Source organism: Cetorhinus maximus, chromosome 4, assembly GCF_964194155.1.
Source record: "Cetorhinus maximus chromosome 4, sCetMax3.hap1.1, whole genome shotgun sequence".
Classification (NCBI taxonomy): domain Eukaryota; kingdom Metazoa; phylum Chordata; class Chondrichthyes; order Lamniformes; family Cetorhinidae; genus Cetorhinus; species Cetorhinus maximus.
This window is the reverse complement of record NC_135882.1, coordinates 46,177,112-47,330,544: the sequence shown is the minus strand read 5'-3', so window position 1 is coordinate 47,330,544 and position 1,153,433 is coordinate 46,177,112. Positions and strand designations below refer to the sequence as shown.

The following is a 1,153,433-nucleotide window of genomic DNA, read 5'->3' as shown; positions in this document are numbered from 1 at the left end:
AGGCAGGGCCTTGGGAATGCTACCACAACCTGGTCTCAGCATTCCTGGGCCAGGGAAGGGAAAAAATGGTTTCCCGTCTTGATTGCTATCCAATGGCCCCACTGGAACAAGCACATGGTTAGGTCATAGGTCCAAACAGGATCAAGCTCAGGTGTGATTCTTTTTGCAGTCAAATAGCTTGCTGGCCCTCCATGGCTGCTGAGCATTTCCTGCCTTTTGGTTTGTTTTATTTTCAGGTTTGGTTCCTCTAAAACTGTCAAGCTAAATAAGGAACAATTTTGTACGTATTATATATTTAACACCATTCACACATTTTTTATGCAGTAGCATGGCCTGTTACAGTAATGTGATTTAAAACCAAATTATGGAGTCAGCAGAGTACCTTGAATGAACCCTGATACGTTGACAGCTGAGTATGCAACTAAAATTTTAATGTCTGTCTCTTAGCATAAGCTTCTTCTGTTCCATCGGGCCACGTGAGGTCACTGTCCATGAAAAATTTAAACCGGGACTTACATAAAAGATGATTGGATCAAGCAAAACTGTTAGCTACCTCTTAACTTAATAACTGCTCTTTCCCTCTCACTAATGGATATGTGTCTTTTTGTTAATGCAACTTCCTCTTGTAACATCAGAGGAAGTAAACCAGTTTCCAAACTGAGCATACCAAACCTGGGATAAAATGTGTTACAGGTGCCAGTAGAGGCCAAACCTGCAGTGTCAAGACATCTGTCAGAATACAAGAAATATAATTCGGGCCAAAGCAGAATGAGTCTAAGTAAATTTGCTGCTCATTATATCATTTAAAGGAAAATTTGGGAGAGTTATAAATCAAGACTGCGGAACTCCACACCAATCAACTGAGCAGCCCTCCCATCAAGCAAGGTTCTATGAGGGCACTCCAAGTATTAAATATTCTCCCGTTTTATTTCTGTTGAAAGCCTTAATTCAATAAAAAAAAATTAGCTGAATGGGATGGAGTGAATTCAGGGAATTTTATGATTTAATGCTCATGGGAAGCACATATTGAAACAGCAGGCCCCGGTTCTTGGCCTACACGATTTTCCATTATTCACAACAAGTAACCAGAAAATAATGTGTCGCACATCAGATGAGATGACTTCAGATGCAAAAAGTGAGTGTGTTTTCTGCTCCTGATTCTGAGGCACGGATTATCGCTACGCTGCAATGCTCTCCGTCGTGGCAAAAATCCCGGAAACGGCCGGAATTTCTAAGTCCCACCCCCAAACATGGCACTTCCTATTTTCGCCAGGGCAAGATTGGAGTTAGGCCGGGGTTCTCACATGCATGATTTATGGAGGCAACTGACCATTTAAATCTCCAGCCGCCTCTACAGAAGTAGGGTTTTCATAGGCCAATAGCGTGCAACCCAGAGTGTGCAGATTAGACCAGGTACGAGCATGTCTGAACTTGGCGGATTAATTTGGATAGCTAGGATACTCCTTTGGAAAGGTAAGGCATGGTCCCTGGACACCTTTTGGAGAGCTAAGGCACCCTTTAGGATTGTTAAAAGTAAATATAGTTGCGCATAAAAAGTGCATAAACTAATTCGGCAGAATTTTCTGCCCACTGGGCGGGCGGGCCCGACCCAATCTCCGGCAGGTGGGGAGCCGATCCCCACTGGAGAAGCAGGCCCCGCCGCCAATTTAAGTGGGCGGGCCTATTGGCCCGCCCAGCGTGACGTCCGGCGGGAAGCGCTATGAGCTCCCTGTGCGGGTGGGGGGGATTCCCCAAATGCGAGAGTGCGCTCTTTCACACATGCGCACGAAAGAGCGCACATCTCCCTGAGGCTAAGTGCTGCCTCAGGGAGATCGCTGAAAGTTGTTCAAACATTAAAAATAGAAAAATAAAAAAACCCTTAACATGTCCCCTTCATGTGACAATGTCACACGAGATGGGACATGTTAATAAATTTCACTAAAACTTTATTAAAATTTTTTAAACCCTACATGAAACCTCACCCCGCCGGTGGATGAGGTTTCATGTTTTCTCAGAAGCCCGCCGGGGCTCCTGGCCTGCCCGCCAGCCTTAAGGTTGGACGGGCAGGTCCTTTAATTGTTTTAATATTCCTGTCAATGGCCTCAATTGGCCATTGACAGGTCGGCAGGCGCACAGCTGATTTTGCTGTGCCCCCGCCTTCCTGAAAATTTAAATGGGGCGGGATGACGTTGGGGGTTCCCCCAACATCATCCCACATCATTCTGCACATCGATAAGCGTGCCCCGCCACCTGTTCGCCGACGGCAAAATTCAGCCCATTGGAACTGTTGAAGCTGTCAAGGAACTGTGAAAGAACTGTCAATCTGTCAGAGAACTGTCAAGCTGTCAAGGAATTGTCAAAGCTGCCAAAGAACTATCAAAGGATACTCACCTATCCCAGGTGAGTTGGCATAGAGCAGGTAAGGGAAAAAGGTGGCAGCATGGGCTGGCTTGAGTTGGCACTAGGTTGGCATTGGGTCTATAAAGGGCCATGAGGATGTTAGGGCAGAAGGGGTATCAGGGCATGGGTTGGCATAGGGGGTATGAGGGGCCATGGAGGGTGGCTAGAAGGGCATAGGTTGGCATAGGGGGTGTGAGGGGCCATGAGGTGGCATAGGCTGGCATGGATGGGATATGAGGAGAGTCTGGTGGGTGAGGGAGTGAGGGTCGGAAGGTTATTTTCTGTTTTAATTTTTATTAAATTAACTTAAACAAAGTGCTGGAACACAGAGACAGGCATTCTGTCCAGCCCGCCTCCGCACCCAGCAGCTTCCGCAGTCATTCTGGGGGCAGCGAGCCCAACTTCCGATCCAGCCCAGCCTCCCGGAATGAAAATCCCAACTCTGGTCAACCATTTTTATAGGTCAGGCTCACAGAGCCAGAAATCCTCCCATCTCTGCCCACCCAACCTGGGAGTGAAAATTTAGGCCTGAGTGTTACTATCCCTATTTTCCAGATTTATCACTGCCTCTGCTGTTCCATGTGAAACCCCACATGATTTTCTCTGACAGAAATCTTTCATCACATTTGGGGTTCAAAAGTACATGGGGGCGGGGTTCAACCGATTAGAAGCAAGATTGTTACAGTCAGTCTAGAGGAGAGATATTGCCTGGGATTTTCCCTGCCCGCCGCTGTCGGGCATGTTCGGTAGCGTGAGCGGACAATCTGGCGTGATCGGTTTCACGACAGCCTGAAACCAGTCTGCGATTGTCTGCTCAGCCCGCCGATGTGGAGGGGGGCGGGGTGGGGGGGGCACGTTTCCCACCATCGGACTTTGGGACCCTCATTGTAATACATCAGCATATCATTAGAAGACCAGCCCGCCAGACTCATCCCCACCCACCCCCACCCTGCCGCTGGATCGTCCGCCCACATCGGCGGGAAAACAGGCCGACGTGTTTCACAACCTCACATAAGCGACGTGCACCTGGTGGGCTACACTTCACTCGGGACTTCAAGGTTTGTTTGTCTACCTCGCTTCAGTCAGCACTCGCAGTCATCAGCGCCAGGCTTCGCAGACAGCACCACATCACTTTTAGGGGGGCTCATGGGTAGGTCTCTACCTACCAGACCAGCCATATGTGGGTGGCTTTTCAATGGCTACAGGGCTAGAGCTTGCTTGGGAAAGGGGGAGAAGTGGCCTCAGGCAAGGGAAGAGGCTGCAGGGTGAGGGCTGTAATGGGGAAGGGGGGTATCCCAGGGTGTGTGTGGGGGCTCATGTTGATCTGTGCAAGTGGCCTCAAGATGGTGAGAGCTGAGGAGGCAGTCTCCAGAGGAGATGACGCCAGAAGGAGATGTGAGGGTGTGTGTGAGAGAGTGAGTGGTGATGTCCCTTGAGCTGTCAGTGAGTGAGATGCCAGTGAATATGTGATAGGCTTGAGACTGTGGGTTTAGAGTGATGAGATAGTTGCCATACCCTGGCGGCACAGAAGAGATCATTCATCCTTTATCCGTATTGGATGGCCAACCTCTTCTGTGCAACATTGGCACTGATCACCACTGCCGTTGCCTGCCATGCTGGGTTGGCGATGCCACTGCCCGTCCTTCAGCCAGGACAGAGGTAGAGGAAATCACGGCGGGCCTCCAGGGCATCCAAATGGCATTCCAGTCACACATCATTAAACCTGGGGGCTGCAGTCTTTTTGCCTTTCATGGACATCTTCCCTGCAGTAGTCATGCGGTGGAAGCACTGAGATGTGGGCGCGCGGCTGGACTTTAAATATGGTGCCCGGCGTGATCAAACAGTGAGATGATGGCGCAGCCGGAGAATGAGAGCCTGCCCGCCATGGAAGTAACGTGTTTCCCAGGAACGCATAAGTAATGCGGTGGGTTTGGGGCAATACAACGTGTAAACCCGCCATCACAGCCAGCGGGTAAAACTGCCCGGTACCAGACTTTGTACAAATCTGGGATGATTCTGGCCATTGTTACAGGTGGCTAAACCTGGGTTCCAGTAAACCAATGCAATTTTCAAGGAAATATGCTCAACCTTTTGTTTGGCAAGACAGCACATGGATCGCTGTTTGGATCTCATACCGGTAACGGTTCTGTGTGACCATAAAACGTAAGGAAAAGGCAGGAGTCTGGCCTGGAAGTGTGCGGTTCACCAGCTCCCATCCCCTTGCCTTTTAAATATGCTGAATAAAGTGTCTCGCAGCCAATTAATGGCCGGCCAGCAGGAAGCCAACCACCTCGGTAAGGGAAGAGTGAGCAGTATGCCTAATCGGGGCTCCAGGGCAGGACGTCCGAGGGTAGAGGGATCAGGCCGCAGCCACCCATTTAAATGCACCCTGGCAAGGGTTGGTGATAGCTACACAGCAGTTAGTGATCTGGAGGCAGAAGTTTGGACCAAGAAGTCTTGTAAATCCATTGAACTATTGAAACAGCAGCAAGTAAGAGCTTGTTTTTAAATTTTGGTGACTATTGTGAGGAAAGAACATTTGAGTACACCTGTCTCACTCCCCTTATGAATAACGAGTGTTTAGAAAAAGACTCAAATTCTATCCTTTAACTCTCTTTGTCTTTCCTCAGAGGCTGTAGGGTCACCAAATGGTGCAGAGAATGAGATGCCCAGTCCAAGGGCAGCCCCATGGTTTGGTGATGACCCCCATGAGTCCTCCTCCAGGCACTGAGTGATCGGCAGGGGACATCCTCATGCTGACGGACGGGAAGAGGAGACCTCCCAGCCAGACCAAAGCAGCTAGAACAGAGGTCACAGAGGTAGTGAGCAGCCGTGGGTCGTCTACAGGACATGACTTAAAAGGTGCTGTTAAAGGTTCAATTACCTCTTATAAACTGCCAGGGTGAGTGTGCAGCCATTTTGCAGATAGCCCTATATGGAAGGGTGTGAGGGTGTAACGTGGGTCAGTGTGGGATTGTCTAGTGTCTTGGTCAAGTGCACAAGGTGACATGAAGCAGACATGCCACTCTGCATGGCAATGGGGGATTCTGGGGGGAGGGGAGCTTATGAACTGCAAGACCTGTTAGCAAGGATCATTGAGAATGGTTGGCTGCTGACAAAGGACATGTTGGGTACACAATTGAAAGCATGCTTTTTCCACAGCCGAGTCAGTACAATGTCTCTTTCTATTTGCAAAAGAAAATTACACATAATGCTCAAGAGAGGACCAGGATCTGAGGTGGTCAACCCAACTTGCAATTTTCACCCTTCTAGAGGAGGAAGTGCTGGAGCTGGCAGTGAACCAGTGGAGTTGCACCACTGGGCGAGGTGAGGTTGGAGGACGACCCTGGCGTGGTGAGATTGCATAGCTCTCTCCTGCAAAGATAGTGCTGAAGGGAGTGGGTGTGGGGGTGGGGGTGGGTGTGGGGTTGGAAACTGGGGAAGGTGGGGAGGTAGCATTGGTGGGTATTGACTTTGAAGCCTTGCAGAATTTGGAAAAGAATCTGTGTCTCAATGTTGAAGGGGCTGAGGTTCAAGCTCTGTTTACCATATCCCAGTGGTGCCAGTGCGTGTTTTTGGAAAGGGTGTCTCTGTGAAGTCATCTCAAATGATGATGGTGCCCCTTATATTCCTTGTTTCCCCACGGATGAAACATCAGCAGCTGCAGCCACCTGCCCTGAAGGGCCAATGTTAACCTCTGAGGAAGCCTCAGACAGTGCAGCATCACATCCTTCCTCCGCACCCAGCACCAGCGCAGATACACACACCATGGTGGGAATGCCTGAGTCAGCTTTAAGGGAATTACACACTTGTCACAGTAACAAGATCAGCTGTCAGAAACTGAGATAGTGCCGGCTTCTGACAATCAGAGGAGTGTTGGAGGTGACCTAGACGCTGAGCCCCAGGCTGATGATGAGCCTCTGCAGTGGTCTGTCAGGTAGCAGATGCTGAATCTAGAATGTGAGGTAAGTGGAGATGCGGCAAAGATTCAGAGAAGTTGCATGTACTGGCACGGACAGTGCAGGGGTCCATCCAGACCATGAGCGCTGTGATTACCCTCTCTTCAGATCGCCTGGCTACCTCCATCGAGAGACTGGCGACTGTCATGGAGGGCCAAAGCCAGCAGTTCCCTGATGCGATACTGGGCATGCCTCCTGACGTGCATTCCATCACCTTGTATCTGAGCTCCGGTTCCCAAAGCGAAGGCGAGATGGCGGTGAGGAGCCAGGAGTCACAGCCAGGTCCTCTCAGGAAAGCAGAGAGGGCCAAAAAGACCTCAAGGCAGTGAATGAGCAGGTGCTGTCGCAATTGGGGGAACCTCTCAGGGCACTTCTGATGGGGACAGCCTCTCCTCCACCTCACTACCTTTGACACAAATGCCTAAGAGTGCTGCGGCAACAGATGAGTCTCCCACCACTGTGCAGGAGACCCACACCACACCAGGGCTCTCACAGCCTCAGGCAAACAAAGGACGCCTGCCAAGATCATCCCAGGTAAAGGGGTATAAGGGTGAGCAGCAGCTAGTTAATTCTTCACATTATTAGTGAATCTCACAACTCACTGGCATCCAGTGCAGATGGCTGGTGTGGTTTGTACTCCTCATTATCAGACTCAGCCTCAGACTCCTCATCAGAGAATGGGGCTCACTCCAATAGATCTTCCTCTGCCAGAGCTTGCCCTCTCTGGAGCACCTGCTTGTGAAAAGCACAGCACAGCGTGACTATAAGTGAGACTGGAGCAGGAGAATATTGAAGAGCTCCACCTGACCGGTCCAAACATCAAAATGCCTCAGTGTACCTCCTCTCCGGAGTAGTGCGCGGATTTCGGACTGGGGTCATGAGCCATCTCTTCAGGAGGTATCCTTTGTCACTCAGAAGCCAGCCATCTAGGAGTTCCGGTCCACAGAACATCTCAGGCACCTGGAAGTGGCTATGTATGTAGGCATCATGACAGCGGTAGTATAGTGTGCACACACCTACATTATCATTTACATCCAAGCTGCACATTGATGGGATTGCAGCCTTTTCTATTAACAAATGCCCCTGGCTGTCCCGATGGCACTTCAGTTGCCACATGTGTAAAATCTATTCCATCCTTGCACTTTTAGAAATCCTGGAATGTTACTAGAGCCTCTGGCTCTGTCTGCCTGACCGGCATTGTCATCACAAAATGAAGTTAACTCACAGGCACGCCTGAACATTGCACCTGTAAAAACCTTAATGCAATGATGGGCCACTGGTGGCGATATCTCACACTGATCTCCAGACGATGCCTGGAAGGACCCTGAGGCAAAAACATTCAGGGCTCCTGTGTCCTTCAATGCCACAGGCATAGGGTGTGGACCAACACAATTTGAGGCTTCTTCCTTAAACAGAGACCCGAACAATCCCCATCCACCACTACTCTCCTCCGTCTGGCTGAACTTGTTCTCTCACTGAACAATTTCTCCTTAAACTCATCTCAGTTCCTCCAAATAAAAGGTGTGGCTATGGGTACCTGCATGGACCCCAGTTATGCCTGTCTCTTTATGGGGTATGTGGAACATTCCTTGTTCCAGTCCTACTCTGGCCCCCTCCCACAACTCTTTCTCCGGTACATCGATGACTGCTTCGGTGCTGCCTCATGCTCTCGTCTGGACCTGGAAAAATTTATTAATTTTGCTTCCAATTTCCACCCCTCCATCACTTTCACATGGTCCATCACTGACACTTCCCTTCCCTTCCTTGACCTCTCTGTCTCAATTTCTGGTGATAGACTGTCCACCAATATTCATTACAAGCCTACCGACTCCCACAGCTACCTCGACTACAGCTTCTCACACCCTGCTTCCTGTAAGCACTCCATCCCATTCTCTCAGTTCCTTCGCCTCCGTCACATCTGTTCCAATGATGCCACTTTTCCAAAACAGTTCTTCTGACATGTCTTCCTTAACCGAAGTTTTCCACCCACAGTGGTTGACAGGGCCCTCAAACGTGTCCGGCCCATCTCTCGCGCATCCGCCCTCACACCCTCCTCTCCTTCCCAGAACCATGATAAGGTCCCCATTGTCCTCACTTATCACCCAACCAGCCTCCGCGTTCAAAGGATCATCCTCCACCATTTCCACCAACTCCAGCATGATGCCACCACCAAACGCATCTTCCCTTCACCCCCCTGTCGGCATTCCATAGGGACCGCTCCCTCTGGGATACCCTGGTACACTCCTTCATCATCCCCTACATCTCCACCCCCTCCCACGGCACCTTCCCATGCAACCGCAGAAGTTGCAACACGTGCCCCTTTACTTACCCCCTCCTCACCGTCCAAAGGCTCAAACATTCCTTTCAAGTGAAGAAGCACTTCACTTGCACTTCCCTCAATTTAGTCACCTGCATTCGCTGCTCCCAATGCGGTCGCCTCTACATTGGAGAGACCAAACGCAGACTGGGTGACCGCTTTGCGGAACACCTTCAGTCTGTCCGAAAGCATGAACCAGACCTTCCTGTCACTTGCCATTTCAACACTTCACCCTGCTCGCATGCCCACACGTCTATCTTTGGCCTGCTGCAATGAGACAGTGAAGCTCAACGCAAACTGGAGGAACAGCACTTCATCTTCCGATTAGGCACTTTACAGCCTTCCGGACTTAACATTGAGTTCAACAACTTCAGATCATGAACTCTCTCCTCCATCTTCACCCCCTTTTTGATCCCCTTTTTTCTAATAATTATTATATTATATATATTTTTATATATACATTTTTCTTTTCCCACCTATTTCTATTATTATTTTTGAATTTATTTCCATCCATTGTTTTATCTCTACCTTTTAGCCTATTTCGATCCCTTCCTCCCACCCCATCCCCACTAGGGCCATCTGTCACTTGCTCATCCTGCTTTCTACCCTTAATGTCACCATTAGCACATCCTTTAGCTAATATCACCACTTTCAACACCCCTTTGACCTTTTGTTTATGACATCTTTGGCAATTTCTCCTTTGCCCCCACCTATCACTGGCCCTCTATCCAGCTCTACCTGTCCCACCCCCCTTAAACAGCTTGTATTTCACCTCATTTCTATTTCTCTGTAGTGCTGATGAAGAGTCATATGGACTCGAAACGTTAACTCTGTCTTCCTCTCCACAGATGCTGTCAGACCTGCTGAGTTTTTCCAGCAATTTTTGTTTTTGTTTCAGATTTCCAGCATCCGGAGTAATTTGCTTTTAAAGATTTGAGGCAATCTCCCCCAGCTAACATGTCACATAGTGACGTGATTGACTCCCTGGAGAGATGCAGTCTGCTCAGGCACTGGGGCTCTGACATTTGGAGATATGTCATCCTTTGCCCTTATACTTTGTTGGCAGGATAGTGCCTTCACCTACCTCTGCCTGCCTGCTGCTGTTGTCTCTCCTCCCCAGGCCCTTGCTCAGCAGCAGATTCCAAAACCTCATGGACCACAGGGCGCACCTGTCCATGGCCAGCTTCCCTCCCCCTTCTCCTCCTCTCCTCCTCAATGGAATAGAAGCCTCCTCCAGAATGTACAATGCCCATTGGGCCTCCAGTCTCAGGGTCCAATATTGGGGTGCGGGAAATTCACTTCACACCAACCTGACAAACATCTCCCAGTGAAGTCACTGAAGATAAATAAAGTAACTTGCAACACTAGCAAACTCTCCCACTTCCTCCAGCAGACTCTTCTGCTAAAGTCAGCTACAGTCTCGCTTGCAGCCTTTTTATCCACCTTTGCAATGTCTCTTCATACCTGGCATGACTCCCTCCGAATGCTTTTCCATGCACCCACTGAAAAATGGCATGGCCAACATACAATATGAGGCAAAAAAAATGCAAAATACTGCAGATGCTGGAAATCTGAAATAAAAACATAAAGTGCTGGAAAAACTCAGTAGGTCTGACAGCATCTGTGGAGAGAAATACAGAGTTAACATTTCGAGTCTGTCTGACCCTTCCTCAGATACAATATGCTCGTTAACCAGTTGAATTGGCCTTTAATTGGTGTTTAAAGAATGGCACATGGCTGCCGATTTCGGCACCTACCTGACTTCCATATTACTGGGACCGGCCGGGTTAGTGACCTGGGGTCATCACTCCAGATTTTACCTAACTGTGGGGAGACAGTGATCCTGATTTCTAACCACAAAATTCACCCCAACGTTTCGGGGTTTACCTGATGAAACGTCGTCGGCCTGATCTGGGCCGAATTTTCGGACCCTGCCATGGCCGGGATCGGAGGTGGGTGAGACCGAAAATTAGCCCTGTCAGTTGGCATGCCATTCTCCGGCTTCGCCCCACCTCCCTGCCATTTTTGCGGTCGGATTGGGGGCCAGCAATGCACACAGCAGATATAGCCAATCAAGCTCACTAAGGGTCTAATTGAGGCAAATCAGGGGAGGCCTACTTGAATTTTCCAGTCAGCCTCTAGGTTCCCACACGGGTGGGGGCGAGTTCAGCTGTCTGCAGTGAAGGCAACCCATGGCAGACCAGGGGTCCCAGTTCTCTAAGCAGGCCTAGAGGCCTTTCCTGCCTGCCTGGGTGCAAGAACAGCCACAAGCGGCCTTGTACAGGGACTTCACCCCTAATGGTGGGGGCCCGGTTTCTGAATCTATTTTTTAATCAAAGACTTGAAAAAGTTGCAGATTGGCAACTCTGTCATGAAGCACTCTCTTACTTACCCTCCATTACGGCCTGCTGCTCCTCTCAAGCCGGATGGCCCCCGATTGGCCCTCCGGCTTTGAGAGTCTGCCTGCCATCCGTAATTAGACAGGGGAACTTTCTCCAGATAAATTAAATGAAAACCCCAACGAGTGGCTGTTTGCCCCTATGGGCGGCTTCAGGACCTGGAAACAGTCCCAACATCTGTTTCCCACACGGGCAGGAAACATCCAGCCTTCTGTCTCTCCCTGCAGATGCTGCCAGAGCTAATGAGTATTTCCAGCATTTTCTGTTTTTATACCACAAAACTGTCTAACTGATCAGTTATATCATTGCTGTTTGTTGGGCCATGCTGTGAGCAAAACTGTGTGTTATCGTCTTAGAGTCATAGAGGTCTACAGCACAGAAAAAGGCCCTTTGGCCCATCGAGTCTGCGCCGGTCAAACAAGTACCTAATTATTCTAATCCCATTTTCCAGCACTAGGCCCATAGCTTGTGTGCCATGGCATCACAAGTGCACAACCAAATACTTCTTAAATGTTATGAGGGTTTCTGCCTCTACCACCCTTTCAGGCAGTGAGTTCCAGATTCCCACCACCCTCTGGATGAAAAAATTCTTCCTCACATCCCCTCTAAACCTCCTGCCCCTTACCTTAAATCTATGTCCCCTGGTTATTGATCCCTCCACCAAGGGGAAAAGTTCCTTCCTGTCTACCCTATCTATGCCCCTCATAATTTTATACACCTCAATCATGTCCCCCCTCAATCTCATCTGTTCCAGGAAAAATAACCCCAGTCTATCCAATCTCTCCTCATAACTAAAACTCTCCAGCCCAGGCAACATCCTGGTAAATCTCCTCTGCACTCTCTCTAATACAATCAAATCCTTCCTATAATTCCAGAACTGCACGCAATACTCTAGCTGTGGCCTAACCAGCTTCTTACACAGTTCCAGCATAACCTCCCTGCTCTTATATTCTATGCCTCGGCTAATAAAGGCAAGTATCCCATATGCCTTCTTAACCACCTTATCTACCTGTCCTGCTATCTTAAGGGACCAGTGGACATGCACACCAATGTCCCTCTGATCCTCGGTACTTCCCAGGGTCCTACCATTCATCGTGTATTCCCATGCCTTGTTTGTCCTGCTCAAGCGCATCACCTCACACTTATCTGGATTAAATTCCATTTGCCACGATTTACCTCACTCCTGAGGCCAGTTCGAACTGGTTGCAGTTGTTAATCAGTCTGCCCACCAACAGCGGATCTGAGCAGAAGACGGTGACATCGTCCATGTACAGGGAGGCTTTGACCTGAGTGCCTCCACTGCCTGGGATCATCACTCCTCTTATGCCCGGATCCTTCCTGATGGACTCAGCATAGGGCCCTATGCAACACACAAACAGGACAGGGGAGAGAGGGCAGCCCTGCCTGACTCCAGATTTAATTGGAAAACTTTCTGATTCCCACCCATTGATTGAAACTACGCCACTGATGTTTGTGTAGAGCAGTTGGATCCGTCCCCAAACCCCATTTTGGAGAGCACATGCACCATGTAGGTGTGCGATATTCGGTCAAAGGCCTTCTCCTGATCCAGGTTGATGAGACAGGTGTCCACACCCATGTCCTGTACATCATATCATATCCCTGAGTAGCGCAAGACTGTCAGAGATCTTCCTGCTGGACACAGCGCAGGTCTGGTCAGGGTGGATCACCAACTCCAGAACAGACTTGACCCGATTGGCAATTACCTTGGACAGAATCTTATAGTCCACATTCAACAGTGAAATGGGTCGCCAATTTCTAATTTCTCTCTTCCCAGACTGCTTCACTGCAAAGCTGACTGCAGGACACTCTTCCCAGACTGTGGTGTTTGCCTACATTACAATAGTAACTAGACTTCAAAAAGTATTTAAATAGTTGTGAAGCAATTTGGATGTGATAGGTGCTAAATAAATATAAATGTTGTTCCATTGTGAAGGACTTCTTTGCAATCCATGCTGAAATTTTTGTTTCTGCCCAGCAGAGGGCAATCTAGTACCATCAACAATGCTGGGATTTTTTTTAAAAAGAACAAACAGAATTTTCTGCCTGTCGGGCGGGTGGGCCCAACCCAATCTCCGGCGGGCGGGGAGCCAATCCCCACCGGAGAAGCGGGCCCCGCCGCCATTTTACATGGGCGGACCAATTAAGGCCCGCCCAGCGTGACGTTCGTTGGGAAGCGCTATGGACTTCCTGTGTGGGTGGGAGGGGATTCCCCAAAAGTGAGAGTGCGCTCTTTCACACATGCGCACGAAACAGCGCACATCTCCCTGAGGCTAAGTGCTGCCTCAGGGAGATCGCTGACACTTTTAAAAAGATTAAAAATAGAAAAAAAAATTCCCTTACATGTCCCCCTCATGTGACAATGTCACATGAGATGGGACATGTTCATAATTAACATAATAACTTAATTAAAAATCTTAAAACCCTACATGAAACCTCATCCTGCCGGTGGATGAGGTTTCATGTTTTTTCTATTGCCCGCCGGGGCTCCTGGCCTGCCCACCAACCTTAAGGTTGGACGGCAGGTCCTTTAATTGTATAAATGATCATGTCAATGGCCTCAATTGGCCATTGACAGGTCGGGCCTGCAGCTGATTTTTCTGCGCCCCCGCTTTCCTGAAAATTTAAATGGGGCGGGACGACATCGGGGCTTCCATCCAACGTCATCCCATGTCATTTTATGCATCGGCGAGTGGGCCCCAGCCCCTGCTCACTGACGGCAAAATTCTGCCCATAGGCTGGGATTGTCCAGGCGCCTTGGAGACAGAGAGCTGAGGGAGGCAGGGGACTGCATAGTATAACACGGGAAAGACATTGAAATTTCGTCATCATGCCAATTGCTGATTTTATGAGGGGCAGATGGCATGGCAAGGCGAAATTAGGGAAAATGGATCTGAAATGAAGATTTTACGGGCTTGTCTCAATTTTACACAAAGTGCATGGGGGCCCAGGTGTCAGAGCCCCCGGCAGATACTTGAGCAACAAAGGTTACCCATTAAAGAGATGAGGGACCCTGGGACAGAAGCAGAGGAGAACTACAATGACCAACCACACCACAATCCGAGCCACCATCAAACAGAGCACAGGCGTCCTGAAGAAGAGATTCAGGTGCTTGGATTTTTCTGGTGGGGCACTTCAATATGCTCCAGTGAGGGTCACCCAGATCGTGGTGGTCTGCTGTGCGCTGTACAGTCTGGCCCTTGCGGAGGGCCAATGAGGATTTGGTGGAGTGCAAGGTCTTCTCAGGTGAGGAGGATGATGAAGAAGCTAATGATCAGTCGTAACATTCAGAAAGACATGAGAGGTCGCATGAGTGGCGTAATGACACAAGTGCTAGGGAAGCTCAGAAGGCGCTTATACATGTTTCCGATGAGCCTTCCCACTTTATCCTTCCAATCAAATAAAGGTCCACCTTCAACCTCCAAGATTGCCGTTTAGCTCAGTAAAAGGCCCAAGCTCCTGCACCCACTGACACAAGGTGCTTCTGCACAGTCAGTTTGATGACCATACAAACAATGGTCCCTCGCAAACAGCCATTGAGGCAAGCCCAGGTACTGCTGTAATGGAAGGATATGTCACCATAATGCATAACTACTTTATTACAAACATAAGTAGACACAAGCAGTAACTCCATTTCAATCTATTCACCTGTGAAGCCTTAGTGCATCTAGTAGGTTTTTCTTAATTCTCTTAGCTGTACCCCTACGTGGTTCTCCCCCTTTGCTGCCAGATGCAGCGGAGACAGCTGTTGACCTTGCTGCCATGTCACCTGGGATGACCTTGGCAGCCGTCCTCTGGCTGCCTGAGTCCCAGAGGGCCCAGCATGCTGAGGTCCTCCTGCACAGGTGCCATAGTCTCCTTTGTCATCCTGGCTGCTACCACAAGTAGAGGGGCTGAGGAGCTGCTGCCTATATTCGGTGCGCCGTGAGAAAGAAGCTGCCAGATGTAGAAGGCAGCCTCTTCCTTTTCTTGAAAGCCATGCCATTACTGCAGAAGGCTCACAAACAAGGCAATGGCATACAGGCCTGCATGCATCTCCGGCATCCACAGGCTGGCCTACTGGATCAGGTCCTCCATGAGAGTCACCAATCGCTTGATGGAAGAGCCCACACATACTAACAGAAGTAAAATGGGACCATTCGTGGCCTGGATGGAGTCCTCCACTATCCAAGCCAAGATGCTCATGCCTTCTGGAAGAACCACCAGATCTTCATGCTCTTGATGCAGTATATCCAGCATTTACCACCTTACTGAAGACTCCAGATGCTCATCATCTGCCTGGAGCTCAGCATCAGCCTGGCCTCCCACACTCTTCCAGTATCAGGGGCCTTGGCAGTCACAGTCAATCATGGGCATTTGTGGTACTCTCACCAGGTAGTGACCCCCAAATCAAAACATGAGGTTACCCATCAATCTGAGAGCTGGTGGAGGGTACAGGGTAACGTCTGATTAGACATTGCACCCTCTGAGGTCCACTCGCCCTCTTCAGAGATGGACGATTATCCCCTGGAGATGGTAATTCTCTGTTCTTGTGGCTGATCTACATGAAAGACCAGATAAATCAAAGGGTTTTGCCCTTCCAAGCACATGCCTCCAGATTCGGCTGCTGTGCAGATTGATATGTGTGCAGTGGGGGACACTGGAGCACCCTCTCTCATGCTCAGCCAAGGTTCCTTTATTCCCAATCATGAGGCTACTCACTCTCTTACACCCACACTCCTGCCTCACCATCCACGATGGAGCAGCCGCAATGCTGAAGTTCCACAGCCTCCTCTTCCATGGTTGTGGTGATGGTGAAAAATGGTATCCCACCCCCAGTCTGGGTCCTTTCTTTTACATTGTGGGCTCTCTACACCTGCAGGAATAAAGGAGAATGGTGTTGATTGCCCGACAATAACAGGTACAACTAAGCAGGCGCAGTGGGTACCTGTCCGCCAGCAGCCCATGCAGTGAAAGTTGCTGGGCTGCTCCCCTTGCTCCCTGCAGGCTGAAAAATAGTGGTGGAGGTGGGATGAGGCCCTTATGTGGCAGTTAATTTTCCACTTAAGGGCCTTACTAGGCCAAAGGGTAGGCTGCCTGATGCCTTACCCGCCCCCAACCCTCCATAACAGGGGGGACAGGTCAGGGTGGGTAGCAAAGTGGTAGGCTGGCAACCCGCTTTATTCTACTTGCCCTCCTACCTTCAAATACACCAGCGGGACATGGGGGGAGTGTAAAATTCACCCCAGACTTAATGCTTCGGGTTAGGCTTAAGATCCACAATTTTAATATTTCCACCCCATGCTGACAGACCATGACCCTCTCCCACATGTCGTTTAGGCAGGGGTGGGGGGAGTGGGGTGTGCAGTCTGGGCTGCTTAATATTGAGGCTGACCCAAGTGGCTAGATCAAAATGCAGGTGCCTTATGTTGGTCGTGTGATTGGTGTCTTATGGGCTACTACAGGCCATACACAAGTTGATCTTTGCCACCTAGTGGAACTTGCTATACATCTGGTGGACTGTAAGGTTTCTCTCAGTAGCACCTTCCTGTGCTGTATCTCTTCCATAGCCATTCCCAGTAAGTGGTAGGAGTTTTCTAGCAGTAGGTACAGCTATCTTCACCCTCCAGTGAAACGCAGCAGTGCAGAGGTCCACAACAACCTGATGTCCCCCTTTTAAGAGCACCAGTCTTTTAAGAAATGCAACATCCCACCAGCACCACCCCCACCCCTGTCCCCACCCCACCTCCCCAGTTCACCCCACCTGGCATGCCCTCTGCAACTGCAGATAATGCACAAGAAGCAACTTATATTTATGTGACAGACCTAACCCCCCGGGATCCAGCGGAGTTGGCAGGTCACTCAAAGTACATAGAAGTACACAGTTCATTTAATTGGGGTGGTTGGAGGTAACATAAGAAATCGGAGCAGGCTAAGACCATACGACCTGTCGAGTCTGCTCCTCCATTCAGTATGATCATGGCTGATCTTTTGCCTCAGTTCCACCTCCCCACCCATTCCCTATACCTCTTGATTCCCTGAGAGACCAAACTAATATAAACTGGTTTTGTATCACATTAAATTCTTTTTTTAATATCTCCCACTGATCTTCTGTCATTTTATCAATTAATAGATTTGCCTAGTTTACTGTGGATAGTCTCTGATTCATCCCATTGAAGTTAGCCTTAGCTAAATCTAGAATCTTAGTAGCTGTTTCATGTTTCTCCCTTTCAAATACTACATCGAACTCGAACATATTATGACCACCATTAGATAAATGTTGGTGCACCATTAAGCTGTTAACTAAATCTGGTTTATCACTCATTATGAAATCTAATATTGCATATCCCCTTGTTTGATCAAAGATAACTTCCTGCAGAAAACAATCCCACACTCAAGAACAACACAGCATTTCTGACTTCTGCTTATCCCAATCTGTATGGAAATTAAAATCTCCCATTAATCAACTCTGCCTTTGCTACAGTCTTATTTAATCTCTGCATTTATACAATCTACCACTTCATAGTTGCTGCTACCAGGCAGCCTGTACACAGCACTCATTAATGTTAAATCCTATTCTATTTCTTTCTTCTACCAAGTCTCCACTGCCTGCTTACTTCTCATTAAATACTTACATACCATTGAAGTGATTTCATCCTTAATTACGAAGGCTGCTCCTCCCCCTCATTTTTCCTATCTTTCCTGTTCACTTCATAATCTAATATATTTAGTTCCCAATCCCAGTTGTCTTGCAGCCATGTCTCAATAATGGCTGCCATGTCAAACACTCCAAGTTGAATTTGAAACTGCATTTCATTCATTTTACACCACGGCCAGAATTTTCCGCTCCTGTTGGCGGTGGGCATGTTTGGCGGCATGAGCAGACAATATGGCGAGAAGGCTAAGAATTGGTTTTACACGTCATGAAACCAGCTTGCGATCGTCCGCTCCACCTATTAATGGCGGGCCGTGTTTCCCATTGTCCAACATTGGGAAGTTAATTTTAATGGATTTGCATCTCATCATTGTGCCCACACACCGGAATCATCCCCCCCATGTCAAATTTACCTCCCACGTCGGCGTGACTTCAGAATGGCTTGATTTGCAATGGCCCTTAAAAGGTGTGCACCTGGCAAGTTGAACTTTGAGGGGGACTTGGAGATGAGTGCACACAATCTTCGCAGTGCTTGCAAGGAAGAGGCACTGCGCATTCGGTTGGTGGGGGGGAGGGGCCAGGCAAATCGCTTTTTCCCAGCTGGCTTTCAGTGCGGTGCTGAGGCAAGGGCTCCAGTATGGGTGGAGCAGGGAGGGTGGGGGTCAGTGTCTAGGCAGCACAGACTGATAAGCACACAAGCACATGCCGGGGGTGGGGCAGGGGTGGTGGGGTGGGGGGGTTGCTGGCGGAGGTAAGCACTTGGAAAAGCTGGTCAAAAGTGAACATTCTTCTGCAGCTGAGACCGTTCAGCAGCAGCTCCATTGACATGCTTGAAATCAGGCCTATCAAGCTTTTCTGCCCATTCAAGCAACATGAAAGTATAAAAGTGCAATCAAATGCTCCAGATCCTTTCACCCCTCAGGCACAGACTGCAAATTAATGTGCATTTTAGGGGGCTGCAGAACAATTGGATGACTAGGCAAGTTGTAGAATCCCCTTGCCAAAGGCGGCCACGGTGTAGTCACTGGTGGAGGTGCTCTGGTTTGGACCAGTCTCCCTATGGTTCAAGCTAACAGTGCAGCCTTGCAGTGTGGGTTAGGAGAATGCCTGAGCCTGAGCTGAGGGCACAGCATGCAGCCCAATGGAGTGGGGCAGAGGTGAGTGGGGTTTCAAACAGCCATAAACTGCGCCACACACTGGCCATCCAAGTGGTGGCCAGCACCCTCCGGCATGTGTGTAGGGGCCTTGAGACACAGCCAGAGCTGCAGACGTAACCAACGCAGGTCCTTAGGACACATATGCTAACCCACACGTCTCTTTCTTTGATCCTGCAGGAGGATGGAGCCTGGTGATTTAGCAGTGTGCCTCATGGATACAGTGAGCAAAGGAGGAGGAGAAGAGTGTGATGGAGGCTCCTGGCTCACCAGTGGGAGGAGCACTACCCTCAACATGAAGGAGTGGCAGGGCTTCCTGCGCACAGTGCTGAAGATCCACAGCGAATCATCGCTTGGAGGTGCCTCACTAGACCCAGGGTCTATAAACGGCGCTTGTCATTCTGCAGATGACTGAGAACCAGTGTCACAGGAGACTGCGCATGTCTAGGAAACTAGATGGTCACATATGCCGCCTGCTGCAGGATTTGGCACCACGGGGACATGGAGGGCCAATGGCCGTGAAAGTGACCACAGCGCTCAATTTTTACACCAGTGGCTCCTTCCAGGGGTCCACAGGTGACCTGTGTAGGATATCACAAGCCTCTATCCACAAATGCATCCAGGAGATCACAGATGCCATCTTCACGAAGGCACAGAACTTTGTGCGTTTTGACTGGGATCAGGCAAGCCAGGAGGCAAGAGCGCTGGGATTTGCCACAGAGATCTAAACGCCATCAACTGCACTCATGTGACACTTAAATTTCTGTGGCAACTAGCAGTCAACTATGTCAACAGCAAGGGCTTCCGCTTGCTGAATGTTCAGCTGGTCTGTGACCATCACAAACACATCCTGCAAGTCTGCGCACGATTCCCACAGGATGTGCACGCCCCCTACATCCTCAGCAGGTCTCAGTTCCCTGACATCTTCCAGGGTTCACAGAGGCTTCTAGGTTGGCTCCTCAGGGACAAGGGGAGATGACTGATAACAAATCCTGACACAGAGGACATAACTGATAACGCCCATGCGGCGGCCTCAGACTGCAGCAGAGAGACGGTATAACAAGGCTCATGCTGCAACATGGACTTTGATGGAGAAAAACATTGGGCATTTTGGAAATGAGGTTCCAGTGCCTGGATAGGTCCAGTGGAGCAATACAGTCCACCAAGGGTGTCGCACACCATCATAGCTTGCTGCACACTACACAACCTGGCGCTGCAATGGGAGGAGGGCCCGGCTGAAGAGGAGATGGAAGAGCTGCATGTCTCCTCCGATGAGGAGGATGTTGAAGGCGATGAGGGTGATGAGGTCCTCAAAGGCAAGGATGCCGGCGATGAGGCCATCATCAATGGTCAGACAAGAAAGGCACACTTGGGAGGCCCTAATAGCTGCAAGATTTGTGGAGGATGATGATGAGATGCAGTGAGGACAGTCCTGACATCCTCACCTTGCATCTGTGAATGTTTGACTCCTGTATGGCTGATGGCAGCGCACATACCCTCAGTGCTCAGGCTCATGTATACAGTATTCTAGGCTTCATTAATAGGGGCATAAAGTACAAGAGCAGGGAGATGATGATGAACTTATATAAGACACTGTTTAGACCTCAGCTGGAGTATTGTGTACAGTTCTGGGTGCCACACTATAGGAAGGGTGTGAACGTATTGGAGAGAGTGCAGAAGAGGTTTACAAGAAAAGTTCCAGGGATGAGACACTTCAGTTATAAGGAAAGATTGGAGAAGTTGGGACTGTTTAGAGAGGAGAAGGCTAAGAGGAATCTTGATAGAAGTTTTAAAAATCATGAGGGGTCAGGACAGAGTAGATAGGGAGAGACTGTTCCCGCTCATAAACAGATTGAGAACCAGAGTGCACAGTTTTAAAGTGTTTTGCAAAAGAAGCAAATGCAAGGTGAGAAAACATTATTTCACACAGCGAGCAGTTAGGGCTTGGAATGCACTGCCTGGAAGTGTGGTGGAGGCAGATTCATTGAGGCAGTCAGGAAGGCAATAGATGATTATTTAAATAGAAACAAAGTGCAGGGTTACAGAAAAATGGCAGGAGATTGGGACTAGGTTAAAATGCTCAGAGAGCCAGTGCAGACACAATGGGTTGAATGGCCTCCTTCTACAGCGTAACAATTCTGTGATTCTGTGATATGTACGGAGATGCAGTGGAGGCCCTAATAATCACAAGATTCCAGGAGGATGATGACAACATGCAGCGAGGACACTCCATAGATCTTCACATAACCTCTGTGAACGTCTGACTCCTGTCTGGATGAGGGCAGCTTGCTTGCACTCGGTGATCAGGGTCATATCATGGAGATGCAGCCGTGAAGTTTTAAATGCACCTGATCCTTTCTTTGGCAGCCTTCATCACCTGCAGTCTTCAGGACCACACCGCCACTGGACACAGATGCTGAAGAGATGGGGGGGCCAGCCCCAACTCAAAGGTGCTGAGAGATCACAGAGAGAATAATAGAACCCTGTGGCACCTGCCCACGACCTGGCAGCAATGACCAGCACCATCGAGGTGCAGTTATCAGTAATGTGTCCAGTGAGTGTGAGGCCCGGCCATCACTTTGGTCTGAAGGTTACACACTGCACAGGGAAGAGGCCCTGGACTGAGACAGCTGCCTTTGTCTTGTGCAGGAACCAAGGTTTCACATCTGAGTGACACAAACACTGTTCATCATAACAAGGAGCCATAGGCAGGGAGACATTCTTGGGAATTTATTTACAACAGTGAATATTATGTACCTGATTAACACCTGTGCCCACACGATGCAACTACATCTTCTTAACTTTCCTAACCCTGCCGTTAAGTCTTGGTGCTCCCCGGACATCTACGGTGAAGGTGGAGGTGGAGGCAGTCTGCTGACAGCTGTGCCTTGTCTGTGACAACCTTGGTGGGAGTCCTGTAGAGGACCTAGACCTGGAAGGCCCCAGCCTGCTTTGGGTGTCCTGCTGTGGGCCAGGTGCGCCCTCCTCAGCCTGTGGAGTTGGAGATGATGGGGTCACAGGAAAAAGGGGTTTAGATCAGCACAACGTTCCCATAGTCACCTGGGTGTACAACCCCAGGGTGTCAAGCTACTGGTTCTTCTCCCTATGGGTGCCAGACAGCCCCAGGCTGACTACTTGAGGTGAAAGGGAAGCTGGTGTGAGATCGAGCTGCCCTGCACCCCTCTCACATTGACACTGTTGGTGGCCAACTATGGCGTCAACGATGGACTTCAGCCCATGCAGCTGTGCCGGACCGATGTCCTGAACCAAGGTCTCCATGGCAGCCACCATCTGCCAGTCTTGACCTTGGTGCATTGGCATGCTGGCACTTTCAGCTCAGATGGAAGGAGGACAGACTTCTCCATTATCCTTTGCAATCTGAGGAGTGCACCAGACATCCCTTCCTGATGTTCCCGTGATTGTCTTTGCAGCTCCACCAACTGACTGAGGACCGAGTCCAGAGACTTATCGTCTGACTCAGCCTCAGCAGATTCCTTTGCCTCCAGCAGTCCCACCAAAGTGTGTGTCTTTCCACTGGTAGAGGGTGTGGGTAAGCACTGTGACAAGTCTTCGAGGCTACTTATTTCCAGCTCTTCAATGGAGGAAGTGTCCTCTTGGCTAGAGATGAGGACCTGGATGGAGTTGAGGGACTGACTGGCTGATGGTGTCAGTCGCTTGGCAGAGCTCCCTGTGATCCAGAGTGGCGGTAATTAGTGCATGGCAGCAGAGTCAAAAGCAGGAGAGAGAGCACTCACAGTTGTGTTGAGAGAGGGATGATGTGGTGTAGGATCCTCACGAGGATGTTCGCCACCGACCTCACCATCGCTGCAGGCACAGTCCACGTCCTCACCAGTCAATGCGATGGCACACTCCTCAAAGTGAATGACAGGCCTAATGTGGCCCATCCACACCGCCCTCCTCCCAGTCTGGGACCTCTCCCTGCTGTTGTGAGCCAGCTTCTCCTGCATGAACACAGATGAGAGAGTGTGAGCAGGATGCATGGCTCTGTGTGGAAGGTTTGTGTGGTGAGCGGAGCCATGGACGGGATGAGGACGCGAGCTCCAGAGGATATGAGCCTGATGGAGATGTGAGGGTGTGTGTGATAGTCAGTGGTGTTGCCCCTTGAGGTGTGAAATCCCTGTGGATGTGTGATGGGTTTGTGAGTGTGAGTTGAGAGTGATGAGAAGAGTGAGTTACTCTGGCGGAACAGATGAGACCATTTATCCTGTAGTAGCACTGGGTGGCTGTCCTCTTTTGCAGGACACTGGCACAGACCACCACTGCCACTGCCTCCCATGTTGGATTGGTGATGCCCCTGCCCCTCCTATGGCCAGAACGGGGCTAGAGGACATCACAGCAGGTCTCCACGGTTTCCAAAAGGTACTCAAGGGATGTGTCACTAAAGCAGAAGGCTGCAGTCTTTTTGCCTTTCAGGGCCACCCTGTCTTCTGTGCAGCAGTCCTGGGCTGGGAGCATTGAGAGGTGTGCTCGCGACTACACTTTAAATGTGGCGCCCAGTGTGATGAAGCAGCAAGGTGATGGAGTGGCGGGCGAATGAGACCCTCCCTGCCATCGAAATGGTGTGTTTCCCGGGAATACATAATTAATGTGGCGGGTTTGGGACGATACAGCGTGAGAAGCCACCACCACAGCCAACGGGGGTTCCCCGCCCACTACCGCACTTAGTACAAATCTGGGACAATTCCGCCCAGGGTTTATCAAAAAAAAATGAACACCTACCTATATTCACAGGTTTTTTTTGCAGCAGCAGCAGCAGCAATCAGGCTTCAGAGAGCCGTCCATTAGGCCATGCCCACCACCAAATAAAACACAAATATTTAAATTGCCTCACAGCTGACAGGAGTCAATCCAAGCTCCATGGCAGCCATTGCTGCCTCTGCGGTCACGACCCCAAAATCTTAACTCGCGACCCACTGGGGGGTCATGCCCACAGTTTGGGAAACCCTGGAATAGACTAACCAAAGATTGGGAACCAGCAGCCATTCTGGAATTGACAATTATTTTTGCTAATGTGGAAACCACAGGTAGTCTCAGCTCTCATGTCAAAATAGGTAGAAAATGCAATTATCAATCGTACATAATCATAAATCCATTCTAAATCAATTACTTTTTAAAATTTATATAACATTTCAATGTAAATGCGTCATTTCTAACGTTCCTGCTAATGGTATGGAATCTAGAGTATATATCCTATAGTGTTGGGCCGGCTTCCTGCTTGTTCTGCTCGGTTCCTCCACTAACAGCCAGAACCTACATGCATTGGACCCCAGCCTTAGTTCAGAATTCCCATTCAGCTTGTAAGGGTTGGAGCAGAGGAGACAGGTGCAGGTCCAGGAATGAAGACTCCCTACTTTGTTAACCGATGCAGAACCTTATGTATCACTGGACACATCCAGAGCACAATTGCTGAACTAGTAATGTAGAGGCACAGACTAATAAGCTGAAGAGCATAAATTCAAATCCCACCATGCTAGTTTGAGAATTTGAATTCAAGGAATTTTTAAAAAGCCAGTAGCAAGAAACTATTGGATTATTGTAGAAAACCACCTGGTTCACTAAATCTGCCCAGTCTGGCCTACATATGATTCCAGGCCCACAACTATGTGCTTGATTCTTAACTACCCTCTGAAGTGGGGCCTCACAGACCACTAATTTGTATCAAAACTGCTACAAAGAATTACCACCCTACACTCAGAACAACTAGGGTAGGGCAATAAATGCCACTCTTGGCAGTAACAACCTAAACAAGGGCCTGAACTTCCACGGAGTTGCAATCCGAGTCGGATTGCCACTCTGCTCTTACATTTTACCTTAAAATCTTTCTGACCCTTTCTTGCCCAACCTTCCAACCGGCCGGGCGAGAACAGCACACTCCAGAGCCCTACTGTCGAGGGCTTCAGAGCCGCACACAAGGAGGCCACGCCCACATTTTTATGGCACCGGCTGCTGTCAATCAGGCAGGTAGATTTAAAGGCCCAATCATTTTCACGCCAAGGAGAAGGTAGGTTTGTCAGGTGAATGGTTAGAATTTGGTGGGGGTCAGGGCGGGCAGCAGGGTCAGGCACTCGTGGAGGTGGGGGGGGGGGTGCTCGGGCACCTAGAGAGGCCACCAGTTGTGGGGGGGGGGTGGTCAGATAGTCAGGGAAGGCAGGGAATGGGGAGGGTCATACAGTCAGTTGGAGGGTGCAACACTTGGGGAGGGGGCCAGACAGTTGGGGCAGGGGGGGTCAGCCAGTTGGTGGGGGTCATTGGCAGTCAGTGGGTTAGGGGGTGTCGGTCAGTCTGGCTGGGAGGGTTGGACAGTCAGCGGAGGAGGGGGGGCATCAGACAGTCAGGTGGGAGTTGGACGGTCAGGGGAGGGAACGGACAATTGGGGGAGGGGTCAGATGGTTGGGTGGGGATTGGACAGTGGAGGGAGGGAACAGACAATCGGGGGGGTGGGTGGGACAGTCGGAGGGGTTGGGTAGTCAGGGAGGGGAGGGTCAGACAATCGGGGGAGGGGGGTTGAACAGTCGTGGGGGTTCGGACATCGGTGGGGGTGGTCAGATAGTCAGCGGGGCAGGTTCGAACAGTCAGCTGGGTAGGGTCGAGCAGTTGACTGGAGGGGTGGGACAGTCAGGGTGGGGGGTCAGGCAGTTGGAGGGGGGTGGCAGAGGTCAGGTCAGGCCGGGTCAGGTCTAGGGGCTAGTCGGGGCTGGGGGAGTCCTGTTGGGGATGGGTAGTCATGGGGAGTAGCCTGTGGGTGCAGGGTGGGGTGCGGGGTTGTCCATTCGACAGGGGGGTTGGGGGGCAGGGCAGTCCCGTGGGGGTGGGTGGTGTCAGGAGTGGGGGTGGGGGAGTTCCATGTGGGGGTAGTTGGTGGGGGTGGGAGTGGGAGGAGTCCCCTGGGGGTTCAGGAGTGTGGGGGAGACTCGTGGGGGGTCGATCTGGGCCTGTACAATAGTTACCCAGAAGCTAGAAGTGGTTTTAATTCTTCTAACTTTTTCTGGGTAATTATTGCTGTGAGACAGCCGGAACCATCTGAAATTTGCGATTTAAATTACATTTTCGGATGGTTCCCAGTTCAGGGCAATTGCCCATCAGAGGTTTGCTCTTCCTGGGTATTTGGCCTGCAAACTTTAGCTCAGAGCTACCAGGGGGAGTTCCCCAGCGAACTTTGGGGTACCCCTATTTACACTGCGCTGGAACTCGCTAGTTATGGCCCCAGGGAGATGAGTCCCAAAAAGTGAAATTTGGACCCTCTGAGACGCTCAGGCCAGGGAAGCAGCCATGAAGTTCAAGATGAAGGGCTGAGTTTTTGGGGCCCCTGAAGTTAGAAAAGAAGCGGGCGGGTGGGGGGAGGGTGACGAAAGTCTCAGTGTCAGGCGGCATGTCAGTTTTAAGACACCAACCCTGGAACTGGCAATATTCCCCAATATGGGAGGACAGTCGGTGGGGAGGTGGTCAGACAGTCAGTGGAGTAGAGTCGAGTAGTCGGCGGGATTGGGGGTTGGACAGTCGGGGGGGCGGGTTGGACAATCAGGGTAGAGGGTCAGACAGTCAGCAGAGGGTGGAGGGGAAGGCCAGGGCAGGAATCCCGTTCCCCTCCCAACTGAGGTCGGTCAAAACTGGTTAAAATCTCGTTAAGCGCTTGTCAAGACTGGAACTTCAAATTTTTAAATGATGGACAGGCTACCTGAGCCTTCAGAAACTGACCAGCTAAAAGGACGCGTGTAAAGAATAAGGAGTCAGCCATGCCCGCCCCAGGACATCACCCTGACCACATTAGAATGGCACTTGGTAAGGAGGTGCCCTTGGCACTGCACAGGTGGCAGGGAGAGCGGGCATCCAGCATTCTGAATTTGAGCAGGGTCAGCAGCACCCCCCCCAACCTGACATCATGGAGGCAGAAGTGCTGGAGGTGAATCGAGAACACTTGGACACTTGGGCAGTCACCTGCCCAAAAGGAAGGCTCCATCTGGCAACAGGGCCTCAGCTGTCATATTTTGGGCCCAGTGGCAATGAGGGGCAACACCCACTGCAGGAAGGGCAGAACCCCAAGCAGCAGGAGGGCCCAGGAGAGGGAGCTGTTCCACTGGGATGAGTTTCATCTAAATTGGACTAGGACCAGTGTCCTAGTGAATCGAATAACTAGGGCAGTAGATAGGGTTTTAAAGTAATGAAGGAGGTGGTGGGTAGGAGAGCTCAAGAAAGGGTAAGTTCAAGAGCAGTAAGAGAAATGTCAAGGCTATAAAGCAGAGTTGTAGTTTGGGTAAAAATAAGCAGGGTAGGTCAGGAAGTGACACGGTTAACAAATGTAATAGGACATTAGTGATTAAGTTGACATCAGAGGAAAATAGAGAAATGTTAAAGCTAAAGGCTCTACACCTTAATGCATGAATTATTCACAACAAAATAGATGAATAAATAGTATAGATAGAAATTAATGAGTTTCATCTAATAACCATTACAGAGATATGGGGCAGAATTTTACGACCCTGTTTCGGTGGGGACGGGGCCGTAAAATGCAGCGAGACATTCTAAACCCCATTGACTTCAGCGGGAACGTAAAATCCCACTGTGCAAAACTTCGCCCTTGGTTGCAGAGTGACCAATGTTGTGTAAAGGACTCTTGACTTTAAGAAGAGACACAGCAAATTGGAAAGGAGAACTGGTAGCCCTGATGCTAAAGAATGGGATAAAGATAATAGAGAGAAAGAATCTTAGTTCAGAAAATCAAGAAGTGGCATCAGTGTGAGTGGAGCTAATAAAGAACAAGGGGCAAAAAACACAAGCGGGAATAGTTTAAATACCCCTTAACAGTAGTTGTAATGTCAGGTAGAGTACAAATCAGGGAATTAGAGTTGCATGTAACAAGGGTAATAAAGTAATCATGAGGCCTTTAATCTTCATATCAACTAGGCAAACCAAATTTGCAATAACAGAATAGGGGACAAGTTCATGGACTGTATACAAGATAGTTTTCTAGGTCGGTGAGACAGGCTCCTTTAGATCTAACATTGTGTAATGAGGGGCTGATTAGCTCAGTTGACTAGATGGCTAACATGTGTTTCAGAATAATACCAACAGTGTGGGTTTGATTCCCATTCCAGCTGAGGTAGACTTGGGACCTGCCTCCTTGCCCTGCCCCAGAGTGGAAGGCAATAACAAACCACTGCTGACAAAAATTGCCAAGAAAATGGCTCAGGGTGAAACATCAGCAGACAATGAGCCAAGGACTCATTTTCAGATTGGCAGGCTGTAACTAGCAGGGTACTGGAAGCATCAGTTCTTGGCTCTCAGCTATTTACAATCTATGTTACTGACTTAGGTGAGGGAACGGGGTGCAATATACCTAATTTGCTGATGATACAAAGTTAAATAGGAAAGTAAGCTGTGAGGAGGATCAAATCGGCTGCAAAAGAATTTAACAGGCTAAATGCTGAGGAAAGAACATGGCAGGTGGAATATAATGTGAAGGCATGTTCGGTTACCTGTTATTGTAGGAAAACCAGAAAAGCAGAATATGTTTTAAAGTGGGGAGAAACTGAGAAATGTTGGTATTAGAGGGGCCTGGGTGTCCTTGTACACAAATCACAGGAAGTTAGCATGCATATACAACAAACATTTTGGAAAGCAAATGGTGTGTCAGCCTTTATTACAAAGGGATAGGGGTATAATAATAAATAAATATTCATGCAATTATATGAGTCTTTGGGGAAACCACGCCTAAAATACTGAATAAAGTTTTGGTCTCCTTACCTAAGGAAAGAAGTGCATTGAAGATTCACTAGACTAATTCCTGGGACGATGGCATAGACCTATAAGGATAGATTGAGTAGACTAGGTCTATATCCCTAGCGTAAAGAAGAATGAGCGGTGATCTCACTGAAACATGTAAAATCTAAGGGGCTTGACAGGGTAGATGCTGAGAGGATGTTTTCACTGGCTGGAGGGGTGTAGAAAAGGGGTCACAGTCTCAAAATAAGGGATTGGCAATTTAGGACTGAGATGAGGAGAAATTTCCTCACGCAAAGTGTTATGAATCTTCGGAATTCTGTAGCCCAAAAGGCTGAGGATGCTCAGCCGTTGAGTATATTCAAGACAGAGCTTGATACATTTCTGAATGCTAAGGAAATTAATGGAAATGGAGATAGTACATGAAAGTGGAGTTGAGGTAAAAGATCAGCCTTGATCTTATTGAATGGTGGAGCAGGTTCAAAGGGCCAAAATGGCCTATTCCTGCTCCTATTTCTCATGTTCTTATGTTCATTGTATCTCCAAACAGAGAGAAGAAGAGAGAACATGCCTGTGCCTTTGCCTGAAATATAGGTTTCCCTGTTGTGCAGGGTGCCATCAATTGCACACATACGGCTTTGGGGGGGCTTGCAGGGGGAGCTGAGATGCATCTCAACTGCAAAGGTTACCACTCACTGAATGAAAAGGATATATTCCTACAGAAAACTATTTTGGACGCACTCAAAAACACGCTACATTTCTGACACATGCTAGTCTGTTTATCTCAATCTGTATGAAAGTTAAAATCCCCATTAAACTACCCTGTCTTTCCTACATACTTGTCTAATCTCTGCATTCATATAATTTACCACTTCACAGCAGCTACCAGGAGGCCTATACACAACTCCCACTATTCTTAAATCATAAGGTATTTCTTAATCCTGTCCATAAGGTCTTCTTTGCCTGCTTGCCTCTCACAATATCCTTTTTTATCATTGAAGTGATTTCATCCTTAATCAGAAAGTTACTTCTTTCCCCTCCCACCAGTCATTTTCCCTATCTTTTCTTTGGACTGTTACAAATATCTAATTGTACGATTCATACGTTTTAGGAGCACAACTTCTAGTTTTGGGAATTGAATATTTAAATCTAAGTTATTTGAAAACAAACCTGGATTTGAGAAATTGGTAAACACCCCTAAGATAATTACCCTTCAAAGGATGGTCCATGTTTACTTAAAAGAGGTTATAGTTAGAGGTATAAAAATGCTAATCAATAGGTGGTCCTCACTTAGCTTTGCAACGGAGCCAGAGAGTTTGGTAGGATCCCCATTAGAGATATAAATTATTCACGTGGATCCAGAATAAAAGGGATATTTTGAAGGTAAAGCTATTCAGTTTAAATCTCTAACTGGGACATCCCAGGTATGCCATGTTGTCATGGGGAAATATTGCAGGGAGGATTTTTTGGGGGTTTGGGTTTTATCTGGGTGATTTCTCACAGAAACAGGCAGCTGGCTTTGGGGAATAGACAGAGAAAGCTGCTAGTAGTTGCAGTTGAAGGGTGGGTCAGGAGCTGTAAAGCAGCTGGAACCAGTAGTAAAGGGCTTTCAGAAACCAGGGGTGTTTTTGTTTTGGAGTCACTAAACAAGAATGCAGTGAGGCTCATGCTTGAGCTGGGGAATGCACAATCATGGGGTGTTGAAGGAGAGAAGTGGAGGATCGCAGAGCCGGTTGCTAGTGGAAGGACCCCAAGAAATCTCATACCTTGGGGAATAGCGGAAACACTGAGGAGAATTAAAGTGAATCCCTGAGAGCTATGGCACACCTTGGTTCAGTCCCAGGAGAAATGAGGGAACCCACAACACCCAATAAAGTTTAGGATGACCCTTGGGTGGAAATAAATGTAGAATGGGAAGCGGTCTGTTGAGTTTTTTGGGTTTAAAATACAAGTGTTTATGAAATATAGAGTTTAGTTAGTAGTGCATGTTTTGTTTAACCCTTGCACAGTAAGGGTTTTTGTTTAAAACATCAAATCTTGTGGCATAGTTATTTCAATTAATAACTGGGAGTTCCAATTTTTTTTTTAAAAGTTACTCCACCAAGATTGTAACAAGACCTTATAACCTACTATATTTAGATCCCAGTCTTGAGAAACTTACAGCTACATCTCAGTAATGGCTACCATGTCATATCATCCAAGTTGAATTTGGACCTGCAACCCACTCAATTTGTTGCTTATACTCCACATGTCATCTAAAGCTTTGGTGTCGCAATAAATTATAGCCCAATTTATCTCTCTGAGTTCAGCCCGCCTCCCATACTGAACCGCTTGCTCAATTACAATACTCCGTGGCAGACTAAAATATGTGTTGAATGCTTTGAAAATGGTGTTGAAGTTTGCAGAGCACTCTTCCACCCCCTGTCTCAAGAGGACAATGTTGGCTATCTACGGCATAAAGGAATAAACTAACTTGATGCTGCTACTCTTTAGTGTGTAATCCCAATGCTGCTCAGTACCTGAGGAAGTTTTTCTTCCAAGACTCCCAACTCTGGCCTCGCTGTGGGCCCTGGAAGTTCTTGAACTGCTGCGGAAAGGGCAGGGACTGCTCACCGGGTACAGGCATCATGAGCTCTATCCAGTTTGCTTTCTTCTTTGGTAGGCTTGTAGATTCTTCCTTCTAACAGGTTTTCTGCACTTTTTTGCCATGGTTCTGTTGATGGCGCCGAAGCTGCTTTAGGTTAGTGTCACTACCACTGGTACCATGTCTCATATATTCTTGGCATGGTTGCTGGCTTCTGGTATACTTGACCTATCTGAGATAGATGTAGTCTTACTCTGGTACAAGCTTTAAGCTGGTTTATTAACACTGTATATAAGATATGTTACAGAGTAGGTATGTCTCTCCTGAGTACAGTGTGTTCCATCCTCTCAAGGTAGAGTCTAGCACATGACTGCCTGATGTCAGTGATACATCATGGTCTACATCACTTATTAGCAAATCTAATCTATTAACCCATTACACTGCAACATCCAGGTTACAGGCACTCAGGTTCTTGCAAACAGGAATTAGCACATATTCAGGCAATCACTTAACAGTTTATTGACAGTAAACTGCTGCTGACAGTCAGTTTCTGTTAACTAGTTTGCAGCTTCTTTTAACATTTCTAAAAATCCAATTTAAATTAAAATGTTAAACTAAATTTCAGTTTGAGATATACTTACCAATACTTAACAGAGAATTCTCACTCTCACCAAATCCCAACTTTTACATTCTATTTACAATGCATTCCTGGCAACTGCCCCACAGGCTGAATACCAGTGGCGATGGGCTGAGGCCCTTAAGTGGGCATTAATTGCCCAGTTAAGGGCTTCAATTAGTGTCAGGGCAGGAAGGCCAACCCCGTGCCCTCCTGCGTGGATTTAATCGGGGCAGAGACGGGAAGGCGACGGGAGCCCTACCACACATCCTTCCACCCAATTAAATGTCCCCCATGCCTCCAAACTCACCGCAAGAGAGGGCATGGAATTATGCCCGCTGTATATGCCTTGTGCCTTTTTTTTATTCATTCACGGAATGTGGGCTTCACTGGCTGGGCCATCATTTATTGCTCGTCTCTAGTTGCCCTTGAGGAGGTGGTGGTGAGCTGCCTTCTTAAACCACTGCAGTCCATGTGGTGTAGGTACACCCACAGTGCTGTTGGGAGGGAGTTTCAGGATTTTGACTCAGCGACAGTGAAGGAATAAGGAATATTTCCAAGTCAGAATGGTGAGTGACTTGGCGGGGAATTTCCAGGTGGTGATGTTCCCATCTATCTGCTGCCTTTGTCCTTCTAGATGGTAATGGTCGTGGGTTTGGAAGGTGCTGTCGAAGGAGCCTTGGTGAATTCCTGCAGTGCGTCTTGTAGATGGTACACACTGCTGCTACTGTGCGTCAGAAGTGGAGGGAGTGAATGTTTGTGGATGTGGTGCCAATCAAGTGGGCTGCTTTGTCCTGGATGGTGTCAAGCTGCACTCACCCAGGTAAGAGGGGAGTATTTCACCACATTCCTGACTTGTGCCTTGTAGATGACAGACAGGCTTTGGGGAGTCAGGAGGTGAGTTACTCGTAGCATGATTGCCTCTGACCTGCTCTTGTAGCCACAGTATTTATATGGCTAGTCCTGTTCAATTTCCGGTCAATGGTAACCCCTAGGATGTTGATAGTTGGGAATTCAGTGATGGTAAGGCCATTGAATATTAAGGGGTAATGGTTGGATTCTCTCTTGTTGAAGATGGTCATTGCCTAACACTTGTGTGGTGTGAATGTTACTTGCCACATGTCAGTCCAAGCCTGGATATTGTCGTGGTCTTGCTGCATTTGGACATGGACTGCTTCAGTACCTGAGGAGTCGCGAATGGTGCTGAATGTTGTGCAATCATCAGTGAACATCCCCACTTCTGATCTTATGATGGATGGAAGGAAGGTCACTGATGAAGCAGCTGAAGATGGTTGGGCCGAGGACACTGGCCTGAGGAACTCCTGCAGTGATGTCCTGGAGCTGAGATGACTGACCTCCAACAACCACAATCATTTTCCTTTGTGCTAGGTATGACCCCAACCAGCAGAGAGTTTCCCCCCTGATTCCCATTGACTCCAGTTTTGCTAGGGCTCCTTGGTGACACAGTCGATCAACTGCTGCTTTTATGTCAGGAGCAGTCATTCTCACCTCACCTCGGGAGTTCAGTTCTTTTGTCCATGTTTGAACCAAGACTGTAATGAGGTCAGGAGCTGAGCGGCACTGGCAGAACCCAAACTGCATGTCAGTGAACAAGTTATTGCTAAGCAAGTGCCACTTGACAGCACTGTTGATGACCCCTCCTTTTACTTTACTGATGATCGAGAGCAGACTGATGGGGCGGTAATTGGCCAGCTTGGATTTGTCCTGCTTTTTGTGTACAGGGCATACCTGGGCAATTTTCCACACAGCTGGATCAACCAGGTAGATGCCAGTATTGTAGCTGTACTGGAATAACTTGGCTAGGGGTGCATTAAGTTCTGGAGCACAAGCCTTCAGTACTATTGCCGGAATATTGACAGGGCCCATTGTCTTTGCGCTATCCAGTGCCTTCAGCCGTTTTTGATATCATGTGGAGTGAATTGAATTAGCTGAAGACTGACATCTGTGATGCTGGGGGAGGAGGCTGAGATGGATCATCCACTCGGCACTTCTGGCTGAAGATTGTTGCCAATGCTTCAGCCTTATCTTTTGCACTGATTTTCTGGACTCACCCATGATTGAGGATGAGGATATTTGTGGAGCCTCCTCCTTCACTGAGTTGTTTAACTGTCCACTAACATTCATGGCTGTTGGATGTGGCAGGACTGCAGAGCTTAGATCTGATCTGTTGGTTGTGGGATCGCTTAGCCCTGTCTATCATGTGCTGCTTATGCTGTTTGGCATGCAAGTAGTCTTGTGTTATAGCTTCACCAGGTTGGCACCTCATTTTTAGGTGTGCCTGGTGCTGCTCCTGGCATGACCTGTGATTGTTATTACTTTAAGCCAAATGTTGATGCCCTTAGATTGCTATGGTTTCCATTGTGAAGTAACATGACATAGCCACCTCAGTGGTCATGCAGGGTTTTTATTTATTTATTCTTTCATGGGATGTGGGTAGTACTGGCTAAGCCAATATTTACTACCCCTGAGAAGCGGTGATGCTGGGGCCTCCGATGGAAGCCTGGGGCGGGTCTGGAAGCTGTTTAAGGTAAGGGGAGGTTAGCCTTAGACTTAAAATGAAAATAAATTGGTCAACCAAAGATCGGGATCATCTGCCCCATTCTCCCTCCCATATCCCATCCTCGCACCATTTTTCAAGCAGCCTTACTGTAGCGTGCAGTTGCTTGATGCTAAGGTGGCCAGCACAATATTGCAGAACTTTAATGCAAACATTAAAAGATATAGAAAATGCAATTCTAAGCTATTTATTTCCACTGAAATCAAAAATAAAAGCGATGTTCAGATGAGTCAAAAACTTAATTTAAATTTATTGTTTACGGAAATATGTGACTTCGAATAAAATTCAATGTACGTAGCAAGGAACACAGAAGTGTTCAATCCTGAATGCCTAGCTCTGATTTAAGGTTATGTGTCCTTGTTCTGGACCAACAGAGAAAATAATTGCACAAAGAAGGGTTTTTAACTCTTTTAATCATTCTAAAAACTTCAATTACTTCACCTTCTATACTCAAGGGAATGCAAACCTAGTCTATACACCCTGTCCTCATAATTTAACCCTTTTAGCGCTGTATCATTTTGATGAATCTGTGCTGCACCCCCTCCAATTTTCTTAAGACTCTTGAGATGTGATGCACAGAACAGAACACAGTACTCAGTAGAATATAGGAAACAGACTTTATTCATACAGCATACAGGTTTTTAATCTAAATCTAGAAAGGAATCATTTTCAGTTTCTCTATCTTTCAAGTTCTTTGGCTAATTCTGGAAAACCATTCTCCTTTACACCTCAGTTTGCCTATTACAAAGGTATATCCCACAGATAAGACCTCATAATTTATTTGTTTATGAATCCTTTTAAGGATAGTCTATTTAAATAAACAATCTTAATTGTTTATTCAAAGATACTTCCCACAAGCAAGACTTCATGATCTATCTGTTCTTAGATCATTAGGAGACCAGTTATTGACAGCTCAATTACCTACATATCCACCCAATGCTATGGTTAATTGATCCCACTGTCAATGTTTATCACACTCGCCACTAAAGTTACACTGTAATGACACATGGTTGATTTGTCCTAATCATTTATTTCAAATAAATACTTTCATCTACACTTTCCTGACTTTCACTACAATGTAGACTGATACCAGGTTGAAATATTTTGGTGAATCATGCCCACTAGATGATTTATGTTACTTATAGATCCACACACACACATATTTTCCTAATCCTTGTTCAGGTTCCTGAGAATAATCCATAATTTTGTAGAGGGATGGCTGTTAAAAATCCCATTTGATGGTGTAATTTCCTGGTTTCTAGCTTATATTATCACTCACTTCCTCTCACGCATTCCATTGCGCCACTATTTCATGAGCCCTCGAGGAACTTTATTGCCCAATACAAAACCTGAAGCAGTAGCACAGGCAGACCTCACGGAATTGGGAGTGCCGGTAAAGAGATAAATTGAGGCCCAAGATCAGGGCCTAGCACCAGGGTGACAAACTCTTGGGGAAAATTAAGGGATACTTTGGCGTAAGGGACCATATGAGCTGGCAAGAGGTACTGGAGAACCTGTGAGAGCAGAGTGAGGGGGTGTTGGGGCTGACAAACCTGTGAGAGTGGGGGAGATGTGGAACGGATGCTGGGGAGGTGATGGCAAACCTGTGAGAGCAGCAGGGGTGAGAGGTGGTTCAAGGAACCTATGAGAGCAGGGATAGTGGGTGGAAGGGCAACTCATGGCATAGGGGGCATGAAGGGACTTAGGGGTGGGTGGAAAGGCAGAGACTAGTATAAGGGGCATGAAGGGACATAGGAGTGGGTCGTGTAGTATAAGGGTCTGGCGCATACAGGGTTAATGTGGGACTGAGTACAGTACTGCCCACACAGTGATATAAGAAGGCACATGACCCAGGCCCAGAGGTCAATGTGGTGTTCAGCAGAGTTGGGTTAAGATCTAAACATAGAGATAGCTACTAACCTGTTCCTCTTGTCTGTACATGTGTAAATAGTTCTAAGACCATAGGACATAGGAGCAGAAATTAGGCCATTCGGCTCATCGAGTCTGCTCCACCATTCAATCATGGCTGATAAGTTTCTCAACCTCATTCTTCCGTCTTCTTCCCGTAACCTTTGATCCCCTTACCAATCAAGAACCTATCTATCTCCGTCTTAAATACACTCAATGACCTGGCTCCACAGCCTTCTGTGGCAATGAATTCCATAGATTCACCACTCCCTGGTTAAAGAAGTTTCTCCTCATCTCTGTTCCAAAAGGTCTTCCCTTTACTCTGAGGCTGTGCCCTCAGGTCCTAGTCCCTCCTACTAATGGAAACATCTTCCCCACGTCCACTCTATCCAGGCCTTTCAGTATTCTGTAAGTTTCAATCAGATCCCCCCTCATCCTTCTAAACTCCAACGAGTATAGACCCAGAGTCCTCAAACGTTCCTCATATGTTAAGCCTTTCATTCCTGGGATCATTCTCGTGAACCTCCTCTGGACCCTCTCCATGGCCAGCACATCCTTCCTGAGATACGGGGCCCAAAATTGCTCACAATATTCTAAATGTGGTCTGACCAGAGCCTTATAAAGTCTCAGCAGCACATCCCTGCTTTTATATTCTAGTCCTCTTGAAATAAATGCCAACATTGCATTTGCCTTCCTAACTACCGATTCAACCTGCAAGTTAACCTTAAGAGAATCCTGGACTAGGATTCCCAAGTCCCTTTGCGCTCCAGACTTCTGAATTCTCTCCCCATTTAGAAAATAGTCTATGCCTCTATTCCTCCTAACAAAGTGCATGACCTCACACTGCCCCATGTTGTATTCCATCTGCCACTTCTTTGCCCATTCTCCTAACCTGTCCAAATCCTTCTGCAGCCTCCCCGCCTCCTCAATACTACCTGTCCCTCCACCTATCTTTGTATCATCTGCAAACTTAGCCAGGATGCCCTCAGTTCCTTCATCTAGATCATTAATGTATAAAGTGAAAAGTTGTGGTCCCAACACTGACCCCTGCGGAACTCCACTAGTCACCTGCCGCCAACCTGAGAAGGACCCGCTTATCCCCACTCTCTGCCTCCTGCCAGACAGCCAATCTTCTATCCATGCTAGTACCTTGCCTCTAACACCATGGGCTCTTATCTTACTGAGCAGCCTCATGTGCTGCACCTTGTCAAAGGCCTTCTGGAAGTCCAAGTAGATAACATCCATTGGCTCTCCTTTGTCTAACCTACTCATTACCTCCTCAAAGAATTCTAACAGATTTGTCAGGCATGACCTCCCCTTGATGAAACCATGCTGACTTTGCTCGATTTTACCATGCACTTCCAAGTATTCTGAAATCTCATCCTTAATAATGGACTCTAAAATCTTACCAACGACCGAGGTCAGGCTAATCAGCCTGTAATTTCCTGTCTTTTGCCTCACTCCCTTCTTAAACAGGGAGGTTACATTAGCGATTTTCCAGTCCTCTGGGACCCTCCCTGACTCCAGTGATTCCTGAAAGATCGCCACTAATGCCTCCACTATCTCTTCAGCTATCTCTTTCAGAACCCTGGGGTGTAATCCATCTGGTCCAGGTGATTTATCCACCTTCAGATCTTTCAGTTTTCCTAGCACCTTCTCCTTGGTAATTTCCACCATACTCACCTCTGCCCCCCCGACTCTTGATCTTTGGGGATGTCACTCGTGTCTTCCACTGTGAAGACTGACGCAAAATACCTATTCAGTTCCTCCGCCATTTCTTTGTTCCCCACTACTACTTCTCCAGCGTCATTTTCCAGCGGCCCAATGTCCACTTTTGCCTCTCTCTTACCCTTTATATATCTAAAAAAACTCTTGCAATCTTCTTTTATATTACTGGCTAGTTTACCCTCATATTTAATCTTCTCCCTCCTTATTTCTTTTTTAGTTGTCCTCTGTTGGTCTTTGTAGGCTTCCCAATCCCCTGGTTTCCCACTGCTCTTCGCCGCATTGTATGCTTTCTCTTTAGCTTTTATGCTGTCCCTGACTTCCCTTGTCAGCCATGGTTGCCTTGTCCTCCCTTTAGTGTGCTTCTTCTTCCTAGGGATGAATTTTTGCTGTGTCTCCCAAATTACTCCCAGAAACTCCTGCCATTGCTGTTCCACTGTCTTTCCTGCTAGGCTCATCTCCCAGTCAATTCTGGCCAGCTCCTCCCTCATGCCTCTGTAGTTGCCTTTATTCAACTGTAATACCGTTACATCTGATTCCAGCTTTTTCCTCTCAAATTGTTAATGAAGACTTACAGTTACCCAACTGAAGACTACAAATACTTCTTTCAGAGAAACCATTCTGTAAACAACACTCTCCCAACTGGTGGAAGGGCAGACAGTGACATAGGGGTCATGAGGGGACATATGGTGGGTGCGGGTTGTAACTTGACATGGGGGCATGAGGGGGATCTTTTGAACGTAGCATATAAAAGCTCCCCTCATGCACACTAGGGTTCACGACTCCACTAAGAAGCCGTGAAGCACAAGTTTTTAAAAACCTGGCCCAACTCCATGGAAATTGTGGAGGAGTGGGAGATATCTATCTCCACACTGGAGCAGGCCAGGTCGGGAGAGTCAGATGCGAGCCTCTGACAGAAAGCTGCCCACACCCTTTAAAGGTACTCCTGGAAATTGCACAGCTTGGGAATGGAGTTGGGAATCCCAGAATCGGGACCTGCCCACCATTTTTAAAGGGCTCCCAAGTCAACCCAATTTGATGAAAATCCAGGGTTAAGCCTAAAACCAAAAGTTGACACTAGGCACAAGTTAGGGAGCCCTCTGATCTCCCTCTCCCCAACTCAATTTATTCCTCACATGCCTAAATGGGCCCTTTCATCATCATAAGGGCTCAAGGTTCATTTCTGCACCTGGGACAGTGCCAGCCCATGCGACAGACCTGGACAAACAACAGTTCGCAGCTCAAAACCTAGATAGAATTTGACTTCAAAGTCTCATTAAATATTCAGGCTTGTGCCCCTGTGGCAAGAATCACTGTTTGGTCAGCAACCAGGAGTGAGAATTTGGGCAACCTCCTGGAACCAGCAAGATTGATAGTTGGCAGTCATGTAAGTGGCAAGAGGGGCATTTAGGACACAATTGAAATCGGTGGAAGGGGAAGCCAAGAGCAAGGGAGGCCCATGGCTCTTTACCTCTCCTGGCCCACAGGGAAACTAAAAATATGTTTTAAACTAACTGTTCCTCTTGTGACTGTCGACCAGCTCCCAGCAGAATTGGCCCAGTGGTGAAGCCGTACTGTTCCCCCACTCAGGCCTCAGGCTGAAATCACACATTGGATCCCAATGACATCATTAGAGGCCCACCTACATGTTTAAAGAGGTCCCCGCCAACCTGAGGTGGTTGCCCTTGCTACCAATTTCAAATTGCTATTGATCAGGTCGGGGCAGTAGAAAAGTCCACCCTCCTCTGCCTTTCCCACATTAACTAGCCCAACCCTTTCCCAACCTGGTTTCTGCCAGATAGAGAGGGAGTTAAAATTAAGGCCGACTTGATGACAGCAATGGTGACAGATTGTAGCAGTGAAACATCAGCACAACTGCACATTTGGAAAGTCATTAATACCTGGTAGAGGTCTGGGCATCATTGCTCTATGCGGTTACAGCAAATTGACATTGCCTTGTAACACTGTGCAAAATGTGAAAATAATTATCTTGGTAGCCTGGCATGTCCAAACAAATTTCTGCCTCAAATAAGGCTAGATTCAGGCCACCAGTAAGACAGCATTAACTCTATCCTTCTCTATCCAGACTTCCCTGGCAGTACACATGACTGGTGGGTTCCATTCCACTCCTAAAAGATTCAACCTTCCCTGCAGAACCTCTGGCAGAAGCAGTTCCCTAGCAGCCTAATTCAGAATGACTCTTGGTAGCACAGCCAACCTGCATTCGTTGTCACTAGACATGTCCATTCCACTGTTAAAGAAAGATTTCCATTTGTATACAGTCACCTCCCACCATTCACGCCCCCTCCATCGCAATTTCATTTACACATGCAAATCTGTTTGTCTATCCAATCGCAGTTCGTGCCCTCGAAACTTCGCTCATCTACGATTAAAAATATAACAATCCGGGTAATATCAATTCAAAAAGTCAAACCAAAAAACAAAAAGATACTTGAGGGACACAAACTTGCCTCTTTTTGCAGATCTTTGAGCTGTTGACAAACCTGCTGCTTCAGTGCTCCAAGCTCACGCAGCTTGTCAAACCAGCAGAAAGCCATAAATTCACAGTGACATTTAAACAGCACACATGCACATGGTCCCAAAAGGTTAGTAAAGAACTTACTGTACCTTATAAAATTCTTCAGAAACCATAAAAAAACACTGTCCTCTTGTCCTCAAAGAAAGCATGCAATGCAAAAGTCCCCCCACTGCGCATATGCAGCCTCCATGTGCACGTGGGTTGCTGTGATTTACAAGGTTATACAGTGGTGCAGCATTTTGCAGCACAGTTACAAGACGGGACTAAAAATGTGTGGGTCACAGCCAAACAGAAAACGTCCCAGGAAGGCGATGACACTTGAACAAAAAGTCACAATCCTAGATAGACTGTGAAATGGTGCAAGTGCTTCCATGCTGGCCAGGGAATACTCTGTGAATGGATTAACAATCAGATACATTAGGCAGTCCGAAGAAAAGGTAAAGGCCAGTGTTCGTGTTTCTGGTAGTCATACTACCAGGTTAACTTTTGTGAGCAGGAGAGATCCACACTTAGAGGAAATGGAGAAGTTACTCAACATGTGGATAAAGCACTAGCACCAAAGGAGGACCCCAGTAAATGGTCCAACCATTCAAAACAAAGCTCTTGATTGGACAGAAAAGGGTAATGCTGCTGTGATGAAGGTGGTGCAGAAGGTGCCTCTCCTTCTTTTCCAAAGAATCCTCAGCCAGCACCAGAATGATTCGATTGCTTTAAAAAGTGTTTCGGGCTGTATAATGTGAAGGTGGCAGGGGAAGCTGCTTCAGCTGACCATGGAGCTGCAGGATAGTTTCCCCAAGGTGCTGCAGGAATACATTGAGGAGAGAGGCTACCAGACAGAGCAGGTCTTCAATGCAGACGAAACTGGCCTGTTCTGGAAGAAGATGCCAAGTATGACCTACATTTCAAAAGAAGAAGACAGCTCCTGGGTTTAAAGCAGCAAAGGACAGGATGACGCTTCAGCCATGTGCCAATGCAGCTAGCTTATATGTAAACCAATGCTGGTTTATAGGTCAGAAAACCTTTGAGCTTTCAAGAAGAAAAATAATTGTCATTTGCCAGTCTTTTGGAAGGCTAACAGCAATGCCTGGATTCCAGCAGCAGTCTTTGAAGACTGGTTTGCCAATTGCTTTCTGCTAGAAATCCGCATTTATCTGAGGAAAAAGAACCTGTCTTTCAAGGTCCTAATAATCTTCAATAATGTACCTTGGGCATCCACATACTCTCGTGGAGAACCATCCTTTTATGTTTTTGGTTATCAGGTTCACTTTGTCCAGTGAACACTAGCTGCCCCCTTGATATTAACATATTTGTTAATGCTTGAAACAATATAGGCAGGGAGACCGATTAACTTAACAAACACTGATGGTTTATTGGAACTAAGAACAGAGCACTAACACCAAGTGTGCTTCTTCAATCACCTCCAGTTCTAGACTTACAGTTACCCAAGAAGCCCGCAATACAATTACATGGTCAACTAACTACATTCTCTTAAAGGTACATAGCACTCCATTTTACCACACATACAGATGTTGAAATTTTGTTTTTACCCTCAAATACGATTTCACTTATCCAGCCAATGGACCAGGGGGTCATTGCCTCATTCAAGGCTTAATACAGCTGACGAAGTTTCAGCTACATCCTTCATCTTCTGGAAGCAGACCCTTCAACCACAGTCTGAGTGCTGGAAGCAATTCAACATCCTCATAACAGTAGACATAATTAAGGGCTCATGGGATGAAGTTAGAGCTTCAACCATAAATGCCTGCTGGAAAAAGAGTTTGACCTGAGGCTGTGTATGACTTCGCAGGGTTCCCCAATGTGGATATTGAAGTGGCCAGGATAGTTGACTTGACAAAACAAAATGGAGGGGAGGGATTTGAAGACATGGCCACAGCTGAAGTGGATGAGTTGCTTCAATCTCATCAAGAGGAACTCTCTACAGAAGAATTGGTTGAACTGATGAGATTAAATGAACCTAAACAGAAGCAGAAGCGAGAAGAAGAGCCTAAAAAGGCTCAGTTCACAACCAAGATGATGGCAGATCTCATAAGGTCAGACGAAGATTTGAAAGACAGGCAACAAACCATGATACAAGCATAGAAAGAAGCATCGCCTTTTGTAGAGCGATTGACACAGCTACTGCTCTTCACAGAGAGCTTTACAAAATTCAAAAACAAAAGGCAACAATAACATCATTCTTCTCATCCACAATATCCACATCAATGCCTGCATCAGTCACGTTCCCCACTCAACCTACATCCATTCTCAATTAAAGTATGGCACCCGTACTGTACAGTAATGTGCAGTACTGTGATTTACAAATTGTACTTCAGGTACCTACTGTACTGTGTTCTGTAATTGATAAGTTTTAAATTGCCCCTGTTTTCTTGTGTTGACAAACAATTTCTTCAGTAAAATTGTCTTCAATGTGCTGCAATGTACTGTGATTTGTAAATTGTACTACTGTATTCTGTAATTGAAAAGTTTTAAATTGTTTTTGTTTTCTTCAGTTGACAATTTCTTCAGTAAAATTGTCTCCAATTTAATTTTTAAAATAGTTTCTATTGTCCCCATTAATGCAGCAATGTGAAATATGGAGATGGCTGGAACATATCTCTCCAGTTCTATTATAAACTGTGTTCGCCGTTCGCGATTTCACCCTTTGTGGGATCTTGCGGGAACGAGAGCCCCGCAAATGGCAGGAGTTGACTCTAGTGCCTTTCATGATCTTATGGCGCCCCAAAGCACTTTACAGCCAATGAAGGACTTGTGAAGTGGAAACACAGTTGTAACATAGGAAGCACGGCAGTCTGCACAGCAAGCTCCCACAAACAACAATGTGATAATCATCAGATAATCTGTTATTGTGATGTTGATTGAGGGATAAATATTGGCCAAGACACTGGAGAGAACTCCCTTACTCTTCTTCAAACTAGAGTTTTGGGATCTTTTACATCCACCTGTCAGGGAAGATGGTGCTTGATTTAATGTCTCATCCAAAAGGCAGCAGGTCTGACAGTGCAGCACTCCCCCAGTACTGTATTAGAATGTCAGTGTAGATTTTTATGCTCAAGCCCTGGAGTGAAGCTTGAACCCAAACCTTTTGACTCAGAGGTGAGGGTACTACCAACTAAGTTGCTCTTCATGGTTGTTCTGAATATAAATCTCATTTTTAATAACTTCAATATTATTGTCAGTTTTTTAATTAACAAGTTTATTCCTTAATCTGCTCAACCTGAAGTTAAATGTTTTCTCTGTGCCCAAATGATCACTGATTTTTGTGAATTTGAAGGGGTTCTTATCTCCTCATGTCTTCCCGCAAGAACAAAAGCAGTGTTTTATATACAGCTTTCACACTGATGTCAAATAGTCTTCTTTTTGTGTTGCTATGGCTTCTTTATGAAGTCATGTGACATAATCTCCTCAGCTGTGATGTGAAGGTGTGGTGTGGGGTCTGCGTCATGGCAGAACTGCAAGCTGTTGAAGGAAGGATGGGCTAAGATACAGAATATATTAACCAAAGATTGGAGACCCCCAGTGGCCATATTGGAGTCTGCAGCTCCCTATTGCAAATGTGGACAACACAGTGCCACTCAGATTGTCTCAGGACTCCGATCATTCTATTGGTTTCCTGCCATTTGGCTGCTGGAACCTACATGCCTTAGATCCCAGTTATAGTTCAGAATTCCCATTCTGTTTTTAAGGGTTGGCACCTTTGCACACCTCCTACAAGACCCTGACCGTGCAGGTGGCAGCTCCAGAAGAGAGACTCCCTGTTTCCTTAGCTCTTAAAGAACCTGATGCATTACAAGAGGTATCTGGGGTACGGTGTGGTGTAATGTTATGTTACTGAACTAGTAATCTAGAGGCATGGACTAATCATCTAAAAAGTGTGAGTTCAAATCCCACTATTTGAGAATTTGAATGCAGGGGTTTTTTTTAAAAGCTGATAACATGAAGCACCGTGATTATCATATAAAACCAACTGGCTTACTAATAGGAACATAAGAACAGGAGTAGGTCATTCAGCCCATCAAGCTTGCTCCGCCATTCACTTAGATCATGGCTGATCATCTACCTCAATACCACTTTCCCACGCTATCTCCATATCCTTTGAAGCCATTAGTGTTTTGAAATTGCTGAGCTTCCACAGCCCTCTGGATTGAGAATTCCAAAGATTCACCACCCTCTGGGTGAAGAAATTCCTCATCTCTGTCTTAATTGTCCTACTCCTTATTGTGGTTTTAGACTCACCAGCCATTTACATCCATCCTGTCGCGCCCTGTAAGAACTTTGTAAGTTTCAATGAGGTCATCCCTCATTTTTCAAAACTCTAGGGAATACAGACCCAGTCTCCTCAATCTCTCCTCATAAGACAATCCCACCACCCCAGGGATTAATTTGGTTAACCTCCATTGCACTCCCTCTATGGCAAGTGCATCCCTCCTTAGATAAGGGGGCCAAAATTATACACAATACTCCAGGCGAGGTCTCATCAAGGCTCTATATAACTGCAGCAAGATATCTTTACTCCTGTACTCAAAGCCCCTTGTGATGAAGGCCAAATTTGCCTTCCTAATTGCTTGCTGCACCTGCAGGCTAACTTTCAGTGAATCATGGACAGGAACCCAGGTCCCTTTGGACACCCCCATTTCCCAACCTCTCACCATTTAAGAAATATTCTGCCTTTCTGTTTTTTTCTACCAAAGTGAATAACTTCACACTTATTCACATTATATTTCACCTGCCATGTTCTAGTCCATCCACTTGGCCTGTCCAAGTCCTCTTGAGCCTTCTTGCATCCCCTTCACAACTTATGTTCCCACAAGGTTTAATGTCATCAGCAAGTTTGTAAATGTTACAATTGGTCCTCACATCCAAATCATTTATATAGATTGTGAACAGCTTTGCACCTCACACTGATCCTTGTGGTACCCCATTAGAGACAACCTGCTATCCAGAGAATGATCAGTATATTGCTACTCTCTGCTTTCTGTTAACCAATTCTCAGTCCATACTAGTATATTTCCCCAAATCCCATGTGTTCTAAATTTATTTACTAACCTCCTCTGTGGGACTTTATCAAAAGCCTTCTGAAAATCCAAATAAACCACATTCACTGGTTCTCCTTTTAAAATGCTACAAGTAATATCCTCAAAAAACTCCAACACATTTGTCAAACATGATTTCCCTTTCATAAATCCATGCCAAATTTTACCATTCTTTTCTAAATATCCAGTTATCATATCCTTAATAATAGGTTCTAACATTTTTCCCTACTACTGACGTCAAAATAACAGGTCAGTAGTGCTCCATTCTCCCTCTTCCTCCCTTCTTAAATAATGGGGTTACATTTCCCACTTTCCAGTCTGCAGGAACCTTTCCAGAATCTATGGATTTTTGAAAGATAACGACCAATGCATCCACCATCTCAGTAGCCACCTCCTTCAATGCTCTGGGATGAAGCTCATCTGGTCCAGGGCATTTATCAACCTTCAATCCAGTTAATTTTTCAAGTGCTAACTCTTTATTAATACTAATTTCTTTTAGTTCCTCAGTTTCACAAGTCCCTTGGTCGCCTAGTATTTCTGGGAGATTTTCTAATATCTTCTTCTGTGAAGACAGACACAAAGTAACTGTTTAGTTTCTCCACCATTTCCTTGTTTCCACTATAAATTCTTCTGTCCCCACCTGTAATGGGCCCACATTTGTCCTTGATAATCTTTTCCTTTTCACAGACATAAAGAAGCTTTTGCTGTCCGCCTTTATGTTCCTCTCTAGTTTGCTATCATATTATCCTTTCCCTTTCTTAGTCAGTTTCTTGGTCCTCCTTTGCTGGATTCTAAATTGCTCCCAAACCTCAGGCTTACCACTTTTTCTGGCAACCTTATAAGCCACTACCTTTGATCTAATGAAATCTTTAACTTTTTTTAACCACGGTTTATTTATCTCTCCCTTTAAGTGTTTGTGCGTTGAAGGAATGTATACCTGTTGTAGACCGTGTAGTATTTCTTTAAATACTAGCCGTTGCCTGTCTACCGTCAAATCTTTTAGTGTATTTTCCCAATCCACCACAGTCAACTTGCCCCTCACACCTTCTTAATTTCCCTTCTTCAGAATTAAGACCTTAGTTTCAAAATGAACTATATCACATTCAAACTTAATGCAAAATTCTATCATATATGGTCATTATTTCCCAAAGCTCCTTTACAGCAAGGTTATTAATTAGCCCTCTCTCGTTACACAACATTAAATCCAAAATAGCCCAATACCTAGTTGGCTCCTCAACATACTGTTCCAGAAACCCATCTTGTACACACTCCAGGAATTCCTCCTCCAGAGCATTAGTGCATATTTGTTTAACCCCATCTATGTGTAAACTGAAGTTGCCCATTTTACTGTATTAACCATGTTACATGCATCTCTAATTTCCTTATTTATGCCATTCCCAACATCACCACATCAGTTTGGTGACCTATAAACAACTCCCACCAATGCTTGTTGCCCCTTACTGTTTCTTAGCTCCATCCAAACTGATTCTACATCTTGATCCTTTGATCTAAGATCCTCTCTTGCTAATGTACTGATCTCGCCCCTATTAAGAGTGCTACCCCACCTCCTTTTCCTTTTTGCCTATCCCCCCTAAATGCTGAATATCCTTCAATATTCAGGTCCCAAACATGGTCACCCGTAGCCATGTCTCTGTAATGGCATTTAAATCATATCCATTTACCTCAATTTGTGCATTCAAATCATCAACCTTTTTGCGAATTCTACATGCATTCAGATAGAGTGCCTTTAAATCTGCTTTTTTAACATTATCCTCTATTCAGATCCTATTTGATGCTTGCCTATGCTTCATCTGTCTTCTATTTTTGCTTTCTACTTTTCTGCTTCCTCTTACCAGTTTTGCTTCCCTTGAATCTGAGCCCCCTCTCAGATTCCCCTCTCAGGTTCTCTGCCAATCTAGTTTTAACCCTCCCCAGCAGAACGAGTGAATCTCCCTGCAAAGATGTTAGTCCCGATCCTGTTAAGATGCAGCCCATCCATCTTGCAATGCTCTTTAGGGAAGTAAATCTGCCAGACCAGTTCAGTATGTGACTCCAGCACTACACCAGTATGGTTGACTCTTAAATGCCCTTTGAATTAGCCAAGTTTTGATACTCATTGCATTAATTGTACTAATATAAACCATTACTCTTGAGTTAGCCAGGGGGGACCAATAAGAGAGAGCAGGCGTTTAGAACATGCTGTGGTTGCGCTATGAAGATGGCAAGGAGCTTAGAGGTGTCTGAGCTTTAGCAGTAGTATTGACTGGGATTATGAGGTGCATTATGAGGTTTTGGTGCACTGTGAGGCTGAGAAGAAATTGAAATACTCAAGGGACCGTCTGGTGACTGTGCCTCGGGATGTCCCAAAGCATATAACAGACAATGAAGTACTTTTGATGCTCAGTCATTGTTGTGTATAAAAAATACAGCAGCCAATTTCTACACAGCAACATACTGCAAACTGCAATGATAACCAAATAATCTATTTTAGTGATGTTGGTTAAGGGATAAATATTGGCCAGGATACCAAGGAAAATTTCCCTGCTGTTCTTCAAAACAGCAACATTGGACCTTCTACTTCCACTTGAGGGAAGATGGGATCTCTATTTAGCATTTCGTCCAAAAGGCAGCACCTCCAACAACATAGCATTCCTTCAGTACTGCACTGGCGTGTCAGCCTGGGTTTTGTACTGATGTCTATAAGTTGAATTTAAACTCACAACTTTCTGATCCAGGCTAACCTACCTACCTCTAGGAAAATGATACTGTAATCTGTACATAGGCAAATATGACAGTGTGTGTGCTGGGCATAGTTACATATATTTTTTTAATTCTTGCATGAGATGTGAGCATCACTAGCAGGGCCAGTATTTGTTGCCAATCCATTAATGCCCTTGAGAAGGTGGTGAGCTGCTTTCTTGAACTGCTGCAGTCCATATGTTGTAGGTACACCCACAGTTCTGTTAGGAAGTGAGTTCCAGGATCTTGACCCAGTGACAGTGAAGGAACGGTGATATAATTCCAAGTCAGGATGGTGTGTGGTTTGAAGGAGAACTTGCAGGTGATGATGTTCCCATGCATCTGCTGCCTATGTTCTCTAGGTGGTAGAGGTCACAGGTTTGGAAGGTGCTGTCGAAGGAAGCTTGGTGAGTTGCAGTAGTGAACTTGTAGATGGTACACACTGTGTGCTGGTGGTGGAGGGATTGAATGTTTAAGATGGTGGATGGGATGTCAGTCAAATGGGCGACTTTGACTTGGATGGTGTCAAGCTTCTTGAGTGTTTTTGGTGCTGCACTTACCCAGGCAAGTGGAGAGTATTGCATCACACTCCTGACTTGAGCCTTATAGAAGGTGGACAGGTTTTGGGGAGTCAGGAGGTGAGTTACTTGGTGCAAAGTTCTCAACCTATGACCTGCTTTTGCAGCTACAGTATTTATATGGATGGTTCAGTTAAGTTTCTGGTCAATGCTAATCTCCGGTATGTTGATGGTGGGGGATTTGCTGATGGTAATGCTGTTGAATGCCAAGGGGAGATGGTTAGATTCTTTCTTGTTGGAGAAGTCGTTGCCTGGCACTTGTGTGGCATGAACGTTACTTGCCATTTATTGGCCTAAGCCTGAATATTGTCCAGGTCTTGCAAATGATACTGAACACTGTATAATCATTAGTGAACTGACCTTCTGACCTTATGTTGAAGACATGGTCATTGATGAAGCAGCTGATGATGATTGGGCCTAGGACAAGGTCCTGAGGAACTCCTGCAAGGATATCCTGAGGCTCAGATGATTGGCCTCCATCAAACAAACCATCTACTTTGTGCTAGGTACGACTTCAGCCAGTGGAGAGCTTTCCCCCAACCCCCACTGGCTTCAATTTTGTTCTGACTCCTTGATAGCACACTTGGTCAAATGTTGCCTTAATGTCATGGGCAGTCACTCTCAACTCACTTAAATTTAGCTCTTTTGTCCATGTTTGGATCAAGGCTGTAATGAGATCTGAAGCTGAGTGCCCCTGGCAGAACCCAAACTGAACATCGATGAGCAGGTTATTTCTGAGTAACTTCACTTTGATAGCACTGCCAACAAGACCTTCCATCGTTTTACAGATGATTGAGAGTCTTGATTTTAAAATTGTCATCCTTCTTTTCAAATTGATCCATGGCTTCACCCCCTCTCTACCTCTGTAATCTCCTCCAGCCTCACAACCCTCTGAGATATCTGCACTCCTCTATTTCTAGTCTCTTGTGCATTCCCGAATTTAATCACTCCACCAGTGGTGACCTTCAGTTGCCTAGGCCCTAAACTCTGGAATGCCCTCCCTAAACCTCTGCACCTCTCTACCCCATTTCCTTCTTTAAGATGTTCTGTGACAAAGCTTTTGGTCATCTGATCTAATATCTCCTTTTGAGGCTCTGTCATAAAGTGCCCCTGTGAAGTATCTTGGTGTAATATAATGGTTTAATAGGATAGTTATGGTAATAAGTGATGTAGATCATGAGTCAGTAATAAGATATCAGCAGTCATGTGCTAGAGACCCTGTAGGGCAGATGGAATAGTCTGCACTCAATAGAGAAGTGCCTACCTAGTAGTCAATCGTGTACATAGTGTAAATAATTCAGTTTGAACTAACTACCTGAGTCAGACTACAGTGTCTTTGGATAAGACAGGCCATGCAACCAGCATACTAAACATGGTAGCAATGGTGGTGACACCAATCTAAGTGTGGGTGACATCGATGGAACACCCACAGCGCGAAACAGGCACAAAACCTGATCGAAGTGACGCTCTGCAAATGTACCTAAACAGGAAGCAAGCACAAAAGCAATAGTGATGGCAACACCGGCCAAGCAGTCAATGCCCCTACCTTGCCCGTTTGAAAGTCCTGAGGGCTTGCACAGAGGCCAACATTGGAAGTCGTGGCAAGAGAACTTCCTAAGGACTCGAGCGGCCTTTGGTCTCCTTACCAAAGCGCAGAACCACCAAGTTAGTTCATTTCTCCATGCTGTAGGGCCTATTACTGATGAGGTCCTCCTGAGACAGCAGGGAGAAGTGACCTCTGCAGACTTCGAATCTGTTCTAAAAGATTTTGATGCGTATTTTACTCCAAAAAAGAACCTCATTATTGAGCAGGCACAATTCAATCAGAGATCACAAAGTCCGGGGAAACCCGGTGAATCATTTCTTACTGACCTGTACAGGTTGTGTGTGTAAGGGACATTGAAATACGCGACCATATTGTCATCGGAGTCCTCGATGAAGAGCCGACAGACTTCTCCTAACCGAAAAACAACCTCACATTTGATTGAGCAAAAGGCCTAACATAGGAAGTCAGCCTCTCACCTACCAACACACTGAGGCACTGGAGACATCCACTAATAGCTTTGGTCCAAATTGCTTTGGCCCTGCGCACTCAAAACAACCAAAAGGAGGGAAACCCTACTGCGGTCATTTGATGTGCTTATGCTGCAGTACAAAGAAGCAGCGCATATGCAAAGATTGCCCAGCAGGGGGTGCAGAGTGTTTCCAATGTGGAAAGACAGGACATTTTAAGATGTTCTGTAAATTTAAACTCCACTAAGGGAAGAAAGCAACAAAACAAATATGACACGCAGATCACCCCAAAAATTGAGTATACGCAAACAAATATCATCAAAGATTTCCTGGGCGAAGTAAAGGACCATGAATGAGATTTCCAGCCTGTTACTTTGGAAGTTAAATTTTTTAAAACTGACTTTAAGTTTGAGACTAGAGCTGGTGTTTCAATACTGGCTGATGATTTGGTGTGGATCAAAACAATTCCTATCCAGCCATCAAATATCAGGGCCCAGGTGGAACGAACCTGTTGGTGAAACGTCAGATCACTGCCACTCTTCACCACAAAGGCAACAGATCACAGACACCATCTATATCTTGCGCAATCAAAGCATTTCTTTACTCAGCAGAAATGCGTTCATACTACTCGGCGTTCTACAATAACTGGAGGAAGTCCTACAACTGGACAGCAAAACTGAATTCTACCAAGAATTCCCACAGCTCTTCCAGAGACTTGGCAAGTTCAAACATGAATACCATATGAAAACCAATACTGTTTCCAGATACCATGCCGGTATGCCTATTTACCTCCAGGAGGGTACCACATCCACTGTTGCCCAAAGTCAAAGAGGAACTCGACAGGATGCTACACAGAGAAGTCATATCACTTGTCACGGAAACAACTCAGTGGTGATCGGGGCTGGTAATGGTCCTCAAGACGAATGGTCAACTCAGGCTTTGCATTGACCTCAAGCAATTAAACAAAGCAGTCCAGGGAGAGATCCATCCTATGACATCCCTGGATGAGAGCTTGGTAAAACTTGCCAACAGCATCCTCTTCACGAAACTTGACACCAACAGTGGGTTTTGGCAATTATCCCTCAATCAGCAATCCAACCTGTTAACCACATTTATCATGCCGTTTGAACACTTTCGTTTTAATGTCCTTCCCTTTCGAATATCATCAGCCCCAGAGATATTCCAGCGAACCATGTCGCATGGATGATGTCCTTATCCATGGGGCCACAAGACAGGAGCATGATCACAGGGTTCGGAAGGTTCTCAAAGCCTTACAAGAGGCAGGTCTCACCTTAATTTTTTTCTTTATTCTTTCACAGAACATGGGCATCGCTGGCTAAGCCAGCATTTTTATTGCCCACCCCTAATTGCCCTTGAGAAAGTGCTGGTGAGCTACCTTCTTGAAGTGCTGTAGCCCATGTAGTGTAGGTACACTCACAGTGCTGTTAGGGAGGGAGTTCCAGGATTTTGACCCAGTGACAATGAAAGAACAGCAATATAGTTCCAAGTCAGGATGGTGTGTGGCTTGGATGGGAACTTGCAGGTGATGGTGTTCCCATGCATCTGTTGCCCTTGTCCTTCTAGGTGGTAGAGGTCGTGGGTTTGGAAAGTCGAAGGAACGTTGGTGAGTTGCTGCAGTGCACCTTGTAGATGGTGCACACTGCTACCACTGTGCATCAGTGGTGGAGGGAGTAGATGTTGAGGTGCCAATCAAGCGGGTTGCTTTGTCCTGGGTGGTGTTGAGCTGCGCTCAAACAGGCAAGTGGAGAGTATTCCGTCACACTCCCGACTTGTGCCTTGTAGATGTTGGAAAGGCTTTGAGGAGTCAGAAGGTGAGTTACTCTCTGCAGAATTCAAAGCCTCTGGCCTACTCTTTTAGCACAGCATTTATGTGGCTAGTCCAGTTCAGTTTCTGGTCCATGGTAACCTCCAGGATGTTGATAGTGGGGGATTCAGCAATGGTAATGCCATTGAATGTCAAGGGGAGATGGTTCTATTCTCTTTTTTTGGAGATGGTCATTGCATTAGACTTATGTGGCAATTACCACACCATTTGGGATTAAGGTATCAAGGATACATCAAGCAGCTTGCAGAATGCTGTCCCACCTGATGACGCTGGTTAGGACCACCCAGCATGCTCAGAGTTTACAACAAGGCAATGAGGGAGGAATGTAAAGGCACCACAAAGACTTAACCTGTGACCAGTGGACTTTAGACATAGGAGGTGGTAGAGCAAATACAATGCAAATAGATTAAATGTAAATAGTTTTAAAGTTTAACATTGTTATTAAAGAAACTGATAGTATACTTGGGGGGAGGTGTAATATTAATAGAATAGTTATGGTAATGAGTGATATAGGTCATGATGTAACAGAGACATCAGCAGGCATGTGTTAGAGACTGTAGGGCAAATGAAATAGTCTGCACTCAGGAGAGATGTGCCTAACTCATAGCTCAACATGTATATGGTGTACATAGTGTAAATAAATCAGTTTGAAGTAACTACCCGAGTCAGACTACAGTCTGTCCTGTTATGACCATAGCAGATGTTAATTGCTAAGCAAACCAGAAGGAAACTTGACTTACCCTTTTTTTTTGTATTCTGAAAACCGGAAGAAAACGTACTGATCTCAGCACCAAGAAGTCCAGTAACACCTGGGGTTTTAAAAATAAAAAGTAAAAGTCTTATTAAATAAGTAGAAAAGAAAACTTAAGCACACAAGATTATATTGCATAGTTAAAATTAGTCTTACAAAATATTCCCCCAAAAAACTCCCTACTTAGTCAGACTCACAAGTAAACACCTTACAGGCAATACCCCCTTATAGATGTTTAACTATAAAAATCCAGTAATATTACCCAAGGAAAACTGCTGTAGCTTTAATAAAAGCATACCAAGCAACCTCTTAAACTCTCTTACACTCTGCAGTGGAAACCCAAGACTTCAGAACAAGACTGCTTTTTCAAGCCCAAGACGTTTCTGGCTTGACTGGATGGCTGATTCAAACCGTATCTTTTTTCCAGCCTAGAGCTGTTTCCATGAGATCTTCATCATGCAGTCGATAGCCCACATCTACAGCTAACAGCTCACAACTCACAGCCAACAGACAACACCCAAGCTCTCCACAGTAACGCTAAAATACCTTTCTCCCCCCTTTCATCTTAGGTTCCATTGTGCTCACCCCGCTTTGAAACACAGATCATTCCAAATATAAAATCTTGTATGTTTCTTTTTTGGCTCTGCTTTTGGGTCAATAAAACGTAATATACCCTCTTCTATTTACCCATGGAACTCCTGTAAGATGCAAAAATATTTCTTGTTACCTCTGACTTCCCCTTGATATTGAAACAAACTTTCAACTTATCTAAAAATGCAAATGTTACATCCAACCTATTTACTTGTACCTCAAACTCACCATAATATCTTATTACAAATGCAACCTAACGTTTCTATCTTTTCATGTCTTCACCTCCCAGGCTGTCTCTAGTAACCTTTCCCAGTTTAATTAAATCATTTACACACACACAAAGAGACACACAGCCTTCTTCACAGAATAACACAGTATTCCCTAAAAATATATATTTAAAAATAAGATCCATTAACAGCAAGTAATTAAGAAGGCTAATGGAATGCTATCCTTTATTACGAGAGGAATTGAACATAAAAGTAAGGATGTTATGCTTCGGTTAGTGAGACCGCACCTCAAATACCGTGCACAGTTTTGGTCTCCTTATTTAAAGAAGGATGTAAATGCATTGGAGGCAGTTCAAAGGAGGTTTACTAGATTGATACCAGGAATGAGTGCGTTGTCTTATGAGAGAAGGTTGGACAGACTGGGCTTGTTTCCTCTGGAGTTTAGAAGAGTGAGGGATGATTTGATTGAAGTATGCAAGATCCTGAATGGTCTTAAAAAGGTGGACATGGAAATGTTGTTTCCTCTTGTGGGTGAGTTCAGAACTAGGGGGCATTGTTTTAAAATTAGGGGTCTCCCTTTTAGGCCAGAGATGAGGAGAATTTTTTTTCTTTCAGAGGGTTGTGCGATTTTGGGACTCTACCTCAGAAGATGGTGGAGGCAGGGTCATTGGATATTTTTAAGGCAGAGGCAGATAAATTCTTCTTAGGCAAGGGAATCAAAGGTTATCGGGGGTAGATGGAAATATGAAGCTTGAAACACAAGCAGATCAGCCATGATCTTATTGAATGGCAGAGCAGGCTCAAGGGGTTGAATGACCTACTCCTGTCCCTATTTCTTATGTTCTCACACTCTGGATGAGGCAGGCCATGCAAACAGCATACTAAACATTTGGGATGTTTTTGTTACCTTATATTTATATAAATATAAATAGTAGTTGTTGTCTGAAACAATGTGAGATACTTACAGTTTCTGGGGGGCCCAATCAGCCAATCAGCAAGTGTTATGACGTGGCAGGTGTTGTGTGCCAGATGGACCAAATCCACAAGGGAAACTTGACCACGCTTTCATAATGGTTTCGCAATTTGTATTTATTACCAGCAGATTTGTGCACTGAATTTAAAAGTAATGAGTCCACTAACACCTTTAAATATTTAAAAAACTAAATTAAAACATTTATTAACAAAAGAAAAGATTTCAAGCACATACATAAGATTACAGTCACTTAATGATATAACAAATCCCAAAATCCCTAATTAATCTGAATCCCAACTACACACTCCCTTTAAGGCAATAGTCCCAAAATAGATTTTGAATTTAAATAGGCAAGCCAGCAAGTTTACCACAGCACCCACTCAACAGTGGAATTCCAAAGGCTTTCTTCCACCTTTGGTTACTTGACACAGCAGACTTCTGCAAAAGTGGCTGGAGGCTTCCCCAAGGCTATTTTACCCTGCCCTTTCTGATCTTACATGGAAGCCCAACATAATCTTCCATTCTTCTTTATATATGTTTCTCTGTCTTTAATCTGTAAATTCCATTGTTCTATATGTCTTTGGAAATTTACTTTTCCCATAATATTAAAAACTTTCATGTTGCCAATATGTTCAGTGCCTTTGGGAAAAATAAACATACCACTTGGCCTTGCTTTATCTTGTTAGTTGTAAACATCCTATCATCCCTTTGAAACCCAAACAACCCTTTCACTTATCTAAAAATGCAAATTTCCTTCACAGCCTACGTGCTAAGCCCTCATCCATGTTTACTCATTAGCATTTTAAATGCTTTTTACCCCTAACTTCTTTTGGTAATTTCAAGCTTGCAGGCTATCTGACTCTAATTCAATTAAATCACACAGACAGAACCATCTGCACTCACAACCATAAACCACTTTACAATAAACCACAATGATATAAGGAACAAAATATATTATTTTCATGATACCTCCAGCCTTATGGAATAATGAACCATCATAATTTTAAAAGATGGCTTCATTATCTCAACCCATCTTACATTACTTACTACACTTATCTATATACATGAACTATTACATTACTGGGTGCATGCATTAACATAATATATGCAAATCATTTGAATCAGCAGAGGTCATTTCAGTCCAGTGTCCAGGTTTTAAATGTCAAATTTCCTTTGAGCATTAAACTATGAACAATGCATCTGCAATTAGATTTTCTTATCCAGCCACAAGTATAACCTGTAAATTAATTGATTGCAGTAATAAAATCAATCTAAATAGTCTTGCATTTCAGTCTCAAAATTTGTCCAAAAATTTAAAAGGATTGTCATCTGTATAAACAATTGTTTCTTACAAATTTCTTGCAACATGAACCTCAAGATGCTGCAATGTTAACACAAGGCCCAGCATCTCCTTTTCAATGGTTGAATATCTTCTCTGATGTACATTCAGCTTTCATTAAAAAAAATGGTTTCTCAGTTCCAGTTTCAGCTTCTTTTAACAATACAGCACCAATACCTACATCACTTGCGTCAACTGCCAATTTAAACTGCTTTTATAATTAGGGAATGCCAAAATTGGTGTCGTAGCCAATGCAGTTTTTAAACTGTCAAATGCATTCTGACACTCCTGTGTCCATTGAAACTTCTTGTTCTTTTTTAATAGTTCAGTCAATGGAGCAACCACACTGCTAAAATTTGGTGCAAACCTCCAGTAAAATCCACTCAAGCCCAGAAATCTTAAAAACTTCTCTTTTCATTGTAGGCACAGGGAAATTCACGATGGCTCTTACTTTCACATCTCTCGGAGCCACCTTACCATGTCCAATGATATGGCCTGGATATGTAACTTGCGTTTTTGCAAAATCACTCTTAGCCAAGTTCACCACCGAATTAGCTTCTTGCAGTTGATCAGATGTTGTAAATGCTTCTCCCACGTTTGACTGAAAACTATCAGGTCTTCAATATAAACAGCACAATTGCACAGCCCTGCAATTACTTTGTTTGTCAGTCTTTGAAACGTTGCTGGTGCATGTTTCATACCAAATGGCATAACTTTAAACTGATATCGTCTATCTGGCTTCTCAGTAAGAGGCGCACAATCAGCGAGGGGAGACTTCGGCCTGAGTGAGACAGAGTCCAACCTTCAGGAAGCAGAGAAGAAGCTAGTTATTTGGTGAGTATCTGGTAAGTGACGAAGGTTTATTCTATTCCTAAGGTTCAAAGTTGTCTAGCAACCGATGTTAATAAAATAGGTTAATAAAATATATAAAAACAAGAGTAAAATATATAATTGAATTAAATAATTAAATAGTTCATTAGAATACATTAAGATTGTCAGGACAAGTGATGTGTCACAGCTGCAGCATGTGGGTACTCCTGGATGCCAGTTTGATCCAGAGCAAACATGTCTGAAGGAAGTATTTGAAGTTTGAGCAGCTACGGCTCAAGGTTTATGAGCTGGAGGCTGAACTGCAGACACTGCGATGCATCAGGGAGGGGGAAGGTTACCTGAATTCTTCGTATCAGGAGGCAGTGACAGCTCTTAGGACAGGATCTTCTGATTTGGTGAGTGATCAGGGACAGGAGTGTGTGACTGCGAGTGAGGCAGGTAAGGGGACTCAGAGGGCAGGAGTGCAGGAGCCTCAGCCTTTACAATTGTCCAACAGGTTTGAGGTTTTTTCAGCTTGTTTGGATGAGAGTGGGGGCTGCAGGGTGGATGAACTAACTGCCCATGGCACCATGGCACAGGAAGCCAATCAAGTGGGGGGAGCAAAATGGAATGTAGCGGTAGTATGGGACAGTATAGTCAAAGGGATTGACACCATTCTCTGCAGCAATGAGCGTGAGTCCAGACAGCTGTGTTGCCTGCCCGGTGCCAGGGTGGAAGACATCTGCTCGGAGCTAGAGAGAAAATTGCAGTGGGAGCAGGAGGACCCAGTCATCGTGGTCCATGTAGGTAGCAACGACATAGGCAGGACAAAGAAGGACGTTCTGAATAGTCAGTATGAGGATCTTGGCGTCAAGTTAAGAAACAGAACCTCAAAGGTCATAATCTCTGGATTATTACCTGAACCACATACAAATTGGCATAGGAAAAACCAGATTATGGAGATGAATGTGTGGCCCAAAGACTGGTGTGGGAGGTGGGTCCTGGTTCATGGGGCACTGGCACCAGGACTGGGGAAAGTGGGATCTGTGCCGTTGGGATGGTCTACATCCGAACAGTGCTGGGACCAGTGTTTAAATAAAATATGATAGCGATGGCTGCTGCAGCATGTGGGAAATGCTGGACACCAAGGTGATCCAGAGTGAACACATCTGTAGTAAGTGTTTGCAGCTCCAGGCACTTCAGATCCAAATTAAGGAGCTGGAGTCCAAGCTGCAGACATTGCGCCACATCAGGAAGGGGGGAAGCTGCCTGGAAACTTTGCTCCATGGGGACGGTCACACTCATCAGGTTAGGTAATTCAGATTTGGTCTGTGATCAGTGACAGGAGGGTGTGACTTCAGGTGAAGCAGGCATGGGGACCAAGGGGGTAGCGTTCGAGGATCCTCGGCCCCTGCAACTGTCCAAAGGCTATGAGGTTCTTGCAAGCTGTGTGGACAAGAGCGGGGACTACAGGGAGGAAGAGTGAAATGACTTTGGCACCATGGTACAGGGAGCCATTCAACTGGGTGGGTGAGGGGAGGGGGGGTGGTGGAATAGGAACGTAGTTGTGATAGGGGACAGTATAATTAGGGGGATAGATACTGTTCCATGCAGCCATGGGCATGAGTCCCGAAGGCTGTGTTGCCTGCCTGGTGCCAGGGTTAAGGACATCCCTTCAGGGCTGGAGAGGAGCTTGGAGTGGGAGGGGAGGGACCAAGTTGTCATTGTCCAAGTTGGTACCAAAAACATTGATAGGACTAAGAAAGAAGATTCTAATGAAAGAATTTGAACAGTTAGGAGCTAAATTAAAAAGCAGAACCTCCAAGGTAATAATTTTGGGATTGCTACCTAAGCGATGGGTGAACTGGTATAGGGTAAAAAAAGTCAAGCAGTTAAATGCATGGCACAAAGATTGGTGTGGGAGGAATAGGTTTCAACTCATGGCAGTGGCACCAGTACTGGAATAGAAGGGAGCTGTTCCAGTGGGACAGGCTTTACTTGAACCGTGCTAGGACCAGCGTCCTGACGAATCAAATAACTAAGGCTGTAGAGAAGGCTTTAAACTAAATAGTGGGGGGAGCATTCTGGAAAGGAGTTATGTAGCCTAGCAAAGTAAAAGAATATGACAGCACTGCAGGGCGGCTATTTAAGTATTGATACCCAGAGTGTGAAAGGAAGGGATAGAGTGTACAGACATAAAAAAACAGCAGCAAATAGGGTCAAAGGGGGAAAAAATGGTAAAAAGGCAAACTTAATGTCTCAACTTAAATGCACATAGTATTCAGAACAAAATAAATGAATTAACAGTACAAATAGAGGTTAATGGGTATGATCTTGTAGCTATTACAGAGACTTGGTTACAAGGAGATCAAAGCTGGGAGCTAAACATTCAGGGGTATGTAACTTTTCGATGGACAGGCAGGAAGGAAAGGGTGGTGGGGTAGCTTTGTTACTATGAGATGGAATAAGTACAATAGCAAGAAATGATCTTGGATCGGAAGATGTAGTATGGGTGGAGGTAAGGAATAACAAGGGGAAGAAGACACTGGTGAGAGTAGTCTATAGGCCCCCTAACAGTAGCTATACTGTAGGACAGAGAACAAATCAGGAGATAATGAGGGCATGTAAAAAAGGTAGTACATTAATCATGGCTGATTTTAATCTTCATGTAGATTAGGAAAATCAAATTGGCAGAGGTAGCCACGAACAAGAATTTATAGAGTGTATTCGCAACAGTTTTCTAGAACAATATGTTGCGGATCCTACCAGGGATCAGGCTATTTTGGCTCCGGTAATGTGTAATGATGCAGATATAATAAATGATCTCTAGTAAAAGATCCCCTAGGAAACAGTGACCATAATATGGTGGAATTTAGCATTCAGTTTGAGAGTGAGAAACTTGGGTCGAAAACTACTGTGCTAAACTTAAATAAGGGTAATTACAAAGGAATGAGAGGAGAGTTAGCTGGAGTGGACTGGGAAAGGAGTTTAGCAGAAAGGACGGCTGATGAGCAATGGCAGACATTTAAGAAAATAGTTCATGACTCACAATAAAGATATATCCCAGTGAGAAAGAAGGATTCTAGGAAGGGGATAAACCAACTATGGTTAACCAAGGAAATTAAGGGTAGTATCAAATTGGAAGAAAAAACATACACTGTGGCAAAGATTATTGGTAACCCAGGGGATTGGGAAAGTTTTAAAAACCAAGAAAAGATGACCAAAAAAATTAGTAAACAGGGAGAAAATAAACTTTGAGGGTAAACTAGCAAGTAATATAAAATGGACAGTAAGAGCTTCTTTAAATATATAGAAAGGAAGAGAGAGGCCAAAGTGAACACAGATCCCATAGAGAATGAGGCTGGATAAATAATAATGGGGAACCAGGAAATGGCAGAGGAGTTGAATAAATGCTTTGCATCAGTCTTCATGGTAGCGGACACTAATAGCATTCCAAAAATACTAAATAATCAAGGGGCAAAAGGGGTGGAGGAAGTAAATAGAATAACTATCACTAGAGAAAAAGTACTAGGGAAACTAATGGAGCTAAAGACCGAAATGTCCCCTGGGCTTGATGTGTTGCATCCTGGGATATTAAAGGAAGTAGCTACATAAATAGTGGATGCACTGGTGGTAATCTTCCAAGAATCCTTAGATGGGAAAAGTCCCAGAAGATTGGATAACAGCCAATATAACACCTTATTCAAAAAGGGAGGGAGATAAAAAAAAACAGGTAACTATAGGCCACTTAGCCTATATTGTGGAAATTGTGAAAATGTTAGAGTGTATTTTAAAGGATGTATATTAGAAATGCATAATATAATCAAGCAGAGTCAGCTTGGCTACATGAAGGGGAAATCATGCCTGACAAATTTATTCAAATTCTTTGAGGAAGTAACAAGCAGGATAGATAAAGGGGAGCCAAGGGAGCCATATTGATATAATATATTCAAATTTCTAAAAGGCATTTTAAAAGGTACTGCAGATATGGCTACTTAATAAGATGAGCTCATGGTGTTGGGGGTAGTATATTAGCATAGAAAGAGGATTGGCTAACTAATAGAAGACAGAGTTGGGATAAGGGGGTCATTTTCAAGATGGCAACCTGTAGCTAGTGGAGTGCCACAGGGATCAGTGCTGAGATCACAATTATTTACAATATATATTGATGACTTAGATGAAGGAAGTGAATATACTGTCACCAAGTTTATGGAAGACACAAAAATAGATTGGAAGGCAAGTGGTGAGGATGACACAAACAGTCTACGAAGGGATATAGTCAGGTTAAGTGAGTGGGAAAAAAACTTGGCAGATGGACTATAATGTGGGAAAATGTAAGGTTATGCACGTTGGCAGGAAGAATAGAGGAGCTGAATATTATTTAAATGGAGAAAGACTGCAAAAAGCTACAGGAGTCCTCGTGCACGAATTCCAAAAAGCTAACATACAAGTTCAGCAGGTAATAGGGAAGGGAAATGTTGGCCTTTAATTCAAAGGGAGTGGAGTATAAAAATAGGGAAGTCTTGCTAAAACTATACAAGGCACTACTAGAATATTTTGAACGGTTTTGGTCCCTTATCTAAAGAAAGATATACTGGCATCGGAGGCAGTCCAGAGAAGGTTCACTAGGTTGATCTCAGGTATGGAGCGATTTTCTCATGAGGAGAGATTGAGGATGTTGGGTCTGTACTCATTGGAGTTTAGAAGAATGAGAGACAACCTTATTGGAACATATAAGATTCTTAGGGAGCTTGATAGGGTGGATGCTGAGAGGTTGTTTCCCCTTGTGGGAGAGTCTAGGACCAGAGGGCATAATCTCAGAGTAAGGGGTCACCCATTTAAGACAGAGATGATGAGGAACTTCTTTTCTCAGGGGGTAGTGAATTTGTGGAATTCTTTACCACAGAGGGCTGTAGAGGCTGGGTCGTTAAGGATACTTAAGGCTGAGATAGACAGATTTTTAATCAGTAAGGGAATCAAGGGTTATGGGGAAAAGGCAGGAAAGTGGAGTTGACAATTATCAGATCAGCCATGATCTCATTGAGTGGCAGAGCAGACTTGATGGGTCGTATGGCCTACTTCTGCTCCTACACCATATGGTCTTATGGCAGATGAATTAAACAGATATGTTGCATCAGTTTTCACTATTGAGGATACAAGTAACATCCCAGAAGCAGCTATAAACCAGGAAATGGAAGTGGGAATGAAGTCAGGAAAATTACAGTCACCAGAGAAGTGGTACTGAGTAAATCTTTAAAGCTGTGGGCTGACAAGAGCCTGGGTCCTGATGGACTTCATTCTAGAGTCTTAAAAGAAGTGTCTAGTGAGATAGTTGATGCATTGGTTTTAATTTTCAAAAACTCTCTAGATTCGGGGAAGGTCCCATTAGATTGGAAGATAGTAAATGTAACTTCATTATTCAAAAAGGGAGGGAGTCAGAAAGCAGGAAACTACAGGCCAATTAGCTTAACATCTGTCATAGGGAGACTGTTAAAATCTATCATTAAAGAAGTTATAGCAGGGTACTTGGATTAGATCAAGGTCATCGGGCAGAGTCAACATGGTTTTGTGCAAGGGAAATCATATTTAACCAACTTATTGGAGTTCTTTGAGGAACTTTGAACATGTTCTGTGGATAAAGGGGAACCAATGGATGTACTGTACTTGGATTTCCAGGGGACATTTGGTAAAGTGCCACATCAAAGGTTATTGCAGAAACTAAAAGCTCATGGTATAGGGGGTATCTTATTGGCATGAATAGAAGATTGGCTGTCTAACAGGAAGCAGAGAGTAGGCATAAATGGGTCTTTTTAATGCTGGCAAGATGTTAACGAGTGGTGTGCCACAGGGATCAGTGCTGGGACCTCAACTGTTTACAATTTATATGAATGACTTGGATGAAAGGATTTAAGGGATGCTTGCCAAATTTGCTGATGACACAAAGATAGGTAGGAAAGTAAGTTGTGAAGAGGACACAAGGAGGCAACAAAAAGATATAGGTAAGTTAAGTGAGTGGGCAAAGATCTGGCAAATGGAGTATAATGTGGGATAATGTGAAATTGTCCATTTTGGCAGGAAGAATAAAAGAGAAGCATATTATCTAAATGGCGAAAGGTTGCAGAGCTCTGAGGTGCAGAGAGATCTGGGTGTCCTCGTGCATGAATCACAAAAGGCTGGTATGCAAGTACAGCAAGTAATTAGGAAAGTTAATAGAATGTTATCATTTATTGCGAGGGGAGTTGAATACAAAAGTAGGAATGTTATGCTTGAGTTGTACAGGGCACTAGTGAGGCCACATTTGGAGTACTGTTTACAGTATTGGTCACCTTATTTAAGGAAGGATGTAAATGCATTGGATGTAAAAGCAGTTCAGGGAAGGTTTACCAGACTAATACCTGGAATAGGTGAGTTGTCTTGTAAGGAAGGGTTGGACAGACTAGGTTTGTATCCACTGGAGTTTAGAAGAGTAAGAGGTGACTTGATTGAAACATATAAGATCCCGAGGGGTCATGACAGGGTGGATATGGAAAGGATGTTTCCTCTTGTGGAAGAATCTAGAACTAGGGTCACTGTTTAAAAATAAGGGGCACCCATTTAAAACAGAGATGAGGTGACATTTTTTCACGCAGAGGGTCATGAGACATTGGAACTCTCTTCCTGAAAAAGTGGTGGAAGCAGAGTCTTTGAATATTTTTAAGGCAGAGGTGGATAGATTCTTGGTAAGCAAGGGGTAATAGGTTATCGGGGGTAGGTGGGATTCAGATTTCAGGTTACTATCATATCAGCCATGATCTTATTGAATGGCGGAGCAAGCTCGAGGGGCTGAATGGCCTATTCCTTGCTCCTTGTTCCTTTGTTCGTATCTCCTTTGCTCTCTCCAAAATGGTACTTGCCAATATCTTCACAGCAAGTTAATCTTTGTGATAAACTTTGATTGTCCCACTTTCTCAATGCAATCTTCCAACTGTGAAATAGGATATGAATCTACTTTTGTCACTGCATTCACTTTTCGATAATCCACACACAGTTTTCCATCACAATAGGCGAACTCCAGTTACCACATCTAGACTCAATGATGTCATTTTGAAGCATGAATTCGATTTCTTTCTGTATTTGTGATAATTTTGCTGGATTTAATCTATAAGGATGTTGCCTTATAGAAACCAAATCACCCACATTTACATCATGTGTAGCTAAATTTGTCTTCCCTAGCTTATTCCCACAAATAGTTTTGTGTGACTGCAGTAGCTTCACCAAATCACTTTGACATTTGTCTGGAAGGTAATTCAATATTACATTTAAACTTTTTAAGTACCCCCTCATTATCCAATTTGATTAGAGGAAAATCAATTTCAGAATCCTTCATTTCTACCTCTTTCTCTTTATCTACCATGACTAATACCTCCTTTTGGTCATCTTCCCTGTCAAAGCGTATTTACATGACACATCCTCTGCTTTTTTCTTCTATCTAGAATATTTATTAAATGATTTACTTCACTCAACTTCTTTTCAATCCTGTAAGGCCCACTAAACCTTGCCTTTAACGGTTCACCCAATACTGGTAATTAAACTAAAACATTTCCTCAACAACAAAACTGCGAGCTGTGGCTCTCATATCTGCCTTCATCTTCATCACCTGCTGTGATATCTTTAAATGGTTCTTAGCTAATTCATATGCTCTGTTCAATCTTTCCCTGAAGTTTGTCACACAATCCAGGAGAGTAGTTTCTGAATTTTGATCCACTAATTTCTCCTGAATCAACTTCAGTGGTCCCCTTACTTCATGACCATAGACTAATTGAAAAGGACTAATTCCTGTCAATTCATTAGGAGCATCCCTAATAGCAAATAACAAGAATGGATCGCGTCTATCCCAATCGCGTGGATAGTCTTGACTATAAGCCCTCATCATGGTTTTCAAAGTTTGATGCCATCTTTCTAAAGCACCTTGTGATTCAGGCTGATAAGCTGTTGACTTAAATTGTTTTATCCCCAAGCTGTTCATTACTTCCTTAAAAAGCTGTGCTGTGAAACTTGAACCCTGATCCAACTGTATTTCTTTTAGCAAACCATGTCTGGTAAAGAATTAAGTCAACTCTTCCACAATTCTCTTTGCTGTAATATCTCGCAAAGGTATTGCTTCTGGAAACCTTGTAGACACATCCATTATTGTCAGAAAGTATTGGTTTCCACTTTCAGTCTTAGGGAGGGGCCCTACACAACTAAACAGGACCCTGTCAATGGTTCCCCAAATGCTTGAATCAGAACTAAAGGTGCTGGTTGAATCACTGCTTGAGGTTTTCCTGTCACCCGATAAGTGTGACATGTTCTACAGAATTTGACTAGATCTTTATGTAATCCAGGACAATAGAAATGTTTTTTGTATTTTCGCCCAAGTCTTCCTAATTCCTAAATGTCCCTCTATTGGAATTTCATGAGCATTCTCAATATCTCATTTCTGTATCCAGATGGTAAAATTATCTGATGCACTACCATCCACTTTTCATCTGATGAAACATGAGATGGCCTCCACTTCCACATTAACACATTACCTTTAAGGTAATGACATTCTAGAATACATTCTGCCTCTGTTTCTGAGTAATCTTGTCTGATATAACTGCTTTATTCGTGGATCCTTCTGCTGTAACTCTGCCAATTTAATGGAACTAAACACTTCAGTTTTATTCTCCTCCATTCTCTCTCCCTGAAAAATCTTATCAAAGATAGCATCAGCTAATTGGATACCAGCATCTTTTCCCTGTCTTTCAATTCCTCCTCTTTCTGTTTTAACCTGTGAGTTTGTGAACTCATTACTGCACAATCTGGAAACAATCCAGGATGTTCTTTCTGCAACACCTCTGTTGAATGTACCTCCACAGGCTGCTCAGCTACAGTAGGTGTCACCAACATCTGTGACCCAGCTATATCATTACCTAAAATAAACTGAACCCCTGCATGGCAATTTTCTCACTACTCCAACAATCACCTCACCTGTTTTCCACTTACTCTTTAAATTCATTTTCCAGAATGGAATAGTTTTAGCATCTCCATTAATCCCACTTATTATCACTTTTTCCTGTAATACTCCTCTGAATAACAAATGGCACTATCCCATAACATTAAGGATTGTCTAGCCCGTGTCGCTTAAAATTTTAATATCTTTGCTTGCTCCACCCTGTACACATGGAAAGACTTCCCCTTCACAAACATTTAAACATTTCTGTAACCTGACTTTCAGAACTCCCTTGGGTAAATTGTGAACAAATTCCCACTTCTTTACCCATCACTGATTCTTCCTGCTTCACCTGTACACAAACCACCGGTTTTTCCTGTGTCTGGATCTCAGAACCCACAGTACATTTATTTCCAGAACTTTTCTGCATTCCAACTACTGCAACAGATTTTCCCTGGAACCGCCAACATATTGGCTTCATGTGCCCAACTTTATTATAATGGAAACATCTCAAATTTTGAGTGTCACTTCTACCCTCAGCACCTTCCTTTTGAGCCTGAGAAAAAACTTCCTGAGAATTTCCAACTACTCCTTCTCTTCCCTGATTACCTACCTTCCTTTCACCTTCCCACTTTCTATCCTTCTTGGATTTAAAAGGGTGATGAAGAAAAAGTACTCAATATAGCCTTTTTCACTGCATCATAATCCACCAATACTTCTTCTGGCAGTGAAGCATGAACCTCATGAGCTCTACCTACCAACCTAGACTGTAAAAGCAATGTCCAGATTTCTTGTGGCCATTTCATCTGCTTAGCTATCTTCACAAACGAAATAAAGAACACCACTACCTCCCTTTCCTCAAACTTCAGAAGTGCCTGCACAAATTTAAACATGTCCCCACTGGGCCTTAGATTGGAAGTGATCATTTCATCTTCAGAATCTCCCTCGGCCTCTGAGATCTCTTTTTTAACTTCCAGCTTTTTAAACTGATATTCTCTCTCCCTCGCCTTCTCTCTTTCCTCCATTGCTAATTTCTCCAGTGCCAATTCCCTTTCCTGTTTTTTTCTCTCTCCTGCCTTTCTGCGTGTTCCCTTTGAAACGTCCTTTCTTTTTCTTTTGCTTTCAATTCCAGTTTTTCATTTCCATTGCTTATTCATATTCAAACTTCTTCAATTGTAACTGAAGTCTCACTATCTCCAGCTGTGGCTCCGTTTCAGGTATCCCTTCCAATTTCAAATACTGTGCTGTTACTTCAATTATTTCTGCTTTCTTTGCCCCTACAGTTAGCCTCAATTGCAACTTATCCACCAATTCTGCTAACTTACACTTAGGTACTTTTTGTAAACCAATCAGCTATATTTTCTACTCCTAGAAAAGTCTTAGCTATGGATACACCCATTTTTTCAGTCTCACCACTTTAAAATCCCTCACACCAACTCCTGAGTTCAATATTCTCCTTGTACCTTAAGATTTACCAACTCGAAGCCAATCAAGGGATTTCAAAAATCCCGCAAAGAGCCCCCAATTTTGTTATGATGATGCAGGGGATGTGTGCCAGGCATACCAAATCCACAAGGAAAACGGCCACGTTATCACAACGGTTTTGCAATTTGTATTTATTAGGAGAAGATTTGGGCACTGAATTCAGAAGTAATGAGTCTACTAACACCTTTACAGATTTTGAAAACCAGATTAAAACATTTATTAACAAAAGAAAATATTTCAAGCACATACATAAGATTACAGTTACTTAATACTTAAAAGAGCATTTGCCTTAGCAGTGTTTTTTTTGCAAAAATATACTTTATTCATAAAATATCTTCAAGAACATTTCAAACCATTTCAAAATCACCATCACAAAAGTACAATCAGGTTCAACTTTTACAACATGTATCACGAGGTGCATCAATACAATCAATAAATATTACCATCATTTGCAGACATTCATTTTGAGCTGTACAGCCCGGGGGCTCTAAACAGTTCCCAGTCCCTCGGTCCTGGGAGAACCCCCCATTTTAAAGCATTTATTCTCTTACCAAAACTGTTGTCTCTGTGAGTCCCAGACCTTTGGTCTGCTCCTTCATACCCACAGTGTGCAGAAATTGCCTCACTTTGGATGGCCTGAGGAAACTGTCCTGAACCATTGGAGATGTTCCGCTCAGGTGGCATCTGGGGGTTCGTGCAGAGAACGGGATTTGAAATGTCCTTTGTTGGAGAAGTTCTCCAATCCTCTCCCCCTCTGGGGCGTTGCTGCTCCCGGCTTCCCGGAGCTTGGGTGCGCTGAGCGCCTCACTGCTCCCAGATTCCTGGGGCTGGGGTGCGCTGGCCTCTTCGGGTTGTGGGCAAAGTTGGGGTGCGCTGGTCTCCTCATTGTCTCCAATGTTCTGGAGCTCGGGTGTCTCATCCTCCAACTCCCTAGAGCTTTGCCGCTTCTTCTGTGGGTGCCGCCCTGGCACTTCTTCGTCCGAAGAGCAGCTGCCCTTGTCATCCGTGTCGGATGGGAGATGCCTCTTGCCACTTGTCTGAGAAGTGGCTTGGTCCCTTCTTAGCCCCTTCTTCCTTTTGGCTCTCTTCACCAGCTGCCACTCACCCTGCTGATTTTCTGCTGCTGCCTCCTCCTCCATTGATTCGCTCTCCTGAGGAGTGGGAGGTTCAGGGGCAGTGCTGTTGATTGGCTCTCTGCTGCCTCAATCTTTTCCTCCACCTTGTCTCTCTCCCTGTCCTCCTTTGTCCCACTGTTCTCACTGGGGGCCATGGTGGTTGGAATGTTGCAAGTGTCCTTGGTTGCAGTGACACGAAGCATTTCCTCTGCTTCTCCCTCGTTGGCTTTGGCTGCCTGTGCATAAGTGAGGCAGTGTTTGGGGCAGGGCCTGTAGAGGTGACCTGCCTCGCCACACAGGTTGTAGCACTTAGCCTGTTTGCAGTCCTTTGTCTGGTGCCCTTCCTGTTTGCAGTTCTTGCAGAGGGCGGCGCTGCAGTTGGCCGCCACATGACCAGACTTGCCGCATGAGCGACAAAGTTTGGGTTGCCCAGCGTAGACAAGGTAGCTACGGCTTCCCCCGATACCGAAGCTGGAAGGAGGGTGGAAGATGGCTCCCTTACCGTCGGTCTTGAGCGTGACCTTAACCTGGCATTTGCATGTCCAAATCCCAAAGGCGTCTCTAACCTCGGTGCAGCTCCCAACCTTGTCGACGTACCTGGCGAGGAAGGTGAGCACGTGGGCGACAGGGACGTAGGGGTCGTAGAGATGCACCGTCACCACACGGTCCCGTTGCGATGGCAGAGCAAAGAGCGGTTCCACTGTCAGGATCTTGATCTCCGGCAGGTCTCTCTTCTCCTCGAACACCTTCAGGAACTTGACGCAGGCAGCAACATTCCTGAAGGTCACGTCGAAATATCCAGCGCTGGGGAAGTCCTGCAGGGAGTAGATCGCTGCAGCTTCAAATCCACACGCCTTCAACAGGATCCGCTTGATGAAGAAGGCCCAATCCATGGGTGCTCCTCCTTCGCTGTCCTTCACTGTGACTCGGATGGTATTAGGTACCCCATGGTATGGGGCTCGACTGTTTATAGCCATTGCTTCACGACCTTGTCCTGGGAGAACCATTCCTGACTGGTAACGTTGGGACCAGTGAGACTGTCGCTTTCACTATTATATTTTAAAAGGATCATCTTTCCCTGTCACTCTTTCTTGTCCATCAAAAAAAGGGCAGCCTTTAACCGGAATTTGAAATGCCACCTAATGGCAAGTAGCATGGGTACATGTTGCAGGGTTCAACAAGAACTCAGCGACCTGAAACCAACAAGGGATGTAATCCCCGGCACGCTCTACAGCCGCGTCACGCGCTTGCAAATACGGCGCGTGCGCAGCCAGCGTGCACGTCACGTGCCTTATGAGACCCCGAGGGATTCCGGTGACGTCACTGGGCGTTTGTTCAGGGTCGGTGCGGGCTACTGCGCATGCTCGTAACGCGCGGGCGCAATGTGGCGGCTGAACGCAGGGCAGAGTGATGATGTGTTCGATGAGGAGGCGGATGAACTGCGGCTGCCGAGGAATGAGTGGAATATCAGCATGGGGCAGCGGCTCAAGGTACCCAGGGTAGGGTCGAGGGACCTGAGCTGTCAGTCAGCGGCCACTGGAAGTGGATCCTGTCTCTGTAAAGAAGGCCGGTCTCTGCCTGGGCCGCCCTTGTCAGTTTGTGCACGCGCCCGATGCTACAGACTCGCGCGTGCATTAACCCCGCCCTCTTTGGTTGCGGAGCAGCCGGACCTGCTGTAAAGTCGAGTTACAGAATTCAGATGTTGTTTAAACTATTGGAAATACTTATTGGATCGAGCAACAGTATCTGTGGAGACACAGCGTTATTAATCTTCCAGTCTCAGAATTACGACTGAAGATGCTCCCCGGGACCCCGTGGAAGTCCTGATGTGTGGTCCTACGTGGGAATTGCCTGGGAAGTTTAAACTTCCGATGAGCAATTCCCCGGGATCTTGCACGAATATCTCTGAATCTGAATTAGAGACAGAAACCTGGGACAGTGCCGCAATACTTACCTGGATAGTTACTCCGGAAAATGTTAGACAGATTAAAATCTGGTTTGACACCTGGCTGACTCTAAACCAATTTTCCGAAATCACACCCCCACCCCTTGCTCATCCTAATCCCAACCAACCGCCAAACTATCCTCCCTCCTCCAATTATCCTCCTCACCTGACCTGACCTGACCACGCTTCTTATCACCTGACTACCACTAGACCCTAATCCCCTGACCCAACTACCCTCCAACCTGACTTCTCTGAAGAAGAGTCATTCGGACTTGAAATGTTAACTCTGTCTTTTCTCTTCACAGATGCTGTCATGCCTGCTGAGGTTTTCCTCATTTTTGTTTTTGTTTCTGTTTCAGATTTCCAGCATCTGCAGTATTTTGCCTTTCCCTTCCTGACACCTGACTACCTACTCACGCACCTACTCATTCATTCACCTTTAAATTTGCCATATGGCAGCTAGTGCTGTTAAAAAAAAAAACAGGCATTTCTATCTCCCTGACTCTACACCACTCTGATGGTGTGCCCTTAAGGGATGCTGCGTGTTCCTGTGAAAGTCAGGGTCGGAAGGTCCCCAGAAGAAATGTGCAGCAGTGTCAAGTCGGGAATTTGAGCGCAGCAAACCAGCTATTATTGCTGCTGCTCGGAAGATCTTTTTTATTCATTCATGGGGTGTGGGCATTGCTGGCTAGGCCAGCATTTATTGCCCTTAAGACAGGTGGTGAGCTTCCTTCTTCAAACGCTGCAGTTCCTGTGGTGTAGGTATACCCACAGTGCTCTTAGGGAGGGAGTTCCAGGATTTTGACCCAGTGCCAGTAAAGGAACGGTGATATATTTCCAAGTCAAAGGATGGTGAGTGGCTTGGAGGGGAACTTCCAGATGTTGGTGTTCCTATGTGTCTGCTGCGCATGTCTTTCTAGATGGTAGTGGGTTTGGAAGGTGCTGTCTAAGGAGCCTTGGTGAGTTCCTGCAGTGCACCTTGTAGATGGTACACACTGCTGCTACAGTGCATGAGTAGTGGAGGGATTGAATGTTTGTGGATGGGGGTGCCAATCAAGCAGGCTGCTTTGTCCTGGATGGTGTTGAGCTTCTTGTGTTGTTGGAGCTGCACTCATCCAGGCAAATAGAGAGTATCACACTCTTGACTTGGGCCTTGTAGATGGTGGGCAGACTTTGAAGTCAAGAGGTGAGTTACTCACTGCAGGATTCCTAGCCTCTGACCTGTTCTTGTAGCCACAGTATTTATATGGCTAGTCCAGTTCAATTTCTGGTCAGTGGTAACCCCCAGGATGTTGATGGGATCCAACCTAATGTTTCAAATTAACAACTGGCCGTGAGAACTGAAAAAAGTTAAAAGATGTTTTAAGCATGTAGAGAGGCAGCATAAAGGAGTGTGGCTGAGTGGGGGCAGAAGAACATGGAGAAGATCTTTCCAGACACTGCTTTCGTTTCTTCACCTGTTCTATTACCATCTCTTGCCTTACACCGCCATCTTCTAATTATTGCTGCCTTCCACCCTTTCTCAGACCTTCCCTTTTGTTTTCTTCCCTCCCCCACCCATTTGTGGTATCTTTAAAACTTGTTCCACCTCTAACTTTTTCCAATGCTAACAGAAGTCCATTGACTTGAACTTTCTTTCTGCCGGATCTACAGAATTTTTCCAGCTTTTCCTGAATTTATTTCAGATTTTCACAATCCAGTGTTTTGTTTTTGTTTCAGTTCTTTACTCTATCTCTCCCACTATGCATTTGTATTGATGTATGATCACAGTGCAGTATACCTGGCACTGACAGCAAGCCATCTCTCTCCTACGTGGTGCCTGAAGGTGGTTTTACCTGAAATGGGAAAAAGTATAGGGGTCATTTCCCTTCAAAACACTCACCTGTCTCTGGGGGAGATATTAAACTATCAGCCTTAGCTTAGTAGTAGCACTGTTGCCTCTTGAGTTAAAAAAACTGTCAGTTCAAATCTCAATTCTGGATTGGATCACGTATTCCAATCTGATATTTCAGTGCAGTAATGATGGAATGCTGACTCTTGGAGGTGCTGTCCAATTGAATTAGTCTCTGGTCTCATCTGCCCTTTAAGATGGACTTAAAATATCCCTTTGGCACTATTTGAACAAGCGCATGGAAGTTCTGGCTAATATTTATCCTCCAGTCAACACCTCCAAATGCAGTTTGTCATTCAACTTATTGGGTGCCCTTGGGGTGTGCACGATGTAGTATAAGATGAAGTTTTTCCCCTAGTATTGTATCCGAACATTCCAGACTTGTGTTATTCTGTAAATTTGTTCCTTTTTTCCATGTTACTCATGAACATCCCCTTTCTCCTCCCAACTTCACTTCCTTCTGTCCCTGCCCCACAGAAAAACTTCTCCAAGTTACTTATAAGTGCTTTTTCAATTTCCCTACTGTCTAGCCCTTGGCCTTTCATTACCATGACAGTCCTAGTTACTGGTCTGCTCAACCACAATACCATCTCTACTGTTTGACCTTGTCCCCACTAAAACCATTACTTCCTCATTCCCTGGTTATTCTCTCCGGTACAGCCCTCGTCTTGGCTCCTTTCGGTTCATGGACTTGAACATTTATGGAGGACACTGGCTTAGACATTCATCGCCAGGATCATCCCGAAAAACAAAGTTGATACCCTGCCCCGACCCTGCTTCTTTACTTCACTGCAAACCATCATCCTCAACCTGCCTCCTCGACCCTCACTTTCAAGTGCAAAGTGCTCATGCCCTTCTTAGTCACTGAGATCAAGACCATCCGTTCAGCTGCATTTGCTGCTTTCCTTCCCGTAACCCACCAAGCCAAACCTCCTCTAAGGTCTTCCAGGCCCTAGCTCTGAACTGGTATCATTCTCTCATTTCTCTCCGGACTCCCCTCATGTGATCCACCTGCTGCTCCTGGATTTCATTCCCATCAAACTGCTAGCTACTCAACTTCCCTTTCTAGCCTCTATGTTAGCTAATGTTGTTAACTGTTCCCTCTCCTCACAACTGTTTCCTCTCCTGTACTGCCTCTCCCCTTCAAATCTGCTGTCGTCAATCCCTCTCAAAAACCCCACTCGACCTCTCTGTCCTTGCAAACTACTGCCTGATCTCGATCCTCCCTTTCAGCTCCAAAGTCCTTGAATGTCATTCCTGAACCCATGCCCATCTTTCCTACAGCCCCATGTTTGTAACCGTGCAATCAGGTTTCTGTCTGTCCCTCAGCACTAGAGTGGTCTTCATCAAAGTCGCAAGTGACATGCTATGTGATTGTGACCATGGTAAACTCTTCCTCTTCATCATTCTTGACCTGTTTGCAGCCTTCAATATGGTTGACCACACCATCTTCCTCCAATACCTTGCCTCTGTTGTTCAGCTGGGTGGGATTGCTCTCACCTTGTTCCATTCTTATGTCTAGTCATAGCCAGAGAATTAGTGGCTTCTGTTCCCACTCACACACCGTTACCTCTGAAGTTCCATTATTAGTTCCTTCACATATCTTACCTACATGCTGCATCTTGGCAACATCATCTGATAATTCTTCATATTCCACATATAATTTGATGACACCCAGCTTCATGTCACCAAGGTTGTGAATGGCCTGGTTTTGCCTCTGGCAGGGACCAGGGATAGGGATGGAGTTGGTGGCTAGAATTTGTGATGACACCAAAGACAATGGCTTCAGTCATACCAACATTTAGGTCATAGAATAGTTGCACCATAGGAGACCATTCAGCTCATCGTGTTCATGCGGACTCTGCAAGAGCAACTGCCACACCCCAGCCTTTTCCTCGTGGCCCTGCATGTTTTTCCATTTCAGAAATTGATCCAATTCCCTTTTGAAAGCCACAATTGAATCTGCCTCCACCACTCTCAACCTTTCCACTGTCTCTCTACCTTGATGCTGAATGAGCATAAATTTCCTTCCATTATGTATATTGATTGGAGAAGTTGGGACTGTTCTTGGAAAAGAGGAGATTTTATAGAGGTATTCAAAATCATGAAGGGTCTGGGCAGAGTAGATAAGGAGAAACTGTTCCCATTGGTGGTTGGATCACCAACCAGAGGACACAGATTTAAGGTAATTGACAAAAGAAGCAATTGTGATCAGAGGAAAACTTTTTTTTTTACATGGTGAGTGGTTGGGATCTGGAATGCACTGCCTGAGAGTGGTGGAGGCAGATTCAATCATGGCTTTCAAAAGGGAATTGGATCAATTTCTGAGAAGGAAAAATGTGCAGGGCTATGAGGAAAAGGCTGGGGAGTGGCACTAGATGAGTTGCTCTTGCAGAGTCAGCATGGACAGGATGGGCTGTATGGCCTCCTATGTTGTAAGCATTCTATGATGGTATGACCAAAACATTGTCTTTTGTCCCACCACAAACTCTAGCCACCAACCCCATCCCTGTACCTGGTTGCTGTCTGAGGCAAAGCCAGACCATTCGCAACCTGAGTGTTTTATTTGATCCTGAGGTGAGTTTCTGGTCACATCCACCTCCAAATGTTGTCTGTCTCTGCTTCTGTCTAAACTCATCTGATGAAATCATTATCCGTGCCTTTGTTACCTCTAGACCTGACTACTCCAATGTTCTCTTGGTTTGGCCACCATCTTCCACTCCATTAGCTTGAACTCATTCAGAACTTTGCCTGTGTCCTAACTGATGCTTAGCCCTGTTTGTCCATCGACCCTACACTTGCTGACTACTTTGGCTCCTAGTGCAGCAACACCTCAACTTTAAAATTCTGATGCTTGTTTTCAAATCCTTCTATGCCCTCTCCACTCTAGTTTTATAATATCCTCCAGCCATACAACCTTCAGACCTCTGCACTATTCCCATTCTGCCCTGTTGTGCATCTTCATTTTAACTGCTTCACTTTTGGTGACCATGCCTTCGGATGCCTGGGCCCTGAGCTCTGGAATTCCTGCCTTAAACCCCTCTACCTCAGGTTTTAAGGAACGTCTTAAAAACAACCTCTGAGAAAGCTTTTGCTCACTTGTCTTAATGTCTCCATATGCGATTTGTTGTCAAATTATGTTTGCTAACTCTCCTGTGAAGTGCCTTGGAACATTTTGCAAGTTTAAAGGCACTACATAAAACAAATTGTTATTGATAAGGCCATTCAGCCCCTTGAAAACAAGTCAAATTCTCAGACTTCTTGGTGGGATTTAAATTTTCATCCTCTGGATTATTTGTCCAGTCCTCTGGATAACTGGATTATTAGTCAGGTAGCATAGCTACTACATTTCTGTACCTTGCTATGAGCTGGAATAAAGTTCATAGTTTTTATTAGTGTGTCAGATATAGCCTTTGTGGGTTCATGATGCAGTGAAGATGGCTTGTCATTTTTAAAGTGTGATCAGCCAACTACTGGTCACTGATTAATTCACTGGTTTCCGATTGTTTATTTCTAGGAAGGCTATAGGGATGGGGTAAATGCTGGCCGAGAATCCACTTTACAGCGTGGCTTCAATGAAGGTTACCAAGAGGGTGTGAAGAAGATGTTGGTTCCTGGACAGATGAAAGGGCTTCTGAGGTGAGAATACAGCAGGGAAAACTGCATTACTCTGCTCATAAGTACCTGTGACCTAATTAATCACATGGTGCATGTCATGTACTTTTTTAAAAGCGCACGCACATGGAATTTATATCATAAACAGTCTAGCCGAACTGGTCTGTGCTCCACATGAGCCTCCTCCATCAAACACTATCAGCGTATCCTTCTATTTCTCCTCCTTGTACTTATCTAGCTTCCACTTAAATGCATCTACGTATTCATTCAACCACTACATGAGGTAATGCATTCCACATCCTTATCACTGGTTTCATTAGTGACTACAGTATCTTGTATTTATGATCCCTGATTTTGAATTCCACCACAAATAGAAATATCTTCCTCAGGTCTACCCTATTGATTCCCTTCATAATTTTAAAGACCTCTACTGCTTTCTCTCTTCTAAAAAGAACACCAGCCTGTTCTGTCTTTCCTGATAGTTGTATCCTCGCAGTTTCAGCATCCTTATCAAAACATTTTGCACTTTACCTAAAGCTTCAGTATTCCGTGTCCCATGCCTTCACAATTAATATTACAAAAACGTGATCGCCTCACTAACAATGCCCACATCCGTGAATGTATAACAAAAAGCTCTACATCCAAGAATATCCTAATACTGGGTTAGATACAGAGAGTGATCTGAAAAAGAAACATGGAAATCTGTGCTTTGAGAAACTCCAGTTAATGGGAGTGGGAAAAAGGAAAATAGGCAGGGTGAGCCATTAACTATGTTATAGATACAGTGTGTCTCTTTCAATTACGATGAGCATACCTTTGGGAGCTTGTATGGTTATTCACTAATTGCATCCATTCCACCCTGATTTAACCTGTCAATGGTGCAATTCTATCTCTGATTACAATCTAAATTAAGTTTATCGTGTTAGTTGACTCAACATCCCAAACCAAGCTGGAGAAATGAGATAAAACACGCAATTCTGCAAATATACAACTCTCCCATTGCCATATGAAAAGAAAAAAAGGCTGGTTAAGGTTTTAGTTTAGATTCCTGGTCTGAATTCTGAAATGTCAATGCCCAAAACACTAACCTGTTGTTTCTCTCTTTGGATATTGACAGACTTGCCATTCTTTATTTGTATTTTTAATTACCAGTGTCTGAAGAATCACTTTATAAAATGGTATTTCTCACTCTCTGTTACTAGTAGAAAATGGAGAAATTTCTAGTCTTGTATTGAAAATATAGAAACACTAATGTAATTAAATAGGCCTCCAATGTAAGACTTGGTGAAATGGACTTTTGATTAGAATTTGCCATCTAAACAATAATCTATCTTTTTTTTCCAGTTGCATTTTTCACAACTTTGCTTTTATTGTAGATTTTCAGCATTTAAGTTATCTTTTTAACCATTTAATTAGCAAATGATTGTTCCCACGAACCTTGGGAAACAATTTAAAGTTGTCCAAAGTACTGAGCAGCATAGAATGAAGTGGGTGGGGTGGGGTTGCGGGCAATGGAGTAGAGGAAGAGAGCGAATGGATAGGTCAGATATAATTTTATTTCACACAGGATGATGGATATTTCAAATAATCTGTTTAGGTATCAACTAAGGCTGATGACATCAGTAATTTTAAGAGGGAGTTGGACGAGCATTTGATGAAAATCAATTGGAGGGCATAGAGAGTGGTCTCTTCCACCACTCCACTGCCTGCAACCCCACCTTCCCCCACCCACTTCATTCTATGCTGCTTAGTACTTTGGACAATTGTAAATTGTTTCCCAAGGTTTGTGGGAACAATCATTTGCTTATTAAATGGTTAAAAAGGTAACTTGAATGCACAATAAAAGCAAAATATTGAAAAATGCAACTGGGGAAAAAAAAGATGAATTACTTGTTTAGATGGCAAATTCTGATAGATAAAGGCTAATGTTTCAGTGTAACCTTTCACGTGGTGATTATCTGACTTGTGCCGTTTTGAGGTAATAGATCTTCCAGCCATTGCTTACAATGCGTCAGAATAGAGTAGAGCAATAATACTAGCTAGCTGGAGCTTGCAACTGAAATGTTACCAGGAGCAATTTACATTAGTAATTTCATATTAAATATTGAATTTAAAAGTCTGCCCAAAAATCACAACAGGAAATTAAGCTTGTGGACTGGAAATGCAGACCTACACCATATTTTAATTATGAATACATTATTCTATAAATTATTTATAGTTCTTCATTAGCTCGTGAAGCTGGTCTTGTTTTGCTTTGCATTACTTATATTTTTACAGAAAGTTAGATGATGTAAGTATGAAATACCCTAAGCAAAACTTCGTACATTTTCTATATCTGCAGTGCCTTGCTATCGTGGTGTCACCTGAATGGGAGTGATCCTAATCTACTGGCCAAAGTAAACCAACTCCTTGGTGTTGCTGCCCAGCAAGAGGAGCTTATTTTTAGAAATCTGAGTGCACCTCCACAAGAAACCACTGTGAGTGATGTAACGGAGTGCATTGAGGGCATGGGCATGGACACTGCGCCAGAGAAGCAACCAGAGGCAGGTGGCTACAGTGGTGCTGAAAGTGAGAACTGCAACTCTGGCAGTGAGATTGGAAATCATGCCTCTGGAATCAATACTACCACTTTGTCACATCAGATTTGCTGTAGGACTGCACCAGGAATTGATGAAGCAGAAATGATTAGGCAGCTCTGTCGAGACTGTGCCCTCTTGTTGAAAGACTGTGAGCTACCATCAGATATAGCACTTCATTTCCAGCTGTAACCTTAACATTTTTTAGAAAAGGGCGTGTGCCCAATGTTTTCCAACATCTTTTGGGAGATTTTAATGTGGTTAATTGAATATTCACTACCTCTAGAGGCAATTTAAAAAATAAACTTAAACTGTAAGGATGATTGTACCTAATATCTGGTTATATATGTGTCTAGGATAAGAAGCGGCCATTACGCCCGTACATATTGTTCTACTTTTTCTGATCCCCTCCCCGTGTGTTAGACTCCTGTCCGCTCTTCCCATCATTTCATCCATACTTTAGGAAAGGGGAAAGATGAGACTTGTAGCCAATTCAGGAGTCTTCTGTCAAAACTTGCTCTGTGATCCTTCACACGTGATCATATAATCTCAGGAGGCCCCAAACCTGTTAGTTTATCTTCTAGAATATTTAGTCTTGCATTACAAATGATGTGATCACCTCGTTTTCCAAATTTCCAAGTGCTGCCTTCTTGAAGGACTTTATGGAATCTGTCTTCAAGTTGATCCCTTGTGAGAAAAGTAAAGCTTCCTGACATCCAGCCTCATTGACATTCTACTTCTCTAATTTAACCCTTCCAACAAATAGGATGCCAGAACATAATTTTATCTTCATAACTCAGTGAATTCAGGCTGGGGATCATACTTGTTGCCCTTCCCTGCATCTTCACTGGAGCTGTATTGTCCTCATGGTAGCAGGGGGGTGGAATTAACATTTTATTTTGGCTGTAGCCCCTGATAGCACTTGAACTTTTGGTCAATTTTTTGGAAATCCAAGTTGATGTCTGCTGGCTCTCAATGCACTTCCAAAACTGGGCCAGGTTTGCTAAACCAGGCCTTTTTTTTGAAGCTTTTGGGTATCCACTATACATGAATAGAAACTTATTTTGCTTTCTATTAACTTACAGCCCGGAAAGGTTAGACTGATTGATTGCAGTTCACACCAATTGATTTTAGTCCCTGTTTAAAAAGAAAACATTGCCAGCAATGACTTCCTCCAATTATCTGGCCCCATCCCAATTCTTGGCAACTTCTTAAAAGTATTCATCAGAGAGTCTCTCACAATCTCTGCTATTTGCCTTGTTACTGTAGGGTAAGTTATGGTGCTGCTATCAACAAGAGGGGATTCCACTCCTTGAACGTGCAGATAGTGTGTGATCACAAGCTGCAGATTCTGCAAGTCTGTGCAAGGTACCCAGGCAGCTCCCACGACGCCTACATCCCCAGAAGCTCCCAGGCTCTTCAGTGCTCCAGCACAGCTGGATGGATGGCTGCTGGGTGACAAGGGCTACCCCCTCAGAAGGTGGCTCATGATACCTCCCGCCATCCAAGAACAGGCTGAGCAGCGGTACAGTAGGAGCCACGCTTCCACAAGGGCTGTGGTGGAGAGAACCATCGGTCTTCTCAAGATGCGCTTCCGATGCCTGGACCATTCAAGGGGTGCACTCTAGTAACCCCCAGATCGTGTGTCACTGATAGTTGTTGCATGCTGCGCTCTCCACAATCTTGCACTGGAAAGGGGCGATGCTGTGGACGAAGGAGATGTAGATGCAGTTGCTGCAGCTGCACACGATAAGTCCAGCAGTGAGGATGAAGATGAGCATGCACAGGGAAATGCTGAGGGGGTAGATGCTGATCCAGGCATACTCCAGGGAGGCAGGGACACCAGAGAGGCTTTAATCCAATGAACCTTCAGCTAGAACATCACAGATGGACCTCCAACAAAAGCTTGTGCTGCAGGCTCCGTACTCTACCTGAGTGCTAAATCTACCGAGTTAGGAACATTAACTAAGGGCCTTGTCAATAAAGCTCATTGTGACACAACTCACTCATAACATCATGGGTTACCATCCACCTGCAGAGGAAAAGAGGCACCCTCAGCCACGGTCACATGTTTAAATTTAATGATATGACAAAATGAACTTAAGGAAACAAAATGACAAATGTGTTAAATACCACACCAACTAATCATGACCTCATTGCGGGGCAACACAAAAGCACCAGTAAGAAACCCGTGGTGTGCCTAAGGTGCCTTAAACTTATGTTTTCGGATGCTACGTGCAGGTGGTGTCCTGGCGCTGGCACTGGCATCTGAAACAGCTTGCTCACTCTGCTGTCCTGTTGGCCTCAATGGCCTTGGCGGCTGTCCTCTGGCCCGTGGAGCGTGTGCTGGCCCTGCCTGGGAGGGAGTGGGCCAGTTCCACGGCTGGCATCTCCCCAGTCACCACAGCCTCATTGGATGCAACGGTCAGGGGCAGAGGAGCTGCTGCCCTGAGAGGAGTCCGCAGAGACAGCAGGCAGCTGCTGCACTGACGTGAGGTCGCTTTGGATCTCCCTGCTCACCACAGATGGATGGGTACTGAGCTGGGAAACTTGGTGCCCAGATCATCTCCCACACTGGCACTGACCAGCTGAGGTCAATGCCAATGTGAGGGCTTGCTGGTCTGAGCGCATTCCCAGCAAGTCCTGATTGGTCTCCTGGAGGAGCCTCTTCACGAGAATCTCCACTCTCTCCATGAAGGAAGCATAGCGCTGGGCCATGAGGCTCATTGCGTTGGTCTGTGTGGACTCTTCCACCACGGAGACCAAACCAAGTGTAACCAAATCATGTATCTCCACCAAATCCTCCTGCACACCCTGCTGGACTTCCAGCGTTTGCTGCCTCATGGACGACTCCAGAGGCACATCATCAGCCACTGACTGAGCATATGCCTAGTCCCCTGCAGTCCTCCGACTGCTGGCGCCATGGGCAGTCTGGTTCCCCCAGCGACTGTGAAGTGCCCTCACCGCTGTGCCCCAGGACACCAGCCGATGATCTAATTCCCACTGAGATGCTAGTATCTGCACTGGTGCCTGCCTGGCAGAAATGGTGTGACACTGGTGGGTCAGAGGCTTCAGGACCCTCAGATGTGAGAGGGGGCCCATGTACCGCCTCCTCCCGGCCCTGCTCCGCTGATGCTGAAAGGAAGATCAAAGACATTTGATTAGTTAACGTGGCAACAATGTCAATGTGCATCCCTGCCCCCCGGATCATTATGCGCTCATCCTTCCATAAGCAATGGTCAAGCCATGTTGCAAACTTCAATCACTGAACAGTGCTATGGCTGCTGGGAGACTAATGGTGACCTCAGTGCCGGGCAAACATACCTGCCCATGGCACCCCAGCCTCACCGACATCAGTGGACCTGGGTGCATGGCGCCTCTCCAGGTCGAAGGCCTCCTGCTAATGATGGCCAACTGGGCCGGCCTTCCACCACCCTCAGCCGCTCGGCGGCATTATGAGCATTCTCCTGAAAAGGGAAAAAGAGCATTGATTCGTGCAACTTGTATCTGGAATCCCTTTGCTGCCGTCCCACCCCAACCAGACTGGAACATTGCAGGGATCCAGTGCTTCCTCACCCTGCAGCTGCCGCACACTCACAAAAATGCCAGGTCTGTTCTCCCTCGCCCCCTGCATTCCACCCCCCCCCTTGGCCAAATGCAGCCTACATCACATTTGGCACCATACGGTCCAACCTTGCAAAGCAAGGAGGCGCAAGCACATGGAGCACAGAGGGCAGCAGATCAATTGGTGTCCCACCACCTGGAAGTTTCCCTCCCAGCATGTCAGTACCTTGACTTTGACATGTCCTGGAGTTCCAGCACTGCGCCTAGGTGCAGATCCTCCAGGTTGCCCCCAAAACAGTAATGTGGGTGTTACTGTACCACATGCTGCGGGTGCAGAACTCATCTCATCACCAGCGTCTCAGGGTGACCTCGGCATGGGCAATATCTGCTGCCCCACCAAGCGAAGGGCACATGCCATCAATGATTCAGTGCAGTAACTGCACTCAGAGTTGAGGGGGCTGGCGGCCTTGGGGGAAAGTCTACCTGCTGGGTTAAGTGACCAATGCCAACATGGTACTCACCGTCCCAGAGTGCAAAAGGTCATTGAAACGCTGGCACTGGATCCAGATGCATCACACCACATCGCGGCAGCTCACTATCCCCACCACCTCCTCCCAGGCACGTTTGGTCATGTGGGTGGGCCTCCTCCTCCCATCCCTGGGAACGAGAACTTCCCGCCGCGCTGCCACCTCCTCAAGGAGGGCAGCAAGGCAACAGTCTGAGAAAAGGGCACAGTGCCCTCCTGCCTGGCCTGCACACCAGCAGAAGGGCTCCCCAGAGCGCTGCTGGCCATGCTTGAAAGCCTTTGCAAGGCTGCAGGAGCACTGCAGAACCAAGCAGTCATAGCAATCCTGCCGTCGCCCACCCCCTCAGGAGCCACGTTTCACGCTGGGCGGGCCTTAATTGACCCGTCCACGTAAAATGGCGGCATGGACCCAATCGCGGCCTGCGATCAGGTCCACACCTGCTCCCACCCGACAGGCAGAAAATTCTGCCCTAAGACTACTTTCTTGAATTCAAACCTGCTTAAACAAAGATAACTTAGCATCAAGCTTGAAATTGCAGACTACAAGTGCTTTTTTTCATAGGAGTCAAAAGGACTTTCACGCATGTCTGGACCTATCATAGATTTCAGAGACATTGCAAAGTGCTTTATATGCAATTAATTACTATGAAGTGCAACCACTGTTATTTGTCCAAATACAGCATATTTTACAGAACACCCCATAAACAACAAATAAATAACCAGTTGATTTTTTTTTACCTTGACCAAGGCACCAAATCAATTTCCTGCTTGTTGAATAGTGTTCTGGGATCTCTATTGTTCCTCCTAAATAGTGATATATCTCCATCAATGCAACACTCCTCATTACCACGCTGGAGAATCAGTCTGAGTTGATATGCTCAAGTTCCGTAGTGGAACTTGAAACCAAAGCATTTTGACTCTGGCAACATTGTGGCCAATCTCTTCAAGGTGATTCATAAAAATTCATCAGAGTGATCTAACACACCCCTGAATATCTGGATGCCAACCATGCAGGAAAAAAATGCTGACCCAAGGATTTTTACACATGCCTCTTTAAGAAAGGAGCACCTGTGGAATCAGACCATGCATTGGAGCCTTCATTGGACACAACTACTTCTATTTTTGTGTTTGCGCTAATTATCACTATGAAAAGCAAATGAGAACCGCCATCCATTATTTTACAAAGCATCATCTGGTCTGTGAAAACTGGATTTTTCAGTTAATTGTTACATGATCCTTTTATAATTACACAAGAGGAAAATGGCCATCAAACCAAGCCTCAGAATTTCCCTACCAGCTTTGTGTCTGACCATGTCTTCCACACAATATTTTGTCCTTTTGTTCTCCCATCTGTCCTGAAAGGATATAGAGAAAAAAATATTGTCATTAGAACAGTTCGCTCACATGGAGGATTGGGCTGAGGGGGTTTTTTTCTATGTTGTAAATTCTATGTATTTCTGTTTGTTCCTTTTTCCTTTTGCTCTAAAACTTTGTACCTAAGCTCTGCTTCTCACCAACATGGTAATATATTTGGGTCCCATTATTATCCACTTAATATGGATAATTCTTTCAGATATGTTGAATGTGAAGCATCTTCCACAAACTAACACGGTAAGTTACTAAACTGAGCTATACTCCTTAAAAGAAATAAAGCCTCAGCCATCAATTATTGATTTACTTCCTGCTTCATTTAAAAGGCACATTCCATCTATGTTTTGATGCTTTACTAGAGGAAAGCAGTGTTGAGACACAACAATTTTCAAAAGATACAGAATTAACTATGTGCAGCTTTCAGTCCAAAATAGGGACAGATCAAGAAGTTTTCAAATGACAAGTATTGCATCTATCATGATTACGCGATAACCTACATCAGGCAAAAGTAATCATACTATCATATCAGCATGACTAATTTATAAAATCTTTAAAACTGCACAAAAGCTTTAAAATGACTAAAGCCATGACTGGCCATAACTCTCTCTAAAGGAATTTCTGACTTTCAGAACAGCAGCAACCTCATTATCTCTAAAGAGGTGCTAATATCCCCTGTGACTGTGCAGATCAAATCCCAAGGAATTGTACAAAGGCCTTTTACAATTCTAAGGCCAGGCCCTGACCAATGGAGACGATCAGTCTGCAAAGACCAAAGGACCATGAAACCTCTGAACAAATTAATGGTTAAAACATCAGTTTTTTACGCAGAGGGTAGTGAGTGTCTGGAATTCGCTGCCAGAGGAGGTGGTGGAAGCAGGTACGATAGTGGTGTTTAAGAGGCAGTTTGACAAATACATGAATAGGATGGGAATAGAGAGATAAGGACCCCGGAAGTGCAAAATGTTTTAGTTGACGGGCAATATGATTGACGCAGGCTTGGAGGACCGAAGGGCCTGTTCCTGTGCTGTACTTTTCTTTGTTCTTTGTGCTTTGTTTGTATCTCATGAATCCAGATGAGGAACATGCATCCTTTGTCCAAACCAAGGTGGAGAAATGGGAGTCATGTCACACGACACCCCTTTCCCCCAAGCTGCTAGAACCAGTTATCCTGTGGAGCTGCAAGAGGCAGACTGCCATTTTGCCATCTAGCAGGCAGCAACTGCTCTGTTCCAGGTTTGAATGCCTGACCCCCCCCATCTATGTTGTTCCTACTGGAAATTCTGAACTTCTGCACCAGCGCCTGCAAGACTAAATCATCCCCATGTGCCTATCCCATTGTGGAAGTAATCTCTACTGGAAAAGTGGATTATTCAGCATCCATCTTCAGCCTGCTGACTCTGTGAAAGAATCTACAGTTGGACTTTGTTTCTGGACTCTAGATTCACGTGAAATAATTCCTATTTTGTCTGTGGTCTTTGCCTGTACCTTTTTCTATTCTCTATTCTGCCTTTATTGTACAAATAAAAAGGAGGCCACATTGTGACCTTCCTCTTGTGTTTCAGTGTCTACAAATAAATTAACCCTTTTAGTCCATCCTAGCTCGAGTTTGCTGCGGGTTATTAATAGAGAATTGGATCATACCAAAACTGAGGGATTAGGAAAAAACATCACCATTTATAAAGGGGGAAATCAAAAAACACCTTTCTGTTTATGGATGGGTGGTGAGAGGAGAAATCGGGGCTGTTTCAAATAAGACCCCTCCTGCCCATAACAATACCATAGTCAGTGTCAGCTTAGGCTGTTACTTAAAAGGTATTGTTCCTCGTACAAATCCAACACTCTGTGCTCTCAGTATCACTGAAAAACAAAAGTGTGCGGTGCATCAAGTACAATGTAACCCAATGTCTGAAGGAGATCTAGAATCTTATAGCACAGAAGGAGCTATCCACTCCCAGCCCTTGGCCCTGTAGTTTTTCCCTTTCCACGTATATATTTAGTTCACTGTTGTGGATTATTATTGAATTTGCTTGAACCATATTTTTAGGTATTGAATACCAGATCAAAATAATTTGTAGTGTAAAATTGCCCCATCATCCCTTGGTTCTATTGCTAATTGTCTTAAATCCGTATCCTCTTGTTATTGTTCTCCCCTCCCATTTGAAACAGTTTCTCCCTATCTAGTGTATCAAAACACTTAATTTTTATCACTCTATTTAACCTATGTTCTAAGGAGAATATTCACAGCTTCTCTAGTCTCTCCACATAATTGAATATGCAAGGCTAAGCAAGGTGAACTTTAACCTGTGCGGGTGATGAGTGATCTGGATGAAGCTTGCAAGTCATGACAGTTGGTTGAGAACTTCTAGAGGAAACAAGCAGTGAGTTCAGCACTGTTCATATCCCTCATTGAATGGAACAAAGAGACACTGGGAAACAGCACAGCATGCATCAAAACCCATTCATTAAACATGCCAATACAGCACAATACAAAAATGAACACAAAATGATGGTAAGCAAAGCACTTGGATTTTACAGGAAATTTCTAAATTAGTCTTATAACCTGGCCAGTTTTTATTGGTGCCAATGACTTTATTTGCCATCACTATTTAAAGTACCTGGCTGCAAATCACTTCATTATAATTAGCTTCCTTTCCATGACCATTTTATCTACAAATTAAATTACTTTATGATTTTTTTTTTCTTGATGATTCCAAATTTAGCCACTATTTTCAAAATCGATCTACATGCATTTTATTGGGCTTTGAAAATCTATTCTTGTTCCTCACATCCTCGATTGTAACTCATGGTAATAATCATGGTTTTTACTCATGGGGTCACTACACATCTCAACCAAACAGAACTAGGCACAGAGGGCAGGATTTTGGATTGCTGGAAAGGGTGGGCTCGGGGATGGACAGTCACTGAGACACACCCCTGAGTTGGCATATACTGGTTTCCCAGCAGGAGACCGGCACACTCAGATTTTGGAATGTGATGACGGAAGGTGGAAGAGGCAACTTGCCCAAACTTGTTAAATGGTGACAAAAGGCATTTAACGAGCTTGTTAGTAGCTCGTTCAGGGGACAGGATTTATTTCTTTTTCATGCTTCTCCTGTCAGAGGGGCCATGGGAGCAGATGATGCTAACGGTGTCCCTCGAGGAGTTCATCTGTCATCACCATCTGTAGTCAACTCAGCCCTTTCATGGCACCCTTGATCACTGGAGGGACCACCATCTGGGACAGAGCTGACATCCACTTCATACCTCTCTGTGCCAATGGTACCACTGACAGGTCAATGCTGCTGAGTCTGACATGCATCCTCTACATGTCAGTGCATTATTCCTGCATACACTCTGAGTGATGCCGCACATGGCTCTCCATGAGGTTTGCCACTGCCTCAAGGGAGGCGCTCATGTGCTCAAAGCACTTAGACATTGTGGAGTCTGAGATGAATGGACTCCTCCATTCTCATCCCATCCCACAGTGCCTCAGGTAACTCCAACGTGTGGGCATACATTGACACTGGTTCTCCAGGTAGAGGTGCCTGTTTCCTAACTCACGAGGCACTGCATCTCCACCCTGATGAGCAAGGCTGTGCCTGTATTCCATCTTCTGAGGGGAATTGGCCACAGCCAACTCTGCTTTCCCCAAATCCTCCAGCTCTGAGGTGACATGTGCTTCACCCTATGTCACCGTATTTGCTGATGCGCTTGGACCCAAGGTGAGTATCTGTGCTAGTGGAGGATGTGCTGGTAGGAGATGACGCAGCCTCCGAGGTGTTGTCCTCTTCTGAGTCCTTGAGAACTTGTTCCTATGTATGGACTCCTTGTCACGTGGGAGACATTAGAGGAGATAGTGATGAGAGATCAATACACTCAACAGATTTTCTGTTGCTTAGTATACTGAAGTGATAGCTTCTGCAATGATAGCTGGGTGCACAGGGAGCATTGGTATGCATCACCTGAACCTGCAGATGTTGAGATGCCTTGACCCTGTCTGCAGCAGACTCCTGGTTCTCCATCCCCAGTGCTCCTGAGGGTAGACATCTGGCCACATTAAGTGCCTGCTCCTCGAATCCCATCAGTATTGTAAGCTGTCCCAGCCCACCTTTCAGGTGTGCTCTCTCGTTCTTCAGATAATATTCTTTATTTTTAAAAAAACACACATATACAAAAAAGCTTTTATTCAAAAATATATATATACATATACAAATTACAAACAAGATAAGAAAATACTGTATTAAAAATCCATCATTGAAATCAATGTATATAAATTTTTTAAATTATAAGGGATAATTAGCTGAGACAACTGCATCTCTCCTAAAGTTTCTCCATTAGAATCAGAGCTCTACTTCCTAATCGCTTGCTTTCTCTTGATGGGTCCTTGCCAAAAGTCCACGGAGACGCTGTTGAAGGTGCCAGAGGAAAATGAGCATGTGCCTCCTGATTATCCCCCGAAGATATGCTAGTGAATTGGCACACTACTGGATAAAGCGATTCCTTCAAGTGTGTCTGGAGTTCAGTCCCTACTTGGTGCAGGCCGACAGCCCGTACTTCAAATTGCAAACAATGCCCAATTTACATAATTAGCTTTAATAATCCAATACCTCCACCTCTTCAATCATTATGGTGTTTTCATCTGTATCCTATCAATAACTGTAATATTTTTCCTGTTCTATGTATGGAACTGTGCGCAGCATTCAACAACATTAACATATTTATATAGCAATTATTTATAATTAATTAATTTATAATTAAACATCCCAAGGTGCTTCACAGGAACATTAGAAAACAAAGCATGACACCAAGCCACATAAGGGGGTATTAGGTCAGATGATCAAAATAGGTAAGCTTAAAGGAGTGTCTTAAAGGAAGATAGCAAGTTAGAGAGGTGGTGAGGTTTAGGGAGGGTATTCCAGAACTTGGGCCCTAAGCAACTGAAGGCACAGACAGCCACCAATGATGGAAATCAGCCAGGAGAGCATTGGAATAGTTGAGTCAGAAGAATGGATGAGGGTTTCAGCAGCAGATGGGCTGAGACTAGGGTGGAGGTAAGCAGCAATATTTAAGAATTCTGGATAAAGCATGTCATGCTGTTGCAAACAAGGAAAGCTTTTCTTGATTCATCCCATATACCCACATAAACTCTTTCTAAAAATTGTGATAACTTTTAATTTACATTAAAAGCTTAGGTTAATCTCCATTAAACAGGAGCAGAAAACTGTTAAACTATGTACATGGATAACTATAAAGCTGAGTATTCTCTTATTGACGGCTACAACAAACATCTGAGAAAAAGAGGCAAAATGAAAATAAATTGTGTGAAATAAAAAGAAGAAATAAAGGGAAAAAGAATCAAAGGAAGTTAAAGTGTAAACAGAAGAAATAAAAAGACCATACGACCATAAGACATAGGAGCAGAAATGAGGCCAATCAGCTCATCGAGTCTGCTCCGTCATTCAATCATGGCTGATAACTTTCTCAACCTCATTCTCCCGCCTTCTCCCCGTAACCTTTGATCCCCTTATCAATCAAGAACCTATCTATCTCGGTCTTAAATACACTCAATGACCTGGCCTCCACAGCCTTCTGCGGTAATGAATTCCATAGATTCACCACTCTCTGGCTAAAGAAGTTTCTCCTCATCTCTGTTCCAAAAGGTCTTCCCTTTACTCTGAGGCTGTGCCCTCGGGTCCTAGTCTCTCCTACTAATGGAAACATCTTCCTCACGTCCACTCTATCCAGGCCTTTCAGTATTCTGTAAGTTTCAATCAGATCCCCCCTCATCCTTCTAAACTCCATCAAGTATAGACCCAGAGTCCTTAAACGTTCCTCATATGTTAAGCCTTTCATTCCTGGGATCATTCTCGTGAACCTCCTCTGGACCCTCTCCAGGGCCAGCACATCCTTCCTGAGATATGGGGCCCAAAATTGCTCACAATATTCTAAATGTGGGCTGACTAGACCCTTTTAAAGCCTCAGCAGAACATCCCTGCTTTTATATTCTAGTCCTCTTGAAATAAATGCCAACATTGCATTTGCCTTCCTAACTACCGACTCAACCTGCAAGTCAACCTTAAGAGAATCCTGGACTAGGACTCCCAAGTCCCTTTGCACTCCAGATTTCTGAATTCTCTCCCCATTTAGAAAATAGTCCATGCCTCTGTTCTTCCTACCAAAGTGCATGACCTCACACTTTCCCACGTTGTATTCTATCTACCACTTCTTTGCCCTTTCTCCTAACCTGTCCAAATCCTTCTGCAGCCTCCCCGCCTCCTCAATACTACCTGTCCCTCCACCTATCTTTGTATCATCTGCAAACTTAGCCAGGATGCCCTCAGTTCCTTCATCTAGATCATTAATGTATAAAGTGAAAAGTTGTGGTCCCAACACTGACCCCTGCGGAACTCCAGGTAGAGAGAAAGAAAAAAATAGAACTAATTTCCGTACAGAGCTCTTAGTTCCGTCTGAACAATATACTCTAGTTCCACCAGTGGTGGAGTAATTATAATTGGGAATGCACAAGAGGCTAGGATCAGAGGAACACACATATTTTGGAGGCTGTGGGCTGCAGGAGATAGATAGGGAGTGGCGCAGCCATGGAAGGATTTGAAAAGGATGAGAATTTTAAACTCAACATTGCTTAACCGGTAGCCAATGTAGGTCAGCGAGCACAGGTTAATGGGTAAATGGGAACTGTTACAAGTTAAGACACAGGCAGCAGAGTTTTGGAAGACCTCAAGTTTACAGAGGATATAATATGGGAGACCAGCCAGGAGTCTGTTGGAATAGTCAAGCCTAGAGCTAAACAAAGACATGATGAGGGTTTCAGTAGCAGATGAGCTGAGAAGTGACAGAGTCAGGTGATGTTACAGAGAAAGAAATAGGCGGTCTTCGTGATGGCATGAGTATAAGGTCAGAAACTCAACCAGAATCAAAGGTTGCAAACAGACTGGCTTAATCTCAGATTGTTGCCACGGAGAAGGATGGTGTTAGTGGTTAGGGAAGGGACATTGGAGCGAGAACTGTAAACAATGGCTTCAGTCTTCCCAATATTTAATTGAAGGAAATTTCTTCTCATCCAGTACTGGAATAAACAAATAATTTAACAACAGTGGAGGAGTTGAGAGAGGTGGTGTTGAGGTGGAACTGAGTGTCAGCGTACATGCGAAAACTATTGCTGTGCCTTTGGATGATGTTACCATGTTTTTGATGTGTGATTGCAAATGTATTTATAAACTGACAGTATTACCTCACTATTTTGGCTCAATAGTGACCTTTTAGTACATCCCAATCTCTGATTGCTTCATTTACTGCTGTTGGGCATTGTTCCAATTATGTGTGCAGTACTAGTTTTGTTCTCAGTAGAACAGTATCCAATCTCTGAGTACATAGCCTTTATGAGAGTCATATACAGATGTTTAAATCATTCATATGAATTCACTGTTATATATTATTTTAACCTGCTTCAATTAAATGGCGCTCTTAAAACAACAAAGTAATACAAATGCATCATAACAGAGTGGTATAATTTTCAATAAGAAAAATATGACTCATTGCAATATATCTATTTTGTCATTGCATTCAAACTAATTCAGCACTACTTGTTTGTTTTCACAAATATAAATTATTCATAAAATTTGTAAAAGTATCTTACATAACACTTCAAATTTGGCAATACTTAAAGTGCAATACAGTTCCATTTCTGTCAGTACCATATGTGTCACTATGAGGTGCCTCACTACACTCACATTTACAGGTCTTATTTACAATATACATTTATATCTTATGTCAAACATTCTTTGGTGCACATCGGTTTTACATCGGTTCCAGGCCTCTGTGTTCTATGGCAGGAAGGCTTTAGGTTGGCCTGTGGCCTTGCAGCAGCTGCCCCAAGCTTTAGTGCATCTCTCAGGACATGGCATTGGGGAAGAGATCATTGCCCACCTCCTTCTGGAATATGTCCCTGCAAAGAAGATCTGGAAAGAGGTGCACTGGCGTTTTTCAAGGTTCATCCCAAGCAGCTCCGTAATGCAGTGATCTATGGCAGTTTCCAGGGATGTACACTAAGACAAAAATCAACTGCTGCTGACCATCAAATTGTTGAAAGATGGTCTTTGGTCTACCTGAAACTTGTTCCAGTACAAGGAGCTGTCCTCAACTGAGAGTTACAGGTTTATTCAGCACCACTGCTGCAAAGAGAGTAAGCTTCAGTTTATTTTAATTCATTCACTTGATGTGGGCATCACTCCAAGGCCAGCATTTATTGCCCATGAGAAGGTGATCAGCCTTCTTGAATACAACTGAGTGGCTTGCTGGGCCATTTCTGAGGGCAGTTAAGAGTCAACCATGTTGGCTGTGAGTCCGGAGTCAGGTCAGACCAGCAGATTTCCTTTCCTAGAGAACATGAATTGAACTGAACAGGTTTTTATGACATTACAATAGTTCATGGTCACTGTTACTGATACAGCGTTTTCTTATTGATTTATTTAATTGAATTAAAATTCCCCAGCTTCTCTGATGGGATTGAACTCATGTCTCTGGATGATTAGTCTAGGCTCCTGGATCACTCATCCAATAACATAACTAGGAAACCACGCCCCTTACTCAGTACTGCCACTCTCAGCTAGGAGGTGCATGAAGGACAGATAATACTGACTCTACCTCTGCAAGATTTTTTTGTTCTTGGCATATGGGTAATATCATATTTATTGTCCATCCCTGGTTATACATTTTACAACAATTGCAATTTTTTAAACAATTTTTGGATTGCTGGGTCCCTTTCAGGTGGGATTAAGAGTCACCCGTGTACAGTGAGTCTGGACTGTCAGTTTTGCTAAAATACTTTAACTAGCCCTTTTCTACAGATGATGGTGAATCTGTTGTTCATTTGCGGGTTACATTTTTCTCATCCATCCATCATAATATATCAAACTATCCCTCAGTTATTACTGAAGTACAGATTACATTGAATGTCCAAAACAGTCGGTCTCGTTTAAATTGGCAGATCATTTCTAAATGTGAAGAAGTGATCATTTTGGAGCAAATAAATTGGGTAAACTACAGACTGGACCACGAGTTTGTTAAGCCACAGATATTGTTCTAGGACAGTGGAGTTCAGCAGTATTAAAATAAAAGCAAAATACTGTGGGTGTTGGAAATCTGAAATAAAAGCAGAATGCACTGGAACAACTCAGCAGATCTTAGCATCTGTGGACAGAGAAACAGAGTCAATGTTTTGAGTCCAATATGACTCTCCTTTGGGACTGAAAATGTGAAAAACAAGATTCAGACCGGCACATGCAGGGTGACCAACCATCCTATATTTTAAGGGATAGTCCCATAATTTTCTGAATTGTCCTGTGATTTCCAGGATGCTCTTTATCCTGTATTTCTCTGGGCAGCGGCTGCGAGATTGCTGAGAGTCTTCTCTTGCCACTGCCCAAGTACCTTTGGTGTCTGCACATATGTACTGTGCTTCTCCGCATGCAGTGCTTACTGACCCAGCCATGAGGAGCAGGAGGACAGGCCAACTTGGTTGTTGATGATTCCGTTTTCAATTCCAAAGTTGCGGGGTTTGGAAGATGGGTGGCTGGTTGAAGGGGAGTCTCCAGTGGGGATCAGGCTGGATTTGGCAGGCCTGGAGAGGGAGCAGGAGACTGGCTTCTGGCAGGCCCAAGTTGGGAGGGGGTTTCCGGCAGCAGGCCCAAGTTGGGGCGGCGGGAGGTTGATCTGGTGACAGGCATTAATTGGGGGGTGTGGAGGGATCCAGTGGCAGGTCTGAGTAGGGGTGATCCTGTGGCAGGCCCAAATCGGGTGGGTGGGGATCCAGTGCAGGCCTGAATCAGGGTGGAGATCCAGTGCTAGGCCTGAGTTGTGGTAGCCTAGACAACTATAGGGAACCCATTTAGTGCTAAAAGGGTTAATGGGGAAATTGAATTATATGCCTAGGCCTAAGAGAAAAATACTGCAACCTTGAGAACAATACCATCTTGTCTGACCACAGTTGGAGGATGAGCACTGAGACATTCCATTTTGTTTTTTCTCAAGCCGAATGTAATCGGGATCGTGATAAGCATTTACGTAAGCGCAACATCTGTTATGCTGGGAATGAAAATTTACTAATATATGGATTGGTCAGTTAACGTATGCAAATAAGCGGATAGGTTTGTGCAAAATTTACTGATTGGCTGTAAAAATGCTTTTAACAGGTCTGTGTGTATTGTGTTACAAGACAGTACAATAGCTCTCTTTATATTGTTCTCCCTTGTGCACAAGTAATAAATGGAGTTTCTACATATTAATGATGCCTTTGTGTGATTAATCTCCAACAGAGACAGGGGTGGGTCATGCAGCAGGCTGGTCGGGGGTGGGTGGGGCACGGGGAGATCCAATGGCAGGTCCAAGTTAGAGCGGGGATCCAGCAGCAAGCCCAAGTCAGGGGGCGGTCCAGCCAGTAGGTCCACCCTGGTGGGGTGTTCCATCCTATTTGGGTAGCCATGCCCAATGGAGAGATCCACTGGTTGCAAGGGTTGCCCATGCGGGAAGACCTCACTCGCCCTTTAAACTGAAACCCCCTCCAACCCTTGCAGGGGCCTCCCTGACTGGCACCGCCAATCTTACCTTTCCTCTAGAGCACCAGTGACGATCTTCAGCCTGAGCCTACTGCTGCACCTGCAGTGGTCACTGTTTCCAGGGGCGCTGCAGGTACCATAGAATTGCCAGCCTCTGATTGGCCAGCAGCTCTCGGAGGCGGCTCACCCGGCCTGAAGATGCCGAGGACCCTGTCGCCAATCAGTTAAGTGCTTGATTGACAATAAATCGGGTCAGGGCACTGAACGGCTGTGACAAGGTTTCAACTGGCTTTCCAGCAGATGGTGGGGCCCACCATCTCGACCATTAAATTCCACCCATGATACCTAAAAGGATCTGTGTTTGAGTCTTAACTATTCAGTGTATGACAGTGCATTCATTAATGACTTAGATAATGGGATAGAAAGTCACATCTCTGAATTTGTTGAAGACATATTTTAAGCAGTGTATATGTAAGTGTAAAATTGTACAATGTCATCAACATGTACAGAAAATAATCAAAAAGGCTAATGTGATTCTGGCCTTTATATGTAGAGGAATAGAATACAAGGAAGTAGAAGTTATGCTTCAGTTATAAAAAGCCCCAGTTAAATCACACCTGAATTTAAACTACACAATGAGTAGTTTTGGCCACCAAACCTTTGGAAGGATATATTGGCCTTGGGAGGGAATGCAGATTTACTAGAATGATACCCGGACTCCTAGGGTAAAGCTACGAGGAGAGATGAAACAAACAACTGTTGTACTTCCTGGAATTTAGCAGGCTAAGGGATGATTCAATGGAAGTTTTCAAGATATTTCAGAAACAGATAGGGTAGATTGGAAGAAACTATTTTCGCCAGTTGTGAAATCTAGGGCTGGGATTTTCCAGCCCCACCATAGCGGGATCCGCCGCGGGCGATGTGGCAGCCCAGCTAAAAGTCCATTGACTTTAGGCGGGACTTGACAATCCCAGTGGCGAGTGGGGCCAGAAAATCCCACCCTAGGACTGGGGCATAGTCAAAAAGTTAGAGCCAGACCTTCCTATAGAAAATTAGGAAATAATTATTTTGCAAAGAGTGATAGATGTTTGAAACTCTCTTCTGTAAACTACAAGGCTGATGGCATAAAGCATGATTAGGCCCTGCTATCCTCTGTGAAAACTATTTACTATTCCAGGATGATCAAAGGGAACCTCTAATTCCTCTAGAGCAAACCGTCTTCTTGAACTGTTTTGCCTAGGCTCTTAGAAATAGAAATAGGGCTGGGCCTTTTAACCCCTCAAGCATGTTCCGCCATTCAGTGAAATCATGGCAGCCTTACTCCACATACTCAGGTTTGCCCAGTATCTCTTAATACCTTTGCCTGACAAAAATCTGTAAATCTCCATTTTTAAATGAGCAATTTATCTAGCATCAATTGTGGTTTATTGGCCAGGATAAGAATAATTCACTTGCGCTTCCTCAAAGACTGCCATGGGATCTTTTATGCCGATCGGAGAGGACAGACAGGGCCTCAGTTTAGCACCTCATCTAAAAGACAGCACCTCCAACACTGCAACATTCAGCTAACTGGGTTGCAGGAGAATACTGTTCAGGACATAATTCTGTAAGCAAGGAAAGGACTATGGAAAACTTTACCTTTGGTTCTCTGTTTTAGACAGAGGTTGAATTTTGAGGTACAGCTACAGCAGCTCGTGATCTCGCATAAACATGGACCTTATTGAATTGTGAGAAACTCCTGTGCTGCTGCTCCAGTTATAATCTAGTGTTAGACTGACAGCTCAGTCACAAATCACACACGCCACACAAGATGGATTTTGGTGTCGGGTTTGTCGCACCATTCTCATCAACTCCACTGGTCTGTCTAGTTTTAGACAGGTTTTCTCATGATCTCCTCTGGAGCTACAGTAAAGGGAAAAATAAATTCAGTCTCCCTTCTGTCCTGTACAGACGGAAGCTGATTGGTTGCCTTATTGTAGAAGCCTGCATAGCTCTACAATGGAAGCAGAGTTCTATGAATCTAATCTGTATTATATCGTTATTCATACAAAACTGTAGATCAATTGAAGTTGATTTTTTAAAAATGTAACTCTGCTAGCTCCATTCATTATCTGAGTAGAAGAAAATATACAGATATTTAAGCAACTATTAGTTTCAAGAAAAGATAGCCTGTTTTTTTGGTGGGGTTGTCTGATCATAAAATTATAAAGTATGCTTGGTTCTGACCACCGACCTTTGAAATTACATTATGTGTATGTTTCCAAATGCAGAAGATGGGACTGATTGGGGATGAGAGGAGTCTTAGACAGTAGTAGGAGTCTGAGGAAGGCAACACAGCAGATTGCTTTATGCCCTGCTTGATTTTCGTTTACATTCAAGTCAATACAGAAGAAAATGAGACAGGGGAAAAATCTGGCCACCTCTGGCCAAGATCAATTTCTTCCCTATTACCCATGCTTAAAACATAAAAGGTGTGTTATCTCCTAGACATTGTAGTCTTTAATGTTATCGGGGCAGTTTAAAGTATTGTGTAAATCAAGTATTGTTTACTTGCTACATTCTACTCCTGTATAATTATAATCCTTGTAAATAAATCCTATCACAAGTTTTAGCCCGAACATGGTCTTTCATTGTGGTACTTTCTGGGTGTTGAAGTGGACATCACACATAGGAATGCAAGTTTCAGATTAAAGATACACATATTTACAAAAACTACCTTTCAGCTATATGTGCAAAGATTGTTGGGAAATGGACTTTATTTTTGCAAAGTACACTGATTGTATTGGGTTCTTTAGAAATATGCTTACAATGTTGTTAAAAAAATATACATTGGAAATCGCCCACTGCTGATGTAGTGTAACAGGAACAATATTACAACTTAGCTGATGGACTTTTATATTCAAATCAGAAATACAGCATCATTATTGCACAGGGCTACTGGAAAAATCCTCCTGTTAGGAATTATTTGTGCTGTTAGGTTACTGTAAGTATTTACCACTGTCTCTTTCAGACCACCTGCAAGTCCCCTTTTTTCAGCTTATTTAATAACAAACCAGATGCATAGTATGTATTACAGATGAAAGAACAACAGGCGGTCTGTGAAAAAATTCAGAGTTGTGTATCTGTATAACCTAAGGCCTTGCAGCCTAACTCTCTCAGGGCAAAACATGACACCAAGCTTGGTCAGTAAAGTTTGGATGGAATGCATAAAATATAGTTGTTCCCATTTCAGCATATTACTCTCTGGAGTAGAGGTTTCAACTTCCAAAAGCAATGGTATCACATCTCTGGGCAACTCAGAAGAGACAGGAAAAGGTGGAGTAAAGGGGAGAGAGAGAAAAAAGGACATGAAGAGAGTAGAGCGAAGAGAGAGGGGACATGGGCTGGGGAGAAGGGCATTCTGGCTAATTCTAAGGGGGAGGTGGCGTCTGCTGGGAAGCTGGCTCATCATCAGAGTGGGGAGTTGTGATAAACTACCAGAAGCAAAACTACTTCACTGGTTGAAGCATTAATATTTGGCAGGTTGATGTCCACAGGCACCTCAGTTCCTTAAATGTCCACCACTCGGGATATGTCTCTTCCCTGCCTTTTTCCAGTCAACCAGTGGCAGGGTGAACAATTAGTTGGCACTTGTGTAGCATTATTGTTATTTGTCACTAACCAACCCAAACCTGGATGTTGTCCAATTCTTGCTGCATTTGGGCACAGGCTGCTTCAGTTCCTGAGATGTTGTAAATGGAATTGAACACTGTGCAATCATTAGCAAACAGCGCCACTTCTGACCTTATGATGGAGGCAAGGTAATTGATAATACAGCTAAATATAGTAGGAAGCTACCATAAGGAATTCCTGCAGCAAAGTCCTGGGGCTGAGTTGACTGACCTCCAACAATCACAATCATCTTTCTATGTGCTAGGCATGACTCCAGCCACAGAAATATTTTCACCTTAATCTCACTGACTTCAGATTTACTATGGCTCTTTGGTGTCACATTAGGTCGAATGCTGCCTTTCAGTCTACTCTCATGTCACTTCTGGAATTCAGCTCTTATATGTCCATAATAACATAAAAAACAGGAATAGGCCATATGGCCCCTCAAGCCTACTTTGCCATTCAATATCATGGGTGATCTGATTTTGGCCTCAACTCCATTTTCCTGCCTGTTCTTCAAAACCCTTGCTTCCCCTATACAATAAAGTCTCACCATTCGTGGGGTTACAGCCTTGAAAAGCCTCACAAACAGCAAATTTGCAAATGGAAAACATATTTTATAATGGAAGTTAATTTAGATAAGTTCTAGCCATCCAAAAATTTGATACATATAAAGAATAAAACACACTAAAAACAATGTTTTAATAAATATAAAGATGCCCTGCTGTTTAACAAAATAAAAAATAGATATTAGTCACACATACCCTTATTATAAGGCTCTTCAGGAGAATGTGATGGGCTTGGAGATGAAGTTGTGAAATTGTAGATTTGTTAACACTGTATTCCCTGGCCAACATGAAAGCACTAGTGTCATTTTTCAGCCTAATATCGTCACCTTTTCAGCAAGTGTCATTGCTTTTCTAGGACGTTTACTGCTTGGTTCAGATTCACTAATTTTTCAAAAATGGTGGCTTAAAGATTGCCAGGATATCATACTGTACTGTGGACACAAATGAAATTGTAACATCTATGAATACCCACATACACACACTCCAGTAAACATGGCAGACAACGCACACGCAGTGCACACCATCTATTCCAGGAAATACATCATGGACACCTTCCATATATATTATTTTAATATTCATTTAGGTGCTTTTTCTATTTTATGACATTTTCTCCAACTTTTCTTCAATTTTTTGTTTCTCTGAAAACCGTGGATAAACAAACATTGGACCCGCAATCAGCGAACCAGTGTCCATAATAACTTGTGAAACTGAGAACAAAAAGATGTTAGTAATAGTAAAGAGGTAGCACTTGAAAAGTTAATGGATTTGAGGCTGATAAAAACCCTGGACCAGGTGAGTTTCATCCCAGAGTGTTGAAGGAGGTGGCTACAGAGATAGTGGATGCATTAGTCGTTATCTTTCAAAACTCTACAGATTCTGGAAAGGTTCCTGTGGATTGGAAATTAGGAAATGTAACCCCACTATTTAAGAAGGGAGGAAGAGGGAGAATTGAGAACTACAGACCTGTTAGCTTGACGTCAGTAATAGGGCAAATTTTAGAATCTATTATAAAGGATGTCATAACTGGACAATTAGAAAAGAATAGTAAAATTGGGCAAAGTCAACATGGATTTATGAAAGGGAAATCAAATAGTCATTTGGCAGTACAGAACTTGAGAATTACTGAAAAAAATAAACATTTTTGTTGAAGCTTTTCATCTTGCACTCATCAGGACAGTTTGCAGGAAAATACCAATGTTGGGGAAACAACAAGTTTATACTGTATGAAAAGAGGTGCTGATTGGTTGGCAAGTAGACTCTGATTGGTAGAGACATTGTCATGGAGAATACACCAGTTGATGGTGACTGGCAGTTAAGTACCGAGCATTGTTTGAAATTTAAACCAGGCAGCTCGACCCTGATTGGTCAAGGAATTTCCCTGAGGAATGAGTCAGCGAATGGCTGTCACTTATTTTGTTTAGCTGAAACAGACACAATGTGTGTACATATTCTTTCTGTCTGCAAACTAAGATATGTAGCTTCTAGTGCGTGCATATGCACCACACTGCAAGCCTGACTGAATCTTAAATTGGTTGCCAGCATAATTCTTAGCATAGAGGATTATTTAGCAAATGATGTTCAATGGCAGAATCACTTCTAATGTTAGACACTGTGTTTTGAGTTTTGCAAGCATGGGCTGGCTGGGTACGGCCTGTACCTTGCCCGTTGCAAACACGGGACATGCTGTTTGATATGATCTGTAAGTCTTTGGGATGCATGGCTACATGCCTAGCATCACACTGGCACTGAAATTCATACACCACATTACTCATTTATGCGATAGGCAGAACATCTTTTTGGCTTGATGTCTCTTTTTTTCAGCAATACTAAAGGGAAATCGTGTTTGAAAACTTCGAACCACAGAAAAGTTACGGTGCAGAAAGAGGCCATTCAGCCCATCGTGTCTGCATTGGCCAAAAAAAAAACTAGCTACTCATTTTAATCCCACTTTCCAGCACCTGGTCCATAGCCTTGCAGGTTACAGCACTTCAGATGCAGATCCAGGTACTTTTTAAATGAGTTGAGCCTTTCAGCCTCAAACATGAAGTTAGGCAGTGAGTTCCAGATGCCTACTCACCCTCTGGGTGAAAAAGTCATTTCCTCATGTATCTTCTAATCCTTCTACCAATCATCTTAAATCCATGCTCCCTGATAACTGACCCCTCAGCTAGGAGAAACAGGTCTTTCCAGCCTATCCTATCTAGGCCCCTCATAATTTTGTACACCTTCATTCGGCCACCCCTTAGCCCCGTCTGTTCTAAGGAAAACAACCCTAGCCTATCCAATCTCTCCTAATAGCTGCAATTTTCAAGCCCTGGCAACATTCTTGTAAATCTCCTCTGCACTCTCTAAACAGCAATTATATCCTTCCTGTAATGTGGTGACCAGAACTGTACACACAATTCCAGCAGTGGCTTAACCAGTGTTTTATACAGTTCCATCATTACATCCCTGCTTTTGTATTCAATACTTCACCCGATAAAGCATTCCATATGCTTTCTTGGCCACCTCGTCCACTTGTCGTGCCACTTTCAAGGACCTGTGGGCACGCACTCCAAGGTCTCTCACTTCCTTAACCCCTCTCAATAACTTTCCGTTTATTGAGTATTCCTTTGCTTTGTTTGCCCTCCCCAAATGTATTACCTCACACTTTTCTGAATTGAATTTCATTTGCCACTTCTCTGCCCACTCAGCCAAACCATTGATATCATTCTGGAGTCAACAGCTATTCTCTTCGCTATCAACTACTCAGCCAATTTCTGTGTCATTTGCAAATTTCCCAATCATGCCTCTCACATTTAAGTCTAAATCATTAATACATACAACAAACAGCAAGGGCCCCAACATTGAGCCCTGTGGAACACCACTGGAAACTTGTTGGAGTTATTTTGAGGATACTATTTGCAGCATTGATAAAGGAGAACCAGTAGATGTGGTGTATTTGGATTTTCAGAAGGCTTTTGATAGGTCCCACACAGGAAATTAGGAAATAAAATGAGAGCACATGAGCTTGGGATATACTAGTATGGATTGGGAATTGGTTAATAGATAGAAAGCAGAGAGTTGCAATAAATGGATCATTCTCAGGGTAGCAGACATTCACTAGTGGAATACCACAAGGATCAGTCCTAGGTCCACAGCTGTTCACAATCTATACAAATGATTTGGATATTTCCAAATTTGCTGATGACACCAAACTAGGTGGGAACATAAATTGTGAGGAGGATCCAAGAAGGCTACAAGAGGACTTGGACAGGCCAAGTGAATGGGCTAGAACATGGCAGGTGGAATATAATGTGAATAAGTGTGAAGTTATTCACTTTGGTAGAAAAAACAGAAAGGCAGAATATTTCTTAAATGGTGAGAGGTTGGGAAGTGCAGGTGTCAAAAGGGACCTGGATGTCTTTGTTCATGAGACACTAAAAGTTAGCATACAGGTGCAGCAAGCAATTAGGAAGGCAAATGGTATGTTGGCCTTCATTGCAAGGGGATTTGAATACAGGAGTACAGATGTCTTGCTGCAGTTATATAGCACCTTGGTGAGACCTCATCTGGAGTATTGTGTACAGTTTTGGTCCCCTTATCTAAGGAAGGATATAGTTTCCATAGAGGGAATGCAACGGAGGTTCACCAGATTAATCCCTGGGATGGAGGGATTATCATTTGAGGAGACTGGGTCTGTATTCCCTAGAATTTTGAATGAGGGGTGGCCTCATTGAAACGTACAAAATTCTTCCAGGACATGACAGGGTGGATGTAGATGTTTCCCCTGGCTGGTGAGTCAAAAACTAGGGGACATAATCTCAGGATAAGGGGTAGGCCATTTAAGACTGAGGAGGAATTTCTTCACTCAGGGGGTGGTGAATCTTTGGAATTCCCTACCCCAGAGGGCTTGGGATCTCAATCATTGAGCATGTTCAAGACAGAAATCGATAGATTTCTGGAGACTAATGACATCAAGGGATATGGGGAGAGTGTGGGAAAGTCGCATTGAGGTAGATGATCAGCCATGATCTAATTGAATGGCAGAGCAAGCACGATGGACTGAATGGACTACTCCTGTTCGTAAGTTTTGTGTGGATAAGCAAATCCGTGAATGGCGAAGACTTTACCGTAGATCAAGAATCTGAGTATATTGAAGGCTGAGATACACAATGACCCACAGTTCCAAAGATTCGCAACCCTCAGAAAAAAATCCTTCTCATTTCCACTTTAAATAGCTGACCCTTTATTCTAAAAGTTCCCCTAGTTCTAGATTTCCCCATGAGAGAAAAACATCCTCTCAGCATCTACCCCATCAAATACTTTCAAAATCTGTTTCAATAAGATCACCTCTTATTGTTCTAAACTCCAATAAGTATAGGTCCAACCTGCTCAAACTTTCCTCATCGGACAACCCCTTCATCCCAGGAATCAACCTAGTGAACATTTTCTGAACTGCCTCTAACACAACCTTATCTCTCCAGAAATATGGAGACCAAAAATGTATGCAGGACTTACCAACACCCTACACAGTTGTAGCATACTGGAGTTCCATACTTTTATACTCCATTGCCCTTGCAATGAAGGATAACATTTCATTTGTCTTCCTAATCACTTGTCGTATCTGCATATTAACTTTTTGTGTTTCATGTATGAGTTCCAGATCCCTCTGTACCAGAGCATTCTGCACTCTCTCCATTTAAATATTTTGCTTTTCTTGTCTTCCTACCAAAGTAACTTGACATTCTCCCACATGATACTCCATCTGCCAAATTTTGGTCCACTCAATTAATTTATCTATATCCCTTTGCAGGTGCTTTGTGTCCTCACAATATGCATTGTATCGTTAGCAAATTTGGCTACAATAAGTCAGTCCGTTCATCCAAGTCATTATTATAGATTGTATATAGCTGAGGTCCCAGCACTGATTCCTGTGACACCCCACTAGTTAGTTTGCCAGCCTGAAAATAACCCATTTATCCCGACTCTGTTTCCTGTTCATTAAGCAATCGTCTATTCATGCTAATTTAATATCCCCAACAACATGGGCTCTTATCTTGTGCGGTAATTTTTCATATGGCACCTTATCAAATGCCTTTTGGAAATGCAAATATGCTACATTTACGGAGTTCCCCTATATCCACCCTGCTCATTACATCCTCAAAGAACCTAATAAATTTGTCAAACACGATTTCCCTTTCCTAAAACCATGTTGACTCTGCCTGATTGTACTATGATTTTCTCAATGTCCTTCTATCACTTCCTTAATGATGGATTCCAAAATTTTCCCAATGACAGATATTAGACTAACTGGCCTACAGTTTTATGCTTTCTGTCCCCCCTCCTTTCTTGAATAGTGGTGTTACATTTGCAGTTTTCCATTCTGCTGGGACCTTTCCAGAATTAAGACAATTTTGGAAGATTACAACCACTATTTCTGCAGCCACTTCTTTCAAGACCCTAGGATGCAGGCCATCAGGTTAAGGGGGCACATAGTTTACCCCAATAGTTTACCAATTACTTTTTCTCAACTTATAATGAATATTTTAAGTTCCTCCCTCCCTTTTGCCCCAATTTTCCAATATTGTTTTGATGCTTTTAGTGACTTCATGAAGACAGATATAATACATTAGATAATGTTCAAAGTCTTTATCAATTCCTTGTTTCCCATTAATTATTCAGTCTCATCCTTCAAGGGGCCAACATTTACTATAATTACTCTCTTCTTTTATTTACAGTTAGAAACTTTTTATATTTCTTGCAAATTTAGATTCATAATCTATTCACTCCCTCTTTTATTAAAGTCATCCTTTCTTAAATTCATTGATGGGATGTGGGCATCGCTGGTTAGGCCAGCATTTATTGCCTATTCCTAATTGCCCTTGAGAAGGTGGTGGTGAGCTGCCTTCTTGAACCTTGCTGGTTTCTAAAATGTTCCAGTCTTCTGGCCTACGACTCATCTTTGCAAAATTATATGCCTTTTCTTTCAATTGGATACCAACTTTGATTTCCTTCTCAGTCTTTCTTTCTCATTGGAATATACCTTTGTTGAGAAAAAGAAATAGCTCAACTTTGAACCACTGCTTATCTACCATTCCACCATATCGTCCCAGTCCACTTCATATCTTCATATATTTGCAATTGCCTTTTAAGTTTTTCACCTTCAAACTGAATGTGAAATTCTATCAAATTATGATCACTCTTCTTTGGATGATCCTTTAATATAAGATCAAAAATTAACCCTGTCTCGTTACACATTACCAGGCCAAAAATTCATTGTTCCCCAGTTGGTTCCACGTAGATTGTTCTAAGAAACTGTCCTGAATACAATTTATGAGCTCATTCTCAAGGCTACCTTTTCCAATTTGATTTGTGCAATCTATATACAGATTAAAATTTCCCACAACTATTGCAGTACCTTTCTTACAAGGCCTCATCATTTCTTCACTTATACTCTGTCCTACAGTGTAGCTACTGTTAAGAGGACTACAGGCTACATTCCCTTGCTATTTCTCATCTCCACTCAAACTGATTCTACATCTTGATATACTGAGCCATGATCTTTTCTTAATACTCACTGATCTCATCCTTTATTAACAGAGCTACCCCGCCCACTGTTTCTTTCTTCCTATCCTTTTGAAATGTCAGTACCCCTGACATTCAGTTCCCAGCCTTGGTAACCTTGCAACCACATCTCCGTGATGGCCAACAGATCATACTCATTTATTTCTATTTGTGCCATCAATTGATCTTTGTTACGAAAGCTGAATGCATTCAGATAAGCAGCCTTTAATTTTGCCTTTTTACAATTTCCACCCTACTCAACCCCATTTGCTGGTACACTCTTATGTTTGTACGGTCTGTTCCATTCCATCATCCTCTGATTATCACTACCCTGCACTATTGTCTTGCCTTATCTCCCTAATTTTCCAAAATTTCCCCTTACGTGAACCCTCCCCACCTCCTCCATGTTTGGCCCAAGTCTGCAATGAGTTCTAGGATCCAGTAGTCCTGGAAGAACTGCTTTAGCCTTCCAAAATGAAATATATTCACAAGAGAATCTACTCAACCAATAGATTAGGGACATTAGTACAGAACCACCCAATGGTCTGGAATTACAACTGCATTAGAACACAAACCAACAGTCCATTGTTGTAGCTATTATTATAAGAGGTAAGATTGTAAAAAGTAACATTTAAAATCCCCTATTATGGCACCACTTGGCTACATAATAGGTACTGAAGTATTGTATCCTGCCTTCCAATTTTAATATGTAATTAGTAGGCCTCCTTTGGTGTCTCTCAACAATTCGGGGCGTTCACACCATGTAAGAAATAATGTCAGAGCCCTGACTTGCATCTAAAAGTTAATGTATTCTAGGGCCAGAATCTTCGGTTTGGCGAGCTGGAGCGGGGCCCACTTGCCGACGCGTAAAATGATGCGCGGTGACATCAGTCATGTGTCCCAACGTCACCGTGCGTCGTTCTGATTTTCAGTTCGGCGGGCACGCACCGGAGTCGGCTGGTAGCTCTGTGCCTCGGAGATTTCTGCGCTCTTTCATGTGCATGCGCCAAGAGCACAGGCCCCAACTCAGCCTACTCCCCCCGGCAGCACAGAGAGCGCTCAGCGCTTCCGGGCGCGCGTCATGCTGGGCGGGCATTAATTGGCCCGCCCACGTAAAATGGCGGTGCGCAGTCGGTCGCGGGCGGGGATCGGCTGCACGCCCGCTCCCGCCCAACCCTCCCAACAGGGAGAAAATTCTCCCCTGGGTGTTTTACTGCTGCTTTGAGGAGAGTTTTGGAACGCAGACCATTATTGTGAAAATTGTAAATGAGCTCCCTTATGCTTTATATATGTTTCTTTGCCCATGTATTTGATATTTATCCTTTAGTCTTTTTACAGCTGAGAATACTGTAAACAGCAAGATACCATATCTATCTACCATTAGACTATAGCAGTAGTACTGAAGACTTGTGCTCCAGAACTTGCTGCGCCCCTAGCCAAGCTGTTCCAATACAGCTACAACACTGGCATCTACCCAGCAATGTGGAAAATTGCCCAGGTATGTCCCGTACACAAAAAGCAGGACAAATCCAACCCAGCCAATTACCACCCTATCAGTCTACTCTCGATCATCAGTAAAGTGATGGAGGGAGTCATCAACAGTGTTATCAAGTAGAACTTGTTTAGCAATGCCCTGCTCACTGACGCCCAGTTTGGGTTCCGCCAGGGCCACTGAGCACCTGACCTCATTACAGACTTGGTTCAAACATGGACAAAAGAGCTGAGGCGACAGTGACTGCCCTTGACATCAAGGCAGTATTTGACTGGGTAAGGAGCCCTAGGAAAACTGGAGTTGATGGGAATCAGGGGGAAAACTCTCTGCTGGTTGGAGTCATATCTAGCACAAAGGAAGATGGTTGTGGTCATTGGAGTTCAATCATCTCAGCTCCAGGACATCACTGCAGGAGTTCCTCAGGGTAGTGTCCTAGGCCCAACCATCTTCAGCTGCTTCATCAATGACCATCCTTCCATCATTAGGTCAGAAGTGGGGATGTTCACTGATGATTGCACAATGTTCAGCACCATTCACGACACCTCAGGTACTGAAGCGGTCCACGTGCAAATGCAGCAAGACCTGGAAGTTATCCAGGCTTGGGCTGACAAGTGGCAAGTAACAATCGTGCCACACAAGTGCCAGGCTATGACTATCTCCAACAAGAGAGAATCCAACCATTGCCCCTTTACATTCAATGGCTTTAACAGCGCCGAATCCCCCTCTATCACATCCCGGGGGGTTACCATTGACCAGAAACTGAACTGGACTAGCCATATAAATACTGTGGCTAAAAGAACAGGTCAGAGGCTAGGAATCCTGTGGCAAGTAACTCACTTCCTGACTCCCTAAAGCCTGTCCACCATCTACAAGGCACAAGTCAGGAGCGTGATGGAATACGCTCCACTTGCCTGGAAGAGTGCAGCTCCAATAACAAAAGAAGTTTGACACCATCCAGGACAAAGCAGCCCACTTGATTGGCACCACATCCACAAACATTCACTCCCTCCACCACCGGCACACAGTAGCAGCAGTGTGTACCATCTACAAGATACACAGCAGGAGCTCACCAAACCTCCTTAGACAGCAACTTCCAAACCCATGACCGCTACCATTTGGAAAAACAAGGGTAGTAGACACATGGGAACACCACCACCTGGAAGTTCCCCTCCAAGCCATTCACCATCCTGAATTGGAACTATATCACCGTTCTTTTACTGTGACTGGGTCAAAATCCTGGAACTCTCTCCCTAACAGCACTGTGGATGTACCTACACCACATGGACTGCAGTGGTTAAAGGCAGCTCACCACCACCTTCTCAAGGGCAATTAGGGACTGGCAATAAATGCTGGCCTAGCCAGTGACACCCACATCCCATGAACGAATAAAAAAATTTATGCAAGCCCAGGTTTTTGGGAGAGGCTAAAGCCTTCAAGTAAAAACTTATAATTAGAACATTTAAAGACAATTCAATGGATAAATTTAATCATGTCATTTAGAAAATATAATTTTAAAAATTTTGTCAAAATCCTGTTTTGGGCAGGGGAAATTTCAGTTACTTAGAACAAACATTATCTTTTTTGCATAAAGCGCCTTAAGGGATCTGTAACAACAAATTCCACTAATATGTGATTTAAAATAGCTGCTTTTGTATCCAGTATGATGGCTTTAACATTGAAAATACCACCACCTACAGGAGTAACAGGTACTGCAGACAGTCTTCCAAGAAATGTTTGCAAATTTAGCATATGATATGGATATGTAAATTGGAACACAAAGGCATAAAGTTTAAATAGCAAAATCTTTTTTGCCTTCTCTGCAATGAATTTAGGTCCCCTTGCAGTTCCATTTTCAAGCTGTCTCCCTATATCCTTCTTGACATACTTATTCAGTAGCTTATGAATGTTCCGTTCAATTTACTATTGATTACCGCTTGTTGCAATCTTCCAATAATCCCCTGAAGAAGTTTCTTCTAATCCCTCCTTTCAAATACCTGCCGTTCATCAAGGCCTTTGCCTTGAATTTACTTAGTTGAATATTTCTTTTAGCATTTTGAACATCTCCATCAAATCCTCCCTGGATCGTCTCAGTTTGACTTAATACAGTCCTAATTGCTCTTCATAATCCTGTAAAAAGACCACAGTTGTGCATAGTAGAATGCCCTGCAGAAGACCACAAGCTTAGATTTATCCAGTATTGATGCCAGCAGTATTTCATTTCAAGTACATTTGTCAGTGCCAATTAAAATACCGATAATCAGAAAATCCCTAATTTAGTTTCCACCCCCACCCCACCAACCAATAATATGTCACTCTAGGTAACCAGTTAGCCTTCTGGGGGAGTGAGCAGCTCCAGCTAAAAGGAAGCAGAAAATGCTGGAGACATTCATCAATTTAGTGCAAAGAACAGATGGGTTAATGGTCCAGGAGTAAAAATATTTGTTATTGTAAGGGATTGTAGGTGAACAGCATTCAAAAAGGAACAGAAGAAAGATGGGATGGCAGGGAATGAGGAAAAAAATGTGTAAAGTGCTTGAGTGAAAAAAGGTGAAGAAACTGACATGAACACAATTTAGTAGGAGGCACAATGAGAAGCTGTATATAGAAGAGACCAAGAACATGCAAGTAACCTCAGGAGGAAGTTAAGAAGGATAGCAATGGCTATATTTTGAGAGAGAGTTACTAACTGGAAAGCTGGATGAACTCCAGGACCGACTTGTAAGGAGCTTGATTTGGAATGTCGTTTTGCACCAATGTGAGACTTGGACCTTATTGAACAAGGATGGCCAACTTGCTAAATTGCTTTGAAATGTGGGTTTGTCAGTGAATGGAAAGGATCAGTTGGACAGAAAAAGTAACAAATAGAGGTTCTGAGGAGAGTGAATAAAGAAAGAAATTTGCTGAACGTAATTAGAAAAAGGCGCTGAGACTGGGCAAGGCACATCTTGAGAGGAAACAGACTCGTAAGAGATGTTATGGAGGGAAGATTTCAAGGAAAAAGAGCAAGAGTAAGGAAGCAACGTTAGATGGCTTGAAAGTTGAAGGAAGTTATTGGGAAATGAAAAGATTGACACAGGATAGAGAGACATGGGGAAGACTATGGGCGAAGGTCCTTGCCTTCAGGCAGAGAGTACACATGACAATGACCACAGAAAGCAGCCTGTTCCTCACAACCTCAGGATAAAATAAATCCAATAGAATTATGAAATAAATGAGATTCGCTTTCGAAAATACACCCAAGGGGAAAAAAAGTACGCAGCGCGTCTTCCCTATTACAAGCTACAAGTTTTAAACATACTCCCACTGTTAACAAGGGTTCCAGACCAAGTAACCTGCAATGTGATCCCGGAAGTGTTTATCCGCGATGACGTCACACACTGTACGCAATTTCCGAAGAGACTCTAATCCCGCCCCGCTCTTCTGACGTGACGCCGGCGCCGCTCCCTCTTCCGCCATATTAATAGTGATCGGGCGGGGCGGGGGAAGAGCGAGTTAGTGAGCTGCAGTTAGGAGCAGGAGTTTCCCTTCTCCTACGGCGCAGTGACCGGTGAGTTAGTATTTTAGACTCCTGCTGCGGTTGGAGCTCATGAAATGTTTCTTTGCCCACAGTTGGTCCCAAAGCGCGCGATCCTCTCTCTCCGCGGGGGCAGACAATGTGTGTTGGGTCAACCCCCCCCCCCACCTCCCATCTCTCCCGGGGGGCGACACTGCGTTCTTCTCTCTCTCTTCCCCCAGGGCAGATACAGTGTCGCCTCCCCTCCCTCTCCGCGAGGAGAAACTGTGTGTTGGTCTTTCTCATCTCTCTCTCTCTCCCCCGCCCCCATCTCTTCACCCCTCTCCCCCATCTCTTCTCCCCCATCCCTGTCACTTCCCCTCTCCCCCATCCCTGTCTCTTCTCCCCCATCTCCTCTCCCTCACCCCTATCTCTTCTCCCCCTCTCCTCTTCCCCCGGCCACCTTTTCCCCCTCCCACCCATCTGTCCCCCGCAGGAGACACTGTCTGCTGGTCTTCCCCCTCTCGCCCATCTCCCCTGGGTGGGGGTGGCACTGTGTGCTCCTGGGCCTGCAGCTCCCTATTTTGAGGGATTGGGGGGGGATGTGGAGTTTAGTGTGCCATGGCCTCCTTGTCCCTGCATTAACTGTGTGGTCCCTTTAGTTTCTGCTGGATATCTGCTTGAATAATACAGGATGTTTGAAGGTAGATGCAAGCAGCTGGCCTTCAACATCCCTTAATAGCTGCAGATTCCCCATTCAAACTCCATGATGTCAAGTTCACTGTTACCAATGCTGATTTTCAGCACTTTTTTGCCCAATTGGAGGCCATTTGGCCCATGGTACCTGTGCACAATTGATTTCAGCTTCTCTCTTCCTTTTTAATCCTTCATGAGAAGACCTTTCCTATAAAGTCTTATTACAGTAATGATTATTTCAAAAGTGCTTTACAGGAAGACTGCATAAATACAAACCTTTTCTCTTATCCTCTGGAAGTACCTTTTGAAGCATGTGTCATTAGACATTTTGGTACAGTAAGGTCCAATCAGCATCAATTAAAATGAATAACTTTTGTTTTGGGCTGAATGTTGGTCTTGACATTAGTAGAACCACTTTTTTTTTTAAAGCAGAGTGCCTTGGAATCATTTACATTCACCAGAAGGTACAGACTTTAATGTAATGTTTAATGTAACATTCACTCTGTCCTACACTAGACTGCTAGTCTAGACAATGTGGCATAATCCACAATATCCTGACTCCGAGGGAAAGTATTAGCAACTGTACTAAGGTCATCCAGTTTGGTATTTCCCTGTGCATTTACTTTCCTTTTAAAAAGGTGTGATTAACTCGGATTGAACAGTTGTTTGTGATGATACACTTCATATCCTCTAACTCTGAGTGAGAATTTTTTGATTTCTCCACCCCCTTTTATGCTTGTACTCACTCTGGTTTCTCCCCGAAAGGTAAATGAAACTTCAAATTTCAATTTTTGTTGATTTGCTCCAAATACATAAAAGCTTATTGAGGTACTTATTGTTCCAAGTACAAATTGCTGGTTAGACTTTAGTTACAGTATAATGTCCAATTCTGGACAGCATGCTTTAGGAGGGATGTCAAGGCCTCATCAGGGAGATTTACCAGAGCAAGTATGAGGAATTCCCGATGTGTTGAGATACTAGAATAGTTGGGTTGTTGTCCTTAGGGCAGGGAAGGTTATGGGCATATTTAATAGAGGTGGTCAAAATTGAGGTTTCTTTCATTCATTCATGTGATGTGAGCATGCTGACAAGGCTAGCATTTATTGTTCAACCGTCATTGCACCTGAGAAAGTGATATGAGCTGCTGCCACGAACTATTGAGTCCATCTGGTGTAGGTACACCCACAGTGTTAGGAAGGGAGTTCCAAGATTTTGACCCTGTGATACTGAAAGAGATATAGTTTCAAGTCAGGGTGTTGTGTGACCTGAAGGGGAACTTGCAGGTGCTGGTGTTCCCATGCAACTGCTGCCCTTGTCCTTCTAGATGGTAAGATGGTGAGTTTGGAAGGTGCCGTTGAAGGAGCCTTGTTGAGTTGCTGCAGTACATCTTGTATGTGGTGAACACTGCTGAATCTGTGCGCTGGTGGTGGAGGGAATGAATGTTTAAGTTGTTGGATAGGTTGCCAATCAAGTGGGCTGCTTTGACCTGCAAAGTTTCAAACTTGAGGGTTGTTGGAACTGCACTCATCCAGACCCATGGGGAGTATGCAAGATACTTCTGATTTGTGCCTTGTGGATGGAGGAGAGGTTTTGGTGAGCCAGGAGGTGTTACTCACTGCAGAATTCCTAGCCCCTGAGTTGCTTTTGTAACTGATCACAGTATGATTGGTCTAGTTAAGTTTCTGGTCAATGGTAACCCCTCTCCCCAAGGATGTTGATGGTGGGAGATTCAGCGATGGTAATACCGTAAAATGTCAAGGGAATGTAGTTAGACTCTCTTGTCATGGTCATTTCTGGGCATTTGTGTAGCTTGAATGTTACTTGTCACTTATCAGCCCAAGCCTGAATATCATCCAGGTCTTGGTGCATGTGGGCAGACAGATTCATTATCTGAGGAATTGTGAATGTGAACACTGCAATCATCAGCGAACATTCCCACTTCTGACCTTGTGATGGAGGGGAGGTCATTGAAGTAACTGAAAATATTTAGGTGCAGTATACTCTTGAGGAACTCCTGCAGCAATGTCCTGGGGTTGAGATAATTGGCTCCCAATAACCACAACCATCTTCCTTTGCAAACTGAGCATTGAGCAGATTATTGGCACGTTAGTGCCGTTTTATAGCCCTGTCACTGGGCTATAAAACCTCTACTATCATTTAGATAGAGAGCAGGCTGGTGGGCAGTAATTTGTCAGATTGGATTTGTCCTGCTTGTGGGCAGGACATACTTGATGTTGTCAGGTAGATGCCAGTGTCTAGCTATATTGGAACAACTTGGCTAGAAGTGTGGCTAGTTTTGGAGCACTGGTTTTCAGCAATAGTCAATATGTTGGGGTATCCATTGCCTTCAGCTGTTTCTTCTTGGAGTGAATTGAGTTGGCTGAAGACTGGCACCTGTGATGCTGGAGTCCTCAGCAGACCAAAATGGATCATCCACTCGACACTTCTGGCTGAAGATAGTTGCAAACACTTCAACCTTGTTTTTTGTACTTGCATGCTAGGCTCTGCCAGCCATTCAGAGTATGAAGCTGCTGCTTCCTCCTGTTGCTTAATTGTCCACCTCTAATCACTGGATGTGGCAGGACTGCAGAGCTTTAACCTGATCCATTGGTCGTGGAATTGCTTAGCTCTTTGTGGCATACTGCTTTTGCACTTTATCTTGCATGTGTTGCAGCTTCCCCAGAAGGGTTGGTCACCTAGGCTTGATAGCAATCGTGGAATGAGGGATATGCTGGGCCATGATGTTAGAATGTGGTTGAGTACAATTTTACAGCTGCTGGTGGCCTATAGCTTCTTGTGGATGGCCAGTTTTGAGCTTCTGGATTTGTTTTGAATCAATCCCATTTAGCATGGTTCCCCCATGCAACATGATCAAAAGTCTTCTCTGTGAAGATGAAACCTGGTCTCAGACCTGTGCAATAGTCACTTGTTATGGACAGAGGTGTGTGCATTTGTGGCAGATGGGTGAAAATGTGACCATGTCGGTCCTGGCACCATCTGCAAACCTGGGCTGGCAGGTATGTCCTTTGGGCCTCTTGTCAGGACTGCTGAGCCAGTCTTGGTGATGGACTGTGTCCTTGCATGAGACTTATGGGGTTTGGAATGCATGTTGAGGACTCCAAGACTCACTCCCTTCTGACTGCCACCTGTGGTGGGTCTGTTTTGTTGGTGGGACAGACCAGACCCAGGAATGGTGATGGAGGAGTTTGGGGCTCTGGTGCATTTCTGTAAGAGCGTCAGGTTTTTGCTTGACTAAATTTGGCACAAGTTCCTAGGTGTTAAAAGGGAGACTTTTGTAGGGCATGTCTTGTGTATGTGGTGTTTATTGCACTGTTTATTCACATGGATATTCGAATTTGGTTTGTCCGACATCTTTTGTACCATTATGTCTGTCGCTGACCCACTTTTTTAAAAAAAAACAGCAAATCATATCGCGTTCCTTGGCGTCTTGCGCTCTTGTACGTATCTCTGTACTTTTAAAAACAAAGCTATGGTTTTTAACTTCCCCTCCCCCTCTCGAATGTGATGCCGAGGGATTTGAAGTATTGCAGCCAGGAGAAGGGTGGGTTGGAAGGGCGTGTTTAACTTGGCTGTGCAACGAGGTTAAGACGTCGAGAGATGTGCTGATAGGCGATTTGAACCCGAACTGGTAAGGTTTCTGCGGATTTTAGAGACCCTAACTTAATTTTAACAGAAGTGTGGATGGGAGGTTTTCGTTACACGCTGCTTTATTTGTAAACATTGTTTCATAGACAAAAATATGAATGGAGGAGGCTTTCAACTTCAGGCTGCAAACATTCTTTCCTTGTACTGCGCTATTGTCTGTCAGCGATTTGCAGACGTCGGGTCTCGTTCACTCGCTCGTTACAATAGGAACCACACCCCAGGTTAAAGCAGGCGTCAGGTAGCTGCAAAATGAGTGTATCCTCGAGTCACTCGAATCGTTGGTTTGTGGAAAAATAGTGTTAATTGTCGGTAGGAATGGTCTCAGCACAATTTGAGAGCGTTCCTTGAACGTTGCATTCGTTTAGAGGAGACTGTCTAGATTCGGTGTGTAATGCAGCAAGAATGCTGTGCTCAGCTTGCTGATCCCAGGAATTGAACTCGGGCTGCAGACAGCGTTGGTCTTAATGGGGAAAGAAAAGTAATGTTTAATGGCAAGAAAAACTGGCGAGAAATGAGAACTTCTATGCAAAAATTGAGTTTATATAGAAATAAGTGCTACCATTTAAAATTTTTTGACATGCCGTGATTACATCACCCCCCACCCCCCACGCATTTTCTGTTTAACTCCACTATGCAGTGTCATTTCTGAGAGGCTTCATCCCAGGTGACTGCCCATCTTTTCCTTTGTGCCAGTTACCAGACAAGAGCCTTGGGGTGACTTGCCTGCAGTTTCCCCTGGGCTCAGGAAAACTGTCAAGACTTGGTTGTGTATTTGTAAATATATTCTCATGTTCAAATCTAAGACTCATTATGCTGCTGACTTTGATATGTTGAGGATAAGAAAATGTCTGGCACCTCAAAGCTTATCTGTAGTTCCTTATACCCTTATTACAGCTGCCTATTGTCATGGGTATCCCTAATATTTTTACTATTATCCAACCTAGTAAATTACTTTAATTTAAAGAGCAAAGAGGTTCATCACTTGGATTAATGTTGTGTCTTCAGATATGAAAATATTTTTGTGGCAAGAGGTGGTGATCTGGCAGGCATTGCCTGGGTGTGGTGGAGGCAGATTTGATTGAGGCTTTCAAAAGGGAATTGGATAACTATCTGTGGAGAAAAATCTGCAGGGCTTTGGGGAACAGTTAGAGCAGTGGGACTAGCTAAGTTGATGTCAGGGGGCGGGCATGGATACAATGGGCTGATTGGCCTGCGCTGTAACTATTCTATGATTCTATCCCAAATACTCCTTTATATTTACCTCTAATGTAAATTTCCATGAACCAAAAGTGGTATGCATGTAACTTGGTCTTTCCTATTCCTCCTCAATATGTTTATTCTCGTTGTGCTGAAGGATGAGGTCACTCATAGAATGGTTATAGCACAGGAGGAGGCCATTTGGCCCATTGTGTCTGTACTGGCCCCCTGAAGGAGCAATTCATCTCGTAGCACCCCCCCCCCCCCCCCCCCGCCTTTTCCGCATATCCCTGCAATTTTTTTCTTTTTCAGATAAAAATCCAATTTCCTTTTTGAAAGCCTCAAGTGACCCTGCCTCCACCACAATCTTGGGCAGTACCTTCCATATCCTAGCCACTTGCTGTGTGAAAAGGATTTCCCTCATGTCCCCATTGGTTTTTTTGCCAATTATCAGCTTCCACATGTACATTTGGTGACACTGACTCTGCTTTTCTGCTATCGCCCTCCACTCCACGACCATTACTGTGCTGTCCAACCCCTTATTCAACACCTTATGGATGTTTCAACTAATTATGGCAACACAAACCATGCTGTTCAGGTGCTGGCAGAAACTCCACACCTAGCTGCTGACTGTTCCCATCCTCTGCTCACTCACTGTTAATACATAATCTTGAGTTTCCAAACCCTCAATCCTATCCACCGAGTGCCTATCTCTAAAAGCAAAATACTGCAGATGCTGGAAATCTGAAATAAAAACACATACCTGCAGCCTTTGGAGATTTCTAAATTGCCTTGGTTTCATTCCAGTCCCGACTGATAGCTATAAATCTCCAGATTGAATAAAGTTTGAGCAGCCTTGACTTAGTTCTGGGTGGTTGTGCCCACTGTGCAGGGGTCCCTATTTTTGGTTAAATTGTCAAAGGGCAATGGGATGGTTAAAGTGGGAAATACAATAAATAAGTTGCTGTTTGGGCAAAGTCAAGGGAACTTGGAGAATGCATGTTAGTGTTTATAAGATTTGCAAAAGTTTTATTCCCTAGCACTAAAACTCTTCTGCCTGGAGGACCATCAGATTTGTCCCAAATTATTGTAAGGTTAAAAATCATTTATAGATGAAGAAATTTCTGTTCATCTCAGGATAAGGAGGCAGCCATTTCAGACTGTCCCTAGTTCAAAATCTCCTGCCAGGGAAAAACCTCAGCATCGATCCTGCTGAACCCCCTCAGAATCTTTTGTCTCGGTGAGATCTTCTCTCATTCTTCTAAGCTCCAGAAAGTATAGGCCCATTATACTCAACCTTGTAGGATTTTTGTTTCTCTGTTAATTCCTGCCGTCCGTCCTGAAGACACATCAGGGTGCATTTCTTGGTTCACAATGGCTCTGTAAGCATGGTAAAAATCCCCAGTTGGTTTACCATAGATATATAACAGCTGAGCCTTGTGTAATGGCTTACTAAAGAGCAATCTGGAAGGGAAAGCAGCCTTTTTTCTGGGTCTTCACTGGAATTTTTGTGTGAACCTCTTTAATTTGATACACTCTGTTTGATCATTATAGAGTCCAGTCTAATTCCACAGTGTTTGCTCAAGGTGTAGCAAGATGTTCTTCTGTCCAGCCTTTTCAATAGGGTTCATGGGTAGATTACCTAAGATTTCCTCAAAACATATGCATTCTAGTAAATCCTTGAACATAACAATAGCCAGCCAGATTTGATATCTGGCAATGGTATTCCCATGACACCTAAAATTTTACTTGGCATGTATGAAGATACTCAGTGTCAATACTTGGAATGATAAGCTTTGCCGCATAGTCTGTCCAATATAAGGTGATGGAAGAGGCTTCTCCATTTATAGGCTTCATAGAGTAGTTGAGGATTAGGAAAGTGTCAGTAGGAGAAAACCAAGCTTCTGGAAGTCAGTTTTAGCAATGATGATGTGAAAGGTCAATTGGAGTTCAGAGCAAATAGTGAAACTAAGAATATATGAAGGATTAAGTGGAGTCACAGGTGAGCATTGATGATAGGACTTGTAAGGGACACTTGCCACACTACAGCTTTAATTGTTGATGCTATTATATTTTCCTATAATTGTCCGGTATTATATTTTCCTATAATTGTAGAACAGTGGCCTGTAGCTTTCCTAAATTGTAAAATGTTCAGGTGTCCTCCATGGTGATTGTTTTGAATGTTCTTATTGAACTTGTAGTTTAAAAGATGCCTTTATCCTCAATTTTCTGTCTCCATCCATCAAAAACCTACATTTGAGAAAAATTAATATTTAGTGCATGTGTTCATGTTGATCCATGGGGATGAGTTAACTCTGATGTCGTCTTGGTATAACTGAGGAAAACCCCTGTAAGTTCATAAGTGACAATTTACTTTAGTTAAGTTGCATGCTCCCAAGTCCCCAAATTTATCATGCTTTAATGTTTCCAAACTATAACCACTATCTAGTTCTTATTGCAGAGATTAGCTTGCATGGTGAGGTGCACCTGTTAAAATGAACCTAAAAAAAAATTTTGATTTATGCAACCTGAAAGAGCATCACCTTGCCAAGTTTTTTTCCCTACACCGAAATTAACTTTTTATAAATACAGCTCAAGCTGTTGCCAGGTTTCTCACTTTTGAGCATCTCCAACTTTTCCCTGCCCTGCTTTCCCAACCCATGCACGTCAAATAAAGTTGGCCCTGGTGGTGAATGGGGACACAAACTTCAGTTCACAATCAAGCCAAAGACACTCAGCCTTTTTTAAAAAGTTGTTCCTGGATGTGAGATATGCTCGAAAGTTGCATTTATTATCCTTAGTTCTTCTGAGAAGATGCTAGGTTGCCACCTTGAACTGTTACGGCCTTTGTGATGGTGTTACATAGGTAAATCCAGAAATTTGACCCAATGACGATGGAATAAAGGTACGAAGTCCTAGACAGATAGTGTGTAACTAGTTGATGGTATTCCCATGCCATTGCTGTTCTACTGTTAATGGTCAGGGGGCTGTAAGTTGCTGTTAAACTAAGCTCTGAGTTGCTGTTATCCATTCTGTACACGTTACAAACACATTATTCTGGTGGAGGGGATGGATATTGAGTTACGGGTCACTATCAAGCAGATTTTGTCCTGGGTAGTGTAGAGATTCTTGATTATTGTGGGTGCACCCATCCAAACAACTCGCAAATGTTTTACAAACTTGAGTCTTGTAGATAGTGGCCTTGAGGGGTCAGATGAGCCACGTGATGCACATTACCAAGCCTTTGTCCTGCTGTTGTAAGGATGTTGCTATGGCTGGTTGAGCTGAGCTGCCGGCCAATGTTAACCCTCTAGGATGTCTATGGAATCATACTGTACAAAGGTGCTTTTGCAGGTCAGCAATTGTCAAAAATAAAGCAAGTGATTAAGACTGTCACTGACACATTTGCTTATTAATTGCCTTTTTAAAGATGGTGGCAATTTGAACTTGAGAGATGAAAATCAGCTGGAGTATGATTCAATCTTGGCCAGAGTACATTTCTGTCTCAGCTGACATAGTGCTTGGTGGAACATCTGCAATTCTGCCTGTAATATGCTTATTTACTGGCAGGAGCTAGCATGAGTAATTTTTTGTTTAATTAATTTCATTTTCCTTGAAATATGTACTGGACAGGCTCAGCTGCAGGATTGGCTGTTTACATCCAGTTGTCAAAGGCAAAATTTGAAGACAAAATATGGTAGAATTTACTGCAAAGTTTTAACATTTGGGAGAGGCAGTGGGGTAGCAGTATTGTCACTCGACTCTCGGGACCTGGGCTCAAATCCCACGGTGGCAAATGGTGGAATTTGAATTCAATAAAATATATGGAATTAAAAGTCAAATGATGACCATGAAACCATTGTAAAAACCCATCTGGTTCCCCGAGGGAAGGAAATCTGCTGTACTTACCTGGTCTGGTCTACATGTGACTCCAGACACACAGCAATGTGGTTGACTCTTACATGCCCTCTGAAATGCACTCGTTTTTTTTCGCAGTTTGATAAAACTAAGTCAATCGGGAATGAAACTGGCATCGACCTAGGCACTGAAAACGACAACAGCAAACTTAGCCCAGTCCTCCCTGCAAAGCCCTCCTTACTAACATGTGGGGCCTTGTGATAAAATTGGGAGAGGTGTCTCACAGACTAGTCAAGCAGCGGCTTGACAGTCATACTCATGGAATCCTACCTTATGGATAATGTCCCAGACATCAACATCCCTGGGAAAGTCTTGTCCCACTGGCAGGATAGACTCAGCAGAGGTGGCAGCACAGTGGTATACAATTGGGAGCCCAGGGAGTCCTCAACATAGACTCTGGACCCCATGAAGTCTCATGGCACGAGGTTAAACATGAAAAAGGAAACCTCCTGCTGATAACCACGTACTGCTCACCCCCCCCCAGGCTGAAGAATCAGTACTCCTCCATGTTAAATACCACTCGGAGGAAGCAGTGAGGGTGGCAAGGGTGCAGAATGTACTCTGGTGGAGGACTTCAATGTCCATCGCCAAGAGTGGCTCAGTAGCATCACTACAGCCCGAGCTGGCCAAGTCCTAAAGGACTTGCTGCTAGACTGGTTCTGCAGCAGGTGGTGAGGGAAACAGGAAGGAAAAACATACTTGACCTCGTCCTCAATAACCTGCCTGCAGCAGTTGCATCTGCCCATGACTGTCTCCACAAGGAGTGTGCAATGGTTACTCCTGCCGATACTAAGTTCCGTCTTCACATTGAGGATACCCTCTATCGTGTTGTGCGGCACTACCACTCTTCTAACTGGGATGGATTTTCGTATCTCTTCTGCCTTGTTATTATCTGCTCCTATCACTGCTTGCTTGTCCCTACAACCACCACACCCACACACACACACACACACACACCCCCGCCCCAAACCTTTAAACCAGCTTATATTTCACGTCAACTCTTTTCTTCTCCGCCGATGCTGCCAGACCTGCTGAGTTTTTCCAGGTAATTCTGTTTTTGTTTTAGATTTCGAACAGATCTGGCAACATGAGAATACCATGAGGTACTCTGGGCCAGCAGTAGCAGCAGAATTGTACTCAACCACAATCTCTAACCTCATGGCATATACCCGACTCTACCATTACCCCCAAGCCAGGGGATCAACTCTGGCTCAATGAAGAGTGCAGGAGGGTATGCCTGGTTCTGCACCAGGCATACCTAAAAATGATATCAACCTGGTGAAGCTACAACACAGGATTACTTGCATGCCAAACAGCATAAGCAGCATCTTTTTAAGAGCTAAGCGATTCCAACACCAATGGATCAGATTTAAGCTCTGCAGTCCAGTCACATCCAGTCGTGAATGGTAGTGGACAATTAAACAACTCACTGGAGAAGGAGGCTCCACAAATCCCCATCGTCAATGATAGGGGAGCCCAGCAATTCAGTGTGAAAGATGAGGCTGCAGCATTTGCAAAAATCTTCAGCCAGAAGTGTCGAAAGGATGATCTTTCTTGACCTCCGGAGATCCCCAGCATCACAAATGCCAGTCTTCAGCCAATTCGATTCACTCCACGTGATATCAAGAAACGGCTGAAGGCACTGTATACTGCAAAGGCTATGGGGCCTGACAATATTCCGGCAATAGTACTGAAGACTTGTGTTCCAGAACTGGCTGTGCCCCTAGCCAAGCTTATCAGTACAGCTACAACATTGGCATCTACCCGGCAATGTGGAAAATTGCCCAAGTATGTCGTGTACGCAGAAAGCAGGACAAATCCGATTTGGCCAGTTACTGCCCCATCAGCCTACTATCGATCATCAGTAAAGTGATGGAAAGGGTCATCAACAGTGCTATCAAGCAGCACTTGCTTATCAATAACCTGCTCACTGACGCTCAGTTTGGGTTCCAGCAGGGTCACTTAGCTCCTGACCTCATCACAACCTTGGTTCAAACTTTAACTAAAGAGCTGAACTTGAGGTGAGAGTGATTGCCCTTGACATCAAGACAGCATTTGACCGACTGTGACATCAAGGAGCCCGACCAAAACTGGAGTCAGTGGGAATCAAGACAAATGCACTCCAACCAGTGGATTCCCCTCCAACAACACTCAAAGCTTGACACCATCCAGGTCAAAGCAGCCCACTTGATTGGCACCCCATCCACAAACGTTCATTCCCTCCACCACTGAAACCCAGTGACAGCAGTATGCACCAGCTACAAGAAGCACTGCTGGAACTCACCAAGGCTCTTTAAACAGCACCTTCCAAACGCACAACTGCTACCATCTAGGTGGACAAGGGCAGCGGCTACATGGGAACACCACCACCTGGAAGTCGTCCCCCCTCTCCCTGCCTGCCAAGCCACTCATCATCCTGACTTGGAAATATATCGCCGTTCCTTCACTGTCACTGGGTCAAAATCTTGGAACTCTCTCCCTAACTGCACTATGGGTGTACCTATGTGCCCTGGACTGCAGTTGAAGAAGGCTACTACCTTCTCAAGGGCAATTAGAGATGGGCAATAAATGTTGGCCTAGCCAGCGATGCCCACATCACATGAACCACTAGCATTAGTGATTAACATTTGCATTTGAAGTTCTGTGTAGAAATAATATACTTTTGAGATGAATGCCAACAAAATGCATTAATGTAGTACCTTCAACATAATAAAACTTTCCAAGATGTTATACAGGAGCAGCAGTCAAAAATTGACACCAGAGCAAAGGAGATGTTCGGGCAGGTGACAAAGCTTTACCAGAGGTAGGCTTTAAGGGGGTCTTAGAAAAGGAAAAAAACAGGTGGCGAGGGTGGGGTGGGTGGGCGATGCAGTTCAAACTTTGGGGCTAAGATAACTGAAGGAATGGCTGTAAGATGCTAGAATTGGAGGAATGCAGAGTTCTGAGGGCCATGAGATTGGAGGAGATTTGTAGTAGGGAGAGAGTAGGCTGCGGGATGATTTGAGCACTGATGAGAATTTTAAAATGGAAGTGATTGTGGAGTGGGAGGCAGTGTAGGTCAGGTCAGTGAGCTCAGGAGTGTTGGGTGAATGGAATGGCATGTTAGGATATAGATAGTTTTGGGTGAGCTTAAATTTATGGAGAATGGAAGATAGAGGCTAGCCAAGAGTGCATTTGAATAGTCTAGTCTGAAGATAACAATAGCATGGATGATGGGCTGAGGTGGGGGTGGAAACAGGTGGTATTATGGAGGTGGGAATGGGCAGTCCTGGTGTTAGAAAATATAAAGTAAACATGTCAGCTTGGGATCAGATAGGATGCTGAGGTTGCAAACAGCCTGGTTCAGCCTTGAGACAGCTGTCAGGTGGAAATGGAATCGGTGGGTGGAAATGGAGCCACAAAGTGATTTGGTCTTCACCAATATTGGGGGAACCTTCATCTCTTTGAGGACTGATGTTGAACAAGCAGTCTGACATCATGGGCAGTCAAGTAGAGGGAGGTGGTGTTGAGGAAACTGTCATTAGCATATATGTGGAATCTGACATTGCATGATGTTGCCAAGGGGTAGCATGTAGATGAGAAAAAGGGGTCAAGGATAGATCAGTGAGGGACTCTAGCCCTCAGGTATGGTGGTGTGGTGTGAAGAGAAGCTATTGCGTGCGATTACCATTGTCTAATTGTCCATCATCACCATTTTGGGGTTCACAATTAACCAGTAACTTAACTGAACCAGCCACATAAACAGTGTAGAGTGCAGGATCAGGCCAGTGGCTAGGTATTTTGTGATGAGAAACTTAATCATCTGACTCCCAAATGCCTTTTCACCACCAACAAGGCACAAGTTGAGTGAGTGGAATGCCTGAATGAGCACAGCTTTAACAACACTGAAAGCTGAACACCATCCAGATTAAGGCAGTCTGCTTGGCATCCCATCTTCCACCTTAACATTTATTCCCTCCACCACCAGTCTAATGGGGCTGCTGTGTACCATATGCTAGATGCATTGCAGCAACTTACCAAGGCTGCTTTGACAATACTGCTACCTTTTCTACCTAGAAGAGCAAAGTTAGATGCATGGGAATGTTGCTACCTCTAAATCTGTCACTGTCCTGACTTGACAATGAAGGACCAGCAATATATTTCCACCAGGTCAAGATTCTGGACCTTAATTACGAACAGCACTGTGGGAACACCTTCAGCACATGGACTGTAGCAGTTCAGAAGGTAGCTCACGACCCAAAACATTTGGGGATGGACTACAAATACTAGCCTTGCTAGTGATTCCCACATCCCATGGGGAGAGACTATAGAATAGAGGGATCTAGGTGTCCTTGTACATGAATCTCAAAGTCAGCATTCAAGTACAGCAAGTAATTAGGAAAGCAATCAGATGTTGGCCTTTATTGCAAGGGGGATGGAGTACAAAAGTAGGGAAGTTTTGCTACAGCCGTACAGGGTATTGATGAGACCACATCTGGAGTACTGTGTACTGTTTTGGCCTCCTTATTTAAGTAGGGACATACTTGCATTGGAAACAGTTCAGAGAAGGTTCACTAGGCTGATTCCTTGGATGAGTCTTGAGGAAAGGTTGGGCAGGTTCAGAAAATTAAGAGGCAATCTTAATGAAACATAAGAATCTGAGAGGGCTTGACTAGGTAGATTCTGAAGATGTTTCACTGCAGGTGTGATCTAGATCTAGGAGGCGCAGTTTCAATATAAGGGGTGTCTCGCTTAAGACGGAGATGAGGAATTTCTTCTGAGGGTCATTAGTCTTTGGAATTATATTCCCTACCAATGGCTGGCCATTGAATATACTTGACTGATTTTTGACAAGGGGGCCAAGGGTTATAGACTTGGATATTAACAGCACAATGGGAGACCATTTGACCCATCGTATCCTCACCGATCAACAAAGATCCGACTACACTAATCCCATTTTCCAGCACTTGGCCTGTAGCCTTGGAGACTAATGCAATGCAAGTGAATATCTAAATACTTCCTAAATGTTAAGAGTTTCTGACTCAACCACCCTTTCAGGCAGAGTTCCAAACTCCCACCACCCTTCTGGGTGATAAAATTTCTCCTCAACCCTGCTCTTGGCCTTCTACCTCTTAGCTTAAATCTATGCCCCCTGGTTATTGACCCCTCTACTAATGGAAAAAGTGCCTTCCCATCCACCCTATCTATGCCCCACATAATCTCATACGCTTCTAACAGATACCCTCTCGACCTTCGCTGCTCCAGGGAAAGCACCCCCAGCCTATCCAATCTTTCCTTATCGCTCAGACCCTCCAGTCCAGGCAGGATCCTGGTAATCTCCTCTACGCCCTCTCCAGTGCAATCACATCCTTCCTATAATGTGGAGACCAGAATTGCACGCAGTACTCCAGTTGTGGCCTAACCAGCGTTTTGCACAGTTCCAGCATAACCTCCCTGCTCTTATATTCTATGCCTCAGCTAATAAAGGCAAGTATCCCATATGCCTTCTTAACCACCTTATCTACCTGCCCTGCTACTTTCATTGATCTGTGGATATGCACACCAAAATCCCTCTGACCTTCAGTACTTACCAGGGTCCTACCATTCTTAGTGTAATCCCTTGCCTTGTTAGCTCTCCAAGTACATTACCCCTCACTTTTTTCCTGGTTGAATTCCATTTGCCACTGCTCTGCCCACCTGACCAGTCCATTTGTATCATCCTGCAGTTACGGCTATCCTCACTATTTACCACCCTACCGATTTCCGTGTCATCTGCGAACCTCTTGGTCATACCCCCTACATTTAAGTCCAAATCATTTATGTACACCACAAACAGTTATGGGGGATTATGGTGGGCAGGCAAGAAAATGGAGTTGAGGCCACAATTAGATCAGCCATAATTGTCTTGAATGGTGGAACATTCAAGATGGCCTACTATTCACGTTATTCTCATTAATGAATAAATATTTCTCTGGTTATGACTGGAGGAGAGAGCTCTATAGCTTGAAGTATGTGGCTGGAATTCTGGAGTTTTGAGTTGATTTAGAATTGTGAAGTGTAAATGGAGCAGTTTGTTAGAATGATTTCCATTTCTATAGTGCCTTTTAACATCTCCAAAGTGGTTTGTAGGGAAGGGAAATGATGCAAAGCATTAATGAAGGTGATTAAAGGTGTGGTTAAGGCCTATTTTAGAGATTATAGAAGATGAGGGCTGTGGAAAAGTGGAGGAATTTCAGAGAAGCTGAAATTACTGAGGAGCTGTCCTGAAGAAATAGAGTAGACCAGACATGGGACATGTGTTGGCAGATTAGAGGAAGTTGCAGTTAGGGTAGGGAAAAGCTGTGCAGGGATATGTCAATAATGAGAACATTTCATTGTGTTGAAGATGGGGAAACCTGTAGAGCAAGGTTAAGCACAAGATGTTCTTAGCAGATGAAACACTGATCGCCCACAATAAGCTCAAATGGCAGGGCCTTGTTCACAAACCAATGTACATTCTGGAGGGAGATTTGCAGAGGAGCAGTGATGGCCAGTCCAAAGGGTCAGACCTAGAAAATGAGAAGCAAGAGTTTGATTGGATTAGCCCTGGTGGGTGTGCAGGATGGAAAGCAAGGGGAGAATGTAGGATGGGACAATTGGGGCTGCTCCTTTTTAAAAGATAATGATGCAAGGCCTTCGTGAGCCTTTCTGAGGATGCTAAGAGAGGCACGGAGGGAAGTTGTAGGATTATTTAAGAGGGTGCCGAGTCTGAGATCACAGCAGGAAAGCTGCTAAATGTTGAAGGTTTGGAATTTGAGGGTAGAGTATCTTAGGGTGGGGAAAAGTAAGAAGGTATGATGACTGGGAGAATTAGAAGAAAAAGGGCGAAATTGAAGTGATGGGCTCAGATCCAAACCAGCAGTCAAAATATGCATGCAGAGGTTGAGCAGGTTGGGCCTATACTCATTGGAGTTTGAAGCAAGATTCTGGGGAGGCTTGACAGGGTAGATTCTGAGGGTGTTTCCTTCTCTGGGGGTTTGGGGAAGGGGGGATCTAGAATTAGGGCCACAGGAAAGACTAGGCTACATATATGTGGCAGCATGCTAAATTAAACTAGCTATGTTTTGAAATGCACAGGGAGTAGGGAGGAGATGGCATGTGGGAGACAAAGCTAATTTTAAAGTCCGAGGAATGAAAGCTCTGGTTGAACAAAATCAGTGATGAACTGATGTCCAGGTGACGGGACAAATGAGATCAGAGTCAATGGGCACAACTTTGAGGTTTGAATTTCCATTAATTTAAATATTTCTTCCATTTAAAACGGTTGTTGCTGGTGGCTTGGCCTCCACATGGAGTCAAGTCCCCAAGGAATCACTGCTGATAAATCTTAAGTGGGGATAAGCACTATTTCTACAACTGTCAAATTGAGAATCTGGAATCATTTAAGTGCAACATGCTTGATAGTTTCCTATTAATTTTAGAGACCAGTAGGTTGTAATGTTGCATTAATTAATTTCTCAGCTGTCATTGCCAGTAGATCAAAGCTGCAGCAAGAAGTTGCCATTTCGGCTGCCAGCATAATCAGGTCTTTGGGTTGACTTGACAATGAGGCAGCCAGAGACTCTGGAGTTTGCCCTTCAGTGATGGACTCTATTGTTTGTCTTTCAAGAAATTTGAAATTGACTGGAAATGTGGTGTGAGTCGATGTTGATATCAGAATTGTTATTTAATCACAGTACCAGTTGAAGCTGATGTGATTAATTGTCTCTGGATGGATCTGGTCTTAGACAGTCTTCAGCAATCGGCCTTCTCTCCAGTGCTGAGATCACAGGCTCCCCTTTAAAACAAACCCCAATTTTGCGGAAGAGACCCAAGGTACAGTTTTAAAGCTGATATGTGAAGAGCTTGCCAATAAAATAAGGCTGGCTGCTGTTTAATCTCAATAATTCTGCATCTTAACTAAAATATGGAGACTAGAAATGAACATAATTCTCCATTCAACTTCATCTCTTAGGCAATGAACAAAGTTTCCATCCTGTAAACCATTTATATAGAAAAAAATGCAGTCCCAGCATCAGCACCTTACTCTGTAGAATGCCAGTCAAGCAGTTCTGTCTTGCCTACCAAGCTTTGCTGTTATCTACTTCGTTACAAACTAACTCAGGACTCAATCCCATTCTCTCAGTTCCTTCGCCTCCATCGCCTCTGTTCTGATGATGCCATTTTCAAAAACAGTTCCTCTGACATGTCTCCCTTCTTCCTTAACCAAGGTTTTCCACCAACGGTGGTTGACAGGGCCTTCAACCATGTCCGGCCCATCTCCCGCGCATCCGCCCTCACACCTTCCTCTCCCTCCCAGAACCATGTTAGCGTCCCCCTTGTCCTCACTTATCACCCCACCAGCCTCCGCATTCAAAGGATCATCCTCCGCCATTTCTGCCAACTCTAGCATGATGCCACCACCAAACACATCTTCCCTTCGCCCCCCCCGGCAGTGTTCCGCAGGGATCGTTTCCTCCGGGACACCCTAGTCTACTCCTCCATCACCCCCTACACCTCAACCCTCTCCCACGGCACCATCCCATGCAACTGCAAAAGGTGCAACACCTGCCCCTTTACTTCCCCCCCTCCTCATCACCCAAGGGCCCAAACACTCCTTTCAAGTGAAGCAGCTTTTCACTTGCACTTCCCTTAATTTGGTCTACTGCATTCGCTGTTCCCAATGCGGTTTCCTCTACATTGGAGAGACCAAACGCAGACTGGGTGACCGCTTTGCGGAACACCTTTGGTCTGTCCGCAAGCATGACCCAGATCTCCTTGTTGCATGCCATTTCAACACTCCACCCTGCTCTCATGCCCACATGTCCGTCCTTGGCCTACTGCAATGTTCCAGTGAAGCTCAACGCAAACTGGAGGAACAGCACCTCATCTTCTAACTAGGTACTTTACAGCCTTCCGGACTGAATATTGAGTTCAACAACTTTAGATCATGAACTCTCTCCACCATCCCCACCCCCTTTCCGGTCCCCCCCCTTTTTCCAATAATTTATATAGATTTTTCTTTTCCCACCTATTTCCATTATTTTTAAATGTATTTCCATGCATTGTTTTATCTCTACCTTTTAGCCTATTTCGATCCCTTCCCCCACCCCCACTAGGGCTATCTGTACCTTGCTCGTCCTGCTTTCTACCCTTAATGCCACCTATTAGCACATTTCTTTTCTTAGCATCTTAGCTAATATCACCACCGTCAGCACCTCTTTGTCCTTTTGTCCAAGGCATCTTTTGGCAATCTCCACTGGCCCTCTATCCAACTCTACCTGTCCTGTTCACCCCCCACCCCTCCCCCAACCAGCTTATATTTCACCTCTCTTCTATTTTTCCTTAGTTCTGTTGAAGAGTCATACGGATTCGAAACGTTAACTGTATTCCTCTCTGCAGATGCTGCCAGACCTGCTGAGTTTTTCCAGGTATTTTTATTTTTGTTTTTGTTTTGGATTTCCAGCATCTGCAGTTTTTTGCTTTTATCTCAGTATTTCCATTGTCTATCCCATGGCTATGGAGCTTGTGAACTGACCTGCCACATAGAGCTGTCAAATGTCTTCCTGAAATCCAGGTAGATAATATCTACTGCTTCACCCATATGATCTATGCTGAATCTCTAATTGGATCCTGCCCTTTCTGATCATTCCCCTATGATGTCCCTTAAAATCTCAAACGCTCCTGCATTTAAGGTAACAGCAACAATTATTTAATGTAAAACTTACAGATCTGCATATTGAGGGTTTAGCCCTTGCTGTTTTTAAATATAGTGCTATATATGCTCCTTCCTAAAGCACTAGGATGTTAACAATTCCGATAAGCTTTGTATGAGATTGGATGTATGGAAATTTGCATTCTTGTCAGCTCACTCCTTCAATGTTCTCTGAAAGAAATTCTGCCTGGAGGGCAAGAAGGGAGGAAGGGATAAACCAGGGGACTACAGGCCAGTCAGTCTAGCCTCAGTGGTTGGGAGCAATTATTGGAAGCAATTCTGAGGGACAGAATTAATCTACACTTGGAGAGGCAGGGATTAATCAAGGACAGTCAGCATGGTTTTTTTAAGGGGAGGTCATGTCTGACCAATTTGATTGAATTTTTCAAAGAGGTGACCAGGTGTGTAGATGAGGGCAATGCATTTGATGTAGTCTACTTGGACTTCAGCAAGGCTTTTGATAAGGTCCTGCATGGGAAACTAATAACTAGGGTAAGAGCCCATGGGACCCAAGGCAATTTGGCAAATTGGATCCAGAATTGGCTGAGTCGCAGGAAGCAGAGGGTAATGGTTGAGGGGTGTTTTTGTGACTGGATGCCTGTCCAGTGGGGTTCCACAGGGATCGGTGTTGGGTCCATTGCTGTTTGTGGTATGTATAAACAATTTAGACTTGAATGTAGGAGGGTTGATCAGGAAGTTCGCGGATGGCACGAAAATTGTTGGCGTGGTAAATAGACTATTAGACCATAAGACATAGGAGCAGAAATTAGGCCAATCGGCCCATCGAGTCTGCTCTGCCATTCAATCATGGCTGATAAGTTTCTCAACCCCATTCTCCTGCCTTCTCCCTGTAACCTTTGATCCCCTTACCAATCAAGAACCTATCTATCTCAGTCTTAAATACACTCAATGACCTGGCCTCCACAGCCTTCTGTGGCAATGAATTCCATAGATTCACCACTCTCTGGCTAAAGAAGTTTCTCCTCATCTCTGTTCTAAAAGGTCTTCCCTTTACTCTGAGGCTGTGCCCTCGGGTCCTAGTCTCTCCTACTAATGGAAACATCTACCCCACGTCCACTCTATCCAGGCCTTTCAGTATTCTGTAAGTTTCAATCAGATCCCCCCTCATTCTTCTAAACTCCATCGAGTATAGACCCAGAGTCCTCAAACGTTCCTCATATGTTAAGCCTTTCATTCCTGGGCTCGTTCTTGTGAACCTCCTCTCAAGGGCTAGCACATCCTTCCTGAGATACGGGACCCAAAATTGCTCACGATATTCTAAATGTGGTCTGACCAGAGCCTTATAAAGCCTCAGCAGCACATCCCTGCTTTTATATTCTAGTCCTCTTGAAATAAATGCCAACATTGCATTTGCCTTCCTAACTACCGACTCAACCTGCAAGTTAACCTTAAGAGAATCCTGGACTAGGACTCCCAAGTCCCTTTGCACTCCAGATTTCTGAATTCTCTCCCCATTTAGAAAATAGTCCATGCCTCCTCTTCCTACCAAAGTGCATGACCTCACACTTCCCCACGTTGTATTCCATCTGCCACTTCCTTGCCCATTCTCCTAACCTGTCCAAATCCTTCTGCAGCCCCCCTGGCTCCTCAATACTACCTGTCCCTCCACCTATCTTTGTATCATCTGCAAACTTAGCCAGGATGCCCTCAGTTCCTTCATCTAGATCATTAATGTATAAAGTGAAAAGTTGTGGTCCCAACACTGACCGCTGCGGAACTCCACTCGTCCCTGGCCGCCATCCTGAGAAGAACCCTTATCCCCACTCTCTGCCTCCTGCCAGACAGCCAATCTTCTATCCACGCAAATACCTTGTCTCTAACACCATGGGCTCTTATCTTACTGAGCAGTCTCCTGTGCGGCACCTTGTCAAAGGCCTTCTGGAAGTCCAAATAGATAACATCCATTGGCTCTCCTTTGTCTAACCTACTTGTTACCTCCTCAAAGAATTCTAACAGATTTGTCAGGCATGACCTCCCCTTGATGAAACCATGCTGACTTTGCCTGATTTTACCATGCACTTCCAAGTATTCTGAAATCTCATCCTTAATAATGGACTCTAAAATTTTACCAACGACCGAGGTCAGGCTAATCGACCTGTAATTTCCTGTTTTTGCCTCACTCCCTTCTTAAACAGGGGGGTTACATTAGCGATTTTCCAGTCCTCTGGGACCCTCCCTGACTCCAGTGATTTTTGAAAGATCACCACGAACACCTCCACTATCTCTTCAGCTATCTCCTTCAGAACTCTGGGGTGTAATCCATCTGGTCCAGGTGATTTATCCACCTTCAGACCTTTCAGTTTTCCTAGCACCTTCTCCTTGGTAATGGCCACCATACTCACCTCTGCCCCCCGACTCTCTTGAACTTTGGGGATGTCACTCGTGTCTTCCACTGTGAAGACTGACGCAAAGTACCTCTTCAGTTCCTCTGCCACTTCTTTGTTCCCCACTACTACTTCTCCAGCGTCATTTTCCAGCGGCCCAATGTCCACTTTTGCCTCTCTCATACACTTTATATATCTAAAAAAAACTCTTGCAATCTTCTTTTATATTACTGGCTAGTTTACCCTCATATTTAATCTTCTCCCTCATTTTTTTTTTAGTTGTCCTCTGTTGGTCTTTGTAGGCTTCCCAATCCCCTGGTTTCCCACTGCTCTTCGCCGCATTGCATGCTTTCTCTTTAGCTTTTATGCTGTCCCTGACTTCCCTTGTCAGCCATGGTTGACTCGTCCTCCCTTTAGTATGCTTCTTCTTCCTAGGGATGAATTTTTACTGTGTCTCCCAAATTACTCCCAGAAACTCCTGCCATTGCTGTTCCGCTGTCTTTCCTGCTAGTCTCATCTCCCAGTCAATTCTGGCCAGCTCCTCCCTCATGCCTCTGTAGTTGCCTTTATTCAACTGTAATACCATTACATCTGATCCCAGCTTTTTCCCCTCAAATTGCAGGGTTATTGAGGAGGATAGCCTTAGATTACAGGAAGATATAGACGGGCTGGTCAGATGGGCTGATGAGTGGCAAATGGAATTTGATCTGGATAAGTGTGAGATGATGCGCTTAGGTAGGACAAGCCAGGCATGGGAATACACGAATAGTAGGACCCTGGGATGTACTGAGGATCAGAGGGACCTTGGTGTGCATGTCCACCGGTCCCTTAAGGTAGCGGGACAGGTAGATAAGGTAGTTAAGAAGGCATACTTGCCTTTATTAGCCGAGGCATAGAATATAAGAGCAGGGAGGTTATGCTGGAATTGTATAAGAAGCTGGTTAGGCCACAGCTAGAGTATTGTGAGTTCTGGAATCTACACTATAGGAAGGATGTGATTGCAGAGGAGATTTTACCAGGATGTTGCCTGGGCTGGAGAGTTTTAGTTATGAGGAGAGATTGGATATACTGGGGCTATTTTCCCTGTAGCAGAGGAGATTGAGGGGGAACATTATTGAGGTGTATAAAATTGAGGGGCATAGATAGGGTAGACAGGAAGGAACTTTTCCCCCTTTGTGGAGGGATCAATAACCAGGGGGCATAGATTTAAGGCAAGGGGCAGGAGGTTTAGAGGGGATGTGAGGAAGAATTTTTTCACCGAGGGTGTTGGGAACTTGGAAGTCACTGCCTGAAAGGGTGGTAGAGGCAGAAACTGTCATAACATTTAAGAAGTATTTGGATGTGCACTTGCGATGCCATGGCATACAAGCTATGGGCTTAGTGCTGGAAAATGGGATTAGAATAGTTAGGTACTTGTTTGACCAGCGCAGACTTGATGGGCTGAAGGGCCTTTTTCTGTGCTGTCGACCTCTATGGATCTGGGCTTTCTGATGTTGTCTAATAAGCCTTGCCTTAAATTTTGAGGGTTTTAAGACTGCACATTTGGATTTTCATTGAAATCAGTCACAAAATAATTTGGCAATTCTGAAGTTTAATGGCCCAGACCCCTCTGTACCCATCCCTTGCTCCTAATATACTTCATGCTCACTTCCTCTTCATTTGCACTTTCAGTTGCTTGGCATTTTCCCACTTTCAGAATTTTATTCCTTTCTCCCTGAAGCCTTCTATCAGCTATACTCTTGTTCAGACCTCAAGTAGCTTGGATAAACTATCCCAACATAAAAAAAAAATCTTTTTAAATGCTCCAATTTTTCCTATTCTTCCTATTTTATTCCTTTCTTGCATTTATCACTTAAATCTACTCTTAATTGAGATTTCCTCCTAGATTTGACATTTAAATTAATATCCTTATGATTACAAGGATGCTCCCTTAATTGAATTTGGCTTATTACTTCCTCATTGGAAGCAAATCCAATATTGCCTTCTCCCTTGTGGGTTTTATCACCTGCTTTAAAATTTTTGAAGTACTTAAATAAACTACCTCTCACAAGTATTGGCCTAGTGAGTGAGTCAGTCCCTGTCTGTTAGGGACATTAAAATTCCCCATGATTGCAACTTGGTGACCTCCAACAGTCTCTTCTATTTCTTTAGTGGTAGCCAGTACATTCCTACCACAGTTTTTTTTTCCTTTCTTTATCCTCCAGATCAGCCCAATTCCAGTTGTTTCCCCTCAGCTGTACATAGACTGTGTCCCGGGCACCATCCATCTCCCTAATTTCTTTCCCCCCTTCTAGAGACCTGCAGTTTGCTGCTACTCATTCTTTAGCCAGGTTTCAGCATCTCTTACAATATCTGTTGACTTCCTTCCTAGTTGGTATCACTTCTAATCCATCCATTTTATTTATTGTGCTCCCAGTATTCATGTAAATACATCTTGCTAAAGTTGATTTTTCCTAATAATTGATCTACACTGTTGCTTCTCTCCATTTCTGTTTTATTCCTTCCCAACTGTGTCTCAAGATTAATGTGCTGCCTCAGTTTAGGTGAAATCATCCAGGATGTACTACCCTTCCTTCCCTTAACCAGAAGTTGGCCCAATGCCAAGGTTTTGAAGTCCGCCCTCCTATGCCTTGTGTTGAGCTAAGCATTTAACATAATCTTCTGTACAGTAGGTCCAGTTGTAAAGCAGGATGTATCGCAATATTATTAACCCTGTAAACCCTCTTCTCCAATTCTTTTCCAAGTTTCTGAAATTCTTTGTAGCTCCTCCAATTTTATACCTTGATTCTCAGCCTTAATCTCTGGATTATTTTAGTTCATTTGATCAAATCCAGAATGCTGGCATTTAAGAAGCAGCTCGCCAATTGGTAATAGCAGTCTGCCATTAATTCTTGCTATGGAGTCCCCTATATCTACAGTGTAAATTAAAACCATGTGGCAATATCATGAATAATATGATTATAAATATGCTGTATTACCTAATGCTTTCCGTTTTAACTGCCCACTGGCTGTGACACTTGGGTCATCTCACCTCACCCTTCCTACTGGGCAGTATGATATTGCAATTATTAAAGTGTGGCACTAAAAACAAGCAATGGCAGCTGTGTTTCTGGTTACAGGGTTTTCAGATATGATGGGGGTGGGGAATTAAAAAAGATGGTTGCAATAGGAATGATATTCAAGAAGGAGCATCAAATGAGGTCATATGAGTTGAACTGAGAAACAAAAAAGGGCAATCATGCTACTCCCCAAACAGTGAGAGGGAGATAGAGAGCAAATATGTAGACGAACTGCTGAGAAGCACAAATAATAGGACATTTCAACCACCTTAATTTTACTGGAATAAAATAAGTCTAAAAGCTATAGAGGGCTCAGATTCTTAATGTATTCAGGAAAACATTTTAGCCATGTTTGGCATGATCAACAAGACAAGAGACTACCACTTTAGTGGTAGTAATCATAATCCAGTTAGATTTAGAGTACTTATGGAAAAAGGATAAAGTTGGAGTAAGTTTTAAATGGGGAAAAGGATAAAGGTGGTGTAAGAGTTTTAAATTGGGGAAAGGCTATGTTATTAAGCTGAGATGTAATTTGGCAAAATTGGACTGGAGGCTACTTAATGTAAGTCCATGTAGGAGCAGTGGGAGACATTCAAGGAAGAGATGGTCAGACTGCAGCTAGAACTGTGTGCAGTTCTGGTAGTCACATGCAAGAGGATGTGAATGAAGTGGAGAAGGTACAGAATGTTGCTAGGATTGTAAAAATTTAGATATGTAGGTAAGATTGAGTAGGCTGGGTTTGTTTTCTTTGGGACAGAGGAGGCTGAGGGGGGATTTTATTGAGGTGTAGAAAATTGAGGGAGCTACATAGTGTTAGTGGAGAGTTCAATAACCAGGGTGCATAGATATAAAGTAATTGGTAGAAGGAATCCAGGGGCATTGAGCAAAGTAATTATTTCACCTAGAAGGTGGTTGGGTCTGAAAAGATGGCGCAGGCAGAATCCTCATTGCATTTTTGAAAAAAAGACATAAATATGCACTTGAGGTGCATTGACCCATCAATTATACTGAATAGCTTTTATTTTGGCTGGCATGGACCTCAGGCCAAATGCCCATTTTCTGTGGTAAATTTTTCTACGCTGCTTAAATTCTGAAACACAAACTTCCATTAAACTCATCAAATTTGGGTGAAAGGCTTAAAGTTTATAGCTAAGTTGGAAAATCAAGAGGAGCCTACCAGCACTGTTTACTGGTTTGATATGGGGATTACACATACCATGCCATTTTTGCTAAATTACTGTAGAGTTTTCAGTGTTACTATTCTGCATGTTTTTAAGCTATCTGACTAGGTTAGCCAGTGAGAAGTGTCAACACTTAAATTGATTACTTATAATTTACTTCATAGTACTGTTTTTGTGATAGATCAATATGTCCACCTAGACTCTGATAGCCTCCTGATTGTGGTTATGGCTTTAATAGCCACTGGAGACTATGGTGCATAATCTGACACTTCCGAGGGTGCACTGCACTGTCAGAGGTGCTGGCTTTCATACGAGACATTAATGCAAAGCCCATCTACCTCCTCAGGTCGATGTAAAAGATCCTATGGTACTCTTCAAGGAAGAGGCGGGGATTTCTCCCAGTGTTCTGGCCAACATTTATATCTGATTCAGCATGTGAGAGAGTGATGACTACTTCAAAGAAGTGCTTAATTTATTGTGATGTAGCTTGTGATAACCTGGGGCTATGACAGGTTCTAAAAATGCAATATTTTGTTATTTTCCTTTGTTCTCCTTGAGTATGCATTTGCTGCCTATATCCTACTTGTGGTTCGTTCCCTGCAGTTACATCCTTTTCACCACCACTTGTGTTGGAAATCTTTGTTTGACATTGTTTACTCTGCTTCTGTAGACATTTTTTAAACATTCTCTCGGGTTATCAATCATGTTGCTGTTTGCTATATTGTGTCTCAGCTGATTGCTTTATCAAAAATTTTTCCATAAGTTTCCCTCCTTGTGTGAAGAGTTTCTGGCTGGCCCTCAAGTCTGGCAATTCATTTCTTGAGAGGTTCAGTTGGTGTACATGGGTGTACGCTGCCCTGGATGCATTTATCCGGAATAACTCATATCCTGTGTCAAACACACAATGACCTTGGTATCCACAGCAGTCATCTCCTTGTTACAGATGGTAGGGCCACATTACCCCCTGCCCCTCACTCCTTGGTTGTCCACAACAAGATGTGTAATTTAGAGAGAGTGTTTTTAAAAACCTTTTTAGCATTATGACTTTTAATAATAAACACAAGACAGGCTTTCTGGTAAGTTTAAATCAGGAAAAAAATAAACATTTATTCACACGCCCTGAAATGTAAATATAACAAAAATACACGCATGCACATGAAAAGATGAACTCGAGACGAATCATGCACTTAGGCTATTAACAGAATAAAAGAAGCAAAAATCACATGATTTAACCTTGTCTTTTTTTAAGCTACAGCATTCCCAGCCTGATGAGTGCTCTTTTGGTTACCAAGACTGCCTTGTCTCTGGCTTGTTCTTGGAGTAATGAGATTTATTACCTGAAATCAGTTTCGATCATGTTACCACATGATCAATACTTTTATTGTCCGCACACATGATTTGAAGTTAGCCATTGCTACACATTGGGGGATGAATGGTGGCTCTTCACACCTGATCGTGATTGACCTGATTTCTCTGCACCTCGCTTTGTTTTGAGATCGCAGACAATTGAATTTGAACTTTGCTAAATAACCAGACAAGGTATGAATTCGAGTGGCCTTGTATTTTTGAATGTCTTTTCAGGGAGGGTTTCATACCACAGGCACTTACATTTTAATGACTTTCCAGAAACATGTTCAGACATGAGTTAATCCTTGTCTGTCTAGAAACCACAAAAGGCCACCTGACCTTTGGGCATTTTTGCAGCGCATTGAAATTGTCACTTAAAGGAAAAGCCAAAAAGTCCACCTTAAATAAAGTTTCTATCTTAAGTTAGGAATAGGGTCTGTTTTTACTCCGCATGATAATTCATGTTTGATTTTAAAAGTAGAATGCATTTCCTATATACTAACATTCACCCTAGCTCTCAATTCCAAACTTTTAAATAAGCAATTTCTTTAGTTTTATTTTCTATAAGACTTCCACCCGTCCTGCCTTGGACGAATTTGAGTATTTGAGGTGTCTATGGTCTATGTGTACCCAATCCTTTTGATACTAAAGGCCTTATGTTCTAGGATCGGGGACTAAATTGATATAAATCAAAGCAGTGGCTCAGGAGCAGTTAACCCGTGGTCCAGAACATTACTGTTTTTCTTAGCCTGAAAGATAAAGGATTCATGTACGAAAGCTCTGAATGGTGGATTGAGTTTGTCTTACCATTTCATTATTACTGTTATCTCAGTAATGGGAATATGGAGCTTGACTGCAGGGAGTGCTTGAAGTGGATAGCATAGATGCAGTTAAGAAGAAGCTATCTAAGTACATGAGAGAGAAGGGAATAAAAGGATATGTTAAGTTGAGATTGACAGTAGGAGAAAGCTTGTGTGGAGTGTAAACAGTGGCAAAGACCTGTTTGGTCAAATGGTCTGTTTCTGTTATAAAATTCTACGTAATCATTTTTGTGCTGCTTTCATGACATACTGCCTGGTTGTTTACATTGGAGTTCAAGGAAATTTACCTGATGGCCTTGGTAGCAGTCAGGATTTTTTTTTTTGAAACTTCCTCGGATCCTCCGTTAGATGTGGGTAACAAACACTGGCCTGACGAGCAAAGCACTTGGATAAAAGCAAAATACTGCGGATGCTGGAAATCTGAAATAAAAACAGAAAATGCTGGAAAAAGTCTGCAGGTCTGACAGCATCTGTGGAGAGAGAAACAGAGTTAATGTTTTGAGTCCGTATGACCCTTCTTCAGAGCTAAAGAGAAGTACAAATGTGATGAAATTTATACTGTTTAAGGGGGCGTGGAGCAGATGAAGCTGGATAGAAGGCAAGTGATAGGTGGGGGCTAAGGATCCTTGGCTTGCTGCATTGTTCCAGTGATGCCCAACGCAAACTGGAGGAACAGCACCTCATCTTCCGACTAGGCACTTTACAGCCTTCCAGGCTGAATATTGAATTCAACAACTTTAGATCTTAAACTCCCTCCCCCATCCCCACCCCCATTTCCGTTTCTTCCCCCTCCCTTTTGTTTTTTCCAGTAATTTATATAGATTTTTCTTTTCCCACCTATTTCCATTATTTTTAAATCTATAACTATAATACCCTGTCAGTCTTTCCACCCCACCCCCACTAGAGCTGTACTTTGAGTGTCCTGCCATCCATTCTTAATTAGCACATTCTCTTAGATAATATCACCACCATTAACACCTCCCTGTTCCTTTCTCTGTAACTTCTTTTGATCATCTGTATCACTGCTTGTTTGTCCCTACAACCACACCCACCCCCCAACTTCTCCCCCCCCCACCCCCCAATCCGACCTTAAACCAGCTTATATTTCACCCCTCTCCTAACTTCACTCAGTTCTGCTGAAGGGTCATGAGGACTCGAAACGTCAACTCTTTTCTTCTCCGCCGATGCTGCCAGACCTGCTGAGTTTTTCCAGGAAATTTTGTTTTTGTTTTGGATTTCCAGCATCCGCAGTAGTTTTTTGTTTTTAACAAAGATGTCATGGACAAAAAGACAAAGGGAGTGTTAATGATAGTGGTATGGGCCAAAGAAGATGCTGATAGTGGCATAAAGGTAAGAAAGCAGAATGTGAGAATAGCAGAATAAGGGTCAGCACTCCCCTTTTTTATCTCTCCTTTTATTCCTTTTTCCATTTTTTCCCAACCACTGTCCCCCCCCCTCCCCCCGCCCCACCTTACCCCAAAAGAGCCACCTGTTACTTATTCTGTTCTTTCACAGCATTGGCCCTTGTTCTGCTATTAACACATTCTGCTTTCTTATCTTCATGCCACTATCAGCACCTTCTGTAGCCCTTACCACTATCATTAGCACTCCCTTTGTCTTTTTGTCCATTGACATCTTTGTCAATCTCTCCTTACCCCCCACCTATTGCTGGACTTCGATCCAGCTTCACCTGCTCCACCCCCTTTAAAAAGTATAAATTTCATCACATTTCTACTCTTTAGCTCTGAAGAAGGGTCACACAGACTTGAAATATTAACTCTGTTTCTCTCTACAGATGCTGCCAGACCTGAGTTTTTCCAGCGCTTTGTTTATATTATATCAGAGCAAAGCACTTAGTTTGTCCTGGATTTTATTCTGGCTCTTGCAGATGGCCTATGCCATAGGTTCCAAGGGTAGTGTGACACATAGCATCATGCATCATCTAGGACTGCTCGGAATTTGAGATGTTACTATTCGAGTGCATTTCTGCAAGTGTCCTTTACAGTCTATGACCATTTGTGGTTAGGAGTCATACTATTCATAAAGTAGGGCTGAGAGCTGGCCTTTTGGTAGCACCTGGTTACTGGATTTTGTCCTGATTTTTTTTCTTTTCAGGGGATGTGAGCATTGCTGGCTAGGCCAGCATTTGCTCATCCCTAATTGCTGTTGAAGGTAGTCGAGAGCTGCCTTCTTGAACTGTTGCAGTCCATTTGGTGAAGGTTCACCCACAATGCTGTTCGGAAGATAGTGGTATTGGAGAATTGCTTGTAATAGATTTAACATGTATAGTAAAAAAACATGGAATAGTGGGGACATGTTTCTGGTCTCAGCAGATGTTTGGTGATGTGAGGCTTTGGGTGGTGCTTGACTGTATTCTCTGGGTTTGAAGGTTGTTGCTGTTCTGAGCACCATTTTAGCTTTTCCCTCTTTCTGGATTGTTGGGAAGAAGCAAGGAGAGATGTGGGGCCTGGTTGTGCTCTTGGGCAACATTAACCCTGGTATTTAAGTAGTGGGGCAGCTTGATAGTTCTGTCTGAAGTTGTTTGGGTGCTGTGGGATCTTTGGAATAAATATGTTCTGAGTTAGCAGACTAGATCTGGGAGACTATACTGGATTGGAGTATGAGAGTTTAGTGAGCAGGTTGGCAGAGAAGGTAATTAAGCTCTTCCTGTCATGGCAAATTAACTAAAATTTTGAGATGAAAGTCAGACTCAGTTGATTAGTTGTCGCAAGGTCTTTAATTCTGCTAACCAGCATGAGAAATTCAATGTAAATACAGTGAACATTTAATGATTTGTGTCTTTGTTTTTCAGTTTTGTGAATAGTGCAGTATGAATATTTGGCTGTATTGTGTTTGGGAGGGAGTTGTGAGTGCTACAAATTTTCTAGGGTATGGTGACTGGGTATTTAATGGCTTTCTGGCCATTGCCTGGTAGATCATGAGTGGTCATTTTGGTCCTAATGTTCAGCCTATGAAACAGTCTCCAATATGAATGGAGGGAAAAGTACAAAGTGTTATGATATGGCAGATGGTAATTGCCAGGCTGACCAAATCCCAAAAGGAAACTTGGTCAAGCTATCACAACAATTTTGCAATTTGTATTTCTTACAAGCAGATATGTACACCTGAAGTCAGAAGTAGAGAGTCCACTACTACCTTTGGAGATTTTAAATATTAAATTAAAACGTTTATTACCAAAAGAAAAGTTAAACACACAAGATTACAGTTACACAGTTAAACTTAGTCTTATAGCAGTTCCCAAAAGAATTCTACTTAACTAGACTCCCAACTACGCACCCCTTTTAGGCAACAATCCAAATAGATTCTTAATCTATACAAAACATCCAGCAATATTACCACGTGCACCCACTGCTGCTATAAGGGAGGTATTTCACAGCTGCTTTCTTCCCCTCACTCAATAATGGAATTCCAAGGCTTTTAACACTCTCAGTACTTCTCTGGGGTGGCTGGAAGCTGCTTTTCACAGGTCTACTTCACACATTTCACCTCAAGATCTCTCTGGGCCACCCACCATAAAGCTTTCCATCTTTCTTTAAATATATATTCTCCCCCCCCCTTTTGATCTGTAAATATCGTTGTTTCACCCTTCCTTTTGAAGTTACTTTTCCCAGCATATAAAATCTTTCATGATGTTCTTATGGTCAGCACTTCTGGCCTTATTTATCTTGCCAGTTGTAAAAACATCTTATGCCCCTTTTGAAAATCAAATAACCTCTCAACTTATCTACAAATGCAAATCCATTTACACTAACTGCTGAGACTTCACCTTGGCTTACCCATCTCCATTTCAAAATGCCTGATTTTTACACTTAACCCCTTGTTGACTATACAGAGCTAGTAGATTAAGGGATTGACTGCAAATAATGAGGTTTGGGGGTAAAATGAAAGTACCTGCATTTATATAGGGCTTTATTGCGTTTACTGCTTGCCTTAAAAATGCTCCATATGCACTGACATTTTTTCTAAGTGAAGCTACTATTGTCAGAGTAAAGTCGGCAGCCACTTTGTCCCAAATGACCCCTTAATCTGTATGGTTGAGTGCACAGTGTGGAACTGTTTTACACCCATCTGAACAGGCTGGTGATTTGACATTTTGCCCAAAAGATCGCATCTCTAACAGTACAGGAGAGCCTTGTGCAAGAATGTTGGCCTAGGTACACTAAATTGTAACACATGTCTTGATGCAAGTCTTAGAAACAATAATTGGAAAATGTTTAGTTTTTTTGGAGGGGGGAGCAGCATAGATGTATAAGATGTCGCAGCAGAGTGAATTTTTTGAAGATGGCTTATTTGATTCTTTGCTTTTGTATTTCTAAATTGTGACTAAATACTTGCATTTGTCTTGCTGATATAATCTCAAAGCAATTCATGGACAATTTTAAAAATACTAATGCTGGGAATATTAAGAATTTTGGAGGTAAGGGGGATTTAAATCCTTTGACAACCAGGGAAGTGCTTGAGAAGGAAAGCATTCATTCTTCTCTTGCGTTGAAACATAGAAACATAGAAAATAGGAGTAAAAACAAAAAGCTAAAAGCTACTGCGGATGCTGGAAATCCAAAACAAAAACAGAATTACCTGGAAAAACTCAGCAGGTGCTGCATTGTTCCAGTGAAGCCCAACGCAAACTGGAGGAACAGCACCTCATCTTCCGACTAGGCACTTTACAGCCTTCCGGGCTGAATATTGAATTCAACAACTTTAGATCTTAAACTCCCCCTCCCCCCCATCCCCACCCTGTTTCTCCCCCCTCCCTTTTTTTTTCAATAATTTATATAGATTCTTCTTTTCCCACCTATTTCCATTATTTTTAAATCTAAAACTAAAACTTTGTTAGTCTTTCCACCCCACCCCCACTAGAGCTGTACCTTGAGTATCCTGCCTTCCATTCTTAATTAGCACTTTTCTGAGATAATATCACCACCTTCAACACCTCTTTGATCCTTTTGTCTGTGACATCTTTTGATTATCTGCTCCTATCACTGCTCGCTTATCCCCACAATCACCCCACCCTCAACTTCTCTCTCCCCCCCGCCCCCCCCACCTTAGACCAGCTTATATTTCACCCCTCTCCTAACTATACTCCGTTCTGCCAAAGGATCACGAGGACTCGAAACGTTAACTGATTTCTTCTCCACCGATGCTGCCAGACCTGCTGAGTTTTTCCAGGTAATTCTGTTTTTGTTTTGAAAATAGGAGTAGGCCATTCGGCCCTTTGAACCTGCTCCACCATTCATGATCATGGCTGATCATCCAACTCAATAGCCTGCTCCCGCTTTCTCCCCATTTCCTTTGATTCCCTTCGCCCCAAGAGCTATATCTAACTCCTTCTTGAAAACATACAATGTTTTAGCCTCAACTACTTTCCGTGGTAGCGAATTCCACAGGCTCACCACTCTCTGGGTGAAGAAATTTCTCCTCCTCTCAGTCCTAAATGGTTTACCCCGTATCCTCAGACTGTGACCCCTGGTTCTGGACTCCCCCACCATCGGGAACATTGTTCCTGCATCTATCCTGTCTAGTCCTGTTAGAATTTTATACATTTCTGAGATCCACCCCCCCCCCTCATTCTTCTGAACTCCAGCGAATATAATCCTAATCAACTCATATCTCTCCTCATATGTCAGTCCCAAAGGAGACCAAAACTGCACACACCATTCCAGGTGCGGTCTCACTTAAGGCCCTGTATAATTGCAGCAAGATATCCCTGCCCCTGTACTCGAATCCTCTCGCTACAAAGGCCAACTTTGCTTGCTTTTAAGTTTGCATTTTTGTAATAAAAGTACAGGATTGGTGACTTGGATTACAAGCAGCTCTCAGATTTTTCATTTCATGAATAAAAAACATACTGAAGGCGCTGATTTGGGGCCCAGAATGAGGTTGCCCTTCATGCCCCCATCCCTTTTCAATTGCTGTTAGTGATGACTTTAGACCTTAATTGCTGCTGTTGCAAGAGTTGGAATTTTCTGCGTTATTTGCTATGTCTGAAAGTAAATTCCACACCCCCTCAACTATCTGCATAAAGAAGTCTTTCTTGCTCTTTGTTCTAAATCTTTTGCATTTAGTTTTGTATCTACCCTCCTTGTTCTAGGCCATTCAAATATTAGACAAATGTTAACAACCACTTATTTCCTTTAATGTAACAAAACATCCCATTCACAGGAGCATTATAAAACAAAATATGGCATTAAGCCACATAAGGAAGTATTAGGTCAAGTGACCAAAACCACGGCCAAAGGTGTGGGTTTTGGGAGTGACTTGAAAGAGGAAAGTGAGGTGAAGAGGTGTAGGGATGAGACAACTGAAGGCATGGCCATCGATGGTGGAAGAGTTGAAATTGGCAATGCTCAAGGGGCTAGAATTAAAGGAGCATAGATGAGTTGTGTTGCTGGAGAGATTAGAGCCAGGGAGGGGGCAGCGTGCAGATTTGGAAACTAGGATAAGAATATTAAAATCAAGACTTTGCTTGACCAGGAGATGATGTGGATCAGAGAGCACGGGGATGATAGGTGAACAGGACTTGGTGTGAATCAAAACATAGGCAGCGGAGTTTTGAATGACTTCAAGTTTACGGAGGGTGCAGTGTGGGACACCAATCAAGAGTCCATTGGAATAGCCAAGTTCAAAGGTAACAAAGGCAGAAAGTGTTTCAGCAGCAGATGAGCTGAGATGAGTAAAGTCAGACGATGTTCTGGAGGTGGAAATAGGTGTTTTATTGATGGCACAAAGGAGGTCGGAACCTCATTGCGGGGTCAAATGCGAACAGACTAGTTTAATGTCAGACTGACCAGGGAGAGAGGTAGAGTTGGTAGCTGAAGAATGGAGTTGGTTCAGTGACCAAAAACAATGGCTTCATTCTTTCTAATATTTAGAGGAAATTGCTATTCATCCAGTACTGTATGTGGAATAAACAGTCTGATAACTTAGCAACAGCAGAAAAGTTGAGAGGTGGTGATGAGGTAGAGCTGGGCATTGTCGGTGTACATGTGAAAACAAATGCTTTTGGATGATGTCACTGTGGGACAACGTGTAGTTGAGAAATTGGGGGCCAAAGATGGATCCTAGGGGGACACCAGAAGTAACAATGTGGGAGCAGGAAGAGAAACCATTGCAAGTGATACTCTGGCTACAATTAGATAAAAATAAAACCAAGTGAGAACAGTCCCACCCAGCTGGGTGGCGATGGAGAGAGAATAGTGTGGCTAACTGTGTCACTTGGAATGTTGTTTTACTTGAATTTATTGACTTTTGGGTGTGAAACTGGATTGAAATTCTTCCCTTAACAATAACGCTTGTGATATATTTGTATAATTTTATAGATTGTAAAGTGCTTTTATCCCTGGAAGTAAAATAGGACCTATTTGCATTGAGCTTGTGAAGGCATCTTCTGGGGGCTGAGAAAATTACTACTCATTGTTTGCAACAGTATTGTAAAGTTTTGATTCTGAGATCAACCTCATCTTTTTAGTCAACTCGAAGGGAAGGCTTTCCAAGTAACAACTGGGCAATGTAGTTTATTTTTATTCTCTTCACTCTCGCACTGGTTCTTGGTAGGTTGGTGGGATTGTTGAATGTTAAACTCTTGACAATTCTAACCATAGGAGGATGTATTTACCTTGTACTATTTCTATCACTAGAAAAGCTATAACATTTTAACAGTAAGCTAGCTGGGACCTACTTAATGGTGCAACTGTGCCTTTAGAGAAGAGACTAGAGGGAAATGTATTAACTGTGGGAAATGTTCCCATCCCAGAGATAAAATAGGTTAGAACAATGATAATTAGAGGGCCAAAACAAAAACAAAAATACCTGGAAAAACTCAGCAGTGTTTAATTAGAGGGCCAACTTGAAATGAATATCTACCATATGCAGGGAAAAAGAGTTAACGCTGGATACAAAGTAATTTGAATTCAAATACTTATTTACTTAGTGGCCAGTGTGGTCCATTTCCTTGGCTAAAGTCAAGAGCCAAAATGAAGATTGTGCTTTGTCCTGTGCATCCAAACCATTGGAACTGCCAGTTTTCATGTTGAGTGTATTGAAAATATCTCCGATAGCTGCTGCTTTGAAATGTTCAACATTAATGTTGTACTGTCTAGGGTGCTGATGACACTGAATTTGAACAGAAATCGTGCACCTAACTTCCTAATTTTTCTTTTACATTGCCTGCTATATTGGATTGTGGGTAGAGCATGACTAGCAAACCAGAGTTCAAACATTTGATCAAAATGTTTATTTTTTTCAATGACGAATGGTAATAGTTTTTCACATCCAGCTTCCTGTGGCATTTACTGGGATTTCTCCTAACAGTTGAGAGCATTTGCAGCATGCAGAAGCTAATTGATTGGTTTACTGTAAGGCTGTTATGTAAAGGGCTAGCTTGATGAAAGTCATTGCTATGAACCCAAGGGATTTCCATCAACTCTTGTGCAAGCTGTTATTTGATCTATTGCTCAATCCAAATGAGTTCATGCCGACTATGGCTGACCTAAGTTACCCATGTTGAGGTTAAAATTCATGATACCTCTTGAAGTTTCCGCCTGTTTGAGTTCATAATCATAAACTTGCAGCACAGGACACCATTCAGCTCATTGTGCTTATGCTGACTCATTGAAAGAACAGTTGTGCTTAGACCTGTGCCTTTGCTTTTTGGCTGTAACCCTGTAAATTCTTTATCAATTTCACATCCAATCTCTTTTTAAAAAAATTATTTGAGATCAGCTCCCCACCGCCTCTTCAGGTAATGTTCTAGATCCTGACCCGTCTTGGTGATAAAATTTCTCATCTCCCCTCTAGATTTTTTTGCCAATGATTTTAAACCTGTGACCTCTAGTTATTCCACCCTCCAGATGGAATAGTTTTACTTTCTCAACAACAAAACCTCACCTTGGAAACATCTGAGGTCACCTCTTAACCTCCCCTATTCCAAGGAGAAATTATCAACCACAGAAATGCTAATTGTTGTAGTTGTCATAGTCAGTCCCTCAAAAGATGTCTTCTGCCAGGCTCCATGATTTGTCATCTCTGGTGACTCAGCATGCCAACACTAGAACCACAGGCCTTTGGGCAGAAAAGGCAAGAGTTGCCCTGAGGGAGGGGGTTTTTGAGCCCAGGGCTCTATCCCTTCTCCTTCTGCTTCAGTCACTTCTCTGCAGCAGAGTTTGTGTACAGTTTTATTTTAACTCTTTCATGGGAATGTGGGCCTTGCCGGCTAGGTCAGCATTTATTTCCCTTGAAAAGGTGGTGGTGAGCTGTCTCCTTGAACCGCTGCAGTCCATGTTGTGTAGTACACCTACAGGGCTGTGGGCAGGGAATTCCAGGATTTTGACCCAGCAACAGTGAAGGAATGGCCATATATTTCCATGTCAGGATGGTGAGTGGCTTGGAGGGAAGTTCCAGGTGGTGGTGGTGTTCCCATGTGTCTGCTGCCCTTGTCCTTCTAGATGATGGTGACCGTGGGTTTGGAAGGTGCTGCCTAAGGAGGCTTGGTGAGTTCCTGCAGTGTATCTAGTAGATGGTGTACACTGCTGCCACTGTGGGGGTGCCAATCAAGAGGGCTGCTTTGTCCTGGATGGTGTCAAGCTTCGAGTGTTGTTTGAGCTACACTCATCCAGGCAAGTGGAGAGTCTTGGTAATAGTGTAGTGGTAATGTCACTGAATTGGTGATCCGGAAGCCCAGGCTAAAGTTCTGGGGGTAAGGGCTCAAATCCCATCATGGAAGCTGGTAGAATTTGAATTCAATTAATAAATCTGGAATTGAAAAGCTAATCTCAGTATTGGTTACTATGAAACCATTGTCGATTGTCATAAAAAACCTATCTGGTCTACCATGTCCTTTGGGGAAGGAAACCTGCCACCCTTACCTGGTCCGGCCTACATGTGAATCTAGACCAACAGCAATGTGATTGACTCTTAACTGCCCTCTGAAGTGGCCTAGCAAGCCACTCCGTTCAAGAGCGATTAAGGATTGGCAACAAATGCTGGCCTTGTCAGCGACGCCCACATCCCATGAAAGAATAAAGATAGAAAACTCTTGACTTGTGCCTTGTAGATGGACAGGCTATGGGGATTCGGGAGGTGAGTTACTCGCCGCAGGATTCCTAGCCCCTGACCTGCTCTTGTAGCCACAGTGTTTATATGGCTAGTCCAGTTCAGTTACTGGCCAATGGTAACCCCCGGGATGTTGATAGTGGGGGATTCAGCGATGCTAATGCCTTTGAATGTCAAGGGGTGATGGTTAGACTCTCCTGTTGGGGATGGTTTCCAACTGCAGTTTGTTGGATGAGGCACTGCTGCGTGGCATGATTAATGGCACATTATTCCTATGCACTTTCCAATGACTCCTTCAAAGTGTACATAGAACATTTTCTCTGTACTCCTTGAGATCGGTGCTATCCTTTAGTTGTGAAAAGGTGACCTGCTTCAGAAACCAATTATTTGGCATGTGGATGCAGTATCCAGATCAACGTGGCTGATTTTGCATGATTGTGGTTGAGATGCTATAGGAATTGTCTCTGAGAATTCTGTAGTTTGTTCACCCTCCTTCCCTCTTGACTTTGAGTATCCTGTGGAGACACTGGAAATTGTCCACCACCTAGTGATGCCTTTGGCAGGTGGCCAAATTTCTCTACCATATAGAAGGATGGTGATGACAATGGTGCTGTAGATTAAAGCCTTTGTCATTTTATGGAGATCCCTGTCAAAGACCCAGTTGTGTAGTTTTTGGAAGGCTGCACTGGCACAGCTGATTCTGTGCTGGATCACCTCTTTGGTGACCTTTTGAGAAAAGTAGCTACTGAGATATGGGAAGTGTTCCAACAACTTCTACAATAACAATGGCTGGAGGTTTAGGTTCTTTTCTGGAGAGGGCTGGTGGAAAGTTTTGGGATTGCTGATGAGAGAGACCCCAACCTTTTTACGTGGAGTTGAAGAGATTGAGGCTGGTCTGATTGTCGCTTGCAGTGCAGGCCACAATTGTACAGTCAGCATAAATCGTGGATATATTGGAAAGTAACCTCAGGCTTGACTCTTAGCCTATTGAGGTTGTAAAGCTTCCTGTAGAGTCAAAACTCGATCATGACTCCTTGTGGAAGTTGGTCATGAATGAGCACCATGTGCAATCTCACTGCCTTGCTTGATGCCTGTCCAGATACAAAAGGGCTTAGTCTCAAATCCATTCATCCAACTGACCAAGAACAGTTGCACCGTTGTGCAGGAGTTGCAGGATCGTAACAAATTTTGCTGGATGCCAAGTCATGGGTGGACTTTCCAAAAGGCTTCATGGTTAATGAGTCAGAGGCCTTTGACAGATCAATAAAGGCCATGTAGAGCTCTTTGCGTTGTTCCAAACACCTTTTCTTGAGCCTACCGAGCATCAAAGATCATGTCTGGTCTCCCTGGATGGCTGGAAACCACACTGGGTCTCTAGAAGGACATCTTCGCTGAGGGTTAGGACACAGTTCAGGAGGATTTGAGAATCTTCCATGCAATGGACAGAAGGGATATGCCTCTATCATTCCCACAAATTGTTTCACTGTTCAGGAAGGGTGATAAATAAATGATGACATTGCAGAAGTTGGAAGGTAGTACCTCTTCCCAGATTTTTGTAAAAGTGCCTGAGTTTGTGCGAGAATTCATGACCACCAACTTTATAGATCTCTGTAGGAATGTTGTCTGGACCACATGCCTTGTTATTAATCTGTTGGATAGCATTTTTCGACTCGGCAAGTGTTGACAGCCTACCCAAATTTGACCTCTTCAGGCTGTTGAGGGATTGTTAGTGGCTTGATCTGATACTGTTGACTGCCGATTTGAGAAGGTTCTGGCTAGGGTTACTTTCAATCCTCTTGGATAGCTGTATCATTTTTGAGAAGAATATTACCGTCTTCAACTTGGAAAGGGAGAGACCATTAGTTTTTAGTCCATAGATGGTTTTGGTGGCCTGGAATAAGCTGCACATTTCATCTGTGTCTGTTTATTGTTGGATTTCATTGGCCTTCTCTCCCACCGCTTATTCTTGATGACACGTATCATTCCCTGAGCTTTGGATTTTAGTCAGTATCATTCCCATTTCTGCTGTGATGTTAGGTATTTTTTGTGCCGTGAAGACTTGGTGTTTCTTTTTGAGAATTTTGCATATTTCTTTACATCCTTGTCGAACCAGTCTTGGTGCCTGGGAGATTCAAACCTGATCACCAGAGTGCATGTCTCTTGGATTGCAGGCTTGATCTTGTCCCAAGGCCTTTCCAATGCTAGCATTGTTGGAGACTGAGAGTGCAAGAATGAAGAAAGTTGAATCTGGAATTGTGTTCTCATTTTTAATATCCTGGAGAACGTGGATGTTAAATCTTTTCCTGGATTTTGAGGATTTTTTTTCATGTTTGGGTGCCAGGTGTATGTTCATGGTGGAGCGTACAAGTCTGTGGTCTGTCCAGCAGTCAGTACACCCCATGTCTTGGGTGATGTCATGCACATCCTTCTTATCCTGCGCTCGACAATGAGTAGTCCAGGAGATGCCAGTGCTTGGATTAAGGATGTTCCTACATTGTCTTGTTTATCTTTCTGACAAAAGTGTGTGGTGGTGAGGAGACCATTAATATTTGATTTCCCCACTCCTTTCCTGATGGTGCCCTTTGAGGTGGAGTAGTTGTGCCCAACACTGGCATAAAATCTACCAGTAGAATCAATTAGTCTTGTTTTGGAATGGTTGCCAGTACAGAATCCAGGTCTGCATAAAAAAGCTCTTTTAATTTTGTTGGTAGAACCAAGAGTGGGAGTATAAGCACTGATAAATGTGGCCCATTGGTTGCCACTAAGCTGAGGACGTAGGGTCATGACCCTTTCAATAATGCCAATTGGAAGTTCTAGAAGTATATCTGCAATTCTGTATTTGGTGAATCTAACTCCCTGTCTTACTCTACTTCTCTGGTTTGCCCTTCCAGAAAAAAGTGTATCTGAGCTGGCCTTCTGCAGGGAGTCTGTTTCACTGAGAGCTGCAACATTGATGTTATATCTCGCAAGCTCCTGAGAAACTTTAGCAGTTCCCTTTTCAGGACTTGCACTGTTTTGATCATCCATAAGGGTGCACACATTCCAGGTACATAAATTCATGCATTTTATTTCTTGTGTGTGTTTCTGACCATTAGGGTGGTGGACCCATTGAGTCCAGTTTCCTGGTTGGGGCATTTTTGGACAGCCCAAGTTTGGGGCACCTTTTCTCAATCTTTCCTCAAATGACAGAAGCATAAGGGATTCAAGAGTACTGCTGCCAGGCAGCTACTTCTGTCCCAAATCCAAGAGCTCAGCAACCAGCAGGTGTCCACCACCTTTGTGCAAACTTGTGAGTAGAGATTTCCAGGTTCACGGACCCATTTCTGCTACTCATTCAGCACTCTGTGGCCTTTTGGTACCCTAGCAGAGGACTGAGTTTTATCTTTCGACGTGAGGAAGTAAATGCGCAGTCAACAATCTCACAATCTTGATGAGTTGGCAATCTTTACCCAATGGCTTAATCCACGATGACTGGAAAGTGTCAATCCCACTGCACCCTTCATTCACCTTCATGGCTGTTGATGTGCACGTGTGCCTCATTTATTCACGTTGTGCCGTTGAAAACTTGAACCATGTATGTTAGTAAAGGTTGACCCCTCTAAATGCGCCCAGTTCAGTGTAGCAGGCTCACCTCAAGCAGGTTTTAGCTGGGATGGTTTTGGTGGAAAGACGAGTTGAGAGAGCCACAACCAGACTGCTCTCCGGAGGAAGGTACTACTCAGCAGAGCCCTTGAACCCAATTATCTTAATATATTTCCTTTGTTATCCTGTTCATAGCTCCCTCCTTCACTTTTAGTGTAACCTTCACACCTGTTCTTTGTGCAGACTGCTTCAAAGTACACGTTCAATACTTTACCCATATCTTGTGCCTCCACATGAAGGCTTCCCTTTGGACTCTTAACAGGCCCAATCTTTTCCCTCATTGACCCTTACATTTATCCTTTAAAATGTTTACCAGTTTAATGGTGCTTGGTAATCTTTCCTCATAATTTGTGTCTCCCTCTTTTTCAATTCCATTTTACTGTTCATAATCCTGGTTATTAACTGAATCTTGTTCATAGCATTTGTCACAAGCCTCCTTTTTCTGTTACTTTTTAATTTCCTTTGTCATCCAGAGCTGCCAGGGAATTATGTTCCTTTGGTGATTTTTTTCAATCAACCTCATTTTCTAGATACTTCAGAACTCTATTCTACTTATCTATTTGAGAATGCTGGATGATTTCTGTCCATCACTTTTTTGCATTCAAGGTTGTCAGGAGTCTCTTGGGGCGGGTGCATACCTCTTTATTTTGCTTGTCCTTTCAATTCTCCACCTTGCTCCCACTCTGACCTTTCAGTCCTTGGCCAGCTGCAGTGTTCCAGTGAAGCTTTTCGCAGGCTCGAGGAACAGCACCTCACATTTTGACTGGGCACTCTACAGCCTTCTGGACTTAACACCGAGTTCAACTATTTTAGATCATAGCTTCTGCCTCCATTTTGCTTTGTGCATTTTTTTGCTGGCTGTGCTATTTTTTGATTCTTTCACTTTGCACTTGGACAGCTGCTATCCAGCCATTCACACCTTTATTGAGACACACTTTTGCATCTTTATTTTACGCATTACCACTCCCTTTGATTTTGTACCATGAAACCTTTTGTCACTTAAACACTCATTCTCATCTGCCCTCCGTTGCATGATAGATTATAATGTAAGAAAGCAAGCTAAGACCTCAGCCATTGATAAAAGCAAAAAACTGCGGATGCTGGAAATCGTCAGCCATTGAAGTTGTTTTTCTAGTACAGATGTGCAGAATTGTTAACCAAATGCACTAAGCAGATTTCAGTATTGATTGGTTTTTGGAAATTAATGAATATTCTCTCCTAGGAGAGCTCCTCATTTAAACCACCATTCTTCTGCAGCAAGAGATGATAAATGCCCAAGGTATTCTTGAATGAAGCTTGCTTTAGTTGCAAATGCTAAGTTTTATTGGTAAACTTTGAAACAAGGTTCCATAGATGCTCTTTACACATTTTGTTTTCGATTAGATTGGGTTGTCCCTGGAAGGTTTTTGGAATCAGTGAGTAAGTTTTGAAACAGGTATTGCAATTGAGAAAAGGTGAAATCCCATGTGATGGACAACAGCTAACAACTGGAATGGCTCAATCAGCAGCTATTCCAGGCTCATTCTTAGGTGCCAGAACACCAGGTTCCAAAAGACCAGGAACTAGGCCCTTCCTAGAAATTAGGATATTACAGTTATTTTTGGTTTAATGATCCTGACCCAGCTTGCCTACATTCCTTATTGGTGACCCAACTGTGTGGGGAGGGGTGAGGAGGTTGGAAAAATCTTTCAACTTTGTGGCTGGATGCCAGGTTCAGCTTCAGATGCTTGGATGGGGATAACTCTTTCAGCACAATCGCTTCATTCCACAAGATTCCAAATGAGAGCATTTTTTTTTACATGGATTTATTTATTTACTTTGGCATTTTATACACATGTAAAATACAGCAAGAATGATTGAAATTTATCATTCTTTCATTCTCCCCGAAATTTTTTCCTATTTCGGTACTTTTACAGCAATGCTTATAAACTAATTAGATAGGCTGGTCCTTTTACCATTTTTTAAATCTAGGGAAAATGATTTTCCACTCAAGTGGAATCCATTGTGTACAGTCAAGGTTGTCAGAGATGCACATTAATTTGGGTCTTTGCTGGAGACTTCTGCATTTAATTGATCCCTTGAGGCGGCTTTGTGCAATTCTTAATTATTGTTTCTTGGCAAGCTGAGCCTCAGCTTTTTATTAGAGGGAGATTATGCTGCAGATGGCTAGACAAAGTTCATTCTGCCTCGAGCCCTCCTTTGGTGACTAATTCCTTCATTAAATGATGCAGTCACATAGTAGCATTACCTTCTGTATGTATTGAATTTTTTTTGAGTCTCCTTTAGGCCAGATACAATATTTCCATTTGGTACTTGTGCTATGCTATTTAGCAGCTCATCCAATCTCAAAACCAACGATTAATCAGATCAAAACAATATGCTAGCCATGCTAGATTAAAATTTATTTTGCAGATTAATGCCTTTATTTGGCATCACGTGGCTCATGCAATTTACACTAATAAACGAGGATCAGATTCATATAAAATTCCAACTATTTGCAATGAAACAGAAATCAGTCAGGCATAAGCATTTTAGTTAAGTTAAAGACCAGACAAATCAACATGGTTCTCTTCATTTCGTGCCTCTCCAGTCCCAACCCCCACCCATGGCCCCACAAAATTAAAATGTGACGGACCTTCTCTCCACTGGCTGCTGCCCCTGTTCTCAATACAGGTGGGTCCTTTGGGCTTGCACCTGGCCACTCTGGGTTTCTGGTCGTCTCCATTCTTTTTTTTTTCTAGGCCTTGCCCCAGTCCCGGAGGATGTTGAAAGTTCAACTTGAACTAGTCATCGTGGTCCTGGAGAATGTGGAATGTTTGAGTTGAGCAGGTTGTCGTCCAAGGTAATTGCTTCAGCTCCTCCAATGATAGGTTACCACATCCCTGCCTTTGCTGCTCCTCCAATCATAGTTTTTGTTTCTGGAGGAGCAGCAAGAGTGGGAAAGAGTGAGCCTGTCATTGGAGGAGCTGCAGTAGCATGGTTGGGACAGAATCTATGATTAGAGAAGCAGCTCCTCGGATTCTGCCTTGCACACTCGCTAGCTGTTCCTCCATTTAAAGTGCATGTTTTCCCAAGTCCCTGCACTTATGGCTTCAATTCTTCATGCCCAGTCTGCAGGGAGCCATGGTGCATGGAACAGGGGTGAATTTTTGAGTTTGTCATCCACATCCCATTAAAGATTAAAGAAAAAAAAAGTAAGTTCTCTTTTTTGCAGGCCACTGGTGGCATTTCAGGGGTGAATTTGCCTGCTGCCCTCATTTATTTGTTAGACTGCTGGCTTGTCTTTTTGGGGGGAAAAAATGGAATGTATTTCAATGTAAAAATGGAACCTGAGATGGACAGGAAAAGCTGTAACGGGACAATGGGTGATACTTAAGGAAAAGATGCTTCAGGTATAGGCTAGTTACCTTCCAGCAAAATTAGCTGGCAGAGAATATGCATAAATGGGTCTTTTTCTGATTGGCAGGATGTGACAAGTGGAGTCCCACAGGGGTCTGTACTGGGGCCTCAACCTTTTATGATTTACACCAATGACTTAGATGAGGGGAGTGAAGTCATGGTAGCCAAATTTGCAGATGACACAAAGATAGGTAGGAAAGTATGTTGTGAAGAGGTCATGAGGAGGTTGCAGATGGATATAGATAGGTTGAGTGAGTGGGCAAAGATCTGCCAAATGGAGTTTAATGTGGGAAAATGTGAAGTTGTTCACTTTGGCAGGAAGAACAAAAAAGCAGAGTATTACTTAAATGGGGAACGGCTGCATAATTCTGAGGTGCAGAGGGATCTAGGTATTCTGGTACATGAATCACAAAAAGTTAGTATGTAGGCACAGCAAGTAATTAAGGAGGCTAATGGAATGCTATCCTTTATTATGAGAGGGATTGAACATAAAAGTAAGGATGTTATGCTTCAATTGTACAGGGCATTGGTGAGACCGCACCTCGAATACTGTGTGCAGTTTTGGTCTTATTTAAGGAAGGATGTAAATGTATTGGAGGTGGTTCAAAGGAGGTTTACTAGATTGATACCTGGAATGAGTGGGTTGTCTTATGAGGAAAGGTTGGACAGTCTGGGCTTGTTTCCACTGGAGTTTAGAAGAGTGAGGGGTGATTTGATTGAAGTATACAAGATCCTGAACGGCCTTGACAAAGGTGGATGTCAAAAGGATGTTTCCTCTTGTGGATGAGTCCAAAACTAGGGGGCACTGTTTTAAAATTAGGACAGAGATGAGGAGAATTTTTTTCTGAGGGTTGTGCAACTTTGGAACTCTCTGCCTCAGAAGGTGGTGGAGGTGGGGTTATTGAATATTTTTCAGGCAGAGGTAGATAGATTCTTGTTAGGCAAGGGAATCAAAGGTCATCGGGGTTCGGTGGGAATGTGGAAATCGAAACATAAGATCAGCCATGATCTTATTGAATGGTAGAGCAGGCTTGAGGGGCCGAATGGTCTACTCCTGTTCCTATTTCTTATGATCTTACGTTCTCATGAACTAGATTGCTACCTGAAAAGAGAGAATGTGCAAGGTTACAGGGATAAGGCAGGGGAGTGGGACCAGGTGGAATGCTCTTTCAGAGAGTCAGTGCATACTCAATGGGCCAAATGGCCTCCCTCTGCACTATAAAGTTACTACGATTATTCCTCTAACTGTACCATTTCTTTAGCGAGCCAGAGAAATAGATTGTCCTAGACTTCTGGATCCTAGCATGTTAACAGATTTGCAGCAGTCATAGGTAGGCTAGGGGTCAAATGTTCAAATGTGAAATTGGTCATTTCAGCTACAGGATTATCAGCCCTAACTGGATTGTTAAAGGCCTTCAGAGAACCACCTGCCACCCTGGTTTTCAAGTGACCTCAATGGCGAGCATTGCTCTTGATGTCCTTGGAAGGACAACAAATGCAACCTTGCCTGTTGCCTGCATCCCTCCTATTCTTCTGTTACCTCCCAAATCTGTTTCCATCTTTCCCAGAACTCCATGTTTGACTTAGAACCATAGAAAAGTTACAGCACAGAAGGAGGCCATTTGGCCCATCTTGTCCATGCCAGCCCGAGGACACTCAGGTGCCCTTTCTAAGCCCACCTTCCTGCACCTGGCCCATAGCCCTGCAGCACTGTACCTTACAGCACTTAAGGTGCAGATCCAGAGGTGCAGTTTAGAGTTCCTGACTCTACCACCAACTTGGGCAGTGATTTCCAGACACCCACTACCCTCTGCGTAAAAAGGTTCTTCTTCATGTCCCTCCCTACACCTTCTGCCACTTATCTTGAATCTTTGTCCCCTGGTTCTAGAATTTCCACCAAGGGAAACGATTTTATCCTGTCCACTCTATCTATTCCCCTCATAATTTTGTACACTTCAATCAAGTCCCCTCTCAGCCTTCTTTGTTCTAAGGAAAATAACCCCAACCTATCCAATCTCTCCTCGTAGCTACACTTTTCTAACTCTGGCAACTTCTTCCAATCAGGTTTCTGTCTCTGCTGCAGTCCTAATTTTATTTTTCTTTCACAGGGTATAGGTGTCACTGGCTAGGCCAACATTTATTGCCCATCCCTAATTGTCCTTGAAGGTGGTGGTGAGAGCTTTCTTGAACTGCTGTAGACCCTGTAGTGTAGGTACACCTACAGTGTTAGGGAGGGAGTTCCAGGTTTTTGACCCAACAACAGTGAAGGGATGGCAATGTAGTTCCAAGACAGGATGGCATGTGGCTTAGAGGGGAACTTGCAGGTTGTGGGCATCTGCTGACCTTGTCCTTTTGGATGGTGGAGGTCATGGGTTTGGAAGATGCTGTCGAAGAAGCCTTTTGTGAGTTGCTGTAGAGCACTTGCACAGTTGCAGTGTGTATCACCTACATCAGTTGTGAGGGGAGTGGATGTTGAAGTTGGTGGATGGGGTGCTAATCAAATAGGCTGCTTTGCCCTGGATGGTGTCAAGCTGCTTGTGTTGTTGGAACTGCACTCATCCAGGCGAGTGGAGAATTTTCCTTCTCACTTGTGCCATGTAGATGATGGACAGGCTTTGGGGATTCAGGAGGTGAGTTACTCTGCAGAATTCTCAGCCTCTGATCTGCCCTTGTAGCCACAGTATTTATGTAGCTGAACCAGCTCAGTTCCTGGTCCGTAGTAACCCCCCAGGTTGTTCGTGGGGGGATTCAGTGATGGTGATGCCATTGGAATGTCATGGGGAGATGATTAGATTCTGTCTTGTTGGAGATTGTTATTGCCCAGCACCTGTGTAGCGTGAATGTTACTTGCCACTTATCAGCCCAAGCTTGAATGTTATTCAGGTCTTGCTGCATATGAGCATGGACTGCTTCAGTATCTGAGGAGTCTCAAAATGCCAAACATTGATGAGAGCCATTTTTAATGATTGCACAAAGTCACAAATGAGCTCCTGTGCAACGGAGGCAAAAATAAGCCATCCCTCCTTGTCCTTCTCAACCTGTCTGTAGTCTTTGACAGTTGATTACACCATCCTGGTCCAACAACCCGCCACTGTCATTCAACTGGGTGGGGCTGCTTTCACCCAGTTCCATTCTTACCTATCTAATCGTAGCCAGAGAATCACATACTATGGCTTCTCCCAGTCCTGTACGGTTAGAGGCTTGGGAGACACCAGACCTATTCATGGACCCTTCTTCCTATTTCTTACCTTTATGCTGTCCTTTGGCAGTGTCTGAAATCAGAATGTATGTTTCCACATGTACACTGACAATACTCAACTCTACCTCACCACTTCACCCCTCAACCTCTCCACTGTTTCTAAATTCAGATTGTCTGATATCCAGTACTGGATCAACAGAAATTTCTTCCAATTGAATATTGGGAAAATCAAAGCCATTGTCTCAGTCCCTGCCAAAAACACCCCTCCCTAGTTACTGGCTCTATTCCTCTCCCTGGCAACCATTTGAGGCTGTTGACAGACTTGGTGTCATATTTGACCCTGAGTAAAGCTTCCAACCACACATTCATGCCATCGCCAAGACTACTTATTTCTACTTCTAACATTGCCAAACTTCACCCTGCTTCAGCTCATCTGCTGAAACCCTCCTCCATCCCTTGTTACTTCTAGAATTGACTATTCAAACACACTGCTGGCCAACCTCCCGCACTCTTTCTTTCGTTTGTTTCTGCTCTGCCCGAAGACCAGTTCTTGGCTCATTTTCTGCTGTTGTTTTATCCTGAGCCATTTTCTTGACCATTTTTTTGCAGTAGTGGTTTTCTGTTGCCTCCTTTCCAGTAGTAGGAGGAGGCAGGACCCAAGTCTACTTCAGCTGGAAAGGGAATCAAGATTGAACCTGTGCTGTTCCTCCTGCCTACCCCCTGATGACCTTTCACCACCTTATTAATCAAGACTCTAGCTAGCTCTGCCTTAATATTCAAAGACTCGTCTTCCACTGCCTTTTCAGAAAGAGTTCCAAAAAGTCACGACCCCCAGAGAGAGAATTTTTCATCTCTTAAATGAGCAAGCCCTTAGTTTTAAACAGTGACCCCTAGTTCTAGATCCTCCACAAGAGAAAACATCCTCTCCACATCCATCCTGTCAAGACCCCTCAGGATTTTAAGGTTTCAATCGCGTCACCTCTTACTCTTGTATCCCTTAGAGTTGGGTGGCAGAGGGGGGTGGTTGGGCGGCAGGTATCTGGTCATTAAAATGTCATGAACAGGTACAGAAAATAATCAAAGTTAATGGAATGCTGGCCTTTATCACTAGTGGAATAGAGTACAAGGAGTTGCACTTCGGCTTGGAGGGGGTTGTAGCAAAGATTTACTAGAATGATACCTGGACTCCAAATTAAACTACAAGGAGAAATTAGACACACTAGGGTTGCATTCCTTCAACTTCAGAAGTTTAAGGGATGATTTGATCGAAGTATTTAAGAGGATATTGAGGGGAACAAATAGGGTAGATTGAGATTTTGCTGGTTGGGGTATCTAGGACTGGAGGCCATAAAACTTAGAGCAAGACCTGTCAGGAGTGAAATCGGGGAACCCTTCATGCAGCGCACGGTAGAAGTTGGAACTCACTGTCGCAAACTGCATTTGATGCTAGATCAATTGTTACAGTTGAATAACACTCGGTTTTAAAACCAAGGGATCTGGGACAAAGGCTGGTATATGGAGTTAAGTCACAGATCAACCATAATCTCATAGTGACACAGCCTCCAGAGATATGACTAGCTCCTGCTACCAAACAGGAAAAGGAAATCAGGAAGTCAATTCCCATTTGGCCATCAGTGCATGCACAGTTTCTCCAAATGCTTATGTCGTCATTGTGCATCTTGAAACCTCTGCTCCTGCCCACTCCATTCACTGCTTCTAGCATTCCCCCCCCAACCGCTCCTTCCCTCCTTTTGCTTCTGCAGACCCCTCGCTTCTCCCTTCTCCCTGCCATCCATTCTGAAAACAAGCCAGTGGCAAGGGGTGACAGGGGGAAAATGCAAGGAAATGGTATATGGGGCCGTGACGGGATGTTGGTGGGGGAGGCTGGGGAAACCAGAACAGTGGGTTTTCTTTGCTGTCTTTATTCATTTTGATGTAGGCAGCTGCATCACTGTCAGTGACATCTCAGGCACTGATGCTGCATCCACATGTACAGGAAGTGCTCTCCCTAGTGCTGCTGTACAAATAGATGTAACAAATTGCATACTCCTTTTATGATGGCAAGACATCCCAAAGTGCTTTGCAGCTAAATAACTATTTGAAGTGCAGTCACTAATGTTGCAATTTGCATGAAACTTTTTTAACCTGTTACTTGCCATAATTAAAGTGGTCAATGTTATGTTAAATTTTAAACAAAAACTTAATTTTGGCGCAAATGCCTTCATGACATAACCAAAAATCAGTCTATTCAAATGTAGTTAGCCAAGTAATTTGATCTTTTTAGAACATAGCTTTTAATTTTAGTCTCAAAACTTCCATTTTCCCCCTTTTATACTCAGCTGCAGTTTTCACCTGAGTTTGTTTGAACATTCTATTGCCTTCTCTTTCTATCTCATCAGTGTTTCCAATTTCATTGGGTCCTTGAGCTTCCCTTTTGAAAATCTCAAGATTCCAAAACAATACTTTATGGAGCTGGAAGTATGTTGAGTCGCATACTCCCAGCACTTCGATATGGAATAGTTTGCATTAAGAATTCTCCATTTCCCTTCTGGTTGTTTTGCCAATTATCTTAGATCCTTTAATCAACATTTTCCAGTTACTTGATGCCTAATAGCATGGACTATGATGGTGAAACAGTAGTTTACTATCCACTTTAAAAACTTGAGGTTTTATTTTATTGATCGTAAAAATTGAAATGCTGAGTAGAGCAGTTGATGTAAAACATGAGACTTGTCAACTGACACAAATTGAACAAAATGTACTGCATCTGATGAAAGCATGACATTTGCAACAAATTGAAAAATGTTTTAATTGCTTATCCATAAAAAAAACTATAGTTGTGCAGTGTATAGTTTTTTATTCTTTCATGGGATATGGGCATTGCTGACTAGTCCAGCACTTTCATTGCCCATCCCTAATTGCTCTTGAGAAGTTGGTGGTAAGCTGCCGCCTTGATTACTGCAGTTCATGTGGTACGCCCACAGTGCTGTTAGGAAGGGAGTTCCAGAATTTTAACCTAGCACCAGTGAAGGAATGGTGAGAAAGTTCCAATCAGGATGGCATGTGGCTTGGGAAACTTGCAGGATGTGCTGTTCCCATGCATCTGCTGCCCTTGTCCTTCCAGGTGATAGAAGTCACAGGTTTGGGAGTTGCTGTTGAAGGAACCTTGGTGAGTTGCTGCAGTGCATCTTGTAGATAGTGACAGCGGTGTGTACTGTCAGTGGCGGAGGGAGTGAATGTTGAAGGCAGTGGATGGGGTGCCAATCAAGCAAGCTACTTTGCCCTGGATGGTGTCAAGCTTCTTGAGGGTTGTTGGAGCTGCACTCGTTCAGGCAAGTGGAAAGTGTTTCGTCACAGTCCTGCTTTGTGCCTTGTAGATGGTGGACAAGCTTTGGGGAGTCAGGAGGTGAGTTACTTGCTGCAGAATTCTCAGCCTCTGACTTCCCCTTGTAGCCACAGCATTTATATGGCTGGTCTAGTTCAGTTTCTGGTCAATGGTAACTCTTCAGGATGTTGATATTGTGGGGTTCAGCAATGGTAATGCCATGGGACGGTGATTGGATTTTCTCTTGTTGCAGATTGTCATTGCCTGGTACATGTGTTTCATGAATGTTATTTGCCAGTTATTAGCCTAAGACTGAATGTTGTCCAGGCCTTGCAGCACATAGGCATGGACTGCTTCAGTATGTGAGGAGTCTGAATGGTGCGGAACATCCCCACTTTGACCTTGTGAACATGAGTTACAATTCAGTCTAAACAAGTGGGTTTAAGATAAAAACAAAAAGCTAAAAGCTACTGCGGATGCTGGAAATCCAAAACAAAACAAAAACAGAATTACCTGGAAAAACTCAGCAAGTCTGGCAGCATCGGCGGAGAAGAAATCAGTTAACGTTTCGAGCCTTCATGGCCCTTCGGCAAAACTGCAGCTGCAGTTTTGCCGAAGGGCCATGAAGGCTCGAAACGTTAACTGATTTCTTCTCCGCCGATGCTGCCAGACTTGCTGAGTTTTTCCAGGTAATTCTGTTTTTGTTTTGAAGTGGGTTTAAGGTTGTTTTTGGTTTCAATATCGCATAGTTTAGTTGCATTACTCTGGTTTTCATTTATTTGAGTCTGTCAAAACTACCAATTAGGCAATCCCTTCAAGGATTGAATGGAATATTGGGTAGCAGAAGAATCATACTAATGCAATTTGTGTTGAACTGCTGGATTTAACCTGCACCGGGAATCCTCACTAAACTTCTGTTTGAGCAGATGCTGTCTTAAGTCCAGCTTGGGCCCTACTTAATTGCACAGCCCCACATTTTTTTTTTTGTTTGGAAGCTATTGCACTCAAAATAAGTGTTGAACAATGCAGATTTTCAAATATATACAAAGCATAAAAGATTACTTTGGGGTGAATTCTAACCCACATTGTTTCTTCACCTATATATAGGATTTCTCAATCTATTGTGCAACAGTTATTTCATTGCAGTTGCATCTAAACTTGAATCTGATTGTAATGCTGCTTCAGGTAGGAGGTAAAAGGACTATTTGTGTGATAATTTCCCTGCCTACACAATTCTTTTTTTTCTTTGTATTTTTACTTTGACTCTTTATGGCACTTGTGTCATGAACATGTAGTTGTGATATTATAAATTTTGGTTAAAGAAAAAATCTTCCTTTTAAATGGACACGAGCCTTAAAGATGGCTGCCAAAGTCACTTGATTCTTTTCCACTGCAATGTGGTCAAATTTAGAAGGCTCCAAGTGGACTGCAGGTAGACATATCCAGATATGTGAAGACATTTTGAAATTCAATTCTCGTTTCCACAAGGGTAAGCAGAAACTCATTGTGGCTTCCCTGGAGGCGTGAATAGCTCTTTCCCCATCTCCTGAAACCCAGGAGAATGGGAACCACTAAAGTTAATGGCCGAGACATTTAAAAGGTTAGTTACCTTGGCTAAAAAGACAATGGATGGGACTGACCAATAATTAATATGGAAGCATGATTTGACAGTTTGGAACAGCAGCCATTTTGAGTTTTGGAACTAGGTGAAGTCTGGCTGAGAATAGCCATTTTATGTGTAGAACCCCAAGAAAAACTGAGGTACAACTTCAGAGAGGGTTCTCGGCCAAGGGAGGACAAAGAAAGGTATTGAGAAATTGACTGCTGTTCTGCCGAGAGTCCAGACAATGTGCAAGTGTTGTAACCACAGAATTAGCAAGGAACAGAAATCCTTCCCTTTCTCTCAAACCTGCTGAGTCCTCTTGAAAAGGCAAACCTCCAGTAGTCAACTGCAGAAGTCATTGCAGTTGCTAAATCAAAGTTTCAAACCCTTCACTTTCAAACCTTTGGCTCCGGAAAGGAGGAGTTCAAGCAGTGGGTCCACAGCGATATCTATCAGACTGTTTGAAATTTCATCTTGATCTTTTTATTTTTATCAGCTTTTAATCTCTGTATCTCTTTTTTAGATAAAAATGATAACTTTTAAACTAACTCTCGGCAGTAGTTTTTGCAATTGACAACTTTATTTTAAGACTAAAGCTTGTCTGCTGGGTTATTTTTGAAGTGAACTCTTAAATTAAAAGGGGACCACACTCTCTCACTCCCACAAGTGCTTTCTCACTCTCGCTCGCAGACCACTTTAAGGAAACGCCTTTTACATGGTTGTGACAATGTTTTCGTGTTATTACATGTCCAGAATCAAGAGCCACTTCAGTTTTTTGTAGTATAGTCCCAGCATATACTGGAGGGATCTAGTGGAAGGTTGAGACGAATTGCAAATCATAGAGCAAAACAATTAATAAGGTGGGTGTGTGGAATGAATATTTGCCACAGATTTTCATGAAATGTTACCTGAATTTTAAGCTGCAATTTCATTCACCATCAAGGCTAGGTGCTTTTCAAATTATCCATAGTTGTGTTTGTACATGATCCTGTAGACTCCACCCAAGAATGTTGAAATGCATGTACAAAATTTTGTTTATAGGAAATGGTTTCCATGTTCTCAGGAATGGATTTGGTTATTTGTGCTTAGCCTTGACGTTCCTCTCCTGAGATGGCTTTGAATCTAGTATGCAGTCTCAAGATTGAAAAATAGATAAGGTCATTTGTCCATCCAGAAAGAGCATGCAGTTCTTGCGTGCCCCCACCCCTCCGGCCCCAGTTTCCAATTTAATGGTTCCATGGATTTTTTCATTTACCATTTCAATCATCTTGATTACACTTGAGTGCAAAATATTTTAATGTTGGGCATAAATTTTCCTTGCAGTAATTTCAAACCGTTTCCTTTGAAGCAGTATTCTGGCCTTTGTTATACTGTTTATTATTTTCTGATGAACAGTTGTCAACCTGAAAATATTAACCATGTCTTGCCCTCTACATATGTTGCCTGACTTATTGAGAATTTTATTTCACACTTCTAGCATCTACATTAATTTTTTGTTACTATATTCTGCCTGTTTCCCCCATTTGCTCTTCCTAGGCAATCCACCAAGAAAAATCCAACTCCACTGTGGCTGCCCTTGTTATCCTGACATTAGAAATCAATCTCATGCCTCAACGCTGCAGTGTCCTGAGTGTGCCTTAGGATAATTTTTCAGTATTTCTGAAGTTGCTGTAATTGTTCTGACAGACTTCCTGTTCAAAATATGCCCAGTTTGATCCAAGTTTGTTCTTGATTCTTGTTTTAGGTGGAAAATCGCTATCGAGCAAGTTTCAGACTTTGGTGATAACACCCCCATTCATAATGGCAGCAAACAAGACCAAAGGCCAGAATTCCTTAGCTCTTCACAAAGTGATTATGGTTGGGAGTGGTGGTGTGGGGAAATCTGCCTTAACGCTACAATTCATGTATGATGAGGTAAGAATATTTGTCGTGTATATTTTCTGTAATGATAACAGGCTGTGTTCAATTCTTAAATTGTACCTTAAGATTTTTGCAGGTTTCTCACCTGAGGACGTGTCCTGCAATTGTATGGGGCTATATGGAAACCAGGAAACATTTAAACTAACCCAGCTGTCAGAATAAAATTTAAACCTTCTTTACACAAGTTGTCATACACCCAATTGTCATTTTACAATCCTATTCCAAATTAGCACGACTGATATTTTTAATACGGGAAGCCCACAAAAGTGATGACACATTACAATGTATTTGCAAACTTCATATTGTGGAGCAATTGCATCACTCTGACTTACAAAATGTGGATTTAAGTATCTAAGTACTGTTCAGCCTCCTGTTCCAATCTACTATCTTATTCATTCCTGGGATAGGGGTGTTGCTGGCAAGACTAGATTTATTGCCGATGCCTGAGAAGGTGTTTGTGAGCCACCTTGTGCATTTCAAACTGTTACAAAGCATAAAAGGAATCACATTGGATGAAGCTGCTTCCAATGCTGTTTTTGTCCATAGTAATGGTTTAATGAACTGAGTGTCTTGCTAGGTCACTTAACAGAGTGGTTAAGAATCAACCACATTGATTTGGAAATGGAACAAACCAGGTAAGGTTGACAGATTCCTTTCCCCATAGGATATTTAGTGAACTAATTGGGTTTTTGTAGCAGTCCAATAGCTTCATGGTCACTTACTGATATCGGCTTTTTATTTCTAGTTTTTTGTAAACTGAATTCTAATTCTCAAACTGTCATGGAAGAATTTTGAACTTGATGTTTCCAGCCCCAGCTGTTCACTCCTCTCTAGCTATCATGGTGTTACAAGACACTGTCAAACTTGGCTTGGGTTCTTTGGTGTTTGCTTATGGCTTTCCTCTGTTCCAACCTCTAGCACCTACCACTCATACCATTTGCTTTATTCCCCATCTCTGGCATAACTGCTGTGCAGATGTAAACTATTCTGATTCATCTCTTCAATCTTTCCTACACTTCACCTGTCTCCTTTCCAAACATCATCCACACTCCCCAGCTCACTACCTCCAGTGAGATACCATTACTGGTCAACTGTCATTGCATTGCAAAATGTTCATTCCTTTGTCAATAAACAATACCTTGTCCTAGGCATACCTTTTCTATCTTGAGGCACATTGGTGACCTCTTGTCATTGGTGCGCTGCTGAAACTGCTAGTGATCAAGTCCTAATTTGACTTGTCCCCTCCTCCCACCCGTCCTCCATTCCTTCAAGTATCTTGTTCTTTGCTGTCCCGGCACCTTTGAGCTGTTCATTGCATGAGGCCCACACTGAAAATCTTGTCAAATCTTCCTATTTTCCTAGTTCAGTCTTTTACACTATATGTATCCTTTGTCATCTGAGGTTGCAAGTGACGAGTGCAGGTCATTTATAAGAAATAGAAGATATGGAATATCCAAGATAAGTCACTTATGGGGGTGGTTTATAGGCCCCCTAACAGCAACTACATTGTAGGACGGGGTATACAGGAAGAAATAATGGACTTGTGAGAAAGGCACAGCAATAATCGTGGGTGATTGTGGTCTTTTAATTTGTCTAATGGTAGCCTGGAAGATTAGTTCTTAGGGTGTACCTGGGATAATTTCTTTAGAGCAGCATGTCCTAGAGTCAACCAGAGAGCAGGCAATTCTAGACCTGGTAATGTACCATGAAACAGGATTAATTAATGACCTCATGCACAACATGTTGAATTTTGCATTGTATGAGGGAGGGAAGTGTGTCTGAGAATAGTGTTTTGAACTTATTAAAGGAAATGATAAGGGTATAAAGACAGACTTGGCTAAGATGAAATAGGGGAAATTAGGTTAAGGGGTAGGTCAGTAGAGATGCAGTGGCAGACGTTAAAGGAGATATTTCATAAATATCAACAAAGATACATTCCAGTCAAAAATACTGTAGAAGAATGCACCATTCATGGCTAACTAAGAAAGTTAAAGATAGTAACTTTTCTTTCAACTTGATACTATGAAGATTAATAGGTCAGAAGATTGGACAGAATTTAAAAACCAGTTAAATGTCAAAAAATTAGGGACCAATTAAGAATATGGGGAAGCAAACTAGAAATATAAAAATAGATAGTAAGAGTTTCTGCAAGTATTTTAAAAGAAAAGAGCATTGGTCCTTGAGAATGTGTCTGGGGACTTGATGGAAAATAAGGAAATGGCAGAAGCATTGAGCAATATTTTGTCTGTCTTCACTGTAGAAGACACAAATAACATCTCAGGAATACTTGTAAATTAAGAGGTGAAAGGAAGGATGGGGAAGACTTAAAACAATTACAATCACCAGGGCAAGGGTACTGAGAGAACCTTTAGAACTCAAGGCTGACAAGTCCCAAGGACCTGATGGACATCATCCTAGGGTCGTAAAATAATCCCTGCAGTGATGGTAGATGCATTGGTTGTAATTTTCCAAATATCCTTGGGTTCTGGAAAGATACCATCAGATTGGAAAATAGTGAATGTAACTCATATTTAAGAAAGGAGTAAGACAAAGAAGGAAACTACAGGCCAGTTAGCCTACCACCTGTCATAGGGTAAATGCTGAAATCCATTATTAAGGAGGTTGTAGCAGGATAGTTAGAAAACCATCATGGGATCAGGCAGAGGCAGCATGGTTTTGTGAAAGGAATATCATGTTTGATTAATTTTTTACAGTTCTTTGAGGAAGTAAAAAGCAATGTGGCTGAAGAGGAACCTGTAAATATGGTATACTTGGATTTCCAGGAGGAATTTAATAAAGTGCCAAATCAAAGGTTATGACACAATAAGAGCTAATGATGTAGGGGTAACATTAGGATGGATAGATGATTGGTTAGCTAATAGGAAGCAGAGTAGGGTTAAATGGGTCATTTTCAGGTTGGTAAGATGTAACTCTGTCATGGGGATCAGTTCTGGGACCTCAAATATTTTACAATTTTTATATCAATTACTTGGATGAAGAAACCAAATGTAAGGTTGCTAAATTTGCTGATCAAAGAAAGATAGAGTAAGTTGTGAAGATTTAACAAGTCTGCAAAGGGATATAGATTGAGTGGGCAAAAATTTGGCAAATGGAGCATAATATGGGAAAATGTGAACTTGTCCACTTTGGCAGGAAGAATTAGAAAATCAGTCTACTATTTAAAAGGTGAGTGATTGCAGAACTATGCAGTACAGAGGGATCTAGGTGTCCTGTTACACGAAACAAAGTAATATGCAAGTGATCAGGGAGGCAAATGGAATGTCGTTTATTGCAAGAGAACAGAATATAAATGTAGGGAAGTTTTTGCTACAGTTGTACAGGGCATTGATGAGACCACAACTGGTACCATGTATAGTTTTGGTTTCCTTACTTGAAGGACATAACTGTATTAGAAGTAGCTCAACGAAAGTTCATTTGACTGACTCAAATGAAGGGCCTCATGAGGAAAGGTTAGGTTGAGGCCACAAGTAGATCAGCCATGATCTTATCAAATAGGGGAGCAGGCCTGAGGAGCCAAACAGCCTACTCCTCCTAACCCATATATATGTACTTGCTAATCGGTTTTCTTTTTCCTTCCCACCCAACACCATCTCTTTTTTTGCCCCCCCACCTCTGGGCTCTCTGTATCCCTTTTCCCAACTACAAGTTACCAATCAAAACCCTCCTACCCTTTAAGAAATGCTAATGTTCTTTCCCTTCAAGTAAATTCTTGTTGTACGCTCAACCACTTGAAATTAATTGAATCTCGCTCAACTTATTGTGCACATAATCCATCCCAGTGACATCCCACGTAATGGAGATTGAGGGTCTTGGCTGTCTTGAAAATATTCAAGGCAATTTTAAACATTTCTCTTGGCATCCATGTTTCTTTTGCACTGTAATCCTTTTCAACATTTCTCTCTCCCTGGGATAAAAACTACCTCCTGGTGGCTTCTCTGGCACGCTTCCAAACTGTCTCATCTGGCCCACTATCTGCCAGTATGTCTGCCTCAGTCAATTTAAAACTCCCTTGTTTCTGATAATCTGCTCACGTGATTCCTATTGATCTGCTATTCTTCCTTGATTCCTACCCTTTTTTGTGTCCTCAACATTGGGCCACAGGCTTAAGTACATGCAGGATAGCCTGGTTGTCTGCTGCCAGATCTGGCTTGTCCATCTGAATATATACTGCCATTCTCGTTTACAGCCAAATTGACCTCTTACTCCTGGAAAGGAGTAGACATTTCAAACCCCCCACCCCCTCAGCTACCAACTAAACTGCCTTTTGAACACCCTACTCATTACCTTGCATCTTTCACTTGATACCAACGGCAAACTGAGGTGATCTGGTTGTCGGTCATGGCCTCGTTAACTCTTCCTAGATCACAATCACTTTCAACCCTGCAATACAATCCTTAAGCTTCTTCCTTATCTTCATGAGAATGCTCCTCCATAAGACTACTTTGATTCCTTAACTCCCTCCGGATTCTGTGCCTGACTACAGTACTCAACAAACTCGCCTCAGCCCAGTGCTCATTGACATGATATAAATTATAACCTTGCTGAGTACACATCAGACATGCTCTGTTTCTGTTGTTCAACCAATTTGCAGCTAATTCTGGCAGAGCCAGGTGAGCAGTCCAATCTGTTCATTAACTAAATGTATTTCTGTAAATACAAAGGGTCAGGCATATGACTTCTGGTTTTATATTTATAAACATTTTTATTTGTTTTGTAACTGTTAAAATGATACTTACACTTAATGTAGAACTATCTGGATGTATAATCCAAAACAAAGGTTTCAATATTGTCTGGGTTTTGTGATCTAATTGATATAGTTTGCGCTGCAGGCACCCAAGAGTACCACTGAGCAGCTTGCTTAGAAAAAGTTTGAGATCAAAATAAATAACTTGGGGATATTCTCTAGTTTATAGAAATGCATTTGGTAAGTTTTATATTGGTGATTAGTTCTACACATTCACAGTAACCTGACGGAATTTTTTCAGCTGATTGTTTTCATGCTGCAGAGCTGAGTGGCAGAGTTAAATCTGCATTCAATGCTTCAGTGGTTTCAAGTACTACCCTGCTTTTGCTGTGCGCTCAGCCAACAGTCTTGTGCTATCTCATGGAACCAAATCTAGATCGAGTAGCTGTCCTGTTCATGAAGGTTATCAAATATACAGTCAAAGATCTTTCTGGAAAAGGTACAATAATGCGTTTCATTGATCAGCAGACAATCACTTGTTTCTAGCTGTTTGCCAGCCATGAGCTGGTTGTCCTAACCACTCACTTGACTATCATCTGTAGTAGTTTTCCTCTGTGCAAGCTGAATTTGAGGTCCCTAAATTTAAAAATCTTTGTTAAACTCATTGCAGTGCATTGTAGTCTAAGTATGCAGTCCTGCAATCTAATTTTAAAGTCAATTTTTCTTGTGGGACTTGTTTCTTTTAAGCATGTTTCATTCCTTGAACTTCTGAGGTGTTTTTCCTTTTTATTACTTCTGCTTCAAAGATCCTTTTATTTGAAGCTAATGAGTCTTCACATGAGAATGAATATACAAGAACTGAAGTGTAAGGGAAGTCAAATTTGTTTTATTTTGTTATGCTCCAGTGTAAATTAGATTTTGTAGTGTATGTATGGTTGGTCTTAATCAATTATTCTAAAATGATGCTCTTAGTTTGAGGGATAATAAAAAAAAAAAAGCCTCTAATTTCATTCCTAACATTTAAGTGTTGAGGCCAGGAAGCCTGTTATTGAAATGATTGTTCTTATGGTTCACTTTCTAGTTTGTTGAGGATTACGAGCCTACAAAAGCAGACAGCTATCGAAAGAAAGTGGTGCTCGATGGTGAGGAAGTCCAGATAGACATCCTTGATACTGCAGGCCAAGAAGATTATGCTGCTATCAGGGATAACTATTTTCGTAGTGGAGAAGGCTTCCTCTGTGTTTTTTCCATCACTGAACAAGAATCTTTTGCAGCTACAGCTGACTTCAGGTGAATTTTACAAATCACTCTATTATATAATGTTCATTCTCTTTTTTTACTTTTCATATGGTAACAACAACCTGACAAGGGAATAACTTTAATACAAGGAAAACGAATTTCAGGTGGATTGCATGAGTTGGTTCTTCCAACACGTACAAAATAATTCCCATTTTCTAGTTGTTGCAAATGCAAGGTTTTATAAGACACAAAAACAGAAAATGCTGGAAAAACTCAGCAGGTCTAACAGCATCTGTGGAGAAAAAAAAAGTTAATGTTTCAAGTCTATGACTCTTCAGAGCTAAAGAGAAGTAAAAATGCAATGAAATTTATACTGTTTTAAGCGGGGTGGAGCAGGTGAAGCTGGATAGAAGGCCGGCGATAGGTGGAGGCAAAGGAGAGACTGCCAGAGATGTCAGGGACAAAAGGACAAAGGGGTGTTGATAGTGATACTGCGTAGTTGCATGTTGCTATGGAGATGGGCTTTGACAGGGGAATAGTCCAAAGGAAGCTTGGTAGGATCAGGTTTTCTTAAATCACTGAACCTCACAGGGTCAGTCTGCAAGAATTGGAGAGAGAGCAGAGAGATAAAGTCAGCAAGAATGCAGGTGGGAGCTCTCACTTGGATCGAAGAGACAAGAGTTCCTGAGGATTTAAATGAGACTGAAAGATTCGCATAGCTAGAATCTTAGCTAGAGGGAAGAATCTCCAATGCATACTTCACTGTAAAAGTTGGTTCTGGGATTAGGAGTTACCTGGCTGAGAAAGGAAAATAAAGGATGCAAACTCTTTGGAGCTAAGAATCACTTTGGGACAGTTCTGGGAGAAATGGATGCCTATTTAAGGGTCAAAATAAAGTATAACTATAAATGGGTATTTTTGGGTATTGTAAAAGTTAAATGGGTAATTTTTCTTTCAGTTTAGAATACAAGTTGCCTACTGAAAGTGTTTAGTCAATGTTGCTTTTCCCATTTGTTACAGTGAAAGCCTTAACTTAATCTTGTTGTGTCATTGTTTCAATCATTCAGTGGAAGTTCAAATTTCTCAATTGATTGGTCTCTGGGAATTGTAACAGTCTTTTTTTCCTCGGATGGGAGCTCATAACCATTTTTTTGAGAATGACATCTTGGATAAATATTAATATTGTATAATTTGTTAACAAATTGTAGTGCATGTAACTAATCTTGATGCTTGGATAGGGCTTTTTCCTCTAACCTTTAATAGCACCATGTAGCTTTTTTCAAAACTTGAAATTTGACACTCATTTTCTTATTTCTACTGCCCTCTTGCACCCAATCCCACACCACATTTCCTTGGGGCAGGGTAGAAGGGAGCTGTTCCGGTGGGATGGGCTTCACTTGAACCATGCTGGGACCAGTGCCCTGGCGAATTGAGCAACTAGGGCTTTAAATTAAATAGAGGGGGGAGGGTTCTGGAGAAGGGATAAGTAGGCTTACAAACCAAAAGGATATAGTGGCATTGCAGGGCATCTACTTAAGTAATACCCAGAATGTGACAGGAAGGGATAGAGTGTACAAACATAAAGCAGCAAAAGGTTCAAAGGGGGAAAAAATAGTAAAAAGACAAAATTAATGGCTCTTTACTGAAGTGCACATAGTGTTCGGAACAAAATAAATGAATTGATGGCACAAGTGGAGATTAATGTGTATGATTTTATAGCCATTACGGAGACATGGTTACAAGGAGATCAAAGTTGGGAACTAAATATTCAGGAGTATGTGACTTTTCAAAAGGACAGGCAGGAAGGAAAGGGTGGTGGGGTAGCTTTGTTAGTATGAGTTGGAATAAGTACAATAGCAAGAAATGATCTTGGATCGGAAGATGTGGAATTCATATGGGTGGAGGCAAGAAATAACATGGGGAAGAAGACACTGGTGGGAGTAGTCTATAGGCCCCCCCTCCCTCCCAACAGCAGCTATGCTGTCGGACAGAGTGTAAATCAGGAAATAATGAGGACATGTAAAAAAAAGGCAGTATATTAATCATGGGCGACTTTAATCTCCCTGTAGATTGGGAAAATTAAATTGGCACGAGCAAGAATTCATAGTGTATTCGGGACAGTTTACTGGAACAATATGTTGTGGATCCAACCAGGAATTAGGCTATTTTGGATCTATTGATGTGTAATGAGGCAGGTTTAATGATCTGAATAAAGGATCCCCTGGGAAACAGTGATCATAACATGGTGGAATTTAGCATTCAGTTTGAGAGTGAGAAACTTAGTTCGGAAACATCTGTACTAAACTTAAATAAGAGTAATTACAAAGTAATGAAGGCAGAGTTGGCTGGAGTGGACTGGGGAAGGAGTTTAGCAAAAAAGACAGCTGATGAACCATGGTAGACGTCTAAGAAACTAGTTCATGACTCAACAAATATATCCCAGTGAGGAAGAAGGATTGTAGGTAGGGGATAAACCAACCATGGTTAACCAGGGAAGTTAAGGATAATATCAAAGTGAAAGAAAAAACATACAATGTGGTAAAGATTAGTGGTAAGCCAGAGGATTGGGAAAGTTTTAAAAACCAACAGAAGGTGACCAAAAAAATAATAGAGGGGGGGAAAATAAACTTTGAGCGCAAACTAGCAAGTAATATAAAAATGGACAGTAAGCGCTTCTTTAAATATATAAAAAGGAAGAGAGAGGCCAAAGTCAATATAGGTCCCTTTAGAGAATGAGGCTAGGGAAGTAATAATGGGGAACCAGGGAATGGCGGAGCTGAATAAATACTTCGCATCAGTCTTCATGGTAGAAGACACTAATAGCATACCAAAAATACTAAATAATCATGGGGCAAAAGAGGGGGAGGAAAAAAATACAATAACTATCACTAGAGAAAAAGTACTGGGGAAACTCATGGGGCTAAAGGCCAATACGTCACCAGGACCTGGACCATACTAGGATATTAAAGGAAATAGCAGCAGAGATAGTGGATGCACTGGTAGTAAATCTTCCAAGAGTCTTTAGGTTCTGGAAAAGTCCCAGAGAATTGGAAAACTGCCAATGTAACACCCTTATTCAAAAAGGGAGGGACACAAAAAACAGGTAACTATAGGCTAGCTAGCTAGCTTAACATCTGTCATTGGGAAAATGTTAAGAGTCTATTATAAAGGATGTAATAGGGCATTTAGAAATGCATAATCTAATCAAGCAGAGTCAACATGGCTTCATGAAGGGGAAATCATGCCTGACAAACTTATTAGAATTCTTTGAGGAGGTAACAAGCAGGACAAATAAAAGGGAACCAGTAGATGTAATATATTTGGATTTCCAAAAGGCATTCAATAAGGTACCACACACAATACTACTTAAGATAAGAGCCCATGGTATTGGGGGTAGTATATTAGCATGGATGGAGAACTGGCTAGCTAATAGATGAGAGTTAGGATACAGAGCCCATTTTCAGGATGGCAACCTGTAACCAGTGGAGTGCCACAGGGATCAGTGCTGGGGCCATGTTATTTACAATATATATCAATGACTTAGATGAGGGAAATGAATGCACTATCGGCAAGTTTGTGGATGACACAAAAATAGGTGGGAAGGAAGTGGTGAGGATGACACCAAGAGCCAACAGAGGGATATAGACAGACAGGTTAAGTGAGTGGGCCAGAATGTGGCAGATGGAATATAATGTGGGAAAGTGAGATTATGCACTTTGGCAGGAAGAATAGAGGAGCTGAATATTATTTAAATTGAGAAAGATTGAAGAAAGCTGCAGCACAGAGGGATTTGGGGGTCCTCGTGCATAATCCCAAAAAGCTGGCATACAAGTTCAGATAATAGGGAAGGCAAATGGAAATGTTGGCCTTTATTTCATTGGGAATGGGGTATAAAAATAGGGAAGTCTTGCTAAAATTATGCAAGGCACTAGTTAGACCACACCTGTGAACAGTTTTGGTCCGCTTATCTAAGGAAAGATATACCTGTATTGGAGGCAATCTAGAGAAGGTTAACTAGGTTGATCCTGGGGATGGAGGGATTTTCTTATGAGGAGAGGTCGAGTCGCTTGGACTTGTACTCATTGGAGTTTAGAAAAATGAGAGGTGACCTTACCTAAACATAAGATTCTTGGGGGGCTTGACAGGGTAGATGCTGAGAGGTTGTTTTCCCTTGTGGGAGAGTCTAGGACCAGAGGGCATAATCTCATTTAAAACAGATGAGGAGGAATTTCTTCTGAGGATAGTCGATCTGTGGAATTCTTTACTGCAAAGGGCTGTAGAGGCTCGATTGTTAAGTATATTTAAGGCTGAGATAGACATTTTTAATCAGTAAGGGAATCAAGGGTTATGGGGAAAAGGCAAGAAAGTGAAGTTGAGGATTATCAGATCAGCTGTGATTTCATTGAATGACGGAGCAGACCCAATGGGCTGAATGGCTTACTTCTGCTCCTACGTCCTCTGGGTGGAGAGAAAGGAAGGAATGTGAAATAGTATGCAAATGACTGAGCAAAAGTACCTACCTTCTGAAAAATTGGCTCAACCAGCCTTCCATTCCAGAACTTGTTCCTTTTTATGTATTATCCTCACAGCCTTAATGAGCAGTCAATCTTAAAATTCTTAAATGTAGCTCTTTAAGGATCCTGTTTGTTAAAATCATACCCCTGTTGAAAAGTGGTCCCATGTATGATCTATTGTAATGCTAGTAAATGTTGCCTGTGTTTTTCTTGGAATTCACATTTGCCCTTAGTTTTGATTGCAGTTTATGTTGAATCTCTGCTTGAACACTCCCTCATGAAATAACGTCAATAATACCAGTAAACCGTGGAATAACAGGAGCGCACATTTTGTGAATTTGTTCCCTGCCAGCCTTATGCTGCATGTAAGGAAATCAACATTTTTATTCATACTATTATACTAGGCTCCTTCAGCACCCCACAACCTTGCACAACATATCTGGAGCTGCACCCCATCCCTTACTGCCAGGCTTTTGAATTCTGGGTATAGATCCTGTCTCCAGTAAGTTATAGCACCAGTAATGCTGGTCGCTGTCCATAGTATATGTGAATGTCTCCATGTGATCCAGTTACTCCCATTAAGGGACCTGGACAAAGTTTACTGAACCAGGCCTTTCCTGCTTGTAACTACAAATAGTTTTTGCCATTTCCAGATCCACAAGAGCTCTCAAGAGGAGAATAATCCTACAGCATCAGAGCTGAAATCCAGCAACGGGTGGGGTGGTGAGAGGTTGCAACTTGATGTTTCTAATCTTGTGTACCCCATAAGATAATGGTCCTTGGCCAGAATGGATTATTTAGAGGCTACCAAACCTAACCCTGGACATCCTGCACACTGGCCCTGGAGATGTCCAGAGTTCAAAAAAGATTCTTGTACAATAGGGTGACTGAGCTTTCATCTGTGTTCCAAGTAATGTGATTTTCTTTCAGCTGTGCCACCCACCTTCCCTCCACCCCCCACCAAACCACACATCCCTTCAGAATGCATCAGATGTTGCATAGGCTGAAGTGGATGCTTTGAATCATGGAGCATGTTCTGCTTTTGACATTGATTTATTGCCAGCATCATGTTTGTATTTCCTGTTTCCCTTTTAGATCTCAAAGCTAAGTAGAAGAATTATATGCAACAAAATCACAAGCTCCACTCAGTGGCTTAAAAATCAGTACAACAAGTTAATTGTAGTTATTTGTTTAAGAGTGAGTCTCAGCCCAGAAGTATCAGAATACACTGTCTAGAGGGCAACATAGGCCCTGCTTAATTTTTACTTGGTTCCACTTGGTGGAGTATTTTGAGGTAAGAGGCTTGGTGAGGGTAATGCGGTTGATGTGGTGTACATAGACTTCCGAAAGGCATTTGACAATGTGCTGCACAACAGACTTGGGAAAAGCTAGAGCTTATGGAATAAAAGGCACAGTAGCAACATGAATATGAAATTTGACTGAGTGACAGGAAACAGTAGTGGCGAATGGTTATTTTTGGACTGGAGGAAGGTTTACAGTGGAGTACCCTAGGGGTTAGTGTAAGGACCCCTGCTCTTCCTGATACATATATTAATGGATTAATCTTGGTGTACAGGGCACCATTTCAAAATTTGCAAATGATATGAAACTTGGAAGTATTGTGAACTGTGCAAAAGATAGTATAGAAAAAAGGACACGGACAGGTTGGTAGAATGGGTGCACAAGTGGCAAATGAAATTTAATGTCGAAGTGTGAAGTGATTCATTTCGTAGGAAAGGTGTGAAAAGATTTGAAATTGTGCAATTCTCAAGGGGGTGCAGGAGTAAAGGGACCTGGGTGTACATGTGCATAAATCATTGAAGGTGAAAGGACAGAGCAGTTAATAAAGCACCCTGCGCTTTAAAAATAGGGGCACAGAGTACAAAAGCAAGGAAGTTATGTTAAACTTCTATAAAACACTGGTTCAACCTCAGCTGGAGCATTGCATCCAGTTATGAGCACCACACTTTATGAACGATGTGAAGGCAATAGAGAGGATGCAGAAAAGATTCATGAGAATGGTCCCAGGATGAGGCACTTCAGTTATGTGGAAATATTGGAGAAGAGAAAGTTGAGAGGAGACTTAATGGAGGTATTCAAAATCAGAGGGAACTAGACAGAGTAGATAAGAGGAAATGTTCCCATGGGTGGAAAGATTGAGAACCGGAGAACGCAATTTAAGGTAATTGGTAAAAGAAGCAATGGAGACATGAGCCAAAACTTTTCCTGAGTGGTTAGAATCTGGAATACACTGCCTGACTCTGTGGTGGAGTTGGGTTCACTCAAGGCATTCATAAGGGAGTTGGATCATTATCTGAAAAGGAACAATGTACAATGCTATGGGGAAAAAGTGGAGTGGCTCTAGCCGAATTATTCCTTCAAAGGCCAGTACAGGCATAGGCTGAACGGTGGCTTCCTGTGCTGTAACCATTATATGGTTATCTGTCCTCACCTATGCTGCCTTGCTATGTGGAAAACCCATGTACAAGATACAGACTCAGACTATCAATTCCAGTTGAGCTTCTATGCCATATCTGGAATTTGAAAACTAATCTTGCAGCCCTGTGGCCCAGTAGGGAGAGCCAATCGCTCGTCTTTTCAATCCACATGGATGTGCTCAGTCTCTAGGTCAGGAAGCTGAAAAAACTAGTCCCTTTGCCATGTGATGCAGTTTACTCCCTTTTTAATGCATTTTACTTATCTTTTCTTGATCAAATCACATCTTCAAACCTTAAAGGATACTGTACAGTTAAAAAGTATCCAGTTGTGAATAATGAAAGTCATGTGTGGAGAGTGGGGATACCTTGCCTATAGTCATGTAGCCTTGATTCCTTTTATAGTAAAAATGCAAACATATGTTAAAGTTGGAATGGCCATATTTTTCTTTCTGCCTTTTCAATTCCTTTCCCTTTGCCAAGAATACCTAGGGCCATGTTTTAACTGCCCCTGCCAGGCAGTTAAATAATGGGTGTTTTGTTACCAGCAATGTTCCCTATATTAATATGCTCTCTTGAGCAGCAGGCCACCCAGGAAGAAAGTGTAGTCCTCTCTTAAACTGCACTTTGGGCTTGATGTCATCAGGACCTGAACAGCAGTATAAACCAGAGGCTTCAGTAGCAGAACAACATCTGCTCCCCCATCAGGCAAAAATCTGCCAAGAGCTGGATCCTGGGCCAGAAGAGGTCCGGAAAGTAAGTTTGAATTTCACTTTTATCGGGCCTGAAGGAGCACTCCTACCTCACAAGGAAGCATTGCCCCTTCCTTGAACTGGGTTCCCCCAACCTGGCCTCTGTCATGGCTTGTTCACTGACTACCAGGACCATTCCTACTGCTGCTTGCTTGCGTTCCCATTATAGGACAGGCTGCCCATCTTATATTTCACCTCTCTCCTAACTATACTTCAGTTCTGCCGAAGGGTCATGAGGACTCGAAACGTCAACTGTTTTCTTCTCCACCGATGCTGCCAGACCTGCTGAGTTTTTCCAGGTAATTCTGTTTTTGTTTTGGATTTCCAGCATCCGCAGTAGCTTTTAGCTTTTTGTTTTTATGCCCATCTGCCTGGCTGTTCAGCTGAATTTTATTTAAATGCGGCCCGGCAGGCCCTTGACATCCCTGGCATTATTGGGTTCTTCTCGGCTGATCCTGTCTCCCCAGAATTGAGAGAGCCAGAGGGTCTGTTGATGGGTGTGAATATAAATGGGTCCTAGTAAATCTGAAGTAGACTATAAGAGAGTAGTTCGAAGTGCAATGCAGTTTATTAGCAATGCTGAAGAACACAGGCGAGAATTAGATGGACTTGGGAGGGAAAAGTGCCACAGGGTTTATTGCTTTTTAAAATAACTTTCATAAAAATTAATTCTTAGGATATAGGAGTCACTGGCAAAGCCAGCAATTATTGCTGATCCCTTCTTGAATCACTGGTCCATTTTGTGAAGATACTCCCACAGTGCTGTTGGATAGGGAGTTCCAGGACTTTGACCTAGCAACAATGAAGGAATGGCAATAATGGTCAAATTGCAATTGACTTGGAGGGAACATGCAGATGGTGGGTGTTCCCATGCATCTACTGCCCTTGCCCTTCAAGGTGGTAGTTGGAAGGGTGCTATCCAAGAAAACTTGGTGCCTGTGGCAAATATATGATGCAGCAATACATGCAGGTGGTACACAGTGGATGTTTAAGTGATGGTGGAACCCAAACTAAGCTTCAATGAGCAGGTTATTGGTGAATAACAGGAAGATGGTGGCGTAGTGGTAATGTCACTAGACTAGTAATCCAAAGGATCAGGCTCTGGGGTGATGGGTTCATGTCTCGCCACAGCAGCTGGTGGAATTTGAATTCCACTAATAAATCTGGAATTATGAAGCTAGTGCCAGTAAAGGTGACCATGACAACTATCATCGATTTATGTAAAAACCCATCTGGTTCACTAATGTCCTTCAGGGAAGGAAGTCTGCAATCCATACCTGGTCTGGCCTACATGTGACTCCAGACACACAGCAATGTGGATGACTCTTAACTGCCCTCTGAAATGGCCTCTCAAGCCATTCAGATTGATCAGGGACAGGCAACAATGCCAGCAATGCCTGCATCCTTTGGAGATGGTGTTTTTTTTTAAAGAACCATTTCGTAGTACTGTTGATGACTCCTTCCTTCACTTTGACTGAGAGTAGCCTGACTTGGCAGTAATTGGCAGCCAAGATTTATTTTTTTCAGTAGACTCGACAAACCTGGCAATTTATCATTCAGGCAGATGTCATTGTTAAACCTGCACTGGATGATATAGCTGATTCTGGAGCACCGATCTAAACATTATAGCCAAGCTTTTGCTGTGTCTGTAAATTCTGAAGTAAATTCAATTAACTGAAGACCATCTATAATGGTGGGGACCTCAGAGACCAAGAAGAATCATCCACTCGACACTTCTAGCTGAAGGTGATTGCAAATGCACTTGCATGCTGGGCTCTGCCATTGTTGAGGATGGGGGCAGTTCATTGGGTAGTCATCTCCCATTATCTGCTTAATTGCCCACCATTCATGGCTGCATGTGGCAGAGCTTTGATCTGATCTATCGGTTACAAAATCCCTTGGCTCTGCCTATGGCTTGCTGCTGCTGCTTCTGTTTAGCATGCGTATAATCTTGTGTTGCTTCACCAGGTTGGCACCCCATTTTCCAGTATGTCTGGTGCTCTTAGCATGCTCTCCTACACTTCATTAATTCATGAAGTGGTAAAGAGTATGCAGAGTTAAGAGGTTACAGATTTGCAAGTATACAATTCTGCTACTGATGGCCCACAGGGACTCTGTGGTGGTCTTTCCTACCTCCATCTGTGATGTGTAGATTGGCGAGGATGAGGTCATGTAGGTTATTCCCTTGTGTTGGCTTTCTCTTCATCTGTCTTGATTCCAGTAGCATAACCACTAAGCCTTCATTTTGTAAAATGGAGTGGTTTACTCAGGTTTTCAGTTACCTTTTGTCTGAAATGTTATCCTGCAGCTTGCTTGAATATTGTGACTATCTTCCAGCAGTGATAACAGTGGACTGTTTCAGCTGCAGCATCCTGCTATCTTCCTGTTTCTGCCATTCTTCAGTTCAAGTACTGAAGTTGAACCGTAAACCTGTCAAGAGCAGGTTGTAGATGGATTTCGAAGGGCTTTTCCATTGTGTACTCAATGAATAATTGATTACCCTGATCATTAAGGCTTCAAATCTATATGTTGTATCCTCTGGCTGTGTTGGGAATAGTGTCATCTAATGTGTTTAATATAATAATTATTTCCACACTTTTTTCTGACTCAGTTACCTGCATGCATGTTATCCTTTTGCAGGAGGGTAGGACAGACCAGTTTATAGACCTGTAACCCAATGTCAGTACAGCTTTTAACGCAATGCATGGCTAGGTTTAAGTTAAAATTTTATTTAAAACTTCACTGATTCTACTGTCACTTCAATGAAATGGAAGATTTTATGATTATGCAATCTACCACAATGAAATGTACACTTTACTGCATTGATATGATTTGATTAGCTTGTAAAACATAAATAGGGCAGGAGTAGACCTTAGAACCCCTTGAGCCTGGTCTGCCGTTCAATATGATCACAGCTGATCACCTAATTATTTGCTATACCTGCATGCCAAGTATCCATTGCATGTACAAGTACACCCAAGTCTCTCTGAACATCAACATTTGAAAATTTGTCTTTTTAAAAAATGTTCTGCTTTTCTGTTCTTGCTTCCAAAGTGAATAACCTCACTCCCATATTAGACTCCATTTGTCACCTTGTCGCCCATTCATTTAACCTGTCTGTCTCTATCCTCCCCACAGCTTACATTCCCATCGTCAGAAACTTAGATGAAGCGACAAGACTATTGTATCTGTTATTAATATGGATTGGAAATAGCTGGGGCCCTAGCACTGACCTTTGCAGCACTCCACTAGTTAAAGAATATCTTCGATTACAATGGCTAGTACTTGTGCTAGCTTTGCAACTGGATCTACTCGATTCCCATTTTCTTTGTTCCTTACTGATCGGATGCTGTAGCTTGTGCTTAATGGCATTCTAATAGATGCATTTATGCAAATGGTGCTCGAGCCAGTCCGTGCTGAATTAATTGACTCTGCTTTCAGGTAACATGTCAGTTTTGCTTAGAGGCTTCAACTTCAGCTGTGTTTAATAATTTTTTAAAAATCATGTGAAAGCCTCTCCATCTGAAATGTACTGGTAGTTGTATTTTGTGATTCTATTACCAAAATATTCTATTCTGCTTTTGCAGGCCTTAAGTTAAAGCACAACTGAGATACTGATAAACAAATTGTCTATTGAATACAGTATTGTCTGAAAAGCAGACATGCCATACTTCATTTATCTCTCTTTCCCATGAATTATTTTGTCTAGCCTGTGCATATTCAAGTTGCAAGGGAAATGTACTTCTGATGATTAATTAGAGCAGAATTTTAAAGACTGAATTTGGGGCTCTTTCTCCAGGGAACAGATTCTCCGGGTGAAAGAGGACGAGAATGTTCCCTTCCTGCTTGTTGGCAATAAATCAGATTTGGAGGATAAACGACAAGTATCAGTGGACGAAGCAAAGAGCAGAGCTGACCAATGGAGTGTGAATTACGTAGAAACATCAGCAAAAACAAGAGCCAATGTTGATAAGGTATCCTCATTTTAGTTGAATGTTGTGTCTGGGTGGTGGTTGTACATGATGGCATGTTGGTTGTATACCACCCAATTTGGAATATACACCCCTTCAAATTTGGAGTCCTTAATATTATTACTGTGTAGTCTTTTCCTTTTTGAAAATATTTCAGTTCAGATCTTTTTACATATTTTCTGCATGGGTTAGTAGTGGTTTTTGTTTTGTGTAAGGTGTGATTGGTATTGTGATAAGTCTGGTCCAAAGTTGTATCAAATAAAAAAAAATGGTGTAGGATGGGGCCTTTCTAAATTGCATAGAACCAATATGCTATTCCCTATTGACTGAATTGTAGCTTATTCTTGTTTTGGATTTGAAGACTCCACTTGGGTTTTTTGGCTGAAGACAGAGAGAAAACAATCTTGACAGCTGCTGTTTGATAGAAATATAGGACACTGTCATTGAGACATCCCAGACACTTGGAGGTGGTCTGTACTGGCACTAATTGCTGGACAAGTTTAGACCAGTGCAGGAGTAAATAGGGTTTGGTTATGCAACATGAATGGAATGTTAGTGCCTTAAACCTTCAGTTCCTGGATGTAATTATGACCATTTTGTTGCCCACATTTAGTTTCATATAGTTCACCTGACTTTTGCAGTTCCTTTTTTTTTCCCCTGCTCCCACTCTCCCAAGGAAATGACCCGCTTCTACATCCCATTTGAAACGTGAAAAATGTTGCTTGCTAACAATGCTCCTTTAATGCAGAAATAGATTAATTAAATAAAGACGTGTACCTCATCTAGAGAACAGCAAGAGTTTTTTTATTCATTTAGTCGATGTAGGTGTCACTGGCAAGGCAGCATTCATTGCCCATCCCTATAAAAATGAAATGTTTGTAATTTTTTATTTTTTTAGTATTCCCTTCACATTAAAAACAGTATGCTGTTGACCTGTGCTAAGTTTCTACTGTGCCATTCTTTAGTCAGTTGCATAGACATGTGTGCATGTAGCTTGGGATTACGGAACGTAAAAGGAATAGAATAGGTACAGCCAGAAACGGGCCGTTCAGTCCATGCCCATGCCAGCTCTCTGCGAGAGCAACTTAGCTAGTCCCACTTCCCTGCCTTTTTCTATAGCTCTGCAATTTTTTCTCATAATTATGAAATTTTCTTTGAAAGCTCAGGCAATGCATTCCAGATCCTAGCTACTTTTTGCATAAGAAAGGATTTTCCCTATGTCTTACTTACTATTTTGAAGATGCAACACAAGCAAAATGATGATCCTCTTCACTCAGTAGACTAAAGTAATTTACTTGGGGATTGGGGTGGGATGGAAATAAAAATACAAATATTAGGGGTACTTATGACACCAGGCAACTATAATGGTAAGTGAGCTGCCAGACATTTTTTCTTAGCCTTGACTTTATTTACCAAAACCAGTATAATGTGAGTCTTGGATTTAAACATTTTTGGGAATATATCTACAAATGAACAACAGCCAAGTCTTGACATTTCTCCTGCATCCAGGGTGGGCAATTCACCTGAGGCTCTTGTCAATTCTGCTTTGCACCAGTTGCCAGACAGTGACCTAGATGAAACCTCAACAAAATGACACTCTATAGGGTGAGGAGGGTTAAACAGAAAATAAGTATGGGTAGAGATTGGGAAAAAGATGTAAATCAGGCATATGCTTACAATGTGACTGTGTCCAATCGTTCACCACCCTCGCCTGCCCCTCCCCACCCATCCTGTGACTGTCCATCCGATCGTAGCAACACAGTAGACCATTTAGCCCCTCGAGCCTGTTCTGCCATTTAATGAGATCATGGTTGATCTGTGACCAAACTTCACATGCCCACCTTTGCCCCATATCCCTTAATGCCTTGGTTAACAATCTATCTCAGTTTTACAGTCTTTCCAAATTTCACTCCTGAAAGATTTGATTTAATTTTCAGACATGCCTATTCTCCCAAACCGATAGAAATGGTTTCTACCTATCTGTTCCATTAATATCCTACAAGTTTGATTAAATCGCCCCTTGTATTTCCTGGAAGTTGGAAAGCTCTCTGTAGCTTGTTTAATCTGTACTTATATGTAACTCTTGGAGCCCAGGTGTCATTCTGGTAAATCTGTCCTGAACTCTAAGATCAGCATATCCTTCCTAGTGCAGTGCTCAGAACTGTTCAGTACTCCAGGTGCATTGTAAAGCTAAAGTATGATTTCTACCCTCATGTATTCTATTCCCCCAGTGATAAAAGCCAGCATTCCATTAGCTATTTTGATGATTTTCTGTACCTGTTTGCATTTTGATGACCTGTGTGCCTGGACCCCAAGTCTCTTTGGAGCTCCACAGATTCTAGCTTTATATCATTTAGAAAGTACCCTGTTCAATCCATATTAGATCCAAAGTGGATGACCTCATACTTGCCTATATTGAAATCCTTTTGCTACAATTTTCCCCATTCACATAACAGTATAAAGAGATTGTTTCCACCTACATTGATTAAATGCCACCTATTGTTTCATTATTGGCAAATTTGGATATATGGCTTTGTCTTATCATCTAAGTCAATAAATGTAGTGAATAGTTGAAGCCCCAATACACATCCTTGTGGGGCACCACTCATCATATTCTGCCCAATAGCTGCCACTTGGCCAATTTCCTAACCAGCTCAGTAATTTGCTTTCAATTCCTAGTTTGTGCATTTGTATAATGCCTTTAACGTTGAGATGTTTCAACTGCCAACTTTTCTTCCTCCTTGTGCCTAGCCTTTGTCCATTGCCTCTCCCAATGGCACTCCTGAAATCTGAACTTGCCACCTGAAGAATTATGAATGTGACTCTCCTGACACACAACCACTATGCTGTCCAGATATGTGCTTTAAATCTTAAGCAAGTGTGTTGTGGAAAATTCCATGCTGTGTTCTTCCTGGTATGTGTGCCATGTGGCGCAATGTCGAAGAATTTCTGCTTCAGTATTGCATGACTCCCTCAAATATTTCCCTCTTTACTGCAACTTCTATCCTTCCAAAAGTCATAACTTCAATGTTTTAGCATACTGTGTGACCCCTGTGTGCAATGTATATCCCTCTTATATTATTTCTTTCCTCGAAGGTTTTCTTTGACTTGATGAGGGAAATACGTGCAAGAAAAATGGAAGATAGTAAAGAGAAGAATGGGAAGAAGAAAAGGAAAAGCATAGCTAAAAGGATCCGGGAAAGATGTTGTATTTTATAAACTCTGCAGACTAAACCATTTTAGAAGTCTAAACATACTAAGTATCTCATTTCATTCACTGTTCCTTCAGAGTGATTGAAGGTACACTAATGTTTTACATTCGGGTTTCAGAAAGCATGAATTGGAGCCAACTTTAGGACACACAATTGATCAAGAGATTTAATTTCAATCCGAAGCGCTGAATTTTATGCGATGTCAATTGGTATCTGGACTTCAGGTTCATTTTTTTTTTTAACAGAATACCATTGGAAAGGTTTCTTTGCCTGGGTGGGTCTCGTGTGGGGGTGGTTAATCATTTCAGTCGTCATTTAAATTACAAAATGAAAAATGGTGACTCACTTCTCTCACAAGGCAAAGCACTTTGTTAAATCACCTTTTGAATCTGAACTATCAGCATTTGTAGATTCTATATGATAACTTTTTATTTCCCCTGGCAAAACTGAGGCTTAAATACTGCTATTTGGGAAATAAATTGTTTGTATTAAGCAGAACTTTACCTTGACGGATTTGCTGTTTTTTCTTAAAGAAAAAGCACTGTCCAATTGTAAGTTCAATTGGTAGCACTGGTTTTTCACCATTTGAATTTTCTAACCAAAAAACTTGCTGTTAATAACTGTACTCAAGAATTCACTTTTTGACCTGTTACAAGCTGAGACAAAACTTGCTGCATGATAGTTCAAAAATCTTCACTAAGTATTAAGAGGTGTAACCTGTGAAATACTAAAGTGTTTTTCTTCAAAATGAGCTTATTTGGGTTTTTGCTCCACTTAGTCATTTGGCATTTGTTTTTCCTTTTATGAATGCTAGTAGTCCATTGAGACTCATTTGCAGCTATGGGTTTCTAATGTTACAGGTTAGAAGACAAACTGTATTTCCATCAGTAGAATGCACAACTTGTTTATGTCCCAATATCTCTCTTTGACACTTAGCACATTGCAATTAATAGGGAAAATTTGCACATGCATGAGTTATCATTTATTTTCCTTTCTACAATATACTGCATTAATTTTAAACAAATTGCTAGTAGGAGTAAAAAGAAATGGGGCATTTAAATCATTGGGCCTAAACCTAATTCCTGAACAATAAGTGGGATATTACTCCTTTTCCTGTCAAAATTAACCTAACTGAATAACAGGAACCCATGCCATTTAAGTGAGATTTTGTTAGCAGGTTAATTGGAGCAAAACTGGCATTCTTGTGTCTTTGTTGAGAAATTTCATTTCTGACGCAATATTGGTTACTGGAGCAGTAATCGATGTTTTTGTTTTGCAGTTGGCAGATTGAGCACTTCTAGTTATTCAGCCACCTGGAATTTAATAAACCTGTTTTGGTCTTGAGAGAGAAGATTGGGAAGCTTGATGTTGCAATTGCCTGGGTTAAATTATGGTCTCCAATTTTTAAAATGCAAATAGATTTGTATGTTATATCTGCACTAGTGAATTGATTTAGTTTTCTCCTTTAGTCACCAATGGGATTTGATCATACTAAAGTTTAATTTCAATGAGCTCCCTGCTATATATATGGCCTCCTGAGAAGCTTGCACCTGCTGTGACAACGCATACATGGTTGACACTTGGAGCAATTTTCACCCAACCTGCCCGCTGGAAAATTGACTACAATATTGGCTTTACTCCTTCCCAATTGAATTCAATGGAGAGTAGTAGTGGGCAGGGCTCAAAACTAGCATTCTGTCTGATCCTATGGGTTTCCTGCATGGCACGTTATGTTAAAATGAATTCCTCGCAATACCAATGAGAACAGAAGGTGTGCTCTCTCAGCATGGGAATCCTGTCATTTATGATAAGTTGGGATGAACATGAGTTACTTAGATGTAACAAGTTTGATTATGTCTGTACTAAGCCTGAGACAAATTGGGACTCTTAGTTTTTTGTTATCTAACTTGCTAGACTTGCATGTATATGGATTTCACTGTACTTGTTATATCAAAGTAATTGTAAGTGGCATTTTGAGGCAGATTCTAGCTTTTCAAATGAAGCACTAATGCACAAAAGCAGATACACATGCATATAATCAAGCTGGGCTAAACTGTAGAAAAGCAGTGTAAAACTTGTAAATAGAAACTTATCTGAAAATGCCTTAATTTGAAATCTTTACAGGTTACATCCATCAGGAGTGTGGCAAATGAATTATGCAGACGATAACTGCTAAGAACTTCTTACTAATCCTGTAAAATGTGCCATATTTTGGGCCTGATAGCCCAAAACATAATTCAGTTGACTTGATATTTGGGGCTACCATCTTCAGAATTTAATTATGCATTTTGGTTCAAATAGCAGTTAAACATCTCATGTTTTTGTAAAAAAAAAATGTATGTATTGTCCTTCTTCATATTACAGTCCCCAGCCCTGCAGAGAGATTTAGTGTGAAAGTGGAAGAATGAAGATTGAACTGTTTGGTTCAGAAGCCCCCACCACCCAGCCAATCTACTCACTTTCTATTGGCTGAGATTTACTGACAAGGAATTGCAGTCAAGGCGAGACTTAAAGCTGCTTTTGAATTCTTTTAACAGTTTCAACAAGAACATCAGGATGATGCCACTAAATCTGGAGTGCTGGGAACCTAGAATGTATAGTATATAAGATATCATTTGTTCTGTCCTTTTTTTATTTAGATGCATTGTTTGCATTTTGTCATGTTTTAAACTTTTAATGTTGTGTGTTTCAAAGTAGGAGTTATTTGCACTGTATAGAATTGAGGGATACTATGAAGAGTTGCTGCAAAATATATAAACCTTGTTTGGGCATAAGCAGTTTAGACACTTTTTTTACATTTTGTGAGCAGTGCATAGCTGTGAAATTTGTATGGCAGTGTGAATTATAAAATGAAAATGATTCTAACCACTAACATTAGACTTGCAGTATATGTGAAGCTTGGGTATTATGGTGTTATGAAGCTGAAAAACACAAATGTTAAAGGCTGATGCCCTTGCCCACAAAACATTTTAATTGTATGTTGAACCATTAAAAAATAAAATAACATTTTTACAGCATTGTGTTTTAAGCTAAACTTCTATTTAGCATGCAGAAAACTTAACCACTACATATCGTCTTGTAAAAACTGACCATGGCAGGAATTTTAACTTTAAGGTACCAGAGCTCTCATCCCTGCACTAAAGAGCATGATGTTAAGATAGTTATTACAGTGAGAAGGCTGGAGGTGGTGTGAATTCAAATGATACAATTTGGAACAAGTTCAATAGTGTAGAGTACAATAGTAAGCCACATAGGGTTGGATGGTAAGTGGAGGAGGTCACTGATAAAGAGGAGTGGGAGAAGTCCAGAACCTCTGGATGAGCCATCACCTACCAAATAAAATGATTTGAGAGAGAATGGGATAAATGTCCACATGGCTCTGGCTGTATGATGGTATCCTATTTAAAAATACAGTGCAAGATCATATCCAAAGGATTTGAAGGTGCCTCAAAACCAGTGTGACAATTCTGAGTGGAATTCAAGGGGTGTTGAGGGCAGCAAATTCACCAGTAGAATGAACCATGCAGAAACCCATAGATGAGAATCATGGGCTCAGCCAGAGCACCTAGTGACCATTTCATTGAACAGCTTCTGTAACAAATTTGGGAATAACACTGCATTAGCAAGAGTAGAAGAACAGAATGGAGTCGCCGTTATCCTGGATCGTTGAGATTCTAGTTTGAGAAGAGAGTCAAAAGGGGTCATTCTGCACAGGAACTTATAACTATATAATAAAGGGTTTGAATTCCATGCTGAAAACCCAAAGTGTTTGAGCAAGTATAGAGCACTAAGTATAATTTGAATCCAATATGGCCAAAAAAAATTTGATACAATGCACTTAGTTTATTGGAACCCTGCAAACATGACTCTCTGACTCAGATTTTGCAGTTGTAATGACAGTGAAACACTGTTTGCCATAATCTATGAAACTGACAGCAACTTCTGGCATCAGCAGAAATTGCTGGTTAATGATTCCCAGCTCCTCCATAGGGTGTCATGTTGAAGTCCCCATAGGTGGTAATCTTTAGAAATCACTCAGCTGATGCCTCCCTTTTATGCCACAACATCACTGTTTTAAAAAATCCCTGGAAAAGTGCTGCCTTGTTAATAAGGTGTAATTGGGGTTTCAGCAGCATACTAAATCATAGCTACTAGTGGGGAGCCACTGCCCCTGAAAAAACTTAATTTTATTTGTGTATTTCAATTTTCCCATAGGTTTTAATATTGATTTTCCAGTTTGTGTATGTGCCATATGTATCTTGCTCTGCAATTTCCAAAAAGTGAAGGATAATAAGTTTGCTGTCTGAGAATTTAATGAAATTGGCCATTTTTAAAAATTCATTCATGGGATGTGGGCATTGCTGACAAGGCCAGCATTTATTGCCCATCCCCAATTGCCCTTGTTCAGAGGGCATTTAAAAGTCAACCACATTGATGTGGGTCTGGAGTCATATGTAGGCAGGGCAGGTAAGAATGGCAGATTTCCTTCCCTAAAGGACATCAGTGAACCAGATGGGTTTTTACAACAATCGGCAATGCTTTCATGGTCATCATCAGACTTTTAATTCCAGATTTTTTTTATTGAATTCACCATCTGCCATGGTGGGACCAGGGTCCTTGGCATTACCCTGGGCCTCTGGAATACTCATCTAGTAATAATGCCACTATGCCATCACCTCCCCTGAGATGTGTAACAGAATTGTACATTGCTCCAAATCTGCCATTTTTGTGCCTGGATTGAAAGCCCTAATCCTGCATGGTTAAGAGTAAATTCATAATTTGATAACTGAAGGTAACTAACATATTTGTGTGATGGTACTGGCCTTAAATTTTTAAAAACACTGCAGAAGCATCAATCGTGGCTGAATTGGTAGCACTCTTTCCTTTGAGTCAGGTTGTGAATTTGGTTCTCGATCTAGAAACTTGACCACATATTCTAGGCTGACACTTCAGTGGAGCGCTGCACCGTCAAAGGTGCCATTTTTTGGATGAGACATTAAACTGAGGTCCCATCTTCCCCCTTGGATGGACATAAAGGATCCCAAAGCACCATTTTCACAGAGCAGGGTTATTCTCCCCTGTGTCCTTCAACTCATTAACATCACTAAAACACTAAAAACACTAATCACTAAAATCTTGATGTGTGCAAGTTGTCGGCCATGTTTCCTACATTACGGCAGTGACAATACTCCCTTCACTGGCTGTAAAGCGCTTTGGGATGTTGTAAAAGGGACTATGAAAATTCATATTGTCCAGTTTCTGCATGTATCTTTTAAAACAATAGTGCAGTTGAAAGAGCATGTCCAGCCATTGCACTATTTTCAATTGAGCGAAAGCAGCTTAGGAAAACCCTTCCTGGTGCATTCCCCACAGCAACCTTTTCTCATGCAGTACAAATTGTTGTTCCATTTGAAATTTGATATTCTTGCGAGTCTGTTCTGATTAGTGCAAGATGAAAAGCTTCAGCAGCCTGTCTTTCTTCAGCAATAGTTCCGTATTACCAAGTGGCTATTGACATTTCCTGTACTGTTTTGAAATGCTAATTATTTACTGTATGAATTTTTTTCATGAAGTAGGTATCCTGAAATATTTAAAGTTTTCAATGCAAATTATATGTCTCATTTTAAATTCCTGCATGGTGACAATCTAATTTTTCAGCAAATGTAATTTAATGAAAATGCTGTAGTTGATTCAAATCTATACTAAACCAATTCACAGAGTTGAGTTTGTAAACATGGAGGCCAAAGCTGCAACAGATGATCTGGTTTTTGGCAGATTCATGGCAAAATTTTACACAACAAATGTGAAACATGGATCATGAAAAATGTATGTCAAGAAATATCCAATGAATGAATATGAATTGAGACCTGGAACTGATAAATGTATCCCTTTTCAAATGTTAAATGTGAAAATTAAATTCCGAGCAGATTTGAGGAACTTTACCTCAAGTCGACTAGGAGAGATAATAAGGACACAGCTGTAGGGTCATTTAAAATACATTGGGGATTCCCTATTCATATCCCCACCAGTTAATTTCTCTAGCTTGATAACGCCCCTTAACTTTGAGCTTAAACAACTCAAATCCTTCCTCATAAATGCCCAACCATTATTTTTGGAATCCGTTTTGTTGCCTTTTAAAGCAGTTGCCTTTTTGTGATTATAGTCAAAATTGAAAGCTGTACTGTAAGGCTACATTCTAATTATACTGAGTCTTTACAGTGTATCATAGCATTGCAAAATGTTGATAGAACTTGTGTAGATACGTATTCTATTTCAAATGTTCTAAGCCTGTAAAAATTTCTCCATGTCTGAACTCACCTGAAGATATGTGGCCTTAAAATCACTGCATTTCAACATACTGTAGCTGAAGAATGAGTACACTGAGGGTGATATATGGGCTTTATTTCTTTCTGGATATATTGGACAATAATGTAAAGAGAATGATTTGAACTGCCTGAAATAACAGCTCTCTAAATTGCTCAGGATAAAAGATTGCTACAATCATTTAGTTGTAAGCAAAAATGCTGAGATTTTAAGTTTTTTATTATTTTTCAAAACTTGATTATCAACCTCTTCAAAGAATTTCATTTTGAAATATTTTTAATCGTTATACATGTAAAAACATGCATGCAGTTAAGGCTGGAGTTTTATTTATAAAGGCACCTGTTATTGAGTATCAGTGAGAATCTTAATCTTGTATAGAGAAAATGTATTTAGAAGCAATGATGTAATTGAGGCCATAGCTTTTAAAATTAGCAAAATATTTTGTTTTGGAAAGTGATTCAATGAATCAGATGTGGGAACATCCTACATTCTATAAATGCAAATTGTTGTAACTTCTGAAATGGCCACCAGATGACACTTCACCAAAAATACACTTCCTGATTGTCACCTCTTCAAAAAAAAAAGTTGGCGTGGAAAAGAGATGGAGAATAAAAAATGGATTGAGAATCCGACAAAAACCACTAGTCCCTGGACACAGGAGCCCAAAATGGAAAGTGAGGTAGGTTCAATTTATTTCATTTGTAACATTTGGAGAACCCCTTGCAAGCAAATCCAATATCTTGCAACTAAGTTTAATAATACATATTGAATTTTCCCCCAGAATTCATCAATCTATAGATGTTGTGATAAGTCTAAGAACAGTTGAGGAAATAAGATCAGTTGAAGAAATTGTGATCTGACTTTATGGGATAAGCAGCAAGACTAGAAGGGAAGTGTCATGCTATCCAGTTTTAGTTTCACTTTTGGTTTTTCAGCAGAGTGCATGCACACAGCTCTGCAGCTGGTGTCTTCAACTCTTTCTGTCCATGTGTATATATAGTCTCATGTGCCTAGTCTTAATAAATTAACCCACAATGTGTTTACCCAATCCATAATCAGTGGTGCCTTTATACCATTATAAAAACATTACAAATTGCTGAGCATTTAGAGATGCATGAGATAGAGGACGGTCCGCGTATCATTAGTTGACAGACAAAAAGCAAGGATTAGAGCTACTAGATGTTGATTGGATTGGGGAAGAATTGGAAGCAGTGTACATCGGGTCATTGATGGATCCAATTTTATTATCTCTATAGTGTATGTGCACGAGTGTGTGTTTATATTATATCTGATTTGCCCAATAACTTATTTTAGGAAAAGGAAGTTTAAAGTAGAAAGATCTGGGGTAGATGGAGAAAAGTATTGAGAAATCTATTTTTTTTGTTTCCCTTGGATTTTTGTTTAAATGCTTCTGCAGCAGATGTCTGTCCAAGATTTTTTTGGCTCACATATTTTCTTTTTTTTAAAAAATGTTGTGTAGAAGAAGCTAGGAGTCCACTCAAATGAGAAGAGCCTGACCAGGCCTCGAGTTTGCTTTAATATCAGTCACTGGAGGAGGATGATGGGGTTGCAGGGGGTAGTTGGGTGAATGAAGGAAAACTGTTAAATTATTGTTGGATTCTCAACTGCTTGCTCAATAGTTTTTTTTTTAAAATCCTTTAATGGAGGCATAGTGAGTTTGTAAATTCCTGATTCAAGAGCAGTTTGGTTTCTAACTTAAACCTTTAGACGTAAGGAGCCCCCAAAAACCAAAAGGTAGCCCCTGGCAGGGGTGGGGGGGAGGGGCTGTGAATTTTGACCACTATGTAGCTCTGTTAGTAGAGAATGAGATCAGTAAAGTCATGAGAAATGATCCTGGTTCAGAAGATCAAGATGTAGAATCAGTTTTGGTGGAGATAAGAAATAGCAAGGGAAAGAAGTCACGGAGTAATTTTTAGGCCCTCTAACGGCCATTACACTATAGGACAGTATAAATCAAGAAATAGGGGCTTGTAAGAAAGGTACTGCAATAATCATGGATTTTAATTTTATAATTAGGCAAATCAAATTGGCAAAGGTAACAATGAGGGCAACTTCATAATGTATTCACTGTTTCATAAAATATTGTTATAAGAAACTATCAAAAGGAACAGGCTGTTTTACGCCTGATGTATAATGAGACAGGATTAATTAATTACCCCATAGTAAAAGATCACCTAGTGAAGAGTGATCAAAACATTTATTTCCATACAACTCTCATAATGCAAATAATCATATTTATGAAAATTTAGATATTCAAATACAAGGGTACTGAGGGAAGTGAGTGGAAATTGCAGAGGCACGAGTTATTTTTCAGTCTTTAGACACAGGAGGCGCCAGAGGACTGGAGAACTGTGAATGTTACATCCTTGTTCAAAAAGAGGTGCAAGGGTAAAGCTGGCAACTACAGGCCAGTCAGTTTGACCTCAGTGGTAGGGAAACTTCTGGAAACTATAATATGGGTTAAAATCAATAATCACTTAGTACAGGATAATTAAGGAAAGTCAATGTGGATTCATCAAGGAAAAATCATGTTTAACTTGCTGGAGTTTTTTGGGGAGGTAACAGAAGGTTGATGTGGTGTACATGGATTTTCAAAAGGTATTTGATATAGTGCCACAATTTTTGTGAGCAAAATTCTAGGTCATGAAATAAAAGGCACCTGGATAAGAAATTGGCTGAGTGCCAGGAAACTGAGCAGTGATTAATGGTAGTTTTCAGATTGGAGGGTGGCTTGTAGTGAAGTTCTTCAGGGGTCAGTGTTGGTACCCATGCTATTCCTGATATATTGATGACTTAGACTGTGGTGTGCAGAGCACGATTTCAAAATTTGCAGATGATACGAAGATTATAATTAACCCCATAACTTTGCACTCTCTCTTATTATAACATTGTCAAGGATAGGTTTGAACTTTTGAACTTCAAAAGGTCATAGACATGTTAGTGGATTGGGCAAACAAATGATAATGAAGTTCAATGCAGAGAAGTGAGAGGTGATTCATTTTGGCAGGAAAGATATGGTGAGACAGTATAAAATAAAGGCAGATTCTAAAGGAGGTGCAGGAACAGAGACCCTTGGGCTTTATTAATAGGGGCATTGAGTCCAAGAATGAGGTATTATTGAACTTGTATAAGACACTAGTTAGGCCTCATCTGGAGTACTATGTCCAGTTCTGGGTGACATACTTGATGGATGTGAAGGCATTGGAGAGAGTACAGAGGAGATTCTCAATGATTCCTGGGATAAAAAACTGTAGCTATGAGGATGGATTGGAAAAATTGAGACTGTTTTCCTAGAAGAAGGCTGAGAGGAAACTTGATAGAGGTCCTGATCCTGAGGGGTATGGACAGGGTAAATAGTGAGAAACTGTTCCCACTCGAGTAGATCAAGAACTATAGAGGGCACAGATTCAAAATAATTGGCAAAAGGAGTGAATGTGATGAGAGGAAAAACATTTTCACCCAGAGTGTGGTTGAGTCTGGAACAAACTTCCTGGAAGGGTGATTGAGGTATTGAAAAGAGAATTGGATTGCTACCTGAAAAGAGAGTGCAAAGTTATGGGGTTAAGGCAGGGGAGGTGGACTTGGTGGAATGTTTTCAGAGAGCCAGTGCAGATTTGATAGGCCGAATGGCCTCCTTCTGCACTGTAAAGATACTGTGAAGTATAGTAAGTAACTTAAGATGGGTACATATGAAATGTTTGTCTTTATGGGAGGGGGAAGGTCATAAGCATTTGCTTAAAGGTTGATTCACCTTGAGGGAGAGATACACAAGTCATGACTTTTCAATAAGAAAGCCAGAAAGTTGGACCCTCATGTTATACATGGATAATTAGTTGCCATGCATGAGTTTACTTACACCTTTACAATGGAAGAGTGCTGATTCAAAAAAGAGAACACGGATGAGTGTTAAGAGCAGTACTTAAGATTACCTGAGAGCATTTTTATTTTAACAAGTAAATAAGAGACCAATGGTCAGATATTTGATACTACATTATCAGAGTATCTATCAAGGAGAATTCTTTTCGCTTTAGACTTGAACAAAAGCTTGTTGAGCTGATTCAAAACATTTATTTCCATACAATTCACACAATGCAAATGATCAGAGCATTCATGAAAATTGAGATTCAAATACATCAGTACATATGAAATGTTTCTCATACATACATATGTTTGTATGTACATATTCATATGTCCAACGGTGTTGAATTCTACACATCTGGGCCAATGTTATATACTAAAGCAGCTTTTGGAGTGACCAGGTGTACCTTACAGGAATTTCTGGTGGAGACTTGTTAACGGCAGAATTTAATTGAAACATTTGGTCAAACTGAGATGGCAACCGATTGGAATGAAATCAAAATTTTGTAAAAATGTATATTTTCAATTTTCAAAGTGTTTGGGCAAATAAAGAATGGTCAGTGTCAAAATAGGCTGTGCGTAAAAAATTTGTGTAGCTTTATTTTGTTGTAGAAGAATAGGATAGAGTTTTGATTTTGGTATTCCCACACATTGTTACAGTAGTAGGTTACATGTGGCTACAAACATGCTACCCACATATAGGCTCCCATAGAATGGACTGCATTCAACTTGAGGATGCAAAACATGAGTCTGAAGCTAATGTCTTACCCTTGTAATTGCCTTTATTTAAGATTATGAAGATAGTTGGCTAAACTTGAGTGGGGTAAGACTGTAGAGAAGCAGTGGCAGACATTAAGATATTTCATAACTTCAAAGATATATTCTATTGAGCAAGAAGGATGAACCATACCGTAAGTATGGTATCAAATTGAGGTAAAGGCGTACAATGCTGCAAAGATTTGTGGCAGACCAGGAAATTGGGAAAATGTTAGAAACCAGCAAAGGATGACTTAAAGGAATTAGAATATGAAAGTAACTAACAAAATTAAAAACAGTAAAAGCTTCTGCAAGTAAATAGAAAGGAAGAGTGTGGTTAAAGTAAACATTGGTCCCTTAGAGGATGAGACTGGGGAAGCGAGGAAATAGCAGACTTTGAACAAATATTTTTGTCTGCCTGCATGATACAAGATACTGAAAGCATCCCAAGAATAGTAAAATAAAATTAAGTGGCAAAAGAGGGACAAACTTAGAATCACTATCACAAGAGGAAAAGGTCTTAGGACCTGATGGCCTACATCCTAGGGTCTTAAAGGAAGTGGATGCATTGGTTGTAATCTTCCCAAACTCCCTAGAATCTGGAAAGGTGCCAGCAAATTGGAAAAACTGCAAACATAGCACCCTAATCAAGCAAGGAGACAAACAGAAAACAGGAACGTATAGGTGACATCTGACATTAGAAAATAATGAATTCCATTATTAAGCAAATAGTTGCGGGACATTTAGAAAGTCATTATAAATCAAGCAGAGTCACTATGGTTTTGAAGTGTTTAACAAATTTATTAAAGTTCCTCGAGAATGTACAAGGCAGGGTATATAAAGAGGAACCAGTCGTAGTGTATTTGGATTTCCAAAAGGCATTCGATAAGGTTCCACATAAAGGGTTACTTACTTAAAGCCCATTTTGGTAATAGCATAGAGGATTGGCTAATCAATGAGAAAGTCAATATAGTAGGCCATTTTCAGTTTGGCAAATTGTAAACTCTGTGATGCCAGGCCATGAAGATCAGAGCTGGGACTTCAACTATTTACAATCTAAATTAAATTACCTGGGTGAAGAGGTGGGTGCATTGTTGGCAAATTTGCTGACTTCAAAAAATAGATGGGAAAGCAAGTTGTGAGGACATATCCCTGAAAAGGGATGTAGATAGGTTAAGAGAGTGGGCAAAAAATTTGGCAGATGGACATTCATGTGGGAAGATGAGGTTATCCACTTTGGTAAGAAGAATAGAAAAGCAGAATATTTAATGGGAGTGTCTACAGAATGCTGCAGTACAGAGGGATCAGAGTGTCCTTGTACATGAATCACGAGATGTTCATGGACTAAAACAAGTAATTAGGAAGGCAAATGAAATGTTGGTCTCTTGCGAGGGTATATAAGTAGGGAACTCTTGTTTGTACTATACAGGCATTGGTGAGACCACACTTCAAGTACTGCGTACAGTTTTGGCCTCCTTGTTTAAAGAGTGATATAATTATATTGGTGGCAGATCAGAAAAGGCTTGCCATGTTAATTCCTAGAATGAAGGGGCTGCCCTATGAGGAAAGATTAAGCAGGTTGGGCCTACATTCGTTGGAGCTCAGAAGAATGAGAGGTGATCCTATTGCAACATGGAAAATTGAGGGAATGTGACAGGCTGAATGCTGAGAGGATGCTTCACCTTGTGGGGAAACCTAGAACTACTGGGCACGGAATAAGAGGTCTCCCATTTAAGACAGATGAAGAATTTCTTGAGTCATCAATCTTTGGAATTCTCTATGCCAGAGAGCAGCGAAGGCTGAGTTACATATTTTTAATCCACAAGGGTGTCAAAAATATAGGGAACAGGCAGGAAAGAAGTTGAAGCCACAATCAGATCAACCATGATTTTATTGAATGGTAAAGCAGCCATGAGGGACTAAATGACCTCCACCTATTTCTTATATTCCTATATTCTTATTCTGGAGGAGCCAGTAATGGGGATTGTTGCTGGATACCTGAGTAATGGGTCATGTGATGGAGCATACCAAGACTAGAGCAGAAGGAGGCTATGGGCTCATCAGGAAAGCACTCGAGCTTGCGATGGTAGCAAGACAAAAGCATGGTTGAAGAGTAAATTCAGGTAGGGTGGGGACGGATGGGACCAGGTTGCTGAAAGGAGTAACATGAGGCAGAGAGTAAAGGCTGAGTCGGGCAGGTAGAAGATTGGTACAGAACTCTGCTTTGGGTAGCATGTGATGAATGCAGAAGTCTCAAATTAAATAGACTAGGCATTGCAAGAAAATTTAGTGTTGGCATGTTCAGATGTAAAATGTCCTTGGTATTATTAATCTTAAAGGAATTTTCTGTTTTCATTCCTCGCCTTCTCCTCGCTACCTCTTTTTAACGCTAACTGTTCTTCCCCTCGAATTGTGGTTATGATTCAGGCTGTTAACCTTGAGGCACGAGCTATCTTTTGAGTTGATTCCTGATGGCTCAAGTTGGGGATACAGAAGCACTTCCACTGCTGCCCCCATGTCCCTTCCTATAATCTACAAGTCTACGTTACACAAGTGACCCACCAATTTTCTGAACTTCACCTTTAAATATTGGGGATCATCAATGAGAGAAATCATTTTAGCATGAACACTTTAAAATGTGGCTGAAGCAGTGATTCGTATTGCTTTCTGACAAACCCTTTAGATGCATCTGATCAGGTGCCAATCCTGTTTAATACTGTACCTGTATAAGATGTCATATTAAAAATAATAAAGGAACTCTCCCCATTTAATCCATCTTGCAGTGGTGGTCTTTCACTTTCTGTATCATTCTTATTTATAACTGTACTTCCTCTCTCTAATACCTTATGAATGTTATCAATATGGACTTCCAAAAGCTATTCAAGGTTTTACCCAAGAGATTTTTAAAACAACAATAAAGGTACATGGACTTTTATTCATTCGTGGAATGTGGGTGCCCCTGGCTAAGCTGGCATTTTATTGCCCATTGCTAACTGCCCTTGAGAAGGGGGTGAGCTGCTGCCTTAAACTGCTGCAGTTCATGTGGTGTAGGTAAACCCACAGTGCTCTTGAGGGAGTTCCAGGATTTTTACTCGGCGACTAAAGGAGCAGCAATATATTCCCAAGTCCGGATGGTGAGTGACTTGAAGAGGAACTTCCAGGTGGTGATGTTCCCATGTCTGCTACCCTTGTCCTTCAAGATGGTAGCGGTCATGGGTTTGGAAGGTGCTGACTAAGGAGGCTTGGTGAGTTCCTGCAGTGCATTTGTAGATGGTGTACACTGCTGCCACTGTGTGTCAGTGGTGGAGGGAGTGAATGTGGAAGGGATGCCAATCAAGTGGGCTGCTTTGTCCTGGATGGTGTCAAGCTTCTTGTGTTATTGGAGCTGCACTCATCCAGGCAATTGGAGAGTATTCCATCACACTCCTGACCTGAGCCTTTAGATGGTGGACAGGCTTTGGGGAGTCAGGAGGTGAGTTACTCACCGCAGGATTCCTGGCCTCAGACCTCTTGTAGCCACAATATTTATATGGTTAGTCCAGTTCAGTTTCTGGTCAATGTTAACCCCCAGGATGTCGATAGTGGGAGATGCAGCGATGACAATGCAATTGAATGTCAAGGGGTGATGGTTCAATTCTCTCTTGTTGGAGATGGTCATTGCCTGGCACTTGTCTGATGCAAATGTTACTTTGAGATAAACGTGTAACATGGGTTAGGAGGTAGAAGACCGACTAGTTCCAAAGGGGTCTTCTCTGATGGATGTGACGTGTGTTCCCTGGAAGCTGTACTGGAGACTTAACTTTTCACCATAAAAGTCAATGACTTCGATGAAGGAATTGATCATGAATATCCAAGTTTGAAGAAATATTAAAAGATATGCTTAGTTGTGTAGATGTAATCAGGAAGTTACAAAGAGACACTGAACTCCATGCACCCCAGTTTTTTCCCCCCAGTGTGTGGAAGTGAAAGATCACTTTTGGATCCAAGAAAGACTAATCAAAATATTTAATGAGAAAAGGCTAGGAGCTGTCTTGGAATAAAGGGACTTGGACTTAGCTGTCCATATGCACAAATCATTGAAGCTAAAGGACAGATGTAAAAAGTGATCAAAAAGCTGAATAAAGATTGACCTTTATCTCAAGCGAGTTAGAATGAACTTCATTTGCACCTTGGCTGGATCCCACCTTCAGTGTTGTTCAGTTTTGGACACCACACCTGAGATATGATATATTGGCCTTGTAAGGAATTGCAGCATGGATTCATAAGAATGATGCAGGTGCTTAAAAGTGGAGGTCAGATTGCATAATCCTTGATTTGGGAAGTTGATGGCTGATATAATTGGGTTTAAAATTTTATAATAATGGATTTGATGGGGTAAATTCAGAAAATATTTTTGTTGGCAAAATCCAGAACACGTAGATATGGTCTTAAAATTATAGATTGGCCATTTAAGAGTAGAATCAGTAAATACTTTTTATACAGTTGAGTAGAAGTCTAGAATTTGTACCTCCAAAGGCTGTGGACACTGGATCAATTGAAATTTTCAGAACTGAAATCAATGGGTTTTTGTTTGATTTGGTTATCAAGGCATATGAATCAAAGCTGGGTAAATGTAGTTGAGGTACAAATGAACCATGATCTAGTAGATTGGCAGAACAATTTCAAGGGAATGAATGGTCCCTTACTGTTCCTATATTCATATGTTCCCCTGAGTATCTGTCTACCTCTGATTTTTTCATTTCACTTTATTTCAATAGGTTACTGTTATAGTACAGGGCACACAGCAAGATGCTGGTCAACATGGGTAAGGTTGGATTTAATACAGGGATTGGGCACAGGCTGGTGAAACATTTTCTTTAAAAGGTGTAGTATCGGTGCTGAGGCTGGTAGTGATAGCAAGAGTTGGGTTTCCTGTACCTAGTGGCATGATGTAACCCATTTATTCACTCCTGTCTTACCAGAACAATATATTAAACTCTTGAGTTAACCATACATCTAACAGATCATGGCTCCCCACAGTTGATTGTATTTGCACATCTTTAACTGACTCTTTTTGTTCCTCAGCTGTCTCAATGGAGAAAACATTTTTACATGGGCAGGCCTAACAACTCCAGCTAGAAGGACTAACCTTCAGTCAGATCAAAAGGCTGCAGCCAATCTGGCTTTGGCTCCAACAGGGGTTATACTTTCACCAGCAGATAATGCAAGCCTTGCCTTCATGCCAATGTGCTGTTCTTAGAATAGGGTAGCATGAGTTTGGAGTGGAATGGGCAGTCTGGGACTGGGGTGCATGGCACATGAGATAGGAGTGGCAGGATAGGGTTAAGGGAGGAGAGTAGATGGTTAAGGTTGGGGTCTGGGAGCAAAGTGGACAGACTAGGTCCTGACTGAACAGGTATGGTGGTTGCTTTAGATGTGTGATGGATGAAAATGCAGTTGCATGTATTTCCCAGCATCTTGTATAAGAAGCTTTGAAAGTTCTCATGAATGGCATTCCTGCAGGGGTAATAATCAGCTGCATGGTGAGTTTGTTTGAGTGGCTGAACCCTGATGGTTTAGTTGCTCATCCAGGGCACTGCAAGGTTTAGCCTCTACTCCGTTATTGATTCCTACTCTGATACCATTGCTCACCTTTGTCTGCTGAAGGACTTGAGGGCCTGGCACAGCTTGGTAGACAATCTTTGAAAGGTGTGAAAGGAAGATACTTAAAGCCTGTGAGAATGAATAAAAGCCCCGTGGTTGGAAGTGAAAAGGGTAGTCCTCATTTTGGGAGTTCCTAGGAAGGGGGCACTGGTGTTGAGATGAGGGTAGTTGTCAGCTGCAGGATTGTACAGTCAGTGTTATACTGTTTCCCATCTCATCCTATTGTACCCACACTACTTAGAAAATTAAATCATGAAACTGCATTTCAGTCCTACCAAAAGGAATGTGAGCGTGATTTTTCAATTCATTATAGCCTCTATTCAACCACTGGATCTGCCCGAGATGAAGTAGGCACATAAACGGCATGTATGTGTATAGTGCCTTCAATGTAGATAAATGTTCAGATATCTCACAGGGGCATAATCAATTAAAATGAATGCTGAGCCAAGTAAGCTATTGGAAGGGGTGACCAAAAGATTGGTCCAAGAGAAGAGTCTTAAAGTGAGAGTGAGATGGAAAGCAATTTTAAGAAGGTAATTCAAACATGGGGCCTAGATGGCTGATAATTGTGGAGTGAGCACTGAAGAGGTTGGCCAAGAGGAACTGAAAATTCAGGGAGGGTTGTAGGACTGCAGGAGATTACAGATATAAGGAACAGCAAGGCCATGAAGTGATGTTAAATGTAAGAATGAGAATTTTAAATTGGGCACTGGGGGCCCAGGAGCCATTGTTGGTCAGCAAGGATGGGCCTGTGGGGAGTTTGTGATAGGCTGCAGAAGTTTTTTGAGCTGAAGTTTATGGAGGACGGGGGAATGAGAGATCATCCAGGAAACCATTGGAAGAGTTGAGCTGAACTGTGATGTGACAAAGACATGAATGAAGGTTTAGGCAGCAGATGGGTTGAAGCAGTGCTTGGAGCAAGTAATGTTATGAAGGTGAAAGTAGGTGGTCATTCTGATGAGGATATGCGGTCAAATAGGGTGCTGAGCTTCCTAACAATCTGATTTAATCTGACTGGGCATTGGGATGGAATCAGGAGCAAGGATATGGAATTTGTGGTGGGAATGGCTTCAGTTTTTCCAATGTTTAATTGGAGAAAATTTTGACTTATCCAAGTTTGGATGTTGGACATACAGGTTGAGAGTGGGTGAAAGGAGGACCCGGAGGCAGTCACCAGTACTATACATACCTGGCAGGGGAGACAGCATAATCATGGTTGTCCCTGGATGAGTTTTGAGTCTTTTTTTTAATGTGTATTTCTGTTCTTTTGGGGGTTTCTGCGAAGGCTTTGGCCTTTTGTAATGGAAGCTCTTCTGTGGTTGTTTGCTCTCCTTGGCAGGACTTCAGTGCCTAATGTCGAGAACTTAAAGGTGATGACTGCAACCAGTAGAGCCCCAAACCTGTGGGTACGTAACACCTGCTATGGAGGCAGTGAAAGACAGTGAAGGAGGTACACCTATTGACTGTGCCTCCTTCATTAAGGCAATCCTTTTGGAATCCTGTGGTTTTGAAGCTGCAGATGGAGTTCCCCAGTGCTGGATACTGCGATGTGACCTTCACAAATGTTACTGCATGTATGAAATTCCTCAGGTGTTTGAGGAGAAAAGTAACCTGCCACAGCTGGGAATCCTCAAGGCAGAGCCACTGTTTACTTTGCCATCACAACGGGACCACATGCCGACTCTGCACCTCTACAACCTCCATGTTCCTGTCGTGGATGTGCTCACCTTCCTCGCCAGGCACGTCAACAAGGTTGGAAACTGCATTGAGGCTAAGGACGCCATCGGGATTTTGGATAAGGAAACAGCAGGTCAGGGTGACTCTGGAGTTACGGTAAGGGAGCAATCCTCCACCCTTCCTCCAGGTTCACTATCAGGAAAGGCACAGCTACCTTGTCTACGCTGGGCAGCCCAAAGTTTGTCATTCCGTGGCAAATCTGTCCATGTAGCAGCCAACTCCAGCACTGGCATTTGCAAGATCTGCAAGCAGGAAGGTAATCTGACAAAGGACTGCAAACAGACTAAGTGCCACAACCTGTGTGGTGGAGCAGGCCATCTCTCCAAGATGCTGCCTTGGCTTTCGCCGCCTATGCATAACTAAGGAGGGGCAAGCTGATGCAACGGCAAGTATGACTACCACCAAGGAGACTTTCAACCTTCCACCCATCAAGCAGTCCAGTGAGCAGAAAGGGCAAAAGAATGACTCGGAAAGAGATAAGAGGAAGGAAAAGAGTGAGGCAGCAGACTGCCAAACACCAGCACTGTCTCCCGAACCTCCTACTCCTCAGGAACCAAATCAATGGAGGAGCAACCAGAGGATTAACAGCTGGTGAAGAAGACCAAAAAGAAGAAACAGCCAAGAAGGGATCAAGCCACTCCCCAGAGGAGCAGTAAGAAGCGATTCCCATCTGACATGGATGACGGGAGTTGCTGCTCTTCAGGTGAAGGAGGACAAGGGTGGCACCTACAGCGGTGGCAAAGCTCCAGGGAGCTGGAGGAGGAGATACATCTAGCTCCAGAAACAGTGAAGAGGCCAGCGCACCCCAGCTCTGGGAGGCCATGAGCAGCATAGCGCCTGACAGGGAATGGATGAGTGACTTGAGAACGGTCCAAACATTGCTCCTTGTGTGAACCCCCTGCTGATTTCACCCGGGTGGAATAATTCCAACAGGATGAACCAGGACAGTTTCCTCAGCCCTTGACAAGTGCAACAATTTGTGAAGACTATGGGTATCCAGGAGTGAAACTGTCAAAGACAACGGGCCTGGTAAGCGACAAAATGCTTTAAAATGGGTATAAAGATTGTTTCCATTAACCTGTATAATATTAAATCAGCTATGCGATGTGTTACATCCTTGTATTAACTTGCCAAGGTCAAAGCTGACCTGTTTTCTGCAGGAGTGTGCAATACTGCACCTCAGCTCCTACAGGCAATGGTTACAATGGTGGTCCCATAGGCCATCAATCTTCTGGTCTGGGTATTCTGTGGGGAGGCAAGCCTAGGTGTTGGTGGGCAGGTGCCTCCTCGTAGCAGACGTACTGTACAATAACATCCCCTCTCTGGTGAATGTGTATGCCTGGCTCAAAACGGCAAGTGGCCATCCTTCAGCTCCCAATGCTACTGCTGACATCTAAGCTGGTCATTCTAGGTGGTGGCTTCAACCACATTATCAATGTGGTTGGATGATCTGGCAGGGCCAACAGCAAACTGGATGCCATGTCCAGACTCCTGATGGAAACAGTAAAAGATGCCAAACTGCATGATGTCTTCGACCCTGCAGACAGAGAACAGTGTAGGTACACCTGGTTGCAGCCAGACAAGTCCATCCCTTCCAGGAGAGACTTCCTGTTTGTGTTCCAAGCATTCACGGTCAGATCCACCAATGTCAAGCCAGTGTTCTTTTCTGTCCGCTGCCTCCTTCTGGCTGACTGTCACTTGCAGGAAGAGCAGAGGGTTGGCAGGGGGACATGGAAGCTAAACATGAAACTGTTGACCCCAAAAAACATTGAGGAACTCAAAAGGGATTACAAAGTTTGGAGAACTGTGAAACCCCTCACTGAGTCTACAATGTGCTGGTAGGAAGTGATCAAGGGGGTTTGGGGTTTCACCGATTTGAGGGGTTTGGGATGCATTGGTGGGAAGCCATCAAGATATTTCTCATCCTCAGTGTTCAAAAGGCTAGAAAGAAAGAGGGAATTGTCCTGACTCCAGAAAAGCATGCAGAATCAGCTGCAGCAGCAGTCAATGGGGGTTGATGTCAAGGAGCACCTCCCAAGAGGTGAAGAGCCAGCAAGCCTCCCTCTTTGCCTGGAGGATCCTAAAATCATCATCCGGTCCAGAGTCGGCCTTGTGGCGCAGGTGGAGATGTTTGCGTTTCTTCTTCCGAAATGTACACGAGGGAGCTCTGTGATCAGTAGCCTGAAGCAGCAGTAACGTCATTGTAGTCTAACACTGAGTTAATAAACCCTTTTATGCCAGATTGTGTAACATGAAGCCCACAGAAAGCAAGGCCTTCCAGTTCTTACTGTCATCTAAGAACTCAGTGATAGAGGACAGGATGTGGGAGAGTCTGGACAAACGGCTAAGTCTGGACGAGCTGATTAAGACCCTTTTGTCCTTCAAGAATTGTAAGACTCCCGGAAGTGACGGCTTACTGGCCAAGTCGTATTCGGCTCTGTGGGGCTGGATCAGTCCAGACCTGTTGGATGTGTACAAGAGTGTGCTTCTGGTCGGCAGCATGTCAGAATCCATGAGGAAAGGCATCATTACCTTCATTTACAAGCAGAAGGGGGAAATGGAGGAAATTAGAAATTGGTGCCCCATTTCACTGTTGAATGTGGACTCTGAAATTCTGTCCAAAGTCATTGCTAATCAGGTCAAGTCTGCTCTGGAGTTGGTGATCCACCCTGACCAGACCTGCGCTAGACCCAGCAGGAAGATCTCTGGTAGCCTCACGCTACTCAGGGATACAATTACCTATGTACAGAACAGGGGCGTGGACACCTGCCTTATCAGCCTGGACTCATCAGCCTGGACCAGGAGAAGGCCTTTAACAGAGTATCACACACCTACATGATGGATGTGCTCTCCAAATTAGAGTTTGGGGAGAGAATCCACAATTGGATGTAACTGCCCTGCACAAAGATCAGTAGTGCAGTTTCAATGTGTGGGGAATCGGAAAGCTTTCCAATCAAATCTGGATTTGGCTGGGGCTATCCCCTCTCCCCTGCCCTCTTCGTGTGTTGCATAGAACCTTTTGCTGAGTCCATCAGGAAGGATTCAGGCATAAGATGAGTGACAATTCCAGGCAGTGGAGGCACTCAGGTCAAAACCTCCCTGTACATGGATGATGTCTTCTGCTCTGATCTGTTGTTGGTGCACAGACTGAGCATCTGACACTAGTTTTAACTGGCATCGGGAGCCAAGGTAATTGACAGCAAGAGCAAGGCCATGTTCTTTGGGACCTGGGTTGACCGATCCTTCTATCCCCTTCACCGTCAGGTTAGGCTACCGGAAGGTGCTGGGGATATGGTTCAGACAGACTGGGACATGCGCTAGAAACTGGAAGGAGCGAGTAGCTATGGTTAAACAAAAACCAGGCAGGTGAGCACTTGGTCATCAGGTGTGAGGTGCTCTTGGTGCTGCTGGTCTGACCCATTCCTCACTATTGCACTGTGGCAATCATCTGAGCCATCTTCCATTTTACCTGGGGTCAAGAATGGACTGTGTTCACAGGGTGAGATTTACAAAACTCTGGATAAAGAGGGAAAAACATGTCCTACATTGCCCTTATCCTAATGGCCACCTTTGTGTGCTACATCAAGCTGTGTAGACCCTTGCTACTCAAACATCAATTCAACACATGCTGAGTTCTACCTGTCCCCAGTGTTGCGAAGGATGGGCCTGGCCACGTTGCCACGCAATGTTCTAAGCAGTTGGATCGTGCCATCCCACCTATCCCTTGTGGAAAAGTTTGTGCAGAAAACACCTTGGATCACAAGTAGATCAGGCAGTGGTCTGCACGTAATGTCCTAGAGGCACTGTGGGGGAAAAGGGGATCCTGTTAGATGGCTCCCTGAGCATACTGTCCAAGTCATTTGGCAGAATTCCTCAATACCAGAATTTTCAAACAAGCACCAAGACAAAGCTTGGTTGGTGGTGAGAAAGGCCCACCCTGTCAGATCCTTCCTACACACCTGGAGTCTCACCCCCTCCACACGTTGCCCTGAGTTGCTGTGGTAGGGAAGCGACCGTTGTTCACCTTCTGGAATGTGCCTTTTGCAAAAGTCTGGAAAGATGCAATGTATTTTTTTGTTGAGGTTCATCTCGAGCAGTTCTGTGACGCAGGACTCTGTGTTCTACAGGCTGTTCCCAGGGATGCACACAGAGATAAACATCAGCTTCAGTCGGAGTGAAAGATGCTCCTTATTCTGCTGGAAACTTGCTGGTCTTCCAGTGCAAAGAATTGTCCTCTACCAAGTGTTGCAGACTGGCATGTTCCAAAGTTCAGAACTACCTGCTGAGGGACACACTGAAGCTTGAGGCAGCTGTTGTAGAGGGGGACATGGTGGTGCAGTGGTGTTGTCACTGGACTAGTACTCTAGATACCCAGGGTAATGCTCTGGGGACCTGGGTTCGAATCCCACCAGGGCAGATGGTGAAATTTGAATCTGGAATTAAAAGTCGAATGTTGTAAAAACCCATCTGCTTCACTAATGTCCTTTAGGGAAGGATATCTGCTGTGCCGAACTGGTCTGGGCTACAGCAATGTGGTTAACTCTTAAATGCCCTCTGAAATGGCCTAGCAAGCCACTCAGTTCTCAAAAGCACCTAGGGTAATTAGGGATGGGCAATAAATGCTGGCCCAGTCAGCGACACCCATATCCCCTGAATGAATTAAAAAAAAGTGCAATGGCCTTTCAGCCATTGTACACTGAGGGGCTGAAAAATTTGTAGAATGTACTTCACAAATGCCGGAGTATTGAAATTGTATTGAGGCTATATGAAGGAAAGTTGAATTCTATTGCATTTTCTGTAATTTTATGAAATGTTTTGCCGCATGCCTGACATGGAATGTATATTGTAACATCAAGAGAATTACAATTGTGTAGTGGCGCCTAAGAGTGGAACATACTGTGTGGAGACAGGTCTAATTTTATGGCGCTTTCTGCAATTTTTAAGCTGAAATGTTTTGTAATGTGCTTTCACTTTTTGGGTGGGAGGGGATAAGAAGCACCTAGGAAATCATGTAAAAGGGGAACTTGGAGGCAGTCAGCGACACCTAGATGGGCAATCCAATCCAGTCCAGTCTGTGGCTACAGAGCAGAGCACTGTGTTCTGAGAGAAACCCAAAGCATGGCAATACAGGAAAACAGATAAGTGGATTGATTGGTGAATATTTTGCTTGTTTGTCTTCAATTTATTCATAATTGTAAGGTTGTTTTTGTAGTAAGTTTCACTAACAGTAGTAAGGGTTATTGAAAGTAGAAGTGTTTTATAAATTGAGAAAAATAAATTAACAAAGATGGCAGGGCAGGTGATATGTTGCAACTGCAGAATGTGGGAGCTCCTGGAGGCCGATGTGATCCAGGGCAGCGCATCTTTAGTAAGTGTCTATGGGTTGAGGACCTTCAGCTCAGTCATTGAGCCGGAGGCCAAGCTGCAGACATTGTGACACATCAGGGAGGGGGAAATTACCTGGACACTTTGTTCCAGGAGGCAGTCACACCCCTTAGGATAGTCTTCTGATTTGGTCAGGGACAGGAGGGTGTGACTGCGAGTGAGGCAGGCATGGGGATTCAGAAGGTAGAAGTGGAGGAGCCTCAGCTTTTGCAATTTTTCAACAGGTTTGAGGTGTTTGCAACCTGTATAGGTGAAAGTGGGGGCTGCAGGATGGATAAGCCATTCAAGCAGGAGTAAATAGGAATGTAATGGTAATCTGGGATGGTATTGACGGGGATGGACACAGTTCTCTGCCGCTGAGAGAGAGAGTCCCAAATGCTGTGCTTTCTGCCTGGTGTCAGGATTCGGGACATCTGCTCAGGGCTGGAGAGAAACTTGCATTGGGAGGTGGAAGATCCAATGGTCATGCCCATGTTGATACCAATGGCATAGGTAGGACTAGGAAAGAGGTTCTGCTTAAGGAGTATGAACAGATAGGGGCTAAATTTGAAAAAACAAACTCAAAGGTAATCTCTGGATTATTACCTGAGCCACAAGTAAATTGGTATAGGGTAGATAAGATGAATGAGTTAAATGTGTGGCTCAAAGATTGAGAGAGAAATGGGTTTTGATTCATGGGGCACTGGAAAGTGAGAGCTGTACTGTTGGGATGCTCTTCACTTGAATTATGCTGGGACCAGTGTTCTAGCAAGTCGTATAACTAGGGCAGTAGAGAGGGATTTAAACTAAATAGTCGGGGGCAAGGGATGAAGCTTGAGAAGATGTGATCAATTAGGCAAGGGAACAAAGTTGGAATAGAAGAAGTGACAATCGGAGCGTGGCAGGAAGGGACAACGTACAAACTTGTGTGTCAGCAGATAAGGCCAGGGATAGCAAAGATGGTCAAATGACAGTTAAAGGCTCTGTATCTTAATGCATGTAGCATTTGTAACAAAACTGATGAATTGCCAGCTGAAATAGAAATAAATATTATGATTCTATAGCCATTACAGGGACCTGGCTGCAAGATGACAAAGGCTCGGACCTGAATATTCAAGGGTACATGACATTTAGGAAGGACAGGAAGCTAGGAAAAGGTGGAATGGCAGCCTGCTAATTAGGGATGATAGTGCAATAGAGAGAGATGACCTTAGTTCTAAAGATCAAGATAAGGAATCAGTTTGGGTGAAGATAAGAAATAGTAAATGTAGGAAGTCACTTGTGGGAGTAGGTTATAGACCTCCGAACATTAACCACAATAGGCTGGAGTATACAGGAAGAAATAATGGGAGCTTGTGAGAAAGACATATGCTACAGTCAACCAGAGAGCAAGCTATTCTAGATCTGGAAATATGCAATTAGACAGGATTAATTTATAACCTCACAGTAATGATGCCCCTCGGTAGCAGTGATCATAACAATATTGAATTTCAGATTCCGTTTGAGGGAGAGAAGTGTGGGTCTAAGGCTAGTGTTTTGAGTTTAAATAAGGGCAATTATGAAGAGCTGGTTAAAGTGGACTGGGAAATTAAGTTGAGGGATAAGTCAGGAGAGATGTAATGACAGACATATTTAATGAGATATTTTGTAACAACCAGCAAAGATACATTCCAGTGAAAAAGAAAGAAATTCTAGGGGAAGGACATACCATCCGTTGTCAACTAAGGAAGTTAAAAATAGTAATTCTGCAAAGGTTAATGGCAGGTTAGAAGGTTGGACAGAATGTTTAAAAACAGCAAAGAATGGTTTTAAAAGAGAGAAATTAGAGTATGAGAGCTAGCTAGAAATATAAAGACAAGTTTCTACAGTTATTTTGAAAAGGAAAAACATAAAACGAACATTGGTCCTCTACAGAGTGAGTCTTGGGTATTAATAATGGAACATAAGGAAATGGTGGATGAATTAAATAGAGATTTTGTATCTATCTTCACTGTAGAGAATACAAATAACATCCCAGAAATAATTGTGAATCAGGAGGTGGAAGGGAGGGAGAAACTTGAAACAATTACATTCACTAGGGAAAGATTACTGAAAATTATTAGAACTCAAAGCTGACAAGTCCCCAGGTCCTGATGGACTTCATCCTAGGGTCTTAAAAGAGAAGGGTCATGAGGACTCGGGGCATCAACTGTGCTCTTCTCCACCGATGCTGCCAGACCTGCTGAGTTTTTCCAGGTATTTCTGTTTCTGTTTTTGTCTTAAAAGAAGTAGCTGTTCAGATGGTAGATGCATTGGTTTTAGTTTTCCAAAATTCTCTACATTCTGGAAAGGTCCCACCAGATTGGAAAATAGTGAATGTAACATCTCTGTTCAAAAAGGGAGGGAATCAGAAAGCGGGAAACTACAGGCCAGTTAGCTTAACAACTGTCATAGGGAAATTGCTGGAATCTATTATTAAGGAGGTTATAGTGGGAAACTTAGAAAATCTCAATGCAATCAAGCAGAGTCAACATGGTTTTATGAAAGGAAAATCATGTTTGACTAATTTATTAGGGGTCCATTGTGGAAGTAACCAGCAACTTGAATAAAGTTAAATCTGTGGTTGTGGTATACTTAGATTTCCAGAAGGCATTTGACAAGATGCCACAACAAAGGTTACTATGCAAAAGAGCTCATGGTGTAGGGGGTAACATATTAGCATGGATAAAGGATTGGTTAGCTAATAGAAAACAGTAGGCATGAATGGGTCATTTTTGGGTTGGTGGGATGTAACAAGTGGAGTGCCACAGGGATCATTACTGGGGCCTCAACTATTTACAATTTATGTAAATGACTTGGATAACAGGACTGAATGTATGATTGCTACATTTGCTGATGGCACAAAGAAAGGTAGGAAAGTAAGTTGTGAAGAGAACATAAGGAGCCTGTAAAGGGATCTAGATTGGTTAAGTAAGTGAGCAAATGGAGTATAATGTAGGAAACTGAACTTTAGCACGAGGAATAAAAAAGCAGCATATTATTTAAATGGGGAGAGCGGGGGAGGTGGTGGCAAAGTGCTTTGTCACTGGACTAGTAATCCAGAGACCCAGGATAATGCTTTGGGGACCTGAGTTCGAATCCCACCATGGCAGATGTGGAATTTGAATTCAATAAAAAATTAAAAGTCTAATGACCATTAAACCATTGTTGATTGTGGTAAAAACCCATCTGGTTCACTAATGTCCTTCAGGGGAATTTTGTGTACAGTTCTGGCTGCCACATTACAGGAAGGACATAATTGTCCTGGAGAGTGTACAGAGGAGATTTACAAGAATGTTGCCAGTGCTTCAAAATTGCAGCTATGAGGAGAGATTGGATAGGCTAGGGATTTTCTTTCTTGGAACTGAGGGGGCAGTGGAGTGACCTGATTGAGGGGCCTAGATAGAATAGATAGAGATGCCCTGTTTCCTGAAGCAGAGAGGTCAGTTACTAGGGGGCACAGATTTAAGGTGATTAGTAGAAGGATTAGAGGGGACAGGAGGAAAATCTTCATCCAGAGGGCAGTGGGTGTTTGGAGTTCACTGCCTGGTTTGGTGGTGGAGGCAGAAACCCTCAACTCATTTAAAATGTACTTGGATTTGCACCTAAACTGCTGTTACCTGAAAGCCTATGGACCAGGTGCTGGAAGGTGGGATTAAAATGGGCAGCTAGTTTTTTTTTAAAAACTACTTTTTGGCCAGTGCAGACACAATGGGTTGAATGGCCTCTTTCTGTGCTGCAACTTTTCTATGGTTCTATGGAAATCTGCCTACATGTGACCCCAGATCCACAGCAATATTGTTGACTCTTAAGTGCCCTCTGAAATGACCTAACAAGCCACTTAGTTGAACCAAACTGCAAAAATCCAGTCAATAAGGAATGAAACTGGACAGACCACCTTGCATCGACATAGGCACTGGAAACAACAACGGCAAACTCAGCCCTGTCGATCCTGCAAAGTTGTCCTTATTAATATATGGGGGCTTGTGCCAAATTTGGGAGAGTTGTCTCATGAACTACTCAAGCAACAGGCTGACATAGTCATACTCACGGAATCATACCTTACAGACAACGTCCCAGACTCCACCATCACCATCCTTCAGTATGTCCTGACCCACAGACAGGACAGATCCAGCACAGGTGGTGGCACGGTGGTATGGTATGCAGTCGGGAGGAAGTTGCCCTGGGAATCCTCAACATTGACTCTGGACCCCATGAAGTCTCATGGCACCAGGTCACACATGGGCAAGGAAACCTCCTGTTGATTACCATCTACTGTCCCACCTCAGCTGATGAATCGGTGCTGCTCCATGTTGAACATCACTTAGAGGAAGCACTGAAGGTGGCATGGGTGCAGAATGTACTCTGGGTGGGGGACTTCAATGTCCATTACCAAGAGTGGCTTGGTAGCACCACCATAGACCAAGCTGGCTGAGTCCTAAAGGACATGGCTGCTAGACTGAGTCTGCGGCAGGTGGTGAGGGAACCAACAAGAGGGAAAAACGCACCTGACCTCATCCTCACGAACTTGCCTGCCGCAGATGCATCTGACATGACAGTATCAGTAGGAGTGACCACTGCACAGTCCTTGTGGAGACGAAGTCCCGTCTTCACATTGAGGATACCCTCCACCTTGTGCGGCACTGCTACTGTGCTAAATGGGATAGATTGCGAACAGATCTAGCAACTCAAGACTGGGCAACCATAAAGAGACATGGGCCATCTGCAGCAGAATTGTGCACAACCACAATCTCATGGTCTGGTATATCCCCCACTCTACCATTACCACCAAGCCAAGGAATCAACCCTGGTTCAATAAAGAGTGCAGGAGCAGCGCCAGGCATACCTAAAAATGATGTGTCAACCTGGTGAAGCTATAACTCAGAACTACTTTTGTACTAAACAACATAGCAGCAAGCAAGAGTCAGAACTAAGTGATTCCACAACTAATGGATCAGATCTAAGCTCTGCAGTCCTGCCACATCCAGTCATGAATAGTGGTAGACAATCAAACAATTCACTGAAAGAGGAGACTGCACAAATATCCCCATCCTCAATGATGGAGGAGCCCAGCACAGCAATGCAAAAGATAAGGCTGAAGCATTTGCAACAATCATCAACCAGAAGTGCCTAGTGGGTGATTCATCTTGGCCTCCAGAGGTTCCCAGCATCACGCATGCCAGTCTTCCGCCAATTCAATTCACTCCACTTGATATCAAGAAACGGCTGAAGGCACCGGAAAGGCTATGGGCCCTGACAATATTCAGGCAATCGTGCTGAAGACTTGTGCTCCAGAACTTGCCACGCCCCTAGCCAAGCTGCCCCTGTACAGCTACAACACTAGCATATATCAAGTAATGTGGAAAATTGCCCAGGTATGTGCTGTACATAAAAAAAAAAAGGACAAATCCAACCTAGCCAATTACTGCCCCATCAGTCTACTCTCTCAATCGTCAGTAAAGTAATGGAAGGGGTCATCAACAGTTCTATCAAGTGGCCCTTGCTTAGCAATAACCTGCTCACTGACACTCAGTTTGCGTTCTGCCAGGATCACTCAGCTGCTGATCTGATTACAGCCTTGGTTCAAACATGGACAAAAGTGCTGAACTCCTGAGGTGAGTGACTGCTCTTGACATCGAGGATGCATTTGACCAAGTGTGGCATCAAGGAACCCCATCCAAACTGGAGTCAATGGCAATTGGTGGGGGAAAACTCTCCACTGGAGTCATATCTAGCACAAAAGAAGATGATTGTGCTTGTTGGAGGTCAATCATCTCAGTTCCAGGACTTTACTGCACAGGTTCCTCAGGTTACTGTCCTAGGCCCAACCATTTTCAGCTGCTTCGTCAATGACCTTCCTTCTATCATAAGGTCAGAAGTGGAGATGTTCGCAAATGTTCAGCACCGTTCATGGCTCATACTGAAGCAATCCATGCCCAAAAGCAGCAAGAACTGGACAATATCCAGACTTGGGCTGATAGGTGGTAAGTAACATTCACACCACACAGGCCAAGCAATGACCACCTCCAAGAAGAGAGAATCTAACCATCTCCCCTTGGCATTCAATAGCATTACCATTGCTGAATCCCCCACTATCAACATCCTGTGGGTTACCATTGACCAGAAACTGAACTGGACTAGCCATATACAACTGTAGCTACAAGAGCAGGTCAGAGGCTAGGAATCCTGTGGCAAGTAAGTCACAACCTGACTCTCCAAAGCCTGTCCAGCATCTACTAGGCACAAGTCAGGATTGTGATGGATGAGTGCAGCTCCAACAACCCAAGAAGCTTGACACTATCCAGGACAAAGCAGACCACTTGATTGACACCCCAACCACAAATATTCACTCCTTCCACCACCGATGCACAGTAGCAGCAGCGTGTATCATCTACAGGATGCCCTGCAGGAACTCACCAAGGCTCCTTAGACAGCACCTTAAAAACCCACGACTGCTACTATCTAGAAGGACAAGGGCAGCAGACACATAGGAACATCACCACCTGGAAGTTCCTTCCAAGCCACTCGTCATCCTAACTTAAAAATATATTGCTGTTCCTTCACACTCGCTGGGTCAAAATCCTACAACTCCCTCCCTAACAGCACTGTGGGTGTACCTACACCACATGGGCTGCAGCAGTTCAAGAAGGTAGCTCACCACCATACTCTTGAAGGCAATTGGGGATGGGCATTAAATGCTGGCCTACCCAGCAACCCCAAATCCCATCGATGAATAAAAAATTGCAGAACTCAAGTGGCACAGAGGGTTCTGGGTGTCCTGGTACATGAATTTCAAAAAGATAGTGTGCAGCTAAAGCAAGTGATTAGAAAGACATGGAATGTTTGATGTTTATTGCAAGGGTAATGGATAATAAAACTTAGGATGTTTTGCTGTTGTACAGGGTATTGGTGAGACCACATCTAGAGTACTGTGTACAATTTTTGTCTCCTTTATTTAAGAAAGGACATGACTGCATTGGTAGCAGTTCAGAGAAGGTTCACTCAGCTGATTCCTGAGCTGAGGGTGTTACCCTATGAGGAAAGGTTGGACATGTATCCATTGGAGTTCAGAAGAGGCAATCTTATGGAAACATATCTGATCTTGAGCAGACTTGATAGGATGAATGCCCCTTGTGGGAGAGACTAGAACTAGGAGACAGTTAAAAATAGTTTCCCATTTAAGATAGAAAATATTTCTCCTCATCTCCGAGGATAGAGGGTCTGTGGATCTCTGTTCCCCAGAGAGCAGTGGAGGCAGGGTCATTCAATATTTTTAAGGTTGAGTTAGATTGACTCCCTGTCGATCAAGAATCTAAGGGTATGTGGGGGTTAGGAAGGAAAGTGGAGTTGAGGCCACAATCGGATCAGCCATGGTTTTATTAAATGGCTGAGCAGGCTGGAGGGACCAAATGACCTACTCCTAATTCGTATGTTTGTATGTAGGTGAAGAGTACAAGGAGTCATCAATGTTCGTAAAAAGGCTGCTACCTTGTCAGCAGGTGATGTCACTAAGGGGTAGTGTGTAGATGAGAATGAGGTAGGGGTGGGGTAAATCCTTGGAGGAACTCTGAAGGTAATATTGTGGGGATAGGGAGTGAAGCCATTGCAATAAACGCTCGGACTAAATTCGGATAGGTAATTGTGGAACCAAGAGAATGGTTTTCCTGAACTTCACAGTGGAAGATGGGGTATTGAGGTGGGGGGTGTGTTATTGGTAACCATGTCAAATGCTGCAGAAAGGTTGCGGGGGTGGGGGGTTGGTGGGGGAGGCTGCAAGGAGGGATAATTTGAAACGACCACCGAAGTTGTAATTCGAGACATTAAGGGAACTGCATTTTGCTGCTGTGGTACATGCAGAATCCTTTATTGGGGTGATTCAAACATGAGGTTGCGGGAAAGATGGACATGGATTTTTGAGCTAACACCAGATTCTAAGAATGTTGGAGATTGTGCAGTTCTTTACAAGGACAACAGGTTTCGAGGGTGTTTCTTTCAAGGAGCATGACTATAGTTATAAAGGAGAAGTACCTGAGATGCGAGACACATTTGCAATGTCTACTCATGGGGATGCAGGAAGTGAACTGCATGGTCAGCAGTTTTATGCAAATAGGGTCAAGAGAGCAAGAGTTGGGCCTTACGTACAAAATTAGCTCGAACAGGACATGAATGGAGACATAGAAAATAAAGAAGGCAGATTTCATGCAATGGGAAGGAATGATGTTGGAAAATTGGGGAGATTTTAGTGATTGGAAATTTGGCAGCATGGATGTGCATCTGATTTAACAGTACTCATGCTGTCAGAAGCAGGAAATTGGGTAGGAATCCTTCATGCAATTTTCTTGCCCTTTAGTGCATATTTGAAGGACTTGCTGCACTATAGACATTGCCAAATGCTCTGGTCTGCAGTGGATTTTCACTATTTTCATTTTTCGGCACAGTCTAGATCTTTGCTGTTTCCAATTGGTAACTGAGGAAAAAAATCAAGCGATTCAAATGTTTTTGGGATCGTTCATTGTTCTGGAGAGCTAGTGTTTTCTATTTGTCCCATGGTTGGAAGTGGCCTTGATTGTGTTGCATTTACTGACTGGGATATTTGAATTGACCTACATGATTAGCCTACATAATTAACATGATTTTTTGAGACAAACTCATAGGAACTAGGAATGTATGGGCTAGGAGAAAAAAGTGACCATGATCCGTTTGGCTAGTTCCCGAACTCAATTGACAAATTGGAGCTGTAATATCTTTGAGATCTGATAGTTTGTTCATGCACACTAGATAAGGTTTGTTATGAGAATATTTTATTTTGTTCATTCATGGGATGAGGGTCACTGGCCCATCCCTAATTGTCCTTGAGAAAGTGATGAGCTGCCTTGAACTATTGCAGTCTGTGGTGAAGGTACTCCTACAGAACTGTTCAGTAGAGTTCCAGGATTTTGACCCAGCAACAATCAAGGAACAGTGATATATTTCCAAGGGTCAGGATGGTGTGTGAATTGAATGTATCGCTTGACATTGCTCATGGTAAGTTAAATACTATGTGTGCAATCTATTGCATTAAAATTGGTATGCCTATTGAGTTCCTAATGAAAATTCATATGTAACCCTTTGGTTTGAGAAAGATTTTGCCATTTTTAAGGCACTTAATACTCAAAGCTTTAGTTGTAGAGTCCTGTCACAGGGCAGTGCTATATTGTATTTCCCCTGTAAATTGTTAAAAGTGATTTCTGAAACTGTTTTCAATTCTTGTTTTTTTTTCCTTAGTAATTGAAATTTCTAAAGCCCAAACATTGCATAAAATGACTCAATGGAGAAATGTAATCATCTAGTATTTTACTGCTGTCCCAGCCTCTCCCAAAACCATGATCTTGGCTCTGTTTTGAGCAAAACTATTAAGGCTGAATTTGGATTACACAAACTGAGCACATATCCTGATCTGGAAGAAATACTATCTTGTGTCCAGGATCTGCATATCTTAAAGATCCCTTTGAGATCTATGTCCTGGTGATGTCATTGGAGAACTGGATGATTACTGGTTGTCAAGAGGACTTGACGTATTGAAAATCTACGTATGACGGGACCAGTTCTTTATTCCTTTTTTTGCAGACATTGGAAGCCTTTACTGTCAGGCCTCGCCTTCTTCCTTTCTTCTTTCCCCAAAACATACTCTCAACTTCTCCCCACCAAGTGTTTATTGTGACTCAGGTACACCTTTGGTGGCTCAAACTGCTGGCCCTGTTTTGGAGGCCTCTGCTTGAGTCTTTTGCAGATGACGAAAGTGTATGGAATACATGGTAGTGGGCTCACTTAAATAATTAATAATTGGGTCAAAGGCAGAAGTATACATCTATAACAAAGAGGAAGTGCAGGAAAAACTCAGCAGGCCTGGCAGCATCTGTGGAGAGAGAAACTAAGTTATTGTTTCGAGGCAAATGACTCTTCAGAACCAGTGTACCTCTACCATTGAATGTACTGGTTTTCCAGGAGTCAAGTGACAATGCTGGCCCTTAATGACCAGCCTTGTCCTGGATTACTTTATAGACAACCCATCTTAAGACAGGGCAAATGGGTGATCTGACCAAGATAAAGCCAGTCTGCTGATAAATGCAGTAGTAACAAGCAACACAAAGCATGGTCCTGAAATCTTGCCTTCCATGGGAGAGCAGGCTGCACTTTTTTGAGTTCAGTTGTCCGTAGAAAATTGCATAGCTGGGTTAGATAGCAGTGCCCAGAGTCTTGTGTGTGGTCACATGGCTGCAACTGATTGAAAGGTGAGAGCTTGGTATAAGCTCTGTCATTATGTTCCATTGTCAGCACCTCTTGATGTTCAGTTTGAAATGAGTTAGAAATTTGTCTCCTCAACATACTAAATGTGTTTTATTGCAAGTCTGAGTGGTATGCACCTTCATCTGGGTGCTACTCCTTGAACCTTGAGCTCCACCTAAAGTGAAAAAAATTAGATGATGTTCAATGCAGAGAAATGTGAAGTGATTCATTTTGGTAGGAAGAACATGGAGAGGCAACATGAAATAAAGCATATAACTCTAAAAGGGATGTAGGAGCCAGGTATTTTTATTTTTGTTTTGGATTTCCAGCATCCACAGTTTTTTGCTTTTATAGGAGCAGAGGGACCTGAGTGTAAATGTGCATAAGTCATTAAAAGCAGCAGGACAGGTTGAGAAAGTGGTTAATAAAGCATACAGTATCCTTAGTTTTATTAATAGGGGCATAGAGTACAAAAGCAAGGAGGTTATGTTGAACTTGTATAAGACACTAATTCAGCATCAGTCGGAGTATTACGTCCAGTTCTGAGCACCGCACTTTAAGATGTAAAGGCTTTGGGGAGTGTGCAGAAAACATTCAAGAGAATGGACCCAGGGATGAGGAACTTCAGTTATGAAGCTAGTCCCAACTTCTCCAATCTATGTTCCTTTGGAGAGGAGATTTGAAGGAGGTATTCAAAATCATGGATCTGGACAGGGTAGATAGGGAGAAACCTTTCCTACAGCGGTTCAGGAAGGCAGCTCACCACCACCTTCTCGAGGGCAATTAGGGATGGACAATAAATGCTGGCCTAGTCAGTGATGTCACATCCCGTGAATGAATTAAAAACAAAAACTCAGGATCGAGAACGAGAGGGCAGTGATTTAAAGTAATTGGGGAAAAAAGCAAAAGCGATATGAAAAATACTTTTTCATGCAGCGAGTGGTTAAGGTCTGGATCCCACTGCTGTAGTGTGGTGAAGGCAGGTTCAATCAAGGCATTCAATAGGGAATTAGACTGTTGTCTGAAAAGGAGGAATAGGGAGGAGCCAGAGGAATGGGATTAAGTGAGTTGCTCAGTTATAGAGCTGATGCAGATATGGGCTGAATGGCTGCCTCCTGTTGTGTAACAATTGTGATTCCTCTCAGACCTAGACTTTTTGCCTGCTGGAATGCAAATTCCTTGAGCTTTAAAAGGTCTGGGATTATGAATAGACTGTGTGGAATGATCAGAGATCAATGCTCACAGTTCTATTAGTGGCAAGTAGGGGAAATGGTGCAGCGGTAATGTCACTGGACTAGTAATCCCGAGGCCAGGCTAATATTCTGGGATATGGGTTCAAATTCCACCATGATGACTATCATCTGGTTCACTATCCAGTCTGGCCTACCTGTGACTCCAGACTCACAGTGTGATTGAGTCTTAACTTACCTATGAAACTTCCCATCCAGCAAGCCACTCGGTTCAAGGGCAATTGAAGTTGGGCAACAAATGCTGGCCACATCCCATGAACAAGGCATGGTAAAAGTAACTCTGGAGCCAGATTCAAACAGAAAATGCCTCTGATTGTTACCCATCTGTAGTGGAAATTGGGAGGTCCTGGACTTAGTTTCTAAAATCCTAGTTCATACTTTAGCAATATAGTGCTAAGCCCCAGAGTATTCAGATAGCAGAGCTTTATCTCCAGATAATCAGGCAGAATGATTTCATGGCTATCCATTTATTATTGATTGGAATGTACCAAGCCTGCAGCTTCAATGCACTACCAATCCTTCCTACAAGAGTTGCACCCAAGCCCCTTTTTGAGATTCATCAATTGTTGACAGAGGGTTCAGAACACACAGCAATCAGTCATATTTGTGAATAGTCTGGCATGTCCTTGGTTTTCCAATTTCTTTTTTTCAATGCAGTAAGTTCTTAGATGATGGGTAGGTACCCTTTTTTTGTCAAGAGCGAAACTCTTTGCTGCCTAGTTACAAAAGGTGGCTGTCAGATTGATGTGGCTAATGGCACCTCTGAGTACACCAAAATGCTCAGCCACAGGTAGGATATTGCTGATCACAAAGTCTGGAACTTGGTTTGTGTGTATGAGTGAACCTGACAGCAAAAATTTTGGCTGTAGCAATAATTCATTAACCGAAGTCAAAATTCAGCTGGAGTCTGCTAGCCACTGCTCCATTTAAGTAGAGTTCTTTTTAAGGTAACTACAGAAGGAATGATTATTTTTGGATGAAAACAAAGGTTCTTTTAAATGGTACTTGAAACCTCAAGAGCAGCTGCAAAGATGGATCATGCAGTACCACCTTGAGAGACCAGAGGCTTAGGGCTGAAACTGGATTGGAATTTGTATTTACCTGTAAACTGCACAATTACGCTGAAGTGAACCGAATAGATTTTAGCCAGCAGAAAAACAATTCCGTCATGGTTAAAGGCATTCCTCTGGGCTATAAAAATGACTATAAAAATCAAATTTTGTGTACTCCAATAAACTAGTGAGGGTATCCTGAGGATTTGAGAAAGATTCTATCTGTGGCTAATTGTGATTACTTCTATCTGCATTGAGGAAAAAATACTGAAGAAATGCCCTACGTAGTTAACACAGCCTTTTGAGTTATACTGCACACAAGTGTCAGGCAATGGCATCTATAGCAAGACAGAATCCATCCATCTTCCCTTGACATTCAACAGCGTTACCACTGTTGAATCCCCAACTATCAACAGCCAAAGGGTTACCATTAATCAGAAACTGAATTGGACTAGCCATATACATATTGTGGCTACATTAGGGGGGTCATAGGTTAGGAATTGTGCGGCGAGTAACTCACTTCCTAACTCCCCAAAGCCTGTCCACCATCTACAAGACACAAGTGAGGAGTGTGATGGAATATTATCCACTTGCCAGGGATGAGTGAGGCCCCAACAACACTTGAAGCTTGACACCTTCCAGGACAAAGCAGCCCACTTGATCGGCACCCTCTCCCCCACCTTAGATATCCACTCCTTCTACCACTACACAGTGGCAGCAGTGTGTGCCTTATACAAGAAGCACTGCAGCAACTCCCCAAGGCTCCTTTGACAGTACCTTCCAAACCCATGACCAAGGCACAACGGCAGGACATGCAATGCAAACAGAACCACCTGAGAGTTCCCCTCCAAGCCACACTATCCTGTCTTGGAACCATATCGGCATTCTTTCGCTTGTTGGGTCAAAATCCTGGAACTCCCTAACAACACTGGGTATTCCTTCACCACATGGATTGCAGTAATCCAAGAAGGCAGCTCACATCCACCTTGTCAAGGGCAATTAGTGATGCACAACAAAGACAAACCAGCGATTCTCGCATCTCATGGAAGGAAAAAGAAAACACCTAGCTAACTCTGGAACAGCAGCCTAGGTAGTATTCATGTCAAATTCCTGAAAACTACTGTAGGCAAGAGGTGTGGTTAGACAGAACTCAGATGTTGCAGCTATTGTTACCATTGCATCTGATTATTGGCATTGAAAGTAAATCAGTGCCAGATTTGGAGGTGGCTCAAGGAAGAGATAGTGAGGGTTCAGAGCAAGTATGTTTCCTTAAAGAAAAATGATGGAAATAACAAACCCAGAGCCCCCTGTATGTCAAGGAGCTTAAAGGAAAAGATAAAGTAAAAAGCTTATACAGATACTGAAGGCTCAATACTGCTGAAAATCTAGAGAAGAATAAAAAATGTAGGGGTGGAATTAAAAAGGAAACGAGGAAAGAACATGAAAAAAATATTGGCAAGTAAAATCAAAGAAAACCCAAATATTTTTATAAATCCATAAAGAGCAAGAAAGAATAAAGCCTAATAGGGACCACAAGGGTAACCTGTGTGTGGAGATGAAGAACGTGTGTATGTTTCTTAATGAATATTTTTCATCTGCTTTCATAAAAGAGAGGGACAATACAGACATTGCAACCAGGGAGGAGGAGTGTGAAGTATTAGATGAAATTAACAGTGAGAGACTAAGTATTAACGTCTTTGAAAGTGGATAATTCCACAGGCCTGACTGAAATATAAGCCAGGCTGTTGAGGAAAGCAAGGGAAGAAATAACGGAGGCTCTGACCATCATTTTCCAATCCTCTCTGGCTATAGGTATGATGCCAGAGCACTGGAGGGCATCTAACGTTGTACCATTGCTTAAAAAGGGAGAAAGGGTTAGATTGAGTAGCCAGCCTAACCTTAATGGCAGGAAAGATATGAGGTGAAAATTGGCAGCTTTAGTAATGATGGTTAAAGGTTCATCTCGGGGTCGAACATGACACCAATATTGCGAACAGTCAGGTTCAGCCTCAGTTGCTACAGAGTAGGTGGTGTGGATGCAGAGTCTGTGGCAGAGACCAAAGACAATGGCTTCAGTCTTCCAAATATTTTCATTCATGCCAGCTCTCCTAGAAGAATCCATTCAGTTCCATGCCCTTCTCTATGCCTGTAGCATTCAAGTTATTCCCCTCCAAGTGCCTATTCAATTTCCTTTTGAAATCATTTTCTCTGTTTCCACCACTCTCATCAGCAATGGATTCCAGGCCACTACCACTCCCTGCTTAACGTTCTTCTAAGAAAAGAATTTAAAACCTTAGTCCTCATACCATCAGCTCATGGGTAAAGCTTCTCTTTATCTACCTTATCTAAGCCTGTCATAATCTTGCACACATGTATCAAATCTCCTTGGCTCCAAGGAGAACAACCCCAGCTTCAACCTAGCCTTGTAGCTAAATTTTCTTATCCCTGGAACCATTCTGATAAATCTCCTTTTCACCCTGTTGAGGACACTCATATCCTGGTGACCAAAACTGGGCACAATACTCCAGTTGTGACCTAACCAGGGCTTAATAAAGGTTCAGCATAACTTCCTTGCATTTGTACTTCTATTTATGAAGCCCCGGATCCCCTATGCTTTGCCAACTGCTCTCTCAATATGTCCTACCATCTTCAAAGATCTATGGATGTGAACCCCCAAGCCTCTCAGTCCCTACATAATCTTTAGAACTGTGCTATTAAGTCTATATTGCCTCTCCCTATCCCTTCTTCCAAAATGCATCACCTTGCATTTCTCTATTAAATGCCATCTGCTACTTGTGTGCCTATTCTGCTAGCCTACTTATGTCCTGTTGCAATTGATTGGTATAATCCTCACTGTTTGCCACTCCTCCAAGTTTGGTATAGTTGGAAAATTGAGATTTTAGCCTGTCCACTATCCAAGTCATTTACATTTATCAAAGCAGTAGTAGACCTAGCACTGAAACTTGTGGACAGCACTGTCTACCAATCTCCAGTCTGAAAAATAGCCATTTACCATTACTTCTTCAAGTCACTGAGGAAGGAAATATGGCTGTGAAAGCAAGTTTTAGTAAACACCTTGTCAAACACCAGGAGAGAAATGGAAAGCAATGAAGGTGAACAGGGCAAAAGAGACAAGCGGAAATCCTGTTGGAGAGAAGAGCAGTACTTCTTCAATGAAGAGTCATACGGACTCAACGTTAACTGTATTCCTCTCCGCAGATGCTGTCAGACCTGCTGAGTTTTTCCAGCTATTTTTGTTTTTGTTTCATTTACCATTACTCACTGTTCTGTCCTTAAAACAATTTTTTAAATCAAGCTGACAATTACCCTCCTAATCCAGTGCTTTAAGTTTGTTATATGGCCTTTTATGTGGTAGTTTGTCAACTTAAAAAAAAATCCATATGGACAACATCCATCACATCCCCCTCTTCCACTGATCAAAAAATTCAATTTGATTAGTCAAGCTTGATCTGCCTTTTAGAAATTCTTGCTGGTTCTGCTTAATTCAAATCTTTCCAAGCATCTGATTTCGCGCTCCCCCCACCGCCCCCCTCCCTCTCAATTTATTGTTTCTAAAACCTTACTCGCTCCTGCTGTTTAAAACGACTGGCCTGTAGTTACTACGAATGTCCTGACACCCTTTTATGAATAAGGGTGTCATGTTTTCCACTTTCCAATCCTCTGGCACCTCTCTCTTATCTGGGGAACATAGGAAATGGGAGCAGGAGTAGGCCATTCGGCCCCAGATCCTCCTCTGCCATCCAACTAGATCATGGCTGATCTACCTCAATGCCATTTTCCTGCACTATCCCCATATCCCTTGATGTCTTTAATAGCTAGAAATCTATCAATCTGTCTTGAATGTACTCAATGACTAAGCCCTCTGGGGTAGAGAATTTCAAAGATTCATCACACTGAGTGAAGAAATTACTCCTCATCTGTCCTAAATGGGCTACTTCTTGTTCTGAGACTGTCCCCCTTGGTTCTAGACTCCCCAGAAACATCCTTTCTGCATCTACCCTTTGGAGCTCTGTGTAAGAATCTTGTAGGCTTCAATTAGATCATCTCTCCTTCTCCTAAACTCTAGAAAATATAGGTCAAGTCTCCTCAATCTCTCCTGATAGAACAATCCCGCCATCCCAGAGATTAGTCTTGTGAACCTGCGTTGCATTCCTGCTAAGGCAAGTATATCCTTCCTTGGGTAAGGCGACCAAAACTGTGTACACTACTCCAGGTATGATCTCACCAAAGCTCTATACAATTACAGCAAGAATTCTTTACTCTTATACTCAAATCCATTTGCAATAAAGGCCAACATACTATTTGCCTTCCTAATTGTTTGCTGCACCTGCATGCTAGCTTTCGGTGACTTATGAACAAGGACATCTGGGTCCCTTTGGACATCAACACTTCCCAATCTCTCACCACTTATGAAATACTCTGCATTTCTATTTCCTACCAAAGCAGATTACTTCACGTTTTTCAACATTATATTCCATCTGCCATGTTCTTGCCCACTCACTTAGCCTGTCTAAATCTCCTTGAAGCCTCTTTGCATCCTTCTCAAAACTCTCATTCCTGCCTAGGTTTATGTCATCAGAAAATTTGGTCCCCACACCCAAATCATTGATGTAGATTGTGAATAGCTAGGGCCTAAGCACTGATCCTTGTGGTATCCCACTATTCACAGCATCCCAACCTGAGAATGACCATTTATTCCTAATGTTTTCTGTCTTTTAACCAATTCTCAATCCATGCCATTATGTTACCCCTAATCCCATGTGCTCTAATTTTGCTTTCTAAACTCCTGTGTGGGACCTTATTGAAAGCCTTCCAAAAATCCAAATACACCACATCCATTGGTTTCCACCTTATCTATTCTGCTGATTACTTTCTCAGAAAAACTGTCAGGTTTGTTAAACATGATTTCCCTTTCATAAATCCATGGAAGATTATGGCACACCCACTTCCCTTTGAAACCTGAGGTGCATGTCATCTGGACCAGGTGACTTATCCACTGTAAGCATAACCAATTTATCCAGTAAAATCTGACTTTCAATTGTCAATCCATCCCTTAACTCTACCATCCCTTCTACCGATATTTTAATTGCACTAAATTTCTTCTTGTCCAGTACTGGATGTCAGATGAGCAGGAGGGGTCGAGAGAGAGGTTGCCGTCAGCTACATGCTAAAATGTGTTTCTGGATAATGTCATAACGGGAAAGCACATAAATTAAAAATAAAGGGAGCCAAGAATAGATCTTTGGGAGATACCAGAGGTTACTGCGCAAGTGAGATAATAAGCTATTGCAGGTGATTGTCTACTTACAATTAGATAAGACGGAACCAACTGAGTGCAGTTCCGTACAGATGGATGACTATTGGAAGGCATTATTAATGGGTGGTGTGATCAACAATGCTGAAGGACAGGGGATATTTACTTTTGTTGTAGTTGTATAGAATATCATTCGTGATGGAGAACACGGACAGTTTGTGGGAAATTGGGTCTCTTGCTCCTTTCAGCTGCTTTGTGAATCTTTTAACTCCTGAAGATTCCAGAACAATGCAAGAGAGTTGGCAGCTGTAATGGTGGAGAGCATTGGAGAATGCAGAGTCTAAAGCAGAAAAAAAATCCAACATGAGCATTGTTATTGGTTATAAACTATGATTCCTTGAACTGAGCCAATTTGTTGTGTATAACTAATTTCAATGAGCTAGTAGAAGTTCGCTCCAATTAAATGTAGGGGAAGACCAAAGCCATTGTCTTCAGTCCCTATGACAAATTCTTCTCCCGTACTCCTGATTTCATCACCCTCCCCTTCCAACTGAGTATGAACCAACTTGTTTGCAATGTTGATGTGGTACTTGAGAAATATGGTGGCCTGTTTTGAATGTAGAGCTCATGCCTACTAAGACTATGTCAGCTGACTAAAGAGGAAGCTGGATAAATACATAAGAAAGGAATATAAGGTTATATTGATAGAGTTAAATTGAAAAGGGGCAGGAGGGGCCTGCTGTAGAGGATACACAGCCATGGATCAGTAGTGCTGTATGCTCTGTGCCATGTGCTAAGAGCATTACATATAGGAGAGAAACATTAGTATAATGGTGCTGCCCAATTGTACCAAATAAAAGCAGGATCATTCTTCAGCTTTGTACAATCCATTTTCAAAAGTGGATCCAAAGCCAAACATCAATCTTCCCCCCACTAGACCCTAGTCCTCCCGCGGTCAGAGGCAGCCCGCATGCGTAGTTACCCCCGGAAGCGAATCTGTGAGGTCAACCGCAGTTGCCGAATGGCTCGAGCAGGCGGCCATTTTGTGAGTCGGCGCAGAAGCGGCGAGTGTTGCGCGCGCCACGGGGCCCGGATGAGTGGACGCTGTTAGTGCGAAAGGCGGCGGCAGCCCCGAGGTCGGCAGCAGTGGGATCAGCGAAGCGACAGCTCCAGGAGTCGGCCCGAGGCACAGGCCCAGCTCCAACCCCCGTTCACACCCACCAGCCTCCTTATCTCCTTCACCTCGACCCCCCCGGGCCTGAAGAGTGGGATGTGCGGCGGCTCCGAGCGGATGGAGTGAGCGGCACCGGGGAGTCGCGGAAGTCAATGCCGAGTTCGGATACGCGCGGCGGGAGCCGGGGTCGCAGCCCCAGCGGGAGGAGACGCCCGAGTGAGAGCGGCCCGGCTCAGACCCGGGAGAAAGGTCGCTGCGCAACGGCCGCCGCCGCTCCTCCTCCCTCGAGTTCGCGGCGCAAGAAACGCCGCAGTAAGCACTCGGCCGAGAGTCGGGCCCAGCGGAGGGACGGCAAATACCCGGTCACCGCCGCGGCCGCGGCTTGCTCGGCATCGGGGCCCTCTGCTATCCCGCTCTCGCTCCGCGGCCTGGTCGAGTACGACGACGTGAGCTCGCAGTCGGAGAATTTCGGCTTCAGCCCCGCGTCTTCCGCTGGGCGCCGACCCGAGCGCTCCCGGGACAAGGAGAGGCGGAGACGGGACAAGGGCAAAGAAAGCTCCCGGTCCCGGGCCGACGGCAAGGCCAAGAGTAAGAGCCGGAGCCGGAACAAAGCAGCAGCGGCCGAGCAACCGGTCCAGGGCGACAAGGAGGTCCGAGGAAGCCGCGCTTCGCACCGCAGTGACAAAGAGACGCCCGCGGCTTACAGGGAGCCTCCGCCGCGGGCCTACCGGGAGGCCGACTGGGAGGCTCCGCGGGCCTACCGCACCTCGGCCTCGCCTGGGCACCGCAGCCCGCCTTACCGGGAGCAGAGCCCGTATGGGACGGCCGTGTCCTGCTACCCACAGGCCTACGGAGCCGGCTCCAGCCACAGCCCCAGCAGGCCCGCCGCCTTCGAGCTGTACGGCCGCAGCCCCCCGCCGCCCCTCTTCGCTTTCAAGCCGCTATACAGTTCGCGGGAGCCGGCCTTGCACCCCAGCTACACCGGCCGTTCTCCCAGCCCTTACTCGACGTCCCGCCGCCGCTCGCCCAGCTTTTCCCGGCACCTCAGCCCCTACGAGTATGGCGGCCTATCCCCTACTCCCTACGCCAGCAGCAGCCGTCGTCGCTCGTCCAGCCCCTACAGCCGGAGCCCGGAGCTCAGGTAAGACGCTGTCAGTCTGTGTGACCATCTCAAATGTTAGCTTCGTTATAATGTCATTACGTTTCTACAAATATATTTAAAGTTAGCCTGAAATATATTTATTCATACATCAAATATACCATAAATTCTGGGACATAATCTATTCATCCGTGAAATATACCATAAGATCTGGAATACTTGTATTCGTACATGAAATATACTATAAAATATCGAGTATAATGCATCCACATACTGCAGTCTGAACAATAATATATAATATAACATTAATAATAATATATCCTTACATCAGATATGCTTCAAAGTTTAAAATGAACTGTACATTACACTTAGTGTTTATGTAATAAATTCCTAATTTATGTCAAATATTTCTGCCAGATGTTGAGTAGAAAGTATCACATAACCATCAAATGGGTCATTTAATTTGTACAAAATAATATGTCCGGTATACTATATTTTGTATGGATGTTTTGTAAAGTTTTATTTAGGGTTTGTAACAGAATAATTATAGTTTCAAGTTGTTATAACATCTAAGAAGGGAAGGTTATGTAGTGTTGGTTTGGGTTGTCTAAAACTAATTGGTGTCCTAATGTCCTGAAGCTCTTGAAGGGTATGCATGTTCTTTGTGAAGGAACAAATTTGTAATGAGTTGAATGGTGAGCTTCATACTATTAATGCACTTGTGGTTTTCACCTATACTAGATAGAAAGTATGTGACTTGCAGTTCCCTCCTGTGAAATCACTGTCTTATTTTGTAGTTTGTCATTCTTGATTTAATTCTCTACCAATTCTTACTGATGGCAGCAGCAGGTCCTCTCTTTCTAATGGGTGTGACACTTTGAAGTACTGTGAGAATATTTCAACTGTTATTTTGGTAGTTAGTATAATCAAGTTTGCGTTAATGTTAAAATGTTTTGGGAACTAAAGCACTGCAATTATAGTATTACATTCTTGTTTGTTAGGCTAACTTTAGCTGCCAATTTATGTTTTTATGACCGATTTAGTAATAACCAGTAGGAACTTAAATGTTAAGTTGCTGGTAGTCTGTATAAGAATGTGAGGATCTAAGTAAGAATGAACCTGAGTGTTTGCCCTTGTTTGGGTATTGTGTGGTTGATTGCAATGGCTGGTTGCAGTTGTCAGGTTTTGAGATTTTTCGGCCACTGTTTCTTTTAAATGATCAAATGCTCCAAGTTGCCCGTACTGTTAGCAAAAATTAGCTTGCTTTGTATTTATGATTTGTATGTGCTCTGTGGCAGTGGTGTCGGAGTTCTTTGTCTTCATTGGAACAATGGAGCCTTGGGGACCATTTATAGTGTGATACAAATATGCCTTGGTGTTCTGAATTGGGAGTTGTAAGTCAACAATGCTTAGAAAGCAAATCTTTTTGAAATATCCTGACCCACAAAATTTGAACGGGACTAAATAGCAAGTAAGAAATACAAGAATCTAATAAAACTTGTACATGGAGAGCTGGATTGCTGGGGTTTCGGAGTAAACCCACTTGCTATTGTTTGGACACCCTTGTTCTATTGGCATTGAAAAGTGGTCTCTCACATTGGCTGATTGGATTCTCTTAAGCAACATTCTGTATGTTATCTTTACAGCTCTCAATATTGCACAAATTAAACCTGTGGTGTTAAGACCATACAACTGTAGTTGCCGCCTTTGGTTTTCATTTATTATATTTTGATATTCGTGCTTAACCTCTGAAATTTGGCCAAAGTTCTGTGCAGCCTTACATATAAACAGGTGATTAAGCCAAGAGCTCATATTATGGAGGGTGCATTCATTGTTCTCCTTGTTATATGCAAGAACAGTAATGTCCAGGCTTCTTGTTTTCACAAGCTACATTACACAGGGGGCGAACCAACAAATAAGCCTGCAGCTTGGACATTTCTGCTGAAAACAAATAATGCAAATTGTAGTTATTTGTTCATGTATGAAGTTTATACTCTACTCAATTTAAAGTTGCTTACTTCAAATTAACTCTTAAGTGTTTTAGCTATCCGTTTTGCTGTATCTATGAGGCTCAATTCCAATATTTAATAATTCTCATTTCTTCCTGCAAGAAATGACTTTGCATTATCAGAAGTAGACATATGCTCTTTAAATGATTCAGACTTTGTTTGCATTCAAGTTAAATGATTTGTGCATTAGGTCTAATTATTTGGGCCATGATTGATTGCATGATTTGCATTTTCAGGAGGCCTAAGTCACGGAGTAGAAGTCCGTATTATTCTAGACGCTCAAGATCTCGCAGCAAGCACCGTGTGTCAAGGTCTCGCAGTCGTCAGTCAAGCATTTCACCAAACAGTTTAACTTACAAAACTAGCCTTGCAGCTGAGCTGAGTAAGCACAAAAAAGCAAGAGCTTTTGAGGCCGCTAAAAATAATGCGAAAATATCTAATGCACTTAATGCAACTACTGCCAAGGCAAGTAGCAATGCTAGTTCAACGACAACAGCCCATGCATCTCAAACAAAGGATACAAGAGAGGCAAATAAGCTCAAGACTGAGCGAGTAGCTGTTTCCCCATTAGACACTGGAATGCAGGTAACAGTTAAAGATGAGAAACCGAAAGCCAAGGCGAATACTCAGGAGGCAAAAATAGACTTTGACTCAAACATGGAAAAAAAAGAGGCAGCACAGGCAAACTTGGGGGCCAAAGTTCCCAAAACCCCAACAGTGAAAGTGGAGTCAATGACACCAAAAGAAAAACTCAAGCAAGCTGTGCCAAGTGAAGCTGCAAAGGAGAAAGAGAAGAATCTAACCCTACAAACATCAATGCTGCCTTCACTACCCCTGCTCCCAGTGCTGACCAAGGAGGAGCATGACGATGTGAGCAGGTAAGAGTTGCTGTATAACTTGGTGGAACTTTCAGTTACAAATATGAGTTGGGACAGGAAGTGTTGAAGAATTGATTAGTTTTTGAAGCTCCTTGCTTTCTGAATTTTATTCTCATATTTCTGCTTGTGAATGCATTTTGTTTTGTTTTGAAGACAGTAAAATAGTTTGTTCTTTAAAAGTGCAGGCCTTAAAGAATGAGGACTTGCATTTATAAAGCACTTTTATTTCCTCTGAACTTTGAGTACTCCAGGGCCAGTGATTTACTTCTGAAGTGAAATTGTGTAAACAAATGTGACAGTTAGCTTAAACAGAGCTCGATTGCACAAATAGCAATAAAATTAGTGACCAGTTGATTGGTTTTGGTGATGTTGGTTGAGGGATGAATATTAACCAGGATCCAAGAAAGCTTCCTATTTATTCATTGAATCATGCCATGGATATTTTACATCCACCTGAGAGGGTATGTGGGGCTTTGGTTCAGTGTTTGATCCAAAAAGGAATGCTGCACTCCATTAGGCTAGATTATTCTTCAGGGTGCGGTAGTGTAGTGGTTCTGTTACTGGACTAGTAACCCAGAACTTGAAAGTTCAAGTCCCACCATGGCAGTTTGAGGATTTTGATTCAGTTTTTAAAAACAAACTGCTACAAGAGACTGCAGCAGTTCAAAAGAAATGCCGACAACTGCCTTCTCAGGGCAACTGAGGATGATCAATAAATACCAGTCTAGTCAGCTACTTTCAGAAATGTGCAAAAAAAAAGTTCTGGAGTGAAGGGCGAATCCATGAACTCTGACTTAGGAAGGAGAATGATACCAAATAAGGTAAGCTGTTGCTTAAATACCCCTGTTTGAGGGTTTCTTGGTGTTTTGGTAGACGAGAAGGAAAAGTGCTACTTCAGTGTGCTTGGCTTAGGTATGAATATTGAATAATTATTGTGTGTCAGTATTTGCGGTAGAGGAAGCCTGGTGGACAGTGCAAGAAAACTAATATTAAATTAGGGATGGGTATATAACAAAATCAACATATGCAAATTAACAGTAATGAAGAAAGTAATGGCACTAAAGAGTCACAAATCACCAGGACCAGATAGTTTCCATCCTAAGGTTTTAAAGAAAGTAGGTGAGAACATGGCAGATGCCTTATTTTCCAAAGTTCTCTTGATTTCAAGAACTATTCTTCATATTTAAAAATTGTACACTACATTCCACTGTTTAAGAAAGATGAGAAAGGGAAACCACAGGATTAAAGACAAGTTAGTCTTGACATCTTTTCCCAGAAAATTACGAAAGTATATGATGAAGGATAGGGCGATTGAACACCTTGAGAAAGCTTTGAGCTGATCAGGAAGCTAACATGGATTTGTAAATTGCAGGTCGTGATGGATGAACCTGATTGAATTTTTTGAAGAACAACTTAGCTGTTGGATAGAAAGCCACATATCTGAGTTTGCCAATGACCAAGATATACAATATTGCAAGTTGTGTAGATGGAAGTGTAATATTATAAAGAGGTATTAACAGATCAGGTGAAAGAGAAAAGTGTGAGAAATGGATTTCAGCATAGCCAAATGTGAAATCGTTTATCTTGGATCTAAAAAGTAGAGAGCAGAGTACTTTCTAAATGACGATTTAGCAGAGATCTAAAGACGCTTAGGGTCCATATAAATAGATCATTAACATGGCATGAACATACTCTAAAGAGCCAGAAATTTCAGAAGTGAAATTTGTTGTGATCCTAGCTGATGTTACTGATGGACAAGCCAGATCCCAGGGTGGAATCCGGCTTGATAGTTCCTAAATTAGCAAACAGTTTTGCGCACAAGGGGTGGTAGAAGTTTGAACTCTCTTCCACAATTGGCAATTGACACTGCGTTACTTATACATTTTAAATCTTGAGATTGACAGTTTTGTTAACTGAAGATATTAAAGGATAATGGGCAAAGATGCTTGTATTGAGTTTGATTATGTCACTACAGATCAGCTATGATCTCATTGAATGGTGGAGCAGGCTTTAGGTGCTAAATGACCTCATGTTCCTCAGTCTCGTTAAAATTTATTGCACCAAAAGGGTGTGTTTATAAATAACATGACTTGCATTGTTGACTGCCTTCCACATATCCTCTGCTAGAGCTCTTTATTGTCTGTCATCAGCCAGTATAGCAGTAAGAAAATGTTTTGCACTGTCTACCATATCATGTTTTCTATCCCCTATATTGCAGCAGATGTATTCCAACATCATAGTTATAGCATAGAGCATACAGTACAGGAGTAGAAACAGAGGTTGTGGCTATAAGACCACTGCAAGCTCTGAAGCTGAGTTCAGCAAACTCTGATCACTTGTAACATTAGATAAAATGACCAAGAAAGGTGACATTTTCATGTAAAAACTCAACTGGATAAGTGACATATCCTACAGGAAAAGAGACCAGCCCACCTCTCCTTAGCCTACTGGTCTAGTGAATTCTGCTACGTTGGTGCTCTGATTTATTGAAAGAAGAGCTTACATTTATATAGCATCTTTCATCACCTCTGGACATCCAAAGTGCTTTCCAGCTGATGAAGTAACATTGCAATGTAGTCACTTGTAGTGTAGGAAATGTGGCAGTTAATTTGCAGGCAGCTAGGTTGTCAAAGCAGCAATGAGGGTAATGATCAGATAATCTGTTTTAGTTATGTTGATTGAGCGAAAAGTATTGACTAGGACTCCTCTTCAAAATGATACCATGGGATCGTATGCATGTACCATAGAATGCAGACGGAGCTTCAGTTGAACATATCATCTGATAGACTGCACCCCTGGATGTCCAGCACAGGATGTCAGTGCAGCACTGACTATCAGCCTTGATTTTGTAATCAAGCTTCTGGAACACTCTCAACCTTTCTAATTGTGTGTGAATTGCTACATAAGCCATCATGCATTGAAATGAAAACACCCGGCAGAGGTGGCGGCACTGTGGTATACATTAGTAAGGAGTTGCCCTGGGTGTCCTCAACATTGGCGACAGATCCCTGAAGTCACATGGCACAAGGTCAAACATAGGCAGAGAAACCATCTGATGATTTCCATATACTGCAACCCCCCCCACCCCAAGCTGATTAATCAGTACTCCTCCATGTTGAACACCACTTGGAGGAAGCACTGAGGGTGACAAGGGTGCAGAATGTACTCTGGGTGGGGGCTTCAATATCCATCACCAAGAGTGGCTCGGTAGCACCACTGGCTGAGTCCTAATGGCCATAGCTGCTAGACTGGGCCTGTGGCAGGTGGTGAGGGAACCAACAAGAGGGAAAAACATACTTACCTCATCTTCGCCAACCTGCAGATACATCTGTCCATGGCAGCATCGGTAGGAGTGACCACTGCATAGCCACTGTGTAAAATTGACCAATATATCCTGTGCACACAAAGCAGGATGAATCCAACTCAGCCAATTAACGCCCCTTCAGTCTACTCTCGATCATCAGTAAAGTGATAGAAGGGGTCAACAACAGTGCTATCAAGCGGCACTTTCATAGCAATAACTTACTTACTGATGCTCAGTTTGGATTCCTTTGGGGTCACTCAGATCTTGACTCATCACGGCCTTTGTTCACACATGGACAAAAGAGCTTAACTCCAGAGGTGAGGTGAGTGACTGCCCTTGACATCAAAGCAGCATTTGACTGAGTGTGGCATCAAGGAGCCCTAGCAAAACTGGAATCATTGCAAATCGGGGAATACTCTCCACTGGTTGGAGTCATACCTAGCACAAAAGAAAATGGTTGTAGTTGTTGGAGGTCAACCACCTCAGTTCCAGAACATCACTGCAGGAATTCCTCAGGGTAGTGTCCTCGGCCCAACCATCATCAGCTGCTTCATCAATGACCTTCCTTCCATCATAAGGTCAGAAGTGGGAATGTTCAGTGATGATTGCACAATGTTCACCATTCGCAACTCTCAGATACTAAAGCAGTCCATGCCTGTATGCAGTAAGACCTGGACAACATTCAGGCTTGGGCTGACAAGTGGCAAGTAACATTCGTGCCACACAGGTGCCAGACAATGCCCATCTCCAACAGGAGAAAATCTAACCATTACTCCATGACATTCAATGGCAATACCATCATTGAATCCCCCACTATCAGCATCCTGACGGTTACCATTGACCAGAAACTGAACTGGACTAGCTATATAAATGCTGTGGCTACAAGAGCAGGTCAGAGGCTAGGAACCCTGTGACAAGTAACTCACCTCCCGACTCCCCAAAGCCTGCCCACCATCTACAAGGCACAAGTCAGGAGTGTGATGGAATACGCTCCACTTGCCTGGATGAGTGCAGCTCCAACAACACTCACCACCCAGGACAAAGCAGCCCACTTGATTGGCACTCCCTCCACCACTGACACACAAGTGGCAGCAGTGTGTACCATCTATAAGATGCACTTCAGGAGCTCACCAAGGCTCCTTTGACAGCATCTTCCAAACCCACGACCGCTACTGCCTAGAAGGACAAGGGCAACAGACACATGGGAACACCACCACCTGGAAATTCCCTCCAAGCCATTCATCATCCTGACTTGGAAACAGATTGCTGTTCCTTCACTGTTGCTGGCTCAAAATCCTGGAACTCACCCTAACAGCACTGTGGGTGTACCTACATTACAGGCTCTGCAGCAGTTCAAGTAGGCAGCTGACCACCTTTTCAAGACAGTTAGGGATAGACAATAAATGCTGGCCTAGCCGGTGATGCCAACAGCCCGTGAAAGAATAAGAACAATGTTGGAAATGCAGGGCAGTTTCATTTGCATAAGTAGAGGGAGACACCAATGCCTGATGCCAATTGGCCAGGAAACAGGAATAGGCACAGTCGTGTTGCACTGCATCCGCTGGCGTTTGCGTGGTTTCTTCCACCACTTCCATCGTTGGCGTGTGTCGGTCAGCTAGTTCCAGTATTGGTTTGTGACTGCTGATTGGTGTTACTCTCTTCGCAGCTCTCTCCATTCTATCATGTCCACTGCTGACCCACTCTCTCTCCCAATGAGTCCTTGGTGTGTGGTGCTATGAATTCTGGCTGCTGCAAGCCATATCTAATGGGCTTCATCTCATTCTCCCAACTGTTGTTGTTTAGACTACTCATACATACCACCCTGTAAGAAACTATGTAGCATAAACACGTGAACATGTTAGCAGCCTGGGAAATAACGTACAGCAAAGTGTAACCTTGTATGCAGAGTTTACTGACTGACATCCATTTGTATGTATCTTTTGCTGCAAGATGCTGTTTTGGCAACTTCATATAGACCATGCTGCTTAATATTAAGTAGTCTTGTGGTTGTTGGATGTTGTTGAAACATAATTTGATTTGTTCCAATTACTGAGGCTGTCCAGCCATTCTGGATAGCATACTATTTTCAAAGGTTTTGGTCTCCAAGCATCTGACAAAACTGGGCTTGTTGGAATGGCTTTGAGCATAGACTGATGGCTATGTTGCAGAGCGTGGCCCAGTAGATTCTGGCTGGAGGGGCTGATGGGGTGGAGATAGGAGAACTGCAAATGTTGACTAAAGATTTTAATCACATCGTATTTTATTTGGGTGTCTTATTTTCTCAAACCTTTTTTTCCACCAAAGCGTTACTGTTTCTTAGATAGTTGGGTATGGTAGTCGGCATTCGGATTGTTTCTACTAGGCCTAACATTTCGTTCTAACCCAGAGATAATTCTATAAATATGCTTCAGCTTTACTACAGATCTGCAGTATTTACTAATCTTCCGTCACTGACAGGCAGTGCGACTACATGTGCAGTGTCACCAAACTCCGCTAAAGAGAAAAGTCAGGTTAACGTGATTTGCATCTTTTATAGTATTTTACTTGATTCTCACACTGCGAGGCATATTGGGAGGACTTATTTCCACTTTTGCATAATTAAGCCATTTGTTTTGAGTTAAATTCTGTAATGCTATGGGGATCTGATTTAGTTTAGCTGGTGTGGTTAAAAACTGATTCTCATGCTACAAAATATTTGTAACGTACTTCAGTGGGAAAACTGATGACAGATGTCGGGTGAAACACTTCCGTTTCTCTGAGCCCTATCAGTGTGAAGACTTCTCTTATAAGTGGAACAATTCCTTGGTTCTATGATATTTTTGTGTTCTCTAGTGTGGTGGGTTAAAAGATTAGGTTAATTACTTTTACGTCCTTGTAACCGTGTTTTGATGAAACCCTTTATTACTTTTATCTGTACACCCCATAAAAGCCTTATTGTGAGACACAGCTTTTAGTTTTTAAAGTGGATTGGGATTATTTTAGTTGAAGAAGTCTGGTCTGTATCATGTTTTGGTGCAAGATGCTGTTTTGGCAACTTTGTATAGACCATGCTGCTTAATATTGAGTAGTCTCATGCTTGTTGGGTGGCGTTGAAGCAAAATTTGATTTGTTCCACATACTGAGGCTGTCCAGCCAACCTGGATAGAATTTTGATGCCTCTGAGCATGCATACTGGTAGACTTGAGGAGCTGGTACTATTTCCAACGGATTTGGTCTCCAAGCATTTGTCAAAACTCTGGGCTTGTTGGAATGGCTTTAAGCATTGACTGATAGCTACATTTCACAATGCTGCAGAGTGTGACCCAGCAGATTCTGGCACTTTTTGAGCAGTTCTATGTATTCTTCTCAAAATGGAAGAGTGTTAGACTAAGTTCCTTGGTGGAGGTGGGGGAAGTAAAAATGTTGAATAATGATTCTAATGAAATCACATTTTATTTGGGTGTCTTATTTTCCCCAACCTTTATCCCCAAAACCTTACTGTTTCTTGGATATTTGGATAAATTAGTTGGTCCCTAACATTTGTGCTGTTAGGAATTGCCAATCTCTCAATCTTTTCTCAGTTACCTTGCTTTTCTGAGTACATTACATAAAGCTGGGCTTTCTTGCTTTCAGCCAGGACAGACGTAATTAATTCATCTATAAATAGGATACTAAATCGCTCCTAGCGGCTTAAGGAATAAATGCACCATCTGGTGTACCGGTGAGGCGTACGTGCCAGCAGGTCTGAAGTTTGATTTCTGATCTGTGCCAAGTGGTTGTTCAGTGCTCTGGGTTATGGAGAGAGAAATTCAACTTCAAGGCTTCTGTTCTGTTTTTCATTGTGCTTGTGTAAAGATATTAGGTGAGAACAGGATTTGGTTTTCCTGTGATACCCACTGTGGCTGAATGCCTTGCCAATCATTGCTGTATTAGCCTATATGTAAATAATGGCTGCTTGGAGAACTGACTCGAGATCCTCAAATCCTTCGAACTATACCTCAGAAAATATTAGTGTCTTGGGAGAAAACTAGAACGAAGGGAAATGCAAATTGAGGCATAGGTCAGATCCAATTCCTAGTGGGTTAGGGTAAGAGTATGTCTTTAAGCACCACCCTCTATCCAGTGGTGTTACTCCTGACTGTGGAACACATTACACTGACACAGGAAATAGTTCCACTCCCATTGCAAGCATGCTTCACCTTGACCACCAAAACCTTGCAAGAAGAAGACACTGTGAGGTGGCTAAAGGTGAATTTTTTGTTGACAAGAGTAAAACAAGTTATCATGGCTGGGCCTACAGTTAGGGGAAATGGTCTGTCACGGCAAAGATTGGTAGAATTAACAGTGCACATGCAAAGGTAAATGACAGGTAGCTGCACGATGCCCAAGTGTGCACAATTCTCCTCTTGCCATTTCTTCAGTCTCAATCAGCAACATTTTTATCAATCTGCCTGACCATAACATGTAACAACAAGATTTGTCATCAGCCAGCTTTTAGCTCACTGGCCCTGTTTGTCTGAATTAAAGCATGGAATCAGCATGGCTATCTTGCCATAGCAATTGATTTGCCCTAACTGTGATAACCTGTTCATGCCCTAGGTTGCTAAACCTTATAGATTTCAATCATGTGGCTCTTGTTGGCTTTCCTGTTACTTCAAAACCTTGTCAATTATTGACCATGTTCTTTTAAGTTTCAAAACATTGAGGGATTTTTAAATCCACATCAGTGGCGCATACTTTTATTGTGGATGCTGTGGAACAGTGTGTGTAATCTATATTAAAACTCATTGATTTGAATTGATCCTTTTTGATCAGATAATTTGCCCTATTTTGATTAGCTGTTCTACCCCTCTCTGAACTACTGTGCCTGCAATGGAACTTCAGCTGCTGGACATCGCCATCAATATTATCAGAATTCTGCTCACTTGCCTTGTCAGTACATGTGGGCTGAGTCCTATTGCTGTGCTGCTTTTACATGGATTCCACTTCCAACTTGCAAAATACACACCCAAAGTGAAGATTGAGCAAGTGTTAATTGAGTGGCATTTGAGTTTGAGGGTTTAATTGGTCAGCAGCATAAAATTTCTGATAATGCGGTGTCACCCTAGCTCAGTGCAGCGCTCTTGTTTGAGCCCAGGGCTTGAGCACATAAACTGACACTTCAGTTGGAGATGCCATTGAGACATGAGGTGGAATTTGAAGATCAGTATAGTGTACTCCCAGGTTTTGTTCAAGATCAAAAATCAGCTAACTGTTCGCTCATGTCATTTGTTGTTCATTGGATTTAAGTGTGTTCAAATGGCTACCATGTTTGCCTACTGCAACAGTGACTACACCTCTCTGTGCCTCCCTTCCCTTTGCCTCAGTAGGCTGCTGAGCCTTCAACCGCCTATTCCCCATGCTTTTGTATTGCTTCCCTAAGTACCTCTGCCTCTCCACCTCCACCTTTTACTTGGAAAGATCAAACTTTTCATCACCCCTTCTGATAAGCTCTTTGGCTTGACATCTTTTTTTCCTTGAAGCTCTGAAAGTTTTGGGTTTTTTTTTACTTTAAAGTTGCTATTTAAGGGTATAGTGTTGTTCAATAGTAATTCATTCATTTTAAAGTGGTTTTGGACATAGTGAAGTTTATTTCGTCTTTGTGGGCGGAGATTAACAACGACACCTGTTGTAAAGAGAATGTTTAGACGTTTTGTACTCTGAGTGCCAGCATTTTTAAAATTGCTCTTATCTGGTTTTCTGTTAGTGTGTTTTACATGGTGCTCACAAATGATCATACTTTACTGCTGTTGAAACAGCATATTAAAGAGGGAGAGAGAAAAAGTGTTCTGATATATGAATTTAAAATTTGATGCAGTAGTATATTAAATCTCCTTCTCTGCTAACATTCCTGTGCTTGCTGAATTCTGCCTGCAATGAGAGACCAATGTTAGCTGAAGGTATTCTCAATGATCCAAATCAGTTTTTCTTTTAGAAATAAGCTGATTACATTCTGTCTGTGCTTTGCTGGACAAATACTGCTTCTTCTCCACATTGTGGATAGAAAAATGTTTTAGCAGTTCATTCATATTTAAAATCCTTGTTTTAGGCTTGTAACTGGTAAATCTGTTCATAATAACCAAGGCTTCTGGACTTTCTTTTAAGCTCATTTCATGATGTATTTTGAGAAACATGGTGTAGTGATCCAGTGTAATGAAATCTGAGCAGCCTGCCAAAACAATTGCCCGGATTTTGTTTTTTTTATAGCAAACCGTCACCATTCATCATATTTAGCCCTCTGAAACTGACTGCAACTTGAGGATTTAGCACATGGGCAGATTAAAGTTGTGTTGTGCTATTCACTGTTCCAGCATAGAATGTGCTGTGGGCTGCCCCACCACGCCAGCATTCCGTGAAATCAGTGGCGAAAACCTCTGACCTCTGACACAAGTGTGAAGTTTGGTGTTCTGTAATTATGCACAATTGGAGGGTAATTTGAAGCATAAAATTGAGGATGTTGATCTTGGGGAAGTAGATCTGGACAAAAGAAAATTAGGAAATAAGATCCTTCCTAAATGGACTGAGTATTTATATTAACCAGTTCTGACAAAAATTTTTGTTTGCAGTGTTGCAGTTCTTGCTCAGGATAGTATGAAACCAAGCAAACTAAAATATCTTTTGGAGAACAAACATCCTGTCTTCAAAGATATATCACAAGATTTTTTTTCAAACAAAAGCCTTTTCAGTTGAACGGATAGATGAAGGTAATCAAAGAACACAGTGCTACTTGAAGTATCCTATACTGTCACATATCCTATACTGTCACACATCAAATAGTGTGAAGTGTAGCATCTTGTACGATTGAAAGCCTTATACCTCCTGCAGTAACTGAAATGACATTGATTGGATGGGAATGAACTCTCCAGCTAAGTCTTATCTAACTGTCTGACAATGATTAGCCTCGGAATTGCTGATATGGCAGGAGGCATAGAGGAGCAGCTAGTCAAAGCAGTGAGGGAAAGCCCATTTTTTCGCACTAATTGATGGGAGTACCCTTGACCAGTGCAGCACAAATTATGGTTTTCATTTGATACGTGAGTTCATCTGAGACCAAAGAGAACTTTTAATTTTGCCCCTCTGTCTCTCAACTGCTGAGCAGCTGTTCAGAATTTTAGACTAGTATGTAATAGATAAGAAGACAACCTGGAATTGTGTCAAAATTCAGATGGATAGGTTAACAGGCAATTAGGGATGGACAATAAATGCTGGTATGCATGAATTAATATTTATTTTAAAAAGGCACGACTGGATGCAATGGTAAATTTGCTGCTCGGGGCAAATCGTTGGTACTATTGTATACACTATGCAGGCAAGTATTATCTGCAAAGTGATGTGAGAATGTCTAGCATGTACTAACTACCACTGTCAAAGTTGCGAACCTTATGAAAGTTTGACAACTGAATGCATGGGCCTTCCCATGCCATGTGAAGAGGTGGGATTCTTGCACCAGCAACTTCTGCTTCATACAGAAGTTGATGGCGCTCTTAATATTAAAGTTTTGGGAAGAACCCAAAAACTTGGAGTGCTGTACATTTTTTATCATCTCCAACTCCTCACTTCCTGAACCGTCTCCTCCAGGTTTTGCTGGGATATTTGCTGACATTTTGACAAGCTTAATGAACTTAACAGCCCCCACAAAAGAAAAACAACAAAAACATGCTTTGACATAGCTCCCTGTTGCTTGCCAGTTTAACACTCCACCCTGTTCTCTTGCCCACATGTCTGTCCTTGGCTTGCTGCATTGTTCCAGTGAAGCCCAATGCAAACTGGAGGAACAGCACCTCATCTTCCGACTAGGCACTTAACAGCCTTCCGGGCTGAATATTGAATTCAACAACTTTAGATCTTAAACTCCCCCTCCCCCCATCCCCACCCCGTTTCTCCCCCCCCTTTTTTTTTTTCAATAATTTATATAGATTCTTCTTTTCCCACCTATTTCCATTATTTTTAAATCTAAAACTAAAACTTTGTTAGTCTTTCCACCCCACCCCCACTAGAGCTGTACCTTGAGTATCCTGCCTTCCATTCTTAATTAGCACTTTTCTGAGATAATATCACCACCTTCAACACCTCTTTGATCCTTTTGTCTGTGACATCTTTTGATTATCTGCTCCTATCACTGCTCGCTTATCCCCACAATCACCCCACCCTCAGCTTCTCTCCCCCTTCCCCCCGCCCCCCCCACCTTAGACCAGCTTATATTTCACCTCTCTCCTAACTATACTCAGTTCTGCCGAAGGGTCGTGAGGACTCGAAACGTTAATTGATTTCTTCTCCACCGATGCTGCCAGACCTGCTGAGTTTTTCCAGGTAATTCTGTTTTTGTTTTGGATTTCCAGCATCCGCAGTAGCTTTTAGCTTTTTGTTTTTATCTCTTTGACATAGCTACTTCAATCTAAAATAAAGTCTGCCCTATGCTTCAGAGGTATAATTTGACAAACCAAAGAAGGGGAGATTAAGAGAGGTGATGAAGTTTAGTCAAAGCGGTTAGTTTTAGTCTGGGTCTTCAAATCAGGTGTTTAACGAGGGAATTTGGAGCTGAGGTGACTCCAGGCACGACCAACTATGGTAGATTGAAGAATGGGAAGAGTGAGGGTGGGGAAAATAATGCTCAATGCAGAATTATTTGCAAACCAGTATGATCCCAGAGGTCATAAGAAATAATAACATGAATAGGCCATTCAGCCCTTCAAAGCAGCTCTGCCATTCAGTAAGGCCATGGCTGATCTTCTAACTCACCTACATCTGCCCACGTTTTCCCATCACCCCTGATTCCCTTAGCATCCAAAAATCCGTCAGCCTCTGAGTTGAATATACTTGACGACTGAGCGTCTATTGCATTTCGTGGTAGAAAATTCCAAAGGTTTACAACCCTTCAAGTGAAGAAATTTCTCCTCGTCACAGCCCTAAATGGCAGACTCCTTTTCTGAGACTGTGACCCTTAGTTCTGGACTCGCCAGCCATAAGAAATATTCTCCCAATATCTACGCTGTCAAGTCCCTTCAGAACTTTGTGTGCTTCAATGAGATCTCCTTTCACTCTTCTGGACTTGAGGAAATGTAGGCCTGGCCCAGTCCATTCAATCTCTTCTCATAGGACAATCTCTTTATCCAAGGAATCAGTTTAGTGAACCTTTGTTACATCCCCTCTAAAGGCAAGAATATTCTTCCTTATATAAGGAGACCAAAACTGTACATAGGAACAGGGGTGGCTTAATGGCCCCTTGAGCCTGTTATGTTATTCAGTGAGATCGTGGCGAATCAGTGACCCGACTCCATATACCGTTTTTTGTCTCTCATTCTTTAGTATCTTTAGCTACCAAAAATCTGTCAGTCTCATTTTTAAATTAACAATTGATCTGGATGTTTGCGGAAGAGTCCCACACTTTCACCACCCTTTGCATGAAGAGGTGTTTCTTTACATCGCTCCTGAAAGGTCTGACTCTAATTTTTGACTCTGCTCCCTAGTCCTGAACTTGCCATTACTGGGAATAGTTTCTCTTGATGTACTGTATCTATTCTCCTTAATACCTTGAAAACTTGGATCAAATCACCCCATCATCTTTGGAACTCCAGGGAATGCAACACTAGTTTGTGTAATCTCTCCTCGTAATTTAACCCTTGGAGGGAGACCACATAATATTCTGATAAATCTACGCGGCACTCCCTCCAAGTAGGGAGGACCCAGCTGTAGTCTCACTGAAGCCCTATAGAATTGTGCAAAGTCCTTACTTTTGTACTCAAGTTTTTTTTTCGTAATAAAGACTAACATACAATTTGCTTTTCTAATTGCTTGCTGTACCTGCACAACTTTGGTTATTCATATATGAGTCTATCCAGGCCACTGCCAACATTTCCCAGTCTCTCACCATTTAAAAAAAAATTCTGCTTTTTTCTCTTTCCTACCAAAGTGGATAACTTCACAATTCTCTATATTATATTCCTCCTGCCCCATTCTTTACTCATTTAATCTGTTTAAATCCTTATGCAGGCTTTTTGTGTTGCCTAACAACTTACATTTCCACCTAAGTTTGTGTCACCAAGCTTAGATACATTATACTCAATGTCCACATCTAAGTAATTGATATAGATTGGAAATTGCTGATCCTTGCAGTACCTCCACTGCTTGCAGCCTTACCAACTCAAAAATGGTCTGTTTATTTCTACCCCATTCTGCCTGTTAATCAATCCTCAGTCTATGCAAATATAAACTGATGGGCTAGTTTTATAAACTGTTATACTTTTAGATTGCCATTTAAAGGACTGCTTGAGCAGCTCACTTTTTGGAGACCAGGCTCATTTCTAGTGTTGTTCTAGTATCTACTTTTTTCCCAGCTATTTCTCACAGTTTGCACTTTTTTGATTGAAGGAGACTTTACCTTGGCACGTAGTTTGAAAACAAGCAAAATTCATGTTCAGTGAATACCTGAGAGGACTGAGTTGAATTTAAGATCACAGTGGTGCACTGCAGGCATTGTGACTGGTACACTAATGCATCTATGTAGAGGGGAAAATGCTTTTGAATGACCCTAGGTAGTTGCAAAGAGACTATTGACCTTGATTCTCCTAGGGTTCATTTGAATGGTGGACAAAAATGCAAATGATATTTGATTCTGTTATCTTCAGTTTATATATTTTCTAATTACAGTCCAAAAGATGGTAATATAACAAAGGCAGTAAAGAAGGACCCTGAACGAAAGACTCGGCACTTACTAACGGACCTTCCATTGCCACCTGAGCTTCCAGGATCTGATTTACCTTCACCTAAAACTCCTGAAGAGAAGAAAGCACCTGTTCAGTCACAGATTAAAAAGCGACCCAAGTGAGTGAAAATATTTGTTTGGTGCTAAAGATCAGCCTTTTCTACGTTATGGTAGATCATTCCAAGCATTCGTGGTGTGGCATCTATGTGTGCAGGAAAATGAGCACTGAAAATGCCCTAGAAATTTGGGTAAGACAGTTCTTTTATGTGCTATTTTGAGACTTGTGTTTTTTTTTGTGTGCTGGAGCACGAGACCAGTTTCTTGTTTTCACTATGTGTTCACTACAGTTCTGCCAGTAAATTAAACTGAAAAATTGCATTTGGGAAAACTGATATTTTTTTTTAAGTATCTTTCATTACACACACTGGTGGATCTCCTATAGCATTAACTACGGTGAGTTACTTAATAATAGTACAGCTGTTAACAATTAAATGTAACGTGACAGTAAGTGCAGTACTTGTTGAATAGGCACACTATGCACAAGACCTTTGCTGTACAGATGTTTTACCTTCATACTTATATGTAGTGTATAGCTATCACATAGATGCTGCATGAAATATGATGAACCAAGGATTGAATCATTAGCAAAGGAGTGGATATAGTTACAGTGCTGTCACTAGAGGTTCAGTAAAGCAATGTGAATAGACATTGAATTTTTATAGTGCAATAAATTTCCATTTTTGGTTATCCATATGAGTTTTCCTGAGAATTAAGACATTCGAATTGATGGTTTCTTTGGGAAGAAGGCCCATTGTACAATATGAATCAGGACATTTTACTGATGCAGAGGAAGGCATGTATCAAAGAGATTTCTTAATGGCTATTTAACTTTTTGCAGTTGATGGTTAGAATGTTTGTTGTGGTGTACATTAGCTCACTCTGGGAGTGGAAGCTATTGATGTGTCCCGCTATGTGTACTTAAAGATTCCCTGGGCCTTTACTTTGGATGTATCATCAGTGGCTAACTAAGAAAGTCAAGATGGTATCAAATTGAAAAAGACATTCAATGCTGCAAAATTAGTGGTGACCCAGAAGATCAGGAGAATGTTAGAATCCAGCAAAGGATGACTTAAAAAAAGGGCGAGAAATTTGAATATACAAGTAAATTAACAAGAAATATAAAAACTGACAGTAAGAACTTCTACGGTATATAAAAAGGAAGAGAGTAGCTAAAGTGAGCATTGGTCCCTTGGGGATGAGAAGCAAGAAAATGGCAGAGGGTTTGAACAAATATTTTGTATCTGTCTTCATGGGAGAAGTTGCAGAAAACATTCCAATAATGGTAGGAGAAAATCAAGGGGCAAAAGGAAGAGAGAAACTTAAAACAATCATTTTCACTAGAGAAAGAACTAGGAAATATAATGGCACTAAAGCCGTGTTCCCAAACTTTTTCCCACTGTGACCCAATGTCGAGGCTCAAAAGTCACCGTAACCCCTCTGTGGGAGCTGGGGGGTTGTCGGGGGGGTGCGGGCAAGAGGAGAGACCTGGGAGGGGGCAGAGGTTTTAATCTTTACATATTTTTAAGAAGTTACCTTTTCAGTGGATTTTTTTGGAATTAAGGCTTCAAGTATCGGCTGTTTAGGTATGCCCGCCATTTTATTTTAAAGCCAGGATTTAAAGGGGGTTTGCTGTTAACATTCAGTCGGAGTTCTGCAGCAGCCATTGTTGTTGCAGAGCTTGCAACCCCAGAATCCCGTCTCGCACCCCCACTTTGGGTCCCGACCTCCAGTTTGAGTAGCCCTGGACTAAAGGCTGACAGGTCCCCTGGACCTGATGGCCTTCATCCTTGGACCTTAAAAGAAGCGACTGCAGAGATAATGGATGTATTGTTTGTAACCTTCCAAAATTCCATAGATTTTGGAAAACCTCAACTTTCATACCTCCATTCAAGAAAGGAGGGAGATAGAAAGCAGGAAACTATAAGCCAATTAGCCTAACATTGGTCATTGGGAAAATGCTTGAATCCATTATTAAGGAAGTAGGAGCAGGATATTTAGAAAATCACAATACAGTCAAGCAGGATCAACATGACATTATGAAAGGGAAATTGTGTTTGACAAGAGTTCCTTGAGGATGTAGCAAGCAGGGTGGATAAAGGAGAACCAGTAGCTGTAGTGTTTTTGAATTTACAAAAGTGATTCAATAAGGTGGCGCATAAGTAGTTACTGCTCAAGATAAGAGCTGATGGTATTGGGGGTAATATATTAGCATGGATAAAGGATTGGCTAAGGAAACAAAGAGTTGGGATAATGGTATCATTTTCAGGTTGGCAAACTGTAACTAGTAGGGTGGCACAGGGATCAGTGATGGGCCCTAAACAATTTGAATCTTTATTCATGACTTGGATGAAGAGACCAAGTGTATTGTAGCCAAATTTGCTGATGATACAGGGTTAGGTGGGAAAGCAAGTTGTGAGGAGAACACAGAGTCTGCAAAGGGGTATAGATAGATTAACTGAGTGGGCAAATGGTGTATTAAGTGGGAAATGTGAGGTTGTTCACTTTGGCGGGAAGAACAGAAAAGCAGAATATTATGTAAATGAAGAGAGACTACAGAATGCTGCATTATAGAGGGATCCAGGTATCCTCATACGTGAATCACAGAAAGTTAGCATGCAGGTGCAGCAAGTAATTAGGAAGGCAAATGGAATATTTGCCTTTGCAAGGGGTTTAGAGCATAAAAGTAGGGAAGCCTTGCTACAACTGTACAAGGCATTAGTGAGACCATACCTAGGGTATTGCATACAGTTTTGATCTTACGTAAGGAGAGATATACTTGTATTGGAAGCAGCTCAGAGAAGGTTCACTAGCTTGATTTCTGAGTTGAGGGGATTTTCTTACGAGGAGAAATTGAGCAGATTTGCCCTGTAATCATTGGAGTTTAGAAGAATGAGAGATTATCTCATTGCAAAATAAGCTTCTGAGGGGGCTTGAAAGGGTAGATGCTGAGAGAATGTTTCCCCTTGTGGGGGAATCTAGAACTAGGGTGCACAGTTTCAAAAAGGGGTCTCCCAATTAAGATGAGGAAAAATTTCTCTGACTGTCATTGATCTTTAGAATTCTCTACCTCAGAGAGCAGTGAAGGCTAGGTTATTGAATATATTCAAGGCTGAGTTAGATAGATTCTTGGTCTACAAAGGAGTATGGACCTCAGGCAGGAAAGTGTCGTAAAGGCCACTGTCAGATCAGCCATGATCTTATTGAATTGCAGTGCAGGCTCAAAGAGCCAAATTGCCTGCACCTGCTACTTCTTATGTTGCTATGTCCTTTTGAAGGTGGTAGTATATAAAATCCTTACGACTTTGAAGCAAATGTCTGTGGAACTTCTTTGCTTTATTTCTAGCTTTGTTTCTGTGTGTAGAGCTGGTGTCAGAAATTGTATGGCGATAGCAATGAAAAGCTGTTGAAATTGTGATTTTCCTCAAGCAAGCATCCTTTATGAACTACGACCTCCTTGTCACTTGGAGCAGAGTTGGGAGCTGAAGGGGCGAGACTGAGCGCAAAGTTAAAAGCGTGAAAAGGGGGAGTCTGAGAGTGGATTTGGAGAATTAAAAGGGGCAAGACTGAGATAAACACAGTAAATAGTAGTATACATAGGAATTATTCTAAATTAAGATAATTAAAATAATTAGTAAATACTGTAGTAAACGCTTTACATAAAATATAAGGCGTGTCAGTGCAGCTTGGCCACATGGGATGTGCATCTTGCGGGATGTGGGAAGTCATGCAGGCACAAAGTGCCCTCGATAACACCTGCAGGAAGTGTCACCAGCTCCAGAAACCTGAGCTCCCAAGCTGCGGAGCTTGAGCAGCAGCTGGAGTTACTGTGATCCATCCACAAGGCTAAGGATTACATGGATAGCATGTTTGGAGAGGTGGTCAAACCGCAGGTAACAGGCAGAGAGTGTGTGTGTGACCACCAGAGTGTCTGAGAGAAGCACGCAAATAGCCTCAAGGGATTCCCTCACTATCTTGCTCTCTAACCGCTTTTCCATTTTGAGTGCTGGTGAGCGAGATGGTTCCTTGAGGACTGTAGCAAGAGCCAAGTCCGTGGCACCATGGGTCGCTCAGCTGCAAAGGAGGGGAGGAGGAAGAGTGGAAGTGTTATAGTAGTAGGGGATTACATAGTTCAGGGAGCAGACAGGCATTTCTGCAGGTGCAGCTGTGACTCAGGATGGTATATTGCATCCCTGGTGCCAGGGTCAAGGATTCACAGAGCAGCTGCTGGACATTCTTTTGGGGGAGGATGAACAGACAGAGGTTGTGGCCCAATGACATAGGTAGGAAAAGGGTCCTGAAAGCAGATTTTAAGGAGGTAGGAAGGGAATTAAAAAGCAGGACCTCGAGTAGTCATCTCAGGGTTACTCCCAGTGCCACATGCTGGTGAGCATAAGAATAGGAAGGTTGAGCAGTTCAATATGTGGCTGGAGAAATGGAGTAGGAGGGAGGGCTTTAGATTTCGAACCACTGGGATCTGTTCTGGGGCAGGTGGGACCTGTACAAGAAGGATATGTTACACCTTAACAGGACTCGGACTAGCGTCCTCGTGGGAAGGTTTGTTAGTGCTGTTGGGGAGGGTTTAAACTAGATTGGCGGGGGGGTCGGAACCTGTGGAGAAATTCAGAGTGGAGAGGAGAGAAACTGGCAGTGGGAAGTAGTGAAATATCAATTGATAACACAGATATATCAGAGAGTTGCATCAAGGTAGATTGATTACTTGGAGAGTTTGATAAAATTAGATTAGGCAACAGTAGATCATTAGATGGGGTCAGAATAAGCAGGAAAGTAAATGAGCCTAAATCAGGGCTAATGTGCTTGTACGTGAATGCACGGAATGTGATTAATAAGATTGGTGAACTGCAGGCACAGGTTGACAAATGGAATTATGATATTGATGTAACAGAGACCTGGCTCAAAGGAGGGCAGAACTGGGTGTTAAATATTCCTGGGTACAAGGTGTTTAAGAGAGACAGGAAAGGAAGAAAGGGGGGAGTGGCAATATTGGTCAAAGATGGCATTACAATACTGGGGAGAGAGGATGTTCTAGTGTGGTCAAGGACAGAACCTCTCTGGCTCAAGGTAAGGAATGGGAAAGGTGCAATAACATTGATTGGTGTAGTATATAGACCACCAACTAGTGGAAGGGATGTGGAGAAACAAATTTGCAAAGAAATTACGTAGAGGTGCAAGAGTTATAGAGTAATCATAATGGGGACTTCAATTATCCAAATATAGACTGGGATAGGAATAGTACAAAAGGACAAGAGGGGCGAGGGTTCCTGGAATATGTTCAAGACAATTTTCAACAACATTATATTTCCAGTCCAACGAGAGGTCTTGCATTTTTGGACCTGGTTCTGGGGAATGAGTTGGCCCAAGTGGATTAAATATCTGTGGGAGAGCCTCTAGGGGATAGTGACCATTGTATCATAAGGTTTAGGTTAATCATGGGAAAGGACAGAGAACAATCCAGAGCAGTGATAATTAATTGGGGGAAAGCCAACTTCGATGGGATGATAATGCATCTGAGTCGAGTGAGTTGGAATCAAATGTTGGAAGAAAAGATAGTGGCTGAACAATGGGCTACCTTCAAAGAAAAAGTATTGCAGGCAATGTCAAGGTATATTCCCTTGAAGGGGAAAGGTAGGACAAATAAACCCAGAGCGCCCTGGATGACGAGAGAGAGGGGTAAAGATGAAAAGGAGGAAATGCACATACGACAGATGTCAGGTAGAGAATACAATGGAGAATCAGCCTGAATATAGAAGGATCAGAGGGGAAGTGAAGAAACTAAGAAAAGCAAGGAGAGATCATGAAAGAGGCAGGCAGCAAACATAAAAGGAAATCCCATGGTCTTCCATATGAATGTAAATAATAAAAGGGTGGTAAAAGAAAAGAGTAGGGCCGATTAGGGACAAAAAAGAGGACTTGCATGTGGAGGCTGTAGAAATAGCCGAGGTGTTGAATGAGTACTTCTGCCTTTACAAATGAAGAAGATCCTACCCAGGCCAAGGTGAGAAAGGAGGTAACTGGCACACTAGAAGAACTTACAATTGAGAGGAAGGAGGTGTTGGAAAGGCTATCTTTACTTAAAATAGAAAAGGTACCAGGACTGGATGAAATGCATCCAGTGATACTGAGGGAAGTGAGAGTGAAAATTCCAGAGGCACGAGTGATAATCTTCCTTAGACACATGGGAGCTGCCAGAGGACTGGAGAACTGCCAATGTTACACCCTTGTTCAAAAAGGGGTGCAAGGATAAAGCTGGCAACTACAGGCTAGTCAGTTTGACCTCAGTGGTAGGGAAACTTCTGGAAGCAGTAGTACGGGATAAAATCAATAATCACTTAGACAAGTGTAGGATAATTAAGGAAAGCCAGTGTGGATTAATCACTGGAAAATCATGTTGAACCAACTTGCTGGAGTTTTTTGAGGAGGTAACCGAGAAGGTTAATGTGGTTTATATGGATTTTCAAAAGGCACTTGATACAGTGCTACAGTTTTTGTGAGCAAAATTCTAGGTCATGGCATAAAAGGGAAAGTAGGCACTTGGGTAAGAAATTGGCTGAATTGGAGTGAAATTGGCATCGCTGGCTAGGGCTGCATTTATTGCCCACCCCTAGTTGTCCTCGTTCAGAGGGCATTTAAGATTCAACCGCATTGCTGTGGGTCTGGAGTCACATGTAGGCCAGACCAGATCAGGATGCCAGATTTCCTTCCCTAAAGGTTTTTTCAACAATTGACAATGGCTTCATGTTCATCATCAAACGTCTAATTCCAGATTTTTATTGAATTCAAATTTCACCATCTGCCATGGCGGGGGGGATTTGAACCCGGGTCCCTGGAGCATGACCCTGGGTCTCTGGAATACCTGTCCAGTAACAATACCACTATGCCACTGGCTCCCCCAGTACGTTATTGTGGTTTATTGTAAAGTAGGTTTATGGGTGTGAGTGTAGGTGGTTCTGTCTGTGTGATTTAATTGAATTAGAGTCTGATAGACTGCAAGGTTGAAATTATTAAAAGAAGTTGGGGGTAAAAGGCATTTGAAATGCTAATGAGTAAACATAGATGAGGGCTTAGCATGTGGGGTGTGAAGGAAATTTGCATTTTTAGATAAGTGAAGGGGTTGTTTGGGTTTTAAACAAATGATCGGATGTTTACAGCTAACAAGATAAACAAGAACAAGCAGTATGTTTATTTTTCCCAAAAGGTACTGACCATATTGACAACATGAAAGATTTTTATATTATGGGAAAAGTAAATTTCCAAAAACATATAGAACAATGGAATTTACAGATTAGAGAAAGAGAAACATATATAAAGAAGAATGGCAAGTTATACTGGGAGGCCATGAAAGGCAAAGGTAGATAGATTCTAAAAGGACCATGTGAAACAACCTTGGGGAAGCCTCCTGCCACTTTTGCAGAAGTCTGATGTGTCCAGTAACCAAAGGTGGAGGAAAGCTTTTGGAATTCCACTGTCAAGTGGTTGCTGTGGTTAACCTGCTGGATTGCCTATTTAAATTTAAAATCTGTTTTAGGACTGTTGCCTTAAAGTCGGTGTGTAATTGGGAGTCAGGTTAATTAGGGGTCTTGGGATTTATTATAGTATTAAGTAACTGTAATCTTATGTATGTGCTTGAAATCTTTTCTTTTGTTAATAAATGTTTTAATTTAGTTTTCAAAATCTTTAAAGGTGTTAGTGGACTCATTACTTCTGAATCTAGTGCACAAGATCTTGTAATAAATACAAATTGCAAAATTGTTGTGATAGCGTGGCCAAGTTTCCCTTGTGGATTTGGTTCACCTGGCACACACCACCTGCCATATCATAACACTGCACCTGTTGGCTGATTGGCTCCCCAGAAACGTTGTTTCAGACAACAACTACTATTTATATTAATATGGTGTCTTTAACGTAATAAAAAGGAGCCAAGTGTTTAATATGCTGGTCGCATGGCCTGTCTTATCTGGAGTGTGAGAACATAACATATGAAATAGGAACAGGAATAGGCCATTCGACCCCATGCTCCTCCATTCAATAAGATCATGGCTGATCTGCTTGTGTTTAGAATTCCACAATCCTATCTACCCCCGATAACCACAGATTCTTGTTAGGCAAGGGAATCAATCTACCTCTGCCTTAAAAATATTCAATGACCCCACCTTCATTGCCTTCTGAGACAGGGGGTTCCAAAGTCGCACAACCCTCAGAGAGGAAAAAATTCTCCTCATCTCTGTCCTAAAAGGTTCACCCCTAATTTTAAAACCATGTTCCCTAGTTCTGTACTCACCCACAAGAGGAAATACTGTGATACTGTGGTCAGAAGTGGGACTGTTTTCCTACATTTCAACGATTGGCTCCATTTAAAATCCTCCGATACTGACGCAGTCCATGCCAGCTTACTGCAAAATCTGAACAGCACCCAGGTTTGCACTGAGAAGTTGCAAGGAACTTTCACCATCTCGTGAAGTGTCAGGTAATAACCATCTCCACAAAACATCAACTGCACCACCATTTCCATTCCCCCTTTCCTCCTGCCTAAGCTGCCAGCTTTCTGAAGATTGACTAGAATCTTATCTTGACTAGCCATTTCAATATCATGGTTGGAAGAGTAAGGCTGGCTACTCTGATTTTTGCCTTACTCCTGACCATTTACTGCCTCTTCACCGTCTACAAAGCTCACATCAGGAGTGTAATGAAATACTCACCATTCCTTGGAAAAGGTGCTGCTACAATAACACTTGGGTAAAGAGGAGGTAGCATGTCAATGCCATCATTGTTTCACTTTTCAAGAAGGGTGATAAATCAATTTGTGGGAACTATAGAGCATATCTTTCTGTCCCTCTGTGGGGAAGATTCTCACATGAATCCATCTGAACTGCCTCCTATATGTTAGCAAAGACATCCTTCCAGAGACCCATTGTGTTTTCCGACAAATCCAAGAAAAGTGCCTGGAACAATGCAAAGAGCACTACATGGCATTTATTGATCTGTCAAAGTCCTTTGATTCCATCAACCTTTGGATGCCCTTTGGAAAGTCCTCCAGAGCCTTCATTGTCCAGCAAAGTTTGCTACTATCCTGCAACTCCTGCATGATGGTATGACAGCAACAGCCCTTTGCAATGAATTGGAGTCCAAGCCCTTTCGTATCCAGATGGGCAAGGCTGTGAGATTTCACCAACTCTCTTCACTATCTACCTCAGCCTGGTCATGGAGCTCATTCATGACCAACTTGCACAAGTGGCCACGATGGCGTTTGACTTTATGGGAAGCTTTTCAACCTCAACAGGCTGAGAGCCAAGTTTAAGGTGACCTTTCAGCATATGCACAACTTAAAGTATGTTGATTGTGCAGTTGTAATCCACATTGCAAGTGACATTCAGACCACCCTCAACCCCTTCAGTTCCATGTAAAGAAGGCTTAGTTTCTTAATCAACATCAGTAAAACCAAAACCTTTCATCAGCAATCTCTCCCTCTACTTCTCACCACCACCCTGACCACACAAGCACCCAGACCTCCGGCTATTATTGCTGGGGAGACTTCAGCACTTCCAGGTGGTGGAGAATTTCCACCAGTGGTGTCTCCACAGGATACTCCAAGTGGGAAGACAAACAAACTTCAGCATCCTCACCAAAGCCAATTTCTCTAACATCGCAACCGATGTTACTCATGTAAAGTCTGCTCTGCTGGTCTGGATGCAGTATCCACATGCTAAATCCGCTTCAGAAGCAGATCATCTTTTCTTAACACAACTTAAGGATGGTATTCGATCTCGAGGAGGATGGAGAAAATATTTTGAGGACACTGTAAAGGCCTCATTGAAAAGAGGACAAAACTATATTTGTGCTTGGGAGGAACTTGCCATAAACCACAATATGTGGGAGTGCCTCAGCCAACAAGCCAAACACAGTCAAAAACTGACCAATGAACTCTACTGCAGAGAAGCAACAAAAGCGAAAGGAGAGGGGGCAGAACCCTGGCTTGAGAACCCCCTTACTCTGGGCACTTTGAACCCTTTCTGCCTGAAGACCTGTGGCTCCAGGATTGGCCTGCTGAGTCACATGAGGAAACACAAATTATGATGCCTGGTGGATGTCATCCTCTTTTCAAGGGACTAACAACAAAACCATGATGCCATTTGTAGCATCCGAATAGAAAAGGCAATCAAATCATTAAGGTTTTAGGTGCAGGACTCCTCAGATACTGCAACAGTACCTCAATAACATTCATACTTGGAAAGTAACATTCACGCCACACAAGTGCCAGGCAATGGCCGCCTCCAACAAGAGAGAATCTAACCATTTCCCCACGACGTTCAATGGCAATACCATTGCTGAATCCCTCACCATCAACATATTGAGTGTTACCATTGAAAAGAAACTTATCTGGAATAGCCACATAAATATAGTGAGTACAAGTTCAGGTCAGAGGCTGGGAATTCTGTGGTGAATAACTCACCACCTTGACTCCTAAAGCCAGTCCACCATCTACAAGGCATAAGTCAAGAGTGTGATGGAATACTTTCCATGTGTCTGGATGAGTGCAGCTCCAACAATACTCAAGAAGATCAACACAGTCCACAATGAAGCAATCGGCTTGATCGGCACCTACACCCACCTCCTTAAAATCTGTTCCCTCCACTACTGACGCACAGTGGCAGCAGTGTGTACCATATACAAGATGCACTGCAGCAACTCACCGAGGCTCCTTAGACAGCCCTCTCCAAACCCACGACCACTACCATCTAGAAGGACAAGGGCAGCAGACGCATGGGAATGTCACCACCAGTAAGTTCCCTTCCAAACACATGCCATGCTCAAAATCACAGTGCAGAAGGAGGCCATTCGACCCATTGAGCCTGCATTGGCCCTCTGAAAGAGCATTCCACCTAGTCCCACTCCCCTATCTTAACCCTGTAATCTTGCACATTCTTTCTTTTCAGATTGCAATCCTTTTGAATACCTCAGTTGAACCTGCCTCCACCACCCTCTCATGAAGATCATTCCAGACTCTAACCACATTCTGGGTGAAAAATCTTTTCCTCGCATCACTTTTACTCCTTCTGCCAATTATTTTGAATATGCGCCCTCTAGTTCTCAATGTTCTCTTGTGTGGGAACAGTTTCTTACTATTTACCCTGTCCATACCCCTCAGGACTTTGAATGCTTCTATCAAGCCTCCTCTCAGCCTTTTTTCCAAGGAATACAGTCCCTACCTCTCCAATTTATCCTCATAGCTACAGCTCTTTAGCCCTTGAATCATTCTTGTGAATCTCCTCTGTACTCTCTCCAATGCCTTCCACATCCTTCATCAAGTATGGCACTCAGAACTGGAAGCAGGCCTAACTAGTGCCTTATACAAGTTCAACACGACCTCCTTACTCTTGTACTCAATGCCCCTGTTAATAAAGCCTAAGATACTATATGTTTTATTAACGGCTCTCTCAGCATGCCCTGTCATCTTCAATGACTTATGTACATCTGCACCGAGATCCCTCTGTTCCTGCACCTCCTTTAGAGTTCCTCCCTTTATTTTATACTGTCTCTCCATATTCTTCTTGTCAAAATGAATCACCTCACACTTCTCTTCTTTGAACTTCACCTGTCACTTATCTGCCCAATCCACCAACATAGTCCTTTTGAAGTTCAAGACTATCGTCATCGCAGTTGACAACGTTTCCAACCTTCATATCATCTGCAAGTTTTAAAATCATGCCCTGAATACCACAGTCTAGGTCATTAATATATATGAGGAAGAGCAAGGGCCCCAACACTGACCCCTGGGGAACTCCACTACAAACCTTCCTTCAATCTGAAAAACAACTGTTTATCGCTACTCTCTCTTTCCTGTCACATAGCCAATTTCTTATCCAAGTGCCTACTTTCCCTTTTATTCCATGACCTAGAATTTTGCTCACAAAAATTGTGTGGCACTGTATCAAATGCCTTTTGAAAATCCATATACACCACATCAACAGCATTGCCCTTATCAACATTCTCTGTCACTTCCTAAAAAAACTCCAGCAAGTTAGACAAACATGACTTTCCCTTAATGAATCCATGCTGGTTTTCCTTAATTATCCTACACTTGCCTAAGTGACTATTGATTTTGTTTCAAACTATAGTTTCCAGAAGTTTCCCTACCACTGAAGTCAAACTGACTGGTCTGTAGTCCCTGGCTTTACCCTTGCATTGCTTTTTGAACAAGGGTGTATCATTCACAATTCTCCAGTCCTCTGGTACCGCTACTGTGTGCAAGGAAGACTGGAAGATTATCACTTGTGCCTCTGCAATTTCCACGGCTCACTTCCCTCAGTACCGTTGGATGCATCTCATCTGGCCCTGCTACCTTGTCAATTTTGAGTAAAGATAACCTTTCTAACACCTCCTTTTCAAATGAAAATTCTTCTCGTGTACCAGTTACCTCCTCTCTCCTCAGCCTGGGTAGCACCTTCTTCCTTTATAAAGACAGGTGCAAAGTACTTGTTTAATACCCCCGCTATTTCTCTTGCTTCTGTGTGCAAGTCTCCTTTTTAATCCCTAATTGGCCCTAATCTTTTACCACCCTTTCATTATTTATACATTTATAGAAGACCTTGGGATTACCTTTTACGTTAGCTGCCATTCTCTTTTGATGCTTTCTCCTGCTTTTATTAGTTATTTTCACTTCCCCTCTGGTCTTTCTACATTTCTCCATTGTATTTTCTACCTGACACCTTTTGTACCCACACTTCTTCCTTTTCATCGTCACCTCTATCTCCCTCGTCATCCAGGGCGCTCTGGTTTTATTTGTCCTACCCTTCCCCTTCAATGGAATGTACCTTAACATTGCCTGCAATACTATTTCTTTCAAGGTGGCCCATTGTTCAGCCACTGTCTTTGCCTACATTTGATTCCAACTCGCTCGACTCAAATCCATTCGCATCCCATTGAAGTTAGTTTTACCCCAATTAATTATCCCTGCTCTGGATTGTTCCTTGTCCTTTTCCATGGCCAACCTAAACCTTATGATACAATGATCACTGCCCTCTAAATGATCTCCCACTGATATTTGATTCACCTGGGCCAACTCATTGCCCAGAACACGGTCCAAAAGTGCCTGCCTTCTCATTGGACTGGAAGCATACTGCTGCAGAAAATTTATCATTTATTATTCATTTAGGGGATATGGGCATCGTTGGCTAGGCCAACATTTATTGCCCATCCCTAAGTGCCCTTGAGAAGGTGGTGGTGAGCTGCCTTCTGTTCGAGAGGGAGTTACAGAATTTTGACCCAGTGACAGTGAAGGAACAGCGATATATTTCTAAGTCAGGATGGTGAGTGGCTTGGAGAGGTACTTCCAGGTGGTGGTGTTTCTATGTATCTTCTAGATGGTAGCAGTCACGCGTTTGGAAGGTGCTGCCTAAGGACCCTTGGTGAATTTCTGCAGTGCATCTTGTAGATGGTGCACACTGCTGCCACTGTTCGCCGGTGGTGGAGGGAGGAAATATTTGTGGAAGCAATGCCAATCAAGTGGGCTGCTTTGCCCTGGATGATGTCAAGCTTCTTGAGTGTTGTTGGAGCTACACTCATCCAGGCAAGTGGAGAGTATTCCATTACACTCCTGACTTGTGCCTTGTAAATGGTGGCGAGGCATTGGAGAGTCAGGAGGTGAGTTACTTGCCACAGGATTTTCAGCCTCTGACCAGCTCTTGTAGCCACAGTATTTATGTGGCTAGTCCAGTTCAGTTTCTGGTCAATGGTAATCCCCAAGATGTTGATAGTGGGGGATTTAGCAATGATAATGCCGTAGAATGTTAAGGGAGGATGGTTAAAATCTCTCTTGTTGAAGATAGTCACTGCCTGGCACTTGTGTGGCACGAATGTTACTTGCCGCTTGTCATCCCAAGCCTGGATGTTGTCCAGGTTTTGCCGAATTTGGACATGGACTGCTTCAGTATCGGGGGAGTCATGAATGATGCTGAACATTGTGCAATCATCAGCGAACATCCCCACTGACCTTATGATTGAAGGAAGGTCATTAATGAAGCAGCTGAAGATATTTGGGCCTAGGACACTATCCTGAGGAACTCCTGCAGTGATACCCTGGAACTGAGATGATTGTACTCCAACAACCATAATCATCTTCCTTTGTGCCAGGTATGAGGCCAACCAGCGGAGAGTTTCCCCTGATTCCTATTGACTCGAGTTTTGCTAGGGTTCCTTGATGCCACACTCGGCCAAATGCTGCCTTGATAAGAAGGGCAGTCACTCTCACCTCACCTCTGGAGTTCAGCCCTTTTGTCCCTGCTTGAACCAAGGCTGTAATGAGATCAGAAGCTGAATGACCCTGGTGGAACTCAAGCTGAGTGTCAGTGAGCAGGTTATTGCTAAGTAAGTGCCGCTTGATATCACTGTTGATGATCACTTTACTCTTGATCGAGGGTAGCCTGATGGGGCAGTAATTGGCCAGTTTGGATTTGTCCTGCTCTTTGTGTATACGACATACCTGGACAGTTTTCCTCATTGCCGGGTAGATACCAGTGTTGTAGCTGTACTGGAACAGCATGGCTGGGAGTGCGGCAAGCTTTGGAGCACAAGCCTTCAGTACTAGTGCCAGAATGTTGTCAGGGCCTATAGCCTTTGCAGTATCCTGTGCCTTCAGCCATTTCTTGAGATCATGTGGAGTTGGCTGAAGACTGGCACCTGTGATGCTGGGGACCTCCGGAGGAGACTGAGACGAATCATTCACTTAGCACTTCTGGCTGAAGATTGTTGCGAATGCTTCAGCCTCATCTTTTACACTGATGTGCTGGGCTCCCCCATCATCGAGGATGGGGATATTTGTCGAGTCTCCTCCTCCAGTGAGTTGTTTAATTGTCCACCACCATTCATGACAGGATGTGGCAGGACTGCAGAGCTAAGATCTGATCTGTTGATTGTGGAATTGCTTAGCTCTGCCTATCACTTGCTGCTTGTGCTGTTTGGCGCATGAATACTCCTGTGTTGTAGCTTCACCAGGTTGACACCTCATATTTTTAGGTATGCCTGGTGCTGCTCCTGGCATGCCTTCCTACACTCTTCATTGAAGCGGGGCTGATCCCCTGGCTTGATGGTGATGGCAGAGTGGGGGATATGCCGGGCCATGAGGTTACAAATTGTGGTTGTGTACAATTCTGCTGCTGGTGATGGTCCACTGCATGGATGCCCAATCTTGAGTTGCTAGATCTGTTCGAAGTCTATCCCATTTAGCATGGTGCCACACAACATGATGGAGGGTATCCTCAATGTGAAGATGGGACTTCGTCACCACAAGGACTGTGCGATGGTTACTCCTACCGATACTATCATGGACAGATGCATCAGTGGCAGGTAGGTCGGTGAGGATGAGGCCAAATATGTTTTTCCCTCTTCTTGGTTCCTTCACCACCTGCCGCAGACCCAGTCTAGCAGCTTTGTCCTTTAGGATTTGGCCAGCTTGTTCTAGACTGGTGCTACCAAGCTGCTCTTGGTGATGGACATTGAAGTCCCCTAGAGTACATTCTGTGCCCTTGCCACCTTCAGTGCCTCTTCCAAGTGTTGTTGAACATGGAGAAGTACTGATTTGTCAGCTGAGGGGGGATGATGGTGGTGGTGGTGGGGTGCAGAACTTGTTAATCAACAGGAGGTTTCCTTGCCCATGTTTGACCTGATGCTATGAGACTTCAGGAACTCTTGTTCCTCGTGTCCCTTTGCACCATTTTTATCGCAGCCTATATTTGGATAATTGAAGTCCCCCAATGGAATGACTGTATGATTCTTGCGCCTCTCTGTAATTTCTTTTGCAAATTTGTTTCTCTACATTCCTTCCACTAGTTGATGGACTATATACTACACCAATCAATGGTGTTATTCCTTTCTCATTCCCTACCTGCAGCCAGAGATTCTGTCCTTGACCCCTCTGGAACATCCTCTCTCTCTAGTACTGTAATACCATGTTTCATCAATACTGCCACTCTGTCCCTATCCCTGCCACCTTTTCTTTCTTTCCTGTCTCTCCTAAACACCTTGTACCCAGGAATATTTAACACCCAGTCCTGCCCTTTTAGCCAGGTTTCTGTTATAGCAATAATATCATAGTTCCATTTGTCAACCTGTGCCTGTAGTTCATGACTTCGTGCATTCACATACATGCACATTAATCCTGATTTTAGGCCTTTATACTTTCCCCCTTACTCTGACCCCATCTAATGACATAGTATTGCCTACTGTAATTCTATTTTGATGCTACTTTCTGATCTATCCCCCTTATCAGTTAATACTTCTCTACTTCCTGCTGCTAGTTTCCCTCCTCTCCACTCTGAATTTCCCCTCAAGTTCCCATCCCCCTGCGAATCTAGTTTAAACCCTCCCCAACAGCACGAACAAACCTCCCCGCGAGGACATTAGTCCTAGTCCTGTTAAGGTTGTAACCCGTCTTTCTTGTACAGGTCCCACCTGCCGCAGAAGTGATCCCAATGCCCCAGAGATCTAAAGCCTTCCCTCCTACTCTATTTCTCCAGCCACATGTTGAACTGCTCTGTCTTCATATTCTTATGCTCACTAGCACATGGCACTGGGAGTAATCCTGAGATTACTGCTCTTGAGGTCCTGCTTTTTAATTCCCTTCCTACCTCCCTAAAATCTGCTTTCAGGACCATATCCCTTTTCCTATTTTGTCATTGGTCCCATTGTGGACCAAGACTTTGGGCTGTTCATTCTGTCCCCCCCAAAAGAATGTCCTGAAGCCGTTCTGTGTCATCCTTGACCCTGGCATCAGGAAGGCAACATACCATTGTGGAGTCACATCTACAGCCGCAGAAATGCCTGTCTGCTCCCTGAACTATGTAGCCCCCTACCACTAAAGCACTTCCATTCTTCCTCCTCCCCTCCTCTGCAGCTACGCCACCCATGGCGCCACAAACTTGGCTCTTGCGACAGCCCTCTGAGGAACCATCTCACTCACCACGATCCAAAAAGGAAAAGTGGTTAGAGAGTGAGATAACCTTAGGGGATTCCTGCACTCCCTGCCTGTTTCCTTTCGATACTCTGGCTGTGTACCTCTTAGCTGCGGTGTGACCATCTCTCTTAACTTGCTATCCACGTAATTCTCAGCCTTGCAGATGCATCGCAGTGACTCCAGTTGCTGCTCAAGTTCCGCAACCTGGAGCTCAAGTTTCTGCAAATATAGTCATCGAGGGCACTTTGTGCCTGCGTGACTTCTCACATCCCGTACTATGCATATTACACATACTTGAGCTCTTTCTCTCCGCTGCTTTGGGGGCTCGCTCTTTCTCTCCGCTGCTTTGGGGGCTCGCTCTCTCTCTCTCCACTGCTTTGGGGGCTCGCTCTCTCTCTCCGCTGCTTTGGGGACTCGCTCTCTCCCTCCACTGCTTCGGGGGCTCGCTCTCTCTCTCCGCTGCTTCGGGGGCTCGCTCTCTCTCTCCGCTGCTTTGGGGGCTCGCTCTCTCTCTCCGCTGCTTTGGGGGCTTGCTCTCTCTCTCTCCGCTGCTTTGGGGGCTCGCTCTCTCTCCGCTGCTTTGAGGGCTTGCTCTCTCTCTCTGCTGCTTTTGGGGGCTCGCTCTCTTTCACGGCTGCTTTGGGGGCTCGCTCTCTCTCTCTCCGCTGCTTTGGGGGCTCGCTCTCTCTCTCTCCGCTGCTTTGGGGGCTCGCTCTCACTCTCTCCACTGCTTTGGGGGCTCGCTCTCTCTCTCCGCTGCTTTGGGGGCTCGCTCTCTCTCTCTCCGCTGCTTTGGGGGCTCGCTCTCTCTCTCTCTCCGCTGATTTGGGGGCTCGCTCTCTCTCTCTCTCCGCTCCATTGGGAACTCGCTCTCTCTCTCTCTCCGCTGCTTTGGGGGCTCGCTCTCTCTCTCCCCGCTGCTTTGGGGGCTCGCTCTCTCTCTCTCCGCTCCATTGGGGGCTCGCTCTCTCTCTCTCTCTCTCACCGCTGTTTTGGGGGCTCGCTCTCTCTCTCCCCGCTGCTTTGGGGGCTCGCTCTCTCTCTCTCCGCTCCATTGGGGGCTCGCTCTCTCTCTCTCTCTCTCACCGCTGTTTTGGGGGCTCGCTCTCTCTCTCTCCGCTCCATTGGGGGCTCGCTCTCTCTCTCTCCGCTCCATTGGGAACTTGCTCTCTCTCTCTCCGCTCCATTGGGGGCTCGCGCTCTCTGTCCACTGCTTTGGGGGCTCGCGCTCTCTCACTCTCTCTCTCCGCTGCTTTGGGGGCTTGCTCTCTTCCCCTCCAAACTTCTGCTGCTTTATCCTGACTTGGAACTATATCGCCGTTCCTTCACTGTCACAGGGTCAAAATCCTGGAACTCCCTTCTGATAGCACTGTGGGCGTACCTACACCAGCTGGAGTACAGCAGTTCAAAGCAGCGGCTCACCACTACCTTCTCAAAGGCCATTAGAGATGAGCAACAAATTCTGGCTTTGCCAATGACACATCCCATGACAGAAGGGAAGAAGGAGAAAGGTGAAACAAATGTGTAAGTTTTTTTTTCTATAGAAGGCCTAGCTTGTGGTCTCATTCTAAAGACATTCAACCATTGCTGCACTCTTTTGCGTCCAACTCTCAGCATTGTACAGTAAGTGCAGAATACTGCTGTACCTTGAAGCGTAAGTCATCATTCAAGAACCACTTGTGCCATTTTGTCACATACCTCATGCCCTTTGCCATCCTTTCTACAACAGTGAAATCCTCATTGAAACTCTTTCGAGTTATCAACAGTCACAGATTGCAACTCTTTCGAGTACAATCACAGTTCTTGGTTTCCGGGAGTGGGACATGAACCCACAACCCTCTGATTCAAAGGCGAGGGTGCTATGAACTGAGCCACAGCTGACACCTCGAAATCCTCATTGAAGATGGACAACATGACACACTGGAGTTTTGAATGGTGCAATTTAATGCACTTTCACCTATAAACAGAACAGCTTTATAAGGACCAAAATCCAATCAATCTTTTCCACAAGTTGCCTATGACCTTGCTGCTGGCATATGTTTGCCTTGTGATATGACCACGTTGATATAAATTGACAATTAAGTTACCATTGAAGTGGAGTACAAGGGTGAAGTTTGCCCCCCAACAAATTACAAGAATTTTATCATTCTCTAGATGGCACATCTCCAGCATTCACTTCAAAGATCGGCTAAATGTACCCTTTATAAATGAGTTCAGGTCTCACAAGATGTATTTGTGGAACCTCTGAACAGATACCTTGGCCAAATGGTCACATAGAAAGTGCAAGTATAGTACCTATCAGTTGATTAAAATGTTTGTGCGGATATATAGGACATGCTCCTATCCCTAACTTCACCATTGGTCTTCCAGAGTGGTTTGTGTTTGTCAGAAGCATTTCCAGCTGGAGTAACCAATCTCTTTACTTAACTTGCATCCCCCATTGTTCAGCATGTTTCTGTGCATGTGCACAAGCTTTTTTTTTGTTATTTCCTGGAAGATGGGCATCACTGCAAGGCCAGCATTTATTGTTCTGTACTCCGCTTTGGTGTCTACATTCCTTAGTCTTTCTTCAACTTCTCGTCCTTTGAATAGTGAGTAAAGTTTTATTTTTAGGAAGCTTATGATGACCCCATTGGTTCCTTGCAATTTTTTTTATGTTCTTTCATGGGATGTGGGCGTTTATTGCCCATCCCTAATTGCCCTTGATAAGGTGCTGGTGAGCCGCCGCCTTAATCCGCTGCAATCCATGTGGTGTAGGCACACCACAGTGCTGTTAGGAAGGAATTTCCAGGATTTTGACCCGGTGACAGTGAAGGGACACCATTATAGTTCCAAGTCAAGATGGCGTGTGATTTGGAGGGGAACTTGCAGGTGGCAGTGTTCCATGCATGTGCTGCCCTTGCCCTTCTATGATGGTAGAGTTTGCGGGTTTGCAAGCTGCTGTTGAGGGAACCTTGGTGAGTTGCTGCAGTGTAGATGATGCACACTGCTGCCGCTGTGCATCGGTGGTGGAGGGAGTGGATGTTGAAGGTGGAGAATGGGGTACCGATCAAGCGGGCTGCCGTACCCTGGATGGTGTTGAGCTTCTTGAGTGTTGTTGCAGCTGCACACACCCAGGCAAGTGGAGAGTATTCCATCACATTCCTGACTTATGCCTTGTAGATGGTGGACAGGCTTTGGGGAGTCAGGAGGTGAGTTACTGCAGAATTTGCAGCCTCTGACCTGACCTTGTAGCCACAGTATTTATATGGCTGGTGCAGTTGGTCTGGCCAGTGCTAACCCTTGTTGATTCCCTGTCACATTTATAGCCAATGATTTTTACCAAACAAATTCAGTGAATAGCTATGGTACTGGGATTACTCTCCTCACTTTTCAAATCATTTTGGCATTTTACTGTAAGTCAGCACCCATGTCTACTTCCTCATATATCTGGTTTTATAACATGGGATTTTTAAAAAAACTACTCCAGAGTTCCATTAACTCAAAACAACATCTTTCCACACTTATTGTGAAACATATCCACAAATCATTTACGCATTTCCAGTAAATTTCAATCCTCTGCCTCAATGTGAATACTTGATGAGCATATTCATGTCCTGTTGCATAGCTGTATCTCCACTTTTAAGTTAACTTCCTTGCTGTTTGGAGTTGGGTGAAAGATGGTCAGGATTCTTTGAAATTACGAAATATTTTTAAAACTAGAACCTTATCTTCTAAATAATGTAAATAGAATAAACATTGTTGAGGCAATAATAACTAATTTTAGTTTGGGAACCATGTGTGCTCAGGAAATGATGAGTCCAATACATTAGCAATTATGCATCTGATGTAGCAGACTATGAGTATAAGCAGATATTAAACCAGGTTAAATAAGGTATGAGAGATATCTTGGTGGATATCACATAGCATTCTGAAATTCAGTAAGGGATAGGTACTTGACATTCAAAGGACTGAAGGCTTAACAGACCCCCTTGGCAGATCGCATATTTCTTAGCATCCACCTGCTGGCCTAAATGTGACCCATTTCCTGACCTTATCTGACCTGTGGAACTCTGCCTTTTGATTACTGCTACTGATTGGAACAGCTGATCTACTGATAGGTTTCTAGCAATTAGAAAGAAAATGGACATCTAACGTTGTGCTCACAGGGGTGTACTGGATTGAGGTGCTGCCTCTTTCAGTCGAGAGTTATGTTAGGAATCCACAATACTGAAGGAGGAGAGCAGTGCTGCTGGAAGCTGAAGCTGCAAGCCATTCCTGTACACTCCTCTTGACAAAGCTGGTATACCACTATCCATGGATATTTTTCTCCTAAATTTCCACTAACTGACCAGAAGATCATCTATTTCTACTGATTTCATTTTTAAACAAGCAAATGCTTTTTGGCTGTGCATTGGGTGTGAGAATGTAACTACCTTGGATGAACCCAGGTTCACTGAGCTTGAGGACTTCCATTTTTGTCCCCAGCCAAAGAAACTCTTGGACCTGACCCCAGGATATTCTTGTTTACACCCTTTCCCATCATCCTCAGAAATGGCAGTCACCTCCAGTTTGCCTGTCCACACATCTGCATGCTGATGCATCTTGTTTCTTCCACCTACCGCGTGAGTCTCCACCTGATACTGCTGCCTCTCGCTCTCAACAGTTGCGGAGAAGACAGGAGAAAGGGAAATAGAAAAATAGTGAAGTTTGAGTGAATGGAAAGAAAAATGAATTGGAAAGAGGTAGAACTGAAAGAATGAGAGAGAAAGAAATACATTGGGAAAGGTGCTTAGTGGTGACCCACAGGGGTTAGTGTATGGCTGGGGGAGGTGCTGTGTGTGTCAAGTGATCAGTTGAGTTATTTACTCTATTGTTTTATATCAATCAGCTAATCGTTTTTAACTATTCTGACTTGCAGCATTACTTCCACTTGAACAGTGTTACCCTGATCGCCTGCTCGTTAATTTATGATTACATTGAAGGTTGTAACTGAGATGTTCTATTTTCAGAATCTGTGGTCCACGACATGGTGAGACAGTTGTAACAGAAATTGACTGGGGTAAACGTTGTGTCGACAAATTTGACATCATTGGAATAATCGGGGAAGGAACATATGGACAAGTCTACAAAGCTAAGGATAAAGATGCAGGTAAAATGAGGACTTCTGTTTTTGCACCCCAGCCAAAGAAACTCTTGGACCCAGCCCCAGGATATTCTTGTTTGCATCCCTTCCTATCATGCCTCAGAAGTGGTTCATTCAGTGAAATTTTAAATTGAGTTTTAAAAATGAGTGTGTTCATATGAAGGAAGTAGGGTTAATATTTCAAGTCACTGACCGTTTGTCATCAACCTAGAACGTTAATCCATACCTTCCCCTCTCCACAAATGGTTCCTGAACTGCTGATGGTTCCCAGCATTTCTGTTTTTATTTGAAATTTACAGCATCTGCAGCATCTTGGTTTTATTCTGTACGTGTAAAGATCAGTTAACACTTTTTTGTTTGATTTTTCTGGTTGTAAAAGTAATATTCCCTTCCACCCCATCTACTTTAGGGGCCCTCTTGTTACATAGTATTATCTAAGATGACCAGTCATTCATGAGCATATTTTGGCCTTGAATGTCACAAGCTTGAACATTTCATTGTCCTCTTTGCCAGCAAATACAGCTCTGTCTTCCTATGGTCATTCTTCTACTTGAACCTTCTCACACATAGTCGAGAGGGCAACGTGCAAAATTGTCCTGAGGCCTCTGCCCATTCTATTCTGCAGCAGGAAAATTGTGTAAAAGTGGCACAGATTGAAAGACAGGTTCTGTTTTCATCTGTATTTCCTTATCTCATTGATGAACAAGACCTGAAACTTGCTATGTTAGAGTTTGAAGATGCAAATCTATGCCTTACAATTATACAGCTTAGCTTTGGGATTGCCTATATTGCCCCATGTTTGTACATGTTGCATAAATGACACTGGTGTTAAGTTAAACTGTTTTACAAGTCCATCTATATTTAGAGGATTTAAAAGCAAGAGTCCAATAGACTTGAAGAATGCTTTTATTGCATTAGTTGTGTTTTCAGTGTATCAATGAGCGATGTTTTGTGTTTTTGTTCAGACTTGTATGTGCTGATTTTATATGTATATCCCAGTGAGAGGCAAACAAGAGCCCTTCAATTTCACTTTTTCTCCAATTTCAGATTTTGATTTTATTTTGTTACTTAAAAAGTAATTCAGTCTTTTTTCTGACTCTGTATCTGCTCAGTACAAATAGTAACATATAGCAGCTGACAGCTGAGGGGGTGTAGAAAGAAGTAATTGTAGGGTACTTTAAGTGCTTTGCGTTGTGCATAGCCACCTTAATCAAATGATTTCTTTCTTCTCTTTGTAGGATGTTGTATATAACATTATTCAGCCCACAAATCATGCTTTTAGTCATTTTCACCTATTATCAGTTTAACTCTGCTCCATATAAACATTTATTCTTTATCCATTGATTGTGTTCAATACTACAACCTTCATAGCCCTATAATGTAAATGTGTGAATTAACTTCATGTTGCTAAGCTTTTATTTAACTTGGCAATGTTATATCTTTATCGTTCTTTACTTGCTTTGAGGCAATGGACAGATGGATCAAGACTGACAAAAATAATGATTTATATTTAATTTGCAAGAAATAATGAATGTCTTGGTGTCACCCAGTTATCTGCCACAATTGTTTTGGTCTTGACTTTAAGATCTATGACCAAATACAGACTTTAGTAAGCCAATTTTTGTTGAAAGGAATTAGTCTGATTTACCTTGAGGTAATATAATTGCAAGTTTATTGTTCTGCTTTATGTAACTAGAACAAAAAAGATTTGCTGGTTGATCTGGTCATTTCTTGCAAATAAAATGTAAACCATCTCAAGAAACTGTCAACCTTGGCCCATCTGCCTGTTGTGCTTTGCCTTGGAGCAGGTCCTAATTCAAGTTTCAAATGTAAAACACTTGAACCACTCACTAAATTGAAGAGTAGCTGTGGTGGTTTTCTGTTTTCTTCTCTCAGTAGTTTTTATCTTTGTAATAACCTCCGCTAGGTGGGCTGCCACCAAGGTTAAATAACCCCATGCGTTAGATGCAAGTGCCCCTGATGGATGTCAACCCAGCATTCAGAGCCAGTGATGCAGCCTTTGCTTGCCAGAGCTTTCTGGAATTGGGCCCAAACCCAACTCCTCTGACTCATAGGTGGGAATTCTGCCATAAAGCCTTTGGTCACTCCATGCAGATGTTTACAACCCAGTATTTAGATATATTATAGTTTCTACCTGCTGGGGCTGTCTGGAGTGGGGCTCGGTTCCTTCACCTGGCTCCAGTGTGAATATTACTGCTAAGCTAAAGACTTACTCCTGCTTTCTTGGTAAGATAACGCAATTATAAGAATGCAACTTTACACTTTGCCATCTTTACATGTAGATATGCCAAATCATGATGCCTGCTAGTTGGTAGATTTTGATTTTAGAATATGGGCGTTGCTAGCATGGCAGCATTTAGTGTTCACCCCTAGATGTAATTGAACGTCAATCATGCATCGTGGTACTGGAGTCACAAAGAGGCTTTGGTAATCGAAGCAGATTCCCTTCCCTGAAGCATTTTGGTGGACCAGTTGGATTTTTACAAAAGTCGGACTTTTATTGTCATTTGATCTGGTTCCAGCCCATAAATGAACAGATATAGTGGATTTGACCTCACAACGTGCCATCGTGGAATTAGAATTTACAAGTTCTGGGATGTTAATCTGGGACCAAAACCACTCGTTACTCTAGATGCGCCAAAGTATGTTAGTAAACTAATGGGGTAAAAATAGGAGGGAAAGAATTAACTTGAGAAAAAGAAAATAAAATCAATTTTGCAAAATAGCAATTTTTGCTTAATGGGGCAGTATTGCATTAAGAGCGGAATCTTTGCACATGTTGCTTATTTATTCACCAGTTCTCAATTTATCAGAAAATAGCTTGGCCCTTTGAAGCAGACATGCTGAAAGTTTATAGATTATATTTCTAATTGCTCTTTGTTTGTTTTCAGGTGACATGGTTGCTTTAAAAAAAGTCCGCTTGGATAATGAAAAGGAGGGCTTCCCTATAACTGCTATCAGAGAGATTAAGATACTAAGGCAGTTGCACCACTCAAGCATCATAAACATGAAGGAAATTGTAACGGACAAGGAAGACGCATTAGATTTTAAAAAAGATAAAGGTATCTGGTGCCATCAATGTTTAGGATTTGGAAATATTTGGGGGACTGGTTGGTATGTCATGTCGGAACACTGTCTTAAAACTGAATCCAACTCTATCATTCATAGCCTTTTACAGCACAGAAGGAGGCTATTTGGCCCATCGAATCCATGCCAGCTCCCTGCAGAGCATCCCAGTCAGTCCCACTCCCTCACTCGATCCACTTAGCCCTGCAAGTTTATTTCCTTCGTGTCCATCCAATTTCCTTTTGAATTCATTGATTGTTTCCACTTCCACCACCCTGGTGGCCAGCGTTTTCCAGGTCATTACCACTCACTGTGTAAACATGTTCTTCCTCACATTATCCCGGTATCTCTTGCACAAAATCTATGTCACCTAGTCCTTGTACCATCGGCTAATGGGAAGAGTTTTCCCTTGTCTGCTTTATCTAAGCCTGTCATTATACACCTCTATCAAAGCTCCCCTCAACCTCTTTTGCTCCAAAGAGAACAGCCCCAGCCTTTCCACCCTAACCTTGTAACTAAAACCACCACCAACAAGCCCCCCCCCCTCCAATCCTTGGAATCATTTTGGTAAAGCTCCTCTGCACCCTCTCAAGGGCCTTTATATCTTTCCTAAAGTGTGATGACCAGAACTGGACACAATACTCTAGTTTGGGCCTGTCCAGTAAAGTTTCAGCATAACTTCCCTGCTTTTGAAATCTGATGCCTCGACTTCTGAACCCCAAGTGCCCATATGCGTTGCTAATCACACTCTCAATAAGTCCTGCCACCTTCAAAGATCAATGAACCTCCAGGTCCCTCTGTCCCTGCACACTTTAGAATTGTGGCATTAAGTCTATATTGCTTCTCCCCATCTCTTCTGCCCAAATACATCACCTCATACTTCTCATATTAAATGCAATATGCCACTTGTCTGCGCATTCTGTTGGCCTATCCAAGTCATCTTGCAGGCAATTCGTATCATCCTTACTGTTTGCCCCTCCTCCAAGTTTGGTATAATCGGCAAAAGTCCAAGTCATTAATATATAACAATAAAGCAGTGGTTCTAACACTGGGGGTTCATAAGTAGAGACATCATATTTCAAAAGCAGGGAAGTTATGCTGAAACTTTACTGAACGCTGACCCTCAACATTCAGGAAGTATTTAGATGAGCACTTGAAACGCCATAGCATATAAGGCTATGGGCCAAGTGCTGGAAAATGGGATCAGAATAGACAGGTGCTTGATGGCCTACATGGACACGATGAGCAGAAGGGCCTGTTTCTGTGCGGTATAGCTCTATGACCCTTGGGGGACCACCCTCCAATCCAAAAAGCAGCCATCTGTCATGGCTATTTCCGTTCTATCCTTAAAGCCAATTTTTTTATACAATTGGACACTAACCCTCCTATTCCATAAGTCTGCATTCATTCATTTGCATTAGAACTGAATGAATGCAGTAAGAATCTCATGTTGGGTATAAAATAGATTAATGCAATCAAATTGTAGCGGTACACTTTGAAAGTTTATCTTCTGAAATCAGGAAATTGTCTTTTTGATCTTTATAAATGAAAAATGCCTCTTATTCCCCCACAAGTAGTTTATATAGGACACTGGCCACGTATCAAATATGCACGCCTCTACTTGAATATAAGGCCACAGCACAAGGAGTTCTTTGGGTTACTGTGTCATGCATAGCACAGAAGGAGGCCATTCAACCCATCATGCCCATGTTTCTTTGAAAGAGCTACCCAATTAGTCCCACTCCCATGCTCTTACATAGAAACATAGAAAATAGGAGCAGGAGTAGGCCATTCGGCCCTTCGAGCCTGCTCCGCCATTCATTACGATCATGGCTGATCATCCAACTCAATAGCCTGCTCCCGCTTTCTCCCCATATCCTTTGATCCCTTTCGCCCCCAAGAACTATATCCAACTCCTTCTTGTAAACATACAATGTTTTGGCCTCAACTACTTTCTGTGGTAGTGAATTCCACGGGCTCACCACTGTCTGGATGAAGAAATTTCTCCTCATCTCAGCCCTAAATGGTCCACCCTGTATCCTCAGACTGTTTCCTATTTCCTTATAGCCTGGCAAATTTTCCTAAAGTATTTATCCATTTCCCTTTTGAATGTTACTATTGAATTTGCTTCTACCAACCTTTCAGGCATTGCATTCCAGATCGCTGTGCAGTTTTTTTTCCTTCTCATGTCGTCTCTGTTCTTTTGCAATTACCTTAAAGCTGTACCCTTTAGTTACCAATTCTTCTGCCACTAGAGACAGCTTTCTTTTTTCTATCAAAATCCTTCATGATTTTGAACACATCTTTCAAATCTCCCCTTAATCACCTCTCCTATGAGACGAACAAACCCAGCTTCTCTAGTGTCTCAATGTAATTGAAGTCTGTCATTCCTGGTAACATTCTAGTAAATCTTCCTGACACCATCTCTAAGAGATTAAGGCATCCTTCCTAAAGTGTGGTGCCCAGAATAGAATATTGTACTGTTTTATCAAGGTTTAAAATAACTTGCTTCCTTTTGTACTATGTTCGCATTTATAAAGCAAAGGACTCCTTTTGCCTTTTTAAAGGCCTTTTCAACTTGTCACTTTCAAGATTTGTATTTGTATAGGAAACCCCTTTTAAAATTGTATCATTTAGTTTGTATTGCTTCACTTCTTCCCCTCAAAATGTATCCCTTCATACTTTGCATTTATTTCAACTGCCATGTGCCTGATATTTCACCAGCCTCTGTCATCTTGAACTCTGATTCTATCTTCCTCACTGCTTACTATATTTCCAGTTTCATCTCATCTGCAAACTTTGAAATTATGCCCTGCATAGGTCTTTGAGATATATCAAAAAAATGCAGTGGTCCCAGTACTGACCCCTGGTGGGGCACAGCTGCACACTCCCATCTGTTTAAAAAATACTGGTTGCCACTCCTCTACTTTTTGTACCTTAGACATTTTCATATCCATGGAGTCACTGCCCCTTCAATCCCTTAGGCTTCAATTTTTCAAACGAGCCCATTACGTGGTACTTTATCAAAGCCTTTTGAAAGTCCATAAATGCAAGATTATCCACATCTTAATATTATCGTAACCCTGTCTGTTACTTTGTTAATTAAGTTAGTCAAACATTATTTACCTATAACAAATAAGTGCTGGCTTTAATTTATTAACCCATACTTGTCAAAGTGGCAACTCATTTTTTCTTGGATTATTGCCTCAATGTTTCACACCCATCAGCGTTAGTCTTTAATTTCTAAGTTTATCACCTTCCCTCTAGGCACATGGGTGTCACATTTGCAATCCTCCAGGCCCCTGGCACCACTCCCCTATCTGAGAAAGACTGGAAGATTGTGGCCAGAACCTTTGCAATTTTCACCCTCACCTCAACAACCTAGGATGCACCAAACTGGGTGAATTTTCTATTTTAGTTGCTGCTGACCTTTTTAGTACTTCCTCTATTTTTGTCCTGTTCAATTTCTTTGTTATGTTCTCTTTTACTGAGACCTTGGTGGCATCATTACTGAAGAGCGGTGCAGAGTACTCATTTGCACCTCAACCATGCTCTTGCCTCCACAAGAAGACCTCCTTTTGGCCCCACTCTTCCTTTAGATAACTATTTTATTATTTATATGTTTATAAGAGACTTTTGTGTTCGCTTTTGTGTTACATGCTAATCTATTCTCATACACATTCTTTGCCTCTCTCATTTCCTTTTTCAGTTGTCTGTACTTGTTTTCAACTTGGATTTCTATACTGAGTTATGAATCTTACATTTATCTTGATCCTTTTTCTGTTCACTTCAATCTCTATATATTTAATCATCCAGGACTGCTTTTGATGCCTTTCGTTTCCCCCTCGTGTGAGTATGTCTAATCTGTACCCAAATTCTCCCCTCTTTGAAGGCATCCTAAAAGCTGATCCCTTGGAGGGTAGTTAATCTGGCTTTATTATTTTACAGAGTTTTCTGCTTGTCTTTCATAGGTGCATTTTATTTGGTGTTTGAATATATGGACCATGACTTAATGGGACTCTTGGAATCAGGATTAGTGCATTTCACTGAAAACCATATCAAATCCTTCATGAGACAACTAATGGAAGGTCTGGACTACTGCCATAAGAAGAATTTTTTGCATCGAGACATCAAATGCTCCAATATTTTACTTAATAACAGGTATTACCACATTCAAGTAGGCAATTTGATTAGTGCTGTCTTAAAATGGGAGATGCTTGTAAATTGAAATTGCTTAGAAATTGAAGAACTTCAATTTCTGATTCATTTGTTCAGTTTCAAACCCTTGTATATGCAAAAAGCATTTTGATATTGATGCCAGATGCTACTTGTCAGGTCGTCTCAACCCACACCATACAGCAAGACAATATTTTTGGAGTACGCGAAGGAAGATGAGAACTAAGTAAATAATTGAAATCTAGGGTCTGGTGGAACAAGACTCACTTCAGACACCAAACTACAGAAATCTGCTGAGCTTTCCCACTTTTTTACTTTCTGCACCATGGTGTTGCAGGGCACAATTTGGGAACTTCTGGCATCGTCATAATGTATCACTTTCTTATTCGTCTAAATACAGTAGGCTATTCCACTGTCCAAATCGGGACACTGCTTCTAAAGGATCACAATCTTATGTAGCTTATTTTGATGGATCCTTAGGTGCCTCATAAGGCCTAAGTGATTCCCCTGCCTCTAGTTTGCAAGTCTGGCCAGTTTGTATTTGAGTTAGTCATTTGATAGTACAGAGCTTGAGTATTGATGCAAAAAGAGACGTGTTGAAACTTTTCGTCTTGCAGTCATCAGGGCATTTGCAAGAATACCAAATGTAATGGGAACAGGAATTTATATTGTATGAGAGTGCTGGTTGGTTGGCAAGTGGACTCTGAGGCGTTGCCATGGAGAAAGTCACCATCATTTGGTGCAGACAGTTAACTGCCAAGCATTTTTTTGAAATTTAAACCCAACAGCTTGACCCTGATTGGTCAAGGCATTACCCTGGGGAATAAGTCAGCAAATGGCTGTCACTTATTTTGTTTAGCTGAAACAGGTACAATATATGTACATGTTCTTCCTGTCTGCAAAAAATAGAGCCCTGTGTATTAATATATGTAGCTTCCAGTACGCACACATGCGCCACACTGGCGACCTTAAATTGGTTGTCAACATAATTTTTAGTACATTGAGGATTATTTAGCAAATGTCACTGAACTTATGAATGCAGCAACTTATGCAGCTGAGTTCAGATTTAATGGCACCATGTATGCCCACATAGATGGTGTTGCCATGAGATCCCCACTAGGCCCAGCTCTCGCAAACATCTTTGTTGGATTCCATGAGAAACATGTCTTCGATGGAATTACACCTAACCTCCTATCCCTCACATATTTCCCACATGTGGATGATACATTCACTATATTTAAATCCGTAGCTGCATGTAATAATTTCTTTACATGTCTGAAAGGGCTCCGTCCTGCGCTCACATTCACCTTTGAAATGGAGCAGTCAAATGAACTCCCCTGCCTTGACATACTAGTTGAGAAATCTGCCAAGAGATTCTCTACCACAGCCTACTGCGAGAGATTCTCTACCACGGTCTACTGCAACCCTACCTCCACTGGTCAATATATGTGTTGGGATTCTTATAGTTCCACGCACTATAAGATTGGTCTTATCGGCAACCTTGTAAATAGGGCCTGAGCCATTTGCACACCATGCAAGCTTGTTGCTGAAATATGCCTGGAAGGCCAAGGTATCTCAAAAGGTAGCAACACGAATGGTATTCGCCACTAACAGAATGCTGCCATCAAGCCAAAAAGACATTCTGTCTATCACACAAATGAGTAATGTGGCATATGAATTTCAGTGCCAGTGTGATGTTAAATATGTAGGCCGTACATCCCAAAGACTAGTGGGTCGTGTCAAATAGCATGTCCCAGCCACTGTCTCAAGTTACAGACTCTACCTAACCAGCCCGTGCTTGCAAAACTCAAAATACGGTGTCCAACATTAGAAGTGATTCCGTGATTGGGCTACATTTGCTAAATAATTCTCAGTGTGTAAGAATTATGGTAACAACCAATTTAAGATTGTTAGTTGGGCTTGCAGTGTGGTGCATTTGCTTGTACTGGAAGCTATATATCTTAATACATAGGCCCCTTGCAGGCAGAACGGGCATGTACACACATTGCAAAAACAGAATTACCTGGGAAAACTCAGCAGGTCTGGCAGCATCGGCGGAGAAGAAAAGAGTCGACGTTTCGAGTCCTCAAGACCCTTCAGCAGAACTGAGTATAGTTAGGAGAGGGGTGAAATATAAGCTGGTTTAAGGTGTGGGGGGCGGGGGAGGGGGAGAGAAGTTGAGGGGGGTGGGGGTTGTAGGGACAAGCAAGCAGTGATAGGAGCAGATAATCAAAAGATGTCACAGACAAAAGGATCAAAGAGGTGTTGAAGGTGGTGATATTATCTAAGAAAATGTGCTAATTAAGAATGGATGGCAGGACACTCAAGGTCCAGCTCTAGTGGGAGCTGTACCTTGAGTGTCCTGCCATCCATTCTTAATTAGCACATTTTCTTAGATAATATCACCACCTTCAACACCTCTTTGATCCTTTTGTCTGTGACATCTTTTGATTATCTACTCCTATCACTGCTTGCTTGTCCCTACAACCACCCCCCCTCAACTTCTCTCCCCCACCCCCCCCCAACCTTAAACCAGCTTATATTTCACCCCTCTCCTAACTATACTCAGTTCTGCAGAAGGGTCATGAGGACTCGAAACGTCGACTCTTATCTTCTCCGCCGATGCTGCCAGACCTGCTGAGTTCTTCCAGGTAATTCTGTTTTTGTTTTGGATTTTCAGCATCCGCGGTAGTTTTTTGTTTTTATCTCTATGTACACACATTGCGCCTGTTTCAGCTAAACAAAATAAGTGACAGCCATTTTCTGACTCATTCCTCAGGACATTGCCTTAATCAATCAGGGACAAGCTGTCTAGTTTAAATTTCAAACAATGCTTGACAGTTAACTGTCAGCCATAATCAATTGGTGCATTCTCCATGGCAATGTCTCAAGTCCACTTGCCAACCAATCAGCACTCTCATACAGTATAAATTGTTGTTCCTTTACATTTGGTATTCTTGCAAAATGTCCTGATGACTGTTTGAGTTTTAAATCCAGGGTGTTAATGTAAATTAGAAACAATAAGGGGCCCTTGCACCAACACTTGGAAAACTCTGTTCAGTATTTCTCTACCTCTATATCGTTCTCCTAACAGGTACCAGCTGCTACATTCCTTCAGCTAATTTCTTATCCATTTTCAGATTTTATCTTGAACCCCACCACTTTAAGCTTGCTTAGCAGTGTTTCCTGAAGACCTTCGTCGAGACTCTATGGAAATCTAGGTACACCACATGATATGTTTCATCATATGTTTCCACAGTCCACTTGGGATGTCATTTCTTAAAAGGAAGCTGATGGGCACGATTTAGACCTTCTGAAGCCATGAAGGGTCGAGTTATATCAGGTTTATATAGGTGATCCTCAAGTTTGTGTCTGGTAATTTTTTTCGTTAACATAAGGCTATAGTTGCTTTTATTTGCTTACTTCCAATTTAGTGGAATTATTCTGGCATTCATCAACTCTCAGGATGATGTCAGCCCTTCACTGGTCTCATCCTACTTGTTTGTCATCATTAAACGCATCTGGATTATCTCCAATAATGAAGGTTGTGCCTCTAGTGAATATTTTAAAGAAATAATAATTGACTATATTAACTATTTTGTGCTCATTTTCAGTTTTTCCTGTTGCCAGGGATGATAAATTTCCACCTTTTGATGAAGTTTGACTTTTTGATTCTGGAATTCTGCCCTTTGAAATGTTTTTCCAACCTTTGCCTCCCCCTCTCTGTAGTTATGGCAGAAGTGTATTTGAAATAGATTGTGCTTTAAACATCTGAAAAAGAACACATGTGCCTCTGCGCTTACATAAGCAACAGAAAAGGAGCAGACTTGCAAAGGGGGATTTGTGTGTGCAGTGTGTCTGCCCTAGCTACCTGTGCAACATATTGATGTGTGGCTTCGTCAGACATGGTGTAGGAATGTGAGCTGCTGGCTGAGGATGAATTGAACATTACAAAGTGGGTTCTGGGTACAGTTCCGAGGTTGAATGTGGTCCGGAACAGATCCCTGAGCATGGCTGGTGACTGGGGAGAAATCATGCTGCTGGCAACCATCTTAGAGAACATAATTTGTAAGCACCGTGCAGAGATCCAACTGTCAAGCTTTTATTTTCCCTTTCCCCTTGCTAATGACACCTGCTTTCCAGGCCAGGCCTGTTCTTGGCAAATGTTTTTTCATTCTTCCCGGTGATCCCAAACTCTCTATTGGCAGAGCGTTGTGCACCTCTTTCTCTCTCTCTTTCTCTCGGACCAGTATGTGAGAGTTCAGGAGATAGGGGACAGTTTTGCTAAACTTTTGTTTTCTTGGTTATAATGTACCTTTCCTCTACTTGTGTGCTAATTTCTATATTCTCTAAAGCTGCTTAGCTTTATTGGCCATCAAGAAAAATTGAACATGACTGCATTGTTGAAAATTAGAATCCAACAATTGTATTGACAAAAGGCATGGAACATTCAATTTGTAATTTTGTTTCAGCAAATCTTGCAAATTGATGTAAAAATATGAATTTTAGAGATGTAGATTAAATTAGTTTGGAGATTGTGGCTGCCGCTATATGTTTGGAGAAATCAGTTACAGTGATTCAAAGTTCTCGTGCATAACAGCAATTTGTATTTATAGAGAGGCTTTACTGTAATAAAATGTCTCATGGTGCTTCACACATGAGCATTATAAAACTGAGCCACAGAAGGAGATGTTAGGTCGGATGACCAAAAGCTTGGTCAAAGGGGTAGATTTTAAGGAATGTCTTAAAGGAGCAAAGTGAGATAGCGAAGCTAAGAGGTTTAGGGAGGGAATTCCAGAGATGATGGAACGCTTAAATTCAGGGATGCTCAAGAAGCCAGAATTTAAGGAGCACAGGGATGTGGAGTTTGCGAAGGTTATAGAGATAGGGGAGAGGCATATGAGTAGAGATTGGAGAGACTGGGTCTGTATTCCCTAGAGTTTTGAAGAATGAGGGGTGACCTTTGGCTGAAGATGGTTGCAAATCCTGCAGCCTTGACTTTTGTATTAATATGCTGGGCTCCCCTACACAGCGCTCATAATGCAATAAAAAGGTCTTGATCTCTCCAGATCTGTTACATTTCTTTATTAGTATTTTTAAATTGTGTATTCCTTATTCTCAGTTCAGGAGGTGCCAATCATAATCCCTACAGTGTCTAGAACTACAGTTTTTACAGATTTTTCTTAATATATTTTATATATGTACTATAACATTTATTGTATTAAGATTATAAAATGTTAAATAATTTACCCATTTTCTTAAAATTGCAGTGTGTTGTTGGTGTATTTAAAATATTAATACTAACCAAATGCAGTGTTCAAACGACCAAAATAAATATCAAGATTAAAAACTTGAGGTTTTAAGAGCACCTTTAATTGAATGTAATTTTCTTTGCCACCAGGGGGCAGATAAAACTTGCTGATTTTGGACTGGCTCGTTTGTACAATTCAGAGGAAAGGTACGTGGCATTATGAAGTGTAACATTTCATATTGGCTTTAAAATCCTTGAACCATCTGAAATAGGCCCCACAAGCCTGTTCCACCAGTTGATTAGATCATAGTTGACCTGTAACTCAACTGCAGTTACCCACTTTTGCTTCATATCCCTTGATACCCTTAACTAATGAATCAGTCCAGTTTTGAAGTTTTTGGCCAGTTGAAAGAAACAATCATTAATAAAGCATTAATATAGGAAAACTGTGAGCTCTGTTGTAATGCTGTGAGCATCATACATTAATTCACAATGTTTTCACATTACATACATACATATGAATTAGGAGCAGGAGTAGGCCCTTGAGCCTGTTCCATCATACATGGTCTTCACAATGTGATTTGTAAATAAAATTTTAATCAATTATGTAAATGAGGAACTTGTCTAGTGTACCTCAGTTCATAGCACCCTCGCCTTTGAATCAGAAGGTTGTGGGTTCATGTCCCACTCCTGGAAACCAAGAACTGTGATTGTAGTCGAAAGAGTTGCAACTTGTGACTGTTGATAACTCGAAAGAGTATCAACACAGCAAATCTTGCTTTTTGAATGTCAGGAGTGCAATGTGTTTTGAAGTTTGTCTCAACAATATGTGACATCACTACTTTTAAAAACCAGCTGTGATTGTAGATGTAAGCTGGTATGTTTCTTTTATTTTTTGCAAAAACATGATTTGATCATTCTAGCATTCAAAAGTCCACATGATACAGTAAAGATCTCAATGAACAAGGAGCAATTATGCAAAACAGTAATTTAATAATGGGCATCTTTCAAGGAGGAGGTGGCTTAGATAGTGAGTAGATACATTGGGGGAAAATGATAAAGATATAGAGATTAAAATGAAAAAAGAAAAGGCTTATGATGAATGTACGATTCACAATAAACTAGAGAACCAAGATGAATGTAGAAAATATAGAGGAGATCTGAAAAATGGAATGAGGGAAAAACGAGCATGAGAATAGATTAGCAGCTGACATAAAAAGAACTGAAATGTCTTTTATCAACGTATCAATAGTAAAAGTGTTGTCAAAGGAAAGAATGTGGGGCTGATTGGGAGGGGCAAAAAGAGAAATCTTCCTGTGGAGGCAGAAGGTATGGCTGAGATACGAAATGGATACTTTACATTGGTTTTCACTAGAGATTAGGACGCTGCCAATACAGAAGTACAAGAATTAGGAGTAGGAGTAAACCATTCAGCCCCTTGAGATGAGATCATTGCTGATCTGATTGTGGCCTCAACTCCACCTTCCTTTCTGCCCCCGTAACCCTCAACTCCCTTGTTAATAAAAAATCTTATCTAATTCGGCCTTGAATATATTCAGTGACCCAGCCTCCATTGCTCTCTGGGGAAGAAAATCCCATAGACTAATGTCTCCCTCTGAGAGAAAAAAAATTCTCCTATCTCCGTCTTAAATGGGTGACCCCTAATTTTTAAACTGTGTTCCTAGTTTTAGACTCCTCCACAAGGGGAAATATCCTGTCAAGTTCCCGCAGGATAAATTCATCCCTCAATCTTTTAAACTCCAATGAGTATAGGCCCAACCCACTCAACCTTTCCTTATAAGATAGCCCTTTCACCCCAGGGAATCGGTCAAGTGAACCTGCTTCTAATGTAATTAATTACATCCTATAAGGAGACAAAACTGTATACAGTACTCCAGATGTAGTCTGTCTAAGGCCCCATACAGCTGCAGCAGCACTTCCCTTCTTTTATACTCTATTTGCCTTGCCATAGAAGCCAACATTCCACTCACCTTCCTAATCACTTGCTGCATCTGGATGCAAACTTTTTGTGATTCATGTACTAGGGCACCCAGATCCCTCTGTATTGTAGAGTTCTGCAGTCTCTCTCCATTTAAATGTACTGATTTTCTATTCTCCCTGCCAAAGTGGACAAGTTCACGTTTTCCCACATTATACTCCATCTGCCAAATTTTTACACATTCACTTAGCCTATCTAAATTCCTCTGTAGACACTTGCCCCTTCTCGACAACTTATTTTCCTACCTATCTTTGTGTCATCAGCAAATTTGGCTCCCATAGATTCAGCCCCTTCATCCAAGGCATTGACATAGATTGTAAATAGTTGAGGTCCCAGCACGGATCCCTGTGGCACACCACTAGTTACAGCTTCCCAACCCAAAGATGACCCATTTATCTCTAGCCTCTGCTTCCTGTTAGGTAACCAATCCTCTATTCATGCTAAAATGTTACCCCTGCACCATAAGCTTTCATTTTTTCTCTTTGATGTGGCACCTTATCAAATGCCTTTTGGAAATCCAAGTAATGGTTCCCCATTATCCAGCCTGCTTGTTACTTCCTCAAAGAACTCTAATAAATTAGCCAAACATGATTTCCCTTTCACAAAACCCTGTTGACCTGCCTGACTGTGCTTTGATTTTCTAAAAATGCCCTGTCATTATCTCCTCAATAAAGGATTCTAGTATTTTCCCTAAGACCATAGTTAGGCTAATTAGCCTATAGTTTCCTGCTTTCTGTCTCCCTCCTTTCTTGAATAGAGGTGTTACATTAGCGATTTTCCAATCAGCTGGGACCTTTCCAAAATCATGGGAATTTGGCAGATTGCAACCAATGCACCTACTATCTCTGCAGCCACTTGTTTCAAGATCCTAGGATGAAAGTCATTGTTTCCAGGGGGCAATCTTTAGTTTTAGTAGTTTTCCCAGTACATTCCCCATGTGATTGTTTTAAATTCCTCCCTCCTTTTTGCCTCTTGATTTTCAAATATTCTTGTTATATTTTTGTGGCTTCCACAGTGAAGACAGATGTAAAATAACTGGTCAACACTTTGCCGTTTCCCATTATTAATTCCTCATTCTCACCATCTTAAGGGACCAATGCTCACTTTACTTTTTTCCTTTTTAAAGAAAATTTGCATTTATATAGCACTTTTCATGACCTTGTGATGTTTTATAGTCTATTAGGTGCTTTTGAAGTGCTGTCATTGTTATATAGGAAATTGTGTGACTTGGCTGATTATAGAGATGTAGAATACCTAGAAGTCTTTGAAGGTTTGCAAATATTCATTATTCGAACATCCTTGGATTGCACTTACACAGCCATGCAAAATCCTTTTTATATTGCTTACTTGTAGCTTGGCTGAAATGTAACCATCTTGTTCAGGAGAGAGCTCTATGCATGTGCATAGTTCTCTTTAGCAATTTAAATGTTTAGGGTACAAGAATTGAAGCATCATTCCACTCTAAGCTGCTATCTTTTTTTTAAGTGCCAACAGGGCCCATTGACCCCTATTAATACCTTTATAAACCAAGTTTGGCACACACTGAATTTACACTCCATGTTGTTTCAAATCTCGGTGGTGTGAGACTGCTGTCTTAAGGAGTCTCGTGCCACTTCTTTCCAAAGTCATTTCAGGCCCTGATTCTGGATTAACACTGCAAGCCAAGTGTTTGCACAAAGCAGAAATCATTAAACCTGCAGTATAATTGCACCCTGAGTTGCTCCTCATGTTTGGGGTGATATTAGTAATAATGTGCTTACCTATAATTATTTTTGTCTTGCAGTTGTAAATTTTCACCATATCTAAATAATTTACTACTATAATGCTGAGCAAAATGGACATGCTGCTCTCCCATTTAATTACCCATCATTTTCAACCACTGCAGCACTCTTTAATTGAGTGGAATTTTCAGTGGTTACACACCCTAATTTGCAGTGTAGCTTGTGCTAGAGAAGAAAATAAGACAGGTTTTCTACTTGAGAAACCAAGGTGAAGTGCTAAAGCCCTTAGTGCAGGATACCACCAAGGTTGAATGAGATGACAGGGCATATCGTGAAGTCATGATTGCATAATGCCATCGTTGGGTTTTAAAGCCTGAGATCCCTGAGAAAGCATGATTTAGAATAGAAGATGGCACAATGTATCTTCACCTAAATACTTCAAGATGATGGAAGAAGGAGACTACATAGGGCATCATATTTCGAATTTAGTTGGAACTAAAAAGGAAAATTCATGAGTACAGTTTATAGTGTTGATACAAATAAAGCTGACACTTGTGAAAAGAGCACGAGCAATGGAGCTAGACGTGCATGAGATGAATTATGCATTGGGTGGGAGGCTTCTTGCATCCTGCTAAGATGTGTGGTAAAAGATCCTCTCCAGATGTTGGACTAATAAGGGTTTGAATGACTTCAAAGTTTTATACAGTTTAAAGTTGTGGGGACAGAAAAAAGAAACTGAGCTTTGTTAAAGGCAGTTTTAGTAGTGGAAAACCGTGGGCTTTGGAGAGAAGCAGTGGAATGCCAGATGAAAATTGATACAACCAAGATTTGCAAAGACACCACAAATGTTGCAGAAATACAGGCTAAAGAGGAAGAAGCAAATGTGGGTATATTTTATTGCTGTCCTGAAAGATCCTAGTATATTGTGAATCTTAAGATTATATTTGTGTTGCTAGAGGGTGAAATAAAATCATTTTTTTTGCCATTGATTGGCTGTGTTTTTCTCTGTCCTCGTAACCTTCATCTGTTTTGCTTCATTCAAAGTTTCTTAGATTTTTGAGGCGCTGATTCTTAATTTTCTGTTCTCCTATTTGCACTTTCAGTCGGCCATACACCAATAAGGTTATTACTCTCTGGTACAGGCCACCTGAACTCTTGCTTGGAGAGGAACGATATACGCCATCTATAGATGTATGGAGTTGTGGGTAAGTGATTCATACTTGCTGGCTGTCAGAAAATTCATATAGAGAAGTGTTCTGTCATCATATAAATGATTGAGCATGTTGGTACTTAAACTAGTATTTTGTTTCACACAGATGTATACTGGGTGAGCTTTTTACTAAAAAACCCATCTTTCAAGCAAATCAAGAGCTTGCTCAATTGGAATTGATCAGGTAGGTGCTCATATTATTTAATTGTCCCTTAAAATTCAATCTTCACCCTTGGATTTTCAGTCAGTGTTGACACTGCAAATTAACTCTGGTATTGTTCCCCTATAGGTTAACGCCAAAGCATAAAGTTATTATGGGAAAACCATTTTAAAGCAACCTAAACCTCAGCTTTTTGTCACTGCATTATTTAATAATCGCGTATGGTAACTTTGCAGACTCTGAGCCCTGGCAGTTCAGTCGTATTGGCATTTACATTTATATTTCTTGAGTCCTTGCATTCTCCTTTTTTAAATTTGTGGGGCTGATGGTTTGGAAAGGAAGGTTCTTGGTATGGTTTACTCATTGGTGGATGAATCTCAAATCAGAATATTAAGCTCTATTAATATCAGCAACTTTCTATGGTAGGTCCACAAGCTTCTATGTACACACCTATACATGGATGCCCACGTCCTGGACAAGTGTTTGTTCCCCCACGTGGTGTATTAAATTCAACATTGCTCACCTGCAGTTTCCACACATGCCTACTATGTACTGACTTGATAATACAGAATTTCATCAGAATCTAAAAGTGCATGTGAAAATGCCCTGCCAAATGTGTCCTTCATATTGGGTCAATATGTCTTCAACATTGCCAAAAGCTTTAAATGCTGCAGAATGCAGGAGATCACTATAATCACACATGCTTATACCTAAGATGTAATTGTTACCTATTTCATGTATTATAAATTATATATTAGCATCTGGTGCATGAAATGAACCTGTAGGATATAGGTCGCACATATTTCGAACATTATTCAGAACAAGACAACCCAACACAGCAAGCCTGAGAACTCCAGCTATCGGCAGTTTGATGATGAACACATCTCAACAACATTCTGGGTTGAGTTGATGGCCAGGGCTATATCAATCAATGCCATGTACTCCTTGGAGTCCAGTCATTATGTAACATTACTGGCACCATGTAATGCTGCAAACCTTTCATACCCTCTGCTGACAACTGTCTAGCGCTAGTATTGTTAGCCTGCATCAGGTGCAATGCTTTAGCAATGTTCAAAACAAATTGTGAAAGGAAATGGAGGAGGCCTACTAAATTAGTGGCCAAGAAAATAGTTCTAAATGAGCCATGCTCATGGCAGAGGGTGGTAGGTAGCACACTTCTTCCTATTGGAACACAGTTCCCATTTGCACCATTTTCTTTGGAACTCCCTCCTACTGAAACCTTGACAGGCTCCCTCTGGAGAGAAGGATTCAAGTGTGCCTTTACCAGGCAATACTGCTGGGGGACTGCAGAGTACATGACAATAACGATTTGCCCTGCAGCTGTATCAAAGCAACGTGATGAGAGAACGCCCTAGCTTCTCCTTACATCTCTTTACATTATTAGATAGCCCATATAGTACACTTGAACTTGTAGACATTGTAGTTCACAGTCTGTTTCTTCAATAGCCACAACAATTAGATTAGGGTCTCACCCACCAAGTGGCAGGCACCTTAATTTGAACCTCCTGGACATGCCATAATAGATCTTACCAAGACAAAATGGAAAAGGTTTTGTCAGTCATGTTCTATTTGTCAGCTTCCTAATTGGGGGGCGGGAGGGTGCAGGTGGTGAAATTGTACTTAGCATTGAAATATAAATATTAGCTTTAGATACGCCAAGGGCAAGGAAACTTGCTGTAAAGAAACATACTGCGCACTGAAAAGTAGTTGTGGTCTTTCATCTTGTTTTATATTTTTCCAATAGCCGAATCTGTGGTAGCCCATGTCCAGCAGTGTGGCCTGATGTGATTAAGCTACCTTATTTCCACACCATGAAACCAAAGAAGCAGTATCGTAGAAGATTAAGGGAAGAATATTCTTTGTAAGTGTATTATTGAAATCACATTTTAGAACTTGGGCAGCCTTTTCCAGTCTTGTACATTCCTGTGTTCCTAAGTGATCCTAACATATTCAACTTGACTTTAGTACCAGAAATGAAAGGCTATAGCTTTCAAGGGAAGTTTGAAAACCTTTTTTATCTACTGGTTCAAGGCAGGTTAAGGAAAAATCTTGCAGAAAGTTTCAAAGTTATGAAAATATTTTAGAGGATAAATATTGATCAGTGGTTTCCATTAATTAGTGAATCCGTGGTGAGGGGACATAGATTGAGCAATATTGTGAGAAGAATGAAGGGGAATGCTTTACCACAGGGAGCTGTTGTGCCATAGATTGCACCATAATTTAAAAGGAATTGGTTAAATGTTTTAAAAAGAAAAAATATAAAATGGTGTGGGATAGGCCAGGGAAATGGGATTAGAGTAGATAGCCCCAGTTGAAGAGCTAATACTGGCACCAGCGTGATGGACAAAATACTGATTTCCTGTGCTATAATTCCTGTGTAATAAAGATTTACTGTGATGGTGTAAGGGTTCAGTTGAGAAGAACTTAATATATTGTTCACTTGTTTATGGAGCTTGGTTTAGGCTTGGTGAATCTTAAAGGAAATCCCAGCATGCTGGTTAAAACAACAACAGAACAGTGGAAGCAGGAATGTTTTCCATTCCATGAATTTTCTCTTTTGCTTCCCTTTAGCATTTGTTTGTTTCTAATCCTTATCCTCTTCATTTTTTAGAGACAAATGTTGGCTGCTTTTCCCAGTTTAAAATATTTCTAGACACCCTCAAACCTGTGCCGTTCCATGTTCGCATATATTCACAAATAATCAAGAAGACAATGGTTGCTGGTACTTACCTGCATAAGTGTCACATCATTGAACTCTTGCAATGCCATCTGTTGTCACCTTTTAAGCTCCTTTAGCATCCTTATCTACCTGGGAGAGTGAGATCCTCTGGCCGTTAGGTTTAACTAGCTGGATGCATGCTTGTTGCTTTCGTGATCTGTTGCTCCCTGTTATTAAGCAGCATTATTTTCAATCAGAGTTTGAATCCCATTTCAGTTGCCTGAGTCCAATATTTCTACCATGTTTTTAATTTTTCAGTGCCCTCAAGTTGTGGAAAAGGGCAACCTCTGTGCTTTATTTAACTAAATTCAATAATATTAATTCAATAAAAATAATAGCTTTGAGTTTAGTGTGTTTGCAACTTGTGAAGGTTTATGGGTCTGGTTATTTTTCCAGTTGAAATTATTTTTTCTTCCAGTATTCCAGCAACTGCTCTGGATCTCTTTGATCACATGTTAGCTTTGGACCCCATTAAACGTTGCACTGCTGAACATGCTCTTCAGTCCGATTTCCTGAGAGAAGTGGATCCTACAAAAATGCCTCCACCTGAGTAAGTCAGCCTTCAAGCTGCTGATCGCATTAATAGTCTTAGATAAGAATTTCTAAGATGAGAAAAGACCCAGTCTCTACCTAGTTTGTCATCTACCAGTATACTATTTTGTGCCACTATACTGCATTGGACAGTGCCAGATGAAAAGTCCTGGGTTCCATTCAACTTAGTCTACAGCTGCAACTTGGAACAGATGGCTGTTTTTGGCACCTTTCATTAATGATCTCACAGTATGCTCTATTTATAGTAACTGTGGATTTGGCTGAACGGCAAGGCAGACAAATGGTTGATATAGACAGAAATTTGTCTATAGTCAGAGAGATACCTACTGCTGCTCTCCATCCTGGCGTAGATTTCCCCCGACCTGCTGCCCACAGCTTATAAATGATGGCCCTGAGTTCTCTGCCTTCCACTGAGGGTACTGCTGATCAGAGTAATAGAGAGATGGTGGTAGTTACTTTGAAAGCAGTAGAAGGGCCATTGATGCCCTTTTGTAGGGAGGGAGCTCAGTAGTGGGAACCTCTTCCCTTCCTTTGACTCTAGAGTTTTCTTTAAATGTGGTGCTCCCTTTCTAAGTTTGTTCTCCCCACTCTGTGATGTTGCAGCAGTTCCATTGCACTGCCACCATTTCTTGCCCCCTCACAGTGGGGATGGGGAGAGAGAGAGAGAGTCCGCTCCACTCCGCACTCCAACTCAGGAAATGGATCACTGGCATTGGCAGGTCAGGAGGCTGGCAGGCAGATGTCCAGAAACTCTAACCCTAATTTCTCTAAATGGAACGTGGAAAATCCAGGCCAGCAGGCCGGTTCTCAATATTCCCCAGTTTGTTGCGGCCTGTTTTCCCTGAAATGGCCTCAAGTAAAATTTTTGTATTTCAATTATCTCCACTGTTTTTACTGGAATTTTTAGTTACAATTTTAATTGTATACATTAGTACAGCTGAACTGGATTGAAGGGTGACAAGTTGGACACCCTTACTCAAAAAATGGTGTAAGGGCAGTCCTAACAACTACAAGCCTGTTAGTTTAATAACAATAGCGGTTAAGGCTTTAGATAATAAGGGAAAAACAAATCAACAAGCTCTTGAAGTCTGAGTTCATTAAGCAGAGTCAGCATGGATTTGTAAAGACAGATCTGCTTGGGTAATCTAATTGAATTTTTTGATGAAGTAACAGGAGATAGTAACAGAGTGAAATAGAGGGGATGTTGTCTAAAATTGGCTAAAGAACAGAAAATAGCGAGTCATGATAAATTATTATTTTTCAGACTGGAGGATGGTAAACGGTGGTGTTCCCCAAGGGTCAGTGCTAGTACCACTGCTTTTTTGCTATATATAAATGACTTGGATATTGGAATACAGAGTAAAATTTAAAAATTTGCCAATGATACCTAAGTTGGAGTGGGCTAACAGTGAGGATGATACTAATTGGCTGCAAAAGGACATAAATAGATTAGCAAAATGGGCAGACGGTAGCCAGATGGAATTTAATACAGAGAAGATGCATTTTGGCAGAAGAGATAGGGATTAGGGAAATGTAATATAGACTCAATGACACCATTCTAAAGATTGTACAGAACTTGAATATTGCTGAAAAGAGAGACATGTTACCAAAGCTTTTTGCCTTGCACTCAGGACAAATGCAAAAATACCAAAATTTCAAAGAAGTTATACTACAGGAGGAAAGGGTGCTGATTGGTTGGCAAGTTGACACTGATTGACCAAAGTGTCCCTTTGTTGGCAACGCCTCAGCCAATCAGTCAACTTTCCTTGTAGTATATATTGTTGTGATGTTTTGAAATTTGGCATTCTTGCGTTTATCCTGATGAGTGCAAGATGATTAAGGCTCTGACAATGTGTCTGTCAGCAATATTCTAAAGATTGTGTAGGAACAAAGGGACCTGGGGGTGCGTGTGCATTGATCTTTGAAAGTTGCAGGATATATTGTGAGAGCAGTTAGCAAATCCAATGGGATCTTGTGTTTCATAAATAAAGGCATTGAGTACAAAAGCAGGGAAGTTGTGCTGAACCTTTATAAAGCTCTGGTGGGACCACAACTAGAGTATTGCACCCAGTCCCGGTTGTCTCACTTTTGGAAAGATGTGAGGCTCTTTGAAAGAATGCCAAGGAATGGTTCAAGAATTGGGGAGTTTTAGTTGCAAGGTTAAGTTGGAATAGCTCGCTTTGTTCTCCTTGGAGAAAAGGATACTGAGGGGAGATTTGATGGAGGTGTACAAGATTATTATAATGGGCTTAGATAAGGTAGACGAGGAAAATCTGTTCCCGTTAGCTGATGATGCAAGGACTAGAGGTCACAGATTTAACATCTTAAGCAAGAGATGCAGGGGGTGTATGAGGAAGGACTTTTTATGCAGCAAGTGGTAATGACCTGAAATTTGCTGCCCGAAGCAACATGATTTAGGAGCAGCAGTTGGGATTGGGCTGCTGAAGGGAATATGTAGCTAGCATTGTTTATTGTATCAACTGTATGAATATTGTTGTCTCTTTATAGCCTGCCACACTGGCAAGATTGCCATGAATTATGGAGCAAAAAGCGACGAAGACAGAAACAGTCCGGAATTAGCGATGATGCAGCAGCTAAAGTTCCTCGTAAGGATTCTGCTTTATGTATGGATGATAGCAGGAACAACACACCCCAAGGCTTGCAGCTCTCTCAACATAAAACTCAGGGCAATTCCAGTATAGGAATAGGTCAGTGATAACTCTGCTTTCTGTTGATTTCTCCCATTTTCCCGTTTGTGCTGCATGTTCAATAATAAAAGGGTCTGCTGTAACTGTGCCTTCAGCTTGTCTCCATATTCTGTACTTCAAAGCTCAACTTGGCCTGTAGATTTTTTCTCTTAAAACATAATGTGTTCTCAGTGACACTGGTGGTAAAGAATGAAAAAGTCACTCTGCATACACTTCAATTTTCACCCAAGACAAGGGGGCTGCTCAAGTCAAATATTCAATCAATAAAATCTCTCATAACTAGGTCACATATATTAACACTTGGCTTAGCTGTTGGGCTTGCATGTCTTACCATCTGTTCCCTACCATTCCAATTTCATCTTCAGATTTGCTTTTTTTCCTCTCTAACCTTATTTCTCTTACTCTCACTCGCCGCTCTCCCCTCACCCTTGCTCTCTTGCACCCCCCCCCCCCTTCACTTTCTCTCTCTCTGTTTGCTCTCTTTATGCTCTCTAAGAACATAAGAAATAGGAACAGGAGTAGACCATTCGGCCCCTCGAGCCTGCTCCGCCATTCAATAAGATCATGGCTGATCTTGTGTTTCGATTTCCACATTCCCATCTAACCTTGCCTAACGAGAATCTATCTACCTCTATCTTAAAAATATTCAATGACCCTGTCTCCTCCACCTCCTGAGGCAGAGAATTCCAAAGTCGCACAACCCTCTGAAAGAAAAAATTTCTCCTCATCACTGTCCTAAAAGGGCGACCCCTAATTTTAAAACAATGCCCCCTAATTCTGGACTCAGCCACAAGAGGAAACATCCTTTCGACGTCCACCTTGTCAAGGCTGTTTAGGATTTTATATACTTCAATCTAATCACCCCTCACTCTCCTAAGCTCCAGTGGAAGCAATCCCAGTCTGTCCAACCTTTCCTCATAACAACCCACTCATTCCAGGTATCAATCCAGTAAACCTCCTTTGAAACACCTCCAATGCATTTACATACTTCCTTAAATAAGGAGACCAAAACTGCACACAGTATTCGAAGTGCGGTCTCACCAATGCCCTGTATAACTGAAGCATACTGTTCAATCCCTCCCATAATAAAGAATAGCATTCCATTAGCCTTCTTAATTATGTGCTGTACCTGCATGCTAACTTTTTGTGACTCGTACTGGAACACCTAGATCCCTCTGCACCTCAGAATTATGCAGTCGTTCTCCATGTAAATAATACTCTGCTTTTTTGTTCTTCCTGCTAAAGTGAACAACTTCACATTTTCCCACATTAAACTTCATTTGCCAGATGTTTGCCCACTCACTCAACCTATCTATATCCATCTGCAACCTCCGCATGTCCCCTTCACAACATATTTTCCTATCTATCTTTGTGTCGTCTACAAATTTAGTGACCATGCGTTCACCCCCCCTTACCTAAGTCATTGATGTAAATTGTAAAAGGTTGAGGCCCCAGTACAGACCCTATGCTCCCGCCCTGACCGCTCCCCCTCTCAAATACTCTTGCTGTTTCTCTCTGCCCCAGAAATATGTGAGAGTATCTCCAGTTGTATCCTTTTACATTGTTTTCTTCGTTGGGTATTTTGTGCCTTCCCCCACCAGCTGCTTTGTTTCATTGCCTCTGACTCACTTCTCCCTAGCAATGTGTTTCTCTCTGCATGTGCCCTGCTTAACCTCTGCTTTCTGGGCATGCACACTCTAAACCTCCCCCTACATGTCTCCGTGTCTCTTAGCAAAGTTTTACTGTGCTTAATTTAACTTGGTAATGCTCTCAACTCTTAACTAGAAAGTTGTAGGTTCAAGCTCCACTCCAGAACTTGAACGCACAATCTGGGCTGACACATGATGGGGTGCTACATTGTCAGAGGTGCTACCTTTTGAATCAGACATTAAACCCAAGGTCTCTGTGTTTTGGTGGGCATGAAAGACCATCTGCACTATTGAGAGAAGAATTGTGATGGCCCCTCGGTATCTAACTGATGCCTTCCCTTAGCTAACACCACCAAAAAAGATTAGCTAGTCCTTCACTTTGCACTTACACCTAAAAATGTTAGTTTTTTGGGTGCCTTCAGCATACTGTTTGTTTTATATTGCGTGTAGAGGATGCACTCAATTGCTTTTCTTATTGTTTGAGATCAGTGATATTTCATAAGGCCACTACTTCTGCTAGTTGAAGACACGCTTTTAAGTCCTGCTTTACAATCATCATGTGTACATATTTTGTCCTGATGATTTGACAAGCCAGAAATTCAGGAAGCTGACCACTTATTTAGATTCCAACTAGCATTTTCAACCCCTCATACGTTGTCTGCTAGGTAAACAGGAACAGTATTTTAATTTTGAATTGAAAGCTTTCATGCTTTGTATTTGTGCCTCCAGGGCACAGCTTGCAGCTCATTTCTCATTCTGCAAGTACTGAGGTAAAGGGTATCTTTTCCATAAATCCCACCAAGGGCTTTTGTATGGGTCTATTTTTCGATGCCTGAGCATCCAGCAAGATTTAGTTCAAGCCTAACTGGTCCTAGCTTTTGCTTGTTACGTCACAGAGCTAAACTGCAGCTTACTTTCCCATAGGGTGTGCTAGTTAACACAACAACTAAGTTGGCCACTTTTAAGCAGTGTTTTTTAATAGGGAGGTGATGTGAGGCTGTACTAAGTTATTGTTAAATCTATACATGCAGTAGAGAGTTATCCAAATATACTTTCTTTTCCTATCCTACTAAAATGGCGTATGTTTATGTACAGTCTACATTACACAATGAAAGAAAAGTTTCATTAGGTTTTGGGTTATTCAAACACTCTTAGTTTCATTAATAACTGATGTTTCTAATGGTATGTGCTGCCTATATATTGCTTGCCTTTGTGGAGCAAGGGAGAGCCTGTGGCTGCACATTTCAGAATGAGCCAGATGCTGATATTCTTCTGCAATAAAGTTTTATCTTTCGGTGTAGTTACACAAGGTATATGTCCTGTAGGTTCAAGCCTAGATCTAAGTTCTGATTTCATAATGTATGTGGTTAGTCTTAAATGTGATCCGCTGCAGTCATCTTTGCTGATGGTTTTAGTTCTGCATTGACATCCATGGTTGTGCTGGTTCTGTGTTGGAACATATGCCTTGTTCAAATAAAGGGCAAAAAAAACAGTCTGCTTCTGTGAATTTGAAGTGTTCAAAGCATTTAGATTCTGGCATGAGTTTTTCCAAACAACGCTATTTTACCCTGGTATCAACCTGATTAAGGTAAATAGTACTGGTATTAAATAACAGCTCAGAAAATCTAGTCTTTGTGTTGTTAGGATCATCATAAAATGTTGAGCACATACTTAAGTTAAAAGTATACACGCTTAACCTGCCTACCTTGTAAAGAAACCAAATATTTATTTTCCTATTTAAAACAAAGCTGCAAACTTGTAGTAGATGGTTGAGACTGATTGAAATCATAAATCAAGCCTTTAACCTTGGGTTTGCACCTGATTGTTTTTAAAATGGTTGTAGGCTACATGTCCGTAGTTGTAGAAGTAGCATTTCTAATAGGAATTTCTAATCACCTTAAGCAATTTTATAGATGCTTTTGCAGTTTAGACACAATGTTTCTGTATTTTATCTTTTGCCCCAGATTTGAATCATGATCACAATGAGAAGTGATCACACAATCGAACTTATGAATTATATAAATATAAAAAAGTAGTAACCTATCAGGATTTTCTAATGGCATATAAATCACAATCGTAAAATGTTCACATTTTTACCAGTGTCATAATCAATCACGAGATGAGGCATCCATCGCTCCATAAAGGAAGAGCAATGGCAACATGCATTTATTTGGTGCTTTAACCATAGAACAAGTGTAGAAAACTATAGACCAGTTTGCTTACTGTAGATGGTAGGAAAGATAATGAATCTTCAATAGGAAAACATCTAAAAACTGAGTAGCCATCACAGATTTGCAAAAGGTAAGCTCATATTTTTACCAACCTTATTGAATTCTTTGAAAGGGTAGACAAGAGTAAAAACTTGCAGAATGGCCACATAATTGCAAAGGAACTTCAATATAGATAATTACAAAGTAGTATATTTTGGCAGGAAGAATAAGGAGAACAGATACTCCTGGAAAAAATAAGTGTCTAAATAGGATAGAGGGACCTGCGGAACACTAGCAATGCAGGTTAATAAGACTATTAAAAAATACAAATATGGCTCTGGGCCCATTTCTTAGAGGGATAGAATTGAGAAGAAGCAAAGTTAAACACGTATAATACTTTGGTTAGACCACATTTTAAGTACTGTGAGCAGTTCTGATATCCGTATTATGAAAAGATTATAGAGGCACTGGAGAAGGTGTAAAAACAGAACTGAGACATATCTATCATGAAAAATTGAACAAGCTGGGGTTCCTTTCACTAGAAAAGAGAAGACTTGAGGGGTGACCTGATAAAAGGCCATTAAGATGAAAGGGTTTGATAGGGTAGGCATAGAGAAGGGGCCAAAATCCTGGAGCTCCTTCTCTAACAGCACTGTGGGTATACCTACACCACATGGACTGCAGCGGCTCAAGAAGGCAGCTCCCCACCAACTTCTCAAGGGCAGCTAGGGATGGGCAATAAATGTTGGCCTAGCCAGCGATGCCCACATCCCATAAATACATCTTTTGAAAATGGAGAAGGTATTTCCATTTGCAGTGATGACCAGAACTAGGCACCAAAATATGAGGCAGTTACTAATAAATCCAATGGGAAATTTAAGAGAAGCTTCTTTACTCAGAGCGTGGTTGCGATGTGGGACCCGCTTCCACTGGGTGTTGTTGAGGTGAATAGTATAGATGGGGGATACTGGATATGCATGAGGGAGAAAGGAACAGAAGGATATGTTGACAGAATTAGGTGAAAAAGAAAGGGGGGAGGCTTGTGTCGAGCACAAACACTGCATGGCTGTGTTGGGCTGAATTGTCCGTTCCTGTGCTGTAAACACTATGTAATACTACTGTGTAATGCAGAATAGAATTAAAAGGAACAGAGATGAATTTAGGATTGGCCCAAAAAATGGTGTTTTGAATTTGTGCCTGCTCTGTAGATACCTTGCTGAGTTCAGTGGCCTCAGTTGCACTGATAAGCAGTGAGTATCTTATTTTCATGAAAATTGATTTAGTGATCTATCGACATTTACGATAGTGTGAACTGAGGGTGTAGCAGTGGAACCCCATGGTGACCTGAACTGGACATTTGGGCCTTTGCAGATGTATTTCTTCAATCACTGAAGGCGGGCCGAGTTAACACGAGATGAGGTGAGCCTCGGTTTGAACCTTTAAGGTACTTTATGCCACAACAATGTGAACATCTCAAGCAGTGGTTGTGGTTAGATTCAGTATGTTCAATCTATCAAACCTCCATTTAATGATAAAATAATGAACATACAATGCTAACCTCTTTAGTGGTTTGTCTTGCTAGACCAACTGCCCTGAATTCTGACCTAAGTCTGCTTTTTCTGGGCCTTCCAGCCATGGCAGCTTCTCTCGTGCAAATACTAGACTGCCATTTACGTTATTTCCTCCTTATTACCATTTCATGGACAAACTGAGATCAAAGAATTTTCCAATGAGTGAGTTTTCCAATAACCCAAACCGACCAACAAATCATTTATCATTTAGTGCCTGTGGAGAAACAACTTCCCGTTCGATAGATTAACCCTTCATTGGGGAAACTTTTTTAAACATATGAATACACGTTGCTTTCGAAAAACCCAGCATTAACGGAACTTCTTTGCAATTCCTTTCTGAGAAAGCATGATCAAAAAAATCTTGAAATGTAACAAATGGCATTTGAGATGAGGTCTAATGGAGGAAAGAGTAGATTTAGGGTGGAGGAAGCAGCGCCCAGGTAGATAAAAACTAAACTAGCTGTGGTGAGGCAATAGCTGGGGGTGAGAGGGATGATACAGCCAGAGTCAGAAGGGTGCAGGAAAGATAGCAAGTCTGTGGGTGATTGTAGCAGTAGGATGGGTTAGATCATAAAGCTTCAAAGATGAGGGAAGAGTTTTATAGTTAATTTACTGGAAACAGAGAACCAGTCTAGGGCTATGATAATAGAAGCGATGCATGAACAGGATTTAGTGCGGAGCAGGATATGGGCTGGTTGGGCTTTGTGGGGTGTGCAAAATGGCGGGGGGGGGTCAACAAAAGGGAGTATTGGAATAATCGGATTAAGGGGTGACAAATGCAGATAATGTTTTACTGGCAAAGGATTAAAGTAGGAGTGGATGCAGGGATTGCTGTGGAGATTGTAATAGGCCATCTTGCTGATTGAAAGAACATGCAGTTTGAAACTCAGCTCTGGGTCAAGTTGGACAGCAGAATTTTGCAATGTCTCGTTCGTTCTGAGCAGGTGGATAGGGAAATGTACAGAGTCTGTGGTAATGAAGCAGATTTTATGGTGGGGGCCAAGAATGATGGTTATGGTTCTTCCTGAAGCAAGTTGTCATTCATCCATGACTTGATGTAGATAGCATTGATATGATTGTGGAATTAAGAGAAGTGAAGGTGTAACAGCCGTGGGTGTACCTACACCAGTTGGACTGCAACGGTTCAATAAGGCGTCTCTCCACCACACACTTGAGCAATTAGGGATGGGCAACAAATTCTGGTCTTGGTAGCAACATTTGCCCCACCCCATGAAAGAATTTTTTAAAAAAATTTCAGTTAACCAGTACCTGTGGATGATGTCATCAAGGGATGGCATAACAGATGAGGAAAAGCGAGAAAACCAGGAGTAGATCCTATGGGGACTCTGGTGTTCAGCGTGAAAGAGAAATCCTTTCTTGAAATGCACTGCCTGTGTTAGGCCTTTTGAAGTGATCTCACCCAAAAATCATTCCTCGGAAGTTAACTATGTGGGAAAGACTGGAGGATCAATCATGTCAAACACTATGGGAAGCAGAGGCGCGATCATTCATTACTTTGACCAGGTTGATCTCAGCAGTGTACTGAATGGGCTTGGTGTCAATTTTAAAATTTAAAATTATATTACGACTTCAATGTAGGAAAATGACCCAGGACGCTTCATAGGAGCATTTAAAAAATAAACTTCCATTTAGATTATACCTTTCGTGATCTCAGGATTCCTAAATGCTTTACAACTGGTAAGGTGCTTTTGAAGTGTAGCCAGTGTTGTAATGTAGTAAATGCAGCAACTAATTTGTGCACAGCACGCTCCTGCAAATGTGATAATGACCAGGTGGCTTGGTCATGTTGATTGAGGGATAAATATTGGCCAGCACATTGAGGATAATCCCCCTGCTTTTCTTTGTGCGATGGGATCTTTTACGTTCATCTGAGAGACAGACAAAGTATTGGTTTAAAATTTTATCTGAAAGGCTGCACCCGCACCAGTACATTCTCAGTATTGCACTCATATGCCAATCTAATTTTTTGTGCACAGATCTCTAGCATAGAACTTGACCCCACAACCTTCTGATTCAGAAGCGTGAATGCTACCAACTGAACCACAGTTGACAATCCGATTTTAAAAATTGACACCAAGCCCAAGGAAATATTAGAGTGAGTGATTTTAAAACTTAGTCAAAGAGATAGGTTTGAAGCATGGTATTAAAGGTGGAGAGGTTTATAATGGTGGGGTGGGGGTAGCAGTGAAATTCAGAGCTTGGAGCTTAGATGGCTGAAGACATGGCTGCCATTGTTGTGGTGAAAGGATTCTTTACTTTTGAGGATGCACAAGGGACCAGATTTGGAGGAAAGCAGTGCTGGAGGAAATGACAGAGCTATGGAGGAGTGAGGCCATGAAGTGATTTGAATGCAATGATAATTTTAAAATTAAGGATTTGATGAACTGGAAGCCTATGTATGTCAGTAAGTTCAAGGGTGATGGGTGAATGGGACTTGATATGTTTGGTGGAAATGGGGTGTGGCATGTTCTAGGACCATAGCAAGGAAAGGAAGGTTAAAAATAAAGAATTAATGTATGAATGAGGAGCAATGATGTGATTTTGAATGAGGGAGATACACTGAAGAAAGGTTATTAATTATGTCAGCTAGTACAGGAACCTGGAGCAGTAGCTGAATGTTAGGAGTTGGATGGAGGGGTTTAAAGGAGTAGCAGGTGGATCTTTTGGACAAGTTGAGTTTGGAGAGTGAATGCAGGGAGAGGAACTGGAGGAGGCAACTGCGGATATGAACTCGAGTCTGAAGTATATCCTAAGCCACAATAACCTATGAATTACTTTTGTAGTGCAGATACTGTAGGCAAACATGGCAGTTAATTTGTGCACATAGCAAGATCCACAAAAAACAAATTAACGAATGATCAGGTAAGTGATTTTTGGTGCTGTTGATTGAGAAAGGGATGTTGAGTAGAATATTCACGAAAAATACCTGCTCACCTTTTGACAAGTGCCACGGGATATTTTGTGTCCATCCGAGCAGGGGATGGATCTTCAGTTTAATTTTTTATTCGAAAGCAGGAGTATAAGAACAGAAGATACATTGCACTGCAGTGGCTGTACCATACAACACCAAATAACGGATAGGAGAGAAGATCACTGATCACAATATTGTTAGATTTAGAGTAGTTATGGAAGAGGAGGAGGAATCAAATGTCAAATTACTCAACTGGAACAGGGTTAATTTCAGTGACTTGAAAAGAGAACTGGCCCAAGTGGATTGGAATCAAAGGTTGGTAGATAAACAGTAAATGAGTAATGGGAGGGCTTGAACAAGGATGTAGATTGAGTACCGATAAGACACACTGCCCAAAGCTAATGATGACTAAAAATATAGAGGTTGAAACAAAACTGAAAAAGGAAGCTTTTGATAAATATCAGGTTCATAATTCAGCAGAGTACCAAGCTGCATGCAAAACGTACATGGGAGAACTGAGAATAGAAATTCGAGGGGCAAAGAGAGCATGGGAGAATAGATTAGTTTATGGCATAAAAGGAAACCCAGAAACCTTTTGTAAACCTATAAATAATAAAAGGTTAGTCAAAGAAAGGGCAAGAGTCAGTTAGGGACCAAAAAGGAGACCTTCCTTGGAGGCAGAGGTACTAAATGAGCACTTTGCATCTGTCTTCAGATAAAAGGAATGCTACCAATTTCACAGTAAAGGAGGAGGTCATAGAGAAATTGAAAAGGAAGTATTTAAATAGTTGGCAGCACTCAAAAGTAGAATAGTCACACAGTCAAGATGGAATGCATCCTTAATTACTGATGGAAGCAAGGATGAAATTTGTGGAGGCCCTGGACACGATCTTCCAATCCTCCTTAGATAAAAGTGGGCCAGAGGACTGAAGGGTTTCAAATTCTTACACCCATGTGCAAAATGGCGGAGGGGTATGAACATGAAAACAACAGACCAATCATCTTAACATCAGTGATGGGGGAAACTTTGAGATAATTATCAGAGACAAAAGAAATTGTCACTTGGAAAGATACGGGTTGGTAAGTGAAAGTAGAACAGATTTGTTAAAGGCCAATCATGTTTGACTGGGCTCTTTGAAAGAACAGAGTGGGTGGCTGAGGGTAATGTGGTTGATGATGTGTATATGGATTTTAAAAAAACATTTGATGAAGTACCTTGTTGGCAAAGTTGAAGCCCATGAGATTCAAGGGCTAATGGTTTTGTGGATACATGATTGGCTATAGGACCACTGCTCTTTTTCATATTAATGACCTGAATTTGGATATACTAGGACATAATTTCAAAGTTTGTAGATGACATAAAACTTGGAAATGTAGTACACGGTGAGGATAGTAGCACACTCCAGGAGAACATAGGCTGGCACTTTGCAGGAATGAGAAGCAATATAAACTACATTCTGCAATTTTTACAGGATGCAGAGAGACCCAGGTGTATATACACAAATCTTTGAATGTGAAAGGACAAAATTAGAAGGCTGTTATAGAGATATATAGGAATAGAGGCATCGAGTACAAAGACAAAGGAATTAAATGTTTATAAAACCCTGCTTAGGCCCAGCTAAAGTATTGTGTGATCAATTCTGGAACTTTTGGAAGGCTGTCAAAACCATAGAGAGATCGAGAGAATGCAGAGCAGGATTACTAGAATGTACCAGGAATGAAAGCCTTCAGTTACATGGAGAGACTGAAGAAACTGGGGTTGTTCTCCCTAGAGTAGAGGCAGTTAGGGGTGATTTGATTGAGTATTCAAGATTGTGAAGAGTTTTGATTGAATAAGTAAGGAGAAACTTTCTACTGGCATAATCATCGGGAACAAGAAGACACAGATTTACAATGATTGGGAAAAGAACCAGAGGTGACATGAGGAAAAAAAAAATTACACAGTGAGATATGATTTAAATGCATTATGTGAAAGATCGATTGAATCAGATTCAATGCTAACTTTTAAAAGGGAATTTTGGATGAATAATTGGAGGAGGAAATTTGCAGGGGTATGGGAAAAGATCAGGGCAGTGCAACTATTGGATAGCTCTTTCAGTGAGTTAACACAGACATTTTGAGATGATTGGCTTCCTTCTGGCATATATCATTCTATGTGCAATTTATTTGGCTAGTATGCTTTGTTGAAGGTTGGTGCTGTGGTGATAAAATTGGAGCTTTGATTACTAAACCACATGAAACCGCATTGTATAATTTTTATTTTGTTGCCCAATAGGGGTGTTCAAACTACAGTTGTGACCTGTGAAACTCTGCCCTTTTTGTCCTTTATTTCTTTCTTACTGCTAATGCTATTACAATTTTTTTTGGCATGGAAGTTCCCAAAGGTGTCTTTTTAATGCCTCATTCGGAGATAAATCCAAAATCAGAATTCCAGGGAAGGCCATTCAAAATCTCGATCCTGTTTCACTGTTCAGTTAGATCTTTTTCTGATCTTCAGGCATAAGCCTTGTTGGGGTGGCCAGTTTATTTGGGCAGCAGTACAGCCTGGATAAAAAACAAAAAGAGAAATACCTAGAAAAACTCAGCAGGTCTGGCAGCATCGGCGGAGAAGAGCAAAGTTGACGTTTCGAGTCCTCATGACCCTTCAACAGAACTAAGTAGAATGAGGACTCGAAACGTCAACTTTGCTCTTCTCCACCGATGCTGCCAGACCTGCTGAGTTTTTCCAGGTATTTCTATTTTTTTTTTGGATTTCCAGCATCCGCAGTTTTTTGTTTTTATATTAGTACAGCCTGGATGTTGGGCAGGACCCTACCCTGGGCTGTGGTGACTCCTCCCACCAGCTTGTTGAGTTCCTTGTCGTTGCAGATGGCAAGCTGCAGGTGGCGGGGGATGATGTGAATCTTCTTGTTGTCCCGAGCCACGTTGCCGGCCAGCTCAGGGATTTCGGCTATCAGGCACTCAAGGACGACAGCCAGGTAGACGGGCTCCGGCCCCAACACGCTCGGCATAGCGACTCTTGCGCAGCAGCCGGCGGATTGGCAGACCTGTGCCTTAACTTATTCACCTGCCATTGATTCATATCACTTGACACAATTAACTAATGAAAACTTGTTGATCTAAGACTTATGAAAATTTCAATTGACTTAGAATTCTTAGCCTTTTGGAAGAGAGATCCAGACTTGCACTACTCTGTGTGAAAAACTGCTTCCTGATTTCATTTCTGAATAACCTGGCTTTATGTTTTAAGATTGTGCCCTTTTCTTCTGGATTACCCCACCGGAGATAATAGCTTCCCTTTATCTACTCTTATCGAATCCTTTTATCATATTATGGTTGGTTAGTATCAACAATTTGATGTTTGCATGTTAATGAGAAGCAAGATTTGAACTTTGTAGGTGACCTGGTCAGAATCCATGATATACTCCCAGGTGGCCAGTGAAGACAAAGGGCTTAAGCCTTCAGTTATTACTCAAATATGCTGGGGTCATGAAAGAATTGAAATATCTTGAGTGGTGTACAGCAAAATGAAATTAGCCTTTAAATTGCTCCTGTACAGTCATTGTTTTATAATGCACAAGTATACTGTAGGATGCAAGAGGTTTGGTATAGTTTTATGCCTTTCATTTGTCTGGCTTCACGGTGAACACAGCCTCCCATGGAGCTAGCCTGTGATTAATGCCTCTCTGTCTGCCTTAACAATGTGATGCTTTCGTTTTTAAAGTTCTGTAAATTACTTGAACCTTTATTTGGGCTCTTGACAAGAAAAAATTTTGGTAGACAATAGTTTCGGTGTAACAAATTAAGATTTGTTAAGTAATGAAGCAATACTTAACAAATGTGTGACACACAGCCTTTACTCTACAAAGCAGCTTTGGACCAGGTCCACGCTACTTCTGGCCTGACTTTTTTCTTTTATCTATCTTCCTTCTTCTGTGTACTTGTGCAATTGTGTACTGTATCCTATTGGAGAACCCTTTTTCTCCCTGTCTAGCTCTGGTGTCCAGGATTTTTCCTATATTTGATAAAAACAATTGACTCATACCATTCAAAGCACATTCCTGGAAATGGAACACAGATAGTGTTGATCTGGGGTCAGACACAACACTAAGGTTACAAACCATCTGCCTCAGTTTCAGACAGTTGTCAGGGATGGAAATGGTGGTCATGGAACAAAGTTTGTACAGGGGACCAAAGACAACGATTTCAGTCTTCCTAATATTTAGTTGGGGAAAATTTTTGCTCATCCATTACTGAGGTGCAGAGTAACAAAGCAAGGTCATGTTTAAGCTACATGGTGCTCTGATCAGGCCACACCTTGAGTACTGCACCTAGTTCTAGCCACAAGACCTAGAGACAGCGCAGAGAAGAGCCGCATAGCTGTCAATGGTCTGAGTATTATCATTTTTCACTGTTGTGTAAAGAAACTGTGAAGTAGTGGAAGGATTTGCAAGTTGATTAATAGTTGAAAGGCCATGGTGAAAACCTTTGGAAGTCTCTAGTTCAGAGGGAGGTGGATGCTGAGTCATTGAATATATTCAAGATGAAGTTAGATATATATTTGGACAGGGATTTAGGAGTATGGTGGGGAAGTGGTGTTTTTTGGAAAATTATACTTTATTCAAAAAATATCTAGGAGAACATTACAAAACATTTCTAAATTGCCATCACAAAAAGTGCAATCATATTCAACTTTTACACATGAATCATGAGGTGCTTCAATGCAATCAATGAATATTACAATCATTTCAACATGGTCATTACAGACAGTGCAATGGTATTGGAGTTATCAACGTACATAATGTTGCACTCTTGAGGTGTTTCAACACAACTGTAATACAATTACTATTCAATGCATACATACAATGTGAGGCGTACAGCCCAAGGGGTCTATACAATTCCCAGCTCCTCGGTGCGCTCTGGCAGAAAGGTCTTAGACAGTGACCTTTCCCCATTGCGGCGGCTGCCCCAAGCTTTAGTGCATCCCTCAGCATGTAGTCCTGGATCTTGGAATGTGCCAGTCTGCAACACTCAGTCGGGGACAGCTCTTTGCACTGGAAGACCAACAGGTTCCGGGCAGACCATGGAGTGTCTTTCACCGAGTTGATGATCCTCCAGCTGTAGTTGATGTTTGTCTCGGTGGGGAAGTGGTGTTGAGATAGAAGATCAGCCATTACCTAATTGTATAGCAGAGTAGACTCAAGGGACCTATTTCTTTTGTATGTTCCTTCCACAGCCATAACCATTATACCAGCCAATAGGGTGGTTAATCCTACACAAGGGTTTTACGAGCTGTCACAATACGTACAATGATGGGGCGGGGAGGAAGAAGCATCAGAAATGGGAAACTTTACTATCTGTCTAGTTAGATTACTCATTTTCTTCCATGCAAGCTTAATTTTCTTGAAATAATTTAATTGACACCCTGCTACACATCCTGTCAGACTTTATTTCTACACCTAGGAGTATTCATCTTAAAATCCAATTCATTGTTCATGTTACAAATCACTGTTATTTGTCAATAATGAATGGTGGTTTCTTGCTACAGAAACTTGCAAAGTGTAAGAAATACAGGGTCTTTATATATTTTTCTTTGTATTATGAATTTTAGGTACTGCACTTTATAAATATTTGTGTGGCCTTTAGCCAGCAAAGAGTTAACTGCTAAGCTGTGTTCTAATGGGAGATTACTGCTTACATTGATTAGGGGTAAATGAAGAATGTCATGCAATGATTAAGAATAATATGCTGTATGAAACTAGACATTTATTCTTTATAGAGACAAAAGAGTAAGAAGCTGGAGCAATTTAGAACAATTAAATGAATATTAGAATAGCGTTTTGAATATAGGGACCATATTAGTGATCTCCTCAGAGTGCATTTTTTAAACATTGGTACTCATTCCTATCGGTACATACCTGGTAGTCAAATCATTGTTTACTGAATTTCCAAGTTTCATGATATCTACATACTTTGAAATTGTTCCTTGTACCTCAAGTCCAAGTCTTCAAAGTATATCTAAAATAGCAGTGATCTTAGTATGGAACACCTCTGTATACCTTACTCCAGTCCAAGAAACAGCCATTCACCACAACTCTGTTTTCTCTCTCATGGCAAATTTTTTTATCAATGCTACTACTGCCTTTTTTATCTCATGAGCTTAAATTTTGCTAACAAGCCTATTATGCGATATTTTATCAAACACCTTTTGAAAGTCTATATGCACAGCATCAACAAAAGTGCCCTCATCTATCCTCGCTCTTACCTCATCAAAAAACACAAATCAAATTAGTCAAAACATTATTCCCCTTAGTAGCTCCAAGTCAGGTCTTCTTTCAGTCCATATTTGTCAAAGTGGCTGTTAATTTTCTCCCAGCTTATTTTATAAAGCTTCTCCGCCAGCGCATTAAACTAGAACAAAAACAAAAATACCTGGAAAAACTCAGCAGGTCCGACAGCATCTGCGGAGACGGATACAGTTGACGTTTTGAATCCATATGACCCTTCATCAGAACTAAGACATATAGAAATGGGATGAGCCTTCTACTAGCTTATATTTCATCTAATTTCTATATGTCTTTAGCTCTGATGAAGGGTCATACGGACTCGAAACATCAACTGTATCCCTCTCCGCAGATGCTGTTGGACCTGCTGAGTTTTTCCAGGTATTTTTGTTTTTGTTCTAGATTTCCTGCATCCGCGGTATTTTACTTTTATCATAGCAGCATTAAACGGATGCACCTGTCTTGTTTATCTTACACCCTTGGTCAAAAAAGGGGAGAAACATTTGTTACCCTCCAGTCCTTTAGCACTACATCTGTATCTAAGAATTGAAGGATTGCAGCATTTCTGCAATTTCTACTGTCGTAAATATCTGATTCCACAATTCATTTGTTTTAGAGGTATAGCTGTTAGTTTTAGGAATATAACTTTTAGTTTGGAGATTAAAGTGTTAAATGTAAGTTAAAGGGAAACACTTGGTTGAGGAACTGATAAACAGACCTAGTGCAATTACAGTTCAGAGTGTTTATTTAATGGGTCAGAATTAGAAGGGGGAAAACTTAAACAATGTGTCACAGACACTTAAAAGGAATTTCCCCAAAGTTGTCCATGAACAATGTATTTGTATATTTTCCTACCCGTGAAGTGAGAAATTCAATTTAAAATGATCCAGTAGCGAAGCCTTTTTATTTAAAAAAAAGATTATTTTATTTCATCCTATTGCTCTGGAAGTTACTTAAGAAAAGGTAAAGGTACTAACACATACAAAGATTAGTTACAAATCAAGATAAAGTGGTACTTATAAAAATGGGATCAGTTTAGTCTATATTTGGTGCAGGCCTGGTATTTTTTGAAGTTGCGATGTTATGTTGTCTGAAGTGAAGGCTTTGAAATTGTAGGATTGTCTTTGCAGCTGCGATGGCTTCCATTATTGAATTGCCAGAGGTTGCTTTAACAGGTGAGATTAATAGGTGAAACCAGATTTACAGGGAGAAGGCTCCTTACTTCTGTTCTGGAGGTGTGGCACTTTTAGCTGTCTAGTTACTTTACAGCAGACCAGTAGCTGCCTTTCTCTGTCTCTCCCTTGGTTGAAACTTCTTCAAGATGGTTCTCTATGGATCTCTCGGCTTCCTGCCCTTTTCAGTGCTTTTTGCAGGTAAGCTAAGATGTCCGCTGTTATCATGTGACCTATACAAACTGCCAAGTCATCTCCCATATAAGGCATCAACACTTCAAACAGCCCTTCTCCCATGTCCAGTTTTTAGCTTTTGTCCTAGCCAAGGCACAATTTATGTTCTTACAATAAGGAGCCAACAAAACGTTGTTACCTCCTGGATGAGACCACAGTGAGCCCTAATTAATTTAAGGATTGTGTTTTGTCTTCTCGGAAGAGGAGGCCTAGTCTGGAATCCAAAATTAGGTAGCTTGGAGCCATTTTGAAACAGTCTTTAAACTCAGCCCAAGGTTTTTTTTAAAAATGTAACCTTTAAAACAGTTTTCTAACAATTTGTAACATAACTGCACACAGTAACAAATGGATGACCCATCTCTTAAAGTTTGCAATAGAGCCAGAAGGTCTATACTTACCTTAATAAAAAATGATGATTATTTTTGTAGTTCCCAGATAAAAAGAAACTAAAAGCAGTTGATAAACAAGGAAGGAATAGCAAGCCTGGAGAAAGGGTTTTAAACTCCATTAGAGATATAAATTATTCATAGGGTCACAGAATCAAAGGGATTGTTTTTAAGGTAAGATAATTAGTTTGTTTTTCTGTTTGGAAGATCCCAATGCATGCCTCATTGCTATGGAGATTGCAGGGAACTGCCCTTTTGGGTGGAATTTGTGTGTGTTTTTGCTCACAGAAGCAAGCAGTGAGCAGTTTTGTTTAGGAACAGAGACGGTTGCAGCCCACTGAGTCGAGGGAACAAAAGAAGTAAATCTTAGCAGGGCTTGCACCTTAAGCAGAGAAAATACTAACTTCATTGTTCACTGAGCGGACTGTGGATGGCAGCTCGTGCTCGATTTGGAGACAGAGTTTGTGAGCGGAGAAAAGATTGGAAGATTTGCCTGTCTTGGGGCTAAAGGAAGTAATCCACAGTAAACCTCAAAGCCTGAGTTTAGTTTGAGTTTATGAAGGGAAAAGAGGCTGGAAGATTTGTCTAGCTTGGAGCCAGAAGAAGAAATCTACAGTAGCCCTCACAATGAAAGGCAGCTAACCTTGTTGCACTTGGAGTTCTGCTTAGAGAAGGCAGAGAAAGGAATTTGCCAAGAACTGTGGGACAACTGCAAACTAGCAGAATAGAGATATTAGAAATCAAGGAGGTTTCTAATTTTCTGTTTAATTCACTGCGCAGGAATTGAGTATGAAGCCCAGGCTTGAGCTTAAAAGTCCCAGACCTTACAAGGCAGCTGTGGAAAACTTTGAAATTGGCCAAAAGAAGGTGGATAGCCTTCAAGGCTCTGATAAATAGCTAAAGACCTTCGGGAGGGGGGTGAGGAGGAAGTCTGAAAAGGGGGAGGTTGAGTTGAGGATTTCAGTTTTAAAGTGTAAGTGATTGTGTTTATTGTTTTGTTATTGTAAAGCATAATTGATAATAGTGTTTGCTTTGTTTGATTCGTGCATAGCAAAAATTATTTGTTTAAGCTGTGGAATCTTGTGGTTTCATTCTATCAGTAAGTAACAGCGATTTCAAATTTCTCTTTAAATGTTAATGGCCTCTACGGGGATCATAACATTACTCTTACTTCCCTCAGCAACCTCAGATGTATCCCATCCAGGCCTGATGACTTATCCACTGTCAGCCTTTCTAATAGCTCCTCTACATTTATCTCATCCAGTACCCTGAAAACCACCTTGTTTACCATAGCTTTGACAAAAACCTCTTTGGTAATGCTCAACCATGACTTTGCCTCCACCAATTGATCTATTTTAGCTAATTCTAATTTTAGCTGCTAATCGGCCTCACCGCTCCTCTGATAGCCCTTTTATTTTAATATGCCTATAGAAGACATTTGGGCTCCCTTTTATTTTACCTGCCAATCTATTCATACTGCCTCTTTGTCCCTCATTTCCTTTTTTTCCACGTCTTCTGTTACCTTTTATATTTAACCTGATTCTTCCTTGTATTATCAAACTGACAGCTGTCATAAACTCCCCTTTTCTACTTCTTTCTACTCTGTCATCCTTAGCCATCCATGGAGCTCTGACTTTGGTTGACCTCCCCTTCTCCCTTTGTGGGAATGTATCTAGAGTATGCCCAAACAATCTACTCTTTAAAGGCCACCTATTGCTGTATTACAATTCTGTCTGCAAGTCTTTGATTCCAATTTACCAAAACCATATCCCTCTTCAGTTTGAATCACCCCTTACCTGAAGTATTTTTATTCTAGATTGATCCTTGTCCTTCTCTATAACCAATCAGCACCTAATGATAGTATAATCTCACTTCCTAAGATTCTCTTCCACTGTGACATTCTCCACTTCATTCTTCAGAACTAGATCCTATAATCCTCCCTGGTTGGGAAGAAAACTACTGATCAAGAAATTTACCTAAAGACATTTCAGAAATTCCTTCCCGCTGCCCTTAACACAATCACTGCCCCATTCAATATTGTGGTAGTTTAACCTTATGGTTCATGCATCTCTCAGTGATTTTCCTGCATATCTGTTCCTCTATCTCCTCACTATTTGATAGCCTATAAAGTATACCAAGTAGCATAATCACTTCTTCCAATATTTCTCAACTTCAACCAAATAGATTTTGTCTTTGATTCCTCAAGGACATTCTCTCATTCTACATAACATCTTCCTTAATCAAATTTCTAACACTCTTTTTCTTTCCCTGTCTTCCCTGAATACCTTGCCCCGGAGAATATTAAGTATCTAAGTGTCCCCTTTTTTGTGCCAGGTCTCCATTATCGCTGTATTATATTTCCACATGACTGTGTTTGCACCTGTGGCTCACCAACCTTATTAACCACACTTCATGCATTTACAAACAACAATTCCAAATCTAATTTAGACCTCCTTGTAATTTCTGTGATACCACCTAATTCTGTTATTTCTCTCTCAGCCCTCTGGACTGGTGTCGATGGAAGTAGAACTTGCCTGTCTGTCCTCACTGTCTAATTCCCAATTACTATTTGGTCTTACATTTTGCAGTCCCCACCTCTCCCAGTCATGCAGTCCTTTACATTATGATGCCAGATTTGAAACTTGCTGTCTTTCAAGATGTTGTCACCAGTAATTAATGCTAAATATTAGTTTCCAGGTGCCACACATCTGGAGGAGTATTTGCCAAATGTGTTTGCCATCATGACCTGCTTGGCCATCATATTTACCTAATATGCATAGCATTAATAGTCAATACAGTTGCCATATATACCTTTATTTGTAATATTTACCTGTCACTGTATTATCTGTTTACCATATTTACTAACATACTTGGCATATTTGAAGATTGCTCCAAGTTTGTTTTAGGGCTTAATTTACAAGCCACTGCTGTTAAAGCCGTTTTATTTGCTGGGCACTTATTGAGATTTTATATTTTTTTTCTGCAGGGAGTAAAAGCACTGGACAGCCACTAAACCAGAATGACCTGGCCATCCTGCTGAATCTGTTGAGATCCAAGAACAGTCTTAGCTTGGCACATCTTGCTCAAATCCTGAATATTAAAGTGAATCCTGAGACCCAGCAGCAACTCAGCACAGTTAACCTTCCAGTTGGAGTCCTGGCAGCAGCTGCTAAGCAGCAACAAGAAGTAGAAAAACTACCACTGGTAACATCATCTGTGACAGCTCAGCCTCTGCCACCTGCAACACAGCCAGCGCCACCTGCAACACAGCCAGCACCGAAAAGTGAGCCTGATGCTGCTCAGGCCGCCATCCAGAGTGCACTTGCTGTTTTACTAGCTCAATTGATTAAGACACCACAGCCAAAAGAAAAAGAAATTGTCACAGAGGCAGAGAGTACTGCCACCGATGTTGAGGTACCCACTCAACCACCAGAACCTCTGGATCCTCCTGAGCCTGTCGCTGCTATAGCCGGTATGTTAGCATGTAATCTCTTTCACTGCATATGAATTTGTTTTCGTTTTTGCTACCAATGATGACATTTGTGGTAGTTCTCTTTGCACATGTTATACAAGCGAAGGTCATCCTAATGGCGCGATTTTCTTCCCTCCTCCTATGTTCCTATTCTTATTGTGTAAGTCTAACTAGTAATAGTCATAGAAGTCTACAGCACAGAAAAAGGCCCTGTGGCCCATAGTAAGTTTCATTTGAGCTTGTGAAGTATCACAACTGAGCCTACCCCCGTCCTTGCCTGTCTTTTGTGTATGCTTTTTTTAAACTGGATTGCTGAATAATAACTGCAGCAAGAATTTTGTGTCAGCTTGTACACATTTTAGTGGAGACCAAAGTGTTCACACCCACTGCCTAGATGAGAACAATGTATTCAGTACAGATGAGGGACCTTGCTGGTCTATATGAAGCAGCACTACACCACCAAATGTTCTCTCCATTTGAGCTGGTAGGGCATTAAATGTCCAAAAATGAGATTTCTGTGTAATAGGGGATATGAGAGTGATTGCCCTTGACATCAAGGCAGCATTTGACCAATGTGGCATCAAGGAGCCCTGGCAAAATTGTAGTCAATGGGAATTGGGGGAAAGCTCCATTGGTTGGAGTCATACCTAGCATAAAGGAAGATGGTTATGGGAGGCCAAATATCTCAGTCTCAGGACGTTGATCCAGGGTAGTATCCTAGACCCAACCATACTTCATTAATGACCTTCCTTCCATCATTAGGTCAAAAATGGGGATGTTCACTGACAGCTGCACAATGTCTAGTATGATTTGCAGCTCATCAGGTACTGAAGCAGTATGTGTTCATGTGCAGCAAGACCTGGACAGCATTCTGGCTTGAACTGATAAGTGGTAAATAACATTTGCACAATACAATTGAAAGACAACGACCATCTCCAAAAGAGAAAATCTGACTATCTCCCTTTGAAATTCAGTGGCATTACCGTTGCTGAATCTCCCATTATCAATGTCCTGGGAGTTACAATTGACCAGAAACTGAACTGGACCAACCATATAAACACTGGCTACAAAAGCAGTTTAGAGACTGGCAATTCTGAGGATTGTAACTTACAACCCACCTCCCCAAAGCCTCTCCTCCAACTACAAGGCATAAGTCAGGAGTGTGATGGAATGCTCTCCACTTGCTTGGATGAGTGCAGCTCCAACAACACTCGAGAAGCTCAACACCATCCAGGGCAAAGCAGGCCACTTGTTTGGCACCCCATCCACCAATTTAAACATTTGCTCCCTCCACAACCAATGCACAGTGGCAGCAGTGTATACTATATACAAGATGCACAGCAACAATTCACCAAGGCTCCTTCAACAGCACCTTCCAAACCTGTGACCTTGACAACCTAGAAGGTCAAGGACAGTAGATGCATGGGAAAACCACCACCTGCAAGTACCCCTCCAAGCCCATACGGTCCTGACTTGTAACTATATTGCCATCCCTTCACTGTCGCTGGATCAAAATCCTGGAACTCCCCAACAGCACTGCGGATATACCTGCACCAGATGGACTGCAGCAGTTAAAGACCATCACCTTTTCAAGGACAATTAGGGATGGTAACAAATGCTGGCCTTGTCAGTGATACCACATCTCATGAAGGAATAAGAAAAAGTTCTTGAGACTTCAGATAGAGTAAACGTAATTAAAACCTGCCTTCAGTCAGCTGCACCTTTACAGGAATCCTTTTTGCTCTGTGACAAGAACAGGGCAAATGCACAAACTGACTAGATCCAGTGATATATTCAATGTGCCATCTTGCCTAGATGGTTTCTGTTGTGCATGCTGTTTGCATTTAGAAGTTAACCAGGTCAAAGGGCCACTTGATGACTAGGTCAGACTCTAGACTTCCAAGAATATTTGTCTCAGCAGCACCTTGAAGGAAGCAGCAGGACATACCAATGTGTTATGTATTGGCCAAACCTCCAGAGAGATGTTATAAAGGAAAGCAGTTGATTTCACAGTTTGTACAATGAAAGGGCTTTTCGACACAGATTTGAGTTTGACTAGGAGACCAGTAGCAAGTATTCTCAAAGTCCATTTTACTCAAAAAATGAATTAGAATCATACAGCACAGAAGGAGACCATTCGACCCATTATGCCCATGCCAGCTCTTTGAAAGAACTGCTCAGTCCCATTCCTCTACGCTTTGTCCATAGTGCACAATTTTTTCCTTTTCAAGTATGTATCTAATTCCCTTTTGAGAATTATTAGTGCATCTGCTTAAACCACCTGGGCAGTGCTTTCCAGATCATTATAACTCGCTGCATGAAAAAACATTTCTCCTCATATCCCCTCTGGTTCTTTTGCCAGTTCCTTCAGTCTGTGTCCTCTGCTTACAACCTTCCTGCTAGTAGAAACAATTTCTCCTTAAACACTCTATCAAACCCTTCAATTTTAAATATCTCTATCAAATCTCCTCATAGCTATCTCTGCTGTAAAGAGGACAATCACAGCCTCTTTAATCTCCTCAGTTAAATGAAGCCCCTCAGCTCTAGTACCATTTTAGTAAATCTCCTCTGCACCCTTTCTAAGGCCATGGCATCCTTTTTAAAGCGTGGCACCCAAACTTGGACATAACACTCCATCTGAGGCTTAACTGGTTATTTATAAAGGTTGAGTGATCTCCTTGCATTTGTACACTTTATGGCCCCTTACGTATAAAGCCCAGCGATCTGTCTGCTTTTTTTATATATAGTCTAATCAACTTGTTCCCCAATCTCTAAAGATTTGTGTTAGTGGACTTCCAGGTCTCTGTTCCTGCAACCTGCTTAGAATTTTACCTTTCATCTTCTTTGTGTAAGGCATAGTTCCAAGGAAAGAGTATTTTAGCCTCTTTACTACTGATTTTATCTGTAAAGGTACAACACTTAAAATGAGTGTCCCTTTGTTTTATTATTTCTGTGTATTAAATGTAATCTCTTAACTGTTAAATTTAGCCTGTACACGTTGGTTTGATAATGTAGCATTTAACATCTTCCGAAGGTGATGGGAGAAAGCGGAGATCAATCCATCTGATGTTGCAACATTACAATAAAACTGTATAGTGCTCTGGTCAGATAGCACATTGGGTACTTTGTATTCACTGTGACATAAGAGCAACATTTGAGCCTTGGAGGCAGTTCATATAAGAGCCATGACTCTGATCCCCATCATGTTATGAGGAGAAACTTTAGCTTTTGAGTCTTAAAAAGAAGTGTGTGAGAGGCAATCTTAAATGCAAGATGGTAAACTCTATAGAAAAGGTAGATTCAGAAAAATTACCTCAAACTGAACTCCTTGTAAGCCAAGGTGATACTGGTTCAAACTAGTAAGAGGTAAATTTACAGCTGAAATCATGAATACAAATATGATCACTGAATACACCCTGGGTAAAGTGGTGGGGACAAAAACCAGGAAATCACTGAAGAAACAGCTGCCTTAATCTATAATTATTTTGTGAGATTTGAAAAGGATTATAGTTCATTCTGAGCATAGCAGTTATAAGGGCACAGGCATGGTACATTGGTGAGCCTGTCTGCTTATGGAAGCTCTTTTGCTGAGAGCCAGAGATGGAAACCAATAGGAGAAAGTTCAGAGATCTGCATTTAGGAATTTTCTCTGAGCTCATTGCAAAGAAACTATGCAACTTAGTATTTTGGGCTTTTGACCAATTTGGTTTTATCATTAATTTTGAGTATAAAGTAAGGTTAATGCATTTGATTCATGTATGACCTTGTAAAGTTACACCCTTCCCATATATCTTTGCTATGCATAATTGTCAAAATTCTAATGTATGTAGTTTCAGATTTCAACGATGACTCTACTAGACAGTCGGATCTTAGCATCCCAGACCAATCACCTGTACATGAACATCCTCGAATCCTGCCTCCAGACCAGAGACCTCCGGAGCCACCAGAGCCACCACCTGCATCAGCAGATGGGAACTTTCAGGCAGAGGAGCAGCAAAGTACCATTCCTTGCTCCACGAGCGATCCAACTGCAGGGGTGAAGGCAGCCCTTTTAGAGCTTTTAGCTCATCACCAAGCCCAGGAACAGGGACAGACAGCTGTTGACTATCGAGCAAGTGGTAACCTTAGAACTGCTGCAGATTACGGGGATGGATTTGGGGCATCCTGTTCGTCTAATAACTTCAATAGTGATGGGTACACCAGCAGACTTGGCAGCAGTGGGGGAAGGGGCACCTTCCTGGGTAGTGCGGATGCCCCCAGTCACTCGCTTCTGGATAATGTATCGTCTGCATTCAGTGCTCCATCATCTCATGCTAGTAGTGCGCACTTGCATTCTGGCTACTCAGAGGCCTTTTCTAGCTCAGTCACAGGTTATGGAGAAGGGATTAGTTATCTCAGCAGCAGTGCTATGCAGTTTACAGGAGATAAAGACCACAGATTTGAATACAGTCGTGGTGCTCTGCCCCCGTTGGGCAGTAGTGGAAGTAATCCAGCAGCAATACCTGAAAGTACAAACAGTGCAAATGTGCCTCTTGCCACAAAACTGCAGAATTATGGGTATGTTGCCAACAGACAAGAGAACCTAGCTGCCAGTGGCCCTCTTCATGGACAGAACTGGGGATCCCCTGGGCGTGGAGCAGGTTATTCTCATGCTTACAGTGGCCGTATCAGCACATCAACAATAGGAGGACGAGGCAGAGGTTTACCATATTGATTTACAAACCAAACTTCATATAGTATACATGAATGATACACTGATAAACAGCTGGGAAGTCCTCTGTATAGCTGTGGTTTGTACCAGGGATTTTTTTTAATGTAAAATGTACATTTGAATACAAAAGTTATTAGATTTGACAAATTTGAAGTATTCCATTGCAAAACCAGTTTGTACATGCGGAGAAGTAATGAAGAAAACACTAGGCTTCTCTCATGAACTGCAATATTTTTCTTCATCCTCCGTTCTGCAATTCTGTTTTTTAAAAGATTATTTTTATGATTGTACATCACTTTTTCCCTTTTGACTGGTTATACCCGTTTGTATTATAGCAGTTTTGAAGAGAATGGTGTTTCTAGGCTGGCTGACTTTTGAGGTACTTGTGGCTAAAACCTAGCAAGACCGTGGTCATAAGGTTGGCAAGAATTCTGTACATTAAGTGCTTCTATGAGTTTGGACCAACTGTCTACTATCTGTGAGCTGCTAGACTCTGCAAGGCTCTTAAGTAGTGTGCTTTTTTAAAAAAAAATCTTCTTATTGGCAGGTTGCTGTCAGTTCTTAAGCTTGGCGTTATCGAAGAAAATGTGATTAATTCACATTGTATCTGAGCTAAATACACCAATTTGGTTTACCCTATTTATATAAGGACAGCAGGTATGTGGTCCTTTTTTTAAAAAGTAAGTTGTCAGAAGCTTTGAGTAAAGTCCATGCAAACTGAATTGTTGCCTTGTTTTGTAGTTCTACTTTTATCAGACAATTCTTACTAAAACAAAGGAAATACAAAAATAAAAAGCAGCAAACAACTGGTTGCATCAGTATTTTCTGTGGGTCTTTCTATTCATTCATTTGGGCTGTTTACTTCTGCCTTTTATCAAAAATGACTTGCATTACATAATGCTGTCTGGTAATCACAAGCTTGGTTTAGAAAAAAGGGCACCTTCAGTGGAGATCTATGCACATTGGTGAACTTATCCCCAAGGTAATTCCTACATCACAAAATATGGTGATGTCCTTTGCATTGATAGTTACAGTTTGAAGCAAAACTTTCATGTATGTGATGACTAATACTTCTGAGAAATGAGGGCTTTGTCCTTCAATTACTAACCAAGATCATAAACCCACTTGAGTTGCACTGTGGCTGTTTTTTTTAGAGGTCCTCAGACCTTGTTCATTTAGAGGTATTCATTATCTGTTAAAAATAATCTAAAATGGTCAGAGGCAAACTGTAACGGAAGAAGTTGATGTGTACAGTTTATACTTGTTCTGGGCATATTTTTTTTAAACGTGCTTCTGCCACCAGAAGATGGAACCGGTTCCATTTTTAAAATTCAATATATAATGGACTTTTTGTTTCTGAATTTTTGTCCCTCAGCCGTAAGAGACCTTAACATGAATTGCAGCCAAAACTCATCACGAAGTTGAAGTTTCCCAGATATATTGAACTGTCAAGAATTCCTGCTGTTTAATTTGTATGGAAGTTATAAGTTGTATGCAGAGGTCAGTATGTTTTTGGTAGACAGGATCATTTGTAGGACAAGATGCTCCTGGTCCTGATTCACTGATCTGCTGAAGATATTCCATTCAACCACCAGGTCTTCCTTTGCTTAATCAGCATTAGGTATCATTACAGTGAAATAGCTGCTGTATGTTCCATTGGCATGCCTGACTTTACAAACTTACATATTTTGTATTGGTTTAATCCCAGAAAAAGCATGTTCATGGCCATGCACCAGTGAAAATTAATGCCAAAATTAATACTTTACACTGTGGCATGTCAAGTGATATAATCTGCAAACGCACCAACTTAGTTAATTTGTTTGTAGAAAATTTACAACCATAAACTAATCTGGCATGGATGTATAAAATTATAGCCCTATTGATCTCAAAAGTGCTGTTTCAAATACACAGAATATTGCCGTTCAGTGGGAGAAAATTTGTATGTGTGCTGAATTGCAGATTTTTCAGAGTTGTGTGTAAGTTTTGGAAGCATTATTTTCCCCACTAACAAGATAATCCTGTTATGATTCAGTTACAGTTTCTGTACTCTGAAAATTTTGTTGATTGAAATAATAAATGTACATTTCAAGTTTATTTTGTATTGTTCCATTTCCTGTGCCCGCACTATTGACCTTTATGCTTACAGTATAATAAAAGATCTCAGGTGCCCAAACGTTACAGGACATCCATATTTACTGTGGTGAAATAACGCTGTCCAGTACAGGAAACCTTGTTACATATGTATAAAATGATACCTGTATTTTTTTTTAATTTTCACTGTCATGCATAGAAGGTACAGGTTAGAAATCATTCCAAAATTGTAATATACTCGGGGATAAATGGACACATTCATATTTTAATGCAAACCCAGGTTAAAGTGTTTGCCCTCCCAAGCTAAATCAGTTGTTTTATTTTCAAATTTTCAGGATGTCTTCTATTTCATCTCCACTTCAGAAGAATTCAAAAAAGAAAAAACTATTTATACTGTAATATGTTTTATGAATACTATGGCCTTTTCAAAGAGTTTCACGTAATTTGTTAAAAGATTGAATTCTGGCATTGTAATTTTGTATGGATCTGTAAATAAAGATGGAGATTAATTTCTGCAGAGCCTCTGTTTGTCTACAATACCTGTGGATGTTGGAATGGATACGCCTTTGGTTGTCGATCTGCTGAATATTGAGCCAAATAGCAGCCAGCAGTTTAAATGTGCTCTAGTTGTGCATAAGTTTTTATATGCCCAAGAAAGGTTTTATTGATATTTAAGAATCCTTAAAAGATTAGAAAGTGGCTCAAACATAGATAAGAGAAAATTCACAGGCAGTTTAAGGGGCACAAAATGTGGTGAATGTTTGGAAAGGATTGACAAAAGGGGGTAGTGAAGGCCGATTCATGGAACGATTGAATAAGTATTTAAGAGAATCAATGATTGAAGGCCTTAGTATCAGTTTTTGAAACTAGACAGATGGACAGCAGCCTTTTTCCTGTAATAGGCTTTATAAATGAAAGTTTAAATCAATAAGCTGAGCTTTATTACATTTTGTTAGGGTATTTTAAATTTTCTGCTTTTCATGTTTTCTCTATGCCGCTCTCAAAAAAACCCAGAAAAACCCTTATTGATACTTAAGTAATTTAAATTCCATCAAAATATAATACTTAGTCACTTGGTAGTACAAAACTTAAATATTGCTGAAAAGAGAGACATGTTGCTAAAGCTTTTCATCTTGCGCTCATCAGGACAAATGCTAGAATGCCAAATTTCAATCACAATTATTCAAAAGAAGAAAAGGGTGCTCTGACTCTTGACTGGCTGATGCATTGCCATGGAGAAAGCAACAAGGAGTTATAGGCTCCCTAAGCTCCTAGGTAATTCAAAAAAGGTTCAAGGCTTGATCAAATTCCTTTTGTTTGTAGAAAACACATCCCTGTGTATGTATTTATGTCGCTTCTAGAAGTGTAAATGAGCCACATTACGAGCTCAACTGATCATTTTAAATTGGCTGTTAGTTCTCCTCAAACAAAAGGAATATGGTCAAGCCTTGTGCCTTTTTTGAGTTACCTGGGAGTTTGGGGAGCCTGTAGTTCCCCATTGCCTTTTCCATGTCAACATCTCAGCCAATCAGAGTTGATTTGTCAACCAGCCAGTACCCTTTTCTCCTGTAGTATAGATTGTTCTGATAGTTTGAAATTTGGCATTCTTGTGTTTGCCCTGATGAGGGTAAGATGAAAAGCTTTGGCAACATGTCTCTCTTTTGTGCAACATAAAACTTTAACTACTTTCTGTAGTCAGACTCCAAGCTTTTGAAAATGGCAACATTAAAAAGGAAGAACAGAAAAAAACAGCCCCTTATTCATACTTAAGTCATTTAAATTCCATCAGAATATAACACTTAGTCATTTGGTAGTATAAAACTTAAATATTGCTCCGCTAATTAGAGTTAATATTGTTAAAGAAACAATCACAGCTGGGAGAAGGGATGATACATTAGAAGGACCATCAAATGAGGTATTGGGGGTCGAACTGTGGAACAAAATAAAGGGGCAATCCCATTTCTGGATGTATATTATAGATTCCCAGTCAGAGGGAGCTAGAAGAACAAATTATGTAGTCAAAATGCAGAACCAATAAAGCAGTAACAGGGGATTTAAACTACCCTCATATTAATTGGGATAGAGTCCGTGTGAAAAGTATAGAAGGAGCAGAATTCTGAAAATGCATTCAGGAGAATGTTTTTAGCCAGTACATTAGCCCAACAAGAGAAGGGGCAGTTCTGGGCTTAATTTTAAGGAATGAAGCTGGACAGATGAAAGGGATATCAGTGGGAAGCATTTTGGTGGTAGTGATCATAATTCAGTTAGATTTAGCATAGTTACGGAAAAGCATGAAGATAGACCAAGAGTAAAAGTTTTAGAATAAGGCAGAAAAGGGAAGCTTATGCCAGATGCCAAGAACTAAATACTGCAGAAAGTCTAGAGGAATATAAAAAGTACAGGGGTGAAATTAAGAAGGAATTTAGAAAAGCAGAGAGTGGGCATGAAAAATTATTAGCAAGTAAAATCAAGGAGAAAACACATGTTTTATAACTATATAAAAGAGCAAGGGGAAAAATAAGGAAAGTGGGCCGATTAAATTAATATTTTGTGTTGATTTTCATAGGGGATGATTGAAGAGGAATGTGAAATATTGGATTTGTTATGGGAACTTCGTGTCTGACTAGACTATATTTTTTGAAATAACGAAGAGAGTTCAGAATCAGAATCATAGTGCAGAAGAGGCCCTTCGGCCCATCGAGCCTGCACCGACACGTGAGAGACACCTGACCTACCTACCTAATCCCATTTACCAGCACTTGGCCCATAGCCTTGAATGTTATGACATGCCAAGTGCTCGTCCAGGTACTTATTAAAGGATGTGAGGCAACCTGCCTCCACCACCCTCCCAGGCAGTGCATTCCAGACCGTCACCACCCTCTGGGTAAAATTTTTCCTCACATCCCCCCCTAAACCTCCTGCCCCTCACCTTGAACTTATGCCCCCTTTTGACTGACCCTTCAACTAAGGGGAACAGCTGCTCCCTATCCACCCTGTCCATGCCCCTCAAAATCTTCTGCACCTCGATCAGGTCGCCCCTCAGTCTTCTCTGCTCCAACGAAAACAACCCAAGTCTATCCAACCTCTCTTCATAACTTAAATGTTTCATCCCAGGCAACATCCTGGTGAATCTCCTCTGCACCCCCTCCAGTGCAATCATATCCTTCCTATAATGTGGCGATCAGAACTGCACACAGTACTCCAGCTGTGGCCTCACTAAGGTTCTATACAACTCCAACATGACCTCCCTACTTTTGTAATCTATGCCTCGATTGATAAAGGCAAGTGTCCCATTTGCCTTTCTCACCACCCCACTAACATGCCCCTCTGCTTTCAGAAATCTATGGACACACACACCAAGGTTCCTTTGTTCCTCAAAACTTCCTAGTGTCATGTCGTTCATTGAATATTTCCTTGTCAAATTACTCCTTCAAAAGTGTATCACCTCACACTTTTCAGGGTTAAATTCCATCTGCCACTTATCTGCCCATTTGACCATCCCATCTATATCTTCCTGTAGCCCAAGACACTCAACCTCACTATTAACCACCCGGCCAATCTTTGTGTCATCCGCAAACTTACTAATCCTACCCCCCCACATAGTCATCTATGTTGTTTATATAAATGACAAATAATAGGGGACTGAGCACAGATCCCTGTGGCACGCCACTGGACACTGGCTTCCAGTCACTAAAGCATCCTTCTGTCATCACCCTCTACCTCCTACAACTAAGCCAATTTTGAATCCACCTTATCAAATTACCCTGTATTCCATGTGCATTTGGCTTCTTTATAAGTCTCCCATGTGGGACCTTGTCAAAGGCTTTGCTGAAATCCATATAAACTACATCAACTACACTACCCTCATCTACACACCTGGTCACCACCTCAAAAAATTCAATGTTAGGCATGACCACCCTATGACAAAGCCATGCTGACTATCCCTGATCAAACCTTGCCTCTCCAAGTGGAGATAGATACTCTTCTTCAGAACTTTCTCCAATAGTTTCCCTACCACTGATGTGAGACTCACTGGCCTGTAGTTCCCTGGCTTATCTCTACAACCCTTCTTAAATAGCGGAACCACATTAGCTGTTCTCCAGTACTCTGGCACCTCCCCTGTGGCCAGAGAGGAATTAAAAATTTGGGTCAGAGCCCCTGCGATCTCCTCCCTTGCCTCCCTCAGCAGTCTGGGATACAAATCATCTGGACCTGGAGATTTGTCCACTTTTAAGCCTGCCAACACCTCCAATACCTTGTCACTCCCTATATCAATTTGCTTAAGAACCTCGCAGTCTCTCTCCCGAGTTCGATGCCTTTATCCTCATTCTCTTGGGTGAAGACAGACGTGAAGTATTCATTCAACACTCTAGTGATGTCCTCTGGCTCCGCCCATAGATTGCCCCCTTGGTCCCTTATGGGCCCTACTCTTTCCCTGGTTATCCTCTTCCCATTGATATACTTATAGAATATCTTGGGATTTTCCCTACTTTTACCAGCCAGAGCTTTCTCATATCCCCTCTTTGCTCTCCTAATTGCTTTCTTAAGCTCCACCCTGCACTTTCTGTACTCCACTAATGCCTCTGCCGATTTGCTTCCCTTGTACCTGCTAAAAGCCTCTCTTTTCCTTCTCATCATAACCTGAATATCTCTGGTCATCCATGGTTCTCTGGGCTTGTTACTCCTACCTATCACCCTAGAGGGAACATGTTGAGCCTGTACCCTCCCCATTTCCTTTTTGAACACCCCCCACTGCTCCTCTGTAGATTTCCCCACAAGTAACTGTTCCTAGTCTACCTTGGCCAGATCCTGCCTTATTTTACTAAAATCCACTCCCCCAATCCAAAACATTTTTTGCAACCTGTCGATTTCTTTGTCCATAACAAACTTAAACTGTACCATAACAAAAATGAAAATAAAAATACTTGGAAAAACTCAACAGGTCTGGCAGCACCTGCGGAGAGGAACACAGTTAACGTTTCGAGTCCGCATGAATCTTCAACAGAACTAAGTAAAAATATAAAGGTGAAATATAAGCTGGTTTAAGGGGGGTGGGACAAGTAGAGCTGGATTGAGGGCCAGTGATAGGTGGAGATAGCCAAAAGATGTCATAGACAAAAGGACAAAAAGGTGTTGAAGGTGGTGATATTATCTAAGGAATGTGCTAATTAAGGGTAGAAAGCAGGACAAGCAAGGTACAGATAGCCCTAGTGGGGGTGGGGTGAAGGAATTGAAATAGGCTAAAAAGTAGAGATAAAACAATGGATGAAAATACATTTAAAAATAATGGAAATAGGTGGGAAAAGAAAAATCTATATAAATTATTGGAAAAAAAGGCGGGGGGGAATCGGAAAGGGAGTGGGGATGGAGGAGAGAGTTCATGATCTAAAATTTTTGAACTCAATATTCAGTCTGGAAGGCTGTAAAGTGCTTAGTCGGAAGATGAGGTGCTGGTCCTCCAGTTTGCATTGAGCTTCACTGGAGCAATGCAGCAGGCCAAGGACGGACATCTGGGCATGAGAGCAGGGTGGTGTGTTGAAATGGCAAGCGACAGGGAGGTCTGGGTCATGCTTGTGGACAGACCGAAGGTGTTCTGCAAAGTGGTCACCCAGTCTGCGTTTGATCTCTCCAATGTAGAGGAAACCACATTGGGAGCAACAAATGCAGTAGACTAAATTGAGGGAAGTGCAAGTGAAATGCTGCTTCACTTGAAAGGAGTGTTTGGGCCCTTGGACGGTGAGGAGAGGGGAAGTAAAGGGGCAGGTGTTGCACCTTCTGCGGTTGCATGGGAAGGTGCCGTGGGAGGGGGTTGAGGTGTAGGGGGTGATGGGGGAGTGGACCAGGGTGTCCCGGAGGGAACGATCCCTGCGGAAAGCCGCTGGGGTGGGAGGGGGTGGGGTGGTTGAAGGGAAGATGTGTTTGATGGTGGCGTCATGCTGGAGTTGGCGGAGGATGATCCTTTGAACGTGGAGGCTGGAGGGATGATAAGTGAGGACAAGGGGGTTTAGGGAGAAAGAGGAAGGTTGGAGGCAGATGGGCCGGACACGGTTGAGGGTCCTGTCAACCACCGTGGGTGGAAAAACTCGGTTAAGGAAGAAGGAAGACATGTCAGAGGAACTGTTTTGGAAAGTGGCATCATCAGAACAGATGTGATGGAGGCAAAGGAACTGAGAGAATGGGATGGAGTCCTTACAGGAAGTGGGGTGTGAGGAGCTGTAGTCGAGGTAGCTGTGGGAGTCGGGAGGCTTGTAATGGATATTGGTGGACAGTCTATCACCAGAAATTGAGACTGAGAGGTCAAGGAAAGGAAGGGAAGTGTCAGTGATGGACCATGTGAAAATGATGGAGGGGTGGAAATTGGAAGCAAAATTAATAAATTTTTCCAGGTCCAGACAAGAGCATGAAGCAGCACCGAAGCAATCATCGATGTACCGGAGAAAGAGTTGTGGGAGGGGGCCGGAGTAGGACTGGAACAAGGAATGTTCCACATACCCCATAAAGAGACAGGCATAACTGGGGCCCAGGCGGGTACCCATAGCCACACCTTTTATCTGGAAGAAGTGAGAGGAGTTTAAGGAGAAATTGTTCAGTGTGAGATCAAGTTCAGCCAGGCGGAGGAGAGTAGTGGTGGACGGGGATTGTTCGGGCCTCTGTTCGAGGAAGAAGCGGAGAGCCATCAGACCATCCCGGTGGGGGATGGAGGTGTAGAGGGATTGGACGTCCATGGTGAAGAGGAAGCAGTTGGGGCCAGGGAACTGGAAATTGTTGATATGATGTAGGGTGTCAGAGGAATCACAGATGTAGGTGGGAAGGGACTGGACAAGGGGAGAGAGAATGGAGTCAAGACAACAAGAAATGAGTTCCGTGGGGCAGGAACAGGCTGACACGATCGCTCTGCCGGGACAGTCCTGTTTGTGGATTTTGGGTAGGAGGTAGAAGCGGGCTGTCCGAGGTTGGGAGACTATCAGGTTGGAAGCTGTGGGAGGAGGATCTCCAGGGGAGGAGGTCAGTAACAGTCCTGGAAACAATGGCTTGATGTTCTGTAGTGGGGTCATGGTCCAGGGGGAGGTTGGAGGAAGTTTCTGCGAGTTGACGCTCAGCCTCTGCGAGGTAGAAATCAGTGCACCAGACAACAACAGCACCACCCTTGTCAGCAGGTTTGATGACAATGTCAGGGTTGGACCTGAGAGAACGGAGTGCAGCAAATTCAGAGAGAGACAGGTTAGAGTGGGTGGGAGGAGCAGAGAAATTGAGACAACTAATGTCACGCCGACAGTTCTCAATGAAAAGATCATGAGAAGGTAAGAATCCAGAGGGAGGGGTCCAGGTGGAGGGAGAATATTGGAGGCGGGTAAAAGGATCCATTGAACAGGGAGAGGACTCCTGCCCAAAGAAGTGAGCATGGAGATGAAGACGGCGGAAGAAGAGTTCAGCATCGTGCCGAGCCTGAAATTCATTGAGATGAGGGCGTATTGGTATGAAACTAAGTCCTTTGCCGAGCACTGAACGTTCAGCATCGGAGAGGGGAAGGTCAGGGGGTATGGTGAATACACGGCCGGGGCTGGGATTGGAAGACGGGATGGGGACAGAGGGACAGGCAGGGATGGAGGGTCCTGGATGGGTGTTGGTGTCGATGAGTTGTTGGAGCTTGCGTTCCTTTGCACCTGAAAGAAAGAGACAAAGTTTCTTGTTGAGGCGTCGGATGAGACGAAGAATAAAATGAAACTGGGGGCACGCGCAGCATTGAAAAAGGGTGCGGCGGTGCTGCTGGAGGGAGAGGTCGAGTGTGTTCATATGGCAGTGCATGGCACTGAGTGTGGATCTCAGAATGCGACGAGAACAGCAGTCCGAGGAGCGTTGTATGTCCCGGAGATACCTGTAATCTTGGGTGGGTTCGAAACACAAGGGATGGAACTTCAGTTGAAATACACGTGGGGTAAGTCGGAGACGGAGACAGTCACTGAGGAAGGAAATATGGCTGTGAAAGCGGGTTTTAGTAAACACCTTGTCAAACACCAGGAGAGAAATGGAAAGCAATGAAGGTGAACAAGGCAAAAGAGAGAGATGGAAATCCTGTCGGAGAGAAGAGCAATGCTTCTTCAAGGTAGGCATTCCTTGAAGAGAAGTGGCAGTCAATTAAACACTAAGATAAAAGCAAAAAACTGCGGATGCTGGAAATCCAAAACAAAAATGAAAATAAAAATACCTGGAAAAACTCAGCAGGTCTGACAGCATCTGCGGAGAGGAACACAGTTAACGTTTTGAGTCCGCATGACTCTTTAACAGAACTAAGTAAAAATAGAAGAGAGGTGAAATATAAGCTGGTTTAAGGGTGGGTGGGACAAGTAGAGCTGGATAGAGGGCCCGTGATAGGTGGAGATAGCCAAAAGATGTCATAGACAAAAGCACAAAGAGGTGTTGAAGATGGTGATATTATCTAAGGAATGTGCTAATTAAGGGTAGAAAGCAGGACAAGCAAGATACAGATAGCCCTAGTGGGGGTGGGGTGAAGGAATCGACATAGGCTAAAAGGTAGAGATTAAACTGTACCATGTTGTGGTCACTATCTCTAAAATGCTCGCCCACCACCACCTCAGCCACCTGTCCAGCTTCATTCCCCAGAATTCGGTCCAGCTCTGCGCCATCCCTTGTTGGACCCTCTACATATTGACCTCAAAAGTTCTCCTGTACACGTTTCAAGAAATCCATTCCATCCAAGCCCTTAACACTATTTCTATCCCAATTAATGTTGGGAAAGTTGAAATCACCTAATATAATTACCCTACTGTTATTGTTTTTACATACCTCCACAAATTGTGCACATATTTGCTCCTCAATTTCCCACTGACTATCTGGGGGTCTATAATAAACACCTAACAATGTGGCTGCCCCTTTTTTATTCCTAATCTCTACCCACAAAGCTTCATTCGATGCCCCCTCCAAGATATCACCTCTCCTTACTGCATTAACTGACTCCTTACCTAATAATGCAACGCCTCCTCCTCTTTTACCCCCTCCCCTGTCTCGCCTGAAGATTCTATATCCCGGAATGTTGAACTGCCAATCCTGCCCTTCCCTCAACCACGTCTCAGTGATGGCTGCTATATCATAATTCCACGTGTCAATCCTCACCATTAACTCATCCGTTTTACCTGTAATATTCCTGGCATTAAAGTAGAGGCCATTCAGCCTTGCCTTACTCCCTTGAAACTTAATGCAGCTGTACTCCCTCTGACTTGATTGTTTTACTGTATTATGATGTGTCCCTATTCTGCTAACATTCTGTGTCCCCTCCCCCTGCCGAATTAGTTTAAACTCCTCCCAACCCACCCACAAGGATGTTAGTCCCACTCTGGTTTAGATGTAGATTATCCCGCTTGTACAGGTCCCACCTTCCCCAGAAATGGTCCCAGTGATCCAGGAATCTAAAACTCTCCCGCACCAACTCTTAAGCCACGTATTCATCTGCGCTATTCTCCTATTTCTGAACTCGCTAGCACGTGGCACTGGGAGTAATCTGGAGATTACAAGCCGAGAGGTCCTGCTTTTTAGTCTACTGCCTAACTCCCTGAATTCTTGATGCAAGACCTCATCCCTCTTTCTACTTATGTCATTGGTACCAACATGTACCATGACCTCTGCCTTATCACCTTCCCCCTTCAGGATGCCCTGCAGCCGTTCAGTGACATCCCGCACCCTGGCACCAGGGAGGCAACATTCCATCCTGGAGTCACGTTGACGGCCACAGTAGCGCCTATCTGTTACCCTGACTATAGAATCCCTGATTACTATTGCTCTTTCTCCCTTCCTCCCCTTCTGTTCAGACAGGCTGTTTGTGGTGCCAGAAGCTTGGCTTTGTCTGCACTCCCTGGAGGAACCAGAACCCTCATCAGCCTCCAAAATGGAATACTGATTTGTGAGCGGGACCCCAGGGGACTCCTGAACTACCTGCCTGTTTCTCTTGGACTGCCTGGTGGTCACCCATTCCCTTCCTTCCTCAAGTCCCTTCATTTTCGGTGTGACCACCTCTCTAAATGTGCTATTCATGATGATCTCAGACTCACGGATGCTCCACACTGTCCTCAGCCGCCGTTCCAGCTCTGAAACCCGAGCTTCCAGGAGCTGCAGCTGGACACACTTCCTGCACACATGCTGGCCCTGGACACTGGAAATGTCCCCGGCTTCCCACATGGAGCACGAGGAGCACACCACGTCTTTGAGCGCTCCTGGCATGACATATCCCTTTAAATTAAACCTTTTAAGTCAATTACTCTAGGGCCCTTCTTTCCTGATCCTCGTTACTGTAGAATATACAAACTATAAACCACAAAAAGACCTTAAACTATAAGTGATTAAAGTAGTAAATACCTTACCCACTACTTACCGGTGATTCCTTTCCCTTGTAGCCTCTACTGCTGCAGCAGGGCAAGACCCACGCTCTGAAGATTTAAGAAGTTGGATAGCAAGGAAAAAATGCGAAGAGCACCTCATCTCCTATGCATCGAATTTCCACTTTGCACCAAATTGCCAATACCCATTCTGGATTTGTCCCACTCAGGATGAGCTCTCTTCCCTGTTCGTGTGCAAGCACACTGTAGTGTGCTTCTAGATAGTCCCTTTCTTAAATAGAACTTAAATAGGGTTGATGAGGTTAGCACTTTGATGTAGTCTGCGTGGATTCTAGCAAGGCTTTTGACACTGTCCCACATGGCAGACTGGTCAGAAAATTAATTTACTAAAAATTAAATAGGAGCTAAGGGAAAGTGGCAAGTTGGATCCTAAAATGGTTCAGTGTCAGGAATCAAACGGTAACAGTTGATGTGTTTTTGTGACTAGGAGGGGGTTTCCATTGGCTTTCCACGGCTCTCAGTACTGAGTCCCTTGCTGTTCGTGATATATGTCAATGATTTAGACTTAAATGCAGAGGGTACGATTAAGAAGTTTGCAAATAATACGAAAACTGGCTGTGTAGTTGATAGGAAGAGAGCTGCAGATTGCAGGAAGATATCAATGGACTAGTCAGGTGAGCAGAAAAATGGCAAATGGAGCTCAATCTAGAATAGTAATGTATTTGGGGAGGACAAACAAAGCAAGGGAACACAGTATATGGTAGAATACTGAGAAGTGTATTAGAACAGAGGGACCTTGGAGCGCATGTCAATGGATCTGGCAGGACAGATAGATAAAGGGCATCAAGAAGGCATGAGGTATGTTCTCCTTTATCAGGCAAGGCATAGGGTATAAAACCATACAACGTATTGTGTTCGAGGTTACTGAAGATACATAAGTAAGGCATTTGACCAACAGAAAGGAAGACTGTGAAGACATTGGGAAACAAAGTCAGCAAGAAGATGGCTGTTGCAATGTAATGAGAACTGTGTGGTAACACATTTTGGGAGGAAAAACAAGAAATGTGAGTATAGACTTAGTGAAAAGATACTGTGGGTAATCTTGATTGTGTAGTACTGGAAAATGGGGAATAGCGAACTGGCAGACTATTTTACATCTCTTCCAATTTTTATTAAAGTTGGTAAACTACAGTGAGGAGAGACTTGTTATACTGGGACTATTTTCACTAGAACAGCAAAACCTAAGAGGAAATTTACGCAAAGTTTTTTAAATTTAAGAAGGGTTTGAAGGAGTGAATAGTGAAAGTTTGGCTGTGTTGTCAGTGACAAGAGGGCCATCATTTTAAAATAATAAATGAAGAGAGGTGTTAGGGTTTTTGAGTGCAGAATAATTTGTAACAGGGCAAATTTGAGGCAGAGACTGGGATCTTTTAAGGTAAAAGAGATAAGTTTTTGAAGTGGAAGATATAAGGTTATGGGGAGAGAGCAGGCAAGCGGAACTAATTCAGGGCGGCTCTAGCAAAGTGCTGGCATAGGCATGAAAGGTTGAATGACATAGGACTGTACAGTATTGTAAACTTCTATGGTTCTCCAGGACCTGAGACTAATTGAGATTTTTTTTGAAAATTCAAATTGTATGTTGTACACCGCCAATTTCCATGGTGGGGATTCCCTCAATTAGCCACTTTAACTTCAGCACAAACCCCATTGATATGGTGTATCTGGGGTTACCACTGATCATCTGTTGAAGTTGAGGTGTCAGAACAGGAGAAGAAAACAATGAAGGAACTTCTGATGGTAGATTTTCATTTTACCAAAGTTGAGACCCATAGGATTAAAGGGAATGTAGCCACATTGAGGTGTCTCAGAGGGAATGGACCCTTCGGAATGATGACAAACGAGGGGAAGATGTGTTTGGTGATGGCATCACTCAGGTGGTGGCAGAAATGACTAAGGATGATCTATTCAATATGGAGGCTGGTGAGGTGGAAGGTGAGGACAAGGAGAACCCTATCATGGTTCTGGGATGGAGGGGACAGGATGAGAGCAGAAGTTCGGGAAATGGGTTAGACAGAGTCGAGGGCACTGTTAATAATGGTGTGCGTGGTGGGCGGGAGAGGAATCCTCAGTTGAGGAAAATTGAAGACAAATCAGAAGCATTGGTTTGCAAGATTGCATCATCAGAATAGTGTGACAGTGACAGAGAAACTGGGAGAATGGACTGAAGCCCTTACAGAAAGCAGGGTGTGAGGCAGGGGTTCTCAAAACGTGGGTTGCGATCCCTCGAGGGGGTCACTCAACATGCAGTTGGGGTCGTAGGCTCCCCTTCTTCCAAGGCAGGCCCACATATTGGAAGGCTTGAAATATATGAGAGGGCTTGAGAATCATTCAGTCATACATGGAAAGAATGAGCGTATTTTTCAGAGTTAATAACATTTTAGAACTTGGTGAAAGTGAAGAGGTCAAAACTCAGAATAAGGCAATTCTTGAGTTCAAGAAAGCAATTTTGCGAATGGAAAGTGGCCCAGAAGTGTATGCCACACTAACAAACCTTCTTGCTCCCAACAAGGCAAATGATGTGCCCTTCAAAACAATCGTCACCAGGTTGGAGGACCATTTCAACCCTAAGTCACTAGAGATAGCAGCGCGCTAAAAGTTTGGAACCAGAAATCAGAAAAGTAGTGAAACAGTCATTAGGAACATTGTGGCTCTGAACAATTTATGACCACATCGGCACATTCATAAGACTGTACATTACTAAAGAGATTTCTGTGTGCTTTGGTGGGCAAAAGAATCCAATTGTAGTTACTGAGCACATATGATCCTACATTTGAGTGATTGTGTAAGATTGCTCTTTCCATGCAGATGGCATCAACAAATGCTCAGGAATTTTGACGTACACATGTGGCTAGTACAGCTTCTGTCCACAGTCAGAAGGCTTTCATTAAAATCTAAAGTGGGGAGGCCTAGTCAGAGGAGTTCTGATGGTGGTGGTTATCACTGTAATGGCAACGTGTGTTAGTAGAGAAATGCCAGATGCTTCAATTGCCAAAAGAAAGACCATTTTACAACTGCTTGCTGAGCGAAGGCCTGAACAGGAAATAGAACTCATTCCAGTGGTAATAGAAAACAGCGATGTCATAAGGGTGGAGTTCACAATCTTGAATCCAAAGTGGCTAAGTGAAGTGTAGGGCTGTACAGTATTTATGCCACAAGCAATCACTTAGCTGACAGACTTTAAAATTTTTTTTAAATCAATGGTACCTCAACATGTGTATCAGTATAGCCACAGATTCCTCCATTATGAGTAGAGACATGTACAAAAGCAAATTCAGTGATGTACCACTAACTGAAAGCACAGTTCAGTCGAAAACCTACATGAGAACATACGAAATGGGAGCAGGAATGAGGTATTTGGTTCCTAGAGCCTGCTCTGTCATTCAGTAAGATCATGGCTGATCAGATTTCAGGTTTAACTCCGCTTTCCTACCTGGCCCTCCATAACATTTGTCCATCAAAAGTCTAACTCAGCTTTGAACATATTCAATTGTTGATCAAAATTCTGCCAAACTCAGCCTTAAGTATGTTCAATAACCCAGCCTCCACTGCCAATTGCTCTCTGGGGTAGAGAGTTCCAAAGATTAATGACTCTCTGAGGGAAGAAATATCTCCTCATTTCAGTCTTAAATTGGAAACCCCTTGTTTCGAAATTGTGCCCCCTAGTTCTAGATTCACTCATGAGGAGAAGCATTCTCTTGATCCCTGTCAAACCCTTCAGAATCTACTCACTGTGCCACAATACCTCAATGCAAGTATATCCCTCCTTGTAACAAGAGACCAAATGTAGTATGCAGTACTTTAGGTGTGGTCTCACTAATGCCCTGAACAGTTGTAGCAACAAAATCCTATTTTTATATTCCATTCCCCTTTGCCATAAACACCAACATTCCATTTGTTTTCATAATTACTTGCGTGACCTGCAAACTAACTTTTTGCAATTCATGGAGGAGGACACCCAGATCCTTCTGTATTTCCTGCTCCTAGTTTCTATATACTCAAGGCGGAGATAGACAGAATTTTAATCAGTAAGGAAATCAAGGATTATGGGGAAAAGGCAGGAAAGTGGAGTTGAGGATTATCAGATCAGCCATGATTTCTTTAAATGGCGGAGCAGATTCGATGGACTGAATGGCCTACTTCTGCTCCTGCGCCTTATGGTCTCAACTCAACCTGACTACCTCCTGACTAGACCTGAGTACCCCACCGCCCGCCCTGACCTGACCTGTCTATCATTGACTGTAAAGTGCTTTGGGATGTCCTGAGGTTGTGTAGTTGCTAAATAAGTAGAAACCCTTTCTGTTTATTTATTTTGTAGATGCATGAATTTTGTGAGCAGCTGGTAATACAGAGCTAACCACTAGGTGGCACTAGAACCTTAGTTTTTGCATCTAAAGTGGATGACATAGAAGATTCCGCAGCATGACAGTAATAGTAGTATATCCAGAAATACATACACTGTCACAGCATCTATGGGGAGGAGAGGACTGCAAAGTTGATTACAATGACCCTCTTAACAAACTGAATTCAACAAGTCTGCCAGTATCATGGAAGCAAAACTGCCAGCAATATTCCACCTTTGAACTGGTGCAATATTCATGTACATGTACCACAGTACCTGAAACCTCTGTGACTGCTTTGAAAGCCATAATCCAGCACTTTTCCCAACATGTCAGCAACATGAAGAGACAAAAAGAAGAAATTAAACCTCTGAGTTTAAGAAGCAATTGATTTTCCAGTAAATCTTTGCCACCATCTTTAAAACTGTGGCTATGATGGAATTCTGAGCTTCAGAATTAACTGCAGCACTGACACTAGCTTACTAGTGGTGTAGCACTAGTAAATAAATCCAGGTTGAAATTTTGCAAAGTGTCTGATATTTAATAATTGTACAGTTAGATACTCTGAAAGTTAGATTTGAACAGAAACTTAGAATGATATAACACAGGAGACCATTCAATTGATCATGCCTGTAACTGCTCTTTGAACAAATTACTCAATTAGACCCACACCTCTGCTCTTCCCTGTAGCTCCGTAATGTTTTCCAATTCAAGTATTTATCTAATTCTCTTTTGAAAGTTGATATTGAATATACTTTCATCACTCAGACCACTTAATCAGCATCCTATCCACTTCCTTAAATGTTCACTCCTCCACCACTGGCGCACAATGGCAGCAGCATGTACCATACACAAGATGGACTGCAACAACTCTTCAAGGCTCCTTCGACAGCAATTTCCAAACCTGTGACCTTGACCATCTAGAAGGACAAGGAAGTAGCCATACGGGGATAACACCATGTGGCCAGGTCACATGCCATCCTGACTTGGAACTATATCACTGTTCCTTCACTCTTGCTGGTACCAGAAGCTGCTTTGACATCTGAATGGATTTTATGTTCTCTGAAGCCTGCAGCTTTGGACTTACCCTTTCATGCTGCAATGGACAGGCTGTCTTCTTAATTAGGCATTCTACCAGTGCGTACACAGAGGTTGCTAGAAGCTCATTATAATATATTAAAATGAGGAAGAACAGCATAAAAGTGCCCAAAGCTATAAGTTGTGCCCTTTCCAGGGTACTTCCTGAGGTGAAGCTGTTGGGAGCGCTTGTTCATACTGACAGATGTGCTTTAGTCTAGACCATACAACCTGGAGAAGCTTCAAAGTGATTGCTTGAATTAGAAGAGAATTTTTGGAGCCTTTTTTGGCTTTACTCCTGGACAAACTGAAGTAGAGCATCAGGACTATATGGAGCATGGGAAATATTGGGCCATCATGGCTATGCTCTCAACCAATGCCCGAATTCTAGGTCCAATGGAAACCCCATGTTCGATCTCTCTTTCTCACCCCCCACGTTTCTCTATCTCTTGTCCACTCTCTCTCTTCCCTGTGTATCTCTCCCCCACACCTACCTTTTCTCGTATCTATATTTCCATCATCTTTCTCTCTTCCTCAAATTTCATTCTACATCTCAGTCTGTCTGTCCTTATCAATGTTTACCCAAACCACTCTCCTTCCCTTTTCCCACATCTCTTTCTCCAGTCTCTCTGTGTCTGTGGTAGAATCAAAGAATCATGGAATGGTTACAGCAGGGAAGGAGGCCATTCAGCGCATTAAGCCTATGCTGGCTCTCTGCAAAAGCAATTTAGCTAGTCCATCTCCTCTGCTCTTTCCCTGTAGCCCTGCAATTTTTTCCCATCTGGTGGTTATCCAATTCCTTTGTGAAAGCCTTAATTGAATCTGCCTCCAGCACCCTTTCTGGCAAGTGAGGTGAGAGTGACTGCCTTTGACATCAAGGCAGCATTTGACCGAGTGTGGCATCAAGGAGCCCTAGCAAAACTGGAGTCAATGGGATTCAGGGGGAAAACTCTCTGCTGGTTGGAGTCATACCTAGCACAAAGGAAGATGGTTGTGGTCATTGGAGGTCAATCATCTCAGCTCCAGGACATCACTGCACTGGGTAGTGTCCAAGGCCCAACCATCTTCAGCTGCTTCATCAATGACCTTCCTTCCATCATCAGGTCAGAAGTGGGTATGTTTGCTGATGATTGCACAATGTTCAGCACCATTCGCGACTCCTCAGATACTGAAGCAGTCCATGTTCAAATGCAGCAAGACCTGGACAATATCCAGGCTTGGGCTGACAAGTGGCAAGTAACATTTGCAAGTGTCAGGCAATGACCATCTCCAACAAGAGAAAATCCAGCCATCGCCCCTTGATGTTCAATGGCAATACCATCACTGAATCCCCCACTATCAAAATCCTGGAACTCCCTTCCTAACAGCACTATGGGTGTACCTATACCACATGGACTGCAGCGGTTCAAGAAGGCAGCTTACCACCAGCTTCTCAAGGGCAACTAGGGATGGGCAATAAATGCTGGCCCAGCTGGTGAAGCCCACATCCTGTGAATGAATAAACAAAGAAAAAGTGTATTCCAGACCCTAACCATTCATTCCGTAAAAAGCTTTTGCTCATGTCGCCTTTGGTTCTTCTATTTCTCAACCCTTCCACCAATGGGGACAGATTCTCTTTGTCTACTCTGTCCAGAACCATTCTTGTGAATCTTTTCTGCACCCTCTGTAAAACCTTCACATTCTTCCAAAAGTGTGCTGTCCAGAATTAGACACAATACTCCAGTTGAGGACAAACCAGTGTTTTATAAAGGTTTGTCATAACTTCCTACTGACTAGGGAAAAAGTTATCTTAGATCTAGCATTGTGTAATGAAGCAGGGATAATTAGTAATATCATAGTGAAAGATCCACTGGGAAATAGTGATCATAATACCATTGAATTCCATGTTAAGTTTGAAAGTTTGAGAGATTGTTTCCGCTGGTCGGGGAGCCTAAAACATGGGGGGCACAGTCTCAGGATAAAGGGTCAATCATTTAGGACTGAGTTGAGCAGAAATTACTTCACTCAAAGGTTAAGAATGTTTGGAATTCTTTACATAAGAGGGTTGTAGAAACTATTGTTGAAAACATTTAAGGCTGGGATAAATAGAATTTTGAGATCTCAGGGAATTAAGGGATGTGGGGAGCAGGTGGGAAAATGAAGTTGAAGCCTAAGATCAGCTATGATTGTATTGAATGGAGGAGCAGGCTCGATGGGCCACATGGTCTGCACCTGCTCCCATTTCTTGTGTTCTTGTCTACTATGTGCCTTCATTTATAAAGTCCAAGGGATCCTCTATGCCTTTTTAACCAACTTTCTCAACTTGCTCGGCCACCTTCAATGATTTGTCCACATATTGTGCTCATTGTATTCCTCTTTTCAGTCCGAAAAACTGTCCATCACAATCCTCTGTTTCCTGGCATTCAGCCAAAATTGTATCCATGCTGCCACTATCCCTATTATCCCATGGCCTTCAAGTTTGTTGGCAAACCTATTATGTGGTACTCAATCAAATGCTGTTTGGAAGTCCATATATACCACATCAATCCTCTCTGTTATCACATCAAAAAATTAAATTGTGAGTTAATCACAATTTGCCTTTAACAAATTCATGCTGGATTTCCTTAATTAATACATATTTGTCCAAGTGACTGTTAACTTTGTCAGCATCCACAGTATTTTGCTTTTGTATTTCTGTTGACTTTGTCCTGGATTATTGTTTTTGAAAAAGGGTGTAGCATTTGCAATTCCTCAGTCCTCTGACATCATCCTCATGTCTGAGGAAGATCATGGCCAGTACCTCCACAATTTCCACCCATAGTTCTCTCAGGATTCTGGGATGCCTCCCAACTGGTCCTGGTGACTTATCAACTTTAAATACAGCCAGTCATTCTAGTACTTCCTCTTTATCAATTTTTAGCCCATTCAGTGAATCAACTGCCTCTGTTTTCTTTATGACTGGCAGCATGTTCTTCATTGAAAAAAGGTGCAAAGTACTCCATTTGTAGCTCAGCGATGCCCTCTGCCTCCACATGTAAGTCTTCTTTTTTGCCCCTAATCAGTCCACCCCTCCTCTTGCTACTCTTTTGCAATATATATGTCTAAAGGAGATTTTTAGATTCCCTTTTCTGTTAGATGCCAGTCTCTTCTCATACTCTCTCTTTGCACCTCTTAGTTCCTTTACATATCCCTCTGAACATTCTCTGAACTCTGGCAGGTTCTCACATATTATGAATCTCATATCTGTCTTTTTCTGATTCCCCCTCTGCCCCCGTGTCCCCACCCCTCCCCCAATCTCCCTCCCCTCCTCCTTGCTCCCTCTCCCCTTCCCCTCCCTTTCCCCCAGCCCCTCCCTCCCCTACCCCTCCTCTCTCCCTCCCCCCACTCCCTCCCCTACATCCTCCCCCCAGCCCCTCCCTCCCCTACCCCCTCCCTACTCCACTACCCACTCCTCCCCTAACCCCCTCCTCTCCTTACCCTACCCCACCCCTTTACTACCCTTACCCTCTCCCCTTACCCCCTCCCCTACCCTCTCCCTTTACCCCCTCCCCCCCCTACCCACTCCCCTTACCTCCCCGCCACCCCACCACTCATCCTTACCCCCTCTCACCCCAACCCCCTCCCCACATTCCCTCCCCATACCCCCAACCCCTCCCACTAACCCACCCTACCCCTTTATCCCCTAACCCACCCTACACCTTCTCCCCCTCCCCTACCCTCTCTCCCCCTCCCCTACCCTTACCCCCTCCCCTACCCTCTCCCCTTACCCCCTCCCCTACCCTCTCCCCTTACCCCCTCCCCTACCCTCTCCCCTTACCCCCTCCCCTTACTCCCTCCCCTTACCCCCTCCCATACCCTCTCCCCTTACCCTCTCCCCTACCCTCTCCCCTTATCCCCCCCCTACCCTCACCCCCTACGCCACCCAACCCCCTCCCCCTACCCCACCCGCCATACCCTCCTACCCCACCCAACCCCCTACCCCCTCCCTCCCCTCTCCCCCACTCTCTCCCTCCACTACCCCCTTACCTCCCCCCAGCACTTATCCTTACCCCCTCTCTCCCCAGCCCCCTCCCCACACTCCCTCCCCATACCCCCAACCCCTCCCACTAACCCACCCGACCCCTTTAACCCCTAACCCACCCTACACCTTTTCCCCCTCCCCTTACACCACCCCCTCGCCTACTCCATCTCCTTACACCACCCCCTCCCCTACTCTCTCCCCCTCCCTCTCCTCTACTCTCTCCCCCTCCCCCCTCCCCTCTCCTCTTACCCCCTCCCCTACCCTCTGCTCTACCCTCTCCCCTTACCCCGTACACCATCCAACCCCATACCCTACCCCTGCCCCCCTTACCCTCCTACCCTACCCCACCCCCCCTTACCACTCCTCCCCTACACCACCCAACCCCCTATCCCACCCCCCTTACCCCTGCCCCACCTCCCCTATCCCCCTCCCTTTACACCCTACCCCACCCCCTCCACTTACACCCTAGCCCACCCCCTCCCCCTCCCCTTCCCACTCAACCCCTCCCCCCAACCCGCACCCCCTCCCCTTAACCCCTCCCCTCTTACCCACACCCTCTCCCCTTACCCGCGCCTCCTCCCCCCTGCACACCATCCCCCCCACCCGCATCTCCTTACCCGCCCACCCCCTCCCGCACCCCCTTACCCCCCACCCTGCACCCCTTTACCCTCCATCCCGAACCCCATACCCCGCACCCCTTAACCCCCTCCCCCTCTTATCCACTCCCCGCACACCCTCCCCCTCTTATTCCCTCCCCGCATCCCCTCCCCCTCTTATCCCCTCTTACCTTATCTGCTCCCCTACCCTCTCCACTTACTCCCTACCCTCACCTCCTACCCCAGCCAAGCCCCTACCCCCACCCCCTACCCCACCCAACCCCCTACCCTCTCCCCCCACCCCCTACCCCACCCAAACCCTACCCTCTCCTCCCACCCTCTAACCCACCCAACCCCCACCCTCTCCCCCCACCCCCTACCCCACCCTCTCCCCCCACCCCCTACCCCCACCCTCTACCCTCTCCCCCCACCCCCTACCCTCTCCCCCCAACCCACCCAAGCCCCTACCTCCTCCCCCCAACCCCTACCCCACCCAACCCCCTACCCTCTCTCCCCCATCCCCTACCCCACCCAACCCCCTACCCTCTCCCCCAACCCCCTCCCCCCAGCCCCTACCCCACCCAACCTCCTACCCCACCCAGCCCCCTACCCCCAACCCCCTACCCTCTCCCCCCACCCCCTACCCCACCCTCTCCCCCACCCCCTACCCCACCCCCTACCCTCTCCCCCCACCCCACCCCCTACCCTCTCCCCCCCAACCCCTACTCCACCCAACCCCCTACCCTCTCCCCCCACCCAACCCTCTACCCCCACCCAACCCCCTACCCCCCAACCCCCACCCCTCTTACCCTCCTACCCCACCCAACCCCCTACCCTACCCCACTCCCCTTACCCCCCTCCCCTACCCTGCCCCCCTCCACTACCCCACACTCCCTCCCCCCACCCCCCTACCCTCCTACCCCACCCCCCCTACCCCCTTATCCCCTCCCCTACCCTGCACTCTCCCCTACCCCCCTCCCCTTATCCCCTCCCCTACCCCCTTACCCCCTCCCTACCCCCCAAACCCTCCTCCCTTTACCTTCTACCCTACCCGCTTACCCCCTGCCCCCCGTCCCCTACCCCCCCTCCCCTTATCCCCTCCCCTACCCCCTTACCCCCTCCCTACCCCCCAAACCCTCCTCCCTTTACCTTCTACCCTACCCGCTTACCCCCTGCCCCGCCTCCCCTACCCCCTTACCCCCCTCCCCTACCCCCTTACCCCCCTACCCCCTTACCCCCCTCCCCTACCCCCTTACCCCCCTCCCCTTACCCCCCTCCCCTACCCCCTTACCGCCACCCCCTCACCCCCCTCCCCTTACCGCCACCCCCTCACCCTTGCCCCCCTCCCCTACCCCCCTTACCCCCTCCCCCCCATACCCCCTCCCCTACCCCCCTCGCCTACACCCCTCACCCCCTCCCCTACCACCCTCACCTACGCCCCTTACCCCCTGCCCCCCTCCCCCCCTTACCTCCCTCCCCTGTCCCCCCTCCCCCTGCCCCCTTCCCCTACCGCCCCACCCCCCCTTACCCCCTGCCCCTACCCCCCCCACACCCCCTGCCCTACCCCCTTACCCCGTCCCTACTCCCTTACTCCCCCTCCCCTTCCCCTACCCCCCTGCCCCCATCCCCTACCCCCTGCCCCACTCTCTTACCCCCTTACCCCCACCCCCTGCCCCGCTCCCCTACCCCCACTACCCCTACCCCCTCCCCTATCCCCCTCACCTACACCCCTTACCCCCTGCCCCCCGACCCCCTTACCCCCTGCCCCACCCACCCCCTTACCCCCTGCCCCCCTTACCCCCCTCCCCACCCCCTTACCCCCTGCCCCCCTCCCCACCCCCTCCCCACCCCCTGCCCCCCTCCCCACCCCCTTACCCCCTGCCCCCTCCCCACCCCCTGCCCCCTCCCCACCCCTTATGCCCCTCCCCACCCCCTTATCCCCTGCCCCCTCCCCACCCCCTTACCCCCTCCCCACCCCTTACCCCCTCCCCACCCCCTTACCCCCCCCTCCCCACCCCCTTTACCCCCCCTCCCCACCCCCTTTACCCCCACCCCCTCACCCCCTTTACCCCCACCCCCTTTACCCCCACCCCCCTCACCCCCTTTACCCCCACCCCCCTCACCCCCTTTACCCCCACCCCCTCACCCCCTTTACCCCCACCCCCCTCACCCCCTTTACCCCCACCCCCTCACCCCCTTTACCCCACCCCCTCACCCCCTTTACCCCCACCCCCTCACCCCCTTTACCCCCTTTACCCCCATACCCCTCACCCCCTTTACCCCCACCCCTCACCCCCACCCCCCTCACCCCCGTTACCCCCACCCCCTCACCCCATTTACCCCCACCCCCTCACCCCATTTACCCCCACCCCCTCACCCCATTTACCCCCACCCCCTCACCCCATTTACCCCCACCCCCTCACCCCATTTACCCCCACCCCCTCACCCCATTTACCCCCACCCCCCTTTACCCCCACCCCCTTACTCCCTTTACCCCCACCCCCTTACTCCCTTTACCCCCACCCCCTTTACCCCCACCCCCTTTACCCCCACCCCCTTTACCCCCACCCCCTCACCCCCCTCACCCTCACCCCCTTTACCCCCACCCCCTCTACCCCCACCTCTCACCCCCACCTCCCCTACCCACCCCCCCTACCCCCTTACCCACCCCCCTACCCCCTTACCCACCCCCCTACCCCCTTACCCACCCCCCCTACCCCCTTACCCACCCCCCTACCCCCTTACCCACCCCCCCTACCCCCTTACCCACCCCCCTACCCCCTTACCCACCCCACCAACCCTCCTCCCTTTACACCCTCCCCCAACTCCCAACCCGCACGTCCTCCCCTTAAACCCTCCCTGGGTTGGGTTGGGGCAACAGGGTGGGTTGGGGTTGGGGGGGGGGGGTAAGGGGGTGCAGAGAGGGGTTAAGAGGGGGAGGGGGAGGGGGTGCGGGCTTATTCCCGCCCCCCCTTACCACCCCAACCCAACCCACCCACCCACCCTACCCCTTTAACCCCTCCCGCCCCTATCCTCGCTCGCTGCCAGTACAAACCTCCTCCCATCCCTATCCAAACCCCTCTCCCGGTCTGTTTTCACGGATGCACCTTTCCGGTTGTCCCGGGATCGGGATGTTTGTGACTCATTTCCGGAAGGAAAATGTTGCGTCTCGCGGCGGCTCGAGGCTGCCGGAGGCTGAGCGGAACCGGGACAGGTAAGGGGGGGGGGCGGGGTAGGTGACACCGACAGCAGAGAGCGTGTCTAATCCCCCCCCGCCCCGCGAGAGGGTGTCTGACCCCCCTCCCCCCAGTGAGAGGGTGTCTGACCCCCCCTCCCCCCAGTGAGAGGGTGCCTGACCCCCCCCCCCCTCCCCCTAGTGAGAGGGTGCCTGACCCCCCCCTCCCCCCAGTGAGAGGGTGCCTGACCCCCCCTCCCCCCAGTGAGAGGGTGCCTGACCCCCCCTCCCCCCAGTGAGAGGGTGCCTGACCCCCCCTCCCCCCAGTGAGAGGGTGCCTGACCCCCCCTCCCCCCAGTGAGAGGGTGCCTGACCCCCCCTCCCCCCAGTGAGAGGGTGCCTGACCCCCCCTCCCCCCAGTGAGAGGGTGTCTGACCCCCCCCCCCTCCCCCTAGTGAGAGGGTGTCTGACCCCCCCCCTCCCCCTAGTGAGAGGGTGCCTGACCCCCCCTCCCCCCAGTGAGAGGGTGCCCTCCACCCCCCTCCCCCTAGTGAGAGGGTGTCTGACACACCCCTCCCCCCAGTGAGAGGGTGTCTGACCCCCCCCCCCTCCCCCTAGTGAGAGGGTGTCTGACACCCCCCCTCCCCCTAGTGAGAGGGTGTCTGACCCCCCCTCCCCCTAGTGAGAGGGTGTCTGACCCCCCCCCCCCCCTTGTGAGAGGGTGTCTGACACCCCCCCCTCCCCCTAGTGAGAGGGTGTCTGACACCCCCCCCCCCTCCCCCTAGTGAGAGGGTGTCTGACGCCCCCCCCTCCCCCTAGTGTCTGACCCCCCCCCCTAGTGAGAGGGTGTCTGACACCCCCCCCTCCCCCCAGTGAGAGGGCGTCTCACCCCCCCCCCCCCCAACCAGTGAGAGGGTGCCCGACTCTTCCCACCCCCCACCCCAGACAGAAAAGGCAGGGGTATGGCACCAGGTGAATTGTTTTTTCAGAAGGTCAGCACAGACATAATGGGCCAAATGGCCTCCTCCTGTGCTGCCCATTCTTTGATTCTATGCATTAGCCTCATATAGACTTTGTGGGGGGTAGGAGCGGAAACAGGGTTAATATCAAAAAGGGGGAGGAATCCCTGAAATGTGTGCAAGAGAATTTTCTTGATCATTGTATTTAGAGCCCGATGAGGAAGGAACTAGTACTGGATCTGATTTTCTGGGAGTGCAGCGGGGCAAGTGGAGCATGCTTCAGTGGGTCAAGTGTACCACATTTTGGGGGGAGCACTTTGAAACAGTGATCGTAATACCATTAGGTTTAGGGTGGTTGGGATAAAGGATAAGGAACAATCAAATTTGAAAACATTCAACTGCAGGAAACCTAGTTTCAAGAAGTTGAAGGGGGACCTGGCCCAAGTGGATTGGAATCAAAAATTGGCAGGTAAAGCAATAAATGAGCAATGGAAGGTTTTCAACAAGGGGATTGTTTGTGTACAGACTAGCTACACTCTCACAAGGGGGAAAGGAAAGGCATCCAAAGCTCGACTGGAGAGGTGGGGGTTCTTTGAGACAATAATTCGATACAGAATTGTCACTTGGAAAAATATGGGTCAATATATGAAAGGAGGTGAATTACCGCTGCAGAATTCCCAGCCTCTGACCTGCTCTTGTAGCCACGGTATTTATTTGGCTAGTCCAGTTCAGTTTCTGGTCAATGGCAACCCCCAGGATGTTGATAGTGGAGGATTCAGTGATGGTAATGCCATTGAAAGTCAAGGGAGCTGGTTAGATTCTCTCTTATTGGAAATGGTCATTGCCTGGCACTTGTGTGGTGTGAATGTTACTACTTCATCACAGAACTCAGTTAGTCGAACGCAATTTGCCTTTAACAAAGGGACGCGAAAATAACTGTCTTTGACATAAGGGCAACATATGACCGTGTGTGGCATCAAGAACCCCAGACAAAATTGAAGTCAATGGGAAACAGAAGGGAAACTCTCAACTAGTTGGTGTCATACCTAGCACAAAGGAAGATGGTTGGGGTGTTGGGAGACAAATCATCTCAGTCCCAGGGCATCACTGCAGGAATTCCTCAGGGTAGTATCCTAGGCCCAACCATCTTCAGCTTCTTTCCTTCCTTTCATCATAAGGTCAGAAGTGGGCATGATCACTGTTGATTGCAATACAATATTTAGCACCATTCACGACTGCTTGGATACTGAAACAGTCCATGTCCACATGCAGCAAGACCTATGCAATATCCAGGCTTGGGCCGAAAAATGTCAAGTAGTGTGGTTGACGTTGTGTATATGGACATTTAAAATGTGCATAATGGAGTATCATATAGTAGATTTGTTAGTAAAATTGAATTCTATGGCGGCGTGGGTACAAAATTAACTAAGAAATAGAAAGCAGGGAGTAGTGGTGAAGGATTGTTTTTGAGTCTGGAAATAAATATATGGTAGTGTTCCTCTCAAGATTGCTATTAGGACAAATGCTCTTTTTTGATAAATATTAATGATCTGTACTTAAATGTACAGATCAACGTTTCAAAGTTTGCGGATGACATAAAGCTTAGAAATGTGAATAAGATAGTAACAAATTTAAGGAGGACATAGATTGGTGAAATGGGTAGACAAATGAGATATAAAATTTAATGTAGAGAACTTTGAGGTGATACATTTTGGTGAAACAAATGAAGAGAGGCAATATAACCCAAATGGTACAATTTTAAAGGAGGTGCAGGAATGAAAAAACCCTGGACTTTACATACACAAGTTTTGAAGTTGCCAGGACAGGCTCCTAAAAAAGTATTACTGGATCCTTGGCGATATAAATAATGACTTTGTGTACAAAAGCAGAGAAGTTATGTTAAATCTTTATAAATCAGTTGTTAGCCCCCAGCTGGAGTATTGTGCCCAGTTCTGGGCATTACACTTCAGGAAGGATGTCAAGGCCGTAGACAGGGTGTGGAGCAGATTTACTAAAATGGTCAGCAGGTCAGGCAATATTTATGAAGAGAAAAACAGATATAACGTTTCAGATCTGAAACCTATATTCACAGATCTGAAATATTAAATCTGTTTTTCTCTCCACAGCTGCAGCCTGACCTGCAGTGTATTTCCAGCATTTCCTGTTTTTATTTAAGATTTCCAGCATCTGCAGCAGTTTGCTTTTATTTTTACAAAAATGTTACCAGGGATGAAGGATTTCAGTTATTTGGAGAGACTAGAGAAACTGGGGTTGTTCTCCATAGAACAGAGATGTTCAAAATTATGAAGGGTTTTGATAAGAGTAAATAAGCAGAAACTGTTTCCATTGGCAGAGGGATCCTAATCAGAGGACACAGATTTAAGGTAATTGGCAAAAGGACCAGAGGTGTTATAAGAAATTTCTTCCTGCAGCAAGTTGTGATCTGGAATGCAATATCTAAAAAGGTGGTGGAAGCAGATTGAATAATAGCTTTCTAAAAGGAATTGAATAAATACTTCAAGGGGGGGAAACTTTCAGGGATATGAGGAAGGGCAAAGGAGTGGAACACATATTCTTGCTCTTTTAATAGGTTCGACCTCGTGCCAGACGTTCCTGGTTAGTGGAGACCAGAGCTCATAGCTCAGACCCTCCAACTTTTAATTCTGGACTGATATCCTGTGGGATGGCGCCCATGGTTGTGGATCCCACTCCATTGCACATGCTGAGAGCCCATAACACACTCCATGGGAAGAGCATTTGCATCACATTGCTATTTGGCCTGCGAACACTTCCATTATTCACTTCTCCAAGGAAGAGTGTGAAGATACAAAAACATAAATTGATTGCAAGACTTTGCATTGATTACAAACACTGAGCAGTTTCAAACCTAGTTAGACCTATTCAGTGATCAGCCTTTTCAGATTTCAATATTCATGCTACAATTACATGCAGGTGTGTTTGGAGATGGCAGTCAGATGTGACAAGATGATCATGAAACTTGTGTTTGCAGAAGAAGGATAGTGAATGTTTAATTAATTCACACACAGATCAGTTAAAGTGTGGCGAGGACTGCCCGGAGGTAAAGTGGGGTTAATACTGAGGAGGGGAAGGCTCCCAGCTCTCTCCAGTCTCATTTGACATGTTTGACTTATCAGTTTATGCACAAAGATTGCAAACATAGTTTGCGTCTCTCTATCATTTCCAGCCTACATGTCATTTCCTGCTGCTGTAGCCTCTGACAACCTTGACACTCGCTATCTAATGAAGAATGATTGTTCATGCTCCATGTAGTGAATAACTTATCCATCTCGAGTTAAGACCTTTCAGCTGAACTACAGGTAGTGATGGAGTTGCCTATGTACTAAACCTAGAAACTGGATGCCTTTATGTAGCAGTACATTTTAAGGAGAGGTGACTCCACTTGATCCACTTGTTCATTGATCACCAAATGTTGTCAATTTCCTATGTTTCAGATACTATCGACAGATGTTAATCATTTACCTCTGGATCCACCATTCTAGATCTTTTTGGTTAGGAAGAATCATAGAATCACAGAATTGTTACAGCACAGAAGGAGACCATTTGGCCCATCGTATCTACACCTGCTCTCCAAATGAGCATCATGACTTAGTGCCATTCTCTTGCCTTTTCCCCGTACCCTTGCACATTGTTGCTATTCAAATAATCATCTGTTGCCCTCCTGAATGCCTCAAACGAACCTACCTCCACCACACTTCCAGGCAGCGCATTCCAGGCTTGAACCACTCGCTGTGTGAAAAAGTGTTTTCTCACATCACGTTTGCTTCTTTTGCAAACCACTTTAAACCTGTGCCCTCTCATTCTTGATCCTTTGATGAGAGGGAACAGTTTCTCCCTATCTAGCTCCCTCATGATTTTGAACACCTCTATCAAATCTCCTGTTAGCCTTCTCCTCTCCAAGGAGAACAGTTCCAACCGCTCCAATCTATCTTCATAACTCAAGTTTCTCATACCTGGAACCATTCTTGTAAACCTCTTCTGTATTTTGTCCAATGTGATCACAGCCTTCCTATTGTGTGGTGTCCAGAACTGTACACATTATTCCAGCTGAGGTCTAACTGGTGTCTATCAGCATAACCTCCCTGCTCTTATACTCTATGATTAGTAAAGCCCAGGATACTGTATGCTTTATTAACTGCTCTCTCCACCTGTTCTGTCACCTTCAATGATCTATGCACATATACACCCAGGTCCCTTTGCTCCTGCACACCCTTAAGAATTGTACCTCTTATTTTATATTGTCTCTCCATGCTCTTCCTACCAAAATGAATCACCTCCCACTTCTCCACAATGAACTTCATCTACCACTTATCTGCCCACTCCACCAACTTGTCTATGTCTTTTAGAAATTCTATACTGTCCTCAAAAAAACAGTACAATGTGTAAATATCTCATCAACTCCATGAATAAAAGAAAGGGATATGGGGACAGGGTGGGTAAATGTGATTAGAATTATTTGAGGAACGTAACATTTCTACTAATGGAGCCTTTTCATGTTGTCCATTAAGTACCCTAAAGAGTATGATTACATGTGGTGCAGAGAATAAGGCTTTTACTTTATCATGGTCATCTCATAGACTCTCAGAGTCATAGACATTTACAGCAGAGAAGGAGGCCATTCGGCCCATCACGTCCGCACCAGTCAACAAAGATCTGACTACACTAATCCCATTTTCCAGCGCTTGGCCCATAACCCTGCAGGCTATGGCAATGCAAGTAAATATCTAAATACTTCTTAAATGTTACGAGAGTTTCTGACTCAACCACCTTTTCAGGCAGTGAGTTCCAGTCTCCCACCACCCTCTGGGAGAAAAAATTTCTCCTCAACTCCCCTCTTAGCCTTCTACCTCTTACCTTAAATCTATGCCCCCTGGTTATTGACCCCATCTACTAATGGAAAAAGTGCCTTCCTGTCCACCTTATCTATGCCCCTCATAATCTTGTACACCTCAATCAGGTCACCTCTCAACCTTTGCTGCTCCAAGGAAAACAACCCCAGTTTATCCAATCTTTCCTCATAGCTCAGATCCTCCAGCCCAGGCAGCATCCTGGTAATCTCCTCTGCACCCTCTCCAGTGCAGCCACATCCTTCCTATAATGTGGTGACCAGAACTGCATGCAGTAGTCCAGTTGTAGCCTAACCAGTGTATTATACAGTTCCAGCATAACCTCCCTGCTCTTGTATTCTATGCCTCGGCTAATAAAGGCATGTATCCCATATGCCTTCTTAACCACCTTATCTACCTACCCTGCTACCTTCAGGGACCTGTGGATATGCACACCAAGATCCCTCTGATCTTCAGTACATTCCAGGGTCCTACCATTCATAGTATAATCCCATGCCTGTTAGTCCCTCCCAAGTGTATTAGCTCACACTTTTCCAGGTTGAATTCCATTTGCCACTGCTCTGCCCACCTGACCAGTCCATTGATGTCCTCCTGCAGTTTACAGCTATCCTCCTCACTATTTACCACCCTAGCAATTTTCGTGTCATCCATGAACTTCTTGATCATACCCCCTACATTTAAGTCCATATCATTTATGTACACCACAAACAGTAAGGGCCCCAGCACCGAGCCCTGCGGAACCCCACTGGAAACAGACTTCCAGTCACACAAACATCCGTCTCTGCTTCCTGTCTCTCGGCCAATTTTGGATCCAACGTGCCACTTTGTCTTGGATCCCATGGGGTCTTACTTTCTTGACCAGTCTGCCATGAGGGACCTTATCAAAAGCCTTGCTAAAGTCCATGTAGACCACATCAAAGGCATCACCCTCACCAACACTCCTGGTTACCTCCTCAAAAAATTTGATTAAATTTGCCAAACACGACCTTCCCTTAACAAATCCATGCAGACTATCCCTGATTAATCCTTGTCTCTCCAAGTATAGATATATTCTGTCCCTCAGAATTCTTTCTAGTACCTTCCCCACCACCAAGGTTAGACCGACTGGCCAGTAATTTCCTGGTCTATCGCTTCCTCCCTTTTTTAATAATGGGACAACGTTAGCAGTCCTTCAGTCCTTTGGCATCTCACCTGTGGCCAGAGAGGATTTGAAAATTACTGCCAGGGCCCCCTGACATCTCTTCCCTTGCCTCCCTCATCAGCCTGGGATGCATCTCAACCGGGCTTGCGGATTTATCCGCTTTTAAGGCCGCTAAACCCGCTAGTACCTCCTCTCTGTTAATTTCCTCTAATATTTCACAGTCCTCTGTCCTGATGTCTGAACTACTTTTCAGGATCCCATCTCCCTGCCAATTTAGTTTAAATCCGCCCCAACAGCATTAGCATACCTCCCCGCAAGGATGTTGGCCCTGTTCCTGTTCAGATGTAACCCCTCCAATTTGTACAGGTCCCACCTTCCCCAGAAACGGTCCCATTGCACTGGGAGTAATCCGGAGGTTACTACCTTTTTATTCATTCACAGGATGTGGGTGTTGCAGGCTAGGCCAACATTTATTGCCCATCCCTAGTTGCCCTTGGGAAGGTGGTGGTGAGCTGCCTTCTTGAACCGCTGCAGTCCATGTGGTGTAGGTACACCCACAGTGCTGTCAGCAAGGGATTTTCAGTATCTTGACCCAGTGACAGTGAAGGAACGGCGATATATTTCCAAGTCAGGATGGTGATTGGCTTGGAGGGGAACTTGCAGGTGGTTGTGTTCCCATCTATCTGCTGCCCTTGTCCTATTAGATAGTAGTGGTCGTGGGTTTGGAAGGTTTGTTGAAGGAGCCTTGGTGAATTCCTGCAGTGCATCTTGTTGATGGTACACACTGCTGCTACTGTGCATCGGTGGTGGAGGGAGTGAATGTTTGTGGATGTGGTGCCAATTAAGCAGGCTGCTTTGTCCTGGATGGTGTCAAGCTTCTTGAGTGCTGTGGGAGTTGCACTCATCCAGGCAAGTGGGGAGTATTCCATCACACTCCAGACTTGTGCCTTGTAGATGGTGGACAGGCTTTGGGGAGTCAGGAGGTGAGTTACATGTCACAGGACTCCTAGCCTCTGACCTGCTCTTGTAGCCACAGTATTTATATGGCTAGTCCAGTTCAGTTTCTGGTCAATGGTTAACCCCAGGATGTTGATAGTGGGGGATTCAGTGATGGTATTGCCATTGAACATCAAGGGCCGATGGTTAGATTCTCTCTTGTTGGAGATGGTCATTGCCTGACACTTGTGTAGCACAAATGTTACTTGCCACTTGTCTGCCAAAGCCTGGATATTGTCCAGGTCTTGCTGCATTTGGGCATGAACTGCTTCAGTATCTGAGGAGTCGCGAATGGCGCTGAACATTGTGCAATCATCAGCGATCATCCCCACTTCTGACCTGATGATGAAAGGAAGGTCATTGATGAAGCAGCTGAAGATGGTTGGGCCTAGGACACTAGAACTCCTGCAGTGATGTCCTGGAGCTGAGATGACTGACCCCTAACAGCCACAACCATCTTCCTTTATGCTAGGTATGACTCCAACCAGTGGAAAGATTCCCCCCCCCTCCGATTCCCATTGACTCAAGTTTTGCTAGGGCTCTTTAATGCCACACTCGGTCAAATGCTGCCTTGATGTCAAGGGCAGTCACTCTCACCTCACCTAGGGAGTTCAGCTCTTTGGTTCATGTTTGAACCAAGGCTGTAATGAGGTCAGGAGCTGAGTGGCCCTGGCGGAACCCAAACTGGGTGTCATTGAGCAGATTATTGCGAAGTGCTGCTCGATAGCACAATTGATGACCCCTTCCATTACTTTACTGATGATCGAGAGTAGATTGTTGGGGCTGTAATTGACCGGGTTGGATTTGTTCTGCCTTTCCACATAGCCGGGTAGATGCCAGTTTTGTACCTGTACTGGAACAGCTTGGCTAGGGGTGTGGCAAGTTCTGAAGCACAAGTTTTCAGTACTATTGCCGGAATATTGTCAGGCCGCATAGACTTTGCACTATCCAGTACTTTCGACCGCTTCTTGATATCATGTGGAGCGAATCGAATTGGCTGAAGACTGGCATCTGTGATATTGGGGCCCTCCAGGAGAGGTCGAGATGGATTATCCACTCGGCACTTCTGGCTAAAGATTGTAGCAAATGCTTCAGCCTTACCTTTTGCACTGATGTGCTGGGTTCCCCCATCATTGAAGATGGGGATATTTGTGGAGCCTCCTTCTCCAGTGAGTTGTTTAATTGTCCACCATCATTCATGACTGGATGTGGCAGGACTGGAGAGCTTAGATCTGATCTGTTTGTAGGATCGCTTAGCTCTGTCTGTCACTTGCTGCTTATGCTTTTTGGCACACGTGTAGTCCTGTGTTAAAGCTTCACCAAGTTGACACCTCATTTTTAGGTATGTCTGGTGCTGTTCCTGGCATGCCCTCCTGTCCTCTTCATTGAACCAGGGTTTATTCCCTGGTGTAATGGTAGAGTGCCCAACCATGAGGTTTGATTGTGTTCGAGTATAATTCTGTTGCTGCTGATGTCCCATAGCGCCTCATGGATGCCCAGTCTTGAGTTGCTAGATCTGTTTGAAATCTATCCCATATGGAATTTTCTCTAAAAATAATGATGGATGCAGAATCCATAAAGAAAAGTGGTTAAAATGTAAAAGAGTATGGGGAAAGGAAGATATAATAGAATTTAAGTGAATGACCCCTTCAGAGAGCGAGTATGGGCAAAATGGACTGAATGTTCATTTTCTTTGTTGTAAAATCCTATGAGGCGAATTTGCACCTTTACCAACCGGCAGTAAATGGATCAGTCGCCTGGTTTACACCCTGTCTGATATTCCTTGGCCGATTAAGTGTATATTCGCTCTTTGCCTTAAGAGCAGGGCGCCTCCTATCCAACTCAGACAATATTAGCCTAAGTGTAGCCTGTACAGTGGCTTATAGGAAGAGCAAGACAACTGAGTCTCACTCCGTTGTCATTGATTCTCAAGAAACTGTTTGGAATCTTACACCACCTGAGTTTCACTGCTGGCTACTTATGCAGTCAGGGCAACCTCGTCAGGTGCTCAAACAGCTTATTCATATCCAAATGTAATTTCTCTCTCTCCCATACTAATATAAAGCATGGCAGTGGGAAAAAGCAAACTACAAGAGAAAGAAAGGGAAATAAGTTTGCAGTCCATCTGCCATCTTCATGTGGATCTCTGCTCACCCCTTTCACCTGGCTCGGATGTGACCTCTTGTTCTGGCTGTGGCTCATTGCCTTTATACTGGCGTCCTGAAAAACCACTTCCTGAAGGTTTGAGACATTTCTGAAACACTCAGACATTTTACTGATTACAGTAGACTCAAGTCAGACTCTATGTAAACACTTTTATAAAATATAAACTACTGAGGGTTAAAGCCAGTTCAGTCTCTAGTGAACAAAGGAACACGTTAAGTTAAATTGGCGGTACTTGTGGGATGTAATTAATCGTCTTTCCTTTCTATTTTTGTCGGTTGTCAGCATTTCAATGTAGTTTTTTTTTCTCCAGCAGTGTCAGCCTTGGTCATGGATAGCAGCCTTGTCTAAGCCAGAAGGTTGTGGATTCAAGGCCTGCTCTCAGTCTAAATTTTCACTGACATTTCAGTGCAGTACTGAAGCAGTGCCATTTTTTGGATGATATGTTAAAACCTCCTCTCTCAGGTGTATATAAATGATCTCATCCCACCATTCAAAGAAGAATAGAGATGGTACCTCAAGTTCTTCATTGGATGGGAGTGCTTTGCATAAATTACAGTTGTGAAAGGTATATAAATTCATTTTAATTCTTTTAAGTCTAAATCAGGGGGTTGTGGCTTAGCTATGAGGTAGTGTTGCATCATTGGAGATGCAGGCTTTTGAATGAAATGCTAAACTGAAACTTTGTTTATCTGATCAAATTATGATCCCAGAGCACTATTCACAAGAACTGCAGGGAGTTCACCCCATGGACTGGCTAACATTCCAACTTTAACCATTGCACCAAAAAGTAGATTAACTGGTCATTCATCTTGTTTTTTGTGGGATCTTGCAGTGTGCAGACTGGCTGCTTCATTTGATTACGAAACAGCAGTGACTTCATCTAAAGTATAGTTAATTAATGATTGAATACTTCGGCATGGTCTAAGGATGTCAACAACAGCATCTTGCATTTATATAGTGCCTTTAATGTAGGAAAACATTCCAAAGTGCTTTGTGCGAGCATAATAAAACAAAAATTAAGACTGAAGGAGACATTTAGACAGGTGACTTAAAAGCTTAGCCAAAGAAATAGATTTAAAGGCATGCCCTAAAGGAGAGAGAGGTTGCAAGATAGCGATTTAAGGACGGAATTCCAGAACTTAGGTCCTAGATGGCTGAAGGCACAGCTGGCAATGGTGGGACAAAGGGATTGGGACATACACAAGAGGCCAGTGTAGGAAGTACCCAGAATTCTTAAGGATGTGGTAGAGCTGTAGGAGACTCCAAAGGAAGGAAGGTTTGAAGCCATGGAGGGAGTTGAGCATGAGGATGAGAATTTTAAAATCATGGCACTGATAGACAGGGATCCACATTAGATCAGTGAGCACAGTGATGGGTGAATGGGGCTTGTGTGTTAGGATAGGGTAGCAGAGTATTGGATCAGCTCCAGTTTATGGTGGGTTGAAGATGGGAGGAAGGCCAGGAGAACTTCAGAACAGTTAAATCTACTGGTTAGAAAGAGCATTGAAAAGGGTATTAGCAGCAATTGAGCTGAGGGAGAGGTGCAGTCAGGTGATGTTACGAAGGTGGAAATATACGGTCTTTATGATGAACAGAAAAGGAGGTTGGAACTCAGTTTTGGTTTAAATAGGATTGAATTGCAAACAGATGTGAAAAGTCCAATATAAATGCAAGCTCTTTCGTTATCACTCTTCTTCCTAATTTTAATTTTGTATTATTTTTAATTCAGGTTTGCTGGATAGACTGTTCCCCATGTTTGCTTTCTCTGACTCCAAACCTTTGTTATTGAGAGAGCAGTGTTTGGTATGTTGTAGACAGTCATCAAAGTCTTTTGAACCGCTAGGTCGGATGTCATCCAGTTGTGACTTCCCTGTCATAGTTGCGAAGGACAAAGTTTGATGCTCCCCCAGGGGAGCAATGTACTTTGAAAGCTAATTGGTTCAAGCCATGCTCCAGTGTTCATCCTTTGCTAAGTTGGTGTTTGTGTTCTAAAGCTCTGTACCATGTATTTCTCTTGATCAATATCTTCTCATTCCAATCCATGTTCGGTGACCTGAAAGCTGTCTGCCAAAATGGACTTCAGCTGCCTCTATAATCAAGAACCTCTTTTTGTGCCTGCCCCGTCCTGAGTTCATTAAAGTAAAGGTAGAATTGGATCTAGGTAGTCTTTTCCACAATGTCAGGACCTTCTGAAGCACTTTTGAAGCGATGTCATTACTGTAATGTTGCCGATTTACATTTAACACTTTTGACATTTCACCCGAAGGACTGCACTTCAAACAGTGCAGCATTTCCTCAGTCCTGCGCAGAAATGCCAGCCTAGATTATGTATTCATGTTTCTGGAGTAGGATTTGAGCCAACAACCTTCTAACTCAGCTGAGAGTGCTACCAACTGAACCACAACTGATACTTGTTCAACAACTTGCTTCCAAGTCCCTGGCTCCTGTAGACCTTTTCTGCCTTTGAGCTTTTGGCTTTTCGTGGAAGTTGGGAAGACTGGTTAAAAAACACTGCAGTTCAGTTGGTTATTTTTTAGCCTTGTGCCCCCTGCCTGATACTTCAATTTTCTTTCAGTGAAATCGAACTTTTTGATTTCTTCCTCCATAGATTGAGGATGGGGAACACACTGAATTCACCCAGAGACTAAGGGCCATAACCTCCGACTAGCATCGGAAAGTGCTGGCCCGCAGAAATTAGAAGAAATAAATACCTATTTACCTGGTCTTGAAAATTACGTTGCCACTTCTGTTCGCTGAAGCTACTTGGGGCCTGCATCGAAAGACTCCTCACCGACACCAGCGAAGCCTAGCTCCAGCATATTCAAGGAGGTCACGCCCCATTTTTTATGGCATTTGGAAACCTGGGGGAGGGGGGGTGTGGTTGGAAGTCTAGGGGTTGGTCAGAAACCCGGGTAGGGTGGGGTTTGGAAGTCTGGTGAGGTGGGTGGGAGAGGTTGGAAGTCCTGAGGGGTGGGGTTGGAAGTATGGAGGGGTCTGGGGTAGGTGTCGGGCTTGGGGTGGGGGTTTTAGGAGATCTGAGGTTGGGGGTGTTGGTAGAGGGGTCCAAGGTCGGGGGGGGGTTTTGGGGGTGTGTCTGAGGCTGGGGGAGGGGGGTGTTTGGGGGGGGTTTTGTTGGGGGTGGGTTTTGTTGGGGGTGGGTGGTGATGCCTCATAGCTTTAGGTCAAACATGGGCAAGGATACCTCATGCTGATTACCATGTACCACCCTCTCTCAGCTGATGAACCAGTGCTCCTCCATGTTGAACACCACTTGGAGGAGGCACTGGCAAGGGTACAGAATGTACTCTGGTTGGGGGACTTCGATGTCCATCACCAAGAGTGGCTGAGTAGCACCACTACTGAGCAAGCTAGCCGAGTCCTGAAGGACACAGCCGCTTGACTGAGTCTGCAGCAGGTGGTGAGGGAACCAACAAGAGGGAAAAACATACTCGACCTCATCATCACCAATCTGCCTGCTGCAGATGCATCTGTCCACAACAGTATCAGTAGGAGTGACCACCGCATAATTGTTGAGGAGACGTAGTCTCGTCTTCACATTGAGCTAAATGGGATAGGTTTCGAACAGACCTAACAACTCAAGACTGAGCATCCATGAAGCACTGGGAGCCATCAGCAGCAGCAGAATTGTACTCAAACATAATCTGTAACCTCATAATCTGGCATATGCCCCATTCTGCCATTATCATGAAGCCGGGGGATAAACCTTGGTTCAATGAAGAATGCAGGAGGGCATGTCAGGAGCAGCACCAGACGTACCTAAAAATTAGGTGTCAACCTGGCAAAGCTATAACAGCTATATGCGTGCCAAAAAGCATAAGCAGCAAGTGATAGACAGAGCTAAGCGATCCCACAACCAACAGATCAGATCTAAGCTCTGCAGTCCTGCCACATCTAGTCGTAAATGGTGTTAGACAATTAAACAGCTCACTGGAGGAGGAGACTCCACTAATATCCCTATCCTCAATGATGGGGGAACCCAGCACATCAGTGCAAAAGATAAGGCTGAAGCATTTGCTACAATCTTCAGCCAGAAGTGGCAAGTGGATGATCCATCTTGGCCTCCTCAAGAGGTACCCAGCATCACAGATGCTAGTCTTCAGCCAATTCAATTTACTTCACGTGATATCAAGAAACGGCTGAAGGCACTGGATAGTGCAAAGGCTCTTTGCCCTGACAATATTCCGGCAATAGTACTGAAGACTTGTGCTCCAGAACTTGCCACACCCCTAGCCAAGCTGTTCCAGTACAGCTACAATACTGGCATCTATCCGGCTATGTGGAAAATTGCCCAGTTATGCCCTGTACGCAAAAAGCAGGACAAATCCAACCTGGCCAATTACTGCCTCATCAGTCTACTCTCAATCATAAGTAAAGTAATGGAAGGGGTCATCAACAGTGCTATCAAGTAGCACTTACTTAGCAATAACTTGCCTACTGATGCCCATTTTGGGTCCCGCCAGGGCCACTCAGCGCCTGACCTCAATACAGCCTTGATTCAAACATGGACAAAAGAGCTGAACATCCGAGGTGAGGTGAGAGTGACTGCCCTTGACATCAAGGCAGTGTTTGACCGAGTGTGGCATCAAGGAGCCTTGGAAAACTGGAGTCCATGGGAATCAGGGGGGAAAACTCTCCACTGGTTGGAGTCATACCTAGCACAAAGGAAGATGGTTGTGGTTGTTGGAGGCCAGTTATCTCAGCTCCAGAACATAACTAGGAGTTCCTCAGGGTAGTGTCCTAGGCCCAACCATCTTCAGCTGCTTCATCAATGACTTTCCTTCCATCATAAGGTCAGAAGTGGGGATGTCCGTTGATGATTGCACAATTCTCATCACCATTCACGACTCTTCAGGTACTGAAGCAGTTCATGTCCAAATGCAGCAAGACTTGGACGGCTTGGGCTGACCACCTGCAAGTTCCCCTCCAAATCACATACCACCTGACTTGAAAATATAACCCCAAAGATGCGCTGGGAGTCCCTCTGGGAAGTTCCCAGGTAAGGGTTTGCATGGCAATTGCCCAGAAGTGCACACTTCCTCCGGACAATTGCGGTGTGCTGGGAACCATCCAAAAATGTGGTTCAAATTGCAAAATAAAGTGTATCCCATTTAAGATAGAGATGAGAAGAACTTTTTTGAGGGTCATGAGTCTTTGGAACTCTTACCTGGAGAATGGTGGAGGCAGGGTCAATGAATAATTTTAAGGCAGAGGTAGATAGAATCTTGACTAACAAGGGAGTCAAAGGTTATTGTGGCTAGGCGGAATGTGGAGTTGAGGCCACAATCTGATCAGCCATGATCTTATTGAATGGTTGAGCAGACTTGAGGTGCCAAATGGGCCTACTCCTTCTAATTTGTTTGTTCATAAAAATTATAAAACCAAGGAGCATGATATTGTTGTGAAGAGCTTGCCATTTGTTCTCTTATATACTTTGGAATGATGCTTAAACCTTTGGCCTTCTGACTATTAAACTAAGCTGACACTTAAAATTTACACACTGTTCCCTCCTCCAAATAAAAATGTCAGTATTGTTATGGATTTAGAGATGGGAATGGTGCTGAAGAAAGACAATCCCTTATTTCTTCTAGCCAGGTCCCAGATCCTGAATGGTTCATTTGTGTCTCACAGGTTGTAAGATGGACAGGAAGTTTAAAGAGATTAAAGTAGATTGGGATGTTGAAGCAAAGGGAAAGGAGGGGGAAAATTACTGAAATGTGTTCAGGGGAACTTCTTTGACCAGTATGTTCTCAACCCACTTTTGCCCTGAGAGGAAAATAGATGGTAAATGAGGGGAGAAGAAATAGCAGGAGATATCATTAGGGAAAAGTGGAGTCTTAACCTGTGCAGTGCTTCATCCCACTTCCATCTACCATAACTGCAGCTGATCAGAAACTCTGCTGCCTGTATCCTTAACCACAACAAGTCTCACTCACCCATCAATCTTGTCCTACATTGGGTCCCTGACCCTGAACTTTTCCAATAAAAAAAAATGTTCATTCTTGGGCTAAAAGGATTTAATTAGAAGGACAGGTTGTATAGAAAAGATTTGTATGTTATTGAGAATAGAAGATTAAGGAGTTATCTAATTGAGATGTTAAAGGAGTTAATGGGGTAGATAGAAAAACTAGTTCCTCTTCTGGGAGGTCCAGAACAAGTGGGCATAACCTTAAAATTAGAGCTAGGCCTTTCAGGGTGAAGCCAGGAAACATTTTGTCACACGGATGTTAATGGAAATCGGAACTCTCTTGCCCAAAAAGCAACTGAGGCTGGATGAATTGAAAATGCCAGAACTGAGATTGATAGGCTTTTGTAAGGCGAGGGTGTTAAGGGTTATGGAACCAAGCCAGCTTGATGTAGTTAAGATACATAATAGCCATGGTCTAATTCAGTATGGAACAGGCTTAATGGGCTGAATGGCTTACTCCTGTCCCTATGTGGTGTTTAAATTCCTCGATGATTTAATCACATCCTATCTCTGTAACTTCTTCCTACCTTCCAATTCTCTTACCCAAGAAAAAAGCTGTTCCTTTGACTTCATCTTGCACAACCCCCCTCCCCCTCCACCACATTGATCCAGTCGTCTAGGTCCTACAGTAGAATCCCTTCCAAAACACTACCACCTCTCCACATATTTTTCTTCCTCAAGACCAACCTCTATGAACAATCTTTTGGTTACAACTCTATTTGGCTTGCTGTCCATTTTCCATCTCTCTCTGAGGGATCTAGGAATGTTTTCCCATGTTAAATACCTTAAATACATGCAACATGTTCTTGCTGCTGTTCTGCTTCTGAATGTAACTTTGAAGTGAATGAAGATCTTGGTCAGATCCTATTGCCAGATCACACTGCATTTATATTGTAACTGCAGCGCAGGTGTAAGGTGAATTTGCTCACAGTGCTGCTTTTAGTGTGAATGCATCCTTTGTAAAAGACAAAGCAAGAAGCAATGACTATGTTGGGTAAATCCCTACTACAAAAATGATGGTTTTCGTTGAACAAGATTTTTGTTGGATGGGAGCTAAAGGACTGTTTTATGCGTTTAACTGTTCCTATTGTTATGACCCCCTGTGGAGACCAATGACTTAAAAAAGAGATGAATTTCCCAGCGACTGATGGAAAGAATTTCAGTACAAGATTTCACGTTTTAAGACTTTTACTGCAACAAACTAAAATCAACATTGATCGAACATTACTTAACATGCAACTAATGCACCAATTTAGAGAAAAGGTACTTAATTAACTCAATCAAAATATGCAGTATGATAATTTTTTACTTTATAAGACGCTTCTGGCAGATGGGTAGCAATACAAGATTAAGTCTCAATGCAGTCGCACTTTCACCCAGGCTCACTTCTCCCTGCCACACCAGTTCTAGTCTTCCGGTGTCCTTCGGAACTTATTTCACTCAGACAGAATAATCCACAAGAGACTCCCACCAGCAAGGCTCATCTCGGCGACCCCTTGTTCCTGGAAACCTCAAAGGCTCGTCAGTCCTGTTCCCTTCCTTTTGAACAGAAAACCAACTTTTACAAGCATCCTACTTAGCTGTTAACACAAAAACAGTTCGCCCTGTTCTTCACAGCAAAAGAGGCTGCTTCTCGCCACAGCAGCAAATTCTTCTGTGTCTTTGTGTCTCTGTATATTTACAAAAACAGCTGCCCCTCTCGTGTTAAGGTATAAAATCTGTCACTTGAGTTTCAATAGGTTTCAGTTACAGATTACATGGGCCTGTCTCCAGCAAGAAGTATTCTGTTTTACCTTAACTTAAGAGTTTAAAATGTGTCAAAGTCTCACGTTCATAACAATACCTATAATGTATATAGAAGAAGGAATAAGAACTTGCATTCTTACAGCAGCTTTCACATCATTAGGATGTCCTGAAGCATTCACAGCCAATTAAGTATTTTTGAAGTGTATTCACTGTTGTGATGAAGGTAAATATGGTAGTCGAGATGCATGCAGCGACAGTGGGATAAACATAAAAAGCAGGAAATAAAATTAAAAGTGTATTAGGCCCTTTGACACTGCTCTGTCATTCATTAAGATCATGGCTGATCTTCTACCTCAATTCACCTTCCTGCACTATCCCCATTTCCCTTGATTTTCATTGTATACAACATCTTGAAGACTAGAGTTAGAGTAGAAAAGTGAACCAAAGGAGTCCACTTTCTACTGAGTAGATTTTCCTACTGGGTCACTGCAATAAAAGAAAGGCGGAAAGGAGGATTCACAACAGAGAGGCAACAGCAGTTGACATTACTTTTTGATAAGTGTGTATAGTAGATAAAATGTTTAAGTGAGCCGGAACATCTGGAATGATTGAATGATGTGCATTTCGAGATCTGATGGTTGGGGAACAGTTGAAGTAAAAAGTCTATGTAGATACCAAGGAACAATTACTATGCTGGTAAATACACCTGCCTCAATTTGTCACTCGACCTTCCTGATTATATGATTAGATGGTATCAGCCAACATGATAGCTTCAGACATGCCAACTTTGCCATCTCTTATATGATGAGACAAACGTTTAAAAATTGAGAGATTTCGTGTAAAAAATCTTGAGTTTCTATTTTTTCAAAGATGAATCAATATAGATTGACAGTTGGTTTGTAAATCTCATTAGAATCATAGAATTGTTACGGCACACAAGGATGCCTTTTGGCCCATCAAACCATCCTGGCTCTCTGCAAGAGCAACTCAGCTAGTCCCACTCCCCTGTCCTTTCCTCATAGTCATGCATTTTTTTTTCCCTTCAAGTACTTTCTTTTGCAAGCCATGACTGGATTTTTCTCCACCAGCCATTCAGGAATAGCGTTCCAGATCATAACCACTTGCTGTGTTTTGGAAAAAAAAAGATTTTCCTTATGGCCTCTTTGATTCTTTTGCCGTGCCCCTAGCCAAGCTTTTCCAGTACAGCTACAACACTGGCATCTACCCGGCAATGTGGAAAATTGCTGTACACAAAAAGCAGAACAAATCCAACCCGGCCAATTACCGCCCCATCAGTCTACTCCATCATTAGTAAAGTGATGGAAGGGGTCATCGACAGTGCCATCAAGTGGCAGTTGCTTAACAACCTGTTCAGTGATGCTCAGTTTGGGTTCTGCCAGGTCCATTCAGTTCCTGACATCATTACAGCCTTGGTTTAAACATGGACAAAGCAGCTGAACTCCAGAGGTGAGTGAGAGTGACCGCCCTTGACATCAAGGCAGCATTTGACTGAATGTTGTATCAAGGAGCCCTAGCAAAACTGGAGGCAATGGGAATCAGGGAGAAAACTCTCTGCTGGTTAGAGTCATACCTAGCACAGAGGAAGTTGGCAGTGGTTGTTGGAGGTCAGTCATCTCAGTTCCAGGACATCACTGCAGGAGCTCCTCAGGGTCGTGTCCTGGGCTCAGCTATCTTAGCTGCTTCATCAATGACTTTCCTTCCATCATAAGGTCAGAAGTGGGGAAGTTCGCTGATGATTGCACGTTCAGCACCATTTGCGACTCCTCAGATACTGAAGCAGTCCATGTCCAAATGCAGCAAGATCTGGACAATAATCCAGTCTTGGGCTGACAAGTGGCAAGTAACATTCATACCACACAAAAGTGCCAGGCAATGACCATCTCCAACAAGAGAGAATCTAACCATCGCCCCTTTACATTCAATGGTATTACCATTGCTCAATTCCCCACTGTCAACATCCTGGGGTTACCATTGACCAGAAGCTGTACTGGACTAGCTATATAAATTCATTCATGAGATGTGGGTGTCGCTGGCTAGGCCAGCATTTATTGCCCATCCCTAAATGCCCTTGTTCAGAGGGCACTTAAGAGTCAACCACATTACTGTGGGTCTGGAGTCACATGTAAGCCAGACCAGGTAAGGTTGGCGGATTTCCTTCCCTAAAGGACATTAGTGAACCAGATGGGTTTTTACAAAATCAGCAATGGTTCTTAGCCAGCGACGACCACATCCCATGAATGAATAATTTTCTTTTGAATAAGTACCGTGGTTACAAGAGCAGGTCAGAGGCTAGGAATCCTGCATCCACCACCTGACTCCCCAAATCTATCATCTACAAGGCACAAGTCAGGAGTTTGATGGAATACTCTCCACTTGCCTGGATGAGTGCAGCTCCAAAAACACCCAAGAGGTTTGACACCATTCAGGACAAAGCAGCCTGCTTGATTGGTACCCCATCCACAAACATTTGCACCCTCCACCACCAATGCGCAGTGGCAACAGTGTGTACCATATACAGGGTGCATGCAGGAACTGACCAAGGTTCCTTCGACAGAAACTTCCAAACCCATGACCGCTACCATCGAGAAAGACAAGGGCAGCAGACACATGGAAACACCACTGTCTGGAAGTTACCCTTCAAGCCACTCACCACTCTGACTTGGAAATATATCACCGTTCCTTCATTGTCGCTGGGTCAAAATCTTGGAACTCCACCCCCCCCTAACAGCACTGTGGATGTACCTAAAGCACATGGACTGTAGCGGTTCAAGAAGGCAGCTCACCGCCACCTTCTCAAGGGCAATTAGGGATGGGCAATAAATGCTGGCCTAGCCAGTGATGCCCACATCCCATAAATGAATAAAATAAAAAGAATCTCTAACAAATCAGAGCTGTTTACAAAAACTATATTACTGTATCTAAAAGTGCTTTACAAAAGACTTGAACATATTTTATCTATTATTTGGGTATGACCATAGCCATCCAATTTGTTCCACTCCCCTGCACTTTCCTCATAGCTCTGCAGCTTTTTCACTTCCAATATATAAGTTGTGCAGGAACTAACTCCTTTTCCCCACTCACTGTCAAAACATAATGTGAGTGAATACTTTACACATAGCTTTGAGACATCTTGGAAAAGAACCTGTGTTCACAGTGCAAAGCAGAACTGCGGTTGAGCAGGATAGGAGCCCAGATAGAATATGTGAAAATGTAGAACTTGGTTGTTGGTGAGTTCAGGTATTTAAATAATGGGGGAGGGAAGCCTCTAGCTTGATGGTCAAAGAATGTTGCTTGTGATAAGCTATTGAAGTCAAAACTAAAGCTCAGCATTCTGAGAGCTGAATAAAAAAGGTGAGGATCCAATTCTCAGAGTGAAAGTCAGTGCCCGTGTACTGGCCCATTTTCCATGAGTGAGCCTCAATCTGTCTGGCTTCATTTGGAACCTCAGTAGGGGTTTCAGGCAGTCACTCAAAGGCATAATAAGCAACAGGACAAGATGGAAATCTCTACGAGAGGCAGCTTCATTCAGTAACAACTTTTTAAAAAATTCCTGGGTTTTTAGCACCCTCTCGCAAGAAGAGAGAGGCTAAACTTGACTGAGAAATCGCCCCTCTTTCAGGGGCTGTATGTCTGCTCTCAACTATTTGATGCAGACGTAAGGACCAGTGGAGTATAAGCAACAAAGAGCTGGCAATACTTCCAGTTCTCCAAATCACTCCATCACTTTACACAGTCATGCGAAAAAGCCTTGATACGTGAAATTTGATGAGATGAGAGGAGTGGAAAAAATAAACAACATAGGGGATTGTAATTGAGAAAATCAATCAGTGATACAGGCCGTTCTGAGGGTATTGATTAATCCATGTTTGACAAACCAAAAACCAGTTGCTCCACACAAAGGAATCAATTGGAAGTTGTTGATAAACATTCCTCTGACCATCAGTCAACAGCACAAATAGACTTTTTGGTTAATCAGGACCAATTAAAGATAGAAGTTAATCAATTAGATAAAATTTATCATAGCCAAATTAAGTGGTTCAGTCACTTTACTGTCTTTTATGTATCTTGTGCATGCTGGCAATCAATAAGAAGCTACATGCTCTTCATAGTATATAAACCATAGTACTGTTGAATTGTACAATCAGGAAGCTCAAGTACTGAGTTGAGGTATGATCCTTAGATATCTTGCTAAGGTAAGAATTTAGCTTCATGGGAAATCAAAGTATTTTTGGGGATAATTGTTCCTTGTTTTTTTTTATTTGTTCATGAGATGTGGGCTCCGTTGGCTGGGACAGCATTTATTGCCCATCACTAGTTGCCGTTGAGAAATAAGTGGTGTAGTAATTATGGTTTTATTCAGTGTGTAATGTACCTTTAAGAATAATGCGTTTTAAGGAAGATCACATGATCTGCAGTAACCAATCAGAGAGTAGCACGGGCTACCTCAGCAGTCAGTGCAGAGTTGGAGTTGAAAGCACGTGGGTAGTTGCTGAGTATATTGTAAATAAATTTAATGTTTCTACCCAAGAAGTGTCTGCAGATCAACTCTATCACTAATAGAACAACTCAGCCACCCTAGAACAGGTGGTGAGCTGCCTTCTTGAACCGCTGCAGTCCATGTGGTGTAGGTACACCCACAGTGCTCTTTGGAAGGGAGTTCCAGGAATTTGGCTCAGCAACAGTGAAGGAATGGCGATATATTTCCAAGTCGGGATGGTGAATGACTTGGAAGGGAACTTCTAGGAGGTGATGTTCCCATTTATCTGCTGCCCATGTCATTCTAGATGGTAGTGGTCGTGGGTTTGGAAGGTGCTGTCTAAGGAGCTTTGGTGAGTTCCTGCAGTGCATCTGGTAGATGGTGCACACTGCTGCTACTGTGTGTCAGTGGTGGAAGGAGTGAATGTTTGTGGATGTGGTGCCAATCAAGCGGGCTGCTTTGTTCTGGACGATGTCAAGGTTCTTGAGTGCTATGGGAGCTGCACTCATCCAGGCAATTGAGGAGTATTGCATCACATTCCTGACTTGTGCCTTGTAAATGGTGCATGGGCTGGTAGGGAGTCAGGAGGTGAGTTTCTCGTCGCAGGATTCCTGACCTCTGACCTGCTCTTGTAGCCACAGTATTTATATGGCTAGTCCAGCTCAGTTTCTGGTCAATAGTAACCCCCAGGATGTTGATATTGGGGGATTCATTGATGGTATTGCCATTGAACGTCAAGGGGCAATGGTTAGATTCTTTCTTGTTGGAGATAGACATTGCCTGGCACCTGTGTGGTGCAAATATTACTTGCCACTTGTCAGCCAAGCCTGGGTATAGTCCAAGTTTTGCTGCTTTTGGACATGGACTGCTTCAGTATCTGAGGAGTCGCGAATGGTGCTGAACATGCAATCATCAGCGACCATCCCCACCTCTGACCTTATGATGGAAGGAAGGTCATGGATGAAGCAGCTGAAGATGTCTGGGCCCAGGATACTACCCTGAGGAACTCCTGCAGTGATGTCCTGGAACTGAGATGACTGACCCCCAACAACCACAACCATCTTCCTTTGTACGAGGTATGACTCTAACCAGTGGAGAGTTTTCCCCCTGACTCCAGTTTTGTTATTGCTCCTTGATACCACACTCGATCAAATGCAGTCTTGATGTCAAGGGCAGTCACTCTAGCCTCACCTCGGGAGTTCAACTCTTTTGTCTATGTTTGAACCAAGGCTGTAATGAGGTCAGGAACTGAGTGGCCCTGGAAGAACCCAAACTGGGCGGCAATGAGCAGGTTATTGCTAAGCAACTGCTGCTTGATAGCACTGTTGATGACTCCTTCCATTACGTTACTGATGATCAAGAGTAGACTGATGGGGCGGTATTTGGCCGGGTTGGATTTGTCCTGCTTTTTATGTACAGTACATAACAGCAATTTTCTACATAGCCAGGTAGATGCCTGTGCTGTAGCTGTACTGGAACAGCTTGGCTAGGGAAACGGCAAGTCCTGGAGCACAAGTCTTCAGTACTATTGCTGAAATATTGTCAGGGCCCATAGCTTTGCAGTATCCAGTGCGTTCAGCTGTTTCTTGATATCACATGGAGTGAATCGAATTGGCTGTAGGCTGTCATCTGTGGTGCTGGGGACCTCCGGAGGAGGCCGAGATGGCACTCCTGGCTGAAGATTGTTGCAAATGCTTCAGCATTATCTTTTGCACTGATGTGCTGGGTTCTCCCATCATTGAGGATGGGGATATTTGTGGAGCCTCCTTCTCCAGTGAGTTGTTTAATTATCCACCACCATTCACGACTGGATATGGCAGGACTGCAGAGCTTGATCTGATCCGTTGTTTGTGGGATCACTTAGCTCTGTCTATCACCTGCTGCTTGTGCTGTTTGGCACACATGTAGTCCTGTGTTATAGCTTTACCAGGTTGACACCTTGTTTTTAGGTATGTCTGGTGCTGCTCTTGGCATGGCCTTCTGCACCCTTCATTGAACCAGGGTTGATCCCCTGGCTTGATGGTAATGGTACAGTGGGGGATATGCTGGGCCATGAGGTTACAGGTTGTGTTGGAGTACAATTCTGCTGCTGGTATGGCCCACTGCATGGATGCCCAATCTTGAGTTGCTAGATCTGTTCAAAAGCTAGCCCATTTAGCTTGGTGGTAGTACCACATAACATGATGGAGGGTATCCTCAATGTGAAGATGGGACTTTGTCTCCACAACGACTGTGCAGCGGTCACTCCTACGATACTGTCATGGACAGATGCATCTGCGGCAGGCAGGTTGGTGAGTATGAGGTTAAGTATGTTTTTCCCTCTTGTTGGTTCCCTCTCCACCTGCCACAGACCCAGTCTAGCAGCTATGTCCTTTAGGACTCGGCCAGCTCGGTCAGTAGTAGTGCTACTGAGCCACTGTTGGTGATGGACATTGAAGCACCCCCACCCAAAGTACATTCTGCGCACTTGCCACCCTCAGTGCTTCCTCCAAGTGGTGTTCAATGGGGAGGAGCACTGATTCATCAGCTGAGGGAGAGCGTTAGGTGGTAATCAGGAGGTTTCCTTGCCCATATTTAACCTGATGCCATGAGACTTCATGGGGCCTGGAGTTGATGTTGAGGACTCCCAGGGCAACTCCCTCCTGACTGTATACCACTGTGCAATTCCCTCCCGACTGTATACCACTGTGCTGCCACCTCTGCTAGATCTGTCCTGCCGCTGTGACAGGACATACCCAGGGATGGTGATGGTGGTATCTGGGACATTATCTGTAAGACATGATTCCATGAGGATGACTGTCAGGCTGTTGCTTGACTAGTCTGTGAGACAGCTGTCCCAATTTTGGTTCTAGCTCCCAAATGTTAGTAAGAAGTACTTTGCAGGGTCGACAGAGCTGAGTTTGCCGTTATCGTTTCCGGTGCCTAGGGCGACGCTGGGTGGTCTGTCCGATTTCATTCCTTTTTTGAGACTTTGTAGCGGTTTGATACAACTGAGTGGCTTGCTAGGCCATTTCAGAGGGCATTTAAGAGTCAACCACATTGCCGTGGGTCTGGGGTCACATTTATGCCAGACCAGGTAAGGACGGCAGATTTCCTTCCCTGAAGGACATTAGTGAACCAGATGGGTTTTCACAACAATCTATAATGGTTTCATGGTCATCATTAGACTTTTATTTCCAGGTTTTTATGCCAATTTTGGGTAATTTAGATGGGTTTGAAGTTGAATAGCCTGAAGGACTCGCCACTTGTTCTGTTTTGTACAGATTGTTAGTGTGATTTATGCAAATCCCAATTTTGCCAGAATGTCTTCAAATACCCCTTCTCCCTGCCAAAATGAAGGCTTGAGGACATCTCTGATAATGAGCCATTAATGGCCTGTCCAAACGCAAATCAGTATCAATGATTTGTGATCATAATTGTCCAATTCAGGTTGATAGTGCATTTATTATTCTAAGGCTTCCACCAGTTGGGGAACACACGATCTCACACTTGTTCTTCTAATAATTGGACCTTTCATACTTGCCAATCCTTATCATCCAGTTACTACTCTGACAACTCAATTAATGTTCTTTTTCAGGGGAAATAATAGTTCCTTCAGTTTTGGGCAATCACCATGTCTGCATGGGCCCCAGCAAAATTTTACTGGTTCCTTTAACTGACCTTTGAACTTGCTCAGGGATGACATGAAGGGAATAACCTCTTGGCAGTTCTTACATTTTAGTTTCTTCACTGGTCCTGTCCATTTTCCCTTTTCCCCTCCTATTTGACCTGCACTGTTTGATCCTCCTAGTACTTTGGTTTAAGATATCTCCATGCCAGACAAATACAAATTGTTGTTGGTGAATGGATTGTGGCACAGTGTCCGCAATGAGTCTAGGTGATAATATAAATATTTGGATCCACAACAAGCTAAAAATATGAAATTGCAGATTTATTATTGCATACTGCTTAGAGATAGAAGCCACGCTCACTGCTTCAGTTCTGTACAGAATGATATCAGTAGATTAGCCATTCTGTCAAAAGTGTAATTATCAAAAAATGATTCCATTTTCCAGAATCCACTTGTATTATTTAAAATAACATACCACAGTTTCCTGTACATCTGGTTTCTCGTCAGCAATGAATGATTTTTGCATCCTTTGATCTTTAGACATTAGTGTCAGTACTTAACTGCTTCATGATGGAGCAAAAACATTACAATTTTTTATGTTTGAGGGAATTGTAAACATCCATATCTATTTTATAAGACAGACCAGTTAATTAGAATCCATTTTGCCTCCTTCCTTTAATTTGCCATATTTTTGATTAAATAGTGAGACCATCACCTATCGTAGAAACTAGTTTGAATTAGTTATTGAAGACAACATGTGAGTAACTCCTCCAATACAAGATTAAATTTGGATCTGCAAGCATTCAATAAATGATCTTTGAAATTTAGCGCACTGTTGACAGCTTAGATGTCTAAATGACAACAAAATGCAATTCACCCGAGAGTAGCAAATTAAGTGCCATCATCCTTCACATATGATCCTTTTGATGCTGTAATATCTTAGCAGTGGGGCATTAGCCATGTGGGTTTTCTCTTCCTGGACCATATGAATAACACATTTTAAGCTGGTTTTATTCATTCCCCACCCCCCACCCTGGCCTGTTGCTGCAACAGGTATTAACATCTGCTGTTATGAGTGTCAAACAATTATTTAGACTATTGCATAGTAATATATTGAATCCAAAAAGGCAATTAAAGCCCAAAGTCCAAGGCTACAGTGTTGCTTATAACTCTCAATAATCTGGAAAATTTCCTGGCCCTAACCACCTCCTCTTCACCACGGACGTCCAATCCCTCTACACCTCCATCCCACACCAGGATGATGGTCTGAGGTCTCTCCGCTTCTTCCTTGAACAGAGGCCCGAACAATCCCCATTCACCACCACTCTCTTCCGCCTGGCTGAACTTGTTCTCTCACTGCACAATTTCTCCTTTAACTTGTCTCACTTCCTCCAAATAAAAGGTATGGCTATGGGTACCTGCATGGGCCCCAGTTGTGTTTGTCTTTTTGTGGGATATGTGGAACACTCCTTGTTCCAGTCCTACTCAGGCCCCTTCCCATAACTCTTCTTATGGTACATCGATGACTGTATTGGTGTTGCTTCATGTTCTCATCTGGACCTGGAAAAATTTATCGATTTTGCTTCCAATTTCCACCCCTCTCTCTCTCTCCTTCATGTGGACCATCTCCAACAATTCCCTTCCCGTCCTTGACCTCTCTGTCTCCATTTCTGATGAAAGACTGTCTGCCAATATTCATTACAAGCCCACCAACTCCCACAGCTACCTTGACTACAGCTTCTCACACACTGCTTCCTGCAAGCACTCTATCCCATTCTCCTAGTTCCTCCGCCTCCGTTGCATCGGTTCCAATGATGCCACCTTCCAAAAGGGCGCTTCTGACTTGTCTTCCTTTTTCCTTAACCGAGGTTTCCCCCCCTCAATGTGGTTGACAGAGCCCTTGGCTGTGTCTGACCCATCTCCCTCACCCCTTCCCCTCCTTCTCAAAACCATGATAGGCTCTCCCTGATCCTCGTTCTTCACCCACCAGCCTCTGCATTCAAAGGATCATCTTCCACCATTTCTGCAAACTCCAGCATGATGCCACCAACAAACTCATCTTCCCCTCACCCTCCGCGCGCACACACACCTCTCCCCCCCCCCTTGCCATCAGCATTCTGTAGGGACCATTCCCTCCGTGACACCCTGGTCCACTCCTCCACCACCCCCAACTCTTCATCCACTTCCCATGACACCTTCGCATGCAATCTCAGCACCTGCCCCTTTACCTCCCGACTGTCCAAGGCCCCAAGCACTCCTTTCAGGTGAAGCACTGCTTCACTTGCACCTCATTCAAATTGGTATACTGCATTCGCTACTCCCAATGCAGTCTCCACTACACTGGGGAGACCAAACGCAGACTGGGTGACTGCTTTGCGGAACACCTTCGATCTATTCGCAAGAATGACCCAGCCCTTCATGTCGCTTGCCATTTCAACACACTGTCCTGCTCTCATGCCCACATGTCCGTCCTTGGCCTGCTGCAATGTTCCAGTGAAGCCCAGCGCAAACTGGAGGAACAGCACCTCATCTTCCAATTAGGCACCTTATAGCCTTCTGGACTTAACATTGAGCTCAGCAACTTCAGACCATGAACTCTTTCCTCCCTCTTGATTCCCTTTTTAAATCCAATTTTTATTTATTTATTTATTCATTATTTAATTTTATTCTTTATTCATTTTTAAATCCTTTTCCCCCAACCACCTCCCCCCCTCCCTCTCTGCCACAGGGCCAGCTGTCACTTCTTTCTATGTTTTGCTTTCACTGAGTGCTGACCCTCTGCTATTAACACCTTCTGCTATCTTACCTTTATGCTACTATCAGCACCTTCTTTACTCTTTATCACTACCATTAATTCTCCCTTTGTCTTGTGTCCATGGCATCTTTGTCAATCTCTCCTTAGCTGTCACCTGTCCCTCACCTTCGATCTCGTTTCACCTGCTCCATTCCTCTTAAATAGTATAAAATTCGTCCATTTCTACTTCTCTTTAGCTCTGAAAAAGAGTCATACGGACTCGAAACATCTCCACAGATGCTGCCAGACCTGTTGAGTTTTTCCGGCATTTTTTATTTTGTATGAGAATACATTGGTCTAGAAGTAGCTCCAATAACCTCTAGTCTTGAAAGAACTCCAATCACTTTCTAGTCTAGTTCATTATTAGTGCATGCCACAGATGTTAACTTTTCCATAGGATAGTATTCTCTTTGTTTTTGGTTCATTCTTGGGAAATGGGCATTACTAGCAAGGTCAGCATTTATTGCTCATCCCTAGTTATCATTGAAAAGACAGTGAGCCATCTTGAACCGCTGCAGTCTTTGTGGGGAAGGTACTCCCACAGTACTGTTAGATTGGGCAATCTGGGATTCTGTTCAAGCGATGATGATGGAACAGGAATATATGTCCAAGTGGGATAGTGTGAGACTTGGAGGGGGGAACATGGATGTGATAATGTACTGATGAACTGACTGACCTTGTCCTTCTAAGTGGTAGAGGTCACAGGCTTGGAAGTTGTTGAAGAAGACTTGGTGATTAGCTGCTATGTATTCTGTGGGTAGGGGACACTGCAACCAATTTTGCGATTTATAACAGGGAAAATACATCTACACCAGGGTGGGATCAAACATTTTCCTGAATAGAATTGAAATAAAATTTAGAAACCTCTCTTTAAATCTCTTCATTTTAAAAATTTAACATTTTTGTATGTACACCCATTTTGTTGACAACTTTACTGACAAAAGTTCATAATTTCAGGCTAGCCAACCAGTCCACCATACTACTTTGCTATGAGTATAGGATTGTTCTGAAACCATGCCCGAGGCTTTCAAATGTACCTGAATTTCATCATATTGAGAGAATTATTATCTCCCCAGTTTCCATCGTACTCCACATGCTTCAGTAGATCACATTGTGGCGATGAATAGACAGCAGTTTATACATGGATAGAATTAAGCTAGTGGTAAGTCTAGACAGTTGTGTGTTAAAGTGGGAGACTTGAAAGCATCTGTTCTGCCAGACACAGAGTATAATGTATCCTATGTTTTTGCAGACTGGTGGGAATCGGATCTGTTTGGCCAATCCTAAGAGGCAACAATGGGACATGCTGTCAAAGTTGCTATAAAGCTATGGTGTGGCTGAGTTAGGAGCTGTATGCTTGTAATGTTTAGCTAAATAAATGTAAGACTGAATAAAGATTGGCTCCAGCACTATCCTTCATCAACTGGTTTTCTGGTTTAGAACGAAGTTCACCACCTAACAGAAGATTAATTGCATTCGTCAGCAGTGAAGTTAGCAATTCAGCAGATCATTGTCAGATTGTGTGTCACATCTAAGTCTAAAGGGTCATATTCTTCCTCTGGTGAGCATGACTGTTTCAGGCTCCTGAGATATGGAGTGTCAATAACATAAGAGAAAATCTTAATTTCTACATTGGACATCTTGAAATCCTAATCCATATAGAAAACTCCTTCCCAATCTTGGAGAATTTGAAATATATGCATTTATTTTGCTACAATTGTTAGTTATGTTCCTTCTGTGGAAAATAACCATCATTTGTAAAATAGGAGAAAGGGGACAATTACATAAAAGCTGTCATAATGATGCCGTTACTCAATGTCTTGTGAGTTTCCCTGATTCATAACCTAGGCTTGTGACTGGTGCCTTCATTTCAAGATAGGTGGTGTACAGCTTCATCATGAAGGTACAAAATAATTGTGCCAAATCTAAATAAAATTCCCCATGGACACTAGTGTTTACAAATCTACACTCTAGATATGCCAGTTATAGGAAAATGACTACTTTTGATAGCATGATGTTTCTCTAAGGAAAACATCATCCTTTAGTGGTGGTATCAGCAATATAGTGAGATCTTGCTGCAGCCTTCCATTGTCACAATTTTGTAGACCAGTCAAAGATGACAGTCTGTAACTGATCAGTGTGGCCCTTCTGTTTTAAATCTGTATTATGATACCAGTGTAAATTCTCCCATGTGGTTTGAAGTTGAATTTGTGATTTTTTGACGATGAGCTCTAACACTTATGTGTTGGTTTTCAGGAAATGTGAAACCATTGGAAGGAGTTAAAATCCTAGATCTCACAAGGTAAATTCAAGTTCAGTTATGTAAAAGAACTTCATTAGGTGAGAATTTAACAAATGTGAATGTAACCGATTGTTTCCATTCTTTATTCCAAACAGGGTGTTAGCAGGACCCTTTGCCTCAATGATCTTGGGAGACCTGGGTGCAGAAATTATCAAAGTAGAAAGACCAGGTAATAGATTGCTCAAATTGGATTAGAGAGCATAAGCTTTCAGTATCATTGAAACACAGAATTGATAATAGATGTATGTTTGATAGATTTTAAGTTCTTCTTTAGTAGAGCTGAGTTCCTATGGGAATCATTTTAATTGTCAGTTTGGGATGAGTGTAGCACTCTCTCCTCTGATTCAAAAAATGTAAGTCCCATTCATGAGACTTGAGCACAAAATCCCAGCTGAGACTTCAGTGCCGTACTGATGGAGTGTTGCATTGTTGGAGGTATCGTCTTTCGGATGCGCCTAAACCAAGGCCCCAGCTGCTTTCTCAGTTGGAGATAAAAGATCCTGTAACAGTATTTGAAGAAGAGCAGGGTGATCTCCCTGATGCCCTGGCTAACAGTTATTCATCAATCACCATGACGAAAATACAAAATCAAAATGCTGCAGATGTTGGAAATTTGAAATCAAAACAGCCAGCATGGTCCACCATGTCCGATCCATTTCAAGCACTTCTGCTCGCACCCCTTCTCCTCCCTCCCAGAACCATGATAGGGTTTCCCTTGTCCTCACTTTCACCCTACAGCCTCCGTATTCAGCGGATCGTTCTCTGCCATTTCTGCCATCTCCAAAGTGATGCCATTATCAGACACATCTTCCCCTCTCCTATCCTTAGAGAATTCCGAAGGGACAGTTTCCTCCTCAACACCTAGTCCACTCCTCAGTCACCCCTAACACCCCCTTTCTTTCCTATGGCACCTTTCCATTCAAGCGTATGAGATGCAACACCTGTCCTTTTAGCTCCTCACTTCTCACCCTCCAAGGTCCCAATGTAGCATACTGTATTCATTGCTCACGGTATGGTCTTGTCTATGTTAGGAGATAAAAGGCTGACTGGGGACACCCGCAGAACACCTCCATTTAGTCTGCAAGCATGACCCCGAGTTGCCCTTTGCTTGTCATTTCAATTCTCCACCTTGCTCCCACTGTGACTTTTCTATCCATGGCCTGCTACAGTGTCCCAATGAAACTCAACACAAGCTCGAGAAACAGCATCTCATCTTCCGACTTGGTATTCTGCAGCCTTCGGGATTCAACGCTGAGCTCAACAATTTTCGATCATAACCTTTGCCTCCACTTTGTTTCATGTTTTCTTTTGGCTAATTTGGTTTTCTCTAGTTTCTTTCTTCTTTCCTTTACTATGGTTTTAGACAGCTGCTATTCAGCCGTCCACACCTCATCTAAACACACCTTTTGTTTCTTTACTTTTCCCCTTAACATTCCTTTTTTTTCTTGTTCCATGAAACCTTTTGTCATTTAATCTCTTCTGCCCTCAACCCTATCACAGACCTTCCCTTTCATTCTGTTCCATCCACACCCCCCCACCACCTCCACCACCACCAATCCCCCCCCCCCGCCCCCGCTTCAGTTGCTCAAAACCTGTTGCATTTCTATCTTTTTTTAGTTCTGATGAAGGATTATCAACCTGAAATGTTAATCCTGTTTCTCTGTATAGATGCCGCCTCACCTGCAGAGTATTTCCAGCATTTTCTGTTTTTCATTACTAGACACATTGCTGTTTGTGGACCTTGCTGTCCATGCATTTGTTGCCACGTTTCCCTACAATTCAACAGTGACTGCACTTCAAAAGTATTTCATTGGCTTTAAAGTACTTTAGGACATGCTGAGGTTGTGAAAGATATGTTCTTATTAAAAAAGCAAATGCTTAAGTGGGCCTTCTCTATGTCACACTTCTTTTTGACACTATTTTCTACCGCAGGCATGAGTGCAGGTTTTGCATTCAACAGTTACATTATTCAGGCTTTTTATTTAACCCCATTCCTTTCATTTATTAAAGGTAGTGTAACTAAATTATCTCTGCGGTATCATTTTTCAGTTCCCTCTCTCTATTCGCACCTGAATTGTTCCATCCTTTGTTGTGTGCTTATAAACAAGTAAAGGCAGCTGTGATCTCAATGTATAACCTAGTGATGCGATGTCCTGGCCAACTGCTTTTAGATAGCTCTTGGGATAATATTTATGACCCGATAGCCATAAAGGGACATGGTTGCAGGGTGACAAAGGCTGGGACTTAAACATTGAAGGGCACTTGACATTTCGAAAAGACAGGAAGCTAGGCAAAGCTCTGTTAATTATGGATGACACTAGTACAGTAGTGAGAGACGACCTTACCTTGAACGAGCAAGATGTAGAATTAGTTTGGCTAGAGAAAAGAAATAGGAAAGGTAAGAGATCACTTGCAGGAGTAATTTATAGGCCCCGAACTAAAGTTACACTGTAGGACACTGTACAGGAATAAATAAATGGGGCGCCTAAGAAAGGTACTGCAATAACCATGGGTGACTTTAATCTAAATGTAGATTGGGTGAATTAGCTTGCCAAAGGTACCCTGGAAAGTTGGTTCATAGAGCGTATTCGAGACAATTTCTTGGAACAGTATGTTTTAACACCAACCAGAGAGCAGGCTATTCTGGACCTGATAATGTGCAGTGAGACAGGATTAATCAATAACCCCAGTAAAGGAGCCTCTAGGCGACAGAGCTCCTAAGATGATAGAATTTCATGTTCAGTTTGAAGGTGAGAAGTGTGGTTTAAGGCTAGTGTTTCAAACCTAAATTAAGGTAATTATAAGGCTATGAAGACAGAGTTGGCTAAATTGGACTGGGAAACTAGGTTAAAAAGTAGGACAGTAGAGATGCAGTGGCACACCTTTAATAACTCTCAGCAAAGATTTATCCCATTAAGAAAAAGAGACTCTAGGACAAGGATGCATCATCTGTGGCTAAATAAGAAAGTTAAGGATAGCATCAAATTGAAAGAACATACGAACAAGGAGCAGGAATAACAAAAACAGAATTACCTGGAAAAACTCAGCAGGTCTGGCAGCATCGGTGGAGAAGAAAAGAGTCGACGTTTCGGGTCCACACGACCCTTCAACAGAACTGAAGTATAGTTAGGAGAGGGGTGAAATATAAGCTGGTTTAAGGTGGGGGGTGGGGGGAGAGAAATTGAGAGTGGGGTGGTTGTAGGGACAAGCAAGCAGTGATAGGAGCAGATAATCAAAAGATATCACAGACAAAAGGATCAAAGAGGTGTTGAAGGTGGTGATATTATCTAAGAAAAGTGCTAATTAAGAATGGATGGCAGGACACTCAAGGTACAGCTCTAGTGGGGGTGGGGTGGAAAGATTGACAAGGTATTAGTTGTAGATTTAAAAATAATGGAAATAGGTGGGAAAAGAAAAATCTATATAAATTATTGAAAACAAAAAAAAACAAACAAACAAAAGGGAGGGGGAGGAAACGGGGTGGGGATGGGGGGAGGGGGAGTTTAAGATCTAAAGTTGTTGAATTCAATATTCAGCCCGGAAGGCTGTAAAGTGCCTAGTCGGAAGATGAGGTGCTGTTCCTCCAGTTTGCGTTGGGCTTCACTGGAACAATGCAGCAAGCCAAGGACAGTGGGCAAGAGAGCAGGGTGGAGTGTTAAAATGGCAAGCGACAGGGAGGTTTGGGTCTTTCTTGCGGACAGACCGCAGGTGTTCAGCAAAGCGGTCGCCCAGTTTGCGTTTGGTCTCTCCAATGTAGAGGAGACCGCATTGGGAGCAACGAATGCAGTAGACTAAGTTAGGGGAAATGCAAGTGAAATGCTGCTTCACTTGAAAGGAGTGTTTGGGCCCTTGGACGGTGAGGAGCGAGGAAGTGAAGGGGCAGGTGTAGTATCTTCTGCGTGGGCATGGGGAGGTGCCATAGGTGGGGGTTGAGGAGTAGGGGGTGATGGAGGAGTGGACCAGGGTGTCCCGGAGGGAACAATCCCTACGGAATGCCGCCAGTGGGGGTGAAGGGAAGATATGTTTGGTGGTGGCATCATGCTGGAGTTGGCGGAAATGGCGGAGGATGATCCTTTGAATGCGGAGGCTGGTAGGGTGATAAGTGAGGACAAGGGGGACCCTATCATGTTTCTGGGAGGGAGGAGAAGGCGTGAGGGTGGATGCGCGGGAGATGGGCTGGACACGGTTGAGGGCCCTGTCAACGACCGTGGGTGGAAAACCTCGGTTAAGGAAGAAGGAGGACATGTCAGAGGAACTGTTTTTGAAGGTAGCATCATCAGAACAGATGCAACGGAGGCGAAGGAACTGAGAGAACGGGATTGAGTCCTTACAGGAAGCGGGGTGTGAGCAGCTGTAGTCGAGGTAGCTGTGGGAGTCGGTAGGCTTGTAATGGATATTGGTGGACAGTCTATCATCAGAAATTGAGACAGAGAGGTCAAGGAAGGGAAGAGAAGTGTCAGAGACGGACCATGTGAAAATGATGGATGGGTGGAGATTGGAAGCAAAATTAATAAATTTTTCCAGGTCCCGACGAGAGCATGAAGCAGCACTGAAGTAATCATCGATGTACCGGAGAAAGAGTTGTGGGAGGGGGCCGGAGTAGGACTGGAACAAGGAATGTTCCACATACCCCATAAAGAGACAGGCATAGCTGGGGCCCATGCGGGTACCCATAGCCACACCTTTTATTTGGAGGAAGTGAGAGGAGTTAAAGGAGAAATTGTTCAGTGTGAGAACAAGTTCAGCCAGACGGAGGAGAGTAGTGGTGGATGGGGATTGTTGGGGCCTCTGTTCAAGGAAGAAGCTAAGGGCCCTCAGACCATCCTGGTGGGGGATGGAGGTGTAGAGGGATTGGACATCCATGGTGAAGAGGAAGCGGTTGGGGCCAGGGAACTGGAAATTGTTGATGTGACGTAAGGTGTCAGAGGAATCACGGATGTAGGTGGGAAGGGACTGGACAAGGGGAGAGAGAAGGGAGTCAAGATAACGAGAAATGAGTTCTGTGGGGCAGGAACAGGCTGACACGATTGGTCTGCCAGGACAGTTCTGTTTGTGGATTTTGGGTAGGAGGTAGAAGTGGGCCGTCCGAGGTTGGGCGACTATCAGGTTGGAAGCTGTGGGAGGAAGATCTCCAGAGGAGGTGAGGTCAGTGACAGTCCTGGAAACAATGGCTTGATGTTCCGTGGTGGGGTCATGGTCCAGGGAGAGGTAGGAGGAAGTGTCTGCGAGTTGACGCTCAGCCTCCGCGAGGTAGAGGTCAGTGCGCCAGACAACAACAGCACCACCCTTGTCAGCGGGTTTGATGACAATGTTGGGGTTGGACCTGAGAGAACGGAGTGCAGTAAGTTCAGAGAGAGACAGATTAGAATGGGTGAGAGGAGCAGAGAAATTGAGACGGCTAATGTCACACCGACAGTTCTCAATGAAAAGATCAAGAGAAGGTAAGAATCCAGAGGGAGGGGTCCAGGTGGAGGGAGAATATTGGAGGTGGGTAAAAGGATCGTTGAACGGGGAGAGGACTCCTGCCCAAAGAAGTGGGCACGGAGACGAAGACGGCGGAAGAGTTCAGCATCGTGCCGAGCAGGAATAGGCCATTCAGCCTCTCGAGCCATTTAATAAGATCATGGCTGATCTGATAGTAACCTGAAATCTGCATCCCGCCTACCCCCGATAACCTATCACCCCCTTACCAAGAATCTATCCACCTCTGCCTTAAAAATATTCAAAGACTCTGCTTCCACACATTTTCAGGAAGAGAGTTCCAAAAACTCACTACCCTCTAAGTGAAAAAAATTTCACTTCATCTCTGTTTTAAATGGGCGACCCCTTATTTTTAAACAGTGACCCCTAGTTCTAGACTCTCCCACAATCTGTACATCCACCCTGTCAAGACCCCTCAGGATCTTATATGTTTCAATCAAGTTGCCTCTTACTCTTCTAAACCCCAGCGGATACAAGCCTAGTCTGTCCAACCTTTCCTCATAAGATAACCCACCCATTCCAGGTATTAGTTTGGTAAACCTTCTCTGAATTGCTTTCAATGCACTTACATCCTTCCTTAAATAAGGTGACAAATACTGTACACAGTACTCCAAATGTGGTCTCTAGTGCCCTGTACAACTGAAGCATAACCTCCCTACTTTTGCATTCAATTCCCCTTGCAATAAATGATAACATTCTATTAGCTTTCCTAATCACTTGCTGTATACTAGCCTTTTACGATTCATGCACTAGGAGACCCAGATCTCTCTGCACCTCAGAGCTCTGCAATCTCTCACCATTGAGATAATATGCTTCTCTTTTATTCTTCCTGCCAAAATGGACAATTTCACATTTTCCCACATTAAACTCCATCTGCTAGATCTTTGCCCATTCACTTAACCTATCTATCTGTTTGCAGCCTCCTTATGTCTTCTTCACAACTTAATTTCCTACCTATCTTTGTGTCATCAGCAAATTTGGCAACCATCCCTTCAATGCTTTCATCCAAGTCATTTATATACATTGTAAACAGTTGAGGTCCCAGCACTGATCCCTGTGGCACGCCACTCGTTACATCTTGCCAACCTGAAAAAGACTCATTTATGCCTACTCTCTGCTTCCTGTTACCCAGCCAATCTTCTGTCCATGCCAATATGTTACCCCCTATGCCATGGCCTTTTATTTTTTGCAATAACCTTTGATGTGGCACTTTGTCAAATGCCTTCTGGAAATCTAAGTACAGTACATCCACTGGTTCCCCTTTATCCACAGCACATGTTATTCCTCAAAGAACTCCAATAAGTTGGTTAAACATAATTTGCCTTGCACAAAACCATGTTGACTCTGCCTGATGAATTTGAGCTTAGCCAAGTGCCCTGCTATAACTTTTTTAATAATAGCTTCTAACATTTTCCCTATGACAGATGTTAAGCTAACAGGCCTATAGTTTCCAGCTTTCTGGCTCCCTCCCTTTTGAATAATGGAGTTATATTGGCTATCTTCCAATCTAATGGGACCTTCCCCGAATCTAGAGAGTTTTGACAGATTAAAACCAACTATCCCGCTAGACATTTCTTTTAAGACCCTAGAATGAAGCCCATCAGGACCCGGGCTCTTGTCAGCCCACAGCTTCAACAATTTACTCAGTACCACACTTGTCCGGTGACTGTAATTTTCCGAGCTTCCTTCCTTACTTCCATTTCCTGGTTTATAGCTGCTTCTGGGCTATTACTTGTATCATCTATAATAAAGGCTGCTGCAAAATACCTGTTCAATTCATCTGCCATTACCTTGTTTTCCATTATCAATTCCCCAGACTAACTTTCTATAGGACCAACGCTCACTTTGTTAACTCTTTTCTTTTTAAAATATTTATAAAAACTCTTACTATCTCTTTTTATATTTCTGGCTAGATTTTTCTCATACTCTTTTTGCTCCTTATTAGTCTTTTAGTCATTCTTTGCTGTTCCTTATATTCTGTCCAATCTTCTGGCTTTCCACCTATCTTTGCACAATTATATGCTTTTTTCTTTTAAGTTTTATACTATCTTTAACCTTTCTAGTTAACCACCCTCTCTTGGACTTTTGTTCTTACTTGTTGGAATGTATCCATTCTATGCATTCTCAAATACCTCCTTAAATATTAGCCACTGCATCTCTATAGACCTATCCCTTAACTTAATTTGCCAGTTCACTTTCGCCAGCTCAGCTTTCATGACCTCATAATTGCCCTTATTTAAGTTTAAAAACTTAGTCTCAGACCATTTCCTCTCTCCCTCGAACTGAATGTAAAATTCAATTATATTATGGTCGCTGCTACCTAGGGCCGCCTTCACTATGAGATTATTAATTACTCTGATCTCATTGCACAATATGGGTCTAGTATAGCCTGCTCTCTGGTTGGTTCCAGAATATGCTGTTCTAAGAAACTATCCTGAAAACATTCAATGTACTCCTCATCTAGGCTATTTTGCCCATCTGATTTTTCCAGTCTATCTGTAAATTAAAATCTCCCATGATTATCACTGTGCCTTTCTGATAAGCTCCAATTATTTCTTCCTTTATGCTCAACCCTACCATGTGATTACTGTTAGGGGGCCTGTACCCAACTCCCACAAGTGACTTTTTGTCTTTACCATTTCTCATCTCTATCCAAACTGTTTCCACATCCTGGTTTCCTGAACTTAGGTCATCTTTCTCTATTGTGCTAATACCATCATTAACTAACAGAGCCACCCCTCCACCTTTTCCTCACTTTCTGTCCTTCCTAAGTGTCCTGTATCCTTCAAAATTCAGGTCCCAATCCATGTCCTCCTGCAGCCATGTCTCCATAATGGCTATCAAATCATAATTATTTATTTCTATGTGCGCTCTCAGTTCTTCTGTTTTGTTTGGAATGCTACGTGCAGTCAGATATAGAGATTTTAGTTTTTTTCTTTTTATAACCTCTAGTTTCATCTGTTGATTTGTACTCTCCATCCCTCCCTGTCACGGTCTATTTTTCATTTCCCGTAATAATATCTTTCTCTTTTGCCTTGTCTCTACTCTTTGGTTGACCATATCTTCCCAAATTCTACCCCTTGACCCCAATATTTAGTTTAAAACCCTCTCTACTTCCCTAGTTATGCAACTCGCAAGAACACAGGTCCCAGCACGGTTCAGGTGTAGACCGTGCCAACAGTACAGATCCCACTTTCCCCAGTACTGGTGCCCGTGTCCCATGAACCGGAACCACACCAGTCTTTGAGCCACACATTCATCTTCCTAATCTGATTTGACCTATGCCAATTTGCACATGGTTCAGGTAATAATCCAGAGATTATGACCTTTGAGGGCCTGCTTCTTAATTTGGTGCCTTGGTCCACATACTATGTAGAACCTCCTCCTTTGTCCTGCCTATGTCGTTGGTATCTACATGGACCATGACACTGGGTCCTCCCCATCCTACTACAAGTTCCTCTCCAGCCCCGAGCATATGTCGTGCACTCTGGCACTAGGCACGCAACACAGCCGCCTGGACTCTCGCTCTTTGCTACAGAGAATGGTGTCAACCCCTCTGACGATACTATCCCCTACTACCACTATATTCCTTCTTGCCCCCCCCACTTGAATGGCTTCCTGTACCACGATGCCATGGCCAGTTAGGTCATCCACCCTGCAGCCCTGCTCTCATCCAAACAAGCTGATAAAACCTCAAACCTCTTGGACAATTGCAGAGGCTCACACTCCTGTGATCCTGCCCTTTGAGTCCCCTTACCTGCGTCACTTGCAGTCACACTCTGCTGTCCCTGACCGCTGACCAAATCAGAAGACCCTGTCCTAAGAGGTGTGACTCCCTCCTGGTAAAAAGAATCCAGGAAACTTTCCCCCTCCCTGATGTGTCACAATGTCTGTAGTTCAGCCTCCAGCTCATAAACTCTGAGCTGAAGCTGCTCAAACTTCAAACGCTTTTAGCAGACGTGTTTGCCCTGGATCAAACTGGCGTCCAGGAGCACCCGCATGCTGCAGCTGTGACACATCATCTGTCCTGAGATCCTTAATGTGTTCTAATTAACTAATTATTTGTATCAATTATATATTTTACTTCCTTAAAAATATATTTTATTAACCTTACCACCAGTTGCTAGACTATTTTGAACACCAGGAATAGAACAAACCTTAGTCACTTACCAGATACTCACCAAATAACGAGCTATTTCTCCTGGAGAAGAGTATGACCACTTCCTGAAGGCTGAGAAAGTTAGAAAGCAGAAAGCAAAAGGGTACCTCTTTCTCCTCCTTCCCTAACTCCCTTGATTACCCAACTACCAGCACTCTATTCTAAGTTGCACTTCTTGCAGTAAACCTTACCTACAGTACCTCTTTCCCCCTGTGCACCGAATTCCCACTTGAACCAAATTCCCAAATATACTCACTTGGTCTCTGTCTCATTCAGGCCAAAGTGTCCACTCACTTATCATGCGCCTCTTAAAGAAACACTGTACAGATCTGCAAAGATTAAGGGTAGGTCAGTTTTTAAGAAGAGATTTTAAGAACCAGCAAAGAATGACTTAAAAAATAATAAAGGGGGAGAAATTAGACTATGAGAGAAACTAGCTAGAAATATAAAAACTCATCGTAAGAGTTTCTACAAGTATTCAAACAGGAAAAGAGTAAAGTGAGTATTGGTCCTCTAGAGAATGAGCCTGAGGCTTCATTAATGGAAAACAAGGAAATGGCAGAAGCGTTGAACTGGTATTTTATGTCTGTCTTCACTGTAGAAGACTTAGAAAACTTCACAAAGGTACTTGAAAATCAGGAAGTGAAAGGGAGGGAAGAACTTAAAATCATCACCATCACCAGGGAAAAGGTATGGGGGAAGCTATTGGCCCTAAAGGCTGACACGTCCCCAGGACCTGATGGCCTGCATCCTAGGGCCTGAAAGAAGTGGCTGCAAAGGTAGTAGAGGCATTGGCTATAATCTCCCAGAACTCCTTAGATTCTGGAAAGGTCCCAATGGGAAAATAGCAAACATAACTAACACCTTTATTCAAGAAAGAAAGGGGGCAGAAAGCAGGACACCATAGGCCAGTTAGCCTAACATCTGTCATAGGGAAATTGTAAGAATCCATTATAATGGAGGTTATAGCAAGGGGATCAGGCAGAGTGAACCTTGTTTTGTGAAAGGGAAATCATATTTGACTAATTTATTAGAGTTCTTTGAGAAAGTAACAAGCAGGGTGGATAAAAGGGAATCCATAGACGTGGTGTACTTGGATTTCCAAAAGGTATTTGATAAGGCATTTAAATATATTTAATTATCCTTACCACAGTTGCTGGACTATTTTGAACCTTAGGAATAGAATAAACCTTAGTCACTTACCAGATACTCACCAAATAACTAGCTGCTTCTCCAGTAGCAGAGTATGACCACTTCCTGAAGGCTGAGAAAGTTAGAAAGCAGTTAGAAAGCCACATCAAAGTTACTACAAAAATTAAGAGCTCATGGTGTAGGGGGTAACGTATTAGCTTGAATAAAGGATTGGGTAGCTAACAGGAAGCAGAAAGCAGGGATAAATGAGCCATTTTTGGGTTGGCAAACTGTAACTAGTGGAGTGCCACAGGGATCGGTGGGACCTCAACTATTTCCAACCTATATCAATAACTTGGATGAAGTGACCAAATATATGGTAGCCAAATTTGCTGATGACACCAAGCTAGGTAGGACAGTAAGTTGTCAAGAGGAGGTACAGTGTCTATAAAGGGATATAGATAGGTTAAGTGAGTGGGCAAACATTTGGCAGATAGAGTATGTGGGAAAATATGAACTTGTCCACTTTGGTAGGAAGAATAGAAAGGCAGTATACCATTTAAATTGGGAGAGAGCTTGCAGAACTTGGTGGCACAGAGGGATCTGGGTGCCCTGATGCATGAGTCACAAAAATTAGTATGCAGGTACAGGAAGTGATTAAGAAGGCAAATGGAATGTTGGCGTTTATTGCAAAGGGAATGGAATGCCAAAGTAGGGAAATTTTACTGCAGCTATACAGGGCCTTAGTGAGACCACATCTGGAGTTCTCTCTGCAATTTTGGTCTCCTTATTTGAAAAAGGATACAATTGCATTAGAAGCAGTTCAGAGAAGGTTCACTAGACTCATTCCTGGGATGAAGAGTTTATCTTTTAAGGAAAGATTGAGCAAGCTGGACCTATATCCAATGGAGTTTAGAAGAATGAGAGGTGCTCTAATTGAAACATATAAGATCCTGAGGGGACTTGATAAGGTGGATACCAGGTGGACGTTTACTCTTGAGGGAGGGATTAGAACTAGGGGATACCGTTTATAAGTAAGAGGTCTCCCTTTTAAGATGAGGATGAAGAAATTCCTTTTTTCTCTGTGGAATTCTTTTCCTCAGAGAGCAGTGGAGGCTCATTGAATTTATTCAAGGTTCAGTTAGATAAATTTTTGATAGACAAGGGAGCTAAGGGTTATGGGGGGTACAGATAGGAAGGCAGAGTTGAGATCACAATCAGATCAGTTATGATCTTATCGAATGGCAGAGCAGGCTTCAAGGGCTGAATGGCCTATTCCTGCTCCTAAGTCCTATGTTCTCTCAGTCTCTCCCCTCCACTCCTGAGTGTGTATGTCTTTCCTTTCAGCTTTAGTCCTATGTACTTTTTCTTGCAGAGAGCAGTGGAGGTTGGGTCATTAAATTTATTCAAGGCTGAGTTAGCTAAGTTTTTGATAGACGAAGGAGCCAAGGGTCATGGAGGGTGCAGACAGGAAGGCAGAGTTGAGATCACAATCTCTTCATTCTATCTTGGCAAAAGGAACAATGACAACATGAGGGAAACCCTTTTAATACAGCAAGTGATTAGGATTTGGAATGCACTGCCTTAGTATGTGTGGTGTTTCCTTCTCTCATCCTGAGTACAGTTAAAAAGTTCCCTTTTAAAATATTTAACATTCAAATTAATTAAATAAATAAAATAGAGATGGCTGGGCCGGCGATGTGTTGCAGCTGTAGTATGTGGGTGCTGGTGGACGGCGGTGCGATCCACGGTGACCACACCTGCACAAGTGTTGGCTGCTCGAGGAACTTCGGCTCAGAGTTGATGAGCTGGAGTCCGAGCTGCGGACACTGCAACACATCAGGGAGGGGAGAGTTATCTGGTGTGTTTCAGGAGACAGTCACACCCCTTCGATTAATTACATCAAATTTGGCCCGTGGTCAGAGACAGGAGTGAGGCAGGTATGTGGATCCAGAATTTAGCTTTGCAAGAGCCTCAGCCGGTGCCCTTGTCCAATAGGTACAAGGTTCTTGATCCCAGTGTGGACGAGGGCACAGACTGCAGGGAGGATGAACGAACTGACCACAGCAGCGTGGCACAGAGCACCATTCAAATGGGGGGAGAAAAGAGAAATGTAGTAGTAATAGGGGATAGCATAGTTAGGGGTATAGATACTGTTCTCTGCAACAAATACAGAGCGTCCCGAAGGCTGTGTTGCCTACCTGGTGCCAAGGTTAAGGACATTGCTTCTGGGCTGGAGAGGAATTTAGAGTCATAGAGTTATACAGCACAGAAACAAACCCTTCGGCCCATCATGTCCATGCCAGCCATCAAGCACCTATCTACTCTAATCCCATTTTTGAGCACTTGGCCCATAGCACTGTATACTATGGCATTTCAAGTGCTCATCTAAATACTACGTAACTTGGAGTGGGAGGGGAAGGATCCAGTTGTCATGGTCCACGTAAGTACCAACGGCATAGGTAGGACTAGGAAAGAGGTTCTGCTGAGGGACTACGAGAAGCTTGGGGGTAAATTAAAAAGCAGAACCACAAAGGTGATAATCTCCGGATTACTACCTGAGCCATGTGCGAATTGGCGTAGGGTAAATACGATTAGAGAGGTAAATGCGTGGCTCAAAGATTGGTGTGGGAGAAATGGGTTCTTATTCATAGGACACTGGCACCAGTATTGGGGAAGGAGAGAGCTGTTCTGTTGGGATGAGCTTCATTTGAACAATGCTGAGTCCAGAGTCCTGGCAAATCATATAATGAGGGTTGTAGATAGGACTTTCAACTAATTAGTTGGGGGGGGAGGGTTCAATTGAAGGGAAATTTTAAAAAATCAAAAAGAAACAAGAGAGCAGAGGTGCAGGGTAGTGAAGAGGTGAACGATAATCAAAGTGTGACAGGAAGGGGCAGAAAATATAAGCAGAAGAGTGCAGCAGAAATTAGAACCAGAATGAGTAATAATGGTAAAAAGTCAAAGCTGAAGGCTCTTTATCTGAATGCACGCAGCATTTGTAACAAGATAGATGAGTTGACGGCACAAATAGAAATAAATGAATATGACTTGATAGCTATTACAGAGACGTGGTTGCAGGGTGACCAAGACTGGGAACTCAACATTCAAGGGTATTTGACGCTCTGGAAAAATAGGCAAAAAGGAAAAGGCGGTGGGATAGCTCTTTTAATAAAGGAAGATATCAGTGCGAAATAAGGAATAGCAAGGGGAAGAAGTAACGGGTGGGCGTTGTCTATAGGCCCCTGAAGAATTGCCTCACTGTAGGGCAAAGTATAAATCAGGAAATAATGGAGGCATGTAAGAAGGGTATTACAATTGTCATGGGTGATTTTAATCTGCATATTGACAGGACAAATCAGATTGGCAGGGGTAGCATGGAAGACAAATTTGTAGAGTGCATCAGGTATTGTTTCTTAGAGCAATACGTTGCAGAACCTACCTGGGAACAGGCTATTTTAGATCCAGTAATGTGTAATGAGGTAGGACTAATAAGAGATCTCGTAGTTCAGGATCCTCTAGGGGGTAACGAACGTAATTTGGTAGAATTTCAAATTCAGTTTGAGGGCAAGCAACTTGGGTCTCAAACCAGTGTCCTCAATTTAAATAAGGGCAATTACAGTGGTATGAAGAAAAAGTTGTCTAAAGCGGGCTGGGAAAATAGGCTAAGTGGAAGGCCAGTGGATGAGCAGTGACAGACATGTAAGCAAATATTTCATAACGCTCAGCAACAATGTATCCCGGTCAAAAAGAAGGACTCAATGAGAAGGATGAACCACCCGTGGTTAACAAAGGTGGTCAAGGAGAGTATCCAATCAAAAACGAAGGCATACAAAGCAGTGAAAACTAGTGGTAGGCCAGAGGATTGGGAATTTTTTTTAGGAACCAGCAGCGGATGACTAAAAGGCTAATAAAGAGAGAGAAAATTGATTCTGGAAGTAAATTGGCAAGAAATATAAAACCAAACAGCAAGAGCCTCTACGGATATATAAAAAGAAAGGGAGTTGCTAAAGTGAGCGTGAAGCGCTTGGAGGATGCGACTAGAGAATTGATAATGGGAATAGGGAAATGGCAGATAATTGAAACCAATATTTTGCATTGGTCTTCACGGTGGAGGACACTATCAACATTCCAAAGATATCAGATGAGTGAGGAGCTAATGGGAGGAAAGATCTTGTAACAGTCTCTATCATGAGGGACAAAGTATTTGACAAACTAATGGAACTAAATGCAGACAAGTTGCTAGGACCTGATGCCCTGAATCCAAGGGTTTTAAAGGAAGTGGCTGCAGAGATAGTGGAGGCATTGGTTGAAATATTCCAGAACTCATTGGATTCAGGGAGGGTCCCAGTGGTTTGGAAAACCGCTGATGTGATGCCCCTGTTCAAAAAGGGAGGGAGACAAAAAGCAGGAAACTATAGGCCATTCAGCCTAACATCTGTCGTTGGGAAAATGCTAGAGTCCATTATTAAGGAAGAAATAGCAGGATATTTAGAAAAGCTCAATGCAATTAAAAGGGTCAACATGGTTTTATGAAAGGGAAATCATGTTTGACAAATTTGCTGGAGTTTTTTGAGGATATAACAAGCAGAGTTGATAATGGGGAACTGGTAGATGTAGTGTATTTGGATTTCCAGAAGGCATTCGATAAGGTGCCACATAAAAGGTTATTGCATGGTATTGGGGGTAATATATTAGCATGGATTGAGGATTGGTTAACACACAGAAGACAGAGAGCCGGGATTAATGGGTCTTTCTCAGGTTGGAAAGACGTAACTAGTGGAGCGCCTCAAGGATCAGTCCTAGGGCCTCAATTATTTACTATCTATATTAATGACTTGGAGGAGGGGGCAGAGTGTAATGTATCCACATTTGTTGATGATACAAAAATAGATGGGAGGACATGTTGTGATGAGGACATAAGGAATCTGCAAGGGGATATAGACAGGTTGAGTGAGTGGGCAAAAACTTGGCAGTTGGAGTTTAATGTGGGAAAGTGTGAGGTCATGCACTTTGTAGGAAAAATCAAAAGGCAGACTATTATTTAAATGGAGAGAGACTCCAAAAAAGTGCAACAGAAAGGGATCTGGGTGTTCTTGTTCTTGTGCATGAAACACAAAAAGTTAGCATGTAGATGCAGCAAGTAATTAAGAAGGCAAATGGAATTTTGGCCTGTATTGCTAGGCTGGAGTTTAAAAATAGGTAAGTGTTGTTACAACTGTACAGGGTGTTGGTGAGGCTGCACCTGGAGTACTGTGTACAGCTTTGGTCCCCGTATTTAGGAAAAGATATACTGGCATTGGAGGCAATTCAAAAGAGATTCACTAGGCTGATTCCTGGGATGACTTATCAAGAATGGCTAAACAGGTTAGGCCTTTATTTGTTAGAGTTTAGAAGAATAAGGGGTGGTCTTATTGAAACAAACAAGATTCTGAGGGGGCTTGACAGGGTACATGTTGAGAAGATGTTACCACTAGTGGAGGAATCTCAAACCAGGGGACATAGTTACAGAATAAGGGACACTCTCAGAGTGTAGTGAATGTCTGGAATTCTCTACCCCAGGGAGTTATGGAGGCTAGATCACTGAAAGTATTTAAAGAGGAGGTAGATAGATTTTTGAAATATCAGGAAGTTAAGGGTTATGAGGAGCTGGCACGAAAGAGGAGTTGAGGCCTGGGGCAGATCATCCATGATCTTATTGAATGGCGGGACAAACTTGAGGGGCTGAATGGCCTATTCCTGCTCCCATTTCTTATGTTCTTATGTATGTGTCTCTTTCTCTACCCCACTCCTGTGGGTGTGCTCTCATTTTCCCTCTCCTGCATGTTTCTCCTCTACAGTTGTGTGTGTGTGCACCTGTAAAGATACTTACCCACCAAAATGATCATTCCTGAAGTCCCAAATGCAACTCCCTGTACCCTCAGCTTTCGGTCATTTGATTCTAAAAGTATTCAAGGGATCCAGTGCAAGTTCTAGAAGTAAGTGATGCGAAGCATAATGGAGACTTGGGCCCTTTCCTGCAAATTTCAACTGTTAGAGCTCTGTCTGAGTATGCAGACATCTCTTTCAAGTTGCTCCCAGCTATCAAAGCCTTAGCAATCACTTCTAATATTCACTGGAAATGTGAAGCACAAAGATCATCAGAACTATCCAGCATATTTTCTTGGGAAAATTTTCAACATAATTGATAGTCTTGCATCTATCGAGAGTTCAATGTGTCACACTTCAGGACATTGTACGTCAGTAGGGCAAACATTAGTGATTGGCTGAAATTAGGAATTTAAATTACCTTGGGGAATGTGATTGCGATTATGGTTGGCAAGTACAGTGGGAGTGGAAGCACAGAAACAGTTAATCAGAATACTAGTGGGTAGAGAAAAGTATGGGCGGCAGACGCTTGACATGGGCTGGGGACATAATGAACTACGAATGGCATAGTGGAGCTGTCAGGGTGGACATGGATGACTTTAGGCTAGGGGATGTCAGGAACAATTCTGGCTAGGTTCAGAGGGACTTTGGGTGAGGAGTCTGGAATAAGGGTTAGGAAGAGGTGAGAGCAGCATATCTGCTGCTGAAACTCTAATCCATATTTTTGCTACCTCCAGACTCCATTCCGATGCTCTCTTGACTGGTTTCTTACCGTTTGCCTATTTGTAAACATAATTTCATCCAAAACTCTGCTGCTATATTCTGACTCATTCATCTATCACCCCTGTGGTCTCTTGTTTATGATGGCTCCTGGTCCACTAAAGCTTTGATGTAAAAAAAAAACCGAATCCAAATGTTTAAAATTCTCTCTAGCTCTGTAACCTCTTCTAGCCCTACGATCTTCCAAGAACTGCATTTCTCCAACTCTGGCCTCTTGTGCATCCCCTATTCACTTTGCATCACCAATGGCGGCTGTGCCTTCAGCCATCTAGGCCTGAAGATCTGGAATTCCCTCCCTAAACCTCTCCCCTACTCTGTCCTTTGTTCTTGAGCTTCTTTAAAAACCTGCATCTTTGACTGAGGTTTCGGTCACCTGACCCTGGTGTTTCTTTACGCTGCTGTGAAGTGCCTTGGGGCAATTATTACATTAAAAGCACCATATGAATGCAAGTTGTTTGACTTGGCTGCAAGGATTTTCTGCCCTCTCAGCTGCCTCGCTTGAATCTTTCTCTCTCCATTTGTTTTCAGATAGCTAGTTTAAAAAAATCTGGCCTAAATACTTAATGGCTTGTCGACCTCACTCCTCACCCTGGCCGCTCTAAGTGTTCCAAGTGGTGGATGGAATGGCTTCTGCCCTCAATTCTTTATACATCAAGGATGGCACCAGAGGTCACATGACTATGGCATTGCACATATGCACTTCTCCAAACAGCCCCGTTTCATAAAAAGAAAATAAAAATCTGCATACACTATCATTTGCAGTTGCAATTCAAGCACATACATGGTCTACAGTGGAAGTCATCACGCACATACAGAAAACTGGTCATTCTAGTCCGACCCACTTTCATTTGTCCTTTCATAAGCTTTGCACATGTAACCTTCAAAGCATTCAGGTCTTCTAATGTTACACGCGTGGGTTGTTATTGGCTGTTTGTCTAGTGTCTGCTCATTCCTGAGGTGATGCTATCTCCCTGGGGAATGTCATTGCCGTGGCAATTGTTGCTGCTGATCCATTGCCTTTGTTGGGGAATGGTTGACCTCTGGGACTGATGGTTGTTCAGTTCCTTGTGTGGCTTGTGAATCCACATCTTCTTCCTCAGCTGTCTGCAGTGAAGGAGCAGCTTCTCCAGTTCCACGTATATGTCTGCGGTTATGATGATATATCTGGTTATTCATTTTCATCATGTATGATCGAGGTGACAACTTCTCAACACAAGTCCCAAGTTGCCAAATGGGCTAATTTTTATCGAGAGCGTTGAATATTTACACTTTGACCGGCTCTTCAATTCTCAGCTTTGGCAATGATTTGGCAACCTTAGCAAAGTGAAATTTGGCTTTCTGATGTTTCATTTTGATTTTGTCACTCACCCCTGTTACCACTTCTGGCTTCAGTAGTGTTTTAGCTATTGGAAGAATAGTTCGAGCACAGCGTAACATTAGTCACTGAACAGGAATATTTTCCATGCCTTCAGTAGGCGTATTTCCCCACTCTGGGATTGTCTTGTGCTGGATCTCCTCTATTTTTTGATGATCCCTTTGGCAGTTTTCACAGCCTTTCCATTTGACTGGGGATAGTGTGGACATGATGCATGGTGCTAAATTTCCCAATCATAAATGACATAGGTAGAGGGTTCAGGTTAGAGGCCTCTAAAATTTTACAAGACTGGCTTTTCTGTTCCTCAGTGAGGTCTAGGGTGCAATACAGCTTGTAGCGTTGTTTCTCCAGCACTAATAGCAAGTTGCTACTCTTGTTTGTTCAGGTTTCTTGTTTAACTCTGTGGCAATTTCATACTTTTACCATTGAGACTGAAGAATTTCTAATTTATTTTCAAACCTGCTTTCATCTCCATCAGAGCCCTTACTGGAACATTCAGTGACATACTTACTTACCCAGTGGCCAGTGTCTGGTACAGAGTTGCAGACTGAAGTTTTAATGATGCTCTGCTGTTTCTTACGGCTGCTGGCTCTTTTATGTCTATCAAAATCCAATTAATTTCAGCTGCACACTCCTGACACCACATTCCAAGTGGTGGATGAAATGGCTTCTGTGCTCAAACCTTTATACGCCAATGATGACATCAGAGGTCACATGACTTTGGCAAGCCACACTTCAAAAAGGCACTTCTCCTAACACTAAGTGCATTGTTAAGAATTTCATAATAAAGTAAACTTTGTGTTATCTAGCACTTTACCAACCGGAATTCTTTAGTAACCAGAATTTCTGAAAGCTCGATTTTTTTTAAAAGCCTATCACTTTGTGTTCAGATAATGCATTCCTTAAAAAAAAACTAATAGCAATAACAATAGATTATAAATCTGCAAAGTTGTTCTTAGGTTTTACCAATGAAATTACCTGAACAAAGATATACTGCACTTGTCTGGTGTCCAGTGTAATGTAACTTATTTTTGATTAGATTTTGATTTTTGATTGGATTTTGATTTTTAATGGTACCACCCATTCCCTGAGCATGGCGGATAACAAAGATTTTACTGTAATAGATTTCAGCATTTTCCTGACATACGATGTCAGCTAGTGTCAGGAAGAGTGGGGTGATCAAAAGTAGTGTATTATGGGGAGAACATGAAGTAGTGTATGAGGTGTGTTCATGGATGACCCCACGTCAGAGATTTGCATTTAATTTCTGTGTAATTGTGATAAATGGAGAAGGAACTACAATTTATATTGTACAATTCAATTTATCATAAATCATTCCCTTGGTTTCAGGTGCTGGCGATGATACTCGAGGTTGGGGCCCACCGTTTGTGGGAACAGAAAGTGCTTACTTCCTTAGTGTAAATCGAAATAAAAAGGTGAGGCTGAAATAATGTTAGTGTAAATCGCATTTGATATTTGTTATCTCCTTCCCCAGCCCAACCCTGATAAAACAAAAGAAACAAAAGATCTGCAAGGTGTTGGCAATTACTGCAAAGACTGTGCTGGCTACTTCCCATGACCTGTATTCTTAAAATGTTAGTTCAAAGCATTGTGAAACAACAGACACTTGTATTTATGGAGTGCCCTTAGCATAGTTAAAATGTCCCAGCCTGCTTCACGGTAGTGTTGTACAACCAAAATTTGACACCAATCCACATCAGGGAACATTAGAATAGATGACCAAAAGATAGGCTTTAAGGACCTTCTTAAAGGAGGAAAGAAAAGTAGAGAGGCAAAGAGGCTTAGGGAGAGAATTCAAGAGCTTAGGACCTAGGCAGCTGAAAGCATGGCCACCAATGGTCGAATAATTAACATGGGGGATGGACAAGAGGCCAGAATTGGAGGGCCACAGAGATCTGAGGGCTGTAGTTCAGGAGGAGATTACAGAGATAGGAATGGGATGAGGCCATGGAGAGGTTTGAAAACAAGGATAAGAATTTTAAAATGAGGCACTGTTGGTCAATGAATACATGGGTAATGGGTGAATGGGACTTAATGCAAGTTAGGATACATGAGGTCTGTGATACAGTGAGAGTACAGAATCACTCCTACAATGCCAAACAAGCCATGGTTCATTAGCAGCATGTGACTTATTGTGCACCATTTTACATAAGGTAGATTTAGTCAATTTAATTTTAGCATTGCAAACACGCAGTGATTCCCCAGTCCAATGGGCACAGGGATGTTCTGAAATGTTTATTGCGGAAAAGAGGAAAAAAGAATCAATGGTGTGCCAGTAACGAAGGGATTTTTTGTGTATACTTGGACTGACTGTCTTTAAAAATATTACTGCTGGACTTGAAAAGTGCTTAAATAGTGCATAAAGTGTAGTAAGGTTATTAAATCAATATTCAATTGTTTATTTAAAAAAAAATACTGCAGATTATGGAAACCTGAAATAAAAGCAGAAAATACTGGACAATAGCAGGTCTGACTGTATCTGTGGAGAGAGAGAGAGAGAGAGAGAGTTAACATTTCAGGTTGATAATCTTTGGTTATTTAAGCCGTCAAACATGAATTGATTTTTTTATTGATTAGGTAAACTAGATTGTTAAATAAACTAAATATGTAAATTTATTTTGTTAATTTTTTCCATTTATTCTCGGCCTCAATTTTGCCAGGTTAGAACGATCAAGTTTGAAAGCAGTGTTAATTTAATCTAAGGATTGTTTGAATTTCAATGTCTCTGTACTCAAAGTAATTGCAGTTATAATAAAATCATGGACTTTGTAACGATGGTACCTATATCTTTATTATATTGGTAGCAAACCATTGTAATATTAGACTCCTGGAATGATACAGCACAGAAGGAGACCTTTCGGCCTATCGTGACTATGTCATAGCTATATTAGCAGATAAACCTTTGTAATTCTGGTAGACAAATCACTGCACCTTTGGTAACAAACCTTGGTAGCTAAATCTTGTAATTTTGTAGTTAAATATTTGTGACATTGGCAGCTGAACCATTGTAACACCAATATCTAATCCTTTACTAGTGAATGAAGTTGCACTTAAATCTCTTGTAATCCATTCAGATCTGATATAGCTTTATGTGATCCAAAGTCAGCTCTGCTTTTTAAGTTTTATTCATTTATTTATTGATGTTTTTCATTTTTCTAGGTGCCTGAAAGAGAAAATTATAGGGGACATTTTTATTTAAGAAATGTGGATAATTTGATTATTATGTGAGATTTGTTGTTTGACTGGCTCAGATTGGTAAGAATAGAGGGTAATCGTATGGCCCATTTATGGCCATGTTTGTCTTATTTAAATTGCCAGCTGCCATGTGTGGTGACTATCTGTTTTGAATAATGTGCCCTTTGTTGTTTTTTCTCAGAGTATAGCGGTGAATCTGAAGGACCCTTGTGGTGCCCGTATAATAAAAGATGTAAGTCCATTCAAAAATAGTTTTTGTTACAATAGTTTCTTATATGATGAATTTTTAAAAAATGCACTTATTTTAGTGCATTATGCAGGTGGAACGTGAAGATGAGGGGGATGATTGAATCATTCAGCAATTTTGACTTCTTACTATAACCTGGGAAACTCTGCTATATACCTTCCTCCAGTCTGAAAAACAACCATTCACCACTTCTGTCTGCTTCCTGTCATTCAGTCAATTTTATATCAATGCTTCACTGCCCCTTTAATTCCTTGGGCTTCAACTTTACTGACAAGTCTATTATATGGCACTTTAGCAATTGTCTTTTGAAGTCTATGTATGCCACATCAACTGCATTATCCTCATCAACCTTCTCTGTTACCTGATCAAAAAAACTCAATTGTTAGTTAAACACGATTTACCTTTAGCAAATCCATGCTGGCTTTCCTTAATTAATTCGCTCTTGGCCTGTATTCTCGGTTCTAAAAGCTTTCCACCATCTAGGTTGAGCTGACTGGCCTGTAGTTGCTGGTTTCATCATTACACTTTTTTTGAACAAGGGTATAACAGTTGCAATTCTCCAGTCCTCTGGCAGCACCCACTGTATCTGAGTAGGATTGGATGATTATGGCCAGGACCTCTGTAATTTCCACACTTATTTCCCTCAGCATCCTTGGATGCATCCCATCTGGTCCTAGTGACCTATCAACTTTAAGTACTGCCAGTCTTTCTATTACCTCCTCATTATTGATTTTTAGCTCATTCAGTATGTCATAAGCCCCCCCTTTTCTGCTTCATCTTATTCTTTATCACTTTTGTAATTTAGGGAGCTCTGGCTTAGGTTGCCCTACCTATCCTCACATGTGGGAATGTACCTTGAATGAACATGAACCATCTCTTTAAAGGCGTCTCATTGTTAATTTACTGTTTTGTTTGCCATTCTTTCATTCCAATTTACTGGGGCAGATCCATTCTGATCCTCCACCAGTTAAGTATTTTTACTCTAGATTGCTCCTTGTTCTTTTCCATATATAACCCTAAACCTTATGATGCTATGATCACTGTTCCCTGAATGGCCCCTTGATCACTGTCAGTTGATCCACTTGACCCACCTCATTCCCCAGAATCAGATCGAGCAATGCATTCTTCTTTGATGGTTCAGGAGCATAATGATCAATAAAATTCTCTTTAATGTACTCCAGAAACTCTTCTCCCTCTCTGCCCTTTATGCTATTACTACCTTAGTTTACTGTATTAGGAGAATGAAAGTCGCCTGTTATCACTACATCATAGTTTTTGCACTTCTCTAATTTCCTTGCTGATTTGCTCCTCTATATCTGTCCCATTATTTGTGGCCTTCAGAATACAATGACACCTCGAATGTTTCTTAAGTCTAATGAAATATATTCTCTCCTTGACCTCTCCAGAACAACCTTTCTCTCCAGCACTGTAATATCCCCCTTAATTAAGACTGCTCCTCCTTTCTTTCCTTCCCTATTTCTCCTGAACACCATGTATCCAAGAATATTTAATGCCCAATCCCCCCTTTTTTGAGCCAGGCCTCTGTTATCACCACAACATCACATTTTCATGTGGCTAATTGCTCCAGCGGCTCACCAACCTTATATACCCCATATTGCTGCAAACCTAATTTAGACCTTATTGCATTCCCTATTTGTCTGGCTCCTTACTATTTCTTTAGTGTTCTTTGTCACTCCTATTCTTTCAAGTGCCTTGTTTCTCCTTTCTAATGTGACACCTTGGTTCCCATTCCCTTGCCATGTTAGCTTAACCCCTCCCCAGTAGCACGAGGAAATCTCCCCAGTAGCACGAGGAAATCTATGTCCAGCGAGGACAGTATAGTCAAGTTGCCCATGCATACAAAAGCCAAGGCACTCTGTGCTCGAGGCTCCCATCTAGTGGTGGAAACCAGAGGCTGTAACATTTCAATTTATTTTAGAGATTAGAACAACTTTGTAGTGCGAATCCTGGGAAAACAAGGTTTCCACATTGGAAACCTTGTGGTTCCACATTGTGGATCAGTGGAATTTTTGCAAACTCCATAGAAGTCATGTGTATTTTGAAGACCAGGGTGGAACCTTATTTTAGAGCTGTGGCTATAATGTCAAAAGAAAGAAAACGCTTTCAAGAATGTGTTTAATTTGAGCGTGACTTGTTTGGCTAATACAAAATCTAACCAGTGACTGCATTCCTAATTTTATTTCATGTGTGTCGGGGACTTGTGGTGATTGTTGAGATGGAGTGGAAGAAAACATTCATTCTATTTTTTAAATTCTAGATTCAGTCTGTTGTGGCATGTGGTCTTTTTTATAAATTCTTTTGTTAAATTTAAACAAATTGGTTCAAGATGTGAATCGTTAAATCATTAATTTACTGAGTTGAAATAGTGTAACAAGAATAGGAAGATTATTACTGGTTGCAGAAAAAACAAAATGTGCCATGTTTTTGAGATCTTTATTTCAAGATGCTATGGAGGAACCTGTAAGTTACAGAAGACAATGCAAGTAATTTATATAGGTTATATTTTAGGAAAATTAGGTGCTGTGCTGGTTATCCCCAGGCCTGCACTGTCTTACATGTGTTACTGTGAAAACTTGTGATGGCCTTTAACTATTTTGCCAATTCCACAGGTTGCTTTGGCAATGTGTTTTAGATCAATGTTGTCCAATATGTTAGCTGCCAGTCAGCTGCGGCTAATTAGGAATCCAGATGTGGATAATTGCATTGTTGATTACTAAATAAAAGAATGAGCAACAGATGCGATCATTGGGCAGATAATCTCAATACTATTTTGCATGCATACCAACTTTTTTTTTGCATCTGTTGGTAAAGTAAAACAAAAGGCAGAGTATGCATGTTTTCTTTGATCATTGTGTATGCTTCACTTTCTTGCTTACTGTTTATTGGTCTCTGCTAAAATGGTGTGTAACACGGGTGACAACAGTGGGCTTCAATACCATGGTAACACCACTAACGTTGTATGGAGACGTGAGCTATCATTATGTTTTGCTCAAACATTCTGAATAAGCAGACATTTGGTAGTATAGAACTTAAATACTGCTGAAAAGAGAGACATGTTGCAGCAACTTTTCATCTTGCGCTCATCAGGACAAATGCAAGAATGCCAAATTCCAAATGATCACAACAATTTATCCTCCAAGAGAAAAGGGTGCTGATTGGTTGGCAAGTTGACTCTGATTGGAGAAAGCAACGGGGAATATAGGCTCCCGGGTAATTCAGAAAAGGCACAAGGCTTGAACATATTCCTTTTGTTTGTAGAGAACGGGTCCCTGTGTATGAATGCATGTCGCTTCTAGAAAATGTAAATGAGGCATGTTACAACTGGACTGATTATCTTAAATTGGTTGTTAGTGTAGCTATTAGCACACTCCAGGACTGTTCAAGTGCTGCCCAAGCATGGAATCATATCTAACAGTAGACATTTTGTTTTGGGTTTTGCAAGTGGAGGTTGGATGATTACAGTCTGTATTCTGCCTATTACAGACAACCAAAGGAACATGCTGTTTAATTTGATCAGCCAATCAATGAGATGTGCGGCCTATGTACCTGGTATCACATTGACACTGAAATTCATACATGACGTTGCTCAATTGTGCAGTAGGCAGAATATCATTTTGGACTGGCGGCAGCCTAGTTAAAAATGCCACATGCATAGCCACTGCATAGTAGCAGTGTGAAACAGCGTGCTTAACTTGTTCAAAATTTTGAGATACTTTGCCTTTCCAGGGTAATTTGAGGTAGACCGGGCACTTTTCAGGTTTGAAAGTGATGGCCTTTGGCCCATTTGTGAGTTTGCACAATACACAGTGAACAGTGATTTGATCAAGATAGCCATTGTCCTGCAGGATAGCTTTGATGTGCTCTGTTTCTGAATCAAAGCTTCACCAGGTTGGCATCTCATTTTTAGGTATGCCTGGTGCTGCTCCTGGATTTCTCTCTTGCACTCCTCACGGAACCAGGGTTGATTCTCTGGCTTCATAGTAATGGTAGAGTGAGGGATTTGCTAGACTATGAGGTACCAGATTGTGGTTGAATTCAACCTGCTGCTGATGATGGCCTACAGCACCCCATGGATGCCCAGTTTTGTGTTGCTACACCTGTTCTGGAGTTATCCTATTTATCACATTGGTAGTGTCACAGAACACGTGAAATGGTACTTTGTCTCCACAAGAACTGTGTGGTGGTCACTCCCAACAATACTGTCATGGACAAATGCATCTCCGACAGGTAGATTTGTGAGATTTGAGGTAAGCAGGTTTTTCCCTCTTTCTGCTTCCCTCACTACCTGCCATAGGCCCTACATGGCAGATATGCCCATCAGGATTGAGCCAGTTCAGATAGTAGTCGTGTGACCGAGCTACTCTTGGTGATGCACATTGTGCGCCCTGAGTACCCTCGGTGCTTCTTCAAAGAGGTGTTCAACATAGAGGAGTACTGATTCATTAGCTGAGGGAGGGCAATAGGTGGTAATCAGTAGAAGGTTCCCTTGTCCTGTTTGACCTGAAACTTCATGGGATCCAGAGTGAATGTTGAGGACTTGCAGGGCACCACCCTCCTGACTGTGTACTACTGCGCCTCCTGCCAGTGAGACAGGAAATGCCCAGGGTTGGTGATGAAGGAATCTGGGACATTGGCTGTAAGATATGATTCAGTAAGTAGGACTGTGTCAGGTTGTTGCTTGACTAAACTAAAGGACTGCTCTCCCAATTTTGGCACAGGTTCCCAGATGTTAGTAAGGAGGACTTTGGCACACCCTTGCAATGTTGTATCCAGTACATTGGTCGATGTTGGGTGGTCTGTCCGGTTTTATCCTTTGACTTTTCTGAAGTGGTTTGGTGCAATGAATGGCTTGCTAGGTCATATCAGAGGGCAGTTAAGGACCAACCACATTGTTGTGGATCTGCAGTCACATGTACGCCAGAGCTGGTAAGGAGGGCAGATTTCCTTCCCTAAAGGACATTAGTGAGCTAGATGTGTTTTTATGACAATCTGTTAGTTTTATGATCACCATTACTGAGACTAGCTTTTAATTCCATATTTATTAATTGAATTTAAATTCCACCAGCTGCTGTGGTGGGATTTCAACTTGTGTCCCCAGAGCATGAGTCTGGATTATTAGTACAGAAACATTACCATTATTCTACCATCACTGAGCGCCTGACCTGTCTGGTTATATGAGTTAAAGTTCTCAGCAATCACACTGATGAAGTTCAAGTACTGCTTACAACTGCTGGACAAGAGTCTAGAAGTAGCACTCAGATGTGCTGTGTTATAAATTCATGTCAGAAATCCAAAGTTGGTGAAAGAGAATGGCTGCATATAGTGATTAGTAGTAGTGAATCGCATAGTAAATGGTGGTGGATGATTATTAAATGAGTATACATTGGAAAATACTTACTTGTATTGTGTACAAGGTATTTTCTCCTAAAAGTAATGCATATGGCTTAAATCGCGTCACTGTAGTTTTGCCTGTGGCCAGTCAGTAATTTCTATTGGACGACATTGTTTTAGATCTGTATGAATTGTGATAACATTGTGCTAGTGAAAATATATGGGGATTTATTTTATTTCCAGGTTGAGAGTTTTCCTGTAATTTGTTAAGGGTAACTAAATTGCTGATGTTCCAGGCACTTTGGCCCTGTCCAGTATTGCCCCAGTCACTGTTTCACCATTTAATAGCACTGGAATAGTTAGAGCGCTAAATTTTGGAGCTAAATTCACCAAGGTATTGGATAAATTTAACGTGACACAGTCCACTCAATATTCAAATTGTTTTCTTTTTGTGCAAAGAAGTTTGAATTATCTAGTAATTTGACTTAAGCATTAGATTAAAATGGACTGGAGGCTTTTTTAGCGCAAGCTGCATTTTAGGATCCATTAATTCAAAGTAAAGAGCTTTGAATTATCAGCGGTAAACTCTAATCTAATTCTGAGAGTTGTAAGTCATCCCAGCTTTGTTCTCAGTTTGACATTCTGCGTCTACTATCCTGATTTATATATGTGACAAACCTACTCTTAGCTGTGGTTTATTATTAAACAGCGGACATGCAATCTCTGAAAGAAAGGGAAAGAAATATGAAAATTGTTAAACCTCAAACCCAGCTTTTTACTATTAGCACAGACCAGTGGTTTAGAGGTTAAAAACTGATGACATGCAGTTCCTTTAGTATTTATTTCAAATGTGTTTCTCTCCATCATTATTCCAATGTAATGTGTGTGGTTTTTAATAGATAAAATCTGTAATAAATTACAAAACATGCCTTTGATTTGTACCCTACAGCTGGCATCTGTTTGTGATGTGCTGATGGAAAATTATGTTCCTGGAAAACTAGCAGAAATGGGTCTGGGATATAGACACATACAGGAGGTTGCTCCACACATAGTTTACTGTTCAATTACAGGTAAATTATATGAACTTCTCTCTTAGGTAATTTATTTGAGTGATTTTATTAAACAATAATATGTGGTGAACAAAATTATTTTAAGTTCTGCAGTTGCCCTTTTTGGACTGTTAGAAAGAACGACTTGCATTTATATAGTGTTGTTCATAACCTCAGGATGCTCCAAAGTGCTTTACAGCTAATGAAGTACTTTTCAAGCATTACTCACTGTTGTAATGTCAGTAAATACATCCTGTGTATGAAGCCAAACCATTATAAAAATGAAGCATTTCTTATAGTTCAGTATTAGCTATGAGCTTCAGTTTCAAGGAATGGATTTCCCAAAAATTGAAATCTGGCCTTCCTGGGTATATTTAATAAGCATCTACCCCCATTTCCTCCCTCACCCCCAATTTTTGCTTCATCCATTTCCTCTTTGCCAGGTGCAAATCAACAGAAAATTAACAGCAGGTGAACAGTGTTATTCAAGCCCACTCATCCACATTTTTTTGCTATATGAGAAATTTTAGCTTTTAGTAGTTCACTTTGGGGACATGATGCTGCAGCTTACCATTTGTTGATAGGTAGGTGTGGGGTGTGTTGACCTGAATCAGAGATAAGACCTAGATATTTATTAATCCCTCTCCACCTCCGCTCCCCTCTCCCCCAACCACCCACTCAAAACAGGAGGGAGAAGGTTGGTTGAAACTTAAAAATGGGGAACGCCTACCCAACCTGCTGTGTAAGAGCCCATTGCCATTTTTACATTGGAGGATAGTGTCCCTTGCAAGTGACCTGCCATTGAAAGGTGGGCACCTGATTAGCATATTTAAATTAGCTTCCAAACTGCACTGGGAGGCTGAATTTCCTATCATATTTTGCTTGCAGCTGACATCAAGTCCAGATGCACGAGTGTTGTATGCCACATGGCTGTTTGGTATTTAATAGCACCCCATAGCTGGAACGTCCCCATCTCCGACACCCAGGCATGTTGAAACTCTGTTGATGTCCACTACTGCCTCCTGTGCAGTTTTTAGTTGCGCGTTGGCTGGAGGGCCACATTTGGTTTTCTGCCTCTTCCTCCTGTCCTGTGCTCTCTCCTTTTGCAAGTATGGAATGAAGGGACCCATAAGTGAGAGTAATGGCAAGTATTGAATGAATAGAGAGAACAATTGTTAATGGTAATTGAGGGAGAGGCATGACATTGAATAAAGATGAGGGCGAGTGTTAGCAGTGTGAATGGACAGATGGGCATGTGAAGATGAGCATAGACTGGGAGCGGCAGGGGAGATGGGTGTATCCTTCAAGATAAGTTTGTGTGAGGAGAGTATTGGAGCATCATCAGCATGTAGCCAAATATGCCCCTGTACTTGGCTTTCCCAACTTGCTTACATGATTAAACTACTTTCTACATTGAATTGACGAGCATGGCACCAACCCCCTGTTGTTGATCTCATGGCCATCTCCAGCCACACCTTTGTTTCACTAACAGATCCTTTCCTACTGATAGGAGGAAGGAACATCTCCTTGTGGGGCTTAACAGCCCCCAACATTAAATCTAGGGATTCTGCCAATTCTTTCCCTTGTTTTCCCAACTTCAAAATCCGTAGACTCATGTAGGTTGTACCACACTCACTCATGCTAGTTGGTTTGGACACTTGGAATTTATATGGTAAAAATTAGGTTAAAAATCCACTGTCAAAAGCACTGCATTTGCTTCTGGCACACTAAAGCTACTGGACTCCATGCTCTTACTGCATCCTTAAATTAAAATTAGCTGAAGGGCCCTGATGGTAATCTTCTATGGTTGTTTGTTCATTGTTACCATATCGTAGAGCCCCTTGCCTAGCTTCAGAGCTGCTGACTTGAAGCAAACCAGCTCATAAACCCTTTTAAGATTGACAAAGGAAATTAAAAATCTACCTCTTAAACTCAAGTAGAGCTGTCAATCAATTGTATACTTAAAAAATAACCCCATATAGGGCATCTTGCATTTAAATCAATGGTTTAGTACTGCCCTGGGTGTTGGCTAACTCCCAAACCTGGATGTGAAGGATACAGAGAGTAGGATGTTTAAGCAGAGAGTTCTATTGCTCACTACAGAGCTGACTTCTAACATACCAGACAACCTGTGTTAGCTGACTCTTCCTTATATACAAATGGAGTATCATTAACAAATCAACAGCCAGCACCTGTTCCTTATTACCATCAAGTACTGGATATTTAACATTCATCAAACAGAACCCATTAGATGCTAACATTCCCCTGTTTTTTTTAAAATTCAATTGATATGCATAAAAAAGTCATACAAAATGAAAATATCAAGTTATCTTACTATACCATCACTCTGACATAATCTAAATTCCCCTTTTACTTAAAAGAAAAAAAAGATCACATGAAAATTTCCATGTTGTTACAATCCATTCTAATACAAGGCGTCCCTCTTCGAGGATATTTAATAATTTCTTTGGACAAGCAGTTCCTTTTGTGAAACAATTAGATAACTGGTGACTTGCGTCATCCCATTCAGTTTTGGAAATTTCCTTCCTTTCTAACATCTCTTTTATACTTACGAGATCGATCCTCAACCTCTTTTCTGCGACACTCTGTTGAATGGAATTGCCCCAGAGCGAACGATTATCTATGTAGCATTCTATGGGCACATTTTTCCTCAGCTGCCCCTTATATAGGAGTTCCTTTAAAATATTTGATAAAGACATAACCATACCTGTCGCCTCTAGCAGCATAAGTGTCTCTGCAGCTAAGGTGCTTTTAACTACTCTCTTTATCTTCTTCGATTCCCAAGCTAATGGGCAACATTTATCGTTTCTTCCCACTAAAAATATAATGAGCCCTGCTGTACTTTAATGACCACCAGGAAGATTAGCATGTGAGGCATCAATAAAAATAACTAATTTTATCCCTTCTGGGTCACTCCGGTTTGGAAATTTGATCATATGTTCCTCTAAACTTAATTTCTTCAATGATTTATTTTCTTTTAGCACTTCCCCAACAGTAGCATATTTCAGTATAGTGCTCAATTCTAAGACACCATAGCATGCATCCGGTCTAGTTTGCGTGCATAACCTGTTTAATTGCCCAATTAAGCTTCCTATCTGATCTGCTTCTTCCCTAGTTGCAGAGAGGTGTCAGCTGTGGCTCAGTTCATAGCACCCTCGCCTTTGAATCAGAGGGTTGTGGGTTCATGTCCCACTCCCGGAAACCAAGAACTGTGATTGTACTCGAAAGAGTTGCAATCTGTGACTGTTGATAACTCGAAAGAGTTTCCTTAGTTGCAGTCTTTTGCGAGGACCTAGCCCGATTTATCAGGATCCTGTTAACATTCTCTCGGTAAGAGTGTTGAGTCAAGGCTATTCCCACCTCTGCCTAATGTCCAATCCTATGTACTTAAAGCTCCAGAAGTTGGACTTCAGATTTTCAATTCCTTCATAATTTTATCTATTACAAATTTCTCAAATGTCGCAGATCCTCCCCATAGGAAATCTACGTGCAATAAGATGCCGCCTGCCAGCCTTCCTCCACAATATGCAGCTGGATCTACTTTTAGCTGAACACAACCAGCTTTTAATAGGACAGACCTAACTGAAAAATACCAAACCCTGGATGCATCGTTTAGCCAGTAAGCACGCTTATTTAACCTCCATAATTTCCCCTCTACATCTCCAGCTTCTTTTGGAGGTTTTAAAATACTTTGGTTTGAAATTGTTCCCCTTACAAAAATGCTGCTTTGATGTCAATGGATTTACATTCCCATGAATATGATGCTAGAAGTGCTAGGAAAATCCTTAAACTTGCTTTTCTTGCTGTTGGGAAATTTGCTCTAACCTCCTAGTTGCCCAGTTGTTCTTCGAATCCCTGAGCCACCAGTCTAGCCTTAGTTTCATATGTCCTATTGGGAAGTACTTTCTCTGTACATATCCATCAATGGGACAATGCTGGTTGTCCTTCGGCACCTCCGTGTAAACGTCAAACTCTCTCCCATTGTCAAGTTCTTTTTGTTTTGCATCCTTTACCAATTTACCATCTAACTTGTCAGTAGCTACTAGAGCTTCTCTATTGTAAGGGCTCCTACTTGTGTCACTCCTCGCCTTTCCTGTGGTCCTTGCTCTAGTTAAAGTATGCCCCCTACTAGATCGCCTGTCCCTTTATGGACTGCTACTACTTGAACTGTGTCTCCTGTGACTTGACTTCCTCTCAAGATCTTGACCTTTTCCTTGGCTGTGATCACCAGTAGGACCACAGTCTGAACTCACTACATTTCCTGGCTTTCCACATTTTTATTTCCTTCTCCTAATCCACAGATCTGATATTCTTCCCCTTGTCCTGTACATTCAGCCAGTTTTTGGATTTCCCTGTGGCCTTTCCTGGTGGCTTCTCTCCACTCACTAGCCCCTTCTGGCATATATGCCGCCCTAGTTCCAACTTTTGGTGGTTGATCTTTGTGATAAGGCCCTATCCTGATCTTCACTATCACTTGGCCTACTCAGTCAGTGTGTTACCACCACAATGTGTTGTTTGTACAGGCCTGGCTTAGTGAACCTTTTGTTTCCATCATCTGTTTAGGTTACATCAGTGTGTAATCGGTGCCAGTAAGCCATGTGGAAATAACAGTTTGGTTACCATGTTGCAAGATTATTGTTTTGCCATCAATGCCTATAACTTTTCCTGGGCCTCTCCATTCTTTCTGCCCTTCTCTTATAATATGCCATATTCCTGGGCTTAAAATTCATTTCTGATGGTCTGATTTGTTACCTCAAAGCTCTCCTGATTTTTTCTGAAGCCTCTGCCTTAAATGTTTTTCTCTCTGAATGCATAGCATTCAAATGTTCCACAAAAATGGAACTAATGGTTGTCCCCTCCAAAGCCTGGAGACGGTCCCGGATTATTGACGGTATCTTTGGATTCCTGCCATAAACTAATTGATAGGGGCTGTGGCCCCACCAATCATCTGAAGTGTGTTTTTTGCATGAACTGCCTATGCTAAAGCAGTCGACCATTTACAATTTAGTTGGCATGCCAAAATTTTTCAGAGCATTTCGTCAATCATAACCCAATACTAAACAGGCTTTCTGCTGCAGTATACATTTTCACAATATTCAAATTTTTGCACATGACCCTGAATTCCTCATTGGCAAATTTTCCTCCGTTGTCCGTTAAGAATTTAGCTGTTGCTCCCATCCCTGTTCCTACACATCTTTCTATTATTTTACCAATAATTACTTCTTATCTTTGCTATAAATTACCATTGACAAACTAAATCTAGCAGCTATGTCTAAAATGGAGAAGAAAAATATTTCTTTTATCCTGTACTTTGAGATCCATGACTGTGGTTTCATTAAAATCTCTTACCAACGGAAGACTTACTACTGGTCATGACGGCATTCTCCTGTACTTTTTACAAATATCACACTTGTCGCTAATATCCTCGACCAGTCTAGTGTATTCTTCATCCTCTAACAGAATCTTCAACCTATGGCCAGAGGGATGCGCAAATTGTCAATATAGTTTAGTAATAATTTGCTTCTTTCTTAAATCCTTATCCCCAGCTGCTATTAACAGGAGGACTAAGAGATTGATTGAGAGAGGAAAAATAGAGTATGAGAGTAAACTTGCAAGGAACATAAAAGCAGACTGTAAAAACTTCTAAGATTAGTGAAGACAAATGTACGTCCCTTACAGTCTGAAACAGGAGAATTTAAAATAGAAAACAAGGAAATAGTAGAGAAATTAAACAACCACTTTAGTTCTGTCTTCACAGAGGGAGACACAAATAACTTCCCAGAAATACTAGGGAACCAAGGGTCTAGTGAGAAGGAGGAATTGAAGGAAATTAGTATTACTGAAACAGTAGTGTTGGAGAAATTAATGGAATTGAAAGCTGATAAATCCCCAGGGCCTGATAATCTACATCCCAGGGTACTAAAGGTGGTGGCCATGGAAATAGTGGATGCCATCTTCCAAAATTCTGTAGATTCTGGAACAGTCCCGGCAGATTGAAGGGTGGTAAATGTAACCCCAGTATTTAAAAAAGGAGGGAGGGAGGAAACAGCGAATTACAGACCAGTTAGTCTAACTGGGAAAATGCTAGAGTCTATTATGAAGGTAACAGGACACTTAGAAAATATCAACAGGATTAGACAAAGTCAACATGGATTTATGAAAGGGAAATCATGTTTGACAAATCAACTGGAATTCTTGGAGGACGTAACTAGCAGAATAGATGAGGGCGGACCAGTGAACTTGGTGAATTTGGATTTTCAGAAAGCTTTTGAGCAAGTCCCACACAAGAGGTTAGTGTGTAAAATTAAAGCATGGGATTGGGGGTAATATATTGGCATGGATTGAGAATTAGTTAACAGATAGGAAACGAAGTAGGAATAAATGGGTCGTTTTCAGAGTGGCAGGCAGTGATTAGTGGGGTACCGCAGGGATCAGTGCTTGGGCCCCAGCTATTCGCAATATATATCAATGATTTGGATGAGGGAACCAAATGTAATATTTCCAAGTTTGCTGATTACAGGAAACTTGATGGGAATGTGAGTGATGAGGAGGGTGTTAAGAGGCTTCAAGCCAATTTAGACAGGTTGAGTGTGTGGGCAAATATATGGCAGATGCAGTATAACGTGGATAAGTGTGAAGTTATCCACTTTGGTAGGAAAAACAGAATGGCAGAGTATTATTTAAATGGTGATAGATTGGGAAATGTTGCTGTACAAAGGGACCTGGGTGTCCTTGTACACCGGTCACTGAAAGCAAGTATGCAGGTGCAGCAAGCAGTTAAGAAGACAAATGGTATATTGGCCTTCATTGCGAGAGGACTTGCAGACAAGAGCAAGGATGTCTTACTGCAGCTGTACAGGGCCATGGTGAGACCACACCTGGAATATTGTGTGCAGTTTTGGTCTCCTTGCCTAAGAAAGGATATACTTGTCAGGGAATGCAGCGAAGGTTCACCAGACTGATTCCTGGGATGGCAGGATTGTCGTATGAGGAGATTGGGCTGACTAGGCCTGTATTCACTGGATTTTAGGAGAATGAGTGGCGATCTCATTGAAGCATATAAAATTCTGACAGGGATGGAAAGACTGGATGCAGGGATGATATTTTCTCTGGCTGGGGGGCCTAGAACAAGGGGTCAGTCTCAGGATATGGGGTAGACCATTTAGGACTGATATGAGGAGAAACTTCTTCACTCAGAGGATGGTGAACCTATGGAATTCTCTACCACGGAAGGTTGTGGAGGCCAAGTCACTGAATATATTTAAGGAGGAAATGAATGGATTTCTGGACTCTAAAGGTGTCAGGGGGTATGGGGAGAGCAGAGGAGTACAGCGTGGAGATGGAAGATCAGCCATGATCATGAATGGCGGAGCAGGCTCGAAGGGCCGAATTACCTACTCGCGCTCCTATTTTCTATGTTTCTATTTAGAGATGACAGGCCCTAAAGGATTACAATAATATCCTGACTGAGAATTGCAAATCTACATATTTTCCAAAGACAAAAGCCTTATCAAGCTCCATGTCTAACTTCATTTGGGCCTTTTTCATTGAAGGCTCATTTACTTAACAGTAAAGGTATTTCACTCGATACAGCATCAGTACTGATAAAGTGATTTACCCCTGCTGTTTTACACAGAATTACTATTCTTTTTAGTGATTTTAATATGCTACCACCACCAAATCTGAAACAAGTAGAACTGCTATATTCTTTGACTTTACTCCAGTCTTCCTTCCTTAAAGAATCTATGTAACAGTTTAGCCAGTCCACTTCATACACTGTTGAACATACACTCTCAGTCTAGAACTGTGCAATTAAAGAATCTGTGACTAGGATACTCATTACTGGGCTAAAGCTTTTGGTAACTAATACAATTCCTTCTGATTGGTCGGTATCATCCTCCTTACCTCCCATACCTTTGATGTCATGTGTTGTCTCAAAAACTGAACCTTACATTTCCAGGGAATTCAATTGGAGACTCTGAATAAAGATTACTGAAACCAGGTCTAAAATGACAGGATAAGATTTTCCACCACTGATCTGTGAAACAGAACCGTATGATCAATGGAAAAATGAGGTTAAGGCATGGACATGGGTTACATCTCTGCCAAAAAGAAAGCAAGGGATGGCTCTGGCACTCTCACTTCCTGCCCGGAGTAAGATCTGCCGCAAAGCGTTCTTTGCTGTTCCAATGTCTTCAATTACAATCTTCTCACTAAAGAAAATAACTGCAATTCTAACCTTCTGTCTGGAAGTAAAGCTCCATCTCCAATCTTCACTTTCAACCAACTGTCCTCTGCTACCAATGTTGGCTAACTCCCAAGCTTGGATGTGAAGGATACACAGAGACTAGGATGCTTAAGTAGAGTTTTATTGCTCACCACAGAGTTAACTCCTCCCCTCTAACATACCAGGCAGCCTGTGTTGGCTGCCTCTTTCTTATATACAATTGAGCATCATTAACAAATCAACACCCAACATCTGTTCACCTTATTACCATCAAGTAATGGGTATTTAACATTCATTAAACAGAACCTATTAGACTGAGAATACTTTCTTTGCACCAAATACTTTTGATCACCCGTGAGCCATCCCCATAACTAGATCGAAGCATAAACTTGCATTTATATAGCACCTTTGATGACCTTTGGACGTCCTAAAGAGCTTTGCAGCAAATGAAGTACTTTTGAAGCATGGCGACTATTGTTGGAAACGTGGCAGTCAGTTTTTGGACAGTAAGCTCCAACAAACAGGAATGAAATAAATGACCAGATCATCTATTTTAGGTACTGACTGAGGGATAAATGTTGGCCATGGCAGTGGTAGACCTCTCTTGCTGTTCTTCTTTTGACCGTGGCATGGCATGTTTTGCATCCACTTGAGACAGCAGACAGGGCCTTGGTTTAATGTCTCACCTGAAGACTGCATCAGCACAGCATTCAGGGAGTGCTGCACTGATGTGTTAGCCTAGATTGTAAAGGATGCGGATTAAAGGTTTGTAAAGGATAAAACTTCCTCTATCATTGTGGTCTTACATTTAGCGTCGTGACAATCAGCTCTGGTTCTGTCAGTGAGCAGCACTAGAGGTTTAACTCACATCAGTGCTTTTTTCGATCTTCATTCTATTCATGATGCTTTGGAACTATAACGCTCAGTAACAACTTATTCTGGAGATTCCTGGATCTTCAGGAATGAGAACAAATATTATAGAGGCTTCCCTCAGAACATACTCTTGTTTGAATGAGTACAATCCATGCTTGGGCAAGTTGTATGTGGACTTTGTGAACTGAATGGCTTTTAAAAAATTCTGTGCCATCTTTTGACTTAAGACGGTCACAGTTATCCAATAATTATTTCTCAAGGCCAAGCATTACCCTGAAAGGTGCCTTCTTTCATGCAGCCATTTGGAAGCAGCATCTTTAGCACTGTCTTCGGTGTGCAAAATTGTTGCTGCATTTGCCTGCATCAGAACAGCCACTGCATTTGAAAGTAATGTAGCTCATTGGGGTTTCTGTGGGGGTTCTTCCAATTTGTCTGCTCTAACCTTTTGAGGTATGGTCCCTGAAATCCAGCAAAATGGTGTAAATTATTACCTCATTTCTGCAGCTCTTGTGAGTAGGAAAGTAAGGAAGTTCCCTTGAAGGTCTCTCTCTATTAAGTAAAGAGAGATATCTTCAAGACGGAACTGGACTGATACTTGATTGGAGTAGGAATGACATATATAAGATAAGTGGATTAGCAGTTAACATATGCACGATTAATGTGATCTCCTGGACAGATTTCAATCACCTGAGGTCATCAGAGAGGAATTTCTGAAGTTTATTTTTCCTTTAATGGCCTTGGGGTTGTTTTCTGTGTTTTTTTCTGTCTCCCAGGAGATTACATGGCTGGGGTTGAGAGAGTTAGGAAGTGTCTTGATATCATGTTCCAGCTAATCATGTGTGAGACCGATTTGATGGACCAGCTGGGTCTTTTCCTGTCAGTCTGTGATAAGATACTATGCAAATCCAAGCCTTTCCCTTGGGAATTTGAGTAATGATTTTGTTGGTGGAATAATTTGCACTGATCTATTGAAGTCTAATCACAGATGCAAAATGTTTTTCCAATCTTAACAGAAAATAATAATTTATTAGATTCGTTCTAAGCAGCATAATTGAGAATTCAGGAAAACTAGAAGGAATATGCTTTGAAATTACAATAAATGTTTGTTGGACTTGTGTAAGTAATGAGCTGCTGGATGGTATATATGATGGGATTCGCCCACACGGCTCACTGCGTCCGTGTATGTATGGGCTGCCCAAAAGTGATGTCCCTTTACACTCTATCTTATCTATGACTGGTTCTGCCCAATATTAATTGGCCAAATGGTTGGGGGAGTTGCTGCAACCACTTTTGAGCAAGTTTTACACATACCTGGTGATGGTTACCTTCAACTTTGTGAAGACCATAAAGGACTTGCACATGGATAGCAATGCCTTGTCCATGTGCTTGTTTGATATTGCTAGCCTACTCACCAATGCACTGCTCAGGGAAGCCATAGACATTTGCCTGCGTCACTATATCATGGCGATCTAGATATGCCGTCATTGTCTCGATCTGTATTCATTGAACTTATGAACTCAGCAACTTGTGCAGTTGAGTTCAGTTTTAACGACACCATGTATGCCCAAAGAGGTGGTGTTGCCATGGAATCCCCTCTAGGCCCAGTTCTTGCAAAGGGACTCCCTCTAGCTCTTGCAAACACCTTTGTCGGATTCCACAAGAAACACTTTTTTGATGGAGTGACACCTAACCTCCTACCCCTTGCATGTTTCCAATATGTAGATGATATATTTTCTGCACATGAATCTGCAGCTGCATGTAAGAATTTCCTTATACACCTTAATAGGCTCCATCCTGTTCTGAAATTCACCTTTGAAATGGAGCAGCCAAATGAGCTCTCTTTCCTCGATATGCCAGTTGAGAAACCTCCCAACGGGTTCTCTACTACTGTCTCCCACAAGTCTACCTTCATTGGTCAAAATATGTATTGGGATTCCTACAGTTCCACGCACTATAAGATTGGCCTTATTGGCAACCTCATAAATAGGGCCTGATTGATGCTGTGATAGGGCGCATCAAAGCCATCCTGCGGGATAATGGCTACCTCAGTCAGATCATCACTTGCTGTATATTGCGCAAACTTATGAATGGGCCTAAAGCTGCCACTTTTGGTCCTGAAAAGTGCCCAGTCTACCTCAGATTACCCTGGAAGGATAAAGTGCCTCAAAAATTTGAGCAACAGGTGAAGTTAGCTGTTTCATGTTGCTACTATGCAGTAGCAACACAAGTGGTATTCTCCACTAACAGGGTGCTGTCATCAAGCCAAAAAGGCATTCTGCCTATCACACATGAGTAATGTGGTATATGAATTTCAGTGCTGCTGTGATGCCAGGTATGTAGGCCGTACGTCCCAATGACTGGTGGATCGTGTCACACAGCATGCCCCTTCGACCGTTTGCAACAGGCAAAGTACTGACCGTACCCAACCAACCCGTGCTTGCAAAACTCAAAGCATAGTGTCCAACATTAGATGTGATTCCTTTGTAAACAGAAGGAGTATTCCTCACATTTTGCCTTTTTCAACTAAACAAAAGTTTGGGGGACATCCATTCCCTGGTTCATTTCCCAGGGCAATGCCTTGACCCATCAGAGTCAACCTGCCTGGTTTGAATTTAAACAAAAGCTTGGCAGGTAACTGTTCCCTGGTGCCTTCTCCATGGAACTCCTCTACTAAGCAGAGTCCGCTTGCCAACCAATCAGCTTTCTCTGCTCATGCAGTATAAATTGTTGTTCCCTTTACAATTGGAATTCTTGAAATCTGTCCTGATGAGTGCAAGACGAAAAGCTTCGATAGCAAGCCTCTTTTTTTTTCAGCAATAATAAATGTTTTCTTGTCAGCATCAGGTCTCCTGGTAAAAACAACTGAAAGCGTAGATTTCCGAGACAGCAGTTTAATGTGAAGCTTGTTGCAAGTTTTCAAGCACAGGGATGATTAGAAATTTACTACATAAAATCTAAGTTTGTAAAGACTCAAAACTTCTAGTTTACTATGAAGTATGGATTTGTTTATGAGAACATAGGACAGGACATAGGAACATAACACTTAGGAGCAGGAGCAGGCCATTTGGCCCTTCGAGCCTGTTCCGCTGTTCGATAAGATCATGGGTGATCTGATTGTGGTCTCAACTTCACCTTCCTGTCTGCCCCCCATATGCCTTGATTCCCTTGTCTATTTAAAAATATATCTAACTCAGCCTTGAATAACTAAAATGACCCAGCCTCTACAGCTTTGTGGAGAAGAGAGTTCTGCAGACTAATGACCTTCAGGAAGAAAAAAATGCTCCTCAGCTCGCGTCTTAAAAGGTAGACCTCTTATTCTTAATATATATCCCCTAGTTCTAGTTTCCCCCATGCCATGGGCGGAATTAATGTGCTGTCTTAGCGCCCATGATCAGTAAGTTTTGTATAGAAAGAGGTGTGTGTTTTCCTAACCTTGGAGTGTGTATTCAAATTAAATAATTCAGCTGCAAGCTTTTGTGATTTTAAATAAAAGTTTATTTATTCTCACACACTTGCCCCAAATTAAATGCAACTTCAGACACACCTGTTCTCTCTCACATCAATGCACGCAAAGATTAGATACAGATAAAGGTCATGCACTTTTACAGATTGCAGGTATCTCAGTTTCTGGTTTATGATCTCTGGTCTCCTATGTGGCAGGCCTGTCATTTTTTGGATGGCCTTGATGCTTTAAATTTGAAGGAAGGGTCTTGTAAAGCGAAGAGCTCGCAGCAGGTTGCAAGCTTTCTTCTAGTCGTATAGCTAGGTGGTTCGTTCTCAGGCAAAATTTAAACTGGAACAGGTCTCTCTGGGATCTTGTGTTTTCAAGATTTGCTGTTAATTACCTTGGCTGCTTGATGACTTGCAGTTAGTTCAAGGTCTGGCGTTCTGACCAATGATGACTGATGACTAATTGCAAGCAACTCTTAGCTGATTTTTAAAAGCAGACCAAAACATGGCCTCCCCCATATGGCTTTTCAAAAGTTCAAGTCCTTTTCCAAATAAGGGATGGTGTTTATGTTGATTTCACATCCTGTGGTCTGGGAAAACACACCTGAGGTTCACCCAGTCTAGTTTGGATGGGAAAGCTATCATGATTCAATGGGACAATGATAGGAGCCATTCAGCTCTGTCTGCCATAAACTGAGTTTCAATCCTCCCTTTTGATCAGTATGAAATAGGCAGTCGGGTAGTCTGGAACTTCTGTAGTTCTTATATGTTGGCCCATCCTTAAACAAAGAAATGTGTGAATTCCCCAGATGGCTGTGAAGATACATATTTAATTAGGTATTTGCCTTAGACTTGATATTGACTGTAGCTCAAATGTTAAAGATTTAACTTAATGAAAATGATTTTCATCAGCCATTTTAATAGCTTGTTTGTGTATAGCTCTTAACAGTATTGACTGAAAGTTCATAATACACTGGGTGTAACACACCTCCGCCACATGGAAATAAATGGGATTTTGATTACTTTTTTTGCTTTCGTTTGAAGCAAGAGAAAACATGCACATACATGCTATCATTCAAACAGTAATTCAGGAGCTTTAAGAGGCTATCGTCTGTTTATATTAGGATCTCTCGGTGCCCATTGCTAACATAAACCTCGAAATGCTGCAGAGCTAACAAAAGGCCCAACGTTTCTTTTGCAACTGTAGAGTACTTTTTCTGATGTTTGTTGCTTTTTGGAAAAATAGCCAATCGGTGTTCAATTCTGGAATCATATTCCCGGAGTAGGACTGCTCTTACTTTACATTGCTACCTATTCTAAAATATTTACTCACATTTGGGGCAGTTAGCATGGGTTTGTTTGTTAGGATGGTTTTTAATTTCTCAGTAGCCTTTGGAATGCTCCGTTTATGTTACCTTGGTGATTTTCTTTAGTAAATTGGTTAGTGCGGCGGCTAGAGTGTTAAGGTTTGGGGCAAACTTTCAATAGAAACCGCACATTCCCGGGAATTGCAGGATTTCTCTCTTTGTTTTGGGAATGGGAAAATCGACTAGGGCACATATTTTCGCTTCCTGGGATAGCATTTGACCTTGTCCCACCACATCCTCCATGTGAGTTATCTTTGCCTTAGCAAACTTACTTTTGGCTAAGTTTACTACAAGATTAGCCCTCCTTAGGCCCTGGAACACTGCCTCCATGTGGTCTAAATGGCCCTTCCAGCTATCACTGTAAATTAACAAATCGTCCAGGTATACTGCACAGTTGGTTAATCCAGCTATTACTTGGCTTGTCAACCTCTGAAAGGTTGCAGGGGCATTTTAAGGTCGAAGGGCATGAACTTGTACTGGTATAGGCCATCTGGGGTGACAAAAACCGAGATTCCTCACACCCTGGGGGTCATGGGTACCCTTTCAGAAGGTCAATTTTACTGAGTTAGGCAGAGTGACCCAATTTATGAATGGGTTTAGGTCACTGCATTTATCTTCTGATAGTCGTTGCAGAGCGGTTGTGATCCATCTGGTTTTGGGACTGCTCTGGCTGGGCTTGATTAAATCATTGTCTAGCATGTAATTGATTTCTTGTCTGACCTGAGCCAAATTATTGGGGCTCAGTCAATAGGGATTTTATTTTATCGGTGGGATATTCCGAAGTCCACGTGGTGGTTTGTCAGTGAGGTATGTCCCAGTTGATCCTTACAGATTTCTTTAAATTCCCAGAGCAGGGATGCTATATCTTTCTGCTGCTCTCTTGTCAGTTAGGTTAATAGGGCATTTAAATTTTCCAGAATTTATGCGTTTGCCAGGCTATTAATCGGGGGTTTGACCTGTGAATTCTGCACCTCTCTTCCCCTGTCTCTCCCTGGCTGTCCTCTGCTATCTTAACCCTCTGGCAAACACTTACTGGTTGACTAGGCTCTCGGCTGTGATATTTCTTTAGCATATTAATGTGGCATAAACGGTGCTTCTTTGTCTGGTCAGGGTGTGGATTAGATCATTTATCTCACTGATCCTTTTGGGCACCTGATAGAGACTTCTAAAATTGGCCCTGAAAAGATAATTGTCAGCGACAGCAGCAGTAAGAGCTGTTCTCCTGGCTGGAGAGATCCCGTCTCAGCGGGCCTGGGTGCCTGCTTTTTCATGATTTGCTGGGAGACTTTTACATATTCCTAGGCCACAACACAGGCATGAAAGAGTTCATCATGGAACGTGGATACATACTCCAGCATTGAGGTGCCCTCCCTGAGCTCTAGAAACTTTCTTTTTCTTTTAATAGTTTCAGGGGACCTTGTACCTCATGTCTATAAAATAATTCAAGTGGGCTGTAGCCTGTGAACTCGATAGAGGAGTCCCTTGTGGCGAACAGCAGGAAACCCTAAGCCCTCATCCCAGTCTTGAGGGAATTCTAGGCAATCGGTCCGAATCATAGTTTTTAAGGTCTGGAGATACCTCTGTAATGCCCCTGGAGTTTGTGGGTGGTAGGCCAATGACCTTAGCTGTGTTATTCCCAGGCTGTGGACAACCTCCCGAAACACATGGGACATGAAATTTGTCCCCTGATCCAATTGGATCTCTTTTGGCAGGCTGTACCAGATGGAGAACTGGGTCAGTCCTTCGTGTTATGACCACAGCTGGTGTTAATTGCTGCGCAAACCAAATCCCAGAGGGAAATTTGGCTTATGGGCCACAACCTATTTTTTGTATTCTAATAACAAAAAGACGTACCAATCTCAACAGTAAGAGGTCCAGTAACACTTCTGGGTTTTTAAAAATTAAAAGTAAAAGTTTTATTAACAAAAAAAAAGGAAATTTAAGTACACAAGATTACAGTTACACAATAAGGTTGGCCTTACAAAACATTCCCCAAAATTCTCTTCTTGATCAAACCCACAAGTAAGCACTTTCCAGGCAACACTCCCTTATAGATATTTTAATATGGAGTCCAGTGATGTCACACAAGACAGACTGCTGTAGCTTAATTAGGGGTGTACCACTTGACCTCTACCCTTTTCCATTTTGCTATGGAATTCACTTCGAATAAAATTGCATGCTGCAGCCCAAGACTTCTCAACAGCCCAAACAGCTCCAGCAATCTCTAACTTAATGGCTCGACAGCTATCCAGCTCAATAGCTTAAAAAAAATCTATCCACAGTAACTCTAATATGCTCTTTTCCCGTTTCATCTCAATCCCATTGCTCTCATACCCCTTTGAAATTCAAACCCGTCCAAATATAAGATTTTCCATGTTACCATCTTGTCTTTGCTTTTGGGTCAATAAAAATATAATATCCCTGGTACTATTTACCTATGGACTCCTGCAAGATGCAAACATTTTCCTTGTTACCCGTTTCCCATTTGAAATTCAAACAACCTCTCAACTTATCTAAAAATGCATATGTTAGAACTAACCTATTTACTTGTACCTCAAAATTAACACCTTTAACCTTTTCATGGTTTCCAAAAACCCAGATAATCTTGAGTCTTATCAACTCCCTGCCCAACTTAATTAAAACACACACAGACACCCAGCCTTCTTTACTGAATGACACAATATTCCCCAAACTATTTAAAAAACATCCATTCTCACATCTCCCTCCTTAATAAAGATATGAACCATCATAATTCCAAAAAGATGGTTTCATTTTTCAACCCATTTCTTATTCCTTACCACATTTAACTATACAAACATAACTATTATACTACAGTATACATGCATTAACCATGAAAATATATACACAAGTTTTTTGTAAAAATAGACTCCAGTCCAGCCTCTATTTGCCAATATCCAAGTTCTTTTGAATTTTAAACTCTTGACAACGCATCTGCAGTCAAATTTTCTCATCCAGCCACATGTATAATTTGTAAATTGAACAGTTGCAATAATAAACTCCACTGAAATAGCCTTACGTTTCTGTTTTGAAACTTGTCCAGAAACTTAAAAGGATTGTGGTCAGTATATATAACTGTCTTTGAAGAATTGTTTGCAACATACACTTCAAAATGCTGCAAAGCTAACACCAAACTTAAAGTCTCTTTCTCTACAGTTGAATATTTCTTCTGCTGTACATTCAACTTCCGTGAGAAATATCCTACTGGTTTCTCAATTCCTAGTCCATCTTCTTGTAGCAATATGGCACCAATACCGATATCACTGGCATCAATAGCCAACTTAAACAGCTTTGTAAAATCAGGTTCTGATAGAACAGATGTAGTTGTTAGTACAGCTTTCAAGCTGTCAAATGCATCCTGACACTCCTGTGTCCATTGGAATGTTCTGTTCTTCTTTAATCGGTTAGCAGAGCAACTATACTGCTGAAGGTTGGCACGAATTTCCAATAAAATACACTCATGCCTAGAAATCTCAAAACTTCCCGTTTCTCTGTAGGCACTGGGAATTCCACAATAGCTTTTACTTTTGCATCTCGTGGGGCCACCTTCATTTTTATTTTCTTTATCGTTGCTACCCTACCTTTTATCATATTTCCCCTTTTTATCTTTCCCAAATTCCTGGGGGTTATTAGGGAAGGGCCTGTGTGTTTTCAGGTCTGTGGGTAAGGTCATAGTCATCAGCGATGGTTGCTGCATTCCTGGCTGTTAAAACCCTTTGTTCCTCTTGTCATGAAGCTATTAATGTATATAATATTTTGGAAAATATTTTTCTTTTAAAATAGAGGTTTAGTCTGTGGGGATGTCTTAACTGGATTAAAACCAGCTAGTCTGGGTGCTTTGATATGTATTAGTTTTGATATGTAAGAGAGATAGCGTGCATTTGCATTTGCATTTTTTGAATAGAGCATTCAAGAAGTGGGGTGAAAATTTGATGCCTTTCTAGCAGCTACCAAGCAATATGTTTATGTTACTAATAACGTACTATGAAAGGGGTTTCATTGTTAAAAAATGAAATTCAAAGAGGCCGGTGAGAAAATGAGAATTTGAATTCAATCAGTGGTGGTAGGTATAACTTCAGTAATTTTCGGGTGTGCAGGCAGAGGCAATGTAAGATCAAAAGGCAACTGCAAGCCTCCAACTGGCTCCACAGTGAAAAGAACCTCATTCTGAATTTGTAAGGTGAAAATGCTTTGCCTGGTGTTTGGTTAAGTCTATGGGTTGCTGTTGCCTTAATGGAGATGAGTTTGGGAATTTGTTAAAAGCTATGATAGTAGCAATTTGTAGCCATGTGTATATATTTTACTTGTGTAAATTAATAAAATGCTTCAATTAGTTTAATGTAAAGCCTCGAGAACTGGCGGTCTGATTCCTGAATTTAGAGTCGCATCTCAAACATAACGCTTAAAATTATAGGTTATGATAGTTGTTTAAAGTTTCCCTCTGGGATTTTTAAATAACACCGCTTTACCAACTGCATCGGTCATAACACCTCTGCATGAGTTTTGAGACTGGGTGGAAAGCAGTTTTTAAACTCCTCCAGCAAAGTTACTTCTCTTAATCCGTCGTAGGTATGGTCACCTTTTAGGTCTCAGCCCCCACTGTTCAAACGCTAGTTGTTTTCTTCTTGCAAATTCAAGGAAGGTTTGAGTGGGCTTTTTATAAGAGTACTGGGAATGTTGGTGGTGCTTTTCTGGTTTGAGTTCATAAAAATCGAGAATGGCAGCCTTTGGCTGTTCATAACTTGCAGAGCTCTCAGCAGGCAGCATAGAATGAACTTTGCAAGCTTTTCCTACTAGCTAACCTTGCATCAGGAGAGTCCATGACTCTGTTGGCCACTTTAACTGACCTGCCAGCTTCTCAAAGACTGTGAAGAAGTTTTCCACATCCTTTCCTCAAACTCCGGCACTAGTCGGGAGTACTTTAGGAAATCAAAATTGTTAATGAGCTAAGGGGATTTGAATTACAGCCCCCCCGCCCCCCAACTAGGTAAAGTCATGTTCTCCCACATAGCAGGTCTTGGATGGTTTTGATGTTTTAAAGTTGAAGGAAGCATCTTGTAAAGCAAAGAGTTCACAGCTGGTTGTGAGGTTTCTGCAGGCGAATAGCTAGGTAGTTGGTTCTCAGGCGCATTTTAAACTGGAACAGATCGGGGGTTGGTGTAGTGGGGAGAGTCCTCTCTGGGATCTCCAGCTTTCAAGGTATTGCTATCAATTACCTTGTCTTCTTGATGACTTGTGGTCTGGCTTTCTGACTAATGATGACTGATGAGTAACTGCAAACAACTCTTGGCTGATTTTTAAAAGTAGACAAAAGCATGGCTTCCCCCATGTGCTTTTCACAAGTTCAAATCCTTCTCCAAATAAGTGGTGGTATTTATTTTGATTTCAAATCCTGTGGTGTGGGTAAACACCTCTGAGGTTCACCCAGTCTAGTTTGGATGGGGAAAGCCATTATAATTCAATGGGACGATGATAGGAGCCATTCACTTCTGTCTGCCATCAACTGAGTTTCGATCTTCCATTTTGTTAAGTATGAATCGGGAGTCAGGCAGCCTGGAAATTCCATAGTCCTTTTATGTTGGTCCATCTTTAAAGTGATGTGTGAATTTCCCAGATGGCTGTGAATATCCATATCCATATTTAATTAGATATTTGCCTGTGTTTCGATACTGACTGCAACTCAAATGCCAAAGTTCACATGATTTTCAGCAGCCATTTTAATAGCTTTTTTGTGTCCATCTTTTAAAAATATTGACTGAAAGTTCATAGTACACTGGGCATGACACCCACAAGAGGAACCATCCTCCTAGTATCCTTCCTATCAAGTCTTCAGGATCTAATATGTTTCAGTAAGATTAGTGTTTCAGTACGTAGTTAACTGATTGAGAATTTTTCCTGTATCTTTAGGGGATATTGTGTCCTCGTGCAAAACATGTAATGTACATTGCAAAGGACTTTGAGATGAGGAATCTGTATAGTCTAGCGAGCTGTAATATTTTATTGTAGCTCCAGTATAACTATCATATAACTCAAACCCTAAGCCAGTAAACAGTCTCATCTATTTCAAGGGAAAAATAAGCACAAGGGTCAGCTGATTATGTTAGAAGTTGGATAACTCTGCAAATTGTTTGTAAGGAACAGGAACAACCTAGCAGATGCTGCCATTTTGCTAAATGCAGAAATGTTCTCAAAGTTCAAAAATTCACATTTAGCAAACATTTAACACAATGTATTTATTCACTAATTGTATATTACTTTCTGATTGTATCATTTACGTAAAATAGTTAAGGTATTTTAGTGTAACAACAGCCTGTATTAATATACTGCTTTTAACATGCTCCAAAATGCTTCACACGTGTATAATCAGATAAAAACATTGGAACTGAGCCAAAGATGATGATATTAAGCTAGGTCATCAAAAACCAAAGAGATAGACTTTAAGGAGTATCTTAAGAGAAGAGAGAGTGTGTATGTTTGTAGACACTTTATGTAGTGTATGTGATAGCTGTAAGCCTCTCATAATGCTGCACATAGTAAGGCATCAAAGAGACACGATCGCCATAATATTACTAGGATCCTTCCCCATCTATGAAACCGTAATGGGGAAACTTCCATGCACTATTCGAAAAGGACTCTGACCCCATTCTTGATTTCAGGGATTGTGTTACAGAGGTGCCTGTCTTGACAAAATGCTGGAAATCCAGAGATGGACCCTTTCTCTCCAATAGGAAGACCCAAAGGCCCTTAAATTGCCGCTCCAAAGCGAGCCAATTCCTGGATTCCATCTTCACCCCAACTCGGGAATTTGGGTCTAATGTCTTGTTCCTAAAGTGTGGGTGTGCATTCCTTGAGGGTCATAAAGTCTAGCTGGAAAACAAATGTCCAGAGATCAACAAAGAGGCTACAGACATTCCAGCTCCATTATTTGGTGTTTTGGGAGAGTTCCTTGTTTGTGCTTCAAAGTGTGAATCTGAAATATAAGTGTGAAGAGCAGAAAATGTGCCCTAGTTGAATAGTTTTTTTTTAACAGATATATAAATTGATCTGTATGTATATATAGAATTTATGATTAACTGGAAAGAGTTCAGTGTTAAAATATTGCAGTGTGTTGCATAATTGTCATCAAGTTGAGGCAGTAAGGGTTTATGTTTTGAGATAACAATGGAGAATAATACTACTACTCAACTTTAGTGTTTTCACACAATCATGTCTCTCTGCTGGACTGGGGCCCCACGCTGTTTCAACAGCAAGCCAACTAACTGATTCAACCAGGGGTCACTGGAGTGCTTCACAAGGAACGCACTGTACAGTGTAACTTAAATGTAGTCGATGATAAAGAAAAGCCTATTGATGAATAAAGTAGCAAGAATGATATTGAACAGAAATTGTTTTTTCTTTAAGATTCCATGCCTCGATTTGGTGATAAAAATACTTCAGGCATACCTCTGGATACAACAAGAGAAATGGCTACAGTGTATTGTAAATTAACAGAATACCCATAAAATGACTTCTTTTGACATTTTAAGTGAAAACATTTCATTGAAAGGCCTTAAAATATCTTTCTTGGAAATTCATAGGGGATGAAACTCACCTCTGACAGTAACACAGAACAAGCACTAGTGAATGAGAAGCTTGTTTTTATACCTTTCCTGACTTGAAAATGGAAGAAAAAATAAGGAAGGATGCAAAACAGGCTGCTGATTTGCTGAATGGTACAACTCCTGTGCAAAAGAGCTCATTGTCTTTGCTTTATCTTTCTGCAAAGAAGCAAAATGTAAACTAGATATTCTCGGCAAGGAGAAAAGGAAAGCGGAAAGGCATGTTGCTCCCGGGTCACTCTGGGTTGTTTTTAAAGGGCTGTTTTGATCACTAGCTTTGGTGAATCTTGACAAGCCTATTTTTAGATTTGACTGCCTGAGTCCTTCACATTGAAAGTAATATGGACTTGAGGGTCTAGGCTGTCAGAAATGAGTTTGTGTCTCCTTCCACACCTGGAAGGAAAGGGGAACTTTGGTATGCAAGACAAAACTCAAAAGATCTTGTGAATAGAGAAAAGGTATAATTCTGTTGAGTTGTTAACCTCTATCATTGCTACTGGTTCTGTATGCCTGCATTTTTCCTCAACTGAGCAGTCCCCCAACAATCTGGTTAAAAGGGACCTCGACCGTGTCTGTTCCTTTCCCTGCCCTTCCCCCCACCATCCCTCCCAGGACCATGATAGGATTTCACTTGCCCTCAGCCCGCAAGCCGCCATATTCAACGGATCACCCTTCGATATCTCTGCCACCTCCACTGAGATGCCACCACCAAATCCATCTTCCCTTCCGCTTCCATTTCAGTTTTCCAGAGGGAACTCTGCGACACACTGGCCCATCCTCAGTCACCCCCAACTTCTTGCTTCCCTTTCCATGCAAGCACAGGAGATGCAATACCTGCTCTTTTAACTCCTCCCTCCTTACTGTCCAGGGACCCAAGCTTTCCTTCCAGGTGAAACAGCAATTTACTTGTATTTTCAGTTTAGTATACTGCATTCACTGTTCAATGCAGTTTGCTCTACATCGGGGAGACGAAATGTAGATTGGGTGACGGCTTTGCGGAACACTTACATTCAGTCCACAAGCTTGATTCCCGAGTTTCTGGTCCCCTGTCACTTTAATTTTCCACCTTTATCCGCTCTGACCTCCCTGTCCTCTGCCTCCTGCAACATTCCAATGAAACTTTATGCAAGCTGGAGGAAAAGCACCTTACCTTTTGATTAGGCAACTTGCAGTCTTCTGGACTCAATATTAAGCTCAACAATTTCAAACTGAAACCTCTGCTGCCATTTTGTTTCCTTTTTCTAAGCTGGTTTTAGTTTTGTTGTTTTTGCTTTTGGACAGCATCAATCCTATTCTGACATTCACACCTCCTCTAGACACTTTTTTTTCTTTATTTGTCCCATTATAAATAAATCCTTTGGTCTTGTGCCACCAACACTTTCATCATTTAATCTCTCTTGCCTTCTGGCTTATCACAGATCTTCTCATTTGTTCCTTTTCTCACGCTTTCCCCTCTCAGTTGCTTCAAACCTTTCAATTTCTAATTTTTTCCCTGTTCTGTTGAAAGGTCGTCAGCCTGAAACATTAACTTTTTTTTTCTTCTGGATGCTGCCTGACTTGCTGGGCATTTTCTGTTTTTATTCCCGTCTTCATTCCCTGCAGTATTTTTCTTTCATACTATTCATTGTACTCTGTTATATACACATAACCATGCTTGGAGTCTTGGCTGGGAGAAGCTACTTGGTGCTGACATGGGTCTTCACTTGTGCTAAGTTCTCATCTGTACTTTTCTTTGTGAGTATTAATCCATTTTAAATGGGATTGTATTGAGGAATGAAACAAACATGCTGGAAATACGCAGCAGGTTGGCAGAAAAGACGGTGGCTGAACAATGGGCCACCTTCAAAGAAAAAGCATTGCAGGCAATGTCAAGGTATATTCCCTTGAAGGGGAAAGGTAGGATAAATAAATTCAGAACACCCTGGATGACGAGAGAGATAGAGATAAAGGTGAAAAGGAAGAGGTGCATGTACGACAGATGTCAGGTAGAAAATACAATGGAGAATCAGGCTGAATATAGAAGGACCAGAGGGGAAGTGAAGAAACTAATAAGAAAAGCAAGGCAAGAGCATGAAAAAAGGCTGGCAGCGAACATAAAAAGGAATCCCAAGGTCTTCTATAAGCATGTAAATAATAAAGGGGTGGTAAAAGAAAGAGTAGGGCCAATTAGGGACAAAAAAGGGGACTTGCATGTGGAGGCTGGAGAAATAGCCGAGGTGTTGAACGAGTACTTTGCATCCATCTTTACAAAGGAAGAAGATCCTACCCAGGCCGAGGCAAGAGAGGAGGTAACTGGTACACTAGAAGAACTTACAATTGAGAGGAAGGAGATGTTGCAAAGGCTATCTTTAACTTAAAATATTTAAGATACCAGGACCGGATGAGATGCACCCAAAGGCACTGAGGGAAGTGAGAGTGGAAATTGCAGGGGCACGAGTGATAATCTTCCAGTCTTCCTTGGACACAGGGGAGGTGCCAGAGGACTGGAGAATTGTGAATGTTACACCCTTGTTCAAAAAGGGGTGCAAGGATAAAGCTGGCAACTACAGGCCAGTCAGTTTGACCTCAGTGGTAGGGAAACTTCTGGATACTATAGTACGGGATAAAATCAATAGTCACTTAGACAAGTGCAAGATAATTAAGGAAATCCAGCATGAATTCATTTTAACTAACTTGCTGGAATTTTTTGAGGCAGTAACAGAGAAAGTTGATAAGGGAAATGCTGTTGATGCTTATTTGGATTTTCAAAAGGCACTTGATACAGTGCCACACAACAGACTTGTGAGCAAAATTCTAGGTCATGGAATTAAAGGGAAAGTAGGCACTTGGATAAGAAATTGGCTAAGTGACAGGAAACAGAGAGTAGTGATAAATGGTTGTTTTTTAGATTGGAGGAAGGTTTGTAGTGGAATTCCCCAGGGGTCAGTGTTGGGACCTTTGCTCTTTCTGATATATATTAATGACCTAGATTGTGGTGTTCAGGACATGATTTCAAGATTTGCAGATTATACGAAGATTGGAAATGTTGTTAAATGTGATGACGATAGTCTTGAACTTCAAAAGGACATAGACATGTTGGTGGATTGGACAGACAAGTGGCAGATGAAGTTCAATGCAGAAAAGTGCGAGTTGATTCATTTTGGCAGAAAAAATATGGTGAGACAGCATAAAATAAAGGGAGAGCCGCTAAAGGCAGTGCAGGAACAGAGGGACCTCGGTGTATACGTACATAGATCATTGAAGATGGAAGGGCAAGCTGAGAGAGCAGTTAATAAAGCATATAGTATCTTAGGCTTTATTAACAGGGGCATTGAGTACAAGAGTAAGGTGGTCATGTTGAACTTGTATAAGACACTTGTTAGGTCTCATCTGGAGTATGGCGTCCAGTTTTGGGCACCATACTTGAGGAAGGTTGTGAAGGCATTAGAGAGAGTTCAGAGGAGATTCTCAAGAATGTTTCCAGGGATAAAGAACTGTAGCTATGACAATAGATTAGAGAGGCTGGGACAGTTTTCCTTGAAGAGCAGAAGGCTGAGAGGAGACTTGATAAAGGTATTCAAGATTCTGTGGGATATGGATAGGTTAAATAGTGAGAAACTGTCCCACACAAGAGTAGATCAAGAACTAGAGGGCTCAGATTGTAAATAATTGGAAAGAGGAGTAAATGTGATGTGAGGAAAAACTTTTTCGCCCAAAAGGACATTTGGAGTCTGGAACAAACTTCCTGAAAGGGCGGTGGAGGCAAGTTCGATCGAGGTATTCAGAAGGGAATTGGATTGCTATCTGAAACGAGAGAACGTGCAAGGTTATGGGGATAAGGCAAGGGAGTGGGACTAGGTGGAATGCTCTTTCGAAGAGCCAGTGCAGACTCAATAGGCCGAATGGCCTCCTTCTGCACTGTAAAGATAATGTGGTAGGTTAGGCAGCATCTGTGGAGAGAAACATAGTTAACATTTCAAGTCAATGACCTTTCATCAGAACTGAAGAATGATAGAAATATAAGAGTTTTTAAGCCAGTGGAAGTGGGGGGAGGGAGCAGGAAAGAACACAAGGGAAAGTTGAGTGATAGGGTGGAGGGCAGGAGAAAGTAAATGACAAAAGATTTCATGGTGCAAAAGCCGAAGAGAGCAGTAATGAGTGTAATAAAGAAACAAAGGTTGTGACCATAGCGGCATAAATGGCTATACAATAAGTCCTCCTTTTAAGTCGCCCTGCTTAATGTATCTTTGTTTTAAAGCCATTTATTCTTTTAAGGCCTGTTTCTCCGATTTATGTCATGTCGTCATCACACCCGTCTTGCGTCGTCATCAGCATCGCCAGTGTCGCCTTTGCATGTGTTGCACATTGGCTCATTGTTTAATGTTGATCTGATGTTCAGTCCTGTGACCTGATTGGTACCGTTGTGTAGAAAGTGAGGTGTTTATCTGCACTCGAGGGAACTTTGATTTTTCAAAATAAACCTCTGAAGCAAGGCTTTTTTTTTTGCAACCACAAAGTTGAAGCTTGGGCTATTTCTTTCTGTAAATAAAGGCCCATTTCTTGACTTTGCAGGCTGATTTCAATTTTGGGGCCCGAGGTGTGCCTGCTGTAGCTGAGGCACAGAAGCCATTTTGAAGTCTGTAACAGAGAGGCATTTGCTACTGTACACAGTTAAACTTGCTTTCCTATCTCAGGGTTTGTTTGGATGAAAAATACAGGGTGTACAGTACTTATCCTTCAGGAGACCGATTCTGCAATTGTCTGATTAATTTTGGAACCCCCAAGCCTGGCCTTTGTTCACGTCTGCAGCAGGTGAGGCAGGAGCCATTTTAAAACCAGTGAGTGAACCATTTGCAGCAGGTGAGGTAGAGGAGACATTTTAAAGTTTCTTGTTTCAGGCTTGTGATTTAGTGCTGAAATCTCTTATAATCATTCATAAACATGAGTCAGAAACACCAGCAAATGGTGATAGTGAGTCTGCTGCTGCAAAGAAAGCACGAAAAAATTAGCCTAGCAGTGAAATTGGATTTTTAAAACATCTTAAAGCTGGCAAACAAGCAGTCGATAAGGGCTTGGGCTACTCCCTACAAGAGTGAAAACAATCCATAATAACACTGACAAAATAAAACAAAGTAGGCAAAGTGTTGCACCTTTAAGTGCTGGTAGGGTGGATAGGACTAGAAGCAGCATTATGGAGAACATGGAAAGACTCTAGATGATCTGATCAAAGACCAATACCAGTACCAGGTGCCTCTTAAGTTGATGGCCATCCAAGCAAAAGCCAAAAGCCTGTATGAGGACTTACGGAATGAGCAGAGTGAGAGTTCTCAGTAAGAAAGTTTTGGTGCTAGCTGTGGATGTTCGAGCGTTTCAAGAGGCAACTAGTGCTGATACAGATGTGCCTGATGAATTCCCTGCCTACTTGAAGAGTCATTGAAGAAGGTGGCTACTCACTGGAACATGTTTTTAATATTGATGAGTCAGGGCTTTTTTGGAAGTGATGCTACAGAGAACGTACATTTCAAAAGAGGAGAAGACGGCACCAGGATTTAAAGCTGCTAAAGATCGCCTGACTGTTCTACTTGGTGGAAATGCTGCAGGGGATTTTAAATTTAAGCCCTTAGTGGTGTACCAGTCTGAGACAACTTGGGTGCTGAGGGTTTATTCCAAGGAACATCTGTGCGTCATTTGGCGCCAAATAAGAAAGCCTGGATGATGGTGGGCACTCAAGAATGGTTCTCTCTGTATGCCATCCCTGCCTGGAAGGAATATTGTGCCAGATAAAATCTCACCTTCAGGATATTACTCCTTTTGAGTAATTGCCTAGGTCACCCTATCCGCCTTGATGAATTGTCTGAAAATGTGAAGGTGATTTTCCTGCCACCCAACATGACTTCATTGATACAGCCCAAGGATTAGGGAGCAATAGCAACATTCAAGGCTTACTGCCTAAGCTGCATTGTATCTTCTCCCAACTCATCAAAGCAACAGATAGTGGCAATGTGCCTTCAGTCAGCGAATTTTGGCATAGCTACAAAATCAACAAGGGTATTGACAAATTTCTGATTCATGGGATGAAGTTAAATTGTTGTGTCTGAACAGCGTGTGGCCGAAATTGTGGCCTAAATGTGTCAGTGACCATGGAGAATCTCTTAATATTGTCCCTGAGGTTCAGCTTGAAATCATCACTCTGGCTAGGGAGGCTGGCATTGATGAAGTTGACATGGTGGAATTGCTTGCATCTCACAGAGAGTAATTGTCCAATGAAGACTTAATGCAGCTAGAGAATCTTGCGCTGAAGAGGAAGACCATACTGAAACACCACCCACTCGAGTTCTGTCAAGAGCTTTCCAAATCATAGAAGGGGTAATGGAAATCTTCATGGAGGATAACCCAAACAGAAAGTGCATTGCCAAACTGACAGGGTGATCAATGATGGCATTAACTGCTACAGAGAGATCTACCGGGAGAAGCAAAAGAGAACCATCTAGCAGTCCTTGGATAAATTATTCAAGGTTGTCGAGAATCCTGGCCCATCGTCCTATTAACTTCATGCGGACCTGGCTGTTGCACGCTACATTCATTTCAAAACCAAAATCACTCTAATTTCAGTCATTGAGCTTCTCAGGAGAGGAGGACCAGGATCTCAAACTGACACTAAGGTCATGGCACCAGGCACCTCAAAGTGCCACCAGCAGTGTCTTCGAAAGGCCCTCCAAATCCAGTGGCAAGAAAGGCGGTGCCACAGCAAGGTCTTCGCCAACATGCCCAGCATTAAGGCTCTAAATTATTCAAAGCCACCTCCACTGAAATTCTTTAGGGACGTCCTCAAAGCATCCCTGAAAAGGTCAAACATCGCCACCAACTGATGGTGACCAACCAAAATGGTAGAAGGTTCATTTGGGAAGGCACTAAACACAGAGATTTCGTGGGGAACACAAGTTGTTGCCTAAGAGAGACTGGTAAGTGTTAAATATCTATGGATTTATTTTAGTTTGCAAGTTATTTCAGCTAGGAATGCAGTGTTGCACATGCATGGTACAGTTTTTCAACTTGTACATTGGTTTTTCCGGGTGAGAAGTGTCCCAAGGAACCGCAATCCGGCTTTAGCACTGATTCCTGTGGGAACCCAAGATTCACTTAAAGCTGTGAATTTTAGGAATGCAACCACAACTTTAATTGAGGACTTACTCTGAAAGCCATCTGAATGCAATATGAATATATAAAGAAAAAAAACAAGCCAGCAAAAAAAAAGGTAGAACAAGATACAGGCAGAGGTTATGAACTATAATTGTTGAACTCAGTGTTGAGTCCAGAAGGCTGTCGAATGCCAAGTCGAAAGATGAGGTGCTGTTCCTCGAACTTGCGTTGAGCTTCATTGTGGCAGATACTACGGACAGGAGGGGGGTCAATTCAAACAACACTAATTTCTCCTCTCACCGCCCATCCATTTAAAAAAAAATCATTTATGGGGTGTGGGTGTCGCTGGCTAGGCAAACATTTATTGCCCATCCCTAATTGCCCTTGAGAAAGCGGTGGTGAGCTGCCTTCTTGAACCACTGCAGTTCCAGTGGTGTAGGTCCAGGATTTTGACCCAGCGACAGTGAAGGAGCGGCAATACATTTCCAAGTCAGGATGGTATGTGGCTTGGAGGGGAACTTCCAGGTGGTGGTGTTCCCATGTACCTGCTGCTCTTGTCCTTCTAGATGGTAGAGGTTGTGTGTTTGGAAGGTGCTATCTAAGGGGCATTGGTGGGTTTCTGCAGTGCACCTTGTAGATGTATACACTGCTGCCACTGCTCTTTGATGGTTGAGGGAGTGAATGTTTGTGGAAGGGGTGCCAATCAAGCGGGTTGCTTTGACCTGGATGGTGTCAAACTTCTTGAGTGTTGTTGGAGCTACACTCATCCTGGGAAGTGGAAAGTATTCGATTACACTCCTGACTTGTGCCTTGTAGATGGTGGACAGGCTTTGGGGAGTCGGGAGGTGAGTTACTCATCGCAGAATTCCAAGCCTCTGTTCTGCTCTTGTAGCCACAGTACTAATATGGTTGGCCCAGTTCAGTTTCTGGCCAATGGAAATCACCAGGATGTTAATAGTGGGGGATTCAGCGATGGTAATGCCATTGAATGTCAAGGGGCGATGGTTAGATTCTCTCTTTTGGAGATGGTCATTGCCTGCCATGTGTAGTGCGAATGTTACTTGCCACTTGTCAGCCCAAGCCTGGATATTTTCCAGGTCTTGCTGCATTTGCACACAGACTGCTTCAGTAACTGAGGAGTCGTCAATGATGCTGAACATTGTGCAATCATCAGCGAACATCCCCACTTCTGATTTGTGATGGAAGGAAGGTCATTGATGAAGCAGCTGAAGATGATTGAGCCTAGGACACTACCCAATGATGTCCTGGTACTGAGATGATTGACCGCCAACAACCACATCCATCTTCCTTTGTGCTAGGTATGTATCCAACTAGCAGAAAGTTTTCCACCTGATTCCCATTGACTCCAGTTTTGCTCCTTGATGCCACACTTGGTTAAATGCTGCCTTGATGTCAACGGCAGTCACTCTCACCTCATCTCTGGAGTTCAGCTCTTTTGTTCATGTTTGAACCAAGGCTGTAATGAGGTCAGAAGCTGAGTGACTCTGGCGAAACCCAAACTGAGCACCAGTGAGCAGGCTATTGCTAAGCAAGTGCCACTTGATAGCACTGTTGATGACCCTTTCCATCATTTTACTGATGATCGAGAGTAAACTGATGGAGTGGTAATTGGCCAAGTTAGATTTGTCCTGCTCTTTGTGTACAGGATGTACCTGGGCAATTTTCCATATTGTTGGGTAGATGCCAGTGTTGTAGCTGTATAGGGACAGCTTGGCTAGGGGCGCGGCAAGTTTGGAGCACAAGTCTTCAGTACACTTGCTGCAGTATTGTCAGAGCCCATAACCTTTGCAGTATCCAGTGCGTTCAGCAGTTTCTCGATGTAACGTGGAGCGAATCGAATTGGTTGAAGACTGGCATCTGTGATGGATCATCCACTCAGCACCATAAACAGAAAGGTGTTTTGATTTCTTTCCCCCTTTGTAAGGTGTAATTCCCAAACCCCTTGATTTTTATGCGATCCAAGTGTCTATTAATAATCTCACAGCAAACTCGGGGTGGGATGAACTCAAAGGGTCAGTTTATTTGCACACACTCAAAACACGGGAAGGAGGGTTCGCAACACCCCCACCACACTCAGATGGTAAAGAGAGGGATAGAGAAAAAAATAATTTACAGTACAGGAATGACAGAGAAAATAAATATTGGTTCATGTGAGCTCCAGAGTCCAGAATCCAATGAGATATTCCTTCATGGAGGCCAACAGGCTGAAAACCAATGTTGTAGAATTCACTTTTCCGGTGGTGTTGACTTCACAAGATGAGATGGGCATGCAGAAATGATTCTGTCTTTTAGGCGATGGAACAGAACTTCCAACAGAAGCAGTATAGATGGGGCCAGGTGTTCAACTTGGGCAGAGGTCCTTTCTGTGTGGCTGCTAGTCAGATGGTAAAGAGCAGACTGAGCTATTCAGCTCAGCAAGGCAATATTAACTTGCTCAACAAGCCAGAGATCTAGGTCACATGATCCCCGCCTCTCCACCAGGTCTTCGAAAAAGGATGTGTGTCTACCGTCTGGAATTCGGCTGGGCCTGAAAGACTGCTAAACATCCCAGTCATTATGAGTTGAAAAGAATGCTTGAGGGGCCTTTTGTCTCAGCAGACTCCTGCTGGCAAGTCTGGGTTATCAAATGGAAATGGCCTTTGTATAGCTCTCTTTGAAGTTAGGCTGTGCAGCCCCCTGGTGATCATTAGTGGCTCCTCAGAGATAATGAGGTGTGAGTTTTCCCGAAACTGCAAAGCGACTTCTTTTGTTCTGGGGTCACAGACAGACATAAGTTCAGTCATTTTAAGGATCAGCCAAGGTCATGTTTTAAAATTTGGAGGTAGCAACAAGTACAGTGTGAGGTCATGTCCATCATACAGGTCATGGACAGAAATGTCAGGGTGGGAGCAAGGTGGAGATTTAAAAATGACAAGCGTAGGATGCTCAGAGTCATGCTTGCAGACTGAATGGAGATGTTATGCAAAGCGGCTACCCAATTTAAGCTTGGTCTCCTCAGAGTAGAGGAGGCAACGTTGTGAACAGTGAATCGGGCATACTAAGTTCCAAGAAGTACAAGTAAATTGCTGTTTCATTTGGAAGGGGTGTTTGGGCCTTTGGATGGTGAGAAGGGAGGAGGTGAAGGGACAGGTGTTGCATCCAATGTGCTTGCAAGGAAAGATGCCATAAGGAAGGGAGAGGATATTAGGGAGTGACTGAGGAGTGCACCAGGGTATCACAGAGAGAACGCTCCCTTCAGAATGCCTGAAAGGTGGACAGGAGAAGATGTGTTTTATGCCATCACATTGGAGCTGGCGAAAATGGCGGAGGATGATCTTTTGAATACGGAGACTGGTGGGATGGAAGGTGAAGACAACGGCAACCCTATCATGGTTCTGGAAGGGAGAGGAAGCGATGAGAGCAGAAGTGCGTGAAATGGATCTGACACTGTGGAGGGCCCTGTCAACCATGTTAGGTGGGAATTCTTGGTTGAGGAAAAATGAAGAAATATTGGAAGCACTGTTGTGGAAGGTTGCATCATCAAAACAAATGCGACAGAGAAACTGGGAGAATGGGATGGAGTCCTTACAGGAAGCAGGATGTGAGAAAATGTCGTCAAGATAGCTGTGGGATTCCGTGAGTTTGTAGTGAATATGAGTTGATTACCTATCTCCAGAAATGACGACAGAGAAGTCAAGGAGGGGAAGAGTCAGAGAAGGACCATGTAAAGGTGAGAGAAGTGTGGAAATTGGAAACAAGGTCAATGAAATTTTCCAGTTCATGGCGAGAGCAGGAGGTGGCACTAACACAGTCATCAATGTACCGGATAAAGAGCTGAGGGACAGGCGCCCCCCCCCCCCCCCCCCCCTCCCACCAAGTAGGTCTGGAGCCTGGAATACTGAATGTTTCAAATATCCCATGAAAAGGCAGGCATAACTAGGACCCTTGTAGGTATTCATAGGAACACCCTTTTATTTGAAGGGAGAGAGTGGAGTTGAAGAAGAAGTTGTGCAGAGTGGGAAGAAGCTTGGTCAGGCTGAGGAATGTGGTGGTGGATGGGAACTGGTTGGGCCTCCGTTTGACCTTCCCTTTTGCTTTTCCTGCCCTCTTGCCCCTTTATGGATTAAAAATTTTTACATTTCTACCTTTCTTCAGTTTGATGAAAGGACCTGAAATGTTAATTCTATTTCCCTCCACAGATGCTGCCTGAGCTGCTGAGTATTTCCAGCATTTTTGTTTTTCTTTCAGATTTCCAGCACCTACGTCCGCAGGGTTTTGCTTCTGTAGTACATTTAGGAAGTTGGCATGAGCATAGTAATTGTTCATGCAAGAATGACAACTGTCAGAAAATATTGCTTCAGATTTTTGTTCATTTAAATGTTGATAACTGCATTATATGGTGCTGGTGTAAGATCTCTGGAGATATTTTTCTCTGCTGCTCCACATCACAACAGATGTGGCCCTTTACAAAACAAAGAAGTAATGTTGAAAGAAAATGAGGAAGAACTTGCATTTATATGATACTTTTCATGACCAAAGTGCTTTGCAGTCAATTAAATATTTTTTGTAGTGTAGTTATTGTAGTTATTGTTGTAAGGTAGGGAAACAGGGCAGGATTTTCGGGTCGTCGGCTGGGTGCAGCAGGCAGGCCCGGGGGTGGCTGGAAAACGGCCCGTCGCCTGTGATTGGCCCCTAGCCGTGATTTCACGCTGACTGGCCAATTAACGGGATGGGGGCAGGAGGAGTGCGAGCATAAAAAGTCTGCGCATACTTGGAGTAGTGAGCTCTGAAAACTCCCTGAAGGCAGGGAACTGCCTCGGGGAGCTGAAGGGTTTTAAAATCAACAATAAAGATTTTGAAAATGTGAAAACCTTGTCCAACATACGACTCAGTCAGAATAACATAAACAGAATAAAAATTCTATCTAAAATTTTTTATTTATTTTTCTATTTAATTGTGGAAACCCCAACCTTTTTTTTAATGCATTCACGGGATGTGGGCTTCGCTGGCTGGGCCAGCATATATTGCCCATGCCTAATTGCCATTGAGGATATGGTGGTGAGCTGCCTTCTTGAACCACTGCAGTCCATGTGATATAGGTACACCCACAGTGCTGTTAGGAAGGGATTTCCAGGACTTTGACCCAGCGACAGTAAAGGAATGGCAATTTTTTACAAGGCAGCATAGTGGGTGACTTGGAGGGGAACTCCCAGGTGATGGTGTTCCCATCTGTCTGCTGCCCTTGTCCTTCTAGATGGCAGTGGTCATGGGTTTGGAAGATGCTGTCTGAGGAGCCTTGGTGAATTTCTGCAGTGCATCTTGTAGATGATACACACTGCTGCAACTGTGCGTTAGTGGTGGAGGGAGTGAATGTTTGTGGATGGGGTGCCAATCAAATGGGCTGCTTTGTCCTGGACGGTATCAAGCTTATTGAGCGTTGTAGGAGCTGCACTCATCCAGGCAAGTGGGGAGTATTCCATCACACTCTTGACTTATGCCTTGTAGATGGTGGACAGGCTTTGGAAGTCAGGAGGTGAGTTACTTGTTGCAGGATTCTTAGCCCCTGACCTGCTCTTATAGCCACAGTATTTGTATGTCTTGTCCAGTTCAGTTTCTGGTCAATGGTAATGCCCAGGATGTTGTTAGTGGGGGATTCAGTGATGGTAATGCCATTGAACATTAAGGAGTAATGGTTAGATTCTCTCTTGTTGGAGATGGTCATTGCCTGGCACTTGTATGGTGCGAATGTTACTTGCCACTTGTCAGCCCAAGCCTGGATATTGTCCAGGTCTTGTTGCATTTGGACATGGATGAGGTTTCCTAAAAAATCCAAAGGCTGCCTGACCGATTTGTCTACCCGCCAACCATAAGGTTGGACGGACAGAGAAAAATAGCCTTGAATTAATGGATTAATGGCCTTAATAGTCCTCTTAGCTGTCGGCAGGTGCACTGCCGACTCTCATGTACGCCCACCGACCAAAATATTGCGTGAGTGCGTGATGATGTCGGGACGCTCGCCTGACATCATCACACACTATTTTATGCCCGCCCATGGGACGTAAAATCCTGCCTATGGAAACCAATTTGTGCAGCAATGTTCCATAAATGTTCAACTGGCAAATGACCAAATGTTGGGCTGCAACTTCCGAACTCCATGGCATTGTATCTAGGGGGTACCCCTGGGGAAGCCCCATCTCCACACCACCTCCCCCGCCACAGAGGTTCCCAGGTAAGCGCATGAAATTCCAATGGGGGGACAGTTAGGAATTAGAAAGACACAGGTGAAAATACAAAAACATTTTTATTGGCCTGGATTGCATAAGAATATAGTCAAATTCTGTAGAATATGTCACACACATCAGGTGATAGGGAAGCCGCCAGCACCTTTTACTCGGGTCATGATTGATTGTGTAGGACCCCACCCTCAGACTAAAAGTGGAAATCAGTACTTGCTGACAATGTGTCTACCAGATTCCCTGAAGCAGTACCTTTGAGAAACACTACAACAAAGTAAATTTGGAAGAGTGAACTAAATTTTTACAAGATACGGTTTGTCTAAAGAAATACAATCAGGATCAGGGTTCAAATTTCATGTCACAGCTGTTTAAGGAATTAATGAACAGTTTGGGAATAAAACAGTTGAAGTCAACAGCTTATCATCCTGAGTCACAAGGGGCTTTGGAAAGAAGGCATCAAACTTTATAGTTAGAATTATCCACTGGATTGGGATAGGGGAATTCCATTCTTGTTATTTGCTATTAGGGATGCTCTTAATCCATCGACTGGTTTTAGCACTTTTGAACTAGATTATGGTCATGAGGTGAGGAGACCACTGAAATTGATTCATGAGAAATTGGTGGGTCAAAATTCAGAATCTACTCTCCTGGATTATGTGGCGAATTTCAGAGAGAGATTGGACAGAGCATGTGAATTGGCTAGGGAACATTTAAAGATATCACAGCAAGTGATGAAAATGAAAGTAGACAGGAAAGCTACAACTCGTAGTTTTGTTGCCAGGGAGAAAGTGCTAATTCTGTTATCAGTACTGGGTGGCTCATACAAAGCCAAGATTTAGTGGGCCTTACAGGATTGAAAAGAAGCTGAGCGAAGTGAATTATTTAATAAATACTCCAGTTAGAAGAAAGAAGCAGAGGGTGTGCCATGTAAATATGCTTAAAAAGAACCTTGACAGGGGAGAGGACCAAAAGGAGGTGTTAGTGGTGGTAGTGTAAGGAACGTATTTTTTTATTTCTGTTGGACTGTTGTAAAGAACATATCTTTTTATTTTCTATTGGACTATGTATTAAAATTACAATGGCTGCAGGTTGAAAGACATGTCCACTCGAACAGGATGAGAGATATATACAATGTTTCAGACCCTGGAACAGAGTACGCCATGAAAGACAGGATGGTGCCGGAAAGGAGTCCTGGACCAAGGGAGCTGCCTGATAATAGCACTTTAACTGGCTCCTCACCAGGTGACCAGGTTTTGTGTGATGTCAATGCAGCAGAATAGCTCCTAGCCTGAAAGGAACAAGACCCAAAACCTCTCCTGAGTGTGGAAGAATCTAGTAATTCCACAATAATACCCAGCTGTTTTTTTCCCTCATATGTCCATAACCTGCTCTCTCTGAAAACCTATGTCACGGGGCAAAGGGGAAAATCAGTGTTGGAGACGTTGAAAGGAAAGTGCTCAACCAGTGAACTATAGACTGAAAGTGCTGGAAGACCACCTTGTGTCATCCACAAGAACTGAAACGAATTTGGAAACAACGATCAAAATCAACCCATCGAATCCTGTACTCCAGATTGGTGCTATTGAACTGTTTTATCCCACCCTTAAAATCCATGTTTTGTGTGTCCTATGTGTTGTGTGTGTGTGTGTGTGTATGTGTAGGGATTTAAGAAGAGGCAGAGTTTAAGTTATAGTGTTAAAAATTAGCAGTTCATATTTCTTTCTTTTGCCGCTGGTTAAAGACAATGTGTTCAATAAACAGTTATTTACTTATTAAGTTTATAAATCTGGTGCTCGTATTCCCTTAAGCTAAGTTAAACAGTTAGGTAGAATTGGGGCAATCTGGTGGTTGGGTCAAACTTTTCATATTTGTCACAGCTCGGAGAACAGTGGGACTTGATATTACAGGGCACTATCCTCCAGTGACAGCAGATAATGAGAAAAAGTAGAAATGCAGGATTCTGAAATTGATTTTCCGCTAATCAAGTTGGATAATGAAGGGGTACTTGAAAATTTAAATGTAATATTGAGTTACCTTCCAGACAAGTGTCAACGTGATTTGGGGAAGCTATTGCGGGCACTCAAAGATATTTGTGGAAATAAGCTGGGGAGGATGAATTTAGCTATACATGATGTGTCTGTCGAAGTTTAATCTTTGCTAAGGCAACATCCTTATAGATTAAATCCGGCAAAGTTATCACAAGTAGAGAAAGAAATCAAATTCATACTTCAAAATGGTATCATTGAGTCTAGTTACAGTAACTGGAGTTTGCCTATGGTGTTGGTACCGAAACCAGATGGAACACACAGACTGTCTGGGGACTAGTGAAAGGCGAATATGGTGACGGAAGCGGATTTATATCCTATACCACAGTTTTCGAAGATTGTATTGAGAAAGTGGGACAATCAGAATTTATCACAAAGATTGGCTTGCTAAAATAATATTGGAAAGCACTGGAAGAATTATTTACTCGGTTACAAGAAGCTAGTTTGATGATGAATTTGGCTAAAAGTGAATTTGTAACAACGCAAGTTACATCTCTAGGCCATACCATTGGACATGGTAAGGTAGCCCTGAGAGATGTGAAAGTCAAGGCTATTGAGGATTTCTCTGTGCCTTCAACAAAACAAGAAGTTTGAGTTTTCTGGGCATGAGTGGGTTTTATTGGAAATTTGCACCAAATTTTAGCAATGTGGTTGCTCCACTGACTGAGCTATGAAAAAAGAACAAGAAGTTTCAATGGGCACAGGAATGTCAGAAGGCATTTGACAATTTGAAAACTATTAACTACGACAACGGTTTTGGCAGTACCCCATTATGCTAAGCATTTTAAGTTGGCCGTTGACGCAAGTAGGCATTGGGGCTGTACTGTTACAAGAAGATGAAAATGGAATTGAAAAACTGATGGGGTATTTTTCACGGAAGTTGAATGTACAACAGAGAAGATATTCAACGATCGAAAAGGAGTCTTTGGGCCTCAAGTTAGCATTGCAGCATTTTGAGATTTATGTTGCAAACAATTCGTCAGAAACAATTGTTTATACAGACCACGATCTTTTAAAGTTTCTGGACAAAGTTCAAAACAGAAGTACGAGGCTATTCAAATGGGGTTTATTACTGCAACTGTTTAATCTACAGATTATACATATATTTGCAGGATGAGAAAATCTGATTGCAGATGCATTACCAAGAGTTGAAGCTTAAAAGGAAAATTGGACATTTAAAACCTGGACACTGAACTGAAATGATTTCTGTTGATACGAAGGATTTGTATACATATTGTAATGTTAATACATGCATCTGGTAATGTAATAGTGTAAGTTTATAGATAGTATAAGATGGGTTAACAAAAATGCTGCCTTTTTAAATTATGACGGTTCATTTTTTAATAAAGGGGGGGATGTCAGGAAGATATAATTCTCATAATGTTATTGGAATTTATTCTAAAATAGTGGTGTCAATGTCTGTGTGTGTGTGTGTGTGAGAGAGAAATTTAATTCGATTAAAGGCAGCTGGTCTGAAAGCTTTGATATAAACATGGGGAAATTTAGAATTTGAGGCCCTGGCGGACCCCAAACTGGGCGTCAGTGAGCAGGTTATTGCTAAGCAAGTGCCGCTTGATAGCACTATTGATGACCCCTTCCATTACTTTACTGATGATGGAGAGTAGACTGATGGGGCTGTAATTGGCTGGGTTGGTTTTGTCCTGCTTTATGTGTACAGGATGTGGCTGGGCAATTTTCCACATAGCCAGGTAAATGCCAGTGTTGTAGCTGCACTGGAACAGTTTGGCTAGTGGCGCAGCAAGTTATGGAGCACAAGTCTTCAGTACTATTACCAGAATATTGTCAGGGCCCGTAGCCTTTGCAGTATCCAGTGCCTTCAGACATTTCTTGATATCACGTGGAATGAATTGAATTGGCTGAAGACTGGCATCTGTGATGCTGGGGCCACCAGAGGAGGCCGAGATGGATCATCCACTCGACACTTCTGGCTGAAGGTTGTAGCAAATGCTTCAGCCTTGTCTTTTGCACAGATGTGCTGGGCTCCTCCATCATTGAGGATGGGGATATTTGTGGAGCCTCCTCCTCCAGTGAGTTGTTTAACTGTCCACCACCATTCACGACTGGATGTGGTAGGACTGCAGAACTTAGATCTGATCCGTTGACTGTGGGATCACTTAGCTCTGACTATCACTCGCCACGTATGCTGTTTGGCATGCAAGTAGTCCTGTGTTGGAGGGGGGGGTGGGTGGGGGGTGGGTGGGGGGGGGTGGGTGGGTGGGTGGGGGGTGGGTGGGTGGGTGGGGGGGGTGGGGTCGGTGGGGGGGGTGGGGGGGTGGGGTGGGGGGTGGTGGGGGTGGGGGGGGGTGGGTGGGAAGGGTGGGGGGTACATGGCAATCAGCAGGAGGTTTCCTTCCCCATCTTTGACCTGATGCTATGAGACTCCATGGGGTTGATGTTGAGGACTCCCAGAGCAGCTCCCTCCTGACTGTATACCACTGTGCTGCACCTCTGTTAGGTATGTCCTGTCTCACCAGCAGGGGTAGTGATGGCAGTGTCTGGGGCATGATTTGTAAGGAATGATTCCATGAGTATGACCATGTCAGGCTGTTGCTTGACTAGTCTGTGAGACAGCTCTCCCAATTTTGGCGCAAGCCTCCAGATGTTCGTAAGGAGGGCTTTGCAGGGTTGACAGGGCTGAGCTTGCTGTTGTCATTTCCGGTGCCTAGGTCGATGCCAGGTGGTCTGTCCAGTTTCATCCTTTTTTGTTGACATTTTAGCAGTTTGATGCAACTGTGTGGCTTGCCATGCCATGTAAGATCTGGGGTCATATGTAGGCCAGACCAGGTAAGGACGGCAGATTTCCTTCCCTAAAGGACATTAGTGAACCAGATAGGTTTTTATTATGACAATGGTTTCATGGTCATCTTTTAATTTCAGATTTGAACCCGGGTCCCCAGAGCATTACTCTGCATCTCTGGATCACCAATCCAGTGACTAAGCCAGCGCCACCGCCTCCCCTCAAGTTATAGCAATAGTTACCCAGAAACAGTTAGGGGCCTCTGCAGGCTTCTGGGTAACTATAGCACTGATCCCTGCCCAACCCTGATCCCCCCCATGGGACTCCCGCCACCCCCACGATCCCTCCCCCACCCCGGGACTACCATCCCGGCCCCTCACAAGATCCCCCTCTGCCCTCAATAACTCCTCCCGACTACGCTCCCTCCCCCTACCCAACTCCCAACCCATTCCTTCCCCCCCAGGCCCGACCCAACTTCCCCCCCACCCTGGCCTAGGCCTGACTTCTGACTTTCTCCACATCCGCCCAGGCCTGACTCCAACTCCCAAACCCCCCCAAACCTTATCTACTTATATACTTCCCCCTAGCTTGTCAAAGACCTTTAGACTTGGCTGGACCTTTAAACTTACTTGCTGTATGGCAGTTAGTGCTGTAAAAAAGGGGATGTGGCTTACCTACCTTTGAATGAGCCACCCTCGATTGTAGGCCCTGGGAGTGTGCTGCACTACACAGACCTTGCCCGGCCTGAGTTGGAAGGTCAGTGAGATAGGATCGCCTGGATTTCCAGGTAAGCAATTTCGAGCCGAGTGGCCCAAATCTTCCTGATTGCCGGAGACGGGTATATGACCTTGCGGAAGTTCTAATGCATGGACAAACGTGGGAATTGCCTGGGAAGTTTAAACTTCGGATGGGCAATTTCCCTGCAGCCCAGGACCCTCTGCAAATATCTCCGAATCTGAGCTGGAGTCAGAGACTTGGGACAGTTCCGCAGTACTTACCTGAATGATGACCCAGGAAATGTTAGACAGTGTAAAATTTGGTCTAACATCTGGATAACTCTACAACTAACCCCCACCCAGCTGGACCCAACTACACCCCCATTCCAACCCAGTTACCCCTGCAACCAGACCTAACTATCCACTGACCACCCGAGTACCCACAACCAGAGTCAACTAACTCCCCGACCCGACTACTCCCTCGACCAGACCTGACTACCCTCCTGACTACCCCCCTATCAGACCTGACTACCCCCACCCCCCATCAGACCCGACTACCCCCCCCAGTGGACCCAACTACCCTTTTACCGGACCCAACCAGACCAGACTACCATCTGACCTAACTGCCCCACCCCCGGCCCGACTACCCACTCACCCAGCTCACCTACTATCCCCCACTGGACCCGACTACCCTTAGAATACTTGACTACCCTCCCACCCAACCCAACTTCCCCTGACCAGGCCTGATTAAGCCCCGACCTGACGACTCCCTCCGACCAGATCAAACTACCGCCCAATCCAACTCTTCCCCAACCTGACTACCCCCTCGCCCGCCTCCTCACCCCACCCGCGACCCTACCTTGTCCACTCCATCCACACCGCCCACCTCATCCACGAAGCCCACCTCGCACACCTCCCCACATTGCTCGCCTCCCCACCTCACCCACCTTACCCCTTTCTCCCCACTTCCTCCCGTCATAATCCACTCAGCCATCCCCATTCATTAAAAAAAAACTGGGCCTTTAAATACTTAGCAGAATACAGCAGCTACTGCAGTAAAAGGGGACATGTCCTCTCATTCCTATGACTACTCTTTGTTAGACTTAGAGGGAAGATGTTGCCCTGTGCACTTTTTCTTCAGCTGGGATTGGCAGATCCTGGAAGAAATGCGCAGTAGCATCAGGTTGGGAAAATCTTTGCGGTACATTGCTGCTTACTGGAAGATTCAGGCCTTTGTTTCTTGATGCAGTGGGTTAGCTCTTGACTTTGTGTGAAAAGTTTAAAATGCATGAAAGCGAATTTACATCTCTCCTGACTTTCATTTCCATTGAAGTAGGACCTGTGTTTATTTTTATTAAAACTTTCGGAAATTATTAATCCTAAATTTACAGCTTTGCAAACTTTAATATATATATAATTGTAATTGTAGTTGTGGTAAGGTTAGAATTATGGAACCGGCAGAGTGAGTTGAATTTTTCAGGCCAAGAAAATCAGAAGGGAAGGTACCTGCCCACAGGAAGCTCAGGGATGAGCAGTAGGTGAATTATCTGCCCACAGGAAATTTAAGGGCAGTTAGCAGGATTTTAAAGCATTGTCAACATTTTACCCTCTTGGTTGATGAATGATGTGTGGACGGTATGGAAAGTAGGTTAGGAAAATCGCAGGCTGGAAAATTAGGCTGGTTTAAAAATTGCCCTTGTTCAACTGGTTAAAATTTTTTGGTGTAAAATAGCCATTGAGGTTCTGAAACTGATGTTAGGATCCTGATTATATATTCACCTCGTTATACATTAGTATAACACCGGTTCTATGCAGATGCTCTGGATACTTGGAAGTTGCTGGCTTCCAATTTAGCATTGATGTACTTCCAGTGAAAATTGTGTGCAGTGATCATGGAATGGAATAGGTTCCTCCAATACTAATTTTTCACCTAAGAAACAATTGATGGGGACAATATATGTCTCCCAATGAATTTCAAAATGTGTCTTGTTCCCAGCAAAGCCTCCTGAAGTTTATTCCTAAAACATATATTGAGCAACAACCCAGTGAATCTGACCTGCAATGTTTCAGGCGAGTTTTAGCTATTTAAGGAGCTTGTATCTTGGTTTCATCTCATCAAGAAATATTGCTGTTTGGAACAGTGTCTGCATGTGGTCATAGAAGTAATTAGTCATTTAACATTGCAATGTTAAAACTGGGCCATGGTTGCTAAATGTAAATAACTTGAACTGCCTTCTGTTATGAACTTGTTTTCTTTATTTATCTACTGGAATTTAGAACAGGGTTGATCTTCCTCTGAATAATGTCTGAAAATTCAGCAATATGTCACTGGATGCAGATCCCAGACGTCTTTTTGTGGGCATTGGATTTTCCAACGCAACTTCTGCTAGACACTGGAAGCACTAGCCCAAATATGACATATGAAATAGGAGCAGAAGTAGGCATTCAGCCCCTGGAGCCTGCTCTGCCATTCAATAAGATTTTGACTGATCTGTTTGTGTTCCAAATTCCACATTCCCATCTACTCCCGATAACCTTTGATTCCCTTGCTTAACAAGATTCTATCTACCTCTGCCTTAAAAACATTCATTGACCCCACTTCCACTGCCTTCTGAGGCAGAGTGTTGCAAAGTCGCACAACCCTGTGAGAGAAAAAAATTCTCCTCATCTCTGTCCTATAAGGGTGACCCCTAATTTTAAAACAGTGCCCCCTTGCTCTGGACTCGCCCACATGAGGAAACATCATTTCCAGGTCCACCTTGTCAATACAAGGTGCTTTTGATCTCACATTGTCTCTGCCCTACACACACAAAACTGCTGAAGTTATATCTAGCACAGCCTATTGAATGTAAATTCTTATTGTATCACCAACCTCTGAACTAAACCTCTCTAACAATAAGATAAAAGCAAAAAAACTGTGGATGCTGGAAATCCAAAACAAAAACAAAAATACCTGGAAAAACTCAGCAGGTCTGACAGCATCTGCGGAGAGGAACACAGTTAACGTTTCGAGTCCGTATGACTCTTCATCAGAACTAAGGAAAAATAGAAAAGAGGTGAAATATAAGCTGGTTTAAGGGGGGTGGGACAGGTAGAGCTGGATAGAGGGCCAGTGATAGATGGAGATAACCTAAAGATGTCATAGACAAAAGGACAAAGAGGTGTTGAAGGTGGTGATATTATCTAAGGAATGTGCTAATAGGTGACATTAAGGGTAGAAAGCAGGACGAGCAAGGTACAGATAGCCCTAGTGAGGGTGGGGTGGGGGGAAGGGATCGAAATAGGCTAAAAGGTAGAGATAAAACAATGGATGGAAATACATTTAAAAATAATGGAAAAGGTGGGAAAAGAAAAATCTATATAAATTATTGGAAAAAAGTGGCATCGGAAAGGGGTTGGGGATGGAGGAGAGAGTTCATGATCCAAAATTGTTGAACTCAATATTCAGTCCGGAAGGCTGTAAAGTGCCTAGTCAGAAGATGACGTGCTGTTCTGCTCTAACAATAAAACCCCTTTCATAGTACCAATTTTTTTTAGTAAATAAACACATTGCTTGGTATCTGCTAGATGGGTGTCAGTTTTCACCCCACTTCTTGAATGCTGTATTCAAAAAATGCAAATGCACTCTACCTCTCTGTTTACAAATTAAGGTTAATGTCAAGTTAAATGCTAAATGCAAAGCTTAAATTTAGGAAGAGATTAATCCTTAAAACTTATCCTTAAAATTGCCTCACTCGCAAAATTCCCCAAGTTTAACACTCTGTAGAAGCAGTGCCTCATTGAACTGAAGTTATCATTACCCCTCTTTCTATCTTAAATGTCTTTCTATTTTTTTTTATTGCTTATTCTAATATCATATCCAGCATTCTGTCCACGTCCACCTTGTCAGAACCGTTCAAGAACTTATATACTTCAATCAAGTCACCCCTCACTCTTCTAAACTCCAGTGGAAACAAGCCCAGCCTGTCCAACCTATCCTCATAAGACAACCTGCTCATTCCAGGTATCAATCTAGTAAACCTCCTCTGGACCGCCTCCAATGCATTTACGTCCTTCCTTAAATAAGGAGACCAAAACTGCACACAGTATCCGGGGTGCGGTTTCACCAATGCCCTGCATAACTGAAGCATAACATCCTTGCTTTTATTTTCAAAATATTGGGAGTATATATTTAAATTAAGCAATAATATTTTGATGACATTTTGTCAGAGTCCTTTTCCTTACTAAACACTGATGCAAAGTTCTCATTAAATACTTTAGCCTTGCTCTGGCCTCTAAGCCAATATCACCTTCTTTGTCCCTAATAGGCAGCACTCCACCTCTTAACGACACACTTACTGTTTACATGCAGTAAAAAATGTTTGAGTTACCTTTTATGTTAACTGCCTTTCTATTCTAATATTCTCTCATTTCCAGACTTATTTTTCTCATCTCTTCATGACACTTCACTTCCCCTCTCAACTTATAGTATTTGACTTGGCTCTAACTTGAAAAAATTGCCTTATCTTGGATAGATTCTAAAAGAGGGAATAGAGATTTTTAGAATCTTGTTATCTTGTTTAAGCTATTAATTTGAATTAATGTCTTGAGACCTCAGCTCTCAGGCCTTGCCGTCTCCTGCTCCTTTCCTCAGGCTTTCTTGTTTTTTAAAATACCAGAACAGCATCCCTTCCCTTGTTGAATCAAACTCCTTGAGCTTCGCACTTCTTAGAAGCCTTCTGTATTCATATTAGCAAAAATTTCAAGGAACTGACTCAACTCCCTGCTGACAGTAATTACCAATTCTAACCAGCCACCGAAGTAACTAACTGCACAACTTCCACCAGCAGGCAGCTTGTTTACCATTGACTAACACTGAAAGAAACTACAAGTTAAGGTTAATGTCAAGTTAAATGCTAAATGCAAAGCTTAAATTTAGAAAGAAATTAATCCTTAAAAGTTATCCTTAAAATTGCCTCACTTGCAAAATTTCCCAAGTTTAACACTCTGTAGAAGCAGTGCCTCATTGAACTGAAATTATCATTACCCCCCTTTCTACCTTAAATGTCTTTCTGGCCACAATATTGCCGTCGGCGTACAGGGGCGGGCCCGACACATCGACTCGCACAAGATGATGTTGCGTGTGCGTCCCAACATCATCACGTGTCATTTCGATCTTTCGTTTGGCTGGCGCGCGCTGGAGGCAGCTGTGCGCCCACTTAACTGTCAATGGCCTATTAAGGCCATTAAAGAAGTAATGAACCCTAATAACAATGCCCAACAAGAGCCCAAGCGGCGTTCATGTTTTTCAGGAAACCTCATCATGGGCGGGGTGAGGTTTCCTGAAGGTTTAATAAAATAGTTAAATAAATTTTGCTAAATGTACAAACATGTCCCAGCTCATGTGACACTGTCACATGAGGGGACATGTTTAAATAATTTTTCCATTCATTTATTCAAAACTTTCATTATTAACTTAATCTCCCTGAGGCACGCGAAAGAGCGCAGGCCCCGACTCTCCCGCCTGCACAGGTAACGTTGAGTGCTACCGACCACACGTTACGCTGGGCGGGGCCTTAATTGGCCTGTCCACATAAAATGGCGGTGTGCAGCCAATCGCAGACAGCGATCGGCTTCGTGCCCGCCCAGCCCACCCTACCCCACATAGGTAAGATGCAGCCGTCTATCTTTTTTTTTAATATCATATCCAGCATTCTAGCCTACCTTGCATATACCAAGGTGAAGTAGTTACTTAATGTTTTTGCCATTTCACTGTTATTACCTATGAGTTAATCATGTGTATCCCTTAGTGATCCTATCCTGAATTTTTTTTTTTGTTATTTATGTGTCTATGTTGTGATGGAGCAGTTGGTAAAGCTGAGTTATTTAAAAAAATTCCAGAGGGAAACTTTAAACAACTGCCATAACCTATAATTTTAAGTGTTATGTTTGAGATGCAACTCTAAATTAAGGAATCATATCACCAGTTCTCGAGAGGTTTTATGTTAAGCAAAATGAAACATTTTATTAATTTACACAAGTTAATATATACACGTGGCTACAAATTACTACGATCATAACTTTTAACAAATTCCCAAACTATACTCCATTAAGGCAACAGCAACCCATAGACTTAACTAGACACCAGGCAAAGCATTTTCACCTTATGAATTCAAAATGAGATTCTTTCCACTTTGGTTCCTGTGGAGACAGTTGGATCAGCTGCTTTTGACCTCGCATTGTCTCTGCTCTACACACAAAACTGCTGAAGTTATACCTAGCACAGCCTATTGAATGCAAATTCTCATTGCATCATCAACCTCTGAACTAAACTTCTCTAACAATAAAACCCCTTTCATAGTACCAATTTTATTGGTAATATAAACATATTGCTTGGTATCTGCTAGATAGGTCTAATTTTTCACCCCACTTCTTGAATGATCTATTCAAAAAATGCAAACGCACTCTACCTTTCTTGTTTATATCTCAAAACTGGCATACATCAAAGCACCCAGTCTAGCTGGCTTTAATCCAATTAAGACACACTCACAGACTAAATCTCTATTTTAAAAAAAAAATATTTTCCAATAATATATACATTAATAGCTTCATGACAGTCTATGGAATACTTTTTCCTTTTATTCCTTTTATATTCATTATCAATGTAATTTCATAGTTTCTCTTTGCCTTCGTAATTGTTTTATTTTATGTTGTGGGTATCCTACATCTACCATGTCTTAAATGGTTGTGCAAAACTCTGGGCAGATCCCAATCATATTGCTGACTGCACCGCACTTTGAAATTAGTGGCACCTGAGCTTGATGCTTAGTGCTGGAAGTGTGCAGGCCTCAGCTGAAACTAGGACCTGTTTCATTTGTGATACCCTCTGTGACCAATAAAGCTTCAATGCCTTGGCTGCACATGTAAATGGGCGCTTGGCCAAGCAACTGTCAGTGATTGGCAGCAGTGCAAATTTGGTCAACATGTTGTCTGCCTGACATGACCTAACTCTTGAATTTTCAGGCGCAGGTTATTGCCCCAATTTGTCCTTGGTCTGGTCCTGCCCACTGCCCCCACACCACCCCTCCACAACCTAGCAACCCCCAAAACTCCTTGACAGCAACCTGTACCGAGAAATGGGCATGGCGTGCCAAACCTACGTCTGTGATAATGGCCACCAGCTGTGGAGCTTTCTCGCTGTGGTCCAAAGACAACAGCCAGAAAGCCTCAAAGCCGAGGATGGTGTGCAGTACATGCAAAGGAAAGGTTCTAACCTTCCTCCTGGCTCCAACTTCTTGCTGCCTGCCCATCTGGGAACTTCTGATCTGAAAGGGGATTAAGACTCACTTCTTTATGGGCCCCTTTCTAAATAGTTATACAAACTAGCAGTTCAGCAGGAAGATGTAGTGGGAAGTCCAATTATATTCATCCCACTCCCTTATCTTGCCTCATTAAGAAGTTTGTGCCTAATGTGGTTGGAGTGCCCTTGACCTTTGGGGAACCCCAGGAACTTCAAATTTTCCTCAAGAAATGCAAAGGGCTGAAGATCCGGCGTAATGTGTTTCTGCACCATTTTTGCCCCTTTTAGCCTCATAACTAAGTACACTGGCAAGAAAAATCAGCCTTAATATCTTGAAGAGAGGACAGAAAATTTACAGAATATAGCTGATTTAAAAAATAAACATGGTTTGCGTGATTTTGTTGAACATACATAGGAGTATTTGTGCCATTTTCAAGTTAACAAAGGAACTCTGATTTAGTACAAATGGATTCTAGAATATGCTTCCCCTTAGTTTTCCCCTAGAGAGTTTCATGAATCGATTTAAGTACTCATGACTTTCAGAATACAATCTTCTAAATATTTATCCAAGTCAATAATGTGCTTAAAAAGCCAATTTAGCTTGCTGTAAATACATATAAGATTAGAAATAAAATTCTTTGTTGCCAGTGGTAGGTAGGTTGAGTTTTACATCAGTCTTGCTCTTCCTCAATATTTCACTTCTGGCTAGTTTAGCCTCTAACACCATTAATCTATTTCAGCTCATGCTTCACTGTTAATCTCTAGCTTTGTGGCATTTAAATGGCAAATTCTCTTCTAATCCCCCATAGGGGCTTGCTAAAATTGAACAAATGGGCTAGACGTTGTGGGGAAGTTACATGGAGAAATTGTGAGCATATTTTTTCAAATCATGCAGGAAGTCAGGAGACAGAGTTGCTAAGTGTCCAGCACTGGAGGAAGGGAATGGCAGCCAGTAAGGATGCAAAATACCAGGAAGCACATATTTTTAGACATCAACTGACATGAAAGTAAGAATTTTGATGGTTAAGAGGTTTAGTAATGATCATGCTTGGAATTTATAAGTGGGATTACGGGTGTTTGTCTTATCAGGAGACTAATATTTACACTTCAAAACCTTTTATTCAAATTAGGTTATGGACAAACCGGCCCAATGTCACAACGTGCAGGGTATGACTCCGTAGTATGTGCTGTGTCTGGCCTTATGCACATCACTGGTCCGCAGGTACATTTCATTAATTTTATTTTTTGTGTGTGTGGTGTTGACAGTTATCTCTTTTAATATTGGAAACTTTGATTCTGGAGCAGTGTGCCTTGATTGTCCTATTGCACAGTAGGGATGTTGTGTTTGCAGTATTTAATCAATTGAAATAATTGTTAATTAAGGTATATTATTCATTTTAGTCAGCTGACAGGAATGTGAAATTTAATACTTTTAATTACGGTATTACTTGGATTTAATGAAGGGCTAATAAATGTACTTATGTGTTGCAATGTGCTGAACTATATGAGTGAGCCACACACCCATGTTGAGCTATTAGAGATGAAACCATATTCTATAGGTCAGTGTCTAAAAAAAGAAGAGAATTTATTTAAATACCCCAAAGGGCTGTGTAACAAGTGAAATACTTTTTGAAGTGTAGTCGCTATTATTCAGGCAGCTAATTGGTGCACAATAAAACCCCACAAACTGAAATTAAATTAATGATCAGCTAATCTGTTTTGGTGGTGATGGTTGAGGGAGGTATGCTGGGAGAACTCCCTTTGCTTCTCCAAATAATGCTGTGGGATCTTTTCCATTCACCTAAGTAAGCAGACGGGGCAGAATTGTCCCAGATTTGTACTAAGTGCGGCAGCAGGCGGGAAAAAGGATGTTTTATCCGCTGGCTGCAATGGCAGGTTTTCGCGCTGTATCATCCCAATCCTGCCTCATTAATCATGCATTTCCAGGAAACGTGCCGTTTCGCTGGCGGGTGGCCTCCGATTCACCTGCCACGGTGTCACCTCACTGCTTCCTCACACCAGGCGCCATATTTAAAGTGCAGTCACGCGCACACCTCTCAGCGCTTCTAGCCCAGGACTGCTGCACAGAAGACCTGGCCCTGAAAGGCAAGAAGACTGCAGCCTCCCGATTCAGTGACGCATTCCTGGGAGCCCGCCGTGATGTCCTCTACCCTCTACCACTGCTCTGGTCACAAGAGGCCCATCAGTGTCACGACCCCGGCTTGGGAGACGGTGGCAGTGCTGGTCAGTGCCAATGCTGTACAGAAGAAATTCGCCATTGGTGCAGAAAAAGAAGGAATGATCTCATCCGTACCACCAGAGTAAGGCAACCATCTCATCACTCTAAACTCTCACACTCACAAGCCCATCACACATTTACCACATGTCCGTCCTTGGCCTGCTGCGATGTTCCAGTGAAGCCCAACGCAAACTGGAGGAACAGCACCTCATCTTCTGATTAGGCACTTTACAGCCTTCCAGACTTAGCTTTGAGTTCAACAACTTCATACCATGAACTCCTCTATCTTCATCCCTTTTTTAATCCCTTTTAAAAAAATATTATTTTTTTGTTTACTTATTTCTATTTTTATTCATTTATTCATTGTTTTAACCTCTTTTTTAAAATCTCTTTTGCTATCCTTTTCCCCCAACCATCGGCCCCTTCTTCCACCCCACCCCCAACAGGGCAGTCTGTTACTTGTTCCATGTTGTTCTGCTATTCACACGTACTGCTTTCTTATCTTTATGCCACTATCAGCACCCTCTTTAGCCCTTACCACTACCATTAACATTCCCTGTGTCTTGTGTCCATGACATCTTTGTCAATCTCTCCTTAGCCCTCACCTTTCGCTGACCCTCTATCCAGCTTCACTTGCTCCACTCCCCTTAAACAGTATAAATTTCATCACATTTCTACTTCTCTTTAGCTCTGAAGAAGAGTCCTACAGACTCGAAACATTAACTCTGTTTCTCTCGCCACAGATGCTGTCAGACCTGCTGAGCTTTTCCAGCATTTTCTGTTTTTATTACACATTCACTGGCATCCCACTCACTGCCAGTTTAAGGGACATCACCACTCACACTCTCTCTCTCACACACCTGCACATCTCCTTTTGGGCTCATCTCCTCTGGAGATTGCCTCCTCAGCCCTCACCCGCTTGAGGCCTCTGACACAGATCAACATGTGTCCCCACACACACCCTGGGATATCCCCTTCCCCAAGCACCTGATGAGTCCAGCAGTGAACCCGAGGATGAGCATGCACAGGGAAATGCTGAGGGGGTAGATGCTGACCCGGGCATACTGCAGGGAGGCAGGGACACCCGGGAGGCTTTAATCCAATGAACCTTCAGCTGGCACACTACAGATGGACCTCCAGGACAAGCCTGGGCTGTAGGCTCCATACTCGAGACCTAAGTGCCAAATCTTCCAGGTTAGGAACAGTAACTAAGGGCCTTGTTAATAAAGCTGAATCTCCCACAAAGCACTCCTAACATTTTTGGAGCCATACACATGCAGAAGAAAAGAGGGCCCTCAGAGATGATCAATTGTCTGAATTTAATATCACAGGCAAAGAAACTTAATGAAACAAAATGACAAGGGTGTTTCAATTCAAAGCAAATCACAAAGACTTCATCTCAGGCCAACACAAAAGTGCCAGTGATAAACCCGTGGTGTGCCTATGGTGCCTTATGTTTACGTTTCCGGGTGCTACGTCTTGGTGCTGCCCCATTGCTGGGAGTGGCATCTGAGACAGCCTGCTGACTCTGTTGTCCTGTTGGCCCCGATAACCTTGGCGGTCGTCCTCTGGCCCGTGGAGCGTGTGCTGGCCCTGCCTGGGAGGGAGTGGCCAGTTCCACAGCTGGCATCTCCCCAGTCGTCACAGCCTCACCAGTTGCTATGGTCACTGGGAGAGGGGCAGAGAGAGGAACTGCCACCCTCATCCGGAGTGCCCTGAGAGGTGCCCTCACCTGTGCCCCAGGACACTAGCCGATGTTCTAATTCCTAACGAGGTGCTAGTACCTGCGCTGGTGCCTGCCTGGCAGAGATGGTGTGACGCTGGTGAGACTTCAGGGCCCTCAGTTGTGAGAGGGGGCCTCTGCTGCTGCTCCTCCCGGCCCTGCTCCGCTGCTGCTGAAAGGAAGAACAAGGACGTTTGATTAGTTAACGTGGTGACAATGTCAATGCGCATCCCTGTCCCCGGATCATTATACGCTCATCCTTCCATAAGCAATGGCCAAGCCATGTTGCGAAATTAAATCACTTAACATTCAGCACTGCCATGGCTGTTGGGAGAACAATGCTGACCTCACTTCTGGGCACACATACCTGGCCGTGGCACCCCAGCCTCACTGACACCAGTGGACCTGGGCACATGGTGCCTCTCCAAATCCAGGGCCTCCTGCTCAAACCGGCTGAGAATGGCTAACTTTACCTAGCCGCCGCCAGTCCTCACGCTCTGCCGTGTTATGAGTGCTCTTCTCCTGAAAACGAGAGAAGAGCATTGATTTGTGAAAATTGTACATAGATTCTCTTCGTGCACAGCCCACCCCATATGGGACATATCAGTTCCAGTGCCTCCTCACCCCAAAGGTGATAGGCCTGTTCCCCAACCCGCCCCTGGCCACATGCTGCCTACATCACATTAGGCACCACACGGCATATCCTTCCATAGCAAGGAGGTGCAAGCACGTGGAGCGTAGAGGACAGCAGATGGTTCGTTGCCATGCCACCTTGAAGCTCCCCTCCCAGCATGTTATCACCCTGACTTGGACGTGTCCTGCAGTCCAAGCACAGCACCTAGGTGCAGCTCCTCCAGGCTGCCCCCAAAACAGTCATGTGGGTCTCAGTGTATCACATGCTGCGGGCGCAGAACCATTTCTTCACCACCCTCTCAGGCTGACCTTGGCATAGGCGTTATCTGCTGGCCCATCCAGCAAAGGACACATGCCATCAATGATTCAATGTAGTCACTACACTCAGACTTGGGCGGGGTGGGGTGGGTGGGCAGCAGGGGGGAAAGCCGACCTGCTGGGTTAAGTGACTAATGCCAACATTGTTCTCATCCTTCCAGAGTGCAACAAGTCGTTGAAGGGTTTGCGACACTGGACCTAGGTGCACTGTACCACGTTGCGGGAGCTCACCACCTCCGCCACCTCCTCCCACACACGTTTTGTCATGTGAGGGGGCCTCCTCCTCATGCCCTGGGGAACCAGCATCTCCCGTCATGCTGCCACCTCCTCAAGGAGGGCAGCAATGCAGTCATCGGAAAACCAAGGGGCACTCTGGCACCCTGCCCTTTTCTGCCGTGATGGCCTACCCTCCGGACTGGCCTGCCTCCATAGACTAGCCTCTGGACTTGAATGTCCTCCATTGCCCCTCTGCAGAGCCCTTCAACCAGCCATTGCGAGCAGCCTTTCCAAGGACCCGGCAGGCTGAGCGTGCCCGCCGCCTCCTGCACGCTCCTGCTATGCACGGGAGTCATGAAGCACGCTGGGCGGGCCTAATCACCCCCCCCCACCCACCCCCCTGTAAAATGGCAGCGCGGACCCGATCACGAGCAGTGATCAGGCCAGCACCCGCTCCTGCTCCGCCCCTGCCCCTGGGCTTTTCTCTGTAGCCGTACAATTCGCTTTTCTTCAGATGATTACCTAATTCCCTTTTGAAAGCCACAATTGTATCCATCCACCACATTCTGAGGCAGTGTATTCCAGATCTTAACCATTTGCTACATTAAAAAGTTTCAGAAGACATTTTGTAAAATCCCTCAAAGAATCCTGTGTTAGCTAAAGCTTATCGAATCGAATTGAATTGACTTGGTTAGGAAATTGGTTGAGTGGCTGGAGGCAGAGAGTAGGAATAATGGGCGGGCAGTCTAATTGCCTAAATGTCTTTGCAGACTCTTTGTATCCTCCTCACATCTTGTTTTCCTACCTATTTTTGTATCTTCTGCAACTTCAGCTGCGATATATGCTAAGTTCCAAAAGTTGTTTAGAATTGAAGATCGAAACCAAGACAGACTCCTTCAGACAGATTTTTATTGCTAGGCATAAAAATCTCGATAGGCCCCCACTAGTCTCAGCTGTTATCCCTTTTATACAACTAAAAAAAAATTCTTTCAAGTTATCAACAGTCACAGATTGCAACTCTTTTGAGTACAATCACAGTTCTTGGTTTCCGGGAGTGGGACATGAACCCACAACCCTCTGATTCAAAGGCGAGGGTACTATGAACTGAGCCACAGCTGACAACTAAATGGGTACTTAGCTAAACAAACTAATAATTAGCAATTAAACTTTTTATCTGTTTCCTTCCCCAACAGATTCCCCTCTTCTTAAAAATGAAGTAACCCTTAAGTTTCTATAATCACACAAAAAAAAAATGGTAATAACAAACATCAATATACTTTTTTCATTCAATAAATTGACCTTTTCCCCTCCTCAAAAGAAAACACATGTATAGGTATGTCACACAAAAGAAGTATTTTTCTTAAAGAAAAATATGTCCCTCTGAGGATCTCTAGTAACTTATTGGAGCTCGGTCCTCTTTTGGTGAAACAGTCAGATAATTGATAGCTGCCATCAATCCATTTGATCTTGGCAATCTCCTTATTCTCGAGCAACTGTTTTAAGATTGTAATGTCAATTTGCAATCTCTTCTCGTTGATGCAATTCGTAGGGTGAATGTTCTCCCAAAGTGACTTGTTATCTATAAGACATTCTATAGGTACTGTTCCTGAATACCCTTTTCCAATTAAAACATCTGCCAGTATCTTTGATATAAAGAATGTCATATCTACCACCTCAGCAAGGGCGAGAGTCTCTGCTGCTAACGTACTTTTTAGAACTCTTCGTAACTTTTTAGATTCCCATGCCAAAGGGCAGCATTTGCCTTTTCCCCCAAGAGAAATATTATAAATCCTCCTGCACTCGAAAATCCATCACATAGATTTGCATAAGGCGTATCACTGAACACAATCAGTTTCATTTTCCTAACATTAGTCAAAGATGGGAATTTCAAAACACCCTGCTCTGTTTTTAATTTTGTCAATGTTTTGTTTGCCCAAATGATTTCTTCAACCTTGGGATCGTTCATTTTAGTGCTCAATTCCAAAACATCAAAACTGACCCCTGGCCTTGTTTGTTTGCCTAGCCAATTGAGTTGCCCAATTAGACTTCTGAGTTCCTTTTTTCTATTTCAGAAGCCGCTATATCTTTCTGGGAGGCCCCATCAAGACTGATTGCAATGGGATTGACGTTCTCTAAATAGGATAGCTGATGTAAAAGGATGTGTGATCTGCTCTGCCTGATTTCCAATCCAATGTACTTAAATACACCAGAAGCCTGACTTCCAATTTTAAATTCCATTCTGAGCCCATTAGTGACAAATGTTTCAATATCACTACTCTCACCCCGCAAAAAATCATCTACATGTAACATAAAGATGTCTGCAAGTTTCCCTCTGTGGCGCCAATAAAACAATGCCGGGTCTGCTTCCAAATGAAGACAGCCCAACTTTAACAAAACTGACCTAATTGAGAAATACCAAACTCTGGAGGCATCATTTAAACCGTATACACATTTATTTAGCTTCCAAAGAATCCCTTCTGCATTTGGCGCCTCTTTTGATAGACGGAGAAAAACTTCCCTTTGAAGTTCGTGTCCTTGCAAAAAGCAGCTTTAGTATCAATGAACTTTCAGTCCCAAGCATTTGTAGCCAATAGAGCTGAAAAGATCTTCATAACTTTCCTTTCCATAGGTGAATCTACACTTATATCCCGGTCGCCCAATTTTTCTTCAAACCCTCGTGACACTAGCATGGCTTTAGCTTTAAAAGTCCCATCAGGAAGCACCTTTTCCGTGCATACCCATCTGTAATACAGAACTGGTTGTCCTCTATCTGGCACCTCTGTGTATGCCCAAACTTCTTTCCAACTATGCAGTTCTTGCTGTTTGGCATCCTTTATTAATTTATTGTCTAATTTGTTTGAAGCTACTAAGACTTCTCAATCACTTGGGCTTCTGCTCCTTGTAGCGTTACCAGTCTGTGCCATATTCCTTGACTTGTTAAGCTACACCCTCTATCCCGCCTTCTATCATGCTCCAGACTGTTACTATTTGATCTCCCTCTCCCATTTATAGATGTTCTTTCACTAGTTCGCAATCTCTTAGAGCATGTTCACTCCCAGATTCACTGTCTGAACTGATACTGCGTTTCTGTGCCTTCCATTTTTGTACTTCATATTCCTGGTCCATAGACCTAACCTCTTGTCCTTTATCTCATACATTTAACCAGTTTTTATATTTTCCAGTGGCCTTCCCTGCTTTACCTACAATCATCACATCCCGCCATTGACTGGCCCCTTCTGGCAAGTACATAACTTTAGTGCCAGCTTTCGGCAATTGTCCTCTGGGACAAATCGATTCATCTTCTTCCTCCAAATTACTGTCTCCATCTTCAGATACCTTCTCAACTTCAGCTACCTGGTCCTCACAAACATGCAACATATGGGTATGAGAAGTACATGGTTCCTTGTCCCTTCCTACACTTTCTGAACCAGCAATTTGATGAATAGTCTGGTTCCCATGTTGTAAAATGACTGTTTTACCTTCTTTACCTATAATCTTTCCTGGGTCTTTCCACTCATTAAGTCCTTCTCTCTCATGTCTCCCTGATTGAAAATAGTTTCCGAAGGTTGTACATTGTGTCTTAGAGCTCACCAAATTCTTCTGAAATTTTGGCTTTGAGGAATGCTCTTCTATTCGTGAGTAGTGCATTTAAATGCTCAGAAAAGCTAGAGCTAATCTAGAGCTAGAGCTAGAGCTCCCAAGCTGGGGGATGATCACTTAGGACTGAAGGAATTTTTGGGAGGGAACTACAATTAGCTCTAGCTTTTCTGAGCATTTAAATGCACTACACGTGAGTAGAAGAGCATTCCTTAAAGCCAAAGTTCCAGAAGAATTCGGTGAGCTCTAAGACACAATGTACGACCATGTGAAACTATTTCTACCAAAAACCAACTAATATGGACTGTAGCTCCCAGCCACCTGCAGTGAATTCTTGGCATGGTAGAGCTGATGTTAATTTACAGCTTGGTTTATCTGCCAATATTTTATGAAGCATCTCATCTATAACCACGTGATTCCTTTCACACACTCCATTACTAAAGGGTTTTCAGCTGCAGTATTCATAACTATTATATTCATCTTTTCGCACATACCCTGGAACTCATTGTTAGCAAATTCCCCCTCATTATCAGTGAGGAGTTTCGCTGGTGGTCCCAATACTGCCACTATTCACCTCTTCACTGCCTGATCCACAATTATTTTCTTTTCTTTACTGTATATGATTATTGACTGGCTAAACCTTGTTGCCAAATCTATGAAATGTAAAATAAAAATGTTCTTTTCTTTATTCCACACCTTTAAATCCATCGCAACAACTTCATTGAAATCCCTCACTATCGGCTGCAATGGCGTCCTTCTGTATTTCTTACATATGTTACGTTTATCGCTTATCTCGTCTATAAGTTTAGTGTACTCTCCATCCCTTATTCCTGCATCCCTTAGCAAAATTTTTAATCTTTGCGAAGAAGGGTGGGCAAACTGCCGATGCAATTTTAACACGATTAGCTTTTTGTCTTCTAAACTCCTATCCTCTGACGCTAATAACACTTCTTTAATTTCCTTAGTAGAAAAGTTAGGTTTCATTAAAGGAATACAGTAGTGCCCAGATTGCGTAAATTGTAAATCCACAGGTTTTCCAAATACAACGGCCTTGTAATTTTCCATGTCAAGCTTCATTTACGCTTTCTTCATCGATGGTCTGCTCAACAGTAATGATATTTCGCTAAACACTACATCCGGTGAAACGATCAACTCCAGCTATCTTACAGGGAATCACTACCCTTTTTAAAGATTTTAGGGTATTATCATCTCCAAATCTAAAACTGGTGGAAGTCCCAAATTCTTTAACCTTATTCTGGTCCTTGTCATTTATGGAGTCCAGGTAGCATTTTAACCAGTCTATTCCACAGTCTGTAGACGTGCATCCGCTATCTAGCACTGCACAGTTGAAAGAATCTGCCACTAAGACATTCACCACCAGGCTGAAACTTCTTGTAACATAACAATGCCCTCTCTTTGGTCAATATCTCCATCTTCTTCTTCTGAGTCTTCTGTCTCACGTTTAATTTCAAACACCTTGTTATATCGTTTAGGACAGTTCTTTGCATAATGGTATTTTGAATTGCATCTAAAATACTGATTGACCACACCCTGGGCATTTCTAGGATTTATTCTTTTGTTGTAAATCCCTAATTCTTTTCTCCTGCCATAACTGTCCATGGTGTTTCTGTCCCCATTGTCTCTAGTTACAAATCTCCTTTCATACTGACGCCTGTGTCCTGTTTCTAAACGATCTCACCATCCCGTTAACATTGTATCCTCCATTTTCTGTCTTACCGTCGAATGACTCCTTTGCACCATGAATGCTGCTGGAAAGGAATGTTTTCCAAGGAATTTTTCTTAGAGCTTCTGACATCTGTTCTAGCAGTGCATGTCTTTCTTCAAACTTAACTCCCATTAGAACTAGAAGCCTGTCCATATTCGATACTTTGGCACAGTATAGTAACATGAACGCCAGCACCGATTGGGGAATTTCTAGATAAACTTTTGCAATCTTGCATATAGCCTACTGAATTCCATTATGTAATCTTCTATGGAATTTTCTTCCAACTTCCTAAATTTGTCAAAATCGGACCGTACTTCTTAAACACTTAATAAATCATCTTTTTGATAGACCTTATCCGTAAAATCTAATAAAGTTTCCAAACCTTCATCTGTGTCTGAATGCTCAGACCCCAACTCCGAAAATACTATGCATCTTATTTTGCTTTCATATGGTAGCAAAAGTGCCAAAGCCATCCCCTGTTTTCTCTTTGGCAAGGACGTAACCTGTGTCCACATGGTTATTTCATTTTTCCATTGGTCATATTGTTGACGCTCAGAAAACATCAGCATTCTACATTTTGATTCAGCCATTTTTTTTTGTTTTTTGAATGATTCAAAACTACTCTGTTCTTAAGGTTAACTCCAAAAATAGTCCTTTGTCCACCAAAGAAAGTTTAGTTTCTAATCTTCTTACTTACAAGCAGGAACCATTCTCTGCTACCACCGTTAAGTTCCGATAGTTGTTTAGAAATGAAGACTGAAACCAAGACAGACTTTCTCAGACAGAGCTTGTCATGAAACTCTCCACAGACCCCCCACGAGTCTCAACCAAATGGGTACTTAGTTAAACAGTCAGTCCCTTCATGCAAGTTTTCAGTATAGATTGTAAATAGTTGAGGCCCCAGCACTGAGCCTTATGGCACTCCACTAGTTACTGTTTGCCAACCTGAAAATGACTCATTTATCCTAACTCTCAGTTTCCTGTTAATTAGCTAGTCCTCTATCCATGTTAATATATCACCCCCAAAACCATGAGCTCTTATCCCGTGCAGTAACCTTTTATGTGGCACTTTGTTGAATGCCTTCAGGAAATCCAAATATGCTACATTTACTGGCTCTCCTTTATCCACCCTACTTGTTATATCCTCAAAGAACTCAAATAAAATTGTCAAACATGATTTCCCTTTCACAAAACCATGTTGACTCTGCCTGATTGTGTTATCATTTTCTAAATGTCCTGCTACTATCTCCTTAATAATGGATTCTAGCATTTTCCATTGACAAATGTTAGACTAGCTAGCTTATAGTTTCCTGTTTTCTGTCTTCCTCCTTTCTTGAAAGTGTAAAATGTATAGCTTTCTATAAGACCCTAGGAACCAGGCTTTCAGGTCCAGGGGACTTGTCGGTCTTTAGTTCCATTAGTTTTCCTAGTACTTTTTCTCTAGTAATTGTAATTGTTTTAAGCTCCTCTCTATCTCTCTTTTGTCCCCTGCATTTCTACTATTCTTGGGATGTTTTGTGTCTTCTACTGTGAAGGCAGATGCAAAATACTTGTTCAGTCTCTGCCATTTCCTTGTTTCTCATTATTAATTCCCCAGTCTCATTCTCTTAAGGGACCAAAGTTCACTGTTGCTTCTCTTTTCCTTTTTATATCAACATATGAACATACATACAAAAAAGGAGCAGAAATAGGCCATTCGGCTCCTCAAGCCTAGCTGATAAGATCATGGCTGATCTGTTTCTGTTTCGAATTACACATTCCTATCTACCCCCGATAACCTTAGATTCTTCTTAGACAAAGGAATCAATCTACCTCCGTCTTAAAAATATTTTTTAAATACCCCACCTCCACTGTCTTCTGAAGCAGAGAGTTCCAAAGTCACACACCCCTCTGAGAGAAAAAAATTCTTCTCAGCTCCGTCTTAAACCCCTAATTTTAAAACAGTGCTCTCTTGTTCTGGATTCACCCACAGGAGGAAACATCCTTTCCACGTCCAACTTGTCAATACCGTTCAGGAACTTTTATACTTCAGTCAAGTCACCCCTTACTCTTCTAAACTCCAGTGGAAACAAACCCAGTCTGTCTAACTTTTCCTCAGAAGACAAGCCGCTCATTCCAGGCATCAGTCTAGTAAACCGCCTCTAAACTGCCTCCAATGCATTTACATCCTTCCTTAAATAAGGAGATCAAGACTGCACATAATATTCGAGATATGGTCTCACCATTGCCCTATATAACTGAAGCATAACATCCTTACTTTTATCCTCAATTCCTCTCGTAATAAAGGATAGTGTTCCATTAGCCTTCTTAATTACTTGATGTACCTGCATACTATTTTTTTGTGATTCATGCATTCAGACACCTAGATCCATTGGCGCCTCAGAATTGTGCAGTCTTTCTCCGTTTTAAGTAATATTCTGTTTTTTATTCTCCCTGCCAAAGTGAACAACTTCACATTGGCCCACATTATACACCATCTGGCAGATTTTTGCCCACGCACTCAGCCTATCTGTATCCGCCTGCAACCTCCTTATGTCCTCTTCACAACATTTTTCCTGCCTATCTTTGTGTCATCTGTAAATTTAGCTACCATGCCTTCACCACTCCCCTCATCTAAGTCATTGATATAGATGGTAAAATGTTGAGGCCCCAGCACAGACCCCTGCGGAACTCCACTCGTCAGATTCTGCCACTCAGAAAAAGACCCATTTATGCATATTCTCTGTTTTCTGCCAGCCAGCCAATCTTCTATCCATGCTGATATATACTTATAGAAGCTTTTATTGTCTGACTTATATCTCTTACCCGTTTTCTTTGACACTCCTACCTCCCTCTTCATTTTTTAAGTCACCCTTTGCTGGTTTCTAACAGTTTCCCAATCTTCTGGGCTACAACTAATCTTTGCAGCATTGTATGTCTTTTCTTTCAATTTGATACCATCCTTAGCCTCCTTAGTTAGCCAGGGAGGTGCACCTTCTTGTGGAGCCTTTCTCTCTGAATGGAATATATTTTTGTTGAGAGTTATGAAATATCTCCTTTTAATGCCTGCCACTGCTGTCTTGCCTTTTAACCTATTTTCCCAGTTCACTTTAGCCAGCTCTGTTGTCATACCCTTGTAATTGTCTTTATTTAAGTTTAAGACATTAGTTTCAGACCCAAATTTCTAACCCTCCAACTGAATGTGAAATTCTATCATGTCGTGATCACTCTTACCTAGAGGAGCTATTACTATGAAGTTATTAATCCTGTCTCATTGCAGATTACAAGGTCTAAAATAGCCTATTTCCTAGTTGTCTCCAGAACATATTATTTTAAGAAACTATCCCAAAAACACTCTATGAACTCATCCTCCAGGCTACCTTTGCCAATTTGATTCATCCAATCTATATGAAGATTAAAATCTCCCATGATTATTGCAGTGCCATTCTTAAAGCCTGCGTTATTTCTTGATTTATACTCTATCCTACAACATAATCATTATCAGGGGTCTATAAACCATTCCCACCAGTGACTTCTTTGCTATTTCTTATCTCAACCCAAACTGATTCGACATTTTGATTCTCTGAACCAAGATAATTTCTCACTACTGTACTGATCTCATTCTTGATTAATAAAGCCACCCCACCTCCTTTTTCTTCCTTACTGTCCTTCCAAAATGTCAAATATTCCGTTGAATAATCAGGTCCCAGCCATGGTCAATTTGCAACCATGTCTCTGGGTTGGCTATCATATATATTTATTTCTATTTGTGCTACCAATTCATCCATCTTGTTATGAATGTTGCATGCATTCAGATAAAGAACCTTTAATCCTGTCTTTTTACCATTTTCCCCTACTCTGACCTTATTTGCTGGTGCACTCTTATGTTTGTACACTCTGTCCCTTTCTGTCACTCTCTAGTTATCATTACCTGTATTGCTACTCTACACTAATGTCGCCTTCTTTCTCTTTGATTTTACAAACTTCCAGTCACATGAATCTTCCTCGCCCCCCCCATATTTAATTCTAGCCCTCCACAGCCTACTTATACAATTTGCCAATACACTTGCCCCAGAGTAGGTCTGGAAAGGTTGCCGCGCTGGTACAGCTCTCTCTTTCGCCTGTATTGGTGTCGGTGTCCCATGAATCAAAACCCATTTCTCCCACACCGATCTTTGAGCCACTCATTCAACTCTCTGATCATGTTTACACAATGCCAATTTTCTCATGGCTCAGATAGTAATCCATAGATTATTACTTTTGTGGTTCTGCTTTTTAATTTAGTCCCTAGCTGCTCATTCATACTCCCTCAGCAGAACCTCTTTCTTTGTCCCACCTATGGCATTGGTACACACATGGACCAGGACAACTGGATCCTTCCCCTCCCATTCCAAGTTCTTTTCCAGACCTCAAGAGATGTCTTTAACCCTGGCACTGGGCAGGCAACACAGCCTTCAGGATTTATGCTCTTAATTGGGGACAGTGTCTATTCCCCTAACTATACTGTTCCCTACTATTACCTACATCCCTTTTTGCTCCCTCACTTGAATCCCTCCTGCACCATGGTGCTGTGATAATTTGTTCGTCCTTCCTGCAGTCCCTGCTCTCAACCACACAAGCCGCAAGAACTTCAAATTTGTTGGACAATTACAAGGGCTGAGGCCCCTTCATTGCTACCTTTTGGATCCCCATACCTGCCTCTCTCACAGTCATATGCTCCTGTCCCTGACGTGAACCAAATTTGAAGTACCTAACCTATGGGTTGTGACTGCCTCCTGGAACAAAGTGTAGAGGTAACTATCCCCCTCCCTGATGCATTGCGATGTCCGAAGCACGGACTCCAGCTCATCAGCTTGGAGCTGAAGTTCCCCCAGCTGCAGATATGGTTGCCGTAGATCACAAAATAATCCATCAGCTTCCATTGTTGCAGCTGCAATACATCAGCTACCCTACCATCTTTATTTTGTTTATATTTACCATTTAGGTTTCAAGGTTAGATTATCACTTAACAATTATCTTTAGTTATATTACAGTTTTTAACTGGTTATACTATAAATTTAATGTAATACATATATCTCCCCAGTACTGGTTCAAACTACTGTCCCAGTTTAGAGGGGAAAAAAAATTAAACTTACCAATTACATACCTACATACCAGCTTAATGCTTCCTTGCTTCAGCTCTCGGGTCTCACTCTCTCTGGCTTCCTTTTTTTTGTGAAAGGTCAGGACATCGCTGCCACCCTTGCTGAATCAAATTCCCTCACTTACAAAATTCCTGCAGTTAAGCACTCGGCCTCACTGCACTCAGTCTCGAGCAGCTACCTTGTGCGACTTGATAGCACAAATAGAAATAAATTAGTATGATATAAAAGCTATTACAGAGACATGGTTGCAAAATGACTCAGGTTGGAAACTAAATATTTCAGCGTAATTCATTTTTTTTTAGAAAAGTTTGACAAAATGGTTGTGGATGAGGTGTGGCCCTGATAATAAAGGCAGTAGTGAGAAAAGACCTTAGCCCAGAATCAGTATTATTATCATGATGGGTGCAGCTACAAAATAAAAAATCGGGTAGGAAACAATGGTGGGGAATCGTATTGTTGGACAGAAAATACTTAAGGAAATTAAAGGAGCATGTAACAAAGTGCAATAATCATGGGAGACTTGAATCTTTGTATAGACAGGGCAAACCAAATTAGTATAAGTAGCTTGGAAGATGAATTCTTGGAATGTATTTGAGATAATCTTCTAGAATAATATGTGAAGGAACCATCTGGGGAACAGGATATTTTATATCTAGTATTGTATAATGAGTCAATTGAGTAATTTTATAGTAAAGGATCATCTGGGGAAGATTGATCCATAATATGATAGAATTGCATATTATGTTTGAGATAGATGTGGTTAAGCTTGAAACTATGGGTCTTAAATTTAAAGAAAGCTAATTGCGGATGTATGGGGTTGAATTGGCTAAGGTAGATTGGGAGATTAGATTAAAAGATATGATGGTAAATGCCAAACATTTCAAAAAACGAAATCATAATTCTCCATGAATGTACATTCCCACAAGGAACTAAAATCTCCATTTGAAAAGCGGTACAGACATGACTAACTAGATAATATAAGAATTGTATTAGATTAGGAGCAAAAGCATACAATATTACCAAAAATGTAATAAACCTGAAGACTAGGAGGGTTTTAAAAATCAGCAAAGGATGAACAAGAAATGAATAAAGAGAGAGAAAAATAGAACACGGGGGTATTCAAAGAACATGCTGGAAAATGTGAGGAACCAAGAATTGAATAAGAGTGAGGAATTTAAAGTAATTAATGTTAGTAAAGAGAAAGTAAGGGAGAAATTATTGGGACTAAGAGCCAATGAATCCCCTGGACGTAATGGGGGATACCCTAGGGTTTAAAAGAGATGGTTGCAGAGATAGTGGATGCGTTGGCTTTGGTCTTCCAGATTTCCTGAGATTCTAGAAAGTCCCAGTGAATTGGAAAGTAGTAAATATAAGCCCACTGTTCAAGAAAGGAGGGGGAGAGCATATGCGAAACTAAAGGTCAGTTGGCCTGACATCAGTTGTCGGGAAAGTACTAGAATCTATTATCAAGAGTGTGAAAGAGCACTTGGAAAATCACATTATGATTTAAGATGAGCAGTTTTATGAAAGAAAAATTGTGTTAGGCAAATCTATTATAGATTTTTTTTGTTGGTTTAGTAGTATGTGCTAAATTTCAATTTTCAGAAAGCATTTTTTAAGGCGCCACACAAAAGACTTTTACACAAGATTCAGGCTCATGAGATTGGGAGTAGTATATTAACATGTATTGAGGATTAGTTAATGGACAGAAAACAAACAATAGGCATAAACTGGCCATTTTCAGAATGGCAAGTGAGCTAGTTGTTATGGCAGTTGGATGGTAAATACCAAGCTGCCCAAATCCCAGAGGGAAACTTGAAGCAGCTGCCACAACTATTTGCAATTTGTACTTATTTTGAGAGCAGGCTATGAATTCAGTAAAAAAAGGCCAAATTTTATAGGTTTCTTACAAAACTAAATTAAACCTTTATTAATAGAAGAAATGATTTTACACACATACATAGATCTACAAATTACTACTATGATAACTTCTAAATCCCCTAATTAATCTAAAACCCCAGTTACACCTCCATAAAGGCAACAGTGAGACACACAGGTTTTTAAAACACCCAGGTAAAGTAACACACAATATCCTGAACAGTTGAATTCTAAGTGAGTTTTTCCTGAGCTTCAAAGTTCCCTGTAGACAGCAGCTTGAGGCTTAGGTGCCGGAAGCTTTTCACACTTGTGTTAGATCTTAGAATGCCTTCCGTTACACACAGCCACATGCATAATCTGTAGATTAAATGGTTGCAGTAATAAACTCCATCTGAATAGCCTTGCACTTCTCTCGAAATTTGTCCAGAAACTTTAAAGGATTGTGGTCTGTTTAAACAATTGTTTCTGACAAATTGTTTGCAACGTAAATTTCAAAATTTTGCAATGCTACATGAACCCCAAAGTCTCCTTTTCGATTGTTGAATGCCTTCTCTGTTGTACATTCAACTTCTGTGAAAAATACCCTTAACGGTTTTTCAATTCCATTCTCATCGTCTTGTAACAGTACAGCCCCAATGCCTATACCGCTTACGTCAATGGCCAACTTAAATTGCTTGGCATAATTGAGTACTGCCAAAACTGGTGTTGTAGTTAATACAGTTTTCAAACTATCAAAGCCTTCTGACACTCCTAAGTCCATTGAAACTTCTTGTTCTTTTTTAATAGTTCAGTCAGTTGAGCAACCACAGTGCTAATGCCCAGAAATCTCAAAACTTCTCGTTTTGTTGTAGGTATGGGAAAATCCACAATAGCCTTGACTTTCACCTCTCTCGGAGCCACTTTACCATGTCAAAATGGCCTAGATATGTAACTTATGCTTTTGCAAATTCACTTTTAGCCAAGTTCACCACCAAATTAGCTACTTATAATCGAATAAATAATTCTTCCAGATGTTGTAAATGCTCCTCCCACATTTGACTGAAAACTATCAAGTCGTCAATATACACAGCACAATTGCTCAGTCCTGCAATTACTTTGTTTGTCAGTCTTTGAAATGTTGCAGGTGCATTTTTCCTACCAAACAGCATGACTTTAAACTGATATAGTCCATCTGGTGTCACTAACGCCAATATCTTCTTTGCTCCCTCCCATAACGCTACTTGCCAATATCCTCTTAGCAAGTCAATCATTGTGATAAATTTTGATTGTCTCACTTTCTCAATACAATCTTCCAACCGTGGTATAGGATATGAATCTGCTTTTGTCACTGCATTCACCTTTCCATAGTCCACACACAGTCTTTGTGTCCCATCTGGTTTCAGTACCAGCGAACTCCAGTTACTGCAACTAGACTCAATGATATCATTTTGAACCATAAATTCAATTTCTTTTGGTACTTGTGATAACTTTGCTGGATTTAATCTATAAGGATGTTGCCTTATCGAAGGTGAAACTCCTGCATGTACATCATGCATAGCTAAATTTGGCCTTCCCAGTTTATTCCCACAACTAGCTTTGTGTGACTTCAATGGCTTCCCCAAACCACGTTTACACTTGTCTGGAAGGTAACTCAATATTATATTTAAATTTTCAAGTACCCCCTCATTATCCAATTTAATTAGAGGAAAATTAATTTCAGAATCCTGCATTTCTACCTCTTTCTCATTATCTACCACCACTAACACCTCCTTTCGGTCCTCTTCCCTATCAAAGTACTTTTTAAGCACATTTACATGACATACCCTCTGCTTCTTTCTTCCATCTGGAGTATTTATTAAATAATTTACTTGACTCAGTTTCTTTTCAATCCTGTAAGGCCCTCTAAACCTTGCCTTCAACGATTCACCCACTACTATTAACGGAATTAGCACTTTCTCTCCAGCAACAAAACTGTGAGCTGTAACTTTCCTGTCTGCTTTCACTTTCATCACTTGCTGTGATATTTTAAAACATTCCCTAGCTAACTCACATGCTTTGTCCAATCTCTCTCTGTAATTTGATACATAATCCAGGAGAGTAGTTTCTGAATTTTACTTACCAATTTCTTATGAATCAATTTCAGTGGTCCTCTCACCTCACGACCATAAACTAGTTCAAAAGTGCTAAAACCAGTCGATGGATTAGGAGCATCCCTAATAGCAAATAACAAGAATGGAATTCCCCTATCCCAATCCTACGGATAATCCTGACTATGTGCCCTCTTCATAGTTTTTAAAGTTTGCTTACATCTTTCCAAAGCCCCTTGTGACTCAGGATGGTAAGTTGTTGACTTAAATAGCTTTATCTCCAAACTGTCCATTACTTCCTTAAACAGCTGTGACATGACATTTGAACCTTTATCTGATTGTATTGTTTTAAGGTAAACCATATCTTGTAAAAAAAAAAATTCCACCATTTTCTTAGTTGTAATATTTTTCAAAGGCATTGCTTCAGGAAACCTGGTAGACACATCCATTATTGTCAGGGTAACTACTGATTTCCACTTTTAGTCTTAGGGAGGGGTCCTACACAATCAATCATGACCTAGTAAAAGGTCCTTCAAATGCTGGAATGGGATTAATGGTGCTGGCTTAACCACTGCTTGTGGTTTCCCTATCATCTGACATGTGTGACATGTTCTACAGAATTTGACTACATCCCTATGCAATCCAGGCCAACAAAAATGTTTTTGTATTTTCGCCTGTGTCTTTCTAAGTCCTAAATGCCCACCTACTGCAATTTCGTGAGCTATCCTCAGAATCTCATTTCTATATCCAAATGGTATTACAGTCTGATGCACCTTCCTCCAGCTTTCATTTGCTGAAGCATGATAAGGCCTCCATTTTCTTATTAAAACATTACCCTTAAGGTAATAACATTCTGGAATACGTGTTGCCTCTGTTTCCGAGTAAGCTGTCTGATATAAATGCTTCATCTGCAAATTCTCTTTCTGTAACTCCACTAAATATCTTGAGTTAAACACTTCAGCTGCATTTTCTTCCAGTCTTTCTTCCTGAACAACCTTATCAAACACTGTGTCAGCTAATTGGATTTCCATACCTTCTCTCTGCCTTTGAACTTCCTGTTCTTCTTGTTTCAACCTATGAGCCTGTGATCCTGCTATCGCACAATCTGGAAACAATCCAGGATGCTCTCGCTGCAACACTCCTGTTGAAAACACTTCTACAGGCTGCTCACCTACCATAGGCATCACCCACATCTGTGATCCAGCTATATCATTACCCAGAATAAATTGAACCCCTGCAATGGACAATTCTTCCACTACTCCAACAATCACCTCACCTGTTAATAGTAGATAATAAGGAAATGGTGGGAGAATTGAACAAATATTTTGCTTCTGTGTTCACTGTAAAGGATACAAAAAACATTCCAGTAATAGCTGCAAATCAGGTGAAAGAGAGAGAGGAACTTGGTGAAATTGAAATCACTGGGGAAATGGTACTGAGCAAATTGATGGAGCTGCAAGCTGGCAAGCCTCCGGGTCCCGATGCGCTGGTGTTAATTTTCCAAAATTCACTCGATTCTGGAACGGTACCATCAGACTGGAAAATGGCAAATAGCTGCCTTTAATTCAATTAAGTCACACACGTACATGCACACACACAGACCCCATTATTAATCTACTTTACAATAAATTCCAATAATATTATTTAAATTACCATATCTTCCTGACAATAGTGGAGTGCCACAAGATACAGTGCTTGGGCCTCAGGTTTTACAAATGAAAAAGCAGATTTTTTTTAAATGTTGAGAGACTGGGAAATGTTAGTATTCAGAGGAATCTGGGGGCTCCTTGTACACAAATCACAGCAAATTAACAGAGGTACAGCAAGCAATTATGGGAAATGGTATATTAGCCTTAATGGCAAGACGTTGGAATATAGGGTTAAGGAAGCCTTGCTGCGATTATATGGTGCCTCATTGAGACCACACCTGGATTAATGTGTACAGTTTTGGTGGTCTTACCCAAGGAAGGATACCCTAGCCTTAAACATGGTGCAGTGATCGTTTACTTGATTAATTCCTTCGATGAAATGTCCTATGGGGACAGATGAGTAGAATGGACCTGGGTCCTCTGGAGTTTAGAAGAATGAGAGATGATCTCATCAAAATGTAGAAAATTCTTAGAGGGCTTGACATGGTAGATACTGAGAGGATGTTTTCCCTGGCTGGAGAGGTTATAGCTCGGGATCATGGGGCAGAATATTTTGCTCATCGGGTGGGTGCGCACCCGAACTGAATGAGCATAAAATGGCGCGCGATGATGTCAGGCGAGCGTTCTGACGTCATTGCGCACTCGCACGATATTTCGGTCGGTGGGCGGGCACGGGAGTCGGCAGCATGCCCGCCGACAATTAAGCAGTCTATTAAGTTCCTTAATCAATTAACTGACTCGAATTTTTCGCTGCCTGTCCAACTGCTCGGTTGGCAGGCGAGCGAAAAGGCCAAGCGGCCTTTGCGTTTTTGGTGAAACCTCATCCACGGGTGGGATGAGGTTTCGACCAGTGATTTAAAAACAAATTTAAAACTCTTAACTCTCATGTTTAACATGCCCTGCTCATGTGACAGAGTCACATGAGGGGACATGTTTTCATTATTTTTAATATCTTTACTTTTATTGTTAAAAATCTCAGCTCCCTGAGGCAGCTCTGTGCCTCAGGGAGCTTTTACTGCACGCACCCCCGCGCATGCGCACACTTCCGTGCTTGCGCTCCTCCCGCCCCCACACAGGCAGCACCCGTTTCACGCTGGCTGACTGTTAATTGGCCAGCCAGTGTGAAATCCGTGTCGGGGCCTGAGCGCGGGTGGTGGTCAGCTTCGCGGCCGCTCGCGGGCCCGCCCTCCACTCCCACCCAACGAGTACAAAATTCTGCCCGTAGTCTCAGGATAAGGAGTCAGCCATTAGGACTGAAGTGAGAAAAAATTTAATCACTCAGCATTGTGATTATTTGAAATTCTCTACCTCAGTAGACTGTAGACACTCAGCTGATGAGTATATTGAAGACCGAGCAGTATATTTTTGGACACTAAAGGAATCAATGGATAATGAGATGGGGCAGGAATGTGGATTTGATGTAGAAGTTCAGCCAAGATCTTATTAAGTGGGGGGGAGCAGCAGGCTCCGATGGGCTGTATAGCCTACTCATGCTCCTGGTTCTTATCTTGTTATCAAATAAATTGCCCTGCAACCTATTAAGTGCATTAATTTTAGTTGAAGGCATTTTCTTAGTTACTTCTAGTGAAGCAATTTTAACCACATACTTATCCTGTATTTAGAAAGCATAATATGTGCAGATGGAAGGTGCAACAAAGAAATAAGAACAAGGATAGAAATGGGAAAGCCTGTATTTAGTAAGAAGAGACAGTTGCTAATTGGAAAGCTGAATAAACAACTTAAGTGACTTGTAAAGAGCTTTGTTTAGAGTGTTGTTGGATGTGAGACTTAGACCTGACGGAATGAGGAGAACAACTTTTTAAATGGCTTTGAAATGTGGGTTTGAAGGAGAAAGGAAAAAATCTGCTGGACAGAAAAAGTAACACGAAGTGCTGAGGAGAATGAACAAACAAAGAAATTTGCTGAACGTAATTAGAAAAAGAGTGGGACTGGACAGGACACATCTTAAGAGGAAATGGACTAGTAAGAGATGTTATGGAGCGAAAATGTTAAGGACATTTGCTGAATTGCTTGAAAATTGAGGAAAGGAATTGGAAAATGAAAAGACTAGCACAGGACAGAGATGTGGAGAAGACTTTGAGCCAAGAACCTGTCTTCGGCCAGAACATGCATGATGATGATGACCAATCCTATACTACCAAGGCCATGGCACCATCTACAGAAGTGAAAACTGATAAAAAGTTTCTATTTAGCTCATCAGAAATACCTAACCTGCCCTGAGAAATCCTCAGAGTACCAATGTGTTTCTTGATTGTTGTCTTGACTAAATCACTAAGCCCCAGCAAATTTTGTATTGTCTTTTAATTTTAGAATATCTCCATTTATGAACTCGTCTTGATCTTAAGTGAAAATGATGAACAGCACTGGTCGCATTAGAGAGTCTTGTGGAACTTCACTCTTATTTGGACTGAGTTATATCCACTCCCATTAATAAGGGTTGGGAAATGTGATTTCAGCTAGCTACCCAGCGTAATAAATGTCCTATGACATCTAATTATTTTTGATAACCGTTTAGCTATATGATACTTTATTAAATGCTGTTTGGAAGTCAAGGAATACAAACAGCATGGGCTATCATGAGCCAAAATTTGGCCACTTTTTCAAAGATCTCAACCAAATCAGTGGGACAGGACCTACAGTTCTTAAACCCACCCTGTGTTTCTCTAAAAATCACCAAAGTCGCCGAATATCATATATCAATTCTTCCTACCTCCCAACTCCCAAAACCATACCATTTATTTTCTTCGTAAATAATGGGACCACATAAGCTACCCTCCAAGCTAGGGAAGCTAATCCAAACCTCAATGAGCTATTGAATAAAAACAGAAAATGCTGGAAAACTCAGTAGGTCTGGCAGCATCTGTGGAGAGAAAAACAGAGTTAACGTTTCTAGTTTGTATGACTCTTCTTCAGAGCTATTGAATATAAGATCCAGTGACTTCCTCATTTCTCTGAGGTTCTGAAGTAAATTGTACCAAGCCTTTGCAGCACTATGAGCCTTAAGCACATTGATTTTAGCTGAAGGCACTTTCTTAGGTAGTTCTAATGAAGCAATTGTAAATAAATACCTGCTTGTAATGCCAAAACCATGGCATCATCTACAGAAGTGAAAACTGATGCAAAGTATATTGAGTTCATCAGCCATAGCTAACCTGTCCAGACAAATCCTGAAAGCAACAATATGTTTTTGATTGTTCTCTTGGCTCTTAACATAGTAGTGATGGGAAGGTTTTTCAACTGCAAATGTTACCTAACCTTTTTTATAACAAATATCTAACATTGGCTTGTATTATCTTCTGTTGTTTTTTTACCCTCGCTCTTACTTTCCTGATAATTAAACTTTTATTCATAGTGAGGTACCTTTTTAAGGTTAATTTTATCTTGAACATTCCATTACTCCATTTAGGCATCACTTTCCTTGAATCCTCCACTTAATCCAGGGATTATACAAGGTTTTTTCCTTCAGCATTGATTTAAAACTAACTGAAACTAGCACTAATATTAAACTATAGAATGATACAGCACAGAAGCAGGCCATTTTGCCAAGGTGCCTGAGCTGGCTCTTTCATAGAGCTATCAAATTAGTCTGACTCACCTGCCCTTTCTCCATTGCCATGCACAGTTTCCCCATTTTAAGAATTTATCCAATTCCCTTTTGAAATTATTACTGAATTTGCTTCCAGCACCTTTTTAGGCACTGCATATCAGATCATCATAACTCGCTGCATGAAAAAATATTTTCCTTTTATCACTACTGGTTATTTTGCCAGTTACCTTAAAATGCTGTCATCCGGTTCCTGACCCTTCTGCCAGCGGAAACATTTCCTCCTTATTTACTCTATCAAACCCTTCATGATAACCTTCTCTGCTATAAGCACAACAACTCCAGCTTCTCTAGTCTCTCTACGTAACTAAAGCCCTTCATATCTCATATTATTCTAGTAAATCTTTTACGCATCTTGACATTTTTCCTAAAGTATGATACGCAGAATTGGCTGCAGTACTCCAGCTAGGGCCTAGCAAGTGATGTATTTATGTTTAGCGTAACTTCCTTGCTTTTGTACCCTGTGCCTCTGTTCATAAAGCTGAAGATTCTGTATGCTTTTTAACAGCCTTCTCAACTTGCCCTGCCATCTTCAAAGATCTGTTATTGTACTCTAAAATTGTACCTTTTTTATGTTGCTGCTTTTCATTCTTTCTATCAAAATGCCTCATTTCATATCTCTGTTAAAATTCATCTGCAATGTGTTTGCCCATTTTATTAGTCTATCTATGTCCTTCTGAAGTCTGTTACTGTCCTTCTCATTGTTTAATGCATTTCTGAGTTTTGTGTAGTCTGCACCCTTTGAAATGATGCCTTGTATTGCCTAAGTCCAGGTCATTGATTTATATATTAAAAAGAGCAGTGGTCCTAATACCGACCCCCCTGTATTCTGCATACTTCCCTCCAATCTCAAAAGCAATTAATTATTAGCAATATTAGGTTCACTTCTTCAACTGAAAGCTAGAAATACAGCATAAGAACATAAGAAAAAAGGAGCAGAAGTAGGCCATTCGGCTTCTCAACCCTGTCCCGCCATTCAATTAGGTCATGGCTGATCTGCCACAGGCCTCAACTCCTCTTCTGTGCCAGCTCCTCAAAACCCTCAACTCCCCGATATTTCAAAAATCTATCTACCTCCTCTTTAAATACTTTGTGATTTAGCCTCCACAACTCTCTGAGGTAGAGAATTCCAGACATTCACTACCCTCTGAGAGAAGAAATTCCTTCGTATCTCAGTTTTAAATGAGCGTCCCCTTATTCTGTAACTATACCCCCTAGTTCGAGATTCCTCCACTAGTGGAAACATCTTCTCAACATCTACCCTGTCAAACCTCCTCAGAATCTTGTATGTTTCAATAAGATCACTCCTCATTCTTCTAAACTCTAATGGATAATGGCCTAACCTGTTTAGCCATTCTTGATAAGTCAATCCCTTCATCCCAGGAATCAGCCTAGTGAATCTCTTTTGAATTGCCTTCAATGCCAGTATATCCTTTCTTAAATACGGGGACCAAAACGGTACACAGTACTCCAGGTGTGGCCTCACCAACACCCTGTACAGTTGTAACAAGACTTCCCTATTTATAAACTCCAACCCCCTAGCAATACAGGCCAAAATCCAAAATTCCATTTGCCTTCTTAATTACTTGCTGCACCTGCATGCTAACTTTTTGTGTTTCATGCACAAGAACACCCAGATCCCTTTGTGATGTACTTTTTTGGAGTCTCTCTCTATTTAAATAATAGTCTACCTTTTGATTTTTCCTACCAAAGTGCCTACCTCACACTTTCCTACATTAAACTCCATCTGCCAAGCTTTTGCCCAATCACTCAACCTGTCTATATCCCCTTGCAGATTCCTTATGTCTTCATCACAACATGCCCTCCCACCTATTTTGGTATCATCAGCAAATTTGGATACATTACACTCTGCCCCCTCCTCCAAGTCATTAATATAGGTAGTGAATAATTGAGGCTCTAGGACTGATCCTTGTGGCACTCTACTAGTTACATCTTTCCAACCTGAAAAAGACCCATTAATCCCAACTTTTTGTCTTCTGTCTGTTAACCAATCCTCAATCCATGCTAATACATTGCCATCAATACCGTGAGCTCTTATCTTGTGCAACAACCTTTTATGTGGCACCTTATCGAATGCCTTCTGGAAATCTAAATACACTACATCTATCAGTTCCCCTTTATCAGCTCTACTTGTTATACCCTGAAAGAACTCTAGCAAATTTGTCAAACATGATTTCCCTTTCACAAAACCATGTTGACTCTGTTTGATTGCGTTAAGCTTTTCTAAATGTCCTGCTATTTCTTCCTTAATAATGGACTCTCATTTTCCCAACGGCAGATGTTAGGCTGACTGACCTATAGCTTCCTGCTTTTTGTCTTCCTCCCTTCTTGAACAGGGGCATCACATTAGCAGTTTTCCGATCCGCTGGGACCCTCCTGAAATCCTGAATTTTCTGGAATATTTCGACAAATGCCCTCACTATCTCTGCAGCCACTTCCTTTAAAACCCCTGGACGCAGGCCATCAGGTCCTGGTGACTTGTCTGCCTTTAGTCCCATTAGTTTCTCAAATACTTTGTCCTTCATGATAGAGACTGTTACAAGATCATTCCTCCCATTAGCGCCTTGCTTCTCTGATATCTCTGGAATGTTTATAGTGTCCTCCACCATGAAGACTGATGCAAAGTATTGATTTAAATTATTTGCCATTTCCCTGTTCCCTGATATCAATTCTCCAGTCGCATCCTCCAAGGGTCCCATGCTCACTTTAGCCACTCTCTTTTTATACACCTGTAGAAGCTCTTGCTTTTTGTTTTTATATTTTTTGCCAATTTACTTTCACAACCAATTTTCTCCCTCTTTATTAGCTATTTAGAAATTCACTACTGGTTCCTAAAAAATTCCCAATCCTCTGGCCTACCACTAGTTTTCGCCGCTTTGCATGCCTTCATTTTTGATTGGATACTCTCCTTGACCACCTTTGTCAATCACAGATGGTTCATCCTTCTCATCGAGTCCTTCTTTTTGACCAGGATACATTTTTGCTGAGCGTTATGAAATATCTGTTTAAATGTCTGCCACTGCTCATCCGCTGACCTTCCCCTTAGTCTATTTTCCCAGCCCGCTTTAGACAACTCCTTCTTAATACCTCTGTAATTGCCCTTATTTAAGTTGAGGACATTGGTTTGAGACCTGAGTTGCTCGCCCTCAAAATGAATTTGAAATTCTACCATGTTGTGATCGCTACCCCCTAGAGGACCCTTAACTACAAGATCACTTATTAATCCTACCTCATTACACATTACTAGATCTAAAGTAGCCTGTTCCCAGGTAGGTTCTGCAATGTATTGCTCTAAGAAACAATCCCTGATGCACTCTACAAATTCGTCTTCCGTGCTACCCCTGCCAATCTGATTTGCCCAGTCAATATGCAGATTAAAATCACCCATGACAATTGTAGCACCCTTCTTATATGCCTCCATTATGTCCTGATTTATACTTTGCCCTACAGTGAAGCATCTCTTCGGGGGCCTATAAACGACTTCCACCCGTGACTTCTTCCCCTTGCTATTCCTTATTTCCACCCAAACTGATTCCACATCACGATCCATTGCACCTATATCACAACTCACCACTGCACTGATATCTTCCTTTATTAACAAAGCTACCCCACCTCCTTTTCCTTTTTGCCTATTTTTCCAGAATGTCAAATATCTTTGAATATTGAGTTCTCAGTCTTGGTCTCCCTGCAATCTGTAATAGCTATCAAGTCATAGCCACTTATTTCTATTTGTGCCATTTATTTATATCTTGTTACTAATGCTGCATGCATTCAGATTAAGAGCCTTAAGCTTCGACTTTTTACCATTATTATTCATTCTGGTTCTAATTGCTGCACTCTTCTGGTTATATTTTCTGCCCCTCCCTGTCACACTTTGATTATCGTTCACCTCTTCACCTCTGCTCTCTCGATTATTTTTGATTTTCTAAGCTTCTCTTCAATTGAACCATCCTCTCCACTAATTAGTTTAAAGCCCTATCTACAACTCTAGCTATACGATTCACCAGGGCACTAGTCCCAGCATGGTTCAAATGAAGTCCATCCCAAAGGAACAGCTCTCTCCTTCCCCAGTACTGGTGCCAGTGCCCCATGAATCAGAACCCATTTCTCCCTCACCAATCTTTGAGTCAATCACTTACCTCTTTAATCTTACTTACCTTACACCAATTTGCACATGGCTCAGGTAGTAATCTGGAGACTGTCCTCTGGTACTATCCCTAATTCAATATTCAGAATTCAGAAACAATCATTAACAATGCCAAAAATAGCCCAGCTTTATTTATCTCTGTGCTTGATTGTTCCATATTGGACCACTTAAACGAATGGTTAGTTAAAATTTTTTTTCATACTTTTGCTCTTCTCATTTGATTCACTTGTTTTCCTTGGTGTTGATAAACATATGCCAAGGGTTAACTTTAGACCAAATTCATGCTTTACTTGCACCCAAACTGCTTCAGTTGTGTGCTGCTGACCTATTTCTTCACTCACATTTACAAATAAAGCTACACTCTGTGACTTAAACTATCTTTTTTCAAAATCTCATGTAATCTTTCAATTGAATTTCAGATCCATCAATATTATACCAACTTCTAGAGATAGCAATTAGCCTGTGATTTCAACATTTTACTTCTGATATTTTGAGCATCAGTGCAAAAACACTATAATGAATCCTGTGCATGTGTTATTTGGCATATATAAGCTACCTTGATCCTTGTAATGGAAACTCATTGATTGTTGCTATTACCACCTGTATTCTGTTGCCAATCCCCTGTACAGTGAAATCCTCAGTTAGGGCTACTTTCTACAATCCGATCCAGTCTGTTATCCCCCATTTGATTCAAATGAACCCCAACCTTTCTGAAAATGTTAACTTTCCAGGAAACCTGCTCCTGTTATTTATGAGTGCAAGCCTTTCATTATTACTCCATGGGCTGGATGTAACGTTCCCCCATCGATGGGCTTAAAGGTGGGGGGCTTATTAAATCTAGTGGGCAGCGGGGGAGGCGCTGGGTGGTCAGGCACCCCCCCCCTCCCAATTTGGGCCAAATTAAATGGGCAATTAATGCTCATTTTAGGGCTTAATCCCTTGCAGCCAGAGAAGCTTGTGCCAAGCGGCCAGCCCAGCAGATTTCCCTTGTGGTGGGGTTCCTCCTTAACAGCACCCTGGGCCCATCGGAGGCCCCCGCCCAAAGATCGCCTCCGCCGCCAAGATTGCCCACATCCCCAAGGTTGAATGGTTAGGTTCTGTCTTGTTGGAGATGGTCATTGTCTGACACTTGTGTGGTGTGAATGTTACTTGCCACTTGTCAGCCCAGGCCTGGATATTGTCCAAGTCTTGCTGCATATGGACACAGATTGCTTCAGTTTCTGAGGAGTTGTGAATGGTGCTGAACATTGTGCAATCATCAGCAAATATCCCCACTTCTGACCTTATGATGGAGGTAAGTTGATTGATGCTGCAGCTGAAGATGGTTGGGCTGAGGACACTACCCTGAGGAACTCCTGCAGTGGTGTCCTGGGACTAAGATCATTGACCTCCAACAAACACAACCACCTTCCCTTTGTGCTAGGTATGACTCCGACCAGCGGAGAGTTTTCTCCTGATTCCCATTGACTCCAGTCTTGCAAGGGTTCCTTAATGCCACACTCGGTCAAATGCTGCCTTGATACCTCACTTCTGGAGTTCAGTTCATTTGTCCATGTTTGGATGAAGGCTGTAATGAGTTCAGGAGCTGAGTGGCCCTGGCGAACCCCAAACTGAGTGAGAGTGAGCAGGCTATTGCTGAGTAAGTGCTACTTCATAGCACTGTCGACAACCTCTTCCATCACTTTACTGACTGGGCGGTAATTGGCTGGGTTGGATTTGTCCTGTTTTTTGTGGACAGGACATACCTAGGCAATTTTCAACATTGCCGAGCAGATGCCAGTGTTGTAGCTGTACTGGAACAGCTTGGCTAGGGGTGCTGCTAGTTCTGGAGCATGCCTTGAGCACTATTGTTGGAATGTTGTCAGGGCCCATAGCCTTTGCAGTAGCCAGTGCCTTCAGCCGTTTCTTGATTATCACGTGGAGTAAATCGAATTGGCTGAAGACTGGCATCAGTGATACTGGCGACCTCAGGAGGAGGCCAAGATGGATCATCCGCTCAGCACTTCTGGCTGAAGATGGCTGCAAAATGGTTTTGCCTTATCCTTGCACCAATGTACTGGGCTGCCCATCATTGAGGATGGGGATATTTGTGGAACCTCTTCTTCCTGTTAGTTGTTTAATTGTCCACCACTATTCACAATTAGACCTTAGATCTGACCCTTTGATTGTGGGATCGCTTAGCTCTGTCTATCGCATGCTGCTTCCGCTGTTGGCATGTAAGTAGTCTATAATGTAGCTTCACCAGGCTGACACCTCATTTTTAGGTATGCCTGGTGCTGCTCCTGGCATGCCCTCCTGCCCTCTTCATTGAATCTGCACACATAGCCCAAGATCGCTCTGTTCCTGCACCCTCTTTAGAACCCTTTATTTTATATTGCCTTTTCCCATTCTTTTTACCAAAGTGTATTACTTCAGACTTCACTGCATTAAATTTCACCTGTCATGTGTGTGCCTTTTCCATCAGTCTTTTTATGTCCTCTTGAAGCCCATTACTAAGCTTCTCAGAGTTCACATTACTTCCCAGTTTTGTGTCATCTGCAAATTTTGAAATTTTGCCCTGTACACCCAGGCCTAGGTCATTATAACATATGAAAAAAATATCAATATTGGTGCCTTCCCAAATGGACATTCTCCATTTTGGTCGGTTACAAGTCAGGGTCTTCCATGAGCTGGTGGGGATGTTCCAATTTCCATTCAAGCACTGAGCATCAACTATTGATCTTGTGATGAGTGAACAACACAGCATTAAAAAAATCACTGATTGGAACTATTGTTAGCACCACAGGAGTATGCAAATCATTGGATCCAAAGCTCAATGAAAAGTTTGATAAATCACATTTCTATATGTGAAATCATCCTGTGTGAACACTGAGTGAATGATACAAAATTTAAGATATTGTTCCAGTGTAAACCACTAGATGGTGCACCATGCAACATAAGTTTCTGTGAGTGCAGACAAGTCAAAATCCTGAAATAATTAGTACTGTAGAGACTGGAGTAAATAGCATGACAAACACAATGCACAAACCTGTGAGTTATCTAACTGTGACAATTAGCATTTATTAAGGCACCTTTAAGGTAAAATATTCCAAGGCACAGAAGTAGAGCGTTCAGAGGAATAGAATTTTGGGAGATGATTGAAGGCATGATTGAAGAGGTAGTTTTGAAGGAGGGTGAAGAAGTGAAGAGAAAGCGTTTAGAGAGAGCATTCCAGAACAGGAGGCTAAAGCGACTGAAGGCCTGCCACCAAAAGTGGAATTGAAGTAGCAAAGAATTGTGAAGGAAAGTGCTAGCATGTAAAGTCACAGGTGAGGGAGGTGCAATGCTATCGATGAATTTATAGATGATGTGGTTGGAGAGTTAACGGAGTTAGGCAAGGTTAGAGGTGGTAGGGGCGTGGGACTCAGCATTAGATAGGATATGAGTGGTAAAGGTCAGCTGACTAATTCTGCAGGCTGGTGACATTGGAGAAATTGAGCTTGATGGGAAAAGCATGGGTGAGGGTTTCATCAGCAGTGTCTCGCTGGTGCAAATAGGTAGTTTTGATGATGGAACATAGTTCAGGCAAACTCTGAGACTGTATTCTATTGGATTTAACCCGAGCAATATTAATGAGTGTCACAAAGATACAGAATCTAAACAGTAGAATGACTTGTCTAGCTTTGTACAAAGCAATACTATTTATTTATGTACTTTGCTTTTTATCTTTTATCTTTATCTCTTGCAAACGATCAATACATTGAAAAAGGTTCTATGAGCTGGATTTTGATGGGTCCTGTGGTCGCTGTTTCCCCCTCCCCCTCCCGGGACTGAAAGGTCAGTGGGAAGCCTGCCCACAGGAGAACGACCTTTTTAGAACACATTTCTCAAGTAAAGAACTATAGAAATGATCCCTAAAAGTATAGTCCACAGGAGGAATGGTTATGCTGCATTTGATGGCAATTAGCCGTTAATAGGCTCAGGTGGAATTTCTGCCCCTCAGGAACAGGAAGTCCCACCTCAGAGAGCTGCCAGCCAATTAGATGGTAGGTAGCTCTGTGTAGTATAAAGGTTAATGTTAAATATGTTATTATATAGTCTGCATCATCAATGCTGCAGGATCACAGAGCATGGGGAAAGTTAGTTCCATGAAGAGTCTTGTGCTGAGTCTGCATTGTAAATAGTACAATCTTCAATAGTCCCAGCAACACCAGGCAGGAGCAATAACCACTGCTGGGACTTCAGGCAGTCCCTAGTGGAGATTGTCGCTGGAACCGGACACTGAGGTGGGTGGTGGTGTGGGTGGTGGCGGATTTCACCATGGTCAGGCTGGCAGGCCCCAGTGAGGAGGGTGGGGGCCAGTTTGAGAGACCAGCAGGGAAAGGTAAAGGGGAAGTGTGATCTCGGGGTGGGTTGCGCAGGTGGGGGGGAGGTGCCTCCAATGGGCACAGGGGACCCACAAAGGCAGTCCACTCCCTTTCCTGATGCCAGCTTGCGCAGCTAAAATTGCCAGGCTACCCACTAGGCATGGATCTCCCCTGCCATGAATAAAATAGCTGTGAGGAAGTGATGAAACCCTTAAGTGGCCATTAATTGGTCTCAATTTGTCCAAGAGCTCGTGGGCTGTCCAAGGCCCGCCAGCCAACCCCACCCCCACTCCCATAACATTTCATACAGGTCAGGCATGAGCTTGTAGGGGTGGGACAGCCATATGCTGGATTTTGCGAGCCCCACCCCTTCAAACAGTGAGGGAGCATAAAATCCAGCCCTGTTTCATTTTTTAAAATAGTCTCATGTGGTTGAATTGCCTTAGAGGAGCCATTTCCCCAATATTTACAGGGAGGGAGTAGGTAGACATGTTTGCATTGGAGGAGGCAGCCCGGAAATCTTGGGAGTGCGGAAGCTCATTATAGTTTTTCTTACTCCATTCCCCCCCATCAGCCAGCCAGACTGATGGGTTACCGGGCAGGAAAGCCAATGTTAGAAGACTGCAACTGGGTGCCATTGGGAATGGTTGCTGGCAGCTGGGAAACACCACCGGCTGGTGGGGAGATCAGACCAGCAACTTGTGGGAGTGGAGATGGTGGGATTAGATGGGTGAGTTTTGGACTGGCAATTGGGAGGGAGGGGAGACTGGAAGAGATTTGGTGGGGAAGGGGAGGCAATTAACCGATTGTGGCAGAAGATTTACTGAAGGGGACTGCGGGAAGGATTAGTGAAGAAACCTGTGGCACCCTCTCATGCAACTACCAGATGGGCCATAGTCTTTTTCTTGTCTAACAATTCCTACATTTGTATGTTTAGCGTTTTATTGTATGAGGAATGATCTCACAGATATTATCTCACACTTGCAGGGAATTTAATTCTGCTGATTTTATGAATCGCTTGAAATGATTAAAAAGTTAAATCTTGGAACAGTGGTGTATATCTAAGCTGATTTTCATGTGGCATTTGGTCCTTTATATTGATGATAGGCCTAGGAATGCAGTAATACAGACTGCAAGCAGCAAACTCAACTGGTATACCTTCCTAGGCAGACTTACGCTTTATTCTAGTCCACACTATTTAATGTGCTCACAGGTGGCATTATTTGTACAAGCTTAAGGATATACAATAAGTGTGATCTTGTCAGCCAAGCACACATCCCAAGAACAAATTTAAAAAGAAATGAAAACAAGTTGAAATGAATCTAATAATTATCATTGCTAATTGCGGGCACATCAATACATAAGTTGCTTGTATGACATTCCTCTATCTGAATGTACTGGGGACAACATCTAACTTCAGTAGTAGCTGAAAGTGGCAGTATCGATCACCTGCCTGTTATACACTCTGCCAAGTTTTCCTTTCCATCGACTCCTGGGCTGAAAAATCAATCCCTATTTTTTAAGCCTATTTTTATTTCACTACTCATGAACGTGCATTTATATAGTGCTTTTTATGACCTCAGATCATCCCAAAGTGCTGAATGTCCAATTAAGTACTTTTGATGTATAGTCACTAATTGTAATGTAAGGAAAGACATTGGCCTTAATTTTGCACTCAGCAGTGAACCAATGGTGCGAGCTATTCATTGCACTTACATTTTGTCCGTAGACTTTCTATGGATGTTTGCACTGGAGCTTGTGATAATTAGAAATCCATTTTGGTGTAGTGCCCTCTACAAGGAATCTGGGACGAACGTGCCATTTGATTTTTTTTGGAGTGTACAGGTGATTTGCTTAAGTGCAAGGCGTGCATAAATTTCTTTGCATGGCTGCTCACTTGCAATGACAAAAGGGCTGATTTTTGTGTGGCCAAGAACATAAATAGAAACAGGAATCGGACATACATCTCCTCAACCCTGCTCCACCATTTAATAAGATTGTGATTGACGCTCAACACCACTCCACTTTCTCACTCAATCCTTTGTATCCCTTGATTCCCTTAGAGTTAAAAAAAAATCTATTAGTCTAAGTCTTGAATATACTCAACGACTGAATATCCACAGCCCTCTAAAGATTCACAACCTTCTAAATTAAGAAATTTCTCATCACCTCAGTCTGAAATGGCTGTTTCCTAATCTTATGACTATGCCCCCTAGTTCTAAACTCTCCAGCCAAGGATAATAGCCTCTCAGCACCTACCCTGTTGTGCTGTCTTAGAATCTCATAGGTATCAATACACTCGCCTCTTATTCTTCTAAACGTCAGAGAGTAGAAGCCCATTTTACTCCAATTCTCCTCAAAGGGAAACCCACTCATCCCAGGAATCAATGTAGTGAAACTTTGTTGCCCTACCTCTAAGGCTGGAGTATCCTTCATTTGGTACAAAGACCAAAACTGATTGCAGAAAGACTTCCTAACATTTGTATTCCAAACTATGTGCAGTGAAGATCAACATACCTTTTGGCTCCTTAATTGCTTGCTATATCTGCATGTTAACTTTGTGTTTTTTGTGTTATGAGTGTAAGACTTTGTCAGGCGGTTATGATTTAAACTGTCTTTTTAATTTAAGGTAAAACGGAATGTCCTGGGGGATGGTGATATCATTCTAAACTGTGCTCAGAGACAGGCCCATGTCATTTGATTGTCATGGGGAAAGAGATGCAGGCCGAAACATATAGAAAATCAAATGCCAATTTTCAACACCTTGACACAAAAGAGAGGCGGCAGGTCTTTCTGGTCACCAGCTTTCATACAAGGGAGACCCAGAGAGTGAGAAAGAGATGCTGCTGGGTGAAGAAACAGAGAAGCTACTGCTGTGAGATCAGCACGCTTGGAAGAGTCAGTTTTACGTTCGTAAAGAAGATGATGGAACAGATGGGACTTTTGGAGATCTTAAGAAACAAGGAGTCATCAGAGTGGACTTTGGTGCTGGAAGTCAGTTTGAGATACTCAGAAGATTGAGTAAAGGGACTTTCACTGGGAGACTCGCCCTGGTTTGGCAGGGATCCTGCTGAAAGCCGGGAGGAGTGTTGGACTTAATCTACAAAGCTAGCCATCTGAGAGTACGGTGTAACTGGTTGTAAAGTAATTTTCAGTTGATTTAATTAGTTAATGGGGAAGTACTTTTTCAGTTATTTGATATTAGTTGCCTATTACGTGATGTGTACTACATGCTGATTTTAGCTTGTTTGTTACAGTAAAAGTCTTAAAAAATGTGAAATCTTGTCCTGCGATTCTTTCTGTCAGTCACTGGGAAATTCATATCTCCTTTTCAACGTTATCAGTCTCTAGGGGAATCATAACACTTGTATGAGGACTCACAAATCCCTCTGAACATCAACATTTAATTATTTCTCACCATTTATATAATAACCTGTCTTTCTGTTCTTCCCAGCAAAGTGAATAACCTCCCATTTATCCACATTCTACTCCATCTTCCAACAGCTTTCCCACTCATTTAACCTATCTATATGCCTGCAGATTGTGTTTCCTCCTCACAGCTTACCTTCCTACTGAGCTTTGTGTCATCAGCAACTCTGGATACATTATACTTGTTCCCTGTATTTGTGCATCCTTTGCATCTACTAATGATATTTATATCTTGTCTTTTTTTAGAGGGAACATTGTCTAGAATCTGTGCATATCCTTAACCAATCAGATTGAATAATTCTGAATGAGGCAGGCAGATTCTGAACCAGAATGTATGTTAGAATACTTGATGATAAACCTTGTACACAAAACATGAAAATCATGTTCAAAATGACTTTTTAGATCTTTAGCAACAATGAAAACTTGAAGAAATGAGATTCCATACTTGTAAAAGTTAATTTTCAATGTCAAAGAGATTACTTGGCAGAAATTAAGACTTACTAGGCCATTAAAAATCCACTTAGACTGGAATGGACAAATCCTAGTGGCTTTTCTATCGCACTTCGTGGGTATATGTCTGTAAACACAGACTCACCTTGTTCTGGTGGCTGAAGTGGATTTAATGCAGTGTTAACCAATAAGATCATTTCCAAATGTACATTCTCTCTTTATGAAATCCCATTTTCAGATTATTGGGGGAACTAAATAAACTTTTTCACCAATCCAGCAAAAACATTTACAATAGCCATTGCCACAGGAGTTTCTATTTCTCTCCCCATTTTCAGTGCCTCCTGGAAACCTCTTTGGCTACACCCTCAGTGACCTTTTTTTTTCAGCTACTCTTCAGTATCTGTTCCTCCTATGTGAAGTGTCTTGGGACATTTATTTTATTAACGGTGTGATATAAACATAAGTTGCCAAACCCTTAAATGCAGGGCTGGTGAAACAAAGCAGACATAAGTTATGATCTGAGAAAACTAAAGCAATAAAATGAGAAAGCTGTGATAGAAAATTGGTGGTGGTGTGTTACAATTTACTCAGGGAGTCCGAGTTGCTGTAGCAACATACACATTTACATGCATGTTGTAGCTTGGAGGTATGGATAGTGATAGTAGAGGCTACAAAGTTCTTTGCATCATATGTCTGATTAGGAATCATTCCTGCTTTTCCAACACATGCCAGTGGCAGGTGGTAAGGATTTGCAGTTGACACTCGACCTGTTTGGCTGTGTTATGAATGCACTTCCTTGGCCATCAAGTCCTGAGATGGGATTCAAACCCAGGGATTCTGGCACAGAGGAAGGGATGCTACCCACTGCACTACAAGACCTCTAAAAAGATGCTTATCTTCATTCAAATGACCTTTCTCCAGCTGCATCTCAACAAATATAACAAAACAATCATTCATTTGCTGAAGAATAGCAAAGCAATGCTAATGGAATATAAAACTGCAGAAACCACATATATTCTGTTCAGGAATATTCTGTAATACTGGAAGAAGGTTGAGATCACTGGCATAATCAAAGCAAACAAAAATGAAATAATTTATTGTGAACAATAAAAGCAATCATCAGTAAGAGGGCAAATTGTCAAACAAAAGGAAAAACCCATGATCAATAAATTGCTGCTGTGATCAAAGTGCTGGCATAATGTATATTGGCACAACGATCAAAGTATTAAAATCGGAAAATTGACACAGTGATCATTATATTGGCACAATGGAAGAGACAGATATAAAAACAAACTGACAATGAAAAGACTGCAAGCAAGATTGAAGGCAAATCCAACACTTTAACGACAAACACAAGGCTGCAACAGAGAGATCAATAATGCGTGTAACCTGTTGCTTGTCGGATTAATTCATACTGTTCAGTGCGAAGTCAATAAATGATTTTCTCACAGCTGTTAAAATTCAGGATAATGGTCAACCATCCTGAAGTAATTGTATTATGCTAATACTGTCCCCATGGGAAAGTGTTGGGGAATTATTAGTTTTAAAGAGTAGATGAGGGCGAGAAGAAGAATTTAAGGCAGATGAATTATGTCTCATTTTTATAAATGAAATTGTTTGTGACTGACATGATTTCTCTTTACAACACAATCTACTTGGTCAGGTCAAGTGTCAACTAGTAAAAACACATCCATGTCAGGGTAGGGCCTTTTTAAAACCTTTAGATAGAGAGTGAAGCAGATTCAGTATATCTTCACTGTTGTGTTTCATTGATTTTCAAAATTTAATTGCATCATCTGATCACAAAAGTATTTCAAAATTTTTTAATTGAAAATTATCATTTATATTTGTATTCAAAGGGGCATAGCTTACACACACAGAGAGTCAGTGCAATGCTTAGCTGAAGGCTAATATAATCAGTACGTTAGCTGTATGAATTATGGTAAAAATCATGAGCCATAAATAACTTAAATGTATACAAGTGAATCAGTATGTTCATGTTGAAGATTCATCCTCCTGTTACTTATTATATAATTTTATAATTATCAGTTTATTATGTAGGAGTAGTTCCATTGGGAGAGGCGAATCTGCACATGATGTTTAAATAGGTACACTATCAGAAGAATTTCTATTAAGATTAACAACACTAAGAAAGTTACAGATATACAACAGAAACAAACAAAAATCTTCAAAGACAAATCCTTCTGACCCCATCTCAAAACTAGAATGTAGTTCTGTTTGGCTCGTGCAGATAAATGACAAAAACTCCCCTGAAAGCAGTAACTAAACTAGCAACCTTGATTTGTTTCTCCAACAATTAATTCTTAGGGGTTTGACCCCTTGCTGTCTGCTAGTTGCCCCTTTTGATGGAATGATTTGGAGAGTGGTCGAAAGGCGGAGGGATTTAAGGAGGTAATTTCAGAGCTCAAGGCTTAGGTAGCTGTCGGCATGGTTTTCAAGCTTGGACTGATTAAAATTGGGGCTGTACGAGAGGCCGTAAGAAGGAAGGTAGAAATCTTGAGGAACAGAGAAGATTAAGTGGAGATTTAATAGAGGTGTTCAAAATTGTGACTGGTTTTGATAGAGTAAATAAGAACCTGTTACCAGTGGTAGAAGAGTCAGTAACTAAAAGACACAGATTTAAGTTGATTGACAAAAGAACTAGAGGCTACAAAGTTTCTTTACAGAGCGAATTGTTGCACTTTGGAATGCACTGCCTGAAAAGTGGTGAAAGTAGATTCAATAATAATAATTTTCAAAGGAGAATTGGATAAATGCTTTAAGTGAAATAATTTACTGAGCTCCGAGGAAAGAATGGAGGAGTGAGGACTTCTGGATTGGCACATTAGGCTGAATGACCTCCTGTGCTAATCATTCTAAGATTCCATGAAGTAGAATGGAATACCTAAGAAGCTTAAGTCTCAGGTACAAGAGAATCATGGTGGGCTTGTAGAACTGGTGAGGTTACGGAGATGGGGAGAGGCGAGGCCAAAAAGGAATTTAAACACAAGGATGAGAAGTTTAAATTGGAAGCATTGAGGGATAAAGAATCAGTGTAGGTCATTAGGCTGGTTTTGTTCATCCTTGTAACATTTGCACTATGTCCCTTCAACATTGGCTTCAACCTTCCATGCTTGGCCCTCAATGCAGAGCGAAGTTGTAGAGCATGCAACGGATGATGATTTTGGAAACCCTGGCTAGGTGTATAGATGTTCCCAATCTGCCTCAAATCATGCTTGAAGATGCTAATGGTCTATTCAACAGTGACCCTTGTGGTTGTCTCATTACATCTATACCTTACTTCTTTTTGTGGCTGAGTTAAAGGACAGAGCTCAAAAGGATGACCTAGGTTCTCGGGAACTATTTTTCCACTGTTCCCCTTGATATAAGCCAGATAATTGGTACATAAATACATTGTATTTATGCGCTTTTAGGGATCTGGCTATTGACCTGTATGATTTGGAGACCAGGTGGATACTGAGAGAATATTGAAGGTGGAATCAATTCTCACTTCTACTCCAAGAAAGTAAGTAGTGCAGTGGAACTGTGCAACCATTACACTATTGCTGTTCTTGTTGTGAAAGCTTTAGCCCTGTGAATGAAGCATCAGACAACTACTCAGTGCAACGGAAAGATGCTACAGTTGTTCCAGTGCTGGGCTGGACAAGGAGCTAGAATCATAAAAGTTGAGGGCTATAGTGACCCTGATGGCTTTTGGTAATGCCCTCTGGATTGCAGATTAGTTGACGACCTTCCTGTAGGAGATTGTACAGATTGGTCACTGCTTCCCTGCTGAAGCCATTGAAAGGACTTGCTGTTCAGTCAGTCCCATGGGATGAGATGCATGGCAGATTACATTGCAGTACGGTTGGACATTTAACCTTTCACAATTGTGTCCAGTGGCAGGGAAACATTCAGTGCAATTTTGCAAATTCCTATCAAAGTCAGGATCTTCTGGAACATCTGCTATCCAACTTTCTGTCTAGCTCAGCTATTTTCTTCAGTATTTCATCTGCAAGAGATCTTGGCTCAGTTCCAATGCCTGAATTATGTGGGTGGAAAGAACACATTGAACTTGTAATGCAGAGGTCCACCAATATTGTTTGTGAACACACATAGACATTATGTGAACAGACCTACAGATGCTCAGGAATTGGGCACTTACATCCAAAGGAACAGAAATTTAAAAGAAGGACAGGTAAAGACCAATTGGTCCATCAAGCATATCGTATACTGGCATGATGTAAATTATGCCTAATTTCACCCCTGCCTCAGCTCCCACCCCCACACCCTCTCACAGCCACTCAATCAACTGGTACAGGTAAAAAAAACAGAGGTAAAATCTTGAGCCAATTGAGGACAAAACACTGGGAAATTCTTCAAATCTCTGAAGGCCCTCAAATAATTCCCAAGTGATCAAGATGATGGTGATACAGAATCCCCAATGACTCACCTATCTTTTATTTGAGTGCTACACTCAAACTTGTCCAGTTCCCTTTTGCGTGCCCAGCGTCGCATCTGTATTCAGTTCACATGTTAGCATTAGGTCGATGACTTTGTGCAATAAGAAGTAACTCCTAGCGTTGTATTCATATGTTTGTTTAATACAAACTTAATATAATCTCTCACAGAACTGGTAAACTAAATGTAGGTTTTATTTGATGGTGTAATACAGGATTGTTCAGCGGACAGATTTACTATCAAGATTCAACGGCTCTTGTAAGCAAAGTACAGTTGTTAGTTTAGTTTATTTGGTTGGACTTGAAAGAGTTACTGTCACTTCACACCACATGCCGCTAGCTAAACTGAAAGCTATTCTGAACAATGTCTCCTGGTCCCACAGTTTACATCCTGGCTATTTACTCATTAGCATATTTTCTCTTAAAGTGATATCATAACACCTAACATCTAACCTAGTTCTATGCTTATGCAACTTAGTAATGTATAATAATACTAAAATGCTAGATACTAAACTAGATGCATGTTTACACAGTGAAATGCTATTACATAAAATGCAACAGGAAAATAATTTGGGTATGCAGGACTGAATGTTGTTTGTGGTAGCACATTGTAATGATGAGAGAATATGGAATGTAAGGTTGTAAAAGTATCAGTGAAGGACTGATAGCAGTAATGAGATCTCATTTTTTAATTCATCTTTGCTGGCAAGGCCAGCATTTATTACCTATCCCTAGTTGGCCTGAGAAGGTGATGGGCCACCTTCTATAACCACTGGTGTCAGTTTGATACAACTGAATAGCTTGCTAGGCCACTTCAAAGGGCAGTTAAGAGTCAAGAGTTGACATGGGACTGGAATCACTATAGGCCAGACATAAAGGCAGTGGTAAGGACAACAAGTTCTCGTCCCTATAGGACAATAGTGAACCAGTTGGGTTCATGGTCACTTTTATTTCAGAAGTTTTAAACTGAACTTGAATGATCAAACTGACTTAGTGGGATTGGAACTCTCATTCTCTGGATTATTCTCTTGTATCCAGGTTTGTTTACTGAGTTTAAGAAAAATAGATGCATTGGAAAGGATACCAAGAAAGGCAACAAGACACTGGGTTTAAAATCAATGAGCTATTTAGTATGCCTGAAAAAAGAATATTCTAAATGATCAAAAGTGTTGAGGTGGGCTGCATAACCCAGGTTTGTGAAGCTGTGAAAAGAATTGGGCCAGGATTTTACGGCCTTGCCATGGTGTGTCTCCCCACAGTGGATGCGGCCGAGCCATTTAAATCTTCATTCAGTTCAGTGGGACCATAATATCCTGCCGGGTGGGAAGGGCCGTAAAATCCTGGCCTTGGTGAAGTGAAACTGGTAAATCAGAAGAGCAGAACTATAATTTCAGGCTAAAGAAATAAGTGGCAGGTTAATATCATGCTAGAGAACTTAAAGATGAATATCACTTTGAGCCTCTACTTTCCAAAGTATTAACTGATAAAATGACCTCCTAGTTTAAAGTGGCAAATGAGCCATCATTGATGCATTCAAAGAAATGCATTGTGTTTTAATAAGTTGAGGGTGCCATGTCAGGGAGGACATCCTACACATGGATTTGAATAATAGAGCAGGTTAAATGGGCTGAATGGCCTTTACCCTTCCTTACCACCATGGTGCAGCTCTCATCATCTACTGGCTTTATCTTTCTCAACACTATCTCTGCGTTCTTTGGGCCACACCAGCACAGATGCTTGCATGATGCGATTAAAATCTGGTCCTGCTCAAGAGCGTTGTATGAAGATCATAAACGTTGCTGCTGTAAGCAGGAAAGGTTTACTGTGATCATCCAAGGATGGCTTGCTTATGGATCAGTTTTAGTCTGCCCTTCTGTTGGATAACATTTCTGACATAACATGTAGATATAAGAATTATATTATTTTTGACCCATTATTTTTTTAAAGAAATAGATTTTTTTTCCTTTCTGGGAGCCGTAGTTGTTCAGAACCTTTCTTCTGGATGTACGAAAACCCAAAGGTGTAATATGGGGGAGCCCCTCATGCAGCCAGTTATCCCATAAGATATTTTCCAATGTCCTCCTGCTCTGCCCTGTCCCTGCTGACCACTACCTTTCTCCATTGCCTCTACTTCTTTGTTCTCTTATACCCTGCATGTTGAGTTCTTCTTCCAACCACCTTCTTTGCTAGGTATTTGTATCATGCTGATTGTATGTCAGTGAGTGGGGAAATAGGTGATGTACTGCCACTCAAATACACTAGGTTCAACCTCTAAATCCCAAGAGGCCAGCAAGAAAAAGTGAAAGTGCAACAAATATCAACATAAGAGGAAACAATGAGAATGAGGAACATGAAAAAGGGAAAGGAAATACAGAGTAGGAAGACAGAAAAATAAACAAACACAGAGATGAAAGCAAGATCAAATAAATATGAGTGGTCAGAATTGCCCAAAGATTGTCCAACTGTAAAGCTATATATCTTAGTTGCAAACACTGAGAATCATCAAGGTAGATACAAATAATTTACTTTAAATTAGTTATGCTAAGGGAGATTTTTAAGAAGTTTTCTACCTAATGCTTAAGTGAAATTTCAGTCAAATGCAGAACCAGTTTCCTCCTAAACAACTGCAAGGGGACACATTGATTATGATACCTGGCAGACCATTTTTTGTGCTAGCATATCCCCACAGTCAGTGGAAACATCCTGTTCTCACATGAACTTAAATGACATCAAACAGCAACTGAAATAATTCACCACACTATTCCTCATTATTGACAAGTATTTGTTTTAAACCTGCAGATATTTATAATTGATTTGCATCTTTTCCATTAGGATGGTGAACCTGTTAGACCTGGAGTAGCTATGACTGACCTAGCCACGGGATTGTATAGTCATGGAGCTATATTGGCAGGATTGCTACAGAAAGAGAAGACTGGAAAAGGCTTACATATTGACTGCAACCTGCTTTCATCCCAGGTATAAAGAGAAACTGCTTTGTTCCTTATCAATAAAATAGAATGTGGACCATTGATGCAGTTAGGATTATAATTGACACTGAGCAATGTGATGGTGATCTGGGAGATCTCATGTTTGAATGTTGACCTGTATATGGAGGTAGCTTGATTCAACTGCAGCAATAGCGGGGAATGTATTCTGAATTTATGCCTTTGCTAACCTGAGTTAGTATTTTTCTTTTATTTCGACTCAGATTTTCAATACAGATGCTCTCCTTTTTAAAGATTTTTGCCATTGCTTTCTTCATGTTTTAACCAAAAATGGGTATTGATGAAGGCTGTGGATTTGGCAGCAGATCTGCCTGCAGACTTTAGACATCGCATGAGTGAGGCTACTTATTTTAAATGATTTCCATTTAATCCACTCCTCTCTTTTATCATCTAAACAACAGATCACTACACTTTAGAGAAAAACACACTTGGGGAAAGGGATTCTGAAAGATTTTCCCTGGTGGAGATGTTTTAAGAGCTGCTGCTTTTGATCCTTGAAGGTGGGAATCATCAAGATAGACACAAACAATTTATTTTGAATTAGTTACGCTAGGGGAGATTTTCAAGAAGTTTTTTTACTTAATTCCTAAGGTATTGAACTTTTAATCAAATGCAGAACCAGTTTCATCCTAAATAACTGCGAGGAGAAATATTGATTATGACACCTGGCAGACCATTTTTTATGCCAACATATCCCCACAGTCAATGGTGCTCAACTAACGACCCTCATCATTAGTTGTAGCAGAATTGTGGTGATTAAAAGAAGATATGTTTACACATGCAAATATCCATAAGATGTCCATATCCTGTGAAGTATAATACACGCTCTCATCAGTATCTTAGGAGCAGCCATGTTTATCAAGGGGTGAACTATATTGAAGGATAGGCATTCAGAAGCTTTGTTAAAATGAGGCTTTCAAGCAAGGGAATTGTGCTAATCCTTTATGAATCATTGGTTAAGTCTCAGCTAGAGCATTGTCTAGTTCTGGCATCACGCTTCAGGAAGGATGTCAAGGCCTTGGGAGAGGATGCAGTGAGGAATTACCAGTATGATATCAGGGATGAGGGACTTTAGGTATGTGAAGAAACTAGAAATGATAGCATTAGTCTCCTTAGAGAGGTAAGATTAAGGGGAAATTTAAGATAGGTGCTGAAAATTATGAGGGCTTATAAATTATTAAATTATTGATTGATTAAGTTAATTATTAATTAAATTATTATAAATGTTTCAATTGACAGGTGGACCAGAGTACAGCCTTCAGATAATTGATTAAATAGAGGTGAGATGAGGAGAAATATTTTTATGTAGCTAATATGGAGATGTATATTCATAGATCTTTGGAAATGGTAGAGCAGTTGATAAAGTAGTTTAGTAAGCATATAGGATACTTGGCCTTGTCAATAGGGCATTGCATGTGAAAAAAAACAAGGAAGTCATGCTAAGCCTTCCAGATCACTGATTAGGTCTCAGCTGGAGTATTATGTATAATTCTGGGCATTGCACATTAGGAAGAATGTCAAGACCTTGAAGAGGGTACAGGGGAGATTTGCTATGATGGTAATAGGGACTTCAGTTATATGGAAAGATCAGAGAAGGCAGAATTGTTCTCCTGAGAGCAGAGAAAGTAAAAGAAAGGCCTAATGGAGGTATTGAAAATTAGGAAGGGTTTTGATAGAGCAAGTAAGGGAAAGTTGTTTTCTCTCGTAAGTGGGTCTGTAACATGATTTAGAATAATTGGCAAAGGAAACAGAGGGGAAATAAGAATTTGTTTTACAGACTGTGTTGTTAAAATCTGTTGGACACTAATTGAAAGTGGAATCAGATTCTATATGATCTTTCTGAAGGCTATTGGACATGGAATTGAAGAGGACTTATTTACAGGGTTTTGGTCCAAGCTGGATTGTGGGACAAAATTGGACAGCACTATCAAAGGGCCAACACAAGCAAGAAGGGCTGAATGGCCACTTTTTAGTACTGAGATTCTGTGGGTTGATGTGATCAAGAATCCACCGTATGAGCCCCATGCATAATACACTGCCTGAAAGTAACTTTCAAAATGGAATTGGATATATACTTGAAAAGGAAAGGCGATGTTTCTGCATTGTCATGGGAAAAAAATCGATTGTGGGGTAATTCATTATGAGAATGTCTTCATTATGAGAATGTCTTGTTCCAATAGCAAAGGTAATCTCACCTATTGAACTTTTATTTTCAAATTTCACTTTTGCCTTGCAGTAGAAGTATTTTGTTAAAGCTATTTCTGTACCAATAATCTACAAACACTCAAGAAATTAATTTTTTTTTACTTTGCTATCCATTCAGCTGTGGTATTTGTGAGACTGTTCAATCATACTGCAACTATGAGAGTGCCTTTCCTGGAGTTCATTGAGGAAAATCAAGCAAGAACAATTGTGTAAACACCACCTGTCCAGTTTTTGGGTGGAAATGTAAAGGTGGGCGGTGGTGGTGTGTATGAGTTGAGAATCACCTATCCATTGTACAGACTGCCCAATTTTCCTCCATGTTATCCCTTTATTCCCAATTCAAAAGGTGTCAGCATGGCACAGTGACAGCACTTTTGCCCCTGGAACAGAAGGTTGTGGATTCAAGCTCCACCCCAGAGACTTTGAGCACAAAATCTCAGTTGATACTTAAGTGCAGTAGTTAGGGAGTGTTGCACTGTGAGGGGTGCTATCTTTCAGATTAAACATTAAACTGAGGTGCATCCATCCTCTCAGGTGGGTGCAAAAGCATGGGCAGTTTTCTCCAGCATCCTGGAAAACATTTATCCCTCAGCTAGCACAATTAAAACAGATGAATAGACCATTTATCTCATTGCTGTTTACGGAACCTTGCTGTGCAAACATTAACTGCTGTGTTTCCTACATTACAATAGTGACTGCACTTCAAAAGCACTTCATTGGTTGTGAAGTGCTTTGGGACATTTTGAGGTTGTAAAAGGTGCTATATAGACTTACAACTTTTTTTTTAAACCTAAAGAGAAAATAGATTTTTTACAGTTTTATACACATAAGCCCGGATTTTCCTAGCAGTGGCAATGATGAGTGGATTGCTGCTGCGTTCGAAGTTTCCCCCAACTTGATGTGGCTGTGCATTTCTTCCAGGATCTTCTGATTGGGTTGGGTAGGGGGTAATTGGATGGTCAGGGGAGGGGGTAGTCAGGTAGTCGGGTGGAACAGTCAGGTGGATGAGGAGGTTGCTGGGTCAGGTCAAGAGGTAGCCGGGCGATCAGTGGGTAGTGGGGTCGGATCAAGGGGGTAGCCAGGTCGGGGGACAGCTGGGGGTCATGGGGGGGCTCGGTTGTGTAGTTAACCAGGTGTCAGACTAGGTATCTTTACCGTGCAGAAGGAGGCCATTCGGCCCATTGAGTCTGCGCTGGCTCTCTGAAAGAGCATTCTATCTAATCCCACTCTCCTGCCTTATTCCCGTAATCCTGCACAATTTCTCTTTTCAAATAGCAATCCAATTCCTTTTTGAATATCTCAATTGAACCTGCCTCCACCACCCTCTCAGAAAGTTCGTTCAGACTCCATCCAACCTCTGGGTGAAAAAAAATTTTCTCACATCACTTTTACTCCTTTTGCCAATTATTTTGAATCTATGCCCTCTAGTTTTTGATGCTCTCCTGAGTGGGACAGTTTATCACTATTTACCTTGTCCATACACCTCAGGACCTTGAATACGTCTATCAAGCCTCCTCTCAGCCTTCTGTTCTCCAAGGAAAACTATCCCAACCTCTCCAATCTATCCTCATAGCTACAGTTCCTGATCCCTGGAATAATTCTTGTGAATCTCCCCTGTACTCTCTCTAATGCCTCACATCCTTCCTCAAGTATGGTGCCCAGACTGGACACAGTACTCCAGATGAGGCCTAATGAGTGTCTTATACAAGTTCAACATGACCTCCTTACTCTTGTACTCAATGCCCCTGTTAATAAAGCCTAAGATACTTTATGCTTTATTAACTACTCTCTCAACATGCCCTGCCACCTTCAATGACTTTTGTACATATACACCAATGTCCCTCTGTTCCTGCACCTCCTTTAGGGTTTCTCCCTTTATTTTATACTGTCTCTCCATATTCTTCCTGCCAAAATGAATCACCCCACTCTTCTCTACATTGAACTTCATCTGCCACTTGCCTGCCCAATCCACCAACATGTCTATGTTCTTTTGAAGTTCAAGACTATTGTCATCACAGTTGACAGCGTTTCCAATCTTCATATCATCTGCAAATTTTCAAATCATGCACTGAACACTACAGTATCGATCATTAATATATATCAGGAAGAGCAGGGGTCCCAATACTGATCCCTGGGGAACTCCACTATTAAGGTAAGTACCACGGAACTGCCCAAAGTCTCCAACTCTATCTCAGAGTCGGCGACAATCGACGAGGGTCCCAGAAAGCAGGGGAATTGCCTATCGGAAGTTTAAGCTTCCCGGGCAATTCCCACGTAGGCCCACGCGTCAGGACTTCCACAGGGTTCTGAAGCACATCTAACAGCACACGTCCGGTCTCCAATCCAGAGATTTGGCACATAGAGTTGAATAACTGGCCTGTTTGAGTTTCTGTGAGGAAAACTGCTTTAGTGTTGTAGGCACACTGTAAACTTTTAACCTTAGACAGATGTTGTGCTCTTTCATGTTTTGGGGCTGGATGATTTCAAGTTATAAAAAGTCAAGACCCTTGTGCTTTTTGCATCTCAACAATGTCCTTTGGATGCTACTGGTAAATAATAAGGATGTGGGTTTTGGATGTGGTTTCAATTATGTTTTTTCGTTTACTTCTTCTGTTGTGGTTTTCATGCTCCTAGGAAGTTTTCAATATCCTTCCTGTGTTTAATTGCAACCAGGACTTCGATCACAAGTAGCCTTAGACTCCGAGAATATTACTGTTTAGTTTTAAAACCTATAACATTTGGGGCATAATTCTAAACATTTTGTACAATAAGTTCATACACTGCAAAGAAAATTAAAAAAATATAATTCTCCAACAACTCCCTGCCTCCACCACCAAAAACAGGCTTTATATTTTCTATTTTTCTGAGCTACATTTTCCCAACCTTCAACTTTGTAGACCCTAGTTTCAAGAAAAGATGAAGTGAGACAAGAAACGAGCTCAAAGGACAAGAAACTGTTAATGTTTGTGGATATTTTTTTGATTTGGAGAGGGCAAAGAAATTTTTAAGCCCATGTAAACTTTTGGCAACATTCAGTATATTACTACCAGAAAGTTGTGGTTTAGATTACATGTACCATGTTTATGCATGCTTAGATCTTATCTTTTCTACTTTTGACAAGGGTTTAAGAAAGTACAGCTGGGTAATATATGCAGTAAAAACACAAACTTTAAGATGGTAAACATAATTGCAGTAACCTTTATGGTTAAATGTTGCAACAATCTTTGAAAGTCCACTGTATTGTTAAAATGCTGTGCTATGTTGTACAGCTAGGAATCCCCTCAACAAACAGTGAGCTACCAAATGTTAGCCTTTTGTTATTTTGTTATCTGATATCCGGACCTTCCCACTAATGAACTCAAATATAACTATGGTGTATTGTCCCAGGAAATCTGTATGATAAATACACAGAGATTAACAATGGGCTCATGCTGTTCATGGATACAGCTATACATTCTACACGATGACAGGCTGATATTTTGATTGGTTGTGAAAAATAAAACTTGTACTAACCACAACCTTCTTGCACAGTAAGTGATTCAAGCACATTGATGCCCTCCAGTGCCAAGTGCTACTATTAGGGTAATGTTAAAATTCACAGTTCATCAATCATTTTTGTTTTGTTCCTGTTTCCTTGGTGAGAAACCTTTGTTGCAATGTCACCTTTCTTTACGCTAGCTTAATGACAGTTTTGTCTATTATTACCTCCCTTAAACATGCAGCAGAAAGTTCCCTGTTGCTCCTCCTGCTCTGCTGGCCTAGCTCAGCTGCAACTATGCTGGCAGCCTTATTTATGTGGAGCAGGAGCAGCTCTGGGGCAATTCCTGGCCACAGATAGATTTGGCACATCTGATTCCTGAGTGTCCCTGCACTGAAATGAGCATGAGAATAAGTCATTGTCAAGTTCAGTCTAATAATTGTATGTGTTTTGTCAAATTGCCCTACTTCATTGATAGATACACCATACAGTTTAGCATTTGATCTTGTATGCCTTTTCTGTGCTTTCTGTTCTGCTACTGGAAGCCTAGTGAAGTGTTCACTTTCACTGTGAAGTTGAAGAGCCATACTTACTGGCCTTGCGAAGAGTTGTGCTCAAAGGGACCATGATAGAGTAAAGGCTGCAATGCCGTAACACAGATTCTCTGACACAGAGGTCCCCCATATTCTGTTTTTTGCAAAAGTTTTCAAAACTTTGAAACACTTTACTTACCTTTTTCTTCCTTCTGCTTTGGAGATTGGAACAATCTTTAAAAATGGACCATTTATTTGGATGTTTGATAATTAATTGGTAGGGAGCAGACAGAACAGGGATAAAGAGAACATTCTCTGATTGGCAGAATGTGATAATTGGTATTCACCAGAACTCTATACTGGAGCCTCAGTTTTTGTACATTAAAAATTTGTTGAAGAAATTGACTTGTATATCCAAGTTTGCAGATGACACAAAGGCCTGGAGTTACTGCATGATTTTGCTCAGATATCAGTGTAATTTGGGTGGAATTGAATTAAGTGCTATTAAAGAATGCAGAATTTTAGAAGTAAATGAGTTGTGCCCATAACTACTTCATTACTAAAGATCTGCGATCTTTTTTGCTGTTTCAATTCAGCACAAATTGTTCCTCTCTACAAAACTGGCCACACCCCCAGATCCACACACAAAGTTTCATACAATTGTGCCTTTACACATTGTTCATCACATTGTGGACAAGCACCTGCAGTTGCATTAATTCAGTGTTACTCCTGTATTTTCACTGACCAGCAGTCAATTGAAGCCTGCGTTCATCTTGCTGGTGCTGTAACCAAATTCATTTTAAATTAGTATAAATTCAGTCAGTTACAGCAGAGCAAGACAAACCTTTGTGGCTTCAATTGCCTGTTGGTCACAGGTCTTCCATATCAAGGACAAATCAAAGCACGCAGGTTGGCGCTAATTAAAAAGTAAAAGCATTAAATCAGCCAGATGAAGAATGATTCATTTTCTACCAATGCCACAGTGTAGCCTGCTCTAGTCTCAAAGTGAGTATGCTGCTTGATTGCTCTGATGCATGGGAGATTTTGCTTTCGTGTTTATGTTAATATTTGCGCAAAAACTTGAGCAAAATTTCAGTCAAACCAGTGTAGTGTTCAGCGAATTCTGAGCATGTTATATTGTTGTAAAGAGAGACGTGTTGCCAAAGCTTTTCATCTTGCTCTCATCAGAATAATTGTGAGAATGCCAAATTTCAAACAATCATAACAGTTTATACTATTGATTGGCAAGTCGGCTCTGATTTGACTCTGACATTTCCATGGAAAAAGCAATGGAGGACATAGGCTCTCCAAACTCCTGGGCAATTCAAGAAGGTGCAAGGCTTGAACGTATTCTTTTTGTTTGTAGAGAGCGGGTCCCAACATATGAATGTTTGTCATTTCTAGCAAGTGTAAATGATCCACGTTCGAGCTCAACTGTTTATCTTTTTATCTCATTTGCTCACCTTGGTGTGAGTTAAGACACAGGCAGCAGATTTTTGGATGACCTGAAGTTTGCAGAGGGTAGAATGTGGGAGACCAGTCAGAAGCATGTTGGAATAGTCGTGTCTAGAGGTAATGGAGGCATGGATGAGGGAAGTTGCAAAGGGACATAGAGGGTTGGATTTTTGCAAAGTTGGGAAGAATCTGTGGACCTTTAAAAATGGCAGGCATGACACAGATATGGGAGCCTCGTTTCCATTTCCTGGTGAAACCATTTTCATCTGTAGGGGAAAGGGGCGGGGTGTGACTTGCATGAATCTGGTGGTCAATTAGTAGTGGTGGCCTGTTTAAACAGATGCAGTTTTCATTGCTGCAAGTGCCTTAACTCACGGTATGAGTCACAAATTTGTGGAGAAGTCTAAAAGTTTCTGAAGACCTCCTAAAAGGTATGTTTTCCTTATGCAGAGATCTGCAAAGTTACATTTGGAAGATAGAAGCTTTACTTCACAGATAGAGGTTTGTGCCAGATCACAAGGTTGGGGGGTGGGTGGTGAATGTGGAAGTGGAAGGGCACAGCTGTGTGGACCCTCAGGGTTATTTCTTACCTTAGGCAGCCAAGTGGGAGACAGGGCAGGCTGTCAGGCTCACCGGGTAGCAATTGAAGGCAGTTCTAAAAAATGGGCGCAGCACCTTTCCATGTATGGGCTGTAGAAGAAGACCAGCAGCAATGTGTGGCCAGAGCCAAGGGACCCTGCCAGGAGTTGGCAGAGTCACCACAGAGCACAGCAGGAAGGAGGATCAGGAGGAGGAGGTATTACCCTGAGTGAAGGGAGTGCCGTCTCCAAAGAAATTTTCTTGACATGACCAAGAAGTGGCGCAGATGAATTTCAAGAGAAATGGTTATAGACACCTGTGACATGGAAGACCTCGCACTACAATCAACTGATCCCCACACCCTGTCAGTTGCAGTGAAGGTCACCACGGCGTTCAATTTTCATGCAGCCAGCTTTTTCCAGGGGCCTGGCACAGACACCTGCGGCATCTCTCAATCAGCCACCCGCCATTGCATCACCATTGTCACCAATGCACTCTTTGCTCAGGTGGGAGAACACTTCAACTTCCCCACTGTTGTGGCATTGTAGCCACAGAGGCATATGGGCCTTGCCTCCATAGTCAGTTTCCCACAAGTTCAAGGAGTGGTGAACTATACCTATGTGGCTAAAAGAGCACCAATACAGCAGCCTAAGAAATTTGTGAACTGAAAACCATTCCATTCCACCAACATGTAGATTGTGTGTGACCACAATAAGGCCTTCCTACACATATGTGCATGAATGTGGCCATTCACATGACTCATTCATTCTGAGGCAGTCACACATGCTGCAAAATTTCCATCCCAGATCCCATGTCTGCTGTTGGCTTCTGAGGGACAAAGGCTACCCATTAAGGAGGTGGCTGCTTACTCCCTTGAGGCGATCAAAGACATCAATCAACGTCACTCCAGCACCAGCCACTTGCAGATGAGGGTCATCATTGAGCAGGCTGTTGGACTGTTAAAGATGAAGTTCAGTGGCCTTGACCGCTCAGGAGGAGCACTCCAGTATTCATCTGCAAGGGTGTCAAGGATCATGGTCGTTTGTTGCATGCTTCACAATATGGTACAGCGGAGGGGCATTCACATCGAGGGTCGGAAGCTGGCAACAGAGCTATCTCAGAAGGAGGCCAAGCAGGACCCTGTTAACTCTGATGGAGAAGACACAAAGGAGGAAGGTGACAGTGGGAGGGATCCTGAGGGGCAGGCCTGGGTACTCATGGCTGGATTGATACAGGACACCATTGTTGTCAGGGACCTCTTAATACAAAGGAGATTCACCTAAGCAGCCTTTTAGATCTTGCTGCAAACCCAGTAGCAAGTCCCTGGTGAGCCATTACCAGATAAGTGCACACTACTATTGGGGCCACACATCTTGCATCCCCAACAAGAGAGAATGCCAAAACCAACCCTTGACATTCAATGTTTGGCTGAATTCCAACATGGCTGAATTCTGCACCATCGTCACCCTTGGGTCACCATTGTCCACTGATTGAGATGTCCTTTTAAAGCTGGACCTGCAGTTTTCTGTTAGAGGCTGGCAAATATATGGAGAAGGCTTCACCTTGTGTCTAGCCAAAGTATATCCACCATATGAAGAGTGAATGTAAGCAGTGCAAGTTGAGATTCAGGACCTACAGGCATGAGTACATGGGCCAACAGAAATGCAACAATTGGACACTGTGCAGGTATAAGACACACAGTGCTCACCACACCATCCACTTTGTTCCACAGTCTCCACTCACCACTGGTGCACAGTGACATCAATGTGTGACATCTACAACATGCAATGTTGCAACTCACCGGGGCTCCTAGTCAGCTTACGGCCTTTACCACCCAGGAGGAGATCCTGCACATAACATCCTGGCATGTGGAGCAGTCACTGTGCCATCACTGTGGAACGCTCATGTGCATATGACTGCCTTCTGTACAGCACTTAGGGTGGAACTACACAAGTTGGACTGCATCTTATCAAGAAATTGTATATCACTATTTCCTCGACTACAGCGGTGGACACCAAGTGCTGGAATGGCCCACTACATCCGCAGCCATTGGTGGACTGCTATCTTCCCTGAATGTCTGGATAAAAAACTAGCCTTCCACTGCCAGATGTGCATGGTCACACCCATCACACTTATACCATCGCTAAGAGATGGACTACTAGCTGCAATCTCCATTGTCACTGGTAAGAACCTGCTGATTTCGGTTTACCTAGTAATTGTAGCTATTACTTTACAATGACAGATCACCACATCCATTGACGAAAGTACATAGTTACTTTCCTGCACATTGTAAATACACTATTACCATAGTGATGGTAAATGACACCACTGTGAAACCTTTAGTGATTGAGGCAACGTGATGCCCTGCATTGTGAACACTCCTACATAGTGCTCCCAGTGTTACCTTGGAGGAGGTGAAGGCAGGCTGATCAGCTTTCCAGCTTTATAGCATTGAAGAGCATGGTGGCTGGCCTCACCGGCCCTTTGGGGATCTACCTGAGACTGCGAGCTCTGCATTTCTGCAGGGGTAACATTTGTCACTGCAGATGAGGGCTCTGGTGAAGAGGCCAGAGAAGCAGTAGGAGATGAGGGTGCTGAAATGTTATCAGAATCTTCGTGCTCCTCACCCACCCCTACAGCCCAGGGCTGGCTTTCAACCGGGCTAGATGGGGTAGGCTGCTGGGGTGCAGCAGGCATCCCTTCCAGCCACTGTTATGCCACCAGGGCAAATGCCCTGTTATAGGTATGCAGCTTCTTGTGTACTCCAGGGAAATCAGCGCTCATCCTCTGAACGGCGTGCTCCAGGCTATTGCGAGAGCCTTGAATCCTTTGCAGGATGTCATACTGCTCTTGCATCCATTCTGAGTGATGCTGCATGTGTCTCTCCATGAGATTGACCAACCTCTCAAGGATGGAGCTCATGCGATTGAGCCCCCGTGACAGGGTTGAGTGCATCACCACAATCGCTTCCTCCACTCGCAGTGCGTTAGCTGACATTGCCTCAGGGAACTCTGCTGGATGTCCGTACATCTGCTGTTGCTGCTCCAAGTACTGTGCCCTATAAGGTGACTCCTGAGGCCCCACCACAATGCCTGCTGGTGCATCATCGTGCCTGCCTTTCCTCTGAGGGGGAGTTGTGCACATATGTCTCTGTTCAGACATCATCTCCTGCATTCTGGTGCGGTGACCTTCACCATGTGCCACCGACTTTATAAGTGTGCTACATTCTTTTGAAGTGCTAGTATCTCCGTTGGCAGAGTGTGAGCTGGTCAGATGTGCTGATGCTTCCTCAAACATTTCTTTCTCCTCTTGATGTCGGAGAGATGAGGCGGACAGGGGTGAAGGTACAGGTGGGCAAGTGCCAATGGGATCTGTGTGAGGCACAAAATGAGGTAATTAGAGTAAGCCCATGACATTTTGAGAGCACACAATCCAGGCCAGTGCCTTCAGCCACCTTAATGGAACCCTTATCATGCAACCTACCCTTTGCACTCCCCATCATACCAACTTCCCAATTGTCTTGATGTGCTGACAGCATCATCTCCACCATTGACACCATGATTGAAAGTTCCTCTAATACCAGCTTTAGTTCTGGGCAATTCTCCATCTCTGATAATGAACTCTGAGGGCACCCTCGCAATGTCCACTGCCGCCTTCTCTACTGAGCGAATTAGACTCAGCCGTGCTTACCTACCCCCAGTCAGGGCCATCTCTCTGACGTTGTGAACCCTCTTCTCCTGCAAGTACGACATACCGGGTGATGTAAGCCCATTCTATCTTGAATCCAGGGACAAAGTTCATCAAGGTGGCAGTGGTGGATCACAGTGGCCATTCACATTTCACCCCAAAACTGACTGGATCCACATTATTGCCTTTGCTTTACACTTGCCCATGTTGTTGGCAGCTTTCCGTCTTGTAAGATGGTGGTTTGCACTGTGGTGGCCAACCCTGTGTTAAGCATCACCTGGTGTGGCTCAGGATCCCAACTCTGGTATGGCAGTCTCTGCAATTTTGCTCAAGAGGAAGACAGTGGGCTGAGAAGGTTCTTGGCTCACTGGCCTCCATTTTCTCTGAGCCCTCTTCTCAGCCAGCTGAGCTTTTCCTTTTTGCTGACTTCTTCCAATGCCCTACCAAACTGTCAGCCTCCAGAGGTCACAGCTGACAGCGATTTCTCTCCAAGTTATCAATGACAATGTCCAACATATTTATATCTTGCCTGCAGGTATCCTTATAGTGTAGGTATGGCTGCCCCAGAGGTTGTGAACCAGCGGCTAGTTCACCGTACACAAAGTCTTTGGATATATGGCTGTCATCCATCCAATGAATGTGGCTGAGCCAGTGCAGATATCATTGGCTTAGCAATGAGTGTATACCGATAGAATTAGGGCCTCTAAGTTGGTGAACTTGTCCTGCCAAGAGATGCCGAGGATACATCTGAGAGAGTGAAGGTGGAAACTGTTCAGCCTTTTCTCATGCCTAGACTATGCTGTCCAGGTCATGCCACTGTAAGGAGTGTGCTGAGGATACAAGCTTGGTAGATTTGAAGTTTGGTGTTCTCAATCAGCTTGCTGTTGTTTCACACTCTCTTACTCACCCTAGACATAAAAGCTGCATCTTTTGCAATACGTATGTTGATTTCAGCATCAAATGGCAGATTTCTGGTCATTGTGGAGCCTAGATATGTGAAGCTATCAGCAACCTCCATGGTCACATTGTCAGTGCTGATAGATGATAGTATGGTAATATCCTGGATCATGACATTTGTCTTCCTGATGCTGATGATCAATCCAAACCTTTTACAGACGTAAGAGAGTCTGTCCATTTGATGCTGCAGGTGTCCCTCAGTATGGAATGATATTTATTCTACTAAGACATTAATTTGGCCTGGTTGATCCTAGACTAATGAGCAGACAAGAGCACCCAATGGTGCTTTATGTGGTTCAGCCAGGTTTGGCAACGAATGGTTAAACCAATTGTCTGCCCTATCCTTTTAAGCCTGTGCCCCTTGACTTAAAGGAACAGAGATGAAGGCCGTACCGCAGGAATGACCAGGGTGAGAAAGAGTGTGTAATGGCTTTATTAGGAACTAGGACATTAAAGGTGGAGGTGAGGGTGCAGCTGAGCAAATCAATAGTTGTAGAAACGTTGTAGCTAATGGAGGACCGAAAGCTAGACAGTTGGGTTTTTGAAGATGCAGCTGTAAGTGAATTGAGGAATAGTTTTTTTTTCCAGGAGCTGAGAGAGAAGAAGATAGGGTTGAGGCATGGAAGGGGAATGTGGGTGATGAGTGATACAAGGAAGTAATCAAAGATAGCCTTATCTGTGATTGACACAATGGGAGTAGTGAGACCATGTGAGATGGCAAAGTCAAGGGGGTGGCCATGAATATAGGTTGGGGAGTTTACATCGAGGGAGTGGTTTAGGGAGGATAAAAGGACAGTTAAACTCAGAGGAGAGAGAAAATCAAGAGTTGAGACGGAGGTTGAAATCACTGAGGATGAGAAGTCATCCGGTGCAGAGGCCGAGGGAGAAAAGCAGTGAAGATATCTCAGTGGGAAAATTTTTATCATTCCTTAGTGGGTGGTGGAGAATTTTTGAATGAGAGGTGAGATGTTCATAGAAGGAGAAAGTGCCAGAAGACTAGGGGTGGTCAGGCGAAGGTGTGATTTGGTGATAAGTGCCACCCTTCCACCTCGATGATCTTGACAGGCAGATGGTGGATGGCAGGGAAGCTTCATTTAGGGGGAACGTGTCATCATTCCTCAGCCAGGTTTCCATCAGGTCATGATGTTGATGTAATTGCTCACAGTAAGTTCATGGATGGTAAGGGCCATGTTCACAAGTGAACAAACATTCTGGGAGATGCGTAGAGGAATAGTGAGAACCAATTTGCTGGCAGGATCCACACAATCAGCAGTAAGAATGGTGAGTTGGATGGGAAGGAGAATAGCAACATTAACCCCAGTGGACGCACAGACAGGAAAGTTCGGCGAGAGAGTAGAATGTGGAAATTGGGATTGCAGCTTGTAATGAGCCTTGGTGAGCCCTTTGCATTTTAAGAGGCACAGAGGGAAGCTATAAACTCATCTAAGAGAGAGTCAAGACTGGGATGGCAGCAAGAAAGCAGGAAGGTTGAGGAATACTAAACGGTTGGAGTAGGGAATTAGGAGAGTCGCGTATCAGAGAGGGGAAAGTGGAAGGAGCATGATATAGAAGAGAAGGGTCTAGGAAGAGAAAAGAGAAAAAAGTTGAAATGGAAGCAATGGGCTCAGGTCCAGAGGGGCAACCTAAATGTGCATGCTAATGGACACAGGAAAAGCTCAAATTACATAGGTCTGGTTACATAAAATGAGGATACAAAATAACTTGTTAGTAACGGGAAATAGGTAGGAACTAATAGGAAAGAGTCCACAGTTAAAGTCGGAAGTCTCTTGGTGGGATAACAATGGCATAGGGTGCAGCATTGACTTGGAATAGCTCCTCCTGCCTCATTAACATGTAGACTCTTAACACTACTTATTGTCAGTGAAGGCCCAGTCTACTCCTCCAGAGAAGCTCCAGGTTCGTAGGACATAAAGGGCCCAATATAATGGGATTGTACCCTTTATGATAAGCTTTGCACCCAGGGAATAGAAGATTCCCTGGGAACTATGGTCAGGAAATTGGCCCATACAACTGTGCAGTAGGTGCAAACCTTACACCAGCTGTCACAGTGTGAATACAGCCTGAATCTGGAGTCAGGGCCTGATCTGGCACTGGAGCAAAACAGAGTAAGGGGATGATTTTAACCTAGCTCAACGGTGGGAAACTGTTGCGATCGAATCATCTGCCGGTATTATCCCTGTCTGATTTTTACTTTCCATTTATTTTTGGAGGGATGTGCTACACGTGGCTGTTCTTCCAGGCAAGTTATGTTAAATTAACCACCTAAGACTCCCTGGTGAAGGGAATCCCACTATTTTGCTGCAGAGTCAATGGAGCGCATAACACAAGGTTTATAATACATCAAATTATTTTCAGTGCAAAGCTGAATCACTTCTCAACATTGCTTGACCAAAGTGTGAATGCATCCTTGAAACTGAAGTAAGTCAAATATTACAGGATAATCTGATCAAATTAAGCTCCTCTGGCAGTTTAATATCAAATCCTCATTTTGTGTGTATTTTAAATCCTAGCTGAAGTAGGTTTAAATATAGCAACCAGATACTGACTACTTTTGCACTGTAATTGAATTCAGCAATATTTCACATGAATGCACTTTATTTTGCTCAAAGTGGCTTATAGAAAGGCTATGAGGAAGGATTATCTCTGTCAGAGGATTTACAGCCAAGCAACAGTTACTTGTCATTAACGAACAGTGCAGCTTCTGTCGGCTCTCCCTCAATGAATAAGTTTTACTGACATCTGTCATTTCTTAAATAAACCACCTTCAGTAATAGCAGCTGCATGGTACCTGTATAATACCTGTAGCTGTATTTTCAAGTAAGAATTTGTTTTGGAAAGACTGCTTTCAGCACTAAGGGATGATTATGCTTCCCTTTTAGTTAGATCAAGTATTGTATCTTTGTTCAGTCATGCCTGCATTTCTCTATTGTAAGAACTCTTCAAATCACATCTGGGGTCTTGATCATTCTAATGCTTCCTGATCCAATTTTAACTCAGCTCGTACCATCTTTGAGCAATCAATGGGGCAGCTGAATTCAGCTTTATTGAAAAGAAGTGTCAAGTGCTGTCCTCCTACCCTTCAGTTATGTCTCATTACATTTCTCTATGTTCTTCTTTGCATCCTTCTTCCATCCTGATGGTATGGAGGAAGCTGGACTTCCAGGCTCACTTTTCTCTTCTGCCTTTAATCTTGATAACTAGGTAGAATCTCTTTCCTATGTTTCCTTTTCTTCTATCACCAAAGCAAACATCACTTATTTAAAAAGCCATGCCTATTGGATCCCATGTTTAATGGACTCAGAAGGATTCTGGTAATAACGGTATCCATCCTATAGCTCTGAATTTGAGCCACTAAACTCTCAATAAATTCAGGCGTTCACCACTGCTGTGTTCTCTCTCTCATACTGTCTTCAAACTCTTCCACTTCCATTCTAGCTTATCTTCTTTCACATTTGTTCATTGTTTTCTGATCATCAAGAAAGAGAATCTCTTAGCACTTCTCCTTCAGTACTTCTCTAAAATTTGTTCATGGGATGTGGGCATCTGGCAAGGCCAGTATTTATTGCCTACCGCTAATTGTTCTTGAGAATGTGATAGTGAGCCACTTTTTTGAACTGTTGCACTCTGTATAACGAAGGCACTCCCACAGTGTTGATAGGTAGGGAGTTTCGGATTGTCACCCAAAATTGATGAAGGAACAGGAATATATTTCCAAGTCAGGATAGTGTGTGACTTAGATGGGTGGTGGTGTTCCTATGCTTGTCCTTCGAGGTGGAAGAGGTTATGGGTTTGAGGAGGTGCTGTTGAAGAAGCCTTGGAGAGTTGTTGCAGTGCATCTGTAGCTGGTACACACTGCGCCATGATGCACCAATGCTGGAGAAAGTGAATGTGATGGATGGGGTGCCAATGAAGGGGGTTGCTTTTTCCTGGATGATGTTAAGCTTCTTGGGTGTTGTAGCAGTTGCACTCATCCAGGCGAGTATTGCATTATTTTTCTGACTTGTGCTTTGTGGATGGAGGAAAGGCTTTGGGGAGTCAGGTGGTGGATCCTGCCATAGAATAAGGGAGATAGTGGCTTAGTGATAATGATACTGGCCTAGTAATCCAGAAACACAGGCTAATGGTCTGGGTCATGGGTTCAAATCGCACCATGATGGAATTTAAATTCAATTAATAAATATGGAATGTAAAGCTAGTCTCAGTGATGGTGACCATGACAACTATCATTGACTGTTATAAAAACCCATCTGGTTCACTTCAGAGAAGGAAATCTGCCATTTTTACCCGGTCTGGCCTACATGTGACTCTTAAACTGCCCTCTGAAATGGCCTAGCAAGCTATGGAACTCAGCTCAAGGGCAATTAGGGATGGATAGTGATGCCTACATCCCATGAAAAATTAAAGAGAAAAGAAAAATTCTCAGCACTTGCCTTGTCCTTCTTGACACGTTATTTGTATAGCTGGTCCAGTTAAGTTTCTGGTCAGGATGTTGATGGTGGGTGATTTGGTGATGATAATGCCACTGAATGTTATGGGAAGGTGGCTAGACTCTATGTTGTTCATGATAGGAATATAGGAACAGGAGTTTAGTCCTTGAACCTGTTCCACCATTCAATGAGTTACTGAAATACTGGTAACTTTGGTTAACAAAAAGCTATCAACCTCAGTTTTAAAATTAACATTGGATCTAGCTTCAATTAACATTTGCGGAGGAGAGCTCCATACTTCTTTCAGACTTTGCATGTAGAAGTCTTTCCTAATTTCACTCCTGAGTCTGCCTCTAAGTTTTAGAATATGTGCCCTGATCCTAGACTTCTTATTAGCAGACAAAGTTTCTCCCTTTCTACCTTATTTTGTTCCCCTAATCTCCCTTTCTACCCAATTGTTCCCACTGATATCTTGAAAGCTTTGCTCAAATCAGCACTTGCTTAGCAATAACCTGCTCACTGCCACTCAGTTCAGGTTCCGCCAGGGCCACTCAGCTCCTGACCTCATTACAGCCTTGGTCCAAACATGGATAAAAAAGCGGAACTCCAGAGGTGAGATGACAGTGACTGCCTTTGACATCAAGGCTGCATTTGACCGAGTATAGCTTCAAGGAGCCCTAGCAAAACTGGGGCAAATAAGAACCAGGGGGAAAATTCTCCTCTGATTGGAGTCATGCCTCGCACAAAGGAAGATGGCTGTGGTCATTGGAGGTCAATCATCTCAGTCCCAGGACATCACTACAGGAGTTTCTAAGGTTAGTGTCCAAAGCCCAGTCTTACCTTATTCAGCTGCTGCATCAATGACCTTTTCTCCATCATAAGGTCAGAAGTGGGGATGTTCATGGGTGATTGCACAATGTTCAGTACCATTTGCAATTCCTCAGATACTGAAGCAGCCCGTGTCCATATGCAGCAAGACCTGCACCACATTCAGGCTTGGGCTGATAAATGGCAAGTAGCATTTGCGCCATACAAGTGCTAGGCAATGACCATCTCCAACAAGAGAAAACCAAACCATCTCCCCATGACATTCAGTGGCATTACCATCACTGAATCCCCCTCTATCAACATCCTGGGGTTACCATTGACCAGAAACTGAACTGGACCAGCTATGTAAATACTGTGGCTACAAGCGCAGGTCAGAGGCTAGGAATCCTGCGGCGAGTAACTCACCTCCTGACTCCCTAAAGCTTGTCCACCATCTACAAGGCACAAGTCAGGAGTGTGATAGAATACTCTCCACCTGCTTGGATGAGTGCAGCTCCAACAGCACTGAAGAAGCTGACAGCATCCAGAACAAAGCACTCCACTTAAATGGCACCCCATCCACCTCCTTAAACATTCAATCCCTCCACCACTGATGCACAGCAGCTGCGCAGTGGCAGCAGTTTGTACCATCTACAAGATGTGCTGCAGAAACTCACCAAGGTTACTTCCACAGCTCCTTCCAAACCCATGACTTCTACCACCTCAAAGGACAAGGGCAACGGATGTATGGGAACATCACCACCTGCAAGTTCACCTCCAAGTCGCACATCATCCTGACTTGGAACTTATCATCACTGGGTGCTGTTGAAGATGAATAGGGTGATTGCCATTTGTCCATAGGTGCAAACTTCTGTTTGAGGGCTAGATTAACAATAGAGGATGCACCTTTACCTGGTTTCTGCCCTCTGTTCACTTTCTGGTGCTAGACACCAGATACTGAGGCTGGCCAGGATAAAGGCAACCAGGGACCAGTGCGACAACTTAAAAGAAAATTCATTCATGGGATGTGGGTGTCGCTGCTGGGCCAGAATTCATCACCCATTTCTAATGGCCCTTGAGAAGGTGGTGGTGAGCTGCCTTCTTGAATCGCTACAGCCCTTATGGCGTTGGTACACCCACAGTGCTGTTAGAGAGGGAGTTCCAGGATTTTGACAATGGTGCATCCTGGAGTCTACTAAACCACCAGTAGATGACTGAGAGGCAATGCTTAGGGAGGCAGTCACTGACCTGGGTGTTCTCCTTGGACTGGGAGGGAACCCAATGCCAGTGGCATTAAAAGTAACTGCGACATTGAACTAATACACCAGAGGTTCCTTCCAGGGCTCCACGGAGGTACATGTGGGCCATCTCACAGGCAGGGACACGTCATTGCATCAGAGAAGTCACCAATGTGCTATTTCAAAGGACCAGCGATTTTGTGCATTTCAGTACAGATCCAGAGAGCCAGGCTGCAAGATCAGTGGGCTTCAGTGCCATTGCGGGTTTCCCACAGACTCAGGGGGTTATTGACAGAATGTATGTGGTGATCAGAACTCCCTGGGACCAGCCTGCAACCTTCAGAAACAGAAAAGGGTTTCACTCAATAAATGTGCAATTGGCCTGCGACCACTGGAAATGGATCCACACTCTTTAAGGCCCTCGCACATCTGCGGGGTGGATTCCAGGTGATGGGGACTATTCACTCAAAATCTGGCTGATGATACCATTCAGAAACCCTCGAACCCCAGCCAAGGAGCAGTACAATGAATCCCATGGTTCCACAAGGGCTAGAATAGAGCAGACCATTCTGAAAATGAGGTTCTGCTGCCTAGACTGCTCTGGCCGAGCTCTTCAACATGTGCCTCAAAAGGTCCCAGGATTATAGTCATCCGCTGCGCTCTCACAACAGAGTGGGGGAGGAATTGCCAGCCACAGGCATAGGACACACTTCTCATTGTTCGAGGATGATGGGGAGGTATATCGGAGTAGGAAGGCCTGCCTTTTTGGGTCACAGGACCACATGTCAGGGCTATGGAGAGATGCATGAGGGAGGTCTGTGAGTCCTCATTCTGAACAGGTTTCAGCAAATGTGATGCCTTTGAAAAACAATGGGGCCTAGGCCTCACACCCAAGTAACCTCTGCATGTCCACCCTACATTAAAGCAGCAATGAATGCAGACAAGCCAATCCATCCTTGCCAATACTACTCCTTCACAAATACAGGTTTGGCACTAATGCAAGCAGTCACCCTGCTAACCAGGTCCCACCAACAAAACCATCTACCACACAGGAATAAAGTGAACAAAACTAATTAATCACACACAAATATATACTGCAACCTAACGTTGTAACACCTGTGCTACCTTCGTGTGACTTCAAGCTTCATTTATGCTTATGGTCAACATGACATGGTGCGATCCTGACATCTGCAGCCGAGGTGGAGGCAGGTGCTGAACGCAATGCCCCATTGGCTAGAGATGACCTTGGTGTCTGTCCTTTGCTTGTCCGAGGCCTGGAGGGCCTTGGTATGCAGAGGGGCTCCTGCATGGGTGCAGGTGCATCCTCTTTGGCCTTGCCTACTGAAGGCATTGTGGTCACTGGCAGAGGGGCTGAGAAACGGCTGCTGGCCCTTGGACCACGCTGAGAGGAAGCCCCTGAAGCAACTGGCTGACATCACCCCGCCCGTTTCGGTGCACAATGTCATCTCCCTGACCACCAGAGAAGGGGGAGGTCTAAGTGTCTCGTCTGGCCATGCTGCTGTGGCCACTGAGTGCATATCTGGGCATTGTTTAAAAATTATGCCTGCACCTCCATCCCCATTAGCTGATGGCTGGTTCAGCAACTCCCTGCCCGCCCCCGTCATGTGATTGGTTGGGCCCTGTGCCTGTGTATATTTTATTGGTTGACTTCCGTGAAGCTGTGGTTGGCCAGCCATTGTCACCATAAGCGGATGTTCTGCCCTCTCCCAGGTCTGCTGTTGGGATCTGGAACCGGGAGAACTAAATTCTGCTAGCTAACTCTATTTCCCACACCACAGGCGCTGCCAGACCTTTTTTTTTATTCATGCACGGAATGTGGGCTTCGCTGGCTGGGCCAGCATTTATTGCCCATCCCCTGCTGCCCTTGTCCTTCTAGGTGGTAGTGGTCGTGGGTTTAGAAGATGCTGTCTAAGGAGCCTCGGTGAATTCCTGCAGTGCACCTTGTAGATGGTACACACTGCTGCTACTATGTCGGTGGTGGAGGGAGTGAATATTTGTGGATGTGGTGCCAATCAAGCAGACTGCTTTGTCCTGGACAGTGTCCAGCTTCTTCAGTGTTGTGGGAGCTGCACTCGTCCAGGCAAGTGGAGAGTATTCCCTCACATTCCTGACTTGTGCCTTGTAGATGGTGGACAGGCTTTGAGGAGTCAGGAGGTGAGTTACTCGTCACATGATTCCTAGCCTCTGACCTGCTCTTGTAGCCACAGTACTTATGTGGCTAGTCCAGTTCAATTTCTGAGTATTTCAAGCATTTTCAGTTTTTATTTCAGATTTCCAGGATCCACAGTATTTTGCCTTTGGCTCGGCCAATGCTGCCTTGATGACGAGACAGCATGGCACTTGCACCTCACCTCTAAAATTCAGCTCCTTTGTTGCAAGGCTGTGATGATACCTGGCGCTGAGCAGTCCAAGCAGAACCAGACTGAGTATCGGTGAGCAAGCACTGCATCAATGACATCTTACATTACTTGGCCGATGATTGAGGGTAGACTGATGGGATGATAATTGGCTGGATTTGTCTTGCTTCTTGTGGACTAAAATTATTCCTCATCTTAAAATTCCATCTTAATGATTGGTTTCAGCCGCTGTGGCTCAGTTGGTAGTACTCTCGCCTATGAGTCACAAGGTTCTGGGTTCAGGTCCCACTCCAGGACCTGAGTATAAAATTCAAGGCTGATACTCCAGTGCAGTACTGAAGGAGAGCTGCATGTCAGAGTTGCTGTCTTACAGATGAAACATTAAACTGAGATCGCACATGCCTTTTCGGGTGGATATAAAAGATCCCATGGCACATTTGAAGAAGAGCAGGGGAGTTATCCTCAGTGTCCTTCCCAATATTTATCCCTCAATCAACATCACAAAAACCTGATTACCTGGCCATTATCACATTGCTGTTTGTGAGAGTTTGCTCTGTGCATAATGGCTGCTGCATTTCCTACATTACAACATTGACTACACTTCAAAAAGTACCTCATTGGCTGTAAAGAGCTTTGAGACATTCATTGGTCGTGAAAAGTGTGAAATAAATGCAAGTCTTTCTTTTTTATTTTTAATGAATATTTTCACTACTTACTTTCTCACCTATGTTACATACCTCAGCAACTCTGCTCTGGAATATTTTGGTAAAATACTTTGTCGCGATCCCTGTAGAGACCGATAACATTAAAAAGAAATTTGAACTTCCAGTTAATAGCTGAAAAAGATGATTGGACAAGATTTCACATTTTAAGATTTTTATTGTAGTAAATGGCTAAAAACAATATTAAGTAAACACTTTTTTGGCAACTTATACTTTAAGCTACAGAAATGAACATTCTCCTTTTATACTTACACTCATCGCACTCTCTACAGAATTATGGTCTTTTTAGCAAACAGTCCACAGTTGCTTTCAACTTCCAGTGAGTTTACGTTTTCCTGTTTCTCCAATTAGTAACTTTGAGTGACCGACTCCAGGCGCTTCCCTCAGTTTACGGAGAGTTTCCCAAATCCACTACCAGTTGTAACGTCCATTCCAATGCTTCTTCTTCTCCCCTGGCCATGGCAGGATGAATCTCCCAGATTCTTTAGATAGCTGCAGAATGCATCTCTTCAACTAGAGACCGTTTCCCCCTCACATCTGATTTCAGTAGTTCACAGTGAAACTACAGCTTCTCTCTGCTGACCTCACCACTATTCTTTTCCTCCCTCTCTTTTCCTTCTACCCCAAAAGCTTGGAGCTGGCAAGTCTATTTACTGTTAGCACAGCTGCTCTTGCCCTTTGTTCCCAAGTGTGAGAACTTCGCACCTTGCTCATCAGTCCCTTGACTAAGCCTGCAAGTCCATGCAAACCTGGAATAGTCAAATGACCCCCCATCATTTTAGCCTAAATTTAAAGACACAGTCCAAAACATAATCTTATAAATCTCATAATTGTAACAACTTATGTTGCCTTGGATGCCTTTAAATTTTTCCATCAGCTCTAGCATTCTTCATGGTTCTGTCCTCTTTTTATACTCTGTTCCTTTTCACAAAATAAGGGATGAGGAGGGAAATTGGCCTCATCCATCCCAATAGAACTGACAGACCTCCCATTCTAACATTCAGCCCTGGCTTATATTGTTCTGGGATTTTGCCTCTGGTCCACTGTATCTGTTCATTGCTTTTGTAGAATCACTGAGCTGTACAATGCAGGAGACCATTTGATCCAGTAGCCTTTGCCAGACTTTTGAAAGTGCTATTCAATTAATTCCACTCCTAGTCTCTTCCCCATAACATTACAGTTTAGCAATTTATTCCTCTTCAATTACATGTCCAATTGCTCTTTGGAAGTTACTCTGAAATCTGATTCCAGCACTCTGTTCTAGATCTTAGCAACCCTCTGAGTTTAGAAATCTCTCCTCTGGTTCTTTTGCCAATTATTTTAAATTTATGACCCACATTCCAGAGGAAATAGTTTCCCCCTACCTGCTCCATTGAAGCCCCTCATAACTTTGAATATCTCTATTGGATTTCCCCTTAACCTTCTCTGCTCTAAGGAGATGCATGTCATCCCACCTTCTCCAGTCTCTCCACAGAACTAAATTCCCCCCTTTCTGGTATCATCCTGTTAAATAAACCCTGACATTTTCACTAAAGTGAGGTGCCCCTAATTGTACACAATATTCCAGCTGAGGCCTAACCAGTAATTTGAAAGGTTTAGCATGGTTTCCTTGTTTTCGTATTCTGCGGCCTTAACAAAGCCAAGTATCTCATATACTTTCTTAACTGCCTTGTCAACTTGCCCTACTTCCTTCAAGGATTTGTGAATATGCACCCAGGTCCCTCTGCTCTTGCAGCCCCTGTCCCCCAGCAAATAGTACTTACTTAAAACATACTGCCTCTTCATGTTATTTCCTCAAAAGGGCATCACTTACATTTAACCGCAGTAAAATACATTTGCCAATTGTCTCCCCATTTCACCTATGTCCTCCTGAAGCCTGCTACTATCCTGTTCACTATTTACCACATTGGCAAGTTTTGTAACGTCCAAAAACTTCATAATTGTATCCTATCTAATATCTGCTCTCCTGTTTTCCCTACTGCAACATTAACTTCAACTTCTCTTTTTTTTGGGAAGATAGGTACTAAGTATTCATTCGGCACCTCAGTGACTCCCTCTGCCGTCACAATAAGACATTTTTGCCCCTAATCAGCTAAACCATTTCTTTAACTATCCTTTTACTTTTTATTTGTTGGTAAAAAATTTTGGGGATCCCTTTTATATTACCCATTGATCTTCCTCACACTCTCTTTGCCTTTCTTATTGTAGTTTTCAGTTTCCCTCTAAAGTTTCTGTGAGGAGAATTTTCCCCCTGTCAGGGGGGTTAGGTGCCCCCGATCGGGTCCGTGCCGCCATTTTACCTGGGCAGGCCAATTAAGGCCCGCCTAGCGTGACGCACGCCCGAAAGCGCTGTGCGCTTCCTATGCGGGTGTGGGGTGGGGTTCCCTAAGTCGGGAGTGCGCTCTTTCGTGCATGTGTGAAAGAGCGCAGAAATCTCCCTGAGGCACAGAGGTGCCTCAGGGATATTAGTTTTAAGTTTTGAAAATTTTAATAAAAAAAAAGATTTAAGACATGTCCCCTCATGTGACACTGTCACATGAGCTGGGACATGTCAATGAACTTTAATGAAAAAATTTATTTAATTTATAAACCCTTCATGAAACCTCATCCTGCCCATAGATGAGGTTCCATGAAAAATGCAAAGGCCGCCTGGGCTCTTCGCCTGCCCGCCAACCTTAAGGTTGGACGGGCAGCTTTCACAATAAGCTTAATTAGTTAATTAATGGCCTTAACAGGTCTTTGACAGTTCGGCAGGCACATAGTCGACTCGGCTGCGTGCTCACCGAACTGAAAGTCTAAATGATGCGTGGTGACGTTGGGACGCACCCCTGACGTCACCCCGTGTCACTTTATGCCTCGGCGAGCGGGCCCTGGCTCCGCTCATCGAGCCAAAAATCCTTCCCTGTATTTTGCCTGGTTTTCTAATGTATTTTGTACCTGCTTTATTTTAATATCTATTTCCTTTTTCAACCAGGGAGCTCTCGATTTGGAAGCTGATCTTTCCTCCTTATGAGAATATTCTTGGTTTGTACCTGAACCATCTCTTTCTTGAAGGTCTACCATTGTTCATTAACCATTTCCTGACTAATCTTTGTTCCCAGTCAGCCTGTTAGATCTCTTTGTAAATCACTGAAATTGGCTCTCTTCCAGTTGAATATTTTCACTTTTGATCTTGCTCCATCCTTTTCTGTAACTGCTGTAAACCTAATTATATTCTGATCTCAATTACCCAGATGTTTTCCCACTGAAGCACACTTCACTTTCCCTATTTCATTCCCCGTAACAAGATCTAGTACTGCTTTCCTCACTGGCGACGTAATATTAAGGGAGTTCTCCCTACATAGTTGATGAATTAGTCATTTGGTAGTACAGTACTTGAGTATTGCTGAAAAAAAGAGACATGCTGTTGAAGACTTTTGTCTTGCACTCTTTGGGACAGATGCGCAAGAATACCAATTGTAAGGAGAAAAACAATTTATACTGCATGAGAAGAGAGTGCTAATTGGTTAACAAGTGGACTCTGATTGGTAGAGGTGTGGCCACGGAGAATGCACCAGGAAACAGTTAACTGCCAAATTTTTGTTTAAATTCAAACAAGGCAGGTCGACTTTGGTCAAGATATTGCCATGGGGAATGAACCAGGGAATGGCTGTTGCCAAAGCTTTTGTTTAGTTGAAAATGGCACAATGTGTGGACATGCTCCTTCTGTCTGCAAAGGGCAGGGCCCTGTGTGGGAATATATGTAGCTTCTAGCATTCCGTTATGATATGGCAGGTGGTAATTGCTGGGATGACCAAATCGCAAAGGGAAACTTGGCCAAGCTATCACAACGATTTGCAATTTGTGTTTTTATTACGAGAAGTATGTGCACTGAAGTCAGGAGTAAAGATTCTATTACCATTTGGAGATTTTAAATATTAAATTAAAACATTTATTAACAAAAGAAAAGAAAAATTAAACACACAAGATTACAGCTACACAGTTAAATTTAGTCTTGCAACATTTCCCAAGAGATTTCTACCTAGTGTAAAGGAATTATCACTTTTTCCTAATATTAGTGTGGGATACTGAAGCAGGCTTATGGGGGCTTTGTGTGTATGTTTGTGTGTGTGACTAATTTAATTAAACTGAAGACAGTCAGACTGCAAGGTTTAAATCATCAAAGGTGTTAAGTGTAAAAGCAGGCATTTTGAAATGGACGAGCTAACATTTGCACTTGTAGATAAGTTGAGAGGTTGTTTGAAATTCAAAGGAGAATTAGAAGATGACAACAAAAATGGTTGCATCTTGCAAGAGTTCATAGGTAAATGAACAGTGGGGGTATCATGGTTTAGTGACCAAAAGCAAAGACAAGATGAAAACATGAAAGATCTTATATTTGGAAGAACTTGAGTTTCAAAGAAAGTTTGAAACAATGCATTTAAAGAATCAAAAGGGGGAAAATATATTTAAGGAAAGGTTGAAAGCTGAATGAGGAGTGGCCATGTGAGATCTTGAAAGGTGGGCTGTGCGAAGGCAAGATTATGAAAAATCAGCCTCTAGCCACCCCAGAGAAGTGCTTCCTTATAGCAACAGTGGGTACCTTGTGGTAATATTACTGGATGTTTTATAGACTATGAATCTATTTGGACTGTTGCTTGGAAGAAGGATGTTTATTTGGGAGTCTAGCTAGGTAGAAATCCATTGGGAAATGTTATAAGACTAAATTTAACTGTTCAACTGTAATCTTGTATGTTTATCACAGAATCACAGTGCAGAAGAGGCCCTTCGGCCCATCAAGTCTGCACCGACACGTGAGAAACACCTGACCTACTTACCTAATCCCATTTACCAGCACTTGGCCCATAGCCTTGAATGTTATGACGTGCCAAGTGCTCATCCAGGTACTTTTTAAAGAATATGGGGCAACCCTCCTCCACCCATCCCAGTCAGTACATTCCAGACCGTCACCACCCTCTGGATAAAAAAGTTTATCCTCACATCCCCCCTAAACCTCCTGCCCCTCACCTTGAACTTATGCCCCCTTGTGAGTTTTCTTTATTTTTGCTAATAAATGTTTTAATTTAATATTCAAAATCTCCAAAGGTGATAGTGGACTCTTTACTTCTGGAATCGGTGCACATACCTTTTCGTAATGTGTACAAATTGCAAAATCATTGTGATAGCTTGGCCAAGTTCCCCTTTGGGATTTCGTCAGCCTGGCAATTATCACCTGTCATTTCATAACAAAATTGAGGGCTCTTTGCTTGATTTTTAAAATTTTTTGATTGGCTTGGAGTTGGTGAATCTTAAGGCTACGAGTACGAGAAGGACATTGAACTCAGGAGTTGGTGCTGAAAGATTTTAAAGTGGTTAGTCTGCAAAAATAGCTTTAGCAATTGCTAAGACTTTTCTGGGAGTTGTAACCTTGATTGGTTTACAAACAATAACCAAAGCTCCATTAACAGAATTGGTGGGTAAGTTTCAGTTAGGATTAACTGCAGGGGCGAAGAAAGCAGACATAATTGAAGTAATTAGGCAGTATTTAAAATTGAAAGGGATACTAGAAGCGCCACGTATTCCAAAGGGTGAGTCACTTGAATTGGCTAAGATTCAGTTGCAAATCAAAAAACTTGAATTATAAACGGAAAAAAAGAAAGAGAACAAGCATTTCAAAGGGAGCAAGCAGAAAGGCAAGAGAGAGAAAGAAGTTAGCAATGGAGGAAAGAGAAAAGGAGAGAGAAAGAGAATACCGGCTTAAAAAGCTAGACTTTAAAAAAGAGACCTCAGATGCTGAAGAAGGTTCTGATGGTAAAATGACCACCTTCAACCCAAAACCCGCTGGGGAGACGTTTAAATTTGTACAGGCTCTTCCAAAGTTTGAGGAAAGGGATGTAGAGGCATTCTTTATTTTGTTTGAGAAGATAGCTAAGCCAATGAAATGGCCACAAGAAATCTGGACATTGCTTTTATAGTCTAGGTTGGTAAGTAGAGCTCATGAGGTATATTAATTGCTGTCAGAAGAAGTACCTGATTAATATGATGCAGTAAAAAAAGCTATTCCGATTGCATATGAATTGGTTCCTAAGGCAAATAGGCAGAAATTTAGGAATGTAAGGAAACAACCTAGACGACTTATTACTTTAGGAGAGTAAAACAAATTAATTTTGACCATTGGATATGGGCTTTAAAGGTAGAGACAACATATACAGCTTTTAGAGAAGCAACGCTTTCGGAAGAATTTGGATTCAATTCCTTCAGTAGTTAGAACTCTTGCGGAAGAACAGAGGGTTAAAACGGCAAGGCAAGCAGCAGAGATAGCTGATGATTATGAGCTAGTCCGTAGATCAAAACCTTTTTTCGGTCACCCTTTTAAATCCAAGAAAGATAAAAAGTGGGAAGGTGAAAAGGCGGATAATCAGGAAAAGTGACAGCTGGGAATTCTCAGGAAATTTCTCCTCAGACCAGAAAGGAAGGTACCTTGGGTAGAAGTGACACTCGAAGACTTAAATGGTTCCATTGTAATAAGGTTGGGCACACAAAATCAAAGTGTTGGAGGTTACAGGCAAACCTATTGGAACTCAGAAAAGTTCTGGAAATAAGAGTAATGTGGGTTTAGAGATCTAGAGGCAGGAAAAACCTGTGGTTTGTGTACAGGTGGAGCAGGAAGAATCAGTGATAGCTAAAGAAATGAGAATGTATTCACAATTTACCCAAGGGAGTTCTGAAGGGCAGGCTGCATAAATGTTTAAGGGACACGGGGGCTAGTCAGTCCTTAATGTTATGGGATAGTGCTATTTGTTGCCCAGAGGGGTGTTGCAGGAAAGATTATTGATAAGTGGAATTCATGGAGATACTAAACATATTCCATTGTGTAAGGTAAATTTAAAAAGTAAGTTGAAAACAGGCAAAGTGATTCTTGGAGTAGTGGAAAAAATTCCAATTGCATCGGTTCAGTTTATCCTAAGTAATGATATAGCTGGATCACAAATGCTGGTGATGCCTACTGTGGTTGAGCAGTTTGTGGAGATGCAATCAACAGAGATGTTGCAGAAAGAACACCCTGGATTGTTTCCAGATTATGTGGTAACGAGATCGCAAGCTCACAGGTTGAAACAAGAAGAGGAAGAATCTAAAAGACACAGGGAGGATGCTGACGTCCAGTTAGCTGGATCTGTCTTTGAAAAGATTGTTCAGGAAGAAAAGGTTGAAGAGAATGAGGCTGAAGTGTTTAGCTCATTGAAATTAGTAGAGTTACAGAGGCACTTTAAAGCCTTCCGGACTTAACATTGAGTTCAACAACTTCAGACCATGAACTTCTTCCTCTATCTTCACCCCTTTTTTAATCCCTTTTTAAAAATTTATTTTTATTTTTTATCTACTTATTTTTATTCATTTATTCATTGTTTTATCTCCTTTTTTATTACTTTTTTAACCCCTTTTCTATCCTATTTTCCCCAACCACTGTCCCCTCCCCTAACCCCACCCCCAACAGGGACACCTGTTACTTGTTCCATGTTGTTCTTTCAGAGAGTTCTGACCTTTGTTCTGCTATTAACACATTCTGCTTTCATACCTTTATGCCTTCTTTAGCCCTTACCACTACCATTAACACTGCCTTTGTCTTATTGTTTGTGACATCTTTGTCAATCTCTCCTTAGCCCCCACCTGTCGCTGACCTTCTTTCCAACTTCACCTGCAACCCTGCCCCCTTAAACTGTATAAATTTCTATTTCTATTTAGCTCTGAAGGAGGGTCATACGGACTCAAAACGTTAACTCTGTTTCTCTCTCCACAGATGCTGTCAGACCTACTGAGTTTTTCCAGATTTTTCTGTTTTGATCTCAGACTTCCAGCATCTGCAGTATTTTGCTTTAAGTAAGGAGACCGCTTGATTTGGGAGAAACTAGTAGGTCAAATTTCAGTAACTACTCTCCTGGATTATGTGACAAAATTCAGAGAAAGCATGTGATTTAGCTAAGGAACATTTAAAGATATCACAGCAAATGATGAAGACAAGTGCAGGTAAGAGGGCAAAAGCTCATAGTTTTGTTGCTGGAGAAAAGGTGTTAGCCTTGTTGCCAGTATCAGGCGAACCATTAAGGACAAGGTTTATTTGGCCTTACAGGATTGTAAAGAGACTGAGTGAAGTAAATTACTTAATAAATACGACAGAGAAGAAAGAACGAGAAGGCATATCATGTAAATATGCTTAAAAAATACTTTGACAGGGAAGATAACCAAATGGTATTAGTTATGGTACATAAGGAAAGGGAGGTAGAAATGAAGAATTCTGGGAGTTACCTTTCCCAGAATATAAAAATCTTTCATGTTGTCATTGTGGCCAGCACATTCAGGAAAATATAGTGAATAACTTTGCCTTATTTATTTACGATTTTGCCCGTTGAAATTCTTCCGGTCATGTCTCTTGGAAATTCAAACAGCTAACGCTTCACTCCCTCCTTCCCTCCTTATCTCCTAATGCAAATTCCCATTCATACTGTATCTACTGGGATCTCACCTTAGCTTGCCCACAGAATCACAGAGTGCAGAAGAGGTCCTTTGGCCCACCGAGTCTGCACTGACACGTGAGAAACACCTGACCTACCTACCTAACCCCATTTACCAGCACTTGGCCCATAGCCTTGAATGTTATGACGTGCCAAGTGCTCATCCAGGTACTTTTTAAAGGATGTGAGGCAACCCGCCTCCACTACCCTCCCAGGCATTGCATTCCAGACCGTCACCACCCTCTGGGTAAAAAAGTTTTTCCTCACATCCCCCTAAACCTCCTGCCCCTCATCTTGAACTTATGTCTCCTCGTGACTGACCTTTCAACTAAGGGGAACAGCTGCTCCCTATCCACCCTGTCCATGCCCCTCATAATCTTGTACACCTCGATCAGGTTGCCCCTCAGTCTTCTCTGCTCGAACTAAAACAGCCCAAGTCTATCCAACCTCTCTTCATAAATTAAATGTTTCATCCCAGGCAACATTCTGGTGAATCTCCTCTGCACTCCCTCCAGTGCAATCACATCCTTCCTATAATGTGGTGACCAGAACTGCACACAGTACTCCAGCTGTGGCCTCACCAAGGTTCTATACAACTCCAACATGACCTCCCTACTTTTGTAATCTATGCCTCGATTGACAAAGGCATGTGTCCCGTATGCCTTTTCACCACCTCACTAACATGCCCCTCCACCTTCAGAGATCTATGGACAAACATGCCAAGGTCCCTTTGTTCCTCAAAACTTCCTAGTGTCATGCCGTTCATTGAATACTTCCTTATCAAATTACTCCTTCCAAAGTGTATCACCTCACACTTTTCAGGATTAAATTCCATCTGCCACTTATCTGCCCATTTGACCACCCTGTCTATATCTTCCTGTAGCCCAAGACACTCAACTTCACTATTAACCACCCGGCCAATCTTTGTGTCATCCGCAAAGTTACTAATCCTACCCCCTACATAGTCATCTATGTCGTTTATATAAATGACAAATAATAGAGGACCCAGCACAGATCCCTGTGGTACGCCACTGGACACTGGCTTCCAGTCACTAAAGCATCCAATTTTGAATCCACCTTCTCAGATTACCCTGTATCCCATGTGCATTTGCCTTCTTTATAAGTCTCCCATGTGGGACCTTGCCAAAGGCTTTGCTGAAATCCATATAAACTACATCACTGGCCTACCCTCATCTACACACCTGGTCACCTTCTCAAAAAATTCAATCAAATTTGTTAGGCATGACCTCCCTCTGACAAAGCCATGCTGACTATCCCTGATCAAACCTTGCCTCTCCAAGTGGAGATAGGTTCTCTCCTTCAGAATTTTCTCCAATAGTTTCCCTACCACTGACGTGAGACTCACTGGCCTGTAGTTCCCTGGCTTATCTCTACAACCCTTCTTAAATAGCAGAACTACATTAGCTGTTCTCCAGTCCTCTGGCACCTCACCCATGGCCAGAGAGGAATTAAAAATTTGGGTCAGAGCCCCTGCGATCTCCTCCCTTGCCTCCCTCAGCAGTCTGGGACACAAATCATCTGGACCTGGAGATTTGTCCACTTTTAAGCCTGTCAACACCTCCAATACCTTGTCAATCTCTATATCAATTTGCTTAAGAACCTCGCAGTCTCTCTCCCCAAGTTCAATACCTTCATCCTCATTCTCTTGGGTGAAGACGGATGTGAAGTATTCATTCAACACTCTCGGAATGTCCTCTGGCTTCACCCATAGATTGCCTCCTTTGTCCCTTATGGGCCCTATTCTTTCCCTGGTTATCCTCTTCCCATTGATATAGAATACCTTGGGATTTTCCCTACTTTTACCAGCCAGAGCTTTCTCATATCCCCTCTTTGCTCTCCTAATTGCTTTCTTGAGCTCCACCCTGCACTTTCTGTACTCCACTAATGCCTCCGCTGATTTGCTCCCCTTGTACCTGCTAAAAGCCTCTCTTTTCCTTCTCATCATAACCTGAATATCTCTGGCCATCCATGGTTCTCTGGGCTTGTTACTCCTTCCTATCACCCTAGAGGGAACATGTTGAGCCTGTACTCTCTCCATTTCCTTTTTGAACGCCCCATCTCCACTTCAAAATGCCTGCTGTTACACCTAATCCATTTAATGATTTAAACTTTGCAGTCTGACTGCCTTCGGTTTAATTAAATTAGTCGCGCACACACACCTACCCACCCACCCCTCACAAGCTTGCTTCAGTATCCCATAGTAATATTAGGAAAAACTGAAATTTCCTTTACAAAGTGTAAATGAGCCACTCTGTGAGCTCGACTGATAATCTTAAATTGGCTGTCAGTGTAATTCTTAGCACAATCAGGATGGTTTAGCAAGTGCTGCCCAATCGCGGAATCACATCCAAAGTTGGACACTATGTTTTGATTTTTGGAAGCACAGGTTGGTTGGGCAGCTCCATGCCTCAGGGAGATTATGCAGTGCTCGGTTGCATGTGTGCACAAAGTTCACGCTTGCCCCGCTCGTCGTCCTCCCCGCCCCCCCCCACACCCCGCACAGGCAGCGATGAACGCTGCCGCTTGCGTTTCATGCTGGGCAGGCCTTAATTGGCCCACCAGTGTGAAATCGCGGTGCAGTGCCGATCGCGGACGGCGGGCGACCTCCCAACCGCCCCCACCAATTCAGCACGCCAAGGGCAACATTCTGCTCATAGTGAAACAATGGGAATTTACATTCAAAGGGGAAAATATGTATAAAGGAGCGAACGGTCGGTGTAAGGGCTGGCATTTTAAGATCTAACATAAGTGTGAAAAGCCTCCAGCATCTAAGCCTCAAGCTGCTGCCTACAAGGAACCGAAGTTAAGAAAAACTCACCTTGAATTCTACTGTCCAGGGTATCTTGGTACTTCGCCTGGGTATTTTAAAATCTATGTGTCTTACTATTGCCTTAATGGAGGTGTAACTGGGAGTTAGATTAACTAGGGAAGCTAGGAGTTATCATAGTAGTCATTTGTAAACCCATGTATGTGCTTAAAATCATTTTTTGTTATTAATAAAGGTTTAATTTAGCTTTGTAAAAAACCTATAAGACTCGGTGGTCTTATTACTACTGAATTCAAGGCACACATCTCGAAATATATATAAATTGCAAAACAGTCGTGGCAGTTGTTTCAAGTTTCCCTTTGGGATTTGAGCAGCTCAGCATTTACCATCTGCTGTGTCATAACAGAAGCCGTTATCCCACAGCATGGCTTTGATGCGCCCTTTTACAGCATCAGGTTTGCATGGTGAGCAAAATGGCTTAGGCCCTATTTACGAGGTTGCCAATATAGCCAATCTTACAGAATGTTAAACTGTAGTAATCCCAACGCATATATTGACCTGTGGAAGTGGGCTTCCGGTAGTCATTAATAGAGAGCCCATTGGCAGATTTCTCAACTGGCACATCGAGGAAAGGGAGCTCATTTGACTGCTCCATTTCAAAGGTGAATTTGAGCACAGGATGGAGCCACTTAAGGTGTGTAAGGAAATTCTTACATACAGCTGCAGATTCAAATATAGCAAATGTATTATCTACATATTGGAAATATGCAAGGGGTAGAAGGTTAGGTGTCATTCCATTGAAAACACATTTCTTGTGCAAACTGACAAAGGTGTTTGCAAGAGTTGGGCCTAGAGGGGATCCCATGGCAACAACATCTATTTGAGCATACATGGCGTCATTAAAACTGAACTCAACTGCATGAGTTTTTGAGTTCATAAGTTCAGTGAATACAGATTCTGAGAAAGGTGGCAAGTCTAGATCACCATGATATAGTGACATGGTGCAAATGTTTAGTTCTTCCTTGAGTGGTACATAGCCAAGATAGAAGCTACATATATTCACGTACAGCACCCTGTCCTTTGCAGACAGAAGGAACATGAAGGAATAAGAGGAGGTAGAGGGTCTGCAAGTGAATGGGAAAAAATTTGGCATATGGATATGTGGGTAAATGGGAATTTCTTCACTTTGGCAGGAAGAAAAATAAGTATAGAATTTAAATGGAGAAAGATGCAAACGTTTGTGGTACAGAAGGACCTGAGTGTGCTGGTACATCACAGAATCTTTACACTGCAGAAGGAGGCCATTTGACTCATCGAGTCTGCACTGGCTCTGTGAAAGAGCATTCTACCTAGTCCCACTCCCCTGCCTTACCCCTGTAACCTTGCACATTCTTTCTTTTCAGATAGTAATCCAATCCCCTTTTGAATACCTTGATCAAACCTGCCTCCGCCACCCTTCAGTAAGTTCGTTCCAGACTCCAACCACCCTCTGGGTGAAAACGTTTTTCCTCACATCGCCACTACTCCTTTGAATCTGTGCCCTCTAGTTCTTGATGCTCTCTTGAATTGGGAATAGTTTCTCACTATTTGCCCTGTCCATACCCGTCAGAATCTTGAATACCTCTATCAAGCCTCCTCTCAGCCTTCTTTTCTCCAAGGAAAACAGTTCCAGCCTCTCCAATCTTCCTCATAGCTACAGTTCTTTATCCCTGGAATCATTATTGTGAATCTCCCCTGTACTCTCTCCAATGCATTCGCATCCTTCCTCAAGTGTGGCACACAGAACTGGATGCAGTACATCAGGTGAGGTCTAACTAGTGTTTTATACAAATTAATCATGACCTCCTTACTCAATGCCACTATTAATAAAGTCTAAGATACTATGTGCGTTATTAACTGCTCTCTCAACATGCCCTGCCATCTTCAATGACTTACGTATGTATACACCGAAGTCCCTCTGTTCCTGCACCTCTTTTAGAGTTTCTTCTTTTATTTTATAATGTCCCTCCATATTCTACATGTCAAAATGAATCACCTCACACTTCTCTGCATTGAACTTCATCTGCCACTTATCAGCCTAATCCACCAACATGTTTATGTCCTTTTGAAGTCCAAGACTGCCCTCATCGCAGTTGACAACATTTCCAATCTTCGTATCATCTGCAAATTTTGAAATCATGCTCTGAACACCACAGTCTAGGTCATTAATATATATCAGGAAGAGCAAGGGTTCCAACACTGACCCCTGGGGAACTCCACTACAAACCTTCCAACAATCTGAAAAACAACCATTTATCACTACTCTCTATTTCCTGTCACTTAGCCAATTTCTTATCCAAGTGCCTATTTTCCCTTTTATTCCATGACCTAGAATTCTGCTCACAAGTCAGTTGTGTGGCACTGTATCAAATGCCTTTTGAGAATCCATATACACCACATCAGCAGCATTTCCCTTATCAACCTTCTCTGTTACCTCCACAAAAAATTCCAGCAACTTAGTGAAACATGATTTTCCCTTATTGAATCCATGCTGGCTTTCCTTAATTCTTCTGCGCTAGTCTAAATGACTATTGATTTTGTCCTGAACTATAGTTTCCAGAAAGTTTCCCTACCAATTAAGTCAAACTGACTGGCCTGTAGTTACCAGCTTTATCCTTGCGCCCCTTTTTAAACAAGGGTGTAACATTCGCAATTCTCCAGTCCTCTGGCACCACCCCTGTGCCTACGGAAGATTGGAAGTTTATCACTAGTGCCTCTGTAATTTACACTCTCATTTCCCTCAACACCCTTCGATATATCTCATCCAGTCCTAGTACCTTATCTATTTTGAGTAAAGATAGCTTTTCTAACAACTCCTCCTCAATTGTAAATTCTTCTAGTGTACCAGTTATCTCCTCGCTCACCTTGGCCGGGGTAGCATTTTCTTCCTTTGTAAAGACAGATGCAAAGTACTCATTTAATACCTCCGCTATTTCTCCTGCCTCCAAGTGCAAGTCCCTTTTTTGTCCCTAATTGGCCTATTCTTTCTTTTAGCACCCTTTTATTATTTAAATGCTTATAGAAGACCTTGGGATTCCCTTTTATGTTAGATGCTGGTCTCTTTTCATGCTTGCTCCTTGCTTTTCTTATTAGTTTTCTCACTTCTCCTCTGGTCCTTCTGTATTGAGCCTGATCATTGTATTTTCTACCTGACACCTGTCATACGATCCTTTTCATCTTCACCTCTATCTCTCTCGCCATTCAGTTAATTATTCTGGTTTGGATTGATCCTTGTCCTTCTCCATGGGCAACCTAAACCTTATGATACAATTGTCACTATCCCCTAAATGCTCTGCCACTGATATCTGATCCACTTGGGCCAACTCATTTCCCAGAACCAGGCCCAACAGTGCCTGTCCTCTCATTGGATCAGAAACATACTGCTGCAGAAACTTATCTTGAACACATTCTAAGAACTCTCAGCCCTCTTGTCCCTTTGCACTATGTCTATCCAGTCTATATTTGGATATTTGACATCCGTCATTATATTACTCTATAATTCCTCTAGTGATTTAGTAATTTCTAGTGAATTTGTTTCTTTACTTCCCTTCCACTGGTCTTTATACTACCCCAATCAATGTTATTGCACCTTTTTCATTCCTTACCAGAGCGATTCCACCCTTGACCTCTCTGGAACATCCTCTCTCTCCACTACTGTAATGCCATCTATAATCAGTACTGCCACTGCACCCTCCCTTTTCTTTCCTTCCTGTCTCTCCTAAACACCTTGTATCCAGGAATATTTAATGCCCAGTCCTACCCTTCTTTGAGTCAAGTCTTTGCTATGGCAATAATATCATAATTACATTTGTCAACCTGTACCTGTAGTTCACCAACCTTATTAACCACACTCTGTGCATTCACATACATGTACACTAACCCTGATTTAGGGTTTTTTACTTTCTGATCCCAATGCCTCAGAAATCTAAAGCCCTCCCTCCTACTCCATTTCTCCAGCCACGAGTTGAACTGCTCAATCTTCTTATTCTTATGTTCACCAGGACGTGGCACTGGGAGTAATCCTGTGATTACTGCTCTTGAGGTTCTGCTTTTTAATTCCCTTCCTAGCTTCCTCAAACCTGCTTTCAGGACCTCATCCCTTTTCCTGCCTATTTCACTGGTCCTAATGTGGACCATGACATGTGTCTGTTCACCCTCTCCCAAAAGAATGTCCTGCAGCCACTCTGTGACATCCTTGACCTTGGCACCAGCAAGGCAGCATACCATCCTGGAGTGGCATCTATGGCCACAGAAGCACCTGTCTGCTCCCCTAACTATGGAATCCCCTACCACTATAGCACTTCCACTCTTCCTCTTCCCCTCCTGTGCAGCTGAGCCACCTGTGGTGTCACAAACTTGCACTTGCTACAGTTCTGTGAGGGACCATCTGACCCACCGCTATCCAAAATGGAAAAGTGGTTAGAGAGTGAGATAGCCTCAGGGGATTCCTGCACTCCCTGCTTGTTTCCCTTAGATACTCTGGCAGTCACCCATTCCCTCTCTGCCTGTGTATTTCTTAACTGTTATGTGACTACCTCTCTAAACGTGCTATCCACATAATCATCAGCCTTGCGGATGCACCACAGTGAGTCCAGCCGCTGCTCAAGTTCCGCAACCTGGAGCTCAGGTTTCTACAGCTGGTGACACTTCCTCTAGATGTAGTCATCGAGAGCACTTTGTGCCTGCATGACATCCCACATGGCCAAGCTGCACTGACATACCTTAGACTTCATATAAAGTGTTTACTACAGTGTGATGTATATCATAACTCGCCTGTTACTCACCAATCATCTCCACTGTGTCGAGTCGGAAAGGCCTACACTTATCAACTAATCCACTTAATGGATTCCTGTGATATCACTTTTAGATTTTATCTGTAAATTCATGGCTCACTCTCTCCACTGCTTTATGGGCTCTCTCTCTCTCTCTCTCTCTCCAAACTCCCGCTGCTTTATGGGCTCTCTCTCTCTCTCTGAACTCCCGCTGCTCATATGGGCTCTCTCTCTTCGAACTCCCACTGCTTTACAGGCAACCAGTGAACTCTCGGCTTTCCTGTGATGTCACTGTTTACTTTTTTTTCCTACAAACCTGGCGTTCTAGAGCTGAAGCAGCTGTCCCCGGTATGCTCTCCAACCAAGTTCGCTCTCTGCCTCTCTCCTGGGTAAATGTAGGCCCCAAACCCCACTCTTTCCTCATATTTTGCTGTCCCCAGCGCGTTCTCCAAACATGTTCGCCTCCACAAGATTCTGCCCTTAATGTCAGCACCTCATTGATCTTATCCCTTATGTCTGTTAGTATTCTAGGATAAATACCACTCCTGTTCCTCTTAGCCACACAAGGAAAGTGAAAAAATAATAGTTAAAAGGTTAGCTTTTTAGTGAACTGTATGCCTGCTCAAAAGACGAGGTAAAAATAGAAAGCTAAGGGAAGGGAATGGGGCGGGTATGTCTCCCAGATGATTTTAACTGCCCTCTCAACAACTGGTTGCCGCTGTGTGATCAGGGCTAAAATTATCCCTTGTATCTTTTGAATGTGCCAATTGCTAAATATTATTCCACTCAATTAATTCTGGATCATTTCTTTACATCACACCACCAAAGCAATTCAACGAGGGTTTTAACGATCAAATTAAACTTGGATTAAATTTGTTTTAATGAGAATGACACCTCAAGCACATTATGTGTTGTTCAGTTGATGACCTTTTATTTTTGGGACCCTTAATCACTGAATTAAGATACTGAGTTCATTGAAACTAAAGCTTTGGCATGGCCTTTAGCTGTACAGTGGAATTTCAAAGTTGATTGGTAGTAAAGTTGTCTTTATATTTTAGTGATATGGCACTTTAAATTGCTTTTAATAATAGTTTCAGCTCCAAGTCCATAATAGTTAAAATTTGACAGGTTTGGGTAGATTTGCTGCTTCTGGGTTCCTGAGCACCTGTGAACACAGAAAAATTTGGGGGTTGGGTGGTAGGAGGGAATTAATGGGTGCAGAACACACCCCCACAACAAGGCCCTCTTCCATCTTCCCTGCCTGAGCCCACAACCACAGGTATAGGAGCACAAAGCTCTGACTAGAAAGTGGGGATGTTCTTGATGTTCAAGAATATTTTATGGGTTACTATGGTAAGCAATTACTCTGTATTGGTGTGAAATTTTTACTTAGTTTCAAATGTTCAGATGCTTTTTTTTATCAGTTTGAAACATAATTATATTCTTCAGTGGGAGGGTTTCTGATTTGGTAGTCTTCCCCCTCCAATTTATAAAGCATTGAGTTTAATCATAAGTAAGTAACACTTTTATTTAACCTACTTTCAGCTTCTGTTTTTTGAGTTCATGTTTAATACACAAGGTTGATCATTTACAGTTTTACACTTGGCTGGGTCTCATTAAAATTATATCTACCTAAATTCTTCAATAAAAATCCTAAAATTCTACAATGTTTCTGCAGGAAAACAAGCATTTCATTCATCAAGTCTTTTCCTCCCCATGTAGCCAACCAGTTTAATTCCACCCTCCTTGGACACGCCTCTTTTAATGTCTTTTTCAAGCAATTAGCTAATTTACTATTTGATAGTACTTATGGGTTTAGCCTCAGCAATGGTTTGTGGCAGAGAATTCCGCATTCGAACCATGTAAAGATGTTTTGTCTAATCTTCCTCTTTAATTTCCTCTGGTTGTTTGAGCCCTGTCATTAATCCCATGGTAACAAGATGAAATAATTGACCCTATGATAAACTTCTAGCAATTCTTTTCTTTTCAGTTTCAAGCCAAGGAAATTTAATCAGTGATGAGAAAGTAGTTTTCAATAATGAATGCAGGATTTAAAAAAAAATGCATTCTGCTCACTGTTGTTTGTTATTTCTTTTGTTTCAATCAGGTTGCTTGCCTTAGCCACATCGCGGCAAATTATCTCACTGGTAGAAAGGAAGCAAAACGGTGGGGGACTGCACATGAGAGCATTGTTCCTTACCAGGTGAGTAGTTTATATGTTATCTCTTAGTGGAAGAAATTCTTCAAAAGTGGCTATTAAGCAAAAAAATCAGAATATTAAAGTTTATGACAATCAACTTAAATGCTTTTATGATTTTAAGATGAGGGCATGTTCCTTTTATGATAATATGAAAGACTGGTAAAAGTTAAAGGTGGCAGTAATGTGAGATCATCAGTGTTTTTCAACAGTGCTTTAAAGATACAATCTTAGGAATCAACTTTTTCAAATGATCAATTTAACAAAAATGCTGGAAACATGTAGCAGGTCAATCAGCATCCGTGTTTTAATGTGCTCAATACTCCATATATATTATTCATTATTTTGTTTATTTGCCTACTGTGGAGTAAACCAGAATAAGAACAGCTCTTTTTGCGTTAAATGTGTTTCAAACCTATTCCTCAGACCTTTTCTTTTTACTGTTATATAGAATGCCCTTTGTCTCTTCAATTCACCCTGATTCAACCAATAATGGTGCCCAACCTGAACTGTAGGTCCCTATGTTAACTCTGGAAATGCCATTTATCCACATTCACCATTCAAGGCTTGGATTAATGGGTTAAAAAAGGTGGTGATCGTGGAGTGAATCAGCCATCCATTATCGTACCGACCCGATTTTCATTGCATTGTTTTGATAGAATGAAAACTGTCCAGGTTCTAAAGAGTCAGACAACCCACTCCACCCAGGCAGTGAAGACAAAAAAAATAACGTAAGATCATTGAGAAATGGGGGATATTGTGTTATTCTGTGAAAAGGCTTTATGTGTGTGTGTGAGAGAGATTTAATTAAGCTGGGCAGAGATTAATAGGAGACAGGTTGTCTGCGGGTTTAAGACATAAAAAAGATAGAGGTGTTAGGTCTGAGGTACAAGTAAATAGGTTGGATATAACATTTGCATTTTTAGATAAGTTGAGAGTTTGTTTGAATATCAAAGAGGAGTCAGGGGTACCAAGAAACATGTTTGTATCTTGCAGGAGTTCCATAGGTAAATAGAAGGGGGGTATTATATTTTTTTGACCCGAAAGCAAAGACAAGATGGAAACATGGACGATCTTATATTTGGAAGGATTTGAGTTTCAAAGAGATGTGAAAACAATGGAACCTGAAATGAAAGGGATAAAAGGTATTTTAAAGTTACTGTGGAGAGCTTAAGGGGTGCCGTAGCTGTTTGAGCTGGAGCTGTGGCTGAGAAAAGATGTAGGTTTGAATCAGCCATCCAGTTAAGCCAAAAAAGTCTTGGGCTGCAACAAACAGTTTTTTTCTGAAGTTTGGATTTCACAACAGTGGGAGAGGGCTGAAAGGTCATGTGGTATCCCTCAATTAAAGCTACAGCAGTTTGCCTTGGGTAAGATTACTAGATTTTTTTATAGTTAAACACCTGTTGCCTGGATGGTGTTCACTTGTGGATTGGGGCGCTGTTTTGTAAGACTAACCTTAATTGTGCAACTGTAGTCTTATGTGCTTAAGTTTTCTTTTATTCTTGTTAATAAAACTTTTTCCTTTAATTTAATAAATCCCAGAAGTGTTACCGGACATCTTACTGCTAAAATAAGTACATACCATTCTCATTTTCACAATACAAGGAAAAAGGGCCTGGCCCATAAGCCAAGATTCCCTCTGGGATTTGGTTTACGCAGCAATTAACATCGGCTGTGACCATAACAATCATAAGAAATCAAAACAGGAATAGGTTATTTGGCCCAACAAGCCTGCTCTGCCATTCGATAACATCATGGCTGATCAGATTGTGACCTCAACTGCACTTCCCTGCCTTCCCCCTTCCATAACCTTTAACTCCCTTTTCGATCAAAAATCTGCCTCACTGAGCCTTGAATATATTTAATGACCCAGCCTCAACTACTCTCAATGGAAGGGAATTCCAAAGACCAATGACCCTCCGAGAGAAGAAATTCCTCTTCATCTCTGTCTTAAATCGGCGACACCTTAGTTTTAAGTTGTGCCCCCTAGTTCTAGATTCTTCCACGAGAGGAAAAATCCCCCCAGCATTGACCCTCTCAAGTCCCCTCAGAATCTTATGTTTCAATAAGATCACCTCTCAATCTTCTAAACTTCAAGGTCCAACCTGCTCTTCCTTTCCTTATGAGACAATCTTTCATCTCAGAAATCAGCTTAGTGAACCTTCTTTGAACTGCTTCCAATGCAAGTGTATCGCTCCTTAAGTAAGGAGGTCAAAACTGTACACAGTGGTCCAGGTGCAATTTCACCAATGCCCTGTACAGCTGTTCCCTACTTTTATACTCCAGCCACCTTCCCATAAAGACCAACATTCATTTTGAATTCCTACTTATTTATCATACCTGCATGCTTAACTTTCGTGATTCATGTACAGGGACACCCAGATCACTTTGTACAGCAGAATTTTGCAGTCTCTTTCCATTTAAATAATATTCTGCTTTTCTATTCCTGCCAAAGTGGATAGTCTCACATTTTTCCACATTATACTCCATCTGCTTTTTTTTAATCCTATCTACATTGCTTTGCAGACCGTATCCTCCTTAAAGCTTGCTTTCCTACCTATCTTAGTATCATCAGCAAATTTGGCTTCAATACAGTTTGTCCCTTCATCCAAGTCATTAATTTAGATTGTAAATATTTGAGGCCCCAGCACTGATCCATGTGGCACTCCTTTAGTTACAGTTTCCCAACCTGAAGATTCATCTTTTTAGTTAGTTAATCCTCTATCCATGCTCGCATATCACCCAAACACCACAAGCTCTTATCTTGTGCAGTAACCTTTTATGCGGCACTTTATTGGTACCAACGCCTTTTGGAAATCCAAATACACTACATCTACTGATTCCCCTTCATCCACCCTGCTTGCTGCATCCTCAAAGAACTCAAAGAATTAATTTATCAAACATGATTTCCCTCTCACAAAATCATGTTGACTCTACCTGTACGTTATGAGTTTATAAATGTATGCCATTACCTCCTTTATAATGGATTCTAGCATTTTCCCAGTGACAGATATTAGGCTAACTGGTCTATAGTTTCCTGTTTTCTTGCTCCCTCCTTTCTTGAATAGTGGTGTTAGATTTGCAGTTTTCCAATCCGCTGGGATCTTTTCAGAATCTAGAGAATTTTGGAAGATTGCAACAAATGCATCCACTATCCTTGCAGCCACTTCCTTTAAGACCCTAGGACACAAGCCATCAGGTCTAGGGCACTTGTTAGCCTTTAGTCCCATTAGTTTTACGAGTACTTTTTCTTCTAGTGTTCATAATTGTTTTAAATTCCTCTCTCTTTTGCCTTCTGCTTTTCTCCTGTTCTTGGGTTGCTTTTTAGGTCTTCTAATGTGAAGACAGATACAAAATACTTGTTCAGTCTGCCATTTCCTTGTTTCCCATTATTGATTCTCCAGTCTAGCCCTCTAAAGAACTAATGCTCACCGTAGCTACCCTTTTGTTTTTTATGTACACATAGAAGCTTTTACTGCCTGTTTTTATATTTCTTGCTAATTTTCTCTCATACTCCTCTTTATTATTCATTTAGTCATCCTTTGCTGGTTTCTAAATTTTTCCTAATCTTCTGGGTTATCCCTTATCTGTGCAGCATTGTACATGTTTTCTTTCAATTTGTACCATCCTTAACTTTCATAGTTAGCCACAGATGGTGCAGCCTTCTTGTAGTATATTTCTTTCTCAGTGGAATGTACCTTTGTTAAGAATTATGAAATATCTCCTTAAATGTCTGCCACTGCTTCTCTACCATCTTATGCTTTAACCTATTTTCCCATTCCAATTTAGCCAACTCTGACTCCATGCCCTTGTAATTGCCTTTATATAAGTTTGAGACACTAGTTTCAGACCCAAATTTCTCACCCTCAAACTGAATGTGAAATTCCATCACGATATGATCAGTCTTACTACTATGAGGTGATTAATTAATCCTGTCTCATCATAGATTACAAGGTCTAAAATAACCTGTTCCCTGGTTGGTTGCAGAATGTATTATTGTAAGAAACTGTCCAAAATGCACTCTATGAATTCATCTTCCAGGCTACTTTAACCAGTTTGATTCATCCAACCTATATGAAGATTGCTATCTCCTATGATTAGTATAATACCTTTCTTTCAATCCCCCATTATTTCTTGATTTATACTCTGTCCTGTAGATATTGTCATGGGGCCTTTAAGCAACTCCCACCAGTGACCTCTTTCCTTTGCTATTTCGTATCTCCACCCAAACTAATTCTACATTTTGATCCTCTGATCCAGGATCATTTCTCACTCCTGTACTAATCTCATCCTTTATTAACAGAGCCACCCTACCTGCTTTTTTTTTTTCTTCCTCTCATTCTGAAATGTCAAATACCCTTTAATATTCAGGTCTCAGGCGTGATCACTTTGCAATCATGTCTCTGTGATGGCTAGCATATCATACTCATTTACTTCTATTTGTGCTATTAATTCACCCATCTTCTTATGAATGCTATGTGTATTCAGATAAAGAGCCTTTAATTCTGCCTTTTTACTATTTTTCCCTAGCCTGGTGCACTATTCACTGGTGCACTTTATGTTTGTATACTCTGTCCCTTCCTGTCACACTCTGATTATCATTACCTATATTGCTACCCGGCACTATTGTCTAAACTTTCACTTTAACTTTCAAATGTCCCCACACATGAACCCTCCACCCCTGTATTTAGTTTAAAGCCCTCTCTACAGCCCTGGTTATGTGATTCATCAGTACACTGGTTCCAGCGCAGTTCATTTGAAGGCCGTTCCAACGGTACAGCTCTTTCTCTTCCCAGTAAAGGTGCCAATGCCCCATGATTTGAAATCCATTTCTCCCATACCAATCTTTGAGCCATGCATTTAACTGTCTAATCTTATTTACCCTAGACAATTTGCTTGTGGCTCAGATAGTAATCCAAGATATCCACATGCTTTTTCTCATCCAGATGTAACAGTGCCGTGATTTCCACCATGGGCAGAGAAAGGAAGCACGTCCTGAATCCACCCTAGCCAGAACGGGAATTGAACCCCGTGCTGTTGGCACCAATCTGATCCACACTGGCCATCCAGCCACCCAAGCCAACTGGCCTCCCAAGGAGTACAAGTTGCTGTGGCAACATACACTTTTACATGCATGTTATAGCTTGGAGGTATGGATAGTGATGGTAGAGGCTCCAATCTATTTTCACCAAATGGTTGACCAGGAATCTGTGTCATTCTTATTGCCTGCCATTGATGTATGTTGGAAGGATTTATAAGTTGATACTCAACCTGTGTTGGCCACATTATGAACTTAACTTCCCTGGCTATCGATCCTGGAGTGGGATTTGAACCTGGAGCTTCTGGCTGAGAGGCACTGCGCCACAACTCCTCCCCCCTGATGCCACATGCCGGTACAAATGATCCAAGCGTTTGTCACAAAGTTAGACATTTAATGGATGATGCCAGGATGCTTAAATAGTGACTGCTCGTATGGATATATATGTATATCAAAAGATATGTTTTGTGCTAGACCATTAAAAATGTAACGTCTGATAAGGCTGTTCATAGGGACATAATAGGAGCAGGAGTAAGCCACACGGCCTATCAAGCCTGGTCCACCATTCACCAAGATCATGACTGATCTGATCTTGGCCACAACTCCACTTCCCCCCCCCTTCCCCTGTTCTCCATAACCCTTGACTCCCTTGTAGCTCTAGGATATGTTTATCTTAGCCTTGAATATATTCAATTATTTAGGCTCCACAGCTCTTTGGGGTACAGCTTTCCAAAGATTCATGACCCTCTGAGAGAAACAATTTCTCCTCATATCCATCTAAAATGGGCGACCCCTTATTCTGAAACAATGCTCCCTAGATCTGACTAAATGATCTGCTGACATATTAAAACAAAATAAGCATCTAATTTGAGTGAGCCTATTATCATATTCTAACCTTTTTTTCTGCAGATGCTTTTGATTGAAACATTTATGATGATAATTTAGATGTGCAGTCGACGTGGAACATGGAAGCATTGTGAACTGTGAGAAGGATAGTAGTAGACTTAAAGAGGACATAAACAGCAATACCAGAAACATGATGAAATTTAATGCAGAGAACCACGAAAAAATGCATTTTCGTAGGGAAAATGAGCAGAGGCAATATAAAATAAAGGATATAATTCTAAAAGGGGTGTAGGAGCAGAAGAACCTGTGGGTATATGTGCACAAATTGTTGAAACTGGCAGGGCAGATTGAAAAAGTGGTTAATGAGGCATATGGGATCCTGGGATTTATAAATAGAGACATAGGCCTGGATTTTCATGCCTCTGTCCTTTTTTTATTCATTCACGGGATGTGGGCTTTGCTGACTGGGCCAGCATTTATTGCCCATCCTAGTTGCCTTTGAGAAGGCGGTGGTGAGCTGCGTTCTTGAACCGCTGCAGTCCATGTGGTGTAGGTACACCCACAGTGCTGTTAGGAAGGGAGTTCGAGGATTTTGACCCAGCGACAGTGAAGGAATGGTGATATATTTCCAAGTCAGGATGGTGAGTGACTTGGAGGGGAACTTCCAGTTGGTCGTATTTCCATCTATCTGCTGCCTTTGCCTTCTAGATGGTAGTAGTCATGGGTTTGGAAGGTGCTGTCTAAGGAGCCTTGGTGAACTCCTGCAGTGCATCTTATAGGTGGTACACACTGCTGCTACTGTGCGTCGGTGGCGGAGGGAGTATTTGTGAATGTGGTGCCAATCAAACGGACTGCTTTACCCTGGACGATGTCAAGCTTCTTTAGTGTTGCAGGAGCTGCAATCATCCAGGCAATTCCATCATACTCCTGACTTGTGCCTTGTAGATGGTGGACAGGTTTTGGGGAGTCAGGAGGTGAGTTACTTGTTGCAAGATTCCTAGCCTCTGACCTGCTCTTGTATCCACAATATTTATATATCTAGTCCAGTTGAGTTTCTGGTCAATGGTAATCCCTAGGATGCTGATAGTGGGGGATTTGGTGATGGTGATGCCATTGAACATCAAGGGGCGATGGTTGGATTCCCTCTTGTTGAAGATGGTCAGTGCCTGACGCTTGTGTGGTGCGAATGTTATTTGCCACTTGTCAGCCCAGCCTGGATATTGCCCAGGTCTTGCTGCATTTGGACATAGACTGCTTCAGTATCTGAGGAGTCGCGAATGGTGCTGAACATTGTGCAATCATCAGCAAACATCCCTGACCTTATGATGGAAAGAAGGTCATTGATGAAGCAGCTGAAGATGGTTGGGTCTAGGACACTACCCTGAGGAACTCCTGCAGTGTTGTCCTGGAGCTGAGATGACTGACCTCCAATAACCACAGCTCTCTTTCTTTGTGCTATAGGTATGACTTCAGCCAGCCGTGACTTTTCCCACTGATTCCTGTTGACTCCAGTTTTGCTAGGGCTCCTTGATGCCACACTCAGTCAAATGAGGCCTTAGTGTCAAGGGCAATCACTCTCACCTCACCTCAGGAGTTCAGCTCTTTTGTCCATGTTTGAACCAAGGCTGTAATGAGGCCAGGTGCTGAGTGGCCCTGACAGAACCCAAACTGGGCTTCATTGACCAAGTTATTGCTAATCAAGTGCCGCTTGATAGCACTGTTGATGACCCCTTCCATTACTTGACTGATGATTGAGAGTGGACTGATGGGGTGCTAATTGGCAAGGCTGGACTTGTCCTGCTTTTTGTGTACAGGACATACCTGGGCAATTTTCCACATAGCCACATAGATGCCAGTGTTGTAGCTGTACTGGAACAGCTTGGCTAGGGGTACGGCAAGTTCTGGTGAACAAGTCTTCAGTACTATTGCCAGAATTGTCAGGGCCCATAGTCTTTGCAGTATCCAGTGCCTTCAGCTGTTTCTTGATATCACTTGGAGTGAATCGAATCGGCTAAAGACTAGCATCTGTGATGCAGGGCACCTCCGGAGGAGGCCGAGATGGATCATTCGCTCGGCGCTTCTGGCTGAAGATTGTAGCAAATGCTTCAATCTTAACTTTTGCACTGTGCTGGGCTCCTCCATCATTGAGGATGTGGATATTTGTGGAACCTCCTCTTCCAATGAGTTGTTTAATTGTCTACCACCATTCACAACTGGATGTGGTGGAACTGCAGAGCTTAGATCTGATTCCCTGGTTGTGGGATCGCTTAGCTTTGTCTCTCACTTGCTGCTTATGCTGTTTGGCATGCAAGTAGCCCTGTGTTGTAGCTTCACCAGGTTGACACCTCATTTTTAGGTATGCCTGGTGCTGCTCCTGGCATACCCTCCTGCACTCTTCATTGAACCAGGGTTGATCCCCTCACTTGATGGTAATGGTAGAGTGGGGAATATGCCAGGCCATGAGGTTACAGATTGTTTTGGAGTACAATTCTACTGCTGCTGATGGCCCACAGTCCCTCATGGATGCCCAGTCTTGAGATGCTAGATCTGTTTGAAATCTACCCCATTTAGCACAGTGGTAGTGCCACACAACACGATGGAGGGTATCCTCTATGTGAAGGCGGGACTTCGACTCCACAATGACTGTGTGGTAGTCACTCCTACTAATACTGTCATGGGCAGATGCATCTGTGGTAGGCGGGCTGGTGCAGATGAGGTTAAGTATGTTCTTCCCTCTTGTTGGTTCCCTCACCACCTGCAGCAGACCCTGTCCAGCAGCTATGTCATTTAGGACTCAGCCAGCTCGGTCAGTAGTGGTGCTACTGAGCAATTCCTGGTGATGGACATTGATGTCCCCCACCCATTTTGCGCCCTTGGCACCCTCAGTGCTTCCTCCAAGTGGTGTTTAACATAGAGGAGCACTGATTCATCAGCTGAGGGAGGGTGGTACATGGTAATAAGCAGGAGGTTTCCTTGCCCATGTTTGACCTGATGCCATGAGACCTCATGGGGTCCAGAGTTGATGTTGAGGACTACCAAGGCAACTCCCTCCCGACTTTACCACTGTGCCACCACCTCTGCTGGGTCTATCCTGCCAGTGGGCAGGATATACCCAGAGATGGTGATGTTGGGTGCCTGGTACATTATCTGTAAAACATGATTCTGTGAGGATAACTATGTCAGGTTGTTGCTTGACTAGCCTGTGAGACAGCTCTCCCAATTTTGGCACTAGCCCCCAGATGTTAGTAAGGAAGACTTTGCAGGGTCGGCAGGGCTGAGATTGCCGTTGTCGTTTCCGGTGCCTAGGTCATTGCCGGCTGGTCTGTCTGGTTTCATTCTTTTTGTGACTTTGTAGCTGTTTGTTACAGCTGAGTGGCTTGCTAGGCCATTTCAAAGGGCATTTAAGAGTCAACTACATTGCTGTGGGTCTGGAGTCATATGTAAGCCAGACTAGGTAAAGACGACAGATTTCCTTCCCTAAAGGGCATTAATGAACCAGATGAGTTTTTACAACAATCAACAATGGTTTCATGGTCATCATTAGACTTTTAATTCCAGATTTTCATTGAATTCACATTCCACCATCTGCCGTGGCGGGGTTTGAACATTTGAGCATAACCCTGGGTCTCTGGATTACCAGTCTAGCGACAATACCACTACGCTGCCACCTCGTGTTGGAAGGGAGGCAGAGGGGCTTCAAAAATGGCAGATAGGACCTGATTCAAGGATTCATATCCCTATTTCAACTTCCTGTAATTTTTGCCAGCATGGGATAGGGGTGTGGATAGCAAGCCTGCACGCCTTTGTTGGCTCCATTGCGGGGGTGGGCATTTTCTGAAATCGCCACTGATTTCATGGAGTTGGGCCCATTTTGTTAGAGACATGGTTCAACGTACCTCAGAGGAGTTACGAACCACGTGGAATCCCTAATCTCAAGTCAGGAACCAAATGAAAAGTAAACATTTAACATTCTTACCTTCTCATAAAGCTGTCATTCAAACACAGGCAGTGAAAGTCCCATTGAGGAAACCTTCAACCTACTTCACACCTCTTCACCTTGTCCAAGTAAACACACAGGCATAGAAAACACTCTTCAACGAAAGATCATGTTATTACCAGGTAAATAAAGCTGTCAATCACACAAAGCTAGCCTTTCCCTTCAAGCTGTGTAAACAGACCCCTGCTGAGGAAAACCCCACTCAAAATTTTTGGCTGCTATTGCATGACTTCCCCTTTTAATGTCCCTAATGTGGCCATCTTGGGTTCTTTCACTCTTGGCACCAGTTGCTAAATCTTGTTCCTTTTAAGGATGAAGAGCCTTCTTCATAGCCATACTACAAGCATTTTTAACCTGTGGGCTGCTATTTAGCCCTTTTCAACTTCAGCTTTAAACAAAAATTCAAATGACGCAACTTTTTGTGTTTTGGATATGCATTGACCACAAGGAGGCCTCACCTATTGCAGAGATCACATTGGTGTCACACTATAGTACAGAATTCTGACAGCATTTTCATGGAAAACTCAAGAAGCAAAGACTTCCATGATTCCATGGAGTTACATAGGATAGATAGCACAGAAACAGACCATCAACTCAACCAGTCCATGCTGGTGTTTATGCTCCACTTGAGCCTCTTCTCATCTTTCCTCATCAAACTATAGCATCATAATCCTTTATGCCCTTTCCCCTCGTATGTTTATCTAAATTCCTCTTAAATGCATCTAAAGTATTCATTTTACCTAGTCCCTATAATAGTGAGTACCACATTCTCACCACTCTCTGGAAAAGGAAGTTTCTTCTGAATTCCCTATTGGTGACTATCTCATATTGACATCCTTCAGCATTGTTTTCCTCTACAAGTAGAAACATTCTTTCTGTATCTACTCTTTCAGAAAGTTCATAATTTTAAAGACTCCTATTGGGTCACCCCTCAACCTCCTACTTTCAAGAGAAAAGAGACCCAGCCTGTTCATCCTTTCCTGATAGACATAATCTTGCATTTATGGTATTATCCTTGTGAATCATTTTTGCACCTTCTCCATTGCCCCTGTGAGCTTTTTACAATATAGCGATTAGAAGTTTATGTAGTACTCCCATGTGTGATCTGACCAGTGTTAGATACAAATGTAGCATTGCTTGTCAATTCTATATCCCTGGGAATGAACCATAGAGCTTGGTTTTCTTTTCTTTTCTGGTCTTATTAACCTGTGTCTCAGTTTCAGACACAGAAAGGGAGTACTGAAAGGATAACATAACTTCCCAACGCTTGGTTAGTCAAGTTTTCTATCTCTTATACCGATACTGATGCAATGGTGATTGAAACTACATAAATAACTGCTGATAAATGGGATTAAGACTTGCACGGGTAAATACAATTGTTGCAAAGGCGATCAAAGACTTTACAGGATGTGATGGTTCCTGAACTTGTGGAAGTGGCCTATTAAGTAAAGCAAACTGGTCAGTGATAAACATTGTAGAATGTAGTTTTGGATATACTTTTTCAATTTAACCAAGTATCAAGAAACTTTGCATTTCCATACCTCAGGAGCTGAAGTAAGTTTGAAGGATCCAACGACATAGCAGTTTGCACATCGTCAAAGGAGAGAACAGATTTGATGACAAATATCTATTTCTCTTTCTATGCTTTGTTATGCTTGTGTGTACCAGCCATACATCTCTCTTGCAAACTAAAAAGAGATTTCTTTTTCCAGAAGAATGACCTTTTCCTGGATTTGTTCCTTCAGATTAAGTACTCAAAAAAGGGATCAAGCACTACTGTTAACTGTATTCCTTGACTTGCAGTTTACTGTATTCTCTTCTATATATCGCTATATTAAGAGCAGATCTTACTCTGACATTATGCTGATGGCCCAGCATAACTCTAGTGAAATACCAAATTGTTCAGCAAGCTCTCCAACATTCCTGCCAGTTTTGGAATTTCTACTGAAAGTGATGGTAGCGAACCAGTGTATGGATGGATATATTGTAATCAATTGCAATCAACAAAATTATGTCATACAGAGTTTTTCCCATGGTTTGTTTCAAAGTGATGCTGGTTGTGGAGCATTTCTGGCATTCAGTGTTGCTGTTTGAAGGGAAGGTTTAAATTTTAAATTTCCCAAGAGAGATTAATCAATATCATGCTATTGGTTGCACTTCCGAAGCTCCAAGTTGTTTAGAAAAAGGCCAGCTGTTCCAGAAGCCGCTGGACACATTACCCTGTTGCAATTCTCAAGGACTACAAGACTGATTTCCATCTCTCATGTTGGGTGGTTTGCTATGCAGCTGAAAGTCCAACTGGAAGCCCACTCAAAATATTTAAGTTACCCTGACCCCAGAAAATAGGCTGGAGTCCAGGTGCAGGCACAGGGCAAGCAGAAGTACCAACAGCACATGAGCCCAGGAAGTAAATCAGCCCTCAAGTGGCTGCTGTTTTTCCCGTGGTTTGTATGCCTCTAGCACTTTTTCTTCTCCATAAACTAAATAAACTTCTCAATCTACTATTACATTCTGTTAATTGCAAATTAAGAATGATAATTTGGCAGTAAGCTGTAGTTATTGGAGCAACCAATTTATGGCTGGAGAAAGGAATAGACAAATTGTACTTTGGAAGGGAAACGGCCACATCAGACAAGTTATATTTTGTAAAAAAAAAACTGAAAAATCATGTTTCGATTATGACACAGCATAACAATTAGATTGTGGAGAAAAACATATTTTCTTGCACAGGACAAAATGCTTTCAAGTTGTCTTATTGGAAAAAAATGCTAACTGTTGGCTCTGATTGAAAAAAATAAATGATGAGAAACAGCATAAAGCAGAGAAAAGAAAGTTGCGTTTTTATAGCATTTTGTAAGGAATGCCTCCAGCTACTTGCCCATTTACAAACCTGCCTGAATTTTGACAGCCTAGGAGCCACCCCTACCCCTAATTTCCAATCTTCAGTTATCTGCCACAGCTAGAAGTCAAAAGTTACCCTCAATGTACATGGAAAATATAATTTGAAGAATGACCGCTTACCTTTGGTAAACCTCCTACTGTCTGCAGGGAAAACATCCTCATCAAAGAACACCACTGGCTGACAACTAATGAAGCACTTCCATTGACACAGGACCTCAAATTAAACCCACACACTCGCCTGAAATCCCATTGTCCCAGCTGGAACGCACTCCGCACACTACAAACTGACAACAGCCCCACCTCTCGATGGCAAACCTCCTCGTTGACTGCAAAAATCACCAGCCGCAACCTTGTAACTGACTTGAGTGGTGAAATCCCAGGTTTCAACTTTCCGTGGAAAATCTGGACACCCCTCAAATGCTTGAGGACAACCCAGGGAGGATATGGCCATGTGCTCCACAAGTGGAACATGAGGAACAGCTCAAACTGTGACTGTGGCCACCCAAGTCAGACCATTGCCCATGTACTGAACCTCTGCCCTAAGAGGTCCAATCCTGTGGAAGCCATTGAATGGGTTGTTAACCTCAACATTGAACTATAACTGCTTCCCTAGCCAGACAAATAATGGAAGTGCGGGAGTGGGTGGGCCTCTGATCAGCGACCCTGGTTGGGGGCCCGCCACCATTTTATGTGGGCGGGCCAATTAAGGCCCGCCCAGCGTGATGTGTGCCAGGAAGCGCTATGCTCTCCCTGTGTGGGCGGGGGGATTCCCTCAGCCGGGAGTGTGCTCTTTTGCGCATGCACGCGAAAGGGCGCACAGATCTCTCTGAGGCAAAGTGCTGCCTCAGGGAGATTGGTTCTGATTTAAAACTTTGAATAAAGATTAGAATAAAATTTCCCTGCCATGTCCTCTCATGTGACATTGTCACATGAGTTGGGACATGTCCATAACTTTTATTGTAAAATATTCTGCATTTTTAAAATCATTCATGAAACCTCATCCCGCCAGTGGATGAGATTTCATGTTTTTTCAGAAGCCCACCTGGGCTCCCGGCCTGCCCGCCAACTTTAAGGTTGGACGGGCAGGTCCATTAATGAGTTCAATTGGTTTTTTAATGGCCTTAATAGGCCGTTGACAGGCCGGTGGGTGCGCATCCGACTCGAATGCGCGCTTGCTGAACTGACAATCTAAATGACACGGGGTGATGTTGGGATGCATGCTGACATCACCCTGCGTCATTTTACGTGTCGGCAAGCGGGCCCTGCCCCAGCTCGCCGACCGGAAGATGCCGGCCTTTGAGTTTCATGTTGAGAATCCTCATCTCACATGTCTCTTTTCCTTGTTACAGTGGTTGCAGACAAGTTGCCCACTGTTCACAATGATAAATAATTGGCAAATTAGTGTTGAGGATTTAAAGCTATTGGCCAAGTGCAGAGAACCACCAAGGTTGAACAATATAGTTCTGCACAACCTTGCTTAAGCAATGCCATGCTATTTTATAAAAACAATTTATTGTAACTTTACACCATTTTCTTTTAACCGTGAGCAACAACATAGATGATCTGCTAGTAATATTAAGAGAGGAGGAGGTAAATCAAGAAGTATTGATCAGATGATGCCAAACTTGAATTACAATAACCTAAGGATTCAGAGGTAGGAAGGGAGTATTCAGTGAGGTAAGGATATCTGCAATTTTCAGGCCCTGCTGCACCAGACAGTGTAATGATTTTAGCATGCTGAGAGTGCAAGGAGAAGGGAGGTTGTGCAGAACTGAACATTTGAAATTCAAACAAAGAGGAGCAAAGAGATCATAGCAGGACTGGCAATATTAATGTTGATAAAATACAGAAAATGAAGAATTGTAATGATGGATCCAGAAGGATTCTGCCTGAACACCCAACTTGGCCATGAGAAAGTGAGAATAAAGTGGATGCTGAAAACTCCAATGATCTGATGTGATTAGACTTCAAAAGCCAAGTTCTAACAAAAGGCCATTGCTTCAGCTCAAGTCCATTGGGGGAGTGATAGAAGTTAAATCTTGGGAATTGATAAGAAATTGGATGCTGAGTAGAAAACATTTGAGTACTAGATGGAAGAGTTATGTCAGGGTGAGGTGTCACGGGGTCAGTGTTGGGTCATACTTTTTCTATTTCATACCATTGACTTGGACTCAGAAACTCAACACACATTGATCAAATTTGTAGATGATACCCAACTTGTACAGGCAATGTAATCAGAGGTGGCACTGAAAAGTTATAGAGTGAGTTGGTTAGAACATGTAAGTGGGCAGAATAATAGATTTAATGCAGACAAATACAAAGTATAGTACATTTAGAAGAAGAAATGGACATTGCACAATTGGTGTTGAAATAGCTACGGATGAAGTTGAAAGAGAACCAATAATAGAACAGATACTCAATATATTAAGCCACTGTAGACCACAACTCAACAAAGTTAACAGAATATCGACCTATGCTGTCAAAACAGTAGAATACAAATCAGAGAAGGTAAATCAGTGGCATAAACCTCCCCACTGTTGTAAAACAGTGACTCACCTTGAGCAATGCCATGCTATTTTATAAAAACAATTCATTGTAATTTTACACCATTTTCTTTTAACCATGAGCAACAACATAGATGATCTGCTAGTAATATTATAGACATGGTCGGACTGTAAAGCATTCTGTGTCCAACCATCACCCTTCCTATGTTATATCTTAGTAACACATCTTGGCTGTCACAGATATATGTGCAAATGTCTTATTTCCCTCTTCCACAGCATTCTTCTCCCTTGCAACTGACTAGCATCTAACCCATGATGATCAGCACAATGGGAGATCCACTAAATAAGTGTTTGTGTTTTCTTTTTTAGACTCCAACTATCACCCTCCACTTGTTAGATTTTGATGCATATGCAGAATAATCTCTAGGAAAATAATTTGGTGCAGTCATGAGGGTACAGGCAATTGAAGCATGGCTGTAGACCCTAAAAGCTGTTTGATTGGGCTGCAGCATCTTGGAGCCTTGGGAGAATGCCTGGAGGGACAGGGGAACCTAGAACAGTGTCCTGGGTGCTTCTGGACGATGTTTTTTGCCAGAAGACATTTGATAGAGAGGCAGTGTGAAAAAAGCAAGATTTTGTAACCACAGTTTAAAAAAAATTGCAATCAGTCAACATGGCATGAAAGAGGACTGGTTGGATAAGGGAGCCATGTTAGCTGTTGAGCATAAGAACATTAGAAATAGGAGCAGGAGTAGACCACATGGCCCATTGAGCTTGCACCACCCTTCAGTAAGATCATGGTGATCTTGGATTTCAACTCCATTTTCCCACCTGCTCCCCATTTCCCTTAATTCCCTCAGAGACCAAAAATCTGTCAATCCCAGCCTTAAATGTATTCAGTGATGGAGCATCCACAACCCACTGGTGTAGAGAATTCCAAAGATTCACAACCCTTTGAGTGAAGAAATTTCTCCTCCTAAATGATCGGCCCCTTACACTGAGACTGTGCCCCCGTGTTTTAGATTCTTTGACCAATGGACGCAATCTCTTAGCATCCACCCTATCAAGCCCCTTCAGAATTTTGTAGATTTCAATGAGATCACCTCTCATTCTTCCAGACTCTGGAGGATATAAGCCCAATTTACTCAGCCTCTCATCGTAGATCAACCCCCTAATCCCGGGGACCAGTTTAATGAACCTTCACTGTACTGCCCCCAATGGAAGTATATCCTTCCTTAAATGAGGAGGCTAAAACTGCACATAGTACTCCAGGTGCAGTCTCACCAAAACCCTGTACAACTGTAGCAAGGCTTTTTTCTTGTACTACAGTGTCCTTGCAATAAAGGTCAACATGTTATTTTCCTTCTTTATTCCTTGGTGCACCTGCATGCTAACTTTCTGTGTTCCTTGTACCAACACGCTCAAGTCTCTTTGAACATCAACACTTGCAAGTTTCTCACCCTTTAAAAACTATCCTGCTTTTTAATTCTTATGACCAAATGAATAATTTCACATTTCCCTATATTCTACTCCATCTGCCATCTTATTGCCCACTCGCCTAGCCTGTCAATACCTCTTTGCAACCTCTCTGTGTCCGCCCATTGCTTACCTTTCCACTTAGTTTGGTATCATCAGCAAACTTAGATACATTACCCTCTGTCTCTTCATCTAAGTCATTAATATAGATTGTAAATAGCTGAGGCCCCAGCACTGATCCTTATGTTCACAGCATTATTCACTGTCTACCAACTTGAAAAAGCCAAGTTTATGGTCACTCTTTGTTTTCTATCTGTTAAGCAATCCTCCATCTATGCTAATATAATCTGTGCTTAATTGGCTTGCCCACATAAAATGGCGGCGCACAGCTGATTGCGGGCGGCGATCGGCTGTGCGCCTGCTCCCGCTCAGCCCCCGCAATGGGGAGAAAATTCTCCCCCAGGTATACTACATCTACTTTCCACTTTATCTATCCTACTAGTTACATCCTCAAAAAACTCTAATAAATTTGTTAAACAGGTTTTCCCTTTAGTAAAACCATGTTGACTTGTTCTAATCATAGCATGCTTTTCTAAGTGCATTGTTAAGACTGCCATAATAATAGATTCCAGCATTTTCTCAACAATTGATGCTAGGCTAACTTGCTTGTAGCTCATTGCTTTTCCTCCCTCCTTTCTTGAAAAGCAGCGTAACATTTGCCAACTTCCAATCTGGTGGGATTATTCCTGAATCTAAGGAATTTTGGAAAATCATATCCAGCACATCCACTATTTCTGCAGCTATCTCTTTTAGAACCCTAGGGTGTAGGCCATCAAGAGCAGCTTGTGCCAGGCAGTAGAGCAGTGGAGAGATACCCTGTTTCCTCCACCATGGAAGATGCATCAGGACAGCCATGATACACAAGATGTTCTGCCACGTCTGCCATAACATCAGCAGAAGAGCCATAAAAACCTTGAAAAACTGGCATAAAATCCAGGGTTTCAATGAGACCTCTGCCATGAGTAGTAAAATTTCCTGTGTAAATTCACCCCATGTAGTCAGTGCTACTAAGCACCCCTGGATAACCAGCAATGGCTCAAAATAGCTGCTGCTCTGTTTTTGGCTTGTTAGGCTTAAAGGAGGGCAGGGAGTCAGGGGATGGATGAGAGATCAGAATCGGAGAGAGTTTGGAGTGAAGTGTTTTAGGGATCTGTAGGTCCCAGAGATTGGGAGGGGTGAAAACATGGAGAGCTCTGCTGGCAGAGCAGGTTGTGAAGTCGGACATAAGCATCTTCCCTCACACCCTCCACAACAGCAACTTTTCATCTGAAATAAAGGAGCAGGCACGTGTCCTAGTTGCCAAATTGCATACTTGATCAGAGCAGCTCCAGCAGTGCAGGCTCATAAACTGACCCCTATAATGTTGGCAACAGCACTGGCATTGATATCAAAGAACATTTGCTTATTTGCTTCTAAGGACCAGAAGAGAAACGAAAGAAATGTGAAATGCAAAACTCTGAACTTTATTTTGCTAATGTACCAGCTCCCCATGGCTTGTACCCCACTAAAAGCATTAAGAGCATGTTTATGATTAAACATTGACTCATTGGCATAATTTATTATGTGTTTTAAACAGTTTACAGGCAGATGAGCAAAGAATACATTTAATCTTCTCGTGGTAGACATTTCTATGGATATGGCATGATCACAAGTCGCACTGTGGGGAATCTGCATTACTATCAGGCATGTCTTTTTGCTTAATTACTGACATCTGTTTATTTATATTGTTTTTAACCCACACAGAGCCCCCTGAAATTCCCAAATACACATTCAAACACTTGTTTCATTCATAAAAGACTGTTCAGCTGTTGCAAGCAGCTAGTTCAATCTGATCATGCATACATCTGGTAACCTTCTTGAGAAACACAAATATCCTGGAAAACTGAGGCTGCACACTGTGTACTTTATCACTCATATTTCTTATTTGACTTTGTTTAATTAAGAGCTGGTAGTAAAACTAAACAGTTACAGTTTAATTTTAAAAATTGGAATTATTATGGTATGTTTTGTGTGTGTTTGTAACTTTTTGTTTCAAACAAAAGCTATCGTAAGAATATTGTTTGCCGTGACAGGAGACCAGAGCTCAAAGATGATTTGCCTAATTTTCCGGAGTGGGAGTAGGATTGTTCCCGCACACCACCCCCCAACCCCACCCCACTCCACCCCCAGCTTGTTTTGATTGGAGATAATAGTCAGAAGTGAGTTCCAGGCTTGCATTTGAACCAAAGGTTTAGCTGGTGTCACAAACAGCGAAAGCAAGACAAGTGCAGCAGGATTGCTTTATAACCGCCCTATGTATCCCAAAATTTGTTTTAAGTTAGTCTTCAATTTGTTCCTTGCTATCTCTCAGCTTGGGATCAATCTTTCTAATCTCCTCCTCAGCCAAATCACCCATCCCAGTGTTGACCTTGTGGGCTCTGCCAGCAGATCAGTTATCCCCACCTTTCTCTGCACCTCCCTCCGGAAGGTCTGTTCAGTTATGTACAAGGTCTTGCCATCCATGAGCTTAAAGTAGATGATTGCATCCACGTCATAGTCTTGATGGAAACCTGGCTGAGGACTGATGACACTTTCGTCCCAAATGAAGCCTCCTACCTGACTATGCATTCTATCACTTGCCTTGCCTAGACCATAGAAGTGATGGTGTGGCTCTTATCACCAAATCACTTCTTGGTCTGTCCCCTTACTTGTCTAGCACTTTCTCCCTCTTTTGAACATCTCACTTTGTTCCACCATTTTAACCTCTTGTTTTAAATCCTCTTTCTCCACTGCCCGCCTTAGTGCCATGCCAATTATCCACATCCTCCTTACTCCTCCCAACCTGCATCCTTCTTAGAAGGAACCCTCTCTTAATACACTTACAACTGCACTTTCAAAATTCCAACTGTCAAACTTTTGGCTTTCTGTTCACCACAACGTTTCTGCATCAACCACACCTTCACCTCCACTTTTCATGCCCATTAAAAGCATTAGTCTCTCCACCCTGGCTTTCCCCCCGGTATGGCCCTCATCTCTGTTCCCTTAATTTCAAAGAAGTTAGACCTGGATAGATTATAGCAGACAACTCGTTTAGGGATTCATCACCAGTTCTAACTGTGCCACTATCGGGTCCTGTTCTCCTCAGGCAATCTGCTCACTATTCCAGGCTGATCCAGGAACACAAGAATACCCCTGGCTTTTCTCTACTGCAAGCTGTATTCTTAGACCCCTTCCTCTGTTTTCTCCACCCTGAGGTGAGAGTGATTGCCCTTGACATCAAGGCAGTATTTGACCGAGTGTGACATCAAGACTGGGCATTCATGAGGCGCTGTGGACCATCAGCAGCAGAATTGTACTCAAACACAATCTGTAACCTCATGGCCCGACTCCCACTCTACTATTGCCATCAAGCCAGGGGATCAACCTTGGTTCAATGAAGAGTGCAGGAGGGCATGCCAGGAGTAGCACCAGGCATACCTCAAAATGAGGTATCAACTTGGTGAAGCTACAACACAGGACTATTTGCATGCCAAACAGCATAAGCAGCAAGTGATAGACAGGGCTAAGTGATCCCACAACCAACGGATCAGCTCTAAAACAAAAACAGAATTACCTGGAAAAACTCAGCAGGTCTGGCAGCATCGGCGGAGAAGAAAAGAGTTGACGTTTCGAGTCCTCATGACCCTTCAGCAGAACTGCTGCCAGACCTGCTGAGTTTTTCCAGGTAATTCTGTTTTTGTTTTAGATCTGATCCGTTGGTTGTGGGATCACTTAGCCCTGTCTATCACTTGCTGCTTATGCTGTTTGGCATGCAAATAGTCCTGTGTTGTAGCTTCACCAAGTTGACACCTCATTTTGAGGTATGCCTGGTGCTGCTCCTGGCATGCCCTCCTGCACTCTTCATTGAACCAAGGTTGATCCCCTGGCTTGATGGCAATAGTAGAGTGCTGAGTTTTTCCAGGTAATTCTGTTTTTGTTTTGGATTTTCAGCATCCGCAGTAGTTTTTTGTTTGTATCAGATCTAAGCTCTGCAGTCCTGCCACATCCAGTCGTAAATGGTGGTAGATATTAAACAACTCACTGGAGGCGGAGGCTCCACAAATATCCCCATCCTGAATGATGGACGAGCCCAGCATATCAGTGTAAAAGATAAGGCTGAAGCATTTACTACAATCTTCAGCCAGAAGTGCCAGGTGGATGCTCCATCGCGGCCTCCTCCAGAGGTCCCCAGCGTCACAGATGCTAGTCTTCAGTCAATTCGATTCACTCCACCTGATATCAAGAAACACCTGAAGGCACAGGATACTGCAAAGGCAATGGGCCCTGACAATATCCCTGCAGTAGTATTGAAGACTTGTGCTCCAAAATTTGCCGTGCCCTTAGCCAAGCTGTTCCAGTACAGCTACAACACTGGCATCTACCTGGCTATATGGAAAATTGCCCAGGTATGTCCTGTACACAAAAAGCAGGACAAATCCAACCCGGACAGTTACCGCCCCATTAGTCCACTATCAATCATCAATAAAGTATTGGAAGGGGTCATCAACGCTATCAAGTGGCACTTGCTCAGCAAAAAACTGCTCACTGATGCCCAGTTTGTGTTCCGCCAGGGCCACTCAGCTCCTGACCTTATTACAGCCTTGGTTCAAACACGGACAAAAGAGCTGAACTCCCGAGGTGAGGTGAGAGTGACTGCCCTTGACAGCAAGGCAGCATTTGACCAAGTGTGGCATCAAGGGGCCCTAGCAAAACTGGAGTCAATGGGAATCAGGGGAAACTCTCTGCTGGTTGGAGTCATAGCTATAGCACAAAGGATGTTGGTTGTGGTTGTTGCAGCTCAAGTCATTTTGGCTCCTGGACATCACTGCAGGAGTTCCTCAGGGTAGTGCCCTCGGCCCAACCATCTTCCGCTGCTTCATCAATGGACTTCCTTCCATCATAAGGTCAGAAGTGGGGATGTACACTGATGATTGCACAATGTTCAGCACCATTCGTGACTCCTCAGATACTGAAGCAATCAATGTCCAAATGCAGCAAGACCTGGACAATATCCAGGCTGGGCTTACAAGTGGCAAATAACATTTGTGTCACACAAGTGTAAGGCAATGACCATCTCCAACAAGAGAGAATCCAACCATCACCCCTTGATGTCCAATAGCATTACCATCACTGAATCCCTCACTATCAAAATCTTGGGGATTACCATTGACCAGAAGCTGACCTGGACTAGACATATAAATACTGCAGATACAAGAGCAGGTCAGAGGCTAGGAATCGTGCGACGAGTAACCCACCTCCTGACTCCCCAAAGCCTGCCCACCATCTACAAGGCACAAATCAGGAGTGTGATGGAATATTCCTCACTTGCCTGGATGAGTATCAGCTTCCACAACACTCAAGAAGCTTGACATCATCCAGGACAAAGCAGCCCGCTTGATTGGCACCACATCCACAAACAGTCACTCCCTCCACTACCGACGCACAGTAGCAGCAGTGTGTACCATCTACAAGATGCACTGCAGGCATTCACCAAGGCTCCTTCGAGAGCACCTTCCAAACCAATGACCACTACCATCTAAAAGGACAAGGGCAGCAGATAGATGGGAATGCCATCAACTGGAAGTTCCAAGATAGCTGGGAATGCCATCAACTGGAAGTTCCCCTCCAAGTCACTCACCACTCTGACTTGGAAATATATCGCCGTTCCTTCACTGTCGCTGCGTCAAAATCCTGGAACTCCCTAACAGCACTGTGGGTGTACCTACACCACATGGACTGCAGCAGTTCAAGAAGGCAGCTCACTCCACCTTCTCAAGGGCAAGTAGGGATGGGTAATCAATGTTGACCCAGCCAGTGATGCCCACATCCCATGAATGAATAAAAAAGAAATCAAGGAGCTCTAGCAAACCTGAAGTCAATGGGAATCTGAGCGAAATCTCTATATTGGTTGGAGTCATACCTTGTACAAAGGAAGATGTTTATGATTGTTGGAGGCCAATCATCTCAGGCCCAGGACATCCCTGCAGGAGTTCATAAGTTATGGTCACGGACAGAATCTATGTGCTCTCTTACTGCCCATAATCAGTATGTTTTGTATGGAAAAAGATGTGTATTTTCTTACCTTTTGAATGTGTATTCCAATTAAATAATTCAGCAGCAGGCTTTTGTGACTTCAAATTAAATAAAGTTATTTATTCTCATACACCCCAAATTAATGCAACATCACACACATGCACACACGCACAAACACACACGCACACACACACTCAAAAAGGTTGGATACAGATAAAGATAGTGCATTTTTACAGATGACAGTTAATTCAGTCTCTGATTTCCGATTTCCTGTCTCCTGTGAGGTTTCTTGTAGTTGAATATCTGGGAGGTTTGATTTCAGGTGAACTTTGAAACTGAAACAGGTTAAGTGCTTTGACTGCTTGATGACTTTCAGCTAGTTTCAGAGTCTAGTTCTCAGACTGGCTGGCGACTGATCTTAAAAGGTAAAGATGGCACAGCCTTTCTTGCAGCTGTTGTCTTATTGGTTTTTTTTTGCAGTCTTCCCAGGTGTCTTCTGGGTCTTGCGATAACAAAAGGATCTCAGTATCAGAAGCCAGTTTCAGTCACGTGGTCAATGGCCATTCTCCACCCAGAATGGCTTAAAGCAAAAAGGCCATTGACGTACAATAAGAGATAGATGGTAGTCTTTCACACTTACCTTGCAGATAACTGGTATCATCAGCTTTCTTTTGTTAAATCACAAACCTGGAGACATAGGCCGGGAGTTTCCGGCCCTGCCATGGCGGGACCACCGTGGGGAATGCTGCAGGCTAGCCAAAAACCTATTGACTTTAGGCGGGACCGGACAATCCCGCCCATAGCGTCTATGGAAGGCCTGCCACAGGCAGAGCTCAGCTCCAACTTGGCACAAGGCTTTGCTTAGAGCTTGGAGCTCATCCTTTCCAGGATGGACATGATGGTGTGACTTGCAAACCCAGCCATAATGGAGCAGCTGGTGCCCAGAGTCTCGGTTTCCATTGCAGCACAAGCAAACGCCACTTTCACAGCTGCTCAGCTCTCTGTGTTCCAGCAGATTACTAGGATTGCTGAGGTGCAACCTACGAGTGTGGCAATGGTTCCAAGGTGGATGAAATTGGTGTCCTCCCTCAGGATTTGCACACCCACCATTGCCGCTCCTCCAGTGCCCTTGCTGATACGTTCAGTTAGTCAACCCAGACTGTGCTACCCCTGCCTACGTAATGCAATCTGAAGCTGGGCCCCCAAAGTTCAGAGCTGAGGATATTTTGGAAAGTCATCCACGTTCTGCCCCACTGAGAGTCAGTAGTCTTCCACCAGCCATCCAGCAACAACTGAGATAACACTGCATAGGAACACTAGGCCAGACAAAGGCACCTTCAAGGCAGACACCAAGGGAATGCACAAGGGTGACTAGTTCAGTTTTGTATGTATTATTGGAAGTGTTGCTGAATAAAGTTGTTTGTTTTTTTTTATTGTGGTGTCCTTTATTCTAATATTGTGGCCAAGAGGGCACTGCGATGGTCAGTAGCAGGAGGTTGGAAGGTGAGGAATTGTGGAGCGATGGTGATGTGGGAATGTCCTCAGAAGAACCAGGGTTTGATGAGCTGGTCACGATCAACCCATCTGGGATAATAATGCCCTAGATGCTTCCACCCTTCCTCCTCTACAGTGCTAGTAGGGGATCCTTCGTGAACGCATGTTTAGCTATGTGTTTGAGAGGGCATTAACAGGAGCTGTGAGGTCCAAAATGGCGGGTGGGGGGCCAAATCAGTAGAAGACATTGACAAACATTACAATCTATTCACTCTGCATGCTTTTGATGCATGGAAAGCGTTCCCACACTACTGCCCACCTAGCATGGCGATCAGTGCAAGCTTTGTCCAAAGTGGTTGGAAGCAGATCTGCCGCCATTTTTGGCCCTTCCAAGCTCCTGTAGTGCAAAAACTAGCTAAGGAGAGCCCAATTTTACAGCCAAAAGGTCTAGAATTATTCAAGAGGCTGTAAGATTCTGAGTGAGGAATTATAAGTTGCAATGAAAAGCTGAACTAGATGGGCTAAATGGGCATCTTCATCTATAATAATCAGTTTTTAAGAAACCCCAGGGTCCTAGCTTCTTATTCAGGGGCTTGTTAAAAATACCAATGAACTATATGAAAAAGAGCAGGGAGTATCCCCTGGAGTCACTGGTCAACATTTTCCCTCAACCAACCGATTAACTGGGATTGAATTGTGTATGGTTGTTTTATTCTTTCACTAGATGTGAGTGTTGCTAGCAAGACCATACCTAATTGGCTGCAGAAGGTGGTGGTGAATTGCCACCTTGAACTGCTGCAGCCCTCATGGTGTTATTTACACCCACAGTGCTGTTAGGAAGGGAGTTCTGGGATTTTGACCCAGCAACAGTGAAGGAGCAGTGATGCAGTTCTAAGTCAGGATGGTATGTGGCTTGGAGGGGAATTTGCAGATAATGGTAGGATTAGTGCATTACAAAACAAAAAGATAGCAACAAGGTTATAATGGAATTCTTTGTTTACCTTTCATTTGAGAAATTAAAACTGAAGAATATTGAGAGACATTTTTTGGAATTCCCAAAGTTGATTTTTAGGATGTTTGAGCAGTTCGAAAGATTGCCCCCGGTGCATGTCATGTTCATGTATAGCTCAGTGAGTCATGATTAAATGAATAACTAAATATGGTACAAAAGGCATATTAAGGAATTCAATCCTAACAAAGAGGACTGGTGTAATTATGAACTAAGATTTCATATTTGGCTGAAAGCAAATAAAATAAGAGATGAGGACAAAGTAAATATTTTCCTCACCATGATGGGACCAGATATTTTTGATGTAGTGCCTACCTGTGTTGCCCAAGAGTACTGTGGAATATGTTGAAATTCATGAGATTCTGGACCCCAATTATGGCATGACTAAGAATGAAATTGCACTGTGAGTTGCATTCTGTCAAAGGAAACAGTTGCCAAGAGACTGTAGTGGATCACATTCTCGAGTTAAGGAAACTCTCTCACCACCGAGGGTACGGCACAAACTTAGAAATTAACCCTAGAGAGACTGTCATAGGGGGCCTAAAGAAAAATAAAATCCAGGCCAAAAAATCAGTCATATGTAGATGGCATGCAGGAGCAGAGAAACAGAAATGCTCCAGGTTGCAGCCAAGCACCAGGTCGAAGTTGTGATAGATGCAAAGCTACTTCAGGAGCCTAGAAGTCCTCGAATGTACCTGTGGTAGATATGGGAACAGAAGTTGATGTTATTGAGCAGGAAGATCAAGAATTGTACTCAGTCAGCAAAAAAAAAGCACATGGAAGATGGGAGTAATAGGGCTGAAGATATAATTCCAGAGCTCACAATAGAAATGAAGGTTAGAGATTCACAACTTGCATCCATGTTGATACAGCTGCAGCAGTGTTATCTCAGAAGGAGAGTACAAGTAGTTCCTAAGTCACATTCCCTTACACAAAAATTATTCCAATAACATTAATCCAGTGTTAGAGCAAGTTAGTGTTAGGACGGAATGTGCTGATAAATGCTACCACTTGCCATTGGTTGTGGTTGGAGGGAACAAAATCTCCAAGGTAGTGCAGAATTTGAGTATTGCTGAAAAAGGCTAATGCTATTGAAGCTTTTCATCTTGCACTCATCAGGACAAATGCATGAATGACAAATTTCAAAGGCAACAACAATTTGTACTGCATGAGAAAAGGGGTGCTGATTGGTTGGCAAATCAGCTCAGGAATTATCGGCAATGTCAGAAATAGTGCCCGAGCCATTTGCTCACCTTGCAAACTTGATGCCAAAATAGGGCGTAACAAAGATATTCTGTGGGATAATGGCTACCCTGATTAGATCATTGCTCGTTTTGTAGCATGCAAACTCATGAATCTGCCAAAGGCTACAACTTTTGACAAGTGCTCAGTCTACCTCAAATTACCCTGGAAGGGTAAAGTGTCTTAAAAATTTCAGCAATAGGCGAAGCCAGCCATTTTATTCTGCTACTATGCAGTATCAACATGAGTGGTGTTTTCCACTAACAGGATGCTGCCGTCAAGCCAAAAGGATATTCTGCCAACCGCTTAAATGAGTAATGTGGTATATGAACTTTAGTGCCAGTGCAGTGCTAGGCATGCAGGCCATATTTCCGAACAAGTGGCAGATTGTATCAAACAGCACGTGCTTTCGGCTGTTCACATTAGGCTGAGTAGTGACTGAGTCATCCAACCCATGCTTGCAAAACTCAGAAAATAGTGTCTATTATTAGATGTGATTCCGTGATTAGACAGTGTTTGCTGAACAATCCTAAGTGTGCTAAGAACTACACAGTCAATCAATTTAAGATTATCAGTCGGGCTCGCAATATAGCTCACTTATGCTTGCTAGAAGCTCCATATATTCATATGCAGGGACCTGCCCTCTGCAGGCGGAAGGAATATATCCAGACATTGCACCTTTTTTGAATAAACAAAAGCATGGTGGACAATAGCTCCCTGGTGCATTTGCCATGGCAAGCCTCGATCAATCAGAACTTACTCGCCAACCAATCAGCATCCCTTGTCTCATGCAGTATAAATTTTTGTTCCCTTTGAAATTTGACATTCTTGTGTCTGCCCTGATGAGTGTAAGATGAAAAACTTGGACAGCATGTCTCTCTTTTTCAACAATACCAAAGTCTCCCAATAATATCAAAGATAGGAAGGAATTGGCTTAAGATATGTTTAAACTGGGTTGTTATTTACAGTAGGAATCAGAGTACATCTGACATTGTGAAAGTGCTGAGATCTCAAAGTGGTCTTTGAGCAAGGAGGACCAAGTGATAAAATTATGCAACACAAGGCTAAAATCAAGACTAGTGTACAATGCCTTATGCCCAGTTGGAAGCAATAAGTTGATTAAATAAATAATTAAATGAGGTGATTGAGAATAATAATTCAGCCAGTGAAAATTTTTTTTCTATTTTAGCAACTGGAAAAGTGTTCAGTGAGATAGATCTGACAAATGCATATTTGCAATTAGAATTAACTGTCAAGTCCTTTTTACTTCAAGAGTATGGCATCAAAGCTAAAAAGCACAAATCTTGCTTCATGGCGGCAAATGTAACATACCTGGGTCATCAAATAGGTGGTATCCACCCAATGCAGGAGAAGGTTATGGGAATTTTGAAAGCAGAGACCAGAGAGCAAAGAAGAACTTAGAACATTCATAGGAATTGTAGTATATTATTCTAAGAATATCCTTGACTTAAGCTAACACATTTGCCCCACTATATCAACTGCTCAAAGATGGAATAGCTTGAGAGTGGTCAGTGGAGTACCAGAAAGCATTTGAAGAAGTGAAGAAAATACTGACAAAGAGAGTTCAGTGCTAGTCAGAAAGCCATGATGAAAAACCACCGAGATGATAAGAAGTATGTGATTGGAGCTGTTGTAAAGAGACTAGGTGCATTCCCGTATCTAGTGAAGATTGGAGAAAGACTCCATTAATGTCATGTAAATCATTTGCTTGAAAGAGGAAATCTGACAAAAAGAGTGCATGATAACTCTTGTATTCTCCAAATTCCTCCTCCAGTCCAAAGTGAAAGTCAGAAAGGAAATGCAAGTCACAAAAAATGGGAAAGTTTGCTGGTATCATAGAATCCACTAGTAGAGCAAAGTGAGTCAAGGTCTTTGATCAAGACTAATCAATCAATGTTACAGTCCTAACCATTAAGTAGCATTGGTAGTCAAAGTTCAGTCTTTTTGTTGAGAGAGCAGAGTCAAGCTAATGGAAATGAAAGGAGCTACCTAGACAGAAAAGGAAAGAAGGCAGGAAGGTTAATTGAAAGTATGTAGGAAGGAAGAAGAAATAAGTTGTTTTTTCATTGTTCCTTTTCAAATAATGTTTTTGTTAAACACGTCCTGGTGTTAAGGAAAAGCAAGTTTTTCACATGTAAATTACTCTGGTAATATTGGTCATAAATGCTTTAATTTCATTTACAGAAAAAGCAAATGTCACAGAATTGTTACGGTGTAGAAGGAGGCCATTTGGCCCATTGTGTCTGCATCAGCTCTCTGAGCATTTTAATCTAGTGCCAATCTCCTTCCTTTTCCCCCTGACTCTGCACATTGTTTTTATTTAAATAATCATCCAATGCCCTCTTGAATGCCTCAATTGAACCTGCCTGCAATACAATTCCAGGCAGTGCATTCCAAACACTAAATACTCACTGTTGAAAAAGTTTTTTCTCACTTCGCATTTGGAAAACACTTTAAAACTGTGTCCTCTGGTTCTCGATCCGTTTATGAGCAGGAACAGTTTCTCCCTATCTACTCTGTCCAGACCCCTAATGATTTTGAAAACTTTTATCAAGTCTCCTCTTAGCCTTCTCCTCTCCAAGGAAAACAGTCCCAACTTCTCCAATCTTTCCTCATAACTGAAGTGTCTCATCCCTGGAACCATTCTCGTAAACCTCTTCTGCCCTCTCTCCAATGCGTTCACATCCTTCCTATAGGGTGGTGCCCAGAACTGTACGCAATACTCCAGCTGAGGTCTAACCAGTGTCTTACATAAATTCATCATAACCTCCCTGCTCTTGTGTTCTATACTCCTATTGATGAAGCCTAGAATGCTGTATGCTTTAGAAATAACTCTCTCTAACTGTCCTACCACCTTTAATGACTCATGTACATATACACCCAGGCCTCTCTGCTCCTGCACACCCTTTAGAACAGTGCCCTTTATTTTATACTGTCTCTTCATGTTCTTTGTACCAAAGCGTATCACCTCAAACTTCTCCACATTGAATTTCATCTGCCACCTATCTACCCACTCCACCAATGTGTCAATGTCCTTTTGAAGTTCTGCACTGTCCTCCTCACCGTTTACAATTCTCCCAAGTTTTGTGTCGTCCGCAAACTTTGAAATTGTCCCCTATGCACCAAGATCTAGATCATTTTTATATATCAGGAAATGCAAGGTCCCAATACTGACCACTGGGGAACTCCACTACTTCTTCCAACCCAAAAAGTACCTATTAACCATTACTCTCTGTTTCCTATCCCTCAGCCAATTTTGTATCCACATTGCTACTGTCCTTTTTATTCCAAATATGCAACCCAACCTGTTAAATTTCAGGTAGTGCTGGCATTGTGTTAGTCATATTATATTCTGGGAAATTATGTGCATGTACCATATACTTTTTCATGTATAAGTTTTTTTTAGTGGGAAGGGACTGTAATATATTTTATGAGCTGATAAGTTTGTTGTACATCACTCTCTGCTGCCCTCTCTGTTGGGGAGGTATAAATAATGCATGCTTCAACATGGCTGCTTGCAGTTAAGTCTTAGATGTGAGTCTTTTCTCAATACGTAACGCAACAGTTTCCATACATCTGCTGGCTTCGTCCTTCTAGGTGGTAGAGGTCGTGGTTTTGGAAGGTGCTGATGAAGGAAGCTTGGCTAATTACTGCAGCACGTCTTGAAAATACTTTGTACAAGTCACAATCATCCCAAATCATGAATGCTTTATGTCCTTGCTGCTTGGGAAAATCAGTCCCTAAACTTTAGAACAGCATTTGTGTTATGATCATGGAGGTGCAGTCTGTAATTATTGAATTACACAGTGGTAAGTCTTGTGGCTGTGAATGAATTTCAGACACTCGTCTGAAGCTTGCCCACAAAAAGCTCTTTACATACCTGGCAGTGCTGCTGTCTTCATGGCCATGTTCCAGATGCTCTGACATCAGTGGTTATTGAGCTGACACTTGAGAACCAAGATGATACTGAATACCACACATAAGACCACTCCATTCTGTAATCTTCAAGATCAGAGATCACCGGTGAATCTGGAGCGCTCTTTATTTTGAAGTATTTGCAACATTGCTCTTATATTTGATATTTCGTTTAGTTTTTAAACAGCAATAAATGTGATTGAAATATTAGATGAAAACAAATAAATTCCACTCATGCTATAAAGGGCATATTCTTCTCTAAATTTAATGTCTGTTTTTAGATCTCATATTTTGAGCATTTGAATCAATTGCAATCACTTGAATCCATCAGTAAGCAAGATCTTGCAATCTGATGAAAGCAGCAAATCTGTAATGTCTATCGTGGCAAGCCTAAATGAAAGGCTGCTGAGTAAAAGCACTGTGGCAGCAGATAATTTTATGAAAAAACTTTATATTTGGAAACAGTGAAATTACTAATTGTGTAAGATGAGAAAGATGTAAATGCTGGAAATCAGAAATAAAAAGGTAAATGCTGCTTTCTAGCTAGTTATAGTCAGCCAACCAAAAATTGCTCCTTTATTCCTACTCACTGCTTTCTGCCTGTTAACCTATCATCAATCAATGCTTCTCAAAAAACTCTTAATGTATTTGTCAAACACAATCCATGTTGACTTGTCCAATCATATTATGCTTTTCTAAGTGGCCCAATACCATGTCCCTAATAATAGATTGTAGCATTCTCCCTACTCTAGATGTAAGGCTAATAGGCATATAGTTTCTTGATTTCCCTCTTCACCCTTTCTTAATTTACTGCATTATATTTGCTCAGTTCCAATCACTGGACTATTCTAAACCCTACCAATAAGACAATCAGATCCAGGAGATTGTCAGATTTTCCCATTAATTTCTCAATGCTTTTTCTTAACTAATAATTTCTTTAAATTCTCCATTCTCACTAGATCCTTGACTCTCCACTATTTTTGGATTTTTTTTTTTGTCTTCCAGTATGAGGATAGATGCAAAGTATTTGTTTAATGTCTCTGCCAATCCCTAATCCACCCTTATAATTTCCTCTAACACTGCTGAAACGGATTCAAATTTACTTTTGCTAATCTCCTTTTTACATGTCTATTTTTGCAACCCATTGTTCTGTGTCTTGCTAGTATACTTTCATAATCTATTTTCTCTGATCATTTCCTTAATCCTCCTTTCTCAAATTCTAAAATCCTCCGAATGGCCAGGCTTACTGCTCTTTCTGGCAACATTATAAGCCTCTTCCTTTAATTTAATGCTACCTTTAACTTCTCTTCTAAGTCACAGTTGGACCACATTTCCAAGAGGTTTTATTTTTTAAGGGAATGTCTTTCATTGTGAATTATGAATTATTTCTTTAAATATTTGCCATCACTTGCCTACCATTATATTTTTAATATAATTTCCTAATCTACCTTAGTCAACTCACCACTCATAGCTATGTAGTTTGTTTTGTTCAGATTTAAGGCTCAAAATTCTGTCATATTATGATCACTCTTCCCCAGAGGCTCCTTTACCACAATGTTAATAATTAACCCTGTCATGCTGCATAATACTGCATCTAAAATAGCCTATTCTCATACTGGTCTAGAGAACTATCTTGAATGTATTCCATGAACTCATCCTCCACACTATGTATCATTGCAAACTTAGTTTCTCAGTCAGTTTGAAGATTAATACCCCCTCATGATTATTACATTAACTTTGTTACATGCACCTCCAATTTCCTGATTTGTACTCTGCCCAACACTACAACTCCTGTTTGGGCAGCTATAAACGACTCCCAGGCATGTTTTCAGCCCCTTGTCCTTTCTTGGGTCCTCCCAAACTGATTTTACATCTTGATTTTCTGAACTAAGATCTTTTCTCTCCACTGTTTTTACCCCATCCTTTATTATTGTGGCTAATTTTCTCTCCCACCCAACCTTTTCATTTCGTCTATCACTTCTAAAGGTCAGGCATCCTGTTACCATCATGTTCACTGTGCTCACAGAGGGGCATATTGGGTTAAACAACCCGTAAAGAGACTCTTAAAATGCTGAAAGGAGTGATGCTGTGTAGTGTCTAAAGGTAATCTTAGTCATGCATGTAAGAATTAAAAAGAAAGAAAAAAGGTGAGTCTTGTTTGTCCTTTGAGGCAAAGATGACCATGTTCATCACTTGGGGGGTTTGGTAGGATTCCGATGGGTACGTAGGTGACTACTAAGGCCAATCTGCGCCCAGAAGGTTCTGCTGCAAATAGAACAAGATACTGCAGACGATGGGTTTTGGGTGAGTTGCTGACTCGTGATTTCCTCGCCTTGCAGTTTCTCTCTGCCTCTGATATGCGCTTGGTTTTGAAGGAGGCTGCACTGTTTTTACTTGGTTGCACCAGGTGCAGTGATCTTGGGTGAGTTTCTGCCCGGACTCAAAGGCAATATCAAAATTCCTAAGTGAAGCCTTCAGAGTGTCCTTGTAGCGCTTCCTTTGACTGCCATGAGAGCATTTCCCAGATTCAAGCTCTCCATAGAGATTTGCTTTGGCAAGCAAGTACCAGGCATTCTGGCTACATAACTAATCCAACTTAGTTGTGACTATCTCAGTATGATGCAGATGATTGGCATGCCAGCTCGGCTGAGCACCACAGTCTCCAGTATTTTGTCCAACCATCTGATCTTCAGAAGCTACTGAAGGCAGCTCAAATGAAAGTGGTTGAGCTTCTTGGCATGATGCTGGTACACCATCCAAGTCTCACATGTGTAGAGCAGAGTGGGCAGGGCTATTGCTTTACAGACTTTCAGTTTGGTAGGCAGACTTACTCCTCTTCATTCCCAGGCTGTTCAAAGCTTGCCGTAGGCTACACTTGCTTTGGCAATTCTTGCATGTGTCTCATTGTCAATATAGGTAGCTCAAGAGAGTGTGCTGCTGAGATAAGTGAACTTATCCACTGCTGACAGATTCTGGTCATGGTTGAAGCCTTTGGCTTGAGATAGGGCTTTCCTGGAGTAGGCTGGTACATTGCTTCAGTTTTCTTTGTGCTGATTGTAAGGCCAAAGTTGTATGCACTGTAGAACAAGTCCATGCTACTTTGCATGTCCAGCTCTGAACCGACAGCTACTACACTCATTGGCAAACAGGAAATCATGAAGTGTGCCCTTGGAAAGCTTGATGCTTGCTTGGCATTGTCTCAAGTTGAGCAGCTTCCCACCATAGAATATCTGATTTTGATGCTAGGAATACCATTATGGAATGCATCGGAGAGCGTGGCATAGAAAGCTATGCTGAAGAGGGTTGGTGCTAGCAAGCAGCCCTGTTTAACTCCATTAGTGACAGGCAATGGGTCAGAAGACTCGTCATCATCCAGAATACACATGAGTGTGAAGTCATGGAACTGTCGAACTTTAGGGCAGCTGCAATTTTCTATTACCTTCCAAAGACCTTCATGGCTGATTATGTCAAAGGCCTTGGTCAGGCCAACATACATAGTGTAGAGGTCCATGTTCTGTTCTTGAAATTTCTCCTGGAACTGTTGAAATACAAACATTGTATCCGTGGTTCCTCAACCCTTTCTGAAACTGTACTGACTCTCTGGTCAAGATGTTGCACCAGGTGGTACAGAAGGATTCTGGCAAAGATTTTGCCTGCGATGAAGAGGAGGGGGATTCCACTATGATTTTTGTAAGATTGGCGAATTCATTTCCACCTGTACAGGTGATCTATGGAGGCACCTTTTTTTCTTGCAGGATGGTTCCTTGTACCCACACAGACTGAAAGAGTTTCATTGACCTCCAACCTTGTAGACCTCAACTGGGATAGCATCAAATACTGGAGCATTTCTGCTAGAGAGGAGCTTGATTATGTTCAACGATTCTAACAGCGTGGAAGAGTCATCAAGAAGAGCAGTTGATCTAACCTGTGCCAGCCTGTTGATTGCTTCTTCATTGTTAGGATGAAGGTTGTTTGAGGATGTGGCTAAAGTTCTCTTCCCATCTTTCTAGAATTTGGGCTTTTTCTGTGAGCAGTGTTGACCTGCCACCACTGAGGATTGGTGGTGAACCATTAGACTGGGGCCCATAGACATATGAACATAGGAATTAGGAGCAGGAGTAGGCCGCTTGGCCCTTCGAGCCTGCTCTGCCATTCAATAAGATCATGGCTGATCTGATTGCAGCCTCAACTCCACATATCAGGCCTACACCCATAACCTTTCACTCCCTTGCTTATCAAGAATCTATCTACTTCTGCCTTAAAACTATTTAGAGATTCTGCTTCCACCACTTTTTGAGGAAGAGAGTTCCAAAGACTCATAACCCTCTGAGAGAAAAATATTCTCCTTATCTCTGTCCTAAATGGGCAACCCCTTATGTTTAAACAGTGTCCCCTGGTACTAGATTCTCCCACAAGAAGAAACATCCTTTCCACATCCACCCTCTCAAGAACCCTCAGGATCTTATATGTTTCAATTAAGTCGCCTCTTACTGTTCTCCAGTGGATACAAGCCAAGCCTGTCCAACCTTTCCTCATAAGACAATCCAGGTGCTAGATTAGTAAACCTTCTCTAAACTGCTTCCAAAGCATAACATTGTAGAATCTCTTCCAGCCTTTGTGGTCTGCATATGACTGAAGTTTATCTGCTTTCTGATTCAGCTAAGTATCTTGCATCTCTAAGCTTGCACTGGACAGTCCTACAGATATTTCAGCAGGCATCGTACTTGGATAGTGTTGATGTGTCATTGAGATAAACCCTGTAGAGGTGATGTTTCTTCTCCAGTAGTTTATGACCGCCTCATTATTTACAATGAACCAATCTTGAAGCTTATCAGAGATAAGACCAATGGGCCTCTAGAGCAGTGGAGTACACTATATCTCTGAAGGTTGCTGAGTCATCCTCAATGCAGTGAGTGTCCATTTTTCTTGTACGCAGGTGACTTTTGGGTTTCTCTGAGAGAGATGCCTTTTCGAGCCTTGAGACATTAAGACGCTTCTGGACCTTTGTGCCTTGGGAGTACTGGGTGTATCTAGGGGGATAGACCCTGATGTTTAGCTTTGATAAGACAGTGGTCAGCCCAACAGTCAGTGCCGCACATAGCTTTCGTTACACGCTCATCCTGCCTGTCCCTCTGCCTGATGATGACATAACTGATTACGTATAAACATACGAACATACGAAATAAGAGCAGAAGTAGGCTGTTCGGCCCCTTGAGCCTGCTCCACCATTCAATAAGATCTGCTTGTGTTTCAAGTTCTACATTCGCACCTGTCCACGATAACCTTTGATTCCCTTGCCTAACAAGAATCTCTCTACCTTTGCCTTAAAAATATGCAATGACCCTGCCTCCACCAGCCTTCTGAGGCAGATTGTTCCAAAATCGCACAACCCTCTGAGAGAAAAAAATTCTCCTCATCTCTGTTCTATAAGGGCGACCCCCAATTTTAAAACAATGTTCCCTAATTCTGGACTCACCCACAAGAGGAAACATCCTTTTCACATCCACCTTGCCAATACCATTCAGGATCTTATATTCTTCAATCAAGTCACCCCTCACTCTTCTAAACTGCAGTGGAAACAAGCCCAGTCTGCCTAACCTACCCTCATAAGACCATTCCAGGTATCAATTTAGTAAACTTCCTCTGAACCGCCCCCAACGTATTTACAGCCTTCCTTAAATAAGGATACCAAAGCTGCGCACTGTATTTGAGATGCAGTCTCACCAATGCCCTGTATAACTGAAGTATAACATCCTTACTTTTATGTTCAATTCCTTTCATAATAAGATTAGATGCCAATGCATTAAACGGGGGTGCATTCATGATGTCTTGTTGCAACTAGGGAGGCAGAAATCTGTGTCGGTGGTTAAGAGCTCATGCTCAGCACATATTTTTAGCAGGAGGAGACCATTGCTGTTACAGCTGCCAACACTTTTTTACGATAACCCCTTTACATGCCAAGTGATCTGCACCAACTCTTGCATTGAAGTCACCAAGAATAATTATCTTGTCTGACTTTGACACAGTAGCAGTCAAGGAGTGGAGATCATCACAGAATTTATCCTACATCAGGGTCAGTCATGGAGGAGCGTACACACTGATAATAGTTGCTTGCCTGTTGCCATGCAGGGGGAGGTTAAGCACCATCAAACGATCATTAACACCCTTGGGAAGGCAAGTGAACTTACTAACAAGATGGTTCATGATTGCAAAGCCTACACCTGTATTGTGCTGTTCTCTTCTACAGCCACTCAAAAAGAATGTGTAACCTGCACTGATTTACTTGACCTGACCCTCCTCAGGTAGATAAGTCTCACTGAGGGTGCCGATCTGGATATTGTACCTAGCCAGCTCCACACCAACAAGAGCAATTGTTCTTTCAGGCCTGTCGGCTGTGGTATCATTCATGAAGGTTCCATGTGCCGATTGTGACTGGTGTCATCTTACTTTCTTTCTCATGATTGACTTACAACAGCATTGATGAGATCCCTGCGGCCTGCTGACCTGAGAGGAGAACAGACAATATTTAGAGTACCTTTCCTGAGCTCGTTCCTCATATTAATGAAGTGAGAAATGTGGTCCTGAAAAGGGCTGCTCAGACACTCAGGGGCTGCTGATTTCCACTTCTTCCTTCCACTTCTCCGCCACCCACAGTCACGGTACCTGTGGGAGTTCTGAAATACCCAGGCACAGAAGGTAATGTTGATTTTGTACTGAAGTATGTTATCTGCAGAATGTGAGCTAAGAACTGGCTTTCAACACAGTTGGCATATCTATGTTTGACCTGAAATCAGCATTTATTTCAGTTTTTGTAAGGGTTCTGATTTTTCAGTCAGCTGTGTTTTTACTTTGCGAGGAATGTAGAGAGAGGTGTGAATTTTCAAGTTACTTTGTCTTTAAGAATATAAAAGAAATTAAAGTTCCTACCTGAAATTCTATTTGACCTTCATGGTCATATTCAAATTGCACTTAAGTTTTGAATGTGAAAAATGACCCTATGATCTGAGTTGCCGGTGTGCAGGTGCATGGCTGCACCCCCAGTTAATGCACACCCGCTGCTACCTTGTTCACTGATTGGCACAGGACTTGTGCCAGTTGGATGGTGTATGACAGATGATAGAAAGATAATGAACACGACCAGTGTGTGAATTGGATTATAGTAAGGGAGAGCTGCGCATCATCAGCCTCACTCTGCCTATCTTGGTTCAGTGGCAAGATGAGTCCAGACGGCTGGAGAGTGATCCGGATGCAAAGGGTGACCAGACCGTCTTTTGTTACTTGTCAAGCTCTACACATATCCCAACACAGTGCTGACCCACGTTCAAGACCATTGGACCTTAGATTGGCCTCATTTGCCTAGCCCACTGGAATCAGTCTTCATATGCCAGGGTGGAGAAATCTCTAAGTCGCCAAAAGTAGGAGACCCTCATCTGGTTTATCTGCCCATTGAAACAGTCGCATGTTAACACCTGTTTAGAGCCACCGGTGAGAGCTTGGTGAAGATGAGGACGAATACAGGATGAATCACTCCAAAGAGTATAGCAAATACACCTGTGAGAGGTGCTACCCCTCCCTTACATTCCTCCAAACACAGCTCCAAAAAGAATATCAAGTCTGTGCTGGTGTTTGTTCTCCACTACTCTACTCTTATCCTCTTGTATACTCCCATTACCCTTTAATATTAATTTTCATCAAGCAATTATGTAATTCCTTTTTTTTTCTTCAATGACAGCTTGTGGCAGATAATTCAATATTTTAACAAACCTTTTGGTAATTTTTAAAAGAAATCTTTTAATCCTTTCTTTGAACATAAATTTAGGTCCTATCACCTTACCCACTGGTAGAAAAAATCTTTCACTATTTACCTTACTTACCCTTCAAAATTGTAAAGAAGCCTATCAGGTCAGACCTTAGCCTTAGCTATAATGAAAAATAGTCTTACTTTCTCAAACCTCCCTTCATTGCTTTTAACTCTTGCTGAAAATGAGGCATTTAAAATGGTAAACAATGGTCCAACTGAGACCTAACTAGGGTCATGTACAAATTCACCATTATCTCTTGGTTTTGTTATTTTGGTCTCTAGATTTAAAAATTATGTATTTTTATGGTCTTATCTATAGCTCTGACAAAAACTTTAGGTAATCCAAGACCTGAAAACAACACCAATGTTTGGGGAGATTTTTTTGGAACCTCTCACACTGCAGAATCAGAATGTAATCTGGTTTTCTGGTTGGCTGTCCTCTCACTGCTAGCTGCTGATCTCATTCAGCTTTGTAACCTTTCTTATCTCTTTTATTCACTTTGACCCATCTTGTAACTGGAATAACAATGGCTAATGCTGCAACTAGCTTTGGAGGTTTGCTTTCTGTTCTCATGCCAAACACTTAATTTTCCCTTCGCAACTTTTAAATCTCAATAAAGCCCAAGTCCATTCAATATCTGAATCCTGCTAATATCTGGGGGGCAGTTGTTCTCCTATATAGGGTGCAAGAAGTGAAAAAGCTTATTGATAGATCCTACTCTCATCTCTAACATCCAAACTCTCACCATTGCAGTCCGTCCTATTTAACCTCTATTTTATCAATATTACTGTGGTCGGTACAGCTATGAGCTTTTCTCCATTGTACTCTTTATGCTAAGTTTCTCATTTCCTTGCTGTGTTATAATTAAGACTCATTGGCCAGAATTTTTAGCTCATCGGGTGGGCATGTGCCCGACCCGAGTGAGTGTAAAATAATGTGTGATATTTCGGTCAGCAGGCACGCAGAAGTCGGCAGCATGCCCGCCGACAATTAAAAGGCCTACTAAGGCCATTAAAGGAATAATTGAATTAAATTTTTCACTGCCCGTCCAACCTTACAGTTGGCGGGCGGGCAAAAAGGCTAAGCAGCCTTTGGATTTTTTAGGAAACCTCATCCACGGGCGGGATGAGGTCCCCAACAGCTATTAAAAATTATATTAAAATTTTAACATTTCATTAATAACATGTCCTTGCTCATGTGACAGAGTCACATGAAGGGACATGGTTTGTAACATTTTAAGGTTCTTTATTTTTAATTTTTTAAATATTCATCTCCCTGAGGCAGCTCTGTTCCATCTCCCTGAGGCAGCTCTGTGCCATCTCCTGAGGCAGCTCTGTGCCATCTCCCTGAGGCAGCTCTGTGCCATCTTCCTGAGGCAGCTCTGTGCCACTCATGTGCAAAGTTCCCCGCTTGCCCCCCCCGTCCCCACCACCACCACCACCACCACACAGGCAGCGCTGCAGCATTGGCCCACCAGCATGAAATTGCGGTCGGCCCTCGATTGTGGGCGACGGTCGGCTTCCCGACCGCTCCCGTCTGCCCCCACTGAGCCCGCCCAACGAGGGCAAAGTCCTGGCCATTGAATTGTGTCCCACTCTTATAGTGTTTTTCACAACATCAGGACATCTCAAAGCACTTTATAGCCAAAGTACTTTTGAAGTGTATTCACCCTTGTACTTTACGAAATGCAGCAGCCAATTTTCATTCAGCAAGATCCCACAAACAGCAATGAGATTGATAACAGATAATATGTTTCAGTGGTTAGTCAAGGGATAAATCTTGTCTAAGACAGTGTGGGGGCACTCCTGATCTTCTTTGAAATAGTTCCATGGGATCTTTTACATCCATCTGTTAGGGCAAGATGGTGCAGTGGTTTAATGTCTCATCCAAAAAGACCTTAAACTCTTGAATTTCTTTAACAGCTGACTAATGACTATCTTCCTTGGAGGGGAAAGTTGGTAGGAACTCTTCAAGGTTGAGTAGACCTGTTGATGGAAAATTGAAACCAAGTTAGCCTTCACCGGCACACTTGGTGCTCTGATACTGAACCATACTGCTCCACAGCCCTCTGGAGCACTGTAGATGATTGACCAGGCAGTCTAGCCTCTTCTTATGGAGTGAAAAGGTCGGCTTGTCCCTGGGAGCTGAGAATCTTCCCAGTTAGCTTAAGATAAATATACAAAGAGATGTGGTCTGCAGAGGGATGTAGATTAAATGAGTAGGTAAAAATTTGGCAGATGGATTATAATGTGGGAAAATGCAAGCTTTTCACTTTGGCAGGAAGAATAGAAATATTATTTAAATGGGGAGAGACTGCAGAATGCTGTGGTATAGAGGGATCTGGGTGTCCTTGGAGATTCTGAGAGCATGGTTCCCCTTGCAGGGGAACCAAGAACTAGGGGGCATAGCTTAAAAATAAGGGGTCTCCCATTTAAGATGGAGGTGAAGAGGTGTTTCTTCTCAGAGGATCATTAGTGTTTGAAATACTCTTCATAAGCGAGCAGTAGAGGCTGGTTCATTGGATATATTCTGAATTAGACAGTTTTGATTGACAAAGGAGTCAAGAATTATGGGGAGCAGGCAGGAAAGTGAAGTTAAGGCCATAATCAGATGAGCCATGATCTTATTGAATGGTGGAGCAAGCTCGTGGGGCCGAATGGCGTGTTCTTAAATCAGTGCCCTAATGGATATGGTGCTCCTGGATGACAAGTGGGGTGAGGATTACTAGTGCTCTGTGCTGGTAAACTTGAGTAGTTAAAGCCTAGTAGTAACTTTTGTAAATACATGGCCCCTCAAACCTTGGTTCAACCAACTGCACACAAGTTTCCTGAACTTAAATAAGTGAGGCGTGTCGCTACAGGAGGAAGAATATAAAGTCTAAATTGGTCAGATAGAAACTCCTGTTGTGTGAATTCGTTACCAGTTTGGATTAGAGACTCTTAGGCACGGCGATGGGCTCCCATGCGCGCCAGACGTTTGGTCATCTGTGAAAGAATCTGAAATCCTACCCTTTTTGCTTAGCAAAGCAGATGGCAAATGAGTATAATCTGAAGGATATTTAATTTCTTGCAAAAGTGCTTCATTTTAACCATCGCCAACCCGAGATGATTTAACTTTAAAAATAGAGGGCTCTTGTGCACTAATTATATGTTGAACATTCCCAAATATTAATTGTCTCAGAGCTTAGTGAAAGACTTGGCGAATTAAAGCCATGTTTGCTTGTCAGCATACATATCCGATTGACAAAAGAAGTGCTGGATTCTCATTGAAGAGAACCTGCTAATTGCTTATAAAGTATTTACAGTGCTTAAAGTATTGCAGAAGTGTACTTAAAATAAAATTGGTTTCTAATTCTCATTTTTAACTGGCATTGTTGCTATTTCTTCCATTGTCAAGATATCTACATTAAGATGATTACTTCATTGTATTCCTTCTGGAAAAGTGTGTTTTATAATGTGCAAATTCAATGTATTATAGGACTTAGCAGGGTCGCCTAAAGGTTAACTTCTTGTTACAGGCAAGGATTGGATCTTGGCTTTGTCTGCGGAGCACTCTTACATGCTAATTTGAAATAATTTGAGCTGACGGACCAGAGCTTGCCAAAACAGAATCTCATTAAATATTGTTTTTGTGCACTTTGCCTTTTTATTTTCCCTTGTATATGGTTGAATAAGTTTGCTGTGTATAGAGACTGTATAAGATCAAGTAATTATGAATGAAATTTCTATTGCTGATTCAACATTCTTGGGCAAAGGGTCACACCCAAAAAAAGAAAAGGGAGCACTTTTTTTCATTGTACATTCCTGTATGAGTGAGATAATTTCTATTGGTCCTACTGTATTTGGCACAGGCCGAGGAAAACAGTTTCTTCCATCTCTTTAAAAGAAGGGCTGCCACTCTTTTGCTGGCCACTACTGACAGAGTCAACACAATTAATTGTTGGATTTTTCAAATGAGATCCAATGATGTAGAGATAATCTGGCTCTGCCACATGTGTAAGAAGATAGCTGAAGCAGAAATTCATGCAGTTTCAAAGTTGGAAGCACCAAGTTGTTTGATAAAGTAATGCGTTAAATACATTCTTCACACCATCATCACAAGTGTTTTCAGAACACGTTGAAATGGTTTAGAAAAGATAAATAGTGTTTGAATTCTATTATCAGTTGGCATTTTCATAACTGAAGCTGAGATGTTCAGGGTGTGGAGGAGTTCAGTGGTGGGCCAGTAACCAGCTTCAATAGCCAAGCTGATGTGATGCTCAGGCCATTTTAAATGGCACTCATTTGCACGCCTATGTAATTTCATGCTCTTCCCTGATAGTTGAACTCACCAGATGCACTACATTAATTACTGCATAGTTGGCTTTTTGCCTAGTGACTCATACTTCACAAGGGAGCAAAAAGGTAGTGATGACAGGAACTGCAGAGGAGAGTCCACATCTGAGGGCACATCCTCTCCAAGCCCTGGACACCAATTGGTAGACTGGTGATTGTTGAATGAAAGCATAATAATTGAGGAGCAGCAGAGAATATGTTATGCACTGACAGACTTTCCAATCACACTAATTGTGATTGCAGAGAGAATGGAGGAGCTGCCTCAAGCATGCATGAGTTGATGTCATGGGGCACTGCAATGATGTCTTCTTGCGTAAAGTGACCAGCAACATGGAACATTACACGCAGCAATCAAATAAATCCAAGCACAATTTGATTGTGGTCAAGCATGCTTTGGATGCCAACATGTTTGCTGCTTTAAATGGGATAACATTAGACTTGGCTTGAGAGCACAGTGCTGATCTGCACCAAAGTGCTTTTCAGTAGAGTTGGAGCAGTGAAGTGTGGCTCGCAGTGAAAGGAGAGGTGGAAGTGGGAATTCCATACACTACCATTTCTTAACTATTGCAACTCTTTCAGTCAGTACCCAGCATACTGCCTTGTGTGCCAATGGCTGAGTCTGTCCCTGCACTAGTGTAGGTGGAGCAGACTATGGTGGGGTCCTCAGGGAGCTCCAAAACTCAGAGGTTATTGGCCAAGAAGATCTCAGCAGTCAGAGCAGGGATCTGATCAGCCTGCTTCTAGCTGTGCTGAAGCCATAGGGAGTTGCACCACAAAGAAGTGGTAGGAAGAGGAAAATTTGTAGTTGTCAACAAGGGAACACATATGGGTGTATAACAAAATGTTATGTTGTGAAGTTACTTTGTTTTAATAGAATCATGCCTTTTATTATTTTCTTGTCCTGCCCATCCTTGGTTACTGGGTGAAAAATCACCATTTAACTTGTTTGATGATGAATGGGAAGACGTACATTGGACGATATTGAATACATAATTGCTTGTTTGGGGGTGGGAAGGGAGAAGGAAGAGTGACCATTGTATGTGGTTCTCCCGTTGGTCCACAAGTGCAATCTAAGTGTACCATGCATTAATAAGGGCATTCCTGGCATCCAGGGCAGCAATATGAACAGCTGGTGCTGCATTACCCTCATCACCTTCCTCCTCTTCGTCCATCTCCTCCTCCTCCTTGGAATCTTCTGAAGAGGATCTACACTTTGTGCCTTGTTTCTCTTGCAGGCCCAAAACTCCGTGCTGGGAAATGTGCAACATGGCCATTTTGGAAACCCAGACTGGTGTGCACTGAAGGGTGCCTTCAGGTCTGTCTAAGCACCTGAAGTGTATCTTCTGCACACCACTGGCTCATTCAATCACACATTCAGTGAAGCTGTTGGGTTTCTTTGGTTGGGTTTCTGACCGTTGTCATCAGCTAAATTTGCTGTGCATATCCCTTGTTTCCTTTCGGTTTCAAAGACGTGAGGAAGCTTTGACTGCCGCAGGATAAAGGCATCATTGCGGCTGCCTGGGAATTTTGCACACATCTGAAGATATACTTTTTCTCTGTTGGGGACAATGGTGACTTTGATAGTCACAGGTGGTGCATGGCCAGTTAGGAGCAGTTTTTCTTCTAGGAGGCTAGAAATGTTTGCCACAATCTGACATGACAATCTGAGCCACCTGAAGCACTACTGTTCCTAGATTTCAAGGGAACGTAACCTCTGCCTATAGAGACCCTGTATTGAAGGTAGTGCCTCCTGCGAACTGCACCACTCTGCTGCTATGCTTTTTCTGCTAACCAGCTTCACACCTTTCAAAAGTAGGCAGCTGCTGCTGCTGTTTATTCGAGGTCCAATCTAAGGTAGTCAAATTGCCACCTGTTCTGATGCGATTCGGAAAACATACAAATGTAGAAATACTATGAACAAACCCCTTCCCACCAGTAAACAAGAAAATAACTGTATTTATTGCAGTACTTCCATGAGTTTTAATCACCCACCTCAATTGCTGTTTTGTTCTTGCTTTGCTTTCAGTTGCAAGTTTTAAGAAGCCCATGATATCCATGAATGCAACGTTCAATTTAAAACTGGGTTGAAGTATCACTCCAACTGAGCGATTACCATCTGTTAATAGACACCCTGCTTCCCTCAAGGGCTTTGTGCACAAGCAACCTAGCATGCTTGAGATAAAGATGGAAGTCAGTGGGTTGGAGCTGGCTTCCTGATGCATTCACATTTTTGACAGCTTTAAAGTCCCACACTGCACTCAAGCCCACGTGGTCCTCCAGGTTAAAATTCTCTGCAGCTTTCCTAGGTATATTCAGCATTGTGGCTGAGTTATGCAGTCTAATGTTGAAACAGTGCTGGGGTCCAAATTACATCACTGGACTCCAACTTCAAAATATAAGGAAGGTCTCACATGTCCCTTGAAACTTGGGACTTAAAACAGCAGCTGATGGGTGTGCAATGCCAAGAGGGAAATAAGTACTCTAACCCTATTTTAACTTTCCACATTCCCTATCCTCATCAGGAGTGGTGGGGTTAAAATAAGGGCTTTGGCTTTGACCTCCTGTTTGCAGGCAAGTTTGGAAGATTGAAACGTGGATTGTGTTAATACAAAGCATGAATGGAGCCATTGACTTGTACTAAGTATACTTTGCCCAGCAATCAACTGCAATCCTTTTTCTACTGGAATTAGTGAGAGTTATTCAGTACAATAGGAATTATCTTCATTCAACAAATAAATGTTCTTTTTATGTTTGCAGTTTATTAGCTACATGTAATTTTATAATAAACATTCATTATTTCAGTTTATGTTAGGCCTTATAGTTAATTTTTAAAGACTTTTTAAACATGAGCTTTTCTTTTTATTTCTTCCGTTAAGAAATATATTGTTTCAAAACTGTTTCAAGAACATAAAAAAAACTTTCCAGCTTTTACTTATTCAACACTTGTTGATTTTGTTGGGCTGGATTTCTCGCATGGCCTGGTTTCCTGCCCTGCCACCTGAAGAATTGGTGGGGAATGCATCCCCGGTGATCACAGAAGCCCACAGCACTTTAATGCTCCAAGGAGCACCTCAGAGAACTGGCAGTCAATCTGATTGGCCATCAACTCTGTAGTCCCAGCCAGTTGCAGCAGTGGCCAGGATTGGGACTACACGGCAGTTCTCAGATTCCAAGGGGAGAATTTTCTGCCTGTCGGGAGCGGGCGCGGGTGGATGCGGAGCCGATCGCTGTCTGCGATCGGCTGCGCCGCCATTTTAGGTGGACGGGCCAATTAAGGCCTGTCCAGCATGACGCGCACCTGGAAACACTCAGAGCTACCTGTGCAGGCGGGGGGGGAGGAGGGAGAGTTGGGGCCTGCGCTCTTTCACACGTGCACAAAAGAGCACAGAAATCTCCCTGAGGCACGGAGCTGCCTCAGGGAGATTAAGTTCAGTGTTAAAGATGGTAAAAATAAAATTATTCAGACATGTCCTCATGTGACAGTGTCACATGAGCTGGGACATGTTAATGAATTTTCATTAAAATTTTTATTCAATTAATAAACCCTTCATGAAACTTCATCCCGCCCATGGATGATGTTTCATGAGAAATGTGAAGGCCACTCAGGCTCTTCGCCTGCCTGCCAGCCTTAAGGTTGGACGGGCAGCCCTGACAATTGCTTTAGTTCGTTTGTTAATGGCCTTAACAGGCCTTTGACAGTTTGGCGGGTGCGCAGCCGACTCCTGTGTACGCCCGCTGAATGGAAGATCAGAATGACGCGCAGTGATGTCGGGACGCACCCCCGACGTCACCGCGCGCCATTTTATGCGTCGGCATGGGGTCCCCACCCCCGCACACTGAACAGAAGATTCTGTCCTGTGTCCCTGTGTCCAGGACCAGGTAAGTGCTGGGAGTCTCACAGCGAGGAGGGTGAGTGAGGCCCAGGGCATGGTGGGTAGAGGGGCTGGGGGTCTTGACAGGAAGGCCAGGGGGAGGGAGCTTCCACGGGGTGCCGATCTTGGTAGGGTGGGGGTGTGGGGTGTGCTTGATGTAGAGGGGGGGCCCTGAATTCCAACCTTAAAATTGAGGAAGGGGCCCTCAAGTGACCATTAATTAGCCACTCAAGGGTCTCAAATGGGGAAGGGGTGGACCATGCAAAATTGCGAAGAGATTAGGGGCAGGTGGAAGGGCGGCTTGAAGGCCACCCAGGGAATTTTACGGGACCCCCCCACTTGCAGTGCCAGTGGGGGACTGCAAAATTGTGCCCATTGTGTGTCCATGGCTCAGATCTTCTAGTCTCTAGGTCGTCAGAGACTGGACACAGGACCCAATGTGCATATCAGGACCTCGCGGAAGTCCTGATGCACTGACTTTGTGGGAATCGCCAGGTAAGTTTGAACTTCCAAGGGGCAATTCTCCTGCCCTCCAGGACCCTCTGAAAATGTCTCTGACTCTGAGTTGGAGTCGGAGTCTTCGGACAGTTCCAACGCACTTAACTGGATAGTTACCCAGGAAATGTTAGACAGAAACATTCTAGTCTTACCCCTGGACAACTCTGCAACTGACCCCCCAATCTCACACATTTACCCCCTCCACTATCCACTCTGAACCTCTGACTCCCCTGCCTTACCCCTTCCTGGCCTTGACTCCCCCTCGACCCGAGCCGACTAGCACTTATCACTGACTATCCCCCAACCCGACCTGACTAACCCCACCACCCAACTAAGCCCCTGACCTGACCTGACTCAGCCCTGACCTGACAACCCCTCCTGTCCCGACTACTCCCTGCCTACCTTCCCATTTATCATCATACACAATCACCCACCTGCCACCCTACCCATCCTGTCACCCTACCCACCTGCCACACTACCACCTCCCTCACCTGCCATCCTACCCACTTGGCAGGCTACCACCCTACCCAACTGTCACCCTACCACCCTATTCACCTGCCAATTCATCCACCTGCCACCCTACTCCCATGCCTCCATACCCACCTGTCACCCTATCCACCTACCACCCCTTCCATTTGCCACCTATTCGCTTATCTTACTCACCCTACCCACTTACCTCATCCACCTACCTACCCTACCACCCTACCCATTCATTCATTAATCCACTCACCCATTCACTAACATTCTTCCATCACCCATTCACTGACATTCATCCACCACCCATTCATTGACATTCACACTAGACATTTAAACTTACCGTGTCGCAGCTAGTGCTGTAAAAAGGGGTCGTGGCTTCTGCGCTGATTCTCTTTGCTGCTCTCTGCATAAATTCCTGTGCTGAGGGAGTTCTTCTGCATCGCATATTGGAAGTTGGAGCCTTTTCAATGTATCCAGGCCAGTGGATATTTTTCGGCCTGATCAGTATCGAATAAAACGGTTCTGACACTGACTGGAAGTTTTGGACCATGTCTTAACATGAATTGGAGTTAATTACTCTCTCACAGGAAGTCCCATAATGTAGGGCAGAGGACAAAATGATTGTCCATGATTACCAATTTGGGAGCCTGTCCCATTGTCAAGCCTTACCTTTCAGCTCCCGCAAATAGGATCCTTATTTCCCAGACCTCACATAGCAATGTTGCTCCAGGGAACATATGACAGTTGTGCTAGGGCGTTAAGAAAGCTGTCTCAGAGTGGACAATTCCTCTCTACCCACAAAATGATCACTCCACTCTATTTTTCTGTTTGTTCCTTGGTTCTAATCCAAAGGTTAGTCCTGGATCATCTACTACACTGCAGGAATGAGACTCGCCACTGAATGTTCCAACATCAGTCTGAAGAAAACAACGCTATGGCATTCCTTTGACTGTACTTCCCTTGGCATTGAGCCTCTGCCAATGTTGTTTCAGTTTGGTATTTGAACTATGCCCCTGGGGCAGAGGCTGATGCCAGTACACTATGGCGGGTTTGGCTTTGGCATTTTAGTTCCAAGTATATAGGAGCCAAATTAGAAAGAATTTCAGCTTGTTTAGTCTTCCAGGGTGCCTGGCAACAATGACTTATCAATTCTTTGTAGCTGAGGCTTCTTGGCATGAAAACATTGAGCACTGTTTAGCTGCTCACCCTTAATGTTCTAACTCAGGATCTCAATTTTTCACACTCAGTCCTATTTGCTCCGACAATGGATACTTCTCGTATTGGCTTGCACCTGGATTAACATTTTCAGGATTCCCTTTCTCTAGGGAGTCTCGTGGACTGTGCCCTGAAAACAAGAAGAGAGAAGAGCAACATCCCAGTCCTTGCAGTGGGAAAAAAATTTCAGCACTTAGCATGGATATTATCATGCAATTAGCAGTGTCCCTGCTGAGTCAGGGATTTATGCAGTGCAGTAGAACAAGATGAGTGGTAAATCTAAGTCATGAGTATTGTTTGATTCTGCAGCTTATTCTGCATCTCACTTGAATTTTCCTGATTTCACCAAAAGTTGCTCAACGCTACTCTTTTGTTTTAAGTTTCTTTTCATTCAATGTAATACAAGCGTAGCCCAATCTCAGACCATTTGAAGTTTTAGTCAATGCAGGGTTTGTAAATGTTTCTGATGGAGGATTTGACATTGCATACATTTTTGCAGGAGGGTGTGAACTTATGCAAATTGTTGAAATCATATGTAAATTCTGTATTCCTCACTGTAAAAATGTTATATTGATATTGGCTAAGTCAGTTATTTTCTTGTCCAGATATATATTTTGGCACACATTCATTTATTTTGTGATATTTGGGACTCCCTCACTATTTGAATGTAGTACAATTAACATATAATCATGGAGAGCTATGTGGTACTCACTCAAATTAATCCTAAACCGCCAGTGTTTGGATACTTCATGGGCATATAGTGACACCACTATTCCCAGCCTGAATGTAGATGATTAAGTAATTCCCCTGTCTATCATGCCTGGATACCTCACAGCTGTAAGTGGCTGGGATTGAATTTACAAACATAACTTTGTATGTAAATATCCTCAACTCACTGTATTTTGATGGAGAAATCACCTTGCTTTTATTGAAAGAAGTTGCGGCAATTTTGGTCCTGTGTTCTGTTCATTGCTGTTCATAGAAACTCTTCAAATAGACTGCAAATAAACTTTGCTGTAAAATCTCTGCTGTGAAGCTCTGCCTTCAGCTGCAAGTAAATATTGACCTCTTTAAATTTATACGTTGCAGGCTTTTGAGACAAAGGACAGCTACCTGGTGGTTGGGACTGGAAATGACCAACAATTTTCAGTTATTTGCAAGGTAACTTGTATTTTCTTTGAAATTACATGTGCATAATGGGAATAAGTTATAAAGTCAATGGTTTATTTCTGTTTGTGTCCTCTGTTAAAGCTGTCGTCAGAAATTGTTCACTTTCTCACTCTTGACCAGTCAGAATAATGTTTGCTAGTGGAAATTTGCTGTCTCAAGTTACAGAAATCGCATCCAAGGTTGCATTCACATTGTAAATGTGTCAGTGTGAAGTAACTTCTGTTCATGCTGACAGTTCAGTTGCTAAATACAGCCTGGATCATGGTTCAGGGCTCAATCTAAACACAGAGAACTGAAGTGCAGCTCTTCTGGAGGAGACATCTCATTCCATTTCACTTGAGTCAGTTCAGGCATTCGCACCTAATTTACACTCTACAGGATTGATTTTAAACCTTATCTTGAAACATGCAGGTGCTTCATCCACAAAGCATCAGGCACCTGTAAAAGTGGTAGTGCTAGAATCATCGATGTAAAAGGGTCAGTAAATTAACCAAACCCTTCCTATTGAAGCTGTTCCTAGTTTGATGACGCTGATTGTGATAAGTCAAAATCAACCATTGCAAACTTAACGTCAATTCAAGGCTAAATCTGCCTTGCACTGGCACTAAACTTGTAGCGTGAACGCACCCTGAATCTGCAATAAAAGCTAACAATAGCTTCCATGCTTGGCCAGGTTGAAATGCAAAATACCCTAAAGATCCACAGGTGAGCTGGTCTACTCATTGGCCTCTATTTGGCCCCTAGCCAAGCTGTTCCAGTACAGCTACAACACTGGCATCTACCCGGCAATGTGGAAAATTACCCAAGTATGTCCTGTACACAAAAAAACCCCATCAGTTTACTCTTGATCATCAACAAAGTGATGGAGGGGTCATCAACTGCTTTCAAGCGGCACTTGCTTAGCAATAACTTGCTCACTGACACTCAGTTTGTGTTCTGCCAGGACCGCTCAGCCCCTGACCTCATTACAGCCTTGTTTCAAACATGGACAAAAGAGCTGAACTTCAGAGGTGAGATGCGAGTGACTGCCCTTGACATCAAGGCAGCATTTGACTGAGTGTGACGTCGAGGAGTCCTAGCAAAACTGAAGTCAGTGGGAATCAGGAGGCAAGCTTCCGCTGGTTGGAGTCATACCCAGCACAAAGGAAGATGGTTATGGTTGTTGGAGGTCATTCATCTCAGTTCCAGGACGTCACTGCAGGAGTTCCTCAGGGTAATGCCCTAGGCCCAACCATCTTCAGCTGCTTCATCAATGACCTTCCTTCTGTCATAAGGCCAGAAGTGGGGATGTTCGCTGATAATTGCACATTGTTCAGCACCATTCGCGACTGCTCAGATACTGAAGCAGTCCACGTCCAAATGCAGCAAGATGTGGACAATATCCAGGTTTGGGTTGACAAGGGGCAAGTAATATTCACGCCACCAAAGTGCCAGGCAATGACCATATCCAACAAGACAGAATTTAACCATCGCCCCATGACATTCAAAGGTATTACCATCACTGAAACCCCCCTGTCAACATCCTAGGGGTTGCCATCGACCAGAAACTAAACTGGACTAGCCATATAAATGCTGTGGCTACAAGATCAGATCAGGGGAATCCTGGGGTGAGTAACTCACCTCCTGACCCCCCCAAAGCCTGTCGACCATCTACAAGATACAAGTTAGGAGTGTGACGGAATACTCCCCACTTGTCTGGGTGAGTGCAGCTTCAACAACACTCAAGAAGCTTGACACCGTTCAGGACAAAGCAGCCCGTTTGATTGGCACCCCAGCCACAAACATTCACTCCCTCCATCACCGACGCACGGTGGCAGCAGTGTGTACCCACCTACAAGGTGCACTGCAGGAACTCATAAAGCTTCCTTTGACAGAACCTTCCAAACCCATGACCGCTACCACCTAGAAGGACAGGACAGGAGACACATGGGAACACCATCACCTGGAAGTTTCTCTCCAAGTCACTCACTATCCTGACTTGGAAATACATTGCCGTTCCTTCACTGTCACTGGGGCAAAATCCTGGAACTCCCTCTCTAACAACACTGTGGGTGTACCTACACTACATGGACTGCATCTGTTCAAGAAGGCAACTCACCACTATCTTCTCAAGGGCAATTAAAGGTGGGCAATAAATGCCGGCCTAGCCAGCGACGCCCACATCCCATCAATGAATTTTAAAAATCATTTGGATAAATTTTATGACCACAGGCAATCTGCACATTAATTGAATTAAACACCTTTTTGTTCTTGTGCCCATTGGGATTAATGGTATGGCCAAGATAGCCACATGGGTGCCACTTCAGTTGTTGTACTATAGATTGGAGTGTCGCACCTGTCAGCTGGTAGAAGTGCTGTGTCCTCTCCTGCTTCTTTCATCTTTCCATGAGCAAAGTGATGAAATAAGCCCCCGGCAAGCGATTCTTCCAATGTTCCTCAGGAATTGGAACTATAAACCTAGGCACAGTGACCTATTTGCATCACAGGAAACCTGCCTTTCTGACCTAGGCTGATTGATCTTATTGACATCACTGACTGTGCCTTGGTGTGATCAGCTATGTGGGAATTCAAGACTACTATCATCTTCGTTGAACCAGCCCTTTGGTTGATGTCAGTAGGCCTGACTCGAGGAGGCCCATAACTATTTCTTTGTTCCCTTCGTGAAACCTAGGTCGGAAAGGCAGTTCTCCTCTGATGCAGATAGGTAGTTGTGCCTAGGTTTATAGCTCCAATTCCTGGAGAACATAGGAAAGAACAGGAGTAGGCCATTCAGCCCATCGAGTCTGCTCTACCATTCAATACGATAGTGCCACTCCAATGCCTTTTCCCCACACTATCCCCATATCCCTTTATGTCATTGGTATTTAGAAATCTGTCCATCTCTACTTTAAATATACTCAATGACTGAGCTTCCACAGCCCTCAGGGATAGAGAGTTCCAAAGATCCACAACCCCTTGAGTAAATAAATTCCCCTCATCTCAGTCCGAAGTGGCTTCCCCTTATTTTGAAATTGTGTCCCTGGTTCCAGACTCCCCTACCAGGGGAAACATCTTACCTGCATTTACCTGCATCTACCCTGCCTATCCCTTTAAGTATTTTGTAGGTTTCAATGAAGGTAAGGGCAAGTAAGGGCGGATTGCCTTTTGTTTAATCAGACATGGCACTATATCTCTGCTTTCTCTTCCAAGTCACTTGATGAAAGAAGAATACCTGGAGGAATTGCCTTTCTCAGATACTTAGTTGCTGCAATTTGCAAACTATTATTTGCCAGCAATACTATGATTGGAAACCAAGGGCAGAAAATGAAAAACAAAAATCCAAAGAAAAGCCACAAGTAATGCTACAGTAAAAATGTGACTGAGGAATCAATTGAATCAAGAAACAATACAGCTTTAAGAGACCAACTCTCAAAGGCTGGAATGTACCATTCTTCCAGCAGTTTGCGTGGATGAATAAAACTCAACGTATTCTCAGCAAAAAGCTCAGGAATATTATTAACATAACTTGCCATTCAATTTGGAGCTTTAATGAGACCTGTACTTGCTTTTCCTATGTGTTTTCCCTTGAAAATTGCATGCCTTATGGATCAGGTGTCTTATCCAGAAGAGGACACTTTGAGAGTGCAGTATCCCTTCAATCTTGCACTGAAGCATCAGCCAAGATTATATTTTTCAAGTCTTTGGAGTGAGGCTTGAATCCATGACCTTATGAGTCCAAGATGAACTGGGATGGCTCCAGAGATTAGCGGCAAGATGGCGAAAACCTCTGAATGTAAAGTGGTACTAAGGTAGAGGGAATGTATAGAAGGATAAAATTGTTGGACCATAGGACGTGCAAGCTTGATCTAGCAAAGGTAGCGAGGGTTGAGGCTCTGAAGGATTTTGCAGTTGAGTATGAGGATTTTGACTTTGATGGCAAGGATATTGGGGGAAAACTAAGTTGCTAAAAGTAAACTGCATGGGACTTGGTATAAAATACAGGTTATGGGCAGTGGAGCTTTGGATGGGTTGGAGTTGGTGAAAACCATAGTGGTGTGTTACACCAGAGGCAAGGTTATTCCAAAGAGACTCGAAAGGTTTGGTTGTATTTTATTGAAGCTGTTGAGAAGTAATAATTAGTCTTTGGTTTGTAGTCTAATCTCAAAATATAGCTATTATATTTAAAGGAGATGGCACTGAACTTCATCCACATTTGTCAGTTAACCATTACTGTCGCTTTCCAGATCTTGTCATTACCTACACTGAGTCAAGAGCCGAGATTCAAGACAAACAAGCTCCGTGTTCAGAACAGAAGAGAACTTATTGATATCCTATGTGCAAGGTTAGTTCTGGTATTAGACACAGGCTATGAGTTGTAAAAGACATTCTAGTGAAGTAGCTGCCCTATTATGGAAGGCTTGGATCTTTCAACTTTTACTGCAGGAACAGTTATGAGTGTAAGATATTATTCGTACTTTATAAAAGTCTTGTGGCGTCTTTAATATGAATATCTTTATCTTTGCAGCAACTACTTAGCTAATCATTGCTGGCCTTGCATCACATGCTATTTTAACAGGCAGGTTCTGGCCAACCAGCAAGGCCCTTGCACCAGACAGGCAGGCGAGAACCTGTCTGAAATTCAAAAGTTGGGGTTTGATACCACTTACTATATTTGAACTCTCAGCAGCCCCATTTCTAACTGTGTATTGACTTTGCCAGGACCATCAGGGATGAAGGAACAGCAAACCCAGAGGAAGGCTGAAAAGGTAAGTAGATTACAAAAATTACTGGAAAAACTCAGCAAGCCTGACAGCATCTGTGGAGAGAAAGACAGAGTTAACGTTCTGAAGAAGAGTCATACGGACTCAAAACGTTAACTCTGTCTTTCTCTCCACAGACGCTGTCAGGCCTGCTGAGTTTTTCCAGCAATTTTTGTTTTTGTTTCAGATTTCCAGCATCTGCAGTATTTTGCTTTTATCTTAGGTAAGTAGATTATTTATTTTAAAAATGTCCTTGTGGGTCAGGTGGACTGCAAGTGCTGCTCCAGGCTCCACAAAGAAACCTTGGGGTCCTAGACTTCCTTCGCCAACAGTGATCACCTATCCTGCATCATCATTTACTTGTGGGTTCCCAGGCACAGCCCCCTGTCCTGCTTGCCTGACTTGCATTGACATGGGTTCAGGCAGGAGTTGGGCCTGGTCTATTTGAAATGCGGTCCAGGAGGTAAAATGGCCAAGGTCTTCATGTTGATGAGCGAGGAGAGCACATATTTCCAGAAGGTATTTGATATTTCCAGAAGGCATTTGATAAAGTGCCACATCAAAGATTATTACAGAAAATAAAAGCTCATGATGTAGTGGATAACATATTAGCATAGATAGAAGATTGGCTAGCTAGCAGAAAATATGCATTAATGAGTCTTTTTCTGATTGGCAGGATGTGACAAGTGGAGTCCCACAGGGGTCTGTACTGGGGCCTCAACTTTTTACGATTTACATCAATGACTTAAATGAAGGGAGTGAAGACATGGTAGCTATATTTGCAGATGACACAAAGATAGGTAGGAAAGTATGTTGTGAAGAGGCCATGAGGAGGTTGCAGATGGATATAGATAGGTTGAGTGAGGGGCAAAGATCTGGCAAATGGAGTTTAATGTGGGAAAATGTGAAGTTGTTCACTTTGGCAGGAAGAACAAAAAAGCAGAGTATTACTTAAATAGAGAACGGCTGCATAATTCTGAGGTACAGAGGACTCTAGGGGCAGAATTTTATGGCCCCGTTTCGGTGGGGACGGGGCCGTAAAATGCAGTGAGCCATTATAATCCCCATTGACTTCAGCGGGAACGTAAAATCCCGCTGCTGTAAAATTCTGCCCTAGGTGTTCTAGTACATGAGTCATAAAAAGTTAATATGCAGGTACAGCAAATAATTAAGAAGGCTAATGGAATGCTATCCTTTATTACGAGAGGGATTGAACATAAAAGTAAGGATGTTACGTTTCAGTTATACAGGGCATTGGTGAGACCGCACCTCGAATACTGTGTGCAGTTTTGGTCTCCTTATTTAAGGAAGGATGTAAATGCATTGGAGGTTGGTTTAAAGGAGGTTTACTAGATTGATACCTGGAATGAGTGGGTTGTCTTATGAGGAAAGGTTGGACAGACTGGGCTTATTTCCACTGGAGTTTAGAAGAGTGAGGAGTGATTTGATTGAAGTATACAAGATCTTGAACGGCCTTGACAAGGTGGATGTCGAAAGGATGTTTCCTCTTGTGGCTGAGTTGAGAGCTAGAGGGCATTGTTTTAAAATTAGGGGTTGCTCTTTTAGAATAAAGGTGAGGAAAAAATGTTTCTCTTTGAGGGTTGTGTGACTTTGGAATTCTCCGCCTCAGAAGGTGGTGGAGGTAGGGTCATTGAATGTTTTTAAGGCAGAGGTAGATAGATTCTTGTTAGGCAAGGGAATCAAAAGTTATCAGGGTTAGATGGGAATGTGGAAATCGAAACACAAGAAGATCAGTACATCTTTGAGTTGACACATGGTGCCCACAAAGTGACATGCTTGCAGTCAATGGCACCCTGCACCATGGCGAAGCTTGCAGTCTTCATGAAGCTGGGTGATAGCACTGCTTGCTATTTTCTGGCATGAGTGAATGAAATATAGCCAGCTGTCTTTGAATAGAGAGCACCTCCTTTACACAAAAATGGACAATAAATTGTGAGATGTTGCAAATATCTCTAACTGCAACCTGGATGGAGCCAAAAGTATAAAAGCTGATGGCCATGATGATCTTCAAAGCTATTGGTAATGTGATCCTCACCCTCCAAGAGGTTCAGTTGTGACAACAGCAGCTGGCAGATTTCGATGAGGACTTCCTTACCAAAACACAGATGTCTGATGTATTTTTTTTTGCTGAGGTTTGGGTGGGAGAATTGCTCCCTGAATATGCTGACAAGATATGGCTTCCTGCTCAGAACTCTTTTACCACCACCTGCTGCCTCCCCAACCCCCCACCCCCACCCCCACCCCCACCCCCAGCCTCCCAACTCCTCCACCCTCCCCCAGCAGCTTGGTGAAATGCTTCAGAGCCTGCCACATCTCTCCCTGCAGACTTTAGCAACTTGAAAGAACTCTGGAAAGCACCAAGCGTTTCTACAATCATAGAACTCAATCGGAATAATTGATGATCCCTGCAAATTTAGCATTGGTGGAGAGTCCTCCCTGATGCTAAATGCATGTTCAGCATGTGTGATTAAGTGAGGGCGTTAGCTGGAGCGTTAAGTTCCCAAGCTTCAAATCACCATCACATGCTGATTGGCAACATGATCTGTCAACCCTGATACTTCTGGCACAAGCTCACTGTGCACGCACGCGCTAAGACTCTCACCAATATGCCGAACAGTGCAACTGTGTGTATGCACGTGCCATTTTGGACCTCTAAGGGGCACCCATAATACCTAAAATATGGGCACTATGTTTGCCTTTTGGTTCAGTAAACTAATAGGTTAGAGTGAGCACTGTATCCTAGTAGTTGTGGTACTAGTGCTACCAAGTTCATAAAAACTCCACTGCTGTAAGAAAACTAATTTGTGGGCTGGCACCAGATTAGGAAAGTTGCCAAATTGTCATAAAAACACAACTGTGCACTAACTGGCACTTTAAATGGTGTGGCTCTACATGTAATTCCAATCCCATACTGTGTAGTTGACTGTTAATGCCCTTGGGGCAATAAATACTGCCTTGCCAGTGACACCCAAGAACAAATGTAAAGAAGTATTAAATAAAAATAAATTCACAGATGCTCCATATCACATAACTTAATTCGCTGGCAACAAACCTATGCATTAACCACTAAACAAAGAGAACATAGTAAGCCAACCCACCAAGGCCTTATCTTCATAATTAACGGACATGAAGTCCACCACTGTATCTTCCTCAAAAATTAAGTGGTCACATAATAAGCTTCATTAGGGCCACCCTATTTAAACTCCAGTAAGAGCTGCTGCCCTAAGTAGGGTACTGCAAATACTAAAGGCAAGTTTTATACTGTAGTTACCAGTCTTGAGAATGCTTCATGACCAGTGGCTATTGTTGAAGCTTGAGTCAGGCTGGGACTGTAACCATCTTGCTTTGGAGGGAGTTCCACATACAGTTGAATACCCTTTATCTGTACATCCAAAAACCGAATAAATCCAAAACTGAACATAAGTGTAACAGGTAAGAGGTAGGGTGTGTGAAGGTTGGCAAATGGAGGAACAACCTAATATTTGTAGACTATAGCTAGCCTAGGCTTAGGCTATTGTAATGTAGGTATACTGTATATACGGAACATCCAAAAAAGGAAAATATCTGAATAGTGAAACGCTCTCAGCCCCAAGGATTTCAGATAAAGGATACACGACCTGTACTTGGCCAATGTTTCTCCCAGTTAGCTGTTTAAACATTTAAAAGGAGAGAATTGCTGCTATCTCAATATTTAAGTTTAGGGCAGATAGGTTTACAAAGCCATTCAAAACATATTTGACATTACACTGGACTTAAACCCCATGTGGTATCAAATTGAGAACACAACAGCAATAACTTGCACCATTGACATCGAAAAAAGTCACAGGGCACTTCACAAGATAATTAGGCAAAAATTGACGCTGACCCAAAGGGGGAGATACTTGGAGGGGTGACTAAAAGCTTGGCTAATGAGTTAGGTTTCAAGGAGGGTCTTAAAGGAGGAGAGAGAGCTGATGAGGTTGAATGAGGAAATCCTAGAACTTTGGGCCTTGACAATTGAAGCCACAGCCACCAATGGTGGAAGTGAGGGATGCACAGGAGGCAAGCCTTGGAGCAACGTAGAGTTCTCAAAGTGTTGTAGAGTTGCAAGAGGTTACAGAAAAGTGAGAGGTGGTGCTGTGGAGTGAGTTGGGCATGAGGATGAGATTTTTAAATTTGAGGTATTGGGTGACCATGAAACAATGTACTCCAGCACTATGGGATTAATGGGATGGTGTGAGCTAGGATAAGGATGGCAGAGTATTGGATGAAGTGAAGTTGATGGAGGGTGGAGGATGCCAGGTTGGCCAGAAGAGAATTGGAATACCTGAGGCCAGAGATAACAGATGGGTTGAGATGGGACAGGGATAGGAGATGTTATGCAGTGGAGAGTAGGTGCTCTTTGTGCAGGAAAGAATATCGTCAACTCGAACAAGTGAGACCAGAGATTGTGAATAGTCTGAATCAACCTGAGACAGGGGCTGGGAGGTGGTGGCATTGTTGGCAGATGCACTGAGCCAGTGCCGGGGGCCAAGGACAATGGCGTCGTTCCTCTCAATATTTAACTGGAAGAAATTGTGGATCATCCAGGATTGGCCACAAGAACACAAGCACAGTTTCATCAGCTTCAGGAAACACTAAGTTTAAACCTGTGTTTCTATCTCCTTCCCCTAGTCACTTAATTTTTTTTCTTTTTCAAATATCCATCCATGTCCCTTTTAAAAACTATTACTGATTCTTCTTCTACCATTTTCTATTCTGGCATCCCATGTTTTAGGAACTAGGTCATAAAGAATTTCCTCCTAATGTCTCCCCTAGTTTTTTTGCTGATGCTGTTAAATTTACGTCTTATAATTACTGAGTCACTGAACAGCAGATATAGATTTTCCTGATTTACCTCATCAAAAGCTCACAGAAATTTGAACATCTCCATCATATCTCTTTTTAACCTACTTTGTTCTAATGATAAGAGCCACAGTTTACCCAGTAATGCCTCATATTAATGCATCTCCGCTGTCACGACCTTAGTGAATATCTTCCGCACCCTCTCTGTGACTGGCACCTTTCTGCTGAGCTTGATGATAGCATTCTCACTTCTCAGCCAGATGGCCTTGAGTTCAAGCCCGTTTCCAGAGACTAAAGCATGTAATCTAGGCGGATATTGAAGTGCAGTACTGAGGGACTCCTGCATTGTGAGAGTTGCTGCCTTCTGGTGAGACATAAGTTGAGATTTCATCTGCCTGCTCACAATAGTGACTGCACTTCAGTAGTATTTCATTGGATGTGATGTTGTGAAGTTGTGAAAAGAGTTGTATAAATATATTATTTTTCCTTTCTTTCTATACCCCTAATACCATTAATGTCCTTTAGGGAAGGAAATCTGCCATCCTTACCTGGTCTGGGCTTACATGTGACTCCAGACCCACAGCAATGTGGCTGACTTTTAAATGCCTTTTGAACAAGGGCAATTAAAGAATGGCAATAAATGTTGGCCTAGCCAGCGATGCCCACATCCCATGAACGAATAAAAAAAAATTTATGTAGTCAACAGCTGGAAAACTATATATGGAAGCATTTAAGATTATAAAGTTTGATTGACTTTGTGCAGAGTGCACAGGTTATTGCAGGTTTACAGCCGCTGATTTTCAGTCCAGTTAACAGAAAATCAGGAACTGTAGATACACAGTTTCCTGACCAGTACTCACTGCAAGCACCACTACTTACTAGGAGCACCTGATGGACCTTTGAATCATCGTAATTCTAATCTGCATAACCCCTTTGTTTATACTTTACCATCCTTGATGCCCAACATTTATATCCATCAACTACATGGCCCATCACCTCCGCCATGACACTTCCTATCCATTCGGTATTCATTTATCAACCATAGTAAAAGAAAGGACCACTTACCTAATCCCTTTTAATAGTGAATTTAATAGTGTTGAGAGGCTCATTGACAAAAGGACCATTAGGGGCTTTCAAAATCTTAAAGTTCCTCAGCAAAGGGTAAGGTAATCTAGAAACCTAGTCAGCGTTTGCTAAATTGGGCAATGGATGGAGGACTTTGGAACCTTACTTGTCTCCTGTTCAAGTCTGCATCAGTCATGGTACATGCTGGATTTGGCAGAGCAGATCAAGCAGATTTTCGAAGAAACTAGACCTCTGGAATTGCTTTGGCTACTTAGATTCACAGTATGAGGTTTGCAAGTTTTCAGGGCTACTAACATAGGTTATCTGCCCACATAAGGAATGACTTGTACATGGACAATGGCCAAGGAAAATGCTGCATCCATCTTTTTGAACAAGTTAAAATATCTTGGCTAACAATAAAATAGGTACAAATCCAAGGAAAATCATGCAGCTTGGCCAGTTGTTTCTAAAGTGTCAATTTAACAGCAGCATTGAGAACACCCTGATAATCACCCAGTTCAAACTTGTAGATTTAAATAAACATTACAGTTATGAAATCTGAAATCTCATAACAGCTATTGCTTTACTACTTCTGCTTCTGGGCTGTCATTGGCCACTGATTCTGAGGTGCCTTTAATCCTGCCTGCTATCCTGTAAAGTGCAGTTGGCAGAAATCTCTGGGGCTACAGAACATTTGCAGTATTCTGTGAATAATGCCAGGTCAGAACAACACACTTAAACTTTTATCTCTGTTGGATAAAAAATCCACAGATAAGATGTTTTTAAAGATGTGTGTGCCATGCTTTCTGTCAATATTGTAGAGGGTCATTAAATGTTAAAACCATTAAGAAGTCCTGGGAAGAGAGGGAAGTATTTGTCAGCTCACTTTAGGTATAGTATGAGGGCACTGGCTTTATACAGGAAATAAATAAATTAAACTGCTAACAAAATATTAACCACTCCCTTGTCACTGACCCCTTTTTGCATTGTTAAACTCAGCATTGAATAATTGACTCCAAATTAAATGTAATTGTTTGAGAAATTATTATTTGCATACCAAATTTCAGTGGATTGAAACATGTTCTATTGTTATCCATCAAATTTTAAGGCTACACAATAAAATTTGAAAATGCAGCTGGTTAAGTCAATGTTTGAAATGAAAGAGCACAGGTTAACATTACATGTGGCATCCCCTTTTCATAGCTACTCCATTGTAAAATGGAGCCAGTTCAAGATGTAAAACCTTTGGAATCTTTTTATTTCTTCCCAGAAAAAGAATTGAAATGTATTTTTTTAATGAATTTGAGTGTCAGTTTATATTCCCTATTAGATTGCTTAATATGAAAAAACACTCATCCTGCCTGACCCACCCCAGCAATTACAGCAGTTGCCAGAGCAAAAGAATAGCGCAATAATTTACGGTCCTTGAGCGGTAACTGTACTTTTCTGTGCAAGAATATTTAATTTTGAAGATATGTTGAATATAAACAATTAGATTAAATTCGGATGAATAGTTTACAGATATACTGACTACATGGCTGGGGATACAAACAAGGAATAATGGTAGTGATATTGCCTAAACCTCAACTGGTCTCATTATATTAATAATTATTCTGCATTTCACAAAGATTTCTGGATAAGAGCAGATGGGCTGGTTGTTTTTAACTAAAATGTCAGTAGATGGAACTGTGATCCTTAAGATTTAATGGGCTTCACCTCCCCTTGTTGGCAGTGGTACAGTTCTGGCAACTAATGAGCCATTTTAAAGCAAGTGCAAAATTGTTAATTTTAAGCCTCTCGTGTTAACACCACTTTAAATTATATTTTGGCCTGAATCACTGGCTCATTGGTCATTATTTTTCTTGGGAAAGTTAAATGTGGACAACACTGAAAAAATAAAGGTTCTGAAATATTTCTGGGTTTTTTCTATGTTCACAATTGAACAGTAGTTTCCTCTGTGCCTGAACTTGTCTAGACAAAGATAGCAATGTGATTAGGAAAAAATTGTAACCCTATGGAAAATGACTTCTCCGAATGAAATTGGAAGTAACTGACAGCTTGGCAGTGATTTTATTTTTGTCTTATCTAAGCAGATCTTGAAACACTAGCCTGCTGTGATGTTTACTGCCATGTCTGCTCTGTTGCAGTATCAACTTCACAGCATCAGCACTAGGGGAGAGAATAAATGGAGTGCAGGATTAAATCTTCCTTTTTCATTGTTTCTCTATCAGGCTCTTTGTTTCTGAGTTTCTGGATCTAATTTTATCTCTCTTTATCTTGGTGTGCCAGAGACAATTTCAAAGTTTGTGGATGATACGAAACTTGGAAGCATTATAAACTGTGAGGAGGACAGTGTAGAACTTCAAAATGACAAGGACAAATTGGTGGAGTGGACAAATAGGTGGCAGATGAAGTTCAATGTGGAGAAGTGTGAGGTGATGCATTTTGGTAGGAAGAACACGGAGAGACAATCTAAAATAAGGGGGTGCAGGAGCAGAGGGACCTGGGTGTGTATGTGCACAGATCATTGAAGGTGGCAGGACAGGCGGAGAGAGCAGTTAATAAAGCATACAGTATCCTGGGCTTTATTGATAGAGGAACAGGGTACCAGAGCAAGGAGGTTATGTAAGACACTAGTTAGATCTCAGCTGGAGTATTATGTACAGTTCAGAGCACAACACTATAGGAAGGATGTGAATGCATTGGAGAGAGTGCAGAAGAGGCTCACAAGAATGGTTCCAGGCATGAGAAAATTGAGTTATGAAGATAGATTGTAGAGATTGGAACTGTTCTCCTTGGAGAGAAGAAGGCTAAGAGGAGATTTGATAGAGGTGTTCAAAATCATGAGGGGGCTGGATAGAGTAGATATGGGGAAACTGTTCCTGCTTGTTAAAGGATCGAGGATGAGGGGGCACAGATTTAAGGTGATTTGCAAAAGAAGCAAATGTGATGTGAGAAAAAACTTTTTCACTCAGTGAGTGGTTCGAGTCTGGAATGCAGTGAAGTGGAGGCAGGTTCAATCGAGGCAATCAAGAGGGCATTGGATGATTATTTGAATAGAAACAATGGCCAGAATTTTCCTGTTGGCGATTTGGGGGCGGGGCCCGCTTGCCGTTGGGAAAATGATGCGGGATGACGTCGGGAGGAATCCCCGACGTCATCCCAGTCCCTTTAAATTTTCAGGAAGGTGGGCGGACAGCGAAACCAGCTGTCCGCCTGCCGACCTGTCAATGGCCAATTGAGGCCATTGACAGGGTAATTAAAGTAATCAAAGGCCCTGCCTGTCCAACCTTAAGGCTGGCGGGCAGGCCAGGAGCCCCAGCGGGCTTCTGATAAATACATGAAACCTTATCCACTGGTGGGATGAGGTTTCATGTTCCTTTTTAAAAACTTTAATAAATGTAATGTGATATTTATTAACATGTCCCATCTCATGTGACATTGTCACATGAGGGGGACATGTTAATAATATTTTTATTTCTCTATTTTTTAACTTTTGTACACTGTCAGTAATCTCCCTGAGACAGCACTTTGTCTCAGGGAGCAGTGCGCTCTTCCGCGTGCATGCGCGAAAGAGCGAACTTTGACAGCTGGGGATTCCCTCCCCCCCTGCACAGGAAGCGCATAGCGCTTCCTGTCGGGCAGGCCGCTGGGCGGGCCTTAATTGGCCCGCCCACTCAAAATGGTGGCGGGGGTCGGCTGTCCGCCCGCCTCCGAGCCGGTGGGGCCCGTTCACTCACCAAGGGCAAAATTCTGCCCAATGGCCGGAATTTCCCCTGCCTGCTGGTGTCGGGCGTGTTCGGCAGTGTGAATGGACAATATGGCACAATCGGTTTCACGATGGCGTGAAAGCAGTTCTCGATTGTCTGCTCAGCCTGCCGATGGCAGGCCACATTCCCCATCATTGGACGTCAGGAGCCTCATTGTAATACATCAACTTATCATTATTAGGTCTGCCCGCCATGATCGTCCCCCTCTGCCGGATCATCTGTCCATGTCAGCGGTAAAACACTCCGACGTGTTTCACAATAGCACACAAATGATGTGCACTTAGCGGGCTGCACTTCGGTCAGGACTTCAAGGCTTGTTTGCCGACCTTGCTTCGGTCAGCACTCGCAGTCATCAGTGCCAGGCTTCACAGGCAGCAACAGACCACTTTTAGGGGGTCTCTACCTACCAGATCAGCCATATGTGGGTGGCTTTTCAGTGGCTGCAGGGCTAGGAGTTGCTTGGTGAAGGAGGAGAAGTAGCCTCAGGCGAGGGAAGAGGCTGCAGGACGAGGACTGTACTGAGGAAGGAGGGTATCCCAGGCTGTGTGTGGGTGCACATGTTGATCTTTGCAAGTGGCCTTAAGATGGTGATGACTGAGGAGGCAGTCTCCAGAGGAGATGAGGCCAGATGGACACATGAGGGTATGTGTATGAGAATGGGTGGTCATGTCCCTTGAGCTGGCAGTGAATGTGTGATGGGCTTGGGCGTGAGTTTAGAGTGATGATATGGTTGCCATACCCTGGCTGCATGGTTGAGATCATTCATCCTCTATCTGCATTGGATGGCCAACTTCTTCTGAGCAGCATTGGCACTGATCACCATTGCCATCGCCTACTAAACTGTTGTGGTAGTGTTTCTCCCCCTCTTGCGGCCAGAGCGGGGATAGAGGACATCTCAGTGGGCCTCCACATCATCCAAAGGGCGCTCAAGGTCTGCAGTCTTCTTGCCTTTCGGGGCCATGTCTTCTTTGCTGCAGTCCTGGGCTCGAAGCACTGGGCACGGCTGTACTTTAGACATGATGAAGCAGTGAGGTGACAGTGTGGCAAGTGAATCGGAGCCCACCCGTCATAGAAACGGCATGTTCCCCGGGAATGTATAAATAATGTGGCGGGTTTGGGATGATATGGCATGAAAACTCTCCATCAGGGCTGACGGGTAAAACGCTACTTAGTGCAAATCTGAGTTGATTCCACCCAATGTAGAGGGTTATGGGGAAAAGGCAAGAGAATGGCATTAAGTTATAATGCTCATTTGGAGAGCCAGTGCAGACATGATGGGCCTCCACCTGCGTCATAACAATTCTGTGAAAGAGAAAGCTGGGGGCAGAAATTTCTCCCCGTCGGGGGGGCTGTGCGGGGGCAGGCGGGAACAAGCGCAAACCCGATCAGCACCCCCGATCGGGTGCGCACTGCCATTTTCCATGGGTGGGCCAATTAAGGCCCGCCCAGTGTGACGCACGCCCGGAAGCGCTGTGCGGTCGGGGGGGGGGGGTGCTACTCTGAGTTGGGGCCTGCGCATGCGCCCGATGTCACCGCGCGTCATTTTACACGTCGGCGAGTGGGCCCTGCCCCCACTCACCGACAGGAAAATTCTTCCCAGGAAGCCTTTTACATTATAAAGCAAATTAATACAATGGGCCAACTCGTAACAAAATTAACATTTTTGTCTAAAGGTTAGCTTGATATGAGATCCTTTAATTCTATCACGGTGCACAAGATGTTAAAATCCAGTTTCCAGAAGAATTTTCCAGTACATTTTTGAAATGCTTTTTCACCAGTCTGTTGTTGTATCGTAGGGAAGAAACAAGCAATTCAGCTCAAATATAAACATCTTGTTTAATTTTTTCAAATTGTTTTTTATCACCATCTTTTTTTCATTTTAACAGATGGTATTTAAATTTAGTGGGTCATGGTTATTTTTTTTCTAAGTTATGGCAACGAAATGGGAGCATCTTTGAGGAAGTCCATAGAAACACAGAACCATAGAAATGTTACGGCGCAGGAAGAGGCCGTTCAGCCCATCATGTCTGCGCCAGCCAAAAAAGAGGAAAGAAAGAATCTAGCCGCTCATTTTAGTTCCACTTTCCAGCACCTGGTCCGTATCCTTGCAGGATACAGCACTTCAGGTACCTATCCAGGTACTTTTTAAATGAGTCGAGCATTTTAACCTCAACCACCAACTTAGTCAGTGAATTCCACACGCCCACCACCCTCTGGGTGAAAAAGTTTTTCCCCATGTCCCCTCTAATCTTTCTACCAATCACCTTAAATCTGTGCCCCCGGTAATTGACCCCTCAGCTAGGGAAACATGCCTACCCTATATAGGCCCCTTATAATTTTGTACATCTCAATTAGGTCACCCCTCAGTCTCTACTGTTCGAAGGAAAACAATCCTAGTCTATCGAATCTTTCTTCATAGCTGCAATTTTCAAGCCCTGGCAACATTCTTGTAAATCTCTTCTGCACTCTCTCCAGAGCAATTATGTCCTTCCTGTAATGTGGTGGCCAGAACTGTACACAAAATTCCAGCTATGGCCTAACCAGCATTTTATACAGTTCCATCACTACGTCTCTGTTTTTGTATTCAATACCTCATCCAATAAAGGAAAGCATCCCATATGTTTTCTTTACCACCGTTATCCATCCATCCTGCCAGCTTCAGGGACCTCTGGATATGTACTCCAAGGTGTCTCACTTCCTCAACTCATCTCAATATCCTCCTGTTTATTGAGTATTCCCTTGTTTTATTTTCCCTCCCCAAATGCATTACCTCACACTTTTCTGGATTGAATTCCATTTGCTACTTTCCCGCCCACTCAACCAAACCATTGATATAATTCTGGAGACAACAACTATGTTCTTCACAATCAACTACATGGGCAATTTTTGTGTCATCTGCAAATTTCTCAATCATGCCTCCCACATTTAAGTCCAAATTATTAATATATATGACAAACAGCAAGGGCCCCAACACTGAACCCTGTGGAACGCAACTGGAAACTGCTTTCCATCCGCAAAAACACCCATCAACCATTACCCTTTGCTTCTTGTCGTTGAACCAATTTTGAATCCAACTCACCACCTACTTCCATATTCCATGGGATCTCACTTTTCTGACCAGTCTGCCATGTGGGACCTTGTCAAATGTCTTACTAAAATCCATGTAGACAACATCCACTGCACTACCCTCATCAATCCTCCTTGTTACTTCCTCAAAAAATTTGATTAAGTTAGAAAGACACAATCTTCCCCTAACAAAACCATGCTGACTGTCCCTGATCAATCCGTGCCTGTCTAAGTGACATTTTATCCTGTGTCTCAGAATTGATTTCAATAATTTGCCCACTGCTGAAGTCAGATTGACTGGCCTATCCCTCACATCCTTTTTAAATAATAGTACAACGTTCACAGACCTCCAAAACTCTGGTACCTCGCCTGTATCTAGTGAAGATTGGAAAATGATTGTGAGAGCATCCGCTATTTCTTCCCTGGCTTCCTTTAACAGCCATACAATCCATCCGGCCCTGGAGACTTATCCACTTTCAAGGCTGTTAACCCCTCCAGTACTTCCTCCCTCATGCTTATTGCATCTAACATTTCGCACTGCTCCTCTTTAACTAGAATGTCTGCACCATCCCTCTCCTTAGTGAAGACAGAGACCCTGACCATAGTCAGGCTATCTAGCTTCCATAAAAAGTGAGAGCAAGGAAAAAAACACTACAAAGGAAAAATTTGCATTGTAGTTATGAGCTATTTATTATTGTTCAACAATAAACATCATTTAATTACACAAGTCTACAAAACAGAAACAGGTCATTCGGTCCAAAATGATCAGTGCTCCACATTAGTCACCTCCCATCCTTCTTCATTTAACCCTATCAGCATATGCTTCTATTCTTTTCTCCCTCACGTGCTTCCCTAGCTGTCTTTTAAATGTATGCTATTTGCTTCAACTATTCCTTAGCAGGATGCTCCACATCCTTACCACTCTTTGGGTAAGGATGTTCTTCCTGAATACTCTACTGGATTTATTAGTGACTTTTATTTTTGTGGCCCCTACTTTTTGAATCACCTATAATTTGAAACATCTCTTTGCTTACGCTATTGAACCCTGCAACATTTCAATTAAGATCTCTATCGTCACCTCTTTTGTAGAGAAAATAAATCACCAACTTGTTCAGTCTTCCCTGATCATTATAACCCTGATATTATCCTTAGGAACAAGCAAAGCTTAATAACTAATGTAGAATGATACATTGTGTTAGGTTTATTATTTACTTATTCTGCTTTTGTTAATATATTTTGTTTAAAAATTCATTATAGTGCTACTCTGCCACTTTCTGAAAATGAGAAAAATTATATGGGCACGTGATTAAATCAGTAGCTGATGTAAACGGGAAAGTGTTTCCTATCAGTTCCCTGAAGGCAATAATACCTGGAGTTAATAAGAATAAAGAAACTCAAAAATACAACACCTCTATTATGTGTAACAATTGAGCGGCTGCTTGGTAAAAGTGGAAATTGGCAGCTAAATGAACACTTACAAAGTTTTATCTTCCATAAGCAATAAGCATGAGAATGAATGCAAAGAACAAAGATTGAATGTAATCTTTTATGGACTGTGAAGTTCAATTATGTTGGAGAGGCAGAGGTCAAAGCAGTCGGCCTGTGCAATAAGATGGCATCTTATGCAAGGTTTTATTCTGCAAAGATTCTGTCAGATGATTGGATTGAGGATCATAGAAATGTACAGCACAGACGGAGGCTTTTCAGCTCATTAGGCCTGTCCCAGTTCTTTGAAGAGCTACTCAATTAGTTCCACTTCCTTGCTTTTTCGCCATAGCCCTCAATTTTTTTTCCTTTTCAAGTATATATCGAATTTGCTCTTGAAAATTACTGTTGAACCTGATTCCATCACCCTTTCATGCAATGCAATGCAGATTATAACAACTCACTGTGTAAAAATATCATCCCTAATTCTCCCTTTCTCTGCTAATTATCTCAAATCTATGTCCTCCAGTTATCAACTGTCCTGTCAATATAATGGATGTTCCACGGCACCGCAAAACGCCTGTTTCCTATACTGCCCTGAGATTTATAACTTCCCAACCCTCTTTTAGAAAGTACTTTATAATATCAAAGTAATTTTCTTATCATTTACACAGCCTCTAGTTACAAAGGCCTAAGTACAGCTGCAGAATTTCTCTCAAAACCAATATGCATTTGAATTCCTTCCCTCCAGCCTAGAAAATCTGTTGTGTTTCACTTCAAATCAGAATATTTATCTTCGGAATAACATTTTGAAAGATAAAATTAAGCAGCTTCACAAAAGTATTTAAGTTCCTGTGGACAATATATTTGTGCTTGCATTGTAAAATTATGGTCCCATTCAAATTAAGGAAACATCTGATCTGGAGAATATCATCTCTCACAGCCCCAGGGCAGAGTTTAGTTTTGCAAAGAAATGTGTATCTTTGTTTTATTGCTGGCTACTGCAAATTAAGTGATATACTGCTGTACAGTTTCAAAATCAGTACATCATGTCTAAACCACAGAATTCTTCTTTGCCTAGATTTCGAGACAAGACAACACAAAACTGGTTGGAACTGTTTGAAGGTAGTGGTGTACCATATGGTCCAATAAACAGCATTCAACAAGCATTCTCTGAACCTCAGGTCAGTTCTTTGCTTTATCTTACATAACAAACTAGAAAATGGAACTGAAAGGAACATCAGCTGGATGGAAAATCTCCTTACTTTGATGTGGGTTTCATCAGTTTCCCAGTTTATTATTTAGAAAGAAACAAATAACAATGCCCTGCATACTTAATCTATAAAAAAACTGATCGCTTGCAAAGTGCTCGATGGCTGTTGACCAGGAATTGTACAATACTTAGTTTGTTAATGGGTGTATTGACCAGGTGAGAAATGTCAACCAAAAGGCCTAAAACCAAAAACTGTTTGCAGGCAAAATACCACATGCTTGGAGCAAGAAGATTTTGAAAGATACAGTAACCCATGTCGCATGTTGTGTCTCTAATAGCCAAATGAGCCTGTAAAATTATTGATTGGTCCATGCAGATCTCCGCGAGACACAAGTTTGTCATGTTGGATTTTGTGACAATTCCTGGAAACAAAATCCGACTTAAGCAAAATTGTCCCTGATCAAAAATAGTTAACTGTAAAAGCAAAATACTGCTGATGCTGGAAATCAGAAATAAAAACAGAAAATGCTGCAAATACTCAGCAGGTTAGATAGCCTCTGTGGAGAGAGAAACGGTGTTAATGTTTCAACTCGCTGAAAGCTTATCAACTTCAAATGTTGACTGTTTTCTCTCCCCACAGATGCTGCCTAACTTGCTGAGTATTTTCCAGCATCTGTTTTTATTTAATTAAATAATGTGATGCACCCATTGCAGTTCCTGCTGTATTTCTCATGTTATTTAACTACTAGCCGACCTACAGTAGCATTGGTCTCAGTAATCTGGGGTTTAGTTGTCATACTTAGTGTGTTGCCATTCTGACTTTGAGATTGCAGCATTTAAGTATTGCAATAGCTTTGTATGCTGATGAGAGAAATATCTGGGGCACTATGCAGTTCTAGTTACCTAAACATAGGCAGGATATTTTGTGTGTGAGAGATCACTTAAGCAAGCAATAAAGATTAGTCCAGATATAAAGAAAGATTAAGAAACTTGAGCTGGTTTTCTTTGAAGAAGAGGTGAGCTACTTATGTTTTTAAAATTTTGAAGGGGTCTAACACAACTGTTCACTGTGATAAAGTATTCAAATATCAAGGAATACAAATTAAATATTAGTTAAGGCCTAAGAAGAAAAGTGCTTAGTGACCTAACAAGTTGTGGAAGAAGTTTCCAGGCAAGATCATTGAAGCTGACTTAGTTAATGGGACCGGGTGACAATTGGATATATTACTGTACTGAATAGAGAAGGGATTGAGGGATATAATAAGAAGATGAATAGGTGAGGTTGATCTGTGAAAAAGAAACAGACTTGTTTCAATGGGCCTGAATTTAACTTGTGTAAGTGAATGAGATTTGAGTGAGTTAAGATTAGGCCCATTGTGTTTAAAGGTGTTCTTCTTGTTCCAAAAGTTGTTATGTAGTTTATTGATGAGATCACCATCACCATTGTTATTAAAAACTGGTATAAAATGTTGGGATTAACATTAACATCCATTTCTGCAGCCTACTTCTCTAAGTTTGAATATTTTTGTTTGTAAACTGCATTGAAAATTTTATTTTTGAAACATTACTAAGCCAAATGTACTGAGAAGTTGAATTTAAAATAAGTCAGTTGCCAATATCCATGATCATGGACCCTTTGTTAGTTCCTCTGCTGTACACAATTTGGCCATTGTGATGTTGCATTAGACCACAGTGAACAAAGATCTTTAACAAATATGCAAACAGAAAAAAAATGAAAATATATTAAAATAAACCATAATTTGTTTTAAATGTTTAATTTTTAAAGGCAGCACTAAAAGAGATGTTCCTTATTTAATACTCACAACCTACTCAGTTTCCTTATAGCAGTTCAATGATAAAGATCTATGAAGTTTATCTTTTCAATTTTGTCATTCAGACTTTTACTTGGCAAGCATATGGTATGACAGATGTTGTAGAGTTCAGGATCTTACATCTTCCATACTCTGTTGAACCAGCACTCTTGTGGTTTTTGATTTAATCAGAATCCTTTGGTTCCATTTCAGCCTTATGAGCTCTTCCTTGGTACCCATTGTGCTAAAAATAGTCAGAAAGTTCACAGTGGCTGTCAACTGTCACCAAGGAACCCAACCCAATACTCTTTGTTTCAATTTATTTTTCCTTCAGTAAATGATTCCTTTATCTCTAATTGCCTACCATGGAAGTTAATACTCTGTATAATGAATGACTGATATTATTTGCTGATGACTTACAGGAATCCAACAAACAATAGAAAATTAAGACTCATGTTTTGAAATGTCACTAACGAGGTCTATTACACTCTAATGGATGAAGCCATATAAAAATTAAATATGGTTTCTCATTGATAATTCCTCACCTAGCAATTTACAAATCATAGTTAGTTGATGTGGCACAAACAAACCATGTGATTATAGTTCTCCTCCAGCTAGCATCTCCTTCTTCATGCGGTCATTTCCCTTTCACGAGGCTACCCATCCCATCCACGGGTCTACTTGCCCCTCTGCGGGACCATATTCTTCTATTCTTCATATTGCCAGTTGCCTAAGATCAGCACTTTTCCCATGTATCTTTCTATTTGGTCACTTTTTCAATGAAACTTTCATGCCCAAGCTAGATGCAAATGTAGGCTGGAATCTTCTGCCCCTGCAGGAGGCTAGGAAGGAGGTGACATGCCTGATAATTTGGTGTATTTGTGTTGGGACCGATACCTGACGCCTTCCTGCCTCCATTGGAAGTAAGTTCTGGGTAGGAAGGCCCATGGTCGACCTTCCCCCTCCGCCCCTGCTTGAGTCTCTTAAGTGGCCAATTAACAACCATTTAGGGGCCTTCTCCTGCTTTCACTGCATTTCTGTGTCTGAAATTGAAGATGGTTGATGAGAAGAAACCAGCTCCCATGAAGGGAGCTAAGAAAGCCTTAAAGAAACCGGCAGCAAGAAGCGGCGAAGGTTGAGGAAGGAGAGTTACTCCATCCACATCTACAAGATGATGAAGCAGGTTCAGTCTGACACTGGCATCAAGGGACAAAGGCGGTGACCAAGTACACCAGCTCCAAGTGAAACTCCACAATGGTCAGAAAAACACATTTTTCGCAGCTCCAGGCAGGCCTGCCGACATGCTGCCTGCATGACCAGTTAAACTGTGCGGGCTACATGTCACATGTCAGCTGGAGGAGGCTGGGGGGGGTGGTCCCTTGATCTCTGCATGGTCTAGAGCAGAGGCAGGGGACAGATGCTGTGCTAAAGAACCTGACCAGTTTTGAGGGGAGATAAAACAAATTTGCATTCCATCCAGCACGAGTGCACAAAAATTATTCGTGAAGAAAAACTACTACCAGTGGGAAAAAAATATTGAAACTCAGAGGGATTGACTAACCACTTTAACTTGTACAAGTGAGGCTCCTGACCTATGCACATGAAGTTTATCCCACTCTTGGCAGATAGCAAACAGCAATTAATGAAACCTTTCAATGTATCAATTGAAGTACTCCCACAAAACAAACTATTAAACTTCAACAGGACAAACAAGTGACAGATGGAATTTAATATAAAGAACTGTGAAGTGATGTCTTTTGGAAAAAGGAATAGGGAGCAATGTTCCCTCTATTTTTTCCATCCATGTGCAGAATGAATTTTGTTATGTGCACCAATATCAAGGTAGTGTGTGGATGCATGCAAAATAAAAAACAAAAATAAAAAAACCTAAATGTAACATACATTTTTAAAAAGTTACCATTGGTATGAAAGAAGAAGAAAGAATACCACCCCTGGCTATAGACACGGTAACATGCTAGTCCACAAATTACCAGACTTACCCAAATTCAATTTTAAATTTACCTCATGGTGGCATTTGAACTTGTGACCTCTAGGTTTTAAGTTCAGTACCATAACCACGACACTACCATATAGGAGAGAAGCATTTGTTAGTTTTTATATTGTAGTTTGTACTTTAGTCAGAAAAGTTGAATTGGTAGCGATGGATCAAGACAAGGATTTTTGTTTGAATTTGACAAGATCAGAAAAGAAAGAGTTAAACCCTTTTGAATTGATAGGAAATGTGGAAAAGGCAACTTTTACTTGAGGAAAATAATTCAGTCATTTCTTCACATCAACAATAATCAGGCAGAGGTAAAATTGTCTCTGAATTTGAAGAGAGTTTGGATCTTGTGAACTGGAGGGCGAAGTGTCAAAGAGGTACACTACCCCAGTAAATCAAGTGAAACTTGAAGGGGAAACTACATCTGGGAACTGGGAGAGTGTTGTGGTGAGGAAAGAATGGAATCCCAGGAGGAGGAATGACTGTTGAGGTGCTTTTTGGGGAAGTAGTGGCATTTATTCCACCTACAGATTTTGTTAAGATTAAAAATCTATGAGTTGTGAAGTAATAAACTGGTTCACCATTTTTTAAAGTAAACTGTCACAATGCAAGCAGAAGTGAATTGAGGAGATGTAGTATTTGGAAGTATGCACAGTGTAAAATGTCCCCTGAGATAACCTCACAAGAACTTTTGCATTATTATTTGGTGATCTGGGCTAAAAATCCAAAACTTGCCACAGACTCCCTTGAAATGCCCTTGTGTTTTTGATGCATTGAATGTCTTTGGGATCAGTCTTTCTGTAATAATTCTACAAAGTTCAGCTGCAGCAGGATGACTAGATCAGTGACATTAACTAACCCAAAAATCCTCTTACTAATTTTTAATAACTTACTAACTGTTAATTTACAAGCTTAAAACTTTTTTTTATTCATCCACGGGATGTGGGCATCACTGGCCAGGCGAGCATATATTGCCCATCCTTAATTGCCCTTGAGAAGGTGGTGGTGGTGAACGTCTTGAACTACTGCAGTCCATGTGGTGTATGTACACCCACAGTGCTGTTAGGGAGGGAGTTCCAGGATTTTGACCCAGCGACCGTGAAACAACAGCGATATATTTCCAAGTCAGGATGGTGAGTGGCTTGGAGAGGAACTTCCAGGTGGTGGTGTTCACATGCATCTGCTGTCCTTGTCCTTCTAGATGGTAGCAGTCATGGGTTTGGAGGGTGCTGTCTAAGGAGCCTTGGTGAGTTGCTGCAGCGCATCTTGTAGAGATCTTGACGCCATTTTGCGTCAGCAGTAGAGGGAGTGAATGTTTGTGAATGGGGTGCCAATCAAGCAGGCTTTATTGTCCTGGATGGTGTGAAGCTTCTTGAGTGTTGTTGGAGCTGCACTCATCCAGGCAAGTGGAGAGTATTCCATCACACTCCTGACTTGTGCCTTGTAGATGGTGGACAGGCTGTGGGAAAACAGGAGGTGAGTTACTCGCTACAGGATTCCTGGCCTCTGACCCGTTCTTGTAGCCACAGTATTTATATGGCTAGTCCAGTTCAGTTTCTGGTCATTGATGGCTCCCAGGATGTTGATAGTAGAGAATTCAGCAATGGTAATGCCATTGGATGTCAAGGGGCGATGATTAAATTTTCTCTTCTTGGAGATGGTTATTGCTTGGCACTTGTGTGCTATGCTTGTTATTTGCCACAGCTCAAGTCTGATTGTCATCCAGGTTTTGCTGCATATTGGCAAGGACTACTTTAGTAACTGAGGAGTTCCAAATGGTATTGAACATTGCGCAATCATCAGTGAACATCCCCACTTCTGACCTTATGATGGAACGAACATCATTGATGAAGCAGCTGTAGATGGGTGTGCCTAAGGAAAACTCTTGCAGCAATATCCCGGGACTGAGATGATAGGCCTCTGATAACCACAACCATCTTCCTTTGTGCTAGGTAGGACTCCAATTATTAAAGTGTTTCCCCCCTGATTCCCATTGACTTCAATCTTGCCAGGGCACCTTGGTCAAATGCTACCTTGGTATTAAGGGCAGTCACCCTCACCTCCCCTTTTGAGTTCAACTCTTTTGTCCATGTTTGGACCAAGGCTGCAGTGATGCCAGGAGCCGAGTGGCCCAGGCAGAACGCAAACTGAGCATCATTGAGCAGGTTATCATAGTGTAATTGCCACTTGATGGCACTGTGGATGACACCTTCCATCACTTTGCTATTGATCAAGAATAGATTGATGAGGCTGTAATTGGCTGTGTTGGATTTGTCCTGCTTTTTGTGGAGAGGGCAGCTCTGGCAATTTTCCCCATTGTTGGGCAGGTGCCAATGTTGTAGCTGTACTGGAAGAGCTTGGCTAAGGATATGGCTAGTTCTGCTGCCCTTGTCCTCCTCGATGGTAGCGGTCGTGGGTTTGGAAGGTGCTGTTTAAGGAGCCTTGGTGAGTTCCTGCAGTGCATCTTGTAGATGGTACACACTGCTGCCACTGTGCATTGGCGGTGGAGGGAGTGAATGTTTGTGGATGGGATGCCAATCAAGTGGGCTGGAAGGTGTCATTCATTACTACTGCCAAATGTTGTCAGATCCTGTATGCTTTGCCGGTTCCAGTGCCTCAAAAGGTTTGTGTGCAGGTACAGCAAGGAATTAGGAAGGCAGATGAAATGTTGGCCTTTATTTGAAATGGGGGTGGTGTTTAAAAGTAGGGAAGTCTTGTTTCAACTGTACAGGGCAAAAGTATGACCACACACCTAGAGTACTGCATACAGCTTTGGTCTCCTTATTTAGAGAGGGATATACTTGAATTGGAGGTAGTTCAGAAAAGGTTTACTAGGTTTTGTTCCTGTGATGAAGGGGTTGTCTGATGAGGAAATGTTGAGCAGGTTGGACCTAAACTCCTTGGAGTTTAGAAGAATGAGAGGTGACCTTCTGGAAACATATATGATTCTGAGAGGGTTTGACAGGATAGATCCTGAGAGGATGTTTCCTCTTGCAGGGAAATCTCAAACTTGGGAGGACAGTTTCAAAATAAGTGGCCTCTAGTTTAATACCGAGATGAAGAGGAATTTCTTTTTTCAGAGAATTCTTAACCTTTGATATTCTTTGCCCTAGAAAGCAGTGGAGGTGGGGTCTTTGAATATATTCAAGGCTGAGTTAGACAGATTTTTGGTCTACAAGGGAGTCAATGTTTTTGTGGGGGTGGGGCAAGGTGGGAAGGAAAGGAGTTGAAACCACAATCCAATCAGTTTTTACGGACCGGGGGGGTTAATTTAAACAGCCTTGATTTTTCCTCTCACTACCCATCTGTAAACAGAAAGGCGTTTTTGGTTTCTGATTTCCCCACTTTATAAGTGGGGAAGTTTCCCCAACCCTTCAGTTTTGGAGTGATCCAATCCTCTATTAATAACCCCACAGCAAACTCGAGATAAGTTAAAATAAGAGGATTGGTTTATTTTACATACACACAAAGCGCAGGAAAGTGGTTTCACAGCGTCTGATCCTTTTTGCACTCATACACTGAAAGAGGGATAAGGGAAAGAAAGGGGTACAGGGCAAGACCACAATAAAAATAAGAGTTATGGTTTCACATGAGTCCAGAATCCAGAATTAAAAACTCAATGGCATATTACTTTAGAGGTTAGCAGGCTGAAATTGTTGCAGGGTGATCAACTTTCCAGAATCGAGGACTTCACGATGGGAGAAGGCATGTAGAGATGAATTAGTCTTGAAAGCACAAATACAGAAGTTCCAATCTTTCAGTAGTACACAGTGTAGATGAAGGCCAGGCATTTCACCTGGACAGAGCTCTTTCTGCTGCTACCTGTTAGATGATAAAATGGTAGACTTCTTGGGTTCAGTTCAACACGGCAAAATACAGGTTCTAGCCACTTGGAGGAGGCCATGTGACATACCTCCCACTTCTTCTCCTGGGTGTTGGACAAAGGATGTATTTTCCCAGATCTGGAATCTTCAAGTGTTTAATAGAGGTACCAGGGTCCCTTTTGTCCTTTGCAGACATACCATCTCCGTTGGCCAGAGCTCTGCCTTAGAAATGCAAACGGGTTGGTGCATTTGTTTGGAATTTGATTGCCGGCTGTCACAGAGGGCATTAGCACCTCTTTAAAGATAACAAAGTCCCTGCTGGTTTCTGAAGGTTAGAAATTCCTCTGGTATGCGTCATGGCTAGTCAGGGTAAAGCCTTGTCCATTTTAAAAAATAAAAACAATAAATTTATAAAGTAGCCAGGGTGACCTGTATATATATATTTCCTCCCTGTCTTCTTGCTGGGGCACACTCATGATCTTATTGAATTGCTTGAGGGGCCGAAAGGCCTACTCTTGCTCTTATTTCTTACATTCTTGTATTTTTATCTTTACACAGATTTTCTTGATATAAAAGATGTAGTTTAGATCTAGCAAATTTGTTTGTTGCAGACATAGAAAGATTAGGGGTGAATTTGCTAGGGCCCCCCCGGTAGAAAAGTCGGTCGGCAGCTCACCAACTTTGAAAGTGTTGCCCCACAACGATAATATGCTGGGGGCAGGCTTAGTGGGCTGAGAGCGGGACTTCTGCCCTCAGAAGTCTCACCTTCAGGAGTTGCCAGCCAAATGATTGGCTGGCATTTGAGTAGTCCCAGCAGTGCCAGAATGCACTAGTGGTTGTTGCTGGGACTAGAAAGGAGTCCTGACAAGAAGAGAACATGGATACCAAATTAAGTAAGTCTGACTTTTTTGCTTGGTAAGGGAACAGGGATCCTAGCAAGGGGGCCAGGAGGGTTAGGTTCATGAGGCCGGGGCAAGACACAAAGGTAGGGGGGGGGTACCATCTCAGAGGAGGTACCCCAATGGGCACAAGGGACCCCCTTCCCACCTTTTACTCCAGTTGGTAAAGTAGTAGGCTGGCCACTTCCGCCTTTCCCATCCACAGTATTATGGCAGCGGAGACAGAAATAGGTCCTTAAATGGTCTCCGATTCGCAACTTTAGGGCCTCAATATGTGGGACAGGTCAGCAGTTATGGGAAGGTGGTAGGCTGCCCACCTGTTTCATTTTACATGCCCCCCTTCCCCACTCCACAGATGTGTCGGCAGAGGGCTGTAAAATTTCCCCCTTGGACTATCTTGAAATATGGTATCTCTTCATTGTTGACATTCTCAGCAGAAACAAAAGTACAGGATAAACAACCACGACTAATTGGTGCACAAGGTTAAAGCATATTAAAATGAAATTATATAAAATGACGTTTGGGGATTAACCCATGACATCAATAACTCTGTAAAACTTATCTCTTTGACCAATCTTTTGATTATCTGACCTAATATCTCCTTATGTGACTCTGTCATATTTTGTTTTAAAATGCTCCAGTGAAGCACCTTGGGTTTTATTATGTTAAAGGCGCTATATAAATATATGTTGTTCTTATAAACACAAAACAGGAAATGTATGACTGCTTAATCTGTAAGACTCAAGATATGTTAATGGTAAGCAAAGGAAAATAGAGGCAACATTAAAAGTTAAGAGGGTCAAATTAACTGCCTTTACCTACTGCTAAGAGGGTGATAGTGTTCTTAAAAATGTGTTGGCAACCTCCTTCCTCCAGCTTGAAAAACATCCATTTACTCTCTGTTTCCTGTCATTCAGCCAATTTTGTATCCATATTGCCACTGTTCCTTTTATTCCATGAGCTATAACTTTGCTCACAAGTCTGTTGTGCGCCACTGTATCAAATGCCTTTTGGAAGTCCATGTATGCCACATCAACAACATTGCCCCCATTAAGCCTCTCTGTTAGTTCTTCAAAAACTCAAGCTGTTTAGTTAAACACAATTTTCCCTTAACAAATCCACACTGGCTTTCCTTAATTAACCCTCATTTGTCTATGTGACTATTAATTTTATCCCAAATTATTGTTTCCAGAAATTTCCCCATCGTCATAGTTAAACTGACTGGCCTGGAGTTGCTGGACTTAGTTTCACAGCCTTTTTTGAACAAGGGTGTAACATTTGCAATTCTCCAGTCCTCTGGAAACACCCATGAGTTTAAGGAAGACTGGAAAATGATGGCCCATGCCTCCACAATTTCCATTCTCACTTCCCCCAGCATTTTTGGATGCATCTCATCTGGACCTGGTGCCTTATCCTCTGTAAGTATAGACCCCCAATCTAATACCTCCTTATTATCAATTTTAAATCCTTCTAATATATTAATTACCTCTTCTTTCACCATGGCCTTGGTAACATTTCTTCCTTGGTAAAGACAGGTGCAAAGTATTCATTTAACACTTCAGCTATTCCCCCTTCCTCCATGTGTAAATCTCCTTTTTGGTCCCTAATCAGTCCTACTCCTCCTTTTACCACATTTTTACTATTTGTACGCCTATAGAAGACTTTGGTATTCCCTCTTATGTTAACTGCCAGTCTACCTGCACACTCCCTCTTTGCTTCTCTTATTTGCTTTTTCATTTCCTCTCTGAACTTTCTATATTCAGCCTGGTTCTTTATTGTATTATTCATCTTACAGCTATCATAAGCATACTTTTTCTCCTTCATCTTAATCCCTATCTCTTTTATTATCTAGGGAGCTCTGGATTTGTTTATCCTACCTTTCCTGTCAAGGGAATATACCTTAACTGTGCCTGAACTATCCCTTCTTCGAAGGTAGCCCATTGTTCAGCTACCATTTCTCCTGCCGACCTTTGATTCCAATTTATTCGGCCCAGATCCATTCTCGTCCCATTGAAGTTGGCTTTCCCTCAATTAATTATTCTTAACCTAGATTATTCTTTGTCGTTTTCCATAGCCAACCTAAACCTTATGACACAGTGATCACTCTCCCCTAAATGTTCTCCTACCGATATTTGATCCACTTGGCCCACCTTATTCCCGAGAACCAGTCCAGCAGTGCCTCCCTTCTTGTTGGACTGGAAACATATTGCTGTAGAAAATTTTCATGAACACAATCTGGGAACTCTTGCCCCTTGCTGCCCTTTACACCACCACAAGTATTCCAGTCTACATTTGGATAATTAAAGCCCCCCATTATAACTACTGTATAATTTTTGAACCTTTCTGTAATTCCCTTGTAAATTTGTTCCTCTACAGCCTTTCCACTAGTTAGTGGTCCTTAGAGTACACTGAGCAATGTAATTGTACATTTTTTGCTCCTTAGCTCTAGCCAAATAGATTCTGTCCTCGACCCCTCTGGGGATATCCTCTCTCTCCAACACTGCAATGCTCCCCTTAATCAATACCACCACTCCTCCCCTTTTTTCCTTTTCTATCTTTCCTGAACACCTTATATCCAGGAATATTTAACACCCAGTCATGTCCTTCTTTGAGCCAGGTCTCTGTTATAGCCACAACATCATATTTCCACATGGAAATCTGCGCCTGTAACTCACCAAACTTATGAACCACACTCTGTGCATTCACAAACATGCACATTATCCCTGATTTAGACTTCATTACTTTCTCCCTTATTCTGACCCCATCTAATAAATTGCTATACACACTCCAGTGCTATCTACCTATCCCAATGTTCTGTGCACCTTGGTATTCCTCTTTGATAATTCTTCCTAGTTCCCACACCTCTGCCAAGTTAGTTTAAACCCTCTTCAGTAGCACTAGCAAACCCCCCTGCAAGGAACTCAGTTTTGGCTCTATTTAGGTGTATCGCATCTGGCCTGTACAGGTCCCATCTCCCCCAGAGCCGATACCAATGTCCCAAGAATCTAAAGTCCTCCCTCCTGCACCATCTCATCAGCCACACATTCATCTGCTTTATCCTATTTGTATACTCAGTTGCACGTGGTATTGGGAGTAATCAGGAAATTACTACTTTTGAGGTCCTGCTTGCTAATTTCCTACTAAGCTCCCTAAATTCTGACTGCAGGACTACATCCCTCTTTCCACCTATGTCATTCATACCAATGTGTACTACAGCTGTTGGCTGTTCACCCCCTGGATGCTCTGTAGCTGTTCAGTGATATCCTTGACCCTGGAACCAAAGAGGCAACACACCATCTTGGATTCACTTTGTGGCCACAGAAACACCATCTATTCTCCTAACTATTGAATTAGCTATCACTATTTTTCTTCCAGTCCTTCTTGTACCTTATTGTACAGCTGAGCTACCCATGGTGTCATGGACTTGGCGGTGGCTGACTCCCCAGATGAACCATCACTCTCATCAGTGTTCAAAACTGAATACTGGTTGGAGAGTCAGGTGCATTCAGGGAACTCCTGCACTACCTTCCTTTTTCTACTTGATTGTCTGGTGGTCACCCATTCTCTCTCTCCCTACTGTAAAGAACATACCTTTTTATTTATGTTGGATTGTGGATTAAAATTACAATGGCTGCAATTTGAAGGACATGTCTACTGGAACAGTGTGAGGGATATACACAGTGTTGCTGTCCTGGAATGAAGTGTGCTGTGAAAGACAGGATGGTGCTGAGGAGGAGTCTGGTAGTGTGAGGGATATATACAGTGTTGCTGTCCTGGAACAGAGTGTGCTGTGAAAGACAGGATGGTGCTGAGGAGGAGTCTGGTCTAATGGGGAACTACCTGGCAACAACGTTTTAATTGGCTCCTAGCCAAGTGACCATGGTTTGTATGAGAGCATTGCAGCAGAATAGCTCCTAGCCTGAAAGGGAAAAGACCTAAACCTCTCTCTCCTGTATGTGTGTGTAAGATTCCAGTAATTCTGCAATAATAGCTAGCTGGCTTTTTCTCCTCAAATGTCTATAACCTGCTCTCTCTTTCTGAAAACCCCTGTCAAGAGGCAAAGGGGAAAATCACTGTTAGAGACATTGAAAGGCAAGTGCTCAACCAGTGAGCTAAAGACTAAAAGTGCTGGAAGACCACCTCATGTGGTCATGAGAACTGAAAGGAATTTGGAAGACATCGATCAAAATCAACCCATCGAATCCTGTACTCCAGAATTGGTGCTATTGAACTGTTTTATCCCAGCCTTAAAATCCTTGTTTTTGTGTGTCTTATGTATCCTGTATGTGTGTGTATATGGATTTAAGAAGGGGTAGAGTTTGGGTTATAGAGTTAGAAATTAGCAGTTCATATTTATTTCTTTAGCCACTGGTTAAAGACAATTTGTTCAATAAACAGTTATTTACTTATTAAGTTTACGAACCTGGTGATTGTATTCTGTTACCCTAAATTAAACAATTAGGTTGGTTGATCAAACTTTTTCACATTTGTCGTGGCTTGGGGAGCAATGGGGCTTGATATTGCAGTGCATTATCCCCAGTGAGTCATAACACTACATACTTTTAGGCTGTGGTAGGTGAGTAGAGTGGTAGGTGATTAGGTGGGTGAGGTGGTAGGTGGATCTAGGGTTAGTGTGGTTGGGAAAGGTAGTCAGGTTGGGATGTGGTTGTGGGGTAGTTGCGTAGGATCGGAGTATAGTTGGTTTGGACCAGGGGTAGTCAAGAGGTCAAAAGGAGTAGTCGGGGTGTCGGGTGGTAATTGTGAGTGATTGGGGGGTTATTTCTGTAGTTACCCAGGAGTTAGACTAAGTTTTTTCTGCCTAATATTTTGTGGGTAACTATCCAGGGAAGTATCATGGAACTGTTTGAAGTCTCAGAGTCGGTGACATCCGTGGAGGGTCCCGGGAAGCAGGGGAATTACCCATCGGGGGTTCAAGCTTCACAGGCAATTCCCATGGAGGTCAGCACATTGGGACTTCTGCAGGGTTGTACATCCAGTCTCCAACGATCCGGAGACCAGAAGATCTGGGCAAATAATGTAAAAGCTTAAATTTAAAGGAATGTGTTTTGAGAAGCAGCAAAACCCTTTAAAAACTCTTGGACATTCACACTGAGTGGGCAAGTGGTGGGGGAATGGGAAGCGAGTCACTTAAGGGTCACATTTTCCCCACAATCCCCTGAAAGCAGTCCTGAAAGCATCTTTTAATTGTTAGTGACCCCTTTATTTATCACACCACGCCATCCCACCCACTAATCCAAAAGGAAAGTAGAATTCATGAGAACAAGAAGCAGCCAAGGACATAGACAGAAGCAAAGAGGAGAGCTATGCAGAATAAAAGATAAATAATCAGAAGAGAAAATACCTAGAGAGAAACAGCAGAGACAAGCAAGAAAGTGACCACGTTCTCTGATTGACTGTGCACAATGGAGATTGATTAATTGTTTAAAGAGTTTATTGACTTGGATCATGCATCTACTGTGATGTGTAAACAATTGAAAACTCTAAAAGTACAACAAAAATTGAGTGTCATGCATTTTCAATAAAAGGATAAGTTAGATCATTGTGCTTAACATCAAGCTGATGTTTAAACTGATTTAGTGTTATTTTGGTACTTTCAAGCCAGAATAGAGTAATTGTTCTCTATATATTGGCTGTTTGGCTTGTGTTGTCTGATTTGTTTGTCCACTTTTGGAAAATTGGCAACATAATGAACAATTTACTATCACTCTTAAAGAAGTGCTTTTGCATGTTCTGCTACTTTGAGATGTATACAGTGCAATGTCAAGGTCAGTTGGAAAGAAATTGTTTGTAATTTAAACCTTAAATAGTGTTGGAAAACACCAATGGCAATATAATAGTTCAGCAGCAACATTTAAAAAAACCTGGTAAAGTGAAATCTAGGCATAATAATCCATGTTTCAGACAATATAATAAACAATCAAGGACTTGCGTTTCATGCAAAGTTTCATGGCTGTAACCCAGGATCAGCAACCTCAGATTGAGTGGCGATCCCTTGTTTACACTGTGATCTTTCAGTCACAGCTGAAATTTATTTTATTATGCACGTGTTCACGTTGGAAGACTTTGTATAAGCTTATGCCAGGTGCTACTTACGCTGCATTTACTAATTATATTTCCATATTAAATAAAAGATGGACTCTTTACCTCAAATTATAAGTTCTGATCACTGACTCCCCTGTGAGGTGAGAGGTCTGACAAAACAAGATTTATGCAGCACACACCCTTCTTGCTCTGAAATGGCACAGGTGTGAAAACTACATCACACAAGTGTTTCTCTAACTGGTAGCACAGCATCACAGGAGGTTCTTAGGGGATGTCTGCATGTAATAGCCAAACTTTCTGGAGGACAGAGAACATGAACCTACCTAATGGCGGGTTAACAAAAGATGGACATTGATGGACTGGTACCACATTCATGGCTGGACTAGCTCAATTACCCAATGAAGATATGTTCAAAGGAGCAAAAACAAATTTGTGGAAAAGTTAGAAATAACAACATTTAGACTATAATGTAGTTTCTGTATTGTCAGTTATTAAGTTTTCTGTTTTTTTTTTCTCTTAATGTTGCCTTTTTCTGTCATTATTCCGTTTACCCATTGATTTTTTTTTCTGGCAAAGGCTTGCCCCAATTATTCCTAGTTGTGTGTAGATTTGACCAAAGAAAAAAGTATTGTTTTCCTTTGCAGCTGTCATCTGCCCATATATAAATATTTGAAATTTCTTGTATTACAGCTCAAATTTTGCGGCAAATGGTACCAATATGTTGACTCAATCCTCTGCCACATCTGGAATCTGAGTTTGAATCCAATCCAGACAATTTGAATGAAAACCTTTCTTTTGAATGCCTTTTAACGATCCTTAGTGAAATATGTGAGCTATCTTAATTCAGTTTGTAGAAAACATGGGGTGAAATTGGTCTTGGGGGTAGTGCAGTTAAGAGCAATGGTAAATTTGCCACCCGATTACACCTCGCACTATTTTACAGAACAGTCACTTAGGAAAATTAGGCAAATGAATTAAGAAAAGCCAGCATGGATTTGTTAAGGGCAAATTGTGTTTAGCTAACTTGCTTGGGATTTTTTGATGAGATAACAGAGATGGTTGATGAGAGTAATGTGGTTGATGTGGTGTATGTGAACTTCCAAAAGGCATTTGATAAAGTGTACATAACAGGCTTGTCAGCAAAGCTAGAGCTTAAAGAATAAAGGGGCCAGTAGCAGTATAGATACTTAATTAACTGAGTGATAGAAAACAGAGAGTAGTGGTGAATTTTTTTTCAGACTGGAGGAAGGATTTGCAGATGACCCAAAACTTGGAAGTATTGTGAACTGTGAGGAGAGTAGGACATAAAATGGTGAAATGGGCCGATGGAACTTAATGCAGAGAAGGGTGAAGTGATTCATTTTTGCAGGATGAACAAGGAGAGACAATATAAAATAAAGGGTACAATTCTAAAGTGGGTGCAGGAGCAGAGGAGCTTATGTGCACAAATCATTGAAGGTGGCAGAACAGGTTGAGAAAGCAGTTGATAAAGCATATGGGATCCTGGGCTTTATAAACAGGGGCATTGGGTACGAAAGAAAAAAGCAGTTATGATAAATCTGTATAAAACACTGGTTCGGCCTCAACTGGAGTATTGTGTATAACTCTGGACACCGCACTATAGGAAAAATGTGAAGGCGTTAGAGAAGGTGCAGAAAAAATTAACGAGAATGGTGCCAGGGATAATGAACCTGAATTATGTGGATAGGTTGGAGAGATGGGAACTGTTTTTCTCGGAGAAGAGAAGATTAAGGGAAGATTTGTTAGAGGTAGTCAAAATCATGTAAGACCTGGACAAGGTAGATGGGGAGAAATTGTTCCCTTTGATGGAATGATGGAGAACCAGATGGCACTGATTTAAGGTAATTGGCAAAAGAAATAATGGCAACATGAGGAAAACCCTTTTTACATAACAAGTGGTTAGGAACTGGAATGTTCTGCCTGAGAGTGTGTTGGAGGCTAATTCAATCATAATCTTCAAAAGAGAATTGGATAATTACCTGAAGAGAAAATATTTGTGGGGCTACTTGGAAAAGTCAGGGGAATGGGACTATGTGAGTTGCTCTTGCAGAGAGCCGGCATGGACACAACGGGTCGAATGGCCTCCTTCTGTGATGTAACCATTCCATGATTCTTTTCCATTAAAGTCACTCGGGTGTTGTGTAAAATGGGCTGCCAGTTTGTTATTTTCCGTTTATGTTGTTGCTGAAGACTCCGTCCCCCATCAATTTTGCAATAAAAGTCAAGTCAAAGGAATGAGTGATGGAAGAAATGTTACTTACTTTCTTTCATACAATGCTTTCTCAACCTTTGTCAAATCAACAACAATTTAATAAACAACTTCTGAAGCTCCCAGTTTGCTAACCAAATCTTTATGTTTTGCCAAAGTTCTGACAAAAAGTGTCAACGTGCCCACTAAGTAGTGATGGTCAAAGCCATTCGTCACTCTCTGAAATAGGCTGGAGACGCTGAAACAACAATACTGAAGGAGTAGCTAGAATTCCTTCCAGGACACTATCGCCTCTACTCCAGATACTCAAACCAAAAAAAGGGCTGGTGTTTTATTAGAAGGAGCATACAAGCACTTCCTTCAGCTCTGGACATTAGATTATGTTTACACTACAAGTATAGTATTGGTGAGAAATGATTTACAGTGCAAATGGAGCCTGAGTTTAAAATCAGACCTGAAAGTACATAATCACACTCTACTTCACCTTGGAGTCAGCTCAAATGTTAATATCCAAGCTTTAGAATTGCTGTGAAGAAGGTATACCTTCACATTGATGCTAAACTTATGGACCCTGAAATTCTAAGGGGGTTCTGATGATCTTCTGTCTTACCTCAGAGAGACAGTGGCAGAGTCCCCACTGAAAGGAAGGAAGTACTGGTAATGGAGGCTGCCTGCTTTTTCTGCCAGTTGTCACATTGATTTGTAAGTGGTGGAACTTCTGTCTCTTCCCCCTTTGCAAAACAAATGATAAGCAGAGACCCCTAAACTGGAGTTTCAGTGACAACTGTTACACTCAGAGTGATGAGGCATTCCATGCTCCACCAGGCCATGCGTGGATCCAGACCTGATACTAGTGGGGAAATTGAGAGACAGTTTGAGGTGGGGTAACTAAGAAGCACAGTTCACGGAAAAAACAAGCTGAATTTCACGATATGTTCCTACCACTCTAATAAAATTCTTGAAATTCAATGTAATAAACTGAATTTGAATTTATTCAGTTGCCTGACCTTTGTACAAGATTGCTTTTTTAGTTGTTTGTTGTTCATTTTGAGTTGAGACTTTTTTTGTGGTTGTGTCATTTTTATGAAGACGTTGACCAGCTTTTTTGTGTTTTGAAGGCTGCCAAATCTGCAGGACTGAAACCGGCCATTTGGCCCATCAAGTCTGTGCTTAGTTTCTCTTCATGAGACATATAGGTCAATTTCACTCTCCTGCTCATGTTGCTATCCTATAGTATTTATCTTTTCCAATCAACTATCTAATTCTCTTTTAAAAGAACTTAAGGATTCTGCTTCAGTAAATGAGAAAATGCATCTTTTGCAATGACTCTACTGCTTTATCCCTCTGCAACTATAATGGCATTACCTGGGTCATAAGACATAAATCAAACAGAAAATTTGCTCATCAAAAGCTCCTGGATAGCAGCAAGAACCAACTACCTGTTCTATAACAATGCCCACCTTTCTCACCCAAAGCATTGCTTCACTTTAAAGTATATTTTGCAAGTATATGTTCTTTTTCTGCCTTTCATGCAATCTTAATGAAGAACAGAGGCAGGAAATCAATCTGGTGAATTTATGGGATTTTTCCAGTTTTTTTTTAAACTGGTCTCAAACATTTTGTTAAAAATAGACCTGAGGTGGGGCAGCACAGGGGGTTTGATTCCCAGCCTCTGCCATATCACAGAGAGAGTACTCAGCATACTCCTAAACGTAGGGGAAGATCACCAGTGGATACATTTCCAGGCCTTTTGGGTATCTCAAAGCAATGTTCATAGGGCTTGGAGGAGGGTCTTCTCATCTTCCTGTCAGCTGTAGTTAGTATGCGGCTTAGGAAAACTAGGAAGACAAACTGAAGTTGGATTTAAAATTTGTTCAGTGATTACTAATTATAAATGAGTTTTTAACTTGCTTGATTAGCATTGACTTCTTGCACCTTAGGAGTGGCTGTCAGACTGGTTACAGATGAAAGTCGTGAACGTCACCATAGTCCCAGAGGACTTATTAGAGAGGGTGATTGGTGGAGAGTTTAACCTGAGGGTCACCACACTTCAGGTGAGGTTGAGAAGGCAGGGCTTTCATGGATGACCTCAGCCAGTATGGGAATTTAACCCATTTAGATGTCACTTTGCATCACAAACCAGCCGTCCAGCCAATTGCAGATAGGATCCTGCGGACTAAAGGAAATCCTTTGGTTGGCGTAAATCTTGTGGAGCACAAGCAATGTTACGACTAGAAAGGGAATAATCCTGTGTTTGGTCGAAGGGAATTTCAAAATGAGTTGAAAAACAAGCCTTTAGTCATTGGCAATTGCCATCTTTGCAATGTGCAGGTGTTTATTTAACAACTGTTGGGGAAGGGGAAAGGAACATTCTTTGGAAAAAATTCCATCAATGAGGGTAGCAGAAGGAATATTGTGTTCCCAATTAAATAATGTGAAACAGCTGCCCCCAATTTTTGGGGTTTTTGTCTTCCAGATTAAAAAAAACAATTTGCAAATGTAATAATGTCTCATTGACGGCAAGACAACTCAGATACACAGGTGGGCATTTCAATAAAGGTCTGCCAAAGTAAATAGTGAGACACCGTGCACACAAAGCCCATAGTTCATATTTCATAATTTGTACAGGAAATGAAAACAAGAGAAAGATGTGGGAAATTTACAATAAAATGAGATATCATAATTCACCTTAAATACAAGATGATGAAAGCCTGTTGCTTACAATTAAGGGAGCTCCATATGCGAATGCTGTCAGTCGCCAACACTCTGATGGAGCCACTCTTTCCTCACTATGATTATTTGTATTCATCCTCATCAGCTATTCTCACATAATTAAAAGCAGTATTATTCCTTGCTAGCTTACAAAATTCTGTCAATAATAACTTATATTTAGATAGCACCTTTAACATAATGAAACGGCCCAGAAACAAAGTATGACACCGAGCCACATAAGGAGATATTAGGTCAGATGACCAAATACTTTGTCAAAGAGTTAGGTCTTAAGGAGTGTCTTAAAGGAGGAAAGTGAGGAAGAGAAGTGGGAAGGTGTAGGGAGGGAATTTCAGAGCTTGGGGCCTAGGAAACTGAAGGTACAGCCACCAATGTTGACATAATTATAATTCGGAATGCATAAGAGGACAGAATTAGAAGAGCGCAGATATCTTGGAGGATTGTGGGCTGGAGGAGAATACACAGGTAGGAAGAGGTGAGCCCATGGACGAATTTGAAAACAAGAATGAAAATTTTAAAGTCAAGACGCTGCTTGGTCGAGAGCCAGTGTAAGTCAGCAAGTGACAGGGGAATGGGACTTGCTGCAAGCAAGTTTGTGGGGCAGAATGTAGAAGACCAGCCAGGAGTGTATTGGAATAGTTGAGTCTAGAGCTAACGCAGGCATGGATGAGGGTTTCAGCAGCAGCTGAGTTGAGACAGGACGAAAGTCGGGTGGTGTTAATAATGGCATAAATACGAAACTGGAAGCTAGGTATGGGACCAAATGTGACACCAAGGCTGCAAACAGACTGGATTAATCTTAGACTGGTGCTAGGGAGAGGGATGGAGTCGCTAACTGGGGAATGGAGTTTGGTGTGGGGACCAAGGATAATGGTTTCAGTCTTCCCAATATTTAATTGGAGGGAATTTCTGTTCATCCAGTACTGGATGCCAGGTAAGCAGCTGATAATTTAGCAACGGAGGAGGTGTCGAGAGATATGATAGTGAGGTAGAGCAGGGCGTCATTAGCGTACATGTGAAAACTAACCATCCAGTGATATTGGTACATAGCTTGTTCTCACCAGCACACTATGTTCTGCATTACGACCATGTTAATGGAGGCAACAATAAAGCGCTAGTAAAGCTCCATTTCAGGCCACGGGGAGGAATGTGATTCATAAGAACGAGAAATGCTCTGATGATTTCTTGAGTGCATGAATTAGTCAGCTTGCCCTCTGTTCCTCTGCTTGCCACAATTAAATAGTTGGGTAATGATGGGCTCTGCTTATGGACTGTATTCTTTGATCAAGGGCACCTCTGTACATGCCTTTTGGAATAATGAGCAATTCACAATCTCCAAACTCCTGTGGTGAAATGATCACTAGATACATTTGCTTTCTTCCCAATTAACTTTCAACCTGTTTTGTAATGTTTGTGCTTGCTTTTATAGCATGTTAGAAATTTTTTTTTGGTTTACTTCATGTAAAATCTACATAATAAATGAACCCAGTTTTGCCTTGCAATTAAAAGCATTAACACAGCGTGACAATACGTTATTTGGGAATTCGTACTTACTGAGCAGTTCATTAGATTGGAAAGCTAAGTGGATCAAGGAGAACTTGCATAAATTGCTGTTTGAATTGATCCCTTGAAGTCACTGTGATGCCTTATTATTAATATTTTAAAAAGAAATAGAAAATGTTGGGAATACTCAGCAACCCTGTCTACTTTGTAAAGAGGAAGTAATCTTTCGGAAAGCACAGGAGCCATCTCAGTCCATCTGGTTGGAATCAGAGTTAAAAAATTAGAGCTCGCAATGCATCAAATACAATCCTTGATTCAATTTCTCCCCAAGGCCTGTACAGTTGCAATTACTGATATCATCAGCCTTTACTACATCCCTGGACCATCCCTCCCAAACATTCAACACCCTTGGTGTGAAGCTGTTATACTTCATCTGTTTAGGGTAGTCCTGATGAAGGGTTAATCTATCTTCCTCGTTATACATGCTGACTGATCTGGCATATTCTTCCAGAATTTTCTGCTTTTATTTCAGAATACCATTATTTCCAATTTATTTGTTGATGTTTTACCCTTGCAGCCATTTAGAGATTGCTTTATTTCACAACCTGAGATTTATTTTTAAAGTCAGGTTTATGGGGGGTTCTTGTTCTTGTAAAATCGCACTTCAAATCATGCATTGATTTGCACCGATAAAGTCTAGGAAGTCATTTCACATTTTGCAACAAATATTATTTTAAGACTTGGTTTCCTTCTGAAAAAAAAAATCAACGTAGCACTTAGGAAAATTAGGTAATAAAAATAGCAACAATTAGCTATTATAACATACCACAGCATGTTGTACTTTCTTATGAGCTGTGATATGTCATTTATTGACGCACACACATCTGCACATTGTGTTGTGGTTAACGAGCTGTTTAAATTATAAAGTGCAGTGTTAACTGTTAGACAGCAACAGTTGTGCATCATAATAAACGAGCATTGTCTTGGCCGACTTGTGTGTTAGCTTGGCTCAGTTAGTAATCTTCTCACCTCTGGGTCAGATAACTGTGGATTCCAATTCCACTGAAGGACCTGAGCATTCAAGCCTGGCTGACATTTCAGTGCAGTATTGAGGGAGTTCTGCATGGTGCCAAGTTGGATGGATGGAGTTAGGATGCAGATTAGCCAAAACCTCATTGAATGGTGGAACATGTTCAAGGTGCTGAATAGCTTACTCCTGTTTCTTTGTCATGATGCTGGATGAGCTGTTAAACTGAGGCCCTTTCCACTTGTTCAGGTGGATATTAAGAACCTCACAATATGATTCAAGAGCAGCGAGTCCTGTTGACCTAGCCAATAGCCCTACTTAAGCCAATATCACAAAATAAAACGTTAATAGTTTATTCAGCTCATTTCTGTGTGAGATGCATGGATATAAAACAATTACTGTGTTTGCCCACTTAAGAACATTTACTTTGCTTCATATTCACTGTAAACTGTGCTTTAAAACCTGTGGACCCTAAAATGCTGCGTAAATGCAAGTATTTCTTCCAGACTTTCAGCAGCGGCTGAGTAGAATCATAGAATGATATGACACAGAAGGAGGCCATTTGGTCCATCATGCCTATGTCAACTCTTTGAAAGAGCTATTCAGCAAATCTCACTCCCCTACTCTTTCCCCAAAGTTCTGCAAATTTCTCCTTTTCAAGTATATATACAGTCCTTTTGAAAGTTTCTATTTAATCTGCTTTCATCACCCATTCAAATAGTGTAATCTCAATTCAAACATTGTGCAAAACACAATTCCCACAAAAGTGAAAGGCAGGGCAAACAGATCCAGAGTTCTGTAGGTGATGAATGAAATAGCGTAAGATGCAGCAGAAAAAGAATGCATATGACAGATGTCAGGCTCAATATAGAAGGTTCAGAGAATTGAAAAATAAATAAGAAAAACAAAGAGAGAACATGAAAGAGACTGGCAGCGAACATAAAAGGAAATCCAAAAGTCCTCTACAGGCATATAAATAGTAAAAAAGTGGCTAAAGGAGGAGTGGAGCTGATTATTGATCTAAAAGGGATTTACACATGGAGACAGGAGGATAGCTGAGGTACTAAATTAATACTTTGCATCGGTCTTTAGCAAGGAAAAAGGTGCTGTCCAAGACATGGTGAAAGAGGAGGTACTCTTGATGGGTTTAAAACTGATAAGGAGGAGGCATTAGATAGGCTGGCTGTACTTAAAGCTGGTAAGTCACCAGAACCAGATGAGATGCATCAAAGGATATCAAAGGAAGTAAGGGTGGAAATTGCTGAGGGACTGGCCATAATCTTCCAGTCTTCCTTAGACTCAGGTGGTGCCAGAGGACTGGAGAATTGCAAATGTTGCACCCTTGCTCAAAAAAAGGATAAACCAGAAACTAAAGGCCAGTCAGTTAACCTTGGTGGTAGGGGAGCTTTTAGAAATGGTAATTCAGGACAAAATTAACAGTCACTTGGGCAAATGTGGGTTAAATAAGGAAAGCCAGCACAGATATGCTAAGGAAAATCGTGATTGACTAACTTGCTTGAGTTTTTCGATGAGGTAACAGAGAGGTAGACGTGGGTAATGTGGTTGATGTGGTGCACATGGACTTTCAAAAGGCATTTGATAAAGTGCCGCATAACAGACTTGTGAGAAAAGTTAGAGCTCCTGGAATAAAAGGAACAATAGCAACATAGATATGAAATTGGCTGAGTGACAGGAAACAGAGAGTAGTGGTGAACAAGGTTTTTTTTTCCGACTGGGGGAAAGTTTATGTGGGGTTCCCCAGGAGTCAGTGTTAGGAACACTGCTCTTCCTGATATATATTAATAACCTAGACTTTGGTGTACATGGCACAATTTCAAAATTTGCAGATGACACAAAACTCGAAAGTATTGTGAACTGTGAGGAGAAAAGTCTCAAACTTCAAAAGGACATAGACAGGCTGGCGGAATGGGTGGGCAAGAGGCAGATGAAACTTAATTCAGAGAATGGTGAAATGATTCAGAACGCAGAGTGACAATATAAAGGGTACAATTCTAAAGGAGATGCAAGAGCAGAGGGACCCAGGGACAAATCATTGAATGTAGGAGGGCAGGTTGAAAGAGCGGTTCAATAAGCATATGGGAACCTGGACTTTATAAACAGGGGCATACAGTAGAAAAAGCAAGGAAGTTATGATAAACCTGTGTAAAACACTGGTTCAGCCTCAACTGGAGTATTGGAAGTTATGATAAACCTGTGTAAAACACTGGTTCAGCCTCAACTGGAATATTGTGTCCAGTTTGGGGGCACCACACTTTAGGAAAGTTGTAAAGGGATTTATAAGAATGGTTCCACGGATGAGGAACTTCAGTTATGTAAATTGGAGAAGCTGGACTGTTCTTCTTGGAGAAGAGAAGGTTGAGAGGAGTTTTGATAAAGGTATTATGGTATGGCTCACCTTCAGGAAGAGGAATGGAGAGGCAGACCTGCAGGAGATACACAGATTGGGGAGAGGAGCTTCGAAGAGCCCAAGAGCACACTGAGTTTGAAAAAACTACACAGTCTACAGCAGATATACATTCCTCTAAGGCACAATCACCTACAGGGCAAGGCTGAGGATTGCATGGCTAGCACGTTTAGAGAGGTGGTCACACAGCAGCTTAGAAGTACACGGGCAGAGAGGGAATGGGTGACTGCCAGAGTATCTAAGAGAAAGAGGCAAGAAGGGCAGCAATCCCCTGAGGCTATCTCGCTCTCTAATCGCTTTTCCATTTTGGATAGTGATGAGCAAGATGGTTCCTCAGAGGACTATAGCAAGAGCCAAGTCTGTGGCACCACAGGTGGCTCAGCTGCACAGGAGGGGAGGAGGAAGAGTGGAAGTGCAACTGTAGTAGGGTATTCCATTGTTCGGGGAGCGGACAGGTGTTTCTGTGGCCATAGACATGACTCCAGGATGATATGTTGCCTCCATGGTGTCAGGGTCAAGGATGTCACAGAGCGGCTGCAGGACAATCTTTTGGGGAGGTTGAACAGCCAGAGGTCATGGTCCACATTGGAGCCAATTACATAGGTAGGAAAAGGGATGAGGTCCTGAAAGCAGATTTTAGGGAGCTAGGAAGGGAATTAAAAAGCAGGACCTCAAGATCAGTAATCTCAGGATTACTCCCAGTGGCACGTGCTGGTGGGCATAAGAATAGGAAGATTGAGCAGTTCAACAAATGGCTGGAGAAATGGATAGGAGGCAGGGCTTTAGATTTCTGGGACATTGGGATCGGTTCTGGGGCAGGTGGCCTGTACATGAAGGACGGGTTACACCTTAACAGGACTGGGACTAGTGAACTTGCAGGGAGGTTTGCTAGTGCTGTTGGGGAGGGTTTAAACTAGATGGGCAGGGGGATGGGAACCTTAGGGGAAATTCAGAGTGCAGAGGAGAAAAACTGGCAGTGGGAAGTAGTGAAGGATCAGCTGATAACAAGGATATATCAGACTAATATCAAGGTAAATAGAATACTTGGAGAGTTTGATAGAATTACAATAGGCAATAGTAAGCAATTAGTTGGGGTCAGAATAAGGGGGAAAGTAAAAAAGCCTAAATCAGGGTCAATGTGCATGTAAGCATGGTTAATAAGACTGGTGAACTGCAGGCACAGGTTGACAAATGGAATTATGATATTATTGCTATAACAGAGGCCTTAAAGAAGGGTATTAAATATTCCTGGGGACAAGGTATTTAGGAGAGACAGGAAAGGAAGAAAAGGTGGGGTGAGTGACAATATTGATTAAAGATGGCACTACAGTCCTGGAGAGAAAGAATGTTCCAGAGGGGTCAAGGACAGAATTTCTCTGGCTAGAGGTAAGGAATAAAAAAGGTGCATTAACGTTGATTGGTGTAGTATATAGACCAGCAACTAGTGGAAGGGATGTGGAGAAACAAATTTGCAAAGAAATTACAGAGAGGTGCGAGAAGTATAGAGTAATCAAAATGGGGAGCTTCAAATATCCAAATATAGACTGGGACAGGAATAGTACAAAGGCACAAGAGGGCTGAGAGTTCCTGGAATGTGTTCAAGATAATTTTCTGCAGCAGTTTGTTTCCAGTCCAATGAGAGGTCTTGCACTTTTGGACCTGGTTCTGGGGAATGAGTTGGCCCAAGTGGATCAAATATCAGTGGGAGAGCCTCTAGGAGACAGTGACAATTATATCTTAAGATTGAGGTTCGGAGAGGACAGGGAACAATCCAGAGCAGGGATAATTAATTGGGAGAAAGCCAATTCACAGAATCACAGAATTTTAACGGCACAGAAGGAGGCCATTTGGCCCATTGTGTCTATACTGGCTCTCCAAATGAGCATTATTACCTCGTGCCATTGCCCTTCCTTTTCCCCGTACCCCTGCACATTGTTTCTATTCAAATAATCATCTAATTCCCTCTTGAATGCCTTGATTGAACCTGCCTCCACCACACTTCCAGGCAGTGTATTCCAGACCCAAACCAGTCGTTGTGTGAAAAAGTTTTTTCTCATGTCACATTTGCTTCTTTTGCAAATCACTTTAAATCTGTGCCCTCTCATTCTTGATCCTTTACGAGCGGGAACAGCTTCTCCCTAACTACTTTGTCCAGACCCCTCATGATTTTGAACATCTTTATCAAATCTCCCCTTAGCTTTTTTCTCTCCAAGGAGTTTCTCATCCCTTGAACCATTCTTATCCCCTCTTTCCAATGTGTTCACATCCTTCCTACAACGTGGTGCCCAGAACTGTACACAATACTCCAGCTGAAGTCTAACGGGTGTCTTATATAAATTCAGAATAACCTCCTTGCTCTTGTACCCTATGCCCCTATTAGTAAATCCCAGGATATTATTTGCTTTATTAATTGCTCTCTCTGATGGGTTGAGAATACATCTGAGTCGAGTGGAATCAAATGTTGGCAAAAAAGACGGTGGCTGAACAATGGGCCACCTTCAAAGAAAAAGTATTGTAGGCAATGTCAAGGTATGTTCCCTTGAAAGGGAAAGGTAGGACAAATAAATCCAGAGCGCCCTGGATGACGAGAGAGGTAGAGATAAAGATGAAAAGGACAAAGTGCGCATATGACAGATGTCAGGTAGAAAATACAATGGAGAATCAAGCTGAATATAGAAGGATCAGAGGGAAAGTGAAGAAACTAATAAGAAAAGCAAGGAGAGAGCATGAAAAGAGCCTGGCAGCGAACGTAAAAGGGAATCCCAAGGTCTTCTATAAGCATGTAAATAATAAAAGGGTGGTAAAAGAAAGAGTAGGGCCAATTAGGGACAAAAAAGGGGACTTGCATGTGCAGGCTGGAGAAATGGTGGAGGTGTTGAATGAGTACTTTGCACCTGTCTTTACAAAGGAAGAAGATGCTACCCAGGTCGGGGTGAGAGTGGAGGTAACTGATACACTAGGAGAACTTAGAATTGAGAGGAAGGAGGTGTTGGAAAGGCTATCTTAAAATAGAAAAGGTACCAGGACCGGGTAAGATGCATCCAGGGGTACTGAGGGAAGTGAGAGTGGAAATTGCAGAGGCACTAGTGATAATCTTCCAGTCTTCCTTAGACACAGGGGAGGTGCCAGAGGACTGGAGAATTGTGAATGTTACACCACTGTTCAAAAAGGGATGCAAGGATAAAGCTGCAACTACAGATCAGTCAGTTTGACATCAGTGGTCGAGAAACTTCTGGATACTGTAGTACAAGATAAAATCAATAGTCACTTAGACAAGTGCAGGATAATTAAGGAAAGCCAGCATGTATTCATTAAGGGAAAATCATGTTGAACTAATTTGCTGGAATTTTTTGAGGAGGTAACAGAGAAGGTTGATAAGGGGAATGCTGTTGATGTGGCGTATATGGATTTTCAAAAGGCATTTGATACAGTGCCACACAACAGAGTTATGAGCAAAATTTTAGCTCATGGAATAAAAGGGAAAGTAGGCACTTGGATAAGAAATTGGCTGAATGACAGGAAACAGTAGTGATAAATGTAGAGAGTAGTGATAAATGGTTGTTTTTCAGATTGGAGGAAGGTTTGCAGTGGAGTTCCCCAGGGGTCAGTGTTGGGACTCTTGCTCTTCCTGATATATATTAATGACCTAGACTTTGGTGTGTAGGGCATGATTTCAAAATTTGCAGATGATACACAGATTGGAAATGTTGTCAACTGTGATGGGGATAGTCTTGAACTTCAAAAGGACATAGACATGTTGGTGGATTGGGCAGACAAGTGGCAGATGAAGTGTAAGACGATTCATTTTGGCAGGAAAAATATGGTGAGACAGTATAAAATAAAGGGAGAGCCTCTAAAGGAGGTGCAGGAACAGAGGGACCTCGGTGTATACATACATAGGTCATTGAGGATGGCAAGGCGTATTGGGAGAGCAGTTAATAAAGCATGTAGTATCTTAGGCTTCATTAATAGGGGCATTGAGTACAAGAGTAAGGAGATCATGTTGAACTTGTATGACACTGGTTAGGCCTCATCTGGAGTACTGCGTCCAGTTCTGGGCACCATACTTGAGGAAGGATGTGAAGGCATTTGAGAGAGTTCAGAGGAGATTCACAAGAATTCCAGGGATAAAGAACTGTAGCTATGAGGATAGATTGGAGAGGTTGGGACTCATTTCCCTGGAGAAAAAGAGGCTGAGAGGAGACTGATGGAGATATTCAAGACCCTGAGGGGTATGGACAGGATAAGTATTGAGAAACTGTTCCCACTCAAGAGAACATGAAAAACCAGAGGACACAGATTCAAAATAATTGGGAAAAGGAGTAAATGTGATGTGAGGAAAAATGTTTTCACCCAGAGGGTGGTTGGAGTCTGGAACAAACTTTCTGAAAGGGTGGTGGAGGCAGGTTTGATCGAGGTATTCAAAGAAATTGGATTGCTATCTGAAAAGAAAGAATGTGCAAGGTTGCAGGGTTAAGGCAGGGGAGTGGGACTAGGTGGAATGCTCTTTCAGAGAGCCAGTGCAGACTCGAAGGGCTGAATGGCCTCCTTCTGCACTGTAAAGATACTGTGATATTGTGTACTGTGAGACTGTGATAAATCAACCATGGTTAGTGAACGAAGTTAAAGATTGCATTAGATCAAAGGAAATGGCTTATAAGGTTGCCAGAAAAAGTGGTAAGCCTGAGGATTGGGAGCAGTTTAGAACCCAGCATAGGAGGACCAAGGAACTGAATAAGAAAGGGTTAAGAGAACATGAAACTAGCAAAGAACATAAAGGAGGGCTGTAAAAGCTTCTTTATGTCTGTGAAAAGGAAAAAATTAGCAAGGACAAATGTGGGCCCATTACAGGTGGGGACAGGAGAATTTATAGTGGAGAACAGGGAAATGGTGGACAAACTAAAAACTTACTTTGTGTCTGTCTTCCCAGAAGAAGATACAGAAAATCTCCCAGAAATACTAGGCAACCAAGGACTTGTGAAACTGGGGAACTGAAAGAAATTAGTATTAGTAAAGAGGTAATACTTGAAAAATTAACTGGATTGAAGTTTGATAAATCCCCTGTACCAGATGAGCTTCGTCCCAGAGCGTTGAAGGAGGTGGCTAGAGAGATAGCGGATGCATTGGTCGTTATCTTTCAAAATTCTATAGATTCTGGTAAGTCCATCCGGACTGGAAAATAGAAAACGTAACCCCACTATTTAAGAAGGGAGGAAGAGGGAGAATAGAGAACTATAGATCTGTTCGTCTGACATCAGTAGTAGGGAAAATATTAGAATCTATTATAAAGGATGTGATAACTGGACATTTAGAAAAGAATGATAAAATTGGGCAGAGTCAACATGGATTTATGAAAGGGAAATCATGTTTGACAAACTTGGAGTTTTTTGATGATGTAACTTTTAGCATTGCAGGAGTTCCTCAGGGTAGTGTCCTAGGCCTAACCATGTTCAGCTGCTTCACCAGTGACCTTCCTTCCCTCATAAGGTCAGAAGTGGGGATGTTCGCTGATGATTGCACAATGTTCAGCACCATTCATGACTCCTCAGATACTGAAGCAATCCATGTCCAAATGCAGCAAGACCTGGACAATATCTAGGCTTGAGCTGACAAATGGCAAGTAACATTCATGCCACCCTAGTGCCAGGCAATGACCATCTCCAACAGAGAATCTAACCATTGCCCCATGACATTCAATGGCATTACCATCACTGAATCTCCTACTATCAACATCTTGGGGTTACCATTGACTAGAAACTGAACTGGGCTAGCCATATAAATGCAGTGGCTACAAGAGCAGGTCAGAAGCTGGGAATCCTGCAGTGAGTAACTCACTTCCTGACTCCCCAGAGGCTGTCTACTATCTACAAGGCAGGAGTGTGATAGAATACTCACCTCATGTCTAGATGAGTGCAGCTCCAACAACACTGAAGAAGCTTGACACTGTCCAGGACAAAGCAGCCTGCTTTATTGGCACCACATCCACAAACATTCACTCCCTCCACCACCGATGCATAGTGGTAGCAATGTGTACCATCTACAAGACGCATTGCAGGAATTCACCAAGGGTCCTTAGACAGCACCTTCCAAACCCACAACTGCTACCTTTTAGAAGGACAAGGGCAGCAGACATATGGGAACACCACCACCTGGAAGTTCACCACCAAGCCACTCACCATCCTGACTTGGAAATATATTGCCATTCCTTCCCTGTTACTGGGTCAAAATCCTGAAACTCCCTCCCTAAGAGCACGTGGGTGTACCTACACTACAAGGACTGCAATGGTTCAAGAAGGCAGCTCAGCCCCACCTCAAGGGCAATTAGGGATGGGCAATAATTGCTACCTAGCAAGCGACGCCCACATCCCATGAATGAATGAAAAAAAGATAGGGGAGAATGAGTGCATGTGATGCATTTGGATTTTTATAAGGCTTTTGATAAGGTCCCATACAGGAGGTTAGTAAATAAAATAAGAACACATGGCATTGGGGGAAATATTCTACTATGGATTGAGAATTGGTTAACGGGCAGAAAGCAGAGAGTAGGAACAAATGGATCATTCTCAGAATGGCAGGTTGTTACTAGTGGGGTACCACAAGGATCAGTGTTAGGTCCAGAGCTGTTCACAATCTATATAAATGATTTTGATGTGGGGATCAATTGTTATTTTTCCAAATTTGATGATGACTCCAAACTGGGTGGGAACATAAGTTGTGAGGAGGATACAAGGAGACTTCAAAGGATTTGGACAGGCTACATGAATGGGCTAGAACATGGCAGGTGGAATATAATATGAATAAGTGTGAAGTTATTCACTTTGGCAGAAAAAACAGAAAGGCAGAATATTTCTTAAATGGTGGGAAGTGCAGATGTCCAAACGGACCTGGGTTCCTGTTTGTGAGTCTCTGAAAGCTAGCATGCATGTGCAACAAGCCGTCAAGAAGGCAAATGGTATGTTAGAACCATGGAAAAGTTACAGCACAGAAGGAGGCCATTCGGCCCATCTTGTCCATGCCAGCCCAAGGACACCCAGGTGCACTTTCTAATCCCACCTTCCTGGACCTGGCCCATAACCCTGCAGCTTACAGCACTTAAGGTGCAGATCCAGGTACTTTTTAAAAGAGTTTAGAATTTCTGACTCTACCACCAACTTGGGCAGCGAATTCCAGACACCCACTACCCTCTGCGTAAAAAAGTTCTTCCTCATGTCCCCTACACCTTCTTCTACTTATCTTGAATCTATGTCCCCTGGTTCTAGAATTCTCCACCAAGGGAAACAATTTTATCTTGTCCACTCTATCTATTCCCCTCATAATTTTGTACACCTCAATCAAGTCCCCTCTCAGCCTTCTTTGTTCTAAGGAAAATAACCCCAACCTATCCAATCTCTCCTCGTAGCTACACTTTTCTAACCCTGGCAACTTTCTTGTAAACCTCCTCTGCACTCTCTCCAGAGCTATTGCGTCCTTCCTGTAATGTGGTGACCAGAACTGCACACAATACTCCAGTTGTGGCCTCACCAGTGTTTTATACAATTCCAACATTATATCCTTACTTTTATATTCTATACCTCTGCCAATGAAGGAGAGCATTCCATATGCCTTCTTTACAAACTTGTCTACTTGAACTGCTGCCTTCAGGGAGCTGTGTACTTGTACGCCAAGATCTCTCACTTCATCTACCCCTCTTAGTATATTCCCATTTATTGTGTAATCCCTGTAACTGTTTGACCTCCCTAAATGTATGACCTCACACTTCTCTATATTAAAATCTATCTGCCACTTTACCGCCCACTCCACCACCCATCTATATCGTTTTGGAGATTATGGCTATCCTCTACACTATCCAGTACTCAGCCAATCTTTGTGTCATCTGCAAATTTCCCAATAGTGCCTCCCATGTTCACGTCCAAATCGTTAATATAGAACACAAACAGCAAGGGTCCCAACACCAAGCCCTGCGGAACACCACTTGAGACAACTTTCCATTCGCAAGGGCATCCATCGACCATTACCCTTTGTTTCCTGTTACAAAGCCAACCTTTTATCCAGTTTGCCACATTACCCTGAATCCCATGGGCTTTTACTTTCCTGACCAATCTGCCATTTGGGACCTTGTCAAATGCCTTGCTAAAATCCATGTACACAACATCCACTACACTACCTTCATCAACCATTCTTGTCACTTCCTCAAAGAATTCAATCAAATTTGTGAGGCAAGACCTTCCTTTAACAAATCCATGATGACCATCCCTGACTAGTCCATGCCTTTCCACATGACAGTTAATCCTATCTCTCAGGATTGATTCTACTAATTTGCTCACCACTGATGTAAGACTAACTGACCTATAATTGTTTGGCATTTCCTTTGATCCCTTTTTAAACAATGGAACTACGTTTGCATTTCTCCAGTCCTCTGGTACGTCCCCTGTACCTAGTGAAGATTGGAAAATCATCCTCAGAGCATCTGTTATCTCCTCCCTGACTTCCTTCAGCAGCCTTGGAAACAATCCATCTGGCCCTGGTGACTTATCAACTTTCAAGGATTTCAACCCTTCGAGTACTTCCTCTTTCTTTATGACTATCCTGTCCAATATCTCGTAGTGTTCCTCCTGGACTACTATATCTACATCCTCCCTTTCCTTTGTAAACACGGAGACAAAATATTCATTCAAAACCCTTCCCACAGCCTCTGCATCTACACACAAGTTTCCATCTTCATCTTTGATAGGTCCCACTTTTTCCTTAACTAACCTTTTAGCATTAATGTATTGGTAAAACATCTTTGGGTTATCTTTAACTTTACTTGCTAATCTTTTTTCATGCCCTCTCTTTGATTTCCTTATTTCCTTTTTTACTTTGTCCCTGCACTTCCTATATTCGTCTAGGCTATCTGCAGTGCTTAGTTCTTTGTGCCAGTAGTGTGACTGCCCCTTTTTTATTTCTAAGCTCAATCCATAAAGCCTCGTTTGTTGACCCATTTAGCATATCATCCCTTCTCACAACTGGAATTGATTCTTTAACCATTAGTGCTACCCCCCCTCCTTTTTTATCTCCTACTCTATCGTGTCTGAAGACTCTATAACCAGGGATATTAAGCTGCCAGTTTTGTCCCTCCTTTAGCCAGGTCTCCGTAATAGCAATGACATCCTGCTACCATGTGTCTACCTGTGCCCTTAACTCATCTACCTTGTCTGTAATACTCCTTGCATTGAAATATAAACAGTTTAACCCCGTCAATTTCCCTTGCTGGACACTTTTTAAACTTTGCTTCTCCTGCAACTCCATACCTATCATAACATCCCTAGCTAATGTTCTACCTCCATTTTTCTGATCTGAATCTGACCTCTCTGATCCTACTCCTGGGATCCCATCCCCCTGCCACATTAGTTTAAATACTCCCCAACAGAACTAGCAAACGACAAGAACTAGAACAAGAACTAGCAAGGACACTGATCCCAGCTCTGCCTGGGTGCAGCCCATCCGGTTTGTACAGGTCCCATCTTCCCCAGAACCAGTCCCAGTGCTTCAAGAATCTGAATCCCTCCTGGCTACACCATCTCTCCAGCCAAGTGTTCATCTTATTCCTGCACAAAAATAAAAATACCTGGAAAAACTCAGCAGGTCTGACAGCATCTGCGGAGAGGAACACAGTTAACGTTTCGAGTCCGTATGACTCTTCAACAGAACTCTCGCTAGCACGTTGGCCTTTGTTGCAAGGGGATTTGAGTACAGAAGTAAGGATGTCTTGCTGTAGTTATATAGAGCTTTGGTGAGACCTCACCTGGAGTATTGTGCGCAGTTTTGGTCCCCTTACCTAAGGAAGGATATAGTTTCCATAGAGGGAGTGCAACGGAGGGTCACAGATTAATCCCCGGGATGGCAGGATTGTTGTATGAGGAGAGATTGAGGAGAATGGGTCTGTATTCCCTCGAATTTTGGAGAATGAGGGAAGACCTCATTGAAACTTACAAAATTATTACAGGACGTGACAGGATGGATGTAGATTGGATGTTTCCCCTGACTGGTGAATTTAAAACCAGGGGACATAATTTCAGGATAAGGGGCAGCCATTTAAGACTGAAATGAGGAGGAGTTTCTTCACTCAGAGAGTGGTGAATGTTTGGAATTCTCTATCCCAGAGGGCTGTGGAAGCTCAATCATTGAACATGTTCAAGACAGAATTGATAGATTTCTGGAGACTAATGAATTCAAGGGATATGGAGATAGTGCAGGAAAGTGGCATTGACGTAGGTGATCGGCCATGATCTAATTAAGTGGCAGAGCAGGCTCAATAAATTGAATGGCCTACTCCTGTTCCTATGTTTCTATGTTCTTATTAAAAATCATGCGAGGTCTGCACAGAGTAGTTAGAGAGAAAGTGTTCCCATCTGCAGAAGAACCGAGAACCAGAGGACACCGATTTAAGGTGATTGGCCAAAGTAAGAATGGCGATATGAGGAAAAACTTTTTTATGTAGCGAGTGGTTAGGATCTGGAATGCACTGCCTGAGAATGTGGTGGAGGCAGGTTCAATCATGGCTTTCAAAAGAGAAGGGGATCATTATCTAAGGAGGAAAAAATTTGGAGGGCTACAGGGAAAAGGCAAGGAAGTGGCACTTGCTGAATTCCTCTTGCAGACTTGGCACAGACACAATGGGCCAAATTGCCTCCTCCTGTGCTATGACTATTCTTTGATATTTTCTCACCTGGATTTTTGCCATTATTTTAAATCTGTGTTCTTTGGTTACTGACCCTTCTGTTAGCGGAAACAGTTTCTCCCTACCTCCTCTATTCGAATCCCTCATAACAGTGAAGATTTATTTAGCAGTGACTTTTAAATGCTTAATTTCTAACTTTATATCTTGTGGTACATTTTGGTGCTCAAGATGAGAGGTGAGAAATAGTTAGTTTTCCCACATTTTGCATCCAGTATCAAGCGTGACATTGATAAAGCTAGAATAAAGCTCCCCCTCTTTTCTGTTCCCCACTGCCCTCCCCCCCTCCGGTGCAGGAGTGGGAATGTGACTCATTGAGTCATCGTGCTGAATCTCTAAGAATTGAAACTATTGCAAGTTTGCGCTGAATTTTATCAGTTTTGCTTTGCAGTGGGCCCACACACATGAAGAAATGGGTTGAGAATGCTTACATTTCATGATGGTGGGGGTCTGCTGTCTCTGGGACCCCAAAAATGGTGACTGTTTACTGGGCACTGATAAGAGGTAATAAAAAGCATTCGTCCTTGGCAACACTGCAGACTCATTGCGAAAGCCCAGAAACTAAAACATCACAAGATTCATGAGTCAAAACAGCACCAGCATTGAAAGCTGAGGCTGCCTTGGAAATGTATAAACAATTCCTTTGCAACAATGGCAAAAACATCCTGAACTGATCAAGATAAAATTCAAAATTTAATATTAAAGAGGCTATGTCATTTTGGTGTTTGTACAAGTGATGGATAGCAAACACAGTGGAAATGATTAGTGCCAGGCCTTTTTTCAATGTGCAGAAATGTACAGAAATGTTTAAAAACTCTAACTATATTTTCCAAAGCAGGTGAAGCTTGAAATGATCAGTAACTGGTTTTACATTGCTGCAAATGGTGATGTGCTAATTGCACTCAATTTCCCACAATCATTCCATTAGGCCTGACCCAGGTACAGAATCTAAGCGTGCACCAGTGGTATGATCAGAAAGTTGCATGTAAATGAAATGTAAAGGCATTGAGGTAATTAAATTAGAGTGTCAGAATAGGGGACTAAAATTGGGAATGGCTTCGAAGGCATCTATGGCTCAATGGGGGCACTCTTGCCTTTGAATCAGAATGTTGTTTGTTCAAGTCCCAATTTAGAGACATGGGCCAGAATTTTTCGCTCGGCGTGCGGGCATGCGCCTGACGCGCTCGAGCATAGAATGACGCGCAGTGACTTCGGACGAGCGTTCCGATATCATCACGTGCTCGCGCAATATTTCGGTTGGCAGGCACACACGGGAGTTGGCAGTGCGCCTGCCAACAATTAAGTGGCCTATTAATCAACTAATTGATTGGAATTTTTCGCTGCCCATCCAACCGTCCGGTTGGTGGGCAGATGAAAAGGACAAGTGGCCTTTGCATTTTTGGCGAAACCTCATCCATGGAGCTTTCGACCAGTGATTTAAAAAAAAACTTTTTACACTCATATTTAACATGTCCCTGCTCATGTGACAGATGACTCACATGAGGGGACATGTTTTCATTATTTTTAAAAATTTTATTTTTATTGATAAAAATCTGCAGCTCCCTGAGGCAGTTCTGTGCCTCAGGGAGCTTTTACTGCACGCACCCGTGCGCATGTGCGAACTTCAGCGCTCACTTTCCTCCCGCCCCCACCCCAGCAGCACTGAGCGCTGCAGCACGCGTTTCACACTGGGACTGCTGTCCGTTAATTGACCAGCCAGTGTGAAATCGCGGTCAGGGCTCGATCACAGATGGCAGTCGGTTTCTCAGCTGCTCCTGGGCCCAAATGCCGTGCCTGCCCGATGAGGGCAAAATTCTGCCCGTGCTTTATAATGTAGGACTGGCATCTCAGTGCAATATTAAGGGAATATGGTACTGCCAGACATGCCATTTTTCAGATAAGACATTCTGAGATTCTGCCCTCTTGGGTGCAGATAGAAGAATCCATTATGCTAACCAAAGAAGCTCAGGGGAATTCCCCCAGTGTCCTGACCAAACTTTATCCTTCAACCGAGAGCAGTGAAACTAATTGAGTGGTCACTATCTCATTGCTGATTGTGCTATTTTGATGTGTGCAAATTGGCTGCCTTATGCGCCTCTGTCTACAGCAGCGACCACACGTTAAAATTATTTCATTGGCTGTGAAGCACTTTGGGACATCCTTCTGAAAGGCAGCCTATAAAAAAAAAGGTTCTTTTTTTTTTAGCAACCCTTGCCGAGTCTAAAGAGAGAGGTAACTAAATTTAATGGACAAAAATGAAAAGAACAGAACAAAGACTTGCATTTACATTGGGCCATAACCTCCGGCCAGCATCAGAAAGTGCTGGCCTGCAGGACTTAGAAGAAATAAATACCTACTTATCTGGTTTTGAAAATTACATTGCCACTTCCGTTCACTGAAGCTGCTTGGGGCCTGCATCGAAAGACTCCTCGCAGGCCCCAGCGCAGTCCAGCTCCAGCGGATTCAAGGAGGCCACGCCCCCTTTTTTATGGCACTTGCTGCCGTAAAGCAGGTAAGCTTAAAGGGCCAGGGAAATTGACAGGCCGGGGGAAGGTAAGTAGATAGGATTTGGGGGGTGGGGTTGCCCGGAGTCATGAGGGTCGGAGGTCCGGGGGAGGTGTCTAGTGTTGGGGGTGGGCGGTCTGCAGGGTTTGGTGGTGTCAGGGGGTGGGGTTTGTCGGAGGTCAGGGGCTGTTGGAGGGTGTGGGGGGTGGGACGTGTCAGAGTTCAGAGGGGGTTGATGGGGTGGGCAGTATCGGAGGGTGGGGTGTTGGGGGTGTCGAGGAGGTGGGCGGTGTCAATGTTTGGGAGTGTCAGATGTTGGCGGGTGGGGGTTGTTGGGGTTGGGGGGGTCGGAGGTTGGTGCGGGGGAGAGTCCTGTGGGGTGGGGGGCGGGGTGTGGGGAAGCCCCTTGGGGTTGGTCTGGGTCTTTACAATAGTTACTCAGAAGTTAGAAGAGGTTTTAATTCTTCTAACTTTTTAAGAGTACCTATTGGTATGACCCCAGCGGCACCATCTGAAGTTTGCAATTTAAACTGCATTTTTGGATGGTTCCCAGCGCAGCGCAATTGTTCAGAGGAAGTGTGCACTTCTGGGCAATTGCCGTGCAAACTCTTACCTGGGAACCTCCCAGAGGGATTCCCCAACGCATCTTTTACCCCCCAAATCCGACGCTGGGGTGCTCAGAAGTTATGGGCATAGTGCTTTTCACAACCACTGGATATCTCAAAACACTTTACAGCCAATGAGGTACTTTTGAAGTATAGTCATTGTAGGTAATGCAGCAACTAATTTGTGCCCAGCAAACACCCACAAACCAGTAATGTGATTGTGACCTGATAATCTGATTATTTTGTGATGCTGATTGAGGGATAAATATCGGCCAGGACACTGGTGATGAAAATTCTCCTGTTCTTCAAAATATTCCATAGAATCTTTTTACATCCACTCAAGCAAGCAGATGGGGCCTCCGTTTAGTGTCTCATCCGATGGTACCTCCGAGAGTGCATTATTCCCCCAACCAGATTGTTAACCTTGACTTTTGAACTCAAGGCTTGGAGTAGGATTTAAATCCAGAACCTTATGATTCAGAGGCAAGAGCGTTACCAACTGAGTCAGGGCTGACACTGAAGGGAGAGACTTGTTACTGTGGGGAATCAGCAGAGCAGGCCATTATCCTGTTTGCTTACTGCTGAAGTGGAAGTGATGCTGCATGAGTTATGTGTAAGACAGGTTTTTCTCTATACCGCTTCATGGCAGCATCACCAAAATCAACACTGCAGCAAAGCTGTAAGGCAGCACAACCAAGTTTCACGCTACAACTGGCTGTTCCTGCCACTAGATATGCCGGCCCTATGCTACAAGGCAGCTCGGGCATCTTTGCAGTGATCGACACTACTGTAGCAACTGGCTCTTCGATAATCTGAACTGTGTATGGTAGTTCCTGGGGTTATGCCATGGCCTCTAGTTATAATTGGTGACATCTTGCAGTAAATCACACTGCATTTTGAACTGCCTTTTTTCATGCCTTGACACTGAAAACAGAACATAATGCTATTTTGAGGGCAGATACAACATTACCCATATTCCGGTATTCACATAAGTTAGGGGTGCTCTTGAGTCTGCTGTCCAGGTTTTTGGAAAAGGAGCCTATAACTGCCTAATAGCCTGCAAACCGAGATATGTTCATCCTTTCTTATAGATAGGGTTTTATGGATAGTGGTAAGCGAGCACAAGGCATCTTCTTTTTAACTTGGCTGGCCTGGCATTCTTCTGTTGGTACCTCCTATTCTTCACATTCAATTTCACATTCATTCACTCTCCCACACACACACTCACTTTTTGCAGCTTTAGTGAAAAAGCCCAGACTTCTCAAATTTCTCTTCCTAACTCTGCCTCCCCGTCCTTCAGTGCTGAACCTACAATGCATATCCTTTCTATTTGAGGTGCTCAAAGCTACACAGTAATCCTGTGTACAGTCTAATTATGATCCTGTAAAATTCCAATATTACCTGCTCTCTTTTGTATTCTGTACTTCTAGATATGCTAAGGAATCGTTTATCGATTTTTAAAGCCCTAGCTTGTGCTCCATCCTTTTCAGAACCTGAATATCTGTACAATAAGATTTCTCTGCTCCATTTAACATGCATTATTGAGAGATGTATTTCATTTCACTATTCTTACTTCCAAAATCTATCACTTCACATTTTTCTACATTGAACTGCATCTACTCAATCTCTGACCCTTTATGTATCCTACGAGTCTACGTCCTGCTACAGTCTTCCACAACTGGCACTCACTCACTCACCACTGGGACCAGGAGGTTTGGAGATTAATATCACTGAGAAGATGTTCGGGCTGGCTGTGAAGGTGACAAGACGTTCCTGTCTAACACCCAGATGCCCAGGCCTCGCTGTTCTGCAGCCACCACACCTCCTGCTCTCCCCATGTTGACTCCTGTCGTGCTTTAATGGGCAAGCACAGGCAGACCACATTACCCAGAAAGCTGTCGAAACAAATGCCTATACGGACTTGGGCTCTTGCTCCAGGATAATCAGATCCCAAGTACTCGAAATTTGTTCGGGAGTGGAGCACCCACTGCGCGCTTTTGTGCGAACATGTTGAAGTGTGAGGCGGCCATCTGAGAGAGGGGATGGTGCTGCCTTAGCCCAGGCCCCCCCCCAAGGCATGGTGATTAGCCCTGTGCGCACCCCCTCTCCTGGATCCTGCTTATGTATTAGCAAGCAATATTGAAAACCGAAACGAAAGCAGAAAATGCTGGCAACACTCAGAAGGTCAGGTTCTGACAAAGGGTCACAAGACCTGAAATGTAAGCTTACCCTTTTTCCTTTCTCAGCAGATTCTGCCTGACCTGCCTCTGCAGTATTTTACTTTTTGTTTGGGTTGAAAACTGGCTTGGCGATGGGAGGGGGATTTATTTGTATGGAAAGTATTCTGTCTGTCGAGGGGATAGTGTGTAGTTTTCTGTGGGGATTTGTTCTAAGTTTCTGCACTTACTCTTTACAAATATGGTAGAATTTCAAATTAAGTTTGAGGGCGAGCAACTCGGTTCTCAAACCAGTGTCCTCAACTTAAATAAGGGCAATTACAGAGGTATGAAGAAAAAGTTGCCTAAAGTGGGCTGGGAAAATAGATTAAGAGGAAGGTCAGTGGATGAGCAGTGGCAAACATTTAAGCAGATATTTCATAACGCTCAGCAAAAATTTATCCCGGTCCAAAAGAAGGATGAACCACCCGTGGTTAACAAAGGCGGTCAAGGAGAGTATCCAATCAAAAACTAAGGCATACAAAGCAGCGAAAAATAAGGGTAGGGCAGAGGTTTGGGAATTTTTTAGGAATCAGCAACAGATGAATAAAAAGCTAATAAAGAGGGATAAAATTGATTATGAAAGTAAATTGGCAAGAAATATAAAAACAAACAGCAAGAGCTTCTACGGATATATAAAAAGAAAGAGTGTGGCTAACGTGAGCGTGGGACCCTTGGAGGATGTGGCTGGAGAATTGATAACGGGGAACAGGGAAATGGCAGATAATTTAAGCTAATATTTTGCATCAGTCTTCATAGTGGAGGACACTATAAACGTCCCAAAGGTATCAGATAAGCAAGGAGCTAATGGGAGGAAAGATTTTGTAACAGTCTCTATCACGAGGGACAAAGTATTTTACAAACTAATGGGACTAAAAGCAGACAAGTCGTCGGGACTTGATGGCCTACATCCATGAGTTTTAAAGGAAGTGGCTGCAGAGATAGTGGAGACATTGGTCGAAATATTCCAGAACTCACTGCATTCCGGGAGGGTCCCAGAGGATTGGAAAATCGCTAACGTGACTCCCCTGTTCAAGAAGGAAGGGAGACAAAAGCAGGAAACAATAGACCAGTCAGCCCAACACCTGTCATTGGGAAAATGCTGGAGTCCATTATTAAAGAAGAAATAGCAGGACATTTAGAAAAGCTTAATGCAAACAAACAAAGTCAACATGGTTTTGTGAAAGGGAAATCATGTTTGACAAATTTGCTAGAGTTCTTTGAGGATATAATAAGCAGAGTTGATAGAGGGGAACCGGTAAATGTAGTGTATTTAGATTTCCAGAAGGAATTCGATAAGGTGCCACATAAAAGGTTATTGCATAAGATAGGAGCCCACGGTATTGGGGGTAATGTATTAGCATGGATTGAGGATTGGTTAACACACAGAAGACAGAGAGTCAGGATTAATGGATCTTTTTCAGGTTGGAAAGACATAACTATAGGAGTGCCACAAGGATCAGTCCTAGGGTCTCAATTATTTCCTATCTATATTAATGACTTGGAGGAGGGGGCAGAATGTAATGTATCCAAATTTGCTGATGATACAAAAACATGTGGGAGAGCATGTTGTGATGAGGACATAAGGAATCTGCAAGGGGATATAGATAGGTTGAGTGAGCGGGCGAAAACTTAGCAGATGGAGTTTAATGCAGGAAAGTGTGAGGTCATTCACTTTGGTAGGAAGAATCAAAAGGTAGACTATTATTTAAATGGAGAGAGACTCCAAAAAAGTGCAGCACAGAGGGGTCTGGGTGTTCTTGTGCATAAAATGCAAAAAGTTAGCATGCAGGTGCAGCAAGTAATTAAGAATGCAAATGGAATTTTGGCCTGTATTGCTAGGGGGTTGGAGTTTAAAAATAAGGAAGTGTTGTTACAACTGTACAGGGTGTTGGTGAGGCTGCACCTGGAGTACTGTATACAGTTTTGGTCCTCGTATTTAAGAAAGGATATACTGGCATTGGAGGTAGTTCAAAAGAGATTCACTAGGCTGATTCCTGGGATGAAGGGGTTGACTTATCAAGAATGGCTAAACAGTTTTGGCCTTTATTCATTAGAATTTAGAAGCATGAGAGGTGATTTTATTGAAACATACAAGATTCTGAGGGGGCTTGACAGGTTAGATGTTGAGAAGATGTTTTCACTAGTGGGGAATCTCGAACTAGGGGACATAGTTACAGAATAAGTGGACACTCATTTAAAAGTAAGATGTGAAGGAATTTCTTCTCTCAGAGGGTAGTGAATGTCGGGAATTCTTTATCTCAGGAAGTTGTGGAGGCTAGATCACTGAAAGTATTTAAAGAGGAGGTAGATAGATTTTTGAAATGTCAGGGAGTTGAGGGCCGTGAGGAGCTGGCATGAAACAGAAGTTGAGGCCTGGGGCAGATCAGCCATGATCTTAATGAATGGTGGGGCAGGCTTGAGGGGCCGAATGGCCTACTCCTGCTCCTATTTCTTATGATTTGAGTACCTGTAGTAAGAGCATTGCCAACACAGGTGAGTGCTTCAATTTACCAAAGTTTTGTGATTGTTCATGCATCATTTAAACTTGTTTTTCTCAAAATTTAAAATTGTTATGTACAATGTAAGCCTTATGAAAATCCTGAAGATAATTGCAGATGAAGGAGATTACTCAGCCAATACTGGTTCATCCATCCAGAAACACTTTGCAGTTCCCTCATGGTAATTTCCATTTGTTTCTTAAATGATTTTAGGTTTTTTGCTACTATTCCATCAGGGACTCCATTCCTCAAGTTTGAAACCTTTCTGACTGAAGAAGGATTTTCTGTTTTAGTCCTGAAGTTACCTTTAGCTGATATTAGTGTCAATCATGGATCAGTGGTAACACTCTCACAACTGAGATAAAAGTTGTATGTTCAATAACCCACACTAGAGACTAGAGCGGAAAATCCAGGCTAGTAGTGTCAAAGGTGCCATCTTTCAGATGAGATGAAAATGAGATCCCGCCTGCCCTCACAGACATATGTAAAAGAGTATATAAGTTATTGGTGTTCTGACCAATGGTTATCCCTCAATCAATATCACTAAAACAGATTATCTGGTCAGGTCCAGATTACTGTTTATAAAACCCAGCTGTGTGCAAATTGGCTGCCACATTTCCTACAGCAATGGCTACACTTCAAAAGTACATCATTGGCTACAAAGAACTTTGCGACATAGACAAATTTCCTGACTGGGCAAAACTACGGTAGATGGAGTTCGAGACAAAGAGGAATATTTTCTTAATCATAAGAGACTAGGAGCTGCGGAGATGCAAAACAATTTGGACGTCTGTGTACAGAAATCACTAAAAGCTGAGTGCACAAATACAAAAACGTAATCAAAAAGGCTAATGGAATGTTGGCCTTTATCCCAAGGGAGTTGGAATTCATCAGGCAAAACAAAACCATTATTGATGATAAGGAATGTGCAAATCAGATTGAAACGGAAAGTATTCTACATACTTAAGGAATTTAACTCACAGGAGAACAGGGATACATATTATACATAACTGAGAGACTAAGATGGGGAGACGCGTGGCATAGTGGTATTGTCTCTGGACTAGTATTGCAGAGACCCAGGGTAATGCTCTGGGGACCAGAGTTTGAACCCCACTACGACAAATGGTGAAATTTGAATTCAATAAAAACCTGGAACTAAGGGTAGAATTTTTAGGTCGGTGGGCGGGCGCGATCGGCAGGTCCGGGATCAACTGGGGAACGGACTGCTGACCGTGATTGGCCCCTGACCATTAATTGGCCAGCCAGTGTGAAGTGCGCACTGAGAAGCTCAGCGCTGCCATGGTGGGGGTGGGCACTGACGTCAGTGCGAGCGTGCGCTGACAGAATGCTCCCTGAAGACAGAGAGCTGCTTCAGGAAGCTGAACACCTGAAAAGCATTAAAGTTTTTAAAATCAGGGAATAAATGTCCAAGCATCACAATCAGTCACCTGAACATATACATGATAAAAATCCTGTCCAGAGATTTAATAATGGAAATCTCATCCCACCCTTGGATGAGGTTTCATGAAAATTGCAAAATCCGCCTGGCTGATTTGCCCGTCCGGCAACCGTAAGGTTGGACAGACCATGAAAAGTCGGAGACAATTGCACCTTTAATAACATTAATCGGCCTTTTATTTGTAGTGGGAACACTTCCATATTTTGCGCATACCTGCCAACCGAAATATCGTGTGAGCACGGGATTATGTCGGAACGCTCACCCGACATCATCTTGCGCGATTTCATGTCTGATCGGGTTGGCTGCATGTCCGCCCGATCAGATTAAAATTCTGCCCTAAAAGTCTGATGATGACCATGAAACCATTGCAGATTGCCATAAAAATCCATCTGGTTCACTAATGTCCTATAGGGAAGGAAATCTGCTGTCCTTACCTGGTCTGGACTACATGTGACTCCAGAACCACAGCAATGTGGTTGACTCTTAAATGCCCTCTGAACAAGGGCAGTTAGGGATAGGCAATAAATGCTGGCCTAGCCAGCGATACCCACATCCCATGAATGAATAAAAGAAAAACCGTAAGGATAGACAATAGATGTCTTGAAAAGAAAATGGTGTGCGTTTGTGGCAACAATAGCAAGGGTTTTTTCAGCTATATCAGAAATCAAAAGACCATATTGGGCCACTAAAGGATACAGTAGGGCACATTCGATTATGAACTACTAAATAACTACTTTGCATCAATCTGTACTCTTAGATGTTGCTTCTGCTCCAGATGGGTGCAGGAGGTGGTGCTATGTTTTGAATATCATTATTAATATTAAAATAGATAGTAATGTCATCTTGGATGGTTTAGGATAGCTCAAAATAGATGGAGCTCCACATCCAAATAATATCCATCCAAGGGTGATTAAAGATCTGGGACAGGTATTCTATGGATTCTTTCCCCATATCTTCAATAGTTCAGTCGAGTCAGAGAGAAGTCCTGTAGACTGGAAACTAGCTCATGTTGTTTCTATTTTCAAAAAAAGGAGACAAATCAGAGCCAGAGAAACACAGCCCTGACATCCGTGTTTGGAAATGTGATAGAAGAGATCATAAGAGGTCACTGGGAAAAGGGCACAAGCGGCATGGCCTCTGGAATAAGAGAAAAGCTAAATACAAACTGAAATAAAGCAGGATTCTCTACACACAACTGTAGTCCCTCATGCTGATACCATTCTAGTAAATCTCTTTTGCACTCTATCCAAAGCCTTGACATTCTTCCAGAAGTGTGGTGTCCAGAATTGAATACTATGCTCCATCTGAGGTGTTTTAAAAAGCATATCTTCCTTGCTTTTGTACTCTGTTGGCTAATATTCATTTGGCCTGTTTTTTTGGACACAGTGATCATGATTTGTGACCTGCCCTTGCTGGTTTTGTTTGAGATGGGCAGCTCACAGGCTTGGTTTTTTCTTCTACGTTACCTGACTGTAGTCTGGGACTGAGCAGCTTCTTCTCTGTTGGTAACCTCTTGGTGGTGCTGGTTGCCTCTGCGCTCAGTAGGGGGCTAAACATTATTGAGCTGAGAGCATGTGGTACGGCCAGCACTCTGTTTCTTAGGACAGGCTGTTCCTCTTAAAGGGAAGTTGCACAGAATAATATCCCTACCTGAAAATTTTAACATTTTTGCTTTCAAGTGTACGCAATGCTCTCAATTACAATTTGACATCAAAAGCTCTGATTTGGAGTGAATTTGGCATCAAATTTGATAGTGTGCTCAAAGCTATCCAGTGCACTCAACCCCCTAACCAGCGTGCTCAAAGCTATCAAGTGCTCTCAGCAAACGGCATTGAAAAATACAAGGAAATTAATTACTTAAATGATATCTGAATTTATTCAGTTTTTCATTTTGTCCAAAAAAAATTATTCCGCTGTACTATACATGCTTGAGAGCACCACCTGATCTCTAGCAGTTCTTAATTCATTTTAATCTCGGGGCCTATACTTTCCACGCCCACCCCCAAGTCTCAGGGTCTAAACTCTCCCACCCCTCCCCCTCCCCCCCACCCCCAATATCAGAGTCTAAACTCTCGCCTCTCTCTCCTCCTCCAAACTCTTCCTTTTCCCTGCAGCCTCCAAACTCTTTCCCCCCCTTTTTCCAGCTTCCAAACTCTCCCCTTTATGCCACCTGTGTCCAAACTCAACCCCCAGCCTTGCCAACCTTCCGGGCCTTGGGCCTCGCTGACCTTCCGGGCTTTGGGCCTTGCTGACCTTCTGGGCCTCGGGCCTCGCTGACCTTTCAGGCCTTGCTCACCTTTCGGGCCTCGGGACTTGGATCTCATGAGGGAGAGGACGAAGGTTGGGAGAGGGAAGAGAGAAGGGGGCGGGGGAAGAGGGAAGGGGTTGGGGGTTTGGGGGAGTGGGGGGGTGGGGGTTGGGGCAGGAGAGGGGTGGGAGGTATTGGGGGGATGGGGGGTGGGGATGAAAGAAGGGACGGGCAAAAGAGGGGACAGAGCAGGGGGAAGAGGGGGACCAGGGGGAAGGGGAGAAAGGAGGGGGAAGGAGGGGAGGGTGAAGGTTGGGAGGGGGAAGAGAGGAGGGGGAAAGAGGGGAGGGGTGGGGGAAAAAGGGGAGGGGGAAGGAGAAGAGGGGAGGGGAAAGAGTGGTGGGAGTAGGGGGTAAAAGGGGAGGGGGAAAGAGGAATTGGGATAGGGGGTAAAAGGGGAGAGGAAAGGAGGGGGTGGGAGCGAGGGGAGGGTGGTGGTTGGAATGAGGGGAGGGGAAGGAGGGGAGGGGGCAGGGGGAAAGAGGGGATGGGGAAAGTGGGGTGGGGGAAAAAAGGAGGGGGAAAGAAGGGAGGGGAAGGGGAGGGGAATAAGGGGTGTGGTGGGAGGGAGGGGGAGACAGAGAAGTTGGATGGGGGTGTGGGGAAGGGGTTTGTGACCCTACATGCTGCATACATAATCAGCTGGGACTTAGGAAAATTTTGGCTGTATATATGGTCACATTTTGTTGTGATCACTGCAGGATGGCAATTGATGACAATGATGTCAGTTGATAACTATCATTTGATATTGCAGGTATGGTTCTGATTGAAAATGTTAGCTAAATAGTCAGTTCTGTGTGAAAATGAAATAGAATGATAGCCAGATGATTGCTTCTGAGTGCATGTGATATACAATGATGGCAAAATGATTGCATTTGAGTGCAGTTAATATCAAATGATAGGAAAAATTTTGGGTAGGGATTGATGAAATTTCAAAGATGGAAAACTGATCACCAGAGCAAAGGGGGTGTTCCAGACTGATGGACATGATTCTGGAGGTATTAGTGGTGAGGTGAACAGGAGGAGAGGCACCATGGTTTCGTGTGGGCCCAGGACACTCTGGTGGTCACCCTTGGAAAGTTGTAGGACCAGTTGCCAGGGAGGACAACTTCCACAGTCTGTTTCCAAGGACCTAGCAGCAGTGGCATAAGTTGTCTAATGACTTCATGCATTTTTACAGCACATCCATCCACTGCAATACCAGCTTCTCACACTTCTCAGTGCACTGCATCCCTATCACTCACCCAGCAGCACTTCTTGGCACTCAGAACGCATGCCTAACACCCAGATACCCCACCTCATCTTCGCACCACATACCAATGCTCCCAGCCTCACACCCACCTCTCCCTGCCTCCGCATTCCTCCAGCTACTCAGCTTTGGCAGGCACTTCATGCAAACACAGCGCTCCATAATCACTGACATTCTGCTCTATGTCTTGCAGGACAAGGTATTACACAATAGAAGGGTTCAGAGCAGAAACAGTGTGGGAGAAGACCAGCTGCATCTCATGAGCCCTATGGTGGAGATGGTTCTCAACATCATGGGGCTGGCAGCGATGGAGTCAGTGGTATCTGGCATCACTGAGAACATTAAGGATTAAGGTGCCTGCCGTATGCCCCTTCTCAACTCCAATCCCATCCTCATCTTGCTACCTGGCATGAAGTGCAAGTTGTTGTTGTGTGCTCATGGACCTCTTGCTTCTCCATACACCTCCCCGCCTTACTTACTTGCAACAACCTCCCACTTCTGATTTCCTACTTTCATACACCAAAAAACTGCTACCTGTACAGTCACAGCAGCCCACGAGAAAGAGAGCAACAGCATAGCATGGATGAAGAGGCCCCATCACTTGATATTACACACATAGCTTCCAGTTCAGATACTGGAGGCTAATATAGAGTTGGGATCAGCATGTGATGAGTCATCTGGGCATGAGTAGGCTGCAGCAAGGCCAGAGGAAAGGATGTTCTTTGCCAGCTCCCTGGAAGGTGAGGTTATAGATCAGTTCTGTTGTAGAGGACTCAGATGAGGACCTTGATGGGATGGCATGCAGGAGGGTGCTGATGGGTGTGCACTCAGTGATGCAGGATGCACTGGCAGACTGCCAGACAGCCTTCTGCTGTTATCAAGGAGTAATGAGGTGTGTCTCCAAACTGGCAGAGGACATTGGGAAGATGCTAACCCTGTGAGGATGCAGCAACCCTCTGGCAAATACAACACCTCCAAAAACATTCCAGACACTTGATAATAACAGAAGTTCTTAAAAAAAACTTACCTGCAATTTGGGTCCCTGGCCCTTTAAGAAATGCAAGTGTGGGGCCCATTTTGCAGCTTAATGCTTGTTGTTTGCAAAGTGAGATGCGAGTTCACTGCCTGGAGCTGCATGGTGCAAATTAGGCACTTTATCAGCGAGTTGGACTGTGTGATGTCAGGAGAACGGTCTTTCACAGCCTTCCAGCGCATGCTAGGGAGGCTGTCGCAGATGCCCTTCTCAAGAGGGTGCACCATGGTGGCAATGGTTGGCAGTGAAATGCACCCCAGCAAAGTGGCACATGTGAAGTTCCACCTCCAATGAATTTCTCACCATCAATCTCTATTAATAAAGCCAAGAATTCCACATGCTTTTTTTTAACACCTTCTCTACTTGTCCTGTCAGCTTCAAAGATTCCTGTACATAACTAGCAGGACTTTCTGTTCCTGCACTTCCTTTCAAATTGTACCATTCAGTTTATACTGCCTCACTTCATTTTTCTTACCAAGATGTATCACTTTGCGCTTCTCTGTTAAATCTCATCTGCCTTAAGCCTTCCCTTTCAGCAGTCTCTTTGTGTCCCCCTGAAGTTTGTTAGTACCCTCCTCCTTATTTACTATTTTTCTGTGTTTCATATGACCTGCAAACTTTGAAATTATGCCCTATATACCCAAGTCCAGGTCATTAATATATATCAAAAAGAGCAGTGATTCCTGAGCATTACAACCGTCTACTTCCCCAGAGCTGAAGTACAATCGTTCACCTAGGCCCAACCATCTTCAGCTGCTTTGTCAATGACCGTCCCTCCATCATAAGGTCAGAAGTGGGGATGTTCGCTGATGATTGCACAATGTTCAGCACCATTTGCAGCTCCTCAGATGCTGAAGCACTCCTTGTCCAAATACAGCAAGGCCTGGACAACATTCAAGCTTGGGCTGATACCTTGCAAGTAACATTCATGCCGCACAAGTGCCAGGCAATGACTATCTCCAAAAAGAGAGAATCCAACCATTTCATCTTGACATTCAGTGACATTACCATTGCTGAATCCCCCACTACCAACATCCTGAGGGTTACCATTGACCAGAAACTGAACTGGACCAGCCATTTAAATACTGTGGCTAGAAAAGCAGGTCAGAGGCTGGGAGTTGTTCAGAGAATAACTCATCTCCTGACTCCCCAGAGCCTTTCCACCATCTACAAGGCACAAAGCAGGAGTGTGATGGAATATTCTCCTCTTGCCTGGATGAGTACAGCTCCAATAACACTCAAGAAGTTCAACACCATCCTGGGCAAAGAAGCCTGCATGACTGGCACCCTATCCAACACCTTAAACATTCACTCCCTCTACCACCAATGCACAGTGACAGTGACAGCAACTTGTACCATCTACAAGATGCCCTGCAGCAACTCATCAAGATTCCTTCAACCTTCCAAACCCACGTCCTCTGCCACCTAGAAGGACATGGGCAACAGGTACGTGGGAACACCGCCACCTGTAAGTTCCTCTCCAAGTCACACACCATGCTGACTCGGAACTATATCACCGTTCCTTCACTGTCGCTGGGTCAGAATTCTGGAACTCCATTCCTAACAGCACTGTGGATGTCCCTACAATGCATGGACTGCAGTGGTTCAAGAAGGCAGCTCACCACAACCATCTCAAGGCAATTAGGGACGGACGATAAATGCTGGCCAAGCCAGCAACTCCCACATCTCATGAGCAAAAAAAAGCAAAGGGTAGAATCTTCGGGTCGGTGAGCTGGGGCAGGGCCCGCTTGCCGAGGCATAAAATGACATGGGGTGACGTCGGGCATGCGACCCGACATCAACGCGCGTCATTTAGATTTTCTGTTTGGCGGTCGCGCAGCCAATTCGGCAAAATCACCACACCGCTCCGCTTTTTTCCCCTTAGCCAATTTTATTTCCACACTGTCACTGTCCATTTAATCCCACAGGCTCTAATGTCTATTATGTGGTACTTTTGTTAAGCACCTTTTGAACATCTATATACATATTAACTGCGCTACCTTCATTAACCCTCTCAGTTATTTTATCAAATAACTCGATCAAGTTATTAAAACATGATTTCACAAATCCAGCCTGGTTTTCATTTATTAGCTCATGCTTTTCCAGATGCCAATTGATTTTGTCTCGGATTATTTTGACTCAAAGTTTCTCACCAACAACATTAGACTGACTGACTTGTGGTTGCTGGGTTTATCCCTCTCCTTTTCAAGACAGAGGTATAACATTTGCAATCCCCCAGTCCTCTGGCATCACTCCCATGTCCAAGGAGGACTGGAAGATTGTGGCCAGAGCATTCACAGTTCCTACCCTTACCTTCCTCAGTAACATAGGATGCATCCCATCTATACTGGGTGACTTTTCTACTTTGAGGAACGCCATTTAATTACCCCTTTATTTACCTTTATCCTATTCAATATTCCTACTATCACAAGAAATAGAAGCAGGAGTAGACCATATGGCCCATCAAGCCTGCTCCACTATTCAATGTGATCATGGCTGATCTTGGGCTTCAACTCCATTTTCCCAACTGCTCGCCATATCCCTTAATTCCCTAAGATACCAAAAACCTGCCTATCCCAGCCTTAACTGTATTCCACAATGGAGCATCCACAACCCTCTCAGGGTTATCAATTCCAAAGATTCACAACTCCTTGAATGAAGTAATTTCTCCTCATCACACTCCTAAATGATTGTCCCATTATCATGATACTCTTCCCCAACCGTGGAAACAGTCAGTGTATACCCTGTCAAGCCCGTTCAAAATTTTATGGATTTCAATGAGATCGCCTCTCAATCTTCCAAACTACAGAGAATGTAAGCCCAATTTACTTAGCCTCTCATGATAGGACAATCCCCTCATCCCAGGGACCAATCTAGTGAACCTTCGCTGTACCGCCTCCAATGCAAGTATATCCTTTCTTAAATTTGGAGAACAAAAGTGCACACAGTATTCCAGATGTGTTCTCACCAAAGCCTTGTACAATTGTAGCAAAGCATATTTAGTCTTGTACTCCAGTCCCTTGTAATAAAGGCCAACATGCCATTTGCCTACCTAATTGCTTGCTGCACCTGCATACTAACTTTCTGTCTTCTGCTTTACTGCTGCATTGGCAACATCCTCTTCTCTAGTGAAGACAGATGAAATATACTCATTTAGTATCTCAGCCATGTCCTCTGTCTCCACAAGAATACATAATTTTTGGTCTCCAATCAACCCAACCCTGTCTTTGGTTACCCTTTTATAATTTATATGTTCATAACAGACTTTTGAGTTCCTTTTTATGTTAGTCGCCAGTCTACTCTCAGTTGCTCTTTGCCCCTCTTATTCACTTTCTTAGATCTCTTCTGCACTTTCTGTATTCAGCTTGGTTTTCTTCTGCATTAGAAGCTTTACACTTGTCATAAGCTTTCTTTTTCTGTCTCATTTTAACCTCTGTTTCCAGCCAGGGAGTTTCAACTTTGGCAGTAATTCCTTTCCTTCTCATGGGTATGTACCTACTCTGTACCTGAACCATCTCTTTGAAGGTTTCCTTCATTTATTGTTTTCCTTGAGACTTTTCATTCCAATCCACCTGGGCCATGGCAGTGTGGTCCTTGTCACCAATCAGATGTTGGTCTGTCCCCTTCCTCCTCTGGCATCTTCAACCCTTTGAACAACTCACCTTGTTTCACCCCTCTCACTTCTCATTTAAAATCATTGTTATCTACCACTCACTGTACCCAAGTGTCTCACCAAGATAATTTCAGATAATGCAGAAGAAAACCAAGCTGAATACAAGATAATTTCATTGCTTTCTTCCCTTAGCCTCTTCGCAAAGTGACTTGTCACCCACTGTGATTTCAAGCTCCATCTTAACTCAGCTTTTAGGTGTATCAGCAATGGCTCAATTGGTAGCCCTTCTATCTTTGAGTTAGAAAGTTGTGGGTTCAAGTCTCCCTTGAGTGCAAAAATCAAAGCTGACGCTACGGTGCAGTAATGAGGGAGTGCTACACTGTCGGATGTGTTGTTTTTCAAATGAGAAGTTAAACCAAGGTCCCTCTTGCCCTCTCAGTTAGATAAAAGTAAAATGTAAAAGATCCCTTGGCTCTATTTCAAAGAAGAGCAGGGGAGTTATCCCTGTTGTCTCAGCCAATATTTATCTCTCAATCAACATCACAAAAACAGATCATCTGGTCATTGTCACAATGCTGTTTGTGGGAGCTTGTGGTGTGCATATTAGCTGCTGCATTTCTTACATTACAACAGTCACTACACTTCAAAGTACTTAATTGGTTGTCAAGTGCTAGGGGACGTACCGATGTCATGAAAGATGCTGTATAAATGCAAGTCTTTTTTTCAAATCTGCTCCATCATCAAAAACAATGAACTAAGTTGACCAGTGGCCGGCAGCTTGATGACTTTGACATAAATGCCAGCCTCAGTATAAACAATAAGCAGAAAGAAATTTTATTGGATCGATGTTTCTCTTCACTGCCGATTTCTTGAGTGAGCTTCACCTTTCAGTAACCATTTGAAAGTGTGTTTACCGTGGCTATTAACTTCACGTTATAGTTGTAGCTGTAGTCGAATCACGGTGCAAGCCAACTTCCCATATTTGAAAAGCCAATTGAAACAAAACCAGAAAAGGCTGCAGACACATCCACAGACCAGTCGGGATCTGTGGAGAGATCAGACCATTGACATTTTTCCCCCTACCCTTCTTCAGTGCTAGAAAGGAAGGGATGAGCAAACTTGTTTGAGAATAGGGAAGGAAGAACAGTCAAATATCAAGAGCATGTATTGGTATAATGATTGCTGGATGATGAAACATACTATCTCAGAGCAGTGGAAGCATTAAAGAAACAAGAAGAATGTGAATAGCCAAGGGAGGGGAGACCGAACTAAAAGATGAATCAATGGAAGAGATGGAAAATTTAGAACATCTGGGAATCAGCTTTGAGGGTAAAAAGAGGTTTAAAATTAAAACCTAGTACATTGGCAAAGGGACCATTGACTCTATTTCTGCAATACTGATTTGTGTAAACCATTTTTCTTTCCTGACGGATGCAGCTGCAGTCTTCTCCTGGGTAAAACCTGACTCCATCCTTGTGTTCATGTGTCATAGGGGAGGTGTTGTACTAAAAAGTGTCAGTTATTGGCTCCTCCTTCCTATTTGTGTCGCACTTCCCTCTCTTTGGGTACCTGCTATCTATACTTGTGCACTGATTAAAAACAGAGGAATACAGGCTTGGTTCAACTTTAATATCTTAGATCACTGATTATCAGCAGTAGTGGAGCATGCAAAAAAGTGGGTAGAAACAGTTCACTTTCAGTGACAACCCATTACTGCCTGCTGCAAGCAAAATCCAGGCAATAGACGTTCACTAAATCGCCATGGAATTCTTTTCACCAATCTTTCCAGACAACGTTGACTTTGAGATTGACAATAAAACCCATGGATAAAGTTCAGAGCCTTTATTATGTGTGGGGTCTGTGTGCAGGTATTTTATAAAGATAGAATAGAACTAGGGATGCATTTAGAGAAGCATGTGAGTTATTTAAGGATTATAAAATAATCACTTAATGGATTATAATAGTAGATTTAAGCCATGGTGATACGTAGTCTTCAAAAAATGTCTGGAATTTGAAGGAATCATTTTAGTTTAATGGCATCAATCGTGTTCCAAGGTTGCTTGGTTACTGAAAACTAAAGCAGGCAAAAATGCTTATGTTTTGGATTCCTCAGGAGTAGTGAAAAGCCTATAATGTCAAGGAACATTAGGAGTCTGCAAATGTCTCTGAGACTGTAATAAGCTTAATCACAACACATTAATACAATGATTGTCAAGTGTGGATTAAAGTAATTATTCTTTCCTCATACTCAGTAACAAGTCTTCAGTGACAATATACATTGAAAGCCAGCATCATTATAATGAGTGAGGATAATTATTTAACAAGTTTACAACCATTAAATAAATCATTACTCTCATGGTAATAGTATTTGACATTTGAGAAAAATTAAGTTTCTTGTATTGAATTGCAGTTAGAAGTGATGAGCTGAATCCTATGACTCTGATTTTAAATATTCACTATGTTTGCATATGAAATTAAGGAATACCTAATGGTTTGGTCACTACATTTTCACTTGGTTACAAATATGCACCAGCTATATTGTCAAAGCATTCCAATATTAGAAAATTCTAATAAATGGAGATAATGATGATATATTGCTGCGCAAATTAAATAGATTTGCAAGGATTAAGGATAAGTCTGCTCTTAGCCATTCATCTTTATTGAAAATGGTTTTTGGTTTTGATCTAATGGGCTAAAGAACTAGGAATAAATGAAACACATGCATATGCACACATGTATTTGTTTATCCAAATCGACTTTCAGTTCTTTTATGTTTATGTATTTTACTAATAGAAGAATGGATAGGGAGGAATTGGGTTATAAAACTAACCATTAGAGCTAAAGCTCATAACCAGACAGAAATGAATTATGTTTCCACATCACAAGTAACACATTTTTCTGTTAGACAGCATGTCCTCAGCACTTACTATGTTTCTACGAATAAGTGGGCAGTGTGGCATTTTCAAAAAAACTGATAGCTGAATTTCTGAATCCGTATTAAGAATTAAAGTCTGTTGAAGGTTAAATCACTCAATATTGGATGAAGAGGCTGTTATTTGAAGAGAGGACTTCATTTCTTTTGCAATTTTGTGTCCTAGTCATAAACGTCTGCTGAAACAGTGTAACGCTTGCTTTCTTCCAAGGTAATATTAATCTAAAGTCACCAACAGTGGAGATGGCTTTCTTTCAGAGTGGCCAATTTCATAGCATGCATCCATATAACCACTAGGTTCCTACCATTACCTCCTGTTCTCTACCTCATGATTTTACCTCACCCAGGTCTACCTACTTAAGCTTACAAGCTTATAAATTTCATTCTCCAGCATGTATGCAGCTGTACAGGTGCATGTAAATTTAGTAGGAAGCATTTATGTGTGCAATAACTCAACGAGGAACACTTCCTGCACACACGCAAATGCAGTATTGGTGTCAGCCTGTGTCTGTTTAAAGTGAGAAATGCAGCTCTGCTTTCTGTCGCTGAATTATGCATTTGTTACAAGTTGTTATAATTGACCCCTTTACAATTATGATGGAGCTTACTTTGGAGCTTTATTTGTGATGGAGAGTTTTATTTAAAGGAAAAGACTTGCAAATTATAACATAAAGCAATACTGTTTTCCAAATAGTTATTCCAGTTGTAAATACAGGATGCCTGGGAGTGACGGGTAGATATTTTTTCCCCAGCAACCTATTAAAAATTTAGGAGAAATAAAAAATGCTTAAAATATATTAGAAAAAATTCATCACCCAATGTGAGGCTGGAAACAATGGCCGTGGGATTGAGTCCCATTACCAATGAACTCAGCTAGCCAGATTGTGTCGGAGCTCCCTCCACAATGCCTCTCCAACTTGGGTGATAGCCCTACAAGTGATCCCTCTTAAGGAGGCAGCACTCATAATTTAGACATATATTAATATTTTTATATTTCTAAGCATTGGATTCTCTTCACAGATGCTCCTGACACCAATCGGAAAGGCATCAGGAAGCCAGTGGCTGCAGTGTGGGCCGAGTGCACAACACAACCTTGTGGTGCCATCTTGGTCCTAGTCACTGCAGTGATGGCTGGCTGCACCTCCAGGTTTACAGTAACAGAAAAAGGAACGAATGTCTCAAACATGTCTTCAAGCAAACCTTGCAGTACAAGATACTGTCCGCGTGGTTTCTTTTTTTTTATTCACTGAAGGGATGTGGGTGTCTCTGGCATTGTCAGCATTTATTGCCCACCCCAAATTGAGAAGGTAGTAGTGAGCTGCCTTCTTGAACCACTGCAGTAATTTGATGAAGGTAATCCCACAATGATGTTGGGTAGGAAGTTACAGGATTTGGATTCAGCAATGGCAAAGGATCATTGACACATTTCCAAGTCAGAATGGTGTGTGATGTAGAAGGGAACTTACAGGTGGTGGTGTTCCCATGCAGCTGCTGCCCTTATCCTTCTAGTTGGTCGAGGTCACGGGTTTGAAAGGTGCTGTTGAAGAATCCGTTGCAACTTCCTGCAGTGTACCTTGCGGATGGTACACACTGCAGCCATGTTCCACTGTGGTAGAGAGAGTGAATTTTTAAGACTGTGGGTATGGTACCAGTCAAGTGGGTGGCTTCTCGAGTGTTGTAAGAATTGCACTCATCCAGGCAAGTGGTGAGTATTACATCACACTCTGATTTGTGCCTTGTAGATGGTGGACAGGCCTTGGGCAGTTAGGTGGTGACTCACTTGCTACAGAATTCCTAACCTGTTACCTGCTCTTGTAACTATAGTGTTTATGTGGCTACTCCAGTTAACTTTCGGTCAATGATACCCCCCCAGGATGTTCATGATTGGGGATTCAATAATGATGATGTCATTGAATGTCAAAGGGAGGTGGTTAGACTCAATCATTTTGGAGGTGATCATTGCCTGACATTTGTATGCTGCAAATGTTATTTGTCTTTCATCAGCACAAATCTGTATGTTATCCAGGTCTTGCTGCATATGTAAGCAGGGACTACTTTATTATCCAAGAAATTGTAAATGAAGCTGAACACTGTGCATTCATTAGCAAACATCCCCACTTCTAATGATGAAGACAAGATTATTGATGAACCAGCTGAAGATGGTTGGCCTAGGACAATGCCCTGAGGAAATTCAGCAATGCCCTGGGGCTGAGGTGATTGGCTTCTAACAACCACAACCATCACATCCCTTGTACTAGGTACAACTCCAGTCAGTGGCGAACTTTCCCCCCGATTCCCAATGGTTTCAATTTTGATAGGGCTTCTTGGTGCCACACTTGGTCAGATGCTTGATGTCAAGGGCAGTCACCCTCACCTCATCTCTGGAATTGAGCTATCTTGCCCACAGTTGGAGCTAGGCCGTAATGAGATCTAAAGCCAAGTGGTCCTGGTGGAACCCAAACTGAGTGTCAATAAACAGGTTATTGTTGGGTAAGTCACACTTGATAGCACTGTCAACAACACCTGCCATCATTTTACTTATGATTGAGAATAGGCTGGTGGGACGGTAAATATCCAGGTGCACATTACATGTATATCTCGGAGGATGTGAGTGAGAAGGCAGGGAAAAGCTATGAAGTCAGGCTGGTACAATGCTAGAGCTTGAGTGGAGGCTTGCTGCTTCATCTTTCCTGATAGCTTCCTTGCTCCCATATGACAGGATATCCAAAGTAAATTCATCTCCAAGAGGACCCAAAGCCCTCTGATTTGTGAGCCTTTCTCTACTTCTGATTGGTGCTTTGAATTGTGTGCCATGTTGATGTGTAATTACATATGCAGCAAATTACTCTTTACAGAAGGAGCACACCCCAAGTCCAAACTGGGTGTCAGTAAATGATCATAAATAAGTCAAGTTGTATTACAATCATTCAAATTTCAAAATTCCATGGAAGATGTCAGTCTAGCAGGCTTTCATTTATATGTTGCATCTTAAATGTGTGCTATATTAGTCTATAAAGAATGAGATGCATTGAACTATAAATCTATGTAAGGACTTAGCATGGAGAAGCAATAAATACTGAACAGTTTGACTTTGTATCTTACAATCATGGGCATCGACCTCAGGGACGGTACTGTCAGGTAGTCTTTGCCAGGTTCCTTATAACATGCTGCTGAATCCTGTTTCTGTTTCCATATGCTGCAAGTACTCTAAACACCAGTAAGCTTGGCTACCACCTCATTCCTTGGGTAGTACACTGCTGTGTACTGATGAGGCACTACAGGACAGGACTCACACCCATCTCTTGCTTAGTTAACCATGAAACAGGGAGTTGATTGTTGTACCACTCTCATCACTTGCCTGTTAACTCCATTATATTTCTCCAACATAGAGTTTCCTTTCACTCCATTTTTGGTAGTTTCCCTTTCTTCCATTTGGTCTTGGCAAAAGCTGCCTATGAGTTTAAATTATTCTTGATCATATTGCATAAAATTTCATACGAATTATAGAAACAGTCTATTCAGCCCAGCCACACTTTGTTGGCATTTATCCTCCACACCAGCAGTAGCCTAATCCTACATATCTACTGTGTTCCCATGCCCCTTCATCCTCATTTCCTTCAACCGCCTACTTACGTTATTCTTAAACTTTGACATAGGGCAGGATTTTGCCCTTGGTGGGGGTGCTCAGCGGGGGCGGTCAGGAAGCCAAAGTCGGGTGGGCCAATTAAGACCTGCCCTGCGTGGATCGTGAGTGGCAGCGCTGAGCTGAGCGCTGCCTGTGCGGGTGCGGAGGAGGAGGGAGAGCCGGGCCCAGCGTGCAGTTCGCGCGTGCACGAGAAAGAGCGCGTCAATCTCCCTGAAGGATGGAGCTGTCTCAGGGAGATTGAAGCGTTGTGTAAAAAAAAATGAAGAGAATAAAAATTTAATAAAACGTGACCCAGCTCATGTGACTCTGTCACATGAGCTGGGACATGTTTTTAATTCAAACATAAAGTTTTATTTAATATTTATTTGCTTTAGGAAACCTCATCCCACTTGTGGATGAGGTTTCCTAAAAAATGTAAAGGCTGCTTGGCCTTTTCGCCAACCGTTAGGTTGGACGTGCAGCGTAAATTTGAATTTAATTGGATTGTTAATGGCCTTAATAGGCTTTTTAATTATCGGCGGGCAGACAGCCGACTTCGGTGCGCGTCCGCCAAACGAAATAGCGCGAGACTGCGCGATGACGTCGCAATGCACACCTGACGTCATCGCGCGTCACTTTACGCTCGGGTGTGTCGGGCGCGCGCCTGCATGCCAAGCATAATATTCTGCCCTATAGTTTCAGCTTCACAATCCTCTGTGTAAAAGTGTTCCTCCTGTTCTCTATTCTTAGATTCAGACATTTAATTGTACATTGAAATCCTCTCAACCTAATCACCGGAAAGTGGGAAGGGATGTTATTCTCACTTTAATGTGGGCAGTAGCCTGGTAGTTACAGATAAATTCCTTTCCATTGATTCAAAAGAATTGTAAATTGGGTGAGGTATATAACAGCTGACCAAACAGGACTGCCACATAGAGAGCCCTCCACTGGGGGTCCCCCTACCTCTGGATGGCAGGACGGAACGCCACAACGTGTCCGGACAGTTGACGAGGCTGAGGAAGTGAAGGGTATGCAGCAGCAACCTGTGCAGTGTCCCCTAGTTATATGTGATTAAAGTACTTAATTAAACAATGCCCTTCACATTGTACCTCAACAATATACACAATATAATTAACATACTTTTAACAACTAGCAGACACAGGCTTAATATAATTGGCAGAAGAACCAGAAAAGATGAGGGAGAAGAAATTATGCAGTGAGCTGTTGTGACCTAGAATGCACTGCCTGGGTTGTGAAGGAAGATTCAATAATACATTTCAAAGGTAATTGAAATATACTTGAAAGGGAAAAAAAAGGGCTGTGGAAAAAGAGCAAGGGAATGAAACTAATTGGGAAGTTTTTTCAAAGAGCTGGCACAGGCACGAAGGGCCAAAAGGCCTCCTTCTGTGCTATTTGATTCTATGATTCTAAACTGGGAATCCTGTCAACACTGTTTGTGTTCCCAACACTGCCTTAGCTAAGGCTGCAAAATCAACTCACATAATGGATCAAATGTAGGACCTTCCTGGCCTGGGGGCTCAATACCCACTTTCCATTGTAGACTTCCTGTGATTGAAAATTTTGTATTTTGGGAATTGGGTATGTTCATTGTGTACTGATTTTTTGTCACTGCCTGCAACTTGGTCCCAGCTGCTAAATAAGGAAGTCCACTGGATGCACATAATAGCAAAGTAAATGATTTTTCTTAATTCAAATAATATTGGTAAATTTGGTATGATCCTTTTACTAGCTTTCTTCACATGACTTGGTTAAAATGAGCATTACATAGACTACATAGGCATAATACATAGAAGGCAATGCAAAAGGGAATTCATTTGGCACAAGGAAGAAAATCTTTGCAGATGTGTTTGGCGACCCTTCAATTTTGTTATCCTTGCATACCTATATCCTCTGTGTGTTAAACAGGATTGTAGTTACATGATATATGAAGACTAATTCTATCAACAAATGAGAAACACTGCAATTAAAAACGTTATCTTTAATGGATAACCAAATGAGATTGGAAAGCAAGCTAAGTGGTGGACAGCACAGCATTAATGGACTGTAAAAAGAGGAAAATATGTAAACACTAAATGTATTTACCATCCAGGATGAATTATTCTGATAGGAACCACAGGATAATCATGAATGCATAAGGTTCTTTGGCTCATATTCATTCATTCAGAGAGGTCCTAAAGTGCCCACCCCTATCCCCTTAAATAGCATTCATTTGTTTCTGAAATTACATCAGAGTTTTTGCCCCACTAGTCCATTGTGCAATCCGTTCCATGGGCTGAATTTTTCTGTCGGCAAGAAGGGGACAGAGTCCTCTCGCCAACGCGAAAATGACGTGGGATGACGTCAGGGGGAATCCCATTTAAATCTTCAGGAAAGCGGGGGCACAGCGAGATCAGCTGTCTGCCCGCTGACCTGTCAATGGCCAATTGAGGTCATTGACAGGATAATTAAAACAATTAAATGACCTTCCCGTCCACCCTTAAGGTTGGTGGGCAGGCCAGGAGCCCTGGCGGGCTTCTGAAAATACATGAAACCTCATCCACCAGCGGGATGAGGTTTCATGTCGGTTTTAAAAACGTTTATTAAAGTTTTTGTGCATCTCGTGTGACATGTTAATGATTTTTTAATTTTTCTATTTTTAAAGTTTGAAAACCTTTCAGCAATCTCCCTGAGGCAGCACTTAGCCTCAGGGAGATGAGTGCGCTCTTTCGTGCGCATGCGCGAAAGAGCGCAGTCTCACATTTGGGGAATCCCCCCCGCCCGCACAGGAAGCACATAGCACTTCCCGGCGGACGTCACGCTGGGTGGGCCTTAATTGGCCCGCCCACTTAAAATGGCGGCGGGGCCCGCTTCTCCGGCGTGAATCGGCTCCCCGCCCGCCGGAGATTGGGTCGGGCCCACCTGCCCGACAGGCAAAAAATTCAGCCCCATGTGTTGATCTCCCTTCGTGTGAAATAGAATTTCCTGACATCAACCCCAGTCTTGCCTTTCACTACTTTGAATCTGTTGCCACTTGTTCTACTTTCATAATTTAATATGAAACAATTCTTCCTTTCCAATTGTATAACTTTCTTACATTCCTTTATAAGGTCAATTCTCCAATGCTTCCTTTCAAGGCTGAGAAGCCCAGCTTTTTTGTCTTTTCTTATCTCAGTCCTCGACCTTTAGAGCTGAGCTTTGTGGCTTTTCTCTGCACAGTTATCAGAGTTTAAGTGGCTCCCTTATGTTGTAGTGACCACAGTTGGACACAGTACTTAAGATGTGATCTGTCTAGAATGCTACAGAATCTGATAACCCCTTCCTCTGACATCTACTGTAGTGGCAATGTAATTCAACTTTCTATTGAATGAACAGCCTTTTTTTCTTTCTGCTTGAAGAACATTACGTTGTACATACACTTATCAAATGAACAAGCAAAATGCAACATATACAAAAATTACAATTCAGTTTGAAGCTAAAACTAATTGCTTCTGAAGCGATGTTTAATTTAAGCACAGAATCAAATCATGATATATTTATTGGCATCTCCACCAGAACCTAGATTGCCAGCTCCACAATGGTAAAAACAAATGTTTGCGATTATGAAGGAAACTGCTGTTTCATATATTAGAAATATTATAGAGAATTCTGGTCTCACAGTTGGGAGCCATGCTGGCAGGAAATAAGGGTTGGAGATAGGAATACAGTATGTAGTCCTGATTCTCTAACTCGTTCTCCCCGCCAGAACAGCTGTCCAATGGAACTGCAGGCATATGGAATTACTCCTATTAATTGTGTTTCACGTGGTTACACAATCCATCTGCAGGGGTAACCACAGTGCAAAATAGTGCCTGGTCAGGGAAAGTCACATGTGCTCACTAAACAAGCCTGGCGGTCTCCATTTTATTATTATTGGAGTTGACAGTAGTTTCTCATACTTAAGGCATCCTGTATTTATTAGGAAGCGTTATTCTTAACATGAATAGTCAGACACTGTATTTGTACTGTGGCCAAGCATATCTGTGGTGCATATGATTTTCTGTACATATGTCAGCCAGTTGTACACTATTTTAAGCACAGAAGCTACCAACTGTTTCAGAAGACGTTATCTGAATAATACTATAGTTCTGGTCATTGGAAGTTGTACGCAGCTATCAGAACAAAGCTTTCTGTGTCAGTTTGTAACAAAATTAACTTTCCTGGAAAGAGATGCATATATCACATACAATAATAATGTACTGAAAACTGAAATAACTTTATTTGGGCTGATTTCCCAGTAGGCATGGCTGGCAGATGGAAGTGTTTACCCAACAGCAGTGCATGCTCAGAACATTGGCACTGTGATCTCCCATAAGTTGTATCTCAGTATTTGGGTGAGAAACGCACTATTCATTGACATGTGATTGCAAAACTTGCCACACAGCATGGTGGGAAAGATGCAATTTTAAATGTCAGATTCTTAGCTAACTAAAATTTCCACCAACCCCTGGATTTTTTTAACAGTTAAGTTATTTTTATATATGCCACCATTCTACTACTGTGATCGGCCTTGGATCAATAACTTTACATTGTAACATACAGCCAGCAGACATGAGCAAGATTGTTGGCTGTATGTGATACTCTGCCGAGTAACCAAGGAACTCTGATTAAATTACAGTATTCAAGAAGTCTGAGCTTTCATTATTCAGACCAAAACAATGATAATTAGGTTAAAACATTTTCCAAAGGCTCCATTGGATCTTCTGAAAATTTTTCAACTTGGCAGGGATTATCCTACAAATTTGCACTGGTGTAAGATTACTATTAGATGTATCTCATAACTTTTTCTCTTGTTTATTTTTTGGATGTTGGCAGCATATTTATGCTTCATCTCTAGTTGCCCTGAGGAAGCTAAGGTCAACTGCATAATTTTTTTTATTCGTTCATGGGATGCGGGTGTTATTTATTTACCCATGAGAAGGTGGGTTCTTAAATGATTGCAGTTCGTGTAGTGTAGGTACACCCACAGTGCTGTTAGGGAAGGATGGAGTCACATGTAGGCCAAACAAGATAGAACGTGAACAAACCAGTTTGTTTTTTACAACAGTTCAACAGCGTTCATGGTCCTTATGCTTGTGGTTGCCCACAAATTACCTGATTAATTGAATTAATTTGGGATTTGAGCTGTATAGCTGTTTGAGATAGTGTATTGTGGTACAAGAGAAATGGCACGAACAACAGATAAGACCACTGTGCCTTTGTTGACCTAACAAGGGCCTTTGACACAGTAAATAGTGAGGCCTTGAGTAAGTTTTAGCCAAACTTGGATGTCTTAATAGAGCTGTAAACCTGATACAGCAGTTTCATGATGGAATGATGGCTAGAGTCGCTGACTGTCGTGAATACACTGACCTCTTTGACGTAACAAGTGGTGTGAATCAGGGATGTGTCATGGCCCCTCTGCTCTTCAGTATATTCTTTGCTGCCATGCTTTCTGGGGCATTTGATGGAAATGTTGATAGAATATACATCCAATTCAGAACAGATGGCAATCTCTTCAGCCTGCGACAACTGAAATCCTCAACTAAGATATCAGAGATGACGAATCAGGAATTGCTGTTTGCCAATGACTCCCTTGTGTCACACTGTGAGAGTGTTCTTCAAGGATCATGAGCTCTTTTTCAAAAGTAGCTGATGTCTATGGGCTAACCATTAGCTTAAGCAGGACAGAGATACTCCACCAACCACCATCAAATTCTGACTGTACCCCACCTAATAAAACTATTAATGACACAACCCTTAAGATTGTAGATAACTTCACCTATCTCAGAAGCATAATCTCTAGAAATGTCTGCATTGACAGCGAGGTAGCAAATTGAATTGCCAGAGGAAGCTCATCATTTGCCTGTTTACGCAGGAGCTTTGGTAATACCTACCCTCATGTATGCCTATGAGACATGGGGCAGAATATTGCGCTCATTGGGCAGGTGTGCACCCGACCCGAACGAGCATAAAATGATGTGCGAAATTTCAGTCGGTGGGTGCGCACTGGAGTCGGCAGTGCATCCACTGACAATTGACAAGCCTATTAAGGCCATTAAAGTAACAATTAAATGAAACATGTCCCTGCTGATGTGACATTGCTTAAGTTTTTAATTTTTAATTTAAAAAATCTTCAGCTCCCTGTGGCAGCTCTGTACCTCAGGGAGCTTTTATTGTGCACATGTGCAAACTTCAGCGCTCATGCTCCTCCCGCCCCCACACTGGCAGCGCTGCGGCACGTGCTTCACACTGGCTGGCCAGTTGGAGCCCAATCGCGGGCAGCAGTCAGCTTTCCGACCACCCCCGGGCCTGCCCACCAAGCCCGCCCGACCACTGGAAAATCCTAGCCATGGACTACCTGCACCAGACATATTAAACAGTTGTGTAGGTTCCACAGGAGATGCATTTAGAACATCATGGGCATCGAATGGGAGGACAAAGTGCCCAACACTGAGGTACTTCAAAGAGCAGAAATGTCTGGAATTGAAGCACTCATCAGCAGACCCCAGCTCAGATGGAGTGGACATGTAGTACACATGTCTAACGATAAAATCCCTAAGGCGGTCATGTATTCTCAACTTTACTTGGATATCGCTTGCGAGATAGGCCAAGATTAAGATTCAAGGATTCCTTGAAGGCGAACCTCACGAAACGTGGCATGTCCACCACAGACTGGAGGAAAAATGCACCAGAAAGAGCAACCTGGAGAGCAATCTCAAGTAGTGGCATTGTTTCCTTCGAAAAGCAAAGAATACAGGCAGCAAAGGACAAAAGGCAAGCTAGAAAGACTGGGCAGTCCCATCACAACCCGACAATTGACCTTTGCCCGCAGTGTGGAAAACCATGCCGGCCTTCAGTCGGGCTCCACAGCCATGTTATAATGCACAGCAGATGACTCTATGCACGCAAGAAATAACCACCTTCAATAACGAAGGGAAACCAATGATTGTGAGACCATGTAGGATAACTAAGCTAATAAATTTCTATTGAAAGCAATAACTCCTTTAACCTGTAACTTTAAACAATCATGACTCTGGAATTTAAATATAATCTCCTTGTCCTGCCAATTCCAGCTGATTTTATGAAATTGTGCTTCCAGTTGGGTGTGCTCCCATTAATTCAACTCGATGGAAAAATCATGGGAAGCACAACTCAGATTGCTAGCCTAGTATTTTAACCATGACGTGACATTCTTTTTAACTTATTGCATTTGGAAATCAGATCACTGACTTGATTCCCAAGTTATATTGCTACTTTCACTTTGAGCTGCCTCTAAAACCATTTTCTTTGGCGCAATACCAGCAGTATAGTGTCTAATTCTTTTTTCCAATGTATTACGGAGCTGGAATTTATTTGGATGCTGTAGAGTTTTGGTGGCAAATTAGTACTGAGTTAAGAACACAAAACATTCTGGCCCCAAAGGACATAAGGATCGCAATGTGTGATTAACCTGCACCCATTCCTTCTGATGCAGGAAACACATAAAGTTCATGCTCACGTTTAAGTGATTGTACCGTGCAACCATCATTAAGTGTATTGTTAAGGGCTGCATGCCTGAGCACAGGTACAAAATTATGGAAAGCTGGCACAAATTCAAGCAAGCCTGCACCTCTTAAAGGGGAGGTTCATTTTGTGCTGGGAAGTCATTGCAAAAGTGAGTATGGCCTGCACAATGCAGCAGAGAGCAGGAGTCAGGATTTTTCAAGGCCTTGATTCAGTAAGTGCAGAGATGGGGAGATGCCATCTCTTTTCAGGAGACCAGGAGGCACTCCAAACAAACTCTAAGAGGGCAGTGGAACCAGATGGGTATGGTAATCTATGCCTGGAGAAGAGCCCCAAGGATCTGGATGCGGTGCCTCAAGAAGCTCAATAACTTCACTTGAGTGTTGAAGATCAGTAAATGCGTTTTTAAATGCCGTATCCCACCAACTGCATCACTAGCCTCACACACTGCTCAATACACCATAGTCCCATCGATTAACCTATCAACAATCTCTACCAGTCACAACTCATAGCAAGTATTCATAGCTTCACCCTATCCTCACAGGCTTAGCACTGCAGCAAGCTTCACACCCACATCTCACAGCTTCACATGCTGCCAACTATTCAACCATGACAACCACATCAGCCAAACACATTGCACCACACTCACTGCTACACCTTCTTGCAGCACAAGGCAGTGCTTAAACAGAGGCAGCAGCACCGAATTGACTGGGACAGGATGGCTGCACATTCTTAAGCCCATGGAGGAGGTGATAGTAGCCATCATTGGAGTGGCCATGACTGAAGGTTGTGACCAACAGTGGGACTGAAATGATTGAAGATGATAGTATGCTCTTACCTAATCCTCCGCTACCATCTCACTTCCCTTTCATCTCACAATCTCTTTTAGTTTACAAGCTGCAGATAGTGTAAGCGTGCATCTCTAATTCTCTCCCCTCCCCTCACCCCAAGCCTAGCCTTGTGCAGTTCTCCTTTCAGATACCCAAGAATACCTGTCCAGATACCAGATACCTGTCCAGGCAGTGGAGGAAGAAAAACAGATGGCGAGCAGTAAGAACGCTATTATTTGCTCTCACACTCACCGCCACCAGTTCAGATACTGACACTGCGTACTTTAAGAGGATAAGTTAGAGGCAGGATCTGCATGTGGTGAGACACTGGGCATGTGTGTGCTGCAGCCAGGGCAGGGGACAAGGATGGCACAAGTGCCAAGACACCAGAGGGCAAAAGCATAATACTGCAGATGCTGGAAATCTAAAATGAAAACAGAAAATACAGGAGATACTCAGCAGGTCTGGCAGCATCTGTGGAGAGAGAAACAGAATTAACAGGCGGAATTGTCCCAGATTTGCACTAAGCGTGGTAGCGGGCAGGTAAAATGACGTTTTACCCACCGGCTTCAATGGCCGGTTTTCATGCTGCATCAGTTGCACATTCCCGGGAAACATGCCTTTTCGATGACGGGCGGGCTCTCATTCGCCCTCCATGCCAATATCTCGCTGCCTCATCAAGCTGGGCGCCATGTTAAAAGTCCAGCCACGCGCCCACATCTCAGTGCTTCCAACCCACTACTGCAGGGAAGATGTCCACAAAAGGCAAAAAGACTGCAGCCCCAAGGTTTAGTGACATGTCACTGGAATGCCTTTTGGACGTTGTGGAGGCCTACCGCAATGTCCTCTACCCCACTCTAGCCGCAGGATGGGCAGCAGCGTGACCAGCCAGGCTTGGGAGGCAGTGGCAATGGTGATCAGTGCCAATGCTGCACAGAAGAGGTTGGCCATCCAATGCAGACAGAGGATGAATGATCTCATCCGTGCTGCCAGGGTATGGCAACCATCTCATCACTCAAAACTCATACTCAAGCCCATCACACATTCACTGGCATCTCACTCATTGCCAGCTCAAGGGACATCACCACCCATTCTCAAACACACACCCTCACATATCCATCTGGCCTCATCCCCCCTGGAGACTGCCTCCTCAGCCCTCACTATCTTGAGGCCTCTTGCACAGGCCAACAAGTGCCCCCACTCACCCCCTGGGTTACCCTCCTTCCCCAGTACAGTCCTCGTCCTGCAGCCTCTTCCCTTGCCTGAGGTCACTTCTCCCCCTTCACCAAGCAAGGCCTAGCCCTGCAGCCATTGAAAAGCCACCCACATACGGCTGATCTGATAGGTAGAGACCTGCTGTGAGTCCCCCTAAAAGTGATGTGGTGCCGTCTGCGAAGCCTGGCGCTGATGACTGTGAGTGCTGACTGAAGCAAGGTAGACAAACAAACCCTGAAGTTCCGAGCAAAGTGCAGCCCACCAGGTGCATGTCGCTCATGTGCTGTTGTGAAGCGTGTTTTCCCACAAATGTAGGCGGACGATCCGGTTGGGGGGTGGGGGAGAGGGAGTGCGGTGGACAATTCCGGCGAGCAGACATAATAATGATATGCTGATGTGTCACAGTGTGGTTCCCGATGTCCGATGGCGGAGAACACGGCCCGCTGTTGGTGGGCTGAGCGGACAATCGCAAACTGGTTTCATGTCATTGTGAAACCAATCGCGTCATATTGTCCGCTTACGCCACTGAACAGGCCCAACGCCGGCAGAAAAATCCCAGCCAACGTTTTGAGTCCATATGACTTCTTCAGAGGGCAAGGTGGCACACGAGCCCTGCCTTAGAGGACTCAGATGAGGACTATGATGGGGTAGTGTGCAGCAGAAAGCTGCACCCCGAAATGGAGTGAAAACTCAGACTCAGAGCCCAGCTCATTGCTGATCCTGCTGCCATCATAGGTGCAGAAATCAATGTTGAAAGGGCTTACAAAGGTGTCACAACTGTTCAGCAATCTACCCTCCAACACATTGGTAGGATTCTGGAGGGCTGCCCGGGAGCGACACAGTGGAGCACAAACCTGCTGTCCTCCCTCTGGATGACAACCACACCACCATCTGTTGCTTCTCAACCAGCCAGACCAGACTGCTACTGCCCATGTTGAGTGGTAGAGTTCAAAGTTGGACTGCACAGGGCCAGAGTACTAGAGGTTGTCCTGCAAGGCCATCTGCAGTCTCCGCCACTGGAAGTCAGCAGCCTTTCACCAGCCACGCTACAACTACAGAGGTAGCACTGCATAGGAACACTAGGACAGGCAGTGGCACACAGATGATAGGCACTAAGCGAATGCATGAGGGTGATTAGTTGACTTTTGCATGCAACATGGCAATGTTTCATTTAGAAATTTGGTGCAGAATTTAAAAAAAAATTTTTTACACTGTGGCCAAGAGCATGCTGTGATGGTCATTAACAGCGAGAGGCTTTCAGGTGTGGGATTGTTGGGGAATGGGAAGTTGGTACTGCAGTTGGATGAGTTGATTATGGGCATCCAGACCTTAAGGTTGGTTGCCTGCTCCCTTCTTCAGCTCTTCTTCCTCCTCCACCTCCTCCTCAGCTGTCGCCAAACAGCTAGTGGCAAGGCTGTGAAGCAGGCCGCAACGAATATCAACACACACTCTGCAGAGTCCTTCAGAGCTCCTCCAGAGTGATTCAGGTAGCAGAAACGCTGATTAAACACCTCAATTAATTGCTTCATCACATTTTGTGTGGCAGCATGGCTGTTGTTTATGCATGCTACCCGCCTGTGCGTGGCCTGCACACTTGAGTCACAAGCCACATTTGTCCCATTGGCTCAAATATGATTGGTAGCAGACTGCCATAGAACGAAGGTATCACCCCTGGACTGGACAGGACCTGCATGATATGTTGCTCCAGCTGGATATTGAGAGAGTGGTATCCATTCCAGATGTGGTATATCTCAGAGTACACATATAGGGTCTGCAACGCAACATGTACGCAGTCAATGGTGCCCTGCATCATGGGGAAGCCTGCAATCTTCACAGAACCGCGTCCTCAGTCTGCCTGTTTCTCTGTGGCAAAAGAATGTCAGTGACCTCCCTTATGCAACATCAGACAGCAAACTGGGAAATGCACTTAAATTTATGCATGCAAGGACAGAGTTCCGACACTCTTAAAATTACCAAATCTTAAAATATCTCTGGCAGCAACACCTTATATTTATATGGCACCTTTATCATAGTAAAATGATCCAAAGTGCTCACTGGAGCATTACCAAACAAAATTTGACACTGAGCCACATAAGGAGATTTTAGGGCAAATGATCAAAAGCTTGGTCAAAGAGGTAGGTTTTAAGGAGCATCTTAAATGAGAGAGAGTTGGAGATGGTTAGGGGGGGGAATTTCATTACTTAAAGCCTTAGCAGCTGAGACCACAGCTGCCACTGGCAAATTGATTAAAATCAGGGACGCTCATGAGACTCAAATTGGAGAAGCTCAGTTATCTTGAGGGTTGTGAGGCTGAAGGAGATTACAGAGATGGGGATGGGGAGTGAGGCCATGGAAGGATTTGAAAACAAGATTGAGAATTTTAAAACTGAGGCATTGCTTAACAAGAAGCCAACGTAGATCAGCATGCACAGAGATGAATGGGACTTGATGCAAGTTAGGAAATGGAGAGCGGAGTTTTGGATGACCTTGAGTTTGTGCATGTAGAACATGAGAGCTGTCTAGGAGTGCATTGCAAAAATCAAGTATAGAGTTAACAAGGGCATGGATGAGGGTTTTGGGAGCAGATCAGTTGAGGCAGGGACAGAGTTGGCCAATGTTACATAAATAGAAATAGGTGATCTTAATAATGCAAGGATATGTGATCGGAAGCTTGTGCTGGGGCCAAATATTACACCAAGGCTATGAACTGACTGGTTTAGTCTCAGACTGGAAGAGAGTCAGTAGTTAGGGAACAGAGTTAGGAGCAGAGACTGAAAACAATAGCTTTAGTCTTTCAAGTATTTAATTGGATGAAATCCCTCTTATCCAGTATTGGATGTCAGATACGCTCTTTGGCTATCTCCACTCCCATTTCCTTTAGCAACCTGGGATGCAAGCCATTCGAACCAATCTGAGATCCACTCTGAGCATAGCCAGCCCTTCCAGTACATGCTTTCTATCAACTTTCACCCCATCCATTACCTCTACAATCTTCGCTTCTACTGATTTGTGTAAATATTCTCTACCTTTGTAAACACTGATCCAAAGTACTCATTGGGCATAATTTTTCGCTCGGCATGCGGGCACGTGCCTGACCCGCATGAGCATGAAATAGCGCTTGATGATGTCAGGTGAGCGTCACAAGGTCATCAGGCACTCACATGATATTTTGGTTGGCAGGCGCACACAGGAGTTGGCAGTGCGCCCACCAACAATTGAGAGGCCTATTAAGGCCATTAACGTGGCAATCAGCAGTGATTTTTCATTGCCCATCCAATGTTACGGTTGGTGGATCGACCAGGCGACCTTTGCCTTTTTGAGGAATCCTCATCCAAGGGCAGGATGAGGTTTATGATATTAACTTAAAAAAAGATGAAAATATCTGTACAGAATTTACATCAGCCACATGTTCAGGTGACTGATCCTGATGCGTGGACATTTTTTTCGGTGTTTGAAAATCTTTATTTATAGCTTTTGAATTCTTTAGCTCCCTGAAGCAGCCCTCTGTCTTCAGGGAGCTTTCTGTGAGCGCTCCCCCACGCTGATTTCAGTGCTCGCCTTCCCCCCGCCCCCACCCCAGCAACACTCAGCATTTCAATGCACCTTTCACGCTGGCTGGCCATTAACATGCGCGATCTTCCAGCTCATTAATTATGCATCCACGAGGAGCTCGGCGAATCTTGTGGTAGGGCAGGCAGGAAGTCGCCCGCCCTGCCATTACCTCACAGGGCCAAATGTCCTGGCACCATATTTAAATGGCACCTGGGCAGCCATTCAGTAAATGCAAACGCTTTATTCCTCCAGAGTCCTTGTGGTCGCAGCTCGTACTGGAGAAGCTGGCAGATGTGAGCAACCACAGCCTGGGACATACAAAGGCACCTCTGGCACTTACATTCACTCATTTCTAGACAAGAACACTGCCTGTGGTCGGGCCAATGCTCACTGTTGCAGTTAACCCTCTTTGCCAGCGTTTTGATCTTCTTGAAGCCCCGCTGCCTCTTGATGCTCAGGCTCTTGCTCCTCCTGGTCCTGTGCCAACCAGCGATGGGCCCCCCTCCTCCTCTTCTGGATGAGAGCCTTTACCAAGGCAGGGTTTCCTGCAACCTGCATCATTGTGCCTCAGTGGATGTGTGAATGAATTGAAGTGATACAATAAGTGGGAATGTCCTTTGCAGGTTTCCCTTCATCTCAAAGCCAGCAGGCCTGTACCAAGCCCTTTGCCTGGCCTCCATCTAGATATAGCATCCCCATCCCACCCCTCCCAGGTGAAGGACATCCTGGAGGACCAGAAATGGTTGTTCCTCCCATCCATACATGATGGCACATGGAGACATTGCTCTTTGACCAGGGTGATGAGAGTCGTGTGCAAGGAGCTTCCCTCGTTCATTGGGAAACGCGACCCGCCCTGAAAGTCGGGAGAGCAAAGTTCAAATATTTTATCCTGCTATCGGGAAACAGATATTTTGCCTCCCACCAAATTAAGTGCCCCGCCTGCTGCGATTCCCAATGCTGGGGAGACCAGAAGATTCTGTCCTTTGTATCTGTAATATCAATTGCATTTACAGTGATGCATTGTAAACCTTTCTTTGTATTTCCACATAGGCCTCCTTTGTTTGCCCCTATCTAATATGATACTACTTCTATTATTCTCACTCCTTTACGCACCTTATTTCTCTTTTCTGTTTCGAAATGCTGGTGCCCATCCCCCTGCCTAGTTACTTTAAATCCTCAACAACGACACTAGTAAAGCTCCTCGCGAGCACATTGGGCCCAGTCCTGTCGAGATTTCACATGTCCCTTTTGAAAACTGCCTCCTGCCCCAGAACTGGTCCCAGTGCCACAAAAATGTGAAGCCCTCCCTTCTGCACTATTCCTTTAGCGCACATTGATCCTATCTATTTTCCTATTTCTACTGTTGCTGGCGTGTAGCACTGGGAGTAATGAAGAGATTTCTACCTTCAAGGTCCTCCTTTTTAACTTGCTTCCTAGCTCTTGAAAGTCTGATCTTAGGACATCAATACCTGCTCTCTCTATGTCGTTGGTACCAATGTGTACCAACTTTCTGACTCACTCCCTGCCCCCTGCAGAATATTCCCTCTCCGTGACCCTGGCGCCAGGGAGGCAACATACCATGCAGAACTCACATTGATGGTTACGGAAATTTAGTTGGAGAAAATTTCTGCTCAATGTCAGATATGAAGGCGGACAATTTAGAGAGTGAAGAGTTTGAAAGAGGTGAAGTTGAACTGGATGCCACTAGTGTGCATGTGCAAATTGATGCTGTGTTTTCAAATAATGTTGTAGATGAGAAATAGGAAGGATAGATCCTTGGGGACATCAGAGGTAACAGTGCGGGACCAGGAAGAGAAACCATTTCTATGGCCAGATAGATAAGAATAGAACGAGGCAAGTGCAGTCCCAACCAGCTGGATGATAATGGTGAGATGTTGGAGGAGGGTGGTGTAGTCAGTTGTGTCAAGGGCTGCACAAAGGTCAAGAGGGACAAGGAGGGATAATTTACCTTTGTTACAATCACATAGTATGTTATTTGTGATATTCATGCAGAGCCATTTCATATTATAGCAGGGGTGGAAACATGATTAATGGGATTCAAACATGGAGTTCTTGGAAAGATGAGCACAGATTTGGGATGCAACAACACATTCAAGGACGTTAGAGAGGAAAGGGAGGTTGGAGACGGGACAGTAGTTTGCAAAGGCAGTGGGTTGTATTTTTTGAGGAGAGGGATATTGACTGCATTATCAGCTAACATGGGGGTCGGGGGGAAAGCTGGATGGCCAGCATTTCAGTGGAAATAGGGCTGAGGGAACAGGAACTGGGTGTTACGGCAAGATGAATTTAGAGAGGGCATTAGGGGAGATAAGAGAGAAACTGGAGAAAAGTGCAAGTTCAGGGCTAGGGCAGGAATTTTGGCCCGGTGGGTTGAAAAAAGCAGATCGGCTGGTCTCTGCCTTAGCAACAAGGAAGGCTATGAGCTCCTTGCACTTGTTGTGGTAGGTGTGGGTAGAGGAAACAGAGAAGAGGTGTTTAAGAAGATGTTTTGCCATAGAGAAAATAAGCCGTGGTTATCTTTGCATTCCAAGACAATCTTGGAGCAGTGATCAGTTTTGACAGAGAACAAAACCCATAGTTTATATGGTCCAGTCATATCTGGCGGTGAATGGCTAAACCAGTTGTTCACCATATCCGTTCAAATCTGCATCCCTTGGACTTTAGGGAGCAGAGATGGGGGCCATACCAGGGAAATGACCAACAAAGTGTGAGAGAGTAATGGTTTTAATGAGGATGAGGGCATCAAAGGTGAAGGTGTGGTTAAGCAAATCGGTAGTTGCAGAAACGTTATGATGAATGGAGGGTCAAATGCTATATAGTTGGGATTTTGAAAATACCAGTGTAAGTGAATTGTGAGAGTTGTTTTCCAGCGGCTGGTACAGGAGGCAGTAGGATTGGAAGGGTGAAAGTGAATATGGGTAAAAAGCGATACAAAGAACTGTTCAGAGATGGCCTTATCTTTGACAACAGGAGTAATGAGATGGCAAGATCATTTTTATAATAATATGGGTTGGGAAGTTTATATGGAGGAAGGGGTTAAAGGATAATTGAAGGACCGTGGACTTGGAGGAGAGAGAACATGATGAATTGAAATGGAGGTTGAAATCACTGAGGATGAGAAGTCGCTCGATGCAGAGACTGAAGAAGGAAAGAATTGAAGGTGTCTCAATGAGAAAACTTAGTACTTGGTGAGCAGATGAGAATGATAAGTTTACATGAGAGGGAAGAGTGATGCAACAAGGTGAGATACTCAAAAGAGGAGAAAGTGCCAGAGCAGTAGGGGAACAGACCCAGATTTGGAGATAAGAGCTACACTGCCACTGTGACACACTGGGTAGGGCAAATGGGGAAAGATATAGCCAAGCAGGGAGGACTCATCTAGGGGAAATGCCATCACCCCTCAACCAGATTTCCATCAAGGATATGATGTTGATGAAATCATCCACAATCATTTCATAGATGGCGAGGCAAGTGGCGGAAGGTATAGAAACAGGTATTCTGGAGGGGCATACAGAGAGGAATGATTAAAGCCATCCACTGGCAGAGTCCGTGGGGTCAGCACTCGGAGGGGTGAGTTGGATTGAGAGGAAATTGACAAGATTAGCCCTCAGCAGGCATCTTGGGTTGGTGAGAGTGTAAGATGGGGCAGTTAGGGTTGTGCCTGTAGGGAGGCGTCAATGAGGGTCTTCAGTGGGCCTTTCAGAGCCTGCCAAGAAAAGCACAGAGGGAAGTTGTGTAGATATATCTAAGAGGGAGCCAAGCCTGGGACAACGACAGGAGAGGAGGGGGGTCAAGGAGTACTGAACAAAAAGGAGACAGCAGAGTTCTTGAACAGGGAGAATTTAGACGGTAGAGGGCAAAGTGAGGGGCAAAGAGAAAAGCAAAAGGAAAACAATGAAACAAAAGTTGAAATAGAAGTAATAGAATCGGGTCCGGAGCACCAGCCAACACTTGCATGTGAATGCACACAGGAAAACTCAAGTTACGTAGATCTACTTACATTGCAAGTGATTATGATACATATCATATTACCTAAATGTATATTTTATTATCAAAACTTCCAGACTTTCCTGAAGTGAAGAAGGTAGCAGTGGACACCCTGATTTCAATGACGACTCATCTATTAGTTTGGACTTTACAATCAGATGGACTCCCTTATGGCATTTGAAAACAAAAAGCTGTATAGTTTTTGCAGTGATGGATGCACTGGGCTGTAGTACTCAAAGCCTGCTGTTGTTTTTCTTCAACTTCTTGTTATCCCCAGTATCCTCAAGGAGATACTAGGATACAGTGAGCATTTTATTAATTCCCTATGATGCTCAAAAATGGTGACACTCTGAATCAAGACAAATCTGCTCTTGAAATTTGGTGGTCCCCCACTACCTGTGGTAAGTTCAGTCCAAATGACTTGACAAGAGTAACATTTCTATGCCTGGTGCTGTAATTGGAGATAAAGGTAGTAAATTAAAAAGTTCCACTGAAACCTCTTATTGTCATAGTGCAGTTATATACAACATACTTTTTATAGCTTTGTAGAAAGCATCTGCTGATTGCCTAGTATTTTGTAAATTTGCTGTTGTAAAAAGTAATTTACCCATGATGTTTTGCCATATAGAATCAAAAAAAATCAATCTGAAAGTATTTTACTCAAAAATGATTTGATATACAAAAAATAATTTTGCTTCATTAACTTTTAACACTCCACTTGGCACAGTTCCAGTTGAAACCTGTGACCACAGATAGGCACCAGATGCTCTTCATTTCAACTGCTAAGAATGGAAGTGGGCAAGTTTCATCACCATGGCGATACGAAGTGAATGAGTTAATACGTTCTGACATTCAGTTTGTGGTTAGGCCAATTCCGGGTGAAACTTCCTAACCAAAACCAGTCCAGGATGTTTTCCTGAGAAACTCTTGTTAGTTTTGACAATTTAAAACATAATTTTCTTCATTTGGTGCAGAAATTATCTTAATTGGCTTCATACAAGCCACTTCAAAAGCCCACCAGAATCAAAAATATGCTGAAGAGATGAAAGATATATTTGTGTACTTATAGATTCAAACATATAAATAAAGAAGAACCTTATAACAGTGGTAGGAAGTGGAGCACTTGAGCGACACACACAACACCCGACTATGTCTACTCCAGGGTTCCAATCATCAGCTGGGGACAAAAAGGATGGTGTAAAGAAGCCTTTCAAATATATGTTTTTACAGGAGACATTTACAAATACATAAACCATAGAAATATCAGCATAAAGACAGGCTGTTTTGCCCAGGCCACAGTATTTTTGTGGAGCCACTTCTCCTCCTGTTCCTGGTCTCAGAAAAACTTCTGTTCCAAAAATTCTGGACTCTTTCTTAAGCAGCCGCAGCAATTCCTTTAAAATCTGTTGTTCGAGCTGTTATTTGCTTGTTACAATTGAACAGTGTGTGAGATTCTTGCACACCCTTCTTACATCCAGTGTTAGGGCCCTGATAATTAAGTGGGCCTCTGCTCAAAACAGGTGGGTCTACTGCTTGCCCAGTTACAGGCTTGCCTGACAATCAGATAGGTCTGAGGCATTGAAGAAAAGTGCTCACATTTGAAAAGTTTTTGCTTTATCCTAAAATGAATGTGATCTTTTTTGCTAGCAATCAGAAGCCATCAACTTCCACACTTTCCCTTTCAGAGCATAAAATTCATCAGGTATTTCCCTATCGCTTGCTCAACGAATTGCCATGGAACAGAGTTCCAGCTCTAGGGCAACTTCATTTACATCCTCTACAGCCTATCTGCCAAGTCTTTCAGAGAAGAACTATTTTCCGCATCAGTCATCTCTCCATTGATGTCAAGTTCATCATCAAAACAAATAGATTAAACTCTGCTTCACTCAAACCACCAGGAATCCCATCAACCATCTTCTTAACTTCAACTGCTTCATTGTTTTCCTCACTAGAAACGGATCTGCAGTTTGTAAAGCCGCTCCAATGCAGTTGAGAGTCACTGAATTCCAAGCTCTGCTGGGTAAGTACAAAGCATCCAACACACTGTAGTTTTTCTTAATTGCCAGTTTCCTCTGTGGAATTGAAAATATAAACCACCTTGCACCGCAACAGCTTCTTGTTGTTCCCTAGCTGTATCATAAGCCGTGGTACGAACAGAGCCTATTGGGTCTTCAGAGGAGGAATCATAAAATCATAAAATAGTCACAGCACTGAAGAAGACTTTTTGGCCCATCATGTCTGTACTGTCTCTTTGCAAGAGCAACTCATCTAGTTTCACTCTCCTGCCCTTTCCGTAGCCCTGCAATTGTTTTTATCTTCAGTTGCTTATCAAATTATCTTTTGAAACCTGTGATTAAACCTGTGTCCACCAGACTGTCAGGCAATGCATTCCAGATTGTAACCATTCCTGCATAGAAAGGTTTTTTCTCATGTCGCCCTTGCTTCTGTTGCCAATTGCCTATAATAGGTGTCCTCTGGCTCTCGACCTTTCCGCCAATGGGCGTGGCTCCTCTTTATCTACTGTGCTACTGTGTCCAGACCCCCTCAAGATTTTGAATATCTCTATCAATTCCCCTCTCAATCTTCTCTTCTCGAAGGAGAACAACACCAGCTTCTCCAATCTATCCACATAACTGAAGTTCCTCATCCTGAGAACCATTCTCATAAATCTTTTTTGCACCCCCTCTAAAGTTTTCACATCCTCTCTAAAGTGTAGTGCACAGAATTGAATACAATGCTCCAGTTGAAGGCGCAAAAGTGCTTTTTAAAGTTTCATTATAACTTCCTTGGACTCATCTTGATAGTGACTACCCTTGATATTGGTCCCAGGATGAAACATAGTGGGCATATTAAACTCTTGTAATATGAATGCACATTGGCATCTTTCAGGCACATGCCTGCATGAACCTCTTCTTGTGGTGCAGATGAATTGAATCTTGATGGAGTGGAAACTCTTATGTTCACAAAAGCTCCTGGCTGGTAGAAGAATGTCCTAATGTGTATGCAGTCTATGACACCCTGCTCTTGTGAAAAGCCAGCTGATACATTAATGCTGGCTGTTTAATAACCTCCATATATCCCCCTTTGAAAGCCTGGAAGGATGCAGAGGAGCAAAAGTTAAGGGTAATAGTCACTTTCACTGACATGGCATGTCGGGTCCAGCAGGCATGAAATGCTCCTCTGCAGCAGGCTGAGGAGGTTGACCACAACCTGCCCTGACAATCAGCCTCCTAGAGCGTTGCCTCTCAGACAGGCCTCTATCTGTAAACCTGTTAATGGGCCAAGTCTTCTGTATGCATGGGTGCTTTGTTGCTGCGTTCTCTGCTGTCCACCTGGAATGCCTACTTCAGCATGTCCTGTCTGCTGGTGCTTCTCTTCCTTCTGGTTTTCGATAACAAGTTATGTAACGCATTTAATGCAATAAAACCCAAAGCACTACACAGGCGTGTAAAACAAAATATGACAATGAGACACATAAGGAAATATTAGGTCAGATGACCAAAGACTTAGTAAAAGAGGTAGGTTTTAAAGAGTGCCTCAAAGGCAGAAAGTGAGGTGGAGAGGTGTGCAGAGGGAATTTCAGAGTTTAGATCCTAGGCAACTGAAGGAGTAATTAAAAATGGAGATGCGTAGCAGTAAACCATTTGTTTATGGCAGGTATAATATGGGAGACCAGCTAAGAGTACATTAGAATAGTCAAATCTAGAAATAACAAAGGAATGGGCGAGGGTTTCAGGAACAGATGAGCTGAAAAGTGAAGTTGTTATGGAGGTGGAAATAGGCGGTCATTTTGATAGTGTGAATATGTGGTCAGTAGCTGATCTCAAAGTCATACGTGACACCAAGACTACAAATAGACTGGTTTAGTTTTAGACAGTTGCCAGGGAGAGGAATAGAGTCAGTAGCTAGGGAATGGAGTTTAGAATAGGACTGAAAATAATAGCTTCAATTTTTTCAATGTTTAATTGAATAAAATTTCTCCACATCCAGTATTGGACGTTGGATAAGCAGTCAGGTTATTTAGCAATGGTGCAGGAGTTGAGAGAGGTGATGGTGAAGTAAAGCTGGGTGTCCTCAGCATACATGAGAAAACTAATGTTTTGCTTTTGAATAATGCACCAAGGGACAACATATAGATGTGAAATAGGAGGGAACCAAGGATGGATCCTTGGGAGACACTAGTGGTAATACCGCTAGAGTGGGAAGAGAAGCTATTACAAGAGATACTCTGGCTACGATCAGATAGGTAAGAATGGAGCCAGGTGAGAGCAGTCCCACCCAGCTGGATGACAGTGAAGAAGTGTTGGAGGAGGATGGTGTGGTTAATTGTGTCGAAGGCTGCAAGCACGTCTAGATTTTTGACTTTGATAAGAGCCATTTTCCTTTAATAAAATGCAGCTACAACATCACCCATAATCAGCTTCTCATTTTTAAAACAGGGGTCTGGATTTTTGCTGAATCATGGAGACTCGCTTTAGCCAAAATGGCACCGGGACCCTAAATCCGGAAGTCCTACCCTCATTTCTGACAGATCCTATTTTCGGTGGTAGGCGAAAGGGGGTGGGGTGTGATTCACAATTATAGGAAACCCAAACCCAGCAGGGCCATTTGAACTCATTGCAGAGTTCAAACAGACCCTACTTTTGCTAGAGCGAAAAATGTTTTCCGCATTGTGTGATTTACAATTTTTAAGAGTACACATGCGTGTGTGTGAAAGGTGGATAAGGTCTGTGGAACTGTCAAGCTATCAAGTTATTTAAATCCCCTCCCTTTTAAATTTTGTGGAAAAAACAGCCTGCTGTGTAACTCAGTTGAAAATAATCTGTGCTTGTAATTTCAATAGCTGTTTGTTGACATAACCCTAAGGGTTATCATTATGGCATTATTACTGCTTCACTGCTTCCACAGCCTATCATTATCACAGCGGGGGGTCTATAAATTCAGTTTGATTGACAACTCCAAGAAGTTATTAAGGAATTAGCTGTCTTTGATATGGGGCTATGAATACAAATGTTTGTTTTTATAAGGAATTGAGTACTTGAAGGGATTCGATGTATTGAATGGGCTTTTATCAATTAGTTTTTTTTTAATATAGTGAAATCTGTAATAGAACTTTATTTTATTTAATCTCAGCATGGCTCCTGAGATCTGCCCATGGTGGATACTGGGTGTGTGTAAGGGTGAAGGGTGGTGGATGGGGGTCATGGGTTGGCATAAGTTGGCATAGAGGCTATAAGGGGCCATGGAGGGTGTGTAGAGGGGCATAGGTTGGCATGTTGGATATGAAGGACCATTGATGGTGGGTGAGGGCATAAGTTGGCATTGATGGGATGTGGGGAGTGGGTGGGGGTGTGAGGGCTAGAGGGCCTAACTACTTTTATTGAAACTGGGACACAGTCCCAGAGCACCAAGACAGGATTTTTAAACAACCCGCCTTGCTGCTCAGTAGCCCCTACGCTGCCTCCAAATTGTTCCCAGGGATGGCAGGCCCAACTCCAGCATGCAATTGCCCATCCTGGAACAAAAATCTAGCTATCAGGGGCTGATTCTCCCAAGGTTTCTCACATCTCTGCGCACCTGCATCAGAAGCGAAATCTGGGCCAGAGCCTCAAAACCATAATCCCAATCAAACATTTATCACTAAATCACAGCCCTCAATGAACTGAGATAGCAACTGAGTACAGCAGCTCTCTTAAGATTAGTTCTTCTTTATTTTCAACACATTCATCAATTTCCACCCAATCCTGCCAATGCTTCCTGCGACCATGCCATTCCATATGAAACCCATGCTGCACCAATTAAAAATGTGAACCATTCACAGTAGTGACTCCACTTACAATTATCTGCACTATTCACAGTAGTGATCACCGGTGTTATCACCTTCTGCAACATTCACAGCACTGACCCCTAGTGTTACCCTTTGGCAAATGTCTTCAGTCATGGCTGGGATGCATCCAGTAGTAGTTAATTCAAAAGTGGCCTTTACATAAATGGGTTGAGCCTATGATAGAATTTGTCTTAATGTTAGCCTTCCAGTGAATACATAGGTATGTGTCATGCTGCTTTATGTAGTGGGGTTGCCAAAGATAGGTCTTCCTTGATATGCCCAAGAAGAACTCTCTGGGCCATTAATGCAGGAATGTGGCACCTTTCTTCTCAGTTTAAGAATGGTTCTGACTTCTCCAAATCCAGGATGCAATGTGGACTTACCAAAGAATTCATATCCTGCTCAATTTGTATGCTCCGAGCAAAGTATCAGCTGGGAACAGAATGGTTGTCAGACACATAGCTGGCATAAAATGTCTTGAAATGCAAAGAAGTCTTAGTAGCTACAGAAATGAATCATAGCAGGAAACTTTCAGATAAGACAACATAGACACAAAGCAACTAAAACCTTTCCGCTGAAATTAAAAAGCAGGGCTCACCTTTAAGAAGTCTACACATACAGACAGGCCTAGCTATTCAAAGACTGCTGAACTGTTTTTATGTGAAAAAGCTGCATGATCTAATGAGGGACAACCTGAAATAAAAATTTTAAGTTTTATTAAGGCCTGTCATGGCCATTAGCGCAGATTGGAAAATGCTACCAGCTTTTTTTTCACCACTAAATGTGAATTGAGAATTCAGGCTACCTCATGTGACCTTTTGCCATGATTGCTGGAGCGAGTCTCTCTGACACAGGAGAGCCTGATAAAACAGTAGCAATGTTGTTAAAGCTCAGGATTTTATGGGGTTTTGCTTTTGCTTATTAAGTATAGAAATAAGGAATTAGATTGTAAAGAAACTACAAAGGTTTTTGATTACTTAACAGAAGTTGAGCTCTATGTAACTGTTGATGTCTTCAGTGAGAGAGCACCTACCTTTACCCTCTCCTCATTGGTGCAAGAAATTTATGTTTTAACCTTGAGTGTACATCAGGCCGTTCAAGGGTTGGATTTTCCAGCTCCGTCGTGGCAGGACTCACCCTGGGAGTTTCGGCAGCCCAGCCAAAAGTCCACTGACTTTCAGCGGACCAGATGATCTTGGTGGCAAGAAGGGCTGGACAATCCCGCCCCTTGTCTCCTCCACTGCAAAATGGCTTTTGATAGCTTAGCTATTTTGTCAGTCAAAGGGGTCCCCATCCTGTGAATTATATTCTAACTATTGCATGCCTTATTAATACCTCAGTGGTTGTCAGTAATTAATCCATAGTTACCATAGCTTTATATTTACTATAGTTATTCATAAAACATTTGAGTTGATTTTATATTATAAAGTTATAATTGTATCAAGTACAATAGATAGTAGATGAAGAAAAATAACTTTTCTCATTGCTTAGGGTCACCAGCTTCTTACTATTACTAAAATTGCTTGGGGGAGGTGGGGAGTGGTGGAGGAGTGGTGCTTGTTCTTTTCTAAGTATTTTGTTCTGTGGCCTAAAAGGGTCATGGGCAGCTCCAGTGGGCCAGCTGTGAACTACATGATCTCATGAAGGCCGACAGGAATAAGCAGCGCTGAAGTCTACTTGCAGGTGGTGGCCACCTTGGCCTTCTGGATGTATCCCTTCTCTGTAATTCGGATTGTGCTTGTGTCTTGGTACATAAATAAATGGGGACTTAGCTCCACTGCGCTTAGACTACCAAGTGAAGCATCTGAATTTTGGTCAACAGTGTTTAGAGACACTGATTGGCCACCAGTGCTACTATGCTTTTACAACGTAATCACAGTATGAAATGTTTAGCAACAATAAGGACATTGTATGATCAGATAACAAAAGCACACACAAATTATTTGATGCTGGCTGTGGAGTTTGAAACTTGTCCCATCGATGAAGAAGACCTAATATTGCTAATTTTTTGAATTCCTTCTCAGTGCATGTTTTACCCATCAGATGGACAACATTCGAGTGTAACCCCTGTCCACCATCATTTTCTCACCATTGTGAAGGTTAGGTTGTAACACACATCCAAACTTCCAATTGGTCATTTCCTCATTTTTTCAAATTTGTAGGGCAATTATCTCCAATTACTCAAGCCATCCAGATTGACTTCCTAATTGTGATGCCCCTGTTTAATTTAATGTTTTGCTTGTTGTAAAGAGTCATATAATTGCTTCTCAAACAGTAGCACTGCCAACTCTGGAGGTTATGTCTTATGACTGCCCTCCTCCGATCAACCCACCCCTATGCTCCCGCCTTTGGTTATCTGAAACGCCTTTTCCATGGCAAGTGGGCTTTATTCAATAGAATGATTTTTAGCTGTTGGTCAAACAGCCTTTTTAACTTCAATAAGGTAATAGCTTCAATAAAAAGAAGTATTCAAAGAAAAGGAAAAATAAACACAATTTTCTTTAATTGGTTCTATTATTTTCTTCTTGATTTTCTCACAGCAATGTTCAGGAAATTAATTTTTAACTCCTGGAAACTCTGGAATAATCCCGTAAGGTTGACAATTCTAATGGGAGCAGCATATACCATCAAAACAGGAACAGTAATAAGGTCTAATCTTCAGTTCCATGCAACAAAGCTTTTTGTATGCAAGAATGGCAGTATAGCACATTCGTTTTAACCTTTTTAAGGACTTTTGGATTACTTTTTTTGTTTAGAATGAGTACATGCAAGAAGTAAACATTTGCTATGCCCAAGGTTACTGTAGTTAATTTCTTTCTTAATTGACCTACTGTCAAAATAGATGCCTTGAAAATTTGCCTAGCATGAATCTGTGAACTGTGTTATTGCCTCCAGGACGCTAGCATTCACTCATTGTCTTTTGACATGATGTCACTCTTCAGCCAACTGTTTTACATACAAGTTATGTTAATGAGAATTCCTGCTGTGCCTTTAAAATTGAATCATTGAACCAACTAGTTTTTAGATATCTAGAAAGCCAACTTAGTGGAATTATAACTATTTCTGCAGTGTAATGTGTAAAGCAGCATTATGTACATGGCTCATTAGACTAGTAAAGGAGTTGATTATTTTTGCAAAGTTAGTGCAGCACAATTTAGTTACTAATGGATGAAATAATGATTCTACAGAGTCTTTATTTAAGACCAAAAAATACCAGTAAAAATGACCTTCCGTTCCTGTGAATTGCAGGTGCAGAAATTGTTGAGCCGCAACAGATAGCCAGCTGGATTTGCTGATATTGAATGACATTGGATTTGTTAAAAGCAAAATACTGTGGATGTTGGAAATCTTACATAAAAACAGAAAATGCTGGAAAAACACAGCAGGTCTGGCAGCATGTGTGGACAGAGAAACAGAGTTAACATTTAGAGCTCTGAAGAGGAGTCATACAGACTCAAAACATTAACTTTGTTTCTCTCTCCACAGTAGCTGCCAGACCGACATTACATCTGTCTGTTTAAAACATTAATTCATGGGACGTGGCCATCGTTGGCTAGGCCAGTATTTATTGCCCATCCCTAATTGCCCTTGAGAAGGTGGTGATGAGCTGCCTTCTTGAACCACTGCAGTCCCTGTGGTGTAGGTACACCCACAGTGCTGTTAGGGAGGGAATTCCAGAATTTTGACCCAGCAACACTGAAGGAACGGTGATATATTTCCAAGTCAGGATGGTGAGTGGCTTTGAGGGAAACTTCCAGCTGGTGATGTTCCCATGTGTCTGCTGTGCTTGTCCTTCTAGATTGTAGTGGTCCTGGGTTTGGAAGGTGCTGCCTAAGGAGCCTTGGTGAGTTCCTGCAGTGCATCTTGTAGACGATACACACTCCTGCTTCTGTGCGTCAGTGATGCAGTGAATTTTTGTGGATGGCGTGCCAGTCAAGTAGGCTACTTTGTCCTGGATGGTGTCAAGTTTTTTGAGTGTTGGATCTGCACTCATCCAGTCTAGTGGAAAGTATTCCATCACACCCTGAGTGTGTCTTGTAGATGGTGGACAGGCTTTGGGGAGACAGGAGGTGAGTTATTCACTGCAGGTTTCCTAGCCTGTGACCTGTTCTCGTAGTCACAGTATTTATACAGCTAGTCCAGTTCAGTTTCTGGTCAGTGATAACCCCCAGATGTTGATGGTGGGGGATTCAGCGATGGTAATGCCATTGAATGTCAAGGGGCATTGGTTAGATTCTCTCTTGTTGGAGATGGTCATTGCCTGGCACTTGTGTGGTGTAAATGTTACTTGTCATTTTTCAGCCTAAGCCTGGATATTGTTCAGGTTTTGCTGCATTTGGACATGGGCTGCTTTGGTACCTGAGGAGTTGCGAACTGTGCTGAACATCGTACAATCATCAGTGAACATCCCCACTTCAGACTTTATGATGGAAGGAAGGTCGTTGATGAAGCAGCTGAAGATGGTTGGGCCTAGGACACTACCCTGAGAACCTCCTGGAGTGATGTCCTGGGACTGGGATGATTGACCTCCAACAATCACAACCAACTTCCTTTGTGCTAGGTATGACTCCAACCAGTGGAGAGTTTCTCCCTGATTCCCATTGACTCCAGCTTTGCTAGGGCTCCTAGGTGTCACACTCATTCAAATGTTGCCTTGACGTCAAGGGCAATCACTCTCACCACACCTCTGGAGGTCAGCTCTTTTGTCCATGTTTGAGCCAAGGCTGTAATGAGGTCAGGAACCCAAGCAGAGTGTCCGTGAGCAGGTTATTGCTAAGTAAGTACCACTTGATAGCACTGTTAATGGCTCCTTCCATCACTTTACTGATGATCAAGAGTAGACTGATGGGGCGGTAGTTGGCCGGGTTGGATTTGTCCTGCTTTTTGTGGACATATCTGGGCAATTTTCCACATTGCCGGGTAGATGCCTGTGTTGTAGCTGTACTGGAACAACTTGGCTAGGGGTGCGGAAAGTTCTGGAGCACAAGTCTTCAATACTATTGCCGGAATATTATCAGGGCCCATAGCATGTCTGTTGACATTGTGTCCCTTCAGATTTGTTTTAGTTACTTTTATCTGTGCCTATACTTTATACAGTAGATTGTCAAGCATCCCCATGTAGATTTGTTTGCTTATTTGGGATGCAAGCTTCCCTGAACTGCAAGCAACAGGCAAACTATGTAATTAAAATAATGGGCGGTACTTTATGCCTGCCCTTGCGGAGAGTCTGGAGCGGGGGGGACATTTAGTCAGGCAGGATGATGATGGGTGGGGACCCCATAACCTTCTACTTGATCCCAATTAAGTCTGTGGTGGAAAGGCACATAGACAGCCTTACCGCCCCACCACCAATTGAGGCCCACTTGGTACTAAACCAGCCACAGACGGGCCATGTTGCCACATGATGCGCGTTGGGGAAAACCACGGTACACCCACTTATCTACTTGTCCTGCCACCTTTAAAAATTTCTGTAAAGCACCCACTTTAACATTGAAAATTTAGCTTATATTGTCTCTCCACATTCTTCCTTCTCGGATTTTTTACTTCCCACTTATCTGTGTTAAGTTTCATCAGTGATGTATCTGCACATTTCGCCATTTTGTCTGTCGTCCTGAAGACTGCAACTGTCTTCGTCTGACTGTTTACTACCAGTTTTGTCTCATGGCTAACTTTGAAATTTACTCCTCTATCCTCTACATCACACAGACCAGTGGTCCTAATACCAACCTTTGAGGAAAACTACCGTAAAGTTCCTTCCAGACTAAAAAAAATAACCCTTACCGCTATTCTCTGCTTTCAGTCCCTTAACCAACGTTGTATCCACTCTGACACAGACTCTTTAATCATATAACTTCCAATTAGCTAAAAGGTCTATTATGTGGCATTTTATTAAAAGACTTTTGAAGGTCTGTGTATACGACATCGATTACACTACCTTCATTAACCCTCCCCATTACTTCATCAAAGAACTCAAAATAATTAATTGAACACAATTTACCTTTAACAAATCTGCGCTGGCTGTCATTGATGAACCCATAATTTCCAAATGCCAAATAATTTTATCCTGGATTATTGCCTTTTAAGAGTTTCCCCACCACTGACATTAGGCTAACTGGCTTTGTTATCATTCTTCCCTTTTTTTGAACAAGACTGTAACATTTTCAACCCTCCAGGCACCATTCCAGTATCTAAGGAGGATTGAAGGGTCATGGCCAAAAGCTCTGCTATTTCCACCCTGGTGCACTTTCTGCTTTCAGTGTTGCCAACCTTTTATCTATTTTTATGCAATCCAATTTCTCGACATCCTTTCCTTTGTTTGACAATGGTAGCATCCTCTTCTTCTGCGAAGACAAATGCAAATACTCATTCAGTACCTCTACCTCCACAAGAACTCCATTTTGATCCCTAATTGGCTTCTGCCCTCGTTTGACTATTCTTTTACCCTTTTTATGTTTTTAAAAGGCATTAGTTTCAATTTCATGTTTCCCCCCAATCTATTCTTATATACTGTTTGCCCCTCTAATTTCACTTTTCAGTTCTGCTATTCATTTTCTGTATCCAGCTTTGTTCTCCCCAGCATTATGATCCTGACATTTATAAAATGCGCTTTCTCTGTTTCGTTTTAATTTCTATGGGCGGATTCGTCCCAGATTTGCACTAATTGCAGTAGCAGGAGGGAAAAAGGACATTTTACCCGCTGGCTGCAATGGCGGCTTTTCATGTTCTATCATCCCATTCCCTGTGCGTCCTGCCTCATTAATTATGCATTCCCAGGAAACACACTGGGTCGCTGGCGGGATGGCCTCTGACTCAACTGCCCCGCCGTCACCTTCAGTAAACCAGGCGTCATATTTAAAGGCCATCCCTACACAGAGCTAGAACTCTTCAAGGAATAGGAAGCCGCTGGGAATTGCTGGCTCCCAAAGGGAGGAAGCATACTGCCGCCAAATTTAGTGATGCCTCCCTCGAGTGTCTACTAGACGCGGTGGAGGCCCGCCGCGAGGTCTTCTACTCCTGTTCTAGGCGAAGACCGGCAAGCAAGGTCACCCAATCCAGCATGGGAGGTCGTGGCAGGGGTGGGCAGCACCAATGTCCTGCAAAAGAGGACAGCCACCCAGTGCCGAAAGAAAATGGATGAAAAATGAAGGTATGCCACTCTTCTCATCACTCTCAACTCACATACTCACAAGCCCATCACACATCCACAGGGATCTCACTCACTGCCAGTTCAAGGGACATTACTATTCACTCTCTCACACACACCTTAACCTGCCCTGCAGACCGTGTCCTCATCCTGTCTGTGGTACCACTCACCATCCACACATGCCACGCATCGTTATTATTTGGCCTGGCAGGCATCCTGCTGACACTCTCTCCATCTGTATTCCTGCAGGACAAACTGGCACAGAAAAAAAGGGAGAGGTCGCAGACTAGAGGAGGAATGCTTGACATCAAGCTCCTCACAGACTTTGAAAATAGAACCATCCAGCTGGCTGGTGACAATCTGGACCGTTCCTGTGCTGAAGGTGAAGTTGGCAGTACTCAACCAAGTGATGATCCAGCAGTGCAACAACCATCAGACAACCATGCTGTGAGTCAGTTCCCCTCTTCCACAGTCCCTGCCATGCACTAATTATCTCTCCTTGCTTTCACAGGCATATCTGGGAAGCAGCCGAGGAGGGTCAATGACTCAGGTCCTCGAGTCAAGCCCCGAAGCTACCCCAGAAGAAGAATCTGATGACATCCTAATTGAAGACCCATCACAGCGCTCACCCACACCCTCCACCAGCGCAGAGACACACACCTCAGTGGGACCTTGCTCTAGAGTTGGTGAGCACATCACACTGTCTTCCCAGGTGTCTGGCACTCGAGGAACTGCTGGAGGCCAGAATTCAGCTGAGTCCGAGTCAGTTGAGGAGCCTCTGGACTCAGTCATACCTCAGTTGCTGGAGCTACAAAGGCAAGCTCGGGAATATCAGGAAGGGATGTTCGCTGCACTCCTCAGATTGCAAGGCACGATGGAGGAGTCTGACTGTCTTCAGTCTGAGGTGATAGCGCCGGCATGCCAATGCCCCGAGGTCAACACTGGCAGGATGGTGGCCGCCATGGAGACCTTGGTCCAGGATATGGGTCCTGCATTACTGCACGGACTGAACTCCATCGCTGATGTCATTGTTGGTCTCCAACAGTGTCAATGTGAGAGGGGTGCAGGCAGCTCAATCTCACTCCCACTCCAGCTTTGCCTTCTCCTCAAGGAGTCAGCCAGGGGGCGTCGGGCACCCATAGGAAGGAGAATCAGCAGGTGCATACCCCGGGGCCTTCCACCCAGGTTACACTGGAGTGTCTGGCCCATCCGAATCCCCTCTTCCTGTGGCCAAGGCAGCTCCAGCTCCAGCTTCACAGACCGAGGAGTGTGCCACAGCCACACTACAGGACCTCGAAAGCAGGCCGAAGCCCTCCAGAGGACTCCCGCCAAGGTCATCTCAGACAGGGTGTTGCAGTCAGCAGGCTGCCTCCACCTCTGCCGTGGATGCCCGGGGAGCACCAAGATTTAGCGGCAGGGTTAGGAGGTTAAGAAGATGTAGTTGCACAGCCCGGGCATGGTTGTTAATCACTTGCACATAATGTTCATATTGAGAATAAACTCACAAGAACGTGTCCTTTTGCCTATGGCTCCTTGTTCTGATGGGTAGTGTTCATGTCACTCAGATGTGAAACCTTGGTTCCTGCACAAGATAAAGGCAGGTGTCTCAGCCCAGGGCCTCTTCCATGTGCTTTGTGCAACCTTTCCAGCACACTGATGGTGCACCTTCACTGTCACTGGACACATTAGTGATACCTGCACCTCGATGGGGCTTATCATTTCTGCCAGGATGTCCTGGGCCAGTGGCAAAGAGTTCCATCATTTTCTCTGTGTGCTCTCAGCACCTTTGAGGTGTGGCTGGCTCCCCATATCATCAGCATCTATGTCCGGTGACAGTGTGGTCCTGAAGAGTTCAGCACACACAGGATGCCATAGGATCAGGAGAAGGTAAAGTTTCCCCGCTGCTTCTCCTTGATATGACCCTGTTCACAGAGCACAAGTGAGGTGCCAACAGCCAGACAGGAGTCAGACATTCACATAAGCTATGTGAGGATCTGTGGAGTGCCCGCACTGCAAGACATAATGGTCCTCTTGGAATGTAAGGTTTATGGGCAACCACTGCGTCTCCATGACAGGAGCCTTATCATAGTGGGTATGTGCGCTGCCATCAGCCAGACAGGAGTCAAACATTCACAGATGTAATGTGAGGATCTATGGTGTCTCCTCACTGCATGTCGTCATCATCCTCCACAAATCTAGCAGCCAAGTGGACCTCCCAAGCGTGTCTGCCTCGTCTGGACAATGTGATGGCCTCATCGTCGTCATCTTCACTACAAGGACATCATCACTCTCATCCCTGCCGACATCCTCCTGATCAGAGGAGACATGCAGCTTCTCTATCTCCTCCACAGCCAGTTCCTCCCCCATTGCAGCGCCAGGTTGTGAAGGGCGCAGCAGGTGACGATGATGCTTGTCACTTTCTGTGGACTATATTGCAGGGCTCCACTAGACCGGTCCATGCACCGGAACCTCATTTTCAACATCCCAACAGTTTGCTCCACCAAAGTGCGAGTTGCAGAATGAACCTCATTGTACCTTCTCTCTGCTGCACTCTGAGGCTGCCGCATGGGCGTCATTAGCCTTTGTCCCTGAGGAGCCAATCCTGCAGCCTCTGTGGACCCTGGAAGATGTCAGGGATTTGAGACCTACTGAAAATGTAGCAGTCATGGACACTCCCTGGGAACCGTGCGCAGAACTGCAGGATGCGTTTGTGGTGGTTGCATTAGCTGAAAATTCAGCAAGTGGACGCCTTTGCAGTTGACATAATTGACTGCTTGTTGCCACAGAGATCTAACTCAATGGCACCCTATACCCATGGGAAAGCTAAGATCCGTGAAAATCCAGTGCTCTTGCTTCCTGGCTTTCCTGATCCTGGGCGAAATGCATAAAGTTCTGTGCCTTTGTGAATATGGCGTCCATGACCTCCTGGATGCACTTGTGTGTGGAGGGTTGCGAGATCCCACAGAGGTCAGCTGTGGAGCCCTTAAAGTAGCTACTGGCATAGAAATTGAGCGCCATGGTCACTTTCACGACCACTGGCAGTGGATGCCCTCCATGTCCCCATGGCGCCAAATCCTGCGGCAGGTGGCAGATATGACTGACCAGGCCCCTGGACATGCGTAGTCTTCATCTTTTGGTCTTCTGCAGAAATGATAGGTGGCGTTTATAGACCTTAGGTCTAGCTAGGCACCGACCCGCAAAGGCTCGCTGTGGCTATTCAGCGTCATGCTCAGGAGCCCCAGCCAGGCACCTCCGTCTCCCTCTTCTCCTTTGTCTCCGCTACCTGTAAGCCTTGAGGCATACAGGTAGGTCACCAGGTTCCATGCTCCTGATGAATTCCTCCTGCAGGATGAAAAAGAGAGACCCGTGGGTTAGCATGGGTCTCCTAGGGATGTCTCATGGTTACGTGTGCAGGTCCGGCTCCATCTCAAGGCTCCTTAACACATGCTAGAGAGTGTTCGCCACCACCTGGACGGCCACAACGCTCAAGAAGCTTGACACCATCCAGGACAAAGCAGCCCGCTTGATTGGCATCACGTCCACAAACATTCACTCCCTCCACCATCGACGCACAGTAGCAGCAGTGTGTACCATCTACAAGATGCACTGCAGGAATTCACCAAGGCTCCTTCGACAGCACCTTCCAAACCCACGACCACTACCATCTAGAAGGACAAGGGCAGCAGATAGATGGGAGTACCACCGCCTGGAATTTCCTCTCCAAGTCACTCACCATCTTGACTTGGAAATATATCGCCGTTCCTTCACTGTCACTTGGTCAAAATCCTGGAACTCCTTTCCTAACAGCACCTTGGATGTACCCACACCACATGGACTGCAGCGGTTCAAGAAGGCAGCTCTCCAACACCTTCTCAAGGGCAACTAGGGATGAGTAATAAATGCCGGCCTAGCCAGCGAAGCCCACACCCCATGAATGAATTTTTAAAAAGTTGTGCTGCATGGCTGCCCAAAACCCCACCCACCTCCTCCCCATCCCAGCTGACTGATTGGCGACAACTTCGCCCATGCTGTGCTCTCAGCTCAGGCGCAGGTATTCTCCTAACCCACACTGCAAGGCTGCGCTGTTAGCTTGAACCATGTGGGAGACTGGTCCAAACCTGAATGAAGACATTGCAAGGGGCTGTGAGCGCCTCCACCAGTGACTGCTCCATGGCCAGCTTTAGCATGGAGATTGTACAACTTGCCCAGTTGTCCATTTGTTCTGCAGTCCACTAAAATGCTCATTAGTTTGCAGTCTGTGCCCGAGGGGTGCAAAGTTCTGGAGCATTTGGTGGCACTTTCATGCCTCTGCATTGCTTGAGTGGGCAGATAAGCTAAATGCCCAACTCCAAGCATGTCAACGTGGCTGCGCCTGAACTGTCTCAGCTGCGGAAGAATGCTCACTTTATACAAGATTTCCCTAATGCATGACCGCTTCCCCCAACCCCCTCACCACATGTGCTTGTGCACTACCATCAGACTATGCTGCCTTGCCCTCCACAACTCGCCCCAACCACAGTGCAGCCCTTGCCTTGGCACCACACTGTCAGCCAGCTGGGAAAAAGTGGCTTGCCTGTGCCCTCGCCTGAAGACGCGGCGCCTCTCCCTTGAAATCGAACAAGTGACCTTTGCGAGCACTGCGCAAGGCTAGTGTGCACTCACCTCCGAGTTCCCTTCGAAGTTCAGCTCGCCAGGTGCGCGCCTTTTGAATGCTATTGCAAAGCACACTGGCATGCAATCACACCAACGTCCCCGGATGATCCAGCTTGGGGGGAGATTCCGGTGAGCAGGGTTTATAATTAGATGCAAATGTTTTCAAATGAATTTTCCAATGTCCAGTGGTGGGAAACATGGCCCACCATTGGCAGGTGGAGTGGACAATCACAAACTGTTTCACAACTTCATGAAACCAATTTTTGGCCTTTTCGCCCTATTGTCCGCTCAAGCCCGCCATGACGTCGGATGCCAACAAGGCCAGAAAATTCTGGCCTAAATCTTTAATCATCAAGGGGGACCTAGTTTTGGGTTTCCTTCCTTTCCCTCTGTGGGAAAATGGTTAGTCAGTATCCATGTTATCTTTTCTTTGAAAGCCTCCCATTGCTGACTTAGGGCTAAATTAGACTGTTTAGCACCCGATTTTTGGCACTATGGAGCCACCTAATTGACAATGGGGTCCGCGATGTGTGTGCTCCTTGTTCTATTTCAGATAGCCAGGTGGTAAAGAATAGAACTGGAGCCTAATCTCTACACACTCATAAGGTTTTATTTACAGCATACACATTACAAACATGGACCTCCAAAGCTGACATCCACAGTTTCAGTCTGCCACTACATATAGGAGCACAAGTGAAACCCCAGTTAATGTACGCTGCCTGAATTAAGCACTCAATTAATAAACAATTAACACACCTAACGACCTCCAGCAAATGCAACACATGCAGATTATGATGTCAGTCAGTTCACAATGATGATTTGATGGCAGCACAGCTGTTTTCAAACTCCACATTCAGTTTATGCAATGTCTTAGCCTCGCACAGCTGAACTCAATGTTCAAATGAATGTAGCAGTATTCTGTAAAGGAACCATTGACTACTTAAATGTTAGTTGCTGAATTATTCTTCTGTTTGTTGGTGTAATTGTACTTCTTTTTCGAGCTTTTCTATATTTGGCTTAAATTTGAATAATCTACAGAGTGTGCACCAAGCACTTGGCTATGTATACCCAAAAGCCTTCTGCTGTAGCCTGATCCATCAAAGGCCTCATCTGACTTCTCTTCAGCAGAACTAGTATGTGGTCCTGTCCTCCAACAAGCTGGCAGCTGTACTATCCTTGTCCCCAACTTGGTTCTTGAGCACTTGGTGTCTCACCCTTCAGATCCTTCCTCTATCCTAGTCCCTAAAGTATGCTATATTGGTCTCTGAGCTGATGCTTGTGACTATAAGATCAAATGATGGTGTCTCTTCATCTTTACTGTCTTCTTCCTCTTCCATCACTGACTAGGAATGTTCCTGTTTTTGGGTATCTGAAATGAAAAATGGATAAGGATTGGGTTGTGATCAGGGGAGAGAAGAAAGTAAGAAGTGTGTGCTTACACCTTCTGCATTTTGTGAGTTAGAAGGGGTTGAGGGATGAGGGAGAAGTGGGATGAGGAAAGGATGATCAAATATGCAGAAACTTCCTGCGCCACCTGTAACCATGGTCTCAGAGATACCGCTTTTCATGATGGCCAACACTGTCTCATCCATGAAGGGTTAAACAATCAGGCATGCTTCTCCTCCAGTTCTTTGCTGTTGCCTCCTGCTATTCACAACTTTCTCCTGCAAGAAAGAGGAAGTGTGTCAGTAAATGTCCTGCAATATGTTTGGCAATTTCACTGTCATGCTGAGTACCTGGCAATGTGTATAAGCTGTGGGTTGTGGCTGCAAGGCTTGCAACAGTGATGAGTGTATGAGAATAGGGTAATGCTTTTGACTTGAAGGGTTGCGTACTCTTAGAGATCGTTGGTAGGTGGGGGATGGAGATGTAGTGAATTAAACAGCGGATGAAGATAGTGGTGAAGTTGGTAGTATTAATTGTATATAATTTTATGCAGGCGGTGGGCATTAACTGGGGGTTCACTTGTGCCGCTGAAAAAGGAACAGACTGAAACTGGTTGTTGGGTGAGGAGGTGCATGTTTGTGATGTGTATCTCTGTAAATAAAATCTTATAAAATTGTGTAAAGATCAGCATCAGTCACCAGCATTAGATCCTTCACCACCTGGCTTCCTGGACAATAACATGGTAGCAGAAGGTAGTTTTTGAAAGGTGAAGGTTGAAAGCTAAGAAAACATTTTTTCAGATAGAAAGCTAAAATCCTAGTGGCCGTTGTGGAAAATAGCAGAGAACAAGCAAAGATTGTTGGGATATGTTGACCTTCCAAAGTCCTTGGTGTCAAAACCATATGCTCAATGAAAGAATAAAGTAGATATTTGGACACGGGTTACTTTGCTTTCATTGTGAAAACAAAATATGGCCTTGGTGCTTTCACTTCCTACATGAAGTAGAATCAGAAGTATTTTGTGAGATGGATGCCCATCAGTTGGATAGTGATGAAGGTTTGAAGCTTCTATTAGAGTACAAGAAAATGATCTGTTAAATGCTTATGAGGCATAATCAGAATACAATAGATTTCAGAAAACAGATGGCCATTCCTTGCAAAAATATCACAAAGATTCACTTGTATAGAATTTGAATGTTGCTGAAAAGAGAGACATGTTGCCGAAGCTTTTCATCTTGCACTCATCAGGACAAACGCAAAAATGCCAAATTTAAAACCACCACGACACTTAATTCTACAAGAGAAAAAGGTGCTGATTGGTTGGAAAGTTGATCCTGATTGGCTGAGGCATTGCCATGGAGAAAGCAACAGGGAACTATAGGCTCCCCAAGCTCCAAAGTAATTCACAAAAGGTGCAAGGCTTGAACATATTCCTTTTCTTTGCAGAAAACGTATCCCTGCATATGAATGTATGTCGCTTCTAGCAAGCATAAATGAGCCACTTTACAAGCTTGACTGATTATCTTAAATTGGTTACAAAAATAAAAATACCTGGAAAAACTCAGCAGGTCTGACAGCATCTGCGGAGAGGAACACAGTTAAGATTTCGAGTCAGTATAACTCTTCAACAGAAGTTCTGTTCTGTTGAAGAGTCATACGGACTCAAAACGTTAACTGTGTTCCTCTCCACAGATACTGTCAGGCCTGCTGAGTTTTCCAGGTATTTTTATTTTTGTTTTGGATTTCCAGCATCCGCAGTTTTTTGCTTTTACCTTAAATTGGTTGTTGGTGTAGCTATTGGCACACTCAGGATTGTTCAGCAAGTGTTGCGCAATTGTGAAATCCTGATGCATGCAAGACAGTAAGCTTCGGCAACATGTCTCTCTTCAGCAATATTCAATAATATATCAGTGACTTTAACATATTGTATAAAAGATTGACAAAATTTAATTTGGAGATCTTTAGATTCTTCCTCTTATCGTGTCCACGGACAGTCTATACATGGCCCAGCCAGAACTGGACACATTTTTGCGCCTTGTTGTTGAATTCGGCAAGATCTGCAACAGTGCAGGGTTTCTCTAGCGATAGGCATTGCAGGAGATGTTGCATAGTCTGTGGCTCAGTTCCACATTCACAAGTTGTCGGGCTGGTTGTATATCCCCATTTGCTTAGTGGCACCTTTGAACGACCTACACCAGTCCTAAGTCTGTTAAGGCACTTCCAGGTTGCCCAGTTGCAATTAGCTCTTGGGGGTAGGCTTTCATCGGGTAGAATTTCCATCGCTGGGGGTTGTTCGAGACTGGCGAGCCGGTCTTTCCACAAGGCGCTGCGGGCTTCAGATGGGGTTGATTGTAATGGAACAACACTGTTCATGAAGCTCTTCCTTGACTTTAGGTGGCTGGGTGTAGGTATATGACCATGTAGAGGGTGCCTCTCATCTGATGTTTGACGGAGTCGCTCTTTCTTGCTGGCTACCATTCTTCTTATATCAGGGGGAGCGATACCTGCCAGGATATGTAGGCTGTTGGTGTTTGTTGGTTTTAAACAACCTGTGATAATCTTCAGATCAGCAGTAGTGTTTAAATTACTGGATTATGCTAAGGTATCTTATATGGATTGGCAACTGGTTCTAATGGTGTTTGGTTCTTAGAGAAGGAGACCTTGGTGGATCAGGCATCTGTTGCCTTAAAATAAATTTCCTGGGGAAAAAGTCATTTTCTTTTATTTTCATGGACAAATGAGACCTTCCATAGTGACACAAAGAATAGAAGATTTAATGATTGCCAAGATTTCAAAATAGCCCAGATACTGGGTGCGAGTATCTTTACAATGGAAAGATTAAAGACAGGCAGGATGAGAATGAAAGCAACTTTAGCAGATTGGGCTATTATAGCAGAAGACAAAATTGGAACAGCAATAATATGTGAATGAATCTCAGGAATGTCCAAGGAACAGGTGCTTCAGGTTTGATCATAGTATCATTATGCAGAGAACTGCCCACAGCAGAAAGGCAGGGTCTTCCAAATGACACATGACAAAGAGAATTGATATGTCAGTGGCAGTGATGGCTGTCCCTTGATTCGAGGGCACCATCTATTCAGGGTCATGCGTTTCTGTCGTGGGTTTTCATGTGCCTGAGCTGGCTAATTCTCAGCCCACAGATCTTTGAGCATATGGGGCAAGATGTCCCACACATATTGGCATCTGGAGTGCAGGAAGCATCTCTCAGTTATTAATGTCAATGCTTCCACACTTCAAGAAGAGCTTCAGAGTGTCTAAGAAGTGTTTTCTTTGTCCTCCCCAGAACAGTGCCCATGGTGGCCTTTTGAGAGAGGTGTTTGTCAAGGTATGGGAAGTGCTCAACATATTCCAGAGTCTCTCCTTCAATATGTATGAGAGGTGGAATATTTGGCTGACCAAGCGAAGGCCGATATGAGTTTTGTTTCGGCAACATTCAAGGACAGGCCGAGTTTCTTGAATGTAGAATTGAAGTGATTGAGAGTGACTTGCAAATCTGGTGTAGGATGGGCAATGACACTGCAGTCATCTGCGAATTGTAGATCATGTCTGTAACGCATTATAGGAAGGATGTGATTGCACTAGAGAGAGTGCAGAGGAGATTTACTAGGATGTTGCCTGGGCTGGAGAGTTTTAGTTATGAGGAGAGATTGGATAGACTGGGGCTATTTTCCCTGGAGCTGAGGAGATTGAGGGGGGACATGATTGAGGTGTATAAAATTATGAGGGGCATAGATAGGGTGGACAGGAAGGAACTTTTCCCCTGGGTGGAGGGATCAATAACCAGGAGGCATAAATTTAAGGTAAGGGGCAGGAGGTTTAGAGGGGATGTGAGGAAGAATTTTTTAACCCAGAGGATGGTGGGAATCTGGAACTCACTGCCTGAAAGGGTAGTAGAGGCAGAAACCCTCATAACGTTTAAGAAATATTTGGATGTGCACTTGCGATGCCATGGCATACAAATCTATGGGCCTAGTGCTGAAAAATGGGATTAGAATAGTTAAGTACTTCTTTGACCGGCGTAGACTCGATGGGCCGACGGGCCTTTTTCTGTGCTGTTGATCTCTATGACTCTATGACCAGTTTAGTTTTGGCACAGAAGCAACTGAGGTTAAAGAGTTTCCATCCAGGTGGTATTTAATACTGACACCAGAGGGCAGTTGTTCTTTGATGAGGTGAATAGCCACTGACAAGTATATTATAAATAATATGGAACTATCACACAGCCTTGCTTGACACTGGTCCAGATTTTGAAGGCATCAGTTTCAGATCCCCCACTGAAGACAGTTGCAGTCATATCGTCAGGAAACCATTGCAGGATGTGATGAAGTTTCTTGGACATCCAAATTGTTGGAGCACAATCCATAAAGCCTTGTGATTTACTGAGTTAAATCCTTTGGTCAGATCAATTAATGCAATGAAGAGTTCCTGGTGTCCTTGACATTTTTCTTGGATTTGTCTGGCAACAAAGACCATGTCAGAGGTTCCTCTGGAAGGTCTAAAGCCTCAGTGTGCCTCTGGGAGGATTATCTTACTCACAGTAAGTAGGCAATTCAGGAGAATGCGTGTTAGGGTTTTCCCTGCAATGGACAAGAGGGAAATACCTTGCTACTTTCCACAATACAATTTCTTTCCCTTCTTGAAGGTAGTTACGATTGTTGTATCTACAGCTAATGTCACAGGAACAGCTAGCTTCAGGTGTGATTCGCAGTATCATTATGTGGTGAACTGCCCAGAACAGAGAGGCAGGGTCCTTGAAATGACATATTTCAAAGGGAGGGCATGAAGGTAATGATAAATTCAAACAAATTATACTGGTTAGGAGGAGTTTCAGTCCTTTGATGAATGTGCTCATCGTAGACTCCTTTTACTCTGTAGTAATAGATAGTGCTTGTACTTCAACAGTATGTGGCACAGATTGGTTAAAATGCTACCTTGATTCATTAAGTAGTGAGGATTGAGTAATTCCATGTAAGATAGCTAGAGTAGGCCAATTTATAAGTACTGGTGTAGTCTTTAGTAGTGGGATATCTATGTTGTTGAGTCAACCTTCCATGAAAGACTACAAATGAAACTTGACATGAAGCATGATAAGGCAATTATTTTTGGAAAGTCAGTTGATCTGTGTTTACCCATCCCCTTAACAAAACCTGATATTTCTTATCAAAATCTTAAGCAAGTATTGATGGCAACAGGTGATAAGAATCAGAGAGAAAGAAAGCAAATTGCTTTGAAGTTACGTAGACAATTTGCTCACCCTCTTTGTCAAAGGTTAAAGATCTAGCTAAAAGGTGCAGGTGTAATTGATGAAGATATAAAAGGCTACTCAAAAAGATTAAAAGCAAAAAACTGTGGATGCTGGAAATCCAAAACAAAAACAAAAATACCTGGAAAAACTCAGCAGGTCTGACAGCATCTACGGAGAGGAACACAGTTAACATTTCGAGTCCGTATGACTCTTCAACAGAACTAAGGAAAAATAGAAAAGAGGTGAAATATAAGCTGGTTGAAGGAGGGGTGGGACAGGTAGAGCTGGATAGAGGGCCAGTGATAGGTGGAGATTGCCAAAAGATGTCATAGACAAAAGGACAAAGAGGTGTTGAAGGTGATGATATTGTCTAAGGAATGTGCTAATAGGTAACATTAAGGGTAGAAAGCAGGACGAGCAAGGTACAGATAGCCCTAGAGGGGGTGGGGTGGGGGGGAAGGGATCAAAATAGGCTAAAAGGTAGAGATAAAACAATGGATGGAAATACATTTAAAAATAATGGAAATAGGTGGGAAAAGAAAAATCTATATAAATTATTGGAAAAAATGGGGGTCGGAAAGGGGGTGGGAATGGAGGAGAGAGTTCATGATCTAAAATTGTTGAACTCAATATTAAGTCCAGAAGGCTGTAATGTGCCTAGTCGGAGGATGAGGTGCTGTTCCTCCAGTTTGCGTTGAGCTTCACTGGAACAATGCAGCAGGCCAAGGACGGACATGTGGGCATGAGAGCAGGGTGGAGTGTTGAAATGGCAAGCGACAGGGAGGTCTGTGTCATGCTTGCGGACAGACCAAAGGTGTAAAAAGATTAGTGAGAAGTGTTAAAGCTGTAAAATGTATTGGAGGGCACTGCTACACCATTAAACCTTCCATTGGCATGTGACATTAACGAGATAGTTGCCATGGATCTTCAGGTATGAGACAAAGACAAAAATATTTTCATTCTACATTTTATGGACCTGATGATTATATTTGATCTTTCCGTATTAATACATTAGAAGGACAAAAGGGTTATTAAATATAAAATCATGGAGAACGGATAGGGGTCGAACTTGGGACACCACTGAAGTTTCTGACTAATAATGGAGTCAATTTTACCAATGACCAGTTCAGAGACATGTGAATATATGAGTATCATGGCCATGGATACTGCAGTTGAAAGTTCTCTCAGCAATGGGCTTCCTGAGAGGAATTGTGGGGCAGAATTTAGCCCTTGTTGGGCGGACTTGACGGGGGCAGTCGGGAAGCCACCTGCCACCCATGATCGAGGCCGAAAGGCAATTTCACACTGGTGGGCAAATTAAGGCCCGCCCAGCATGAAAAGTGAGTGGCAGTGCACAAAGCTGCCTGTGTGGGGAGGGAGGGGGGGAGGCGTAGTGTGAGCGGGGCAAGCGCAAACTTCACATGTGCTGCCTCAGGGAGATGAAGAGCTTTAAAAAATATAAAGATTAGAAAAATGTTATAAAACTGCCCCCTCATGTGACTCCATCACATGAGTAGGGACATGTTATAAGTGAAATCTGAAAAAAATTATTTCATTTTTATTTGATGTTGGAAACCTCATCCCGCCCGTGGATGAAGTTTCCAAAAAGGTGCACACGCCGCTTGGCTTTTTCGCCTGCCCACTAACCGTATTGTTGGACGGGCAGCGAAAAATTTAAATTAATTGATCCTTTAATGGCCTTAATAGGCCTTTTAATTGTCGGCGGGCATGCTGCTGACTCCGCACGCGCCCGCCGACTGAAATATTGCGTGACTGCGCATTGACATTGGGACACTCATCCAGTGTCAACATGCGTCATTTTACGCTCGAGAGGGTCAGGCAAGGTAAAAGTTTTACCCGTGTTAATTGAAGAAACACAACATGAAATTTTAGCTGATTAAGATTGTATATCTTTATGGGTAGCTTTCTTAGAGGTCAGCAGTAAGCGTCCTTGCTTCATTACTGACAGCAAAATTCAGGCTACTATTTAGTTAGTTTACAGGGCGGTGCATTGGTTGTTTAAATCAAGGAAGTCTAAAAATCACAAAGGACGAGCATTCAGTGGTAATTAGGCAATTGTTTTTTCAGCTTACAGCTTGACTTTCAGCTCACTGCTGCGGCTGTTTGTACTGAAAAGCAACAATAAAGAGATGAAAATCATTCCCAGTTTTTTACAGAACTACAATACATCCTTCTCATCCAAATTAGGTCCAGCTTTATTACTGTATCAGTCAATGGCTGCATTCAAAATGAAAGAACAAAAACATTTTGCTGTTTATTTCATCTGATTATGGCTGTTATTTGTCTACAGCAGGGAATAAATCCACATTCAGAAAAATCATACCATTTTACACTTCTGCATTGGTGCCATTATTCTTTGAATGCAAATGATCAAATCCACCATTTACTGCTTTTCTCTGCAACACCGATCCTATAAGTTGCACCGTGTCACATCTGGATATGAGGGAAGGAATTTCTTGCAAGCTGCAGTAGCTGCCCTTTTTGCAGCTGATGGATTAGTGGGTCACTGTGACAGGAAACAATTTTTTTACTCTGGCTAATAGTGTAATTTTTAAGTTGCATCTCATTCCAGATCTATCTCTGATTCACTAGTAGAGGGACAAGGAGTATTGATGAACATGAGTGGATAGTCTGTCAGCATTTTCTACCAAATTATACCTTTATAAATTTAACAAAGTCAGAAATGTTGATCCTTGAATGTGTCTATACCACCAAGGTAATATTGGCATCACTCACCTGGGCATTTGTAAGGCAATGAAAGAGTTTGCATTTATGTAGCACTTTTCACAGCCTCAGGACATCCTAAAGCATTTTACAGCCAAGGAAGTACTTCTTGAAGAGAGTCATTCTTGTAATGTAGGAAACATAACAGCCATTTGGCACACATAAGGTTCTACATTTAACGATGTGATAGAAACGTACAGCACTGAAGAAGACCAGCTTTTTTAAAGAGCTGTCCATTTTGTGCCACAAACCAGCTTTATCCTCATAAGTCTGCAGATTAGTCCGCTTCAAGTAAATGTCGAATTTCCTTTTGAAGGCTCCTATGGAATCTGCTTCCACCAACTTTGCAGATAGTACATAAGGAAACAGTTTAACCTAACTTGCTCTATCAAAACTCCTTGTAACTTTGAATGCTGCTATTATGTCTTCCCTTAACCTTCTCTGTTCTAAGGAGAACAATCCTAGCTTCTCCAGTCAAGTCCTTCATCCCTGGTATTATCCTGTTTAGCATCTTCTGCAATCTCTCCAAGGCCTTGACAACCTTCTTAAAGTATGGTGTCCAGAATTGTATGCAGTACTCCAGCTGATGCTTAACCAGTGATATGTTAACAATTAGCATGACTTTCTAGTTTTTGTATTTAATGCCCTTATTTACAAAGCCAATTATCTCATATGCATTCATTGCCACCTTCAAAGAATATGCATTTCCAAATCTCCCTGCTCCTGCACTCCTCAAAATAGTATCATTTAGATTATACTGCCTGATCATGTTGTTCTTCTCGAGGTTAATCATTTCACATTTACCCACATTAAATTGCATCTACTGTGTGTCTGCCCATTTCACCTGTCTGTCTGTCTCTGTCCTCGTGAAGTCTGCTACTACCCTACTCACTATTTGCTATGCTGCCAAGTTTTGTAAAATTTGTAAATTACAAAATTATACCTCCTGTGGCCAAGTCCAGGTCAGTTACATATAACAACAAAAGCAATGGTTCTAATACCAATCCCTGTGGGACCCCATTGCATACTTCTCTCCAGTCAGAAAAATATACATTCACCCCTACTCTGTTTCCTATCCCTTAGCCAATTATGTACCCAAATTAATACCATATGTTTTTATGTTCTGAGAAAGTGTAATGTAGTACTTTGTTAAATGCCTTTTGCTGGTGCAGTAATTGTTGCATAAATGGGCTAACTTCATCAACCCTCTCTGTTACTTCATCAAATAACTCAATTAGGCTAGTCAGACATGATTTGCCCCAACAAATCCATGCAGGCTGTCCCTTATTAGCCCAACTTTCTCCAAGTGAGAGTTAATTTTGTCCTTGACAATGGTCTCTAACAGTTACCCTCTACTGGCATTGGACTGATTGACTTGTAACTACCAGGTTTATTCTCTCCCCTTTTCTGAATAGGAATGTACCATATGCACTCCTCTAGTCTTCTCCCCGTACTGCCATATCCAGTGAAGATTGAAAGGTTCTGGTGAGAAATTGTATCTCTGCCCTAGCTGCCCTCAGCAACCTAGGGTGAATCCCATCTGAACCAGACAACTGGTTAACTTTGAGTGAAGGCAACCTATTTAGCATCTCTTTTCTATCTATTTTATCCTATTCAATATCTCTACTCACACCCCCCGCCCACCTTTACTGCAATATTAACTTCATCCTTTTCTTTTGTGAAGACCAATGCAAAGAACTTATTCAATAAGTCAGTTATGCCCTCTTCCTTGACATGAATTCCTTTTTGTGTCGAATTGGCCCCACCATTCCTTTAACTACCCTTTTACCTCCATGGATTCCAATTTCGTGGAAGAACAGGAAGGTCAAGCCAGGAAACCCCCGACCCAGCATACCAGCATCCTTTAAAAAGGTCCCCTCCGCTATATTTTTGTCCTGGGGCGGCGGGAGCGGGAGGGAGTTGGGCCTGGAGGCAGGCCCAAGGGTGGCGATGGAGGGGAGGCAGATGACGCAGCCAGCAGGCTAGAACGCCTGCCTTTGTTTACTGGGACATTGGCCAGTTTTAAAGATGAATGTCAGACCCTAAAACTCTCACCCTTCCCCCCTCACCTCCCACCCACCCCATGCCCCCTCCCTGCCCCCATATCTGCTCATACCCCACAGGCCTTTTCATACCCCCATGCCCCCTCCATTCCCACATGTATCCTCCATAACCATTCACTCAGTATGGACAGACCTCAGAAGCCATGGCGTTGAAATGGAAATTTAAAAAATTAAACTTCTAATAATCTAATAAGAGCTCTCACTCAAACATTTAACTCTCATTTATAAAATCAAGTCAAAAAATTAAATCCCCTCAAGTGATCAATCTGTTGTAAAAACACAAACACCTATTTCACTTGCCAAATAAAAGACAGATAATCTTTCATAACCCCTTAAAATTGTTAATCAAGTTGTGAACACAGCCTATCTGCTAAGATAAGTTATTCAGCAGCTTTTGAAACTCAGCAAAGTATTCATAATGGGCTCAGCTGTGTTAATAACCCTTGTCAATGTGAACAATGGAGTCTATTGAAACTGAAAAGCCAGATGGCCTTTTCATCCTAAGCTACACTAAATGTCCTATCAATCAAAGCAGTCCAAGAACAGGTGAGGGCTGTTTTTTTTCTCTAAGTGAAAGCTCTGAAGGTTTTTTTTATTTTAAAAGGACTCTGGACCTTTAAATCACTTCTGATTATTATACCAGCGACCCCAAGCAATATTTTCTTCAGTTTTGAATGTATAAGAGCACTTTCCCCAATGGGAAAAGTACTCTAATGCACCTCAACACTTAAACAATGCTGCTCACAGAATCACAGAATTTTAACGGCACAGAAGGAGGCCATTCGGCCCTCTGTGTCTGCACCAGCTCTCCAAATGAGCATTATGACCTAGTGCGATTGCCCACCTTCCCTCCATAGAGCAATGTGCTTGGTTTATACCAAACTACCTCAGCGTTGAAAGTTTGCCGTTGCTCTTGTACTGTTTTCCTGGCCAATCTTATTGTCCAATCTCAATTTCCACTCCAGCTGTACTAGATCCCTTTGCAAAACACTGAAACTAGCTCTTTTACAGTAGAGTATTTTTGCCTTTGATTTTTCTTTGAGCCTTTCAGTAACTGCTTTAAACGTAATTATATTATGATCACTATTACGTAGATTTTCTCCCACTGAAACACTCAACTTGCCATAGTGCACTCCCCAGAACTAAACCCAATACTGCTTCCTCCTTTGCTGAACTAAAAACATACTGGGAAAAATTTTCCCTCCATTGTGGGGGAAGTACGGGAGCGGGAGCAGGCAGGCACGCCTCCGATCAGCGCCCCTGATCGGGGGTGCACTGCCAATTTACGTGGGCGAGCCAATTAAGGCCCGCCCAGCGTGACGTCCGTCAGGAAGCATTCCCTGTGTGGCTGGCGGGGAATTCCCTCAGCCAAGACTGCGCCCTTTTACACATATGTGCGAAAGAGCGCACTGATCTCCCTGAGGCTAAGTGCTGCCTCAGGGAGATCGGCTCCAAATTAAAAATTGTTAAACAAATAATAAAAAGATTTCCCTGACTTGTCCCCTGATGTGACACTGTCACATGAGTTGGGACATGTCCATAACTTTTATTGAAACCTTTATTAAATATTTAAACACCCTCATGAAACTTCATCCCGCCCGTGGTTATTTTTCTGAAGCCCGCCAGGGCTCCCGGCCTGCCCACCAACTTTAAGGTTGGACAGGCAGATTCATTAATGATGTTAATTACTTTTTCAATGGTTTCAATAGGCCGTTGACAGGTCGGCGGGCGCACAGCTGATTTGGCTGCACCCTCGCCGACCTGAAAATGGAAATGGCGTGGGGTGACGTCGGGAGTTCCACCCAACGTCATCCCGTGTCATTTTGCGCGTTGGTGAGTGGGCGCCGCCCCTGCTCGCCGACCGGAAGATCCTTCCCACTGATTAAGAAAGTTCCGTTGTACATATAGACACTCTCCTTGCCCTTTATTGTGTTTTTACATCAGCCTATATAAGGGTAATTGAAGACCTCAACTACGACTGTTATATTATTTTTCCATTTCTCTTAATTTTGCCTACAGATTTGCCCCGCTATCACTTTTTCACTATTGGGTATTCAATAGTAAACACCCAGCAATGTAACAGTTCCTTAACTCTAACCAAACAGATTCGATCTTTGAACTCTCTACATATCATCCTTATGTAGATCCATTACATTACCCTTGATCAATACTGTCACCCAACCCCCATCCCCCACACTACCTTTTTTTCCATCCCTATCCCTCCTGAACACATTCTGGCCAGGAATGTTTATTTCCCATTTCTGCCCATGTTTAAACCAGGTCTCCATTATAGGCATTATATAATAACTCCATATGGTAACTTTGCCTGTAACTTATCAAACTTATTTGTGGCATCCCTCGCATGAACATACAGAACTTCCTAGTCAGCTTTGCTTTCTCCTCCATATAATTCTTGCTCTTTCTGAACTATTTTTAATGTTGCTGCACGTTCCTCCTAGCTTTCTATGTATATTGCCTTTCATCTCTCTACTGGGCCTAGTGAGCCTCCCCCTGCCAAATTAGCTTAAATGGTTTATTAGTGATGCTGTTTGAGGCATAAAGATTGTCAAAGGCACCAGGGAGAAAACCCTGCTCTTCAAAATACTGCATTCAGCATTTTAGTGGTCCATTCAGCCCCTCAAGCTTGTTTCTCCATACAATTAGATCATGGCTAATCAGTATCTTAACAACATCTACCCCTCTTGGTTCCATAACCCTTAAAACCTTTGACTAACAAAAATTTATCAATCTCAAGTTTTAAAACTTTCCACTGGCCGAAACTCAACAGATTTTTGGGGGGACAGTTCCTTAGTCTACTAACATTTTGGGCAACTTTCTCCGGTCGGCAAACGGGGGCAGAGTCCGCTCACCGGCGCATAAAATGACACGGGGTGACGTCGGGCTGTGCGCCCACCGACCTGTCAACGGCCTATTAAGGCCATTAAAAAAGTAATTGAAATGATTAATGGACTTACCCGTCCAACCTTAAGGTTGGCAGGCAGATGAGCCCAGGTGGCCTTCCAATGGGCGGGATGAGGTTTCATGAGGGATTTAAAATTTTTGAAATGTTTATAAATAAAAGTAATGACAGTGTCACAAGAGGGGGCATGTCAGGAAAATTTTTTCTAACCTTTAAAAAATTTTTCTAACTTCAGCTGACCTCCCTGAGGCAGCACTTTGCGCATTCCTGACTCAGGGAATTTCCGCGCCCCCCTCCCCACCCCCGCCTGCACAGGGAGCACTCAGCGCTTCCGAGTGAATGTCACACTGGGCGGGCCTTAACTGGCCCGCCCACGTAAAATGGTGGCGCGCCCCCAATTGGGGGCGCCAATCAGGAACCCGCTCGCCTGCGCCTACTCCCACACAACCCCCGGATGGGGGGAAAATGCTGCCTTTGAGTAAAAAATGCTTGCCGACATCATCCCCGAACAGCCCAGCTCTAATATTAAGGCTATGCACCTCATTCTGGACTGACTACCAGGGGAAATAGTTTGACTGTCTCTAACTTATCACTTCTTTAATAATGTTAAACACCTCAATTCGATCACCTCTTCATAATTTAATCCTATTAGCCGAATATCGCTCTGGCGAATCTGTGCTGCAGCCCCTCCCAAGATCAATATATCCTTTCTTAGGTGCAGTGTCCTGGACTAAACGCAGTACACTCAATGGAGTCTAACCAGGGTTTTATATAACTAAAATAATGTCCAATTCTTTGTATTTCAGTTCTCTTGGGATAAAAGTCAAGATTCCTTTAGCCTTTTAAAATTATTTTTTTGTACCTGTTTACTCGATTTTAGTGATTTCTGTTCTTGGACTCTTAAATCTCTTTGTTCCGTAGCTTCTCACCATTTAAATAATTATCTAAAATATCTTCCGTAGGTCTAAAGTGGGTGGCCTCACATTTCCCCACAATGAACTCCTTCTGGTGGTTTTGCCCACTCACTTACCCTATCGATGTCCCATTGCAACTTTCTGCTCCCATCTCAACTATTTAGTACACTACCTAATGTGGTGGCGTTAGAAAATGTGGATAAATGGCTTTCTATTCCTTCATCTAAGTCATTGATAAATATAGTGAAAGGCTAAAGTTACAGCACTGATCCCTGGGGACACCACTAGTCATATTCGAAGGATGCCAAGGGAATTAAGGGATTTGGAGATAATACATAAAGGTGAAGTTGAGGTAAGAAATCAGCCATGATCATATTGGATTGCGTAGAAGGCTCAATAGACCAAATGGCCCAGTCCTCCTCTTTCTTATGTTCTTATATTCTGCCAATTTGAGTACATACCCAACATCACTACTCTTTGTCTCCCACGTCCTTATCATTTCCCTGTGCATGGCAATAGATTGCCTCTAATTTCATGTGCTCTCATTTTTCTTAAGAATTTTTTTTATCTAGAGCCCTATTAAATGTCCCCCGGAAGTCCATGTAATTATCATCTACAAATACTCTCTTATCTACCACATTAGCTACTTCCTTTAAAAAATTCAGCTAGTTTTCCTAGATATGATTTACTCTTTAGAAGTCGATGCTACCTCTCCCTGATCAGTTTATATTAGTTCAAGTGTTCAGTCACTATGGGCAGAATTTTGCCATTGGCGTGTGGGATCAGCGGGGATGGGCGGGGTGGGTGGGAAGCCGACTGCGGCTCGCGATCGGCAGTGCACCATGACTTTATGCAGGCGGACCAATTAAGGCCGCCCAGCGTAAGACGCGGTTGCGGAATGAGTGCGATGGGGCGGGTGCTCAATGTCCGCTGGGTCTAATGGCGACCCAGCGGCCGATTCAGATGTGGCCTCGGCAGCCCTTGGAAGGCTGCCACCGAAGAACACGGAAGTCGTGATGGAGAGCATTGTGGGTGGACACAGCAGGCGGGAGGGTAGGTCGGCGGGGCATTTGGCCCCGCGTTCTCCAATGAGTGCCTGGTTGCCCTCCTGGAGGAGGCGGCAGTGCGGAGAGAAACCCTTGTCCCCAGGGACGGGAGGAGGAGGCCCCACCACCTCACCAAAAAGGCCTGGGAGGAGGTGGCATCCAGGGTCAGCAGCCACGATGTGGTGAGTCGCACATGGGTGCAGTGCCGGAAGCGCTTCAACGATCTCCTGCGATCGGAAAGGGTGAGTACCATGTTGGCATGGGTCACCTTGCAGAGTAGTTTAGAGCTGCCCATCCCCCCGCGGACCTCAGAGGTGTTCAAGTGTGAGTGGCAAATGTCAATGAGGCAGGATATGGCCAACAGGGTGAGCCCTTGCCGCTTGGACTGAGTGCCTTGAGGCTCCAGAGTCACGAATCGGCTGAGCCCTGTGAGGTATTCCTCAGGTGGGGTTGGCCAGACTGCAACGGCATTGTAGGTACAGAGTGGACTAATCAATGCTCCTCTGTCCTTCAGGAGAAAATATCCCATAACAATGCAGAGAGGTCCCCTACTGGTGGGGGACCGCCACACTTACTAATCCTCACTCGTTATGAGCAGGAGGCCCTGGAGCTGGAGAGGCACCATGCGCCTAGGTCAAGCGGCCACAGTGAAATTGGGGTGCCACAGGTAGGTAAGAGTGCAGTGCACTGAGATGAGGATGTCAGTAATTGCACACATTGCACTGTAGTCTCTATGTTGATGTAAGGCTCGAACCTGGAATCCCCACTGATAATGGAAAGACGAGGGCACCCTGATGCACATCTCTGTCTCATGAGGCTGCCAGGCATACACAGTAACAGTGTGACGACTTCAACTAATGACATAAGAACATAAGAACATAACATGTCCTTGTTCTTCCTTTTAGGCTCAACACCAGCCCTTCGGGATAAGCAGCCTGAAGGCCCACCCCTGACCCCTGAGGACCAAACTGATCAGAACGCACCTGCGTCACACCTGCTCTCTCAAGCAGGCACCAGTGCAGATACCAGCACCTCGGTGGACATTAGATCGACAACAACTATCTCCAATGCACATTGGTGAGGGCACTTCACACTCACTTGAGGTGCAGGTGGTCGGAGAACAGCTGGGGACCAGGACAAAGCTCAGTCGACGGCTGATGATGTGCCTCTGGAGTCGTCCATGAGGCAGCAGATGCTAGACTTCCAGCAGGGTGTGCGGGAGGATCTGGCGGAGATACATGAGGGAATACATGCCACAGTCTCCATTGTGGAGGAGTCCTTGCGGAGCGTGAGCAATGCGTTGACCCTCATGGCCGAGCGCAATGCCTTCTCCATGGAGAGAGCAGTGACTCTCATGAAGAGGTTCCTCCAGGAACTGAATCAGGGGTTCCTTGGGATGCGCTCGGGCCTGCAAGCCCTCACACCGGCTATGACCTCAGGTGGTCAGTGTCAGTGAGGGAGATGGATTGGGCACCCAGTAGCCCAGCTAGGTGCCTGTCCATCAATGGTGAGCAGGGAGGTCCAAAGCGACCTCACATTGGCACACGAGCTGCCTGTTGTCTCTGCGGGCTCCTCTCAGAGGGTGCTCCGGATGAGGGCAGCAGTTCCTCCGTCCCTCTGCCAGTGACCTTGGCATCCAATGAGGCTGCAGCGACTGGGAAGGTGCCAGTCATGGCACTGGCCGCTCCCTCCCAGGCAGGGTCAGCACAGGCTCCACGAGCCAGAAGACGCCCATCAAAGTCATCTAGGCCAACAGGATAGAGTGAGCAGGCTGTCTCCAATGCCGTTGCCAGCGAGGGAGGAGCACCTTGACATAGCACCCACAAGCGAAAACTTAAAGCACCTTAATCACAACATCGCCTGATCACGGGTGATATTTGTTTCCCCCATTTTTCCGTTCAGTGTTTATTGTGTGATGTAAAACACCTGTCGATGTTAATTTGTAGAATGTTTGCCAGGCACCAGTTAATTAAATATGTTTTTGTGCTGCTGACCTCTGGATACTTCATTTGTTCTGCAGGTGCAGGGTAAGCCATGACATTATGATGGACGTGTTTCTCCTTACACTAACTGCCATTTCAATAAAGTTTATGTTGTTGACCAAGGAACTGGTCCTGTCAGGGATCGAGTATGGAGCCTGAAGCCCTGGCATGTGGTGGTGGCTCTTATTTGGTAGGCTAGCTGAAGGAGCATTAGATCAAAGCATCCCGAGTGTCCCTGCCTCCCTGAAGGTTGCCCAGGTCAGCGCCTATGCCCTCAGCGTTATCCTGACTGTGCTTGTCCTCGGACTCACTACTGGACACATCGACTGTTACCTGTGCACCTGCGTCAAGATCTTCTTCTTCCACTGTGTCCCCCCTTTCCAGTGCCAGATTGTGCAGAGTGCAGCATGCAACCACTATCAGTGACACACGATCTGGAGGGTATTGGAATGCGCCTCCTGAATGGTCTAGGCATCGGAAGCACATCTTGAGAAGACCTATGGTTCTCTCTACTACTGCCCTTGTGAAGGCATGGCTAACTAAAAGTTAGTACACAAGATAAGGGCTTATGGATTTGGGGGCAATATATTAGTATGGACGGAGGATTGGTTAATGGACATGAAGCACAGAGTAGGGATAAATAGGACATTTTCAAGTTAGCTCATGGAGCGCTGCAATGATCATTGCTGGAGAACTCAGATATTACAATCTATATTCTAACTTAGATGAAGAGACCGAGTAAGACACCCAAGTTTGCTGGTGTTACAAAGTTAGATGAGAATGTAAACTTAGAGGAGGATGCAAAGAGGCTGCAAAGGGATATAGACAGGTTAAGTCAGTGGGCAATAAGGTGGGTAAGTGTGATGTTATTTACTTTGGTAAGAAGAGAAAAGTGGAATATTTTTTATAAGTCAAGAAACTTTTAAATGTTAATGTGCAGAGAGACTTGGGTACATTTGTACAAGGAACACAAAGTTAGCATGCAGTTACAGAATGCAATTAGGAAGGCAAATGGAATGTTGGCCTTTACTGCAAGGGGATTGCAGTTTGGAATAAGGAAGTCTTGCTACAGTTGTACAGGGCTTTGGTGAGGCCACACCTGGAGTGCTGTACACAGTTTTGGTCACCATATCTAAGAAAGGATATACATATCTTGGAGGTCGTAGAGCAAAGGTTCACTAGCTTGGTTCCTGGGATGTGAGGTATGTCCTAGGATGAGAGATAAATTAAGATCATAAGGAATAGGATTAGGCCCATTGAGCCTGTTCAACTATTCAATAAGATTATGGCTTATCTTATTGTGGCCTTAATTCCACTTTTCCTGCCTGCCCCCCAACCACTCCCATAACCCTTGACTCCGTTGTTGATTAAAAATCTAATTCAGCTTTGAATATATTCAATAACCCAGCCTCTACTGCTCTCTGTGGAAGACAATTCCAAAGATGAATGTCCCCTTGAGAGAAGGAATTCCTCCTCATCTCAGTCTTAAATGGGAGACCCCTCATTTTTAAACTGCGCCCCCTCGTTCTATACTCCCCAAGGAGGGGAAACACCCTCTCAGCATATGCCCTTTCAAGCCCCATCAGAGTTTGATATTTTTCAATAAGATCACCTCTCACTCTTCTAAGCTCCAATGAGTATAGGCCCAACCTGCTCAACGTTTCCTCATGAGACAACCCCGTCATCCCAGATATCAACCTAGTGAACCTTCTTTGAAGTTCTTCCGATGCAAGTATTTCTTGCTGAAGTAAGGAGACCAAACTGTACCTAGGGCAGGATTTTCCCATCGGCGAGCAGGGGGCGGGGCCCGCTCGCCGACGCGTAAAATAACCCACAGTGACGTCGGGCGGAACTCCCAATTGAGGCCATTGACAGAGTCGTTTAAGTAATTAAAGGCCGGGAGCCCTGGCGTGCATTAGAAAAAGCATGAAACTTCATCCATGGGCGAGATGAGGTTTCATGTAAGTTTTTAAAAATTTAATTAAAGTTTTTTAAAAAGTTATGGACATGACCCAACTCATGTGACAGTGCCACATGAGGGGACATGTCAGGGATTTTTTTTTCTATTTTTAATAATTTGTGCAGTAGAGACGATCTCCCTGAGGCAGCACTTAGCCTCAGGAGATGAGTGTGCTCTTTTGTGTGCATGCGTGAAAGAGCACACTCTCAGGTTTAGGGATTGCCCCCGCCCGCACAGGGAACGCTTAGCGCTTCCATGCAGATGTCACACTGGATGGGTCTTAATTGGCCCATTTATGTAAAACAGCAGCGCGTCTTACAGTGAATAAAGGTAGATAAATCCCCTGGGCCTGACATGATATTCCCTCGGACCTTGAGGGAGACTAGTGTAGAAATTGCAGGGGCCCTGGCAGAAATATTTAAAATGTCCTTAGCCACGGGTGAGGCGCCGGAGGATTGGAGGGTAGCTCATGTTGTTCCGTTGTTTAAAAAAGGCTCCAAAAGTAAACCAGGTAATTACAGGCCAGTGAGCCTGACGTCAGTAGTAGGTAAATTATTGGAAGGTGTTCTGAGAGATCGGATATATAATTATTTGGACAGCCAAGGACTGATTAAGGATAGTCAGCATGGCTTTGTGCGTGGTAGGTCATGTTTAACGAACCTTGTAGAGTTTTTCGAGGAGGTTACCAAGAAAGTAGATGAAGGAAAGGCTGTGGATGTTGTCTACATGGACATTAGTAAGGCCTTTGACAAGGTCCCACATGGGAGGTTAGTTCAGAAGGTTCAGACACTTGGTATCCATGGAGAGGTTGTAAACTGGATTCGAAATTGGCTGTGTGGGAGAAGACAGAGAGTGGTAGTGGATGATTGCTTCTCAGACCGGTGGTCTGTGACTAGTGGTGTGCCTCAGGGATCTGTACTGGGACCATTGTTGTTTGTTGTCTATATCAATGATTTGGATGATAATGTGGTGAATTGGATCAGCAAGTTTGCTGATGACACTAAGATTGGAGGCGTTGTGGACAGCGAGGAAGGCTTTCAAAGCTTGCAGAGAGATCTGGACCAACTGGAAAAATGGGCCAGAAAATGGCAGATGGAATTTAATGCGGAAAAGTGTGAGGTGTTACATTTTGGAAGGTCAAACCAAGGTAGGACATACATAGTAAATGGTAGGGCACTGAGGAGTGTGGAGGAACAAAGGGATCTGGGAGTTCAGATTCATAATTCCCTGAAAGTGGCGTCACAGGTAGACAAAGTTGTAAAGAAAGCTTTTGGCATACTGGCCTTCATAAATCAAAGTATTGAGTATAGGAGTTGGGATGTTATGGTGAGGTTGTATAAGACATTGGTGAGGCCAACTTTGGAGTATTGTGTGCAGTTCTGGTCGCCTAACTACAGGAAGGATATCAGTAAGATTGAGAGAGTGCAGAGAAGATTTACTAGGATGTTGCCGGGTCTTAAGGAGTTGAGTTACAGGGAAAGATTAAACAGGTTAGGACTTTATTCCTTGGAGCATAGAAGAATGAGGGGAGATTTGATAGAAGTTTACAAAATTGTGAGGGGTATAGACAGAGTCAATGCGAGTAGGCTCTTTCCACATAGATTAGGAGAAATAAACACGAGAGGACATGGCTTTAGGGTGAAAGGGGAAAGGTTTAGGGGGAACATTAGAGGGAACTTCTTCACTCAGAGAGTGGCGAGAGTGTGGAACGAGCTACCATCTGACGTGGTAAATACGGGCTCACTCTTAAGTTTTAAGAATAAATTAGATAGATACATGGATGGGAGAGGTCTGGAGGGTTATGCACTATGTGCAGGTCAATGGGACTAGCGGAATAATATTTCAGCACAGACTAGAAGGGCCGAATGGCCTGTTTTCTGTGCTGTAGTGTTCTATGGTTCTATGGTCTGCACTTCAACTCCCCCCCCTCCGACAGGGGAAAAATCCTGCCCCTAGTACCCTCGATGTGGTCTCACCAGTACATTGGACCTTAACTCTCTGCGGCTTAGAAAAATAGGAGGAAACTCATCGAAGCATATAAAATTCAGAAGGGGCTTGACAAGGTAGACACTGAGAAGTTGTTTCCCCTGGCTGGGAAATCTAGAACATGGGGGAACAAGTCTCAGGATAAGAGGTCAATCATTCAGAACTGAAATGAAGAGAAGTTTCTTCACTCAAAGACTTATGAATCTTTGAAATTCTCCACCCCAGAGGGTTGTGAACCCTCTATAATTTTGGTCTCTCATTGAATTAAGGGATATGGGGAGCAGGCAGGAAAATGGAGTTGAGGCAGATCATCTACGATCATATTGAATGGCAGAACAGGCTTGAGGGTCTATATGGTCTACTTCTGCTCCCATTTCTTATGTCCTTGTGTAGTCAGAATTGTCATCATGTGTCTATGCCAAGAAGTGTTGAGGGACGGAAAGCTCCCCGACTCTGCTAATGGCAGGCTGTACTATTCCTGAGCCTCAATTTTAACTGGGAATGAAAGTGATCATAGGGTCAGCAGGGCAAGCATTAAATGTGGAGCCCAGGCGGTTTTAACTTCCGACCTTCATTTAAGCATTAAGCCTGCCCTCCATCCAAAGCACGCAGGCAGGCACAACATGAGAACATAAAAGTTAAGTGTATGCACAGCAGCAGTTAAGAAGGAGGGAAGGAAAAATGAATCCTGGATCCTTGGGTTTTCTTTTGGATCCTGGAGGATCACTTGTGCTCCTCTTGGTTCACAAGGAAACATTTGAGAAATAAATTTAGTTCTCCTCAGACCTCTTCTGGGCTTGCTACTCCTTCACGCCCAGCGCTCCTGGCAAGGCCAGCAACAGGTGCTGAACATGACTGTTCAGACTTAAAATAAAGTCAGAGTCTAACTGACAACATCGGACCTCAACTGCCTGAGGCCAAGACTTCAGTCACTGGCCAGAGATCCTGTTAAAATAGGGGAGAAGGGTATACCTGCTTAAGACTTATTCTCCTTTCTCTACGTAGCAATAGTGGGTACACTTCAGAGCTGCAGTGATTATTGAGTAGGTTGCTACAAGCATTTTAACCTTTACCCCTGCGTGCACACCCCTCTACTTCACATGCCCCATTCTTGTCAGGTGTGGGCAATTAAACCTGGGGTCCAGTGTCTTTTTTTAATTAATTCATGAGATGTGGACATCGTTGGCAAGGCCAGCATTTATTGCCCATCCCTAATTGCCCGCGAGAAGGTGGCGGTGAGCTGCCTTCTTGAACCATTGCAATCCATGTGGTGTTGATACAACCATAGTGCTGTTGGCAGGGGGGAGTTCCAGGATTTTGACCCAGCGACAGTGAAGGAACGGTGATATATTTCCATGTCAGGATGGTGAGTGGCTTGGAGGGGAACCTCCAAATGGTGGTATTCCCATGTGTATGCTGCCCTTGTCCTGCTAGATGGTAGCGGTCGTAGGTTTGGAAGATGCTGCCTACTGAGCCTTGGTGAGTTCCTGCAGTGCACCTTACGGGTGGTACACACTGCTGCTACTGTGCGTCAGTGGTGGAGGGAGTGAATGTTTATGCATGGGGTACCAATCAAGTGGGCTGCTTTGTCCTGGATGGTGTCAAGCTTCTTAAGTTTTGTTGGAGCTGCACTCATCTAGGCAAGTAGAAAGTATTCCATCACACTACTGAGTTGTACCTTGGAGATGGTGGACAAGCTTTGGGGAGTCAGGAGGTGAGTTACTTGCCACAGGATTCCTAGCCTTTGATCTGCTCTTTTAGCCATAGTATTTATACAGCTAGCCTAGTTCAGTTTCTGGTCAATGTTAACCCCCAAGGTGTTGATAATGGGGAATTCACCAATGATGATGCCATTGAATGCCAAGATGGTTAGATTCTCTCTTGTTGGAGATGGTCATTGCCTGGCAATTGTGTGGCACGAATGTTACTTGCCACTTGTCAGCCGAAGCCTGGATATTGTCCAGGTCTTGCTGCATTTGGTCATGGACTGCTTTGGTATTGGAGGATTCGCGAATGATGCTGAACATTGTGTAATCATCAGCGAACATCCCCACTTCTGACCTTATGATGGAAGGAGGGTCATTGATGAAGCAGCTGAAAATGGTTGGGCCTAGGACACTACCCTGAGGAACTCCTGCAGTGATGTCCTGGAACTGAGATGATTGACCTCCAAAAACCACAACCATCTTGCGTTGCTAAGTATGACTCCAACCAATGGAGATATTTCCTCTGATTCTCATGGATTCAGTTTTGCTAGGGCTCCTTGATGCCACACTCAGTTAAATGCTGCCTTGATGTCAAGGGCAGTCGCTCTCATTCTCTGTCTGATTCTCTTTGCTGGCAGCACTTGATCAGTGTCAAACATAACTTAATTACTACTTTATTTAATAATAAGCATAAATTGGATTACACCGGAACATTTAAGTACTTTAAAATTCTCTCCTTTAAGATTTAATAGGTTTTTTAATTAAAGTAAGCAAGCAAAACTGGAAAAATAACAGCATTGAGTATGGGACTTTGAATTTTGTGATACAAGTCAGTAACATGTTATAATTCCTTGCGTAAATTGTGTGCCCCCAATTCCATCTATCCCATACTTTATAATTAATTTAAAATATTGAAAATGTACAGTGAAATCCTGTAATGTTTGGAAACATTGAGTTGAGCTACTGACAGATCATTAAGAAGCTGCTTGGCTCCCACACAATTGGAAAGGGCTTAAACCTGCCGTACCCTCAAGCGTAAAGCATAGGTGCTCATTAACACCAGGGAATCTTACCTGCCAACACACGCCGCTAGGCAAATCACTGCTTTGTTATGTCAGCCTATCTGCTTAAACTGTCCCCTGTACAGTGACTAATATACCTCAAGAGCAGTGGTTTAATGTAAACCTTTAGTGTTTCCCCAAGACAATTACATCACTGTGCTTCCAGAGGGAAGCAATGCACCGGGAATGTCTGAAGCTGCGTGCTTTAGCTGCACCAATGCATGTTTTTGATTAGTGGAAAGATCTGATATCATAAATTAATTCCTAACTGCAGTCATTTCCTCACAGATACATCAAGTTACTTTCATCTTGAAACTTTGCAGTACTCTCCATCTCTAAATCCTGGATTACTATTTAAAACTGTTTGACCAGTTCCCTGAACTAATCAAATCATCATACCTTATTTTTCCTGTGCTTTGTCATGTATAATTCATTGGCTTATTTTTTTATTAGAGGAAGAAGTATTAAACAGGTAACTTTACAAGTCCAATTGCAAGCAGCAAACCCAAATTTCCACTGGGCACTGCTGGCATCTGAGCCCACCCAGCCTCCCCTCATCCCCCACCCTCCACTGACAACATGGTTTTGTGAATTTACCCAAGGCAGGGCTTAGTGAACTGTTGACTGACATGATGTATCAAACTTTCAGAAATAGTAATTTTTTAAACATTCTTCCCAGAATAGTCTGCAATCTCAAAAGAGGACCCTTTGCTGGATTATTCGCAAATGTTACGCATCCCCCAAAGGTACTTCTTGCGGGTTATCACTAACCATACAGTTTTCTTTTAAGTTAGGGCACTTGATTGGCACCTATGTACAAGCAGTACCCATTTCATTTTATTTTGAATCCTTATAGCCAGCAGAGAAACAAGCATTTCAGCCCATGAGCTTGGAGCCATGTCAACCCAAGACCCCTGTGATCAAATAAACAATATGTGATCTCACTGTGACATGCAGCCTTTGTGCAGCTAGCTTTAAAAATAAATCTCTGGGTATGTTAGCAGTGTTGCAATTTTTATTTTATTTTACTAGCTACAGGAAGCAGTTTATAAGAGTAAATCTTTCACTTCTGTTCACTGGATGCAAACCAGGAACAGATATCATGGAATTATGCAATCTCAGCCCATGCTGGGTAATATACCACAGGAGAAGCAGAACATTTTCCTTCGATTTTGCTGTTGGTTTCCCTCCCCTTAAAAACAACTTCTCACATACGTATGCTCACGTAAGTTGGCCACTGTAACATAATAAAATAGGCTGTAGTGTGCCACAGAGGCAAGAACAATTAGAAACTGATATCAGCAATGGCAGAAATGACTCAGGACCACTACCAAAGATGGGACCAAAGAGCTAGGTTGCTTCAGGACATCAGTTTGTGGTGGACAACTTTCAGGTGACTTATCAACTTTAAATACAGCCATCCTTTCCAGCGCCACTTTATCAATTATAGCCCATTTAGTATCTCAACTATCTTCTCTTTGACTATGACTTTGGTAGCATCATCTAAATGAGGCCTAGCCCTAAAAATGTCTCTGGCCTCCCAGCTTCTTGAACGGATGACCAGCCGGTGTGCTCAACCAATTGGTCGGCCACAGCCCTAAGCTTAAATTTATCAGACTGGCCGGCACTTGTGGTGTCACTATATATATTCTAGATTTATACAATACCTTACACATCCTCAGGGTGTCCCAAAGTGCTTCACACCCACTGAATTGCTTTTGAAGTGTAGTCACATGAATGGAGACAAACCCAGAAGCTAATCAACTTGCATCAAATTTTCATAAACCGAAAATGGATGAATGATCAATTAGTCTATTTTTGATGGAATGTTGTTCTGAATAGTGACATGGGATCTTTTATATCTACCTGAGAAAAGTTGCAGGTTGGGGAATGGAAAGAGAGTCAAGAGATTTAAATAAAATGGACAAGGATTCTGACAGAACGTAGAAGAAAGTTCGAAAAATGAGGATAACAACATTATGTTTCTTTCATGCAGAACATTTGCGTTGCATCTTTGATTTGGCTGAAGTCCAGATGTTAAGGTAGAGACTGCAAGGTTAGTTCTGAGTCTAATTAGACATGAGTGTGGGCCACAAAATCAGGGGACAGCCTGATGTTCTCCCTGGAGCGGCATCAGCAATGGGGCAGAGTCACTTCCATCCTGCAGCCTATGAAAATGTTTCTGCGTACTACTAAAGAAAGGAATAATAATGGCCCTGAGAGGAAGGTGTTTGACTTTTAAGGCCACAAATTGGCCTGGTGTAACTCCAACGGGACATTCTGCCAATCTGCCCATCAAAGTCACACCAGGAGAACCCCCTTGTAGATTCAGGGCATGTGCATTTATACGTTTTTTTTACGGTGCTCGGGGAGATTTTATGCCCATTCTGCAATCCACCAACCTCAGTAGGAAGTGGTGCCTGGGGACACCAGCAATTGCAACTGTGGGGCACTGATCTTTCATCCACAGTGGCCACAGTTTCCCAATGCATTCCTCCTGATTGCTGCTTTATTCTGGCAGCACCTAATCGTGGAATTACCACTATTGTGAAGCCACATCAAAATATTTTAGTGAGGCACATTCATGCCAGTTTGCCCTGGTTTTTCACAAAAACATTTGTTCAGTACATGGTGTTAAAGTATTTTGCTCTTCAAAATAAGTGCAAACAACATTTAAAGTTCTGCCTCTACTTGTATCTACTTTTTTTTGTTGTATTGTAGCATAATATTATTTGGAGCAACCTTGCCTCTAAACACCCTTACATAGATTTCCAATTTTGTTTTTAATTTATTTCCCCATTTACACTTTTAGTTGCACATGGAACAAAGCGTAATTTGACTATGAAATACTGTGATAGGAACAAAAGGGCATTGTATGTCATCAGGCTGTGAGGTGGCATTTGAACTTTATTACTGTACAGCCTAAGGTTAAAGATGTCAGGAATTTCTGTTTCGCTAACCAGAAAGTCACATTAGTACACAAAGAGAGCAAACAGCGGCACTTGAGTCCACCATGATTACTGCAGAAATGAAGTTCACAAAAATTCAGTTTTAAATACAAAAGGTGCACATGAGTTCTAAAAACACAAAAATACGTAATTCTATTCGTCAGACTACAAATTTACTCTCCTGCCTTTCCCGATTTTATTTGTTTGTAAAGTGTAAAGCCTAAAGCAGCTGTTAGGTATTACTGTAAAAGCCAACATCACGCAGTGGGATTACACATGTATTTTAAAAAAGGCCTCCAATTTCCCTTTCCAGGGATAGCATCCATGGGTGCTGTCTCCCAATGAGAAACATGCAGCCTTACAATACAGAATACTAATAAAACCATCTTTTCTGCCAGTGCAAGGAGAGAGGTGCGCACATGATACAGGACCACTTTCAAGTCCCTAAAGAGATACTCAACAGAAGCCATATGAGACAATGAGAGCATACTTGCTGCATTGCAGTGGTGAAATAGTGTAGCGGCATGATTGAATCAACATCTGCATTAAGAATGTAATGTTGGGGCTAGTTACACTTCAAGTACAGTATGTTAGAAAGTTGAAGGAGACATTAAATGGGGAAGTCTGTTAGTAGCAATTGAGCATGGCAGACATCGCTGGCAATCTTGGGAGTGGTATGGAGCTGATGTTGAAGTAAAGTCTACCAGACAGCATAGATGTATATTACACCTTCCTGTAATGACTGCTGTTTTCAGTTTGTATTAAATACGTTGGAATTAACTTGGAATCTCAAACAGGAAATCAGTATTTTTTTGGCAGTGATCCAGGATTCTGCGTACAGACCTTTTGCTCAGTGGCCACGGTGATACTGAAGTGCAGATAATTATGGGGAGAAAAGCAACAGTTTTTGTTACTGTTCCAGTTGCATTTTTTGTGGAAATGCACAAAGATTCTGGAATTTTAATACTGAATTTTGGCAACTCAAAGTAACAAAACTTTCATTAATAAAATTTCACATGGCCTGAATTTTACGCTCCCTACCACTGGGTTTTTAGGTGAGGCGGGGGGAGTGTGAAATTGAAGGGACAGGATTCCTTCTGGGTTCCCACCCGCTCCAACCACACAGCAATTTTACGCTGAGGTGGGCAAGGCCTCGGATGGGAAGCCTACCCTTGCCCCAATTGAGGCTCTTAAGTGGCCAATTATTGGCCACTTGAAGGCTGTTTACCCTCCCAGCCTCAACCTTTAGGCTGGTGGGAGGATTGAGGGGGTGTGGGGGAGGCTGAAAATCTACAGAGTTGCATCTTGAGCAGGAAGGGAGCCGCCTCCATTAGAATCCCTCTTCTGAAGTTGGGTGCCCCATCTCCCTCCCACCCACGTTAAGGTCCAGTGGCCTCCGGACCTCCTTCTCCCCCAACATCCCAAATGCCCCCTTCATGCCTCCCAGGCCTTCCATACCCTCCCCGCTCGGGGACCCCTTAAACTTACCTAGGCCTCTGTTCCCCGGACTTAGGGCAGAAATTTTCCCCCATTAGGGAGGTTGTGCGGAGGCAGGCGTAAACCTGATTGGCGCCGCACTGCCATTTTATGTGGGCGGGCCTTAATCGGCCCGCCCAATGTGACGCGCGCCCGGAAGCGCTGAGCGCTCCCTGTGTGGGTTGGGGAGGGTTCCCTGAGTCAGGGCACAGAGGTACCTTGGGGAGATTACTTTCACTTATGAAACATTGAAGAAAAGTTTTAAAAAAATTAAGGACATGTCCCCTCATGTGAAACTGTCACATGAGCTGGGACATGTCTATTAATTTTTTCAAAATTTTTTATTTAATTAATAAGCCCTTCATGAAACCTCATCCTGCTCGTGAATGAGGTTTCATGAAAAATGTGAAGGCCGCCTGGGCTCTTCACCTGCCCGGCAACCTTAAGGTTAGACCGGCAGCATTCTTAACAACTTTAATTACTTTCTTAATGGCCTTAATAGGCCTTTGACAGTTTGATGGGCGCACAGCCGAGTCTAAATGACGCACGGTGATGACGGGACGCACGCCCCACGTCACTGCGCGTCATTTTACGCTTCAGAATATTTTTTTGTACAGAAAGATTTATTCATTTACTACACCCCACACTGATCCCTGATCCATGTAGAACCACTTTGATTGGCATATAAAATGGATGTCTGGCAGCAACATTATAGCTACCCTTGCATTTAATTGTTGGATGCCACTGTGCCAAGTCCATTCCCTACTTGAATTGTTTTTGATCATTTGTTACAATACTTCGCTCCAGTTACTTTTACCGACAGTGACCAGGATTTTCCAGCCCCATTGTGGGTGAGACCTGCCGTGGGCAAGGCGGCATGCCAGCCAGAAGTCCATTGACTTGCGGCGGGACCGGAAGATCGTGGCGGCGGGCGGGTGCGGAAAATCCCACCGATTGACTGTGTGGGAAACAAAATGGCCATTTCCTTGTGATCCACTTCCAACATTTCCAATCAGAGATTTATCTGTGGTACATAATTTGACACTGCTAAACTATTGCTATTCCAAGTTTGTGACGTCGTATACTAACTAACTAGGTCTGTTCTCCATAGAGAGGAGAAGGTTGAGAAAAAAATTTGTTCAAGTTGTTCAAAATCATGAGGGATCTTGCCAGAGTAGATAGGGCAGAAATGTAAAGAACCAGAGGACACCGATTGGAGCGGAGTAGCCAAAGAACTAAAGGTGGCATGAGGAAACACATTTTTATGCAGTGAGTGGTTACGGTCTGGAATGCACTGCTTGAGAGTGTGGTGAAGGCAGATTCAACCATGGCTTTGAAAAGGGAATTGGATACTCTGAATAAAAAATAATTGAGCTTCCGGGAATGGGTAGGGGAGTGGGACTAAATGTGTTGGTCTTGCAGAGCAGCACTGAAACAAAGGGCTGAATGGCCTCCTGTGATGTAACCATTGTATGACCTATCGAAGATCAAATTTTATGTAACCGTGATGGACAGATCGACAAAGCAAAACATCAGATCCTTATATATCACAGTTTGGCAGGTTTACTCTTTTTACCTTCCATTCACAGAAGATAACTTCAGTAACCGACTAAAGCGTATAGAAAGACAAGTAATTCCTCCCAGGAGCACACATACACACACATACATACTTTTTTAAGTAGAGTCATTTTTTTTGTATAATAAAATAGAGCAGTGCAGCCTTTTAATGTGTTTGTAAGGAAGGACCAGGCCCCAACTGTCTTTGGCTTAAGAATTTGGTTGTGTGGAAGGAAGAGTGTATGAGTTTTTTCAAAGAATATTAGATGATAACCAGGCCATTTCTCAGATCCTTGGCATTCGAGACCAAGGATAAAGTCTCACCCAAGTCCAATAAAAGTTGTTTTTAAAATTCTAAAGGAGGTACCCTTCGGAATCAAATACTCCCTTTATGAGGAACAAGGGACAACATATCCGCTCCTCTTTGTAAAATGATGCGATGTCCCACAGCCTATTCCAGAAGGCTGGCTTTGCCTGGGATTTTTTTTTCCTGTCAGCGTTCCAAGATTACATAAGATGTGTGGTTGTAGAGCTCATTCACAATCTGCAATTCAAAAGTGTTCCTCCCATTCCCTCAGGCTCATTATTTCAGCTGCAGACTGGGCTCCACCAAAGGCTCTATATCATTAAAAATAGGCGGAATGTTCATGTAAATCAAGAATAGGAAACAAAAAATTTTACTCCAGCTGTAGTATAGTTCACATAAGGTTGGTGGAATTTCAACTTCTCCTCAACCTTAAATGGCTGAAAAAGTTTCCCACACTGATCTTGTGTTCCTGAGCCCCACTTAGTCAGCTGCGTTGGAAAATCAGACAAATCACCATGATAGTTTTGACACTTCTTAAAGTGGCTCCTACCATCTCAACCATAACCATACTTAGGATTTAGAGGTCTTCAGACATGTAGCATTAGGATGTTTCTTGGGTATTTGAAAACCACATTGTGCAAGAATTGTCAGTTGGAGCAGCTCGAGCTCCAGGTTTTGGAACTTGAACAGCAGCTGGGGTCATTGCAATGCAACCCACAAGGCTGACGGGTACATGGGTAGCGCATTTCTGGAAGTGGTCATCCCACAGCTTAAGGGTGTTCAGGCAGAGAGGGAATGGTGACCACTAGACAGTCAAGGTTGAACAAGGAGGTAATGCAGGAATCCCCTGAGTGCATCTCACGTTCCAACTCATATTCAGTACTGCTAAGAGTGATGGTTCCTCTGGGAAGTACAGCCAGAACCAAGTCCACAGCACTATGGGCGGCTCAGCTGTACAGGAAGGCAGAGGAACTTTGGGAAAGCAATAGTGATAGGGGCTTCTATAGTTAGGGGAACAGACAAGTGTTTCTGCAGCCACGGATATTAATCCCTGGTTGTATCTTCCCTCCCTGGTGCAATGGTCAAGGAGGTCACTGATTGGGTGCAAAGCATTCTGAGGGGGAGGGAGGCGCTGAGTAGCCAGAGGTTATGGTCCATATCATTACCAACAGCATAGGTAGAAAGAGGGATGAAGCCCTGCTGGCAGATATTAGGGAGGGAGAAAGGAGACTAGCAAACAAGACTTCAAAGTAGTAAGTAATCTCTGGATTATTTCTGGTGCCCACATGCCACTGAATATAGGAAAAGAAGGATAGAGCAGATGAATGCATAGGTGGAGAGAAGGTGCAGGAGGAGGGCTTTACATTCCTGGGACAGTTGTATCAGTTCTCAGGGTGGTGAGACCTGCACAGACCAGGTGGGTTCCACCTCAACAGGGCTGGGACCAATATCCTCGCAGGATGGTTTGCTGGTGCTGTTCAGGTGGGTTTAAATAACTTGGCAGTGAAATGGGAGACATGATGTAGCATTAGGAAGGATAAACAAGGTGAACAAAAGATTGGACAAGACAGATAGCACTAGAGTAGGAAATAGTATTGTATTAGGTGAGGTCAAACTGAGGAAATACAGTTAGGGTCTAATTCAGGTTTACAGTGCATAAAAATGCACAGAATGTGGTAAATAACATTGGTGAGCTGTAGGCACAAATAACCACATGGGAAGATGGTGTTGTGGTACTAACAGAGACCTGGCCCACAAAGGCGTACTAAATATCCCTGGATAAAAAATATTCAGGAAAGGTAGGAAAGGCAAGAAAGGTGGAAGGATGGCAGTATTGATTAAGGAAAATATTACATTTCCTGGAGCAGTCAAGGACAGAATCTAAGATAAAAGCAAAATACTGTGGATGCTTGATATCCGAAATAAAAACAGAAAATGCTAGAAAAACTCAGCAGGCCTGGCAGCTTCTGCGGAGAGAGAAACAGAGTTAATGTTTTGAGTCTATATGACTCTCCTCCAGACTCTCAAGGACAGAATCTATTTGGTTAGAATTAAGGAAAGATAGAAGTGCCATCACACAACTGAGTGTATCCATAGGCCACCAACTAGTGCAAAAGATATAGAGGAATAAATGTTCAGCGAAATAGCAGAGAGGTGCAAGAATGATAGATTAGTGATAATGGGAGGCTTTAATTATCCTAGTAGGGACTAGGCTAGCAATAGTGTAAAGGGCAGAGAGGGAAAAGAGTTTTGGAAGTGTATTCAGGTGAATTTTATTAACCAGTATGTTTCCAACCCAACAAAGAGGGAGACATTGCTGGATCTGCATGGTTCTGGGGAACAAGGTGGATCATGTGTCAGTAGGGTAACGTTTAGGGAACAATGATCACAATATCATGAAGTTTAGATTAGCTATGGAAAAAGACAAAGAGCAATCTAGAGTAAAAATACTTCATTGGAGGAAAGACAGTTTCACTGTCTTGAAAAAGGACCTATTCCAGGTAAATTCAAATTAAATATTGGCAAGCAACACAGTAGTGTAACATTGGGCTGCCTTTAAAGAGGAGATGGGTCAGGGCAGTCGAAGTACATTCCTGTGCAGGAGGAAGATAGTGCAAGCAAAACCAGAGCTCTCTGGGTGACGAAAGAGATAGTAAGATAAAGAAAAAAAAGGGTGCATATGACAGATGTTATCTTTGTTTTTGCTGAAAAAGGGTGTAAAGGATAAACCCAGCAACTACAGGCCAGTCAGTTTAACCTTGGTGACGGGAAAGCTTTTCAAGATCATAATCTTAGAAATTATAATCTGGGACAAAATTAACAGTCACTTGGACAAGAGTGGATTAGTTAAGGAAAGCAGCATGGATTTGTTAAAAGTAAATTGTGTTTAACCAACTTGATTGAGTTTTTTGATGATGTAACCGAGAGTGTTATTGAAGTAATACGATTGATGTGGTGTACATGGACTTCCAAAATGAGTTTAATAAAGTGCCACGTAATAGGCTTGCCAGCAAAGTTGAAGCCCATAGAATAAAAGGGGCAATGGTGGCATGAGGGAGAATTTTCCCACCGTTGCGGGGTTGTGCGAGGGCGGGCGCGAACCTGATAGGCGCCGCCATTTTACATGGGCAGGCCAATTAAGGCCCGCCCAGTGTGGCGCGCGCCCGGAAGCGCTGAGCACTCCCTGTATGGACGGGGGAGATTTCCTGAGTTGAGGCCCGCGCTCTTTTGCGCATGCGTGCAAAAGAGCACAGAAATCTCCCTGAGGCACAGAGGTGGCTGAATAAAGGAAAGAAAAAAATTTAAGACATGCCCCCTCATGTGACAGTGTCACATAAACTGGGACATTTCACTGAATTTTGAAAAAAAATTTTATTCAATTTATAAACACCTCATGAAACCTCATCCCGCTCATGGATGAGGTTCCATGAAAAATGCGAAGGCCGCCTGGGCTCTTTGCCTGCCCGTCAACCTTAAGGTTGGATGGGCAGCTCAGTTTATTGGTTAAATAGTTTTTAAATGGCCTTAATATGCCTTTGACAGTTATGTGGGCGTGCAGCCAACTCAGCTGCCCGCCCACTGAACTGAAAATCTAAATGATGCCTGGTGACATCGGGACTGATGGGTTATGCGTCGGCGAGCGGGCCCTGCCCCCGCTCACTGAACCGAAAATTCTGCCCATGGATACAAAGTTGGCTGAATGACAGGAAACAGAGGAATGGTGAACAGTTGTTTTTCAGGCTGGAGGAACGTTTACAGTGGTGTTCACTAAGGGATCGATTCTAGGACTATTGCTTTTCTGGATATATATTGACTAAACTTGAGTGTAGTGAGCACAATTTCAAATTTTGCAGATGACATGAAACTTGGAAGTATTCTGAAGTCTAAAGACGATAGTGATCAACTTCAAGAGGACATAGACAGGCTGGTGGAATGGGTGGAACAAGCAAACACCCACTTGCCAAATTTTCATGATGCCCCGTTTGCATATCTTGGTGCAGGTACAATTAAAAACATAGAAAGGTGAGATTGACCTGCTGCATTGTTCCAGTGAAGCTCAACGCAAACTGGAGGAACAGCACCTCATCTTCCGACTAGGCACTTTACAGCCTTCCGGACTGAATATTGAGTTCAACAATTTTAGATCATGAACTCTCTCCTCCATCCCCACCCCCTTTCCGATCCCCCTTTTTTCCAATAATTTATATAGATTTTTCTTTTCCCACCTATTTCCATTATTTTTAAATGTATTTCCATCCATTGTTTTATCTCTACCTTTTAGCCTATTTTGATCCCTTCACCCCACCCTACCCCCACTAGGGCTATCTGTACCTTGCTCGTCCTGCTTTCTACCCTTAATGTCACCTATTAGCACATTCCTTAGATAATATCACTGCCTTCAACACCTCTTTGTCCTTTTGTCTATGACATCTTTTGGCTATCTCCACCTATCACTGGCCCTCTATCCATCTCTACCTGTCCCACCTCCCCCCCCTTAAACCAGCTTATATTTCACCTCTTTTCTATTTTTCCTTAGTTCTGTTGAAGAGTCATACAGACTCGAACCGTTAACTGTGTTCCGCTCCGCAGATGTTGTCAGACCTGCTGAGTTTTTCCAGGTATTTTTATTTTTATTTTTGTTTTGGATTTCCAGCATCCGTAGTTTTTTGCTTTTATCAAATGAGGCCAGATGGGTTGAGCTCAGAAATAAAAAAAGGGCAGCCACACTGCTAAGAGTGTACTCTAAACCCCAAAATAGTGAGAGGGAGATAGAAGAGCAAATATGTAGGCAAATTTCAGATGGCAAAAACAATAGGGAAATAATAGTTGGGGACTTCAACTACCCTAATATCAATTGGGGCACGATCCTTGTGAAAGGCACAGAGGGCACAAAATTCTTGAACTGCATTCAGGAGAGCTTTTTTAGCCAGCATGTAACAAGCCCAATGAGAGGGAGTGCAATTCTACGTTGAAGCCAGAATTTTGTGCTCACAGAGCAGGCATGCGGCGGTCCTGACCGTTCATGAAATGGGGCGTGATGAGTTGGGAGAGCATCCCGACATTGTCGTGCCACCTCGCAATATTTCAGTCAGCAGGTGTGTGTGGAAGTCGGAAGCGTGCCCACCGACATTTAAAGAATCAATTGAGATAACTTAAAGGGCAATTGGCTGCAATTTTACGTGGCACATGTGTTTTTATGCTTGGCGCACAGACCACTTGGCTAGGCAGCCTTCACATTTTTCATAGATTCTACATTCAGGGCAGGATAAAAGGCCCACAGGCAGATGCAAAGGTGAATAGTTAGGAGTTTGGCTGTGAGTTGTTTGGAGCTGGTTTATGGATAGTTTCTGGCATTTTTGTGTTGTTCAGGAGAACTCTCTGATTTCTTATTATTTGCAGAGGCCTTCTGCCAATAAGCCCCCTCGATGCTGAAACTTGTAGAAACATCAGCAGAAAAATGGGGATTGTTTACCCTGCTGGAGGGACCTCTTCACAACAGGAGGAAAGGGCGAGAAGGGAGAGGAGGCCAGTTGCCCGCAGGCAGCGTACCAGAATGGGACCTGTGGATCAGGAGGCACAGCCAGGAGGGGTGCAGGGCCAGAAGGAAGTGCAAGGCAGAAGGGTCTGTGGAAGATGCCAGTATCCTGCTGGCAGAGCCTACTGGTAGCACTCCTGCGATGTTCAGTGCCAAAGAAGGCTCTATCTTTCCAGGGATACTGTCACTTCCGACTGTGTAGGTGGCCACCCTTTGCCAGTAGCTCTTAAAGGTTCAGGGCCACTGTAGCCTTATGCCTCAGGTTCTTTCCAAGGTTCAGTAGGTGATCTATGTGGTGTCACCCAGTTGGTTGCCCACAGCTGCATCAAGCTGGTCACTAATGTTCTGTTCCAACGGATCAGTACCTTCATTCACTTCCGGACCAGCGAAGCCAGCCAGGCTGAGCAAGTTAGAGGCTTTGCTGCAATTGCAGATTTCCCCGCATCCAGCGAGCCATGACTGCACACATGTGCCCATCAAAACACCAGTGGAGGAGTCAGGTGCCTTTGTCAATAGAAAGGGCTTCCACTCCCTTAACGTACAGATTGTGCATGACCACAACCGTCAGATTTTGCAGGTCTGCGCCAGGTATCCTGGAAGCTGTCATGATGCCTACATCCTCTGTCACTCCCAGGTGCCAAGGCTCTTCATTTCTCCAGCTTGTTTGGCTGGTTGGCTCCTGAGGAACAAAGGATATCTGCAGAAAAGGTGGCTCATGACGCTACTGAGACACCCAAGGACAGAAGACGAGGAGAGCTATAATCGCAGTCATACCTCCACAAGAGCAGTAATTGAGTGGACCATAGGCCTACTCATGATGAGGTTCTGCTCAGGGTGATCACTTCAATCTCCTTCAGAGCACGTTTCCCCTATTGTTGTTTTGGCTATGCATTGCACAATCTGGCTCTGCCAAGGGGGGAACCATTGGAGGACAAGAAGACAATGACCCTGTTGCACAGGCCGCAAAGGACGACTCAAGTGCTGGGTCTGAGGAGGAGGTGGAGGAGTCCCAGGGTGAGGAGCAGGATCCCGATGTGAGGATCATTATCGGAGACAGGCAGACCAGGTACGCCTTGATTCAGAGGACTTTCAGCTAGACATCCAAATCAAGGAGTCAAGGTGATGACATGGGGTACACCAGCTTACTGATCTTTCCTGATGAGGCAATACTGTCACTTTGAAGTCAAGGACTGACCTCTGAAATAAACTTTTCCACCCACCCTCTGTGTCACAAACAACTCCCGGGCCTCTTCACTATCAACTGCATGAAGCACACTAAGGCCATTGCATAAAATAATACATTTTTATAATGGAGGCAAATATACAAATGAATCACTACAAACGTGCCAAGGAAACGTAAATCACCCATGACAAGCCCTTATGTGATTAAAGTGACTTAAACTTCCACTTGCAAGGCCCTCCTCCCCTCCCCCCCACCAACACCTCTCGCTGGTAGCTGGATTGGAGGCAGCCTGCTGACTCTGATGCCGTGTTGGCCTTGATGACCTTGGTGGCTGTCCTCTGGTCAGTGGAACCTGTGCAGGCCCCATCTGGGCAGGAGAGTCCAGTGCCATGGCTGGGGTGGAAGAGCTGTTACCATCATCGAGAGTGCCCTGAGAGGAGCTTGCAGGTGTGAGCTGCAGCTCGTCCACCAACATGAGGTTGGTTTGAACCTCCCTGCTAACCATTAATGGACAGACACCTAGCGGAGTTACTAGGTGCCTCATCCATCTCTCTCACACAGGCAGTGACCTGCTGAGGACTTGCAGTTCTGAATGCAACCCTAGAAAATGCTGATTGAGTTCCTGAAGTTGCCTCTCCATGAGAGTTGCCACTCTCTCAAAAGAGGAGACTGTGCATTCTGAGCTTTAGGTCAACACAGTGCTCACGCTCCGCATAGACTCCTCCATAATAGACACCATGGCATGCATGCCCTTAGGGATCTCTGCCAGACCTTCCCGTGCATCCAGCTGGACATCCAGCATCTGCCGCTTGATGGGCCACTCCAGAGGCTCATCATCTGCCTTGGACTCAGCATGGTCCTGGTCTCCAGCAATCCTTCAACTGCCTGCATCCTGTAGACTCTCCACCTCTGCCGGCTCCTCAGATAAGTGTGATGTGCCTTCACCACTGTGCACGTCCCTCTGATCCGAGATGCTTATGCCCACCGACATGCCTGTATCTGCGCTGGTGCATGGTGCAGAGGGTGGATGTAATGCAGGTGCATCTAGCAGCTGTTCTCCTCGGGGTTCAAGGTGGGGGGGTCCTCAAGGTCCTTTTGGGGTTGTGGTGATGAGCCATCTGAGGGAGGAAGCAAAAATGTCAGCATCGACCATTATTACAAAGTCAGAGTGCACTCAGTGTGCTTTCTCATTAGAATGGAGATTTGGCTGAGCAAATACTTTCGAATGGGTGAGCAATGGGAATAACTACATTTCACATGTAGTCTTACAACCACAGCCCCACATCTCTCAGGCCTGATACCAATCTCGTCCCTTTCCATTGGACTCTTACCCTCATTCGACACCCCTGCCTCTCTGCAACTTGTGGACCTGGCGCCATGCTTGCAGGCCATTTGCAAAGCCTGCTCCTCCACCTGACTGATAATCAGTAGGTTTGGCATCCCCCCACCAGTCCATCCTCGTTCCACCGAATTCTGACTCCTCTTCTCCTGCTTCCATTAGTCCCCCCAAACATGCCACAACATTGCAGCCTCCTCAATCCCAAAGACACAAAAACAGTTGCTCGCCACATTGTCGCACATCACCCTGACCTACATGCCAGCCATGGTTTAACAAGGCACATGATGTGCCACATTGTGCCTTGCATTTCACACTGAGCACCAACATGTGCTGCCACTGACAAAGACATTTACCTAAGGTTCCAACTGGAATTAGTACTCATGCTGCCAGAGCGTAGAAGGTCATTGAACCTTTTCCGGCACTGGTTCCAGGTTCTCCATACCACTTCTTGGCCACTGACCAGGCCCGTCACCTCTGTTGAGGTCATCTTCTTGATGTGAAGTGGCCTCTTCTTGCTGTCCCTTGGCAGCAGGATGTGCAATGGTCATTTACTGCCTCCAGTAATACCCACAGGTACTCATCTGAAAAATGGGCGGCAGACTGGATCTGGCATTACCGTCATGCCTGGTGTGGGATCTGGGCGTTGCTGCCATCTTTCACACTGGAGCAGCACTTCAAATCTGTAACAGAGACCAAAACAATTCCCACTGCAAACCAGCTCCCTGAGGCACTAAAGGCAGACTTCCAGCCTGCAGGGAGCTGTATTTAAATACCCCGCCTGCACCCTTCCTGTTCCTGGCACTTGCCTCTGCCAGCAGCGCTGAACCTCACTCAGCACACGTTTCATGCTGACCAGCAGCTAATTGGCCAGCCAGCGTGAAATTGAATGTGACAGCCAATTCGGGGTGGGAGTGGATTGCACATCCGCTTCCGGGCCTGCCGATCGTGCTTGCACACCATGCTGAAAATGCAGGCCTTAGTCTCAGGAAATGAAGCAGGGCAAGTTGATGAAGTAGCAGTGGGTGAGCATTTTATAGATAGTGACCATAATACAGTTAGATTTAGCATCATTATGGAAATGGACAAAGAGAACAGGGGTAAAAGTACTAAATTGGAGGAAGACAAATTTTACGAAGCTGAGGAGTGACCTGGCGAAAGTGGACTAGATATAGCTACTTGAAGGAAAATCAGTGACAAATCAGTGGGAGGCATTCAGAAGCAAGATTCTATGGGCATAGTGTGGACATGTCCCCACAAAGAAAAAGGGTGGTACTGCCAAATGTAGTGCCCCCTGGTTATCCAGAAGCATACTTGGTAAGATAAAGCAGAAAAAGAAAGTTTATGACAGTCACATAAGTTTAATACTGTAGAAAGCCCAGAGGAGTATAGAAAGTACAGGGGTGAAGTAAAAATGGAAATTAGGAAAGCAAAGAGAGGATATGAAAAAATATTGGCAGATAAAATCAACTTGAGTATTGCTGAAAAAAGACATTTAGTTGAAGCTTTTCGTCTTGCACTCATCAGGACAGTCGCAAGAATACCAATATTATACTGTATGAGAAGAGAGTGCTGATTGGTTGGCAAGCGGACTCAGCCATTTGAAAAATGCCTTTCCTAGTAAAGGCATTGCCATGGAGAATGTACCAGTTAATGGTGACTGACAGTTAACTGTCAAGCATTTTTTGATATTTAAACCAGGCAACTTGACTCTGATTGGTCAAGACCTGAGGAATGAGTCAGTAAATGGCTGTCACTTATTTTGTTTAGCTGAAACAGGCGCAATGTGTGTACATGTTCTTTCTGTCCACATAGAACAGGGCCCTGTGTATTAATATATGTAGCTTCCAGTATATGCAAATGCACAACACTGCGAGTCTGATTGGCAATCTTAAATTCGTTGTCAGCGTAATTTTTAGCACACAGGATTATTTAGCAAATGTTGCCAATTGTGGAATCGCATCTAATGTTGGAATTTGTGTACAGACCTGATCACCGCATGATAGGAAGAACATAACTGCTCTGGAGGGAGTACAGAGGAGATTTACAAGTGTTGCCAGGGCTTGAAAATTGCAGCAATGAGGAAAGATTGGATAGGTTAGGGTTGTTTTCCTTAGAACAGAGGAGGCTGAGGGGTGACTTAATTGAGGTGTGCAAGATTATGAGGGGCCTGAATAGACCAGACAGGAAAGACCTGGTTCCCCTAGCAGAGAGGTCAATTATCGGGGACACAGACCTAAGGTGATTGGTAGAAGGATTAGAGGACACATGAGGAAAAACCTCTTCACCCAGAGAATGGTGGGTGCCTGGAATTCGCTGTCTGGTTTGGTGGTAGAGGCAGAAACCCTCCACTTATTTAAAAGGTACCTGGATCTACGCCTGAATGCTGTAACCTGCAAGGCTAAGACCATGTGCTGGAAAGTGAGGTTAGAATAGGCGACTAGTTTTTTATTTTTTTTATTTTCAGCCAGTGCAGATATGATGGGCTAAATGACTCCTTTCTGTGCTGTAACTTTTTTATGATTCCATGACCTTATGATGGAGGGAAGGTCATTGATGAAGCAGCTGAAGATGGTTGGGCCTAGGACGCTACCCTGAGGAACTCCTGCAGTGATGTCCTGAGATTGTGATGATTGACCTCCAACAACCACAACTATCTTCCTTTGTGCTAGAGTTTTCCCCCTGATTCTCATTGACTTCAGTTTTGCTAGGGCTTCTTGATGCCTCATTTGGTCAAATGCTGTCTTGATGTCAAGGACAGCCACTTCTTGAGTTCAGCTCTTTCGTCTGTGTTTAGACCAAGGCTCTAATGAGGTCAGGAGATGAGTGGCCCTGGCAGAACCCGAACTGAGAATCGGTGAGCAGGTTATTGCTGAGTAAGTGCCACTTGATAGCATTATCGATGACATCTTCCATTACTTTGTTGATGATCGAGAGTAGACTGATGGGGCAGTAATTGGACGGGTTGGATTTTTCCTGCTTTTTGTGGACAGGACATACCTGGGCAATTTTTCACATTGCCGGGTAGATGCAGGTGCTGGAACAGCTTGGCTAGGGGCACAGCTAGTTGTGGAGCGCAAGACTTCAGTACTGTTGTCAGAATATTGTCAGGGCCCATAGCCTTTGCAGTATCCAGTGCCTTCAGCCGTTTCTTTGTCTCATGTGGAGTGGATCGAATTGGTTGAAGATGGGCATCTGTGATACTGGGGACCTCAGGAGGAGGCCAAAGTGGATCATCCATTCGACACTTCTGGCTAAAGATGGTTGCAAGTGCTTCAGCTTTGTATTTTGCTCTAATTGCTGGCCTCCCCCAACAGTGAGTTGTTTAATTGTCCACTACTATTCACGACTGGATGTGGCAGGACTGCAGAGCTTAGACCTGATCCGCTGGTTGTGGGATCACTTAGCTCTGTCAATAGCATGTTGCTTCTGCCGTTGATATGTACGTAGTCCTGTGTTGTACCTTCATCAGATTGACGCCTCATTTTTAGGTGTGCCTGGTGCTGCCCCTTGCATGCTCTCCTGCACTCTTCATTAAACCAGGGTTGTTCCTTGATGGTAATGGTAGAGTGGGGGTATGCCAGGCTATGAAGTTACAGATTGTGATTGAATACAGTTCTGCTGCTGATGATGATCCACAGCTCCTCAGGGACACCCAGTTTTGAGTTGCTAGATCTGTTCAAAATTTATCCAATTTGGCATGGTGGCAGTGCCACACAACAGGATGGAGGTATCGTCAATGTGAAGACAGGGCTGTGTCTTCACAAGGACAGTGCAGTGGTCACTCCTACCAATGCTGTCATGGACAGATGCAGCTGCGACAGGTAGATTGGTGAGGATGAAGTCAAGTAGGTTCTTCCCCCTTCTTGTTTCCCTCATCACCTGCTGCAGTCCCAATCTAGCAGCTATGTCCTTTAGGAATCAGCCAGTAGTGGTGCTACCAAGCCACTCTTTGTGATGGACATTGAAGTCACCCAGAGTACATTCTGCGCCCTTGACACCCTCAGTGCTTCTTCCAATTGGTGTTCAACTTGGAGGAACACTGATTCATTAGCTGAGGGGAGGGTGGTACGTGGTAATGAGCAGGAGGTTTCATTGCCCATGTTCGACCTAATACCATGAGACTTCATGGGGCCCGGATTCAATGTTGAGGACTTCTAGGATAACACCCCCTGACTATATACCACTGTGCCGCCACCTCTAGTGGATCTATCCTGCCGGTGGGACAGGACATATCCAGGGATGGTGATGGTGGTTTCTGAGACATTGTCTGTAAGATATGATTCCATGAGTATGATTGTGTCAGGCTGTTGCTTGGCGAGTCTGTGAGACAGCTCTCCCAATTTTGGCACAGGCCCCAGATGCCCATAAAGACGACTGTGCAGGGTCGTTAGGGCTGGGTGTGCTGTTGCCATTTCTGGTGCCTAGGTTGATGCTGGCTGATCCGTCCGGTTTCATTCCTTTTTGACTTTGTGACCCATGAGAGAAACATGACAGTCATGAGCTTAGGTCCTGCACATCATCCACCCTCCTACTGACCTTCTCCCCCAGCCACTCTTGACATGGTGCTGCCGCCAGTCAACGCTTCCTAGCCTGTGCACCTTCCTATGTTGGGGTGAAACATCAGCCGTAACGGCCTTCCTACCATCCCTGAGAACTATCCATTCCTCTTCCCCTCTCCCCACCCCAGCAGTAAACACATCCAGCTGAACAGTTGTATGACGCCTGCATCCATGTGCACCTCGGAGGGGGAACTCGCCATCACCCACACATTCCACCCACATACTCTATCGCTGGTATGCTTTCCAGCTGCGCAGTTGTATGACGCTCACATCCATGTGCGCCTGGGAGAGGGGACTCGCTGTCACCCACATGTTCCATTGCTGGTATTCTTGCGATGGCCATGCCCCGTCCTCTGCAGGTTTGTTGTCCTTCAGGGTGGGGGCCCAGTCTTGGTCCTCGCCATCTCCCTCAGGTTTTGGGCCCTCTTCTCCTGAAACACAAGGATAGAAAGGGTGAAGTGAAGGCTTATCAAGACACAGTACTGGGAGATGCCTCCAAGTGTCTCACATGTCTCTCCACCAATTACATCTGTTTACATGAGCATAAATTGCTTCCCCTAAACCATGGACATTTGCTGCTACTGAGCATCATGTGCATCGTATACACATGAGACCAGCCATGCTACATGCAGCAAGGTCAGTCTGACTCGTTAGAGGAGCACCTCACTCACCTTACTGTTGCACAGAAGATCACTAACACGCTTTAGGTACTGGATGCAGGTTCTTTGAAGGTGTTCCAAGGCACTGACAAGCTTGGTGATCTTGTCCCAGGGCTGCCTGGGTCCTCAAGTTCCTGTGAGCCTCGACCAGGAGGATCTCCAGGTCATATTGGGAGAATCACAGAGCAGTTCCTTCCCTGGTTTCCTGGCTGCTCTGAGCATCAGTCACCTTGGAATAAGATAAAAAGAGGCACATGAATCAGCATGTGTATGTGTGATGCCTTTCCTTGTCACATAGTTCATGGGGTGTAAAGCTCCCGAGGCGACTATGTTACTCTTTGGTGGCATGGGAGGGAAAGGTTTGGCTGGCGAAGGTTTGGTGACATAACCACTGGTGCCTAGTGAGAGGGTGGCAAACCACGTCCCAGGTCACCAATGTTGTAAGGCCACGAGGGGTATGAAGGAGATTTTGTGGCTTCCTTGTAGTGATTCTGGGGGTAAGCTAGGTTTTGGTCAGTTTGCTGCATCCTCTGAGGGTGGAATGTTCATGGTTGCTGTGGGTGTGAGAAGGTCTGAATTGGAGTGAGGGGTGCAGTTGTGGCAACTTGTAGAATATTGTGAGCTGCTGCATGATGTTTGTTTGAAAGTCAGAGATTAACAGGGATAAACATTGAAAGACTGGTGCAGCAAGAAACTGATAAGATAAGGTAGAGTCAACATTGACATAAAACAATGAACACATGAATAACTAAGGGAACACAAATCATTGTTGGCCTGTGTGAGCTGGCCACACAGACCAACAATGTATCAGCTAGCAAATAAATACATAGCACTTGCACTTCAAGGGTAACAGATCATCTCCAATAGCGTGTCAGGGTTAGATCCAGGCTGATCTGTGGGTGCTGTGCTGTTTGGTGCCTTTTATGGGTAGATGACAGGAGGAAATTGCCTCTGCTTCAGACATGCTCCGACCCCGAACCTAAGCCCAAACCCAATTGCAGCGGGCAATCTGCAGAAACCGCCTCCTGCCGAAATTGACATAAATGGTGGGTGAAGTTGGACAACATTTGTGGGCGCAGTCTGAGTCGCAAAATGGCCTGACTTGTGTTTACAACCCAAAGATGAAAAATCGGCCTTTTGAGTTTAAGTTTACAGCCTCAGTTGTAAGAAGCTCTTTGATAAACTGGACCACAAATTAAAGAATTGGCGGTAGAAATCAACACAATAAATTTGTGATGCTCCCCATTTCTTGGCCATTATAAATTGAGAGCGTTGCGCTTCAGATGTGCTGACCTCCAAGTCCAATTCTTTGATCTACATTTTGATTGAGCATCATTCCAAGCTGCAGGTAGAATTTCATAGTTACAGCTTGCTTAATTTATAATTATTTCTCTTTGTCCTACACAAAGCATTCCTTTATTCACATTATGACTTTTATCATGTCCTTAATTAATTATTTTACACCAGGGAGGATGTACTGAATTCTTCAGGCTTCTTTAAACCTCAGTAATGTAAAATCTGAATCCTATTTAATCAGTTCCATGGCCTTGTACCATATTTTCGGACTGAAACCAGACAAGGTGTTCCATAGTTGTGCTTACAGATGCTTCATATAGTGGCAATATCATAATTGATTTGTTTGCTAAAACATAAATTTACGTAGCATAACATCCTGTTTGCCTTAACAAGTTCTGCCATACATTATATCAATCCCTATTGGATCGTCTGTCACACCCTGGTATAAATTTTTAATCTACCTGGAGTAATCACAAACCCTTCGCTGAGTAATCACACTTGCTATATTTAGCAGTGTTAAGAATTGCTTTATATTATGTAATAGTAAATTTTAGTTACCAAAATGCTAAGTTCCTGTAGCTGTCTATTATACTCCTTCCCTGCATTCTTAGCTTATTAATGTCAGACTTGGAAATTCCACATACATTAGATCACCAAAGGAGAAATTTAGTAATCAGTAAGTGGAAGGAATGCCCCAACCTTAATATCAATCAATTAATCTTGATTCTTCTATTGGTCACACCATTATTTATATTTAAAGGATAGTGGTTCACAGATCTGCTTAAGGGCTGATCAGGCAGGTATTTTTCTCGTCCCAACTAAGTATTTGAATTTAAATTTTGGGTAATTTAGTGCTCACATCAAGTTGAAGGATGTCAGTGTTGAGAAATGAAACACTTTTGTAACTTTTATCACTTAATGTCAGTTTTGGCCACTTGCAGTTCAAGGATAACATGGACAACGCTGACCTTACACTTTTTTGTGGTCCTGTGCAGAAAGTGTGTTGACAGATTGTAGTATTTTTCTGTGTAATTGCCAAACTTTCCTATATATTTTACAAATCTGAAAACTGGGTATTGAAGGATTTATACCACTTGAGAATATATTACTGTGAGTGATTAAGACACTATTACAGTATAAAGAATTGAAGAATTCTTTTTACATAAAGAACAGCGAAATGTTCCCAATTTTATTGAAATTTCTTGACCATTTGGGAATTAGTTACTTTCTTAAATGTTAAAAAGTCTCTGTTACAGCAGCAGGTGAAAGGCATTTTCATTAATTTCATTTTAACAAATCTAAGAGTAATTGAAACACAGTAGGCTGCAGTCTCTGCTCTCCAATATGGAATTTATTTTTAACAATCTTCTTTGGATTACAATCCATTCCTTTCGAATCCTGTTGGGGAGCACTGGCTAGTGTGATCTTTGATCTCATCATAATCCTGTTTTTTTCTGTGCCCCTCTATCTTCCTTTCTTTAAATTGAGATTGTCCTCATTCTAGGTTGTCTGTCACTCATTCTCTACACTTGCCTTACTATGTTCCTCTTGGCATTACAACCCTCCACTCCAGACATCTACTCACAAATTCTTCTGAAAAAATCCTCTCCCACTCATTTCTCATGTCTCAGACTCACTGATCTCCCTTTGTTCTCTGACTGCTCTACTCTGATTCATGTTACCTCACTTTATACCATTCGTCATCTTTTAATGTTTTTTATTAAAGGAGAGTTTCTGCTTGCTTGCTTCCATCTTTTCACAACCCAGTACCTCACATACTAGCCCAATGCTGAAAAAAGTAGTTCAGGGCCCCTTAAAAGTAAAGAAATCTAAGATCAACTCTAAGCTCCTTATATCTCCTCCCAATAATGGCCAGAAATTTTCTTAGAGCTGCTGTCATTCTACTACCATAACTTGGCCAGACAATGTTTGCATCCCACTTCCGAACGGGTGTGGCTCCAAGGAAATCAGACATCATGGCTGGAATTTTCTGGCCCCGTTGGCATCGGGTGTCATGGCACGCTGGGAGGGAGGGGAACAATATGGTGAGAAGGCCAAAAAACGGTTTCATGCTTTTGTGAAACCAGCTTGCATTCGTGCACTCCACCCGTCAATGGTGGGCCGTGTTTCTCACCGTCAGAAGTTGGGAACCTAATTTCAATACCTTAGCATCTCATTATAAGCCCTGCTCACCGGAATCATCCCCCTCCGCTGGATCATCTGGAGACGTTGGTGTGATTGCATGCGGACATGTTTTACAACAGTACATAAGCAACGTGCACCTGGCGAGCTGCACTTTGCTCAGGACTTTGAGATTTGTCTGCCTACCTTGCTTCGGGCAGCACTCGCAGTTTGCAGCACCACATCACTTTTAGGGGGGCTCACAGGCAGGTCTCTACCTACCAGACCAGCCGTAAGGTGGGGGTGGCTTTTCAACAGCAACAGGGTTCGGGTTTGCTTGGGGAAGGGGGAGAGGTGGCTTCAGGCAAGGGAAGAGGCTGCAGGACGAGGGCTAGGGGAAGGGAGTTATCCCAGGGTGTGTGTGGGAGCACGTGTTGATCTGTATAAGTGGCCTCAAGAGGGTGACGGCTGAGGAGGTGATCTCCAGAGGAGATGAGGCCAGATGGAGATGTGATGGTGTGTTTGGGAGAGTGAGTGGTGATGTCCCTTGAACTGGCAGTGAGTGAGATGCCAGTGAATGTGTGATGGCCTTGTGAGTGTGTGAGTTTAGAGTGATGAGATGGCTGCCTTACCCTGGCAGCATGGATGAGATCATTCATCTGTCTTCTGGACTGGATGGCCGACCGCTTCTGTGCAGCAGTGGCACTGACCACCCCTGCCATTGCCTTCCAAGCCGGAGTAGGGAGACCAATTGGTTTCCTGCTGCCAGAGAGGGGTTAGAGGACATTGCAACAGGCCTCTACAGTGTCTAGAAGGTTTCCCAGGGATGCTTCACTGAATCGGGGGGGCTGCACTTTTCTTGGCTTTTGGGGTCATGTCTTCACCTCAGCAGCCCTGGGCTGCCAGCAATGAGAAGTGCACAGGGCTGCAGATTAAATATGGCGCCCTGCATAGGTAACAGCGTGGTGGGCAAATCGGAGGCTGCCTGCCAGCGAGACGATGTGTTTCCTGTGGCTACATAATTAATGAAGCAGAAATGGGATGATATGGCGTGAAAACCCACCATTGCGGCCAGCGGATAAAACGACTTTTTTCCCGCCTGCTACCGTACTGTGCAAATCTGGGACAATTCTGCCCCATGTGTTTTACCCAAAGCCTTAGATGAGCAATTCCTGCTGCACAAGTGTAAATGTTTCTGTTTCGCACATTATGACCTCTGTGATTTAATTTGCTTATTAATATAAAATTGTAGGCCATTTTGTGCTGTAGAAGCACAAACATGAGGAACTGAGTTATGACTAATCAAACCCTCTTCATATGTAGGACATTTATGAACAAGATAGAATTGCATAAAATTTACAACATGGAAACAAGTCACTCAGCCCAGCCAGTGGGTAGAGTAGCACAGAGCTCATGTTACTAGACTGGTGATACCCATGGGCATTTTGAACGTTTGAATTCAGTTAAAGAAAAAAGCGGGACTAAAAAGCTGGCTCCAGCAACAGTGGTTTAATAACCCAACTGTTTTGCTAATGCCCTTTAGGGAAGGAAAACTTATTTTGTTACGTGGTCTAGCCATTTTGTGCCCCAGCCCCACACCAATGAGGTTGACTCTTAACTGTCCCCTGAAGTGGCCTAACAATTATATGAAACTGTTCGAGTGGAAGCCCAACCACTACCACCTTCTCAAGGGGAACTAAGGATGGTAAATAAATGCTGGTACACCAACAATGCCCACACTCTGGGACTGCAGAGAGTTAGTATTTCCCATCACCTGTTCACATATCCCCTCATTCCCGTTTCATTCATCCACCTATCTAATTAAATTTTGAATGTTGACAGAGTTTCTCTTGTGCTTTTTTTCAAAATCTGTTCCAACAATGTTGCATCTATTGCCATTCATTCTTAACCCATCAACTACTGAAACAGTCTGTCTATTTTGAATCAAACTTTCATGCAAAGAGACTTCCATCCCACTAATCTGGGCTGGGTTCAAACCTAGGTTCTATAGGTGACAGAACAGTGTTGCTGACTCACTCAGGATTGGGAGGCCTGATTGGTCTCTAGAGTTATTCTAGGGCCAGAATTTTCCTAATTTCAATTACCTAATTTCAATACTTTAGCATATTGTAAGCCCTGCTCGCCAGAATCATTCCCCCTACGTCAAATTTACCACCCACGTCGGCGTGACTTCAGAAAACATGCTTCACGACTTCCTTTAAAAGGTGTGCACCTGGGGACCTGAACTTCAAAGGGAACTCGGAGGTGATTGCACACAACCTGGCGCAGGGCTCGCAAGCATCGCCCATAGGACGTCAAGGAAGAGACACCGCGCATTCACGGGGGACACAGGCAAGATACTTTCTCCGAGCTGGTTTTCGTGCGGTGTCGGGGCAAGGGCTCCAGTGTGGGTCAGGCCGGTGATAGGGGACAAGAGGCACAGATTGAAGGAAACACTCGAGCACATGCTGGAGGGAGGTGGGAGGGTGGGGGTGGGGGTTGTGAAGGAATTAGCCACACACTTGAAAAAGCTTGTCAAAAGTGAGCATTCTTCCGTAGCTGAGACCGTTCAGCTGCAGCTCTATTGACATGCTTGGAGTTGGGCCTCTGAAGCTTTTCTGCCCACTCAAGCAATGCAAAAACATGAAAGTGCCACCAAATGCTCCAGAGCTATACACCCCTCGGGCACAGACTGCAAATTAATGTGCGTTTTAGGGAGCAACAGAGCAATTGGCCAACTGGGCAAGTTTAGAATCCCCTTACCACGGCGCAGTCATAGGTGGAGGCACTCACAGCACCTTGCAATGCCTTTATTAAGGTTTGGACCAGTATCTCTAATGGTTCAAGCTAACAGTGTGGCCTTGCAGTGCAGGTTAGGAGAATGCCTGCACCTGAGCTGAGAGCACAACATGCAGGCCAATGACCAAAGCTACCGCCAATTGGTCAAGTGGAGTGGGGCGGAGGTAGATGGGGTTTCAGACAGCCAATGTGTGTACTACACACTGGTCATCCTGGTGGCAGCCAACACTCTCCTGCATGTGTGAAGGGGCCTTCAGATTTAACAAAGAGAGGTTCTTAGGTTACCTATGCTAACCCACAATCTCTGTCTTTGATCCTGCAGGAGAAGAACATCAGGATCATGGAGCCTGGTCATTTAGCGGTATGTCTCATGGCTTACAGGGAGCAAAGAAGAAGAGAGCAGCAGAGGTGCCTGGCTTGGCAAAGGGAGGAGCACCTCCCTCAAGATGAAGGGGTGGCAGGGCCTCCTGTTCACGCAACTGAAGATCCACAGCGAGCTCGTAGGCGCCTTGCCAGACCCAGGGTCTGTGGACGGCACTTGTCATTCCTGCAGATGACAGAGAAACTGTGTCGCTGAAGACTGCGCATACCTAGGGAACTAGTCGGTCACATATGCCACCTGCTGCAGGATTTGGCGCCATGGTGGCTGTGTAAGAGACCACGGCGCTCAATTTTTTATGCCAGTGGCTCCTCCCAGGGCTCCACAGGTGACCTCCATGCACAAGTGTATCCAGGAGGTCACGGACGCCATCTTCGCAAAGGTACAGAACTTGGTGTATTTCGCCCGGGATCAGGAAAGCCAGGAAGCAAGAGAGCTGGGATTTGTGCAGATCTCTGGTTTTCCACAGTGCAGGGTGCCATTGACTGCACTCACGTGGCGCTTCGATCTCTGTGGCAACAAGCAATCAACTACATCAACCGCAAGGGCTCCCACTCACTGGTGTGCGACGACCACAAACATATCCTGCAGGTCTGTGCATGGTTCCTAGGAAGTATCCACAATCCTACATCCTTAACACGTCTCAAATCTCTGACATCTTCCAGAGTCCACAGAGGCTGCAGGGTTGGCTGCTTGGGGACAAGGGTTACCCACAGAGGATGTGGCTAATGATGCCCATGCAGCGGCCTCAGACTGCAGCAGAGCGACGGTATAACAAGGCTCATGCGGCAACATGGACTTTGGTGGGGCAACCAATAGGCATTTTGAAAATGAGGCTTCAGTGCCTCGACAGGTCCGGTGGAGCGCTCCAATACAGTCCACCGAGGGTGTTGCTCACCATCATTGCTTGCTGTGCACTCCACAACTTGGCACTGCAATGGGGGGAAGAGATGGAAGAGTTGCATGCCTCTTCCAATGAGGTGGACACCGAAGAGGATGATGATGATGAGATCCTCGAAGGCGAACATGCCAGCAATGAGGCCATCGCACTGGCCAGGCGAGCCAGGCATGCTCGGGAGGCCCTCATAGTCGCAAGATTTATGGAGGATGATGAAGAGATGCAGTGAGGTCAGCCCTGACGTCCTCGCCTTGCAATTGTCAACGTTTGACTCTTGATGGCAGTGCACACACCCTCAATGCTCAAGCTCATGTCTTGGAGACGCAACGGAGGCCCTAATAGTTGCTAGATTCCAGGAGGATGATGACGAGATGCAGTGAGGATACTCCATAGATCTTCACATGGCCTCTGTGAATGTTTGATTCCTGTCTGGCTGGGGGCAGCTCGCTTGCGCTCTGTGAACAGGGTCATATCATGGAGACGCAGCCATGAAACTTTAAATGCACCTGATCCTTTGTCTGCCTTCAGCACCTGAGCCCTTCGGAATACAGTGTCACCGGTCACAAATACTAAAGGGATGGGGGGCCAGCCCCACCCAGCTGAGAGCACACAGAGACAATGACGGAACTCTGTGATACCTGCCCGTGACATTCTGGCAGTAATGACAAGCACCATTGAGGTGCAGGCATCAGTAATGTGTCCAATGAGTGTGAAGCCGGACCATCACTTTGGTCTGAAGGTTACATGCTGCACATGGAAGAGGCCCTGGACTGAGACACCTGCCTTATCTTGTGCAGGAACCAGGGTTTCACATCTGAGTGACACGAACACTGCTCATCATGACAAGGAGATATTCTTGGGATTTTATTTATAATAGTGAACATTATGTACAAGTGATTAACACCAGTGCCCAGGCTGTGCAACTACATCTTCTTAACCTTCCCAACCTTGCTGCTGTGTCTTGGAGCTCCCCCGTCAACCACAGCGGAGGTGGAGGCAGCCTGCTGACTGCTACGTCCTGTCTGTGATGACCTTGGCGGGTGTCATCCGGAGGGCCGAGACATGGAGGGCCCCAGCCTGTTTTGGGTGTCCTGTTATGGGCCAGCATCACCCTCCTCTGCCTGTTGAGCTGGAGCTGCGGGGGACACAGGAAGAGAGGATTTGGATCGGCTGGACATTCCTGGAGTCATTTGGGTGGATGGCCCTGGGGCGTGCACCTGCTGACCCTCCTCCCTATGGGTGCCCCATGGCCCCTGGCTGACTCTTTGAGGAGAAGGCGAAGCTGGAGTGAGATTGAGCTGCCCCCTCTCGTGTTGACACTGCTGGAGGCCAACTATGGCATCAGCGATAGAGATCAGCCCGTGCAGCAGTGCAGGGGCGATGTCCTGGACCAAGGTTTCCATGGCAGCTGCCATCCTACCAGTGTTGACCTTGGTGCATTGACATGCTGGCGCTCTCACCTCAGACTAAAGGCAGACTCTTCCATCATGCCTTGCGATCTGAGGAGCGCAGCGGGAGATCCGTTCTTGATGGTCCCGAGCTTGCCTTTGCAGCTCCAGCAACTGAGGTATGACTGAATCCAGTGGCTCCTCATCTGACTCGGACTCAGCAGATTTCTGGCTACCAGCAGTCCTCTGAGTGCCGGAGACCTGGAAGCCCTTACCTCTGCCTGCTATGGATCAGACAGTGCGATGTTCTCACCAGATTGTGACCCCGAGGGTACTCCAGAACTAAGTCCCACCGAGGTGTGTGTGTCTGCACTGGTAGAGGGTGTGGGTGAGCGCTGTGACGGGTCTTCAATTAGGGTGTCATCAGATTCTTCTTCCGAGGGCTTGTGTGCCAGCTTGTCCTGCATGAAGACAGATGGAGAGAGTGCCAGGCCAGATGAGAAGGATGCCTAGCCTGTGTGGGTGGTGAGTGGTGCCATGGACGGGATGAGGACATGAACCGCAGGGCAGATGAAGGTGTGTGTGAGAGAGTGAATGGTGATGCCCTTTGAACTGGCAGTGAGTGAGATCCCTGTGGATGTGTGGCGGGTTTGTGAATGGAGAATAATGAGAGAAGTGACTTATCCTGGCAGAACAAAGCAGATCATTCATCCTCTTTCGGCATTGGGTGGCTGTCCTCTTTTGCAGGGCGTTGGTGCTGACTACCGCTGCCATTGCCTCCCATGCTGGATTGGTGAGTTTGCTTGCTGGTCTCGGCCCAGAGCAGGAGTAGAGGACTTCATGCAGGGCCTCCATAGTACCCAGTAGGCACCCGAGGGAGGCGTTGCTAAATTTGGGGGCAGCATGTTTCCTCCCTTTTGCAGCCATGACTTTCTAGCGGCTTTCGATCACTTTGCTAGTGCTAGCGCTAGCTCTGTACAGGGGTGCCCTTTAAATATGATGCCCGGATTATTGAAGGCCTGAGGTGACAGCGGACTTGGCGAATCAGAGGCCACCCTGTCAACGATCCGGAATGTTTCCCGTGCATGTAGTATTAATGAGGCAAGACGTGCCAGAAATGGGACCATACGGCGCGAAAACCCACCGTTGCAGCCAGTTGGTAAAACGACTTTTTTCACGCCCACTACCGCACTTAGTGAAAACCTGGGATGATGCTGCCCTAGAACACATACTGGCTGCTCAATTACGTCAGCAGGATAGTGAAATGTTAGGTTTCTATGAAGCTAACAAACCGCAAAAGCTTCAACATTTATGAGAAGGACTTGACACAGTTTTATGTGCAATCTTTTATTTCAGCTCTTTACACTACAACGTTTCCTGGATTATCAAAGCACTTCATTGGCTGTAAAGCACTTTGGCATGTCCTAAATTTGTGAGATGTGCTATATAAAGGTAAGTTCTTTTTTTCTTTGCCAAGCCAACTGCAATAAATAACCTGCTAAGATGTCCTATTAGCTTCTGCAATCATTTCTTCAAGTGTACTTGCTCCATTCCTTCTGGTTGCGTTTTGAAACTAATTGTATATAGATTATTTTTAATTACTCTTAACTCTCTACTGAACGTAGCCTAACAAACCATTCAGTATTTGAAATGGGCGATAAATGTCAGCTTTTGCCCGCATGTCGCAAAAATAAGAAAAAGAAAAACTCTTCAAAAGTAACTCATAGACTGTGAAACACTCTGGGACATCATGAGGATGTGAAAAATCCAGGTTCTTTCTCATTCTTTAAATAGTCTTTTAATTAAAAATAAAAAAATCTTACAAGGTGCCTACTTTCTTCTTAATTCTCTTTCTATTCACATTGCCTTTGTTCTATTAATTTTATGTTATTTTTCTTTGTGTTTCTAACCCCATCTTTTCTATTGATTGCTTCCTTTGAAAAGTAATATTAAAATTTTGCACTTACTTTTGCCTTTCTTTTCCTGATTTGCCTCCACACTCCCTTCCCCCCCTCCAACCCCAGGAATAGGCTGTGGGACGACGAGGAGGGCGTAAAATCAGGTGCAATGGCAGGGGATGCCATGTTTGTTGCCTTCCTGTCTCCGGCTCACCCACTCTTGGGCCAATTAAAGCCCAGTTGATAGCCACTTTAGGGTATCTGCTCACCGTCGCTGGTATTTTACTAGCAGTGGGGTGACACTCAGCCACCTGTCTTACTGTCCAGTAAAACCTTTTGGCCTTTCTGTGGGCTCAATGTAAAGGGGGAGCCTTCATGACCAGGCACCCTTTGGCCCATGGATAGATCCCCTAGCAGCATGGGACACACCCACAGGAAACCCCCCACTCCTTGCCCTTGTGAGACGCCCCCCCCCCCCGCCCCTTCCCAGGGCCTGCCTGATTGGCCCCGGCGAATGTGACCCCAATTACCTGAATTTGGGTCTGCTCTGGGGTCGCTGGATCTGGAATCAGTCCTGCAGTCTCAGCAGTGGCCACTGATTGACTGGCAGCTCTTGGAGTTGGGGAGCTGACATCAGTGGGGAAATTTCTAGAGACCATAATCTGAAACAAAATGAATTGTCATTTGGAAGAATGGTTAATAAATGCCAGCCAACATGCATTTGTTAAAGGCAAATCATGTCTGACAAACTTTATCAAGTTCTTTGGTAAAACAACAGAGACAGTTGACGAAAGTAGAGTAATTGATTTAGTTGTAGTTAATGAAAATCTATAGGGCAGTAGTCCTGCCCACTTTGCTGAACATATACAAGGCTTGGTCCGTGTACCAGCATCATGCCAAAAAGCTCAACCACTTTCACTTCAACTGCCTTCGGAAACTTCTGAAAATCAGATGGCAGAACAAAATACCAGACATCAAAGTGCTTACCTGAGCTGGAATGCCAAGCATTCACACCATATTGAGAAAGCCACAACTGAATTGGGCTGGTCGTGTAGCCAGGCTGCTTGACACTCATGCACCAAAATGAATATTCTATGGAGAGCTTGAGTCTGGGGTGAACTCTCATGGTGGTCAAAGGAAGTGCTACAAGGACACTGAAGGCTTCATTTAGGAGTTTTGATATCGACTTCAAGTCCTGGGAGAAGCTCTCCCAGGATCCCTGCATCTGACACAACCAAATAAAAATGGTGTGGCCTCCTTTAAAAACAAACGCATATCAAAGGAGAGAGAAAAATAAGAAGAGGAAATCCCAAGCCAGCAACTCGTCCAAAACTCAACTGTCTGTGGTATCCCATCCTATTTGTAGCAGAATCTTTTGGGGGAAGATTGGCCTTAGCAGTCGCCTACATACCCACCAGAGCCCTACCAAATAGTGCAGTTGATGAACATGGTCATTTTCATCTCGAAGGACGGTCAAAAAGTTGATGTTGTTTATATGAGCTTTCATAGGCATTTGTTAAGTTGCTACATAATAGACGTGTTAACAAAATTAAAACCCTTGGGATTAAAGGAGTGGTGAGAAAGAATATAGAATTGGATAAGGGACAGAAAGCAGAGAGTAGCGGCGAATGGTTGTTTTTCAGGCTGGATGGAAGTACAAAATGGGGTTCTCCAGGGATCGGTACCAGGATCATTTTGTTCTCTGGTATTTGTTAATAACCTGGATTTGACTATACAGGGCAGGATTTCAAAGTTTGCAGATGACACAAAACTTGGAAATGTAGTAAAGTGAAGAGTGTTGCAGATTTGAGGAGGACATAGGCCCGGATTTTCCGGCCCCGTTGGCATCGTATGTCCTGGCAGGTGGGGGGTCAATATGGCAATAAGGTAAAAAAATTGGTTTCACGCCGTCATGAAACCAGATTGCGATTGTCTGCTCCACCCGTCAATAGCGGGCCACGTTTCCCACTGCTGCATGCCAGGAACCTAATTTCAATGCTTTAGCATCTCATTATAATCCCTGCTCACCAGAATCAACCCCTCACGCTGGATCGTCCAGGCACGCTAACGTGTTTCATAACTGTACGTAAGTGACGTGTGCCTGGCGAGCTGCATTTCACTCAGGATTTTGAGGTTTGTTTGCCTACTTTGCTTCGGGCAGCACTCACGGCCATGAGTGCCAAGATTCACAGGCTGCACCACGTCATTTTTAGGGGGTCTCACGGGCAGGTCTCTACCTCCAGACCAGCCATAAGCTGGGGTGGCTTTTCAACGGCTGCAGGGCTGAGGCTTTCTTGGGGAATGGGGAGAAATGGCCTCAGGCAAGGGAAGAGGCTGCAGGGCAAAGGCTGTACTGGGGAAGGAGGGTATCCCAGGGTGTGTTTGGGGGCACATGTTGATCTGTGCAATGGTCTCAAGATGGGGAGGGCTGAGGAGGTGATCTCCAGAGGAAATGAGGCCAGATGGAGATGTGAGGGTTTGTGTGTGAGAGAGTGAGTGGTGATGTCCCTTGAACTGGAAGCGAGTGAGATGCCACTGAATGTGTGATGGGCTGGAGTGTGTGAGTTTTAGAGTGATAAGATCACTTACCCTGGCGTCACTGATGAGATCATTTATCCGTTTTCTGCACTGGATGGCTGACCTCTTGTGTGCAGTGTTGGCACTGACCACCTCTGCCATCACTTTCCAACCGGAGTGGTGGTTAGCCTCCTTCAGCCAGAGCAGAACTAGAGGATGTCACGGCGGGCCTCCACAGAGTTCAGAAGGCATCCCTGGGATGTATCACTGAATCGGAGAGCTGTCCTCTTCTTGGCTTTTGGGGCCATGTCTTCACCAGAGTGTCCTGGGCTGCAATCGTTGAGAATTGTGCGCACGGCTGCAGTTTAAAAATGACACCCTGCTTAAGGAAGCAGCGAGGTAACAGTGTGGTGGGCAAATTGGAGGACGCCCGCCAGCAAGACAGCATGTTTCCTGTGGCTGCATAATTAATGAGGCAGGAATGGGATGAGACAACGTGAAAACCTGCCATTGCGGCCAGCAGGTAAAAGGATTTTTTCCTACCCGCTACCGCAGGGATGATTCTGGGATGATTCCGCCCATAGACTGACAAGTGAAATGGTGAAAACATGGCAAATTAAATTTAATGCAGATAAGCGTGAAGTGATGGATTTTAGAAGGAAAAATGAAGAGACACAAGATAAACTAAATGGTACAATATTAATGGGGAACAGCAATAACAACAGTAACTTATAATTATATAGTGCAATTAACATAATGAAATGTCCTATGGAACATCACATTATCATTATAAACTATGACACCGAGACACACATGGAGGCTTTTTTTTATCCTTTCATGGGATAAGAGCATCGCTGGTGAGGCCAGCATTTGTTGGCCATCTCTAATTACCCTTGAGGAAGTGATGGTGAACGGCTGCAATCCATCTGACATAAGTACACCCACAGGGAGTTCCAGGATTTTGACCAAGTGACAGCAAAGGAACTGCAATATAGTTCCACATCAGGATGGTGTGTGAATTAAGGGAACTTGCAGGTGGTGGTGTTCCCATGCATCTGCTGCCTTTGCCCTTATGGGTGGTAGAGGTCGGGTGTTTGGAAGGTGCTGTCAAAGGAGCTTTTGGGTGGAATTTTCTGTGCCTGTTGGCAGTTGGCATGTTTGACAGCGTGAGCGGACAATATGGCAAGGAGGCCAAAAATCGGTTTCACAACGTCGTGAAACCAGTTTGCAATCATCCGCTCTGCTGTCAATAATGGGCCGTGTTTCCCGCCATCGGACATCGGGAGCCTCATTGTAATACATCTGCATATCATTTTAAGCCCAGCTCACCGGAATCATCCCCCACGCTGGATCATCCGAGCACATCAGCGTGATTGCATGGCAGCGTGTTTCACAACTGTATGTAAGCGATGTGCACCTGGTGAGCTGCACTTCGCTCGGGACTTCGAGGTTTGTTTGCCTACCTTGCTTCAGGCTGCACCCGCGGTCATCAGTGCCAGGCTTCGCGGGCAGCACCACATCATTTTTAGGGGGGCTCATGGGCAGGTCTCTACCTACCACATCAACCTTAAAGCAGGGGTGGCTTTTCAACAGCTGCAGGTCTAGGGTTTGCTTGAGGAAGGGGGAGATGTGGCCTCAGGCAAGGGTAAAAGCTGCAGGGTGACGGCAATACTGGTGAAAGGTGGTATCCCAGGGTATGTGTGAGGGCACAACTTAATCTGCAAGTAGCCTCAAGATGGTGAGGGCTGAGGAGGCAGTCTCCACAGGAGATGTGAGGGTGTGTGTGAGAGAGTGAGTGGTGATGTCCCTTGAGCTGGCAGTGAGTGAGATGCCAGTGAATGTGTGATGGACTTGAGTGTGAGAGTTTAGACTGATGAGATGGTTGTCTTACCCTAGCGGCACAGATGAGATCATTCATCCTCTTTCTGCATTGGTTGGCCAACCTCTTCTGTGCAGCATTGGCACTGATCACCATTGCCATTGCCTACCAAGCTGGAGTGGTGAGATTGCTGGACCTCCTGTGACCAGAGTGGGGGTAGAGGATATCACAGTGGGCCTCTACGGCATCCAAAAGGCATTCCAGGGATGCATTGCTGAATTGGGGCTGCAGTCTTCTTGCCTTTTGGGACCACGTCTTCTGTGCAGCAGTCCTGGGCTGGAAGCACTGAGAGGTGTGCGCACAGCTGCACTTAAAGTATGGCACCCCACACACGGAAGTGGCAAGGTGACAGCATGGTGGGCAAATGAGAACTCGCCCACCATCAAAACAGCATGTTTCCCAGGACTGCATGACTATTGAGGTGGGATTGCGATGATTGGCATGAAAAGCTGCTGTTGCAGCCGGTAGGTAAAATGTTCTTTTTCCCGCCCACTACTGCACTTGCTGCAAATCTGGGACGATTCCGCCCTTGCTGTGTTGCGTAGTGCATCTTGTATATGGTACTCATTGTTACCACTGTGCACTGGTGGCAGAGCGAGTGAATGTTTCAGGTGTTGGATGAGGAGCCAGTCAAGTGAACTGCTTTATCCTGGATAGTGTCAAGCTTCTTGAGTGTTATTGGAGCCGTATTCATCCAGTTAAATGGAGCGCATTCCATCACACTCTTGACTTGTGCCTTGTAGATGGTGGGCAGGCTTCGGGGAGACAGGAGGTGAGTTACTCACTACAGAATTCCCAGCCTGCTCTTGTAGACACAGTATTTATAAAGCTGTTCCATTTCAGTTTCTGGTCAATGGTAACCCCTAGTATATTGATATTGGGGCATTCAGTGATGGTAATGCTGTTGAACATAGTGGGAGATGGTTAGATTCTCTCTTATTGGAGTTGGTCATTGCCTGGCACATGGTGGCATGAATGTTATTTGCCACTCATCAGCCCAAGCCTGAGCGTTGTCCATGTCTTGCTATATATGGGCACAGCATGCTTCATTATCTGAGGAGTTGAGAATGGTGCTGAACATTGTGCAATCATCGAACATCCCCACTTCTGACCTTATGATGAAGGGGAGGTCATTGATGAAGCAGCTGAAGATGGTTGGGCCTAGGACACTACCCTGAGGAACTCCTGCAGTGATGTACTGGGCCTGAGATGACTTGCCTCCAACAACCACAATTATCTTCCTTTGTGCTAGGCATGACTCTAACCTTTTCCCCTTTATTCCCATTGACTTCAATTTTGCTCGGGCTCCTTGATGCCACACTAGGTCAAATGTTGCCTTGATGTCAAGGACAGTCACTCTCACCTCACCTCTTGAATGCAGCTCTTTTGTCCATGATTGGACCAAGGTTGCAATGAGGTTAGAAGCTGAGTAGCCCTGTTGGAACCCTAGCTGAGCATTGGTAAGCAGGTTATTGCTGTGCTAGTGCCCCTAGATAGCACCATTGACGATACCTTGCATAACATTGTTGACGATCAAGAGTACGTGGTAGGGCTGTAATTGGCCAGATTGGATTTGTCCTGCATTTTATGAACAGGACATATCTGGGAAATTTTCCTCATTGCCGGGTAGATGCCAGTGTTGTAGCTGTACTGGAAAAGCTTGTCTAGAGACACAGCTAATTCTTGAGCACAAGCCACAAATACTTTTGCCAGATGTTGTCAGGGCCCATAGCCTTTGCAGTATCCAGTGGCTTCAGCTGTTTCTTGATATCACGTGGAGTGAAGTGAATTGGCTGAAGACTGGCATCTGTGATGCTGGGGACCTCAGGAGGAAGCTGAGATGGATCATCCATCTACCTGGCACACCTGGCTGTAAACACTTCAGCCCCACTGTTGTGCTGGGCTCCCCAATCACTAAGGATGGGGATATTTGTGGAGCCTTCTCCTCCAGTTAGTTATTTAATTGTTCACCACCATTCACGACTGGATGTGGCAGGACTGCAGAGCTTTGACCTGATCCATTGGTTGTGTGATTGCACAATGCTCAGCACCATTCTCAACTCCTCAGATAATGAAGCATGCTGTGCCCATATATAGCAAGACATGGACAATGTTCAGGCTTGGGCTGATGAGTGGCAAATAACATTCATGCCACCATGTGCCAGGCAATGACCAACTCCAATAAGAGAGAATCTAACCATCTCCCTCTGCTGTTGAGCATGCAAGTAGTCCTTTGATAAAAACAAAAAAAACTACTGCGGATGCTGGAAATCCAAAACAAAAACAGAATTACCTGGAAAAACTCAGCAGGTCTGGCAGCATCAATCAGTTCTGTTGAAGGGTCATGAGGACTCGAAACGTCAACTCTTTTCTTCTCCACCAATGCTGCCAGACCTGCTGAGTTTTTCCAGGTAATTCTGTTTTTATCAAGTAGTCCTTTGGCTTGATGGTAATGGCAGAGTGAAGGATATGCTGGGCCATAAGGTTACAGATTGTGGTTGAATAGAATTTTGTGATGTCCCACAATATCTCATGGATACTATTTTGTGCTGTTAGATCTCTTCTGAATCTATCCCATTTAGCATGGTGTTAATGCCACACAATGCAATGGACAATATCCTCAGTGTGAAGAGGGGGCTTTGTTTCCATAAGGACTGTACGGAGGTCTCTTCTACCAGTACTGTCATGGACAGTTGCATCTGCAACAGGATTGGTGAGTGCAAGGTCAATTAGTTCTCCCTCTTGTTGGTTCTCTCACCACCTCCTGCAGGCCCAGTCTGGCAGATATGTCTTTAAGGACCCAGCCACAGTTCTTCTTTCCAGTGGCGTTCAACATAGAGGAGCACTGATTCATCACCTGAGGGAGGGCAGTAGGTAATAATCAGCAGATGATTCCCTTGACCGTGTTTGACCTGATACCATGTGACTTCATGGCACCTGGAGTCAATGTTGAGAACTTCCATGGCATCTCCCTCCCAACTGTACACCGCTATGTAGCACCTGTGGTAGTCTGTCCTGTCAGATATTTGATCAGCTGACCAAACGCTTTGTCAAAGAGGTTTTAAGAAGTACCTTAAAGGAGGAAAGCCAGGCGGAAAGGTGTAGGGAGGGTATTCCAGAATTTGGGGTCTAGGCAACAAAAGCCACAGCCACCAATAGTGGAGCGATTAAAATCAGGGATGCTCACGGGTGCAGAATTAGAGGATCACAGATATCTCGGAAGGTTGTGCAGCTATAGGATATTACAGGGATAAGGAGGGGAAAGGCCATAGAGGGATTTGAAAATAAAGATGAGAATTTTAAAACCAAGACGTGGCTTGAACGGGCTGCAGTGTAGGTCAATGAGCACAGCGGTGATGGGGGAATAGGACTTGATATGAGTTAAGGCACAGGCTGCAGAGTTTTGTATGACCTCAAGTTTACAGAGGGTAGAATGTTGGAGACTAGCCAGGAGTGCATTGAAATAGCCAAGACTATCACAGAATCACACAATGTTACGGTGCAGAAGGAGGCCATTTAGCCCATCGTGTCTGCATTGGCTCTCCAATTGAGCATTATGACTTAGTGCCATTCTCCTGCCTTTTCCCCGTACCCTTGCACATTGTTTCTATTCAAATTATCATCTAATACCCTCTTGAATGCCTCGATCAAACCTGTCTCCACCACACTTCCAGGCAGTGTATTCCAAACCTGAACAACTCATTGTGTGAAAAAGTTTTTCTCCACATCACATTTGCTTCTTTTGCAAATCACTTTAAAACTGTGCCCTCTCGTTCTTGATCCTTTTATGAGTGGGAACAGTTTCTCCCTATCTAGTCTATCCAGCCCCCTCATGATTTTGAACACCTCGATCAAATCTCTTCTTAGCTTTCTCCCCTCCAAGAAGAACAGTCCAACCTCTTCAAACAATCTTCATAACTGAAGTTTCTCATCCCTGGAACCATTCTTGTAAACCTCTTCTGCACTCTCTCCAATGCCTTCATATCCTTCCTATAGTGTGGTGCACAGAGCTCTACACAATACTCCAGCCGAGGCCTAACTAGTATCTTATATAAATTCAGCATAATCTCCTTGCTTTTGTACTCTATGCCCTTATTAATAAAGCCCAGTATACTGTATGCTGTCCACTCTCTCCACCTGTCCTGCCACCTTCAATGATCCATGCACATTTACACCCAGGTCCCTCTACTCCTGCACCCCCTTAAGAATGTACCTCTTATTTTATATTATCTCTCCATGTTCTTCCTACCAAAATGCATCACCTCACACTTCTCCACATTGAACTTCATCTGCCACCTATCTGCCCACTCCACCAACTTGTCTATGTCCTTTTGAAGTTCTATACTGCCCTCCTCACAGTTTACAATGCTTCCAAGTTTTGTATGATCCACAAACTTTGAAACTGTCCCCTGCACATCAAAATCTGGATGATTAAGATATATCAAGAAAAGCAAGGGTTCCAATACCAAACCCTGGGGAACTCCACTACAAACCTTCCTCCAGCCCTAAAAATATCCATTGACCATTACCCTCTGTTTCCTATTACTCAGCCAATTTTGTATCCACATTGCTACCGTCCCTTTTATTCCATAAGCTTAACTTTTCTCACAAGTCTGTTGTTTGGCACTGTATCAAAGGCCTTTTGAAAGTCCATGTACACCACATCAACAGCATTGCCCTCATCAAACCTGTCAGTTAACTCTTCAAAAAACTCCAGCAAGTTAATTAAACATGATTTCCCCTTTAGAAATCCATCTGGCTCTTCCTAATCAATCCATATTTTTGCATGTGATTATTAATTCTATCCCGAATAATTGTTTCAAGAAGCTTTCCCATCACTGAAATTAAACTGATTGGTCTGTAATTGCTAGACTTATCCTTACAACCTTTTTTGAACAAGGGCATAATGTTTGCAATTCCCCAGTCCTCAGGCACCTCCCCTGAATCTAGGGAAGACTGAAAGGTTATGGCCAGTGCCCCTGCATTTTCCTCTCTCACTTCCTTCAATATCCGTGGATGCATCTCACCCGGTCCCAGTGCCCTGTCAACTTTAAGTATTGACATCTATCCAACACTTGCTCCTTATCAATTTTGATCCCTTCTAGTGACAGCGTTTCCTCCTCTGTTACCGCACTCTGGGTAGTATCTGCTTCCTTGGTAAAGACAGATGCAATATTCATTTAACACCTCAGCCATGCCCCCTGCCTCCATGCTTAAATCCCCTTTTTGGTCCCTAATCGGCCCTACTCGCCCTTTTACCACCTTCTTACTATTTGTGTGCCAATAGAAGACTTTGGGATTCCCTTTTATGTTAACTGCCAGTCTTTTCTCATAACCCCTCTTTGCTTCTCTTATTTGCTTTTTCACCTCTCCTCTGAATCTTCTGTATTCTGCTTGGTTCTCAGTTGTATTTTCTACCTGACACCTGTCATAAGCACATTTTTTCTTCTTTATCTTAATTTCTATCTCCTTTTTCATCCAGGGAGCTCTGGATTTCTTTGCCCTACCTTTCCCTTTTGAGGGAATATACCTTGACTGTGCCTGAACCATTTCTTCTTTGAAGGTAGCCCATTGTTCAGCGACAGTTTTTCCTATCAACCTTTGGTTCCAGTCTAACCGGCCCAGCTTTGTTCTTGCCCCATTGAAGTCGGCTCTCCCCCAGTTAATTATTCTTACTCTGGATTGCACGTTGTCCCTTTCTACTGTCATCCTAAACCTTACGATACAATGATCACTGTCTCATAAATGTTCCCCCACTAACATTTAATCTACGTGGCCTGCCTCATTTCCAAGAACCAGGTCCAACAGTGCATCCCTTCTTGTTGGACTGGACACATACTGCTGTAGAAAATTCTCCTGAAAACAATCTAGGAACTCTTGCCTCTCGCCGGTCTTCACACTACCTCTGTCCCAGTCTACGTTTGGGTAATTAAAGCTACGCTATAATGTCTGCATCTTTCTGTAATTTTCCTGAAGATTTGTTCTGCTACATCCTTCCCACTAGTTGGCATTCTATATACTACATCAAGCAATGTAATTGCACCCTTTTTGTTACTTAGCTAGAGGTAACAGAGGCATTAATAAGGGTTTCAGTAGTAGATGAGCTGAGGCAAGAGCGAAGTGGGGAGGTGTTATAGGGTGGCAACTTGTGGTTTAGTGATGACACAAATATGAGGTTAGAAGCTCGTCTCAGGATCAAATGTGACGCCAATGTTGCAAACAGACTGGTTTAATCTCAGACTGTTACCAGGGACAGGGATGGATTCAGCAGCTAGGAAACAGAGTTTGGAGCAGAGACCAAGCACAATGGCTTCAGTCTTCCCAATATTTAATTGGAAGAAATTTCTTCTCATCCAATACTGAATATCGGATAAGCAATTTGATAATTTTGCAACAGTGGAGGAATCGAGAGAGATAGTGATGAGGTAGGGCTGGTTGTTACCATACATGTGAAAACTAATGTGTTTTCAGATGATGTTGCTAAGGGGCAGCATGTAGATGAGAAATAGGAAGGGGCCAAGGATAAACTCTTGGAGGACACCAGAAGCAACGGTGCATGAGTAGGAAGAGAAGCCATTGCAGGTGATTCTCTAGCTATGATTGGATGGATAAGAATGGAACCAGTTGAGACAACAATGAAGATTCGTTGGAGGAAGATGAGTGGTCACCCCTGTGAAAGTCTACCGACAGGTCGAGAAGGATGAGAAAGGGACGTTTACCTTTGTCACATAGGATGTTATTTGTAATTTGAAAATAAAATATTAATATTGAAAAACAAAATATTGAAAATATTTTGGTACTGTGGCCGGATAGAAACCCCTGGGCAGGAACAGAGAGACCTGGGAGTTTATACACTCAAATCTTTGAACGTGGCAGGACAAGTTGAAAAGACCATTTAAAAAGCATATGGGATCCTTGGCCTCATAAATAGAGCCACAGGTCCAGATTTTAGACCTGAGACATGTTCTGTGAAGGGTGATGTTTTGAGGTTGGGAAACGCAGAAGAATGGGTTTCCTGAATGTTCTGCAGTCTTTAACTGTGGGGCTCCTTTTTTTTTCAATCAGGTACCCACCCATAGGCAGCCTGATTGTTGGGTGAACAAACCTGCAGCACCAGATCACAGTTGAGGAGATCAAGTATGTGTATTGGGGGAGTAAGAGAGATCATGGGGATCCGGTATTGGTCAGGGTGAGTCAATGGTTTTCAGGATGGGGAGTGGTTACAATAGTGGTTGTTGGGTCTGATGGTGATTGGAGGGTCTAATGGTGGCTGCGAGCAAATGATGAGGTGGTGGAGCAGATAGATCACAGGTGGGGGTGTTTTATGTTGTGACTGGAGGAAACATTCTTGCTCTTCCTGGTCCTCAAGCATTGCTGTAAAGGCACTTAAATCGTGAGTTCAGCCCTTCTCGCCTCCTTTAAGCTGCTGGGTTTCCACAGGCCTGGGAAACCCGGCTGACAGGAGTTAGAACTAAAATGTTAAACTGAAGGCAAGCAGTCGAATTATAATATTTAAATGACCAACTCGTCACCCATGAAGTGATTGATCATCCACCCCCTGTCCCGCCCCTGTTAAATCTGGAAGTGGGCTAGTGCAAGGAGGGTTGAGCATCAGAGGTTTTGAATTTTAACCTCTGGCCTGACACCAATCCAAAAGGAAAAAACAGTAAAAACTGGGAAATAAAAATATTGGTCCGAACTGGTCTTGTATACCTTAAAATGGAACACCAGTAAAACTGGGAAATAAGAGTACTGGTCCAAACTGCTTTTGCCTTCTGGGAACCCACCTCTTTTTGGGAGTTAAGATTTAGCCCATAGAGTACAAATGCAAGGAAATTATGCTAAACCTTTATAAATCACTGTTTAGGCTTCAGCTGTCCAATTCTGGGCATCACTTTTGATGAAGGATGTCAAGGCTCTGGAGAAGGTACGAGGATATTTACTAGAATGTTATCAGGGATGAAGGACTAAGTTATGTGGTGAGACTAAGGACAGTGGGATTGTTCTTCTTGGAGCGGGGAGATGTAATAAAGGTGTTCAAAATTATGAAGGGTTTTGATTGAGTTGTTAGGAGGAAACTTTTTCCACTGGCAGGAGTGTGGGTAAACAGAGCACATAGGTTTAAGATAATTGGCAAAAGAACCCAGGGGAGATGAGAGCATTTTTTTAACCTAATGAGTTGCTATGACTTGCAGTGCAGTGCCTGAAAGGGTAGTGGAAGCAGATTCAATAGTAACTTTCATTGGGGAATTGCATATATACTTGAAAAAGAAAAAGCTGCAAGACTGTGAGAAAAGCAGTGGGGTGGTACTAATTAGGTAACTCTTTCAAAGAACCAGATATGAATGATGGGCCAAATAGCCTCCTTCTGTGTTCTATGATTCTAATAATCCATCAGCAGGACAAGGAGAAAACGCAGTGCCCCATAAGGGTTAAATTCACCTTACAAATAATATGATCTTTTATTACCATCTCATATCAGTATTAAAGTAACAGCTCAACTCAGCTTGAGAAAAAGGATATGAATACTATGAAAATAATTTTCATTAGACAGAATGTGGTCTGCATTACAGAGCCTTCTGACTTGCCATTTGTTCAATGTGCTGTGGAGCCATTTAATTCCTTGCACACTTACTATTACAATCTAGGTCGCTTGAGTGAATCCTTGAATGGCACAAATGGTTTCAATAAACGTTTTTCTTTGATCTGTGAATTGCAGCTCTGACAAGAGATCATCTTCCTCCAAAATTATCTATATGGGTTGAGTAAAAGGATTCATTTTCAATGCCTGTGTTTTCATATCTGTCCAGAGCTGGGAAGTTCTGAGTAGTCAGTCATAAAGGGATAGGCCTACAATGTCATGCAGGATGAAATCCTTGAGTGGATTTTACGTGAGGTACAGCTCATAGCTTTCCAGCTCCCATTGGTAACATTCTTGGATTACTTTGAACTTCTTATCATGCTGATAGTTTCTTGTTTGTAGTTGGGAGGGGGTGCTTCTAGTTTAAAAAAAGCCAGCAAGTAAAATTTATTGTTTAAGTAATGTCACAGGAGAATGATCCAGTCGTGGTTTCATTCCCTGCCAAAAGAAACAACATGTATTAAACTATAAAAACGATTAAATTGCCCATAAAACAACTTGTTGTTAAATTTCAATACTGTCGAATCAAGTCAATGTTTATCTGCTCAAACTTTATGCAGCATACCATAGATTACTTTGTGCCCACAGGATGGACCTTTCTGTCTTCAAAGGACTTAGTCCCCTGGACGGAATTGGTTTGCTTTTGATAAATAGAGTTGAGGCGGTCATGATTTTAAGCATGCCACTAGGCCAACATTTGTTCAGTGCAGTTTGTTAGCATTCTCTTATGTTCTGCTGGAGGTACAGGCTGAACAGAATTTATAAATTAATCCTCTATTGTGAGATTGCAAAAGCTGCCAAGGGGATCTGAGGCCTTATTCGCAAGGAATGCAGCGACTGTACTAATTTTGTGAAATACTAACATTCTTGGCTTCCTTTCCAGATCTTTCAGTAATAAGGGCATCTAATTCCCTGAATAAATTCTTCTCCATCTATTCTTTCTGTCTGCTGTCTGTTTCTCAGTTTGAAAGCCGACCTAATGATGGAAGTTTTGTAATATGCAGGGGGGAAAAGATGTGAAACATTTTGTTATGTACTTGTCTGCTATTTGCTTGTTCCGTGATACAGAATGTCCCCTGGTGTAACATTCCTGAGTTGCATTGACATTTAGACAAATACAAGGAAATGCCACTTTTATTAGAGCTCAGACACAAATCCTGAGCATTTGCTCAAAATCAAACAACTATCCAGAGAGGCTGGGCTGAAAAGCACACTTTCACTTTTAGGAAACTGAGCCAAGACAGATAACAGAGTGTTATCTCTCCAATAGCTTTTGTTTAAAAAAAAACCCACAGATTTTAATTTCAAACATGAGTTATGTAACACTAAGTGAATTTCAGGTTAAAAATATTAACCAACTGTTACATACTTGTCATCTCATTAACTTGAAAAATAAAAGTTTTTTGCACAAACCTACCTGGATCTTTTTTATTGGTACAAAGGACAACAAAGAAGCAGAAGAGCTTCCCTTGAAAAGGAAATGTTTTGTTTTCATTCAGTTCAGATCTCCAGCTCTTTCCCTCTCCCTTTTGGTTTTGCTGGCTTGTCCCTTTACCAGTTGGACCATTCATTTTGCCTTCCAATAGGGCCATGCTGAGTTCTATCACTTACAGGTTATCTTTGAAAACGTAGCCATTTTGTTGGGGAGAGCAAAAAACTGACACTTACACATTTTTTATGTGGTGTCCCCAGTCCATTGAGTGTTCTAAGGTTATAACATGGGCTGTGTTATAAAAGCATAACCATCTTATTACGGAATAAGAAACTAGATGACAGAAATGTGCCAATTAGAAGAAGACAGTAAATGAATGGAGCAATTGACACCCTCAGGGGAAGCCTAGTTTGTAATGAGACACAAATACAGTGGCCAGAATTTTCTGGCCCTGTTGGTGTCAGTCATCATGGCAGGCGGGATGGGGGGGGGGTGAGGGTGGTGGGGGGGTGGGACAATATGGTGTGAAGAAGAAAAATCTATTTTACACCATCGTGTAATCAGCTTGTGATCATCCACTCCACCAGTCAATGGCAGGCTGCGTTTCCCAGCACCGGACGTCAAGAATGTCATTTTAATACATTTGCATTTAATGATAAGCCTTGCTTGTCAGTATCATCCCCCCATCAAATTTACCACCCACATTGGCCTGACTTCAGAACAGCATGCTTCGTGACTGCCTTTTAAAGGCATGCACCTGGCAACCTGAACTTCAGGGGGAACTCGGAGGTGAGTACACACAACCTTGCGCAACGCTCATGAGCATCGCCTACAGGACCATCAAGGAAGAAGCACTGCGCATTCGTGGGGGGGGAGGGCTGCACAAGCAAGTTGCTTTTCTCAGCTTGCTTTCAGTGCAGTGCCAAGGCATGGGCTCCACTGCAGGTCAGCCCAGTGGTGGGTGGGGGGCGGGGGGATAGAAGAGCAAGGCAGGACAGACAGAATGAAGGAAATACGGAAACACTCAAGCACATGCCAGAGGGGTGGGGGCAAGGTACCATAGACAGACTGAAGGAAATACTCAAGCACATGCTGGGGAGGAGGGTGAAGGAAGCAGCCACGCACTTGGAAAAGCTTGCCAAAAGTGAGCATTCTTCCCCAGCTAAGGCTGTTCAGCTGCAGCTCCATTGACATGCTTGGAGTCGGGCCTCTGAAGATTTTGTGCCCACTCAAGCAACGCAAAAGCATGAAAGTGCCACCAAATGCTCCAGAAATTTTCACCCTTCGGGTGCGGACAGCAAATTAATGTGCGTTTTAGGGGGCAGCAGAGCAATTGGCTGACTGCGTGGGCAAGTTGTACAATCCCCTTACGGAAGGTGGCCATGGTGCAGTCACTGGTGGAGGTGCCCACAGCCTCTTTCAATGTCTTTATTAAGGTGTGGACCAGTATCCATTATAGTTCAAGCTAACAGTGCAGCCTTGCAGTGCAGGTTAGGAGAGTGCTTGCGCCTGAGTTGACAGCACAGCATGCAGCCCAATGGCCGAAGCTACCACCAATCGGTTAAGTGGAGTGGGGCAAAGGTGGATAAGGTTTCAGACAGCCAATGAGCGCACTACACACTGGCCATCCAAGTGATGGCCAGCATTTCCTGCATGTGTGAATGGGCCTTCAGATTTAACCAAGAGAAGTTTTTAGTACACCCATGCTAACCCACACGCCTCTCTCTTTGATCCTGCAGGAGGAGAACATCTGGATCATGAAGCCTGGTGATTTAGCAGTATGTCTCATGGCTTACAGAGAGCAGAGAAGAAGAAGGAGTGGGAGAGGTGCCAGGCTCAGTAAAGGGAGGAGCAACTCCCTCAGGATGAAGGGTCGACATGGCCTCTGCGCATGCAGCTAAAGTTCCACAGTGAGCTGTCGCTCATAGGCGCCTCGCTAGACCCAGGATCAACCGACAGCGCTTGTCAGTTCTGCAGATGACTGAGAACCAGTGTCATCGAAGACTACACATGTCTGGGGAACTGGTCGGTCACATCTGCCACCTGCTGCAAGATTTGTCGTGATGGGGACATGAGGGAACTCACTGACAGTGGCTGTTGAAGTGAACGCGGTGCTCAATTTTTATGCCAGTGATTCCTTCCAGGGCTCCACAGGTGAGCTGTGCAGGATCTTGCAAGCCTCCACCCACAAATGCATCCAGGAGATCATGGATGCCATCTTCGCGAAGGCATAGAACTTCGTGCATTTCGCCAGGGATCAGGAAAGCCAGGAAGCAAGAGAGCTGGGATTTGCACAGATCTCAGATTTCCCACTGGTGCAGGGTGCACTCACGTGACAGCTAGATCCCCGTCGCAACAAGCGGTCGACTATGTCAACCACAAGGGCTTCCACTCGCCGAATGTTCAGCTGGTATGTGACCACCACAAACACATCCTGCTGGTCTGTGCACGATTCCCAAGGAAGGTCCATGACTCCTACACCCTTAGCTGGTCTCAGATCTGTGACATCTTCCAGGGTCCAGAGAGGCTACAGCGTTGGCTCCTTGGGGATAAGGGCTACCCACAGAGGACATGACTGATGACGCCCATGCGGTGGCCTCAGACTGCAGCAGAGTGATGGTACAACAAGGCTCATGCCGCGACACGGAATTTGGTGGAGCAAACGATAGGCATTTTGAAAATGAGGTTCCGGTGCCTCGACAGGTCTGGTGGAGCACTGCAATACAGTCCCAAGAGGGGGTCGCGCATCATCGTCACTTGTTGCGCACTCCACAACCTGTTACTGTAAAAGGGGGGATGATGTGGCTGAGGAGGAAATGGAGGAGCTGCACATATCCTCTGATGGGGAGGATGTCAACGGGGATGATGGAGATGAAGTCCTTGAAGACGAGGATGCTGGCGATGAGGCCATTGCACTGGCCAGGCGAGGCAGGCGTACTCGGGAGGCCCTCATGCCTGCAAGATTCATGGAGGATGATGACGAGATGCAGTGAAGACAGTCCTGACATCCTCACCTTGCATCTGCAAAAGATTTACTTCTGTGTGGTTGATGACAGCGCACATACCCTCAGTGCTCAGGCTCATGTCATGGAGACACAGCGGAGGCCCTAATAGTTGCTAGATTCCAGGAGCATGAGGTTGATATGCAGTGAGGACACTCCATAGATCTTCACATAGCCTCTGTGAATGTCTGACTCCTGTCTGGCAGAGCACAGCTCACTACTGCTCTGTAATCAGGCCCATATCATGGAGACGCAGCCATGAAACTTTAAATGCACCTGCTCCTATGTCAGCCTTCAGCACCTGACCACTTCAGGAGCACAGTGGTCACAGATGCTGAAGAGATGGGGGCCAGAGAGAATGGCGGAACTCTGTGATGCCTGCCCACGACATTCTGGTAGCAATGACAAGCACCATCGAGGTGCAGGCATCAGTAATGTGTCCAATGAGTGTGAAGCCGGACCATCACTTTGGTCTGAAGGTTACACACTGCACAGGGAAGAGGCCCTGGACTGAGCCACCTGACTTTATCTTGTGCAGGAACCAAGGTTTCACATCTGAGTGACACAAACACATGTTTACCATAACAAGGAGCCATAGGCAAGGATTCTTGGGAGGTTTATTTACAATAGTGAACATTAAGTAAGCGATAAACACCTGTGACCAGGCTGTGCAACTATTTCTTAACCTTCCTAAACCTGCTGCTACATCTTGGTGCTCCCCCAACATCCACAGCGGAGGTGGAGACAGCCTGCTGAGTGCTATGCATTGTCTGTGATGACCTTGACGGGCGTCCTCTGGATGGCTGAGACCTGGAGAACCCTGGCCTGCTTTCGGGGTCCTGCTGTGTGGAAGTGGTACCTTCCTTGGCCTGTGGAGCTGGAGCTGCTGGGGTCACAGGATGAGGGGATTCGGATGGGCCAGATACCTGGACTCACCGGAATGGATAGCCCCACGATGTGAACCTGCTGATCCTCCTCCCTATGGGTGCCCGAGGGCTCCTGGCTGACTCCTTGAAGAGAAGGCGAAGCTGGAGTGAGACTGAGCTGCCCCACACCCCGCTCGCATTGACACTGTTGGAGGCCAACTATGACGTCAGCGATAGAGTTCAGCCCGCGCAGCAGTGCAAGACCGATGTCCTGGACGAAGGTCCCCATATCAGCAGCCATCCTACCAGCATTGACCTCGGTATGTTGGCATTCCAGCACTATCATCTCAGTCTGGAGGTGGACAGATTCCTCCATCGTACCTTGCAATCTGAGGAGTGCAATGGGCATCCCTTCCTGATGTTCCAGAGCTTGCCTTTGCAGCTCCAGCAACTGAGGTATGACCAAGTCCAGAGGCTCCTCATCTGACTTGGCTCAGCTGATTTCTGGTTTCCAGCAGTCCTCCAAGTGCCAGACACCTGGAATGTCCCTGCCACTGCCTGCTGTGGATCAGACAGTGTGATGTGCTCACCAAATTGTGACCTTGCGGCTACTCTGGATCTAGGTCCCACTGAGGTGTGTGTCCCTGCACTATTGGAGGGTGTGGGTGAGCGCTGTGACAGGTCTTCAATTAGGGTGTCATTGGACTCTTCTTCTGAGGTGCCTTCGGGGCTTGAGTCAAGGACCTGGATCGTGCCTGTGAAAGCAAGGAGAAATAATTAGTGCATGTAGGGCACTGCAGAACAGGGGAACTGACTCACAGCATGGTTGTCTGATGGATGTTGCACTGCTGGATCATCACTTGGTTGAGCACCGTCGACCTCACCATCAGCACAGGAACGGTCCAGATCCTTACCGGCCAGCTGGATGATTCTATTTTCAAAGTCTGTGAGGACCTTGATGTCAGGTATTCCTCCGCCAGTCCCTTTTGTTATGTGCCAGCTTGCCCTGCATGAATACAGATAGAGAGAGTGTAAGCAGGATGCCTGCCAGGCCAGATGATAAGGATGCCTGGCATGTATAGGTGGTGAGTGGTGCCATGGATGGGATGAAGACACAATCCACAGGACAGATGAAGGTGTATGCGAGAGAGTGAATGGTGATGTCCCTTGAATTGGCAGTGAGTGAGATCCCTGTGGATGTGTGATGGGTTTGTGAGTGTGTGAGTTGAAGGTGATGAGACGAGTGACTTACCCTGGTGGAACGGAGGAGATCATTCATCCTCTTTCGGCACAGGGTGGCTGTCTTCCGCTGCCACCGCCTCTCATACTGGATTGGTGACCTTGCTTGCTGGTCTTTGGGAGTAGAAGACTTCATTGCAGGCCTCCACAATGTCCAGTAGGCGCCCGGGAGAGGCGTTGTTATATTTGGGGGTAGCATGTTTCCTCCCTTTGGCAGACATGACTTTGCAGCAGCTTCCGATGCCTTATGGTGTGTGTGCTGGGGCGCCCTTTAAATATGGCACCCGGATTACTGAACGCCTGAGGTGACAGCAGGGTGTGCAAATCAGGGACCACCCCACCAGCAACCTGGCGTATTTCCCAGGAAAGCATTATTAATGAGACGGCACACGCTGGGAGTGGGACGATACAGCATGAAAAGCCGCCATTCCGATCGGCAGGTAAAACGTCCTTTTCCCCGTCCGCTACCGCACTTTGTGCAAATTTGGGACAATTCCACCCAATGTATATTTGCAGTTTGCAATAAAAATGACAGTCACTCATTTTGTGATGCTTTCGTGTTTTAGAAATTTGGCTCCTATGCTGTCCATTATATTTATAATGCCACTATGGGCTTATCTGGAACAAGCAGCACAGTGACCCTAGGTGTCATGTTACAAGCTGAAATTCTTCACAGTATTGCAGAATAGGTTCAGAATAGTTGGCAAGATTTCTCTGAGTAAACCAGCTGGAGATGAACGACTAACCATTCTCAGGACAGACTGCCTCCGTATTGACTGTTTCCCAGTCTGACTTCCTTTACTCCTTCATCTCTTTCGCTTCTCTTTCCATCTCTCTCATCAGTCTCTGGCTCTTTCTCACTCCCGATTTCAGACCCTCCAGCTCTTTCTCCATCTCTCTTCTGCTTTCTCCACACTTTTGTCTTCCACAATCTTTCTCTCCCCCAGTCTCTCTCTCTCTCTCTTTAAAGCAAAATTTAAGTTGCAGTCAATTAAATGGTTATCAGCAGCCCAGTAAATGTGTCTGTTACAGTTGTGTGTTATTTTTGACCTTTGTTAAAGGGGAAAGTAAGGGGTGGGGTGATGTGGAGGGAGGGAGTGAGGCATGGAACAGCAGAGGGTGTGGCCTTAGGCTAGGGAGGCAGAGCAGCTGAAGGGGGAGACCTGGGGGAGAATACATGGAACAGCTGAAGGAAGAGATCTGAGGGGGAAGAATAGAGTGGACAAGGGCTTGAGGAAATGTGTATTACCAGAGTGCAAGGTTAGGAATGGTAAATGAAGTAGCTGTAAGTAAAAGAATGAGAGAATGGTCAAAGTTTGATATCTGTTTTTCATGGTGACTGATCTCAAAGTTTGACAGATTGTTAGCTTAGAAGTTGCTGGCAATTCCTGACATAGCTACATTGTACAGTGCCATCACTGAGAAACAACAAAGATTATATAATACCCACGGTTTGGATATGTGCCTCCTCACTTCTGCCCCTTGCTTTTTAAGCTTTACTACCTTATGCAAATTTTGCATGATAATAGTTGGGCTGGAGGTACTCATAATATTCTCTTTCAAATGAGTTTGGCTTTTTCTAATTCTGTCATATTGGTGCTAAGACAGACATTCCCTACAAACAGATTGCTGAGATAAACAGTCTGAAAATGTGAGACTGGTTTAATAGGAGGAACTCTTGACACTGGAAGTTAAACAAACTGCATTGTGAGGACATTGTAGGGAGATCATTGTTTCTTTAATGCAGCTTCAGCAAAGATTATGTAATACCTGCAATTTGGATACGTGACAGCTTGCTTGCAAAGTGTAAAAGTGTTCAATCACCTCACCAAGGTGGAAATTTTAAAAATGCTTAATTTAAAATGATAAATTATTTTCTCTGCAATACCTGTCATTTGTTTCCTTGTCAGAGTAGCTCAGTTGGTAGCACTCTTGCCATTGAGTCAGAAGGTCCCAAGTTGGAGTCCCATTTCAGAGCCTTAAGCACAAAAGTCTAGTCTGAGACTCCAGTCCAGTGTTGAGGGAGTACTGCACTGTTGGAAATGCTGTCTTTTGAACAAGACATTCAACTGACGACCCACCTATCATAAAAGACCTCAGGGCACTACTTTGAAAAAACACAGGAGTATTCAGTTCTGATGTGAACGACCTGTTGCTCCAGGCTGTTGCTGCCATCAGAACTTTGGTGCTGTGTGGACATGTTTATTAAAATCCATCTGGTTTAAATATTGCAATGAAATGTGATGTTCACAATCACAGGAGTACTCTCCCAGACCAATATTCATCCTTAAACTAACATTACTAAAACAGCTTCAGCTCAATTTTGGGTTGTCCTGGTTTTTCAGGGCAGGAGGGTGCAATTTGTTACCTGCCCAGATTGAGGTTGGGACAAAACAATTTTCGTCTACCTATCTTATCTGCATGATTGTAGCATTGGACCAAGCAGCTCTATTCCAAGATGCCTGCGGCCTCTGCACTCAGCAATGGGCCCAAGCAGTGTTGTTTTCAGATCACGTGATAAGGTCAGCCTGTTCTTCTTAAAGGCAGGTTGTACCTTAAAGGGAAATTGCACAAAATATGGTTACAATGTAAATTATTGTGAAATGAACACCATGACAGTGGGTTTCAGAGTGATGGATGAGGCATTGGAGACATTACTGGAATAGATGGGCAGGAGGAGAGATGCCATAATTTCTCGGGGGAGAGGGCTCCAAGAGACTCTAAAGGATCACCTTCAGAAGCAAGTTGAAGCAGATGGTTAGGGAGGTTGTCTCCCACAGTCTAGGCCTGAGGACATGACAGCAGTGCCACAAGAAGTCTAATGATCTCGCCCAAGTGTTCAAGGTCGGTAAATGCACCTTCACAGGGATGGGCAAGCAATGCCCACATCCCATAAATGAATAAGTAAAGTAAAACCAGGATTGCCTATTCTACATAACACCAGCCTCTCACATTGCTCTCTCTTCCTGATTGGGATACTGTGGCTGGACAGCTGGCACTGCCACTACTGTACCCCTACCTTTTGTAGCCTTTGTGTCAACAAGCCACCTACTCCTCTGGCCCTTAGTGAGGATTGAGCAACACTCTGACAAATCCAGGAACTCAACACAATACCTCCAAAACACTGTAGAGGAGCCCTAGGCACTTGCAGTCGAAAAAATTCTGAGAAGTTATTTTGCCTGCAATTTGGGTGTCTGGTCCTTTAAATAGCGCTAGTGCAGTACCCATCTTGCAGCTTCACGCTTGTTTTTTTTTTCTTGAGTGAATGATGAAGAGGCTGTCCGCACATGCTTTGCATCAATTTAGTATCATGAGGCCGAATCTGCCCCTGGGCTCAGGAAAACCTGACCTGTGCGCTTTCGTGATTCACAAACTGCACACCCCAGCCATGTGTACACAAGCCATGTTCACAAGCCATTTTTGTCCTTTCACAACCGGTTGGGTTTGCAGTGCAGTTTGCGAGCTGCGCTGGAGTGCATGAGGAATATGGATGCTAAAACTCACCTCTGCATCGAGACGAAAATTCAGCCTGTGGTGTTACATCAGCTGTCAAGATTTTGTCAAATCAGCATCTACCGGTGCATGCACGGAATGTACCTGTGTGCATCCATATCCTGAGTGTACCTATGTGCATCCTTACCCTCAAAGGGAGCAGCTAGTAGTGCAGGCCACATACAATAATCAACACAAATCCTAGGGGCGCTACGAGAGACGATTTTGTACGTGTTATCTGCTTATTTTCATATTGCTGTTTTGGGACCTTGCAATGGCATTTCCTATGTTACAACAGTGGCTACACTTCATAAAGTACTTCATTGGCTGTAAAGTGCTTTGAGATAACCTAAGTTGTGAAAAATACTATATAAATGACAATAATTTCCTTCATTCTTTTTAAGGGCATATTTGTAAAAAATAATGCAAGTAATTGCAGTTTAGTAGCTTTGCATCTGTGCAGTTATCTACGTGAGACTTGGAGCTGCATTTTGTGTGCCCCCGCCGGGTGCGTTTCTAGTGGGCGGGACATGTAAAATAGGGCAGGTGCCCTCCCCACAACCTTCCTGCCCGAGCTCACTCCCCTTAATAGGGAGAGGCAGGGTGGTGGGCAGGCACCAAAATTGGCAGCCTGCCCGTCATATGCGTCCCCTGCTGTAAAACGTTTGGCATGGGCAGTTGGGCAGGAGTGGGCATTCATCAAAGGTAGGGAAGGAAGCAGGTGCTCGACCTTCAGGGGATGCCCCTTGTGGATCGGGGGCGGTACCCCCCAAACCCCAGATGGAACCCCCCCCGCTTTCTTCCTAACCCTTCTCAGAGTCAAACCCAACCCTAGCCCCCTCTATCCAATGCCCCCTCCTACCAAAACCCTCTCTGCAAGACCTTGAACTTACCGGCTTTAGGGATCCATGGGCCTTCTGACTGCTCTTGGGCAGTTCCGGCAGTGTCACTAATGCGTTCTTGACACTGTTGAGACTGATGCAGCTACTGGCCAATTTGATAGGCCAGTAGCTCTAGAGGGTGGGACTTCCTCCCCACCGAGGAGCAGAAGTCCTACTTGACCCTTGTTAAGCCCACCCCAGCACGTTATGGCTGTGGAGTTGGCCAGTATGGACAAGCCGTCCACCTCCCCACACATCCCCCGCCCACGCTGTATTATTCAGCCTTTGGACTCATCAGTGGAAAGGTCCACAACCTGCATCAGTGCCATGATTCCTGACCATCCAGGTATCAGATCGCCACAGAGAGCATTACTACACTATTCCCTCTACAGTGGAGCCCCATCTTGGTTGAATCTTAAGCTTAGGGACAGGTTCCAACATTACAGTCCTCACTGAGATTCACAGACACTGGGCTTCAATCCACAGCAGTCCATGTTCTCTGGATTCTTTCCTTAGCGATTAAAATTAAGATGGCATAGTGAACTGCCTCATTATAGACAAGCAACTTGCCCTGACACACAAATCTAAACATGCTGATGGAGCACAGAGAGAAGCTGCCGTGGATAATAGAGAAGTCTATCAGGGCGATGCTACGTTTAAAACACTCATCTTCCCTGCTCAAATGAGTTCCCATGCGTCCAATAGCCTACAGGCTCAGAAAGCCATGGCAAGAATAGATGTGATGCCTGGAATTGCAGAATCACTTCCTAACTCAACAAAAGGATGATATCTTTGAAGACAGACACTGACATCCAAAAATGAGCATAGGGATAGGAACTGGATGAATTACACTATGTAAAACAGAGACTGAAATGAAACATGGTAAGCACATCTGCACTACCCAATGTTAAAGAGAAACAAACTTTGACATAACTGGAGACTTCACTTGAAATAGAATCACAGATTTTCCCTTAACAGATCCATGCAGGCTTTCCTTAATTAACCAACATTTGTCCATATGACTATTAATTGTGCCCTGAATTATTGTTTTTAGAAGTTTCCCCACCACTAAAGTTAACTGTAGTTGCTGGGCTGATCTTTATACTGTTTTTTTCTAAACAAGGGTGTAACATTTGCAATTGTCTAGTCTTCTGGAACCACCCCTGAGTCTAAGGAAGACTGAAAAACCATGGCCATTTCCTCCACAATTTCCACTCTCACTCCCCTCAGTATCCTTGGGTACGTGTCATCCAGTCTTGGTGCTTTATCAACTTTCAGTATAGACAGCCTATCCAATTATTTCTCCTTATCAATTTTAAATCCTTCTAGTATATTAATTACTTCCTTTTTCACCATGGGCTGCGTAGCATCTTGGTCCTTGGTAAAGACAGCAGCAAAAAAATACCTAAGCTATTCCTCCGCCTCCATGCACAAATCCCCTTTTTCGTCCCCAATCGGCCCTACTCCTCCTTTTACCACCTTTTTACTATTTATATTCCTGAATCACTTTGGGATTCCCTTTTATGTTAGCTGCCAGTCTCTTTTCGTACTCCCTCTTTGATTCTCTTCTTTGTTTTTTTACTTCCCCTCTGAACCTTCTGTATTCTGGTTCTCCATTGTATTATCCATCAATCATAAGCACACTTTCTTGCTTATCTTAATCTCTACCTCTTTTGTCATCCAGGGAGCTCTGGATTTGTTTGTCCTACCTTTGCCCTTCAAGTGTATATGCCTTGATTATGCCCGAACTATCTATTCATTGTTCAACTACCATTTTTCCTGCCAACCTTTGATTCTAATTTATTTGGCCCAGATCCATTCTTACCTCATTGAACTTGGCATACCCCCAGTGAATTATTCTTACTCTGGATTGTTCTTTGTCTTTATCCATAGCTAATCTAAACCTTATGATACAATGATCACCGTTCCCTAAATGTTCTCCTACTGATATTTGATCACTTGGCCCATCTCATTCCCAAGAGCCAGGTCTAGCAGTACCTCCCATCTCATTGGACTGGAAACATACTACTGTAGGAAATTTTCCTGAACAACCTCTAGGAACTCTTGCCCCTCTCTGCCCTTTACACCAACACTACCCCAGTCTATATTTGGATAATTAAAGTCCCCCATTATAACTACGCTATAATTCTTGCACCACTCTGTAATTTCCTTGTAAATTTGTTCCTCTATACCCTTTCCTCTTGCCGGTGGCCTATAGACCCCCGAGCAATATAATTGCACCTTTTTAGTTCCTTAGCTCTGGCTGAGTAAATTCTGTCCTTGACTCCTCTGGGACATCCTCTCTCTCCAGCACTGCAATGCTCTCCTTAATCAATACTGCCACTCCTTCCCCTTTTCTTCCTTTTCTATCTTTCCTGAACATCTTGTATCCAGGAATATTTAACACCCAGACCTAGCTCTTCTTTGAGCGAGGTCTCTGTTATAGCCATAACATCATATTTCCACATGGCAATCTGTGCCTGTAACTCACCAATCTTATGAACCACATTCTGTGCATTCACATACATGGACATTGACCCTGATTTGGACTTTATTTATTTCTCACTTATTCGGACCCCACCTAATAACTTTCTATTCCCTACTCTAGTGCAATCAATCTCTCCCAGTATTCTGTGCACCTTCTCTGGTATTTCCTACTGGTTCCCACACCCCTTCCAAATTAGTTTAAACCCTCTCCAATAGCACTAGCAAATCGCCCTGCATGGAACTCAATTCTGGCTCTATTTAGATGCAATTTGTCCAGCCTTTACAGGTCCCATCTCCCCCACAACCGGTCCCAATGTCCCAGGAATTTAAAACCCTCCCTCCTACAGCATCTTTCCAGCCACGCAGTCATCTGCTTTATCCTCCTATTTCTATACTCACTTGTGCGTGATACTGGAAGTAATCTGGAAATTACTACTTTTGAAGCCCTGCTTGCTAATTTCCTATGTAGCTCCCTAAATTCTGGCTGCAGGACCATATCCCTCTTTCTGTCTATGTCATTCGTATGACTGCTGCCTGTTCACCCTCTCCCCTCAGGGTGCTCTGCAACCGTTCAGTGACATCCTTGACCCTGGCACTAGAGAGGCAACACACCATCCTGGATTCATGTCTGCGGCCGCAGAAACGCCTGCCTATTCCCCTAACTATCAAATCACTGTCACTATTGATTTCCAGGCTTCTTTGTGCCCCCCTGTAGAGCTGAGCTACTTGTGGTGCCATGGACCTGGTTCTGGTTACACACACCAGATGAACAATCACTGGTTGGAGAGTGGGATGTACTCAGGAGTCTCATGCACTACCTGCCTGTTTCTATTTGACTACCTGATGGTCTGTCTGGAACACAACATTAATTCTGGGTGCTCGGTAGGCACTAGTATCCTATCTGCCTTTGGCACAATTGAGTTTTGGAGCCTGCCACTGGTCCACAGAAACTAGATCTAACATCATTGATGCTGGGAGCCAGCTCATAGACACCAGGATACCGGAATCAAAACTAAATATCAGTTAGAGAGTTAAAAGAGTCACACTTAGCTACTAAATTTTGGCTATTTTGTGCTAATGCTCTTTTAATTAGGAGAAATAAGTATCCTTAGCCTGAAATGATAATGGATTTTCAGCATAACAACAATTTTAAAAATGTTTTCGGAAAGAATCTGCCCTTACGTGTGTAATAGATGAGATACTGCATGTGTATCAAGTCATTGGTGATATAATTTGTCTATGAATGTAGCCCAATCATGCTGTCACCTTTGATGCAACTGTCTCCTCAGTGGTGCCAACAATCATTTAGATAATTGTGTTTTTGAAAAGAATTTGACAAGACAGAAATGCTATGTCAGTCAGACTTCTGATAGTTATATTGCTTTCAAGGATCAAGAATATATGCATGAAACTTTGTAATGTCACTTCCAATTGGCTGTACATGGAATGCAGTATTTTAAAATAAATAGATTTGTAGCAAAAGGACACAGTTTAGATTAATTTATTATTGTAGAGAATTGTCCTTCGCTTTTGTTATGCATAGTTTCACAGTGAAAGCAATTAGCCAGTTGTCATTCTATTTTGTATTCTACACACATGCCTCTAAATCTCTGTGCGCTGCTGGTCCTGTTGTTAAAATCAGGTATATTTACACACAACAAAAAATGTTTTCAGAAGAAGTGTCCTTACATTTTTTTAACAGAACAATGAAAGCTACTCTTCTGGCTGACTTGTAAAAATGGATGGATTTTTTGTTGATTTTAAAGTTTCATACTTCATTGCAATAAGTAGTTGGGGCTGAGAGAAAAGGGAATCATTGCAATAAGTAGTTGGGGCTACAAAACCCTATTCTGTTTTGGAATGACTTTCCAAGGAGAATCTTTGCTAAGACTACTAATTGCTCTTCTGTTTGATTAATCAGATTCCACTGTCATGTACATGCATACACACACATACACTTTCTCTCACAACCAGTACTTGTTTAACTTACGCAACAAAATATACCTTGGTAGAAAATAGGTAACAAACTTCAGTTGACATTTTATATAGGGACATAGATAGGACTTAGGAGCAAGAGTCAGCCATTTGGCCCTTTGAGCCAGCACCATCATTCCATAAGATCATGGCTGATCTGTTGTCTATCAAAAATTTATCCAACTCAACCTTAAATAAATTCAACGACCCAGCCTTCATTACTCTCTGTGGAAGAGAATTCCACAGACTAACAACCCTCTGAGAGAAAAAAAACTCTCTATACCTTCGTCTTAAAAGGGGGACCTCTTAAAACTATGGGTGGAATTTTCCATCCCGTTGGCATTGGGCGGCATGGCAGGCGTGAGTGGACAATATGGCAGGAAGGCCAAAAATCGGTTTCATGACATTGTGAAACCAGTTTGCGATCTTCCTCTTTTCCCATCGATGGCGGGCCACATTTCCTGCCGCCGGATGTCGGAAACATCATTTTAATACATCTACATATAATTGTAAGCCCTGCTCGCTGGAATCATCCCCCCACGCTGGATCATCCTGGCAGGTTGATGTGATTGTACGTCGTAACAATCATAACAGCATTTAAAAGGCATGCACCTGGCAAGCTGAACTTCGAGGGGAATTCGGAGGTGAGTGCTCACTAACATTGCGCAGCGCTCGTGAGGGTCACCCGTTCGACTTGAAGGTTGAGGCGCCGCGCATTCAGGCGAGGGCAGAGGCAACTCGCTTTTTCCCACCTGGCCCATCTGGTGCTGAGGCAAGGGCTGCAATGCAAGTGAGGTGAGTTGGTGGGGGCAAGGCAGCCCAGTCTGATGGCAGTGCACAAGCACATGCTGGTGGGGGGAGGGATGTGACCACACATTAGGGGAACCTTGTATAAAGTGACCATTCCTCCACAGCTGAGACGGTTCAGACGCAGCCACATTGACATGCTTGATGTCGGGCCCCTAGCTTATCTGCCCACTCAAGCAATGCAGAGGCCTGAAAGTGCCACCAAGTGCTCCAGAACTTTTCACCCCTCAGGCACAGACTGCAAACTAATAAGCATTTTAGTGGACTGCAGCGCAGTTGGACAACTGGGCAAGATGTACAATCTCCTTGCAAAAGTTAGCCATGGAGCACTCACTGGTGAAGGCGCTCACAGCCCTTTGCCATGCCATGATTCAGGTTTGGACCAGTCTCCCCCATGGTTCAAGGTAACAGTGCAGCCTTGCAGTGTTGGTTAGGAGAATGCCTGTGCCTGAGCTGAGAGCGGGCGGAGCTGCCACCAATCAGTCAGGTGGAGTGGGGCGGAGGTGGGTGGGGTTTCGGGCAACCAATGAGCGCACTAAATTCTGGCCAAAGTGATGGCTAACACTCTCCAGCATGCGTTAAAGGGGCCTTATGACTTAACCAAGCGAGGTTCTGAGTACACCCATGCTAACCCAAACGTCTCTTTCTTCCATCCTGCAGGAGGAGTACATCAGGAGCATTGGAGCCTGGTGACCTAGCTGTATGCCTCATGGCTTACAGGGAGGGGAGATGAAGGAAAAGAGAGCGATGGAGGTGCCTGTCTGGGCAAAGGGAGGAGCAGCACCCTCAAGAAGAAGGGGCAGCTGGGGTTCCTGCACACGCCTCTGAAGAGCCACAGCGAGCTGTCGTGGGTCAGCGCCTAACTAGATGGCACTTGTCATTCCTGCAGATGAGTGTCGCTGAAAACTGTGCATGTCCAGGGAACAGGTTGGTCACATCTGCCACCTGCTGCAGGATTTGGTGCCACAGGGACATGGAGAGCATCCAATGCCAGTGACCATGGCACTCAATTTTTATGCCAAAGGGTCCTTTCAGGGCTCCATAGGTGACCCCTGTGTGTTATCACAAGCCTCCATGCACAAATGCTTCCAGGAGGTCACGGACGCCATATTCGCAAAGGCACACAACTTTGTGCATTTTGCCCAGGATGAGGAAAGCCAGGAAGCAAGAGCATTGGGATTTGTGCCAGGTGCCATTGGCTGCACTCAGATCTCCATGGCAACAAGCAGTCAACTACGTCAACCACAAGGGCTTCCATTCACTGAATGCTCAGATTGTTTTTGATTCATTCATGGAATTTGGGCATTGCTGGCTAGGCCAGCATTTATTGCCCTTGTTCAGAGGGCATTTAAGAGTCAACCACATTGCTATGGGTCTGGAGTCACATGACCAGGTAAAGAAGGCAGATTTTCCTTCCCTAAAGGGATATTAGTGAACCAGATGGGTTTTTGCAACAATTGTTTTGTGGTCATCATTAGACTTTTAATTCCAGATTTTTCACTATCTGCCATGGTGGGAATCGAACCCGGGTCCCCAAAGCATTACCCTAGGTTTCTGGAATACTAGTCCAGCGACTATGCCACTGTCGCCCCACCACAAACACATCCTACAGATCTGCGCACAGTTTCCAGGGAGTGTCCATGACTCCTACATTCCCAGTAGATCTCAGATCCCTGATGTCTTCCAGGGTCCACAGAGGCTGCAGGGTTGGCTCCTTGGGGACAAAGGCTATCTGCAAAGGACATGGTTGATGACATCTGTGTGGCGGCCTAAGTATGCAAAACAGAGAGAAGGTGCAGTGAGGCTCATGCTGAAACTTGCACTTTGGTGGGACAAGCTATTCGAATGTTGAAAATGAGGTTCTGGTGCCTGGACCAGTCTGATGAAGCCCTACAACACAGTCCATGGAGGGTGTCACGCATCGTCATCACCTGCTGCGCCCTTCACAACCTGGCACTGCAACGGAGGAGCTGCTTGAGGAGGAGATGGAGGAGCTGCACGTCTCCTTCGATGAGGAGGATGTTGATGGATATGAGGGGGAGGAGGTCCTCGAAGGCAAGGATGACAGTGATGAGGCCATTGCACTGGCTAGACGATGCAGGCACACTCGGGAGGCCCTCATAACTGCTAGATCCGTGGAGGATGATTAAGACATGCGGTAAGGAGACACCATAGATCATCACATTGCATTTCTGAAAGTTTGACTCCTGTCTGGCTGATGGCAGCGCACGTACCCTCTGTGATAAGGCTCCTGTCATGGAGATGCCCACAGTCCCTACATTCCAAGAGGATGATGATGACATGCAGTGGGGACACTCCATAGATCCTCACAAAGCTTATGTGAATGTCTGACTCCTGTCTGGCTGATGGTAGATCACTTGCGCTCTTGTGGACAGAATCATATCATGGAGATGCAGGAACCTTTAACTTCTCCTGATCCTATGGCATCCTTCGTGAGCTGAACCCTTCAGGACCACACTGTCACCAGACACATGATGAGATGGGGCGGGGGTAGCCACACCACAAAGGTGCTGAGGGCACACAGAGAGAATGACGGAACTCTGTGCCGCCGGCCCTGGACATTCTGGCAGCAATGATAAGCTGCATCGAGGTGAAGGCATGGCTGATGTGACCAGTGACTATGAAGGCACACCATCAGTGTGCTGGGAAGGTTGCAGAAAGCACAGGGAAAAGGCCCTGGACTGAGACACCTGCCTTTATCTTGTGTAGGGACCAAGGTTTCACAACTGAGTGACACAAACACTGATCATCAAAACAAGGAGCCTCAGGTGTCCCTGCCTTCGCCTGCTGTGGAACAGATTGTGTGCTGTGCTCACCAGATAGTGAACCCGATCCTGCTGTACATGTAGGTCCCACCAAGGTGTGTGTCACTGCGCTGGTGGAGGGTATGAGTGAGCGCTGTGACAGGTCTACGAAAGTGCTGTCACCAGGGTCCTCATCCAAGGTGCTATCAGCGCTGGAGACGGGGCCAAGGTTGCCTGAGGGATGATCTGGTGCATGTTCCTCACTTGGATGCTTGGCGCCAACCTCGCCATTGCCACAGGAACAGTCCACGTCCTCTCCAGCCAGCTCTCACACATTCACAAGCCCATCACACATTCACTGGCATCTCACTCACTGCCAGCTCTTTGAAGGGAGTGAGAATCTTGATGTCGGCACTCCACCCCTGGTCTGGGACCTCTCCCTTTTATTGTGTGCGACCTTGTCCTGCATAAAGACAGATGGAGAGAGTGTGAGCTAGGCGCAAGCCTGGCCAAATGAGAAGGATGCTAGGTGTGCATTTGTGCATGCTGAATGGAACCATGGATGGGATGAGGAGGTGATTTCCACAAGAGATGAGGCCAGATGGAGATACGAGGGCATGTGTGAGAGAGTGAGTGGTGATGTCCCTTGAGCTGGCAGTGAGTGAGATGCCAGTGAATGTGTGATGGGCTTGTGAATGTGTGAGTTTAGAGTGATGAGATGGTTGACTTACCCTGGCGGCACAGATGAGATTGTTCATCCTCTTTCTGCACTCTGCCGACCTCTTGTGGGCAGCATTGGCACTGACCACCATTCATGGCATCCAAAAGATGTTCCAAGGACAGGACCCTGAATCGGGGTAGGGGCTGCAGTCTCCTTATCTTTCGGGGCCTTGTCTTCTGTGCAGCAGTCCTGGGCTGGAAGCACTGAGAGGTGTGTGCGTGGCTGCACTTTAAACATGGCTTCCCGTGTGAGGAAGTGGGGAGAAGATCACGTGGCGGGAGAATCGGAGGCCACCCACCAGCGAAGTGGCATGTTTCCCGGGAATGCATTATTAATGAGGCAGGGACATGGCATGAAAACCCGCCTTTGCGGCCAGAGGGTAAAGCGTCCTTTTTCCCGCCCGCTACTGCACTTAGTGCAAATCTGGGATGGTTCCACCTATGTTCCTTAGTTCTCATCTACAACAGGAAACATCCTCCTGGTACCCACCCTATCAAGTCCCCGCAGGAGCTGATATGTTTTGATAAGACCACCTCTCGTTTTTCTAAACTTCAATGGGTATGGCCCAGCCTGTTCAACTTTGTTATGCTGATAAGCATTATGGTAGCAAATCACATTTGCATGTTTAAAAACCAGTAGCAGGAAGCTTGCTTGCCAAATGTTAAGATTATCATTGTCCCCTTAACTGGTATTATGTCTGCATTTCAAAAAGCTGTGTGTATGTGGTTTTAACTATAAAATTATTGAATTGAAATTGCTGTGTAATTGGCTTGTTTAAATGAATTTAGTTGGGCAGATCAAGTGTTGCAAACATTGTTATTTCCTGTATGAGTCCAGTTTTCCTTTACTACAAGAGCTTTTAGCTAGGCATGAATGCCATATTATTCACTGAAATTATATGTGAAATGTTATTAAAAGGAAACTGATCTGATGGTGGGATCTTTCTCTGCACTGCTGGTGGACAGAATCAGCTGGAGACAATCTGGAATTAAGCCTCTGTTGTTATGCTGCATGAAAATTATTTCTGACACTTTCCTCTTTCATTGGTCTAGAGACAGATTTAAATATGTAAGTGTCCTATTTAAGCCGGATCTGTGTTAGACAGTCTTAACTGTTATGAACAGGGCCATTGCCAATAAAAGCAACTCTGGATATCTGATCTACATTTGGTCTCAGTCAGTGGGGATAAGTGGATGTGTTAAAATGATCACAGCTCCCCAGCTGTGATATTATGTGACAAATATCTTGCCATTTACAATCCACTCTAGTGTTTTTGGAAAGATTAATAGATGTATCTTTTATTTCCTAGAGGGTGGGGTGTGGGGAGGTAAGCCTTTCTATATTGATTTTAAAACACCCACTCAAAGCAGCAGGCTATGAGGTTACAGCAGTCTCAATTCATATATCACTATTGGAATGCTCATGGCTGCTGAATAGCTGCTACGAACCCCAACTTGGAAGGTTATTGAAATTGAAAGAGCTGAACCACATCATCATGTCACCTACCATATATCTATGCCCCCAAGCCAACCAGAATAAATTAGACACTGATGTTCAGCAGCATCCTCTGTATATCTAACCATACACTTGAATCTGATGAATTGTACACCAAAGAGTATTGTCCCCTTCTGTATATCTAACCCCAAGTGAATTTGGTAAACTGTACACTAAAGATCAACATGTCACCGTCAAGATACTTACTCCCTTTGAATCTGGTAAGTTGTACATTAATAATCAAAATATTGCAACAGCCACTCATCTTGACTTAAGTAAATAGATGGGCAAAGGGGGAGGTGGATTCCTACAGACCCACTTTCTTCTTTGTGTTGTGCAACTTGTATCTTTTGCAAAATTAATATTGAAAGCAATAGCCAATTCTCATTCTATTTTCTTCTATACACATGCCTCTAAACTTCAATATGCTTGTGGCCCTGTTAAAATCAGGTATATCTTTACACAAGAAAATATGTTTTCAATAAAAGTATTCTATCATTTTTTTTAATGGAACAGTAAAAAAGTGATCTCCTTGCTGACTTGGAAAATTTAAAGAGGATTAAGTTAATATAAAGAACTATTTGAATTTGTTTTGAAATTCATCTCCAGAAAACCCTGCTAATTATATCTGTAAATATTCATATCATTAAATTTCCTGAATTACTAAAGGTTAAGTATCGGTAGTGATAAAAGGGCTGATTTTCTTTAAATTGCTGATCCACATTTCAGAAAGCTTCGAAGGCAGAACTGCACCACTTCAACATAAATTATATCCACTGGATAGCCTTCGGCTACTTGGTGTAGTTACAACCTCAAAGTAGATTATGTGAAACATGACCCATGGCTTCTAAATCTATGCTAGCCATCTCTTAAGGCTAGTATGTTCTTCAAATGAACACTAATAGAATCCTGTATGTGAAAAGGAAAAATATAAAAGGACATAAAGAAAGGGAAGGAAATTGGATTAAAGTAGACAGTTCTTGTTGAAGATGTAGCACAGGTACAGGAGTGATGAGCCAATGGCTGTGTTCAGTGCTGCAGTTTCTAAAATTCTATCCAGTAGAATGATTTTGAGTACTTTTGCCTGTCTATTGTTAATGCAATTAGCCTGTAATTCCTGATTCAACTGCACTCTTTTTTAAAATATTGGGATGCTTTTCATTATCTTCAGGTACGCAAGTATAGCCTACACGTGAATAGATCTGTTAAAAATATTGGCTACAAAAATCCTCGGCTCCACTGTGCCAATCTGAGTGAGGCCCAGCAGGATCCTGATCCCACCAGTGCATCTGATGCCCGCACCAATATGGGGATATCTTAGACACCTGCTAGGAGAGCAGGCATCGAATGATATCATTCGAGATGGCTGAACGGGAAGGTGTTAGCAGGTGACGTCGCACCTTCCCTCCTCCACGCCCACAATGTCAAGTTGTACATCTGCTTGGTCTCCTTTATAAAGGATGGCTGATCTGGAAAATCAGCCACATTTTTTCTAAATCAAAAGCCTGGAGACTCCAGTGGAGGAGGAGGAGGCTCTACAAATATCCCTATCCCCAATGGGGGAGCTCAGCACATCAGTGCAAAAGATAAGGCTGAAGCATTTGCAACCATATTCAGCCAGAAGTTTCAAGTGGATGATCCATCTCGGCCTCCTTCTGAGGTTGCCAGCATCACAGATGCCAGTCTTCAGTCAATTTGATTCATTCCACGTGATATCAAGAAACTGCTGAAGGCACTGGATACTGCAAAGGCTTTGGGCCCTGTCAACATTCTGGCAATAGTGCTGAAGACTTGTGTTCCAGAACATGCCACGCCCCTAAACAAGCTGTTCCAATACAGCTACAGCATTTGCATCTACCAGGCACTGTAGAAAAACTGCCCAGGTATGTCCTGAACACAAAAAGCAGGACAAATCTAACCTGGCCGATTAGCACCTCATCAGTCTATTCCCGATCATCAGCTAAGTGATGGAAGGTGTCATCAACAGTGCTATCAAGCGGCACTTACTCAACAATAACCTGCTCACTGACGCTCAGTTTGGGTTCTGCCAGGAACCATTCAACTCCTGACCTCATTACAGCCCTGGTCCAAAAAAGAGCTGAAGAAGCAAGGTGAGAGTGACTGCCCTTGACATCAAGGCAGCTTTTGACCGAGTGTGGCATCAAGGAGTCCTAGCAAAACTGAAGTTAGTTAGAATCAGGGAGAACACTCTCCATTGGTTGGAATCATATCTAGCACAAAAAATGGTGGTTGTGGTTGTTGTAGGTCAATCACCTCAGTCCTGGGAAATCGCTGCAGGAGTTCCTCAGGGTAGTATCTTTGGCCCAACCCTCTTCAGCTGCTTCATCAATGATCTTCCCTCCATCATAAGATCAGAAGTGTGGATGTTCGCTGATGATTGCACAGTGTTCAGCACCATTCGTGATTCCTTAGATACTGCAGCACTCCGTGCCCGCGTGCAGCACGACCTGGACAATATTCAGGCTTGGGCTGATAAGTAACATTCATGCCACACAAGTGCTAGCCAATAATCATCTCCAATAAGAGAGAATCTAATCATTTCCCTTTTACGTTCAACAACATTACTATCACTGATTCCCTCAGCATCAACATCCTGGCGGTTTCCATTGACCAGAAACTAACCTGGACCAGCCATATAAATACTATGGTTACAGGAGCAGGTCAGAGGCTAGGAATTCTGTGGCGTGTAACTAGCCTCCTGACTTCCCAAAACCTGCCCACCATCTTCAAGGCACAAGTCAGGAGTGTGATGGAATACTCTCCACTTGCCTGGATGAGTGCAGCTGTGACAACACTCAAGAAGCGTGTCACCATCTAGGACAAAGCGGCCTGCTTGATTGGCACCCCATCTGTCATCTTAAACATCCACTCCCCCCACCATTGACACACAGTGGCAGGGGTGTGTACCACCTACAAGATGCACTGCATCCACTCACTAAGGCTCCTTCTACAGCACCTTCCAACTCCACAACCTCTACCACTGAGAAGGACAAGGGCAGCAGATGCATGAGAACACCACCACCTGCAAGTTCCCCTCCAAGCCACACACCATCCTGACTTGGAACTATATCACCATTCCTTCACTGTCACTGGGTCAAAATCCTGGAACTCCCTTCCTGATAGTACTGTGGGTGTACCTACACTACATGGACTGCAGCAGTTCAAGAAGACAGCTCACCATCACTTTCTCAAGGGCAGTTAGGATGGGTAATAAATGCTGGCCTAGCCAGCAACGTCCAGATCCCGTGAAAGAATTATGAAAAAAGACCCTGGTGGGCTCAATTTCTGACTGCGTTGTAAAGTCGCACCAGAGAATGGACATAATGAAGGTGCGAGCACCAGAAATTACAGCAGAGGAAATCTTATTCACCAGCCCCACCTTTTCTGGAGCTGTTGTCCATGCTTGAGACAGGTCAAAGTTTCATTTATCCCAGGACCCTTTGGATTTTTGTAGCAGTTTTCTCTTCTAGGCAGAGTCCCAGCACCTTAAGGTTCCAGCTGATTTCCTGCCACTGCCAGGGTACTTGCACCTGATTTAAGTTCCCCCCTCAACCCTACATTACTTAGGCAGCATACAGGAATTAATAGTCATTCACCACAATCTCACCTGCTTCCTGACTCATTTCTTTGGGAATTCTAGGGTGTATCATTTCTGGCCCAGGTGCCCCGTATTCATTTATTGGTTTGCATTTCTTATGAACACATGTTTTCCTAACCTCTAAATTACTAATTCTCAAGTGAGTTTGAAACTGGAACTTATCTACAGTCTTCATTTGTAAAAACGATATGAGGAATGAATTCAACACATCTGCTATTTCCTGTACAATATTTCTCCCCAATTTATCCTTTGAAGGATCTACATGGTATTAACACTCTACCTGCTTCATATATAACATATATTGATCCTTAATACCCATTCAAGTACATATACACATACAAAATTGATGGGCAGTCAATTTGCCATCCATTGAGCCTTCTGGTTTACCAAGTCACAGAACTGTGATGCTTGGAGCAATGTGTTAGGAACCCATACCCAGCAGCACCCATACTAACCCGCCCTACATCAATCTTGGGAAAGATTGGCCAAAAAAAAGCTCATGTCAATCATGGAAAAACAATTGAGAAATTCCCCTCCAACCCTCAGAGTTGATTCAAACTAATCCAGAAGACCACTCAGACCATGCATATAGCACTTGGCAACTTACCTGCCTTTTATGAGACATGACCTTCTCAATTTAGGAACTAGTCCAGTACTCTTTTGAAGGCACACAAAGAGCCTGTGTGTACAGTCATTCTTTTACCCTCTTCTGATTTTTGTCTGCTTCCTTATATGCTTCCTGGCAATAATTTCTTTCAGCATTTGGGGTACGTGACTTCCTGATTCAGACCCTGAAATCTTAGCTGTGTTGCTTTCTTTCTCTAAGTGGAATATATGCTTCCTTTTTGCATTCTTTAAAATCAGGCAGTGTTTTTTTCTTTCATTTTCATTGGCCATATAGGTGCATATATTGGAGCTGTGGGTCCATATATTGGGTGCAGAATTGGTTCATGTAGCGTCACTTACGTAGGCCTTACATAGCTTTCAAACTGTGGCATGTACCACCAGCTACTTCCTGCACACAGTGTTAATGCAGTAGAAGGGTGTACATGTCAGGGAACTGTGAATGGATGACATCCTGACCTCAGTCTAACTGGGTGATATGATGCCAAGATTGCAAACTTGGACTAGGCAGGTTCTGTCTACATATGCATTAATTACTCACAAAAAGCCAAGTGCAAAAAGACAACGTGGACCTTGAGCTGGGGCTACTTAACATGCCACTCACCAAGCTGCAGGCGAGGTGTTTCTCACTTACATGTGTTCAGACAGAGCTGGTGGAAGCATTGTGGAGTGTTATTGAAGGTGTTTTGTGACAGTTGATAATTTCAGTCAGGAAGGATAGAGGAGAACTGGACCCAGGAGTGGGGCAGTTTTTGCAGTACTTCTTGGTCTATAACATGACCATCAGATGGAGCAGAGCTCTGCGAGATGGGAGCAGAAGAAGCACTCTCCATCAATGGTCCTACTCACCACGAGTCTTACATGACCAGTACTCCCACGATCCTGTGAGCCAGATCAATGCCTAAGGAGGCTCAGATTTTCCAAGAAGAAAGTCACAGAACTGTGCCACCTCCTTCAGCCTGACCTGGAGCTCCACATCAGGGTGAGGTGAGCCCTTTCAATGGCCACGTTAGGTCACCATCAGCCTCTTCATTTATGCATTTAGACCCTTCCAGGTGACAGCAGCAGATATCATGAATATTTCACAATAAGGAGTTGATCGCATCATCCAGATGGCGATGAGTGCCATATACACAAGACGATGAAACTTCATTCTCTTCTCCCACAGGAGGCAAGAACAGGATGAAAAGGAACGTGAGTTGACTAGGACTGCTGGATTCCTGATGGTGCAGAGTGCCATTAACTGCAGACACCTTCCTTTGCTGATGATTGCACAATGTTCAGCACCATTTACGACTGCTCAGGTACCGGAGCAGTCCATGTCCAAATGCAGCAAGACCTGGACAATATCCAGGTTTGGGCTGACAAGTGGCAAATAACATTAGTGCCACACAAGTGCCAGGCAATGACCATCTCCAACAAGAGAGAGTCTAGCCATTGCCCCTTGACATTCAATGGCACTACCATCACTGAATCCCCCACTAACAACACCCTGGGGGTTACCATTGACCAGAAACTGAACTGGACTAGCCATATAAATACTGTGGCTACAAGAGCAGGTCAGAAGCGAGGAATCCTGTGGCGAGTAGCACACCTTCTGACTCTCCAAACCCTGTCCACCATCTACAAGGCACAATTCAGGAGTGTGATGGAATATTCTTCACTTGCCTGGATGGGTGCAGCTCCAACAGTACTCAAGAAGCTTGACATCGTCCAGGACAAAGCAGCCTGTTTGATTTGCACCCCCTCCACAATCATTCACTCCCTCCAACACCAACAAACAGTGGCGGCAGTGTGTACCATCTGCAAGATGCACTGCCGGAATTCACCAATGTTCCTTAGACAGCGCCTTCCAAACCCACAACTGCTACTATCTAGAAGGACAAGGGTAACAGATACTTGGGAACACCACCACCTGGAAGTTCCTCTCCAACCCACTCACCATCTTGACTTGGAACTATATCGTCGTTCCTTCACTGTCAATGGGTCAAAATCCTGGAACTCCCTCCCTAACAGCACTGTGGTTGTACCTACGCCACATGGACTGCAGCAGTTCAAGAAGGCAGCTCACCACCACCTTTTCAAGGGCAATTAGGGATGGATAATAAATGCTGGCCTAGCCAGCGATGCCAACATCCTGTAAATGAATTTTAAAAAACCTGGCTCTGCGGGCCTCACATATCAATGGGGAGAATAGAGAAACTGCAAGGTGTACCAACTCCATAAAAGCGCAGTCGATGTACAACCACATAAAGAAGTTCATTTCGGTGAATGCCCACTATCCTAACAGTGGCCATTACGCTTCACCCTGCAACAGTCCACAGTACCCATTGCCTTCGCAACTCCGAGAAGACCCAGGGGCTGGTGGTTCGCAACCAGGAGTTACTCCATCTACGACCCCATTCCACTATCTCATCATGTGAGCAGAATGGGCATTCAACGAAAGCCAGGAAACAGATAATTGGCTTTCTCAAACAACGCTTACTCTGCCTAGACTGCCTAAAGTGGATCTTTGCAGAGATAAAAGCAAAATACTGCAGATGCTGTAAATCTGAAACAAAAACAGAAAATGCTGCAAAAGCTCAGCAGGTCTGACAGCACCTGTGGAGAGAGAAAAACAAAGTTAATGTTTCAAGTCCGTATGACTCTTCTTCAGAGCTCTGGCCAACATTCAGTAATAAAAGCCACAAGAAAAACTTTCACAAAACATCCTTATCCAGCACTGTGTAGAATTATAAAAACAACTATGAACTATTCACAGTTGTGTATTCCTTTACTGCTTGTCTTGCAGGTCCCCTTGCCTATCCTAGTACTTGCACACCTAAGCAGTGCTACTCCGGTGCTGTTGACTTTCACTGTGGGAGACTTCTGATGGTTTTGTAGGATGGCTTTGAACAACTCTGCACCTTAAAGGCCCGGTTTTGGGCTTCAGCAGCTCAGTGCAGGCAATAACAGTCTGGACTAGCTAGTTCAGAGGCATCACCAAAAGCACTGGCAGAGTGACAGTGGTGGGAGCATGAATGTTGTCATCCTGAGAGAAGACAGCAGGTTCTTCCACAGAGCCACCATGGGGCAGTGCTTCAGCAATTCTCATAATCTCCAAGAGCACAAATTACAGACTTCTCTCAGAGCCTGCAAGCCCGATTGAGCACTAAGCTCCCTATCCATGATGGCAGCAGTCTCTGCGTGAGTGACAACAGTCTGTGCCTACATGGCAGCAGCCATGGATCTCACGCCTCTGTCTGAGCTTCCATTGCAGCAATGAGATGTCAGGAGGATTTCATCTGCACTGCAGTGGAAGCTCTGATGGCAGCCAACAGAGACTCATATATCAATGGGGAGAGTATACAGGTCATCCCACCAGTGTTCTCATGGTATTGGCCACCATTTACACGCTGGAAAGGGTGGGCTCTGTAGTATACAGAGGATGGATATGCTAATCTATGAGGTACATGATGATGTAGCACTGACATCATGCAGTCATGTGCTAGATACTCCAGGCAGCAGACTGGCAGCCTTGAGGAGAGATGTGCCTTCCCTGTGGCCCACTATGTACAGACTGTATTGTAAGTACACTAGTTTTTAAGTAAATACCCTGAGACGCCTATAGGTCTTCCTTGTTCGAATCCAGACATAGCACATTCTACAGCAGCATGGCAGCACCAATTTAATTGATTGTAGGTGCCATACGATGATTGACAAACAACACTTTCTCCTGCTGAGCCGAGAGTCTACAGTCAGCATGGGGAACATAGGAGCAGCACCAGAGCCGCTTGGGCCACTGCAGAAATCATGCAGATGGGTGGATAAATGAAAATTGCACATGCCCACTTGATCTGCATCCCAGGCAGGTCACAAATCATGACCCCATGCCCAAAACTGGCTTAAACCAACTTCTAGTCCTTAAAGTTCAAATCGATGTTTTAATTAATTTGCACATATCTCAATATTGCTGATACTAGCAGATCTTGGTGTTATGATTTAGGATTCAGCTGCCAATGAGATAACAGGCCTTGTCCAACTTGCAGGTTTATAAGATTCAAATTTGTCAATGTAATGAACAAAAAATTGAAATGCAAACTGGCCTGAGTTGTGTAGACCTGGAAGTTGGATTGCCAGGGCTTCCTCCCTCCACCACCAATACACAATGGCATCAACTACAAGATGCTCTGCAGCAACTTGTCAAGCCTCTTTCAACAGCACCTTCCAAACTCATCATCCCCACCACCTAGAAGGACAAGGGCAGTGGATGCATGAGAACACCACCACTTGCAAGTTCCGCGTCAAGCCACACACCACCCTGACTTGGAACTATACTGTGTTTCCTTCACTGTCGCTGGATCAAAATCTTGGAACTCCCTACCTAACAGCACAGTGTGTGTACCTGCACCAGATAGACTGCAGTGGTTCAAGAAGGTGGCTTACCACCAATTTCTCAAGGGCAATCAGCAATGGGTAACAATGTTGGCAAGCTAGTGACACTCATATCCAAGGAAAGAATAAAAAAAAGCTACGAGAATGATTTCTAACTTTAAGAACCCGAGTCACTCTATTGGCTTAAACAGCTGGATCCTATTTACTTTACAGTGTAGACTTAGAGGTGACCTGATAGAGATTTATATTAAAAAAAGGGCCAGGATTGTGTGCCTTTGGTAGGTTATTTCAATTTGTTTATTGGAGAGGACATGAGGATGGAGCACTTACATTTAAACCATGCAAAAGTAGAACTAGGCTAGATGTCGGACAGTTCTTCTTTTCCCAGAAAGTAGTCTCCGGGAAGCCTGGAATACATTCCTGGTTTATGCGGTGCTTACTGTCTGCCTACAAGCCTTCAAAAGATTGGTTCTTGGCTTGGGCAGATATAAAAGGTAACAGTTTACATACACATGGTCAATGTAATCCCCTGGACTGATTTCAATTGCCTAAGGGGACAGAGAGGAACTTTACAGATTTTTTTTCCCCTTATTGGCCCTAGGTTCTGTTCTTTTTTTACAGCTTCCAGGACATTACATGGCTGTGGGGGGTGGGAGGGGGATGGGATGAGGAAGTGTTTAGTGATGATGCTCCAGGCATGGTGTTCTGTGCAGCAACTTAATGAACCAGCTTGTCTTTTCCTGCCTGTCACTTTCATACGCCTCCAATTCAAACAGATCAGTCCCAGAACAGCCCAGCAGGCTTTGTGTAAATGGAGAAGAAAAATGGGCACTACCTTAAGAAATAGACCAGTAAAACTCCATATTTTATCAATGGTCACAATCTGCATTTGGGAGTTTGATTGAAATTTTTTTGCGTTAAAGAATTTTGTGAAACTCAAAGTCTGTCTGCATCTCTTAACAACTACAAGCTTCCTAAGTTAGTGTTGAAATAATTAGCATTGACCTACTTAAATTATGGACATACTGTAGCCATTTATACACTCAGTGAATATTTTCAGCTGTCCCCAGGAAAAAAAATCTCACTTTGTGTGTAATTATTTATATTTATACATGGCTTTGGACTCTGCTTTCTGGTTTTCTAATCATAGCTGGCAGTTTTCAGGAAGAAAACCATTTTCAAAGGTCATTATATCAGATTTTAGCTCCTGAAATAGAACTAAATCTGACTAGTCTCAAGGCAGTGCACTTGAAGGTGGAGAGTTTCAAGTACAAATTGTGATCTGCAGAGACATGGAGCCAATTTTCAGAATATGTCAGTGATTGTACGTCTGATACCACTGGGTGGACCGTGCATGGGGCATTCCCTGATCATTGGTACAGAAAAGTTGTACTGAAGTCTTACAGCCATCACAGAACCATGATTTAAATATTTACAGAAGGCCATGCATTGTGAGAAAATCGCATCAGGCAGGACTCAGGTGGCCAGTGAACAGTAGTTTTTTTTTAAAAATAGCCTGCCTTTTCAGTATGAACGAGACAGTAAGCCAACGAAAATTATTCCAATATGTTGCTAAATGCTCCAAATTGTCTCAAAAGATTATAATTTGTTTTACAAGATTTTTTGGTAAACTCTCTTAATGCTTCATGTTGATTGAATCATTTCCCCAGCCATTAGATCTAAAGTGCTAATTTGACCAAATCTTGCTACTATATTAGATGTTTGATGAGTTCACCCAATAAAATCAATGTTTCACAAATTGCAACATTTCCAGAGTTTGGTTGCCTGCATCTATCCCCTATCATCCCTGTGCTTGCCAACATTCATTGGCTCCCTTATTTTCAAATTTCAAAATCAATGTCCCATCTACAAGTTCTCACCTCTCTGACTTCTACAGCCTTCTTCAGTCCTATATTCCAGGCAGGCTTTCTTCACTGTTCCAACTCTGGACTTTTTCAGATCGCCACACTTAGCTCTCCACCTTCAATGGGAGGGCCTTCAACCACCTCAATCCCTCACTCTGGAACACACAAACCCCCCCAGTTTGCAACCTTTCACCCCTCTATAGCCACCTCATAACTGGCCATCTTGACCATACCCTCAGTCACTTTCTTGACCCTTTCAGCACTCAGTCTGCTGCTTTTCTTTTGTATCTGAAGCGATTTGAACACGTTATTATAGTAATAGGATGATTTTGCAATCCAGAGCTGCTCACAAGAAGCACAGCTTGGAAAATTGTGGGCATGCAAGCCCTGATTTTGCATCCATTTATTTCAAAATTCATGTCACAGAACCACCAATTAAAAGTGTTATAAAATGCAAGTTATTGTTATTTGGTACAGATAGTGATACCTTTTACTTGAAAGTGAAGTGAATTTGCTGGAAACTAGAGTTTATAGCATGGAAAATAAATGTCACGGATGGTATTTCCCCAGAGGTTTCCTGATCTGCTGCGATCTGCGCAGATCAGTAGAAATAGAGGAAATGGCCATTTATGCCACTTCTGTGGAATTCCGCCATGACATGATTGTAGTAACCGTCAATTCTCTGAGTCAGAAGGTCCTGGATTCAAGGCCTACTCCAGAGACTTGAGTACAAAACCCAGACTGACACTCCTATGCAGTACAGGGCGAGTGCTACACTGTTGGAGGTGTCACCTTTTGGATGATAAGTTAAACTCAGGCCGCGTGTACCCGCTTAGGTGGACATGGAATACCCCATGGCACTATTTGAAGAAGAACCTGGCGTTCTCCCTAGTTTTCTGGCCAATATTTATACCTTAACCAACATCCAACCAGATTATTTGGTCAGTACCACATTTATGTTTGTGCAACCTTGATCTGCACAAATTGGCTGCCATGTTTCCTACATTAAAGCAAAAATTAAACTTCAAAAAGTATTCCATTGGCTGTAAAGCGCTTTGCCCTGAGGTCATAAAAGACCTTATGACTTTTTTTATTTCTGCTGAGGCACAGTGGACAATCAGAAGAACCCCCCAAAAATTAACAAATGATGTGGAGAATCAGGACTCCGAGCAACAATTAATACAGGATTTTTATGGGCAGAAATTTTGAAATTTTAAATCAACTTGGCCTGGAGCTTCCTCCATGGGCACAAATGGAAATTAGACTCATAAATGCATCCACAAACGTAACCATTTTGCTAATGTCAAGATCAACCAAGTATCTTCCCAATCTCATTAGAATCCACCCAAACTTAACCATAGAACCATAGAAAAGTTACGGTGCAGAAAGAGGCCATTCAGTCCATCGTGGCTGCATCAGCCAAAAAAGAGAAAAAAAAGAAACTAGCCACTCATTTTAATCCCACTTTCCAGCACCCGATCTGTAGCCTTGCAGGTTACAGCACTTCAGATGCAGATCCAGGTACCTTTTAAATGAGTTGAGCATTTCAGCCTCAACCACCAAATCAGGCAGTGAATTCCAGACACCCACAGGGTGAATAAGTTTTTCCTCATGTCCCCCCCATTCCTTCTACAAACCACCTTAAATTGATGCCCCCTGGTAATTGATTCCTCAGCTAGGGGAAACAGGTCTTTCCTGTCTACCCTATCTAGGCCTCTCATAATTTGATACACCTCGATTAAGTCACCCCTCAGCCTCCTCTGTTCCAATGAAAACAATCCTAGCCTATCCAATCATTCCTCATAGCTGCAATTTTCAAGCCCTGGCAATATTCTTGTAAAATGGGCAGAAATCAATGTAAACAATAGGGGCCCAGGAAATGCCAACCGCACGCCCTATATTTCTCCTTTAAGCCTCAAAATTTAAGTTCCAACTTATTTAACCATTATATATGTAGATTAGGCACACCACTTTTAAGAACCCTCAATCGGGGAAGCTTTTCAATTTTTAATGTGACTTATACTTATGCCATGAATATGCTTTAAAAGAAACAGATAATACAGAGCAGTTTTAAAATGAGGGTAAGTTTTAAATAAATGCTCAAAAAACTGTAATTAAAGACCAGAAAAATTACTTTGTTTCCTGTTGTGCCTGAAAATCTAGCTGCAGTGTTGACAACAAGTGTAATTGAATGATTCTCGCATTTCAGAGTTGGGGGCGCAGCCAGTTTTGTGGACATTTTTTTTGGACAGTGGGTTTTATGGGTGGGCATAAAAGATTGAGGAAACTGGGGCACATTGTACTCATGAGATCTAAAATTTCGCCATCTGTTAACTCACATGCAAACAATTTTTGGGTGTACAAAAGCAAAATACTGCAAATGATGGAAATCGGAAATAAAAACACGAAATGCTTGAAATGCTTAGCAGGTCAGGCAACATCTGTGGAAAGAAACAAAGTTAACGTTTCAGGTTGATTGAGTTTTCACCTGAACTTGCAACAGTTTATGGGTGTAACTGGGTGCAACTATGGGGAAAATTGCATATCTTTATTTCATGAATTGCTGCAGTACTACTGCTTCTATTTTCAAGCACTGATAATTGTCACCCCACACCCACACCCCCACACCCCCAAAAAAATAACTGGTCTGACCTCATCCTTACCATCTAGTCAAGCCAATGGGTGTCCTTTCGGGCTTTGTTTTCTCTTATTATTTATCAATGGAATTATTGCTTCTGGTGCCTTTTTCTGTTTTGATGTGGATCATTTTCAACTTGACTGCAGACAGTGACCAGGCAGAGTGGATCACCAGTCCATTACAGAACCTGCATGAACCACATTCCATTGAAATCAATGGGCTGAAAATAGGATGGGTCCTGGAATGGGTGGGTGATCCTTTCTGCCAGATAAGTGCCTAGGTTAGGGATGCTGAGGAGAGAGAGTGAATAAGTGTTTGGCCGCAGCGAAGAATGAATCCAGACAGGACAGGAGACAGCGAGGCTGAGCTAAGTAACAATTTAAAATTCTTGGATGCAAATTGTAGCAGAAGGAAGGAGTTTCTTTTTTATTCTCCAATACTTATGTGACTGGGAGGATAAGGTGCTGGTCATAAGTTGTGCATTTCTGTGGGATATTTACACAATATAAAGCTAATTATAATGAATGGGAGAACAAATCTCATGTCTGTTCATCAGCAAGTTGAGGGAATGAGTGTGGCTTTGAAGAGGAAGACACAGGAATTAACATGAGAAAGTAAATGCAAAACAATTAACAAGGATAAATTAATAGTCCTAGACTCCTGAAGTAATTCTGCACAGATATTTTAAGAGTGTGCGTGGCACTGGAGCAGTGCTCAACACAACCAGCTATAAGGTCAACAAGATAAAGAGGCAAATGCTGAAGAAAGCCATGGTGAATGGGTCAAGGTTGGTAGAAATAGTTGCGAGAATTAAGAAGACTAAAGAAGCTGTTCAAGAAGTTACATGAATGGACAGATATCAGGCACTGACTGTTAATTACAGAGGTGGAGGGAGCCAAGGAACCACAGGATACAGTAAGCCACAGAAAGATAGTAGTCATAGGACAATACCTACAGAATGAACCAGTCTAAGTCCAGGTAAAAAATTGAGATGAGCTACATGACAGCTAGTGGCAGTAGTGCAAAGGACCAAAATCATGCACCGGACTAGAAAGTATGAATGTGAGGATCATCAAGAACAAAATGACAAAGAATATAAAGTAATATTCCTCGGTATAGACACATTCTGGCTGGGATTTTCCAGTCCCAACAGCGATGGGTTTAATGGCAGGCAGGCGGAGGGTGATGGGGGGGAACAACAATGCGCAGGAGCTAAAAAATCAATTTCTCGCCGGCGTGAAATGATGGTGAGAACGTGCGCTTCTGCCTGTCATGGTGGGTTGCCATTCCCACCAGAGGCTGGCATGAAGCCATTTTGCATCCCATTAATGGATGTAGATGAAGGTCCAATCGGAATTGTCTCTCCCATCCAATTATCTGCACCGCCAGCAGGATATCACGCCGGTCCAGAACACCTCTGGATCAACGTGGCATGGACATGTCGGTACTTATTTGGAAGAAGGCCTGGGGCAGTTTGTGGAGATCGGAAGGTGGAGGCCTCCAGCGACTGTGGACCCTGGAACATTACGTGTAGCAGTGGGTGGGTGGGGCATCAACCACATGGATCTTCTCGCTGCAGGAGCTTCTAGGAGAAGGTGGATCTTCTCACTGCAGGTCAGCGGTGGTGTGGCTAATTTTGAGGTGCAGGAACTGTAAGAAAATATGTTGTTTTCCTAGGTATTAATCATCTGAGTCCCCAAAAATCAGTAAACTTTGCTTTTAAAGTGAAAGATATTAGTGGCGGTAGGCATTTTATTTTGAACCGTGTGGTATTTTGAATCATTAGTCTTTAGCACAGCTAAAACTTCATTCAACAATTTAATTATTAATCAAGCCCATTAAAAACATGAATTACAGAAAACTTTACTTACTTCTGACTGGGGGATGGTAAATCGAGGGGCCACTGCTTTTCTTGATTTATACTAATAACCTAGACCTGAGTGTAAAGGGCACAATTTCAAAATTTGGAGATGATGCAAGGGCGTTCTGCTCGACCAGATTCTCCATGGCATCCGCCACCCTCCCCATGGAGACCTTGATGTGCGCACATGTCAGTACTACTTCATCAGTCGGCAGGCAGACAGACTCCTCCACCTCATGTGCCACTCTTGAGGACCTCCGACACCTCTGCCTCATGTTCCCCGCTTATTGCAGCATCTCAGGCAGGGCCAATCCCAGAGGCTCATCATCCAACCTGGATGTCACAGATGCGTCTTCTCCAGCAGCCCTTCCAGTACTGGTGAGTTTGGCTGACCTTGCCTCCTCCTGCTGCGGTTATGTGTCCACGCAGTGATCACCAGAATGTGAAAATGTGAAAGCCTGCCTGAGTTAGATCGAGTACCCACCAAGATGTGTGTCTCTGAGCTGGTGGAGGGTGCAGGTGACTGCTCTGATGGCTCTATAGGTGCACTTTCTTCCTCCTCCCCAATGTCCTCGATCCTCTGTGGGCTGGAGTACCTGCTGGACAGGGTTTCCTCTTGTGGCCTTCCCCTCTTCCTGCTGGCACCTGTAAGTGAGAGAGGAGAGAGTGAGTGACTGCATGAGCTACGGCCAACATGGAGGAATGCATGACCCTTAGGTTTCTATGTGACTATATTACACATGGATCTTTACTGGATGGACGCTGCCCGCTGACCTCTCCATTTGCTCAGGCTCAATCTGGTTCCTTCCCTGCTAACTGGGGCTGCCTGTTCCTCGAACACAGTAAGGGTTTTAAGGTCAGGTGCACCCCCCCACCCCCCATCTCTCTCTCTCTCCTGTTGTGCCTTAATCTTTGCTGTGCAAAGAGAGAAGATGGGGTTGACAGCAATTGGGTTTCATATATCCTTCTCATGTTTCCACTTTTACAAATTACCCAGTGGATTGTGTGCCATGTCTTTGATGCACTGCAGGCTGCCCACAAGGGTTCTGGGGCAGCACCATCCAAAGTGGTGACCCATGCATAGGAAGGATAAGGCTCACAGAGGCATATCATTAGCGGTGCTTGCTGATGCCCTCAATGCCCACCACCCCTCTCCCTGCGCCCCCCCCCACCACCCAGACAGCATCTGAGCTCTCTGTGTGGAAGGGTCAGGGACCCAGAGTGGCCTCTCCACCTGCAGACTAGATGGAATGTGGTGGGGCAATGAGGCATCACCTTATCACATTGAGTAGCTCTTTTATGCATGGGCCACACAGATAATGCCCTTGACACTCTGCCATTCAGTAAGGTGAGTGTGAGCAGCTGAGGGTTCACTTACCCTGGCGACATAGATGAGGCCATTCATCCATTTCTGGCACTACAGGGCGGTCATCCGGTGGAGGCCATGGGCACTGGCCACCTGGCGACTTCCTCCTCTGCAGGGCTGGTCACATGGTCTGGCTTCCCCCTTCCATCATCGGGGTACTGGACGCCCCTCCTGGCCTCCACTGAATTGAGCAGCATGTCGAGGGAAGCATCACTGAATTTGGCGGCCAGAGCTCCCTGAGATTGGTGGGCCATCTCCTTCTTCAACAGTGGGTAGGCGACAAAGAGTTGATTCCGGGCGCCTTTTAAATATGGCACCCAGATATGATGGCAGGGCGCGCGTCATCTAGCCCACCCGGCCGATCATTGCAACTGCATAATTAGTTAGGCTAGCATTGCACAATTCAGCACGAATTTCCACTGGCCTCCGTGGCAGGAAATACTCCTGGCTCCTGCCCGGCCACAGGACTTAGGCCTGGAATGGAAAATTCTGCCCTTTGTGTTTCACAAAGGGGAATTCATCCATAAAATCAAGAATGTAAATAAATGGCTGTCAACTGGATATAGAAGGAATGGTATTATAACAGGCTGCACCTAGACAAAGCAAGAACCATGACACTTGTGAGATAATATGCCCAGGGCAAATGGAACAATACTTCCATTTGTTAATTTCGTCTCTAAATCTCTCTCCCATTTTGAACAATAGATAATCGCAATGTTAAACCATGGCTAGGTTTAAATTAGTCTGAATTATTTAATGAAAGATAAACAAACAAAAAAAAAATCTTAGAGCAGAATTTGGCCCTTGGCAGGGGTGCTTGGCGTGGGCGGGGGGGGCGGTGGCCGGAAAGCCGAACACCGCCCACGATCGGCACCACACCGCGATTTTACGCTGGTGGGCCAATAAGGCCCGGCCAGCTTGGAACATGAGCGGTAAGCTCAATGATGCCTGTGCGGGCGGGGGGCAGAGTGCGACTGGGCTTAGTGCGAACTTCGTGCATGTGCGTGAAAGAGCACTTCAATCTCCCCGAGGCATGGAGCTGCCTCAGGGAGATGAAGTGCTGTTTAAAAAAAACTATGCACAAAATAAAAATGTCTTAAAACATGTCCCCTCATGTGATTCTGTCACATGAGCAGGGACATGTTTTTAATTCAAGTGTTAAATTTTTATATTATTTTTATTTGCTTTGGGAAACCTCATCTCGCCCGTGGATGAGGTTTCCTAAAAAGTGCAAAGGCCGCTTGGCCTTTTCGCCTGCCTGCCAACCGTAAGATTGAATGGGCAGTGAAAAATTCAGGACAGTTGTTAACTTAATGGCCTTAATAGGCCTTTTAGCAGGCACGCTGCTGGCTCCAGTGCACGTTGACCTAACTATTGTGAGAGTGTGCGTTGACGTCGGCACACTCAGCCAAAGTCAACACGCTTTATTTCACATTCGGGCGTGTTGGGCATGCGCCAGCACGCCCAGAAAAAAATCCTGCCCATATATTACATATATATTTGGAAGGGAAAATTGTATAATGCTCCAAACAAAATCTTGAACTCTCCTTCTGTGACTAACTTTTATGTGCAAGGGTTTATTTCTTTTTTTATGAGACAGTTGTGTTAGTCCCAACTATATCCCTTAGAAATCCCAAATTGACGCTCTGAGATTTGGACACCTACAGCTGCTTAAGTGCCCCTGAAAACAGTTTCTGGGCTAGTTTTGGGACTTCCTGGATTTGAATAACCGTTGACCACATCTGAAGATAACTCACTGTCTTATATGGCACATGTCACACTCTTTTTGTTTGTTCAAAGAGAGCTTGTTTCCTCCCTCAAGCTTTGCAAACAACCAAGAAAACTCGCAACATTTGTATTGAGTTAAGCTTAAGCTTCATGACTGAATTAAAGGAAGTTCTACAAAGTTCTACAAAGCTAACTGCTTCATTTTGTCTCAACCATTCTGCTGGGAATGCACAATAAATAAAGGGCAGAATCTTCTGATGGCAACTGCGGCAAATGTTGAGACATTTACTGCTGTTGTGTGCTGTGACCCTGCAAAAGTCCTGACCCACGCACATGTGCTGTATTTACCTGGGAAATTTAAACACCAGATGGGTAGAATTGTGCTGCTTGAGCTTAGTGGCTTGATACTTCCATAAAAATTTACCCAATCCTTCTCCTGCTGTAAATCTCAGTATTGGACAGTGACTAACAGTGGGAGCTGTTACGAACAAGCCTAAAAAACACCCGGCCTCTCCCCCAACAGTACTCACCCTTCGACCTCTCCCCAGCAATGCTCAACCCCCCGCACCGCCAACAATGTTCACCGTCCTCCCCTGCAGCACCCACGACAATGCTATCCCTCCCCTCTGACAATGCTCACCAACCACACCCCACCCTCCCCCCTACACCCCCTCCCATCTCACCCTTCAGAATCCCTGGCTCCTATCCAGCTGATGTTGGAAGAGTCAACATTCCGAGTTAGATCCCCAAAATGCTTTTCAGTCTATTGTTCTGAACCATGATTGGAAGTGATTTGATTATACTGCACCATTATGCTCACAGTGTGACATGAAGAAAGGGGTTTGGAAGGCAGCTGGATTTTCCGGTCATGCATGATAATACTGACCTAGTACTGTGCAACTGACTGGCCAGAAATAGCTAGAGATAGCAGACACTGCACACAGATCCCGCCACCATGTAACTCATTTGCAGAAACATAATATTGTGCTTTGTAGATGCTGGAAAAGATCGATAAAACCATTTCTGGTATTAAAGGGAAATCTAGATAATATACATTAATATGGAATTCAGAATTCGAGATGTTACCCACAGAACTTATCAAGAATGAAGCAAACTGACCATAACCTTCCTGGCATATTAGCACCTAATCCTTTGTACACAAGAAGTTGACATTCTTGTTGAACTCTTGTTCTTGTGTGAATGTGTTGTGTGTGTTGGTTCTGATTTTTCAAACAAGGATTAACATTTTAAAAGCAATTTTAAAGGAAACTCTTCCTCAGGCATTTAACTTACCTACAAATATCACTGAAACTTGAATTGAACTGGACCGGTCCAGTTTACATCATTTACATAAACAGGAATGCACAACAGACCAGTCAGCATCTGAAAGAGAAAAGACAGGTTAATACTTTGGGTGGAGATTATTCATTAGAAACATTGCAGCTTTAGCATTTGCTTCTCATCACTGCTCCATGGGTTTATGGGTGGAATGATATCACTGTGGTTTCCTAATGTTTATATCTGCTAGTAGCAGATATATGGGACTTAGAATACACTGCAGGGAAAGGAATAACCATGCCTCCTGCTGGTGAGATAAAGGTAGAATTCCAATCTGGGTTTCAGCAGCAGATCGACAGATCAAACTATAAAAAAATCAAATTAGACGGCTTTTACAAGATCTCCTTGAGTTATTTTCTTCCATTTCAAAAGACAGTAAGTATTAAAACAGCAACATACAACTCTATAACCAATATACAAGAAAATTTGTTTGAAAAAGAGAGCAGTGCGCAACTTTGCCCCTGAAAAGTTTTGAAAATGTGACTGGTGGAATCCCAGCCTACAAGTTACACATTAAAGCTGAGTTGCTCGAATTGTTTAAAGAATATCTTTTGTTTCTTCTGGATTACCTAAAGCCATAAATGCCACAGCAAAAGAAGGTTTTCCCCTTTATTGTGAGCTCACAATGATTGACACAGTCTCGCTAATCCTGACTGAAACAGCATTCGAGTTATGATGGTGTCAGTCTGCAGCACTTTTCTGACTCACTATGAGCACAGGGTGCGGATTGAGGTTGGACTTTGTTTTTGATTACCAATTCATTACTGTAGGGCTTAAGGCTAGCACAAAAATCCACCTCTTCCTCATTTTATTGTGAACTAATAATAAATGTTAATCATATATCAGGACAAATTTGTACTGAAATCGTGCCTGCCGCCACATGCTGTGCCTGCAGTCTCCAAAGCGTGTAATAGTATATTCAAATTTCTTCAATTGACTTCAGTCAGTACATTCAAAAACATTTGGTGTGCCTGCTTGACTAACTAGCCTATGTAACTTAAAATCCTAGACAGGATCTGTAATTTATGTATTTGGCTTTGACATAAGTGTATACTAATTCCATCGAATGGAATTTTTTAGTATCAGCTGGCTGATTACAGCCACTGGGAACTAAAATGAGGATGGTGCCATATAAATGGTTAATACTGTATAATTGAAGGGTTTTTGTAAAACACTGATCAAGGTATCCTTTCATCTAGTTTGCCTATTTTTTTACATTCTATCTAAGGATATACACAGAACTACAGTTTGCCTTGCTAACAATGCTATTTTAACTGGAATACCAGACAAATGTAAACTGATACATTTGGAGTTACTGGGATAGATCTTGGGCAGAATTTTTAGCTTGGCGGGTGGGCATGCGCCCGACCTGATCTGCCGTGAAATCGCACGAGACGACGTTGGGTGAGCATCCCAACACCATCCTGCGCTCGCATGATATTTCGGTTGGCGGGTGCGCGCAAAAGTCAGAAGCGCATCCACCAACAATTAAGAGGGCAATTAAGCCCAATGGAGCAATTGACTCCGATTTTTCATGGTCTATCCAACCTTACGGTTGGCAGACGGGCGAATCAGCTAGGCGGCCTTTACATTTTTCATGAAACCTCATCCACGGGCAGCATGAGGTTTCCGTGATGAAATAAAATATAAATAAATTTCTGTGCACTGCATTTTCAATAGCTAGATTTTCAGGTGACATATTATGATGCATGGACACATTTTTTTCAGCTTTTGAAACCGTTAATTTTGCTTTTTCAGGCCTTCAGCTCTCTGAGGCAGCTCTCTGCCTTCACAGAGCTTTCTCTCAACGCTGGCCCACGGCCGCGTTGATGTCAGCGCCCACCCTCTTCCCGTCCCCACCCTGGCAGCGCTGAGCTTTTCAACACGCATTTCACACTGGCTGGCCATTAATTGGCCAGCCAGCTTGAAATCACAGTCGGCGGTCCGTTCCCTGGCCAATCCCAGGCCCGCCGTCGTGCCCACCTGCCAACCTAGAATTTCAGGCCCTTGATTTTGTGTGATAGTGTAAAAATGGGGAGAAGTTAAATGGGCTGTCAACTCATTATCATTTTAAAACAATTGATAAAGAGTTGACAGACCATTTTACACTATTGAACACAGTCAATTATCTACCCCTTTGAGTGATGAATAAGCTGATAGATATTCAGTAGGAAAGTTTTCATTAGAAATATTTGATAAAATTTGCTACCTTTAAGCAGAGCATCAATTTCAAGGACTGAATGATAAGTAATCATTGAAACTATACAATACTAAATATCTAAATAGCTGTGAGGACTGGATATAGTGGTTGTCCCATGCACTATGGGATAAAATTGAATTCGACCTAATATTGGGTGCGGGGATTCTGTGCACAATTACCCTGCACCTGGTCCTGTTGAGGCAAGCAGAATGCAAACTTTGTGCTGCCTGCTTATGTAAATGATTCCAACAGGTAGCCCCGTGAGAAATGTGATACTGACTGACTGTTCGCTCAGCAGGGGCCCAGGTGCATAGCACAATGCACAGCTAGCTTGGACCTCTTACAGGTAGCCTGCCCTTCTGACAGAGGTCTGCACTTATGCAACAGAAGCTATTGCAACTGTCACTGGAAAGCTTGGCTGGAAGGTAAAACATTGTAAATGAAGCAACAGGTGAAAGACAGAGCCCAGGGGCAGGACTTTTCCCCCGTTGGGGCGCAGCGCCATTTTACGTGGACAGGCCAGTTAAGGCCCGTCCAGCATGACATCCACACGGAAGCGCTATGCGCTCCCTGTGCAGGCAGAGGGGAATCCCTAAACCTGAGAGTGCACTCTTTTGCGCATACGCACGAAAGAGCGCACTCATCTCCCTGAGGCTAAGTGCTGTCAAAAATATTAAAAATAGAAAAAAAAATTCCCTGACATGTCCCCTCATGTGACATGTCCATAACTTTTTAAAAAACTTTAATAAAATTTTTAAAAACCTACATGAAACCTCATCCCGCCCATGGATGAGGTTTCACGCTTTTTCTAATTCCCGCCAGGGCTCCCGGCCTGCCCACCAACCTTAAGGTTGGACGGGCAGGTCCATTAATTAGTTAAATGACTCTGTCAATGGCCTCAATGGGCCATTGACAGGTTGGAGAGTCCATAAGAACTTGAAATATTAACTTTTCTTTTCTCCACAGATGCTGTTAGACCTGCTGAGTTTTTCCAGCATTTTCTGTTTTTGTTTAAGGTTTGGCAGAAGTTAGGAACGCCTGCATCTCCTGAACCCTCTGAAGGAAACAGTGCTCTGCAATTGTAGGGCCGGTTGACACCGAAGCAGTTGCATCTGGCATCGCTGAGAACATTTTGCTTGAGAGTATGTTCTTGACTTATTGCCCCTTCTTAAATCTCACCTGAACCTCATCCTGCTATCTGACGAAGTGCAAACTGCAGGTGGTGTGACCATGGGAAGAAATTTCCCCCCTGTGCGGGCGGGTGGGGTTTCCCTCAGCCGAGAGTGCACTCTTTCGTGCATGTGCGCAAAAGAGCGCACTCATCTCCCTGAGGCTAAGTGCTGCCTCAGGGACATCGGCTCCACATTTAAAAATGGTAAAGGTACAAAAACAGAATTTCCCTGACGTGCCCCCTCATGTGACACTATCACATGAGTTGGGACATGTCCATCACTTTAAATCAAACATTTATTAAATTTTTTAAAACCCTCATGAAACCTCATCCCGCCCGTGGATGAGGTTTCATGCTTTTTCTGAAACCCGCCAGGGCTCCCGGCCTGCCCACCAACCTTAAGGTTGGACGGGCAGGTCCATTAATGAGGTTAATGACTTTGTCAATGGCCTCAATTGGCCATTGACAGGTCAGCAGGTGTACAGCTGATTCGGCTGCGCCCCCGCCGATCTGAAAATTGAAATGACGTGGGGTGACATCGGGAGTTCCGCCCGACGTCATCCCGCGTCATTTTACGCGTTGGAGACCGGGCCCCATCCCCACTCGTCGACCTAAAGATCCTGGCCCATGGGCTTCTTACTTTCCCTCACGCCAATCCTTGTCTTAAACATTTTTGCTTTTAAATGCCCAAAAACTCACTTATGATCAACCACTGCAATCTTATCATGATAGGTGAGAGCTACACATGATCTGATGAAGAAGCATCATCGCTTAATCAGGCAGTCTCAGCCACCAACTCACTGTCCAAACTTTAGCTGGCAGTATAGAGTTGGGATCAGCACATGGTGACTTACAAGACATAGTGGGCTGCAGCCAGGCTGAGGGAAAGGATAGTTTGTGTGCTAGCTCCCCAGAGAATGAGGTCACAGACAAGTTCTGCTTCAGAGGACTTGGATGAGGACTTTGATGTGACGACATATAGGAGGATGTTGAAGGGCATGCAAACCAAGGTAGTTCATGCATTGGCAGGCCTGTCACCGACCCTCTATGAGCGGCAATACATTTCCAAGTCAGGATGGTAGGTGGCTTGGAGGGGAACTTGCAGGTGGTGGCGTTCATCTGCTGCCCTTGTCCTTCTAGTTGGTAGAGGTCGTAAATTTGGAAGGTGCTGTCGAACAAGCCTTGGCAAGTTGCTACACTGCATCCTGTATATAGTGGATACTGCTGCCACTGTGCACTGGTGACGAAGGGAGTGAATGTTTAAGGTTGTGGGTGGAATGCCAATCAAGTGGGCTGCTTTGTCCTAGATAGTGTCAAGTTCCTAGGGTGATGTCGGCGCTGCACCCATCCAGGCAAGTGGAGAGCATTCCATCACACTCCAGACTTGTGCCTTGTCGATGGTGGACAGACTTTGGGGAGTCAGGAAGTGGGGTAGTTGCCACAGAATTCCCAGCCTCTGATCTGCTCTTGTTGCCGCAGTATTTATATGGCTGGTCCAGTTCAGTTTCTGGTCAATAGTAACCCAGGATGTTGATGTTAGGGATTCAGTGACGGTCAAGGGAGGTAGTTGATTCGCTCTTGTTGGTGACGGTCATTGCCTGGCACTAGTGTGGTGCAAATGTTATTTGCCGTTTAACATCCCAAGCCTGAATGTTGTCCAGATCTTGCTGTGTGCAGACATGGTCTGCTTCAGCACCTGAGAAGTCATGAATGGTACTGAATACTGTGCATTCATCAGCAAACATCCTTATGATTACCTTATGATGGAAGGAAGAACATTGATGAAGCGGCTGAAAAAAAGCAACTGGTTCAGCCTAGGACACTACTGTAAGGAACTGCTGCAGCGACACTCTGGTGCTGAGATGATTGGCCTCCAACAACCATGAACATCTTCCTTTGTGTGACACAAACCAGTGAAAAATTCCCGTCCCCCAACACCACCCACACCCACTTGCCCCACCAATTCCCATTAGCTTTAATTTTGCTAGGTCTCCTTGATGCCACACTTGGTCAACTGCTGACTTCTTGTCAGTTGCTTTGTCCATGTTTGGACCAAGGTTGTATCGAGTTCAGGAGCCAAGTGCCTATGGTGGAACCCAAACTGAATGTCAGTGAGGATGCTATTGCTTGACAGCACTGTCACTGACACCTTCCATCACTTTGCATGATTGAGTGTAGAGTGATATGACAGTAATTGGACAGATTGGATTTGTCCTGCTTTTTGTGGACAGGTCATACCTGGTCAATTTTCCACATTGTCAGGTAGATACCAATGTTGTGCCTGTACTGGAACAGCTAGGGCTGGGCTAGTTTTGAAGCACAAATACTGCAAGTCCAGAAATCTTGTAATACCCTGATGTTTTCAAGGCCCAAAGCCTTTGTTATATTCAGTACCTTTAGGCATTTCTTGGTATCAAATGGAATGAATCACATTGGCTGAACACTGGCACCTTGTGATGCTGGGGCCTCAGGAGGGGGCACTCCTGGCTGAAGATGTTTCAGCCTTGTCTTTTGCACTGATGAGCTGGGCTCCCCTATTGTGGAGGATGGGATGTTTGTGAAGCCTCCTCCTCCGGTTAGTTGTTTAATTGTCCACCATCATTCACGACGGGATGTGGCAGAGCTTTGACCTGATGCATTGGTTGTGGGATTGCTTAGCTCCGCCTATCACATACTGCTTCCCTGCCTATGCATATAGCCCTGTGGCAATTTTAAAAGGTTGGCACCTCATTTTTAGGTATGTCTGGTGCTGCTCTGGGCACATTCTGCTGCACTCCTTAATGAGCCTTGAGCATGGTCACAGACCAGCTGGTGGAATAACAGCCCTTGAAGCTGTAGAACCCTTCATTAAAAAATATACTTTATTCATAAAATATCTGAATGAACATTACAAAACATTTCTAAATGGCCATCACAAAAAGTGCAATCAGATTCAACTTTTACACATGGATCAAGAGGTGCTTCAATACAATCAATGAATATTACAATCATTTCAATATGGTCAATACAGACAGACAGTGCAATGGTATTGGAGTTATTAACATACATCATGTTGCACTCTGAGGCGCTTCAATACAATTATAATACAATTAGTATTCAATGCATACATTCATTGTGAGTCATACAGCCCGAGGGGTCTATACCTTTCCCAGCCCCTCAATGCACTATGGCAGAAAGGTCTTGGACAGCAACCTTTCCCCATTGCGCTTTTGCGGCGGCTGCCCCAAGCTTTAGTGCGTCCCTCGTAGTCCTGGACTTTGGAATTTGCCAGTCTGCAACACTCGGTCGGGGACAACTCTTTGCGCTGGAAGACCAACAGGTTTCAGGCAGACCAAAGAGCGTCTTTCACTGAGTTGAAGATCCTTCAGCTGCAGTTGATGTTTGTCTCAGTGTGTGTCCCTGGGAACAGCCCATAGAGCACAGAGTCCTGTGTCACAGCACTGCTCAGGATGAACCTCGACAGAAACCACTGCATCTCTCTCCAGACCTTCTTTGCAAAGGCACAATCCACAAGGAGGTGAACAACGGTATCATCCCCCCACAGCCACCTCGAGGGCAACGTGCAGAGGGGGTGAGACTCCTGGCGTGTTGGGAGGATCTGACGGGGAGGGCCTTTCTCACCACCAGCCAAGCTATATCTTGGTGCTTCTTGGAAAGTTCTGGCGATGAGGCATTCTGCCAAATAACTTTGACAGTCTCCTCGGGGAACCATCCCACAGGATCCTCCCTCTCCTTTTCCTGCAGGGCCTCTAAGACGTTACGTGCCGACCACTGCCTGATGGACTTGTGGTCAAAGGTGTTTCTCTGCATAAATTTTTCCACGAGGGACAGGTGGTACGGCATGGTCCAACTACTTGGAGCGTTCCGCGGCAGCGTGGCCAGACCCATCCTTCGCAACACCGGGGACAGGTAGAACCTCAGCACGTAGTGGCACTTGGTGTTTGCGTACCAAGTGTCTACACACAGCTTGATGCAGCCGCATACAAAGGTGGCCATCAGTATGAGGCTGATGTTGGGCACATTTTTCCCCCCTTTATCTAGAGGCTTGTACATCGCGTCCCTGCGGACACGATCCATTTTCGACCTCTAGATAAAGCGAAAGATGGCTCGGGTGATCGCCATCGCGCAGGAGTCTGGAATGGGCCAGACCTGCAACAGCAACAGCGAGAGTGCCTCACACCTGATGACGAGGTTCTTACCCGCAATGGAGAGGGAGCGTCGCTCCCACATGCTCAGTTTTCTTTGCACCATAGACACTCGCTCCTTCCAGTTTCTAACGCATGCCCTGGTCCCTCCGAACCATAGCCCCAGCACCTTCAGGCCGTCTGACCTGATGGTGAAGGGGACAAAGGATCAGTCAGCCCAGTTCCTAAAGAACATGGCCTCGCTCTTCCCACGTTTTACCTTGGCTTCCGAGGCCAGTTCGAACCGGCCGCAGATGTGGATCAGTCTGCGCACCGACAGCGGATCCAAGCAGAAGACCGCGACATCGTCCATGTACAGGGAGGCTTTGACCTGAGTGCCTCCACTACCTGGGATCGTCACTCCTCTTATGCCCGGATCCTTCCTGATGGACTCAGCAAAGGGTTCTATGCAACACACAAACAGGACAGGGGAGAGAGGGCAGCCCTGCCTGACTCCAGATTTAATAGGAAAGCTATCAGATTCCCACCCATTGATTGAGACTGTGCTACTGATGTTAGTGTAGAGCAGTTGGATCCAATTGTGAATTCCCTCCCCAAACCCCATTTTGGATAGCACATCCACCATATAGGTGTGCGATATTCTGTCAAAGGCCTTCTCCTGATCCAGGCTGATGAGGCAGGTGTCCACACCCCTGTCCTGCACACAGGCAATCGTATCCCTGAGCAGCGCGAGGCTGTCAGAGATCTTCCTGCCCGGCACAGCACAGGTCTGGTCAGGGTGGATCACCAATTCCAGAGCGGACTTGACCCGATTAGCGATGACCTTGGACAGAATCTTATAGTCCACATTCAAGAGTGAAATGGGTCGCCAATTTCTAATTTCCTCTCTCTCCCCCTTGTGCTTGTAGATGAGGGTGATGATGCCTTTCCTCATGGATTCTGACATGCTGCCGACCAGAAGCATACTCTCGTACACTTCTAGCAGGTCTGGGCTGATCCAGTCCCACAGAGCCGAATAGAACTCCCCCGGCAAGCCGTCGCTTCCGGGTTTTACTCTTCTCGAAGGACTGGGGCCTTAATCAGTTCGTCAGGAGTTAGCGGTTTGTCCAGGCTCTCCCGTGTACTGTCGTCTAAGACCTCCGTGATAGAGGACAGGAAGGACTGGGAGGCCGTGCTGTCTGTGGGCTTCATGTCATACAATCGGCATAAAGGGATTTGCTGATCCTCAAAATGTCGGACTGCGATGACTTTACTGAGCCGTCTTCTTCCTTCAGGCTGCTGATCACAGAGCTCTCTCTGTGTACCTTTTGGAAGAAGAAACGTGAGCACGTCTCATCCTGCTCCATGGAGTGAACACTGGAACGGAAGAGGATCTTGGAGGCCTCCGAGGCAAAGAGCGAGGCTTGCTGGCTCTTCACCGCTTGGAGTTCCTCCTTGACATCGACCCCCATCGACTGCAGCCAGAGCAAATTCTGCATGTTTTTCTGGAGTCGGGACATTTCCCTCTGTTCCTTTCTAGCTTTCTGGGCGTCTTTGAGGGTGAAAAACCTCTTGATGTTTCCTTTGATCGCTTCCCACCAATGTGTCAGGGACTCAAAGAGGTGTTTCACTATTCTCCAACCTTTGTAATCCCTCTTGAGCTCCTCAATGTTCTCTGGGGTCAGCAGTTGCACGTTTAGCTTCCATGCCCCCTTGCCCACCCTCTGGTCTTCCTCTAAGTGACAGTCAGCCAGTAGGAAGCAGTGGTCAGAGAAGAACACCGGCTTGACGTCGGTGGATCTGACTGCGAACGCACGAGACACAAACAGAAAGTCTATGCTGGAACTGATGGACCCGTCTGGCCGCGACTAGGTGTACCTATGTTGCACTCCGTCTGCAGGCTTGCTGAAGATATCGTGCAGCTTGGCATCCTTAACTGTTTCCATCAGGGATCTGGACGTAGCGTCCAATCTGCTGTCGGCCCTGCCGGATCGTCCAGCCGCATCGATGATGCAATTGAAGTCACCGCCCAGAATGACCGACCTGGAGGTTGCCAGCAGCAGTGATAGCTGCTGAAAAACCGCCAGCCGCTCACCCTTTTGTGCCGGGGCGTACACGCTAATTAACCGGAGTGGAGCATTCTTGTACATTACGTCTGCTACGAGGAGGCGCCTGCCCACCACCTCCTTAACCTCGGAGATGGTGAAGTTGCCTCCCCGCAGCAGAATACCCAGTCCGGAGGAGCAAGAGTCGTTTCCTCCCGACCAAACCAATGGCCCATAGGACCACCATCGTGACCATTGCCGGTAGATGCTGAGGTGCGGTATCGCACACTCCTGCAGATACAACAGGTCAGCTTTGACTTTGGCAAGGTAGTCCAAGGTCGCAACACATCGCGCTACTCACATTTATGGATACAATCTTTACACCCATTTTAAAGCATTTAGTCTCTTACCAAACCTGTTGTCTCTGAGAGTTCCAGACCTTTGGTCTGCTCCTGCATACCCATAGTGTTCACAAATTGCCTCACTTTGGATGGGCTGAGGAAACTGTCCTGAACCTCCCCATTGGCAATGTTCTGGTCAGGTAGCATCTGGGGGTTCGTGCAGAGAATGGGATTTGAAATGTCCTCTGTTGGAGAAGTCTCTCCAATCCTCCCTCCCTCTGGGACGTTGCTGCTCCCGGCTTCCCAGAGCTGGGGTGCGCTGAGCGCTTCACTGCTCCCAGATTCCTGGGGCTGGGGTGCGCTGGCCTCTTCGGGTTGTGGGCAAAGTTGGGGTGCGCTGGTCTCCTCATTGTCTCCAATGTTCTGGAGCTCGGGTATCTCGTCCTCCAACTCCCTAGAGCTTTGCCGCTTCTTTTGTAGATGCCGCCCTTTCCCTTCTTCGTCCGAAGAGCAGCTGCCCTTGTCATCCGTGTCGGAAGGGAGACGTCTCTTGCCACTTGTCTGGGAAGTAGCTTGGTACCTTCTTAGCCCCTTCTTCCTTTTGGCTCTCTTCACCAGCTGCCACTCCCCCTGCTGATTTTCCGCTGCTTCCTCCTCCTCCATTGATTCGCTCTCCTGAGGAGTGGGAGGTTCAGGGGCAGTGCTGTTGATTGGCTGTCTGCTGCCTCAATCTTTTCCTCCACCTTGTCCCTCTCTGTGTCCTCCTTTGTCCCGTTGTTCTCACTGGGGGCCTTGGTGATTGGAGTGTTGCAAGTGTCCTTGGTAGTAGTAACACGAAGCATTTCCTCTGCTTCCCCCTCGTTGGCTTTGGCTGCCTGTGCATAAGTGAGGCCGCGTTTGGGGAAAGTCCTGTAGAGGTGACCTGCCTCGCCACACAGGTTGTAGCACTTAGTCTGTTTGCAGTCCTTTGTCTGGTGCCCTTCCTGTTTGCAGTTCTTGCAGAGGGCGGCGCTGCAGTTGGCCACCACATGACCAGACTTGCCGCATGAGCGACAAAGTTTGGGCTGCCCAGCGTAGACAAGGTAGCCACGGCTTCCCCTGATAGCGAAGCTGGAAGGAGGGTGGAAGGTGGCTCCCTTACCGTCAGTCTTGAGCGTGACCTTAACCTGGCGTTTGCATGTCCAAATCCCGAAGGCGTCTCTAACCTCGGTGCAGCTCCCAACCTTGTCGACGTACCTGGCGAGGAAGGTGAACACGTCAGCGACGGGGACGTAGGGGTTGTAGAGAGGCACAGTCACCACACGGTCCCATTGCAACGGCAGAACAAAAAGCGGCTCCACCGTCAGGATCTTCATCTCCGGCTGGTCTCTCTTCTCCTTGAACACCTTCAGGAACTTGACGCAAGCTGCCACACGCTTGAAAGTCATGTCGAAAAATCCAGCGCAGGGGAAGTCTTACAGGGAGTAGATCTCCTCCGCTTCAAATCCATACACCTTCAACACGATCCGCTTGATGAAGAAGGCCCGATCCATGGGTGCTCCTCCTTCGCTGTCTTTCACCGTCACCCGAACGGTGTTACGTACCCCATGGTATGGGGCTCAACTGGTTATAGCCATCGCTTCACGACTACACTTGATCTTAGCCAAAGGCCGAGAAGCGATCCAGAACCTTGCCTCATTAACATGTGGAATCCACAAAGCCATGTACACGTTGTCTTGCCTGGAGAACCAACATCTGTGCAAAATACTAGCTATTACTATCACTATTACTAACTATGTAAGCTCAAATTATTGAAATGCAGAGCAGTTCCATGTTCCCTAAGGGTGCAGTTGTCTGGATTATCACTCTTCCCTGAAATGACACCTCCAAAATAGGTTAACTGGTTAATTAGCTCAGTGCTGTTTGTGAAACTTTGCTGTATGCAAATTGGTTCTTACAAGTCAAGAATATATTTCAAAAATCATTCAAAAGTAAAGTACTGCAGTTGCTGGAAATCTGAAATAAAAACAGAAAATGCTGGAATCACTCAACAGATCTGGGAGCACCTGTGGAGAGAGAAACAGTTAGTGGGGAAGTTGCAGGGTCGATCCCAGGGCAGCTGCCGATTCTGGGATCCCAGGACAGTAGGAGGGATTGGAGGCATCATGGGGCAGGCCTGAGAGAATAAGAGACCTGGGTGAGGGAAGGGCCAGGAGATCCAGGAAGGGATAAGAGGCCCCAGATGACAGGGGGGTGAGGGGTGGGTGCTGGTGTTAACCTGGGTGGAGTGGTGCACTTTTGAGACCTGGCAAAGGATTAGAGGCTTTGGGTGCGGAGGGTTTGGGGGTGGGGGGAGTGGTTGGAAATGTGCCTGATCAAGGGTTGTTCAAGCAGGCATGCTGGAGCCAGGAAATAGGTATAAAGATGCTCAACTTGTGCACAAGGCTAGCCCTCACCTGGATGTAGCTGCTGCATTTTCTGAGACTCGGGGAAACCCAGCCAACCACAGTGGAAGTTGAGAAGCTGAACAACAATGAGGCTTGCAGCCTCATTATTATATTTAAAGGGCCAACTCACTTTGGAGCGACTGGGATCCCGCCCATCTTCCCACCTCAGTTAAAGTCGATGTGGGTGAGTTAGAGGCAGGTTTGGGTTGGGAATCTATTTTTTAAGATTTTAATCTCCAACCAACCTAAATCCAACTACTATTTTTGGGTTAAAATTGTGTATGAAAGATGAACAGACAAGGAAGGAGTGAGGGAAGGAGACATATGAAGCAAAATAACTGAATTTTAGGTTATTAGGGTCTTTTGCCCATTCTAGTTAAACTATTTTATATGAAGAAGTATTCCTTTACAGAAACACTGATTTCCTGAAAGGATGTAGGATTTAGGATCCAGTGCAACCTCTCCACTCCACATTGCCTTTTTCAGTTTCTGGCAAGCATTTATATGGTTTAGCAAATACCCTGGAGACCAAGCCTGTGGACATTAATAATATGGAGTGGTGATCATGAATAGAGACCACATAACCTTCATCAATCTAACATGTATGCTGCTATAAAACAACTGAATACTGCCATTCAGTGAGGAGCCCATAAATGGATTAATGTGGTAATAAATTGGCTTAGAAAGCAAGTGCCTGGAATCCATGTAGGAGTACAGTACATTACTGCTTTCTAAGTCTGAAAATTCAGTCAATAAATGTTGATGGAACATATTTGATCCTGAAAATTGCGACAAAACGTCCACTTGAAGAGTGTGTTGAGAATACAATATTTATGAATTTTTATTTTTACGTTTTATTTTTATGTAGGACTGCGGTAGTTTAGCTACCATTGATTATCAAGTGCTGAACTACAAAATTAACATTTTAGATAACTTTAAATAAGTGATATGATTGCCTAAGATTCGTGACATGTCAGCTAGACTTTCAGTCTCTGGAAATTTTTCCACAATCCATGTTCCCAGTGGGGAGCTAGGCTTGCAGAGAGTACAGGGTAGAAAATCAAGGCAATGGTACTATAGGCCTGTCCCCCGGGATCACAGAATCATAGAACTTTACAAAGCGAGGCCATATATTCACAGAGTAATTCGTTATAATAATGGCCATGAATTCACAATTTGATTTAAAACATTGACAAATTGTGGTAACTAAACTCATTTATTATTTCTTTTTCTAGGTAATGCATAATGACCTCATTTTGGAAATGGACCATCCAACCGCAGGAAACATAGCTGTTCCAGGTAGGTTAACAGTTCCTTCTATTTGCCAAAGCACAACCAAGTATCCTTAGCTGCTGTACTTGTTAGTTTATTCAGGCAACCTACCTGGCAAGAAAAAGGAGAACAAGCAAATGTTGCAGCGTTTATTGTATAAGCATAAAACTTCTGGAAAACGATAGAAGCACCAATAATTTCTGAACTTAGTATTACTTTTGTCTTTGAGAGTTTTCTGACCTGAAACCCACAAAACTATTTAAAGAAGAGCATAGAGTACTAGATGCATTTATCCCTTATCTAACACCTCCAAAAATAAGATAACTGGTCATTTATCTCATTGGTGATGTTGGGAGTTTGCTCTGATCAAACCAGTTGGCTCATTGCCTTCATAGCAGTGACTACACTTCAAAAATAGTTGATTGGCCGACAATTAAAAGGCCTGTTAAGACCATTGAACAGTCAATTAACTTAAATTTTTCACAGCAGGTGAAAAGGCCAAGTGGCCTTTGCATTTTTTTGGAAATCTCATCCACGGGCGGGATGGGGTTTCCAAAAGCAACTAAAAATAAAATAAAAGTTTTAAAATTTAAATAGTAACATGTCCCTGCTCATATGACAGAGTCACATGAGGGGACATGTTTCATTACATTTTTATTTTCTATATCTGCTTTTATAACTCATCTCCCTGAGGCAGCTCTGTGCCTCAGGGAGACTATGAACCGCGCACTCGCGCTCATGCGTGAAGGTTGCACTTGCCCCGCTCACACTACTCCCACCGCTGCAGCGTGCGTTTCATGCTGGGCAGGCCTTAATTAGCCCCGCAGCGTGAAATCGCCTTCCGGCCCCAATCGCGGGCGGCCGATGGCTTCCCAACCGCCCCTGCCAAGCCCACCCGACATAGGTGAAATTCTGCCCCATATATTAATATTGTTCTTGTTGTTGCTTATTGAACGGCAGCCTCTTTGTTTCATTGTGCTGAAATTTCCATATCATGGAAATCTTTGTTTTTCACTCTGATGTACTATTCAAAGATTGTAATGATTTAAGTGCATCTTTTTGTTGTTCCTCTGTTTTTGTTTTGTTCTTTCCAGATTAATACAATTCATCATCCAGTTTTTTCAGTATTGAATTGTTGATGGTTGACTGCTTTTCCAAACTGTTGCTATTGGATGCTAAATCTTTGGTAGTGCATAAACATCTGGAGCTGCTTCACAAGAAAATCATATTATTCTAAAATTAATGTCCAGAATTTCCAACAGAGTGATCTATGCAGACCACCACCCAAAGGACCAACAGGTTTAGAGTCTGGTGCACTTCTTTCTATGTCATGATTTTAATTCAACTACATTAAGTGACACCATTAATCCAGTAATGTTTATTAACACTACTAATCTACTGTTGCTAATAGTTATTCCAACTATATCCAGTTAATCCAGTGATTTTAAATAGTCCTGTTAATCCAGTGATATTAGTTAGAGCTGTTAATCCAGCTGTATTAAATAGTGCTGTTAATCCAGTGGTATTAGTTAGAGCTGTTAATATAGCAGTATTAGTTAGATAGAGCTGTTAATCCAGCAACATTAATTATTGCTGTTAATCTAATGATATTAGTTAAAGTTGTTCATCTAGCAGTATTAATTAGTGTGTTAATCTAGTGGTATTAGTTAGAGCTGTTAATCCAGCGATATTAAATAGTGCTGTTAATCCAGCGGTATTAATTAGAGCTGTTAATCTAGCAGTATTAATTAGATAGAGCTGTTAATCCAGTGACATTAATTAGTGCTGTTAATCTAGTGATATTAGATAGAGCTGTTCATCTAGCAATATTAATTAGTGTGTTAATCTAGTGATATTAGTTAGAGTTGTTAATCCAGTGATATTAAATAGTGCTGTTAATCCAGCGGTATTAGTTGGAGCTGTTAATCTAGCAGTATTAATTAGATAGAGCTGTTAATCCAGCAACATTAATTAATGCTGTTAATCTAGTGATATTAGTTAGAGCTGTTAATCCAGTGATATTAAATAGTGCTGTTAATCCAGCGGTATTAGTTGGAGCTGTTAATCTAGCAGTATTAATTAGATAGAGCTGTTAATCCAGTGACATTAATTAGTGCTGTTAATCTAGTGATATTAGTTAGAGCTGTTCATCTAGCAATATTAATTAGTGTGTTAATCTAGTGATATTAGTTAGAGTTGTTAATCCAGCGATATTAAATAGTGCTGTTAATTCAGTGGTATTAGTTAGAGCTGTTAATCTAGCAGTATTAATTAGATAGAGCTGTTAATCCAGCAACATTAATTAATGCTGTTAATCTAGTGATATTAGTTAGAGCTGTTCACCTAGCAATATTAATTAGCGTGTTAATCTAGTGATATTAGTTAGAGCTGTTAATCCAGCAATATTAATTAGTGTGTTAATCTGGTGATATTAGTTAGAGCTGTTAATCCAGCAACATTAATTAGTCCATTAATCTAATGATATTAGTTAGAGCTGCTGGTCCAGCAATATTAATTAGTGCATTAATCTAGTGATATTAGTTACAGCTGTTAAAAAGGAATATTAATTAGAGCTGTTAAAGGTGATGTTAATGCAGTGATATTAAAGATGACATTAATGCAGCAATATTAAAGGTGATGTTAATGAAGCGAAATTAAGTATCGCTGTTTATCCATTGATATTAAGTACCCCTGTTATTGCAGTGATATTAATTAGATCTGTTAATCCATGAGTATTAAACAGCACTGTTAATCCAGAGATATTAAAAGACTGTTAATCCAGCAATGTTAAACAGAGCTGTTAATCCAGTGATATTAAATGTGCTGATGATTCAGTGATATTAAGAACAGTTGTTAATCCAATGATATTAACTAGTGCTGTTAATCCAGTGACATTAACTAGTGCTGTTAATCCAGTGATATTAAATAGATAGAGCTGTTAATCTAGCAATATTAATTAATGCTGTTAATCCAGTGATATTAATTAGTGCTGTTAATCCAGTGAAATTAAATGCGTTGTTAATGCAGCGAAATTAAATAGTGCTCTTAATCCACTGATACTCAATTGCAGTGTTAATGCAGTGATATTAATTTGATCTGTTAATCCAGTGATATTAAACAGCACTGTTAACCCAACGATATGAAATGGTATTGTCAATCCAGCGATATTAAATAGTGGTGTTAACCCAGCGATATGGAATACTGCTGTTAATGCAGTGATATTAAATAGTGCTGTTAACACAGCGATATTAAGTAGTGTATTAATCCTACAACAATAAATAGTGCTCTAGTCCAGCAATATTAAACTGTGTAGTTAATCCAGCAATATTAATTAGTGCTGTTAGTTCAGTGAAATTAATTAGTGCTGTTAATCCACAATATTATGCAGTGCTGGTAATCCAGTGTGATATTAAATATTGCTGTTAATTCAATAATATAAAACGCTGTTAATCCAGCGATATTAAATAGTGCTGTTAATTCAATAATATTAAACATTGCTGTTAATCCAGCAATATTAAATAGTGCTTTTAGTCCAGTGATATTAAGTACCACTATTAAACCAGCAATATAAATAATGCTGTTTCTCCAGTGTTATTAAACAGTGTTGTTAATCCAGTAATATTAAGTACCACTATTAATCCAGCAATATAAATAGTGCTGTCTTTCCAGCGATATTAAATAGCGTTGTTAATCCAGTGATATTAAGTACCACTATTAATACTCGGGGAGGTGATGGTGTAGTGGTATTGTCGCTGGACTAGGGTAATGCTGTAGGGACCCGGGTTTGAATCCCGCCATAGCAGATGGTGGAATTTGAATTCAACAAAAATCTGGAATTAAAAGTCTAATGATGACCATGAATCCATTGTTGTAAAAACCCATCTGATCCACTAATGTCCTTTAGGCCATTTCCTTTTCATCTAATGCCCTTTCGGAAAGGAAATCTGCTGCCCGTACTTGGCCTGGCCTACACGTGACACCAGACCCACAGCAATGTGGTTTGTACTCAGTATTCCGGCAATAGTACTGTAGACTTGTGCTCCAGAACTTGCCGCGCCCCTAGCCAAGCTGTTCCAGTGCAGCTACAACACTGGCATCTACCCGGCTATGTGGAAAATTGCCTAGTTATGTCCTGTACACAAAAAGCAAGACAAATCCAACCTGGCCAATTACTGCCCCATCAATCTACTCTCCATCATCAGTAAAGCAATGGAAAGGGTCATCAACAGTGCTATCAAGCAGTACTTGCTTAGCAATAACTTGCTCACTGACGCCCTGTTTGGGTTCCGCCAGTGCCACTCAGCTCCTGACCTCATTACAGCCTTGGTTCAAACATGAACAAAAGAGCAGAACTGGTGAGGTGAGAGTGACTGCCCTTGACATCAAGGCAGCGTTTGACCAAATGTGGCATCAAGGAGCCCTAGCAAAACTGGAATCAATGGGAATCAGGGGGAAATCTCTCTACTGGTTGGAGTCATACCTAGCACAAAGGAAGATGGTTGTTGTTGTTGGAGGTCAGTCATCTCAGCTCCAGGACATCGCCGCAGGAGTTCCTTAGGGTAATGTTCTCAGCCCAACCATCTTCAGCTGCTTCATCAATGACCTTCCTTCCATCATAAGGTCAGAAGTGGGGATGTTCGCTGATATTTGGACAATGTTCAGCACTGCTCAGATACTGAAGCAGTCCATGTCCAAATGCAGCAAGACCTGGACAATATCCAGGCTTGGGCTGACAAGTGGCAAGTAACATTCGCAACACCCAAGTGTCAGGCAATGACCATCTCCAACAAGAGAGAATCCAACCATTGCCCCTTGATATTCAATAGCATTGCCATCACTGAATCCCCCATTATCAACATCCTGGGGGTTACCACTGACCAGAAACTGAACTGGACTAGCCATATAAATACTGTGGTTACAAGAGCAGGTTAGAGGCTAGGAATCGTGCAACGAGTAACTCACCTCCTGACTCCCCAAGGCCTGTCCACCATCTACAAGGCACAAGTCAGGAGTGTGGTGGAATACTCCCCACTTGCCTGGATGAGTGCAGCTCCCACAACACTCAAAAAGCTTGACACCATCCAGGACAAAGCAGCCCGCTTGATTGGCACCACATCAACACACATTCACCCCCTCCACCACCGATGCAGAGTAGCAGCAGTGTGTACCATCTACAAGATGCACTGCAGGAATTCATCATGGCTCCTTCGACAGCACCTTCCAAACCCACGACCAATACCATCTAGAAGGACAAGGGCAGCAGATAGATGGGAACCACCTGGAAGTTCCCCTCCAAGATGTTCCGCAGGAGTGGAAGAGGAACATCTGGAATCGACTGAGAGAGGAAGAGGTGTTGGGGTGGGTGGGGTTGTGAGGGGGGAAACCGAAGGTGTTGGGTGGGGCTTGAGATTGGGAGAGGGGGAATGAAGGTGTTGGGGGGATGAGGTTGGGAGAGGGGGGGAATAAAGGTGTTGGTGGGCTGAGATTGGGACGGGGGGAAATGATGGTGTCAGGGGGGAGGCTGGGAGTGGGGGAGGGCGTACGGGGGAGGAGGGGGTAATGGGGGAGAAGACAGCAACTGGGGAGGTGGGGGTAAGAGGGGTGGAAGGCGCAAGGGAAGGAGTTCAAAGGGGGAAAGGAATGCGGAGAGGGGAGGGAGTCCAAGGGGTGGAAGGAGTGCAGAGAGGGGGGCGGAATAAGGGTGGAGGAAGAAGTAAGGCTGGAGGAAAAAGTAAGAGTGTCAGAAGGTGTCAGGAAAGGGGAAGGAGTAAGTGGGGGTGCTGAGAGTCCGGGTGGGGTGGGGAGGACTAAGAGAGGGTGGAATCTGGAGGGGTGGAAGGGGTTCCAAGGGGTTAAGGAGTCCATAGGAGGGAATGTCTAGGTGAATGTGCAAGGGCGGGCTCTGATGAATCCATGACTGCCTCCTGGCGAGCGAACTAAGGGTGGGCTTGGTAAGAGGGAATGGTGAGAATGTCCAGAATGAGGCAGAAAGGTGGGAGGGTGAGGGTTCGATGGTAGCAGTAGAAGGGACGCCGAGGGTGGTTTGTGGGTACTTGGAGGCAGACATGGACCTTGGGAGTGGGAAGGAGGAGTTTGGGGAGGTTAATGTGGATGGGGGGTGGGATTTTCAGGAAGGAAGGTAACGCGCATGTTTGCCTGGACATCCCCGAAGGAAAAGGGTTGTGGCTGGTAGCTCACAGAAGGGAGGTAGAAGGTGATGCCCTGAGTGTCAACAGTGATGGGAGAGGGGAAAGGACGGGGGGGCAAATGAAAAACTGATTCACCACATGCTGCTGAAATTGAAAGTGAAACGAGAGTCGTTGTGTGCAAGATATGGTGCTGCATGGGAGTGTGATCAGTGGGTAGGCGGAAATGCAGATCAGCTCAGCTGGACAACTGAAAGCAAACTCCAACAAGCAGCAATGAAAATGCTCTGGACATTGAGGTGAGTGTGATACAGAAAGGATCTGCAAGCATGGGGGATTGCTTGCAGAGGCTCCGAAAGGCCCTGCCACACACACACTTCTCCCTCCAGAATCACTCTGTTGACCAGCTATTCCCTCTGTGGTGAGAGAGGATGGGATTGAGGGGCTCACAGGCAAAGGGCAGTTGGTGGGAGAGGACAGCCTCTGAAATTCCTGAGTGGATGACCCAGGGGCATCCAGCTGCCGCTCCTCCTCCTTTCGGGTACCCGGGGGCCCTAGCTTGACTCCTTGAAGAGAAGGAGCACCTGGAGGGATGTCAGGGTGCCCCATTTCCCTCTTGCGTTGCCACTGCAGGAACTCACCCATCACTTCCGCAATAGAGTGCAGGTCTGCACACATCGCCACGTTCTGCTGGACCAGGGTCTCCATGGCATCCACCATCCTCCCCCTGGAGATCTCCATATGCGCACAAGCGAGCACCACTTCATCAGAGAACAAGCGGACGCACTCTTCTGACTCGCAACCCACTCTGTTGAGGGCTTCCAATAGCACTGCGTGTTGTTCCCACGCCTTCTGCCGAATCTCCAGGATGAGTTGGAAAGCCAAATCCAGAGGTTTGTCATCTGACTCGGATCTCACAGATGATTCTTCCCCAGCAGTCTTCCAATTGCCGGGGAGTTCAGATAAACGTGCCTCTTCCTATTGCAGACACATATCTGCGTGGTGACCACCAGATTACGATCTGAAGCCTGCTCTAGATCTAAGTCCCACTGAGGTGTGTGTCCCTGCGCTGGTGAAGGGTGTGGGTAAGCACTGTGATGGGTCTTCCAGCTCTTCACTGGAGGAGGCATCCTCTTCGCTGGAGATGAGGACCTGGATGGAGCTGAGGGATTGGCTGGCTGAGGGTGTCAGTTGTTTGGCAGAGCTCCCTGTGAACCAAAGTAGAGACAATTAGTGCATATCAACACAATCAAAAGCAGGAGAGAGAGCACTCACATTTGCATTGAGAGAGGGATGATGTGGTGCAGGATCCTCAGGAGGGTGTTTGCCGCCAACCTCACTGTCACCGCAGGCACTGTCCGTGTCCTCACTGGTCAATGCGATGGCACGCTCCTCAAAGTGAGTGAGGGGTCTAATGTGGGCCACTCCACCCCTGGTCTGGGACCTCTCCCTGCTGATATGAGCAGGCTTCTCCTGTATGAAAACAGATGGAGAGAGTGTGAGCAGGACACATGGCACTGCATGGGATGTTTGTGTGGTGAGCGGATCCATGGATGGGATGAGGATGCGAGCTCCAGAGGATATGAACCTGATGGAGATGTGAGGGTGTGTGTAAGAATTAATGGTGTTGTCCGTTGAGGTGTGAGATCCCTGTGGATGTGTGATGGGTTTGTGAGTGTGGGAGTTGAGAGTGATGAGAAAAGTGAGTTACCCTGGTGGAATGGATGAGACCATTCATCCTGTAGTGGCACTGGGTGGCTGTCCTCTTTTGCAGGGCATTAGCGCTGACCACCGCTGCCACAGCCTCCCATGGTGAATTGGTGATGCCAGTGCCCCTCTGCAGGACATCACGGCGGATCGCCACGGTGTCCAAAAGCACTGGAGGGACACATCACTAAACCGGGGGCTGCAGTATTTTTTGCCTTTCGGGGTCATCCTGTCTTCTGTGCAGCAGTCCTGGGCTGGGAGCACTGAGAGGTGTGCGCGCGGCTGTACTTTAAATGTGATGCCCAGCGTGATGAAGCAGCAAGGCAATCGTGTGGCGGACGAAAGAGAGCCTGCCCACCATCAAAATGGTATGTCTCCCGGAAATGTATAATTAATTCAGCGGTTTTGGGACGATACGTTGTGAGAATACGCCATTGTAGCTGGTGGTAAAACGTTGTTTTCCCCGCCTGCTACCGTACTTACTGCAAATCTGGGACGATTCCACCCATAGAATCACAGAATCTTACAGCACAGAAGAAGAGTGTTCATGTTATACCAACTCTTTGAAAGAGTTATCCAATTCCAAACCCTTCCAAACCCAAGACCACTACCATCTAGAAGGACAAGGGCAGCAGATAGATGGGAACACCACCACCTTGAAGTTCCCCTCCAAGTCACTCACCACCCTGACTTGGAAATATATCACTGTTCCTTAACTGTCACTGGGTCAAAATCCTGGAACTCCCTACCTAACAGCACTGTGAGTGTACCTACACCACATGGACTGCAGCGGTTCAAGAAGGCAGCTCACCACCACCTTCTCAAGGGCAACTAGGGATGGGCAATAGCACTTTTCTTAGATAATATCACCACCTTCAACACCTCTTTGATCCTTTTGTCTGTGACATCTTTTGATTATCTGCTCCTATCACTGCTTGCTTATCCCTACAACCACCCCACCCTCAACTTCTCTCTCCCCCCGCTCCCCACCTTAGACCAGCTTATATTTCACCTCTCTCCTAACTATACTTCAGTTCTGCCGAAGGGTCATGAGGACTCGAAACGTCAACTGTTTTCTTCTCCACCGATGCTGCCAGACCTGCTGAGTTTTTCCAGGTAATTCTGTTTTTGTTTTGGATTTCCAGCATCCGCAGTAGCTTTTAGCTTTTTGTTTTTATCTCTGTGTTTAATTGACTGCCACCTCTCTTCAAGAAATGCCCTCCCTGAAGAAGTACTGCTCTGTTCTCCGACAGGATTTCCGCCTGTCTCTTCTGCCCTGTTCACCTTCATTGCTTTCTATTTCTCTCCTGGTGTTTGACAAGGTGTTTACTAAAACCCGCTTTCACAGCCATATTTCCTTTCTCAGTGACTGTCTCCGTCTCCGACTCACCCCACATGGATTTCAACTGAAATTCCATCCCTCTTGTTTCGAACCCACCCAGGATTACAGGTATCTCTGGGACATAAAACGTTTCTCGGACTGCTGTTCCCGTCGCATTCTGAGATCCACACTCAGTGCCATGCGCCGCCATATGAACACACTCGACCTCTCCCTCCAGCAGCACTGCCGCACCCTTTTTCAAAGCTGCGCGTGCCCCCAGTTTCATTTTATTCTTCGCCTCATCTGTCGCCTCAACAAGAAACTTTTTCTCTTTCTCTCAAGTGTTAAGGAACGCAAGCTCCAACAACTCATCGACACCAACACCCATCTGGGACCCTCCACCCCTGCTTGTCCCTCCATCCCCACCCCTTCTTCCAATCCCAGCCCCAGCCGCGTATTCACTATACCCCATGACCTTCCCCTCTCCGATCCTGAACGTTCAGTGCTCAGCAAAGGACTTAGTTTCATACCCTTACGCCCTCATCTCAATGAATTTCGGGCTCGGCATGATGCTGAACTCTTCTTCCGCCGTCTTCGTCTCCGTGCTCAGTTCTTTGGGCAGGAGTCCTCTCCCCATTCAACGGATCCTTTTACCCACCTCCAATATTCTCCCTCCACCTGGACCCCTTCCTCTGGATTCTTACCTTCTCTTGATCTTTTCATTGAGAACTATCGGCATGACATTAGCCGTTCTCAGTTTCTCTGCTCCTCTCACCCATTCTAATCTGTCTCTCTCTGAACTTACTGCACTCCGTTCTCTCAGGTCCAACCCCAACATTGTCATCAAACCCGCTGACAAGGGTGGTGCTGTTGTTGTCTGGCGCACTGACCTCTACCTCGCGGAGGCTGAGCGTCAACTCGCAGACACTTCCTCCTACCTCTCCCTGGACCATGACCCCACCACAGAACATCAAGTCATTGTTTCCAGGACTGTCACTGACCTCATCTCCTCTGGAGATCTTCCTCTCACAGCTTCGAACCTGACAGTCGCCCAACCTCGGACGGCCCGCTTCTACCTCCTACCCAAAATCCACAAAAGAACTGTCCTGGCAGACCGATCGTGTCAGACTGTTCCTGCCCCACGGAACTCATTTCTCGTTATCCTGACTCCCTTCTCTCTCCCCTTGTCCAGTCCCTTCCCACCTACATCCGTGATTCCTCTGACACCTTACGTCACATCAACAATTTCCAGTTCCCTGGCCCCAACTGCTTCCTCTTCACCATGGATGTCCAATCCCTCTACACCTCCATCCCCCATCAGGATGGTCTGAGGGCCCTTAGCTTCTTCCTTGAACAGAGGCCAGAACAATCCCCATCCACCACTACTCTCCTCCGTCTGGCTGAACTTGTTCTCACACTGAACAATTTCTCCTTTAACTCCTCTCACTTCCTCCAAATAAAAGGTGTGGCTATGGGTACCCGCATGGGCCCCAGCTATGCCTGTCTCTTTATGGGGTATGTGGAACGTTCCTTGTTCCAGTCCTACTCCGGCCCCCTCCCACAACTCTTTCTCCAGTACATCGATGATTACTTCGGTGCTGCTTCATGCTCTCGTCTGGACCTGGAAAAATTTATTAATTTTGCTTCCAATCTCCACCCGTCCATCATTTACACTTCTCTTCCCTTCCTTGACCTCTCTGTCTCAATTTCTGATGATAGACTGTCCACCAATATCCATTAGAAGCCTACCGACTCCCACAGTTACCTCGACTACAGCTCCTCACACCCCGCTTCCTGTAAGGACTCCATCCCATTCTCTCAGTTCCTTCACCTCCGTCGTATCTGTTCTGATGACGCTACCTTCAAAAACAGCTCCTCTGACATGTCCTCCTTCTTCCTTAACCGAGGTTTTCCACCCACGGTCGTTGACAGGGCCCTCAACCGTGTCCGGCCCATATCCCGCGCATCCGCCCTCACGCCTTCTCCTCCCTCCCAGAAACATGATAGGGTCCCCCTTTTCCTCACTTATCACCCCACCAGCCTCCGCATTCAAAGGATCATCCTCCGCCATTTCCGCCAACTCCAGCATGATGCCACCACCAAACACATCTTCCCTTCACCCCCCCGGTGGCATTCAGTAGGGATCGTTCCCTCCGGGACACCCTGGTCCACTCCTCCATCACCCCCTACTCCTCAACCCCCACCTATGGCACCTCCCCATGCCCACGCAGAAGATGCAACACCTGCCCCTTCACTTCCTCTCTCCTCACAATCCAAGGGCCCAAACACTCCTTTCAAGTGAAGCAGCATTTCACTTGCATTTCCCCTAACTTAGTCTACTGCATTTGTTGCTCCCAATGCGGTCTCCTCTACATTGGAGAGACCAAACGCAAACTGGGCGACCGCTTTGCAGAACACCTGCGGTCTGTCCACAAGAAAGACCCAAACCTCCCTGTCGCTTGCCATTTTAACACTCCACCCTGCTCTCTTGCCCACATGTCTGTCCTTGGCTTGCTGCATTGTTCCAGTGAAGCCCAACGCAAACTGGAGGAACAGCACCTCATCTTCCGACTAGGCACTTTACAGCTTTCCGGGCTGAATATTAAATTCAACAACTTTAGATCTTAAACTCCCCCTCCCCCCATCCCCACCCCGTTTCTTCCCCCTCCCCTTTTTTCTCAATAATTTATATAGATTCTTCTTTTCCCACCTATTTCTATTATTTTTAAATCTACAACTAATACTTTGTTAGTCTTTCCACCCCACCCCCACTAGAGCTGTACCTTGAGTATCCTGCCATCCATTCTTAATTAGCACTTTTCTTAGATAATATCACCACCTTCAACACCTCTTTGATCCTTTTGTCTGTGACATCTTTTGATTATCTGCTCCTATCACTGCTTGCTTATCCCTACAACCACCCCACCCTCAACTTCTCTCTCCCCCCACCCCCCACCTTAGACCAGCTTATATTTCACCTCTCTCCTAATTATACTTCAGTTCTGCCAAAGGGTCATGAGGACTCAAAACGTCAACTGTTTTCTTCTCCACCGATGCTGCCAGACCTGCTGAGTTTTTCCAGGTAATTCTGTTTTTGTTTTGGATTTCCAGCATCCGCAGTAGCTTTTAGCTTTTTGTTTTTATTTATGGGCAATAAATGTTGGCCCGGCCAGCGAAAAGAAAAATTAGTTCCACTGTGCTACTATTTCCCCATAGCTCTGCAATATTCTTCCCTTCAAATACTAATCCAATTCCCTTTTCAAAATTACTATAGAATCTGCTTCAACCACCTTTTTAGGCAATGTATTCCAAGTCATAATAACCTGATGCATAAACAATTTTCCCTCATCTTACCTTTGGCTCTTTAACTAATTACCTCAAATCTGTGACGCCAGTGGGAATAGAAGCAGGTGATAGTAAAGTGGCATGGATCCACCTCGGGCTGGTTTGCCAATGCGTTCCCTCCCTGTCAACCCAAATGCAGGTGGCAGGATGGATCAGTGCCAGACACATCGGTGGTGGGCAGGTAATTCAGGTCATTAAACAGCCAAGTGTCATGTATTTTCCTACACTTTTCCGATTTTACCAATGGTGCACGGGATACACAGAGGCTCAGAGTATCGCTTAGTCAAAGGAGGCAAGGTCTGAGCAGCAGTTGCGCTGTGTATGGAATTGGCAGTCCCACTGTGAAGCTGCCTATAGGCTGTGAACAGACACTGTCAAGCAGAGGGTGGGATCAAAGTGAAGTGCTGTTAGAGGAAAGTTGTCTCTCAGATCCACAGCAGCCACTGGAGGCCGATGCTTGCCCCCGCCATATTAACAGCTCATCGCCATGGGGTTGGGAAAATTCAGCCCTGTGTTCCTCAATGGAGGTAGTGGTAGAGCTGTGCAGCATACTGGAGCAGGAGTTGATGCCAATGGGAAGTGGCGGAGGACCAATGTCTGTAATCTTAAAAGTGGCATTGGCAATCAATTTTTTTTGCATGTGATATGTTTCAGGAATTATCTGGAGATCTATGTGGTATCTCTCAGCCAACAGACCATCACTGCATTAAGGAGGTCATAGACTCCATGTACCGTCAGGCTGACCAATATATCAAGTTCACAACCAATTAGACCAGCCAGGCCAAGAAGGCAGTTGATTTTGGGCCAAGGCTGGATTTCTCCATTTGTAGGGTGTTATTGATTGTACTCATGTGATCTCAGAGCAGCCTAGAGCCTTTGAACAGGAAGGGGTTCCACTCCCTTCTTGCAGCATAGGAGCACAGTTAACGTTTCGAGTCTGAATGACCCTTCAACAGAACTAAGTAAAAATTGAGGAGAGGTGAAATATAAGCTGGTTTTGGTGGTGGGGTGGGGGGGGGGGGGGGGGGACAAGAAGAGCTGGATAGAGGGCCAGTGATAGGTGGAGATAACCAAAAGATGTCACATACAAAAGGACAAAGAGGTGTTGAAGGTGGTGATATTATCTAAAGGAATGTGCTAATTAAGGGTAGAAAGCAGGACAAGCAAGGTACAGATAGCCTTAGTGGGGGTGGGGTGGGGGGAAGGGATCGAAATAGGCTAAAAGGTAGAGATAAAACAATGGATGGAAATCTAGGGCTATCTGTACCTTGCTCGTCCTGCTTTCTACCCTTAATTAGCACATTCCTTTAGATAATATCACCACCTTCAACACCTCTTTGTCCTTTTGTCTGTGACATCTTTAGGTTATCTCCACCTATCACTGGCCCTCTATCCAGCTCTTCTTGTCCCCCCCCCCCCCCCCCCACCCCCTTCTAAACCAGCTTATATTTCACCTCTCTTCTATTTTTACTTAGTTCTGTTGAAGGGTCATTTGGACTCGAAACGTTAACTGTCCTCCTATCCGCAGATGCTGCCAGACCTGCTGAGTTTTTCCAGGTATTTTTGTTTATGTTTTGGATTTCCAGCATCCGCAGTTTTTTGCTTTTATCCACTCCCTTCTTGTTCAAGTCAGGAAGGTATGCCAGAGTTTCCTGAGAAGCTGCCATGCCTCCCACATCCTTAGACAGCCCCAATTGCCTCAGCTCTTCAGGACATCTGAACACTTTTGTGGCTGGAGATTGTGCAATATTGAAGTCATGGCTTCATACGCCTGATCAAGAGCTTCCAGTTGAATTAAAGGCCCAAACTGGTACCAAAACTCCCAAACGGTTGAGGGAATAATGGACACAAACATCACTTTAATAACTCTCCATTGGTTCCACACCTGCCTCAACCTCAGTGACAGGCTGCCCTGCCATAACCCATCTGATGTCGATGGCCACTTCCTCCATCGGTATCACCACAGCAAACTTCTGTGTGTTGACTCTTCATGGCATTCTGAGCACACTTCTCTTGCAAGGACAGACATATGCAGTGTCAGTCCTGTCTCATGACATACCTGTGCTTGTCATTGTGAGGCACTGTGAATGTACAGCACTATGCTGCTGGGATGGAAAGGTGAGGCAGCCATTCAACCATTTTAATGCAACATTCAGCCGAGATTGAGCTTGGGATTTGGTTATATATGAGCTGGGCAACTCAATGTGGGTATTGGTGCGTGTTGATGCCCCATGCATGAGTCCACCAACCAGCCTCACATCTCATAGGCATCTTTTAACTTATGCTGGGCTCCCAGTTTGCAACTAAATGCCACTCACACTTCCAGTCTGCATCAGATCATTAAATCTCTTCCTGCACTGGATCCAGGTTCTTGCAGTAACCCTTCCACTGTCTGCCACCTCCAACCATGCCTTCTTGGTGAGACTTGTTGGGCTCCTCCTCTCAACTCTCTTTTCTTTAACTGCCTTCAGGAGTGTTTCCAGGGAGGCCTCCCTGAATCATGATTCCTCCTGCTGACACCATTCCTCTGCTGCCTCTGTTGCTGCAGGCCCCCTTCTCTTTGCCTGAATGCTGCATATGTGCCTTTAAAAATGGCAACTTCTTACAAACTGCCACCTCTATGACCCACCCGTCACATTTAATTGGCCAACTCCCCCACCTGCCGACCGATAATTGGCTTTACTTTCAAAATTGCGGAGGAGATCCCATGTGTGCCATTGACCCGCATATTCCCCTGATGTTCAGGTGATCCACCCAATCAGTAAAACTCAGGCCATTAAGTAGTGCTGTTAATCGAGTCATGTTTAGTGTATCCTAATACATACCCCTCAATAAGGTGTATTAAGGCTGGATCAACCTGTGCTAGAAGTCAGGTTCTTGCTTGTGATCTTGCAAATTTTAGTCTCTTCTGCATGGGAAAGATGGAGTGCACTGAGCAAATGTATCTGCCATTAACTTATCACACTGAAACACTGTCACAGGCCTGAGAATGCACAACCCATTCAACCCCTTGGCAAGGAGAGCAATATGAAAGTGTCATAATTACCAACCAAAATATATGTTGCTTTGGGTTTTAAAAAATTTTCACTCTGACCCCTGTTTCCGTGTGAGACTTTCTGTTAATTTATTGCAAATGAAGAATAAATGGTGTAAGATACTGCATCTCATTGGCATTCAAAGCAATTTCAGCAAGAGAATTGCAATATTAGCTTATATTTTCCCAAGTGAGAATGAATTTCACGTCGGATTAACTCTAAAGGTTTCCTCACTACTGACTGACTGGCTTGTAGCTGCTGGATTGTCTGTACTTCTCTGTATTTGTTGACACTGTGGCATGCTGTTTTTGTCACTGTAGCTGTTGTAGGTACAAGAAGTATAATATTGGTATCGCAGTGTGGTTCTGAGTCAGTGCTTTATTTTTTGCCTAGGTGCACCACACCTTTAGCAACAATCATCTTCTTCAGGATATAGGGTTGTGTGGGAGGTAACAGCTTTGGCTGTCTTCCAGTAAATGTCGTACTGAGTTCCCCCTTTTCTCACCCACATACATGAGCAATGAAGGCTGTTCCAAAAGGCGTAGCCTCACTGACTAAGAACCACATATCAATACCTGGATGCAACTGCTCCATTATACAACGAAAGAAATGCAGCACAATACAAGGAATCACAAGAGGTAACTAAGGAACCATCAATGGGTGACATCACTTATGTCTAGCTGCTCCAAAAATGCACTTTTTAAAATTTCTTTATGACTTGTTCCTAAAAGCAATGACTGGTTCTAGGATAGAGTTCCAAAGACTAGGAAGTAAAATCAAAACCTCAGGTTCTCAGATATCAGTTTGACTGAAGCAGTAAATTTTGACTTCTGGGTTTTCCATCCCCAAGCTGCGCAGCGAGCATATGATGCGCATCCACAAGTCTGGTATCTAAAGGGCTAACGCATAAATGAAATTTGGAGGAGACAGAAGCTGTTTAGAATGGATACATAAAGAACAAGGGCAACACCCAGTTTAGTGATGCCTTACTTTTGGGTGCAGTCAGGATCAAGAGGTAGAAACCAACTGCTCTCATCAAGAAGTCTTGATTGGAGATAGCTGAGGAGGTGAGCGGCAGGAGCATTATGTCCCAGTCTTGGGTATTTAGGAAAGCATTTAATGACCTAATCAGGTCAGGAAAAGTGAGCACATTTGCTGATTCACCTACATGCTGTGGCTTAATCACTCCCCTCCCCCTCACCCACCTCCTTTTCACTTTGTCTCACCAGGTGTTCTCCATCGCATCACTCTCCACACCCACTCAACTTTCAGCAGCAGCCAGCCTTCATTTTTTATGCATTTCATCATTTCCCCATTTATCCATCCACTTCTGCCACTCACCCCAATCCTTATGCAATGTAATGCGGATGCCTCATAGTCCCTCTCACCGACTGCATTGGCTGAATATGTGAATAATTCACTCACAGGTCTGTTTTTTCACCTCATGTAGGAGAACAGAGCACAAGTGAGAGGGAGAGGATTGGAAGTGGAACTCCACAAATTGTGCAGCTCACAGATACAAAGAAGGAGACCGTGGAGATAACTGGCACATTTACATCCTCTCAGTCATAGAGGAAAGACTGGGATCTTTCAGATGGCTGTTGACAGAATTAATAATATCGCTGGCACACAAATGCTGAGTTCATTTCATTGATGACAACAACAAGAAGACTGGGTATGGTGATTGCCATGATTGTGTCTTTGCCATGACCAAAACTTATCCCTTTCTTTAGTATTCCAGGCATCAAGTGCCATAGGGGATGCATGGTGAAAATTTCTCAGAAGAACTCATTCCTTCAGACAATGCATCATCACACAATGTACAGCCAATCACTGGTGCAGATACTGACAATTCAGTGGGTCTAGTTATAGAGGTAGTCGGGTTTTCACCTGGTGAGTCACATCTCATAAGTGAGCACGTACATACACTGGGGCAGAGAAAGCTCCTCTCCAAGCTCTACTCAGCTAGAAGGTGGGCACAGGTGGTGAATGCAGGGCCTATCATTGAGAAAGAGAATGCTAGAGTTGCATCAGCAACTTAACCAGGTCCTGACGGACATGCCATGCAGACACTCCACGATAGTGGAGATGCTGGAGGAGCCTTACTCAATTGCTAATAGATTGGTAGCACAGGAACTTCAAGAACATCTGCAAAGTAGAGAGATCAGATATCTCTGTGGAACTTCAAGCACTGCTCTGAAATGATGTATACATGTAATGACTATGGCTATGCACACTTCAAATGCCAATGTGTCTATCATATTAAACATGAAGACAGATAACCTATCCATGGCCTTATAACGTGCTATTGATTTTTACGAAGCTAGTCTGCAGTAGAGTGTTAGGATTATGGCACTGGCCCTGGAGAGGGATGATCACAAAAGGCGGCTAGAGAACTCCACTCAAAGCGCTCGCACTTCTCACTTGCTGCTCCCCCTTCCCTACCTCCCATGCCCCACCAGTCCACCCCATCTTCAGCCAGTATCAAACATGCTGTCTCATTTCCTGATGGCCAATCCTGTCCCTGCACAGGTGCAGGTGCAACAATCTTTGGGGGGCCATTAAGGGCTTGAAAGCCCAAACTAAAAGCATCTGACCAGCCAGTCGCTGGGTCTTCTTTGAGGCACAAAGACAGGGTACCACAGACTGTCACAGGATAAAGGTATCATAGCTGCTGCTAGGATAGCAGATGAACTTCTTGATCTGATCGCAAGCCAACTGCACATTTATGCAGTGGTAACCCTTAGCATCCCTATACCTCTCCCCATTGACATAGGAGATTCACAGAGGCAAGTGCCTGCAAGATCGGGAATCCCACCAACCTTCTGATGATCTTTCATCCTGTTCTTGCCTCCTGAGGGAGAAGAGGATGAAGTCCCCTCGCCTTGCATATACAGCCTCTGACATCTCCCAGGTGCTGTGATGAACTCCATATTGCAATATATTCGTGATAACTCCTGCTACGACCTGTAAGGATCCAGAGGTGTAAAAGGTGAGAGTGATGGTGACCTTCACAGCTTCTGGGAGGGCCATCCCAGTGTGAGGATCCAGGTCAGGCTGAAGGAGTTGGCAGAGCTCCGTGACCATCTTGGAAAATCTGAGCCACCTCAGGCATTGCTCCTGACTCATAATAATTGAGTATTGCTCCTGAAAGACCTCTGGTGGGTAGGGCCTTCAATGGACAGTCCTCCTGCTCTATCCTCGCAGTGCTTCCCATCTTTGCCTCCTCTGTTCCACCTGTTGGACTTCAACAACTGCCCCCATTCCTGGGTTTAGTACAGCTCCCTCCTCTGTGACTGTAATCACCAACTGCTACAAAACACCTTCAGCAACACTCCACAATGCTTTCACCAACTATCACTGAGTACATGTAAGTGAAAAACACCTCAGCTGCAACTTGGTGAAGGACCCTTTAAAGAGCCCTTGATCGGGGCCCATCTTTTCTTTCTGCACTTGCTTTTTCTTGAGTGATTAATACATATGTAAAAGGGGTCTGCTTGGCCCAAGTTTGCAATCATGGTATCTCATCAGTTGGTTAGTTCAAAAAAGCCTTCACGTATGGTGTCCTGGCATAGGACATATCCACGTGTTCCCTTATTCTACACTAACACTGTGCAGGTTGTGCATGAAGTGGCCTGTGGCACAGAGCACCCTCAGTAAGTGGTGTAAGGCCTCCATAGGTACGCCAACCAATTTTGCACCCCTAGAGTTCTTGACCCAAATTGTCTTGCTTACAGGTATCAACAACTGATATTTTCATGGTAATTTGCAGCAGGTGGTGAAAGTTTAACTAACAAGCCAGAGCACAAAAGATCTTGACCCTGATGCCAGGGTCAAGGATGTCATAGAGCAGCTGCAGGACATTCTTCTGGGGCAGGGTTTTCAGCTAGAGGTCATGATCCACATTGGTACCAATGACTTAGGTAGGAAGGTGGATGTAGTCCTGCAATCAGAATTTAGGGAGCTAGGTAGAAAATTAGCAAGCAGGACCTCAAATGTAGTAATCTCCGGATTACTCCCAGTGCCTTGTGCCGGTGAGTACAGAAATAGAAGGATAAGGCAGATGAATGTGTGGCTGGAAAGATGGTGCAGGAGGGAGGGCTTTAGATTCTTGGGACACTGGGACTGGCTTTGAGGGAGATGGCACCTGTACAAGCCGGATGGGTCGCACCTGAACAGAACTGGGACTGATTGCTAGTGCTGTTGGGAGGGCTTTAAATTAACTTGGCAGGCGTGTGGGAACCAAGAGAAAATATTAGAGAGGAATAACAGGGTGCACAAAATACTGGGAGGGACAGACAGCACTAGTACAGAGAATGGTAAGTTAATAGGTAAAGCCGGGGCAAGGGAGAAAGTAACAAAATCTAAATCAGGGTTACTATGCATGTCTGTGAATGCACAGAGTGTAGTAAATAAGATTGCAGAGTTACAGGTGCAGATTGCCATGTAGAAATATGATATGGCGATAGCATGGATTTCTAAAGGGGAGCTCATGTTTAACTAACTTGCTGGAGTTTTTTTAAGAGGTAACAGAAAAGGTCGATGAGGGTAATGCTGTTGATGTGTTCATGGACTTTCAAAAGGCATTTGACACAGTGCCACACAACAGACTTGTGAGAAAAGTTATTTCTCATGGAATAAAAGGGGCAGTAGCAACATGGATACAAAATTGGCTGAAAAATAGGAAGCAGAGAGTAATGGTCAATGGATATTTTTCGGGCTGCAGGTAGGTTTTGCAGTGTAGTTCCCTGGGGGTCAGTATTGGGACCCTTGCTTTTCCTGATATATATTAATGATCTAGATCTTGGTGTGCAGGGGACAATTTCAAAGTTTGTGGATGATATGAAGCTTGGGAGTGTTGTGAACTGCAAGGAGGATGGTGTGGAACTTCAAGAGGACATAGACAAGTTGGTGAAGTGGGCAGATAGGTGGCAGATGAAGTTCAATGTGGAGAAGCGCAAGGGTATGGGGGAAAGGCAGGGCACTAGGTCTCAATGCCCATTTGGAGAGCCAGTGCAGACATGATGGGCCAAATGACCTCCTTCTGTGCCATTAAAATCCTGTGATTCTGTGACCTTGCATGACGTGTACTCCAACAGGAATAATATCAATGAACAATGAGCAATGTGTGATGCTCTCAGGCATTTGAAATTCCATATGTACCTTGTATAAAATATTACAGTCTGGCTTTGCAAGACTTCAGTCTGCATTGTATTAACATATAAATGACAAGGCGCGATTCTGCATTTAGCCTGACCAACATTAGCATTGACCTGGAGCCCTAGTTGTGTGTGAGTTTATCAGGCATTCAGGGTGTCACTTAGCTGATCTCAAGCGGGTTTGGTGTTCCCATTCTGTTGGCATTGGAACATTCTAACCAAGATCGTGTTCTCTGGCCAGCATCATGTTACTGGTGGGACCATCTTAAAAATAACAGCAAAAGCCAGTGTGCGGTGTCTGAGAGGACAGAGCACTTCAATTCCAGAATCATCACTCATTACCTTTGCATCAATCTCCTCAAGTACAATGCCCCATTTGTATGTATCAGGGGAAGGTTTTTTAATTTGCACCACAGTGGGAGTGGGAGGGGGGCATTGGAGAGCGGGGGGTGGGGGGGGGGCAGAGAGGATGTATCCACCCTCTTGTACCACCAGGCTTGGTGGGGGCAATGGGTGTCTCCGTCCTCCCAAGAAGCCAGGATATATGCAGGCTGAACAAAACCGTATCCATCAAGAGTTGGGGTCAAGAGCACGACTAAGGCATGACCCTTCACGCTGGCTCCCACTTGCACCATTCCTGGGGTCAAAATAGTTCTTTCTCAGTGTACTTGCCCACCCTGGTTCACCAGGCCAATCCCTATCCTGGAGCAAGGAAATTCCTGGCCTTGCAACCTTTCACACAAGCAGACCTATTTTGACACAGATGGAGCTGTCATCCCTCGGGGCTGTTAGCACAGGCCGAGGGTGTGGTGTATCCTGATCTCAGCCTGATTCATAGGCCTCCCACCTTTCACGCTGCCATCAGAATTACAGTCCCAGTGCAGCCATAAGCCCAGGATTTTTCAGGGCCATTCTGTCAGTGCAGAATTGCTAGTCCTCCAAGGTTAACATACAAAGAAACAAATGGAGCCAATTGCGCACACACTGGGAGGAAGTAAATAAACCTTGTGAGATAGAGAGACTAAATGTAACAAATATAGCATTTTGCCCATGATAAACAGAATTTATTTGTATTATCTGTATTTTATGCACTTTACCCTTTATTTATGGAAATATCAATTACAACATATCAAGCTCACTTGTCTGTGTACAGAACACTTCATGTTACTTCTGTTATTCCACATTTGTGCTGTTTTAGAAGATCAAGCTAACAAGAGGGAATAGTTCTGTTCAAGAATGATCCCCATTGAAGGATTTAATGACTGCTTAAGCTGCGATCTACCTGTTGGTTTCCTTTCTTTGGGTTTTAGATTCTGTTATGTCTGAAGTTGCTCTATTTATGTTTTATTCCTGGATTAAGTTTTTCCCTATTTCTTGACCTCTGGCATCACATCACCAGGTTTCTGAAATTCTGCTTTGTGTCCACATATACATTCTTCAGAAAAAACTATCAATACTAATTGGACACAATGTGACAATGAACGCCATGCAAAGTTGGTTTGTGTTTTATAATCACAGGGGTTTGAAAATGTTGAAAAAAATTAATAAAAACGGTACGATATTACAACAATAAAAGACATCCACATCCTGTTCCATTTAAGACTCCACTGAACTTGCAGCCTTAAGATTCCATCAAACATGAAGCCTCTCTATATCCATTCAAAAAAGGATTTGAAAGTAAAAGTGCAATGCTGTGTCAAAGTTGGAAAATTGCTACAAAACATTATGGACCAAAGGAATTGATCACAAAATGTGATTAAGTCATATTCACCGAATTTTCCAATTCTCCTGCCCTCCTTTCTGTACCTGCGCAGCTGAGAATCTGTCATGTGAAATATTTTGTCTGCTTTAAACAAAACATAGATCTGGTGGAAAGGATACAGAGAAAGCAGTACTGCTTTCTAAATAAGTGAGGTATGAAAAGACGCAGAACGTTAAATCTGTTCTCACTTGAAAAAAAGATTGAAGGAGACATGGAATTTAAGGGTCAGAGCTTCATGGACATGCAAGCAAATTGGGCACCACTTGAATTCTCCTTGTATATTCCTGATTAATAAAGCTCTGTTAGGAAATTTCTAAAGGCCATTACCCCATGCTCCAAATGTTTTCACTCTGTGAAAAAGTTGTTTGTGCTGAATTGGGGAACATGGTCAGAAACTAAAGAAACTCCAGATATTTGTAGCTTTTGAAAGAGGGTTGTCACATAGCCTAAATCTCCATCTATACCTCAGGAACATAAGAATCTTTACACATCATTTCTACCTACTGAACTTTGCTGCAAGCTATGTCAGCACCTGTCAACCTCTATCCCTTGAATTAGAATTTGTCTCACTTGTTGTACTAGGACTGTTGGAGCATGTGTTAAGTCATGAGAGCTCACCTGTTGATGTTCCAGGGCAAGGTCTCCAGTTCTTTCTGCACTTCTACTTTCTTGTTGACAATTGGCAAAGTCATGTTCTCATAACAACTAGCAGAGTTATTTTCACCAGGCACTTCCTGAGGCAACTGTTCTTGTTGTGTTTGCCTATGGCTGCACCCGATTGTTTATCCACCAAAAGAGAAAGTGGAGACTAGAGCAACATGAGTTTGACACCAGTTTAAGAGTGAGGTAAGAGCACCCTGAGCAGATTTAATTGAGGTGTCATTTGACCTATCATATTTGTGCCAGCCGAAAAAGAACTACCCAGCCTAATCCCACTTTCCAGCTTTTGGCCCATAGCCCTCTAGGCTAGGACAATTCAAGTCCATATCCAAGTACTTTTTAAATACAATGGGGATTTCTGCCTTTATTACCCTTTCAGACAGTGAGTTCCAGACCCCCATCACCTTCTGGGTGAAATAATTTTGCCTAAACTCCCCTTTAATCCTTCTACCAATTACTTTAAATCTATATCCCCTGGTTATTGACTTCTCTGCTAAGGGAAATAGGTCCTTCCTATCCACTCTATATAGGACCCTCATAATTTTATAAACCTGAATTAAATCTCCCCTCAACCTCCTCTGTTCCAAAGAAAACAATCAGCCTATCCAATCTTTCCTCAAAGTTAAAATTCTCTAGTCCTGGCAACACCTTCACAAATCTCCTCTCTCTAGTGCTATCACATATTTCTTCTAATGTGGTGACCAGAACTGTACGCAGTACTCCAGCTGTGTCTTACTAGTGTTTTATACAGTTCTAGCATAACCTCTCTGCTTTTATATTCCATGCCTTGGCTAATTAAAGGAAATTAACCACCTTAGCTACCTGTCCTGCTGCCTTCAAGGATCTGTGAACGTGCACTCCAAGGTCCTCCTTTACATTTCTCAGTACCCTACTATTTATTAGGTATTCTTTTATGTATTTTTTTTACCTTTCCCTTTTCTATTCTTGTCCTTCATTTGATGCCTTCCAAAATTGCCAGGTCATCAATAAATCCCAGATTATGGGCAAAATCTTCTGTACTAAGTCTCTGGCAAAATAAGACCATTTTCAGGTAAGGAACTCTTTTTCCTAACTAGCAAGCTTAGCCAACACTCTTTCACAGAGCCACAACATTAGCATTCTACCTCCAGGTCCCTGACCATTCAAAGGGCAGGCAGGGTACTGCACCCATTCAATCAAAGGAAGCATTTCTAATTTAAAGAATCACGGGATGGGTTACAAGGGCTCACCCATATTTAGATTTTTGAGGTTGCAGCAATCACAAAAATATATTGGAGACCTGGGAAGGCTGCTCCCTGGGTCTCTCACCCTTACCTGGAGGTCCTGCTGCAGGATCTGAGGGGCTGCAGTGATGTGGGCTTCCCAAAGGACTGGAGCTAGAAGACAACCTCTCCAGCTAAGTAGGTGTGGATGGAAGTGGCTGAGAAAGTGTGGTCCCTCCAATCTGGAGACAGTGCACCAAGAGGATTGAGGATCTCAAGAGGGTAGGAAAGGTGAGTGGCATAACAACCTTCAGGTACTAAGCCCCTCTGACGTGCCCAGCATTCTCCTGCACAGCACTCCTCAGGACAACACACCTTGCTCTATCTGCGTGTACCTCACATCCCCATCTGAACAGCCAACATTCACTTACCCTCATCCTCTTGCTCTCTTGCACCCATGCCTCAGTCACCCTCCACAGTTGTTGTCCTCCCTTCCTCTGCACATAAGCCATTTCTAACGCTCATAACCCTCTGCTTTCTCGCCTCACAGGAGAAGAGAGTGCAGAGACCTGGGGTGAGGTGCAGTGGCCCTCCACTGACAGGCACTTTGTCAGCCATTGGCAATGTGTGCCCACCTGCTCCACTGGGAAATAGGACTTGTTCTAGGACACTGCAGATGTCAGCAATGACATGCTGCAAAAGCCTAAGACTCCTGAGGCACTGGTGTTCAGATATATTGAGAGAGCTGATCCTCTGCCTGTTGACCTTGAGCTGTGGACCTCACCTTCCAGCTGATCTTGGTGTCTATCCCCTCTGCCCTTTGGAGGGGCATGCCTCTGAGGAGAAGGAAGCTGGTGCTGATGTTGCTGCTGCTGATGCTGTTGGTAGTGGTATTGCTTCTGCTTTCCCTCTTTGTCAGAGGTGCAAGATGGAGCTGTGTAAGCTGCTGCCTTGCTGTAACGAAAGCTGGTAATGGGAAGTGCAGCCGAAGGTGAGTGAAGTGCTAGACAGGTAAAGTGCCTTCCAAGAAGTTAGCAATCACATGGCAAGCAACAATAGTACTCTCTGAGAGAAGTGCTGTGAGCTGCAGCCTCTCACCCGATCATGGCTGCAGCTCTTCAGTTTCATTCCATTGATAGTGACTTGTCAGTGTCACTAAAGAAGCTCTTCTCACTGTGCGCTCACCTTGCTGAACCTGACAAGTTGCTGACAGGTTGGGAAAGTCAGAATCCAGGATTAAAGATGCTCTTAATTGCCTTTTTAATTCCATAATTTGTTTCCCACCAGATTCAAGGGGGTTCCTCTCTGGCCTCGGAACCCATTCCAAGGAAACCCAGAGGAGGGCAAAATGATGTCAGAATCAGACCCAACATCAATTTCAGGACATTTAACTTACCCCCCACACATAAATCCGCCTCTCTTTGGCTGGGAAAAACTCCTCTTATAGAATTTTTTAGCAGCTAATTGTGTGGGTGACAAGTAGCATTCTGAGCTTTTCCTGTATTACAGAAAATGATCATAGCTAAACTAGCATTGGACTATAAATATATATTACCCTAGTGCATATCAAACAAATTTCAGAACTCGATTGGGGAATTTTCCATGTAGTTCTGAAGCATCCCTTGACTTGTCTCTGAAAATACTTAATCAGTTTTTGGGAGGAACCTGTTATAGGAATTTATCTCCCCACAGCCGATCCCGAACCACATGCACAGAAAACCCTGGGGAGCAGAGTAGATGAGAAGTTTTCTGAAGCAATCCGGGTGGTTTCAAATTAATAAGCTTGTAAAAATATTTTTGGTTTGACATCCACCAAGGGACTCTAATTGAGTTCAGACTTCTAAATAAAAATAATGTCCTTTCATGTTCCACCCTGTTAATAATATACCATAGTTACTCCCACTTAGCATAAAAATGATAGGTCTCCTCTAGTTCTGTTTATTTTGCACCAGGTCAACAAATAAAACCTGTGAGAGGAAATGTTTTACATTCCTTATAAAGTATATCCTATGTTGGAATATTTAAACATATTACTCTATTGCTGAAAAAAGCGACAAGTTGCCAAAATTTTTTATCTTGCGCTCATTTGAACAAATGCAAGAATGCCAAATTTCAAATGATCACAATAATTTATACTACAGGAGAAAAGGTTGCTGATTTTTTTGGCAAGTTGACTTTGGATGATGCATTGCCATGGTGAAAGCAACAGGGACTATAGACTCTCCAAGCTCTCAGGTAATTAACTGAAGGGGAGATATTCGGATCCCTGTGTTTGGATGTATGTCACTTCTAGGAAGCGTAAAGAACCACATTACGAGCTCAACTGATTATCTTAAATTGTTCTTAGTGTAGCTATTAGCACATTCAGGATTGTGCAGTATGTGCTGCCCAATCACAGAATCACACCTAACAGTAGACAATCTGAATGGATCAGTGTCAGACTTGCCACTGAGTTATTGGGAGGGTTTAGGCAGCCTGTCTGTTTAAAATAACCCCACCAACTGATACGACATTACCATTGCACTCTCCACCACAGCACAGCACGACTGTTAAACTCCCCGCTCTCTCACACAGGAGAACCAGCTAGTTCCATCTTCCTGCCTGAAAAGGATGACTGTCTGTCCTGAATACAATACTTACACTCGTAGCCATGGGTTTACCTCTAGGTACGGTGTTCGCTAACATTTCTCGTTTCCACGAGAAACACGTTTTTGATGGAATGAGCCCTAACCTTCTAACCTGTACATATTCTCGATACGTAGATGATACATTGGCAATCTCTGAATCTGCAGCCATGTTTAAGTATTTCCTCACACACCTTAATATGCTCCATCCTGTGTTCAAATTCACTTTTGAGATGGAGCAGTCTAACTCACTCCCTTTCCTCTACGTGCTAGTTGAGAAATCTTCAAAGGGGTTCTCCACTACTGTCTACCACAAACCTACCTTAATTGGTCAAATACACATTGGAATTTGTCTAACTCCATGTGCTATAAGAATGGCCTTATCAGCAATCTTGAAAATAGGGCCCTAGCCATTTGCTCACCTTGCAAGCTTGATGCAGAAATAGAGCGCATCAAACCTATCCTGCAGGACAATGGCTATCCTGATCAGATCATTGTTCGCTGTGCATCGTGCAAATTCACAAATCGGCCAAAGGTTGCCACTTTTGGACCTGAAAAGTATACCGTCTACCTCGCATTACCTTGGAAAGGCAAAGTATCTCAAAAATTTGAGCAGCAGGTTAAGAAAGCCATTTCATGCTACTACTATGCAGTGGCTACAGGAGTAGTATTTTCCATCAACAGGATGCTGCCATCAGTCCAAAAAAACATTCTGCCAAGCACACAATTGAGAAACGTTGAGCAGAATTTTCTGCCTGTCAGGCCCGACCCAATCTCCGGCCGGCGCGGAGCCGATCCCCGCCAGCAGAGCGGGCTGCATTGCCATTTTATGTGGGCAGGCCAATTAAGGCCCGCCCAGTGTGACGTCCGGCGGGAAGCTCCCTGTGCGGGCGTGGGGGGAGGGAATCCCTGAAATTGAGAGTGTGCTCTTTCGCGCATGCGCACGAAAGAGCACACATCTCCCTGAGGCTAAGTGCAGCCTCAGGGAGATCACCTGGACTTTGAAAAATAGTAAAAATAGAAAAAAAAAATTCCTTTACATGTCCCCTCATGTGACAATGTCACATGAGTTGGGACATGTTCATAATTTACAGAATAACTTTATTACAATTTTTAAAACTCTGCATGAAACCTCATCCCGCCGCTGAATGAGGTTTCATGTTTTCTCTATTTGCTGCTGGGGCTCCTGGCCTGCCCGCCAGCCTTAAAGTTGGACGGGCAGGTCCTTTAATTGGTTAAATGATCCTGTCAATGGCCTCAATTGGCCATTGACAAGTCGGCGGGCCTGCAGCTGATTTTGCTGCACCCCTGCCTTCCTGAAAATTTAAATGGGGCAGGGTGACACCAGCCCGACGTCATCCCACGCCATTTTATGCGTCGGCGAGCGGGCCCCACTCCCTGCCCGCTTGCTGATGGCAAAATTCTGCCCATTGTGTATGGATTTCAATGCAACGCCGGGGATGTAGGTCATATATCCCATTGGCTGATCAGGGCAGCATGTTCCTTCAGTTGTTCGTAATAGGCGGAGGATAGACTCTATTCAACCAACCTACACTTACAAAACCAAAAACAAAATGTCTACTGTTAGATGTGATTGTGATTAGCAGCACTTGCTGAACAATCCTGAGTATGCTAGTAGCTACACTAACAACCCATTTAAGATAATCAGTCAAGCTCATAACGTGGTTCATTTATGCTTACAAGAAGTGACATGTATTCATACGCAGAGACCCGTTCCCTCCAAGCAAAAGGAATATATTCAAGCCTTTTATGAATTACCCGGGAACTTGGGGAGCCTATAGTTCCCCAATGCTTTCTCCATGGACATGCCTCGGCCAATCAGAGTCGACTTGCCAACCAATCAGCACTCTTTTCTCTTGGAGTATAAATGGTGATTGTTTAAAATTTGGCATTCTTGTGTTTGTCCTGAGGAGCGCAAAATGAAAGGTTTCAGCAACATGTCTCTCTTTTCAGCAATATTCAACTTCTATATTACTATTTTTTGCCACGTGAGGCAATTAACCTTACAATGGTGGGTCATATTGTCCAATGTTGTCATCACGAAATATAGTTTAAGGTCTATCAACTGATAAACCAACAGCTCGGGCTTAGTGAAAGGTTTGCCTAAAGAGTAAAATTTGACTGATTACGTTTGGAGTCCAAGATTTTGTATACTTTTCAAGAAAAGTCTGGTTCAAACTTTCAGTACAAACGTTGTGATACATTTAGCTCTCTTTTGCTTTGTCTCCATCTCAATGTCTTGTTTTTTTGTCTTATTCTGAGTTTTTCATTAGGTGAGAGGTTCCTCTCATCCTCTGTGTATGCCGTTAGCCATCACCCCAGTTGATCTCTCCATTGTTACTGCATTGTGGATCTCCGTTTGCATCTTTCTCATTAAGTCCTCAGTGTTGCCTTGTACTTTTTTTTAAATGCCGCTTTGCTTTCCAATGAATGCTACATTTTATTTTTAGAATGCAAACAACAACAGCTGGGTACATGTTGATTCAAAAGACAAATATCCTCATTTTAAAAAAATATAAACTTAAGATGAATGGTTGTTTAATTCTGTGTACTGGATGTATAATTTCCTGCTACTATAATCAGTTGCAAGCTGTTGCTCAGTAAAGCTGGAGTAATGATAATGCTGCAGTATGAACATCATTAAGGACATCCAGATAGTTAGCATCTTCACTGAGAAAAGGCGTCACTAGCATTAAAATGTATCTAAAATTAAAACAACAAATGTGTGATTTCAAAGCTGTCACCTCAAGGTTTAAAGGACACTTACAAGTTCTTTGAGCTCTTCTATTGTGGCTATGATAACATTAATACTTCTTGAATCTTGTCTTGTAATCACTGCTATATATTCATTATTCTCAATTTGTTGGCCAGTTTAAATAACTCACTAGTGAAGTAACACTTAGTCCTGAATTTTAGGCTTGTCGGGCGAGCACAATTGGCGGGACCGAAAGTGGATATGAAATCTGCTTCCATCCTCGATCGGCCTCCAACAGCGATTCCGCACTGACTGGTCAAATATCTGCCGGCCAGCGTGAAACACACGCTGAGAGAGACTCAGTGCTGCCCGGGGAGTGGGGGCAGAATGTGGGTGTTGGTGGGGGGGTTTAAATGGAGCTCCCTGAGGGCTGACAGTCGTTGTGCAACTGCCTCAGGGAGCTGCTGCGAGTATCCAGGGGGTCAGACTACTTTTTTCAGATCTTGTGCTGCCCGCTGTGTCTGCAATATGTCATCCACACCTGGAGTTCATGCGAGGTGGGATAAAAATGGCCAGAGTCAGCCTGCCCCCTGCTTTTCAGTTGAGTGTCTGCGGGTTCTGCTGGAGGCAGCCAGTGCCTGATGGGAGATATTGTTGCCATGAGACGGAAAGAGGAGGCCACCACACTTAAAAAGAAGACATGGATAGAGGGGGCAAGTCAGGTCAGCGGACATGATATAGTGCGAAGGACCTGGATACAGTGCAGGAAGAGGTTCGATGATCTTCTGCGCTCTGCCAGGGTGAGTTCTGATTCCAGTTGTAACCATGGAGAGATGTGTTTGTGGGTGGCAGCACTTGTTGGTGCTCATGGGTATGAAACCCTGAGCATAAATTGGCACATATTCCTGTGCCATGAAAGACTACATATGATTATACCGGATGTCTGGCATGTATGCAAGGGTGAGCTCCAGCAATATGATGGGCAGCTGAACCTGCATCTTTGTGGGGAGAAGGCTGGTATGTTCTGGCATGTAGAGGAGGACACTAATGAAAGCACTTTTGTCCTTACAGGAAAAGAGGAGTGACAATGCACAGATGCAAGGATGCACGGGTGGTGGTGTCCCTAATCTTCTGATATTAAGTCAGGCGAAGCAGCAGATACTCCAGATGGCATGTGAACATGGAGCCAGGTCCACAGGTCATGGAGAGGCAGGGGTCCCAGAGGACCGTAAGAGTCCAGTGACAAGGAAGAGATTGGGGGAGGGTATGAGAGATGGAGGGCAGTGGTTGTAAGACTGACAAGTGAAATCCACTAATCCCTGTTGCTTGTCCATTCAGAAGTCTTTGCTCAGCCAGATGTCCACTTTGGGAAGAAACCAGATTGCATGCACTCTGAGTTCGTAATGCTGGTCGAGACTTGCATGTTTTTCCCCTCGCTCAGATGGAACATCCTCTAGATGCCAGAAGGACCCCGAGGACCCACCCTGACATCAGAGGATGACCTGCAGCCAGATGCACCTGCATCACATCCTCCCTCTGCACCATCCAGCTGCCAGCGAAGGGGAAGCACCAAGGTGTAGCACTCGTAAGCGGAAATTTAAGTCAGTGTGACCAAATAAGGGGTCTAACGGGTGAATCAGTTTTCATTGACACATGTGTAATAGTGCATGTATATCTCACGCTTCACAGTTAAAATGTGAGATCGTTTCCAATGGCCTTAGTGTGCTTCATGCAATTGTTAGGAAGAGGCCTGGGAGTCATGTGTCACACATATACTGGGCTGCAAAGCTTATTTCAGAGGTAGGGATGTGAGTGGAGGGTGACAGGAGGGCCTCATCAGCACCGGTCAGTAAGGTGCCATTCCCCTTGCCATCACCTTGACTTCTTGGTTTGGAGTCCTAACTGAAAGTTCTCTGAATCAAGGCCTCCCTGCCTCCCATAAGCATCGTCAATTCGGGATCTTGCTCCTCACCCTGGGCTGATCAGGCTCCTCCTCAGATTCAGCATTTGAATTGTCTTCTGCGCCCTTTGGAACAGCATCACCATCTTCATCCTCCAAAGGGTCCCACCTTGAGAGAGCTAGATTGTGTAGGGCACAGCAGACTATTGTAATAAGGGATCATGCAGCGACCCCCTGAGCGGTCCAGGCAGCGAAACCTCATCTCGGGCAGGTTTATTGTCCTCAATATTGCCCTTGTGGAAGCATGACTGAGTTGTAGCTCTCCTCGGCTGGAAACTTTGGATGTTTTAGCGGCATCATCATCCACCTTTTCAGAGGATAGCCTTTGTTCCCCAGTAGCCAGCCACCCAACGGTGCTGGTGCAATGAAGAGCCTTGGTACCTGGGAGTGAAGCAGGATGTAGGCATCATGGCAGCTTCCTGGATATCTGTCACAAACCCACAGTATCTCACTCTCATGGTCACACACAATCTGAACATTTAGAGAGTGGAAACACTTTCTATTGACAAAGGCACCCGGCTCCCCCGCTGGTTCCTTTATGGGCACATGCATGCAGTCAATGGCTCCCTGAATTCTGGGAAATCCTGCATTTGCAGCAAATCCTCTGGCTTTCTCTGTCTGGCTGGCCTCATCTGTCCTGAAGTGAAAGAAGGTGTTGACCCTTTGGAACAGTGCATCTGTAACCGACTTGATGAAGCCAGAGGCGATGGATTGCAAGACTCCGCATAGATCTCTCCCTGACCCCTGGAACAAGCCTAAGGCATAAAAGTTCAGGACCACTATCACCTTCTGAGCTGTTGGCATAGGGTGGCCTACACCTACACAGTTTGAGGTGACTTTGGGGCCAATCATGTTGCAGATAGAGGTGACAGTTTCCCTGGAGAGGCGTGGCCTTCTTCAAGGCCAGTGGCATAGTGGTATTGCCACTGGACTTGCAATCCAGAGGCCCACGATAATGCTGGAATTTGAATTCAATAAAAATCTGGAATTAAAAGTCTGTTGAAGACCATGAAATCATTGCGATTGTTGTAAAAACCTATCTGGTTCACTAATACCCTTTAGGAAAGGAAATCTGCCATCCTTACCTGGCCTGGCCTACATGTGATTCCAGACCCACAGCAATGTGGATGACTCTCAAATGCCCTCTGAACAAGGGTAATTAGAGATGGGTAATAAATGCCGGCCCAGCCAGCGACACCCACATCTCATGAACAAATGAAAAAAAGCACTGAACCTCTTCATGTCCAGGTAGCATGATTGTAGCCAATACACGCTCCCTGTTGGGTATTGGTGCCTTCTTTGGACCCTTTTCCCTTCAAATCCTGCTGGCCCTCCACCCCTTCTGCTGTGCCTCTTAGTCCAGAGGGCAGGCTCTGGGATGGTGTTGCAGACAACTGGCCTCCTCTCTCTTCTAGCCCTCTCCTCCTCTTCTGAGGAGGTCCCTCCAGCTGACTACACAATCCTCATGTTTGTCCAGATGGTTGCACAAGCTTCTGCACTGAAAGACCTTTCTGCTGAAAGCCTTTGCAAATGTTTAGCAATCCTAGAACTATCAAAATCAACCAAAAAATGCCAGAAACAATCTCTAATCCAATAACAAGCAACTCAGCAAAACTCCTAACTCCTCATCTTATCTTCTGGGCCTTTTATCCCACCCTGGATGTAGAATGAATGAAAAACAAGAAGGCCGCTTAGCCGACTGGCACATGTGGCAAGTATAAAAGCTCACAGGCCACTCAAAATTGCCGCGATTTGGGGATTTAATGATCTTAATTGGCCCTTAACTGGTGGCAGGTATGCTTCCGATATCTGCGTGCACCTGTCGACCAAAATATTGTGATGTGGCGCGCTGACATCGGGACACCCGAAGTCATCGCGCCCCATTTCGCGAAGGGTCGGGCCTACCGCACACCCGCATGGTGATCGTAAAATTCTGGCCTTGATATAGATATATGTATTAAAGGGAATTTTACCCTTCAGGGTTTTAATGCGTCAGAAATGTTAAAACTAACCTTGCCTCTCTGTGGCAAGATTTGCTTTAACATTAAACCTGAGCAAAATGAAGCCAAGCCTTGGGAGAGAGGGAGTGTGAAGGCAGTCTTTTTTTCAGATTTTAATTACTATTAAATACTGTAGTACCACCTCCTGCCCAAAGGGGTCACTGACTACTATTAACTATCTATAGTTTTGATTTTTTTTCTGATATCTGCATGCTGTATTGAAAGGGTCACTCTGACAAAATCTTTATACCAATCCAAACAACATGTTGGATGATGCTTTTAAGCAGCTGGTTAATGCATACTTGGTACATGGGCTTGTACCTTTAGTCATGGAAAGCATAGTGTCATTGAAAGACCTGCCAGTAAATGCCTAACTCTCCGGCAATAATGTCTAAAAGCCACTGAAACAATCAGACTTCCTCTCCTTCTGATTCGTATAAGAGTACATTTTGCTAGGCCCAACACTTGGGCATAAGCATGGAACCGAGGATCAAACTCAGAGGTCAGCGAGACCGATTTGTGAATATTCCTAGTTTTTCCAGTGATTAATCTTAATGTCCAGAAAACAGTATTATGAGAGGAATGCACAGACATCTACACCTGATTTTCAAATTCAAGAGTCTTATAAAATCTACATTACAGTGTTTATATTGGTCTGGTTAGGGAATCATTGTCATCATGAATGGAACCAAACGATTTTTTTTGTGGAGTAGAGCACCAGCTATTCTTTTTTACACAATTAGATCACACACAGGTAATGCAGCAAAATGTTTGGGTGCTATTTAGATTGTTGGTTGCCACAGTCTCATGTCTCAATAGCAGGTCTCTGGATTGCCCGTCCAGTAACATTACTACTGCTACTGTTCTCTCTTTCTGTTTTTGTTGATCTCAATGAAACTGCTGAAATAAATGTTTTTTTTTGTAGTTTTGTTAAATGAAGCTGACACTAGCCACACTATCACCGTAAAGAACTAAAAAAATTGCATTTACAGAGCACATTTAATGTCTTCACATTATCCCAAAGCTCTTCGCAAATCATTGAAATACTCTCAAAATGTAGGGCTGCATTTTACATGCCCCACCTGGCATGTTTTTGGCAGGGGGCACGTAAAATATCTATCTAAAAACTACCTTCCCACCCACCCCCAAGCTCACCACCGTAATGCAGGGGGTGGGCAAGAGCCAAAATCAGTAGCTTGCACTGCACTGAATTGTCACCCAAGAGGATGTCCTCAAGTTTGGAATAGGGCTTAGACACATTGGAACAGGAGTAGGTCATTTAGCACCTCAAGCCTGTTTTGACACTCATGAATGATCTGTAACCTACCTCCATTGGCTGCGTACCTCTTAATATCCTTAGTTGGCAATTATCCATCAATTTAGAAATTATTAATTGAGCTAACATCTACTGCTTTTTGTGGAGATAGTTTCACACTTCTACCACACTTTGCATGAAGAATGGCCTCCTCTGATTTTCAGCTTATGCCTCTTTGTCCGATACACTCACCATCGGGAAAGGTTTCTCTTTATCCACTCTACCAATCTCTTTCAAAATCCTAAAAACCTTAATGAAATAAATCCTTAATATTCTATATTCTGAGGAATACAATCCTAGTTTATATAAACTCTATTTATAATTTAACTTGGAGCCTTGGTAACATTCTGGCGAATCTGCATTGCACTCCTTCAAGGTCAATTTATCCTAAGGTATGATGCCCAGAACTATACGTGACACTCTAGATGTGATCTAAACAGTGCTTTTTAAAGCTGTAGCAAAACGTCCTCCTGTTTATATTCCAACCCTCGAGATACAAAGGCCAACATTCCATTAGCTATTTTTTATGCCTGACTACTATATTTTAATGAGTGGTGTACATGCCCCACCCCCGACAAATCTCTTTGGACCTTCACTGTTCTTGGCTTTTCACAGATTTATCTTTTTTAGCTGAAAATGGATGACCTCTCAGTTACCTGTGCTGAAATCCAATTGCTATAGTTTGGCTTTTTCATGTAGTCCATCAATGTCTCTTTGTAATTTTACGCTCCCATATCTACACTACTTTGTATTGTATGCCACTGCTCTTTGTGTTATTGGTAAACGTGGATGTATGATTCACTGAACTATCCCCTGACTACTATTTATTAGTTTCTCAAAAAGTTCAGTAAGGTTTATTTGACATGGCCTACCCTTTACAAATCCCCTGATTCTATGCTGTTGTTTGCACCTTTGTAAACTCAGTGTTATGTTATCTCTCATCTCTCATTTGCCATGGCTGTTTAATTTGGTAACTAGAGCTTTTGTTCCTTGTGGGTATATGTTGGTTCTATATTAACTACTTTCCATTGTTCATCTGTTGTTTTATCCAATATCAATTTTGACTAGGTTGTTGACATCAGCCTGTAACTCATCTTGTTAAAATTATCCTTACTAAAATCTAAGATCTTTGTAACTGTGTTACATTTTTCTTTTTCAAACCTTCCATTGAATTTGTTCATATTATGATCACTGTTAGATATCAGTATTAGTAGCGAGATGGTGTTGGATAAATTGATGGGATTGAAGGCTGATAAATCCCCAGGGCCTGATAATCTACATCCCAGAATACTTAAAGAAGTGGCCCTAGAAATAGTGGATACATTGGTGGTCATCTTCTGAGATTCTATAGACTCTGGAACAGTTCCTACAGATTGGAGGGTAGCTAATGTAACCCCACTATTTAAAAAGGGAGGTAGAGAGAAAACAGGGAATTATAGACCAGTCAGCCTGACGTCGGTAGTGGAGAAAATTCTAGAGTTCATTATGAAAGATTTAATGGCTGAGCATTTGGAAAACAGTGGCAAAATTGGACCGAGTCAGCATGGATTTATGAAAGGGAAATCATGCTTGACAAATCTACTGGAATTTTTCAAGGATGTAACGAGTAGAGTTGATGAGGGACAGCCAGTGGATGTGGTTTATGTGGACTTTCAGAAGGCTTTTGACAAAGTCCCACATAAGAGATTAGCGTGTAAAATTAAAGCGCATGGGATTGGGGGTAATGTATTGAGATGGATAGAAAACTGGTTGGCAGACAGGAAACCAAGAGTAGGAATAAATGGGTCTTTTTCCTAATGGTTGGCTGTGACTAGTGGGGTACCACAGGGATCGGTGCTGGGACCCCAGCTATTCACAATATATATTAATGATTTAGATGAGAGAACTAAGTGTAATGTCTCCAAATTTGCAGATGACACAAAGCTGGGTGGGAGGGTGAGCTGTGAAGAGGATGCAGAGATCCTTCAGTGTGATTTGGACAAGCTGAGTGAGTGGGCAAATGCATGGCAGATGCAGTATAATGTGGATAAATGTGAGGTTATCCACTTTGGTAGCAAAAACAGGAAGGCAGATTATTGTTTAAATGATCCTGTCAATGGCCTCAATTGGCCATTGACAGGTCGGCAGGCCCGCAGCTGATTTTGCTGTGCCCCCACCTTCCTGAAAATTTAAATGGGGCGGGATGATGTCGGGGGTTCTGTCCAGTGCCATCCCGCGTCATTTTACGCGTCTGCCCCAGGAATTCCCCCTCTACGGTATTATTGCTAATTTGATTTGCCCAATCTATATGCATATTAAAGTCACCCATAATTACAGATGTTCCTTTATTGCATGTGTCTTTAATTTCCTGTTTAATGCCATTCACCACTACAGTTTATATACTATATTCAACCCCCACTAACGTTTTTTTCCCCTTAGTGTTTCTCAGCTCTACCCATACAGATTCCACATCGTCAGAGCTAATATCTTTCCTCACTATTGCGTTAATTTCCTCTTTAACCAGTAATGCAACTCCACCGCCTTTTCCTTTTTGTCTGTCCTTCCTAAATACTGAATACCCCTGGATGTTCAGTTCCCATCCCTGGACACCCTGTAGCAATGTCTCTGTAATCCCGACTATATCATACCTGTTTACATCTATTTGCGCGGTTAATTCATCCACTTTATTGCGAATGCAATAATATTTCTTGTAGCGAATTCCACATTCTTAACACTCTTTGGTAAAGAAGTTTCTCCTGAATTCCCTCATGGGTTTATTGGTGACTGTATTATATTTCTGGGCCCTAATTTTGAACTCGCCCACAAATAGAAACATCTTATCTACACCTACTCTAACAAATCCGCTTTCAAAATTTTAAACAGATCTATCACACCTCAATCTTCTTTTATCTGGAGAAATGAGCTGAGCATGTTCAGCCTTTCCTCATACGTATATCCTCTCAGTTATGGTATCATTTTTGTCAATATCGCTTTCTCCAATGGCTCTATATCCTTTTTATAATATGGAGATTGGTACCCTGCGCAAGGTTGAATACAAGTTTAACATAACTTTCTGCATTTCAATTCTATCCCTCTAAAATGAATCACAGTGCTTGTTTGTTTATTCTGTAACCTTACTAACCCCCATAGTTACTTGTAGTGATTTATGTATCTGTTCCTCTAGCCACTTTAGACTCATCATCAAAGCAAAATGTGGCCTCCTTATTCTTCCTAACAAAATGTAACCTCTCACAAGTCTCTATATTGAAATTCATTTGCCAATTGCATCCCCATTCTGTAAGTTTATCAATATCTTCCTCTATTTTGTCGCGGTCTTCCTCAGTTTGATGTCATCCCTAAATTTTGAAATTGTATTTCCAGTTCCAAAGGCCAAATTGTTTATATAAATTGTGAATAGTGGATCCAGCACTGTTCCTTATGCAACAGTACTTGCCACCTTTTTAACTTTAACTCCTCCTCTCTGTTTTCTATTCCGTAACTAGTTGATTATCCATTTTGCCGCTTATTCCAACTCCACAAGTTCTATCCTTAGTCATGAGTCTACTACCTTATTGAAACCTTTTGAGAGTTCAAATGTATTACATCTACTACATTACCACCTGTCTACTCTTTCTGTTACTTCTTCAAAGAATTCAATTCGGTTGGCCAAGCAATCTTGACCTTGCTGACTATTTATTATATTTCCTGTTTCAAACACTTTGAGACATCTTGTGGTTGTGAAAATGGCTATATATATGCAAGTCTTTCTTTCTTTCCATTCTAACCTACTCAAAATAAATTTTTTCCAATCTATTACACAAAGTCCTCATTTAACAATATCCCATTTAACATCGTTTCAGTTTAACATCAGTAGATTAATGGGGCCCTTAATCTTGTTGAGCATTGCAAGATTCGTTTTAATGTCATCTCCCTCATGACCCAGATGACACCATTTTGGAGCGGCCTGTCTCCCCTCCCCGACATCTGAGTTGCGGCCTCTCCTCTCCCTGACCTCTGAGTTGTGGTCTTCCCCCCCTCCCCAATCCACCCTGACACTGAACCTCCCATTCCCTGACTCACCGTCTCACCATTTCCCTCTCCTGGACCTGCGTTCTGTTGAAGGTCCAGATCCGATCTGAAGCCGGAGTTCTGATGTTGTAGAAGTGCAGGTCCTGATGGTGCAGAAGTGCGAAGCTGGGGCTGCTCCAATCCATGTTTTTTTTAAATGCTCCTGTCTCGCTGCTCTTCTCCCGAGTCCTCATTGGTGGGAGCAGTGATTCCTCTCTTGATATGCTTTTTAGCTGGAGGGGAAAGGAATTCCAAACACAATGTAAGTACCCAACTCATTTTTCCCTTTTCCTTACCTCTTCTTGCCAGTTTATTTGTGGCTTATTAAAATTTCCTATGTCTGTAAAATACCTCTCTTTGCTTCATTGGTCCCACCCTCTTTTATCTCGATCTATATGAATTCTATTTCTATCTTCCTGATAGTTATGAACCTTTATTCTATCATTATTATGTTATCTCTAATTAGTACAGCCACTCTACCCAATCTTTTCCTTCCATGTGCTCTCTAAATATGGTATAACCTGTACTATTTAATTGCCTGTTCTGTTCTATATGTAACCGTGTTTCAGTTATACCTACTAACATCAGGTATGCCTTGTTTCTTCTAGTTCCCACATTTTAATTTCAGCACTGCATAGGTTGCTGCGCAGGCAATTTAATTTGTCTTTATTAGTTGCTGCTCACACTTTATTTTTAACAGTTTTATAATACTTCAGTTCTATAATTGTATTTGTTTCCTGACCATCCATGTTATCTTTATTTCTTACCTAGGTCGGACCTTTACTCTCATCCCCTGTTTCTTTTACCTTTAGACTTAGCAGTAAGTTATTTCTATAAAATCACTCCACCCATCTTACTAACGGAAAGCCTTATCCACAGCCCTGTTTATCCTTTCCACTAGGACCTCCATTCTGGTTCCATTCAGGTTCAGATGGAGTCCATTCCAGCAGTACAGCTACTTCCTGTTCTAGTACTAATGCCAGTCTTCCGTGTTTCTCACACCACTCCTCCTGCCACACTTTCATTTTCTTGATCTGTCAATCCCTATGACAATTAGCATGTGGCTCATGTTGTAATCCTGAGATTACCGCCCACGAGGTCCTACTTTTTAAATTTGGTTCCTAACTTTTATATGCACTTAGCAGCACCTCTTTCTTGTTCTTCCTGATGCCATTGTCCTCAACACTGACTAAACAACTGAACTTCCTCCTCCTGTTCCGAGTTCTCTCCAGTTGCTCAAGGATATACTTTGCCCTCCCACCACCTACCTGGACTCTCAGTTGTGACGACAGAGTATCCCTTTAATTCTCAAGACCACTATGAATGCAAGTTTCTATTCCGATTCACTGTGCCCACCCCAAAATTCACCCTCCGTGCCCGCCCCACTGGACTGCCTCCTGCTCCATGGTGCCAAGTGTTAATTTTGGAATTGTGCTGCAATATACTACATGCTCTAAGTTGGTAATCAAGAGCAATTGTCCTCAGTTGGAGAAGTATTAGGCTTCATTACAAGCATAAAAAGGTGTTAACACTAGGTGTTAGGGGAAATTGGAAGAGTCTGTGGCCGGAATTTTCTGCCCCCATTGGCGGCAGGCGTGATGGCGGGCATGGGCGGGATAATATGGCGGGAAGGCTAAAAATCTGTTTTACGCCATCGTGAAACCAGTTTGCAATAGTCTGCTCCACCTATCAATGGCGGACTGCCTTTTCAGCCATCCAATGTCAGAAACATACTTTCAATACTTTAACATCTCATTATAAGCCCTGCTCACCAGAATCATGCCCCCCTCCCCCACCATGTCAAATTTACCACCCACGTCGGCGGGGAAAAAACCATGGCCCCAAATATTTCTAGACAAGTGTGACGTGCAGAAGTCAGGGCTTACCGTTAGGGCCTTGCTCACACAGCGAATGTTTGAGGAGCAGAAGATGCTGGAGCCCTACAGCTATCGGACCCTGGAGGAACATGTGCATTGCATGCTGGGTGGACTCTCATAGACATGGCTCTGCCGCAAAGCAGCTCATGGAATGTGTGAGGTCTCCGTTGATGTCTGGGGGCTACTTTGGGGCATCGCAGTCTTGGCCCTGGTCTGCCATAGATGATTTTTTGGAGGGATGGCGTGAGGAAGGTCCAGCTGTGAGTGGGAGAGGAAGGTATACCCGGGGTGAGGGGGGTGGAGGGGGTTGTTGGGAGTAGGGGAATGAAGATATCAGGGGGTGGCGAGATTGGGAGGCGAGGAACAAAGCTGTCGGGGGGGTGAAGTTGGGAGGGGAGAGGCAGTATGGGGCCGGAGGGTGTAATGGGGGCGAACGTGGCAACTGGAGAGGTACATGCAAGAGTTGGGGAAGGTGGAAGGGAAGGACCTCGGAGGGAGAAGGACTTTGGAGGAGGGAAGGACTTTGAGAGGAGGAAAGAGTCTGGGGTAGGAAGGAGTCTGGGGAGGATGAAATCCGGGAGCGGAGAGATAGGAGACCAGGGGGGAAGAAGGCGTCCAGGGGAAGGAAGGAGTCTGGTGGGGAGAAGAAAGGAGTCCGGGAGAGGGGGAGGAGGGCGTTCGGGAAGGGTGGGGGGTTGAAGGAATCCGGAGGGGAGGAAGGAGTCTGGAGGGCAGAGCAAGTCCACGGGGAGAACCAAGTCCAGGGGAAGGAGGGAGTCCGGCGGGGGCAGGGAAGAGGGGAGTCTAGGGAGAGGAGGGAGTAAACGGCGGTAGGGGGAGATGTCCAGGCGAACATGCAAGGGATGGAGTCAATGACTGTCTCCTGGGGAGTGAATTGAGGTTGGGCGTGTTAGGAGGGAATGGTAAGTATGAGAGGGGACAGAGTGAACCAGAAGGGAGGGAGGCTGAGGGTAGCGGTAGTAGGGACTCCGGAGGTGGTTATTGGGGGCTCAGAGGTAGACTCAGACCCAGGGGATGGGGCAGAGGAGGAGGTCAGGGAGCTCAATGTGGATGGGGGTGAGATTCTGAGAAAGGTAGGGAACGTGCACTTTCACCTGAACATCCTGGAAAGAAAAGGGTTTGAGTTGGTAGGTGATAGTGAGGAGGTGGAAGGTGATGTCACGGGGGTCAACAGTAATGGAGGAAAGGACATGGGTGACTGGGGGAGGGGAAAGTACTGGGGAGTTGAGAAGAAACTTAACTTGGCCGTTGAAATCAAAAGTGAGTGGAGCCTCATGTGGGATGGGCACCAGTGCTGCACGGGAGTGTGATCAGTGGGTGGGCGGAGATGCAGGTCAGCTCAGATGGACAACTGAAAGAGAACCCCAGCAGGCAGCATTGCAAATGCTCAGGATATTGAGATGAGTGTGAGGGAGGAAGGCTCCACGCACATGGGAGAATGCTTGCAAGAGGCTCTGAAAGGCCCTGCCATACACACTCTTCTCCCTCCAGAATCACTCGTGGCCTGGCTGCGTGCAGCTGAATTGCTAGTACAGGGGGAGTGCAGGGGGAGGACTCGTGAAGCCTGTAAATGAAGCTGAAAGACACTATTACACATCATTCAGTGAAAGTGAATATATTTTAATATTATAAAGTGACAAGATGTGTTCATCAGTGCAATCACTTGCGATCAGAAATTCTTAACTTTTCTAGGCCTACCATTGCATCTAGGTGCTGCCCTGACATCCGCAGGAGGGGCGGAGATAGCCTGTGCAATGGTTGGCCCTGTTGCCTCAGATGACTTTGGGGTGCAACCTCTGGAGAGCCAAGGTCTTGAGGGCCTCAGCTTGCTTTGGCTGCCCTCCCGTGGATCATCTGCTCCCTCTGGAGCAGTGACAGAGGATGAGATTGAGGGGGTCACAGGCAAAGGGGACGCGGAGGGAGAGTACAGCCTTGGAGATTCCTGAGTGGATGACCAGAGGTGTCCACTGCCGCTGCTCCTCTCTTTGGGTGCCCAGGGGACCTGGCCTGTCTCCTTGAGGGGAAGGAGCACCTGGAGGGTTGTCAAGGTACCTCATTTCCCTCTTGCATTGCATCACTACTGCGATGGAATACAGGTCTGTGCGCATCTCCACATTCTGCTGGACCAGAGTCTGTATGGTATCCGCCATCCTTCCCATGGAGACCTACATATGCGCACCTGTGGGCACCACTTCATCAGAGAGCAGGTGGACGCTCTCCTCCGATTCGTGTGCCACTCTGTTCATGGCTTCTAACTGCTCTGCATGATGTTCCCCTGCCTCCTGCTGACTCTCCACGATGAGTTGGAAGGCTGAATCCAGAGGCTTATCATCTGACTTGGATCTCACAGATGCGTCTTCCCCAGCAGTCCTCCGAGTGCCGGGGGGCTTGGCTGAACCTGCCTCCCCCTGCTGGGGACACATATCCATGTGGTGGCCACCAGATTGTGAACCTAAGCTTGCTCTAGATCTAGGTCCCGCCGGGGGTAGAGGGCGTGGGTAAGTGCTGTGATAGGTCTTCCAGGCTCATTATTTCCAGCCTTCAATGGAGGACCTCTTGGCTGGAGGTGAGGATCTGGATGGAACTGAGGGGACTGGCTGGCTGAGGGTGTTGGTCGCTTGGCAGAGCTCCCTGTGAACCAAATTAGTGCATGGCAGCAGAATCAAAAGCAGGAGAGAGAGCACTCACAGTTGCATTGAGAGAGGGATGATGTGGTGCAGGATCCTCATGTAGGTGTTTGCCTTGGACCTCAACTGTCACCGCACCAGTCAGCGTGATGGCATGCTCCTCAAAGTGAGTGAGGGGTCCAATGTGGGCCACCACACCCCCAGTCTGTGACCTCTCCCTGCAGCTGTGAGCCAGCTCCTCTTGCATGAAAACAGATGGAGAGAGTGTGGGCAGGACGCATGGCACTGCCTAGAATGTTTATTTGGTGAGCAGAGCCATGGATGGGATGAAGACGCAAGCTCCAGAGGATATGAGTCTGATGAAGATATGAGGTTGTGTGTGAGAATTAGTGGTTTTGTCCCTTGAGGTGTGAGATCACTCTGGATGTGTGATGGGTTTTTCAACGTGTAATTTGAGAATGATGAGATGGTTGACTTACTCTGGCGGAACAGATGAGAGCATTCATCCTCTTCTCACAATGGATATCTTGCCTCTGTGCTTCATTGGTGCTGACTGCTGCTGCCTCCACCTCCCAGGCCAGATTGGTATCTCTGATGGACCTCCAGCGGCCAGAGCGAGGATAGGGGACATTGTGGTGGTCTTCCACTGTATCCAGCAGGTGCCCCAGAAAGGCTTCACTAAATTTGAGGGCTGCCGTCTTCTTTGCTTTCGGGCCATCTGTCGCCTGGAGCGGTCCTCCTGTAGACATGAAGTAGATTGTGCTCTGGTGCATTTTAAATATGGCACCCGGAGCGAGGAAGCATTGAGGTCACAGCATGGAGGGCAAATCTAAGCCCACCCACCAGTGAGCTGGCGTGTTCCCCATGTATGCATAATTAATTAGGAGGGACACGCCGTGTATGGGACGATACAGCGCGAAAAGCCACCATCGCGGCCAGCGGGTAAAAAGTCCTTTTTCCTGCCCACTACCGCACTTTCTGCAAATCTGGGATGATTCTGCCCTGTGTTTTTACTCTGCAGGCTTGTAAATAAACCTGTCTTAAGGTACAGGCTGACTTCAGACTCATTCTTCCCTCGACATATGATAATTGGACTTAACACCAAGATTGGTGTTCTGGCTGTCCACACCACTGCCTGCAGCCTTATGCCCACATGTAGAATTGTACCTGTTTGGCAGAACCAAAGTCTGCATGATTTCCTTCTTTACCTCCTCTTAGTTCCTCCTAACCTGCTGACTGACAGTCTCCCATTCCTGTACTTACGTTTTCCCAGAATATTCCTACTGTGAGATTACTAATTAAACCTATCTCATTACACAAAACAAGATCTAAGATAGCCTCTTAGTTCCATGACATATTGATCCAGGAAACTGTCTGTAGATTTGACTATTGTAACGCACACCTGGCTGGCCTCCCACGTTCTACCCTCCATAAATGAAAGGTCATACGAAGCACCAAAACAATTTTCAAATCTCTCTATGGCCTCACCCCTCCTTATCTCTGTAATCTCCTCCAGCCCTACATCCCTCTGAGATATTCACTGTCCTCTAATTCTGACCTCTTGAACATTCCCAATTTTAATCACTACACCATTGGTGGTCATGCCTCAGCTGCCTAAGCCCCAAGCTCTGGAATTCCCTCTCTAAACAATTCTGTCTCTCTACCTTGCTTTCCTCTATTAAAACTCTCCTTAAAACCTACCTCTTTGACCACGCTTTTGGTTATTTGCCCTTATATCTCCTTATGTGTCTTGGTATCATATTTTGTTTTTATAATGCCTTGAGAAGCATCTTGAGACGTTTTATTAAATTAAAGACATTATAAAAAACACAAGCTGCAGTTGTTGTGTCATATAGTTAAAGCACGTATCCATAGACTCACACCGTTTGAAGTCATCAACTCTGAAACTATGACCGCAGAGGCATGTTACCTCAAAGTGTCACATTTGTAGTTAAAAAAAAATGTAATTGGCTTAAGTAACTCTAATCAAATACTGATAAATATCTGATTGAGTAAAGGTACATGAGTCATAATGCTATGAAAGATAATCAGCTGAAACTAAATAATCAACAGAAAACTGAGAAGATAATTTCCCCTTTTTTTCCAAATCTGCTGTTCACAAACCAAAATTACCACAAAACCAACCAACCTCTTCTTTTAGTGAAATTGCTCAAATAATTTCTTTACTGTTACTTCCTCTTTCCTCAAGGCACTATTCAACCTAGTAATAATGTTCACAACATACGCACAAAAAATTACACACTTGGAAAATAGATTTATCCATAAATATGTATATTCTTTCATGCTAGAAATACCTGCACAGTGTTTCCATTGTACCCTTCTACCTGGAGCCTGGGCCTTGATTCAGAAGTTTGACCTGGGCCTGCATTGTGGAAATTTCAAACTACTCTGAAAAACTTCTGTAAGAAAAAAAGAAATGTATCATGTGAATTTGAATTTTCACTCCACTCCTGTACAATTATAATATCCAGATTTCATCATTATGGGCTACGTTATATAGAAATTAGGGAGAAAAGGGTCATAAAGTTGGAGATCATGAGAAGAAATTGTGGCCTCGATTATAAACCCCCACTTCAGCTCCCTGCACAATGACGATTGGGCGATGTTTGATGGGTGGATAAGATGTCAGGTTCCTGCAACCCAACATACCTGCCTCTTTAAATTTTTAAAATGCCTAATTCAGAACACTGTCAAGGCTCCTGCAAAAGCCAGATGGGTGCCTAACTACCATACCAAAGTCACAATCTGATGACATCATTGACTTAAATTTGTAGTAGAATGAGATGGAGGCTCAAATTGTGGGATTTCTGGCATCTGAACCAAGGCGGTAGAGCTATTGGCACCCAGCACTCGTTCTGGGTGAGGAAGGGCAAGAGTGCTACCCCTGCCCCTGGCATCCCCATCCTGATCCCTCAGGGGCACCTTCACCCTCCCTCTGCCCAGATCTTCAGCTAGCTCTTATCCCAGCTGTTGACTGGAGTTTTCCCCCTCCCCTCCTTTAAGTGTTGCCCCCCAACACCCCTACCTCCTCCCAATTTAAGACCTTCTCCCCATATTCTGATTGCTGATAGACGACTTTTCGCCATCTCCCTCCCCATTAATGTTGGGGCTGGTGCATGAACAACAGATAAAACATGACAGCTGTAGTTCACCTTGCTGTGGCAAAATTCTAGAATACGCTGTGAAAACCAGGTAGAAAATAAAAAAGATATCAATTTTTCAAGACATAATAGCCATTAAATTAAAAATTCTAAGCTTATTGTGTCATTCAGGCTTAGATGTTTTTGTGATGTTGAGAGAATGAGAATGAAGATTCCTTCCTGGGCTGACCCTCTGGACAGTGACCAGCTCCCTTCCTGGGCTGACCCTGAGGGCAGTGACCAGTTCCCTTCCTGGGCTGACCCTGAGTGCAGTGACCAGCTCCCTTCCTAGGCTGACCCTGAGGGCAGTGACCAGCTCCCTTCCTGGGCTGACCCGGAGGGCAGTGACCAGCTCCCTTCCTGGGCTGACCCGGAGTGCAGTGACCAGCTCCCTTCCTGGGCTGACCCTGAGGGCAGTGACCAGCTCCCTTCCTGGGCTGACCCTGAGTGCAGTGACCAGCTCCCTTCCTGGGCTGACCCTGAGGGCAGTGACCAGCTCCCTTCCTGGGCTGACCCTGAGTGCAGTGACCAGCTCCCTTCTTGGGCTGACCCTGAGTGCAGTGACCAGCTCCCTTCCTGGGCTGACCCTGAGGGCAGTGACCAGCTCCCTTCCTGGACTGACCCTGAGTGCAGTGACCAGCTCCCTTCCTGAGCTGACCCTGAGGGCAGTGACCAGCTCCCTTCCTGGGACAACCCTGAGTGCAGTGACCAGCTCCCTTCCTGAGCTGACCCTGAGGGCAGTGACCAGCTCCCTTCCTGGGACAACCCTGAGTGCAGTGACCAGCTCCCTTCCTGGGCTGACCCTGAGTGCAGTGACCAGCTCCTTTCCTGGGCTGACCCTGAGGGCAGTGACCAGCTCCCTTCCTGGGCTGACCCTGAGTGCAGTGACCAGCTCCCTTCCTGGGCTGACCCTGAGTGCAGTGACCAGCTCCCTTCCTGGGACAACCCTGAGTGCAGTGACCAGCTCCCTTCCTGGGCTGACCCTGAGTGCAGTGACCAGCTCCCTTCCTGGGCTGACCCTGAGGGCAGTGATCAGCTCCCTTCCTGGGCTGACCCTGAGTGCAGTGACCAGCTCCCTTCCTAGGACAACCCTGAGGGCAGTGACCAGCTCCCTTCCTGGGCTTACCCTGAGGGCAGTGACCAGCTCCCTTCCTGGGCTGACCCTGGGTACAGTGACCAGCTCCCTTCTTGGGCTGACCCGGAGTGCAGTGACCAGCTCCCTTCCTGGGCTGACCCTGAGGGCAGTGACCAGCTCCCTTCCTGGGCTGACCCTGAGTGCAGTGACCAGCTCCCTTCCTGGGCTGACCCTGAGGGCAGTGACCAGCTCCCTTCCTGGGCTGACCCTGAGTGCAGTGACCAGCTCCCTTCTTGGGCTGACCCTGAGTGCAGTGACCAGCTCCCTTCCTGGGCTGACCCTGAGGGCAGTGACCAGCTCCCTTCCTGGGCTGACCCTGAGTGCAGTGACCAGCTCCTTTCCTGGGCTGACCCTGAGGGCAGTGACCAGCTCCCTTCCCGGGACAACCCTGAGTGCAGTGACCAGCTCCCTTCCTGGGCTGACCCTGAGGGCAGTGACCAGCTCCCTTCCTGGGACAACCCTGAGTGCAGTGACCAGCTCCCTTCCTGGGCTGACCCTGAGTGCAGTGACCAGCTCCCTTCCTGGGCTGACCCTGAGGGCAGTGACCAGCTCCCTTCCTGGGCTGACCCTGAGTGCAGTGACCAGCTCCCTTCCTGGGCTGACCCTGAGTGCAGTGACCAGCTCCCTTCCTGGGACAACCCTGAGTGCAGTGACCAGCTCCCTTCCTGGGCTGACCCTGAGTGCAGTGACCAGCTCCCTTCCTGGGCTGACCCTGAGGGCAGTGACCAGCTCCCTTCCTGGGCTGACCCTGACTGCAGTGACCAGCTCCCTTCCTAGGACAACCCTGAGGGCAGTGACCAGCTCCCTTCCTGGGCTGACCCTGAGGGCAGTGACCAGCTCCCTTCCTGGGCTGACCCTGGGTACAGTGACCAGCTCCCTTCTTGGGCTGACCCGGAGTGCAGTGACCAGCTCCCTTCCTGGGCTGACCCTGAGTGCAGTGACCAGCTCCCTTCCTGGGCTGACCCTGAGTGCAGTGACCAGCTCCCTTCCTGGGCTGACCCTGAGTGCAGTGACCAGCTCCCTTCCTGGGACAACCCTGAGTGCAGTGACCAGCTCCCTTCCTGGGCTGACCCTGAGTGCAGTGACCAGCTCCCTTCCTGGGCTGACCCTGAGGGCAGTGACCAGCTCCCTTCCACGGCTGACCCTGAGTGCAGTGACCAGCTCCCTTCTTGGGCTGACCCGTAGTGCAGTGACCAGCTCCCTTCCTGGGCTGACCCTGAGGGCAGTGACCAGCTCCTTACCTGAGACAACCCTGAGTGCAGTGACCAGTTCCTTCCTCGGCTGACCCTGAGGGCAGTGATCACTGACTGGGATACCCTCATAGCAAAAGCCAGTTTCTCACACAGCCTCAGCCAGTGAGAGCAGGAGTGCAACCAAACACCCTGAGCTAGAAATTTGATCATGTAGCAACATCTTGTAAGATGCTACTGCGACTTACTGCCACTTCATAGGGGCGCGGTGCACTACCTGCTGCTTCCAGGAGAAGTACGGCACATGCAGGTGCACCCCTTCATGCCCTGAAAGGCTTTGAATTAACACTATCCCAACATCACACACCCAACTGGCTGACGTGACTCCAGGATTCTAAATTTGAGCCACACAGGATCTGTACATACTCATTCATCACTCTTCAAAGACCCAGCAAGGTTTCTATTGCAAAATGTCTGTCTAGTGTGTTTTGTGTTGAACTGCTGGATATGCTGCAGAGTGTTGCTGCATCTTCATCGGGAAGATAGCTGGATTAGGTGAGCTGTCCACACAAAGGCGGCAACAGGTGCTGGGGTAGCAGTGGCAGTGCCTCTGAGTCTGCAGGATGACAGGGAGATGGAGCAAATGCTACAGAGTGGGAAAGCTTTGCACGATACCATCTGCTCCATTGGAGTTGAACTCTTCCATGCATCTTGATAGTGATGGGAAGCTGCCTGGCAGACCAGCCTGCTCACCCAGTATTTCAATGTGTATGCTCATCAGTGCTGTCCCGTGTGCTGCTCCATGGAGATCCTCAGCTGAGTCCTCTGCAGTAGAGCTAGTCTGTGACCTCTCCCCTCAGTAAGCTGACAAACAAAACATCCTCTTCTCCGGCCTGCTAGCAGCCTGCACATTCCCAGATTACTCACCATGTACTGATCCCAACTCCATATTTATCTCCAGGATACATGCAGTGTCAGTATCTAAGCTGGTGACTGTCAGTGTTAGATCAAGTGACAGAGCCTGTTCATCAGCACTGTGCTATTGGTCTCTCTCCTCCTCCTGGGGCTGCTGTTGCTTGACAGGAAGTGGTTATTAGGTTCCTGAAAGCAGGAATTCAGAAGGGAAAAGTTGGTGTGAGCAAAAGGGGATGGGGTGTAAACCGGTCCATGGTCACACCATCAGCAGCTGGCTCATCATATATAGAAGGAAGAGGGTGAGCTGGGAGTTGAAAAGGGGCATAAGGAAGGTGAATGCCGTCATTCTCAAAGTTCTCAGCAATGCCGGATGCTGTTCCCGTGATGCAGAGAATCGTCTGCTCTGTAGCGCTCAGGAGATGCAGGAGTTCTGCTCTGCTCCTTCATATTGCATGCCACCTTGTCCTGCAAGAAAGGGGGAACGAAGTCAATGGTTGTGTAACCCTTTGTTTAGTTGATATGCCTGGGCTAGCCGAGTAGCTGAAAGTATGAGGGGACAGGAAGAGGTGGGTGTGAGGCTAGCAGCATTGGTAGGTATGTGAGGTCAAAATCCTGGAACTCCCTTCCTAACAGCACTGTGGGTGTACCTACACCACGTGGACTGTAACTGTTCAAGAATGCAGTTCACCACCAACTTCTCAAGGACAGCTAGGGATGGGCAATAAATGCTGGCACAGCCAGCGAAGCACACATCCCGTGAATGAAAAAAAAAGGTTGAGGTGGAGTACCTGGATGTTAGGCGTGAGTCCTGAGTGCCAGAGGGTGCTGATCAGCAAGTGATACAAGGGGGAATGTTGAGCAGTGTGAGAGGTTGGTGGAGCAGCAGATAGGAAATGTCATGTGAAGATGCAGTCACTGACATTGACCACCTATTGACCACCTTGGGCACTGCTGCCAGGTTCTTGGGTTCAGACTCCGTGAGTTGATTGCCCTGCCAACATTCTCCCATTCCCTTCTCAGAGTGGTCCTTGAGAACCTTCTTACCCTCCTTAGAATTATGACATCTTTGCCCCTGCCCACCTGCAAGACTAAATCCTCCATTAATGCCTCATCCATCACTCTGGAAATCTCTATCTGCCCTGGTGTTTAATTTTCTGATGTTTTGAATTGCAGAAATTTTCTTCAGTGCAGCTTCCCTTTAGGAGGGGCAGCCTCCCTTCAAAAAGGAAAGGCTGGCTACTCTACTAAAAACACTGCCTAGCTCCCTGCTGAACTCAGAGGCTGCAGGCAGCATTTAGGCGAGGAGAGCAGTGCAGGAACCATTCAGGCCAGCGCTAAGGTTTTCCACCCACGGTCGTTGACAGGGCCCTCAACCGTGTCCGGCCCATCTCCCGCGCATCCACCCTCACGCCTTCTCCTCCCTCCCAGAAACATGATAGGGTCCCCCTTGTCCTCACTTATCACCCCACCAGCCTCCACATTCAAAGGATCATCCTCCGCCATTTCCGCCAACTCCAGCATGATGCCACCACCAAACACATCTTCCCTTCACCCCCCCCGGCAGCATTCCGTAGGGATTGTTCCCTCCGGGACACCCTGGTCCACTCCTCCATCACCCCCTACTCCTCAACCCCCACCTATGGCACCTCCCCATGCCCACGCAGAAGATGCAACACCTGCCCCTTCACTTCCTCTCTCCTCACCGTCCAAGGGCCCAAACACTCCTTTCAAGTGAAGCAGCATTTCACTTGCATTTCCCCTAACTTAGTCTACTGCATTCATTGCTCCCAATGCGGTCTCCTTTACATTGGAGAGACCAAACGCAAACTGGGCGACCGCTTTGCAGAACACCTGCGGTCTGTCCGCAAGAAAGACCCAAACCTCCCTGTCGCTTGCCATTTTAACACTCCACCCTGCTCCCTTGCCCACATGTCTGTCCTTGGCTTGAAGCCCAACGCAAACTGGAGGAACAGCACCTCATCTTCCGACTAGGCATTTTACAGCCTTCCGGGCTGAATATTGAATTCAACAACTTTAGATCTTATACTCCCTCCCCCCATCCCCACCCTGTTTCTTCCCCCTCCCTTTTGTTTTTTTCAATAATTTATATAGATTTTTCTTTTCCCACCTATTTCCATTATTTTTAAATCTACAACTAATACCTTGTCAGTCTTTCCACCCCACCCCCACTAGAGCTGTACCTTGAGTGTCCTGCCATCCATTCTTAATTAGCACTTTTCTTAGATAATATCACCACCTTCAACACCTCTTTGATCCTTTTGTCTGTGACATCTTTTGATTATCTGCTCCTATCACTGCTTGCTTATCCCTACAACCACCCCCCCCTTCAACTTCTCTTTCCCCCCGCCCACCTTAAACCAGCTTATATTTCACCCCTCTCCTAACTACACTCAGTTCTGTTGATGGGTCATGTGGACTCGAAACGTCAACTCTTTTCTTCTCCACCGATGCTGCCAGACCTGCTGAGTTTTTCCAGGTAATTCTGTTTTTGTTTTTAATCATTCAACTGAAGTGGCTTCACCAAATTTGCATGTTGTCCACTTCAATGCAGATCACGAATTGCAACCCTATGCAATAAAAAAAAAACAATACCATCCAATTCATAACCCCTGTTTCAATGCACCTCTGAAGGTGCAGCTTGTGGTTAGCAGGCACTAATCCTCCCACTTCTGGCCCAACTGTATCTACCTCATCGCTGGCTCTATTTTACCCATTGCCTCTGAAGCTGAGTCACAGCTCCTGCCCTGTCCGGCCTGTTTCCCCTGAGCCCACACACCATTGGCAGGTCTTGCAACTTTCGAAGGATGTAAAACCAACAGTTATGGATGCACCCTACCTGTTTTTCCCTTCGATCAACTTCTATCGAGCGGTGTCTATAATGGGCAGCCAATCCAGACTTACCCATCTAACTGACTGTTCCTATCCTTACTTCCAAAATGTACACTTCATATCCTTCTACATTGAATTGCTACCTGTGTGCCTATCCTGTTAGCTTATCTATGTCCTCCTGTAGTACCTCACCATCCATAACACAAATTGGTGTCATTTCAGTACTGTTCTCTGAAGTCCTAAATCCGGATTATTTATGTCCATGTAGGAATTCAGAGCAGCCTTCTGCTCTCCAGCTATCTCTATCCATGTGACTGGATTTTCCTTAATTCCATTTGCTATTATCTGTTCTAGAAGTCTCTCATGTGGCACTTCATTAGGTGCTTTTTGAAAATCCATGTGAACGATTTCTACTGCATTTCCTTTATCCATCCTCACCACCCATTCTCCAAAGAATTCTTGAAGGCTGGACAAGCACGAAATCCAACTTTAGTAGGTGCTGATTGATTCAGGTTTCTCCAAGTGTTGGAGAAAGATACAGAGATGAAGCAAAAATGTGTGAGAGGCATACCGATAAATGATACATACAGGGTGAGGAGATGGGACAAAGGCATTAACAAAGGAAGAGAGTGACAATGAGAGTCATAGAAAAACTAAGTAATAGAGATGACAACAAATGAAAGTATGCAAAATATATAGTAAAAGCTGGAGAGAAAGAGAGACATAGGGCTGGATTTCACGGTTTCTGGCAGGGTAAGGGAGGTGGAATGGAAAGTGCGTGGTTTCCTTGCTTCCGCCCCAGCCATTTCAACACGTCAAATCAAGCATCGGCCGGCCAATTAGTGTTGTGGGCTGGGGTGGGGTGGGGGCTCCACACTCAATTGGGCGACTACAGTGGGACATCCAGCGGGAGAGGGATTAGGCAGTGAACTGGAAGTCGGTTCCAGCCACCAATTTAAAGGCCCCTTTTCCCCTCACTCTGTCGTGTCTATAAAAACTGAACAAATAAAATCTACTAACAGCCAAACGCTGCCAACTTCTGCAGCCATGGTCCCATTTGCAGGCCTTTTCATCCACCCTTGTGCCGCCTCCTCATACCTGGCATAACTTACTCCCAATGGTTTTCCTGTGCGACTAGCGAAACGTGGAGTGGACAACGAAAAATGGCAGCCGATTAGCTTTTTATCAAGCTCAATAGATTATTAACTGGACTTCTCAAAAGGGCGGGTAGGCTTCTGATTTTGGCACCCGCTCACCTTCGTTATTATCAGAGACTGGCGGGATTACATTGGATTGCTGACCTAAGAACATCATGCCATATTTTACATAAGTGTGGGAGAGTGGCAGGGGTTGGGGATGGGGCCCAATTTACAGCTGAAAAATCCAGCCCATAAAGAATGGAAGACAACAGAAAATGCAGAGTGAGATTAGTGGAGAGAATGTTACAGGAAGAGAGACATTTGTCTCATTTTGTCTGAACAACACCGCAGGGGATCAAATAGCATATTTTAATGTTAAGTGAGCACAGGCTAAACATAATTTATCCTGTAAATATTTCATTCTGTAATATGCAATAATTATTCCTGGTTGGTGTCTGTCTCAGAGCTTAAAATATGACCCTTTCCACACATGGTATTATGTTCTGATTTTGTTCTCATTAGAGACTGCCCCATTTTTTCACTTAGCTGGAAACAGCATTTGTAGATATATCACCGGACGTACATACACCTGACCAAGATTAATATAAATATATCTTGGGTGGTAGGAAAATCAGCAACTCTTCTTGTATTTCATTGGAAAAGAAAATTGGACAGAGTGCAAAACAGGCTGCTGAGTTACCATCATCTGTATAGCACTAGAGCCAATGGTGAAATTATATCCCAATTATATTTTTAAAAACAAGAAAGAATTTTGATATGGCAGCAAAACATTTCCTGTTTCTTGCCTGACATTTCAAAGGTATTTCTACCATTCATAGAATAACACTGCAGGAGGCCATTCAGTCCATCATGTCCAGCCAACTCTCTGGCACAACAAACTAATTAATCCCACTCACCCACTCTTTCCCCATAGCCCTGCACATTTTTTTTAAAACATATATCCAATTCACTTCTGAAAGTTACTATTGAATCTACTTCCACCATCTTTCCAGGCAATGTATTCCAGATCATAACAACTCAATGTGTAAAAAAAAAATCCTCATCTCCCCTCTGCTTCTTTTGCCAATTATCTTAAATCTGTGACCTTTAATTATTGATCCTTATGGCCAGAATTTTCCAGCCCCTTTGGTGTTGGGCATCATGGCAGGTGGTGGCGGGGGGTGGGGTGGGTGGGGGGGGGGGGAGTGGGGGGGTAGGGGCGGTGCGGGGGAAAATATGGTGTGAAGGCCAAAAATTGGTGTCACACCATCGTCAAACCAGTTTGCAATCGTCCACTCACCCGTCAATGGTGGGCCGCATTTCCCGACACCGCACATCAGGAACCTAAATTTCAATGCTTTAGCATATCATTATAAGTCCTGCTCGCTGGCATCATCCCCCAATGCTGGATCACCCAGGCACACCAACGTGTTTCACAACTGTACATAAGCAACATGCACCTGGCAACCTGCACTTTGCTCAGGACTTCGAGGTTTGTTTGTCTACCTTGCTTCGGGCAGCACTCACGGTCATCAGCGCCAGGCTTCACAGGCAGCAGCACATCACTTTTAAGAGGGTTCCCAGGCAGATCTGTACCTACCAGACCAGCCAGAAGGCGGGGGTAGCTTTTCAACAGCTACAGAGCTAGGGCTTGCTTGGGGAAGAGGGAGAAGTGACCTCAGGCAAGGGAAGAGGCTGCAGGGTGAGGGCTGTACTGGGGAAGGAGGGTATCTCAGGGCGTGTGTGGGGACTCATGTTGATCTGTGCAAGTGGCCTCAAGATGGTGAGGGCTGAGGAGGCAGTCTCCAGAGGAGATGAGGCCAGATGGTATGTGAGGGTGTGTGTGAGAAAGTGAGTGGTGATGTCGCTTGAGCTGGCAGTGAGCGAGATGCCTGTGAATGTGTGATGGCCTTGTGAGTGTGTGAGTTTAGAGTGGCATGGATGAGATCATTCATCCATTTTCTGCACTGGATGACTGACCTCTTGTGTGCAGCATTGGCACTGACCACCTCTGTCACTGCCTCCCAAGCTGGGGTGGTGAGACTGATGGGCATCCTGTGGCCAGAGCGGGGGTAGAGGACATCGCAGCGGGTCTCCATGGTGTCCAGAAGGCATCTCAGGGATGCGCCACAGCCACAGGGGGCTGCACTCTTCTTGGCGTTTGGGGCCATGTCTTCACTGGTGCCCTCCTGGGCTGCAAGCATTGTGAAGTGTGTACGCAGCTGTAGTTTAACTATGGCGCCCTGCATAAGGAGGTGGCGAGGTAATGGCATGGTGGGCAATTTGGAGGCCGCCCGCCAGTGAGACGGTGTGTTTCCTGTGGCTGCATAATTAATGAGGGGGGAATGGGGTGATACGGCGTGAAAACCTGCCATTGTGGCTGACGGGTAACACAACTTTTTCCCCCCCTGCTACCGCACTTTGTGCAAATCTGGGACGATTCCACTTTATGTATTCTATCAAAATGCCACATAATTTTGAATGCCTGTTTTGAATCTGCCTGGAACCTTCTCTACTCTAAGGAAAACAATCCCAGCTTCTCCATTTTCATGACATAACTTAAGTCCTTCATCCCTGTTGACATTCTAATAAATCTCCTCTGAGCCCTCTCCATTGGCTTGTCATTCTTCCTGAGGTGTGGTCCAGAATTGGACACAACATTCCAACTGAGGTGTCACCAGTATTTTATAAATGTTTAACATAACTTTCTTGTTTCTAGCTAATTATTAAGATCATTCTTACATGTGCATATGTTGCAAATTACTAGTTGGTGAAATGATAAATATTTTCTGCAGTTGCCAGAGTTGGAGTTCTAGCAGCTGTGATGCATTATGGGATTATATTGTGATAGCAAATGAATCAGGGGAAGAGTAAACTGTCCTGGCTATATCACTAACTGCAGGAATGCACAATAAATTCTGCCTGTCAGCTGTCAGAAAGTGAAAATAGGAGAGATAAAGATTAAAAGAGGAGATCAGATAGTGAGGTGGAATACAAGAGAAAGAAGGAGAACATAGAAAGGTAGGACCACATAGAGGAAATATGAGAAGGATTGTGACATAATTAGGGAGGAATCAATTCTTAAAAAAACACAAGGGGAGAATGTTTCCCTCAACGGATGCACGCCTGACACGAATGGGAGTAAAATAGTGCGTGATGACATCAGGTGAGCGATCCAACGTCTTTGCGCACTCTTGCGGTATTTTGCTCAACGGGCGCGTGCAAGAGGTGGCAGCACACATGCCGACAATTAAGAGACCTATTAAGGCTCTTAATGAATTAATTAAATCAAATTTTTCACTGCCCTGATAAGAGTGTTGGTGAATTCTTGACAACATGCCCCAGAAAGCCTCCCCATGTCGTTCTAAAGTTCTCTTCCAACAAACCTCCAGCAGCAAGTGAACAGTAAAAAGTGACATACCTTTAAACCACTCTGAAAAACGTCTGCAACTATTTGTTTATTCCCAATCATTGTGTTGCTATTAGGATAGGGAATTAAGTCAAATACTATCCACCAAAATGGCCCGTAGCCTCCTTAATGAGTGCTAGCAAACAATTTAAGTGGCAGTCATCCCCTTAATGATTCTCCGGGCAGCTGTTTCTAGCACAAGCTTCAATCATCTTGTGCTAAACATGAGCTAAATCAGTGCTTCAGTTTAAGACTCACCTTGGCTACCTCTAAGGCTCTTTAGCACCCAAAGTATCCAGGGATAACCACCCCTGCTATGTTCTCATGGTATGTGGAAACGCAGCTTCGTTCATTCACTAAAAATGAGTAGTAGTCTGTCTCTTAACTGAAATAATACAGAGATAACCAGAACTATGGTCTTGGAGGCAAACAGTAAAAAACTTCTGAGTGGGAATGAATAATAATCTGTAAGACCTAACAGTTCAACCATAGAATTATCAGACTGCCCATTGACTAGACAGACTGTCCGCCTCAGGCTAGAAGGCACCAAGGTCTCTGCTTTGGGACAAATGTTTTGTCTTAACTGCTGAGAACAATAGGGATAATTTTACAAGTGAACCCTCCCTGGCCTATAGCCCAGAGCCATGATGGTACAATAAAATTAGGAGAATATATATGTTTTGCACAAGTTTTAGATATAGCTTCCTTTTTTAATATATAAATGATTGTAGAATGATACAGAACATAAGGAGGGCATTCGGCTCATTGTGTGTATATCGGCTCATTGAAAGACATATCCAATTTATCCCACCCACTACTCTTTCCCTTACGACCTTGCATTTTTTTCCGATTTCAAGTGTAACTCCAATTATCCCTAGCAGTTATTACTAAATCTGCTGCCACACACCTGCCCCCTTTTTTTCATTACAAATTCCTAATTGCATAGACACTTGAAACAATGGAGATCCTTATCCTTAGGGCGATTCAAAAGATGAAGGGCAGAATCATCCCAGATATGCACAGTGTGGTAGCTAACGGGAAAAAAGTCATTTTACCCGCCGCCTGCAATGGCGGGTTTTCGCACCATATCGGCCCCATCCCAACACCAGATTGCTGGTGGGCGGGCTCAGATTTGGCCTGCCCCACCGTGACCTTAGCGCTTCCTCGCTCGGGGTGCTATGTTTAAAGTGCACCAGAGCGCATGCCTACTTCATGTCTACAGAACAGGACTGCTCCAGGCAACAGATGGCCTCGAAAGCAAAGAGGTGAGCAGCCCCAAATTTAATGTCGCTTCTCTGGGACACCTGCTGGACGCCTTGGAAGGCCACCATGATGTCCTCTACCCCTGCTCTGGCAGCAGGAGGTCCACCAGAGTTACCAATCCAGCCTGGGAGGCGGTGGCAGTGGCGGACAGCACCACTGGAGCACAGAGGAGGTCAGCCATCCAGTGCAGGAAGAGGATGAATGCTCTCATCTGTTCCACCAGCATAAGTCAATCACCTCACCACTCTCAACTCACACACTCACAAACCCATCGCACATCCAGAGGGATCTCACATCTCAAGGGACAACACCACTGACTCTCACACACACCCTCACATCTCCACCAGGCTCATTTTCTCTGGAGCTCACGTCCTCATCCCGTCCATGGCTCTGCTCTTCACAGAAACATTCTCTGCATGTGTCTTGCTCACACTCTCTCCATCTGTTTTCATACAGTAGAAGCTGGCTCACAACAGCAGGAAAAGGTCCCAGACTGGGTGTGTAGTGGCTCACTCACTTTGAGAAGCGTGCCATCGTGCTGACTAGTGAGGACGTGGACCATGACTGCAGTGATGGCGAGGTCGGTGGTGAACACCCATGTGAGGATCCTGCACCAGATCATCCCTCTTTCAACACAACTGTGCGTGCTCTCTCTCCTGTTTTTGACTCTGCTGCCATGCACTAATTATCTCTACTTTGGTTCATTGGGAGCTCTGCTAAGCAACCAACACCTTCAGCCAGCCAGTCCCTCAGCTCCATCCAGGGCCTCACCTCCAGCCAAGAGGACACCTCCTCCATTGAGGTGCTGGAAATAGCAGCCTGGAAGATCCATCACAGCGCTTACCCACTCCCTTCACCAGTCCAGAGACGCACACTCCCGTGGGACCTAGATCTAGAGCAGGCTTGGGTTCACAATCTGGTGGTTACCGCAAGGACACGTGTCCGCAGCAGGAGGAGGCAGGTTCAACCGAGCTCCCCGGCACTCAGAGCACTGCTGGGGAAGAGGCATCTGTGAGGTCCGAGTCAGATGACGAGCCTCTGGATTCAGCCTCCCAGCTCATCCTGGAGAGTCAGCAGAAGGCAAGGCTGAGAGAGCTGTCGGAAGCTGTCAAGAGTGGCACGCGAGGCGGAAGAGTGCATCCGCCTGCTCTCTGATGAAGTGGCGCCCACATGTGCACACATTGAGGTCTCCATGGGAAGGATGGCGAATGCCATGGAGAGTCAAGTCCAGCAGAATGTGGAGATGTGCACAGACCTGTATTCCATTGCAGTAGCCATGGATGAGTTCCTGCCATGGCAACGTGAAATGGAAACAGGGCACCTCAACGTCCCTCCAGGTGCTCCTTCCCTTCAAGGTGCAAGGCCAGGGCCCTCAGGCACCCAAAGGAAGGAGGAGTGGCAGCTGGACACCCCTGGGTCATCCACTCAGGAATCTCTGAGGTTGTCCGCTCCCCCGAGTCCCCTTTACCTGTGACCTCCTCAACCTCATCCTCTGTCACTGCAGAGGGAGCAGATGGCTCACAGGAGGACAGCCAAAGCAAACAGGGACCTCAAGGCCTCGGCTCTCTGGGACACACGCCAAAGTCATCAGAGGTAACAGGGCCAACCTTCGCACAGGCTGCCTCCACCCCTGCTGCAGATGTCAGGGCAGTACCTAGAAGAAGTGGTAGGCCTAGAGAAGTTCAGAAATTCTGATAACAAGTGGTTGCACAGGTGAACACATTTTGTCACTTTATAATATAAAAATATATCCACTTTCACGAATAATGTGTAATAGTGTCTTTCAGCTTCATTGACAGACTTCGCAAGTCTTCCCACTGCATCCCGCCTCACTAGTAGTTCAGCTGCACGCAGCCCTCCAGTACACCTTCCTCTCCCACTCAAATCTAGACCTTCCTCTCCCACTCACAGCTGGACCTTTCTCTCCCCCGCCTCGATGATCATCCGTAGCAGCCCATGGCCAAGACCATGATGCTCCGGCGCAGACCTGAGACATCATTGGAGACCTCCCATCTTCCGTGGCTGCTTTGCAGCAGAGCCATGTCCATGAGAATCCACCCAGCATGCCATGCACATGTTCCTCCGGGGTCCAGTCGCTGTAGAGCTCCAGCATCTTCTGCTCCTCGGATGCCCGCAATCTGAGCAAGGCCCTAATGGTAAGTCCTGACTTCTGCATATCACACTTGTCCAGACGTGTTCTGGGTCGGCGTGTTTTTTTCTTCAGCATAACGGTAAATCTGGCATGGTGGGACGAATCTGACCGGTACAGATAGTGAAATCACTGTTTCAACATGTCAATGGCCTGTTCTTGTGGCAGCGTGGCTCTCATTATATACATGCTGTATATGTATGTGTGGGTTGCAAACCAAAGTCATGAGCCATATCTTCAGCTGATAGCCTTCATCAGCCAGTAGCCTTTGATTGCCATGGTGGATGAAATACAGGGTGGCACATTAGACCACTGCAGAATGAAAGCATCATGACTGCTGTCAGGATCCAGGGCATTGACCTGCATGATACGCTGCTATGGTCACACACCAGCTTCATGCTGAGGGAGTGAAATCTCTCAGTTCCTGTACATGCCACATGCCTGCAAAGCAATGTGCTTGCAGCAAATGACACACTGCAAAATAGGGAAGCCTCCAAATCCTTTCAAACCTTCGTGCTCACTCCATCTGCTTATCTCTGGCAAGAAATGAGATGAAGTTATATCTTTTTGAACAGAGAGTCTCAGTGACCTCCCTTGTGCAACAGTGGGCTGCAAACTGCAAGATGTTGTTATTATCTCTGGCATGAGCCTGAAAGGATCCAGATGCATAAAACTTCATAGCCACCATCACTTTTAGCGCCATTAGCACTTTGGTCCTTGACCTACTCTGAGGTTCGAGTTGTACCTACAGCAATTGGCAGATTTCAGTGACAACCTGCGAAGTGAAGCACAGACATCTCAAACATTGGTCATCACTGAGGTTCAAGTACGAGAATTGCTTCCTGAACACTGAATATAGCCACTTGCCAAGAGCCTTTCTCCCCTCCTCTTGCTCCCTCTTCCAGCAGCTTGCACTGTTCTTTCGGGCTTCTGCTTATTCTTCCAGTTATGCTCAATTCCAAGAGGAAAGCTTACTAGTGTATCCATGGGCAGAATATTGCGCTCGTCAGGCGGGCGTGTGCCCGACCTGAATAAGTGTAAAATGGCGCGTGATGACGTCAGGCGAGCGTCCCAATGTCATCGCGCACTCGCGCGATATTTCGATTGGCAGGCACACACACACAAGTTGGCAGCGTGCCTGCCGACAATTAAGCGGCCTATTAAGGCCCTTAATCAACTAATTGTTTGGAATTTCTCGCTGCCCATCCAAACATTCGGTTGACGGGCGGACGAAAAGGCCAAGCGGCCTTTGCACTTTTGGTGAAACTTCAACAATGGATAGGATGAGGTTTCGACCAGTGATTTAAAAAAAAGTAAAAACTTTTTGCACTCATGTTTTACATGTCCCTGCCCATGTGACAGAGCCACATGAGGGGACATGTTTTCATTATTTAAAAATCCTTTATTTACATTGATAAAATTCTTCAGCTCCCTGAGGCAACTCTGTGCCTCACACATGCGTGCAAAAGAGCACACAGATCTCCCTGTGGCTAAGTGCTGCCTCAGAGAGATCGGTTCTGATTTAAAACTTTTAATAAAGGAGTTAAAAAGTTTCCCTGCCATGTCCCCTCATGTGACGCTGTCACATGAGTTGGGACGTGTCCATAACTTTTACTTAAACCTTTCATTAAAATTTAAATACTCTCATGAAACCTCGTCCTACCAGTGGATGAGGTTTCATGTTTTTTCACAAGCCCGCCTGGGCTCCTAGCCTGCCCGCCAACCTTAAGCTTCGAGGGGCAAGCCCATTAATGAGCTGAATTGGTTTTCTAATGGCCTTAATGGGCTGTTGACAGGCCAGTGGGTGCGCATCTGACTCAGCTGTGCCCCCGCCGACCTGAAAATGGAAATGACACGGGGTGACATCGGGAGTTCCACCGGGCGTGCGTCCCGACGTCACCGTGCATCATTTCGATTTTCAGTTCGGCGGGCACGTTGCCGAGTCCGTTGCACACCTGCTGAACTGTCAAAGGCCTATTAAGGCCATTTAAAAAGCCAATAAAGCAATTAGCTGAGCTGCCCGTCGAGCCTTAAGGTTGGTGGGCAGACGAATAGCCCAGTCGGCCTTCACATTTTTCATGAAACCTCATCCACAGGCGGGATGAGGTTTCATGAATGTTTTTAAAGTGTTTGAAAAATTTTTAATACAATTAATGGACATGTCCCAGCTCATATGACAGTTTCATATGAGGGTACATGTCCTTAAATTTTTTTTTCAATGTTTTATAAGTGAAAGGTGCCTCAGGGAGATTTCTGTGCTCTTTCGCACACGTGCATGAAAGAGCATACTCCCTGACTCAGGCAACCCCCATCCGCACAGGGAGCGCACGGTGCTTCCGGGCACACGTCACGCTGGGCGGGCCTTAATTAGTCTGCCCATGTAAAATGGCGGCACCCAGCCGATCGGGGGCGCTGCTCGGCTGGACGCCCGCCCGTGCCTGCCCCTGCACAACCCCCCCAATGGGGAGAAAATTCTCCCCCAGGCAAAGCACATTTTTTTCTTATGAATTCAAAATGAGGTTCCTTTCAATTTGTTTCCTTTGCAGACAGTTGTAGGGCTTATAGCTGGCTTAGATTTCACATGCCTCTAACTTCCACACACAAAACTCTTCTATATCTACCTTGCCTTCCCTCTGAATGCAAATTCTCATTGTATCACCTAGCCCTTTGAACTCCACCTCTTCTAACAATAAAACCCCTTTTATAGTACCAATTTTATTAGTAATATAAACATATTGCTTGGTATCTCCTAGCTAGGTGCAAGATTTCACCCCCAGTCTTTAAATGGTTTATCCAACAAAATGCAAATGCACCCTTTACCTTACTGTTTACATCTCAAAACTACTAAACATCAAAGCACCCAGACTAGCTGGCTTTATGCCAATTAACACACAGGCCCTCACAGACACAGACCCTACTACAAGTCCAATTTAAAATAATTTCCAATAACATTATATACATTAATATCTCTTTATGACACTTATAACTCCAATTTCTTCAAAAAAAGTTGTCTTTACAGAAGTCATTACTTTTTAATGAGGAACTTAAATACAGCTCACTGATATGAGATTTTACTCTGATTGAAATTCACTGATGTCTGTTTTTACATATCCCAAGAGTTTGGAGTTTTTCCTTTTATCTTTTCATGTATGGAGAAGGGCCTTAATTTTTTGCATCTGGGCCACATGAGTTACTCTGTGAAGCTGCACCAAGAAGTAAATTGTTCATCACTTTATTTTGTCCAGCTGTCAGCAATATGATTTTAATACATAAATGCTGGACCCAGCATAGGTCTCACTGTTTATCACTATGTTACATTAAAATGTCATACAAAAATTAGGCAGAATCTTGAGTTGATGTAATTGTCTTTCTTGTGATTCAGTAGGATACTTGCAAGTAAACAAATTAAACCTGTTAATTTCTCTGAAAAGCACTGACTGCTCAGACAAAATCTGATTCTTGATTTTGTGTGGTAGTTATCATTTTATGGGAAAAACAGGGACTATGCTGCAGATGTGTTTAATGGGATGTGAAGCGATTTGGGATGGCATGAGGATATGATAGGATGCTGTATGGATACAAGACATTCCTTACAGAGCATATTAGCCGTGGTTAAGCAGCAGCAGCAGCTGTTTATGTGATGTCACAGGAGTGGATTGCCTATCCATGTTGGTGATCAATGTGCATAAGACAAACAGTTGGAAGAAACAGAATGATGGGATTCATATTTGAAGCTAAATGCAATAAAATGTGAATAAATGGGGAGATGGCAACGTAGTGGTAATGTCATTGAACTAGTAAGCCAGAGGCCCAAGCCAAAGCTCTGGAGACACCCACCTAGGCAGCTGGTGGAATTTGAATTCAGTTAATAAAATCTGGAATATAATGTCATAGTGACTATGAAACCATTGTCGATTGTTGTAAAAACCCATCTGCTTCACTAATGTCCTTTAAGGAAGGAAATCTGCCATCCTTACTCAATCTGGCCTACATGTGACTCCAGACCAACAGCAATGTGGTTGACTCTTAACTGCCCTCTGAAATGGCCTAGCAAGCCACTGAGTTCAAGGGCAATAAAGAATGGGCAACAAATGTTGGTCTTGCCAATGATACCCACATACCATGAAAGAATAAATTTTAAAAAATAACTGCAGCCTTATGTTACTGAAAGAAAGTGTAGATTGGGACAGAGAAACAGAAGGTGTGTACATGAAAATAGAGAGAAATTGACCACCTACAGATTAGCACTATCCTACTTTTAATGCATTGTTTTTTCCTGAATTCATTCACCAGTGTTTGTTGGACAGTAAAAAGGCTAAAGGAAAGATGCACTGATGACAGGATATTCATTGGAAAAATTCTTGAAATGCCTCATCTCCCACTGTGTTCTACAGCTGACAAAACGCCTCATTTAGTTTCATCTTTTTATACTGCAAACAGGAAGAAAGAATAGCAACAAGTGAAGCCAAAGTAGGATTATAAATGTAATACCTAACAGTCCAGCTGCACTGGCTAACTCCCAGTCACCTGGGACAATAATCACAAGTACACGGACAGATAAACTACATGTATTGTTTAGTGGCTTTTGACATGCCAGGATCATAAGATGATTATGAAAGTTTTATTAGTCAGTATCTGAGAGTCTTGTTGAAGATTATACATTACTCATGACTTTATTAGGATAAATTTTAGAATTAAGGAAAGGAGATCACTTTGTAATAGTTTCAAAGAACTGTCAAAATTTCAGCAGAGTCAGACCAATAGTGCCAGTACTAATGGGGTTGTCTGCTCTAATCCCATTTCCTGACTCTTTTACCATATCCTTTTATATCTTTGTGGTAACTCTGTGAGCCATAGTCTAATTTCCCCATTGTTCTTCAAATGATAATCCTGAGTCCATGTCCCTTGTTACCAATTTGACAAAGGGAAACAATCTTTCCCTTTTTACCTCTCAAAACCTTTCATAATTTTGAGAACTTGCTTTACATTCCCTTTAGCTTTTTCTCTTTCAGTGTAAAAACCCTCAATTCATCTATTGCGAAAATAATAAAATAGCATTTTAATTACTATTTCAATTATCTCCAAGCACTCAGAGCAAAGCAGCATTATATACATAGGCATGGAAGGATGGAGTTCATAAAGAGTAGATTTCCTGTTACATATTTGTATGAATACGATCGACCATTAGGTAGCAATAATAATCTCCTTATGTGGATTTGCCATTTTCTGTAAATTTGTTAGTAAGTCCCAAAAGTTGTGGATTTTTTCCAGTACTGTAATACCAGAATCTGAAAATGAATGTTTTTGCTTACCACTGACAGATTTGGATAGCATTGTACTTATCTAAGGATATTACACTCTGGCCTAACTAGGAGCAGCTGTTCTCTCGTACTCGAGTGCAAGACTAGGTATAAGATTTCCATTAGCTGCATTGCTCTTTTCATGAGCATACTTATAGGATGAAGCCATAGTAATGCTGCAGATAAGAAATCTTATACCATGCAACTATCAAACATCAGCATTAACTACACCTGAATGCAGTGCAGTCATTTGGATTACCTCTCATGGAGAATCTCCTGCTCTGATAGGTAGCAACCATTCTTTACATTTTCAGTCTAGATTCCCCAGAACAGGCTGGAGTGAATTGTAAATGTCTTGGTGCACTGAGGGAATATTCTCTGATAAATCGTTTTTCCACTGCTGCCTCCAAGAAACTTTGTTCACAATTCATATTAAAAATTTAGACTTCAGAATCAAAAGCACAATTTCTAAATTTGCAGATTAACACTAAATTAATAGTCAATACTGAGGAGCATTGTAACAAATTACAAGAAAATATTAGCACAGTTGCAGAATGGACATATAATTGGCAAATGAATTTCAATTAGGTAAATGTAAGGTATTACATTTTGGCAACAAAAATAAGGAGCTTGCATATTACTTGGAAAATAAGAATCTAAATGGAGTAAGAGGAGCAAAGGATCTTGGAGTACATATGTACAAATCACTAAAAGTAGTGACACAGGCTGACAAGACCATGGAAAAAGCAAACCAGGCATTAGGGTTTATTTCTAGAGGGATAGAATTGAAAAGTGAATCCATGCTATATTTGTATTAAACCTTGGTTAAACCAAACCAGGAGCACTGCATACAGTTCGGTCATCATATTATAAAGGCACTGGAGAGGGTGCAAAAAAGATTTACAAGGATGATAACAGAAATATGGGGGTATACCCATCAGGATAAGATGAATAGGATGGGCCTCTTTTCTGTTGAAATGAGAAGGCTGAGGGGTGACCTAGAGGTCATTAAAATTATAAAGGGTCTTGATGGCGTAGATACAAAGAGACTGTTTCCTCTTGTGGGAAAGAGCAAAGCTAGAAGTCATCAATTTAAGGTAGTCACCTAGAAATCAAATAGGGAATTCAGAAGAAACTTCTTTACCCAAAGAGTGATGAGAATGTGGAGCTAGCTACCACAGGGAGTGGTTGAAGCAAATATCATAGATCCATCTAAGAGGAGGCTATTTAAGCAAATGAGGGAGAAGAGAATAGAAGGTTATGCTGATGGAGTTAGATGAGGAAAGATGGGAGGAGGCTTGAGTGGAATATAAACGCCCGCACAAACCTTTTGAGCTGAATGGCCTGTTTCTGTGCCGTATATCCTATGTAAGGCAACATAAACTTGCTTTCAAATTTCAATCCAAACATGGCTTTAACTATTTCTGAAGTCCAGGTATATCCACGACTTGAATATTGCTTCCATACCTGGAGAGTCTGTCCTAACACCTCTCTCCTGGGCAGATTGCAAGAAAAATCTTACAAAAGCAAAATGCTGCAGATGCTGGGCATCTGAAATAAAAACAGAAAATGCTGGAAATATACCTTTGACCAGAACTTCTGATGAAGGGTCATTGACCTGAAGCGTTAACTCTGAGTCTCTGCACAAATGCTGCCTGACCTACTGATTATTTCCAGCATTTTTTGTTTTTATTTCAAGAAAATGCTAGTTGTCTGATAAACAACACTTTTCTCACCTCTAGTCTGCAATCTTTCTCTCCACAATCTTACCTCTCTGAATTTTATTTACACCATTCCTTTTTTGTTCTTTCTGAGATGTCAATGCACTGCCTACACTTTCTGCTCTCTGCTTGCTCTCAAGTGTTCCAGTGAAGACTTGTCACTCGTTCCTCAGCTCTATAACTTACCAAACCTCCTTTCCCCCCAACAGTCGTGCCTTCTAACATATAAAATCCAAGCTCAGAATCACCGCCCCTTAATTTGCCTCATTGTCCCCTACTCTTCACAACCTGGTGACAGCCTACCTTGTCTCTCAATATATGTGCAAATATAATGTTAATTGTGACCATTACCAATCATGTAAGGGAATAGTAACTGTGTTCTCTTTGGTCCTGAGCTCATTGCTACAGTTACGGGGACACAATGTTTGTCATTTCTGTGTTCTTGGTAGCCCAAGAGTTCTTTGTTCAATCCATATTAATAGCTGTGTCTTGGCCATTCACATAAGAGTCTGCAGCAGCCTGGCTGCACTTAAGATGAGTACTTTTGAGGAAGCCTCCTCTGATCTCACATGGTAAAACATTTTATCCTTGTGCACCTTTTCACCATCTGACCAATGGGTCAGATATTCTTCCTGACACTAACGAATAGGCTTTGATTTAGAAAATAGCAGCTGTACTGCACTGATCAGCTGCACTGATCTGTACCAACAACTCTCCAGCAGTAGCAGTGAAGTGCGGCTGACCCATGAGAGGATGGTGGTAATAGAGGGCGGGGAATGGGTGCCCCACTCAAAACACTTCCACTTTCACCTGTTCCCCACCCCCCACCCCCGATCCCACAGTCAGTACTGGATATTCTGCCTTGTCTTTTAATGGCTGAATCTGTCTCTGCATGGATGTCATCCAAGAGCACCTTAGCAGTTAAAGCAGGAACCTGAAGCCATAGAGGTTCTATCATGTAGGAGTGGCAGGAAACAAGAAGAGAAAGCTTTGTAACTCTTTCGAGTTATCAACAGATCGCATGTAACTCTTTCGCGTACATTCACAGTTCTTGGTTTCCGGGAGTGGGACATGAACCCACAACCTCCTGACTCAAAGGCGAGGGTGCTATGAACTGAGCATATGAATTGAAGTTTCTATCTTAGTTCAATCACATAAATTTTATACAAAATCAAAATACTGTGGATGCTGGAAATCTGAAATAAAAATGAAAACAGGTTTTCTAACACTTTTTATTTTTATTACATAAATTTGATTCTTTTGCACCATTTTCCTGTCTTGCCCATTTTTTGATTGCTGGATGGTGATTCCCTTTTCATCATTTTTTAATGGGAAGAGATAAATTGACAGTGGCCATCGGAGGAATGTGTAAGGGGGTCTGTTCTTTGCAGGGTTGCTAGTGCCAGTGGCATTGGGGTGGGCAGGGAAACGGGAAGGGTGGCCATTGCATGTACTTCTGACACCGTTTCCTGCAACCTAAGGGAACCTTGCATTAAGAAGGAAATCCCTGGCATCCTGGATAGCAATATGAGCAGTTAAATGGTACATTACCCTCATCACCTTCCTCCTGTTTGCCTTTCTCCTCTTTCTCCTTGGAATTGTCTGAAGAGGATCTGTGCCTTATTTCTCTTGCAGGGCCAAACCTTCCTGCTGTGAAATGCGCAGAGCACATCACACCATGACCATTCTGGACGCCCAGGCTGGTGTGTACTGAAGGGTGCCATCAAGTCTGCCTAAGCACCTGAAGCACATCTTCAGCATACCACTGGCTTATTCAAATCACATATGCATTGTAGCACTGTTTGGCTTCATTGGTCTGGTTTCTGACGAAGCTCGTGGAACAGCACCTTATCTCTTGACTGGAAACTTTACAGCCTTCTGGACTAAACATTGAGTTCAACAATTTTAAATCATAACCCCTGCTCTCATTTTGTTTTAAGTTTCTTTGCTGTTCTTTTTTTCTCTCATTTCTCTCTTACTTCCTTTACTCGTCTTCGGACAGCAGCTATTCAGTATCCTGCTATTCATACCTTCTCTAGACACACCATTTGTTTCTCAACTTGTCCCATTACCATTCCCTTTGGCCTTGCACCATAAAACCTTTTGTTATTTAAAATCTCTCCTGCTCTCCATCCCATGACAGACCTTTAACCTTTTGTTCTACTTCCCACTGTCCCCCCTTTCTCAGGACAAAATTTATTTAATTTCTAACTTTTCCTAATTCTGATGAAAGGTCACAGGCCTGAAACATTAACACTATTTCTCTCTCCATAGATGCTGACAGAGCTGCTGAGTATTTCCAGCACTTTCTGTTTTTATTCTACATTTTGGACCTTTTTGCTATACCCACTGATCTCCTGTGGCGATGCACACAGTGAGTCAGAGGATACGCTGTTTTTGTAACAGCAGGGGTGTTATCAATAAAGTATGACAGGAACTGAGCGTGTTATTTTACTCTGTAAAGTTCCCACCGTCTTTCCTTCATGCTAAGAGCACAGCATCTGTTCCAACTACACGTCAACATTTTGTGTCAGTCCAGAAACAATTCACAGAACAGCAGGGGTGAAGCTTCATGCACCCCTCCCTGACAGTCGGATTCGGTCCCCTGTACTATGACTGTAAACGTATTGGTAACCAGCACTGCTGAATTTGACTATCTGAAGCAAACTTTTAAGCTGTGACAAATCTCTTGACTTGTCTATTGGCACTTCAGAACTTTTTATGAGGGGAGTGTTTCTGTGCTCACAGCTTCGGGTTCAAACTAATAAAACATCTTTTAGCTCTGAAGAAGAGTCATACGGACTCGAAACGTTAACTCTGTTTTTCTCTCCACAGATGCTGTTAGACCTGCTGAGTTTTTCCAGCATTTTCTGTTATTGTAGTAATAAAACATCTGTTCAGGTTACATATGCTTCTGGCTACATCTCGCCTTACCACCCCATATAATAGAATGGAACAAATTATAGACAAAAAAAATCTTTCTGCTGACTTCGTTATTTATCTTTTAAAACTTATTAATGCTGCTCATGTTTTTTTTTAGAAGTTTACTAGGAGTCTTTCCTCCCCTAATGGAGAAATGTTAGAATTTTTATTTTAAGAAAAAATCAGTGTGGACTAATCAAAGAACCAGCACAGGCTGAATGGCCATTTTCTGTGACATCTTATTCTGTGATTTGATATCCTTTAGTGGTGGGGAGCACTAATGTTGGGGTGTAATTTTCTTTAATACTCAACCATGGGATGTGGGCATTGCTGGCTAGCCCAGCATTTATTACCCATCCTTAATTGCCCTTGTTCAGAGGGCATTTAAGAGTCAATCACATTGCTGTGGGCCTGGAGTCATATATAGGCCAGACCAGGTAAGGATAGCAGATTAGTGAACCAGATGGGTTTTTTATGACAACCAGGGATCGTTTCATGGTCATCATGAGACTTTTAATTCCAGCTTTTTATTGAGTTTAAATTTTACCACCTATTTTGGTGGGATTTGAACCCTGGATCTGTGGAATACTAGTCTAGTGACAATACCACTTTGCCACTACATCACCACCTCCCCACTAGTATGCACAACTTTTACACTGATGAATGTCCCTCTAGACTACATGCATTTTCACAAAACTCTGTCAAATCTCCCAAGTTTCCTTGCAGTTCTGGTTTTGATTACACCAATTGGTCTCCCAAGAGTCACCCCATAACATACCATGGGTGTGTCAGCTTGCCCAGCTGTGCTTGGTCTGCAACAAGAAGCTTAAATTGATCTGGTTGCATGGACGGCATTGTACTGTCAGTACATTATAACTGAAGTGGTTTAATTTTACACATCCACAAAACCTGAGATGTAAATTCAGAGTTGGACCTGGCCTGACCCTGCGATGAAGCAATATACCCTTATGCCCTTAGTACTGAATTAACCCCGAGTCTTGGGAACTATCTTTTTCTAATCAGAGGCTGGAACAATCAGTGGAGAAGAATACAGGTAAATTAAATTATTTCAGTTATTTATTCACAGGAGGTCTACAAGTAAATTATATTTTAAGTTTTCTGTGTAGAGTGCATCTCCTAGTTAATGGCCCACTTTGTGTCAGTCTAGCTGTCCCACTTTATTAACTGGCTCAAGTGAAAAAAAGCAGCAAATCAGAACTGAAAAGATAGAGAACATATAAATCAAAAGCAAGGAAAAGCAGCTTGAAAATTCAGTGAATTCAGGATTACGTTTGGCATTGCATACCACTGATGGATTCTCCGGTCACTTCAATGGACGAGTGTTCAGCAAGGAGACCAATTGTTCACCATCTCAGTTGGCACATCTCATGTGTGACGTTAAACCAAATTGATTTGCATATCATTACACCTCCACATATGTGTATATACAATATGAGAGTGGTGAGTGACTGTTTTTCAGAGAGGAGGGAGGTATAACATGGTATTTCTTAGGGTTCAGTACTAGGACCATTGGTGTTTTTGATATACAATAATGACGACTTGATAGCACAGCACAATTTTAACGTTTGCAGAACACACAAAATTTGGAAGTGTAGTAATAGACTTCAGTAAGATATAGACAGGGTGTGGGTGGTCACAGGGCAGATGAAATTCATTGCAATAAAGTATGTGGTAATACATTTTGGTAGGAAGAATGGGGACAGACGATACAAACTAAACAGTACAATTGCAAGAACAGAGAGAGGTGGGGTGTTTGTGTACAAATCTTTGAAGGTGGCACGACAAGTTAACAAGGCAGTTAATAAAGCATATGGGATCCTGGCCTTTATAAGTAGAGGCAAAGAGTACAAAGACAAAAAGTTATGCTAAACCTATTTGCTAGTTTACCCCCAGCTGGAATATTGTGTCCAATTCTGGGCATTACACCTTTAGAAGGCTATGAAAGCTTTGGAAATGTTCAGAAGGGATTAACCATAATTCTAGGATTCTCCCAAATTTTGAATTACTAAAACAGTAACAAATGACAAATTTATGTGCAGGGAATACAATGAGCAGCAAGTAATAAACAGGAGTTAAAGCCACCAGTTGTGACCTTCAAAAAAACACAGATGACAAATGGGCAATCAGCAATGGCTACCAATGAAAGATAGAGACAGTGAACTAATCAAATCGCTTTTGTTATAACCACAATTCACTATTAAACTGAATACTTAACATTGGAAATACTATTTATAAAATAATAAAGACAAAGGATAAGAAAATGTATACATGTAAAGCTTGTCTACACATGACAATATTTTTGAATTATCTGTGTGTTTTCTGGCAGAAGCCTGACACATTCATAGCAATATATCTAAAGTCTATTGCCTGTGTGAGAATCCTGGGTTTGTCCAGTTTCTCACAGCCAGCACTATTATCTGGAGATTAAAGATGGCAGATAACAGCTCCTAGTGTGTATGTGTGTGCACAGCTTCTAGAGATTTTGGGCTGGATTTTCATGGAGTCGAGGAGAATCCATGGAGTTATGGAAATGGCAGGAGGGACCGGAGTCCAGGATTCCCAACCCCATTCCCGGGCTTTCCAATTTTAATCAGTCGGATTAAGGGTGCGGGCTGCTGCAAGTCGTGAGCCCACATCCTGCGCTCTCAACCTGGCCGGCTCCATAGCAGGGATAGGCATGTCCTAGCCCTCCGCAATTTTCATGGGAGAGAATTTTTTCCCTGTCGGGAGGGGTTGCACGGGAGTGGGCACAGGAGGGCGCGCAGCCAATCACTGCCCACGATCGGCTACGCGCTGCCATTTTACGTGGGCAGACCAATTAAGGCCCACCCAGTATGACGTGTACCTGGAAGCACTGAGCGCTCCCTGAGCGGGTGGGGGGGAATAGGCTGAGTCGGGGCCTGCGAAGAAAGCACAGAGCTGCCTCAGGGAGATCAGTTTGAGTTTCAAAAATTTTAATAAAGAAAAAAATTTTAGGACATGTGCCCTCATGTGAAAGTGTCACATGAGCTGGGACATGTCTATGAATTTTAATGAAAATCTTTATTTCACCTATAAATCATTCATGAAACCTCATCCCGCCCATGGATGAGCTTCCATGAAAAATGCGAAGGCCGCCTGGGCTCTTCGCCTGCCCGCCAACCTTAAGGGTGGATGGGCAGCTATGTTAAGTGGTTTAATTTGTTTTTAAATGGGCTTAATAGGCCTTTGACAGTTCGGCGGGCGTGCAGCCGACTCCGGTGCGTGCCCACGGAACTGAAAATTTGAATGACGCGCGGTGATGTTGGGACGCACGCCCGACATCACTGTGCGTCAGCGAGCGGGCCCCACCCCCGCTCGCCAAGCCGTAGAGTCTGGCCAGCTTTTAAAGGACTTGTGGTTCACTGCATCTCAGAGGTGTCATGAACCACAGGGCAGAATCATCCCAAATTTGCACTAAGTGCAGCAGCGGGTGTGATAAAAGTCTTTTTACCAGCCAGCCGCAATGGTGGGTTGTTGCATCGTATTACCCCCTCCCAGCACATCCCGCCTCATTAATAATGTATTCACGGGAAACACGCCAGATCACTGGTGGGCGGACTCAGATTGGACTGCCATGTTGCGACCTCAGCGCTTCCTCGCTCCGGGCGCCATGTTTAAAGTGCACCACAGCCTACTTCATGTCTACAGACCAGGACTGCTCCAGGCGACAGATGGCCCCGAAAGCAAAGAAAACGGCAGCCCGCAAGTTTAGTGACCTCTCTGGGACACCTGCTGGATGCAGTGGAAGACTGCTGCGATGCCCTGTACCCCAGCTCTGGCCACAGGTGGTCTACCAGAGTCACCAATCGGGCCTGGGAGGCGCTGGCAGTGGCACTCAGTGCCACCGGAGCACAGAGGAGGTCAGCCATCCAGTGCAGGAAGAGGATAACATGATTGCATGGGTGAACAAATTTTGTCACTTTACAATCTGAAAATATATTCACTTTCACTGAATGATGTATAATGTTGTCTTTCAGCTTCATTGACAGGCCTTGCGAGTCTTCCCACTGCATTTCCCCCACTAGCAGTTCAGCTGCACGCAGTTGGACCACAAGTGATTCTGGAGGGAGAAATGTGTCTGGGAAGGCCTTTTGGAGCCTCTTGCAAACACTCTCCCATGCACACGGAGCCTTCATCCACTGTTTTATCTCAAACTCATCTCACTGTCTGGAGCATTTTCAATGCTGCCTGTTGGGGTCCATCTGAGCTAACCTGCATCTCCGCCCACCCACTGATCGCACTCCCATGCAGCACCTGTGCCCGTCCAACACAAGGCTCCTCTCACTTTCAATTTCGACAACCATGGTAGTAGTGAAGTATACTGTTAGCTCCCCCATCCTTGCCCCTCCCCCAGTCACCCATGTCCTTTCCCCCATCACTACCTCCCCACTGTCACCTACCAACCCAAACCCTTGTCTTTCCAGGATGTCCAGGTGAACATGCACGTTCCCCACTCCCCTGAGAATCCCACCCCCATCCATGGTGACCTCCCCAGCCTCCTTCTCCCCACCCCCAGGGTTCGTGTCTGCCTCCGAGTCCCCACCAAGCACCCTCGCTATCCCTACTACCGCTACTGACACACCCTCACCCTCCCATACTACCGGCTCTTTCTGCCCCCATCATACTCACCATTCCATCCTACCACGCCCACCCTCAGTTTGCTCCCCAGGAGTCAGTAATTAACTCTACAGACCCCTCCCTTGCACATTCACCTGGTCATCACCCTCATCCTTTCTTCCTCTTCCGCCCTTACTCCTCCTCCCCCGGACACCTTCCTCCCCCTGGACACCTCACCCCACCCGCACCTTTGTCTCCCCCCTTCCAACCTAAACCCAGCCACCCCCCCAGGTACACCTTCCTCTCCCACTCACAGCTAGATCTTCCTGTGCCCACCCCACCCCTCGCCGATCATCCGTAGCAGCACATGACCTAGACTGTAAAGTTCGGAAACAGATCCAAAGCATCAGTGGAGACCTCCCATCTTCTGTGAGCTGCTTCGCGGTGGAGCCATTTCCCTGAGAATCCACCTAGCACGCGATGCATGTGTTCCTCCAGGGTCCAGTAGCCATAGGTCTCCAGCATCTTTTTCTCCTCCGATGACCGCGATCTGAGCAAGGCCCTAACTTTAAGTCCAAATTCTGCACGTCACACTTGTCCAGACGTGTTCTGGACCTGCACGTTTTCCTGCCAGCCTAACAGAAATCTGGCATGAGGGGATGATTCCAGTCACACCTTACTTTGCATCCCATTACCAGGATGCAAATCGGGTTCACACCGGCCTCCAGTGGGATTCACACTCTGCCATGGCGGAGACCATCGGATGATCATGCTGTGCTTTCACACTGGCATGAAACCAGTTTCTGCCCCTCCCGCTGTGTGTCCCCCCCGCCCACCATGGCACCTGCTGCCAATGGGACCGGGCAATTCCGCCCATAGTCTGTATGAGGGAACCTTTTGAAAGAAAGAGGCATAAATTTTCCGGTGTATCTGGGATAATTTTCCTAAATAAAAATAATCTAGGTTACTCTATTCAAGTGGTTGTGTATAGCATCTTAATGTGTCACACATAAAACTTTTATACAAAACCAAATTTTAAAGTGAAATCTTTCTATTTTGTAATGTATTCTCAATGGTTATAGTACCCATCTTTACTTTGTTTATTTATACTCAGAACTCAACATTGGTTCATATACATGGTTAAAATTGTACCCTTGCTTAAATTTAGAAGGAGGTTCTGAATAAAAGTCCGAGATTTAAAACGTTTTGCCAAAGGGTTCTGCTTAAATATACTAAATACTGTTGTTGTGGTATTTGAGAAAGAAAGAGGTTAAAATTTAGTATGTTGCATGGTCTTCATTATAAAATGCCACATCCTAAAGAGGTGAAGAGTAAAGAATTGCATGCAGGGATCTTTTTATGTAACTTTGGCAGTTATATATTTATCTACCAGCAGTGGGTAAGAAGTCACTATTTACTTTCTAGGAAATATTTTCTCACAAAATTCTTTCCAAATTGTCTCACTGTGCATCTTACACCTTCTGCCACACGCTAGCACCTCCTCTTCTAACTGTGTCAGCTCAGATTCGCTGTGAACAATGCCGTGGGAGAGCTGTTCAGATATATATTTATTTATGTCTACTTTTCAGCTACAGCTGTCACACTTAAGGTGTGGCACATATCCTACTTTTAGAAGTTATATAAAAAGACACAATAAAGCTAATAATTTATAATGTATAGTAAAACCTTGCCCACCAAGAAAAAAAATGTTAAAGAAGTCTCTAAATGGCCTGAAGATCACTTTAAGAACAATAGGTCTCTAATTGGTCCAGGGAAAGCACAGCAACTGTGCCTTGCAGTCTCAATATGACATGACAAGTTAATATACCGTGGGCAACAGATGAATACATCATGGGCAGAATTTTTCCCTTGTCGGGTGGGCACGCGCCCAACCTGAGCAGGAGTAAAATAGTGCGTGATGACATCGGACGAGCATCCCGACGTCATCACGCACTCTTGAGATATTTTGCCGGCAGCGCACCTGTCGAGAATTAAGAGACCTATTAAAGCCCTTAATCAATTAATTAAATTGAACTTTTTGCTGCCCGTCCAACCATTCAGTTGGCGGGTGGGCGAATAGGCCAAGCAACCTTTGCATTTTTTGTGAAACCTCATCCACGAGCAGGAAGAGGTTTCAACTAGTAATTAAAAGAAATAAGAACTTTTGAAACTCATTTTTAACATGTCCCTGCTCATGTGACAGAGTCACATGAGGGAACATGTTGTCCTTATTTTTCAGCTCTTCATTTGCAATGTTAAAAGTATTCAGCTCCCTGATGCAGCTCTGTTTCTTCAGGGAGCTATCACTGAGTGCACCCCCGCACATGCGCATACATCAGCGCTCTTCCCGCCCCCATCCAGGCAGTGCTGAGGCTCTGAGCAGGCCTTTCAGGGCTTTTCAGCGCTGAGGCCCTTAGTGCGCCTTTGGCCAGCCAGCATGAAACCATGATAAGGGGCCGATCGTGGGTGGTGGTACGTTTTGCAGCCGCTCCTGGGCCCCCTCACTGCGCCCGCCCAAAGAGGTAAAAATCCTGCCCAATGTGTTACTTGATGTAATGCACCCCCCCCCCCACCCCCCCAATCCTATAAAACTGCACATCCTTTGAACTATGTATTGTCTGCACATAGATAAATGTATTTTCATCTATCACAATCAATGGTGGGAAGAACAGGATACGGTGCCAAAACAGGCATGGGAATCACAATGCATGATTGACCTGAAGCTGTTATTTCTGATTCAGGCAGTACCCAAACTTTTTTCTGCCTGCTAATTTAAATGACAGTAGCATGCAGCCCAGCACTCAACGCACTGTTTCGTGTTTGCACACCTTAGTAAGAGGCCCAAGTTCGTGTGAGGCGAGCATCTCTTAAAACTGGTCTGTATTCTGGCTAGAACACAAACTGGAATTACGTGGGGAAGACTGCTGACCTACAAGAAGAGTAAATATGATTCAATAGGCCAGAGAGCATGCTGCAAAGTACTCTGTTGCAATATTAGAAACTTTGGTGAAGGACATGGACAATAGGAGAGAGCTCCTTAACCGACATGGGCCAGGAGGCTCTCCAGACAGTGACTGAGAAGGCAGTGGAAACAGATAGGTGTTCTTGTCAATGTAAGCATTCTAGTTCTGAGAACCTGGCTGTGGTGTCAAAGCAAGTTCAGTGATCATACAAGTGCTTAAGGTCAGTGAATGCTTCTTCAAATGCCACATTTTTACAACTGAACCACTAGCCTCACACACTGCTCAATTCACCACAACCACCCTTCACTCACCTAACAACATTCTTTATCAACTACGACTCATACTTCACATTCATAGCTCCACTTCACCTTTACACACTTAGCATTGCTGCAAGCCTCACACCCACATCTCAGCATGCACACATTGCCAGCTATTCAACTATAATAGGCACAAATCCCAAACACATTGCACCAAACTCACTGACACACTTCCTTCTTTTTGCAAAAGGTGGTACATAAACACAGGCAGTGAAGCCTAACTGGCTGGAGACAGGCACAGCTTCATGCTTTCACCCCAATGGAAAATGCAGTGGTGGCCATCATTGAAACATCCACAACTGAGGACATGGCCAGCGGCAGAGCCGAAACCATAGATGATGACAGTATACTCATGTCTAATCCTCCTTTTCACATCCCATTTCTCCCTCAACCCACAATTTCTTCTGATTCCCAAGCTGCAGATGATGTATGCATGGACCTCTTGCTTCCCCTCACTTCCCTCATCAAAACCCAACTCTTGTGCCCCACTTCTTTCAGGTGCCACCTGGCCAGGCTGCACAGAAGCCTGAAGTTCAAACGGAGCAAGAGACTGATGGTGATGAAACATAATAGCTCAATCTCACACTCCCAGCCACAAACTCAGATACTAACACTGCAGCCCAGATTTTTGTCCCTGGGTCATGTTTGCCGAGTCGAGAGATTTCATAGCTTGGTGAACCTGACCTTTAAAAATGTCCATATGCAGGTCAGATTTTCGGTCGGGGTGAAACTGAAACAGAAGTTGGGGCGGGCGACCCCGGAACGAATGCACATGTTGCCAGGTGCAGAGGTCGGCTGGGCACAAGGCCTGCCTCTGTGCCCCAGCACTGTGTTTAAATAAGTAATAAAAAAAACAAAAAACATTCATCCAGCCTTCACTCCCACACACTCCCTATGCCCCATCCAGTCAACCAATGCCAACATAGGGTGGGGGGCCCGAGACCCCCATGCCAACCCATTCCCCCTAACCACCCCACCATTACCCCCATACCCTCTATGCCAACTTAGTGCCCCTCTACTGTTCCTAAGGCCAACTTGGTGCCAACCCATGCCCCATATTCACCACTCTTTGCCCTTACCCCATCCATGGCAACTCACCTAGTTCCTTGATAGCTTTGACACTTCTTGGATAGCTTTGACAGCTGGACAGTTCCTTGACAGCTGGACAGTTCATTGACAGCTTAACAATTCCAATGATTTTGTGTGTAAAAAGTGCATAATCATGCTCACTTCTAGTAATACCAAAGGTTGCCTTACCACTTCAAAAGTGTGCCTTACCTCTCCCTAAGGGGTACCTACCTCTCCCAAAGGGGTACCTTGCCAGGAACCTGGAAAGGGGATATGCTGGCTGCTTCCTCTTCCTCCTCCTCCCCCTCTCCGCTTCCTTAGCTGCTCGCTGTATCCCTGATGGGAAGGGCTGTTCCGTCATGATTGTGAGGCTGTGTAGGATACAGCAGGCTACAATGAATCATGACACCTGCTTTGCTGAGTACTGCTGGGCTCTTCTAGGCAGCAGAAGCATTGCATGAACACCCCAATGGTCTGTTTGATGATGTTTTGTGTGGCAGTATGGCTGTCATTAAACGCAGGCTGTTCGTGTGTTGTTGCATTGTGCATCAGAGGCATGAGCCAGGTGTTCAGCGGAAGTTCCTTGTTCCCCAGCAGTCACCTTCCAGTTTGATGCCGTGGTTCAAATACTGATGGTACAATGGATGGTGCAGCATAAAGGAAACATTAAGGTTCCTTTAAAGTTTTTTCCTTGATTTTACAGCTGACCTGACTTAGGGCCTGTGCTTGATTTCTCCCCTGTTATTGTTAATTTAGTTTATTGTTTTGACTCAAAAGAGTTACATCTTAAAAAAAATAAATAAATAAAGGAAACATGACAGCTGTCAGGATACCAAGTGTTCATCTGTAAGTTGTGCTGAGCATGGTTGCCCACTAACTTCACATTCAGGGAATGGGACCTGTAGTATTCAATTGTTCTGTGAAATTTCCAAGCGTGATCTCACACCCGAGACCCCTTCCTGGAGGGAATTGCAGCCGATAACTTCCGCGTGCCCAGGGTGACCGTCTAAAACAGACTTGGGCTTCTTGAATATACTAAGCAGGGGCTAATTACTTGTTTTAAGACCCCAATGCCAATTTCAGCAAAAACCAGGCGAAGTGTGCGTCGAACATGCATGGCTCAATTTCTCTGTTTACAGTGGCCTAACCAGCTTGCACCCCATAGACTAGTTGTGGTCGGTGCTGGCTGAAATTCCTGCAGACCAGACCAACTGCTGTCCACAGCTGACCAATTTTATGTAATTGAGTCCCCCACCCTTCTCCAATACCCATGCTTTAATCTGAGACATTAGAACTACTTCACTTGCATCCTTGTATCTTAACTGATGGCCATCTTTTATTCTACAGCAACAAGAGGCTGGAAGTCAATGAATTTATTAAAGTGCTAGCAGATGGCAACTGTGAAGTGGTTCAAAAGAATGAAGGAGTTGGAGTGAGGAATTAAGACTGCAGACTAAGGATTAAATAAAATATACAGATTAAGAAAGGCTAAAAATGTGCAACATATACAGCAGAGCAAAAAATCAAAAGTTGCACATGTGAAAGTCATCATCACTCAAATGTAAAACACATGGTATGGAACATTAGAACTACAGTGGTCTATAGAGAGTTAAGTCAAAGGATGAAATGATACATAATAAAATGTGAAGACGTATGCTTAATAGCAACAGTAAGTCAAAAGGGAAAAAGTCTGAAACACTTTAAAAATCCCAAAGTACTTTTTTTTGCTAAAGGTAAAGGAAACATTTGCTGGGAATTATTCAAACAATACAATATTTTTCCAAAGAGCAAAATTGGGGCAGTTCTATTAGCTGTTGTTCAGGAAAACCAGTACATCTGAACTTTTTGGCATTCTTTTCAAAGCCAGTGTTATGTCTTCTGTTATGTGAAATATTGACGTGTGAGGTAGAAATATCACACCCAGCCATCCAGACCTCAACCGAAGGCCCAGTTAGCATCATAGCTTGCAACATGTAACTCACCCTGCCAGCTCCATAATTCTAATCTTGCTACAACTAAATGTACTTATAATTATATATATTCACTTTGCAAAAATGTAGTTGTATGATTAATAATTTTCTATAGCTTTAATATAAAATGAGGAAAAGATTTACATTTTTATAGCACCTTTTCTAACCTCAGGACATCCAAAATGCTTTACAGCCAGCTGAGTACTTTTGAACCATAGTCACATACAGGAAACACAGCAACCAATTTGCATAGATATTTGTGGAAGGTCACTTTATGGTCAGGACAGTGGGACAGTTTCCCTACTCATCTTCAAAATAGTGCCATGGGATCTTTAACATCCACCTATGAGAGTTGGCAGGGCCACAGTTTAATGCCTCATACAACATACGCCAGTTCTGACAGTGCAGCACTCCCTCAGTACTGCATTAAAATGTTTAACTCGTTGAAGTGAGTTGATGCAAATGTGAATTTACAACTGGGGACTGCTACGTGATCAGTCCGGTGTGCCATTAGTGACATGCCAATCAGGCAGACATAGAAAGAAGTTCAGAGAGAGCCAATCTTACCTCTAGTGCTAGTGCATTGCATGAAAAACAGCAGAATGTTAGGGCATTATTTTTGCATAGAGGCTAATTGCAGTTAGCATCAAGTTTTGAATGAGTGCTCTGTTATTGGAGCCACTGAATTTTCTTCCCATATCAAGTTTTGTGACATTGCACTTATGAAGGGGCACTATTCCCTTGAGTACAACTAAAAATGCTTTCTAAATGTTTGAGGAAAGGCGAATATCTGTGAGGGAACTGGCTGATGTAGAACACTCACATATATCAAGTGATGAACTGACAGTAGGTTTCTGCTACCAGCATCACTGTCATAACCAGGAAGAAAGGGAAAAGTGAAAGAGCTAATTTCTTTTTAAAGGCGAACAGGCTCTAATAAAAAGAAAGGGAGAGTGCAAGATTATTCCTCCTCCTTCAGGTACCATACCCTAAGTAGGCATTGATGACCATGAACTTCCATTGGATTAGTCCATGATTATACTTGGCAAAGTATTGCAGTGGTTTGCCGTTGCCTTCCGCAGTATGGCTGACCAGGAAACTCTCCCGCTCTTACCACCTTCCATCAGGATTATTGGAAGGATTTGCAAGATGATAATCAACCTGTTTGGCCACATTATGAACACACCTTCCATGGTCATCAAGTCATGAAATGGGACTTGAACCCAGAGCTCCTGGCCCACTGCGCCACAAGACCTTCCTGCAAGATTATTATTATCATTAAAGTCAGACCCGAGCTATCCAATCAGCTCCCATGCACAGGTGATTACAGTTCTTTTGTCATAACATCAAATCATGATGGGTAGGGTTGACTGCAACAATTCTTTTACTTAATTCCCAATAGAGGGATTATTGATGAAAATAATATTCCATGCTACCAACCCTACACTATAGTTATGGAAATGGTGCTTGGAGTATGCAGTCATGCAGCTTCTTTGAGTGATTAGCTTCACACAAGAATATAACTGCACTGATTGGCTGCTGTAGCTATAGAGCAGACAAGATGAAGTGTCTGTGAATTAGCATGTGTGCCAGGAATACATTCAGAGAACTAGAACCCTTGTTGGAGAGTAGATGTAGAGGGTATGATGGAACTCTTCAGGTTAATAAAGCTCAGGAGCGTAAGTAGAGGAGACAATTACTTTTGGGTAGATTCAAGAAGAGGCATAAGATAGCTTCAGCCACTTTTCGACGAATGTGATCAGTTTTGGAGTAACTTACCTCAATTTCTTCCATTATCTGGAAAAGAAATATATTTAATTACAATTTCTAGAACAGCAGGAAAGAGGAGTGAACAGATAGATGATCATTCCTGGGATTTTAGATTTTCCATGTTTTTATACTGGCAGTTTGGGTAGAGATGTATGCATCCCCATTTGTAATCAATGAATGTAAAACATACACCCAATGATTGAGATTTTTGAGTTTCTTTTTGGAAGTTGTGCTGGAAGAGCCTTTTCATAAGGTCTACCCTGTAAACTGTGTGCAACATCTCAAAGAAGCTGAGTTGTACAAGAATAAGGCCTGAATTTACGCTCCCGGCTTGGGAACGCAGAATAGGGACAATTTTCAGTTCCGCAAACCCAACCCGGGAAAAGGTGCCCCGGAAGGTCAGATTTTCAGTTTGAAGTGTCGGGTGAAAATAAGAGTTGTGGTGGGTGACCCCAGAAGGAGGTCAGAGGCTTATGGGTGTGGAGGAGTGCTAGGCAAAAGGCCAGCCTGGGTGCACCAGCACTTTGTCAAGGCTGTGAAAATAAAAAATAAAACCAGAAACAGCCCTCCAGTCCTCACGTCTCGCACCCCTCAACCCCCTCATGCTCCCCATGCCTTATCCATGTGAACCCATGCCCTCATACAATCCACCTACCCCTCCATGGCCCCTGATACCTTCCATGCCGACCTATGCCTCTTCATCCACCTCCCATGGCCTTTTGTGGCCCCCATTCAAACCTATGCCCCTACAGCCACCCATTCCATGGCCCTCATACCCTCCATGCCAGTCTATGCTCCTTCACCCACCCCATTGCACTTTATAGCCCTTATACAAACCTATGCCCCTATAGCCACCCCCATGGCCTCCTCATATCCTCCATGCCGACCTATACTCCCCACCCATGCCCATGGCCCTTTATAGCCCCTATACAAAATTAATACCAATCCATGCTCACCACCCTTTGCTCTTACACCTACCATGCCAACCCACCAAGTATCCACCATGGATAGACCTCAGAGCCTATGCTAACATTAAATAAAGCTCTTAAGTCTCTATTGATGAACCCACTATTCAAAAAAACACTCCCAATGATAAAAACTCATTCACTACATATAAATTCTTTAATCCCTTATGAAAACAAGCATTTGTATTCATAATCGCACTTCAAAGAGTTTATAACCACTTGGAGCTGTCAATCAAATTGTGAACTGATAGGCACCCCACTGTAATAATAAAAGGTTGTGAAATTAGTCCTGTAGCACTAATCCTGTAATGATAACTCTCAGGCTTATGTCGACAGACAGAGTGAAATAGCATGCACTGATTTTTTTAATGCTGCAGACTACTTTTTCTTATTTAAAGGGCAGGAGATTTAAATGCCTTGGCGGCTTGATAGATATCTTGATAGTTATTTTGACAGCTATCTTGTCAGTTCTCTTGACAGTTCTCATGATAGCTATCTTGATGGTTCTCTTGACAATTCCAATAAGCTTGAGAGTGCCAATGAGCTTGACAGTTCCGATGAGTTTATGCTCTTTTTACGCACATTCACCTCTACTTTTGACAATGCCAAAAGACACCTTACCACTCCTAAAGGGCACCTTACCTCTCCCAAAGGTGGTCAGGGACCACATACAAAAGGGTACCTTACCTCTCCAAAGAACTCCAGGAGCTTTAGACCTTCTCCTACCGGGTCTAAAGTGCACATGTTTTGGACATACCACTAGCCAAAATCAGATAACCTGCAGTTGCCTCTGTGAACCATGGATGTGTAAGTTAGAACAGACTGCCATCCCCAACCACCCCCCCCTCCCTTAAGAATGGTGATGGGGGCCGGGTTCGGGGGCAGGACTTCCAGATCTGGGCCTCTGCTGTCGTTTTCGCAAAGACAGAAAGCCTCTCTGTGCAAAAATTCAAGCCTAAGTGCCATGGCATAGACTCAACAAGACATGAAAATGTGGTGAGTTAGAGCAGTGTCACTACATGATATAATGTGTCATCTTTTCCTCTGGAAAACCTGCTTTGCTATTGGCAAAATCAACAAGAAAGGATTCAGGATATGAACATGGAAAAGAAGAGAAAAGAAGGTCTTTCATGACCCATAGATGTTCCAAACCACTTTACAGCCAATGAGGTATTTGAAAGCCTAGTCACTTATTGTATTGGAGAAAATGTGGTAGCCAATTTGGGCACTACAAGGACCTACAAAAATTAGGGAGATTGATGACTGGATAACCTGATTTGGTGATGTTGCATGAGAGATAAACTTTGGGCAGATTACTAAACTTGTCACGGATTGGCATTCCAGGACAAATCACTAACCATTTCGATTACCTCAGTATCAAGCAGTGAATAAAAGAAATGAGCAACATTTTAATAATTGGGCCTCATTTTAATTTGATCAGCAAAGTGCCTGTGCTCGGAGAGCCAGGTCACCAAACGGTGATGAGTTAAGTGTTGGGGTGAGAGATCTGGCAGTTCCTCCATGGCGCTGAGCTGGAAGTATGCCTTTAAATGGGAGAGAGGTATTCCCAAGAGGGGAACGGGGCCTAATAAGCCACCAACAAGCAGAATTTGTGCTCCCCCCAGTGAGATACCAAAATTGCATTGGGCTCCTACAAACAGTGAATTTTAATTAGGTTCCACCTGCTTTGGGCAGGAGCACTGCTTGCCCATTTTGAACACTACTCCAAAATTGAGTTGTGAGGGTGTGGCCTACAGCAGCCAATGAACCATTTAAAAAAAAATCTTCTGCTTACTGCCTTGAATGATCATGACGTTGACAACAATTGTCGCTCACTTCCATCCCACCACCCCCCACCCTAGGTCTTCTCAGCTCCATTTTCTGTTGCTCTCCAACCAGCGAAGGCAAAATGAAAGTGTGAAGGCAGGATTTCCCAGCACCAGAGTAGGCTAGTGATTGGCATTTTGGGCTAAAAATTGTTGTGTGCCTTTTTCAGGCACAGGGATCAGTGGACGTAATTAGCACACACATTTGGTGTTACCACCAGATTTCCATAATTGTTACACAGGCCCAAGTGTCTACTGAACTGCTGGTTACATCTGTGCTTGACAAGGAGCCAACAATTTTCATTCATGAGGTATACCAGCCCTCTTCTTAAAGGCAGTCTCTCCTTCATAAAATGAAGCTGCAGTGGATTACAGGCAGTTGCTGCTGAAAAATAATGTTGCAATTCTAAACAAGGAAAATGGAGCACCAGGGCAGAGAGAGGACTCCAGGGTCGTGGATACAGTCCTGGAGGATTTAATGGTGGAGGTGAACATAACATTGGAACCAGGATGTTCTCAAGGACATCCCTCAGAAGAGATTGGGAGGAGATGACCAAGGAGGTCAGTTCCTGGCATCTGGACATGAGAACCTTGCAGCAGTGTCACAAAAGACTAATGACCTCATGCGGGTAGTCATGGCCAGTGAATTCATCTTCACTTGACATCTCCCACCCAAGGCTCCACAAGTCTCTTGTGCTGTTCAATTCACTAGAAACTCATCCCTCACCCAGCTGCAGTCCCTGGCACTCAGGACTCATGCCTAACATTCAGATACTCTACTTCATCCCCAAACATCTACCAATGCTGCAAGCCTCACACCCAGCTCTCACAAAACAAGACAAGCATTGACACCCTTCTTTCTCTCTTGCAGGGCAAGGTGGCACACAATAGAGGGGAGCAGAACAGAACCAGTAAGGGAGGAGGAGACCTGCATCTCCTGAGCCCTACTGAAGAGATGGTTCTCAGCATCATGAGGTCAGCTGTGACAGATCCTGTGGCATCTGGCTGAGAACGTGGTATGTTCTTGCCATATGCCCCTTCTCAACTCCCAGCTCACCCACATCCTAGTATCTGGCTTGATGAGCAAGCTGCAGATGGTGTGACCATCGACTTCTTGTTTTCTACCCTATCCCCCTTGCCTTAGACCTATCTTTCCCTTCTGATTTTCTGCTTTGAGTTGTGCAAGAACTGCTGCCTGCCATTACCGCAGCCGCACCAGGAGAAATAAAGAGAACAGCTGCATAGCACTAATGAAGAGATTCCATTATGTGATCTGACCCAATGGGGCTCCCTCCCTTTTTTCCCTGACCCCATTGCCTTGAAGCCTGCCATCACTGGCCAACGAAATTCTGCCCTTTATGTCTAGTCCTCTTGCCATGTAGAATAGCGGTGGTCTGCATAGAGAGATCAAAAAATTGGATCCTTTTTTAATTCACTATGATGTAATATAGGGCTGAGTGAAGATTAAAATTTCTGTACATGGGGGATAGTAAAAGGAACTGCCATAAAAGGTACAAAAAGTTGGTGCCTGGAAGTAAATGGGCTACCAGCAATGGGAGTGAGATTATATTGCACTATGGTTGAACACATGCACTGAGGACTTTGTGTGCGTGTGAAGAGGCAGTTAATACACAACAGAGAGAAATGGTCTTCATATAAAAATGAAATAGGAAATCACCATAGAAAATACTCAGTATCCCTCAAATTCAGGTGGGCACGGAGTCCCACATCAAACCATCTATTATAAATATGACATTAAAGATTCAGGGTAATTATGGCATTTTGGTTGAACACATTTACAGCACCTGAAGATTTAGCATGAGTAAGAGTAACAAGCTGTTTTATTCAGATGAAATCAAGCTGCCAAAGTTATTTTGTGCCTTCAAGTAAGTTGGTGTACCTGACAGGGAGATTATTGGTGGGAGGCATCAATGTGAAAGAAAGAATGCTATTTTAACTTATAACAGCACTGAGGAGGCACAACTTGGCTTCAGTCTTAAAACAGACAAGTGCTGTACTGTACTAACTGACAATAGCATGGTGAGCTGAGACATCCCAGCAGGCCAGCTGATGCAGAAAAGGTATGCAGATGGGAGAATAAAAGCAGAGTCCTGTTTTAATTTAACACCAAGTCACTGGACTGAAAATAACTTGGTAAGGAAGTAATAAAAGAGAGGAACAGGGGAGGTTGTTAAAAAATGTTCAGTCATATCGTGCTAATATGCCAAGGATATGCATGAAGGTTTAGTGACTGAAGTGGCAATGTGGATGACAAGGCAAAGGAAGATGGCAGGATTCTTCAGCACAGTGGTAAGACTGGGCATTGTTCAAAGCTGAAAATGTTGCTCAAGCAACTTTTTTTGTAGCCTGTGGTTGGTGCTTTGCAATATTCCAGTATCTCTTAAAGCACTTCCTTATGACCAACAGCCTTCTGCTGTACCTCCCCTCTGTAAGTGCCACACTGCTCAATTTTCTCTCTTTATCAGTCATATTTCCTCTTTTTTAAAATCCTCTTTTAATTTTAATCACTCCACTCTTCCGAGTGTTCCATTTCTGTTCCACCACCAGTACTTCTTCTAGGAAATGTCTGTGCGTATGTGTGAGTAAGGAGGGGGTTTAGGAGAAACCTCTTTTTCCAGAGGGTGTTTAAAATGTGATATGTTTTAAAACAGGATGTAGTTGAGGCTGAGGCCATCATATCTTTTAATTGAAAAGTGGGTAAATAATTGAAGTGGAAATACAGAACTATGTGGAGAGAGTAGGACAGTGGGATGAGTTTTGGATTTATAGAAACAATGGACTGAATGGCCTCCTCCTTTGCTGTAAACTTTTTTGGTCTAATGAATATTGCTGTTTCTATGCCCCTGTGGATAGTTGATGTTGCCCTGCCTCTGGTTACTTCTAACCCACTCAGTGCATTTCTTTTACAGATCATTGTTGTAATCTTCCACACTGGCTAATAATCTCTTCAGCAGTTCTATTCCATAAAGTTATCGGTAACCACCTCCTCCTTATTAAAATAGGATTAATATGAAGCATCCTGGAAATCAAAAATCAAAACAGAAAGTGCTGAAAATACTCAGCATGCAGGTCTGGCAGCCTCTGTGGAAAGAGAAACAGAGTTAACGTTTCCGATCGTTGGCCTTTTGTCAGAACTAGTAGTACTTAGAGATTGAACAGTTTTTAAGAAAGGCTTGGAAAGTGGGGAGGAGAGAAAAGAACAAAATGGAAGGCCTGTCACAGGGTGGAAGGCAAGAGTGATTAAATGACAAAAGTAATGATGGTGCAGGACAAAAAGAGGTGGTAATATGGGACAGGTAAAGAAAGAAAAGATGCATCTAGGAGAGTTTTAAAACTGAATAGCAAAATCCTCACCAACTGTAACCGTCCCAAGAACAATACATGAGGAAGAAAATAATGGGAGTGAAGGTTGTGATCTGAAATTGTTCAACTCAATATTGATTCCGGGAGGTTGTAAAGGGCATAATTGAAAGATGAGGGCCGGAATTTTCCAGGCCCGTCACACCAGTGGGATCTTCCGGTCCCGCCGATGTGAACGGAGATTTCAATGGCTCCTCGGCCTCGCCGCAATAGGGCTGGAAGATTCAGGCCAAGGTATTGTTCCTTGAGCTTACTCTAAGCTTCATTGGAACAGTATAGGAGGCAAGGACAGAAAGGTCAAAGTGAAAATGCGGCAGAGAATTAAAATGACAGGCAACTGGAAGTTTTGTGTTCATAAGTAAGCATTTTAATCCCAAAGGCAACTTTGTACATCACTCCATTTTATAATCTTGCCCATTTTTTGCTTCTGTATGTGTCAAAATGACTGCAATTCTTCAGAAGTTGATCAAGTACAAAGGTAATTCTGGCTGGTTTGCAAATAAAACAAACATTACTTACTTCACCAACTTTGTGATAATCCTTGGACTGAGTAGGATCTAAAGAAGCATTTCATGTCGTATAATTTCCAGCTAGCTCATGCTCTGCTCTCTCGGTTTACCTCTACTTTTCTACGTGGTGGAAAACCTCTTTACCTTGCTTCCAGTAGTATACATACAAACAAAATCCAGGTTTTAAGTTCTGTGTATGAGCTCTAAATCATACAAGACATTCAACTGGATTTGTGCAAGATATTTCTATCCGTGCCGCCAGGATAAGGCAACCATCTCATCACTCTAAATTCACCCACTCACAAGCCCATCACACATTCACTGACATCTCACTCACTGCCAGCTCAAGGGACATCACCAATCACTGTCTCACTCACACCCTCACATCTCGATCTGGCCTCATCTCCTCTGGAGACTGCCTCCTCAGCCCTCACCCTCTTGAGGTCACTTGCACAGATCAACATGTGCCCCCAAACACACCCTAGGATACCCCCCTTACCTAGTTCAGCCCTCGCCCTGCAGCCTTTTCCCTTGCCTGAGGCTACTTCCCCCCTTTCCCCAAGCAAGCCCTAGCCCTGCAATCGTTGCATTACAGCTGGTCTGGTAAGTAGAGACCTGCCCATGAGCACCCCTAAAAGTGATGTGGTGCTGCCTGCGAAGTCTGATCCACTTATACATCAGACATGCCCCTCCTGCTTGGCACTCCCTCAGACAGACTAATTTTGGGCAACTGAGGTCTGGAATTGTTGCCCAAAGCTTATATCTAACTGATCCTGCATTGTGCTGAGGCCAACCAAAGGAATATCTTTAAAATTTGATCCCAAGGCCTCTATGTCAGCAGCCTGCACACATTAGAGATGCTCCCGCTTTTCTATATTCTCCATCACTGAGGGCTCCATTCTCACTTTCACACCATACCCTGGTTCGCCATTGGTTGCAATCTGTAGCCCATGTCTCAGAGGAACCAACAGCCCATCTTTTCTTCTCCTTCAAGAGCTGGGGCATGTTTGACGGTCTCAGAATGAAACCATCATGTATATCTCCTGACAAGTGAGCAATTGCTTACATTGGGCATTGGACTATCTAAAAGCACCTAAACAGCTACATCCTCGTACCTTGAACCAGTCAGCAGTGTGGAAAATTTCACATTACCCCTGCTTCTTCTGCTGATGCATATGTAAGTGGATATGTAACAAAAGAGGATGTAATTTGCCTGCTTAAAGCAGCAGTGGACAGTGTGACATAAAAGCTAAAATCAGTATAGATCTGAACTATTCATTACTTAGAGAAAGCTTCACCAACTCTTAGCTTGGGCCATTGGCTTTAGCATCCATCCATGCCATTGTGTGAAAACCTTCTATCTTATCTTCAAGGGTGATCCAGATGGAGGGAAAGAAAATACAAAAAGAAAAGAGGACACTCTAACCTTTAGGTATAACAGCTGTGTTACATTTCAGTTCTTCAAGCTATTGAATCTCTCCCATGTGAATTAAGCTTTTACTTCCAAGTTCTATGTCACTCAATTGAACCTTGCCGATCTGATTCTAGCTGTGCTCCTTAGCTCCTTCATTGATTTGGTTTGAACATAGGACTCCAGTAGTGAAGGTTAGAATTTAAACAGTTCATCATCCAACTCGACCGAAGCCCCTCCCTTCACAGTGTTTTAGAATCAGCCATATAAGCAGCCTAGAGTATGGCCAGAGAGGAAGTGAAGAGTATCAATTTTAGAACTTAACATATTCACAGAATGTATTGATTTTTTCCACCAAATATGAGGGCTTCTGGAGCTTCAAGTGTACTTTTTTTGTTAAGTAACCAAGTAAAATGGTGTTGACTACAGTATAAAAAAAAGTTAATTGAAAGACCAAAATACTTTGTTAGGGTTGTATTATAATGTATGACCGTTAGCTGTTGTAGACTGCAATGAAACCAGATGTTACGTGGATAATGGAATCAGTGTATCAATAGCCAGACTGATTGCATCCTAAGGATGTGGCTAAGCCATGATTGCTGAGCAGTGATGAAAGAGCGGTCTACTCCAAAAACCCTGGGAATATTTATATTACTGACAAGTAAAAAGTCAACCAGTGGTCAGCTTACACATTTCTTAGTAATTGTCGCCATGACAACCATAGCAATTGGGTGACTGCAGTCTCAGTAGATCATTCATTTCATCTTTGATTTCCCAGTATGCTTTGTCATGACTGAGTATGGAAAGCTGAGCAGCTGACTTGTTTTACATGCTGGCATTCATGAGTCAAAGCAATTGTTCTCTCCCCCCTTTGCAGTTCCAACTTCACAATTTTATGACATAGTTTCTTGACCACCTTAATAATCAGTTGCTGCCAGTCATCTTGAATCACTCAAGGGTATTGGAGACTTTTTAGGAAACCTTTGTTTTCGCTGATTTGTGCTCAATTTTTATTGGTTGCTTCCTGTCCACATTTCTTTTTCCCCTTTGGTAATTTATTTTGACATCCCACACCAGTCCTTTTCACACAATCCCTGATCTGGAGGGCAGATGGCATCTTCATTCCCCAGGCCCTAGCCAAAGTAATTTTTCCAACCAGCTACTGAGAGCTGTGTGAGATAGGTGCCCACTGAGCAACCTCCTCTTTCCTAAGAAGTCGCTCAGTGCACACAACATTTCAGTCAGCAAGGCCGTCACCATCTTGTGGAGTGTGGGGCAGAAACCCATGCACTCTCAACAGCTTTAGTTCATACGACTAGCCCTGAATATCGGGTAGATTTTCTGACCATTGCAAATGTGCGTGTGACACGGGAAATGGGACAGGGATCAATTTTACTGAGTTTCTTGCTGTGTTTTTTCAATTTTTCACTAAATTTGATCAGACATTGCCTGCTGTAGTTTCTGATTGGTGTTCATGACCTTTGCACCAAACTCAATGGTTTAGCATCATAGCAGGTGAACTAATAATCTGCAGAACATGGGATGCAGCGCTTGACTGGAGTGCATCTTGGGAGGCTACAGGTGCACAACTTGTGACTTTCTATTCATTAAAAGTGAACAGATTGGAAATGGCAGGAAACTAGAAGCTCTGGCACTCCTTATCAAAGAATAACCCCTAAAGATACCATAGAGCCCTAAAGATATCATAAAGAAAGCTTCACCAACCCTTGGCTTAGGCCACTGGCTTTAGCATCGAGCCATGCCATCGTGTGAAAACCCTATCTTCAGAGGCAATCCAGAAGTAGGGAAAGAAAATACAAAAAGAGCATAGAGCACATTTCCTATGCTATACCTCACTACCATACTATGTAATATACATTCCTGCAGTACAGTATAAAGATTGCCACAATATTTTGGTGAATTTTACCCTATCCTGCCCAGTGGGAATAAGGCCCCTTGCCCAATTTTACTCTCTGTTAAAGTCAATTGGTAAAAAGTCACCTTGAACCTATCCGTTTCCCATCCAAAGCGTTAGGTTAAAGTTATACACCATTTAATGGGGAAATATTTGAGCTTGCAGTGGTATGATTATGTAGTTCCTATTTATTTATTTAATAATGACACTGGATGAGATAAGATCAGCAATGACTCATTGCCTTCGGGTGAAGATGGGATGAGAAGAAAACCAAGGTCCCTTTTAAATTTATTGAATCCACTTTGCAATGTGTACATTAATGAGTTTAACTATCTCCAAGCACAAGTCTCAGCACTGGTTAATTTATTCACACAGTCTTTATTAAATGCAGAAGTTAACTCATTTAAAGTTAACAGGTTAAGCAATGTATCAAAATAAGTCAGCTGGGAATTTATAGTCGACGAGGAAATAAAGCCCATAAATTTCGAAGAAACATGAAATGAAATATCATATGGGAACTGTAATCATGTTGAACAACAGAACACGTCGAAAGATTACTCTGAAACTGGTTATTTCTGCTGGACATGAAAAGGAAAGTCTTTTCCCTATTACTTGGCATAAACTTGCACACTGTTTAGATATGTTTTGTGTTGTGGATAAAAAATTTGGTAGCTTGTTGTTTGGGATGGTCTTACACATCTAAAGTGCAGAAATCACTGGGGGTCTGTGGTTATACACTGTACTTTCACCTCTGGCACCTGATTTTGAATCTCACTCAAAATGATCAGGTGAAATTTCTCTATTTATTATCTGTTATGAGCCCTGAGGTGAATGTCTTAATCTAACTCCAAACAGGCAACGGCACATAGGACAACACTGCACATAGTTCAACCCTAATTTGGCTGTGATTTCATATGTAATCAAATAGCTAACATTTACTGTCCAAACTTACATAAAGAGCAGCCATTTGAGTGATGCAGCAGTGCCCCAACATGAGTCAGTGCCTTGAGGAGAGAAGGGAAAAACCATTACGCAATTTTTTAAACTTTATTTGAAAGTCTAGTCATTCAGTTATCATAAAATTTCTATTACGTGGTTTATTCATAAAAATCATCTGATTATTCAAAACTGATTCAGAATTTGGTCATACAGAAACAGGACTCGAACGTCGACATTTAGAATTACTGTTTTGCTGAGGATCCTGACTCAAATCTGGGTCTCATTTATTTCCTCCCGTGCCTCTTCTAATTCTGTTCAGAGGTGAGGTTTGATGCATGCCAGAGAAACTGAAAGGGAAACAAAAGTAGACAAAATGGATAGGAAAACAAAGGAAAAAAAGGCGAAATTAAACAAATTAAAAGGAAGGGAAACAAGGGAAAACAAAAGGAAAGCTTAAGGGACTAAATTTCACACAGAAGAGAGCCACAAAAACCAAATGAAACTGGTTTAACTGAAGTTGGCTGAAGGTGGAATGTTACTCAGGATGCCAGAGGATCTCCGTTTGAACTTTTTCGAACAGCAATTTAGGAATGTATCAAATCTACCTGAACGGGGCCTCAGCATAGGGTTGCCAACTGTGATTAAATGTATTCCTGGAGGTTTCATCACATGACTTATCCCCACACGTTAGTTGGCCAATACATTCATCCTTGTGACACATTACCTTCCTACACCAATTGGAAAGCAAAATGACTCATTACCCAATTGGATGATGCTTGACTGTCAGCCAGACAGCCTTTCTTCTTTCCCATTTTCAATATTTTGATATCTGGTAAAGAGAAATGTTCCAAGAAAATGATAGTAGAAAATCAAGCTTTTTTAACGTCCCTATGATTTTTCTCCAGAACTGTGTCTTGGAGATTGATCTTCAATTCCTGGAGACTATAGAGCAATCCTGGAGGGTTGGCAACCCTACTTCAGCAGTATCTCTGACAGTATAACATTCCCTCAGTGTTGCCTTGCAACTTGACTATATGCTCATCCCTGATGTGGAGATCAAACCCACAGCCTTCTGACAGAAGTAAAAGTACTATCAACTGAGCCAACCCAGTACTACTGACTGAATTAAACTGGCACTAGAAAAGCTGGCCTTACTGGCTGAGCCAAGCTGATACTATTGATTGAGCCAAATTGGCACTATTAACTGAACCAAACTTAACAGCATAAATGTGATAAGATAATTCAGGGACACTGGCTCCCAGTGACCAATCTAAAAAACTGTAAAAAAAAAAGCTACTAAGAAGCAGAGTTTGACAGTGACGGCAACCAGTGATTAAAATGTAAATTGCAACATTGATAAAACAGGTCTATAAAGGTATATTTGAACTATATATATAGTTACAAAGCATTACATTGTTTTTCCATTTAAAAATCAAACATTAGCCTTGGCAAGGGAACTGTGGATATTCTAAATAAAATCAAAAGATATGCTGTGGTTTTAAAAAAAACACGCTTGAACTCCAGCAAAACATAGCCAAGTAAGTGAATCCAAGTGTGAAAAGAGTTGTGAGAGCATTATTGAGAGTTTCTGCAATTCTGTAATTGTTCCTCCGATTTTGTATGTCCTTCTCACACCAATGCCCCAATCCCTATTCATCCCCATCACTGTCCCAGACCCTGTTTACCCCCCATCATTGCCCAAGGCCTCATTCACCCAACCCCATCATTGTCCAAGGCCCCAGCCACTCCCCCCATCATTGTCTTAAACCTTATTCATCCTACATCATTGTCCCAGTCCATATTCAACTTGTCATTGTCCCAATCCCTATTCAACTCCCATCATTGTCCCAATCTTCATTCATTCCACATCATTGTCCCAAACCTTATTCAACCCCCATCATTGTCCCAATTCCCATTCATCCCACATCATTGTCTTAGTCCCTATTTAACTCCCATCATTGTCCTAATCTCCATTCATCCCACATCATTGTCCCAATCCTTATTCAACCCCATCATTGTCCCAATGCCCATTCATCCCCATCACTGTCCCAGTCCCTATCCACCCTCCCATGATCGTCTCAGTCCCCGCTCACCCTCAAACATTGTCTCATTCCCCACTCAACCCCCATCCCCCATTCATCCCCAATCTTGTCCCAGTCCCCATTCTCTCCCAATCATTTGTAAAGTGGGATCACTTAAAAGGCAGGAATAAAATCAATCATATTGAGATTAAATATTGGAAGAATTCTAAGACTCAGTGCTTTAGGGGTAAATTTCCCTTTGGACAGTAAGTCAGACTGGCTGTGAATTAGGAGCACATATATCTGTGTCTAAATTCCTGGGGTGCTCTTCTGAGTTCTAAGTAGTAAGCGGAATGCCATACAGACAGAGTGCTTAGCTAAATTCCAATATAACTGAGAAGGCTGGGAAGTAGACAGTGCATTTATAGATTTTGTGTCCAACAGGTCAATGTAATTTGTCTAGTGTGTGGGGGAAGAGAGTTAGTATGCTTTACATTTTTGTGTACTAGTTTGCTTCTCATTTTGAGTCCACACTGCTGGTTAGCAGCAATGTGAAAAAGAAAGCCAGATATGTAGGTCTCTCCCTGTCAGAACACAGCCTCTCCATCGGCATGTCTGTGGCTTCCCAACCTAACAATACAGAAACTGGATCCCTTGCAACCCCAGGATAAAGCTTCAGAGGAGCTCAGAGGAGGGTTGGCCCCCAAGACATGCAGTGTGCGGGCACACTGGCATGAGGACACCCCCTGGCATGGGGAAGGCGGTGGCACAGTGGTATTGTCACTGGACTAGTATTCCAGAGACCCAGAGTAATGATCTGGGGACCCGGGTTTGAATCCCACCATGGCAGATGGTGAAATTTGAATTCAATAAGATGAATTTACGGCAATAAGACACACATGGGACAGCATTTACAAGAAATAAGCCCAAAGTGATTGGCATTGAGAAAGGGTGCTGTAAGCTGTCTCCAGTGGTGACTCACCAGTCAGCCACTGCCCACCTCAAGTCAGGCAGCCCCCAACAAGTAAGGTGCTGACCTGCCATGGTCCATCTGCTTTAACGGATGCTTGGAGCTTAGAGTTTCTGCTCAACAAGTGGACGGAATCCATTGCGCCAGACAAACAAATGGAAAGAAAGAAGATGCCAGCTCTTCAGTTGGCAAGATGGAACATCAGGACCACATGCACAAGGTTGACAGATGACTTGTAGACAGCCGTGGTCAACATGGAACCTGATAGACTGAACATTGACATAGCTTCCCTCCAAGAGAACAGGCTCACTGAGAGTGGGTCGCTGAACAAAAATCATTACACATTCATCTGGCAGGGTAAGAGTTGAGAGGAAATGCATGAGCATGGTGTAGGTTTTGCTGTGAGGAACTTGTTCCTCTCGATGATAGAACCCCCCCACAAATGGTTCAGAACACGTTCTCTTCATCCGCCTCTTTGCTCAAACAGGGCAGTTAACCTCATGAGTATCTATGCTCCAATGCTGTGCTCTACGACAGAAGAAAAAGACCAGTTTATGAGGCGTTGACACTGCTACCAGCAGAATCCCCAAGTCAGAACAACTTTACTTATTAGGGGATTTCAATGCAAGGCTATGAGGCATGACCCTCATGGCCTGGGAAAAATAAATGAAAACAGACAGAGACTACTTGAGCTTTGCTGCTACCATGAACTTTGTGTAACTAACACCTTCTGTCAAAATAAACCATGCCGCAAGGTGTCCTGAGACATCTAAGATCAGGGCATTGGCACCAGCTGGATCTGATCATCACCAAACATGACTCTCTGAGCAACATTCTCAACACATGTAGCTACCACGGTGCTAACTGTGATACAGATCTTATCCTGGTGTGCACCAGAGTTAGGATGCAACCCTTCAATTGTTTTTATTCAAAGCAGAAATGCTGTCCTTGAATCAATGTCAGCCGTACTGCCTACCCAGATAAGAACCAACAGTTCCTCGACTCGATTGAACAGGTGCTTTCCGGCATTTCCACACAGTGCAGAAGTGAAGTGGAACATACTTTGAGATACCATCTACAATACCGCACTCTCAACATATGGAAAGCATGAGAGAAAAGATGCTGACTGGTTCGAGGCAAACATCACTGTGATCGAACCTGTCATTTAAGCTAAACAGTCTGCTTTCATTAATTACAAGAGAGATCCAAGTGGGAAAACTCTGAATGCATTAAGAGTCATTCGAAGTAAAGTCCAAAGTCTGCCAGGCGGCACACCAATGACTACTGGTTACAACTCTGCCATAATATCCAGATGTCCTTTGACACAAGGAATGCTCGGGGCATATATCAAGGGATCAAAAAAGCAACAAGTCTATCAGCAAAGAAAATGGGTCCATTGAAAGCAAAGGCAGGGAAGGTCATCACTAACTGCGATAAACAGTTGGGGGGATGGGTGGAACACTCCATTAAGTTGTATTCTAGAGGGAACACTGTCACCAAGAAAACTCTAGACACCATAGACAGCCTACCTATAATGGCAGCGCTAGATATTGAACCCACAATGGAAGAGCTTAACAAAGCTATTGACTCATTTGCCATGGGCTAAGCTCCCACCTGAATTCAGCAACTACAAGAAACTGGTACTCCTGCAGCATCTGCACAAACTTCTTTGTCTCTGCTGGAGGACAGGGGCAGTGTGCCGGGATATGTGTGATGCAAAGATTATGATCCTGCACTAGAACAAGGGTGACCGCAACAATTTCAAAAATTATTGAGGCATCTCCCTGCTAAGCATTGTGGAAAAAGTCTTTACCTGTATTGCCCTTATCAGACTGCAGATCCTGCCTGAATGACAAGCCAAAAAGACGTTCTGCCTATGACACAAATGAGTAATGTGGTGTATGAATTTCAGTGCCAATGTGATGCCAGGTACGTATACCATACGTCCCAATTACTAGTAGATCATATCAAACAGCATGTCCCTTCTGCTGTTCGCAATGGGCAAGGTACGGACCATACCCACCCAGCCTGTGCTTGCAAAACTCAAAACACAGTGTCCATCATAGATGTGATTCCGTGATCGGACAACATTTGCTAAATAATCCTCAGTGTGCTAAGAATTATGCTGACAACAAATTTAAGATTGTCATTCGGGCTCGAAGCGTGGGGCATTTATGTGGATTGGAAGCTACATATATTAATACACGGGGCTCTTCTTTGCAACAGAAAGAACATGATACATTGCGTCTGTTTCAGCTAAGCAAAATAAGTGACAGCCATTCGCTGGATCCCCAGGGCAATGTCTTGACCAGTCAGAGTCAAGCTGCCTGGTTTAATTTTCAAACAATGCATGGCTGTTAACTGTCAGGCACCATCAACTGGTACATTCTCCATAACACCTCTACCAATCAAAGTCCACTTGCCAACCAATCAGCACTCTTCTTTCATACAGTATAACTATGTTGTTTCCCATGACATTGGTATTTTCTTGCAAATTATCCTGATGAGTACAAGATGAAATCATGAGATTGTTCCATTGCTCATTTTGAATTGCTGTAAACCAAATTCTAAACCAGAGTCCCTAACAACCACACCTCTTATGCCCTAACTCCCTTATTTTTGAGAATTCTGAAGTATATACAAATTGTTTTGTAAACTTGGTTAGTTTTAAGTGTTTTAACTTTTCACTTCATAGAATCATAGGGTTGCATCTTCCGGTCGGGGGGCGGGACCCGCTTACCAACACGTAAAATGACACGGAGTGACGTCAGTCAGCTGACTTGGCTGCGCACCCGCCGACCTGTCAACGGCCTAGTAAGGCCATTAAAAAAGTAATTGAATTCATTAATGGACCTGCCCATGGCGGGCGGGCCAGTAGCCCTGGCGGGCTTCTGAAAAAACATGAAACCTCATCCATGGGCAGGATGAGGTTTCATGAGGGATTTAAAAATTTCAGAATATTTTAAAATAAACGTTATGGACATGTCCCAACTCACATAAGAAAACATGGCAGCAAAATTTTTTTCTCATCTTTATTTAATGTTTGAAACCTGAGCTGACCTCCTTGAGGCAGCACTTTGCCTCAGGGAGATCTGTGCGCTCTTTCACGTGCATCCTCGAAAGAGAACATTCCCAGCTCAGGGAATTCCACCCCCCCCAGCCCGCACAGGGAGCGCATAGCACTTCCTGCGCACGCCACACTGGGCGGGCCTTAATTGGCCCACCCACATAAAATGGCGGCGTGCCCCTAATGAGGGGCACTGATCAGGAACCCGCCCACCCACGCCGCTCCCACACATTCACCTCCCCCCCCCCAAAAACAGGACAACAGGGGGAAAATGTTGCCCATAGAAACTTAAAGCACAGACGGAAGCCATTAGCCCCATTCTGTCTATGATGGCACTTTGAAAGAGCTATCCACTCAGAGTGTAGGAAGGTTGCTGTGTTGTGACTCTCTCCACAACCCAGCTCCTTTTCAAGTATATATCCTTGATATTGATCACGTACAGTTTTGACCAATATTGTAAAGTGGTCTAAAATAGAAACTATCAATCTGATTATTCCACCATCTGCCTTATATTTGCTATGTCACCTTAACCGTATCACATACTCGAGATGTCCCAGAGAGCTTGGCAACCAATGAATTACATTTGACACCAGCTATGGTGGCACATTGGTGTCAATGCAATTTGTCTGCCATATGTAGTGGTTGTAATAAACAAAAACATGTAAATTATGGAGCTGGTGGTGGAACAAGAAATTTAATGGAACTGAAAGGAAGGAGAGAACCTTCATTCTCTATGGAGGGGTTTTATGGAGCCCACATGAATGGGAAAGATGGCACAAGGGGTGACTGAATTAGGTGGGAGCCGAAATTTTGATTTCCCGACAGCAGGATGAGATGCAGAGATTAACTCAGCGGTGTGCTTGTGGTATGTTGGGCCTCACACCGTTCTGTGACGGGCTCCCACTTGTAATACATTTGCATGCCATGAATATACTCATTAACATAAAGCCTTTTAATTATGTCTTACCTTCAAGATAAGGTAAGTGGCACATGAGAAGTTCATGGCAACTGATTCACGTTCGTTTAAAGATAGCTCGCAACAGTTGGCTTTGTGTAATTGTGTCTGAGGTCAGCGGTTTTCCTTGTTGAAGTCTGCGGCACTAGGGAGGGGACCGAGAGAATGGCAGCTTGCATGGAGGGTCAGGACTGGCAGGGGTGAGTCAGTGCTTGGGCTGTGGGGGTTGGGCTGGTGTGGAGTGGAGTGTGGAGGACTGGAAGAGGGATCCAAGGGAGGACAGAGAGTGGGATTGGAGGGGTGCGGTCAGGAACATGGAGAAGTGCAAGAGGGAAGAACCTGCATTCTGGGTGTGGTGGGAGGGGTGGCGGGAACAGTCAGTCAAGGTAAGAAAATGAGGAGTCTATAGGGCATGGTCAGTACTATCCACATGTGGGTCCATCTCAGGGTTTTGCATGGCAGAGTCCTTACAGGGCTTTGAGTTCACCTACAACATTTCAATTACCCCCACTGAGAGTGATCTCGGACAATGTCCTTTACAATGCTTAGAAGGGAGGGCCAGCTGAGGCTGCAAGTTCAGCCATATCCCACAGAGTAGAAAGTACAACCCTGGACACTAGCATGAACATTCAATAAAGAGTGAATGCAGAAGGATATCGGCCAGGATTTTGTGGCCCCTCCCGCCCAGTGGGATATTACGGTCCCGATGAACTGAATGGAGATTTCAATGACTCGCCGCATCCACCAGGAGGGGGGGAGAGACACGCCGCGGTGAGGCCATAAAATCCTGGTCATCATCTTTTCTTCCACAATAAAGAAATGTCCCTAACTCCCCCGTAACCATCAATGTGTGCCAACCATGAGGCTTGCCAGTACATTTAGCTCTCTGACTAAGCTAGTCTCAACAAATAACAATGATGCACACATGAATAAAGTGAAACCAATGTAATGTGAAATTTAAATTTGAAGAACACCATGCCAACTTTGTGCTCTCAATAAGTCTTATGTCAGTGGCATTAGAAATAGCCAGGAGAGTTGTGGCCGTGATGCAGAGGCTCCCTGTTTGTCCGGGAGCCTCTTTTATAGCCCACCCTTACCTGCTGCATTGTCAGTTTATGGCGGGTTTCACCACTGAAAGTTTTCCCTTGCTGCACAATTGTAGATGCCTCCCTTGCACGCCGCCAGCACTTTAAACTTTAATTGTACTCGCGTGGGAACCAGTAAAAAGCAAGAGAGCAGAAGTAACACCTACGTCTGGTTACCCCATCCAGAACAACACGGCACAGATAAAATTTTGCCCCATATCTCCATTTTCCACTCATCCCCCCTCACAATAATATTCCCTTCACTTCCTATCTGCTTTACCCTCGGTTCAGCGTTTAGTTACTGATGTGAAAATGTACTAAATGACAACAGATCACAGTCAAGATCCAAATGGAAAATGTAGCAGCATTTTCAGGCTCTGTCCATATTGACCTTTTCACAACACTTGAGTTGGTGATTAAAGTCCTAGAACCATTCAGAGACTTTATCCCTCTCCATTATAGAAGCAGTTTGATGGCACTGGAGGAAGAAACATATTTAAACCTGATTGTAAAACTGAGCCTGGAATTTGTGCCAGGTAATAGGGAATAATTGAGATTGTAAAGAAAGAGATTGCTTTTTTGGTTATGAAGAACCTGGAGGTGGTGAGGGAAAGCCAAGAAGTAGACAACAAGAAGTCACCGTGGGCTCAGCAAGCAAGGAGGTAGGGCTCTAAGCATTTGCAGGTGTCCTAGACTGCATAGGGTGGGGCAGGGGTGGTGACTGAAGCAGGTTGTAGAAATCATAAAAAAACTTAAAGTCAGGCAGATCACTTAAAGTAGTTGCTCTTTAATAAGTTACAGCAGCTGTTTGAACTGCCTGAAATAGTCACTGTATTTAATACAGTTTAAGTGGCGCCTTTGTAAATGGCTTCAATAACAATGGCAAATGGTTAACGCCATTTGCCTGATATCAGCGACTGTCCAGGATAAGCATATAAGAGGTGGGGATTGTACTTCTAAAGTGCAGAAAATGTTATTATTTAAGCTAAATGCAGAAATGAATTTGTGCACAGTGATCTCCCACAAACAAACGGAATGACTGGCCAGTTAATCTAAATTTGATGGCTTTGGCTGAGGGTTACTGGGGAGAACCCTCTTCTTCGAATAATACCATTGGATCTTTTATGTCCACCCGAGAGCGCACACTGGGCCTGTGTTTAACCTTCCATCTGAAAGACAACACAGAAATTTGGGAATTAGTCCAGGTATAAAGATGACTGACACTTTTCATTGTGCAATCTTTGCTAAAAATTAAAAATATCCATTTAAAAATTAAGAATTTTAAAGATACAATGTCTGTCCATTTTGCCTCTTTACTTTCTATATGGCTTTGGATGGTGTGAACCAGGAATTGTTGCTCTGTATTAGACTTGAGCTTCGAAAAGGGTTTAGAAAAGTCCTACTTTGTTCTATGATGAGGATCTGCACCCAGACACCATGGTGTTATTTCCAGAAGGTTCCCCCGCCCCCACAAGATGTAGTCACTGAATTGTGACGATGGGTGACACTTTCAGAACTTGATTTGTGCAATGATTTTCCGCAGAGTCCTGAAGTCATCTCCTCCCACACAGTATCAAACTGCGACAATTTTCAAAATGTCAACTTGCAAGATAAAAAAGACTTACATCAGTTTTAATTTGGCACAACCAAAAAGCAGAGAAAAAATATACTGGGGGGATTTAACCTGTCAGGTTGGGTGGGTGTCAGTGCATGTGGAAAGTTAAAACATCAAAAAATACCGGCATAGTGGGAAAATGCCGACTTCCACATACTTTTGAATTTAACTTGAGAACATTCGTGAGTATGTGAGAACTCCCTTCTCCATCCTCCCCTACCCGCCTCAGTGGGACTGGCGGTCTGCTATTAACATTTGCTAAAAGCCAAATGACTGCATCTTTAAACCATGGATTCTGGCTGTAGCTGCCAGTGCACGTTTCGCAGGCTTCCTGGAACTGCCCAGGTTGAAGAAGGAGAGAGGACAGCTGAGATTAATGGGACTGATCAATTGACAGGCTAGAAAGCCTTTAAATGCAGAGATATGATGCTGCTTCTTTGCCTAGGTGAAAGGCTTTAGCTCACTATACTTGTTCTGAGACTATGCTTTCACAGTTTTGGAGGTGATTTCCAAGATTTTGGAGATTATTTCTGCTACCTTGGAGTTTTTCTTCCTTTGATCTGCAGTTTCTAGCTGTAAGCCTTCACAGTAGCATGGGACCTGTTTATGCAGCTCTGCCTTGGACATCTGATGAGGAACAAGAGAAGCAGCACCAGCAGGAGCACGATTAGCCTTCTCCTCCACCCATCACTCCAAAGACAGAGGGGATGAACACAGAGCTCCAACTCACAGGAGGCAATATCCTGAGCACAGTGTACACAGGCAGAGGATTAACTTTCTGGACATGTCTGAGCATCAATGCTTTAGGAGGCTCAGGCTCATACTTCAGTCAAGGTCAGTCAATGCATCATCACATGACATTTCCTACCCATCTCTCAAGCTGCTCAATGCACCACATACCCGTCATTCATCAATCACTCCTTGCCACTCAGGTCTCACGCCAAACATGCAGGTACACCACCTTACCCTCACCCGCTTACCAATGCTGCCAGACTCACACCCACATCTGCTGCCTACATGTATCGAGCCATGCCAGGAACATCATCCACAGTGCTGCACAATCACTGACAGTATTCCCCTCCTTATTGCAGGTCAAAGTGCTACACAATAGAAGGAAGCAGAGCAGAACCAGCAGGGGACAAGAACGCCTGCATCCCCTTCTTTCTATGGAGGCGGTGGTTGTCCGCATCATGGGACCCACTGTAGCAGAGCCCATGGCATCCAGCATTGCTGATAACATGGATGATAGTATTTTCCTGCCATATGCTCCTTCTCAACTCTCAGATCACCCTATCTGACATGACAAGCAAGCTGCTGATGGAGTGACCATGGACTTCTTGCTTTATACCCCAGCTCCCTTCCCTCACACCAATCTTTCCTGCTTTCAGACATCCAAGAACTGCTAGCTACCAGCAACAGCAGCCCAAGGAGGAAGAGAGAGAGAACAATTAATCTGACACTCACATCCACCAGCTCATATATTGGCACTGCATGTATCCTGGAAGCAAATATAGAATTGGGATCAGCACATGAGAAGTCATACAGGCACAGATGGGCTGCAGCAAGGCTAAAGGTAAAGGATATCTCGTTTACCAGTGCATTGGAGGACCAGGTTTCGGACAAGTTCTTCTGCACAGGACTCAGATGAGAATCTCAAAGGTGAGGCATACAGGAGAATGCTGATGGGCATGCACCTGCGAGATAATGGGCGTATTGACTTGACCAGCCAGGCAGCCTCTTTTCACTGTCAAGGAGCATGGAGGAGTCCTGCCCCAAGCTGGCAGAGGTCATGGGGTAGAGCTTACCCTCTCCACAGCCTCTGCTTCATCCTGGAACCTGCTGCAGCCTGTGTGTGGACAGGTCATATACTCCAGAACCCTCCCTGAAATGATAAATATAACCACTCCTTGGCAAATCCAGGAACTCACCACAACACCTCCAAAAACACATCTGAATATTTCCAGACACTTGGTCAGGAAATTAGAAGCAGGATGCTAATGCCGTGGCTTAGTTAAAGAGCCTCTGAGAAACCAACTCCTTGAGCTTGCAGATCCCTGACTTGCTGCTAGCCTCACCTCCTGCGAGTGGGTCTGAACATGAAAATTCCACCCATTACACACATATGAGGGGTGGTTGGATGAAGGCCAGCAGTAAGTGTTGTGACGCAGGATTCACACCCCATAATAAACTCATTGCCGAATTTCTGAAATATTGTCACTGTGGGAGAGGTACAACATGGAACCAGATTCTTTCCCCATGAGAAAAGCTAGTCACCTCAACCAATATTCAGGCACCCTATAGCGACTGATTTCATGGACAGGCAGCCTACCTGTCTACCCACACTGTCGTCTGTGGACCAGCCATGCTATGATGAAACAAAGGGCAGAATTGTCCCAGATTTGCACTAAATGCGGCAGCAGGAGGGAAAAACGACGTTTTACCCGCCGGCTGCAATGATGGCCTCTCACACTGTAGCGTGCCAGTCCTGCCACATTGTTTATGCATTCCTGGGAAACACGCCATTTCGATGGTGGCTGGGCACTCATTCACCCACCACGCCATCACCTCACTGCTTCCTCACACCGGGCACCATATTTAAAGTGCAGCCGTGCGCACACCTCTCAGTGCTTCCAGACCACAACTGCTGCACGGAAGACATGACCCTGAAAGACATGAAGACTATAGCCGCAGGATGGGTAGCAATATCATCAATCCGGCTTGGGAGGCGGTGGCAACGGTGGTCAGCGCCAATGCCTTGCCAAGGAGGACAGCCACCCAGTGTTGAAAAAGAATGAATGATCTCCTCCGTTCTCATCACTCTCAACTCACACATTCACAAACCCATCGCACATCCACACGGACCTCACTCACTGCCAGTTCAAGGGACATCACCATTCATTCTCTCACACACATCGTCACTGTCCTCATCCTGTCCATGGGACCACTCACCCCCACACATGCCAGGCATACTTATCATCTGGTCTGGCAGGTGTCCTGCTTACACTCTCTCCATCTCTATTTATGCAGGACAAGCTGGCACACAATAAGAGGGAGAGGTCACAGACTGGTGAAGGAAAGCCTGAAACCAAGGTCCTCACAGACTTTGAAAACAGAGCCATCCAGCTGGCCTGCGAGAATATGGACCATTCCTGTGCTGACGGTGAGATCAGCGGTTCTCTACCAAGTGAGGATCCAGCATTGCAACATCCATCTGACAATCATGCTGTGAGTGATGTGTCCTGTTTCACAGGCCACTGCCATGCACTAATTATCTTCCCTTGCTTTCGCAAGGCACATCTGGGAAACAGCCGACATAGTCCATGACCCAGGGCCTCCAATAAAGCCCCAAGAAACCTCTGAAGAGGAATCTGAAGGCATGCTCATTGAAGCCCCGTCACAGCTTCACCCACACCTTCCACCAGCAGAGAGACACACACCTCGGTGGGACCTAGCTTTAGAGTAGCTTCTGGATCATAATCTGGTGAGCACAACGCACTTTCCAATCCACAGTAGGCGGCAGCAGGGACTTCCCAGGTCTCCAGCACTCGGAGGGCTGCTGGAGGCCAGAAACCTGCTGAGTCCGAGTCAGATGACTCGGTCATATCTCAGTTGCTGGAGCTGCAAAGACAAGCTTGGGAAGGAAGGGCTGTCCGCTGCACTCCTCAGATTTCAAGGTATGATGGAGGAGTTTGTCCGCCTTCAGGCTGAGGTGATAGTGCCAGCATGCTAATGCACCGAGGTCAACACTAGTAGGATGGAGATCTTGATCCAGGAAGTCGCTCCTGCACTGCTGCGTGGGCTGAACTCCATCACTGACGCCATAGTTGGCCTCCAACAGTGTGTACCCGAGAGGGGTGTGGGGCAGCTCGATCTCACTCCAGCTACCCCTTCTCCTCAACGAGTCAGCCAGGGGCCGTCGGGCACCCATAGGGTGGAGGATCAGCAGGTGCACACCCCCAGGCCATCCATCCAGGTGACTCCAGGAGTGTCCGGCCCAACCGAATCCCCTCTTCCTGTGACTCCAGCAGTTCCAGCTCCACAGGCCGAGGAGGGTGCCACTGCCACACAGCAAGACCCTGAAAACAGGCCGAAGCCCTCCAGGCCTCGGCCCTCCAGTGGACACCCGCCAAGGTCATCTCAGACAAGGTGTTGCAATCAGCAGGCTTCCCCCACCTCTGCTGTGGATGCCCAGGGAGCACCAAGACATAGCGGCAGGGTTAGGATGGTTAAGAAGATGTAGTTGCACAGCCTGGGCAAGGGTGGTAATCGCTTGTGCATAATGTTCACAATTGTCAATAAACTCTCAAGAATGTCCCCCTGCCTATGGCTCCTTGTTCTGATGAACAGTTTCATGTCACTCAGTTGTAAAACCTCGGTTTCTGCACAAGATAAAGGCAGGTATCTCAGTCCAGGGCCTCTACCCTGTGCTTTGTGCAGCCTTCAGATCAAAGTGATGGTGCGACCTCCCACTCCCTGGACACATTACTGATGCCGGCACCTCAATGATGCTTGTCATTGCTGCCAGAATGTAGTGGGCAGGCGTCACAGAGTTCCATCATTCTCTCTGTGTGCTCTCAGCACCTTTAAGGTGGGGCTGGCCCCCATCTCTTCAGCATCTGTGACCAGTGACGCTGTGCTCCAGAAGGGGTCAGGTGCTGAAAGCGGACAAAGGATCACATGCTTTTAAAGTTTCATGGCTGCGTCTCCATGTTATGACCCTGATCACAGAGTGCAAGTGAGCTGCCCTCAGCCAGACAGGAGCCAGACATTCTCAGAGGCTATGTGAAGACTTATGGAGTGTCCTCACTGCATGTCATAATCATCCTCCTGGAATTGAGCAACGATTAGGGCCTCCACTGCGTCACCAGCCAGCTGGTGTATGATTTGGAGGAGAACTTGTAGGTGACAGTGCCGAAGAGATTGAGCCTGGGACCAAATTGACTCATATGAAGCAGCTCCACTGTGGGTAATATTTTCATCACCCTATCAGGAGGATGTTTGCAGGAGCAGTAGAGGTCGGGGTGGGGAGAGGGTAGCTGCATGGACTGGATTTTTTGTGGGGCACTCCTGCTCCTCTCTCCTCAACAGGAAAGCTTTCCTAAATCTTTTAAAATTTAAATGATTGCTTTTCACTCAGTTCGCAGCAGCCGCAAAAGAATCCTGAGCAGGAGGCCCAAAATTTGCTCTGCTGACTGGAAATAAATTTCCTAGAGGGGTCTTTAAACCATTAACCCTAATACATGGGAGAGGCCTAAAGCCTGCCTGAATAATAGGCCTAGTGAATTTAGCAGTGGACTGAACACACACTCAATTTGGACACGGGCTCACCCACTGCCAAATTCTTCAGCCCTGGGCCCATTTCATGCCTGAAAAACAGGTGCAAACAGAATTGATTGGATTGCTCTACAGAGAGTAGGCATGGACTCAATAGGCTGAATGGCCTTCCTCTGTGCCATATGATTGTATGCCATATACAATTTCAAATCAAAATATTGTGAAGTTGATGACCTCCCTAGACACCAGGTATTGCATGGTAGTTTTGAGGGAAAAATGTTCAGTTAGGAACAATAATTTCTAAAAATTACATTCCTAATATATTTTTCAAACGAATACTTGATGTTGGAGTCTCGATCTCAGTGTATTTTAACTGGACTCTTCATTTCCTAAAGATTTTTCTTGGGATGCTGCATTTATTTGTAGTTTTGCTGAAAAAAAAGTTTCCAATTATAAAGCACTTCCCACAATCTCAGAATGCCCCATAGCACTTTACAGCCTGAAATATTTTTTCTAAGTGTCGTCAGTATGGAAGTCAATTTGAGCACAGCAAGCTCCCAAAAACAGCAATGAAATAAATGACCAGACAATTGTTTTAATGAATGTTGGTTGAGGGATGAATGTTGAGCTAGGACACATGGGACAGCTCCCCTGCTCTTCTTTGAAACAGTGCTATGGCATCTTTTACATCCACCTGAGAGGGCAGATGGAGGCTTCATTTAACATTTCGTTTGAAAAAACAACATCTCTGGCAGTGCAATACTCCCTCAGTACTGCACTAAAGTGTCAGCCTGAATTATGCACTCGAGTCTCAGGAGTGAGACTTAAGCCACAACCTTCTGCTTCAACAGTGAGTGTGCTACCACTGAGTCATAGCTGAAACCATGGTGGAGGCACATTTTGAACCTGTATATTCCTTGTATTGATGGTGTTCCCACAGTGGTGTCTGCTAGTGAATTCCAAGATACTGAGTAAGTGACGATAAAGGAATGGCAATTTACATCCAGGTCAGGATATTGTGTGATTTGAAGGGGATGATATTCCCATTCTTATAACTTAAAGAAGCTGTATGATTATATTGAGTGTATTAAAAAAATTATTTGTGGTTTGATACTTTAAGTTTACTTCAACTGGCTGATCCCATCAGCTTGAGTCCGTTCAGCAGTTATCGGAAGACAGATCTGATAGCAACACATCCAATCTGCCTCTGATTATGTGCACTACAAGACACAGGGGTTTTTTTGCGCAGCTGGTGGCTAGAAATGGACAGTTGGAACTCTCTGTCCTAGTGGGTTGTTTAACCAAGCAGTAATTTCAGGGCATTCTACCCTTGTTTACAAATTCTTTCCTAGAAATAGTAAGCTTTTCGAAAGTACAGTACTAAAGAAGATGTTGATTTGTTACCTTGTTGGTGATAGGGTCAGCGTGTTACCAATTCTGCAATTAAACATTCAAACTTGGCAGAACATCTGCTTTAAGAAAATGAAGATGTTTAATTAATGCCAAATCTTTTTCACCTTAAAGGATACCAATGTCAAGAAAAAGTGTTCAGCAAAATTTTGTCCATTTGTTCAAAAACAAGCCAAATTGCATTGTCATGTCACTTGCCTGTGATGCCACTTCAATGAATATACCACTCTATTCCTCTTCAAACAAGTCACACACTGTTTCAGGAGGGCAGTGTCCCTTTAATAGCAATATTACGCACTACACAATAGTCTGCTTACTGAAAAAACCATGCTCCAGTGTTGTAATTCAGTCATGCAGGAGAATTGACTGATAGTGAATTAACTGGAATTTTAATTAAACTAAGCTCTGCGTTTGCTTGTTTCCCATCACAATTCCTCTACTGTGTTTACTAATTGGTCTATGGACTATTTCAAGCTCTAAGGCTTCCTATTGGTGTCTATGTAAACACCACAATCATCAGCCTCATTTTTAGCGAGGTCTGAAAATTCTACTCTTTCTGCATGATTGGGTCTACAATAAAGATTGACTAACTTGCATCTTAATAGAGACACATCTTAGTGTAACTCAGATCTCAAATAGTTTCACTGGACTAGTGTAGGTCTAACTTGTTCAATAAGCTTGAAGTTTTAGAATTGAATGCAGAAATGAAGAAGTGTTACAACTTTAGCTTTTCTCTCTCTCTCTCAACAGTGATACCTGTAAATGTACTTAGTTCTTTACAATCCAGAAACTGTGCCTTTCTATTTTTTTGTTCTTGCAGATGTGCACAATTATTTAACTGCCTAGACTGTGCTGGCAAAGTGTGACACTATCATTTTCAGCTCTGGCCAGTGTTTACATGCCCCTGGTGTCAATTCCATCACCTTTCCTAGCTGCTCTGATGCTGAGTTCATTGGTGTTTTCTTTGACACTTAGCTGAGCTACCTACCACATACCTGATCTATTGCGAAGGCACTCTTCTTTCCCATGCACAGTAATGGCCATTTATATCTCTACCTCGCCTAGTTAACTTCAGAAACTTCCTATCTCATCTTCACCACCACCAGCATCAGATCTCAAATAATTCCCTCACCAGTTTGCTTGTCTCTATGCTTCAAAAACTACAGCTAATATAGGATGTCACAGTGTTGTGTTCTCTCTCCCACATAGCCCAGCACACTCATCACTTTCCTCTATCTTCATCCAGCTCACTTTGCCCTGGCAAGTTAACTTCAAGATGCCGTTTTCAGATCCCTCCGAGATTTAATTACTTATTTGGAAAATCTTTCCCAACCATACATCTTAGCTTGCACCCTCTATTCCACTATCTTTGAACTGATATTTATTTGCCCCTCTGCCTATTGTAAAGATATATCCTTATGCCCAAAGTGTCTGAACTCCCTTCGAAATTACTTCATCTATTTATTAAAATATGTTTTTATATTCTTTAGGGAGAATTGTATTTCCACAGGAGAGGTGGAGAATTGGTGTTAAATTCTTATAAAAAGGGTACCCAACCTGCCATGAACATGCCTGCTTCTGGTCTAACAGGGATGGTTTGCGATCAAGTGAGCAACCTGCTCACAAGAGGCATGTCAGTAATTATAATATTTAAATGAGTTTACATGCCTCAGATTTTAGCTGCCATGTAGATTTGATGGCTGCGATTGGACAACCAATCCCCCCCCATCCCCATCCCAACTGCGATCTCTTCTCCCCCACAATCTCTCCCTATCTCCATCCCTCTTCTCCAGTGTCCAGCTGTGGACCTGTACATGGGCACTTGCCCGCTTGGCAGCCGGCTGCCCTCTTCCATCCTCACCGCAATTTTAAGCGTGATGGGGGAGGTGTCAGGTAACCTGCCTGACCGAGGCAAAATTGAGCCATTGATTGACTACTTAAGGGCCTCTTCCCACATCCTTTGCAAGTTTTTGTGTGTCAGGCAGAGGCTAGTGCCAAGTGGGAAGCCTGGCAATATTCACTGTTTGGGCTGGTGATAGGCCTCCTTGCCCCCCCCACCCCCTTGGATTACTTCCTTTACAGACCATCTGAGCCCATTGGAGTTTCCCTCCAGCCAAAGGTCTTCTCACCCCTGGGTTTTCCCTCCCTCCTGGCTTGTCCACCCTGCGCCTGTGCCTCCTCCCCCCCCCCACCCCATCCACTCACAAAGGTCTGCTAGCCTGGCCCCATCAATCCCCCCTGCCCCACTTACCTCTCCATCTGGCTACAGCAATGATCATCCTTGGGGACTGGATACAGACCCAGCAGTGGCCACCACTCCTGGTAGTACTTCCAGGGCCAGACAACTGCCGACGATTTGATTGGCTGGCAACTCTGGGAGTTGGGACTTCCTCCACAAATGGGGGCGGAAGTCTCGCACTGAACCAGTTAACACATACCAAGTGTTAAATTGGGTCAACCCATTGGAGCGGTGGGGGTGGGAGGGGTGCGGTTTCCCTCCAACATTCATGCTGAAGGGGTGGGGTCCCCAATGCAACATAAAATTCTGCTCCCAGTGTCAGAAACTACAATGACCAGTATAAAAGAAAACACAATTACTTTTCATGATTGGGTTAATGGTGAAAAACTATACAGTGAAGCAAATGTGTCCTTTTAAACCAATGAGCAATATTGCTAATTAAGTCGAGAAAACAGTCAAGCAATTGAAACTTTGCCACACAAGAAATGGACTCTTTGGGAGGAGACATTCAACTGTCCCCCACCCCTTTCTTACCTAAAAATAGGGCCAACTACATTTGAAGGTCTGGTGGGGATCCTGTGCACCCATTGGCCTACCTGAATCAGGTTTCAGACAGGTGTTTAAATGGGTGCCCAGCACTCCCATCCAAAACGGTTTCAATATGCAAATAAAGTCTCTACGTCTGTTGTAGGACCCTGATTGCAACTTCCAAGGAAAAATGGGCAAAGTCCAACTGTTTCCAGCCGTTGAGAGGTCAAACCTGCTGCCGTTAAAGGATACCTCTCCCAAAACATAAGCAAGACTGCTCCTTTTGGACCAATAAATGTAATCTGGTCCATTGCCAACCCATTTTCCCCCCATCACAGGCCTTGCCTGGCAGCCAGCTGTGACGTTCATCCACAGCAGAATGCAGCAAAATGTCCAATTGACATCTGCAGACTGCTGAGAAAAGATTATTGAGGCCTGACTCTGAAAGTGCTTTGTGTTTCTTGGTTGTTATTTGGGCAGGCGCATGGAGACACTGCTGGTATCATGCATCTTATTGAACAGCAGAGCAGGCTCCAGGGGTCAAACGGCCTACCCCTGCTTCTGATTCATATGCTTGTATGTAATAACATCTTTCCAATACCGCTATTTTTCCATAGAGTCCAGTTCCTTATGACAGTTTTATTTTCATGAGATCAATGTAGTAATGTATTTTTTTATTTATTCATTCACGGGATGTGGCAGCCATTGGCCAGGCCAGCATTTATTGCCCTTGAGAAGGTGGTGGTGAGGTGCCACCTTGAACTGCTGCAGTCCATCTGGTGTAGGTAAACCCAAGGTGCTGTTAGGGAGGGAGTTTCGGGATTTTGACCCAGCAAAAGTGAAAGAGCAGAGATATAGTTCCAAGTGAGGGTGGTGTGTGGCTTGGAGGGGTACTTGTAGGTGGTGATGTTCCCAAGCATCTGCCACCCATGTCCTTCTCGGTGGTAGAGGTTGCAGGTTTGGAAAGTGCTGTCGAAGGAACCTTGGTGAGCTGCTGTAGTGCATCTTGTAGATGGTACACACTGCTGCCACTGCGTTGGTGGTGGAGGGAGTGAATGTTTAAGATGGAGGATGGGGTGCAAATCAAACTGGCTGCTTTGTCCTGGATGGTGTCGAGCTTCTTGAGTGTTGTTGAAGCTGCACTCATCCAGGCAAGTGGAGAGTATTCCATCACACTCCTGATTTGTGCCTTGTAGATGGTGGACAGGCTTTGGGGAGTCAGGACATGAGTTACTCACCAGAGAATTCACAGCCTCTGAACTGCTCTTGTAGCCACAGTACTTACATGGCTGGTCCAGTTCAGTGTCTGGTCAATGGTAACCCCCAGGATGTTGATAGTGGGGGATTTTGCGATGGTAATGCCATTGAACATCGAGGGGAGATGGTTGAATTCTGTCTTGTAGATGGTTGTTGCCTGGCACTTGTGTCGCGTGAATGTTACTTGCCACTTATCAACCCAAGCCTGACTATTGTCCAGGTCTTGCTGCATATTAGCACGGACTACTTTAGTATCTGAGTCTTTGTGATTGGTGCTGAACATTGTGCAATCATCAATGAACATCCACGCTTCTGATCTTATAATGGGGGCAGAAGGTCATTGATGAAGCAGTTGTAGATGGGCCTTGGATATGTATAAGAACAAGTGTAAATTCAACTCCTTGAGCCTGCTCTACCATTCAATTGCTTCACGGCTGAACTGTGCTTCAACTCTACCTTTATTTCATGTCCTTTGATACCCTTAGCTAACAAAACGCTGTCGATCTCAGTCCTGGAAATTTCAATTAACTTAGTATCCACAGCCTTTTGGGGAACAAAGTTCTTCCTAATTCCACTCTTGTATAGTCTAGCTCTAATATTAAGATTTTGCCCCCTCGTTCTAGATTCCCCTGCCAGAGGAAATAGCTCCGCTGTATATATGCAATTGAATTATTTTATTATTTTAAATACCTCAATTAGATCACCCCTCCGCCATCTGAATTCAAGGGAATATAAGCCAAGATTATTCAATCTGTCCTCACAATTTGACCCCTTAGAAGCAAAAATCTTTAGTACATGTGGTTGTGGTTCTTTGCTGCTATTTGTAAATGGTTTGCGGAGAGACATGTGTTCACTACACAGTCAGGGCTGATTCCTTGATTGGATGCTTCCAGTAAGGAGCAGAATTCTCAAAGACTGAACAGCAGGAAACCATAGCCATACAGAAGATAATTTTTTATCTGTTAATTTTGCAACCTGAGCTCTCTTGGGACTAGCCTTGTAGGGACGGATATTATTTTCTTTGCATTATTATAAACTAGTAGGCACCCACTTCTGATCAGAAATAGCTGAAGAAGGGGGAGAAAGTGGATTAATAGCAGCTTTACACAATAGAGTGGCTTTAAATTCACAGCATCCTTATTGTAAGTTTAAGTTTACTTTTAATTTAATGTTGAAATTTTATGTTCTTATTAAAAATTTGACATGGAACCAAACAGTTAAGTTTCTTATATGTAACACCCAACTCTCTTGATTATTTCACAGGTCCTGCTGTCAGATTCAGTGACTTCAAGGTATCAAATCCAAAGCCACCGCCTCTGATTGGGCAGCATACCGTTGAGGTACTGAAGTCTATGCTGGGCTATAGTGAGAGCTATATCAATGAATTACTCATAGCTGGAATAGTCACCCAACATGCTCGGCACTAAAGGCTAGTGTCTCTTACACAAGCATTTTTGACCTTTCTGAGATCAACCAACTTCACAGTTCAGAGAGGATCATTTATAATTGCACGTGCACAAATGAATCAAGGTAAATTTCACTGCAGCTTGTTGCAAGACAAATCAGCGGTCTTAGCCTTAATATAGTGAAATGCAGAATGGTTAATGAAAATAAATGATAGATGTAACCACCATTGAGTAAAACACTAGTGTTCACAGACCTTGGCTAAATGGAATTCAGAATGGTTTATTAGAAATCTTTAAAAAAGATGTCAATTAACTATACAGAGTGTTTGAATCCTGTACTGTTTGACTCTTGGAAGTTCATCTACTTTTACTGAATGGAAAGTTGACTTCCACAATTCAGCACATTGTCTGATTTGTAGCTGAAACTAAATAAATACAAGGGCACTGTGAAACTGCCAGAACCCTGCTGCAAGAACCTGCTCTTAAAATTGCACAAGTCCAGTACAATTCAGCAAAATTAAAAAATTTTAATGACATATTTTCATTATTGTAATGCAAACAAAAGCAATTGATGACCAATGTTTAAGAGTTTGATCTTTGTACTGCTGCACAGTGTTGAAAGTTTACTGATAAAACTGTCATTGTATCACGCATTTCTTACTGGAATCAATTATCTGTACTGCAGTCTGTAAATTGTTTACATATCATTAGTTTGGAAAAACTAACAGATATTGTTGGAATAAACATTTCTATGTTTCATGTGGCTTTTTTTGATACAAATATTTTTGAATCAGATGAAGAACCTTGAAAGAATGCATGTTGAATTTCAGTGCTGGATATAGAGTCCAAGTATAGCTTTATAGTCAGCTTTGATGCTGGCTATTGAAGTAATTTTAAAAAGACAGGCACTGGGCTGAGGAAATGTGTTCACCTTCAAAATAAAGAGACTGGGCTTGGAAATATTCCAAATATTAAACACCAGGGGCAGAATTTTACAAGTTGGCGAGTGGGGGCGGGGCCCGCTCGCCGCGCGTAAAATGAGGCGTGGTGACGTCAGGGTGGTACCGACCTCCCGACGTCACCGCACCCGATTTAAATTTTCAGTTAGGCGGGGTCACAGCAAAATCAGCTGCCGGCCCACCGACCTGTCAATGGCCAATTGAGGCCATTGACAGGATCAATTAAGTAATTAAAGGACCTGCCCGTCCAACCTTAAGGTTGGCGGGCAGGCCAGGAGCCCTGGCGGGAACTGGAAAAAACATGAAACCTCATCCACGGGCGGGATGAGGTTTCATGTAGGCTTTAAAAATTTTTAATAAATATTTTGTAGAAATTATTGACATTGTCACATGAGGGGACCTGAAAGGGAAATTTTATTTTTCTATTTTTAGCTTTTTGACATTTAGGCTGCACTTAGCCTCAGGGAGATGAGTGCGCTCTTTTGTGCGCATACGCAAAAGAGTGCACTCTCAACTTTGGGATTCTCCCCCCGCCCGCACAGGGAGCGCATAGCGCTTCTGTGCGGACATCATGCTGGGCGGGCCTTAACTGGCCCCCCCACATAAAACGGCGCCGCGCCTCCGATCGGAAGCGCTGCCTGTACACGCCCACCCATCAACTTCCCCCCCGACAGGGGGAAAATTCAGCCCCAGATCACAAAAGTCACCCATGTAATTCCTGGGGCAGAATCTTCGGGTCGGTGAACAGGGGCAGGCATGCGTCCTGACGTCACCGCGCGTCATTCAGATATTCAGTTCGGCGGGCACGCACTGGAGTTGGCTGCGCGCCCGCCGAAATGTCAAAGGCCTATTAAGGCTATTTAAATATCAATTAAAATACTTAACTAAGCTGCCCTTCCAACTTTAAGGTTGGCGGGCAGGCAAAGAGCCCAGGCGGCCTTCGCATTTATCATGAAATCTCATCCACGGGCGGAATGAGGTTTCATGAAGGTTTTTAACGTTTAATAAAATTTTTCAATAAAATTAATTGATGTGTCCCGGCTCATGTGACACTATCACATGAGGCGACGTCTTAAAAAAATTTTTTTGTCTTTATAAAAATTTTTAAAGATCAAACTAACCTCCCTGAGGCAGCTCTTTGCCTCAAGGAGATTTCTGCGCTCTTTCACGCGCATGTGCAAAAGAGCGCAAACCCTGACTCAGCCTACTCCCCCCGCCTGCACAGGGAACGCACAGCACTTCCGGGTGCGCGTCACGCTGGGTGGGCCTTAATTGGCCTGCCTACATAAAATGGCGGCGTGCAGCCGATCGCAGGCAGTGATCGGCTGCACGCCTGCTCCCATCCAACCCCTCCTGACAGGGAGAAAATTCTCCCCCTAGAATCTGTTCAATGGTAGAGGGTGTCAAAGGTTCTCTAGAAAACTGCACTCAGTAAACCACCAGCCCCCATCACCCCCTCTCCCCCACCCTGCAATCTATGGCATTACCTCAGCACTAATTTTGTCCCCAACCAAGGGCAGGAATAATACACAATATGGGGACAGCAAACAAATGCTCAAAGCAATATTTTAAAACCACATTTGTCCCTGGTTTTTTAACTTATTTTCTCGTTCTCCTTGAGGCAGCTTTCATTATCTGTGTTTGTTTGGCTGCAGCGATTTTTTGAATAGCGGATGCTGGTCTAAAGTGGCATGTTCATCATTAGTGCTGCCATGAAAAATTCACTGAAATATTTCTTTATGACGTAAAATTAACATAACAAAGTTAAGGCTGTCTAGTTCTGATATGGAAGAACATATTGCAAATTCCATTTTTTTGTATATCAAACCAAATGCCTTTAAAATTGATTTAAAATTAAAGCATTTAGGAAGTTTATTTTACTGTTTCTAAAAAAAAGTTCTGATGTCAGTATTTTCATCATTTATTTGTTTAACATAAATACTTTATGGAAAATAGTTTTGACTTAAATACATACATCCAGATAAATAAACAGGAGGAAAATAAAGAGTTTGACTTGCACTCAGGCCCTGATTTCTCCACTCACTACCCGTCCGTAACAGGGAAGGAGTTTCGCAACGTTAGTCCCTTTTTGCATTCATACGGTAACAGAGGGATAAAGGAAAGAAAGGGGTTCAGGGCAAAGACCATGATGAAAATAAGAATTATGGTCAGGATTTTCCCCCCGTCGGGGACGAAGTTGAAGTGCAGGCGTGCACAGGCGCGCCTCCTATCGGCGCCCCCAATAAGGGGCGCACCGGCATTTTATGTGGGCGGGCCAATTAGGAGCGCTATGCCCTCCCTGTGCGTGCAGGGGGGGGAATCCTTAAACCTGAGAGTGCACTCTTTTGCGCATGCGCACGAAAGAGCGCACTCATCTACCTGAGGCTAAATGCTGCCTCAGGAAGATCGCCTCTACTGCCAAAAACATTAAAAATAGAGGAAAAAAAATTCCCTGACATGTCCCCTCATGTAACATTGTCACATGAGTTGGGACATGTCCATAACTTTTTAAAAACTTTAATAACATTTTTTAAAACCTACATGAAACTTCATCCCACCCATGGATGAGGTTTCATACTTTTTCTGAAGCCCGCTAGGGCTCCTGGCCTGCCCGCCAACCTTAAGGTTGGACGGGCAGGTCCATTAATTGCTTCAATGACTCTGTCAATGGCCTCAGTTGGCCATTGACAGGTCGGTGGGTGCACAGCTGATTTTGCTGTGCCCCCGCCTAGCTGAAAATTTAAATGGGGCGTGGTGACGTCGGGAGTTCTGCCCGATGTCACCGCGCATCATTTTACGCGTCGGTGAGTGGGCCCTGCCCTGTGGTTTCACATGAGTCCAGAATCCAGAATCAAAGTCCAATGAGGAATTCTTTCGCAGAGTTCGGCTGGCTGAAAACCAGTGGTATTAGATTCGCTTTTCCAGTGGTGTTGATGTCCCAAGATGAAGTAGGCACACAGAGATTGAATCAGTTCTGTAGACGATAGTACAAATCTTCCCAGCAGAGTCAGGTTAGATGGAGGCCAGTTGTCCAACCTGGCCAGAACTTGCTTCTGTGGCCTGCCAGTCAGATGTTAAACAGCAGACTGAAGATGGAATCCGAAAGCTATATAATTATAGCAATTCAAACAGCTCGAGTTTCAGTCATATGACAGGGTGGTTTTGGGTCAAGCTATTCAGCTAGTGAGGGCTCTTGTTAAAACCCATTGTGTTATAAGCAGGTAACAGTAGAACCAGTAGCACAACATTGGCGATGAAAAGTCACAAATAGCTTTGCCTTTGTCCATAGCTGGCTGGTGCAGACGTCTTGTCTACTATCCTTTGTGTTGGATTGGCTGGAATGTTTATACAATGCAAGGCGTGTTACATTCCAGGGGTTTTATGTGTTAGCCTTTGCCCACTTTTAAATTGCTCAGAAATTTCCAGAGCTACCATCGTGTGGTCAGTGGCAGCCATTTTATCAGTCCAGCCACCAGCCCATTTTAAAAGAAAAATAATAATTGTATATGTTAGCCAGATAGACATAGATATATATGTATTTTTTTCCTTCATGTCTTCTGATCGTGACAATATATATATATAAAATCACTTTTCATATTCTCAGGATGTCCTAAAACATATCACAGTTAATTTGAAGTGCAGTTACTGTTGCTTTATAGACAGACACTGTAAACCAGTAAAATCCTTTATTAACAGAAAGAGCTAGTCAGTCTGGTTTTGGTGATATTGGCTGAGGGGCAGATATTCGCAGGATACTGGGAGAACTACCTTACTCTACTTTTCTTCGAATGGTATCGTCATGATCAGGCAAGCAGGTCTTGGTTTAACATTTAATCAAAAATAAAACCTCCTTAGACAATGCAGCATTCCTTCAGTGCTCACTGAAGCATTAGCTTATGTGCAAGTCCTGAAGTGACAATCAAATCTATGACGTACTGATTCAGAGGACTATTATTAAATAAATAGCACCCAGTGACCAATCCAGTTGTCCACTGCATAAATAAAAGCATTAATGGAAACAGTAAGGAATAGAATGACCAATTAAGTCTTTGAGAATATTCCTTATGTTGGCAGGGAAAATAAAATATATCTATATAAATTAAAAGGATTATCCATTGCTGAGCAGTGTTCAGCAAAGTTGGGAAATTAATGCAACCCATAAGCTGTCATGATTGGAGGGATTGAAGAAGAATGTGCCTGATTTGAAGAAAGCAGATAAGGTAAGCATTAAGAACGTTTGTCAACTAAGTGAAGCTATACAATACCGCATATGGGTGTGACTATCAATTACTATCAGTGCTATCAAGTGGCACTTGCTTAGCAATAACCTGCTCACTGATGCTCAGTTTGGGTTCCACCAGTGCCACTCAGCTCCTGACCTCATTACAACCTTGGTTCAAACATGGACAAAAGAGCTGAACTCCTGAGGTGAGGTGAGAGTGACTGCCTTTGACATCAAGGCAGCATTTGACTGAGCACGGCATCAAGGAACTCTAGCAAAGCTAGAGTCAATGGGATTCAGGGGGAAAACTCTCTGCTAGTTGGACTCATACGTAGCACAAAGGAAGATGGTTGTGGTTGTTGGAAGTCAATCATCTCAGTTCCAGGACATCACTGCAGGAGTTCCTCAGGGTAGTGTCCTAGGCCCAACCATCTTCAGCTGCTTCATCAATGACCTTCCTTCCAACATAAAGTCAGATGTGGAGATGTTCACTGATGATTGCACAATGTTCGGCACCATTTGCGAAGACTCAGATACTGAAGCAGTCCGTGTCAAAATGCAGCAAGATCTGGACAATATCCAGGCTTGGGCTGACAAGTGGCAAGTAACATTCGCACCACACAAGTGCCAGGCAATGACCATCTGCAGCAAGAGAGAATCTAACCATTGCCCCCTAACATTCAATGGCATTACCATCCCTGAATCCCCACTATCAACATCCTGGGGGTTACCATTGATCAGAAATTTAACTGGACTAGCCATATAAATACTGTGGCTATAAGAGCAGGTTGGAGTCTAGGAATTCAGCTGCGAGTAACTCACCTCCTGACTCCCCAAAGCCTGTCCACCATCTACAAGGCACAAGTCAGGAGTGTGATGAAATACTCTCCATTTGCCTGGATGAGTGCAGCTCCAACAGCACTGAAGAACCTTGACACCATCCAGGACAAAGCAGCCCACTTTATTGGTACTCCATTCACAAACATTCACTCCCTCCACCACCGACGCACAGTAGCAGCAGTGTGTACTATCTACAAGATGCACTGCAGGAATTCACCAAGGCTCTTTCGACAGCACCTTCCAAACCCACAACCACTACCATCTAGAAGGACAAGGGCAGCAGACGCATGGAAACACCACCATCGAAAGTTCCCCTCCAAGCCACTCACCATCCTGACTTGGAAATATATCGCCATTCCTTCACCGTCGCTGAGTCAAAATCCTGGAACTCCCTCCCTAACAGCACTGTGGGTGTACCTACACCACATGGACTGCAGCGGTTCAAGAAGGCAGCTCACCACCTCCTTCTCAAAGGCAATTTGGGATGGGCAATAAATGCTGGCCCAGCTAGTGATGCCCACATCCCATGAATGAACAATAAAAAAAAAACTCACAGTACTATAGCTAGAGGACCAGAAGAAAAAGGACTAGAAGTGATGCTTCAGCTATTCAAAACCCTGGTTAAATAATACCTGAAGTACTGTGGGCAGTTCTAGACATTACATCTTAGGAAGGATTTTTTTTATTTGTTGGAATGAAATTAGGGCCAGAATATTGCACTCGTTGGGCAGGCAGTGCGCCTGACCCGAACAAACGTAAAATGACACACAATGACGTCAGGCGAGTGTCCCATCGCGCGATATTTTGGTCGGCGGGTGTGCGCGGGAGTCAGCAGCGAGCCCGCCGACAATCAGCAGGCCTATTAAAGATCTAATTGAATTAAATTTTTCCACTGCCCATCCAACCTTACGGTTGGAGGGCAGGTGAAAAGGCCAAGTGGCCTTTTGATTCTTTGCGAAACTTCATCCACGGGCAGGATGAGGTTTTGATCCGCCATTAAAAAAAAAAATTTAATTTTCAAACTAATTTCTAACATGTCCCCGCTCATGTGACAGAGTCATATGAGGGGACATGTTGTTAACATTTTAAAAATCTATTTTATTTTCATAAATCTTCATCTCCCTGAGGCAGCTCTGTGCCTCAGGGAGCTTTTCCTGCCCCCCCAACCCACACAGGCAATTCTGAGCGTTGCAGCGTGCATTTCATGCTGGGCGGGCCTTAATTGGCCCGCCGGTGTGAAATCACCGCCATGGCCCGATTGCAGGTGGCAGTCGTCGCCCCGAACGCTCTGCCTCGCCCCCTCCGAGCCCGCCCGACAAGGGCTAAATCCTGCCCTAGAAAACACTTCTACAGACAAAGAGTGGTAAAAGTGTGGAACTTTCTTCCAGAAATGGCTGTTGGTGCTGGATCAATTGTATATTTTAAATCTGAGATGGATAAAAATGTTTGTTATTCAAAGGTATTAAGTGATATGGCGCAAAGATGGGTGTGTGGAATTCAGTCATAGACTAGCCATAATCCCATTGAATGGGCAGAGTAGGCTTTTGAGGGGCTAAATGGCCTACTCCTGTTCCTATGTACATATGGGGGGGGAAAGGGTGACTACAAATTATCCTATATTGGTAGAAATATATTTCCAAGGAGGATGCAGACATCAACCACTCGCCTGAATAGTTTCACAGAAGAGCATTGTTAATCTGAATTTAGTCAGAATATTGCTAGAAGTGAGCCACAAAAGGAATAATTAAAATTGTACGCAATAGGCTAGAAAAAATAAAATTACCAGCAGCTCAAAATGATGGTTTACTAATGATTCCTGTGCACTGTTGAACTGACTGTAAAAGTGCCCTTAATTTTCCAACAATTTACAATCCATTTAATTGGCTCTGGCAGTAGATACACCACTCCTTTTTGCAAAGCTTCCTCCTGAGGAAACTAAAAAGAGAAGGGCCTGCATTTATATAACGCCTTTCATGACCTCAGGGAATCCCAAAATGCTTCACAGCCGATGTAGTTCTTTTGAAGTGTAGTCGCTGGTGTAATGTAGGAAACATAATGTAGGCTAATCTTTTTTAAGTGGTGTTGGTTGATGGATAAATGGCCAGGTCACGAAGGAGAGCTCTCCAGTTCTTCTTCAAAACTGTGGTGCACTGTAATCCTTCATGCCCACCTAAGAGGGCAGACTTCCAAAATACATTCAAACAATACTGCACAGGAATGTTGGCCTAGGTTTTGTGCTCAAGTCCCTGGATGGGAGACCACAACCTTCTGATTCGGAGGCAAGAGTGCTCCCACTGAGCCATGGCTGACATTAATAGCCACATCTGCTTCAACTACATACAGATATCAACTTCTGAAAGGAAACGTCTGGAATTTGTAACGATATAGAATGCACTGCCTGGTGCAGATTCAACAGTAATTTTCAAAAAGGCATTGGATATATACTTGAAAGGGAAAAACTTGCAGGGCTATAGGGCAAGAGCAGGGGTGTGGAACTAAATGGCTATTCCTTTCAAAGAGTTGGCACAGGCATAGGTACGATGAGACAAATGGCCACTTTCTAAATGATGATTTTATGAAATGTTGCAATGTCTTTCAAATTACTCAGAAGGTCAGTCCCTGTTGCATCCCCTAAAAAGCTCAATTTTGCAGGAAATTAAATAGGTAGACAACAGGATTGTGACTTTCTTCATAGAATGAATCAATTACTCTTTCAAACCCAGCATTCAATGATTTCGGTTCCCAGCTCTCAGTTATTTTGGAATGTTGTATTATCTTTCCTTTTAATGAGGTGAAGTAGAAGCAATAACATCACTCAAACAGCAGCATAAATTTGACTAAATTGAAAAGAGCTTTCTCACTATAACACATGCCACTTCATTCACTAGTTAGAATGTGAAGGGCTCATTTAGGTAAAGGGCTCATTTTATGCTGGTAAAAAATAAAAAGTAGTTCAGAATATTATAATCAGTTAATTCAAACAACTTGGGCAGAATTTTCTGCCTTCCGGGCGGGCGGGCCCGACCCAATCTCCGGCGGGCGGGGAGCCGATCCCCGCTGGAGAAGCGGGCCCCACCGCCATTTTAAGTGGGCAGGCCAATTAAGGCCCGCCCAGTGTGACGTCCGGCGGGAAGCGCTTTGCGCTTCCTGTGTGGGCGGGGGGAGATTCCCCAAATGCGAGAGTGCGCTCTTTTGTACATGCGCATGAAAGAGCGCACAGCTCCCTGAGGCTAAGTGCTGCTTCAGGGAGATCGCTGAAAGTTGTTCAAACATTAAAAATAGAAAAGTAAAAAAATCCTTAACATGTCCCCCTCATGTGACAATGTCACATGAGATAGGACATGTTAAAAAATTTCACTAAAACTTTATTAAAGTTTTTTAAACTCTACATGAAACCTCATCCCGCCGATGGATGAGGTTTCATGTTTTTTCAGAAGCCCGCTGGGGCTCCTGGCCTGCCCACCAGCCTTAAGGTTGGACGGGCAGGGCCTTTAATTGTTTTCATGATCCTGTCAATGGCCTCAATTGGCCATTGACAGGTCGGCGGGCACACAGCTGATTTGGCTGTGCCCCCGCCTTCCTGAAGATTTAAATGGAGCAGGATGACGTCGAGGGTTCTGCCTGACATCATCCCGCATCATTTTGCACGTCGGCGAGTGGGCCCCGCCCCCTGCTCGCCGACGGCAAAATTTAGCCCCTTGTATTTACATGGTGCTTTTATCATAGTAAAACATAATAAGGTACTTCATGGGAGTATTAGCAGAGAAAATATGACGCCAAGCCACACAAGGGGGTATTAGGAAAAGTCAAAGACTTACATTTTAAGGAGTGCCTTAAAAGTGAAGACTGAGGTCAAAAGACTGACTGGTTTAGGGAGAGAATTTCAGAGCTTAGTTTACATTCAGTCTAGTGGAATTGTTTCCTCCAAACATTTATGTCTATAGAGGAGACTTTCAACCCCTGGCCACTCATTTCTCATCTGGGAACAGGTATGATGCAGCAAGTATTTCCTTTTAAATCAAACAAACAACGTTACTACTAATTAAATCAAGAGAACAAACCAATTTGATGTTTTTTGAAAAATAAACAAGCAATTCAAACATTGCTACACAAGTACTGGACTCTTTGGGAGAAGCTTTCAACTGTCCAATACCAGTTTCTCACCTAAAAAATGGGTGGCAGTTGAACGTCTGATGGGGACCTTGTGCATCCCATCTGAATTAACTTCCAGACGTGACTTTAAATGGATGAACAGCATTCTCACCTATATCAAGTAGGAGGCTGTATAAATTAGCAAAACCTACCTATTGTAGGATATTCACAGAATCACAGAATTTTTACAGTGAAGGAGGCCATTCGGCCCAAAGAGACTGCACTGGCTCGCTGAAAGAGCATCCTACCTAGTTCCACTCCCCTGCCTTATCCCACAACCTTGCACATTCTTTCTTTTCAGATAGCTATCCAATTCCCTTTTGAATACCTCAATCGAACCTGCCTCCACCACCCTCTCAGGAAGTTCGTTCCAGACTCCAACCAATTTTCCTCACATCGCTTCTATTCCTTTTGCCCATTATTTTGAATCTGTGCCCTCTAGTTCTTGATGTACTCTTGAGTGGGAACAGTTTCTCACTATTTACCCTGTCCATACCACTCAGGATCTTGAATACCTCAATCAAGTCTCCTCTCAGCTTTTTCTCCAAGGAAAACAGACCCAACCTCTCCAATCTATCCTCATAGCTACAGTTTCCAGAAGTTTCCCTACCACTGAAGTCAAACTGACTGGTCTGTAGTTGCCAGCATTATCCTTGCACCCCATTTTGAACAAGGATGTAACATTCACAATTCTCCAATTCTCCGGCACCACCCCTGTGTCTAAGGAAGACTGGAAGGTTATCACCAGTGCCTCTGAAATTTCCACTCTCACCTCCCTCAATATCCTCGGATGCATCTCATCCAGTCCTGGTACCTTATTACTTTTAAGTACAGATAGTCTTTCTAATATTTCCTCCATCTCAATTGTAAATTCCTCAAGGGTACCAGTTACCTTCTCTGTCACCTCGGCCTGGGTAGCATCCTCTTCCTTTGTAAAGACAGATGCAAAGTACTCGTTTAATGCCTCCACTACTTCTCCTGCCTCCACATGCAAGTCTCCTCTTTTATCCCTAATTGGCCCTACCCTTTCTTTTACCACCCTTTTATTACTTACATGCTTATAGAAGACTTAGGATTCCCTTTTTTGTTAGCTGCCAGTCTCTTTTCACGCTCCCTCTTGCTTTTCTGATTAGTTTTTTCACTTCCTCTCTGGTCGTTCCATATTCAGCCTGATTCTCCATTGTATTTTCTACCTGAAATCTGTCATACATACTTCTTCCTTTTCACCTTCACCTCTATCTCTCTCATCATCCAGGGTGTTCTAGATTTATTTGTCCTACCTTTCCCCTCCAAGGAATATACATTGACATTGCCTGCAATATGATCTCTTTAAAGGTAGCCTATTGTTCAGCCACCGTCCTTTCCACCAACATTTGATTCCAACTCACTCGACTCAGATGCATTCTCATCCCATTGAAGTTAGCTTTCCCCCAATTAATTATCCCTGCCCTTGGATTGTTACTTGTCCTTCTCCATGGCCAACCTAAACCTTATGATACAATCATTACTATCCCCTAAATGCTCTCCCACTGATATTTGATCCACTTGAGCCAACTCATTCCCCAGAACCAGGTCCAACAGTGCCTGCTCTCTCATTGGATCGGAAACATACTGCTGCAGAAAATTATCTTGAACACACTCCACAAACTTTCGTCCCTCTTGTCCCTTTGCACTATTCCTATCCCAGTCTATATTTGGATAATTGAAGCCCCCCATTATGATTACTCTATAACTCTTGTACCTCTCTGTAATTTCTTTGCAAATTTATTTCTCCACATCCCTTCCACTAGTTGGTGGTCTATATACTACACCAATCAATGTTATTGCACTTTTTTCATTCCTTACCTCTAGCCAGAGAAATTCTGTCCTTGACCCCTCTGGAACATCCTTTCTCTCCAGGACTGTAATGACATCTTTAATCAATATTGCCACTCCCACCCCCCTTTTCTTCCTTTCCTGTCTCTCCTAAATACTTTGTACCCAGGAATATTTAATGCCCAGTCCTGCCCTTCTTTGAGCCAGATCTCTGTTATAGCAATAATATCTATTGCTATAGATATTATATTCCATTTGTCAACCTATACTTGCAGTTCACCAATCTTATTAACCACACTCCATGAATTCACATACATGCACATTAGCCCTGATTTTGGCTTTTTAACTTTCCCCCTTGCTCTGATCCCATCTAATGACTTACTATTGCCTACTCTAGTGCTATCTAACTCTCCAAGTATTCTATTTACCTTGATACTACTCTCTGATATATCCTCATCAGTTAATATTTCTCCACTTCCCGCTGCCAGTTTCTCTCCTCTGCACTCTGAATTTCCCCGCAGGTTCCCATCCCCCTGCCAATCTAGTTTAAACCCTCCCCAGCAGCACTAGCAAACCTTCCTGCAAGGACATTAGTCCCAGCCCTGTTAAGATGTAACTTGTCCTCCTTGTACAGGCCCCACTTACCCCAGAACTGGTCCCAATGCCTCGGAAATCTAAAGCCCTCCCTCCTACTATCTTTCTCCAGCCATGTGTTGAACTGCTCTGTCTTCATATTCTTATGCTCACTAGCATGTAGCACTGGGAGTAATCCTGAGATTACTGCTCTTGAGGTCCTGCTTTTCAATTTCCTTCCTAACTCCCTAAAACCTACTTTCAGAACCTTGTGGACCATGACCTCTGGCTGCTCACCCTCTCCCAAAAGAATGTCCTGCTGCCGCTCTGTGACATCCTTGACCCTAACACCAGGGAGGCAACATACCATCCTGGAGTCAGGCCTACAGCTGCAGAAATGCCTGTGTGCTGCCCTAAATATGGAATCCCCTACTACTACAGCACTTCCAGTCTTCCACCTCCCTGTGCAGCTGAGCCTCCGTGGTGCCACGAACTTGGCTCTTGCTACAGCCCACTGAGGAACCATCTCGCTCACTAGTATCCAAATTGGAAAAGCGGTTAGAGAGCAAGATTGCCAGTTTTAAACAGAAATAGTAGGAACCTGCAGTGTAGGCCATTTCTCAAGTTCTGAGAAGCCTAATTGGATGTCCTTAAATAGGCTACTGGAGCGCTCTCTGAAAAGGGGTTTTGTTTTAAGATTTTTGTGAGACCAGGGGGAGCAGGAGTGTATCCAAAATCCTCTTCCTTTCCATGCTTGCCAATGGGGACTTATTCATCACCTGCAAGTTTCATGTTTTCAGTAATGAAGCATTACATTTGACATAAATTAAAATCCACCCGCCATTCCTTAGTCATTCTGATTAATTGGTTCAGATTCTGCAAATGCTGTCAGAATGAAACAAGACTAGTCTTAAGAACAGAAACTAGAACAACTTATGCTTATATTGAACTCCTGTCAGGAGTTTCCAAAGAGCTCAGGGCAGGGAGGGAGCCATAACATTGTAGGCTGATTCTCTGACACATAGGGCAGCACTTTCCTGTCGGCGAGTCCCGACGTCACTGTACATCATTTAGATTTTCAGTTTGGCGGCCGCGCAACCAAGTCAGTTGTGCGCCCACCGAACTGTCAAAGGCCTATTAAGGCCATTTAAAACCTAATTAACTCAATTTAATGAGCTGCCCGTTAAGGTTGGCAGGCAGGCAAAGAGTCCAGGCAGCCTTCGCATTTTTCATGAAACCTCCTCCACGGGCAGGATGAGGTTCCATGAACTGTTTTAAAATCTAATAAAAATTTATACATTTACCATTTGACATGTCCCAGCTCATGTGATAGTGTCACATGAGGAGACATGTTTTAAAAGTTTAAAAATCCTTTGTTTAAAAGTTTAACACTGAAACAAATCTCCTTGAGGCACGGAGGCATGTGCGAAAGAGCACAGGGAACCACTCAGGGAATCCCTCCCCCCGCCCCCCCCTCCCAGGTTCGCACAGGGAGTGCAGGGCGCTTCCAGGCGCGCGTCACGATGGGTGGGCCTTAATTGGCCCCCCAACATAAAATGGCTGCACGCACCTGATCGGGGGGTGCCGACTGGGTTCGCACCTGCCCCCGCACAACCCCCCTGACAGAGGGAAATTTCTGGCCATAGGGGAGAATTTTCTCTCCGTCAGGGGGTGCCTGGGCGGGAGCGGACACAGGCAGGCGCGCAGCTGATCACCGCTGATCGGCTGGGCACCGCCATTTTATGTGGGCGGGCCAATTAAGGCCCACCCAGCGTGACACGCACCCGGAAGCACTGAGCGCTCCCTATGTGGGCGGGGGGAGTAGGCTGAGTCGGGACAATGTCACATGAGCTGGGATATGTCTATGAATTTTATTAAAAATTTTTATTGAAGTTTGAAAACCTTCATGAAATCTCATCCCGCCTGTGGATGAGGTTTCATGATAAATGCGAAGGCCGCCTGGGCTCTTCGCCTGCCCACCAACCTTAAGGTTAGACGGGCAGCTCAGTTAATTATTTAAATTTATACTTAAATGGCCTTAATCGGCTTTTAGCAGTTCTGCGGGTGCGCAGCCGACCCCGGTGCACGGCCACCGACCTGAAGATCTGAATGATGTGCGGTGACGTTGGGTCACACGCCCAACATCACCGCGTGTCATTCTACCCGTCGGCAAGTGGGGCCCACCCCCGCATGCCGACCCGAAGGTCCTGGCCATACTCCCTGCAAGCGCAACTGCACTAAATGCCATAGACCACAGAATTAGCTATTTAATGTAGTGAAACCACTACAGAAGAGGGAGAAAATTTGGATACTGAACAGGTTTTAGGTGAGTGTTAGGGAAGTGGCCCCAGGGTGTGGCCAAAGAGAGGAGGTTTTTGAAGATGGGAAGATTTTCAGGGTTTCTTTACTCCTTTTTATTCTGGGTATTTTGGGTTTTGTGTTTCACACCACCCTTGTCTATAATTTCCAGTTCCCAGAGAGTGTTTTGAATCGCCCAGGTATGTCGGTTAATTTTTAGCAAATCCAAGGAACAAACAGGGAACCTTCTTGAACTTACTTCAATTATTGGTTTTGCCACATATTCTCAAATGCTAATGAACAGTAAACAAAACCTAGCGAATATATTCTTACAGTTGTCGTTAAAATTAGCTCCTTGTGTGGTAACAATAGTAAATGCTTCGCAATCTCAGAGCTAAACTATTCTATAAGTTACAAGGGTAGATTTTCCAAAACCTAGCAAACTTTATGGGCAGGATTTTGAGTTCGGCGTGTGGGCGTGGTCAGCGGGCTTGGCAGCGGCAGGGAAACAGCCCGCCGCCCGCAATCAGCTGCCGACCGCGATTTCACGCTGGCTGGCCAGTTAACGGCCAGCCAGTGTGAAGCGTGCACTCATATGATCAGCGCTGCCTGGGTTGAGGGCGGGAGGAGGTGGAGCGTGGAAATCAGCGCAGGCACAGAGGGGGCGCTGACAGAAAGCTCCCTGAAGGCAGAAAGCTGCCTCAGGGAGCTGAAGACTTCAAAAGTATCTATTAAAGATCTTTAAATCCGGAAAAAAATGCCCACAGAACACAAGCAGTCACCTGAGCACGGACATTATAAAAATTCTGTGCATAGATTTTTTTTAAATTTGATAACGGAAACTACATCCTGCCCTTGGATGAGGTTTCCTGAAAAATGCAAAGGCTGATTCGCCCACCCGCCAACCATAACGTTGAGCGGGCATCAAAAAATCCCAGTTAATCGCACCATTAATGGGCTCAGTAGCCCTCTTAATTGTCGGCAGGCACACTGCCAACTCTCGCACGCGCCCGCCGACCGAAATATTGCGCGAGTGCTTGATGACGTCGGGACATTTGCCCAATGTCTACTATTTTACACTTGAGTGTGTCGGATGTGCACCCACACGCTGAGCGAAACATTCTGCCCTATGTTCTGTGAGCAGCTATCAGAAAATTCACCGGCCCATTGGAATAAGCATATTCTCATAATGTGCGAGGTACTGCTCCATATGGATGACTTGGAAAACCTACCCTATAGTTGTGCATAGAATTTAATTCCCTTTATTCACCATCTACAGAAGCTATGTGGCCTGATTATCACTTTTCAAAGGCTACAAACAAACTCAGATTTTGGAAAAGGCAGGCTAATAAATAGCTTCAGAAAAATAAACTGACCTAACCCAATTTAAATAATAGTTTGCTAAATTATAAATGAAAGCTGCCAACCAAGCACATAATTCAGCAAATCCTAAAATGTGTTTGTATTTGAATCGAATGATATGACTCCACCTTTGGAATTGTTTCAAATGAACCAAATAATTATTGTAACGTTTATGCCAATTATGGTGTGACATGATTTCTGTGAGTAAAGATGGTTTTTAACCCTTTACATAATGTGATGAACAAAGCAATTACCAAGTTATATCTTAGACAAAAATCCTTCATTTTTGTCCCAGGGTGGATGGCCCACTGGGAAGTCAAGCTGAAGAAAGTTAAAAGAAAGGCTAAGTTGGGGCAAGATGAAATTTGTAAACAAGGACAACGATTTTCAAATCAATGAGTTGGGCGTTGGGGAGCTAAGCAGAGGTCAGAGAAACCCAAGGCTGATGGATGGATTATTATGGAGAGCATGTCCACAGTTTCCTGATGTGCATTTTTAGTGGCCAAACCCTTCTTGAGAGTGCACATTTATAAAATCAATTCTTAAGGCCACAAAATAGAAAAGCTTCTAGCCCTTATCACTGATGTTGGGTGAGCCTCAGCAGCTGTAGTTAAGGAACCAGCAGAGGCATGATGAACCAGTCCCCCTTGAGCTATAAATTCTATAATAGATCACAAAACTTTGACCATTTTCTCTAAAGAACATACTATCTAAATCACTGGCCATTTTCTTTTTGTTGCTTATGTCCTTACATATTCAAAGGCTGTCTCATCTGGCTCATGTGTTGTTGTCACAGTTATTTCTTTATAATATACCCTTTACCACCTAAGCAACAGCTATTGGTTCCCAAGCCAATTTAGTGAATTTGGAATGTAAATACAGCTCCTTTTTTTGAAGGTAAATGGGAAGAATTAATGCAACACATCTGCCATTTCCTGATTCCCTAAAAATATTTCATCCAACTTGATACCTTAAAAGACCTGCCTATTCTTTAACACACCATCTACTTTTTACTTAGCCAAACATTTTCTTTGGCTCCTTCTGACTGCTATCTATCATCTGCTTTTCCACTACCTTCTTACCTCTCCTAAAATCCAATGTGGTTATCCTCAATTAACTTTTGTATGACTTCTACGCCTCACTAATCCTAGTCTCCCTGCATCTGTTAAAGTGATTTTCCTTTGCTACTAGGTTTTGTGACCTCTTTTTTCACTTGGTCTTACCACTTCCTTGTAAGGAAACTTCATTCCTACATCCCTTGAAGGAATTCTGTTTTTCTTATTATTTTTATAGCACTGTTTCCCACTTAATCCTCTGCAGCACTCTCCCCATATCCTGACTTTTGTTCTTCTGAGACCTGGTGCATTTGCATTGTAGTTCTTGGCTGTAGCCTTTATCGTGAGATTGAATCTAACTGTGCGCGGTGATTGCTCAAACTCATGGGGGCAGTTATTACATGTGGGAGGGGGAGGGGGTGGTTGAAAGCACCGAAATTTGACAGTACTTTGAGAAGCCAACTCCAACCCGCCTACATCCATGTTTAACTGCAGAGCATTAGGCTGCTTGTGTGCAACACCTTCAGGAGAGGCAGGTTGTTAATTTCAATATGTCTTTTCATCTAAATCATTAATATAGATTATAAATAGCTGAGACCCCAGCACATTCCACGAGTCACAGCCTGCCAATTTCAAAGCCCCATTTATACCCACTCTCTGCTTCTTGTCCATTAACCAATTTCTATCTGTCTATGCACCCCAACTCCATGGGCCTTTATCTTGCCTTTTAACCTTTTGTGTGCCGCATTATCAAATGCCTTTTGGAAATCCAGGTATACTACATCTACCGATTCCCCTTTATCTTCCCTACTAGCTACATTCTCAAAAACTCTAATAAATTTGTCAAACAAGATTCCCATTTTGTAAAACGATGTTGACTTGTTCTAACCATACTACACTTTTCTAAGTGCATTGTTACAACTTCCTTAAGAATAGATTCCAGCATTTTCCTAGTGACTGATGTTAGGCTAACTGGCCTATAGTTCCCTGTTTTCTTGAAAGGCAGTGTTACATTTGCCAACTTCCAATCAATAAGGTCATTCCTGAATCTGAGGAATTTGAAAAATCATAGCTAGGACACCCACTATCTCTGCAGGTATTTCTTCTAGAACCCTAGGGTATAGGCCATCAGGTCCCAGGGATTTGTTGAATTTTAGTCCCTTAATTTTCGGCAATAGTTTTTCTCTATTGATATTAATTACCTTAATTTTCTCACTCATTTTAGCCCCTAAGTTATTCTCTATTTCTGGTCTGTGGCTTGTGTCTTCTACTGTGAAGATAGACACAAAATATCTGTTCAATGCCTCTGCCATTTCCTCATTCCCCATGATAATTTCTCCTGTCTCTGCTTCTAAGGGATCAATGTTTACTTTAGCCACTCTCTTTTTATATACTTATAAAAGCTTTTGCAATCCGTTTTTATATTTCTAGCTGGTTTACTCTCATTCTATTTTTTCATTTTTATTAACTTTTTGTGGCCCTTTGCTGGTTTCTAAAACACTCCCAATCCTCAGACTTGCTACTGTTCTTTGCAACATTATAAACCTCTTCTTTTAATCTAATACTATCCTTAAGGGCTGGATTTTCAGCTCGGCATGTGGGTGCGCGCCTGATACGCACAAGTGTGAAAAATAGTGTGCGATGACGTCGGGCAAATATCCGATGTCGTCATGCACTTGCGCGATATTTCGGTTGGCAGGCGCACACGGGAGTTGGCAGCGCGTCCACCGACAGTTAAGAGAGCTGTTAAACCCATTAATAAATTAATTAAACTGAATTTTTCCCTGCCCAAGACTAAGCGGCCTTTGGATTTTTGAGGGAATCTCATCCTAGGGTGAGATGAGTTTCTGATGTTAATTAAAAATAAAATAGAATTTTTAAAATCTCATTTCTAACTGTGTCACATTTGGGGACATGTTTTCCCTTTTTTAAAATCTTTATTTTTCATGTGAAAAATCTTCAGCTCCCTAAGGCAGCTCTGTGCCTTCAGGGAGCTCTCTATGAGCGCAACTACATGCATGCGCTCACTTCCGTGCTCGCCCTCCTCCTCCCCCGCCCCACTCCACTCAGGCAGCACTGAGCATTTCAGCACACAATTCACACTGGCTGGCCGTTAACTGGCTAGCCAGCGAGAAATCGTAGTCGGAACCCGATCGCAGGCAACGGACTATTGCATGACCGCTCCCGGGCTTGCCCGTTGTGCCCACCCGACGAGGGGAATATCCTCCCCAAACTTCCTGAGTGAGCTATGGATGGGTTCTTCTTGCTGAGTATTTGTTTTGCAATGTATTTTTGTTGAACTTTTGAATTGCTCCTTTAAATGTTTCCCACTGTTCATTTCCCGCCATACCTTTTGGTCTATTTACCCAATCAACCTTAGCAAGTTCTTCTCTCATATCTATATAATTGGCTTTGTTTAAATGTAAGATTCTTTTTTGTGATTAAAGTATGTCACTTTGAAAGTTAGCATGGAAATCAATAGTATTATGATCACTATTTCCCAGTGGATTGTCACAGTGCGCAGTTTAGGCTTTTTTTTTAGAAAAAACTGTTCTGAAGGTCACATCATTTAAAAACAGAACCGTGGACTGAGTTTAATGATTGTTCTCCAAATGATTCTGGACTACCTGACAGAAGTGTAGATTTCAATCATCTTTCTCTTACCTCCCAAGGAGACCTGGATGGATTCCTCAGAAATATACATTTAAAATTCAATAAGTATTCCAAAAGAGTAAACAGAAACTCATTGACTTGATGACCTTTCCTCCAAACACAAAGACACTAACTGATAAGCCACGGTAAGGTGTGAACAACCTTTACCCTTCTGGTCACTACAGGGAGAAGGAGATTTCAGATAACTGTAATGGAATTACCACTTGCCTTATATGAAAATGACTCAGCATTATTACGCAAGTCACATGATAACAGTGACCATCTTCCCTTACCTGCACAAAGCATTGAGAAGGGCAGGAAAAAGGCAGATCCACAGAGAACCATCTTGCAACATCTTCAGAGAAACAGACAAGAGCTTCAACACAGGGATCAAGGGAGACATATCCAGAAACAGCTGGTTGTCTGTTGTAAGTAACTGGGAAGTTTTGAAAGTGCCACACCTGCAGAATCTGTGAAGAAAGGAACCTTCTCTCCTCCTTAAACTTGGATTCTACCTACTAAGCTACCTGTTAAAGCAACTTCTGGCAATTCAACAGTGCAAGCCATCACAGCTGCAGAGACAACACTACAACTTCAAGATCTTCTCTTCAGATAACACGTCTTGACTGCAAACACACCAGACCTGCACCGAACAATAGAGAGACTGAACTGATCCATGATCCAATTTTTATATGTGTCGTTTTTAATCTTCCCCTGTAACTAATCTCTGAGTGTGTATGTGTTAGTGACTATTTTCTTAGGGGGAGAATTTCCTCCCTGTCCGGGGAGGTGGGGGGTGTTGGACGGGAGCGGGCGCGGGCAGGTGTGCAGCTGATCACCACCCGCGATCGGCTGCACGCCGCCATTTTACGTGGGCGGGCCAGTTAAGGCCCACCCAGCATGACGCGCACCCAGAAGCTCTGAGTGCTCTCTGTGCGGGCGGGGGGAGTAGGCTGAGTTAGGGCATGTGCGCAAAAGAGCGCAGAAATCTCCCTGAGGCAAAGAGCTGCCTCAGAGAGATTAGTCTTGAGTTTCAAAAATTTTAATAAGGACAGAAAAAAATTTTCAAGACATGTCCCCTCATGTGACAGTGTCACATGAGCTGGGACATGTCAATGAATTTTATTGAAAAGTTTTATCAAACTTTAAAAACCTTCATGAAACCTCATCCCGCCCGTGGATGAGGTTCCATGATAAATGCGAAGGCTGCCTGGGCTCTTTGCCTGCCCACCAACCTTAAGGTTAGACGGGCAGCTCAGTTAAGTATTTTAATTGATATTTAAATGACCTTAATCGGCCTTTGACATTTTGGTGGGTGCGCAGCCGACTCTGGTGCATGCCCGCCGATCTGATGATCTGAATGACGCGCGGTGATGTTGAGATGCACACCCAATGTCACCATGCGTCATTTTACACGTCGGTGAGCGGGCCCTGCCCCCACTCGCCAACCCAAAGATTCTACCCCAGGTAACTTCCAGAGCAATAATGTGAATAAACTAACATTTTCCTTTTTAAGTAAAAAGGCTTTGGGTTATTTTTAATTGTATTTCTCACTCCACGGGTAAGAAAATACACACACACACACACACACACACAAATACATTGCTCACAGGCGACTTTGGGGAAACACCTTTTAAAGTATCTATGTCAAGATCTTTCACTATGAGATTACTCATTAACCCTGTCTCATTAGGAAACTGTCACGAAAACATCCTACAAGTTCATCTTCTAGACCACTATTGTCAATTTGATTGTCACAATTCATATGAAGATTAAAGTCCTCCACAATTAATATATTGCCTTTGTTACAGTATTTGTTCTGAAAGGTTCCTTTGACTATTTTAAAGATTAATTTCACTACTTTGGTGGTGACCTTCTCCACTTTGGAAGTTTGTGTGTCTGACCTCCTCTTTGCAGCTGTGATATATCAGGTCAGCATGGGAGCCACTTATGCTGCAGATAAGGACCAAGATGACCAGCAGCATCAGTAGTACCATCAACAGGTGGAAAAGCACCAGCATAAACACAAGTAGGAGCAACAGCAACCTCCTTCTCACAGACCTGCCATTTCACAGGAGAGAGGGACAAACTGAGAGCTGTGGTTTGCAGGAGAAGATACCCACAACGAAGTGCACAGGCGGAGGATCAGCTCCCTGGACCCACCCCTCTGTATCCCATCTGAAAACCCTGTAACCAGGAATGTTAAGCTCCCCTTCCTGTCCATGTTAAGTCATGTTTCAGTAATAGGTATGATATCATACCTCCAAGTACCTGCAGCTCACTTGCCTTATTCACTAGATTCCCTGCACTGATCAACTAATCACTAAACAAATACTTTATTGTCTATGTTCTAGCCTTTGTTTCCTCTGGCTTCCATACCTGCTTACTAATTTTCTGCCTTCCATTTCTAGCTTTGTTTCTCTCCTTTCTAAATCCACACGCAGGTTTCCAACCCCCAGACAAGCTAGCTGAAATCCTCTCCAACAGAACTAGCAAACTCCCTGTCATAATATTAGTCCTAGCCTTATTGAGGTGAACCCGTCCAGCTTGTACAGGTCCTACCTTCCCCCAGAACCTCTCCCAATGCCCCAGGAATTTAAAGCTTTTCCCTGGTGCACCATCTCTCCAGCAACACATTCATCTGCTGTATTTTCAATACTCACTAGCGCGTGGTACCGGGAGTAATCCAAAAATTTCTACCTTTGTGGTTCTGCCTTTTAGTTTCTTTTACTGAGACTGAGTCAGATGATGAGCCTCTGGACTCAGTCATGTCACAGTTGCTGGAGCTACAAAAGCAAACTAGGGAACATCAGGAAGGGATGTCCACTGCACTCCTCAGATTACAAGGCACGGTGGAGGAGCCAATCCGTCTTCACTCTGAGGTGATAGCGCCGGCAGGCCAACGCACTGAGGTGATCACTGGTAGGGTGGCGGCTGCCATGGAGACCTTGGTCCAGGACTTTACTCCTGAACTGCTGCATGGGCTCAACTCCAGCCCTAACGCCATAGTTGGTCTCCAACAGTGTATACGTGAGAGGGGTGCGGGGCAGCTCAATCTCATTCCAGCTACCCCTGCTCCTCAAGCAGTCAGCCTGGGCCCTCAGGCACCCAATGGGAGGAGGATCAGCAATTGCACAATCTGGCCCATCCATTCAGGTGACTCCGAGAGCGTCCAGCCCATCGGACTCGTTCTTCCTGTGACCTCAGCAGCTTCAGCTCCACAGGTCGAGGAGGGTGCCACTTCCACACAGCAGGATCCCAAAAGCAGGCCGGGGCCCTCCAAGTCTCAGCCCTCCAGAGGACACCCTCCAAGGTCATCACAGCCAGGGCATTGCAGTCAGCAGGCTGCCCCCACCTCCCCTGTGGATGTCCGGGGAGCACCAAGAAGTAGCAGCTGGGTTAGGAAAGTTGAGGAGAATTAGTTACACAGCCTGGGCACGGGTGTTAATCACATGTACATACTGTTCACTGCTGTCAATAAACTCCCAAGAATATCTCCCTGCCTATGGCTCCTTGTTCTGATGAGCAGTGTTCATGTCACTCAAATGTGAAACCTTTCTGCACAAGATAAAGGCAGGTGTCTCAGTCCAGAGCCTCTTCCCTGTGCTCTGTGGAGCCTTCAGACCAAAGTGATGGTCCAGCCTCACACTCCCTGGACACATTACTGATGCCTGCACCTCGGCAGTGCTGGTCATTGCTGCCAGAATGTCGTGGGCAGGCATCACAGAGTTCTCTCATTCTCTCTGTGTGCTCTCAGCACCTTTAAGGTGGGGCTGGCCCCCATCTCTTCAGCATCTGTGACCAGTGACACTGTGCTCCTGAAGGGGTCTGGTGCTGAAGGCGGATAAAGCATCAAATGCATCTAAAGTTTCATGGCTGAGTCTCTATGATGTGACCCTTATCACAGAGCACAAGTGAGCTGCTCTCAGCTGGACAGGAGTCAGACATTCTCAGAGGCTATGTGAAGATCTATGGAGTGTTCTCACTGCATGTCGTCATCATCCTCCTGCGATCGAGCGACTATTAGGGCCTCCACTTCGTCTCCACGACAGGAACATTCTCACAGAGGGTACGTGTGCTGCCATAAGCCAGACTGGAGTCAAACATTCACAGATGCAATGTGAGGATCTATGGGGTCACCTCACTGCATGTCGTCGTCATCCTCCACAAATCTAGTAGCTATGAGGGCTTCTTGAGCAAGCCTGCGTCATCTAGCCAGTGTGAGGGCCTAATCCCCATCATCATCACCTCTGAGGACCTCCTCACCCTCATTCCTGTTGGCGTCCTCCTTGTTGGAGGAGACCTCTAGCTCCTCTGAACTGGTACAGCGGATGGTAAATGCTGAGTTGTTCAAATCCCAGAGAGAAAATTGAAATAACTGCCACAACTATTTTACAATTTGTATTTATTTCGAGATGCATGCCTTGAATTCTGTAGTAATAAGACCACTGAGTCATATAGGCTTCTTACAAAACTAAATTAAACCTTTATTAATAAAAAAAATGGTTTTAAGCACATATATATGTTTACAAATTACTACTATGATAACTCCCTTAATCTAATTCCAATTAATTTTTTTTTATTAATAAAGTTTAATTTAGTTTTGTAAGAAGCCTATATGACTCAGTGGTCTTATAACTACTGAATTCAAGGCATGCATCTCGAAATAAATACAAATTGTAAAATAGTTGTGGCAGTTGTTTCATGTTTCCTTCTGGGATTTGAACAGCTCAGCATTTACTATCCGCTGTCCAATATCAGAGGAACTGGAGGTCTCCTCCAACGAGGAGGGCACCCAAGGGAATGAGGGGGAGGAGGTCCTCGAAGGCGAAGATGACGGGAATGGGGCCCTCGCACTGGCTAAATGACACAGGCTCGCTTGGGAGGCCCTCATAGCTGCTAGATTTGTGGAGTTACACCTCCGTTAAGGCAACAGTAAAACACATAAATTGTAAAAGACCCAGACAAAGTAACACGATACCCTGAACAGTCGAATTCAAAGTGAGTTTTCTTCACTTCAGTTCATGTAGTCAGCAACTTGAGGATTAGAGGCTGGAGGCTTTTCACAATTGTTAGATCTTAGAATTCCTTTTGTTACACACAACTCATCTCCTTTATACAGATTTCTCCCTTTTTAACATATATCCCATTGTCCCAATATGTCTTTTCAAATCTACTTTTCTAATAATAAAAATCTTTCGTAATACCAATTTTATCAGTAAGCTTTGGGAAAAATAAACAGACTGTTTGGCTGCTTCTGGCTAAGTGTAACATTTCACCACCTCTTTTGAAATTCAAATTATTCTGGTTTATCTAAAAACGCAAATGTTCCCCTTTACACCTTACATTCTAAAACTTCAGCCATGTTTACCTAGTTAGCATTTCAAACCTAGCTTCTCTTTTGATACATCAAAGTCTTCAGATCAGCTGTCTTTAATTCAATTAAGCCTCCCCCCCACACACATACATATAAACACACATGCACACACACATATTATTGTACCTTACAAGAAATTCCAATAATATTATGAAAATTCTTATATTTTCCTGACACCCCACTCCTTATTAAAAAACGAACTGTCATAATTTAAAAAGACAGCTTCATTTTCTGAACCCATCTTACATTACCTCATATATTTGTTACACTATTGCATTACCAGATGCATGCATTAACATAACAATATATATGTAAGTCCTTGGTATCAACAGAAATCATACAATCCAGTGTCCTGGTTTTAAATGTTCAATTTTCCTTTTAAGCTTCAAACTCTTGACAATGCATCTGCAATCAGATTTTCTCATCAGCCACATGTATAATCTGTAGATTAAATGGTTGCAGTAATAAACTCCATCTGAATAGCCTTGCACTTCTGCCTCAAAATTTGTCCAGAAACTTTAAAGGATTGTGGTCTGTATAAACAATTGTTTCTGATGAATTGTTTACAATGTAAATTTCAAAACGCTGCAATGCTAACATCAGACCCAAAGTCTCCTTTTTGATCGTTGAATATCTTCTCTGTTGTACATTCAACTTTTGTGAAAAATACCCTATCGGTTTTTCAATTCCATTTTCATCTTCTTGTAACAGCACAGCCCCAATGCCTATATCGCTTGCGTTAACAGCCAGCTTAAATTGCTTGGCGTAATTGGGTACTGCCAAAACTGATGTCGTAGTTAATAGAGTTTTCAAACTGTCAAATGCCATCTGACACTCCAGTGTCCATTGAAACTTCTTGTTCTTTTTTAATAGTTCAGTCAGTGGAGCAACCACACTGCTAAAATTTGGTACAGATTTCCGATAAAACCCATTCATGCCCAGAAATCTCAAAACTTCTCGTTTTGTTGTAGGCACAGGGAAACCCATGATAGCCTTGCCTTTCACGCCTCTTGGAGCCACTATACCATGTCTAATGGTATGGCTTAGATACATAACTTGTGCTTTTGCAAATATACTTTTAGCCAAGTTCATTACCAAATTAACTTCTTGTAATCGACTAAACAATTCTTTCTGATGCTGTAATCCCTGCTCCCACATCTGATTGAAAACTATCAAGTCGTCAATATAAGCAGCACAATTGCTCAGGCCTACAATTACATTGTTCGTCAGTCTTTGAAATGTTGCAGGTGCATCTTTCATACCAAATGGCATGATTTTAAACTAATATAGTCCATCTGGCATCACAAAAGCCAATATCTCCTTTGCTCTCTATGATAACGTTACTTGCCAATATCCTCTTGGCAAGTCAATCTTTGTGATAAATTTTGATTGTCCCACTTTTACAATGCAATCTTCCAACCGTGGTATAGGATCTGAATTCACTTCTGTCACTGCATTCACCTTTCCATAGTCCACACACAGGCCAGAATTTTCCCGTAGGCGATTTGGGGGCGGGGCCCACTCACTGACGGGAAAATGACGCGAAATGACGTCGGGAGGAACGCTCGATGTCATCCCGGTCCCTTTAAATTTTTAGGAAGGTGGGCGGACAGCCAAATCAGCTGTCCACCCGCCGACCTGTCAATGGCCAATTAAGGCCATTGACAGGCTAATTAAGATAATTAAAGACCTGCCCGTCCAACCTTAAGGTTGGGGGGCAGGCCAGGAGTCCCAGTGGGCTCCTGATAATACATGAAACCTCATCCACTGGCGGGATGAGGTTTCATTTCCGATTTTTTAAAGTTTAATAAAGTTTATGTCGTTTTTATTAACATGTCCCATCTCGTGTGACATTTTCACATGAGTGGGACGTGTTAATAATATTTTTATTATTCTATTTTTTTTCTTTTGTCCACTGTCACTGATCTCCCTGAGACAGCACTTAGTCTCAGGGAGCAGTGCGCTCTATCGCGCGCATTCACGAAAAAGTGCACTTTGACAGCTGGGGATTCCCTCCCACCCCTCACAAGAAGCGCATAGTGCTTCCTGTTGGGAAGGCCGCCCACTCAAAATGGCTGTGGGCCCCATTTCAGTGGCAGGGGTCAGTTGCCCGCACGCCGCCGAGCTGGTGGGGCCCACATGTCCACCAAGGGCAAAATTCTGCCCACAGTCTTTGTTTTCCATCTGGTTTCAGTACCAGCACAATAGGTGAACTCCAGTTACTGCAACAATAATATAATTTTGAACCATGAATTCAATTTATTTTGGTACTTGTGATAACTTTGCTGGATTTAATCTATGAGAATGTTGCCTTATCGAAGATGAAACTCCTACACATATATCATGGCCTGCCTAGTTTATTCCCACAAATATCTTTGTGTGACTGCAATAGCTTCTCCAAATCACTTTGCCACTTGTCTGGAAGGTAACTCAATATTACATTTAAATTTTCAAGTACCCCCTCATTATACAATTTGATTAGAGGAAAATCAATTTCAGAATCCTGCATTTCTACCTCTTTCTCATTATCTACCAACCACTAATACCTGCTTTTGGTCCTATTCCCTGTCAAAGTACTTTTTAAGCATATTTACATGACACGCCCTCTGCTTCTTTCTTCTATCTGGAGTATTTATCAAATAATTTACTTTACTCATCTTCTTTTCAACCCTGTAAGACCTGCTCAAACTTGCATTTAATGAGTTGTGCAGTACTGGTAACAGAATTAGCACTTTCTCCCCAGCAACAAAACTATGAGCTGTAGCTTTCCTGTCTGCCTTCACTTTCATCACTTGCTGTGATATATTTGACTATTTCCTAGCCAACTCACATGCTCTGTCCAATCTTTCTCTGAAGTTTGATACATAATCCTTGAGAGTGGTTTCCGAATTTTGATCCACCAATTTCTCATGAATCAATTTCAGTGGTCCCCTTGCCTCATGACCATAAACTAGTTCAAATGGACTAAAACCGGTCGATGCATTAGGAGTGTCCCTAATAGCAAATAACAAGAATGGAATTCCCCTATCCTAATCCTGTGGATAGTCCTGACTATACACCTTCATCATAGTTTTTAGCGTTTGATGCCATCTTTCCAACGCCACTCGTGACTCAGCATGTTAAGCTGTTTACTTAAATTGTTTTATCCCCAAACCGTTCATTACTTCCTTAAACAGCTGTGACATGAAATTTGAACGCACATCTGATTGTATTTCTTTAGGTAAACCATACCTTGTAAAAATATTAGTTAACACTTCCACAATTTTATTTGTTGTAATATTTCTCAAAGGTATCACTTCAGGAAACCTTGTAGATACAACCATTATTGTCAGTAAGTATTGATTTCCACTTTTAGTCTTTGGGAGGGGTACTACACAATCAATCATGACCCTTGTAAAAGGTTCTTCAAATGCTGGAATTGGAATTAAAGGTGCCGGCTTCATCACTGCTTGTGGTTTCCCTATCACCTGACATGTGTGATATGTTCTACAGAAATTTGACTACATCCCTATGCAATCCAGGCCAATAAAAATGTTTTTTTACTTTCACCTAAATGTCCTAAATGTCCCCACATTGGAATTTCATGAGCTATCTTCAGAATCTCATTTCTATATCCAAATGGTATTACAATCTGATGCACCTCCCTCCAGCTTTCATTTGCTGAAGCATGATAAGGCCACCATTTTCTCAGTGAAATGTTGCACTTAAGGTAATAACATTCCGGAATACATTTTTCCTCTGTTTCTGAGTAAGCTGTTTGATATAAATGCTTCATTTGCATATCCTTTTTCTGTAACTCCACCAACTGCCTTGAGTTAAACACCTCAGCTGAATTGTCCTCTGTTCTTTCCTCCTGAACAACGTTATCAAACACAGTTCCAGCTAATTGGACTTCCACACCTTCTCCCTGCCTTTGAACCTCCTGTTCTTCTTGTTTCAACCTATGAGCCTGTGACCTTGTTATCACACAATCTGGAAACAATCCAGGATGCTCTCTCTGCAACACTTCTGTTGAAAACACTTCTACAGGCTGCTCAACTACCATAGGCATCATCCACATCTGTGACACAGCTATATCATTACCCAGAATAAATTGAACCCCTGCAATGGGCAACTTTTCCACGACTCCAACAATCACTTTGCCTGTTTTCCACTTACTCCTTAAATAGAATAGGTTTAGCATCTCCATGAACCCCACTTATTATCACCAGCACCTGTAATATTCCCTCTGAACAACAAATATCATTATCCCTCGACATTAAGGATTGACTAGTCCCTGAGTCTTTTAAAATTTTAACATCTTTACCTATGTCTTTAACCTGAACACATGGAAAGACTTTTCATTCACAAACAAAATCTTTAAACATTTCTGCAACCTGCTCCGCAGAATTCTCTTGGGTAAATTGTGAACATGGGTAAAATTTTTAGCTTGGCAGGCAGGCGCACGCCTGGCCCCACCGAGCATAAAATGACACACGATGACATCGGGATGCTCGCATGTTATTTCAATCGGCTGCATGCCTGCCGACAATTAAAAGGCCTATTAAGGCCATTAAAAAGTTAATTAAAATGAATTTTTTGTTGCTCATTCAACCTTACAGTTGGCGGACAGGCAAAAAGGCCAAGCGGCCTTTTCACTTTTTTGGAAACCTCATCCATGGGCAGGATGAGGTTTCTAAAAGCATATAAAAATAAAATTAAAACTTTAAATTTTTTATTAATAAAATGTCCCTGCTCATGTGACAGAGTCACATGTGGGGACATGTTTTATAACATTTATAAAATCTTTATTTTTTTTAAACCTGTTCATCTCCCTGTGGCAGCTCTGTGCCTCAGGGAGATTTGCAAATGACATTCGTGCGCATGCGCAAAGTTCACGCTCACCCCATTCACACTCCCCCCACCAACTGCACAGGCACCGCCCACCAGCAGAATTCGCCTTCCATCCCCGATCGTGGGCGGTGATCGGCTTCCCGACTGCACCTACCTGCCCCCACCAAGCCTGCCCAACATGGGTGAAATTCTGTCCCGTGTGTCCAACTTTATTACAATGAAAACACCTCAATTTTCGATTGTCACTTCTATCCTCAGCACCTTCCTTTTTATTCTGAGAAAAAACTTCCGGCGAATTTCCACCTATTCCTTCTCTTCCCTGACTACCTGCCTTCCTTTCACCTTCCCACTTTCTATCCTTCTCTGATTTAAAAGTGTGACGAATAAAAGGTTTAGTTCTATGATCTAACTCATAATTGTCAGCTATCTCTGCTGCTTGCCTTACCATTTCAACCCTCTGTTCCTCCACATGAGTTCTCAGTACCGAAGGAATTGAATCTTTAAATTCTTCCAAAAGAATTACCTCTCTAAGAGCTGCATATGTCATCTCTATCTTTAATGCCTGTATCCACCAGTCAAAATTACTTTGTTTTACTCCCTCAAGCTCAGTATAAGTTTGCTCAGGCTGTTTTCTCATATTCCTAAATTTCTGTCTGTAAACCCAAGGAACTAACTCATATGCACTCAAAATAGCCTTGTTTACCACATCATAGTTCACTGACATTTCTTCTCACAGTGAAGCATAAACCTCATGTGCTCTACCCAACAACCTGGATTGCAACAACAATGTCTAGTTTTCCTGTGGCCATTGCATCTCTTTAGGTGTCTTCTCAAATGAAATAAAGAATGATTCAACATCTCTTTCCTCAAACTTTGGAAGAGTTTGTACAAATTTAAACATCTCCCCACTGGGTTCTGATCAGGAAATAAGTCCTTTGTCATCTTCTGGTGTCTCTTTTTTAAACAGCAGTTTAAGTCGGAATTCTCTCTCTCTCTCTTTTTCTCCTTCCTGCCTTTCTAACCTCACCATTTCTAACTCCCTTTGAAATGCTCTCTCTCTTTCCTTTTCTTTTTCTGCTGTCTTGAGCTCATGTTTTTTTATTTGCAACTGAACTTGAGCCCATTCCAATGAACCACCCCTTGGAGAACTCGGTCTCTCAGGTATTCCTTCCAATTTCAAATGCTGTGCTATACCTTCAATTATATCTGATTTTCATACCCCTGAATGTAATCCTAATTGTAATTTATCTTCCAATTCCATTAATTTAGCTTTATTTACCTTTTGTAAACTAACCAACGTTATAACTTCAACTCCCAGACAATTTTTAGCAACTGCCAAAGCCATATAGCAGTCTCACCACTTAAAATAAAAACCTCACACCAACTCCTGAATTCAAAGTCCTTCTTGTACTCGTAACCTTAAGATTCACCAACTCCAAACCAATCCAGGAATTTAAAATATATCCCACAAAGAGCACCCAATTTTGTTATGGCACAGCAGATGGTAAATGCTGAGCTGTTCAAATCCCAGAGGGAAACTTGAAACAACTGTCACAACTATTTTACAATTTGTATTTATTTCATGCTGCGTGCCTTGAATTCAGTGGGAATAAGACCACTGAGTCTTATAGGTTTCTTACAAAACTAAATTAAACCTTTACTAATAAAAAAAATGATTTTAAGCACATACATAGGTTTACAAATTGCTACTATGATAACTCTTAACCCCCCCCTAGTTAGTCTAACTCCCAGTTACACCTCTGTTAAAGCAACTGTAAAACTCATAGATTTTAAAAGACCCAGGCAAAGTAACACGATACCCTGAATAGTCGAATTCAAAGTGAGTTTTCTTCACTTCAGCTTGTGTGGACAGCAACTTGAAGCTTAGAGGCTGGAGGTTTTTCACACTTGTTAGATCTTAGAATGTCTTTTGTTCCACACAACCTCATCTTCTTTATATAGGTTTCTCCCTTTTTAATGTAAATCCCATTGTCCCAATATGTCTTTTCAACTCTAATTTTCTAATAATAAAAATCTTTCATATTACCAATTTTATCAGTAAGCTTTGGGAAAAATAAACACTGTTTGGCTTCTTCTGGCTAAGTGTAACACTTCACCATCTCTTTTGAAATTCAAATTATTCTGGTTTATCTAAAAATGCAAATGTTCCCATTTACACTTTACATTTTAAAACTTCAGCCATGTTTACCTAGTTAGCATTTCAAACCTAGCTTCTCTTTTGATACATCAAAGTCTTCAGATCAGCTGTCTTTAATTCAATTAAGTCACATACACACACACACACAGACACACTATTCCTACCTTACAATAAATTCCAAAGCATTATGAAAATTATTATATTTTTCTGACACCTCCATTTCCTCCTCAGCCAGCTTTTTTCTCCATTGCAGCGCCAGATTGTAAGGGCACAGCAGATGAGGACAATGCGTAACACGCTTTTCAGGGCTCCGCCAGACCAGTCCAGGCACCGGAACCTCATCTTCAGCATCACAATGGTCTGCTCCACCAAGCTGCAAGTTACAGCATGAGCCGCATTATACCGTCACTCTGCTGCAGCCTGAGACCGCCGCACGGGTGTCATCAGCCACAGCCTCTGGGGTAGCCCTTGTGCCCAAGGAGCCATCCCTGTAGCCTCTGTGGACCCTGGAAGACTCCAGGGATATGTGACCAAATGAGGATGTAGGTGTCGTGCGCACCCCCTGAAAATCGTATGCACACCTGCAGGATACATTTCTGGTGGTCACACACCCACTGCACATTCAACGGATGGAAGCCCTTATGATTGATTTAGTTGACCGTGTATTGCGACAGAGATCTGAGTGCCACATGAATGCAGTCGATTGCACCCTGCACCTGTCGGAAACCCAAGATCTGGACAAATCAAATCGCTCTTGCAACCTGGCTGTCCTGGTCCCAGGCGAAATGCACAAAGTTGTGTGCCCTTGTGAAGATGGCATCCGTGACCTCATGGATGCAGTTGTGGGTGGAGGCTTGCGAGATCCCACAGAAATCACCTATGGAGCCTTAAAAGGAGCAACTGGCCTAGAAATTGAGCACTGCTGTCGCTTTGACAGCCAATGGCAATGGATGCCCTCCATGTCCCCGTGGCACCAAATCCTGCTGTAGCAGGCAGATGTGATCGACCAGTTCCCTGGACATGCGCAGTCTCCAGCAACATTGGTTCTCGGTCATCTGTAGGAATGAAAAGCAGCATCCATAGACCCTGGGCGTTGCTAGGCGCCAGCTTTTGGGCGGTGTGTGCGGGAGCTCCAGTTGCCCTTTCCTCATGAGGTTGCTGCTCCTGCCCCTGCACAGCCAGGTGCCTCAGTCACGCTCTGCTCCATCGTCTTTGCACTCTGTAGGCCATCAGGCATACAGCTAGTTCAGCAGGCTTCATCATCCTGATGTACTCATCCTGCAGGATGAAAGAGAGAGGTATGTGGGTTGGCTTGGGTGTACTAAAAACCTCTCCTGGTTAAGTGTGAAAGCCCCTTAATGATTCCTGGAGAGTGCTGGCCACCAGTTGGATGGCCACAGTTCAGTGTGCTGCATGGCTGCCCAAAAACCCACCCACCTCCGCCCCACTCCACCCGGCCGATTGGCTGCAGCTTCACCCACTGGACTACATGCTGTGCTCTCAGCTCAGGTGCAGGCATTTTCCTAACCCGCACTGCTAGGCTGCACTGTTAGCTTGGACCATGGGGGACACTGGTCCAAACCAGGATGATGACATTGCAAGAGGCTGTGAGAACCTCCACCAGTGACTGCTCCATGGCCAGCTTTAGTGAGGAGATTGTACAACGTGCCCAGTCGTCCAACTGTTCTGCAGTCCACTAAACTATGACTTTGCAGTGTGTGCCGGTGGGGAAGGTGGGGGGGTGAAAAGCTTTGAAGCACTTGGTGGCATTTTGATGCCTCTGCATTGTTTGAGTGGGCAGATAAGCTAGAAGCCCGACTCCAATCATATCAATATGACTGTGCCTGAACTGTCTCAGCTGCAGGGGGTTGGTCGTTTTACACAGGTTTCCCTAATGCGTGACCACTTCCCTCACTCACCACCCCTTCACCCCGAATACTTATGTGCTATATTCAACGACAGGCCCTTGACCCCCTCCCCCCCCCCCCAACCACCACAAGTCGCCTCAACGGCAGGACTGCCCTCAACTCTGACCCCCTCAGCACCCCTCTAGCTTGATGTCCAACAGGTGGCCTGGTGAATACTGCACAACGTTACTGTGCACTCACCTCCAAGTTCGCCTCAAAGTGCAGCCACGCCAAGTGCACGTCCCTTCTATGCTGTTGATAAACACATTGGCGTGCTTTCCCGCCGACATGGGCGGACGATCCAGCTTGGTGCAGGGGGGGAGGATTCCGGCGGGCTGGCCTGATAGTGACATGCTGCCGTATGACAATGAAGCTCCCAATGTCCAATGGCAGGAAACGTGGCCCACCAATGGTGGGCTGAGTGGACGGTCGGGAACTGGTTTCCCACCATCGTAAAACTGATTGTGCCAAATTATCCGCTCATGCCACCAATCATGCCCGATGCCAGCGTGCATGGAAAATTCCGCCCAAGGAACGGGTTTATTTGTTATCTTATTTCTGAAAAATCTCTTTTTCCTCAGATATTGACATGATTATAAAAGATTTGTTTTCATCCCATTAATCTTCACAGGTCACGTGTCGTTCTAGCTGAGTCTGTCATTAATGTCACATTGTACCCAAGTCATTATTCCACAGGAGACTGTAATGTCGAGCGCACATTTATATAGATTCTGGAACGCCTTTCAGGACCTCAGGCCATCCCAAAGTGCTTTACAGTCAACAAAGTACTTTACAGTCACTGTAGGACACATGATAGATAATATACACAGCCAGGTCCGACATATAGCAATGAGATAATAGCCAGATAATCTGTTTAAGTGATACTGGTTGAAGGATAACTAGACCAAAACACTGGGGAGCAATCTCCTGCACTTCTTTGAATAATGCCATAGGATCTTTTACAGCCACCTGACAGGGGAAGACGAGGCCTCGGTTTAGCATCTCATTCACAAAAAACAGCACAGCATTCAGTCAGTACTGAAGTGTAAACTTAGATTATTAATTGAAGTCTCTGATGTGGGACTTGAACCCATGACCTACTGACTCAGAGGCAAGAATAACACTGCCTGAGCTGGAGCTACTCATTTGTGAACGAGAAACCCTTTCCCAGAAAAGCAAAATGCCCTTTTGATCAATTGTTCCAGCATTTTTTTAAAAGTCAGTAAGATAATTGGAGAAAATAATCATTGCATCCTGGGAAAAAGGGGTGAAGAGGGGCAGTTCTGTTCAGCAAGGCTCACGTGCTAATGTGTTGGCCTGATGGGAGTGGTAGAGGTGCTGTGGAAACAGAAAAACACTTGATAGTAAAGAGATAAAAACAAAAAACTACTGCGGATGCTGGAAATCCAAAACAAAAACAGAATTACCTGGAAAAACTCAGCAGGTCTGGCAGCATCGGCGGAGAAGAAAAGAGTTGACGTTTCGAGTCCTCATGACCCTTCAGCAGAACTGAGTAAAGTTAGGAGAGGGGTGAAATATAAGCTGGTTTAAGGTGGGGGGAGAGAAGTTGGGGGGGGCGGTGTTGGTAGTAGGGACAAGCAAGCAGTGATAGGAGCAGATAATCAAAAGATGTCACAGACAAAGGAACAAAGAGGTGTTAAAGGTGGTGATATTATCTAAGAGAATGTGCTAATTAAGAATGGATGGCAGGACACTCAAGGTACAGCTCTAGTAGGGGTGGGGTGGAAAGACTGACAGGGCATTACAGATTTAAAAGTAATGGAAATAGGTGGGAAAAGAAAAATCTATATAAATTATTGGAAAAAACAAAAGAGAGGGGGAAGAAACGGAAAGCGGGTGGGGATGGGGGAGGGAGTTCAAGATCTAAAGTTGTTGAATTCAATATTCAGTCCGGAAGGCTGTAAAGTGCCTAGTCGGAAGATGAGGTGCTGTTCCTCCAGTTTGCGTTGGGCTTCACTGGAACAATGCAGCAAGCCAAGGACAGACATGTGGGCAAGAGAGCAGGGTGGAGTGTTAAAATGTCAAGCGACAGGGAGGTTTGAGTCTTTCTTGCGGACAGACCGCAGGTGTTCTGCAAAGCGGTCGCCCGGTTTACGTTTGGTCTCTCCAATGTAGAGGAGACCGCATTGGGAGCAACGAATGCAGTAGACTAAGTTAGGGGAAATGCAAGTGAAATGCTGCTTCACTTGAAAGGAGTGTTTGGGCCCTTGGACGGTGAGGAGAGAGGAAGTGAAGGGGCAGGTGTTGCATCTTCTGCGTGGGCATGGGGAGGTGCCATAGGTGGGGGTTGAGGAGTAGGGGGTTATGGAGGAGTGGATCAGGGTGTCCCGGAGGGAACGATCCCTATGGAATGCCGCCGGGGGGAAGGGAAGATGTGTTTGGTGGTAGCATCATGCTGGAGTTGGCGGAAATGGCGGAGGATGATCCTTTGAATGCGGAGGCTGGTGGGGTGATAAGTGAGGACAAGGGGGACCCTATCATGTTTCTGGGAAGGAGGAGAAGGCGCGAGGGCGGATGCGCGGGAGATGGGCCGGACACGGTTGAGGGCCCTGTCAACGACCGTGGGTGGAAAACCTCGGTTAAGGAAGAAGGAGGACATATCAGAGGAACTGTTTTTGAAGGTAGCATCATCAGAACAGATGCGACGGAGGCGAAGGAACTGAGAGAATGGGATGGAGTCCTAACAGGAAGCGGGGTGTGAGGAGCTGTAGTCGAGGTAGCTGTGGGAGTCGGTAGGCTTGTAATGGATATTGGTGGACAGTCTATCACCAGAAATTGAGACAGAGAGGTCAAGGAAGGGAAGAGAAGTGTCAGAGATGGACCATGTGAAAATGATGGAGGGGTGGAGATTGAAAGCAAAACTAATAAATTTTTCCAGGTCCCGACGAGAGCATGAAGCAGCACCGAAGTAATCATCGATGTACCGGAGAAAGAGTTGTGGGAGGGGGCCGGAGTAGGACTGGAACAAGGAATGTTCCACATACCCCATAAAGAGACAGCCAGTCATCGCAGCCTCAGATGCCACGGTCACTGGCAGAGGGGCGGAGGAGCTGCTGCCCTCATCCAGAACACCCTGAGAGGAGACCTCAGAGAAAACAAGCAGCTCGTGGACCAATGTGAGGTCGCTCTGGACCTCCCTGCTCGTTATTGATGGAGGGGCCCCTAGCTGGGATACTGGGTGCCTCATCCATCTCCCACACTGTCTGCCTGTAGCCATTGGCTGTGTGAGGGCTTGCAGGTCCGAATGCAACCCCAGGAACCCCTGGTTCTCTCCCTGGAGCAACCCCTCCAAGAGTGTCTCCATTCTCAATGGCGGAGGCAGTACACTCGGCCATGAGGGTCAACGCAGTGTTCACGCTCCACTTGGACTCCTCCACAACAGAGACTATGGCACGCAGACCCTCACGGATCTCCGCCAGATCCTCCCGCGCATCTGGCTGGATGTCCAGCATCTGCTGCCTAATGGACAACTCCAGAGGCCCATCATCAGCCTTCGACTGAGCATCATCCTGGTCTCCAGCAGTCCTCTGACTGCAGGCACCCTGGGCACGCTCTGCCTCTGCCCGCACCTCAAGTGAGTGTGAATTGCCCTCACCAATGTGCACCAACAATGTGGCCGATGATCTAACGCACACCGAGGTGCTGGTATCTGCGCTGGTGCTTGGTTCAGACAGCGGGTGTGATGTAGATGCAGCTGAAGCCCGGCAGTCCTCTGGCATTAGGGGTGGCCCTTCAGGGTCATGCAATTGAGTGTGTGCTGGCAAATCTAAGGGAGAAGAAGGACATGTCATTAGTTAAAGTCACAACACTGTCACTATGCATGCCATGTACCCTGGTGAGACAATGGAGATCTGTATCATGGTGCCATCATCTTTCAATGATCAATGGGGGCTCCAGGTTTGAAGCTTCCATCAATTGAGAGACTACACTAGAATGGTTGCACAAACTCTTACCTCTGTGCACTGTGCTCTTACCTTCGTCTGAAACCCCCGCCTCTCCACGCCCGGTTACATGTGGAGCATACCAGCTCTCCAGCTCCAGGGTGTCCTGCTCAAAACCTGGTCAGCAGCAGCAGATTGGTTGGGCCACTGCCTGTCTGTGACTTCTCCAATTGGTTATGACTTGTCTTCTCCTGAAAGGACAGAGGAGCATTAATTAGTCCACTCTCTACCTGCAGCGCCATTGCAGCCGGAGGCCTGAGCCCATCTGTGGAACACCTCGCAGGGCACATCAAGTCATGGCCCTCAAGCCACAAGGCAATCAGTCCATGCAGCCAGGCTCACCCCCTTGGCCAGCTCCGGTATCATTGACAGTTAGCACTCAGACTTTAACACCCCTGAGCATCATGGGGGGAAGGCCAGCTCTTAACACTTCACCACACTGATACATGCCAACATTGTACTCACCCTTCCTGAGAGTAGCAGGAGATTGAACCTCTTGCATCACTATGCCCAGGTGCGCCACACAACGTCATGGCTGCTGACCTGGGCTGCCACCTCCTTCCAGGCTTTCTTCATCAGGTGTGGCAGCCTCCTCCCTCCGTCCCTTGGTACAAGGGTGTCCCTCCTGGCAGCCACCTCTTCCAGGAGCATGGCGAGGCACTTGTCCGAAAAGCAGGGGGCCGAGCGCCCACCCGACCTGCCCTCCCGCCTGGCGTTTCCAGCCACTGCTGAGGCCATAAGTACCGTCTCCGCAATGCAGACTGTATCCTTCATCATTGGCAGCCTTCAAGGGGCTGCCTGGGCCATTTTTAAACAGGACCGAGGAGCATTAATTAGTCCACTCTCTACCTGCAGCGCCATTGCAGCCTGAGGCTTGAGCCCATCTGTGGAACACCTCGCAGGGCACATCGAGTCATGGCCCTCAAGCCACAAGGCAATCAGTCCATGCAGCAAGGGCTCAACCCCTTGACCAGCTCCGGTATCATTAACAGTTGGCACTCAGACTCTAACACCCCTGAGCATCATGGGATACCATTGGACCTGCCGCAAGGCAGGCCTCTGCCCCCCGCCTGGCCCTTCCTGAGCATTGGGAAGCCAATGTTTCTCACTGGACAGGCCTTAATTGTCCAGACAGCACGAAATTACAGTCAGGGGCCTATTTCTCCGCTGCTCCCGGGCCCACCGATCGCGCCCACCCGCCAGGCTGAAAATTCAGGCCAATGAGTTCTTTATATCGGTGTATACTAAGGAGGAGGGATCTGGAAAATTATCAGTAGAAGCAGAGATGTGGAGGCACTGGATAGTGTGAAAGGGATGAGGTACTGGAAATGGTTGCAATACTTAGGGTAGATAAGTCACCTGGCCCAGGAAGCTCGTAACCCAGGTTGCTGAAGGAAGTGGGAGTAGAGGTAGCAGAAAGGCTTGCCTTATCTCACAATCTTCCCCAGATAGTGGGGATATCCCCAGAGGATTAGAGAGTGGCAAACATGACACCCTTATTCAAGAGAGGACAGTCCTTTGCAACTATAGGCCAGTCAGTTGAACATCAGTGTTCAATAAGGTTTTAGAACCAATAATCAAGGAAAAGAAATCAACAGGGACTTGGAGAAGTTTGAGTTAACTAAACAGAGCCAGCATGGATTTGTAAAAGGCAGATTGACTAATCTCATTGAATTTTTTGATGAAATAACAAAGAAGGTTGATAAAGGGAATGTGATGGATGTTGTTGGCATGGATTTTAAGAAAGCGTTTGACAAGGTACTACATAAAAGTCTGGTTAACAAAATTGAGGCTCATGGAATAGGAGGGTCAGTGTCAGCTTGGATAAAAGTTTAGCTTAAGGACTGAAAACAGTCGTGGTAAATGGCTATTTTTCAGATTGGAAGATGGTAGACAGTGGTGTTCCCAAGAGTCAGTGCTAGGACCACTGCTTTTTTGCTATATATAAATGACTTGGATCTTGTAATACAGGACAAAAGAGCTGAACTCAAGAAGTGAGGTGAGAGTGACTTTGGAACTCTCTTCCTGAAAAGGTGGTGGAAACAGAGTCTTTGAACATTTTTAAGGCAGAGGTGGATAGATTCTTGGTAAGCAAGGGGGTGATAGGTTATCGGGGGTAGGCACGATGCAGATTTGAGGTTACTATCAGATCAGCTATGATCTTATTAAATGGCGGAGCAGGTTTGAAGAGCCGAATGGCCTAGTCCTGCTCCTTATTTGTATGCTCATATGACTGCCCTTGACATCAAGGCAGCATTTGACCAGGTGAAGCATCAAGGAGCCCTAGCAAAACTGGAATCAATGGGAATCTGGGGAAAACTCTCCACTGGTTGGAGTCATACCGTTTGATTGACCCCTGCCTGGTCCACGCTCCTACCCACTCTGGCCCCACGCTCCCACCCACTCTGGGTCCACACTCCCACCCACTCTGGGTCCACACTCCCACCCACTCTGGGTCCACGCTCCGTCAAGATGCCCTGTCATCTTGAAGGATTTATGAATATGTAACCCCACCGCCCCCCCCCACCCCCATCCCTCTGCTCTTTCACCCTCTTCAAATTAGTATCATTTAGATTATACTGCCATTCCATCTTAATCATCCAAAAGTGCATTACTTCACACTTACCTGCACTAAATTACATCTGCGATTTGTCTGACCATTTCAGCCATCTGTCTATGTCCTCCTGGTCTGCTATTATCCTGTTCACTGCTTACCACATTGAAGTAAATCAATAGTCTTAATACTACCCATGGGGGCCCCACTATACACCTTACTCCTATCAGAAAAACAGTTCATTCACCACTACTCTCTCTCTGCCTCCTATCTCTTTAGTCAAATACATACCTAAGTTGCCATTGTCCCTTTAATACCACGTGCTTCTATTTTCTGCATAAGACTGTTATGCTATACTTTATCAGATGCCTTGTGAAAAGGTACATATACAACATCTACTGCACCACGTTCATCAACCCTTTTCTGTTACTCCAAAGAACTCATCTAGGTTAATCAGACACAATTTGCCTTTAACAAATCCATGCAGGCTGATCCTTTTAACCCATGTTTCTCAAAGTGGAAATTAATTATGTCCTTGAAATTGGTCCCTAATATATTTTCCACCACTGACAATTAACTGATTGGCCAGGTTTATCCTTCCTCCATTTATTGAATAGGACTGTAGCATTTGCAAGCCTCCAGTCCTCTGGTCTCACTCACATATCCAAGATAGGTTGAAAGATTGTGGTCAGAGTTTCAATTACCTCCACCTGAGCTTCTTTCAGTAACCTAAAATGCACCCCATCTAAACCAGTTGACTAAGAAAAGATTTCTGCATTTCTTTTTATGTTAACCACTAATCTTTTCTCATATGCTCTCTTTACCCTTTTTTAAAATTTCCCTGCCAGTCTGTATTCTGATTGGTTTTTGACCATTTTTACCTGACATTTATGATAAATCTTAATTTTCTGTTTACCATAGATTGAGACCTATAAGCTGACCTGGCATATAAGATGACCCCACTTTTCCAGCACCAAAAATCATGCTTTTGCATATACTCAGCGTATAAGCCTTTTCAGCTACAAAATGCTGTACTCGCATTAGTAGTCAGCCTCAATCTTTCACCCCAGAAATGCATGTTTTACTTACCTTATTCTATAAGTCAATGCATGGGATCAAGCAGACAATATGGGCTGTGTTGCAAAGAAGATGCGTGGGAGTTTAAGACACGCAGAGCAGACCGTGCATGGTATGGAGAATGACGAACAGAAATGGTTCCTCCAGCGAAAAGTATGAAGTATGAAGCTGCTTAATTTCAGGCTAAAAGTCATAACATTTGCCAACTCATCAAACAACTGCTGCAGTGAAGAAATTCAGTTGGAAAAATTGGTGCAAGAATGGAAGAAGAAATCTGCCCTGACGAAGATGCCCAAGAAAAATTGATACTATTTTCCTCACCTTCAAAGATGTCCTAGTTTTTGGCTCCAGCCCCTGGTTTAATTTCACTGTTGTATTTTCTTCTTAGATGGTTGAGTTATATAACCTTACTGCAAATTTTTCTCGTTCTTTGCACAATGCAATTTGTTTAGATCAAAGTTTCCTTCAGCGGCCTGTGTCCAGTTAATTGATCGCAGCCTGGGACAGTGATGAGGCACTACCAAAATCTCCAGTCTCAGGGGGATCAAAAGCAGCCAGGATTTCTGCTCCTGATGACAAATCAGTGAAGGCAACGGAAATTATAATTGGGCAGTGTGTAGATGGCCCATCCAATCCTGTCAGTGTCCTGTCAGGCAGATTAGGTTAAAGTGACTACCCCCATCACAACCCAACCCAAACCCCCCCCCCGCCACTCCCCCCCACCTATCCATGTCCTTCTCATTTTCCAGTAAATCATCAGCTCCCATAGGGCGTTCCCAAAGCTGTCTTTTATGTTTTTGTTATCTGGTTCGCTTTGTCCAGCGAACGCTAGCTGCCCCCTTGATATTAACACATTAGTTGGTGTTTGAAACAATATATGCAGAGAGACCAATTAACTGAACAAACACTGGTGGTTTATTGGAACTAAGAACAGAGCACTAACACCATGGGCTGAATTTTTCGCTGAGCAGGCAGGCGCGCACCCGACCCGCTCGAGCGTAAAATGACTTGTGATGATGTCGGGCAAGCGTCCCGACATCATCGCGTACACGTACGATATTTTGGTCAGCAGGCGCATGCCGGCAACGCATCACCGACAATTTAAAGGTCTAATAAGGCAACAATGTAATTAAATGTTATTTTTTGCTGCCCGTCCAACCTTATGGTTGGCGGGCAGGCGAAAAGGCCAAGCGGCCTGTGCATTTTTTAGGAAACCTTATCCGTGAGCGGGATGAAGTTTCCAACAGCAAATAAAAATAAAATTTAAATTTTAAAATTTAATTAATAACATGTCCCTGCTCATGTGACAGATTCACATGAGGGGACATGTTTTATAACATTTTAGAAACCTTTATTTTTTAGTTTGAAAAATGTTCATCTCCCTGAGGCACAAAGCTGCCTCAGGGAGATTTTCCTGTGCATGTGTGCAAAGTTCACACTCACCCTCCTCCTCCCCCCACACACAGGCAGTGCGCAGCGCTGCTGCTCACGTTTCACGCTGGGCAGGCCTTAATTGGCTCGCCAGCATGAAATTGCGGTCCGGCCGGCCCCAATCGCGGGCGGTGGTTGGCTTCCCGATCACCCCCACCCGCCCCTGCCGAGCCCGCCCAATGAGGGAAAAATCCTCCCCATGTGTGCTTCTTCAATCACCTCCAGCTCTAGACTTAGTTATCAAAATAGCCCATGCTCTGTAGCGATTGGTGAATACAGTCACATGGTCAATTAACTACATTCTCTTAAAGGTACATAGCACTCCACTTTACCACACTGTCAATCTCACTTAGAAAGGCTGCAAGGTTGCCTGTTGTGGGACACTCAGGAAGTTGACTCTTCCAAGGCTATCAATATAGCACATTGGGGTAAATCTACTGGAACCACATTCCCAGCGGGGAGCTGTCCTCTAATGGAGATGTAGTGCCGATCCTTCAATCTGCTTTTCTTCAAGTGCAGTTCCCACAGGATTAAACAACATCCTCTATTGTAAGAAAGTAGAGGCAGCTTTACTCCGCAGCCGAGAGTTTGAAATTCTGGCACTTGAAATATAGCAACGCAAAAAAAAAGGTATGGATTCAGGTCGGTAGATATCAGAACGGCCCTTAAAAGTAGCATTTGATATTTAAGTTCATTGACTGCAATATGATCCCAGAAAAATTTCTAATCCTTCGGTTTTGATCTTTGGGTTTCATAGGCTCCAATAAATCCTTTTGGTTTAGCGCACCATAAAGGATTTGACAACACTTCTCCATTGCTTGATGCCCCGACCACAGAGGTTATTATTGTTGCTGTTATATCTTCTGGTTCCCATAAGTTAGAAATAATCACACTTTAGATTGCAAATGCTGGCACTTTATCAAGTTTATTTCTTTCAGCTGGTGGCCTGGTAGACTGATACATTGTTACTTCAGTGTGACAGTGAATGTGGCACCGCAGGATATATGTTCACATAACAAAATGCCTCTATATCAATATAATTACTAACATTTTTTTCTAAACTGAAAAAGATTAACAATTGACTTTTATAAATAAACTGAACACCTTAAGAATCTTTTATAGCTTGATTTCTTTTCTAAAATTTTATTCACGGTATCGCTTAGGTGGTAGGACTTGTGCCTCCATCTTGTAGATTTGGCATTCATTGCACTCAGTGGTGAGTTGGTGTCCTGCATAGCGGGTGTTGTACGTGTCCTGGTATTGTAGGAGTTTTATTTGATGTCACTAATGTTGTGTCACTTGTTGGTGATGTTGTTGATGTTTCACCGCTTGTTGGTAATGCTGTTGATATTGTCTCGCTGGTTAATGATGTTGCTAATGTTGTTGATTATCTTTTGTGCCTTTCCAGCTCAAGTGTAGGTCAACTATGGACTCTGTTCCTTCTCATTTGCTTGTTAGTTTTGGTATCAATGATGTATGATCCTGGAGTCTCAGACTCACTAACAACTTTTGCTGGATCCCAGGTTCTCAGGATTGGATCCTGTATATGTACAGTTTGTCCTTTCAACAACTCAGGCAGAGATTTGACATGTTTGTTAAGTGCTGACTTCCTTCTGCCTGTGCATCAGTGAGTTGTCTTACTTCCTCCTGGTCACTTGTAGGAAGTATCTTGCTTGGCAAAATTGCCTTATACTTTCTTCCATTCAACAGCTCTGCAGACAATTTCATATCAGCCTTGAGGGGAGTAGATCAGAGTGACAATAAGGCAAGATTTGGGTCTTCCTTTATCTCTAGGCAATTGTGAGGGTTCTCTTGACAGACTGGACATGTCTTTTCCTGTCCCTGTGGGTAATGTGGTGATGAGGTGATGATGTTGAACCCATACTGTTGAGCGAATTCCTTAAATTCACTGGGGGTGAATTGGGTTCCATTGTCACATATCACTCTTTCAGAAACCTCTTGCTCAGTGAACAGAACTCATTCTGCTGTATTGATTGTTGTAGATTTCATATCTTTCATCTTTCAGATAAAAGGAAACTGAGTAGTAGTCTGCAATAATGAGACATCGTTCTTGATCGTGGGTGAGTAATTTGGCTCCCACAGTATGCTCTGGTCTGAGTGGTACTTCAGTAGCTATCTTCTCCTCTTTCTGCTGTTGATTTCTGTACTTCTGGCATACATTGCATGTAGATTTTTTTTTATTCGTTCATGGGATGTGGGTATCCACATATTGCCCATCCCTAATTGCCCTCATTCAGAGGACATTTAAGAGTCAACCACATTGCTGTGGGTCTAGAGTCACATGTAGGCCAGACCATGTAAGGACAGCAGATTTCCTTCACTAAAGGACATTAAATACTATTATTTTGATGTCTTTATAGATGCCTATCCAGTACACAGCTAATCCTGCTCTGAGGTTACATTTCTCCATTCCCATGTGCCTTCATATATCTACTGGAGAAGTTCATTCTACATCATTTTATTTATGATTATTATGGATCCAGTGAGCAGAACATTATCTTCTAGTGAGATGTCATCTCTGATTGACCAATTCTGTTGTGTTGCTGGTTGTGCTTGCTGTATCTTATCAGGGCATCATTGGCTGGAGAGTATCTGTAATTCTTCATCTTTGCTGGCCTCAACTCTAATTGGACTCAGTTTCAGTGGTGTTACATTCACTAGATGATGGACCTTTATATCTAGAATTTTTATCTCCTGTTTCTGCCATGGCCACAATGATAGGGCATCTGCCAGCACCATTTTTCTTCCTGGTTTATATTTCAGAGTCAAATCACAACACTGAAGCCTCAAGAGTAACCTCTGCAGTCTTGCTGGTGCTTTACATGTTTTTCTGGTAGATCTGCTCCAGTGGACGATGATCACTTTCCACTATGAACTTGCTCCCATAGAGATATGTATGGAGTTTCTCACATCCATACACGACTGTCAAAAGCTCTCTTTCTCCTTTCTTTCTCTTTTGGATTTTCCCCATGTCAGATGGGGTCACCAAAATGCTGTTTGATCACTTTTATATCAACCATCATTTTGTTTGAATTTGGTGGGTCATTTTACAGCCAGATGCTCTCCCTGCCACCAACCCTCTCCATGTATCTGGCTTGGGACTGGCACCGATACATGCTGTCTAGCCTGCACCAGTGGCTGGTTGCCAAAAGCTCTCTTTTTATGTTGGCATTTCTGGTCTCAGCTGATATTAGCTTTGGATGTGAATGTTAGCAGTCTTCCTCATGTACCAAGACTGCTCCCAGTTCTCTTGCAGAAGCATTGACTTGCAGAGGGACAGATTTCTTTCTATTGTGATATGACAGACATGTCACCTTGCTTACTGCTTCTTTGAATTTGTTGAAACTCCTCTCGTATGACTCTGACCACTGGTACTCAACATCTTTCACCAGGTCTCATAGCTTTGCTGTATATTCTGACATGTGAGGTATGAAAGAACTCATACACTGGATCAAACCAAGAAACTTCTCATCTCTTTCTTGTCTCTTGGAGCTTCCATCTCAGGTTGTGACTTTTTCAGGGCTTGGCTTGATTCCCTCAGGTGTGTACACCATTCTGAAGAACTGGCATTCCGTCACCTCTACAATGCACTTGTCTGCATTTAGCTTGATCCCAATTTTCCTGGTTCTCTCCATGGCTGCAATCTACAAGGCACAGGTCAGGATGGTGATGGAATACTCTCCACTTGCCTGAATGCATGCAGCTCCAACAACACTCAGGAAGCTTGACCCATCCAGGACGAAGCAGCCCTCTTGATCGGCACTCCATCCACCACCTTAAAAATTCACTCCCTCCACCACGGACACACAGTGGCAGGAGTGTGTACCATCTACAAGATGCACAGCAGCAAGTGACCAAGGCTTCTTCAACAGCACCTTCCAAACCCATGTCCTCTACCATCTAGAAGGACAATAACAGCAGACACATGGGAACACCACCACATCCAAGTTCACCTCTAAGCCATACACCATCCTGATTTGGAAATATATCACAGTTTCTTCAATGTCACTGGGTCAAAATCCTGGAACTCCCTCCCTAACAGCACTGTGGGTGTAAAAAAACCACATAGACTGCAGCAGTTCAAGAAGACAGCTCACCACCACCTTCTCAAGGGCAACTAGAGATGTGTAATAAATGCCCACATCCTGTGAAAGAATAAAATAAGTTTGATCCATATGCAAAACATTTCCTTCTTTTCCACAGACTCATGTGATCACCCACAGCTCTCTGCCTGGTTTGCATTATTTTGTTGCTACCTCACTACATCCACCCTGCTGCCTTTCTCCTGACTTAACTGAAAATGAGCCGTTTAAATAGACAGCATTTTCATCTGTCTATTCATGGTTTCATGTGCTCTGGATACTGAAACCAGTATCTACAGCCTGCGATAATATGAGCTTGTCCTCTCCAGTTAAATCTTTTTGTACTTCAGAGTTTGCAGAGCCCCAAATGAGCTGATCTAGCAGCTTTTCATCTGTGTCTCTGAATTTACATTTTCTGGCTGCATTTTTCGGTCTTGTTAAGAAATTGTGAACAGGCTCACCAGATTCCTGCCTCAGGCCTTAAAATTCATATCAGTAGATCTGATAATTTGACGCTGGTTAGAGATATGTGCTGAATTTTTCAAAAATTTTGCCTGTGTTTTTGCCGTCACCTTCACTCAGCTATTCACCCAGTTATTAAACAAATTTAACCCTTTCTCTCCTGTCCACAGGAGAACTGTCTTTACTGGTGCCTTTTAGAAAGTTACTGAAAGTTAATCTGCACTTTTGTTTAAACTTCTCAAATGTCTCTACAACATCATCAGCCTCCCAACTCATGGGCTGGAGCTGTGCATTCACAGCTGTGGTGGTGGCCATTTCATTTTTGCACAATTCACTTGTTTTGCTCTCTCTGGCACTAATTCAGGTTGATTTTTTCATTCCAACTCAGTAACAAATTTGTTTAAAATGTTTTGGTTTTTACTCACAGAAACCCACTGCCACCATGTTATGTCTTCAGGTTCCCATAAGTTAGAAATAGCAACATTTCAGACGTATAATGCTGGTGCTTCATCGAGTGTATTTCTTTCAGCTGTCCATGTGGCTGGTAGACTGAAAGACTGATACATTATTACTCGGCACATGTCTGCACATGTGACAGTGAGAATGTGGTGCCCAGGGATATATATTTACATAACAATTAGTTCCTAGCTCTTTACGAATACTATAACAAAAAACAGTTGCCTTGACTGCTTTTATTATTATTATTGAGGAGATTTAACCCAAGTGCAGCTGACACTGAAGACCCAAAGCAATGCAAAACCAAAAAGAAGTCAGAACAATCCCTCGAAACTGCAGGAAAATACTAATTCAATATTCTATAAGCTGAGCTTTAAGGGCTTTAGCAAAATTATTACTGACCTGCAGGGGGAGGGGCTGGGGGCAGGGATGATTCCATCCTGGGGCGATTGGATACCTCTATGGGGTTTGGGGGTTCAGATACTTGGTGAGGGTTGGGAGAATCAGGGCCTACTGGTGGTGAGGCAAATGGAAGCTGGTTGGTTGGGGGAAGGTAGGAGACCTTGTGGGGAATGATAATGAATGTTGACTATTCTAGCACATTCTTGGCCAGCCTCCATCATTTTATCCTCCATAAACTTGAGGTCATCCAAAACTCTGTTGTCATGTCCTAAGTCACATCAAATCCTTTTCGCGCATCACCCCTCGGCTCGCCGATCTATGTTGGCTTCTGCTCAAATAATGTCTTGAGTTTAAAATTCTCATCCCTGTTTTCAAATTCTTTCATGGCCTCACCAGTCCCTATCTCTGTAATCTCCTGTAGCCTCACAACACCCTCTGGCCCCCGCCATCCCCCCCAACCCCCCACTCCCCCCACCCACCCCCCAACCACCTCTGAGACATCTGCACTTTTTGGCCTCTTGATCATCTGCAATTTCAATTGTTCCATAATCAGAGGCTTTACCTTCAACTGTCTGGATCCAAAGCTCTGGAATTCCCTCCCTAAACCTCTCTACCTCATTGTTCTCCTTTAAGGCACTCCTTAAAACCTATGTCTTTGACCAAGCTTTTAACCATCTGCCCTAATATGTGACTTAGTGTCAAGTTTTACTTTATAATGCACCTGTGAACCGCCTTGGGACATTTTATTATGTTAAAGTTGCATATACCCATGAACAAGATTTCAGGAGATTGGATGTTCCAGTATGAGGAGCATGAAACCAAGCCCATTCTGACACCATTAGATTGAATTTATTGACAAACAGGTGGTGTAGGCACTATTATGTGGATGGTTCTGTGGAGTACAGGTTCCAAAAAATATAATACTATGTGATGCACTGTGTTAAGGAGGGAGTCCAGCTTGAATTCTACTATAAAGCAGCAGGAGGCAAAGATCACATAGGTCTTCATGTGTGCAACAGGCAAAAATCTTAAATGGATTCAGTCCTATGGTTTCCCCTTGTTGAACAAGTGGCTTGAATATGTAGAGAATAAATTCCATGGAAAAAATGATGAAGGCCTTCGAAAGGTTTCTTTCACACACCATGTTCTTCCCCATCCCAGCTTCCTTTTGAATCTGGATCAGAATTCATCATAAAATAAAATGAAACATGAGATTTCTCTTACTTCAAGTCCATTATCTTCAAATCAAAGTCTGCAAATGATCCTTATTTCTTTACTAAAGTCAGCCGTAAATGAAATGAATATAATAACCGTCTGTATCTTTCAATGTTTGTTTACAGCAATTAACTTTGGCCCTGATTTTAAGTGGGGCCAGGAATGGAGCATATGCTGATGGGAGTGAACGACAAGTCCTCAATTTCAAGAGAAGTGGAGGCCTGGCTGATTTTAATGTCCAGGTCTTACTTCCATAATGCTTGCAGTTTCCAAGCTGATTGTTCTGGAACCACCCACATGACACAATTTCCAGTTGGAAAGCCAGCCTCTATTTAGAGCAACATGGACCTTTCAGGGAGACTTTATTCAGTTAGGTTTCACGTCTGAACAATTATACAGTATCGATGCTAAGGCTCTAGATGGCTGCAAATAAATATATAGTCTGCAGATTCTCTCATGTCCCTCTGGAGGTGGTGATAGCCAGGGCCAGGGAGAGAAATCATGGGTCCCGTGGCTTCTCCTGTTTCTGGGCCCCTTATTCCTCCTCCCAGCTTTAACCCTCCCCTTCAATTATGCATGATTTTTTTTTCTCCCTGTCAAGATTCACCAATCAATTCATCAACCAGGTTATTGATTCACTATGAGTCTATTATACGCTCCTGTCCAAGCAATCTCATCTCACAAAGCCCACTCAGAGTAAACTTTCATTAGCAGCAAAATAAACAGAACTCCAGCCATGATTCCACCCTCTGTGCACAAGATAATTGTGGGTGACAAAGGCCATCGAGCCCAGTTCATCTCATCCATCCCAGAATGACATATGAACATACATAACAGGAGCAGGAGTAGGCCATTCAGCCTCTTGAGTCTGCTCCACAATTTGATAATTGCCTACATTACACAGCTCAAAAGTATTTAATTGGCTCTAAAGCATTTTGAGACATGGTGAAGGGTGCCGTATAAATGTAGGTTTTGTCTTTCTTTCATTACACCTGCGTGAAGTAGGCAAAGTGACTATAGCAATGGTGAACCTGGAGGCCCAGTGCTAATTCTGTAAGGATAATTAATCACAGAGCAATCAACTGATGTTAAGAAAATGGCTATAAAGAAACCATTGCATTTACAGAACAATTCAACTCTGTAGCTAACATTCCCCCAACTCCCCCTTAACCTCCTCCCAACCCCTCACAACCTCCCCCTCCAATTTCCTCCCTCCAACATCCCCCCACCCCCTTCAATCTCCCCACTCCAACCTCCCTGCAAAGCCCCTCCAACCTCCCCCCAACCCTCCCATCAATCTCCCCCCTCCAATGTCGCCCTTCAAACTCTGCCCAACCATCCCTCCCCCCCACCCACCCACACACCCATAGCATCCAATTGGGCTCCAAAGCATTTTTCAAGCAAGAATACTGTCAGTTGCTGTGCTGCTACTGCTGACCTTCGGGCAGCTTCATGGTTTCCTGGCAGGCTTTTCAAAAGAAACTGGAACCACAAAGCTGTGTGAAGCAGCACAGCAACTCAGTCAAATTGACCTGACACTGACAAACCAGCTCTAGAAAAAGAATTGGAACTCTTGGCCTGACAAATCCGTTTCTTTTAAACTAGTGTTTCAGGTCTGAAGCTCTGGTTACTGTGTGGACAATTAGAAACTCAGTGTAAGACAACTCCCCTGGCCCCCCCCACCCCCACTGTTTGACACCATCTGCACCACCCTCACCCGGGCCCTGGGGGCAGATACCGTGAGGGGCCAGGAGAGAAAGTGTTATTCCCCAAAAGTCGGAAAAGAAATGTTTCACAGCTATACGAAGCCCTAGTTAGAACACACATGGAATACTACGAGCAGTTCTGGGCAACACACCTTAGGAAGGAGATATTGGCTTTGGAGAGAGTGTGACATATATTTACCAGATGTTAAGAAGAACAGATAGGATAGATAGAGGGATACTATTTCCAGTAGTTGGGGAGTTTAGGATTAAGGGACATAAACTAAAGGTTAGAGCTAGACCTTTCAGTAGCAAAATTAGGAAACACTTCTACATGCAAAGGGCGGTAGAAGTTTGGAAATCTCTTCCATAAGCAGCAACTGATGCTAGATATAAACCTGAGATTGACAGATTTTTCTGAACAAATATAAGGGATATGGAGCGAAGGTCACTAAAAGGAGTTGGGTCAGAGATCAACCATGGTCTCTCTGAATGGTAGGACAGACTTGAGGGGCTAACTGGCCTTTGCCTGTTCCTATGTACCTCACCCTTAGCTCAATTTCCTCATTATCAATCAAAATGGCACACTGCATTACTATCATTCTCACCCCTAACAATTGCTCAACCCTGCTTCCTTCCTTCACTGCTGCTACTAACCCCCATCTCATCTCCTACTAATATACTGTGGACGTTGGAAGTCTGAAATAAAAAGAGAAAATGCTAGAAATATCATCTGCTTATGTAGGCAGCATTTATGGATAGAAAAACAAAGCTAACTTTTCATTTGGATCATCTTTTGTTGACTCCCAAGTAACTCGAACTGCATCTCAATTCACCCTATAGCCACTTCCTGCAAAGACATAACATTTTCACTACCATGACATCTGCCTAATTTTCCTTTCATCTTAAATAGGTCCAGAAGAAACGTTTGTCCTTGCTAGCTACTCATAATTATGTCCCACCCCTTTTTCAAGAGGCGAGAGTGCAAAGTAGTTGGGAGAGGGCCAGGACCGGTAGTGCACACAAATATGTATAAGTGACCCCAGCGAAGGATGTGGCACTGGAGGTGAACAGAGCACATGATGTAGACAACTTTGGTGCTGGAATGGCTTGTGGCATGGCAGAGCAGGGTGACTGATTGAGCCTTAGATCCCTTCGTTACTCAGGTGCTGCACTGACAGAGGTGCAGTCTTTCAGATGAGATGCTAAATTTCTTCTGACTTCTCAGGGTGGACATAAATGATCCCTTGGCAGTATTTAGAGAGGAGCAGAGATCTCCTGGTGCACTACCCAACACTTATCACTCCAGGAACTAAACTGAAGCAGTTTAATTTGTCATTTATCTCATTGCTGTGTGCAAATTGGCTGCCACATTTCCCTGCATTTACAACAGTGACTACACTTCAAAAGTACTTTATTGGCTGTAAAGTGATTTGGGATGCCCTGAGGTCATGAAAGACTCCATATAAATGCAACTTGTTTCTTTCAATAACCACAAAATAAATGACTTCAATGTGAACCTGCCCAACTATTTAATTATGAAGTAACTGTCACACTCTCAAGCGTCCAAGATTGATTTCCTATGTTAAATGGGAATACAGTGCAGTGGTGAGTGAGAACAACTATAAAATTCAGCAGGTCAGTCTCAAATATAAACAGGTCCAGATGGATGTGTGTAAGAGTCATATAATCAGCGCTGCCTGTTGCACATGATCCAAGAGAGTTTTCTGACACATTGGGCTGCATCTCAATTGTGCACGACGCTAAATTTTTGAATGCAGGGCTCTGCTGAGGGGCCTTTCATATAGACACAACTTAAGCAGTAAGGGTTTAAAATTTTCCAAGGGAGATCAGGAGAAACCTGAGAAATAACAGGAAACTGGGAGAAATCTTTGGAAATTTTCCCAACAGGTACTTTTAAAACCTAATGTAGGACAAAGACATGGGTAACTCGTTTGTATGCAAAATGTATATTCCCGTTTCATGAAAAAGCAGAATCGTTTTTGTTGAAATCAGAAGCCCATGAGATTTATTCTTTGTAATAGTGTCACAAATACACACCATGTATACAAGCGCATGCACATGCAGACATACATCAGTACACAGTACTTGCAAACACTTTTCTGATGATGGTGCCCTTTTAACTAGATTACTAACAAGCAGAGAGAATGTCAGCTTTTTAAGCACATTTTTATTTTCATTGATGAAAGCAAATGTGCTAAAAATACTTCAAGGCTGACAACAAAACATCATTAACGATTGACATGTGTTTCTCAGGCCACAAAGTCCTCTGACACTTAGCCAACTGCTCACCCTACAAATACCATGTCTGGTTCTACATGCCAGATTCTTTTACATATGCTCTAATCAACCATCAGAACTATTTGTTCAAGTAGCTGAATTAATTTATTAAGCAAATATAAAAGCCAGGCCAGCTGCAACGACTCACTTTGTGTGACTCAGGAGCTCACCAATTCTCACGGTGGGGGCAGGCAGGAAGTCCACCCCCACAGTTACCTCATGGGGTTGAAGATCCGGATCCCATATTTAAAGGGACTCGGATGGCTTGCACTATCCTTTCCACATTTGCCTGGCCACTGCTCCACCCTTCCCTGCTAACCCTTCCTTGACCATCCTCCACACAACCTACACTGCCTGTCTGAAGCCTAAATGCCTGGCATTTACAGACACTCCCCAAAGAGGACAATGCAGTGGCAACTCACCGTTAATCATGGGAGATGTGTACCCCACCAGGTGCATGCCGCTTATGCACAGCCGCAAATCTGAATGTTCTCATTCCTAACTGCCGGGGAACTTAATTCCGGCGAGGTGGCCTTTTAATGAGCATACATGACATGATATGCTAATGCATGCAAGAGGGCTTCCCAACATTGTTTGTGGGGAAGCTCAACCCTTTAACCCAGCTTTAAATCCCGAGAACGGAGTTCCAAAAGTTCATCCCGACATTTGGAAACTGATTTTCGGCCTCACGCCAAATTAAGTTCCCCCTCCCACCACTGCTGGTGGGCCCAAAGATCCCATCCATTAGCTCTGCTTCTCGACAGATGCTGCCTGATCTTTCCTGCATTTTTTGTTTCTAATTCAGAAAGATTTTATTCAAAGGGTGTATTACAAAGGTCGAAAGGGTCGTCAGCTAAATGGAAGTGGCAGCATTGAGACAAGCTTGGATCAATTAAAGTTAAGAGGGCTGGCAAATCTTGTTCCAATCACTACCTCTGGAGAAGTAACCTTAAATAATACATTTTGTCTTGAAGTGTGAAAGAATATACCTTTTAACTAAACTAATCTTGTCAACATTAATATGTTTATACTACTTTCCTAGTTTAATGCCAGTGTCAATCTATTTAAAATAAATAGAACAATTCCTGTGCAAAAGGGCACACAGAAATGTAGTACAAGCACTTTAAGTATTTGTAAATGAATCCTACAAGCTGCAATTAGGTATGATAATATGCTAACCAAATCCTCAGCCATTTGCCCACCGCACTGTCTGCTACAATAACTGGGAGTGCAATTCAGTCTGACAGGTAGGTGCGGATGGGTGTTAAACATGTCCAACTCCTGGAACCCTCATCAGCTGTCTGCCCATGGCAGCTCACTGACAGATGGAAACAGATGCTTGTGCAACAGGGACACCACCAGCCAGCATCAAATGGGGTTCACCCACAAGAAAGCAAGTCACAGGGAGGCAGTTTCAGTCAGGAGTATTGTTGGGTGGAAGAGGGAGAAGCCTGGTGTTTGGGCAAGAGCTAATTTTGCCTTGTGAGGCCAGAGAGGCACTGCTTCTCCTGGTCCCTCCTCCTTCTTCATGCACCATGCCCTAAGAGGGCTTGGTGACCATGGGCTTCCATTTGATTGGTCCATGATTATGCTTGGCAAAGACTGCAGTGGTTTGCAGTTGCCTTCTGCAGTCCAGGAAACGCTTCCATTCTTACCACCTGCCTTTAGGCATATTGGAAGGATTTACAGGCTGACAATCAACCTGTTTGGCCACATTGTGAATGCACCTTTTGTAGCCATCAAGTCTTGAAGCGGGACTTAAGCCCGGAGCTTCTGGCCCAGGGTTAGGGATGCTACCCACTACGCCACAAGACCTTCTCCCTCCTGGTCCCACAGAAAGTAAAAAAAAAACTTAATGGCTTCTTCTCACCCGAGGTCCTCGTCCCACAACATCAACATCCTTGCTCAGGCCAAACTTAAAATTGTAGTCACAACCCTTCAACATGTCCTATGTTCCTATCATCAGTCACTGATCTGTATATTTAAAGAGGCACCGCAATGGCTTCATCAGCAACTTTAACACCTGCATAAAAGAGCAACTTAACATCATGGTCAACATGAAGCTGTCAGGAAATGAATGGTTAAAGTCACCTGGGACATTTTAACTGCCCACCCACCTAGTTTCAACCAGGCAGGAATGATTAAAAGCGTCCCCACAATGTCAAGGGCTTGACAGCTGGTGTGTCGGACTTTCTCAAGCGGGAAGTGGTGGAATCAAGACCTGATCTAGAATTGATAATCCATTTATAAGTCTCATCATTCATTCCTCTTAACATCGCAGCTCATGTTGGAAGGATTAAAGCAAATGAAAAAGCACACTCCAAAAAGTCAGGGCCAAATGCAGTTATGAAGTGGGAAAACAGTGGGTCACACTTTGCTTAAAGAAATCATGCTGAGCACGTTGAAACAATGCACCTGGCCAGTCTGAGACTCGCTCTAAAATGCACACACAAGGAGGGAAGTCAAAGTGGGAGGGAGAGGTAATACAGTGGGAATGGAAAGTGGCATGGCAGAAGAAAGAGATAGTAAGACAAGCAGTAGTGCAAGCAAAGTGAGACGATTAAGCAACGCGATCAAGGATAAACTTAAATGCACAAATTGAGGATTGGACTGGAAACACGTGACAAAGTCTGCAGAGCCAAATGCTGAAATGTCATTTATGATCTCACAAAAAGCAACAATCAATGAAAAAAAAAACAAATTTGGGAGTCTCACTAGAAAATTAAGAGCCAGCACCTTAAAAACCCAGTGAGGGAATAGCTGGAACACTGTCCTGGCCCACTTCAATCTGTGAAACAGGAATGAAGTATTTTTGTCTAAGTTTTGGCTCAGATATGGGCTTCTCTCATTCTGTCATGGTACACAAGGAGTTAAAATGAAACGAGCTTCAGCGACAGAAATCAGTTAATATATTTGTTGTAACAATTAGTCAGATTTTTGTTAAAAAGTTGCCTGACGAAGGATCCAACCATTTCAATTCAAATGCCGTTTGTGTGACTTGTTCAAATGTGTTTGATTGGCAGCTCCTTTTGAACCGAATGCAATTATTTCACTGGGTCACAGTCACCATTTTGTAAATGTGGATCAGTCTGTCTTTATTAAATCAGTGAGTGCATCTGAAACCTTCAAAGAGATATCGTTAGCTTTCGTGGACCGTGAACTAAAAGAAAATGCGACTACAAAGGAACGTCATTTGCATCGTAGTTTAACAAAATTTGCAAACTACTATTTTCTACTTTACAAGAAGATGGTCAAGCTTAGTAATGGCTGTGTTACTGCAGCTATTCATTCTTCTATCGCTGTTTAATACATTTATTTGGCAGTTAAAGTTTCGTTTAATGTTATTCTGCCACCTTCTGAAGACACAGGGGACCAGAATGTGCCAGCAGGACACACACCATCTGAAAAGGGCTCGCTATTCCCTTGGGGCCTGCTGCATCTTACACCTAATATGAGAGCCATGTAAAAACACTGTCCGGGTCACGGGGAGGTACAGTTCCCCTATGAAAACAAGGCGAAACACAGAGGACGAAAACGAGTGCATTGACATTTTACAGAATTTCGTATCCACAGACCTTGGTATACAAACAATTTGGAATACAAAGAGTTTGAGTTGCAGTGATTTTGGTTTAAGTAGTTTTCCATGGAGCTTGATATACTAGAAACTGGTATAGATAGTGTTTGATATACGTTGACTACCTGTGGCTTTTTATTTAATCCAGCACAAAGTCCGAAAGCACTCGCTGCAATAATAGACATAATATGTGCAGGAGGAAATAAAGGCATCGTAAATCAGGTCAGTCAGCCTGTGCCAAAACCATAAATAAGCGAAGTGTTTTTGTCAGGTCCTTTTCTTTTAAAGCCGTGTTAAATGGAACTGAGCGCGTTCCTTAGCAGGCTAGTGATCCCTGTCCTCAAACGACCGCAGTGCCTGGAAGTGCGCCTTAATGATGCACTCACTGCTGGCCTACAAAATGAATTGCTGCCCATTATTTCTGCAAAATTGTGCTGGCTCCATTCTGAATCAATTCGGTAAGGCTGCGTGTTTGATCAAACCTGTTGGGGGTTCCAGTAAGTCTGATTTAAAGGAACACGAGTAAATTAACTTATGGATAAAATACTAACAGGAGCGTCTCCATGCAGTAAGAGGTATCCCGTGGAGCAGAGCGTTTGACAGTCAGGCAATGCTTTCAATTCTATAATAATCAAATGTTGTCCATTTTAAAAAAAAGCAGATAGTCAATGACAAAGAAAGCCCGCTGGATTGCATTCCGTGTAAACCCATGTTAAACTTAAATGCTAGATTATGTATGTATATGGTAGCTTGGTTTGACAGCCAACATGCTAATAAGTGCCCGTGTCTGCACAGCTACTTTTTTATGTGGTGCACTTAATGACATTTCATGGCGATTGACAAACATAACTCATGGGAATTTTTCTTTTAAAAAGGTTAATAAAACATAACAAAATGACGGGAATAAAAAAAAATGGCTATTGAAACCAGATGTGAATTTGAACGAACTGGTAGGAGGTCACTGCAGACGTTCTCCCTTTGCCTATACCAAACTGTGCTGTAAATTAAAACTCTAATTTCCCATTTTACGCACTGCATGAGCCAAGGTAACTGTCTAAGCAGCTCATCAACCTCCGCTACAAGACGGTCAGTTGTATATTAAGATTGAATTTTAAAATTGCTTACCGTTCTGACCAGAGGTGGTTACTCCACTTTCACTCAGCTGTTGACGTTTTATTGTTTGTATAACTTTTTATTGTTGGTTTTAAATATTGAAGTGCAGAAATAATGAAATTAAACCAAACGTCAGTCACTTGAAAACTGACAACATGCACCATTTCCTGCAGTTATCTTGTTTCGCTTTCTATGCTTTGTCTAAATAGTAAAATGTAACAAATCAGCTCTGAGCTGAAATATGAGGCACAGATTGTCTCTTTCTTCGGCCTCCTGTTAATTTCCAAGTGAAGCTCACTTTGCTGAATAATAGTGTTTACCTGAAGTTTTCCCCTGGGGTCAATTGCCCAATGTATTATTGAGTTCCACCAATCCATTTCTTTGCTGCAGTAACTAAGATGAGCCTGTCCTCTTTGAATCATACAACACAGAAGGAGGCCATTCAGCCCTTTATATCTGGGCCAACCCTTTGAAAAAAATCTATCCCATTAATCCCACTCTCCTGCCCTTCAAAGCCCTACATGTTTTATTTCTTTTCAAGTATATTTTCTATTCACTTTTGAAGTTACTGTTGAATCTTTCAAGTAGTGCACTCCAGATCGTAATGACTTGCTGCATAAAAACATTTCTCATGTCACCTCTGGTTCTTTTCCCAGTTGTCTTATGTCTATGTACTCTGGTTACTGACTCTCCTGCCAATTATTGCTCTGTTAAAACCCCTCACGATTTTGGACAATGCCATTAAATTTCCACTCAAAACAATCTCAGCTTCTCTAGTCTTTCCAAATAACTGAAATCCTTCATCCCCGGCACCATTATAGTAAATCCTTTCTTCACCCATGCCAAGGCCTTTAAGACTTCAAGAAATATGTGCAAATTGTAACTTTGACTAAGTGACACTACTCTTTCCTGAATTGATGGTGTCCTCGTGGATGGAAATTAACAGGGTACCGAAGAAAAACACAACCGTGCCGCATAAATCAGTCTGATTTGGTGCATTTTACAATTTAGATAAATAAACTTAAACAAGGTAGCTGTAGGAAAATAGTACACGTTTTTAGGTGACTGACAGTTTATTTTTATTATTTTTGCTCTTCATTATTTGAAATCAACAATAAAAAACCTTTATAAATAAAAACAAACGGCAATTCCGTTGAAACAATGATGGAATTTTAAAATTATTATTCATTCATGGGATGTGGGCGTTGCTGGCTGGGCCAGCATTTATTGTCCATCCCTAATTTGCCCTTGAGAAGTTGGTGGTGAACTGCCTTCTTGAACCGCTGCAGTCCATGTGGTGAAAGTACTCCCACAGTATTGCTGGGGAGGGAGGGAGTTCCATGATTTTGATTCAATGACAATGAAGGAACAGTGATATTTTTCCAAGTCAGGATGGTGCATGATTTGGAAAGTAACTTGGAAGTGGTGGTGTCTCCATGCATCTGCTTCTCTTGTCCTTCTAGGTAGTAGTTTGGGAGGTGCTGTTGAAAAAGCATTGGCGAGTTGCTGCATTGTATCTCGTAGATGGCATACACTGCAGCAACAGTACACAAGCAATGGAGGGAGTGAATGTTTAAGGTGGTGAATGGGGTGCCAATCAAGCAGGCTGCTTTGTCCTGGACAGTGTCAAGCTTCTTGAGTGTTGTTGGAGCTGCACTCATCCAGGTAAGTGGAGAGTATTCCATCACACTCCTCATGTGTGCCTTGTAGATGGTGTAAAGGCTGTGGAGAGTACAGGGGTGAGCCAGTCACCGCAGAATACCCTGTTCTTGTAGCCACTGTGTTTATGTGGCTGGTCCAGTTATATTTTTGGTCAATGTTGATTTCTAGGATGCTGATGATGGGTAATTCAGTGACGGTAATGCCATTGAATGTCAAGGGGAGATGGTTAGACTCTCTCTTGTTGGAGATGGTCATTGCCTGACGCTTGTGAGCTGACAATGTTATGTGCCGCCTATCAGCCCAAACTGGAATTGAGCACTGTACAATCATTAGCAAACATCCCACTTGCGACCTGATACTTCAACTGCAGTGGAGGTTATCTAAAGGTAACACCTGCTTAACTGAATTACAATTACCTGTAGAATATCACAAAACTACACAGGAGATCAAGAGCATATGTGATGAGGAGGAGCTGTGGGATATGATTTATACCCATGAGTGGGCTGATCTGATAGTTCATGAGTCACAGTGGGACTGAGTGATGAAGATTATAAATACAGCTTCCTCATCGTTCATTCTGTTTATACTATACAAGGGGTATGTAATTAAAGTATTAAAAAGTTAGATGTAAGCATTAATTGTATATGCTAACGGTGAAATTTTCCACTTCTGTGCACATTAATTTTAATGGATGGAAAATCAAGGCTTGAAGGTGTACAACTTCACGACCCACACTTACAGTACATTGGGGAAGCACAGAGTTGGAAAATTTACCAAAAAATGCAATGTAAGCACTCATTGCAAATATGAATAACGATGACATGCAGATTGGGAAGTGACACCTGTGATGTCAATGTAAAACAGTTTCAACATCGTATGAAACGCAAAAAACTCACATAACTGATAAGCTGCATGCTGAATAAACTGTCCTTTGAACTCTTTGGTGTACAGGCCTATTGTCTCAGCCACTATATGCCTTCAGAAAATCATATCACACTTGATATGTGTGCAAATCTCTGATCTACCCATTTCATTTTCTGTCTGTTTTTGGAGCAGTTTCTTGACAGTGAGTAAATGGAAATAGCAGTAGTTTGAGATGACTGCTGTTTACTGTGCTCTGTTAATTGTAAGTCCTCAATTTGCCACAGTTTCTACTGTCTGGCTTGGAGCAGTTCCAAAACCCGGAGAGGGACTTTTTCTGTCGAAAGCTACCAACACTTTGAAATAAATCATTTTGTTTTTGAGCTGTGTAATTTTGGCTAAAAGATTGTGAGAGGATGGCTGAGCCATTTTCCAGCTGACTGACATTGATTGAAGCTCTCTCTCAAACACATGACACAGGATAATGTTTCCAAATAGTAACTAGCAACCAAAAACAAAAATTGCTGGAAAAACCCAGCAGGTCTGACAGCATCTATGGAATGGAAGACAGAGTTAATGTAGTAAAGCAGTACTTCTCCAAGGTAGGCATTCCTGGAAGAGAAGTGGCAGTCAATTAAACACTAAGATAAAAGCAAAATACTGCGGATGCTGGAAATCTGAAACAAAAACAAAAATTGCTGGAAAAACCCAGCAGGTCTAACAGCATCTGTGGAGAGGAAGACAGAGTTAACGTAGAAGAGCAGTACTTCTTTAAGGTAATAAGTATCCTAGTAACTAGCAACCACTGTGTTCTGGGTCCTATCACACTATTTGCTAGTTTGAACCACTGACCTACCTCACATCACTTTGTAAAATGAAAGAAAAGATCAAGAGAATCTACGAAGAAAACTAAGATGTAACATTGTGTCTTGTACTACCAAGAAGATGACAAGTAGCCTAAATTGAGAAATGTTTAGAGTCATTGGAGATGACTGCCTCCCACGGACTTATTCACTATTTGAGGAGCATCTTGAATTATAGCAGCCGCAGAGTGAGAATGTACTTAAACAATATATCTCTGCCCTTCACTAGAACAAGGATATTATCCATTTCTTCCAAGGAATCATTGCCTTAACTAAGGTTGAGTCTGATTTAACATTTGGTCACAGTATCATTATATTCCTGTATAAAAATAACATGTATATGTTCCCATAATACTTCATATTAAACATCATAAACATTGTTTTGGTTCACTATAAGGTCTATGCACCAATCTTGTTGCAAAACTCATTATCTGTCTGCCCACCACACTTTCTCACCCTGTCTTTCTTTCTCTCTGTACTGACAGGCCACAAATGAAAGTCTGAAGACACCAGGGGCAACATGTCATCTGAGGGTCACAGTAAGATTAAAGCGGACCACCAGACCTAGTTATGAGTACTAGTGGTCTATGCAATTTAAAGAACTTCCTTTGCCTCAATGTCAATGTCAGTACTGTGCAACTGAATCTGCAAAGGACTTTAATTAGGGGCAAAAATTTGGGTGATGGAGTACAATATGGTAAAATGTGAACTTGTCCACTTTGGCAGGAAGATTAGAAAAACAGTATACTAATTAAATGGTGAGAGGTTGCAGAACTCAGTGGTAATAAAGGATCTGGGTGTCCTGGTGCATGAATCACAAAAAAGATTAGTATGCAGGTACAGCAAGTGAATAGGAAGGCAAATGGAATGTTGTGACTTATTGCAAGGGGAATGGAATACCAAAGTTGGGAAGTTTTACTGCAGCTGTACAGGGCCTTGGTGAGACCACATCTGGAGTACTGTGTACAGTTTTGGGCTCATTTGATAAAGGATATAATTTTGCATAATAAACAGTTCAGAAAAGACTCACTCAACTCATTCCTGGGATGAAGGGCTTATCTTGTGAAGAAAGGTTGAACAGGCTGGGCCTGTTGGGCCATTGGAGTTCAGAAAAATGAGAGGTGATCTTATTGGAACATGTAAGATCCTGAGTGGACTTGATCGGGTGGATATTGGGAGGATGTTTCTGCATGCGGGGGAGACTAGAACTAGGGGACACCGAAGAGGATAGTTTTTTTTTTATTCACACACGGAATGTGGGCTTCGCTGGCTGGGCCAGCATTTATTGCCCATCCCTAGTTGCTCTTGAGAAGATAGTGAGCTGCCTTCTTGAATTGCTGCAGTCCATGTGGTGTAGGTACACCCACAGTGCTGTTAGGAAGGGAGTTCCAGGATTTTGACCCAGCTGGACTAGCTGGTCTCCCTTTTAAGACAGAGATGAGAATTTTTTTTCTCTTAAAGGCTCATTAGTCTGTGGAATTCTCTTCTCCCAGAAAGCAGTGGAATTAGGGCCATTGAATTTATTCGAGGCAGAGTTAGGTAGATTTTAGATAGACAAGGGAGTCAAGGGTTATGGGAGGTGGGGAGATACAGACAGGAAAGTAGAGTTGAGACCACAATCAGATCTTATTGAATAGTGTAGGAGGCTCGAAGGGCCGAATAGCCTACTCCTGCTCCTAAACCCTGTGTTCCTAGATCCTATGTTCCTTGAAATATGAAGAAGTAGGGAGTCAATTAACACCTTATAGGAAGAGCTAGATCAATATTTGCTGAGAAAGTGAATTAATGGTTAGAGAAATAGTTAACAACACTGCCTGCTTTTTTCAAGGGAGTTTCAAGAAAGAAATTTGTGCTCTTTTAAAGCAGGGAATCAACAGGTGGTGTGGAAAGAAAGTCTATGATAGAAGAATCAGAAATGGTTTGAAAGACTTTCTCCTGCACTTCTAATGATCAGATAACTAAATCTAAATCTTTGACATGTTCTTCTTATTCTTTCACACAATCTTAATCAAATTGAGGTTTTCTTACACTCCCTACTGTGCTTCAGTGGTAGCACTCACCTCTCAGTCAGAAGGTTGTAGGTTAAAGACTCGTTCCATAGCCCTGAGCACAAAACCTCAGCTGACATCTCAGTGCAGTTTTTTCCGACAGTATCACAGGTGCCGTCTCTTGGATGAGACATTAAACTGAGTCTCGTCTAATCTCTCAGGTGGAAAAAAAGAACAGATTATCTGGTCATATTTCTGTTTGTAGGACCTTGCTAAGTGAGAATTCACTGTTGCATTTATATATCACAACAGTGATTACAATTTGGAAGAACATTTTAGGTCTTCCTGAGATTGTGAAACACTCAATATAAATTTAAGTCTTCCTTTTGTTAGAATCAATACTTTTTATGTATTGTCGATCCAATATTTAAGCCATAACATGGAGTCAAGTCTCCCTTTCTATGAATGAAAGATGGGATTAGTGCTTGAGCCCTCCAGATGACAAGTAACTTGAATTAATTTGTACAGCACATGTGTAATTGTGTTTCAGTAATTCAATTTGCTGCATTAAGAAGCTGTACTTATTTTTCTGCTTTAAAATGATTGAACATATGCCCTGAAGCCAGGAATGGTAGGGTACAAGGTGCTGAGTCCATGCAGCTTCTCTCAGTTGAATATCCTCCATCACATTTACCAGGATGTCTGGAATCTTATCGGAATAGGAAATTCGTATTTTATAACCTTTCACTTTAGTGCTGATGACTACAAAAATGTAGATATCAATGGGGATACGATTAGATTCCCAGTCAGACAGGCTATCACAATCATTTATCACAGGATATCACATTCATAATCATAATAAAAACAAAATATTGTGGATGCTGGAAATCTGAAATAAAAACAGAAAGTGCTGGAAATACTCAGCAGGTCTGGCAGCATCTGTGGAGAGAGAAACCGAGTTAACGTTTCAAGTCGAGTACGACTCTTTTTCAGAACCGAAGGAGGATAAAAGTGTGATGGGATATCTGTTGTCGAAAGGTAGGAGGAGAAGGAAGAACAAAAGGGGAGGTCTGGAATAGGGTAAAGGACAGGAGAGATTAAATGACAAAAGTGTCAGGGAACAAAAGACAAAGGGGCCAGTATTAGTTGTAGTAGACAAAGAGACAAAGTAGACAAGAGACAAGGCATTTCTCCAGAGTGAGTGTAAATGCCAGAATAATGAACAGCTCTGTCTGAAAGCAAAAACAGGAAAAACATGATTCAAACTGGCAATGGCAAAAAAAACAGAATCAAAATGGGGGATGGAATTCAATGTTGAATTCAATGTTGAGTCCAGAAGACTGTAAAGTGCCTAATCTGAAGATGAGGTATTGTTCCTCCAGCTTGTGTATGGAGCTTCACTGGAACACTGCAGCAGGCTGAGGACAGAAATGTGATGATATTACATGCAGTTGGAAGTGAGGGAAATATTTTTCTTGTTACTTGGATGAATGGAATAAATTAAACCATTGTAGTTATTTCTGGTCCGATGAAGGCATAATATTTAGAGCTCTGCACTTCTCATCATTGTTTGCAGTCTGTGACATCGGGTAGAGCCTTGGGAAATTCATAAAATTAATTTTGTATTGCTGTCCATTGATTTTAGGAAGAATAAGTCAATTTTATGTAGACTGCCAAACTTCGCAGACTCCAGATAACAAATGAAGCTCTAATAATATTGAAGGCTTGAAAGCCCAGTATGCCCCAAAGTGAGACTCAGTAGATCTTCAGATTGAATTGCTGAGACTCTGCCCCATTTCTTGTTCTGCCAGTATCTGGTAGGGAGGGCATATGGCTGGATCTTCTGCCTCTTCCCCCACATCAAGGAGGAATTTCCAGACTACCCAAGGAATTCTGTCCTTTCTACTTTTATAAGACTTCACTGGAACTCTCACCAGCCAAGCCCTATAACAGACAATGGTAATTGATCCCAGAAGCCATTAATTATCTTATTTTACAGAAATCCTGATTCCAGTTACAGTTGAAGATCTTTGCTGAGTATTTCTTCAGCCCAGCTAGGGCTTTGGAACATTTCAGGCTGTGGACCACCTCAAATTTCAAGATTGAATTGTGATGCTTTGAGGTGCTGGCAGCCTACACAGACAAAGGAGTCACCACATCCTAGGGCTGTTAACTCTAGTTGGACAAACTCCTACAGGTTTCATTGCATGTGCTCCAGCCTCCAACCATCTTGCCTCCATGCATTATATTGATTGCATGACACAACATCTGCACAAAGCACCTCCTTCCTGCACCAATTGGAAAAACAATTGTGTGATTCATTATCAAATTGGATGATTGTTAAATGTCAAGAAGCTTTTTTACCCCATAGAATTATAGAATGGTTACAACACAGAAGGAGGCCATTCAGCCCATTATGTCCATGCCAACTCTCTGTAAGATCAAGCCAGCTAGCCCCCCTCTTTCCCCGTAGCCTGGCAAATTTTCTCTCTTCAGGTACTTACCAATTCCCATTTGAAAGGCACAATTGAATCTACCTCAATCACTTACAGGCAGTGTATTCCAGATCCTTACCACTCGCTGCATAAAAAAGTTTTTCCCCATGTCATCGTTGGTTCTTTAATCAATTACCTGAATTCGGTGCCCTCTGGTCCTTGACCCTTCCACCAGTGGGAACAGTTTATCTCCCTCCAATCTGCCGAGATTCCTCATGATTTTGGACACCTCTATCAAATCTCCTCTCAACCTTTTCTCCCTTAGGAAACAACCTCAACATCTCCAATCTGTCCACATGACTGAAGTCCCTCATGCCTGGAACAACTCTTGTAAACCTTTTCTGCACCTACTCTAAAGCCTCCACACCGTTCCTAAAGTGCAGTTCCCAGAATGAGCATAATGCTCCAGTTGAGGCCAAACCAGTGTTTTTATAAAGGTTGATCATAACTTCCTTACTTTTGTATCCTATGCCTCAATTTATAAAGCCTGGGATCCCATATGCCTTTTTTAACCACATTCTCAAAATGCCCTGCCAAATTCAATGATTTGTGCATGAATATACCCAGGCTTCTCTGTTCCTGCACTCCCTTTGGCATACTACCCTTTATTTTATATTGGCTCTCCTCATTCTTTCTGCCAAAATGAATCACTTCACACTTCTCTGCATTGAACTTCATCTGTCATGTGTCCGCCCATCCCAACAGCCTATTTATATCTTCTCAAAGTCCATCACTATTGTCTTCACAGTATTTTTATAACTCATGAATTAAAATGTTCAATAATTTAAAACTCAATGGTTTTTAATGCTCCTATGATTTGTATCCTAGTAACTCACAGCAACATCAAGGAAATTCACTCTTGGAGGCTCCGGAACAACCCTATCACATGCCCAAATTCTGGGAGGCAGCCTGTGACTTTGTATTTGGGCAGACAGGGACCTGTTTTATCATACTTAGGCTGACAGTGCTGGATCACCAGAATCTTAGGCCCTGTGTGACGACAGGGTTGACCTGCTCTCACTGCTTCCTAAAATCTACCCCATAAAAGAAAAGCTACAAGTGCTAGAAACCTGAAATCAAAACACAAAGAGCTGGAAATGCATACAGCTGATCAGTGGGTTGGTAGATGGAGGACAATGATTCAAGATCATTCACAATAGAACCAAAAAAAAGGCGAGGTGAACTTTTTTTATACGGCTGGTTAAGGAACACATTGCCTGAAAGTTTGGTGGAAGCAGATTCAATTGTAACCCACAAAGGAAAAGATGTATACTTGAATAAGCAACATTTGCAGGACTGTAGGGCAAGGGCAGGGAGTGGGTTTAATTGGGTAGCTCTCTCAAAGAGTTGGCACAGATGGGCTGAATGGTCTCCATCTGTGCTATATGATTCTATGATACCTGAGACACTGATGCACCTTCCTCTTTATGGACTGAAATAAAAGCAAAGTACTGCGGATGTTTGAGAAGAGCCATATTCAACTCAAAACATTAACTCTGTTTCCCTCTCTACAGATGCTGCCATACCGGCTGAGTTTTTCCAGCACTTTCTGTTCTTATTTCATTCGTCTTTTTGGGTGTTGACTGACCTGTGAGGCACTTCCAAAAGTCCAATTTCTGTTTTAATACAGAGTATTCAGATGAGCTGAGCATGGCCAAAACTGCAACAGTAACAAGTTGTAATTTTATAGCACCTTTACCGTAATAAAACATCCTAAGGTGCTTCATAGCAGCGTCACCAATCAAAATATGACACTGAGCCACATAAGATATTAGGACAGGTGGTCAAAAGCTTGGTCAAAGAGATGAGTTTTAAGGGATGCCTTAAAGGAGGAAAGAAAAGTAGAGAATTTGAGAGGTTTAGCAAGGGAATGCTCTCTTTGCCTCTTGCGCATGTCCCACCTTCTGCTCTCTTAATTTGTCTCTAGCCTATTCAGCTCCCATTGTGTGTTCTCTCTCCTGCCTCCTTCTTGTGTTCTAAATCTCAATATTCTCTCTCTGTCCCATCCCCGTCTCACCCAGTTGTCCTAGATCCCACTGCACTCTCTGAATTAAAAGGTCATGGGTTTAAGACCCACTATGTCTTGAGTATAGTACTGAAACGCTACTGCACAGTTGAAGGTGCTCTGTTTCAGATAAAATGTTAATATATTGAACGCCCAGTCAGTGAGTTCAAGTGAATATTAAGGCTGCAATGACAATATTCAAAGAAAAGCAGGGAGGTGTGCTGCCTAATGTCTTGTTCTCAATAAAAACAGATTGACTCGTCATTCATTTTCTGTTTGTGAGACTAGATAATCTAGACTAAGAAAGAAATTGTCCATTGAGTCTAAAGAATTTTGGAACATCTGGGAACCTGAGGAGGTGATATATAAATGCAAGTGTTTTCTTTCTAAAGACTGAGGCAACAAAATTGGGTTCTGAAGCACCTGTAGTTTCAGTGCTATGCCTGCCATTTTGATATCCAAATGGTGTTTGGGCTCTGCATGCACATTTCTGGCATGGCCCCTGACCACAACACCTTGATGAGAGTAAAAATGCAGGTATTAGGAGCATGCGCTGGAAATATGCAGAATAGATAGAATGTCATGCCAGTCTACATGTAGCACTGATATAATGCCAACGCTGCCATTTTTGACCTCCCGACTGGGTTTGCTGGGCAGTCTTTGGGAGGTATGGAGAGCTGTGTGATTCTCATTAAATCCCTGAGCTACCACTGAATTCCGGTGGGCTCAGGGATAATCGCTTTTAAGTGGCTCATTAATGAGTCTAATTGGCATCCCACTGCCAGCGGGCAGGATTGCCATGTTGGGCCTTTCCTGTCCCCACTTAATTGTGGACAGTTTTCCCAATGCCAGGCCAATGCGAGGATGCCCGACCAATTCTTCTAGCCCCTATTGCAACCCCCGCCATCTTGCCCTCTCCAGCAGGCTCCATTAAATTCAGCTGTACATCCCCACTGAACCCAACCATAAACCCCTGTTGTACAGCTGCCCCACACCTTGGGCAGGATTTTTAGATCAGCAGGCGGGCGCAATCAATGGGCCCGAGATCAGCCAGGGAACGGACTGCTGACCGTGATCGGCCCCCAACCGCGATTTCCCACTGGCTGGCCAATCAACGGCCATCCAGCGTGAAACATGCGCTGAAATGCTCAGCGCTGCCGGGGTGGGGGTGGGGGCGGGAGGAGGGCGGGCTCTGACCTAAGCGCGGGCGCAGTTGGACACTGAATGAAAGCTCCCTGAAGGCAGAGAGTTGCCTCAAGGGGCTGAAGACTTGAAAACAATTAATAAAGTTTTTAAAACCAGGAAAAAAATGTCCAAGCATCACAATCAGTCACCTGAACGTATACACGATAAAAATGATGTCCATAAAGTTTTATTTTTATTTTATTTAATAACGGAAATCTCATCCCGCCCTTGAATGAAGTTTCATGAAAAATGCAAAGTCCGCCTGGCCAATTCGCCCACCTGCCAACCATAAGGTTGGACGCACCATGAAAAATGGGGGACAATTGCAACTCCAATTACACTAATTGGCCTCTTAATTGTCGGTGGCCATGCTTCTGACTTCTGCACGCGCATGCCGACTGAAATATAGCGCGAGTGCGGGATGACGTCAGGACGCTCACCCGACGTCATCACGCGCGATTTCCCGTCTGATTGGGTCGGGCGCATGCCCACATGCCAACCTAAAAATTCTGCCCCGTATGTTCCCTCTGTCAATGACTATCACGGCGTCTTCTTAAACCAATGCTGAAATAAAAGCCAACAAAAGCATACATTCCAGCCAACTTTATTCAACAAACTAACCGATATTCCATTCAAAAGTCAACTAGTCACCCTTGTGCGTTCTCTTAGTGCCTGTCTTCCATGTGCCTTTGCTGCCCTAGTGCTTCTACGCAGTGCTACCCCAGTGGCTGCAGCATGACTAGTGGAAGGCTGCTGACTTTCAATGGGGGAGATTGCAGATGGCATTGCAGAACACTTTTGAGTAGCTCTTAGCCATGAGGGCCCAGATTCAGACTTCAGTGAGTGCAGCAGCACTCTGGGCTGGTTGGCTGAGTGTCAACAGCATCGGCACTGATGGAGTGGCAGTGGTGGACATGAACACTGTCATCCTGAGAGGGGACAGCAAGTTTGTGCTCCTGGATGGTGCCTCAGCAAACCTAGTAATCTGCTGAATCACAGGTGTGAGAGCCTGCATGTCCTTTGAGCACTGGTATTCACAGCCGTGATGACATCAGTCTGTGCCCATCTGGCAGCAAGCCAAGATCGCATGACTTCAGTCTGAGTTTCCACTGAGCACTCAGATGTTGGGTGGTTTCTGTTTGTGCTGCAATGGAAGCTGAGATATCAAACATCAGGCACTAGATTATAATTGGATCTACAAGTGTTCTCATGGATTTCATCAGCACTTTCACACTGGAAGTGATAGGCTCCAAGTTCTGGTGCACAACTCTGTGCCAAGTTGGAGCTAGACACCTCCTTGCTTCTTAACAATGACAGCTGGTTTTTTGGGAGGCCTTTAATGAACCAAGCATTTGAGTGTGCACAGCCATCAGCTTTTCCCGGTGCACCACCCCAGTAAAGTCCTCATCTGAGCTCTCTGCAACAGAACTCATCTGTCACTTTGCCCTCCAGGGAACTGGCACCCACGCAATCTTTAAACCCTGCTCTGGCTGTAGGCCATTCATGCTTGGTGACTCAGCAGTTGCAGATTCCACCTCAGTGCTGCCCTCTAAGGTACATGTGGTGTAATTGTCTGAGCTGGCGCACGGGTGTGAGATTGAGGAACGGTGTTCGTTCTTCATTAGTCTGTTGTTCCTCTTGGACTTCAGGCTCCCGCACCAGTTCTTGACCAGTTGACAGTTCTTGGTGTCTGAAAGAATAAATGCTCAAGGTTAGGGTTGGGCTGAGGGAAAAGGGGAAAAGCAAGAAGTGTTTGTTTATGCCATCTGCAGCTTGTAAATCAAAATAAGTCGTGGGATGAGGAGGAAGTAGGATGTGAGAAGGTAGATTAGATAGGAACATGCCATCAACCTCAATGGTTTCATCCCTGTAGACTGACATGGCTTCAGTTGTGGCCACTCCAATGATGGCCAGTAATAACCCCTCCATGGCATCAGGAACATGCAGCCATGCCTGTCCCGGCCCAGTTGAGTGCTGCTGCTACTGATTATGCACCACTTTACCCTGCAAAAGCGTGTCAGTGAGTGTGGTGCAATGTGATTGGGTAATGTGGCTGTCATGGTTGAATAGGTGACAGTGAGTGCAAGACATGAACTGTGTGTATGAGGCTATCAACAGTGCTAAGTGTTTGAGGGGGAGGTGAAACTATGAATGCTAGGATCCGTCATCGCTGATGGGGATGATTTTTGGGTGAGTGATGAGGGTGAGGTGTGTTTATCTGTGCATTAGGCTACTCTTGCACCTGGAATGTGGTTTTGAAGATGCATTCGCAAACCTTGACTACTTGTGCGAGGTTATTGAACTTCTTGCAGCGCTGCATCCAGGTCCTTGGGACTAGATTGCTGGCATGGACTGCTCCCATTATCTTAGTAACGTCTGTCTACATGGCTTCGGGGTCCACTGAGGAAGGAGGACCTCGGGCTGGATTTTATGTGGCCCCACCAGGTATGTTTTCGGCGGGAGGTCATGTAAAATAGGGTGGGTGCCGAGCCCACCAACCCCTGAGCTCACCCCCATAACACAGTAGGTATGCAGACACTGAAATCGGCAGCCCGCCCGCCATATGTAAATAAATAATTAAGGGTCAATTGAGCTTGCTCACAAGCCAGTTGACTCCAATAATACGCTGCCTGCACCATAATACAGTCGGCGCGGGCAGGAGTAGGCAGCCTGTTTTTAAAAAAAATAGTTTTTAGAAGGGTGGGAATGAAGTGGGGGTACTATCTTCTTGGGGGGGTTGGGGGGGGGGGGGGTGCCCTTTGTACATTGGTAAACCCCCCCCCCTGCCACCCTGCCTGCCTGCTCTCCAAAACCAGCCCCCCATCCCTAATCTTGCAAAACCCTCCCCGGGCAATACCCTGGACTTACCTCACTCCAGGATCCATTGGGCCTTCTTTTTGTGACTGGTTAAAGTCCCAGTAGCAGCTAGTACTGAGGTCTTGGTGTTGCCGGGACTGCTGGAGCTGCCGGCCAATCGGAACAGCCACTTTTAGCACCTGATGCAGCCAGACTGCACCTTACCTTTAAGTGTGCAGGCTAGCTTTAAATTGTGCTTGCTTCATGTAAATTAGAGCCCCCTGCTGATTTGTGCAGCCTCTCAGCAGTGTATTTAGCACTGGGCTGAACATCATTATCATTTAAATTAGCAGCCAGCACAATTTTTTAGTGCTAAGATAGAAGCAAAAAACTGCGGATGCTGGAAATCCAAAACAAAAATAAAAATACCTGGAAAAACTCAGCAGGTCTGGCAGCATCTGCGGAGAGGAACACAGTTAACGTTTCGAGTCTGTATGACTCTTCAACAGAACTAAGGAAAAATAGAAAAGAGGTGAAATATAAGCTGGTTTAAGGGGGGTGGGACAGGTAGAGATGGATAGAGGGCCAGTGATAGGTGGAGATAACCAAAAGATGTCACAGACAAAAGAACAAAGAGGTGTTGAAGGTGGTGATATTATCTAAGGAATGTGATAATAGGTGACATTAAGGGTAGAAATCAGGACAAGCAAGGTACAGATAGCCCTAGTGGGGGTGGGGTGGGGGGAAGGGATCGAAATAGGCTAAAAGGTAGAAATAAAACAATGGATGGAAATACATTTAAAAATAATGGAAATAGGTTTAGTGCTGTTTGCATCGCTGTTAAGAAACACAGGTCAATCGTGCATCATAAGAACATAAGAAATAGAAGCAGGAGTAGGCCATTTGGCCCCTCAATCCTTCTCTGCCATTCAACAAGATTATGGTTGAATGACTGTGGCCTTAACTCCACTTTCTTGCCTTCCCCCCCACCTTGGCCCCCACCGTAGTCTTTGACTCCCTTGTAGATCAAGAATCTGTCTAACTTAGCCTTGGATATATTCAATGACCCAGCCTCCACTGCTCTCTGGGGTAGAGTATTCCAAAGGTTAACCATTCTCTGAGAGTAGAAATTCCTCCTTGTCACAGTCTTAAATGGGAAACCCCCTATTTTGAAACTGTGCAGCCAAGTTCTAGATTTCCCCCCAATGAGGGGAACATCCTCTCAGCATCTACCCTGTCAAACCCTCTCAGAATTTTATACATTTCAATAAAATCAGCTCTCATTCTTCTAAAATCTGATGAGTATAGGTCCAACCGGCTCAACCTTTCCTCATGAGACAACCCCTTTAAGTCAGCAATCAGCCTAATGAACCTTCTCTTAACAGCCTCCAATGCAAGTATATTGTTCCTTAAATAAGTACTCCAGGTGTGGTCTCATCAGTGCCCTGTACATTTGTATCAAGACTTCCCCACTTCTATATTCTATGCAACTTGCAATAGGGCCAGCATTCCATTTGCCTTCCTAATTATTTGCTATACCTGCATGCTAACTTTTTATGATTCAGACACCCAGATCCCTGTGTACCTCTCCATTAAATATTATTCTGCTTTTCTATTTTTCCCACCAAAGTGGACAACCTCACATTTTCCCACATTTTAGCTCATCTACAAAATGTTTGCCCACTCATTTAACATACCTATATCCCTTTGCAGATCCTGCACCCTCCTCACAATTTGTTTTTCTACCTATCTTTGCAAGGTCTGCAAATTTGGCTACAATACAGTCTGTCCCTTCATCCAAGTCATTAATGTAGATTATAAATAGTTGAGGCCCCAGCACTGATCCCTGCGGCATTCCGCTAGCTACAGTTTGCTAACCTGAAAATGATCCATTTATCCTGGCTCTCTGTTTCCTGTTAGTTAGCCAAACCTCTATACAAGCTAATATATTACCCATAACATCGTGTGCTCTTATTTTGCGTAGTAACCTTTTACCTTGAACCTTATTGAATGCCTTTTAGAAATCCAAATACACTATATCTACTGGTTCCCCTTTATCCACGCTGCTTGTTATATCCTCAAGGAACTCTAATAAATTTATCAAACGTGGTTTCCCTTTCATAAAACCATGTTGACTTTACTTGATTGTATTATGATTTTCTAAATGTTCTGCTATTACTTCCTTAATAATGGATTCCAGCACTTTCCCAATGTCAGATGTTAGGCACTATAGGGTTGGATTTAATGCAACCCGTCATAATAGGAAACATGACAGCCATGCCCACTTAATCATGGAAGCGATTTTGCGTCAGTCTCCTGGTGGGCAGAACCTATTTCGATTAAGTTGGATGGAAAAAGGGGCTGATGCGGGATTCCTGGCCATCACTGAGGGGATGTCAATTAGGCTCATTGATCAGTCAGTTGACACCCATCATTCCTGAGCCTACTGCAATTTAATGGTAGCTCAGAGATTAAATGGGAGCTGCACCGCACAGTTTCCCCGCATCCTCCCAACACACCCTGTCAAGTTTGCCAGAAGCCTTCGGAGGGAGAGAGGTCATACACACTGGTACAGACAGGGGACAGAGGCAAACTGAACCCATTTATTTTTCTCGCCATTTGTCCGGAAGCAGAGGTGTTTAATCTTTTGAAGTAGGCTGTGACGTGTTTCCCCAAACTCTCTGTTTGTGGGGTCAATTTTGAACTGACTTACAGCAAACTCTCTTAGAGTTAAATCAGAAGTATTGTTTATTCATACATTCAAACCCCAGGGATGGTCATCGCAACTACACACATACGCACAATCACATAAGGGATAGTAAAGAAAAGAGTTTTACAACTAGAAATAACATGAAAATAAAACAAAGATATGGATATTAATTCATGTGGATGTTAGAGTCCAGAATATCAGAGTCCAGTGAGGGTTCCTTCACGTAGTAGTTAAAGTTCAGGCGGGTTTAGCTAGCTGAAAACAGGAGTTGCCGAATTCCTTTAAAGTTGGTGATGACACAGAAAGATGAGGTCAGTATCCAGAGACTTTGTCCACTTTACAGGTGGTGGCAGGAATCTTCCAGAGAACCAGGCTTCGAGGGGCTTTAGACTTGAGGCGGACCTTGTTGTGAGCCTGGAGTCCAGTATTGGTGCTGGAAGTTTAACAGTAGACTGCTCTGGGAGTCAAAGAATATAGCATTACAACTTTCCAAAGGCCAGAGGAGTTTAGGTCATGTGGTGTTGCCAATTGTTGAATCCAGTTCAGGTTGACAATCAGATTCTATATCTTTGGTCAAAATCCATTGTTCATTTTAGGAGATAAATGGTGGCTATTAGTGCCTCCACAGGTATAATGAGTTTCAGTGGCTCTCTCTTTGTTATAAATCCAGGCTGGGGAGGCAGACTGGTTGCTGCTTCATTGTTTCATTGATTGTAATGGGTCCCCACAATGATAGATGTGAGAATCCATTAGAGTGAGGGTTGAGCTTTGTCCTGTAATTACTGTTGGAAGTTTCCAGAACTGTAGCCAACTTACAAATCATATGACCTGTAGCAACCATGTTTTTGGTCCTGCAAAGTCCATTTGTAAGTAGGCAGGAAGTAAGGTTTGATTTAAACAGTTTATGATCTCTTTCATGTCTTATAGACATGTCAAGCACATACGAATATATATCCGAACATACAAATTAGGAGCAGGTCTAGGCATTTGGACCCTCTAGCCTGCTCCACCATTAAATAAGATCATGGCTGATCTGATTGTGGCCCTTGTGGCTTCAGCTGCATTTACCTGCCTACTTCCTACATGTTTTGACTCCCTCGTTGACCAAGAATCTATTCATCTCTGCCTTAAAAATATTCAACTCTGCCTCCACCACTTGCTGGGGAAGGGAGTTCCACAGACTCATGTCTCTAAAAGAAAAAACTTCTCCTCATCTCCGTCTTAATTGGGTGATTCCTTATTTTTAAACTGTTTCCCCTAACTCTAGTCGCTTCCACAAGGGGAAACATCCCTTCAGAATCCACCCTGTCAAGTCCCCACAGGACTTTATATGTTTCAATAAGTTCACCTCTCCAGTGGATACAGGCCCAACCCGTCCAACCTTTCCTTACAAGAAAACCTCCCATCCCAGGAATCAGTTGAGTAAACCTTCTCTGAGCTGCTTCGAATACAATTATGTCCTTTCTTAAATAAGAAAACCAGAACTGTACATAGAACTCTACATGTGATCTCACCAATGCTAGTACAAGTGTAGCAAAAAAGTGTACCCTTGCAATAAACGACAACTTTCCATTTGCCTTCCTAATCACTTGCTGTAGGTGCATACTAACTTTTTGGGATTCATGTACCAGTACATCCAGATCCCTCTGTACCTCAAAGCTCTGCAAACTCTCTCCATTTAAATAATAATAATATGCTGCTTTTCTATTCTTCCTGCCAAGGTGGATGAGTTCAGATTTTCCCACATTATACCCCATCTGCCAAATTTTTGCCCACTCACTTAACCTATCTATATCCCTTTGCAGCCTCCTTATGTCCTCTTCACAAGTTAGTTTCCTACCTATCTTTGTGTCATCAGCAAATTTAGCAACTATACATTCGGCTCCATCATCCAAGTCATTGATATAGATTGTAAAAAGTTGAGGCCCCAGCAATGATCCTTGTGGCTCTCCACTTGTCAACCCGAAAATGACCCATTTATCCCGGCTCTCTGTTTCCTGTTAGCTAACCAATTTCCTGTTAGCTAACCAATCCTCTACCCATGCTAATATGTTACCCCCACACCATCAGCTCTTATTTTGTATAGTAACCTTTAATGTGTCACCTTGTCAAATGTCTTCTGGAAATCTAAGTACAGCACATCCACAGGCTCCCCTTTATCCACATTGCTTGTTATTTCCTCAAAGAACTCTAATAAATTAGTCAAACATGAATTCCTTTTAACAAACTATGTTGACTCTGCCTAATTGCATTGAGATTTTCTAAGTGTCCTGCTATGACCTCCTTAATAATAGATTCCAGCATTTTCCCTATGACAGACGTTAAACCAACTGGTCCTTAGTTTCCTACTTTCTGTGTCTCTCTTTCTCCTTTCTTGAATAGAAGAAGTACATTCCCTATTTTCCAATCTGATGGGAATTTCCCAGAAGCTAGGGAATTTTGGAAAATTACAACCAATGCATCTACTATCTCAGCAGCCACTTCTTTTGAGACCCTAGGATGAAGTCCATCAGGACCTGGGGACTTGTTGACTTTTAGTTCTAATAATTTTCTCAGTACTCTTTCCCTGGTGATTGCAATTGTTTTAAGTTTTTCCCTTTCACCTCTTGATTTATTATCTTTTGGTTGCTATTTGTATCCTCTACAGTGAAGACTAATGCAAAATATCTGTTCAATTCATCAGCCATTTTCAGTTATTAACTCCCTGGACTCACTCTCTAAAGGACCAACGCTCACTTTACTTACTCTTTTCTTTTTTAAATAGGCCAGAGTTTTCTGGCCCCATTGATGTGGGCATCATGGTGGGGTGGGGGGGGGGGCACAACATGGTGAGAAGGTCAAAAATCAATATTACACTGTCGTTAAACCAGTTTGTGATCATTCACTCCACTTCATTCAATGGCAGGCCACATTTCCCACCGCCGCACGTCAGGAACATCATTTTAGTATATTTGCACCTAATTAAAAGCCCTGTTTGTCAGGAATCATCCCCCCCCAATATCACATCGGCATGACTTCAGAACAGCGTGCTTCACAACTGCCTTTAAAAGGTGTGCACCTGGCGACCTGAACTTCGAGGGGAACTCGGCGGTGAGTGGACATGACCATGCGCAGCGCTCGTGAGCATCGCCTGCAGGACATCAAGGAAGAGGTGCCGTGCCCTCGGGGGTCAGAGGCAAGTCGTTTTTCCCGGCTGGCTTTCAGTGCGGTGCCAGGGCAAGGGCTCCATTGCGGGTCAGGCTAGTGGTGGGGTAGGGGTGTTGGGGTTGAGGGGCAAGGCTGCACAGACTGAAGGAAGTACACAAGCACCTGCTGGGGTGGGGGTGGGGAATGTGGGGGATGCGGCCGAACACCTGGAAAAGCTTGTCAGAAGTGAGCATTCTTCCACAGCTGAGACCGTTCAGCTTCAGCTCCATTGATATGTTTGGAGTCAGACGTCTGTAGCTCTTCTGCCCACTCAAGCAACACAAATGCATGAAAATGCCACCAAATGCTCCAGAACTTTTCACCCCTCGGGCACAGACTGCAAATGAATGTTTGTTTTCGGGGGCAGCAGAGCAATTGGCTGACTAAGCATGTTGTATAATCCCCTTGCAATAGGTGGCCAATGCGCAGTCACTGGCGGAGGTGCTCACAGCTCCTTGTAATGGCTTTATTAAGATGAGGACCAGTATCCATCACGGTTTAAGCTAACAATGTGGCCTTGCAGTGCGGGTCAGGAGAATGCCTGTGCCTGAGCTGAGAGCACAGCATGCAATCCAATGGCTGAAGCTGCTGCCAATTGGTCAAATGGAGTTGAGCGGAGGTGGGTGGGGTTTCAGACAGCCAATGAGCGCACTACACACTGGCCATCTAAATGGTGGCCAGTGCCCTCCTGCATGCGTGAAGGGGCCTTCAGACCTAACTAAGAGAAGTTCTTGGGACACATTTGCTAACCCGTGTGTCTCTCTCTTTGATCCTGCAGGAGGAGAACACCTGGATCATGGAGCCTGGTGATTTAACATACCATTACAGAGACCAGAGAAGAAGAAGAGAGCGGCAGAGGCACCTGGCTCGATAAAGGGAGGAGCATCTCCCTCAAGATGAAGGGGCGGCAGGGCCTGCTGCTCACACAGCTGAAGATCCACAGCAAGCCATTGTTTGTAGGTGGTTCACTAGACCCAGGCTCTATGGACAGCACCTGTCATTCCTGCAGATGACTGAGAATTAGTGCCACCAAAAACCGTACATTCTAGGGAACTGGTTGGTCATATATGCCACCTGCTGCAGGATTTGGCGCCATGAGGACATGAAGGGCATCCACTTCCTGGGCTCCACAGGTGAGCTGTGCAAGCCTCCAGCCACAAGTGCATCCAGAAGGTCATGGATGCCGTCTTCGCAGTGGCATAGAACTTCGTGCATTTTTCCCGGGATCAGTAAAGCCAGGAAGCAAGAGATCTGGGATTTGCCACAGGTGTCAGGTTTTCCACAGGTGCAGGGTGCCATCAAGTGCACTCACGTGGCGCTTAGATCTCCATGGCAACGAGTGGTCAACTATGTCAACCGCAAGGGCTTCCACTCGCCGTATGTTCAGCTGGTGTGCGACCACCACAAACACATCCTGCTGGTCTGCGCACAATCCCCAGGGAGCATCCATGACTCCTACATCCTTGTCAGGTCTCAGATCCCTGACATCTTCCAGGGCCCAGAGAGGCTGCAAGGTTGGCTCCTCAGGGACAAGGGCTACCCGCAGAAGATGTGGCTGATGACGCCCATGTGGCAGCCTCAGACTGCAGCAGAGCAATGGTACAACGAGGCTCATGCCGCGACTCAGACGTTGGTGAAGCAAGCCATAGGCATTTTGAAAATGAGGTTCCGGTGCTTCGACAGGTCCAGTGGAGCACTGCAATACAGTCCCCAGAGGGGGTCATGCATCATCATCGCTTGCTGCACTGGCGCTGCAATGAGGGGGAGGACCTGGCTGAAGAGGTAATGGAGGAGCTGCACGTATTCTCCGATGGGGAGGACGTCAAAGGGGAGGATGCTGGCGATGAAGCCATCACACTGGCCAGACAAGGCAGGAGTACTCGGGAGGCCCTCCTAGCCACAAGATTTGTGGGGTTGATGACACGATGCAGTGAGGACAGTCCTGACATCCTGACATCCTTACCTTGCAGCTGCAAACATTTGATTCCCGTGTGGTTGATGGCAGCGCACATACCCTCAGTGCTCAGGCTCATGTCATGGAGATGCAGTGGAGGCCCTAATAGTCACTAGATTCCAGGGGGATGATGACGACATGCAGTGAGGACACTCCATAGATCTTCACATAGTCTCTGTGAATGTCTGTCTCCTGTCTGGCTGCAGGCAGCTCGCTTGCACTCTGTCGTCAGGGTCATATCATAGAAACACAGCCGTGAAACTTTAAATGCATCTGATTTTTTGTCAGCCTTCAGCACCTGACCCCTTCAGGAGCACAGAGACAGTGACGGAACTCTGTGACGCTTGCCCACGACATTCTGGCAGCAATAACCAGCACCATCGAGGTGCAGTTATCATGTGTCCAGTGAGTGTGAAGCCTGGCCATCATTTTGGTTTGAAGGTTACACGCTGCACAGGGAAGAGGCCCTGGACTGAGATACCTGACTTTATCTTGTGCAGAAACCAAGGTTTCACATCTGAGTGACACAAACACTGCTCATCATAACAAGGAGCCATAGGCAAGGAGACATTCTTTATTTACTGACCAGGCTATGCAACTACATTTTCTTAACCTTCCTAACCCTGCCGCTACGTCTTGGTGCTCCCCCGACATCCACAGCAGAGGTGGTGACAGCCTGCTGACTGCTATGCCCTGTCTGTGATGACCTTGGCAGGCATCCTCTGGAGGGCTGAGACCTGGAGGGCCCTGGCCTGCTTTCGGGGTCCTGCTGTGTGGCAGTGGCACCCTTCTTGGCCTGTGGAGCTAGGGTTGCTGGGCTCACAGGAAGAGGGGATTCAGATGGGCCGGACACTCCCGGAACCAGCTGGGTGGATGGTCGCAGGGCATGCACCTGCTGATCCTCCTCCCAATGGGTGCCCGAGGGTCCCTGGCTGACTCTTGAGGAGAAGGTGAAGCTGGAGTGAGATCGAGCTGCCCCACACCCCTCTTGTGTTGACACTGTTGGAGGCCAACTATGGCATCAGTGATGGAGTTCAGCCCATGCAGCAGTGCAGGACCGATGTCCTGGACCAAGGTCTCCATTGCAGCCGCCATCCTGCCAGTGTTAACCTTGGTGCGTTGGCATGCCAGCGCTATCACCTCAGCCTGAAGGTGGATGGGGTCCTCCATTGTGTCTTGCAATCTGAGGAGTGCAGCAGACATCCCTTCCTGATATTCCTGAGCTTGCCTTTGCAGCTCCAGCAACTGAGGTATGACCGAGTCCAGAGGCTCCTCATCTGACTCAGATTCAGCAGATTTCTAGCTTTCAGCAGTCCTCCAAGCGCCGGAAACCTGGGAAGGCCCTGCCTCCACCTGCTGTGGATCAGACAGTGTGATGTACTCACCAGATTGTGACCCCGAGGCTACTCTAGAACTAGGCCCCACCGAGGTGTGTGTCCCTGCGCTGGTGGAGGGTGTGGGTGAGCGCTGTGACGGGTCTTCAATTAGGGTGTCATCAGATTCTTCTTCCGAGGTATTTTCGGGGCTTGAGTTGAGGACCTGGTTCATGGACCCCTTCAGATGTTTCCCCGATGTGCCTGTGAAAGCAAGGAGAGATAATTAGTGCATGGCAGGGACTGCGGAACAGGGGAACTGACTCATAGCACGCTTGTCTGATGGATGTTGCACTGTTGGATCCTCACTTGGTTGAGCACCGCTGACCTCACCGTCAGCACAGGAATGGTCCAAATCATCACCAGCTAACTGGATGGCTCTGTTTTCAAAGTCTGTGAGGACCTTGATGTCAGGCATTCCTCCACCAGTCTGCAACCTCTCCCTTTTGTTGTGTGCCAGCTTGTCCTGCATGAATACAGATGAAGAGAGTGTAAGCAGGACACCTGCCAGGCCAGATGAGAAGGATGCCTGGCATGTGTGGGTGGTGAGTGTTGCCATGGACGGGATGAGGACACAGCCTGTAGGGCAGATGAAGGTGTGTGTGAGAGAGTGAATGGTGATGTCCCTTGAACTGGCAGTGAGTGAGATCCCTGTGGATGTGTGATGGGTTTGTGAGTGTCTAAGTTGAAGGTGATGAGAAGAGTGCCTTACCCTGGAGGAACGGAGGAGATCATTCATCCTCTTTCGGCACAGGGTGGCTGTCCTCTTCTGCAGGGTGTTGGCGCTGACCACCGCTGCCACTGCTTCCCATGCTGGATCTGTCACCTCGCTTGCTGGTCTTTGGTGGTAGAGGGCTTCACGGCGGGCCTCCACTGTGTCCAGTAAGCACCAGAGGGAGGTATCACTAAATTTGGGGACAGAATGTTTCCTCCCTTTGGCAGCCATGACTTTGCAGCAGCTTCTAATCCCTTAGAGATCTCTGTACAGGGGCGCCCTTTAAATGTGGCACCCAGATTACGGAAGGCCTGAGATGACAGCGGGGCAAGCGAATCAGAGGCCGGCCCACCAGCGATCCAGCGTGTTTCCTAGGAATGCATTATTAATGAGGTGGGATGTGTTGGGAATGGGACGAAACTGCACGAAAACCTGCTATTGCGGCCAACGGGTAAAACGCCTTTTTTCCCACCCGCTACTGCACTTAGTGCAAATCTGGGATGATTCTGCCCTTATTATCTGTTTTTATATTTCTAGCTTCCCTTGTACTCTAATTTCTCCCTTCTTATTATTCATTTAGTTATTCTTTGCTCTGTCCAATCTTCTGACCTGTCACTAATCTTTGCAGAATTGTACGCCTTTTCTTTCAATTTGATACTACCTTTAACTTCCTTAGTTAGCCACGGATGGTGCAGCCTACCCAGAGGGCAGAATTTTGCCCTTGTCGGGAGGGCTCGGCGGGGGCGGGTGGGGGCAGTCGGGAAGCCAACCCGCGATCGATGCCGGAAGGCGATTTCAGGCTGGGGGGCCAATTAAGGCCCGCCCAGTGTGAATGCCTGGCTGGAAAACCTCCGAGAAGGGGCGGGCGGGGGCAGGGGTCTGTTATCCACCGGGTCCAATGGCGACCCAGCAGCTGATTCAAAAGCAGCGCAGGCAGCGCTGGGGAGGCTGCCGGTGTCTGAGTTGCAGCAGCAACATGGCTGCGACTCAGGAAGGAGAATCCAGGCGGGAGGCGAGGTCGGCAGGGCAGTCGGCCCCCTGTTTTTCCGAGAGTGCCTCACTGCCCTCCTGGAGGAGGTGGCTGCCAGAAGTGACACACTTGTCCCCAGAGACGGGAAGAGGAGACCACTGCACCTCACCAAGAGGGCTTGGGAGGAGGTGGTAGCCCGGGTGAGCAGCCACACGTGGTGAGGCGCTCCTGGGTGCAGTGCTGGAAGGGTTTCAATGACTTGCTGCATTCAGGAAGGGTGAGCACTGTGGCGGCATGGGTCAGTGTGGAGAACAGTTAAGGGCTGGCCATCCCCCTGTGGAGCTCAGGGGTGTTAGAGTCTGAGAGGCACCTGTCATTGAAGCCGGAGTTGGCCAAAGGGGGTCAGCCCTGGCTGCTTGGACTGAGTGCCTTGTGAGTTGAGGGCCATGAATCGGATGTGCCCCCTGCAAGATGCTCCTCAAGTGGTGTTGGTGAGGCTGCAATGGCGCTGCAGGTAGAGAGTGGACTAATCAATGCTCCTCTATCCTTTCAGGAGAAGAGATCCCTTAACAATACTGAGGCTGCTCGGCCTCTGTTCTAGGGTGGCGGAGAGGCATCATGAGCCACCTTTTCAAGGGATAGCCCTTGTCACCCAGCAGCCATCCATCCAGCCGGGCTGGAGCACTGAAGAGCCTCGGCACCTGGGAGTGTCTCAGGATGTAGGCGTCATGGGAGCTGCCTGGGTACCTTGCACAGACTTGTAGAATCAGCATCTTGTGATCACACACTATCTGCACGTTCATGGAGTGGAAGCCCTTCCTGTTGACGAAGGCACCGGGCTCACCTGCTGGCGCCTTGATGGCCACATGTGTACAGTCGATTGCACCCTGGACGCGGGGGAAGCCAGCAATGGCCACGAAGCCTCTGGCTCGCTCAGCCTGACTGGCCTCGTCTGTGCGGTAGTGAATGAAAGTCAATGCATGGCTGAACAGAGCTTTTGTCACTAGCTTGACGCAACTGTGGACAGCTGATTGGGACACTCCACACAGATCCCCCACTAAGCCCTGGAAAGAGCCGGAGGCATAGAAGTTGAGGGCCACTGTGACCTTCAGAGCCACTAGCATGGGGTGTCCACCCACACAGTTGGAGCTGGTCTCAGGGCCAATCATCTGACAAATGGAGTTAACAGTCTCCCTTGAGAGGCGGAGCCTCCTTCGGCACTGCACCTCAGACATATTGAGGTAGCTGCATCGCTGCCTGTAAACCCTGGCAGCAGGATAATGGCGTCTTCTGCGGCCCCTTCCACCTTGGACTTCACGGGGCCCTGCACTCCTTGTGCCTGCGCCTCTCCTCCCACAGGTCCCTCTCCTGGAAGCTCCACTGGGACACCTGGCCTCCTCTCCCTTCTGCTCCTCCCTTCCTCCCCAGAGGAGATGCCTCCAGCGGAGACCACAATCCCCATTACCAGGGTAAGGGAAGGCTGTCTGATACTTGGAAGGGCCAACATAGTCTGAATCCTCCGCGAGCCTTGCAGACACCAATGAGTCCTGAAATGAAGCCTGGAAATGCTCAGAGTGAAGCTCTGAAGCGAGATAAAACTGTCCAGTTCAAATAAGAAACCAGCACCACACGATCTCCAAAACTCCTCATAACTAACATTGACAATGTTGCTGACCCTTCTTATCCCGCCCATGGATGAGCTTTTGCAAATTGAGGCCTGCCCGTTTTGCCCATGCGATAGCCGAGAAATCATATTGACAATTGAGGTGTCAAGGGCCTTAACTGGCCTCTTAATTAATGGCGGACACGGCTCCATCTCCCGGGCGTGCCCACCGACCGAAATATCGCGAGAGTGCACGTTGACATCGGGACGCTCGCCCGACGTCAACGCGCAACATTTCACGCTCAAGCGGGTCGGGCATGTGCCCGCCTGCCAAGGTGCAAATTCTGCCCCTAGAGTTTTTCTTTCTACTGCAATGTACCTTTGCTAAGTGTTACGAAATATCTCCTTAAATGTCTGCCAGCTCCTCTCTGCTGGCCTACCCTTAACCTAATTTCCGAGTTGACTTTAGCCAGCTCTGTCTTCATGCTCTCATTTAAGTTGGAAACATTAGATTTAGACTCACTCATCTCTCCCTCAAACTGAACTTAAAATTGAATCATGTTATGGTCACTGCTACTTAGGGGCACCATCACTATGAGGTCATTAATTAATCCTGTCTCATTGCACATTACCAAATTTAGAATAACCTGCTCTCTGGTTGGCTGTAAAATGTGCTGCTCTAAGAAACTGTCCTGAAAACACATCTCCCAAGTTACCTTGATTTGTCCAATCTATATGTAGATTAAAATCATCTATGATTATCGCCGTACCTTTCTCACAAGCCCCCATTGCTTCTTCCTGTATATCCTGTCCTATGATGTGGTTACTGTTAGGGTGCCTATAAACTATTCCCACAAGTGACTTCCTACCTTTACTGTTTCTTATCTCTACCCAAACTGGTTCTACATCTTGATCTTTCGAACTAAGATCATCTCTTTCTAAAGTACAAATGTCATCCTTAACTAACAGAGCCATACCTCCACCTTTTCCTAGCTTCCTGTCCTTTCAAAATGTCATGTACCCTCGAATATTCAGGTCCCAGCCTTTGTCATCTTGCAGCCATGTCTCTGCAATGACTATCAGATCACACAGGTTTATTTTTATTTCAGCTGTCAGTTTAGCCATTTTGTTGCGAATGCAATGCGCGTTCAGTTACAAAGCCTTTAGTTCTGTCTTTTTACTATTTTCACAGCCTGTGGTCTTATCTGCTGGCACTCTGTTCCTTCCTGCCATGCTCTGATCATCATTTCTCTTATTGCTACCTTGTTCTCTTGCCTTGTTCTCTCTCTTTAATTTATCACACCTTCCCTCATTTGACCCCTCGGCCCCACTATTTAGTTTAAAGCCCTCCTTACTGCCCTAGTGATGTGACTCATCAGAACATTAATCCAAGCATGGGTCAGGTGCAATCCCACTTTCCCCAGTACTGCTGCCCATTTCTCCCATACCAATCTTTGAGCCACACACTTAACTTTCTAATTTTATTTACCTTAAGCCAATCTCTTCGTGATTTAGGTAATAACCCACAGATTATTACCTCTGAGGTTCTGCTTTTAAACTTTTGTATTAATTTATGGTTTCTGGGTGCCACTGGCTAGGCCAGCATTTACTACCTATCCCTAATTGCTCTTGAGAAGTTGGTGGTGAGCAGCCTTCTTGAACTGCTGCAGTTCATGTGGTGTAGGTACTCCAACAGTGCTGTTAGTGCTAGGTATGACTCCAACCAGCAGAGAGTTTTCCCCTAATTCCCATTGACTTCAGTTTTGCTCCTTGATGCCACACTAGGTCCAATGTGGCCTTGATATCAAGGGCTGTTGCTCTCACCTCACCTCTGGAGTTCAGCTATTTTGTCCATGTTTGAACCAAGGCTGTAATGAGGCCAGGAGCTGAGTGGCCCTGGCAGAACCCAAACTGAGCGTAAGTGAGCAGGTTATTGCTGAGCAAGTGCCACTTGGTAGCACTGTTGATGACCCCTTCCATCACTTTACTGATGATCAAGAGCAGGCTAATTGGCTGGGTTGGATTGTCCTGCTTTTTGTGTCCAGGACGTATCTGGGCAATTTTCCACATCGACGGGTAGATGCCAGTCTTATAGCTGTACTGGAACAGCTTGGCTAGGGGCAGGGCAAGCCTTTGCAATACTAGTCCCTTCAGCTGTTTCTTGATATCACGTGGAGTGAATCGAATTGGCTGAAGACTGGCATCTGTGATACTGGGGACCTCAGGAGGAGGCTGAGATGGATCATCCACTCGGCACTTCTGGCTAAAGATTGTTGCGAATGCTTCAGCCTTATCTTTTGCATTGCTGTGCTGGGCTCTTCCATCATTGAGGATAGGGATATTTGTAGAACCTCCTTCTCCAGTGAATTGGTTCATTGTCCATCACCATTCATGACCGGATGTGGCAGGACTGCAGAGCTTAGATCTGATCCGTTGGTTGTGGAATTGCTTAGCTCTGTCTGGCACTTGCTGCTTATGCTGTTTAGCACACAAGTAGTCCTGTGTTGTAGCTTCACCAGGTTGACACCTCATTTTTGGGTGTGCCTGGTACTACTCCTGGCATCCCCTCCTGCACTCTTCATTGAACCATGGTTGACCCCTGGCTTGGTGGTAATGGTAGAGTAGGGGATATGCCAGGGCATGAGGTTACAGATTGTGATCGAGTATAATTCTGCTGCTGCTCATGGATGCCCAGTCTTGCATTGCTAGATCTGTTCAAAATCTATCCCATTTAGCATGGTGGTAGTGCCACACAACACGATGGAGGGTATCCTCAATGTAAGACGGGACTTCGTCTCCACAAAGACTGTGCGGTGGTCACTGCTACCGATACTGTCATCGACAGATGCATCTGCGGCAGGCAGGTTGGTGAGGATGAGGTCAGGTATCTTTTCCCCTCTTGTTTGTTCCCTCACCATCTGCTGCAGACCTAGTCTAGCAGTTATGTCATTTAGGACTCGGCCAGCTCAGTCAGTAGTGGTGCTACCGAGCAATTCTTGGTGATGGACATTGAAATCCCCTACCCAGAGTACATTCTGCACTCTTACCACCCTCAGTGCTTCCTCCATGTGGTGTTCAACATGGAGGAGCACTGATTCATCAGCTGTGGGGGTCGGTGGGGGGGCTGGTGGCAGGTGTGGTGGGAACGTGGTAATCAGCAGGAGGTTTCCTTACCCATGTTTGATGCCATGAGACTTCATGAGGTCCAGAGTCGATGTTGAGGACTCCCAGGGTAACTCCTTGCCAACTGTATACCACTGTGCAGCCACCTCTGCTGGGTCTGTCCTGCTGGTGTGACAGGACATCCCCAGGGATGGTGTTGGGGTGTCTGGAACATTGGGCAGAGTTTTCCGAGCCCGCTGGTGGGTGTGATAGGCGGCATGTGCAGAAAATATGGCGTGACCTGCTTCACGACGGTGTGAAAGCAGGTTGCGATCTTCCGCTCAGCCTGTCGACAGCGGGCTGCGTTTCCCGCCATCGGTCAGCAGGGAGCTAATTGTAATACATTAGCATATAATTAATATGCCAACCCGCCAGGCTCTTGGAAACCCGCTGTATCGTCCATCCACGTCTGCGCGAAAGCACGCCGACATGTTACACAACAGCACGCAGGTGACCTTCACTTTGGGGGAACTGAGGTAAGTGAGCAGCAGCGTTCTCCATAGCTCACCTGTTATTTACAGGCCTCAGGGACACTGGGAGGTGGGAGCAACTGATGCCTGGCCCCGGAGACGACTGCTGTGGGGGGAGTGTCCGGGGGCGAGTGCTGGCCAGCCTCGGAGGCGACCGTTGTCAGTGGGGCAGGGAGGACGGGTGGTCAAATGGTGCCCTGGCGCAGCATCCCGCACACAGGCAATTGAGGTGGGTGGCAGGGTAAGTGAGGGAAGAGGCAACGCATTAGGGACACCTGTGTAAACTGAACATTCCTCAGCAACTGGGACAGATCAGGCGCAGCCACAGTGATATGATTGGGGTCAGGCTTCTAGCCTGCCCACCCATGCAAGCAACGGGGAGGCACCAAAGGGCCACCAAGTGCTCTATACCTTACTCTCCCCGCCCCCCCACTCCCCCCCCACCCCATCTCACCGCCAAACCGCCCCGGCACACACTTCGAGTCGGCCACCACTTTATTGGACCGCGGAGCAGTTGGGCTGCATACGTTGTACAATCTCCTTGCCAATGCTGGCCATGTAGCAGTCACTGCTGGTGGTGCTCACAGCCCCTTGCAATCTCAGCATCCTGGTTTGGACCAGTGTCCCCCATGTCGCAGGCTGACAGGGCAGCCATGCAGCGCGCTCATGTCTGGCCATCCGAGGGGTGACTAGCACTGTCCGGGAAGCATTAAGGGGCGGTCACACTGGGCCAGGAAAGGTGCTAAGTACAGCCATGATAACCATGTCTCTCTCTCTTTCATGCTGCAGGAGGACCACATCAGTATCATGGACCCTGGTGACCTAGCTGTATGCCTGATGGCCTACAGAGACCATAGAAGACGGAGGAGAGAGCGACAGAGGTACCTGGCTACGCAAAGGCAGGTGCAGCAACCTCATGAAGAAGGGGCAGCAGGGGGTCCTGCCCACGAGCGACAACGAGCTGTGGCTGGTCAGCGCCTAGCGACACCCAGGGTCTGTAGACACCACCTGCCATTCCTGCAGATGACTGAGAACCTAGATTGCGCATGTCTAGGGACTTGGTGGCTCACATCTGCCACTTACTGCAGACTTGGCGCCAAGGAGACATGGAGGACATCCACTGCCAGCAGCTGTGAAAGTGACCACAGTGCTTAATCTCTATGCCAGTGGCTCCTTTCAGGGCTCCACAGGACCTGTGTGGGATTTTACAATCCACAGCAGGGGTGGAGGCAGCCTGCTGACTATGATGCCCTGTCTGTGATGACTTTGTTGGGTGTCCTCTGGAGGGCTGAGATTTGGTGTGCCCCGGCCTTCTTTAGGGATCTTGCTTGGCCGGTGGAGCTAGAGCTGCGGAGGTCACAGGAAGAGGGGATTCAGGTGGGCCAGCCACTCCCAGAGTTACCTGGGTGGATGGCCCCGGAGAGTGCACATGCTGATCCTCCTCCCTATGGGTGCCCAAGGGCCCTTGGCTGACTCGGTGAGCAGAAGGAGTAGCTAGAGTGAGATCGAGCTGCCCAGCAGCCCTCTCACGTACACACTTCTGGAGGCCAAATATGGCATCAGCGATGGAGTTAAGCCCGCACAGCAATGCAGGAGTGACGTCCTGGACCAAGGTCTCCATGGCGGCCACCATCATGCCAGTGTTGACCTTGGTGCGTTGCAATGCTGGCGCTATCACCTCAGCCTGAAGATGGATGGACTCCTCTATCGTGCCTTGCAATCTGAGGAGTGCAGCGGACATCCCTTCCTGATATTCTCTCACTTGCCTTGTCAGCTCCAGCAACTGTGACATGACTGAGTCCAGAGGCTCGTCAACTGACTCGGACTCAGCAATGTTCTGGCCTCCAGCAATCCTCCGAGTGCCGGGGATCTGAGAAGTCCCTGCCTCCGCCTGCTGTGGATCAGACAGTGTGAGACGCTCACCAGATTGTGATCCTGAGGCTGCTCTAAAGATAGGTCCCACCGAGGTGTGTGTCTCTGCGCTGGTGGAGGGTGTGGGTGAAGCTGTAACGGGACTTCGGGGAGGGCGCCTTCAGATTCCTCTTCGAAGGTTTCTTCAGAACTTGAGTGGACGCTCTGGATCATGGACTCTGTCGGCTGTTTGGCAGATGTTCCTGCGAAAGCAAGAAGAGATAATTAGTGCATGACAGTGGCCTGTGAAAGAGGATACATCACTCACTGCATGGTTATCTGATGGATGTTGCACTGCTGGATCCTCACTTGGTAGAGCAGCGCCGACCTCACCGCCAACACAGGACCAGCCTCGGTCATCGCCGGGCAGCTGGATGGCTCTGTTTTCGAATTCTATCAGAACTTTGATATCCGGCATCCCTCCACCTTTCTGCGACCTTTCCCTCCTGTTGTGAGCCAGTTTGTCCTGCATGGATAGAGATGGGAAGAGTGTATCAGGACGCCTGCCCGGTCAGATGATAAGTATGCCTGTCCTGTGTGGGTGGTGAGTGGTCCCATGGACGGGATGAGGACAATGAAGGTGTGAGTGTGAGAGAGTGAATAGTGATGTCCCTTGCACTAGCAGTGAGTGAGGGCCCTGTGGGTGTGTGATGGGTTTGTGAGTGTGTGAGTTGGGAGTGATGAAGAGAGTGACTTACCCTGGCGGAATGGAGGAGATCATTCATCCTTTTACAGCACTGGGTGGCTGTCCTCCTCTGCAGGGCGTTTTCGCTGACCACCACTGCCACTACCTCCCAAGCCGGGTTGGTGACTTTGCTGCCCATCCTGCGGCCAGAGCGGGGGTAGAGCACATCCCGACAGGCCTCCACGGCATCCAGCAGTCACTCAAGGGATCCATCATTGAAGCAGGGGGCTGCAGTCTTTTTGCCTTTGCTGGCCATGTCTCCCAGGCAGCGGTGGTGAGCTGGTGGTGATGAGCGCTTTGCTGGCAGCTGCCTTTTAAAAATGGCGGCCGGCATGATGCAACAGCGGGGTGATGACAGGCGGGCGACTGAAAACCCGCTCGCCATGGAAACTGCGTGTTTCACAGGAGTGAATAAATAATGAGGCGGGCTCAGGAAGATACGGCGTGAAGTCCCGCCATTTTCATTAGTGGGTAGGACTCCAATGTACCCGCCCACTACCACACTTAGTGTAATTCTGGGAAAATTCTGCCCATTTTTTGTAAGATACGATTGTGTGAGTATGACAATGTCAGGCTGATGCTTGACTAGTCTGTAAGACAGCTCTCCCAATTTTGACATGAGACCCCAGGTGTTAGTATGGAGGATTTTGCAGGGTTGACAGGGCTGAGTCTGCCATTGCCATTTCTGGTGGCTAGGTCGATGCCAGGTGGTCCATCCGGTTTCATTCCTTTTAGGCTTTTAAACAGTTTGATAGAGCTTAGTGGCTTGCTAGGCCATTTCAGAGAGCATTTAAGAGTCAGCCTCAGTGCTGTAGATCTGAAATCACATGTAGGCCAGACCAGGTAAGGACAGCAGGTTTCCTTCCCTAAAGGGCACTAATGAACCAGATGGGTTTTTACAACAATTGACAATGGTTTCGTGGTCATCATTAGACCTTTAATTCCAGATTTTTATTGGATTCAAATTTTACCATCTGCCGTGGTGGGAATTGAACCGGGGTACCCAGAGTTCCCTGGGTCTCTGGATTACTAGTCCAGTGACAATACCACCACGCCACTGCCTCCCCAAATTTAGCCCCTACTGCTCATACACCCCAAGCAGAACCTCTTACATAGTCCTACCTATGTCCTTGGTACCTGCATGGATCATGACAGCTGGATCCTTCCCCACCTACTGCAAGTTCCTCTCCAGCCCTGAGCAGATGTCCCAAACCCTGGCACCGGGCAGGCAGCACGGCCTTTTGGATTCTCACTCTCGGCTGCCATTCCCAGCTCTACAGAAATAAACAGACTTGCCAGTCAGCTCCTGTTTAGTTGGACTGCCAGCTCTGCCATGCCCAGCACTGTTCTAAAATGGCAAACAGGGTCCTTTCTACGTTATAGGACTGTGATTTGTATTTAAAATGGACCTACCACCTGACTCAAGCAGACGCCCAGCAGGAGACCCAGGGGAAGGTTGTGGAGGCCAAGACAACAGCAGGAACAGTGTGCTGAGGGACATGTTGTTCACCTCCAGCAACTGCTGCCTGTACAATGAATCAAGTGTGCCAGCAACTTCAAGTTGCATGAAATATTTCCATTTTATTTCGATATACGGGAAGTGCAGATATATGAGAACAATAGTGTTTTTCAATACTTTTCACACACAGTTTTAGGGACTGCAGTTTTCTTAAACTCTGTCACCATTAGTTTCCTGCATAGGTGATATGGGACAGTTTAGTTAGTGTGTAGACTTGCTTCGCCAAAGCCTGGCTAATTGAGAAGGTAAAAAACCAACACTTCCACACCCAAGTGTATGTTGAAAATTCAGGCATGCACCCCCTGGGAGTTGGAAAGGAAATTCCTATATTGTTCCATTTTTACTGGCAAAAAAGACATTGTGTAATAAAACAGAGTAATAAAAGAATAGAATTGGCCAACATGAAAGACAGGCAACCACTCAAATCTCATTCATTTGGAAATGAGCACAAGATCGCATATAAAGCAAATGTTTTGGGTGATGTCAGGAAGTAAGTCTTCACAGAGTGGAATGGAAATCTGGAATTTTTTTGATCGAAAAGTTACTGAGTTGAGGTCAATTAAAAATTTCAAAATTGAGATCAATATATTTTTGTGAGTTAAGGGTATTAAAGGTCATGGAGTTAAGATACAGATCAGCTATTATCTAATTAAATAGTAGAAAGGCTTGAGGTGCTGAATGGTCTACTCCTGTTCCTATATTCCTAAATGTCATAAGGGCCCAGAATAGTAAAAAACACATCAGCAAATATCAGATGTAGATGTTAAAAACAAAATGATAACAAATGGCATCGCTGCAATAACAACAAATCCAAATAATTCTGTTGGACAATGATGTAGACTTTTCTGTCACTTTTTTTGCTAACTCTGCACTCTCAGCTTCTGTTTAGTTGTGTGGACTGGTGTGAGATTAATTTTTTTTTTTTACAAATTCTTGCCATATTCTGTGCATGGCGTCAGTGGATTCGTGAGTTCCATATTTGTATCTGTGATTGGCGTAGGTGTGGTTCTGAATTTGAATGTAGTCTGTGGTGAATTTGTTTCTCACTCCCCTTTATTGATGATGTGCTGTGAAGCCTTTTTCCCCTGTGTGTGTGTGGGTGGGATGGGCTGCTTTCAATCCTTGCTCCATTGTGCCTAGACCCCTTGAGCGAATTGGCTTTGTATGAGAGCCTTGATCTAGAAGTCACAGAAGTGGACCTGACGTCAAAATGGTAGCAGATCAAAGGCAGTCAGTGACTTCATTGATTACAAAGAGTCTGTCTGAAGTTCGTGACTTTCATTTACTATTGGATGTTTCAGGGATGGTGCACTGACTCATGGCAATATGAAAAGAGTGGATACATCACAATCAACCTGCAGAGAACAGTAATGTCGGCATTTCCTTGCTCCCATGAGTAGGAAAATCCAAATAAATGATTTTTTAAAAGATTTTTACACTTTGACTACCAGAATGTCATTTGTTCATTCCGCCTTTTAAAAGGAAACACAGCTTAAATGCTATTAGGAAATGCTCTTCATGTAGGTATATTCTGTTTTCTTCTTTCTGCTTTATTTCATGAACATATATATCATACAACAGATACATACAGAAACACATATAAATGTACATGTAACTGTCATTTTAATTAATATTCCTACAATCTGAATATAGATACATATTTATGGGTGGCTAATTTTAATAGATATAATTATTTACCTGTAGTTTATATATCTATAATTTTTAATAGATATATTTATATACCTATAATTTATATAAGAAGATATAATTGTTCATCAGAAATTATATTATGCGATATTAATGAGCCTAGGCAGACACATGGGCTGGGATTTTACGTGCTGTGATCGGACGTGTGGCCAACCCAAACTAAAATGTTGGGTGGGCGTCCCGACATCATAGTGACGTTGCACCATATCACGGTCGGTGGGCGAGTGTGGGAGCTGGAAGCACATGGACCAACTGGCCAAGCAGCCTTCATGTTTTTGCATCATTCTTAATCCAGAGCGGGATAAAATGCCCAGAACACGTTTGCAGGCTGAGGGGTTAGGAGTATTGCTGTCTGTTGTTTGTAGTCACATTAGAGATAGTTTGTGCATTTTCTGTGTGCAGGGATCCTTTGAACAATGCTGCAGCTCCACAGCAGTTGTCAGCCTACAAGAAGCTTGTTGTAAACCGCATGCCTGAACCCTCACTTGTCACAGCGCCCACCCTCTCCCCCCCCCACCCCCCGCCCGGCAGTGCTGAGCCTGTCTCAGTGCGCATTTCACGCTGGCCACCAGTTAGTTGGCCTGCCGATCACGCGCACCTGACAGACGCAAAGTTCAGGCCATGGGAATGCTACCACCTGCAAGTTCCCGTCCAAGTCACACACCATCCTGAAAATATATTGCTGTTCCTTCACTGTTGCTGGGTCAAAATTCTGGGGCTCCCTCCTTAACAGCACTGTGGGTGTACCTACTGCCACATTCAAGAAAGGAGCTCCCATCTTCTCATGAATCAGCAATAAATGCTGACCTGGCCAGCTACTTTCACATCTTAAGAATGAATTTAAAAAATACATTATTTATATATATAGATATATTTATAGATATGTATCTGCAACCTGAATTTGGGTACATTTGTATCCTGCCCAGTTTAATATTTATACATCTATTTGTTTATATTTTTAATGTAGCTATGTGTATATACCTATAATTTTAGCATAAATATATTTTAACTATGTAATCTTAATATGTAGGCAGAAATGTTTATATACACATAGAACCTGCAACACCAATATATTAAGATGTAACTGTTCGTCTGAACACATATTATGGGACATTAATGAGCAAGCATGAATTCATGAAAAAGCACCAATGCTTTACCAATTCAGCTAAAGCTCTGCTACTTTAATAGTGAAGCAGTGGAGGAATGTAAGTGTGAATCTCAGGTTGACTGACTTCCACATCTCAGCAAGATTGTTGTGGGAATTCGCAAATGAGACCAGAATACCTGGACTATCCCATAAGGTGCTGGGAAAATTCAAGAGGGTCATTACCTCCAGGCACCTTGTAGGGGGTGGTGGTGTGTGTCAGCTTCACCTCTGACTTTTGAGCGGTCCGAATCGCTCCCACTTCCTGGGTTCTAGGCCTTGGACTTATTTGGGGGTTGTGACAAAGTGCAGCAGACGACTGGTTTTGGTGCAAGAAACAAAACTGGGCTTATTGAAGTCACAAATGTACTTATTAAGATTACACTGAGATTATACAGACCTACAAAGTACACTTAGTTAAGAATGGGGAACACACGGCATAATGAGGGAAAATCACGCTACTAATCCCTTTACCCTTGTCCCACCCCCAAAAACCTAACTAAATTGAACTAGGAGAGGTCAGGGATCATGCTCACCATCATGCAGGGTTCTTTGACAGTTCGAAATCCAGCCAGGTAAGCCGGTTGCAGTTTTGGGGTACGCTCTTTGTGTCCTCTGGGGCCTGCCGTCCCCACGTGGTCCTGGTCTGTGGAATCTGCGAAGGTTCTTCAGTTGGGTGGAGGGCGCGGTTGTGGGTGGTCGATCTTCATGGAGGGCTGCAGTTGCGGCCTTGTTGTCTTCGGTTGAGCCTACCACCCCGTGCTCCTCGCCATGATGTTGCCTGAAGGCCTGCAAACCGCTAGATCTCCTCCCTTCGCTTGGCTCAGCTCCCTCCCTGCTTAAACTCTGCTTCAACCATTCCAAAAACTGCTCACCCCTCAGACCTCCTCCCTTTTGAAACTGGTGGCCCAGTTATACTGTTTTTTGAATTTCTTATCTCAATCCAAATCAAGGTTAGTTCTTTGTCTGATTTTTGGTGGGCTTCTTCAGGTGATTGTTGTCTTGTTGTTTTTAATGGGCTCGCATGATGTTTATTGTTGTCTTCCTGTCCCCGTAACTAGTCTTGAACTGAAAGCCATTGTATATGTGGAGTATTGATAGGTTTGCATAATTGCATTGATTGCGGCCTTCCTGCCTTAGTTGTTAGTAGCGATTATGCAAGATTTTGATGGGCTTTAGTTTCGTGTATGATGAAGTCTTTCTCTGGTTTGATTGTTTTTAAGGGAAGAATGCGTATTCTGTCTACTCTTGTTGTCTGGTTACAGGCCACAATCCACACTGCACTCAACAAGCCCGGGCATGTCCAGTCCCAGGCCTTCGTGGGCTGCAGGGTTCTACACTTAACTCAGCAGTTGTGTCCTCTGCCATAAAAGTCCAAAAGTCATATCCTTGTTGATGATATGAAAAATGTGGGAATTTTGAGAACCCTTCAACCTCTCACATGTCTCTAGCAGCGGGCTTAGAGCAACATTAGTAAGGCCTGGGATGAAAACAGAAAATTCTGGAAATACTCAGCATTTCTGGCAGCATCTGTGGAGAGAGAAACAGTTAATGTTTCAGGTCGTGACCTTTCATCAGAAAAACCTGGAATCAGGTCCCTCCCCCACCCTCTTGTTTGCAAGTCATTTAAGGAAATGGAACTAAAGAAACTTGGTACCCTCTGCTCCTGGAGACAAAAGAACATATTGGATGGAATAATGCAGTATAAATTCTCACGGAATGTTATAGAATGGGTTTACACTTCTCGTTCTGCCCTCAGTGCGATCCATTTTTTAGCTGAATCACACTTAAATGCTTTTGTAAGTGTCACAACAATGTGACCAAGAGTGGCATTGGAGGAAGTCAAGGTGTAATTCAGCTAAAATAAAAACAAAACACTGCAGATGCTGGAAATCTGAAATAAAAACAGAAAATGCTGGAAAAACTCAACAGTTCTGGCAGCATCTGTGGAGAGGGAAACAAAGTTAATGTTTCGAGTCCATATGACTCTTCTTCAGGAGATTTTTCCAGTATTTTCTGTTTTATTGTAATTCTGCTAACTCATTCTGTTGGGTAAGGCAGAAGGAAAGACAAGATTAAATGTGATTCTTATTTTTATAAAAGGGGCTAATGACAGCTCAAACCACAATCAGAATCAAATCACAAGTAACCAATTAACAAGGGTTCTGATGTTTCATCATCTTGTATATTTGTTTTTGCTTGCAGGGCTCAGGAAAGAAATCACTTATTATTGAATTAAGTTACCATACCCCAGCATTTTGCTGACCTTACTGTGGACATCATTCTGACATCCAAGAAAGGATAGCCCAGCACCAACTCCAGTGGTAAGAGCAAGCCTGATTTTAAAAACCAAACCTCTGCTTATACCAGGAATAAGATGGGACTATGCAGACACAAAGGAAATTTATTCTTTAAGTGGTTGCTAAGAATTTTGAGAATTATTTAAGTTATTCCTGAAATATCTTGGATCCAGAATATTTTCAGAAGGTTGTGGGTTCAATTCTCATTCCAGAGACTTGAACAAATAATCCAGGATGACAATCTGGTGCAGTACTGAGGGAATATTGGACTATCAGAAGTGATATCCTTCAGATGGGACTTTAAACCGAGGCCCTGTCTGCTTTATCAGTGGCATGTAAAAAATCCCATTTTATTATTCAAAGAGGAGCATGGGGAGTTCACCTTTTGAAAATCCCTATTGCTGTGATATTACCTTATAGTGCATGTAGTCTGACATATTGATTAACGTACTGCTGAATATTTAAATTGTTTGGTATACATCATCACCAGGAAATGATGCAAGTTAACTTGTGATACAGTACTTGGAGCAGTGTTGATCAGGAGATAACACGTGTATTAAGAGTTCTCCTGGAATCCTGTTATTCTTCAATAAAGAACTTTTGTTTAGATTACCAGTCATTGTCATAGTGTTTGGTATGTTGTGTTAAGAGCTAATTAACACAGCATGGTGGTAGTGGTGGGAGGACTGCCAGCATGCAGTCATGGAGTCATGATGAGTCACAAGATCAGTAAAGTACTCCAATGCTAGATGATCTATTCAAGATCTGCAACAGAAATACCCGGATAGGTTTAACACTGTGGCTGAAGTAGATGCAGAAATAGAAGATGTGTACAACATGGACCTAATGTGGACAAGACAAATGTGAAAAGCTCCAGATGCAAAGACTTCCAAGGTCCTGTCCTCAAGCCATGATGGCAGATCATCATCAATGGATGGTCGAATACAGTACAAGAGGTTCCCATAGACCTCTGAACCTCTTGGTGGCATTGTGCTGAAATTGGCATTTCAAGTGGAGTCATTTTCAAGGATGTATAAGTTTTACTCTGAAATGGGACCTTCCAAGTTGGGGTCTTTGATACCAAATTTTCAACCCTAAAAGGGAAATGAACTTGAAGGGAGCCATGAGCTGAATTGCAAATTATATAGCCTAATATGAACACTTGACCATGCAACAATCAACAAAGCTGGAAATCCGCTTTTCTATTTTGGAAGAGGTCCCTCCTCATGCCTACATGATAGTCTGGCCAATAGTGGAAAACAGGTATTAGTAAATCACCCTTGTAGCATCTTTGGTCCCTCCTCATTGTTTGCAATTTATCAGTTCCTGCTTAATCAAGTGCAGTGTAGCCTTCTGCCTCTTCCAATACATATTGGTTCTGTAATGTGTATATTGTTTAACTAACCTACAAACTAACCTATAATGCAATTTATGAACACTGTAGCTCTGTGCTATTTAACATGATCATATGTTAAAAATTGGTTCTTGTGATGTATGCATTACTGGCCCCCATTGCCCTTAATTAATTGGCTTGCTAGGCCATTTAAGAGGACTGTTAAGAGTCAATCGGTATTAGTGCTGAACTGGAGTCACATATTGGCCAGACCAGGCAAGGACAAGAGGTTTCTTCCCTAAAGGACCTTTATTATGTTAGGAATATAGGAATAAGAGTCGGCCCATTTCGTTCCTCAAACCTGCTCTGCCATTCAATTAGATCATGGCTGATCTGTATTTGAACTCCATTTATCCGCTTGAACTCTATATTCCTTGACACACTTGCCTAACAAAAACCTATCGATCTCACTCTCGAATGTTCCAATTGAACCAACATCAGCAGACTTTTGGGGAAGACAATTCCAGATTCCTATTACCCTTTATGTGGAAAAGTGCTTCCAGATTTCACTGCTGAATGGTTTAATGTGGCATTTAAAGATGCATCCACTAACCTTGACACTCCTGTGAGGTCATTGAACTTCTTGCAGCACTGCATCCATGTCATGCCAACATGAACCTGCATGGCTATCTGTTGCCATTCTTTGTCTGGAGGGCCTCCTGAGGCCCTGTAGATCCTACTGTGGCCCTCTTGCACCAAGGCCTCCAGTGCTGTGTCAGAAAACCTTGGAGCTTACTCTCTGCTGTGTTGTGCCATTTCTGAGGCTTCTCCAGGTCAAAGTCACTTGTGCAATAAATTCCAGCACCTGCTGCAGCCAAAATTCCCCTCCCCTTTAAGAGGTGCAGTCTCATTTTAAGTAATGCAGGCTAGCTTGAACCTATGCTAGACTTGCACTATTTTGTCTCCAACACTCGCTGTGCACTGAAATCACTTAAATAAGCAGACAGCAGGAAGCATACATGATGCCTGCAACAGAATGAATGGGTATGGGTTAATAGTGCATTGTGATCCCTGCACCCATTTTGGGTCTTTTTCTAATTTTTCTTGTGTAGGTTCCTTGGTTCTTGATTCCTTCACCAAAGAAAACAGCTTCTCTGTATCTATCCTGTTGGAACTTTTTATAATGTTAAACGCGTCAGTGCCAATCTTCTAAACTTGAGGAAGTACAAGCCGAATTTATACAACTTGTCCTCATTATTTAACCCTCTACAGCATGGTATCTTTCAGTTCTTATGAGAATCTCATGTTATAACACTGTTGTCAGGATCCTCGAATGGAACTCAAGATGACAGGTCATCACTACAAGCATTACTTTTCTGCAGCTGAATGCTCACACTCTGCCTCAGGCAGTTTTAACTGGTGTGACTGTGGAGCAATTGTGGAGCAAAACATATCCCTGATGTTTTCTTTCATTAAAAGCAGTGGGAATGGAGACAGGAAATGAAACTGTGTATCATCCGGAGTGTTTGTGGCAGCATCCAGTGTTGTATTCAATCAGAGTGATGAGCTGTACAGTTCTGGTAATATTAATGCATTCTTCCGAGTGGGAAGGTATGGAATGCACTGAAGTAAATGTTAGGAAAGAAAGGAAATGAAGCAGTAAGAGCCCTTGCTATTTTAAATGTTTGTGGCATGTTTACATAGCATATGAATGACTAAATCAAGCATAGACATATGTAAGTCTGATGACATATCAGACTCTAAATGAATGTGAAAATTTTTCATGTCTGTGTCTTCACTTAGTCATCCACATGCTTCATGTCTTGAACTCTAATACTGAAGCTTGTTTACAATTCTTTTCCATTATTTCTTTAAAGCCTGTTGCGGTACCTTATATGGTAAATTTTCAGCTTTAATTTGATGGTCAAAAAATTGAATGGGCTGCATGACAGGCACATGATCTTCCACACCCAGTAATCTGCCCAGCCCAGCATTGGAAGCCTGCCTGTCATAGCTCTGAGTTAGTATTCCTAGCTAACAGCTAGCTGACAGCAAAGGGGGCAGGCAAGTCAGAGGACCTCCTTGTTGGTCTGCTTTTGGGCTTGGAGAAGCCATTCACAGATTCAGGGTAAGTGAGGCCTGCAGGGATAATCGCTCTGCTGTTCTGTCTCTTTTATGTGGTCCAGTCTGTCCCCAGGTGGCTTTGGAGAGGGAATGGGGGAATCTTCTCACTTTGGTTCCTGTCGGCTTGGCTGCACTTCTTTGTGCAACTTGCTGTTGCTTTTTCCCAGAGCAAACTAATTATCACAGCAGCAGTGTCAGAAAGGTAGCTGCACAAATGTATAATATAATTAGCCTAAATCCTAATTAGACCACAATAAACTCATAATTATCACCCCACCTCCAGCCCCTGACCAATTAGGGGAAGGAAAGATTTCTAATTAAAAGGACCACAGCATGGTTAAGAAGAGCTCAACAGCACTTGGATTTTTGAGGCTGCAGCAACCACAAGAATGGAGAGGAGATAAAAACAAAAAACAGCGGATGCTGGAAATCCAAAACAAAAACAGAAACAGAAATACCTGGTAAAAACTCAGCAGGTCTGGCAGCATCGGCGGAGAAGAGCACAGTTGACGTTTCGAGTCCTCATGACCCTTCAACAGAACTGTTCTGTTGAACGGTCATGAGGACTCGAAACATCAACTGTACTCTTCTCTGCCGATGCTGCCAGACCTGCTGAGTTTTTCCAGAATGGAGAGGAGACTTGGGCAGTCTGCCCCCTGGGCCTCACACTTCCAGGCAGGATTTGAGGACTATGGTGAGATGAACTCTAAAGGACAGCAGGAAGAGGACAACTCCTCCAACCAAGTAGACACGAGGAAGTCAGCAGCGCGAGTGCAAACCCTCCAACCTGGTGGCGGTGCACCAAGACAATTGAGCTCAGGAGGACTGGAAAGTGACATGCAGGTGCCAAGCCCCACACCCTAACTTGCCCAGTATTGTCCTGCACAGCACATCTCAGGGCAACTCACCCTGCAGCTCCACTCATTCCTCTGTCTTCAGGCACCTTACATCCTGATCTTGACAACCACAGGAAATGCTGTTCATGCCCTGGTGTGAAACAGTAATACAGCTCAGTGACAGCCTTCCTTGTGAAAGAAATTCACCTCATACATGACTCTATATTTCATGTAGAAGTGCTTTCTGAAGACCTACTGTGGGTGTGGTCACCTGCACAATTCTCTCCTTCTCTCTCTTGCCCCTGTCTCTGTAGCTTTCTTCTGTCTTTCTTGCTGCTCCCCTCACCCTCCAGACCCAAAGACAGCTCCCCCAGGCCGCCCATAAATCCAGTACAATTATTCTGAAAGAAGACAAAAACAGTGCAACAATAGCAAAACCATCTCCTCAGTAGTCAGAATTAAGTTTCCGGAGTCAGAAACTAGGGCAAAAACACCCAGCAGTTAATGAACAATTTCAAATAATAGCTACTAACCTGCAAGTTATCAATAGGGGCATAGAGTACAAAAGCAAGGAAATTGTGCTAAACCTGTATAAAACCTGGGTTCAGCCTCAACTGGAGCATGCTTCTAGTCTGGGCACCACATTTTAGGAAGAATGTGAAGGCATTGGAAAGGGTGCAGAAAAGATTCATGCGCATGGTTCCAGGGATGAGGAACCTCAGTTATGTAGAAAAATTGGAGGAAATTGGAACTGTTCTCCTTGGAGCAGAGAAGGTTGAGAGGAGATCTGATAGAGGTATTCAAAATCATGAGGGGGCTGGACAGAGTACATAGTGAGAAACTGTTCCCATTGGTGGAAGGCTTGAGAACCAGAGGACATAGATTTAAGGTAATTTGCAAAAGAAGCAATGGTGAGATGAGAAAATATTTTTTCAGGTGCCGAGTGGTTAGGATCTGGAATGCACTGCCTGAGAGTTTGGTGGAGGCAGGGTCAACTGCGGCTTTCAAAAGGGAATTGGATCATTATCTGCAAAGGAAAAAATCAAGGGCTACAAGGAAAAGGCAGGAGAGTGGCACTAGGTGAATTGTTTCTTCAGAAGGCCAGCACAGATACACTGGGTGGAATGACCTTCTTCTGTACTGTAACCATTCTATGATAATGGATGAGAACCTGAAGGGCCATTGGTTAGATAGATAGATAATTGGTTATTGTTGGGTGAATTTATTACATTGTGAGTCAGGTATTGGTGCAGTCCAATTATTTGCTTAAATTTTCTAAACAGAGATTTACATACTTCTGGTGCAAGCTCCTAGACACCTATGGAAAAGTCAGACCCAACATTGGACACCAGCTAGTAATATTGGATGTATAGGTGCCTGTTTAGTGCCTGAGAAAGGGGTACATGCCATTGAATTTCTAAGTCTGTATATATAAGCAAGGGGAAATGCAGAGCTTGTTTATATGTTTATAATGTCACATATCTAAACTCCACAATCACCAGCAATCTGTCACTTGATGCTGAAATCAGCCTGCGTTGCAAAAGTTGCAGCTGTTGTGTCCAAGAGTAAAAAAGTGTGGAACAACAGCAATTTGACTGAGAACATCAAACTACCAAACCTATGTCATCAATACATTCCTCTGCAGTAATGAGACCTGGAGAACGTACACTAGACAGGAGAGAAGGCTAAATAGTTTCCTCCTTTACTGACTCAGATGTATCCACAGCCTGTCTTGGCAGGATATAGTTGCCAACACAGAGGTCCTGGAACTTGCTAATTCCAACAGCATACGCTTATTCTAAGCCAACAACGTCTGTACTGGCTTGACCATATTCATTGGATGAGTGATGGCCGTATACCCAGAAACCTTCTGTATGGCGAACTGGTCACTGGATCATGATCAGCTGGACGGCCCATACCTCCACTACAAGGACAGCTGCGAGCAAGATATGAAGTTGGCGGATATCGACACAAACAATTAGGAGACAGTCGCTGATGGCCATGACCTCTGGAGGCTGACTGTTTGGAAGGGCATTGGAAGAGGCGAGCAGAAACGAAAAGCTCAGCTGGCCAGGAAGAGGGCTCAGAGAAAAGAAAGGCCACCAAATTGTGCACCTTCTCAGCCCACGGTCTTCCTCTGCAGCAAAAGTGGCAGAGACTGCCATGCCAGAGTAGGGCATCTGAGCCACATCAGATGGTTTTTAACAAAGAGTTGAGCATCAAGGCGCAAACCACCATCTCATGAGACAGAGAGCAGCCAAATCTAATGTGTTAAAGTTCCAAGCTACAAACAGTTAAAATGTATCCTTTGGGATTGAAATAAAATGAAAACAAAGAAAATGGGAACAGCCACAAAGTGGAAGGAGGCACGCAAGAAGTGATGGTCTGTAATTAGGAGGCAGTGTTGAGAGACAGTGAGGTGTTTATGCAATGTTAAGGTTAGAAAGTAAGTCACACCTATATCAGTGATGAACAGGTTTGCACGTTCAATAATGGTAACCTGTGGTTGGCTGAGATACACTCACCAAAATCAGCACTTTAAATTAAACAAATCTGTTGTGGCAAGATAAATAAAACAAAAACAAATATGGAGTAGTTCTGGAGTTTGAAATGCTATCAGGAGCAGGTTATGATAAGCAAAGATATTGTTGGCATTTGATTTTGGCTGTGTCTATAGGAAATTTTACAAGCTCTTGTTGGAAATGAAGACCCTGGAGATGAGATACTCCATCCTGCCTGTATGGAGAAGGAGGAGGAACAATTGATAGGGAGACTGCCCCATGAGCATGGAGATGCTTATGAGCGGTGGGAGTGGGCAGAGGGTGGGGTGGCAGTTCTAATGAAGTTTTCAAAATTATTAAGAGTTTTGAAAGGATAGTTAGCAAATGATTATTTCCAGTCATTGGTGGATTTGTAACAAGGGGGCAACAACCAGATCAATGAAGGGAGAAGTTCAAAACATAGAAACATAGAAACTAGGAGCAGGAATAGGGCCTTTCGAGCCTGCTCCACCATTCATTTTGATCATGGCTGATTATCCAACTCAATAGCCTGCTCCCGCTTTCTCCCCATACCCTTTGATCCCTTTCGCCCCAAGAGCTAGATCTAACTCCTTCTTGAAAGCATACAATGTTTTGGTCTCAACTACTTTCTGTGGTAACGAATTCCACAGGCTCACCACTCTCTGGGTGAAAAATTTCTCCTCATCTCAGTCCTAAATGATCTACCCCATATCCTCAGACTGTGACCCCTGGTTCTGGACTTCCCCACCATCGGGAACATCCTTCCTGCATCTACCCTGTCTAGTCCTGTTAGAATTTTATAGGTTTCTATGAGATCCCCCCTCATTCTTCTGAACTCAAGCAAATATAATCCTAATCAACTCAATCTCTCCTCATATGTCAGTCCCGCCATCCCAGGAATCAGTCAGGTAAACTTTCGCTGCACTCCCTCTATGGCAAGAACATCCTTCCTCAGATAAGGAGACCAAAATTGCACACAATATTCCAGGTGTGGTCTCACCAAGGCCCTGTACAATTGCAGCAAGACATCCCTGTTCCTGTACTCCAATCCTATGGCTATGAAGGCCAACATACCATTTGCCTTCTTTACCGCCTGCTGCACCTGCATGCTTACCTTCAGCGACTGGTGTACAAGAACACCCAGGTCTCGTTGCACATTCCCCCCTCTCAATTTATAGCCATTCAGATAATAATCTGCCTTCCTGTTTTTGCTGCCAAAATGGATAACCTCACATTTACCCACATTATACTGCATCTGCCATGCATTTGCTCACTCACTCAGCTTGTCCAAATCACACTGAAGCATTTCTGCATCCTCCGCACAGCTCACCCTCCCACCCAGCTTTGTGTCATCTGCAAATTTGGAGATATTACATTTAATTCCCTCATCTAAATCATTAGTATATATTGTGAAAGCATTATTAAAACATTCAGTGCTTTACCACATGTGACTAGTGAGGCATGCATTATATTTAACAGAGAGTTAGACATGTATTTGAAAAGGAAGAGTATAAACGGATATAGGGAAAGGTTTGGAAATGGTGTGGAGTGGACAGTTCCAGTTGATGACCAAGCAACAGCATGGGCATCTTGCCGTGGATGTCTCTTTAAAAGCAGTGTGTATCTCTTGTACAAATAACTTGTAAACAGTGGGTATCTTTTTATATTCTCTATGTCAGAGGGTTGTGGATGCTCCAACATCGAATATATTAACGGCTGAGATGGACAGATTTTTGGCCTCTCAGGGAAACAAGTGATATGGGGAGCAGGCAGGAAAGTGGAGTTGAAGCTGAAGATCAAACATGATAGTACTGAATGGCAGAACAGGCTTGATGGCCCGAATGGTCTACTCTTGCTCCTATTTCTTATGTTCAATACATTTTGTGTGAAGAAGTGCTTCCTGGCATCAACCCTGAATGGTTTAATTATAATTTCAAGATTACGCGCCTTGTTCTGGACTCAGTCACTAGAGGGATGAATTTCTCTCTATCTATCCTATCACTTCAATTAGATCATCTCTTAGCCCTCCATACATTGTGTTTCCTCCAAGGCTAATATATCCTTCTTAGGGTGAGGTTTCCAGGACTGCTCACAACACTCTGGTCTATCTTTTTTAGGTCCGAAATGAATGACCTCACACTTGTCCAAATTGAACTCCAACTGCTACAGTTTTGCCCACTCACTTAATCTATTAATGGTCCTTTGCAACCATTTGCTCTTATCTACATTACTTACTGTGCCAGTGTAACTGTCAGTTTACAAGTCATTGCTGATATTGTACTGGGCTATAAGTGAGCTCTTTAAGCTACTGTAACAGTATCAGTTATAACTTAAGTTATACATTATTAGTATCACCCAAGTAATTGCCCAGATCTGTTTTTTTCCACTCAGAGTGTCCCATCTATTACCTCACATCCTCTTTGTGTCTCATTTCTCAGCCCAGTCATCTTACCACAGTTTTGATACTTGTGTCCCATCTGTGTTTTTTCAGGTCTGCCACACTTCCCCGCCTTTCAGTGTTCTGCCCACGTGTCTGATCTCTTATATCCACAATGTACTATTTAGTCATTTCTTTGCCTGAAAAACCACAGTCAAAACACAGGAAAACAAAATGAACAATTTATTGTACATACCTGGAAAATTACTTTATCAGAGTTTATTGCTAAATAATTGAAATTCTGGCTGCCTGTGTGGATTTCACATTCAAGAGCCTGTAAGTATATTTTATCAAACCACTACAAACAGACTGAGAATAGAACCACCTTACAGCACAGAAGGAGGTCATTTTGCCCATTTGTGCAGGCTATTTGGAATAACTATCCACTTTGTCCAACTGCCCTGCTCTTTCCCCAGATCCCTGCAAAATTTTCCTTTTCAATTATTTATCCAATTCTCTTTTGAAAATTCTTGTTTGGAAACCTTTGCCATAGCAAGTTGGATGTCACAGGAGTTGTTGTCCTGAAAGCTGTCATGTTAGGAAAAGATGATGAGTCCTGAGCTATGTACATCAATAATAGCTGCAGCTAGTTTATGCACAACAACTCTCACAGTAACAGTCACAAATCTAATCTACACATTGCCACTCAGCTTCCCGAAAATGGTACAGAAATGATGTGGTAATATATTTCTGGTAATATATGTCTTTTATTTGTAAGATGTTCAGTTAACACCTTTAAATGAAGGAGCAGATAAAGAGTATGAGGGAATTATTCAGCCATTTGAAATATCTTGAAATTGTTGCACATAGTAACAGTGTAAGCCTCAATTTGACAAGGCAAAAACATATTAGTGTCATGTAAAACTTCTCCATTCACAAGCCTGCATAGCACATACTATAAGATATGCAAATAGCCTTCCTACCCTTGCACTACATTAAGCAGTTCGATCAGCAGCAGCCATATCACATATTTAACATATTTGCCAAGTTTAATAGCTCCCAAATATATGGTTCAAACTGTACTCTCCTCCTCAGACATTCCCATAGTATTTAAACTGTCTTGACCACAGTAGACAGTTTGCCTCAATAATACTCCATAGTGTTGCATTGGCAGACAGCACAGGTAGAAACATGTGAAGAATCACCTTCATAGGCCTATAATGGATGACTCATTATTTTGGTTACAGCCCGACAACAACACAAGCCATTAATGACTTGTAGTATTAAATGGGGAAAAAAGAGTTGAGTCAATTGTGGTTCCCACTCATTATGCAGATCATATCAATGAGGATCAGAGAGATGAGTCACACAAAGGAAGCTGAACACAAGCATCTTGAACTAGTTTAAAGTTTCAATAACAAGTTAACATGATTACCATTTATTTTTTTACTACTTGTGGGGAGATGGAGGGGTGGGAGTGTGGAAGGTGGTTTGGCAGAAGTTGATATTGCCTATATCGTTTTTCATCAATGTAGTCACTGTCAAAACAGGTGGTTTTGATATTAACTGTATGTTTCTGGATTAAGTATAACTCCTGGCAAGTCAATATAAAGACCATTGTTAGTAATGGACATGAGTAGACCTTGAGACCACGGCCAACCAATTGGCTTGGCTCAGGAATGGTAGCAAAAATATTTATAGGGAGAAAAAGTGCCTGGAATGTTCAGTTAAGAAAAACAGACAAATAACACAAAGGCTGTAGTGTATTACATATTGTATAATGCATTGGTTCAAGTGTATTCCATAGAGGAAAGCACAAAAGGCAATACAAAGACTTCAGTGTATTACACAGAGGGTAATACATGAACCAGCATTTGTTACAGTTGTTGTGTTGTTACATAGATGATAACACACTTCAGGGTACCTGGTAACAAAATTGCTGGAGAGTGTCCAAAGCTAGTAGTGTTAAAGGAGATGTTGGAAATTGTAAGATAAGTTTGTTAGCATCCTTTGAACCCCACAATATGTCAAACATTTCTACCAGTATTTTCCATATAATATGCATGAGTAAGGTGGATATGGGACAGTTATTCCAATTTTATTTTGCAGGCCATGGGTTTCATGTGAAACAATGATGGAGAGCTGCCACAATACCATTACATAATCTGAACTAAAGTGATCATAGAATCATAGAATCTTGCAGCACCTAAGGAAGCAGTTTGTCCCATTGTGCCTGTACAGACATTTTGAATAAGCTGTCTAATTAATCCCACTCCTGCTCTTTTCCTGTCCTGCATTTTCTTTCCTTTTCAGGTATGGATCCAATGAAGAAGTTGATGAATCTGCTGCCATAACCCTTTCAGGCTGTGCATTCTAGTTCATAAGAACATACTGGGTTTAAAAAAAGTTTCCTCATCTCTGCCCTGGTTCTTGCGCCAATTATCTTAAATCTGTGCTCTCTGTTATCCGTGCTCCTGCCAGTGGAAACAACCTCTTTACTCTGTTAAAACACTTCATCATTTTGAAAACTTCTATTAAATCTCATTTGAACCTTCTTTGCTTTAAGGAGGCCAATCCCAGCTTTCCTAGTCTCTCCACATTACTGAAGCCCCTCATTCCTAATACCATTCTACTAAATTTCTTCTGCACCCATGCTAAGGCCTTGACGTCCTTCCTAACATGTGGTGCTCAAAACTGAAGACTAATCAATGATTTATCAGGGTTTAGCATAACTTTCTTACTCAATGCCCACATTTATAAATCTTTCATTTTTAACAGCCTCTTTCAACTTTTCCTACCAATGTCAAAGATTTGTGTATCAGTTTTCTCTCACAACATTAATGATGAAAGGTCATCGACCAGAAATGTGGGCTGGATTTTAGTTCTGCAGTCAGAACCCTCACATAGGCACATCTCCAGATCCCAACCCCAAGCTGGTCAATTAGTGGCCAGGGGGTGTGCTCGCCATCCAATTAAGAATGGTGGGCAGGCTCCCGAGGATGAAGGACCAATAAGAGACCCTCCAGCACTGAGAGATTGCAACCCCATCATCAGAGGTCAGAGCTGCCAATGTATGTAGGAGAGAAAGGGTGCCTCAAGGTGGAGGTGTCCTCTGAAGACTTCCTAAAAAGGTGAAGTTACAACCAGTCACAGCTGCCAGACCGTTATTGTGGAAGAGAAACCTTCCACAAGGTGACTTACGGCCACAGCTGAGGCCATTAGCAATCACAGTCAGGAAGAGGGAGTTAATGATAGATGAAGCTGAAGTTGGGCTTCAGTCTGCTGCTGGGAGGCTGTCTCCATCCCTTGGGCTGTGCTTCAGCCTCAGCTGTGGGGAAATTCCAGTCAGCATTGGCAGAGCGGTCTTTATAGACCCTTAAACGTGCTTAATTTCCACCTAGAACCAGCATGTTCCAAAATAGCTCAGGGGTGGGAACATGCTGGCAAACCGGCACATTAGCTGGTGGCGAGTAATTGAAGGCCTGTCTGCCTTTGTAATCACTTAAAAAAAAACAGCCCATTAACTCTTTTTCTCTCTACAGATGCTGCCATACCTGCTGCATTTCTGTTTTAATTTTAAATGTCACAAATATCTAGACTGTGTTCATGTCAGTTCAAAATAAAGTTTTGTTCCAAAAATCATTTGAATTAATTCCCACTGTATTTTAATCAAGCAAATTTATTGCTGCAAGTAATTGCTAATCATATAATTGTGCAAGGTTAATAGAAAAGGCCTTAGGATAAGACCTTCTTAGTGGAAACTTCTGTGAAACCTTTGAGAGAGAAAATGGTTTTACAAAAGCCTGAAATTGTAACAATGACATATGGAAGAAGAATACACTATATAATATAAAGAATATCAAACAGAATGTTGCTATGAATCATATGAAAGAAATGTAGCTAGAAGTGTTGAAGCAGACAAATATAGACATTCCAGTTCCTTTAGTCTACCCTGATTCAACAAATCCCATCTAGCCACAATGAAAGTAATAGCTTATGTAAGCTTGTGTACAACAGATCCATTGAAAACCTTGACAATCAAACCAGATTCGCCAGTTAATTCATTGTTTTACTTTTAGACAATTCTTGAAGCCTATCCAATGACAGTTTTGTAAGGAACCCATCTACGTAAGAGCAACAGTATATCATAAACATTTGGAATTGGAATTCAATACTCAATCAGTCCAGCAGCATAGCAGCTAAGTGAATCTGGTCATGGGCCTGTAGATCAGCATTTCTTTGCCTGGTTGGGGCTGGGGGCAGTGAGGAATTCAGACATGAGCGTCTAAATCAAAAACCACATGTATGACTATATTGTGACTCTCTCATTGTAGGGAATGGTCTGCGCAACAAGTAGATCCTTCCCAGATCAAGGAATCACCCCTAAGAAACTTTTAATAATGTGAAATATGATGGATATGTCGTATAATATACAATATGGTAATAAATCACTTGTTAAAATAGGATGGGATAGAGGATGGAATGGAATAGTATTGAGTAGCAAAGCCTGATTTTTCGTTCCTGAAGTACAGTGCCCAGAACTGAATGCACTAGTGCTTAAAGCCAATGTACCCGCTAAACTGCGCAGGTGCATAGCCATGTAATAGCCAGAAAGGTACCGTGCAGGCCTTGTTCTGAAGAAATGTTTTATCAGTGCTTGGCCATGCATTTAAATTTAACAGTGCCACACACTGATTAAAGCATGCCACGCACAAAACTAAATTTTAACGGGAACATTGTTTGAAATTGTGTCCCATGACATTTAACATCTTATGGAATGATAAAGGTGTCCTCTCTGCATTCGTCTTTCAAAGCTAAAGAGTTCTAGTTTTTTCAATCTTTCCTCATTACATGATGAGAATTTATGATAGAGATGTTTATGATAAAGAACTTTAACCCATCTGGTTCGCTAATGTCCTTTACAGAAGGAAATCTGCCATCCTTACCTGGTCTGGCCTACATGTGACTCTAGACTCACAGCAATGTGGTTGACTCTTAACTGCTCTCAAGAGATGGGTAACAAATACTGGCCTTGCCAGTGGCACCCACATCCCATGAAAGAATTAAAAAAAATATAGCCTCATAGCTCTTTCTGCACAACCTCCATGGTTTGAATATTCTCAATGTCCTGGCAACCAAAACGGAACATCAGATTCAATTTCTGCATTTACCAGGTCACTATATTGTATTAGCATAAGTGTCCTCTGACCAGTGACCCAGTAATGCAATTCAACAAACTGTTGGTTTTGGTGATTGCTGCTTCATTTGACATGCTAATTTCATATACATTTAAAAATAATGGAAGTAGGTGGGAAAATATTTCCATCCATTGTTTTATCTCTACCTTTTAGCCTTTTTTGATTCCTTCACCCCACCCCACCCCCACTAGGGCTATCTGTACCTTGCTCATCCTGCTTTCTACCCTTAATTAGCACATTCCTTAGATAATATCACCACCTTCAACACCTCTTTGCCCTTTTGTCTGTGACATCTTTTGGTTATCTCCACCTATCACTGGCCCTCTATCCAGCTCTACTTGTCCCCCCCCCCCACCGTCCCCGCCACTCCCCCCTTAAACCAGCTTATATTTCACCTCTCTTCTATTTTTACTTAGTTCTGTCGAAGGATCATTCGGACTCGAAACGTTAATTGTGCTCCTCTCAGCAGATGCAGCAAGACCTGCTGAGTTTTTCCAGGTATTTTAGTTTTTGTTTTGGATTTCCAGCATCCGCAGTTTTTTGCTTTTATGTTATTGTCAACTCCTTCTCTGAAGCAAGTGAGAAAATGGGCTTTTGCACATCATGTCCAGTACAGGCATAACAATTTTACAATTTTTAAAGCTGTTTTTAAAATGGACACAACTGCTTTTATTATAGCTAGCAACATATCATGTGACTTTGGCAATATCGGCTCCAGACAGACCTGAAACTCAAGCAAATGCTTAATTAAAATATCAACAATCACAGCCACTTGTGAAATTCACAAGTCCCTTTGCTGAGGATGAACTGTCAACTGAACAAGACTATCACATATCAGCTGCTTCACCCTGGGCCATAGAGACATCGAAACTCAATGGGCAGAATTTTGCTGTCGGCAAGCAGGGGGCGGGGCCCGCTCGCCGATGCGTAAAATGACACGGGTTGACGTCGGGCGGAACCCCCAACGTCACTGCGCCCCATTTAAATTTTCAGGGCGGTGGGGGCGCAGCAAAATCAGCTGTGCGCCCGCCAACCTGTCAATGGCCAATTGAGGCCATTGACAGGATCATTTAACCAATTAAAGGACCTGCCCGTCCAACCTTAAGGTTGGCGGGCAGGCCAGGAGCCCCGGTGGGGAATAGAAAAAACATGAAACCTCATCCAGCGGCGGGATGAGGTTTCATGCAGGGTTTTAAAAATTGTAATAAAGTTATTCTGTAAATTATGAACATGTCCCAACTCATGTGACATTGTCACATGAGGGGACATGTAAGGGAATTTTTTTTTTCCATTTTTAATATTTTTCAAAGTCCAGGCGATCTCCCTGAGGCTGCACTTAGCCTCAGGGAGATGTGCGCTCTATCGTGCGCATGCGCAAAAGAGCGCACTCTCGATTTCAGGGATTCCCCCCCACCCGCACAGGGAGCGCATACTGCTTCCCGCCGGACGTCACACTGGGCGGGCTTTAATTGGCCCGCCCACATAAAATGGCGGTGCGGCCTGCTTCTCCGGCGGGGATCGGCTCCGCGCCCGCCGGAGATTGAGTCGGGCCCACCTGCCCAACAGGCAGAAAATTCTGCCCAATGTCTTTTCCTGAAAGGCATTCAAAAGGGTAATTTAAATAGAATGGGTCAGTCAATTACAAAAACCCTTGCAGTTTCAAAACTGTCAAAGTGTGAAAGGCTACAACATGTGTATCGCCTTTTTTGGAAGAAGGGCTTGGGACTCATCACAGGTCATCTGGTTAAGGCAGCCATGTTTGTCACCTGTCCTTTCTAAAAGTAACAGCAGGTGCCATTCTGATCTGAAACACCATCATAAAAGCCATAGAACTAGCTGCAAGACAGCCATGTAACCAAGGTAAAATAACTATATCTTGAAAGTGGGAGAAGGATTCTCTCCCATTCTGTTCCATCTTCAAGTTCGCCAGAGAGCCGACCTCCTGGCAATTCATAAACAAGAAATCTTGCAGCTTACTGAGAATACTCTGCTTTACAAGACCTCCACTCTAGCCAAGGCAAATATTCATCCAAGAAACTATAGGCCTGCTATGAAAGAGACTGAAATCATTCCAAATTGTAATTGTGTTGTTTTTTCTTCACCTGTATCTCATCTTTGTGTATATGATAGCGTGTGTAGAACATCACGTTTAAATCTCAGGGGTAAGTGTGTGCTATAAAATAATCTTCTTTATTTTAAAATTCACAAAAGCTTGCTACTGGCAATCATTTAAGTTGGGACAAATAATTCTAAGAGTAAGAAAACACACTACACGCATACATTTAAACACTTTGATCCTGGACAGCAATAAAATACATATACCGGAATTTTCTGCCCCCATTGGCATCAGGCGTCAGGGCAGGCATGAGCAGACAATACAGCGAGAAGGCCAAAAATAGGTTTTACACTGTCGTAAAACCAGTTTGCAATCGCTCACTCCACCCGTCAATGGCGGGCAGCCTTTCCCGCTGTCCAACGTCGGGAACCTAATTTCAATGCATTTGCATCTCATCATTTTTCCTGCCCATCGGAATCATCCCCCAGTGCTGGATCATCTGCCCATCGGAATCATCCCCCAGTGCTGGATCATCCACCTGTCGGAATCATCCCCCCATGCTGGATCATCTGGGCACATCACGCCGACCTGTTTCACAACAGCATTTAAAAGGCATGCACCTGGTGAGCTGAACTTCAAGGGGAGCTTGAAGGTGAGTGCACACTAACGTTGTGCAGCGCCCACGAGGGTCACCCGTTCGACTTCAAGGAAGAGGTGCTGTGCTTTCAGACATGGGCACAGGCAAGTCACTTTTTCCTAGCTGGCTACCATTGCAATGCCATTGAGACGCGTTGTGCGGGGCAGCGCAGCAGGGCCTGATGGTAGCGCACAAGCACATGCGGCGCGAGAGAGAGAAGCAGCCATGCATTAGGGAAACCTTGTATAAAGTGAGCATTCTTCAGTAGCTGAGACAGTTTGGGCGCTGCTACATTGACATGCTCGGAGTTGGGCCTCTAGAGCTTATCTGCCCACTCAAGCAACACAGAGGCATCAAAGTGCCACCAAATGCTCCTGAACTTTTCACCCCTTGGGCGCAGACTGAAAATTAATGAGCTGTTTAGGGGCCTGCAGAACAATTGGACGACTGAGTAAGTTGTACAATCTCATTGCTAAAGCTGGCCATAGAGCAGTCACCGGTGGAGGTGCTCACAGCCGCTTTGCAATGTCATCATTCAGGTTTGGACCAGTCTCCCCCATTGTTCAAGCTAACAGTGCAGCCTTGCAGTGCGGGTTAGGAGAATACCTGTGCCTGAGCTAAGAGCACAGCATGTAGTCCAGTGGGCAAAGCTGCCACAATCAGTCAGGTGGAGTGGGGCGGAGGTGGGTGGGGTTTTGGGCAGCCATGCAGCGCACTAAACTCTGGACATCCAAGTGGTGGCCAGCACTGTCCTGCATTCATTAAGGGGCCTTCAGATCTAACCAAGAGAGGTTCTTAGTATAGGTTAGCCCACACACCTCTCTTTTTCATCCTACAGGAGGACTACATCAGGAACGTGGAGCCTGGTGACCTAACTGTTTGCCTCATGGCTTACAGGGAGCACAGCTGAAGAAGAAGTGAGCGACGGAGGCGTCTGTTTGGGCAGAGGGGGAGCAGCACCCTCGGGGGGAAGGGGCGGCTGGGTCTCCTGCACATGGCACTAAAGAGCCACAGCGAGCCATCGAGGGTCGGCGCCTAGCACTTGTCATTCCTGCAGAGGACTGAGGACCAGTGTCGCCACTGCGCATGTCCAGGGAACTGGTTGGTCACATGCCACCTGCTGCAGGATTTTGAGCCACGGTGGCATGGAGGGCATCCACTGCCAGTGGCCATGAAAGTGACCATGACACTCAATTTTTATGCCAGTGGCTCCATCCAGGGCTCCACAAATGACCTGTGCAGGATCTCGCAACCCTCCATGCACAAGTTTATCCAGGAGGTCACAGACACTATCTTTGAGAAGGCACAGAACTTTGTGCATTTCGCCCAGGATCAGGAAAGCCAGGAAGCAAGAGCGCTGGGATTTGCCCAGATGTCTGGTTTTCCACGGGTTCAGGGTGCTATCGACTGCACTCATGTGGCGCTTAGATTTCCATGGCAACAAGCAATCAACTATGTTAACCGCAAGGGCTTCCACTCACTGAATGTTCAGCTGGTATGCGAACACAACAAGTGCATCCTACAGATCTACACACGATTACCTGGGACTGTCCATGACTCCTACATCCTCAATAGGTCTCAGATCCCTGACGTCTTCCAGGACCTACAGAGACTGCAAGGTTTGCTCCTCGGGGACACCCGCAGAGGACATGGCTGATGACACCCGTGCAGCGGCCTCATAGCGCAGCAGAGAGAAGGTACAGAAAGGCTCATGCTGCAACTCGCACTTTGGTAGAGCAAACCATTGTGATATTGATGATGAGGTTCCGGTGCCTGGACCAGTCTATTGGAGCCCTGCAATACAGTCCACAGAGGGTGTTACATATGATCATTGCCTGCTGCGCCTTTCACAACCTGTCACTGCAATGGCAGGTGGAGCTGCCTGAGGAGGAGATGGAGGAGCTGGATGTGTCCTCCAGTGAGGAGGAGGTTAATGGGATGAGAGTGAGGAGGCCCTTGAAGGTGATGATGATGGTGATGAGCCCATCGCACTGGCCTACAAGGCAGGTGCGCTCGGGAGGCCCTCATACCTGCTAGATTTATGGAGGATGATGATGACATGCAGTGAGGAGACACCATAAAATCCTCACATCGCATCTGTAAACATTTGAATCCTGTCTGGCTGATGGCAGCACATATACCCTCTGTGATAAGGCTGCTGTCATGGAGACACAGTGGATGTCCATAGTCCCTACATTCCAGGAGGATGTTGACGACATGCAGTGAATGTCTGACTCCTCTCTGGCTGATGGCAGAACACTTGCGCTCTGTGAACAGGGTCACATCATGGAGATGCAGCGGGGAACCTTTAACTTCTCCTGATCCTATGGCATCCTTCGTGAGCTGAACCCTTCAGGAGCACACTGTCACTGGACACAGATGCTGATGAGATGGGGGGGCCAGCCACACTGCAAAGGTGCTGAGAGCACAGAGAGAGAGAATGATGCAACTCTGTGACACCGGGCCAGGACACTCTGGCAGCAATGATAAGCCCCATCGAGGTGTAGGCATGGCTGATGTGACCAGTGACTGTGCAGGTGCACCATCAGTGTGCTGGGAAGGTTGCAGAAAGCACAGGGAAAAGGCCCTGGACTGAGATACCTGCCTTTATCTTGTGCAGGAACCAAGCTTTCACTTTAGACTGACACGAACACTGTTCATCATAACAAGAAGCCATTGACAGGGGTGACATTGTTGGCCATTTATTTACAATAGCCAACATTATGTACAAGTGATTAGCGCCCATGCCCACACAGTGAAACTACATCTTCTTAACCTTCCTAACCCTGCTGCTATGTCTTGGTGCTCCCCTGATATCCATAGCAGCAGCAGTCTGCTGACTGCTATGCCCTGTCTGTGATGACCTTGGTGGGCGTCCTCTGGAGGGTCGAGACCTAGAGGGCCCTGGCCTGCTTTCGGGGTCCTGCTGTGTGGCAGTGGCACCCTCCCCAGCCTGTGGAGCTGGAGCTGCTGAGATCACGAGAAGAAGGGATTCGGATAGGCCGGACACTCCCAGAGTCACCAGAATGGAGGGCCCCGGGGTGTGAACCTGCTGATCCTCCTCCCTATGTGTGCCCAAGAGCCCCTGTCTGACTCCTTGAGGAGAAGAGGAAGCTGCAGTGAGATTGACCTGCCCTGCACCCCTCTCGCATTGACACTGTTAGAAGCCAACTATGGCGTCAGCAATGAGTTCAGCCTGCGCAGCAGTGCAAGACCGATGTCCTGGACCCGGGTCTCCATGGCGGCTGCTATCCTACCAGTCCTTGTTGCATTGGCATGTTGGCGCTATCACCTCAGAGTGGTGGATGGACTCCTCCATCGTGCCTTGCAATCTGAGGCGTGCAGCGGACATCCCTTCCTGATGTTCCCGAGCTTGCCTTTGCAGCTCCAGCAACTGTGACATGACCGAGTCCAGAGGTTCGTCATCTGATTCGGACTCAGCAGATTTCTGGTCTCAAGCAATCCTCCGAGTGCCATAAACTTGGAATGTCCCTGCTGCCACCTACTGTGGATCAGACAGTGCGATGGGCTCACCAGATTGTGACCCCAAGGCTACTGTAGAGCTAGGTCCCACCGAGGTGTGTGTCTCCACACTGGTGGAGGGTGCGGGTGAGCGCTGTTACGGGTCTTTATTGAGGGTGTCATCAGATTCTTCTTCTGAGGTGTTTTTGGGGCTTGAGTCGAGGCCCTGGGTCGTGGACCCCCTTGGCTGCTTCACAGGTGTGCCTGTGAAAGCAAGGAGAGATAATTAGCGCATGGCAGGGGCCTGTGAAACAGGAACATCACTCACAGACAGGTTGTCAGATGGATGTTGTACTACTGGATCCTCACTTGGTTGAGCACCACCGACCTCACCGTCAGCACAGGAATGGTCCAGATCATTACCGGTCAGCTGGATGGCTCTGTTTTCAAAGTCTGTGAGGACCTTGATGTCAGGCATTCCTCCACCAGTCTGCGACCTCTCCCTTTTGTTGTGTGCCAGCTTGTCCTGCATGAATACAGATGGAGAGAGTGTGAGCAGGACGCCTGCCAGGCCAGATGATAAGGATGCCTGGCATGTGTAGGTGATAAGTGATGCCATGGACGGGATGAGGACACAATCTGCAGGGCAGATGAAGATGTGTGTGGGTGAGTAAATGGTGATGTCCCTTGAACTGGCAGTAAGTGAGATCCCTGTGGACGCGTGATGGGTTTGTGAGTGTGGGAGTTGTGAGTGATGAGAATAGGGACTTACTCTGGAGGAATGGAAGAGATCATGCTTCCTTTTTCAGCACTGGGTGGCTGTCCTCTTTTGCAGGGTGTTGGCGCTGACCACCGCTGCCACTGCCTCCCATGCTGGATCTGTCACCTTGCTTGCTGGTCTTTACCCAGAGCGGGGGTAGAGGACTTCGCAGCGGCCTCCACTGCATCAAGCAGGCAACCATGAGGTTGATTTTAATCCTGAGCAGGTTTTAGTTGGACAGAGGCACAGGATGAGTGAAAATGCAGCTGCTGGTCTAAGTTTAAGGCTAAGGGTATTTCAACTCAGGGATCTCATTCAAATTCCACCAGCTGTCATGGACAGGGTAGGAAGAGGCCATAGACTGGCTGCCGGGGGATGAAACAGAGGGATGGTGAGTTTGGGGTGTCAAGGGGACGTTGTATCTGAAGGAGGCTATAGAGATAGGAAGGGTCAAGGCCATGAAGGGACATAACTGTGATGAAGGGAAATTTATACTTGAGGCCTTGGTTGAAAGGGAACCAGTGTAGCTTGGCTCGGAAGATCAAGATGTAGAATCACTTAGGGTGGGGATAAGGAATATCAAGGGGACCAAGTCACTGCTTGGATTAGTTTATAAGCCCCCTAATGGTAGCCGCACTGTAGGACAGAGTATAAATCAATAAATAATGGAGTCTTGTAAGAAAGATACTGCAATAATCCTGGGCAATTTTAATCTTCATATAAATTGGACAAATCAAATTGCCAAAGGTAGCCGTCAGAATGAATTAATAGAGTGTACTCGGGACAGTTTCTTAGAACAACACATTCAGGAACCAACCAAGAAACAGGCTATTTTAGATCAGGTAATTTGTAATGTGACAGGATTTATTAATGTTCTCATTGTAATAGATCCTCTAGGCAAATGTGATCATAGCAGGATAGAATTTCATATTCAGTTTGAGAATGAGAAGCTTGGATCTGAGACTAATGTCTTAAAATTAAATAAAAGCAATTACATAGGTAAGAAGATAGATTTGGCTACAGGGGACTGGATAAATAGGTTAAAAGATAACATGGTTGAGAAGTAGTGGCAGACATTTTAAGGCGATTTCATAACTCTGAAAAAAATTCTCGCATTCCATCGAGAAAGAAAGACTCTATGAGAAGGATGCACCATTCATGCTCAGCTAAGGAAGTTAATGATGGTATCAAATTGAAAGAAAAGACGTTCAATACTGCAAAGATTGGTCGTATGCCAGAAAATTGGGAAAATCTTAGAACTAAAAAAATAGAGAGAAATTAGATTAGTTGTAATCATCCAAAATTCCCTAGATTTTGGAAAGGTCCTAGAGGATTGGAAAACACCAAATGTAACATCCCTATTCAAGAAAGGAGGGAGACAGAAAGCAGGAAACTTTAGGCCAGTTAGCCGAACATTTGTTATTGGGAAATTGCTGGTTAAGGAAGCAATAGCAGGACATTTAGATGATCATAATACAATCAAGCAGAGTCAACATGGTTTTATGAAAGGGACATCTTGTGTGACAACTTTATCAGAGCTCTTTGAGGATGTAACAAGCAGGGTAGATAAAGGGAAACCAACCGATGTAGTGTATTTGGATTTTCAAAAGGCAGTCAGTAAGGTGCCACATAAAATGTTACTACATAAAGTAAGAGCTTGTGGTCTTGCATGGATAGAGGATTGGCTAACAAGCAGGAAACAGAAAGTCAGGATAAATGGCTCATTTCCAGATTGGTAAAACTAACTAGCGGAGTGTCACAGGCATCAGTCTGGGGCCTCAATTATTTACAATCTATATTAATAACTTGGATGAAGGGACTGAGAGTATTGTAGTCAAATTTGCTGATGACAAAAAAAAAGGTGGGTGCTACAAACCCTGTAGGGGAACTGTAAACCAACTTAAACAGCTTTACCTAACGACCCCCAAATGAAGAAATTACCAACAAGATTTCACTTTTTGTAACTATTACTTTAGCATAAATTAGAACCAACCAACTAAATGTGAACTAACAGCGAATTATACTTCAAATAAAAAGGTAAATTTCACTTTAAATACTTGATACAACAAAGATAAATCTTACGCAACCACGGACACCTGCATCATTCCCCACAGACCTGTGGCATCATGTTCTCTAACTTGGACTCTGGTATGTAGGATATTTTACTTTCCCACTCAATTGATTTGGTCCCCGAATTGCATTCACCAGCAGCCATATTCTATCCGAGCTCCCCAATGACAGTTGTCGCCCAAAATGGCACATTCCTGCAGAAACTACCTAGCTATGTCACAATGGTCTTAATGGCACAGATTCCCAAAGATTCCTTTATCCAATTCCCTTTAATAAACCCTGTTTAATGGTCTGGACAGCTCTGGAAAAACCAAAGCAGCACAGTAAAATGATCCAATTTACAATCCCTGCTCTATCCCAGTCTTCAGCTTACTGTCCTGTTTCACTGTATTACAAACTCTCAGCTCTTTTTAAATGTGCCTTCTCTGTTCTCCCCTCTGCTGCAGCTCTCCTTTGTTCTTTTCAGAAGTGGCTTCTTTGACTGTCTTCTCTGTCTCTGGCCACATGGCTTTTGTCTTAACATCGTTCCTGTTGGTACTACTTCCAGGTCAAGCCTCGCTAGTCAAGTGGACCTGTATTTCTTATTATTCAAGAAAATTACAATTGATTCAAACTCTTAAAAATCCTTTTCAAACATTCTTAAAACCAATTACAGATTCCACGGACATTTTAAAGAAATTACAAATGTTCCTTACTGTACTGCTTCTAGGTTAAAGGTCGTCACATGGGCAAACAAGTTGTGAGGAGGACACAAAGGGCTGGATTTTTGCCAAGTCAGGGTGACTTGACAGCCCTTCAAAAATGGCAGGCAGGTCCCAATTCTGAGATTCACAACCCCATTTCTAGGTTTTCCAATTTTCAGGAATGCCATTTAAAGGTGCGGGCTGGTTCATGTCGCCAACCGACACCTGCACTGGTCCGGCTCAATTGCAAGGATAGGCATATCCTAGTCCTCTGCAATTTTCATGGAGCCGGGCTAACTTTCAGAATTTTGTGGTTCACAGCACCTCAGAGGTGTTCTGAACCATTGTCTACATGAGGGAACCTTGTGAAAGGTAAGTTTGAAAGACCCTTCTCGTGCCCCCCATGGTGGCATCAATCCCTTTTGAAATTAAACACCCCTCCAAGGTCTGGGCCCCCCAGTGCTCCCTCCCTGCCTTGCCTTCAAAGCACGGCTCCCCAACTCTCCCCTCCCTCAACTCCTAGGCCTCCTTTCCTCTCCCTGCCATGAGACTCCGCACTCGCCTCCATCTTGGGGCTCTGGTACTTTGACTGATGGGGCTGCCTGTAGTCCCTGCCAGCCGATCAGATTGGCTGTCAGCTCTCTGAGTGGGACCTCAATATAATGAGCAGCAGAAAGTCCCCTTCCAGCCACCTAACACTCCTTGGAGCATTTGACAGCTGCAGGGCATCCCTGATCGCCCCCGCTGACTTCTCCAGTGGTGGGGCAGAAAATGCGCTCTCATCAGAAAATTTCTGCCCGCGATCTTATTGAAACATAGAATATTCTGACAGGGCTTGACAGGGTAGATGCTGAGTGAATGTTTCATGGCAGAATCTATAACTGGAGGCACATTTCAAAATAAGGGGGATGGAGTTGAGGAGGAATTTCTGCACTGTGGGTCGTTAATGTTTGGAACTCTCTACCCCAGAAAGCAGTGGAGGTTGAGTCATTGCATATATTTCAGGCAGTGTTAGGCAGATTTTTGATCTACACAGGAATCAAGGATTATGAAGGGCAAGTAGGAAAATGGGGTTAAGGGCACAATCAGATCAGCTATGATCTTATTGAATGGTGGAGCAGACTCGAGGGGCCAAATGGCCTACTCCTGCTCTTATTTCTTAAGTTCCTGTGAGCTGAGTATGACTTCCTGGAGTAAGGTTCTGGATGAGCTGACGTTTATTGGAGGATGACGATTGGAATAGTCAAATTTGGAGGTAACAGAGGCAGTGATCCAAATGAGCAGTTTTTTTAACTGAATAAATTAGCTCCTGGAATCCTTTTTCAGAGGAATTGAGAGAGATCATTATCTTTACAAATAATTTATCTCCTCTATTTAATCTAGGTGTCTCCTCATTCAGATTCATGACATTTGCACAGGTACATTGACATCTAATTCCTAAACTTTTTGGATTGCAACACCATCTCATTTTTAGAGAGTGATTTTGGTTAATGATTTGCATTGATGTGATTACATCAAGAACATTCACTTGGTGTGCTCTTTGCAAACAACTTTGTGTCAGTGGGCAGTGCAGGTCACACCACCGCACGCAGGTCAAGTGATCTGGAGACCAGAATGTAATGAGATCCAACATGAAAATTTACAAAGTAGATACCCAGCACCCGCTCAGCATTTCCTACGACTTCCAAAATGACATGGGTTGCTTTAGGTTTATAGGAGTCTCCCTGGTTTTTTTGTGGGTGCTTGCTGAACTTGCTGTTTGTGTTCTGATTGAGAAATAGGATGGAACAATTGGCAAGTGATGGTGAATGGCATGCAGCCAGTCAGAACAAGTCAGTTCAGTCAGCAAAAAAAAAACAGATTGTTAATAAGAATGAAATTAAAGCAACCTAATTACTTATCAATCACCAATTTTCCTGCTCAGGTTCCAAGCACAGGCCCTGAACTGAATGTTGTAACAATTTCAATTTTTTCACCATAAGATTGTTGTAAAGAAAGGAAGGGCTTTGACATGACTCTGTTGAGTGTTCAAGCTCAAATAACACCATCAACAAGGTGATTGAGCAATCAATGATCTCCCTGTCCAAAAGGCAAAAGATGTTCCATATGATAGAAGATATTTCAATGGGGTAGGCTGCTTTCATCAGTCAGGTCTGTTTTATAAGTCTACTTTGTTCCATGGCATTCACTTTCTATTGTTAACCTTGTGCTGAGCACCTTACCAGATGACCTTTTTTTTATAATTTGTACATTTGGGATTTATTGCCCATCACTAGTTTCCCTGAGAGCATTAAGAGTCAAACACATAATGCTGAATTTTAACTCCCAAAAACAGGTGGGTTGGGATTGTGTCTGAGGTTAAAATGCAAAAAACCTAGAATAGGAACCAAGCCAACCTTGAACTTGCTCACTTTGGGTTTTAATGGAGGCAGGACAAGGGGCAGGAGACGAACCCGCTTGTGGGAAGCTGGTTGGTCAGTTAAATATAATGAGGCTGCATGCCTTCATTTTAACTGCCATTCTGTTTTTAACCACAGACAGTTTCCCAGGCCTTGGGACTTGGTAGCTTAAAGGAGGCAAGAAGGGTTGACTTGATGAGGTAAGTGCCTTTGCAACACTTCTTGTGAGTCTGGAGGAGCAGTGGTGCTTCCTTCACAGGCAGCTACCAAGTACAGTCCCCAAACCCTGCTATCAGTCTGCTTCCTCCCGACCACTATGGGACCCTCCCTCTGCAAATGCCACCTCCTGGCCCACCATAGGTTGCCTTGGTTTGATTAGGGCCCAGCCCAGTCCACCATGGGACCATCCATCCACAATCTGGATCCCTGAACCACCACTGAAAATCCCTTCTGCAGCCCAGACCCACTCCCACAATCTAGAGCCCCCTTCCCCTGATCTTGCTTGTCCCTACAATACACCTTCCTGTTCTTGTAGCTTCAGCTCTGTGAAATAGGCTTCCTGCCGAAAGAGTTCTGCCTGTCAGCCAGGGTTGCCTGTGAGCAGGAACCCGACAGTGAAAGCTTTAAAGCATTCCTGCAGTTAAATTCTTCCGGACATTTGGGAAATCCATTCTTTCAGGTTTCTAAACTTCAAAACAACACGCCCACACAGACCTCACCTTCAGGCTAATATTCCAGGTTATAAACTGGGTTTGGACTCGCATGTAGGCTGGATAGGTTTAGAGAGGAGTGGGGTTAGTTTCTATTCTGTGAAGAGCAGTGGTGAACCAGCTGGATTTAAAAAATAATCCGTCAGCTTTCCTGTTGTCAGGGCGCAAACTACCACACCTATAAAGAACACAAGTTAACTAATGATGCCACTATCTCCCTACTAGTGATAATTCCCTCAACAGTCATATCAGCAGAGTCCTCTTTCCTCTTTGTAATAAAAGCGAAATATTGTGGATGCTGGAAATCTGAAATGAAAACAGAGAATGCTGGAAAAACTCAGTAGGTCTGGCAGCTTCTGTGGAGAAAGAAACAGAGTTAACGTTTTGAGTCCTTCTTATCACCTAGCTTCTTAGTGTCCTGCATCTTGGTTCTCAACAAATATGCTGGGCTTAATTAGCACCATGACACAATCCCACTACATCCAGTCTTGAATGATGGCAGGAAATTAAACAAGTAACAAGAGGAGCAAGCTCCATGAATATCCACATTCTCAATGATGGTGGAACTCAACATGAAAGTGCAGAGAAAAGGTTGAAGCATTTGCAACCATCTTCAGCCTGAAATGCTTGTGAGCAGTGGTGCCTCCTCCTGAGGGCCCCAACATCACAGATGCCAGTCTTTAGCCAATTTGATTAATTTCAGGTGATGTCAAGAAATGACTAAACGCAAAAGGATATGGGCCCTGACAACATTCCGGCAGCAGTACTGAAAACTCATGCACCACAACTAGCCATGCCCCTAGCCAGTTCCAGTACAGTAAAATACTGGCATCTACCAATGTGGAAAATGGCCCAGGTCTGTTCTGTTCACAAAAAGCAAGACAAATCTAATCTGACCAATAATTACCCCATCAGTCTACTGTCAATCAGTAGTAAAGTGAAGGAAGGTGTCATCCATAGTGCTGTCAAGCAGCACTTACTCAGCAATAACTTGTTCACTGGTGCTCTGTTTGAGTTCCGCCAGGGCCACTCAGCACTATACCTCAACCTTGGCCCAAACATGGATTAAAGAGCTGAATTCCAGAAGTGAGGTGAGAGCGAAGGCCCTTGACATCAAGGCAGCATTTAACCAAATGTGACATTGAGGAGCCCTAGTAAAACTGAAGTCAATGGAAATCAGGGCAAAACTCTACATCGGCACAAAGGATGATGGTTGCAGTTGTTGGAGGTCAATCGTCTCAGCCCCAGAACATCTCAGCAGGAGTTCCTCAGGGTAGTGTCCTCGGCCCAACTGTCTTCAACTGCTTCAGCAATGACCTTCCTTTCATCATAAGGTCAGAAGTGGGGATGTTCGCTGATGATTGCACAATGTTCAGCACATTCGTGACTCCTCAGATATCGAAGCAGTCTATTTCGGCATGTAGCAAGGTCTGGATGACATTTGGGCTTGGGTTGATAAGTGGTAAGTAACATTTGTGTTACCCGAGTGACTGGCACTGACCTTCTTCAGCAAGAGAGAATCTAGCCACTGGCCCTTGACATTGAACATCATTACTAGTGCTGCATCCCACAACATTCCATCAACATTCTGGGGGTCACCATTGATCAGAAACTGAACTATACCAGCCACATAGATACTATGGCTACAAGAGCAGGTCAGAGGCTGATTATTTTGCGGTGAGTAACTTATCCCCTGACTCCCCAAAGCTCCTCCATCATCTACAAGGCACAAGCCATGAGTATGATGGCACAATCTCCACTTGGCTGGATGACCACAGCTCCCACAACACTCAAGAAGCTTGACACAATCCAGGACAAAGCAGCCTATTTGATTGATACCCCACCCACCACCTTAAACATTCACTTTCTGCACCACTGATGCACTGTGGCAGCAGGATGTTCCATCTACAATCTGCACTATAAGAACTCGGCAAGGCTTCTTCAAAAGCACCTTCCAAACCTATGAACTCTACCAGCTAGAAGAACTACGGCAGCTAACACATAGGGCAGAATTTTGCCCTCAGATGGCAGGCGGGCCCCACTGGATCGGCGACAGGCGGGCAGCCGAATTCCACCACTGAAATGGGGCCGGCCGCCATTTTGAGTGGGCGTTTCCTGTGCGGGGGGTGGAGGGATTCCTCATCTGTCAAAGTGCGCTCTTTGGTGCATGCGCACAAAATAGCACACTGCTGCCTGAGGCAAATTGCTGTCTCAGGGAGTTTACTGACAGGTAAGAAAAGACAAAAAATAGAGAAATATTAAAATTATTAACATGTCCCCCTCATGTCACAATGTCACACGAGATGGGACACGTTAGTAAGAAACACATAAAGTTTATTAAATTTTTAAAAAACGGACATGAAACTTCATCCCGCCAGTGGATGAAGTTTCATGAATAATCTGGAGCCCGCTGGGGCTCCTGGTCTGCCCGCCAGCCTTAAGCTTGGACGGGCAGGGTCTTTAACAAGGTTAATTAGCCTGTCAATGGCCTTAATTGGCCATTGACAGGTCGGCGGGCGGACAGCTGATTTCGCTGTCTGCCCGCCTTCCTAAAAATTAAATGGACCAGGATGACGTCGGGGTTTCAGCAGTTCAAGAAGGCGACTCACCTAATTCTCAAAGGAATTTAGGGATGGACAACCAATGCTGGTCTCACCAGTAATGTCCACAAACCATGAAGAAATAAAAAGAAATGATTGCCGTTAGCAGCAAAGCTTAAAGAAGATAACAGGAATTCTCTCAGTAGTTGTCCACCTATTGAAGAAAGAAGAATAATATGCATTTGCTTAGCACATTTCTCAGCCTCAGATTGAGGGAGCTTTACTCTCTATCTAATCTGTGCTATACTGGCCCAGGGATTGTTTGTTGGAATGTGTTCCATTTTTGGGAGGAACAATCCCTTACTGAACAAAAACACTACGGCCTGAATTGTTCGCCCGTCGGGCGCGTGTGATCGGCGGGCCCGGGAACGGACGGGAAACCGGCCCCTAACCATGATTTCGGCCAGCCAGCATGAAACACGCACTGAGAAAGGCTCAGCACTGCGGCTGGGTGCGGGAAGAGGGTGGGCGGTGACATCACCGCAGGTGCTGGTGAGCGTTTCCACCGAGCTCCCTGAAGGCAGGCAACTGCCTCAGGAAGCTGCAAACCTCCACAGAATAAATGAAACAACAAAAACGCTGCAAAATATGTCCATGCAGCACAATCAAGCACCTGAAAGCAAACCTCATAACAAAACAGTCCTCAGATATCCCTTTCGTTTTATTTCCCCACGGAGATTTCATCCTGGATCGAGGTTTGAACAACAACGTAAAGGCCACCTGGTCAATTGGCCCATCCACCAATCCATCCACCACCGGGCCACAAAAAAATCACTTTCAATTGCCTCCTTAATGGGCTTAATTGCCCGCTTAATGATCAGTGGGCGCGCTTCCGACACCCGTGCCCGCCTGTCGACCTGAAAATTGCTCACGTGCGGGATGACGTTGGGATGCTCACCCAATGTCATCTCACGCTATTTCATGTCCATTCGGGTCGGGCACACGCCTGCCTGTGAGGCGTAAAATTCTGCCCGACAGATGTGGGGAGGGAGTTTGGTGGGGGCTAATCTCACTGCAATATTTCCTGCTGTACAGATTTAGGCAGACAGTGCTGAAGGATCATAACAATTTTCAGCATCCCTTGTTTCTATGTGCTCGCCTACACAATTATGTAACTCTGGTAAACCTGCCCCTTATCCTTATATTTGGAGGCAGCTGAGGACAAAAATCTTCATCTCTTCATCACTTCAAACACTTTGCAACCAATTGAAGAAGTACTTTGGGAGTGTAGTCACTACTGCAATGTAGGGAAACACAGCAGTCAACTTGTGCACAACAAGCTGCAATGTGATAATGGCCAGGTTATTTGATACAGTGATGTTGGCTGAGGTATAAAGATTTGCCTGGAGAACTCCCCTCTATTTCTTTGAAAAATACCATGGGATTTTTTACATCATCTGATATGGCCTTCCAACAGTACGGCACTCCCTCAGTAAGTATTGTACTGAAGCGTATTTCAGTAGTACACGATAATAGGCTCTAGTTTCTTGAATGGGACTTGAAATCACAGATCTCAGACACAGAAGTGGGAGTACTACCACTGAGCCAAGGCTGACAATCAAAACCAAATTGAATCAAATGTTCCATCTTCATCCCAGCCCTTAAGTTATGTATTCTATTGCTGTTGAGGTAGTGGCTGATAACTCAGAGCTGCTGTCTGTGCAATCTGTAAAGAATCTGTTGTATTTGTTATTTTTTTTCTGTGTTTTTGTTCTCTATGCCTGCATGCAAAAACAATGGCACTGATAATTCAGAAATCTAAAAAATGTAAATACACAATCTCACACCAATGTCGAGTGTAATCAACCCATACCTTCGACAGGCATTCTTGACTTCTGAAGGTCTTCACTATGACGAAATTGGATCTTCAATGAACTTGTAAACATTTTTTTTATCTTTAACTCTTAGACCTCTAGCATTTCCTTAATATTTCTGATTTTAAAAAAAGACCTGACCATATTTACTTTAAAAATATTTATTTCATTCAGTCTGCAAGATGGGCCCTCACAACCTATATAATGTTAGGAAATGTGTGTAATCAGCCTTTGTCTATTAGCGGTGTTTTGGCCACAGTGCAATCACCCTTTATTCAATTCACACCCACTTCTGGGATTGGGAAGTGGACCTCTTTGTGATTTTCATCTGCTTGCTGCACTTACCCAAATATAAAACTTCACACTTTTCGGACAGAAATCTGTTTCAGTCTAATGTTTCAAGCTAATACAATGACCGCTCAAATATATTCAAAATGTAAAATGTTGAAAGCAAAACCGCCTCCACTGAATGTACCTGTCCCTTGGGTTAGCTATACCTTGCAAGCGAGACTTTGAGTGAGAATAATCACTTCTGCTTTGTGCATTCATCAGTGTGCAGCAACAGCTAAACGAATGTGGATAACAGGCAGATTGAATCCAGCCAAAGACTTAGTGGGTTAAAAATTCAATTACCCACGAAAATGAGAGCAGGGATCATGATACACAATTAGCTCACACCTGTACAAAGTAATGAAGACAGTATACAAGCTTCGGGCTATCTGATAATTATAATGATAGCGACATGTAGCCTAGAGCTAAATGCGCTGCTGAGTGGCTTCAGCAGAGGGCCCAAGTCTGTATGAGGCTAGCACTACTGGAAGCCAGGCTTCCCTCTGGTGCATTCGGACTACATCAGGGGATGGAAGTCATTGTGGAACAGTTTATGAGAAGAAGAAGGGGTAGAACTGGTGCAACAGGGGAGAGAGTATGCCCCAAGGTTCTCTGATACAACACTGTGGATGCTTTGCTTCAGGAGGTGGAAAGGAAGGGAGTGGTCCTCTACTCAAAAAAGGTCAGCAGCCACTCCAGGCAGACATTAAGAAGGCAGTGGAAGCAGGTAGCCATCACAGTCAATGCCAGCAGGCTAGCTCCTAAGCCCTGGATGCAGTGCCACAAAAAGATCAATGACCTCATGCGAAGGTCAGTGAATGCCATATTCTTACAAATGATCTAACAGCCTCCCACACAGCCCAATTCACCACATCACCTTCACTCGCCTCTCAATAGTCTCTATCAAGCATGACTCGAACTCAAATTTAACTTTCATTGCTTTACCTCACTCACTGCTAGCTATTCAACTGTAGTAGGCTCATCACTCAAGCACATTGCATCATACTCAGTGATGCACTTTCCTTTATCTTGCAAGACAGGTAGCCCATAAACTAACAGTGACAGGGCCAGAGCCAGGGCTGAAATTATAGAGGTTAATGGTATCTTCCTACCTAATCCACCCTCTCACGTCCCACTTACCCCTCATCCCATAATCTCTGGGATAGTAATACTATAAAGGGCAGAGAGGAGCAAGAGTACCTAGACTGTGTTCAGGAAAATTTTCTACAGCAGTATGTTTCCAGTGCAACGAGAAAGGAGTCACTGCTAGACCTGGTTCTTGCATATTAGGTGGGTCAAGTGGATCAAGTGTCAGTAGGGGAACATTTAGTTGACAGTGGTTGTTGTATCATAAGGAATGGATTGGCTATGGACAAAGAACATCCAGAGTAAGAGTAATTAACTGGGGGAAAGCCAACTTCAATGAGGTAAGAATGGATCTGGCCCATATAAATTGGAATCAAAGATTAGCAAGCAAAATTGTAACCGAACAATGGGCTTCTTTTAAAGAAAAGATGGTTCAAGTACAGTTAAGGTATATTCCCATGAAGGGAAAGGTAGCGCAAACAAATCCAGAGCTCCCTGGAAGATGAAAGAGATGACATTAAAGTGAAGCAGAAAAGGGGTGCTTATGACAGATGGCAGCTGGATAATACAATTGAGAATCAGGCTGAATATAGAAGATTCAGAGGGGAATTGATAAAGCAAATAAGAGAAGCAAAGAGAGAGTATGGGAAAGGACTGACAGCTAACATAAAAGCGGATCCAAAAGTCTTCTGTAGGCATATAAATAGTAAAACGGTAGTCAGAGGAGGAGTGGGGCTGATTAGGAACCAAAAAGGGGATTTACACATGGAGGAAGCAGGCATGCCTGAGGTACTAAATGAATACTTTGCATCTGTCTTCACCGAGGAAGAAGATACAGCCCAAATCATGATGAAAGAGAAGATAGTTCAGACACTTGAATGTTTAAAATTGTTAAGGAGGTGGTACTGGGTAGGTTGTCTATGCTTAAAGTTGATAAGGCACTGGGATCAGATGAGATGCATCCAACAATGCTGAGGGAAGTGAGAGTGGAAATTGCAGGGCACTGGCCATAATTTTTCAATATTCCTTAAACTCAAGGGTGGTGCCAGAAGACTGGGGAATTGCAAACGTTACACTCTTGTTCAGAAAAAGAGGCCAGTTAGTTTAACCTCAGTGGTGGGGAAACTTTTAGAAACGATAATTTGGGAAGTAATTAATAATCACTTAGGCAAATGTGGGTTAATTGAGGAAAGCCAGCTGTTTTTTTAAGGGAAAATTTAAATAACTTGCTTGAGTTTTTTGATGAGGGACAGAGAATGTTGATGAGGGTAATGCTATTGATTTGGCATGGACTTTCAAATGGGATTTGATAAAGTGCAGCACAACAGATTTGAGAGCAAAGTTAGAGCTCTTGGAATAAAAGGACAGTAGCAATATGGATGAAACATTAGCTAAGTGACAAGAAACAGAGAGTAGTGGTGAATGGTTGTTTTTAGGACAGAAGGAAGATTTATAGTGGAGTTCCCAGCGATCGATGTTAGGACCCTTGATCTTCCTGATATGTATTAATGACCAAGGTTGTGGTGTACAAGACACAATTTCAAAATTTGCAGACGATACAAAGCTTGGAAGTATTTTAAACCATGAGGAGGATAGTGTAGAACTTCAAAAGGACAGAGACAAGTTGGTGGAATGGGCCGACGAGTGGCAGATTAAATTTAGTGCAGAGAATGCGTGAAGTGATTCATTTTGGTAGGAAGAACACAGATAGACAATATAAAATAAAGGGTACAATTCTAAAAAGAGTGCAGGAGCAGAGGGACCTGGATTTATATGTACATAAATCATTGAAGGTTGCAGAACAGGTTGAGAGACTGGTTGATAAAGCATACAGCATCCTGGGCTTTATCAGTAGGGGCATAGAGTACAAAGTTACCTGTATAAAACCCTGGTTTGACCTCAATCGGATTGTTGCATCCAGTTCTGGGCACCTCACTTTATGAATGCTGCAAAGGCATGAGAGAGGGTGCAGAAAATATTCATGAGAGTGGTTCCAGGGATGAGGAATTTCAGTTACGTAGAAAGATTAGAGAAGTTGGGACTGTTCCCCTTGGAGAAGAAACGGCTGAGAGGAGATTTGTTAGAGGTATTCAAAATCGTAAAGGGTCAGGACAGAGTAGATAGGGAGAAACTGTTCCCATTGGTGGAAGGATTGAGAACCAGATGGCACAGATTTAAGGGAGTTGGCAAAAGAAGCAATGGCAACATGAGGAAAAGCTTTTTCACAGTAAGTGGCTAGGATCTGGAAGGTACTGCCTGAGAATGTGGTGGAGGCAGGATCGATTGAGGCTTTCAAAAGAGAATTGGATTATAATCTGAAAAGAAAAATTGCTGGGTTACAGGGAAAAGGCAGGAGAGTGGCGCTAGATGAATTGCTTCTTCAGAGAGGCAGCATAGATATGGCAGGCTAAATGGGCTTCTTCTGTGCTGTAACCATTCTACGATTTGATGATTAAACTGAGGCTGTGTTTGCCTGTGTTAGATATCACAACACTATTTCAAATAGATCAGGGGGAGTTGGCCCGGTAAATAATAACCCCCCAAACAACACCACAAAAGCAGATTAACTCCTCATTCATCTCATCTGCTGCTTGTGGGACCTTGCTGTACACAAATTATTTGCTGTGTTTGTCTCAGTCACTACACTTCAGAGATTTTTTTGACTGTAAAATAGCTTCAGACACTATGAAAAAACATATTCTTTTGGATATTTTGATGGATTTTTAAAATGTTTTACATGTATAATTTTGTTTATTGTTAGTAACCTTGATTGATTTAGTTGTTTTATTTTGGAATTATTCTTTCATCTGTGAGATGATTAACTATTTAAACTCTTTTTCTGGTGTTGGTTGAGGGGTAATTATTTGTTAGAACAACTCCCCCTGCTCTACTTCAAACAGTACTGGGAGGTGTCACCTGTGGCTCAGTTCATAGCACCCTCGCCTTTGAGTCAGAAGGTTGTGGGTTCATGTCCCACTCCCGGAAACCAAGAACTGTGAATGTACTCGAAAGAGTTACATGCGATCTGTTGATAACTCGAAAGAGTTTCAAACAGTACTGGGGTGGCTTTTACATTCATCTGAAAGATGGACAAATATGGGCCTAGAAATTGGCAGGCAGGTATGGTCAATCTTTGTGCTGAATAAGTGGGCCTGAGGCTCACCTGAATATTGTGTCTCAGGTCTCAGTTATAACAGGCTGGTAAGCTATAGACACCTGCTGGGCATCCCTGGATAGCATGTTGGTTTGGTTTTCCTGGATGCAGCCTGCTCGATACAGCTACTTCAGAGAAAACCAATTTTGTAAGGTGGACGCTAGGCCCTTATTTGCTTTTGCAAAGGGTTGATGCCTGTTTTATACATGGCTCTGGATCACATCTTTTGAAGCCAATATTTATATGGTGTGTAATGTACTTCTAGCTCAACAAGAGCTAGAAGGAGAAACTGCTTAATCCATAGGATAGCATAGATGCATTTAATAGGAAGCTAGATAAACATGTGGGGCTGGCTAGCTCAGTTGGCCAGACAGCTAGCATGCGGATCAGATTAACACTAACAGCACAGGGTTCGATCCCCATTGTGGCTGAGGTAGACTTGGGGCCTGTCTCCTCGCCTTATCCATAGTAAAAACCCCTGGCACTTTGTTGTGGTTTGGCGAATAATTGCCAAGGACCTGCCTTTGGGTGGAGAACTCTAGAAATAGAAATAAACATATGAGAGAGAGAGAATTAGAAGGGTATGTTGATAGGGTTGGATGAAGTGAGGTGAGAGGAGGCTCAAGTGGAGCTTACACAGCCAATAGGACCAAATGTCCAGTTTCTAAGGTGTAGACTCTATGTGATGCCATGTGTCCAAATCACTTCACAAACTCCCCCTCCCTATCTCTGTAACCTCCTCCAGCCCTACAACACTCAAAAATCTCTGCATTCCTTCAAAACTGGCCTCCTGTGTATCCCCGATTTACTCCACCTGACCATTGGCAGCTGTGCCTTCAACTGTTTAGACACTAAGCTCTGTAATTTCTTCCCTAAACTTGTCTGCCTCTCCTCTCCTTAAGGCGCTTCTTAAAACCTACCTCGCTGCCCAAGCTTTTGGTCACTTGTCCTAATTTCTGCTTCTTTGGGTTGACGTTAGTTTTGTTTTCTGACTATGTTCCTGTGATGTGTCTCGGGGTGGTTTATTCTGCTTGAAGCACTACATAAATACAGGTTGTTGTTGGTAATACTCAGTGAAAAGGTGATACTTGAATGGCAGTGTTACCACATGGGGTGGAACAATCCACCCTAACCTGTTTATAAGATCTGTTAAGAAGCTTTATTGTTGATGTTCAAGCTTATTTCCTTCTTTGAACATGAACTAAAAGGATGGATACTATCTCAAAGAATGCAGACACTGGCCTCATGTGAAGGCCCACATTAGCTTTGATAAAAGATGTCACCTTGATTCAAGGCCAATTCTTCTATGTTTGGAAATCTGTTAAGGTCATTGATGAGGACGATCAACTGCTGGGACCGAGTAGCTGTACTTTTTGTGAATTAAATGTACTGTAGTAAATGTTCCTTAGGCATGCTAGTTTATTTTGTTTTTGCATTGCTATATATAAAACTGAAGTGTAGGTGAAAAGGATTTCCCTTCGATGTATGTTCCCAATTTCTCCACTGCTTGATAGGCATAAAAACAATGTTTTAAGTGAAGCCCTTGTTTAGGAGCAATAAACAACATTTTTATAATAGAGTTGCACTGTACGAATGCCAAAGTGTCAGCCTTTGGTCAGTAATAGCACCCTTACCTTTATGTTCATCCCTACTCCAGAGATTTGAACATATGATTTAGGCTGACCACTTCAGTGCAGTACTGAGGGAGTGCTGCACTATTGAAGGTGTCATCTTTCAGATGAGGCATTAAACCAAGGCTCTGGTTGCCCTATCTGGTAAATGTGAAAGATTCCACCACAGCATTTGAAGAAGAGCAGCTCCTCTAACATCATATATCTCTCAACCAACATCACTGACACAGATTACCTGCTTATTTATCTAATTGCTGTTTATGGTGCATTGTTCTGCACAAATTTGCCTGCCTATTTCTTACATTATGACAGTGACTGTATTTCAATTGGCTGTAAAATACTTTGGGACAGCCTGAGATTGTGAAAGGTAGTGTATAAATACAAGCTCATTCTTTAAAGAAGATTAATTGTGCAGGCATATGTTCAATTTTCCCTGGTGTGAAATACTTTGAAGGGGCAATGGAATGACAATGTCCAAAGGATAATACAACAATTGAAAGACCCAGAATGACTACAGATCTGTGCAGATGCATCTACACCATGTTCTAAGCCTGATATTCCCAACCTTTAGTCATACAGTAATGGTTTCGGTAGCAGAAACCAAACAACAGTGATTACACTTCAAAAAAAGAATTCCATCAGCTTCAAAATGCTTTGAGATGCCTGAGAATGTAAAAAGAGCTCTATGAATGTAAATGATCTTTTTAAAATCTTTTTTATGCCTATTTCTTGTTCTATCTTTTCACCGCCTACCTGTGTCTCAGCTGCTGTGATTGTCCCTATGAAATTAAGGCTATTGATGAAAATTAAGGCATCCATAATGCAAGGGTCAGGTCCAGATGAAATATAGGCTTTGCACTAGACTTACTCGCGAGTGCTGTGCATGCTGGGAGACCCTCAGCACTGTGATGACTGTCACTTTAAGATCAGTTTGACTGAGTAGGTGTCATGTGATTTGTTTAACCAATGTGTAGCTAGCGCGGGGAAATAAATTCTAGGGGAGGAGCTCTCTAGAAAATGGTTGTATGAGGGGCTGACTGTATACAAGCAGTCAGAGAAGCTGTTGTGTAAAATGAAGTTTGTTTTGTTTGACTGAGAAGTCTCCCAGAGCGTGATTCTACATTTGGCGACGAGGTAAAACTATCCTGCATCGTCTCCCGCCTGCCTCTGTGAGTATCTTGTTTAATCGACGACTGTGAATCCGAAATTATATTACTCACCTAGATGCCTCTTTTCAGCTGAATAGATCCATTTGACTCCTCTGCAGAGGAATGGGGTCAATACGTCGAGCGCCTTGGATTCTACTTTCAGGCAAATGAAATAAGGGATGAGGGGAAGCGTAAGGTGATCCTCCTGAGTGTTTGTGGTAGCCAGACTTACAGTCTGATCCACAGCCTTACTGCTCCAGGCGCACCTGACTCCAAATCACTCAATGAGTCAGTGGATTTACTTAAGGGTCATTTCCAACCGAAACCTTCTGTCATAATGCAACGATTTAAGTTTAACTCACGAGTGAGAGCCCCAGGGGAGTCGATCGCGACGTACATTGTGAAACTCAAACAATTATCAGAGCATTGCAATTTCAGTACAACCCTAAATGATATGCTGCAGGATCGATTAAACTGTAACGATACTAGGCAGCATCAGTCGTTAGCAGAAGTTGATATCAATTTCAAACGCGCGATGGAGATTGCACTCGCAATGGAAAGCGCTGAGGCAGATATATTGGAACTGCAGTGTGTGCACAGTGGCTCCGTACACCAATTGGGCGGGAGCCGACAGCCAGCCTTGGCACCAAATCAGCTAAGCCACTGGAAAAAGGGAGGCAGTTCCAGTAAGCTACAGAACTGTAAGATACAGCAGAGGCAGTCAGTCAGTGATTCCTAAGGTCCAATGTTATTGATGTGGGAGTAACCACATTCATGAAGCTTGTCGATTTAAGGAGGCTGAGTGCCATGTCAGCATGTGCAATATTCCAATACACAATGGAGAGCCTACTACAGGGGTTGCCACAGGTTGTGGTATACCTCAATGATGTACTCACTGCTGGGGCCATGGAGGCCAAACATCTGGCAAATTCAGAAGAGGGGATAAAAAGATTTCAGAGGGCTGGAGTCTGCCTCAAGAAAGAAAAGTGCACTCTTGAAGCCAAGGAAGTGATTTACCTGGGACACAAGATCAATGCTATAGAGCTACACCCTGTCGAGGAGAAAGTCAGGGCCATAAAAGAAGCGCCTTCCCTCACGAACGTGTCTGAACTTAAATCGTTTCCAGGAATAGCCAATTATTATGGGCGATTTTTGCCAAATCTATCCATTGTGCTGACCCCCTTACACAGCCTACTAAAGAAACATCACCGCTGGTCTTGGGGAACTCCTCAGGAAATGGCTTTCAACAAGGTGAAGCAATTGCTGCAGTCTTCAAGCCTACTTGTACACTTCGACCCATCAGAGGAACTAATACTGACGTGTGACGTCTCTCCATATGGCATTGGGCCTGTTTTGTCCCATGACATGGCTGACAGCTCGGAAAAGCTGATAGGATATGTGTCAAGAACACTGTCAGTAGCTGAAAGAGGCTATTCACAAATCAAGAAAGAGGGCCTATCAATAGTTTTTAGCATCAAAAAGTTCCATCAATATCTACATGGGAGACATTTCACTATTGTTTCGGACCACAAGCCGCTGTTCGGCCTTTTTAAGGAGGACAAGGCTATTCCACCAGTAGTCTCTGCGAGGATTCAGAGGTGGGCATTGATCCTGGCTACATATGAATACACCTTCAAACACAGACCAGGGGTACATATTGCGAATGTGGGTGCCCTGAGTCGCCTGCCCTTGAGAGAAAGTATTACATATACACCTATTTCTCATAAATTGTCTTGGCCTTAAACTTTTTGAATATCCTACCAGTCTGTACGAAACAAATCAAAACAAAGACCCGTCAGGATCCGTTGTTATCCGGAGTGCAAGATAAAATCCTTATGGGTTGGGGACATGAGGCAGTTTTAGAGGGTGTGAAACCCTACTCCATCCGTAAACATGAACTTCATTGTCCAGATGGTATTGTACTATGGGGGGGCGCGAGTGGTCCTGTGCCGGGCAGGCAGCTACTCCTGATGGGACTACACAGCGGCCACCCTGGTACCTCGAAAATGAAAATGTTAGCCAGGCGTTATATTCTGGTGGCCCAGAATCGACACTGATATTGAAAATCTGGTAAGGCACTGCCAACAGTGCCAGTTGCAGTGAAACCTGCCAGCCACAGCTCCACTACACCCTTGGGAATGGCCTGGGAGGCCATGGGTCCACATCCACGTTGATTATGTAGGACCATTTATGGATACGATGTTTCTTCTCGTAACTGATGCACACTCTAAGTGGATGGAAATTTTTGAGGTGAAGATACCGACATCTATGGCGACCATCGAAAAGCTGCGGCAACTCATGGTTTGCCTGAGGTAATCATGTCCGATAACGGGGCAGTGTTCATGAGTACGGAGTTTCAAAACTTCACCACTCTCAATGGTATAAAACACATAAAGACAGCGCCCTACCACCCAGCATTGAACGGCTTGGCCGAGAGAGTCGGCCAAACTTTTAAATCCGGCATGAAAAAACTATCAGGTGGATCTTTAGCCACAAGAGTCTCACGTTTTCTGCTGAGTTACCGTACCACCCCACACACAACGGCAGGTGTTCCTCCTGCTGAACTGTTAGTGAAACATCATCTCAGAATGAGGTTAAGTCTTGTGTTTCCAAGTTTGCAGGGGAGGGTAGAGTCAAATCAGTGCAACCAGTAGTCATGATTCTTACAGTAGAACTAGGAAGTTCTTGACTAATGAAAATGTGTACGTGAAAAACTTCGATAGCGGTTGTAGGTGGATTCCCGGAAGGATAGTCTCTGAGACCGGATCTCTTTTGTATCAAGTAAGGATAGAGGGATGGATCGCTCGGAAGCACGTTGACCACTTGAGGGGTAGAGAGTCACTTCCACAATCAGTGTTACCACCGAGTGCTGGTGAACTTCTGGGCAGCGAAGATTCTGTTCGACCTGTAATAAAGGTCAAGGATATCCCTGTGGAAGTTAATGATAATGAATTGTCTGTACCAAAGGAGGTACCCATTAGTACAGTTCTGGAAAATGTTGATCCAGTAGAAGCCTCACAACCTGTCAAACTACGCCACTTGATGCGAATTAAAAATCCACCCCAAAGACTTAATTTATAACTATGGGGTCTATTGTATGCATTGTGTAGTTGAAGTCTGGGCTAACAATATATGTAATTATTTCTAGAATTCAGAAAATTCTTGGTTCAATTGTATAAAGCAATTGTTAACTGAAAAGATGTGCAAAAGAGTTAAGGGAGGAGGGATGTGGTGACTGTCTCTTTACGATCAGTTCAACTGATTAGGGGGTCACATCATTTGTTCAAACAATGTGTAGCTAGCTCAAGGGAAATAAATTCTCGGGGAGGGGTTTCCTAGAAAATGGGTGTATGAGGAGCTGGCTAGATACAAGCAGCCACAGAAGCTCTTGTGTAAATAAAGTTTGTTTTGTTTGACTAAGGAGCCTCCCAGAGCGTGTTTCTACAAGCACCATGACCTCACCTTCCAGCAAAATGAAGGAAGAGAATGACGTATCAGCACACCTCATGTAGGGAGTGAGATCACAAATCTGAGACAGGACATTGAGAGAATGTGGTCTCATGCGTTTAAAGGACCAGCACGTGGAATCCAGGGGAACTTGTCCACGAGAGACCTCTATAAAGCCTGTCATGATCACTGCATCACTAGATCACTGCAAAACACAGTAAGAAAAGGTTGTCATCCAGAGATTGAAGTGAAAACATATTAGCCCATGATATTTCCTGTCCCATGAATTGACCTGGTTGGTCCTTGTATCACTCTGTGTCCATGTCTGACCAATGCTGGTGTTGCATCAAATGCAGAAGTTGAGTTTCTATCATGCTAATCTGAGGAGGCTGGACATTGAATTTAATTCCAAGGTTCCACAAATATTGGCAAGCTCATTGAGAGATCTGCGTAGGAGTTGGAGCCTACTGACGTTCATCTTCTAGGTGACTTCTAATACCCAGTGATAGGATTTGCTAGTTCACATAATGTATTCTTTAGGAAACAGTAGAAACAAATGTTGCAAGTTGGTGGTGCAGCTAAGTGTAATATGTATCTGTGTAAGTAAAATACTATTAACTACAAGGATACAAACTATTTATTTGATGCCTGCAATTCCCTCCCACCCTTTGCCTTTTTAGAGTGCTGAGTAGTACAAGACTACACAGGCAAGATATGGTGTCCTTAATTTCTTAGGGTTGATGCCGATCAAGTGTAATTAGGTGAACATAGGTGACAAGAGGCACCTTGCACCTCTGAGCAAAGGTCAAGTCCTACTTCTGGTCAGTGAGGGTCCATTCAAAAGTAAATAGAGATCTTTTGACTAAATGTAACTTAGTCTGCAGATGGCAAAGGATTCCCGTTCTAGCAAACCTATAATGCTAGTAGTTGGGTATTGTGAGGCGAGCAGACTCCAGGTTGTACAATTATAGCATGAACAACAGTTTCTGATAAATAAAAACTGCATTTCTTTCCTTGTTTTTCTATTAAATAATCTCAGGCTTTGATAGCAGGTTGTGCTCACTATCAACACATCAGAATGTTGACTGCTTTACCATAAGAAACTATAGAGACAGATAATGTAACTTCACTTAAAGTGAGATTGGAAAATTTGAAAAGGAAGGATATTAGAAGATATGGACGGAATAGATAGATTAGAAGAATTGGAGTAATGTCTAACCACCCTGTAAATCTAGTAAAATGGACAATTTAGGCGGGCTGAACATGTTTTACAGTGTCAGGCTCTGTCATGTTTGCCAGCAATATTGATTTGCATGGAACCTGTGCTTGCACTGAACAGTTTTATTTGAATTACACACCTCCCATGCAGACAGCTTTTTAAATTGTTTGAAGTCCGACTTGATACAATTAAGGAGTGAAACACAGCCTGTCAGTAGTCAACACCAGGAAATAAACAGTATTATAAACAGTGTACATAAACAGTGCTTGAAAGAGCAGTTGCTCCACAAAAGAATGACTACAGTCACAAGTATTTCCTTTCGTAGTTGAATAAATAGAAATACCTCTCCAAAGTAGAATACGCTATTTTGGTTTTCATAGGTGTGGGATGTGATCTGCCTCAATAGTTTATGTAGATTTTCTTTTTGATTTGCACATACATGAGAACTCACATGCTCCTTTCTCTCATGATTTAAATTACTGGAATTAGAGTAAATACCTCCAAACTAAACTATCATGACTTAATTAGTGCAATGTATAGGTCTTTTGAATAAGAATGAATGCAGGACACTGTTCTATTGAAATGTGTTTGGCAAAACAGTTTTGTTTGCCGATTGAACATGCTGATATGGTGATGCAGCCCTTGTTGAAATACCTCACTGATTCCCTGGGTACCGTGCCATGCAGATGATGAAGGCCCCAGACCAGGGTTAAGTTATTGAGTCATAACCTCCGTGCTCCCCAGTGTCGGATTTGGGTGGTACCCCAAAGATGGGCTGGGGAATCCCTCTGGGAAGGTAAGGGTTTGCACGGCAATTGCCCAGAAGTGCCCACTTCCTCTGGAAAATTGCGCTGCACAGGGAACCATCTGAAAATGCGATTTAAATCGCAAACTTTGATGGTTCCACCAGGTTTACACCAGTAGTTGCTCAGAAAAAGTCAGAGTTAAAACCTCTTCTAACTTCTGGGTATCTATTGTAAAGACCCAGGCTGGTCCCCACACGGGATCCCCCCCACAGCCCCGAGCCCCCCCCAGGGGACTCCACTCTTGACTAACCACCACCCACCACGCTATTCCCCACCCATTGAACCCCATGGGATTCCCCCCACCCGCGCGAGACTCCTCACCTGACACCCCCCACCGTGGCCTGGATCTTACCCCATGACCCAGCCCCCCACAAAGTGTCAACCCCCACAAATGTCTGACCCCCCCCCCCCACCCCCCCACCCCCTCCCGATGTCCGACCCCTCCCAGCCCCCACAAATATCCAGCCTGCCCCACCCCCTCCCAATGTTCAACTCCCCCCAGCTCCCCCGATATCCAACCCCCCACCTCTTCCAACCCCCAGCCCCACAACCCCCTTGAATGTCCAGCCTGCTCCACACCCTCCCGATATCTAACCGCCCCCACCAGCCCTCCCGATGTCCAACCCCTTCCACCCAACCTCCGAACATCCCCACCCCACAAATTATTTTCATTTATCTTAGGCACTTACCTTCTCACTGACCTGTCAATTTCAATGGGATCTTTAAACTGACCTGCTTTATGGCAGCTAGTCCTCCTTCAATTCAATGGTGTTGGATTTCGACGCTGGACTTCGGAGACAGCTATGCTGCCTGGATAGAATTTAATGTGGGCAAGTCTGTAGTCATCCACTTTGGACCTAAGAAAGATAAATCAAATTATTTTCTAAATATGAGAAACTAGATATTGTAAAGAGGAAAGAGAATTGTGATCCAAGTACAAAAAAACTGTAAACGTTAAGGACAGAAACAAAAAGCAATCAAAAAGGTTAGTGGAATATTGGCCTTTATCTCAAGACTGAAATATAAGGGGAAGGAAGTTATATTTCAGTGCAGAGCCTTGGCCACACTCCATCTGGAGTATAACATTCAGTTTTGGGCACTTCATGTCAGTAAAGGATATATTGACCTTGGAGGGGACATTGCGCAGATTCATCAGAGATTTAAATTATGGGTAGGCCAAATAAACTTGTCATGTGTCCCCTTGAGCATAGAAAATTGAGGGGTGATTTGATTGAGATGCTTAAAATGTTAGAAGGGTTTGATAGGATACTGGTAGATGCATAAAAACCGTTTCCTGTGGTAGAGGGATCAAAAAGCACTTTCTCACACAAAGGATAATAGAAATCTGGAATTTTCTCGCAAAAACGGGTGTGCATGCTAAGACAATCAGCTTCCAAGGTTGAGAGCAATACATTTTTGTTAGGTAAGTGCATCATGGGATGTTGACGCTTAGGTGGGTAAGTGGGTTGAAGTCTTACTGAATGGCTCAGCAGGGTGAAGGGGTTGAATGGCTTACACCTGTTCCAATAATGCTAAAATAAACTATCTTCCAGAGAGGAGGAGAGAAATTGGTTTGGTTGGGAAAATGAACGAATCAGATAAAAACAAAAGGATAAATCCCATCAGGTAAGCTCTGCTCCTGAAATTAGCAGCCCTGTGCAGCGCAAACAGGATGCAAAGTATTTTGTGTGTCAGGTGACACAAACAGTATTTTCCTTCTAGCACTGCACACTAACTTTAATTACACAAAAGTGCCCTGGCCAAGCAGACACTGCTTTAACAGTCACGATTTTCTGTGACTGGATTTAGCTTTTGGCCAAAAAATAATCAGCCTGTTGGGATTCTAATAATGGTTTAAATCAGATTTTTAATCAGACTTTAATAATGGTTTAAATTTTTTTTTAACAAATGAAAACGCAAGTCTGACAGGCCCTTGGAGGCAGATATGTAATGCATCATTTGTTTTAAAATCCTCAGTCCCTCATGAGTAAGAAGATCACCAAAATCTCAGCTGGTGCTCTCCATGCAGGCACACCACCTGGTAGTGAATTCAGCCTTCACCATTAGCGTGAAGCAGGCAACATCAGATTGTCAGATCTAAACTGTACACTATTTTCATCTCCAATAAATTTGAGCAGGCTGTTAAATGGACAGCCAATTCATTATGAGCCTGTTTTGGATTACTGGTAAAAGTCCAGTTTTACCCTCACCACCTGCCCAGCTCCCCCACCACCTATCCCGCCCCCACACTGTCTTCTTTCTTGAAAGGGGAAATCAGGGGCCCTAATACAAATGGAGCTGACCAACCCCTCTAGCAACTATGCCCTGGTCACTCCCTATCCTGGCTAATTTAAACTCCCTTGAACAGTCCATCCCTTCACCAAAAAACCTACATAGGGAGAGATTTTCCATGCCCGCTGGTGTTGGGTGTGCCCGGCGGCATGAGTGGACAATATGGCGAGAAGGCCAGAAATCAGTTTCATGACATCGTTTGCAATCGTCTGCTCAGCCTGTCGATGGCAGGCCGCATTTCCCACCATCGGACATCAGGAACCTCATTGTAATACATCTGCATTATAAGGCCAGACCGCTGGAATCATCCCCCCACACTGGATCATCTGCCCACGCCGACTTTCTCACAACAGCATATATAAGGCGTGCATTTAGCGCAGCTGCACTTTGAGGAGAACTCGGAGGTGAGTGCACAGTATTGTTGTGCAGCACTCGCCTGGGTCGCCTGTTGCACTCAATGTTGAAGCTCGTTGGACGGGGTGGGGTGCAAGGGCTGCCCTGCGGTTGAAGGTAGTGCACAAACACGTGCAGGGTGTGGGGGAGGGAAGCGGACACGCATTTGGGAAACCTTGTATAAAGTGACCATTCCTCTGCAGCTGAGACAGTTCAAGCACAGCCACATTGACATGATTGGAGTCAGGCCTCTAGCTTACCTGCCCACTCAAGCAAGGCAGAAGAATGAAAGTGCCACCAAATTCTCCAGAGCTTTTCACCCCTCAGGCACAGGCTGCAAACTAATGAGCATTTTAGTGGACTGCAGAACAGTTGGACGACTGGGCAAGTTGTACAATCTCGTTGCTGAAGCTGGCCATGGAGCAGTCACTGATGAAGGTGCTCACAGCCCCAATGTCAGCATTCCGGTTTGGACCAGTCTCTCCCATGGTTCAAGCTAATGGTGCTGCCTTGCAGTGTGGGTTAGGAGAATGCCTGCACCTGAGCTGAGAGCACAGTATGCGGCCCAGTGGGCAAAGCTGCTGCCAACCAGTCAGGAGGAGTGGGGCATAGGTGGTTGGGGGTTCGGGCAGCCATGCAGCGCACTAAACTCTGGCCATCCAAGTGGTGGCCAGCACTCTCCGGGATGCGTTAAGGGGCCTTCAGACTTAACCAAGAGAAATTCTTAGTCCACCCATGTTAACCCATACATCTCTCTCTTTCATCCTGCAGGAGGAGTACATCAGGAGCATGGAGCCTGGTGAACTAGCTGTATGCCTCTGTCATGTTTGCCAGCATGACGGAGAAGAGAGGGATGGAGGCTTCTGGCTGCACAGAGGGAGGAGCAGCACCCTCAGGAGGAAGGGGCCATTGGGGCTCCTGCGCAGGCTGCTGAAGAGCCACAGTGAGCCATCGCTGGTCAGCACCTAGCTAGAACCAGGGTCTGTAAACACCACCTTTCGTTTCTGCAGATGACCAAGAACCAGTGTCGCTGAAGGCTGCGCATGTCTAGGGAACTGGTTGGTCACGTCTGCCAGTTACTGCAGGAATTGGCACCACAGAGACATAGAGGGCATCCACTGTCAGTGGCCATGAAAGTGACTGCAGCACTCAATTTTTACGCCAGCAGCTCCTTTCAGGGTTCCACAGGTGATTTCTGTGGGATATCAGAAGCCTGTGCCCATAAATGCATCCATGAGGTCACATATACCATCTTCGCAAGGGCACACAACTTTGTGCATTTCACCCAGGACCGGGAGAGCCAGGATGCAAGATCGATTGGATTTGCTCAGATCTCGGGTTTGCCACAGGTGCAGGATGTGATCGACTGCACTCACGTGGCGCTCAGATCTCCATCGTAACACACGATGGAGTACATCGACCGCATGGGCTTCCATTCGCTGAATGTGCAGCTGGTGTGCGACCACCAGAAACGCATCCTGCAGGTCTGCGCATGGTTTCCACGGAGAGTCCACGACTCCTACATTCACAGTCGGTCACAGATCCCTGACATCTCCCAGGGTCTACAGAGGCTGCAGGGATGGCTCCTCAGGGATAAGGGCTACTCATAGAGGGAGTGTCTGGTGACACACGTGCAGTAGCCTCAGACTGCAGCAGAGCGAAGGTATAACAAGGCTCCTTCTGCAACTCGCAACTTGTTGGAGCAAACCATCGGGATGCTGAAAGTGAGGTTCTGATGCCAGGAGTGGTCTGGTGGAGCCCTGCAATATAGTCCACAGGGAGTGTAATGCATTGTCGTCACCTGCTGTGCCCTTTACAACCTGGCACTGCAACGTGGAGAGGAGCTGGCTAATGAGGAGATGCAGGAGCTAAAGGTCTCCTCCGATGAGGAGGACATCGACAGTGATGAGGGTGAGGAAGTCCTCGAAGGCAATGATGATGCCAATGAGGCCCTCGCACTGGCCAGACAAGGCAGCTATGTTTAGGAACCCCTCATAGCTGCTAGATTTGTGGAGGATGATGACGACATGCAGTGAGGAGGCACCATAAGATCCTCACATTGTATCTATGAATGTTTGACTCCAGGCTGACTAATGGCAGCGCACAGACTCTCTATGAGAATGCTCCTGTCATTGAGACACAGTGGAGGCCCTAATAGTCGCTCGATTCCAGGAGGATGATGACGACATGCAGTGAGGACACTCCATAGATCTTCACATAGCCTCTGAGAATGTCTGACTCCTGAGGGCAGCTCGCTTGTGCTCTGTGATCAGGGTCATATAACAGAGACACAGCCATGAAATTTTAAAAGCACCTGATCCTTTGTCCGTCTTCAACACCTGACCCCTTCAGGAGCACAGCATCACTGGTCACAGATGCTGAAGGGATGGGGCCAGCCATACCTTAAAGGTGCTGAGAGCACACAGAGAGAATGATGGAACTCTGTGACACCTGCCCACGACATTCTGGCAGCAATGACAAGCACCATCGAGGTGCAGGCATCACTAATGTGTCCTGTGAGTGTGAGGCTGGACCATCACTTTGGTCTGATGGCTGCACAGAGCACAGGGAAGAGGCTCTGGACTCAGACACCTGTCTTTATCTTGTGCAGAAAGGTTTCACAACTGAGTGACACAAACACTGCTCATCAGAACAAGGAGCCAAAGACAGGGAGACATTCTTGGGAGTTTATTGACAATAGTGAACATTATGTACAAGTGATTAACACCCTGTGCAACAATATCTTCTTAAATTTCCTAACCCAGCCACTACGTCTTGGTGCTCTGTGTGCATCCACAGTGGAGGTGGAGGCAGCCTGCTGACTGCTACATCTTGTCTGTGATGACCTTGGCAAGCGTTCTCTGGAGGGCCGAGACCTTGAGGGCCACGTTTCGGGGTCCTGCTGTGTGGCAGTGGCACCCTCCTCGGCCTGTGGAGCTGGGGCTGCTGAGGTCACAGGAGGAGGGGATTCAGATGGGTTGGACACTCCCGAAGTCACCTGGATAGAGCCCTGGAGTGTGCACCTGCTGATCCTCCTCCTAGGGTGCCCGAGGGCCCCTGGCTCTCTCCTTGAGAAGGGGTAGCTGGAGTGAGATTGGGCTTCTCCACACCCCTCTCGTGTACACACTGTTGGAGGTCAACTATAGCGTCGACGATGGCATTCAGCCTGCGCAGCAGTGTAGAAGTGACATCCTGGATCAAGGTCTCCATGGCACCTGTCATCCAACCAGTGTTGACCTCGGTGCGTTGCAATGTCGGCGCTATCACCTCAGCCTGAAAGCAGACGGACTCCTCCATTGTGCCTTGCAATCTGAGGAGCACAGCAGACATCCCTTCCTGATGTTCCCGAGCTTTCCTTTGCAGCTCCAGCAACTGTGACACGACTGAGTCCAGAGGCTCGTCATCTGACTCGGACTCAGCAAATTTCTGGCCTCCAGCAGTCGTCCGAGTGCCAGGGACCTGGGAAATCCCTGCCACCTCCCGCTGTGGATCAGACAGTTCGATGTGCTCACCAGATTGTGACCCCGAGGCTACTCTAAAGCTAGGTCTCACCGAGGTGTGAGTCTCTGCACTGGTGGAGGGTGTGGGTGAAGCTCTGATGGGACTTCAGGGAGGGTGCCTCTTCAGAGGTTTCTTCGGGGCTTTATTGGAGGCCCTGGGTCATGGACCCCGTCAGCTGTTTCCCAGGTGTGCCTGCTAAAGCAAGGGGAGATAATTAGTGCATGGCAGTGGCCTGTGAAACAGGACACATCACTCACAGCATAGTTGTCTGATGGGTGTTGCACTGCTGGATCCTCACTTGGTAGAGAACCGCTGATCTCACCGTCAGCACAGGAACGGTCCATATTCTCGCTGGCCAGCTGGATGGCTCTGTTTTCAAAGTCTGTGAGGACCTTGGTTTCAGGCTTTCCTTCACCAGTCTGTGACCTCTCCCTCTTATTGTGTGCCAGCTTGTCCTGCATAAATAGAGATGGAGAGAGTGTAAGCAGGACACCTGCCAGGCCAAATGATAAGTATGCCTGGCATGTGTGGGGGTGAGTGGTCCCATGGACAGGATGAGGACAATGAAGGTGTGTGTGAGAGAGTGAATGGTGATGTCTCTTGAACTGTCAGCGAGTGAGGGCCCTGTGGATGTGAGAAGGGTTGGTGAGTGTGTGAGTTGTGATGAGAAGAGTGACTTACCCTGGTGGAACAGAAGAGATCATTCATCCTCTTTCAGCACCGGTTGGCTGTCCTGTTTTGCAGGGCGCTGACCATCACTGCCACCCCTTCCCAAGCTGGATTGGTGATGCTGCTGCCCGTTTTGCGGCCTGAGTGGGGGTAGAGGACATCACGACGGGCCTCCACAGTGTACAAAAGGCACTTGAGGGATGCATCGTTGAACCTGTGTTTTTGCCTTTCGGGGCCATGTCTTCTGTGCAGCGGCCCTGGGCTGGAAGCACTGGGAGGTGTGCGCGTGACTGCACTTTAAATATGGCACCCGGTGTGATGAGCGGTGAGGTAATGGTGTGGCGGGTGAGTGAGAGCCTGAAATGGCGCATTTCCCGGGAATGCGTAATTAATGCGGCGGGTTTGGGATGATACAGCATGAGGAGCCACCATTCCGGCCAGTGGGTAAAACATCATTTTACCCACCCCCTACTGCACTTAGTGCCAATCTGGGACGATTCTGCCCATGGACACAAAGACAGCAGGTTACAAATGTCACGTGCATGGAGCTGGAGGCAGGGCCAGTTTTCTGAGTGTGCAATCCCGGCACAGCAGCTTGAGGTAGTCTGAGGTCTCAAGTAGAATCATAGAATGGGGTTTATATAATAAAGTGGAGTTTGTCTGGTAAAATGCAGAGCTCCAAACTGAACATTTGTATGGGGCTCTCGCAAAGCGAACGTTGCCTCTGACTGAAGGACAGCATTTATTTTCTGCGGTGCTGGGAGATATCACTTTGTTCTGGAGCACAGAGGGTGCACCTGGGCAAATAATTTTTTTAAGTAGAGGATCAGGCTAGCTGTTGTGTTTAACGACATTCTCCAGCAGTCGCTATAAACAATTGGCCCTTTTATGTACCAGCATTGCTCAGACATCCCACAACAGGAATATGTTCCGTGTCACTACAGCAAGTTGGAAGGATTTGCGTGCTTCAGTGATTGTTTACTTCACTCAATTAAAAAAAAAACAACTGGTGGAGCTCCACTCAAATGAATCAGTCCTATAACAGCCCCCTGATAGTACAGGAGTCTTTAAGTCTGCTTGGTGTCACTGTAATTTTCTTCAATAAACAAAGAAAGGAGTATTGAATTTCAAAAAGTTACTTTTGCACCTCATTGTTTCCAGGCTCTGCCAGCTGAGACGAAAACAGTGACATTTTTTCTTAAACAACATATAATCTTTGCTCGTTCCGATGTTTTTTTTTCCCCCCAAGGATTTAAAGAAGTCTTAACAGTTTCTTTTGCTCTAAGTAGAAAAGGACTTGCATCATAAGCTGAGCAGAGATTAACTTTTTTTGGCGGCCTTGAAATAAATCTTTCTCAGCGTCCATTCCCATGAGGTTATCCACATCAAGTCAGTGCTAGTGAAGGGCCATTGTGATCAGATTCACTTGTTGAGTCTCATCGGTGCCACCACTGCTGCCAACATTGCGACCAACTGATAACTGGGCTATTTCAGCAATGTCAACTCACCAAAACAAACATGGTCATAAGTGGAACAGTAATTACTGCTGGAAACGACAGTAACCACATATAGGATTGTGGGAAGGCCATCTGACTCGAGCACTGAATGTGACAATTCAAAGTTCCAGGGCTTTCTGCCATTTTCTCCAGTTGGGCTTGTTTGGTCAGTCATTGGTCAGAGGTCAGGGGTCATTTGCTTCCCCACCCCCAGCACAAGATTGCAAAGTAATTATGATGACCATTTGAGAAGAAAGTCCTGGAATTCATGAGTGAGAGAAAACATGTCAAAGGTTACAAAACATGGAATCTTTTACAACAGCTGACTATCTAGGCAGAGGTTATATCCTGTAAAAGTAAACCAGGTAAGTAATTAAGAAGGAAAATTACAAAAGAGCACGGATGACCAAGTGAGACTAGAGTACATATCACCAGTTGAAGTACAATAGTTAGCACAGATGCACGGGACCAAATGGCCACCTTCTGATTCAGGAAGGAATTAGGGTGGAATTTTACAGCCCTGTTAGGACTGGGTGGGGGCAGGGCAGGAAAATGCGGTGAGCCATTCAAAAGTCCATTGACTTTGGCGGGACTGGAAAATCCCGCCGGAGGAAGGAGCTGTAAAATTCCACCCTAGAAATGAGAATTTTCTCTCCCTGCCGTATTTCCTCACTGATGATGGCAGATATATAGTTATATACTTGGTTTAGAAAATTACAAGTTGTTGTTATATAAGTCACTGTAGTCACAAGATCACCAGACATTTAAAAATAAGAGAAGTCTTTCAACTCATTTTAACTCATCCATCCTCCCCATCAGGTGGGTTGTGCGGGGGCGGGTGCGCGCGGACCCGATCGGCACCCCCGAATGGGTCCGCACCGCCATTTTACGTGGGCTCCAGTTGCTGTGCGCTCCCTGTGCGGGCCACAGTGGGTGGGGGGAGTGCGGTTCCCTGAGTCGGGAGTGCGCGCAAAAGAGCACAGAAATCTACCTGAAGCACGGAGGTGCCTCAAGGAGATTAGTTTTAAGTTTTAACAGTTCAATAAAGTGTTGAAAAAATGTTTATGACATGTCCCCTCATGTGAAACTGTCACATGAGCTGGGGCATGTGCATTAATTTGAATAAAAATTTTTGAGAAAATTTAAAACCATTCATGAAACCTCACCCCACCCATGAATGAGGTTCCATGAAAAATGCGAAGGCCGCCTGGGCTCTTCACCTGCCTGCCAACCTTAAGGCTGGATGGGCAGCTCCGTTAGTTATTTTAATTGTTAGTTAAATGGCCTTAATAGGCCTCTGACAGTTCTGAAAATCTAAATGGCACGCAGTGACGTCGGGACCCATGCCCCATTACCCGGCATCAGTTTACGCCTTGGTGAGCGGGTCCCGTCCCCGCTCGCCGAGCCGAAGATTGTTAAGTCCTTGCCCATCACAGCATTGAATTGTTAATTTTTAAGAAATTTCAGGATCTTTGCTTTCACTACCCTGTCTGGGAGTTAATTCCTTGTGTTGATCCGTCTGTGTTGAAGAGAACTTCCTGATATGTTGGATGGCGATATGTCGAACATCTATCTTTTAGGAACATAGGAATAGGGTAGGCCATTCAGCCCCATGAGTCTGTTCTATCATTCAGTTAAATCATGGCTGATTTGTACCTCAACTCCAGTAACCCCATCATTGCTCCATACCGCTTAATGCCCTTACCCAACAAAAACATATCAATTTTTCTTTTAAAAAAATAAACTGACCAAGTGTCCACAAACTTTCCAATTTATATTTCAACTCAATTTTCCCACATTTCATCCATTTCCCTGATATCCTTACCGAATAAAAATCTGTCCATCAGTCTTGAAATTGATTCAACGTGCACAATCTTTTAGGAAAAAGAATTCCGGATTCCCACTACCCTTTGTGGGAAAAGTGCTTCCTGATTTCACTTCTGAATGGACTAGCTCTCGATTGTACGCCTTTGTTCTGGATTCTCCCAGAAAAGGAAGTAGCTTTTTGGTGTCTACCTTATCGAATCTCTTTATCAGTTTAAACATCTTGATTAAATCAAACCTTAACTGTCAAAGCTCAAGGGAATAGAAGCCAAATTTGTTTAACCCTTTAAGCCCGAGCATCATTTTACAAGATTGAACCTGGATTCCCATTTCCCACTCACACCAGTGTGCAGGAATCCCCAACATATCTGCCCTCTTGAATGTCCGCAGAGACTCTATTGGCTGGGTAACGTGAGCCAGATGTATTATGGGTGCATCCCCATAGACATGCTCTAAGGTGAACTTGCTATCAGCACGAGACCAACAGGTCACCCATGTCTGCAATACAGGGATGTCTACAAGCAAGACTTCTAGTTGACTGGGATCGGCGTTGATGTGTGGGAATTCCTCGCTGCTGACTGGAGTGCCTGGAGACAAGCAGTCAGGAAAGGCATGGAAAAGGCAGAGGACAAAAGAAATGACCAGGTGGCATAAAAGAGCCCCTGCCACATGGGAAAAACTTAGTCAACCTGGGCCAACACTATTCATCTGTGCCAGCTGCAGAAGGGACAAATCATGAATCAACCTCTACAGCCTCAACAGATGATGTTCACTGCAGAAGTGACATACGTCCTGGGCACAGTCCATCGTGTCCCAAGTCAGATGGATGCCTAATTAATTAGCTAACTCTCACAATTCAGCTTGTGGCTCAGTCCATAGCACCCTTGCCTTTGAATCAGAAGGTTGTGGGTTCATGTCCCACTCCTGGAAACCAAGAACTGTGATTGTACTCAAAAGAGTTGCAATCTGTGACTGTTGATAACTCGAAAGAATTTTTAAGTAATTTTTCACATTTCAATGTTCCACATCTGCCTAAATGACCTCACCTTTCAGACACCTCTTTGCCAGGCTGAAAAGAAAATGTCTCTTCAATCTATTGTCATAACTCAGACCGATAACGCTGGGGATAATTACCCTCCTGGCCCCTCTCTGCACTGTCCCCAGTGCTTCTATCAAGTGTCTCCAGTTTTCCAAGATTGAATGGTGATAGCTGCCGCAAAATTCAGCTCCATAGTGTCACTGGAGCCGGCACTCCTGAAGCTGGAAGCCTTGACAATGTCAAGTGGAGCATTGATGACTTGCTGTTTTTGCAATGGAGTGTTGCTACATACTGACAGGGAGGTCAGAGGAGTTTTGTGACCTGCTCATAAAAGGGCTGTTACAATTGTGGGGCTGTATTTGCAGTCTCTCTTGTCTGTAACATGACAGGGAGTTGGAGCTGAGGCCACAGAGAGGGGAAGCTTTGCACAGAGCGAGGACGAGAAGGGCTGTCCACAGAAAGCCCTACCTTCGTGGAGCACTTCCCCCACCTCCACCTCTGCCAGAAGCAATGCCCAAGGAGACTTTGATTCACCAAGGAGCTGGTCACTGAATTGTGTCACTTCCTTCAGCAGAACCTATGGCCTTGTAACAAAATAAGGATGGCACTGCCAGTGTCCCTCAAATTACATTGCACCCAAAGCCTTCCAGAGGGGGGCAGGTGGCATTACCAACATTTCCCAGTTCGCTGTCCACCACTACAGCAGAGTGGTGATGGAATCTCTGTGCACCAGGAGAAGAGACTGTATCATTTTCTCTCCAACCAGAGAGAAGCAGGATAAGGGGGTGCGTGACTTAAGGAGATAGCATGATTTCCAGTGCTGCAAATAGACATCAACTGCATGTAGCTTTGTGTGCCCCATTTAAATGGGGAGAGGTACAGGAATTTCAAAGGGTTCCTCTCCACTTATGTGCAGTTAATGTGTGACTATTCCTGAACCATCTTATCAATGAATGCCCGCTAGCCTGAAGCCACAATGCCTTCATGCTGAAGTAACCTGCCATTCCCACTACTTTTGGGCCATCACGGAGAACCAGTAGCCGACTGCTTAGAGATGAGGGATACTCCCAAACATACAGCTTATGACTCCCCTCCACTACAGCAATGAATACACGATCAGATCACGTTTTTAATTGTTGGTTGGAGGGTGCATATTGGCCAGGACACCAGGGAGAGCTCCCCAGCTCTTCTTCATATGATGCTGTGGGAATTTTCACATCCATGAATGGTAGATGGGACATTAGTTTAACATCTCACCCAAATGACAGCAGCTCCCACAGTGCAGCACTCCCTCTGTACTGCACTGAAGTGCCAGTCTAGATCATGCACTCAGAGCAGCCCTAGAGCAGGCTGTGAACCCACAACTTTCTGACTCAATGGTGAGAACTGATCCACGGCTGACATCCTAACAGAATAAATAATAGCCAGAGATCCCTTTGTTGGAGTGAGGATATTGTATAAACAAGCTTGATTGAGTAACTTTGATTTACAATTCAGGTTAGATGGACTCGACCTGGGACCAAAAATATGTGCCCCTGATTTTTGCCACGACCGAGAAATCCCAGAAATAGTTGGAAATCCTAGGTCCCGCCCCCGAACATAGCATTTCCTATTTTTGGAGGGCTGGGATTGGAGTCAGGCCGTGGTTCACGCCTGCATGTTTTATAGAGGCAACTGGCCATTTAAGTAACCTCCACTAAGTGGGATTTTGGTAGGCCAGGAGTGTAACACCCAGAGTGTGCAGATTAGACCAGGTAAAAGCAGGTCTGAACTTGGTGGATTTGTTTGGATATCTAGGAGAGGATACCTTTTGGAGAGATAAGGCATCTCTTTGGATGTGGTCCCGGCTCACCTTTGGGAGAAGTAAAGCACTCTTTGGCATTGTTAAAAGTAAACATGATTGTGTAAAAAGTGCATAAACTAATTGGAACTGTCAAGCTGTCAAAGAACTGTCAAATCTGTAAAGGAACTGTCAAAGGATACTAGGTGAGTTGGCATAGAGTGGGTAAGGGCAAAGGGGGTATGAGGGGCCATGAGGGGTGAGTGGGGGTCATTAGGTGACATAGGTTGGCATGAATGGGGCATGGAGAGTATGTGGGGGGTGAGGGCTGAAGGGCTTTTTTAAAAAAAAATTAATTCAACACAGTGTCAGGGCACAGTGGCAGGCCTTCCACCCAGCCTGCCTCTGCACCTGGCAGTCGCCACACTCTTTCCGGGGCAGTGAGTCCAACTTCCAATCCAGCCTGCCCGCATCCCCTCCCCCACCCCCATAGAAGGAATATCTGACCTGCGGGTGGCCATTTTGAAAGGTCAGGTTCTCCTTTCTCCACACGCCTGACCCGGGAGCACAAATCTGGCCCTATATTTACCTGTGATATGGAGATTTTAGATGACTTACACATTAGCTGCAGATTGCTATGTCAAATTGTTTTGATTTACAGTCTCAAGTTAAATGACGAACGTTCTGCTGGTATCATTCACATATTCTGAAACACATATCCAACACTGAGGATGACTTAATAATATAATTATCCTTTGCTGTAATGATACTCCACTGAATTAAGTCTCAAGTGACTATCAATGCTTTAGGCACTCTCATCCCTGTGGTTTCTGGTCTTTCACAACTCCTGCCTGGCATGTGCCCAAAAACGTGCTCTTGGACTTTGTCTTGATGTTGAGAAATATATAGCACATTAGGCACATTCCTGCACTTCCACCTCAGACAATTCGCAGACAAACTAGCATGTCTGAATAATTCCCTGTCTGAATATTCCACATCATTCTGGAGTGAACTGTTATGGAACTCCTAGGTTGTGGTTATAAGGGTAGATTTGATCAATTTCTGGTAAGGAAGTTTGCAAGCCCATTTGGTAATTAGTGGATGGGAAATTCTGCAGTAACTCCATTCTTAAATTTCCAAATTTACTCCCAGCACAGGAAACATGGCCGACTTGTAACATCTATAATGTATTGTGCTACCAGTATGAAATTGAAAAGAATGATAGATTTGAAGGATTTGCATTTCTATAGCACTCTTTATGACCTCAGGACATCGCAAAGTGCTACAGAGTCAATCAAATGCTTTTGAAATGTAGCCACTGTTGTAATGTAGGAAATGCGGCAACCAATTTGCACACTAGGTCCTACAAACACTGATGTGGCCATGAGTAGTTAATCTGTGTTTTACTGACATTGGCTGAGGGACAAATATTGTCCAGGACACTGGGGAAAATGCCCCTTCTCTTCAAAATAGTGCCATGGGGTAATTTATGCCTATCAAAGCCAACAAGATTGAAGTTATATTGTGAGCTGCCTGTGGCTATATATTATACACCCGTGACCATTAAAGAGCTCAACACACACCCTTATTTTGATTGCTTTAAGATCCTCGATAGAAGAGTTAAAACACAAAAAAGCTTTTCATGAAATTGTAGAGGAAGTTTCCAAAACTGGCTCAACTCGTACTCATACTGCCAGCAGGGTGAAACTCAAGTCAGAGCAGGTCCTGAGTGTGGAGTCACGTTTGAATTGCTGCAAAGTTGAATCTTCTTCTCAGTAGTGCAGACATGATGGTATTAGCGAATGAAGCTCCGCCCAGCAGGCCACCTGTTTTCAGAAATTCACAAGCACCCATTACAGGCCGAGCTGGGACATGTAATTACCCAGAATGCGTTGCCAGGGAATGAGCCTACCTGCCATAAATGTGCACTCAGTTACCTGTCACGAATTTTAGTGGGCATTTTTGAAAATAGCAAAAATGAATGTCCTTATTACAGAACTCATCTAAATTCTTCACACCTGTAATACACTGAGCTAAAATTCAGATCAAGAACCAAATAAATGCTAGATAATGGACAACAGCACATTATAGGAACATTAAGAAATGTTTTAGCAACATCATCCCATGAGTTTATGTGTCAGTGGGTGGGGGCCTTGTTCAATGAGAGGGCTGGTCATTAAAACAGCTAAAGGCTGGCATTCTGGTTGTTAACTTTACATTACCTTTTGGCATCTTTGAACATTTTCTTAAACACCGAAGAAAATAATTGTTAGGGGGCAGATGTGACTAAATCTGTTTGAAAAAGCTGCTGTGCTCTTAAAATAACTTCCCACAGAATAAATAGCTTGTAGTTAATCAGAATTAAAGTAAGGTTCAGCATAATCACTCAGCCATTCAGTGGCCTTGGAACGCCTGTGAATTCAGAAATGTTTCACTTTTTAGTGGAAGATTCATTGACGCCGTGCATAATAGACAAGATAGAGAAATCAGGAGAGCATGGAGGCGGAGGCAAAATCTTTCACAAGTGATATTCTATCAAGGGCCAGTTACTTGGTTTTGAGTAAGTTCAAGTATGTGCAGTGGTATGGTGGTTAACTGGCTGGCAGACTGATTAGTTGCCTAGCCATTGATGGACCAGCTAACTAGTTGCTAGGTTATCTAGCTGATGGACTGGTTAGCAAATTGGCTGACTACTTAGTTGGTTGGCTGACAGGCTTACATGGCACTGAGGGTAGCAACGTAACCTCACTATTTAAAAAAGGAGGGAGGGAGAAAACTGGGAATTACAGACCAGTTAGCCTAACATCAGTAGTAGGGAAAATGCTAGAGTCTATTATAAAGATGTGATAACAGGACACTTAGAAAATATCAATGGGATTAGACAAAGTCAACATGGATTATGAAAGGGAAATCATGTTTTACAAACCTACTGGAGTTTTTTGAGAATGTAACTAGCAGAACACATAAGGGAGAACAAGTGGATGTGGTGTATTTAGATTTTCAGAAAGCTTTTGATAAAGTTCCAAATAAGAGGTTAGTGTGTAAAATTAAAGCACGTGGGATTGGGGGTAATATATTGGCATGGATTGAGAATTGGCTAACAGACAGGAAACAGAGTAGGAATAAATGGGTTTATTTTGGAGTGGCAGGTGGTGACTATTGGGATACCGCAGGGATCAGTGCTTGGGCCCCAGATATTCACAATATATATCAATGATTTGGATGCGGGAACCAAATGTAATATTTCCAATCTCACTGACAACATGAAACTTGATCTGAATGTGAGCAATGAGGAGGGTGTTAAGAGACTTCAAGCTGATTTAGACAGGTTGAGTGTGTGGGCAATATATGGCAGATGCAGTATAATGTGGATAAGTATGAAGTTACCCACTTTGGAAGGAAAAACAGAATGGCAAAGTATTATTTAAATGGTGATAGATTGGGAAATGTTGAGGTACAAAGGGACCTGGGTGTCCTTGTACACCAATCACTCAAAGTAACCATGCAGGTGCGGCAAGCAGCTAAGAAGGCAAATAGTATGTTGACCTTCATTGCAAGAGGATTTGAGTATAGGAGCATGGATGTCTTACTGCAGCTATACGGAGTCTTGGTGAGACCACACCTGGAGCATTGTGTGCAGTTGTGGTCTCCTTACCTAAGAAAGGATATACTTTCCATAGAGGGAGTGCAGTGAAGGTTTACCAGACTGATTCCTGGGATGGCAGGATTGTCGTATAAGGAGAGTTTGGGCCGACTAGGCCTGAATTCACTGGGGTTTAGAAGAATGAGAGGTGATCTCATTGAAACATATAAATTTCTGACAGGGATGGACAGACTGGATGATATTTCCTCTGGTGGGTGGGGGTGTCTAGAACAAGGGGTCATAGACTCAGGATATGGGGTAGACCATTTAGGACTGAGATGAAGAGAAACTTCTTCACTCAGAGGGCGGTGAGCCTGTGGAACTCCCACAGAGTAGCGAGTACAGCCCTAGACACTAACATGAACAATCAATAAAGAGTGAACAAAAATTGTTCACTCACATCATTGTTTCTTCCACAATAAAGAAGTGTCCCTAACTCTCCTGTAGCCATCAATGTGTGCCATCCATGAGGTATACCAATACATTTAGCCCTCTGATAGGCTAGTGTCAACAAAGCAGCCCGCTTGAATGGTACGCTATCCATCACCTTCACTATTCACTCCCTCCATTGCACAGTGGCAGCAGTATGTACCACCTACAAGACGCACTGCAGCAACTCACCAAGGCTCCTTCAACAGTACCTTCCAAACCCACGAGATCTACCAACTAGGAGCACAAGGGCAGCAGCTGCCAGCTCCACTCTAAGTCACACACTATCCTGACTTGGAACTATATCGCTATTCCTTCACTGTCACTGAGTCAAAACCCTGGAACTCCCTTTCTAACAGCACTGTGGGTGCTCCTACAACACATGGACTGCAGCAGTTCAAGAAGGCAGCTCACCACCACCATCTCAAGGGCAATTAGGGATGGGCAATAAATGCTGGCGTATCCAGTGACGTCCACATCCCATGAGTGAATATAAAAAAACAAATAATGATAATGCACACATGAATAAAGTAAAACAAATGTAATGTAAAATTTAAATTTGAAAACACCCGTGCCAACTTTGTGGTGTCATAAAGTCTTATGTTAATAACAGTGGAGTTGGGCAGCAAAGCTGAAGTCGTGATGAAGACCCTCCCTGTTTGTCCAGGAGGCTGTTCTATAGCCTGCCCATAAATGCTGCATTTTCTGCTTTCTTTTCATTTTCATTCTCGGGATATGAGCATTGCTGGCTAGGTCAGCATTTATTGCCCACCCCTAATTGCCCTGATGGCAGCTTTCACCACTGGAAAGCTTCCCTCCCTGTGTGACCACACATGTCTCCCCTGCACACTGCCTGCATTTTAAATTTTAATTGTAATCAGCAAAAAGCAAAAGCGTGGAAGTGGTGCTTACTTCCTGTTCCGCCGTCAGGAACAGCACATCACAGTTAAAATTCTGCCCTTGAAGTTGCAGCAAGCGTATTTTCTGAGGATGGTAATGGCGGGTGGGATTCCTAGGGTACTCCATGATTTAGCTGGAGACAAAAATTAGAAGTGCAAAGCGCAAAGTACTTTATCTGCATTCATCAGTATCTCAGCACCTGCATCTACAGATTCTGATACTCCTGCCTGGACAAATCAATGGAGACCTATTTTGCCATCTCTGCTTTACTAGAGCGACATTGTTAACATTTGCTATGTCTTTATTTGTTCATGGGATCTGGGCATCACTGGCAAGGCAATTCCTAATTGCCCTTGAGAAGGTGATGGAAAGCTGTCTTCTTGAACCACTTGTTAGACTTCAACTCAGTGACAGATTTGTGTAATTAATAAAGCTTGTTATCAATTTTTTTAATTCTTTCATGAGATGTGGGCATTGCTGGCTAGGCCAGCATTTTTACTGTCCACCTCTAATTGCCCTTGAGAAGATGGTGGTGAGCTGCCTTCTTGAAGTGCCACAGTCCATGTGGTATAGGTACACCCACAGTACTGTTAGTACTGTATTGTATTGTCTGTGCATAAGCTTAGTGATGAAGTTGTTAAGAGGGCTTTTAGTTGGCTTTCTTTAAGTGTCAAAATAATGTAAAGTAGCTATGAGAAATAACATGTGTATTTATCACTGGGGCACATTTGCACATTTGGGCTCCAGTGAGTCTAGCATTAGCAGTAACCAGAAGCCAAAAGCTGATTGGCTAGAAGCATGGCCTGAGGGCGAGAGCTGGAAGTAAAAAGTACATGTTAAGGTTAGGTTGGAGGGAAGCCATGAGCACCCTTCCCATTGGTGAAGAATTGCAAATATTTGGGTAAAAGTTATTAATTGTGTTGACACAGGTGCACAGCTTGGGCTGAATGTAACAAAAGCTACCTGCAAAAGGGTATAAAATAGGAGAGCATCATTAGGATCTTTTCACTTGCCAGGGGATAGCATTCATCTAACCACACTTGCCAAGGGGGCTCTTGCCAGGACAGAAAGTTAAGAGTTAGTAGTCGGGCGCTTGTCAGGAAGTTGTCGTCTGTGTAAGACATTGCCAGTCATTGTCATAGGCTAGGCATTGCTGTAAGATCTGAGAAGTGACTAAATAGTCATAGGTTAGGGATTGCTGTAAGAATCTAGAAGTGACCAAATTGTCAAAGGTTAGGGATTGCTCTAAGAACCAGAAGTGACTAATGTAATTGTTACCGGAGCTGGAGTTGCTGCAAGAAACCCAGGTCAGTATTAGAATCCAGTATTAGGGCTAAAGTAATTGCCTTAAGAAAAAGTGAACAGTGTTTGTCAGGAAACTGCTTTCAGCTTGAGAGGGAGAGAGAGAAAACAAGCATTCAGCAAGTAGGTGTGAAACATGCAGCTATGACAGTTAAGGTAGACTGGAAATTAGATTTGAAGTTTTGAAAGTTGCAAAGGGGTTTGCATGCTTATTAGAGTTAAGTTGACTAAGTTAAAATTTTGAAGAGCATCATGAATCAAGAGACTAGGTTCAAGGAACCAAAATGAAGAGAAGACCCCAAAAGCCATAGGATCCACAAGAAAGACAGTGAATGGTGCCATGCCTCATCTAATGGAATGGTATTAATTTTTGTTGCCCAATAAACCTTGTTAGTTTGCATTCTAAATTAGTGATTGTCCTTTTTGCTAATAGGGTTATTTCCTGACAAACGTTTTCTTTCTCTGGGCTTTAGTATAGAGTCCAAAGCACCCACAGTGCTGTTAGGAAGGAAGATCCAGATTTTTAACCCAGTTGCAAGTCAGTGTGGTGTGTGGCTTGGAGGGGAACTTGCAGGTATGGTGGTCCCCTGTGTCTCATCCCATTATTCTTCTGGTTGGTAGAGGCCACAGGTTTGGAAGGTGCTGTCAAAGGAGCCTTGGCAAGTTGCTGCAGTCCATCTTGTAAGATGGTACACACTGCTGCCACTGTGTGTTGGTGGTGGAGGGAGTGAATGTTTAAGGGTGAATGGGGGTGTCAATCAAGTGGGCTGATTTGTCCTGAATGGTGTTGAGCTTCTTGAATGTTGTTGAACTGGAATTAGCCAGGCAAGTGGAGAGTATTCCATCACACTCCTGACTTGTGTTTTGTAAATAGTGGACAGGTTTTGGGGTGTCTGGAGGTGAGTTACTCAACCCAGAATTCTCAGCCCCTGACCTGCCCTTGTAGCTCAGTATTTATATGGCTAGTCTAGTTAAGTTTCTGTGGTAATCCCCAGGATATTGATAGTGGTGGATGCAATGATGGTAATGCCATTGAAAGTCAAGGGGAGGTGATTAGAATATGTTTTGTTGGAGATGGTCATTGCCTGGCACTTGTTTGGCATGAATGTTACTTGCCCATTATCAGCCCAAGCCTGACTTTTGTCCAGGTTGGGCTGTATGTGGGCATGGACAGATCATTGTCTGAGGAGTTGCAAATGGTACTGTGCAATCATCAGCGAACATCCCCACTTCCAACCTTATGATCGAGGGAAAGTCGTTGATAAAGCAGCTGAAGATGATTGGGCCTATGACACTGCAGTGAGGAACTCTGCAGTGATGTCCTGGAGCTGAGATGATTGACTTCCTTCAACCATAACCATCTGACTTTGTGCTAGGTATAACTCTCACCAGTAGAGAATTTTATCTCAATTTCCCCATTATTAGGGTTGCTTGATGCCACACTCATTCAAACTGAGGCCAAGGACTGGCACTCTCACCTCACCTCTGCAATTCAGATCTTTTGTCATTTTTTTATCCTTTCATGGGATGTGGGCATCGCTGGCAAAGCCTGCATTTGTTGCCCATCCCTTATTGCCCTTGAATGGAGTGACTTACAAGGCCATTTCAGAGGACAGTTAGGAGACAACCACAGTGCTGTGGGTCTGGAGTCATATGTAGGCCAGACCAGGTAAGGAGGGCAGATTTCCTTCCCTAAAGGACACTAGTGAACCAGATGGGTCTTTACTCTCAGAGGGATGTGTGACTTTGGAACTCTCTATGTCAGAAGGTGGTGGAGATCGGTTCATTGAAATTTTTTAAGGTGGAGGTAGATAGATTCTTGTTAGGCAAGGGAATCACATTCCCATGCTCCCTCCATGTTCTTATGTGGAAGGATGCTCAGAGTGCCATCCTCCAAGGGAGCTAAGGGTTTGTGACTTCTGCGCCCTTCTTCAGTTTGTATTATGTGGCAACTTGCAGTAAGAATGTGTATGTCCCAGTGTATGGAAATGTACAAAATACTATTTAAAAAATTTGTAAGCATGCATGGCACTTGGCACACACAGCCAGTAAACATGTAACAGATTGGCAGGCATTACTTTTTGGCATGCTGTCTTGGGGCATCCACCTGATGCTTTAACATGCCAGGTTCCTTATCGTTCCCAAAGTCCTGCAGGTACTATACATAAGCATTGAGTCTGTCAGTCACCTGCACTGCCACCTTGTGTGGAAGATGCCCTGGAGCACCATGCAGGTCAATCACTCCCCCGCAACCTCCACCCCCACAATCCACCTGATGCAGCAGCACTTTCACTTTTCCAGCTGGGATGTTTGAGTATGACACACATTTATCACTTCTCTATTTTATGCCTCCACATTTATTTTGCTGGCCACTTTTTTTTCCCACAAGCAGCCTTTATAAAGACTGAAAGACTCTTTTAAACTATTCACAACCTTTATAAAGGCTCCAATATGTTAGGTGTATCATCTGAAAATTCAGTAGTAGCCTTTTAAGATTATTCCCTTCCTCCCCTCCTTCCCTTATTTGGCAAGCTGCCAGGACCAGTCTGAATATAGGTCAGGAGCTCACCATGAATAATTTATTGGGCTGACCCTGGAAGATCCAAGCAATTCAGCCCAGAAAGATGTCAGTGAGCTTAGCCAGGCTGTACTTTGGCCCTGCTGCACTGGCCTCGATTTACAGGAGGACTGCATGACTTGTACTGTTGCTGATAATGACTTGCAGTTTGGATCTGACACCATCACAGCTGTGTTGCTGACCAGGGAAACCTCTTCCTGTGTAGCTGACGCAGCACAATGTTAATAGCAATATTTCACAGTGAATTTGTTTCCAGCCGCACACAAATTCATGTAACTGTTAAGAAGCTTTGCCCTCTTGTATCACACAATAGTATGCGAAGGCACAGGGTCTGCACACTAAAAATCATAAAAAGATTTGCATTTAAATTGCACCTTTCACAACCTCAGGACACCCCAAAGTACTTTTACATGCTGTCTTTGCTCAGGGTGATTCACCCTCTGAGTCTCCTGTCTCAGCAGCTACCATGAGCATCCCACAGAGTAAAACCTGTTGATGAAGAAGCAGAGTTAGACTTTAAACTTATCTTAGCAGGAGTGTTCTTCCAGGGTCGAAAAATTAAGCCTGGGCCTCTGCTGCCCATGACTCCAATGCTCTGAAGAAGTCATACAGACTCCAAACATTAACTCTGTTCCTCTCTCCACAGATGCTGTCAGACCTGCTGAGCTTTTCCAGCATTTTCTGCTTTTACTCCAATCCTTTGCAACCCATGGGACACTGGTCAGGTCTCAGGTCTAACATTTAGAGTCACCATCTCACATTCACACACATATCAATGCTGCCAGCCTTAAATCCACCTCTCGCTACATCCACATACCTTCAGCTATTCAGCTATGACAGGCACGTCACCCAAACACATTGCGACAGATTCATTAACTTTCTTCCCTTTCTCTTTCAGGACAAGGTGGCTCCTAACAGGATAGAGCAGAGCAGAACTGAAAGGGGATAGGTTAGGGTTAACCCTAACCCTGCAACACCTAAGTCCTCTGGAGAAGACGGTGCTGATTGCAGGAATGGCTGTGACAGAGCCCATTGCATTCGAAGCTGCTGAGAACATTTGGGATGATGGTATCTATCCCCCTTCTCACCTCATCCAACCATCTGGCATAACTAACTCCATGACTGCACTTGCAGATCCACCCATGATGCAGTATCTGGTGATAGAAGTCTCAGCTTTCATTGCACCACAGGTAAAAGCCAGCTAACATCTTAGTGCTGCAGTGGAAGCTCATACTGAGGTCTTGAGGCTCATGCTTGCTGCCATGCAGTCTCAGACTACCACCATCATGAGTCAAAGAGGGTTGCAGCGTCTCACAGCAGTCCAATAATCTGCCCTCCAGCAGATTACTGGGATTGTCACTGCCCCAGGTAAGTGACAGAGGCCCTGTGGACCATGAATCCACTGTCCTCTCTCAGGGTGACAACACTCATGCTCCCACTACCGCTACACCAATGTTCTTGTTCAGCCCAGAATGCTGCCATGCATGCTGAAGTGATGCAGTTTGAAGTCAGGCTTTTAAGGTCCAGAGCTGTTCAAGGATGTCCTGCAAGAGCATTTACAGGCTCCCCCTTTGAAAGTCAGCAGCCTTCCACCAGCTGTAGTACAGCCATTGGGGATACAGCCACTGTGCAGGAGCACTAGGCCAGGAAAAGATAACCACAAGACAGCCACTATGGGGATACAGATGCTTCAGTTCTGTATTTATCATTCAAAGTGTTGATGAATAATGTTGTTATAGAATGTTTTTTTGGTGTTTTTTATTTCAAGATTTTGGCCAGGAGGGTGCTTTGATGGTCTGGAGCAGGTGGATTGAAAGGTGGGGAATTATAGAGTAATGGTGATGATGGGTTGAAGACTCAGGGGAACCGGAATCTCAGGAGCTGCTCATGGACAGCCCATTCATGATGGCCCTGGATGCCTCCTCCCTGACTCCTCCTCCTGAGAAAGCCTCCAAATCTCTGATGGCTGTGCCCTCATTATAGCAAGGTTGTGGAGGATGCGGCAGGCCACGTTGAACTTGGATAGCTGCTCTGGTGAGTACTGGAGGGCCCCCCGCTGAGTGGTCTAGGGTACAGAACCGTTGCTTCAGAATGCCAATGATTTGATTCACAATATTACTTATGGCTCTCACAATAAATGGGTGGTCGGGTGTTGGTGGGGAGTCATGAATTAGGTGTATATTCGGTATCCCTTGTCACCTAGCAGGCAGTCTCTGGTTCTTCATGCTGGATCAAAGATGGTGGGACAGTACACTACCTCAGAACGAAGGCATTGAGGTTGTTGCTAGGATAGCAGGTGAGGTGGGGTGGGGTGGGGGTGGGGGGGTGGGGGGGGGTGGGGGGTGGGGGGGGCGGTGGTGGGGGGGGGTGGGCAAGGGAGAGATGGAGGAAGGGAGGAGAAGAAAGGACATGGTGAGGATGCCCAGTCGTGAAATGGATCATTGTCTATGTTCAGGCAACAACATCAAAACACATTTATTTAAGTTTCGAGGGTGAGCAATCTATTGGTCATTTGTACATATCAGGCATGCCAGAGCCAGCTTAACCAGATGGGAAAAGATTGTGGGCAGCCTGTCCAGCATTTCCAATGGTAGCAAGAACTGAGAACACTGACAGTATTGTATTCAAAATACTAGGCAACAGTCGACTAACTCAAGATAATGGGACCTGTCTCCTAGTAATTGGCAAATAGGTAGCTCCAACTCACCAGACCAATTTAACACTATGCCAAACCCATAGGGAAAGAATGTAGGAGGTTATAGGACTGTAATGATAGCAGTAAAAGTAGCCTTATGCAACTTTCTACTTGTGACTATAATTACTAAAGTGTGATTATTGGGCCCACAGAGTATCATGAGCTAAATTCAATAAAGAACTAACTATTATCAGCAATGAGTGATTTGGGTGTGAGACTCAATGTCGGAATGTAACTCCCTGGAGTTCAATAATTAATCTCATGCCCAAGGCTGCTCATTGAGAACAACCCTATTCTTCAGATGGGAGCTGGACAATAATTCAACTATTTTTTACTGCTGTACACAGAGCCATTGAGAAAAGTAGATATAATTCCAATCAAACATTTGGGTGTTTTTTCCCTCTTTGGTTTGTCAACCCTCCAGGATTGGCCTGGAGTCTCCAGGAATTGAAGATCAATCTCCAGGACACTGCTGTGTGCAACCCTGGAGAAAAATCATCAGGACATTAAAGAAGTTTTTTTTGTCATTTTCTTTGAGCTTTTCTTTTTACCAAGTATAAAAATATTGAAAATGGGAGAAAAAGGCTGGTTGGCTGATAGTCAAGCTTCATCCATTTGGGTAATGAGCCTTTTTGCTCTCCAATTGGCATAGGAAGGATGTGTCACAAGGATGGATGTGTTTGCTGACTAATGGCTGGAACGTGGGGCAAATCATGTGATAAAACCTCCAAGAATACATTTAATCACAGTTGGCAACCCTGCTTAAGACACCGAGGGGCTAATATCCCTGTTCCTTCAGCATAAAGTGGGCAGTGCGGTGTGTATTTGACAAGTGTACGTACCCCAACCCAGTTGAGGTCAGGTGATCAGGTTGCCGGCAGTGACCAGGCGAGACTGCCAACCAATAAACAGACAGTCTGCTCAGATTGGGGAAGGGAAGTTAAGCCACTGTTTGGGCCTGGATGTCAGGAACAACAACCTGTCAGACACTGCTATTCTTCTTTACTAGCCAAACTAAATTTAAAATTCTACTTCGATGCAGGTCTGATAAAGTTTTGCTGGCAGGAAAGAAATATGGGACATATTGCTCACTGTTGCTGTGTCACTATTTTAAAGTGGAAAGCATCCTACCCATGATGTATCCCTGCAAATGGACGTCCAGCGCAAAAGAAACTGAGGGTTCTAGGTCCCCACTTCAATCCCCTCAACCTAACTCCTCAAAAACCAACGTATGGAGGGTGATCCGATGAGCCCCCTTCTCTATTTCCTCTTCCGAGCCATCTCTTTATTGCACACGCTGTGGTGGACACCCAGGTCAGTGTGGCCAGTTTCTGTGGAATAGTTTGTCCTCTGCTTTTCAGCTCTCCTGAACAGCCCCACAACTGAAGTTGAGAACTCAGTTTGCCCAAGTGTGTGTTGAAGGAAATGGGCAAAGGGAGAGAAGAGATAACAGACATCCCAAACCCATCCCATCCACACATGGCACAAGCTGCTCGATGCTGCCCTTCAAAATTCAACTTTCACCAACTCAAGGTTCAATCCAATTTCATACATGCTCCCTTTAGATATCAACTGCCTGTCAGTCCAGAACATGTCTGCCCCTCATTGCCTGTCCTATGATGGAACTGAACATGGAGCGCATGAAGAGGAGAAAACTACAGTTGAGATAAATTTTATGGGTTAACGGGCCCTTGGCAATGCTTTCTGCGACTGGAGTGCAATTTTAGAATTTAGGGACGATGACTATGTGCGTCCATTGTACCGGCTGCGATTTGGGCTCACTGATCTCTGTCTGATGGCCTAGTGGGCACTGCCATCAAGTAAAGCTCTGCACTGAGAGCACTAAATCATAACAATTTGTGTTTATGTAGCATATTTAACAGAATAAATCTTACCATTGTTTTACTTGGCGAAAGTGAAACTTACCCTCTCAAGGCGAGTTGGAAGGTCATGGCCGGGCAGAACAGGAGGAATTCTGGTGAACTGGACTTCTACCCCAGATTTTTCACCACAAATCACCCACTCTGACCAGTACCATTATCCATGGTGACCAGCTAAATTACCCAGTTGTTCCTCATTCCATTACTAACATTTACAGCACTGAAAAATTTAAAATATAATTTCATTGGAATGTAGCCTAAAGAAAATTACATTGTGTCTGAATAGGAACTTGATACAAGCAAGTCCTTAAACTAGTCAAGCCTAGTAAATATTAATGTGATATTGTGCAATGGGACCAATAATGAGATCTTCAGTGCCCATAGGATGTTTTTTCATTCTTTCACAGGATTATGGGTGTCGCTGGCTAGGCCAGCATTTATTGCCCATCCCTAATTGCCCTTGAGAAGGTGGTGGTGATGTGCCTTCTTGAACTGCTGCAGCCCATGTGGTGTAGGTACACCCACGGTGCTGTTAGGTGTTGCATGATGTTGTATGTGCCCGCATGTCATTGTGATGTAAAGGTGCTCAGCAGAGCAAGAATTAACATGTGACTGGAGAATAGCACCGCCCACTGAATGATATATAGAGTCACATAGTATTAGACTCAAAGAGAACATTCTAGAAGCTGCTGGTGACAGCTGGTGATAGTTGGTAGCAGCACCATGCATGCTCATGCCATTAATTGGGATCTGTAAATAATTAAAGACTAACAATAAATGGTTCATGTTTAAACATACAAGTCTCAAGATCTCATCATTGAGACATCAAACATACTCATAATACAACACACACGCAGTGCTGTTAGGGAGGGAGTTCCAGGATTTTGACCCAGCAACTGTGAAGGAACAGTATTATAGTTCCAAGTGAGGATGGTGAGTAGCTTGGAAAGGAACTTGCAGGTGGTGTTCCCGTGCATCTGCTGCCCTTGTCCTTCTAGGTGGTAGAGGTCGTGGGTCTGAAAGGTGTTGGGTGCTATCTTCCTATATCATGTGCTGCTGAGAACTGAGGCCTATGGAGAACCTGCTGTGTAGAAAAATTGAGTGCTCGGAGTCAAAACACCAGTAAAGCCAAATTTCATGCAAATGAGAAGTGATGAATATAATGCAAGCAGAGTACATTCTTCAGAGGCTAATCACTGATATAAAATAGGCACTGCAAGGGAGGCCTCTTCCCTTCAATTGGGGCCATGCTTGTCAAGGTAGGTTGCTGCTTTTCGGTATATGTTTGCATTGCATTTATCTCTGCATCTCTGCTTTATTGCTGTTGCCATTGAATGGAAAGTAGGGAAACTTCTTGGAACTACTATTGTTTCTCGTAGGCCTTTCCATGCTTTGCAATTAAGTGTAAATTGGTCCTGAGCAATAGCACAAAATGGGAAATAGTGAATCGATCACCTGTTTTACACTGCTTTGATTTTAATGGAAAAGAGAATTGCATGCAGATTTCCAATTCACTACCACCAGTTTCATGCTACTGCCCAAGACAACTTTATACCCAAGTGTTCTAACCACGGTCTGACTAATAATTGATACAAATATATGAACAGGAGTACATGAAAAGACCATGAAGGTCCATCAAGTTCTCCACATCCACACATGGCGCATCCACCTATATTGTTGACCTCCTCTCATCCTCCATCACAAAATATTCTGGTAAGGGCAAAAAAAGGAAAGAAACCTGAGGTTAATTTAACTCTGGAAAATTCCTCTCTGACTCCCTATGGGAATGAACCAATGCTTCAGGAAACCGCGGTAACCCATAAATCAGTCTGATCCCAGCTAAACTGCAGGTTAGCCCCTATAATGGGAAATTATCTCCTTTCAGGACATGTGCAGTTCACTTTTGAAGGATGGCAGGAAACCCATGCTCACTACTTCAGTAATCTGTTCCAGAGGGTGTCAACTCGCTACGAAAATAATACTTCCTAACATATAATCTAGCTCTTTGTCTACTGATTTTATATTTCTGCTGTCAAGCTCTCCAATCCCCATGTATCCCAAATAATATATGATTTAAACCGGGCATTTCTCGTGAATACACTGATCAGTCATTTAAATTTATTGTGATCTTGCTCTCTTGACTGGTCCCCAATTCTCCATAAACTTAAGCTCATCCAAAACTCCTCTACTTGCATTCTATCTTGCACCAAGTTCAGTGCGCTCACAGACCTGCATTGACTTCCGCCCACCAATGTCTCCATTTTGAAAAACATTCATCCATACGTTCAAATTTCTCCTTGACCTTATCCCTCCCTGATTCTGTAATCTCCTTGGGTGGTACTTTCCTCTCCCGGCAGCGACAGGAATCGTGGAGGGAAAGAGCACTAAATTTGGCACGATGGGAAAAGTCAATTTCCCACCGGCAGGAAATTAGTTTGGAATTTTGTTCCCCCGACTTTAATGGCAGGTTAAAAGCAGCTCAAGTTTCCTGCTGATCTATGTCAGGAACCACATTTGCAATCATTTGCATCTCATGAATACTCATTAAAAGGCCAACAGCCAACTTGCAGCAATAATCTGCTCACTGATGCTCAATTTGGGTTCTGCCAGGGCCACTCAGCTCCTGAGCTTATTACAGGCTTAGTCCAAACATGGACAAAAGAACTGAACTCAAGAGGTGACATGATCACGAGTGACTGTCCTTGGCATCAAGGCAGCATTTGACTGAATGTGTCATCGAGGTGCCCTTGCAAAACTGGAGTCAATGGGAATCAGAGGAAAAACCCTTCACTAGTTGAGTCATACCTAGCACAAAGGAAGACGATTGTGGTTGTCGGAGGTCAATCATCTCAGCTCCAGGACACCACTGCAGGAGTTCCTTAGGGTAGTGTCCTGGGCCCAGCCATCTTCGGCTGCTTCATCAATGACTTTCCATCCATCATAAGGTCAGAAGTGGGGATGTTCACTAATAATTGCACAATGTTCAGCACAATTTGTGACTCATTAGATACTGAAGCAGTCCTTGCCCATATGCAGCAAAATTTGGACAGTATCCAGGCTTGGACCGATAAGTGGCAAGTAACACTCGCGCCACACAAGTGCCAGGCAATGACCATCTCCAACAAGAGAGAATCCAACCATCTCCCCTTGACATTCAATGGCATTACTATCGCTGAAGCCCCCACTATCAATATCCTGGGTGTTACCATTGGCCAGAAACTGAACTTGACTAGTGATATAAGTACTGTGGCTACAAGAGCAGGTCAGATGCTGGGAATTCTGCAGCAAGTAACTCACCTCCAGACTCCCCAAAGCCTGTCCACCATCTACAAGGCACAAGTCAGGAGTGTGATGGAATATCCTCCACTTGGTTGGATGAGTGCAGCTCCAACAACACTAAGAAGCTCAACACCATCCAGTAAAAAGCGGCCCACTTGATTGACACCACATCCATCACCTTCAACACCCACTGCCCCTGCCACCAATGTCAAGAAAACAAGAAATTGTAATACTTTTCTTCTGGTAATAACCCAGGCATATAGGAGGATGTGATGGCATAGTGGTATTGTTGCTGGACTAATAATCCAGAGACCCAGGGTAAAGCTCTGGGGACCTGGGTTCAAATCCTGCCATGGCAGATGGTGGAATTTGAATTCAATAAAAACCTGGAATTAAAAGTTTAATGACAACCATTGTCAATTGTTATAAAAACCTGGTTCATTAATGTCCTTTAGGGAAGGAAATCTACTGTCCTTAGCTGGTCTGGCCTACATGTGACTCCAGACCCACAGCAATGTGGGTCACTCATAAATGCCCTCTGAACAAGGGCAATTAGGGAGGGGCAATAAATGCTGCCCCAGCCATAAGGTAGGGTAAGTTTGTTTTTACAAGTCTAAGAGCCAAAGTAAGGAATGGTCTAATCAATTCTGGGAAGGAAACATTTCAGAAGAGACTGGTTGAGATAATAGAGAGATTAAAATTTACCATCCATCATGCCGTAGCACCGACACTCAGTGGCAGCAGTGTGTACCATCTACAAGATGCATTACAGCAAATCACCAAGACTCCTTCGACAGCACCTTCCAAACCTATGTCCTCTACCACCTAGCAGGACAAGGGCAGCAGATGCATGAGAACACCACCACTGGAAGTTCCCTCCAAGCCACACACCATCCTGACTTGGAACTATATCACTCTTTCTTCACTGTCGCTGGGTCTAGTCCTGGAGCTTCCTCCCTAACAACACTGGGTGTTCCTACAACACATGGACTGCAGTGGTCCAAGAATGCAGCTCACCACCTTCTCAAGGGCAATTAGGGATGGGCAATAAATGCAGGCCTAGCCAGCGATGCCCACACCCCATTAAAGAATAAAAAAACTCACTGGAATTGCAAATTAAGTGCCCTGCCAGCGGATTATTAGAATGGTCTGGTTCCCGCCTGTATGTCAGTGGGGTGCACCTGATGAGCTTCACTTCATCACTGACTTTGAAGTACGTAGACGCTGCCTTCGCTTGCCTTTCAGAGTATTGCTGCGAGATTTCAGGTGCTGTATCCCGAGCTGTGCCAAGTCTCTGCAGGGGAGGCAGGCTTACCAGGGAAGGGTGTGTAGAGTGTCCAGGGAAGTGCAGGGAATGTGGAGAGGGTGTCTGCGGAAGGTAGGGGCGGGGTGTCAGGGAAGGTTGGTGAGGGGTTGGGGGGGTGCTGTGTCCGGGGAAGGCGGGGTAGTGTCCAGGGAAGGGGAAGGGTGTCTTAGAGGGCAGAGTTGGTGGTGCCAATGGTGGGGCCCTGGGGGAAGAACTCAGGCAACTGGTGGTAAGGGGGACAGTCACAGGCAGGGGGGGATGGGATGCAGTAGGGTGGCAGGTCCAGGGTGAGAATCTGCCAAAAGGAGGTCTCATCGAGTGGGTCACAGAAGGAGACAAGACAGGGGTCTCAGATAACGGGAAGGGGCAAGGTCAGGGTGGGAATAAGGACGGTAATGGATGTCAGCTCTGAGGGGAGGGAAGGCATGTGGAGGTGGATCGTTGGCCCAGGGTAACAGGGGCAGGTTCAAGAGTGACAGAGGGAGAGGAATGGTGATATTCGGTGGGTCTATGCTGATGGGTGGAAGTTGGTGGGTGACAGGGGGAGGGTAGAAGGTGGTGGAGTGAATCTGAAAAGTTACACGCACCATTTTCTCAAAGCTGCTCTTGACAAACACAGTTGTTCTGTACATGTGAATCCTTGAATTAGGAGGAGGGTCTTTTCAGGTGGGTGGAGTTCAAGGTCAGCACAAGTGGCCGACTAAAGAGACACCTTAATAATTAGGAGGCAACTGGATGTCAAAGATGCTCACTTGTGTTCTCCTCTCTGTGATGGAGGCCGCATTGCAGTAAGTTTGTTCCCGATCCCTGAGTCTCATAACATCGAGATCCCAGCAAGGTGTTGACCTGCCATTCATTCAGTGCCATTTGCCATCAGCTGCAGTCAGAGGCAGGGATAAAGGGAGGGAGGGAGGTGGATGCCTCCAAGGGGCATGGCTGGTGAGGAGCAGCCAACTCGCAACTCCAAACCTCCATCCTCCCAGGTGAATGGTCATGGCTGACAAGGGATCATGCGGTTAGTTTTTCTATGCTGCCAGGGCAATGGTTTCTCTATAGAATCTCGAGGGTAATGGAGACAAGCAGAAAAGTGTCCACATGAGGCTTCTTGCACATGGCTCTCATCACCCTGATCAAAGAGCAATGTCTCTACATACATGTATGAATGGGAGGAACACCCATCTCTGGTCCTCCAGGATGCCCTTTACCTGGAAGGGGTGGGGTGGGGACGCCATGTCTAGACGGAGACCAGGTGAAGGGCTTAGCACTTGCTATGTGGCTTTGAGTTGGGGGAAGCCTGTAAACGACATGCTCACTAAATGTATCACTTCAATTCATTCATACATCCACTGAGGCATCGATGATTCAGGCTGCAGGCAATTCTGTCTTGGTAGTGGCTTTCATCCAGGTGAGAAGTTGGAGGGCCCATCACAGGTTGGCACAGGGCCAGGAGCAACAACGGCCTGAGCAATATGAGGCACGTCAAGAGGCTGGCAAACATGGACCGCTGCGACGGCGAGCATTGGCCCTTTAGGTGCATCACCAGCTGTGCCCTTGTCTCGAGGTGAGTGAAAGGCAATGCCGGAGGCGCCCTCATATGTCCCAGGATGTGATTTCTCACATCTGCCAGCTTTCCAGTACGGTTGTGACCACAAGAATTCTAGAGGAGTAATGTGGAGCCTCTGGCCTGAATTGAGTGAACGTTTGTCCGGGCATGCGTCCCGACATCATTGCGCGCCATTGTGATATTTCGTTCGGCAGGTGCGAGCCAGATTCGGCTGCACGCCTGCCGAAATGTAACCGGCCTATTAAGGCCATTAAGAAATGAATTGAGGCAATTAATTGTGAACGCTGCCTGTCCAACCTTAAGGTTGGCGGGCAGGTGAAAAGCCCAAGCTGCCTTCGCGTTTTTCAGGAAACCTCATCCACGAGCAGGATGAGGTTTCCTGAAGCTTTATCAAATAAATAAATAAATTTTCATAAAGTTAAAAACCTGTTCCAACACATGTGACACAGTCACATGAGGGGACATGTTTAAATAAATTTTTAAATCATTTCTTTCATTATTTTAATATCCATTCAATCTCCCTGAGGCATTGCTGTGTTCCTTCACTTGCGTGCGCGGAAGAGCGTTTGCCCCAACTTTCCCTCCTCCCCCCGCCCACACAAGTAGCACTGAGCACTACCAGTCGCCTATTACGCTGGGCGGGCCTTAGTTGGCCCACCCACGTAAAATGGCGGCACGGAGCCGATTGTGTGCGGCAATTGGCTCCGCACCCACCCCCGCCTGCTCCCACCCAGCCTGCCTGCCATAGGAAAAGTCCTGGCCTATGCTTCAATGAGATCTCCTCTCATTCTTCTAAACTCTAGGGAATATAGTCAATCTCTCCTCATAGGATGATTTCATCATCCCAGGAGTCAGTTCAGTGAGCCTTTGTTGCTTTCCACCTAAGGCAGGTATATCCTTCCTTAGGTAAGGAGACCTAAACAATACTCCAGTTGTGGTCTCACAAGGCCCAATAAAATTGCAATAAGATTTATTTCCTTTTGTACTCCAAATGCTTTGTAATAAAGGTTGTCATACAATTTGCTTTCTTAATTTCTTGCTGTACCTGCAGGTTAACCTTCTGTTATTTGTTTACTAGAACACTCAGGTCCCTCTCAATACCAAAATTTCCCAGTCTCTCACCATTTAAAAAAAATTCTACTTTTCTATTTTCCCTACCAAAGTGGATAACTTCACAACTCTTCATAGTATATTCCATCTACCACAATCTTGACCAATCACTTAATTTAATCTCTTTGCAGCCTCTTTACATCCTCAGCACATTTAATTTTTTGTAATTTCAGCAAATTTAAATACATTACACTTGGTCCTCCCATCTAAGTCATTGATATAAGTTATAAATATCTAAGGCCCAAGAACTGATCCTTGTGGTGCCCCACTAGTTACAGTCTGCTAATCTGAAAATGACTTGTTTATTCCAGCTCAGTTTTTGTCCTTTAGACAATCCTCAATCCGCATGAATATATATCCCCTTGTCCATTGGCCCATAATGAGACAGGACTAATTAACAACTTTGCAGTAAATGAGCCTTTAGGAAAGAGTTTATACTGAGACTGGGAGTGATTTAGTTAAGTGTGAAACTAGATTCTTAAATGTGAACAAAGCAAACTATGTAGATTTGAAGTGCAAGTTGATGAGGTAGATTGGGAAATTAGATAAAAGGGTATGATAGTAGGTAAGCAATGGCATATATTTAAAGAACTAATTAATAATAAATATGCATTCTTGAGAAGAATAAAAACTCCAAAGTAAAAGTGGTCCAAGACAAATGGAAAGCAAGACAAGCTAAAGATATTGTAGTATTAGATTAAAGGAAGAGACTTATAATGCTGCCAAAAAGAATAGTAAATTTAGGGATTGGACAATTTGAGAATTCAGCAAATTAACATTCACACCACACAAGTGCCAGGCAATAACCATGTCCAAGACAGAATCTAACCACCCTTGTTTTGACATTCAACTGCATTACCATCACTGAATCCCTCACCATCAACATCCAGGGTTACTATTGACCAGAAATTTAGCTGGGCCAGTCATAGAAATATTGTGGCTACACGAATAGGTCAGAGGCTGGGAATTCTGCAGCAAGGAACTCACCTCTTCATCCCCCAAAGCCTTACCACTATCTAGAAGACACAAGTCAGGAGTGTGATGGGATAATCTCCTCTTGCCTGGATGAGTGCACTTACAACTACACAAATGAAGCTTGATGTTATCCAAAACAAAGCAGCCCACTTGACTGACATCCTATCCACCACCTTAAACATTCACTCCCTTCACCAGTGGCACACAGTGGCAGCAGTGTGTACCATCTACAAGATACACTGCTGCAACTCATCAAGCATCCTTTGACAGCACCTTCTAAACCCACAACCTCAATCAGTAAGAAGGATGAGGCAGCAGACCCATGGGAACACCACTGCCTCCAAGTTTCCCTCCAAGTCACTCACCACCCTGACTTGGAACCATATTGCCGTTCCTTCATTGTCACTGGGTCAAAATCCTGGAACTCCCTCCCTAACGGTACTGTGGGTGTACCTACACCACATGGACTGCAGCGGTTCAAGAAGGCAGCTCACCACCACCTTCTCAAGAGCAATTAGGGATCGGCAACAACTGCTTGCAATGCCAACAATGCCCATATCCCAAGAATGAATAAAAAAAAGCAAAGGAGAACCAAGAAATTGATTGAGACAGACAAAATCTAATATGGGTGTAAACTATCACGAGACATAAAAACAGATTGTAAATGCTTCTGTATGTTTAAAAAGGAAGAGATTAGAGAAAATAGACATACGAACATACGAATTAGGAGCTGGAGTAGGCCACTCGGCCCCTAGAGCCTGCTCTGCCATTCAATAAGATCATGGCTAATCTGAATTTAACTGCAACCCCTCATTCATGCCTACCCGCAATAACCTTTCACCCCCCTTGTAATCAAGAATCTATCTAGCTCTGCCTTAAAAATATTCATAGACTCTGCTTCCACCATCTTTTAAGGAAGACAGTTCCAAAGACTCACAACCCTCTGAGAGAAAATATTTCTCCTCCATCTCTGTCTTAAATTAGTGACCCCCTATTTTTAATCAGTGACCCCCAGTCCTAGATTCTCCCACAGGGGGAAACTTCCTCTCCACATCCACCCTGTCAAGACCCCTCAGGACCTTAAATGTTTCAATTAAGTCACCTCTTCTAAATTCCAGTGGATACAAACCTAACCTGCCCAACCTTTCCTCATAAGACAACCCGCCCATTCCTGGTTTTAGTCTAGTAAACCTTCTCTGAACTGCTTCTAACACATTTACATCTTTCCTTAAATAAGGAGACCAGTACTGAACACAATACTCCAGATGTGGTCTCACCAATGCCCTGTACAACTGAAGCATAACCTCCCTACTTTTGTAATCAATTCCTCTCACAATAAATTATAACATTCTATTAGCTTTCCTAATTACCTGCTGTACCTGCATACTAGCCTTTTGTGGTTCATGAACTAGGACACCCAGATCCCTCTGAATCTCAGAGCTCTGCAATCTCACCATTTAGATAATAAGCTTCCTAATTATTCTTCCTGCCAAAATGAACAATTTCACATTTTCCCACATTATACTCCATTTGCCAGATCTTTGCCCGTACACTTAACCTATCTATGTTACTTTGTAGCCTCCTTACATCCTCTTCATAATTTACTTTCCTACCTACCTTTGTGTCATCAGCAAATTTAGCAACCGCTCCTTCGGTCCCTTCAGCCTAGTCATTTATATAAATTGTAAAAAGTTGAGGCCCCAGCACTGATCCCTGTGGCACACCACTCATCACATCCTGCCAACCAGAAAAAGGCCTATTGATGCCAATTCTCTGCTTCCTGTTAGTTAGCCAATCTTCTATCCATGTCAAAATCTTACCCCCTACACCATGAGTTTTTATTTTCCACAATAACCTTTGATGTGGCACTTTATCAAATGCCTTCTGGAAATCTAAGTACAGTACATCTACTGGTTCCCCTTTATCCACAGCACATGTGACTCATTCAAAGAACTCCAATAAATTGATTAAGCATGATGTCCCTTTTACAAAACCATGTGGGCTCTGCCTGATTGCCTTGAATTTTTCTAAGTGTCCTGTTATAGCATCTTTAATAATAGCTTCTAACATTTCCCCTATGACAGATGTTAGGCTAACTGGCCTATAGTTTCCTGGTTTCTGTCTCCCTCCCTTTTTGAATAAAGGAGTTATGTTCGGAGCGGAATTTTCCGGGCCCACTGGCAGCAGACGTGATAGGTGGGGTGCGCAGAAAATATGGCGGGGCTCACATCATGATGACGCGAAGGCAGGTCGCAATCTTCCGCTCAGCCTGCCAATGGTGGGCCACATTTCCCACTATCAGTCAGCGGCGAGCCAATTGTAATACATTAGCATATAAGTAAAAGGCCATCCTGCCAGGCTCTTGGAGCCCCGTCGTATTGTCCATGCATGTTGGCGGGAAAGCGCGCTGACATGTTTCACAACAGCACGCAGGCTTTGTGCACTTGGCGGCCTTCACTTTTGGGGAACTAAGGTGAGTGGACAGCAGTGTTCTCATTGTTTACAGGCCTCAGAGGTGCCAGGGGCTGGGGGAAACTGATGCCTGGCCCCGCAGGTGCCTGCTGAGGGGTGGGGGTGTCCAGGGGCAAGTGCTGGCCAGCCTCGGAGGTAACTCCGGACTCACCAACGCTGGCCATGTAGCAGTCACTGCTGGAGGTGCTCACAGCCCCTTTCAATCTCAGCATCCTGGTTTGGACCAGTGTCCCCCATGTCACAGGTTGACAGGGCTGCCATGCAGTGCACTTATCCCTGGCCATCCGAGGGGTGACCAGCACTCTCTGGGAAACGTTAAGGGGCAGTCACTCAGGGCCAGGAAAGGTGGTAAGTACAACCATGATAACCGCGTCTCTCTCTTTCATGCTACAGGAGGACCACATCAGGATCATGGATCCTGGTAACCTAGCTGTATGCCTGATGGCCTACAGAGACCATAGAAGATGGAGGAGAGAGTGGCTGAGGTACCTGGCTGTGCAAAGGCAGTAGCAGCAACCTCATGAAGAAGGGGCAACAGGGTCTCCCGCACACGCTACCCAGTAGTGACAGTGAGCCGTGGCTGGTCAGCGCCCTAGCGACACCCAGGGTCTATAGACACCGCCTGCCATTCCTGAAGATGATTCAGAACCAGTGTCACCGACAACTGCGCATGTCTAGGAACCTGGTGGTTCACATCTGCCACTTACTGCAGGACTTGGTGCCAAGGGGACATGGAGGGCATCAACTGCCAGTGGCTGTGAAAGTGACCACGGTGCTCAATTTCTATGCCAGTGGCTCCTTTCAGGGCTCCACAGGACCTCTGTGGGATTTCACAATCCATCACAAACAAATGCATCCATGAGGTCATGGATGCCATCTTCTCCATGGCACACAGCTTTGTGCATCTCACCTGGGACCGGGACAACCAGGATGCAAGGGCCATTGGATTCGCCTTGATCTCGGGATTCCCACAGGCGCAGGGTGCAATTAACTGCACTCATGTGGCGCTCAGGTCTCCGTTGCCAGACTCAATGGACTTCATCAAGCGCAAGGGCTTCCACTCACTGAACGTGCAGCTGGTGTGCGACCACCAGAAACGCATCCTGCAGGTATGTGCACGGTTTCCAGGGAGTGTGCATGACGCCTACATCCTCAGTCAGTCACAGATCGCTGCAGTCTTCCAGGGTCCACAGAGGCTGCAGGGTTGGCTCCTTGGGGACCAGGGCTACCCACAGAGGCTGTGGCTGGTGACGCTGCGGTGGCCTCAGACAGCAGCAGAGCGACGCTATAATAAAACCATAAGACCATAAGACATAGGAGCAGAAATTAGGCCATTCGGCCCATTGAGTCTGCTCCGCCATTCAATCATGGCTGGTAAGTTTCTCAACCCCATTCTCCCGCCTTCTCCCCGTCACCTTTGATCCCCTTACCAATCAAGAACCTATCTATCTCCGTCTTAAATACATTCAATGACCTGGCCTCCACAGCCTTCTGTGGCAATGAATTCCATAGATTCACCACTCTCTGGCTAAAGAAGTTTCTCCTCATCTCTGTTCTAAAAGGTCATCCCTTTACTCTGAGGCTGTGCCCTCGGGTCCTAGTCTCTCCTACTAATGGAAACATCTTCCCCACGTCCACTCTATTCAGGCCTTTCAGTATTCTGTAAGTTTCAATCAGATCCCCCCTCATCCTTCTAAACTCCATCGAGTATAGACCCAGAGTCCTCAAACGTTCCTCATATGTTAAGCCTTTCATTCCTGGGATCATTCTCGTGAACCTCCTCTGGACCCTCTCCAGGGCCAGCACATCCTTCCTGAGATACGGGGCCCAAAATTGCTCACAATATTCTAAATGTGGTCTGACCAGAGCCTTATAAAGACTCAGCAACACATCCCTGCTTTTATATTCTGGTCCTCTCGAAATAAATGCCAATATTTCATTTGCCTTCCTAACTACCGACTCAACCTGCAAGTTAACCTTAAAAGAATCCTGGACTAGGACTCCCAAGTCCCTTTGCACTCCAGATTTCTGAATTCTCTCCCCATTTAGAAAATAGTCTATGCCTCTATTCTTCCTACCAAAGTGCATGACCTCACACTTTCCCACGTTGTATTCCATCTGCCACTTCTTTGCCCATTCTCCTAACCTGTCCAAATCCTTCTGCAGCCTCCCCGCCTCCTCAATACTACCTGTCCCTCCACCTATCTTTGTATCATCTGCAAACTTAGCCAGGATGCCCTCAGTTCCTTCATCTAGATCATGAATGTATAAAGTGAAAAGTTGTGGTCCCAACACTGACCCCTGCGGAACTCCACTAGTCAACGGCCGCCATCCTGAGAAGGACCCCCTTATCCCCACTCTCTGCCTCCTGCCAGACAGCCAATCTTCTATCCATGCTAGTACCTTGCCTCTAACACCATGGGCTCTTATCTTACTGAGCAGCATCCTGTGCGGCACCTTGTCAAAGGCCTTCTGGAAGTCCAAGTAGATAACATCCATTGGCTCTCCTTTGTCTAACCTACTCATTACCTCCTCAAAGAATTCTAACAGATTTGTCAGGCATGACCTCCCCTTGATGAAACCATGCTGACTTTGCCCTATTTTATCATGCACTTCCAAGTATTCTGAAATCTCAGCTTTAATAATGGACTCTAAAATCTTACCAACGACCGAAGTCAGGCTAATCGGCCTGTAATTTCCTGTCTTTTGCCTCACTCCCTTCTTAAACAGGGGGGTTCCATTAGTGATTTTCTAGTCCTCTGGGACCCTCCCTGACTCCAGTGATTCCTGAAAGATCACCACTAACGCCTCCACTATCTCTTCAGCTATCTCCTTCAGAAGTCTGGAGAGTAATCCATCTGGTCCAGGTGATTTATCCACCTTCAGACCTTTCAGTTATCCTAGCACCTTCTCCTTGGTAATGGCCACCATACTCACCTCTGCCCCCCGACTCTCTTGAACTTTGGGGATGTCACTCGTGTCTTCCACCGTGAAGACTGACGCAAAGTACCTATTCAGTTCCTCCGCCATTTCTTTGTTCCCCACTAATACTTCTCCAGCGTCATTTTCCAGAGGCCCAATGTCCACTTTTGCCTCTCTCTTACCCTTTATATATCTAAAAAAACTCTTGCAATCTTCTTTTATATTACTGGCTAGTTTACCCTCATATTTAATCTTCTCCCTCCTTATTTCTTTTTTAGTTGTCCTCTGTTGGTCTTTGTAGGCTTCCCAATCCCCTGGTTTCCCACTGCTCTTCGCCGCATTGTATGCTTTCTCTTTAGCTTTTATGCTGTCCCTGACTTCCCTTGTCAGCCATGGTTGCCTCGTCCTCCCTTTAGTATGCTTCTTCTTCCTAGGGATGAATTTTTGCTGTGTCTCCCAAATTACTCCCAGAAACTCCTGCCATTGCTGTTCCACTGTCTTTCCTGCTAGGCTCATCTCCCAGTCAATTCTGGCCAGCTCCTCCCTCATGCCTCTGTAGTTGCCTTTATTCAACTGTAATACTGTTACATCTGATTCCAGCTTTTTCCTCTCAAATTGCAGGGTAAATTCTATCATATTATGGTCACTTCCTCCTAAGGGTTCCTTCACCTTAAGCTCCCTTATCAAATCTGCCTCATTACACATCACTAAATCTAGAATTGCCTGTTCCCTAGTGGGCTCCGCCACAAGCTGCTCCAAAAAACCATCTTGTAGACATTCCACAAATTCCTTTTCTTGGGATCCACTACCAACCTGATTTTCCCAGTCTACCTGCATATTGAAATCCCCCATGATAACTGTAACCTTGCCTTTCTTACACACCTTTTCTATTTCCTTGCGTATCTTGTGCCCCACATCCTGACTACTGTTCGGAGGCCTGTACATAACTCCCATTATGGTTTTTTTACCTTTGCGGTTCCTCAACTCTACCCACGCAGGTTCTACATCATCTGACCCTACTTCATTTCTTGCTATCGACTTAATTTCATTTCTTACTAACAAAGCAACCACACCCCCTCTGCCAACCTGCCTATCTTTTCGATAGGATGAATTATCCTTGGATATTTAGCTCCCAGTCCTGATCCCCTTGCAGTCATGTCTCCGTGATGCCCACCACATCATACCTGCCAATTTCAATCTGCGCCACAAGCTCATTTACCTTATTTCGTATACTGCGTGCATTCAGATACAACACCTTCAGTCCTGTATTTCCTGTCCCCTTTCTCATTGAGAAAGAGGTTCATGCAGCAGCTCGCAACTTGGTGGAGCAGACCATTGGGATGCTGAAGATACGGTTCTGGTGCCTGGACCAGTCTGGTGGAGCAGAGAGTGTCAGGCATCGTCGTCACCTGCTGCGCCCTTTACAACCTGGCGCTGCAACGGGGAGAGGAGCTGGCTGAGGAGGAGATGGAGGAGCTGCACGTCTCCTCTGATGAGGAGGATGCCGATGGGGATGAGGGTGAGGGGGTTCTCAGTGGTGACGATGATGGGGATGAGGCTCTCACACTGGCTAGATGAGGCAGGCGCACTCGGGAGGCCCTCATGGCTGCCAGATTTGTGGAGGATGATGACGACATACAGTGAGGTGTCCCCATAGATTCTCACATTGCACTTGTGAACGTTTGACTCCAATCTGGCTAATGGCAGCGCCAATACCCTCTGTGAGAATGCTCCTGTCATGGAGATGCAGTGGAGGCTTTAATAATCGCTCGATCACAAGGGGGTGATGACCACATGCAGTGAGGTCACTCTATAGATCTTCACATAGCCTCTGAGAATGTCTGACTCCTGTCTGGTCGAGGGCAGCTCACTCACAGCTCTCCATGATCAGGGCATCTCAGAGACGCAGCCATGAAACTTTAGATGCATCTGATGCTGTGTCCGCCTTCAGCACCTCAGCCCTTCAGGAGCTGGTGCACAGCATCACTGGTCGCAGATGCTGGTGTGATGGGGGCCAGCCCCACCTTAAAGGTGCTGAGAGCACACAGAGAGTATGAGAGAACTCTGTGGCACCTGCCCACTACATTCTGGCAGCAATGACCAGCACTGCCAAGGTGCAGGCATCAGTAATGTTTCCAGGGAGTGTGAGGCTGGACCATCACTGTGGTCTGAAGGCCGCACAGAGCACAGGGAAGAGGCCCTGGACTGAGACACCTGCCTTTTATCTTGTGCAGAAAGGTTTCACATCTGAGTGACAAGAACACTGCTCATCAGAACAAGGAGCCATAGACAGGGAGACATTCTTGGGAATTTATTGACAATAGTGAACATTATGTACAAGTGATTAACACCCGTGCCCAGGCTGTGCAACTAATTCTCCTCAACTTTCCTAACCCTGTCTTGGTGCTCCCTGGACATCCACAGCGAAGGTGGAGGCAGCCCTGCTGACTGTGACGCCCTGTCTGTGATGACCTTGGTGGACGTCCTCTGGTGGGCCCCGGCCTGCTTTTGGGGTCCTGCTGTGTGGCAGTGGCACCCACCCCGGCCTGTGAAGCTGGATCTGCGGAGGTCATAGGAAGAGGGGAGCCAGATGGGCCGGTCACTCCCAGAGTCACCTGAGTGGATGGCCCCGGAGTGAGCACCTGCCAATCCTCCTCCCTATGGGTGCCCGAGGGCCCCTGGCTGACTCAGTGAGCGGAAGGGGTAGCTGGAGTGAGATTGAGCTGCCCAGCATCCCTGTCGCGTACACATTGTTGGAGGCCAACTATGGAATCAGCGATGGAGTTAAGCCCGTGCAACAGTGCAGGAGTGACGTCCTGGACCAAGGTCCCCAAGGCGGCCGCCATCCTGCCAACGTTGACCTTGGTGCGTTGCAATGTCAACTCTATCACCTCAGCCTGAAGATGGACAGACTCCTCCATCGTGCCTTGCAATCTGAGGAGTGCAGCGGACATCCCTTCCTGAAGTTCCCAAGCATGCCTTTGCAGCTCCAGCAGCTGAGTCATGACCAAGTCCAGAGGCTCATCATCTGACTCGGACTCAGCAATGTTCTGGCCTCCAGCAGTCCTCCGAGTGCCGGGGAACTGGCAAGTCCCTGCCTCCGCCTGCTGTGGATCAGAAAATGCGAGACGCTCACCAGATTGTGATCCCAAGGCTACTCTAAAGCTAGGCCCCACCGAGGTGTGTGTCTCTGCGCTGGTGGAGGGTGTGGGTGAAGCTGTGACGGGACTTCGGGGAGGGCGCCTTCAGATTCCTCTTCGGAGGTTTCTTCGGGGCTTGCTTGGAGGCTCTGGGTCATGGACTCCGTCGGCTGCTTCCCAGATGTGCCTGCGAAAGCAAGAATAGATAATTAGTACATGTCAGTGGCCTGTGAAAGTGGACACATCACTCACGGCATGGTTGTCTGATGGATGTTGCACTGCTGGATCCTCACTTGGTAAAGCAGCGCCGACCTCACCGTCAGCACAGGACCAGCCTCGGTCATCGCTGGCCAGCTGGATGGCTCTGTTTTCGAATTCTGCCAGAACTTTGAATTCCGGCATCCCTCCACCTGTCTGTGACCTTTCCCTCCTGTTGTGAGCCAGTTTGTCCTGCTTGGATAGAAATGGGGAGAGTGTATCAGGATGCCTGGTGGGCCAGATGATAAGTATGCCTGGCCTGTGTGGGTGGTGAGTAGTCCCATGGACTGGATGAGGACAGTGATGTGTGTGTGAAGTGATGTGTGTGTTGACGTGTATGAGAGAGTGAATGGTGATGTCCCTTGTATTGGCAGTAAGTGAGGGCCCTGTGGATGTGTGATGGGTTTGTGAGTGTGTGAGTTGGGAGTGATGAAAAGAGTGACTTACCCTGGCGGAATGGAGGAGATCATTCACCCTTTTGTGGCACTGGGCGGCTGTCCTCCTCTGCAGGGCGTTCGCGCTGACCACCACTGCCACTACCTCCCAAGCGGGGTTGGTGACTTTGCTACCCATCCTGTGGCCAGAGCGGGGGTAGAGCACATCCCAGCGGGCCTCCATGGCATCCAGCACTCACTCGAGGGACCCGTCGTTGAAGTGGGGGGCTGCAGTCATGTCTCTCAGGCAGCGGTGGTGAGCTGGTGGCGATGAGCGCTTTGCTGGCGGCTGCCTTTTAAAGATGGCGGCCCACATGATGCAACAGAGGGGCAATGGTGAGTGAGAGCCCACCCGCCCGCCATGGAAATGGCGTGCTTCGCGAGAGTGAATATATAATAAGCCGGGCTCAGAAAGTTACGGTGGGAAAACCCGCCAATTTCATCAGTGGATAGGACTCCATTTTACCCACTCGCTACCACAATTAGTGCAATTCTGGGAAAATTCAGCCCTTGCTATTTTCCAATCTAATGGAACCTTCCCCAAATCTAGAAAATTTTGGAAAATTAAAACCAGTGCATCAACTATCTCACTAGCCACTTCTTTCAAGACCTTAGGGTGAAGTCCACCTGGACCTGGGGATTTGTCAGCCTGCAGCCCCAACAATTGACTCAATACCACTTCCCTTGTGATTGTAATTTTCCTGAGTTCCTCCCTCCCTTCCATTTCCTGATTTACAGCTACTTCCGGGATGTTACTTGTGTCCTCTATAGTGAAGACCGAAGCCAAATACCTGTTAAATTAAACCTGATAAATTAATCCACCATCTCCCTACTTTCCATTATCAATTCCCCAGACACATTTTCTATAGGACCAACACTCACTTTGTTAGCTCTTTTCTTATTTAAGTATCTATAGAAACTCTTACTATCCGTCTTTATATTACTAGCTAGTTTTCTCTCATGCTCTAATTTTTCCCTCCTTATTAATTTTTTTGTCATTCTTTGCTGTTCTTTATATATTTTCCAATCTCCTGGCCTGTCACCCGTCTTTGCATAATGATATGCCTTTTCTTTGAGTTTGATGCTGTCATTAACTTTTTTAGTTAACCAAGGATGGTGAGCCCTCCCCTTGGAATTTCTCTTTCTCATTGGAATGTATCTATTCTGTGTATTCTGAAATATCCCTTTAAATGTCTGCCACTGAACTTCTATTGACATATCCCTGAACCTCATTTGCCAGTTCACTTTAGCTAGCTCTGCTTTCACGCCCTCATACTTGCCCTTATTTAAGTTTAAAATGCTAGCCTTGGACGCACTGGTTTCTCCCTCAAAATGAATGTAAAATTCAACCATATTATGATCGCTGCTACCTAGGGGTGCCTTCACTAGGAGGTTATCAATTAATCATATCTCGTTGCTCAATACCAGGTCTAGTATTGCCTGCTCTCTGGTTGGTTCCATAACGTGATGTTCTAAGAAACTATCCCGAAAACATTCTGTGAACTCCTCATCTACGCTACCTTTGCCCATATGATTTTTCCAGTCTATATGTAGATTAAAATACCCCACGATTATTGCTGCACCTTTCTGGCAAGCTCCCATTATCTCTTCTTTTATACTCTGCCCTACTATGTAGTTACAATTAGGAGGCCTGTACACCACTCCCACAAGTGACTCCTTGCCTTTATCATTTCTCATCTCAACCCAAACCACTTCTACATCTTGGTTTCCTGAATTTAGGTCATCCCTCTCTAAAGTGCTAATACCATCATTAATTAACAGAGCCACCCTTCCACCTTTTCCTAGCTTCCTGTCCTTCCTATATGTCACATACCCTTCAATATTCAGGTCCCAATCTATGTCATCCTGAGCATGGGTCACTTTGAGGCAGAGGAAAGTGGAATTATAATGGGAAATTAGGAAATGACAGAGACATGAAATCATATCTGTCTTCACAGTAGAAGAAACAAAAATGCTTCTGGAAATAATGAGGAATTAAGGGTCTAATGAGAAAGAGGAACATAAAGAAATTAGCATTAGTAAAGAAATGGCCTGGAGAAATTAATAGAGCTAAAAATAAGAAATCCCCTAAACCTGATGGCCTATATCCTTGGGTTTCAAAAGAGATTGCTACAGAGATAGTAGGTGCATTGGTTTCGATCTTCCAAAATTGCCTAGATTTTGGAATGGCACCTGTGAATTAGAAGGTAGCAAATGTAACCTTGATATTCCAGAAAGGAAGAAGAGAGAAAACAGGAAACATTGTGAGGAATTTTACCAGGCCCTTACAGAAAATTTAGAGAAAATGCATCATACAAGTTCCCTGATGTGTTCCTGCCTCCTCCCACTTTTTCCAGGGGCAGCTTCCGTGGCATGATAACAATCCAATCAGCAGGAGCGGGAAGCCAGTTAAACTTGCTAAATGGACAAGTAGCAGTAAATTTCCAAGGGCGGTAGGATTTTGATAGCATCGCAAGGACCCCACATTGTGTTAGAACCTCACCTACTGAGCTGAATTTAATGATTGTAGTAGTTGTCCACTACTGGAAGGTCAGTGGCAACCCTCCCACGATCATTTCCGATAGCCTCTTAGGGATTAGAGCCCATTCAGGCAATTTGCTGGCTGCCAGCGAGGTTCCTGACTCCTACAGGGGGAGCTTCCCGCCTCCAAGAGCTGTCTACCAATCAGAGACCAGCAGCACCACTGTGAGCCTGGTCACTGCCATTATTGCAGGAGACCTCAGGAGGAGGAGGCCTCAGGAGTCACTGGAGACCTGGAAAGCTGGTAAATGGTGTGTGATCACCAGGGCCAGGGCCAGCCGTGGTGAGGTGATGGTTAGGGGGTGAGGGAGGTGGGCTTGAAGGACAGGGAGTGAGAGGCTGAGGAAATTGGGCCTATATTCTCTGCAGTTTAGAAGAATGAGAGGTGATCTCATTGAAACATACAAGATTCTGAAGGGAATTGATGGGGTAGACGCTGAGAGACTGTTTCTGCTTGTCAGGGAACCTAAACACAGAGCCACAATGTCAGGATAAGGGGATGATCATTTAGGACTGAGATGAGGAGAAATTACTTCACGCAGAGGGTTGTGAATCTTTGGAATTCTCTACCCCAGAGGCTTGTGGATGCTCCAGCACTGAATATATTTAATGCTGAGATAAACAGACCTATGGTCTCTCAGGGAATCAGGGATATGGGGAGCAGGCAGGGAAGTGGAGTTGAAACCCAAAATCAGCCATGATCATACTGAAAGGCGGGGCAGGGTCGTTGGGCCACGTGGTCTACACCTGACCCTATTTCTTGTGTTCTCGTGTTCTTTCTGCAAGGCCCCTCTCTTTCTGCAGTGGGTCCATCCATTGGCACAGGATGCCTGAGAAGGAAGGACCCCCACCCCCATCAAAATTCCGCAGGCTTGCCCACCAGGTGCATCTGGCGGCTTGCATATAACATGGTTGAATACCATCAGTGGCAGATTGAGGCCCTTAAATGGTCCCTGATTGGTCTCTTAAGGGTGTCAATTTGCCTCTCGGCGGAATGGATGTTCTCAACTCTTTCTGCCCCGGTCTTAACTGGGTGGAGTTGGGGGGAGTAGGGAAGGCATTGGGCTGTCCACCCCAAGTCTCTGGTCTCACCTATAGGTCCCTATATAAATGTAGTAAGACTTCTTTACTCTTATACTCTAATCCCTTTGTAATAAAGGCTAACATACCATTGGTCTTTCTAATTGCTTGCTGTACCTCCATATCAACTTCGTGAGTTGTGTACAAGGACCCCCAAGTCCCCATGAATACCAATGTTTCCCAGTCTCCCACCATTTAAAAATATTCTGCTTGTCTATTTTCCTACCAAAGTGAAAAACCTCACAGTTCGCCACATTATATTCCAGCTGCCACTTTCTTGCCCAATTACTTAACTTGCCTAAATCTTTTTACAGCTCCCATACCTCAAATAATCCCAACAGAGTTGTCAAACACAAATTCCCTTTAAATAATAAATAAATTATTAATGTGAATCCATGTTGACTCTGCCCAATCATATTATGATTGTCTAACTGCCTTGATACCACTTTCCCAGTAATAGATTCTAATGTTTTCATTACAATGCCAGGCTAACTGCCAATAGCTCACTGTTTTCTCTCCTTCCATTCTTGAATAATTGCTACCTGCCAATCCCATGGGGGCCATTCTAAAATGTAGGGTATTCTGGCATCTATTATCTCTGTAATCTTCTCTTTTAAAACCCTAGGCTGTTTCTATTATATCTACATCTATTTCCTTATAATACAAATTTGTTGTTCTTCATTCTCACTTGACTTTTGGTTCTCCACTATATTAGGAATGTTTTTTGTGTCTTCTACTGTGAAGACAGATATGAGATATTTGACTAATGTCTCTGCCATTTCCTTTTTGCTCATTATAAATTTAAACTGCCTCTGCCTTTGACAGAACCACATTTACTTTAGCTAATCTCCTTATTTCTGTTTACACATTTATAGAAGCTTTTACAATCTGTGTTTATGTCTCTTGCTAGTTTAGTCTCATTCTATTTTCTCCCTGTTTGTCAGTTACTTGGTCCTCCTTTGCTAAATTCTAAAATCTTCCCAATCCTCAGGCTTACTATTCTTTTTGGGCTATGGAACAAAGGCAGGTCGTTGAAGTTAAGATGCACATCACCCATAATGGAATTGAATGGCAGAGCAGACTCAATGTATTTAATGGCCTTCTCCTGTACTTATGTTCCAACATCAAGTTTGGGAAATGGGGCAGTACCTTGTAGTCCTGTAGGTGGTGCAGTGATTGGTAGTTTTTATGTTAAATGTGTCACATATGTCACACACAATAGCTGCTGTTTTCCGGCTAGAATGTATTACTCAGAGACTGTGCAATCAATAAGTTACTCAAATGTTTTCAGGAAAAATTCAGGTAACATTTTTTTCATCCTCAACGATCAGGTTCTAATGTTCAAAATAGGGGTATAAAGAAAATCAGAAAAATATGACATATATATTTCACAATGACAAGAAACAAATTATCCATTAAATTCTGTTTTTATTCTTTAATGCCTTCATTAATGCTTCTTCTTAAAGGCCTCAGTCTCCCAAAAGCCTGGCCTTGGATTTAATATTTTTGCCCAGAGCTGTGATGCTGTGAGCTGAATTTATGAAGACTGAGAATTGTGTACCTAATTACTCAGGATACATTAATGCCATTGAGTCACCTACATTGACAGAATCTTTTTCTTTACTTCCTGGTACCTTCTGCCCAGTAGGCTTTCTTTAAATAATTTTGAAAAATGAGAGAACAAACTTCCAAAGCTAAACCGAGGGAAAATCTATATTGAATGTTCTTTTTAGGATAGAGATGCTGCGCCTATATGTGTTTGTCGAAGAGACAGAAAGAACAAAAATGACTGTTTCATGTATAAGGTTCGCAGTCTTCATCAGTGTCTGTCTCAGTGAGAAACTTTATGAACTGAATAGAAATGACAGCCTACAGTGACTTTGTCTCATGGCAGAGTCACATGACTACAGTAAGTCAGATGTGACATCAGACTGGTTACATTTCACAATCCAAAAAATGACACTGTTTTGATACTATCTGCTGCAACTCTTGTTTCATGTTCCATTAACTTCAAAAAGTACACTAACCTCTGAAAGAGACATGCGAGAGAGAACGGTAAAACAGAGAATGGGTCCAAAGGGAGAGAGACAGACAGACAGACGGAAAGGTGAGAGAAAGAATATTTATTTTCACTTCACGTTTCTTCAATTTTCAAATTTAATTATGAAGTCAACTAATTATCTTCAACTAAAACAGAAAATTATGCCGGTCAGGAAGAACCTGAGGCAAAAACAGATTAGTTAATGTTTCAGGTTAATCAAATCTAGATCCTTCAAGTTTTTACTTGAAGGCCTCAGGTTTTCTCAAGGCCTAGGCTTGGACATGATATTTGTGCCAAGAGTTGGAAATTTGTTAGGTGAACTTGGGTAGTATAACCTGAGTATGTGCAGTTTACCTAAAGAGGAAATCGAATTAAAATGAGGTTGAAGGGTGTTGGCTCTTCATCCTCATGCTGTTTTGCTTTATTTTTCAAACAAGTTGAAATGTGAAAGCAAACAAAGCATCTGTGAGGAAAACAGATTGGGGATGGGAAAAAGGAAACTGGTTGATGGTGAGGGAGTAAGTAGCCTCCTCATACTCATCCTTGAGGAACGAATGGTAGTAGGGGAAATGAAGGGTTTAGCATGAGATGAATGGTGGTGGAGCAAAGGAGAGTGTTGGATACAGGTGCCAAATCGGTAGTTTGCAGGGGAAGAAATAGAAATAATGCTCAGAATGAGGTGGTGATTGGAAGGGTTAAGGAATGCAACAGGAATGAGGAAATGGGGGAAAAGCAAATGATTGGCATACGGGGTTGAAAGGGATCCACTGACAGCTGAATTTTTCTTGCAACCTGCACCTAAAATTTAGCCTGCAGACATTGGTGGCTCTTTTCCCAACAGTCTGTATCATACCGCACACCACCTCCAGCCTGAAAAGAAAGGAGGAAACAGCACATAACTCAAATAGACAGAAGCAGAAAGGAGGAAACTGGCGAAAATAGGATCTCTTGAAAATGTGATGGGACTTCCAGACCCAGGGTCTTGGCGCCATTTTGGATAAGCCATGAAGTTTCCATGACTCCACGAAAATCTAGGCACGAGTGTGAGGAAAGAAGTTAGAAGAGATTTCTTTATGCAGAGGGTTGATGGGGAAGGAACTGTTGCACCCTTTAGGGGAAAACTGGATAAATGTTTGAAACAGAAGGTACAGGGCTATGGAGAGAGTGAAGTTGTGGGATTAGTTTTGGATTGCTCTAGCAAAGAGCCAGCATAGACATAAAAGGCCCAATTTCTTCTGTGCTGTAAACTCCTGTAGTCAATGGAATTGGTTTGGCTACAGCTAGAACAGGGAGTAGGTCCAAAACTTGGTATTTGTTACAGGTCTTCTGGAAAACAGGAAAACAGAACAGTGCAGAGTGATTGTCACATTACACATTGATTAAATAGTATAACAATGGGCATCCTAGTTCAGAAGTAGCTAATCTGAAATATGTGTTGATACTGTCAAAGATGGCTTTCTTATTCAGCATATTGCGGAGAAAATATGGCATTTTTTTCTTTCCTGTTTATATGGGCTAGTTTCCTTTTTATCTGGTTGAAACTGACATTTGTTCCAGTAAAGCATTTTTACTTTTCAATTTTTACATAAATTTACAATCAAAATTGCTTGTTTTGAATATACTTAACACCGATTTATGATCCATGCTATTACTTCTGTACATTCAGCTGGTATTGGAATTCAATACAATCTTATGAATACACTGACTTGTGTGGTTTCTAGGTGTTAAACCCGTGAATTCTCTCCTTAAGCATTTTCATTAAACCACTTCTCCTCCTTTAAGGCCCTCCTTAAAACCAGCCTCTTTGATCAAGCTCTTCATCACTCACTCTCATAGCCCCGTCTTTGGCACAGTTATTTTTTTCTCATTAAACTCCTGTGAAGTGCCTTGGGATATTTTCCCATTTATAAATGCAAGCTGTGTGTATGCTCACTTACCTGTGATTTAATTTCAAGGCTCTTTGCTATATTCTAGAAAGCTAGGTGTTGAAGGATAGAACAGGAGCCAATCTTTGCGCACTTGTGTAAGCATTTATTTACAGAGGTGCACATTACAAATATACACTTTCTCACCCAACAATCACAGTTTCAGGCTGTTCCTATTTATTGGGCACAAGTGGTTCCCCAGTTAATTATATTTAATTGTATGCACATGGTGAGCATTCATATGAAATTAATAGATTCCCTTCTGTCCCTTTAAATAAAGATTAGAGTTTATTTGCACAGCCAAAATTTCAAAACAAATTAAACCAAAGTCTCCACGTACTGTACAAAGCATTAGATTGTAAGATACCGCCCTCCCTCCCCTCCCCCCCACCCCCCCCAGGATCTTTAGCAATTTCCTTTTGTAAAACAATCCGATAGTTGTTAACAGGCATGCACCCTTTTAATTTTAGAGATTTCCTTTCTCTCCAGCATTTGTTTCAAGCCCCCAAGGTCAATCCGTAAACTTTTCTCACTCATGTTTTTTGTAGAGTATACAATGAATGATTATCTACAGAACATTCAATGGGTATACTAGCTTCAGTGCACCAATTTTACAGAATCTCACTTAAAATATTTGACAAATAGAATCCCATGTCCATTGCACCCATAAGAACCAGTATTTCGGCAGCCAAAGAACTTTTACAACTCTTTTTATTTTCTTCGATTCCCAAGCTAAAGGACAATATTTCTCACCCATTAGAAATATCATGAAGCCAGTTGCAATACAGTGCCCCTCAGGAAGAATAGCATGTGAAGCATCACTAAAAATGATTAGCTGCATGTATCTAGATTTAACTTTCATAATGTTTTATGTACCCTTCAACCTTCCTTAATTCATCATGGTACTTAAGTCTAACACATCAGAACTAGTATCTGGTCCAGCCTGAGCTCAACTGACCAGTCAAGCTCCGCAGTTGCTCTGTCTCTTCTGCAGGTATAACATTAACTTTCTGTGATGACCTAGGTTGAATAACCAGGATGGGAGTATAATCTTATTGAATGACAGAGCAGGTTTGAAGGGCCAAATGGCCTGCTCCTGATCCTATTTCTTATGTTTTTATCATGTTATGTAGGATTGTTGATTTAAAGTTATTCCAGACCTCCTGTTCTTAATACCTAAGCCAATATATGAGTCCTATAAGCCTGCCTCCCAACTTTAAATTCTATGCTAACCTTATTAATAACACATATCTCAAATTCCACAGTGCCACCCCATAAGAAATCATCCATCTGCATCATGAAAATTTCCCTTTAGGATGGCAATAAAACATTGTGAGATCTGCTTTTAGTTTAATGCCAACTATTTTCAGCAAAACAGATCTCACTGAAAAAATATTACACCCCCTGGATGCATCATTCATGGATGCATTTGCTTAGTTTCCATAGTTTTCCATCTGCATCTTTGGGTGATCTCAGAAACACTCCTCTCTAAATTGGAGTCTGTCTCAGATGGTCTTATATGATCCCTCACGGCTCTCTGAATCTTCTGCCAGACCTCAGCTTTGATGAAGGCCCTTGGCCAGGACTTTACCCTCATTGGGCGGGCTCGGTAGGGGCGGGTGGGAGTGGCCGCGAAGCCGACCAGTGCCCGCAATCGGAGTCCGACTGCAGTATCACGCAGGCGGGCTAATTAAGATTCGCCCAGTATGAAACGTGCGCTGCAGCATTGCCCGTGTGCGGGGGGGCGGGAGGGCGAGCAGGGAGCTTCGTGCATACGCAAAGGCTGCCTCAGGGAGCTGAAGATATAAAAAATCAAAGATAAAGAATTTAAAAATGTTACAAAACATGTCCCCTCATGTCACTCTGTCACATGAGTAGGGCCATGTTATTAATAAAAAGATAACATTTTTATTTTATTTTTAATTGCTGTTGGAAGCCTCATCCCACCCATGGATGAGGTTTCCTAAAAAATGCAAAGGCCGCTTGGCCTTTTCGCCTGCCTGACAAGCAGTAAGGTTGCCATCTCCCACGCATGCTCGCTGACCGAAATATCGTGCGAGTGCGCGATGACATCAGGGCGCTCATCCGACGTCATTTTACGCTCAGTTGGGTTGGGCGACGAGGTAAAATTTCTGGCCCATCTCTCTGTATATAAAGTATTCAAATGTGCAGAAAAATTGAGCGAATTTTATTGTCTTCTAACATAGGGGGAACTATCATAGAACCAAAACCAAAAATTTGAGATTTTACCCATAGGCTAATAGATAAGGACCAACTATCTGCAATAATTCTTTGAATGAACTACCCATGCCAGGGTGGTTGTCAACTTGCAGTCTGGTTAATCAGCTAAAGTTTTACGTGGCATTTGAGGCAAATATGAAGTTTATAAGATTGTTATGTTTTGGGACTGTCTCTTTAATTTAAGGCAAAATGGTGGAATGAAGGGGATCATGTGATCTGCTCTGGATTCTGCCCGACAAGAAGCTTGCATGGCTTGCTTGTTAAAGGTGAAAGGAGGGAGGAGGGTCCTGGGTTGATTTACTGTGAAGAAACTGCAAGATATTCATAGCTGTAGACAAGAGCATCTGTGCTGACTGCGGGTAGACTGTTAATCTCCAAGTCTCACATGGGAGGTGTTAGAAATGTCAGGTTTTATAAATGGTTATTCTTTAAACTGTTTATTTAATTCCAAGATAGATGGAGTTGGGGCTCTAGAGAATAGCTAATAAGCATTTCTACATGGATGCAAGGTCCATGTGATTCACATTGTCATAGACATGAGCTTTAGGAAGGGAAGAGGCCATAGAAAGCCATTGTAGGATTGAGTTATAAGGCTTTCTAAGATATCACTGGGCCTGACATAGAAGTTAATCTACAAGAATCTGAGAGAGAGGGAGGAAGCAGAGAGATACAGGCAGCCAGTCCTGCACCTGAAGCAGAGAAAATGCTGTGTTTATTTTTCACCATGCAAAAGGAAAGTGGGAGCTCATGCTCAGATTGAAGGATTTAAACAAGGCCTAGCTTTGGCTAGAGGGAGGAACCTCCAGGGTAACAGTCACCTTGAAGATTAGTTCGGGGATTAGAAGTTACCTGGCTGGGAAAGTAAAAAGGAAGCCGGCTACCAGGAGCAGAAAATAACTTTGGACTTGTTCCGGGAGAGTAAAGTATCCACTTAAGGGACAGAGTAAAGTATTACCATGACGTGGGATTGTTGGCCATATTAAAAGTCACATGGAGATATTTTCCTTAGTTTAAAGTATTACAGTAAAATCTTCATTATCTGGCATGCACACGGAATAAATGGTGCCAGTTAATCAAAAACGCCAGTTAACAGAGAGTTGCCAATGGAAAGCAGTGCAATACTTGTAGCATGAACTAATATGCAAGTACTCAAGAAGTAAAGACCAGTACCCTTTTCACTTCTAATTCTTTAAAAGTACATTAAAACATAAATTAAAGTATAAAGTAATACAGTATATAGGCACAGGTTCTGAATATCTTTGTAAGTGCTTCCAGTTGGTCAAGTGATATTTCGTATTAGGGAAACATCAGAAATTCCGGTTAGTAGAGAATTCCAGTTGGTAGAGTGCCAGATAGCACAAAGTTTACTGTAGTTGTCTACAAAAATAGCGTTAATCATCGTTGCTTTTAGTTTGCTTATTGCAGTAAAAGATTTTAAACTTGAAACCTTGCTGTGTGATCTTTTCAGTCGGTCACTGGAATTCAAATACCTTTTTAAAAGTTATTGGTATATATGGGAATCGCCCCACATTTCATCGATCGCCACATAATTATTTTCAAGAGGTTCAGTGCTGAAAAGTCTTTCAACTGCAGCATTCATGACCATGATATTCATATTTTCACACGTCTCTGAACTTGTCATTGACAAATTCCCCTCCTTTATCAGTCAAAAACTTTGCTGATGTGCCAGGTCCAGTCCCTAACCAGTTCTCCATGATTTTGCCTGTAATAACCTTTTTGTCCTTGCTACGTATTATTAAAGACTAAATTTGGTTGCCAGGTCTATCAAACATAGAATGAAAATGTTTCTGTCTTTCTCCTATATCTTGAGATCCATAGTAACCACTATATTAAGGTTACGTGGCAGTAGAAGGCTTACAATAGGATGTGGTTGTGTCCTTTGATACTTTTTACAGATTTCCCAATTATTATTAATCTCCTCTATTAGCCTCATAAACTCTACACCAACCACAACTGCAGCTTTTAGCAGGATTCTTAAACTTTGAAAAGTCTATGTAATTTTAAGACAATTTGCGTTTTTTTCTTTCTGATTCTTATCACCTGATGCCTTTTATTCTTGTCTAACACTCAGATGGGAAACATCAGGTCATGTGGAATGTGTATCCTGTAATATGTAGGAAGTTGTGGATACTGCTGGTGTCCTAGACAACCACATGTGCAGGAAGTGCTACCAGCTACAGAAACTTGAGCTCTGGGTTTCGGAGCTCAAGCGGCGGCTGGAGTCACTGGTGCGTCCACGAGGCTGAGAGCTACGTGGATAGCCTGTTCAGAGAGGTGGGAACACTGCAGGCTAGGAACATGCAGACAGAAATGGAATGTGTGACCTCTAGGCAGTCCAATAGAACCAGGCAGGTAGTGCAGGAGTCCCCTGGGATCCCACTCGCAAATCAGCTTTCCATTTTGGATACTGGTGAGGGCTTTGGTCCCTCAGAGGGGTGCAGTCAGAGCCAAATTTTTGGCACTATGTGTGGCTCAGCTGTACAGCAGGGGAGGAAAAAGAGTTGAAGAGCAATATTGATAGGGGATTCATTAGTTAGGGGAACAGACAGGCATTTCTGGGGCCATTGACGTGACTTTAGGATGGAATGTTGCCTCCCTGGTGCCAGGGTCAAGGATGTCACCGAGCGACTGGAGGACATTCTCCTGGGAGAGGGTGATCAGCCAGAGGTCGTGGTCTACATTGGTACCAATGACTCAGGTAGGAAGGGGAATGTGGTCCTGTGATCAGAATTTAGGGAGCTAAGTCAAAAATGAGCAAGCAGGACCTCAAATGTAGTAATCTCCAGATTACTTTCAGTGCCACATGCAAGTGAATACAGAAATAGGAGGATAAGACAGATGAATGCGTGGCTGGAAAGATGGTGCAGGAGGAAGGGCTTTAGATATCTGGGACACTGGGACTAGGTTTGGGGAAGATAGCACCTGTGCAAGCCAGACACATTGCAACTGAACAGAACAGGGACTGAGTTCCCTGTGGGGCATTTTGTTAATGCTGTTGGAGGGGCTTTAAACTAACTCAGCAGGGGTGTGGGAACCAGGAGAGAATATTAGAGAGGAATACTGGGAGAGACAGATAGTGCTAGTATAAAAAATAGTAAGTTAATAGATGGAATCGGAGTAAGGAAGAAAGTCATGAAGTCATGTGCATGTATGTGAATGCACTAAGTATAGCAAATAAGATTGGGGAGTTACAGACACAGATTGCCATGTGGAAATATGATGTTGTGGCAATAACAGAGACCTTGCTCAAGGAAGGGCAGGTCTGGGTGTTAAATATTCCTGGGTACAATGTGTTCATAAAAGATGGGAAGGAAAGGAAGCAAAGGAGGAGGGGTGGCAGTATTGGTTAAGGAGAGCATTGCAGTGCTGGAGAAAGAGGATGTCCCCAGAGGCTTCAAGGACAGAATCAATTTGGCTAGAGCTAAGGAACAAAAAGGATGCAATTACATTGCTCAGTGTAGTCTATAGACCACCAACTAGTGGGAAGGATGTAGAGGAACAAATTTACAGGGAAATTACAGAGAGATGCAAACATTATAGAGTAGTTATAATGGGGAATTTAATTACCTGAATGTAGACTGGGATAGTGGTAGTGTAAAGGGGGAGAGGGGCAAGAGTTGCTAGATTGTGTTCAGGAGAATTTTCTACAGCAGTATGTGCCCAGACCAACAAGAAGGGATCCCCTGTTGGACCTGGTTCTTGGAAATGAGGTGAGCCAAGTAGATCAAGTATCAGTGGGGGAACATTTAGAAGACAGTGATCATTGTATCGTAAGGTTTAGGATGATGGTAGACAAGGACAACATGCAATCCAGAGTAAGAACAATTAACTGGGGGAGAGCCAACTTCAATGGGACAAGAACAGAGTTGGGCCAGATGGACTGGAACCAAAGGCTGGCGGGAAAAACTGTAGCTGAACAATGGGCTACCTTCAAAGAAGAAATGGTTTGGGCACAGTCAAGGTATATTCCCTCAAAAGGGAAAGGTAGGGTAAACAAATCCAGAGCTCCCTGGATGAAAAAGGAGGAATCAATTAAGTTAGAGGAGAAAAAGTGTGCTTATGAGAGGTGTCAGGTAGAAAATACAACTGAGAACTAAGTGGAATACAGAAGGTTCAGAGGGGAGGTGAAAAAGCAAATAAGGGAAGCAAAGAGGGATCATGAGAAAAGACTGGCAGCCAACATAAAAGGGAAACCTAAAGTCTTCTATCAGCACATAAATAGTAAGAGGGTGGTCAAAGGAGGAGTAGGGCCAATTAGGGACAAAAAAGGGGATTTATACATAGAGGCAGGGGGCATGGATGAGGTGTTAAATGAATACTTTGCAACTGTCTTTACCAAGGAAGCAGCTGCTACTGAGGCCACAGTGACAGAGGAGGAAACTATGTCACTAGAAGGGTTCATAATTCATAAGGGGGAAGTGTTGAATAAACTGTTGGTTCTTAAGGTTTACAGGGCACTGGGACCGGATGAGATCCATCCAAGGATATTGAAGGAAGTAAGAGTGGAAATTGCAGGGGCATTGACCATAATCTTTCAGTCTTCTCTAAACTCAGGGGAGGTGCTAGAGAATTGCAAACATTATGCCCTTGTTCAGAAAACGTTGTAAGCACTTAAAGACCAGTCAGTTTAACTTCAATGATGGGGAAGCTTCTAGAGAAAGTTATTGGGGATAGAATTAGTAGTCACATGGGAAAATGTGGGTTGATAAGCAAGAAACAGCATGGATTTCTAAAGGGAAAATCATGTTTAATTAACTTGCTAGAGTTTTCTGAAGAAGTAACAGAGAGGGTTGATGAGGGTAATGTTGTTGATGTGGTGTACCTGGACTTTCAAAAGGCATTCAATACAGTGCCATGCAAAAGACTAGTGATAAAAGTTATAGCTCATGGAATTAAAGGGACAGTAGCAACATGGATACAAAATTGGCTGAGTAATAGGAAACAGAGGGTAATGGTCAATAGATATCTCACTGGAGACTACATCAGTTATTTCACATGGATTAAAATTCCCTTTAGTTACCTCAATGGGTTGCCATCCACCTTCAGGTACCATGCCCTAAGCAGGCATTGACGACCAGTGACTTGTCCATGATTATGCTTGGCAAAGTACTGCAATGATTTGCCATTACCTTCTGCAGTATGGCTGACCAGGGAACTCTCCCACTCTTTCCAACTGCCATCAGAAATATTGGAAGGATTTACAGGCTGATAATTAACCTGATTGGCCACATTATGCATACACCTTCCATTGCCATCAAGCCCTGAAGTGGGACTTGAACCCAGAGCTCCAGGCCCAGAGGTAGGGACATGAACACTGTGCCACAGCACGTGCATTGTCACCACCTAAAGCAAGTAGCACTTTTCCATTTCTAAAACTTGTGTCAATCCACTTAGTGAATCAAGATAACTTTTTAACCAATCTTCCCCACACACTGTTGAAGTGCAAGTACTATCTAATGCTCCACAGTTAAAGGAAGCTGCAATGAAAACAATCATTACAGAACTAAAACACCTTGTGACTGGTACAATTGGTTGGATTCATCATTATCTTCATCCTTTTCCTGAGGATTCTCTTCATTATGTGTCATTTCAAGGGCCCTACTTCTTCGCTTTGGGCAGTTCATTGCATAATTCTTCAAATCACACCTGAAACACCAACGACTGCTTCTTGGGAATTCTTGGGATTCATTCATTTATTATTGTTGTTCCAATTTTGTCTTCTACTGTAATGGCCAAATTTGTTAAAGTTGCTTTCACTCTCATTCTACCTGTCTTTAATCCTTCTATTGTATTGAAACCTGCATTTCTTTTTTATTATTCTTTCCATGGGATGTGGGCTTCACTGGCGAGGCCAATGTTTATTGCCCATCCCTAATTGGCCATAAGAAGGTGGTGGTGAGCTGTCTTCTTGAACCGCTGCAGTCCATGTGGTGCAGGAACACCCACAGTGCTGTTAGGGAGGGAGTTCTAGGATTTTGACCCAGTGACAGTGAAGGAACGGTGTTGTAGTTCCAAGTCAGGATGGTGTATGACTTTGAGGGGAACTTTCAGGTGGTGATGTTCCCATGCATCTGCTGCCCTTGTCCTTCTAGGTGGTAGAGGTTGCAGGTTTGGAAGGTGCTGTCTAAGGAGCCTCGATGAATTGCGCAGTGAACCTTGTAGATGGTACACATTACTGCCACTCTATTTCAGTGGTGGATGGAATGGATGTTGAAGGGGGTGGATGGGGTGCCCATCAAGTGGGCTGCTTTGTCCTGGATGGTGTCAAGCTTCTTGAGTCTTGTTAGAGCTGCACTCATCCAAGCAACTGGAGAATATTCCATCACACTCCTGACCTGTGCCTTGTAGATGGTGGAAAGGCTTTGGCGAGTCAGGAGGTGAGTTACTTGCCACAGGATTCCTAGCCTCTGACCTGCTCTTGTGGCCGCAGTATTTATAAGGCTGGTCCAGTTCAGCTTCTGGTCAATGGGAACCTTCAGGATGTTGGTGGCGGGGGATTCAGCAATGGTAATGCCATTGAATATCAAGGAGAGATGGTTGGATTTCTCTTGTTGGAGATGGTCATTGCCTGGCACTTATGTGGTGTGAATGTTACTTGCTATTTATCAGTCCAAGTCTGAATGTTGTCCAGATCTTGCTGCACATGGGCATGGACTGCTTCAGTATCTGAGGAGTTGGTGCTGAACATTGTGCAATCATCAGCGAACATCCCCACTTCTGACCTTATGACAGAAGGAAGGTCATTGATGAAGCAGCTGAAGATGGTTGGGCCTAGGACACTACCCTGAGGAACTCCTGAAATGATGTCCTGGGACTGAGATGATTGACCTCCAACAACCAGAGCCAATTCTTTTGTGCTATGTAAGACTCCAACCAGTGGAGATTTTCTCCTTATCCCCATTGACTCCAATTTTGCTAGGGCTCCTTAATGCCATACTTGGTCAAATGCTGCCTTGCAGTCACTCTCATCTCACCTCTGGAGCTCAGCTCTTTTGTCCATTTTTATCTGCAATGAGGGCAGGAGCTGAGTGGCCCTGGCAGAACCCAAACTGAGCACCAGTGAGCAGGTTATTGCTGAGTAAATGCAGCTTGATAGCATTGTCAACCATCCCTTCCATTACTTTGCTGATGATCGAGAGTAGACTGATGGGTGGTAATTGGCTGGGTTGGATTTGTCCTGCTTTTTGTGTACAAGACATACCTGGGCAATTTTCCACATGGCTGGGTAGATGCCACTGTTGTAGCTGTACTGGAACAGCTTGGCTAGGACATGGCAAGTTCTGGAGCAAAAGTCTTCAGTACTGTTGCCAGAATTTTGTCAGGGCCCCTAGCCCTGGCAGTATCCAGTGCCTTCAGCTTTCTCTTGACATCATGTGGAGCGAATCGAATTGTCTGAAGGCTGACATCTGTGATGCTCGGGACCTCCAGAGGAGGCCAAGATTATCATCCACTTGGCATTTCTGACTGAAGATGGTTGAAAAAGCTTCAGCCTTGTCTTTTGTACTGATGTGCTGGGATACCTCATCACTGAGAATGGGAATACTTTTGGAGCCTCCTACTCCAGTTAAGTTGTTTAATTATCCACTACCATTCATGACTAGATGTGGCAGGAATGCAGAGCTTAGATCTGCTCCATTGGTTGTGGGATTGCTTAGCTCTGTCTATCGCTTGCTGCTTTCGCTGCTTGGCTTGCAAGTAGTCCTGTGCTGTAGCTTCACCAGGTTGACACCTTATTTTTTGGTATACATGGTGCTGCTTATGGCATGGCCTCCTGCACTCTTCATTGAAACAGGGCTGATCCCCTGGTTTGATGATAATGGTAGGGTGGAGGATATGTCAAGCCATGAGGTTACAGATTGTAATTGTATATACATCTGCTGATGCAGATGGCCCGCAGCAGGAGGTTTCCATGCCCATGTTGGACCATGAGACTTCATGGGGTCCAGATTCAATGTTGAGGACTCCCAGAACAACTCCCTCCTGACTGTATATCACTGTGCTGCCACCTCTGGTGGGTCTGTCCTGTCAATGGGACAAGACATATCCAGGGATGGTAATGGTGTTGTCTGGACATTGTCTGTAAGGTATGATTCCATGAGGATGACTATGTTAGGCTGTTGCTTGAGTAGTCTGTGGGACAGCTCTCCCAATTTTGGCACAAGCCCTAGATGTTAGTAAGGAGGACTTCACAGGGTCAACAGGGCTGGGATTGCTGTTGTGATTTCTGGTGGCTAGGTCATCCCTCTTGTTTCATTCCTTTTTTTAAGCTTTGATACAACTGAGTGGCTTACTAGGCCATTTCCTAGGGCAGTTAAGAGTCAACTACATTGCTGTGGATCTGGAATCACTTTTTTTTGAAAAATATACTTTATTCATAAAATATCTGAATGAACATTACAAAACATTTCTAAATCGCCATCACAAGAAGTGCAGTTATATTCAATTTTTACACATGGATCACGAGGCGCTTCAATACAATCAATGAGTATTATAATCATTTCAATATGGCCATTGCAGACAGTCAGACAGTGCAATGGGACTGGAGTTATCAACATACATCATGTTGCACTCTGAGGTGCTTCAATAGAATTATAATACAATTAGTATTCAATGCATACATTCATTGCGAGCCATACAGCCTGGGGGGTCAATACAATTCCCAGCCCCTCGGTGCACTATGGCAGAAAGGTCTTGGACAGCAACCTTTCCCCATTGCGCCTTTGTGGCGGCTGCCCCAAGCTTTTGTGCATCCCTCAGCACGTAGTCCTGGACTTTGGAATGTACCAGTCTGCAACACTCGGTTGGGGACAACTCTTTGCACTGGAAGACCAACAAGTTTTGGGCAGACCAAAGAGCATCTTTCACTGATTTGATGATCCTCCAGCTGCAGTTGATGTTTGTCTCAGTGTGTGTCCCTGGGAACAGCCCATAGAGCACAGAGTCCTGTGTCACAGCACTGCTCGGGATGAACCTCGACAAAAACCACTGCATCTCTCTCCAGACATTCTTTGCAAAGGCACATTCCACAAGGAGGTGAACAACAGTCTCTTCCCCCCAACAGCCACCTCGAAGGCAACATGCAGAGGGGGTGAGACTCTTAGCGTGTAGGAAGGATCTGATGGGGAGGGCCTTTCTCACATTTAGACCAGACCAGGTAAGGACAGCATATTTCCTTGCCTAAAGGGGCATTCGTGAACCAGATAGGTTTTTACAACAATCATTTCATGGTCACTATTACTGAGACTAGCTTTGTAATTCCTGTAATTGCTGGGCCTATGTATATATGTATATGATCTGAAGTCATGACAAAGTTCAAGTGTGATTATTTCTAAGATTTTTGACATTGTTTTCTAATCACCTGTATAAAGTAATTTGTGTAAGGAATGTAAAACAAAGAATTAAAGGGGAAGGGATGTGGTGATTGTTGCTTTAAGGCCAGCCTTACTGAATATGGGTCATGTGGTCAAAACAGCCAATCAGCACTGAGTGCGGGGAATCTCATAAGGGGGTGGTGTTTTCCTAGCCTGGGGGGATTGTATTCTTTGGAATTTTCTACCCCAGAGGGTTGTGGATGCTCCATCATTGAATTATTTAATGCTGACTTAGACAGATATTTGGTCTCTCAGAGAATCGAGAGATTTGGGGAGCAAGCAGGAAAGAGGAGTTGAAGCCCAAGATCTGCCATGATCATATTGAATGGCGGAGCAGGCTCGCCAGGTCATACGGCCTTCTCCTGCTCCTATTCCTTATGTTTATTTTCCACAATGACCACTAGGATTTTTGTTTTCTATATGAAAAATGTTTTCTTAGTTTCCAACCTGCATCTTTAGGCAATCATCATCTGGTACTCTGCAGCCTCTGCATGTTTAAGTCAGGAAAGCCAGATGGTGAAGGATAGAACCGGAGCCAATCTTTACATACTTTTATAAGCATTTATTTAGAGATGCACATTACAAACATACACCCCCTCACCCAACAACCATAGCTTCAGACTCTTCCTTTTCTCGGGGCACAAGTGAACCCTCAGTTAATGCCCACCACCTTCACACAATTCAATTAATATGCCATTAACACTCTCATGAATGTATTCACTTGTGAAATTAATTCAATGCCCTGCCTCCCATTTTCCACCTTCCATAATCATAAGATTCCAAACTCTGTTGCCTATATCCTAATCTGTACCAAGTCCCTTTCTCCTATTACCACTACGCTTGATGACTCGTATTGCCTCTCAGTCCACCAATACCTTAATTTTAAAATTCTCATTCTCATGTTCACAACCCTCAGTGATCTCATCTTCAATATCTCTGTAATCTGCTCCAGCACTAAAGTGGATCCTATGGATGATGCATACTGCAGCCATAGTATACTAGTAGTGAAGGGAGTGGATGTTTGACCTGAACAATAGGCTGCCCATCAAGTGTTCTGCTTTGTCCTGGATCGTGCCAAGCTTCTTGAGCATTATTGCAGCTGCAGTCCTCCTGGCTAGTAGAGATTATTATATCACACTTCTGACTTTCCCCTGTAGGTGATGAGGCAAATTTGGAGAACCAGAAGGTGAACCACTCACCACAGAACATACATTTATGTGGCTGGTCCAGCTGAGTTTCTGGTCAATGGCATAGGTACATGTTGTTTTGATTGGAACTGAACATAAAGTTGGGAGTAAACTGACCTGCAACCCAGGCTGGATGTAATCTCATAAATATATTTGGATGTGCGCTAAATTGCAGGTGATCTGAAATGGGTGTATTCTTTTTAGTATATGCAGCTGTGACCTAAACTGCACATAATCCTGTGAGTACTCTCACCATCTTAGAATCATAGAAGAATACACCTCAAAGGAGGCCATTCAGTCCATTGTGCCTGTGCCATATCTTTGGTAGAGTCCAAACTAGTCCTACTCCCCTGCTTTTTTCCCCCATACCCCTGAAAATCTTATCCCTGGAAGCATTTATCCAATTCACTTTTGAAATGTATTATTGAATGTGCTTCTGTCACCCTTTCAGGTAATGCATTCCAGATCACAACAGTTCAAAGTGTAAACAAATGTTTCCTCATATTATCACCACAAATTCTTTCATCTATGTTCTCCGGCTAGTAACCCTTCTGCCATTAGAAACAGTTTCTCCGTAATTCCTCTATCAAAACCTTTATCAAATCTCCTTTTAACCTTCTCTGCTCTGAGGAGAACAACTCCAATTTCTCCAGTCTCATCACATAACTGAAATCCCTCATCCCGAGTAAATCCAGCAAATCATTTTACTCTGCTCCTAAAGCCTCGACATCCTTCCTAAAGTGGGGTGCCCAGAATTGAACACAATACTCCAGCCAAGGCCTAACCAATAAATTAAAATAGTTTAGCATAACTTCCTTGCTTTTGTATTCTAGGCCTCTGTTAATAAACCCAAAGATCCCACGTGCTACAGCCATCTCAACTTGTCCTGTCACCTTAAAAGTTTGTGTCCATACACTTCAGGTACCTCTGTTGTCCACATGCTTAAATGTTACAGAATTTAATTTATATTGATTCTCCTCCTTCTTGCTACTAAAGTGTATCATTTCACACTTCTCTGCATTAAATTCCATCATCCATGTGTCTGCCTTTTTCTCCAATTTGTCTACATACTCCTGAAACTTGCTCTTCATGTTTACTACATTCCTGAGTTTTATGTCATCTAGGAATTTTGAAATTATGCCCTAGGTACTCAAGTCGAGGTCATTAGTATATATCAAAAAGAGCAGCAGTCTAATACCAACCTCTGGGAAACACCATTGTACACTTCTCTCCAGTCTGAAAAGCAACCATTCTCTACTAGTCTCTCCTTACTGTCCCTTAACCCATTTCATATCCACACCACCACTATCCCTTTCATCTCATTTGCTCTAAACTGGATTAGTTTTCATTAACACAGCCCCAACTCTGATCTAAACTGGTGTAGCCTCATAAATAGTTAACTGTGATCTCACTGAATATAATCTCATGATTAGTCAATTGTGATCTAAACTGGGTGTAATCCATCTGGAGATTTCAGGCAGAGGTGGCTTTGGTCGAGTGGGAAATCAAAGAAGTCGTGCCTGTGAGGTTGTGGTAGGAGCTCATGCGGTTCTTGAGGTGTGTGGCAATTTTTTTCTCTTGAACTTACCTTAATTGTCACTAATAGCTCAATTAATATTACTGATATTATTAGGTACTATTCTAATTGAGTAAACAGTAAACAGTGTAAACAGAAGAGCCTACTGGCTGATTGGTGACCTACCTCCCAGAGGGAAATCTCCTAAGCTTTCTGACTAGAAATAGAACTTCCATTCACCAAATATATTGAGCACGGGCAACCAAATACACAGAGTTCTTCATATCATTGGCCAATTTTCTGAAAATTGCAATTATGCATTTGTCATCATTCTACCCTCCTTGATCCCTTCAAAGGAGAAACTGAAGTAAAAACAGAAAATGCTGGAAAAACTCAGCAGGTCTGGCAGCATCTGTGGGGAGAGAAACAGAAGTAATGTTTTGATTCCAATATGACACTTTGGAACTGAGAAACTGAAGTAATTGGCTAGTTTGTGGGTGACAAGGTATAATCTTTTGGACAAATGTTAACCTAACTCACCTGGCTGGAACTGATAGGATCAAATCAGCCATCCATTTGCTCCCATGTGGGTATCCCAGATAATGATAGTTTGCAGTATCTTTGCACAACTTTGCCATCCAAAAAGGCTTGGATATGAAGATTACTGGGAGGTGATCCCAGCTGACTTGGAAGTGGAAGATCATGGACTGGAGCACTATAAAGACCATCACTTGGAGGATTTCTCAGTGACAGGTGCAAGGGGCATCAGAGCTCAATCTATAATTGAAGTATTCTCATCTGTCACCTTTGTCACCACTCCTTTTTCTCCATTTTCCCACATCACATAAAACACAAATCCTTCAATCTAGTAGAACCAAATAACATGTATGACCCCTTTGATCCTATGTGACCCTGTAAGTCTTTTGCATCTCTATCAGCAACTGAACACAAAATAGGTGCATATTGTTCCATATTGCAATCACTTCAAAAATATAAGTCACCCTAAGGTGTCTGTACATGTCTTTCTTTCTCCTACTCTAATGTTTCTCCTAGGTCTATCCTGAGGCCCAGTAACTCGATAGGCGCTTGGCTGCTTTTGTGGTAAAAAGGACTCATGGGATGAAGGTGGCCTTTCTCTCATGTTAGCTCAGCCCTGGAATGCTGCTGCTATTGGCTGCATCCCAGGAACTTATGCCTTGGCAATCTGGTTGTCACTCCTTTGTGGTGTCATGGTGCTCTTAGGGGAAGACCGAAGGCCTGATATGTGCTGAAACTCTGAAAAATTGCAGTCTCATGTGCAGATCCACCCCAGCCTCTGACGTTGCCCTGAACCCTGAATTCTGTTTGCCCACTAACTAAAAGGAGAGCTGCTATCAAATCCAGAAAACCTCGGGAGATAACGGCGTACATCCTAGTGCTCAGTATCTGATCTTCCCTCTCTCCAGCCAAGCATTTGGTGAATAAACCAGGGATTAAACTTGGGATCTTTCTGATCCATGAGGCTCAGTATCAACTGGGCACATCCCATTATGGAAAATATGACTTTTTTTTCAACAATTTGACACAGGTGTTGACTGTGGTTTAGCTTCTAACTTCTGAATCAGAAGGTTGAGGGTTCAAGAGACCTGAATTCATAATCCAGGTTAACACTTCAGTGCAGTACTGAGGGAGTCCTGCACTGTCAGAGCTGCTTTCCTTCCAATGGGATGTCAAGCGGAGACCCAATCTGACCTCTCAGGGGAACGTTAAAGACCTCACGACACTATTCAAAGAAGAGAGAGTTTTCCCTGGTATTCTGGCCATTTTTATCCATCAACCAAGATCTAAAATAGATTATTTAGTCAGTCATCTCATTCCTGTTTGTAAAACCTTGCTGTATTCAGGTTGGCTGCCTACGTTACAGCAGTGACTATGAAGTAATTAATTTGACTGTAAAGTGCTTTGACATGTCCTGAGGTTATTAAAGGTGCTATATAAATGCAAGTTTTTTTCCCCTCTTTCGAACATGCTGGAGGGAGCAGGTTAGGGTGATCTTCTGGGCTGTAATAGTCACAAGAAGAAAAAAATTACAACAGGAAGCAGTGAACTGCCAGGCAGGACCTAGAGAAATAGCAACGTCTGTGAGGCAGAGAATGATGGGAAGGCTGCAAGATGTGGTACTTTGGTATGATCTGATCAGAATTGGCTTTTTATAATTTCCACCATCTTTAATGTGTGATTCATTTCTTTACTTTCAGATGCTCGAAATGCAGTTAGTTACAAAGCTGTTTTAAAAGCTTAATGTGATCCAAGAGGAAATAAGGAACTAATACAGATGTGCAGCCTACAAAAGTATTCTGCTGTTACATTCTACAGTGGCCATTCAAAGGATGCTGATTACATCATTTTATTTGAGTGGGAATTAACTAGTATCATGTGTGAGTGAGCAAACCCAGCTGGGGGAAGGAAACAGGTATTAATGTATTAAACTGACAAAAAAATAAAAAAGGTAGCAAAACAACTGTGGAATTTTGAGATCTTTTGGCTCATGGATAGACAACGTCTGAGAAACATTTACATCTGGCTGAAATACTTCCTTTCCACAAAATTAAAAGAAATTGAAAATTGTGCTTTTCATTTGAGAACCTAATTACTATGACTTGAGGGAGGGACATCCTTTGGAAAAAAATTCACTATAATTAAATGAAATGTACAACATGACAGTAAGGAATAAAAAGTTGAGTTAAAGTTAACATAACTAGCTATCTCTCGGTATTGTTGTTTCTATATTCTAACATAAATGACAAGGGAAAAGACCCAAGCCAATTATGGTTCCCAAGTGAATCCACAAATCGCTACCAATTACCCCCTCTAAATTTAATTAATTTACTGTATATAGTTAGCTCTCAGTGATTTTGGTGGCATCCTCTGGTTGATGAGAATGGCTGTGCATGACTGTCTGAGATTTACAGCTGCTATGCAATCCAACAAAACCATAGCAGCATTTACATAAACAATTTCCTTAAGCACTGTTCCTGGTTTCCTCTGGCACATTTTTAGAAACAAGTGATGGCTTTCTGAGTACAGGATTTGGCAAAGTAACCCGAATATGCAGCTAAATGGAATTTTGTTCAATAATGGGTGGTCTTGTACCAGACACTTCAGATCCCAATGAAAGTGTTGGAGGTCTGTCTTTTTTTTGAAGAAGCAAATTTATTACAAACTCAGAATTCAGCTCAAGTTCACTATTTGTGTAGCCACACAAACATACAAACAAGGAGCAGGAAAAGGCCATTCAGCCCCTCATGCCTGCTCTGCTATTTAATAAGATCATGGCTGATCTGTTAGTAACCTGAAATCTGCATGCCACCCACCGCCGATTGTCTGTCACCCCCTTGCTTACCAAGAATCTATCCACCTCTGCCTTAAAAATATTCAAAGACTCTGCTTCCACAGCCTTTTCAGGAAGAGAATTCCAAAGACTCACGATCCTGTGAGTGAAAATATTTTGCCTCATCTGTATTTTAAATGGGCGACCTCTTATTTTTAAACAGTGACCCCCTAGTTCTAGATTCTCCCACAAGAAGAAACATCCTCTCCACATCCACCCTGCCAAGACCCCTTAGGGTCTTATATGTTTCAATCAAGTCATCTCTTACTCTTCTAAACTCCAGTGGATACAAGCCTAGCCTGTCCAACCTTCCCCCATAAGACAACCCAAGAATTAGTCTGGTAAACCTTCTCTAAACTGCTTCCAATGCATTTACATCCTTCCTTAAGTAAGGTGAACAATATTGTACAGAGTACTCCAAATGTGGTCTCACCAATGTCCTGTATAACTGAAGCATAACCTCCCTACTTTTGTATTCAATTCACCTCGCAATAAATGATAATATTCTATTAGCTTTCCTAATTACTTGCTGTACCTGCATACTAGCCTTTTGTGATTCATGCACTAAGACACCCAGATCCCTCTGTATCTCAGAGCTCTGCAATCTCTCACCATTTAGATAATATGCTTCTCTTTTATTCTTCCTGCCAAAATGGACAATTTCACATTTTCCCACATTAAACTCCATTTGGCAGATCTTTTCCCACTCACTTAACCTATCTATATCTGTTTGTAGCCTCCCTATGTCCTCTTCACAACTTACTTTCCTACCTATCCTTGCGTCATCAGCAAATTTGGCAACTTCAATCACTTCATCCAAGTCATTTATATAAATTATAAACAGCTGAGTTCCCAGTGCTGATCCCTGTGGCACACCACTCGTTATAGCTTTCCAACCTCAAAAAGGCACATTTATGCCTACTCCCTGCTTCCTGTTAGCTAGCCAATCTTCTATCAATGCCAATAGGTTAACCCCTATACCATGAATTTTTATTTTCTGCATTAGCCTTTGATGTGGCACTTTATCAAATTCCTTCTGGAAATCTGAGAACAGTACATCCACCAATTCCTCTTTATCCACAGCACATTACTTCCTCAAAGAACTCCAATAAATTGGTTAAACACAAGTTCCCTTTTACAAAACCATGTTGACTCTGCCTGATTACCTTCAACTTACACAAGTGCCCTGATATAACTCCTTTAATGATAGATTCTAACAGTCTCCCTATGACAGATGTTAAGCTAACTGGCCTGTAGTTTCCTGCTTTATGACTGCCTCCCTTTTTGAATAATGGAGTTACAATTGCTATCTTCCAATCTAATGGGACCTTCCCCGAATCTAGGGAGTTTTGGAAAATTAAAACCAATGCATCAACTATCTCACTAGACATTTCTTTTAAGGCCCTAGAATGAAGTCCATCAGGACCTGGGCTCTTGGCAGCCCACAGCTCCAACAATTTACTCAGTACCACACTTCTCTGGTGACTGTAATTTCCCTGACTTCCTCCCCCACTTCTATTTCCTGGTTTATAGCTGCTTCTGGGATGTTACTTGTAGCCTCTATTGTGAAAACTGATGCAAAATACTTGTTCAATTCATTTGCCATCTCCTTGTTTTCCATTACCAATTCCCCAGACTCACTTTCTATAGGGCAAACACTCACTTTGTTAACTCTTTTCTTTTTTAAATGTTTATAAAAACTCTTACTATCTGTTTCTATATTTCTAGCTAGCTTTCTCTCATACTCTAATTTTTCCCTCCTTATTAGTCTTTTAGTCATTCTTTGCTGTTCCTTATATTCTGTCCAATCTTCTGGCTTTCCACCTATCTTTGCACAATTATATGCTTTTTCTTTACGTTTGATACTATCTTTAACCTTTCTAATTAACCACGGATGGTGTGTCTGTCCCTTGGACTTTTTCTTATTCGTTGGAATTTATCTATTCTGTTCATTCTGAAATGTCCCCTTAAATATTACCCACTGCATCTCTATTGACCTATCCCTTAACCTAATTTGCCAATTCACTTTTGCCAGCTCAGCTTTCATGCCCTCATAATTGCCCTTATTTAAATTTAAAAACTTAGGCCAGAACTTTTCCCTTGGCGGGCGGGCGTGGAGGGAAGGGGTGGGGGCGGTCGGGAAGCCAACTGCCGCCCGTGGCTGGCTCTGCTCCGTGATTGCACGCAGGCAGGCCAATTAAGTCCCGCCCTGCGTGGATCGTGAGCAGCAGCGCTCAGCGTTACCTGTGCGGGTGGGAGGAGGAGGGAGAGCAGGCCAGGCACACAGTTCATGCATGCGCGCAAACGAGCGCTTCAATCTCCCTGTGGCACGGAATATTATTGAGTCTGTGCTTAAGAAATGAGCAGCTAATATGGGTTAAATCAATTTTACATCTATTTTGGATAAACATTTTTGTTCTTACATATAAATAGTGATTGTTTTGTCTTGGAATTATAGGACTCGCTTCTGTTTTTTTTTGGATTGTTTTGAGAATTTTCTATATTTCTTCTTTGAGTGTACCAACCCCAATAAAACCGTGCTGACCAGCCAAGTTATAGCTTCAGTCCTACTCTGCCTTTCAAATGAGACGCTAAACATTTGCCCTCTCAGGTGGATGTAAAAGATCCCATAGCACTATTGAAGAAGAGCAGGGGAGTTCTCCCTGGTGTCCAGGCCACATTTATTTGTTAATCAACATCACTAAAGCAGATTATCTGGTCATTATCTCCTTGCTGCTTGTGCTCAAATTGGCTGTCTTGTCTCCTACATTTTGCAACAATAACCACGCATCAAAAATACC

The 1,153,433-nt window shown here is 43.8% G+C and overlaps 4 protein-coding genes, 1 long non-coding RNA gene and 1 pseudogene across 13 annotated transcripts; 5 read left to right on the top strand and 1 right to left on the bottom strand.

Moving 5' to 3' along the window:
- Positions 1–70,372: 70,372 nt before the first annotated feature.
- Positions 70,373–79,400, top strand: otulina (OTU deubiquitinase with linear linkage specificity a). Its single transcript, XM_078539690.1, has 3 exons — positions 70,373–70,530; positions 76,394–76,515; positions 78,833–79,400. The coding sequence occupies exons 1-3, from the start codon at positions 70,423–70,425 to the stop codon at positions 79,257–79,259; spliced, it is 657 nt and encodes a 218-aa protein (XP_078395816.1). The 5' UTR covers positions 70,373–70,422; the 3' UTR covers positions 79,260–79,400.
- A 31,373-nt stretch (positions 79,401–110,773) lies between these two features.
- Positions 110,774–189,799, top strand: LOC144679594 (ras-related protein Ral-A). Of its 3 annotated transcripts, XM_078540137.1 has the most exons (6): positions 110,790–110,907; positions 151,758–151,912; positions 165,779–165,948; positions 171,741–171,949; positions 183,399–183,573; positions 186,667–189,799. In XM_078540137.1, the coding sequence occupies exons 3-6, from the start codon at positions 165,835–165,837 to the stop codon at positions 186,787–186,789; spliced, it is 621 nt and encodes a 206-aa protein (XP_078396263.1). In that variant the 5' UTR covers positions 110,790–110,907; positions 151,758–151,912; positions 165,779–165,834; the 3' UTR covers positions 186,790–189,799. The 3 variants fall into 3 exon arrangements, with proteins under 3 accessions (XP_078396264.1, XP_078396263.1, XP_078396265.1); XM_078540138.1 differs by lacking the exon at positions 151,758–151,912 and having other exon boundaries at positions 110,774–110,907; XM_078540139.1 differs by lacking the exons at positions 110,790–110,907; positions 151,758–151,912 and adding an exon at positions 115,080–115,198.
- A 39,613-nt stretch (positions 189,800–229,412) lies between these two features.
- Positions 229,413–320,508, top strand: cdk13 (cyclin dependent kinase 13). 3 transcript variants are annotated; one of them, XM_078540135.1, is made up of 14 exons: positions 229,413–230,661; positions 232,865–233,506; positions 247,476–247,649; positions 269,545–269,684; positions 272,591–272,761; positions 276,737–276,926; positions 282,343–282,399; positions 287,016–287,117; positions 287,229–287,306; positions 289,048–289,164; positions 290,441–290,572; positions 293,083–293,180; positions 312,707–313,192; positions 317,023–320,508. In XM_078540135.1, the coding sequence occupies exons 1-14, from the start codon at positions 229,673–229,675 to the stop codon at positions 317,904–317,906; spliced, it is 4,260 nt and encodes a 1,419-aa protein (XP_078396261.1). In that variant the 5' UTR covers positions 229,413–229,672; the 3' UTR covers positions 317,907–320,508. The 3 variants fall into 3 exon arrangements, with proteins under 3 accessions (XP_078396261.1, XP_078396260.1, XP_078396262.1); XM_078540134.1 differs by having other exon boundaries at positions 293,083–293,282; XM_078540136.1 differs by lacking the exon at positions 247,476–247,649 and having other exon boundaries at positions 293,083–293,282.
- A 23,002-nt stretch (positions 320,509–343,510) lies between these two features.
- On the top strand, positions 343,511–939,993 carry sugct (succinyl-CoA:glutarate-CoA transferase). 5 transcript variants are annotated; one of them, XM_078540128.1, is made up of 14 exons: positions 343,511–343,627; positions 374,627–374,672; positions 374,768–374,841; positions 394,817–394,902; positions 396,864–396,914; positions 403,231–403,351; positions 452,168–452,259; positions 495,516–495,659; positions 536,371–536,466; positions 586,302–586,373; positions 590,606–590,703; positions 606,374–606,476; positions 823,062–823,125; positions 939,094–939,993. In XM_078540128.1, the coding sequence occupies exons 1-14, from the start codon at positions 343,573–343,575 to the stop codon at positions 939,255–939,257; spliced, it is 1,266 nt and encodes a 421-aa protein (XP_078396254.1). In that variant the 5' UTR covers positions 343,511–343,572; the 3' UTR covers positions 939,258–939,993. The 5 variants fall into 5 exon arrangements, with proteins under 5 accessions (XP_078396254.1, XP_078396257.1, XP_078396258.1 ...); XM_078540131.1 differs by lacking the exon at positions 939,094–939,993 and adding an exon at positions 824,193–826,892; XM_078540132.1 differs by lacking the exon at positions 823,062–823,125.
- On the bottom strand, positions 483,827–483,907 carry LOC144680124 (small nucleolar RNA U3; annotated as a pseudogene).
- Positions 939,994–997,036: 57,043 nt separating the features above from the next.
- Positions 997,037–1,149,729, top strand: LOC144679592 (uncharacterized). The gene is made up of 3 exons (XR_013576373.1): positions 997,037–997,137; positions 1,036,962–1,037,080; positions 1,149,500–1,149,729. It is a non-coding gene; the product is annotated as an uncharacterized LOC144679592 (long non-coding RNA).
- Positions 1,149,730–1,153,433: the final 3,704 nt, after the last annotated feature.

What these genes read in the sequence shown, in the direction of transcription:
- otulina (XM_078539690.1), top strand. Translation starts at nt 70,423, where the DNA reads ATGTGGCGGCTGAACGCAGGGCAGAGTGATGATGTGTTCGATGAGGAG. An exon ending in GCATGGGGCAGCGGCTCAAG is followed by an intron (nt 70,531 to 76,393) that starts GTACCCAGGGTA and finishes GTTTATTTCTAG; the next exon opens with GAAGGCTATAGGGATGGGGT. An exon ending in CAGATGAAAGGGCTTCTGAG is followed by an intron (nt 76,516 to 78,832) that starts GTGAGAATACAG and finishes CTATATCTGCAG; the next exon opens with TGCCTTGCTATCGTGGTGTC.
- LOC144679594 (XM_078540138.1), top strand. Translation starts at nt 165,835, where the DNA reads ATGGCAGCAAACAAGACCAAAGGCCAGAATTCCTTAGCTCTTCACAAA. An exon ending in TACAATTCATGTATGATGAG is followed by an intron (nt 165,949 to 171,740) that starts GTAAGAATATTT and finishes TTCACTTTCTAG; the next exon opens with TTTGTTGAGGATTACGAGCC. An exon ending in GCAGCTACAGCTGACTTCAG is followed by an intron (nt 171,950 to 183,398) that starts GTGAATTTTACA and finishes CTCTTTCTCCAG; the next exon opens with GGAACAGATTCTCCGGGTGA.
- cdk13 (XM_078540134.1), top strand. Translation starts at nt 229,673, where the DNA reads ATGCCGAGTTCGGATACGCGCGGCGGGAGCCGGGGTCGCAGCCCCAGC. An exon ending in ATAGATGTATGGAGTTGTGG is followed by an intron (nt 287,118 to 287,228) that starts GTAAGTGATTCA and finishes TGTTTCACACAG; the next exon opens with ATGTATACTGGGTGAGCTTT. An exon ending in GCCTGTCGCTGCTATAGCCG is followed by an intron (nt 313,193 to 317,022) that starts GTATGTTAGCAT and finishes TAATGTATGTAG; the next exon opens with TTTCAGATTTCAACGATGAC.
- sugct (XM_078540128.1), top strand. Translation starts at nt 343,573, where the DNA reads ATGTTGCGTCTCGCGGCGGCTCGAGGCTGCCGGAGGCTGAGCGGAACC. An exon ending in GTGTAAATCGAAATAAAAAG is followed by an intron (nt 394,903 to 396,863) that starts GTGAGGCTGAAA and finishes GTTTTTTCTCAG; the next exon opens with AGTATAGCGGTGAATCTGAA. An exon ending in GCAACCTGCTTTCATCCCAG is followed by an intron (nt 495,660 to 536,370) that starts GTATAAAGAGAA and finishes TGTTTCAATCAG; the next exon opens with GTTGCTTGCCTTAGCCACAT.